This window comes from Narcine bancroftii, chromosome 6, assembly GCF_036971445.1.
Source record: "Narcine bancroftii isolate sNarBan1 chromosome 6, sNarBan1.hap1, whole genome shotgun sequence".
In the NCBI taxonomy this organism is placed as follows: Eukaryota; Metazoa; Chordata; class Chondrichthyes; order Torpediniformes; family Narcinidae; genus Narcine; species Narcine bancroftii.
The window spans coordinates 245,536,835-246,690,267 of NC_091474.1; the positions used below are offsets into that span (position 1 = coordinate 245,536,835).

The 1,153,433-nt window shown below is 41.8% G+C and overlaps 10 protein-coding genes, 5 long non-coding RNA genes and 1 other non-coding gene across 33 annotated transcripts in view; 8 read left to right on the top strand and 8 right to left on the bottom strand.

Moving 5' to 3' along the window:
- yipf3 (Yip1 domain family, member 3) overlaps nt 1–18,308 on the top strand; it is a 21,100-nt gene extending 2,792 nt beyond the window's left edge. Inside the window, exons 2-8 of the mRNA XM_069887882.1 lie at nt 6–112; nt 3,762–3,807; nt 4,413–4,505; nt 8,983–9,114; nt 11,846–11,959; nt 14,546–14,669; nt 17,941–18,308. Of these exons, the coding sequence (XP_069743983.1) occupies nt 6–112; nt 3,762–3,807; nt 4,413–4,505; nt 8,983–9,114; nt 11,846–11,959; nt 14,546–14,669; nt 17,941–18,068 (744 nt within the window). The 3' untranslated portion in view covers nt 18,069–18,308. The remainder of the gene's footprint in view (nt 1–5; nt 113–3,761; nt 3,808–4,412; nt 4,506–8,982; nt 9,115–11,845; nt 11,960–14,545; nt 14,670–17,940) is intronic.
- A 38,045-nt stretch (nt 18,309–56,353) lies between these two features.
- glo1 (glyoxalase 1) lies at nt 56,354–79,181 on the top strand. The gene is made up of 7 exons (XM_069888132.1): nt 56,354–56,518; nt 59,693–59,997; nt 61,730–61,852; nt 69,792–69,932; nt 74,072–74,139; nt 76,117–76,206; nt 78,185–79,181. The coding sequence occupies exons 1-7, from the start codon at nt 56,354–56,356 to the stop codon at nt 78,271–78,273; spliced, it is 981 nt and encodes a 326-aa protein (XP_069744233.1). The 3' UTR covers nt 78,274–79,181.
- A 9,951-nt stretch (nt 79,182–89,132) lies between these two features.
- Nucleotides 89,133–91,416, top strand: LOC138737213 (uncharacterized). Its single transcript, XM_069887886.1, has one exon. The coding sequence runs from the start codon at nt 89,213–89,215 to the stop codon at nt 89,702–89,704; it is 492 nt and encodes a 163-aa protein (XP_069743987.1). The 5' UTR covers nt 89,133–89,212; the 3' UTR covers nt 89,705–91,416.
- A 3,195-nt stretch (nt 91,417–94,611) lies between these two features.
- LOC138737215 (uncharacterized) lies at nt 94,612–372,638 on the bottom strand. Of its 2 annotated transcripts, XR_011340836.1 has the most exons (9): nt 372,184–372,638; nt 305,909–306,177; nt 246,747–246,940; nt 135,427–135,521; nt 113,632–113,680; nt 103,392–103,514; nt 101,961–102,102; nt 98,745–98,825; nt 94,612–97,020 (listed from the first exon to the last, which is right to left on the bottom strand). It is a non-coding gene; the product is annotated as an uncharacterized lncRNA (long non-coding RNA). The 2 variants fall into 2 exon arrangements; XR_011340837.1 differs by lacking the exons at nt 305,909–306,177; nt 372,184–372,638 and adding an exon at nt 247,070–247,141.
- LOC138737214 (cold-inducible RNA-binding protein B-like) lies at nt 104,039–105,005 on the bottom strand. Its single transcript, XM_069887887.1, has one exon. The coding sequence runs from the start codon at nt 104,891–104,893 to the stop codon at nt 104,465–104,467; it is 429 nt and encodes a 142-aa protein (XP_069743988.1). The 5' UTR covers nt 104,894–105,005; the 3' UTR covers nt 104,039–104,464.
- Nucleotides 160,252–236,135, bottom strand: LOC138736943 (uncharacterized). The gene is made up of 4 exons (XM_069887190.1): nt 235,609–236,135; nt 225,181–225,437; nt 221,625–221,816; nt 160,252–161,660 (listed from the first exon to the last, which is right to left on the bottom strand). The coding sequence occupies exons 1-4, from the start codon at nt 236,073–236,075 to the stop codon at nt 161,170–161,172; spliced, it is 1,407 nt and encodes a 468-aa protein (XP_069743291.1). The 5' UTR covers nt 236,076–236,135; the 3' UTR covers nt 160,252–161,169.
- LOC138737216 (uncharacterized) lies at nt 163,700–210,354 on the top strand. Its single transcript, XR_011340838.1, has 3 exons — nt 163,700–165,007; nt 165,381–165,485; nt 210,067–210,354. It is a non-coding gene; the product is annotated as an uncharacterized lncRNA (long non-coding RNA).
- On the top strand, nt 372,403–687,958 carry LOC138737212 (inactive tyrosine-protein kinase 7-like). Of its 2 annotated transcripts, XM_069887883.1 has the most exons (21): nt 372,403–372,654; nt 499,832–499,933; nt 527,332–527,625; nt 549,217–549,319; nt 556,218–556,405; nt 563,981–564,128; nt 595,214–595,344; nt 605,220–605,486; nt 609,122–609,255; nt 614,508–614,643; nt 622,261–622,380; nt 633,130–633,276; nt 643,325–643,475; nt 643,897–644,024; nt 644,140–644,340; nt 646,628–646,783; nt 652,033–652,265; nt 655,361–655,441; nt 658,102–658,253; nt 680,142–680,320; nt 686,709–687,958. In XM_069887883.1, exons 1-21 carry the CDS (start codon nt 372,594–372,596, stop codon nt 686,867–686,869), a joined length of 3,273 nt encoding a protein of 1,090 aa, XP_069743984.1. In that variant the 5' UTR covers nt 372,403–372,593; the 3' UTR covers nt 686,870–687,958. The 2 variants fall into 2 exon arrangements, with proteins under 2 accessions (XP_069743984.1, XP_069743986.1); XM_069887885.1 differs by lacking the exon at nt 499,832–499,933.
- Nucleotides 372,995–374,544, bottom strand: LOC138737217 (uncharacterized). The gene is made up of 2 exons (XR_011340839.1): nt 374,409–374,544; nt 372,995–374,303 (listed from the first exon to the last, which is right to left on the bottom strand). It is a non-coding gene; the product is annotated as an uncharacterized lncRNA (long non-coding RNA).
- On the bottom strand, nt 600,183–600,290 carry LOC138737827 (U6 spliceosomal RNA). The gene has a single exon (XR_011341264.1). It is a non-coding gene; the product is annotated as a U6 spliceosomal RNA (small nuclear RNA).
- A 44,103-nt stretch (nt 687,959–732,061) lies between the features above and the next one.
- LOC138735573 (octapeptide-repeat protein T2-like) lies at nt 732,062–733,413 on the top strand. Its single transcript, XM_069883586.1, has 2 exons — nt 732,062–733,140; nt 733,217–733,413. The coding sequence occupies exon 1, from the start codon at nt 732,232–732,234 to the stop codon at nt 733,135–733,137; it is 906 nt and encodes a 301-aa protein (XP_069739687.1). The 5' UTR covers nt 732,062–732,231; the 3' UTR covers nt 733,138–733,140; nt 733,217–733,413.
- A 4,021-nt stretch (nt 733,414–737,434) lies between these two features.
- Nucleotides 737,435–814,192, top strand: srfa (serum response factor a). 8 transcript variants are annotated; one of them, XM_069887896.1, is made up of 9 exons: nt 737,463–737,952; nt 743,590–743,730; nt 767,575–767,841; nt 791,656–791,893; nt 793,605–793,769; nt 808,683–808,829; nt 809,118–809,309; nt 810,154–810,278; nt 810,959–814,192. In XM_069887896.1, the coding sequence occupies exons 1-9, from the start codon at nt 737,515–737,517 to the stop codon at nt 811,058–811,060; spliced, it is 1,815 nt and encodes a 604-aa protein (XP_069743997.1). In that variant the 5' UTR covers nt 737,463–737,514; the 3' UTR covers nt 811,061–814,192. The 8 variants fall into 8 exon arrangements, with proteins under 8 accessions (XP_069744001.1, XP_069744004.1, XP_069743997.1 ...); XM_069887897.1 differs by having other exon boundaries at nt 737,465–737,952; nt 810,154–810,230; XM_069887900.1 differs by lacking the exon at nt 743,590–743,730 and having other exon boundaries at nt 737,435–737,952; nt 810,154–810,230.
- A 16,593-nt stretch (nt 814,193–830,785) lies between these two features.
- Nucleotides 830,786–1,091,757, top strand: LOC138737218 (cullin-9-like). Of its 7 annotated transcripts, XM_069887889.1 has the most exons (42): nt 830,786–830,919; nt 858,432–858,509; nt 861,728–861,899; nt 863,671–864,282; nt 905,843–905,997; nt 907,017–907,526; nt 931,124–931,265; nt 933,933–934,123; nt 936,143–936,536; nt 937,024–937,424; nt 940,032–940,222; nt 946,053–946,276; nt 954,503–954,740; nt 956,947–957,052; nt 958,955–959,182; nt 962,711–962,801; nt 973,001–973,172; nt 975,443–975,548; nt 977,379–977,474; nt 977,678–977,853; nt 981,377–981,510; nt 997,118–997,303; nt 999,772–999,887; nt 1,002,873–1,003,055; nt 1,005,993–1,006,150; nt 1,007,909–1,008,110; nt 1,016,031–1,016,202; nt 1,018,612–1,018,757; nt 1,021,966–1,022,095; nt 1,023,748–1,023,950; nt 1,030,026–1,030,294; nt 1,038,592–1,038,952; nt 1,042,645–1,042,785; nt 1,049,226–1,049,390; nt 1,050,956–1,051,119; nt 1,055,056–1,055,149; nt 1,058,664–1,058,738; nt 1,069,622–1,069,732; nt 1,073,705–1,073,822; nt 1,075,789–1,075,922; nt 1,085,470–1,085,567; nt 1,088,431–1,091,757. In XM_069887889.1, exons 4-42 carry the CDS (start codon nt 863,673–863,675, stop codon nt 1,088,609–1,088,611), a joined length of 7,572 nt encoding a protein of 2,523 aa, XP_069743990.1. In that variant the 5' UTR covers nt 830,786–830,919; nt 858,432–858,509; nt 861,728–861,899; nt 863,671–863,672; the 3' UTR covers nt 1,088,612–1,091,757. The 7 variants fall into 7 exon arrangements, with proteins under 7 accessions (XP_069743990.1, XP_069743989.1, XP_069743993.1 ...); XM_069887888.1 differs by lacking the exon at nt 858,432–858,509; XM_069887891.1 differs by lacking the exons at nt 830,786–830,919; nt 858,432–858,509 and adding an exon at nt 858,545–858,597.
- LOC138737221 (uncharacterized) lies at nt 1,068,862–1,074,715 on the bottom strand. The gene is made up of 2 exons (XR_011340841.1): nt 1,074,552–1,074,715; nt 1,068,862–1,069,443 (listed from the first exon to the last, which is right to left on the bottom strand). It is a non-coding gene; the product is annotated as an uncharacterized lncRNA (long non-coding RNA).
- Nucleotides 1,091,758–1,093,670: 1,913 nt separating the features above from the next.
- Nucleotides 1,093,671–1,116,519, bottom strand: LOC138737222 (5-hydroxymethyl-dUMP N-hydrolase-like). 3 transcript variants are annotated; one of them, XM_069887906.1, is made up of 4 exons: nt 1,116,157–1,116,519; nt 1,102,612–1,102,683; nt 1,101,493–1,101,603; nt 1,093,671–1,093,910 (listed from the first exon to the last, which is right to left on the bottom strand). In XM_069887906.1, exons 1-4 carry the CDS (start codon nt 1,116,485–1,116,487, stop codon nt 1,093,798–1,093,800), a joined length of 627 nt encoding a protein of 208 aa, XP_069744007.1. In that variant the 5' UTR covers nt 1,116,488–1,116,519; the 3' UTR covers nt 1,093,671–1,093,797. The 3 variants fall into 3 exon arrangements, with proteins under 3 accessions (XP_069744007.1, XP_069744005.1, XP_069744006.1); XM_069887904.1 differs by lacking the exon at nt 1,093,671–1,093,910 and adding an exon at nt 1,094,478–1,095,537; XM_069887905.1 differs by lacking the exons at nt 1,093,671–1,093,910; nt 1,102,612–1,102,683 and adding an exon at nt 1,094,478–1,095,537.
- Nucleotides 1,116,520–1,146,757: 30,238 nt separating this feature from the next.
- The window catches only part of LOC138735574 (uncharacterized), an 11,558-nt gene continuing 4,882 nt past the window's right edge, over nt 1,146,758–1,153,433 (bottom strand). The window contains exons 2-3 of the long non-coding RNA XR_011339784.1: nt 1,148,984–1,149,085; nt 1,146,758–1,146,939 (exon numbers count right to left, since the gene is read on the bottom strand). This is a non-coding gene — a long non-coding RNA (uncharacterized lncRNA). The remainder of the gene's footprint in view (nt 1,146,940–1,148,983; nt 1,149,086–1,153,433) is intronic.

Sequence of the window (1,153,433 nt, forward strand, 5' to 3'; positions counted from 1 at the left end):
TACAGGTGTGGCAAGCAGGAAAGAGACAAGCATCAAAGGCGTTCAATCTGTACGGTAACATTGATATTCTCAGACCGTATTTCGATGTCGAGCCCATCCAAGTCAGGAACAGGTAGGTATACTTTGACTTGCTTGGGTTTTCATCTGATCGATAAAGTTCTGTTACGATGATGACTGTGGCCTGCATTTTGTATCTGATACCCCAGTTATAATGGAGTGGTGGGAAAGAAAATTTGTTACCAAGGTTGCAGTCAAGAATACAAATCAGAGCTTTGTCAAAGTTTTTGAGGAGCTTCATCAGGATGTAAAGGTTTGGGAGGGATCTCCAGTGCTTTTGGTGGAGATGTTAAATTTTGGAATAATGGTCAGTCTTTTCTTGGGCATGTGGTCCAAAGCTCTGCCGCAAATCCAGAAACAGGTCCTTCAGCCTAAGTGTTCTGTGTTGGAATTTATCCTCCACACAGCCTCCAGTCCAAGCTCTGTCAACGTTTTTTTATCCCACCTGTTAAGATTCAAGTTGGTTTTATTGTAATGTAATGAAACAAAAAAATGTGATACTATTAGTCCACCATAAAGCAGACAAAGATATGCCATCAGTAGACATTTCACGGCGCCTTTTACAGTCAAGAGTAAGAGAAGAAAAAGAGCCCTCCCAGAGTCACTGAGTGTCCATGCATTGGCCTCCAGCGCTTCCGCAGCCTCTGCAGCTACATAGCCTTCAGTCCAAACCATCGGCATCCCGAGCTCTAGATGCACACCTCTAATATAATCAGGTAGCCTCCAGCAACCTCGGCACCCACTCGCATCTCATTTCCTATACCTGGTATGCCTTCAGCCAGTCTCCAGCAATCCGCAGCATGTGTGGATTCCTCACCTCAAGTTGCCAGCAGCCCATGGGTTGTTCTGCCTCAGAGACTCTCACTGGTCCACCGTCTTCACCGTTAAAAGGATTGTTTACTGCTTCTCCTTCTCAAACTGGGGGAGGGGGGCGGTCTTCCCATTTTCGGTACTTTAACCAGTCCTCCACTTCCCCGAGTCTTCGGTGTCCTCCCATCTCAACTTCTAAAGTTCACCCTACCAACATGCAGGTTCTCCTGTTTTTATTTTAAATATCCCCTCCCTGACCTAAATCACTTGCATTTATGTAAATGCTCAATTTGAATTAAATTTCTTTCACATTCTGCTATGTTGATTTCACAACTACGTGAGCTCTACGGAGTTTGTAGAATGTGTTAGTTAGTATTGCTAGTTAGTATCCATTTCCATAGAATGCTACAGCACTGAAAACAGGCCATTTGGCCCTTCTAGTCTGTGCCAACCATTGTTCAGCTAATCCCAATAACCTGCTCCCATTCCATAATCCTCCAGACCCCTCCCATCCATGTACCTCTCCAATTTATTCTTAAAACTCAAGATCGAGTCCTCACCTATCATGTCAGATGGCAGTTCATTCCACACTCCCACCACTCTCTGAGTGAAGAAGTTCCCTCTGATGTTCCCCCAAACCTTTCCCCTTTCACCCTAAAGCCATGTCCTCTTGTATGTATCTCTCCTAATCTCAGTGGAAAGAGCCTGCTCGCATTTACGCTGTCTATATCTCTCATAATTTTGTAAACCTTCATCAAATCTCCCCATTTTTTTTGTTCCAAGGAATAAAGTCTTAACCTATTTAATCTTTCACTGTAACTCAACTCCTGAAGACCTGGCAACATCCTAGTAAATCTTCTCTGCACTCTTTCAATCTTACTGATATCCTTCCTTTAGCTCGGCGACCAGAACTGCACACTATATTCCAAATTTTGCCTCGCCAATGTCTTAAATAACTTCAACATAACATCCCAACTCCTAGACTCAATACTTGGATTTATAAAGGCCAAGATGTCAAAAGTTTTCTTTACAACCCTGTCCACCTGGGGCACTACCTTCAGAGAACAATGTACATGTATCCCCAGGTCTCTTTGCTCTTCCACACTCCTCAGTGCCCGACCATTTATAGTATACATCATTCCACGATTTGCTCTTCCAAAATGCATGTCTGTATTAAATTCCATCATCCAAGTATTGGCCCATTCTCCCAGTTGGTCCAGATCCCTCTGCAAGCTTTGAAAATCTTCCTCACTGTCCACTTCACCTCCTGTCTTTGTGTTATCAGCAAACTTGCTGATCCAATTTACCACGTTATCATCCAGATCATTGATGTAGACAACAAACAACAATGGTCCCAGCACCGTCTCCTGAGGAACACCACTCGTCACAGGCCTCCAGTCTGAGAAGCAACCATCCACTACCACTCTGCTTTCTCCCAGCCAATTTCAAATCCAGTTTACAACCCCTCTATGGATACCTAGTGTCTTAACCTTCTGAACTAACCTCCCTTGTGGGACCTTGTCAAAGGCCTTACTGAAGCCCATGTAGACAACATTTGCCTTTCCTTCATCTAACCTCTTGGTAACTTCCTTGAAAATCTCTACAAGATTTGTTAAACATGACCTACCACACACAAAACCATGCTGACTGTTCTTTATCAGCCCATGGCTATCCAAATACTTGTATATCCTACCTCTCAGAACTCCTTCAAATATTGTGCCTACCACTGGCCTATAATTACCTGGTTTATTTGGAGCCTTTTTTAAACAATGGGACAACAAGAGCCACCCTCCAATCCTCTGACACCTTACCCATAGCTAAGGACATTTTGAATATATCCGCCAGGGCCCTGCAATTTCAACACGTCTCCCTCAAGGTCCGAGGGAATATCATATCCGGCCCAGGGGATTTGTCTATCTTTATTCACTGTAAGACAGCAATTGCCTCCTCCTCCTTAATCTTCACATGTTTCATGACCCTTCTGTTTGTTTCCCTTCCATCTGTATTCACTATACCAGTTTCCTGAGGAAATACTGACGCAAAAACACTGTTTAAGATCTTCCCCATTTTGTGAGGCTCCACACATAGTCCGATCACTCTGATCCAGTCTAGGGGACCAATTTTGTCCCTTGTTATCCTCTTACCCTTTATCCTTGTAGAAACCCTATAGATTTACCTTCGCATGATCTGCCAAAGCACCTTCATTCCACCCCCTAAAATGACAGAATGAGAAGAAGACTAAATGAACTGACCCAGTGTGTAAAAGTAGATGACACAATTTTCTTGTTTATTTTCATTGTGTGATGACATTGTTTAATGGGTTTATTGTATTGTACATGTTGAACGTTTAGTGGGTAGGGAGGAGGGTGGGAGGAAGGGAGGGGGGAAAAAGGGAGAAAATGACACTGTATATTCAAGAGGGAAATGTTTGTGTGTATTTTGGTTAATATGGTTCATAGTGTGAAAAATAAAAAAATTTAAAAAAAGAAATGTCAACCATCCCTCTGCCTCCACAGCTGCTGCCTGATCCACTGAGCTCCTCGAGCAGTTTTGATTTTTTGCTCTAGATTAAGGAATCTGCAGTACCCTCGTGCCTCCACTCCATCTGATTCCTGGTCATGTTGTGCATCATTTGGCCCTTTAAAATTAGACATACAGCATGGTAACGGGCCCTTTCAGCCCATGAGGCCAATTTCACCTCATTGACATTTTGAAGGGTGGGAGGAAACCAGAGCACCCGGAGGAAACACAGACACAGGGAGAAAATACTAACTCTTTACAGACAGCTCCTGATCACTGGCACTTTAATAATGTTGCATTAACCACTACACTAGCCATGCAGCCCAAATTGTAAGCCCAGATTCTCACCTGATCTACTTTCTTTGCCTTTCTAGATTGGTGGAGTCTCTTATTCCAATCCGGATGATTAATTTCCCTCAGGTCTGTTTGTTTATGCTTCTATTTGCAATCCATTCCTACCGATTCATCATTACCAATTGGGGATTGTAGGTAGGCAGCCTGGTCAACATTGTACCTACGTTCTTGCTATGCATTACCAAAGTGAATTTGTTAGAGACAAATGCCATGCAACCAGAGAATCGTCACTTTCACCAAAGTTCAAAGTCTGACAGAGGGAAGAAGGAAGAGCATCAGATTGGAGCCAAAAGGGATCTGAGGGGCACCTTTTCCACACAGAGATGGGTGGGTAGGTGGAATAAGCTGCATGGGGAAGTGCTGGAAGTGTGTGCAAAGGATTAGAGGGAGTTGGAAGTAAATGGGACTAGCTTGTTGGTATGGACAACTTGGGCTGAAGGGTCTGCATCCATGCTATAAAACTCTGATTCTATGAGATCTGGATCCCTTTCCCTCCTCAATCCTTTGGACTTAGGAATTAAAGTGCATATCAGCTATATTGGGGCTGAATGACCCGTCCAATCCTGAGGAACAAAATATCTTACTTTTTGATTTGTTGAATGGCAGTGTTTGGGAGAAAAGTTTTTATTTGGGTCTTAATGAACATCATTTATTGTGCCTTTCTCTCATAGAAAGTGGCAGGAGAGTTGTACGGCCCCTTGATGTTGGTGTTCACACTGGTGGCTATTCTTTTGCATGGGATGAAAACATCGGGGACGGTGATTGTAAGTGTCAACTTGATTATGTTGAAAATGTGAGTATTAAAGTATTGACAAAAGTAGAGAAGCAGAGCGCATTCCATTGGGTATGTTGTTGATTGAGCAAGGCGAAGGCTGATTGTGACACAGACCGTAAAAGACTATTATCCATTGGGTAAGGGACAGGGCCTGATATAGCGAATCTTAAGAAACATCCAAGGAAACGTACCTGGATGGAAAAAGGATTGTGTAAGTCTATTCAAATATTCTGGAGAGCTAGAAATTTGTCTGTATAAATATGCAACTTGTGAGCCTCGTGGCAGACTTTCTTGTCGTGAGACTAACTGCAGATGGCAGTGGCCCTCACTGTAATGGAGATCTTGCGCTTGGCAATGCAATAATAAAGCACAGTGAAATTTATAACCATCCATTCGTCAAGTAATCTCAGGTCCACTTTTGCAATCTGACTACAAATTGGTGGATTGCGAGTGGTCTCACTGGTTACGGACAGTTGTAGATTGGTAGGTGGCCGAGTGTACTGCTCTTGCATGACAGTCATTGCTTTCTGTAAAGTAATGCGAACTTACTGAAGATCTTTCAACATCAGGCAAGTTTTTTTTTCCTCTTCTTGCTACATGTCACCAGGTGAATTTGGACTTGTCTGTTTCTGCCACAATGCCTCATCAATCTAGCGAAAACACTGAAGATGCCAGAAACTTGAAATGAGGTTGGAAATGTGCAGCATCTGTTGGGCAAGAAACCAAGTCCACGTTTGAGTCTGATGACCTTCCATCATCATTGTGTATCACAAACTCTTTGTCAGGAGTGCTCCTCGTGGGTGAACAAAGAGAAGCTGAAGTTACGCAGTGGGTCAGTCACTAGCCATGGACGGAAATGTTCAGTCTCTGGGTCATTTCTGTCTTTCACCTATCAACTGTGCTGTCAACATCTCCGAGGATCTGTCCTGGAGCACCCATGTCGAGGCAGTCACGAAAAAGGCTCACCAGCAGCTATACTTCGTGAGGTGCTTGAGGAGATTTGATACGTCTCTCAAAAACTTCTACAGGTGGACCGTGGAGAGCATTCTAGCTCGTTGCATCACTGCCTGGTATGGAGATGCCAACTCTCAAGACCAAAAAAAATCCAGAGGGTTGTTAGCTCAGCCTGTGACATCACAGGCACCAGACTTCACTCCATTGAGGACATCGACAAGAGGCGGTGTCTTAAAAAAGCAGCCTCTATCCTCAAAGATCCCCAACACCCTCTTCACTCTGCTAGCATTGGGAAGGAGGTACAGGACCTAAAGACTAACCCCAGCAGCGCAAGGACAGCTTCTTCCCTGCTGCTATCAGATTCCTGAATGATCAATGATCACTGTCTGACTTAGACTTTTTCTTGCACTATTTTTGATTTATGTTGTACGGTGGTTTATAGAAATGTTTGAAATGTGACGCTGCAAAAAAAAACAAATTTCGTGACATGTTCATGACTATTTTTAATTTAATTTTTAAAAATTTAGACACACAGCACGATAACAGGCGATTTTGGCCCACGAGTCCATTCTGCCCAGTTAACACCCACTTAACCTACACCCCCGCCCCCCCCAGTACGTTTCAAACAGTGGGAGGAAACCAAAGGTTCCTTGCGTACAACGCAGGATTCAAACCCTGGTCCCAATCACTGACACTGTAAAGGCGTTGAGCTAACCGCTATGTCAACCTATGCCTTCTTGTTTAAACACCCACAGGATAAAATTGAATATTCTCCTTATCAATGCCCCTTATGATTTTATAAACCTCTATAAGGTCACCCCTCAGCCTCATATGTTCCAGGAAAAAAAAAGTTCTGGACCATCAATCTCTCCTATAACTCATCCCAGGAACATCCTTGTGAATCTTGCATCTTTTCCAGTTTAATGATGTCCTTCCTGGGAGACCAGAATTGCACACAATACTCCAATTATGGCCTTAGCAACATTTTAAGCAATCATTAAGTGACAACCCTACTGTACTGTGCCCTGACTAATAGAGGCGACCATGCCAAGTGCCTTCTTTACCACCCTACCTACCTTTATTGCTGCCTTCAGCGAAGTATATACCCATAGAACGGAGAGACAAAGAAGTACAAGGTTCACGAGAACATTACCATTCACTGTGCAAGTCCTGCCCAGCATTAATTTTCCAAAATACATCATTTCATACCAAATCCAAGTTCAATTTCATCTTCCCTTCCTTGTCTAACTTTCCTAAATCCTCTTGTAACCATTGATGACCACCTTCACTGTCCACCATACCAACAATTTTAGTGTCATTTGCCATCTGAGAAACACAAACACTGCAGATGCTGGAATCTTGAGCAGACGAAGAACTGCTGGAGGTCAGGCAGGGTAGAAATGGTCAGTCAATGTTCTGAGCTAAAACCCTTCATTGGACGGCCAGTGAAAGGGGAAGATCCGACAAGAGCAGGGTGGAGGAGCTTTTCATGACCTAGCAAAGTTGTTAAGCTGTTAAAGAAGGACGTCTGTAGACACTGTGAATGTGAATTAAAACATAAAGGTGCTGGAGAAGCTCAGCAAGTCACACAGTGCACTTTATGTAGCAAAGATAAAGATACAGAACCAATGTTTCTGGCTTGAACCCTTCATTTAGGTGTGAACAAAAAGCAGCCAGATGCCTGAATAAAAAGATGGGGGGAAGGAGCAGAGGCCCACAGGCAAGAGGCCATGGGTGGATATGGGAGGGAGGGCAGAGGAGAAAAAGCTGGGAGGTGATGAGGGAGTGGGTAGCTCTCTGGAGAGGGAAGGGGTGGGGTGCTGGGGGAAAGGAGATAGAAAGATAGGGAAGGCCCTAACGAAAACCTGAGAAGTCGATCTGTGGTTAGAGAGTGCTCAGAGTGAATATTAGGTGTTATTCCAATTTGAGGATGGCCTCAGTATGGCAATGCATGAGGCCATGGACATGTCACTGTGGGACTGGGAAAAGGTTGGCCACTATTGCAGCAGATAGAGCAAAAGTGATCAACAAAACTATCTCCGGTCTACGTCCAGTCTCTCTGATGTGGAGGAGTCTGGATGTAGTAGACAACCCCTCCAGATTCACAAGTGAAGTGTTGGTTCACTTGGAAGGACTGTTTGGAGCCCCAAATGGTGGTGAGGGAGGAGGTGTGGGCAGAAGTGGAGCATCTCTTGCTCTACGGGCTCTACACAAAGCCCTGGAATACCTCAGTAGTAAAAATCCATTCATCAGGATGCTCTTTATCGGCTACAATTTGGCATTTTAACAGCAGCATCCCCTCAAAACTGATCAGCAAACTCCAAGACCAGATCTCAACACTCCACTATGTCATTGGATCATGGATTTCCTCACCTCTAGGGCACAATCAATGAGGATGGGCAAGAATATCTCCACAATCTCCATCAGTACCAGAGCACCACAGGGCTCCCTGCTCTACTCATTTATGTGTGGCTTGGTGCAACAATAACACCATCTACAAATTTGCTGACGATACCAGGATAGTGGGTTGTAGAAAGAACAACCTTTTCACCAAAACTAAGGAAATGATTGTTGGTTTCAGGAAGGGAAAGCCAGAGGTGTACAATCCAGGATCAGAGATGGAGATGGAGAGGGCAAGCAAATTTAAGTTTTTGGGAGTCACTATCTTGGAGGATCTTTCCTGGGGCAACACATTAATGGCATCGTGAAGAAAGCACGTCAGCACCTCTATCTCCTCAGGAGTTTGCGGAGGTTTGGTATGACCCCAGAAACCCTGGCAAATTTCTACAGAGGTGTGATGAAAAGTGTGCTGACCGGCTGCATCATGGACTTGGTATGGGAACACCAAAACCCCTGACCGTAAAGCCCTGCAAAAGGTAATGGACACAGCCCAGGACATCACAGGTAAAACTCTCCCCTCTATCGAGAACATCTACAGGAATTGCTGCCATCAGAGAGCAGCAGCAATCATCAAAGACCCGCAGTACCCAGCACACACTCTATTCTCGCTGCTGCCGTCAGGAAAGAGGTATCAGGAAAGTGCCACAAGACTCGCACCACCAGGTTCAAGAGCAGCTGCTCCCCCTCCACCATCAGACTCCTCAACAACAAACTCAATCAGGGACTTAATTAAGAACTCTTACTGTGCACTTAGATTTTTAAAAATTCTCTCTATTGCATGGTCAGTTTGTTTACATTCATTATCTATTTACAGTTCTTTATTTGTTTACATGTTTATTTGCACCACCAATAAGTGGTGATTCTGCCACACCCGCAGAAAAGGAATCATCGGGGTTGTACGTGATGTCATATATGTACTCTGACAATAAATCTGGAAACAAAAATCTGGTCACATGGGTAGGTACCTAGGGAAGGGATGAATGAGTCACGGAGGGAGCGGTCCCTGCAAAAGGCGAAGAGGGGAGGAGAGGGGAAGATGTGTCCGGTGGTGGGGATCACGTTATAGGTTAACCTGTTTCATGTTGCTGAAGGGTCTCTGTCTTTTCCCACAGAGAGAGGGCACGTTGATGGGTACTGCAATCGGAACCTGCTTTGGCTACTGGCTGGGCGTCTCCTCCTTCGTCTACTTCCTGGGCTATTTGTGCAACGCACAGATCACAATGGTGCAGATGTTGTCACTGGTGGTGAGTGTGAGAGTATCGGGAACTTAGCTGACGAGCACTGACAGAATTGAACATACTGTTTGTTGAACAGTAAATGGTATGAATACCCCATCTTTATTTTGGGAAGGTGTAGGATTTGCCAGTACCCCTCCTTGTGAAGGTCAAAATGACCAGGTAGTATTCACTTCATGACATAGTTCTCCATCCTGGGCATTCTCACTGTGAGTGCACCTTTCCTCAGGATCCAAATGTCTCAGAGAAAGTCACAGGGTAATGCCTGAGCTAAAACTACAGACTGAGCTTTCAAAATCAAGAATCCCAGTTGCAATGCATGGTACAGCAGAGGAATGGGCCTTCAACCTGGAGGCAGGAGAATGTAGAACTAAGTGTCATAGATTTGAGGAGAGAGGGGAAGGATTGAAGAGAAACATATTTCACACTAGGGTGTTGCTTGAATTGAATGAGCTGCCAGAGGAAATGGTAGAAAAGCAGGGACGATTGTAATGTTTGTGAACCATTTAGACAGGTACATGGAGAGGAAAGATTTTGAGCAGCCATTGTCAACCTTTTTGATGCCCACCCCACCCCCAGGACTCTGGTCAAAGTTTACGGGCCCCCTTCCCTGGGAAGCAGTTGGGTTTTGGTTTCTTCCTCACAAAAACTTTTTTTTAATATTAACATGAGGTGAAAAGTAAATAAGGCTTTTACTTCAGTGTGCTGTGGCCCCCAAGGGTGGGGGGGGGGGGGGTGTGCGAAGGGCTTCTTTGGAAAATAGCTAGTTTAGAGGGATATGGGCAGGATGGGGGCAAATGGAACTAACTTAGGCCCCTCAGTGTAGTGGTTAGCGCAATGCTCATACTGCACCAGCAACCCGGGTTCAAATCTGACGCTGTCTGTAAGGAGTTTGTACGTTCTCTTGATGTCCGCACGAGTTTTCCCCATCGTTCAAAACGTACAGGGGTTGTAGGTTAATTGGGGTATTTGGGCGTCACAGACTCGTAGGCCAGAAGGGCCTGTTACTGTGCTCTACGTCTACATTTGGTTAGTCAGACAAGTTGTGCAAAGAGTCCAGTGTCTGCTGTAAAACTCTGATAAACAAAGAACCACATGCTGCTTCCAGTTACCTACTTTCACCAATGGTCTTGCTGCATCTTCTTTTTCCCAGTCTTTTATAACCCATTTTTAGCACCAAAGTGGATAAAATCATATTTATGTGTTAAGCTGCACATGCCCTCTCATCTATCTTCCTGAAATTATCTTGGAGCAGTGGTCCTCAACCTTTTTCTTTCCACTCACATCCCACTTTAAATAATCCATATGCCATCGGTGCTCTGTGATTAGTAAGGGATTGCTTAAGGTGGTATGTAGGTCGAAAGAAAAAGTTTGAAAACCACTGTTTTAATCATCCCTAATTGACTTGTTATGTCCACGGTTTCAGAACTCCAAAGGAAATGGGTCAATGACAATTTTTCTCAAGCAAAATATTTCAGGTACAATTGAGTCTAGAGCAGTGATTCTCAACCTTCTCTTCCCACTCACATCCCACCTTAAGTAATCCCTTACTAATCACAGAGCTCCGATGTCTGTAGGGAGTTTGTACTAACAGTGGCAGATTCAAACATTTCGCACCATGGGAGTTGCCAGACCACAGAGCACTGGATAAGAGAGGTACAACCTGTACTTGTGTGGGTCCTTTTCTACAGCCTTATGAAAGTCCAAATACACCCCCTCATCTGGTTGTCCCTTTGGCATCCTACTAGTTATAGCCACACAAAAAAAATCCAATAGGTTTCCCCGGAATAATTTCAGGAGGCTGGCAAATCTGGAATTTGCTACCACAGGTGGCGATGTTGAAAGTCCTGCACACAATAGATGTGGCAAAGCTGTTTCCCATGGTGGGGGAGTCTAGGACAAGAGGGCACAACTTCAGGGGTGCCCATTTAAAGCAGAGGCGCAGGGGAATTTCTTTAGCCAGAGTGGTAAAGCTCTGGAATTTTCAACCATGGCAGCTGTGGAGGCCAAGTCGTTGGGTGTATTTAGGCGAGATTAATGGGTATGTGATTAGTTGGGCTATCAAAGGTTATGGGGAGAAGGTGGGGGAGTGGGAGTGAGTGGAAGAATGAAGAGATCAAATTGACAGACAATCTGATGGCATAGGCGGAGAATATGGGCACAATTTAGAAACTTTTTTTGATTTCATAGCTTTTCTCTTGCCTTTCCTATTATATCTAGCCATCTTTTTCTACCTTGTCAGATACAAGTTTCAGGGATTGGCATAGACATGGTATTAAAAGTTTAAAAGATCTTTTTATTCAAGATAATTTTGCTTCTTTTGAACAATTGATGGTAAGATTTAAACTACCTAACAGTCGTTTCTTTCAAATATTTACAAGTTGGACACTTTGTTCAGTCCAAGCTCTCTGATTTTCTATGAATCTTTGAAACAAACATTCTTGATTTATTTTTTGACTTTCAAATAGCTCAGTTTCAATATCAATTATTTATAATAATTTGATGGACAAGAATAGCTTCGCTCGTTAAGATCAAGAATGATTGGGAATTTAATCTGAATTTATCACTTGTTGTTGAGGACTGGGACACTATTCTTAATCTGATTTAACAAGTCCTCTTTCTGTGCACGGTATTGTTTGTTGCAGTTCAAAGTGGAGCACAGAGTTAAATCATCTTGCTTTTATTCTGATATTGGTCCATTATGTGATGTGTAAAATTCATTCTGCTGTCTTGTTCCCAGGGTTATGGTCTGTTTGGACCTTGTATTGTATTGATCGTCACCTACAACGTACATCTCCATTCCCTTTTCTACTTGTTGTGGCTCATCATCGGGGGTCTCTCCACCATCAGGATGGTAGGACATCATTCTTTCGTCTCCTGCTGATGGTTACCAATGTCATGTTAGAGAGAGCACCAAGCACACGTACAAGGTCATTACCACAGCTGAGAAGTTGTACTCATCTGGAGAAAGGGCAAGATGGCAATTTCCTTTAGAAAAGACCACACTTAGAATATTGATAATGAAGTAAAGCATAAACATCTGCAGACACTGAGTTTGAAGTAAAAACACACTGGTGGAGTAACTCAGCGGGTCAAACAGTGTCCTTTATATAGCAAAGATAAAGAATCAGAACCAACGCTTTGGGCTAGAGCCCTTCATCAAGGTCTAAGAAAATGTTGGTAGGCACCCATCAGAGAGACTGGACGCAGACTGGGAGATCACCTCACTGAGCCCTTTCACTCTGTCCACATCAGTGACATGGAGCTCCCAGTGGCTGACCACTTCAATTCTGCGTCCCACTCCCATGGCCTCATGGACTGTCCCATCAAGACCACCCGTAAATTGGAGGAATAACACTTGAGTTTCTGTCTGGGCCATCTCCAACTGGATGCCATTAACATCAACTTCTCCAGTTTCCTTTTCCTTTAGTTCTCCACCCCTTTCCCTCTCTCTTCACAGAGCCATCCCTCCACTCCCTGCTTGCTACTGTGCCCTCCCTCCCTAATCCACCAACTGCCTGTGGGGCCATGTTCCTCCCCTGCCCCTCCCTCCCTACTATTTTGTCCTCTACACCTTGATGAAGGGCTCAAGCCCAAAATGTTGGTTTTGTACCTTCATCTTTGGTACATAATGTTCATTGACCTGCTGAGTTTCTCCAGCCTTGTGTTTTTACTTGGAATACTATATCCAGTATCCAGTTCTGGTCACCTTATTACAGGAAGGATGTATTGTAGAATAGAGAGGGTGCAGAAAAGATATACTGGGATGTTGCCTGAATTGGTGAATGTGTCTAATGAGGTACGGTTAACAGCTTTTCTCTTTGGAGTGAAGAAGGATGAGAGGTGACTTTGAGATCTACAAGATGATGAGAGGCACAGCCAGCCCCTTTTCCCAAGGCAACAGTAGCAAATGCCAGAGGATGTCTGTACAGGGTGAGGGGAGAGATGTCAGAGGTAACTTTTTTTTACACAGAGAGGTGGGTGCCTGGTGTGCGTCGCCGGGGGTGGTGGTGGAGGCTGAAACATTAAGGGCATTTTAAAAAAACTTCTAAGCATGCATATGGATGTAAAAAAAAAAATAGAGGGTAGGAAAGGCTTAGATTGTTGAGTAGGTTTCTATCGGTCGGCACAACTTTGTGGGCCGAAGGGCTTCTACTGTGCTGTAATGTTCTACATTTATGGAAAAGGTGAGAAGTTGTGAAAGAATTTGGCAGCCTAGATTTACAAAAGATACTTCCACTTCAAATACAGGGGAGAAACAGGATTATGATAATGAGGGTTTATTGTTTTATGCGCAAGTGCACAGTTGGTGTTGCCACACAGTTCGTAAGACTCACCAACTACAAAAGTGTAAATTGAAGGACCATAATAAACCAAGACAGCCAAGGATAGATAAATATTCACAGTTGATTATTACAACTGTTTTGTAGTAAATATCCACAGGATCTAAGATTCCAGGAACAATTTGGTCCTTGTAGAATACAGTGTACAAAAGTGCTGGAGAAACTCAGCAGGTCATGCAGCATTCGCTGGAGGTAAAGGGTAAGCGAAGTTTCGGGCCTGGGTCTCTTCATCAGGCATTCATTTCGTACCTGACGAAGGGACCAGGCCCAAGACGTCGATCATGCTGGATTTCCTAAAGACGCTGCGTGACCTGCTGAGTTTCTTCAGCACGTTTGTGTGTTGTACATGTCCCCAGCGTCTGCAGACTCATCTTTAACAGGATAGAAGGTGAAACTTCTTATGAAGAAGTCGTATTTCAGAAGAAGCTTGAAGGGGTCAATAAGGATGAAGCAGTTTAAGAGGAGGTTTATAAACTCTGGCATTGCCCCGTGGGTCAACAGCCTGGTTCTGTGCAACCTGTCATCTTACCAGAGTAACAAGGACAGGTGGGGGAAGGAACGAAGAATTGTTTACTGCAAGCAATTGGATGGTTCAACTCAGGAATAAAAGCTGGAAATCATGGGGTAGTCAAGGTGTCCCATTTATTGTATGTTTATTTGTTCAAGTTTATCACTATTTGACAGCATGTATGCAACAGGACAAAAGAGTTTCTCCAGACCACGGGACGTACTCACCACAATCACCTATCTTCATAAAGTAATTTATTTATTAAATAAATATTCGGTAAAACCCCTGGTATCCGGCAATGTGGGGATTGGTAGATGCCGGATAGGTGTATTTTCTGGTTGCTTGAGACTTACTTTTTCAATGACTAACTAAAACTTATTTCTGCCGGTTCCTTGAATTTTCCATAACAAGGGTTTTGCTGTATATAAATTATTTGGGAATGATTTACTCGGTTGCACATTACTGTTCATCAATCCCACAGCTGCAATTTAATCTCTTCATTTCAGAGATGGGACATGCTATGCTGAAGGCCAGAATGTGCTCCTGGTTGCCTGTGCCACTCACTAACACCCCTTCTTGTTTTCCACAGGTGGCGGTGATGCTCTCCCGCACCGTTGGACAGACCCAGCGGCTCACCGTCTGTGGGTCGCTCACTGCTCTGCACATGGTCTTCCTTCTGTACCTGCACTTCGCCTACCACCGCATCGTGGAAGGTACTGGAGTGGGGGGGGGTGGAGGCGGCCCGGCAGCTGTTGATGGAAGGTTTCTAACAAAGAGCAGCATTTCAGGTGGCCAGTCGGGGCAGTGTATTTGCCCATTTAGTCTGAGCTGCACATGGGCAGGCTAACACTTCTCAGTGGAAGTTGGGAGGCAGCTTCTTAATTAGCCAGGGCATCGAAAGGTGATGGGGAGAAGGCTGGGTTGTGGGGGTGAGTGGGGAAATGGATCAGCTCATGGAGCAGGCTCGATGGACTGAATAGTGTATTTCTGCTCTTGTGTCCTTATGGACAGAGGAAATGGGCCCAGCCACATTGACTTACTGTAGCTGAATGAATTGTTGTGTTTTGATCATTCCTCCTAGCCTATAAGATTATGAATTCATCCTTTCTCACTGCTTTGTAACTTTTTATTTATCGCACTGTGAACCATATCAACAACCATATGTACAAATTTGTTTCAATAAATGTACACAGTGACATTTTCTCTCTTTTCTCCCTCCCTCCCCTCCTTCCCACCCCCCTCTAAAACAGATAATATTAAACATATAATACAAGAAAACAACATCTTACACAAAAGAAACTTTCTCACTGCTTAATGCATCCATTAAAAACCCATTCCCTGTTTAGATCAGGCCCAGGTTAGAATGTTCTGGATTATCAGTGACCACGGGAGACTCCTCTCACCAGACTGATTCAGGATCAGATTTATTGTCAGAGTACATGCATGACATCACCTACCACCCCGAGACTGTATTTTCCTGCTGGCCAGGCAGAATTACCAGTGCACAAAAAAAACTGACTCAGTCTACACACGTCAACAAATGTAAGCTGGGCAATACAGAGAGTAGAAAAAAATAAAGTACAAAAATACGAGTCCTTAAATGGGTCCCTGATTGAGTTTGTTGTCAAGGGGTCTGATGGTGGAGGGGGAGCAGCTGTTCCTGAACCTGATGGTGCGAGTCTTGTGGCACCTAGATCTCCTTCCTGATGGCAGCAGCGAGGACAGCGTGTGCTGGGTGGTTTGAGGGTCTTTGATGATTACTGCTGCTCTTTGACAGCAGCGTTCCCGGAAAATGTTCTCGATAGTGGGGAGGGTTTTACTTAATGATGTCTTGGGCAATTCTCGATAGTGGGGAGGGTTTTACTTAATGATGTCTTGGGCAATTCTCGATAGTGGGGAGGGTTTTACTTAATGATGTCTTGGGCAATTCTCGATAGTGGGGAGGGTTTTACTTAATGATGTCTTGGGCAATTCTCGATAGTGGGGAGGGTTTTACTTAATGATGTCTTGGGCAATTCTCGATAGTGGGGAGGGTTTTACTTAATGATGTCTTGGGCAATTCTCGATAGTGGGGAGGGTTTTGCTTAATGATGTCTTGGGCAGCGTCCACTACCTTTTGCAGACTGATTCCTGGCACGCGAGATTCCTCCTTTAAGGAGAGATTGAGCAGATGGACATTTATTCAATCATGTGATCCAATTGAAACCAAAAACTTGTTTGGAATTTTGATGGATTGAAGGAGGTTGTGGTAGCAACCTTGGAATTAAACTGGGACTGAGTAGATGTTGAAGAGGGGTGTGTGTGGTGGCATTCCTAGAGCTTAATACAATAATCACTGCTGTTGATCGATACAAATGACTTGGACCTGCTTGTCACAAAGACCAAAAAGCAGTATAAATGGCACATTTCTGAAAGTGGTACAAGACAAGGTCGTACGTGCCTAGTGTGTGGAAGTGTAGAAGCGATTGGGAAGTGGATATAAAAAGCATTTTGGACCCTGGCATTATAAATAGAGGTAAATTACCAGAGCAAGGGTAGCATTATGAATCTCACTGGCTCAGCCGTTAGCTGGAGAACAATGAGCTGGACTTGCCTTCACTACTTGGGATTGAAAATCCTGAATGTTATAAAGATTTTAAGAGGATGAAAATTCCGGGGGTAAAAGACTTCAGACCTGGATCGACTTGTGAACTTTTGGAACAGAGAATGTCAAGAAGGGATCTGACGGACGGATTCCAAATATTGACCAGTATTGACACAGATTGACAGAGGGTCAAAGACGATGAAAGTGGTTGGTCAAAGAACCAAAGCCCTTCAGAGGAAAGGATGCCATGTCAGAGGTACTTGTGGAGGAAGCTTTAATTGTAGAGCTCAAAGGGGACCGAAAAGAAAGAATTAGCTCTGGTTTGTGGGAGTAAGAAGAGATGGATTACTGATGCATGCTGAATGGCCAGCTATTCTGTGATTCTTATCTGCTTGTCAAGGGAAAAGCAAGGATGAGTTTTTTCTCTGGCGAGAAACCTTGAAAGGTGAGATGTTTAAAGTAAATATTAGGGGGAACTTCATGCAGAAAGTGGTGAAAGTGTAGAATGACCTGTCAGCTGAAGTGATGAATGAGGGCTCAGTTTTGACAGTAAAGAAAAAATTTGGACAGGTACACGGATGGGAGGGGAATTGAGGAATATGGACTGGGTGCAGGTCAGCGGGACTGGGCAGAATAATAGTTTGGCATAGAACTAGAAGGGCTGAATGGCCTGTATCTGTACCATAATGTTCTATGATAGGCCTGAACAATTGTGATAGTGGAGATGCTGGGTCTTGTTCATTGTAGAGTGTAGGAGGCTGACGGAGGACCTGATCGAGGTTTATAAAATAATGAGATGGCAGGGATAAGTGAATAAATTTTAAAATTTAAACTTAGACATTTAGCACAGTAACAGGCCATTTCGACTCATTAGTCTGGCTGCCCAATTTGCACCCATTTAACCTTCCCCCAGCACCCCCCAAGTGTGTTTCAAAAGGTGGGAAGAAACTGGAGCCGTGGGGAAAACCCACGCAGACATGGGAGAACATGCAAACTCCTTCAGACAGTGCGGGATTCAAACCCTTGCCCTGATCATTGGTGCTGTAACGGCGTTGCGCTAACCATTACGCCCAGTAGTCGTGGTCTTTTTCTCAGGATGGGACCAATATAAAACCGAGGGCATAAATTCAAGGTGAGAAGGTAAAGATTTGGAAAAGGATCAGAGGGGCACTCTTTCCAATACTGGGTAGTGGGTGCCTGGAATTAGCTGACAGAGGAAGTGGTAGAAGGAGGAACGATTGAGACATAAGGCAGTCACAGGCCCTGATGGTAATATTGCTGATTTTGTTTGGCCATCGCCTTCTATGTGTCTGTTGGCATGTCGTAATGCCATGTTTGTTTTTATTGAAGCTGATAAAAAGTAATGAGCAGGTTTGAAGCTCTTTCTTTTATGCCGACAGGTCTCCTGGATACCCTGGAGGGTGGTAATGCTGGCCCAGTGCGATTCCCCCGAGACATCCCAGCACTCTCCGTGGCTGTGACAAACAGCACTGTGAGGTTGATTGGTGCCAGCCTGCAGATGCGTTGACCCTGAAGGATCTTGGAATTTCAGTTTCTTCTTGCCTCTGGGGGTCTTTGTTTGTGGACTACGCTGGGTGGAGGGGACAGATGGTGCAGAGGGATGGGTTTGCACCCTCCCGCACACAACTGTATCTGCAGAATAAACTACTTCATGCTGGTAGGGGCAGGTGTGGTCCATTACCTTGCCACACCTCAAGGCAACTTGTACATACTTGTGCTGTACTTAAAAATATATATACATATGCGATTCTGTTGTTTCACTTCTTGTTGCTTGCCAGGGTATTGGATTACTGGATAATTACACATTGCTTATGCTTCATTTAGAAAATTAAACAAAATCCCAACGTTCTTCAGCCAAGAATGCAAAGTTCATTCCACAAACATCCATAAGAATTCCAGAGAGGAGCAAAGCTGTAGGGTCCGGCTGTAACCCCTGCAACAAGCATCAGCTTGTTACTGTAACCAGGGCAGGATAGTTGGCCTCAGTTCATGGAGGAAAGGGGGAAAAGAAACCAAGGGTTACAGCACAGAAACTGGCCCTTCACTCCAACCTGCATACCTTGACCAGGAACTCAGCCCCAAAACTTCAATCATATGCAGTATGTTTACCTCCTATGGACACTGTGAGAACTGCTGAGTTCCTCCAGCATTTCTGTGATTTACTTGTTTGCCTGTTCTTGGCCTGTTTCCCTCTCAACCTTTCCACTCCATGAACCTGTCCAAATGTATCCACCTCTCACAGTTCTCCTGGCAGCCTCTTGTTTTAGACTTTTCTACTCCAGCCATATTGTGCTTGGGAAATATCAGTTTCCCTGGTGGGTTCACAGAGAGAAGTCTGGACACAAGTTTATTGAACAGTGGGAGACAAACTCGGGAAGACGTCAAATGATACTTAATTACAGGTGCACGATCCTTTACTCGAAACCCTTGGGGGACAGTGTGTTCTGAATTTCAGATTTTTCCGGATTTCGGAAAGCCCACCCGAATTGTGCTGCCGTATCCACCCCCACCCCTTTCCAGTTGCCCAGCCGTCTCCCCCGACTGCCGGTCCCTCAGCCGTCTCCCCCGACCACCGGTCCCTCGGCCGCCTCTCCCGACTGCCAGTCCCCACTTGCCGGATTTTGGAACTTTCTGGATTTTAGATGTCCAGATAAAGGATCGTGTATCTGTACTACAAAATAACTTTAAAGTATAAACATTCAGGAGGAGTCACGTGATGGAGTAGTAGCCGGTCAGGGAATTCCAGCCCTCTCCCGAAAAGTTAAAAAAAAACACACAAAGCACAAAGGTACAAGATTAAAATTTAAAACAAAGTAAAAGTAAAGGTGAGAATAAAATGGCAGCAAAGAGAGAAAAGTCTAAAACAATGGGAAGAAGAGAAGAAAGAACGTCGGAAGAAGAAGGTGAAGGCCTTACCTGTCCGAGGAGGCCCGCCGCAGAGAAAGAAGCCCGCTCCCTCAGGTCAGTGAAAGTCCCGGGCTCGGGACTACAAAAATGGCTCGCAGAGCCGAGTAAAAGTGCGCAACCGCGTATGCGCGAGGAGTCGCGCATGCATGGATGTGCATGGAAAAAAACACACTGACGGGAGGGGGGAACAGCTGCGGAGTCGATCTCCACAGCTGAGAGAGACACCTGCAGAACAGCAGCAGGTGCAGAACACAGACAATAACGACAACAAGAAAGAAGAGGGTAAAAAGAAAACAAGGAAACAACAGATGGTCAACCCAGAGGAAGAAGATGAAGAAGAACAGAAAGAAGTGGAAGAAGAAGAGAAAAGCAAGACAATGGATATATCTTTTTTTAAAGAATATATGGAATCAGTGAAAGAATGGCAATTACAAGAATTTAATGAGATAAAAAGAAGAATTAACAATGCAGAAGAAAAAGTGAATAAAATAGAAATGGTCATAGAGATAGGAAAAAGAGTGGAAAATGTGGAAGAACGAGAAATAATCGTAGAAATGGAAGTAGAGGACTTAAAAGAGAAATTAGAAGAATCTAATAAAGCTAAAGAGGCACAGGAGCTGTTAGCTCAGAAGATAGATATAATGGAAAACTATAATAGAAGATATAATATAAAGATAGTGGGCCTTAAGGAAGATGAAGAAGGCAAGAATATGGGAGAATTTATAAAAGATTGGATCCCCAGGGTCATAGGAAGACCAGAATTACAGGAAGAAATGGAAATAGAGAGGGCACATAGAACATTAGTCCCAAAACCACAACCGCAGCAAAAACCAAGATCCATTTTAGTAAAATTCTTAAGATATACAACAAGAGAAAATATATTGGAGAAAGCAATGAAGAAAATAAGAGAAGACAAAAAGCCACTGGAATACAAAGGTCAAAAAGTTTTTTTTTTATCCAGACATAAGTTATGAACTCCTGAAGAAGAGGAAGGAGTTCAAAACAGCAAAAACGATTTTATGGAAAAAAGGATATAAATTTATGTTAAAGTATCCAGCAGTACTTAAAATAGTTATTCCAGGGCAGCAAAACAGACTATTCTCGCATCCAGAGGAAGCACGAAAATTTGCAGAACAACTACAAAACAAGCAGAGAGATGAAGACATGTAATGAGAGTAAAAATGACCACAAACTATATGTATGTGTGTGTATGGGTATATGTGTGTGTGTGTATATGTGTGTGTATGTGTGCATATACATGAATGTATCCATATTTAGAGGAAAATATATAGAGTATAGATAAGAATTAATAAGGGAGGGAAAGGGAATAGAGGGAATAAGGAGGGAATTAAAAGAGTGACCTTTGTTACATATGAAAATTGAAATCTTTTCTGGGGGGGGCTGGGTGGGGAGGAGTTACGGTCACTGCAAAATCAGTTGACGCTTGCGAGTGAACTCGCAAATCCAAATGGAGAGGGGAGATGTGGGAATGGGGTTAAAGAAGTTCGGCGGGCAGCAACCTCCTTTGAAGAAGACTGCAGAGTCCACCTCACTGACAAAAGGCAAAGGAGGAAAAACCCAACACCCAACCCAAACCAACCAATTTTCCCCTGCAACCGCTGCAACCGTGTCTGCCTGTCCCACATCGGACTTGTCAGCCACAAACTAGCCTGCAGCTGACATGGACATTTACCCCCTCCATAAATCTTCGTCCACGAAGCCAAGCCAAAGAAAGAAGAAATAGGAGAATAAGGAAAATGTTTGATGTTTTAGAAATGTTGTCTTATAAAGTGTTCAAAACAAGAAAACAGAAATGGATAAGAAGGAAAGGTGATGATGGAGAAACAGAAAGGGAAGAGAAACAAAGTATGAAATGGCTACGCTGAACTATATGACTTTAAATATTAACGGAATACATAACCAAATCAAAAGGAAGAAACTGCTAACTTTACTGAAAAAAGAAAAAATTGATATAGCATTTGTCCAAGAAACACATTTAACTGAATTGGAGCACAAGAAATTAAAGAGAGATTGGGTAGGACATGTAACAGCAGCGTCGTTTAATTCAAAAGCAAGAGGAGTAGCTATATTAATTAGTAAAAATGTGCCAATTAAAATAGAAGAGGAAATAATAGATCCAACAGGGAGATATGTAATGATAAAATGTCAGATATATTCGGAGTTTTGGAATCTACTCAATGTATATTCACCTAACGAAGAAGATCAAAAGTTTATGCAAGATATTTTTTTGAAGATAGCAGATACGCAAGGGAACATATTAATAGGAGGGGATTTCAACCTGAATTTGGATTCAAATATGGACAAAACTGGGAAAAAAATTAACAGAAAGAACAAAGTAACCAAATTTATAATTAAATCGATGGAAGAAATGCAACTTTTGGATATATGGAGGAAACAACACCCAAAGGAAAAGGAATATTCATATTATTCGGGTAGACATAAAACATACTCAAGAATGGACCTATTTTTGTTATCAGCTCGTATGCAAGATGGAGTAAGAAAAACAGAATATAAAGCTAGATTATTAACGGACCATTCACCCTTAATATTGACAATAAAGTTAGAGGACATCCCTCCAAGAATTTATAGATGGAGATTAAACTCCATGCTACTTAAAAGGCAGAATTTTAGAGAATTCATTGAAAGACAAATTAAAATGTATTTTGAAATAAATACGGAATCAGTGAAAGGTAAGTTTATACTATGGGATGCAATGAAAGCGTTCATTAGAGGGCAAATAATAAGTTATGTAACCAAGATGAAGAAGGACTATAATCAGGAAACAGAGCAGTTGGAAAGGGAAATAGTAAATATAGAAAAAGAATTAGCAATGAAGGAAGATACAACTAAAAGAAGAGAATTGGCAGATAAAAAAATAAAATATGAAACACTACAAACATATAAGGTGGAGAAGAATATAATGAAGACAAAACAGAAATATGATGAACTAGGAGAAAAAAACGCACAAAATTCTAGCATGGCAGCTTAAGACAGAACAAGCTAAGAGAATGGTATTGGCATCAAGGAAAAAAGACAAACAAATCACATATAATTCAACGGAGATCAAGGAAAACTTTAGAGAATTCTATGAACAATTATACCAAACTGAAAACGAAGGGAAAGAAGGGAAAATAGATGAATTTTTAACTAAAATTGAACAAAAATTACAAACAGAGGAACAAAATAAATTAACAGAACCATTTAAAATAGTAGAAATACAAGAGATAATAAAACAATTACCAAATAATAAAACACCAGGAGAGGATGGATTCCCAATAGAATTCTATAAAACATTTAAAGATTTATTAATTCCTCCCCTCCTGGAAGTAATCAACCAGATTGACAAAACACAAAGCTTACCAGATCCATGTAAAACAGCAATAATTACAGTAATACTAAAGCAAGGGAAAGATCCACTCGCACCAGCGTCATATTGACCAATATCATTATTTAACACAGATTATAAGTTATAGCTAAACAATCAGCAAACAGATTAGCAGATTATGTACCTAAAATAGTAAATCTAGACCAAACTGGATTTATTAAATAAAGACGCACAACAGACAATATTTGTAAATTTATTAACTTAATTCATGCAGTAGAAGGGAGTAAAGCACCAATAGTAGCAGTTGCTTTAGACGCAGAGAAGGCCTTTGACAAGGAGTCACGTGATGGAGTAGTGGCCGGTAGGGGAACTCCAGCCCTCTACAGAAAAGTTTAAAAAAGATAGAGAAAAAGCAAAGGCACAAACTTAAAAACCAAAACAAAGTGAAAGTAAAAGTGTGGAGAAAATTGCAGCGAAGAAAGAAAAACCAAAAACAACGGGAAGAAAAGAAGGAGAGACGTCGGAAGAAGAAGATGAAAGCCTTACCTGTACGAAGAGGCCCGTCGCGGGAGAGAGAAGCCCGCTCCCACAGGTCAGTGGAAGTCACGGGCTCGGGACTACAAAAATGGCTCGCGAGCCGAGTAAAAGTGCGCAACCGCGCATGAAAAAAACACACTGACGGTAGGGGGGAACAGCTGTGGAGTCTATCTCCACAGCTGAGAGAGACACCTGCAGCGCAGCATCAGGTGCAGAACACAGACAATAACGACAACAAGAAAGAAGAGGGTAAAAAGAAAACAAGGAAACAACAGATGGTCAATCCAGAGGAAGAAGAAGAAGAAGAACAGAAAGAAGTGGAAGAAGAAGAGAAAGGCAAGTCAATGGATGTATCTTTTTTTAAAGAATGTATGGAATCAGTGAAAGAATGGCAATTACAAGAATTTAATGAGATAAAAAGAAGAATTAAGAATGCAGAAGAAAGGGGGGAGTCACGTGATGGAGTAGTGGCCGGACGGTGAACTCCAGCCCTCTCCAGAAAAGTCGGGAAAAACAAGAGAAAACACAAAGGCACAGAAATAAAAGTTACAGAAAAGTGAGTATAAAGGTGGAAAGAAGATGGCGACAAAAAAAGAAAAGTCGAAAGCAACGGTAAGAAGAGAGGAAGAGAAGACAAAGGAGGAAAAAGGTGAAGGCCTTACCTGTCCGAAGAGGCCCGCTGCGGAGAGAGAAACCCGCTCCCTCAGGTCGGTAAATAATGGACTACAAAAATGGCTCGCAGAGCCGAACAAAAGTGCGCAACCGCGCATGCGCGAAGTTTCGCGCATGCGCGAAGCGAATGAAAAAAAAACACACCGACGGGAGGGGGGACCAGCTGGGGAGTCGATCTCCACAGCCGGCAACGACAGCTGCAGAACACCTGCAGCAAGAAGAGACCACAGAAGACAATAGAAACAAGATAGAAGAGGAGGAAAGGGCACCAAAGAAACAACAGATGGCCAACCCAGAGGAAGAAGAAGAGGAAGAGTATGGTGAAATAGAAGAAGAAAAGAGAGGCAAGGTAAAGGATATACTTGCTCTTATTAGAGGATACATGGAATCATTTAGAGAATGGCAAACACAGGAATTTAAGGATTTAAGAAAAAGAATAAACAACACAGAAGAGAAAATAAATAAAATGGAGATGACCTTAACAGAAATGGGAAAGAAAATGGACAAGATGGAAGAGCGGGCAGTAGCAGCAGAAATGGAGGTAGAAGACTTAAAAAAGAAATTGGAGGAATCTAATAAAAAAACTAAAGAGACACAAGAACTACTAGCTCAAAAAATAGATACAATGGAAAACCATAACAGAAGAAATAACATAAAGATAGTGGGCCTTAAGGAAGATGAAGAAGGCAAGAATATGAGGGAGTTTATAAAAGAGTGGATCCCTAAGACCCTAGGATGTCCAGAACTACAGCATGAAATGGAAATAGAAAGGGCACATAGAGTATTGGCCTCTAAACCACAACCACAACAAAAACCAAGATCTATTGTAGTAAAATTCCTAAGATATACTACAAGAGAAAAGGTACTGGAGAAGACAATGGAAAAAGTAAGAGAGGGCAACAAACCACTGGAGTATAAAGGGCAAAAAATCTTCATTTACCCAGATATAAGTTTTGAACTCCTAAAGAAGAGAAAAGAGTTCAATACAGCAAAGGCGATTTTATGGAAGAAAGGGTATAAATTTATACTAAAGCATCCAGCGGTATTGAAAATATTTATTCCAGGACAACAAAACAGACTATTCGCGGATCCAGAAGAAGCACGAAAATTTGCAGAACAATTACAAAAATAGACTGAGGGAGGAAGACGGGTAATGAGAGTTAAAACGATCACGACTGATATGTATGTGGGTAAAGACAAAAATAGACTGAGGGATGAAGACGGGTAATGAGAGTAAAAATGATCACGATTGATATGTATGCAGGTAAAGAGGTATAAGAGTGAATAGAGACAATGAGCATACATGAATGTATCTGTACTTAGAGGAAAATATGGATAGTATAGACAAGAATTAATAAGGGAAGGTAATGGAATAGAGAGAATAAGGAGGGAATTAAAAGAGGGACCTTTGTGACATATGAAAAGTGAAATCTTTTCTGGGGGAGGCGGGGTGGGGGGAAATAGCGGTCACTGCAAAATCAGTTGACGCTTGCGAGTGGATTCGCAAATCCAAATGGAGAGGGGAGATGTGGTTGTCCGACAAGGGATAAAGGACAACTCAGGAGGTGAAGGGGAGATTGGGGATAAATAAGATAGAAATAGGAGAATAAGGAAAATGTTAGATGTTGTAGGAATGTTGTCTTATAAAGAGTTGAAAATAAGAAAACAGAAATGGAAAAGGAGGAAAGGTAATGATGGAAAAACGGAAAGAGAAGATAAACAAAATATAAAAGGGCTACGCTGAACTATATGTCTTTAAATATTAATGGAATACATAACCAAATTAAAAGGAAGAAACTACCAAATTTAAATGAATAAATGTATTCCATTAGAAAAAATAACATATTGGTTAAGAAATAACATTGAAATATTCGAACAAGTATAGGAGCCTTACATTAAATACAATAGAGAAAACCTACCGGGGAAAAACATTACCTAAGTTGATGGAACGAGAAGGAAAGAAAAGAATGGACTCAGTAGAATTTCTGGTATAATTTGGTTGAATGACAACATTGTCTGACTGGCTTAATGCAACCTAGATTGTATACCTAAAATGGATGAGGGGGGGGTGGGGGGGGTGGTTTGGGAGGAAAGGGGGGGGGGGGAGAAAAAGTCACTGTATATGTGTGAAAAGAAATAGTGTATATCATGGCTAATGTGATTTATGGTGTGAAAAATAAAAAAATTTAAAAAAAAAAAAAAAAAAAAAAAAAAAAGAATGCAGAAGAAAAAATGAATAAAATGGAAATGGCATGTCAGAGATAGGAAAAAGAGTGAAAAATATGGAAGAACGAGAAACATTTGTAGATATGGAAGTAGAGGAATTAAAAGAGAAATTAGAAGAATCTAATAAAAAAGTTAAAGAGGCACAGGAGCTGTTAGCTCAGAAGATAGATATAATAGAAAACTATAATAGAAGATATAATATAAAGATAGTGGGCCTTAAGGAAGATGAAGAAGGCAAGAATATGAGAGAATTTATAAAATATTGGATCCCCAGAGTCCTGGGAAGACCAGAATTACAGGAAGAAATGGAAATAGAGAGGGCACATAGAACTTTAGCCCCGAAACCACAACCACAGAAAAAACCAAGATCCATTTTAGTAAAATTCTTAAGATATACATCAAGAGAAAATATATTGGAGAAAGCAATGAAGAAAGTAAGAGAGGACAAAAAGCCACTGGAATATAAAGGTCAAAAAGTTTTTTTCTATCCAGAAATAAGTTTTGAACTCCTGAAGAAGAGGAAGGAGTTCAATACAGCGAAAACGATCTTATGGAAAAAAGGATATAAGTTTATGTTAAGGTACCCAGCGGTACTTAAAATAGTTATTCCAGGGCAACAAAATAGACTATTCTCGGATCCAGAGGAAGCAAGGAAATTTGCAGAACAACTACAAAACAGGCAGAGAGATGAAGACATGTAATAAGAGTAAAAATGACCACGATCTATATGTATGTGTGTAAAGGGGTATATGTGTGTATATATATAGTGTGCATACATGAATGTATCCGTATTTAGAGGAAAATATATAGAGTATAGACAAGAATTAATAAGAGAGGGAAATGGAATAGAGGGAAAAAGGAGGGAATTAAAAGAGTGACCTTTGTTACATATGAAAATTGAAATCTTTTCTGAGGGTGGGCTGGGTGGGGGGAGTTACGGTCACTGCAAAATCAGCTGACATTTGCGAGTGAATTCGCAAATCCAATTGGAGAGGGGAGATGTGGTTGTCCGACAAGGGATAAAGGACAACTCAGGAGGGGGAGGGGAGAATGGGATTAAAGAAGTTTTAAATAGGAGAATAAGGAAAATGTTTGATGTTTTAGAAATGTTGTCTTATAAAGTGTTCAAAACAAGGAAGCAGAAATGGATAAGAAGAAAAGGTGATGATGGAGAAACGGAAAGGGAAGATAAACAAAGTATAAAATGGCTACGCTGAACGATATGACTTTAAATATTAACGGAATACATAACCAAATTAAAAGGAAGAAACTGTTAAATTTACTGAAAAAAGAAAAAATTGATATAGCATTTGTGCAAGAAACACATTTAACTGAATTGGAGCACAAGAAATTAAAGAGAGATTGGGTAGGACACGTAACAGCAGCGTCGTATAATTCAAAAGCAAGAGGAGTAGCTATATTAATTAGTAAAAATGTGCCAATTAAAATAGAAGAGGAAATAATAGATCCAACAGGGAGATATGTAATGATAAAATGTCAGATATATTCGGAGTTTTGGAATCTACTCAATGTATATTCACCTAACGAAGAAGATCAAAAGTTTATGCAAGATATTTTTTTGAAGATAGCAGATACGCAAGGGAACATATTAATAGGAGGGGATTTCAACCTGAATTTGGATTCAAATATGGACAAAACTGGGAAAAAAATTAACAGAAAGAACAAAGTAACCAAATTTATAATTAAATCGATGGAAGAAATGCAACTTTTGGAAATATGGAGGAAACAACACCCAAATGAAAAAGAATATTCATATTACTCGGCTAGACATAAAATATACTCAAGAATAGAACTATTTTTGTTATCAGCTCGTATGCAAGATAGAGTAAGAAAAACAGAATATAAAGCTAGAATATTATCAGACCATTCACCCTTAATATTGACAATAAAGTTAGAGGACATCCCTCCAAGAATGTATAGATGGAGATTAAACTCCATGCTACTCGAAAGGCAGGATTTTAGAGAATTCATTGAAAGACAAATTAAAATGTATTTTGAAATAAATACAGAATCAGTGAAAGATAAGTTTATACTATGGGATGCAATGAAAGCGTTCATTAGAGGGCAAATAATAAGTTATGTAACCAAGATGAAGAAGGACTATAATCAGGAAACAGAGCAGTTGGAAAGGGAAATAGTAAATATAGAAAAAGAATTAGCAATTAAGGAAGATACAACTAAAAGAAGTGAATTGGCAGATAAAAAAATAAAATATGAAACATTACAAACATATAAGGTGGAGAAGAATATAATGAAGACAAAACAGAAATATTATGAACTAGGGGAAAAAACGCACAAAATTCTAGCATGGCAGCTTAAGACAGAACAAGCTAAGAAAATGGTATTGGCATCAAGGAAAACGTTAGAGAATTCTATGAACAATTATACCAAACTGAAAACGAAGGGAAAGAAGGGAAAATAGATGAATTTCTAACTAGAATTGGACTACCAAAATTACAAATAGAGGAACAAAATAAATTAACAGAACCATTTGAAATAGTAGAAATACAATAGATAATAAAAAAATTACCAAATAATAAAACACCAGGAGAGGATGGATTCCCAATAGAATTCTATAAAACATTTAAAGATTTATTAATTCCTCCCCTCCTGGAAGTAATCAACCAGATTGATAAAACACAAAGCTTACCAGATTCATGTAAAACAGCAATTATTACAGTAATACTAAAGCAAGGGAAAGATCCACTCGCACCAGCATCATATAGACCAATATCATTACTTAACACAGATTATAAGATAATAGCTAAACTATTAGCAAACAGATTAGCAGAGTATGTACCGAAAATGGTAAATCTAGACCAAACTGGATTTATTAAAAAAAGACGCACAACAGACAATATTTGTAAATTTATTAACTTAATTCATGCAGTAGAAGGGAGTAAAGCGCCAACAGAAGCAGTTGCTTTAGACGCAGAGAAGGCCTTTGACAGAGTAGAATGGAATTATTTATTCAAAGTATTGCAAAAATTCAGTTTACCAGAGAAGTATATTAATTGGATTAAAGCATTATATAAGGGGCCATTGGTGAAAGTAACAGTAAATGGATATATATCAAAGCAATTTAACTTAAGCAGGTCAACACGGCAGGGATGCCCACTATCACCCTTATTGTTCGCGTTAGCTATAGAACCACTAGCAGAATTGATAAGAACAGAAAATAATATAAAAGGGATAAAAATAAAAGACATGGATTATAAAATCAGTTTATTTGCAGATGATGTTATAGTATACTTAACAGAACCAAAACTATCAATAAAAGAATTATATAAGAAATTGAATGAATATGGAGAAGTGTCGGGTTACAAGATTAACGTAAATAAAAGTGAAGCAATGCCAATGAATAATGTGGATTTCTCAAAATTTAAGAAGGAATCACCATTCAGATGGCAAATGCAAGCAATAAGATACCTAGGTATACAAATAAATAAAAATCTCGGCTATAAACTCAATTATTATCCACTAATGAAAAAATTACAGGACAATTTAGAGCATTGGAAAGATTTACCACTAACACTAATAGGAAGGATAAACTGTATTAAAATGAACATTTTCCCAAGGATATTATACCTATTTCAGGCATTGCCAATACACTTGACAGAGAAATTCTTCAAGGAGTTAAAGAAAATAATAAGGAAATTTTTATGGAAAGGGGGGAAACCGTGGATAGCATTAGATTAATTAACAGAATGGTATAAACAAGGAGGCTTATAACTGCCAAACTTTAAAAATTATTATAGAGCCGCACAATTAAGATACCTATCAGATTTTTATCAAACAAGGGAAAAGCCAGATTGGACTAGATTAGAATTAGATAAAATAGGGGAAAAGATACCTGAACACATATTATATAAATGGGATGAAAAATTGGTACAACATAGAAGTTCTCCAGTGTTACATCATCTACTCAATATTTGGAAAAAGATTCATGTAGAAAGGAATAAAACAAATTATCAATTACCAAAACTAATATTGACGCAAAATAAGCTACTCCCTTTTACAATAGACAACCTTTCCTTTAGAAAATGGGAAATAAAAGGGATTAAAAGAATAGAAAATTGTTTTTCAGGAAGTAGATTCTTATCCTTTGAACAAATGAGAGATAAGTATAATATAACTGGAGATACAGCGCTGGCATATTACCAACTGAGATCCTACTTGAAAGATAAATTAGGAAGCAATTTGAGTTTACCAGAGGGAAGTAACCTTGAATATGTGATTACAGATACAATGTTAATCAAAAGATTTATAACAAATATGTATATTAAACTGCAAGAAAAGGAGAATGAGGAAACAAATGGTAAAACTAAACAAAAATGGGAACAAGATTTAAATATAAAGATAAAAAAGGAAACATGGGAGAAATTATGTTCTGGAACGATGAGAAATACAATAAATACGAGGCTACGTATGATACAATACAATTGGTTACACAGACTATACATTACACCGCAAAAGTTAAATAAATGGGACCCAACAGTATCTGATAGATGTTTTCGATGTAAAAAAAGAAATGGGAACAACAATACATGCAATCTGGACATGTGAGAGAGTAGAAAAATTTTGGGATGATCTCAATCAGATATTAAATAAAATAACAGAAAACAATATACCAAAGAATCCAGAGATCTTTCTCCTAAGTAACATAAAAAAACAAAGAATTTGGAATTGATTTGGAGGATGCACAAAAAAGATTTGTTAAGATAGCCCTAGCCGTAGCAAAAAAATGTATTATGTCAACCTGGAAATTGGAAGATAATTTGAAAATACAACAATGGTATATAGAAATGAATAAATGTATTCCATTAGAAAAAATAACATATAGTTTAAGAAATAATATTGAAATATTCGAACAAGTATGGGAGCCTTACATTAAATACAATAGCGAAAACCTACCGGGAACAAACATTACCTAAGTTGATGGAAGGAGAAGGAAAGAAAAGAATGGACTCAGTAGAATTTCTGGTGTATTTTTGTTGAATGACAACATTGTCTGACTGGCTTAATGCAACCTAGATTGTATACCTAAAATGGATGAGAGGGGGGAGTGGGGGGGTTGGCTTGGGAGGAGGGAGGGGGGAGAAAAAGTCACTGTATATGTGTGAAAAAGTGTATATCATGGCTAATGTGATTTATGGTGTGAAAAATAAAAAATTTAAAAAAATAAAAAAAAAACAAGGTGGCTTACAACTGCCAAACTTTAAAAATTATTATAGAGCTGCATAATTAAGATACCTATCAGATTTTTATCAAACAAGGGAAAAGGCAGATTGGACTAGATTAGAACTAGATAAAAGAGGGGAGAAGATACCTGAACATATATTATATAAATGGGATGAAAAATTGGTACAACGTAGGAATTCTCCAGTATTACATCATCTGCTCAATATTTGGAAGAAGATTCATGCAGAAAGGAATAAAATAAATTACCAACTACCAAAACTAATACTTTTTTAAAAATTGTTTTATTTTTCACACTATAAACTACATTGATCAAGATACATACATTTTTCTTTTCAAATATATAGTGTCGTTTTCTCCCCCCTCCCTACTTCTTCCCATCCCACCCTCCCTACCTCCCCTCCCATTCGTTTAAAGTACAGTATCTAAGATACATTAAACTCGTCAAACAATGTTGTCACTCAATAAAAATTCCACTGAGTCAATTCTTTTCATTTCCTTCTTCTGTCATTTTAGGTGGTAGATGTCACCGGCAGGTTTTCTCTGTTGTGTTTCATGTATGGCTCCCATATCTGTTCAAATATTGTAATATTATTTCTTAAATTATATGTTACTTTTTCTAATGGAATACATTTATTCATTTCTATATACCATTGTTGTATTCTCAAGTTATCTTCTAATTTCCAGGCTGATATAATACATTTTTTTGCTATGGCTAGGGCTATCCTAACAAATCTTTTTTGTACACCATCCAAATCAAGTCCAAACAATTTTTATTCTTTTGATGCCTTTTTTCTCCCATTCTCTAAAGGAAAGGTTATCTATTGTAAAAGGTTATCTATTGTAAAAGATTCTACATGAATCTTTTTCCAAATGTTGAGGAGATGATGTAATACTGGAGAACTCCTACGTTGTACCAATTTTTCACCTCATTTATATAATATGTGTTCAGGTATCTTTTACCCTATTTTATCTAATTCTAATCTAGTCCAATCTGGCTTTTCCCTTGTTTGATAAAAATCTGATAGGTATCTTAATTGTGCGGCTCTATAATAATTTTTAAAGTTTGGCAGTTGTAAGCCTCCTTGTTCATACCATTCTGTTAATTTATCTAGTGCTATCCTCGGTTTCCCCCCTTTCCATAAAAAATTCCTTATTATTTTCGTTAACTCCTTGAAGAATTTCTCTGTCAAGTGTATTGGCAATGCCTGAAATAGGTATAATATCCTTGGGAAAATGTTCATTATTAAAATGAAACTAAAAGAAGAGAATTGGAAAGATTTACCACTAACACTAATAGGAAGGATAAACTGTATTAAAGTGTTAGTGGTAAATCTTTCCAATGCTGTAAATCTCCCTGTAATTTTTTCATTAGTGGATAATAATTGAGTTTATATAGATGGCCGAGATTTTTATTTATTTGTATACCAAGGTATCTTATCAATTCTGCTCGTGGATCTATAGCTAACGGGAACAATAAGGGTGATAGTGGGCATCCCTGCCGTGTTGACCTGCTTAAGTTAAATTGCTTTGATATATATCCATTTACGGTCACTTTCACCAATGGCCCCTTATATAATGCTTTAATCCAATTAATATACTTCTCTGGTAAACTGAATTTTTGCAATACTTTGAATAAATAATTCCATTCTACTCTGTCAAAGGCCTTCTCTGCGTCTAAAGCAACTGCTACTGTTGGCGCTTTACTCCCTTCTACTGCATGAATTAAGTTAATAAATTTACAAATATTGTCTGTTGTGCGTCTTTTTTTGATAAATCCAGTTTGGTCTAGATTTACCATTTTCGGTACATACTCTGCTAATCTGTTTGCTAATAGTTTAGCTATTATCTTATAATCCGTGTTAAGTAATGATATTGGTCTATATGACGCTGGTGCGAGTGGATCTTTCCCTTGCTTTAGTATTACTGTAATTATTGCTGTTTTACATGAATCTGGTAAGCTTTGTGTTTTATCAATCTGGTTGATTACTTCCAGGAGGGGAGGAATTAATAAATCTTTAAATGTTTTATAGAATTCTATTGGGAATCCATCCTCTCCTGGTGTTTTATTATTTGGTAATTTTTTTATTATCTCTTGTATTTCTACTATTTCAAATGGTTCTGTTAATTTATTTTGTTCCTCTATTTGTAATTTTGGTAGTCCAATTCTAGTTAGAAATTCATCTATTTTCCCTTCTTTCCCTTCGTTTTCAGTTTGGTATAATTGTTCATAGAATTCTCTAAAGTTTTCCTTGATCTCCGTTGAATTATATGTGATTTGTTTGTCTTTTTTCCTTGATGCCAATACCATTCTCTTAGTTTGTTCTGTCTTAAGCTGCCATGCTAGGATTTTGTGCGTTTTTTCACCTAGTTCATAATATTTCTGTTTTGTCTTCATTATATTCTTCTCCACCTTATATATTTGTAGTGTTTCATATTTTATTTTTTTATCCGCCAATTCTCTTCTTTTAGTTGTATCTTTCTTCATTGCTAATTCTTTTTCTATATTTACTATTTCCCTTTCCAACTGCTCTGTTTCCTGATTATAGTCCTTCTTCATCTTGGTTACATAACTTATTATTTGCCCTCTAATGAACGCTTTCATTGCATCCCATAGTATAAACTTATCTTTCACTGATTCCGTATTCATTTCAAAGTACATTTTAATTTTTCTTTCAATTAATTCTCTAAAATCCTGCCTTTTAAGTAGCATGGAGTTTAATCTCCATCTATAAATTCTTGGAGGGATGTCCTCTAACTCTATTGTCAATATCTTCTGTGTTGTTTATTCTTTTTCTTAAATCCTTAAATTCCTGTGTTTGCCATTCTTTAAATGACTCCATGTATCCTTTAATAAGAGCAACCTTGCCTTTCTTTTCTTCTTCTATTTCACTGTACTCTTCCTCTTCCTCTTCTTCTTCCTCTGGGTTGGCCATCTGTTGTTTCTTTGGTGCCCTTTCCTCCTCTTCTTTCTTGTTTCTATTGTCTTCTGTGGTCTCTTCTTGCTGCAGGTGTTCTGCAGCTGTCGTTGCCGGCTGTGGAGATCGACTCCCCAGCTGGTCCCCCCTCCCGTCGGTGTGTTTGTTTTCTTTCGCATCGCGCATGCGCGAAGTATCGCGCATGCGCGGTTGCGCACTTTTACTCGGCTCTGCGAGCCATTTTTGTAGTCCATTATTTACTGACCTGAGGGAGCGGGTTTCTCTCTCCGCAGCGGGCCTCTTCGGACAGGTAAGGCCTTCACCTTTTTCCTCCTTTGTCTTCTCTTCCTCTCTTCTTACCGTTGCTTTCGATTTTTCTTTTTTTGTCGCCATCTTCTTTCCACCTTTATACTCACTTTTCTGTAACTTTTATTTCTGTGCCTTTGTGTTTTCCTTTGTTTTTCCCGACTTTTCTGGAGAGGGCTGGAGTTCACCATCCGGCCACTACTCCATCACGTGACTCCCTCCAACTCTATTGCCAATATCAAGGATGAATGGTCCGATAATATTCTAGCTTTATATTCTGTTTTTCTTACTCTATCTTGCATACGAGCTGATAACAAAAATAGGTCTATTCTTAAGTATGTATTATGTCAACCCGAGTAATATGAATATTCCTTTTTATTTGGGTGTTTCTTCCTCCATATATCCAAAAGTTGCATTTCTTCCATCGATTTAATTATAAATTTGGTTACTTTGTTCTTTCTGTTAATTTTTTTCCCAGTTTTGTCCATATTTGAATCCAAATTCAGGTTGAAATCCCCTCCTATTAATATGTTCCCTTGCGTATCTGCTATCTTCAAAAAAATATCTTGCATAAACTTTTGATCTTCTTCGTTAGGTGAATATACATTGAGTAGATTCCAAAACTCCGAATATATCTGACATTTTATCATTACATATCTCCCTTCTGGATCTATTATTTCCTCTTCTATTTTAATTGGCACATTTTTACTAATTAATATAGCTACTCCTCTTGCTTTTGAATTATACGACGCTGCTGTTACGTGTCCTACCCAATCTCTCTTTAATTTCTTGTGCTCCAATTCAGTTAAATGTGTTTCTTGCACAAATGCTATATCAATTTTTTCTTTTTTCAGTAAATTTAACAGTTTCTTCCTTTTAATTTGGTTATGTATTCCGTTAATATTTAAAGTCATATCGTTCAGCGTAGCCATTTCATACTTTGTTTCTCTTCCCTTTCCGTTTCTCCATCATCACATTTATTTCTTATCCATTTCTGCTTTCTTGTTTTGAACACTTTATAAGACAACATTTCTAAAACATCAAACATTTTCCTTATTCTCCTATTTAAAACTTCTTTAATCCCATTCTCCCCTCCCCCTCCTGAGTTGTCCTTTATCCCTTGTTGGACAACCACATCTCCCCTCTCCATTTGGATTTGCGAATTCACTCGCAAACGTCAGCTGATTTTGCAGTGACCGTAACTCCTCCCCACCCAGCCCCCCCCTGAAAAGATTTCAATTTTCATATGTAACAAAGGTCACTCTTTTAATTCCCTCCTTATTCCCTCTATTCCCTTTCCCTCCCTTATTAATTCTTGTCTATATATATTTTCCTCTAAATATGGATACATTCATGTATACACACTATATATATATACACACATATACCCCTTTACACACATACATATAGTTCGTGGTCATTTTTACTCTCATTACATGTCTTCATCTCTCTGCTTGTTTTGTAGTTGTTCTGCAAATTTCTTTGCTTCCTCTGGATCCGAGAATAGTCTGTTTTGTTGCCCTGGAATAACTATTTTAAGTACCGCTGGGGACTTTAACATAAATTTATATTCTTTTTTCCATAAAATCATTTTTGCTGTATTGAACTCCTTCCTCTTCTTCAGGAGTTCAAACCTTATGTCTGGATAGAAAAAAACTTTTTGACCTTTATATTCCAGTGGCTTTTTGTCCTCTCTTACTTTCTTCATTGCTTTCTCCAATATATTTTCTCTTGTTGTATATCTTAAGAATTTTACTAAAATGGATCTTGGTTTTTGCTGTGGTTGTGGTTTCGGGGCTAAAGTTCTATGTGCCCTCTCTATTTCCATTTCTTCCTGTAATTCTGGTCTTCCCAGGACCCTGGGGATCCAATATTTTATAAAGTCTCTCATATTCTTGCCTTCTTCATCTTCCGTAAGGCCCACTATCTTTATATTATATCTTCTATTATAGTTTTCTATTATATCTATCTTCTGAGCTAACAGCTCATGTGCCTCTTTAACTTTTTTATTAGATTTTTCTAATTTCTCTTTTAATTCCTCTACTTCCATTTCTACAAATGTTTCTCGTTCTTCCATATTTTTCACTCTTTTTCCTATCTCTGACATGCCATTTCCATTTTATTCATTTTTTCTTCTGCATTCTTAATTCTTCTTTTTATCTCATTAAATTCTTGTAATTGCCATTCTTTCACTGATTCCATACATTAAAAAAAGATACATCCATTGACTTGCCTTTCTCTTCTTCTTCCACATCTTTCTGTTCTTCTTCTTCTTCTTCCTCTGGGTTGACCATCTGTTGTTTCCTTGTTTTCTTTTTACCCTCTTCTTTCTTGTTGTCGTTATTGTCTGCGTTCTGCACCTGCTGCTGCGCATGCGCGGTTGCGCACTTTTACTCGGCTCTGTGACCCATCTTTGTAGTCCCGAGCCCAGGACTTCCACTGACCTGAGGGAGCGGGCTTCTCTCTCCACGGCGGGCCTCTTCGGACAGGTAAGGCCTTCACCTTCTTCTTCCGACATTCTTTCTTTCACTTTTCTTCCCATTGTTTTTGACTTTTCTCTCTTCGCTGCCATTTTCTTCTCACCTTTATTTTTACTTTATTATAAATTTTAGTCTTGTACCTTTGTGCTTTGTGTGGTCTTTTTTACCTTTTCGGGAGAGGGCTGGAATTCCCTGACCGGCCACTACTCCATCACGTGACTCCCCTACCAAAATTATTATTGACGCAAAATCCACTAATCCCTTTTACAATAGATAACCTTTTCTTTAGAGAATGGGAGAGAAAAGGAATTAAAAGAATAAAAAATTGTTTTTTGGGAAATAATATCATTTGAACAAATGAAGTACAAATACAGAATAACTCACAGTACAATGTTTGCATACCATCAACTGAAAGCCTACTTAAAGGACAAATTGGGAAACAGACTGAGATTACCAGAAGGAAGCGGCTTCCTTCTGGTAATTACAGAAACAACGATAATTAAAAGATTTATAACAAACATGTACATCAAGCTGCAAGAGAAAGAGAATGATGAAATAAACTGTAAATCCAAACAAAAGTGGGAACAAGATCTAAACATAAAGATAAAAAATGAAACATGGGAAAAGCTATGCTCCGGAACTATGAGAAATACAATAAACACGAGGTTACACATTATACAATATAATCAGTTACACAGGCTAAATATCACGCCCCAAAAGTTAAATAAATGGGTCCCAACAGTATCAGATAGATGTTTTCGCTGTAAGAAGGAAACGGGAACAACAGTACATGCAATTTGGACATGTGAGAAAGTGGAAAAGTTTTGGGAAGATCTAAACCAGGTATTAAATAAAACCACAAAAAGCAACATACCAAAAAATCCAGAGATCTTTCTTCTAAGTAATATAAGAAGTAAGGAATTAGGCCTCAAACTGGATGAAGCGCAAAAAAGGTTCATTATGATAGCCTTAGCTGTAGCAAAAAAATGTATAATGTCAACTTGGAAAATGGAAGAGAGCCTGAGAATACAGCAATGGTACATGGAAATGAATAAATGTATTCCATTGGAAAAAATAACATATAATTTAAAAAATAAAGTCACATTATTTGAACAAATTTGGGAACCGTACATGGAACACAACAGAGAGGGCTTGCCTAGGACCTCCACCCCCTAAAATGATAGAAAGAGAAGAAGACGAAATGACCTGATCCAGTGTGTAAAAGTAGATGACACAATTTTCTTGTTTATTTTTATTGTGTGATGACTTTGTTTAATGGGTTTATTGTATTGTATATGTTGAACGTTTCGTGGGTAGGGAGGGGGGTGGGAAGGAGGGAGGGGGGAAAAGGGGAGAAAATGACACTGTGTATATTCAAGAGGGAAATGTTTGTGTGTATTTTGGTTAATATGGTTTATAGAGTGAAAAAGAAAAAAAATGTTTAAAAAAGGATCTAATAACCCTCAATGTCGGGCTCTTGAAGCATGAGCCTGGCTGTTGCTTGTCGACAGTTTGGAGTATTTCGGGGTGGGGGGGGGTGAATTTTATAAGTTCTGATTGTATGTATTGGAGGATTTGTGTGCTTCTGTGTTCCTGAGCCTGGAATTCCTGTGTCATCTTAAAAGTGTGACCATGGAGTACTCAGGCCCACTCCCCTGAATCACGTTGTGGAATGAAACATCCCAAAATCCAAACACTACATGTGGTTTCTCCACACTGAATATCAAACCCTCCCCATCCCATTTCAGAACCTAACCCCCGACTGTAATTCAATAACCACAAAGAGCAGGTGATACAGTGCAGGGAACCGAGAATTTATTAGAGCTGAAACGCAGCGGGTTGCTTAAAGAAAATATAATTGAGCCCAGCAACACCCTGTGGAGAGCCCAGGTGGTAGTTGTGAGAGGGGGAGAAAAGCCCAGGCTAGTGATTGATTAGAGCCAAATTATTAATCGCTTCACACTCATGGACGCATACCCACCCCCCAGAATCTCGGACATGGTGAATAAATTGCACAGTTTCGGGTCTATTTGACCATTGACCTGAAAGCTGCATATCACCAGCTACCAATCCGTTCCGAGGACCATCTCTACACTGAATTCAAGGCAGATGGACTGCTTTATCAGTTCCTGAGGGTCCCTTTCAGTATTATGAATGGGGTCTCGGTCTTCCAGAGGCAGATGGACGAGATGGTAGATAAGTAAGAGTTAAGGGCTACCTTCCCATATCTCGACAACGTGACCATTTTCAGACACAATCTGGAGGACCATGACACCAATCTTCAGAAGTTTCTCCACGCAGCCAAATCCCTGAACCTCTCAAACAATGTCAGTAAGTGTGTTTTCCAGACTATCCTGGGTAATGTGGTGGAGAATGGCGTCATTGACCCAGACCCCAAGCGTACGCACCCCGTCTTAGACCTCCCACTCCCAAGGACCATGAAAGCTTTAAGGAGGTGCCTGGGATTCTTCTCATACTACCCCCAGTGAGTACCTCATTACGCTGACAAGGTCCGCCCCCATTTAAAAACCACCTCCTTTCCATTATCGGCCGAACCCCAGGCAGCTTTTAGTTACATCAGGAGCTATATCACTAAGGCCATCATGTATGTGGAGGATGAAAACGCACCATTCCAGGTGGAGAGCGATGCCTCTGACGTAGCTCTGGCCGCATCCTTATCCAGGCGGGCAGGCCGGTAGCTTTCTTTTCCCGCATCCTGCAAGGCCATGAGCTCTGAAACCCGTCTGTGGAGGAGGAGGATCAAGCCATTGTGGAGTCCACCAGGCACTGGAGGCACTACCTGGCCAGCAGGAAATTCATTCTGCGCACAGATCAGCGAACTGTAGCATTCATGTTCAATAACACAAAAAGGGGTAAAATAATGAATGACAAGATCGCGAGGTGGAGGATCAAACTCTCCAGCTATAACTATGAGATAGTGTAGAGGCCAGGTATGCTCAATGGATAGATTAGATGACCGGCCCCTCCTCTTGGCTCCGCCCCCATCGGTCCCGATATAAACCCTGTTTTCCCTCTTAGCTCCGATTTACCTGAAGACCATTGTAGATACCGGCCATTAATTGTAAACTATTAAAAGCCTGTTTGTGCTCCACACAAGTCTCCGAGTACTATCGATCATGTTATATGGGGGTGGGACCCTCCCTAAATTGCTGGGGAGGGCAAATTACAGGGAATTAGACCGTGTCCTGCTTTCCCAGGAATTACACCCAGGTCCAAGTAGGGTCACCACTCGCCCATGGGGTGAATAGCCTGTTTCTGCCGCTTCCTTTGACAGATTGTTCAGCATTTGTGTGAAGAAGTTGCCTCTCAGCTCCCTCTTAAATCTTTCACCTTAAGTCTTGAGTTTTAAATTCCTCCACCTTGGGAAAGGGTGATGGACTGGGCAACTTCAGTCCAAAGTTGATCTTGCGGGAGCATTTTAAAAATGTTTCTAATATAGAAACATTTCAGCTACTGCCCAAACTGAAGAATAACACTATGAAATAAATGTTGAAAATGCATGGTGTTTTTGAACTTTTTTAAAATCCAAAACTAAACATTATTCACAATGAAATTATTTACAAAGAAAACTGTGCAGTTTTATGGCACCCTCTGTTCTGTTCCTGTGCATTATAACATTCATTCTCCGTTGTCACCACGGTGACCCCTTCCCTCTCCTTTAGCAAAAGGTACCAGTAGTTTAATAACCAACCTCTCATAGAATAAAGAGGGAGAGGGGAAGGATGGGGGGCAGGGATGGAGAATGTTGTTGAGCTCCAGAGCAGGGAAGTTGTAACCCGCCCCCCCCCCCCCCAACCCCTCTTCCTTTGTTCCATCCCAGTTAAAGGCCCAGATCTCCAGGAGGAATGTGGCCTGCTTGAAAACAATCTGGTAGTGTGCTGCAGTGGGGGAAGGGAAGCTGCCGTTGGGACAGCCCACATTCAGGGGTCTGGTCCCTCTGAATGTCCCTCCCATCCACCTCTCCCGTTCAAATCTGCATTCAAATCACAGGAGCTGCTCAATTCTACGGGGTGGGATTTATCAGCTTTAATGTAAGGGTTTCCCCAAGATTTGCACTACAAGTTAAAGCTTCCTGCTTCAAGGTTTAAGATCAGGTTATTGTCACGTTATACCTGGTACAATGGGAAGGATTATTTCTGCAAGTCACTTCCAACCACTGTAGAAAGTAGAAGAGCAAAGCACATCACACTGTGAAGCACCCATTTCAATATCTGCCCCATTCCCTTGCTGACATTATCTGTCCTCAGTCTCATGCACTGATAGACTGAGACCACCTGCAAAATGGAGGAACAGCATCTCGTATTCCATCTGGACACCCTCCAACCGGTTGGTGTAAACATTGACATCTCCGATTTCCATTAGCACCCCTCCCCCACCCGTCTCTCCTCCTATCCCTATGTCTCCTTTCCTCCAGCTCTGTCTCTCTCCCTTTCCCTCTTTAGGCCATTTCACGTCAGGCCTTCTCCACCTGGAGGCTGACTACAAGAGCGGATCGAAAACTGAAAACTTACCATTCATAGAGTAGCCCTAAAAGGCTGCCCCAGTGTCACATTCATATCGAGCAGCACTTCATAACGCCCTCCGGATCTGATGGAGGCAGGGTGACTAGTGTCGTAAATACGCGGCAGAGAAGGAGTTCCGGCTGTGTGGGGGATTATGGGTAGGGAAGATGGCCATTGCTTTGCCGCATTTTGAGCCGCAGAGAGCGGCCCCGAAAGCCAAACCAGCTTGGTAAGGCTGTAACACCCCGCACCGGCCACCCCCTGAGGGCTCCTGCCGGCCCCTGCTGCCCTGACGGCTCCCACGTGCTGCCCCTGCCTTGAAGGGGTCGTTGAGGGAGAGGGGTGAGTGAGGAGATGGGTTGCGGGCTGACGGTGTCATCAGCCGGCCCCTAACCAGCCGCATGCAGCAGCTGTGTATTCAGGTCAGGTGGTGGAGTGCAACGCTCCGCCGATTATTCTTCCCCCAAGAAGGGTTAGTATAGATGGCTCAGAGCCGATCGCGGCACATTCAAAGAGTTAAGTCTTTAGGCACAAAGGTGAAGAACCTCCGCCTTTACAGGTGGGCATTTTCTTTGCTTGAAAGGGCCTTTTCTCTTTTCCCTCCAGCTCTGCAATCACAGAGCCACCACCCTTCCCTGATCAATTATCACCTTCCCTCTCCCCTCCTCATATCTATGTCTAATTATCACCTTTGTCTGTCGGCCTATGCTCCTCCCCCTGCCTCTTCTCTCCTCCCCTTCCACCCCCACCTACTTTTCGCTCATAACATGAAGAATGGCTCTGGTCCAATACGTCGGATCTATAATCTTTACCTCCTATGGACACTGCGAGACCGGCTGAGTTCCTCTGGCATTTCTGTGTCAGGAATCCACTCTGTCCTGAAATGTCAACTGCCCTTTACTTCCTGTGGATGCTGCGTGACCTGCTGAGCTTCTCCAGCAAGTTTGCCCAATTTCACACTCTCGCACCTTCTCAGCAACCCAAGGAGGGAGAAGAGAGGGTGGCTGAGTTGGAAAGGGTCCTTAAGCATATTGACTGGCTTTCTGAGGTGGAGCCAGATGTAGAGGGTGGAGTGGAGGGAGGTGATACACTGTCAATAACTCAAAGACTAAAGTTACAAAACTATCGACTTTTATTTACAATAAACGAAGGTGGTCCTGTGTTGTGACCCAGGCTTTCTGGGGAGGGGTTATGGTATTATACAAGAGGGAGGAGCCACGGGTACACTCATAGGACGCGGCAGAGCCAGATTAATGAGTGTTCAGTAGTTCACCACAGGAGGCTTACGCGATCCACGAGTTGAATGAATCCGCCCTTCCCAATACAATGCTTTTGTCTGCAGTTAGCAGCCATAAATCCCAATGGGGTAAAATCTATTCCACCCAAATCAGAGAACATACTGTATGTTTACGCGGAGGGGAGGAAAGTTAAAGGTAGATTTCAGAGGACAGCTCTTTTTACACAGAAAGATTGCCGGAGTTGGTGGTGGAGCCTGGTACAATAGGGACATTCAAAAGACAGGCACATGGAGGGTGTGAAGTGGGGAAGATTTAGAATGATGTGGAGTTGGTTTACATGAGTACGCATGGGCTAAAGGGCCTGTAATGGTCTCGTACAAGGGTGGGCAACTTTTTTTTAAAACTCACATTCCACCTTAAGTAATCCCTATGTCATAGGTGCTCTGTGATTAGTAAGGGATTGCTTAAGGTGGGATGTGGGTGGAAAGAAAAAGGTTTATTTTTGAAAATCTTACTTATCATTTATATCAAAACAAAGTATAAATTCAATAATACGGTAACTTAGCAAACCATACAAAATTATACAATATTTTTAAAATTTTCTCCCTAACCCCCTGCCCCCAAAAGAGAAAAAAGAAAAGAAATTAACCTACTTCTACATATATCTTTTTCTTTGGCTTGGCTTCGCGGACGAAGATTTATGGAGGGGTAATGTCCACGTCAGCTGCAGGCTCGTTTGTGGCTGACAAGTCCGATGCGGGACAGGCAGACACGGTTTCGGCGGTTGCAAGGGAAAATTGGTTGGTCGGGGTTGGGTGTTGGGTTTTTCCTCCTTTGTCTTTTGTCAGTGAGGTGGGCTCTGTAGTCTTCTTCAAAGGAGGTTGCTGCCCGCCGAACTGTGAGGCACGGTTTGAGACAATATGAGATAATTTCTTTATCACTTCTAATTATTTCCAATATCAGCCCACTGGCGGTGGTCAATGTGGCAGGCACCAAGAGATTTCTTTAGGCAGTCCTTGTACCTCTTCTTTGGTGCACCTCTGTCTCAGTGGCCAGTGGAGAGCTCACCATATAACACGATCTTGGGAAGGCGATGGTCCTCTATTCTGGAGACATGACCTACCTAGCGCAGTTGGATCTTCAGCAGCATGGATTTGATGCTGTCGGCCTCTGCCATCTCGAGTACTTCGATGTTGGAGATGAAGTCGCTCCAATGAATGTTGAGGATGGAGCGGAGACAACGCGGGTGGAAGCGTTCTAGGAGCCGTAGGTGATGCCGGTAGAGGACCCATGATTCGGAGCCGAACAGGAGTGTGGGTATGACAACTGCTCTGTATACGCTTATCTTTGTGAGGTTTTTCAGTTGGTTGTTTTTCCAGACTCTTCCAAAGGCGCTGTTTGCCTTGGCGAGTTTGTTGTCTATCTTGTTGCCGATCCTTGCATCCGATGAAATGGTGCAGCCGAGATAGGTAAACTGGTTAACCGTTTTGAGTTTTGTGTGCCTGATGGAGATGTTGGGGGGCTGGTAGTCATGGTGGGGAGCTGGCTGATGGAGGACCTCAGTTTTCTTCAGACTGACTTCCAGGCCAAACATTTTGGCAGTTTCCGCAAAACAGGACGTCAAGCGCTGAAGAGCTGGCTCTGAATGGGCAACTAAAGCGGCATCGTCTGCAAAGAGTAGTTCACGGACAAGTTGCTCTTGTGTCTTGGTGTGAGCTTGCAGGCGCCTCAGATTGAAGAGACTGCTATCTGTGCGGTACCGGATGTAAACAGCGTCTTCATATATATTACTAACATATATAATATTTATTGACTATTTTTTATCATTACTAACTGAGAGGGGTGGGCAAAGTGGAGGATGTGGATGGACTTTTATTCATAAGATCCATATATGGTTCCCAAATTTTATAAAAGTTTTCAATTCAATTCCTTACACTATAATTTTTTCTAAAGGTGGACAATTTTCCATTTCAATCTGCCATCTGTCTAATAGTACCACACTCTGTTTTACACGTGACCACTGTACATTTCTTTGCTGTTGCTACAGCTGTATTTAATAATTTTTCTTGATATTTATCCAATTTTAATTTTATATCTTCTTCATATGTATTTCCAAGTAAAAATATTCTTGGATGTTTATCTTCATAATTTGTCCTAACAATACACTCAAATCTTTCCAAAATTGTTCCACTTTCGCCCAGGACCATACTGAATGTTAAAAAGGTATTGTTACATCCAAAACACTTATCCGGATAATTAGAATTAAGTCCATTCAATTTATGTGGAGTATAAGTGATGAAGAAAATTATATTGAACCATTTGATATCTAGCATTTATCGTATTTGTAACACTCTCTTGACACAATTTTGACCATATTTCTTCTTGTATTTGTATATTTAAATCTTTCTCCCATCGTAATTTTGATTTATAACAATCTTTTTTCCTTTTAGTTTCTGGTAATTTTATATACATATTAGTAATACATTTCTTGATAATAAATGTATCTGTTATAATACATTCAAATTGACTTTGTTCTGGGAATCTCAAATTTCTTCCGAATTTATTTTTTAAATATAATTTTAGTTTGATAATATGCAAAAAAATTATTATTTTGTATATTATATTTATCTTTTAATTGCTCAAAAATTAAAAAGAAAGATCCTAAGAAACAATCTTTTATTCTCTGTAAACCTTTACTGTACCAATTATCAAATAAAGGATTATTCAAAATGAAAAGAATAAGTTGATTTTGTTTTAACAACATTTTAGGTAATTGATAATTTTTAATCCCTCTCTCCATATGAATCCCATTCCATACTTTCAATATCTGTTTTAAAATTGGTACTTCGTGGGGGGGGGGGTTATTTTGTGTAGTTTTCTGATGTAATATTGTAATCATACCATTTACATTTTTTTAATTTTTTTCTTTAAATGTAATTCTCTATTGTATTCATGTTATAAAATTTTAAATAAAGTCTTCAAAAAAAAATTGGTACTTCCATTTTTCCTTTCAACAATTCACTATTCCATTTATGCAAAATTTGTTCTGGGATAGTTTTTCCAATCTTATTCAGTTCATTCTGAACCCAAGCTGTTTTCTCACCTATTTGATAACAGGAGGACAAAAATCTTAATTGAATTGCTTTATAATAATTTTTAAAATTCTGTAATCCTCCCTGATAAAATTTCCATGTTAATTTTTCAAGACCAATTCTTTTCCAAATAAATTCTCATATAATTTTATTCAAACTCCAAAAAAATGTTTCTGGCACACGAATGGGTAATAAATATTATATTCTTGGAAAATATTCATCTTAATACAATTCACCCATCCTATTAATGTTATTGGTAGGTATTTCCATCTACTCAGATCTTCTAACTTTTTTAATAGCGGTAAGTAATTTAACTTAAATAAATAATTTAAATTTCTATCAATTTTTAATTCCTAAATATTTAATTGCTTCTTTTTTCCACTTAAATTTTGTCAATGTCTTACATTGTGAATAATTCATATCAACCATAGGCATCACCTCGCTTTTTACCAACATTAACTTTATAACCCGATACTAATCCATATTCTATTCATCTCATATTCAATTCATTCAATAATATTTCTGGTCTTGTTAAATACACTGAAACATCATTTGCAAACCAAGTAATTTTGTGCTCTTTATTGCCTATCTTAACTCCCTTAATTTCTTTATCACTTCTAATTATTTCCACCAATGGTTCTATTGCTAATGAAAATTTTAAAAAAGGTGACAATGGACAACCTTGTCTAGAACCTTTTTCTAACTAAAAAGTCTTTGATATTTGTCTATTCATAACCACTTTTGCTTTTGGCTGATCATATAATCCTTTTACCCAATTTACAAAAGAATTTGGAATCCCAAATGTATTAAGTACTTTAAACAAAAAAAAAATCCCATCCCAATCTATCAAATGCTTTCTCTGCATCTAATGCGACCACTACCACTGGTATCTTTCTATTTTGTGCTACATTTTTCAAACTTAAAAAAGTAACTATATTATCTGCCACCCTTCCATTTTTAATAAAACTAGTTTGATCCATGTTTATTAATTTTAGCTAACCAATTAGCTAATAATTTTGTTACAATTGTATAATTCATATTCAATGTGATATAGATCTATATGAAGAAGATTATAGACAATCTTTCCCTTTATTCAAAATTACTGTTATTTACACTGTTTTGAAAGATTCTGGTAGGTCATATTCCTCTTTCATTTGGTCTAATACCTTCATTAATACAGGTTCTAATAATTCCTTAAATTCTTTATAAAATTCTGGTGGGAAACCATCTTCACCTGGTGCTTTATTATTCTGTAATGTCATCATAGAAAAAGTATTAGTTAATTCCAATTTTTCATCTTCATCTAACATAGGCAATTTAACATTGCAAATATTTCTTTATTTTATTGTCATCTTTCAAAGATTGTGATTGATAAAGTTTGGAATAAAATTCCTTAAAATTATCATTTATTTCCTGTGTTTTATGAATAACTTGACCTATATTTTTCTTAGTAGCAATTATTGTTCTAGAAACTTGCTCTGTTTTTAATTGCCATGCTAATACTTTATGAGCTCTTTCACCCAGTTCATAATATTTTTGTCGTGACCTTATTATACCTCTCTCCATTCTGTGTTTGTATCATATTAAATCTTCTTTTTATTCTAACAATATTCTTTTCTCCTCAATTTTTTGCACTGGTATTTCCTTCTCTAACTTCATTATTTCTTTCTCCAACTGATCCACCTCTTTCATATATTCCTTCACCTTTGAAATATAACTTATTTGACCTTTTATATATGCCTTTATAGAATCCCATATTGGAAACATACTCGTTAATGAATAATTGTTAGTTTCAGGAAAACCTTTTAACCTGTTATTCATAAATTTGCAAAATTCCTTTTTCTTCAGTATTTAATCTCCACCTATCACCTATCTTTTGTTCTTCCTTTAATAAAATTGACAAAATTAAAGGTGAATGATCAGATAGAACTCATTCTTGATCTTCAACCTTTTGCACTCTAGATTACAATTGTGCAGAAATTAAAAACAAATCTACTCGTGAATATGTTTTATGCTGAAAAGAATAAAAAGAATAATCTCTTTTACTTGGGTGAGTTCTTCTCCAGATATCCACTAACCCCATGTCTTTCATTAAATCTATCACTATTTTAACTACTTTATTTTTCATCATTTTATCACATGACCCATCCAGTTTAGGGTCCAAAGTAAAATTAAAATATCCTCCTAACATATTTTTTCCCTTAGCATTTGATAATTGCATAAAAATATCTTGTACAAATTTACCATTATTCACATTAGGTGCACATACATTTATTAGTGTCCATTGTTCCAAATAAATCTGACAATTTATCATAACATATCTTGCTGCTGTATCTACCATTGTGTCCAGTATTTTCACTGGTAAATTTTTATTTATCAATATTGCTGTACCTCTAGCTTTTGAATTGAATTAAGATGCTACTACAGTTCCTAACCAATCTTTTTAATTTTTCATGTTCTTTTTCTGTCAAATGTGTTTCTTGCAAAAAGGCAATGTCTATTTTTGCATTTTTTCATATACAGTAATAATTTTTCTGCTTTATTTGATTCTGTATCCCATTAATATTAGTACCAATAAAATTCAGTTTTACAGCCATCAGATCTCTTTACTAAATCTACTAACCATCCATCTTTCCACTCCCATCCCTCTCATTTTTATAACATTAATCATATATTTCTTAATGTTCTTGATATATTTAGGTGTATTGAGAAAAAGAAAAGAAAGAAAACCAGAAAAAAGATAGACCACCCCCCCCAACCAAAGTATACATTATTAAAATTACATATTTAAAACCCTGATCTTTTGAGTTGTGGTCGAATCCACACCAGCACTCATGATTCTGTAAAAGTTAGTCCTTCACTCCCAACCAACTCTCTCGAATTACTGCACTGTCTCTTGTTAAATTACATCTATATAATCTTTACCATTTACAAATGTTTACTTATTTATAGATCCTTCAGGTTAAAACTTTTCTCCCCAATAATCTCTCTCTCTCAAAAAATGTTAATATTTCCTTTTCCCCTCTCTGTATTATCACCTATAATCATTCAGCATTATCTTTCATTTCAAGCATCACCCACTGCTTGTCTCTCTTTCTCAGGCAATGAGTCTGGAAATACCTTTGACTCACTGGGTTCAGTAAAGAATCTACTTTTCCCATCTGGAACAAAAACCTTTTTTTAAAAAACTTTATTTAAAACTTTTAAAAACAATGTAAAACCTGACAAAAAAATTTATACAATAAAAATAATCAACAAACACCTCTCCCTCCCCCCCCCCCACTCAGCCAGCCCCCGCAAGGGGTGCCAAAAAAAACCCATAAAACATAGACAACATTTAAAGATATTTCTAAACCCATATATTCCAAATAAGGCGACCATGAAACAATAAAAAACTTTCAATACTACCGTCTACCTTAAGACAAAGGCATAGCCTTTCTTCCACGATATATATTTTTTAAAAATTGAATTCTTTTCTCTTTTTCAACAAATCAAAACTTATATCAGGGTAAAAGAAGATCTCATTTCCATTGTAAATTAATGGTGATCATCTTTCTTTCGCTTGTTTCACCACCAGTTCCAAGATCTTTTCTCTCACTTCATAACGAAACAATTTAACCAATATCAGATGTGGACTTTGATCTGGTTGTGGCTTTGACCATAATGGTCTATGTGGTCTTTCAATCTCAATATCTCCTTGTGTTATGAGCCCAAAGGACCCAGCTGCAATAGACATTCACCAAGACAAGTGTCTTTCAAAACAAAGGTTATTTTTAATCAACTTTAAACATGAAAACAGAATCAAACTTTAACTTGTCTCTATACTTAACTAACCCAAATTAACCCCCTTCTAATTCTAAGCGCACATGTATGATGTGTGTATAAATTTAAGAAAAGTTCTTTGGTTCACAGTTCAATTTCACTTCTCCTTCTTCCAAGTTCTGTGGATGCAGGCAATTCTTGTACTGTGCATAGAATTTAACATGTATAAATTTCACCAGGCTTTGGTGCTCGAAAGTTAAATGTTTACCGCTCAGGAAGGTTCTTGTAGGGTTTGCAGAGAGAGATTTATTGTTCCAGGATATCCACAATCGAGGTACCACCATTAGTCATCTCAAGGTTTCATTGATGAAACTTACCCCATCAGGGTTCTCCAAATGGTAACCTCTTTCTTTCAAGCTAGCACAGAGTTCCCTTCTGTTCCCAATATTCCAAGAGAAACATCAGACAGATAGCACTTCCAGCAATCCACTGATCTGGATCTTTTTGTTTCCAACCAGCTCTTCCTGGCTTCCACTGTTCAGCTCTTTTCAGTGTCAGACACACAAGCTGAAAGAGCTTATTGAGATTGGTCTCACCTTCCCCTCTCTCTCTCTCTCTCTCTCTCTCTCTCTCTCTCTTTCTCTCTCCAACTGAGACTGCCAGGAAGCCCATGTGACTCTCTCACTTGCAAAAACCCCCACCTTCTTCAGCAAACCACAGGAGTTCTCCTCTCTTGGTCAAGCTGTTGTCTTAGATAAACAAAACCCAGGAGTGACCTTTCTGTGAGCACACTGTAGGTACTTGCAAAACAGCCAGTTTGTCCCCTCCAAAACAATGGCTATTCATTTCATGACATCATTTCAATTAGCACCTACTTCTGAAATGTGCATAAAAGTCTCTAAAGATCCTGTAATGTTACTGAATATGAATTCTTCAGTCTTTCAAATAAAATCTGTTTTAAAATGTGTGTATGTATGTAACCCACTAATCTTACCAAATTCTCCCTATTATACTTGAAATTCAGTTACCCCCAAAGACTGCAGAATCCAACACTGCAAAACATTTTCATTTCCTGACCTTCATCGCCAACAACTTTTATATTATTTCTTCTACTGAAGTTTTCTCAAATGTCAATTTTGATAATTTGTTGCAGCTGCTTCAGCTTGGAGTTTTTTCATCTGTTCTTTAACATTTTGAATTTCAATTTCATTTCCTTTAATTTTGTCTCCCACAACCTCAAATTTCAATTCCACTTGCTGCACATTCTTTCCACTTTCTTTGTAAAATTCTTATTTTTAACTATACTCTCACTGCACTTTTTTTTTTAACTTCTACTGTTAATTGCACCAAAGATTGTTGGTTTTCCATGTATTTCTTCATTTCAGCTGTCAATATATATCTCTCTAATTTTTTCAATCTTTTTAGTCATAGCTTGTTCTAGATGCAATTTCTGTTCTTCTTGGTCTTCACACTGATTCCTGGAGCTGGAAGCTTCTTGGGGTTTTTAAAGATTCTTCTCTGTTCTTTTCTGTGCTCTGCCCATGCGCGAGGAGTCATGCATGCGCAGAGTCACTTCTTCTCCCGTAACAGGCGAGTACAGTGATGCCCAAAGTCTCCCCAGCTCCAGGCTTATCTCCACAGGCTCTTACCTTCCGGACAGCTCCAGGATTCTTCATCGAGTTAGGCCTCACTTCGTTATCTGTCTCTTTATCTTGTTCAGTTTCTTGTGAAGTTACAGCTGCTTTTTTATTTCTTTGGTGACATCTTGTGTTATTTATTGGATCTTCCAACAACTTTTCCTTTTTTTTTAACTTCAACCTTCATTAACTCTTTTTGTAAACTTTTTCGGAGAGAGAAGGGACTCACAGTCTAATCCCACGTCATCATGTTGCACACCCCCTCAGAAAGAAAAAAGTTTGAAAACCCCTGTTTTAATCGTACCTCATTGACTCGTTATGTGCAGGGTTTCAGAACTCCTAAGGAAATGGGCCAATGACAATTTTTCTCAAGCAAAATATTTCAGTAACAACAGTGATTCTCAACCTTCCCTTCCCACTCACATCCCACTTTAAGCAATCTCTTACCAAATACAGACCATTTATGGCATAGGGATTACTTAAAGTGGAATGTAAGTTTTTTAAAAAAAGGTTGCCCACCTCTGGTCAAGTAAATCAGTCAATCTAGAATCATGAAATGGTAATGAGGCCATTTGACACCTTGAGTACCTGTTAGCTTTGCCGACATAGAAGCCCGTGCCATCTAATTACACCCAATTGAACAGTGGGAGGAAACCAGAGCACCCAGAGGTAACCTACACAGACATGGGAAAAACATACAAACTCCTTACAGACAGTGCAGGATTTGAACCCTGGTCCCTATTGCTAGTGCTATAACAGCATTGTGCTATCTGCTACACCAACCTCGCTGCCCCATGAGCTGATCCACTCTCCCACTCAGCCTCATTCCCCAGCCTTCTCCCATAATCTGTGTGTAGGTACAGGTCTGCCTGGTGTAGACTGATCAATGTTAATTAAAGCCTACATATGCCTTGTTGCTCCATGAAAGTATGCTATGGGGGCTGTAAATACTTTCAGAGAAGTGAGGGGCACCATGACGTCTGTTGCTGGAAAACCCCAGCCAAGCTAGTAAATTTCCACCAGGTGACATGCAGGAACAATGCCTGAGAAAAGGAGGAACCTGGTGTAAAGGTTAAAACTTGTGTTTTTAACTCTTAGTTAATTTTGTGTCTGTCTCTTTAAGAGAACTATTGTTTGAAGTGTGACCATAGTGACTATGATGTAATATGTCATAATATCCACCCAGGTTAATGGCTTACTCTTTCATTCTATAAGATGTGAAGAAAGTGTGAGCACGAGAAATTTTTCTTTGATTTTGTACATCTCCTTAAAGTTTTTGTATCTTTTTAAATACCATTGTGTATCTTTATATCTCTCTATATATTTTGTATCTCTATTATGCAGTAAATACTTTGTTATTCATTGTTATGAAAGTCTTAATGCAAAGCTACACACAATGTTTATCTGTTCTATCAATGAATTAAAACTTCATAAAGTAACAGTCAAAGAGTTTGATTCGTTGGATTAAAGAGAAAGAAATTTGGGATATTACAACTCAAGCTTTGGAAGATGATACTTTGAAATTAGGATATATTAGAATAAGGAAAGTGTTGTCTATAGTATGATTCAAATAAAAGTTTAATTGTGAACTCTGGAAGAAAGGCTCATAAAATTTGTCTAAAAGAATTAACAACTTGATTCAAAGCCAAGAGACATCTTTGCTGTAATAATAGAATATTCCAGAAGTCTGTGAGAACCTGGCTATGAATTGCAGAGTTTGAAATTGAGCAAAAGACTGGCCAGACACCTGTGACCATGAAAAAGATAAGCCACAGCTCTGGTACCAGAATTGGCAGGAAGCCCAGAATATGTTATTGTAAACATAAACATTGGAAAGTTTGTGTGCAGAACCACAGAGACAGTTCAGCCAGCACCAAATCTCTTAAAGCGACCAAGCAAGATACAAAATTGGTTTTCAGTTCCAGCAAGAACCAGGAGAAGCCAGGGTAGAAGCCAGGTTGCAGTGTAAAGAACCAAGATGGATAAGAAGTCTTGTCAGGCTAAAGAACTCGAGCAAACAGATCCTCTCAAAGAACTGTTTGGTTGTGAGTTGAGCCAGAAAGGCAGACTGACAACTCATGGCAGGAGGTTGGAGCCAGTAGCCAAAGAAGAAGCTGCTTCAACTAGCAAGCAAGAAGAAGACTCTGTCAAGGCACTGCTGGCCTCATTCACTGGCTTAAAGGTTAGTGGAACTGGAACAGGTTGCAAAATCCCAGTGGTGGTGTACCAAGCGAACTGCAGAAGATAGAGACTCAATCGGTGGTATCTGAAAGTTCAGATGATGATAGCATTTCCAAGGTTATAAGTACAGAATGATCTTCAAAGTCTTCAAAGGCATCTAGAGCAAGTACAGCTTCGGGTGCTTCAAGCATATCAGCTATATGTTTACTTACCTATTAAGGCATAAGCAGACTTGGCTACTGTCTGTGCAAAACAACAGTGGTTGGAGAAAAGATGTGCTTTAGAAGATAGGGAGGGTTTAAATTGGAATCAACAACTGAGACAAGAAGCTGAAATGAAGAATCAGCAACTGAAATTACAAATGGCTAGTGAAGAACAAAATAGATTATTGAATAGAGAGAAGACAAGAGCTTGAAGAACAATGTGCTATGAATAAGGCCAAAGTGAAACCATTAGCTCAGGCTTCTGCAAGGTTTATCACTCAAAGTAAAATTTCAGCCAATTAATGGGCACCACAGCCACAAGAAACGTGATCAAGGAGCCACGGGTGTCGCTGCTAGTGCTCAAATGACAAAGACCAATCCTATGGAAAGAGCTAGCGACATACAATCACTTCAGATCGCACAATATAAGGATCTTCCTAAAAGGAGGGTATTACAAAAAAATTCAACCATGCGAGTTGATCATACTCAACCATGTTGCTGGAGAACCAGTTACAAGTCAAGGATCTCCACCAATGGCATCACTTACAACTCAAGGTCCTACACCTATGACACCAGTTTAAGATCCGTTTTCTCCATTAACCTCAAGACACCCAGTCGCAAGCCATGGTGGACAAGACCATATGATATCACTCATAGAAAAACAAAATGAAATCTCTGCTACGTTAGCACAGCAACAAGGTTCATATGGTTTAACTAAGAAGGAAATTCCAGTTTTTAATGGAGACCCATTACAATATCTGATGTTCATGAAATCTTTTGAACATCACACTGAAAGAAATAATAAAAACACCAAAGATCGACTGTATTACCTGGAACAGTTTACTGGAGTTAGTCAAAAGTTGCCAACGTATGAATCTAGGACAAGGTTTAAAAGGGCAGAGGAATTATTGCATCATAATTATGGGAATGAACATAAAATTGCAAGGGCCCCACATGGACAAGATTCTTTCTTGATGATCTATAAAATTAGAAGACACAAAGACTTTACAACATATGCACTCTTTCTGAGAGGATGTAGTAACATAATGGGAAGTAGTATATATTTGCAAGAGCTGAATTTGCTTGCTAATTTGTCGATTGTTATAACCATATTGCCTTATAAGATGAAGGATTTATGGAGAACCCAAGTTACAGAGCTTAAGATTCTTTCCGAAAGGGACACCACTTTTGAAGATGTTGCACAATTTTTGGAATGGCATGAGCATGTTAACACCATACCAGGAATTGGAAATATTAAGGATACTTCAATAGTTCGTACAGATGTAAAGAAGTCTAAATCATTGTCTCAACAGAAACCAAAGGGAAGAAACTTTGTTACTGCTGTGTCAGATACAAGCACAAGAAAGAACAAGGAAACAAAAGCGAAGGAAGATCAGACAGTTCAGGAAAACTGTTTGTACTGCAAAGGTAATCATGATTTAGAAAAATGTTCACCAGTGGAGGAAAAAAAATCATATGACGAGAAATTAACCTTTTTAAAGAAGAATGGAATAAGTTTCGGTTGCTCGTGCAAAGGACACATCAGCAAAACTTATAATAAGTGACTCAGTTGTGATATACGCAGTTTAAAGCATTACAGATTACTGCATACTCAATTAAATAAAGTTGACAAGTAAGTCAAACAATCTGAATCCAAGACAAAAGACACAGTCAGAGAGAATGCTTCAGCTTCGGTCCAGACAAACAGTTTTAATGGGGCTGGTGACAAAGCTCTCTCAATAGTTCCTGTGCAGGTTGAAGCTAAAAAGGGGAGCTTCATCTTGAAGACCTACACATTTCTTAATCCAGGAAGTACCGTATCATTTTGTACTGTTGAGTTAATGAATAAACTTAATCTTCACAGAAAACGATCCCATAGATCTTATTGAAGACAATGAATGATGAATAGAACAATAATATAGTTTCCGGTTTAGAGATTGTTGGATTGAATAGCAATTAATTTTGTGATCTTCCAAGTGTATATACTCAGAAGACTATGCCAGTGACTAAGGACAATATTCCACATCAGGAGGATATCAGCCAGTGGGCTCATCTAAAAGATGTTTGCTTACCTAAAATTGATGCCAAGATTGAGATGTTAATTGGATTAGATGTACCAAAAGCTCTCGAACCTTTAGAAGAAATAAGGAGTCAAAATGACAGACCTTATGCTGTGAGAACATTGCTTGGATGGACGATTAATGGACCATTAGGAGGAAAAATGAATAATGATCAGGAGAAGTTGAAAGTGAACGTCAACAGAATTTCAGATGTGAAACTTAATGATCTGTGGGAACAACAGTTTAAAATTGATTTTCCTGAATGTCTCACAGATATTAAAGAACCTTCAAAAGAGACAAGCAGTTTCTGGATTTAGTTTTAAATTTTGTTAAACATATTGATGATACTGTATAGTATTACCTCTGAAGAAAAATTTGTCTGCCAGATAATAAAAGAATCGCAGAACAGCGCATGCTGAATTTAAAAAGAAAATTCAAGATAAATTCTTCCTTTAATTTGGAATATACAAGTGTCATGTTGGACATGATAGCCAAGGGTTATGTAGAAAAGGTATATGAAGATATCTTGGATCGTAAAGATGGTGGAAAATGGTATTTCCCTCATCGTGGAGTTATACGTCCACAAAAGAAGAAACTACGTGTAGTGTTTGATTCACTGGATGCAGTAGAGAACTCCCGCAAATTGAAAGTGAGGTCTTGTTAGGACTGTTTGAGGCCTGAATGGTGGTGATGGAGGAGGCCACAAGTGTGGCACTTGCTGTGGTCACAGGGAAAAGAGACAGAGGGGTAATTAGTGGGAAGAGATGAGTGAACGAGGAAAGTCATAGAAGGAGTGGTCCCGATGGAAGACAGAGACAGGAAGATGTGTGAAATTGTGGAGTATAATATGTTGGATGCAGAGGCTACTGGAATGGTAGGTGAGAACAAGGGGAATCTTATTTTTGTTGTGTCTGGGGCCGGGGGCCAGGACAGATGTGTGGGAAAGAGGAGATGTGGGTCGCTGAGTTAATGGAGGTGGAGGGGAATCCACGTTTGTGGAAGAAGGCAGACATTTCAAATGATCTGGACTGGAAGACCTCATCTTGGGAGCAGATACGACAGAGGCAGAGGAATTAAGAAAAAGGAATAGACTCCTTGCAGGGAAATGAATGTGAAGAGGTGTAGTTGAGGTAGTTGTGGGAGCTAAAATACACAAAATGTGGAGGAACTCAGCTGATCTTTCCAGCATCTATAGGAGATGAAGATAATATGGCCGATATTTCAGGCCTGAACCCTTCTTCAGGGAAAAATCAGGAACGGCAGGAGGTATTGGAAAGTCTCAGAATCCAAACAATGGGGGAGGAATCCAGACCAATGAAAGGGGTTAATTGGATATGATAAGGGACTAGGTGAGAATTTATCATGTCTGTGTGAAAGGAGACAAAGAATGGAGAGATGACAGGGGACGCAGGAAGTGGGGTTTAACGAAAGCCAGTTGAGTCGATATTAATGCCATCTGGTTGGAGGGTGCCCAGTCGGAAGATGAGGTGCTGTTCCTCCAATTTATGGGTGGTCTCGGTCTGGCAGTACATGAGACCATAGACTGACATGTTTGCAAGGGAATGGGATGGAAAATTGAAAGGGGTGGCCATTGGGAGATCCATGCTATTGTGGGGAACAGAGCCAAGGTGTTCCACAAAGTGATCTCCCAGTCTGCACGCAGTCTCTACCATGTAGAGGAGAACACATTGGGAGCACGGATCCACGAGTCAGTGGTTCTCAACCTTTTTCTTTCCACTCACATCCCACTTTAAGTAATCCCTATGACATCGGTGCTCTGATTAGTAAGGGATTGTTTTTGGTGGGATGTGAGTGGGAAGGGAAGGTTGAGAACCATTGCTCTAGTCCCAATTGTTACCAAAATATTTTGCTTGAGAAAAATCGTCATTGACTCATTTCCTTTGGAGTTCTGAAACCGTGGACATAAAGAGTCAATTAAGTATGATTAAAACAGTGGTTTACAAACTTTTTCTTTCCACCCACATCCCACCTTAAGCAATCCCTTACTAATCACTGAGCACCGATGGCATATGGATTACTTAAAGTGGGATGTGAGTGGAAAGAAAAAGGTTGAGGACCACTGCTCCAAGGTAATTTCAGGAAGATAGATGAGAGGACATGTGCAGCTTAACACATAAACATGATTTTATCCACTTTGGTGCTAAAAATGGGTTATAAAAGACTGGGAAAAAGAAGATGCAGCAAGACCATTGGTGAAAGTAGGTAACTGGAACCAGCAAGTGGTTCTTTGTTTATCAGAGTTTTACAGCAGACACTGGACTCTTTGCACAACTTGTCTGACTAACCAAATGTAGACGTAAAGCACAGTAACAGGCCCTTCTGGCCTACGAGTCTGTGACGCCCAAATACCCCAATTAACCTACAACCCCTGTACGTTTTGAACGATGGGGAAAACTCGTGCGGACATCAAGAGAACGTACAAACTCCTTACAGACAGCGTCAGATTTGAACCCGGGTTGCTGGTGCAGTATGAGCATTGCGCTAACCACTACACTGAGGGGCCTAAGTTAGTTCCATTTGCCCCCATCCTGCCCATATCCCTCTAAACTAGCTATTTTCCAAAGAAGCCCTTCGCACACCCCGCCCCCCCACCCTTGGGGGCCACAGCACACTGAAGTAAAAGCCTTATTTTCTTTTCACCTCATGTTAATATTAAAAAAAAGTTTTTGTGAGGAAGAAACCAAAACCCAACTGCTTCCCAGGGAAGGGGGCCCGTAAACTTTGACCAGAGTCCTGGGGGTGGGGTGGGCATCAAAAAGGTTGACAATGGCTGCTCAAAATCTTTCCTCTCCATGTACCTGTCTAAATGGTTCACAAACATTACAATCGTCCCTGCTTTTCTACCATTTCCTCTGGCAGCTCATTCAATTCAAGCAACACCCTAGTGTGAAATATGTTTCTCTTCAATCCTTCCCCTCTCTCCTCAAATCTATGACACTTAGTTCTACATTCTCCTGCCTCCAGGTTGAAGGCCCATTCCTCTGCTGTACCATGCATTGCAACTGGGATTCTTGATTTTGAAAGCTCAGTCTGTAGTTTTAGCTCAGGCATTACCCTGTGACTTTCTCTGAGACATTTGGATCCCCCCCCCCCCCCAGGTTCAACACCGCCTCCAGGCCCCCTCCCCCACCCCCAGTCTGATTGCCACTGAAGTCTCAGGGTGGCCCTGCCCATTCAACCACTGGCTCATCATGTGGTCCGTGCTCGCTCACTCCCCTAACTCAAGGACGTGGCCTCGCCCCTGGCCCGGGCCGATCCAGCTGCAGACACCGTAAAAGCTGTTCACCGAGGTCTGAGAGATCAGGAAGTGGGGGGTGGGGGGTGGGGGGGGTGGGGTGGGGTGGGGGGGGGGTGGGGGGGTGGGGTGGGGGGTGGGGGGTGGGGGGGGGGGGTGGGGGGGGGTGGGGTGGGGGGTGGGGGAGGTGGGGTGGGGGGTGGGGGGGGTGGGGTGGGGGGTGGGGGGGGTGGGGTGGGGGGTGGGGGGGAGGTGGGGTGGGGGGTGGGGGGGTGGGGATCCAGTGCATGAGGCAGCAGCAATGTCGTTCACCTTTGGGCATCTCTGCTCCAAGGCTCCCAGGTCACGTGCTCATTTTACTCCCCGTTGAGAACACGGTCGGCTCGTTGACCAAAGTACAGGGCCGGGGGGCTGAACGGCCTCACTTCACCCGCTCCACTCGGCCTCCTGAAGGCATCTGACAGGGCGAGCGGCCCGACCGCGCTGATTGGCCTGGCCGCAGGGCGTCCCCTCGGCCATTGGTTGGCGCTTGGACAGCGGCGGCCTCCCCCTTCCCGCTGATTGGTGGGTCCGTGGGAGGGCGGGATCTGGGTGACAGGTGCCTCAGGAGCGGCTGTGTCATGGGCGCACGAGCTGCGAGGCCTCAGTGACGAGGAGGCGGCCGCCGCCTGTTCGGAGCCCGACCCCAGCTCCAAGGTGGCGGAAGTCGGGGTGAGATCAGGAGCAACAGGTGGTGCCCGGGTGCGGGTGGGCCGCAGCCGGCTGGGGCCTCGTGGTTGGGGTGGGAACGACGGGGCTCGGCTTGGAAACAGGCCGGTTACCGCCGGCGGGAAGGGGCCGGTGAGGACGGAGTCGGGGAAAAGGAACGACAGGCGGGCGGCGCCACGATAAAGGGAGGAGGGGAGGGGAGGGGAGGTCCTCCCCCCCATTCCCCCTGCTCCTCCCTCTCCCCCAATTCCCCTGCTCCTCCCTCTCCCCCATTCCCTGCTCCTCCCTCTCCCCCATTCCCCTGCTCCTCCCTCTCCCCCATTCCCCTGCTCCTCCCTCTCCCCCATTCCCCTGCTCCTCCCTCTCCCCCATTCCCCTGCTCCTCCCTCTCCCCCATTCCCCCTGCTCCTCCCTCTCCCCCATTCCCCTGCTCCTCCCTCCCCCCCCATTCCCCTGCTCCTCCCTCCCCCCCCCATTCCCCTGCTCCTTCCCTCCCCCCCATTCCCCTGCTCCTCCCTCCCCCCCATTCCCCTGCTCCCTCCCTCCCCCCATTCCCCTGCTCCTCCCTCCCCCCCATTCCCCTGCTCCTCCCTCCCCCCCATTCCCCTGCTCCTCCCTCCCCCCCATTCCCCTGCTCCTCCCTCCCCCCCATTCCCCTGCTCCTCCCTCTCCCCATTCCCCTGCTCCTCCCTCTCCCCCATTCCCCTGCTCCTCCCTCTCCCCCATTCCCCTGCTCCTCCCCTCTCCCCCATTCCCCTGCTCCTCCCTCTCCCCCATTCCCCTGCTCCTCCCTCTCCCCCATTCCCTGCTCCTCCCTCTCCCCCCATTCCCCTGCTCCTCCCCTCCCCCCCATTCCCCTGCTCCTCCCTCCCCCCCATTCCCCTGCTCCTCCCTCCCCCCCATTCCCCTGCTCCTCCCTCCCCCCCATTCCCCTGCTCCTCCCTCCCCCCCATTCCCCTGCTCCTCCCTCTCCCCATTCCCCTGCTCCTCCCTCTCCCCCCCATTCACCTGCTCTCCCTCTCCCCCATTCCCCTGCTCCTCCCTCTCCCCCATTCCCCTGCTCCTCCCTCTCCCCCATTCCCCTGCCTCCTCCCTCTCCCCCATTCCCCTGCTCCTCCCTCTCCCCCATTCCCCTGCTCCTCCCTCCTCCCCCATTCCCCTGCTCCTCCCACTCCCCCATTCCCCTGCTCCTCCCTCTCCCCCATTCCCCTGCCTCCTCCCCAGCCCCCACCTCATTCCCCAACCTGACTTCCCTCACCTTCAGCTCCTCCCTCCACGAATCTTCCCTGACCCCTCCAGCTCTTTCCCATCCCCTCCAGCTTCCCCGTCCTGTAGCTCCCCCTTCCCCATCTGCTCTTCTCTTCCCCCCCCCCCCCCCCCCCCCCAACAGATCGCATATCCTTCCCCAACACTGACCCACTTCAGGTCTGTATGTCCAGGTCCTGGACTCTGCATTCACTCACACAGAGGGATATTGGGCCAGACACAGGCAAGTTAGACTAGCATGGTTGGGCTGAAGAGTCTGTGTCTGTACCATAAGAACTCTCAAAAGTTTAGTGGGTGGTCGACACAGATTCGGGAACTAAGTTGACAGAGTTGCTAGACAGAGCAGCCTTTGGGGTGTGGTCACCATTATTGGCAGGGCACATAATTTTTTTTTTGTTTTTAATTTTATAAAATTTAGACATGCAGCATGGTAACAGGCAATTTCAGTCCAATTTACACCCAATTAACCTACTCTCCCGATAAGTTTCAAATGGTGGTGGGAAAACCCATGCAGACACAGGGAGCATGTAGAAACTCATTATAGGTAGCGTGGGATTCGAACCTACATAGCAACGTCACATCAGTTCTGCTACCAGTCATTGCTTCGGTACCAATACAATTGTGAAGCAGAGTACATCTGTCATCCAGTCTTCACAGTATTTCCCTTTCAGGATTTATAATGCAGCAGACGATGTTGAGAGTGAAGGATCCAAAAAAGTCGCTGGATTTTTATACCCGAATCATTGGAATGACGTAAGCAATAGTTAAAAGATTGAATAAATATCCGAGAAAGTGTGTGAGATGTGAGAATGATTGCAGAAGTGAGGGGAATGGCAAACATGCCTTTCACTTAGTCTAAATGTGGGTATATTTTGGCCATTTTAAGGCTCAGTTAGTTAAAGGTGATACAGTTTACTTTCTGGCCATTAAGCCATTCAGTGTGGAAAAAGGCCACTCAGCCCATCTTCCCTATACCAATCAAAATTTCCTGCCCATACTGGTCACACCTGTTAGCATTTGGCCCATATGCATCTGCACCCATCCTATGCATGTATCTGTCCAAATGTTTTTGAGTATTTCAATAGTACCTGCCTCAACCACCTCCTCAGACAGCTTGTTCCATACATCCATCACCCTATGTTTTAAAAAAAATTACCACCTCATGTTCCTTTTAAATCTCTCCCCCATCAACTCTGTCCTAAGGGGGGGAGTCACGTGATGGAGTAGTGGCCGGTCAGGGAATTCCAGCCCTCTTCGGAAAAGTTGAAAAAAAAACACACAAAACACAAAGGTACAAGAATAAAAATTAAAACAAAATAAAAGTAAAGGTGAGAAGAAAATGGCAGCGAAGAGAGAAAAGTCGAAAGCAACGGGAAGAAGAGAAGAAGAAAGAACGTCGGAAGAAGGTGAAGGCCTTACCTGTCCGAGGAGGCCTGCCGCGGAGAGAGAAGCCCGCTCCCTAAGGTCGGTGGAAGTCCCGAGTTTGGGACTACGAAAATGGCTCGCGGAGCCGAGTAAAAGTGCGCAACCACGCATGCGCATGAAAAAAAAACACACTGACAGGAGGGGGGACCAGCTGAGGAGTCGATCTCCACAGCTGAGAGTGACAGCTGCAACACAGCAACAGGAAGAGAACACAGAAAACAACGAGAACAAGAAAGGAGAGCAAAAAGAAAACAAGGAAACAACAGATGGCCAACCCAGAGGAAGAAGAAGAACATAGAGAAATGGAAGAAGAAGGGAAAGGCAAGACAATGGATATATTTTTTTAAAGAATATATGGAATCAGTAAAAGAATGGCAATTACAAGAACTTAATGAAATCAAAAGAATTAAGAGTGCAGAAGAAAAAATGAATAAAATAGAGATGGTCATATCAGAGATAGGAAAAAGAGTGGACAAGGTGGAAGAACGAGAAACAGCCGTAGACATGGAAGTAGAGGAATTAAAAGAGAAATTAGAAGAATCTAATAAAAAAGTTAAAGAGACACATGAGCTGTTAGCTAAGAAGATAGATATAATGGAAAACTATAATGGAAGAAATAATATAAAGATAGTGGGCCTTAAGGAAGATGAAGAAGGCAAGAATATGAGAGAATTTATAAAAGATTGGATCCCCAGGGTCCTAGGAAGACCAGAATTACAGGAAGAAATGTAAATAGAGAGGGCACATAGAACATTAGCCCCGAAACCACAGCCGCAGCAAAAACCAAGATCCATTTTAGTAAAATTCTTAAGATATACAACAAGAGAAAATATATTGGAGAAAGCAATGAAGAAAATAAGAGAAGACAAAAAGCCACTGGAATACAAAGGTCAAAAAAAATGTTTCTATCCAGACATAAGTTTTGAACTGAAGAAGAGGAAGGAGTTCAATACATCAAAAACGATCCTATGGAAAAAAGGATATAAGTTTATGTTAATGTACCCAGCGGTACAAAATAGTTATTCCAGGGCAACAAAACAGACTATTCTCGGATCCGGAGGAAGCACGAAAATTTGCAGAACAACTACAAAACAAGCAGAGAGATGAACTGTATTAAAATGAACATTTTCCCAAGGATACAATACCTATTTCAGGCATTGCCAATACATTTGACAGAGAAATTCTTCAAGGAGTTAAAGAAAATAATAAGGAAATCTTTATGGAAAGGGGGAGGGGGGGGTAACCGAGGATAGCACTAGATAAATTAACAGAATGGTATAAACACGGAGGCTTACAACTGCCAAACTTTAAAAATTATTATAGAGCCGCACAATTAAAATATCTATCAGATTTTTATCAAAGAAGGGAAAAGCCAGATTGGACTAGATTAGAACTAGATAAATTAGGGGAGAAGATACCTGAACATATATTATATAAATGGGATGAAAAATTGGTACAATGTACGAGTTCTCCAGTATTACATCATCTGCTCAATATTTGGAAGAAGGTTCATGTAGAAAGGAATAAAACAAATTACCAATTACCAAAACTAATAATGACACAAAATCAGTTAATCCCTTTTACAATAGATAACCTTTCCTTTAAAGAATGGGAGGAAAAAGGGATCAAAAGAATAGAAAATTGTTTTTCAGGAAATAAATTACTATCCTTTGAACAAATGAAGGATAAATATAATATAACCCAAGATACAGTGTTGGCATACTACCAACTGAGATCCTACTTGAAGGATAAATTGGGAAGCAGTCTGAGGCTATCAGAGGGAAGTAATTTTGAATATGTGATTACAGACACAATGATAATCAAAAAATTTATAACAAATATGTATGTTAAACTGCAAGAAAATGAGAATGAGGAAACAAATGGTAAAACTAAACAAAAATGGGAACAAGATTTAAACATAAAGATAAAGAAGGAAACATGGGAGAAGTTATGCTCTGGAACTATGAGAAATACAATAAACACGAGGTTACGTATGATACAATATAACTGGATACACAGGTTATACATTACACCTCAAAAGTTAAATAAATGGGACCCAACAGTATCTGATAGATGTTTTCGCTGTAAAAAAGAAATGGGAACAACAATTCATGCAATCTGGACATGTGAGAAAGTGGAAAAATTTTGGGAAGATCTAAACCAGATATTAAATAAAATTACAGAAAACAATATATCAAAAATCCCAGAGATCTTCCTCCTAAGTAACATAAAAAACAAAGAATTTGGACTTGATTTGGATGGTGCACAAAAAAGATTTGTTAAGATAGCTCTAGCCGTAGCAAAAAAATGTATGATGTCAACCTGGAAATTAGAAGATAACTTGAGAATACAACAATGGTATATAGAAATGAATAAATGTATTCCATTAGAAAAAATAACATATAATTTAAGAAATAATATTGAAATATTTGAACAAATATGGGAGCCATACATGAAACACAATAGAGAAAACCTACCGGGGACATTCACCACCTAAATTAACGAAAGGAGAAGGAAATGAAAAGAATTGACTTGACGGGTTTAATGTATCTTAGATTCTAGGGAGGGTGGGATGGGAGGGGGGGGAGAAAATGACACTATATATTTGAAAAGGAAAATGTATGTATCTTGGTCAATGTGGTTTATGGTGTGAAAAATAAAAAAAAAACTCTGTCCTAAGATACCTATCAGATTTTTATCAAACAAGGGAAAAAACAGATTGGACCAGATTAGAGCTAGTTAAAATAGGGGAGAAGGTACCTGAGCATATACTATATAAGTGGGATTAAAAAGTTGGTGCAACATAGGAATTCACCATCTGCTCAACATTTGGAAGAAGATTCACGTGGAAAGGAATAAAACATATTATCAACTACTAAAATTAATATTGACGCAAAATCAACTAATGCCTTTCACAATAGATAACCTTTCCTTTAGAGAATGGGAGAGAAAAGAATAGAAAATTGTTTTTCGGGAAATTAATTATTATCTTTTGAACAAATGAAGTACAAATATGGTATAACTTGGTACAATGTTTGCACATCACCAACTGAAAACTACTTGAAGGACAAATTGGGAAGCAGGCTGAGGTTACTAGAAGGAAGCAATTTTGAATATGTGATTACAGACACAATGATAATTCTCTTCTTTCTTCTTTGGCTTGGCTTCGCGGACGAAGATTTATGGAGGGGTAATGTCCATGTCAGCTGCAGGCTCGTTTGTGGCTGACAAGTCTGATGCGGGACAGGCAGACACGGTTGCAGCGGTTGCAAGGGAAAATTGGTTGGTTGGGGTTGGGTTTTTCCTCCTTTGTCTTTTGTCAGTGAGTGATGTTTATAACAAACATGTACATCAAACTGCAAGAGAAAGAAAACAAGGAAACAAGCTGTAAACCCAAACAAAAATGGGAACAAGATCTAAACATAAAGATAAAGAATGAAACATGGGAAAAGCTATGCTCTGGAACTAAGAGAAATACAATAAACACGAGGTTACGCATTATACAATATAATTGGTTATACAAGCTACACACCACGCCCCAAAAGTTAAATAATTGGGACCCAACAGTATCAGACAGATGTTTTCGCTGTAAGAAGGAAACGGGAACAACAGTACATGCAATTTGGGCATGTGAGAAAGTGGAAAAGTTTTGGGAAGATCTAAACCAGATATTAAATAAAATCACAAAAAGCAACATACCAAAAAATCTAGAGATCTTTCTTCTAAGTAATATAAGAAGTAAAGAACTTGGCCTCGATTTGAATGGAGCACAAAAAAGATTTATTATGATCGCCTTAGCTGTAGTAACAAAAAAATGTATTATGTCAACCTGGAAATTAGAAGATAGCCTGAGAATACAGCAATGGTACATAGAAATGAATAAATGTATTCCATTGGAAAAAATAACATATAATTTAAGAAATAACATCGCAGTATTCAAACAAATTTGGGAACCGTACATGGAACACAACAGAGAAGTCCTATCGCGGACCTCCACCGCCTAAAATGACAGAAGGAGAAGACGAAATGAATTGACCCAGTATGTAAAAGTAGAAGACACTAATTTCTTGTTTATTTTCATTGTGTGATGACATTGTTTAATGGGTTTAATGAATCATATATGTTGAATGTTGAGTGGGGGGGGGGGTGAAGGAGGGAGGGAAGGGAGGGGGGAAAAGGGGAGAAAATAACACTGTATATTCAAGAGGGAAATGTTTATGTGTATTTTGGTCAGTATGGTTCATAGTGTGAAAAATAAAAAATTAAAAAAAAAAACTCTGTCCTCTGGTTAGATTCCCTACTCTAGGCAATAGATTCTCTGTGTTCACCCGCAATCTCCCATCAGTTCTGGAGCACTTTAGGGCTGTGATCGTCGCCCCCTGCTCTACTCACTTTGCACCTACATCTTTGTAGCTCGGTTGGACAATAGCATCGTCTACAAATTTGCAGACAGTATCATGGTAGTAGGTTGTATAAAGGATGGGGATGTGTCAGCATATAGGATGGAGAATGAAAACTTGTCTAAATGGTGCACCGATAACAAAACTAAGGAGTTAATTGTTGACTTCAGGAAAGGTAAGCCAGAGTGTATATGATCCAGTGATCATTTCAGAACTGGAAGTGGAGAGGGTGAGCAAATTTAGGTTCTTGTGAGTCACTATCTTGGAGGATCTTTCCTGGACCCAGCACACCAATGACGTTGTGAAGAAAATATGTCAGCGTCTCTACTTTGCGGAGGTTTGGTATGACACCAGAAACCCTGGCAAATTTCTACAGAGGTGTGGTGGAAAGTGCGCATCACAGTGTGGTATGGGGACACCAATACCCTGAGTGTAAAGCCCTTCAAAAGGTAGTGAACACAGCACAGGACATCACAGGCAAAACCCTCCCCACTATTTTTTTATTTAATTTTTTTATTTTTCACACTGTGAACCATATCAATCAAAATACATACAAGCATTTCCCTCTTAAATATACACAGTGGCATTTTCTCCCCTTCCCCCCTCCCTTCCCCCATCCCATCCCCCCTCCAAACCCATTAAACGTTTAACATATACAATTCAATAAAACCATTAAACAATGTCATCACACAATGAAAATAAACGAAAATTGTGTCATCTAGTTTTACACATTGGATCAGGTCATTTTGTCTTATCATTTTAGGGGGTCGAGGTCCGAGGCAAGCCCTCTCTGTTATGTTCCATGTATGGTTCCCAAATTTGTTCAAATAATGTGACTTTATTATAAATTATATGTTATTTTTTCCAATGGAATACATTTATTCATTTCCATGTACCATTGCTGTACTCTCAGCTCTCTTCTGATTTCCAAGTTGACATTATACATTTTTTTGCTACAGCTAAGGCTATCATAATAAATCTTTTTTGCGTTTCATCCAGCTTGAGGCCTAATTCCTTACCTCTTATATTACTTAGAAGAAAGATCTCTGGACTTTTTGGTATGTTGTTTTTTTGTGATTTTATTTAATATCTGATTTAGATCTTCCCAAAACTTTTCCACTTTCTCACATGCCCAAATTGCATGTACTGTTGTTCCCGTTTCCTTCTTACAGCGAAAACATCTGATACTGTTGGGTCCCAATTATTTAACTTTTGGGGCGTGGTGTATAGCCTGTGTAACCAATTATATTGTATCATGCGTAACCTCGTGTTTATTGTATTTCTTAGTTCCGGAGCATAGCTTTTCCCATGTTTCATTTTTTATCTTTATGTTTAAATCTTTTTCCCACTTTTGTTTGGGTTTATAACTTATTTCATCATTTTCCTTATCTTGCAGCTTGATGTACATGTTATAAATCTTTTTTATTATCGTTGTTTCTGTAATCACATATTCAAAGCTGCTTCCTTCTGGTAATCTCAGTCTGCTTCCCAATTTGTCCTTTAAGTAGGTTTTCAGTTGGTGATATGCAAACATTGTACCGTGAGTTATTCCATATTTGTACTTCATTTGTTCAAATGATAATAAATTATTTCCCAAAAAACAATTTTCTATTCTTTTAATTCTTTTTCTCTCCCATTCTCAAAAGGAAAGGTTATCTATTGTGAAAGGGATTAGTGGATTTTGCGTCAATAATAATTTTGGTAGTTGGTAATTTGTTTTTTTCCTTTCTAAGTGAATCTTCTTCCAAATGTTGATCAGATGATTCAGTACTGGTGAACTTTTATGTTGCACCAGTTTTTCATCCCACTTATAAAGTATATGTTCTGGTACCTTAACCCTCCCCACTATTGAGTACATCTATAGGGAACACTGCCGATGGAGGTGTTATACTGCCCAGTTATACAACCCTGCTGCCAGTCACCCCGTCAGCCCTTGTCCATCCAAGGGCACATAGATCTTCTGCCTCAGAACACTCTTTAGTAACAACCACAGATGTTGGGCTTACTGACCTGTTGTTCCAGGCTTTTCCCTGTAGCCATTTCAAGAAAAGGGACACATAATTTGCCATCTTCCAGTCTTCTGAAATGATTGACAACTGGTAAATCTCAGCCAGGGCACCTATAATTTCCTCTCCAGCTTCCCACACTGCCCTTGGATATATCTGATCAGGCCCAGGAGATTTGTCTGCCCTCATCCTCCTCATGACTTTTAGCATCTCCTCCACCATAATTCTAACTGTTCTCAGGACACGACCATTTGACTGCCCCAAGTTCCCAAATCCTCAGGTTTCTCTACAGTAAAAACAGAGAGGTACATGTTGAGGATTTTGCCCATCTCCTGTAACTCCTTTGACTCCTGAGGAGTCCCATTTTTTCCTCTGGTTACCTTTTCCCCTTTGATATGTAACACCTCATGGATTTATTCTTAATGTTATCTGTCAGAGCTATCTCCTGTCCCCTTTTTGCCCTCCCGATTTTATTATTTAGCTTGCTCCTCCGTTCTTGAAAATCCTCCAAGTATGCACTTGATCCCAGCTGTGTATACCTGCCTTACGCTGCTTTCTTGCTATTGTCAAGAACCTGAATTTCTCTTGTCATTCAAGGGTCACGACACTAGCATGTTTGACACTCCAGCGGGAAAGTGAACGTCTTGGACTCGTCAGCAACCTTTTAGAAAGATCCCATTTTTCTAACACTCCTCTTCCTTCTAACAACCTGTTCCAATACCTTACGTTCCCTGATGGGCTTACCCCCACACCTGTTTCCTGATGTTTACCTCCTTTCCGTTTCCTGATGGATATCCCCCCCCCCCCCGCCCCACCAAACCTTGTTTCCTGAAGGATTTACCTTCACTGCTTTGTTCCCAGGCTGCTGCAGAAGCTTGACTTTCCCTCGATGAAATTCACACTGTACTTTCTGGGCTTTGAAGACAAAAAGGACATCCCAGTGGAAAAAAATGAACACACAGCCTGGACCTTCTCCAGGAGAGCCACCATTGAGCTGACACAGTGAGTACATGAGAGTACCAGGGCAAGGGACAGGGTGGGTGGGGGGGTGACACTCATTGGGATGATATGCTTGCATCCATCCCTTGAAACCCCATTGCACATTCTCACTGTCTTAAGACAGTTAGGAGAGATTTTGGGCAGCACTGCAGAGGTAAATTGAGGAATAGACTCCAAATTTAGGACTAAGGTACAATCACTGATATGCAGGTGGCAAAATTAAAGCTGCACAAGAGGCCAGGGTGAGAGGGATGTGATGGGTTCAGGACAGAGCGACTCGAGAGCCCGTATCCCTGTGCTTTGAGAGGTGAGGACTGGGGTGGAGAAGCCAAGGTGGGTTAGAACCATAGAACACGACTGCAAGGAATCAGGCTCTTCTATGCTGAACTGTTAATTCTGCCTAGTCCCATTGACCTACACCCGGACCAAAATCCTCCATAGCTCCAAACATCTCACACTTGTCTGCATTAAATTATGAATCCAGGATGATTTGGGAAAGGGCCGAATGGCTGCTGCAGACAGGAACTCTGGTGACCATCAGCTGCCCTCTGGGTTACTATCCCTCCCCTGCTCCCACTGGAGATTTTTGCTCAACTCCTGCACCCTAACAGTTGCCATTTCACCCATTGATTCACTGACACTGGGACCCTTTTCTCGACCCAGTTTAACATGGAAGGTCATAGCACTGAGGCAGGGCAAGGGTTGTGTTTTTCATAGTGTCCTGCAGGCCCTTTGGTGGACATTGGAGGTTATTCAAGCTCACTACAGGATCAGGATGAGGTGGGATAGTGTGCCAAGGAATGGCAGGTGGAATTTAATTCAGACGAGGGCATTATGTTGTACAATGTGTTCAACCAGGGCTGGACTTGCATGGTGAATGGTTGGGCCCAAGGGAGCACTGTAGAACAGAGAGACTTGGGGGGTACAGAGTTCCATGAAAGTGGCAGTGCAGGTCACTGGGTGTCGAAGGTGTTTGGCATGTTTGCCATCATCAGCCAGCACACTGTGCATAGGACAAATGCAATACATAAATGTACTGGAGAAACTCAGCAGGTCATGTGGCATCCGTGGAAAATCAAAGGTAATCAACCTGGGCCCTTTGTAGGAACCAGTTTAACTTCATGGAGTATAGGAGCAAGGATACCAACTTATCTCTCTAATTCATTTGCGGGCATGGATCAAGTAAATGCAAGTAAACTTTATCCACTGAGGTTGGGTGAGACAAGAACTAGAGGCCATAGTACATTACAGCACAGAAACAGACACCTTTGGCTCTTCTAGTCCTTGCTGAACCATTTTTTGCCTAGTCCCACTGACCTGCACCCAGTTCTTAGCCCTCCATACCTCTCCCAATCATGTACCGGTCCAAATTTTTCTTAAATGTTAAAATTGAGCCTGCATTTACCAATACTGCTGAGAGTTTGTTCCACACTCCCACCAGGCTCTCTGCAGTTCACTCGAAACATTTCTCCTTTCACTCTTAACCCATGTCCTCTGGTTTGCATCTTGCCTACCCTTGGTGGAAAAAGCCTATCTTCATTTACTCTGTCCACTCATTATTTTAAATACTTCTATCAAATCTTCCCTCATTCTTCTATGCTCCAAGGAATAAAGTCCCAACCCATTTAACCTTTCCCTGAAAACTCAGTTCTTGAAGTCCAGGCAATATCCTAGTAAATCTTCTCTGCACTCTTTCTATCTTATGGACATATTTTCTGTATTAAGGTGACCAAAATTGCACACAATACTCCAAATTTGACCTCACCAATGTCTTATCCAACTTTACCATAACATCCCAACTCTTCAACTCAATACTTTGATTTATGAAGGCCAAGATGCCAAAAGCTCTCTTTACAATCCTATCCACCTGTGACGCCACTTTCAGGGAATTGTGTATCTGTATTCCCAGATCCCTCTGTTCTACCGCTCTTTCAGAGCCCTACCATTTACCCTGTACATCCTTTCTTGGTTTGTCCTTCCAAAATGCAACACTTCACACTTGTCTGCATTAAATTTCATCTGCCATTTCTCAGCCAATTTTTCCATCTGGTCCAGATCCCTCCGCAAGCTTTGAAAACCTTGTTTGCTGTCCACAAAACCTCCAATCTTAGTGTAATCTGCAAACTTGCTGATCCAATTTACCACAATTTCATTCAGATCATTAATATAGATGATAAACAATAATGGTCCCAGCACCGATCCTTGCAGCACACCACTCGTCACAGACCTCCCGTATGAGAAGCAATTGTTCACCACTGCTCTCTGGCATCTCCCATCTAGCCATTGTCGAATCCAGTTTATTATTCAACCATGAATACCTAGCATCTGAATCTTCCTGACTAACCTCCAATGTGGGTCCTTTTCAAAGGCCTTACTAAAGTCCATTTAGACAACATCCACAGCCTTCGTCAACTTTCCTGGTAACCTCCTTGAAAAACTCTAGGATTGTTAAACACGACCTACCATGTGCAAAGCTCTGTTGACTATCCTTAATCAGTTTCTGGCTATCCAAATAATTGTATATCCGATCTCTTAGAACACCTTCAACAATTTACCTGCTACTATTGTCATGCTCACTGGCCTGTAATTTCCAGGGTTACTTTTGGAACCGTTTTTAAACAACAGAACAACATGAGCTACTCTCCAATCCTCCAGCATGAGGCTAAGGACATTTTAAAGATTTCTGCCACTGCCCCTGTAATTTCTACACTAGTTTCCCTCAAGGTCCGAGGGAATATCTTGTCAGGCCCTGGGGATTTATCCACCCTTATTTGCTTTAAGACAACAAGCACCTCCTCCTCTTTAATCTATATAGGTTTCATGACCTTACTGCTTGTTTTTCTTATTTTCCATGACACTGTTCCTGTTTCCAGAGTGAATACTGATGGAAAAAAAATTAAGGTCTTCCATCTTTTTTGGCTCCTTACAAAGCTGACCACTCTGATCTTCTACTATCACAACCTTATGTTTCCTGCAGTTGTCTGCTAGCTCTCTACAGATTTGCTCCTCCAATTCTTGTCAACTATTGTCTGGTCTATAATACAACCCCATGAGTGTGGTCATACCTTTCCCGTTCCTCACCTCCATCCATGTAGCTTCAGTGGATGAGCCCTCTGGTCTGTCCTGGCTGAGCACAGCTGTGATTTTTTTCCTTGATGAGCAATACCACTCCTCCCCCTTTATCCCCCCGTTCTATCACGTCTAAAGCAACGGAAGCCTGGAACATTGAGCGGCCAGACCTGCCCCTCCTGCGACCAAGTTTCACTAATGACCACAGTGTCATAATTCTATGTGCTAATCCATGCTCTAAACTCGTCTGCCTTTCCTACAATACTTCTTGCACTGAAATAGATGCACTTAAAAACACATCTACATGGATTAAGGGTGAGATGTTTAAGGGGAATATTTGGGAACTGTTCACGCAGAGAGCGTAGAACTAGCTGCAAGATGAAGTGGTGAATCTGGACTTAACTTTAAGAAAAATTTGGATAGGTATATGGTTGGGAGGGGTATGGAGGGCTGTGGTGCCGGTCAATAGGACTAAGTAGAATAACTGGACCAAAGCTCCTATTTCTGTGTCGTAGTCTTATGGTTCTATGATGGGGAACAAAAATGACAAACTGTGGAGGGAGAGCAGAGGCACAAGCCCTGGGTAGGGGTGAGTCATAAATGCAGGTCCATGAAATTGAGGCATGGCTGCATAAAATTTGTGCTGAGGCACCACTGAAGCACTGAGTACAGTTCTAGTCACTGCGCCACTGAACCAGGGAGATGTGTGAGGGGGTCAGAGTGGGAGAGTGTTGGTTCCAGGTGGGATTGTCTGACCAGGACAGATGTCCTTGTACCACAAGAGACTGGGAGTCTATGTAACGTCACTGCAGCAGAAAGCAGCCACTCACTCCCAGCAGAGTTGATACTGTGCAGGGATCAAATCAGGACGGGGTGGTGGGGGAGCTGAAGTCAAGCAGTAGAGGGGTTTGAAGCTGTGATCACAGGCCCTGGAGCTGCAAGGTGAGATTGGCTGCACAGTTTGGCACAAGTGGTGGCTGGTGAAGCTCCCACCCGGAGTAGGCCGAACATTGTGAATGGAGCAGCTGGTTGTTCGTTTCCACTCCCACGGCTCCTGTCCTTGTGTTTTTCAGCAACTGGGGCACTGAGGTCGACGACAACCAGGCCTATCATCATGGCAACTCTGACCCGAGAGGATTTGGTAAGTCCACTCACCTTTATTCCCTGAAGGTTTGGGTTGGGAGTGGTCAGTGGTACAAGTGGGAACAAAACTCCAGATCTGAGGAAGGTCCATGCTTTTCTCAAATGGAACTAACAGGGTTTAGGGGAGGACTCGAAACCCTAGTGCATTGTTATATACATCAGCATACAGATGCACTGAAATTTTTGCTTACTGCAGCCACCCAGGGATGTAAAACATGCTGACCTAATATGTGTTAATTTACACAGAAGATACCACAAAGTAAGGGGAAAAAGATAATAGTTCATTTATTGTCACATGTAGCAAGATGCAGTCATAGAGGTTGTTTGGTGAACAGTCCAACTAGACAGGAGTGCAGAGATCCAGAGAGATCAGCTGGTGCAGAGGAAAGGTGACATAGTTTTATCAGAGAGGGAAATAAACTGCCCATGAATCTGGTGGTGTGTGATCTCACACTTGTGAATCTTCTCCCTGCCGGTGGGGGGGTGGAGAGTGCCAGGTAGCACAAAGAATCATATGGGCAGACTGATCTTTGACAGTCTTGTAAGAACATCATGGTGAGCGTTCTAGAGCCTGATAACTTTTGGGGCCAAAAAACTGTTTTTGAACCTAGAAGTGCCTGAAGGTGGCAGTGAGAGGAGTCCTTTATGTTGACCCCTTTCAGGCAGTGATTGAGGTAGTTATCTTCAATGGACGCGAAGTCAGTCCTGTAATGGATGAGGTCCAGTACTGAGTGTGTGGGTCAAGTCAGCCATTTCCAACCTTTTTTGGCTGTTCCCCCACCCTCTTCGGCCTCTGCTCAAAGTTTACGGGCCCCCTTCCCTGTGAAGCAGTCAAGTTTTGGTTTCCTCTGTACTTCTCTCCTACTGACTGCTTAAGATATTTATGGTACTTGAGGTGAAAAGAAATGCCTTTTACTTAAATATGCTCTGGCCTAAGGTTGGGCGGGTGGGTGTCGGGCCCCTATTGAGAATGGTTAGGCTGTGGCCTTGCTGCCAACCTATGTCTGATAAAATCATGGGGCAGACCATTTGAGCTGAACTGGTGGGTGGGTGATCGGTAGAGAACAGAGCCCTGGTTTCTGTTCACAGTCTGACATGGAAGGATTCAAAATTCATTTTATTGTTATGTAATAAAGATGGTGCAATATTACATGGCGATCAGCAGAATTTGAAGCGCCTCTTACAGCCAGAGAAAGAGAAGCAAAAGAGAGTTCTCCCAGAGGAGTTGAGTGGCCATGGATTTGCCTCCAGCGCTCCCCCAGCCCCTGCAACCACAGACTCCATCCCAAACTCCAGATCCAAAACTTCGACATGGTCAGGAACCCTTCAGTGCCCTTGTCACCTTCTCATCCCAGTTCTGACACCTGGCACCCCTTCAGCCAGTCCTCAGCAGTCCACAGCCCAGTGTGAATCCCTCAACCAGTTACCTGCAGACCATAGCAGCCGCCTCTGTGTTTCTTCAACTGCAGAACCCCTCACTGGTAAGCTGCTGTAGTCATCATCCTGTTGGTCATCTCCTTTGCTTCTCCTTCTCAAATGGGGGTTGTTCTCTCCATTTAGTGCCCTGTGCCAGTCCTTTGTTTCCTTGGAGCCTGCAACCCTTTGTCGCTGGTACCAATCATAGGTGCCACCCTCTTGGATGCAGATCCCGTGATTACAAAATGTTTAAATAAAACATCGTCGGCTCCATTTACAGGCTGTTTAAACCATGTATGGTGCTGACAGCAGTCGGACACCATGGAAGCGCTGTGACTGCTCTCTGAGGTTCCGCATCAGCGGCAGTTCTGCTGTTACAGTAACTCAGGCAGCACCACCATCTTTCAAATTAAGGTGGTGGGGGGGGGGGGGGCTCAGCACAATAAGGGGGAGAAGCTGATTGTCCCACTTGGTTCTATGACGTCAAGGTGGCTGCATGTGGAAGCATCTTGGTTGCCTGTGCCTTGAATTCTCACCGAGAGATGCTCCTCACCTGCAGGTCACCTGGGCATTGCCGTCCCTGATGTTTACGCAGCGTGCAAGCGCTTTGAGACGCTGGGTGTAAAGTTTGTGAAGAAGGTGGATGATGGTGAGTTCTTTGGTCAGCTGACGGCTGTTGTGAGTGAAGTTTTATCATACACAGAAGAGACCCTTCGGCCCACGATGTGGTGTCAACTTTTGTAAACCTATTCCACAAGAATCTTATCCTTTTCTACCTCGTACCCCAAACCTTTTTTTTCTCACATCTATGGACCTAATTAAGAGTCTTTTACTGTTCCTCTTGTGTCAGCCTCCACCACCCCCAGCAATGGCATCCAGGCACCCACGAGTCTGATGTCTCCCCTAAACTTTCCTCCACTCACCTTAAAAAAGTGTCCTTTGGTATTTGCTATTGTCACCCTGATAAAGGTGCTGGCTGTACACTATCAATGTCTCTCATAATATTGTATACCTCTATTGTTCTCTCTAATCCTTCATCGCTCCAAAGAAAAAAAGCTCCAGTTCTGCCAACATTGCTTCATGAGCTACGCTTTCCAATTCAGGCACACCAGAGTAAATCTCCTCTGCCCTCTCCCCAAAACTTCCACATCTTTTTTCAAATGAGGCAACCAGAACTAAGTGGTCCAACCACCGTTTTATAGAGCTACAACATTGCCTCATGGCTCGGGAACTCGATCCTCTGACTAATGAAGGTCAACACATCAAATGCCTTTGTAACCATCATATTAAATTGTGTGGTAACCTGTCTTCGAGTTTGAATATCCAAATTGTATAATTTCACTCTTATCTGGATCGAACTACATCTGCCATTTCTCTGTCAAACTCTGCATCCTGTCTATCTATATCCTTTTATAACCTACAACAACTTTCTGCTTTATTGACAACAGCTCTAAACTGTGTATCATCTGCAAACTCACTGACCACTCCTTCACTTCTTCATCCAAGTCACATAAAAATCTCAAAAGAGCTGGGGTCTCAGCACAGATCCCTGCAGAACACCACCAGTCACTGAACTTCAGGCAGAATTCGCTCCCATCTTACCATTTGCAACCTTCTGTGGGCAAACCAATTCCAAATCCACACCACAAGCTTTTCATGGGTCCTCTGCCTCATGACCAAAAAACCTTACTAAAATTCATATGCACCCCATCTGCTGCTCTACGTTCATCAATTCCTTTGGCAATCTCATAAAATAATCAGCGTCTCACAAAGCCTTGCTGATCATCCCTGAGAAGACTGTGCTTGTCCAAATGCTCATAAATCCTGTCCCTAAGAATCCTCTCCAATAGTTTTTCACCACTGACATAAGACTTGCAGGTCTATAATTCTCGGAATTCTCTCTATTCCCTTTTTGATCAACAGAACTACATTTGCCATTTTCCAGTCCTCTGGTACTATTCCTGCAGCCAGAGAGGTGCCAAAGATCACCGTCAACATCCCAGGTTCCTGTAGTAACCAGTCCCCATCTGTGCCTGGAGATGTATCTATTCTGATATTTTTTCGGACACAAATTTCACATCTTGCAATTCTCAGCATGTCAGGCAGTATCTGTGGAGAGAGAAACAGAGTTAGCGTTTCAAGTTGCTTGTGTGAGGGAGTGAGGTGTGTCGATAAGTGAGGGGGCATGTTTGTAAGGACGGAGAACCAAGGTTGTCCAGGTGATAGGATGTTCTTGGTGCTGTGTGAGAGGGAGGTGATGTGCCCAGAGGGTGTGAATGAGGACAGTGGAGTCCATGCTGGGACCGGACAGCCTTGGTCTCCACTTGACTACAGACTCTCCCATTCTCCCCTCCCCTCCATGCCTCTGCAACTAAAAGGATTCTTGCTTTCTCATTTTTCTGGTTCAGATGAAAAGACTTTGTTCTGAAGCGTTGAATGTTTTTCTCTCCATAGATGCTGCCAAATGTCCTAAATATTTCCAGCCCCTTTTGCTTTGGTCTCATAATTCTAGCATCTCTGCATTCCCTCTTGTTTGTTTGAGGACAAGCAAGGTGAGCCTTGAGTTGAGGGGAAGTACTGAGAAATTATATGAAAACCAATGCTTGATTTATTTCTTTCTGTTCTAGGTAAAATGAAAGGGCTTGCTTTCATTCAGGATCCTGATGGTTATTGGATAGAGATTCTCAGCCCAAACCAAATGATTGCCATAGTCTGATGTGAAGTGTGCAGCTTGGTACTCGACAATGACTCAATAACTTGAATACATCATTGGATGTGTGTGTGAAACACACACATGTAGCATAGTGTTATAGCATGAAATTAAATATTATGCAATACACAAGAGAGCTGGAGAAACTCAGCAGGTCACACTGCATCCGTACTTCCTATAGATGCTGCGTGACTTGTTGAGTTTCTCCAGCACTCTTGTGTATTGCACTCAACACTAGTGAATGCAGATTTTCCATCCTCAATTCAATATAATTGTGCTATGGTGGAATTTAGGTATTTTATGGATTTAACATATTTTAAGGTAATCTTTGGGCAGTCTCTACCAGATTCCTGGTAATTTATAAATTTTCTAATTGAAAGGAAGGTTGCAGCTTGAATATTCTGCAGGTATAAAATCCCCAAGAATCAACTGTGTAAAGTCTTGTTCAACCAATGGCTCAAGTGAGGAGAGGAACCTAGTACCTCAGTGATTTCTAACATTCTCTGATAACTTTCGGGGAGAAGGATTTGACCTTTTTATTGTTTTTTTAAAAGTATATAAAGTATTCAGAAATTGGTTTCAAAATTTAAAGTCCATATTTCACTCATCGAAACATCTTGAATGCTTGATGCAAAAAGCACTGGAGAAAATCAATCTCTTGGATCCTAACGATGGAAAATCTTGATCTGGAATACAGCTTGGTAAAAATTTGCGGGATTTGGGGAAAACATTCCCTGGCTGCTCCATTATTAAAATCATACTGGTATTTAAATTGTCTTAATTGGGAAGATTCCCAGCAGCTTGGCAACAGTTTCTCCTGCAAATTTGTAGGTTAAGTAAATATTAACTTCTGTTGAAGAGCAATTGTTATCACGCAGAGCCTAATATACAATAAATATTTTCTTCAGTGTTCATTTCTAGACGTAGTTTTTTAAAAACAACCCATATCAGATATAATTGGGGCTTGAAGTCTTGGAGCAGTTGCTACCAAAATTGTCTAACATTGTGACACACCGAACAAATTAATCATCTGTTAATACCGCGCCTCTCTCCAAGTTCTGGAGGCAATCACCACCTGTGGAACCCAAACAGTTGACTTCAGTGGAGGCTGCAGATGCTGGAAGGTTTCAACCTGAAATATCCTTAATCTTTCTTCTCCCCGGGAGGAGTCACGTGATGGAGTAGTGGCCGGTAGGGGAACACCAGCCCTCTCCAGAAAAGAAGAAATAAAGTGAAGAAAATACAAAGTTCAAGAAATACATAATATAACAAATAAAAGATAAAGTTGTAAAGAAAAGAAAGAAAATGGCACCCAAGAAGGAAAAAGTAAAAACAACAGGAAAAAAAAGATAAGATGCCAGAAGAGAAAGGAGAAGGCCTAACCTGCATGAAGAAACAGGGAGCCGTCGTGGAGAAGAGAGCCCGTTCTCCGAGGTTGGTGACGACCCTGCAGAGTTGCAACCCCCACCCCCCCCCCGACCGTTGGACTGTAAAAATGGCTCTCTGAGCCAAACAAAAGTGCGCAGTGCGATTACTAAGGAAAAGGAGATCACCAACGGGAGGGGGGCTCAGCCGAGGAGCGGGCAAACACAACGCAACCAGCTAAGGGATCCCCGACACCAGGGTTCTCAGCTGGAAGAAGAGGAAAGTGACAGGAAAGGGAGTGAAAGGAAAGAAGAGCAGCAGCAGGAGGCCCCACAGCTGAGTAGCCCAGAAGAAGAGGACCAACAGCAAGAAGCCAAGCAAGAAGAAGCCCAGCAAAGTGAGACAAGCAACTCATCAGGAAAGTCAGAAGAGTCACAGATACAAAGAGAAGACCAAGATCTTCAAAGAGAAATAGAAGGTAAATTAGTTGGACAGAATATAGATTTTAAAAAATTTCAAGAATAAATGAGAGCATTAAAAGAATGGTTGACCTTAGAATTTAGTGAAATGAAAAGAAAAATGAAAGGTACAGAAGAAAAAGTGAATAGAATAGAGCAGGTCATGACAGAAATAGGGGAAAGATTAGAAAATGTGGAAGATCGAGAAATGGCTGTAGAAATGGAAGTGAACGACAAGAAGAAAATTGGAAGAAAGTAACAAAAAAGTTAGAGACACAAGAGTTGTTCGCTCAGAAAATTGATATGTTGGAAAATTATAGTAGGTGAAACAACATAAAGATAGTGGGCCTAAAGGAAGATGAAGAAGGCACAGATATGAAAGAATGGATTCCAAAGGTCCTGGGAATGACAGAAATACAGGAAGGAATGGAAATAGAAAGGGCACACAGAACACAGCAAAAACCAAGATCTGTTTTAGTAAAATTTTTGAAATGTACAACAAGAGAAAATATACTGGAGTGGGCAAGGAATAAAATTAGAGAAGACAATAAATCATTGGAAAACAAGGGTCAAAAAATATTTTTTTACCCAGACATAAGTTTTGAACTCTTAAAGAAGAGGAAGGAGTTTAACGCAGCAAAATCGATCCTATGGAAAAAAGGTTATAAATTTATGTTTTAGACATCTAGCTGTGCTTAAAATATTTATCCCTGGGGAGCAAAAAAAACTGTTCTCGGATCAGGAGGAAGCACGAGAATTTGCAGAACGCCTTCAGGACCTAGGAGAGATGAAGAGTTGTAACAAGAACGAAGACTGACAATAAAATATATACAAAAATGTAAAAATAATGTATATGTAAGAACTAAAGAAGGGAAAGAGAAAGGAAGAAAGGAAAGGGGAAAAAAAAGAGGGTGAACTTTGTTATATGTGTAAAAAGTCTTCTGGGGGGGTGTTGGGTGGGAGAGAATACCGTCATTGTGAAATCAGTTGACGCGACCGGGTTCGCAATCCAAATGGAGAGGGGAGTTGTGGTTGCCCGGCAAGGGATAAGGGGCAACTCGGCGGGGGGGGCGGGGGTGAGAACATTTGGGGCTAAGGGAATATTGGATGTGGGAGTTGTTGAAGTATTTTATGTTTTAAATGTGTTGTCATACATTGAGTTTAAAAAGAAAAAAACATGAAAAAGGGTGATGGTGGTGGTGAGGAAGCAGAAATGAGGTGTAAACAGGATATGAGATGCCCATGTTGAATTATATCACTATAAATATTAATGGAATACATAACCAAATTAAAAGGAAGAGGCTACTAAATTTACTGAAAAAAGAAAAAATAGATATAGCATTTGTGCAGGAAATGCATCCAACTGAAGTGGAACATAGTAAATTAAAGAGAGACTGGGTAGGGCACGTAGCGGCAGCATCATAGAATTCAAAAGCTAGAGGTGTAGCTATGTTAATTAATAAAAATCTACCAATCAAAATAGAGTAGGAAATAATAGATCCAGCAGGGAGGTATGTAATGATAAAGTGTCAGATATATTAAGAATTTTGGAATTTGCTCTATATATATATGTACCTAATGAGGATCAAAAGTTTATGCAAGATATTTTTTTGAAGACTAAATATGCAAGGGAATATATCGATAGGAGGGAATTTTAATCTTAATTTCGATCCAATGTTGGATAAAACTGGACAAAAGACTAGCAAAAAGAATAAAGTGGCTAAATTTATGGTTACTTCAATGCAGGAAATGAAACTTATGGATATATGTTCCTTCGCCTAAGGGAGAAGGAATACTCATATTATTCAAGTAGGCATAAAACATACACAAGGATTGATATATTTTTGTTGTCAAGGGAGAGTTAGGAAAACTGAATATAAAGCAAGATTGCTATCTGATCATTCACCCCTGTTATTAGCAATAGAACTGGAGAACATCCCACAAAGAACATATGGATGGAGGTTAAACTCCATGCTACTTAAAAGGCAGGAATTTAGAGAGTTTATTGAATGCCAAATTAAAATGTACTTTGAAATAAATATGGAATCAGTGAAAGACAAATTTATATTATGGGATGCAATAAAAGCCTTCATTAGAAGGCAGATAATAAGTTATGTAACTAAGATGAAAAAGGACTACAATTGGGAAATAGAACAGTTGGAAAGGGAGATAGTAAGTACAGAAAAGGAACTAGCAACAAGGGATGATATAACAAAAAGAGAGAATTGGCCGACAAAAAAATAAAATATGAAACATTACAAACGTATAAGGTGGAGAAGAACATAATGAAAAGCTTTTGCTTTATGAACCAGGAGAAAAAAACACACAAAATATTAGCTTGGCAACTTAAAACAGAACAAGCTAAAAGAACTGTATTGGCATCAAGGACAAAGGACAAACAAATTTCATATAATCCAATGGAGATTAATGAAAACTTTAAGGAATTTTATGAACAATTACACCAAACTGAGAACGAGGGGAAATATGATAAAATAGAAGAGTTTTTAGCTAAAATTGAACTGCCAAAATTGCAAGAAGAGGAACAAAACCATATGAAATAGAGGAAGTACAGGATATATTAAAAAAGCTGCCGAACAATAAAACGCCTGGAGAAGATGGACTCCCAATAGAATTCTATAAAATATTTAAAGAGTTATTAATTTCTTCTCTCCTGGAAGTAATGAACCAGATTGAAGAAACACAAAACTTGCAAGATTCATGTAAAACAGCAATAATTACAGTAATACCAAAAATGGGGATGGATCCACTAACACCAGCATCATATAGATCAATATCTCTACTTAATTCAGATTATAAGATAATAGCAAAATTATTAGCAGATTTACCGAATGTGTACCAAAAATAGTAAAACAAGATCAAACTGGATTTATTAAGAAAAGACGAACAGTGGATAATGTCTGTAAATGTATTAATCTAATTCATGCAGTTCAAGGAAATAAGAAGCCAAAAGTGGCTGTCAGACGCAGAAAAAGCCTTTGACAGGATAGAATGGAATTATTTATTCAAAGTATTACAGAGGTTCAACCTACCAGAAAAATATATTAATTGGATTAAAGTATTATATAAGGGAACATTGGCGAAGGTGACAGTAAATGGATATGTATCGAACCAATTTAAATTAAGTAAGTCAACTAGGCAGGGATGTCCACAATCTCCCTCACTGTTTACTTCAGCAATAGAATGAATGGCAGAACTGATAAGAACAGAAAATAAAATAAAAGGGATAAAAATAAAGGAGTATAAAATCAGTTTATTTGCAGATTACATCATAGTATACGACGTTGACTGGACGGGAGAAGCCAGAGTAGTGGTGGATGATTCCTACTCTGACTGGAGGCCTGTGACGAGTGATGTGCCTCAGGGATTGGTGCTGGGACCATTGTTGTTTGTCATCTATATCAATAATCTGGATGAGCATGTGGTAAATTGGATCAGCAAGTTTGCAGATGACACTAAGATTGGAGGTGTTGTGGACAGCAAAGAAAGTTTTCAAAGTTTGCAGAGACATCTGGATCAGCTGGAAAAATAAACTTAAAAATGGCAGAAGGAATTTAATGCAGACATGTGTGAGGACAAACCAAGAAAGGACATACATGGTAAATGGTCAGGCACTGAGCAGAGCAGTAGAACAGAGGGATCTGGGAATAACAATACATAATTCCCTGAAAGTAGCATCACAGGTGAAAAGGGTTGTAAAGAGAGCTTTTGGCATATTGGCTTTCATAAAGTATTGAGTACAGGAGTTAGATTGTGATAGTAAAGTTTTATAAATCATCGATGATGCCAAATTTGGGGCATTGTGTGCAGTTTTGGATACCTAACTACAGGAAAGATAAGATTGAAAGAGCAGAGAATATATGCTAGGTTGTTGCCTGGACTTCAGGAATCGAGTTACAAGGAAAGGCTGAACAGGTTAGGACTTTATTTCCTGGAATGTGGAAGAATGAGAATTCTTTGTCAAATTATGACGGGGATAATCAGAGTAAATGCAGATAGTGAGACGGGCCTCAAGGACCCACCCCAAACCCAGCAGCAACAGACATTCACCAAGATAAGTGTCTTTCCAAACAAGTTATTTTTAATCAACTTCAAACATGAAAATAGAATTAAACATTAACTTAACTCTATACTTAACTAACCCAAATTAACCCCCTTCTAATTCTAAGCGCACGTGTATGCAATGTGTGTGTGTGTAAATTCAAGAAAAGTTATTTGGTTCACAGTTCAATCTCACTTCTTCTTCCAAGTTCTCTGGTTGCAGCCAATCACCATAACGTGCACAGAATTTAACATGTATAAGTTCACCAGGCTTGGTGCTTGAAAGGTAAATGTTTACCGCTCAGGAAGGTTCTCATAGGGTTTGCACAGAGAGATTTGTTGCTCCAGGATTTCCACAACTGAGGTACCACCACTAGTCACCTCAGGGTCTCGCTGATGAAACTTGCCCCATCAGGGTCTTCTAGATGGTAACCTCTTTCTTCAAGCTACCACAGAGTTACAGAGTTCCATTCCTTCCACTATTTAAAGAGAAACATCAGACAGATAGCACTTCCAGCGCTACTGCTCTGGAACTTGCTTTCATCAGTTTCAAACAGTTTTCCCTGGATTGCACTTTTCAGTTACTTGTCAGTGTCCCACACACTGACTGACTGATAGCTGTTAACTCTCTTTTCCAACTGAAACTCCAGAGAGCATGTGACTCATGTCTTGCAAAACCACCACCTTCCTGAGCAAAACAGTTCTTTCTTCTGCTCCTGTTGTTAGATAAACAAAATCCAGGAGTGACCTTTCCTATGAGCACTTTGCAGAAAGGGAACTACTGATAGACAGCAGGACTCCAGCAAGACAATGGTCAATATGACATCAGTTCAATTAACACCTACTTGTGCAAGGTGCTTCCATTCTCCAGAGATCTTGCAATGTGAATTCTTCAGTCTTTCAAATAAGATCAGTTTTAAAATGTGTGTATGTATGTGACCTACTCTAAATCTTACAAATTCTCCCCAAATATTAATATTGTAACAACAGAATTTAACATTTATGAATTTTCACCAGGCTCTGGTGCTTAAAATTAAATGGCTCATGTCAGTTTTCAGAGATTCGTTGCTCATTGGACACACACAAACTGATTTACTTCCATCAGTCACTTCAGTGTCTTGCTGAAGAAGCTTGCCCCATCAGGGTTTTCCAAATGCTGACCTCTTCCAGGTCACCAGAGTTGCTCTTGTTTCCTTTATTTTCTAGCCAGCCATTTCCTCTTGTAAGAACCACAAGGATTTTCAACAGCCTGAACTCAGAACTCACAACCCGCCTTCAAAATGGGGTTTTACACAAGCCACTGCAGAAGTCAGTTCTCGCTTGCTCTCTCTTAAGCCGCTTTCAGGTGTTCTGATAGAAGATAGAGGAGTTCAGTTAGCACGTTTAGGTGGCCACAGAATGGATGGCTTTCTGGCACCTAAACGTGCCAGCTGACTGCTAGCTGTCTAGCAGTGAAAGCTGGCTACTCCGGACAGGTGCCTAGTCCCGCCCATGCTGACCTCACATCATAGCAGCGCGTCAAGGCATGCTTGACAAACAGCTCAGGCATTACTTGACTCCTGCTGCTGGTCTCTACACCCCCACCCTCACCCGCTTGACTCCCGCTGCCGGTCTCTTCAAACCCCACCCTTGCCCGCCCGATTCCCATTGCCGCTGCTGGTTTGGTTCCACCCCTCACCCGCCCGACTCTTATTGCCGCTGCTGGTTTTCCCCTCTCACCCTCGCCCACCCAACTGCCACTGCTGGTTACCCCCACATACCCAACTCCCGTTGCTAGTTCTACCCCCCCACCCTCGCCTGCCCGACTCCCGCTGTCGGTTCTTCCCCACTGCGCCCACCCGACTCCCGTTGACGCTGCTGGTTTCCCCCTCACCCTCGCCCACCCAACTGCCACTGCTGGTTACCCCCCACATGCCCGACTCCCGTTGCCGGTTCCACCCCCCACCCTCACCTGCCCGACTCCCGCTGCCGTCCCCCCCCCACCCTCCCAACTCCCGCTGTCGGTCTCCCTCCCCCACACCCCCGAAGCAGCAGTGAAAGTCGGGCGGATGAGGGTGGAGAACGGCAGTGGCAGCAGGAGTCGGGCAGGCGAGGAGAACCGGCAATGGGAGTTGGGTGGGCGAGGATGGGGGGGGGGGGGGGAAGGAGATTGGCAGCGGGAGTCGGGCGGCCGAGGGAGAAACCGGCAGTGGGAGTCGGGTGGGGGGAGGGAGAGATTGGTAGCAGGAGAGGGTATGAAATAAAATTTGAAGAAGTCTACTTTAGTCTGGCTTCCTTGTCCATGGAGTCGATGGCTGACGATGTCACCGCGTCATCATCAGCCCGTCCCCTGGCAGCCCGGCCGCTTTCAGCTGCCACAATCGATACTCTGAGCAGGCAAGTTATTCCTCTCGGAGAAGGGTTAGATGAGTAACCTTCCTGGCCGGCTTTTCCGGTTTCAGATGGCCACCCGACAGCCGCACAGGGGTATTCTGTGCGGCTTTACAGTCGGGCTTTGTGGCCACCTGAAAGCGACTTTAGAAAAAGCCTGTTTGGTCTTTTCTCTCTCTCTCTCCTGCAGAGCTCCAGATCCAGTCTCTGAAAGATCTTATCAGCCTCTGAACAAGGACTTTTTCATTTGCACCTGTTTTTGAAGTTCCTTAGCAAAGCATTTCCAAAATACTTTTTATTGCCTTTGCAGTCACTCCGTACCTCAATGTGTAATTTTCAGCAAAGCTCTTGCATTTTAAATTAAGTGTTCCTCTGTGTTACCTACACTAAAACACCCCACCCCCACAATTCTATTCCTTAAAAAAACATTTATATATAATATAAAATATAACTTGTCACAATCGGCTTTTTCCACTGAGGGTGGATATACACCAGAGGACATAGGTCAAGGGTGAAAGGGGAAAAGTTTAGTGAAACATGAGGGGGAATTTCCTCACACAGAGAGTGGTGGGAGTGTGGAACAAGCTCCCAGCTGAAGTGATGAATGTGGGATCGATTTTAACATTTAAGAAGAATTTGGACAGGTATCTGATTGGGAGAAGTATAGCGGAATATGGACTGCTGTCAATTGGACAGCAGAAAAATGGTTCAGCACAGACTAGAAGGTCAATGGTGCCTGTTTCTTTGCTCTAATGTTCTATGATTCTAAGTAAGCACAACATCATGAGTTGAAGGACCAGTACTCTATAGGCTTCTTCAGGTGTATTCTCCGCTAAGAATGTGCCTGAAGAAGAGAAAGCGGCCCTTTGATTTGCCATTCAGGTGGCAGCGCTAAAAGCGCAGCGCTGGCCACCTGAAGGGACAGCTGAGTGCATTCTGGCTCCTGTCCTTGGGCTGTCAAATTAGAATGGCTAGGTGTCAGCCGGGACAGCCAGCGCGGGGACATCCCCCGTGGTATGTCCCCACACTGATCGCTCTGCTCCTCCCCCCCGGCAGGGAATTACAGGGGCTGGAGCAGCAGGCGGGGGTGAACGGGGACAAGAGCGGCCAGCGGGGGAGAACGGGGACTGGGGCGGCCGGCAGGAAAGAACGGGGACTGGGGCGGCCGGCGAGTGAGTACGGCACTCGAGTTGGGTACCGGCATTGTTTTGGCCAGTCTCCGTTCTCCCCCGCCGGCCGCTCCAGTCCCTGTTCTCTCCTGCCGGCCGCTCCAGTCCCTGTTCTCTCCTGCTGGCTGCTCCAGTCCCTGTTCTCTCCTGCGGCCCGCTCCAGTCCCCTTCTCCTTTGCCGGCCGCTCCAGTCCCCTTCTCCCCCGCTGGCCGCTCTAACCCTGCAGTCCCCACGCTGACAGCCCAGCCAGCTGCTCCTGCCCCGACGTCCTGCGCCGGGGGAAGGGGCAGTTGAGGAGCTGTCAGGTGCTCGCCAGCTGACTGTCATCCTGAATGTAGCCGCTTTTAGGCGGCTACATTCAGATGGCTGGGGAGGCCACTATGCTGCGGTGATTATCCCTCTCGGAGGAGGGTTACAAAGTTTGCCATGCAGGTGCCTCCTGCACATTCACATGGCCTCCCATCACCTGCCTATTGCCAAAATATGCAGCTTTACAAGTGGGGCAATTGCTCACCTGAAACTGCCTAATGTAATATATCTAGTATAGTGAGAAAGGTACTTCTGCGAGCAGACTTAACAGGTTATATCCAACGTACCCTTGTTTAAAGAACACAATGACAGATTATAGGATTGCAATTAAGAGAGATCATTCAGGCCAAAGCAAGTGTGAAGAGACAGCTGGGTTGTGTGGTGGGGAAGTAACTACCTTTAAGGCTGTTGATGTGCTTAAAACTTAGGTCAGACCGAGAAAGTATCAGGCAGAACCAACTGCAGGTGAGGTGTATCTGTCGAGGCTTTCACATTTTTGAAAAATAAGGGAATTACAGGTTACTGAGAACAGTTGGTGTAAATTCAGCCGAGTCCATGGCCAGGTCAGCCATTACCTTAGTGAATGGTGGAACAGGATTCATGGGCCAGATGGCCGACTTCTAACTCATCATAAGACCTCAGGAAATAGGAGAAGAATTAGGCCATTTGGCCCATCAAGTCTGCTCAGGCCTGAAATGTCGGCGATGTGTTTCAAGCAGCTGAGTTTCTCCAGCGTTGTGTTTTGACTCAGCATGTGGGCACTGACCAGAAACGACCCCAACCAGGCCCATCCGCTTCCTCCGGCCCGAGGACCGGCTGATCCCTCCGCGTCCGCCGCCACAAATGCTCTTGCCTCTTCAGCCGCTCCCCTGTGGCCACGTGGGCAGCCCCCGGGTCAAATAAAACCAAGACTGCGGGGCTATGATGGAGAAGGCTCGACCGGGGCGGCGGCCGAGGAGCGACTCTCCCTCAGGCGAAGACAAGATGGCCGACGCCCCACTGCCCTCCTCCCCGCCACGCTGGTCACGTGGTGTGCGTGGCCGCGCGCCCCGGAACCCAAGTGAGGGTCGCGGGCGCGGCGGGCGGTTTCCCGTCGGGCACAGGGCTTGGCTGCTATAAGGGGCCGCTCTTCCGGTGCGCACGCACTCACGGGCGGCAGCGCGGAGGGAGCGGCAGCAGCAGCAGTCGGAGCAGGGGGAGAAAAACCCGCCAAAATGTGCGAAGACCGAAAGCTGTTCGTCGGCGGCCTGAGCTTCGACACGGACGAGCAGGCGCTGGAGGCTGTGTTCTCCAAGTACGGCGAGATCGTCGACACCAGAGTGATCAAGGACAAGGTCACCATGGTCTCGCGCGGCTTCGGCTTCATCACCTTCGAGAACCCGGAGGACGCCTCGGAGGCCATGGAGGCCATGAACGGCAAGTCGCTGGACGGCCGCCAGATCCGGGTCGACCACGCCGAGAAGAAGTCGGGCGGCGACGGCGGTTACGGAGGAGGCCGCGGCGGCGGCGGCGGCTACCGGCGCGGCGGCGGCTACGGAGGGGGCGGCTACGGCGGAGGCGGCTACGGCGGCGGCGGCTACGGCGGCGGAAGTTACGGCGGCGGAAGCTACGGAGGCGGAAGCTACGGCGGCGGGAGCTACGGAGGCGGCTACCGGCAGTCGAGCAGCAAGGGCTACCGTAGCAACTACGACCGGTTCAACAGATAGGGGAGCCGGCCGGGCCGGGCGCTCGCTCTCTCTCCGGGGCGCCGGCGATCACCCTCCACTCGCTGTTTCTGAAGGGACTTTTTTTTGGGGCGAACGCCGTCTAATCTCTTGAATTCAATCAATCTCGCTTGTTCGGGACGCTGTCCAACTCCCTCCGCCCACGCTCTCCGTCTCCTGTTGCAGCCCCCCGGGGAGGGGGGAGGGGGACGTTCTTCACTCGTCCTCTCCCAGGATAACTCTCTCGGTCGCATCTGCTCTCTTCATTGTTGTTTTGGACTTGTTGGGGATGTAATGTACTGCATTGTAACCCTTCAGCTCAGTGCTGCCTCTCCCAGTGCCCCGGGCGTTGCATTAACTGCTCATTTTATACATTTGTTGCTGTTCTGGTTTTAAAATGGCGCATTCGACACACTCAAGGCTCAAGTGTCCCTCCAGTAATCTCCAGTCCCTCTCCATTATCACACAGCATCTCGTCTTGGTTCCGAGACCAATTTCTTTCTAGAAGTGGGCACATTGTTCTAATTTCTTCATCTCTTCGAGTTTTTTTTTTACTGTTACGGGGGCCAGATTTAAATGGGGAACAAGCATCCACGATTATTTCTTTTTTTTAAAACATTAAAGTGGGCTGGGGTCATCTGATTGTAGCTCAGACCATTTGAGGGAAATGCCACATTTCTGGAGAGTTGGTGTGTGAGCCACAGTTTGTATCCGCTGTTGAAATGATGAATGCGGACCATTAAAGAACATTGGCGTCTCGGTATGAATCATCCATTGTCAATTGTACTCTTAATCATTTTTGTGGGTCACTGACAAACTGGCAGTGTTTTCTATGTGAATCTTCAGACTGGTGCCAACCACGCTGGAACACCATTGAATGTGTGCTGGTTCTTGGTATGGCTGTTGCATAGTGAGATAACTCAGTTAAACTTGGGTACCATCCTACTCTTAAACAATACAGCATACTTTAAGCTAACATCCTTTTTTTTAAAAAAAAAAGACAAACTGGTAGGAAGTTGATGGCTATTTCTTATTGAATTTTCATGAGTTAGCATGGAACGTTTTTGTACAAAAACTTGCCGCTTTGGAGATGGATGTCAATGGAAAAATAAAAGTTAAAATGTTCAGTTGATGTCTCGATCAAGCTTTTTGGAAACTGGTACTTTACTGATTTGGGTGAAGCATCCTTGAGGATTTCCACCAGGAGTTTTCCTCCACCAAAGGTTCTGTGGTCTAATGTTTTTAAAGGTTTGAAATGCAATCCCTGTCACATGAACTTTTGTCTGCTGGCAAAATTGAGAGTGGAACCCCAGTCAATAGGAGGATCAAGCAACTTTGCAGCCCTCTGCCACAGTATCTCCTGGGTCCACATTATTTTACAGCTGATGTCTCAGATGCATTTGAGCAAAATGTGAAGGAACTGTTCTTTAGGCTTTATATTACACTCGCTGAGAATATCTAATACAAATTGCATTTAAATATCACTTCAAAAAGTGACTTGGGGTGGGGCAAAGATGTGTAACTGATGGCTGAAAACTCTGAAAAATGACCAAAGCACAATGATGAATTTTTTATTGTTCCTGTTAACTACATGGCTCTGTCAGCATTGGTGCTTAAAAGTAACATTCATTCACCTGATTTGGTTTCCACTCCTACTTCCTATTCCATTTGACTATAATACTGTTGAGTGAAATAAAGCACAACTGTCTGCTCTCTCCGAGTCTTTCTATTTCTGCCCTTTGTTCTTGTTCAGTTTTTGTGAATGAGCGATTTCTGATTACTTCTGTAATGTAACTTGTGCTTTGCATATTTAAATTGTAGCATGATGCCTAACGGACAACCCTTGTTCTTTAGGCTTTAATTTGTTAAAATATTGGGAGAATGTGGGTGACACACCCTCCATTGCCACACATTGCTGGGTGGTTTCTGGCTTTGAATGGGAAATGGAATGGTTGCAGCCCAACCCTGCTGCCAAGATTGCATTATGTAGCCTTGGAGGGTTCTGACCCCCTAAGTGTCAACAAATGTCTCTCACTGATAATGCATGATTACTGGCCATTCCTCCCATCTACATTATACTGCTGTCTCCAAAACCTAAAACATCACATATTCATCTCCCTCATTACGCTTGACCAGATGATTTAAAAAAAAAAATCATATGTTGGTGTAACAATGGTCTTGGGTCTTTTAATAGTCATAAAAGTACCTGACTTCAGATTTATTCATCGTGGGTGTGAAATAAAACCATTTAGTCTGCACATTTTGTGCTCATCCAATGTTTGCTGGCATTTGGGAAAAAAATCATTTCTTTGGACTTCTAATCTGCAAGCCTTTTCTGGTGTTTTATGTTGGTTCCCATCAGCAGCTGCCATCCTTGAAGATGTGTCCAGAATTGCAAGTATGCTCCATGTGGCCTTCAATCCAAGTGGAGATGAAACTTCGACTGATCTCACCTTGAATACATTCAACGATTTGGCTTTCACTGCTCAGACATGAATGGAAAAAATTGCCTTAATTGGGTAACTTGTTCTGAGATTGATGGCTAACATTTCATAGCTTCTCCCTTGTTGAACCCACAGAACATGCAAGAATATCCTTCAGTTAGCTCAAAGCTGCATTATTCCAGTTGTGCTCTTGGCCACAAGTGAAGCACCTGTTTTGTTCCAACAGAGCACTGCTGCTCCATTTGAGAGATACCTGTGTTTTTACATCAGGTGCGTGGTTCCTTGAAAGTGGCGTCACAGGTAGATGAGTATCTTCATTCATGGAGCTGGGATGTCAAGGTACAGCTGTACAAGATGTTCTTGAGACGGGTGTTTTGCAGTTATGGTGGCCCAGCTGCAGGAAAAGTTAAGCTGGGACTGGAGGATAAGAGGACAGGCTGGAACAGAGGGCTTGTTTGTACACAAAATAACATGGAACATAATACAAATAGCCATGCTCTGCCTGGTAGATGGATTTGAGGTGAGAAGGGTATGGTTCATAAGACTCAAGGGCAAGTCCCTGAGGTTGATGGGGAAAGAGGAGAAGAAAAGTGATAAAGGGGTTTACATTATTTTTAAAAAAACAGCTTTTGGCCTGATTGAAATATTTTGAATGTTGAAAGGTGGTTTCTCATGGGAGAGTCTAGGACAAGAGGGCACAACTTCAGGATTGAAGGGTAATTGCTTAGAACAGAGATGTGGACGAATTTCTCGAAACGAGGGTGGTGAATCTGTTGTCATGGGTCCATGTGGAGGCCAAGACATTGGGTTCTTGATTAGCCAGGGCATAAAAGATCATGGGGAGAAGGTTGAGCAGGGAAATTGAGTGTGGAACGGGGGGCAGACTTGATGCAATGTCGTGTCTGTTCCGTTTTCTCTCCCCCCACCCCCCCATCTCTGAAGCCAGTTGAGATTCTAGCGGATAAGTCCAGTTGTAGGCACATCATTTTATTTTTAAAAAATTAGACACAGCATTGTAACGGTAATTCGACGCTATGAGTCAGCGCCACCCAGATTACACCCCATTAATGTACTTTTAGAAACCAGAGTCCATGGAGAAAACCAATGCAGACACAGGGAGAAGGTACAAACTCTATGCATCAGTCTGCCTGCTCTCTGGTAATGCTAATTAGAGTTATTCTCTTCTATAACCTCTCCTTGTATTTTTAACTTGCCTTGTAAATGTGTATGTGATAACGATTAATATTTCATAAACTTTAAACTGAAGTCACTGTTTCCAAAAAGGTGGCTTACCCCTCACTGCCTTTGTGGCTGAACATTCTCTTTTTTTTGAAAAGTTTATTTAAAATGTTGTAAAATACAATATCAAACACAAACAAAAATTAAACTGCTCCCCATAACCCCCCCTACCCCATCCCTAACTACCCTCCCTCGGAGCTCAAATTACATATATAAAAAAGATTAATATAAAATACAAAATCATAGTGGGTTGAATTACAATGTACCAATTCCACACTCAAAATTAGAATAAAAGAAAATTACCAGACATCTAAATTCATACATTCCAAATACGGAGTCCACATTTTCTCCAAAATAAAAGGGTAATTATTTCATAAATTATATAATTTTCTCTAAATGCAAACTTAATTGAATTTCATTATGCCATCTTTGTATACTTAACTCCACTTCATTTTTCCAAGTTACTGCTATCCATTTCCTAGCCACTGCCAAACTCAATCGAATAAATGCTATTTGAGGTTTACCTATCTCGGCTGCACCATTTCATCAGATGCAAGGATCGACAATGAGATAGACAACAGACTCGCCAAGGCAAATAGCGCCTTTGGAAGACTACACAAAAGAGTCTGGAAAAACAACCAACTGAAAAACCTCACAAAGATAAGCGTATACAGAGCCGTTGTCATACCCACACTCCTGTTCGGCTCCGAATCATGGGTCCTCTACCGGCACCACCTACGGCTCCTAGAACGCTTCCACCAGCGTTGTCTCCGCTCCATCCTCAACATCCATTGGAGCGCTCACACCCCTAACGTCGTGGTACTCGAGATGGCAGAGGTCGACAGCATCGAGTCCACGCTGCTGAAGATCCAGCTGCGCTGGATGGGTCACGTCTCCAGAATGGAGGACCATCGCCTTCCCAAGATCGTATTATATGGCGAGCTCTCCACTGGCCACCGTGACAGAGGTGCACCAAAGAAAAGGTACAAGGACTGCCTAAAGAAATCTCTTGGTGCCTGCCACATTGACCACCGCCAGTGGGCTGATAACGCCTCAAACCGTGCATCTTGGCGCCTCACAGTTTGGCGGGCAGCAGCCTCCTTTGAAGAAGACCGCAGAGCCCACCTCACTGACAAAAGGCAAAGGAGGAAAAACCCAACACCCAACCCCAACCAACCAATTTTCCCTTGCAACCGCTGCAATCGTGTCTGCCTGTCCCGCATCGGACTGGTCAGCCACAAACGAGCCTGCAGCTGACGTGGACTTTTTACCCCCTCCATAAATCTTCGTCCGCGAAGCCAAGCCAAAGAAAAGAAACACCCTGTTAATGGATTTGTATAACCTAGTAAACACAACCATGGATCCACGTACAATTCTATTTGAAATAAATCTTGCAAAAATTTAATTATCTTTTCCCAAAAAGGTTTAACTTTGACACAATCCTACACTGAATGAACAAAAGTACCTATCTGAATCATTGAAATTGTATCTCTTTAATTTTTCAGGGGTTAAATATAACTGAATTAAAAAGTTATAATTGATTAAACTATATCATACATTAACTAATTTTGTAACACTCTCCAAACATAAATCTGATCATTCTTCCTCAGAAATAGACAACTCCTGCTCCCATTTATTGCTTATTCTCAATACGCCCATCTTCATTTTTGCCTGCAACAACAAATACATTTGCGAAACAAACTCCTTCATGGCTGAACATTCTCTTGGGTGGGGCTAGTGGCCTTACTGGTGCTTATTTGCTTTATTTAGTCATTCATTTCAAATTTGACACTTGGTACACTTACTATAATCGAGTAGCCAGATGCAGCAGCGTTGAAATATAGTTTTGATTAGAGCCCAACACCAGCCACACTTGCCATAAGAACCTTACCTTAGGGCAGTATCTGCAAACTGCTTGCTCTCAATCATTAATTTCAGGAACTGTTTCTCTGCATTTTTGTACTGCCAATTTTTTGCTTGGCTGGGCAACTACAATGCAGTCTATTGGTTTAAGGATTTATATTTGCAACAGATTTATTGATTTTAAAACTAGCCGTTGAAAACAGGACTTCCACAGCGAGGCCACGTGCTGAGAAGAATGTAGCTGGTGCAGGAGCATTGGAGTCTCTTCCAGGCAAGTAGGAACTGTACAAGAGGGATGGGTTTCACCTGGATAGGAGGGGAACCTTATAGGGAGGTGCAGTAGTGCTACTCGGGAGGGCTTAAAGTTGGCGGGGTGGAACTAGAGTAGTATGACAGAAAGTGGAGTTAAAAGGATGGTCAATATTGTATTATCTGAAAAGATGTCACAAAGTGACAGGTGAATGAACAGAGAGAGAGGAAGTGGGGGGGGGGGGGGGGCGATGCTGTTTTAAAACAAGAGATGATGGGCAAGTGCTCAACTTGAAGCTTGTACCAGTACATAGAATGATATGGCTGCCAGACGAACTGGGCTTTGATGTTTCTGATGTCACCAGCTGCACTCTCAGGAGGGAACATCCAGTGGGGAGATTAAAAAAAATTGAAAAGGTGCAATCACTGGGGCAAAACTAGGCCTCCCAATAGCAAAGAAAGATACAAAAGCAAAAGGAAGACTTCAATTTCACTAATATTGGCTGGGAGGTCCTTGGGGCTGGAAGCTTTGTTAGGTGCATCTGGGAGGTTTTTGTATAATGCCATGTAGATTGTCCAACCATGGAAGGAGCTACACTGGACTATATTACTAAGAAATGAACCAACACAGGTGATCAGAATTTCAGTGGGAGTGATAATTCCTTCAGTTTCAAGATCATGATGAATGATTGGGCTGGAACTAGTGTGAAATACTAAACTGGGAAGACAAATATTGATATTCATGGGAATTTAATTCGGCGCATATTATTGGACACTGCCACAACTGATTAGAGTCTAGGGTCACCATCTTTCAGTAAGGAGGAGGAACAGGGTTGACAAGGTAAGTAAGGGACTTGAATGGTGAGAGAAATCATAAATTCAAGCAAAAAGAATTTGTAAAGTTCAGAAAATCAGAAGGACCTTGGAGGAATATAAAGATTGCAGGAAAGAGCTTGAGCAGGGCATTAGGAAGACCAAAAGGTGACATGAAATGTCCTGGGCAAACAGCATTAAAAGAAAATGGCATGGCATTTTGTACATTACAATCAAAAGAAATACTAGGGAGAGGATAGGGCCACTCCGAAGGCAGGAATTTGTGTTGAGCTTTAAAGGAGTACATCAGTTTATCAAGGAGGGCATGCAGAATAGTGATAGGGACCCTAATGTGGAGAATGTTAATGCAGTAAGCTACAGATAAAGCTTCCTTTTATTGTTGTATAATAATACATTAAAATGTTTATATATTTCAACATCCATAAAGCAAAGAGTTACCATGAAGATTGCCCGGTGCCACTAACAATAGGAGACCTCCAGCGCTCCTGCTGCCATTACAAATGTACATCCTCCAGTTCAAACCATCAGCAACTTGAGCTCCAGATCCAAATCCCCAATGCAATCAAGTAGCTTTCAGTGCCTGAGGTCTTTTGACAGCCCTTTCTTGTCCTCCACACCCAGTTCGAATCCTGGTTCCCATGAGCCAGTCTCCTGCAGTTTCTGTGGGTCCTTTAGCTGAAGGATAAAAGTCTAAAAAAATAATTTTAAAGAAAGAAATTGATCCGTAGATGCCAATCTATTTTGTGTAAAATCCCTAATTTTTTTTTAAAAGATTTGAATACGGTAGGAAGTTTATATGGAAGGGTAAAATGAGAAGAATACCCATTCAGAAATTAACATGGAAATACAAATAAGGAGGTTTACAACTTCCAAATTTTCAAAATTATTATAAAGCTGCTCAGTTAAAATTAATTAATAGAATGTTTGATTCTGATAGCTTGTTGACTTGGGCAGACATAGAATTAATGAAAATAGAAGGGATCAATTTGTTTATAAATTGCTCGGTCTATATGAGTCGCCAATACGATTTCATTTGATAGAAATATGGGATAAGATCAATCAAGAAGTTGGTACTCAAGGTAAAATATCTAGAATAATCTTTTTTCCTTTATGGTTAATAATCACCTTAAAATTTGGGATCAGAAAGGTTATTAAGATAGTAAATAATTGTTATGAATTAAATTGAAATCTTTCATTTGGGAAAAAATGAAATAAATATTAAATACCAACTCATTTGCTTTTTTGTTGTTGTCAAATTAAATTGTTTTATAACCATATAACCGTTTACAGCCCGGAAACAGGCCATGACAGCCCTTCGGGTGCATGCCGGTTCACTTGAACAACTCCACTAGCTCCCCCCTCCCACTCTCCGCCCATAACCCTCCAGCCCCCTCACCTCCATGTACATCATCCAACCTCTGAAATGACAGAAGGGACCCTGCTGCAACTATCTCTGCCGGAAGATCATTCCATTCTGCCACCACTCGCTGAGTGAAAAAGCCATCTCTAATGTTTCTCCTAAAGTGTTGCCCTCTTGTTCCAACCTCCCCTGCCCTCAGGGGAAAGAGCCTACTTATATCTAGGTAATTTTAAATACCTCTATCAAATCCCCCCTCCACCGTCTATGCTCCAGTGAATAAAGTCCCAGTCTCCTTAATCTTTCTCCGTACTCTAGATGCTGTAAGCCAAGCAACATCCTTGTAAATCTTCTCTGCACCCTCTCCACCTTATCTATATCCTTTCTATAATTTGGAGACCAGAACTGTGAGGACAGTACTCCAAACCTGGCCTCACCAATGCCTTAAACAGCCGCAGCATCACTTCCCAGCATCTATACTCCATACTACGATTTATGAAGGCCAGCATACCATATGCCTTCTTAACCACCCTGTCTACATGGGAATCCATACCCCCCCCCCCACCCCCCCAAGTTTTCTTAATTGGAGATACAAGTACAATTTGTTTGAAAAATGCTTTAGACATACTACAAATAGCTTTTTTTTTAAGATTGGCTTTCGCAGTAGCAAGGAAGTGATTTGCAATTACATGGAAAGACCAGATAGAATTTAATTTACAGAGACGGCATTCAGAATTAATATCCCATATTCCTCTAGAAAACATAACGTATAATTTGAAATTTTAAAGATTTGGACCTAGTTGTGGCAGGGTCTCCCATCACACGGTTTAATTTTTGTGGTTTCAGTTATTTTTCCTCCTCATTTTCTTTTAGGAGTTAGTGAGGTTATACGTAAGTGCTGTGATGTTGGGAAGGAGGTAATGTTAGTATAAGGGGATAGGGGTAGATTTAGAGGGATTTTATATATGAACCATGTTTGTTTTGAAGGCATATTTTGTATTAATTGTATTGTGTGTAATCATGGTTGTTTAAATTTTAAATAAAATTAAAAAAAAACCTGTAGATGCCACATGGATTCAGGATAAGTCGTGTTTAACTGGAATGCTGACAGGGTACTGTTGAGTCCGCTTCTGGAATACTGTATACAATTTAAAATAGACAAGATAGACATGGTGAGGTTGTTTCAACTGGCAGGTGAGGATAGAACTCGCCACAAAATTCACGGGAGTTGATTCAATACAGATGAGGAGGATCTGCTTCTCCCTGAGAAGAATGAATCTATGGAATTCATTGCCCAAGGAAGCAGTAGAGACTGCCTCATAAAACATACTTAAGACAGAGATATTTTTGAAGAAAAGGGAATCTAAATGTTAGGGGAACAAGTCCTGTGGAACACCACTGGTTGCAAACCCCCCCCCCACATGGGTCTCAACACTGATCCCTGTAGAACATAATAGGTCAGAAACTTCCTACCAGAATAATGCTCTTCTACCACTACCATCATCTATGGCCGGCCAATTCAAAAACCGAACGATCTAATCTGTGGATCCCTTGCGCCAGAAACTGAGAATACCCCCACTCCCATTGAGAAGCATAGGCCACCCCAACCACAGGATGATGCCCATGGCAGTGAGGGGCTTGGCAGCTGAAGGACTCACACAGGCTGCTGGAGACTAGCAGCCTGGTTGGATCAGAGGTATGGATCTGGAGTTTGGGTTGCTGGTGGTTTAAAGCAGAGTCTGTGCAGCTGCAGGTGGTGAACCCAGAGACACTGAATGACTCTCCAGGGTAAGTTTTCAGATGACATGAATGTTGGAGATGTGAATTATTGTACAAGGTTGTTGTAAGTTGCAACAAGATATAATGGTGATTTAGAGTTGGGCAGAAAAGTGGCAGATGGCGTCCAATCCATACGAGTGTGGAAAGTCAAACTTTAAGGCAGAGTATATGGTTAATGACAGGATTCTCAGCAGTGTCAAAGAAGAGTGTTTTGGGGTCCAAATCCATAGGGTAGTTGGGATTGAGTTTAAGAGTTGAGGTAATGATGCAATTCTATAAAACTGGTTGGACCATACTTGGAAAATTGTGTCCATTTCGGGTCACGTAGGTTTGTGTTTAGTTCTGGGTGCCTCATTAGAGGAAGGATGTGGAACCTTTAGAAAGAGTGCAGAGATTTACTAGGACGTTGCCAGGATTGGAGAATGAGTTTTATGAAGCATATTTAGCGGAGCTAGGGCTTTTCTCTTTGGAGTGAAGAAGGATGAGAAGTGATTTAATAGAAGTCCTCAAGATTGAGAGGCACAGGGTGGACAGCCAGCAGCTTTCACCTAGGGCAACAGCAACAAATATGAGATCAGTTTAAGGTGAGTAAAGTTTAGGGGCAATGTCAGTGATGTTATGTACATGGAGAATAATGGCTGCCTGTAATGCATTACCAGGAGTGATGGAGGCTGGAACAATAGGGACATTTAAAGATTCTTCGACAGGCCATATGGATGTAAGAAAAATAGCGAGTTATGGGTGTGAGGTAGAGGGTTGTTATTTGAAGGCCCGTGACCACCACTAATACCGTAAAAACCATGGATAGAAGATGGGTCCTTGCCTTGCCATTTATCTAACAACTTGGACATCAAAGTGGTTTACCAATGATATCAATATTGATAGTTCAATGGACAGTGAGGACGCTATCAAGGATCAACTAGGAAAGTGGTCCAGATGAAAAGTGTGGTGTTTTAATTTTTTATTAAAACATACAGCACAGTAACAGGTCCTTCAAGCCCATGTGTCCAATTGACCTACAAAGCCTGTCTTTTGCAGGTGAGAGGACATGCAAATCCTTCAAAGACAGCATTCCCACCCGCTACACTGTTAAAACTAGGCAGGACTTGCACAGTGAAAGATTGGACCTTGGAGAGTATTGTACAACAAAGGGGTAGAAGTACAGTTCTATGAAAGTGGGATCCCAGGTAGAAAAGGAGGTGAAGATGTTTGGGGAACTCGCCTTCATGGGTCAGACACAGAATAATGGACATCATGTGACCACAATTGGAGTATTGTGCGGTTAGAAACATAGGGACTAGAGTTGCAAGGAAAAGCTAGATAGATTGTATCTGGTGGTGGAATTCTGTTGTAGGTAGCAAAAAATTACAGGGATATTGTTAAACGTGGAGGCTGTTGACAAGGGAATCCTGTCCTTGTTGGATCTTTGGTTGGAAAGTTCCAGGGCAGGTTTGCAGGTTAGGGCTGAGTTGATGGCAATAGAGGAGAAAGCCACAATTTCTGAAAGACATATTAGATGTTCTGGAGCAGAGGTGGAGGAATTGAGAGAAAGAAATAAAATCCTTAAGGAGCCTGGGTGAGAATAGGTCTAGTTGAGGTAACTGTGGGAGTTGGTGGGTTTATAAATGTCTCTACAGTTTGTCTCCCAAGATGGAGGTTAAGGGGAGAGTGTTGCCAGAGATGAATTTAAGGTCAGGGTGAAAGTTGGCAGCACCAATGTCATCTCTGATGTATCGAAGGAAGAGACAGTCACAGCTTGGTCCAATGCAACCATGACTACCCCTTTGACTTGGAGGTAATCCACTGCTCTATCTACTTTACACCTAAGACTGTGTGGCTCAGTACAGTAATTTGCTAACAATAGCAGTCGTGGGTTGAATAAAGAAAGGTGATGAGTCAGCACACAAGAGGGAGAATTAGCTGAATGGTGCACCAACAACAATCCTGCACTCAATGTCACCAAAACTAGGGAACTGATTGTTGACCTTAGGGAAGGAAACCCATCAGGAAAGAGATACAAGTGTCACAAGACTCACCACCAGGATCAGGAATAGCTGCTACCCCTCCATCATCAGTCCTCAACAACAAACTCTGTTTCCATTAGTTATGTTTACAGTATTTGTTTGCAGGTATAAACTAGTTTTCTTGTGCTACATCACCCACAGGAAGAATCTCAGGGTTGTATCTGGTGTCACATATGCACTGACAATGAAATGTAAATGAGAAAATGTGATGAGTCAGAGGTTATTGAGGGTGAAGGCAAGTTCTACCAGTTGCAGGAGGATGGTGGTGGAAGGAGACTGGTTGGGATTGGACTCAAATGAAATTCAGCAAAATTAGAGGGTATCTTATCGAAGCATAAAATTATGAAGAGTATAGATCAGAGGCAGGAAAGTGTAGGTGACAAAAGTACTGGGGGACAGAGCCTCAAGAGGCCTTTTAATGGTGTAATGCCATTTTGAAGGTGGCTCAACAAAAAGGAAGTTGAAGTTACCTTTTTATGGAGAAGGCCTTAAGGCGTATCCAGCGTCGCTCTTACTGGGCGAACTCAGGAGCCATCTCTGGAGCTGAGGTGAGTGTTGCAGTAGTGCCGCTGTTGCCGTGATGTCATCCATATGTGCCGAGAGGAAAGTGGCCTATAACCGAAATGGCAACCGAAGAGTAGATAAGAGCACTGGTGGAGATCAGTTCAAGCAGTCTTTGGACTGAGCAGATCTTCCTGTGCAATGTTATTAACTATATTTTGGCAAGACAGGATTTCCTTCTCAGAAGAGGTGATTCACCTCTGAGGCTATCTCTCCCCCCCCCCCCACCCCCCAGGTGGATTGGAGTTCACCTCCGGAGCTTTCAAAGTCAGAGCATATCTGCCTTTATTTTTAAATTATAAAGAGGCCTAAGATTTGAGGGAGCAGATTTAGGATGGAGCTGAAGAGGCACTGCTTTTCCCAGGGGTGTGAATTTGGGGAATTGCCTGCCTCATTTCATTTATTTTAGAGTTTTGCAAAGTATGGGGGCTGAAGGGTCGTGGCCAAATCCACCATTATCATTGAAAGGAGGCTAAATAGCTTCTTCTTGCACCTGTTCCTTGTTCTACTGTCTTTTTTTTTTAAACATTTTTTTATTTTTCACACTATAAACCATATTGACCAAGAAACATAGACATTTGTCTTCAGGCTCATCCCTTGCAGGGTGAGGTCAAGTGTAACATTAAGGGACAAGGTAGAATCTTCCTTCTCGACAGCTTTTAATTCAAGGGCATGAATGTTGAATTTTCCAATTTTAGGTCACTTCTCCCCTCCCCCAAGCCAAGTCGATGAAGTTGATGAGCTCATCACGGTGCACAGTGCAGTCACTGATGCAGTGGAAGTCTGCAGCATGGACCGCTCCACATCGCCATCAAAAGAAAAGCCAGCCCTGTGACTTGAAGCTATTGAGGGTGCAGGCAGAGATGTGTGGGGTGGAGGGGGAACTTTTGTATGAGATTATGGAAGTGTATAGGGATTGGCCATCCATCCATGGTGAAAATGTGGCAGTCCAGCCTAGGCCATAAAGGTAAAGGGACTGGACCAGGGAAGGGGTCAGATTGGTGGGGCAGGAGCACACTGGTTCCACCCAGACAATTGGATTCTGGGGAGTTGAGAGCTGGACGGTGAGTGAGGATGTGTGAAATGGTGGCCTGATGTTTGTGAATAGGTTCCAATTAGGGATAAAAATTTCAATGGCAATTTTTTGATATTGTGTGAGGCATTTTAGGAAACATTCTTGTATTTGAAAATCGACTGCATCCTCAAGGCCAGAAAAATTCCAAAATAACTGAGGCCATTTTAAAAATAGTATTCAGTCTGGCAAAACACCCGTAGTTTAAATTCTGTTCAGAAGGGCGGGTTGGTGCAAAAGCTCAACCATCTTGGCAACGTTCGCTCACCCCCATCTGCCGGCACATGGCCTGCTTCTTCCTGCATTGAAATATTGCCCACAGGAAACCATCTCGTTCCTGGCAGCAGCAGCGGACAAACTCGGCCTTCGCCAATGGTTGGCGTGGATCAACCTGCAGGAAAAGCAGAGGCCGGCGTCGTGGTGGAGGAAAGGACTGGTCGGCCGCGCCACCAGACGCCATCACCGCCGCTCTCCACGCTCGCGCCGGCTGCCGCAGTCTGCACGGCGGGGACCAGGGCGGGACGGCGGCCCCGGGGAAAGCACGCAGGACGCGGAAGGGGGAGAAGCGGCCGCGGGACCGCATGGAGGGGGAAGGGAGAGAAGCGGCTCGAGTGCCGCTGCGAGGGAGCAAACGATCCTCGGGGAGAGACAGCAGCATCGGTGGGGGGGGGGGGGGGGAGGTGCGGTGACTCGGCAGCAGGGCGTCGGAGCCGCCATCCGAAGCGCGGGGCCGACGCACTCACCACGTGGGCAGCTCTGCTGCATCCCCGCCGCATCGTACCACCGGGGGCGGCCGCGGGGGGCGCCAGAGGACCGGGCCAGGCCGCCGCTCCACGTGGCGCCCCCGGGTCCGGGTCCCCCAACCCTCCCTCCCCTTCCCCAATCCCCCAACAAAACCATTTTCCACACACACCATTCAATTCCATGTTTTAATGTCTCACGTTGCAAACAGTTTCGTACAAAAACGCGGTGCAGCTTTTTCAGTCAAAACAAGTCGCCTCTCCCACCCCTCGACAAAGAACGTGTCCCGGCGCCTGGAGAGCGGGACATGCATCCCCGGTCCGGGCCGACAGCCCCCTCCAGGCAGGCTCAAAGTAAAAAAAACCGCTGCTTCACTTACAAACTGGGTGATCTGTTAAACCATAAAACTGGGCGAGGAACAAAGGTGTGGGGGGAGGGGGAGGCAGTGGGCGCCGCCGGAGGGGAGGGGGAGGGGGGGGAAACGTTGGCTACTCTATTGGGGGTGGGTAACACGGGGCTCTCCGCCTCCCCGCTCCGCCTCTTCGTCCTCCCCACCCCCCCTGCCGGGGGAGGGAACGGGCCTGGGCAACCCACGGCTCACTAGTAGGTGCTGCGGTTGTAGAATTGGCCTCGGCCCCGGGAGTAGCCGTCGCTGCGGTAGGTCTCCCTCGAATCGTACTGCCGGCCGTAGCCGCCGCGCCCTCCGCCGCCGCCGCGTCCGTAGTTCCGTCCGCCGCTGTAGCAGCCGCCGCCCCCATAGCCGCCGCCGCCTCCCGACTTCTTCTCGGCGTGGTCGACCCGGATCTGGCGGCCGTCCAGCGACTTTCCGTTCATGGCCTCCATGGCATCGCGGGCATCGCCCGGGTTCTCGAAGGTGATGAAGCCGAAGCCGCGGGACACCTGCGTGTCCCGGTCCTTGATGACCCGCACCTCGGAGATCTGGCCGTACTTGCAGAACACGTCCTCTAGCGCCTGCTCATCCGTGTCGAAATTCAGGCCGCCGACGAACAGCTTTCCTTCTTCGACCATGATGGTGGGGTGTGCGTGGGCTCGGGACTGCGTACGACTTGTGAAGCTGCGACTGCTGCTGCTAATGCTGCTGCTTCTCCTCCCGGCGGCGACTGCTGGACTCCAGCTCCGCGCCGCTGCCCGCGCTTACTAAAGGCGCTCGCCCCGCCCAGCTTCCCTGCACCGCGCCCTTCCATTGGCCGGGCGCGACGCACGTCCACCAATAACGTGGAGTCGGGGGCGCGAGCAGCGCCAGCCGCTTTCCTCCGGCTGAAGCCCACTCCCGCCCGCCGCCATCTTGCCCTCTATCCCGGGCCTTTTGTTTCCTTCGCACGGCGGCCCAGTGCTTCACCAGTCCACCCTCCCGTCTCAAAATGGCAGCCTGGTTCTGCAACCCCTTCACAGGAAGGGGGTTATTTGCACCAGGAGTTGCAGCTGGAAACAGGCACCATTATTTCCTCAGCGCATTGTTTCGTTTCCTATTCCGGCAGCAGTCCCCATTCTGAGCTTGTTCCTATGCCGAGGAACGGCGCGGCCCACCCCGCTCAGCAGTGGCCGTGATTCCTTACGGGGCAGAGTGGGCCACGTGAAGGCAGGCAGGCGGGCGGGCGGGGGGCCCCTCCCCCTCCCCATGCCGGGGGAAGGAAGGAAGGAAGGAAGGAAATCCAGGCTGTCCATGCTGCTCTGCCGTCCTCTTATATGATCCTCCACAAATGACCCGAACCACAGCAGTTGTGGGGAGTTTATAAAGGATGACCCACACCACTATGGAATTAAAACCCTTGATGAAGGGCTCAAGCCTGAAAGGTTAGGAACATAGGAAGTAGGAACAGGAGTAGGCCACAAATGGCCCATCGAGCCTGCTCTGCCATTCAATACGATCATGGCTGATCTAATTTATGACCTAACTCCACCGTCCTGCCTTCTCCCCATATCCCCTAATTCCTCTATCGTAAAAATTTATCTAACCGAATTTTAAATATGTTTAATGAAGCAGCCTCAACCACTTCCCTGGTTAGAGAATTCCAAACATTCACTACTCTCTGGGAAAAACTATTTTTCCTCATCTCTGTCCTAAATCTACTCCCCCGAATCTTGAGACTGTGTCCTCTGGTTTTAGTTTCCCCGGCCAGCTCAAAAAACCTTCCTACATCTATCCTATCCATACCCTTCATAATCCTATATGTTTCTATAAGATCTCCTCTCATTCTTCTGACCTCAAGCGAATACAATCCTAGACGATTTAATCTTTCATCATGTCAACCCTTCATCCCAGCGATCAACCTAGTAAACCTCCTCTGGACCGTCTCCAAAGCCAGTGTATCCTTCCTCAAATATGGAGACCAGAACTGGACACAGTACTCCAGGTGCACTCCAGGTGCAGCCTCACCAGTACCTTATACAGTTGCAATATTACCTCCCTACTCCTGAATTCAATTCCTCTAGCGATGAAGGCCAACGTTCCATTTGCCTTCTTAATAACCTGCAGCACCTGCAACCTAACTTTTTGCGATTCATGCACAAGCCCTCCCAAGTCCCTCTGCACAACAGCAGGCTGTAGTTTTTCACCCTTTTAATAATATTCAGCTCTTTTATTTTTATTGCCAAAGTGGATAACCTCACCCTTACTAACATTGTACTCCATCTGCCAGACCTTTGCCCACTCATCCAGCTTAACTCTATCCCTCTGCAGACTCTCCACATCCTCATTACAATTTGCTCTTCCACTCAATTTGGTGTCATCCGCAAACTTGGCTACATCACATTTTGTCCCCTCCTCCAAGTCATCAATGTAAATGATGAACAGCTGTGGGCCTAACACTGACCCCTGCGGCACCCCACTTACCACTCCCTGCCAACCTGAAAAACTCCCACTTATCCCGACTCTCTGCCTCCTGTCAGACAACCAATTTTCAATCCAGGCCAATAGACTTCCCCGGACTCCACTTTCCTGTAACTTACTGAGAAGTCTCTTGTGCGGCATCTTTCTGGAAATCCAAATATACAACATCAACCTGTTCCCCTCTATCCACCGCACCCATTATATCCTCAAAGAATCCTAACAAGTTTGTCAAACAAGATCTTCCCTTTCTAAAACCATGCTGCGTCTGCCTGATTGAACCCTTACGTTCCAAAAGTTTCACTATTTCATCTTTAATGACGGCTTCAAGCATTTTTCCAACTACAGACGTCAAGCTAATTGGCCGATAATTTCCAGTCTTCTGCCTACATCCCTTCTTAAAATGTGGCATGACATTTGCTGTCTTCCAGTCTGCCGGGACCTGCCCAGAATCCAAGGAATTTTGGTATATGACTACCAATGCATCAACTATAACTTCTGCCATTTCCTTCAGAACCCTTGCATGCATATCATCAGGACCAGGTGATTTGTCTGGCTTTAGTCCCATTAGTTTCTCCATCACTACTTCCTTTGTAACAACTATTTTATCAAGGCCCTCCCCAACATTCGCATCCTTAACTCCGCCCTTGGGCATGCTGGACATGTCTTCCACTGTGAAGACTGACATAAAATATTTGTTTAATGCCTCAGCCATTTCCTCATTTTTTGCTACCAGTTTTCCCTTCTCATCCTCCAAGGGTCCTATGTTAACTCTGGCCTCCCTCTTCCGTTTTATATATTTATAAAATTTTTTGCTTTCTGTTTTTATATATTGTGCCAATTTACTTTCATAATCCTTTTTCCCATTTCTTATTACCCGCTTTGTAACCCCTTGTTGTCTCTTAAAGTTTTCCCAATCTTCCAGTTTCCCACTGCTCTTTGCAGCTTTGTACACCTGCGCCTTCAATTTTATATTCTCCTTTATTTCCTTTGTTAACCACAGTTGATTTTTCCCTCCCTTGCTGCCCTTTTTCCTGACCGGAATATATTTTTGTTGAGCATTACAAAATAGAGGGCGATAGATAACACCCACCAATAATTTTTTCCCTTTGTTATTCTTTATCTCTACCCAAATGGACTCAACATTATGCACTTTAGATCTTATATCATTATTCACTACTGCATGGAGCTCATCTTTGATTAAGAGTGCAACTCCACCTCCCTTACCATCCTGTTGATCTCTTTGCACTACCTGATACCCTTGAAAGTTTAATTCCCATTTAGGGTCACCTTGTAGCCATGTTTCCATGATGGCGACCAAATCATAGGCATGGGTACCGATTGGCGCCTCAAGTTTACTAACCTTATTTCTAATACTGCGGGCATTCAGATAAAGTGCCCTTTTGCTCTTTGTACTTTTAATATCTAGTGACTTCTGTAACCTTTTCTTTTGATTTTTCTGCCCACTATTTTTCTTTGTAATTTTCTTAACACTATCATTGACCCGAAAACTCACTGCACCATCTGATTTTTTACTTTCTCCTCCCATCATTACTTTTCCTATTTTACTTTTCCTGGCAATTACTTTATCTTCCTTTTTCGTATCACTCTAGTTCCCATAAACCGTGATGTCATCAGCCCCCCCCTAGCCAGCCACTTGCAGCGGCTGTACATTCATGCAGGTTGGTTCCATATCTTTACTGAGTTTCTCCAGAAGAGAACAAACCAGCACAAAAATCAACCCTCCAGTCCCATTGACCTGCCCCCAGTCCATAACCCTGCAAACCTCTTCTATCCATGTATTGATCCAATTTATTTTAACATTTAAGAATGAGCCCACATTTACCACGTCAGATGGCAGCTCTGTGAATAAGTTCCCTCTAAACCTTACACCCTAAAGCACTGTCCTCTTGTATTTATCTCTCCTAATCCAAGTGGAAAGAACCTAACCACATTTATCTTGTCCATACCCCTCATAATCTTGTAAACCTCTATCAAATCTCCCCTCATTCTTCTATGCTCCAGGGAATAAAGTCCTAACCTATTTTAATATTCTTTAATTCAACTCCTGAAGACTTGGCAACATCCTAGTAAATCTCTTTACTCTTTCAATCTTAGTGATAGCCTTCCTGTCATTTGGCAAACAGAACTGCACATAATGCTCCAAATTTGGTCTCACCAATGTTGTATAACTCACCATAACCTCCCAACTCCTGTACTCAATACTTTGAATTATGAAGGCCAAGATGCCAAAACCTTTCTTTACAACCCTGTGTACCTGTGATGCCACTTTCAAGGAATTATGTATCTGAATTCCCAGATCACTTTATTCCTCTGAACTCCTCAGAGCCCTACCATTTACTGTGTATGTCCTACCTTGGTTTGTCCTTCCAAAATGCAACACCTCACACTTTTCTGCATTAAATTCCATCTGCCACGAGGTGTTTTCATGCTGGGCCTCCACTTCAAGGCCAGCTGCAGAGGCAGATAAACATTTTAAACTATCTGATCATGGAGTAGACCTAAAAGGCTGCTGCTCCAGTGCTGCTTTTATGCAGAGCAGTGCCTCAGTGCATTGCCTGGAGCTAATGTTGCCTTGGAGCTGCCTGTCATAAATATCCGGCAGAGCAATGGCCGTCTTCCCTACCCACTCATTTCCCAGAATGGTTCCAGCTGGGGGAATTATGGGTAGGGAAGATGGCCATTCCTCTGCCACATATTAAGCCCCTGGTGCTGACGACCAGTCCCAAAGGGTGGTGGGGCTGTCACAGCCCATACCAGCCACCCCATGACGACACCCCCCCCCCCCCGCTGACCCCGTCATCCCCACCCCGTCTTGAGTGGGTCATGGAGGGAGAGGGGATGAGTGAGATGGGTTGTGGTCTGACAATGTCACCGTGATGTCATCAGCCCGCCCCTAGCCAGTCACTTGCAGCGGCTGTACATTCATGCAGGGTGGTAGAGCGCAGCGCTCCGCTGCTGACCCTTCTCCCGAGAAGGTTTGCAGTCAGTGCCTTGGAGCCAGCCACGGCATATTCATGGAGGTAAATCTCCTGACGAAAGGGAGGAAAAATCTCCACCTCTGCACTTGGGTTTTTTGACTTTATGAAAAGGCCTACTTTCTAAGCCATTTTTCCAGTTGGTCCAGACCCCTTTGCAAGCTTTGAAAGCCTTCCTACAGGAATCCAATTTACCACATATCATCCAGATCATTGACACAGGCAACAAACAATAATTGTCCCAGCACAATCCTGAGGCACATTACTAATCACAGACCTCTAATCTAAGAAGCAATTTTCCACTACCACATTCTGTTTTCTCCCATTCAACCAATTTCACATCCAGTTTACAAATCTCTCCATGGATAACTAGTGTCTGAAGCTTCTGAACTAGCCTCCGGTGTGGGATCTTGTCAAAGGCCTTATGCAAGTCCATGTGTAATGTGCGTCGAAAGAACCAAAGACTTGTTGATCCAAACCAAGGCTTTTATTAACTAAAAGACTGGAGCATATCACAAGTAGGTCGACCCGTCCAGAATGACCTGGTCTGGCTAGGAGCAATCCTTTAAGACCTGCCAGTAGGCGTGGCTACACTCTCAGCCAATCACAGCCATCCTACACGACCATCTGTACATATATACATTGGTGATAGAATCTGTAGTATCACATTCACCCCTTCTTTGAGAACCGACCCCAGGGTGAATGGAGGTTAGGGACTGTACCGGTCAGGGGGTCCGACCTCAACACCCGCTGCCGACCGGGGACCCGCCGCCGCTGCCGCCGGGGACACGCCAACGCTGCTGACCTGGGCCTTGGTTTGGATCAACAAGTCTTTGGTTCTTTCGATGCGCATTACAATTTTATTAACTAACAGACTGGACCATATCACAAATAGGTCGACCCGTCCAGAATGACCTGGTCTGGCTAGGAGCATTCCTTTAAGACCTGCCAGTAGGCGAGGCTACACTCTCAGCCAATAACAGTCATCCTACACGACCATCTGTACATATACACATTGGTGATAGAATCTGTAGTATCACATTCACCCCTTCTTTGAGAACCGACCCCAGGGTGAATGGAGGTTAGGGGCTGTACCGGTCAGGGGGTCCGACCTCAACACCCGCCGCCGACCGGGGACCCGCCGCCGCCGCCGCCGGGGACACGCCAATGCTGCTGACCCGGGCCTTGGTTTGGATCAACAAGTCTTTGGTTCTTTCGATGCGCATTACAATTTTATTAACTAACAGACTGGACCATATCACAAATAGGTTGACCCGTCCAGAATGACCTGGTCAGGCTAGGAGCAATCCTTTAAGACCTGCCAGTAGGTGTGGCAACACTCTCAGCCAATCACAGTCATCCTACACTACCATCTGTACCTATACACATTGGTGATAGAATCTGTACTATCACACCATGTAGACAACATCCACAGGCTTTCCTTCAACTACTTTCTTGGCAACTTCCTCAAAAAACTCCATTAAATACACCATGCTGACTATGCTTAATCAGCCCTTGGCTACCCGATCCCTAAGAATACCCTCCAATAATGTACCTACTACTGACGTCAGGCTCACTGGCCTGTAATTTCTTGATTTACTTCTTGAGCCCATATATAAGGACATTTTAAATATTTCTGCCAGGGTCCCTCTATTGTGCGTTTTACTTCAACGAAGGTGTCTGCAGACTTCCATGTTTTAATTTTACTCTTAATTACTCAGATATGCCTGCACTTCCTAAAGAGGTTGAGGTGGCAAAGCTATATCTTGATAACATTTTGCAGAACAATGGAGAGTGTATTGGAGCAGAAGCAGGTCATTGCATCGATTCTCTATATCAGAATAAACTTTTTTCTTTTACTCTTAATATTATCAGTTTTTGAAAATATGGAATCATAAAGGAATTAAAACAGTACAAGATTGTTATGAGGCTGATTATTTTATTTATTTTCAGAGAATGAAATAAAAATATGAAATTCCAAATAGTGCTCTTTTTTTTGTTATTATCAAGTTAAAGTGTTGTTATTGGATAATTTTGGGCATTCTTTGAAATTACCAAGACAATCAAGTTTTGAAACTTTACTTATGGAAGGTGGTAAAAAGAAATTTATTTCTGAAATGTATAAACTGTTACAAAGTAAAATGCCTAAATTAAATATTCATAAATCGAGAATGAAATGGGAAGAGGATTTGGGAATTACAATCGATCATGATGATTGGAGATCTATTGGTAAGGATAGTATGACTAAGATTAGTAATGTTCGATATAGGTTGGTTCATTATAATTTATTGCATCAATTGTACTTGACTCCTCAGAAATTAAAGAAATATAATTTAAGTTCTTCAGATTTAGGTTTTAGATGTTTTAAAGAAGTAGGCTCCTTTTTTTTAAATTCGACTTGGTTATGTGATAAGGTTAAACTTTTTTGGAGACTGCTTTAGGAATTTTAAGAGAAAGTTTTAAAGATTCAATTAACATTGTTTTTAATTAGGTAATGTTGAAAGGCTGAGTTTGATTTTGAGGTTAACAAAGTATCAAATTATGGAGCCAATATTTGGACTATGTGGGTTTAAAATTTTTAATTCCCTGAAACTCGTGGTGGTGGTGTTGATTTGATCCATGGTGGTTTACTGTATTTTTGATGTTAAATCTCCATTTTCTTTCTCTTTCCTTTCTTTGGGGATGGGTACGGGGGTAGTTATACATTGTACATTTAAAATTTTAAATAAAGTATTAAAAAAAAACCTTTGATACCCTGACTATTCAGATACCTATCAATTTCTGCCTTAAAATAGATCCAATGACTTGCCACTGTTGTAGCAATTTCATTCGCGTCAGTTTTAATTGTTTTAAATGGGCACCCTTCTCAATCCTAAAGTTGTGCCTTCGTCCTAGCTGCCTGTTCTGCATGCATCATTGCATCCATCATTGCATGGTATACTATGCAGAACATAGTATCTTTGACGGATGTCTTTAAGGAGGTGTGGCAGGAGCATCAAACTCAGGGCTGCCTGGCTGGGAAATAAATTTTTCGTGCAGGCAGCAAGATTGATGAACCGAGTAAAATCATCCCAAAATATTGACATACATTTAAATGATATCTTCACACGATTATGTGCGTGCTCCATGGTCTGGAGAAATGCTGTTTCATTGGGTTGGAGTGTACAGATGTTAATAAAATGTACAAACAGCACCAGCTGCTGCCCCATTTTGATTTTGCCAGAAAAAAAAAATCAGCTCCAGATTCTTATTTTAGCTTTGGTCCAAATATGAACAAGTGAGCTAAATTCCAGAGGTGATGTGAGAGTTATTGTCCTTGACATCCAAGTACATTTGTCTGTAGCATCAAGGACCTGTGCTAAAACTAAAGTCAATGAGAATCAAAGAGGAAACATTCTCATGCACAGAGAAATACCTTGAATAGACAACTACGGTTGCTGGGAATCATCCCAGCTCCAGGATATTACTGTAAAAACACAATGCTGGAGAAACTCAGGTCAAACAGTGTACTTTATATAGCAAAGATAAAGTTGCTCAGCCTACTCCCAGTTTTCTCTCTCTTCTCCACCACCTTCCCTCTCCATTCACAGAGCTGCTTCCCCCCCCACCCACCCCCCTCTGTTTGCTACCGTGCCCTCCCTCCCTTATGCTCACTATTATCTCCTGCCTGTGGGACCATGCTCCTCCCCTTGCCCCTCTCCCACCACCATTTTCTTCAGGCATTTGCCTACATTTTCCTCCTACCTTGATGAAGGGCTCAAGTCTGAAACATTGGTTATGTATCTTTATCTTTGCTACATAAAGTACACTGTTTGACCGACTGAGTTTCTTCACCATTGTGTTTTTACTCAATCATGGCATCTGCAGATTTTTGTGTTTTACTCCAGGATATTACTGAGTTGGTTCTTTGCGGCAGTTACCTGCTATTTCCAGCTGTTTCATCAATGATCTTGCACTCCAAGAGGGAATCTGCCTTCATAAAAAAAACAATGCTGGAGAAACTCAGCAGGTCAAATAGTGTACTGTAAATAGCAGAACTAACTAATGTGCCTTAACTTCATTCTTATTTCCTTAACACAACCCACATCAACAGAGGATAAGATTAGAAGTGGCAAATAACATTTTGTGCCATGTGCCAGGCATTGATCATCTCCAGGATCACCTCAGCCTTCAATGGGATTACTCTTGCTGATTCCTACACTCCCGACTTCCCAGGGATCATTGTTGACCAGAAACTGAACCAACTACATGAACACCATGATTACAAAACCAAGACACTGATTGATCTCCCGGAGTTATCCAAACAAACTTCTCCCCAATATAATTACTGTAAATCGCTATTTTCATATTTTTAAGGACATTATGCTAAGTAGAGTTGCAACACACACATTTTAACTTTATTCTGGACAAATCTCAATTTAAAGCAACATTGTTGGAGTACCTACAAAGAACAACTGTAGCAATTCACAGAAGTAGTTCATCGCCACCTTCTCAAAGTGAATTAATGATGGGGAATAAATATTCAGCTTGCCAGTAAGGCACTGATTCCCAAAATATGAACAGAGAAACAGAACCCTGAAGTGCAAAACCTCTCCAATGTGTAATTCTGCAGACCACAAAACATACAATTCAATGACAAATCCATGAAGTTGAAAGGGGCAGAACAACATTTACTTCTCATGAAACCTATTCAATCAGTGAGACAAAAAATCATGTTCTCTATTTAGATCTGCTTCCTCACTTTACCTGTTAATTTATCTAGTCTGTCTAATGAAATTACAAGGCTGAAGGAATTAGTTAATTCTGAAGTCATCTTCTCTTGGAAGAGGCTGATTCTCCATGTGCTGCAGGGCAACTGACAGTGGCTGTGTGAGGCTTGTCAGTTTCAAAAAATAAATCCTGACTTGCTGCCCCTTTAAAGTTCAAACATGACAGCCAGATTTTAATCTTTTTAAATGCACCAGAGTCTAGAAAATATGGTGTGGGGCACAAAACTTGCAAGGCAGCAGGGGTTGTTTTGTCATCCAATTTGGACATGAAAATCATGTTTAATACTATTGTATCCACCAATCAGTATGGTGATTTTGTATAATACAGAATTCTCAATAAAACCATAAATGCTTTAAGCACATCTTTGTGAGAAATAGGTATTTGTAATGTAGAGGCAGAGACACACATAAAACCACAGAATTCCACATCCAGGCCTTGACCATCTGCTGAATCTTTCCGAGAGCTAGTCTGATAGTCCCATTGCTAAACTCTTTATCCACTGCCCTGTAAGACTTTTCCTTTTCAATAATCTTAACAGATCATCACTACTCTGATTACAATGTCTTCCCACTACTATCTTCATGGAGCGGCTATAGAAGCCCAAAGTCCACCACCTCCCCCCTCCTCACGCAGAGAGTGGTGAAGGCAAGACAGCCAGGGATGGTTTAGACAGGTACTTCTGCAATATTCAGACAGCTGCATTGATGGGATAGGCTTCGAGGGAGATGGGACATTTTCAGTTGGCCTGGACTCACTGGGTGGAAGGGCCTGTCTGATAACTTTTTTTTCCCCTCAACAGCTACTGGGGCTCTTGAACCTCTCTGAACTACCTAACCATCAGCAACTGCAGGACCACCAAAAAGATCAGTCTGCACCAGTGAGACATCACTGTTTTTTGCACGAACTGCAAACATTCATTGATGCTTTTCTATTTGATTTCAACCTCAAGACATATTATATTTATACCATTGAGTAATTGTGTGACTGCAGCAAATAAGAATTTTAGTGCATCTGTACACAACAAACTCTCAGATCATATCAATTGAAAGTTCATATTGATTCCACCACACTTTCAAATGTGACTAATTAGTCCGGCACATTATTATTCACATCTCCTTTAGATGGTCAATTATTTTGTCTGGTGCACCTCTAAACCCTTGCATCCTTTTGCTAATTTCATGCAGATTTTTTAAACATCTTCACATTAAGCTTTTAAAGTTCAGCATGATCTCAATGCATTTGTACACTTGGCCTCAAAAAGAAAGTTTAGGAAATTTTTGAGAAATCCCAATTTGAATAGGTTTAATTATTTCAAATATTCAGAAATCCTTTACAGTTCTAGACATTTTAAAAAAAATCTACAGTTATGGACTAAATGGGAAACTATTTATAAAGAAGAAAGTAAAGAGAGCAGGAAGGGGATTGAGCAATGCTTCAAAAATGTCCCAAAGCCGTGCGAGTTATCAGAAAAAAAAAGAAAGTTTAGGGTCACAATGCTTTTTATCAAGACTGCTCAATGTGGCTAGGTTCAGCTCCAACTCAATCTCTGATGACACTGCCATTGTTGGCCAAGAAACTAGAAATCATGAGTCAGAGATGAAGAACATGGTTAGATGGTGCCACAACAATCTGGCTCTCAACGTCACCATAACTGAGGGCGGGACAGTTATTGTAGCAGTGAGCTCGACACTGTTACCATGCCAGCAACCTAGGTTCGAATCCTGAGCTGTCTGGAAGGAGTTTGGACATTCTCCCTGTGTCTGCGTAGGTTTCCTCCCACCCTTCACAATGTACAGGGTTGTTGGTCAATTGGGTGCAATTGGGCAGCAAGCCTTGTAGGCCAGAAGGGCTTGTTACCGGGCTGTACGTCTAAATATAAAAATTGAAATTTAGGGTTGATTTTAGGCAGGACAGGGCAAGGGACTATACACCAGTTCATATTAATGGGATGGAGGTGGAGAGGGTTAAGAACTTCAAGTTCCTGGGAGTGCAGATATCAGAAGAACTTCCCTGGAGACACCACGTCAAGGCAACCGTGAAGAAGGTGCACCAGGACCTCTGCTTTCCAAGAGATCTGAGGAGATTTGGCATGTGGTCAAATACACTATCAAACTTCTATAGGTGTACTGTGGAAAGTAGACAGACTGGTTGCATCACAGTCTGGTTTGGGAATTAAGTACAGAATGAAGCACCTATATCCGTGATAGTTAACATCTTTATGATGTTAGTTATTCATTGAAGACATTGTAAAGGACCCCCATCACCCTGAATATCATCTTCTCACTGCTACCTTTGGGAAGAAGCCACAGTTTCTTTCAGACTTCTGAAACTCTTCATCGTAAAATGCCACACTCAAAAAAGGATTGTCTGCACGACAGAAATAACACTAATTTTTCTGTATTGTGATAAATGTGAATATTGTCTTTTATATATTATTTTCTAAAAAAATTATTGTATATAATGAAATATTATTGAGCACTGATGTTAAATGCTGCTTCCCTCTTCATATACAGTATCCATAATGACCAATCTCCTGTGCTTCCCATACTTCCTTTCTACTAAATCCAATAATGATCCAATTTCTATTCTGGCTAATAAAAGCTCTCTTGCTGACAATTCTTCCAACCACCCACCTTAAGAGAATTTGAAATCTTCAATCTGATTTGATATTTGGACAGGTATATAGATGGAGGAGGGTTAGAGGAATTTGGACAAAAAGCAGGCAAAAAGGGCCAGCACAGGTAGACAACATGGTCGGCAAGGACAAGTTGTGCTGAAGCTGTGTTTCCTTATTAATAATAATTCATTGGATACATTCGAGAGAAGGTATTCAAGACCAATAAATATAGGGAGTGGAGTTAAAAATACAATGCTGCAGAAACTCAACAGGTCAAACAGTGTTCTTTATATCTTCTTTCTTTGGCTTGGCTTCGCGGACGAAGATTTATGGAGGGGGTAAAAGTCCACGTCAGCTGCAGGCTCGTTTGTGGCTGACAAGTCTGATGCGGGACAGGCAGACACGGTTGCAGCGGCTGCAGGGGAAAATTGGTGGGTTGGGGTTGGGTGTTGGGTTTTTCCTCCTTTGCCTTTTGTCAGTGAGGTGGGCTCTGCGGTCTTCTTCAAAGGAGGTTGCTGCCCGCCGAACTGTGAGGCGCCAAGATGCACGGTTTGAGGTAAAAATACATAACTGATGTTTCAGGCTTGAGCCCATTATCAATGTATTTATTATCAAGGGTGTGGATTGTCTTGAGGAAAGGTTTGCTCGTCTCCACTGTTGAACCAACTAGCCAGAGTGTTCACAGACATTTTCTACTTCTTATTGCTGCAGTCAGAGGTTCCCACCTACTTCAAAAGGGCTTCAATCATCCCAGTGCCCAGTGTGAGCTGCTTCAATGACTAATGTCCAGTCGCACTAACATCTACTGTGAAGAGATGCTTTGAGATGATGATCATGGCCAAGATTAACACATGTCTAAACAAAGGTATGGATCCATGGCAATTCGGTTATCGTATCAATCACTTCATAGCAGGTGCAATATCGCTCGCTCTTCACCAAACTCTGGGTCACCTCGAAAACAGCAACTCATACATACAGCTGCTCTTCATCAACACAGCTCAGCCTTCAACACCATTATTCCCTCACTGCTGGTCAAGAAACTTCAAATCCTGGACCTCTGCACCCCCCTCTGCAACTGGATCCCTGACTTCCTCATCAAAAGACCAGTCAGTACGAATTGGTTAAAAAAAAGTCTCCTCCTTACTGAGAGGTGCACCTCAAGAATGAGCCCACTGCTCTACTGATTATATACCAATGGCTGTGTGGCCAGGCACAATTCCAATGCTATCTACAAATTTGCCAATGACACCACAGTTGTCGGCAGATTCACAAACAGTAATGAGGAAGTGTATAGGAGGGAGATAGATCAATTTGTTGTCTGGTATCATGCCAACAATCTTGTGCTCAACATTAGCAAAACCAAGGAGATGATTGTGGATTTCAGGAGGAAGTCAGGAGAACACAATCCAGTCCTCACCGAGGGCTCAGTATTGGAGAGGGTCAAGAACTTCAAATTCCTGGGTGTCAACATCTCCAAGGATCTGACCTGGAGCCTCAACGTTGACACAATCATGAAGAAGGCTCACCTGCAGCTATACTTTGTGAGGTGTTTGAGGAGATTTGGTTTGTCAGGTGTACTGTGAAGAGCATTCTAGCTGGATGCATCAATGCTTGGTACTGAGGTTCCATGATCAGTGCAAGAAAAATCTCGAGAGGGTTATTAATTCGGCCTGCAACATCATGGGCACTAGACTTCACTCCATCAAGGACACCTACAAGCATCCTCTATCCTCAAGAACCCCCCACCAGGGGGGAGTCACGTGATGGAGTAGTGGCCGGACGGTGAACTCCAGCCCTCTCCAGAAAAGTCGGGAAAAACAAAGGAAAACACAAAGGCACAAAAATAAAAATTAAAGAAAAGTGAGTATAAAGGTGGAAAGAAGATGGCGACGAAAAAAGAAAAATCGAAATCAACGGTAAGAAGAGAGGAAGAGAAGACAACGGAGGAAGAAGGAGAAGGCCTTACCTGTTCGAAGAGGCCCGCGGTGGAGAGAGAAACCCGCTCCCTCAGGTCGGTAGAAAGTGGACTACAAAAATGGCTCGTTGAGCCGAGTAAAAGTGCGCAACCGCGCATGAAAAAAAACACACCGACGGGAGGGGTGACCAGCTGGGGAGTCGATCTCCACAGCCGGCAACGACAGCTGCAGAACACCTGCAGCAAGAAGAGAACACAGAAGACAATGAAAACAAGAAAGAAGAGAAGAAAAGGGCAACAAAGAAACAACAGATGGCCAACCCAGAGGAAGAAGAAGAGGAAGAGGAAGAGTACAGTGAAATAGAAGAAGAAGGGAAAGGCAAGGTAAAGGATATACTTTCTCTTATTAAAGAATACATGGAGTCATTTAAAGAATGGCAAGCGCAAGAATTTAATGATTTAAGAAGAAGAATAAACAATACAGAAGAGAAAATGAATAAAATAGATATGACCTTAACAGAAATGGGAAAGAAAATGGACAAGATGGAAGAGCGGGAAGCAGCAGTAGAAATGGAGGTAGAGGACTTAAAAAAGAACCCCCCACCACCCAGGCCATGCCCTTTCACTGCTAAAATTGGAATAAAGGTACAGGAGGCTAAGGATGAGCACTCAGTGGCACAAGGGCAGCTTCTTTCCTGCTGCTATCAGATTCCTGAATGACCAATGAACCAAAACACTGCCTGACTTTGACTTTTCATGTACTATTTTTATTTATTTTTGTAAGGTGGTTTATATGAATGTTTCACTGTGATATTGCTGCAAAACAACAAATTTCGTGACTTGTTCAAGTAAATAAATTGATTCAGATTCTGAAGCCTCCTGCTTAGATGTTGGAGAAAATGTTTCCCTTTGTAGGATGAGAATTATAGGGAGAAACTGGGACTTTTCTCCATGGAGCATAGGTGGCAGAAGAGAGAACCCTGAAGAGGGAGATAGTTAAGTTAGTTAATGCCTTTTTCCCAGGGTAGGTGAATTTCAAACTAAAGGGCACAAATTTAAGATGAGGGGAAAAGAGACCTGAGGGGCATGTTTTCACAGAGAGAGTGGTGAGTATGGAAGTGGTGGAGACTGGGTCAATTATGATATTTAAAAGATATCTAGACAGGTACATGATAGAAAAGGTTTAGAGCAGTGGTTCTCAAAAACCCCCCTGGCTCCCAGGTTGCATCTCTAGACCACCCCCCCCACCCCAATCACAAACCATATATACAACAAACACACACCTCTTTCTTGGTATTAGGTGTACTGCAAATTTAAAACAACTATTGTGTCTCGCCCTTGTAATTTGTAGATAGATGCACATCACCTTGTTCATTGGTGCTGTGCCTGCTTGTCACCATATGGGTGGTAGGTACTGATTGTATGAACTCATGAATTAACATTGGTATTGTTTCACAAACTTGTATCCGAACATTACTGGTTTGCATGGGGGTGTATGTGTATCTCTTGTTATGCATTGGCGTGTATAAATAAAGTTCACTTTTCACACTGACATGTAGCGAGGATTGTCACTATTTGAACCCTTCAAACTTGTTTTCCGACCACAGATTTGCGCTAAGAGAATGGTTCAAGGAAAAACAACCTGGCAATTGGGTGGGAGCGATGTTCTGGCAAAAGGCTAAAATGAAGGGCCCCACGTGTACAGGAGACAGAGTACTGTGGCCAATCAAAGACATTGCTGGATTTGGCAGTCTGGCAAGCCCTACAAGCCGGTGGAATGGTTAGATAGTGTGGACTTGTAAGGGGAGGAGATTGGCCACCATCTTATGTCCCTCCTCAAATAATGTAAGGGGAGCTATAGAAGGATTGTTTGGCTGCTGACAGTCTACCTGCAGCAACGAAATGAAGCATTGCAATGAAAGGAACACAAGATCACCCAGTTAAAATTTGAAGTGTAAACACTGCTGCAGTGGTGCTCCCCGATGGGGAAACCCGGGCCAAAGCGAATAAAGGCACACACCTTGTGTGCAGACCGGTCAATGTATGGTAGTTTAATGTATGGTAGTTTGATCTATGGCCACATGGCTACTCCAGATATGGGATGCAGTTGGTACCAGTGTGAGCGTACCCTAATCGGAAAGCAGATATCTGGGAGGGTTATAGAGTCAGGAAGCCATCCGAGGCTGTTGAGGTTAACACATTCTTTTGGGTTCAGAAGCTGCTGCTGTCCAGTTGACTTGCTGCAGTGGGCTTTATAGTCATGGGCAGAGTGGCGTAGGGTAGGGGATGTGATTAGGACCCTTAATGACTGGGATCTAGTTACTGGACTATACAAGAATGCCCCAATCAGAGTGACCCACAGTCCCCAGGAGTGGGTGTTACCTCTAGAGTGGCTCAAGAGACTGTCTTGTGCCTTGAGGTCAAGCTTGTGTAAATTTATATAAATAGCTCACTCCATTTTTTTGAAGATAGGAAGTAGAGTGTTTGGTATGGTTTGGAGAAATTCTGTGTCTGTCATTAATTCTCTAACTCAGCTATGTGTGTAGCCCAAACATTTTGGGCACAATTACAATATATTTTGGCAAAGAGCTGAAGAAAAATGTCAGTAACAATGGAACAGGTCAAGGCTGTCCTCAAACAAAAGCAAGAGAGCTTTGAACTGATACTAATGAAGCTAATGGACCAGCTGGCGGCAAAAATGTCCATTGGAGCTTCAATCATTGAGGAAGGCGAGCCTGCAGTTAAAACAAATTTTGCAGACACATTAATGAACCTATCACTGAGTTTAATAATGACTCAGAGTCATGAACTTTTGAAACTTGGTACAAAAAGTATGAAGACTTGTTTTCAGTAGACTATTCCAAGATCAGTGAGACAATGGAAGATTAGGCTGTTGTTGAGGACACGAGCACTTCATAAACTTTATTCTGCCAAAACTTCCCTGGGAGCTCAGTTTCAGGGAAACACAATGTAAAGGCAGAAATATTCGGTGAACAAACATCACTGTTCAACATTCGGTATCAGTGTTTAAAAATGACCAAGAGAGATAATGAATATTTAGTGGCATAAGCGAGTAATGGTAAATTGACAGTGTGAGTGTTTTAAACTCTATGCTGACTGAAGACCAGTTCAAGTGTCTCGTCTTTGTAGCAGGAATGCAGTCGCACCACGATGTAGACATCAGAACGTGGTCGCTGGCAAAAATTGAGCAGGAGTCCAACACGACCCTTCGAAGATTAACCGCTAAATGCCAACGCTTAACTAATTTTAAAGATGACAACAACAAAATAGTGTAAGCGACGCACCCATCATCAAGTGGTGTCAGCAGATCCCACAAGACCAAATAAAAGTGTGACTCGCCTAGCCAAACCACCCAGCATCTGTTGGAATTGCAACGAGTAACACTACGCTCATTACTGCCCATACAGACAGCAGCGCTGCAATAAATGCAAGCATCGAGGACATAAAGCAGAATGCCGTAGGACTGGCAGATGGAAAACACCTGATAAGTTAGTAAAAGTGAAACCAATTAAAGTGACTTTCAAGGTGGCAAATGTCAAATGCAGTAAATATGTGAAAGTGCACATTAACAGCATCCCAGTGAGGCTTCAAATTGATAGAGGGTCTGACATTACCCTAATATCAAAGAAAATGTGGAAACAGATTGGTCAGCCAGAGGTGACTCCAACCGAAAACACAGCATGGAATGCTTCTGGGTCCTGGAGTTGCTAGGCAAAGTTGACTGTTCTGTCAACTTAAACAGCAGAGAAGAAAATGGATCATGTTATCTGGTAAAATGTTCTAACCTTGATCTCATGGGTTTTGACTGGATCGAAAGGTTGAACCTACTGGACTGTCCACTTAACGATATTTGTCAAAAGTTTGAGTGGCACATACCCCAACAGCAGCAAATACAGCACAAGAATTGCTGGTACAGTTAAGGCACTCCATGCAAAAGTATTTTCCAAAGGCCTCGGACGGTGCACTCAAACAGAGGCAAATTCTCTCTTCTGCCAAATGTGAAACTGACTTTCATGCCAATACAACCTGTCCCATATGCAACACTGCAAGAAGTGGAGTAAGAATTGGTATGGCTGCAACATGAAAGAGTAATTGATCAGGTCAACTACTCATCATGGGTTGGACCTATCATGGGGGTGAAGAAATCGAATGGATCCAGATGTCTGTGTGATGATTTTTCAACTGGTCTGAATGCAGATTTGGATACCCACCGCCACTGTCTGATGACTTTTTAACAAAGCTGAATGGAAGCAAATGCTTTTTGAAGATCACAAGTTATAGGAGCAGAAGCAGGCCATTAGGCCCATCGAGTCTCTTCTGTGATTCTACACTAAGCTGAATTATGCTCACACCTAGTTCCAATTTCCAGCCTTTTCCCGATATCCCTTGATACCCTTACTTATCCATTTCCTGTTTAAATACTCCCAGTGATCTGGTCTCCATTGCTTGGTGCAGCAGTGAGTTCCACAGATCCATGACCATCTGACTAAAGTTCTTCCTCCTCTCTGTTCTAATTGGATAACTTCTAATTTTAAGTCTATGACCCCTTATCCTCGATTCACCTATCAAGGGAAATATCTTATTGGCATTCACTCTGTCAAAATCTTTCAATATTCAAAATGTCTCTATGAGATTCCCCCCCTCATTCTCCTATACCTCAATGAATACAACCCAAGAGCTGTCAAATGCTCCCCATACATCATCCCCTGCATTCCAGGAATCATCCAGGTATATCTCCTCTGCACCCTCTCCAACAACATCGCATCTTTTCTAAGATAGAGGGCCCAAAACTGTACACAGTACTCCAAATGAGGCCTTACCAGTGCCCCATAGAGTCTCATTAACACCTCTCTACTCTTGTACACTGTACCTCTTGAAATGAATGCTAGCATAGCATTTGCCTTCTTCACTACCAATCCCACCTGGGCATTAACTTTTAGATTACTCAGCACGAGGACACCCATGTCTATTTGCACCTCCGATTATTGAATTTTTTCCCCATCCAGATAGTCCTCTGCCTGTTTATTTCCACTGCCAAAATGTAGAACCAAACACTTTTCAACATTGTATCTCATCTGCCATATTTTTGCCCAGTCTCCCAATGTCTATGTCCCTCTGCAATTTTACAGTTTCTTCCAACAATTCCTGCTCCACCACCTATCTTGGTGTCATCCACAAATTTGACACAAAACTATTCATTCCATTATCCAAATAATTAAAATAAATTGTAAACAGCAGTGGCCCCAAGATCGACCCCTATGGAACACCGCTTGTTACAGGCAGCCATCCTGAAAGGGATCCCTTGATTTCAACCCTTTGCTTTCTGCTTATCAGCCAATTTTCTATCCAGTCTAACAGCATCCTTGTAATTCCATAGGCCTTCATCTTATTTAGCGGCCTAACATGCGGCACTTTATCAAAAGCCTTTTGACAATCCAAATATATAACATCCACAACCTCCCCCTTGTCTATCCTACCTGGTATTTCTTCAATAAAGGTTAGTCAGGCATGATCAACCCTTTCAAAACCATGCTGATTTGGACCTATCCGGTCGTGCATTTCCAGGTATTTCATAACTTCATCCTTGAGGATTGACTCCAATACATTCCCAACCACCGACATCAGACTTTATATCTATAGTTTCCTTTTTTCTGTTTCCCACCTTTCTTGTACAATGGAACCACATATGGAACCTTCCAATCCCCTGGAACCACGTCAGAGACTATCAACTTCTGGAAGATTGCCACGAATTGATCGACAATCTCCAAAGCCACCTCTTTCAAAACTCATGGGTGACCCTTGTCCAGTCCGGGAGATTTATCAATTCAATTTATCCATTCAATTTACCTAGCACAATTTCTCTCGTAATCTTAACTGTGTCCAACTCTACTCCCTGAAGCCTATGTCTGTCAGGGATATTACTAATGTCTTCCACAGTGAATAGACATAAAATATTAATTTAATTTTTCTGCCATATCTTTGTAACCTATTGTAACTTCCCCAACATCATTTTCTATTGGTCCTATGTCAACACGTGTATCTCTTTTATTCTTTATATATTTTTAAAAAGTGTCTTTTATATTGTTTGCCAATCTCCTTTCATAACTCATCTTTTCTTTCCTTGTGACTTTATTTCTTTCTGCAAGTTTCTAAAGGAATCCCAGCCCTCTGATTCCCCTCCCCTTTGCTTTTATCTTAGCCTTTACTTCTTTTGTTGGCCACATTGGTCCCATCTTTCCTTTGACTAATTTCCTTTTCTTTGGAATATATCTATCCTGCTTGTCTTATTATTTGCAAAAATATCTTCCAATCCTGCTCTGTTCCTCTGACAAGTTTGCTTTTCCAGTCGACTTGAGCCAGTTCTTTCCTCATACCACCATAATTTCCTTTATTCCACTGAAAAATTGATACATCCGATAACATTTTTTCCTTTTCTTATTTGAAATTGAATTAGACTATGTTATGGTCACTGCTTCCGAGAGGTTCTAAGACCTTTAACTCGCTAATGACCTCATGTTCATTGCACGTGAATTTGATAGTACAGATTCTATCACGAATGTGTATATGTACAGATTGTAGTGTAGGATGACTGATTGGCTGAGAGTGTAGCCACACTTACTGGCAGGTCTTAAAGGATTGCTCCTAGCCAGACCAGGTCTTTCTGGACTGGTCGACCTACTTGTGATATGCTCCAGTCTTTTAGTTAATAAAAGCCTTGGTTTGGATCAACAAGTCTTTGCTTCTTTCGACGCGCATTACAGTGACCCAATTGAGAACTGAAGATCCTCTGGTGGGCTTCTCAACAAGTTGTTCAAAAATACATCTCAGGTTTTCTACAAACTCACTCTCCTGTGATCCAGTAAATTCCTGTCCTTCCCAATCCCCTGCCATGTTAAAATCTCCCATAATTATTTTGATACCTTTTGATATCATAGTCCACTTCCTGGCTGGTATTTGGGGGCCTGTATATAACTGCTAATATAATCTTTTTACCCTTGGCATTTCTTAATTCAAACCATACTGATTCTACTGCCTTAGACCCTATGCCCCTTCTTTCTATTGATTTAATGTCATTAATTATCATCAAAGCCACCCCTCCATTTCTACCCTCCTGTCTATCTTTCCTATAGACTGTGTATCCTTGGATAGAGCTCCCTATCGCACACCATGTTTCAGTAATGGCCACAATGTCACACCTTTTTAGCTGAATCTGAGCAACCAGGTCATCTACTTTGTTTCTGATGTTAAAGTGCATTTATGTACCCGTACGCCCGTTATCGATGATGTATGAGCTGTATTCCTGTTGAACAGCTTTCTCCTGTCTGCTTATCCGCCTTTCCTTTATGTCATTTTTGACCATCTCCTCACTATTAATTTCTTCCTCTGTTGTAACTCCCTGTTTCGCTGCTATCCTATTCTCTTTGCTCTCATTATGGACAGCAAAGTTAGTTTAAACCCTCCCCAAAGGCTCCAGCAAACCCTCCTGCCAGGATATTGGTCCTTTTCCAGTTTCGGTGCAGCGCATCCTTTTTTATGGAGGTCTGACCTCCAGAAGCGATCCCAATGATCTAGGAATCTGAAGCTCTTTTAACTTTCTATCTAACTCTTTATATTCCCTCTTGAGGACCTCGTCTCTACCTCTATCTATGTCATTGGTCCCCACGTGGACCACGACATCCGGCTGCTCTCCCTCCCCTTCCAGAATGCTGCTGAGACGATTTGAGACATCCCTGACCCTGGCACCTGGGAGGGAACATACCATCTGGGAGTCTCAATGCATTCTAGCAAACTTCCTGTCTGTCCTCCTAACTAATGAGTCCCCTATTAATAATGCTCTCCTCTTCTCAGCCCTTCCCTTCTGAGCCGAGGAGTCAATCTCTGTGCCAGAGATTTGACTGCCTTGACTCGTCCTTGGTAGATTGTCCTCACCAGCAATATATAAAACAGCATACATATTCTCAATGGAAACGTCCACAGGAGTACTCTGCATTAGTGGCCCCTTCCTTTTACCTCCCCTGACAGTGACCCATCTATCTGTGTCTTGTCTATTTGGGGAGAGCAGAGGCAATATCTTCAGGTGGAGGTTGATGCCGAATCCAGAGAATTGCTGACCATTGATATGCACCATGAAATATTCAGAATCACCCATTTACCATTCGGAGTGAAGAGCTCCAGCTATCTTTCAACAGACCATAGAGACAATGCTGAATGGTGTTCCACGAGTTGCAGTGTACCTAGATGATCCTGGTCATGGGAGCACATGCTTGAGAATTGTTTGATCATCTTAATTGTGTTTTGTCCCACATCAGAGACTACGGTTTTTGAGTGCGTCCAGAAAAATGCACATTTTTCATGAAGTCAGTGAAATATCTGGGTCTCATCATTGACGAACATGGACGGCAGGCAGATCCACAAAACCTTGATACTATTAGGCGCATGCATGCACCCACAGATGTGATCACGCTACATTCATTTTTGGGTCTTATTAGTCATTATAGTTAATTTCTGTTGGAGATGCATAAACTCTGTGATCCACTCAACAAGCTCCTTACTAAGGTAGCAAATAGAATTGGACTTCAAAATGTTAAGAGCCGTTTAATCAAGTTAAGACAATGCTAAATTTGAACCTTCTTTTGACGTATTACAATCCAAACTTGGAGATTGTCGTAGCTTCAGATGCATCTCAGTCTGGGGTGAGTGCAGTCATTTCACACACATTCCCAGATTGGAATCAAAAGGCACACGCAACACACTCTCTAACCGCTGCAGAGCGTAACTATGGACAAATTGTAAAGGAGGTTCTAGCAATTGTTTTTGAGGTGAAGAAACTACATAAAATTCTCCAAGGATGGCAATTCACTCTTCTGACAGATCACGTCACTATTAGCAGAATTCAATTCAAAGAAAGGAATTCCAATTTACACGGGAAACCACCTGCAAAGATGGGCAACCATGCTTCTTGGGTGTGATTTCAAAATTAAATACCTGCCAACTACAGGTATCGGACAAGCTGATGCATTGTCACAACTCATTAGTGAACAGGAAACAGAGCCAGTAAATATTCTTGTCACGGAACTCTCGGTAGAGGCATAGGTCAACCAGGGATTCAAAAATGTTATTAACTCACTGCCAGTTACAGCAGAAAGAGTCAGACAAGCAACGAACGAAGATGGCATTCTTCAAGAGATAATGCGTTATCATTGTTCAGGGAGGCCAAAAATTTGTACAAGAATGGAAATTCAGCCATTTTTTTTTAAATACAAGAATCATTAACAATCTCTAATAGTTGTCTTTTGTTGCAGAAAGGATTGTGATACCACAAACTCTGCAATCAGCAATCCTAAAACAGTTTCACAGGGGACATCCTGGAACAAATCGAGGAAAAGCACTTGCACAAAGCTATGTTTATTGGTTTCTGATGGATGACCAGATTAAAAAGACTAACATGGCAATGTATCTGGTGTACCTCAGCTGTGAAATTCCCTATCAAGATGAATTTACATTACTGGCCACAACCAAGTGGACCCTGGAATCGTCTTCATAAAGATTATGTAAGATCAATTAATGGGGAGTACTATCTAATTGTAGTGGATGCATACTCCAAATGGCCGGAGATAAGCGACCAACTGCATCGGCTTCAGTTATGAAACTCAAATCCATGTTCAATCGTTTTGGTGCTCCTGCAATGTTAATTTTAGACAATGGGACACAATTGACGGCAGCCAACTTTGATTTATTCTGCAAACAATATGGCATCACTTGTATTCACTTGCCTCCATATCATCCACAGTCCAATGGTCAGGCAGAATGGTTTGTGGATACGTTCAAATGGGCTCTACACAAAGCTAAGGAGGAGGCTCCAACGGAGGAGATCCTGCAGACATTATTGTTAAATTACAGGATCACTCCAAGCCCACAAACTCCTAGTGGCACTTCGCCAGCTGAAAACATCTTCAGTAGGAAAATTAGAACACCATTTGACATTATTTTCCCACAAAAGACAGAACCTGGATGCAGAGATTTGGATATGGAAAGACAGCTCAACAGAAAAACAAAATATTTTGGGATAGACAACATGTGCTGGAGTGAGGTTATAGGGTTAAGTAAGATGAGTGGCAGCTGGGGAGAATCCTGAGGAAGATCAGGGAGATTCTCTATCATGCGCAGGTTGGACTGGACAGATGGACTAGACATGCCAACTAGTTCCGACCAACCGAATGTAATCTCGCTGAGACACCTGAGCAACTCAGCTTGGATGCTCTGTTGGAGTCTTTTGGACTACGAAAACCAGTGACCAACCAAGCACAACCATCACAAGAAAATGAGATTTTACCCAATGAACCACGGGAACCTGTATGAACTTCACAGAGAGTTTGCAAACAAGTAAAGCCCTTCCAAGTTGACCCAAGTCTCCACTCATATGAGTAAAACAGCTCAAAAGGGGAGGTGCTAGGACGTCCTCATCAGAGTGACCCACAGTCACCAGGAGTGGATGTTACTACTGGAGCCAATCATCTGAATGGCTCACGAGACTGTCTTGTGCCTTGAAGTCGAGCTTGTGTAAATAGCTCACTCCATTTTTTTGAAAATAGGAAGTGAAAAGAGTTCGGGTGTGGTTTGGTGAAACTCTGTGTCTGTCATTAATTCTGAGTAAACTCAAAGTGGGAGTTAGATTCCTCAGCTAAGGGTTTTTTGGCACAGTTACAACAGCGCCCTCGGCCATGAGTCCCCTGATGGATTCTGGATTACTGCTGTAGTGGCGGGATACCTGGTCACCACCATCCTTCCCTATCTGAAAGGGATTGTGCTGTCTTTAAGCTGTACAGTGGTTGATAAGATACTTGGAGAGGTCCATGCGTGTTAGGGCCTGGAAGGTAGAAAAGAATGTAGGGCTAACTTACGATATTTGCTTTCGGGAATCTGGAAGGAGTATTGTGCAGGGAAGTTGAGCAATGGCCGGGATCTGTCCACAAAGGTTGGGCCATCCCCCGTCAGCGCCTCCGCCAGGACACATTGAGGTCCTGCATGTATCCATCAATGACATACAGAAAGCAGTGCTGGAGCTGCAGCATCAGAAAGGGTGGACCAGTGAATGGCGAGGGTCCACTCCGCTGCAGTAGGGTTATGGCCAGATCTCCTGATGGATTTATTCAACCGTTGTTTCCTGGCCAGGAATTTTGAGACGCAATATCCCAGACCACTTTTCCAAGATACAAACAAATGTTTTGACAGCTCCCTTTTTCCTCATCACCCCCTTGGATCTTTCCACTGCCCATGGGGGAAGCACCACCCTCTTTGGGAATCACTAGTTTAGAGGTACAATAAAACCCATTTTATCTGGAATTCAAGCAAATGACAAAAAAAGAGGAAAATAAACTGAAACAAGAATTAATAAAAGATTAAAATTGTAACACATAAACCTTTGGTGAAGATGAAAGCAAATATTCAGCCAGCAGAGTGACTTGGTTGTGCTTTGCTCATAGCAGCTGTTTGAATAAAGTTGTGTTTGAATAAAATGGCATTGCCCAGGATGAAGAGCTCTGGTTGCTCGCTGTTGGGGTGACTCTCTTAAAGTGTCTCCTTATCTCTTCTTAGTCAGAGTCTTTATCTTTATTAGCAGATTATTAAGTATATTAGTAAGGCTTTATCTGTAATCATGGGGGAGAAGGCGTTAATTATGATGGCAGCACAGTTAGTATTTAGTGAACACTGTTACAATGCGAATGATGAATTCAAATTTAAATTTAAAAACTTACAGAAACTACTTGATTAAAGTGATCTTTACATAATTAAGGACTATAATACTGATTTTATTTTCAAATTACTTTACATTTTGCACTCTTTTGTCTCTTAAACTGTTTATTCTTAATGCAGTGTATTAGTTAGGCATTGGAAGAGTGAGTCTCAGGCAACCAGTAAATTCACTTATGTGTTATCTACCAATCCCCGTAGGTGCCTGACACCAGGGTTTTTTTAAAAACTGAATACGGGCTGAACTCTGGTAAATGAGATTAATTTAGGAGGACAACCTGGTCAACATGGACAAGTTGGGCTAATGGGTCTGCTTCTGCTATAAAAAATCTTGACAGCATCTAGAACTTGGAAGTTACTGAAAATAAGGGATCAGGACATACATGATAGAATTACATTTCTAAACTTGCTCCTGTATGCCCAGTTTCATTCCAAACACTAAATCTAGAATTGCCCCTTCTCTATTCAGCTTGATATAAACTGGTGAAAAGAAATCTCCTGAATTCAATGTAGCAATTACATGTCCTTAATACTATCCCAGATAATACTCGATAATGATAATATCTCACTATTATCACTTATCAGAAGTTTGCCTTCTAATCTACAGTTCAATTTTATTGATCCCTTCTTGTGATTCACACTTTGTTCAATCACAGAATGTTATTCAATTATCCTTCTTACCAATCACCCCTCCTTATTGCTGCTTCCATTTCTTGAACCAGTGTTGGTAACGCCCGTTTCCTTTATCCAGTATGAAAACTATAACCAGGAATGGTGAGGTGCCATTCCTACCCTCTGACAAGCTTCCCCAATGCCTATCCCTTCAAATTATATGTAGAGATGCAGCACAGTAACAGCCCCTTCTGGCCCACAAGCCGTGCCTCCCAAATACACACACGTGACTAATTAACCTGCTAACTGTACATCTTTGGATCGTGTCCCAACTCAGGTCGCTGGTGCTGTAATAGTGTTGTGCAAACTGCCATACTATCTGTCACCCTCTCTATTTTCCTACACGTCTATCAGTGCCTTCAGCTCTATTAATTTGTACACCATCACTCTTGGAACTATGTATTTATTAATAATCACAGACTTGTGTCTTCTCTATCCATTTTCTAATCTTTGTTGTTTTATGATTCAAATTATCTTACTGATTTGTGCTTTTCATTGCCAGTTCTTCTCTCCCTCTGAATATGCACTCAGATTCCTCCACTCCTGGCAAACTAGTTTCCCATGCTGGTTTTACACTTCCAAGTAGGTTTCAGCCATGGCCAGTGGCAAAATAGTGCCTTCAAGAGTCACAAGTGGGTTCCTGACTGAGATTTCATCTCCTTGGTTCATTGCCCTTCCAACTTTTGATCACTGGCATTCTTCAGGTTGTTTCAATAAAGAACCAAGCTGGATGAACTAGTTTAAACCAGTTTGGCAGGAGGATGGGAACCAGAATGATAGGGCAAAGAACAGATGATGGAAAGGTTGTTGCAATGTGTAGTGAGATTGAGGAAGGACAGGGAGTGGAATGAACATAAATGCTGTCAGATGAAAGGATTAGAATAGGTTTATTTCAATGCAAGAAGTATTAGGAATAAGGGAGAAGAATGTGGAACTATAGTTGACAAAACAGGTGAGACAGCTAGTGAAGAGGAAGAAGGAAGCATACAAAAGATTAAGGAAGTAAAAGGCAGGAAAGGCTCATGAGAATTGTATGTAGCCAGGAAGGAACTTTGGAAAGGACTTAGGAGACCTAGAAGGGGGCACATGAAAAAAATAGGCAAAGGAGTTTTATGCATATGTGAAGAAGGATGACCAGAGTGAAGGTAGGACTGTTTAAGTAGAAAGGAGAAAATACAGAGGCAGAGGTGGTAAGAGACATCCTAAACAGGGTTCACCAGAGAGGGAGCTTGGTCAATAAGAGGTCAGTACAGACAACCACTGCAATATCTTAGTGGCCAACCATTTCAAATCCTCACCCCATTCCCACACAGAACTGAACAAATATTCCAAGTGTAGTCAGAGCTGCCACATTAACTCTCAACTCTTGAACTCAATCCTCTGACTAATGGAAAGTCAGTACATCATAGTCTTCTTAACCACCCTATCAACTTGCATGGCAGCCATGAAAGAGCTATAGATTTGAACCACAAAGTCCATTTTCTTCCACATTGTTAAGATTTCTGCAATTAACCATGTTCTCTGCCTTCAAGTGTGACCTTCCAAAATGCATCATTTCACACTTAACCAGATTGAACTCTATCTGCCACTTTGCTGCCCAACTCTGCAGCCTGTCTATATCTCACTGTAATCTGTGACAACCTCTTAAACTACCTACAACATCTCAAACCTTTGTGTCATCTATATACTTACTGACCCACCCTCCACTTTTTCGACAAAGTCATTTATTAAAAAATCACAAAGAGCAGGGGTTGCAGAATAGATCCCTGCGGAACTCCACTTGTCACTGACCTCCAGTCAAAATACTTTCCATCCACTACTATCCTGTTTTTTTTTTGCAGGCAAGACAATTCTGAATCGATTCTTCAAGGTACGAGTAAAAAGCAGGCAAGCGTCTGAAATAAAAGTCTGGGGAGAAGGAAAGAGCACAGGAGGCATAGACCAACAGACAAAAGGTGATAATTGGACAGGAGAGGAAAGGTGAGAATTGATCAAGGGAGTCAATGTTAATCAAACACAAAAGTATGCAGATTCAGTGATTGTAGTAAAAACACAGATATGCTGGAGGAACTCAGCAGGTCTTGCAACGTCCATCGGAGGGAAAGAGATATTACCGATGTTTCAGGCCTAAGCTCTTCTTCAAGGTATGGGTAAAAAGCAGACAGTCAGTTAATGTTAATTGCATTAGTTGGATGGTGTCCAGAAGGAATATGAGGTGTTGTTCTTCCAATTTGCAGGTGATCTCAATCTGGTAGTGCACAAGACCATTGGCAGACATATTGGCATGGGAATGGGGCAGGGAATGGAAATGGTGGCCACTGGGAAATTCCCACTATTCTAATGACAGAGCTGAGGTGCTCATCAAAGCTGTGTCTGTGTCCAGTCCCTCTAATGTAGACGGGACCACAATGGGAGCACTGGATGCAGTAGATGACCCCTTAAGGTTCGCAAGTGAAGTGTTGGTGGGAAGGGAGGAGTGGGCAAGGGAGTCACTGAGGGAACGGTTCCTATGGAAGGTAAAGGGGGAGAGAGGAGAATATGTGTCTAGTGGTGGGATCACGTGGTAGGTGGTAGAAATTGCGGAAGATGATATGCTGGATGCGGAGGCTAGTGGGGTGGTATGTGAAGACAAGAAAATCCTGTCCTTGTTGTGCTTGGGGGCAGAAGGGACCAGGGCAGATGGAGGATATGCAGTGAGGGCTGGTTGATGGTTGTAGAGGGGAAGCCTCAGTTTTTGAAGGAGGACATCTCGGATGACCTGGATGGAAGACCCCATTCTGAGAAGACTATATTTCTCTAAATACTCATAAATTCTGTCCCTAAGAATCTTCTCCAATAGTTTGCAGACCATGAATGTATGATTCAGTGGTCTATAATTCCCAAGCTATTTCCCATTGCCATTCTTCACTCCTTCAGTAACTCCCCAAGGACGATTCAAAGATCACTGCCATTGCCCCAGCAATCTCTTCCCTCCCTTCCCACAGCAACCTTGGGTATATCTTGTTTGCTCCTGGAGGCTTATCAATCCTAATATTTTTAAGAAGATCCAGCACTTCCACTTTCTTAACCTCAATGTGCTCTGGCACAACAGGTTGTTCTATTCTGACCTCACCTTAACCAAGGTTTCTGGTAAACAATGAAGCAAAGGTCACTTTAGGACCTCCCCTAACTCTTTCACCTCTAGGCATGTTGCCTCCCTCATCCTTGCATGGCTTATCCTACATTCTTGACATCCTTCTGTTCTTGATGTAAGCATAGAACACCAAGTTTTCCTAAATCTTACATGCCAAGGCTTTCTCACGCCCCCTTCAGCTCTCTTAAGCCCATTCTTAAGCTCCTTCCTGGCTATCATACAATTCTCATGAGCCCTTCCTGTCTTTTGCTTCCTAAATCTTGCTGACTCACCCATTTTGTTAAACACAGACCCTTTATCCTAACATCTTTTCCCTGTCAAATTGGAACAAACCCATCCAGAACTCCATGTAAGTGGTCCCTAAACATTCTCCACGTTTCTTCTGTGCTTCCACACCCAAGAAAACATCTGTTCCCAATTTATTCTCCCTAGTTCCGGCCTCATCTCATTGTAATTAAACATGACCATTTTGTCTGCTCTTATTCTAAGGGTCAGGGAATTGTGGTCACTTCTACCAATAGGGAAATCATAATTAAAGGTACATAATTTATCAAATTGGAATGAGACCATTTATGTTGCAAATTAGCAAGAAGCGTTTTCAAAAAATTCTAGAATGTTGCAATTTGTGGCTAATCAGGACTTTCATCAGTAGACTTTTGTTAGGTTATGGCATTGAGTGAAATCGACCTGGAATTGAGGCTAGAAACCAGCTGAAATCCTGCACTTATGGGTGATACTAAAAATATTTAACACAAGATCCAAATAGAAAAACAAAAAATAAATAATTCGTAAAATTTTGACACATTTATTTAGACGATTTAAATGGATTGACTTACCACTAGAGTTGTTCGGGTTCCCAAGCCTCAGTGAGATCAGTCTGTATCCAGACATTCAGCGAGTTCATTTTCAATCCGCAGCGAGCTGCGATTTCCTTCAGAGTTACAAAACAATTATTTCAATATTACATACAGTGCTTTACCATGGTGGGGGAGGGGGGAATTAAATGTGGGGAATTGATGGAAAAATAAATGATATCACCTCTAACTCTTTTCAGAATTGACAAAGCTTGTATGTAGTTACTGTTCCAACTGTGGTCAGCCAAATTAGTAAACTTTTTTTGCACAGAAAAAATAATTTATGGACTTATTTGCAATAATGAAGCTAATTACCATTTCAATAAACATTGTTTTCCCACCTTAATAACTCGTGGATTTATTATCTGATTTGTTTATTTGTAAGATGTTCACCCCAAAACTTCTCAAGCCTGATAAGGTAAAGTCTCAACTTAGTGTGATGGAATTGTGTTATTATTAATTTTTATGAGAATTATATACATTTCTTAGAAAAACCTTTGTGGGTGGAAAGGGACACACACACACCCCCAATTACACAGAGAGAAGCTATTTTCGGGGAGACAGCTTCTGGAAAACAAAAGCAATAAAAATGAGAATTGAATGGTTCATTCTACAGCTGGAACAATAGCGTTTGCTAAGAAGAAGCACCTGTGTACACAAAGAGGACTTTTGATCCAATGGCCAGAAGACAGTGAGGAATCATTATCTTTTGAATTATAATTTTGAAGTGCTTTGAAGAAACTTCAAATACTGCAATTATGTCAGGTCATGTGATTTCAATGCTCCAAAAAAAAAATCTTTAATATTGCACCAAGAAACATCTGAGGTCAGAAATGCCGTAGCCTCTAGTGAGAAAAGTTCTGTTTTTTGTGCATTATCTTTGCCATGGGAGTTACAGAAATCAGTGGTAAGGAAGAGTCACTTCAGCTGTCTCTTTGAAAGAGGACAGTTTTACCATGTCCATTTTTACATGGCCCCTTCATGTAACCCTTGCCAGGCTTTGTGAAATCATCGTGGAAGAAGACACAAGTTCAGAAACCTCCATGCAAGAGAGGGAAATCATTCGTATGAAGAAACAATTCTCTGAAAACAAATTGACAAGAATTTGTGACTTTGAGATCTTTCGAACAGCAGTAAAGAATTTGAGTTTCAACACAAAAACTTTCTGAGAATGAAGTTTAAAATAGTCTTTTCTGAATTATGCCAAAACAGTTATGGTATAGGTTTTACAACGCACACACACACATATAATATATATATATACATAAATAAACACACACATATATGTATATATATATATATATATAAACATACTTGTGCATAGTTTGGTTAAGTTAGTTACATTTAGAGTTAAATAAGAAATGTTATTAATAGTTCTGTTACAAGCCCAGAGAACTCTCCCCAGGAGTTACTGCCTCAATTCTCTTATTTCTCTCAATCTCAACTTTTAATTTCTCTAATTGAAACTGTCTGTCCCTTTCGATCTTCTCCAAGTCATATTTTCTTTGTTTTTCAACTTCCTCTGCCTCCTATATCCTCTGTTTTACAGCCTCCTCTCTTTGCTTTTCAGCCTCTGCTTTTCAGTTTGGTCCGCCTCATATTGTTGTCTCTGCAACTCAAAATTCAATTTCTCTCTTTCTTCTTCCACCCTCAATTTCTCCAATTCCAATTGCAACTCAACAGATCTATCCTCTGGAAAATTTTCGAGTCTTTCTCAACCAATTTTCCCTCACCTATATATTTCAGTATAATCCTCTGTATTTGTATTTTCCTCATCCAATGCTGGACTTCAGTCAGTTTTAATGCCTTAGAAAAAACCATCGGTTCCTCTTTTCTCTTGTTCTGCAGGTGATGGTTGTGACAAAAATGTATCAACATCCATTACTGCTGTTTTTCCACACACACGCTTTAAATTAGCTTGTTAAAAAAAACAATGAATAAATCACAAAAACTCCAATTTTCAATCAGATAAACCCATCAGCAATAGATATTCACCAAGACAAATGGTTACTTAAACAAATGTTACTTTTAATTATCTTTAAGCATGAAAATAGAATCAAACTTTAACTAATCTCTATTGCTTACTTAACCCCCTTCTAATTCTAAGTGCACGTGTATGTAATGTGTGTGTAAGTTAACAAAAATTCTTTGGTTCAAAGTCCAATCTCACTTCTCATTCCTCCAAGTTCATTGGTTGCAGGCAATTCTTACAATGTGCACTGAATTTAATATTTATAAAGTTTACTAGGCTTTGGTGCTTGAAAGGTAAATGGTTACCGCTCAGGAAGGTTCTTGTTGATTTTCAGAGAGAGATTTGCTGTTCCAGAAAATCCTCAACTGATGTACTTGCCCCCTCAGGGTTTTCCAGATGATAACCTCTTTCTTTCAGGTCACCACAGAGTTCCTTTTTGTTTCTCTTATTCCAAGTGAAACATTAGACAGCCAGTCCTCTCCTCTTGCATGAACCATGGCTGTCTTCCAAAATGGCGAATTCTACAAACTTGAGAGCTTGTCACGTTCCAGTCCCAGCTGCTGTCTGTAACACTGTAGAAGTGCGTGTGTGTCTCTTTCTCTCGGAGAGAAAAAACCTCAGACTCTCTCTGCTTGCAAAATCACATGACCCTCTTCCAGACAGCAGTGGCTCCTACATGCTCTTTCATCTGTTGCCTTTTGTAAACAACAATCCATTAGTGAAGTTTTTGAGCACTCTTCAAAGCTCTTGCAAAAGCTCAGAGGCCCCGTCATGTCTAGCAAGGCACAGAGCTCCAGTATTTTAAATAAGATCTGTTTTAAAGTGTTTGTATGTAACCTACCCTAACAAACCTTTCCCAATTTATCTCCCAAAAACATATCTATATACTCTGTCACAGTTCTTGATAAAAATTATTGTTTTGAAGATACCATTATTTTGGTGAATTTCTATTGCTGCTGGTCTAGGTCGTAGAAACATGCAAAAGTCCAGACCCAGCCAACCATGTCTGTGCCAATGCTGTCAACATCTGATCTGCCTGCACTTGATCCATTTCCTTCTCTCTTTCCTATGTTGAACTGAATGTCTCTTGATATGACAGCAAGTTAATCTGTTTCCATCGCCATCCCTGACAACACTTTCCAGGTACCAACCACTACAAAATAAAACTTGACCTGTCACTCTTTAAACATTCCCCCTCTCGCCATAAGACTGTAGCCTCTGGTATCTGAGATTTCCATCCTGGGGAAAAGATCACCAACCTTATCCATGCCTCTCATTATTTTTATGAACTTCAATTGTCCCTCAACCTCCAACGCTCCATATAAAACTAAGTCTGACCAACATCTCCTCACAGCTAATACATTCCAATCCAGGAAACAACCCAGTGAATCTGTACTTTAACCTCTTCAATGCCTTCCTTTCGTTGGGCAAACAGATTGCACACAAACTCTCCATGTTGCCGGAACAAAGTTTTGACCCAGTGCTGGACCACTTGGCAACTTTTAGTCACAGTTATATAGCACAGAAACAGGCCATTCAGCTCAACTGGGGTATGCCAATGAAGATGTCTATCTGAGCTGTCCCAATTACCTATGTGTTTCCCCTAACAGAATAATACAGCAAGTACAGGCCCTTCGGCCCTCAATGTTGTACTGACCCAGACATTACTTCCTAAAAAAAAGCCTCCCTACCTCATAAACCTCTATTTTTATTTCATCCATGTGTCTAAGAGTCTCTTAAATTCCCTCAATGTTTCAGCCTCCACCACCATCCCTGGCAAGGCATTTCAGGCACCCACAACTCTAAATCAGAAAACTTACCCGATTCCTCCCCTGAACTTTGTACATATGTCCTCTGGTGTTTGCTGATCCTGTCCTGGGAAAAAGATGCTCCAAGCTTTCCCTACCCACGTAGTTGCCTAAATATTTTTTTAAACATCGTAATTGTACCTGACTCTTTTTAGCTTCTGTTAGCTTGACCTATCTACCCATCATCTCCTGAGGTAAAGCCTCACTCCTGAGCCCTTAGAAATCTTTCCCCTCTCACTTTAAACCTATGTTCTTGTTTTATACTCCCCTAGCCTGGGAAAAACACAGTATCCATGCCCCTCATAATTTGGTAAAACTTCATAAGGACCCGACTCAGCCTCCTGCTCTTTACTGCAACCAATGAAGGCAAGCATGCCAAATGCCCTTTTCACCACCTTGTCCACCAGTTACCACCCTCAAGGGAATGTGCATCAGTACCCCTGGGCTTCTCAGTTTTACAACACGTTCAGGGCCTACCATTAACCATGCAAGACCTGCCCTGTTTTTACTTACCAAAGTGTACACCTTACCTTAAGGTATAGGAGCAGAAGTAAACCACTCAGCCCATTGTCCACTCCAATCATTAGCTGATCCATTCTTCCACACACCCTTTTCCCCTGTCTTTTCCCCATGATCCTAAATACCCTGACTATTCAGTTACCTATCAATATTTGCCTTAAATACACTCAACAACCTGGCCTCCACAGCTGCCCATGGTTGCAAATTACAGAGGTTCACCTCTCTCTGGCAAAGGAATTCTTCTGCATTTTTGTTTTAAATTGCCGCCCTTCAATCCTGAAGTCGTGCCCTCTTGTCCAGGACTCCCCTACCATGGGGAACAACTCTACCACATCTACCCTGTCCAAATGTTTCTGCAAGCTTATTCTTCTGAACTCCCAGGAGTCCAGTCCAAGAGCTGTCAAATGCTCTTCATAAGCTAATCCCTTCATTCCAGGAATCATTCTTGTGAAACCTCTCCAATCCCAGCACATCCTTTCTTAAATAAGCCTAAAATTGCACTCTGTACTCCAAGTGAGGCCTCACCAGTGCATTATAAAGCTTCAACATCATATACCTGCTCTTAAATCCTATTCCTCTAGATATGAATGCCAACATTAAATCCGCCTTCTTCATCACCGTCTCAACCTGGAGGTAATCCTGCATGAGGACTCCCAAGTCCCACTGTACTTCTGAATTTTGAATTTTCTCTTCATCCAAATATATTATTCCTTCTACCAAAGTGCATGACCGAACACTTTCCAACATTGTATTTCATTTGCCACTTTGTGCATTCTCCCAAGCTGTCCAAATCTCTCTCCAGCCTTCCTATCATCTGCAAACTTAGCCACAATGCCATTTATTCTGCAATCCCAATCAACAACATAAAAAGGGACTCCCAACTCCAACCCCTACAGAACACCACTGGTAGCTGATTTGTAGCCAATCAGAATAGGATCCCTTTATTCCCACTCTCAGTTTCCTGCCGATCAGCCAATGCTCTACCCATGCTGGAATCTTTCCTGCAATTCTATGGGCTCTTATTTTGTGAAGCAGCCTCATGTGCTGTTTCTCGTCAAAGCCTTTTTGAAAATCAAAGTATACACTGTACAACTTCCACTGCATCTCCTTTGTCCAGCCTGCTTGTGGTTTCCTCAAAAAATGTCAGGTTTTTCAGGCAAGATTTTCCCTGCTGACTTTGGCTCATCTTGTCAGATACTTCCAGGTATTCTGTAACGTCATCCTTGACAATCAACCTCAACAACTTCCCAACCACTTATGTAAGACTAACAGGTCCATAATTTCATTGCTGCCTCCCTCCCCTTTTAAATAGCAGAGTGACCTTTACAATTTTCCAGTTATCAGGACCATGCCAGAATCTATTGATTCTTGGACAATCATTAGTAATGCCTGCACAATCTCTGTAACTACTTCTTTCATAACCCAAGGGTGCATTCCATCTGGTCTGAGACTGATCTACCCTGGACCTTTCAGTTTCCCAAGCACCTCCTCTCAGGTAATCATAACTGCACTTACATTTCTTCCCTGACACCCTTGAAAATCAGGTATCCAACTGTCTTCTACATTAAAGACTGATGCAAAGGTCATTCTGTTCTTCTGCCATCTCCTTGTCTCCTATTACACTTTCTCCAGCATCATTTTCTATTAGTCTGATATCTACTCGTGTCTTTACTCGCTATACTTCAAAAGCTTTTAGTATTCTTTTCAAAGTTATTTGCACGCTTCCTTTCAAAGGACCTATTTTCCTTCCTAATGACCTTTTGTAAACTTTTAAAAGCTTTCCCATCCTCTATCTTCCCACTAATTTTTGCAGTTTCATTAAGTTTAATTTGTTTCTCCTTGGCCTACCTTACCATACCAACTTATTTACATTCTGTTATAAACTAAGAAATCCTTCCTCACAGCCCACTACACCAGCCATTCTCAACTTATTTAGGATCTGCTCAGAGTTTGTGGGCCCCCTTCACTGTGAAACAGTTGAGTTTTGCTTTGTTTCATACTTCTCTCTCAAACAGACGACATAAAAACACAAAACACCGTGAAAACAAGGCTTTTACTTAAATGTGCTGTGCCCCTCCCACCCCTCCCCCCCGTTGAGAATGGGCACCAAATTTGGTATCACAAACAAATGTCCAAATCATTAATATAGAAGACAAACAGCAGTGAACCAGTAATGATCCCTGAAGCACATCAATGTTAACAGGCCTCCAATCAGGAAAACATCCTTCTAATGCTGCCCTCTTCTTCCACAAAGCCAGTTTTGAATCCAAAGTACCAGTTCACTTTGCATCCCATCTGATTTAATCTTCCAGACTAACCTGCCATTTGGGACCCTGTCAAGGGATGCCTTGCTAAAGAAGAACATTCACTAACCTGCGAAAGAACCATCAGATTTGTGAGACAGAATTTGCCACACACTGGCCACCTCCATTCAGTTGATGATCCAAATTCCTGAGCCTTGGAATCCCCTACAGCAATTTTCTAACAGCTGTCAACAAGCTTATTAACCTGTATTATCTTGCTTGTCCTTGCCACTCTAGCACTGCTGTGATAGTACAGATTCTTATCACCAATGTGTATATGTACAGATTGTAGTGTAGGATGACTGTGATTGGCTGAGAGTGTAGCCACACCTACTGGCAGGTCTTAAAGGAGTGCATCTAGCCAGACCAGGTCATTCTGGACTGGTGGACCTACTTGTGATATGCTCCAGTCTTTTAGTTAATAAAAGCCTTGGTTTGGATCAACAAGTCTTTGATTCTTTCGACGCGCAATACAATTTTATTAACTAAAAAGTTTTGAAGGGAGAGCGCGTATGCTACGGCTGGAACACCTCGACATCGATCCAGTCAGCTACAGCCTCGAATGACTTTAAGCACTGGGTGAGATACTTCCAAACATACTTACAGCTCTCTGAGCCTGACATGATAGAGGACAGCCATCAACTACTAATATTGATGATGATGGTGTCTCCAAGAGTCTACCAGAGCATCCAGGGCACGACGACTTACGCCACAGCCAAGAAAGTGCTGAAAGGGCTCTACGAGCGACCGGCGAACAGGGTCTATGCTCGGTACAAACTTGCAACAAGGAGGCAACAGCCCGATGAGTCTTGTAGAGCTTATATTCAGGCACTAAGGACAATGGGCAGGGACTGTGCCTGCACAGACAGAACTGCTGCGGAGACCACAAACGATCTCATTCGGGATGCCTATGTGGCCGGGGTTCGATCGAATGAGGTGAGGCAGCGCCTGCTAGAGCGTGGGGGAGAAAACCTAGAGGATGTGATCCGGATCGCAGAGACAATGGAGGCTGCAGTCTTAAGTATGGACGTGTACTCTCGGGACTGGACCCCTCACTCTGATGTGAGTAGGATGCCCTCCCTCTACCCTACTACCCCTCGGCACACCGACAGCCTGTCGGCTGCTGCTACGCTGCCCGATACAACCCCAAAGTGTTATTTCTGCGGGACAAACAAGCACAGCAGGTCCCAGTGCCCAGCGAAAAAAGCCAGGTGCCAGAAGTGCTTTAAAAATGGCCACTTTGCTGTAGTCTGTCATTCCAAAATGGCCACCGTCAAACACAGTGCCTCGTGTGAAGCCCAATCGCCACTCTCCCATTCAAACACTTCTTTCTCAGAGCTCTCTTCCAATGAGAGCGAGGGCTCCACCGCGCAGCAGCGCCTGACGTCACGGAGCAGACGCCGAGCGCGGAAGGTACAACCCATCTTCGCCGTAATGATGTTCACCCTTCCTTACAAAGCAACATCCGACCAGGCCTCAGCCCCGACTCTACGGCCGCCGCCGCCATCACCGCTGAGCCCGCTGCCGGCAGTGCTGACCAGAGACGCACCACACCTGCTGCTGCTACCGACTAGGGACCCACCAGCACCGAAGCAGCTGACCAGGTACCTGCAGCTGTGACTGACGCTACCGACCCAGTAACCACCGATGCTGCCGACCGGGGACACGCCGCCGCGACCGACGATACTGACCCGGTACCCACCAACACTGCCGACTGGGTACCTGACGCTACCGACCCGGTACCCACCGTCGACGACCGCCCAACTGACTGCCCCACTGCCGACAGCAAGCAGCGAACCCCAACACTTAACGTTGGCTGGCCAACACCCCCAGAAGGCTGCAGGCAGCAACGCACAGACTGCTGGACAAGGGCATTATCGAACCTAGCTCGAGTCCCTGGAGGGCCCAGGTGGTGATTGTTAAGAACGGGGAGAAGCCGCGGATGGTGGTTGACTACACCCAGACAATCAACCGCTTCACGCTTCTGGATCCATACCCCTTCCATGGATCATGGATGTGGTGAACCAGATTGCCCAATACCACGTATTTTCCACCATTGACTTACGTTCGGCCTATCATCAGCTCCTGATCCGCTGAGATCGACCTTTCATGGCCTTTGAAGCGAATGGGTGGCTGTATCAATTCCTCAGGGTACCCTTTGGGGTCACAAATGGCGTCGCGGTCTTCCAGAAGGAAATGGTTAGGGTTAGGGCTGATTGCTACTTGGGATATGCTCCAGTCTTTTGGTTAATAAAAGTCTTGGTTTGGATCAACAAGCCTTTGGTTCTTTCGACGCGCTCGACAGCTGGGAAGGGAACACCCCATCCAAGGCTGGCATGGAGTTACATGAATATGTGGCCATCGCCATCACTGGAAGTTGCACAAGGTTCCAACCCTGAAATGTAGACCAACCATTTCACACGATGGATGCTGCTTGCTCTGCTCATTCTCTCCAACTTCTCTGCTCACACTCAAACACAACTGGCTTCTCTAGCATGGAAACAGGCTTTCAGCCCAACTCACCCACACTAGTCACACCTGCCTGCATTCAGCCCATATCCCTCTCAACCTATGCGTCCAAATGTTTCTTAAACACTACAACCTTCGGCAGCTTGTTCCATTACCCTGTGTATAAAAGGTTACCTCTATAGAATCTCCCCACACCGCACCTTAAACCTATCTCCTTTGATTTCCGTGCATGCTCTCATGATTTTATATACCTTGATGAGAAGATCACCCCTCACTCACCTTTACTCAAGGTTTAGCTCGGGTCCTGGCAACATTGTTGCAAATCTTCTCTGTACCCTCTCCAACTTTATTATTAATTTTTTTTATTTTTCACACTATAAACCATATTGATCAAGATACATACATTTTCCTTCTTGAATATATAGTGTCGTTTTCTCCCCCCCCCCCTTTCCCTCCTCCCCTCCCTCCCTCCCTACCTCCCCACCCATTTATTTAAAGTTCAGAAAATAAGATACATTAAACCGGTCAAACAATGTTGTCACTCAATGAAATTAAACAAGAAATTCCACTGAGTCAGTTCTTTTCATTCTCTTCTCCTTCTGTCATTTTAGGTGGTAGATGTCCCCGGTAGGTTTTCTCTATTATGTTTCATGTATGGATCCCATATTTGTTCAAATATTGTAATGTTATTTCTTAAATTATATGTTATTTTTTCTAATGGAATACATTTTTTCATTTCTATATACCATTGTTGTATTCTCAAGTTATCTTCTAATTTCCAGGCTGACATAATACATTTTTTTGCTACAGCTAGGGCTATCATAACAAATCTTTTTTGTGAACCATCCAAATCAAGTCCAAATTCTTTGTTTTTTATGTTACTTAGGAGGAAGATCTCTGGTTTTTTTAGTATATTGCTTTTTGTGATTTTATTTAATATCTGGATTAGATCTTCCCAAAATTTTTTCACTTTCTCACATGTCCAAATTGCATGAATTGTTGTTCCCATTTCCTTTTTACAGCGAAAACATCTGTCAGATACTGTTGGGTCCCATTTATTTAACTTTTGAAGTGTAATATATAGCCTGTGCATCCAGTTATATTGTATCATACGTAACCTCGTATTTATTGTATTTCTCATAGTTCCTGAGCATAACTTCTCCCATGTTTCCTTCTTTATCTTTATTGTTAGATCTTGTTCCCATTTTTGTTTAGTTTTACCATTTGTTTCCTCATTCTCCTTTTCTTGTAGTTTAATATACATGTTTGTTACAAATTTTTTGATTATCATTGTGTCTGTAATCACATATTCAAAATTACTTCCCTCTGGTAACCTCAGACTGCTTCCCAATTTGTCCTTCAAGTAGGATTTCAGTTGGTAGTATGCCAACACTGTATCGTGTATTATATTTATCCTTCATTTGTTCAAAGGATAATAATTTATTTCCCGAAAAGCAATTTTCTATTCTTTTGATTCCTTTTTTCTCCCATTCTCTAAAGGAAAGGTTATCTATTGTAAAAGGGATTAGCTGATTTTGCGTCAGTATTAATTTTGGTAGTTGGTAATTTGTTTTATTCCTTTCTACATGAATCTTCTTCCAAATATTGAGCAGATGATGTAATACTGGAGAATTCGTACGTTGTACCAAATTTTCATCCCATTTATATCTTCTCCCCTATTTTATCTAGTTCTAATCTAGTCCAATCTGGCTTTTCCCTTGTTTGATAAAAATCTGATAGGTATCTTAATTGTGCGGCTCTATAATAATTTTTAAAGTTTGGTAGTTGTAAGCCTCCTTGTTTATACCATTCTGTTAATTTATCCAGTGCTATCCTCGGTTTCCCCCCTTTCCATAAAAATTTCCTTATTATTTTCGTTAACTCCTTGAAGAATTTCTCTGTCAAGTGTATTGGCAATGCTTGAAATAGGTATTGTAACCTTGGGAAAATGTTCATTTTAATACAGTTTATCCTTCCTATTAGTGTTAGTGGTAAGTCTTTCCAATGCTCTAAATCGTCTTGTTGTTCTGCTGAAGTTAAATTGTTTTGATATATATCCATTTATTGTCACTTTCGCCAATGGCCCCTTATATAATGCTTTAATCCAATTAATATATTTCTCTGGTAAGCTGAATTTTTGTAGTACTTTGAATAAATAATTCCATTCTACTCTGTCAAAGGCCTTCTCTGCGTCTAAAGCAACCGCTACTGTTGGAGCTTTATTTCCTTCTACTGCATGAATTAAGTTAATAAATTTACAAATATTGTCTGTTGTTCGTCTTTTTTTAATAAATCCAGTTTTGTCTAGATTTACTATTTTTGGTACAAAGTCGGCTAATCTGTTTGCTAATAGTTTAGCTATTATCTTATAATCTGTGTTAAGTAAAGATCTTGGTCTATATGACAGTGGTTCGAGTGGATCTTTCCCTGTCTTTGGTATTCTTCTTTGGCTTGGCTTCGCAGACGAAGATTGATGGAGGGGGTAAATGTCCACGTCAGCTGCAGGCTCGTTTGTGGCTGACAAGTCCGATGCGGGACAGGCAGACACGGTTGCAGCGGTTGCAGGGGAAAATTGGTTGGTTGGGGTTGGGTGTTGGGTTAGGGGAGGAATTAATAAATCTTTAAATGTTTTATAGAATTCTATTTGGAATCCATCCTCTCCTGGTGTTTTATTATTCGGTAGTTTTTTTTATTATCCCTTGTATTTCTACTATTTCAAATGGTTCTATTAATTTATTTTGTTCCTCTGTTTGTAATTTCGGTAGTTCAATTTTAGTTAAAAATTCATCTATTTTGTCTTCTTTCCCTTCGTTTTCAGTTTGATATAATTGTTCGTAGAATTCTCTGAAGTTTTCATTAATTCCGTTGGATTATATGTGATTTGCTTGTCTTTTTTCCTTGATGCCAATACCATTCTCTTAGTTTGTTCTGTCTTAAGCTGCCACACTAGAATTTTGTGTGTTTTTTCCCCTAGTTCATAATATTTCTGTTTTGTCTTCATTATGTTCTTCTCCACCTTAAATGTTTGTAGTGTTTCATATTTTATTTTTTTATCTGCCAATTCTCTTCTTTTAGTTGTGTCTTCCTTCATTGCTAATTCTTTTTCTATATTTGCTATTTCCCTTTCCAACTGCTCTGATTGTAGTCCTTCTTCATCTTGGTTACATAAGTTATTATTTGCTCTCTGATGAACGCTTTCATTGCGTCCCATAGTATAAAGTTATCTTTCACTGATTCCGTATTTATTTCAAAGTACATTTTAATTTATCTTTCAATGAATTCTCTAAAATCCTGCCTTTTAAGTAGCATGGAGTTTAATCTCCATCTATACATTCTTGGAGGGATGTCCTCTAATTCTATTGTCAATATCAAGGGTGAGTGGTCCGATAATATTCTAGCTTTATATTCTGTTTTCCTAACTCTGTCTTGCATGCGAGCTGATAACAGGAATAGGTCTATTCTTGAGTATGTTTTATGTCTACCCGAATAATATGAATATTCATTTTCCTTTGGGTGTTGTTTCCTCCATATATCCAAAAGTTGCATTTCTTGCATCGATTTAATTATAAATTTGGTTACTTTGTTCTTTCTGTTAATTTTTTCCCCAGTTTTATCCATGTTTGAATCCAAATTAAGGTTGAAATCCCCTCCTATTAGTATGTTCCCTTGCGTGTCTGCTATCTTAAAAAAAATATCTTGCATAAATTTTTGATCTTCTTCGTTAGGTGAATATACATTGAGTAAATTCCAAAACTCCAAATATATCTGACATTTTATCATTGCATATCTCCCTGCTGGATCTATTATTTCCTCTTCTATTTTGATTGGTACATTTTTACTGATTAATATAGCTACTCCTCTACCTTTTGAATTATATGACGCTGCTGTTACATGTCCTATCCAATCTCTCTTTAATTTCTTGTGCTCCACTTCAATTAAGTGTGTTTCTTGTACGAATGCTATATCAATTTTTTCTTTTTACAGTAAATTTAGCAGTTTCTTCCTTTTGATTTGGTTATGTATTCCATTAATATTTAGTCATATAGTTCAACATAGCCATTTCATACTTTGTTTATCTTTCCTTCCCGTTTCCTCATCATCTCCTTTCCTTCTTATCCATTTCTGCTTTCTTTTTTTGAACACTTTATAAGACAACATTTCTAAAACATAAAACATTTCCCTTGTTCTCCTATCTAAAATTCCTTTAACCCCACTATCCCCTCCCCTTCCTAAGTTGCCCTTTATCTCTTGTCGGGCAACCATATCTCCCCTCTCCATTTGGATTTGCGAATTCACTCGCAAGCGTCAACTGATTTCGCAGTGACCGTAACTCTTTCCCACCCAGCCCCCCCCAGAAAAGATTTTAATTTTCATATACAACAAAGGTCACTCTCTTAATTCCCCCCATACTTCCTTTCTTCCCTTTCTTTCCCTTCTTAGTTCTTACCTACATTCTATTTTTTAAAAATATATACATACACATACACACACATATATTTATATATATTTATATATACCTACATACACACATACATATAGTTTGTGGTCATTTTTGTTCTCGTTACATATCTTCCTCTCTCTGTCTGTTTTGTAGTTGTTCTGCAAATTTTCTTGCTTCCTCCGGATCCAAGAATAGTCTGTTTTGCTGCCCTGGAATAACTTTTAAGTACCGTTGGATACTTTAGCATAAATTTATATCCTTTTTTCCATAGGATCGTTTTTACTGCATTAAACTCCTTCCTCTTCTTCAGGAGTTCAAAACTTATATCTGGATAGAAAAACATTTGTATTCCAGTGGTGTTTTGTCTTCTCTTATATTCCTCATTGCTTTCTCCAATATATTTTCTCTTGTTGTATATCTTAAGAATTTTACTGGAATGGATCTTGGTTTTTGTTGTGGTTTAGGGGCTAATGTTCTGTGTGGCCTTTCTATTTCCATTTCTTCCTGTAGTTCTGGTCTTCCTAGGACCCTGGGGATCCATTCTTTTATAAATTCTCTCATATTCTTGCCTTCTTCATCTTCCTTAAGGCCCACTATCTTTATATTGTTTCTTCTATTATAATTTTCCATTATATCTATCTTCTGAGCTAACAGCTCTTGTGTCTCTTTAACTTTTTTATCAGATTCTTCTAATTTCTTTTTTAAGTCCTCTACTTCCGTTTCTACGGCTGTTTCTCATTCTTCCACCTTGTCCACTCTTTTTCCTATATCTGACATGACTATCTCCAATCTATTCATTTTTTCTTCTGTACATTTTACTTTTCTTTTTATTTCACTGAATTCTTGTGACTGCCATTCTTTTACTGATTTCATATATTCTTTAAAAAAATCCATTGTCTCGCCCTTCCCTTCATCTTCCATTTCTCTGTGTTCTTCCTCTTCTTCTTCTGAGTCCATTCCAGGATCTGTGTCCTTTACCTCCTTCTCTTCTGGTTTTCTTGTTGGTTTGTTTGTTTTATTTTGTTGGGTATTTTTGGTCTTCTTATTTTTATTAGAAGTGTCTTGCTGCTGGTCTTCTTCCTGTTGTTTCTTTGATTTCTTTTTACACTCTTCTTTCTTGCTCTCGTTATTTTCTGTGTTTTCCTCTTGCTGCTTTGTTGTGGCTGTCAATTTCAGCTGTGGAGATCGACTCCTCAGCTGATCCCCCCTCCCGTCAGTGTTATTTTTGTCTTGCGCATCGCGCATGTGCGACTCCTCGCGCATGCACAGTTGCGCACTTTTGATTGGCTCCGTGAGCCATTTTTGTAGTCCCGAGTTCGGGGCTTCAACTGACCTTAGGGAGTGGGCTTCTCTCTCCGCAGCGGGCCTCCTCGGACAGGTAAGGCCTTCACCTTCTTCTTCCGATGTCCTTTCTTCTTCTCTTCTTCCCGTTGTTTTTGGCTTTTCTTTTTTCGCTGCCATTTTCTCCACACCTTTATTTTAACTTTATTTTGGTTTTTGTGTTTGTGCCTTCATTTTTTCACTGTCTTTTTTTTTTACTTTTCTGGAGAGGGCTGGAGTTCCCCGACCGGCCACTACTCCATCACGTGACTCCTCTGTACCCTCTCCAACTTGACATCTTTTCTGTAACATGGTGACCAAAACTGTCCACAATACTCCAAATGAGTCCTCACCAGTGTCTTGTACAACTGCAAAAATGCCTCCTAACATCTTTACTGAATGATCTGAAAGCATTTATCATCCTATCAACCTGTGATCTCATTTTCAAGACATACAGGTATTCATAGAAAACATAGAAAATAGGTGCAGGAGTTGGCCATTTGGCCCTTCAAGCCTGCACCACCATTCATTTTGATCATGGCTGATCATCCACTCCGTAACCTGTTCCAGCTCTCTCTCCATACCCCCTGATCCCCCTAGTCACAAGTACTAAATCTAACTCTCTCTTAAATATAGCTATGGAACCGGCCTCAATCACTTCCTCTGGCAGAGAATTCCATAAATTCACCACCCTCTGAGTGAAAAAATTCTTCCTCATCTCAGACCTAAAGGACTTCCCCTTTATCCTTAAATTGTGACCCCTGGTTCTAGACTTGCTCAACATTGGGAACAATCTTCCTGCATCTAGCCTGTCAATTCCCTTAAGAATTTTGAACGTTTCTATTAAATCTCCTCTTCATCGTCTAAATTCCAGCGAGTACAAGCCCAGTCGTTCTAGCCTTTCTTCATATGCAAGTCCCGGCATTCCTGGTATCAATCTGGTCAACCTTTTCTGCACTCTCTCCATGCCAATGATGTCCTTCCTCAGATAAGGAGACCAAAACTGAACACAATACTCCAGGTGAGGTCTCACCAAGGCCCTATACAACTGCATCAATACCTCTGTGCTCCTGAACACGAATCCTCTTGATATGAACGCCAACATACCATTCGCCTTTTTTACTGCTTGTTGTACCTGCCTGCCCACTTTTAATGACTGATGCACAGCGACACCCAGGTCTCTTTGCATCTCCCCTTTTCCTAATTGGATACCATTAAGATAGTACTCAGCCCTCCCATTCTTTCCTCCAAAGTGGATAACCACACACTTATCCACATTATATTGCATCTGCCATGCATTTGCCCACTGACCCAACCTGTCCAAGTCACCCTGCACATTCTTAACAACCTCTACACAGCTTACAATGCCACCCAGCTTCGTGTCGCCTGCAAACTTGGAAATACTATTTCCTCATCTAAATCATTAATATATATCGTAAATAACTGGGGTCCTAGCCCTGAGCCTTGTGGTACCCCACTAGTAACTGACTGCCATTCCGAAAAGTACCCGTTTATTCCTACTCTTTGCTTCCTATCTGTCAACCAATTCTCTATCCACCTCAATACCACATCCCCTATACCGTGTGCCTAAAGTTTGTATAGTAATCTCCTGTGTGGGACCTTATCAAAAGCCTTCTGAAAATCCAGGTAAACCACATCTACTGGTTCTCCCCTATCCACTCTACTAGTTACATCCTCAAAAAATTCAATAAGATTAGTCAGACACAATTTTTCCTTCATAAAACCATGCTGCTCTGACCAATGAATTCACCACTTTCCAGATGTGCCACAATAACATCTTTAATAACTGACTAATATTTTCCCCACTACCGATGTCAAGCTAACTGGTCTATAATTCCCTGATTTGTCTTTCCCTCCCCCTTTAAAAAGTAGACTTACATTAGCCACCCTCCAGTCCTCAGGAACTACTCCAGAATCTAGAGTTTTGAAAAATTATCAACAATGCATCCACTACTTCATGGGCTACTTCCTTTAGCACTCTGGAATGCTGACCATCTGGCCCTGGGATCTTGTCTGCCTTTAATCCCTTCAATTTATCTAACACAACCTCATAACTTACACTTATTTTCCCCAATCCTTCCGTCACATTAGCCCCATGGTCCCCTATTATTTCCTGAAGATTATTCATATTTTCACGAGTGAAGACCAAACTAAAGTAGTTATTTAATTGGTCTGCCATGTCCTTGTTCCCCATGAGCAATTCACCTGTTTCTGACTGCAAGGGACCCACATTTGTCTTTACTCGTCTCTTTCTCTTTACATATCTATAAAAACTTTTACAGTCATTTTTTATGTTCCCTGCTAACTTTCTCTCATAATCTCTTTTGCCTTTCCTGATTAATCCCTTTGTCTTCCTCTCTAGAACTCTGAATTTCTCCCAGTCTTCTGGTATTCTGTCTTTCCTGGCTAGTCTATATGCTTCCTCTTTACACTTGATACTCTCCCTGATTTCCCTTGTTATCCAAGGATGTACTACCCTCCTTGAGTTATTCTTTTTCCAAACCGGGATGAACAAATGCTGTATTTCATCCAGGTGATCCTTAAATGCATTGCTCCAGGTGATCCTTAAATGCTTGCGACCTATGGAACTTACACCCATTCACACATACAACCGATTTTTAAAAAAATATAAATTTTAATTGTTTATGTGGTATTTGACAAACTATGACAGGGATACAGGACATGTAAGAGCCAAAATGCACATACTTATTAGGTTCTTCAGCATCCTAGGGTCCATGGGATGGGTGCAGCCATCTTGATTTCTGTGCGCATGTGTGAGTCTTTGGTTGGCACATGCATGGTGGGTTTGCATATTGGAAGTTCAGTTGGTGCATGCACGAATGTTAAGGGCACAAATTCATTATTGTCAGGGCACTTAACTCTTGCGCATGCACCAACCGAACTCCAATATACCAACCCATCATGCATGCTTACAAGAATCTAGATGGCCCACCCAGCCTATGGACCCTGGGATGCCAACTAATAAAATAAATAGGCACATTTTGGTTCTTGCATGACCTGTATCCCTGTTATAGTTTGTCAAATGCAACATTACTCCACGCACGTGGGCAAAATTCTGTCTTAGGTCCATTTAGATGCAAGACCGATCCTTCGGTCCTGATTACAGTCAGGGAATACCTGTTACCTATACTCCCATCTAGATCCCTCTGGTCTACGTGTCTCAAGATCCCAACCATGTATGGTGTATTGTAGGTCCTACCCATGTTAGACCTCCCAAAATGTCACACCTCACATTTATCTGCATTATATTTATTAACCATTCATCTGTCCATCTGCCCAACCAATCAACACCCTGCTGCAATGTAGAGCCTTCACTATCTACAATACCAGATATTTTAGCGTCATCCAAAAATTTGATCATCATCCCATGGACATTTTCATCTAAATCACTAGTCACAAGTCTTCAGTCTGAAAAACAATCTTCCAGTCACCCTTGTTTTCTTCCATGAAGACAATTTTCTATCATTTCAGCTCTCTTCTTGGATCTAATGCAATCTAATCTTCCAATGCAAACTACCACTCAGAATTTTATTGCATGCCTTGCTGAAATCCAGATAGGTGTCTTTAGCTCTGTTCTTGTCAACCTTCTTAGACCTTTCTGTTCAGTGCCTTGTGTTGACTTTGCATCTTCCCAGGCTCTTAAAAATATCATGCATCGATTCCTATTGGACATCAGCTTACTAACTCAAACACTAAGTCAGAGCACATCCTAAAAGAAGTACCCAGGATTGGAACCTTTGATGTCTCCCACACCAACTGTTCTTCCAAAATAAAAATCTCAGAACTTCAGCTCTAACACTTGGAGATATCCTCCACCAGAGGTTCTCAACCTTTTATTTTTCTCCCACTCACATATCACCTAAAGTAATCCCTTACTAACCAGAGTACCTACTGCATCGTTGGATTGCAAAAAAAAAGGAAGCATCAGTGAAGGACTTGGTGAAGGAATGTCAACTTGTGGGGAAAGGGATGAGTCCTTTTGCTACAAGGGGTAAACAAATTATCTGCAGATGCTGGGTTCCTATCAGTACAAAAAAAAATGCTGGAGTAACAAAGCACCATAGAAAATAAAAGGCAGTTAATGTTTCAGGCCTGAGCACTTCTTCAGGAACTGCAAGGGTCTTTCTCAAATAAAATATTTGTGGTTAATTAAGCTTATTTTGCAGACGACATGAAGCTGGGTGGCATTGCAAGCTGTGTAGAGGCTGTTAAGAGTGTGCATGATTGCCAAGGAAGATGTAATTGAGATTCTGTGTGGGCTACAAATGATTAAAGAGATGTTGTGATGACCAGCTACATTTAAAGTGGATAAATTACTTGGTCCAGGTGTGCAGCATCTTTTATTACTGAAATTAAGGAAGGAAAATGAAGACACCAAGGACACAAAACTGCCAATGTGGATTGATCAGAGAGCTAGCATGAATTTTAAGAAAATCACACTTCACAAATTGGCACTTTGATGACCTGAGCAGCTTATGTGGACTTTTGAAAGGCATCTAATGAAGCAAATAAAATGATTTTTTTAAAATCAGCTAATTCACAGGCAAGACTATTTAATGTGCAAATATAAGAAATTTAAAATAAAAACACAAGCTGTTAAGAGTTATTCCTTGAAGAAGGCCTCAGGCCCGAAACAGATGAATGGACAAGAAAGTCATGGAGGGAGCAGTCCCTATGGAAGGCAGAGTAGAGGGTTGGATGCAGAGGTCGGTGGAGTGGTAGGTGAGGACAAGAAGAATCTTGTTTTTATTGCGTCTAGGGACAGAGGGGGTCAGGGTAGATGAGCAGTAAACAAAGATGACTGTAAGGGCTGAGTTGATGGTGGTAGGGGGGATGCAATATTTTTGGAAAGACTTCTCAGATAATCTGGACTGAAAGACCTAATCTTGGGAGCACATACAAGAGACGGCGGAATTGAGAAAAAGGAATAGAATCCTTGCAGGGGTCAGAGTGTGAAGTGTAGCTGAGGTCGTAGTGCAAGTTGGTAGGTTTGTAAAAAAATGTCTCCAGAGCTGGAGACAAAGAGATCAAGAAAGGGGAGGGTCGCCAGAGATGGATGAAGGAATTTGAGGTCTGAGTGAAAAGCTAGCACTAAAGTGAATAAAGTTGACTGTCTCATCATGGGTGCATGAGGCAACACCAATGTAGTCATTAATGTGGCAGTGGAAGAGTTGAGGGTCTTCAGCTGTGTAAGCTTGTGGCATCGATTGCTCCACATAGCCAAGGCAGGAATGGCTGGGACTCATGCAGGTACTCATGGCTACCCCTTTGATGTGAAACAAATGGGATAAGTCAAAGGAGAAGTTATTGACGGTGAGGACAAGTTCTGCCAGGTGAAGATGGGGTAGTGGTTAGGTCTCATCAGGAAAGAAACAACAAGCTTTGAGACCTTCTGTATGGGGGATGGAGGTGTAGAGATTGGACATCTATATGGAATTGGGTATTTGAAGAGATGGAGGGCATGTGAGGTATTGCATTTGGAGGTAGAGAGGGACTGGACTAGCAGAGAAAAAAAATAGAAGCCCCTTTCACACTGCAAATTTTGTGTGGGTTAGGCCATTAATTTAGTGGGTCCATTTCCAGTAATTGCACAATGTGAAACATCTCAAACTGGCAGGGCAAGTTAAATTCATCTGACACTTGGTTGGGGTGTCCAGTTGAATTCAACCAGCCAAGTTAACTTACTAATCACCTTCTGGCAGTGCAAAACCATAAACTATAGGAGGTGGGGCCCCTCCTTAAAATGCCAGGTTGCCAATTTACCAATAAATAATGGGGCAGTGGGAAAAGGTCTAAAAGTACAACATGCCAGGTAAGTTTACCCACTTCCTTGGAGGGTTGGCAGTGTGAAAAGGGCTAGTCAAGGTAAGTCTATACTAATTCAGTGGGGCAGGAGCATGCAGAAACAATGGGTCTACCTGGTTAACTGGGTAGAACCAGGCAGTGCAGAGATGGGAAACAATGAAATTAGAGGCAGTGGGAGGAAAACTTCCACATTTGAAGATAACAAAGCTTGATGCAATGAAATGAGGGTAGTAAGTAAAGATCATTAGTAAAATTTAATGCTGAGAAATTTGATGTTACATTTTGGTGAGTAAAAAGGATATAATTCAACAAGGCAAAATGTGTTTAAGGTCTGGGAACATACTTACAAAGGGAAAGTGTTACAGTAGTTTGTGAAAAACAAAAGCTCAATAAACCCCAGGTTGTAAAAATTGAGGCATAAAAACACCTGGGTAATGAAATCACATTCAACCTTGAGTAAAACATTGGCATCAGCCACAACTTGAGATTCAAGGCACCAACATTCTAATGTCCTGCCATCTTTACAAGAGGGTGTAGCATGTCTCACTATTTGAACCAACTGGAAAAACAGGCTTGTTTTCCTGGGAAAAGAGCTTGTGAGGAAATTTAAAAATCACTGAAGATATTGACACTGGAGAAATAATGTACAGTAAAAACCCCTGGTATCCGGCATGTATGGGAGTTGGCAAATGCAGGATAAGTGAAATTTCCAGTTACCTGTTACCTGATGAGCAAACTAATGGAGAATACTAGTTTTAAACTTCTGTATTCTTTTTAACCTATTTCTTTTCTGTGAATTTTTTTTGATGGTTGCTTGAATTCTAGATAACGAGCTTTACTGTACATTGGTGAAGGGGATCAAGAATTCGGAAAGAGAATAAAGATGATTGGGAAAACCAAAAGGAAACAGTCCCCATAAAGGATTTTTGGCCCAAAAGGTTGACTCTCTGTTGCCTAACCTGCTGTGTTCCTCCAGTGTAATAGGATAACAACTTCTTTCTGCTGTTAAAACATTCCTCACAGCCTGAAATGTTTAGAAGAGAATAAACATTTGGAAAGATTAGAGGTTGCACAGCAATGTCGCAGAAGCCGAATAGCCTGAGATTGTCTGATCTTGGAAGCTAAGCAGATTCAAGCCTGGTCAATACTTGAAGGGAAGACTACCTAGGAACACCAGGTGCTGTAGGTCTCGGTGAGGGGCACTGGACAAAATGGTGACTCTCTGTCTGCCTTATGGTAGACAAAAGTTAAAAGAATTTCATGTATGTAACATTCTAAATGTAGTATTATATGCCAATAATGGTACCTTTACCAATGGGATGGCCATGGAAATAATTTGACCATAGAATCATCGTTTGATGGCTGATAGGAAAATAGAAGAGTGGCACCATTCAGTCCCTTTGGCCAACATTGTTCCAATTTCCATAAGCCTATGCCACAAAAATACAATCCTTCTCTTCCCGACAGCCCACAACCCACCACTTTCTTATATCCATGTGTCTACCCAAGTCTATTAAAGGTGCTTATTGGATCAGCACGAACAATCCCAGCATTACATTCCAAGTACCCACCGTTGTGTAAACAAAACATGAGATGTCCCCTAAATTTTCCTCCACTCACATAAACAGATGCCCTTAAATCCCATTGCCACCCTGAGAGAAAGGCAATGGCTGCCACCCCATCTTTCCTCTCATGTACCTCTATAAAGTGGCTTTCCTGAGACTGAGTACTCAAACTAGGAATCATCCTGGTAAATCTGTGCATCCTCCAAAGCTTCCACATCTTTTGTGTAACAAGACAACCAGAACTGAATGTTCAAAGATAGTCCAACCAGTTTTATCGAGCTGCAAAATTGCCTCAACAGTTCTTGGACTCATCCTGACTTATGAAGGACAACACACCAGATGCCTTAACTTCCCTGTGCAGCAACCTTGAGTGATCTATGGACTTGAAGCTCAAGATCCCTGTACCTCTACGCTGCTAAAATTCTGCCATTAACCTTGTACTTCACCTTCAGGTTTGATCATCCAGTGTGTACAAGTTCATATTCCTGGATTGAACTCCACCTGCCTCCTGTGCCCATCTTTGCATCCTCGTACCCCATAAGAAGGTACACGAACCACACCCAAAATCTTTGTTATATGCAAATCCACCCTCAACTTCCTAATCCAATCAGAGTAGAAATCCCAGGCCCCAAGATTTTCTGGAGGAGGTCATCATGAAGAACCATGGAAACACCTTTATTAAACCCACCGTTCTACCTTCAATCAGTTTGTTACATCCACTAAAAACTCCATTAGGTTTGTGAAGCACCAACTTGCCCCTCACAAAGCCACACTTAATATCCCTAAAAAACTATGCTTCTCCAAGATGCTTTCAAATTTTGTCGCAAAGTATCCTACCTAGTTTTCCCACCACTGTCAAAATTCACTGATCTACATCTTCCAGGATTCTACCCTCTACCTTTTGTCAACAATGCCATCCTCCAATCATCTAGTACCACTCCTATGGCCAGGATGAATGCAGAGCATCAACACCTCAGCAATCTCTTCCCTCATTTCTCAGTAACCTGGAGTATATCCCACACATTTCAATCTTTTTTAAAAAAAAACTCCAATACTACCTTTCTTTTCCTCATAATGCTTAAACACATTAGCATGCTCAATGTTGACCCAATTTGTCCCTCTGTTGAAAATAATTACCTCTTCTATTTCTTGTCTTCAGACAGGTTTCCCCTTTTGCCTTTGAGCAGTCCCTACTGTCATTCTAGTCATCCTCCTGTTCTTCACGCACATGTAGTTTTAAGGTTTTCTTTTATCTTACTTCCCAAGTCCTTCTCACAACTCCTTATAGCTCTGCCAAATCCCATACTTTCTTTTGCTTAACACTGAATTCTCCAGTTTTAGTTAAATCCCTCTTTCCGCCATCCATTCTCCATTCCTTCAGGCCCCCAACCCTTCCCCTCAATTTACTTTTGTCTTCTAACCTCCTCCCCCACCCCACCCCCATATACACCTATAACCTCTTACATATCAGCTTGTACTCCTTCCCCATCCTCATTATTCAAGCACTGGTCACCCTTTTGTTCATACCTTGACAAAGGGCTCAGTCCTGAACAGCCACATTATCTTTTCCTCCTTTGGATACTGCATGACTGTTGTGTGTGGAGGAAACCTGGCCTCTCTGCTTGTCTGGAATGTGCGAATTTCGAGTAGTCATGTGTCTTCCCTGTTTGAAACCTGTCAGTCAAGATTGGACACAACCTCACCATTAGGTAATGCCTCATGGTCCAAACCCGACATTGATTCATGCCAGGTTGCTACTGGGGACTTGGCTGGTAAAGGTGTGCTCTACACTGAAGCTGAGCTGTGCCACTGTGATAGATCAATGACGCGTAGTAGAGCCACACCTCCCACTGATCATGGATCTGGGAGCACGTGTGAGAGCCCATTTATAGTGCATGAGGTGGGTAGAATCACTTGCATGTACCTTTAACGTCCTCCCCTGCTTATTTCCCAGGTATGAATAAAAGTTATGTATGATTGTAACACTTGTGCCCAGACTCATCTATGAACCCACTGAACCTGATTCTCTTAACGCAACAGTGACTGCATGTTTCTCCAGCAGTTTTGTGTACTGCGCAAAACCAATCTCTTTTCTATTGTGCATTTTTCCAATAACATCTGTCCCAACTAACATTCCCAAGTTCCCAATACAATTGTAATTAACCCTTTCCCATTACCTTCCAATGTATTATTTTGTAAATCCAATAGCTGATCAGTGACCAAAATAGGTTTATCCTCTTAATGTAAATATATTATTTTTAATACAAGTATAATATATTCCATTAAAATAATCTTCAGAGCATATTGTCCAGATTCACTTCAGCAAAACAAGTAACATAATCAAAGATGGTTTTAATCAACAAATAACTAAAATTTAGCACACAATTTACCTTGGATCTTGTTTTGTTGAGCACAAGCTTCAGAATCTTCAGTTTTGACATCATTTAGATGTATAAAAGGAAATAACCATGACAGGAGACATGTTTAATAAGAACGGAAAATCTTCAGATTCACCTCCTTGGAGTAAATTTGAATGGTTTGTAACAAAGACAAGTCACTAGAATACCTGAAGCTATTTTATTGAGATACATCCACGGGCAAAGATTGGTCTCCCATGTGGCAATCGGGTGTCCAAAATGGACCATACTGGTCGATGAAAGTACAACAATGGTAAATGAAACTTAAACGTATACAGTTCAGAATAAACGTTTCAAAATAAAAGAGCACGATCAGTTTGCTTTCCAAGAGGCCTGTGACAAGCTGCATGAAGAACTGCTCGGTAGTTGATTTTCTCATTATGTTTTAGTGACAAGTGACTCAGCATTCAGGCATGCTGTTGGCAACTTACAAACAAGATTTCCCGCTCAAATTAATGGTTTCTACAGTTTCCATGTAACTAGTCCACGTGAAGATATTTAAAATGCAAGATGGCTACGATTTTTAAAAAAGTGTTCAATCTTCATAAGGAGAGAATTAAGTCAAGCAAATCAGTCGATCGATCAAAAGTAACTCGAGCGATCTGTATTCTGAGATCAGTCATCTCAAGGATGGCAATCAGATAAAGTGGCCAGGAAGTGGGAGTTAAATGGTTTACCGCCCAATTTCGTTCATGCACCGCATGGAATTGTGGAAAGAGCTCACCAGAAAGCAAAACGGTTTCGACAAATTCCAAAAGGAGCTCACGGAAGGAGACTCGGGCAATTTAAGTCGCCACTACACCGCCCCAATGACACAGAAGGTCCGGTTTAAAAACTCACAGAACCACATGGTAAGCGAAGCTCAAAGTTGAAAGCCCAAACTTAAGGAAGACCCCAGAACAAACAACAGGTAACAAGATTAATCACGACAATGGTCAAACTGGGTTGCTAGCATTTTAACATAACAGGCAAATCAAATTCATTCCCAGCGGCTTGCTGCCGTTCCAGGAGCCGCTCGGCCGGCGGACGGGAATCCGGCACCAACGTTCGCTCCGTCTTCTCTCTCAGTCATAGTCCCGGTAAGAGCGGCCTCCGTAGCTGCCATAGCCGCTGTAGCTTTGGCTCCGGTACCCACCCGAGTAGTTGTCGCGATCTCCTTGGTCGTAGCGGCCGCCGCCTCCGTACGCGCTCCTCCCGTTCTCCCAGAAGCCGCCTCGTCGACTGCGGTTGCCGTAACCGCCACCGCCGCGGCCTCCGCCGTAACCGCCGCGGCCGCTTCCCTTCTTCTCGGCGTGGCCCACCCGGATCTGGCGGCCGTCGATGCACTTGCCGTTCATGGCCTGCAGCGCGTCTTTGGCGTCCTCCGGGTTGTCGAACGTGATGAAGCCGAAGCCGCGCGATTCCGACGTCTCTCGGTCTTTAATGACACGAACCTCCGTGACCTGCCCATACTTGGAGAACTGCTCTTCGAGGGCCTGCTCGTTCGTGTCGATGTTGAGGCCGCCGACAAACAACTTGCCATCCTCCGACATGTTAACAGCAAAAGGGTACACTCCTTACTCGCCGAAAGGGAGCTCAAAATGGCGCCCACGCAGCGCGCCAGACAAAGAGGAAGGATCGGCCGGAAATGGCGTCACGAAGAGAAAATGGGCGACCGCCTTCCCGGAAGCTCGCTGCTCGAGGGTCAGAATTTGGGATAAAAAATTTGAAGCGGTTAAAGGAGAAATATTTCGTTTCAGAACACCCCAGTAAACCATTTATTTGAATAATCATTACGTGGACACAGGCCACCAGACATACAATTTAAACTACAGATCTAACCCATTAAATTATATCTAAGACCACAATAGGTTTTAAGGAAATTTGTTTGTAAGTTGCCAACAGCATGCCTGAATGCTGAGTCACTTGTCACTAAAACATAATGAGAAATTCAGCTACCGAGCAGTTCTTCATGCAGCTTTCACAGGCCTCTTGGAAAGCAAACTGATAGGAAGTAGGAACAGGAGTAGGCCAAAAATGGCCCATCGAGACTGCTCCGCCATTCAATACGATCATGGCTGATCTAATTTATGACCTAACTCCACCTACCTGCTTTCTCCCCATATTCCCTAATTCCTCTCAACATTCCTCAACATTCATTGGAGCGACTTCATCCCTGACATCGAAGTACTCGAGATGGCAGAGGCCGACAGCATCGAATCCACGCTGTTGAAGATCCAACTGCGCTGGGTAGGTCACGTCTCCAGAATGGAGGACCATCGCCTTCCCAAGATCGTGTTATATGGCGAGCTCTCCACTGGCCATCGTGTCAGAGGTGCACCAAAGAAGAGGAACAAGGACTGCCTAAAGAAATCTCTTGGTGCCTGTCACATTGACCAGCGCCAGTGGGCTGATATCGCCTCAAACCATGCATCTTGGCACCTCACAGTTCGGCGGGCAGCAACCTCCTTTGAAGAAGACCGCAGAGCCCACCTCACTGACAAAAGACAAAGGAGGAGAAACCCAACACCCAACCCCAACCAACAAATTTTCCGCTGCAACCGTGTCTGCCTGTCCCGCATTGGACTTGTCAGCCACAAACGAGCCTGCAGCCGACGTGGACATTTACCCCTCCATAAATCTTCGTCCGCGAAGCCAAGCCACAGAGTCTATCATGTAAAGATTTATCTAACCGAATTTTAATTATGTTTAATGAGGCAGCCTCAACCACTTCCCTGGTTAGAGAATTCCAAACATTCACTACTCCCTGGGAAAAACTATTTTTCCTCATCTATAACCATATAACCACTTACAGCACAGAACAGGTCAGTTCGGCCCTACTAGTCCATGCCGTAGCAAATCCCCACCCTCCTAGTCCCACTGACCAGCACCCGGTCCATACCCCTCTAGTCCACTACTATCCATGTAACGATCCAGTCTTTCCTTAAATGTAACCAATGATCCCGCCTCGACCACGTCTGCCGGAAGCTCATTCCACATCCCCACCACCCTCTGCGTAAAGAAATTTCCCCTCATGTTCCCCTTATAATTTTCCCCTTTCAATCTTAAACCATGTCCTCTAATTTGAATTTCCCCCTTTCTTAATTGAAAAAGCCTATCCACATTTACTCTGTCTGTCCCTTTTAAAATCTTAAACACCTCTATCAAGTCCCCTCTCAATCTTCTACGCTCCAGTGAAAAAAGCCCCAGTCTGCACAACCTTTCCCTGTAACTCAGACCCTGATATCCTGTCCTAAATCTACTCTCCCGAATCTTGGACTGTGTCCTCTCGTTTTAGTTTCCCCGGCCAGCTCAAAAAACCTTCCTACATCTATCCTATCCATACCCTTCATAATCCTATAAGTTTCTATAAGATCTCCTCTCATTCTTCTGACCTCAAGCGAATACAATCCTAGATGATTTAATCTTTCATCGTAAGTCAACCCCTTCATCCCAGAGATCAACCTAGAAAACCTCCTCTAGATCGTCCCCAAAGCCAGTATATCCTTCCTCAAATATGGAGACCAGAACTGGACACAGTACTCCAGGTGCGGTCTCACCAGTACCTTATACAGTTGCAACATTACCTCCCTACTCCTGAATTCAATTCCTCTAGCGATGAAGGCCAACATTCCATTTGCCTTCTTAATAACCTGCTGCACCTGCAACCTAACTTTTTGCGATTCATGCACAAGCCCTCCCAAGTCCCTCTGCACAACAGCATGCTGTAGTTTTTCACCCTTTAAATAATATTCAGCTCTTTTATTTTTCTTGCCAGTGGTCTTTTATTTTGAAACGTTTATTCTGAACTGTATACGTTTAAGTTTCATTTACTTTCATCGACCAATATGGTTCATTTTGGACACCCAATTGCCACATGGGAGACCAATCTTTGCCCGTGGATAAAATAGGTTTTAAAGACTGTAGATAATTTACAGATCACCTTTACTCAAATTCAGAAGTTGGCTTCCCAGCCAAGTGAATAATGACATATCTAGTGAAAGCGGGCAAGGAAAAGGATAAGAAATCATTATCCATTTCCACAAGACCATAAAAAACAGGCTATTTAGCCCATCAAATCTTCCCCACCATTCAAACCTGAGTTGATCCATTTTCTCCACTCAGCACCACTGCCTGGCCTCCTTCCCATAACCATTGATGCCCTGGCTAATCAGGAACTGCCTTAAATACACCCAAATGACCTAGCCTCCACAATCACCTGTGGCACCTATAATGTATAATATATATAGGAGAAAATATGGTAAAATTAGAGTAGGTTTCATACATATTTACACATTTTAAAACATCTTATTTGAAATACTGAAGAATTCATATTCAGCGAACTTTACATAAACTATGGAGTATGCTATGGACATTTCACAAGTAGGTGCTAATTGAAATGACGTCATAAAATGAATAGACCATTGTCGGACTGGAGACACTTTAGCTGTTTGCTAGTATCATTGGTGCTCACAGAAAGGTCACTCCTGGGTTTTGTTTACCTAAAGCAACAGCTTGATCAAGAAGGATAACTCCTGTGGTTTGCTGAAGAACGTGGGGGTTTGTGGCACGTGAGAGAGTCACATGGGCTTTTGAGCAGTCTCAGTTGGAGAGAGAGAGGTAAAACTAGTGTGTGTGACACTGAAAACAGCTGAACAGTGCAAGCCAGGAGGCTTGTTGGAAACAGAAAGCTCCAGAGTGGCGGATGGCCGGAAGTGCTATCTGTCTGATGTTTCTCTTGGAATAAGCGGAACAGAAAGGAATTCTGTGCTAGCCTGAAAGAAAGAGGTTATCATCTGGAGAACCCTGATGGGGCAAGTTTCATCAGCAAGACATTGAGGTGACTAATGGTGGTACCTCATTTGTGGAAATTCTGGAACAACAGATCTCTCTTCACAAACCCTACAAGAACCTTCCTGAGTGGTAAACATTTACCTTTCTAGCACCAAAGCCTTGTGAACTTTTACATGTTAAATTCTGTGCACAGTAGAATTGGCTGCAACCAGAGAACTTGGAAGAATGAGAAGTGCGATTGAACTGTGAACCAAAGAACCTTTCTTACATTTATACGCCGATCACATAATCGTGCGCTTTGAATTAGAAGGGGGATAAGTTGGGTTTAGTTAAGTTAATAGAAATAAGTTAAAGTTTGATTCTGTTTTCATGTTTAAAGATAATTAAAAATAACTTTTGTTTAAGTAACCATCTGTCATGGTGAATATCTATTGCTGCTGGGTTTTGGGGTTCTTTGGGCTTGTAACACACCAAATATTGACCACCCTCTGGCTTGTTTCAGTGAATTTCAAGCCACCTGCAAGTTTACCCTGCAGTCCCTCATCCAAGTCATGAATGTACATCATAGAGAGCAGTAATTGAAGCACTGCCACCAAGCTCTCGCCTGGTAAGTGAAAGAATATTTAAGATAAGTACACAAAACTGCAAGAGAAACTCATCAGGTCATGCAGCATCGAGGAGAAGTAAAAATCAGTCAGTTTGGGCCTGAGCCCTTCGCCAGCATCGACAGATTTTCTTGTTTATCAATACTTGAAGTGATATGTGGTGAAAGAATGTTGAGAACCACTAGCCTAGAATTCAGAAGAATGAGATGAGAGTTCATTGAAACTGTTAGATGGCTTGATGGAATGTTCCCCTGAAAAGAGTGTCGGCCATTTAGATGAAAAACATTTTCACTCATTAAAATTCTTTCCCTTGGTGGGCTCTGGAGGGTCAGTCATGGAGTTCATTCCAAGCAGAGACCAATTTGACTTTTTTAACTGACGAAGAGGATTGACAAGGGTGTATGCTATCTGTATTGACTTTAGCAAGATTTTTAACAAGGTCTCACTTCATAGACTGGTCTATAAGTTTGTAGATGACACCAAAATTCGTGGTAGAATGGACAGTGTAGGTTTTCTAAGATTAAAATAGGATCTTGATTAATTGGGTAAGTGAGCAAAGGAATGGCAGATAGTTTAATTCAGCAAGTGTCAGGTGTTGTATTTTGGCAGAAGAGGTCAAAACATGCACAGTAAATGATAGAACTGAGACCCTCTAGTGTAGTTTCTGGAAAGGGACAATATAGGGTTGTAGTGATGTAATGTATTATGCTGACTGCTTGCTATAACAGATGGTGCAACTTATCCCACTGGTTAGTAGAGATGGCTTCTTCTATGTGATAGTACAGATTCTATCACCAATGTGTATAGGTACAGATTGTAGTGTAGGATGACTGTGATTGGCTGAGAGTGTAGCCACACCTACTGGTAGGTCTTAAAGGAATGCTCCTCGCCAGACCAGGTCATTCTGGACTGGTCGACCTACATGTGATATGCTCCAGTCTTTTAGTTAATAAAAGCCTTGGTTTGGATCAACAAGTTTTTGGTTCTTTTGACACGCTCTACATTCTGTTAATAAAATCCTATAGTATGATACAAGACTAGTCCTTGCTTATGGCATATCAAGGGTGACAGACCATCCTTGGAGTATTGAATGCAGTTCTGGTGCCCTGCCATAGGAAGGACATCACTAAGCTATAAAGAGTACAGAAAAAGAAAAAGATTTATGAAGATATTACCAGGAATGGAGGGCTTAAGGTAAAAGGTGAAACAGGTTAAGTTAGTAAATTCATCCCTGGAGCTTTGAAAGCCGAGGGATGACCATATAAAACCATAGACATTGGAGCAGAATTAGGCTATTCAGCTCATCAAGTCTGCCCTGCCACTTAATCAAGAAGTGATTCATTTTCCCACTCAGCCCCACTGCTCGACCTTCTCCCCATAACCTTTGATGCCCTAGCTAATCAAGAACCTATCATTCTCTGTCTTAAATACCCCCATGACTTGATCTGCATAACTGCCTGTGGCAACAAATTCCACAGATTTACCAACCTCTGGATGAAGAAATTCCAACACGTTTCTGTTCTAAGCAGATACCCTTTAATCCTAAAGTAATGACCTCTTGTCCGAGACACTCACTGTGGGAGAAAAAGCCTTTTGACATCTATTCTGTCCATGCCTTTCAACATTTGAAATGTTTCAATGAAATTCCTCCTCATTCTGCTAAATTCCAACAAATACAGGCCAAAAGCTGAAAAAAGCTCCTCATATGAAAAACTGTTTCATTCCCAGAATCATCCATGTGAACCTCCTTAGAACCCTCTCCAACGTCAGCACATCCTTTCTTAAATGAGGAGCCAAAACTGCTCACAATACTCCAAGTGAGGTCTCACTAGTGTCTTAAGAGTCTCAACATCACATCTCTGCTCTTATATACTATGCCTCTTAGAAATGAATGGCAGCATTGCATTTGCTTTCTTCACCACCGACACAATATACAAATTTACCTTCAGGCCTTCTATGCTGCATTAGGACTCCCAAGTCCCTTTGAAGAAGGGAAGGGCAGGAAAATGTAAGGGTTCTAGTGGGCTTCTGTTGTAGAAAATAAATTGACATATGTTTGTTATTGTTATCAAAAGAAAGTGGCCAGACATCATGTTATCGAAACTGAAAGATGTGCGTAATTGAAACTGTATGCTCAGCTTTAAAAATATGTAACCCAACCTACTTAGTCGACTACAAAGAGATATTGTAAAAGATCCAACGAGAAGCAACCAGGGAATGCTCCAAACCAAGATCACTGAACAGAGTCTGATGTCGACCTTGAAAACACTAGGAGCTTTTAAGATGCAGCACCTGGGAAGTTTTGAACCGGAGGTGACATCACCCCGTGCCTGCCACTCACCTGCAGGGCTTGTCTAAAAGACAATGGGAGCCCTAAGCCATCTTGAAGATGAGTGCCCATTTCCAGTGCGCTGCGACCCAGCCTGCAGCTTCATGCACACCCCTCTGGCCAGGTGAATGAGCAGCGACCAGGCCCAAGGTGGTGCGCGGCCACTTGGGGAGCTGCACGAGCGACAGTTCAGCCCACTGTACTGAGTGGATGCTTGGCAAGCTGCATGGGTGATCGTTCAGCCCAATACGATATGCGGTCGCTTGGCCCACTACACCCCACCCCCCACCCCACCAAACATCACCCAAGAGATGAACTGGCTGCGCATGCCTTAGGCAGACACCCTCATCTCCTGGGCTGGGGCAACAAATAGGAGTAGTAGGGTCCACATGTGCTGGTTTGAGTCTGTCTATACTAAATAGTTGAGAATATCCCCCAATGTTTAAAGTGTATACAACCCCATCCCTTTAGATCATGTTATAATGCCGTTCCTGGGGCCTGTCTACACATGAACACAAAGTCAGTGTCAAGGAGAGCTGGAGGCACATGCTGCTTGGGGATTCCACGCCAGTTGGTTGGAATTGGTTTTCTTACTGCGACGTGGTGTTGAAGCTGCTGGAGCACGTCCAGATCAGAAGGGCAGAACTCGGACCAGAAGTGAATGTCACCTGGAACCAAGAGAACTGAACCGTAAACCATTTCTGCAGATGACGCTGGCATGTCTTCCTTCAGGGCAATGTGCATGCCCAGCAGAACCTATGGCAACTCGTCTACCCAACTGGGCCTGGTGAGTTGGGCTTTGAATGCAGTCTTGAATTGCCAGTGGAAACGTTCCACAAGACCATTGGACTGCGTGTGGTACGCTGTGGCGTGATGTAGTTGTGTGCCACAAAAGTGCGCAAGAGCAGTCCATAAAGCAGAGGTGAATTGCTAGGGTTGACGGTAAGTCCGAATTCATCTAGCCGTTGGAACAGGCAGTGTTAGTGCAGTTGGTGATCTTGCTTATTTTGACTGGCAATGAGGATGTCATCTAAGTATATGTATGTGAATTCTAAATCCTTGCCCAAAGTGTCCATAAGCCACTGGAACGTTTGAGCAGCATTCTTCAAACCAAATTGCATCCTGAGGAATTCAAAAACCCCAAAAAGGAGTAATAAATGCAGTTTATTATCTGGATGGACTGGGATTTGATGATATCCCTTGACGAGGTCTAATTTGGAAAATACGCAGCAATTATGCAGGCAGGCGGCGAAATCCTGTATGTGCGGAATGGGTTATCTGTCAGAAATTATATCATTGAGCTTCCGGTAGTCGCCACAGGGTCTCCACCCACTGGTACTCTTGGGCACCATGTGTAATGGCAATCCTCAAGGGCAGTTAGAATGCCAATTTCTTCATTGCAGTAAATTCTGCCTTGGCCTGCTGTAGTTTATCTGGTGGGTGACGACAGTACAATATGGTCCACTAAATAGGCGGGCCTGAGGTGTCAATGTAATGGGACACGCTATGGGCAGTTGTTGAGGAGAGAGCACACCTCAGGAGAGCACACCAGGAAATTTGTCAGTGTAGAATATTAGCTATAGAATATCTCGTTATGGGAATTATGAAGAAGAAACAATCTCACAGACCTTGCCAGTAAGCTGGGAGAGAGAGAGAGTAACCAAGGACATTCCAGACAGGAATCAATTCTCACCTCTTCTACTGAGCCATATGGGGTTGTGTACACTTTAAACATTGGGGGACATTCTCAACTGTTTAGTATAGCAGACTCAAACCAGCACATGTGGATCCTACTACCCCTATTTGTTGCCCCAGCCCAGGAGACGAGGGCGTCTGCCTAAGGCGTGCGCAACCAGTTTTAGCAGCAATATACATCTCCAGCGTCTTATGAGCCTCCTATATCTGCAGTTCAATCAAAGAAGGAATGTACTGACAGGCGTAAGGAATGGTGTTTTTACCATGGCCGTTGGGGAATAAATGCTCATAAATGTGTCAGCCATGTACCTATTACAGGAAAAAAGGCAGGAAACAAAAATGCCGGCTGCTTGTAGTGACTTCGGCAGCTGGCGCAAGTACTAGCCTATTGCATCTTCAAGACAACGCTGGTAAGCGCAAGTTTCTTGTAGACACGGGTGCTGAGGTCAGTTTGCTCCCACTGATCTATTTTGAAAAAACACAAACAACAACACCTGGCTCTTCAGGCAGCAAATGGGATGATCATTCCTAGCTTTGGCACAATTGGAATAGGAAGGACCACATTGCATTGGAATTGTGTCTTAGCTTCCATTGCTCAGCCCATTTTGGGTGCAGATTTTTAAGATCCCATGACTTGCTGGTAGACATGAAATGGAGGAAATTGGTTCATGCCACCACTTTTCAAACATACCCACTGGTATGCAGCAAAGGGAGAGCTTCCCATCTCGGGGTGCATACGCTGCACTATCATGTACAATTTATAAATACCATGGGGAAAAGCGATGGCAGACCTGCCCTCCCAGAATGCCAAATGGCAGAGAAAGGGCTGTATGCATGGCTGCATGCGTGGAACATTCATGGAGGGGTTCTCTGCCGCACGGCATTCTGGGAAGCCAGGCCTGCCATCACTTTTTCCGCACGGTATTTATAAATTGTACATGATAGTGCGACCAATTTTCCCATGCTGTATAAATTGTGCACTGAAGCGCTACCAACTTTCCTATCCTATTTCAAAATTGTCCACTATTGCTAGCACTTTCTCACGATTCCTTAGAAAGGTTTATATAGGTCGGCACAACAACAGGAGCTGAAGGGCTCATAGGTGCTGTACATAAAGTTTAATTATGTTATGATTAATTTTGTTCAAATATAAGATCATAATACAGGATTTAGGGCAGGTCCATCATTGCTTGATGCATCATGATGTCACTGGTAGAAGGTAGAATGGCCTAACCTGGGGATAGCTCCTTGCAAGGGTGAAAGCGTTCAAGGGGTCAAGCATGAAAAGTGGGCTTTGTAAATTGTGCGTTGTAGTGCTACCAACTTTCCCACACTGTTTAAAAATTGTTTGCTATTGCTATTTATTTCCTCCCCTTCTCTTTCCTCCTGAAAGATTTATACCTTAATTTAAATCTTTTCTTCCTTCATGTTCCTGCATTTCAATCCCACAAAGCAAATGCCCTTTTCACACTTGCACGATTGCAAAGACGCCAAGAATTGTACAAGAGGTTGAGGCAGTCAATCCCTGGAGTAAGATCATGTTACCTGACGCCGGCCGGCAGTGAGCTGATTTTGCTTTCACACTAGACACTTTAAAGGCCAAATTGCCCGTTAATTCCTGAGATTACTTGTAAGTGTGGAAGGAACTTGTGTTTTTAAAAAAAAAAGTCTTAATCCTGACGTCTCTCATGAACTTTTCTCTCCTCACCTTAAACAGAAGTCTCTTGTATTTGCTACTGTTGCCATGGGGAAAAGATGCTAGCTGTCCACTCTCTTTATGCCTCTCATAATCTTGTAGTCGTGCATTTGTCTTTAATTTTGCATCTTTATTAGCTTTTGGCATCGTACCAAAAAAAATCTGGAGGACAGCTAATGTTCTTTATAAGAAGATAAGAAATCACAAATGTCGGCCATTTGCTCTGATAGATGCAGACACTATGCAAACTTTCTCACATATTTCATCTCACCTCTTTACATTAATACTACTCGCTGTTAAGCTGTTTACTTTTGTTCCTTCACGTTAGAACATAAAAAATAGCAGCAGTAGGAACGGTGAGTGGGAAACCATACACCATCTCTGCGGACGAGGCTGGCAGGTCCTCCTTTGGTGAGCACCCATGGGAGCTCGTCCACCCAATTCGGGCCTTGCAGTCGGGCTTTCAAGGCAGCCTTCAGGTGGCAGTGGAAACACTCGACCAGGCTGTTTACTTGAGGGTGGTAGGCCGTGGTGTGGTGTACTTGGCTGCCGCAGAATTTAGTCAGGTTAGTCTAGAGCGAGGAGGTGAACTGTGCCCCTCAGTCCGAGATGATGTGGATCAGGACTCCAAAACGAGTGACCCAGAAGGCTCTGGCACACGTCTCTGTGTTGCATGTGGGTATAGGTATGGCCTCCAGCCAGTAGGTAAAATGGTCAATTGTCATGAACAGGTACTGCATGCACTGGCTCATGGGGAGTGGGCCAACAATGTGTATGTGCTCGAACTGGAACTGCACCAGCTTGAAAGTCTAGAGTGGGGCTTTCATGTCTCTGTGTACCTTGGTGTGTTGGCACTGCAAAAAGGTTCTGGCCCACAGGGTCACGTCGTGGCAGAAGCTGTGCCACAGGAATGGACTACATGGAGGGGTGGGACAGGCCGTGGATCTGGTCAAAAACCCACCGTCACTAGGAAACCCTGTGGAGAAGTCACACAGCAGAGGCACGCCTCCTGGTGAGGGGCAGAAGTTGCTGACCTTCAGGCTGATGATGGCAGTCTGGTAGGTCTGGGTGTCTGCGTCCTCTGTCTGGTCCTTGGTGAGCTGGGCGACACTGAGCCCTCCTGAGGTTGCGGCGATTGTGCGTCTGGATAGCATGTCGGCCACCACGTTGGACTTGCCTTCGATGTGGCGAATGTCCATGGTGTTCTCCGAGATGTAGGAGAGGTGACACTGTTGCCTCGCCGACCACGGGTCCATAACCTTGCTGGGTGTGTAAGTTAGTGGTTTGTGGTCTGTGTAGGTGGTGAAAACCCTTCCTTCTAACATGTATTAGTAGTGCCATCTCGCCAGGTACAGGGCCAACAGTTCAAGGTCGAAGGCGCTGTATTTGAGCTCCAGCATCTGGAGGTGTTTACTGAAGAAGGCAAGGGGGCGCCAGTGCTCGTTGACCCATTGCTCCAGCACTGCGTCCACTGCTCTGTCCGATGTGTCGGTTGTAAGGGCCAGGGGAAAGGTTGAGTCTGGATGTGCCATGACTGTGGCCCTCGCCAATGCCACCTTCATGGTGTGGAAGGCTTCTGTGGTGTCCAGCGTCCACCGGAGCATCTTGTTGCCGGCTTGTTGAGATCGAATAGGGGCTGCACGAGGGTGACTGCTCCTGGTAGGAAGCAACGATACAAGTTTACCATCCCCAGGAACTCCTTCAGGCCTTTGGTCGTGCTCGGCTTGGGGAAGTTTTGGATGGTCTCTACCTTGTCTGGCAGTGGCGTGGCTCCCTCTGGGGTGATGCAGTGTTCCAGGAAGTCAAGCATCTCTTGGCCAAACTAGCAGTTGGTTGGGTTCACTGAGAGTCTGAACTGCTGCAGTCTGTCGAACGGGAGGGTCAGGAGCATTCTGTGTGTACTGGCATCGGGGTTGGCAATGAGGATGTCGTCTAAGTAGATGAAAATGAAGTCGAAGTCCCTGTTGACCATGTCCATCAGTTGCTAGAACATCTGGGCCATGTTCTTCAATCTGAAGAGCATTCGTAGCAACTCAAAGAGGCTAAAGGGTGTGTTTTCGGAACGTCATTGGGGTGTACCAGAATCTGGTGGTATCCTTTTATGAGGTCCACCTTGGAAAAGATTCGGCAGCCTTGTAGCCTCATAGTGGTCCTGGATGTGTGGGATGGGGTATCTGTCTGGGACTGTCGCCTCATTCAGCCGTCTGTAGTCTCCGCATGGGCCCCAACTGCCGGAGCTCTTTTGCACCATGTGGAGTGGGGAGGCCCAAGGGCTGTTTGAACAGCAGACGATCCCCAGCTCCTCCATGGCTGCACTTAGCCTTGGATTGTTGGAGCTTGGTGCATGAACTTGGGCCTGGTGGTCTCGATGTGGTGCTCCACACCATGTAGCAGGTTGGAGTTGTGAAAGTTGGGCGCTAGTAAGGCCAGGTACTTGATCAGTAGGTGGACATACTCATCTCGGTCCAGGGCATGAATCCCTAACAGCAGGAAAGGGTGTTCCGCAGGGTGAAAGGGAAAGACTGAAACATGGTAGCATTCACCAACTGGCATCTTGTCACATCCACCAAAAGTTCATGTGCCTGTAGGAAGTCCGCTCTGAGTAGGGCCTGTCCCACAACCACTGCCTCATTTAGATGTCCTTAATGGAGTGAAGTCTGGTGCCTGTGATGTCGCAGGCTGAGTTAACAACCCTCTGGAGTTCATTCTTGTCCCGAGAGTTGGCTTCTCCTGAACAGGTAGTGATGCAACCAGCCAGAATGCTCTCCTGTAGATGTTTTTGAAAGTTTTCGGTGATATTCCAAATCTCCTCAGACACCTCAAAGTATAGATGCTGGCAAGCCTTCTTTTTGATTGCATCAACATGGAGGCTCCAGGAAAGATGCTTGGAGATGTTGACACCCAGGAATTTGAAGTTCTTGACCCTCTCCACTACTGAGCCCTCGATGAGAGCTGGTCGTGTTCCCCTGATTTCCTCCTGAAGTCCACAATCATCTCCTCAGCATTGTTAACATTGAGCAAATGGTTGTTGTCATGACACCATATAACAAGCTGAACTACCTCCCACCTGTATGCTCCTCATTACCATTTGTGATTTGTGGTGTAATCAGCAAACTTGTAAATGGCATTGGAATTGAGCCTGGCCACAGACATGGGTGTATAATGAGTAGAGCAGTGGCCTAAGCACATATCCTTGGGGTGTACCTGAGGTGATAATCAGTGAGGAGGTGCCATATACAGTAGTTAATTTAACTTCCTATAGATACTGTGTGACTTGCTGAGCTTCTCCAGCCCTTTGTGTACACATCTGAATACACAGAGACTATCTAGACCAGGTTTTCCACAATTTCTTTCTCTGGAATGTCAATTTGACATCAGAAATAACTGTGGTAGGGAGGAATCACGTGATGGAGTAGTGGCCGGTAGGGGAACGTAAAAAAAAAGAGAAAAAACAAAGGCACAAACATAGAAATCACAACAAAGTGAAAATGGCAGCGAAGAAAGAAAAACCAAAGACAACGGGAAGAAAAGAAGAAGGAAGGACGTCGGAGGAGGAAGGTGAAGTCCTTACCGGTACGAGGAGGCCCGCCGTGGAGAGAGAAGCCCACTCCCTGAGGTCAGTGGAAACCACGAAATCAGGACTACAAAAATGGCTCACGGAGCCAAACAAAAGTGCGAAACCGCGCATGTGCGATGCGCAAGACTAAAACACACCGACAGGAGGGGGGACCAGCTGAGGAGAAAATCTCCACAGCTGAAACAGACAACAACAAAACAACAGCAAGACTCTCAACAGGAAAACAAAGAAAATAACGAGTACAAGAAGGAAGAGAATAAAAATAGGAAATCGAAGAAAAAACAGATGACCAACCCACAGGAAGAAGACCAACACCAAGACACTTCTAATAAAAATAAGAACAAAAATACCCAACAAAATAAAATAAACAACCCAACAAGAAAATCAGAAGAGACAGAGGTAAAGGACACAGATCCTGGAGTGGACTCAGAAGAAGAGGAGGGAGAACACAGAGAAATGGAAGATGAAGGGAAGGGCAAGTACATGGATATTTTTTTTAAAGAATATATGGAAACAGTAAAAGAATGGCAGTCACAAGAATTCAGTGAAATAAAAAGAACAAAAAGTACAGAAGAAAAAGTGAATAGATTAGAGATGATCATGACAGATATAGGAAAAAGAGTAGACAAGGTGGAAGAACGAGAAACAGCCATAAAAATGGAAGTAGATAACTTAAAAAAGAAATTAGAAGAATCTGATAAAAAAAGTTAAAGAAACACAGGAGCTGTTAGCTCAGAAGATAGATATAATGGAAAATTATAATAGAAGAAACAATATAAAGATAGTGGGCCTTAAGAAAGATGAAGAAGGCAAAAATATGAAAGAATTTTTAAAAGAATGGATTTCCAGGGTCCTAGGAAGACCAGAATTACAGGAAGAAATGGAAATAGAAAGGGCACACAGAAAATTAGCCCCTAAACCACAACCACAACAAAAAACAAGATCCATTCCAGTAAAATGCCTAAGATAGACAACAAGAGAAAATATATTGGAGAAGGCAATGAAAAAAATAAAACAAAAAAACCACTGGAATACAAGGGTCAAAAATTTTTTTTTATCCAGATATAAGTTTTGAACTCCTGAAGAAGAGGAAGGAGTTCAAAGCAGCAAAAACGACCCTGTGGAAAAAAGGTTATAAATTTATGTTAAAATACCCAGCGGTGCTTAAAATAGTTATTCCGGGGCAACAAAGCAAACTATTCTCGGATCCGCAAGAAGCATGAAAATTTGCAGAACAACTACAAAACAAACAGAGAGATGAAAAGATGTAACAAGAACAAAAATGACAACAAACTATATATATATATATTTGAGTTTTGTGTGCCCGATGGAGATGTGGGGGGGGGGGCTATATTAAAAATAGAGTATAACTAAGAACTAAGAAAGGAAGTAAAGAGGGAATTAAGAGAGTTATCTTTGTTATACATGAAGATTAAAATCTTTTCTGGGGGGGGCTGGGTGGGGAAGAATAACAGTCACTGCGAAATCAGTTGACGCTTGCGAGCAGATTCACAAATCCAAATGGAGAGGGGAGATGTGGTTGCCCGACAAGGGACAAAGGGCAACTCAGAAAGGGGAGGGACTATTGGGGTTAAAGGAATTTTAGATATGAGAATAGTGGAAATATTTTATGTTTTAGAAATGTTGTCTTATAAAGTGTTCAAAAAAAGAAAGCAGAAATGGATAAGAAGGGAAAGTGGTGATGAGGAAACGGAAAGGAAAGATAAACAAAGTATGAAATGACTATGTTGAACTATATGACTTTAAATATTAATGAAATACATAACCAAATCAAAAGGAAGAAACTGTTAAATTTACTGAAAAAAGAAAAAATTGATATAGCATTCGTACAAGAAACACATCTAACTGAAGTGGAACACAAGAAATTAAAGAGAGATTGGATAGGACATGTAACAGCAGCATCATATAATTCAAAAGCCAGAGGAGTAGCTATATTAATCAATAAAAATGTACCAATTAAAATAGAAGAGGAAATAATAGATCCAGCAGGGAGATATGTAATGATAAAATGTCAGATATATTCAGAATTTTGGAATTTACTCAATGTATATTCACCTAATGAAGAAGATCAAAAATTTATGCAAGATATCTTTTTGAAGATAGCAGACACGCAAGGGAACATACTAATAGGAGGGAATTTTAACCTTAATTTGAACTCAAACATGAATAAAACTGGAAAAATAACAGAAAGAACAAAGTAACCAAATTTATAATTAAATCGATGCAAGAAATACAACTTTTGGATATATGGAGGAAATAACACCCAAAGGAAAAGGAATATTCATATTATTTGGGTAGACATAAAACATACTCAAGGATAGACCTATTCCTGTTATCAGCCCACATTCAAGGGAGAGTTAGGAAAACGGAATATAATGCTAGACTATTATCGGACCACTCACCCCGGTTATTGGCAATAGAGATAGAGGACATCCCACCAAGAATGTATAGATGGAGATTAAACTCCATGCTACTTAAAAGAAAGGATTTTAGAGAATTCATTGAATGACAAATTAAAATGTACTTTGAAATAAATACGGAATCAGTGAAAGATAAGTTTATACTATGGGACGCAATGAAAACGTTCATCAGAGGGCAAATAATAAGTTATGTAACTAAGATGAAGAAGGACTACAATCGGGAAACTTCTAGAAGAGTTGGAAAGGGAAATAACATATAGAAAAAGAATTAGCAATAAAGGAAGATACAACTAAAAGAAGAGAATTGGCAGATAAAAAAATAAAATATGAAACACTACAAACATATATGGTGGAGAAGAACATAATGAAGACAAAACAGAAATATTATGAGCTAGGAGAAAAAAAGCACAAAATTTTAGCGTGGCAGCTTAAGACAGAACAAACTAAAAGAATGGTATTGGCATTAAGGAAAAAGGACAAACAAATTACATATAATCCAACGGAGATCAATGAAAACCAGGGATTTCTACGAGCAACTATATCAAACTGAAAACAAAGGGAAGGAAGACAAAATAGATGAATTTCTAACTAAAATTGAACGACTGAAATCACAAAGAGGAGCAAAATAAATTAATAAAACCATTTGAAATAGAAGAATTACAGGAGATATTAAAAAAACTACCGAACAATAAAACACCAGGAGAGGATGGATTCCCAATAGAATTCTATAAAACATTTAAAGACTTATTAATCCCTCCCTTCCTGGAAGTAATCAACCAGATTGATAAAACACAAAATCATACCAGATTCATGCAAAACAGCAATGATTACAGTAATACCAAAGACAGAGAAAGATCCACTTGCACCAGCGTCATATAGACCAATATCTCTACTTAACACAGATTATAAGATAATAGCTAAACTATTAGCAAACAGACTGACCGACTATGTACCAAAAATAGTGAATCTAGACCAAACTGGATTTATTAAAAAAAGACGAACAACAGACAACATCTGTAAATTTATTAACTTAATTCATGCAGTAGAAAGGAATAAAGCTCCACAGTAGCAGTTGCTTTAGACGCAGAGAAGGCCTTTGACAGAGTAGAATGGAATTATTTATTCAAAGTACTACAAAAATTCAGCCTACCAGAGAAATATATTAATTGGATTAAAGCATTATATAAGGGGCCATTGGCGAAAGTGACATTAAATGGATATATATCAAAACAATTTAACTAAAGCAGATCAACAAGGCAGGGATGTCCACTATCTCCCTCACTGTTCGCGTTAGCTATAGAACCAGTAGCAGAACTGATAAGAACAGAAAATAAAATAAGAGGGATAAAAATAAAAGAGAAGGAATATAAAATCAGTCTATTTGCAGATGACGTTATAATATACTTAACAGAACCAGAAATATCAATAAAAGAATTACATAGGAAATTGAAGGAATATGGAGTAGTATCGGGGTACAAGATCAACGCAAATAAAAGTGAAGCAATGCCAATGAATAATGCAAATTTCACAAAGTTTAAGAAAGAATTGCCATTTAGATGGCAAACACAAGCAATGCGATACCTAGGTATACAACTAAATAAAAACCTCGGCCATCTATATAAATTCAATTACCATCCATTAATGAAAAAATTAGAAGACGACTTAGAGCATTGGAAAGACTTACCACTAACACTGATAGAAAGGATAAACTGTATTAAAATGAACGTTTTCCCAAGGATACAGTACCTATTTCAGTCATTACCAATACACCTAACAGAGAAATAATTCAAGGAGTTAAAGAAAATAATAAGGAAATTCTTATGGAAAGGGGGGAAACCAAGGATAGCACTAGATAAATTAACAGAATGGTACAAACAAGGAGGCTTACAACTACCAAACTTTAAGAATTATTATAGAGCCGCACAATTAAGATACCTTTTTATCAAACAAGGGAAAAACCAGATTGGACCAGATTAGAACTAGATAAAATAGGGGAGAAGATACCTGAACATATACTATATAAATGGGATGAAAAATTGGTACAACGTAGGAATTCACCGGTATTGCATCATCTGCTCAACATTTGGAAGAAGATTCATGTAGAAAGGAATAAAACAAATTACCAACTACCAAAATAATATTGACGCAAAATCAGCTAATCCCTTTTAAAATAGATAACCTTTCCTTTAGAGAATGGGAGAGAAAAGGGATCAAAAGAATAGAAAATTGTTTTTCTGTTAATAAATTATTATCCTTTGAACAAATGAAGGATAAATATAATATAACTCACGATACAATGTTTGCATACTACCAACTGAAAACCTACTTGAAGGACAAATTGGGAAACAGTCTGAGGTTAACAGAAGGAAGCAATTTTGAATATGTGATTACAGACACAATGATAATTAAAAAATTTGTAACAAACATGTACATCAAACTGCAAGAAAAGGAGAACGAGGAAACAAATGGTAAACATAAACAAAAATGGGAACAAGATCTAAACATAAAGATAAAGAATGAAACATGGGAGAAGCTATGCTCCGGAACTATGAAAAATACAATAAACACGAGGTTACGCATGATACAATATAACTGGATACACAGGCTATACATCACACCTCAAAAGTTAAATAAATGGGTCCCAACAGTATCAGACAGATGTTTTCGCTGTAAAAAGGAAACAGGAACAACAATTCATGCAATTTGGACATGTGAGAAAGTGGAAAAATTTTGGGAAGATCTAAACCAGATATTAAATAAAATCACAAAAAGCAATATACCAAAAAACCCAGAGATCTTCCTCCTAAGTATTATAAGAAACAAAGAATTTGGACTCGATTTGGATGGAGCACAAAAAAGATTTGTTATGATAGCCCTAGCTGTAGCAAAAAAATGTATTATGTCAACCTGGAAATTAGATGACAACTTGAGAATACAACAATGGTATATAGAAATGAATAAATGTATTCCATTAGAAAAAATAACATATAATTTAAGAAATAACATTACAATATTCGAACAAATATGGGAGCCATACATGAAATACAATAGAGAAATCCTACTATGGACTTCCACCACCTAAAATGACAGAAGGAGAAGATAACGAAAAGAACTGACTCAGTAAAATTTCTTGTTTATTTTTATTAAGTGACAACATTGTTTAACTGGTTTAATGTATCTTATAGATTGAACTTCAAATAAATGGGGAAGGGGGTGAGGGAGAGAGGGAAGAAAAAGGGGGAGAAAATGACACTGTATATATTTAAGAAGAAAAATGTATGTATCTTGGTCAATATGGTTTAAAGTGTGAAAAATAAAAACATTTTTAAAAAGAGAAATAACTGTGGTAGCATGACCACATGTAGTAGAGGTGCCTCACACAAAGTAAGCAAAGAACACACAAAGTTCATTAGGGAGTTGCACTGTTGCATGCACAGCCTGCCTTGTTGTTGGATGTCTTATGTTCACAGGGCGCTTCCATGAATGCCTTGCAAAGAGAGTACTTGGATTTCTTGTCCAGGTAAACGCCTTGAAATGAGACTTCATGGTTCATCCAGGGTTTCACATTGGGGAAATACTTGTCCTTTTAATCATGCAGTCTTCCACACACTTTCGATGAAGTCAGTAAAGGTGGTGGTGTGGTGGCCCGTAATTGCAGAGATCAGGCTGGCAGCAGACGCGGACAGAGATCGCTAAAGTGACTCCCAGGACAATGAACCGGCAGGGGTAGAAGTTGGGGAAGCATCAGACCAACAGCCCTAAAATGGTGTTGGTCAAGCTGCCCTGCCAACTCAGCAGAAACAGGTGGGGAAGAAGGGCATTCATATGCATGGATGTTCCCACCCACTATTGTAATTCATATGGGTGACTCAGTCAATCAGCAAAAATGGCGGGAACTTGAACAGTATAAAAGCAACCTTTCCAGCCCTAATAAAGGAGTGAGCTTTACCTGCCACAATGTGTGTGTGTTTCTTTGTAGTGGTCGGCTACAGTGGTATATTCAGAGGGTGGTCACTGGGGTCTTGAATATGGACCAGTGTACCAATTCAAAGCAGTCCCATGATGTCATGTTTTCTCACTGAATGATATTCACCATCAGGTCCTCCTCCCTTCCTCTGCTTCTGCTAATGTGCACGTAGAAGCAACACAGCCTGCTGATTTGACTTGCCAAAGTGAGAGCATGGGGTGGAATGACAGGCCTTCTTTAACAGTGGTCAAGAACATTGGGACAGGAAATATTCTAAAATGTCCTGTCTCGGGACAGTGTAATACTGGATCTCCTGTTAGGGAACGAGCTAGGTCAGGTATCAGACATTAATGTTGGAAATCCAATTGGGTCTAGTGATCATAATTCTGTTAGTTTTAAGGTAGTTTTAGGGAGGAGCAAGGAGGGGCCTAAAGTTGAGGTTCCGGATTGGAGAAGAGCAAATTTTGAAGGAATAAGAAGGGATTTGAGGAGTATTGAGTGGGACAGGATATTTTCAGGTGAGGGTGTAAATGAAAAATGGAGGATATTCAAAAAAGAAATTTTGAGGGTACAGAGTAGTTATGTCCCAGTGAGGATCAAAGGAAAGGCTGGAAGTCATAGGGAGGCTTGGTTTTCAAGGAATATTGGAAATTTGGTTAGGAGAAAAAGGGAGGTGTACGAGAGGTATAAAGAACAGAGAGCTGACAATTTGAAGGAATACTACAAGGAGTGTAGAAGGAATCTTAAGAAAGAAATTAGAAAGGCCAAAAAAATGCACGAAGAGGCTTTGGCAGACAGTAAAAAATAAATCCAAAGGTTTCTATAAGTACATTAAAAGTAAAAGAATAGTGAGGGATAAAATTGGACCCCTTGTAGATAGTGAGGGTAGGCTGAGTGAGAAGTCAGAGGAAATGGGGGAAATTTTGAATGATTTCTTTGCCTCGGTATTCACTAGGGAAAAAAATATTGAACCAGTTGAGGTAAAGAAAAATAGTGGGGAGGTAAAGGATAACCGAGAAGGTAGTGATGGCTGTGTTGAAAAAGATAAAGGTGGATAAATCTCCCGGACCGGACAAAATATTCCCAAGGACACTCAGGGAGGCTAGTGGTCAGATAGTGGGGCCATTAACAGAGATATTTAGGATGGCACTGGCCACAGGGGTAGTGCCAAAGGATTGGAGGGTGGCGCATGTGGTTCTGCTGTTTAAGAAAGGGTCTAAATGTAAACCTGGGAATTATAGGCCCGTGAGTCTGACATCTGTGGTGGGCAAGTTGATGGAAAATGTTCTGAGGGATGGTATTTACAAATATTTGGAGGTACAGGGATTGCTTGGGAGTAATCAGCATGGTTTGTCAGGGGTAGATCATGCTTGACAAACCTGATTGAGTTTTTCGAGGGGGTTACAAAAAAGGTTGATGAAGGGAAAGCTGTTGATGTTGTCTATTTAGACTTTAGTAAAGCTTTTGACAAAGTTCCCCACAGGAGGTTAGGAAAAAGGGAGGAGTCACGTGATGGAGTAGTGGCCGGTCAGGGAAATCCAGCCCTCTCCGGAAAAGTTGAAAAAAAAACGCACAAAACCAAAGGTACAAGAGTAAAAATTAAAACAAAGTAAAAATAAAGGTGAGAATAAAATGGCAGCAAAGAGAGAAAAGTAGAAAACAACGGAAAGAAGAGAAGATGAGAGAATGTCGGAAGAAGAAGGCCTTACCTGTCCGAGGAGGCCCGCCGCGGAGAGAGAAGCCCGCTCCCTCAGGTCAGTTGAAGTCCCGGGGTCGGGACTACAAAAATGGCTCGCAGAGCCGAGTAAAAGTGCGCAACCGCGCATGCGCCACTCCTCACGCATGCGCGATGCGCATGAAAAAAAACACACTGACGGGAGGGGGGAACAGCTGCGGAGTCGATATCCGCAGCTGAGAGAGACAGCTGCAACACAGCAACAGGTGCAGAACACAGAAAATAACAACAACAAGAAAGAAGAGGGTAAAAAGAAAACAAGGAAACAACAGATGGTCAACCCAGAGGAAGAAGAAGAAGAAGAATAGAAAGAAATGGAAGAAGAAGAGAAAGGCAAGACAATGGATATATCTTTTTTTAAAGAATATATGGAATCGGGGGCGTGGCAAGATGGCGTAAGGATCAGACGTGCCTTCCAGTCCTCTCCTGACTCTATATTATTGTTTTGTCTAGAAATGCCCGTTAAAATTCTTTAAAAGTTTAGATAATTTCAGTGCTGTTAATTTAACTTATGATGGTACAATTGGTGGAAAAGAGCAAAAAAAAATGATAAAAGATCATCAAAAAACTACATTTTCCAAAAGTTCAAGTTTTGGAGCCTACCTACAGGAAAGACACCGGGACTCAGCGTGAAATGGATCCCAGGAGAGAGGTACAGTGTTCGGATGTAGAGCTCTATGTTACATCGGTAGAACCCCCTAAAGAGGGCGCCAAACAGCCTTTAGAACAAAGAGTTACTCAAAGGCATTTGTCAGCTGTAGAGGTGGCGCTGCAAACTGCATCTTTTGAGATACAAGAACCTACACAACTTGATGTACTGGGAGATTTTAATACATTATGGACTGGGGAAAACCCCGGCCAGCGTCTTCCAGTCATTGCTGGAGAGGCTGTGGCTGGGGCTTCCAAACGCAGTCATACTACAAGGAAGGCAACCAGAATGAAGGAAGGAATAGAAGATCCTTTGGAGAAGAAACAGGAATCTGTTGAGCCAAAATCTCTTCCAATTGAAAAGATTTTTGTGAATCTTGAATCTAAATTATCTTATACAATGCAAGGATTATTCAAGATTATGACTGAACTTGGTACTAGGTTTAATACTTTGGTGAAAATACATTCTCAACAGATGGCTGAGTTTGGAGCTTTTAAGCTTGAAGTGAGAGATAAATTTAATTCGTGTAAAGAAGATATAGACGAAATACGGGATCAAGTTTTTGATGTGACCAAAATGGTCGAAGACTTACAAACTCAAAATAAAAATTTGGTGAAAAAGATTGATTATTTGGAAAACCAATCCAGACGGAACAATATAAAGATTATTGGTTTGCCGGAAGGTATGGAGGGACCAGACTCAAGAAAATTTTTTACTGAATGGATTTCGCAGGTGTTGGGTCAAGAACATTTCCCGGAAGGTATAATACTAGAACGTGCTCACAGAGCCTTGCGTAGAAGACCTATTTCAGGTCAAAGTCCAAGACCTGTTTTGGTTTGTTCTTGAATTATTACGACAGAGAAATAATTTTACCAGTGGCTATTAGAAATGCACAACAGAGAAAATCACCCTTGATGATTCAAAATAATCGAGTTTTCTTCTATGCGGATTTGAGTCAAGAAGTTATGTTCCAACGACGGGAATTCAATCCTGCTAAAGAGTTGTTGTGGAAGAAAGGTTACAAGGCAACCTTTAGATATCCAGCTGTTTTGAAGGTTTTCCAAGATGGTTGCCAACCAAAGTTCTTTGATTCTCCAAAGGAAGCTATAGCATTTGCTCAAGAGCTGCCAATCACTCAGTTTCAACAGAGACATAGTCCGCCGCGATCTCTAAGGAGACAAGAGATGGAAGAAAAGAGCCGTGCTCCAAGAGGGAATGGTTGTAATGTTGACTCGGCAGTTGGAGCTGATTAAAAGAAGAGTTGTCCTTTTTTTTTCTAATGTTTTTTTTAAAAAAAGGATATTAAATAATGATGATGTTAGTTTAAGATGAAGTGAGAGTTGGGGGAGAGAACAGGATAGGCACTATTTCCTGGAAATCATCTGCTACGTGTGAGTTATCTCACACCCATTTTTTTTTGGGAGTTACCGCATTGCGCGGTTTAGACGGGAGTGTGTATTTTTAACCTCCTACCCGTTTTTTTTCCTTGTTTTTGTATTATTAAAGAGTGAAGGGGTTTTTTTTTTGTTTAAATATAAAAAAAAAGCAGAAGTATTTGATTGTTTAAAAAACTAAAAATTGATGTGGTTTTTTTTGTAAAGTTTATTCAGTAGATAAGGAATATCTGAAATTTAAATGTGAATGGGATGAATAAGTTTTTTAAAATATTTTTTCTTTAACTTTAAGGTGAAAGGAGTGGTAATTCTGGTGTATATTATTTTGCTATTTTAGTTATAGAACGAAGGGAATAATGGTGAAAGTTATAAATTGAATTGTACAATTTTTAATGAGGCTTGAATTTTGTTTGTGGTTTATGCTCCATTTGTTGAAGATATAGATTTCGTTGTAGATGTGTTTTTATTATTCGGATATCTGAATTTTAACGTAATGATTGGGGATATTTAAATGTGGTATTGGAGCTTTTATTGGATAACTATTTAAGAGTAAAAGGGAAAAATGGTGGAAGAGTACTAAAATTGAATTGTACAATGCTTAATGAGGTTTGAATTTTGTTTTAAGATGGTGGTTTATGTGACTAATATGATGATAGATGTGAAGTTAGTTGATATTTGGTGAAGGTTTATCTCTATAGAGAAAGTTTTTTTTCATCTTTTTTTTCATGCTACCATTTTTTTTAAGAATTGATTATTGTTTAAGAATTTTTAATAGATAATGTTACTAACTTTACTAATTTTTTATATTAAGTTTGAGTTAAATATATGTTTCATCTTAACTCCGTTTGTTAAATATATGCATTTAAGTTTGATTTAAATATGTTTTTTAAGTCTGATATTTTAGTATTAATTACTTTTCTTTTGTTAGTATTTTAATCGGTTATGTTTTTGTTTTTTTTGTGAGTTTTTTTTCTCACATATATTATTAACTTTATTAATTCTTCACTCTTTATTTTGGGGGGAAAGGGGGGGTTGGACTAATTTGAGTTGGGTTATTAATGTGTAATAATTATTGGGGAGGGTATAGTTTATTTAGATTACTGATATTGTATTGTAATTTTATTATTTTATTCTTAATTTTTTTAAATGTAATCCTATATGTTATTCATGTTATAAGATCTTAAATAAAGTTAAAAAAAAATATGGAATCAGTGAAAGAATGGCAATTACAAGAATTTAATGAGATAAAAAGAAGAATTAAGAGTGCAGAAGAAAAAATGAATAAAATAGAAATGGTCATATCAGAGATAGGAAAAAGAGTGGACAATGTGGAAGAATGAGAAATAATCGTAGAAATGGAAGTAGAGGACTTAAAAGAGAAATTAGAAGAATCTAATAAAAAAAGTTAAAGAGGCACATGAGCTGTTAGTTCAGAAGATAGATATAATGGAAAACTATAATAGAAGAAATAATATAAAGATAGTGGGCCTTAAGGAAGATGAAGAAGGCAAGAATATGAGAGAATTTATAAAAGATTGGATCCCCAGGGTCCTAGGAAGACCAGAATTACAGGAAGAAATGGAAATAGAGAGGGCACATAGAACATTAGCCCCGAAACCACAACCGCAGCAAAAACCAAGATCCATTTTAGTAAAATTTTGAAGATATACAACAAGAGAAAATATATTGGAGAAAGCAATGAAGAAAATAAGAGAAGACAAAAAGCCACTGGAATACAAAGGTCAAAAATTTTTTTTCTATCCAGACATAAGTTTTGAACTCCTGAAGAGGAGGAAAGAGTTCAATACTGCAAAAACGATCTTATGGAAAAAAAACGATCTTATGGAAAAAAAGAAAAAAAATTATGTTAAAGTACCCAGCGGTACTTAAAATAGTTATTCCAGGGCAACAAAACAGACTATTCTTGGATCCAGAGGAAGCACGAAAATTTGCAGAACAACTACAAAACAAGCAGAGAGATGAAGACATGTAATGAGAGTAAAAATGACCCCGAACTATATGTATGTGTGTATATGGGTGTATATATAGATTTGTATGTATATATGTGTATACATGAGTGTATCCGTATTTAGAGGAAAATATATAGAGTATAGATAAGAATTAATAAGGGAATGAAAGGGAATAGAGGGAATAAGGAGGGAATTAAAAGAGTGACCTTTCTTATATATGAAAAACGTCGAAGTACTCAAGATGGCAGAGGCCGACAGCATCGAGTCCACGCTGCTGAAGATCCAGCTGCGCTGGGTGGGTCACGTCTCCAGAATGGATAAACATCGCCTTCCCAAGATCGTGTTATATGGCGAGCTCTCCACTGGCCACCGTGACAGAGGTGCACCAAAGAAAAGGTACAAGGACTGCCTAAAGAAATCTCTTGGTGCCTGCCACATTGACCACCGCCAGTGGGCTGATATCGCCTCAAACCGTGCATCTTGGCGCCTCACAGTTCGGCGGGCAGCAACCTCCTTTGAAGAAGACCGCAGAGCCAACCTCACTGACAAAAGGCAAAGGAGGAAAAACCTAACACCCAACCCCAACCAACCAATTTTCCCCTGCAACCGTGTCTGCCTGTCCCGCATCGGACTTGTCAGCCACAAACGAGCCTGCAGCTGACGTGGACATTTACCCCCTCCATAAATCTTCGTCCGCGAAGCCAAGCCAAAGAAGAAAGAGAAATATATATATATATATATATATATATATATATATATAGATTTGTATGTATATATGTGTATACATGAGTGTATCCGTATTTAGAGGAAAATATATAGAGTATAGAAAAGAATTAATAAGGGAATGAAAGGGAATAGAGGGAATAAGGGGGGAATTAAAAGAGTGACCTTTGTTATATATGAAAATTGAAATATTTTCCGGGGGGGGTGGGGGGGGTTGGTGGGGAGGAGTTACAGTCACTGCAAAATCAGTTGACGCTTGCGAGTGAATTTGCAAATCCAAATGGAGAGGGGAGATGTGGTTGCCCGGCAAGGGATAAAGGGCAACTCAGGAGGGGGAGGGGAGAATGGGGTTAAAGAAGTTTTAAGTAGGAGAATAAGGAAAATGTTTGATGTTTTCGAAATTGTTGTCTTATAAAGTGTTCAAAACAAGAAATCAGAAATGGATAAGAAGGAAAGGTGATGATGGAGAAACGGAAAGGGAAGATAAACAAAGTATGAAATGGCTACGTTGAACTATATGACTTTAAATATTAACGGAATACATAACCAAATCAAAAGGAAGACACTGCTAAATTTACTGAAAAAAGAAAAAATTGATATAGCATTTGTGCAAGAAACACATTTAACTGAATTGGAGCACAAGAAATTAAAGAGAGATTGGGTAGGACATGTAACAGCAGCGTCGTATAATTCAAAAGCAAGAGGAGTAGCTATATTAATCAGTAAAAATATACCAATTAAAATAGAAGAGGAAATAATACATCCAGCAGGGAGATATGAAATGATAAAATGTAAGATATATTTGGAGTTTTTAAATCTACTCAATGTATATTCACCTAACGAAGAAGATCAAAAGTTTATGCAAGATATTTTTTTGAAGATAGCAGATACACAAGGGAACATATTAATAGGAGGGGATTTCAACCTTAATTTGGATTCAAATATGGACAAAACTGGGAAAAAAATTAACAGAAAGAACAAAGTAACCAAATTTATAATTAAATCGATGGAAGAAATGCAACTTTTGGATATATGGAGGAAACAACACCCAAAGGAAAAGGAATATTCATATTATTCGGGTAGACATAAAACATACTCAAGAATAGACCTATTCCTGTTATCAGCTCGCATGCAAGATGGAGTAAGAAAAACAGAATATAAAGCTAGAATATTATTGGACCATTCACCCATCCCTCCAAGAATGTATAGATGGAGATTAAACTCCATGCTACTTAAAAGGCAGGATTTCAAAGAATTCATTGAAAGACAAATTAAAATGTACTTTGAAATAAATACAGAATCAGTGAAAGATAAGTTTATACTATGGGATGCAATTAAAGCGTTCATTAGAGGGCAAATAATAAGTTATGTAACCAAGATGAAGAAGGACTACAATCAGGAAACAGAGCAGTTGGAAAGGGAAATAGTAAATATAGAAAAAGAATTAGCAATGAAGGAAGACACAACTAAAAGAAGAGAATAGGCAGATAAAAAAATAAAATATGAAACACTACAAACATATAAGGTGGAGAAGAACATAATGAAGACAAAACAGAAATATTATGAACTAGGGGAAAAATCGCACAAAATTCTAGCATGGCAGCTTAAGACAGAACAAGAAAATGGTATTGGCATCAGGGAAAAAAGACAAACAAATCACATATAATCCAACAGAGATTAATGAAAACTTTAGAGAATTCTATGAACAATTATACCAAACTGAAAACGAAGGCAAAATAGATGAATTTTTAACTAAAATTGAACTACCAAAATTACAAATAGAGGAACAAAATAAATTAGCAGAACCATTTGAAATAGTAGAAATACAAGAGATAATAAAAAAAAACTACCAAATAATAAAACACCAGAATAGGATGGATTCCCAATAGAATTCTATAAAACATTTAAAGATTTATTAATTCCTCCCCTCCTGGAAGTAATCAACCAGATTGACAAAACACAAAGCTTACCAGATTCATGTAAAACAGCAATAATTACACTAATACCAAAGCAAGGGAAAGATCCACTCGCACCAGCGTCATATAGACCAATATCATAACTTAACACAGATTATAAGATAATAGCTAAACTATTAGCAAACAGATTAGCAGATTATGTACCTAAAATGGTAAATCTAGACCAAACTGGATTTATTAAAAAAAGACGCACAACAGACAATATTTGTAAATTTATTAACTTAATTCATGCAGTAGAAGGGAGTAAAGCGCCAACAGTAGCAGTTGCTTGAGACACAGAGAAGGCCTTTGACAGAGTAGAATGGAACTATTTATTCAAAGTATTGCAAAAATTCAGTTTACCAGAGAAGTATATTAATTGGATTAAAGCATTATATAAGGGACCATTGGCGAAAGTGACAGTAAATGGATATATATCAAAGCAATTTAATTTAAGCAGATCAACAAGGCAGGGATGCCCACTATCACCCTTATTGTTCGCGTTAGCTATAGAACCACTAGCAGAATTGATAAGAACAGAAAATAATATAAAAGGGATAAAAATAAAAGATAAGGAATATAAATTCAGTTTATTTGCGGACGATGTTATAGTATACTTAACAGAACCAGAACTATCAATAAAAGAATTATATAAGAAATTGAAGGAATATGGAGAAGTGTAAATAAAAGTGAAGCAATGCCAATGAGTAATGCGGATTTCTCAAAATTTAAGAAGGAATCACCATTCAGATGGCAAATGCAAGCAATAAGATACCTAGGTATACAAATAAATAAAAATCTCGGCCATCTATATAAACTCAATTATTATCCACTAATGAAAAAATTACAGGGAGATTTACAGCATTGGAAAGATTTACCACTAACACTAATAACTGTATTAAAATGAACATTTTCCCAAGGATACTATACCTATTTCAGGCATTGCCAATACACTTGACAGAGAAATTCTTCAAGGAGTTAAAGAAAATAATAAGGAAATTTTTATGGAAAGGGGGGAAACCGAGGATAGCACTAAATAAATTAACAGAATGGTATAAACAAGGAGGCTTACAATTGCCAAACTTTAAAAATTATTATAGAGCCGCACAATTAAGATACCCATCAGATTTTTATCAAACAAGGGAAAAGCCAGATTGGACTAGATTAGAACTAGATAAAATAGGGTAAAAGATACCTGAACACATATTATATAAATGGGATGAAAAATTGGTACAACGTAGGAGTTCTCCAGTATTACATCATCTGCTCAATATTTGGAAGAAGATTCATGTAGAAAGGAATAAAACAAATTACCAATTACCAAAACTAATAATGACGCAAAATCAGTTACTCCCTATTACAATAGATAACCTTTCCTTTAGAGAATGGGAGAAAAAAGGGATCAAAAGAATAAAAAATTGTTTTTCAGGAAATATATTATTATCCTTTGAACAAATGAAGGATAAATATAATATAACTCAAGATACAGTGTTGGCATATTACCAATTGAGATCCTAATTGAAGGACAAATTAGGAAGTAGTCTGAGGTTACCAGAGGGAAGTAACTTTGAATATGTGATTACAGATACAATGACAATCAAAAGATTTATAACAAATATGTATATTAAACTGCAAGAAAAGGAGAATGAGGAAACAAATGGTAAAACTAAACAAAAATGGGAACAAGATTTAAATATAAAGATAAAGAAGGAAACATGGGAGAAGTTATGCTCTGGAACGATGAGAAATACAATAAATACGAGGTTACGTATGATACAATATATCTGGATACACAGGCTATACATTACACCTCAAAAGTTAAATAAATGGGACCCAACAGTATCTGACAGATGTTTTCGTTGTAAAAAAGAAATGGGAACAACAATTCATGCAATCTGGACATGTGAGAAAGTAGAAAAAATTTTGGGAAGATCTAAACCAGATATTAAATAAAATTACAGAAAACAATATAACAAAAAACCCATAGATCTTCCTCCTAAGTAACATAAAAAATAAAGAATTTGGACTTGATTTGGATGGTGCACAAAAAAGATTTGTTAAGATAGCTCTAGCCGTAGCAAAAAAATGTATTATGTCAACCTGGAAATTGGAAGATAATTTGAGAATACAACAATGGTATGTAGAAATGAATAAATGTATTCCATTAGAAAAAATAACATAATTTAAGAAATAATATTGAAATATTTGAACAAATATGGGAGCCTTACATGAAACACAATAGAGAAAACCTACCGGGGACATCTACCACCTAAATTAACGAAAGGAGAAGGAAATGAAAAGAATTGACTCAGTGGAATTTTTTGTTTATTTTTATTGAATGACAACATTGTTTGACTGGTTTAATGTGTCTTAGATTTTATACTTTAAATGAATGGGGGGGGGAAGGTAGGGAGGGTGGGATGGGAGGAGGGGGGGGAAGAAAATGACACTATATATTTGAAAAGGAAAATGTATGTATTTTGGTCAGTGTGGTTTATGGTGTGAAAAATAAAAAAAAAGGTTAGAAAAAAGGTGGAGGCATTAGGTATAAATGAGGAGGTAGTGAAATGGATTCAGCAATGGTTGGATGGGAGGTGTCAGAGAGTGGTGGTAGAAAATTGTTTTTCTAACTGGAGGCCGGTGACTAGTGGAGTTCCTCTGGGATCGGTCCTCAGTCCACTATTGTTTGTTATATATATTAACGATCTGGAAGTAGGGGTGGAGAATTGGATAAGCAAGTTTGCGGATGATACAAAGATTGGTGGTGTTGTGGACAGTGAGGAAGATTACCGTAGATTAAAAGGTGATTTAGGAAGGCTGGAGGTGTGGGCTGAGAAATGGCTGATGGAATTTAATACAGATAAGTGTGAGGTGTTACATTTTGAAAAGGCAAATATAAATAGGTCATGCATTAAATGGTAGGTTATTGAGATGTGCAGAGCAACAAAGGGATTTAGGAGTTGTGGTAAATGGTACCCTCAAGGCTGATACTCAGGTAGATGGTGCGGTGAAGAAGGCATTTGGAATGTTGGCCTTCATAAATTGGAGTATTGAATTCAAGATTATGATGAAATTGTACAAGGCATTGGTGAGGCTAAATTTGGAGTACTGTGTACAGTTTTGGTCACCAAATTATAGGACAGATATAAACAAAATAGAGAGAGTGCAGAGAAGGTTCACGAGAATGTTGACCGGATTTCAAGGTTTGAGTTACAGGGAAAGGTTGTGCAGACTGGGGCTTTTTTCTCTGGAGCTTAGAAAATTGAGAGGGGACTTGATAGAGATGTTTAAGAATTTAAAAGGGACAGACAGAGTAAATGTGGATAGGCTTTTTCAATTAAGAGTTGGGGAGATTCAAACTAGAGGGCATGGTTTAAGATTGAAGGGGGAAAATTATAAGGGGAACATGAGGGGAAATTTCTTTACGCAAAGGGTGGTAGGGATGTGGAATGAGCTTCCGACAGACGTGGTCGAGGTGGGATCATTGGTTACATTTAAGGAAAGACTGGATAATTACATGGATAGGAGAGGACTGGAGGGGTATGGACCGGGTGCTGGTCAGTGGGACTAGGAGGGTGGGGATTTGTTACGGCATGGACTAGTAGGGCCATACTGGCCTGTTGTGTGCTGTAAGTGGTTATATGGTTATAATAAAATTTGAATAGTACTGCCTTGGGGGTTGACTTGTTACAAGTTCCTAGCTATTATGAACAGCCTCAGGAATGTTGGTATAATTAGTTAACAGATGGCACCAAAGTTGGTAATGTTGAGCAACCTTCCTTGCCTTGCACAAAGGATACAGCAGGATGTCAATTTGATGGAAATTTGGGTAGCAAAGTTTAATTGCAACAAATATGGGGTGAAGCATTTAAGAAGTCAAATAGTGAAGGAGATGAACAGGAATTTGGGTGAAAAGGGACCACGTCCATATTTCTTTAAAAGTGAGAACACTATAGATAGTGTGAAGGCTGCACAAGGCAACCTTGATATCTTAGGTCAAGGAATAGTAGACAAAAGTTGAGGCATTATGTTCTAAAATTCTTTAAAACAATGTTTGGATCACACTTGGGAATATTGTGTGCAGTGCTGCTTCCCAATCCGTAGGAAGGATATGACTCCTCTTGTGGGAGTGCAGAGGAGAATCACAGGGACATTGGCTGGATTGGAGAACTGAATGGGGAGACATTAGATAGACATGGTTTCTCTGGACCAAAGCAGGGTGATGGGCACCCTAAGAGAAATATTAAAATCAAGGCATAGAGGGTAGTCTGAATACTGCAGATGCTGTAATCTGAACATAAACACCAAGCAGCAGTGAGGGAAAAAGAATGGTACATGTTTCAAACCAAAAGCCCTTGATTAAAGCTTTGGTTCAACATCAACAATTCTCTTTCTCTTCCTGATGCTGCTTGGCCCACTGAGGTCCTCCAGCAGACTATTTAGTTAAGGGTAATCATGATCCTTTTCCCCATGGTAGGGTATCAAAAACAAGAGAGCACAACTTTAGAGGGAAGAGGATAAATAATGGGATTTTTAAAAAAAATTATTGATATCTGGAATTTGTTGCCAGGAAGTGGTCAGTTACAATGACCTTTAAGATACATTTTAACAGGCATTAAAATAGGCAAGGCAGAGAATATGGATCCAAATCAGTCAAAGAGGATCAGTTCAGATGTGCAAAAAGATTGACAAGGATGTACTGGGTCAAAGGGGCAGTTTTTGCTATGTTAATTAAGGTTATTAATTCTTTAGTTTGGGTTGTGCCCATGTCGATTCAAAAACCTTAGTTTGAGAACAAACAGATTTCAGAAGTTCACTTTGATGCAGGATTTTTTTGGTTACCTATTAAAATTGAAATTAGGACTATATTTTCACACTGCATTCACTGTTCTGTTGAAATGGTACCAGACACTTATAATGCACTATCAGTCCTAGAAACTATGTCCAGCAGCTTTGTTTCCTTCACTGTTGGTTATTTACGTCCTTTGTTCCAACTGATTGCTCAACCTAGTGAAATGCTGATTTAAGATGGTTATTGTTCAAGTTCAAATATTTTGTCAGAGTACATATATGAAAGGTTTAATATTGGGACGGACTCATAGAGCTTTGAGAAGGAGACCTTTTTCAGGACAGAATCCAAGACCTGTTCTGGTTCGCTGTTTAAATTACTGTGATAGAGAGACTATTTTACATATGGCTATTAGAAATGCACAGCAAAACAGATCTCCTTTGATGGTTCAGAATAATCGTCTTTTCTTCTATCCGGATTTGAGTCAGGAAATTATGTTTCAACGACGTGAATTTAATTCTGTGAAAGAATTATTGTGGAAAAAAGGATATAAGGCAACATTTAGATACCCTGCGGTACTGAAGATTTTTCAGGATGGATATCAACCAAAGTTCTTTGATAATCCTAAAGAAGCTATGGATTTTGCTCAGTCTTTACCAATTACGCAATTCCAGGAACGACGTAGTCCTCCACGGTCTCCAAAGAGGGCAGAGCTGCAAGAAGGGAATTTGATTTCTGGAAGAAATGGAAGAAACGGTGGTCGCAATGGCAAAGGAAACTCATTTAATAGATAAGGAACATTTGAAACTCAAACGTGAATGGGTTGGGCACGTGTTTTATTCTTCGTTTAATTCTAAGGCAAAAGGTGTGGCAATTTTGGGACATAAGAATCTACCATTTTAGTTACAGAGTGAAGAGAAAAATGGTGGAAGATTATTAAAATTAAATTGTACAATCTTTAATGAGGCATGGACTTTGCTTGATGTTTATGCTCCTAATGTTGAGGATACAGCTTTTGTTGTGGATATGTCTTTATTACTTGGACAATCGAACTCTAATGTGATGTTGGGGGAGATTTGAATGTGGTGTTGGAGCCTTTATTGGATAAGTACTCAAGAGTAATTAAGAAGTCTAAGATGGCAATCCAAGTGATTAATATGATGGCAGATTTGAATTTAATTGATATTTGGCGAAGAGTTAATCCTACAGAGAAAGATTTTTCTTTTTATTCCTCGCGACATAATTCTTTTTCTAGAATTGATTATTTTTTAATATCAGCACATTTGCAGGATAGGGTTACATCTGTGGAGTCTAAGGCTAGATTGGTTTCGGATCATTCATTATTATTATTAGAATATTTGAGTTCACAAGACGTTCAGAAAGCTTCAAAATGGAGATTTAATACTATGCTATTACGACGCAAATTTAATTCTGTGAAAGAACAGCTGTGAAAAAAAAGACATAGGGCAACATTCAGGTATTCTGCGGTACTGAAGATTTTTTAGGATGGAAATTAGCCAAAATTCTTTGACAATCCTAAAGAGGTTATGGACTTTGCTTAGTTTCTACCAATCATGCAGTTTCAGGAACGATGTAGTCCTTCAAGGTCTCCAAAGAGAGTAGAGATGTAAGGTGGTATCCAGATTTTTAAAAGAAATGGAAGCAATGGTGATCGAAGTGGTAACGTTGATTTAAAAAAATAAATCTTTTATCTTTTTTTTTGAAAAGAGTTTAAATAGTTTAAATAATGATGATAGTTTAATGAAATAGGAGTTGGGAGAGGGAACTGTGTGGGCACTAGTTTCCAGAAGTCATCAGCTACCTGTGAGTTATCTCACACCCAATATTTTGGGGGAGTTACCGCTTTGGGCGGTTTAAACAGGAGGAGGTAGTTGTGACCCCCGACCTGTTTTTTTTTCTTTTTAATTTTTGGGTTAAGAAGTGAAGATTTTTTTAAATTTTTTTTTAAAATAAATAATTTTTTTTTTAACTCTTTTTGTTTTGATTGTAATTGAGAGGGAATTAGGAGGTTTTTTTTCTCTCTTTTTTTTTCTTTTTTTTGGGGGGGGTTTCTCTTTTTTCTTTCTTTTTTAAGAGGATGATGTCACAGAAGATAAGAAGTCAAAAATTGAGGATGTTGAATTAGATGAAGAGGAAGATGAGGGGAAAGGTGATAAGAAGAAGAAGAAAATTAAGTACAAATACATTGAGGGAGAAGAGTTTAATAAAATTAAGTTAATTTTGATAGAGAATTTTGAAGATGTTATAAATGAAGAATATGGATAATTTTATAAGAGTTTGAACTTTTTTTTCTTTTTTATATAAGGGGAGGGGAAGGGAATAAAAAGTTTATCTGATTGTTTTTCTAAGGGATGTTTTTGTTCTCTCGATGAATTATAAAGGAAACTTGGTATTAATGGAAATTCTGTATTTATGTATTATTAATTATGATTTTTTGTATAACAGATATGTGGTTGATATATGATTTTAATATTTGAATTTAGTTTTAAAGTGGATTTCATTTGTTAAATACATGAATTATGTTTGATTTAAATATATGTTTAAGGGCATTATTTTAGTATTGATATTTTTTTGTTATTAGTAATTTTTTTTGTTGTTAAGTTTTATCCTTTTTTTCGTAAGTGGGGTTTTTTATATTTTATTTACAACATTGTTAATTAATTCTTCACTCTTTATTTTGGGGGAGGCTTGGATTAATTTTAAATTAGATGATTAATGTTGTGTTATAATTATTGGGGGGGTTAATTTGTGTAGTTTAATGATGTAGTATTCTCATTTTTATTATCTTATTTTTTATTATTTCTTTAAATGTAATTTTTATTTTATTCATGTCATAAAATTTTAAATAAAGTTTAAAAAAAAGAGTACATATATGACATTACACACAACCCTAAGATTCTTTTTCATGCAGACAGGCAGAATTTCTATTCATCAGTAGTGTAAAATGTAGAGAAAAAGATACATATACGAGAGAAACAAAAACAAAGAAAAATGTAAGCAGACTGACTGCAAATACAGAAAAAATAATTCAGTAATAAATAACATTCAGAGTCCTAAAATGAGTCTCTGATTGAGTTTGTTGTTTTGGGAACTGACAGTAGAGGGGGAGCAGCTGTTCCTGAACCTGGTGGTGCGAGTCTTGTGGCACCTACACCTCTTTCCTGATGGCAGCAGCGAGAACAGTGTGCTCAGTGGTAAGGATCTTTGTTGATTGCTGCTGCCCTTCAACAGCAGTGTTCCCCATCGATTTTCTCATTGATGGAGAGAGGGATTTTGCCTGTGATGTGCTGGCTGTGTCCACTACCTTTTGTAGAGCTTTCTGCTCAGAGGTATTGGTACCCCCATACTGATCATGATGGAGCTGGTCAGCACATTTTCCACTACACATCTGTAGAAGTTTACCAAGGATTCCAATGTTTTAGCAGACTTCCACAAACTGCTGAGGAAGTTAAGCCCTGGTGACAAAATTAGAACATATGATGAACTGTCTTTAATGCAGAATGACTTGGATTTAGAACATATGGCCCATCAAGCTTCCACTGTTCATATGAACGGACTTGGAGGACTCCAGCTATTAAAACTGAAAAGCAAAGGCTTTACTTGCAGGTACAGACTCAGCTCCTTTCTGAATACTTCAGTTATAAATGCTTCCATTATTACTCCTGGCAGCGCAACACTAACCACTCACCACAAGATTTTTCCTCAAGTCACTTTTGGTTTGTTCACCATTCCATGCCCAGTTAGACTCCTCTAATGTAAACACTTTCTGTCCATTTTTCACCATTTTTAAAATCAATTTTCTCTGTTGGAATAAATACCCACTTGTCCAACCTATCCCAAGTCTCTCATTCCTGAAAATTCCACATATATTTCCTACAATAATACTTTTAGATGTTTCCTAATTTGAACCCTTCTTTCCCCTGCCCCCCCCCCCCAAAGTGGTAGATGAATGTATACTTCCCACTTCATCTTTGATTATATAACTTTAAAACTGCATTTCTGGGAATGTACTCAAATCTTATGTCCACTCCCTCCACTTTAATCATATCTTTCATGCAATATGGTGATTAGAACTCAAACTTTTAAATTGCAGTCAAGTTAGGAAATGCTATAAGTATTGGAATGCTTCATATCCCTTAGTTAGGCTGAAGGTGAGCAAATGAATGTCTTTTAACCATGACATGGACCTTTCTATTACTCTCAAGGATTGGTGAGTGAATATTTGAAGGTTCATGTGCTCCTCCATACTGCTCCAAGTTGATAATGCTTGGCCTCCACAGATGGGTTCCTCCAAAAGCTTGTTTTATTTTGCATATATTTTCAAATGAATGGAGAATGCTGGCTGGGCTACTAACTCAGCCTGACTCAACCTGGAATAATACTACACAGCCCATTCTGGAAGTTTGTGAGAAGAGGTTTCATCTATTTAAGGTTCAAGGAGGAACAAAGAAATGTTTAAGAGTGTGGCTTATTCACTATCTTTTCAATTAGAAATAATAGTCAGGAGGTGAACTCCACCAATGGATGACAACCCTGACAATTTATTACAAATACATAATATGATTTGGAATATGCAGTTCAAGTACGATGAAAGCTGATCATATCTTAAGAGGATAAATAGGGCAGGTAGAAGAAGAATTGGATAGAAGCAATTTGTCATTATGGGAGAGTGGGGAAAGAGGAAAGGTACAAAAGATGAAACAACAGAATTCCAGAATCAGACTAGGCTGGAAGGGCCAAGTCAGAGTACTTCCAAGGAAAAAACAATGAGCCGACAATTTCACAGGCAGAGCAAAGAATGGTATAATTGTAGAAAGCTTGGTCACATGCTTCAACCTTGACGATGGCAAGTTTCAGGTTGCAATGATTTTGACAGGTCCAAGCTTAAAGAAAGGTAATAGGACAAGATGCAAATACATTTCCAAGGGAGGTAGTATATGGGAACCTCACCTGGAACATCCACAACATATGTTCAACTGTGCACACTCAATTTATAGCCACAACAGAGGAACCATATGGTTAATTTGTGAAGGAATTGCTTGATACAGATATATTACTTACATTTACAGTGCCAACAATCAGGTTTGAATCAGGCACTATCTGTAAGGGGTTTGTAGATTCTCCCCATGTCTGCATAGGTTTTCCCCAGGAGCTCCCAATTCCTCCCACCCTTCAAAACATCGATTGGCTGTAATTGGTTTGCTGAGCTCGTGGGCCTGTTACCGTGTTATATATCTAAATTTAAAAAATTTATAAATGTACTTAGTGGGTACCTGTTGGATGCATGGATTTCCTACTGGCCAGTTCTGAAAATGGTCAATTTATGTAACATCAAGATTTTAATTCCCATAGTTTTCCAACATTCTTAGTTTCCATTCACCATGCTTGATGCCTCTATTTGTTTTTTGTTTGCTTTCATCTCTCATCAGACTTAATAACAGGTCTTCACTAATGGAACTTCAAGAGACTGTCACAGACATCCCTTTCCCTTCAACTTAAATTTCTTCTTAACCTTCAACAATTGTTGAAGTTAACAATTGTTAACTTACTCCTTCCAGCTGCTGATTTCCAGTACATATGAAACATTGCTTTATAGAAATGCTGGAGGAACTCAGCAGGTCCCGCAGGGTCCTTAAGATGTAAAGATATATTACCTTTGTGTGACAGTACAAATTCTATCACCAATGTGTATATGTACAGATTGTAGTGTAGGGATGACTGTGATTGGCTGAGAGTGTAGCCACACCTACTGGCAGGTCTTAAAGGAATGCTCCTCGCCAGACCAGGTCATTCTGGACTGGTCGACCTACATGTGATATGCTCCAGTCTTTTGGTTAATAAAAGCCTTGGTTTGGATCAACAAGTCTTTGGTTCTTTCAACGCACTCTACACCATGTTTTGGGCCTAAGCCTTCTTCAAATTCCTCCAGCATTTGTGTGTTGATTTTGTAATGATTCACAAGCCAAAATGAAGTAGTTTCACCCACACAAAAATTTCGGATTGTACCTGAACTGGAGAGGGACCAATGTCCTTGTGGGCAGGTTTGATAGAGTTGTTAGGGAGGAATTAAACCAGCTAGGTAGGGAAGATGGGAACCAGAGTGTTAGGTCAGATGATGGATCAGTTTAATTAATAAAAAAATAAAATTTAGACATACAGCACCATAACAGACCATTTCAGCCCATGAGTCCATGCCACCCAATTTATACCCAATTAACCTACATCCCAGTACGTTTCAAACGGTGGGAGGAAACCAGTCCCCGGGGAAAACCCACACAGACATGGGGAGAATGTACAAACTCCTGAAAGACAGCACATGATTCGAACCCTGGCCCCAATTGCTGGCGCTGTAAAGACATTGCACTAACTACTACGCCAACCATGCCGAAAGTATAGATGCTATGTGTAATGAGATTGAAGAGGGACTGGCAGTGGATGGAACACAAATGCAGAAAGTTGAAACATGTACTTTTATGCAAGGAGTATAAGGAATAGAGCAGATGAACTCAGAGTATGGGCCAATATGTCGCACTAGGACATTGCGGCCTTTACAAAAGACCTACCTAGCTGTTTAAGGGCAAGAAGGCTGATAAACAAGCCAGGCTTTTGATGTTTCTAAAAGGGCTGAGAGGGAGGTAAAAGAGGTGGGAGGGCAAGTAATGGAGGGTTTGTCGACCAAGTCAGTGTGGGGAGAGTCAGGAACAGGAAGGGAGGTGCATATTTATAGACTCCCCAATAACAAGATATCTATCAAAGAGCAGATAGGAAGGCAGATTCTAGAAAGGTAAAAAAAAAAGCAAGGTAAGGTGAATTTAACTTTCCTAATATTGATGGGCACCATCTAAAGAGTGAAGGGTGCAGATGAAGTGGAATTTGTTGGGTGTGTTCAGGAAAGTTTCCTGACACAATAAGTATATAGGCTAGCAAGAGGAGGGGCGGTACTTGACCTGATATTGGGAAGTAAACCAGGTCAAGTGTCAGATCTCTCAATGGGTGAGCAATTTCAGAGAAAGTGACCACAACACCCTCTTCTTTACCACAGCACTGGAGAAGGACTGGAATAGACAATCTGGGAAAACATTTACAGTATATGCTGTTGTAAAGGACGACCTGCTTATTGGTCGACCTCAGAATTTCCACCTAAAATGTTGGTTGTGAGTGATACCCTTTGAATAAGACGATCCTCCTCCACATTTTGTACTTACTGCTGAACAGTGGATACTGTTAAAAGCAAATCACAAACCTTTAAATGATAATTTGTTCTTAAAGTATTAAATTTTATTTGGATATTTTAAAACAAACCACTGCCATGTAACAGGTCATTTAAAGCCTGTACAGAGCTGACAGCAGTTGGACTAAGCGGAAGGACCCCATGGAGGAGCGCTAGGCATTCACAATTAACTTCTGGGGTATGTGCGAGATTGCATTGGATCTGGAAGGTGGCAGCAGTGTTGAGACTTCATCATCAAAGTAAGAATTTTAGATGCTTTGTATAGGATGACACTTGATTTTAAAGTAAAAATGTTATGCTTCACAGATCGTCCCTTTCAACAGCATATATAGTAATCAGGGCAGGGAAGATATGATGCTATATGAGCTGGGGAACAGATGAACTCAGGCAAATGCACAGAAGCAATGTGGCAAATGTTCAGAGAACCTTTGCATGGTGTTCTGAACCAGTATATTCCACTGAGGCAAGGAAAGGATGGTAAAGTGAAGGAACCATGGTGTGCAAGAGATGGAGAAAAATTGGCTAAGAAAAAAAACGCTTAAGATTGGAACTGATAGAGATCTAAAGAATTAAAAGATTTCTAATAAAGAGCTGAAGGACTTAGAAGAGCCAGTATGTGAAGAACAAGAGGATGAGTCATGTGGAGGAGAAGATCCATCAGACGTGATGGTGGAAATGTGCAGTCAGAGGAGATTGCGGAGGTCTTTAATGAATATAGTACTTAGCTTCAGTTTTCTCCAGAGGAAAGGATGTGAGGATGATTGAAAGCAGACAAACACTTGAGCATTGAGAAAGAGGATGTGTTAGAGCTTTTGAAATGCATGAAGTTAAAAAAAGTCGTCAAGGCCAGATGAAATTTACTCGTCACTAGCAACAGAAGTACCAGAGGATTGGAGGGTTGCAAATGTTGCTGCACTGTTGAAGAAAGGGAGTAGAGAAAATCCAGGAAATTATAGGCCAGTGAGTCTTACTTCAGTGGTGGGCAAGTTGTTGAAGATCCCAAGAGTCGGGATTTACAAATTAGATGGCATGATCTGATCAGGAATAGTCAGCAAGGTTTTATCAGAAGGTATTATCTCACAAGCCTGACTACATTCTTTGAGAATGAAACAAAGCACAATGATGAAGGTAGAGCGGTGAATTAATGTATATGAATTTCAGTAAGTTATTTGACAAGGTTCTCCATGCAAGTGGCAGATGGTATTTTACCCAGTAAAGTGCAAAGTGGTTCATTTTGGATGGTCAAATTTGAGGTAGAACACAATGTTAATGTGAGGACTCTTGAGCATAGAACACTACAGCACAGTACAAGTACTGAACCCCTCTACCTCATAACCCTGTATTTCCATCCATGTCTGTGCCTATCTAAGAGTCTCTTAAATGCCCTCAATGATTCAGCCTCCACCACCATCCCTAACAAGGCAATCCAGGCACCCGCAAATTTCTCCATTAAAAAAACTTACCCCTGATGCCTCTCCTAAACTTCCCTACCTTCACTATTCCTGCCTTGGGAAAAAGGCACTGGCTGTCCACCCTATCTATGCCTCTCAGAATCTCGTAGTCCTCTAAGTCTCCTCATCCTTCTATGCTCTAAAGAGAAAAGACCCAGCTCTGTTAATCTTCTCTCATGACTTATTTTCCAATCAAGGCAACATCCTCATAAATCTCCTCTGCATCCTCTCCATAGCTTCCACATTCTTCCTGAAATGCTCTAAGAGTGGTCTCACCAGAGATTTAGAGTTGCAACATGACCTCTAAATTCTTGAACTCAATCCCCTTATTAATGAGGCCTAGCATCTCATAGGCCACCTAACTATCCTATCAACCTGCACAGTGATCTTGAGGGATGTATGAATTTGAACACCAAGGTTCCTCTGTTCATCCACACTCTTAAGTAACTAACCATTAACCCTGTACTCAACTTTCTGGTTTGACCTTCTAAAATACATCACCTCACAGTTATTCGGATTGAAGTCCATCTGCCACTTTTCTACCCAATTGTGCATCCTGTCCATATGCTTTTGTAACCTTTGACAACATCCATAACTCCTCCAACCTTTGTATCATTCTCAAACTTATTGACCCATCCTTCCACATCTTCATCAAGGTCATTTATAAATATCACCAAGAGCAGGGGTCCCAGAACAGATCCTTGCAGAAATCCACAAGTCACTGAACTCCAAGCAGAATACTTTCCATCCACTACAACTCTCTGCTTTCTACATGCAAGCAGAGTTTTTATCCACACAGCAAAGTTTTCATGGATCTATGCCTCAGATTTATTGTCAGAGTACATGTATGACATCACGTACAACCCTGAGATTTGTTTTCTGTAGGTGAGGCAGAATTACTACTTGTTAGTAGTGCAAAAATCTGTTCACAGCATATACAGTCATGTGTCGCTTAACATCCACGATATGTTCTGTAAAATAGAATGTAATGTGATTTGGACATTGTGAAACACCATATTATAGTAACATAAGCATTTATTATGACTATCAAGACATATGTATTAAAGGTTAAATATGTACTATACCATTATATGCCTGGCAAGAGAAATGAGACACACTTGTTGCGTGCAGGAACCCATTATGTCCTGTTCTCCAATCAGAATTTCTGAACTCTTATAATCTTATAGAACCAGAGACGTACATGCGGTTGGATGTTGTCCAAACGGACATTATACGGTGCATGGTGTACAACCAAACAAAGAACTGTAAACATAGCAAATGTAAAAAAACTGTGCAATACAGAGAGAATAAAAATAATCAGTAAAATACACGAGTCCTTAAGTGAATCCCTGATTGAGTTTGTTGTTGAGAAGACTTTCTGTATGAGTCTCATGTAGGATCTTGCCAATGTCTTATTAAAATCCATATAGACAACATCTACAGCCCTACCCTCGTCAATTTCCTTTGCACTTCCTCAAAAATCTCAATTAGGCTCATGAGGCACAACTTTCCCTTCACAAAGCCAACCAATATGGAGGAACAGTGAGTCCTTGGTGCTCATGTTCAGAGGATACTCAAAGCAGCTGTCAAGGTTGATTTTTTTGTTAAAAAGGCATAAGGTGTGTTGGCTTTCATTAACTATGAAATCAAGTTCAAGAGCCATGCAACTGTACAAGACATTATTTAAACCCCACTTGGAATATTGTTTATTTCTGGTCACCTCACTGCAGGAAAGATATGGATGCTATGGAGAAGGTTTACAGATTTATAAGGATGCTGCTGGATTGGAGAGCATGCCTTATGAGGCAAGATTGTGTGAACTTGGTATTTTCTCCTTGGAGAAGATGAGGGGTGACCTGATGGAGGTGAACAAGATGAGAGGCATTGATCATATGGATTACCAGCAGCATTTTCCCAGGGCTAAAACAGCTAACACGAAGGGCCATTGTTTTAATGTGCTTGGAAATAATAGAGGGAGATGCAAGAGCAAGTTTTTCACACAGAGAGGTGGGTGTATGGGATGAACTGCTGACCACAGTGGTAGAGACAGGTACAATACAATTTTTAAAGAGATTATTAGATAGGTGCATGGAACTGCAAAAAATGAAGGGTTATGCAGTAAGGGAAATTCTAAACGGTCGTAAAGTAGGTTATTAGGGCCATACAACACTGGACCAAAGGGCCTGTATTGGGCTATACTGTTCTATGAGGAGAAAGCAGCACTAATTAGGCAAACAAAAAAGGCAGTACAGGGTGTTTCAGTTTACATAGATCATGTAAGGGAGAGGGGTAGGGCCAGAGCAGTTGATAGAGAAGGTCACAACCTACTGAACTCCTGCCAATTGTATTAATAAAATATTATTTAACAGCAATCCAGGCAGTGTCCCACCATTTGATTATAGTTGGCAATGCTTTGAAGTAACAGGGGTGGATTTTGAAGTTTTGAAATGCCTAACAAGAAGGTTAAAAGTAGACAGCATTCAACAGTTTAGAGGCCTACCCAGCAGACTAAAGCATCAGCTTTGCCTGATCCTGTCTCCCCAGGCAGTTCACTGTCAGACCAGGAAATTGACTTTAAATGGCTAAAACTAGCAGTGCTCACTGAATTTCATAAATAATTAATATTGAGATAAGAATACAAATGAAAGAACTGGCTGCCCTCAACTCAGTGCTGCAGACTGTAAAAACACAATTTGTGGCTAAGTTGTCAACAAACATCAGATTGAGAAATTACAGATATGATGGGGGGGGGGGGGGGGGGTGGTGCATGGCAACATGGCATAGGAAGAAGACATGTGAAACCACCTCTCCCCAGCTGAATAATTAATGCCCAAAAAATAGAGACATTCAAAATATTTAAAACTTTTTCTGAGAAAGTTTAAGTGTCAAGCACACCAATAATGAAGAAAATAAAAGGCCAACCTGGGAAGGAATTACATTTGAAAAGAGCTGAAAATGCAGAAGAACTGAGGCCTACCTTTCAGAAGGTTCCACGAGTCTCGCGTACTGAAGCTCTGAAGATGCAGAGGATCACCCAGGCAAGGTTCTCTATTACAACAGCACCCTCTTTGCGTTCTGAAACGCAAGATGGTGCCGGTGTGGCAAGTCCCACTTCGGAGTGGGGGGGAATGCGACCGTGACACAGAACATGCACCTGAGGAGGTTGGGGAGCGCGGGGGAAAGCAATCCGTATGCGAACGCGACCGGACTGGTGCAGCCGGCAGCTTGACAACCGCTGGTGTAGGGTCAGAGGAACTATGCCTCCGGGCCCTGACCGAGATACTCCCAGCCGTGCCCAGGCTGCGGGAATGTCAGGCCAGTTTTTTTTGGGGGGGGGGGTGGGTGGCACGAGCGGAGATGGTCGCTGTGGAACAAGAGGAGAAAGAAGAAATGTTGACAATGATGGAGGAAGAAGAGGAAGCAATACTGCAAGTTGCAAGAATTATTGAAGGTATGCTCAGAGATTTAAATCGCCTCCACTACAAACTTTTAAAGCTTCAGTTACTAAAGGGGATGCTACTTTATTGTTGTCGGAAAATTTCGTGTGTAGAATGGATAATATGGCAATACAAGTTACATAGGGTTTTATGGATAATATGACTCAACTGACTGAATTGAGAGGGAAAATGGCCAATATATATGAAGAAGTGTCTACAATTTAAAAAAAGATGTTAATGTCTGAGCGGTAGATACAGTGCAAGATGAATTTAAAGAAATTAAATGGGCATTTCGTGATTGCAATGACAAAGTGGACAGATATACGGAAAGGATGGACTATGTCGAACATTGTATTACGGGCTGGGATGTGCAAAAATGAGAATTTATGAAGAAACTTGAATCATTGGAAAATCAGAGTCAGCGTATTAACGTTAAGATAGTAGGACTGCCGGTGAATATAGAAGGAACAGATCCAGTGAAGTTTTTTCAGAAATGTATACCTGAAATGTTGGGAGAAGATGCGTTTCTGGAAGGGTTGGAGTTGGATAGAGCACATTGGGTGATAAGGCGAAAACCTTTTCCAGACCAGCTTGTTCAAGCGGTTCTCATTCAATGTTTGTGGTATCAAGATAATGAAATGATTCTGCATCTTGCAGTGCAGAAGGCTCGCCAAAATCGGGGATCTTTGCCAATTTGAGTCAGGATGTTATAAGGAGACGTAAGGAATTTAATCCAGCAAAGGCGGTGTTGTGGAAGAAGGGTTACAGATTTGCTTTTAGATACCCAGCTGTACTGAAAGTGTTTTATGGTAATTTTCAGGTTCAGTTTTTTGAGGATGAGAGTGAAGCTTTGACATTTGCTCTTTGGCTTGGCTTCGCGGATGAAGATTTATGGAGGGGGTAAAAGTCCACATCTGCTGCAGGCTCGTTTGTGGCTGACAAGTCCGATGCGGGACAGGCAGACACGGTTGCAGTGGCTGCAGGGGAAAATTGGTTGGTTGGGGTTGGGTGTTGGGTTTTTCCTCCTTTGCCTTTTGTCAGTGAGGTGGGCTCTGCGGTCTTCTTCAAAGGAGGTTGCTGCCCGCCAAACTGTGAGGCGCCAAGATGCACGGTTTGAGGCGATATCAGCCCACTGGCGGTGGTCAATGTGGCAGGCACCAAGAGATTTCTATAGGCAGTCCTTGTACCTTTTCTTTGGTGCACCTCTGTCACGGTGGCCAGTGGAGAGCTCGCCATATAACACGATCTTGGAAAGGCGATGGTCCTCCATTCTGGAGACGTGACCCACCCAGCGCAGCTGGATCTTCAGCAGCGTGGACTCGATGCTGTCGACCTCTGCCATCTCAAGTACTTCGACGTTAGGGATGAAAGCCCTCCAATGGATGTTGAGGATGGAGCGGAGACAACGCTGGTGGAAGCGTTCTAGGAGCCGTAGGTGGTGCCGGTAGAGGACCCATGATTCGGAGCCGAACAGGAGTGTGGGTATGACAACGGCTCTGTATACGCTTATCTTTGTGAGGTTTTTCAGTTGGTTGTTTTTCCAGACTCTTTTGTGTAGTCTTCCAAAGGCGCTATTTGCCTTGGCGAGTCTGTTGTCTATCTCATTGTCGATCCTTGCATCTGATGAAATGGTGCAGCCGAGATAGGTAAACTGGTTGACCGTTTTGAGTTTTGTGTGCCCGAAGGAGATGTGGGGGGGCTGGTAGTCATGGTGGGGAGCTGGCTGATGGAGGACCTCAGTTTGCTAATTATTTACCAAATAATCCAAATTGTTCTGAGTTGCAGAAGCAGTCAAAATCGCAGGGTTCTTCAAAGAAGAATGAGAATGGAAATGGAAGGAAGAATTTGGAGGAGCAGAAATTCATTGAGATTAGAGATGATGATCAAGTTGCTGGTGCCATGGAGTCCATGGGATGAATGTCTGAATATGGAAAAGTTTTTTGTTATCGGACTATCAGCTTGGGTGGGTGGTGGGTGTTGACGACTCTGAATTTTCTGAGGTCACTTGTGGTATTGACCACACCCGGTTAATAGAGGGGGATATCACTTAAGTATTTTCTTTATATGGGTTTTTTATTTTAATTTTTTTTTAATATAAAGGGTTTTTTTTTTAATTTGATTTTTTAAATATAATTTTTATATATTGGTAGTTTTAGGTTTTTTTAAGGAGTTTATATTTTGTGTAAGGGTTTGTTGTGTTGGGTGCCATTTTGAAGGGAACAATAAGTAACTTTAATTTTGCAACATTTAATGTTAAAGGGTTTAATAATCTGATAAAAAGGAAACGTATTGGACTAAATCAAGAAAATGAAGGTGGACATTGCATTTTTACAAGAGACTCATCTGACTGAGAAAGAACATTTGAAGTTGAAATGGGATTGGGTTGGATATGTGATAGCATCTTCCTTTAATTCTAAAGCTCGAGGAGTAGCAATTTTGTTCCAAAAAATGTGCCTTTTATTTTGGAATCTCTGTCGGCTAATGCAGGTAGAGTCTTGAAGGTTAAATGTAAAATATTTTCAGCAGCTTGGATTTCGATGAATCTGTATGCACAGAATGAAGACGATGTACAATTTGTTACTGATACATTTTTGTACTTGAACTAATCAAATGAGAATATTATCGTGGGAGGGGACTTTAATTGATGCCTGGATCCATTGTTGGATAAATCTCCAAAAATTGTGAAGAAAACTAAAGTGTTGAAAAGAATATCTGAGTTGATGGGGGTTTTAAATTTAGTGGAAATATGGAGAAGGATGAATCTGACCGAAAAAGATTTTTCATTTTATTCTGCTCATCATGATTATTTTTCAAGAATAGATTTTTTTTTGTATCAGCACATTTGCAGGGTAGAATTGGACAGGCTAAATATAAGAGTAGGATCTTGTCTGATCATTTATTATTGTTAATTTCATATAATGGCGCCAAGGTGGCAGAAATTAATTATCATTGGAGATTTAATGAAATGTTGTTTAAAAAAAACCTGAATTTATTAAGTTTGTAAGAGACCAAATTAGTTTCTTTTTAGAAATGAATGAAAATTCAGTTCAGAGTAAGTTTACTTTATGGTATACTTTAAAAGCATATCTGCGGGACCCCAGATTATCAGTTATACAGCAAAAGTGAAGAAGCAATATATGGCAGAAAGTCAGAACTTAGAAAAAGAAATTGCAATACTAGAGAAGAAATTTCAGAAAATTCAACAGATACAATTAAGATACAATTGTCTAAATCGTAGGTTCGTTATAATACTATGCAAACTTATGAAAAAAATTATTCAACGATCGAAACAGCGTTATTATGAGTTGGATGAAAGAGTTCACAAGGTTTTTGCTTGGCATTTGAAAATTGAGCAAGTCTCTCAAACGATTAATACCATAAGGAGAAATTCAGAGATAACTTACAAACCACAGGATATCAATGAATTTTGTACATTTTAATTGGGATTTATATACATCTGAATGGACTTCAGATATGGAGCAGATTGAATCTTTTTTGGCTAATTTAAATTTACCTTTATTAGATGAAGAGGATATTAGGGAATTGGATGGTCCATTTACCGATTTGGAACTTAAGGAGGCATTACAATCTATGCTGAGTGGAAAATTGCCTGGAGAAGACGGATTTACACATGGAACACAACAGAGAGGGTCGGCCATGGACCTCCACCCCCTCAAATGACAGAATGAGAAAAAGACAAAATGAACTTGACTCAGTGTGTAAAAGTAGATGACACAATTTTCTTGTTTATTTTCATTGTGTGATGACATTGTTTAATGGGTTTATTGTATTGTATATGTTGAACGTTTAGTGGGTAGGGAGGGGGGTGGGAAGGAGGGAGGGAAGGGAGGGGGAAAGGGAGAAAATGACACTGTGTATATTCAAGAGGGAAATGTTTGTGTGTATTTTGGTTAATATGGTTCATAGTGTAAAAAATAAAATAATTTTGAAAAAACGACATATTTACAATGGAATTTTATAAAGAATTTTATGATTTGTTACTTCCTGTATACACAGATGCACTTAAACAAGCCACTGGTACAGTTTTATTTCCAGAGTTGTTTTCAAAGGCATTAATAACAGTTATTCCAAAGAAAGACAGTAGTAGTTAATAGTAGCTTCATATAGACCACACACGTCAAAATTTGGCCCGCAATATAATTATATTTGGCCCGCAAGATCATATCAAAAATGTATTAGAGGTGGCCCGCTGGCCGCCGCGCCAGTGTAGTGCATGCACAGTAACCGCTGTGTCCCAGGGTGAGAGAGAGAGAGAAAAATCCTGGTCCTTGAAAAGTAGTGGAGGGTGGTTTTTTAAACACGCTGTCGTGTCCCCCCGCACACCCCCCTCCACCGCAGCGCGGCCTGGCCGGTGTCAGGGGAAGCCAAGGCCGCTTCCCAGCTCCCGGAACCCCAGTGGCACAGTGTTTCTTGGAGCTGCAAATGGAGTCAGGACGCCGGAGGGAAGATTAGGGCTCCCCGCCGGGTGATGGGGGCGCCGGCCGCCGTGCGCCTTCCCACCGGCGGGTGCCCGGAGTACACGTGGAGAGCGAGGTTGGTCGGGCAGGTAGAGTGGAACTCCCCGCCAATCTCGGGAGTGGCGTGGGCTGGATCAGGATTAGCCGCGCTCACCTGCTCCTCCACCGCTGACCGGGATCCCAGCGTGGTCCTGAGCGCGGAGACTGCCCTGGAAAAGTCCTGGGACACCGACACGGAAAGAAGAGCAGGGTCCGTAGAACATTACAGATCAGAAACAGGCCCTTCGGCCCTTTGACTCTACGTCATGAAAACCCAACACTGGAGAAACTCAGCGGGTTAAACCGTATCCTTTATCCAGCAGAGAGGTACCTGACAATGTTTGGCCCTTGATCCCCCTCATCAATGTATGAGCGAAAGTCTGTTGTTCTCGTAAAAACACCAGAAGGGAGAAACTCAGCAGGTCAAAGGGGGTCTGGGAGAAACTCAGCAGGTCAAAGGGGGATCCGGGAGAAACTCAGCAGGTCAAAGGGGGATCCGGGAGAAACTCAGCAGGTCAAGGGGAGGGGGTCCAGGAGAAACTCAGCAGGTCAAGGGGGGGTCCGGGAGAAACTCAGCAGGTCAAGGGGGGTCCGGGAGAAACTCAGCAGGTCAAGGGGGGTCCGGGAGAAACTCAGCAGGTCAAGGGGGTCCGGCAGAAACTCAGCAGGTCAAGGGGGATCCAGGAGAAACTCAGCAGGTCAAGGGGGGTCCGGCAGAAACTCAGGGGGGGCCTGACCTCGCCAGGACCATTGCCCACTCCCCCTCCCTGCCGCAGGCCGACCTGCGACTCACGGTGACGGGGCCGCTGATCCGCCGAGATGCCGCCCTGCAGCGAGAGCCGATTCCCCCGCGCTGTCGTTGTCCAACCCGATCGCCCGCAAACCCCGCCCTCCCGCACACAGGCCTGAGTAAGTATTATGAACTTTAATCTCAGGATAAAACGATCTTCCAATAGTTTCATGTCACAGTGATAAATATATTCCTGGTTAAAAATGGTCCTGCACCTGGATACAAGCTCATTAGGCATAAAACTTGAAAAGTGTGTAAATCAAAGGATATCTGTACCCATGGAAAAAGGGCATGGCAAATAACCCTGCTGGAGTTCATGCCCACAATCAGTCACCCATTTGATTGTTTCAGGAATCATGTTATTCTCCCACATTCTCAATAGCCCTCAGATTTTACTATTCGACAGCACACTAGCAACATTTGACAAATCCTCTATAGAAAAATATTATTTATTGAATATTTTATTTCTCATTTGTTAATGCTTCTGGAAAGAGTTTATCCAAAACTATTATTAAACATTAATTTTAATAAGAAAAAGTTTAACATTACATATGTTGAAAGAAGAGAAAACATGCAGATGTTGTTGAAAATTTTCAATAAACTTAGTCCAAGTTTTTAATTTTGGCCCTCCGTGAATTTGAGTTTGACACCCCTGATATAGACCAATATCTTTATTGAATGTGGATTACAAGATTGTAGCAAAGGTATTAGCAAACAGATAGGCTAATTTCTTTATCAAGCTGGATTTATCAAGAACAGGTACTCAGCTGATATTACTAAATTAATTACAATAATTAATGCTTCAAGATAGCAACTCAACCAACCAATGATACTTGCGCTCGATGCAGAAAAGGCCTTTGACCGTGTGTAGTGGAATTTTTTTATTTCAGGTGTTAGAAAGATTTAAATTTGGTGCACTCTATATAGGTTGGGTTACTAATCCTTCTGCTCGGGTGGTGATGAATGGGCATATTTCACTGGCATTTAATTTGTTTAGATCAACTAGACAGGACTGACCGCTATCGCCAGCCTTATTTGCATTAGTTATAGAACCCTTGGCCCAAGCAATCAGGCAAGAAATTAATATTTAGGGAATTACAATTGGTGAGCAAGAGTATAAAATTAATCTGTTTGCAGACAATGTGTTGATACATTTGTCTCATCCTAAAAGTTCTTTAGAACCATTACAAAATTTGTTGAAATGATATGGAGTAATTTCAGGTTATAAAGTAAATTGGGGAAAAAGTGAGATATTACTAATATTGGATGAAGATTACTCAGATTGTAAACAGCTTAAAAAGTTTAAATGGTCCAATAATAAGTATTTAGGTGTAATAGTGAATAAAGAATATCAAAATTTATAAATCTTAAATTATATGCCTCTATTAAATAAGATTAAATTTGACTTAAATAGATGGAAGGAGTTACCATTAACTTCGATTGGACAAGTAAATTGCATTAAAATGAATATATATCCTCGTATTCAGTATTTATTTCAATCCATTCCGAATGCTATACCAGGAAATTTTTTTTAAGGAATTAAATAAAGCAGTTCGTTTGTTTTTATGGAAAGGTTAAGTTGTCCAGAGTTTCTATGCAAAAGCTGACATGCTGGTATAATTTAGGCAGTCTCCAATTACCATATTTTCAGAATTATTATGAAGCAGCACAATTAAAGTTTATTAATAGAATGTTTGATACTGATCAACCTCCAATGTGGGCGAAGATAGAGTTGGACCAGATTCAGGAAAGAAATATACATCACTTTATATATAAATGGAACCCTTTGCTTTTACACCAGTATAAATTGCCAGTATTGAAACATTTGATGGGGGTATGGTATAAATGGAATCAAATAATAGGATCAAAAGGTAAAATTTCAGCTAAGACACCATTATATCAGAACCAGATAATGCCATTTTCTTTGAATAATCCCTATTTGAAAGACTGGGAATCAAAAGGTGTGATATTAGTGGAGGATTGTTTTGAAGTAGGTTTATTTCTTTCTTTTAATAGACAGAGAGAGAAGTTTGATATATCACAGAATACTTTATTTGCCTAATATCAAGTACGAGACTTATTGTTAGAATGTTTTGGTAGAGTTAGTATTACCTGGTCAGATGAAATTTGAGAAATTAATGTTGATAGGGATTTGTTTCAGAAATGTATACGTTACTACAGGAAAAGATGATGAAGGTTGATATATTTAAAATGAAAGATAAATGGGAGAAGGACCTATCTATTCCTATATTTGTGGAGGAGTGGTCTGATATGTGTCTTGATAGTATTACGAAGTTAATTAATGTATGAAAGAGTTTGGTTAATTACAATTTTTTGCATCAGTTATATTTAACTCCTGAAAAATTGAAAAAATATGGATTTAGTGCATCAGATTTGTGTTTTCAGTGTGGTGAACAGATAGGTACTTTCTTATATTCAGTATGGAAATGCACAAAAGTTAGGCCCTTTTGGGAAAAAGTAATTAAATTTTTGTGAGATTTATTCAAGATAGATCTATATGTTGACCCATGGGTATGTTTACTGGGATATATGAATATACTAATGACAGGTGTACAATTGGAGAAACCTCAAATTGCATTTATACGTCTAGGGCTGGCTGTAGCTAGAAAAAAAATGATGTTGAATTGAGTATACAAAGATGGCATAATGAAATTCAATCATGTATTTATTTGGAAAAGATAATGTATAAATTTGTGGAATAATTACTCTTTTTTTGTTAAAATGTGGAGTTTGAAAATGTGGTAGTTGAAGACCTCCCAAATCATATGACCTCGTCAACTTTTGCATTAATACTCTTGATAATTTATCTTTCCATAAAAAAAGACAACGCCTTATTAAATTCCTTAAAAAATTTCCCCGGTACCAAACATGGAATTGATTGAAACAAATACTGAATACGTGGATAGATATTCATTTTAATACAGTTTACTCGGCCAATTAACGTCAATGGTAAATGTTCCCATCGATTCAAATCAGATTTAATCCTATTTAATAAAGGTAAATAATTTAAACTATACAAATTCTTAAATTCCCATTCAATAAATACCGTTAAATACTTAATCTTCTCAGACCATTTAAAATGAATAATTTGACTATAATCTGAATAATCATCTTCGGATATTGGTAATATCTCACTTTTCTCCCAATTTACTTTATATCCTAACATTGACCCATAACATTCCAATAATTCTTGTAAAGGTCGTAATGAACTCTTTGGTTTAGATAAATATATCAATACATCATCTGCAATTAATTTTATACTCGTGTTGTCCAATTGTAATTACCTTAAATTGTCATATTCTGTCTAATTGCTTGAGCTAAAGGTTCTATTACTAATACAAACAAGGCTGGTGACAATGGACAACTCTGTCTAGTTGATCTACACAAATTAAATGCTTGAGAAATCTGACCATTTGTCACCACCTGTGCGGAAGGATTCTTATATAACGCCTTAATCCAACCTATAAAAAATGGCCCAAACTTAAATCTTTCTAACACTTTTAAGTAAAAATTTCCACTCTACACAATCAAAAGCTTTCTCAGCATCCAGTGCTAATATCAATGGTTGATTAACTTGCTGTCTGGACACATTGATTATTGTAATTAATTTAGTAATATTATCAACTGAATATCTATTTTTAATAAACCCTGTTTGATCTCCATGTACTAATTTCGGTTAAAAAATTAGCTAATCTATTAGCCAAAATTTTTGCTACAATCTTATAATCTACATTAAGTAAAGATATAAGCCTATAAGAATCAACTTTCAATGGATTTCTATCTTTCTTTGGTATAACCGTTATCAATGCTCTCACGAATGATTCAGGAAATAGTCCAGTATAGCCTGCCTCAAAACATCCATGTATACTGGAAACAACAAATCATGAAATTCCTTATAAAATTCCATCGTAAATCCATCTTCGCCAGGTGATTTACCAGTCAGCATTGCTTATAATGCCTCTTTCAATTCAAACTCTGTGAATAAATTATTTACCAATCTTACATCTTGCTTTTCCAACACAGCCAAATTCAAACTAGACAAAAAAGTATCAATCTGTTCAACATCCACCTTATCCTCAGATGTATATAATTCCTGAAAATTATCAAGCAGCACAATTGAAGTTTATTAGTAGATTGTTTGATATTGATCAACCACCAATGTGGGAAAATGTGGAGATTGATCAGATACATGAAAAGTCATTACATAATTTTATATACAAGTGGAATTTATTGCTTTTGCAAACATATAAAGTACCAGTCTTAATTCATTTATTTAAAATATGGAACAAGTGGAATCAGTCTATAGGTTCAAAAGAAATATGTTCAATTAAAATTCCGCTATATCAAAATCAATTTATTCCCTTCTCAATGTATAACCCTTATTTGAATGAGTGGGACTTAAAAAGGTTTGATATTAATTGAAGATTGTTTTGAAGCAGGTTTATTTCTTTCATTTGATAGACTTAGGGAGAAGTTTGAAATATCACGAAATATGTTATTTGCTTATTATCAAATACAGGATTTTTTAATTAATAAATTTGGTCGAGATTTGATATTACCAAGGCAATCGAAGTTTGAAATGTTGCTTATGGATTAGGGAAAGAAAGGGTTTGTTTCAGAGATATATTTGTTATTACAATCAAAAAAGTTTGGAATGTTGAAAGTAAGAGATAAATGGGAACAGGAGTTAGCTATGGTTCATCCCTGATGAAGTATGTAGTCTAACGTTATATAGTGTTACAAAATTAGTTAATGAACTTTATATTTTAGTTAATTATAACTTTTTATATCAGTTATATTTAACTACAGAAAAGTTAAAGAAGTATGGTTTTAGGGATTCTGATTAGTGCTTTAGATGTGGAGATCAGGTAAGTACTTTTATACATTCTGTGTGGGAATGCTCAAAAGTTAAACCTTTTGGGAAAAAATTATTAAATTTTTGTGAGATTTATTTCAAATAGATTTGTTTATGGATCCATGGCTGTGCCTGTTAGGATACATGAATCCATTAACAACAAGTTTAGATAAATTTCGGGTTGCGTTTATTCGTTTAAGTTTGCCAGTAGCTAGGAAATGTATAGCAGTAACTTGGAAAAATGATGTAGATCTAAGTATACAGAGGTGCCATAATGAAATTCAATCATGTTTGTATTTAGAGAAAATAACAATTTGAGGAATAATTATTCTTTTTTTGAAAATATGTGGACTTCATATTTGAAATGTATGAAGCTAAATGTTAAGTAATTATTATTTTTATTTGCATTGTAATTCAACCCATGCTACATACTCGTATTTTGTAATAACCTTCTTTCTGAATGTTAAGCTCCGGGGGGGAGGGAGGGATAGTAAGGGGTGGGAGGGTGGGGGTAAGGGGAATAGAGTTTTTTTTTCCATGTATGTTTTGTTATATTTCTTTTGTATTCCTTTGTAAATTTGAAATAAATTTTTCAAAAAATGTTGAGTTTGTATTTGGAATGTATGGGTTTAGATGTTAAAGGGTGAAAAACTACAGCATGCTGTTGAGCAGAGGGACTTGGGAGTGCTTGTGCATGAATCGCAAAAAGTTAGGTTGCAGGTGCAGCAGGTTATTAAGAAGGCAAATGGAATGTTGGCCTTCATCGCTAGAGGAATTGAATTCAGGAGTAGGGAGGTAATGTTGCAACTGTATAAGGTACTGGTGAGACCGCACCTGGAGTACTGTGTCCAGTTCTGGTCTCCATATTTGAGGAAGGATATACTGGCTTTGGAGACGGTCCAGAGGAGGTTTACTAGGTTGATCCCTGGGATGAAGGAGTTGACTTATGATGAAAGATTAAATCGTCTAGGATTGTATTCGCTCGAGTTCAGAAGAATGAGAGGAGATCTTATAGAAACATATAGGATTATGAAGGGTATGGATAGGATAGATGTAGGAAGGTTTTTTGAGCTGGCCGGGGAAACTAAAACCAGAGGACACAGTCTCAAGATTCGGGGGAGTAGATTTAGGACAGAGATGAGGAAAAATAGTTTTTCCCAGAGAGTAGTGAATGTTTGGAATTCTCTAACCAGGGAAGTGGTTGAGGCTGCTTCATTAAACATATTTAAAATTCGGTTAGATAAATTTTTACATGATAGAGGAATTAGGGGATATGGGGAGAAGGCAGGTAGGTGGAGTTAGGTCATAAATTAGATCAGCCATGATCGTATTGAATGGCGGAGCAGGCTCGATGGGCCATTTTTGGCCTACTCCTGTTCCTACTTCCTATGTAAAAGTTTTATTTGTAAAGAAAAATGTAAAAAGATGGCACATCATACAGCAACCTGTTATATCCCGGTATTATTGTGCTTTTTTAAAAAAGTTCCAAAGGGGGGTGGGTTAGGTGGTAGGGGGTTGTTTTAGATAATATGTTGTTTTTTTTTGTAAAATTCTTAAATAAAATTTTCAAAAAAAAAAAAATTACAGAGACTACTGGGGAGATAGAACGTTCAATGTTGGGTTGTACCAATGGCATCTTCTCAATGCAAAAGAAAATTAAAGCTCTCACCACTGATAATGATAAAGCTGGAAAACAGTTGTGAGGATTGGAAGCGAGTTCCTGGAAAAATAACATCAGGAGAGCGGGGGTTCCTGAAGAAACTGACAGTTTGAGTAAAAACACAGTATCAGCTTTATTAAGAAGCATTTGGAGTGGATAAGGAGCACTGGTAGACCAAACATACTATACCCTACTGCCAATACCAGGGCCAGACTTCACTATTACAGTGATTTCGTGGTTGTCTACGCTGAGCCAGAGAATCCAGTGAGGTAAAACTGAAGGGAACAACTAACTCAGTTTTCCCTGATCTTATTGTGAAAGTGCGAGAACACAGCCTTGCTTCACGCCATTGTTAATGGAGAAGGGTTCAGAGAGCTCATTGCTGTATCTGACCCGACCTTGTTGGTTTTCTGTGTTCTCGCACCAACCCTCTTTTCAATCTTCTTCAGCATGATGCTGAACCAAGCCATGAAAGACCCCAACAATGAAGACGCTGTTTACATCCGGTACCGCACGGATGGCAGTCTCTTCAATCTGAGGCGCCTGCAAGCTCACACCAAGACACAAGAGAAACTTGTCCGTGAACTACTCTTTGCAGATGATGCCGCTTTAGTTGCCCATTCAGAGCCAGCTCTTCAGCGCTTGACGTCCTGCTTTGCGGAAACTGCCAAAATGTTTGGCCTGGAAGTCAGCCTGAAGAAAACTGAGGTCCTCCATCAGCCAGCTCCCCACCATGACTACCAGCCCCCCCACATCTCCATCGGGCACACAAAACTCAAAACGGTCAACCAGTTTACCTATCTCGGCTGCACCATTTCATCAGATGCAAGGATCGACAATGAGATAGACAACAGACTCGCCAAGGCAAATAGCGCCTTTGGAAGACTACACAAAAGAGTCTGGAAAAACAACCAACTGAAAAACCTCACAAAGATAAGCGTATACAGAGCCGTTGTCATACCCACACTCCTGTTCGGCTCCGAATCATGGGTCCTCTACCGGCACCACCTACGGCTCCTAGAACGCTTCCACCAGCGTTGTCTCCGCTCCATCCTCAACATCCATTGGAGCGCTCACACCCCTAACGTCGAGGTACTCGAGATGGCAGAGGTCGACAGCATCGAGTCCACGCTGCTGAAGATCCAGCTGCGCTGGATGGGTCACATCTCCAGAATGGAGGACCATCGCCTTCCCAAGATCGTATTATATGGCGAGCTCTCCACTGGCCACCGTGACAGAGGTGCACCAAAGAAAAGGTACAAGGACTGCCTAAAGAAATCTCTTGGTGCCTGCCACATTGACCACCGCCAGTGGGCTGATAACGCCTCAAACCGTGCATCTTGGCGCCTCACAGTTTGGCGGGCAGCAGCCTCCTTTGAAGAAGACCGCAGAGCCCACCTCACTGACAAAAGGCAAAGGAGGAAAAACCCAACACCCAACCCCAACCAACCAATTTTCCCTTGCAACCGCTGCAATCGTGTCTGCCTGTCCCGCATCGGACTGGTCAGCCACAAACGAGCCTGCAGCTGACGTGGACTTTTTACCCCCTCCATAAATCTTCGTCCGCGAAGCCAAGCCAAAGAAAAGAAAAATTGTGAAAGTGGCTGAGCCCAGGTGGCATTCAATGATGTCAGACCTGCATACCCTGCAGGGGGTCCAATTGGAGTTCATCTACCCAGCCTGACTACAGATCACTTACGACAAAATGAAGGATTTCCTCTCAGCTGAAGAACCGATAGTACACTTCAAGACGTTGAAAAACAACTGATTAAAGCACAAATGCAATGGGGAGCTGCCATTTGTTGGGCATTCTTATTTTAATCTGCAGTTGTCAAATTTGTTAAGGTTGTTAAGGCAGAATTCCAAGACTTGTAATTAAATCTATACATTAATTTATTGGGCTGAATAACATAGTTGTCTGAAGTGCCTTGCAATGTGCCTGTAAATCTAATTCAAAATTTGAGGGAGTGATGGTTATGTTTCTTTTCTATTAAATATCACCGAGTCCTTGACGAATATAAAATGATGTCCCCACAGCTTTGTGTTAATGTGGGGATAAGTGCAGCAAGTATGTGGGCATGGGGGGGGGGGGGGGGGGGAAATACAGAGGACCACCTTGGCACATGCACTCAATTAGGGCAGTATAGCCCACAAAATCTGAAATCCAATGAATCTGAGCATTTCGAGCCAGGGGTTGGGGGGGGGGGAAGAAAATGTCTGTCCAATTTCTCATTTGGAATTCAGAGAAATGGGAAGCCCTATTAAAGTTTTTCTCCCATCTGAATCAGATAAATGGAAATTGAGGAGAAACTGTGGGAAGAGGCTATTGAGAAGATTTGCTCTACCACCTTCTGTACTCGCTTGGGACTAATTCAGTTCAAGGTGCAATATAGGGTTCACTTCAAAATCCAGACCATCAACCATTTATCCTGAAATAGAGGACAAATGCAATAGGTGTAATGGCTCCCCTTGCCATCCAAGTCATGTGTTTTATCAATGCCCCACAAATCAAGGGTTCTGATTCAGAGTCTTTAGTACACTATTGAAATATTTAAAGTCAATTTGCAACCCTGTCCATTGACTGCAATATTTGGAATCTCTGACAACTCCCTAAATTCCCTGCAGAAAGATGTGATAGCATTTACATCTATTAGCCAAACATCTAATCTTGTTACACTGAGGGGGTCATGTGTGGTGTCAGAGGAGTTGGATTCCGAGAGCTCTCAGGATTTTTGAATATAAACAAGGTCAAAACCTCAACTGACCAGACCAAAACAGCAAAAAATGACGTGAGAAGAATTTTTAAACGCAACATGACAAAAAAAAGCAAGTCTTCAAGTAAGAGTGCGAAAGAATCACCACTGAGGCAAGAGGGCAAGCCTGGAATGCCTCATAGTGAGGAAAATGGCAGGGACACCCCAGGGCCTGAAATGGGAACCGCAGCTCCAAAGGAGGAACTCGCCAGATGAGGAGAACAGGTCCTAGACAAATCCAGCATCAATGCCCAGCAGGTACGGAGAGAAACCCCTCTGGAAGCCCCTGGAGAGAAGGGCTTGGTCCCCCCTCCCATAGCAGAATCGCAAAGTTGGACGTGTTCACAGCAGGTGCGAAGCTCAAGGTGAAATCAGCATCGGGTGCAGGGCAGCAGTGGCAATCCTCGTGGGGAACGGACCTGCCCGACAAAAGAGGAAACTGCAAGAAACTTGCTGCCGGCACTAAGGGAGAGATTGAAACTTACCTCTGCCCTGGTAGCGGGCCAGGAGTGAAACTGCAAGTCTCAGCGGGAGTCCCAACAGCAACTTCAGAGGAAGAAGAGCAGCCTGTGAGTCCAGCGCTGGATCAGAGGAAGCAGGAAGCACCAGCAGCAGTGAAGAGGGGTCCAGCAGTCCGGAGGAGGAAGAGTCCAAAGGCCAAGGGAGACCCTGTGAAGCTATGAGCCCCAGGGGAAAAGTACTGTTAGGGAAAATAAGCAGGGAGGCTCAGAGCTAGGGCAGGCTCTTCCTAGCTGTGGAAAAAAGTGCACAGGACATGGGGAAAAACTGGATAGGGTCCAGAGCACCCTATCTGGGCTAATGGGCAAGGTGAGTGAGGCAGAAGGAAGAATAAGTAAAAATGAAGAAGATATCCATAATATGTCTAATAAAACAGATAAGTTAATAAATGAAAGGGAGACCATCTGGAAGAAGCTGGATGCCCTCGACAATTATAGCAGGAGGAACAATATTAAAATAGTGGGGCTAAGGGAGGGGGTGAAAGGTCAGAACCCATTGTGCTTCTTTCAAACCTGGATCCCTGAGGTGTTGGGTAAGGAGATACTGGGTGAAAGAATAGAGGTGGAGAGCACACAGGTCCCTCTTCCATATACCTGGTCCTGGGCAAAGGCCTCACTCTGTTCTGGTGAGGCTGTTGTGGTACCAGGGCAGGGAGAAAATATTAGGAGTGGCAGCGATCAGGGCAAAGAGAAGGGGATCCCCTCTAGAATTAGAGGGAAACAAAATCTTGGACTATAATAACATGGTGGGTTTTTTTTAAATCGTATCTAAATTGTATAAATACAGATGTTAAGAAAGAGGTTAGACCGAACAAATGAAAAGTTGTAATAGTTGTTTTTCCTGGTGAACTAGGAGTTAGGGAAAGGAGTTGATGGGTGCCAGTGGTACAAGGGGTAATCAATGAAGGTGGTCAACAAAATAGAGGGAGGTAGTATAGGATGGAGTGTTAACGGGGAGGGTAATAGTGGGTTTCGAGGAAGTATGATTGTAAATGTTTTTTGCATTTGGTTTTATGCTGTTTTGGTTAGTTATCGGAGTTGTTGTCCTTGTCTTTCCCCCCATTTTCTATTTGTCTACTCTCACAGATCGGATGGAACAGAGCAAAGACCAGATGGTAGAGATTGGGGAGTCGTGGGGGGTGGTAGCCGGGAGGGGGTGGAGATATCTGAGGAAGGGCCTGGGGACAATGGCAAAGAGCATAAGGTTTGTCTCTTTGAATGTCAACAGCTTAAACAGTTCAGTGAACTGGATGGCACACATTAAAAAGATGGGGGTAGATTTGGTCTTCCTCCAAGAGACACACTTAATGGAATGGGAACATTACTGAATAGAACATTCCACTCCCAGACCAATGCTATCTTCAAATAAGGTCTTTTCTACAGGATATATTAGGTCCAAGTATGGCCTACCTCATTGCAGTAATATAGAGGCCCTGATTCGAAGGGGGATTGGCAAGAAATTTATTTCAGCAATCTATTACCTGTTCCAGTCAGAGGGACCCAAACCAGGCCTTCTAGAGAAAGATGGGAGTCGGACTTGGGCATTGCAATTGGTGAGAGGTCCTGGTCGACCTGTACCAGGAAAGCATGACCACGGTCATCAATGCAAGGTACAGGCTGGTCTAGTGTAACTTTTTACACCAATTGTACACAATGCCGCAGAACTCCCGGACCAATGCTTCAGGTGTGGTGTTGCAACTGGGACGTTTGTGCACCCAACCGGGTCATCTACCAAGGTGAGGCCCTTTTGGGTAGTTCTTGGCCAAATCCTGGAGAAAATTATAGGTAAATGATTCCATCAGGACCCGGAGTTGTTCCTGCTGGGAAATATATTGGACGTAAGGCTTACAATGAAGCTGTCTAAATTTCAAATCCAATTTGTGTTAATCGCATAAGCAGTGGCCAGGAAGTGCATTGCAGTAACCTGGAGGTCTGACTCTATTCTTAGTATTGAGCGAAGGAACAGGCAAATGCAAAGTTGCGTGCTCCTGGAGAAAATAACTTGCAATCTGAGAAACAAATGTAGCACTTTTTGTAAGATATGGCAGTTATACATGTACTACATAGGTGCATGGAAGCTTTCCCCATTCCCTGCTGCCTCTTCCTCTCCCCCATGCTGGTCTCGGTCAAGAATGAGTATCGGCCTGGAAACCCTCCATTCAGCTGCAACAGTCCCTGCCCTTTTTGTTTTTCTTTCTCTTGTTATATGTTTTTTTTCCCCAACATTAATGTTTGTTATTGTAGTATGAGTGAGCCATCTTGGTTTATATGTGGGGGCATGAGCTTGTATATAATAAAGTGATAAAAAAATGAATACATGCATATGTATATGTGATTGTGAACTGCCATCGGTGGCAGGACGCGACATATGACTGGACAAGCTTGTGTGAAATTATAAATAAAATATTCAAAAAAATCTTGTTACACTGGAAATCTGATAGGGGTCCATCTGTTAAACAATGTACTAAAGAAATCAGTTTCTTTATTAAACTGGAGAAAATTAAATAGACATTAAGAGGGTCCACCAAAATGTTTTTCCACAAATGGCAATCCTTTCTGCATTTAAAAAAAAATCTGAATTACAAATGCTTACAGATTAAAAGACTAATGGTGAGATGGTTGAACCAGTAATATAATCTGTAATATACTGATGATACTGTCAGCAAAGTTGGTAAGATGGTAATGGGGCAGGGTGTCGGGGCATGTATCTGAGGGTGTATGTGAATATTTGTGTAGTTAATTTTTCTGTTTCAAAGAAAATAGGAGCACAATGCACATCTGTGTAATGTGGTGGAACCAATGTATTCCTGTTTGTACATCTATGGCAGCCCGCCCCTTGTTGATTGTACCTGTGGCTCCTCCCCCTTAATAAGGCGGGAACGCCATAACTACTCCCAGAGAACAAGCTCAGGACTTAGATCAGCAACATGAGATGTGTCATCAGTTTAAAGTAATAAAAGGCTATTGGTCAAGTAATTTCTAGTCTTTGGAATTATTGATAGCACATCAATTTTATTACCATAAACTGATGGCACATCTCATGTTGCTGACCCGAGAACCTCCAGACAGCCAAAACCGCACATCACGCCTAGCTATGTCATGGAGAATGGAGTTCTAGGCTCTCACTCCCCCACTGCCTCAAGGCCTTGTAAAAGTGCCTGGGGTTTTTCTCCTAATATGCCCAGTGGGTCCCCAACTATGCAGATAAGATCTGCCCCCCTCGTAAAAGCCACTTCCTTTTCCCTGTTGGCAGAGGCCCAGGAGGCCTTCAACACCATCAAAGGTGATATCGCCAAGGCCGCAATGCATGCTGTGGACAAATCCTTCCTGTTCCTGGTGGAGTGATGCGTCTAACTTTGCCATGGCTACCACACTTAACCAGGCAAGCAGATCCGTAGCATTTTTCTCCCACACCCGCCAAGGCTCTGAGATCTATCTGGCACTCCTTCATCGAGAAGGAGGCCGAAGCCATCATTGAGGCAGCACAGCACTGGAGGCACAATTTTGCTGGCAAACGATTTACCTTGCTGACCGACCAACATGCAGTTGTCTTCATATTCAACAAGCAATGGGGTAAAATCTGGAATGATAAAATTCTGAGGTGAAGAATCAAACTCTCCATCTACATCTTCTACTGGCCCAAAAAGCTCAATGAGCCTTCGGATGCTCTGTCCTGAGGGACTTGCCCCAGTGCACACGTAGACCACTACCAAGCCCTCCATGCCGACCTCTGTCACCCTGAGGTCACCAAGTTCTACCATTTCAAAGCCTGCAACTTTCCTTATTCAGTTGAGGACATCAAGATGATGACCAGGAACTTTCTGGTCTGTGCAGAGTACAAATTACAGGTCATCTGCCCCATTGGCATGGATTTCAAGGGCCCCCTGCCCTCTTTGAACCACAATATGTACTTCCTCATTGATGAGGACTCATGGTTTCCATTTGCTAGTGCTCAAATGACCAATCCTATGAAAAAAGCTAGTGACATTCAATCTCTCCTGAGTACACAAGGATCTTCCTGAAAGAAGGGCAATTCAAAAAAATTCAATCATGCGAGTTGATCATATTCCACCATTGATGTCTCTTCATGTTGCTGGAGAACCAGCTACAAGTCAAGGACCTCCACCAATGCCATCACTTACAACTCAAAGATTCTCATCAAAGCCATCACTTACAACTCAAGCTTCTACACATATGGCACCAGCACTGCCATTACTTACAAGGTCCTGCACCTATGGCACCAGTTGAAGATCGTTTTCTCCATTAGCCTCAAGACATGGTGCACAGACAATACATAACTCATAGCAAAACAAAATGAAATCTCTGCTATGTTAGCGCAGCAACAAGGTTCATACGGTTTACCTAAGAAGGGAATTCTAGTTTTTAAAATGGAGATCCATTTCAATATCTGATGTTCAAAAGTAATCTAAAAATGCTAAAGATCGTCTTTATTACTTGGAACAGTATACTGGAGGACAGCCGAAGGAGTTTGTCAAAAGTTGCCAATATATGAATCCAGAACAAGGTTTTAAAAGGGCAAAACAATTATTGCATCATTATTATGGCTATGAATCTAAAATTGCAAGGGCCCACATGGACAAGATTCTTTCTTGGTCAGCAATATGCACTCTTTCTGAGAGGATGTTGTAACGCAACAGAAAGTAGTGTATATTTGCAAGAGCTGAATTTGCTTGCTAATTTGTTGATTATTATAAACAAATTGCCTTATAACATGAAGAATTTATAGAGAACCAAAGTTGCAGAGCGCAAGATGCTTCTCAAAAGGGATGCCACTTATGAGGATGTTGAACAATTTTTGGAATGGCATGTGCATGTTAATACTACCAGTATTTGGAAATATTAAGGATGCTTCAATAGTTCCTAAAGATGTACAGACGTCCAAGTCATGGTCTCAATAGTAGCTTTGTTACTGCTGTGTCAGATACAAGCACAGGGAAGAAAAAGGAAACAAAGGAAAAGGAAGATCAGGCTGTTCAGGAAAAGATAAGCATGATTTAGAAAGATGTTCATGATTGGAGAAGTCATGATGAGAAATTAACCTTTTTAAAGAAGAATGAATTATGTTTTGGCTGTTTGTGTAAAAGGACACATCAAGCAAAACTTGTAATAAGTGACTCAGTTGTGATATATGCAGTTTAAAGCATCCCAGGTTACTGCATTCTCAACAAAGTATGCTTCAGCTTTGGTTCAGATAGTCTTACTAGGGCCGGTGACAAAGCCCTCTCAATAGTTCCTGCGCAGGTTAAAGCTTCTAAAAAAAAGGGAGCGTCATACTGAAGACCTATACATTTCTTGACCCAGGAAGTACTGCATCAGTTTGTATTGTTGAGTTAATGAATAAACAATCTTCATGGAAAAAAGATAAAAGATCTTATTGAAGACAATAAATGATGAAAGGAACATTAAAACTAATATAGTTTCCAGTTTACAGATTGCTGGATGAAATAGCAATGAATTTTGCGGTCTTCCAAGTGTATAAACTCAGAAGACTATGCCTGTGAATAAGGAGAATATTCCATAACAATGGGCTCATCTAAAGGATGTTTGTTTACCTAAGATTGATGCCAGGATTGAGATGTTAATTGGATTAGATGTACCAAAAGCTCTTGAACTTCCAGAAGTAATAAGGATGGACAATTAACGGACCATTAATTAAATGAATAAAATCAGGAGACATTGAACATGAATGTCAACAGAATTTCATTGTGAAACTTAATTATCTCTGGGAACAAGGTTAAAGTTGATTTTCCTGAATGTCTCACAGATATTCAAGAACCTTCAAAGGAGGACAAACAGTTTCTGGTTTTAGTTTCAAATTCTGTTAAACATGTTGATCGTCATTACTGTATAGCATTACCTTTGAAGAGAAATATGTATGCCAGATAATAAAAATTGTAGAAGAGCATATGCTGAATTTAAAAAGAAAATTCAAGACAAATTCTTTCTTTCATGTGGAATATGCAAATATGTTGGAAATGATAGCCAAGGGTTACATTGAAAAGGTACAAGAAGATATCTTGGAACGCAAAGATGGTGAAAAATTTATAAACTCCATGATGGAGTTTATACATTCACAAAAGAAACCATGTGTAGTATTTGATTGTGGAGCATCATTTCAAGGAGTTTCATTGAATTCTCAACATCTACACGGTCCAGATTTAACCAATACATTCATAGGTGTTCTGATAAGATTTTGTAAAGAGACTATTGTAATTGCTGCAGATATTGAAGCGATGTTTCATCAAGCAAAAGAACGATCAGAAGATCGTGATTTATTTTTAACGATTGCTATGGAGATTATAGTCAAAACATGATTGAAATCATAATGATATTTCATCTATTTGGAGCAACTTCGTCACCAATTTGTGCAAATTTTGTTCTCAGGAAATGTGCTGAAGATCATGAAGAGCAATTTAGTCTCAACCTATAAACATCATCAGAAATAATTTTTGTTGATGATTGTCTATCTTCAGTGGTTTCAGAAAAAGAAGCAATAGATCTTTAGCAAGAGTTAAAGGAGATCTAGAATAAAAGAGCTTCCTTCCTTAACATAACAATTACAGCACGGAAACAGGCCATTAGGCCCTTCTAGTCCGCACCGAACCAAACACCCCTTTCTAGTCCCACCTCCCCGCACAATGCCCATAACCCTCCATCTTCTTCTCATCCATATACCTGTCCAACCTTTTCATAAATAATACAATTGACTCCGCCGCCACTATTTCTCCCGGAAGCTCATTCCACACGGCTACCACTCTCTGAGTAAAGAAGTTCCCCCTCATGTTACCTCTAAACCTCTGCCCCTTAATTCTTAACTCATGTCCTCTTGTTTTAATCTTTCCTCCTCTTAACGGAAATAGTCTATCCACATCCACTCTGTCTATCCCTTTCATAATCTTAAATACTTCTATCAAATCCCCTCTCAACCTTCTACGCTCCAAAGAATAAAGACCTAATCTGTCCAATCTCTCCCTATACTCTAGATGCTTAAACCCAGGTAACATTCTGGTAAACCTTCTCTGCACTCTCTCCACTCTGTTTATATCCTTCCTATAATTAGGCGACCAGAACTGCACACAGAACTCCAAATTAGGCCGCACCAGCGTCTTATACAATCTCAACATCACCTCCCAACTCCTATATTCCATGCAATGATTGATAAAGGCCAGCATACTAAAAGCCTTCTTCACCACCCTATTCACGTGAGTTTCTACCTTCAGGGAACGATGTACCGTCACTCCTAAATCTTTCTGCTCTTCTGTATTCCTCAATGCTCTCCCATTTACCACGTATGTCCTATTCTGATTCTTCTTACCAAAATGAAGCACCTCACACTTATCAGCATTAAACTCCATCTGCCATTTTTCAGCCCACTTTTCTAAGCAGCCCAAATCCCTCTGCAATCCTTGAAAACCTTCTTCATTATCCACTATTCCACCTATCTTAGTATCTTACGAAATGGATTAGCAAGTCACGATGTGTTGGGTGTTATTCCTGCGGAAGAGCAAAGGAGATAAAACATCTCGATTTAGATTGTGACATCAAATTCAAATTTGTTTTGAAAGAATGGCCTTTAACAAGAGGAATTATTCTTTTGATTTTAAGTTCAATATACGATCCTTTGTGAATATTGGCATTGGTATTAATAGCCAAGAAAATTTTGCAAGAATTATGCAGAAGAAAGTTTGGATGGGATGAAACTACACCAGAATCCATCACATAAGATTGGATAAGTTGGATTGAGAGTCTTAAAATGTTAGGAAGTTTTGAAGTCAACAGATGTTTGAAATCAAAAGACTTTGGAATTTCCATATTTGCTCATTTACACCATTTTACTGATGCAAGCGAAGGTGGTTTTGGTAGTCAGTTATTTAGTACTACAAAATAACCAAGAGCAAGAACATTGCGGATTTGCAAGCCAAGGTGGTTTTGGTAGTCAGTTATTAAGTACTACAAAATAACCAAGAGCAAGAGCAAGTACATTGTGGATTTGCAATGGAAAAGCCAGAATGGCTCCATTAAAGCCAGTCACCAGACCTTAATGGAATTGACTGTCGCTACTATGTTAAGAGAATTACAGATGGAGTTAGCAGACTATGTTTTGAACTGATAGGACATTAGTGCTTAAATACATTAATAACAAAACCACAAGGTTTCATATCTTTGTGACTAACAGAGTTAATGAAATCGAAAAGTTTTGCATGCTAAATCAATGGAGATATGTTAAAACAGTGGATAATCCAGCCTATAGGGCTTCGCGTAGATCAAAAGTTCTTTCAATCTTTTCTGAAAAGAGCTAATACATGGATGTTTGGTCCTCAATTTCTTTCGCAATCTCAAGAGTGGCCTCAAAATTTGGAAAGGTTAAAAGAAATGTCAATGAGGCTCCTGAAATCCAAAACAAGTTGTGTTTACAAACTAAATCCTATTCTTGAAAATGACGTATTGAGGAGAAAGATTGGAAAAAAACAATAATTCCAGAAAATGTGAAACATCCAATTATATTAGCTAAGGAATTTCATATTTCTGATTTAATTGTTCAACGTATACATGAAAAAGACAGGTCTATTTCAAAAAAGATATTTATTCATGATGCGGATGGAAACAGTTAGCATAACAGTTAGTGCAATGCTGTTACAGCACTAGCAACTCAGTACAAATTCAGTTTGCACATTCTCACCACGTTTGCATGGATTTCCTCCAGGTGCTCTGGTTTCGTCCAACCCTTCAGAAATGTAGGTCAATTGGGGGGTAGATTGAACACTACAATACAGTACAGGCCCTTCAGCCATCGATGTTGTGCCAACCCATGTATTTCTTTTTCATAAAGTACTAAACCCTCCCTACCCTGTAACCCACTATTTTTCTTCCATCCATGTGCCTGTCTCAGAGACCTTAAATGCCCCTAATGTTTCAGCCTCCATCACCATCCCCGGCAAGGCATTCCAGGTCCCCATAACTCTCTGTGTAAAAAATCTTACCCCTGATGTGTCCCCTAAACTTCCCTCCTTTAACTTTGTGCCTACGTCCTCTGTTGTTTGTTATTCCTGCCATGGGAAACAGGTGCTGGTTGTCCACTATCTATGCCTCTTTCACACTGGCACTTTAACCCAGTAATTAACCAACAATTCACCCTCCTTTCACAAAGCCATGCTGGTCATTCTTGAGTAAGCTGTTCTTTTCCAAAAGCTCAGAGATCTTATCCTTAAAAATCCCCCCTATTAGTTTGCACCCGTCGATAATTCCCAGAAATCTCCCTACTCTCCAGTCCTCCTGCACTTCCCCTGGATTCAAAGATCATCGCTACTAACCCATTCCTCTCTTCTTTCACTTCCCACAGCAGCCTGGGGTCTATCACATCCAGACCTGGAGACATCAATCTTGATGTTTTTAAAAAGATCCAACATTCCACTTCCTTAATCTCTACCTTGTCCAGCACACAGGGCTGATCAATTTCTCTTGTGAATACCGACACAATGTATTAATTTACGACCTCCTCAACCTCCAGGCACATCGTCTCCTTTATTTTTTAGCGACCCCACCTTCATTCTCGTCATCCTGTTCCTCATACGCATAAACCGTTTTTGGGCTTCTCCTTAATCCTACGTCCGAGGGCCTTTTCAGGCATCCTTCGAGCTCTCTAAATCCTTTCTTAAGCCTCTTCCAGACTACCATATACTTCTCATGACCCCTTCCTGTTTACTGCTTCCTATATCTAACATATGCTTCCTCTTCACTAGTTGCCAGAATTGCTTCATCAGGCACGATTCCCTTTTCCGACCATTTTTTCCTTGACCTATCCTGAACCCTGCACAAGTGGTCCCTAAACTTCCTCCACATTCCTTCTGTGCCATCACCCATAAACATGTTTCCAATTTACTCTCACTAGTTCCTCCACATTCCTTCATAATTAGCCCTTCCCCAGTTTATCTGTTTTTATCCTTTTCCATAGCTATGCTGAAGATTAGGGAATTGTGATCACTCAGCAAAATGCTCCCCCTCCAAGAGGTCCACACCTGACCATGTTGATTCCCCAGCACCAGATCCAGTCTGGCCTTTCCTCTCGTCGGCCGGTCCACACTGTGTCTGGGATCCATTTTGTACACATCTGAGAAATTCAGCCCCATCCATCCCTCTTGCAGTAAGGTGCCAGTCAACATTAGGGAAGTTGAAATCACCCACTACAACCCTGTATTTCCTATGCCATTCCAAAATCTACCTGCTTCTCTGCTCCAAGTGTCCCGAGGGCTATATGGGGTCCTATACAACTCCCAGCATGATAGCTCCCTGCCTATTACTGACTTTCACCCACACCAACTCAGTGAATACTCCTTCAGCAACATTCTCCCTTTCTATAGCTGTGATTCTATCCCTGACCAGTAATGCAACCCGCCGCCCCCCCACTACCACTTTCTACCTCCCATTCTATTCCTTTTAAAACACCTAAACCCCGGTACCTGCATCAGCCAATCTTGCCCTTCCTCCAGCTAAGTTTCAGTAATTGCCACATCGTAGTTGGGCCAAAAGGGCCTATTACTGTGCTGTATGTCCAAGTTTTTAAAATTAATAAAATTCTATTACAATGTTTACAGGAGAAACAGAAAATCAGCAGATGCTGGAATCATGAGCAAAGATTTGCTGTAGAAACTCCCCAGGTCAGACAGCATCCATGGTTAAAAGTGGTCAGTCAACATTGCATGTCTAAACCTTCATCAAAACTTTAACTATATTAAGGGGAAAGAACCGTGGTGGGGGGAGCAGAGATTAATAGAGCTGAACCTATTCAGAAATGGTGGGGTGGGAAAGAAGAGTTAAAGAGAAAGAAAATGAGTATGTGAGGAGGGAGAGATGGGTACCATTGATTCAATGGGACACCCAAAATTAGAAAATCAAAGTTCATGCCATTAAGTGCAAGAATGTCCAGGCAGAATATGATGTATTGCTGCTCCTCAGGTTTCAATTTACCCTCTCCCTGGCAATGGATGAAGCCAAGGACATGTCACTGTAGAAACTATTCAGAGTTGATTGGCTCTAGCAAGCTCATTTACGATAAACTTACCAACGATTGGATCAATCTGAACATTTCTTACATTTCCATAATCAATTTCATCTCTTTCCTTGGGTAGACAACAGACCTACATTCAGTATTCCTGTTTTAAATTTCAAGGAAGTCACAGAAAAACAGTAGGGTGCACCCTGCATTCAAATTCTCTTGGAATGAACTCCTTATATGCTCGATAAAGTATTATATTGAAGTGACTTGTATGGAAAGATATGGGGAGCCACTTTAATTATCTTTATATTTAAAAATCATTCTGCTTTTCTGCAGACCTCCGACCTTCTCTTGGTTCATACCAAGAGAACTTCAGACCTTGTACTTCAAACCATAAACCCTTTATTTGCAGCTTTGACATTTGATTGGACATGTGCATGGATGGGAGGGGAATGGAAGGGAACAGTCCATCTGCATACAGGTGCATGGGTCATAGCAGAATGAAAGATCAGTGTGGACTAGATGGGCTAAAGGGCCTGTTTCTGTGAAGTAGTGTTCTATGGTTCTGTCATCCTATAGATTCTCTGCATCTTTCTCCACAGCCCACACTCCCAAATTTTCACTTTCATGTTATTTTGGGTACTACTTCATCCACATTTAGGAATAACAACTAGTTTTTCATAAGTTTTTTTTCTGCACCTTCAAAGGAAGTTCAACAGGGGAAGATCAAGCATTCAAAACAGAAAACACCACGCATTTTTGGGCAGGTACTACTGTTTACATTACTTCGATACTTCAATACCAATCTTTTCTTGAACTCAATTTCAAATTTCAGTACAACTAATTAGCTATACCAAGCCAAAGGGAATCAAGGGATGCATTGCAAACAAACCCAGGAGGATGATATACAATAAAACCCGTTTTCTGGAATTAAAGCAACTGGCAAAAAAATAGAAAAAAATTAAGTGCTAAGTAAAAATAAATGATCTCTTAAATAATATATAAACCTTTGGTGAAGATGGAAGCAAATATTCAGCTAACAGAGTGCCTTGCTCATATAGCAGCTGTTTGAATAGGATAAAGAACTGGTTTATGCCACTCACTGTTTGGGTGACATTCTTAAAGTGTCTCCTTATCCGTGCTTAGTAAGAGTTTTTAATCTTTATTTGCATGCTATAAAGCATATTAGAAAGGCTTTATCTGTAAACTTGGGGTGGGGTTAATTATGTTTAATGTTATTGTTCATCTTTCAGGCAGCTTCATGGAGGGGAAAGGACGTGCAGCAATGGTTAAATGTTAAATGAGGACAGCTTTAGTTGAGCTGAAGATGGCAGACGGTTTATTTTTGCTCAGCTACACGGTTGCGTGCCATGGTTAGCACAGCTGTTAGCACGTTGCCTTTCCTGCGCCGTCTGTAAGGAGTTGGTATGCTCTCCCTGTGCCTGCAAGGGTTTTTCTCGGAGGCTCGTTTCCCGCCACCATTCAAAACGTACTGGGGGAGCAGTTAATTGGACGGCACGGACTCGTGGGCCTAAATGGCCTGTTACCACCATGCTGTATGTCTAAAAATAAGGAAAAATAAATACAAATATGTCCATGGTAGTAAATTTCAACAGGTTAGCTGAAATAGTCACCATAATTTGCCAACATGCTCCAAGTTCAGCTATGTAAATAACTTAATGTAAGGCACCACACGGAGCATATGTAAAGCAAAAATTTGTTTCTACAAATATTATGAGCAACAGGGCTTGGTTAAGAAAGTCAAAAGCCTAATAATTCACAAGATGAACACAATTACATTCTATACGGCCTTACTGATACACACAGCCAAAGATGGATATACAAGTTCATTCCAAACAAAATATCTAATGCTTTCTTTACCTTGGATTTTGCAGATTTTGAGGACCACCTTCAAATCTTCAGCAGCAAAAGGAAGACAATGTTTAACAAGAACGATCTTCAGATTCACCTCCTTGGAGTAAATTTGAATGGTTTGTAACAAAGACAAGTCACTAGAATACCTGAAGCTATTTTATTGAGATACATCCACGGGCAAAGATTGGTCTCCCATGTGGCAATCGGGTGTCCAAAATGGACCATACTGGTCGATGAAAGTACAACAATGGTAAATGAAACTTAAACGTATACAGTTCAGAATAAACGTTTCAAAATAAAAGAGCACGATCAGTTTGCTTTCCAAGAGGCCTGTGACAAGCTGCATGAAGAACTGCTCGGTAGTTGATTTTCTCATTATGTTTTAGTGACAAGTGACTCAGCATTCAGGCATGCTGTTGGCAACTTACAAACAAGATTTCCCGCTCAAATTAATGGTTTCTACAGTTTCCATGTAACTAGTCCACGTGAAGATATTTAAAATGCAAGATGGCTACGATTTTTAAAAAAGTGTTCAATCTTCATAAGGAGAGAATTAAGTCAAGCAAATCAGTCGATCGATCAAAAGTAACTCGAGCGATCTGTATTCTGAGATCAGTCATCTCAAGGATGGCAATCAGATAAAGTGGCCAGGAAGTGGGAGTTAAATGGTTTACCGCCCAATTTCGTTCATGCACCGCATGGAATTGTGGAAAGAGCTCACCAGAAAGCAAAACGGTTTCGACAAATTCCAAAAGGAGCTCACGGAAGGAGACTCGGGCAATTTAAGTCGCCACTACACCGCCCCAATGACACAGAAGGTCCGGTTTAAAAACTCACAGAACCACATGGTAAGCGAAGCTCAAAGTTGAAAGCCCAAACTTAAGGAAGACCCCAGAACAAACAACAGGTAACAAGATTAATCACGACAATGGTCAAACTGGGTTGCTAGCATTTTAACATAACAGGCAAATCAAATTCATTCCCAGCGGCTTGCTGTCGTTCCAGGAGCCGCTCGGCCGGCGGACGGGAATCCGGCACCAACGTTCGCTCCGTCTTCTCTCTCAGTCATAGTCCCGGTAAGAGCGGCCTCCGTAGCTGCCATAGCCGCTGTAGCTTTGGCTCCGGTACCCACCCGAGTAGTTGTCGCGATCTCCTTGGTCGTAGCGGCCGCCGCCGCCGCACGTGTTTCTCCCGTTCTCCCAGAAGCCGCCTCGTCGACTGCGGTTGCCGTAACCGCCGCCGCCGCGGCCTCCGCCGTAACCGCCGCGGCCGCTTCCCTTCTTCTCGGCGTGGCCCACCCGGATCTGGCGGCCGTCGATGCACTTGCCGTTCATGGCCTGCAGCGCGTCTTTGGCGTCCTCCGGGTTGTCGAACGTGATGAAGCCGAAGCCGCGCGATTCCGACGTCTCTCGGTCTTTAATGACACGAACCTCCGTGACCTGCCCGTACTTGGAGAACTGCTCTTCGAGGGCCTGCTCGTTAGTGTGGGGGTTGAGGCCGCCGACAAACAACTTGCCATCCTCCGACATGTTAATAGCAAGAGGGTACACTCCTTACTCGCCGAAAGGGAGCTCAAAATGGCGCCCACGCAGCGCGCCAGACAAAGAGGAAGGATCGGCCGGAAATGGCGTCACGGAGAGAAAATGGGCGACCGCCTTCCCGGAAGCTCGCTGCCCTTTTCCTCCTAATTGTATTCATTGGTAAAAGAAGTAATGTTCGATGTTTTGGATCGAGTGAAAGATGAAAGTCTGCAGATGATGGACCGGAATTCATTCGGGAATGGCGAAGATCTTGATAGGCTTAAGGAAAGATTCCGACCGTCCCGAACCGTACATCATTTTTCTCTCACTGGTGGTGTTCAACCCTCCAACGGGTCTAATCAGGCAGAAGGCAGGAATATGGGGGTGAAAAGGATAGTAAGTGGAATGGCGAGTAATGGCTTAAGACCGCTCCTTTGTCTTCTGGTCTTATGGGTTGTTCTCCGCCTTCTACTTCCAAAATAAAGTATTTGTTTTTTGATTTTATGTGTAAAACACACATTCACACGACAAAATGCTGCTCTTCAATCCACCACCAGGTACCCAGCAATAGACAAGCAAAATTGGGAAGATTTAAATGTTGTTGATGTTCCCAGGCATAAACTTAATTTCTTAGTTTCCCATGATGTTTGTACATTAGGGTTTGTACGTTCTCCCCAGGTCTGCGTGGATTTTCCCCAGGGGCTCCAATTTCCTCCCTCTGTTTAAAAAACTTGCCATGAGTGTAGGTCATTTGAGTGTAATTGGGCTGCACAGACTCATAAGCTGAAATGGCCTGTTACCGTACTGTAATGTCTAAATTTGAAAAAATAGTGATCAAGTCTGACTCTTCTTGGCAACTGTTTGATGTTGATACAGACAATTTATAGCCACAATCTAAAATGGGTTTCACACCACCATTTTGCATCAATGATAAGATTGCAAGTTCAGAAGATAAGAGTGGTTGGGTTTGGATGGAGCCGAAAGAGATGGGGGAGATCTTAAATATTTTTTCAATCAGTATTCACTCAGGAAACAGGCACAGGGTCATGGGAAGTAAGGAAAATAAATATGATGTCATGGAACCAATACAGATTAAAGAGGAGGAAGTGCTTGCTGTCTTAAACCAAATAAGGTTGGATAAATCCCCAGGGCCGGACAAAATATTCCCTCAGATCTTGAAGAAGGTGAATGTTGAAATTGCAGGGGACTGACAGAAATATTTAAAATGTCTTGAGCCATGGGTGGGGTGCCAGAGGATTGGAGAGTAGCTCAAGTTGTTCTGTTGTTTAAAAAAAGCTCCAAAAGTAACCCTGGAAATTATAGGACAGTGAGCATGTTGTCAGCAGTGGATAAATTATTCAAAGTTGTTCGAAGAGATTGGATATACAATTATTTGGATAGCCAAAAACTGATTTGAGATAGTCAACATAACTTTGAGCATGTTAGGTTATTGTCGCCGATTTCTTCGGGACTCTATAATTATTTAAATAGAAAATACAGCCCAAGAGATCGTTTCAGAAGAGTCTATTGACAAGCTTAACAGAGAGTCCACAACAGAGACTCTGCCCGTATCAGGCAGAGAACAAGCTTTTATAACCCAAAATAAACAAGTCTTCAATCAATTGCTACAGGTTATGTACTCCCTCTCACACAGTATTATGGTTACAAGACTTTGAAAAAGCAGGAAACAGATAAGGACGCATCCTTATCATATTCCAACAACTTAGTGTGAGTTACTCCCTCACCCCCTTCTGTCTTGGCGTCTACTTGATTAAAGTCATGTTTCCTTTTACAGTTCCCTCCTTGTTGATCAAAGATCTACACCACTAAGGGAGCATCCTCTTTGTCCTGACGATTGGATATGGCCTCTTGATACACTCGCTGCTGTACCCTTTTTATTGTCTTGTTAACCTTTCCCACAAGTGTGCGCACTCTAATCCACATGCAAATTATCACCATAAGTAAGACCATTAGGGCCGCGAACATAATCATAACAGGGTACCATGCAAGGTATAGGGTGGACGAGGCTCTGCGTGACTCTCCCTTAAAAATGTCCCATCAGTGATGGACATTAAGTTGCGTGACCTGGTTGGCTATTCGCACCAGTTGTCCCTCCTTGTAAGTCGGGTCAACCTTAGCTTGGCTTAAGGTGCGCCCTAGCTTCTGGAACATTACGGTGATTTGCTCATTTTCTTTTAGCACTGCTGCAACTGGCTATAATTCACTGTCGGCTTGAGTGAGGGGTTGAGATGGGCAGTTCTATCTTCACTAACCTGTGACATAGAACCTATGTGAAAAAGATGATTCTCCCTAGGGATATGGATTGTGTAGATCTTTTCTAAACAACCATGAACAGGGGGAGAGAGTGTCTTTTGGCCGTTCACGATTATTTCCGAATGCCTATACGTACATACTTCATGGGATCGCACCTCCACTACAATGGTCCAATTTACGGCCACTAGCAGCAAAGTGCACGTGGCCTCTGTGTCTCATAGTGCACAGGTCATACAGAGCAGAATGTAGCGGACATAGCATCTCATCAGACCATTGGGCACAAGACTGTTCGGTACATGTGTGACCGTCCTCATCTACCCAGGTTCCTCGAAATATTGGCTCCCAGAATTGGGCTCCTAACAATTGGGGGATTGGCACAAACTGGCACCAGGTGGATGTGTTCTGTCCCTTCACCAGCTGCATGGTGACATTGCATCCCCTATAGTCACAGTGTGTATATTGCGGGTCTGGGTGGAGCCAATACTGCATCAGGTTAAACATAACTTTCCAAGTTGCCGTATGGTGAGACAATACCTTTCTTTCTAGTTCTGCTCATAGTAACTGAATCAAGATCTCTGAGAGGACACATCTAATATAGTTGTGTACCACCCTGGTTTCCCCAAAGACGTTTCCTTTCTCAGCTGTGAGTCGCACAGTATAGGTCCATGTTCGCATTTGGGTCCGATATCCCAATTCTATCTCCTCCTGCACCGTGTTTCCCCATGCATTTCTGATTCTGATTCCTTCCCCAATCTTAGTCCCTATCTTCTGTATCTTATTCTGTAGTGTCTCAAAATCTGCAGCATTCAATATTCCCATTCCAGTCCCTACGCCTCCCAGGACTCCTTCTACTAGTCCCTGTTTACCACGGAGTTTAGCCACCTTTAGTCCAGGGTAGACATTCTGGCAGGCTCTAGTATTGTCTGAGGTATCATACCGTATATGGATGGTGAGGTTTATAAAGGAGGACGACTGCAGCATCTTCTGGCAAGTCTCAAAGAGGTGATGTAAGTCTGCCCTGGGTATCTATGGGCGTGGGGAGTGTTGGTGTGTCTGCAGGGGTCTAGCGGCTGTCCTTGTGGTTAGGAGGTTTATGGTTACTGCTGTGGGGCCCACCGTTGTTGGTACTGGGGCTAAGTCCTCCTCCTCTCGGTAAAAGGCATAAGCATAATTCGCGTCGAACGCTCCCTTTTTGCATTCCTAAATCCATCGGAATAGGTTGGGGAAAGCATTTCCCTCGCCACGCTTTGCGCCAGTAGGGATCTTCTCACTGTTGATTCCATCATTCATTCAGCTCCGGAGAGCTCACGGTCTAATTGTCGTTGTGAGGTTCCTGGTTTTGTATTGGAGAGGTCTTATTGTTAGTTCTGGTGACACCCTGCCCCCCCCAAGGAACCCTGACTGATCCCCATTCCAGATGATTCTACAATAGTGGAGTTGTCCCAGCACCTCTTAGCGTTGGGGTTCTCCTTAGGAAAGATCTTGACTGTCTCCTCTATGGTTGCTTCCATCAATCCCCTCATTATTAGCCTCAGTATCTTGATTGTTGTCCATGCAAGCATCGCCTTTGTCTGTATCATCCTCCTGGAATGGCATACACTGGGTTGTGTGGATCCAGGCATCCAGTGCATCTAACTTTAAGGCGGTTCTTGTGACTAGGAGGACTTGGTAGGGTCCTTTCCACCTAGGGGAGAATCTCCCGGTAAAAATGGGTGGGAGTTTCCCTCCAGCCATGGTCCCTGGCTTTTATCTTATCATACATTTGAAGGGCAGCCTCACACAATCCCCAGACATATGCTCGGGTGCTTTCCTGTATCCAAACCTTGGTAACCTCTTCCGGCATCATAGGGGGGTCTTATTTCCATACTAATAGGGCGCCCCATCAGATCTTCGTGTGGTGTCAATTTTGTATTCCGATTTATCTGATTGCGTAGGGCGAATAATACTATAGGCAAGGCTGCTGGGCAGGGTAGTCATGTCTCACCACACATTCTTTCCAATCCCCTTTGTACTTCTCCATTTACTCTCTCCACCATACCAGAAGATTGAGGCTGATACGGGATGTGGAATTTCCAATCTATGTCCATTATTTCACTTACTGCAGTCACTATCTTCCCCATGAAGTGGGAGCCTCGGTTGCTATTTAGTCCCCACGGGATCCCAAACCGGGGAATCAATTCTTTTATTAGAATCTTAGCTACTGTCCAAGCGTCATCCCTTTTTGTTGGGTAAGCTTCTTTCCATCGTGTGAACATGTCAACGATCACTAATAGATACTTAAACCCTCTACAAGTTGGCATGTGGGCAAAGCCAATCTGCAAATTCTCGAAAGGGGCGTGAGCAGGGGGATGTTTATCAAATTTGGCAGGTGAGTGCCCCCGATTGTTTTGCTGACAGATCAGACAGTTTCTCACCTGGCGTTCTATGCTGGTAGAAATGCCAGGTGCAAACCAAATTTGCTTTCTTATGTAGCATTCCTGCCTTTCCCAAATGGGCTCATCTGTGTGCTAACTGCACTATAGGCCGGTACAGGCTTCTTGGACACACCACTCAACCATAGTTGCTTTTCCATATGCCTTTGACCATATGGCATCTGTGGGTTTCCCATGTATGCCATTCTTGGGCAGAAACCCCTCCTGTGTAGCTTTCAGTTCTAATTCCTGTATCATTTGGTATTGCTCGGGAGTGTTGACCTCTTGCTTGAGGGTCATGGGTAACATGGGGTTCTGTTGGTTGGTGACTAGTTTGGCCACCATGTCGGCCTGCTCATTTCCTCTTGACACAGGATCATTCTGATTGGTGTGAGCCTGACATTTAACAATGGCCAACTCTGCTGGGAGTTGGATGGCTTCTAATAGCCCCTCTATCATTTCCGCATGTCTTATCCCCTTCCCACTGGCTGTTATGAACCCTCTATTTTTCCATATCTGGCCAAAATTGTGGGTCACCCCAAAAACGTACTGAGAATCAGTATAGATATTTGTTCTTTTTTCGTCTGCCAATACACACGCTCTCATTAAGGTGAACAGTTCCGCCATTTGTGCAGTGGTGTCTTCTGGTAGGGCATATGCTTCGATAGTTTTGTCATCATTCACTATAGCGTACCCCGCATATAGCACCTAGTCCTGGTGTGAAGACCTGTCAACATATAAGGTGATATCTGCTTCTAATGGGTCAGGTCTTGGGCTGGTCACAAGCTCGGTCAGTGCCACGCAGTCGTGTCCTTCGCGGTCTTCCTCTTCTGTTTCAGGCAATAGATGGGCAGGGTTGTAAGAGCCCGACCTTTTGTAAGTGTAATTGGGTTAGGATAACAGTACCACCTCATATCCTGTCCTTCGGGCTGTGGTAAAATGCTGTGTTGATGTCGAGTTGAGCAGGAGTAGTATGACATGATCCTGCACCAGCGATACCGATTTTTCTACTATCTGTGCCGTGGTAACCACCGCCTGCAGACTCGGGGGCATCCCTATTACCATTAACGGGAGGTTGGTGGAGTAGTAGGCTACTTCCCTCCTCCGTGCTGTTGCACCTGCACTCCACTAGCAAATCCATTCTTCTCCACTACGTATAGTGTGAAGGGTTTCTCATAATTAGGGAGGCCCAGAGCAGGGGCTTGAGTCCGAGCCTGCTTAAGATTCAGAAAGGTTTGCTCTCTTTCCTTCGTCCACTGCACTTCCTCCAGTTCTTCCTTCACAGTAGCTGCTCTTAGTGCTGTGTCCATTTCTCGATATTCTGGTATCCACTGTCTGCAGTGTCCCACCATGCCCAGGAAAGTCAGGATTCCCTTTTTTGTGGTTGGTTTGTTTATCTGGCATTCAGCTGCTATCCTTTCTGGGCCCACTCTTCACTCTCCCTCCTGTAAAATATATCCCAAATATTTTACTTCCTTCTGGCAGAATTGGATTTTCTGCATGGAGACACGGTGGCCCTGGCAGGCGAGGAGTTGTAGCAAAGCGACAGTATCTTCAACGCATGCAGCACCGTCGGGGGAGGCTACTAAGCAGGTTGTCCTCATATTGCAAAAGGGTCGAACCCCCGGGTAGGGTGAGCTCCGTGAGGTCTCTTCGCACAGCGGCTGCATATATGGTTGGGCTTTCGGTATAGCCCTGTATACTGTTAGCCTTCATAGGTAAAAGCAAAGAGGTATTGGCTCTCTTTTGCGAGTGGTATGGAGAAGAAGGCGGAACACAGGTCAATGACAAAGAAAGTTGTGGCGATGGCAGGTATGGCGCACAGGATGGTGTTGGTGTCTGGGTCCACTGGTGCGATTGGCACCACAATGTCATTTATGGCCCTGAGGTCCTGGGAAAATCTCCAGACGTTCTTGTCCTTCTTTGGTATGGGCAAGATCGGCGTATTGCAGGGGCTTTGTGTTTGAACAAGCACTCCCTGTTCCAGGTCCTCTATGATGCCTCATATGCCTTCAACAGCGGCCAGAGAAAGCCGATATTGTTTTACTGCTGGCAGGGGTGCTCTCACTGTAACCTTATGCAGCGGGGCAGTAAGTACAAACCCCACATGCGTATATGACTGTCCCCACACTTTCATGGAGACCTGCGCTAGGGCAGCCGGCCATCTATAGTGGATTGACTCTGGCGGACAGGTTCGCAGAAGGACGCCGGCACTATTTATCTTCCCATCCGAATGCTATCAGTGTCAGGGGAGTGAAAGAGGATGTCTACACTAAAATCTCCTTCTTTCAACTGTAAGTCAGCATATGCCTTTCTGCCCGGTGTTGGGGTTCTCGCAGCCAATGATCGTGTTTCTGCAAAGTTGTGACCATCTGTCCCACGTCTTTCAGCTGATGAGGCCGACACACTGCCAAGGTGACGTGTGGGGCTGTGTGTGGCAGTCGGAAACGAGATGTCTGGTCCAGGCTTAATTCAGCCTGTGCCCCTATACCCTCTGGTCCGAAAAACAGTTGCAGTCCCACAATTACTTCCTCAAAGTCTCCTTGTCCCGTTATATGTGGGACCTCCTCTCCGGGCGCAAAATACCCAGATGTCACATGGAGGTCCTTTACCTTGGCCACAATTTGCAGGACAGCACCCAGTTGCTGCAGGGCCGAAAATTCCTGTCTTTCTTTGGCTTGGCTTCGCGGACGAAGATTTATGGAGGGGGTAAAAAGTCCACGTCAGCTGCAGGCTCGTTTGTGGCTGACAAGTCCGATGCGGGACAGGCAGACACGATTGCAGCGGTTGCAGGGGAAAATTGGTTGGTTGGGGTTGGGTGTTGGGTTTTTCCTCCTTTGCCTTTTGTCAGTGAGGTGGGCTCTGCGGTCTTCTTCAAAGGAGGTTGCTGCCCGCCAAACTGTGAGGTGCCAAGATGCACGGTTTGAGGCGATATCAGCCCACTGGCGGTGGTCAATGTGGCAGGCACCAAGAGATTTCTTTAGGCAGTCCTTGTACCTTTTCTTTGGTGCACCTCTGTCACGGTGGCCAGTGGAGAGCTCGCCATATAACACGATCTTGGGAAGGCGATGGTCCTCCATTCTGGAGACGTGACCCACCCAGCGCAGCTGGATCTTCAGCAGCGTGGACTCGATGCTGTCGACCTCTGCCATCTCGAGTACTTCGACGTTAGGGATGTAAGTGCTCCAATGGATGTTGAGGATGGAGCGGAGACAACGCTGGTGGAAGCGTTCTAGGAGCCGTAGGTGGTGCCGGTAGAGGACCCATGATTCGGAGCCGAACAGGAGTGTGGGTATGACAACGGCTCTGTATACGCTTATCTTTGTGAGGTTTTTCAGTTGGTTGTTTTTCCAGACTCTTTTGTGTAGTCTTCCAAAGGCGCTATTTGCCTTGGCGAGTCTGTTGTCTATCTCATTGTCGATCCTTGCATCTGATGAAATGGTGCAGCCGAGATAGGTAAACTGGTTGACCGTTTTGAGTTTTGTGTGCCCGATGGAGATGTGGGGGGGCTGGTAGTCATGGTGGGGAGCTGGCTGATGGAGGACCTCAGTTTTCTTCAGGCTGACTTCCAGGCCAAACATTTTGGCAGTTTCCGCAAAGCAGGACGTCAAGCGCTGAAGAGCTGGCTCTGAATGGGCAACTAAAGCGGCATCGTCTGCAAAGAGTAGTTCACGGACAAGTTTCTCTTGTGTCTTGGTGTGAGCTTGCAGGCGCCTCAGATTGAAGAGACTGCCATCCGTGCGGTACCGGATGTAAACAGCGTCTTCATTGTTGGGGTCTTTCATGGCTTGGTTCAGCATCATGCTGAAGAAGATTGAAAAGAGGGTTGGTGCGAGAACACAGCCTTGCTTCACGCCATTGTTAATGGAGAAGGGTTCAGAGAGCTCATTGCTGTATCTGACCCGACCTTGTTGGTTTTCGTGCAGTTGGATAATCATGTTGAGGAACTTTGGGGGACATCCGATGCGCTCTAGTATTTGCCAAAAATTCCTGTAGCCTTTGTAATAACCTCATTACTTCTTCCATTTGTTCGAGAAAGGGGTTAGTCTCTAGCCACCAGCTAAAGTGAGTTGGATATCTGTTCATATCGAGTTCATCGTCCGCTGTTGTGCGGATTTGTGTGAGAGGTGGGCAAATCCATAAATATTCCCTCCTCTGTGCAGTACAATGTTGCATTCATTTTGCACAGAGCCTGTCTCCCTAATATGGGGACGGGGTAGTGGCCGAAACAATAAGCTCTTCTTGTATCTTGGTGTCTCCAACCATTAGGGTCATTGGTTGTGAAAGCGGATCTATCATGGGACTACTGGATACCCCAATGCTGCCAATTGTCTTATAACTAAGGGGCACTCCTGAGGATGGTGGTACAGAAGACATGGTGACTCCAGTATCAACCAACATTAAACTCTCCCTCTCTCCCAATTTTACACTGATCATGGGTTGGGTCTCTCTGCTGGAGGACAATTGGATCCTCTGGGCACCCCTATGGGTTCGGTTGTTGAAAAGAGAATTGGGGTCGCTGGCCATAGGCGTCACAGTTCTGGCTCGGGTTAGAGACTGAACCTGTCTGGGGTCTGAATTCCTCCGGGCATTGGGTACCCTTCTTTTGCCAGCCTCTCCCTTGGGATTGACTTCTACACTCCCATGCCAAATGGCCCCTTTTTCCGCAGTTGTGGCACTGATCGTTACCCTTATCTCGGGATCTACCTCGTCCTCTCTCTTCTCCCTTCATGTGCATATAAAACTGTCCAGCTCGCTTTTCCTTTTGTGTAAACAGTCCTTCCCTATCCATATTAGCCAATACCGAGATAGTATCCACCGAGTTCTTTCCTTGCCAATCCAATTGCTTCATCTTAGACATTTTTGCATTTTGGGGCAGCTTACAATTCAGCAAGGTTTGTACCGCCAAGGTCTGGTTATCATGTAGGGGCACCCCAGCATTTTCCTCCTAGGTGTTTTTAAATCAAATTACGAATTCCATCATTTCGTCTCCCGTTTTCTGGAGACAGCGGGTGACCTCTCCAACATCCCTGATTCTTTTGGCACTCCACATGATAGCTTCTCTTCCCCTGTTTTGCAACCAGTGGACCATGGACTCATTCCCATTATCCACCATAGTATCGTCTGTTCTCCAATCCCCGTTCTCTCCAGGCGGTACAGTGAATGATTCTTTCACTGCCTGCCAATGAGAGAGCCGTAAGCGGCCTGAGGTAACGACCGGACTTCTCCTGGTAGGGGATGGTAAAGGCGGCAGGTCTGGTCTAGCCAGTGGTGAAATCTAGTGGGGGCCTTAACAGGATCAGGGGCATCAGTGATCATATCCCGCGCCTCAGCTGGCGTCCAGGGTTTCAAGATTGAGGTGTTGCCTATCATAACTCTAGGGTATCGAGTAGTAGAATCAGGTAGACCAGCTTTGGTCTGACTCCGGGTACAGACCTGTGTCCTGGGATCCCATTCCTCTTCCTCAGCGCCCTCCTCCATCCTCGGGAGGTGCCCTCTCAATGGGGGATCCCTGGGCGGCGTGGCTTCATCCAGGGGTGCGAGCGGGACACTTGTGGGAGCGGGTACGGGTGGAGGTATTGGACCAGCCACTGCCCTCACTGGCAAGACAGCGGCACTTGTTGGTGGCCATAGCCTGAATTAGATCATCCCATCCTTTTCTGTCATAGTTTGTGGACAATCTCGGATACAGCGGGACAGGTTGGGGGGGCCCTCGTGTTCGGGTCGGGATATGGAGGGGGTTGGTTCATGGGGCTTGAAGGCAATTTACTCTGCGGTGGTTTAGGCCACAGTTGGTGGCGCCCTGCCACCTTGGTCCAGGTTATAAAACAGTCTCTAAAATAATTAACATCCCACGTCAGATCCCCTCCTCCTGACTGAACATCATCTTTGAAGTAGGATATTACTTTTAAATCAAATGTTCCCCCATATAGCCAGTCTCCCTGGTACCATCTGTAGACATTGTTACTGAACGGTATGGCATAGTTCCAGTTACCCATCTCGTTCATTACGATGTCCGCTGGCGAGCCCGGAGGCTTCAGCGGGTCTCCTACCAATTCCTTTCATTTGCGTTGTTGTTTGGATCTCGACTTTGTAGATCTTCCCATGGCAGGCTTTGGCTTTATCCCGGGAACGGAACCAGCCGCTCGACCGGGCTCTGTCTCTTTAGTCTGACAATTTCCCATCTGTCTGCAGACGTAAAAGAATTAGGATAAACAAAATAGCAAGGCAACAACAGTTTTCTTCTACCTTTATGCGCGTCACCGGTGTCTCTTCCTTCCACTTAGTCGCCCCGGGCTGCTTGAGAGTTCAATTTACCTAAGCCTTATCAGCGTCTCACTCCGTCCTTGCAGAGATCTCGACGTTCACCTCACCCTTCTATACAGGGGTCTTGTTGTGAGAGCCTGCCTCACCCCCTTTCAGCTAGGTTCTTGGTCAGAGCCGTGGCCCACTCACTTCTGTCCATGATCCTGCAAACTTGGATCCTGCTCGCAGCGCCAGATTCTGTCGCTGATTTATTCAGGACTCTATAATTATTTAAATAGAAAACACAGCCCGGGAGATCGTTTCAGAAGAGTTTATTGACAAGGTTAACCTTGGAGAGTCCACAACAGAGTCTCTGCCTGTATCAGGCAGAGAACAAGCTTTTATAACCCGAAACAAACAAGTCTTCAATCAATTGCTACAGGATATGTACTCCCTCTCACACAGTATGGATACAAGACAGATTGAAAAGCAGGAAACAGATAAGGACATATCCTTATCACAGTCCAACAATTTCATGTGAGTTACTCCCTCACCCACTTCTGTCTTGGCATCTACTTGATTAAAGTCAAGTTTCCTTCCACAGTCATGTTTAACCAATCTGAGTTTTTTGAGGAGGTTACCAGGAAAGTTGTATATATGGACTTTAGAAAGGCCTTTGACAAGGTCCCACATGGGAAGTTAGTCAGGAAGGTTCAGTCGCTAGGTATTCATGGTGAAGTAGTGAACTGGATTCAGCAATGGCTGGACAGAAACCAGAGAGTAGTGGTGGGTGATTTTTTTTTCAGACTGGAGGCGTGTGACTAGCGGTGTGCCTCAGGGATCGGTGCTGGATCCATTGTTGTTTGTCACCTACCTGTTCATCAATGATCTCAAGGATGATGTGGTAAATTGGATCAGCAAATTTGCAGATGACACTAAGATTGGAGGCATTGTGGACAGCAAATAAGGCTTTCAAAGCTTGCACAGGAATCTGGATCAGCTGAAAAAATGGGTTGAAAAATGGCAGATGGAATTTAACGAAGGCAAGTGTGAGGTATTGCATTTTGGAAGGATAAACCAAGAAATGACATACACAGTGAATGGTAGGGTACTGAGGAGTGAGGTAATACAAAGGGACCTGGGAATACAGATACACAGTTCGCCGAAAGTGGTGTGTTACGAGTCCAGAGGACCTCAAAACCCAGCAGCAATAGAAATTCACTAAGACAAATAGTTACTTAAACAAAAGTTGCTTATAATTTTCTTTAAACATAATAACAAGATTAAACTTTAACTTATTACTATTAACTTAACCGTCTTCTAATTTGAAGCGCACGTGTATGAAATGTGTATGTAACATATAACCATATAACAATTATAGTACGGAAACAGGCCACATCAGCCCTTCTGGTCTGCACTGATTTAAGTGAAGCTCCACTAGTTTCACCTACCTGCTCCCTGCCCATAAACCTCCAACCCCATCACATCCATGTACTCATCCAATCTCCTCTTAAATGACAGAATTGACCCTGCTGCAACTACCTCTTCCGGAAGGTCATTCCACTCAGCCACCACACTCTGACCCCTTTTTCCTATCTCATCTACCCTCAAGGGGAAGAGCCTATTCACGTCTAATCTATCTATTCCCCTCATAATTTTACATACGTCTATCAAATCCCCTCTCAACTTTCTATACTCCAATGAATAAAGACTCAGTCTATCCAGTCTTTCTCCGTATTCTATATACTACAATCCAGGCAACATTTTAGTCAATCTTCTCTGCACCCTCTCTACCTTATTGATATCCTTCCTATAACTTGGAGACCAGAACTGCACACAATATTCCAAACTTGGCCTGCTCAAGGCCTTGAACAGTCTCAACATCACCTCCCACCTCCTATATTCGATGCTATGATTTATAAAGGCCAGCATTCCAAAAGCCTTTTTCACCACCCTATCTACATGAGACTCCACCTTCAAAGAAAGCTGAACCGTTATTCCAAGATTACTTTATTCCTCAATACCCTCCCCATCGGGGAAACCGAGGATAGCACTAGATAAATTAACAGAATGGTACAAACAAGGAGGCTTACAACTACCAAACTTTAAGAATTATTATAGAGCCGCACAATTAAGATACCTATCAGATTTTTATCAAACAAGAGAAAAACCAGATTGGACCAGATTAGAACTAGATAAAATAGGGGAGAAGATACCTGAACATATACTATATAAATGGGATGAAAAATTGGTGCAACGTCGAAATTCACCAGTATTGCATCATCTGCTCAACATTTGGAAGAAGATTCATGTAGAAAGGAATAAAACAAATTACCAACTACCAAAACTAATATTGACGCAAAATCAGCTAATCCCTTTTACAATAGATAACCTTTCCTTTAGAGAATGGGAGAGAAAAGTGATCAAAAGAATAGAAAATTGTTTTTGGGAAATAAATTATTATCCTTTGAACAAATGAAGGATAAATATAATATAACTCATGATACAATGTTTGCATACTACCAACTGAAAACCTACTTGAAGGACAAATTGGGAAGCAGTCTGAGGTTACCAGAAGGAAGCAATTTTGAATATGTGATTACAGACACAATGATAATTAAAAAATTTGTAACAAACATGTACATCAAACTGCAAGAAAAGGAGAACGAGGAAACAAACAGTAAACCCAAACAAAAATGGGAACAAGATCTAAACATAAAGATAAAGAATGAAACATGGGAGAAGCTATGCTCCGGAACTATGAGAAATACAATAAACACGAGGATACAATATAACTGAATACACAGGCTATACATCACACCTCAAAAGTTAAATAAATGGGACCCAACAGTATCAGACAGATGTTTTCACTGTAGAAAGGAAATGGGAACAATAATTCATGCAATTTGGACATGTGAGAAAGTGAAAAAATTTTGGGAAGATCTAAACCAGATTTTAAATAAAATCACAAAAAGCAATATACCAAAAAACCCAGAGATTTTCCTCCTAAGTAATATAAGAAACAAAGAATTTGGACTCGATTTGGATGGAGCACAAAAAAGATTTGTTATGATAGCCCTAGCTGTAGCAAAAAAATGTATTATGTCAACCTGGAAATTAGAAGACAGCTTGAGAATACAACAATGGTATATAGAAATGAATAAATGTATTCCATTAGAAAAAATAACATATAATTTAAGAAATAACATTACAATATTCGAACAAATATGGGAGCCATACATGAAACACAATGGAGAAATCCTACCATGGACTTCCACCACCTAAAATGACAGAAGGAGAAGATAACGAAAAGAACTGACTCAGTAAAATTTCTTGTTTATTTTTGTTAAGTGACAACATTGTTTAACGGGTTTAATGTATCTTATAGATTGAACTTCAAATGAATGGGGAAGGGGGAGGGAGGGAGGGAAGGGAGGGGGGAAAAAGGGGGAGAAAGTGACACTGTATATATTTAAGAAGAAAAATGTCAGTATGTATCTTGGTCAATATGGTTTATAGTGTGAAAAATAAAAAATAAAAAAATAAAAAACCCTCCCCTTCACTGCATACATCCTATTTTGGTTATTCTTCCCAAAATGAAGCATTTCACACTTATCTACATTAAACTTCATCTGCCACCTTTCAGCCCACTCCTCTAAGCAGTCCAAATCCTTCTGCAGTCCATGAAAACCCTCTTCACTATCCACAACTCCCCCTATTTTTGAATCAGTTGCCTATCTTCTAGCTACCGTTGAACCCATCTGACTACCTCAACATCTATCCCTAGTGACTGAACTTTCCTCACCAGCCTTCCATGTGGAACCTTATTGAAAGCCTTTCTGAAATCGAAAGTTATTTGATTCACAGTCCAATCTCACTTCCCACTCCTCTAAATTCATTGGTATCAGGCAATCCTTATACTTTGCACAGTATTTAACATTTATGAATTTTCACCAAGCTCTGGTGCTTAAACGGTTACTACTCAGGAAGGTTCTTGTAGGTTTCAAAGAGATTTGTTGTTAGTTGGACACACACAAACTGATCTCCTATGATCACTCACTTCAGTGTCTTGCTAAAGAAACTTGCCCCATTGTGGGTTTTCCAAATGATAATCTCTTCTTCAAGAGTTCCTCTAGTTTCCTTTATTTCAGGAGAAACACTCTAAGCACCCATTTCCTCTTGTAAGGACTACAAAGGTTTTGAACAGGCTGAACTCAGAACTCACAACCCTTCTTCAAAATGGGGTTTTAACAAGCCTGCCAGCTTGCCACATTGCAGCCTCAAAAGCCACTATAGAACTCTTTTTCCCAAGAGGAATCCTATTTGGTCTTTCCTCTCTCTCTCTCTCTGCTTGTAAAAACCAAACAACCACTTCCAAGGCTCCAACCCCAATCTTGAAAGATCTTTATCAGCACTTTAGCCTGGGCTTCGATCCATTTGCACCTGCTTTTGAAGTTCCTTCTAAAACAATTTCATTGTCTTTGCAAAGGCACTCGGAGCCTAGATGTCTGGCTTGAGCAAAGCGCTGGCACTTTAAATGAGATGTTTTTTGTAAATATCTTTTTGTGAAGTGACCTACACTAAACCCCCACAATCTATCTGATTTTTAAAATTTTTTTATTTTTCACACTATAAACCACATTGATCAAGATACATACATTTTTCTTTTCAAATATATACAGTGTCGTTTTCTCCCCCCCCCTCTTCCCATCCCACCCTCCCTACCTCCCCTCCCATTCATTTAAAGTTCAGAATCTAACATACATTAAACCTGTCAAACAATGTTGTCACTCAATAAAAATAAACAAGAAGTTCCACTGAGTCAATTCTTTTCATTCACTTCTCCTGCTGTCATTTTAGGTGGTAGATGTCCTTGGTAGGTTTTCTCTATTGTGTTTCATGTATGGCTCCCATATTTGTTTAAATATTGTAATATTATTTCTTAAATTATATGTTATTTTTTCTAGTGGAATACATTTATTTATTTCTATATACCATTGTTGTATTCTCAAGTTATCTTCTAATTTCCAGGCTGACATAATACATTTTTCTGCTACAGCTAGGGCTATCCTAACAAATCTTTTTTCTGCACCATCCAAATCAAGTCTAAATTCTTTGTTTTTTATGTTACTTAGGAGGAAGATCTCTGGGTTTTTTGGTATATTGCTTTTTGTGATTTTATTTAATATCTGGTTTAGATCTTCCCAAAATTTTTTCACTTTCTCACATGTCCATATTGCATGAATTATTGTTCCCATTTCCTTTTTACAGCGAAAACAACTGTCTGATACTGTTGGGTTCCATTTATTTAACTTTTGAGGTGTGATGTATAGCCTATGTATCCAGTGATATTGTATCCTCGTGTTTATTGTATTTCTCATAGTTCCAGAGCATAACTTCTCCCATGCTTCCTTCTTTATCTTTATGTTTAAATCTTGTTCCCATTTTTGTTTAGTTTTACCATTTGTTTCCTCATTCTCCTTTTCTTGCAGTTTAATATACATATTTGTTATAAATTTTTTGATATTCATTGTGTCTGTAATCACATATTCAAAATTACTTCCCTCTGGTAACCTCAGACTGCTTCCCAATTTGTCCTTCAAGTAGGATTTCAGTTGGTAGTATGCCAACACTGTATTTTGAGTTATATTATATTTATCCTTCATTTGTTCAATGGATAGTAATTTATTTCCTGAAAAGCAATTTTCTATTCTTTTGATCCCTTTTTTCTCCCATTCTCTAAAGGAAAGGTTATCTATTGTAAAAGGGATTAGCTGATTTTGCGTCAGTATTAGTTTTGGTAGTTGGTAATTTGTTTTATTCCTTTCTACATGAATCTTCTTCCAAATATTGAGCAGATGATGTAATACTGGAGAATTCCTACGTTGTACCAATTTCTCATCCCATTTATATAATATATGTTCAGGTATCTTCTCCCCTATTTTATCTAGTTCTAATCTAGTCCAATCTGGCATTTCCCTTGTTTGATAAAAATCTGATAGGTATCTTAATTGTGCAGCTCTATAATAATTTTTAAAGTTTGGCAGTTGTAAGCCTCCTTGTTTATACTATTCTGTTAATTTATCTAGTACTATCCTTGGTTTTCCCCCTTTCCATAAAAATTTCCTTATTATTTTCTTTAACTCCTTGAAGAATTTCTCCGTCAAGTATATTGGCAATGCCTGAAATAGGTATTGTATCCTTGGGAAAATGTTCATTTTAATACAGTTTATCCTTCCTATTAGTGTTAGTGGTAAGTCTTTCCAATGCTCTAAGTCGTCCTGTAATTTTTTCATTAGTGGATAATAATTGAGTTTATATAGATGGCCGAGGTTTTTATTTATTTGTATACCTAGGTATCGTATTGCTTGCATTTGCCATCTGAATGGTGATTCTTTCTTAAATTTTGAGAAATCCGCATTATTCATTGGCATTGCTTCACTTTTATTTGCGTTAATCTTGTAACCCGACACTTCTCCATATTCCTTCAATTTCTTATGTAATTCTTTTATTGATATTTCTGGTTCTGTTAACGTCATCTGCAAATAAACTGATTTTATATTCCTTGTCTTTTATTTTTATCCCTTTTATTTTATTTTCTGTTTTTATCAATTCTGCTAGTGGTTCTATAGCTAACGCAAACAATGAGGGTGATAGTGGGCATCCCTGCCTTGTTGATCTGCTTAAGTTAAATTGCTTTGATATATATCCATTTACTGTCACTTTCGCCAATGGCCCCTTATATAATGCTTTAATCCAATTAATATACTTCTCAGGTAAACTGAATTTTTGTAATACTTTGAATAAATAATTCCATTCTACTCTGTCAAAGGCCTTCTCTGCGTCTAAAGCAACTGCTACTGTGGAGCTTTATTCCCTTCTACTGCATGAATTAAGTTAATAAATTTACAAATATTGTCTGTTGTTCGTCTTTTTTTAATAAATCAGTTTGGTCTAGATTTACCATTTTAGGTACATAATCTGCTAATCTGTTTGCTAATAGTTTAGCTATTATTTTATAATCTGTGTTAAGTAGAGATATTGGTCTATATGACGCTGGTGTGAGTGGATCTTTCCCTGTCTTTGGTATTACTGTAATTATTGCTGTTTTGCATGAATCTGGTAAGCTTTGTGTTTTATCAATCTGGTTGATTACTTCCAGGAGGGGAGGAATTAATAAATCTTTAAATGTTTTATAGAATTCTATTGGGAATTCATCCTCTCCTGGTGTTTTATTATTTGGTAGTTTTTTTATTATCTCTTATATTTCTTACTCTGTCTTGCATACGAGCTGATAGCAGGAATAGGTCTATTCTTGAGTATGTTTTATGTCTACCCGAATAATATGAATATTCCTTTTCCTTTGGGTGTTGTTTCCTCCATATATCCAAAAGTTGCATTTCTTGCATCGATTTAATTATAAATTTGGTTACTTTGTTCTTTCTGTTAATTTTTTTCCCAGTTTTATCCATGTTTGAATCCAAATTAAGGTTGAAATCCCCTCCTATTAGTATGTTCCCTTGCGTGTCTGCTATCTTCAAAAAAATATCTTGCATTAATTTTTGATCTTCTTTGTTAGGTGAATATACATTGAGTAAATTCCAAAACTCCAAATATATCTGACATTTTATCATTACATATCTCCCTGCTGGATCTATTATTTCCTCTTCTATTTTAATTGGTACATTTTTACTGATTAATATAGCTACTCCTCTAGCTTTTGAATTATATGACGCTGCTGTTACATGTCCTACCCAATCTCTCTTTAATTTCTTGTGCTCCATTTCAGTTATATGTGTTTCTTGCACGAATGCTATATCAATTTTTTCCTTTTTCAGTAAATTTAGCAGTTTATTCCTTTTGATTTGGTTATGTATTCTGTTAATATTTAAAGTCATATAGTTCAACGTAGCCATTTCATACTTTCCTTTCCGTTTCCTCATCATCACCTTTCCTTCTTATCCATTTCTGCTTTCTTGTTTTGAACACTTTATAAGACAACATTTCTAAAACATCAAACATTTCCCTTATTCTCCTATCTAAAATTTCTTTAATCCCACTATCCCCTCCCCTTCCTGAGTTGCCCTTTATCCCCTGTCGGGCAACCACATCTCCCCTCTCCATTTGGATTTGCGAATTCACTCGCAAGCGTCAACTGATTTCGCAGTGACCGTAACTCCTCCCCACCCAGCCCCCCCAGAAAAGATTTCAATTTTCATATATAACAAAGGTCACTCTCTTAATTCCCTCCTTACTTCCTCTCTTCCCTTTCTTTCCCTTATTAATTCTTATCTATACTCTATTTATTTTCCTTTAAATACATATACACTCATGTACACACATATATACATACACACACACACACACACACACACACACACACACACACACACACACACACACACACACACACACACACACATATATATATATACCCATATACACACATACATATAGTTCGTGGTCATTTTTGCTCTCGTTACATGTCTTCATCTCTCTGTTTGTCTTGTAGTTGTTCTGCAAATTTTCGTGCTTCCTCCGGATCCGAGAATAGTCTGTTTTGCTGCCCTGGAATAACTATTTTAAGTACCGCTGGGTACTTTAGCATAAATTTATATCCTTTTTTCCATAGGATCGCTTTTGCTGTATTAAACTCCTTTCTCTTCTTCTGGAGTTCGAAACTTATGTCTGGATAGAAAAACATTTTTTGACCTTTGTATTCCAGTGGCTTTTTGTCTTCTCTTATTTTCTTCATTGCTTTCTCCAATATATTTTCTCTCGTTGTATATCTTAGGAATTTTACTAAAAGGGATCTTGGTTTTGTTGTGGCTGTGATTTAGGGGCTAGTGTTCTATGTCCCCTTTCTATTTCCATTTCTTCCTGTAATTCTGGTCTTCCTAGGACCCTGGGGATCCAATCTTTTATAAATTCTCTCATATTCTTGCCTTCTTCATCTTCCTTAAGGCCCACTATCTTTATATTATTTCTTCTATTATAATTTTCCATTATATCTATCTTCTGATCTAACAGCTCTTGTGTATCTTTAACTTTTTTATTAGATTCTTCTAATTTCTTTTTTAAGTCCTCTACTTCCATTTCTACGGCTGTTTCTCGTTCTTCCACCTTGTCCACTCTTTCTCCTATATCTGACATGACCATCTCTATTCTATTCATTTTTTCTTCTGCACTTTTAATTCTTCTTTTTATTTCACTAAATTCTTGTAATTGCCATTCTTTTACTGATTCCTGATATTCTTTTAAAAAAAAAATATCCATTGTCTTGCCTTTCCCTTCTTCTTCCATTTCTTTATGTTCTTCTTCTTCTTCCTCTGGGTTGGTCATCTGTTGTTTCCTTGTTTTCTTTTTACTCTCTTCTTTCTTGTTCTCGTTGTTTTCTATGTTCTCTTCCTGCTGTTGTGTTGCAGCTGTCATCCTCAGCTGTGAGATCGACTCCTCAGCTGGTTCTCCCTCCCGTCAGTGTTTTTTTTTCATGCGCGGTTGCGCACTTTTACTTGGCTCCGCGAGCCATTTTTGTAGTCCCGAGCTCGGGACTTCCACTGACCTGAGGGAGCGGGCTTCTCTCTCCGCAGCGGGCCTCCTCGGACAGGAAAGGCCTTCACCTTCTTCTTCCGACATTCTTTCTTCTTCTCTTCTTCCCGTTGCTTTTGACTTTTCTTTCTTTGCTGCCATTTTCTTCCCACCTTTACTTTCACTTTGTTTTAATTTTTATGTTTTTGCCTTTGTGTTTTGTGTGTTTTTTAAAAACTTTTCCGGAGAGGGTTGGAGTTCCCTGACCGGCCACTACTCCATCACGTGACTCCCCAATCTATCTGTTTTAAAGCGAAATTAATATATAATATAAAATATAATATACTTTGTAACAGGCGTCATAGCGGATAGGGTAGTAAAGAGGCCTTTTGGCATATTGGCCTTCATAAATCAAAGTATTGAGTGTAGGAGCTGGGATGTTCTCATAAAGTTGAATTAGACATTGGTGAGGCCAAATTTGGATTATTTTGTGTGCAGTTTCGGTCACCTAACTACAAGAAAGATATCATAGAATGCAGAGGTGATTTACTAGGATGTTGCCTGGAGAACTGAATTACAGGGAAAAGTTAAACAGGTTATGACTTTATTTCCTGGATCATAGAAGAATGAGAGGGGGATAGACAGAATAAATGTCGATATGCTTTTTGCACTGAGGTTAGTTGAGATACAAACCAGAGGACATGGGTTAAGAGTGAAAGGGGAAAAGTTTAGGGAGAACGTGAGGGGGAACTTCTTCACACAGAGTGGTGGGAGTGTAGAACGAGCTGGCAGCTGAGGTGGTGAATGCAGGCTCATTTTTAACATTTAGGAAGAATTTGGACAGGTACATGGATGGGAGAGGTATGGAAGGCAATGGACTGGGTGCTGGTCAGTGAGATTAGGCAAAAACAAAATGGTCCAGCACAGACTAAAAGGGCTAAAGGGGCTTGTTTTTGCACTGTAGTGTTTGATGGCTCTATGAGCACAATGGACATTATAGACTTCGATTTCTAGAAGGCATTCGATAAAGTGCTGCATAAGATAAGGGTGCATGTAATTGGGGGTAAGTTATTAGCATGGATAAAGATGATTGCTTAACTAATAGAAGGCAGAGAGTTGGGATAAATGGGTATTTCTCTGTTTGGCAATCAGTGGTGACCAGAATGTGCCAGGGGTCAGTACTGGGCTCGAACTGTTCACAATATAAATGTTTGAAAGAGACGATGAAGTGTAGCATATATAGTCCAAGTGGAAATGCAAATTGTACAGGTAATCCATTTTCTGTGTAAATGCCTTTTAAACATTACAATTCTCAACCATTTCCTTTGGCAGCTTGTTCCACACACCCACCACCTTCTGTCTGAAGGGTGTGTCCGTTAGATTCCTTTTAAATCTTTCCCTCTCATTTTAAATCTATGCCCTCTTGTACATCATTTATTACATTATCGATGCCTCTCCTGATCTTATCAACTGCTATACAATCCCCCTTCACCCACTTCAGCTCCAGCTGGAAAAGTTCCCCATATTCAGAATTGGCTTGCATGTAAAATCAGAGAGTAGTAGTGGACAGAATGTATTTTGCCTGGAGATCAGTGACTAGGGGAGTATACAGGGATTTGTTTTGCAACCCCCCCCCCCCACTCCACTCTTTGAGTTTTATAAATGACCTAGATAAAGAAGCTGAAGGATGGGTCATTAAGTTTACGGATGATACAAAAGTTGGAGTTGTGGACAGTGTTGAAGGTTGTTGTCAGTTACAAGAGGATATAGACAGGATGCAGAGTTGGGCAGAGAAGTGGCAGATGGAGTTCAATCCGGAGAAGTGTGAGGTGATGCGTTTCAGAAGGTCAAACCTGAAGGCTGATTGCAGGGTTAATGGACTGATACTTAGTGTAGAAGAACAAAGGGACCTTGGAGTCTCAAATTCATACATCTCTCAAGGTTGCCATGCAGGTTGATAGGATAATTAAGAAGGCCCATCTGATGCAGGGCTTCATTAGTTAGGGGATTGAGTTCAAAAGGTCATGTTGCAACTCTACAAACCTCTACAATACTTAAAATATTGTGTTCAATTTTGGTCACCTCATCAGAGGAAGGAAGTGAAAGTTATAGAGAGGGTGCAGAGGAGATTTACTAGGATGTTGCCACAATTGGAAAACAAGTCTTCTGGGGCAATGTTAGTACAGCTGGGACTTTTCATTTTGGAGCACAGAATGATGAGAGGTGACTTAATAAAGGTCTACAAGATTCTGAGGGGCATAGATAAGGTGGGTAGGAATAGCAAACACTAGAGGACATCTGTACAAAGTGAAGGGAGGAAAGTTTAGGGGTGACATCAGGGGTAATTGTTTTTTACACAGAGAGTTATGGGTGCCCGGAATAGCTTGCCAGGGATGGTGGTGGAGGCTGAAACATTAGGGGCATTTAAGAGACTATTAGACAGGCACATGGATGAAAGAAAGATAGAGAGTGATGAGGTAGGAAGGGTTTAGGTTTTTTAAATTTTGTGAGAATTATACATTTCGGCACAACATCAAGGACAAAAGTACCTGTTCTATGCTGTGGTGTTCCATGTTCTAAAATGGTGGTTCTCAACCTTTTTCTTTCCACTTACATACCACTTTAAGTATTCCCTGTGCCATAGGTGCTTTGTGATTCGTAAGAGATTGATTAAAGTGGTATGTAGGTGGAAAGAAAATGTTTGAAAACCACTGTTTTAATCGTACCTAATTGACTTGTATGTGCACAGTTTCATAACTCCATAGGAAATGAGTCAATGACAATTTTTCTCAAGCAGAATATTTCAGTAACATTTGGGTCTAGAGCAGTGGTTCTCAACCTTCCCTTCTCACCTTAAGCCTTCCCTTACTAATCACAGAGAACCGATGGCATAGGGATTATTTAAAGTGGTATGTGATTGGAAAGAAAAAGGTTGAGAACCAGGAATGACTTCCATACTGACCTCTTCAGTCTGTAAGGTGACTTTTATTTGGAAATTTGTCACTTTGATTGGGAGGAAGATAATAAGCTTCCTGTTCTTACTTTTTGGATTCTAAGAAATTCTACACAAAACTGGCCTTTGGCCCAACTTGTTGATGTGGACAAGATGCCTATCCACACTAATCCCAATTGCCTGTGTTTAGCCCAAATTCTATTCATAGGAACATAGGAACAGGAGTAGGCCAAAAATGGCCCATCGAGCCTGCTCCGCTATTCAATACGATCATGGCTGATCTAATTTATGACCTAACTCCACCTACCTGCCTTCTCCCCATATCCCCTAATTCCTCTATCATGTAAAAATTTAACTAACTGAATTTTAAATATGTTTAATGAGCCAGCCTCAACCACTTCCCTGGTTAGAGAATTCCAAACATTCACTACTCTCTGGGAAAAACTATTTTTCCTCATCTCTGTCCTAAATCTACTCCCCCGAATCTTGAAACTGTGTCCTCTGGTTTTAGTTTCCCCGGCCAGCTCAAAAAACCTTCCTACATCTATCCTATCCATACCCTTCATAATCCTATATGTTTCTATAAGATCTCCTCTCATTCTTCTGAACTCGAGCGAATACAATCCTAGACGATTTAATCTTTCATCATAAGTCAACTCCTTCATCCCAGGGATCAACCTAGTAAACCTCCTCTGGACCGTCTCCAAAGCCAGTATATCCTTCCTCAAATATGGAGACCAGAACTGGACACAGTACTCCAGGTGCGGTCTCACCAGTACCTTATACAGTTGCAATATTACCTCCCTACTCCTGAATTCAATTCCTCTAGCGATGAAGGCCAACATTCCATTTGCCTTCTTAATAACCTGCTGCACCTGTAACCTAACTTTTTGCGATTCATGCACAAGCCCTCCCAAGTCCCTCTGCACAACAGCATGCTATAGTTTTTCACCCTTTAAATAATATTCAGCTCTTTTATTTTTCTTGCCAAAGTGGATAACCTCACCCTTACTAACATTGTACTCCATCTGCCAGACCTTTGCCCACTCATCCAGCTTAACTCTATCCCTCTGCAGACTCTCCACATCCTCATTACAATTTGCTCTTCCACTCAATTTGATGTCATCCACAAACTTGGCTACACCACATTTTGTCCCCTCCTCCAAGTCATCAATGTAAATGATGAACAGTTGTGGGCCTAACACTGACCTCTGCGGCACCCCACTTACCACTCTCTGCCAACCTGAAAAACTCCCATTTATCCTGACTCTCTGCCTCCTGTCAGACAATCAATTTTCAATATTCAATATTCATGTATATGTCCAAACATCTTTTAAATATTATTGTCCCCCATCTCTACCAATTTCTCTGGTGGCTTGTTCCACGTACCCCCCACTCTCTGTGGAAAGCCTGACCCTCAGGTCCCCTTTAAAATCTTTTCCCTCTCATTTTGCATCTAATTTTAGACTTTCCAACCCTGGGAAAAAAATAACTGTGATCTATGCCCATTTAAATTTTATAAACCGGAATCTCCTTTGCTTCAAGGAAAATAGTGCCATCTTATCCATTCTCTCCTTTTCACTCAAGCCCTCCTGTGCCGGAAACATATTGTAAATCCTTTCTGCAGCATGATCATGTCCTTCCTGGAGTGTTGTGAGCAGAACTGGACATAGTGCTCCTGCCACAGTCTGACTCAAGATTTGGGGGCAGGGGAAAACTAAGGGTTACGATCTTACTGAATGGTGGAGCAGGCTCGACAGACCAGAGAGCAGACTCCTGCTCCTATTTCTGATGTCCTCATTAATTCCTATACAATGTCTCAGTCAATAAAGACAAGCACCTTCTTCTGTATCACCATTTTCAGTTGTATGCCAAGACCTTGCTGATCAATAACACTCCCCAGGGCCCTGCTATTTACTGTAAATGTCTTGGCCTAGTTTCACTTTCCAAACTGCATAATTTTGCACTTGTCTGAGTTAATTTCCATGAACCAATCCCTTGCTCACTTTTTGATACTTATGGCTTAAAAATTGGGTATCTAAACATTTTGGGCAGCCAGAAGACTGCCATCATTCACCTGCCTCAGATTGTCCTTTGATCACCCAAAGGTCCATCTGCTCAAGTGAAAAAATTAGAAATGCACACAACAGGGTTACACAGTAATCAGTAGGTGTTCTAGACAAACTAGCACTAACCTGGTGGAAGATAAATTCCTAGAATGTCCATAATAGGCATCTTTCAATCAGTAGCTTCAGGAACCAAATAATGAATGAACTTTTCGACCAAGTAATGTGCATGGAGGAAAGTTTAATAATCTTGTTGTAAAGGGACCTCCATGAAAGACTGACAATAACATGATAGAATTTTACAAAGTTTGAAGGTGATATAGTTTAATGTAATTAGTGTGAAAAATGGTTGAAAGTTATTAAACTCGCACCATTCTGTGAAAAGTGATGGAATGCAAAGTATGTAGATTAGAGCTTGAGAGTAGACAGTACTAGCTAGTGGGCTCCTTCTTATCTCGAGCCCCAAGGATGCAAGGATCTGGTTCAGGCTGGTACAGTGACCTAAGGTAGTCTATAGCTAGTACTGCGCTTGCTTAATAGAGACATGGATATTAACTAAGACCCCCCCAAAGGAGGGAATGAACTAATTAACATAACATACGATGTATTAAGAGGGAGGAACTGAGTGATACCTGGATTGATGGAAGGGAGAAGGAGAATGTTGTAATGTATTGGAAGAACGTAAATGAAGGTGGGGTGATGTTAAGCGCGGGACTGAACAAATGAGTGATAAATCTGAACCTCCCGTGTGTCTCCAGACCAGGGACACCCGACTCTGCAGACTTGAAATAAAGCTGAACCTGTTCTCCAAGACTTTGTCTCCAGAGTAGTGATTGTAAACACTTGATATTTCACATTAGGAACATTGAAAGGGGATCTTATGGGTAAGTATTTTTTACCAAGAGTGCTTGATATCTGGAATGTGCTACCAGAGGAGATGGTGGAATCAGATACAATTACTTTGTTTAAGAGACACTCAGGCAGATATTTAAAATAAGCAGAGCAGAGAAGGAAAGAGACCTGATGCAGGCAAATAGGGTTATAAAAAAAATGGGAAAATTGGTGAGCATGGACATGGTGAACCAAAGGACCCATTTATTTCTGTGCTGTACAACTCTGATGGTGAAACCAGGTTTTGATCTAAACAAAGGAAGGTATAAAGGAATGAGTTAGGAATCATTGAAAATATTGTGTAGAACAGACAATGACTGGCATTTAGGTAAATATGGTATATGGTTTGCATTTTAATATAGCTTCTTTTAAGGTACATAAATACAACAGGTAAAGTGGTCCAAAGGCTAGTAAAATTGGCAGAAAAGGCAGTGAGCCTAAGGATTGTGAACATTTTAGAATTTAACAACAAAGGAACAATAAGTTGATTAAAAAAAAAGCAAATGGTCTATGAGGACAAACAATTAAGAAAATATAAAGGTATTGTCAGAGCGTGTGTAAAAACCAGAGGAGTAATAGCATAAAATATTGGTAGATAAGAAGACCAGACCAATTTGAATAAGAATGTGGACAAGTGATGAGAAAAGAAAGAATTAAATAGAAGAAAAGCAGATTAGGTCTGCATGAAGGTGAAGGGTCAGTGTCAAGTCAGATCATGGCTGATATTAGTGTAAGTATGGGAAAGAAACAAAATGTAGGGTGTCGACCTGTGGCTGTATGATTAGTTGTAAAATCAAAGCTATATCCAGAAAGTTTAGAAAACTGTTTTAAAAAGATGCCTTGTGCGATGATCAGTGGTAATTACTCTGGAGGATAACAATGAGGGAAGACCTCGTCTCTGACTTGAAGACACTCACCATATCAGATCCGGTTCATGTACAGTGGGTAATACCTACTGTATATTTCGGCATATAAGATGATCTTCAGATAAGACGGGTCCGGGGGGAGTCACGTGATGGAGTAGTGGCCGGATGGTGAACTCCAGCCCTCTCCAGAAAAGTCGGAAAAAATAAAGGAAAACACAAAGGAACAAAAATAAAAATTAAAGTAAAGTGAGTATAAAGGTGGAAAGAAGATGGCGACGAAAAAAGAAAAATCGAAACCAACGGTAAGAAGAGAGGAAGAGAAGACAACGGAAGAAGAAGGAGAAGGCCTTACCTGTTCGAAGAGGCCCGCGGTGGAGAGAGAAACCCGCTCCCTCAGGTCGGTAGAAAGTGGACTACAAAAAATGGCTCGCTGAGCCGAGTAAAAGTGCGCAACCGTGCATGCGCGAGGAGATGCGCATGCAAAAAAACACACCGACGGGAGGGGCGACCAGCTGGGGAGTCGATCTCCACAGCCGGCAACGACAGCTGCAGAACAGCAGCAGCAAGAGGAGAACACAGAAGACAACGAAAACAAGAAAGAAGAGAAGAAAAGGGCAACAAAGAAACAACAGATGGCCAACCCAGAGGAAGAAGAAGAGGAAGAGGAAGAGTACAGTGAAATAGAAGAAGAAGGGAAAGGCAAGACAAAGGATATACTTTCTCTTATTAAAGAATACATGGAATCATTTAAAGAATGGCAAGCGCAAGAATTTAATGATTTAAGAAGAATAAACAATACAGAAGAGAAAATGAATAAAATAGATATGACCTTAACAGAAATGGGAAAGAAAATGGACAAGATGGAAGAGGGGCAGTAGCAGCAGAAATGGAGGTAGAGGACTTAAAAAAGAAATTAGAGGAATCTAATAAAAAAGTTAGAGACACAAGAGCTGTTAGCTCAGAAAATAGATATAATGGAAAATTATAACAGAAGAAATAACATAAAGATAGTGGGCCTTAAGGAAGATGAAGAAGGCAAGAATATGAGAGAGTTTATAAAAGATTGGATCCCCAGGATCCTAGGATGTCCAGAACTACAGCAAGAAATGGAAATAGAAAGGGCACATAGAGCATTGGCCTTTAAACCACAACCACAACAAAAGTCAAGATCTATTTTAGTAAAATTCCTAAGATATACTACAAGAGAAAAGGTACTGGAGAAAACAATGGAAAAAGTAAGAGAGGACAACAAGCCACTGGAGTACAAAGGGCGAAAAATCTTCATTTATCCAGATATAAGTTTTGAACTCCTGAAGAAGAGAAAGGAGTTCAATACAGCAAAAGCGATTTTATGGAAGAAAGGGTATAAATTTATACTAAAGCATCCAGCGGTATTGAAAATATTTATTCCAGGACAGAAAAACAGACTATTCTCGGATCCAGAGGAAGCACGAAAATTTGCAGAACAATTACAAAATAGACTGAGAGATGAAGACGTGTAACGAGAGTACAAAAGACTGCGAACTAAAAAGACACATAAGTTTTGAACTCCTGAAGAAGAGGAAGGAGTTCAATACAGCGAAAACGATCTTATGGAAAAAAAGTATTCTCGGATCCAGAGGAAGCAAGGAAATTTGCAGAACAACTACAAAACAAACAGAGAGATGAAGACATGCAATAAGAGTAAAAATGACCACGATTTATATGTATGTGGGTAAAGAGGTATATGTGTGTATATGTATAGTGTGCATACATGAATGTATCCGTATTTAGAGGAAAATATAGAGAGTATAGACAAGAATTAATAAGGGAAGGAAATGGAATAGAGGGAAAAGGAGGGAATTAAAAGAGTGACCTTTGTTACATATGAAAAGTGAAATCTTTTCTGGGGGGGCTGGGTGGGGAGGAGTTACGGTCACTGCAAAATCAGCTGACGCTTGCGAGTGAATTCGCAGATCCAAATGGAGAGGGGAGATGTGGTTGTCCGACAAGGGATAAAGGACAACTCAGGAGGGGAAGGGGAGATTGGGGCTAAAGAAGTTTTAAATAGGAGAATAAGGAAAATGTTTGATGTTTTAGGAATGTTGTCTTATAAAGGGTTCAAAACAAAAAAACAGAAATGGATAAGAAGGAAAGGTAATGATGGAGAAACGGAAAGGGAAGATAAACAAAGTATAAAATGGCTACGTTGAACTAATATGACTTTAAATATTAATGGAATACATAACCAAATTAAAAGGAAGAAACTGCTAAATTTACTGAAAAAAGAAAAAATTGATATAGCATTTGTCCAAGAAACACATTTAACTGAATTGGAGCACAAGAAATTAAAGAGAGATTGGGTAGGACAAGTAAAAGCAGCATCGTATAATTCAAAAGCAAGAGGAGTAGCTATATTAATTAGTAAAAATGTGTCATTTAAAATAGAAGAGGAAATAATAGATCCAGCAGGGAGATATGTAATGATAAAATGTCAGATATATTCGGAGTTTTGGAATCTACTCAATGTATATTCACCTAACGAAGAAGATCAAAATTTATGCAAGATATCTTTTTGAAGATAGCAGATACGCAAGGGAACATATTAATAGGAGGGGATTTCAACCTGAATTTGGATTCAAATATGGACAAAACTGGGAAAAAAATTAACAGAAAGAACAAAGTAACCAAATTTAAAATTAAATCGATGGAAGGAATCCAACTTTTGGATATATGGAGGAAACAACACCCAAAGGAAAAGGAATATTCATATTACTCGGCTAGACATAAAACATACTCAAGAATAGACCTATTTTGCTCGTATGCAAGATAGAGTAAGAAAAACAGAATATAAAGCTAGAATACTATCGGACCATTCACCCTTAATATTTTCAAAAAAGTTAGAGGACATCCCTCCAAGAATGTATAGATGGAGATTAAACCCCATGTTACTTAAAAGGCAGGATTTTAGAGAATTTATTGAAAGACAAATTAAAATGTATTTTGAAATAAATACGAAATCAGTGAAAGATAAGTTTATACTATGGGATACAATGAAAGCATTCATTAGAGGGCAATTAATAAGTTATGTAACCAAGATGAAAAAGGACTATAATCAGGAAACAGAGCAGTTGGAAAGGGAAATAGTAAATATAGAAAAAGAATTAGCAATGAAGGAAGATACAACTAAAAGAAGAGAATTGGCGGATAAAAAATAAAATATGAAACACTACAAACATATAAGGTGGAGAAGAATATAATGAAGACAAAACAGAAATATTATGAACTAGGTGAAAAAATGCACAAAATCCTAGCATGGCAGCTTAAGACAGAACAAGCTAAGAAAATGGTATTGGCATCAAGGAAAAAAGACAAACAAATCACATATAATCCAAAAGAAATTAAGGAAAACTTTAGAGAATTCTATGAACAATTATACTGAACTGAAAACGAAGGGAAAGAAGGCAAAATAGATGAATTTCTAACTAAAATTGAACTACCAAAACTACAAATAGAGGAACAAAATAAATTAACAGAGCCATTTGGAATAGTAGAAATACAAGAGATAATAAAAAAATTACCAAATAATAAGACACCAGGAGGGGATGGATTCCCAATAGAATTCTATAAAACATTTAAAGACTTATTAATTCCGCCCCTCCTGGAAGTAATCAACCAGATTGATAAAACACAAAGCTTACCAGATTCATGCAAAACAGCAATAATTACAGTAATACCAAAGACAGGGAAAGATCCACTCACACCAGCGTCATATAGACCAATATCTCTACTTAACACAGATTATAAAATAATAGCTAAACTATTAGCAAACAGATTAGCAGAGTATGTACCGAAAATGGTAAATCTAGACCAAACTGCATTTATCAAAAAAAGACGCACAACAGACAATATTTGTAAATTTATTAACTTAATTCATGCAGTAGAAGGGAATAAAGTGCCAACAGTAGCAGTTGCTTTAGACGCAGAGAAGGCCTTTGACAGAGTAGAATGGAATTATTTGTTCAAAGTATTGCAAAAATTCAGTTTAACGGAGAAGTATATTAATTGGATTAAAGCATTATATAAGGGACCATTAGCGAAAGTGACAGTAAATGGACATGTATCAAAGCAATTTAACTTAAGCAGGTCAACACGGCAGGGATGCCCACTATCACCTTTATTGTTTGCGTTAGCTATGGAACCAATAGCAGAATTGATAAGAACAGAAAATAATATAAAAGGGACAAAAATAGGAATATAAAATCAGTTTATTTGCAGATGATGTTATAGTATACTTAACAGAACCAGAACTATCAATAAAAGAATTATATAAGAAATTGAAGGAATATGGAGAAGTGTCGGGTTACAAGATCAACGTAAATAAAAGTGAAGCAATGCCTATGAATAATGCGGATTTCTCAAAATTTAAGAAGGAATCGCCATTTAGATGGCAAATGCAAGCAATAAAATACCTAGGTGTACAAATAAATAAAAATCTCGGCCAACTATATAAACTCAATTATTATCCACTAATGAAAAAATTACAGGACAATTTAGAGCATTGGAAAGATTTACCACTAACACTAATAGGAAGGATAAACTGTATTAAAATGAACATTTTTCCATGGATATTATACCTAGTTCAGGCATTGCCAATACAACTGACAGAGAAATTCTTCAAGGAGTTAAAGAAAATAATAAGGAAATTTTTATGGAAAGGGGGGAAACCGAGGATAGCATTAGATAAATTAACAGAATGGTATAAACAAGGAGGCTTACAACTGCCAAACTTTAAAAATTATTATAGAGCCGCACAATTAAGATACCTATCAGATTTTTATCAAACAAGGGAAAAGCCAGATTGGACGAGATTAGAATTAGATAAAATAGGGGAAAAGATACCTGAACACATATTATATAAATGGGATGAAAAATTGGTACAACATAGAAGTTCTCCAGTATTACATCATCTACTCAATATTTGGAATAAGATTCATGTAGAAAGAAATAAAACAAATTATCAATTACCAAAACCAATATTGACGCAAAACAAGTTACTCCCTTTTACAATAGATAACCTTTCCTTTAGAGAATGGGAGAAAAAAGGGATTAAAAGAATAGAAAATTGTTTTTCAGGAAATATATTATTATCCTTTGAACAAATGAAAGATAAATACAATATAACTCAAGATACAGCGCTGGCATATTACCAATTGAGATCCTACTTGAAGGATAAATTAGGAAGCAGTTTGAGTTTGCCAGAGGGAAGTAACTTTGAATATGTGATTACAGATACAATGATAATCAAAAGATTTATAACAAATATGTATATTAAACTGCAACAAAAGGAGAATGAGGAAACAAATGGTAAAACTAAACAAAAATGGGAACAAGATTTAAATATAAAGATAAAAAAGGAAACATGGGAGAACTTATGCTCTGGAACGATGAGAAATACAATAAATACGTATGATACAATATAACTGGATACACTGGCTATACATTACACCTCAAAAGTTAAATAAATGGTACTCAACAGTATCTGATAGATGTTTTTGATGTAAAAAAGAAATGGGAACAACAATTCATGCAATCTGGACATGTGAGAAAGTAGAAAAATTTTGGGAAGATCTAAATCAGATATTAAATAAAATAACAGAAAACAATATACCAAAGAATCCAGAGATCTTCCTCCTAAGTAACATAAAAATCAAAGAATTTGGAATTGATTTGGAGGATGCACAAAAAAGATTTGTTAAGATAGCTCTAGCCGTAGCAAAAAAATGTATTATGTCAACCTGGAAATTGGAAGATAATTTGAAAATACAACAATGGTATATAGAAATGAATAAATATATTCCATTAGAAAAAATAACATATAGTTTAAGAAATAATATTGAAATATTCGAACAAATATGGGAGCCTTACTTGAAACACAATAGCAAAAACCTACCGGGGACAATCACTACCTAAGTTAACGGAAGGAAAAGGAAATGAAAAGAATGGACTCAGTGGAATTTCTGGTGTATTTTTATTGAATGACAACATTGTCTGACTGGTTTAATGTATCCTAGATTTTGTACCTTAAATGGACAGGAGGGGGGAGGTAGGGAGGGTGGGATGGGAGTTGGGAGGGTGGGGGGGAGAAAATGGCACTGTATATGTGTGAAAAGGAAAAAGTGTGTATCATGGTTAATGTGATTTATGGTGTGAAAAATAAAAAATTGAAAAAAAAAATAAGACGGGTCCCAAATTTCAGTCTGAATTTCATGGTTTTATCATAAGAATTGCCTGCAACCAGTGAACTTGGAAGAATGAGAAGTGAGACTGAACTGTGAACCTAAGAACATTTCCTCAATTTACACACACGTTACATACACACACGTTACATACACATGCGCTTAGAACTAGAAGGGGTTAAGTTGGGTTAGTTAAGTTAATAGTGATAAATTAAAGTTTGATTCTGTTTTATCATTTAAAGATAATTTAAAAACAACTTTTGTTTAAGTAGCTACTTGTCTTGGTGAATGTCCTGCTGCTGGGTTTTGGGGTCCTTTGGGTAGTAACACAATGGAGAATGCTATGCACATTTCACAAGCAGGTGCTAATTTAAATGATGTCATGAAATGAATAGACTATTGTCTTGGAAGAGCCAGGTTGTCTGTTTTGGACCTTTTTGCAAGGCCTCTCTGCAAAGTGCTCACTCAGAGGTCATTGAGAGGTTTGTTTACCTAAAACAACAGATGGGAGCAGAAGACTAACTCCTGTTGTTTGCTGGAGAAAGTTGGGTGATTTTGAAAGTGAAGGAGAGATAGAAGGACATGCTACTGGGAGTTTAAATATCAGACAGGGAGAGAGACAGAAGGAGGTCTTTGACTGTGTGTGACACAGAAAACTGTAACAAGCCAGGAGAAGCATTTTGGAACTGAAACAGAAGCTCCAGAGTGGTGGATGGCTGGAAGTGCTATCTGTCTGATGTTTCTCTTGGAATAAGAGGAACAGAAAGGAACTCTGTGCTAGCCTGAAAGAAAGAGGTTATCATCTGGAGAACCCTGATGGGGCAGGTATCATCAGCAAGACATTGAGGTGACTAATGATGGTACCTCAGTTGTGGAAATCCAGAAACAACAAATCTCTCTCTGCAAACCTACAAGAACCTACCTGAGCAGTAACCATTTACTTTTCGAGCACCAAAGCCTGGTGAACTTTGTACATGTTAAATTCTGTGCACAGTATAAGAATTGTTTCCAACCAGTGAACATGGAGGAATGAGGTGAGATTGAACTGTGAACCAAAGAACCTTTCTTCAATTTACACACACGTTACATACATGTGCACTTAGAACTAGAAGGGATTAAGTTGGGTTAGTTAAGTTAAAAGTGATAAGTTAAAGTTTGATTCTGTTTTCATGTTTAAAGATAATTTAAAAACAACTTTTGTTTAATTAACTGCTTGTCGTGGTGACTATCTATTGCTGCTGAATTTTGGGGTCCTTTGGGTTCGTAACAATAGTCACAAGAAATAAAATCAGAGCATATGCACTGAAGTGGGCAAGGTTAAACCCAGAACACAGTAGAGACTTTAAAGGTACAGTAGGCTGATGCAGCTGTTTCACGAATGGGAAAAAACTGGTAAAATGTCAAAAAACAAAAATTGCTCAGAAACTACCGAAAGATCTCGATGAGAGTGTAAACAGTGAGACTCTGGACGTGCTTGGCAAATTCTTTGCCTCAGCTGATGATAGTAATTTTGAATAATTTTAGATGTGTATTTTTTTTTAACACAATAAAAATTTCTTTCTAACATAACAGTGGCTTAAAAGTTTGTTGTAGGGTGGGGTCTGAGTGTTCCCAGGGCAAACTGAATTCAGAGGTTAATTTCTTCCTGTCAACCCAAATTGCCTGCAAATATATAATAATCCATCAGTGCTTTTTATTTTGTAGAAGTACTATATTTCCCATCACACTGGAGGACCTAACTGCAATAAAGATAAGCCACTGGATGATGTTGGTGAGGGTGCTCCTGAGTCTATGGAAGAAGACCTCAAACAACATGAACAACTACGTGCTCATTGGAAAAGAGTTGCCAGTGGACATCAAGTGAACGTTCCTCAGAGTAATTTGTTAAACAGAACAAAAAAAAACCCTGCAAATTATTCTATGAGTGAATATAATCTCGATTTAATGACAGTCCCCTATTACAGATTTTAATGCTGTGTAGCCATTTCCATTTTCTTCTGTTTTCTGAATCTTCTCTCCAATTAACTTGTAGTTGTACAATCTTGCTGGAATGTTTAGAGATGCTATCTCCAAGACTCGTAATGATCGTTTCTAGCACTAATCACAGGTTAGAGATTGAGTAAGGGTGTGAGGAGTCCAGTGTTAATGTCCACAGAGGCTCCAAAAATCTTTCGGCAACTTATGCAATATGTGAAACATACAGCTGCGAGAATTACCAAACTGTGTTCTTGCTAAATCTTCATTTTAGTAATAAATCTTCTGAAGAAACACTACACTGACTCTTGGAAATTATTTGCTCCTTGAGGACCTGAAACAATGTACTCGAATCATGGTATCCCCAAGCCCTGAAAAATCTCATTGAGACTTCCTTACTTCTGTCGTCTGGCCCAATCTTAATAATGCCAAAAAACACAGATGGAGAAGCTCAGTGGGATAAGCAGCATCTGTGGAGGCAAAGAGAGTCAATGTTGAAGGTCATGCCAAAGATAGAGGCTCATAACTCTACCTATCATCCCATACTTCACCTTGTTCCACCTGTTATCCATCAGCTCCCGTCTCAATCTTGTGAATCTAAATAAAATATATCAAAAGTAATCAAGATGGTGGTGTTGCTGTAGGTGATGTAATGGCAGCGTTCCACTGGTGCACACCTGGGAAGACTGGGTAAGCAGAGATTATTCTCCGCAGGGTCCTATTGCCTACCTGTCCCACCTGATGGCCCCATACGTATTTAAATTGTGTGTAGAATAGGGTCAGCGGCAGTCTTTCATTCAATAATCTTCAGTGGTCCATTGCCCACATTCAGCACCCTAGACCTCAAAGGTTGTCGGCTCTGGAGAAGCAGTGGATTGGCGCAGGGCACCAGGGTGGGAGAACAGCCTCCTGCTGAGAGGAAGAAGCATGGGAGAGATCCCTACAGAGAGGAAATCCACACCAGTGCACCAGCGCAGGAGTCACTGGCAGAGGCCTCAGAGCAGGCCATGGGCTGATGGCTACCAGATTCTGGGAAGCAGGAATGGGGACTGGAACTTGTGAGGGTACCAATGGCAAGCGGTGTTCAGGATGGGCCTTGGGTGCTGATACTTCACCACTTAGAGGAGGAAGCAAGATCTATGGAAACTCAATGTCTCTTGTCCTTGTCTTGTCTTGAGAGCACCTCTTTGTGTGGCTTTTGTGTACATGACAATAAACAGAATCTTGAATCTTGCCCCACCCTATCTTCTCTTTATACTGACAATCTTTCCTTCAAACTCTGATGCAGAGTTTTGACCTGAAACATCAACTGTCACTATTCCTCCACACACATTGCCTGACCCATTCAGTTGTTCCAGCAGTTTGTTCTCTTGCTCCAGATTCCAGTATTTGCAGTCACTTGTGCTTTCAACAATGACAATATTGTATTGCAATGGTTTTTTTGTTATTTCCTCCCTGTTTACTTTGCATCTTACCAATTCACCACACAATTCCATGTACGAGGTTCTTATCATTTACATTTTTAAAATCTATCCTTCCCACCATTTTTTCCCAAATCATGTTCCATCTGCTCCCTTGCTGCCTGCCTATATTCTGCAGATAATTTGCATTCTTTTCTTGGCTTACTTTCTTCCTCCCTCCTCTCCCAAAATTTTGTGTAAGCAGTCCTGTAAAATAACAAAACAAATTTCTAAATTCCAGTGTATATAAGCCCAGTCACTCCAATCTTTCAACATATGACAGTCCTGCCATCCCAGGAATTAACCTCGTGAACCTACGCTGCATTTCCTCAATAGCAAGAATGTCCTTCCTCAAACTTGGAGATCAAAACTGCATACAATACTCTAGCTGTGGTCTCACCATGGCCCTGTACAACTGCAGAAGGTCCTCTTTGTTATGAAGGCCAACATGCCATTAGCTTTCTTCACTGCCTGCTGTATCTGCACACTTACTTTCAGTGACTGATGAACAAGGACACCTAGATCTTGTTGTACTTCCCCATTTCCTAACAACACCATTCAGGTAGTAACCTGCCTTCCTGTTTTTGCCACAAAAGTAGATAACCTCACATTTATCCACATTAAACTGCATCTGCCATTTATTTGCCCACTCATTCAACCTGTCGAAGTGACTCTGCATTCTCATAACATCCTCCTCACATTTCACACTGCCACCCAGCTTTATGTCATCTTCCAATTTGCTAATGTTACTTTTAATCCCTTCCTCTAAATTATTAATGTATATTGTAAATAGCTGTGGTCCCAGCACCGAGCCTTGCTGCATTACAATCTGCTTGTTTGATATGGGAAGCATCGAAAGCGTCATACACCCAGGTACTGCACAGCACTGCTCCCTCACAGTGACCTCAGTGAAGTGTAAAATCTTGTCGGCCTCCAAGTCCCGTTCGACCAAAATCCAGGGGAGCTGCAAAGTAACACTAACTGTGGGTGGCACCAAGTACAAGAGTTTTTAATTGCTCATGATTCCACAACTCTGTGCACTGGTCATACTTGGGCTTGACTTCCAATGCCAACTGTTGTAACTGTGGCCAGAAATGTTAAATGAGGAACCGAACTCCCGCTCTTGGTTACCCAGAGTAATGAAACGACAGACACGGAAGTTTCCCAAAATACCGTGCTCTTTTCTTCAATTCTCAAGACATAGACTATTTACACAAAATGACGTAAACTATTTATAGTATTTACACAAGCTTGTGACTGCAAGTCAATCCCGTGAGTCCTTTAGTTAATGGATGGCTCCCATGGCAACACCCACTCCTGGTGACTGTGGGTCACTCTGATTAGGACTCCCTAGCACCTCCCCCTTTGAGTTGCTACTCATATGAGTGTAGACTTGGGTCCACTTGTAAGGGCTTTACTGGTTTGCAAACTATTTGTGAAGTTCATATACGTTCCTGTGGTGCAGCAGGTAAAATCTCGTTTTCCTGTGATGGTTGTTCTTGGTTGATCACTGGTTTCTGCAGTTCAAAAGTTTCCAACAAAAAAAAACAGCTGGAGAATGACAAGATCCTGAGTTGGATAATTGAGGTGTCCACCTACTACTATGAGAAACTCAATGAGCCTCCCAATGCCCTGTCCTAAGGTACCTGTGCAAACACACAAACAGATTGCCTCCAAGCCCTATACAACAGCCTCTGGCACCCCGGGGCTCTATCACTTTGTGAGAGCCTGCAACCTCCCGTACTCGGTTGAGGACATCAGAGAGCTGACCCGCAGCTGTCTGGTCTGTGTGGAGTGCAAGCCGCACTTCTACCGCCAGAGAAAGCTCACCTTCTCAAGGCCACCTGCCCCTTTGAAAGTCTAAGTATGGACTTCAAGGGCCCGCTCCCTTCCACAAACCGGAACATACATTTTCTCAACACTGTTGATGAATACCCAGATATGACTATGGCCACTCTCATTAAGTCCCTGCACAATCTCTTCACAATCTTCGGATACACGAGTTACATTCACAGTGACCGGGGTCCTCATTTATGAGCGAAGAGTTGCACCAATACTTGCTGGCCAAAGGTATAGCCACAAGTAGTACCACCAGCTATAACCCCCAATGGAATGGGCAGGTGGAAAGGGAGGACGGTACCATTTGGAGAGCAGTCTGCCTGGCACTCGTCAAAAATGCTGCCTGTCACCCAGTGGCAGGAGGTCCTACCAGAGGCACTCCATGCCACCAGGCCCTTCTTCTGTAATGCGACAAATCTGACCCTGCATGAAAGATTATTCTCCTTCCCCAGGAGGTCAGCTTTAGGAACAATGGTTCTTGTCTGGCTGATGACCCCAGGACCTGTAGTATTCCGGAGAAACATCAGAATCCACAAGCAAACACCCCCTGGTCAAAAAGGTCCACCTCCTCTATGTGAATCCACAGTATGTCTACATGTAGTACCAGGATGGACAGAGAGACACTGTCTCTGTCTGGGGCCTGGCTTATGCAGGGGCCCCCACAACTGAGGCATTTGCTTAAACAATCACGGTCAATCGACGAGCATCCCTCCCCTTCCCCACAACTAGCAGAGACACGGCCAAAGATCCGACCCCACCATCAGCACCAGCTGCACTGCCCCAACCACAAACCACATCACCCACCACCCTCAAACCAGCCCCAACTGATTCTATTCAGCCATCCAAATTGCAGCCCATCACACAGAGCACTGTCCAGGAGCCTACAGCAACACCACAGCTAGCATTGCGATGGTCAGTTCAACGGACAAAACCACTGGACAGGCTGAACCTGTAAAAAGACTCTGAATGGACTCTGACACTTCACCCCACCAGACTTTGTTTAAAAAGAAGGGGTGAATGTGGTGGAACACTGTATTGCAGTCATTGTACTGGTTGGCCCTCCCCCAATACTGTAATTCCTCCCCCTCCAGGATCCCTATTAAAGGCAGTATCGTCCAATCCCCCTCCCTCAGTACTGTCTTGGAATCAGGCCAACCTCATGTAAGCTATGATAGTAAGTTTATGGTGATTAAAGCCTATTTATCTCAACTTCTGGCCTATCGGGTCTAATTGATAGCACTATAGAGTTTTCCCTAGTTAAGACAGATCCAAAATACCTATTGAACTTGTCTGCCATTTCCTTGTTCCCCATAATAATTTCACCTGTTTCTGTCTTTAAGGGCCCGACATTGATCCTAACTAATTTTTTCCTCTTCACATCCCGAAAGAAGCATTTACTATTCTCCTTTATATTCTTGACTAGTTTCCCTTCATACCTCGTTATCTTCTGTTGCGCTTTATAAGTTTCCCAATTCTCTAGCTTCCTGCTCATCTTTGCTATGTTAAACTTCTTCCCTTTTACTTTTATACTATCCTTGACTTCCCTTGTCAGCCACAGTTGTCCCTTACTCCCCTTTGAATCTTTCTTCTAATTGATAGAATTGGAATGAACTGATCCTGCACCTTCTGTATTATTCCCAGAAATATCTGTCATCCCTGCTTGGGTATTTTTCCAGTCAACTTTGGCCAGCTCGTCCCTCATGGCTCCACAGTCTCCTTTGTGCAACTGTAATATTGACACTCCTGATTTTTCTTTTTCCCTCTCAAATTGTAGATTAAAACATCATATTGTGGTCACGATCTCCTAATGGCTTCTTTACCTTAAGTTCCCTTATCAAATCCAGTCCATGAAGCAACACTAAATCCAGAATAGCCTTCTCCCTGCTAGGCTCTAGTACATGGATTGTCAAGGAGAGGCGTACACCCCACCAGTGGGGCATGGGAATATTTTGGTGGAGTGTGGTCTTAAGAATATTTTAGTGGGGCATATGAATATTTTGGGAACTAATTAAAAAGTTGGTTTGAAAAAATAAACTCGATATGTTGGGGTGAAAGATGTGACTTGGCAACACTCTCAGTGCCACACAACTGTGGTAATTTCTTTTTTTTAAATTTTTTTAATTTTTCACACTATGAACCATATTGACCAAGATACATACAGACATTTTTCTTCTTAAATATATACAGTGTCATTTTCTCCCCCTTTTCCCCTCTCCCCTCCCTCACCCCTTCCCCATTTATTTGAAGTTCAATCTATTAGATACATTAAACCCGTTAAACAATGTTGTCACTTAATAAAAATAAACAAGAAATTTTACTGAGTCAGTTCTTTTCGTTATCTTCTCCTTCTGTCATTTTAGGTGGTGGAAGTCCATGGTAGGATTTCTCTATTGTATTTCATGTATGGCTCCCATATTTGTTCGAATATTGTAATGTTATTTCTTAAATTATATGTTATTTTTTCTAATGGAATACATTTATTCATTTCTATGTACCATTGTTGTATTCTCAAGTTGTCTTCTAATTTCCAGGTTGACATAATACATTTTTTTGCTACAGCTAGGGCTATCATAACAAATCTTTTTTGTGCTCCATCCAAATCGAGTCCAAATTCTTTGTTTCTTATATTACTTAGGAGGAAGATCTCTGGGTTTTTCGGTATATTGCTTTTTGTGATTTTATTTAATATCTGGTTTAGATCTTCCCAAAAATTTTCCACTTTCTCACATGTCCAAATTGCATGAATTGTTGTTCCTGTTTCCTTTTTACAGCGAAAACATCTGTCTGATACTGTTGGGACCCATTTATTTAACTTTTGAGGTGTGATGTATAGCCTGTGTATCCAGTTATATTGTATCATGCGTAACCTCGTGTTTACTGTATTTCTCATAGTTCCAGAGCATAGCTTCTCCCATGTTTCCTTCTTTATCTTTACGTTTAGATCTTGTTCCCATTTTTGTTTAGGTTTACCGTTGTTTCCTCATTCTCCTTTTCTTGCAGTATGATGTACATGTTTGTTACAAATTTTTAATTATCATTGTGTCTGTAATCACATATTCAAAATTGCTTCCTTCTGGTAACCTCAGACTGTTTCCCAATTTGTCCTTCAAGTAGGTTTTCAGTTGGTAGTATGCAAAAATTGTATCATGAGTTATATTATATTTATCCTTCATTTGTTCAAAGGATAATAATTTATTTCCCAAAAACAATTTTCTATTCTTTTGATCACTTTTCTCTCCCATTCTCTAAAGTAAAGGTTATCTATTGTGAAAGGGATTAGTTGACTTTGCGTCAATATTAATTTTGGTAGTTGGTAATTTGTTTTATTCCTTTCTACATGAATCTTATTCCAAATGTTGAGCAGATGATGCAATACCGGTGAATTCCTATGTTGCACCAATTTTTCATCCCATTTATATAGTATATGTTCAGGTAACTTCTCCCCTATTTTATCTAGTTCTAATCTGGTCCAATCTGGTTTTTCCCTTGTTTGATAAAAATCTGATAGGTATCTTAATTGTGCAGCTCTATAATAATTCTTAAAGTTTGGTAGTTGTAAGCCTCTTGTTTGTACCATTCTGTTAATTTATCTAGTGCTATCCTCGGTTTCCCCCCTTTCCATAAGAATTTCCTTATTATTTTCTTTAACTCCTTGAAGAATTTCTCTGTTAGGTGTATTGGTAATGACTGAAATAGGTATTGTATCCTTGGGAAAATGTTCATTTTAATACAGTTTATCCTTCCTATCAGTGTTAGTGGTAAGTCTTTCCAATGCTCTAAGTTGTCTTGTAATTTTTTCATTAATGGATAGTAATTGAGTTTATATAGATGGCCGAGATTTTTATTTAGTTGTATACCTAGGTATCGCATTGCTTGTGTTTGCCATCTAAATGGTGATTCTTTCTTAAACTTTGTGAAATCCGCATTATTCATCGACATTGCTTCACTTTTATTTGCGTTGATCTTCTCCATATTCCTTCAATTTCCTATGTAATTCTTTTATTGATATTTCTGGTTCTGTTAAGTATATTGTAACGTCATCTGCAAATAGACTGATTTTATATTCCATCTCTTTTATTTTTATCCCTCTTATTTTATTTTCTGTTCTTATCAGTTCTGCTAGTGGTTCTATAGCTAATGTGAACAGTGAGGGAGATAGTGGACATCCCTGCCTTGTTGATCTGCTTTAGTTAAATTGTTTTGATATATATCCATTTAATGTCACTGGTCCCTTATATAATGCTTTAATCCAATTAATATATTTCTCTGGTAGGCTGAATTTTTGTAGTACTTTGAATAAATAATTCCATTCTACTCTGTCAAAGGCCTTCTCTGCGTCTAAAGCAACCGCTACTGTTGAAGTTTTATTTCTTTGCACTGCATGAATTAAGTTAATAAATTTACAGATATTGTCTGTTATTCGTCTTTTTTTAATAAATCCAGTTTGGTCTAGATTCACTATTTTTGGTACATAGTCGGTCAATATGTTTGCTAATAGTTTAGCTATTATCTTATAATCTGTGTTAAGTAGAGATATTGGTCTATATGACGCTGGTGCAAGTGGATCTTTCCTTGTCTTTGGTATTACTGGAATTATTGCTGTTTTGCATGAATCTGGTATGCTTTGTGTTTTATCAATCTGGTTGATTACTTCCAGGAAGGGAGGGATTAATAAGTCTTTAAATGTTTTATAGAATTCTATTGGGAATCCATCCTCTCCTGGTGTTTTAATGTTCGGTAGTGTTTTTAATATCTCCTGTAATTCTTCTATTTCAAATGGTTTAATTAATTTATTTTGCTCCTCTGTTTGTAATTTCGGTAGTTCAATTTTAGTTAGAAATTCATCTATTTTGTCTTCTTTCCCTTCGTTTTCAGTTTGATATAGTTGCTTGTAGAATTCCCTGAAGTTTTCATTGATCTCCGTTGGATTATATGTAATTTGTTTGCCCTTTTTCCTTAATGCCGATACCATTCTTTTAGTTTGTTCTGTCTTAAGCTACCACGCTAGAATTTTGTGCGTTTTTTCTCTTAGCTCATAACATTTCTGTTTTGTCTTCATTATGTTCTTCTCCACCTTATATGTTTGTAGTGTTTCATATTTTAATTTTTTATCTGCCAGTTCTCTTCTTTTTGTTGTATCTTCCTTTATTGGTAATTCTTTTTCTATATTTGTTATTTCCCTTTCCAACTGTTGTGTTTCCCGATTATAGTCCTTCTTCATCTTAGTTACATAACTTATTATTTTCCCTCTGATGAACGTTTTCATTGCGTCCCATAGTATAAACTTATCTTTCACTGAGTCCATATTTATTTCAAAGTACATTTTAATTTGTCGTTGAATGAATTCTCTAAAATCCTGTCTTTTAAGTAGCATGGAGTTTAATCTCCATCTATACATTCTTGGTGGGATGTCCTCTAACTCTATTGCCAATAACAGGGGTGAGTGGTCCGATAATAGTCTAGCTTTATATTCCGTTTTCCTCACTCTCCCTTGAATGTGGGCTGATAACAGGAATAGGTCTCTCCTTGAGTATGTTTTATGTCTACCTGAATAATATGAATATTCCTTTTCCTTTGGGAGTTGTTTCCTCCATATATCCACAAGTTGCATTTCTTGCATCGATTTAATTATAAATTTGGTTACTTTGTTCTTTCTGTTAGTTTTTTTTTTCAGTTTTATCCATGTTTGAGTCCAAATTAATGTTAAAATCCCCTCCTATTAGTATGTTCCCTTGCGTATCTGCTATCTTCAAAAAGATATCTTGCATAAATTTTTGATCTTCTTCATTAGGTGAATATATATTGAGTAAATTCCAAAATTCTGAATATATCTGACATTTTATCATTACATATCTCCCTGCTGGATCTATTATTTCCTCTTCTATTTTGATTGGTACATTTTTATTGATTAATATAGCTACTCCTCTGGCTTTTGAATTATATGATGCTGCTGTTATATGTCCTATCCAATCTCTCTTTAATTTCTTGTGTTCCACTTCAGTTAGATGTGTTTCTTGTACGAATGCTATATCAATTTTTTCTTTTTTCAGTAAATTTAACAGTTTCTTCCTTTTGATTTGGTTATGTATTCTGTTAATATTTAAAGTCATATAGTTCAACATAGTCATTTCATACTTTGTTTATCTTTCCTTTCCATTTCCTCATCACCACTTTCCCTTCTTATCCATTTCTGCTTTCTTTTTTTGAACACATTATAAGACAACATTTCTAAAACATAAAATATTTCCACTATTCTCATATCTAAAATTCCTTTAACCCCAATAGTCCCTCCCCTTTCTGAGTTGCCCTTTGTCCCTTGTCAGGCAACCACATTTCCCCTCTCCATTTGGATTTGTGAATCCGCTCGCAAGCGTCAACTGATTTTGCAGTGACTGTAATTCTTCCCCACCCATCCCCCCAGAAAAGATTTTAATCTTCATATATAACAAAGGTCACTCTCTTAATTCCCTCTTTACTTCCTTTCTTCCCTTTCTTTCCCTTCTTCGTTCTTACTTATACCCTATTTTTAATATATATATATAGTTTGTTGTCATTTTTGCTCTTGTTACATCTCTTCATCTCTCTGTCTGTTTTGTAGTTGTTCTGCAAATTTTAGTGCTTCTTGCAGATCCGAGAATAGTTTGCTTTGTTGCCCTGGAATAACTATTTTAAGTACCGCTGGGTATTTTAACATAAATTTATAACCTTTTTTCCACAGGGTCGTTTTTGCTGCATTGAATTCCTTCCTCTTCTTCAGGAGTTGAAAACTTATATCTGGATAGAAAAAAAAAATTTTGAACCTTGTATTCCAGTGATTTTTTGTCTTCTCTTATTTTTTTCATTGCCTTCTCCAATATATTTTCTCTTGTTATCTATCTTAGGAATTTTACTAGAATGGATCTTGGTTTTTGTTGTGGTTGTGGTATAGGGGCTAATGTTCTATGTGCCCTTTCTATTTCCATTTCTTCCTGTAATTCTGGTCTTCCTAGGACCTTGGGGATCCAATCTTTTATAAATTCTCTCATATTCTTGCCTTCTTCATCTTCCTTAAGGCCCACTATCTTTATATTATTTCTTCTATTATAATTTTCCATTATATCTATCTTCTGAGCTAACAGCTCTTGTGTCGCTTTAACTTTTTTATTAGATTCTTCTAATTTCTTTTTTAAGTCCTCTACTTCCATTTCTATGGCTGTTTCTCGTTCTTCCACCTTGTCTACTCTTTTTCCTATATCTGTCATGATCATCTCTAATCTATTCACTTTTTCTTCTGTACTTTTTGTTCTTTTTATTTCACTGAATTCTTGTGACGGCCATTCTTCTACTGTTTCCATATATTCTTTAAAAAAAATATCCATGTACTTGCCCTTCCCTTCATCTTCCATTTCTCTGTGTTCTCCCTCCTCTTCTTCTGAGTCCACTCCAGGATCTGTGTCCTTTACCTCTGTCTCTTCTGATTTTCTTGTTGGGTTGTTTATTTTATTTTGTTTGGTATTTTTGTTCTTATTTTTATTAAAAGTGTCTTGGTGTTGATCTTCTTCCTCTGAGTTGGTCACCTGTTGTTTCTTCGATTTCCTATTTTTATTCTCTTCCTTCTTGTTCTCATTATTTTCTATGTTTTCCTGTTGAGAGTCTTGCTGTTGTGTTGTTGTTGTCTGTTTCAGCTGTGGAGATTAACTCCTCAGCTGGTCCCCCCTCCTGTCGGTGTGTTTTTGTCTTGCGCATCGCGCATGTGCGAGGTTGCGCACTTTTGTTTGGTTTCGTGAGCCATTTTTGTAGTCCTGAGTTCAGGATTTCCACTGACCTCAGGGAGCGGGCTTCTCTCTCCACGGCGGGCCTCCTCGTACCGGTCAGGCCTTCACCTTCCTCCTCCGACGTCCTTCCTTCTTCTTTTCTTCCTGTTGTTTTTAGTTTTTCTTTCTTCGCTGCCATTTTCTCCACACTTTCACTTTCACTTTTTTATGGTTTTTATGTTTGTGACTTTGTTTTTTCTCTCTTTTTTTTACTTTTCTGGAGAGGGCTGGAGTTCCCCTACCGGCGACTACTCCATCACATGACTCCTCCACAATTGTGGTAATTTCCAAGTAAAATCACATTGTTCTTTTTATTTTCATAACATTTGTTTTTGCCCTTCTGATGGTTCTCTGTTTTTTCTCTCATTTTAACTGTTGTTATCTTTGTTTAACATTATAACTATATTTTTTTGACTGGTCTTATTATCATCCATTCCAAATTATCTCAACAATGATATCTCCATCCATACCCCTTTACTTTTTCATTTCAGTAGTGAGCGAGACCTGTATTTGTATATTTCTTTGTGCACTAGCGTATTGATGCATGGGTGGGGGGGAGGGGGGTTCACCCTAGATGCCAGCCTGAGGGGGACACAAAAATCAGAAAAAAATAGGGAGGCTAGTGCAGTTTTGATGCACTTTCTGCAAGAAAAAATGTCAGAAAATGCGCTAGTGTTTTTGTTTAATTGCTTTTTTAGAGTCAGTATTTCTTCCTTTAATTCAATCATTACTTTTATTACATTTTTGAATTCTAAGACATAATAAAATATTGATTAATTTGTTTCAGGGAGCTCATGCTGTTGTATATTAAAAATGAGCAGACAAAGCAAGCAAAAGTTTGTCAAAATTTTATACCTGCTGCACACAAGGAACGTGGACCTTTTTGCCTATTACGCCAACAGACTTTGACAATTGAATCAATGAAAGCAGGCTGTCTTGAAGCTCATTTGAGGATAAAACATCCTAACCATGTCAATTTGAAATTGGAATATTTTAAATCACTGGAGAAGTTTGAAAATAGATCAAAAATCACTTCATTATTCACTGTGAAAATTACAGCCCTGAATCGTACCCTTGAAGCTAGCTATGAAATTTCTCTGCTGATAGCAAAACATGGGAAGAATCATTCGATTGGGGAGGAACTGATAAAACTTGCAATATCATTGATTCTCAAAACAGTTCTGCAAAAGGATGACAAAGATGTTTGAGCAATGTCAGCCTTTGAGTATGTCTGCAACAGAATAGATAACATGGGTCAAGATGTTGAAAAACAGCTGATTGAGAAGTTGAAATCACAAAAGTTTTCAATACAACTGGATGAATCTACCATACGGGACAGTGAGGCTCTGTTATTGGCATACATGAGATACATTGATCAGGAAGAGTTTCAATAAGAGATGTTATTTTGTGAATCATTAGAAACAACACTAGCGCAGTTGATATCTACAGCAAGGTCAAAAATTATTTGGATGAAAATGAAACACCTAAAGGAAATTTTGTATCTTGTGCTGCAGATGGTGCAGCTGCTAAGATGGGTAAAAAAAAACCAGGATGTTTAAAATTAATGAAGGATGAAAATCTAAACATGTTGGTTGTGCATTGTGTTATCCACCAAAAAAACTTAGTTGCCAAGAAAGCTTCCCCTCTTCTACACGAAATATTGCATTCTGTGATCAAATGTATCAAATGCCATCAAAGCTAATGCCAAACATGAACATCAGCTTCAGCAGTTTTGTGTCACTAAAAGTGCTGAACGTGAGATTATTGCTTCACACTGAAGTAAGGTGGTTGTCAAAGGGAAACTGCTTCAAAAGGTTTATGGAACTATTTGATCTCCTCAGCAAGTTTTTGAAGGACAAACCTGAAATGAAGCTCTTGCTAATAACAGATGGGAAAGCTTATGTGAGTTACTTGACAGACATTTTTGAGAAACTAATTACATTGAACAAGCAACTCCAAGTAGAAAATATGATGCTTGCTGATGCAAAAATAAAGATATTCCAATTCATGACACTTCTAGAATTATGCCAAAGGAATATTTCTGTAAGAAATTTCAGTCAATTCTTTAGGTTGAATAAGTGTGAGGTCACTCATGCTGTTACAAACGTCATTGTTGACCATTTGAAAATGATGGTTACCGACTTCAATGATAGATTTTATGATTTAAAGGCAATGAATTTTCCCTCTTGGTTTACACAACCATTGCTGGTGGACTTATCCGAAGTTCCAGTGCAATACCAAGAGGAGTTATCTGGTTGCAACTTGATGAATCTGTGAAAACTCTGTTCAAAATGAAAGGATCCATGATGTGGCTGTCTAACAAGATCGAAAAGAAATACCCAAATTTGACTACTTTAGGAAGGAAATGATTGATACATTTTCCATTGTCTTATTTAGTAGAATGTGACTTCAGTGCGGTTAGTGATTTCCTACAAGCTAAGAGAAACCGACTGGAAATTACAAAACGTGGAGATTTAAGTTTGAAACTAACGAAATTAGTCCCTCTAATCAAAAAAATCTGCAGCCAGCATCAGGGCAAGGTTCTCACGGAAGTGATGACAGTTAATGAATGTGTGTTTTAGATGGTTGACATATTGTAGTAGTAGTTGAATATGAAATATGTGTTCCAGTGTATCTCCAACCTTACAGTAAATAATTTAATTATAACTTCTTTTGAATTTCTAACTTTCTTCCGCTAATGGTGAGGCATATGTCTTTTTGAAAAATTAAAGTGGGGCCTAGGGCAAAAAAGGTTGAGAACTCAAAATGATTAATTACAGGATTCAAGTTTAAATTTATTGTCACGTGTCCTTATATCCAGTGGTGTGTGATCTCACATTATTGAATCTTCTTCCCAATGGAAGAAGATTGTGGCAGAGTGATAAGAGATGGTGTTGAGTTGGGATGAATCTTTTAATAAGTTGTTTGCTTTTTCAAGGCAACAGGAATTGTAGATGGAGTCAACAGAAGAGGCGGTTGGGTTTGTGTTATGGCGTTCACAACTCTGCAGTTCCTATATTCTTTGACAGAACAGTTCTTTTACCATAGAGCAATGCATTCTGCCAAGATACTTTCAATGGTACATTGTAGAAGCTGCTGAGGGTTCCAGGCAACTTGCAGAATTTCCTTTGGCTTCTAAGGAAATAGAGGTTCTAATGCACTTCCTTGCCAATCATATTGGCCTTTAATAGGCAAAATATTAAAGAAGTGCTGAATGATTTGTGGGTTGCAAAACATACCTAATTTTTTTACTTTTAAAACAGAAAATGCTTCAAACATTTAGCAGGCTAAGAAAGGACACAAGCCTGGTCATGATATAATCAGTGACATTATCCACCAGGGGGCACTAGATAGTAATGAGTAGAAGAAAATATGTATGTTTCATGAAGGGACCTTTGTGAAATACAAGAAATCTAGATTACAATGCACAAAAGTGCTGGGGAAATGATCACATAGCAACTATAAGAAATAAAAGGCAAACAACATTTCAGGCCTGTGTCCTTTGTCAAGAATCTGGAAAAATATTAACTTCATTACATCTCTCACTCATCTCACCCTTTTGGAATGCCTGGTCCTCCATTCTCTCCGCACTAATCCCAACTTCACCATCAAACCCACAGACAAGGATGCTGCTCTTGGGATCTGGCACACTGACTATCTGGCTGAAGCTAGGCAACAACTCTCAGACACCTCCTCTTATTTACCCCTCCAACAGGACTCCAGCAAAACTCATCAAACCACTGTATCATGCACTATCTCTGAACTCATCACTTCAGATCATCTCCCCACACGGCTTGTATCTACCTCCGACCTAAGATCATCAAATCAAATTTTACTGGCAAACCCATTGTATCTATGTGCTCCTGCCCCATTGACTCAGTTTTGTCCCTCCCCACCTACATCTGGGACACTTCACTCACCTTCCATCACTTCAACAACTTCCAGCTCCCTGAACTTGATCTCCTCATGTTTACCATAGACATCCAATAACTATACACCTCCATCCCCCATACTGAAGGCCTCAAAACCCTTTGTTTCTTTCTGGACAATAGATCCCAACAGTTTCCCTCCACCTCCACCCTCTTCCAGCTGGCAAAACTTGTCTTCACCTTCAATAACCTCCTTTGACTCATCCCACTTTCTACAATTCAAAGGGGTAGCAATGAGTACACCAAATGGGTCCCAGCTATGCCTCCCTTTTTGTTGGCTACATGGAGCAATCCATCCTACAAGCCTACACAGTCAAAGCCCCTCAATGCTTCCTCCACTGCAATGATGAAATGCTTTGAGTGTCTTGTGATGGAACACATCAAAGCACATCTCATAGAGACATTGGACCTACTTCAATTCATCTTTAGAAGAAACTGTTCCACAGATGATTGTATAGCCTTGTCCCTTCATTTCGTCCTGACCCATCTGGAGAATGACACCTCTTACACCAGGCTGCTATATATATATATATATATATATATATAGACTTTTGCTTGGGGTTTAATATGATAATTCCCCAGAAGTTGGTGGAGAAGCTGTCCTCACTGGGGCTCAACACTTCTTTCGGTAACTGGATTCTGGACTTCCAAACATAAAGACTGCAGTCTGTCTGGGTTAGTAGCAGAACGTTGAGCACCTTGATGCTGAGCTTTGGCGCACCTAAGGGCTGTGTTCTCAGCCAGCTCCTGTTAATTGTACTGACCCATGACTGCATCACCAGATCCAGCTCCAACAGTGTCATCAAGTTTTCAGTTGTTGGCCTCATCAGCATCAATGAAGAGTCGCAGTACAGAGAAGAGTTGGAAAATTTCATGAAAAAAGTGCGAGAGGAACAATGTGGACAAGATGAAAGAGATGATTGTGGACTTCAGGAGGACCAGCACGACCACCCTCCACTACACATCAACAATTCTGGAGTGGAGAGAGTGGAGGGCACTAAGTGATCTATTGTGGACACACATCTCCTCACTTGTCAGGATGGCATAATAGCAACTGAACTTCCTAAACAGACTGAAGCAGGCAAGACTACCATCCACCATTATGTCACCTTCTACAGGATTCCATCGAGACCATCCTGGCCGGATGCATCACAGTGTACTGCAGTTGCTGCAGAGAAATGGAGCGGCGGTCAATCCACAGGACCATAAGAGCAGCAGAGAGGATCACTGCAGACTCCCTCTCCCCAATCAACATGATCTATCAGGATCGTTGAGGACTCATTCCACCCACATCTTTTAGCTGCTTCCGTTGGGAAAGATATACAGGAATATCGGAGCCAGCACTACCAGGCTAAGGAGTAGCTTCTTCCCACAGGCAGTCAGAATGCTGAATGACAAAAGGAACTGCTGAGATTAACCATCCAACACTCTCATCTTCACAAAACATTCTTTATTTATTTATTTATTTGATGATAATGTGTATTGTTTGTCTGCCTGTGTGTTATGTCTAGTTGTATGTTTTGCATCGAGGACCAGAGAACACTGTTTTGTTGGGTTGTACTTGTGTAATCAGATGACAATAAATTTGACTATGGTGCTGCCTCATGCACCCATGATGACTTATCGATGTCAGCCACTTTGCTGCCAACTTTCACCCTGACCTCAAATTAATTTGGTCCATCTCTAGCAACACTCTCCCTTTTCTTGATCTCTCTGTCTCCATCTTGAGAGACAAACTCTCAACAGACATCTTCTACAAACCCACCAACTTCCACAGCTATCTTGATTATATCTCTTCACATCCTGTTCCCATGCAAGGATTCCATTCCCTTCTCTCAAATCCTGCGTCCTCCTTCTTCAATGTGGATTTCTCTCTACTACCAACAACTCAATTCTCACCTGCCTATCCTCTATTACCCACATATCTGCCTGAACCCTCCAACCTACATGCAATAAGGAAAGAATTCCCTTGTCCTCACCTACCACCCCTCCACCCTCCATCCCCTGTGTCTATTCCGCCACCTTCTAAGTGATCCCACCACCAGACACATAATTACCTCTATGCCTTCCACAGGGACCACTCCCTCCATGACTACCTTGTCCACTCCTCCTTCCCCACCAATCATCCCCTTATCACCTATCCCTGTGACTGCAGGAGATGCTGCACCTGCCCTCACACATCCTCCCTTATCGGCATTCAGGCCCCAAACAGTCTTTTCAAGTAAAGCAACATTTCATGTAAATCTGCAGGCGTCATCTACTGCATCTGGTACTCCTGTTGTGGTCTCCTCTACATGGGAGAGACTTGGCGCAGACTGGAAGATCACTTTGTTGAGCACTTCGGCTCTGTCTGCTGCAATAGCGTGGTTCGCCCAGAGGCCACTCATTTCAATTCCCCCTTCCATGCCCTTGCTGACATGCCTGTCCATGGTCTCATGCACTGCTAGATTAGACCACTCACAAATTGGAAGAACCACATTCATCTTCCGTCTGGGCACCCTCCAACTGGATGACATTAACATCGACTTCTTTGATTTCTGTTAACCTCCCTCCTCCTTCTTCTTCCTACTGTCGCCTTTCCCCCAGCTCTGTCTGCCTGTCTCTCTTCCCTTTTCCCTCTGTCTCCTTTTGCAGAGCCAAAATTAATTTTCACCATTCACTTATCATATGCCATTAACATCTTTTGTTGGTCCAGACTCCTCCCCCTGCCATTTTTCATTCTTTATTCTGACACTTTCCTGTTTTTTGCTTATACCTGAAGGAATGGCTCAGGCCTGATACGTTGGACACTATGAAACCAGCTGTGTTCCTCCAGGATTTCTGTGTTTTTTTACTGGAAAAACAGTTACATGCCTGATTAAAAATGTTGGGGGTGGGGGGAGGGAAGAACAGGAAAGGGGGAGCACAGGCTAATAGGTAAGATGTCATAGTTGGATACAGGAGGGAGGATAGAAAATAAAGAAGCTGAGACATGATAGGTGGAAAGGAAAGAGGGATAAGTGTAGCTCTGATAAAAGAAAAGGGATTTGGGAGCTGGAAGAAAGGAGACAGAGTGGTAGGGAAAAAGAAAGACTGGGAAGTGGGTGAAAAGAAATTGGAGAAATCGATATTATGGTGCAGTGATGGGAAAATCACAGAAAAAAATTAACATAATTACTCACGTGGTCGTTTACAAAGCATGCCTTTTTAGACTGCAAGTTCCTGTGCACGTTAGTCCTGGTGCTTGTATGTAGAGCAACGTGCCTGTGTCTGAAACGAACATCTGACGCGTGACGTCATCACGTCGGCGGCATCGCTGATGTCACTAATCTGCATCCAAGAAGGCATCCTTTGATGTGCCATGCAGGTAATGATTAATTTCATCCTCAACACGGATGCTGAGGAGGTCATTGATCTCTGCCGCAGTCCAATGCTTTGTTCCAGACATTGTGTCTGATTGACTGCTGGTACTGGTATTCAAAATATTTAAAACACCCGCGTTGGTTGTTGCATGCTGAGCGCGTCATAGTGCATCATCTGCTGGATGTCAAATTTATGAGGTGAGTTTTGCAGTACGATTTAGTCTGCAGGGTTTTTCCAAACAGTAGTCGGGGTCCTTCTGCGGTACAGGAATTGACTTTTTAGTCTGCTCATGTAGCATCAAAATTCATTGATTGTGACATTACTTGCCTGCATTCTAAAAACCATAATTGATGCCATCTAGTTGGAAACTTCTGAAACAAAGTTCAAGGTTACATTTTGTCTTGCGTTCCATCTCGGCAGTCTCCAAGCAGACGGCATACAGTAATGCAAAAATTATCAAGATGCTAGAGGTGTGACCACACTGATAGGGTTACATTATACACCACCCAATAGTCAGAGAGAATTGGAGGAGCAAATCTGTAGGATGACAGAGTATTTTGAGATGGTTTGGGAGGAACTGGTAGAGCAGCTTGCACACATACATTTCAAAACACAAAATCTTTGCAGGACTTTTGCAGAGTGCTTTTTGCAGAAAGAGCAACCAAGTTGCAGAATACAGCTAGCCTGGGAGGGCATGTGATTTGTGCAGGCAGTGGCAGAACAGTTTTGAAACAGAGAGGAGAGACACAGAAATCAGTTCCAGAAGGACAAAGCTGGCAAATTTTTGTCTGGTCAAAGGAGAAGACTGGCTGTCTGAGGTGACCCGAAAGAAAGAGGATCATCTGGAGGACCCTGAGGGGGGGGGGGGGGAAGTTTCGTCAGCAAGACTGATTGGAAAGAAATCAGGTGCGGATGTCCTGGAACAAAAGGATTTTCTCTCTGAAAACTAGCAAGAACCTGTGGTGATATGTAATTACACCACTAGGTCACCAGGGGTCATCCGGGTGACCTTGTATATAAAGCAGTCCAGAGCTACAGTCTAGCCTTCCACGTTTGTCTTGCAAAGAGACAAGAACTCTTAGTGTACATATTAGTTTATTAAAGCTGTCTTATACTCGCACTGCTGTTGTGGTTATTGTCAGTACAATTTAATAAACTAATATGATACCTCCTAGGATGGAAGCTGCTTCTGTTCCAATACGCATTCCCGACAACCTGGAGACTCTTCCTGAGGAATGGAATCTGGGGACGACGAGCACGCACATGCTTCCAAGGACAGAGACGGCGAGGAACCGCTGTACTGGAATCATGGTGGAATGCAGGGAAGACCACAGAAGTATGATAGGGCAAGTAAGAAATGGCCAAGAGTCCTGCCTGCCCATGGGTTCACTGGTACAGGTGCCGCCGACCCTAAACCCCGGTCTGATCAGAAAGGGGCCACTATGTGTGGGTGGAAGGATCTCCACAAGTCATGCTCCCGACCGCCACGTATGTGCAGAATTCCCAACCACTCCAGAGCCAGGGAAAGCAGACACCGCTACCATCACTCCCCCAGCAACAGTTTCCCCAGTACCACGGAGACCTGACGCTACTGCTGGGATCCCCCCTAAGCCCGCTGCAAATGTCTCAAAGCCAGAGACTCAGCCAACAGCCCCAAGCACTCAGGTTACTCCTCCAGCAGACACAAGCCCACAGAGGCTCTGCCAGCAGCTCCTAGTACCCCAGGGTCCACCCTTGCTACACCTAAGGGACCAGAGACTGTGGCTTAGCCATGTGCTGTGACCAGACAGGCTGGAGCTCGACCCCAGAAATCCCGAAGCCGGCACGCACTTCAGCCGCTGGCAGAGATGCTTTCTGAATTACGTGGAGGGTGCTGAGGCATCGGATAAAGAGCTATTAATGCTACTGTTAGCCCAGCTGGGAGACCACCCTTACTCCCTTATACAGGATGCCAGGTCCTACCAAGAAGCAATGAGCATTTTACAGAGGGATTACAATGAGGGGCATAATGAATTCCACTCCTGGTACAGACTCATGACCAGGTCACAACAAGTAGGGGAGTCTGTCAGAGACTTTATACTCTCTCTGAAAGACCTGGTGAGGCTGCAGCTTTAAAGCAGTATCAGCTCAGGAGTATGCGGAGGACCTTATTAGGGACAGAATTGTTGCGGGCATTGTTGGAATCTCGGGGTTAAAACATCATGGAATATATGACTATTTAACAATCTTATATTTACTTCTTTTTTAAATTTTTTATTTTTCACACTATAAACCACATTGATCAAGATACATACATTTTCCTTTTCAAATATATACAGTGTCGTTTTCTCCACCCCTCCCTCTTCCATCCCACGCTCCCTACCTCCCCTCCCATTCATTTAAAGTTCAGAATCTAAGATACATTAAACCCGTCAAACAATGTTGTCACTCAATAAAAATAAACAAGAAATTCCACTGAGTCAATTCTTTTCATTCCCTTCTCCTTCTGTCATTTTAGGTGGTAGATGTCCCTGGTAGGTTTTCTCTATTATGTTTCATGTATGGATCCCATATTTGTTCAAATATTGTAATATTATTTCTTAAATTATATGTTATTTTTTCTAATGGAATACATTTATTCATTTCTATATACCATTGTTGTATTCTCATGTTAACTTCTAATTTCCAGGCTGACATAATACATTTTTTTGCTACAGCTAGGGCTATCCTAACAAATCTTTTTTGTGCACCATCCAAATCAAGTCCAAATTCTTTGTTTTTTATGTTACTTAGGAGGAAGATCTCTGGGTTTTTTGGTATATTGCTTTTTGTGATTTTATTTAATGTCTGGTTTAGATCTTCCCAAAAGTTTTTCACTTTCTCACATGTCCAGATTGCATGAATTGTTGTTCCCATTTCCTTTTTACAGCGAAAACATCTGTCAGATACTGTTGGGTCCCATTTATTTAACTTTTGAGGTGTAATATATAGCCTGTGTATCCAGTTATATTGTATCATACGTAACCTCGTATTTGTTGTATTTCTCATAGTTCCTGAGCATAACTTCTCCCATGTTTCCTTCTTTATCTTTATTTTTAGATCTTGTTCCCATTTTTGTTTAGTTTTACCATTTGTTTCCTCATTCTCCTTTTCTTGCAGTTTAATATACATGTTTGTTATAAATTTTTGATTATCATTGTGTCTGTAATCACATATTCAAAATTACTTCCCTCTGGTAACCTCAGACTGCTTCCCAATTTGTCCTTCAAGTAGGATTTCAGTTGGTAGTATGCCAACACTGTGAGTTATATTATATTTATCCTTCATTTGTTCAAAGGATAATAATTTATTTCCTGAAAAGCAATTTTCTATTCTTTTGATCCCTTTTTTCTCCCATTCTCTAAAGGAATGGTTATCTATTGTAAAAGGGATTAGCTGATTTTGCGTCAGTATTAGTTTTGGTAGTTGGTAATTTGTTTTATTCCTTTCTACATGAATCTTCTTCCAAATATTGAGCAGATGATGTAATACTGGAGAATTCCTACGTTGTACCAATTTTTCATTCCATTAATATAATATATGTTTGGGCATCTTCTCCCCTATTTTATCTAGTTCTAATCTAGTCCAATCTGGCTTTTCCCTTGTTTGATAAAAATCTGATAGGTATCTTAATTGTGTGGCTCTATAATAATTTTTAAACTTTGGCAGTTGTATCCCTCCTTGTTTATACCATTCTGTTAATTTATCGAGTGCTATTCTCGGTTTCCCCCCTTTCCATAAAAATTTCCTTTTTATTTTCTTTAACTCCTTGAAGAATTTCTCCGTCAAGTGTATTGGCAATGCCTGAAATAGGTTTTGTATCCATGGGAAAATGTTCATTTTAATACGGTTTATCATTCCTATTAGTGTTAGTGGTAAGTCTTTCCAATGCTCTAAGTCGTCCTGTAATTTTTTCATTAGTGGATAATAATTGAGTTTATATAGATGGCCGAGGTTTTTATTTATTTGTATACCTAGGTATTGGATTGCTTGCATTTGCCATCTGAATGGTGATTCTTTCTTAAATTTTGAGAAATCCACATTATTCATTGGCATTGCTTCACTTTTATTTACGTTAATCTTGTATCCCGACACTTCTCCATATTCCTTCAATTTCTTATGTAATTCTTTTATTGATATTTCTGGTTCTGTTAAGTATACTATAACGTCATCTGCAAATAAACTGATTTTATATTCCTTGTCTTTTATTTTTATCCCTTTTATTTTATTTTCTGTTCTTATCAATTCTGCTAGTGGTTCTATGGCTAACGCGAACAATAAGGGGCGATAGTGGGCATCCCTGACTTGTTGATCTGCTTAAGTTAAATTGTTTTGATATATATCCATTTACTGTCACTTTCGCCAATGGCCCCTTATATAATGCTTTAATCCAATTAATATATTTCTCTAGTAAACTAAATTTTTGTAGTACTTTGAATAAATAATTCCATTCTACTCTGTCAAAGGCCTTCTCTGTGTCAAAAGCAACCGCTACTGTTGGAGCTTTATTTCCTTCTACTGCATGAATTAAGTTAATAAATTTACATATATTGTCTGTTGTTCGTCTTTTTTTAATAAATCCAGTTTTGTCTAGATTTACTATTTTTGGTACATTTTTGGCTAATCTGTTTGCTAATAGTTTAGCTATTATCTTATAATCTGTGTTAAGTAAAGATATTGGTCTATATGACGCTGGTGCGAGTGGATCTTTCCCTGTCTTTGGTATGACAGTAATTATTGCTGTTTTGCATGAATCTGGTAAGCTTTGTGTTTTATCAATCTGGTTGATTACTTCCAGGAGGGGAGGAATTAATAAATCTTTAAATGTTTTATAGAATTCTATTGGGAATCCATCCTCTCCTGGTGTTTTATTATTTGGTAGTTTTTTTATTATCTCTTGTATTTTTACTATTTCAAATGGTTCTGTTAATTTATTTTGTTCCTCTATTTGTAATTTTGGTAGTTGAATTTTAGTTAAAAATTCATCTATTTTGTCTTATTTCCCTTCGTTTTCAGTTTGGAATAATTGTTCGCAGAATTTTCTGAAGTTTTCATTAATCTCCGTTGGATTATATGTGATTTGTTTGTCTTTTTTCCTTGATGCCAATACCATTCTCTTAGTTTGTTCTGTCTTAAGCTGCCATGCTAGAATTTTGTGCGTGTTTTCTCCTAGTTCATAATATTTCTGTTTTGTCTTCATTATCTTCTTCTCCACCTTATATGTTTGTAGTGTTTCATATTTTATTTTTTTTATCTGCCAATTCTCTTCTTTTAGTTGTGTCTTCCTTCATTGCTAATTCTTTTTCTATATTTGCTATTTCCCTTTCCAACTGCTCTGTTTCCTGATTGTAGTCCTTCTTCATCTTGGTTACATAACTTATTATTTGCCCTCTGATGAACGCTTTCATTGCGTCCCATAGTATAAACTTATCTTTCACTGATTCCGTATTTATTTTAAATTACATTTTAATTTGTCTTTCAATTAATTCTCTAAAATCCTGCCTTTTAAGTAGTATGGAGTTTAATCTCCATCTATACATTCTTGGAGGGATGTCCTCTAACTTTATTGTCAATATCAGGGGTGAGTGGTCCGATAATATTCTAGCTTTATATTCTGTTTTTCTTACTCTCTCTTGCATGCGAGCTGATAACAGGAATAGGTCTATTCTTGAGTATGTTTTATGTCTACCCAAATAATATGAATATTCCTTTTCCTTTGGGTGTTGTTTCCTCCATATATCCAAAAGTTGCATTTCTTGCATCGATTTAATTATAAATTTGGTTACTTTGTTCTTTCTGTTAATTTTTTTCCCAGTTTTATCCATGTTTGAATCCAAATTAAGGTTGAAATCCCCTCCTATTAGTATGTTCCCTTGCGTGTCTGCTATCTTCAAAAAAATATCTAGCATAAATTTTTGATCTTCTTCGTTAGGTGAATATAATTTTATAACCATATAACCATATAACCACTTACAGCACAGAACAGGCCAGTTCGGCCCTACTAGTCCATGCCGTAGCAAATCCCCACCCTCCTAGTCCCACTGACCAGCACCCGGTCCATACCCCTGTAGTCCACTCCTATCCATGTAACGATCCAGTCTTTCCTTAAATGTAACCAATGATCCCGCCTCGACCACGTCTGCCAAAAGCTCATTCCACATCACCACCACCCTCTGCGTAAAGAAATTTCCCCTCATGTTCCCCTTATAATTTTCCCCCTTCAATCTTAAACCATGTCCTCTAGTTTGAATCTCCCCCTTTCTTAATTGAAAAAGCCTATCCACATTTACTCTGCCTGTCCCTTTTAAAATCTTAAACACCTCTATCAAGTCACCTCTCAATCTTCTACGCTCCAGAGAAAAAAGCCCCAGTCTGCACAACCTTTCCCTGTAACTCAGACCCTGAAATCCTGTCAACATTCTCGTGAATCTTCTCTGCACTCTCTCTATTTTGTTTATATCTTTCCTATAATTTGGTGACCAAAACTGTACACAGTACTCCAAATTTGGCCTCACCAATGCCTTGTACAATTTCATCATAACCTCCCTACTCTTGAATTCAATACTCCGATTTATGAAGGCCAACATTCCAAATGCCTTCTTCACCACACCATCTACCTGAGTATCAGCCTTGAGGGTACTATTTACCATAACTCCTAAATCCCTTTGTTGCAATGCACTCCTCAGTTGTCTACCATTCAATGTATATGACCTATTTAAATTTGCCTTTCCAAAATGTAGCACCTCACATTTATCTGTATTAAATTCCATCAGCCATTTCTCAGCCCACACCTCCAACCTTCCTAAATCACCTTTTAATCTATGGTAATCTACCTCACTGTCCACAACACCACCAATCTTTGTGTCATCCGCAAACTTGCTTATCCAATTCTCCACCCCTACATCCAGATCGTTAATATATATAACAAATAATAGTGTACCCAGGACCGAACCCTGAGGAACTCCACTATACATTGAGTAAATTCCAAAACTCCGAATATATCTGACATTTTATCATTACATATCTCCCTGCTGGATCTATTATTTCCTCTTCTATTTTGATTGGTACATTTTTACTGATTAAAATAGTTACTCCTCTAGCTTTTGAATTATATGACGCTGCTGTTACATGTCCTATCAAATCTCTCTTTAATTTCTTGTACTCCACTTCAGTTAAGTGCGTTTTTTGTCCGAATGCTATATCAATTTTTTCTTTTTTCAGTAAATTTAGCAGTTTCTTCCTTTTGATTTGGTTATGTATTCCGTTAATATTTAAAGTCATATAGTTCAACGTAGCCATTTCATACTTTGTTTATCTTTCCTTTCCGTTTCCTCATCATCACCTTTTCTTCTTATCCATTTCTGCTTTCTTGTTTTGAACACTTTGTAAGACAACATTTCTAAAACATCAAACATTTCCCTTATTCTCCTATCTAAAATTTCTTTAACCCCACTATCCCCTCCCCTTCCTAAGTTGCCCTTTATCCCTTATCGGGCAACCACATCTCCCCTCTCCATTTGGATTTGCGAATTCACTCGCAAGCGTCAGCTGATTTTGCAGTGACCGCAACTCCTCCCCACCCAGCCCCCGCAGAAAAGATTTCACTTTTCATATATAACAAAGGTCACTCTTTTAGTTCCCTCCTTATTCCCTCTATTCCATTTCCTTCCCTTATTAATTCTTGTCTATACTATCTATATTTTCCTCTAAATACGGATAGATTCATGTATGCACATTATACATATACCTCTTTACCCACATACATATAAATCGTGGTCATTTTTACTCTTATTACATATCTTCATCTCTCTGGTTGTTTTGTAGTTGTTCTGCAAATTTCCTTGGTTCCTCTGGATCCGAGAATAGTTTTTTTTCCATAAGATCATTTTCGATGTATTGAACTCCTTTCTCTTCTTCAGCAGTTCAAAACTTGTGTCTTTTTAGTTCGCAGTCTTTTGTACTCTCGTTACACGTCTTCATCCCTCAGTCTATTTTGTAATTGTTCTGCAAATTTTCGTGCTTCCTCTGGATCCGAGAATAGTCTGTTTTGTTGTCCTGGAATAAATATTTTCAATACTGCTGGATGCTTTAGTATAAATTTATACCCTTTCTTCCATAAAATCGCCTTTGCTGTATTGAACTCCTTTCTCTTCCTCAGGAGTTCAAAACTTATATCTGGATAAATGAAGATTTTTTGCCCTTTATTCTCCAGTGGCTTGTTGTCCTCTCTTACTTTTTCCATTGTTTTCTCCAGTACCTTTTCTCTTGTAGTATATCTTAGGAATACTAAAATAGATCTTGGCTTTTGTTGTGGTTTAAAGGCCAATGCTCTATGTGCCCTTTCTATTTCCATTTCTTGCTGTAGTTCTGGACATCCTAGGATCCTGGGGATCCAATCTTTTATAAACTCTTTCATATTCTTGCCTTCTTCATCTTCCTTAAGGCCCACTATCTTTATGTTATTTCTTCTGTTATAATTTTCCATTATATCTATTTTCTGAGCTAACAGTTCTTGTGTCTCTATAACTTTTTTATTAGATTCCTCTAATTTCTTTTTTAAGTCCTCTACCTCCATTTCTACTGCTGTTTCCCGCTCTTCCATCTTGTCCATTCTCTTTCCCATTTCTGTTAAGGTCATATCTATTTTATTCATTTTCTCTTCTGTATTGTTTATTCTTCTTCTTAAATCATTAAATTCTTGCGCTTGCCATTCTTTAAATGACTCCATGTATTCTTTAATAAGAGAAAGTATATCCTTTATCTTGCCTTTCCCTTCTTCTTCTATTTCACTGTACTCTTCCTCTTCTTCTTCCTCTGGGTTGGCCATCTGTTGTTTCTTTGTTGCCCTTTTCTTCTCTTCTTTCTTGTTTTCGTTGTCTTCTATGTTCTCCTCTTGCTGCAGGTGTTCTGCAGCTGTCATTGCCGGCTGTGGAGATCGACTCCCCAGCTGGTCACCCCTCCCGTCGGTGTGTTTTTTTGCATGCGCATGCGCAGTTGCGCACTGTTACTCGGCTCAGCGAGCCATTTTTGTAGTCCACTTTCTACCGACCTGAGGGAGCGGGTTTCTCTCTCCATCGTGGGCCTCTTCGAACAGGTAAGGCCTTCTCCTTCTTCTTCCGTTGTCTTCTCTTCCTCTCTTCTTACCGTTGATTTCGATTTTTCTTTTTCGTCGCCATCTTCTTTCCACCTTTATACTCACTTTTCTTTAATTTTTATTTTTGTGCCTTTGTGTTTTCCTTTGTTTTTTCCGACTTTTCTGGAGAGGGCTGGAGTTCACCGTCCGGCCACTACTCCCATCACGTGACTCCCATTCCATATATTCTTAAAAAAAAATATCCATTGTCTTGCCCTTCCCTTCTTCTTCCATTTCTCTATGTTCTTCTTCTTCTTCTTCCTCTAGGTTGGTCATCTGTTGTTTCCTTGTTTTCTTTTTACTCTCTTCTTTCTTGTTCTCGTTGTTTTCTATGTTCTCTTCCTGTTGTTGTGTTGTAGCTGTCATTCTCAGCTGTGGAGATCGACTCCTCAGCTGGTCCCCCCTCTGATCAGTGTTTTGTTTGTCATGCGCATCGCGCATGCGCGAGGAATCGTGCATGCACGGTTGCGCACTTTTGCTTGGCTCCGCGAGCCATTTTTGTAATCCCGAGCTCGGGACTTCGACTGACCTGAGGGAGCGGGCTTCTCTCTCCGCGGCGGGCCTCCTCAGACAGGTAAGGCCTTCACCTTCTTCTTCCGTTGTCTTTTCTTCTTCTCTTCTTCCCGTTACTTTCGACTTTTCTTTCTTCGCTGCCATTTTCTTCCCACCTTTACTTTCACTTTATTTTAATTTTTGTGTTTGTGCCTTTGTGTTTTCTCTGTTTTTTTTTAAACTTTTCCGGAGAGGGCTGGAGTTCCCCGACCGGCCACTACTTCATCACGTGACTCCTCCCCAATCTTATATTTACTTCATGTTTACAATATGTAAGACTATGTAACAATATTATATTTACTTCTTGTTTACTGGTGGAATCTAGGGGTTAAAATATCACAGAATATATGACTATGTAACAATTTTATATTTACTTCATGGTTAGGGAAAAGAGTAATGTAATTAAGTGGCAATCACAGCATGGAGCAAAGTTGGCTGAGTCCAGTAGGGGGAGAATTGTCTGCTCCCAAAATACAAGGGAGAGGAAATGGATGAAACGATTCTGCTCAAACTGAAGGAGGTGTTGAGTAGCACAGGAGACACAGGTCAGACCAGAACAAAGAGTATCCTGTAAGAAACAAAAGGAATGGAAAGCCAGTCTAGGAAGAAGATTAAGGCATGAGGAGGTGTTAAGGAGAACAGAAGACATTGGCCAGACAGGAACAGAACGATGATTGGAAATATCTGGGGTAGGAATTGATTTCTGTTCAAAACAATAGGATGGTCTGATCTTGAGGATTTAAGATAAGAGGTCTATACCTTAAGATAAGAGGTCTACACCCGAGATAAACTGTAGAATAGGAAATTGCTGGTGATATACTTTATGTAAAAAATCTAGCAAAGAAAGCCAACTTTTGTTCTGTATGGTAATTTGGATCTATATAAACTGAGCAGACTGGACAATAGGGGTCAGTCTTGGGGAATAGCTCACTGTGCAAGTGACCTATGAACTAATGACTGACCCAGAGGTCAGTATTCTTGTGCTGTGTAATAAACTGATTGTTGAACCGAATACCTTCTCCTATCACTTCATTCAACGAGCACGCTGGACTCAGACGACACACAGACTAAATTGAGGGTAGGGTAAAGCCAGAGTCTGACAGCATACGGTCCACTGAGACGAGACCGATTTCTGGAGAAAGGAATGGTGGGGCTAGATGAGGCAGAGACTATTGCAGAAGCTTTAGAAAGCACCAGGAAAGAAATGGAGGAGTACTCCAATTGTTGTCCCTGGGGCTGGGACAAACATCACACTCTAGCCCCACGAAAAGTATGCTGCCTCACAGGAATTCACAGCAGCAGCAGCACCTTGAGGGTCCCAAGTGCTTTTTCTGTGGACAAAGAAAGCACCCCAGAGCCCTCTGCCCTGCCAGAGAAAATGTCTGTTCCAACTGTGGAAAACGTGGGCATTATGCAAAAGTCTCCAGAAGCCCTAAGGCCACAGCCAAGGCCCATTCTCATACTAATGAGAGGCAGGAAAGCTCTTCTTTCTCCACAGACAAACAGAAGAAGAAGAATGCCATGTGCAGCCGACCATCTTGAACAAATGCTACAAAGCAGAGGACACAGTCTTCAGGAGATGAATATGACACCGAGTACTATCGGATGGAAGGACACGAAGGACATGCCAGACTTGCTTCCCTACGCATGAATCAGGCGAGTCCACACAATTTATCTGACGCCACTGTGTGCATCAAAATTTATAATGTGAGGGTAAATTGCTTAATAGATAGTGGAAGCACTGAAAGTTTTATTGACCAGGGGTTAGTCAACTGCCTTGCCCTCCCCACACGCCCGAGTGAGCACCAGATCCTGTTAGCAGCCAGCAGCCTTGCGGCTGAGGTAAAACAGTTTTGCAGGGTTACTCTAGAAATCCAGGGCACAAAATATGAAGGGTTCAATTTACTAGTACTCCCTCACCTCTGTGCCCCGGAACTATTGGGGTTAGATTTTCAGTGCCAGTTAGAAAGCATTACAATAGTGGACAACGGGCCGTACCCCCCCACTACGCCTTACGAAGAAACAACACTGCAGCCTGTCTGTCCTGAACATAGAACCCCCTCCCCTGTTCACACACCTGACCTCAGAATACACACCAAGAGCCACAAAGAGCAGGAGGTACAACCCGAGGGATAGAGCCTTCATTAGGACAGAGGTCTACAGGCTACTACAGGAGGTCATCATAGAGTAGAGCACCAGCCCCTGGAGAGCCCAGGTGGTTGTAGTAAAGTCAGGAGAAAAACTGCGCATGGTAGTGGATTACAGCCAGACAATAAACAAATTTACACAACTAGATGCCTACCCCCTGCGCATAGCAGACATGGTCAACAACATTGGGCAGTATAAGGTGTTCTCCACCATAGACCTGAAGGCAGCATACCACCAACTGACCATTAGAAACAGTGATCGCATTTACATGGCATTTGAGGCAGACGGCATGCTGTATCAATTTCTGCGACTCCCCTTCGGTGTCACCAATGGAGTGTCCCTGTTTCAGAGAGAAATGGACCGAATAGTAGATGAGTTCCAACTGAAAGCAGTGTTCCCCTACTTAGACAACGTGACAATCTGTGGCCACACTCAGGAGGATCATGACACGAATTTAAAACGCTTCTTCCAGCCAGCCGAGGAAAGGAACCTAACATACAACAGGGACAGATGCGTCTTTAGCACCAGAAAGTTGCCAATCCTGGGCTACATAGTGCAGAACGGGGAAATCAGCCCAGACTCAGCCTATATGCGCCCTCTCCTAGACCTCCCAGTGCCACACATGCTGAAAGCACTAAAAAGGTATTTGGGGCTGTTCGCTTACTACACCCAATGGGTTCCCAACCGCCTTGCCCTCCCCACATGCCCGAGTGAGCCTCAGTTTTCCCATTGTGCCCAGCAGCCACCAGAGCATTCAGGGACATTAGGGATCATATCGCTAAAGTTACCATGCGGTCCATAGATGAGTCGATCCCGTTTCAAGTAGAAACGGATGCATCCGATGTGGCTCTGGCAGTCACCCTAAACCAAGACAGACGACAGGTGGCCTTTTTCTCATGAACCCTACAGGGATCAGAGGTAAGACACTCAACAGTAGAGAAGGAACCCTAGCCATTGTGGAAGCAGTAAGGCACTGGCGACATTATCTGGCATGCAAACACTTCACCCTCGTCACGGACCAACAGTCTGTGTCTTTTATATTTGATAACCAGAACAGGGGGAGAATTAAGAACGACAAAATCCTGTGCTGGGGGATAGAATTGCCTACATTTAACTATGACATTCTATACCGCCCCGGAAGACTCAACGAGCCCCCGGACATGCTGTCCAGAGGCACTTGTGCCATCCTTAACCCCACGTCCCAGTTGCAGAACTTGCACAATGAGCTGGGCCACCCGGGGGTCACTAGACTGTTTCACTTCATTAAAACCCAAAATCTTCCATTTTCAGAAGAGGAAGTGAGGTCAGTGAACAAGAGCTGCCCCATCTGTGCGGAATGCAAACCGCAATTTTACTGGCCAGACAAAGCCCCCCTGATAAAAGCTACCAAACATTTTGAGCGCCTCAGCCTCGATTTTAAAGGCTTGCTCCCATCCAATAATAGAAATGTCTATTTCCTAAACGTAATAGATGAATATTCCCGTTTCCCCTTCGCAATCCTGTGTTCTGATGTAACAGCAGCCACTGTTATAAAATGCCTCCAACCCATCTTCAGCATATTTGGGTACCTGAACTACATACACACAGACAGGGGAGCTGCATTCATGAGCGCAGAAGTACAGCAGCACCTGCATGAAAGAGGGATTGCTACCAGCCGCATTACAAGTTACAATCCCAGGGGGAATGGACTAGTCGAAATGGAAAATGCCACTATCTGGAAAACAGTCCTCTTGACTTTAAAAGCAAAACACCTGCTTGTTACTAGATGGCAAGAAGTGTTGCCAGAAGCCCTATACTCTATACATTCTTTGTTGTGAACTGCCACTAATATGACCCCACATGAACGTATCTTTTCTTTCACAAGAAAAGCCATGATGGACACAGTGCTGCCTAAATGGATGATGACACCGGGACCTGTTCTCCTTCGGAAGCACTGCAGACCCCACAAAGCGGACCCACTGGTGGATCAAGTGGAGTTGAGGCACGCGAACCCTCAGTACGCCTTTGTCACATTCTCGTATGGAAGAGAAGACTCGGTGGCCATCAGGGATCTCGCGCCGGCCGGATGTGTGAACAACACGGAGAAAACACAGATGTTTACGGATCAACAAGGAGCGCAGCAGCAGTCACTAGAACAGTCGTCCATCGAGTCCCCCAGAGGACTATACCACCCACCCTGGAAATCAGGACCCTGGGTACGCCTGCCCCACAAAATATCACCACCCTAGACTTGATGGCAGGACCTAATCCCATACAAGAGGATCCCCAGCCCACACGGCCACATGACCAACCAGTACTTCCCACTCCCACACCTACACCAAGAAAGGGCGAAAGACAGACTGCACTCCCCACCCCAATACCACCCCTTTACCACTACCAAGGAGTTCCAGAAGGCAACGGAAGCCACGAAAAATTTTGGACTTATGAACTTGCAAACAAGGGAAGGAGGACGGCAGAGGGGGGGGAGGGGGGGAATAACAATTTTTTAAGGGGTGATATGTAATTACACCACTAGGTCACCAGGGGTCACCCTGGTGACCTTGTATACAAAGCAGTCCAGAGCTACAGTCTCGTTTTCCACATTTGTCTTGGAGAGAGACAAGACCTCTTAGTGTACATATTAGTTTATTAAAGCTGTCTTATACTCGCACTGCTGTTGTGGTTATTGTCAGTACAGAACCCTCCTGAGTGGTGACCATTTGTCTGTTAAGCACCAAAGACTGGTGAACTTTGTTAATGCTAACTTCTGAACACAGAACAAGAATTGCCTGCAACCAGTGAGATTGGACTGTGATCCAAAGAACTTTTCTAATCTTAAATATACATCACACACACTTGCGCTTAGTATTAGAGGGGGGATTAAGTAGGTTAGGTAGGTTAAGTAATAAGTTAAAGTTTAATTCTGTTTTCTTGTTCAATAATAATTAAAAACTTCTTGTGTTGAAGTGCCCCTGTGTTGTGGTGCATATCTAATGCTGCTGGTTTTTGGGGTCCTCTGGGCTCCATAACAGTAGAGAGACAGCAGACCGATATAAGAAGCAGAGCGTTGTGAGATTTAACTTTCCAAATATTGACTGAGACCCCCATAATGTAAAAGGGCTGGATGGCTTGGAGTTAGTGCAATGTATTCAGGAAAGTTTTCTAAATCAATATATCGAGGTTCCAATGAGAGAGGATGAAGTACTTGATCTCCTATTAGGGAACAAGACAGGTAAGGTGACAGACATATGTGTAAGTGAACATTTTGGGTCCAGTAACCATAATGTCATTAGCTTCAAGTTAATTATGGAAAAGGATAAGTCTGGTCCTCGTGTTGGGATTTTATATTGAAGGAAGGCAAATTCTGTGGAAATGAGAAAGGATCTAGGAAGAGTGGATTGGGATATATTGTTTTGTGGCAAGGGTGTGTTAAGTAAGTGGAAGGCCTTCAAAGGTGAAATCTTGAGAGTGCAGAGTTTGCATGTTCCTGCTAGGATTAAAGGCAAAGTAACCCTAGTTTTCCAGGGATATTTGAAGTCTGGTTAAGAAAAAGAGGGAAGTATATAGCAAATATAGGCAACAGGAGTTAATGAGGTACTTGAAGAGTACAGAAAAAGCAAGAAAATACTCAAGAAAGAAATCAGGAAGGCAAAAAAAAGACACGAGGTTGCTCTGGCAGATAATGTGAAGGTAAATGCTGTTTCATCTTGTATATGTGTGAGTTCTTAGACAGCACATGGATAAAGGAAAATGTTATTTATTTTAAAGTTTTTGTAAGCTTCCACCATGAGGCATGCCATGAGGTTTTCAAGACACCATTACAGATTTCTCATGCAGCAGTCTCCCCTTCAGTGTGAGCCCCCTGCTGGCAGCTAAGTATAATCATACAGGAACTATGATCCTTCAGACAGTGCTAGCAGCAATGCAAACATGATCACTATCATTACAAACCCGAAAGGTTTCTACAAGTACATTAAGAGTAAAAAGATAGTAGCGGGTGGACATCACATGATGCTGTAGGATCAGCACATGAGGCCCCGACTCTCTTGGTTAATTAGTAAAAAAAAAGTGCTAATTAAGAAATGTTATAAATCACTTAACGTTAAAATATTTCTAAATATATTTACTTTACAATAAGAATGATTCCTAAGAAAGATAAAACCACTGCAGCCATACCCAGAGCCCGACAAGTAGAGAAGACGAGAAGAGGAGAGAGGCCTACCTTGCTGATAAAGCAGGGAATTAGCGGTCAGGCAGCTCCCTGGGTGAGTGATCCTCTTGAAGGGATGTCCACCGATGTCGCTCACCTGCAGCTAGGGAGAGATGGCGTCGGTGTGGAACCTGAAACTGCATTGCACATGCGTGAGAAGTCACGCATGTGTGAAGCAGCAAAGTACAAAGAACTACTGGGAAGAGGACTGAAGGCCACGGAGAAGTCGGGAACTTCTACTTCAGTGGCAGATGATGACAATACGGGTTCCAGAGGAAGATCTGCAAGTGAAAGGGAGGAAGAAAGAGAAGAACAACGTAAAGAGGAGGTAATTAAATAAATTATTTCTCAAAGCAAAATAGGTTTAACTACAGCAATAATACATCAGTTTAAAGTTATGAAATTGGAAATGAAAGAAGAAATGAAGGATTGAAAGAAGAACTGAAAGAAATAAATACATGCAGAATTGGAAGAAGAAGGTGAATAGCAAGGTCTTAGAGGTTGTGAATAAGTTGAATCAATTCACTTCTTTCAAAAATGGATTCCACAAGTTTTGGGAAAGCAAAATTTTGAAAATCCAATTGAAATTGAAAGAGATCATGGAGCTCAAAGAGCAAAGCCTCTTCCAAATCAGAAGCTGCGCTTAATTAAATTTTTACGATACCAAGTCAGAGAAAAAGTTTTAATTCTTGCTGTGAGAGGGGCAAGGGAGCAGAAGAGCTATCCGGATTTGAGTGAAGATTTGCTGAAGAGAAGGAGAGAATTTAATTCAGCTAAGAAGGCCCTTTTTGATAAAGGCTATAAATTTGTGCTACGTTACCCAGCAACTTAAAAAATTTTTGTACCAGGAGATCAAAATAAAATTTTCTCTAATTTTGTTCTGGCAGAAGAATTTGCTCAGGGTCTTCCTACTGTGCAACCTCAAAAAGAAATTGTTTCTTTGATGGAGTGAACTATTTTCTTCTTTTATTGTAATTAGTAAAGAAGAAATTTGCATAATTGAAGAAACAAGAATAGGAATTATTATTCCTTTCTTCTTCCTCTCTATATTTTTTTGATTGCTATTTTCATTTTTGTTTTCCTTTACTGAGAAATTATTTTAGATGTGTATAATTGACCAATTAAAAATTATATAATCAATGTACCAAGGGAATTGGGAGGAGTGGGTAGTACTGATTATTGCAGGATTATGTGTGTTTTTGTGACTTTGATCACAACTTGTAAAATGGAGGGTGGTGGTATTGAATATTATTTAAGCAACACTATGGGGAGGGGTTTCCTTTTTATATATAAAACCCTTTATAAATAAAAGAAAAAGATTTAGAAAAATAAGAAACAATAAATAAATAAATTAAAATTCTGGTAACATATATTTACTTTTTTTTGTTTTTCTAAATCTTTTTCTTTCATTTGGATTGCTGGAGGAAATGTACACTCACATACAGGATGTTAATCAATGTAATTAGGAGGAGATAAATGGGAGGAGGTAATGGAGGCTATATGTAATTGTCTGAGCATAATTTGTTAAGATGAGTAAGACATGGAAGCTTCTTAATTTTAATGTTAATGGGTTAAATGGGTCCATGAAAAGAAAGTGAGTATTAACACATATTTAAAAAAATGGGAGTTGATGTAGGTTTTCTCCAAGAAACACATTTATCTGAGAAAGAACATTTGAAATTAAAAAGAGATTGGGTTGAACATGTACCATCTTCTTTGTTCAATTCTAAGGCAAGAGGCGTGGCAATTTTGATAAAAAAGAATCTCTCAATTAAAATTCAAAATGCTGTGATAGATCTCACTGGGAGATATGTAATGATACATTGTCAAATATTTTTTAAATTTTGGAATTTCCTAAATTTATATGCTCCAAATGATGATGAGAAATTTATTAAAGAAACATTCTAAATCTAGCATGACAATATTTTAATAGGAGAAGATTTTAATTTTTGTTTGGATCCATTGTTAGATAGATCTACATGAGTAGTGCTAGAACAAAAGCAGTAAAAGCTACATTGGAATCAATGAGAGATTTGAATTTAATAAATGTATTAAGGAGGTTTAATCCTAGAGAGAAAAATTATTCTTTTTATTTAAGTAGGCTTGACTCTTAAACCAGAATTGATGTTTTAACCTCAGCACAAATGCAATCTAGAGTTCTTGAAACTGATTATAAAGCAAGGAGTTTATCAGATCACTCCACTCACCTTTATTAATGACAATCGAAATTTCTGATAAAGAGAAAACTATTTATAGATGGAGATTGAATTTGATGTTATTGAAAAAAAAAGATTTCTGTCAGTTTGTTAGAAGGCAAATTCAGACATTTTGTGACATAAATTTGAACTCTGTAATTGATAAATTTATTATATGGGATGCTTTGAAAGCATATTTAAGGGGAGACATTATAAGTTTTACTTCAAAAATTATAAAGGAGTATATGAGAGAGATTGAACAGTTAGAAAGAGAGATAACAATTTTAGAAAAGGATATTCAAAAATGGGGTTCCGAAGATAAGCATAGACAGTTAATTAATAAAAATTCAGTACAATACATAACAAACATAGGACAGAGAAAGCAATTACAAGAATGAAAAAGAGATATTATGAGTTGGCTATTAAAAACAGAGCAAATTTTGAGAACAATTAATGCAATTAAGTAACGTTATTACTTATCAGCCTCAGGAAATAAAGGAATTTTTGCATGAAATTATATAGTTCAGAATCTTGAAAGATGAAAATAAAATAGATATATATCAAAACCATTGACTTTGCCTAGATTAAGTGTGGAAGAGTAAACAGAGTTGCACGCTCCCTTTACTCAGTAAGGAGTAAAGGAAGCCTTGAGTTCAATACAAAATAATAAATCCCTGAGAGAGGATGGATTTCCGCCTGAATACTATAAAGAATTTAAAGATTTATTAATCCCTATTTTTATGGGAGTATTAGAACAGGCTTTTGAAACACATACTCTCTCTGAAACATTTTAAATGGCAATAACATGTTACAAGCCCAAAGGACCCCAAAACCCAGAATCAATAGACATTCACCAAGACAAGTAGTTACTTAAACAACAATTGTTTTAAATCAACTTTATACATGAAAATAGAATCAAACTTTAACTTATCTCTATACTTAACTAACCCAAATTAACCCCCTTCTAATTCTAACCGCACGTGTATGTGTTTATGTAAATTTAAGATGTTATGAGTCCAAAAGACCCCAAAACCCAGCAGCAATAGAAATTCACCAAGTCAAGTATTTACTTAAAAAGTTGTTTATAATCAACTTTAAACATGAAAATAGAATCAAACATTAACTTATCTCTATACTTAACTAACCCAAATTAACTCCCTTCTAATTCCAAGTGCACGTGAATGTAATGTGTGTGTAAATTTAAGAAAGTTCTTTTGTTCACAGCTCAATCTCACTTCTCCTTCTTCCAAGTTCTCTGGATGCAGGCAATTCTTATACTGTGCACAGAATTTAACATGTATAATGTTTACCAGGCTTTGGTGCTTGAAAGGTAAATGTTTACTGCTCAGGAAGGTTCTTTGTAGGGTTTGCAGAGAGAGATTTGTTGTTCCAGGATTTCCACAACTGAGATACCACCATTTGTCACCTTAATGTCTCACTGATGAAACTTGCCCCATCAGGGTTCCCCAGATGGTAACCTTTTTCTTTCAGCCTAGCACAGAGTTCCTTTCTGTTATTCCTTTCCCTTATTCCAAGAGAAACATCAGACAGATAGCTCTTCCAGCCATCCACTGCTCTGGATCTTTCTGTTTCCAACCAGCTTTTCCTGGCTTGCACTGTTCAGCTGCTTTCAGTGTCACACACACACTTGCTGAGAGAGCCCCTTGAACCTTTTTTCTCTCTCTCTCCAACTGAGACTGCTAGAAAGCCAATGTGTTTCTCTCACTTACAAAACCCCCCACCTTCTTCCTTCTGCTCCCATCTGTTGCTTTAGGTAAATAAAACCCAGGAATGACCTTTCTGTGAGCACTCTGTAGGTACTTGCAAACAGACAGAGTGTCTCCATTCCAAAACAATGGTCTATTCATTTTATGACATCATTTCAATTAGCACCTACTTGTGAAATGTGCATAGCATTCTCCATAGTTTCTGTGAAGTCCAATGAATATGAATTCTTCAGTATTTCAAATAAGATGTTTTAAAATGTGTGTATGTATGTAATCTACTCTAATTTTACCAATTATCTCCCAAATATTTATCTACATTACAATACTGAATGTTTTTTATGAAGTAAATCACAAAATTCTGTAGACACCATGGTTGAAGTAAAAATACAAAATGCTGGAGAAGCTCAGCAAGTCAAACAGTGTCCTTTATGTAGCAAAGGCAAAGATATATAACTGACATGTCAGGTTTGAGTCATTAATCAAACTGTTTTTATGGATATATAAGGAGTAAAAGAACATAGATGATATTACACTACTGGATTGTACAGGCCCTTCAGCCCTCAATGTCATGCTGACCTATAGAGTAGCAAAATGTGGATATCAAATCAGGGGAAAATAATATTTCAGAGGTAGTAATGGGGAACTAAGAAATGGGGGATTGTTGTGACCAAGACCAACAGCAATAGAAATTCACCAAGAAAATTTTTTTTATTAATAACATAACACTTCTTATTTAACTTTAATTTAACCCCACTATGTGCAAGTATGTGTGTGTGTGTGTGTGTGTGTGTGTGTGTGTGTGTGTGTGTGTGTGTGTGTGTGTGTGTGTGTGTGTGTGTGTGTGTGTAGAAAAACCCATACGCATTACAGTTTAGACACAATTTTGAAGAGATGATTTTAAAGTTTAGTCTCAGAAAGATTTTGTGTTGAAATTCAAAGTCTTCACTGCTGTTCAAAAGTTCTCAAACACGGATTCTTGTCGGTTTGTTTTCAAAGAATTGTTTCTTTATATGAATGATTTCCCTCTCTTGCATGGAGATTTCAGAAATTGTGTTTTCTTCCATGTTGATTTCACAAAGCCCGGGAAGGGTTATATGAAGGGGCCATATAAAAATGGACATGGTGAAACTGTCCTCTTTTCAAAGAGATAGCTAAAATGGCTCTTTCTTACCACTGATTTTGTGTATCTCCCATGCTTAATTGAATACAACAAGAACAGTACCTCCCTAACTGAAGGCTATGGATTTTCTGACTTCAGATATTTCTTGCTGTAATATTAAAATGCAGCTTTTCAAATATATTTAATCACATGACTTGCTTTGATCATCCCTTCTGGTTCTGTTTGAAGTCTCATCTCTTCCAAAAGTATGAGATGATATGGTTCCAAATTGTCTGCTGAATCACAAACAAATGACTTTGTGTACATAGATCATTGAAGCAAAAGCCAGCTTGCTTGAACAGATGCTTCTGAATTTCCATTCTAAAAACATGGGTAAACAAGCAGAGTCTTTTGTTTACCCAGATGTCCTCCTTAAACAAACCCCATTGTCCTAGATATTTCAATGAACAATCACTTGTGGTTTTATTGCCCTTTTTACCAGACGCTTCAACTCCAAAAGACCTGCCATCTGCCATCTCAAAGAATTATGTGTGTGTCTGTGTCCATGTCCACCCATACAGTCTTTTCAAAGAAATATATATATATAATTTTCCTAAAGATAATAATAACACAATTCCATCACAAGGATTAAATTGAATGGTATTTTCAGTCATTTTTCACTCTGGAATAGCAGCAACATGCCAAAAATTCAAAAGAATTGGGGGCAGAAGTATGTGAGGTCCCAATTACTAAGGAGAAGGTTCTTGGGAAGCTGAAAGGTCTAAAGGTGAATCAATTACCTGGACTGAACAGGCAATATACCAGTATTCTGAAAAAAAAAGCTGAATAGATTCTAGATGTATTAGTTGTAATCTTTCAAGAATCACTGGAGCCACTCCTTAAAGAAAGGAGAGAGGCAAAAGACAGGAAATTATAGCTTGTTTAGCCCAATCAGTATGGTTTCCTTCAGAGAAGAGCTAGCTTCATAAATCTTTTGAAATACTTTGAGGTGTTGGATTTGGAAGGACAAACCAAGAAAGGACATATACAGTAAATGGTAGGGCACAGAGGAGTGCAGTAGAACAGAGGGATCAGGGAATACAGATGCATAATTCCCTGAAAGTGGTGTCACAGGTGGAAAGGATTGTAAAGAGAACTTTTGGCATATTGGCCTTCATAAATCAAAGTATTGAGTAGAGGAATTGGAATGTTATGGTAAAGTTGTAGAAGACATTGGTGAGGCAGAATTTGGAGTATTGTGTTTAGTTTTGGTCATCTAGCTGCAGGAAAGATATCAAAAAGATAGAAAGAGTGCAGAGAAGATTTATTGGGATATTGCCCAGTCTTCAGGAACTGAGTTACAGGGAAAGGATAAACAAGTTAGGACTTTATTCCTTGGAGCATAGAAGAATGAGGGGAGATTTGATAAAGGTATTTAAAATTATGAGGGGAATAGGCAGAGTAAATGTAGGTGTGCTGGACAAAGTGGTAACTCTCTGTCTGCCTAACGGTAGACAAAAGTCTAAGAATTTCATGTATGTTACATTCTAAATGTAGTATTACATGAGAGTAATGGAACCTTTACCTTTAGGCATTTTCCACTGAGGATAGATGAGACACAAACCAGAGGACATGGGTTAAGAGTGAAAGGGGAAAAGTTTAGGGGGAACATGAGGGGAAACTTCTTCACATAGACAGTGATGGGAGTGTGGTATGAGCTGCCAGCTGAAGTGGTGAATGTGTGTTCAATTTTAACATTTAAGAAGAATTTGGGCAGTTATATGGATGGGAGAGATATGGAGGACTATGGACTGGGTGCATGTCAGTGGGATAAGGCAAAAAAATGGTTCAGCACAGACTAGAAGGGCCAAAGGGGCCTTTTTTCTGTGCTGAAATATTCTATGGTTCTAAGTAACAAGCAGGACAGACAAACGAGAATCAGTGGATGTTTTTACTTGGATTTTCAGAAGCCCTTTGACAAGATGCCGCTCTTGAGGCTGCTAAACAAGACAGGAGCCTGTGATATTACAGAGAGGTATGAGCATGGATTGGCGGCTGACTTGCAGAAGGCAGATTGAGAATAAAGGGAGCCTTTTCTAATTGGCTGCCAGTGACTAATGGTGTTCTGCAGAGGTTGGTGTTGGGTCTGCTACTTTTCGTATTATATGTTAATAATTTGGTTGATGGGTTATATGAGATCTATTTATCCTCTTGTTGCTATGATAGTTCTTGTTGCTTGTTCGGTTTTTAGTTGCCAAGCCAATATTTTGTGGATTTTCTCTCCTAATTCATAATATCTTTGCTTTGTTTTCATAAGGTTTTTCTCCACTTTGTATGTTTGCAATGTTTCATATTTTAATTTTTTCTCTGCCAATTCTCTCTTTTTCTTTATATCTTTCCTTCTCATTAAATCTTTTTCTATAGTTACTATCTCTTTTTCCAACTGTCTTATTTCCTGATCATATTTTTAAAAAATCTTGGTGGTGTAACTAATTATTTGTCCCCTACTTCGTTGTGTCCCATAATATAAATTTGTTTGTTACTGTATTTATATCTGTCTCAAAATATATTTTGATTTGTTTTTCTATGTATTCCCAAAATATGGGGGTTTAGCCTCCATCTCTATGTTTTCAGTAGAATATCCTCTAAAACAATTGTCAATAACAAGGGTGAGTGGTCTGATAAAAGTCTTGCCTTATATTCAGTCTTTCAAACTCTCCCCTGAATCTGAGCCGACACCAAAACATGTAAATTGTAGAATAGGTTTTATGACTGGTTGAATAATATGAATAATCTCTTTCTTTTGGGTGTTGTTTTCTCCATATATCAATTATGTTCATATCATGCATAGAGTTCAATGTAAATTTAGCTGCTTCATTTTTTATAGCAGTCTTCCCAATTTTATCTATTGATGGGTCAAGGTTAAAATTAAAGTCTCCCCCAAGTAAAGTGTATCCCTGTATATCTGCTATCTTTAAAAAAATGTCCTGCATAAATTCCTGGTCCTCTTCATTAGGTGCATAAATGTTCAACGAGTTCCAAAATTCTGAATAAATCTGGCATATCATCATTGCATATCTACAAACTGGGTCTGTTATTACTTTCTTTATCTTAATTGGCAGATTCTATTAACTAATATAGCAACTCTCCTGGCTTTTGAATTGTACGATGATGCCACTACATGACCTACCCAGTCTCTCTTTAGTTTGTGGTGTTCTAACTCAGTTAAATGTGTTTCTTCTATAAATACTCTGACTATTTTCTCCTTTTTAAGTAGTGTCAGTAACTTTTTCTCTTAATTTGATTGTGAATTCCATTAATATTAATATTAATAGCTTTCGCGCAAACAGAGGAACTACTGACATGGTCTTGCCCTTAGACAGCTCAGAGAACAAAACAAAGGACTACATCACCTTTGTTGACCTCACCAAAGCCTTCGACACCGTGAGCAGGAAAGGGCTTTGGCAAATACTAGAGCACCTCGGATGCCCCCCAAAGTTCCTCAACATGGTTATCCAACTGCACGAAAACCAACAAGGTCGGGTCAGATACAGGAATGAGCTCTCTGAACCCTTCTCCATTAACAATGGCGTGAAGCAAGGCTGCGTTCTCGCACGAACCCTCTTTTCAATATTCTTCAGCATGTTGCTGAAACAAGCCATGAAAGACCTCAACAATGAAGACGCTGTTTACATCCGGTACCGCACGGATGGCAGTCTCTTCAATCTGAGGCACCTGCAAGCTCACACTAAGACACAAGAGCAACTTGTCCGTGAACTACTCTTTGCAGACGATGCCGCTTTAGTTGCCCATTCAGAGCCAGCTCTTCAGCGCTTGACGTCCTGTTTTGCGGAAACCGCCAAAATGTTTGGCCTGGAAGTCAGCCTGAAGAAAACTGAGGTCCTCCATCAGCCAGCTCCCCACGATGACTACCAGCCCCCCCACATCTCCATCGGGCACACAAAACTCAAAACGGTCAACCAGTTTACCTATCTCGGTTGCACCATTTCATCGGATGCAAGGATCGACAATGAGATAGACAACAGACTCGTCAAGGCAAATAGCGCCTTTGGAAGACTACACAAAAGAGTCTGGAAAAACAACCAACTGAAAAACCTCACAAAGATTAGCATATACAGAGCTGTTGTCGTACCCACACTCCTGTTCGACTCCGAATCATGGGTCCTCTACCGGTGTTCACCAGCGTTGTCTCCACTCCATCCTCAACATTCATTGGAGTGACTTCATCCCTAACATCGAAGTACTCGAGATGGCAGAGGCCGACAGCATCGAATCCACACTGCTGAAGATCCAACTGCACTGGGTAGGTCATCGCCTTCCCAAGATCGTGTTATATGGCGAGCTCTCCACTGGCCATCGTGACAGAGGTGCACTAAAGAAGAGGTACAAGGACTGCCTAAAGAAATCTCTTGGTGCCTGCCACATTGACCACCGCCAGTGGGCTGATATCGCCTCAAACTGTGCATTTTGGCGCCTCACAGTTCGGCGGGCAGCAACCTCCTTTGAAGAAGACCGCAGAGCCCACCTCACTGACAAAAGACAAAGGAGGAAAACCCAACACCCAACCCCAACCAACCAATTTTCCCTTGCAACCGCTGCAACCGTGTCTGCCTGTCCCGCATTGGACTTGTCAGCCACAAACGAGCCTGCAGCTGACGTGGACATTACACCTCCATAAATCTTCATCCGCAAAGCCAAGCCAAAGAAGAAGAAGAAGAATAGTCATGTTCTCATTTTACCCATCTGTATTCACCTCTCTCTAACCTCTTCAAACCTTTCATCTCCCTTCTTCTAAAATCAATCTTTAGATTGTTCTTACTCTTTACTATACGTGATGACACACCTAGTAGGAAAATAACAAAAACCATCAGAAAACTAAAGAATAATATTAAAGAAAACAATATTAAATCCCCCTTTACTGAGTTGCCCATGCCACCTCGCAAGACAACCACAGCTCCCTTTTCTACATGGGTTGCAGTATATACCGCCAATGTCAACAGATTTCGCAGTGGGCAGATCTTCCTTCCCATCCCAACTCTCCCACAGAGAAATCACTATATATTATTCTGAAAAATATAATAAAGCCTTTTTTTAAACTTTTTTTTTCTTAAACGTCTGTATTCAAACAATTAACATTCCAACTTATTTGTATACATTATCTTAACAATCCTTTTGGTATTTCCTTTACTCCTCTTCTTGTTGCTTATTTGGTAATTGGTCTGCAAAGCGACGAGCTTCTTCTGGATCTGAAAACAGTCTATTTTACCCACCAGGGATGAATATCTTAAACCCTGCTGAATGTCATAACACAAAGTTATAACATTTTTTCCTTCGTACAGTTTTTGCTAAATTAAACTCCTTTCTTTTCTTTACAAGTTCGAAGCTAATATCTGGATAAAAAAATATTGTTTTCTCATTGAACTCTAATGGTTCCTTATTTTTTTTCACTCTTTTCATTCCCAGTTCCAATATTTTCTCTCTTGTATATCGTAGTAGTTTTATTTGTTTCTGCTGTGACTACAGCTTTGGCGCCAATGCTCTGTGGTCTCTTTCAATTTCTATTCCTTCTTGGAGTTCTTCCACTCCCAAGATCTGAGAGATCCAAATCCTTTTATATCTGCCCCTTCTTTACCTTCTTTCAGGCCCACTATTTTTATGTTATTACATCTGCCGAAATTCTCTAAAATGTTAATTTTTTGGGCCAATAATTCATGTGTCTTCTTAATCTCCTTATCTCTATCTTCCAATTTTTCTCTTAACTCATTCACCTCCATTTCCACACCTATCACTATCTTCCACTTCATCACTTTGTTTTCTCATTTCTGCCATAGCATTCTCCATTCTTTGTATTTTTACATCAGTCTCTTGCATTTTTTTTAATAGTACTGACCTCAGCTATTATTGTTTCCATTAGAATCTTTATTTGACTGTCAAAGTATTCCTTATCTACAATCTGCTTCTGTGTTTTACCTTGTATTTTTTTCTTGTACGTCTTTATCTTCCTCTTGATCTTCTTTATCTTGCTCTATTTTTTGGGTTCTTGTTAATCCTGCTTCTATCGATGCCTTCTCCACGGCTTCTCCCATTAGCAAGTCAGCGTTTTGCTGTCAGCGTCCGTCCATATCGTTGTCCTCTTTAAAATGCGTCCGCACATGCGTGAGGAGTCGCGCTTGCATACTGGCATTTCTCTTTCAGGCTCTACAAGCCAACGTTCCAGACCACCCCAGGGGATGTCGCCGCCCAGCTGCCTGCTTACCAGCTTCGCTGTTCGGGGCATCCTCTTTGGGAGAGCTCCCTGCTCCCGGACTCAGGTAAGGCCTTTCTCTTTTTTCCTCTGGCAATTTATTTATCTCTTCTTTACTTGTCATTGTAGTCTTTTCCTTCTTTGGAGCCATCCTCAAGTTCTTCTTATACTTTTTATCTTGTGACTTTTTATGTTTTTCTCTCTGCCTTGTTTTTCTACCTTTTTTTTCCAACTTTCTCTGGTTTTCCCTAACCAGCCACTACTCCCTCATGTGACCCCCCCCCCCCCACTTCTAGCATGTTGATTTTCTTTGGGAGGCCAGCTTTAACTTTTGACCATATTAAAATAAACTGATCATATATAACTAATTAATCATGCTGAAAACTTCTTTTTGTTTTGCTGCAAGAGGCAAGGACAGAGAGATAATTAAGATAATTAATTCAAAGTTGCATGAAGGTTTGAGAAAGTGGTTAAAAAGCACACAGAATCCTGTCTTTATGAAGAAAAGCATAGAAAGCAAGTAAGATGATGTAAAAAAAAATTGCCACATTTTAGAAAAGATGGAAACATGATGGATGCTTTGAGAGAATGCAGAATAGATTTTGAATTAGGAACTAATTATATGGATGGACTGCAGAAGATGGGGTTCATTTTCCAGAAATTATGGATATTGCCAAAGCATATGATAGGGGTGTTTAAAATTATTAAAGGTATTGCCAGTAGAGAAAGAACACTATCCCCATTGGCAGTGGGATGTGAAAGAAAGATGATTGGCAAAAATAACTTGAGGAAAATATTTTTTTTAATGGTTAGACCCTTTCATGTATTTCTAGGATAGCAGTGAAGAAAGATTTGGTTGTGAAATTCAAAAAAAAGGGCTTCATGTGAAGAAATTGCAAGGCTATGAGGAGAGATAGGAGAGGGGGATAAACTGAACTGGAGCATCGAATTGTACAGCACAGCACAGGCCCACAATGTTGTGCCATCCAATATAAACTTAGTTCACGATTGATCTCCTATCTCTCCTCATAGCCTTGCAATTTCTTCACATGGAGCCTTTCTTTTTGAGTTTCACAACCAAATCTTTCTTCACTGCTATCCTAGAAATACACGAAAGGGTCTAACCATTAAAAAAAATATTTTCCTCAAGTTACTTTTGCCAATCATCTTTCTTCCACATCCCACTGCCATCGGGGATAGTTTTCTTTCTCTAATGGCAATATCCAATTTCTGGAAAATGATTCCCATCTTCTGCAGCCCATCCATATAATTAGTTCCTAATTCAAAATCTATTCTGCATTCTCTCAAAGCATCCATCATGTTTACATCGTCTCAGTTTATAATCTACTATCTTTCTTACATCACTAATCAATGAGAATTGGAGGAGCAACTCTTTAGCGAGATAGCAGACAGCTACAGGAAACAAGGTTGTGATAATAGGGGATTTTAATTTTCCACCTATTGATTGGGACTGCCATACTGTACAAGGGCTGGATGGCTTGGAGTTAGCCAAATTTGTTCAGGAAAGTTTTCTAAATCACTATTTAGAGGTACCAACTAGAGAGAATACAATACTGGATCTCATTTTAGGAAACGAGACAGGATAAGTAACAAAGGTATGTGTGGAGAATATTTTGGGTCCAGTGATCAATATGCCATTTGTTTCAAGTTAATTATGAACAAAGATAGGTCTGGGTCTTGGGTTGAGATTCTAAATTGGAGAAAGGCTAATTTTGAAGAAATGAGAAAGGATCTAATTGTTTTTTGGGCAAGGATGTGCATTTGTGCTATGACAGAATATATAGAAATGTTTTGGGGAGATAAATTGGGAAAGGTTTGTTAGAGTTCGTCACATGAAAACACTTTAATACAGATCTTATTTGAAATACAGGAGACATAGTGGATTCTCACACCTTTTTGCAATAGCTTTGAAGAGTGCTCCAGAGATATCACTAATGGATTATTGTTTATCAAGGCAACAGATGAAAGAGCAGGCTGGAGCCACTATTATCTGCAGGAGAGTTTTGCTGTTGTAAGAGGATCATGTGGTTTTGCAAGAAGAGAGAGTCAAACAGGCTTTCTCTCAGTCCCAGTGTGTGTGTGTGAGAGAGAGAGAGAGAGAGAGAGAGAGAGAGAGAGAGAGAGAGAGAGAGAGAGAGAGAGAGAGAGAGAGAGAGAGAGAGAGAGAGAGAGAGAGAGAGAGGAAAGCAGAGATCACTTGACAGTGTCAGCCAGCAGAAGTTGCTGGGACTGAAACAGGACAAGCTGGAAAGCTTTTGGAAGACAGCCTGGTCGAAGCCCTTTGTGGTTCATGCAAGAGGAGAAGATTGGCTGTCTAAAGTAACCCTGGAAATTATAGGCCAGTGAGCCTGATGTCAGTAGTAGGTAAATCATTAGAAAGTGTTCTAAGAGGTTGGATATACAATAATTTGGACAGTAAAAAACTGATTAGGGATAGTCAACATGGCTTTGTGCATGGTGGGTTGTGTTTAACCAATCTTGTAGAGTTTTTCGAGAATGTTACCAGGAAAGTTGACAAAGGATGTTGTCCACATGGACTTTAATTAAGGCCTTTGACAAGGTCCCAGATGGGAGATGTATTGGAGGATTTAAACCATGCTTTTGCTCTTGCAAGGCTGAGAATCAGTAACCTGGTTGAGACTCAGCAGACATAAGCTAAATTCCACCATGAGGCCCAGAGATGCAGTTATCTGACAAAAATACATCTGTGTACCAAGAACATTTAATCTTCCTGCTTGTTTTGGTCACAGTCTTTCAGGCAGAGACCTAACCTTGACACAAAATAAACCATTGTATCCAAAGTGATAAGCCAGAAAGTTGTGTTATTCTATAGAAGCCGAGGCATGCTAGCTTGCTCGCTTATCTTTCTTTTTGTGCTGGGAATAGGTGCTTGAGTAAGTAGTTTTTGGGTAATATAAGCCATGGTCCCGCTGCTGAAGTTTGAGACTCTCCGAGAGGTGGCCACATCTCTCAGCATGAAGAAGAACTTCTAGAGTCCAGCCAATGTCCAGGTCGGGGGAGGTGGAGAAGCTGCTACCGGCGCCCCGACAACCTACTACAAGTGTGCAGTCATTGCCTCGCTTCGGGAGTTGGGACCAGTCCAGGTGTTGATAAGTATAATTGGGAAGGGCTTGCATATTGTAGTGTGAATTCTGCTTTAGATTTAGTAATAAAGCCTTGTATAAACTGAACTGCTCTCGGTAGGTGTGTCTATTTTCTTTCGGTAGCTCAAACACTGTGACCAATCTAAAACGAAATAAGTGAGAGGTACAAGTTTACCCAGGACAGTAGGTTAGTCAGAAAGGTTCATATTCTAGATATTCATGGTGAAGTAGTGAATTGGATTCACCAATGTCTGGATGGAAGGATTCAGAGAGTAGTGGTGGGTGATTGCTTCTTAGACTGAAGGGCTGTGACTAGTGGTGTGCCTCAGATATCGGTACTTGGACCATTATTTTTTGTCATCTATGTCAATGATCTGGATGATAAAATGGTAAATTAGATCAGCAGGTTTGGAGATGACACTAAGATTGGAGGCAATTAATGTTTTCAAAGCTTGCAGAGGGACAAAGATATGCTGGAAAAATGGGCTGAAAAATGGTGAATGGAATTTAATGCAGACAAGTGTGAGGTGTTGCATTTTGGAAAGACAAACCAAGAAAGGGCATACACAGTAAATGGTAGAGCACTGAGGAGTGCAGTAGAACAGAGAGACTTGGGAATACAGATCCATAATTCCCTGTAAGTAGCGCCACAGGTGGATAGGGCTGCAAAATGTGCTTTTGGTATATTGGCCTTCAATAATCAAATTATTGAGTATTGGAGTTGGGATTATATGGTAAAGTTGCAGAAGACATTGGTGAGGCCAAATTTGGAATATTGTGTGCAGTTTTGGTCACCTGCAGGAAAGATATCAATAAGATAGAAAGTGCAGAGAAGATTTACTAGGATGTTGCCCAGACTTCAGGAACTGAGTTACAGGGAAAGGTTAAATAGTTTAGGACTTATTCTCTGGAGCATAGAAGAATGAGGAGAGATTTGATAGAAGTATTAAAAATAATGAGGGGGATAGGCAGAGTAAATGTAGGGGCGTTGGACAAAGTGGTGACTCCTTGTCTGCCTAACGGTAGACAAAAGTCAAAGAATTTCATGTATGTTACATTCTAAATGTAATATTACGTGACTGTAATGGAACTTTTACTTTTTGGATTTTTCCACTGAAGGTAGGTGAGACACAAACCAGAGGATATGGATTAAGAGTGAAAGGGGAAAAGTTTAGGGGGAACATGAGTGAGAACTTCACACAGAGTGGTGGGGGTGTGGAATGAACTCCCAGCTGAAGTGGTGACTGTGTGCTCAATTTTAACATTTAAGAAGAATTTGGACAGTTATATGGATGGGAGAGGAATGGAGGGCTATGGACTGGCTGCAGGTCAATGGGACTAGGCAAAACAAATGATTTAGCACAAACTAGAAGGGCTGAAGAGGCCTGTTTCTGTGCTGTAGTGTTCTATCTGTCTATCTAAAAGTCTTTAAATGTTTCTATTATATTAGTTTCATTCATTATTCTTGGCAATGCATTCCAGTTACCCATTACTCTCTGTGTAAAAAAAATTATCTCTAACATTTTCCTTAAACCTTCCTTCACCCACTTTAAACAGATGACTTCAGGTTCAGGCCATTGCTGCCCTGAGAGAAAGATGGTGGCTGTCCACCCTATCTATTCCATCTCAATCTTATACACCTCTGTTGTCACTTCTTGTTCTCTGTTTCTCCAAAAGAAAAGTCTCACTTGCTCAACCTTTCCTCATAAGTCACCTTCTCTATTCCAGGCAGCATCCTGGTAAATCTCTCTGCACCCTTTCAAAAGCCTTCCTGTCCTTCCTATAATGAGGTGACTAGAACAGAATACTTTAAGTGTGATCTAACCATAGGTTTATAGAGCTGTTCTTACATAGAACTAGTAGAGAATTGACAGTCTTCAAGGTCCCTTCCAAGCTTTGAGAAAGTGAAGAGTTCAGGCAAGGATTTCCAGGGTACTAGTTCAGGTGGCTGAAGGTGATATATTGAGCTAAAAGAGAGGATGCACAACAGATTTTAACCAAGGGAATGTAATAATTAGACAGGGTTGTAGAGCTGGAGATAAGAGCTAAACATACCGTATATATTTGTGAAATAGTTGAATTTTGTGGACCAATTTTAGGGTAAAATTTTGGAGTCGACTATTACACACATACTACTTTTGACCATGGTAAATACCTGTGTTGCTCGAGGCATCGAGAGCTTGGATGGGTGGGCGAGGGTCTGCTGTTAGGAGCTCAGATGGGCAGATGGCCAAGGTGAGAGTCCAGGGTTGAGGGAGTTGGGTGCTTGGGTGGTTGAGGGCCGAGTGAGGTGAGGTTCTGCAGTTGATATGGGTAGGTAGCCTAGACGAAGGTCCATGGCTGGGATCTCGGAGGTGAGGGTAGCCAGGGCATCAGGATTTTGGATGGGCAGGCAGCCGGGGCCTCAGCTGGAGTCCGTGGTCGGGACATCGGGACCTTGGATGGGAGGGTGGTTGGTGTGTCAGGAGCTCAGAGGGGAGAGAGGCTGGGGTGATGGGAGCTTGGATGGCAGGCAGTCAGGGCCAAAAATAAAGGGGTTGAATATTACATGTAATGTTTGGAAAATCCTAGATTTTTTGGGCCAAAAATAGGGGGGGTTGATTTTTACACAGTATTGAATATTAATGTATATCTCTGGTTATTTAAAATTGGTTCCTTGGAGGGAGGCCAGCAACTAATGTAGGCCTGCAAAGTGATTTTCATTTGGTTGGATGTGAGCATCAGAGTTTTATATTAGACTGTTGTGGAAGCTGGGCAGGAAAGCAATGGATTTAAACAATGAGCTGTCACAGAAATAGATTGGATTTTTAGCAACTGATTGATTGGGGTCAAGATTAAGAAGGACAGCATTATATAAGTACAGAATATGAGATTTAATACTTAGTTTCAGTCAAATAGTATCTCAAGAATCTGATTCAGCAAATCCTTGTTACTGTGAAATTAAATATATTCAGTTAGATCAGGACAAATAATTGATTCCAATGACAACAAACTGCTTACTGGGAAAATATCTAGGATACCTGTTATGTTTTGACAATTTCGAAGACAGAATGATACAGTGAATTTTTTTATTCCTTCTTTGTTAATTTTTCCAGAAGAAAAATATAAGAGTTTAAAGTTACTTTTGACTATTTCGACTTGAGTCTACCAATTTTTATGGCTGAGATGAAAGGTGATAACATAGGATGCAAATTTGAGGAAATATTTCCCTAAATCGCATCTCTCAGATGCAATACTAAATTGAGGCCCTCTTAGTGTCTTGCTTTTTATTGAAGACTGCAAAGTATTTTAGCATATAATTTAAGATGGAGGAAATCCTCCTAACTTCCTAAACCATACTGTCTTTCAACCAACACAATAAATCAGATGGTTTGGTCATTCATAGTTTTGCAAAACAAAGGTCTTCCAACAATCTGTACCTGCTGTTTTCACTGCCCTCCAACAATAGAGGTTTATGGAAAAACTTTAGAATCATGGACCACCTCCCATATCTTGGGAGCCAGCTTTTGGTAAAGACAAACATCAATGATGAAATGAACCAGTTTTCAATTAATCAGCATAGCTTTTTGTTAAAAAAAAGGGTAGAGTATTTGGTCTAAAATTCATGTTCTATGGGGCAGCTGTGATTCTGCCAGCCACCCCCCGCACCTCTCTGCCACTCCCATAAACATCTGAGATCTGGGTTACCTACAGCAGGCATCCTAAGATACTGGAAAATTACAACCAATACTTCCTCCACAAAATATTTCATATTTACTGGAAAGATAAATAAAAACCAATGTCCTCATCTTCTGTCAAGTGAAGGAACATGAGCTACACAAAGTCTGGCAAATGGACAGATCATGTAATTCATGAAACAAACAATGCAAACTCTTCAATGGACTGAGGTTAGCAGATAATCAGAGAAAAAGATTTAAGTGATCTGTTCAAAGCTTCCTTAAGGTCTGTACAGTCTCCTGAAAATCTCAGGCCCATGACCACTCAGAGTATTGAAAGAGATTTTGTGTTGGTATTGAGAACTTTGAAGTCATACATTGGAAGCAGACAGAGGCCATGTGTATGTAAAGAGGGAGCGGACATTCTCAAAAACAATCCAAGCACCTGCCATCATTTGCTCCATTTGTGAAAGGGTCTTCAGCTCCCACCTTGACTTCATGAGCTACCTCAAATCTGAGTCACCCTTGCCCAAGGAGAGATTCTGGAATCGTTTTATTTGTAAACTAGCAGGATACCCAGCATTGCCTGGGAAATAAAACACTCAGTTGTTGACTACATGGTTGAAACAAAATACCCAAAAAACTTCATGGTAATATTACCTTCACAGGTTGGGGTATAGTAAGAAAACAGCCAGCACTAAGGAAGGCAAGATCCAGTTGAGGTTAATTCTGATTGTGTGGTGTAGCTTCAGCTGGAAGGGACACACAATGGTTCCACTATTCATTGTGTTACATCTAATTGATAATTTGAGCAAAGGAGGTTAGCACTGTTCACAACCTGCACTCAGTGCCTGTGTGACAGAGAAAAGAGTGAAAATTGATGGAAAATCAAAAAACTAAACATTGACAGGCTTCCTTGGGAATTATCATTGGATCCTTAGTTCTGTTCATTACAAATCATTTCCAATCTCTTGGAAGCGAATGGTAGGTGCCCACTAAAATTAATTCTAAAAGATTTCATGAAAACAGCCATGATTCTCTCATTTATCTCTCAATTGCAAGTCATAATTTAAAAAAAATTAACTATAAGCAGGCCTAAAGTTAAAATAAGAAAATACCTGCTTTGCATAATATTTGAATAGTAACAGAATAAAATGAGAATTACTCTGACAACCCACTCTTCCCTTTGTAAGCATAGAAAATATCTGCTTTTCAGTAATTTTAATACAGAAAAATAATATGGGGAGTTCCATACGTCCCCTTTCAGATATTCAAAATCAGAGGGCATAGGTTGTAGATATTCAAGTCACAACCATCCTGACTTGGAAATATATTGTCTTTTCTGGGTCAAAATCCTGGATCTCCATCCAAACAGCATTATGGCTGCACCCACACTTCAGGACTGTTGTGTTCAAGAAGGCAGCTCATCACCACCTGCTCAAGGGCAATTAAATACTGCTTCAGTCTGTGAAGCCCATTCGCTTTGAATGGATTAAAAAAAATTCATGGAACATTCATATGTTTTTGAGGGGATAGTTTCCTCTGGACTATACATAATGTAATTACAATAGGACTTTTCCAAAAATAATATTTTAATTTCACTATGTAATGTTCACAGAGGAAATTTTCATTTTTTTCTTTAATTAGGTTTCTATTTATATTTTCTATATTTTAGTATTACATGGATCAGTGCCATACATTAAACAGTCATGCGGGGTATCAGAAATGTATGCTTTGGATTTAGACCTTCACATGACACGTTTATTAACTGTTACAAATGTTGCGACTTAAGAAATGATGGAAAGGCAACAATGTCACTGAATAAAGGAGGAGGAAGCTGATTGTGAAATGCAACCGTTTTGCAACCACAGCTTTTACCTTTACTGGGGATTCTGGGGGATGGTGAAGAATTCTCTCCTTACCTTCAATGTTGAAGAGACATGAGTGTTATTGTGAAGTATTTGCAGAAAGGAAAAAAGCAGCTTTTATAGCTAAGCTATTCCCTGGAATGCTCTCTGCAGCACATTGTTCATTTCCCTAACACATCACAAATGTCACAGTTATTTTCAGACAGTGAAAATGTCTGTAATTTTTAACCACAAATTAGTTTCCTTTACTTTAAACCCCTGGTACTCTTTGAACGGTACAAGGAAATAAGAGCACCTGGGGAAAACCCACGCAGACACGGTGAAAACGTATCCATACAGACAGTGCGAGATTTGAACCCCAGTCTTGATTGCTGGTGCTGTAATAGCGCTGCACAAACCACTACTCCAACTGTGCTTACCATCTGTCAGGGCTTAGAGTGGCAAGTGCATTAATGCAAAGAACATGAAAATCAGATTGGATCAGATACTATTTATTGTCTTGTGTTATGAGCCCAAAGGACCCCAAAACCCAGCAGCAATAGATATTCACCATGACAAGCAGTTACTTAAACAAAAGTGTTTTTAATTATCTTTAAAAGTGAAAACAGAATCAAACTTTAACTTATCACTATTAACTTAACTAATCCAACTTAACCCCTTCTAGTCTAAGTGCATGTGTATGTAATGTGTGTGTAAATTGAAGAAAAGTTCTTTGGTTCACAGTCCAATGTCACTTCTCATTTTTCCAAGTTCTCTGGTTGCAAACAATTCTTATACTGTGCACAAAATTTAACATGTATAAAGTTCACCAGGCTTTGCTGCTTGAAAGGTAAATAGTTGCTGCTCAGATAGGTTCTTGTAGGTTTGCAGAGAGAGATGTGTAGTTCCAGGATTTCCACAACTGAGGTACCACCATTAGTCACCTCAATGTCTTGCTGATGAAACTTGTCCCATCAGGGTTCTCCAGATGATAACCTCCTTCAAGCTAGTACAGAGTTCCTTTCTGTTCCCCTTATTTCAAGAGAAACATCAGACAGATACCACTTCCAACCATCCGCCACTCTTGAGCTTCTGTTTCAGTTCCAACAAGCTTCTCCTGGCTTGTTACAACTTTCTGTGTCACAAACAATCAAAGACCTCCTTTTCTCTCTCTCTCTCTCTCTCTCTCTCTCTCTCTCTCTCTCTCTCTCTCTCTCTATCTGAGATTCAAACTGCCAACAGCATGTCCTTCTCTCTCTCACTTGAAAAACCCCCAACCTTCTCCAGCAAACAATAGGAGTTAGTCTACTCCCATCTGTTGTTTTAGGTAAACAATAACTTCTCAATGACCTCTGAGTGAGCATTTTGCAGAGGTCAAAAGCCTTGCAAAAAGGTCCAAAACAGGCAAATGGCTCTGGTTGTTCTGCCAAGACAATAGTCCATTCATTTCATTACATCATTTCAATTAGCACCTACTTGTGAAATGTGCATAGTATTCTCCATAGTTTCTGTAAAGTCACTGAATATGAATTCTTCAGTATTTCAAATAAGATCTGTTTTAAAGTGTGTATGTAACCTACTTTAATTTTACCAATTTATCTCCCAAAAATATTCCCAAATATTCCATCACACTTGTAATAAAACAGAAATGTAATGTCACATGAAGGTGCCTTTAGTGTGCCATAAGGCAAAGATTCATCATTAGAAATGACTGGCTCCCCTTACAATTAGAGAAAGAGAAGCAAATGAGAGTCCCCTCAGAGTCACCGAGTGTCCATAGATTCACCTCCAGCACTCCTGCAGCCTCTGCAGCCACACAAAACTCCAGTTTAGTTCAAACCACCTGCTCCAGTCCACTGCTCCCCCAGAGTCCACAATCCCTTGAGGCTGCTGCTGAACACAGGCACTGTCATCTTGGGCCCAGACCCCGAGGTCACAGGATTTTAAATAAAACACTATTGGTTCCTTTAACAGGCCGTTTAAAGCCTTTAAGCAGCCGTCAGGAGAAGGACTGGGCAATAGGACCGCACGGGGGAGCACTGTGTCTGCTCCCCACTCTCACTGGGTCTGCACCAGTGGCAGCGCTGCCATTATAGCAGCTCTGCCAGTGCCACAATTTTTTTAAAAGGTTGCCATATACATGAAAAAAATTGGAACATGGAATTAATAGCAGAGATACAATTGTAATAACAGGCACCCTGCCAATATGAATTATGGATATGATTTACAATTTATGTTTGTGATATACAGAATATCTTATTTAGTTTATGTAACTGTCCATACTATCTTATTGAATTGTACCCTTTTTGTTTGCATAAGCTCTTTCTCAAAATCAATAAAAATATTTTAAAAATAAAAAGAGAATCCTAAGAGATTCTGCAAGTATATTTTGGCATGTCATTGAGTACTTTATCGATCTTCTGCAGGAAGACTGTGAAAGGTATATTGACTGGTTGCATTATGGCCAGGTTTGGCAACTCAAGTACCCATGAAGCAAAAGGCTGCAGAAAGTAGCAAACATACCAAAATCTATCGGGGCTCCAATCTCCCATCCTTTGAAGACATCTATGTGAGACACTACCTCAAGAAGGCAGTCAACATCATTAAAAAAAAACCATCTCCCTGGTCACAACCTCTTTTTGCTGCTAACTTCAGGCAGAAGGTATGGAAGCCTAAGTCCAACATTTCCAGGTTCAAGAACAGATTTTTTCCAACAACTATCAGGCTCTTGATCTTCCCATAATATCCTAATCTGAACCATAAACCAGCCCAGGACTACCAAAAGATGTTTGCTCTTAGAACATTACAGCACAGAAAACAATGCCTTCTGTGTCATCCAATAAAACTTGTGAGACCCACTGACCTGCTCTCATTCCATAACCCTCCAGACTTCTCCTATCCATGTTTTTATTCAATTTATTTTTTTGCACTAACTGCCACTATGAATATTTATCTAGATATCCTTTTATATTTATTATCTTTTTTACTGTCTTGGCATGGTGTGGTAATTTAATGTATACTATTGTTCTTTATCCTACATTCCTGTTTAGCTCAGTCAGATCTTCAATTCATCTGGACATTGTCCTTATGCATATGACAATAAACTCTCATTACATTACTATTACCAATGGTGTGCCACAAGGATTGGCGGTGGATTCACAGTTGTTCGTTACCTATATGAATATTTGCCAAGGCAAATAGCGCCTTTGGAAGACTACACAAAAGAGTCTGGAAAAACAACCAACTGAAAAACCTCACAAAGATAAGCGTATACAGAGCCGTTGTCATACCCACACTCCTGTTCGGCTCCGAATCATGGGTCCTCTACCGGCACCACCTACGGCTCCTAGAACGCTTCCACCAGCGTTGTCTCCGCTCCATCCTCAACATCCATTGGAGCACTTTCATCCCTAACGTCGAAGTACTCGAGATGGCAGAGGTCGACAGCATCGAGTCCACGCTGCTGAAGATCCAGCTGCGCTGGGTGGGTCACGTCTCCAGAATGGAGGACCATCGCCTTCCCAAGATCGTGTTATATGGTGAGCTCTCCACTGGCCACCGTGACAGAGGTGCACCAAAGAAAAGGTACAAGGACTGCCTAAAGAAATCTCTTGGTGCCTGCCACATTGACCACCGCCAGTGGGCTGATAACGCCTCAAACCGTGCATCTTGGCGCCTCACAGTTTGGCGGGCAGCAACCTCCTTTGAAGAAGACCGCAGAGCCCACCTCACTGACAAAAGGCAAAGGCGGAAAAACCCAACACCCAACCCCAACCAACCAATTTTCCCTTGCAACCGCTGCAATCGTGTCTGCCTGTCCCGCATCGGACTTGTCAGCCACAAACGAGCCTGCAGCTGACGTGGACTTTTTACCCCCTCCATAAATCTTCGTCCGCGAAGCCAAGCCAAAGAAAGATATGAATGTTTGGATGACAATGTTGTTAGCATAATTAGTACATTTGCTTCTGACACCAAAATTGGTGGCAGGGTAGACAGTGAAGAAGGTTATCTAAGATTACAACAGGATCTGGATCATCTGGGAAAGTTGTCCAAGGGATGGCAGATGAAAGTTAACTTAGGCCAGTGTGATATGTTGCATTTTGGTAGGTTAAACCAGAGCATGATGGAGACAGAGAATGGTGGGGCCCAGGAGAGTGTTGGAGGAAAAACTGTCTTTGGGGTACAGGTGTGCAGTGCCATGAAAATGGCAAAAAGGTAGAAAAGATGGTGAAGAAGGCAATTGACACACATGCCTTCATCATTCAGGGTATTTTCTGGAGCTGGGATGTCATGTCAGAACTGTGTAAGACATTGATGAGACTACACAGAGTTTTGTGTGCAGTTCTGGTCTCCCAGCTGTAGGAAAGGTATTAAGCTGTAAAGGGTGCAGAAAAGAATCACAAGAATGTTATCAAGATTGGCAACATGGACAAGCTGGGCCAAAGGGATACATTAATATGCTTTATGAACTCTACAAAAATGAACATGGATCTCAAGATGAAATGCTGATGCATTTGTTTATGCTCCAGAATTGATGATGAAATCCCATTTGTCTGTTCAACCTATATCCCTCTAACCTAGTGGTTCTCAACCTTTTTCTTTCCACTCACATACCACTTTAAGTATTCCCTATGCCATAGGTGCTCTGTGATTAGTAAGGGATTGCTTAAGGTGGTATATGGATGGAAGGAAAAAGTTTGAAAACCACTGTTTTAATCATCCCTAATTAACTCGTTATGTGCAGTGTTTCATAACTCCAAAGGAAATGGGCCAATGACAATTTTTCTCAAGCAAAATATTTCAGTAACAATTGGGACTAGAGCAGTTTCCCTTCTCACTCACATAACCCTTAGCAATTAGCAATCCTTTACTAATCACAGAGCACCAATGGCATAGGGATTACTTAAATTGGTATGTGAGTGGAAAGAAAAAGGTTGAGAACCATTGCTCTAACCCATTCCTATTCAAGTATCTGTCTAAATGCTTCTGAAATGTTACAAATAAACCATAGGACTATAAATTGGAGGTAACATGTCTCACTGCCCGAATGGAATGTGTGATTGTGGGTGGTCACAGGTCCCCCATCTGAAACTTATTCGGAAGTCACATCACCTGTCAATCAAGGTTGGACTCCAGCCACCCATTAGTGCACACCTTGTTGTTGGCAAATTTAAATCACATAGGGTCATCATTGAGTAGAAGCACCGATAAGCATTGATGCATAGCACATTCTTTTTCTCTGCCTTGTGGTCCAAGTCTTGGACATCGCTCTATGCCAGGTTGCTACTGTGGACATTGCTGGAAGTGTTGCAGGTAAGGTGTGCATTACACTAAAGCTGAGCCATTAGTACTGCCATAGGTTGATACTTGCAGAGAGCTGCAACTCCAATGGTCAGGGAACTGGGTGTGTGTGTAAGATTCCCAGTTTTTAGTGTGTAAGCAGGTTGAGTATAGATTTACCGTGACTGAGTCCAATCAAAGTCTGAGGTGAATGCCTATATTGTTGCTTAAATGAAATAGTGATCTAGTACCGTTTAACATTCTCCCCTGTTTGTTTCCTGTGTGTTAATAACAGTTGCATGTGATTGTAACACTTGTGTCTAGACTCATCTCTCTGTGAACCCACCAAACTGATGCTCTTCATAGCACAATAATTGGCACTGCGAGCAGGGCCACATATGTGGAGTCTTAACCATGTGGGAGTGGAAGATAATTCTAACAATGTGTGTGTGTATCCTGTCCAGTACATGTGTGATAGTGTACTTGCTCACCAATGGGGGCAGCAGGAGGTGACCCACAGATAAAGAGGGACCGCAGGGTCAGATTATAAAATTCCTGGGTGGACCAATGTCCATCAGGGTTTCATCCATTTGGTGGCATGGCTGGCAAGCCACGTCATGCCAGTCGATTGGGTCGACATGTTGAACCCTCACTGAAAGAAGATAGGCAACATGTGGTCTACCACCTGGTTTCCCGAGGCCAGGGGAGTTGTGAGGGAACCCTATGGTTATTGATATCCCTACTGTAAAATTTATGAAGCATGGACATTTATGAATATTTATGCCCCAAATTATGACGATGAAGCCTTTATGAAGGACATGTTCTTAAAACAGCAGAGGGAAGACAAATTATATTAGTTGGAGGAGACTTTAATTTCTGCTTGGATTCAATACTAGATAAATTGGCAAGACAATAACTAGAGCAAAAGCAGCAAAAACCACAATTTCATATATGAAAGATCTAAATCTTATCTATGTATGGAGGCAATTAAATCCCAGAGAGAGAGACTACTCTTTTTACTCAAGGGTTCATGACTCACATAGAGGAATGACAATTTTAATGTCTGCCCAGTTAAAAAGTAGAATGATAAAAACAGAATGTCCAGTGAGGCTTCTATCAGACCATTCTTCATTAACTACAGCAACAATTTATACAGATGGCATCTCAATATTACATTACTTAAAAGAACAGACCTGCAAATTTATAAAGAGATAGATGGAATTATTTTGTGAAATAAATCTGCCATCTACTAATAATAGTTTTCTGATATGGGACATGCTTAAGAAAATATGCTTATTTGCGTATCCAGTACGAAGAATCTTAAGAGGGACCTTATGCCAGAAGTAAACAGTTTGGAAAAGGATAATAAAGAATGAGAAAAAAAACAAAGAACAGAACTACAAGAAGAGTACAGATTACTGGAGAATAAAAAGTTAAGATATAATACAATACAAACAAAAAGGTCAGAAAAAGCTATATTAAAAACGAAACAACAATACTATGAGTTGGGTGGATGGGCGCACAGAGTTTTAGCTTGGCAGATTAAAACAGAGGAGTCATCAAGAATGATAAATGCTATAAAAACAGAAACAGACATGAGTATATAAACAAAAAGAAATTAACAGCATTTTTAGACAATATTACATGAAACTATACAAATCAAGATTACTAGGAGATGAGAATGAAATGGAAGAATTTTTGTTGAATGTTGAACTTCCAAAGCTAGAAGAGTGAGAAAGGATAGAATTAGATACTCCCTTCACAAGGGAAGAAATTGAAAAGGCCCTGGGCACCCTATAGGCTAATTAATCACCAGGAGAGAACAGATTTCCACCTGAGTTTTATAAACAATTCAAAGAATTATTAATACCCCTTCTAATGGATGTCCAGGTCTAAGCTGTGGAAACACAGACCCCCCTGAAGTCATTCTCAACTGTAATTATTACAGTCTTACCAAAAAAGAATAGGGACCCACAAAAGACCAATATCCCTGTTAAATGCTGATTATAAGATACTAGCAAAAAGCATTGGCTAATAGGTTAGGAAAATATTTATCAAAACTGATATATATAGACCAAGCAAGATTTGTTAAAGGAAGGCATTCCTCAAATAGTCTAAGAAGATTATTTAATATAATACCCATGGCTAAATCTGAACAAAATCCAAGTATTAGAGTCTCCCGAGACATGGAAAATCAGTAGACCATTTGGAATGGCCCTTTTTATTTAAAACACTGAAAAACTTGGTATAGGCAGAACATTTATAAATTAGATAAAAACTTTACCATAAACCACAAAAAAATCAGATGTTGGCAGTGTTCCCCTTGAGTAGTCAAGTAGACAGGGATTCCCCCTGTCCCCACTGGTTTTTATTTTAGTGACTAAACCGCTGGCATAGATAATAAGAAGGGATCTGGCTATAAAGGACTTCAAAGTTGGGCAAGAGGAACACAAAATCAGTCTATTCATCGATGATGTGCTATTGTAACTATCAGAACCTGCTTAATCTTTGGAAAAATTACAAGTAACATGAGAAAAATATGGAAGAATATCAGGCTACAAAATAAATATGGATAGAAGTGAGATAATGCCATTATAAAATTTTGAATATAAAAGATACCAAAAAGGAAGTACATTTAAATTGAAGTTAGATGGAATAAAATATCTTGGAATAGCAACTGACAATAACTTGCAAAATCTAAATGATGTTCCTTTTCTTGGTAAGATAGAAAGAGACCTACAGAAGTGGAGAAATTTACCAATGACTTTGGTGGAAAGGATTATGTTACTGGCCTAGAGGAATCAAACCCAGCAGCAATAGATATTCACCAAGACAAATGCTTACTTAAACAAAAGTTGCATTTAATTATCTTTAAACATGAAAACAGATTCACACTCTAACTTACATTATTGACTTAACTAACCTAACTTAACCCCCTTCTAATTCTAAGCGCATGTGTATGTAATGTGTGTGTTAGTTCTTTGGTTCACAGTCCAATCTCACTTCTCATTCCTCCAAGTTCACTGTTTGCAGGCAACTCTTATACCATGCACAGAATTTAACATTTATAAAGTTCACCAGGCTTTGGTGCTTGAAAGGTAAATGGTTACCACTCAGGAAGGTTCTTGTCGGTTTGCAGAGAGAGATTTGTTGTACATTTAATTCCATCAGCTACTTTACTGTCTTGCCGAAGAAACGTGCCCTGTTAGGGTTCTCCAGATAACAACCTCTTTCTTTCAGGTCACCACAGAGTTCCTTCTTGCTTCTCTTATTCCAAGTGAAACATGAGACAGCCAGACATCTCCTCTTGCATGAACCACAAGGGCTGAACCAAAAACTCAACAACCCGTCTTCCAAATGGGGGTTTCCACAAGCTTGCCAGCTTGTCCCAATTGCTGTTGCTAGCTGTAACACTGTAGAAGTGATCTGTGTGTGTGTGTCTCTCTCTCTCCCTCTCTCTCTCTCTCACACACACACACACACACACACACGCACACAAACACACACACACACACACACACACACACACACACACAGAGAAAGCCTGTTTGACTCTCTCTGCTTGCCAAACCACATGACCCTCTTAAAACCACTCCAGACAATCTGTGACTCCAACAGGATCTTTCATCTGTTGCCTTTTTGTAAACAACAATTCTTTAGTGAAGTCTTTTGGGCACTCTCCAAAACTCTTGCAAAGGCTGTGGGGCCGATATGTCTAACATTAGCAGAGCTCCAGTATTTCAAATAAGATCTGTTTTAAAATGTTTGTATGTGACCTACTCTAACAAACCTTTCCCATTTATCTCCCAAAAACATACCGATATACTCTGTTACAGTTAACTGAGTCAAAATGAAAGTGATGCCAAGACTGCAATACCTTTTTCAATTGCTGCCTATTTTGTTACCTAAAAACATTTTAAAGCTACTAAACAACCCTATTAGACAGTTCCTATGGAATAATAAGGTACCGAGAATTGCATTGGAAAAGTTGACATGGGACTATGGGCTGGGAGGACTTAGACCTCCAGATTTCAAAAAATATTATCTAGCTGCTCAGGCTAGATTTCTCGCAGCCTTCTTCACTGAAGACAACCCCCATGTCTTGGGTTCAAATGGGAACGTACTCAATAGAGAAGGGGAAGTAAAGGACTTTATCTCTAAATGGAGTTTCAAATCACTAAGGAAAGTGACAGATAACCCCATTCTAATACATATGTTTAGAATATGACAAGAAATTAATGAATGTACATGAAAAAAAAGTAGGGATATCAATAAAGGGAAGCTTTTCAAATTGACCATCTCAATCCTGCCCACCTGGATCTGGACAGACCAATTGTGGTTCAGGCGCCTCAGTGTAGATGAAGACCGCTCAAACAAAAATATACACATTTAGGGGATCCACTGTGGGATTGCCAGTTCTAGGGGAGGGTCACATTGTGACTCACTTAACTAGCAAGCGAACTGGCTCCCAAAATGATGGACATGTTGTGGAAAATTCACCTGTATCCAACACAGGATTTTATCTGGGCTGATGATGTCACTGTCCATGTGACAGAAGCAGTGATGTATATAAGCCCAGCATGCAAACCTGGAGGTGTCAGTCTTGTCCTAGACTCCTAGTGTATACGTCAATTTGACAACATGTACAATGATTTCACGTGTACACCAAAAGTCTATAGTAGCTCAGTATAGAATACTTCACTATACACTCGGATTTTCCTTCACATCGTCTGTCAAAGCAACTTAATGTCTTCCTGATTTTTTCATTAAGCTTTTCTTGCATTTTTTATACTCCTCAAGTACCTCATTTGCTCCATGTTGCCTATACTTACTATATACCTCTCGCTTCTTCTGAACCAGATCCCCAATATCCCTCAAAAACCAAGGTTCCCTATGCCTTCTAACCTTGCCTTTGATCCTGACAGGAACATACAATCTCTGTACTCTCAAAATCTTACTTTTGGAGGTCCTCACTTATCTTGCACATCCTTGCCCGAAAACAATTTATCCCAATCCATGCATTCTAGATCCTTTCTCATTTCCTCAAAATTGGCCTTTCTCCAATTTAGAATCTCAACCTGAGGCCCAGACCTATCCTTCTCCATAATTAACTTGAAACTAATGGCATTATGATCACTGGACACTAAATGCTCTCCTGCACATACATCTGTCACCTGTCCTGTTTCATTCCCTAATAGGAGATCCAGTATTGCAATCTTTCTAATTGGTACCTCTATGTATTGATTTAGAAAACTAACCTGAACAAATTTGACAAACTCCAAGCCATACAGCCCTTTTACATAATGGGAGTCCCAGTCAATATTATAATTTTTTATATAATACTGCACCGTGAACCATGTCAATAATAATATATACAAATAATATACACAGTGACACTTTCATTTCCCCTCTTCCTCCCACCCTCTCCACCCCTATAACATAAAGCAAGAAATAAAAAGAAAGAAAAAAAAACAATAAAATAACACAAAAGAAAAGAAGAAAAAGAAATCGTGTCATCCAAAATTCCATATTTAAGTATTTTCGTACTTTATCACTTTAAGAGATGGAGATCTGAAACTTTATTTGTTCAAATAAAGTATATATGTCTTTTAGATTGTAGGTAATTTTTTCTAATGGAATACACTTGTTCATTTCTATGTACCATTATTGTATTTTTAAGGTTGCCTCCATTTTCCAAGTTATCATTATGCATTTTTTTTGCTGTTGCAAGCGCAATCATAAAAAAATGGAGGCATTTAAAAGAAAATCCAGCAGCTGACAGTTCTGGGGGTGAACTTATTGAAGAATTAATAGAGGAAGAAGGTGAATTTGATTCAGAACAAGGATACAGAGAAATTGGTAAGGAAATTTTACTACTGGCTTCGGAGGTTGAAATGTATATGGGCGATTTGCAACGGACTTTGGAAGAATCACTGCAACAGACTCTTAAAGCTATATCTGATAAAAGTGACAGAAATTAGAGATGTAACTGGCCACGTACAGAGTGCTTTAAAGCAAATGGATAAGAAATTGGAAGTTATGGAAGAAAGAATAAAAGGAAATGAATTTGAAGTACAGCAATTAAAAGATCAAGTAAAAAAATTTGCAAACAGAGTCAAAATCAATGAAGGAACAATTTAGTCAGAAGATGGATACTTTGGAAAATTACAGTAGAAGAAACATTAAAATCGTGGGGTTGAGAGAAGGTGATGAAGGTCAAGATATGAAGAAATTCCTACTAAATTGGATTTCACAAGTATTGGGAGTAGAAGAATTTAAAGGAGACATTGAAATCGAGAGAGCACATAGAGCAAAACTGCAAGAAGGTCAAAATCTTCGTCCAATATTGGTCAATTTCCTTTGCTATGAGGTGAGAGAGAAAGTGTTGGAATTAGCAGCAAAGCAAGCGAAGGCAAGACAAACTCCAATCATCTACAATGGAAACAAGATTTTTTTCTATCTGGGCATAAGTTTTGAACTGTTGAAAGAGAGAAAGGAATTTAATGTAGTTAAAAATATATTGTGGAAGAAAGGCTATACATTTGTTTTGAGATACCCTGCTGTACTAAAATTTTTTCTTGATAAGCACAAATTTTTTTCAGATCCCAATAAAGCTAAAGTTTTTGCTGAATCTTTGTCTGCTAAAGTGGGAGGTAAGGGGTAAAGAGGTTTACTGATTGGTCTGAAGGTAAAGCTGAAAGATAAATATGTTTATTTGACTTTTCTTAAGACTATAAGGGCAGGGAGTTAAGACAAGATAATAATAGGTAGTTAAGTAAATGAAAGAATATATGTCGAGACTAGTTAGCACAAGATTTTTTTTGGGGGGAAGGGAATGTTTGCTGGCTGCCACCGATTCATGTGTGCAGATGTAGGATTGGCTACGACTCCAACAAATAAAGGAGGTAAAAAGGGTATGTAAATAGTGTGCACCTTTTTGGGGGTATTCTATCTTTTCTCATTTTCTAATTTCTACACATTTATTTGTATAATAGATCTAATTAATTATTTTACCTTTGTTATGTTAGAGGATGATTTGGAAGATGAAGGCTGGTTGAATGTCAATGGGATACAAAATGAAATAAAATATTTTTAAAATTGGTATTTATGAAAAAAAAAGAATATAGATATAGCTTTTTTACAGGAAACACATCTTGTGGAAAAGGAATTGGATAAATGACAAAGAAACTAGATAGGTAAAGGAGTGGCATCTTCATTTAATTCAAAGGGTCAAGGAGTAGCAATATTGATAAATAAAATCTACCAATAAAAATGTTAAATGTAGAAAAAGACCCAGCAGGAAGGTATGTTTTGGTAGAATGTCAAATATATTCAGAAAATTGGATGTTGTTAAATCTGTATGCATCAAATGTAGAAGACAGTAAATTTATGCAAGATGTTTTTATGAAACTGTCAAACGTCAATGGTAAGATTTTGATGGGAGGAGATTTTAATTTGACATTAAATTTGAAAATAGACAGATCAGGAAAATATACAAGAGATAGTAAAGTGTCTGAGGAAGTAAAACAATTAATGGTACATATGGGACTGATAGATTTATGGAGAAAAATGCATATGAATAACATAGTCTTTTCGCCATAAGATTTATTCGCAAATTGACATGTTTTTATTGGCAGCTCAAGTTCAACCCAGAGTTCAACAGGTGGAATATCTGGGCACGTACTATCTCAGACCATTCTCCTTTACTATTTTCAATAGTATATGAAGAAGAAAAAGTTACTGGATATAGGTGGAGATTAAATAAGGTGTTGATGAAAAGGAAAGATTTTTGTGATTTTGTAAGAAAACCAATTAAGTTTTTTATGGAAAATAATAAAGATACAGTAAAGAATAAATTTGTTATATGGGACACTTTAAAGGCATATTTAAGAGGACAAATAATTAGGTGTATGGTAAAATTAAAAAAGGACAATTTAAAAGAAATAAATCAATTAGAGAAAAAAAGTAACAGATTTAGATAAAACAATACAAATTAGTCCAAACGAGGAAAGAGGAAATTAATGGAAACAAAAAAGGTCAAGCTTAATATGATACAAACATATAGAGTTGAGAAAGATATTATACGAACTAAACAAAGATAATATGAGCTCAGAGAAAGAACAGGAATTTAGGACTATAATAGCAATGAAAGATAAAAATGGTCAGATGGTAAATAAATCGAAGGAAATAATGAAAAATTTTAGTTTTATGAGAAATTATATGACTGAGTTAAAACAAGATTAAATTAAAATTGAGCAATATTTGCAACAAATCCAATTACCAAATTTGTGTGAAGAGAAGAAAGAATGAACTAATTCTTTTGCAAAAGATGAGATACATGATATTTTGAAAACATTGCAAAATAATAAAGTGCCAGTAGAAGATGGTTTTTCATTGAAATTTTATAAGGAATTTATGGTGCCAATTTTTAAAGAGATATTAGATCAAATGAGAGAAGTAGATGATGTACTAGAATCTTTCAAGATGGCATTGATAATGGTAATACCAAAGAAAGGGAAAGATCCATTACAAGCAGCATCATATAGATCAATATTTTTGTTAAATGTAGATTATAACATTGTATCCAAATTGTGGGCCAGTCATTTGGTTAAAATACTTCCAAAATTAATCAATGTGGACCAGATGGGGTTTATTGCAAAAAGAAAGACAGCTGATAATATAGTGATATTTTTAAGTTTGATAAATGTGGCTCAAAAAAGGGAAAGTTCCAGCAGTAGCATTACTTTAGATGCAGAAAAAGGATTTGATAGATTAGAATTGGACTTGATATTGGCTATAACTGTAGATTAGCTCCACCCTACTGGTATAACAGATGGTATAATGTATCCCACTGACCAGTAGAGGTGGCTTCTTCTGTTAATAAAAGCCTTTAGTATGATACAAGACTGGTCCATGTCTCTGGCATATCAATTTTATTAACAGAAGAAAAATTATGGAAACTTCCCTCAAACCTGGAAGACTCGAAATAGATCAGTATGCCACCCGAGCAGGAGAAAAATTCCACCACTGGATCCAGTACTTTGAAGCTTACATGTGGAAGAATAATGTCATGCAAGATGCTGAGAAAATGGACCAGTTCGTGGCTCTCCTCGGAGACGTCCCATATTCCGTGGTCAGAGAGATAGCTGGCTATCAGAACACAGTGAATCTCCTTAAAACCTACTATGATGTGCCTCAGAACACCCTGTATGCAAGACACCGCCTTCACATTTGGAAGCAACAAGCAGGAGAGAGCATAGACGCGTTCGCGCTCACCCTGAAAGGGTTATACAGGGCCTACGCCGCCGTCACGACTGAAGCCCACCGTGAGTCCCTGATGTTAGACGTGTTCATAAGTGGTCTGAACTCTGGATATGTTAGACAGCGTCTACTGGAGACTCCGGGCTTGACTTTTAATGTGGCTCTGCAACAAGCGAAGTTGCTCCTAACTGTATTACAAGGGGCAAAAGCATTCGAGCAAGAAAGACCCATAGTGAAGGTTCGCTACTGAGTTTGACGAAACCACGTCGCAAAAATCGGTCCCTGAAGTGTTATTTCTGCAGCTTGGCACTACATGCCTGCAACCGGTGCCCTGCACGCCAAGACACCTGCACCAACTGCGGGAAGAAGGGCCATTGGGCAAGAACTTCCCAAGCTAGAAAGTTGACATCTGGCACTCGTGACAAGCAAAAAAAGAAAGAAAAGAAAAAGCACCCAAGTGCTGAAACTAAGCAAAGTCGCCATCATAATATCACGATGCTGGGCTGGAGAGTCAATGATTCGTTTAGCCCGACCTTGGTTTCATCGACTTCTTCTGAATTGTCCAGTGAATTGACCAATGACAAGGCGAGGTCCTATATGCCAATGCCACAAGGGGATCCAATCCTGGCTTCTATGAAGGTAAATCAAGATAAATCTGATGACCTGCAGCCGTCCACGATGAAAGTGGACAGCCTATTAACTGTTTATTTGACTCGGGCAGTACAGACAGTTACATCTACCCTTCGACTTCTAAAGCACTAAATCTTGTGTTATACTCATCTAAACGCACGATCATGATGGCTTGCTCAGGACTAGAACAAGATACGACAAGTTATTGCAGAATTAATTTAAAAATACATGACAATAAGTATTCTGATTTCAAGATTTCTGTACTCCCCAGCCTATGTGCTCCTATGCTTCTGGGTCTCGACTTTCAATGCCAAATGAAAAGTATCATATTGGCATTTAATGGCCCCTTGCCATCGATCATTGTCTCGTCAATGAAGTTTTGCAGTTTGTCAACACTAAAAATTAAACTCCCTTGTCTCTTCAATAATTTGACCTCAGATTGTAAACCTATAGCTACAAAAAGTAGGTGCTACAGTAAAGAAGACAGATGGGTTATGAGTTTTTGGTTCAGGCTGGTCAAAGCCCTTGTGGTTCATGCAAGAAGAGAAGTCTGGTTGTCTAATGTTTCACTTGAAATAAGAGAAACAGAAAAGGCACTCTGTGGTGACCTGAAAGAAAGAGGTTATCATCTGGAGAATCCTGAGGGGGGCAAGTTTCTTTGGCAAGACACTGAAGTGGCTGATTAAAAAGGAATCAGTTGTGGGTGTCCAGCGAATAACAAATTGCTCTCTGAAAACCAATAAGAACCTTCCTGAGCAGTCACCATTTACTTTTCAAGCACCAAAGCCTGGTAAACTTTATAAATGTTGAATTCTGTGCACAGTATAAGAATTTCCTGGAATCAGTGAACTTGGAGGAATGAGAAGTGAGATTAGACTGTGAATCAAAGACCTTTTCTGAATTTACACACACATTATATATACGTGCGCTTAGAATTAGAAGGGGGTTAAGTTAGGTTAGTTAAGTCAATAGTGATAGAGATAAGTTAAAGTGTGATTTTGTTTTCATATTTAAAGATAATTAAATGCAACTTTTGTTTAAGTTAGCATTTGTCTTGGTGAATATTTATTGCTGCTGGGGTTTGGGGTCCTCTGGGCTTGTAACAATACTAATAAATAAAATTTAAAAAAAAACTCTGCATTGAAATAGATGCACCTGTGAACACATTCAACCCATTGACTTTTAATGGTGTATGAAATTTTCAAATTTTCACATAATCTTTTCCCTCCTCCACTCCTCTCTCTGCTATGACATTCTGGTTCTGCTCCCCTGCAAATCTAATTTAAACCCACTGAAGCAGCACCAGCAATCCTTCCTGCAAAGATATTAGTCCCCTTCCAGTTCAGATGCAAATTGTCCCATTGGAACAGGTCCCACCTTCCCTGGAAGAAAGCCTAATGATTCAGAAACCTGAATCCCTCCCTCCTACATCATGTGCTAAGCTGCATTATCCTCCTATCTCTAACCTCAATAGCACGTGGCATGGGTACCAATCCTGAGATCACTACTCTGGATGTCTTGTCCTTCAACCTAATGCCTAACTCCTTGAACTCACCTTGCAGGACCTCCTCACCCTTCCTCCTGAGAATGTCGTGAACTCCATCTGAGATACTTCGTACCCTGGTGCCAGGGAGGAAACATACCATGTGGAATATTTGATCTCTTCCATAAAACCTCTTATTTGTCCCCCTAACTATGGAATCCCCTATTACTACAGCTTGCCTCTTCTCCTCCATTCCCTTCTCAGTCACAGGACCAGTATCATGCCAGAGACCTTATCTCCATAGCTTGTCCCTGGTAGGTCATCCGCCCCAACAGTATCCAAAATGGTATTGAAGGGTCTGGCCACAGGGGTGCCCTGCACTGCCTGTCTGTTCCCTTTCTTTCTCCTGACTGTCACTCATCTATCTTTCTCCTGCCTCTTAGGTGTGATAGTGTTCCTAGTAACTCTTGTCTATTACCCTCTGCTTCCCAAATGATCCAGAGTTCTCCAGCTCCTGCTCTTAATTCCTTAACTTGGCTTGTCAGAAGCTGCAGCTGGATGCACTTCTCACAGATGAAGTTGTCAGGGATACTGCTGGCTTCCCTGACAACCCACATTTTGCAAGTAGTATTGCTCAAGCCAGTCATGTAATTAAGACACTTGAAGAAAGCATTTTATTTCATCAGAAAGTAATCTGGAGAGTCAGAATTAAAATGACTTCAGGGAAGATGGTCACTTCTGCTGTTCCTCCTTGACAGAGGAGAGCAGAGAGGTGTGGCCATTGTAATCTCACTTTTGACTGACCGATATCTGGGTAAAAAAAAACAAGATAATTCTTGCATTTAGATTTTGACCTTTTTGATTGTTATTTCGCTTAATCCTTGCCTGGGATCATGGAAACATCATGGCTGTCACAAGTTCTGTAAGCTCTATGTAAGGAAATGGGGGAATTGTGAAAAAAATCATCCATATTTAGAAACATTTCTCTGAAAGTAATTCAACAAGAATTTGTGAGTTTTGAGAAGTCTGATGACTCGTGTCTCACCTACTCAATAATTACTTCTGAACATCAGTTTAAATATTTTGAGTTTCAACACAAGATTTTTAAGACTGAACTTTGAATTGACTTTTCAGAATTGTGCTGAAGCTATAATGGTTTGGGTGATACATACACACACACACACACACACACACACACACACACACACACACACACACACACACACACACACACACACACACACTGCTATACACATATTTGTGTATAGTTGGGGTTAAGTAAGATGTTATTAATCAGTATTAATAAAAATTATTATTTTAAGATATCATTGTCCTGGTGAATTTCTATTGCTGCTGGTATATGATCTAACAAATTGGGGGATTGTCTGAGATCCCACCAAAATTGGAATTTATTGATTTTCAATTTGTTTGGTTAAATTCCTTTTTGAAAACCAATCAAAAAGTTTGTGTGTGGAGAAAAACAGCAGCAATGGATATTGAGAAGTTTTTGGGTTTGTCAATCTTTGCAGATTTGAAGGGGGCAACAAAGAATGAGTTGTTGATTATCCCTCTAGAGTTGGACCCTACAGTGGTAAAACAGTTGACGAAAAAAATAGTGATTCAGAAAATTATGGTTGAACACTATGTAAAAGAGGGGAAGTTTGGAGATGAGGAGTTAAAACAATTTTCTGAGAGTAAATCCTTTTGAGTTGGTATTTGGACATCAAGTTAGACGAGCTTTAATGTTATTGAAGGAACAATGGGTTAATAAGGATGTGCAGTTTAATTTGTTAGATTATGTTTCAAAGTTTAAAGATCATTTGCAGAAAGTCTGTAAAATAGCTGAAAAGAATTTTAGCTCAAGGTAAGATGAAAGTCTAATATGATTAAAAAAGCTAGAGTGAGAATTTTTAAACCGGGGATAAAGTGTTAATCCTTTTTCCAGCAAATTGTAATCCAATTAAGGCAAAATTTTCAGGCCCATATGAGATAGAGTCTAATGTAAACAAAGTAACTACGAAGTTTAAACATTTGATTGGAGACATAGAACACAGAATTGGCATGTTAATATTTTAAAATCTTCTTTTGAGAATTTGGATTTTAGCAAGAAGTAGACTTCACCAGTGGTATTAGTTATTGATAAAACTGAGGAGTTTAGAGATCATGAGACAATACAAGTTGACTCCTGTGAGGGTCACTTCAAAGAAAAGTTTGTCTGTCTAATTTGAGTATTTTGCTGAATTTAGATGAGATGTTGGTTCATCTTCAGCCTCAGGGAAAGGAACAAATGAAACAGTTAATTAAAAAATTTAGGAACTTATTTCCAGATCTGCTTTGGAGAACTTCAATAGCTGTCATGATGCTGATGTTGGAGATGCAAAACCTATCCAACAACATATCAAGTGAATTTTATAAGTGTAAATTAATTGATCAAAAGATTGAATATATGTTAATGATATTATTAGACATTCTACCTTATATTGCAGTTCACCTTGTGTTCTGGTGAGTAAATCAGATGGGATGGTTAGATTTGGACTGTTTATAGAAAACAGAAAAGTTAATGTGGTAACAAAGTGTTACAGACATGTTATTATTAATCTTTAGATTATTATTATATATATATATATATCTATATATATATATATATATATATCGAGAGAGAGAGAGAGAGAGAGAGAGAGAGAGAGAGAGAGAGAGAGAGAGTTACATTGTGGGTTTGGAATCAGGAGAAAGACTCACAGAGATAACACCATTTTTAAACAGATGCATCAAGAAGCCATAAAATATTCTAGAGCCAGGTTTTCTGGTTATTCAGCGAGGAAGTAATTTGTTTATTGTTCAATTGAAATGCTGGAACCTGTTTAAACAGGTTTGCTAGGTGAATCATACTTTTGGGAAAATGAAAAATGAAACCTAAAAACCATGAATGGCTTAAGCAAGTCATATGATTAAGTACAGTTGAAAAATAGCCTTTTGTTTTACTAACCAGATTGATTTGAAGACAGAAATGCAGCGACATTCTACAAGATGGACACTGGTGTTATGTTCTCCTTGCCAAGGGAAACAATAATTTCTGCAGCCATTATAATGTCACTTTGACTGGCCCATACCTTTGTAAAGAAAATGAGATCAGTCTTGAATTTGGATCATAACCATTTTTAATGGTTACTTTGTTTAACCCTTGCCTGAGTTTGTGAAAGCATCGTGGAAATCACAACTTCTGTCACCTCCATGCAAGAGAGGGGAATTGTGAAAATTCATTTGCATGAAGAAACATTTCTTTGGAAGCAACTCAACAAGAATTTGTGAGTTTTGAAATGTCTGATGATTGGGGGAGAACATCACGTGATGATCTAGGGTTAGAATGTGGAACATAACCCTCCTGAGAAAACTGTTAAAATGTTACATTAAGTAATGTTTTGATTGATTAAAAGTTAGTTGAAACACATTTAAACACATACATAACATTTCTAAAAATGTCTCCTAAAATAGAAAAAGCTGCTGCTGCTGCTTTACCTGGAACCCGATGTGACAAGAAGACAAGAGGAGAAGTCAGGCCTACTGTTGCTGAGAAGCAGGGAGCTAGCATCCAAACTGCTTCCCGGTCAGTGGTTCTTATAATGGGCCTTCAGTTGACGTTGCTCTCCTGCAATGATGGGGAAATGGCATCCAAGAAGAAGAACTCGGAACTGATGTGCGTGTACACATGTGCCAACAACGCAGGCCTTCAGTGACACCATCAGAAGTCTGGGGCTCACAGACAACCAGCAGTGAAGAGGATGAAAATCAAGAGGGAGAGCAGTAGTAGTAAAAAGAAAATAAGATAGAATGGTAGAAACTAGATTCAAGACTAAGGCTAAAGATATATCGAATATTGAACTATGGGAAAATGTAAAGGGAGAAATAAATAAAGTGTTGGAAGATGTTAATAAGATGAAGAAAAAATTAAGTAAACTGGAAGGCTCAATGAAAAGAATGCAAGACATGCAACAAGTAGCAGCTAGAGTAACTATAGTAGAAACTACTACTGTTTTAATCATGGAGAAGAAGTTGTAGCAAAAGGTTGATGTATTGGAAAATTTTAGTAGGAGAAATAATATTAAGATTGTGGGTCTCAAAGAAGGTGTAGAAAAAAAAAGATTTGATTGATTTTCTTTTAGAATGGTTTTCTGAGAAGTTGGGAGCTGAACATTTTGATCGTCCCATAGAGAATGAAAGAGCACACAAAGCTCTTAGACCTAAACCACTTCCAACTTAAAATACACAATCTATATTGATTAAGTTTCTTTGGTATCAAGATAAAGAGAAGATTTTATCTTTGGTAGAAGCAAAGGCATGAGGGACAGGAGGCCCACTTGAGAATGAAGGTGCCAAAGTTTTGTTTCATCTTGACATAAGTGCACATTTATTAAAAAGAAGAGAATTCAATCCAGTTAAGAATATTCGATGGGAGAAAGGATATAGGTTTGTTCTGTGCCATCCAGCAACTTTGAAGATCTTCATACTGGGTGAAGGAAACAAGTTATTTTCAAGCTTTGCGGAGGCTGAGGAATTTGCACAAAATATTCCAATTGTTCAGAGGGAATAGAGAATATGATGATCTCTTAATGTATTAATTTTTTTTACTGGAGTGAATTTTTGGCAGTTCTGATAAGGAGGAGTAATTTAAAATATATATTAATTACTTTCTTCTGTATTATTGCCCTTTTTGTGTATTATATGTTTTTTTCTTTCAATTAAGTTTGGAATTAAGATTTAAAACATTTAAGTAAAATGCCAGTGGGTTTGGGGAGGGTAGGAGGTTCTAACTTCTATTGGATCATGTGGGCATTTGTGACACTGGTCATGGCCCAAAAAATAGAGGGAAGTGCTGTTGGATCATATTATTACAACATCTACTGGGGAGGGTATGTTTCATTTATATAAAGTTACATGTTTTGTTATAACTATAGTTTGAAAGTATTTTGTTACAGAGTTCTGTGTTGTGCATTGGCCTATGTGTTGTGTGGTTTTATGTTAAAAAGTGACAGTTTGCATTAGAGAGCCAAGGTGAAGGTGGACTGCTGAGAGAATGGGAGATGGACTGAGCATGTGCAGAAAATGAAAAAAAAATTCTGGACTTGAATGATAAACCACCACTAGGTGGTGCTGTGGAGTGTAAGAAGGTCCAGAGTATGAGTCTGGAGGACAGTTTAGAATGTTGGGATTTCAAAAAGGATGAACATTCCGAAGGCAGCCAGAAGGATCTGGACCAAACCAGTTGTTCCTCTCTCTGCAAGCAACACAAGACAACTTTGAATTTTGTGCTCTCTCTCTCTCGCAAAGATCTTTTGTCTTCAGTTTACCAAACAAAGAATTTTGTTTATGATCGTTGCTTTGGTTGAGATCGAAGTTTTGTGAGTCTTGTGTGTTTTGTGTTGAAGTTTTTCTGTGGGCTGTTTGGAAATATAACTTAGACTTTAATTACATATGTTATATTTAGGCTGGGGAATTTATTAGTTTTAAACTGTTATAGAGATTTGCATAGTAACCAGTGGGCATTGTTATAAAAGGGGGGATTTTGAATTAAGGTGAATTTTTGTTAATAAAATAATTATTCATCTTTACCCCTGTGTGATATGTTTTCTTTGTAGTTGCTGGTTTGATCTTGTAACATAATTTGGGGTAATCGACCAGGATCAAACCAATTTGGAAGCTTTAGGGGCGATTGACTTGTGCTTAGTTATCAGTCATCTGAGTTTGACTCAACCTCCAGCTTGAAATTAAAAATAAATGGTGAGTGTGTAAATCACCAGCAGAAAAACCAGCAACTATGAATATTGACCAGTTTATAGTGAACCCTGTAATGGAGGATTTAGACCAGCTTATGCAAGAAGGGATGCAGTTGCATCAGAAAACATAATCTAAATTTCACTATGGGGCCCAGGGATGCATATGAATCAGTAGACATTACCTAACTTCCACCATGAGGCCCAGAGATGCAGTTGTCTTTTGTTGGTCGCAGACTGTCAGGAGACCTTGAAGATAATTAAATAATTTGTTCAAAGAGATAAGATCTGAAGTAAACAACTTTTGGGTAATATAAGCCATGGTCCCACTGCTGAAGTTTGAGACTCTCCAAGAGGTGGCAACAACTCTCAGCAAGAAGAAGAACTTCAAGAGTCCAGCTAACGTCCCGGTCGAGGGAGGTAGAGAAGCTCCTACCGGCACTCCAACAACCTACTACAAGTGTGCAGTCATTGCCTTACTTCGGCAGTTGGGACCAGTCCAGGCGTTGATAAGTATAATTGGGAAGGGCTTGCATATTGTAGTGTGAATTCAGCTTTAGATTTAGTAATAAAGCCTTGTATAAACTGAACTGCTCTCGGTGTGTGTGTGTCTATTTTCTTTCGGTAGCTTAAACACTGTGACCAATCTAAAATGAACAAAACGAGAGGTATAAGTTTACCCAAGACAAACCCTTCAGTGGTTAATTTAAAAATGGCTAAAAAGTCAGGACTGATGGTTATAGTTGGCAAGTTAAAACTTCTTACAGTAAGAACTGGGGTGAAAAAAAGGAAATTGCCCGAAAGATTGTTAAGCACTATATTGGAAAGAGGGGTATTTGAAGAAGCTGCATTAGAACAATTTCCAATGGAGAAAACTTCAGAGAAAGTAAAGTTGGCTTTGAGAAAACTAGAGTTAGAGGAAAAAAAAGAGGCAGAAAGGAAAGCCGAATGGGAAGCAGTAAGGCAGGCAGAAATGGAGGAGAGAAAGAATTGAAACGTGCTAGAATTAGCTAAATTAAAGCTGACCCTAACCCAAGGAGAGGGAGAAGCCCAAAACCCACGTGTTGGTTAGGAGGAGAGGTTTCTGGTCAGTCGAGAATTGAGGTTAGTTTCTCCATTTGAGGAAGCTGAAATTGACCAGTATTTTCAGCATTTTGAGAACGTAGCTGTAAATTTAAAATGGCCACCAGACCAGTGGTCACTTCTGCTACAAAGTGTTCTTAAAGGGAAAGCCCAACAGGTGTCTCATGGTACAACAAGCAGCTGATTACGAATTTGTAAAGCAGGCTATACTCCGATCTTATGAACTAGTCCCAGAGGCAAATAGACAAAAGTTCAGGAGTTCAAAAAAAGCAGCAACCCAATCTTACCTGGATTTTGCTTATAGGAAGGTTGTGTATTTTGATCGGTGGTGTACCGCAATGAAAGTAGAAATAACTTTGATTTATTGAGGGAAATCATTCTGATTGAGGAGATTAAAAATTGTATTCCTGACGATATTCAAGTGTACTTGGCAGATAAAAATATAAAAACTTGGCAAGAATTGGCTAAATTTGTAGAGGAATATGCTTTAACCCAAAGGCCTAAGTGGACACCAGGGAAAACCTTTCAAAGGAATACTGCTGATAATCCAAGTAGAGTAGAAAGAAAATCTAGAAGTGAGGCTAAAGGAAAAGAGGAAGAGAAATGGATGAAGGAAAAATTTTCAAGTGTTATTTGCCACTATTGTAAGAAGCCAGGGCACACAATTGCATATTGTCCTGTACTGAAAAGGAAGAAAGAGAAAGGGGTGGTACCCCAACTGCCAATGTTCAGAGTGAGAAAGTTAGGGATATTTTTAAACCATTCATGACAGAAGGTTTCATTTTGGTTCAAGGATCCAATCAAGTGCCAATTAAAATCCTGCAGGATACTGGAACAGCCCAATCGCTTGTATTAAGCAACGTTTTGAATTTTGGTGAGGAGACTGATACTGGAGATGTGAATTTATTTAAAGGCATTGGTGGTGAAGCAAAGCCTATACCTTTGCATAGAATAGTGATGAAATCAGACTTAGTTAATGGCCCGGTTACGATAGAGATAAGATCAAGTCTGCCGGTGGATGGAGTTTCTCTTTTGTTAGGGAATGATTTAGCAGAGGGTAAAGTCATACCTGCGGTGAAACTCACAAGTATGCCATTGGTTTATGAGACCTAAAAGGATTTGGATATCTACCCTGCATGTGCCATTACTAGAGCCATGTCTAGAAAAAAGGTAGAAGTAGAGAAAGTCTGTGATGATCCTGTAGTGGAGGCAAGCATTGAGGACAAACCTAAGGATCCAGCTTTGTTGTTGTCAAGAGAAGAATTAATAGCTAGACAAAAGCATGATCCTGATCTTGCTGGGATAAGAGATAAGATTCTGTCTAACCAGGAAATTGAAATTGTGCCAGTAGGTTACTTTGTTCAAGATGAAATATTGATGAGAAAGTGGAGACCAAAAGTGATACCTGCCAGTGAAAACTGGGCGGTAATAAAGCAAGTTCTAATTCCCAAAACTTACAGGAATGAAATATTAAAGTTGGCTCATAGTACACCTTTAGGAGGTCATCTTGGAGTGAAGAAGATGGTAGAAAAGATAAGGAAACAGTTTTATTGGCCAAAATTAAAAAAGGATGTTGTGAACTTTTGTAGAACCTGTCACACTTGTCAACTGGTGGGCAAGCCTAATCAAGAACCACCAGTGGCACCTTTACAACCCATTCCTGCTTTCGGGGAGCCCTTCTCAAAAGTGATAGTGGATTGTGTTGGCCCATTGCCAAAAACCAAAGCAGGAAATGAATATTTGTTAACACTCATGTGCACAACGTCAAGGTTTCCAGAGGCTATTCCCCTGAGAAACATTAAAGCAAAGATGATTGTGAAGGCTATGCTAAATTTTTTCACACTGTTTGGCCTACCAAGGGAAATTCAATCAGACCAAGGGAGTAATTTTATGTCTGGAATATTTCAACAGGTGGCATATGAATTGGGAGCCCATCAAATTGTGTTGTCTGCCTATCATCCTGAAAGTCAAGAGGCGTTGGAAAGGTTCTATTTAACTGTGAAAAATATGATGAGGACTTATTGCGTGGAAATGAAGGAATCCATTTGATATTGTTTGCTGTTAGAGAGGCAACTCAGGAGTCTCTTGGCTTTAGTCCATTTGAGTTGGTGTTTGGTCATGAAGTCATGGGTCCGTTACTATTGTTGAAGGAATAGTGGATACATAATGATATATAATCAAATCTGTTGAATTATGTTTTCAAATTTTAAAACAGATTACATCAGGCTTGCAAAATGGCAAGGAAAAATTTTTAAACTGCTCGGGAAAAATGAAAATTCGGAATGATCACAAAGCAAAAATTAGGAACATTAAAACTGGTGACAAAGTATTGGTTTTGTTTACAATGCAGTCAAACCCTTTGAGAGCTCAGTTTTCAGGACCATATAATGTGAAATAAAAAAATAACCAGGTCACCTCTGTCATTGAGACGCCTGATCGTCAAAGAGAGACTCAGGTCTGTCACGTAAACATGCTTAAACCTTACTTTGAGAAAATGACTGAGGAGGAGACTATGATTCCAACTAAGTTGCTAGTTATAGAGGAAAGTAAGGAGGAGATAAGTTTCATGGAAGGTTGTGGAAGCCCCATGCTGGAAAACTCTATAGTTTTGCAAAACTTAGACACCAATTTAATGCCTTTGACTAAATCAGAAAGGGAAGAAATTAAGACATTACTTATGAAATTTAAGGATATATTCCCAGATGTTCCAAGAAGAACTACTGTGGCTTATCATGATGTGGAGGTCAGTGATGCTAAGTCTATTAAGCAGCATCCTTACCGAGTTCATGAGGAACAGAGCAGATTGTTGGATCAAGAGGTGGATTATATGCTCAAAAATGACATCATCTGAAAATCAAGTTCAAATTGGAGTTCACCCTGTGTTCTGGTGCCTAAGCCAGATGGCTCAATTAAGTTTTGTACAGATTATTGAAAGGTAAACATGGTGACAAAGAATGATGCATTCCCTATTCCCAGAATAGATGATTGTATAGATAAGGTGGGGAAGGCTAGTTTTCTTACAAAGATTGACCTCTTAAAAGGATACTGGTGTGTTCCTTTGACAGAGAAAGGCAGGGAGATTTCTGCATTTGTTACACCTTTGGGATTGTATGAGTATAATGTTATACCTCTCGGGATGAAAAATGCACCTGGCACATTTCAGAGATTAATGCAGTAATTCAGGGTTTAGAGCACACAGGAGCCTATATCGATGATTTAATCATTAGTACGGATTCATGGAAAGAACACATGCTTGAATTAAAGCAGTTATTTCAGAGATTGGTGGAAGCACATCTCTCAGTGAATTTGCACAAGAGTGAGTTTGGACATGCCACTGTAATTTATCTGGGTTATGTGGTAGGACAGGGACAGGTGGCACTGGTTGGAGCAAAAGTATTGGCTATCACTGCATTCCCTATCCCCAGTAATAAGAAAGCTCTTCGGAGATTTCTAGGTATGATTGGCTACTATCATCGATTTTGTAAAAACTTTGCAGAAATTTCACTCCCATTAACAAAACTACTTGGAAAGAAAGAAAAATTTATCTGGTCAGATGCATGCCAGGAAGCATTTCTGGCCATTTTATGCCATCAGCCTGTACTTGTGTCCCCTAACTTTGAAAAGCCATTCTCTTTAGCCGTGGACACCAGTGACGAAGCGGTTGGTGCTGTACTGTTACAGAAGAAGGATGGTGATGGAGTAGTACATCCTATTTCGTACTTCTCGATAAAGTTTAGCGACCATCAACGAAATTACTTGACCATTGAGAAGGAGTTATTAGCGCTTGTTTTAGCATTGCAACATTTTGATGTGTATATTTGTACTGCTCAAAAACCATTAATAATTATATATTGATCATAATCCATTAGTTTTTCCGTCTAAAAGAAAAATAAGAACAGACGATTATTGAATTGGAGCTTACTATTACAAGAGTATGATTTAATTATTACACACATAAAGGGGATGGATAATGCAATAGCAGATTGTTTGTCAAGATGTTAATCTGGGTAGATATGAATCTAATCACATACTTGTAAAAAATGGAGTGTTTATATTATTTTATTTCTGTAATACTTCCATTAATTGTTAAAAATTTGTTCTTGTGGACCAAATTTTTTTTAGCAGGGGAGGTGTTACAGAGTTCTGTGTTGTGCATTGGCCTATGTGTTGTGTGGTTTTATGTTAAAAAGTGACAGTTTGCCTTAGAGAACCAAGGTGAAGGTGGACTGCTGAGAGAGTGGGAGACGGACTGAGCATGTGCAGAAAATGAAAAAAGAATTATGGTCTTGGACAATAAACCACCACTGGTAGCGCTGTAGAGTGGAAGAAGGCCCAGAGCATGAGTCTGGAGGACAGTTTAGAATGTTGGAATTTCAAAAAGGATGAACATTCTGAAGGCAGCCAGAAGGATCTGGACCAAGCCAGTTGTTCCTCTCTCTGCAAGCAACACAAGACAATTTTGTGCTCTCTCTCTCAAAGATCTTTTGTCTTCAGTTTACCAAACAAACTGAATTTTGTTTATGATCTTTGCTTCAGTTGAGATCGAAGTTTTGTGAGTTTTGTGTGTTTTGTGTTGAGGTTTTTCTGTGGGCTGGTTGGAAGTGTAGCTTAGACTTTGATTACGTGTGTTATGTTTATGCTGGGGAATTTATTTGTTTTACACTGTTATAGAGATTTGCATAGTAACCAGTGGGCATTGTTATAAAAGGGGGGATTTTGAATTAAAGTTTGAAGGTGAATTTTTGTTAATAAAATAATTGTTCATCTTTACCTCTGTGTGATATGTCTTCTTTGTGGTTGCTGGTTTGATCTTGTAACAATTATATCCTTTACTTTCTTTTTCTTTTTATCTGGATTGCCAAAGGAGAGGTGTGAAAGTACGTTGGGTCTGGAAAAATAAGAGTATGGGAGGAAGACTAACAGGCAGAGGCAGTAGAAATAGTGAACTAGCAAGATGAGTAATAAAGTTAAATTTGTAATTTACAATGTGAATGGTTTAAATGGACATGGGAAGAGGAAGTGAGCATTAGTATACCTTAAGAAGATGGGTGTAGATATTGCTTTTTGGCAAGAAACTCATTGAACAGAAAAAAAAAACACATTTGAAGTTAAAGAGAAATTGGGTTGGATATGTAGCAGCCTCTTCTTTTAATTCTAAACCAAGAGGAGGGGGTATTTTGGTTAAAAAGAGTATTTCATTTAAAGTACAAAATATAGTGAAAGGTCTTGCTATATGATGATATCACAAATATAAGGTAGGATATTAGATGCTGAATATAAAATGAGAATATTATCGGATCATTCACCTTTGTTAATGACTATTATAATGCCAGATAAAGAAAAATCGGTATATAGATGGAGTCTAAATTCAGCATTGTTAAAAAGGAGACATTTTTGTGATTTTATTAGAAGGAAAATTCAGTTATTTTGTGATACCAACTTGAATTCGGTGAATGATAAATTTGTAATATGGGTTGCCTTAAAAGCGTATCTGAGAGGATAAATTATAAATTTTACTACTAAAGTTAAAAAGTACTATATGAAAGAAATAGATCAGTTGGAGTAAGAAATAAAATTATTGGAAAAGAGCCTTTAGAAACAAAGTTCTGAAGATAAGCAAAGGCAATTAATTAACAAAAAAACTTCAAAATAATGTATTACAAACTGATAAAACCGAAAAAAATGATGACAAGAACTAAACAGATATTATGAATTAAGTGAGTGAGCACATAAAGTACTCGCTTGGCATCTAAAATCCAAACAGGCTTGAAGAACAAATAATACAGTTAAAAAACAATTCAAATGTGATTAGTTATAAACCTGGGGAAATAAATGGAATTTTTAAAAACTTTTATTCTAAATTATGCAACTCAGAATCTTTAAAAGATGAAAATAAAATATATATTTATTGAGGATAAATTTACCTACATTCAATTTGGAAGTACAAGCAGAAATGAGTCCACAATTTATACAATTAGAGGAAGAGGAAGCAATATCTTCATTGCAAAATAATACATTTCTGGGAAAGAATTTAAAGATATATTGATCCCTATTTTCATGTAAATATTGGATCAAGCATCAAGAACTCATAATCTTCGAGATTTGAAAACCACGGTTTTAATTGTACCTAATTGACTAATTTTGTGCATAGTTTCATAACTCCAAAAGAAATAAGCCAATAACAATTTTTCTCAAGCAAAATATTTCAGTAAAAATTGGGTCTTGAGCAGTGATTCTCAACATTCCCTTCCCACTCACATACCACCTTAAGCAATCCCTTACTAATCAGAGTGCACCAATGACATAGGGATTACTTAAAGTGGCATGTGAGTGGAAAGAAAAAGGTTGAGAACCACTGCCTTAAAACCTTATTCTTACAGACCAATCTCATTATTGAATGCAGATTATAAAATACTGGCTAAAATATTGGCTAATAGTTACTAAATTATTATCTAAATTAATAAACATGGATCAGACAGGATTTGTTAGAAAGAGTGAGAGTCAACGGATAATATCGCCAGATTAATCAGTATTATACATGCAGCACAAAGTGCAGCAGTGCTTTAGATGTACTAAAAGCATTTGCTAGACTCGAATGGGACTTCTTGTTTAAAGTATGACAAATTTGGATTTGGTCAAACTTTTATAAATTGGATCAGGGCATTATATAATAAACCTAAAGCAAAAGTGGTAACTAATGGACAAATGTCTGATCCATTTTATTTGGCCAGATCTAGTAAATAAGGTTGTCACTTATCTCCAGCCTGATTTATTTTAGCAAAAGAGCCACTGGCTGAGGTAATTAGGAGTGATTTAGAAATTAGGGGGTTTAAGGTTTGTCAGGAGGAGTACAAAAAAAGTTTATTTGCAGATGATGTTTTGATATACTTAAGGAAGTCTCTGGTTCTGTCAATGCAGATTACATTTGGAAGAATATGGAAAAAAATTCAGGTTATAAAGTAAATTTGGCTAAAAGTGAAGTTATGCCTCTTACACAGGGAGATTATGGCAATTTAAATGGCAAAAAGAAGCGATAAAATATTTAGGGATCTGGATAGATAATAAGTTAAATAACTTACATAAATTGAATTATTTACCAGTATTTTAAAAAGTTGAAGAGGATTTAAAAAATGGATCACTTTACCAATAACATTAGTAGGATGAGTATTTTTCTGCAGATAAAATATCCTTTTTAAACTTTGCCAACATTGCTTTCACAGTTTTTCTCAAGAGCTAAATAAAAATTTAAGAAAATTTCTTTGGAAAGGTAAAATGTCAAGAGTATCTATAGAAAGATAGAAATACAAACTGGGAGGTTTTCAACTTCCTAACTGTAAGAATTACCAGGTGGCTCAATTAAGATTTTTTACTTCTTTATTTCTTTATTTGAGGGATCAGGAAACTGGCATGGGTCAATATAGAGATGGATAAAAAAAGGAGAGAAATTAACAGAGGAATTTATATATGGTTTGAAAGAAGTACCTTGCTTAAACATTTGATTCCTATTTGGAATAAGGTAAATAATGAAATTGGAATGAAAGTAAATATATCACCGAAGATGCCTCTGATTCAAAATTATCTTATACCTTTTACTAAAGATAATCAATTTTTAAATATTTGGTCTCATAATGGCATTAAAATGTATAATTGTTATGAACAAGGTCAATTGATGCCATTCAACAATTAAGAGATAAATATAGAATAACTCGGAATACACTTTTTTGTTATCTTCAATTGAGAGGATAGATGCGGGAAAAATTAGGATCAACAATTACTTACCGTATTGTAGTGAGTTGGAAGTTCTTATTAGGAGAGGTTATATTAAGAAATTTATTTCTGCAATGTATATTTTATTACAAGCAGGTTCTATCAAAAAGGGAGTTCAAAAATCTAGACAGAAATGGGAGGCAGATTAAAATATTATAATTGATGAGAAAAGATGGGCAGATCTCTGTCAACATTGTATGATGAATAATATAAATGTTAGGTACAGTTTAGTTCAAAACAACTACTTACATCAATTATATTTAACACTGCAAAAATTGCATAAAATGAAATCGGATTTATCAGATAAATGTTTTAGATGTGGTGAAGAAATAGTAACTTTTTAACATTCTACTTTTTCATGTTCTGAAGTTAGAACTTTCTGGGTGGATTTAGGAAAGTTTTTAGAACAGATTACTGGTATTGTTTTCCCATAAAATCCAGCTTTATTTTTATTGGGGAACATAGAAGGAACAAGACCTAAATTAAAAATATATTTTTATCCAGTGCAAATTTATTAAAATAGCATTAGCGGTGGCAAGGAAGTGTATTGTAGTGACTTGTAAATTAGATGCACATTTACATATAGAAAGATGGAGTACGGAAATGCAAAGTTGCATATCTCTGGAGAAAATTACATATAATTTAAGAAATAAATATTTTATACTCTTACAAATTTGGAGCTTGTATATCCAAAGCTTAGGGATAAATATCTAAAAATGTACTTCCAGACTCTTAAGACCTGTAATAATCTTCTTCCCAAAGGTTGCTATATAAACAATGTGTGAGCCAATCCTTTGTGCAATTCAGATGAATATTATTTCTTCTCTTTCTTTTTCTATATATCTTTATATCTATTATTATATATTTTTGGTGGGGATATATATGGGGGGGGGGGAAGGAGGGCAAGGGAAGGGGGTAAAATGACCATATAATGATTATAATTTTTAATTAATCAAATTTTGCTTATGTAAAAATATATTAATTACACAGATAGAAAATTGAAAATAAAATATTCAAAAAAGGAGTCTGATGATTCAGTGCCTCACCTACTCCATAATTATTTTAAACATCAGTTTAAAGACTTCTAAGACTGAACTTTGAATTGACTTTTCAGAATTGTACCTGAACTGTAATGGTTTAGGTGATCCAGACATATACACATATATTTGCACAGTTAGGGTTAAGTTTAGATAAGTAAAATTAATATAATTAATATAATTATTATTAATAGAAATTAATAAAACATTATTGTTTTGAAGATACCATTTCTTTGTGAATTTCGATTGCTGCTGGTCCATGACATAACACAAAGACAGATGCTTATCATATCCCTTGGGTGGATGATTGTGTAGACAAGGTTGGAAAGGCTAAGTTTTTTATGAAGATGGATTTATTAAAAGGTTACTGGTGTGTTCCCTTAACAGAGATAGGTAGGGAGATTTCTGCATTTGTGACCCCATCAGGTTTATATGACTACAATGTTCTTCCATTTGGAATGAAAAATGCTCCAGGAACATTCCAAAGGATGATCAATTCTGTGACTCAAGATTGAGAGCACATGGGTGCTTATATTGAAGATTTGGTTAAGGGGAATGACAACTGGGAAGCATATATGTTTAAATTAGAGAAATTGTTTGACAAACTTTCAAAAGCAAACCTAACAATTAAATTAGCTAAAAGTGAATTTTTCCATACTACTGTGACTTATCTTGGTTATGTTGTTGGTTGAGGAAAATTGGTGCTTGTTCAGGCTAAACTTCAGTTTCCCATCCCACAGGTAAGAAAGCTGTTAGGAGATTTTTTAGGAATGGTAGGGTATTATAGAAAGTTCTGTAAAAGATTTCCTGATGTCACCCTTTCTTTGACTAACTTTTTGGAAAAGGGTGAAAAGTTTATTTTATCAGGAAGTATTTGATAAATTGAAAGTCATTTTATGTCATAAACCTGTGCTTAAGTCACCCAACTTTGAAAAGCCATTTTCTTTAGCAGTCAATGCTAGTGATGAAGCCGAAGGAGAAGTATTATTACAAAAAAATGATTGAGTGGCTTACTTATCTAAGGAATTCAATGAACATAAAAATAATTATTGTCCCTTGTATTGGCTTTGCAGCATTTGATGTTTACATTTGCACTGCTTGGGGACCCATTGTTGTTTATACTGACCATAATCCCTTAGTGTTTTTAGTAAAATGAAAAATAAAAATAGATCATTGTTAAACTGGAGTTTAATATTAATTAGTTAATATGGGTTTAATATGGTAATCATGGATCATATTATTAATTAGGATAGAATGCACTCTTTGTTTATACAAAGGGATTGTCTAATTTAGCCTTATCTATTTTTTCTCCAGAACTACATTGGGATATATTATGAGAAAGGGATAAACTGTTAATGACCATATTGATAGAATTTGATATCTTAAAGAAATAGTTAAATAAACAATTATGGACAGGTTTTTTGATTTACATTATATATTTAATTTGTGATGTGTACATGATACAATGCTGTTTGTTATATTAGATGGTTTTGTATGTAGGATTATATGTTAAACTCAATAAAAATATTTTTAAAAGCAAGAGTAATATTGCAAGAATATGATTAAACAATAACCCATATAAAAGGAAAATATAATGTAATTGCTGATTGCCTTTCAACATGTTAGATTTGCAATGTTGAAAAAATTTTATATTTGTCTGTATTGTATTATATAACATTAGAACATAGTATTTAAAAGAAAAAAATGTAGATTCTATTTAAAAATTATGTTCCTAAAAGCTCAAAAATGTCTCTGTTGGAAGGAGGTGCTACAGGCTTCTGTTATTCTTTATCTTTATTTTATGTGTTATATTTTAGTAAAGTTACTTTGGGAGTTTGATCAGGGAAAGACACTCACAGATAACAACCATTTTAACAGACGCAAAGGCATCTACATTCAAAACTGTAAACAGCATTATTATTGTTCAATTTAAATGCTATAACAATGAATATTTACTCAAGTCGACATCTGTTCAAATAGGAGGCCATCTGCTATGTGCTGCAGGTTTTTGGGGAAATTGAAACTGATCCATATTGTTCAAGTCAGTCATGTGATTAAGACACCTGAAGAAAGCATTTTAATTCATCGGAAAGTCACCTGGAGAGTCAGAATTAAAGTGACTTCAGGGAAGATGGTGAGTTCTGCTGTTTCTCTTTGTCAGAGGAGAGCAGTGATTTACTGTGGCCATTGTAATGCTCACTTTTGACTGACCTGTATCTGGGTAAAGAAAGCAAGATCATTCTTGCATTTGGATCATGACTATTTTGATGGCTATTTCATTCATCCCTTGCCTGGAAGGGAAACATAATGAAAGTCACAAGTTCCGTAACCTCTATGCAAGGAAGAGGGAAATTGTGAAAAATTCATCTGTTTGAAGAAACATTTCTCTCAAAGCAATTTGACAAGAATTAGTGAGTTTTGAGAAGTCTGATGACTCGGTGTGGTTAGAGCACTGGTCTTGTAAACCAGGGGTCATGAGTTCATTCCTTGCTGGGGCCTCATTTCTGTAAGAGCTGCTTGACAAGTGGCAACTCTCTGTCTTCCTTACAGTGGACAAAGTTAAAGAATTTCATGTGTTAAATTCTAAATGTAGTACTGTATTACGTTACAAAAATTGAACCTTTACCTTTTTACTCGATAATTATTTCTGAACATCAGTTTAAGATTCTGAGTTTCAACACAAGATTTCTAAGACTGAACTTTGAATTGACTTTTCTGAATTGTACTGAAGCTGTAATGGTTTGGGTGATCCACACATATGTTTGCGCATAGTTGGGGTTAAATCTAGAGTTAAGTAAGATGTTATATTATTGATAGTTATCAATAAAAATTATTGCTTTAAGATATCACTGTCTTAGTGAATTTCTATTGCTGCTGGTCTATAACAAAACATAATGTTTTGAATTCTTTGAAGACTAAGGAAGTTTGTCAAGTTTCCTTGACTCTCAACAACTTCTGCAGGTGTATCATTGAAAGCATACTTACTGGATGCATTACAGAGTGGTATGGGAGCTATTCTGCTCAAGATCAGAAAAAGCTATGGAAGGTAGTAAATGCAGCTCAGAGCATAACAAAAACTTTCTTTCATGGATTCCATCTACATCTCCTGCTGCCTAGGAAAGGTAGCCAACATACTGAGAGATCCATCACACCCCTGACACACTGTTTTCTCCCATGGCCTACCTCCCATTGGGGAGAAGGCTTAAGAGTGTAAAGGCAGAAACCAACAAGCTTAAAGATAGTTTCTTTCCTGTAGTCATCAGACTCCTGAATGAACTCCACAAAGGGGTTATCATGCTTGATGCTAATTAGTATTTCTTTTCATTGTAATCCTATAATCTGTAAATTATGTTCTTTACATTGCTGTGTGATTGTTAAAGTTAATCAGTTAGTCTGCTCTCAAAATAATGCTTTCCATTGTACTGGGTATAGAGTGACAAAATAAACTTAAATTTACAATAGTACCCATCTCTTTCAATTCGTCTGACAGCTCGTTCCATATACTCACACCATTTGTGCAAAAAAGATGCCCCTCCTCCCCCTTAAATCTATGCCTTCTAGCTTTAAATTCCCTGGGAAAATATCAATGATTATTGTGGAAGTTGGAACATCCTCAGGATTAAACCACCTAAAGCAACTCTGTGAAATGTACATACTGAAATCCAAGATTAACTGTCCATAGCTGAGCTTACTATTAAAATGATAAAAGGCAGAAACATTGTTTTGAGGGTGCTGTCCATAGTAACAGGTGCTGCTTTTGCAAATTAAAATGTGGAAAGATCATTCAATAACTATGCATTGATTGCATTTGTTGATGCCCAATTGATACAGGAATGCTTAGTGATTTTTCTATGCCACAAGTATTAAATAACGTGTACAGTTCAGATTGGTCAAAAGTATGTATAAAGGTAACTAACTAACTGTATGGAATTCTTTAGAGCAGTTTGATGTCAGGGGTCATGATGCTTTCTTAGTGCACAAGTAAAATAAAGTGTGATTGGGAATGAATGCTGTTTGTTAGAGTCTTTTATTTTTCAGTGACCATGCTATTTATATTATCTTCCCCTTGTGATTTTATAAACCTCTATGAGATTCCCCCTTAGCCTCCTACAGTCCAGAAAGAAAAGTCCCAGCCTTCTGTGGCTCTCATAATTCAATCTCACTCGTCCCAATAACATTCTTGTGAATCTTTTTCATCTTAATGATAATCTGGGTTCCAATGCACAAAACACAGAAAGCGAGCATTGTAGTGCAAGTGCTTTGGAGTATAAAGTATGGAAAGCTCACTGCAACTGTGCAATGCATTAGTGAGACCACTTTAAGAATACAATTTTGCTTCCCCTATTTAAGTAAAGATATTATTTAATTGAAGGCAGTTTGGAGAAAGTTCCTCTGGGTGTTCCCAGGTATGAAGGGATTATCTTCGTAGGAAAAGTGAAACAGATTGGGACTCTTGTTGCAGATTGAGAGGCAATTTTATTGCAACATATAAAATTCTTAGGGGATGGGAGGGAAAAGGTGAAAGTATATTTCTTTTCCTCTGAATCCAGAACGAGAGGTCTTTTCAAATAAATAATTTCTTCTCTCAGAGGGGTTTGAATTGGAGAGCTTTGGGACAGAATTCTTGTGCATTTTTAAGTCTGAGATAAATTTCTAAATTAAGATGATGAGGAAAACACAGAACACTAGATTTGAAAAATGTTAGATCATCCATGATCCTATAGTAGAGCTTGTTTATAAGTCTGAAAGTATTAATACTGTTTGCATTTCATATGAAGAGTGTGGGAGGGGAGAGAGAGAATAAAACATAAAACATTAGCCGCACAGTACAGGCCCTTTGTCCTATGATGTAGTACTGACCTATGTAAACATACCCACAACAATCTAATTATTCCCTACCTTACACCTATAAACCTCTGTCTTTTCTTACATCCATATGCTTATCTTACAGTCTTTTGAATGCCCACCACCACCCCTGGCAATGCATATCAGGCATCCACCACTCTCTGAGTAAAAAAACTTACCTCTGACATCTCCCTTAAACTTTCCTCCACTCACATTAAACAGATGCCCTCTGGTATTTGCTATTGTTGACCCAGGAAAAAAATTCTGGCTGTCCACCCTATCTAAGCCACTCATACTCTTACATACTATTCATCCTTTGACTTGCTTCATATCACATGTTATCCAATCCAGGCAACATCCTGTAAATCTCCTCTTCACCCTCTCCAAAGCATCAACATTCTTCCTGCAAAGAGATGACCAGACTGAACACAATACTCCAAATGTGGCCTAACCAGAGTTCGAAAGAGCTGCAACATTACCTCACACCTCTTGAAATCAATCCCCTGACTAATGAAGCCCAACAAGCCATATGCTTTCTTAACCACCCTTCAATTTGCATGGCAACTGTGAGGAATCTTTGAATCTGGACACCAAGATCTCTATTCCTCTGCATTGTTAAAGAATTCTGCCATTAAACACATACTCAGCCTTCAAATTTGATCTTCCAAAGTGCAATACTTCACACTTATCCGCATTGAAGTGATTGAAGGAATATAAAAAGATTTTGATGATGAGAATCAAGAAGGATCATTGAAAATAAATAGTTGTTAATTTGAATGAGGATGATGCAAGAGTCTTCTATCAGAGAGGTCTGAATCTTCAGAAAGTTTTTCCTCTTTTAATAAATCTTTAAATGTTTTATAGAATTCTATTGGGAATCCATCCTCTCCTGGTGTTTTATTATTTGGTAGTTTTTTTTATTATCTCTTGTATTTCTACTATTTCAAATGGTTCTGTTAATTTATTTTGTTCCTCTATTTGTAATTTTGGTAGTTCAATTTTAGTTAAAAATTCATCTATTTTGTCTTCTTTCCCTTCGTTTTCAGTTTGGTATAATTGTTCGTAGAATTCTCTGAAGTTTTCATTAATCTCCGTTGGATTATATGTGATTTGTTTGTCTTTTTTCCTTGATGCCAATACCATTCTCTTAGTTTGTTCTGTCTTAAGCTGCCATGCTAGAATTTTGTGTGTTTTTTATCCTAGTTCATAATATTTCTGTTTTGTCTTCATTATGTTCTTCTCCACCTTGTACGTTTGTAATGTTTCATATTTTATTTTTTTATCTGCCAATTCTCTTCTTTTAGTTGTGTCTTCCTTCATTGCTAATTCTTTTTCTATATTTGCTATTTCCCTTTCCAACTGCTCTGTTTCCTGATTGTAGTCCTTCTTCATCTTGATTACATAACTTATTATTTGCCCTCTGATGAACGCTTTCATTGCGTCCCATAGTATAAACTTATCTTTCACTGATTCCGTATTTATTTCAAAATACATTTTAATTTGTCTTTAAATGAATTCTCTAAAATCCTGCCTTTTAAGTAGCATGGAGTTTAATCTCCATCTATACATTCTTGGAGGGATGTCCTCTAACTCTATTGTCAATATCAGGGGTGAGTGGTCCGATAATATTCTAGCTTTATATTCTGTTTTTCTTATTCTGTCTTGCATACGAGCTGATAACAGGAATAGGTCTATTCTTGAGTATGTTTTATGAGTACCCGAATAATATGAATATTCCTTTTCCTTTGGATGTTGTTTCCTCCATATATCCAAAAGTTGCATTTCTTGCATCGATTTAATTGTAAATTTGGTTACTTTGTTCTTTCTGTTAATTTTTTTCCCAGTTTTATCCATGTTTGAATCCAAATTAAGGTTGAAATCCCCTCCTATTAGTATGTTCCCTTGCGTGTCTGCTATCTTCAAAAAAATATCTTGCATAAATTTTTGATCTTCTTCGTTAGGTGAATATATATTGAGTAAATTCCAAAACTCTGAATATATCTGACATTTTATCATTACATATCTCCCTGCTGGATCTATTATTTCCTCTTCTATTTTAATTGGTACATTTTTACTGATTAATATAGCTACTCCTCTAGCTTTTGAATTATATGACGCTGCTGTTACATGTCCTACCCAATCTCTCTTTAATTTCTTGTGCTCCATTTCAGTTAAATGTGTTTCTTGTATGAATGCTATATCAATTTTTTCTTTTTTCAGTAAATTTAACAGTTTCTTCCTTTTGATTTGGTTATGTATTCCGTTAATATTTAAAGTCATATAGTTCAACGTAGCCATTTCATACTTTGTTTATCTTTCCTTTCCGTTTCCTCATCATCACCTTTCCTTCTTATCCATTTCTGCTTTCTTATTTTGAACACTTTATAAGACAACATTTCTAAAACATCAAACATTTCCCTTATTCTCCTATCTAAAATTTCTTTAACCCCACTATCCCCTCCCCTTCCTGAGTTGCCCTTTATCCATTGTCGGGCAACCACATCTCCCCTCTCCATTTGGATTTCAAATTCACTCGCAAGCGTCAACTGATTTCGCAGTGACCGTAACTCCTCCCCACCCAGCCCCCCCCAGAAAAGATTTCAATTTTCATATATAACAAAGGTCACTCTCTTAATTCCCTCCTTACTTCCTATCTTCCCTTTCATTCCCTTATTAATTCTTATCTATACTCTATATATTTTCCCTTAAATACGGATACACTCATGTACACACATATATACATACACACATATATATATATATATATATACCCATATACACACATACATATAGTTCGTGGTCATTTTTACTCTCGTTACGTGTCTTCATCTCTCTGCTTGTTTTGTAGTTGTTCTGCAAATTTTCGTGCTTCGTCCGGATCCAAGAATAGTCTGTTTTGCTGCCCTGGAATAACTATTTTAAGTACCGCTGGGTACTTTAGCATAAATTTATATCCTTTTTTCCATAGGATCGTTTTTGCTGTATTAAACTCCTTTCTCTTCTTCAGGAGTTCAAAATTTATGTCTGGATAGAAAACATTTTTTTGACCTTTGTATTCCTTGGCTTTTTGTCTTCTCTTATTTTCTTCATTGCTTTCTCCAATATATTTTCTCTTGTTGTATATCTTAGGAATTTTACTAGAATGGATCTTGGTTTTTGTTGTGGCTGTGACTTCGGGGCTAATGTTCTATGTGCCCTTTCTATTTCCAATTCTTCCTGTAATTCTGGTCTTCCTTGGACCCTGGGGATCCAATCTTTTATAAATTCTCTCATATTCTTGCCTTCTTCATCTTCCTTAAGGCCCACTATCTTTATATTATTTCTTCTATTATAATTTTCCATTATATCTATCTTCTGAGCTAACAGCTCTTGTGTCGCTTTAACTTTTTTATTAGATTCTTCTAATTTCTTTTTTAAGTCCTCTACTTCCATTTCTACGGCTGTTTCTCGTTCTTCCACCTTGTCCACTCTTTTTCCTATATCTGACATGACCATCTCTATTCTATTCATTTTTTTCTTCTGCACTTTTAATTCTTCTTTTTATTTCACTAAATTCTTGTAATGGCCATTCTTTTACTGATTCCATATATTCTTTAAAAAAAAATATCCATTGTCTTGCCTTTCCCTTCTTCTTCCATTTCTCTATGTTCTTCTTCTTCCTCAGGGTTGGTCATCTGTTGTTTCCTTGTTTTCTTTTTACTCTCTTCTTTCTTGTTCTCGTTGTTTTCTGTGTTCTCTTCCTGTTGTGGTGTTGCAGCTGTCATTCTCAGCTGTGGAGATCGACTTCTCAGCTGGTTCCCCCCTCCCGTCAGTGTTTTTTTTTCATGCGCATCGCGCATGCGCGAGGAGTCACACATGCGTGGTTGCGCTCTTTTACTCGGCTCTGCGAGCCATTTTTGTAGTCCCGAGCTCAGGACTTCCACTGACCTTAGGGAGTGGGCTTCTCTCTCCGTGGCGGGCCTCCTCGGACAGGTAAGGCCTTCACCTTCTTCTTCCGACGTTCTTTCTTCTTCTCTTCTTCCCGTTGCTTTCGACTTTTCTTTCTTCGCTGCCATTTTCTTCCCACCTTTACTTTCACTTTGTTTTAATTTGTATTCTTGTACCTTTGTGTTTTGTGTATTTTTTTAAAAACTTTTCCGGAGAGGGCTGGAGTTCCCTGACCGGCCACTACTCCATCACGTGACACCCCCAAGCTTTTCCTCTTGAGGGTTGTGGAAGGGGGCTATTAGATTTTTTCTAGGTTCACTAAGTTCTCCAGTTGCTCTGGTGGTACTTTAACCTTCCCTCTAAATCAATTGTTCAAGAAATGGATGCCAAGCAGTCAGATTCAATCACATTAAACACAGCAGCTGCCAAAGCATGAAATTTACTGTGGAGGTGCAACACTGTCAGAAGGACAGGTCCATACCCTTCTCAGAATCAGTGGCAAACTAATTATGCCAATCTTTCACCTTGGCAAAACAATGATTTGTGCCCCACCCATAAAGCAGTTGCCTAATGACTTGAACTTTACAAAATGAAGAGCATGGCTACTGCAAAACACTTTCAAGTATCTGTGGTATTACCTTTCCTCTCCAGCTACAGGGTACTCTTGAAAATTTGATTGTTAAGCATGACTGATGCAATAAAGAAGATGCTCTCTGTTGAAATAAAACATATTTCAGTATGATGGCTGTTCAGCAGCCAAATACCTTCGGTCTCTCTGAGTCTCAGCTTGAACTCCCATTAATCAACCATACTATCTGTGAAGAAGGCACCTCTCATGTCCCTTTTAAATCTTTTCCCCATCACTTCAAATCTATCGCTTCTTTGGTTTTTGGTTCCCTGCGATCTTTTTTGAATCTATGCCCTCAAGGTGATCATTGGGGTATCAGAGGTGGAAAGGGTGAGCAAATTTATGTTCTTGGGAGTCACTATCTTGGAGGATCTTTCCAGGATCCAATACACTAATGGCATAGTGAAGAAAGCATGTCAACACCTCTACTTGCTCAGGTGTTTGCAGAGGTTTGTAATGACATTGGAAACCCTCGAAAGTTTCTATAGATGTGTGGTGGAAAGTGTGGTGACTGGCTGCATCACGGTCTGGTATGGGGACACCAATACCCGTGAGCAAAAAGCCTTGCAAAAGGTAGTAGACACAGCCCAGGACATCATAGGCAAAACCCTCCCCACCAAGGAACACTGGCATCAGAGAGCAGCAGCAATCAAGGATCCATGTCACCCAGCACACACTCTGTTCTTGCTGATGCCATCAGGAAAGAGGTATAGGTGCCACAAGACTTGTACCACCAGGTTCAGGAACAGGTGCTACCCCTCCACTATCAGACTTCTTAACAACAAACTCAATGAGGGACATATTTAAAGACTCTTACTTTTCCACTCTTGATTTTTTTCTCTCTTTATTGTAAAGTCAGTTTGTTTACATTTCTTTATTTCTTTACATGTATACATTGAATAGTTTTTTTTTGCACAACCAATAAAGTGATCATTCTGCCTCACCCGCAGGAAAAATAATCTCAAGGTTGTATGTATTATCATGTATGTACTCTTGACAATAAATATGAAATCTTGTTTTTGATTCCCTGCAATCTTTGTTGTGAACTATCGCCCAGTAGCATTAACATCTGCTGCAATTAAATACTTTGAGAGCTTGGTCATGGCCAGAATACCCAAGTAAAGACCTGGACCCACTTCAATTTTCCTACTGCCACAATCTCTGCACTGCAGATGCAATCTCACTGGCCCTCCACTCAGCCCCTGGATCACCTAAACAGCAACACATACATCAGGCCACTTTTCATTGACTACAGATCACTTTTCAAAACTATCATAACCTCAGTCCTGGTCAACAATCTTCTAAACCTGGGTCTTTGTACCCACCTCTGCATCTCGATCCTTGACATCCTCATCGGAAGACCATAGTCAATACGGATTGGACACAATGTCTCCTCCTCACTGACAATCAACATAGATGCACCTCAACGATGCATGCTTAGCCCACTGCCCTTTTTGCTCTACACCCATGACTGTGTGGCTAGGCACAATTCAAATGCCATCTACAAACTGCCATTGACACCACATCGGCAGAATTACAGACGTCAATGAGGAAGCATACAGGAGAGAGACAGATCAGCTAGTTGAGTGGTGTCACAACAACAATCTTACACTCAACATTAGCAAAACTAATATGGACTTCAGGAGGGGAAAATCAGGAGTACACAAACCAGCCCTCATTGATGGGTCAGAAGTGGAAAGGGTTAATAACTTTAAATTCCTGGGTGTTAACATCTCTGAAAATCTATCCAGATATGCACATTGACAAGAGATGTCAAAAGAAACATTCGAGGCTCTGATAGCTCAGTGATTCGAGCATTGGTCTTATAAACCAGGGGTTGGAAGTTTGTTCCTTTCTTGGGTCTCATTTATGTGAGGGGCATTGGACAAAGTGGTGATTCTGTCTTTACAGTACATAAAATTTAAAGAATTTCTAAATGTAGTATCAGGTGTCAATGGAACCTTTAACCTTTTATTCTTAACATCGTCGTTCATGATATCCAGACAGGATTGACCGCCTGCTTTCCAACAGTAGGGGTCCTTCTCCACAAAGGGTAAAGGGACGCACTCGGTGTGTACACCACTGCTGTGGGTTCATTGTGTCAATCTCAAGGCATCCCCAATGTTATTTCAGGCGCCTCCTCCTTTCACTGCATCCTGTACCCCTGCTGCTGCGACATGCCACCTCCTCTCCATTCGCCCACAGATTACAAAGTCTGAAAATGTACGTGGTCAGACATTTTAACCAGAAACAGTAATTACTGTACTTCACTTCGTCGACATGAATGAATATCAAGATCGTCATCGATGTAAAAACATAATGATGGAGGAACTCGGCAAGCAAAGATACATAACCCACTTTTTGGGTTTGACCTCTTCACTGTACCTTGATCCCGAAACGTGGGTTATGTATCTTTGCATTCAAATGTACACTATTTGACCTGCTGAGTTTCTCCAGCATTGTTTTTACTTCAACCACAGTTGTCTGGAGACTTTCGTGTTTTATTTACATCGTTGTCTGTGAAACTGGTCACCACACTCCCAGGGGCTCTGCGTTGGTGGAAAAGCTCTTAAAAACCAGAGCCATGGTGTTGAAAATCACACGGGTCGACTCGTAAATACGCGATTCAATCATCCTATTGGGGGAAAATTAATGTTGAGGTCGCCATTTCCGACGGGATTAAAAATGGACGATTCGTGGAAAAAAATCGAGTCAAGTGTGAGCTGGTGTGGGGAAAGAGTTGAAACGAGAATTAGGCGAACTCTTGTCAAACAACGTATTGGATCCAGGAAGCAAGTTCAAAATTAATTTTTAAAGAGAATTAAATAACTTATTGAACAGGAAAACTGGGAATGGGGCCGAGTGCCAGATTGTTCCTTAGCTTTGACAGACACAAATAGTGGAAGAGCCTCTTTCAGTACCACCTTTTGACAACCTGTAAAGGAATATTTTCACACATTATCTTCTTATTAGGGTTGCAATAAGATCAACATTGACTCTGGTTCCGACTTTCTTTTCTTGCATTTACTTTCAATTCTCGGGGAAAAAGTTAATCAGGTATTCTTCGATTGGACACGTTTGCTGACTGACTGCACAATTAATATTTGGATCTAAACTGCTCGTCTCTTTCATACAATTGGGCCAATTACCTTAGCAATAATATATATATTTTTTATTTTCAGTGTATGTGTATTTTCAAATGAATAGAATATGTTATAGATAGAGAATTTGGGTTAAAAAGGGTTTAAGTTAAAATGTGATGATTAGTCATAAAAGGGGGCTAACCACTAGAGTTTAGCTGGAAAATGTTACAACAGACTTGCAACAGATTTAACTACAGAGAGACATGCAGGAGCCAAAGATTGATAAAGAGTGAAAAACAGGATTTGGTGTGAGCAGAGGTCATGAATGATCGTGGTGTGCGTGACTAACAGTAATCAGGATGATTCTGCAAAAACTAACCAATTAAAGCAGTGTAGTGGAGATGCCGATGGACAAGCAAATTGTATAAAAAACAACGCACTGTACGTATCGGGTTCTTGACTTGGCAAGAAGCCGGTTGAGTCCAACTCTGCAGACTTGTGAATAAAGCTTGTCGTGTCACCGATCTTAAAGAGACTCATTTGTGAGAATTTGTGTTTCTGACAGAATACAAATAAACAAATTCTCCCCGTGGATGGCTCAAAACGATCTCAGGAGGCAATGAATGGATAAAGGTGTGGTAGTGTATCAACACAATGCTGGAGAAGCTCAGCTGGTATGTCATGGAAGACTCTCTAAATCATGGAGAACGTTCTGGCTGGTTGCATCACTGCCTGGTATGGAGGTTTCAAGCTCAGGACAAGAATAAACTCCAGAGGGTTGTTAACTCAGCCTGCAACTTCACAGGCACCAGACTCCATCCACTCCAGGTCTCTGGACATCAAGGCCATCTTCCATGAAAAGGTGACTTGAAAAAGCAGCCTCTATCCTCAAAGACCCCGACCACCCAAGGCCATGCCCTCCTGGGTGAAAAAAGGTTACAGGAGCCGAAAAGAGGAGCACAAGGGCAGCTTCTTCCCACTGCCACCAGATTCCTGAACCACACATTCTGCCTCCCTGACTTTTTCTTGCCATTTTAACATTTATTCTGTCAGGTTTATCAATGTTTGAGCCGAGATGCTGCCGCAAAACAACGAATTTTGTGACCTGTTGATGACAAATTCGGGTTCTGGTCAAACGACACTTGATGTGGCAAAGAAAATACAAAACCATCGTTTTGGGGGCATGGGCCCTTCTTGATGTTCTTGCTGCCGGTCAGTGCCGAAAATGCCCCTTGGTTATGTATCTGTATCTTCACTCGGTTGGGCCTGCTGAGTTTCTCCAGCATTGTTCTTTTACTTCAACCACCGTGTCTGCAGACTTTCGTGATTTCCTTCCACAGGAAGATTCTGTCCTTTGCCGTGTGGAGCCCATCCTCCCCGTTAACAATCACCTTGGTCGCTGGGGGGGTTGGAGAGGAGCGGGAATGAATGGAGGTCGTGCCGTCCCTTTCACAGGATTCCTGTCAGAGAGCCGATTTCTCAAGGGGAAAACCTACCTTTTCTGGAGGGTTTAAATTCTTAGGCGTAATTAATATTCACGTGCATTATGGACATTGGATTTGTCGACTGCGCAAAGCTCACCTTTCCCTCACAGACACACAAAGCATCCTTTCACTCGGCAGACTGACTTCGCCCAACCGCCGGAAGCCGAGAGGGGGCGGGAGGAGCCTTTCCATTGGTTGGCTCTGCTGATCCCGGCGGAGAACCCGGCTGGCGATTGGCCCTGGGAAACGATCGGACAAAAGGCGGGGTCGGCCGCCGCTCCAGGTTTGATTTGGTCTCTGGCTCGCGCTGTCGTCGCGCGTGCGCCGCTGTCGGTTGGGGGGGGGGGGCAGCGCGAGCCATGGTCACGCTGGCCGCAGCGGCTGCTCCGTGAAGAGGTCCCGCTTGCAGCCCCACAGGAGGGAAGAAGCCGCCGCTGTCGAACTCCTCTCCCCATTTCCCATCGCTACCTTTCTCTCTCCGCATCCTCACTTTCCGGCGTCGCTTCGATGGCGAGGAGGAGAAGGACGGCGGCTGCCGCTCTGTGGGCCGCCGCCCTCTTGGCTCAAGGTAAGTGGCCCCAGCCAGGGAGAAGGGGGCGGCGGGGTCCGGACTTGTGCAGCCCCCAGGCCGTTCGGCCTGGAGGGAGTGTAACATCGACTGGGACAGGGAGAGTTTTGGCTGCAAGTTGGCACCGTGGTGGGAGAAGTCGCCGGTGGAAACCCACCCACGTTCTGTTGGAAGGGCCAGGCGGCGTTTTGCAGGGAACTTGATCCCAGACAAGGTGTGAGCACAAGTTGTGGAGTTTGCAACAGTGCATTGCAGTGTGGTGCATGTGTGTGTGTGAGGGAGGGAGGGAGAGCAGTAACAACGAGGGAGGAGAGAAGAGCATCGACTTCCCATTCAGGTATTTAGTTCCATGCACTTTTTCAACTTTATTCCCATCTGGATAAAACCAGTCCTCCGTGCAAAAGATTGCAGACGCACAGCCAGACAGAACCCAAGCCCTGCCTGTGCAGGACAAGCAGTTCATCTCGACGTGGGGGCAAAAGAAAGAGCAAGTGGAGGTGCGTTGAATTTTTTTTTCGCGGAGTCAAAGGAGAGCCTGTGCTGCATTAATTACAGCCAGATGTCATGCTCCGAAACCCGTTGAATCTTTCTTCCGACGCGATGTTTTGATGCTCGTCTGGGCAGGACGATTTACTTCATCTAACCAGCACAGAACAGGCCAGCTCGGCCCTACTAGTCCATGCCGTAACAAATTCCCACCCTCGCTTGGTGATGGGAGCGGTTTCGGAGCTGCAGGGATGGGGGAGGAGGGAGAAGCTCGGAGGACGACGATCACATCCCGGTTTGTAACTCTCAGTTGAATGGGGCTTTTTTTAAAAAAAAAGATCCCGATGGTGCACGGGAACGAGCCCTTCGGCCCTCTGCGACCCTGCCAGGATGTTTTGGCTTGCTCCGGCATTTCATAGGCCAGGGATCGCGCGGAGGGCGAAACATTAGGGGCATTGAAGAGACTCGTAGGCACATGGATGAAAGGCCAAGAGGGTGACGACGAGGTGTTTTGGGTAGGAGTGCGCAACATCGAGGGCTGAGTTATGTTGCAATGTGCTATGCTCTAATCGTATTAAAATCTTGACAGAAGAGTTCGTGTCCTCGCAGCCCTCTCCGATTATCCAGATTTCAGACCCCCCCCCCCCTAGGTGAGAAAACAATCTTCAAATGCACTTTAAAACTTTTCTCTTCAGCTCATAATGTCAAATATAGCCACTTCTGCAAAGGGCAAGCAGTTTCTGACGACCCTTATCTTGGTCCCGTAATTTTATATCATCATCCTCGTGTTTTAAGGAAAAGATTGTGATGAGGCTAATCTATCCTTCCCTACTCTTGAGCTAGCCTGTATTCTCTCCCCTTCAATTTGACCAAATGGGACTGCTGTCAATGAATAGTAAAATTATAATGTCAGTTCTAAGTGGATCTCTTGTTTGAGTCTTGGCCATTTATTGTCAGATTACAGAATAGCTGTTACCTGCGGTGTTCTCTAACATGGGGTGCTCCATTTTCCAACTCTCACAAAATTTTCTGAAAATGGCACCAAGTTTGGAAATACCCAGCAGACTGCACTTCTCGCCAATGTACATGGACAGTTCTATTGCTCATTGTATGAAGAGTCTTCAACTTAAAATGTTAACTGTTTTACTTTCCACAGAGGTTATCTAATTGGATTTTTAAAAAAGTATTTAAAAGATCTTTTGAATTTAGGTTTGGATTTGTATCAATATCAGCACATTCTATTTCCATCTGTAAATGCGCATCATCACCTGCCAAAATGCTCGGATGTCTGAGATCTCCGTGATGTCAAAGAAAACTGATTCCATGTGCATGTGATCCTTATTGCTTCAGGCACTGGTGACTTTAAAAAAAAACTTTCACATCCCCTTTAAATGCCTCCTCATTATGACCTCAATAATTTAGCATTTGCATGGGGGGGGGGGTGGAGACTGATTCTCTACCCCATCTTTGCATTTCATAATTTTATGTACTTTTAATCAGCTCTCTCCTTGGCCTGTGCTCCTGACAATACAATCAAATTTGACCAGTCTATTATAACCCTATAATCATCAAAATATCCTGGCGAACCTCTTCTGCACCCATTTCAAAGTCTCCACATCCTTCCAGTAATGCTGTGACCAAAACTGCATGCAATGCTCTAAATTTGGTCTAACCAAAGTTTTTTTTTACAGCTGTAAAGTGACTTCTTGACATTTGTACTTCCTGTCTGTTGAAGGCAAGCGTGCCAAATGCCCTGCTACCTGTGGATTTGGGGATTCTCAGCATCGAGGCTCTGTAATAGATGTCTTGAGTTCGAGGTTGCTTATCATTTCAGTTCCCCTTCCTATTCCCATACTGGCCTGTCCTAGGCCTTCTCAACTGCCAGTGAAGCACAGTGTAAGCTTGAGCAACAACTATTCTGTCTGGACAGTCCACAGGAAATGAGTCCCCTTGTTCTTCTGTATCCCTTCTGATCTTCCATCCCTCTTTTTGTCCCCCTTCCCACTCTTATCCTCACCTATTCTCTTCCCTTTCCACCCTGTTCCATCTATTCTCTTTGTACCACTGTTCTTACCATATTCCACTTAGATTCCAGTATTGGCAGCCTTTGTCATCCGATCACCCACCCACCTGTATGATTCATCCTCCACCTGACCAGTTTTTTTTGTCTCTCCTTCATTCATCCATATGTTTCACCTCCACCAACTTCACCAATCCCATGTTTCCTCTGTCTAGATGAGTGTTTTGGCTCAAAATTTTGTCAACCATTTTCTTTTCCCACTGCTGCTTGAGTGCCACTTGTAGATTGTTTCACTTCAGATCCCAACTTCTGCAGTCTCCTGTGTCTCCAGTTCAGTGTATGTGTTTGTGTTGCTACTTTCAGGGAGTGTTGGACTTGCACTCCAGATTCCTCTCCACGTCAATACTTCCAGTGCTCCTGCCAATTACTATATTCTTTCCTCTTTTGTATTTGACCTCACAAAGTGCCGCACCTCACACGTCCAGATTAAGCTCCATCTGTTTCTCTTCGCATATTTTCAACTGATTTGTATCCTGGTGCATTCTTTGTCAAACTTCACTATTTTCATCTCTGATTTTTATGTTGTCTGCAAACTTGCTAATTAACCTCTATGCTGTTGTCCAAATTATTTGTATACCATAAACAGGAACCAGCCCTAGCCTTTGTGGAGTTTGACTGGTGAGAGAGAAACCCTTCGACCACTACCCTCTGACTTCTGTGACTAAACTAGTTTTGAATTTAATCTACCAATTCACCATGATTTTGTCTTTTAACCATCTAGATCACTCTATCATGAGGTGCCTTGTCAAACAGTACACAGCACAGGCCCTTGATGTTGTGCCAACCCATATATTCCTTTTATTAAAAATAAAGCACTCAACCCTCCCTACCCCCATAGCCCTCTATTTTTCTTTCATCTGTCTGAGTCTCTTAAATGCCCCCAATGTTTCAGCCTCCACCACTGTTCCTGGCAATGTATTCCAGGTACCCACAACTCTGTGTGGGTTGACCTTGAGGGATTTATGGATTTGCAACCCAAAGTCCCTCTGTTCATCCACACTTTATTCAGCCTTCTGGCTTGTCCTTCCAAAGTGCATCACCTCATTTATTTGGATTGAACTCCATCTGCCACTTCCCTGCCTAACTCTGCATCCTGTCTATATCCTCTTGTAACCTTCGACAACCTTCCGATCCATCCACAACTCCTCCAGTCTTTGTGTCACCTGCAAACTTTATGACCCGTCCTTCTGCCTCTTCATCCAGGTCATTTATAAAAATCATAAAGATCAGGGGTCCCAGACAGATCCCTGTGGCACTCCACTAGTCACTGACCTCCAGGCAGAATACTTTCTTTCCATTTCAACTCTGTTTTCTTCCTACAAGCCAATTTTTTATCCACATAGCCAAGGTTCCACTGATCCTGTGCCTCATGACTTTCTGGATGAGTCTCATGGGGAACCTTGTCAAATCCATTGCTAAAATCCATGTAGACCACATTTACTGCCCTACCCTCATCAGCTCCTTTTGTTACCTTCTCAAAAAACTCAATTAGACTTGTGAGGCACGACTTTCCCTTCACCAAGCCATGCTGATGTCCTCGAATAGACTGTACTTCTCCAAATGCTCATGGATCGATCATTAAGAATCCTCTCCATTAGTTTACACGCCACTGATGTTAGACTCACTGGTCTCTAATTCCCAGGATTTCCTTTTTTAAACAAGGGGATTACATTTGCCATTCTCCACTCCTCTGGCACCTCCCCTGCAGCCAAAGAGGATTCAAAGATCATAGCTACTGTCCCAGCTATCTCTTCTCACTTCCCACAGCAGTCTGCGGTATATCGCGTCTGGTCCGGGGGACTAATCAACCTTGATGTTTTTAAGAAGATCCAACACTACCACTTCCTTAATCTCCACATTGTTCAGCATACAGGCTTGATCAATTTTGTCCTCATCGTGATCTGGGTCCTTTTCCCTTGTCAATACTGACGCAAAGTATTCATTTAGGGCCTTCCCAACCACCTCCGCCTATAGGTGTATGTTGCCTCCTTTAGCGACCCCACTTTCATTCTTGTCATCTTTCTGTTCTTCACTTATGCATTAGAACGCCTTGGGGTTCTCCTTAATTACACTTGAAAGGCCTTTTCATGCCCCCTTTGAGCTCTTCTAAATCCTTTCTTAAGCTCCTTCCTGGCCACTATATTCTTCTCATGAGCCCTTTCTGTTTCCTATATTTAATGTATGCTTCCTTCTTCCTCTTGTGGTCTGATCTGTTTCGTTAGGCCCTTTTCCTACCATCTTTTCCTTGTCCCAAAGGGCAAACCTGTCTTGAACCCTGCACAAATGGTCCCTAAACTTACTCCACGTTACTTCTGTGCTTTCTAATGCAAGTTCACATGGGCACCAACTGTTGACCTACCTTCATCTTTGTTGCCTCAAAGAAAATGATAAAGTTATGCTAACTATTCTTAATGAGCCCATTCTTTTCCAATTGAGTATGGCTTCCAAACAACCAAGGCTTGCAAGTCCAGAATTTATTGTTCTAAAGGATTTTAAGGACATTAATTAGCTCTACTCCAGTCCTCTGAGAGTGCTTTTGTCCTGAAAAGATTGAAAGGCCCTCTCAATAACCTGGCAAATTTCACACTGTTTTTCTTATCTTCTGGCTTCCTTGGCTAATACCAATGTGAAGTACTTAATTTGCACCTTGTTCATTTCCTCTGGCTCCAGATATAAATGCTCTTGGTCCTTTTGTGTTCCTATCTTTTTCCTGGTTGGCCTAATGTTTTGAGTATGGAACAAAATGACTGGCATCTCTCTAATCTTATTCCCCAAGGACACTTCATGGACCGTTTTGGCCTTTCATGCTTTATTTATATTTCTTGAGAACTGTCAGATTTCAGCTTACTCAACCATGAGTATGTGTTTTGTACCAAATTTATATGGCGAGCCACCGTGACAGAGGTGCACCAAAGAAGAGGTACAAGGACTGCCTAAAGAAATCTCTTGGTGCCTGCCCCATTGACCACCGCCAGTGGGCTGATATCGCCTCAAACTGTGCATCTTGGCGCCTCATAGTTCGGCGGGCAGCAGCCTCTTTTGAAGAAGACCGCAGAGCCCACCTCACTGACAAAAGACAAAGGAGGAAAAACCCAACACCCAACCCCAACCAACCAATTTTCCCTTGCAACCGCTGCAACCGTGTCTGCCTGTCCTGCATCGGACTTGTCAGCCACAAACGAGCCTGCAGCTGACGTGGACATTACCCCTCCATAAATCTTCGTCCGCCAAGCCAAAGAAGAAGAAGACCACTTCTCATCCAAGGTTCCTGAACTTTGTTTTTCCTCACTGGAATTCAGATCAGCTGATCGTTAATTGCTTTGCATTTGCCAGATTTGCACTTGTCCTATAATAGCTTCTACCAGTCTATTCTCTTATTCCAATTGTAATTTGCCTTTCCCCACCCCACAATTTAGCAGTCACTCCCTCCCTACCCTTGCAGACCTGTCCTAATAACACTCTTTAGTTGGGGGTTGTGATCACTGTTCCCAAAATGCTCAATCTCCTGACTGTCCTCATTTCCCAATACAAGATTTTGAATGGCCCCTTCCCTGGTTGTACAATCTGCATGCTGTTTCATGAAACCCTCATCTGAAACTCTCATCTGTAAAATCTGATCTGGAATATTTGCATACTTCTTATGGCTGGTTGCCCTCATTCTACTCGAAATTTGAAGTTAGCTAGAAGCCTATGTCCTAACTTGTACCAAATCAGTTTATTTTTCACATTGCAATTGAATTTTTCTGTTTTGGAAAAACAAAGGACTACAGGTACCTGAAATTGTGAAATAAGAACTAAAAAGGAATGCTCAGCAAGTTGTGCAGTATCTATGCTGATATTTATATTGAGGAAAAAGTTGAAAACCGAGCATATTTTAGGTTCTGGAAAAGTGACAGTGAAGGAAACGACGATGTCTGGGGTAGTGCGGAGTCGATGAAAGATTTAATGACTAGTATTGGTGCTAGGTCATGGCACTGGAAGTTATTAATCTGGGACAGAAGTGCTGCGACAAATGAAATGAACAAAAACACTGGTTTTGTAAGTTGAAGCAAAAGAATGCAGGGAATACTCCAGGCAGAATATCTGGGGAGAGAAATATGGAATTGATGATTGACTTGAGGCCAACAGGTTCCCTCAATCCTTGATAGCTTGCCAGGAACGAATTAAATGAAGTGTCTCCAATTCTATGTGGAGCCATAGGAGGTGGGCAAGGTCTACAATGAATACTTCTCTGGGTTTTTATTGTAGAGAAAAACTTGGGATCACGGGGAAGTCTATGGTAGTGTCTTGAAAACTGCTCATATTACAGTTAAGGAGCTGAAGGTCCTGATGCATATGAAGGCAGACAAATTTACTGGGCCTAATTGGATATATCCAAGGGTACAGGCAAATTGGAGAGGAAATTGCAGGTGCCCTGGCTGAGATTTTTGAGATGAGGTACCAGAAGACTGGAGGGAAAAGCCTGGGAACTACATGCCTTTGAGCCGAGCCTGTGCGGTTTTAGGCCAGTGAGCCTAGTATGTATGGTTTGTAATTTACCAGAAAGTATTCTGAAGGAGAAGATGGATATGCATTTGGATGGACAAAAATCATCAGGATGTTTTTTTTTAAGGGGGAGGTCATATCTCAGAAATCTTTTTGATGTGACCAAGATTGATAAGGGAAGAACTGTTGATTTTGTACATGTGGCATTTGACAAAGCTGCGCAGTCAGCTGCTCTGGGATCCAAGGTGAGATAGCAGATTGGATTTTTTAAAAATTGGCTTCATGAAAGAAAGCAGAAGGTGAGGAAGCAAGGTTTTTTTTTGGACTGGAAGCCTATGACATGGTGTGCCACAAGATTTGGTGTTGGGCCCACAGTTGTTTGTCATCTGTATCGATGATTTGGATGAAAATGTTCATGAGATGATTAGCAAGTTGCAGATGCCACGGTGGGGGGGGGTGTTAGATGAGCTTTAGGAAGAGGCTGAGAAAGTTGGGGCTTTAATGGCTTTCCTCCTTTGGGTACAGGAGGGTGAGGGTGATCTTATAGAGGCATTCAAAATCATGAAAAAGTGAGGTCAGGTGAATGGATGGAATTTTTTGCCTAGAGTAATTCAATTGGTAACCAGAGGACTTGGCTTTAAGGAGGGGGGATTGATCATGGAGATGGACAGTATGGCTGGTGAGATGGGCCAGTTGGGAATTGGTGAACTATGGCAGATTGAAGTGGGGGGGGGGGGGGGGGGGAGAAGAGGTTTGAAAATGGAGTTGTGTGAGTGTCCATTTTTTTGTGTCTTGTTCTCATGGTGCTTTTTGTGTTCTTAATTTCACAGCCCTTGAATTGTTTTGTGTTTGGCACAGTCACTTCTAAAGCAGCACAGTTAAATACATGAGGGACTTGTATCCAGCATTGTGGTTTGATTTTGTGGACTTGAAGCAACTTGCACTTGCTTCCTTACTGTGCAATTGAGGTAAATGACGAGAAGCATTTGCTAAGATGCACACTGTAAGGTTGAAATTGTCATTTTTAAGGGGGTGGTGTGGAATAAAATTCTCGACATGGCATAGCTGGAAATACCCTGCTGAATGATAGTATATGGGGAAGAATTAGAATAGCCATCTGCGTATTGTTAAGCTAGAGAAGGTTATAAAGGAAATGAAGGCAATGCTGTGGAGGAATCTGAAAGCAAGTATGAATTTTTACAATGGAGCTGTTACTGAACAGGGAGGTGATGGATAACTGAATTTATTACTGTAGGTGGCACATTTTTGGGTTGATTCAAATTTATGGATGACTGGCCAGGAATGTGTTTGGGAGCTATTAAAGGGAGGTGATTGGTCGATTATGCGAAGGTGGTAGAAAACAGATGTGTTTGGAAGTGCTTTATAGGGTAGATATAATATTAAAAGATGCTTGAATCAATCTTGGATGGCTGCAAAGAAGTTTTGAAGTTGTGTTGCACTGTTGCACTTTTTTCTTAATTTTTCCCACTAATGCCACAAAAGTAAAATGTTGACTTTTCGTGCACTATTTTTATTTTTTGTTATATGAATGTTTGCACTATGATCTGCCGCAAAACAACAAATTTTGTAACCTGATTGTGACAATAAATTCTGATTCTGACTAATCTTTCACAATTCCTTTAAGCCGTTGCCTGATGGTTCATGACCTCTCTACTCAAGTCATTGGGTCTTGCTGCTTTACTCTGGGCATACCTTTCCATTTTCTGCACTCAGATTAAATCTTCCCTTGGCTACTTCTATTCCAAAGGACACTGCTCCATCTCAAAAAGCAAGAGACTGCAAATGAACCTGAAGTATTCAACTGTAAAAAGCCTTTTAGTAAAGCTATCAGTAGTTTCATTTTGCTTTTAGGCACTGGCTATTGTGTTGCTTTAGTGAGAAAGTGTAATTTGTGACTACAAGGAAAATTGAAGTGGAAAGCAAAATGGTTACTCTGATAGGATTGAGTTCACAAGACAAAGGAACAGAAGCAGGCCACTAGGCCCATCGAGTCTGTTCTGTAAAACTACACTAAGCTATTCCACATTAGTTCCAATTTCCGGCCTTTTCCGCATATCCCTTGATGCCCTCACTCATGAGATACTTGTCTATTTCTTGTTTAAATACTCCCAGTGATCTAGCTTCTACTGCTGTACGCAGCAGCGAGTTCCACAGGTCCACGATCCTCTGGCTAAAGAAGTTCTTCCTAATCTCTATTTTACATGAATAACCTCTAATTTTCAGACTATGATCCCTTGTCCTCGATTCACCGACCAAGGGAAACATCTTACCCGCTTCCACCCTATCTAAACCTTTCAAAATGCGAAAAGCCTCTGAGATCTCCCTCACTCTCCTATACTCCAATGAATGCAACCCAAAACTGCCAGATGCTCCTCGTGTGTTAGCCCTTGTATTTCGGGAATCATCCTAGTAAATCTCCTCTGCACCCTCTCCGACAACATCACATCCTTTCGAAGACAGGGGGCCCAAAACTGTACACAGTACTCCAAATGAAGTCTCACCAGTGCCCCATAGAGCCTCATCAATACCTCTTTACTCTTGTACACTATTCCTCTTGAAATGATGGACTTGTATCCAGCATTGTGGATTGATTTTGTGGACTTGAAGCAACTTGCACTTGCTTCCTTACTGTGCAATTGAGGTAAATGACGAGAAGCATTTGCTTTCTTCACTACCTATTTCACCTGGTCATTAACTTTTAAGTTTCCCTGCATGAGGACACCCAGGTCCCTTTGCTCATCCGAGGTCTGAATTTTCACCCCATCCAAATAGTATTCTGCCTGTTTATTTCCACTGCCAATGTACAACTGTACATTTCTCTGTTAAATCTCATCTGCCTTAATTTTGCCCAGTCTTTTAATCTGTCTCTATCCTTCTGCAACTTTATGGTTTCTACTACACTTCCTACTCCGCCACCAATCTTGGTGTCATCTGCAAATTTGGCCACAAAACCATTTATACCACAATCTAAATCATTAATTATCTTCTTCTTTAGCTTGGCTTCGCGGACGAAGATTTATGGAGGGGGTAAAAGTCCACGTCTGCTGCAGGCTCGTTTGTGGCTGACAAGTCCGATGCAGGACAGGCAGAGACGGTTGCAGCGGCTGCAGGGGAAAATTGGTTGGTTGGGTGTTGGGTTTTTCCTCCTTTGCCTTTTGTCAGTGAGGTGGGCTCTGCGGTCTTCTTCAAAGGAGGTTGCTGCCCGCCAAACTGTGAGGCGCCAAGATGCACGGTTTGAGGCGATATCAGCCCACTGGCGGTGGTCAATGTGGCAGGTACCAAGAGATTTCTTGAGGCAGTCCTTGTACCTTTTCTTTGGTGCACCTCTGTCACGGTGGCCAGTGGAGAGCTCGCCATATAACACGATCTTGGGAGGGCGATGGTCCTCCATTCTGGAGACGTGACCCACCCAGCGCAGCTGGATCTTCAGCAGCGTAGACTCGATGCTGTTGACCTCTGCCATCTTGAGTACTTCGATGTTAGGGATGAAAGCGCTCCAATGGATGTTGAGGATGGAGCGGAGACAACGCTGGTGGAAGCGTTCTAGGAGCCGTAGGTGATGCCGGTAGAGGACCCATGATTCGGAGCCGAACAGGAGTGTGGGTATGACAACGGCTCTGTATACGCTTATCTTTGAGGTTTTTCAGTTGGTTGTTTTTCCAGACTCTTTTGTGTAGTCTATTTGCCTTGGCGAGTCTGTTGTCTATCTCATTGTCGATCCTTGCATCTGATGAAATGGTGCAGCCGAGATAGGTAAACTGGTTGACCGTTTTGAGTTTTGTGTGCCCGATGGAGATGTGGAGGGGCTGGTAGTCATGGTGGGGAGCTGGCTGATGGAGGACCTCAGTTTTCTTCAGGCTGACTTCCAGGCCAAACATTTTGGCAGTTTCCGCAAAGCAGGACGTCAAGCGCTGAAGAGCTGGCTCTGAATGGGCGCCTAAAGCGGCATCGTCTGCAACGAGTAGTTCACGGACAAGTTTCTCTTGTGTCTTGGTGTGAGCTTGCAGGCGCCTCAGATTGAAGAGACTGCCATCCGTGCGGTACCGGATGTAAACAGCGTCTTCATTGTGGAGGTCTTTCATGGCTTGGTTCAGCATCATGCTGAAGAAGATTGAAAAGAGGGTTGGTGCGAGAACACAGCCTTGCTTCACGCCATTGTTAATGGAGAAGGGTTCAGAGAGCTCATTGCTGTATCTGACCCGACCTTGTTGGTTTTCGTGCAGTTGGATAATCATGTTGAGGAACTTTGGGGGACATCCGATGCGCTCTAGTATTTGCCAAAGCCCTTTCCTGCTCACGGTGTCGAAGGCTTTGGTGAGGTCAACAAAGGTGATGTAGAGTCCTTTGTTTTGTTCTCTGCACTTTTCTTGGAGCTGTCTGAGGGCAAAGACCATGTCAGTAGTTCCTCTGTTTGTGCGAAAGCCACACTGATTCTGGGAGAATTTTCTCGGTGACACTAGGTATTATTCTATTTAGTAGAATCCTAGCGAAGATTTTGCCTGCAATGGAGAGCAGCGTGATTCCCCTGTAGTTTGAGCAGTCTGATTTCTCGCCTTTGTTTTTGTACAGGGTGATGATGGTGGCATCACGAAGGTCCTGAGGCAGTTTTCCTTGGTCCCAACAAAGCTTGAAAAACTCATGCAGTTTGACATGCACAGTTTTGCCGCCAACCTTCCAGACCTGCTGCTTTGCCACTTTTCAGTTGTTCAATTGCCTTATATGTCTCATCCTGGGTGAGGACCTCATCCAGCTCTAGCCTTAGGGGCTGTTGAGGGAGCTGGAGCAGGGCGGAATCTTGGACTGAGCGGTTGGCACTGAAAAGAGATTGGAAGTGTTCTGACCATCGGTCCCAATACCGACCCCTGCGGAACACCACTAGTTACAGATAGCCATCCAGAACGAGAACCCTTAATTTCAACCCTTTGCTTCCTGCCTATCAGCCACTTATCTATCCAGTTTAATAACTTCCCTATAAAATTAAGGTGGTATATCCATCCACTTATCAGAGGTCAGTGAATAGAAATTTGAAGCCATGATCAGCCATTTTCCACCCTGGTTTATAGAATGGGAGCTGGTGTCAGTTGAGGTGACCTGACTGTTACCTCAACTTTGAAAGTTGTTAAATGGACAATAAATTCTGCTGAAATCGAGAGCAAAAAATCAGATGCTGGAGGAATTTGGGGGATCAGGCAGCATTCTTGGAGGGAAATGAACAGCTGACGTTTTGAGTTGGACCTCTGCTTTTGCATAAGCCCCTTTCAAACTGCCATGTAAAATGGGGTGGTAACCAGGCAATTTGTCCAGTTACCGCCCCAGTTATGTGGCAGTTAGAAAGAGTCTGACCTGTTCAACCCCGTCGGAATTCAATCGGGTCCTTGTGCGCTTGTGTCATGGGGAGACCCCTGGCTGAAGTGGAGACTGACTACTGATAGTTCCTGTGAGTGCATGATGCATTATTTATTGTGTCATTGCAGGGTGACAATTTAATGGGTTGATTTCCCACTGCAATTTAAAAGGTGCTTCCAGTAATCGCACCCAGGTCCCAGGAGGCCTACCCAGGTGCTACAGTTTAAAAGAGGCTACTGAGAAAGGAAAGGGAGGACCGACAGTATTGTAAAGGGGAAAGGGTCAGGAGGTGATGGATGGACCATGGATGATGAAGGATCAATGGTGCAAGTTGGGAGACGGTCAGAGTTGGAGGCAGACAAATGAAACAAGGGAAAAAAAACTAGGGAGAGGCAAATGGAGCTGTGGGGGGTATGTGGTCGAGGAAGATTTTGGCTTCAATGTCCTTGGTCAATTTCCTTTGTAGCCATCTTGTATTCTTTCAGCTTGCAAACTTGGATTCATTGGACTATTGGTTGGGGCCCCAAAATGTACACTTTGATCCTACTCTACATGTTATTTTTTTTCTTCTGGAATTAATCAGCTCATTGACTTCATGTCGTTCTCCAATTTTTCTAGTAGGCACTGAGGTCTAATTTATGATTTAATATTTTGGAGAGATAGGACAGTAACAAGCCCTTCGGGCCCACGTCCCCATGCTGCACAATTACACCAATTAATGCACAAATTCCGTACGATTTGGAAGGTGGGAGGAAACCAGAGCATCTGGTGAAAACCTATGTGGTCTCAGGGAGAATGTACAAACTGCTTCCAGACAGTGCTGAATGCGAACCTGGTTTGCTGGTAATGGGGAGTGAGTAGTTGTATTGTGGGGGAGTGGTAGTGGGAGGGGAAGAAGTGGGTGGGGAGCCTCAGGAACGGACTGGACCCTCTATAACTTCTCAGCTCTTTTTATTTTCTATCCTTTCACCTGCATCCACCCCTTATCTGTTGACCTATGCTGCTCCCCTGCCCCTTCATTCCTCCCCCCATCTTTTTATTCAGGCACTTGCCTGTTTTTGCTACACCTGAAGTTCTTAGCTTGAAACTTCGATTATCTTTTGCATCCTTTGGATGCATATTTGTGTCTTGATATTATTGCATCTTTTGTTAAAACAATATTTAAAATGGAAATCATTCCATGCAGACTATGTGCATCTGCTCTGTAATTAATAGTCTGATGGGAGTGATTACAATTTTAGAACCAATCCGCTGCTTAATAGGAACAATGATTCTTTTGTTATGTTAGTGGTCAGTGTGTACATTGCTAGGTCATATTTGAACTGCAAGAATGTAATCACTGAGTTTACATTGTGAAGAAATGTCTTTGGGAATGTGCCATTTTTTAAATAGCTTTTCAAAGGCATCCAGTTTTACTTTTGTTTATGGAAAGTTTAGCTGTCGCTCTGTTATTTTCATTGTTGTAAACATTTCACTTGGAATCCAGGGACTTGACAGAAATGACAACAGTATTTTGATATTTGTGTGTGTAAAGCTTTTGCAATTTACTGATGGCCTCAAATTAAGCAAATATCCATACTCTCAGTTAGTCATGGATAATTTTCATAGCATTGATTATTTTTGAATTGTGGGGATAACAGTAAAAAATATTTTTATCTTGCGCAAAGTTCTGTGGCATTTAGAGTCTGACATTTAAGTTTGCTATGAACTTTCAGGCTAAGTCATTAATTTGTTTCAGTAGCTTCATTTTCTTGTCTCTTTGATAGTAATTTAGACCAAACCAAGGGTCGGTGTTTCAACATGGAAGTCGACCCTTTGTATCCCTGCTATCAAGTGCCCATTGATGCTCAACTATATTTCAGCTAATTAACAGTAGTTAAATTCCCCACCCACTTCTTTGAAATGAAGGAGGAAACTAAGGCACCAAGGGAAACCCATGTTGTCACAGGGATAATAATAATGGGTTATTGTCATTATACACTGTATAATATATATATTTTTTCAAAAATTATCGCTTGCTGCAGCCGAACGGGTACTTTATGGGGATAGAGGAGAACTATAGTAAAATTAATAGAAATTAAGACAATAAATATCTGAAAAAAAGAAATATTCAGTTATCCCAGTAGGAAAAGTTGTTTGCAGTAGTGCAGACAGTCCTTTTGTGCTCTGCAAGCAGTCCATGATTAGTGTAACAAGGGGAAGTTCAAGAGTCTGGTAGCTGTTGGAAAGAAATTGTTCTTAACCAAGAGGTGATGGTTCAGTAAACCTCACAGCACTAGTGATCAGAATTCAATGTGGGTCATTGGAGTTGAGGTAACAGCTGTACTAGTTGAGCCACTGTGTCGCCTGATGCCAGCTGCTGAATTACTTGAAGCTCTAAGTATCTTCCCCAGCCTGAAATGAAAATCTCTGTACTATTAAGTCATGATCCATTCTCCTAACTCTATTTTATTTGGAAACTTCAGACCAAGAATTAATTGAACCAGATTTCTTTTTAACAAGCTAAAAGTATAAATGCTTGCTTTTCCTGCAAGAGGTAGCAACTAGTGTAGGTTGACACCTATTATTCCAGTTGGTTTGGGGTGGATAGTGTCCTTTTTTAATCACTTTCTAACATGTACTATAAAGCAACTAAGTTGTATTACAGTTGCAATCCACATAAGCAACAATTTTTTGGCATTTTATGTTTGAGATCAATTAGGTCTTTCATTCTTTCTGGATAAAGTGTGCAGTAATTCTCTTCAGTTTCTCTTTTATACAAAGACAAAAAAAACTTCTAAAGTGGAAAACATGACATTTTTTGCACAGCTGTTTCAAGTTGCTTGACAAGGTTGTAAAGTAAGATGCATCTTTCGAATGTGACCCAGCTGTGGTGGAAGTTGTGGGCTATTTGCATATAATTTGTTTGAAGGAAGCATCATGGTAGATCTGAGGTTTGGTCTATATAAGGACACTTTTAGATTTGTATCCAGCTGTCTTGCAGAATCTCAAAGCTTGGTCAAAAATGTACTTGATGTTGAAAATAAATTGAGTTTACAGTCTGGGAATGCAGTCAGGTCTTCCAGGCTCTGATTTTTAGCTTATCGTCTTAATGTCATGAGTGAAGTGATTTCATTCTGAAAGCTGGTTATTTCGCTGCAATTGAAGAATAGTTTATAAATACAGCGTTGAACCTTGTGAAGGCTAATTAGTACATTGAATTTGTGAAATATTTAGACTTTTTGTTTGGTTCAGATGGTTCTTTAAATCAATTTCTATTTTTAGTGTCCTCAAACCATGAGTGAATATATAATGGGTGTAGCATTTTAAAGTCCATTTGTGAGAATTTGACCAACTATCCTTGTACTTAGTACTTGTACTTAGAATTTACCCCATACCCCATACATAATTCAGTTAAGTATGTGAATTTTTATGGGTTTAACCAAAGAAATAAAGTGAGGTCAATTTGAAAAAAGTGCTTGCTATGAATGGGAAAAACATTGAATTTGGCAATCGTGTACATGGACTAGCTACTAATTTTGTGATTTTTGACTGGGAAAAGAAAAATGTGTGGTCTGATATCGCAAGTCCAAGGTGTGTGCAATTGCATGAAATTGGAGATTTTGCTAACATTGTTCATCCTTGGAGACTTTGTCCTAGAAGCTTTGTACCCAGCTGAAATTTTGCATGTTCTCAAATGATGAACTAAACAGAAAATGATCTTGGTAAAGGAAAACCAATGTAATGCTATGACTGACAGGAATTTCTGTGCCAAACCTATTTCCTGGCAGATTACAAGTGAGGCTCATTTTAATTTTTGTTCATATGTAAATAGAGCATGAATAATTAAATCCACATGTGCTGCAAAAACTCAGCAGGTCATGCAGCAGCCATACGATGCAAGTGGTAACCTGGATACAAGCAAAAAACAGGCAGGCAACTGAATAAAAAGGAGAGGAGGGAGAAGCAAGCATTGAGAGGAGCACAGGCCAACAGGAAAGAGGTCTTGGGTGGATACAGGTGGGAGGACAGAAGAGAAAAAAGCTGAGAAGTGATGGGGAAGAAGGTAACTCTTTGATAGGTGAAGGAAGTGTTTGGGGAGCTGGAGGGAAAGGGAGTGGGGGTTAACGGAAATCAGAGAAACCGATGTTAATGGTATCTGGTTGAAGTGTGCCAGATGGAATACGAGATGATCCTCCAGTTTGTGGGAAGTTTGGCATTGCATGAGGCTATGGGCAGACATGTTGGAGAGGGAATGATGTATGGAATTGGCCGCTGGGTGGTCTGTTACAGCAGAAATGATCTCCTAGATTATGATTAGTCTCACTGATGTAGAGGAGGTCCTACCGGGAGCACTAACACATACACACACAACTTCAGCAACCAACAAGAGTTCTTTCCTCTGCTCCCATCTGTTGTTAGATAAAGAAAACCCAAGAGTTACCTTTCTGTGAGCCCTTTGCAGAAAGGGTACTTGTAGTCAAGATCTGTTTGAAAATGTGTGTATGTATCCAACTTACTCCCCAAAGATAATCATTACTACAGAAAAATTTTGTGAAAAGCTTACTTGAGGGGTCAAATTATTTCTTATACTAAAAATCAATAGAATATGTGAGAATTATAAAGTTTAGAGAAGGATGTAACAAAATTGGAAAGGGATATCAGTAACACAAAAAATATAGAATATTAGAATGTAATACGCTACAAACATATAGAACATTTAAAAAAAAAGATACTTAAAAACTATCAAAAAAATTGAGCAAGGAGATGGACACACAGTGCTATCTTGGCAGGTTTTTAAAAGCAGACGAGTCATCCGGAATGATAAATGCTATAGAAACAGAAGCTGATACTATAACATATAATCAAAAGGAAATAAATAATACATTTAGACAATACTATATTGAAACTATATAAATTAGAATTAGTAGATGAAAATGAGATGGAAGATTTTTTAACTAAAGTTGAACTTCCTAAGAGAGAAAGAAATGACTTAGATATACCTTTTACAAGGGAAAGCTTTAGGTACTTTACAAGTTAATAAGTCCCTGGGGAAGATGAATTCCCTCCTGAATTCTGTAGACAATTTCAAGATTTTTTAATGCCACTTTTGATGTATTGGACCATGCGGTGGAAACCCAAATTCTCCCAGAAATTTTTTCAACTGCTATAATTACATTGAAGAAAGGTAAAGGCCCACTTAAAATATAACTTCTGAATGCAGACTATAAAATTCTTGCAAAGGCACCAGCCAACAGACTGGGTGAGTATTTACCAAACTTAATACATCCAGATCAAGTGGGATTTGCTAAAGGAAGACTTCCTCAAATAGTCTAGGTAGATTATTTAATAAAATACATATGGGGAAAATTAAGAAATGTAACTATTTCTGTAGATGCAGAAAAGGCATTTGACTGACTAGTCTTTCATATATAAAATGTTGGAAAATTTGGTGTGGGTAGAAAAATCATAAATTGGATAAAAACTCTTTCATAACCCACAAGCTAACATTGTTAATAACCAAATGTCACCTATTTTTCCCTTGAGTAGAAGGTGCCCTATCACTAGCATTATGTATTCTAGCTATTGAACTTCTGGTGGAGACTATAAGAGATCCAGATATTAAGGGCTTCAAAGTTGGACAAGAGCATAAAATGAGTTTATTTGCTGATGATGTGCTATTATATATGTCTGACCCACCTGAATCACTGATAAGATTACAAACTATATTAGAAAAAAATATGGAAGAATATCAGGATACAAATAAATATGGATAAAAGAGATAATGCCATTGCAGAATTTTGATTTTGAAAGATACCAAAAAGACAGATTTAAATGGAAGAAAGATGGAATTAAATATTTAGGAATGATGGCAGATGTTGTGGTCCTTGGACAGTTTTATTTTTTTGGAATTTTTTATTTAAAATTTTAAAACTACAATACATTTAATTAATAATGAATTATGCATATAAGGCAATACATGTGGTATATAAACAATCCACCCTTTCAAATAAAGAAAGAAGTAAAGAGATTATCAATGAATATAAATTCTGATCAACCATCATTGGAACTGAGGACCATCATCAGGATGAGCTATTGAGAGTTTTAATTTTCAAACCAACTTGTAAATATGGGATCAATTTTTTCCAAAAAAAGAACAAATTGTTATTTTTTCAAGAATACAAGATCTCATTTCAGTGTGCCATCATGGATCCTCAAGTCTATATCAGACTTTCAAGAAATAGCTACACACTTCCTTGAAAAAGCTAAAGCCAATTGTAAAAAATCAATTTGATGCATAGTTAATCTTAATGTTAAACTGAACATTTTAATGTTTCCTAATTAAAAATAACACTGGGTCTAATGGAAGTTTAACCTTTAGACTATTTTTAGAGAAAGTATTAATGTAGCAGTATGCTTGGAGGGAGTGGGCAGAACCAGCACCAACAGCTCCCATCTTGTGATGGCGAGACACAACAGCCTCTTATCTACTGGCAACGAGCCACTACAGCAACCAGGCATAGTGACTTAGCAGCACCATAGATCTACTGAGAAGCTCTGGCCTACTCAATGTAGCTTCGTCATGAGGTCGTTAGCACTTCAGATGTCATGATGCCAGGTCACATGTTGTGTGTCTATATCAAGCCTGATAACACTAAAACTCTTCTCTCTTCACTGGCTGATAACTTCAGATGTGGTCTCGTTATTTGAACATGATGGTGTATGAGCACAAATATCATCCACTACACTAATTTGTATCAAAAATGGTTTAACCTAATACATTGCCAAGTTAAATGAAAAAAGGAATCTACTTCTTTGACATTTAAAACATAATTCTGAAGAAACTAAATCTTTTCAATTTTTGATGTGTTAAGTATATTTGCTGCAAAAAATATTGCACTAATCTATATCTTACATCAATAATTTTAATCATATTATCTTTACATAACATTCTCCAATCATCTTGATCTATTATTCTACCTAAATCTTGATTTATGAGTATCTAATTTAGGCATTTTTGTTTGAAGTAGTTTATGTTTCTGAAATAAATTTATTAATACCTCCAATTGTCTAGGAAATCTTAAACTTTGAACTTATTTATCAATTTAGAAAAAGCTTTAACTTGATAATAACTAAAAAGTTATTATTTGGAAGATTACATTTTTCTTTCTGTTGAAAAGAAATAAAATAACCAGCTTCAAAACAATCTTCTATCATTCTAATCCCCATTTGACTCCATATCTTAAAAAATTTATTATTAATAGTAAAAGGAAAAAAGTTTTTGATATATGTGAAATCTTACCGTTCCTACCTATTTCATAATCTATTTTATTCCATAATTCAATTAAATGTTGCAATATAGGTTGGTTATTATAGCCAATTCATAATTTGGTATTCCATTTATAAATAAATTCTAATATAAATTTTTCATCTATTTTAGTTAATTCTACACTAGCCCATGTTAAAGATTTATCTAAACGTTCCATTAATTTCAACTGAGCAGCTTTATAATAATTCTGAAAATGTGGAAACTGTAAACCACCTAATTCAAATTTCCAAGTTGATTTCTCTTTGGATTCTCTTAACATTTTACCTTTCCAACAAAATTTCTGAATTATTAAATTTAAATCCTTTAAAAATTAGGTATATTACAAGGAAAAAGATATTGAATCCTTGGGAAAATATTCATCTTAATACAATTCACTCTATTTATTAAAGTTGTAGGTAAATTATTCCATCTATTCAATTACTCTTTAAATTTATTAAATAATGGTAAATAATTCAATTTTTTATCAATTTAATACCCAATATTTAATTCCATTATCTGACCATTTAAATAGAACAATTTTTTTTACATTGAGTATAATCTTCCTCAACCAAAGGCATAATTTATCTTTTATCCCAATTAATTTTATAACCTGTTATTTCACCATATTCCTTTAATCTCATACACAACAAAAACAAAGAATTTTCAGAACCTGTCAAACATCATCAGCAAATAAATTAATCTTAAATTCATCAGAATTAACCTTAATTCCTTTAAAAGTAATATCTTGACTCATTAATTGTGCTAAAGATTCAACAGCAAAAACAAATAAAGCTAGAGACAAAGGACATCCTTGTCTGGTTGGTCTAGTTAATGAAAAAGCAGAAGATATTTGTCCATTTGTTACCACTTTAGTAGAAGGATATATAAAGTTTTAATCCAACTAATAAATATTGATCCAAATTTTTCTAACATTGAATTTAAAAAAAATCCATTCTAATCTATCAAATGCTTTTTCAGCATCTAATGATAAAACTATTGCAAAATCAGATTTCTTCTGAGAACCTTGTATTAAACTAATTAGCAATATTATTTGCAGAGTACCATTTTTTAACAAATCCAGATTGATCTAAATGAATTAAATTTGGTAAATATTTAGCTAATCTATTTGCTAAAATTTTAGTTACAATTTTATGATCAACATTTAATAATGAAATTGGTATACAAGATTCAGTATTTAACATGCATCTTTCTTAGGTATTGCTGTTATAATTGGATTAGAAAAAGATTCCAGTAAAGAATGGACTTCCTTTGCCTGTTTCTATACTGCCAGTAATGGAGGCATTAACAAATATTCAAATTTCTTGTAAAATTCAGATGGAAACCCATCTTCACTTGGAGTTTTGCTATTTTTCATAGAATTAAGTGCATTTATAGCTTTAGCTGTAAATGGGGAATCCAAATCTTTACGATCTTGGCAATTTAAAGAAGGAAGATGAACTTCAGATTTAAAAAATTAATCTTTATTTCATCATTATTAGATTGAGATGCATATAAATTAGCATAAAAATCTCTAAATAATGATTTGTATCTTGAGGTTTGAGTAATTTTTGAATTTCTTTTTAATAGCATTAATTGTTCTTGAAGCCTATATTTTTAATTGCCAAGCCAACACTTTGAGTCCTCTCCCCAATTCAGAATATTTCTGTTCAGTTCTCTGAATTCTCTGTTCCAGAAGTCTGTATTGCATTATAATCACTTTCTCATTAAGTCTCTTTTTCTTTTCAGATGAATTGTTCTGCAATTCTTTCTCTAAATCCTTTATTTCTTTCTCCAATTTATCTACTTCTTTAAGATAGACTTAATTTTTCTAGAAAAATGTTATTTGGCCTCTCAAATAAGCTTTTAAAGAATAATTTTATTATCAACTGAATCATTATTTTATTATCAACTGAATTTGATTTCTAATATAATTACTGTAAGGTAAAAACATCATGAGATGGGACCGGAGAAGGAGTCACCCAGTACTAATGAGTAACAGAATGCAGATGTGACCTTGTACACTCAAGATAAGCTTTGCACTAACAAGAATGATGTGCAGCAGACTAACAGAGAAGGGTAGCAACAGCTAATTAATTGGATAATGTAATGGTATGATAATTTACTAAGTGCGTGTCCTGGGGTATAAAAAAACACCACTTGCTGATATCGGGAGAATGTGCCTTCTCCAACTAACACTGTTAGTTGTAAGTGTTACAATCCGGTAATAAAGAACCTTGATTTCGACTCAGTCTGGTGTCTGACTCACTCATTCTTGAACAAAGCAGACCTAACATTACAAAAATCAACATTTCTTAATGAAGGATTAAATCTCCGTCCAAAAGCTGGGGTACTCTCTTCAGATCCTAAACATGAAATAAATAAAGGTGAATGATCTGATAAAATCCTAGCCTTAAAATCTGCATGAATTACTCATCCTTGTAATTGAACAGAGACGAAAAAGAAATATAGAATAAGAATCAAACCTAAAAATAAAATGAATAATCCTTTTCCTTCGGATTCAACCTTCTCCAAATATTGACACAATTCAAATCTTTCATCAGTTAAAATTCTTTTTGCAGTTTTTGTTATTGATTTTTTGAAATTTATCTAATAATGGATTTAAACAACAGTTAAAATCACCACCATCTATCACATTTTTATATGCTTCTGCAAGATTAAGAAAGGAATCCTGAATAACTTTTTCATCATCTTCCTTGGGAGCATAAACATTCATAAGAGTCCAAAATTCTGAATAAATTTGACAATTAACTGAAACAAACCTCCCTGTAGAATCAATAACATTAGATTGCAATTTAAAAGGTAACGTTTTATTAATTAAAATAGCAACTTCTCTGGCGTTAGAATTAAAAGATGAAGCTATAACTTGACCACCCTATTTCCTTTTTAATATTTTATGTTCTTTTTTATTAAATGCATCTCCTGTAAAACAGCAATATCAAATTAATTTTTAAATACAAGCCAAAACTTGCTTTCTCTTAATTATATTATTGAGCCTGTTCACATTATAAGTTACAAAATTTAATTTGTCCACCATCATATTATTTAACTAAAATACTCATCCCTTGCCACCTGTTCCAGTAGGTCCTAGCTCCACAGCAGTCTCCAAAAGTATATAACATCTCTTAATACAAAAGTAAAGAAAGAAACCCTTGTATAAAAAAAAAAGAAAAAAATATTGAAAATAAAACGGTACGACCTCCCTCTACAATACGGGAAGTGGCTAGTGCCACTAAGTGGCATTCAACTTTACAAGGAGTAGAGAAACAAATTCCCCCCTTCCCCCCCCCCCCCCCCCCCCCACAGAATACAGAAAAACTTATCAGTCCATCAAGTAGGATAAGCTTTAAAATCTTTATTCACTTGATTATCATCAATTCCAATCAATTCTCGACGTTCCAGCATCTGAGATCCATCTTGTGACGACTCATTTTAGGTTGCTGAGAAGGATAACTTTGGTTGCCATTTTGTTTATTGTTAGACAATGAATTAGCAAACATCAATTCTTCATCCTCATCAATTTAAAAAATAAAGCATGACTGAAATTCTCCATTTAAAAAAAACTAAGTACAGGTAGATATTGAAAAGCAAATTTATATTTTTTTTACAACTGGTTTTGCAAGATTAAATTCTTTCCTTCTCTTAACAATAGTTTGACTCAAGTCTACATAAAAAAAAATTCTGTTATTCCCAATCATCAACGGAGCTTATTGTTTTCTAGCATTTTCGACTGCCAATCTTAATGACATTTCTTTATCTTGATAATGCAAACATCTGATAGAGCGTGGCATCTGTCCTAGAAATGGTTTCTTTCTAATAGCTCTATCCATTTCCAAACCATTAGGAAAATTTTCAGAACTTAAAACTTTTGCTATCCATTTTTGAAAAAAAAACTTCTTACAGGGCTCTAAACCCAATCTTTGAAAAATCTTATCAGTATTTCTGAGGCTGGACTTTATTACCCATACACGATAGATCAGCATTCTTTGTTTCTGCAGAATTAACCAGAGTCTCATCGTCGAGCTTCAGCAAAGCTCTTGCATTTTAAATGAGATGTCTTTTGTGAAGTGTTACTCTGTGAAGTATAACCGACACTAAACCCCCACAATCTCTATTTTAGACATATTAACCATTCTAACATCCCCCTTAACAGTAAATTGTATAAAAATGAAGGTGATGCCAATGCTACAGTATCTCTTTCAATCATTACCTATTGTACTAACTAAAATTTTCTTTAAATCATTACATAATAGTATAATACAATTCCTATGGAATAACAAAGTGCCAAGAATTGCATTGGAAAAGTTAAAATGGGACTAAGCTGGGAAGACTTAGACTTCCAGTGTTTTAAGAAGTATTGTCTATCAGCACAAGCAAGATTTTTTTCATCTTTATTTGAAGAAAATAGTTCCTCTTTGTGGATTCGAATGGAATTGAATTCAATCAAGGAGGAGACAATGAAGGACTTTATTTATAAGTGGAATGTCAAGTCAGTAACAAAAAAATCCTATATTAATACACATGATTAGAATATAAAAAGAAATGAATGTTGGGGGTGGGGGGTGGTAGAAAGCATATATATCACTGAGGGCACCATGTCAGAAATAAAACTTCTCACACATGAGTCTCTTTAAAACTGATGACACGACAAGCTTTATTTACAAGTCTGCAGAGTTGGACTCAACTGGCTTCTCACCAGTTAAGCCCCGATACATACAGTGCATTGATTTTTATACCCTTATTGTTTGCCCTTCCCCTTCTTATTAATACTGTTTTAATTGGTTAGTATTACAAAAGCATTCTAAGTATAACTGCATTTTTAATTATCACGTTCGTTACGTACGCTGTGAACTCTACATACACTAAATTCTGTTTCTCACCCTTCTTATCAATCTTTTGTCTCCTGCATGTCTCTCACTATGACCATGAAAAGATATGTTTTTTAAAAAAAACATATCCAGCTGAACCTTTTGTCCTTGGCTGCTAGTAAGCTCCCTGTCCGTTCTGGCTTCCCTTTTTATGATTAATCATCACATTTTAACTTAAGTCATTTTAACCTAAATTCTCTATATAACAATCCACCCCTTTCTCTCTTTAAAATGTGTGTAATATATATAGGTATGAATGGGGATTTTAACCTGGGGAAGAAAAACGTTTCATGATACATTAATCTCGTGCTGAAGTAAAATTCTAACGGGGTCTCCCAGTCCCCCTGGTTGCATAGCCTGTTGGACCATGGAAATCACCAGGCTGCGTAGACAGGGAATAATACAGGGCAAAATAAGTAGGAGGAATAAAATACCTCCGATGACCCAGAAGAAAGTACGCCACCAGGTTCCCCCAAACCATTTGTCCATCCAATTTAATTGTGTAAAAGGATGCCAGGTTTGAACCGGTACATGGGACAAAGTACGAATATTATCAGCGATTTTTCGAATGGCTTGGCCATTATCATCAATCTGTAAGCAGCAGTTAGTCAAGTTAAGCTTTCCACATACACCTCCTTCCGTGGCTAGGAGATAGTCTAGGGCCAGGTCAGGGGTTTTGGAAACCAAGTGAAAATACCAGGCGAAATGCGAATCCATACAGCCTTGCAGGGACTTTTTCCTACTGGGTATTTGCCGGTTCGTGAGAGACAATAAAAACCAGAGGGGACGTTAGAGAGAGACCAAGTTTCTCTTGATCTCGTTCGGTTAGTTGTCCAAATTCGGGAAATCATGGTCAATGAATTGAGGGGCTCTCCCCACCAAAGGCCATTGCTCTGACATCCGTGGACCCCCGCAGACCCAACAATTGGTTACATTAAAAGTTCCTGCAATTTTAGTTGCCAGATCTACAAAAAGGTTATCTCCCCCAATTGCATTACCGAAACTTACATGGTTATTTGGATGGACTCGAACTAAGTCCGGCTGTCTTAAAGGGACAGGCAATCTCGAGTGTGGAGTGTAACTTCTCATTGGAACAGTACGTTGGTGTATGCAAAACCAGAGTCCATCAGGGCATGGTGGGCTTGAGTCACCTTTCCAACCGTTAAGAGGGAAAGGAGTGGTATTAGGAATCTGTATATAATGACCCATATTATTTCCTTCTTTTTCCACACAAGGGGTATATGGATGTTGGGTGGTATTTTCTGCCCAGCATTTCTCAGGAACTGAGGTATGGGAAATGAAATTACCTTCCTTTCTTCCCCAAATGTGGTCCTGAAACAGGACCACTGTATCTCTTACATTTCACACCTGATAAAGACATAGGCAAACTAAGAAAAATCAAAGAACATAACAATAACATTGTGAATTAAGTCTTTTTGCGAAATCGTAAGGTAAGAGGTTTTTCTCCAGGAATACAAGTCCAATCTGAGTTCGTATCAGGGTCCTGTGGCGCTTCTACAGGTCCCTTAAATCTGGATGCGTGTGTCCACCCCTTCTCTCTTGTTCGTGCTGCAGCTTCTGTAGTTAAGAGAACTTGGTATGGACCTTCCCACTGGGGCTGGAGTTTTTCAGTCTTCCAGGTCTTGATAAGAATCCAGTCTCCTGGTTCCACTTTGTGTAAAGAAAAGTCTAGAGGCGGTGTTTGTGCCAATAGTCCTCTCTTTCGTAAATCTGTAAGAGAGCGTGACAGTGCCTGTAAATAGTTCCTAACAAATATATCCCCTTCCCCCAAGGTGGGACACCCCTCAACTGTACTCCAGAAGGGAAGCCCAAACATCATTTCATAAGGGGACAGCCCTACATCTTTTCGTGGGGCAGTACGAATTCTCAATAAGGCTAGGGGCAGACACTTTATCCAAGGCATTTTAGTTTCCACCATTAACTTTGTCAATTGGATTTTTAGTGTTCCATTCATACGTTCGACCTTCCCTGAGCTTTGTGGATGCCAAGGGGTATGTAATTTCCAAGAGACCTGTAATGCATCACAAATCAATTGCTGGATTTTTGAAGAAAAATGTGGACCCCTGTCTGAGTCTATAGAATCCATTATACCATATCTGGGGATTATCTGCTCTAGGAGGAGGCGAGCTACTGTAGAGGCTGTAGTATTTATTGTTGGGAAGGCTTCTACCCATCGGGTAAAGTGATCTATTATCACCAACAGATATTTCCATCTTTGAACTTGAGGTAACTCTGTGAAGTCGATCTGGATACGTTGAAAAGGGCGTATGGCTAATGGTTGACCTCCCATGGTCCCTGTCCTCATTATCTTCTTATTAATTTTTGTGCATAGGTAACAATTTTGCACCTCTTGTTGGGCCAAGGTGTAGATTCCTTTACACACATATTCTCGAAGCACTGTGTCACATAAGGCTTGGGTGCCCCAGTGGCTCTGTTGATGCAGGTGTTTTAAAATATTGCGAGTTATTTCTTTATTTAGAACAATTCTTCCATCTGGTATTTTCCATGTTCCATCAGGTAACTGGCTTGCGCCCAGCTGATCCATGTTCTTTTCTTCCTTAGCAGTGAAAATGGGAGCTGTCTTTATGCCTTGCCTTATTGGGATTAAAGTCAGCAAACGGACTTCTTGTTGCATGGCTGCCCTTTTGGCTTCTTCATCAGCCAGTCTGTTTCCAACTGCTGTCGGGGTATCTCCCCTCTGATGGCTTGGTATGTAGACCACTGCTATTTCCTGGGGTAATGTCAAGGCTTCTAAAGTCAGAGTAATCATCTGTTCGTGTGCCAATTCCTTTCCTCTTGATGTAATTAGACCACGCTCCTTCCAGATCTTACCAAAGGTATGCACTACCCCGTATGCGTATTTGGAATCAGTGTAAATCGTTCCAATTTTCTTTGCCAGTATTCTGAGGGCTCTCTGCAAGGCATATAGTTCACAGGATTGTGCTGACCAGCTTCCGGGTAGTCTCGTGGATTCTACTACTTTCCAAGTATTTCCTTCTATTATAGCATACCCACTTCTTCTCATTCCGTCAACACATCTGGCGGAGCCATCAATGTAGAATTCATATCCTTCTCCCAGCGGAGTATCGCAAAGGTCTTCTCGGGTCTTGGTCTGAAGATCTGTCAACTCGACATAGTCGTGCTCCACCTCTCTCTCTGTTTCACTGCCGTATAAAAACTGAGCTGGGTTGCAGCTATTAATCTTTGCAAACTGTAGATCTTCTCCGACCATTAAAATGGTTTCATACTTTAATATGCGAGAATCAGTCAGCCATCGATGGGCAGTTTGTGTTAATAAAACACTCACAGAATGGGAGGTGTACACAGTCATCTTTCCTCCAAAAGTAAGTTTACGTGCTTCCTCAACCAACAGAGCAGCAGCCGCTACTCCCTGGATACACGTCGGCCATCCGCGAGACACTGGGTCCATCATTTTGGAAAGGAAAGCCACTGGGTGTCGCTGACCGCCTTTTTCCTGTGTTAAAACTCCCACAGCTGTTCCTTGGTTATGAGTGACAAATAGCTGGAAGGGCTTTTTTAAAGAGGGCAGAGTGAGTACTGGGGCTCGTGTCAGGCGATGCTTCAAGTCCTCAAACCATCCCTCCTCCTCTTGGGTCCATTTCAATGGATATTCATTTTCATTTGTCAGCTTTTCATACATAAACTTCACCAAAGCTGAGTAGTCCTCTATCCATAACCTACAGTAACCTAAGAGTCCCAGGAATTGTCTTATTTCCTTCTTATTACGGGGTAACGGCATTCTAGTGATTCCCGCAATCCGTTCAGGGGTAATCCGTTTCTGTCCTTTACTTATCTGGTGTCCCAGATATACCACAGTTCTCTCAACGAACTGTAACTTGTTCCTGGACACCCGTAGACCCTTTTTCCCCAGATAATTCAAGAGTCTAATTGTATCTCCCCTCATTTCTTGTTCCTTGGGTCCTGATAATAGTAAATCGTCCACATACTGCATTAGTTGGGAATCATCAGATTGTGGATAGTCCACCAGGATTTGTTCTAGCATTTGTCCAAACAGGTTCGGAGATTCAGTGAACCCTTGGGGCAATACAGTCCACCGAAGCTGTCTCCGTCTGCCTGTCCATGGATTTTCCCATTCAAACGCAAACATATCTCTACTTTCCTCTTCTAATGGACACGTCCAGAAGGCATCCTTCAAGTCGATAACACTAAACCACTCATGGTCTGGGGGAATCCGACTCATAATAGTATAGGGATTAGGCACCACTGGGTGGCGGGTCTGAACAATAGCATTCAAACTTCTTAGATCCTGAACTAGGCGATAGGATCCATCTGACTTTTTCACTGGGAGTATAGGGGTGTTATAAGGTGACATGCATTCTTCTAATAGTCCATCTCGTATTAGAGTCTCAATTACCGGGTGATGACCTAGTATTAATGTGACATGTAAAGGTGGGATGTCCAGACCTCCTCGATTTCCCTCCTTATATCAGACTCTCTCGTCAATCTGCCGTTCATCCTCTTCCTTTAAAGCGCAGAGGTGGACTCGCACTTCTCCGTCCACAGGGAGAGCACCCAAACCTAGGAGAGCCTGTAAGTCCCTTCCTAGGAGGTTAAATCCAGCCGACGGTAACAACAAGAGGTCTTGTACCCCTTCTCTTTCTTCCAGTTTCACTGTTACTTGGGGAATTATTGATACCATTCTGGGAGCCCCTTCTATCCCAGAAATTGTCAAATTACTTTTTACAGGCTCAGTTCCGATTGGCACAGTTATTACACTACTTCGTTCTGCTCCTGTGTCCACCATAAACACCACCTCTTCTCCCTTGGGACCAATTTTTAGTTTTACCAGGGGTTCCCTCTTATACTTGGTCCCTAACATTTGGAACCCCTGACCCCCCTAATCTTCTTCCATAAGTTCGAGGGCACGCAATTCCCTCTTGTATCGGGGGCATTCCCTCTTAAAGTGTCCTTCCTCATTGCAGTTATAGCACTTAACGAACCTCCGGGGTCTTCCCTCTCTTGGATATCTTGGATTGTTTAGAGGAAGGTTTTGTTTTCTTTCCCCTCTGGATTCGGCATTCATCTGTCGGATAGTCTGTACCATAACCTTTGTCGCCCTCTTTTGATCTTCTTCTTCTCTCTGCACATATACTTTTTGTGCCTTTTTTAACAGTTCACTTAGGGGTTTTTCACTCCAGTCCTCCTCCTTTTCTAGTTTCTTTCTAATGTCTTGCCATGATTTGGAAACAAATTCAATTCGAATAAGCTGTTCACCCATTGGTGTACTAGGGTCCACACCAGCATACTGTTGGACATTCTTTCTCACCCTCTCCAAAAAATCAGTAGGGGACTCGTCTTTCCCCTGGTGGTTCCCAAATGCCTTGGTAAAATTGTGACCCTTTGGCACAGCCTCCCGTATCCCTTTAATTGTCCACTCTCTATATTGTCTCATACTTGCCAATCCCTCGGGTGTTCGTTTGTCCCACCTGGGTTCATTTAAGGGATATTTTTGTTCATGGGGTCTAGGGTCCCCAGGTTGTTCATATTCCCACATGAGGAGGGCAGCCCGTCGAATCATCTGCCTCTCCTGGGGTGAAAATAATGTTCCCATTATTGCCTGCATCTCTTCCCACGTATATGTGTTTGGTCCCAAGAATTGGTCAAGCTGTTCAGCCAGTCCTATAGGATCTTCCAATAACTTTTTCATTTCTTTCTTAAATCCCCGCACCTCTGTACTAGTTAGGGGAACATTCACATATCCCGTTCCCCCTCCCGGTCCTCCCATAGGAACTTCTCTCAGGGGATTTAGGCTTATTGAAAACTTTGATGGTCCTGGACCAGTCTGGGATCTTGTCCAGGGTCGGTTTACCGGTGGAAGTTTAGGGTCCGACTCCCTTAATTCATCCTTTTTATCCCGGCCCCCTTCGGGGCAATCAGATTCATCACCTTTCCCCTCCGGTAATAAGCTTTCCTCGGGCGCAGTAGGCACCGGGGGAATATAAGGAGGGGGAAGGTTGTCCAGAGGTTCCCATTTCTTTTCTCCTGCCACTCTCAATTTAAAACATTCTGTTAAGGATCCTGGCCAGGGAACCCAACAAAATGCATATGCTGACTCTTCTTGATTCACCTTTGGTCTCGAATTTACATATATGTTTAATGCTTGTCTAACCCAATCCTCATCAGATCCAAATTTCGGCCACCAGACCGAGGAACCTTTAATAGGTTGTTTCGACCAAAGGAGACAATATTGGACCATCTTTTTCTTGTTTTTGTCTCGATATCTTTTACTATCCCAATTTTCAAACATTCTCCCCAAAGGGCTGTCAAGGGGAACTCCCAGGAATTGTCCTGAATTTTCAGACGAGCCCTTAGATTTTGATCCTCCCATTTTCCCACCTAGATCTGTTTATCGTTGCTGAGGACCCTCTCGTTCTGGACCCTACTCCCTTCTTCTCAGACGCCTCGTCGGAGGTACTGTCCCTCCTTCGGTTACCGCTGAGGTTTCCCTGGGGTCTATCCTAGAGTCCCACGACAGGGTCCTCACGCCACGACAAAAGCTCTATACCTGATCTATTACGTTAGGTTTTTTATCCAAACAGGTGTATCCTGTTACCTAATCCCCACACCACAATCGTAAGTCGTCACTTACCGGTGTCTTCCCGGGGATTGAACCGTCACCCTTCTCCTCTCCGTCTTGTCGTGTCACCTTGTCCGGATACCACTCGCTCAAGCCGCCCGAAGCGACGAGCAAGGGACTAGGAGCCGCTGAACTCAGCGGGGTGCACCGCCTCCGATGTCCCTCTTCTCGCCTCCCCTCACGGCCGGAGTGTAGATCCCGGACGAGCCCCCATTTGTCAGAAATAAAACTTCTCACACATGAGTCTCTTTAAAACTGATGACACGACAAGCTTTATTTACAAGTCTGCAGAGTTGGACTCAACTGGCTTCTCACCAGTTAAGCCCCGATACATACAGTGCATTGATTTTTATACCCTTATTGTTTGCCCTTCCCCTTCTTATTAATACTGTTTTAATTGGTTAGTATTGCAAAAGCATTCTAAGTATAACTGCATTTTTAATTATCACGTTCGTTACGTACACTGTGAACTCTACATACACTAAATTCTGTTTCTCACCCTTCTTATCAATCTTTTGTCTCCTGCATGTCTCTCACTATGACCATGAAAAGATATGTTTTTTAAAAAAAACATATCCAGCTGAACCTTTTGTCCTTGGCTGCTAGTAAGCTCCCTGTCCGTTTTGGCTTCCCTTTTTATGATTAATCATCACATTTTAACTTAAGTCATTTTAACCTAAATTCTCTATATAACATGTACTACTGTCTATGAACCTGGGTAACAAAATGTTGAATTCATGGTAAGACAAAGGAATAAGGTATCTTTATCATTGTTATATGGAAGAATTTCTTGTGTCTTTTGAACAATTAAGAGGTAAGTATGGAGTAGCTAATGGGACATTCTTCTGCTTTCTCCAGTTAAGATTCTTAAGAGAAAGATGAGGACCAAACTTAACCCCACCTGAAGTTAGTGAGATGGAACGAGTGATTTGGCTGGGGAATACACCTGCACTTCTATCTAGGATGTACTTTCTCTCCAAAATGAAAGTGCAAAGCCAGGTTTACAGCAATCAAGAGAGGGATGGGAATCAGATTTAGGAGTTGCAATAATGGAAAGCTGTTGGTCTAATTGGTGTTTGGATAACATGATGTCAGTTATAAATGCAAGATACGGATTAGTGTAATTTTCTATACTAATTATACTTCACCACAGAAATTAAATCAAAATCTGAAATATCAGCGATGTATTTTAGATGTGGAATAGAAATAGGAACATTTGTACATGCTATGTGGTTGAGTATGAAGATGAGACCTTTCTGGCAGGATATTATTGGAATATTAACAAGGTTAACAGGGGTGGCCTTCGCAGACAAACTGGAGCTTTTGGCTAATTTTATTGAAATAAGTTGTAAACTAACTAAATACCAATTTAATTTGTTAAAATAGCTTTAGCTGTGGCTAAGAAATATATTGCGATTACTTGGAAATCTGACTCCCTCTACAGATAACACGATGTAAGTCAGATGAACAGTTGTATACCAAAGGTGGAAAAAAGTCATGTACAATCTAAAAGACAAATATGACATGTTTATAAACATATGGCAACTATATTTGGACTATGCAGGGGCCCAAATATTAAAAAAGTGCAATTATTATAAAAATATGTGACCTCCCCAATGAAGATTTGCTTTTTTTAAAACCAGCTGTAAGCTCTGACTGTGTGGATTTATACTGGGAAGGGGGAGGGAGGGAAGGAGTGGTTGTTATGTAAGGAAAAAAGAGTTTTATACATTTATATTAATATATTTTGAAAATGGAACATTTTGATATGTATATTTATGGAAACTTTTAAAAGAAAATTGTGAGATAATGCATTTTAGAAGTACAAACCAAGAAAGGACATGTACGGTAAATGGTAAGCCAATGTGGAGTGTGGTAGAACAGAGGGATCTGGGAATACAGATACATAATTCTCTGAAAGTGGTGTCACAGGTGGCTAGGGTTGGAAAGAGAGCTTTTGTCATATTGGCCTTCATAAATTCAAGTAGTGAGTAGAAGAGTTGGGATGTATTAGTAAAGTTGTATAAGACATTGGTGAGACCAAAATTGGAGTATTGTGTGCAGTTTGTCACCTAACTACAGGAACGATATCAATTAGATTTGAAAGAATGCAGAGAAGATTTACTGGGATTTTGCTGGGAACAGAGTTATAGGGAAATGTTAAATGGGTTAGGACGTTATTCCCTGGAGCATAGAAATATGAGGGGAGTTTTGATAGAGTAAATGCAAGTAGGCTTTTTCCTCTAAGGTTAGGTGAGATACAAACCAGAGGACATGGATTAAGGGTGAAAAGGGAAAAGTTTAAGGGAACATTAAGGGGAACTTCTTCACACAGTTGGAGTATGGAACAAGCTGCCAGCTGAAGTTGTGAATGCGGGTTCAATTTTCACATAAGAAAAATTTGCACAGGTACGTGGATGGGTGGATAAAGAGGGCTATGGACTGGGTGCAGGTCAGTGGTACTTGGCAGAATAATAGTTTGGCTCAGACTACAATGGCTGAAGGGCCCGTTTTCTGCGGTCTAATGTTCTAGGTAAGAATTTTGTTTATCATTCACTGATTCAATTTCATTTCTATTTTAACATCAATGCAATAAGATAGTCAAATGATTTTTTTTGTAAACGGAGTGATTCACTGAAGACTAGAAAAATATGATGATATAACAAAGTAATGATTTATTGCAAATGTTGTTTCATTAGACTTGCATACAAATGAGGTTGGTCACTTAAAAGGTTAAGTTGTTCAAATGCCTCAACTGTTGTGTGTTCTGGAACATTGCCATTTTCGAAGCTTACTGTTCATGGAACATTACTTAATAAATGCTAGTAAGCACTGCTGGTGCTGGGTTCTGAACATGAGTTTTGATATTTAAACAAATTTATAAGTTTTAAGTATCAAGGACACCACAAAGTACTGACGATTACACTTTGTCACATTTCCTAGATTACTAAACTGCACATACGCGTCTGTGACAGCAGTGTTGTAGCAAGATATTCTTTCAGAAATATTGAATGCATGATTGATATTGCCCATGTACTAAGCATAATATCTGCTTTTGAAGTAGTTCCCTTGGAATATTTGTGTTCACCACTAAGCAAACTGAACCTAATTGATATCTCATCTGAAAGAAAACCTTTTGAAAGTGCAGCATTGAACTGTTGGTCTCCATTTTACTGCCTTTGTTTTGTTGAATGTTTTGGTTTTCATCTGACTTCTGTCTCTTACCCCTTTCGTCCCCCCATCCCACTGTTGATGGTCACCAACAGATACGTGATTTGCTGATGTTTTCCTCCAACATTTGAAGGATTTATTGAGAGTGAATTCACAAATCTTCTATCTATCCCCATTTTTTTTGAATGGGCTTAACTTAAAAAAATTAGTTTAGATATTATCGTGCCAATGCATAATTTGATTTCTGCCACTTTAACTTCAATTGTAGGGTGTTATCAGACTGGTTCGAGTTCTGACTTGTCTTTCTGCTGATTCGTGTTTTTCCACCTTTATTTGGAGCTGTTACTATTAATGGGTTGTGTTACGACATAGACCAGCAGCAATAGAAATTCACCAAGACAATGGATTCTTCAAAATGATATTTTTTATTAATAACTATTAATATAAAATCTTTATTAACTCTAAACTTAACCCCAACTAGGAGCAAATGTGTGTGGATCATCCAAACCATTACAGCTTAGGCACAATTCTAAAGAGATTATTCAGATTCAAAATTCAGTCCTAAACATCTCAGTCTCAAACTTAAAATCTTTAAATTGATGCTCAGAAGTAATCACAAAGTATTTTGAGATACCTCGTAATTAGACCTCAAAACTTACAAATTCTTGTTGAGTTGCTTTCAGAGAAATGTTCCACATTTCCCCTTTTTTGCATAGAGGTTACAGAACTTGTGATTTTGGCAATTCTCTCACAAACCCAGGCAAGGGTTAAACAAAATAACCATCAGAATAGTTATAGTCCAACTGCAAGAATAATCTTTCTTTTACCCAGGAATGGGTTAGTCATTAGTGACCATTTCAATAGCCACAGCAGCACTGCTCTCTCTCTTGATAAAGAGAATTAGTTGAAGAGGCCATCTTCTCCAAAGCCACTTTAATTCTGTCTCTCTCTTCCCTGACAAAGAGAATATATATATATATATCTCTTCAGACTGTGCCAAACAAATCTGTCTGATATCAGATTAATGGTTGATCTGGTGGATGGATGAGAAAGACCATGGACAGAATCAAAAATGTTACGTCTCCACGAAGCTGGAACCACTGGCCGTGGATATCCTATTGATGCATCACAAAAGAGCAGCTTGCTGTCAGCATCTATTTGCACATCTTTCCATGGTAGGTTGGTTATCGAAGTGCAATACGACTCCATCTCTTTGTCTTGTGCTTGGGCAGAGGCAAGAGCTGCGTAGTCAATACCGTGGTCCATAGCTGATACCTGGAGCGTAACTCAACGGGAAAGTGCATCAGCCACTACGTTGTCTTTCTAGAAATGTGCATTATTCTGGTAGAGAATTCAGAAATGAAGGATAATTGCTGCTGTTGTCGAGCTGACCAGCGCTCTGACGCCTTAGAAAACGCGAAGATCAAAGGTTTGTGGTCTGTGAACATGAAATGTCTGTCTTCCAAAAAGAAACGTAAGTGACGGATGGACAAATATATGATTTGGAGCTCTTTATCAGAGGTGTGATTTTTTTTTTTTTTCTTGGCCTCACGGAGGTGGCGACTAAAGAATGCCAATGGTTTCCATTAACCATTGACATATTGCTGCAGAGTACCACCTATGGCCACATCAGTCTTGTCTGTTGAAAGGGAGGTGGCTAAAAGTGAAGTGATGTCAATGAGTAACGCAGACTATACAGAATTTAAAAAAGAATCACCATTTAAATGGCAAGCACAAGCAACTCGATGCCTAGGGATCAGGGTAGATAATAACTTAAGCCACTTGTGCAAACTAAATTATCAGCCACTAATAAAGAAATTACAGGAAGACTTAGAACAGTGGAAAAAAATACCTCTAACGTTGATAGGGAGGGTAAATTGCATTAAAATGAACGTGTTCCCAAGGATACAATACTTATTTCAAACATTACCAATTCCCTTAACAGAAAAATTATTTTAAGGAACTAAAGAGAATAATAAGGAAATTTTTGTGGAAAGGGAGGAATCCAAGGGTACCGTTAGATAAATTAGTGGAGAGGTATAATCAAGGTGGTTTACAGTTACCAAATTTTAGAAATTATTAGAGAGCTGCTCAATTGAGGTATTTATCAGATTTTTACTAGACAACCAGACTGGACTAAGATAGAACGAGATAAAATAGGGGAAAAGGTACCGTAACATATACTTTATAAGTGGGATGAAAAGCTGGTGCTGTTGTGGTGGCTACACTGCTCCTGCAATAACACACGCAACCAGACGGGTTGAGCTCAGTGAGCAGACTAGTTTATTGCAGGCTGCTGGGCTACACTTATACTCCCAACCCGGATCTGGCTGAGAACCGCGCTGGAGGGTGCTGACATCATCTGGGCATCACGTGGTCCCCAAGTGCGGATTTCTGAGTCCCAAGCTGGAAGGAAGGGAAACCCCTGATGGTGCCATTTTGGCTGGCTGCCCCGCCACGTGGCTTACAAGCGGGGCCGATTCGCCTGCCTTGAGCTGCCACAGTGCAATATAAAAACTCACCAGTACTGCATCATTTACTTAATACATGGAAGAAGATCCATTAAGAAAGGAAAAAAACGAATTGACGCAAAATCTGCTAATCCCTTTTACAATAAACAACCTTTCCTTTCGAGAATGAGAGTGAAAAAGAATCAAAAGAATAGAAAACTTTTTTGGGAAATAATTTATTAACCTTTGAACAGTTGAAGTACAAATATGGAATAACTCATGGTACAATGTTGGCATATCATCATTTGAAAGCGTATTTAAAGGAAAAATTGGGAAACAGCTTGAGATTACCTGAAGGAAGCAGCTTTGAATACGTGATTACAGACACAATGATAATCAAAAGATTTATAACAAACATGTACATTAAGCTGCAAAATAAGGAAAATGAAATAAACTATAAACCTAAGCAGAAGTGGGAAAAGGATCTAAACATAAAGATAAAAAATGAAGTATGGGAAAAGTTATGTTCTGGAAATATGAAGAATACAAGGTTACGCATGATACAGTACAATTGGTTACACAGGGTATCTATCACTCCTCAAAAATTAAAATGGGACTCAACATTATCAGATAGATGTTTTCACTGTAAGAAGGAAATGGGAACAACAGTACATGTAACTTGGGCATGTATGAAAGTAAATATGTTTTGGGAAGAATTAAATCAGATGCTAAATAAAATTACAAAAAATAGCATATCAAAAAAACCAGAGATATTTCTTTTAAATAACATAAGTAGTAGAGAATTAGGCCTCAAATTGGATAAAGTGCAAAAAAAAATTCATTATGATAGCCTTAGCTGTAGCAAAAAAAATGTATAATGTCAATGTGGAAAATGGAAGAGAGCATGAGAATACAACAATGGTACATGGAAATGAATAAATATATTCCATTGGAAAAAATAACATATAATTTAAAAAATAAAGTCGCAATGTTTGAACAAATATGGGAACCATACAAGGAACATGTCAGAGAGAGCTTGCCTACGACCTTCATCCCCTAAAATGAAAATGATAAGACAAAACGACTAGATTCAGTGTGTAATAAATAGATGATGCATTTTTCTTGTTTATTTTCCTTTGTGTGAAAATATTGTTTTATGGTTTTTTTGTATTGTATATGTTGAATATTTATGGGTATTGGAGGGGGGTGGTTAGAGGGGAGGGAGGGAGGGAAGGGGGGGGGGGAAGGGGAGAAAAGACCACTGTAAATTTAATGAGATACGTTGGTACATATTTTGGTTGATATGGTTCACCAGTGTGAAAAATAAAAAAAATATACAAAAAAGAAAGGTTGGTGGCTGCGTTTACAAATGGATAAGTGAGCATGGTTGCTTGAGCTAATAGTTCCTTTGTCTTTATGAAAGCATTTTGACTTTCATCTGTCCACTGAATAGATTTGGCATCACCAGTCAGCAGATCGAACAGAGGCTTCATAACCCGAGGTGCTGCTGGAAGGAATCAACAATTAAAAATTAACCATGCCCAAGAACTCTTGCAGACCTTTGATAGTGATTGGCCTGGGATATCCACTAACGGCGTCGATTTTGGAAGGCAGTGGAATCGTGCCCTTGTCCATTTGTATGCCCCAGAAATTCTGTGGACTGTTGTCTGAATATACATTTATCTGGATTGATAATCATTCCAAATTCTTGCAGGGGCCTCAAGAGATGTTCCATGTGCTCTTCTTTACTTTTACTGGTGACTAATACATCGGTCTAGATAAGTGAAGACACTGGCCATGCCACGCCCTACTGTGTCCATAACTTGCTGAAAGGTCTGAGCTGCATTTTTAACCCAAAAGGTATATGTAAACATTTGAACAATCCAAAAGGGGTAATTATTGGTGTTTTGGGGATGTCATCTTGTTCCACTGGCACCAGTTCCACTTTTGAAAAGATTTTTTTGCCCCATGGAGATTCACTGAAAAATCTTGAATATGAATAATAGGGTAGCAATCCGGTAGCGAGAGCTGTTTTTGAGCAGTCGATCATCTCCACAAGGTCACCATCCTCCGGTGCATTTTTGGACTAAATGTAATGGAGACGCCCATGGACTGTTGGACCTGCAAATTATCCCCAGCTTTTCCATTTTGTGGAATTCTTGTTTAGCTAATTGCAGTTCTCTGGAATCAAGCGACGCGCCTTAGAATGAATGGGAGGACCTTGGTAGAAATATAGTGAGTTACTCCATGTTTCACAGTGGGGGTCAAAAACTGCAGAGTTGTAATTTAGGGAAACTCTTCGACAAGTCTGGAGAACTTATCAACGGTCTTCCTCAGGACTTGAAGGCATAGTGCAGGAACATGCGATTCTGCCAGGTGAATAGTTTGAAAGGTGGTACTCTCCACCAGCTGACGTCCTTTTAAATCCACCATAAAACAAATTAGCTCAAAGGAAATCAGCCCCAACTAGCAGTCGTGACACTGCCGCTATAATAAAAGGCCATGTGTAAATGTTCCCTTCAAATTGAATATTCATTCTTTTTGGGTGCCATATGTGGGTATGTTGGAACTATTGCCTGCTGTGTGAGTTGGAGGTTAGGGGTAGGATAAAATGTATCGAAACTGGTTGATGGAAAAACATTAACTTCCGATCCTGTGTCCACCAAAAATTTGCTTAGGGATAGCTGAACCCAAATGTAGGTTTGTAGATTTTCAGCCAACCATCGCAAACATTAGCACTGGTCAGCCAGGGCGTTTCCTGAGAATGCACAGGGTGGCAAGCACCTATATGCATTGACTCCCCAACGCCGGTGGTAAAAGCATCAGGTGGAAGTGTCGACAGGCTGTCTGCTTGACTTGAGACATTGCCTCATATTGGAGCTGGTGTGTTGAGAGAATTGGCTTGGGAAGCAGTGTCAAAAATGAAGATGTTGGGTGCAGACAGCTGTGATGTAGTGACATTGTCCGAAGACCTTTTGGTGTGTTTTTTATTGCCAGCCTCAGGACTTCTGCCTCTGCAGCCATTGCCTTGGGGGGTCTTCAAAAGAAGTCTGCCATAATAAGAGTTTAATGTCTTCTGGCAGGAAGAGTTGTTTGAATAATATATCTGGCCATTGGCCAGATGCCAGGCACAGCATGTAGTCCATGAGTTCAAGTGGGGCACAGTCACCCAAATCCTCCATGTGTAACAGTCTGGCACCCCTCTCTGTGGGCACTTTTAGAGTGTCATACTAGTGCTCCTCAGGCTCTGGTTGATCACGCAGGATGTCACCAACTCGCTTAGCAGTGGCTTGGTCCAAGGCACTGACGAGGTGATAATGGCGAGTCGCGTCCACCTCAATCTTTCTGAGGTGAAATTGTGCCTCAGCCTGTCGAATTGTGCCACAGCTCTGGTTCCACAGTCCAGAAAGGCAGTAGCTTAACAGCAACAGCTGCAGTATCCATGTGGTCCAAAAGTTTGTCTTGGAACTATCAGGGTCACCAATTGTAGCCTCTGAAAACACAGTGGTGGCTGACGAACGCGAAATAGCGACACACACAGTTGAGGTAAATCAGAACTTGTTTACCCGAGTCGCGTGCGTTTGGTTTTAAAGCATTGAACCATGCATGCCATGTTATGACGTCCTGTGCCGGTTCGCTAGACTTCTGGGTGTTGTAGTCTATAGTGCTGCGACAGGCAGGTAGATTTTGCAGGGTGGGGGGGTGCTGTGGTTGAAAAATTTGCAGGTTGTTATGCCCAGGTAAGGACCAGGATCAGACTGGAATCCAACAGAAGTTCTAAATTTTTTAAATTTAGACATACAGCACGGTAACAAGCCACTTCAGCCCACAAGTCCGTGCTGCCCAATTTACACCCAATTAACCTGTATCCCCGCCCGGTATGTTTCGATTAGTGGGAAGAAACTGGAGTCCCCAGGGAAAACCCAGGTGCACACAGAGAAAACGTACGAACTCCTTGCAGACGGCGCGGGATTCAAACCCTGGACCCAATTGCTGGCACTGTAAAGGCTTTGCGCCAACTGTGCTACCCTAGATGTTTATGATTATGCAGGTTTAAAAAAAGGTATGTATGTGCAAGCATCGCAGTTTTAATTTGATGCAGACATTTTGAGGAGATGGGCCCGTTTCTGCGCTGTAATCATGACTTCATAGCGGTTGGTTCCTTTTGTGGACAATTGAAATATCCTTGGGGTGATGTATTAATTCAAGCTCTCTGCATGCAACCCTATTACTGATGCTGGTGACACAGGGAGCGTCTAGCTCTCTGATTTGTGTTATTCCAACGATTGGCATGTTGATCGAGATTTGGTCCAGTGGAATGACCTACTGTAACATTGAAATGTCACTTTATTCTTTGACTTGCTGATGTTGCCCCAACAATAGATATCCAGATGAACTTCAAATTTGGACACCAACTTAACATTCTGAATTTTCTTGAACTCGATCTGCACAAATTCTCTCATGCTGTAGTTGTGCATTTCATTGGGAATACTTGTCACTCTTGTGTATTGGAGCTCATGACTGTACTGTGGAAATTGAGATAAACAAATATGATTTGATTGGGATTACAGAAACATGGCTGCAGGGTGGGCAAGCCTGGGAACTTAACATCCCGGGGTATACGATATTTAGGAGGGATTGGCAAGAAAGAAAAGGGGGTGGGGTAGTATTGATGGTGAGAGAAGGGACCGACACGATTGACAGGAAGGATATTAACTCTGAAGATGTGGAATCTATATGGGTAGAACTGAGGAATAGCAAGGGGTGGAAAATGTTAGTGGGGGTGGTATATAGGCCTCCAAATAGTAGTGTAGAGGTGAGGGAAGGCATTAAAAGAGAAGTTAGAAAAGCGTGCAATAAGGGAACAGCTGTCATCATGGGAGACTTTAATTTGCATATAGATTGGACTAGTCAAATTGGTAAAAATACAGAGGAGGAGGAATTCCTTGAATGTTTACGGGACGGTTATCTAGACCAATATGTCAAGGAACCAACTCGGGAGCAAGCCATTTTAGATTGGGTATTATGCAATGATAAGGGGCTAATCAGCAATCTTGTTGTGCGAGGCCCTTTGGGCAGGAGCGATCACAATATGATCGAATTCTCACTCGACATGGAGAGTGATGAAATAAAAACCGAGACTAAGGTCCTGAATTTAAATAAAGGGAATTATGATGGTATGAGACGGGAGTTGAGTAAGATTGATTGGGTGGTGTTTATGGGGGAGTTGACTGTGGATAGTGTTAGGTCTGTTTTGTTCATGAATGAGTGAGACAAACACCAGGCTGAGTCGAAATCAGGGTTCTTTGTTCTTTATTACCGGATTGTAACACTTGCGACTAACCATGTTAGTCGGAGAATGCATTCTGCCGTTATCAGCAAAATGGTGATTTTTTATACCCTTGGATACATGCTTAGAACATCATCATATCATTACTTGTCCAATGACTAAAACTGTTGCTATCCTTTCCCTGCTAGCTTCCTGCCTCTCATCAATGTCTCTCTTATCTTGTAAGTACAAGGATGCATTCACATCTTGTTACAGCCCTGTACAGGGTAACTCCTTACACATTCCCATCTCATGATGTTTTACCTTACAATAGACAATGGAAAGCATTCACAGATCTAATGGAGAAATTGCAAAAATCGTTTTTACCGGTTTGGCATAAAAATAAAGCAAAAAAGGTGACTCAACCGTGGATAACAAGGGAAATTAGAGACAGCATTGGGTCCAAAGAGAGAGCATATCAATTGGCCAAAAAAAGTACTGCAACCGAAGACTGGGAGCAGTTCAAGATGCACCAAAGGAGGACAAAGGGATTAATCAAGAGAGCAAAAATAAATTACGAAAGTAAGCTTGCGGCAAATATAAAAACTGACTGCAAAAGCTTTTATAGATATGTCAAGAGGAAAAGATTGGTGAAATCCAGAGTAGGTCCTTTGCAGTCGGAATCAGGGGAATATATAATGGGGAATAAGGAAATGGCAGACCAATTAAATTCTTACTTTAGTTCTGTTTTTACAAGAGAGGATACAAATAACCTCCCAAGGATGTTGGGAAACATAGAGACTAATGCAAGGGAGGAACTGAAAGAAATCAATATCTCTAAGGACATGGTCTTGGGGAAATTGATGGGATTGAAGGCAGATAAATCCCAAGGGCCTGATAATCTACATCCTAGGGTACTCAAGGAAGAGGCCATTCAGATAGCAGATGCTTTAAGAATTATTTTCCAGAACTCGATAGACTCAAGATCAGTACCCATGGATTGGAGGGTAGCTAATGTTACCCCACTATTTAAAAAGGGGGGTAGAGAAAAAGGGGGGAATTATCGGCCGGTGAGCCTTACATCAGTAGTGGGCAAAATGATGGAATTCATTATTAAGGATGTAATAGCGGAGCATATGACTAGCAGAGAAGGGATCGGACGGAGTCAAAATGGATTTACAAAAGGTAAATCGTGCTTGACAAATCTATTGGAATTCTTTGAGATGGTGACAGGTAAAATAGATGGGGGAGAGCCAGTGGATGTGGTGTACCTGGACTTCCAAAAGGCCTTCGATAAGGTCCCGCATAAACGACTGGCTTCCAAAATCAAGGCTCATGGGATTGGGGGCAAAGTATTGATGTGGATTGAGAACTGGCTGGCAGGTAGAAGACAGAGAGTTGGGATAAATGGCTCGTATTTTGAGTGGCAGGCGGTGACCAGTGGGGTACCACAGGGATCTGTACTGGGACCCCAGCTGTTCACAATTTACATTAATGATCTGGATGAGGGGATTGGATGTAATATCTCCAAATTTGCAGATGACACTAAGCTAGGAGGGGTTGTGTGCACGGAAGAGGGGGTCAGGAAGCTCCAGTGTGATTTGGATAAATTGAAGGACAGATCCATGGCAAATGCACTACAATGTGGATAATTGTGAGTTTATCCACTTTGGTAATACAAACCGGAGGGCAGATTACTATTTGAATGGCAATAGATTAAGAGATGGGGAAGTTCAGAGAGACCTCGGGGTACTTGTACATCAGTCACTGAAGGCAAGCATGCAGGTACAGCAGGCGGTTAAAAAGGCAAATGGTATGTTGGGCTTCATATCAAGAGGGTTTGAGTATAGGAACAAGGATACCTTACTGCAGCTGTATAGGGCCTTGATGAGACCCCACCTGGAGTATTGTGTGCAGTTTTGGTCACCTTATCTAAGGAAGGATGTTCTTGCAATGGAGGGAGTGCAGAGGCGATTCACCAGGCTGATACCTGGAATGGCAGGAATGACTTTTGAGGAAAGATTGCGCAAATTGGGATTGTACTCGCTGGAGTTTAGAAGATTGAGAGGGGATCTCATAGAGACCTATAAAATTCTGGCAGGACTGGACAGAATGGATGCAGATGGGATGTTTCCAATGATGGGAAAATCCAGAACCCGGGGCCATGGTTTGAGGATAACATTTAGGACCGAGATGAGGAGGAATTTCTTTACCCAGAGGGTGGTGAATCTGTGTAATTCATTGCCACAGAGGGCAGTGGAGGCAGGTTCATTAAATATATTTAAGAGGGAATTAGATCTATTTCTTCAGTATAAGGGTATTAAAGGTTACGGAGAGAAGGCGGGGACGGGGTACTGAACTTTAAGATCAGCCATGATCTCGTTGAATGGCAGAGCAGGCTCGAAGGGTCGAATGACCTACTCCTGCTCCTATCTTCTGTTTCTGTTTTTTTACTGAATTGTTTTGACACTTGTTTATTAATGATTCCATGGATTGTGTGTTAACATTTTTTTTAACTTTTGTCACTATGAACCATATTAATCAAAATACACACAAACATTTCCATCTTGAATATACACTATGGCATTTTCTTCCCTTTTTTCCCCCGACCTTCCCTCCCTCCTTCCCACCCCCCTCCAAACCCATTAAACGTTCAACATATACAATAAAACCATTAAACAATGTCATCACACAATGAAAATAAACAAGAAAATTGTGTCATCTACTTTTACACACTGGATCAGGTCATTTTGTCGTCTTCTCATTTTATCATTTTAGGGGGTGGAGGTCCGAGGCAAGCCCTCTCTGTTGTGTTCCATGTACGGTTCCCAAATTTGTTCAAATAATGTGACTTTATTTTTTAATTACATGTTATTTTTTCCAATGGAATACATTTATTCATTTCCATGTACCATTGCTGTACTCTCAGGCTCTCTTCTGATTTCCAAGTTGACATTATACATTTTTTTGCTACAGCTAAGGCTATCATAATAAATCTTTTTTGTGCTTCATCCTGTTTGAGGCCTCATTCCTTACTTCTTATATTACTTAGAAGAAAGATCTCTGGACTTTTTGGTATGTTGCTTTTTGCAATTTTATTTAATACCTGATTTAGATCTTCCCAAAACTTTTTCACTTTCTCACATGCCCAAATTGCATGTGAAGTTCCTGTTTCCTTTTTACAGCAAAAACATCTATCTGATAATGTTGGATTCCATTTATTTAACTTTTGGGGTGTGATATATAGCCTGTGTAGCCAATTATATTGTATCATGCGTAACCTTGTGTTTATTATATTTCTCATACTTCCAAAGCATAACTTTTCCCATATTTCATTTTTTATCTTTGTTTAAATCTTTTTCCCACTTGTGTTTGGGTTGATAGCTTCTTTCATCACTTTCCTTCTCCTGCAGCTTGATGTAAATGTTTGTTATAAATCTTTTTATTATCGTTGTTTCTGTAATCACATATTCAAAGCTGCTTCCTTCTGGTAATCTCAATTTGTCCTTTAAGTAGGCATTCAGTTGATGGTATGCAAACATTGTACCGTGAGTTATTCCATATTTGTACTTGTACAAATGTTCATAAATTATTTTCCAAAAAAGTTTTCTATTCTTTTAATTCCTTTTCTCTCCCATTCTCTAAAGGAAAGGTTATCTATTGTGAAAAGGATTAGTTGATTTTGCATCAATAATAATTTTGGTAGTTGGTAATTTGTTCCTTTCTACGTGAATCTTCTTCCATATGTTGAGTAAATGGTGCAGTACTGGTGAACTTCTATATTGCATCAGTTTTTCATCCCACTTATAAAGTATATGCTCTGGTACCTTCTCCCCTATTTTATCCAGCTCTATCTTGGGGATTGTGTGTCCTTCAGGGTGACATACATTGTTCATGTTGAATTTTCATTTTGGATATGGTAATGAGATCTTGTTCCGCAAAAGTCCTTTGTGTAGATGCTGCCATATAGGGATTAACTAACATTAAAAACTGAGCTGATTAAACTCTTTCATAATAAATTAAAAATACATAACCTTCGTTTCAGGCTTGAACCCTTTATCAAGGTATGGAAAAATATCGGCAGGTGTCCGAATGCCATGCCCTGATGAAGAGCTGTCAGTGATATTTTTTATCTTTGCTATATAAAAGACACTGCTGAAATTTTCCAACACTGTGTTTTTCATTCAACCACTGTGCCTGCAGATTTTTGTTTACTTTGGCATTGCATAATTCTAGATTGTCACAAGTACCAACATTCAGGGTATCTTTCCTCTGGCTAATGAAGTTTCATTTCACAAGTCACTCATTTGTATTGAATTGCAGTCAGCGTTTAATGGTTTAAGATACCAGCTTGATACCTTTGTATTGCCAGGACCACTCTGTTCTGCAGTCCTATTATCACCTCTGAAATCTGTCAGTGAGAATATCTGCCCTTGACGTCAAAGCAGGATTTGACCATATAGTGTGTGTGTGTGTGTATCTATCTCTCTCTGTCTCTCTCTGTCTCTCTCTGTCTCTCTCTGTCTCTCTCTGTCTCTCTCTGTCTCTCTCTGTCTCTCTCTGTCTCTCTCTGTCTCTCTCTGTCTCTCTCTGTCTCTCTCTGTCTCTCTCTGTCTCTCTCTGTCTCTCTCTGTCTCTCTCTGTCTCTCTCCGTCTCTCTCCGTCTCTCTCCGTCTCTCTCCGTCTCTCTCCGTCTCTCTCCGTCTCTCTCCGTCTCTCTCCGTCTCTCTCCGTCTCTCTCCGTCTCTCTCCGTCTCTCTCCGTCTCTCTCCGTCTCTCTCGTCTCTCTCCGTCTCTCTCCGTCTCTCTCCGTCTCTCTCCGTCTCTCTCCGTCTCTCTCCGTCTCTCTCCGTCTCTCTCCGTCTCTCTCCGTCTCTCTCCGTCTCTCTCCGTCTCTCTCCGTCTCTCTCCGTCTCTCTCTGTCTCTCTCTGTCTCTCTCTGTCTCTCTCTGTCTCTCTCTGTCTCTCTCTGTCTCTCTCTGTCTCTCTCTGTCTCTCTCTGTCTCTCTCTGTCTCTCTCTGTCTCTCTCTGTCTCTCTCTGTCTCTCTCTGTCTCTCTCTGTCTCTCTCTGTCTCTCTCTGTCTCTCTCTGTCTCTCTCTGTCTCTCTCTGTCTCTCTCTGTCTCTCTCTGTCTCTCTCTGTCTCTCTCTGTCTCTCTCTGTCTCTCTCTGTCTCTCTCTGTCTCTCTCTGTCTCTCTCTGTCTCTCTCTGTCTCTCTCTGTCTCTCTCTGTCTCTCTCTGTCTCTCTGTGTCTCTCTCTGTCTCTCTCTGTCTCTCTCTGTGTCTCTCTGTGTCTCTCTCTGTCTCTCTCTGTCTCTCTCTGTCTCTCTCTGTCTCTCTCTGTCTCTCTCTGTCTCTCTCTGTCTCTCTCTGTCTCTCTCTGTCTCTCTCTGTCTCTCTCTGTCTCTCTCTGTCTCTCTCTGTCTCTCTCTGTCTCTCTCTGTCTCTCTCTGTCTCTCTCTGTCTCTCTCTGTCTCTCTCTGTCTCTCTCTGTCTCTCTCTGTCTCTCTCTGTCTCTCTCTGTCTCTCTCTGTCTCTCTCTGTCTCTCTCTGTCTCTCTCTGTCTCTCTCTGTCTCTCTCTGTCTCTCTCTGTCTCTCTCTGTCTCTCTCTGTCTCTCTCTGTCTCTCTCTGTCTCTCTCTGTCTCTCTCTGTCTCTCTCTGTCTCTCTCTGTCTCTCTCTGTCTCTCTCTGTCTCTCTCTGTCTCTCTCTGTCTCTCTCTGTCTCTCTCTGTCTCTCTCTGTCTCTCTCTGTCTCTCTCTGTCTCTCTCTGTCTCTCTCTGTCTCTCTCTGTCTCTCTCTGTCTCTCTCTGTCTCTCTCTGTCTCTCTCTGTCTCTCTCTGTCTCTCTCTGTCTCTCTCTGTCTCTCTCTGTCTCTCTCTGTCTCTCTCTGTCTCTCTCTGTCTCTCTCTGTCTCTCTCTGTCTCTCTCTGTCTCTCTCTGTCTCTCTCTGTCTCTCTCTGTCTCTCTCTGTCTCTCTCTGTCTCTCTCTGTCTCTCTCTGTCTCTCTCTGTCTCTCTCTGTCTCTCTCTGTCTCTCTCTGTCTCTCTCTGTCTCTCTCTGTCTCTCTCTGTCTCTCTCTGTCTCTCTCTGTCTCTCTCTGTCTCTCTCTGTCTCTCTCTGTCTCTCTCTGTCTCTCTCTGTCTCTCTCTGTCTCTCTCTGTCTCTCTCTGTCTCTCTCTGTCTCTCTCTGTCTCTCTCTGTCTCTCTCTGTCTCTCTCTGTCTCTCTCTGTCTCTCTCTGTCTCTCTCTGTCTCTCTCTGTCTCTCTCTGTCTCTCTCTGTCTCTCTCTGTCTCTCTCTGTCTCTCTCTGTCTCTCTCTGTCTCTCTCTGTCTCTCTCTGTCTCTCTCTGTCTCTCTCTGTCTCTCTCTGTCTCTCTCTGTCTCTCTCTGTCTCTCTCTGTCTCTCTCTGTCTCTCTCTGTCTCTCTCTGTCTCTCTCTGTCTCTCTCTGTCTCTCTCTGTCTCTCTCTGTCTCTCTCTGTCTCTCTCTGTCTCTCTCTGTCTCTCTCTGTCTCTCTCTGTCTCTCTCTGTCTCTCTCTGTCTCTCTCTGTCTCTCTCTGTCTCTCTCTGTCTCTCTCTGTCTCTCTCTGTCTCTCTCTGTCTCTCTCTGTCTCTCTCTGTCTCTCTCTGTCTCTCTCTGTCTCTCTCTGTCTCTCTCTGTCTCTCTCTGTCTCTCTCTGTCTCTCTCTGTCTCTCTCTGTCTCTCTCTGTCTCTCTCTGTCTCTCTCTGTCTCTCTCTGTCTCTCTCTGTCTCTCTCTGTCTCTCTCTGTCTCTCTCTGTCTCTCTCTGTCTCTCTCCGTCTCTCTCCGTCTCTCTCCGTCTCTCTCCGTCTCTCTCCGTCTCTCTCCGTCTCTCTCCGTCTCTCTCCGTCTCTCTCCGTCTCTCTCCGTCTCTCTCCGTCTCTCTCCGTCTCTCTCCGTCTCTCTCCGTCTCTCTCCGTCTCTCTCCGTCTCTCTCCGTCTCTCTCCGTCTCTCTCCGTCTCTCTCCGTCTCTCTCCGTCTCTCTCCGTCTCTCTCCGTCTCTCTCCGTCTCTCTCCGTCTCTCTCCGTCTCTCTCCGTCTCTCTCCGTCTCTCTCCGTCTCTCTCCGTCCCTCTCCGTCCCTCTCCGTCCCTCTCCGTCCCTCTCCGTCCCTCTCCGTCCCTCTCCGTCCCTCTCCGTCCCTCTCCGTCCCTCTCCGTCCCTCTCCGTCCCTCTCCGTCCCTCTCCGTCCCTCTCCGTCCCTCTCCGTCCCTCTCCGTCCCTCTCCGTCCCTCTCCGTCCCTCTCCGTCCCTCTCCGTCCCTCTCCGTCCCTCTCCGTCCCTCTCCGTCCCTCTCCGTCCCTCTCCGTCCCTCTCCGTCCCTCTCCGTCCCTCTCCGTCCCTCTCCGTCCCTCTCCGTCCCTCTCCGTCCCTCTCCGTCCCTCTCCGTCCCTCTCCGTCCCTCTCCGTCCCTCTCCGTCCCTCTCCGTCCCTCTCCGTCGCTCTCCCCGTCGCTCTCCCCGTCGCTCTCCCCGTCGCTCTCCCCGTCGCTCTCCCCGTCGCTCTCCCCGTCGCTCTCCCCGTCGCTCTCCCCGTCGCTCTCCCCGTCGCTCTCCCCGTCGCTCTCCCCGTCGCTCTCCCCGTCGCTCTCCCCGTCGCTCTCCCCGTCGCTCTCCCCGTCGCTCTCCCCGTCGCTCTCCCCGTCGCTCTCCCCGTCGCTCTCCCCGTCGCTCTCCCCGTCGCTCTCCCCGTCGCTCTCCCCGTCGCTCTCCCCGTCGCTCTCCCCGTCGCTCTCCCCGTCGCTCTCCCCGTCGCTCTCCCCGTCGCTCTCCCCGTCGCTCTCCCCGTCGCTCTCCCCGTCGCTCTCCCCGTCGCTCTCCCCGTCGCTCTCCCCGTCGCTCTCCCCGTCGCTCTCCCCGTCGCTCTCCCCGTCGCTCTCCCGTCGCTCTCCCCGTCGCTCTCCCCGTCGCTCTCCCCGTCGCTCTCCCCGTCGCTCTCCCCGTCGCTCTCCCCGTCGCTCTCCCCGTCGCTCTCCCCGTCGCTCTCCCCGTCGCTCTCCCCGTCGCTCTCCCCGTCGCTCTCCCCGTCGCTCTCCCCGTCGCTCTCCCCGTCGCTCTCCCCGTCGCTCTCCCCGTCGCTCTCCCCGTCGCTCTCCCCGTCGCTCTCCCCGTCGCTCTCCCCGTCGCTCTCCCCGTCGCTCTCCCCGTCGCTCTCCCCGTCGCTCTCCCCGTCGCTCTCCCCGTCGCTCTCCCCGTCGCTCTCCCCGTCGCTCTCCCCGTCGCTCTCCCCGTCGCTCTCCCCGTCGCTCTCCCCGTCGCTCTCCCCGTCGCTCTCCCCGTCGCTCTCCCCGTCGCTCTCCCCGTCGCTCTCCCCGTCGCTCTCCCCGTCGCTCTCCCCGTCGCTCTCCCCGTCGCTCTCCCCGTCGCTCTCCCCGTCGCTCTCCCCGTCGCTCTCCCCGTCGCTCTCCCCGTCGCTCTCCCCGTCGCTCTCCCCGTCGCTCTCCCCGTCGCTCTCCCCGTCGCTCTCCCCGTCGCTCTCCCCGTCGCTCTCCCCGTCGCTCTCCCCGTCGCTCTCCCCGTCGCTCTCCCCGTCGCTCTCCCCGTCGCTCTCCCCGTCGCTCTCCCCGTCGCTCTCCCCGTCGCTCTCCCCGTCGCTCTCCCCGTCGCTCTCCCCGTCGCTCTCCCCGTCGCTCTCCCCGTCGCTCTCCCCGTCGCTCTCCCCGTCGCTCTCCCCGTCGCTCTCCCCGTCGCTCTCCCCGTCGCTCTCCCCGTCGCTCTCCCCGTCGCTCTCCCCGTCGCTCTCACCCGTCGCTCTCCCCGTCGCTCTCCCCGTCGCTCTCCCCGTCGCTCTCCCCGTCGCTCTCCCCGTCGCTCTCCCCGTCGCTCTCCCCGTCGCTCTCCCCGTCGCTCTCCCCGTCGCTCTCCCCGTCGCTCTCCCCGTCGCTCTCCCCGTCGCTCTCCCCGTCGCTCTCCCCGTCGCTCTCCCCGTCGCTCTCCCCGTCGCTCTCCCCGTCGCTCTCCCCGTCGCTCTCCCCGTCGCTCTCCCCGTCGCTCTCCCCGTCGCTCTCCCCGTCGCTCTCCCCGTCGCTCTCCCCGTCGCTCTCCCCGTCGCTCTCCCCGTCGCTCTCCCCGTCGCTCTCCCCGTCGCTCTCCCCGTCGCTCTCCCCGTCGCTCTCCCCGTCGCTCTCCCCGTCGCTCTCCCCGTCGCTCTCCCCGTCGCTCTCCCCGTCGCTCTCCCCGTCGCTCTCCCCGTCGCTCTCCCCGTCGCTCTCCCCGTCGCTCTCCCCGTCGCTCTCCCCGTCGCTCTCCCCGTCGCTCTCCCCGTCGCTCTCCCCGTCGCTCTCCCCGTCGCTCTCCCCGTCGCTCTCCCCGTCGCTCTCCCCGTCGCTCTCCCCGTCGCTCTCCCCGTCGCTCTCCCCGTCGCTCTCCCCGTCGCTCTCCCCGTCGCTCTCCCCGTCGCTCTCCCCGTCGCTCTCCCCGTCGCTCTCCCCGTCGCTCTCCCCGTCGCTCTCCCCGTCGCTCTCCCCGTCGCTCTCCCCGTCGCTCTCCCCGTCGCTCTCCCCGTCGCTCTCCCCGTCGCTCTCCCCCCCCCTCCCCCCCCCTCCCCCCCCTCCCTCCCCCTCCCTCCCCCTCCCTCCCCCTCCCTCCCCCTCTTCCCCTCCCTCCCCCTCTTCCCCTCCCTCCCCCTCTTCCCCTCCCTCCCCCTCTTCCCCTCCCTCCCCCTCTTCCCCTCCCTCCCCCTCTTCCCCTCCCTCCCCCTCTTCCCCTCCCTCCCCCTCTTCCCCTCCCTCCCCCTCTTCCCCTCCCTCCCCCTCTTCCCCTCCCTCCCCCTCTTCCCCTCCCTCCCCCTCTTCCCCTCCCTCCCCCTCTTCCCCTCCCTCCCCCTCTTCCCCTCCCTCCCCCTCTTCCCCTCCCTCCCCCTCTTCCCCTCCCTCCCCCTCTTCCCCTCCCTCCCCCTCTTCCCCTCCCTCCCCCTCTTCCCCTCCCTCCCCCTCTTCCCCTCCCTCCCCCTCTTCCCCTCCCTCCCCCTCTTCCCCTCCCTCTCTAGCAGAGATGTTCATTGAGGGAAGATTAATTTCATCTTCAACTTCCTAAGAAGACTTGTTCACCCACACCAAGTCACAATGCATAATTGCCTGATATTTATCATTGTTTCACAGCAGTTAGTTTGCTGCTCGAGCAACATAATGGGAATATGCCACTTCCCAAATAATCATGAATGATTAGGACATTATTCAGAGCAACTGCAGCTCATAGTAAGTCACAGGTGTAGAGCACAGAAATGGCCCTTTAGCCCATCAAGTCCATGCTCATCTTTGTTTTCCATCAGTACCAAGACTATTTATCTGGATTGGATTCATTTCCCATGTCTTGCCTATTTAAATGTCTGGTTAAATACCTCTTGAATGCAGTGATGGTATCTCTGTCAACCACAACCTCTGGCAGAGTTCACGATATCAGCCACTCTGTACAAATTTGAAAAAAACATTCCCCACATATCTTTCAAAATTTTCTCCTCTCCTTAAATTTGTGGCCTTGTGTGTTTTAAAGCTTTACTATTGGAGGGAGCGGAAGATTCTGACAAAAGATTGCTTTTCAATCCCTTGCTATATCTGCTGTCCTAAACTCTAGGCTTGAAGGTGTTATAAAAGGCAAGAATCAATGGATTGGAAAATACTGAATTTTGTGCTGTCTGGTTTTGATTTACAAAAAAGTCATTTTTAATCTCCCACAATCTGTTGTGGTGCACTGAAAGTATTTGAAAATTTCTTGCTTGGACACAAGAAGTGTTGTGTGTTTGGCATTGTGTGGTCCAGATCCTTTATTGTGTGAGGGTGGCCTGAACAGTGGGGTCTTGCACATATTTGGTGTCAAGGCATTCTTGTAAGCTTCATTGAATAAGTCCACAATGACTTGGAGCTCTGCCTCTGAGAGTGTATCATTGTGAGTGTCATCTGCATCGCGCTGGTGGATTATTGAGGTTTGAGTGATCTTTGTTTCTGGGTTGCATTTGTCTTCGTTTCTGATCATTCCTGAAGGGAACTCCCCTCCTCCAAGGTGAGGTGTAGCATTGTGAAAAAGATAGAATGGAGCAATGAAACACCATTGGTTAGATCAGTTTTCACTGAATTATCTCTGTTGGGGTGAAAAGTTAGTTTCTACCTTGCCTGCTATCATGAGCAAATGCAAGATGGAAACTAATGATTGTAGACTGGTGAATTTGCAGAGTGAATGCCACAAACCCATTTGGTGTTGAAGGATTTGGGTTGAGAAAATCTACAGTGCCCTCCATAATGTTTGGGGAAAGGTACTTTTTTTCCTTTATTTGCCACTGTGCTCCACAGTTTTAAACTTATAATCAAACAATTCATTTGTGATTGAGAAATTCACATTCTGGATTTTATTAAGGTTATTTATATATTTTTTAGTTTGACCCTCTAGAAATTACAGCACAGTTGTACATAGTTCCCCCTTTTCAGGGCACCTTAATGTTTGGGACATTTGTCTTCACAGGTGTTTGTGATTACGTAGATATGTTTAAATGCTTCATTGGTGCAGATATAAGAAAACGAGGCTAAATTCTAAGGTTTAGATCACCTTGGAGTCTATAGTTGCCATTTTTCAACATGAGGACCAGAGTTGTGCCAGTGAAAGTCAAAGAAGCCATTGAAGCTGAAAACAAGAATAAAACAGTAAGAGACATCACCCAAACCAAAATGAACTGTTTGGGACATCATAAGAAGAAAGAGTGTCCTGGTGAGCTCAGTGATTGCAAATGGACTTGTAGCCCAAGGAAGATCTCCACTCCTGATTACAGAATAATTCTCATCATAACAAAGAAAAATCCCCAAATGCCTGTCTGACAGATCAGAAACACTCTTCAGGAGGCAGGTGTTGATGTGTCAATGAATACTGTCCGCAGAAGACTTCGTGAAACAGCAATACAGAGGCTACACTGCAAGATGCATTCCACAAAAGCAGGATGGCCAGATTACAGTTTGCCAAGAAGTATTTAAAAGAGCCTACAGAATTCTGGAAAAAGGTCTTATGGACAGATGAGACGAGATGAACCTCTATCAGAGTGATGGCAAGATCAAATTGTGGTGGCATAAGGGGACTTTCCAAGATCCCAAGCATACCGCCTCATCTGTGAAACAGAGTGGTGGGGATCTTATGGCCTGGACATGTATGGGTGCCACAGATACTGGTGCACTTCACTGATGATATGGTTCCAGTTTGCCTCTCAGAGCAACATGTCTATGGTGGATGCCATCTCACTGGCTCGACACAAAGCCCAGGAACACCTGGACAGTAAAGAACATCTCCACAATCTCCATCAGTACTGGAGCACCACTGGGCTATGTTCTTCGCACCTGCTTGACTCACTTTACACTCGCGACAGTAACACCATCAATAAATTTGCCGTCAATACCACAGGAGTGAGTTGCATAAAGAAAGGTGATGAGTCAGCATACGGAGGGAGATTTAAAGCTTGGCTGAATGGTGCACCAACAACGACCTTGCACTCAATGTCACTTTAACTAAGGAGCTGATTGTTAACTTCAGGAAGGGAAGTCAGAGGTATGCAATCCAGTGATCACTGGGGGATCAGAGGTGGAGAGGTGAGCAAATTTATGTTCTTGGAATTCACTATCTTAGTGAATCTTTCCTGGACCTAACACACTAATGGCATTGTGAAGAAAGCACCACAGCACTTCTATTTCCTTAGGAGTTTGCAGAGGTTTGGTATGACACCAGAAACCCTGGCAAATTTCTACAGATGTGTGCTGACCTGCTGCATCATGGTCTGGTATGGGAACACCAATACTCCTGAGTGTAAAGCTCTGCAAAATGTAGTGGACATAACTCAGGACATCACAGGCAAAACCCTCCCCACTATTGAGAACATTTAAAGGGAAGACTGCCATTAGAGAGCAGCAGCAATCATCAAGGATCCACATCACCCAGCATGTGCTTTGTTTTTGCTGCTGCCATCAGGAAAGAAATATAGGTGCCACAAGACTCGTATCTCCAGGTTCAGGAACAGCTGCTACTCCATCCACCATCAGATTCCTCAACAACAAACTCCATCAGAGTCTCATTTGACTCTTGTGCACTTCATTGATTTTTAAAATTTTTTTCTTTGTATTGCACAGTCAGTTTGTTTACATTTGTTAAATATTTGCAGTTCTTGTTTACATGTATTCTCTGTTTACAGATTTTTTTTACATTCCTAATAAGTGGTAATTCTGCCTGCAGGATAAAGAATCTCAGGGTGGTATGTGATGGCATGTATATACTCTGACAATGAATCTGAAATCAAAATTTAATTGCTGATGGCAGTATCAAAATTCTGAGGTATTTGGAAATATCTGCTCAAGTTCAAGCAAATGCCTCCAAACTCATTGGATGGAGCTTCATCCTACAGCAAGAAAATAATCCCAGATACACTGCTAAAACAACAAAGGAGTTTTTCAAAACTAAAAATTGGAAAATTCTTGCATGGCCAAAGAGAAATCTTAAGGGGACAAGCTTCCAAAGCAGGAGCAAAAGATGGCTGCAGTGCAGCCTGGCAGAGCATCACCAGAAAATATTCAAGTAGTCATTGCATGTAAGGGATAAGCAACAAAGTACTAAACATGGCTAATAAACATACCATTGTTATGTCCCAAATATTATGGTGCCCAGAAATGAGAGGCTGTGTATAAAAAGTGCTGTCAATTCTACATGGGCAAACCAAAAGGTATATAGATAAACTTAAATAATATCTGAAATGTGCACTTTAATTGCATACGAATTGGTTGATGACAAATTTAAAACCGTAGAGCATGGATAAATGAAGGAAAAGTGGTTTTGTCTCAAACATTATGGAGGGCATTGGCTTTTCTCTGCAGTTAACCAGGAAAATAGAAAGATCGAAATGTTTCAGATGAGAATATTGCAACTTGTGGCCTGCAGGCTATGGATGATCCCAGGACTTGTGGTGAAGATGTACATTACTGACTAACTAACTAGCATACAAACTAACGAGAAACAAGGTAGTAAATTTTCCAACCAAACAAAAAATCCTCTGAGGGGAGCTTTGCACTTTACTGTTTTAATTGCTTTGCTGTGTATGGATTCATGTGTTGACTGCTCACAAAATACTTTTTTACAGTACCTTGACAATAAACTAGAACTGAACTGAAAGGATTCACAGGTTGTCATCCCTCTAAAATGATGGTCTGCAGTATGTTATGAGCCCAGAGGACTCCAAAATCTAGCAGCAAATAGAAATTCACCAAGACAATGGTTACTTAAGCGAAAATTGCTTTTAATTTTCTTTAAACATAATAACAGGATTAATCTTTATCTTATTGCTATTAACTTGATCTAACTTAACCCCCTTCTAATTCTAAGCGCATGTCTATGTAATGTGTATATGTTCAGGAAAGATCTGTTTCACTGTCCAATCATTCACTTTTCACTTCTCCAAATTCACTGGTATCAGGCAATTCTCATACTGTGCACAGAATTCAACATTTATAATTTCCACCAAGCTCTGGTGTTTAAAGTTAAATGATTACTGCTCAGGAAGGTTCTTGTTGGTTTCAGAGAGAAATTTGTTGCTCGTTGGACACACACAAACTGATTTCCTCCAATCAGTCACTTCAGTGTCTTGTTTTTTTTATTTTTCACACTAGGAACCATACTGACCAAAATACATACAGACATTTTCCTCTTGAATATATGCAATGTCATTTTCTCTCATTTTTCCCCCCTTCCTTCCTTCCCTCCTCCCTCACCCCCTCCCCATTTATTTAAAGTTCAATCTATATGATACATTAAACCCGTTAAACAATGTCGTCACTTAATAAAAATAAACAAGAAATTTGTGTCTTTTACTTTTACATACTGGGTCAGTTCATTTCGTTGTCTTCTCCTTCTGTCATTTTAGGTGATGGAGGTCCATGGTAGGATTTCTCTATTGTGTTTCATGTATGGTTCCCATATTTGTTTGAATATTGTGATGTTATTTCTTAAATTATATGTAATTTTTTTCCAATGGAATACATTTATTTATTTCTATGTCCCATTGCTGTATTCTCAGGTTGTCTTCTAATTTCCAGGTTGACATAATACATTTTTTTGCTACAGATTGGGCTATCATAATAGATCTTTTTTGTGCTCCATCCAAATCGAGTCCAAGTTCTTTATTTCTTATATTACTTATAAGGAAGATCTCTGGGTTTTTTGGTATGTTGCTTTTTGTGATTTTATTTAATACCTGGTTTAGATCTTCCCAAATTTTTTTCATTTTCTCACATGCCCAAATTGCATGTATTGTTGTTCCTGTTTCCTTCTTACAGTGAAAACATCTGTCTGATACTGTTGGGTCCCATTTATTTAACTTTTGGGGCGTGATATTTAGCCTGTGTAACCAATTATATTGTATCATGCGTAACTTCGTGTTTATTGTATTTCTCATAGTTCCGGAGCATAGCTTTTCTCATGTTTCATTCTTAATCTTTATGCGTAGATCTTGTTCCCATTTTTGTTTAGGTTTACCGTTTGTTTCCTCGTTCTCCTTGCTGTTTGATGTACATGTTTGTTATAAATTTTTAAATTATCATTGTGTCTGTAATCACATATTCAAACTTTCTTCCTTCTGGTAACCTCAGACCCCAATTTGTCCTTCAAGTATGTTTTCAGTTGGTGGTATGAAAAGATTGTATCGTGAGTTATATTTGTCCTTCATTTGTTCAAAAGATAATAATTTATTTCCTGAAAAACAATTTTCTATTTTTTTGATCCCTTTTCTCTCCCATTCTCTAAAGGAAAGATTATCTATTGTGAAAGGGATAGTTGATTTTGTGTCAGTATTAATTTTGGTAGTTGATAATTTATTTTATTCCTTTCTACGTGAATCTTCTTCCAAATGTTGAGCAGATGGTGCAATACTGGTGAATTCCTATGTTGCACCAACTTTTCATCCCATTTATATAGTATATGTTCAGGTATCTTCTCCCCTATTTTATCTAGTTCTAATCTGGTCCAATCTGTTTTTTTCCCTTGTTTGATAAAAATCTGATAGGTATCTTAATTGTGCTGCTCCACAATAATTCTTAAAGTTTGGTAGCTGTAAGCCTCCTTGTTTGTACCATTCTGTTAATTTATCTAGTACTATCCTCGGTTTCCCTCCTTTCCATAAGAATTTCCGTATTATTTTCTTTAGCTCCTTGAAGAATTTCTCTGTTAGGTGAATTGGTAATGATTGAAATAGGTATTGTATCCTTGGGAAGATGTTCATTTTAATACAATTTATTCTTCCTATCAGTGTTAATGGTAAGTCTTTCCAGTGCTCTAAGTCGTCTTGTAATTTTTTTCATTAATGGCTGATAATTTAGTTTGTATAGACAGCCGAGATTATTATCTAGTTGTATACCTAGGTATCGAATTGCTTGTGTTTGCCATCTGAATGGTGACTCTTTCTTAAACTTTGTGAAATCCGCATTATTCATTGGCATTGCTTCACTTTTATTTGCGTTGATCTTGTACCCCGATACTTCTCCATATTCCTTAAATTTCTTATGTAATTCTTTTATTGATATTTATGGTTCTGTTATGACATCATCTGCAAATAGACTGATTTTATAGATGGAAGAGAGAGCTATGAAAAGGATCGGTGTCATGTTTGAGGGGAATGATGGAAATAAATAATAGTTTTCCGTAAAGATGGGGATAAGCAGAAGGTAAGATGTGGGAAATCTCTGAAATGCATTGACTTTAATTCTAGGAGTATTTTAAGAAAGGTGGATGAGCTGAAGGTGTGGATAGACACTTGGCAGTATGATGTGGTGGCGATTAGTGAGATGTTGTTGGAGGATGTCTAAATATTCTGGGATTTTGCTGCTTAAGATGTGATAGAATTGGAAGGGTAAGTGGGGTGTGGTGTTGCTTGTCAGGAAAAACATTACAGCGGAGCTGATGCGAGATAGATTGGAGGGTCCGTCATGGGGAGGCAGTAGGGGTGGAATTAAAAAATGGAAAAGGAGAGGTTACAATTATAGGGGTGTATTATAGACACCTAGTGGGGAGCGAGAAATAGAGGAGCAAATGGGTAAGGAAATAGTTGAGATTTGTAATAAGCACAGGGTTGTGTAAGTGGGGGATTTTAATTTTCTTAATATAAATTGGTAAACATATTCTGTGAAGAGGCTGGATGGATTAGAATTTGTAAAATGTGTGCAGGACAGTTTTTTTTTTTTGCAGCAATACGTTGAGCTACCCATTAGAGAAGGGGCAGTGTTGGATCTGCTGTTGGGTTATGATAGGGCAGGTGACTGTGTTGGGGAGCATTTCTGATCCAGTGATCATGGTACCATTACTTTCAATATAATTATGGAAAAGGATAGGTCTGGTCCGATGATGAAGGTTTTTGAATGGGGGAAAGCCAGATTTGATGAAATGAGAAGGGATTTGCAAGGAATGGTTTGGGCTGATTTGTTTTATGGGAAGGAGGTGGAAGAAAATTGGAAGTCTTTAAAGGTGAGATTTTGAGTGTGCAGAATCTTTATGTTCCTGTTAGGAAAATACGTGGATTGTAAAATGAAGCTTAAGAAAGAAATTAGGATGGCGAAAAGATAAGAGGTAGCTATACTGAACAGGGTGAAGGGAAATCCGAAGGGTTTTTACAAATATGTGAACAGCAAAAGGAGAGTGAAGAATAAAATTGGCCCATTAGAGAATCAGAGCGGAGAGATGTGTGTGGAGCCGAATGAGATGGGGGAAATATTGAATTAGTTCTTCTCGTCAGTATTCACTAGGGAACAAGATATGGAATCTTGTGGGATGAGAGGCAAAAGGGGTAACTATGGAAAATGTAGGGATTAGGAAAGAGGGGATGTTGGAACTTCTGAGGCATATAAAGGTGGATATGTCTCTGGGTCCCGATGGGATTTTCCCCAGGACCTTGAGGGAAGTCAGGGAGGAAATAGCGGAGGCTCTGACAGTGATTTTTCAACAGTCACTGGAGGAAGGTGTGATGCTGTGGGATTGGCGTGTCACAAACATGGTTCCTCTGTTTATAAAGGGCTCCAGGTGTAGGCCCAGCAATTATCAGCCAGTAAGTTTGACATCAATGGTTGGTAAACTAATGGAAAGTATTCTTAGAGATAATGTGTATAATTATCGAGAGAGTAGAGCAAGGAGTGATCAGGGCCACCCAACATGGGTTTGTGAGGGGAAGGTTATGTTTGATGAATCTTGTTGAATTTTTTGAGGAAGTGACTAGGAAGGCCAATGAGGGTAGAGTAGTAGATGTCGTCTATATGGATTTCAATAAGGCCTTCGATAAGATTCCACATGGAAGATTGATAAGGAAGGTTCAAGCGCTAGGTATTAATGTTGAGATAGTCAGTTGTTGGGTCCCTTGTGGTTTGACATATACATTAATGATTTGGATGATGGTGTGGTAAATTGGGTTAGTAATTATGTGGACGATACCAAAATAGGGGTAGTTGTGGATGGTGAAGATAGTTTTCGGGGACTGCAGAAGCATTTGGACAGCTTAGAAGAGTGGGCTGAAAGATGGCAGATGGAGTTTAATGTAGATAAGTGTGAGGTGCTTCATTTTGGGAAGAATTATCAAAACAGGTCATGTACAGTGAAGAGGAGGACATTGAGGAATGCAGAGGAATGGAGGGATCTTGAAATAATGGTTCATCATTCTTTGAAAGTGGATTCTCAAGTAGATAAGGAGGTAAAGAGGGTTTTTGGTATGCTGGCCTTGATAAATCAAGGCATAGAATATAGGAGCTGGGAGGTGATGTTGAGACTGTCCAAGGCATTGGTGAGGCCCAATTTGGAATACAGGTACACAATTTGGATGAAGAACTGAGCACCAATGGTAAATACACCAAAAAAAATAAATTGGGTACTTCCTTTGGTAAATATATTCCACTGCCTGTGTCATTCTTTATTCTTCTTTCATTCTAAGGACCATTTGAGTTTATTTGTGTTTCTATTGGTGTTTTTTCCAGAGAAAAAGAATTAAAATAGGTTGGAAAAGTCAGTGCCCAGTGACTGTGTATCCTCCACATCTGCTGTAGCATCGCTGAGAAAAGATGCTGCCACCACCTTTTAGTAGAAAACAAAAAAGATGACCATTCATGAAAAGTTAGCCAGAGAATTTCATGAGTTTAAAATGAAATGAAAATCTGAAGGAAGAAAATGAAATGAAAATGAGAATTTTATAGGTTGAATTGGATATTAAGATGGAAGAGAGAGCTATGATCCAAAAAAGATAAAGTAATGAGACGATTGTGATTACCAGCCATGGTGAACAATAGGATAGATAAAAAAATAAATGTTTTGTCATTTGTATTTTCATGAGTGAGAGTATTTTAATCAGCATAAACTACATTTTAAACTAGCCTTGGTTTAGTCACTCATTTAAATTGGCTGCAAACTATTAATTTTGTACAGAACAAACATTATCAAAGCAGAAATAAGCCATAATGAATACATTCCATATTTAAATGCATCTCATCTGGTTGAACTGCTGCAATGTAAAGACAAATCTGTGTGCAAGTCCTCATTGATCATTGCCTGCCTCAGCCATGGGAACATCTGCTTGATCCTGTTCCTCCATTGGAGGTTCAGGACAACATTGCTGATTCAGGTAGTTGTGCAATGCAGCTGTAGCAATGATCGCTTTGCAGCATCTTATTGGCTTGAAACAATGTGTGTTGCGTAAACACGAATCAATTTTTACATACTCTAAACGAATGATTGATCATCCCTGTAGTGTGGATATGAGCTCTGTTGTATCTTTGCTGTTCAGCTGTTGTAGGATTTATGTATAGAGTAAATAAAAATTTTACTCTTCCCATATCCACTGTCACCACTATGTTGTCCTCTCTAAAACTGAGCACAAAATGAAACTTGAATCATGAGTTGCACATTTCCAACGGGCAACAATACTTGAAAACTAAATTAGGAGTGAAAACCAATTCTTATGGTTCCTGTACACCTCAGTATTAGGAGTTGATGAATATGGCATCCATCTATACAGACACTCATTCGTGGCAAGTGCCCATATTTGTAAAATTACACTTCATAGTTGGCTTGGCCAGCAGCATCAGGAAACTTGATCCTCAATTCACAAATGCCCCTGCACACTTTTTGAACTATTCTACACACAGTTGCTTCACTGGCACCACACAAATCACCAGTCTCATGATGACAAATTTCAGATGCCAAAAACCTCAGTGATCAGAACTTGGAGGGAATTGGGTAAAGGCCTTCCTCTTTGAGACAGAGGAAAGTCTAGGCTCAAGCAAAGTTGTTATCTCCAATGCATTATTTCATCAAAGTAATGTAATGGATTACTCCTATGCACAAGTACTCATCTGGCTGGCCTCTGTAGTGCATGTTGGTTTTCATTAGATATTCCAAATACTCCATGCTCCCTCACAAAAAAGTACTAAGTTAAACCTGCCTCTTTGAAGGATTAAGCTTCAATTTAGTGGCCTCCCTCTTGCAGTTGCTTTTGTTTAATCCAGAACAGGCTAAATCAACAACTATTTTAAGACAAGTCTGTGCGTGTTGCTTTGATTTAAGACCGATCAAACTGACATTTTAGTCTGGGTCTAGGTTTAAGCTTTGTCCATGAAACCGGCCCATGGTTTACCATCTGGAAGCCAAGTACAATTTTACTCTGCTCCACTGTGTAAAGTGAATGTCAGTTGTAAACATTGAGAAGTCCTTTGTAGATGCTGGGTATCTTTGAGCCAAATTTGGCGATCTTAAAAGCGGCTGCAAAATGTGTATTTCCTGCATTTTGTGGTTTTTTTTTGGCCAAATTGTGGATTAATTTTAATTGTGAATTAGGCTAGCAAAACATGGTGTGTGCCGTCTTTGAGCAGAATGCCTATTTTCAGCTAAGGCTTAATCAGAAGCAGTGTAAGGGCCCAAAATGTGTAATTTATTTACTTACCTTGTTAGGTCGGCATCCCGTTGGTCCCCACGAGTGTCGGTGTATCCGGGGGTTAATTTAACTTTCAGCAGCCATTTCTGTTGCGCGCATGTGCGTTCCAGGAGCATGTGCAGTGTGCCAGTATAGTGGAGTGCCAGCTGGAGCATATGTAGTAATGTATGATGCACATCAGAAGGTTCAGATAGAATATTATAAAGATGGTGACATAGAGAAGTGTGAGTGAAATGCTCATAACTTTAGATTATAAATGTTACTTCGTATTCACAGAACTTTAATTAAGATGTTATTTATAGTCATTTCATCAAATGTGGTTTCCACTTGTTAAAAGAATTTAAATACATCTGGATTTGTATTGAAAATAATTAAAACCAGTCACTAATAAGTGTCTCACTTAGCCTTCAAGCAACTACTTATTGGATTGAAGTCACTATATTTAGTCAACTAAAGTTATTGATTGGAACATAAAATTGAAGGTAGATAGAAGATAGAAAAGAAACACCGTGCTTTTGATATTGAAAATAAGATAGCCATCTTGGAAATGCCTCGAGTTGGGAGCAATTTGTAATCGACGTCCATCCGTTATGAGTATTGGCCAGAGAGGGATTTAAAGTTTCTAATCTAATAGCAAAGTGTCTTATAATCACATTGGTGAAGCCATTTCTTGAAAATCAGTGATATTGACGGATGCTGTGGTGGAAACTCGTTTGTTAAAAGCAGCATGTTACAAACATTAGAAGTGAGAGACTGAAGTCTGTGGACTTCTGTGTATTTATGAAAAGTTTGAACGCAGCTTGGATTTTGCTGCTGCAAGTCCATTGGGAACTGTTGATTTGGCTTGTGTTGTGTTTGCTTGAAAGACAGTGGAATAAGATGAGTAAAAATGGCTGAAACAGCTGGTGACTTTGCTGTTAAGGAGCAACATATTAAAGATATGAAGGCTGTGGATCTTAGAAGAACTAAGGCAATAGAAACTAGATACAGTGGAAATAAAGGAGTTCTCATTGCAAGACTGAATCTGGAAAGAGACGAAGCCAAGGCTTCGGTTGATGGGAATGAAGACATTGTAAAATCATTGCAGAAGACAATGACTGAATATGTAGAAAAAGCTGAAGATGCAACGGCTGTACAATTCAAATTGGAGGAGGAATCAAGTATTAACATTATACCTGCAGGAAGAAATACAAGCAGGTGACAGTGTGTTAAATATTGAATACAAGAGAAGCAAATTAAATTGTTCTGGTTCAGGCCCCAGATTTTACTGTACAACTTCAACACGTTTAAAAATAAGAGCTGAAAAGGCTGCTATTTATGCAAAAGATGAATGCCTTGAGAATAAATGTGCCTTAGAAGAAATAAAGTTAGAGTGGAGCAGCTACGAAAAGAAGAAGAGCTGAAGTGGGAGCGTGACAGAGGGTATAGAGTATATAGATATGTTTTTGGGAGATAAATTGGGAAAGGTTTATTAGAGTAGGTCACATACAAACACTTTAAAACAGATCTTATTTGAAATACTGGGGCTCTGGTCCATGGTAGATTTATCAGCTGCACAGCTTTTGCAAGAGCTTTGAAGAGTTCTCAAGAGACTTCATTAATGGATTGTTGTTTCCCCAAAAGCAACAGATGAAAGAGAATGCTGGAGCCGCTGATCTCGGAAAGAGAGAGAGAGAGAGAGAGAAGCGCAACCGACCGACCGAGATCACTTTTACAGTGTTACAGCCAGCGAGAGGAACTGGAACAGGACAAGCTGGCAAGAAGCCCCATTTTGGAAGACAGCCTGGTCAAAACCTTTGTGGTTCATGAAAGAGAAGACTGGCTGTCTAATGTAAGAAACAAAAAGGAACTCTGTGGTTACTTGAAAGAAAGAGTTTATCATCTGGAGAACCCTGAAGGGTCATGTTTCGTCAGCAAGTCACTGGAGTGGCTGATGGAAGTACATCAGTTGTGAGTGTCCTAGAACAACAAATCTCTCTCTGAAAACCAACAAGAACCTTCCTGAGTGGTAATAGTTTATCTTTTGAGCACCAAAACCTGGTGAACTTTATAAATGTAATAACATGCACTAATGCTTTTCTTGACCCAGGCAGCATGGCATCTTTTTGCATGGTGGAACTGATGAACAAACTTAATCTTCAAGGAAGAAAGTTGAAGGTTATTTTGAAAACCATGGGACAAGAAAAGGTTGTTGAAACCACCATTGTTTCAGGCTTAGAGGTTGCTGGATTTCATGACAAATTTTTGTGATCTTCCAATTTTATCCACTCAGAAGTCTATGCCTGTACAAAGAAAATATTCCATATCAAAACGATATCCATCTTATCTGTGGTAGGTTTATCTACCTGAAGTTGATTCCGAGGTCGAGATACTGATTGGTTCAGAAGTACCAAAGGTTTTGGAACTACTCGATGTAGTAAAAAGTAGGGGAGAGGAACCTTATCTTGTTAAAACTAGGCTTGGATGAACAGTTAATGAAGGAAATAATTATATTGCTCAGGAACAGTTAAAGATGAGTATCAACAGGATTTTGATTGTGAAAGTTGAGTGGGAACAGCAAAAGATTGTAAATAAATTTACTTTTGAAGAATAGAAAACAGATCAATGTGAAAATAAATCAAAGGCATCTAAAACAATATTGAAGGAATGATCTTTTCTCAGAAACGGTTGAAAGTGAAGTATTAGAAGGTATTGCAAATACTGCTGGTGATTACTCCTGTGTAATTGAATCCAAAGCAGTACGAAAACAAAAGGCTTAGAACAAATTTGGAAGTAGTTTTTGTAGCTCAGAAATTACAGCAGACGAAGTTAATGAAGTTACCACATGTTGCAAAACTGGCAAACAAAGAAAGTTGCTCTGATGGAATAAAGGAACAGATAACTGACAAAATGATGCAATTGCATTCAGAGAAAAGAATGTGGACACGGCTTGGAAACAGTGAACGGGAAGATTTCAACTTTGTACTTGAAAACTAAACTGGACTTCATTAGGATGTAAATGAATCCAATGATTCTTTAGTTTTAAAAGTGACACGGAAAGATACAGAAATAAGTTGACAAGAATAAAGATTTAATTGTAATAAAATTTGCAAGGTCAGAAAGCGAAAGAAAAGAATAACTCCTGAAGAAATGAATACAGTTATTTAGGAAAGAGATTCAGCATTATTAAAATGTGAAAGGTTGAAGGAAGAAATTCATCTTTTGAAAGAAAACAAGTCATTGGTTAATCACAAACAGTTGACTACAGAAAACAAACAAGAATGCAACTTGAAGGATCAGTTATTAATAATGCAGAAAGAAAGAAATTGCATTTCAGCCATGTGACAAACAAGATGGAGAAATAATGTCATTTGAATCTTATTTATGACCAACTGTGGAAAAGAAAGAAAAAGATGAGCAAATCTGATGCAGGGAAGATTAAAGAGGCTTGTTTATTGAAATCAAGAGAAGCAAATAATTTTTCAATATTTGTTCAAATTCTTTGAGAAGCTAAATGCTGAAGAAATCCAAAAGACATCCTGAAGGATTACCTCGTGTTAAACTCAAAGGGAAAGCTGTGTCTATTTTGTCTGAGTAAGATTTGAGGTTTACTGATTGACATTTTAATTCAAACATTCTTGAGATGGGAACTTTTATAAGTACAAACTGACTTTATTTTGTTGTTGAGTTCTAGACAGGTTACAGACTTTATTTATCCAGAGTGGTGGTAAAGATCACTCTTTTTCAAGGGTATGTGCTGGTAGCCTCTGGCCTTAAGAAGATCTCTATAAAGTTTGTTTTGTACTGTGTGATTATTATTTAAGACATTACATCTAATTATAATAATTAGGGTCCGGTATTGCAAGGGCAAAAATGTGTAATTAGTTGTTAGGTTGGCATCTCATTTGACTCCGCGAGTGTCGGAGGTGTCCGTGGGTTCGTTTGACTTTCCGCAACTATTTTTGTTGTGCGCGAGTTCCATGAGCATGCACGTTGCATTATGTTATGGTCCCTGGACAGCTTTATTTTCAGACCAGGGATGGGACTGAATATACAGCAGGAGCGAGAGGAGCACACATTGTGGGAAGCGAGCAGCTGCTTAGAGAACAAGAGTCATGCTATGGGAGAATTGACAGTTGTCAGGAGTGCGAGAGCCCTGCACTGAAGCCAGTAGACTTCAGCCATGGAGAGCGTGCCAAATGTTGTCAACCCCTCTCCACCAATCATGAGAACTGAAGGCATCTGCTGGGGCAGTTGAAGAGCCCAGTGTGCTGAGTTTGAATAGTCACATGGTTGGTCTGTGTGCGGGTGTTCACCCGGCAGCTTCAGCAGGCAGGAGACTGAGTTGCTTGGTTTACGGGTGCCAGCACTGTAATGAGGAACTGTCTGTCAGTGTGCTCACCAGCAGCTTCAGTTAGAAGAAAGGAGACTGAGCTGCTTTGTCCTGACAGCAGTTTGTGACAATTTGACTCCCAGAGTGTGTATGTCCAACCTGGGCTTCTCCAGCCCCCTTTCAAGAGGAGGACTTCACATGGCAGAAGTCGCTTGACAACCCAAGACCGGGTTTTAGAGAAGACTTATGTGACAGAAGATCACTTGGCAACCCTAAAAAAAGGGTTTTGGAGGTGCAGACCGAGTGTTAGTGACAAGGAGGTTACTGTGTGAAAATTCCCTTTGTGGAGAAATTAAAGGTGGTTGTTACCACATTAGAAAACTCAAGAAAGTCTCTTGTATTCCCTGCCAAAATTTTAAGTTAGCAGTAATAAGTCATCGCTCTTCACATTCAACTAAAAGACCAGTGCGCAACTAAACTAAGAAATCAATGCCTGGAGACCAGATTCGCTGGACTGTTCTTTTGACTAACTGAATTGACGTGACTGACTTGAGGTTTTGTTTTGGGAGTTTTATTTTGGGACATTTTGGGCTTGGACTGTAATGGTCTGAATTTTTTCCCCATATACACGTTATGAATATCTTTTATTAGTTTATAGTTGCTTATGTTTGGGTGTTAAGTTTATTGAGTTAATTCTATTATTTGACAATTGTTAATAAATTGAGTTAAATTGTCTCAATTATTGCTGGTGAGGCATAACAGTTAGTATATTGGAGTGTGAATATTCTAAAGATGGCGACATAGAGAAGGATGAGTGAGAGAAGGCAAATGGAATGTTGGCCTTCATCGCTAGAGGAATTGAATTCAGGAGTAGGGAGGTAATGTTGCAACTGTATAAAGTACTGGTGAGACCGCACCTGGAGTACTGTGTCCATTTCTGGTCTCCATATTTGAGGAAGGATATACTGGCTTTGGAGACGGTCCAGAGGAGGTTTACTAGGTTGATCGCTGGGTTGAAGGGGTTGACTTATGATTAAAGATTAAATCGTCTAGGATTGTATTCGCTCGAGTTTAGAAGAATGAGAGGAGATCTTATAGGAACATATAGGATTATGAAGGGTATGGATAGGATAGATGTAGGAAGGTTTTTTGAGCTAGTCGGGGAAACTAAAACGAGAGGACACAGTCTCAAGATTCAGGGGAGTAGATTTAGGACAGAGATGAGGAAAAATAGTTTTTCCCAGAGAGTAGTGAATGTTTGGAATTCTCTAACCAGGGAAGTGGTTGAGGCTGCCTCATTAAACCTATTTAAAATTCGGTTGGATAAATTTTTACCTGATAGAGGAATTAGGGGATATGGGGAGAAGGCAGGTAGGTGGAGTTAGGTCGTAAATTAGATCAGCCATGATCGTATTGAATGGCGGAGCAGGCTCGATGGGCCACTTTTGGCCTACTCCTGTTCCTACTTCCTATGTTCCTATGAATGAAACGCTCATAGCTTTAAACTTCGATTATAAATGTTACTGTATTCATGGAGCTTTAATTCAGATGTTGTTTATAGTAATTCCATCAAATATTGAAGAAGATGGTTACCAGTTTACTTGTTAAATAAAGAATCTGGATTTGTACTGAAAATAATTAAAACACATCACTAACAAGTGTCTCACTTAACCTTCAAGTGACTATTTATTGGATCAAAGTCATTGTAAACAGTATAAAGTATTTTGCATTCTTTTGCAATAAATTTCTTCTGAAAGATGTCTTAATCAAGGCCTTTTCATTTGACACTGAAAATATTTCTACCTACCTTTGTCACTTACCTGTTGTGGCAACCAGGGATTGCACTTCACAGTGCAAACCAGCAAATCATCTTTGTCTTTCTTCTTTTACGTGGAGGATGGATTATTTTTCCAATGTTAGTAATTACAGAGGATTAAGGAAACAAATTCAGATTCTAAAGGTATATCAGTCCACTTAAATTACACGAGTTTTTTAAATACATTTCTCCCTCCACAATGAAGGTGAAAATAAGTTTGAAGCAATCTATTTTGATTATCAGTTATGACTGAGATGAGAATAAGATGATTGATTGGACTAAACTTAAGTTCTGAAAATATTTACTGCAGGCATCCTTGAACAAAAGTCTCATCATTATGAAGCCCTGGTTATACCTAAGCATTTATCTAATTAACTTGCAAATAGATAGAAAAGATCTCTGTTAGAGGGAGGTGCTTGGGAGTTATTAACAGGCTTCATTAAATTACTGACCCAAATATTTAAACTGAAATGAGCATTTCCTTGGATGTCTCATGATTTGTTTTCCAAAAAGTGTCGCATGTTTGTATATGTATCTTAAAAATAAAGAACAACGTATGTTTGGTTAGTGCAATGCTAATACAGCACCAAAGATCCGGATTCTAATTTGGTGGTGTCTGTTTGTACGTTCTCCCTGTGTCTGCATGGATTTCCTCAAGGTACTTTGGTTTCCTCCCACCCTTCCAAAACATATGGGGGTTGTAGGTTCATTGGTATTTGGGAGGCATGGGCTCATGGGCTGGAAGGGCCTGTAACTGTGCTGTGTGTCATAATATTTTTTAGTATTTAATACCATTGTTCTGTTCCATATGTTTATAGTGTATTATGTTGTAACTATTTGTTCTCTCATATTCTAAATTTTTCTTGTATTCCTGATATCTGATATTCTTTTTCAATTTTGTTATATCCTTCTCTAAATCTTCTAAACCTTTTGTATATTTTCTCTCAGCTTTTTAGTGTAAGAAATATTTGTCCCCTCAAATAAGCTTTAAGCGTATCTCACATTAGAAACCAGTTGTCAGTGGAAGGAAGATTGTTTTCACAAAATATTTCTGTCTCTTAATAAATTCACAAAAATCCTTTCTTTTTAATAATGTAACATTAATGGGCCATCTGTATGTTCTTTCTTGCTTTTCCATAATCCGTGTAGTTAATGGTGAGTGGTCTGATAAAAGGCTTGCCAAGTATTCTGTTTTTACCACTCTACTTTGTAACTGAATATACATTAAAAATAGATCAATCCTTTTCTTTCTAAGGGGTTGAGCTGCCTCCATTTTGCAATTAAATTTAAATCCTTCATCAATGATAATGTCGTTTTTGCAACTTTTGCCCTTGTTTATGTTCTCGCTGATTTGTCCAATATTGAATCTAAACAAAAAATTGAAATCTCTTCCAATCAATATATTTTGTCTTCCCCCTGTGGTTTTTAAAAAGATATCCTTCATAAAGACTTTGTCATAATTTGGGGTGTTAATGTTCATAAATGTCCATGATTCTGCATAAATTTTGCAGTGGGCCATTGCAAATCTTCCAGCTTGATCTATTGTTAGTATATTTTTATTAATTAGAGTCGCTACACCTCTTGCTTTTGATCTAAATGAAGAAGATATTACTTTCCCCACCCATCCTCTTTAATTTTGCATGTTCCAATTTGGTAAGATGTGTTTCTTGTAAAAAGACTATCTGTATTTAATTTTTTTTAGGTATGCCAAGACCTGTTTTCTCTTCACAGGCCTGTTAATATCATTAACATTAAAATGAATAAACTTTTATGCTTTATCCATATTCTTCTTTAAAACAAGAATTTTTTTTTAACAGTAAAATCTCTGCCCCGACGGTGATGTATACATAGATTCCCGAAAGCCCATGGATCTCTCAAGGAAGAAGAGCCCCTCCCTTTAGTGGCATCTTTTTTTGTTACTCCTTTCCAGATGATATTCGCCCCCCCTTAGACCGGAGTCTCCACTCTGCTACCACTTTTCCCAGATATTTTTTCCTTTACCGAGCTCTCCATGAACATTTCTATACACTTTTAAACAATAAATGGTTTTACAAAAATTATAAAAAATATAACTTTTACTACTTAGTTCCATTATAAATATTTTCAAAATCTTCTCCCTCAGCCACCTTAATCATTTTTTTTTTTACAAACTTCACAGAAATTCTTCCACCTCGTTCTTGGTCTTTAAAAATAGCCAGTTCCCTTCCCTCAAAGTCGCAGGATATATTAAATATTTCAAGTTTTTAGCACGTTGTTGTCTTTTCACATCTTCAAATTCTTTGTTTAATCAGATTGGGCTAATGTCTTGAAAAAAATAGTACCTTTTAATGATCAACCTTGCGCGGGCCATTATTCTGCTTAGAGTAATCACATGTTACTCCCAGAATTATCTCCCATTCTCAGTAACCTAAAAGCCTCACCAGAACTGGTCTTGCACTGTGGTTGCCAGCTCTTCTGGGTGCAAATGTTCGGTGAGCTCCCTCGATATGCAGTTTTTCTCCAAATTTGTCTTCTCCCAACACCTGTGGGATCCATTTTTGAAAAAAGTTCCCTCGATTCTTTCCTTCAGTTCAATAATTCGGACATTATTCCGTTGATTAAATTTCTCTATATGGTCAATTTTGTCAAGCAGTCCTAGTTTATCCAACTCCTATTCTTTGGCTTGTTTTTCCCCCAAAGTTTCAAGTTTTTCATGCAGTTTCATCAATTTAACTTCTGCTCGACCCATTCTCTCCATCAAGTCCTCAACAGTTTTATTTCAGTCATGTTCTCTGCCATATCTCTTATCACCATTGCAACACTTATGAATCGGTTACTCAAATTCTCCTTTCTTTCCAGGATGATGCTCAATTCTTGACCTGACTCCCCAATTTTACCTGGTTTTGCCGGTTCAGTTGCCATTTTTGCACCGTTTCCTTTTGGACTTTTCACCCGATGTTTCTGTTTGAATAGGAGCTTGTTCAATCTTTGTTTTCAGATGACTTGGTTTCTTTGTGCTAGTTTTATCTAATTTTGATGAAAAAATCTTGATTTTCAATTTTTGACTGTCTAATTAGTACTCTTCACGGAGAGCTCAACCAAACCATGTCTGTCTAAGTTCTTAACATGGCCATGCCCCCACTCACCAATGTTTTTAAAGAAACTTTCTCAGCTCATCTCCTTTAAACATTTTCCCCTTATCCTAAATGTACGCCATCTGGTATATGCCATTTTTACCCTGTGGAAAAACCAAACTACTCTTCAACCTTTCTGTGCCTTCATAGTTCTTTCTATAAACTTGTATCAATTCTCCTCTGTTCCAAAGAAAACAATCCAAGTTTGTCCAACCTCTCCTCATTGTTAACTCTTTTTCTGAATATTTTATTTTTGATTTTACCTACTCATGCATTTCAAATAATACAGGAAAACACTTGTTCCCTTTACAAAATATAATATACTGAGTCTTTTTTCCCCTCACCCCAAAATAATACATCAACAAACACATCCTAGTTACAAAAGAAAATAAAACCCAACAGAATATCAATGGTTACAAACGGGTCACTGAAATAATCCAAAGATAACATAAGCCAAGCAACCTAAAGTACACAGGAAAAAAAAACAAACAAAAAGAGACAATAAAAAGAACTTGGAGCCTATCGACTGGATCTCAGTCATTTCTTCAATCCTGGCATTCTGCGACTGGTTTAACTTTTAAAGAAAGGAAGACTGGGGGTGAGGGGAAAAACGACTCTACAGGAAAGCATTTGTTCTTTTTTCAGAATATATTGTTTGAAATGTATGAGTCTGTAAAATCAAAAATAAAATATTAAAAAAAGAGTTGACAATGAGGAGAGGTTGGACAAACTTGCCAAGCTTCAGTCAGGGAAGAATTGCAAACTCAAGGGTAGTATTAGAGCATGAAGAAAGGTTGGGAGCGTGAAAGAGAGATGAGGGTGATGTGTAAAGCGTAAATATAGGGGATATTTTCGGAAAAATCAGAGGAGTGGACTTTCCGCAGGACCCAGAGCTGTTCCTGCTGGAGAATATCATGACAGGAGTTTGAAATTGTCCAAATATCAAATTCATTTTGTAAAGATCACCTTGGTTGTGGCCAGAAAATGTATAGTGGTTACCTGGAAGTCCGACTCATAGCTGAGCACCACATGTTGTAGCATGGAGATGCAGAGCTGTATTCCCCTCGAAAAAAAAATCACCTATAAACTGAGGAGGAGATATGGCACGTACATTGAAGTGTGGCAACTGTACTTGCGGTACATTGGATCGCAAGTATGATTACTTCCCTAACTTTTGCACATCACTTTTTTTTACTGATATTGCAATGTGATGAAATCATTAGCTTATTAAATTGTATTTACTGGATGGAAAACTAATTTCTCCACGAGTGTACTTCTTGATGAACAGAGTTGCCTGTCTTCACTGAGTTCAAATTAGTATTGCTGTCTTCTTACCATCTCGACGTTCTGGATATTCAATTTTGAGAAGAGTCATAAATCCTTATTATGAAGAGGCTACTTTGAACTCCTCTGATTTTTCCTAAAATATCCCCTATATTTACCCAAAAGGGTCTCACCTTGGTATAATCAGGTTGAATGTACAAAGGTTCCCATCTCTACGCCACCTCTAAAACACAATTCTGAGATTTCTGCTTTTACCTTGTGTAATTTTTACAGCGTAAGATACAGTTGGTGCAGGAAATTGTACTGCATTAGACTATATCTGGTATTAATGACTGCTGTCATGCTGTCTCAACATAAATACTGCTCATAAATTGTTCCTAAGTCTGTCTCCCATCTTTGCTTTTTAATTGCTCGAATGACGTGAGGTGCTCCTTCTCATAACAGTTCTCGATACAATTGATCCCTTTCTGGCACCACATGTCTAGGATTGTTACCCATGTCATTGGAATTAATTTATTCTCAATTATGGGCATTTTAGAGGACAATCCTGCTTTGATCTGGTTTATATTTTGTCATTTAAATTATGTGTTTTAAAATAGGGCTGTCTATTTTTCCTGATAATAATTTAGTGCCCCATTTTATATATCTATATCTCCCTCCTGCCATCTTCTCTCCTACCATGTGCCCAGAAGGGTATATCATCTTCCTCAAAGAGCGAGGTGATAAACCTCAACCGGGCTGCCCAATATTATTTTTTTGAAGCCTCATTCCTCCAAGACTGTTGTCCCAAATTGATTTGTCCATGGAGTCTCAAGTCACTTTGCCCTTCAAAGAAATTGCCTAACATGTCCGTTGAGTTTTTAAAAAAAAAAATCTTTGGGGCAATGACATGACCAAAGATTGAAAGAAGTATTGCAGCCTTGGCATCATGTTAATATTCAATACTATTTTGAGCCTGACTTTTCCAGTTAGGTTATCTCTTGTTCCAATTCATTAACCTCCCTCATTATTCTTTCTTAATACCTTTGGTGAATCTAATTATCAAACCTTTCAAGTAAGATTTTAGCATATCCCAAATCACAAATTTGTCAGCAGTAGAGGTCTCACGGAACATTTCTATCTGAGCTCTGATATAACTACAGAATTCTGGTTTTCTCAATAGCATTGAATTAAGATGCCATTGTGGCTTGTTTATCTGGCTTAATAATAGTTCAGATCAAGGGCATTTGATCTGATAACAGCCTCACAGTGTACGGTTTCCATGATCCTACCCTCTAACTTGGGCCATAGCCAAAAACAAATCAAATCTGGTGTAGGAGTCGTGTTGTTTTGAGTAGAAGGAGTAGTACTTTTTTCTCGGATACCATTGCCTCCAGGCGTCTTCTGAATTTATATCCTTCACGAAGGTCAGGGTTGTTTTTGCTGCCGTGGCCCTCATTACTTTCTTTGCTGACTTCTCCAAGACTGGGTCCAGGCAAAAATTGAAATCCCCTCCCAAATTAATGTTTTGTTCAAATTTTTCATTATCAAAATTGGGAGTATATATATTAGTGTCCAGGAATTAGAGAATACTTGACAGTGTACCATTACGAATCTTCCCACTGGATCTATGACCATGTCTTCCACCTTGACTGGAACATTTTTTTCCGATTAAAATAGCTACTCCTCTAGCCTTGGAATTAAAGGAGGACACTATCACATATCCCACCTAACCCCTTTTTAATCTTTGATGTTCCCAACTCATGAGATGGGTCTCTTGTAAAAATAAAGCCACGTCCTCGTATTTTTTTTTAGTATGTACTAAGACTTACTTCTTCTTCACTTCCATTTAAAGCATTGATATTGAAGCTTAGAAATTTGAATCTTTCATCTATTGTCACAGGGCTTCTCCCTTAAGTTCTTTCCTGTTACCTCTCATCCAAGTCCTTTGTCATTCACCCAGTCCCTATTCCATGAGTTTTTGACCTGGCCAACTGTGTTCAAAATAAACTCTGGAAAAAGTAAGACAAGAAAAGCCCATACACCCTCCCTGCACAGCCAGCACTCCCCATTCTCTTTCTTCCCCCCCCACCCCCCCCCCCCCCCCCCCCCCCAACCCTGGCACAAACCTGCAAAGCCTTTGCGTCATTTCCCTCAACATCCTTGAGCATGCTCATTAAACCCATCTACCCTCCTTGTAGCCTCCCCAACCACCCCAGGGCTCACAACAAACTTTTTTAACTTTAACATTGATAACAAGCAAAGTACAAGAATCATCTTTGTTATACCTCCAATGTTTACAACCAGATCATCTTTTATCATTGACTTTCTCCCCAGTGGCCTCCCTTAGGGATCATTCTGGGTGGCAGTTGAGGTGTTTATATACCTCATTGCCTCCTTGGCCACTTTCAGGGTTGCCAGATGGGGCAATGTAAAATTGATTCCCTTTTGCTTCAGAAGCTTCTTGACTGAGCCAAATACTTTACCCCCTTTAAACTCTGCTAGGCCTCCTTGTGCCCACAACCACCGTGCGAAGGGTTGGCTCCCTATCCAGATACCTCAGGAGCCTGATCAGGACAGAACGAGGTCTCTGACCTGGACCAGGCTGTGGGAGGAGGGATTAGTAGGCCCTTTTTATTTGGAGGTTCCCCTCCAACTCTTTCTTGACCCAACACCCTACGGATCCATTCCTTAAAAAAATGCTGCTGGGTCCTTCCCATTAATTCCCTCCTTTACCCGTACGATTTTTACATTATTTCTTTGACTAAACTTTTCCACATCCTTTCTCTAACTTTTACACAGGCATCCCTGCCATTTTCTTTTCTCCTTACCCTATCCTCCACCTCAGGCATCCTCCCAGACAAAACCCCAATAATCTTCCTCATCTATCCCATCCCCACTGACAATTCTTTTAATATTCTTTTTATTCTGTTCTCTGAGACTTCCACCATAGCCTCCATAAAGTCTTTCATGGAAGGCTCTGTGCTCTCCCCTTGGCCTGTCCTTTTCCTCTCTTCCCGAGATGTCGGGTCGACCTCCTGGCTGTCTGTGCTACTCTCGATGCCTCCAATATGGGGTAGGGATCCCAGTATTGTGGTGCACAGCTCCCTGATGCTTCTGATGTGGGGACAGGATCACCTGTACTGCTGGCATGCTGCTCCTGTTGCTCACAGGGCTCACCATGTGCTGCAGGCAGCATTCCTCCCACGGTCCTGTCCATACTCTTTCCTCGGCCTGTCGACGCGGGGCCAGGATTGCCTGAGCCTCCCTCTGATCATCCAACGCCCTTGGTATTGATGCTACTGGTGGTACGCTGCTCCTGCCACTTGCGGGACTTGGCTTGTGCTGCAGGCAGTGTCGCTCCTGTAGCGCTTCCTGTATTTTTATCCAGGCCCATGGATGAGTGGATCCCTTCACCACCTCCATCGTGACCCTCCCTCACCAGTCCTGGTGAGTTGTCCACCCATGGGATGGACTGAAACTCCGTCCCAATGTCTTCTTTCCTTGGAGGCCTCGAACAGGCCCCGTCACCTTTTCCACCTTGAGACCACCACTCCTGGTTTTTGCTGGACATTGGAGCTGACAATTCTTTTAGGGTGGGTTTTTTCTTTCCTTCCCCTTTCTTTCACTTCTTTGATTTTGTTACTTTCTTGGTTTTCCTGGCTGTATTTATTCATTTTTACTTTTCCTGGAGCTCTGGATCCTGCGTCTACTCTCTTTGGAACACTGGAAGTCCCCATCTCCCCACTCTCATTGTTAACTTTTTGTAGCTTGATCAAAGCATCCACATCCTTCCTGTTCTGGGGCAACTCCAGGTTCAGTTGAACGAAACCTTCATATAACTGTCATGATTTCCTCAGTACTGTATGTTCAGTGCCCCAACTTGTGATGGATGTAATATCTTACACTTGCTCTGAATGAATTTCATCTTTGCCCATATTTAACTGTTATATCTTTTGATAGCCGTCAACACAAGCCATCCTCAAAGTTTATGGGCCCCCTTCCTTTTGAAGCAGTTATTTCGTTGGTTTCTTCCATACTTTTCATTTACTACGTAAGAAGCATAAAAAATATCTTGATTTCAGTCCATTTCTCCCCACCCACCCAAGTGCTGTGGCCTCCAGGTGGGCTATAACAGCCATGCCCCCTGGTGAGAATGGCTGCTCTACACTTTCACAGATCTTAGTGTCATCAGAACTCACCCACTTTTTCATTGCTCATTATATATTAATAAAATGACGTGTCCCAACACTGCTGATCGTGGACCTCCAGTCAGAATAACACCCTTCCATCACCACCCTCTTGCTTCAGTGGGCTAGCCAATTCTGAATCCAAACTATCAAATCACTAGAGATCCCATCATTCTGCTTAAAATGCTAATTAGATTGATCTTTGTCTGTATCCACTGTTCACTGGCTCATGGTTACCAGGTTATCCTTTAATTTTTAATTGCTGACGCTGAATGTGATTGAGTGGATCAACATTAAATTGCTATCCATTATTGCACCCTGCTTAAATGATTCTCCTAGACTGTAAGCATTTAAGTGAACCACGTTACTGATGGTTTGATGTTGACCATAGGACAAATAACCAAAGAAAATCTGTCATTTTTCCATGACAGTGAACTAGATGATACTTTACAAAGATCTGGTAGCTTCAGTCATCCTGACTCTAGCTTTTCCTGTAGATTAATTCAATTGAAATCCCCGTACTGCTGTCGTACTTCAAGTACTATCTCTAAAATCAATCATCTAGACTACTGGCAATATTTTAATGTCTGCATTGTTGCTAGGAAGCTGCATCTTGCTCCTTGTATTTAATGGAAATGTTTTCAAGTGTGATGTTTAAGAAATTGACAAGGCAGTTGCCACCTTATAAACAGTTTGCTTCAAAATAAGCTGGAGTAAGATTTGGTTTGAAGATATCTATGCAATAATCCCAACTAGCCAATCTGGATCTATTCTATAATTGTATAGAGTGCAAAATCTGTTAAGAAAAAACTGATTAGTTTGGTTCAGCACTGGTTTAAAGCGTAGTTTAAATTTAATAATTCAATTGTTATGCTGAAGTAAGATTTGTCTTGGGTCCATTTTATATAGACCTTTTCTATTATGGTACAGGATTATCTACCTCTCTTGGTTTCATGATTTTTAAAATTACTGCTGGCATTGTTCCTTTTATCCTTGCCACTGCTTTAAAAATGTCTCCTCTAATTTTTGTAAAAGAGACTGCATAAACTTTAACTGTCCCGGGGGAGAAGTTCAAATTGCATTAAATGTCCCATGTTGTTTGCAGTTTCTCAATTCTGTGGTGCATGTGTGAATATTTAGGAGATGAAGAGGGTTCAGGCAGGAAAATCAGAGCTGGATGTAATTATAATGGTTATTGCAGAAAAGTATTTCCTGTCATTTCTTCCTTCCCCTACTTGGATTCCTTATCTGCAATTCAATCAAAACTGCAAAATACAGACTTGCAGAGATCCATTGCTTCATTGGATTGACTTTGCACTGGTAATCTTCTATTCTACTTGGGTGTCTGTGCTTCCACTAACTGATTGCAAAAGAGTAAAATGATCTAAGATCAGAAGTTGGTGTAAAACTATCAAAAAAAACCTTGACATTTAATAACTCAGATCTATTATTTTAAACAACTTGAATAATTTTACACAATTTTTGGAATTCAACCTAAACAAACGTTTTGATTGTACTTTGTCAAATAAATGCTGCCAAGAAGCTGCAATTTTTTTTGTCCATTAAAATGCTATCTCATCCAAGCAGGCTTGTTTGAGGTATTGTCCTTGCTTTTGGTTTCTATTCACATGAGCAAAGTACTGTATTTTAAGATTTTTGTTGAAACACATTTGCATTTAAGTATTCATATTCTATAACAGTTGAGATCATACAAGTGTGACAGAGTATATAGATATGTTTTTGGGAGATAAATTAGGAAAGGTTTGTTAGAGTAGGTCACATACAAACATTTTAAAACACATCTTATTTAAAGTACTGGAGCTCTGCCCCATGCTAGACATATTGGCTCCACAGCTTTTGCAAGAGCTTTGAAGTGTGCTCAAGAGACTTCATTAATGGATTGTTTACCAAAGGCAAGAGTTGAAAGATCTTGGAGCCGCAGATTTGGCTGGAAGAGAACTAAGGGTTCTCTAAGGGTCATGTGCTTTTGCAAGCAGAGTCAAACAGGCTTTCTGTGTGTGTGTTACAGTCGGCAACAGCAGCTGGGATTGGAACAGGACAAGCTGGCAAGCTTGTTGAAAGCCCCATTTGGAAGACGACCTGGTCAAAGCCCTTATGGCTTATGCAAGAGGAGGGGATTGGCTGTCTAATGTTTCACTTGGAATAAGAGAAACGAAAAGGAACTCTGTTGTAACCTGAAAGTAAGAGGTTATCATCTGGAGAATCCTGAAGGGGGAGTTTTCTTTGGCAAGACACTGAAGTGGCTGATGGAAGTACATCAGTTGAAGATGTCCTAGAACAATAAATCTCTCTCTCAAAACCAACAAGAACCTTCCTGAGCAGAAATCATTTACCTTTCGAGCACCAAAACCTTGTTAACTTTATAAATGTTCAATTCTGTGCACAGTATAAGAATTGCCTGCAATCAGTGAATTTGGAGGGATGAGAAGAGGGATTGGACTGTCAACCAAGAACTTTTCTGAACTTACATATCACACATATGTGCGCTTAGAATTAGGAGGGGGGTTAAGTTAATTAAATTAAAGTGTGATTCTGTTTTCATGTTTAAAAATAATTAAAAGCAACTTTTAAGTAACCATTTGTTTTGGTGAGTATCTCTTGCTGCTGGGTCCGCTGGGCTCACAACACAAGTCTTTTGAAGAATTTTAAAGGTTGTAGGAATCCCACTTACAAAGGAAATAAGTGGAGCAAACAGGAGGTGGAGATATCCTGGAAAATATAAAGGAGAACCCTGAATTATTCTGAGCATATAAAAAGAGAAATCTAGCCAAGGAGAGTAGGTTCCCTTCAAAGGGACAAATCTGTACGTAAAGAAAATAGGTTTAAATGAACTTTGCCTTATAGAGCAAGGGGATGAAACCTAGTGAGTTTGAGGAGAAAATGGCATCCTGAACATATCCTCATAATAAAGGAGGTATGTAGGTCCTGAGGCAGATGAAGATGGATAAATTTCTCGTGCCTGACCAGGTGTATCCTTGGATGTTACGTGGGATGAGAGGAGGTTATAGGGCCTTAAAGTGCATTTTTCCATATTGTGTTCTAACAGTAATGTCTTCATTCATTCACTTAACTTGCTCTGCCTTTCATTCATTTAACTTGCTAGGCCCTTTCATGCCAAGCCTCCACCTGGAGGCTGGCTATAAGTGCAGAGGAAAAATAAATGTACTTTTCATGGAGCAGCAGCTCTAAAAAGTTGCTCTCGAGTTGCATTCATGTTGAGTGGCACTTTATAGCACCCTCCAGAGCCAATGGAGGCAGGGCGACTGGTGCCTTGGCACAGACCATCGTAAATACATGGCAGAGCAATGGCTGTTTTCCCTACCCATAATCCCCCATGCAGCTGGAACCGTTCTTTGTTTTCTAGACAGTTCTAGCTGCGTGGGGCATTATGGGTAGGGAAAACAGCCATTTCTCTGCCGCATTTTGAGCTGCTGATGAGCGGCCCCGAAGGCTGAAGCAGCCCAGTGAGGTGCTGGAGCAGATGGCAAGGCTATCACAACCCGCACTGGCCCCCGCCCTGATGGCTCCTGCTGGCCACCACTGCCTGATGGCTCTGAGGGGTTCATGGAGGGAGAAAGGTGAGTGGGTGGGAGAGGAGATGGGTGGCGGGCTGATGGTATCATCGTGACATCCAGCCGGCCTCCTAGCCATCCGCTTGCAGCGGCATTACGTTCAAGGACATCTACAACAGGCGGTGTCTCAAGAAAGTTTCACCGATGATCCTTCCCTGAAAGGGATGCATTCAGCGCCTTGGAGCCAGCCACTGCGCATACATAGAGGTAAATCTCCCAGCGTAAGAGTGGAGAATCTCCGTCTTTGCATACCCATTGCCACCCTACTGGACAGACTCTTACCTGGAAATAATTGGTTTTGATGATTTCTATCTGTTTAAACCATTGTCCACATCAGTATGTGCCTTTGTATGGTCTTACCAAAGGTCTTCTGAAAATCCAAATGCACGATCTCAACTGGTTTTCTCTTGCTTCAACCTGAAGGATTGTAAATAGGTTTGTCACATGTGACAGAGTACATAGAAATGTTTTTTGGGAGATAAACTGGGAAAGGTTTGTTTGAGTAGGTCACATACAAACACTTTAAAACAGATCTTATTTGAAATACTGCAGCTCTGCTAATGCTAGACATAGTGACTTCTCACACCTTTTGCAAGAGCTTTGAAGAGTGCTCAAGAGACTTCACTAATTGATTGTTGTTTACCAAAGGCAACAGATGAAAGAGAATGCTGGACCCGCTGATGTCTGGAAGGAGAGCTTGCTGTTGTAAGAGGATTATGTAGTTTTGTAAGCAGAGAGTCAAACCAGCTTTCTCTCAGAGAGAGAGAGACATCGAGATCACTTTTGCTGTGTTACAGCCAGCAAGAGGAACTGGAATAGAACAAGCTGGCAAGAAGCCCCATTTTGGAAGATGGCCTGGTCAAAGCCCTTGTGTTTCATGAAAGAGGAGAGGACTGGCTGTCTAATGTTTCACTTGGAGTAGGAGAAACTAAAAGGAACTCTGTGGTGACCTGAAAGAAAGAGGTTATCATCTGGAGAACCCTGAAGGGGGAAGTTTCTTTGGCAAGACACTGAAATGGCTGATGGAAGTAAATCAGTTGTGGATGTCCTGGAACAACAAATCTCTCTCTGAAAACCGACAAGAACCTTCCTGAGTGGTAACCATTTACCTTTCGAGCACCAAAGCCTGGTGAACTTTATACATGTTAAATTCTGTTCACAGTATAAGAATTGCCTGCAACCAGTGAACTTGGAGGAATGAGAAGTGAGATTGGACTGTGAACCAAAGACCTGAACTTATACACACATTACATATACATGTGCTTAGACTTAGAAGGGGGTTAGGTTAAAGTTTGATTCAATTTTCATGTTTAAAGATAATTAAAAGCAGCTTTTATTTAAGTAACCATTTGTCTTGGTGAATATCTATTGCTGCTGGGTTTTGGGGTCCTCTGGCCTCATAACATACATGATTCTCTTTCATAAATCCATGTTGATATTCTCATCAGCCTCCTGACCAGCACTATGCGTCGTATGAGGAAACGGGAACATTTGGGGAAGTTTGTGTGTTATACAAACAATATACAAATTTTGAACACAATGTATTCACTTTTGAATTAAACCTGGGGTCCATAAGTGAACACCTGAAATTCCTCCATTTACACTATTCTGTCCAAGTTGTTAGTATTTTAAAATATCAGATTATGGGAGGAATAGAATTTTCTTCATGTATTGAGCAGAAGAGGTGAACCTGATATATTTTGTACCTCTTGGGCATGAAGTTCTAAAATGTTCATGGTCTCTTTTTGATCTGCAGGCAATTTACCTCCATATATCTGAACAAATGTCTTTTGAATGTTGTACCTGCGGGCTGGTACGTGGAGTAAGGCTGGGTAGCTCTTTGACAGGTCCATTGAGCAGCCTCCTTTTTCCTCTCCAGTAATAGTTTGTGCACAATTGGCCATGCACATTGTAGCAACATACTTACAGCAGGTCATGGAAATAAGCATTTATTCAAAACAGGAACTAAATTGTTATGGTTCAGTGGACCTTAAGGTTAAAGCTGTGTGTGTTCTTTTGCATTATTTCTACTTTTGTGAACATGTTCAAAGTAAAAATCAAATTTTAAAATGTTTTTCTGTCCAATGAGGTATTCTATCATTTTCCTGATCCAGACATGTTGTGGTGGAAAGGGATGAGGATATCAGCTGATTAACTTCTTGCTTTAGTGTATTTGGCTTTGTCCTCCTTATTGTGGTATTTGGGGTTTCTCCCTCAACTGCACCCTCTCCCCACACCACCAAAACCAGGATGTGAAGATGTTCATTAATGGTGGATGACTCAGCAGTCATGTGTCCAATTGAAGGTCACACCACCCCTGTGCAGATTTGTTCAATGAAAGTCAGTTTCAAGATTGTGCATTTTTAATTGAGTTGGATTTTCTGTGAATGCCTTTTCCTCAACTTCATTTTTGTTTTCTAGATTTGAAACATGAAATTTGTATCTTGGGAAAAGCTATTCAGAATCAGAATTTATAGTCATGAGCATGTCATGAAATTCATTGTTTTGCGGCAACATTTCCAAGTCCAAATATTGCTATTGATTACTTTTTAAAAAAAAATAACGGTGTAAAGGAAGAGAAATGTGAGGTAGTGTCTGTGGTTCATTGTCCATTGAGAAATCTGATGGCAGAGGGGAAGAAGCTGTTTTTGTACCATTTAGTCTTTGTCTTCAGACTCCCATACCTCCTTGCTGATAATAGTAATGAGAAGAGGGCATGACCTTGGTGGTGAGGGTCCTTGAGGATAGAGGTTGCTTTCTTGAGACACCGCATCTTGTAGATGTCCTTGATGGAATGAAGACCCATGATGGCGCTGGCAAAGTTCATAACTAGAGGTAGTCCTTGACTTCCGACTGATGTGAGTTCCATCCACCTGCACATGACCAAAATTTTTAAAACAATCTTTATTAAAGCTACTGTACAAGTAAATATTTTGTATTAAAAGTACTGTATACAGTGGTCCCTGTTCCCCACGGCAGTTCAAGGTCCCCATTAAAGATTCATTAAATGTTGCATGACCTCGGACATGCGCAGTGGAGTGATTATGACTTAAGACCAACCCAATTTACAACCAATCCTTTGGTCCCCATTATGGTCATAAGTTGATGACTACCTGTAACTATAGCCTGTGCATTGGCACCTCTATACCAGACAGTACTACAACCAGTCAGAATGCTCTTGTTGTCAAAGTGCCACTTAACAGAGATTCAACAGCCCAAACCCAGGCCAGCTATCTCACAAGAGGCAAGGAAAGCCTAACTATTTTTCCCTTAACATCAGAAGTCTGAATGTCTAGTTGTATTGGAATCTTTGCCCTGATTCTATGGTTGCTTTTATGAACTGTCAGAAAATGGAGGGGCATAGACTTAGTACAATTTACATTAGCATCATGGTTGAAACAAACATTGAAGGTCATTGGGCCTATTCCTGTGCTATTGTTTTATGAACTAAGTGTACTTGATAGTAATAAAAATATTTAGTGATGAGAAAACTTAAAAGATACGACTTCAAACAACCTGTGTTGGATGCAGGTCAATTTCTCGCGTTTTCCAGAGCATATCCATCATTTTGGGGACCAGTCTGCTGGGAAGTGGATTCTCACATGACCCTCCCCCCACCCCAGCACTGGCAATCCCATTGTAGACCCCCAAGTCTGTATATTTTTTTGTTTGGGCAGCCTTCCACTCTGCTGAGATGCCTGAACCACGACTGGTCTATCCAGATCTAGATGGGCAGGTTTGAGGCAGTCAATTGCAAAAGATTTCTTTTTACCTCTGATGTCCAAAATCTATGTTGACCCATTGCATCTTAGTACCTTGAAGGGACCCTCATACGGATGCTGGAATGGTGGTTGCTGTGCTCCTTTCTGTACAAAAATGTACTTGCAGTCCTGCAATTTCTGGGTTGTCCATGTTGAGATGTTGATATGGGCGCCAAAGAACTGAGCTTCTCGCAGAGCTTGCTCAGGACCACTGTGGGCATCTCCTCCTGTCCTCGTGAGTCTGATACAAATTCTTCTGGAACCAACGGGGCACGCTGCAGACCAGCTCTGCCGATGAGGCACCTATATGGTCCTTGGGTGCCGTTCGTATGCCCAAGAGTACTCACAGCAATTTTTCAACCCAGTTAGGTCCTTGCAGACGCGCCATAAGGGCCAATTTCAAATGTCTGTGGAACCTTTCTACTAGTCTGTTTGATTGTGGGTGGTATGCAGTTGTGTGGTGCAACTTGGTTCTAGACATGATGGCTACTGGTGATCACAGGCTTAACGTGAATTGGGCACTCCTGTCAGACGTGATGTATGCTGCTGGCAGACTGAAAAATGTTATTCAGGCGGAAATGAGGGTCCTGGCAATTGGAACCAACTCTGGTCATTGCATGGCCCGATCCACTATAGTGAGAAGAAAATGGGAATTGCGTGACACCTGCAGGATGCCTACAATGTCCACATGTATGTGGTCAAACCTCTGATACGTCAGCTTAAAATATAGTAGTGGGGTTTTTGTGTGTTGCTGGACTTTGGATATCTGGCAACGAGTGGATGTCTTCACCCAATTACTGACCTGTTTTTGAAGGCCACGCCATTACAAATCTGTTGGCTACCATCTGAACAGTCATTCTGATCAATGGATGTGCCAACATGTGTACCGTGTCAAATACCTGCCGCCTCTAGGCCACCAGAACGATTGGATGAGGATGACCTGTAGATGCATCACATAGGAGTTTGAGCTCCCCGGGCCTACTGGAATTTTTTCAAATCTCCTGTTCCATAATGCAGAATTTCTTTGTCTGCCTGTTGTGCTTTTGGACGAAGGTCTGCATGGATTGTATGGCCAGGTGAGACAGCGCATCTGCCACTACGTTGGCCTTTACTGAGATATTTTTGATGGCCATCGTGAAATCAAAAATATATGATAAATGTCTCTGTTGACGAGCCAACCATGGATCTGATACCTTAGTGAAGGCAAATGTAAATGGCTTGTGGTCCATAAAAGCCATGAAATGCCTGCCTGCTGGAGAGTACCTGAAATTTCTGATAGTTAGGTACAGTGCCAACAATTCTTGATCAAAAGCACTGTACTTGAGTTCTGGTGGTCTTAGATGCTTGCTAAAGAAAGCCAATAGTTTCCACTGCCCATCAGTGTACTGTTTTTTTTAAATTTATTTTTCACACTATGAAAATATTTCAGATAAATGAGGATTTCTGATTTGTTTTGGCTATTCTAATTTATTAGAAATTTAAAAACAAGTTTTGGATAAATGAGGATTCCAGTAATTTGGAGTTGTACTGTATAGGTGCCACAAGACTCGCACCACCAGGTTCAGGAACAGCTGCTACCCCTCTGCCATCAGACTCCTCAATGACAAAGTCAATCATAGACTCATTTAAGGACTCTTGTGCACTTTATTGACTAATTTTTTTTGTTCTCTCTGTATTGCACAGTCAGTTTATATTCGTTATCCGTTTACAGTTCTTTTATTTGTTTACATGCTTACGCTGTGTAGTTTATTTTTGCACTGGCAATTAGGAAAAAGGAATCTCAGGGTTGTATATGATGTCTTGTATGTACTCTAACAATAAATCTGAAATCTAATTTTTCTTCTATGAAAGTTGATACATTCCTTTCACTGAATTAAGTTTTAAAAAAAACCTTCAGGTGAATTTCCTTAAGAATCACATGCAGTGGAGATGCACGGGACAGAAAGGACCCTGAGTTTCAAAAATGTAGGTAATTCACCTCAAATAAGACAAATAATGCAGGGGGAAAAGTGTTTTCAGCTTTGGATTTTAGTGCAGATCACATTTTTAACATTTAATTCTCAAAGTTATTTTAATAACATTATTTTGCCTGCTTTTTTATGAAAAACAGAATATAAACAAAAACTCTTGATGCTTGGAATATAAACACGAAATAGCTGGGAAATGCTTAGCAGGTGGGCAATCTGTGGAGAGGAAAGCAAAATTAATCAGGCAATTGGGGGATTTAACTGATTCTAAGGAGCAGTTTATATTCCCATTATTGTCTCTGCACATTGCAATCTTAGCATTTATTAGCTTCTGTTCCCCAGCATTCCATTTTGTTCGCCTCATTTCAGATTAATTTCATAACCTTTATCACTGCATTCAAATATGTTGAAAAAGTATTTGCAGAGATCATTATCGAGAGTGTGATTTGAAGTTACATAAACATTCTGAAATTCCCCACCACTTTGTGGCATATTATTCTTCATGAAGCACTCATTTTTGAGCAGTAGCTTTTTAAAAAAAAACTTTTGGAGAGAAATCTAACTATCTCCTTTGCAGGAGAGGAAGAATCCCCTTTGCCAGAGGCATCTGTATGCTGAGGACAAAAGTATTTAATGATTTAAAACAGCCCATTTTGCATCTGCCAAACTACAGGGACCAGGAGTTGCAATTAATATCGGAATCCTCAATTCAAAGCAAATCACAGACTTGTTTTTGGAGCACCAAGCAGCATGTGCAGCTTTAAAAAAAAATTAGAAAACAAAGCAATAACCACAATGACATAATTAAAATGTTAACAAAGTATCAAAAAACCTAAAAAAGACCACAAAAAATCCCAAAGAAAAAGAACCCCTCCATCACCCCACCCCCCTAACTCTACCCTTCCTTTTAACAAAATTCTTCCCCACCTACCCCTGAAAAAAAGAAACTAAGAAAGAAAGAGATAAGGAGAATAACTGAAGTCATTTATTTATTATGTGATCGGGAGATCCAGGTGCAGGCACGATGGCAAAAATGCCATTTGAAATTTATCTAACTTATTGCAATGACTTCCCTGATTGAAAAGATATTTGGGTCCATAGAAAATTTTATTTTCAGGATTTCTTGCAAACAGTCTCATAATCTAGCCCAAAAACCCTTAACTTTCTCACAAGAGCAAACTGCAAAAATGTACCTTTTTGTTCATAACATCGAAAACACAAATCTGAAGCACTCAGTTTATATCTTTTCAAACGTTCTGGTATAAAATATAATTGATGCATAAAATTATAAGGTACCAATCTATACCTAACAATGACGAATTTTGACATAGCCTCTCTATTAGTCTTCCAACAATCCATGTCAAATTGAACTCCCATATCTTTCTCCCATTTAAGTCTCAATTTATGCAATTCAATCTTAGGCATTTATTTTCTTGCAGCAATTTATGCATTTCCGAAATAAATCCTTTCTTTCCTCCATCTCAGATCAATACTTTGAATGTTATTTCTTTAGGCAAATCCAAACGTTTCCCTAAACAATTACGCAACATAGATTTAAGTTGATAATAACAAAAAAGAGTACTAGTAGGGATTTGATATTTTTCCTTCATCTTGTCAAATGTTTAAAAAAGCAACTCACCTCAAAACAGTCATTTATTGTTCTAACTGCTTTCTGGTTCCAAATTTTAAGAAGGTTATTATCAATCGTAAAAGGTAAACTTTTATTCTGAAATAAAGGAGTATGTTGAGACAGTCCCCCTGAAATTCCAGTAATTTTACTAACCTCCTCCCACATACTTATCAAATGAAATAAAACTGGAGATTTATAACTTAATAGTTTTACTAGTCTATTTATAAATAAAATGATCCCTTCTAACCTCTCCAATTCTCTTCAATTCAATATCTAACCAAGTAACAGAACTATCTAAATCAAACATTCTATTAATAATTTTCAATTGAGCTGCCTTGTAATTTACAAAATTTGGACGTTGCATACTCCTTAATTCATATTTCCAAGTTAATTTATGCATAGATGTCCGTACCAATTTCCCTTCCATAAAAATTTCCTCACCTAAACGTTTAAATCCTTAAAAGATTTCTTCGGGACCTTACAAGGTATATTCTGAAAAAAATATTGAACCCTAGGAAATATATTCATTTTTATACAATTCACTTGCCCTACCAACATTAACGGCAAGTCCTTCCATTTATTCAAATCTTCTTTTATCATGGACTATAATGGTAAATAATTCAAACCTACTAATTGATTTATATTTGTATTCACTTTAATACCTAAACATTTAATACAGTTTGACCATTTAAATTTGACCAGCACTCGTAGCTTTCCCTGGGGGGGGGGGGGAGGGGAGGACATTTCCAAGGTAGGCAGAACTTTCAAACTTGCTGATGGTCTTAAAGTCAGTTTTTTCATAGTTTGAGCTCTAGTTTTCTTCATAATGGTAACTGATTACCATTATACCAAAAAATACACAAATTCAAAAACTACCTAAATACCAACAAAGACTATGATCCTCCTCGAGGCGAGAGAATCTCAGATGTTAAATAAAAACAGAAAGAAACTGTTATTGAATCTGGTGGTGTTGGTCTTCAGGCTTCTGTCCCTTTTTGCCTTAAGATGCAGTGTTGTGACCAGGGTGATGTGGGATCTATATGATGCTGCCTTCTAGAGGCAGTCCCTCACATTGATGTATTCAATGGATGGGAGGTCAGAGGCTGTCATGGACCTGGCTATGTTACCTTCTGTGTGGTTGGGTATTTGAATTGCCAAACCAGGTGGTGATGAAACCAAGTATATTTTCCACAGTTCACCTAAAAAGGTTTGGTATTTGATGACATGCAAAATCTAAGACTCCTGAGAAAGTCTTGGTGTTGGTATGCTGCCTTCACTGTTTCCTCTATTGGCTGCAAGGGAGCTCTTCTGAAATATAGACCTGGGAACTTGATGGTACTAACCCTTTCCACCTTGGTCCCATCAAATTTCCCTTTCCGAAAATCACAGAGCTCATTGGTTTTGTTGTATTGATTATGCTTATGGCACTACCCACTCATGTTCTCTATCTCCATCTTGTATTCTGACATATCCAGTTACTGTTTTTGGCCAATAACACTGGTGTCATCAGTGAATTTTTAGATTGTGTTAGAGCCAAATGTGGCTATGCAGTTATAAATGTACAGGGGATGGAGCAAGCAGCCGTGGAGTGCTTTTGTGTAGGTCAGCATGGAGGAGGTGCTATTGCTCATTTGCACTGATTGAGGTCTGCCAGTGAGGAAATAGAGGATCCACTTGTAGAGATATGGACAGAGTTCCAGGTCCGTTAGTTTGGTCCCAAGTTTTACTGGTATGATGAACGCTGAACTGTAGCCCATGAAAAACAGCTTGATGGCCAAGATGATCTAACAGAGTGGAAATCTAGTAAGATGGCATTAGCCTGTGGTGACTTGGGTCCAGAATAATGGATATCCTTTTTGAAGCAGGTGGAGATTTCTGACTGTTGTAGTGAAGGTTGAAAATGTCTGCTCAAACTTCAGTTAGTTCACACAGATTTTAAAAATCTGGCTAAGTACACCATCTGGGCTAGTTGCATTTTGAGGATTCCTCCCCCCGAATGCTCTGTTCAGAAACTGTGAGCAGAGTCACAGGGGAATTGTGAATGTTCTTCTTTGGGTGCATTTTAAGAGGAAGAAATCAAGTTTAGAAAGGCGAGAGAATTGAGAGCAATGGAGAACTGGTGTGGAAAAAGGTGCGGAGCAGGCTTGGGGAAGAGGGTGGTTATGATTAACATACTCCCATTTTCTAATAATGGTATTGTCTTGTGCCCTTGTATCTCTAATGTCCATTAAATAAAACCAGAGCAAAACAATCTCTTAAAGAGATAAAATTGGTAGAATAATTAACAAAATATGCAATTAAAAGATTTTTTGTTTGATTGTAAAATTGGCGTCACGGTTGGTTTAGTGGTTAGCACAATGCTATAACAGCGCCAGCGATCTGCACCGGGGGTTCAAATCCTGTGCTGTCTGTAAGGACTTTGAACCTTCTCCCCGTGTCTGCATGGGTTTTCCCTGGGGCTCCTGTTTCCTCCCACCATTCAAAATGTACTGGGGATGTAGGTTAATTGGGTATAAAAATTGGGCGGCATGGACTTGTGCCTGTTACTGTGCTATATGTCTAAATAATGTAGAATGAAAGGAACAGTAGTAGAATTGCTTCACTCTGATTTGAATCTCAACAAAAATATGTGAAAATTGCTGCCTGAGAGAAGTGTTTTAACTTGAAGGGGTTCATTTCAGATGGGATATAAAAATGCAATCTCTTTAGATTTGGTAATATCTCAGTATGTTTTAATGTGATTATGGGTAATTTCATTGTACTGTCTTGTTCCCAACTATATTGTTCTGCCACATAGTTATTAACCCAAGTTTTCCTATAGATGAGATGCATGCACTGAATTAATACATTTCAGTTTAAACTTTATTTAATTTGCAGTAGAAAATTACATAAGTATTGTGAACTATATTCATTTCTCATAATATGAAGCCAGATGACTGACTGTACAGGTCATTGTAGCCACCCCAACAACAAGGAACAGAAAGAAATCTAATGCCCTGAAGGTGTGTACTTACCGTGTTAAACTCTTGAAAGTTTCATCTTGCAATTTTAATTAAATGGTGTGATTATATGTTTGTGTTGAGTCTGTTGTTAATTTTGACAGCTAACACTGCATTTACCAACAATTATTCAGGTGGAAATGCTTGAAGGTGAAGTTGTGTATTCAGCCTCAGAGTAGAATTGTTTGGGGGAGGGGGTAAAATCCTCATACAAACAATTTGGAACAGGCCTCCTAGTGATATACAGATTTCATTTTTAATCATTTGCAGTGACTTGGGTCATGGCTATCTGGGTTGTCTACTCAGGTTTCCAGACTGACTGTGGTGCAGTAGGCGTCTGCTTCATACCATCTGGTTAAGGAATTGGCAAAGATCCTGATTGTTTCAAGATGTGGATAAAATATTTCCTAATATGGCAGAAACCAACTCTTGCAAAGCAAGGTTTCACTGAAACAAAGTGTTAAAAGTCTTTACTGTCTATGTCCTGCAAATGGCCACTGCTTTCCTTCACTGTAGGAATGTGTTCATATCACAACTAACCCAAGATCCTGTGTTTAAAACTTGATGGTGTAAGAACCGTCAACATTGAAAAACAGCATAGATTGTGCAGATATCCTTGCCATTAAGACATTTTGTATGCATTATTGCAGTTGATGAAGAGCCTGATTTTAGTCATTATAATTACCCTTGAAGGTAAATTATTAACAAGACTGATCAGCATTTGAGAGGGACATCAAGGAATAGAACATAAAGGTAATTTGTGGGTTTTGAAAATAACTTTTGTGCTCTGTGGTCCTACACATGCTTCCTGACTTCTGATGTTCCCACCTTAAAAGACCTTGGCCAATTTTCAGTTTAATCACAGAAAATGGAGGGTGTTGGAAGGTAGAGGATAAAAGTTGTAGACCAATTTATGAAATTAAACAAAAAAGATTTGAATATCAAAAATGCATTTCTCTCAATTGAACAATTTGAGCGTGCACACACACACGCACGCACGCGCACACACACACACACACACACACTATATGTATGTGTATATTTTAAAAAAAACCCTTTCTCCACCCCACCCTCCCTTTTCACAATATAAATCTACATTCTGTCAAGGTTCACATTAATGTTGACCATCAAAAATTCTCTATGGGGAAGTCACTTACATTTATACTATAGCAGCATTAATTATTATCCTTTTTATTATTGTATTTATAAATTACAATGGGCCCCTATATGATCCAAATATGGCTGCCATATCGTAATAAATATGTTGTAGTGTGCGCGCTAGGCAAAGTGTGGAGTAAGAACAACACACACAGTTGATTTGAGGTCAAAGACTGATTTATTCCTCTGCCAGCCTCTGATGACAGGAGTGATGTCATCGCAGCGCTGGCCTCTGCCACTGTTTCCTGCTGTGCGGGAGGCCACATGGGATGTCAGCCATTGGTCCCTGCTGGGCCCTCACAGTCACCATGTTCGCCACCCATTTTGTGAGCCAGGTTGCGACTTGGTTCGCGGGCTGCTATAATGTCATATTTATTCTTTATAACCATATAACAATTACCACAGAGAAACAGGTCAACTTGGCCCTTCTAGTGCATGCTGAACACTTTCTCCCATCTCACCCCACTGACCTACACTCAACCCGTGATGCTCCATACCTTTCCCGTCTATGTACAATGCAACTTCTCCTTAAATTCTAATTTTGAGCCTGCCTCTACCACTTTGTCTGGAAGCTCATTCCACACACCCAGCACTCTCTGAGTAAAGAAGTCCCCCCTTCATGTTTCCTCTAAACTTTTGCCCCCTTAACTCATGTCTTCTCATTTGTATTTCCCCCTTAAAGGAAAAAGCTTCTCCATGTCACCTAATAATTTTAAATACCTCAATCAAATCTCCTCTCAACCTTCTATACTCCAAAGAATAAAGACCTAACTTATTTAACCTTTTCTTATAACTTTGACCCTGTAACCCTGGCAACATTCTAGTAAATCTTTTGTGCACTCTCTCCAATTTGTTGATATCTTTCCTATAGTTACCAAAACTGCACTCAGTACTCCAAGTCTGGCCTCCCCAATTCCTTGTACAGTTTTAACATAACATCCTAACTCTTACACTCAATGCTCTGATTTCAAGGTCAACATACCAAAATATTTTGTCACCACCCTATCTACATGTGACTTCACCTTCAGGGAACTATGTACCATTATTCCTAGATCCCTCTGTTCTACTGCACTCTTCATTTACCATGATTTTGACAGCTAAGTCTGGATTTACAAACAATTACAAAATAAGCATAATGGGTTGACATGTGTATTGGACATTGCCAACAAAGAGGAGACCTGCACCCTTGACCACCTGAAACCTGTCCATGTAGATATTAACTGCTTAAATAGACAACAGACATTCCATTCACTGGTTCTGGGGGGCCGGGGGTAGGGTGCAGCAGCCTGCAAACCGAGTCGCAACTCAGCTCACAAAATGGCCGGTGAATGCAGCGAACTCAAGGGCCCTGCAGGACCTAACAACCACCATCCCACGTGACCTCCTCCGCAGCAGGAAACAGTGGGCAATGGCGGGAATGCCAGCCAGTCAGAGACCAGCACTGAGATGATGTCACTCCTGTCATGGGAGGCAGGGAATGAATATAAACAATATAAACCATTTACCATGTTTGTCCTACTTTGATTAGCCTTACCAAAATATAATACCTCACACTTACCTGCATTAAACTCCATCTGCCATTTTTCAGACCACTCTTCTAACTGGCCTAGTTCCCTTTAAAAGCTTTGAAACCCTTCTTCATCTGCTTACTTACTAATCTAATTTACCACCCTATCATAGATAGATCATTAATGTATATGACAAATATTAATAACCCAATACTGAACTCTGAGGCATACCACTAGTCACCGGCTTCCAATCTGACAAACAGTTATCTACCACTACTCTGGCATCTCTCATTCAACCATTGTTGAATCTATTTTACTACTTCATTGTTAATAACTAATGATTGAACCTTCCTAATTAACCTTCCCTGAGGAACCTTATCGAAGGCCTTACTAAAGTCCATATACACAACATCCATTGCCTTACACTCATCAACTTTCCTAGCAACAACCTCAAAAAATTCGATAAGGTTTGTCAAACATGATATTCCTCTCACAAATCCATGTTAACTATTCCTAATCAAACCCTGTCTATCCAAAATATTTATATATACACTCTCTAAGAATACTTTGCATTAACTTACCCACTACTGTGGCCTATAATTACTAGATTTACTCTTGGCACCTTTTTTAAACAATAGAACTACATGAGCTACTCTCCAATCCTCCGGCACCATTCCTATTACTAATGACATTTTAAATATCTCTGTCAAAGCCCCAACTATTTCTACACTAACCTCCCTCAAGGTCCTAGGGAATATCATATCAGGACCTGGAGATTTATCCACCTTTATTTTCCTTAAAAGTGCCAGGACTTCCTCTTCTTTAATCAATATCATTTCCATAACTTCCCTACTTTATTTCCTTAACTTTACACAGATCAATATCCTTCTCCTTAATAAATACTGAAGAAAAAAATAGTTCAAAATCTCCCCCATCTCTTTTGGCTCCACACATAGCTGTCCACTCTCCGCCTCTAGGGGACCAATTTTATCCCTTGCTCCTTTTGCACCTAATAGAAACCCTTTGGATTTATTTTCACCTTACTTGACAAAGCAACCTCATATCTCCTCTTAGTCTTTCTAATTTCCTTCTTAAGATTCTTCTTACATTTATAGTCCTCTCGCACCTCATTTACTTCTTGCTGTTTACACCTCTTCTGAACCATATTTCCAATATCCCTTGAAAACGAAGGCTCCCTAAATCTTTTAACCTTTCTTTTCATCCTAACAGGAACATACCATCTCTGTACCCTTAAAATTTCACCTTTGATTGCCCTCCATTTTCCTTCTACATCCTTCCCATAAAACAATTTGTCCCAGTCCACATCTTCCAAATCCATTCTCATCTCAAAATTAGCCTTTCTCCAATCAAAAATCTGAACCCTGGGTCCAGACTGTCTTTCTCCATAATTATTTTGAAACCAATAGTATTGTGATCACAAGACCCAAAGTGCTCCCCAACTCACATCTCTGTTTCCTGACCTATCTCATTTCATAATAGCAGATCCAACATTGTCCCTTCTCTAGCTGATGCCTCTATATACTGATGTAAACCATCTAGTCCATTTTACAGTATGGGCATCCCAGCAATGTGTGGAAAGTTTAAAATCTCCCACAATCACAACCCAATGCATACTACAAATATTTGCTATTTCCGTACAAATTTATTCCTCCAGTTCCCTCTCCACATTATGTGGTCTATAATACACACCCATAAGTATTACCATTTCTTTTCCACTTCTCAATTCCACCCATAGTGCTAATCTATCCTTCCAAAGCACCGCTGTAATACTCGAATAAGCAATGCAACACCTTCCCCTTTTGTTCCCCCTATTCCATCACATCTGAAGCAATGAAATCCTGGTATGATTAGTTGCTACTCACACTCCTCTTGCAGCCATGTTTCACTAATGGCTACCACATCATAATTCCAAATATCTATCCATACTGTAAGCTCATCTACTTTTCTCACAATGCTCCTAGCATTGAAATAAATACTTTTAAATTGTATATAATTTTTTTTCATAGGTAAGCAACTATTCATCTCAGCAGTCCATCTTGCTCTATGTAGAGGGGAGTCAGATTTCCATGTAGTTGCAATACCTTTCTGAGCCACTGCGAAGGTTATTTTAACAAATGAAATTTGGAATTACTTAATTTATTACTTATAGTTAGTTTATTACTTATTTCAATGAAATTACCCAAAAGATGAAGTTCAGGGTCGCTGTGAAGGCCACTCCTGATCTCCTTGTTAATATTTCAGTAATATCCTGCCAGAAAGGTCTCACCTTCACGCATGACCACGTAGCATTATAAAAGTGTTCCTATTTCTGTCTACACCTAAAACACATCTCTGATATTTCAGATTTTGATTTATGCAACTTCCATGGTGTGAGATATAATTGGTGTAGTAAATTATATTGCGCTAATCAGAATCTTGGATTTATAATTGACGTCATGCTATCCAAGCACCATCAGACCAACCTGATTCCATTATTGCAACACCTAGATCTGACTCCCATCTCTCTCTCTCTCTCTCTCTCTCTCTCTCTCAATCCCTTTAAATCTGGTTTTGCACTTTCATTCTGGAGAGCATAGTTCATCTTCGTTATAAATTTAGGTGTATTTCCCAGCCAAATTGATCTTTCTCTTGGGAATGATATTAGCTGGAGAAAACAAAAAGTCCAGTTAGGCACTCTATTTATTTCTTAATAGTTCAAGACATAAGACATACTTCCACATAACAATCATCAATCTATCTTATTCCTTTATCAATATTTTGTTACCCAGATTCACAGGCAACAATATATTTTTTCTATAATAGTGTTCTTAATAATATACCTGCTCTTTTTTTTTCCAACATACTCATTTATTTCTTGCCATTTTCTAATCATATGTATTAATATAAGGTTATCCATCTTTTTTGTTAATATTTCACTTATAAATAAAGTCCTTTGCTGTCTCCTCTTTTATTGAATTCAATCTCAATCTCATTTGGATTCAAGAGGGGGAGCTGTCTTCTTCAAAGAAGAATGATCAAAATCTTGCTTATGCTGATAAATGGTACTTCTTAAAATCCAGAAGCCTAAATTCTCTCAGTTTATAATCCCATGTTAACTTTTCCAATAAAATTCTTGGCATTGGAGAAGGTCCAGAGGAGGTTACAAGAATGATCCCAGGGCTGAGCAGGTATTTATGAGCAGATTTTGATGGCTCTGAGCCTTTACTTGCTGGAATATAGAAGAATCATGGAGATTGGGAGGAGGGTTTGGAGATGTACAGGAAATCTCATTGAAACATAACGAATATTGAAAAGACTGGATGTGGAAATATTGCCAGTGGTGGGAGTGTCTAGGACTAGAGAGCAGGAGCTCAGAATAAAAGGATATCCCTTTGGAATAGAGATGAGTAATTTCTTCACCCAGTGGGTGGTGAATCTGTGGAATCCATTGCTACAAATGCTGTGGAAGCCATACTGGATTTATTTACAGCTAGATTTGATAGGTTTTTGATTAGTGATGTTCATTGGGAGAAAGCAGGAGAATGGAGTTGAGAGGAAATGTATATCAGCCATGATTTGAATGTTAGGAAGATTCAATGGGCCACATAGTCTAATAGCCAAATAGTCTAATTCTGCTCTTCTGTCTTGTGGTCATTCAGAAAGTCACCTTGGTGTTCTCAATTAAGTATGATACAAAAGATTCAGAACTTGACAACTTGTAGTCTGTGATGTCCCCTTCTCCCATCCATGCTCTTGGCACAAAAATAACAAAACACTTCTTACTTAACCCTTAACAACCCTACTATGCACTGATGGGATAAGCTCGATATATTTGGCAAAACTGGACATCCATGAGATGAAATGAACCCCAAGCAGAAGAAATGCACTCCACCATGTGATAGAATTATTATTATTAATCTTTAGTTTTATATATACATATATATTAGTAAAGTTAGTTTTTGGGTGGACAGGCCACACACTTAATGAGGCACCATTAAGAGAGGGACTATTTTGGAAGTTGAAATGTTTGCTTGGTCATTGTTTTGCTGGAAGTCTGCTTAAAAAACAGGGTGACTGCTCATTCAAAACTGCACTCATAAAAGTCTCATGACTGTTCTCCATTGAGAACTTGAAACAATAGGTGTTTGCTCAGCAACATCTGTTTACATGCACAACCATTTGAGTCAGAGCCACTCAAACTTTTGCAAGAGATGAAGCCACATGCTTTTAGCATATAGAAGTGAATTACCTTTGAAATAAACTTCAAAAACAAGAATGATGTCATGTCATGTGGTAAAGAGACTTCAAGGCAATGCATTTTTCAATATTAAGGAGCTAATTTCAAACTGAAGACATTCTCAGGACTGAAGCAGTTGCTTGGCCAATCTAAGACAGGATTGAAATGCAGTAAGAAAAGGCTGCTTGTGTTCTCCTTATGAAAAGGAGGAATGTCGAAAAAGTGGCTTTGAAGAAAACAGCCTCTTTTGACTCTTGAAGAGAGAGGGGACGGTCTCATTGTGTCCATTGAAATGGTCAATTTGGATAAAGAAAGCAAAATTAATCTTGCATCTGAAAGATAACCATTTTTAAATGGTTACTTCGTTCAACCCTCGCCTGGGTTTGTGAAATCGTCGTGGAAGAAAAACAAGTACTGTAACCTCCATGTAAGAGGGCGAATTAAAAGAATTCTCTGAAAACTATTCTACAAGAAATTTGAGAGTTTTGAGAAGTCTGATGCCTCACACCTATTCCATAATTGCTGTTGAGCAACGATTTAAAGAATCTTGAGTTTCAAAACCAAACTGACTGAACTTTAAAATGATCTCTTCAGAATTGTGCTTGAACTACAATGGTTTTGGTTTTGTCAGACACACACATGTACATTGCGCATAGTGGGGTTGTTAGAGTTAAATTTAGAGTTAAGTAAAAAGTGTTTTGTTATTAATAATTAATAGTAAAAAATTGTTTGAAAATACCATTGTCGGTGGTAAATTCTTATTGCTGCTTGTTTAGTACATAATAACCACAATCTGTAATCATGTTGTACCATTGTTAATCAAGCCAATGGATCAATCCTTGTTCATTGAGTCAAAGAGGGCCTGACCTGAGAATACTGAAGTGGGGACTGAAATACTCCTGGGCATGTGTTACAGACTTTCACTTGGAACTAGACTTCCAGCCAAATGGTTCAAGTACAGTTACAACCCTGGCATCTATCCAACAAGGTGGAAAATTGCCTGGGCATATCCTGTTCACAAACTATAAATCCAATGTGGCTTTTACAATTCAGTTGCCCCCACCCCCCCACCCCGCCGGTCCTCTGGTTATGAGGAGCAATTGCGTAAATGGATGGGATTAGGTTTTGGAGTCTGGTAAAGTGATGAAAGAAAGTACATATTGCTGTGGAGGCAGCATTGAGTGCTTTAGCTTGGTGTATTGGTTTGATGAATGAATCGTCTTTGAAGGAAAGGTTGAGGATTCAGCCTGTATTCTAGAATTTAGAGCAAGATATGATCTTGTGAAACGTTTTGTCTGTTTTGAGGAGGCTTGATGAAAAGGATGCAATGATGTTGCTAATTTAGAACCAGACTGAGTTACTGGAATTTCTTTGAATATTGGAAATCTTTAGAATTTTCCATTCCTAAGAGCCATGGAAACTGACCAATGAAGTATGTTCACTGCTAACTTAGAGTTTCACATTACAAATGAGTGATGTGGAGAGCCAGGCAGGTGAAGAATAATTGAGGCCAACAACTTAATTAACAATTCTGATAATGGCAGAGCAAGCTTGATGGAATTTGGGCTTACTCCTGGTTTGTGTTGTGTTACAAGCCCAGACGACCCATAAACCCAGCAGCAATAGATATTCACCAAGTCCAAGACAAATGGTTACTTAAAGAAAAGTTGTTTTTTTAAGCATGAAAACAGAATTACACTTGAACTTAATTTAACTAATCTAACTTAATCCCCTTCTAATTCTAAGCGCACGTGTGTGTAAGTTCAGAAAAGTTCTTTGGTTCACAGTCCAATCTCACTTCTCATTCCTCTAAATTCATTGGTTGCTGGCAATTCTTATACCATGCTCAGAATTTAACATTTATAAAGTTCACCAGGCTTTGGTGCTCGAAAGGTAAATGATTACCACTCAGGAAGGTTGTTGTCAGTTTTCAGAGAGAGATTTGTTGCATATTTACTTCCATCAGCACCTTCAGTGTCTTGCCGAAGAAACCTGCCCCATCAGTGTTCTCCAGATAATAACCTTTCTTCCAGGTCACTTCAGAGTTCCTTGTTTCTCTTATTCCAAGTGAAACATTAGACAGCCAGTCCCCTCCTCTTGCATGAACCACAAGGGCTTTGACCAGGTCGTCTTCCAAATGCGTTTCCACAAGCTTGCCAGCTTGTCCTGTTCTAGACCCAGCTACTTCTGGCTGTAACACTGTGGAAGTGGTCTTTCTGTGTGTCTCTCTGAGAGAAAGCCTGTTTGAATCTCTCTGCATGCAAAACCACATGATCCTCTTAGAACAACAAGTTCCCTTCCAGACAACCTGCGGGTCTAAGATCTTTCAACTTTTGCCTTTTGTGAACAGCAGTGCATTAGTGAAGTCTCTTGAGCATTCTTCAAAACTCTTGCAAAAGCTGTGAAGCCGATATGTCTAGCATGGGGCAGAGCTCCAGTATTTTAAATAAGATCTGTTTTAAAGTGTTTGTCTGTGACCTACTCAAACAAACCTTTCCCAATTTATCTCCCAAAAAACATTTCTATATACTCTGTCACAGTTCCAATCCATAACTGAGTTTCATGGGATAGGGGAACAGGGTAGAGGGCATAGGTTTAAGATGAGAGGGGATCTGATGGACACCTTTACACAGAAGGTGTAAATGGAACTAGCTGCTAGAAGAAGTTGCAGAGGTGTGTGTAATTGTAATGTTTGAAAGACTTCGGCAGTGACACAGAGTGGCAAAGTTTGGAGAGATACAGGCCAAATGCAGGCAAATTGGTCTAGGTTGTATACCATGAACAAGTTAACCCAAAAGGTCTTTTCTCATGCTGGAGAACTGATTTTGGCTGTGTCGATGCAACTTGTACTCTTAAGTAATCAACTTGAGGTTACCCCAAACTCTATTCCATGTTCAGATGCATCTCATTTGTGGCTACCTGAGACACTAACATCAGGTTGTCTTCATTTATCACTCCTGTGCTTCATGACCTACTTTCATTCCTGGACAAATTATTTTTTTAAAGTTTCCTCTTTAGCCCCTTTTACATAGACCCTTAAAGACAGCTTATCTCTGGCTTTTATTTGTTTCACTTACCTGTATGAATGCAAAAGATTACTGCTGAAAGCTGCTTTAAAGGGGGATGGCTGATGACGTCAGAGCAGATTCAGTGGAGCTGTCAGTGTACAGACTCAGATTTCTCAGATCACTTTTCTCTACCTGCGGCATATCCCCGTTCCTCTGCCTGCCGTACCTCTTGCCTTTTTAAAATGAGTTTCAGTCAAGAACCAACCTGGTGTGGGAGCTGGGCAGTAGTTGGATGTGACAATTAGGCTTTTGTCTGGGAGACTGATCACCGTGACAGAGTAATGATCATGTCAAGTGTAAAACTCAGATTAAACTCATTATTTGTCAAAATTAAACCCAAATTTTCTACACTCTCGCTGTAATACTTTTTTTTTACTGAGCTCACTTTATCTTCTTATAAACTTGTTCCCTGAATATATTTTTGCCAAACTTTGATAAGATTGTAACTAACTGAAATGGACCAAATGGATGATCAGTGGTCTGAAGGAGTCCTCATCTCCCTAGCGCCGATATTCATTATTATTTATTGCTAGCACTTTCCCATGGTCCCTTATAAATGTGTATATAGGTCAGCACAACAGGGGCTGAAGGTCTCATACTGTGCTGTACATGAAGCTTAATCATGTTGTAATTAGGCATGATTAGTTTTGTTTAAATATAAGATATCCTTTGATCAGAACTTAGGGCAGGTCCAACATCGCTCAATGCATCATGACATCACCGGTAGAACACCGATCCCCGGGGATGGCTCCTGAGTATGAAAGCGTACAGTGTCCTGGTTAAGAGTGGCCAAGTGTGAACAGCAAAAACATCATTCTTAACTGGGATACCGAATGGCTGATTTACTTGGACATGAGTGTAAAAATGGCTTTCGCCATCTCCAGAATTTAGTAACTTCATCAAGGGTAACTATGCCTTAAGGAACCAAGCCCTCAATTTCCCTCAAAACCACCCTTATTTTATTGATTCCTTTTGATGCTCCTGAAACTTTGTAACAAAGTTTCTGTCATTTGACCTTGTTACTTGTGTTTCTTGAACGTGTGGTGAGATATTTTACTGTAAGAAGCTTGGTGGTTGCTGATTACGTCATTCATAGAGGGGTTGCAAATGCATTCCGGAGATTATTTAAAAAGGACTGGTCCTCTTTTTAAATTAACTTCCCTCAAATGCAGTGAAGACTAAATGATACAAATTGAACAAATACAATTAGCATTGCTGTCGTATTTCAGATTTGTTGTCAGTACATACATGACATCACATACAGCCCTGAGATTCAGGGTTTACCAAACCTCTGCAAATTCCTGAGGAAGTCGAGGTGCTGACGTGCTTTCTGCATGATGCCATTAGTGTGTTGTGTCCAGGAAAGATTCTCTGAGATGGTGACTCCCAAGAAATTAAATTTGCTCACCCTTTCCACCTCTGATTCCCCTAATGATCACTGGATTGTATACCTCCTGAAGTCAACAATCAGCTCCTTAATTTTGGTGACATTGAGTGCAAGGTTGTTAAGGTCATATCTATTTTATTCATTTTCTCTTCTGTGTTGTTTATTCTTCTTCTTAAATCATTGAATTCCTGTGTTTGCCATTCTTTAAATGACTCCATGTATTCTCCAACAAGAGAAAGTATATCATTTACCTTGCCTTTCCCTTCATCTATTTCACTGTATTCTTCCTCTTCTTCTTCCTCTGGGTTGGCCATCTGTTGTTTCTTTGTTGCCCTTTTCTTCTCTTCTTTCTTGTTTTCATTGTCTTCTGTGTTCTCTTCTTGCTGCAGGTGTTCTGCAGCTGTCGTTGCCAGCTGTGGAGATCGACTCCCCAGCTGGTCACCCCTCCCGTCGGTGTGTTTTTTTTCATGCACGGTTGCGCACTTTTACTCGGCTCAACGAGCCGACCTGAGGGAGCGGGTTTCTCTCTCCACCGCGGGCCTCTTCGAACAGGTAAGGCCTTCTCCTTCTTCCTCCGTTGTCTTCTCTTCCTCTCTTCTTACTGTTGATTTCGATTTTACTTTTTTTGTCGCCATCTTCTTTCCACCTTTATACTCACTTTTCTTTAACTTTTATTTCTGTGCCTTTGTGTTTTCCTTTGTTTTTTCCGACTTTGAGTGCAAGGTTGTTGAAGCACCATTCAGCCAAGTTTTCAATCACCATCCTGTTCGCTGACTCATCCCCTTCCTCTATACAATGCACTACTGTGATATCGTCAGCAAATTTGTAGATGGTGTCGTTGTCGAACCAAGCTACACAGTCGTAGGTGTAAAGTGAGTAGAGCAGGGGGCTAAGAACACAGCCCTGTGGTGCTGCAGATGGAGATTGTGGAGGAGAAGTTCTTACCACTCTTCATTGATTGTGGTCTGGAGGTGAGGAAATCCATGATTCAATTTACATGATTGTGCTTCCTGAGAAGACTGAAGTGGGCAAAGCTACTGGCCACCATTATGTCATGCTTCTATAGGAGCTCTAATGAGAGCATCCTGGATGGCTGCATCACAGTATGGTACAGTTTCTGCAGAGAAATGGATTGGAGGTCAATCCACAGGACCAGAAGAGTGGCAGAAAGGATCACTGGAGTCTTCACCCCACTCCCTCTCTCAACAATCGACGTGATCTTCCAGAACATTGTCCGAAGAGGTGTGCAAAGGCCTTCTCTGCGTCTAAAGCAACCGCTACTGTTGGAGCTTTATTTCCTGTGCCGTTCCTGTTCGTGGTGACAGCTCAATGCGGAGCCACAGTGGGAGAAAAATGCCAGAGTGGTTCCAGCGGCGTGTGGGATTGTGGGTAAGGAAGATGGCCATTGCTCCCGCATTGAGCCAATGCTGTGAACCCAAGCGGCACATTGAGACAGCACTGCAACAGCATCCTGCATTGAGCCAGCCAATGTTTCCCTGTGACGCACACATGCAAGCACTGACATCACCAGAGTAACTGGGTCTGCCATTTTCCTTTTCAAATTGCCAGAGGAGGACACCTGGGAAAATTTTACTGGGTTCCCTGACCATCTCTGAAGTAGGGACCTGGTTGGATTTTGACTGGGTTGACCTGGTTGGACCCTTTCAAATAGCCATGTACTTGGGTGTCAACTGAGCAAATTGCCTGGTTCACCCCATTTTACATGGCAATTTAAAAGGGCCTATTTTCATTACAGTCCTTAGGTACTGGATGACAACTGTTAACTCTTTCACGTAACTCATGCTTCATGTGCTATCTTCAATAATACCAGATGATCATTTAATCCTAGGGGCCATATTATTTGTGATGGGCATAAATGTACAGAATTGTGGCCAAGTCTAGAAAACCTGATACCTATTTCTTTTAAACTAAGCATTGTAGGAAGAATTTGTTGCCTAAATTGCTATCCAGTTGAAACTAGGAAATTCCAATAGGGTCTTTGACCCCAGAACAGTTTAGAATTTAAATAAAAAGTGTGTTGTATATTTCCTTTCATAAAAATCGCGACATTATTCCTCTTCAAGGAAAATTGCTGTTTCTATTAAGCTTGGATTCTATCTCCATATTTTATTTTCTGAATATAACAAGAGGCAATTTTGTTGTTTTTGTTTCACTGAAGATTTTGATTACAATTTGTCAATTTTTGAATGAGATGGCAAAGCTGTAAATGAACTGAGAAAGGAAATGGTATGGATTGGATTATTTTATCTTAAATGTAAACTTAGTCAAAATTCTAAAATGCACTTTGGTTCTATCCTTTTGAGTTTAGACATTTGCGTGATGACTGACTCTTCCAGCCCACGAGCCAATACTGCCGAAAGATCCCAATAAACCTTCATCCTTTCCCATACATTTTGAAGGGATGGAGGAAACTGGAGAACCTGGAGGAAACCTTACATACATGGGGAGAATGTTCAAACTCCTCAGGGACAGTGGTGGATTCGAACCAAGGTTGCTGGTGCAGTTAACAGCATTGCGCTAACAATTAGGCTTACCTTTGCCACCCCTCAAAAGTTCTTTTTGCATTAACATGCTTTGGAATGTTCAGAAAGTCATGCTATATAAATCCAAGTCTGTCTATCTTAGTACAACTTGTGAAGGCATGTATGCCATATGCCTGCTATCTAATGTTTCCATTGTCGGAGAGAGAACTGTTGACTTGAATCACAAAGGCCCTCTTTATCAACATTCCTTAATGCCTTACCATTTACCGCAATTTGACTTTGGAAAGAGTACCTGTCAGGATTACATTCCATTTGCCAATGGTCTGCATCATTTGATCGTCTTTCTAGCTCTCCTAAACACCACCACCTTTCATGTCATCTGCAGACTACTTATTCTATGTCTTACATTCACATTCAGATTTGTGCTGCACACCACAAACAACAGAGATCCCTGTGGTCCACCACCTTTCATAGGTTCTCAGTCAGTCGTATCCTTCCACTCTCCTCTGCCTCCTATCAACAGGTCAGTTTTGGATCCAACTAGCTCACCTTGGATTCCATGCAGTTAGATCTTATGGGCCCGATCAAGTTCATTGCAATTTGTCTACAGTCCTGCAGTCATTAATCTGATTTACCTCTTTTTTTAAAAAAACAAACTAGATTAAATTAGTGGGGTAGGATTTCTGTTGCACAAGACAATGCTAGCTATTCCTGATCAAACGCTTCCTTTGCAATTGTGCATCGACTCCATCTCTGAAGAAAATATTTAGAATTTTAAAATGTTGACATAAAGTGTCATTGGCTCCCATGAAGCAATTAATGTCTTTTTCTGGTGGTAGGACCCAAGTTCCTTGTATATAAGAAAAAACGCAATGCTGAAGAAGCTCAGCTGGTCAAACTTTATTAGCAAAAATAAAGGTGCCTGAACCAAATAGTGGGGGGGGGGGGGGGGGTTTGAAGGTCGGGGGAAGGACCATGGTCCCAAAGGTAGGAGGCAGAGGACCATGGTCCCAAAGGTAGGAGGCAGAGGACCATGGTCCCAAAGGTAGGAGGCAGAGGACCATGGTCCCAAAGGTAGGAGGCAGAGGACCATGGTCCCAAAGGTAGGAGGCAGAGGACCATGGTCCCAAAGGTAGGAGGCAGAGGACCATGGTCCCAAAGGTAGGAGGCAGAGGACCATGGTCCCAAAGGTAGGAGGCAGAGGACCATGGTCCCAAAGGTAGGAGGCAGAGGACCATGGTCCCAAAGGTAGGAGGCAGAGGACCATGGTCCCAAAGGTAGGAGGCAGAGGACCATGGTCCCAAAGGTAGGAGGCAGAGGACCATGGTCCCAAAGGTAGGAGGCAGAGGACCATGGTCCCAAAGGTAGGAGGCAGAGGACCATGGTCCCAAAGGTAGGAGGCAGAGGACCATGGTCCCAAAGGTAGGAGGCAGAGGACCATGGTCCCAAAGGTAGGAGGCAGAGGACCATGGTCCCAAAGGTAGGAGGCAGAGGACCATGGTCCCAAAGGTAGGAGGCAGAGGACCATGGTCCCAAAGGTAGGAGGCAGAGGACCATGGTCCCAAAGGTAGGAGGCAGAGGACCATGGTCCCAAAGGTAGGAGGCAGAGGACCATGGTCCCAAAGGTAGGAGGCAGAGGACCATGGTCCCAAAGGTAGGAGGCAGAGGACCATGGTCCCAAAGGTAGGAGGCAGAGGACCATGGTCCCAAAGGTAGGAGGCAGAGGACCATGGTCCCAAAGGTAGGAGGCAGAGGACCATGGTCCCAAAGGTAGGAGGCAGAGGACCATGGTCCCAAAGGTAGGAGGCAGAGGACCATGGTCCCAAAGGTAGGAGGCAGAGGACCATGGTCCCAAAGGTAGGAGGCAGAGGACCATGGTCCCAAAGGTAGGAGGCAGAGGACCATGGTCCCAAAGGTAGGAGGCAGACTTTTGTGCTTTACTTCCTTGTATTTAATATTGTATCCTAGCCTCAAGTTTTTAGAATTCACCAACCAGATAGACTTATTCAAGAAAGGCAACTGATAGGTGCTAGCACCTTTGCCTTTTTTATATGCACTGATGATTTGAGTGTAAATACTAGAGGAAATGATTGGGAAATTCTGCCAAAGGATTATAGATCTGAAGCATAAGCTCAGTTTCTCTTTTCACACGAGGACTGATCTGCTAAATATTTCCAACATTTTGTTTTATTGTTAGTAAGCTAGCAAATGACACAAAAGTTGGTGTTCTCAGTGAGCAGGATTGCCAGAGGCGACAGGATCCGTTAGAAAGATGGGCAGAGCAGTGGCAGATGAAATTTAATCCTGATGTATGTGAGGTGATGTCAGAACAGGATAAACACAATGAATAGTAGGATCCAAGGGAGTATTGAGGAACATTGGGAAATATAGCCTTTTGGGTCTAAATTGAGGAGTTTCCTCCCAGCACAATTGCTGGTGCCTTTTCTGGAAGGGATAGAGCAGATCAACACGTGATCACGTTCTCAGGTCTGTTCTCAATGGGCTAAAAATGAGTCAGTGATAATTTTACATCAGAGAAACTGGTCATTTGGCCCAAGTTACATTTGCCTGCATGTGACCATATCCCTGTAAAGCATTTCTGTGCATGTACCTAGCTAACACTTTCAATGTTACAGTTGTGCCTGCCTCTACTGCCTCATAGGGCAGCTCATTCCACACACCTACCACTCTGGGGGGGAAAAAAATTCTTCTATGCCCTCTATAGTTTTAACCTTCACTGCCCTCGGACTTCAGAATCATAGCTCAGCACAGACAAGATGGGCCAAAAGGATTTTTCTGTGGGCCACGACTATTTCATAAAAATCTTTGTTTCCATCTCTGCCTCCAAAACGTCAGACAGAAAATCCCAGCCAAATTACTGGTATTTCAAAATAGCTTGAATAGAGAATTTCATTTAATTTGTTTGAAACATTGCAGAGTTTTGAGCTTGATGTTGGACTTCAAACAGCTGGTAGCATTGTCTTTGGGCATGTCTTTAGGTCAAATTATTATATGCAAAGTTATTTCAATTATGCAAGGGTTGCTTCAAACTGTTTTGTTGTGGTTAAGAGTACATTGCTAAGCCATAACAGTTAAACTGATAACTTCAGTTGGATGAAAGTTTTTGATTATTTTCTCTGCTATTTTTCTTGGGAAAATAATAATTGTCAGCGAGTTCTTCCAACAACTCTGGGTTTGATACCTGGCCTACATTGAGTTCATTTGAGTAATATTGGAACAGTCCATTAGTCCTAATAAACCTGGAGGGCAAAATGATGCAAAATTCCTTTTGATTTCTTGAAAATATTGGAAGTTCCCAAAAATGAATGAGACTGAGATGACTTTTTCCTCCTCTCCATTTCTTGGGTATTTGAGGCACCATTTTACAGGAAGGAAATATAACATTCAATCCAAGTTGTCTACCCAAGCTTTACCTATTTATCTGCATTTGGCTCAAATCTCTTTCCCATTCACGTATCTTTCAAAAGTCTTTCAAATTTTAAAACTGTACCACCTCTGCCATTGCCTCAGCAGCTTGTTCCTCTGTGGAGAAAGATACCACGGATCCCTTTTAAATTTCTATCCTCTTGTAGTGCTGCACACACAGAAACACACCACAGGACATGGTGGAGGTTTCACTTGAACTGATTTAATTTGAATTCTGAGCATGCCCCTTTCAGGACAACTGGAGTTCTGACCCACGCAGCGGTGCCGTCATCCTGTTGCCTCGGGCGACGAGGTAACCGGCAAGCCCAGAAGGCACCATCTTTCTGCAGCTGCACCACCAGTGCGGCGATACAAGCAGGGCCGGTTCGCTACAAGAGATGTGAACCACCACACAACCCCCCCCGAACCGGCTTACATTCCTTGCCGGTTGGGCAGCTGACCCCTTCGTTTGGGGTGGGCCGTCCTCACAGGTTGGTCTCAGTCCAAATGTGGCGGTTTCAGTCTATTGACAGTGAACGATTCCTCCCTGTCCCCGATGTCCAGGGTTAAAGTCTTTCCCAAACGCTTTAGGACCTTGTATGGGCCCTCATACAGGCACTGCAGGGGGGTGGGGTGTGGGCCACGCTGGATGAAAACGAAATCCAATGAGGCCAGCTCCTTAGGGTTGTTTGCCGGGTGTTTGCCATGGTGGGTTGGCGGTGGGGGTGCCAGTGGGGCGAGGTCTGTGAGGAGGGTTGGGTTCTCGCCGCTGGATTCTGTGCCTGTTCCAAAGAGCTTTTCAGGCAGTGACAACGGTGAACCATAGACGAGTTCCACAAATGAAGCCTGGAGATCCTCCTTCGGGGCCGTTCGAATGCCAAGCAGGACCCAAGGCAGTTCATCTGTCCACTTGGGTCCTTTGAACCGCGCCGTGAAAGCTGACTTGAGGCCCTGGTGGAAATGCTCCTCGAGTCCGTTGGCCTGGGGATGATAAGCTGTGGTGTGGTGGAGCTTGATCCCTAGGCAGTTTGCCAGTTGCGCCCAGAGGGTGGAGGTGAACTGAGCACCCCTGTCACTGGTCATATGAGCTGGGACGTCGAACCGGGCAACCCAGTTAGTGAGCAGAACTTGGCGGAAGTGTCTTTCATGGGGATGGCTTCTGGCCACCTTGTCGTCCGGTCGATGTGGATATGGTCGAACCTTCTGGCTGGCGGGTTGAAATGTCATATGGGGGCTCTGACATGATGCTGGACTTTGGAGGCTTGGCAGTGCGTACAATTCCTCGCCATCTGGGCCATTTGTTTTTTAATCTGTGCCAGACAAAAAGTTCCGCCACCATGCTTACTGATGCTTTGATGGATGGATGGGTGGGCCAGGTCGTGGACCATTTGGAATGTCTCTTGCTTCCATTGTGGGGGAACTACCGGGCATGGTGAGCTGATTGAGACATCACGCAGTAGCATGTTGTGGCTGCCTGGTAGATTCAGGTCTTCAAGGCGCAGGCCGGTGATGGCGGTTCGGAAGGCCTGCGCCTCTTCATCCCCTTTCTTGGCCTGAGCTAATTTCAGGCCGGGGGATAAATTTTGGATGGTGGGTCTGGAGAGCGTGTCAACAACAACATTGTTCTTACCCGCTCGGTGTCGGATGTCGGTGGTGAACTCCGAGACTTAGGAAAGGTGCCGCTGCTGGTGCGCCGACCAAGGGTCCTTTGCCATGGAGAGGGCCTGTGTGAGTGCCTTATGGTCCGTGAAAGCAGCGAAAAGCCTGCCTTCCAGAAAGTAGTGGAAGTGCCCGATGGAAAGATACAGGGCCAGGAATTCCCTGTCGAAGGCACTGTATTTCAGTTCGGGATGTCGGAGGTGCCGACTGAAGAATGCTAACGGGCGCTACTGTCCGTTGACCGATTGCTCAAGGACGCCCCCAATGGCAGTGGTGGATGTATCCACCGCGAGTGCTGTGAGGGCGGTCGGGGGAAGCATACTCAACTCTGCCCCAGTGTCCACCAGGAAATGCCATCTACCTAGTTTGTCGATCATGTGTAGGAGGCCATCTTTGGCTCAAATGTTCTGGACTTGTCCTAGTTTAGAAAAATTTTTGGAATGATATCTTTCAGACATTTTCGGTGATTCTCAAATTCAAATTGGAATCTTGCCCTTAATTTCTCTATTTGGATCATTTCAAGATGATGATGTTTTACTGACTCCAACTCAAAATTAAATTTTATCTTTTACTTTGTTAGCTGGACATGCAGTTTTGATGAAATGGAAAGACATACTGCACCTATGCAAACACAATGGTTAAGTAATATTGTCTTGTTTAAGTTTAGAAAAAAATTAGATATGCTATTAAAGAATCAAATATTAGCTTTCAAAAGATGTAGGGTCCATTTATGTATCCTCAGTTGTTTATCATTTATGTAAATGATTTGGATGAAGGGATTATTAACATGAGCAAATTTGCAGATGACACTAAACTAGATGGCAGTGTAAAGGGTGAGGAGGATGTCAGGAAAATGCAGAGGGACTTGGACAGGTTGGGGGAGTGAACGGAGGAATGAAATATGAAGTTCACTGTGAGCAAATTCACCGTCTAGCCCCTTGATAATCTTATATACCTCAATCACGTCTCCCCTCATCCTTCTAAACACCTATGCATATAAGCCCAGTCTGTCCAAACTTTCAGCACATGTCAATCCTGTCATCCCGGGAACCAACCTTGTAAATCTGCACTGCACTCCCTCTAAATTGAGTAGGTCCTTCCTCAAATTTGGGGACCAGAACTGGATGCAATATTCCAGGTGAGGTCTCACCAGGGCCTGTACAACTGCAGGAGGGCATCTCTGCTCCTATACTCCAATCCCCTCTTTATGAAAGCCAACATGCCATTTGTCTTCTTCACAGCTTGCTGAACCTGCATGATAGCTTTTAGTGACTGGTGTACAAGTACTCCCCAGTTCTTTTTGCACTAACCCACTCCCTAGCTTGACTCCATTTAAATAATACTCTGCTCTCTTATTACTGCCTTCAAGATCAAAAATATATGTGGATAATATAACAAAAAAACCTTACCACCCTTTCCCCCCCCCACTAATCCCCACCCTCCTTCTGCTAAACTACCCCCAAAAAGAAAGGAAAAGGAGATCATAAATTTATAAATATAAATTTATATATAAATATGAATAAATGTATAAACATATATGTAATAAATACGACGCTTTGGCCAGGGAACCTAACCCCAAACCCCACCATTTTGTTTGCCCATACCTTGATGAAGGGCTTAAGGCCAAGATGTTGGTACACTGTTTGACCTGCTGTTTCTCCAGCATTGTTTTTACTTTTTCCACCCAAACCTTCTGTTTTTATTCCCTTACCCCTCCCTTGTTAACACAATGTGAAATTTTTCTTATCCTCTTTTTTTGTCTACAAAGGTGCCTGGCCTGTTGAGTATTTCCACTACTTTTCAATATTCCCTAATGCAGTTCTTCGTTATCCATAACCACATCTGCTGAATAAGCTATAAGGCTTTGGGATGTACATCTGGAGCCCATTTCACAAGGAATGGCATAGATCAAATTAGTCCAAAATGTTGAATATGTACTAATGCTTAACAAGATAGCGAGCTTTAGGGTTCATGGTAGTCACATTTTTAACCATTTGCTGTAGAAAAGGGAAAATAAGCTTGGGCTGAACTTCATGTACTGTAGTAGAATTATTATTATTGGTGTTGTAGATCAAGGGGAATGTGCACATCATATACTAGTGGAAAAGATTATATCAGAACATGAAATTTGTAGCAGGGATAAATCACTCATGCCTGCCTATCAATTCAGTTGGATCATAGCTGATATTTTACCTCTCGCCCTCCTTCCAACACCAGGTCCTTGACATAGGAATCAAAAGTAACCATCTGTCTTGAATATACAGGACTGTATGTCCTGCTTACTGGGAGAAGAGATTTCTATTGTCCTCAGTAGAATCCTGTGCCATTGGTGCTCTGGTTAGAAAGGGATTACTTAAGGTGGTGACTGAGTGGGGGGACAAAAGTCAAGAACCACTGATCTAGAGTAGACAGTTGATGTGTTGAGACTTCTTAGGGATGAATGGTGTAGTATTGTCTGGCTGAATCAAATATACGATACTATCTTGGCTATCATCTTCACAATGCTGCTGATGTACAGAACAACAACTTATGACTGACAATGAGTTTTTTTTAAAAACTTTATTTAAGATTTTATAACATGAATAACATATAGGATTACATTTTAAAAAAATTAAGAATAAAATAATAAAATTACAATACAATATCAGTAATCTAAATAAACTATACCCTCCCCAATAATTATTACACGTTAATAACCCAACTCAAATTAGTCCAACCCCCCTTCCTCCCCAAAATAAAGAGTGAAGAATTAATAAAGTTAATAATATATGTGAGAAAAAAACCCACTTACAAAAAAAACAAAAACATAACCGATTAAAATACTAACAAAAAAATAATTAATACTAAGATATCAGACGTTAAAAACATATTTAAATCAAACTTAAATGCATATATTTAACAAACAGAATTAAGATGAAACATATATTTAACTCAAACTTAATATAAAAAATTAGTAAAGTTAGTAACATTATCTATCAGAAGTTCTTAAACAATAATCAATTCTTAAAAAAAATTGTAGCATGAAAAAAAAGATGAAAAAAAAAACTCTCTATAGAGATAAACCTTCACCAAATATCAACTAACTTCACATCTATCATCATATTAGTCACATAAACCACCATCTTAAAACAAAATTCAAACCTCATTAAGCATTGTACAATTCAATTTTAGTACATTTCCACCATTTTTCCTTTTTACTCTTGAATAGTTATCCAATAAAAGCTCCAATACCACATTTAAATATCCCCAATCATTACGTTAAAATTCAGATATCCAAATAATAAAAACACATCTACAACGAAATCTATATCTTCAACAAATGGAGCATAAACCACAAATAAAATTCAAGCCTCATTAAGAATTGTACAATTCAATTTATAACTTTCACCATTATTCCCTTCGTTCTATAACTAAAATAGCAAAATAATATACACCAGAATTACCACTCCTTTCACCCTAAAGTTAAAGAAAAAATATTAAAAAAAAGCTTATCCATCCCATTCACATTTAAATTTCAGATATTCCTTATCTACTGAATAAACTTTACAAAAAAACCACATCAATTTTTAGTTTATTAAACAATCAAATACTTACTTATGCTTTTTTTTATATAAACAAAAAAAAAACCCTTCACTCTTTAATCTAACAATACAAAAAAAAGGAAAAAAAAAAACAGGTAGGAGGTTAAAAATACCCCCTCCCTCCTGTCTAAACTGCGCAATGCGGTAACTCCCAAAAAAAATGGGTGTGAGATAACTCACAGGTAGCAGATGACTTTCAGGAAATAGTGCCTATCCAGTTCTCTCCCCCAACTCTCACTTCATCTTAAACTAACATCCTCATTATTTAATATCCCTTTTTTTAAAAAAAAATTTTAAAAAAAAGGACAACTCTTCTTTTAATCAGCTCCAACTGCCGAGTCAACATTACAACCATTCCCTCTTGGAGCACGGCTCTTTTCTTCCATCTCTTGTCTCCTTAGAGATCGCGGCGGATTATGTCTCTGTTGAAACTGAGTAATTGGCAGCTCTTGAGCAAATGCTATAGCTTCCTTTGGAGAATCAAAGAACTTTGGTTGGCAACCATCTTGGAAAACCTTCAAAACAGCTGGATATCTAAAGGTTGCCTTATAACCTTTCTTCCACAACAACTCTTTAGCAGGATTGAATTCCCGTCGTTGGAACATAACTTCTTGACTCAAATCCGCATAGAAGAAAACTCGATTATTTTGAATCATCAAGGGTGATTTTCTCTGTTGTGCATTTCTAATAGCCACTCGTAAAATTATTTCTCTGTCGTAATAATTCAAGCAACGAACCAAAACAGGTCTTGGACTTTGACCTGAAATAGGTCTTCTACGCAAGGTTCTGTGAGCACGTTCCAGTATTATACCTTCCGGGAAATGTTCTTGACCCAGAACCTGTGGAATCCATTCAGTAAAAAATTTTCTTGGGTCTGGTCCCTCCATTCCTTCCGGCAAACCAATAATCTTTATATTGTTCCGTCTGGATTGGTTTTCCAAATAATCAATCTTTTTCACCAAATTTTTATTTTGAGTTTTTAAGTCTTCGACCATTTTGGTCACATCAAAAACTTGATCCCGTATTTCGTCTATATCTTCTTTACACGAATTAAATTTATCTCTCACTTCAAGCTTAAAAGCTCCAAACTCAGCCATCTGTTGAGAATGTATTTTCACCAAAGTATTAAACCTAGTACCAAGTTCAGTCATAATCTTGAATAATCCCTGCATTGTATAAGATAATTTAGATTCAAGATTCACAAAAATCTTTTCAATTGGAAGAGATTTTGGCTCAACAGATTCCTGCTTCTTCTCCAAAAGATTTTCTATTCCTTCCTTCATTCTGGTTGCCTTCCTTGTAGTATGACTGCATGTGGAAACCCCAGCCACAGCCTCTCCAGCAATGACTGGAGGACACTGGCCGGGGTTTTCCCCAGTCCATAATGTATTAAATTCTCCCAGTACATCAAGTTGTATAGGTTCTTGTATCTCAAGAGATGCAGTTTGCAGCGCCACCTCTACAGTTGACAAATGCCTTTGAGTAACTCTTTGTTCTAAAGGCTGTTTGGCGCCCTCTTTAGGGGGCTCTACCGATGTAACATAGAGCTCTACATCCGAACACTGTACCTCTCTCCTGGGATCCATTTCACGCTGAGTCCCGGTGTCTTTCCTGTAGGTAGGCTCCAAAACTTGAACTTTTGGAAAATGTAGTTTTTTGATGATCTGTTATCATTTTTTTTTTGCTCTTTTCCACCAATTGTACCATCATAAGTTAAATTAACAGCACTGAAATTATCTAAACTTTTAAAGAATTTTAACGGGCATTTCTAGACAAAACAATAAGATAGAGTCAGGAGAGGACTGGAAGGCACGTCTGATCCTTACGCCATCTTGCCACGCCCCCTGACAATGAGCTTTTGTGTTCAAAAACGTCCGTCCGTCAGATGAGAGCGCTTGGTCATACTTTCTCCCTCAGATTAGAATTTTGTGCCATGTAGACATGATCCATCTTTGATCCCTGGATGAAAATGACACTAGTCTCTTCTGTTGAGCAGGTAAGGGCTAATCCTGAACAACCACGGAAAGCAGATCATATCAGTTGATCAAGTTGCCTCTTGATATTGAGGCTGAATCGACACCGGCTGCATGGAGACTGTTAATCCTGAAACTTTCACAGCTCACCCAGTTCTGGCTCCTGCACACCAGAGCCCCTGGGGCCTCTGTATACACAGCTGCTTGCTCTGGTTGTGACCACCCCTGTTCTAGCGTAAATGACAAATCCCTCGTCGGTTCCCACAACAACCTTGGCATGACCCAAGTTGGCACCTTGGATACCTCCACTGCTGAATCCCACAGGTTCATTTCTCCTGCCCCGCCACCACTTTTTACTCTTCCCTATCCCCTCAACGCTCCCCATCTGCTACTTTATCTGCCCCTTTCTTTCTACCCTCCTTTCCCCCCACCCACACCTTGGCTCTAAAACCTCACCTCTTTTCCTTCCCCCCCACACCCCCAGCCCAGATGCCCACAGGTCCCCCAGTTCTTTCTCTTCCTCCCCTCCCTCCACTGTCCTCTTAACACCCTCCCTCCCATATTCATATTCATCTATACCTTGAGAGCCTGTGGACCTGTGTTCCACCATTGTCCCTCACCCTGCCATTTTATTCAGCCATCTGCCTACATATTCATCATACCTTGTTGCAGGGCTCAGGCCAAAAACGTCAATGCAACACACAAACATATCAAAGGAGAGAGCATGAAACAAGAAATTCTGCAGATTTTGGGGTCTAGTGCAATGCACAAATGTGCTGGAGAAACTTAGCAGGTTATGCAGCATCTATACGAAGTAAAGGTTTTGGGCTGAGACCTTCATAATTTTCTTTTTCTTTCCCTGAATGTGGCATGATCTGCGTTTCTCCAGCATATTTGTGCATTACAAAGGAGCAGCCTTGTCTAAATCCAGTCAAGCTTTCTATTTTTCACCCATTAATTTTAATTGTGCCTCTGCTTTCAGTGCAGAGCATTTGTATCCAATTGGATTCCTTCCCCAAGCTCTATTTTAGCATGCGCTTCAGTATCTATGCCCAGGATTCTCTCAAGGCATTCTCTTGCTTCTATCTTCTGGTGAAACATGGAATGATACAGATGCTATAATTGTAGTAAAAACACACAGAAATGCTGGAGGAACTCAGCCGGTCTTGTGGCATCCATAGGAGATAAAGATATATTGCTGATGTTTCGGGCCTGAGCCCTTTAAGGGCACCATCAAAAGCTAAATTGCTGGATGTATCGCAGTGTGGTATGGGAGCGGTTCTGCTTAAGAAGAAGCTATAGAAGGTAGTGAATGCAGCTTAGACACAAATCCTTTCCATCATCCTCTACTGCATTCTGAGAAGGGCAGCCAACATATTGAAGGACCTCACACCATGGACATTAATTCTCCTGCCTTCCATTAGTGAGAAGGCTCAAGAATATGAAAGTGCTCACAGTCTTGAGGACTACTTCTTCCTTGCAGTCGTAACATGCCTTGCAGGCTTCTAAATGAACCTTGCTATGGTGTTATGTTGCCCTTGGCGCTATTTGATCTTATTGAAATTTTATATTCTGTAAATTTGCTCTTTACATGGCTGTGTATATCTATTAGGAATGACCTGTTAGACTGTTTGAAGAACTCTTTTCATTGTGCTTGCTATAATGTGAAAAACTGAGTTTGCAAGTTTCCAACTTCCCATTACTGCACAGTGAGTCAACCCCCTTTGCAACTGTTCTCCTGAACAACAGCACAATGCAATTTAATGGCACAAAAATCTTAATGAAATCCTTGTGCATTTTGGTGAGGGTTATTTAAAATCATCTGCTGGGGGGGCCTCCCTCCCCTACCATCCAAAGCAACTTGCCTATTTTTTCCATATTCATGAGTGCGGCAGCAGCCCAATGATACAATAAATTTTTCAAAACGAGATGATTTGACACTTGTGTGGAATTCAAAAATTTCTGCAGAAATTCTACAAATATTGTATGATAGAATGTTACATCATAGAAACAGGCCCCTTCAGACCTTCTCGTCTGTGCTGAACCATTTTGAGTACATTCCCTTTGCATCTTTTGTTTCCTGTTAAACTGAGATTGGAAGCTTCTCATGTTATATTTGTCCTTTTGTCACACAGACACCTTCATTAACTAAAATCTGAACATTTTAAAGAAATAAAATATTTATTTCTTTGGGGGTTGGGGGAGGAAATGGCAAAAATTATCTAAGGATTAACTATCTGGTTATGTTTAAAATATTTACTATTTGAACACAGCTGAGATCCTAGTTGATTGATGATGATCTCCAAAGTGCATTACGTCTCTGTCGAGATGGGGAGAAGCTTGGAACAAGGAACAAACATTATTTTCTTCAATCTGTTTCTACTGTGATCAAGCTCTTTGTTTTGTCAGATTTGTGTGGTCACTCACAAGCTGTTTGGACAAACACTGAACTTTCCTGCTAACCCGGTTTTTGGGGTTGTTCTGTAGATTTGTCTATCATGCAGGAGACTGGGGGAGGCATTTCCCTTGCAGCAGTGGTTACTATTGTAGTTTTAATTGACACAGGATGTTAGATTGTGGAGGGAATGGAGCTTGTTTAAAGCTAATCTCAAGCCAGTGTATATTTTGCTATTGTCCCTCTGTTTGAGAGGTTCCTTAATGAGCAAAGGAACAATTAGGAGCAAGTGCTGGTTCACAGTGGATAATTCACAAAGCACAAATTGAATGGGAAATGAGGTGTCTTGAAAAATAAATCCAGTGTGCTATTTCCTGTTCGCTGTATGTTTTGTATAACCAAGTAGTACTGCTGTTTTTGATAAGTTTCCCAAACTTGAATGCTTTTGGAGCATTAAACAAGAAAATCTGCAGATGCTGGGGTCATGTGCAATACACAAAAGCACTGGAGAAACTCAGCAGGCCATGCAGCATCCACAGAATTAGTTGAAAAGTAACTAATATTTCATTTGAAGCAACACTTCACTTGGAGGAACTGTTTCAGGCCCCCAGTAGTGATGAGGGAGAATGTGCAATTCTACTTTGTCCTATCTGTCCATTGCCACACTAACCTAGCTGTCCATGGCCTCATACTGCCAAATCGAGGTTAGTTGCAAACATTAGGAACAACCTCTTGTATTTTGTCTTCACAGCCTCCAACTAGACAGCATTAATGCCAACTTCTCCAATTTCTGTTAACATCCTCCCTGATCTCTCTTTCCCTATCTCTCTCTTTTTACCTCCAGCTCCCTACCCCTTCTTTCTCAGATTTATCCTCTCCCCAATGTCTTCTCAACTTATTTCCCTTCTACCCTCTCCAGTAATTACCTCTTACCTGTTGGCTTGTGCCTCCTTCCCCTTCCTCCCTCATTTCCTATCCTCTTCCCTTTCACTTTTTTATTCAGGAGTTTGCAGAGGTTTGGTAAACTTCTACAGATGTGTTGTGGAAAGTGTGCTGACTGACTGCATCACGGCCTGGTATGGGGCTACCAATACCTCTGAGCAGAAAGCCCTGTCAAGATAGTGGGCACAGCCCAGTACATCACAGGCAAAACTCCCTCCCCACCATCGAGAAAATCTATGTGGAACTCTTGCTGTCAGAGAGCAGCAGCAATCATGAAGGATTCACACCACCCTGGACATGCTTTGTTCTCGCTGCTGCCATCGGGAAAGAGGTAGAGGTTACACAAGACTCGCAGCACCAGGTTCAGGAACAGTTGCTACCCCTCTGCCATCAGACCCCAAAACAAATTCAGAGACTCATTTAAGGCATCTTACTTTGGACATGATTTATTACTGAATTTTTTTTTCTATATTGCTGTGAGTTTGTTTACAGTTCATTTTTTGTACAGTGTATGTGTCTTTTGCTGAGCCGATGAGTGGAAATTCTGTCTGACCCATAGGAAAAAGAATCTCAGGGTTGTATGTGATGTAACTCTGAACTTTTTTTAGATTCCTAATGAAGGGTTGAGGTCCAAAACATTGGTTACCTTTGAGTTTCTCCAGCACTTTTGTGTTTTGCATTGGTGTAAAACATTATTTAAAACTGAATGAAGAAAGGTAATTAATGGGCCTTCTACATGATTTTTGCTTATCTAAAATTGTCATGTGCTTTACTACACCTGCAATGGGAGCAAAACAGAACAACCTGCATGCTTACAAATGATTTGAATGAAAATGTAGATTCTTGATTGAGTAAATTTGCAAATTACACATAACTTTGTAGAGTTGTGAATTCTAAAGAATATTATCAAAGGATACAGCATGATATGTGTCAAGAAATGGCAGATAGAATTTAATCCTGATTGGTGTGTTGTGTGCACTTTGAGATCAAATGCAAGAGGAAAGAATGTAGTAAATGGAGGATCCTTGGGGACACTGATGTACAGAAGGATCTTGGGGTAGTCATTCATAGCTCCATGAAAGTGGTAAATATGGTAATAGGGCATTGAGTATAAAATTCAGCAAGTTCCAGGTGTATAAAACTGGTTCGGGCACATTTAGAGTATTGTGTGCACTTCTTGTTCCTGCAATATATGAAGGATGTGGAGGCTTTGGAGATGATGTGGAAGAGATTCAGCAGAATGTTGCCTGGATAAGAATATACCCTTTAAAAGAGGTTGGACAAACTTGGAACTGTTTTCTGTGAAGGCTCGGAACTGAGAAGTAACTTGACTGAAGTTTCTAAAATTATGCGTGGTACAGAAGGGGTAGGTGGTCTTTATTCCCATGTTGGAAATGTCAAATACTGTAGAACATCAAGGTGACAGGTGGGAGGATTAAAGGAAATGCAGGAGGCAAGTCTACTTCCCAACACCGTCCTCCCCCCCCCCCCCCCCACCACACATAATGGCAAGTGCTTAGAGAATGCTTGTATGTGGGAGTGGGGAGAGAAGGGGGTTTGGAAGCAATTATAATAGTGATGTTTCAAGAGCCAATTACAGATGTATGAACCTCCAAGGAATGGAAAGATGACTTATGTGTAGACACATGGATTAGTGTAATTTTGTATTTTTGATCTATGTAGTCATTATAGGCCAAAAGGCCTATCTGGAATTGGCCTGTTCGAAGTCATGAAACTCCCTCATGTCTGGTATTATCTGCACTTTTTTCAAAGCCTTGGCTTTCCTTTTGCAGTGCCCAGAACTGGTAAAAAATACTCCAGCTTTGTATGCCTGTTGAGCAAGCCTAGAATCCTTTTTATTTTTATGGCTGTTCCAACTTTTTCAGCTATCTCTTGAATATTTAGAATTTTATTTCTACACCAAATTTAAGTTCTGTTCTTTTGACCAAAATGCATCGCTTCACACTTATTTGAATTGCATTTTATCTCCTGTGTCACAGGGAAGTAACAAACTTGCTCTTATGAAGTCTGATGATATTGCTTGCTGTTTGCCATATTTCTGAGGCTAGTTTATGTACTCCCTTAAGTTGCACACTGAATTCTGTTTCCCAGAAACAGTTATTACTTTTGCTTTTTAATCTATGAGAGACAAAATTGAGTATTGCCTCCAATCTGAGGGGAAAAATAATTTACTATCATTTTGCACAGTTAATGTCTACATTTCCACTATCTTTTTCATTTGGAGCTGAAAGCATATCACTAATGTACAGCCTTCAGTGATGGTATGGTAATACTTTAGAAGACAGAACTCAGATGGCAGATATTTGAGACTGGGGGCTGGAGATTAAAGATGAAAAGATGCAGGCAGCAGAATTTTGGATGATAATTTTCTGGAGGGTAGAACTAGTCTAAACTATATGAATGAAGGTTTCAGAACCAGATGTGATGAATCAGATACAGAGTTGGGGTGACAGGTGAAAGATATTGTTTGCTGTTGATCTTGTGTCAAAAATGGCAATCATTTCAACCTACGACTGTACTCAGAGAAACTAGGAATAGGAAATTGAATTTGATGGAAATTCTTTATTTACATTATGAAGTAGGAATGGGCTGTGTGGCCCATTGATTTTGTGTGAACTCTGGAGAGATTCCCATCAGTCCTGTTGCCCATTTATTCTCCCTTGCATGCCGATCAACTCAGGTTGATTCTTTTGCCATCTACCTAAACTAACATAACATAACATAACAATTACAGCACGGAAACAGGCCATTAGGCCCTTCTAGTCTGCACCGAACCAAACACCCCTTTCTAGTCCCACCTCCCTGCACAATGCCCATAACCCTCCATCTTCTTCTCATCCATATACCTGTCCAACCTTTTCTTAAATAATACAATTGACTCCGCCGCCACTATTTCTCCCGGAAGCTCATTCCACACGGCTACCACTCTCTGAGTAAAGAAGTTCCCCCTCATGTTACAGATTTGGAAGTGAAATCTGTACAGAGGTATTCATTAGCTTTATTTGGAGCTGCTCTTCCTTTTACAATTTCTAAGATTAGTAGACATACCTTTAATTGAATACTTAGACATTACGGATTTGGTAGCATCAATTTGGAGTAGCCAATTAATGTTAAGTGTCTATTCATCCAGTGCTGATGTGTAGTTTTGCATTATACAAGCAAGGGGTGGGCGAGATCATGGATAGAGCTGACAACCCTTGCCCTCCACTCCTGTGGGACTACTGGGTGCGGTGAGCCGGTGGAGGTGTCGCAGAGCAGCAGCTGGGCGGAGTCAGGAAGCTGGACATCCTCGAGCTGGAGACCTGAGATGGTGGTCCGGAGAGTTTGAGTTTCAGGATCGTGCTGCTGAGCCTGCGCTAGTTGCACGTAGTCGAGGCCGGGAGCTAGCGTGCTGATGGCCAGTCAGAAGAGTGCATCCGCCGTGACCACATTGTCCTTACCCGCCCTGTGCTGGATGTCTGTTGTGAATTCAGACATGTAGGACAGGTGGCGCTGTTGCCTGGATGACCATGGGTCCTTGGCCATAGCCAGTGCTTGGGTGAGGGGTTTGTGATCGGTAAAAACGGTGAAAGTTCTGCTCTCCAAGAAATATCAGAAGTGGCAGATGGCCAGGTACAGTGCCACGAGCTCCCGGTCAACTGCTCTGTATTTAAGCTCTAGCAGCCGCAACTGCTTACTGAAAAAGGTCAGCAGGTGCCACTGCCCATCCAGCCACTGCTCCAGCACCCCCCCACCCCTCCCCCAACCGTTGTGGTGGAAGCGTTGACCAAGAGCGCCATGTGCACTTCCGGGAGCAGGTGCACCAACAGGGCCTGTTTCGTTGCAGTGAAGGCCTCGTCCACTTCCTCCAACCAGTCCAGGGTCTTCTCTTTCATTGCGATCAGCACGAAAAGAGGGCGCATGATGCGGGCGGCATTGGGGATGAATCTCTGGTAAAAATTTACCATTGTCACGAGTTCCTGCAGGCCCTTGAGGGAGGAGGGTTTGGAAAAATGCTGGACGGCTGCCACTTTCTCCGGTGCCGGAGCTGCTCCAGACGCTGAGATGGTGTGCCCCAGGAACTGCAATGTCTGTTTCCCAAACTGGCATTTGGCCTTGTTGACTGTGAGGCCGAATTCTGCCAGCCTGGCGAACAGGGTACGCAGATGGGCCTTGTGCTCTTCGTGGCTGCGGTGGCTACCAGGTTATCATCTTAGTAGATAAAGACAAAGTCCAAATCCCTACCCACTGCGTCCATGAGGCGCTGGAATGTCTGGGCTGCATTCTTCAACCCAAATGTCATCCGGAGGGGTGATAATGGCGGTCTTTCCAATGTCATCTGTGTGTACCAGGATCTGGTGATATCCACGCATCAGATTGACTTTTGAAAAGAACTGCGCGCCATGGAGTTTGGCTGCGAAGTCCTGGATATGGGGGACCGGGTGCCTGTCTGGAGTCCTGGCGTAGTTTAGCCGTCTGTAGTCTCTGCAGGGCCTCCAACCCCCTGATGACTTCGGGACCATGTGCAGTGGCACCGCCCAAGCGCTGTGCGACTGCTGAACGATGCCCAGCTCCTGGAGAATTCCTCCTTTGCCTGTTTTAGCTTCTCCGGTGGCAACCGCCTAGCTCTGGCGTGCAGCGGGGGTCCTTTCCTGGAGCTGTGATGGAAAACTCCATGGCGGGGGAGGCAACATCAAAGCGTGGCTCCAGGATGGCAGGGAATTCACTGAGGGTCTTCGCGAACTCGTCTGTGGAGGTGGGTACCGTGGCAATTTTGGGTATGTCGTCGTCCGCCATGCCCAGGTGCACCAAGCGAAATGTGCGGATGTTGAGCAGCCTCTTGCTCCTCACGTCAACCAACAGACTATGAGCCCTTAGAAAGTCAACCCCTAACAGCGCGGTGCCCACCGAGGCCAGGACGAATCTCCAAGTGAACTTTTCATCCCCAATCAGTATCTGTGCCCTATGGGTGCCATAGGTCTTGATTGCGGAACCATTGGCAGCCTGCAGGGTTGGACCGCGGGTCCGGGTGCAAGTTTCCAGCGCTGTAAAGGGGAGGGCGCTCAGCTCCCTCCGTGTCCACCAGGAACCGGTGGCCTGTGCACTTGTCAGTGATGTAAAGGAGGGTGTTCACGTGGCCAACCGTCGCAGCCATAGCGTTGATTGGCCTGGCTGTTTCCCTGGAAGTTGCAGGGCTGGCGGCACTTGTGGGCTTTCACTCCCCACTGCTGGTAATAAAAGCACCATGTTGACTGGGTTTCCTCCGGCTTGTGCTTGGGGGTATCCTGCGGACGGTGGGTCCATGGCTTGGAGACTTGGCTGAGGGCTGCCTCATTCTCCTGTTTTTGTGCGCTAGAGGGCATCTGCCCGGGCTGCGGCCTTGCAGGGGTGGGAAAAGTCCTCTTTGGACAGATGGAGCCGGATATCTGTTCAAGGAATATCTGGTGGAAGAGGAAACACGGTTCATAATCCTTTGTCAGGGCCAGCATTTCATCCATGAGGGTTGAGGGGCTGCGATTTCCCCCAACCCATCCAGGTGTAAGAGCCTGGAAGTACGCTGCTGGGCAGTGAGGCCAAACTTCCCCAGGAGTAGATTTTTGAGGGCAGTATACCTGCCCACTGCTGGTGGCCAGTGAATAATGTCATCCACCCTTACCACCGTGTCCTGGTCCAGCACACCCACAACATGGTAAAATTTTGTGGCGTTGGCAGAGATGTTGTGGAGGTTGAATTGTGCCTCCACCTGCCCGAACCACGTCCGTTGGCGTTGGGGCCAGAAGGGGGGGAAGTTTGAGGGCTACTGTGTTCACCTCAGTTGCGTCCATCATTCGTTGGGTCCAGATAGACGTCTGGGCCTGTCGGGGTCACCACTGTGGCACTTGCAGGAGCTGAAGGAAATCACTGTTGCCTCATCGAAGATCGTTAGCGACTGTCTTTATTCAAATTCAGCGCACCCCTTTAAGGGCAGCATGATCTCGATCACCTGGTGCATTGTGATGTCATAATCGCTGCCCAGGGTGGGCGCTGGAAGGGATGCTGGAGACAGAGAAACCTCTGATAACACTATTTCCCCATGGCTGCTCCGCCATGTGGCAATACAAGCTGGGCTGGTTTGCCATGAGGATGTGCGCCGCCACAGTATTACGATAGATCTAGCTGGTCTCTCTCTCTCTCTCCACTCCACCAGGGTCAGGTTGTACGCATGCAGACCCCGCAGGGATATGACCGCCCTGCAATGGTGGTGAAAGCATGCAAAGAACCATGATCGTACCTTGTCTCATCCGAGGGGAAGGAATACTGGAGGAACCAACGCCACATCCTTCCAGTATGTGTGCCACCTCCACTACAATCCAACTCAACCTTTACATTGCCATCTATTGACCTGGAGAATTACTCTTGGGACAGAACATCTCAAAGACCACGAAAATCTGCTGTAACTGTTCCAGATTACCTGGAAAGGAACCCATGGCGTGAGGAACAGTCTCCAGTTAAAGCCGTAGAAACTGAGGACACTTACCCTGAGACCTCAGCAGATGAGAGTACTCAGGATGTGGTACCACTGTCCTCCATCTCATCCGATGGGCTGTATCGAACACAAGCTGATCGTGATTGGAGGCCAACCCCAGGCTACAAATATGAAAGAACTTTGGTGTCTGTGGGATCAACAGTGATGAGTGTCAATTGAATCTAGTGCTGGCAGGGGCAGGAGCTCCTCCAGACTCTCCCGCGCTATATGGCATTTATATTTCTTTAATAAAGTTATTGGTTGTTTTTAAACTACTGACTTCAAGTCTCTTCATTGCAAAGCATAATTGCAAACAGTGGGGGGGGAGCCATGATCCAAGTGGCAGGTGGGTGTATTGTGGTGAGGGGATTCATAGACAGCAAAAGTGACCCAAGGCGAAGGTGGCAACAGTGGAAGAAAAGGAGCCATGGAGTGCCAAGAAGATGAAGGACCTACCTGTTACCAGTTCATCTATGGGTCGGAAGGAGGCCGTGGTTGGTGCGGCGTCGGGAACATGAGGTGTTGAGCCTGGTGGGCAGCGGGAGTAGTACGGCCAGGGAGATGTTGGGACTGGAGGGAAGGTCGGGAGGCATGACGTTGGAGGAGGAAGATGATGATGCGGAAGTGGAGGAAGAATATGGACAAAGGAGATGATAGACAGAAAAGAAAGGAGGCAGTGGGCTCGATGGCATCCACCAGGGATTTAATGGAGGCCATTGGCCAGATTTTTAAAAAAACATTAAATCATTGGTGGTGGGTCAGAGTGTAATTAAGGAAAGATTGGACAATTTAATGGAAAGGGTGACGGAAACAGAAGAAAGAATTGAGAGAGTGACTTGGGGGACATTATGAAAAAAATATAAAAGTGGATTTTCCACAGGATCTGGAATTGTACCTTCTGAGAAACATTATGGACATAAGTTTTAAACTGTCCCAGTTCCAAATTCATTTTGTGCAGGTATCCAGGAAATGTATAGTGGTCATGTGGAAGTCCGACTCCCAACTAAACATTACACGATAGAATATGGAAATGCAGCGTTGCATCCCCCTTGAGAAAACCACATACAATTTAAGGAGGAAATATGGCACATTCATTAGTTTGGCAATCTTATCTGAAGTATGTTGCTTTGCAGACATGACTATCCCCCTTTGGAACAAGGGTACCAAAACAAAGCGTTCCAACACAGAAACGATTGGGATCAAGGAAATGCGATGTGGCACAGACGGCATGTTCTGTTAGTCATTTTTTCTTTTTATTCCTGACCTTTGGTTATTCGGTTACCTTGGATGGTTTTTTCTCTCTCCTAGGTTTTTTTCCTTGGTTTCTGTCGGGATCGTTGACCCCACCAGTATTTGTGTTTTTTGTATCTGTATAATTTATGACTTTATTCTTAGTTGTATCAGGGCAAGGGGTGGGAGGAGATTTTAAAAAATGGACTCTGTAAGCTATATTAGTGTTGGAAGAGATTGTATTGTGTGTTTGAATTTGAGTCTGAAAATCAAAATTATTTTTTAAAAAAATGAATTGAAAGTGGAAGAAAGACTGGAAAGGGGAATGGGAGAAAAATGGGCTCCCTGGGGAGCTATAGTAGGAGAAATAACATTAAGATGGGGGAAGTGAAAGAAAGTGTGGAGCGAAGAGATCCTGTGGGATTCTTCAAAAAGTGGATCCCAGAAGTGCTGGGAAGGGACAAAATTTTGGGTAAACTGGAACTTGAAAGGGCCCACTTGGCTCTTGCCCTCCCACCCAGGTCTAGATCAACAACCCCGCTCCTTCTGATCAAGAGCCTTCACTACTAGGACAGAGAGCAAATTTTACAGGCAGTGCCAATGGGAGCAAAGGGGCGTGGGGGTGAGGGGACAACAGAATATGGAGGAAAGAAAATCTTTTTGTATCCAGACATTAGTTTGGCGCAATTAAGATGCAGGAAATAATTTGATCATGTAAAAAAAGATTAAGGCAAAAAGGGAATGAGTTCACCCTCCTTCACCCAGCAACTTTAAAAATAATAAGGCCAGGAGGGGAATTTTTTTTGTATGAAAGCTAGGTAGGCAATGAGTTATGTAAAAACTTTGCCATTCTCTTGAGAATAATGTACATGCGGGGAAAAGGGGAAATTAATGGAATGATTGGTTGTATATATATATATATATATATATATTGTAAAGGATAAGAATATAGATGGGAATATTTTATTGTTTAAAAATATGAATGTCAAAGTTAAAGAATGAATGTGGGAAGCTCTAAGAAGGGGGGAAGGAATAGTGTAGAAGTTGGATGAGTGTGATAAGCACACTCCAAAGTAATGGGGGGGGAGTTGGTACCAGTTTCTTGGATATTGATGCCATGAGGGGAAGGGGGAGTCAAGAAAGATGGGAAGAATGGAGGGGGGTTATTTGGGTATTTTTCTTGTCTATTTCATTTATGGGGTTTTTCTAGTTTTTTTAGTTTAAGTTTTATTTGGAGCACAGTCATCTATGTCAAGGATCCACGGAGGATAAGCTGGACTGAATATAATTATTACGGTAAAAGAAGGAAGGGAAGGAAAATGATAAAGAGGCTCTGAGGTAATGGATAAGATGATCAAATTTGTGAATGGAATGGGATGGTGAAAAGGAAGTGTTTAGGCCCACTTAAAAAGAATACCAGCAGATATAGTGTTTCTACAGGATACAAATCAAGAACACAAAGTTAAAAAGGGGGTTGGTGTGTTGGGTGGTGACGTCCTCCTTTAGCTCCAGAGCCAGGGGAGTGGCCATCCTCATAGGAAAGAGTGGTCCGGGGCACTCCTGTCTGGGAGATTTGTGATGATTCATTGTCAAATATTCTTGGAATTATGGATGCACGTGAATATATATGACCCGAATTTTGATGATGAACAATTTATACAAAATTTAATTTTGAAAGTAGCAGAGAGGTGTGGGAATGTTTTGATTGAAGGGGATTTGAACTTTTGTCTGGATCCGGTCTTGGCCAGATTGGCAAGGAAGGTAACGTGGACCTGGGCGGCCAAAACTACCCTGATCTTTATGAAAGAGTTTAATTTAATAGACGTCTGGAGAAGGCAATATCTAAGAGAGAGGATTATTCATTTTACTCGTGACATCACAAATCCTACACTAGAATTGATTTTGACATCAGCCCAATTAGTGGAGGGAAGATGGTGGAGACTGAGTACATGGTTCAGTTATTGTCTGACCATTTGCCCTTAACTCTATCTGTTGTAATGACAGATAAACAAGCCACAACATATAGATGATACTTTAATTCACTGCTGTTGGGAAAGCCAGATTTTTGTAGCTTTATTAGAGCTCAGATAGAGTTGTTCTGTGGAATGAACTGTACCTCTACAGCCAATAGTTTCCTATTATGGGACACACTGAAGGCGGCTTATTTTAGTGGCCAGATAATAGGATATATCAAGAGTATTAAAAAGGAGTATATGAAAGAGGTAAATTATTTGGAACAGGAAATTACCCAATTGGGAAAAGATTATCAAAGATTGGGCTCTGAGGACAAATACAGCAATTTAATGAATAAAAAGCTCAAATACAGTACAATGTAAACATACATGATAGAAAAAAAATCAAAACAACAGTATTATGAGCTGGAGGAAAGGCCCATAAGGTCTTGTCTTGGCCGGTAAGGGTGGAAGAGGTCTCAAGAACATTTAATGTGATCCAACCAAGGGAAGACCAAAATATCATACAAACCAAAAGAGATAAATGAAACATTTAGAAAGTTTTGTATAGAGCTCTATAAATCAGAATCAGCGGAAGACTCAGGAAAAATAGTTGACCTCTTGCTTGTATTAATATTACCAAGTTTTGATCAGGATGAACGAGAGAGACTGGATGTCCCTTTCTCTAAAGAGGAAATTTTGCAGGTGAACCAGGGAGGATAGGTTCCCACTGAATTTTATAAAGACTTTAAGGATCTTTAATGCCTCATATTATGGGGGTGATGGATCAGGCGGCGGAGACGGAAACCCTCCTGAAGTCTTTCTCAACAGCAGTTATTATGGTAATATCAGAAAAAGACCGGGACCCATTGCATCCGGCCTTCCTTAGGCCAATTTCATTATTGAATGTAGATTATAAAATTATAGCAAAGGCATTGGTCAACAGGTTGGCTCAATATTTACCAAGATTAATAAATCCAGACCAAGTGGGATTTATAAAAAGGAGACAATCAACAGTTATCATAAGCAGATTACTTAATATAATGCATCTAGCATAGTTGGGGGTGGACCCAGGCATGGCTGTAGCCCTGGATGCAGAGAAGGCCTTTGACAGACTGGAATGGGGCTTTTTATTTAAAGTGTTGGAGAGATTTGGATTCGGACCATTCATAAATTGGGAAAAGGTTCTACATCATAAGCCTCAAGTAAAAATTATAACTAATGAGGAAATGTCTCCAGTGTTCATACTGGGGAGGTCCAGTAGACAGAGCTGTCCATGTCCCCAACATTATTTATATTAGCTATTGAACCACTGGTAGAAGCCATTCGACAGGATCCAGATATAAAGGAGTTCAGAATGGGCCAAGAAGAGCATAAAATCAATTTATTTGCTGAAAATGTGTTAGGATATTTGACGGATCGGTGGGGGGGGGGGGGGGACGGGGACTTGTTGGCTAGGTTGAGGACCACACTGGAGGATTATGATAAGATCTCAGGATATAATGTAAATCTGGCAAAGAACAAAATCATGTCCTTGAAAAAGTCAATATCAACAAGGGAGCCAATTTAAATGACCGCAAGGGGGCATCAAATATTTGGGGATAAAAGTGGATAAAGATTCATGTAATTTATATAAGCCCAAATATATCCCATTGCTCTGGAAAATTGAAGAAGGCCTTGGTAGAGGGAGGACCTTGCCCATTACATTATTAGGCAGGGTTAATTGTGTTAAAATGAAAGTGATGCCAAGACTACCATATTTATTTCAGTCCTTGCCCATCCCATGGCCCTGGAGCTTCTTTAAGACACTCAACAGATGTGACAGGAAGTTCTTGTAGAATGGTAAGATAGCTTGGGTCTCCATGGAAAAATTGACTTGGGGTTATGAACTGGGAGGTCTGAAATTACCAGACTTCAAAAAATACTATGGGGCAGTCTTGTCAAAGTTTATCCCTTCTCTCTTAAATTAGACCGCACGGTAGGAGAAAAGATGGCAGGAGACTTAATATTCTAGTGGGATATTAAATTGATACCCAAGGGAAACAGATAACCCCATATTAAAACATAATTCAGACATGGCAAAAAATAAATCAATGTATCGGGCTAAAGGTGGGGTTATCGCCTAAAAAGCTCTTGTCCCAGAACAAATTAATACCTATGATTCTGGATAATAAGATCCTGGACACTTTGTGCCAAAAGAGGATCAGGTGTATCGAGGATTGTTATGAACAGGGAAAACTCGTGCCATTTGAACAGCTGAGGAATAAGTATGATTTGTCAAATAAAGCTTTCTTCTGCTGTCTTCAGTTAAGACCTTTCTTGAGGGATAATTTGGGACTGTTCATAGCCCTTCCTGTGTGTAGTGACATGGAGATTCTAATTCGAAAGGGGAATACACGCAAGTTTATTTCTATGACGTATCTCCTATTCCAAAGTAAAGGACCCGAAGCCAGGCTTACATAAGGCAAAGAAAAGGTGGGAGTTGTACTTGGGCACAACAATCTACAAGTTGTGCTGATCAGACTTGTGTCAGGACAGCATGACAACAGTTATTAATGCCAGGTTCACGTAGGTGCAAGATAATTTCTTGCATTGACTGCACCTCACACCACAAAAATTACATAAATCGAAACGAAAATTTTTGGAAATGTGCTTTTGGTGTGGAGATTGGAACCTCCATTCAAGGTGGCTATGCACAAAGGTAAAATCCTTATGGAAGGACCTGGGGGACATTCTGAAAAAGAATTAGAAAAGTGGATTTTCCATAGGATCCGGAATTGGACCTTCTGGGTAAAACTATGGACGTGTGTTTTAAACTGTCCAAGCACCAAATTCAGTTTGTGATGGTCACCTTGACAGTAGCCAGGAAATGTATAGCAGTCATGTGGAAGTCTGACTCCCAAATATTACATGATGGAATACGGAAATGCAGAGTTGTATTTCCCTGGAGAAAAATCACGTATAAGTTAAGGAACAAATATGATGCATTTGTTGGGGTGTGGCAATATTATCTGCAATACATTGGTATGCAGATATAATTATACCCCTTCTGATTGAGATAAATGAAGTGGGATGTGGCGCAGATGACATGCTCTTGTATTTTGTTCCTTATCTTTTTCCAATTTGGGTTTTTTCTTAAGTTGCTTTAAGGGTCTGTGATTTTTACTGTTAATTATTTTTATGTTTGTTTACTTTGTATAAGCTTTGTTATATTAGGGTATGGGGGGGAGAGGGATAGGGGGAAAACGCTCTGTATGTTGTATATCATTGTTAAGAGAGATTGTATTGTTTATTTGGATTTGTGTGAGTCTTTGAAAATCAAAATATTCAAAGATAAGGCCGATGGGATGCTGGGCTTCATTAATAGTGGGATTGAGTTCAAGAGTTGAGAGGTCATGTTGTAATTCTCAAATCTCTGGTGAGACCACACTTGGAGTATTGTGTTCAGTTATGGTCACCTCATTACAGGAAGGATGTGGAAGCTATGGAGAGGGTGCAGAGGAGATTTACCAGGATTTACCAGAATGTCTAATGAGGCAAGGTTAGCAGAGCTGGGAATTTTCTCTTTGGAACATAGAGGTAGGTCTACAAGATTCTGAGAGACAAAGACAGCCAGCACCTTTTTTCCCAGGGCAAGAATAGAAACACTAGAGGTCATCGGTACAAAGTGAAGGGAGGAATGTTCAGGGGAGACATGAGGGGTAAGTTTTTTTTCAATTTGTGGGTGACTGGAATGCCTTGTAAGGGATAGTGGTAGAGGCTGAAACATTAGGGGCGTTTCAGAGACTCTTAGACAGGCATAAGGATGGAAGAAAGAGGGTTACGAGGTAGGAAGGGTTGAGTACCTTTTTTTGGTAGGAATGTATGGGTTGGCACAACATAGCAAGCTGTAGGGCCTGTATTGTTCTCTAATGTTCTCAATGCACGATGTTGGAAATTTCAGCAGCTGATTGAACATTTGATTAGTTTGAAACTCTATTTCTCTGACCATGCACATTACCTGACCTGAGTATTTACAGTTTTTTTGCTTTTTCAGAAAGTACAGTAACATTGTGGCTTGGATACATTCTTTTGATAGCTCTAAACTCAGACAAGCATTAAATATTAACTTTCCATTTGTTTTGGATTAACTTTAATAATAATTCTCTTAATCCAGTTATCTTCAGTTGTCTGTGTTGCTAAATGTGAATGCAGTATGTGTTGCTTTCATACAAATCCCATGGATTTGTACGATGGAACGATGTAGGTTTCCTCAAGCGTTTTTCAGGTGGAGTGGATGAAAGAACTGACCAACGATCAAATAATGGATTTCCTCACCTCCAGACCACAATTAGCAAGGATTGGCAAGAATATCTCCACAATCTCCATCAATACCGTAGCATCTTGTGTTCTTAGCCCACTGCTCGACTCACTTTACACCTACAACTGTGTGGCTATACAACTGATGATGTGATAATAACATCTACAAATTTGCCGATGAAAGCAGGGTAGAGGGTTGTACAAAGATGGAATGAGTCAACATACAGGATAGAGGGAGGAGTCACGTGATGGAGTAGTGGCCGGTCAGGGAATTCCAGCCCTCTCCGGAAAAGTTGGAAAAAAAACGCACAAAACACAAAGGTACAAGAATAAAAATTAAAACAAAGTAAAAGTAAAGGTGAGAAGAAAATGGCAGCGAAGAGAGAAAAGTTGAAAACAACGGGAAGAAGAGAAGATGAAAGAACGTCGGAAGAAGGTGAAGGCCTTACCTGTCGAGGAGGCCCGCCGCAGAGAGAGAAGCCCGCTCCCTAAGGTCAGTGGAAGTCCCGAGCTCGGGACTACAAAAATGGCTCGCAGAGCCGAGTAAAAGTGCGCAACCGCGCATGCGCATGGGAGGGGGGAACAGCTGCGGAGTCGATCTCCACAGCTGAGAGTGACAGCTGCAACACAGCAACAGGAGCAGAACATAGAAAATAACGACAACAAGAAAGAAGAGAGCAAAAAGAAAACAAGGAAACAACAGATGGCCAACCCAAAGGAAGAAGAAGAACATAGAGAAATGGAAGAAGAAGAGAAAGGCAGGACAATGGATATATCTTTTTTTAAAGAATATATGGAATCAGTGAAAGAATGGCAATTACAAGAATTTAATGAGATAAAAAGAAGAATTAAGAGTGCAGAAGAAAAAATGAATAAAATAGAAATGGTCATATCAGAGATAGGAAAAAGAGTGGATTATGTGGAAGAACGAGAAATAATTGTAGAAATGGAAGTAGAGGAATTAAAAGAGAAATTAGAAGAATCTAATAAAAAAGTTAGAGGCACATGAGCTGTTAGCTCAGAAGATAGATATAATGGAAAACGATAATAAAAGAAATAATATAAAGATAGTGGGCCTTAAGGAAGATGAAGAAGGCAAGAATATGAGAGAATTTATAAAAGATTGGATCCCCAGGGTCCTAGGAAGACCAGAATTACAGGAAGAAATGGAAATAGAGAGGGCACATAGAACATTAGCCCCGAAACCACAACCGCAGCAAAAACCAAGATCCATTTTAGTAAAATTCTTAAGATATACAACAAGAGAAAATATATTGGAGAAAACAATGAAGAAAATAAGAGAAGACAAAAAGCCACTGGAATACAAAGGTCAAAAAAATTTTTTTTCTATCCAGACATAAGTTTTGAACTCCTGAAGAAGAGGAAGGAGTTCAATACAGCAAAAACGATCCTATGGAAAAAAGGATATAAATTTATGTTAAAGTACCCAGGGGTACTTAAAATAGTTATTCCAGGGCAACAAAACAGACTATTCTCGGATCCAGAGGAAGCACGAAAATTTGCAGAACTACAAAACAAGCAGAGAGATGAAGACATGTAATTAAAAATGACCACTAACTATATGTATGTGTGTATATGGGTATATGTGTGTGTGTGTGTATGTATATATATATATATATATATATATATATAGATGTGTATGTATATATGTGTATACATGAGTGTATCCGTATTTAGAGGAAAATATATAGAGTATAGATAAGAATTAATAAGGGAATGAAAGGGAATAAGGAGGGAATTTATATATGAAAATTGAAATCTTTTCCCGGGGGGGCTGGGTGGGGAGGAGTTACGGTCACTGCAAAATCAGTTGACGCTTGCGAGTGAATTCGCAAATCCAAATGGAGATGTGGTTGCCCAACAAGGGATAAAGGGCAACTCAGGAGGGGGAGGGGAGAATGGGGTTAAAAAAGTTTTAAATAGGAGAATAAGGAAAATGTTTGATGTTTTAGAAATGTTGTCTTATAAAGTGTTCAAAACAAGAAAGCAGAAATGGATAAGAAGGAAAGGTGATGATGGAGAAACGGAAAGGGAAGATAAACAAAGTATGAAATGGCTACGTTGAACTATATGACTTTAAATATTAACGGAATACATAACCAAATCAAAAGGAAGAAACTGCTAAATTTACTGAAAAAAGAAAAAATTGATATAGCATTTGTGCAAGAAACACATTTAACTGAAATGGAGCACAAGAAATTAAAGAGAGATTGGGTAGGACATGTAACAGCAGCGTCGTATAATTCAAAAGCAAGAGGAGTAGCTATATTAATCAGTAAAAATGTACCAATTAAAGTAGAAGAGGAAATAATAGATCCAGCAGGGAGATATGGAATGATAAAATGTCAGATATATTCGGAGTTTTGGAATCTACTCAATGTATATTCACCTAACGAAGAAGATCAAAAGTTTATGCAAGATATTTTTTTGAAGATAGCAGAGACGCAAGGGAACATATTAATAGGAGGGGATTTCAACCTTAATTTGGATTCAAATATGGATAAAACTGGGAAAAAAATTAACAGAAAGAACAAAGTAACCAAATGTATAATTAAATCGATGGAAGAAATGCAACTTTTGGATATATGGAGGAAACAACACCCAAAGGAAAAGGAATATTCATATTATTCGGGTAGACATAAAACATACTCAAGAATAGACCTATTCCTGTTATCAGCTCGTATGCAAGATAGAGTAAGAAAAACAGAATATAAAGCTAGAATATTATCGGACCATTCACCCTTGATATTGACAATAGAGTTAGAGGACATCCCTCCAAGAATGTATAGATGGAGATTAAACTCCATGCTTCTTAAAAGGCAGGATTTTAGAGAATTAATTGAAAGATAAATTAAAATGTACTTTGTAATAAATACAGAATCAGTGAAAGATAAGTTTATACTATGGGATGCAATGAAAGCGTTCATTAGAGGGCAAATAATAAGTTATGTAACCAAAATGAAGAAGGACTACAATCAGGAAACAGAGCAGTTGGAAAGGGAAATAGTAAATATAGAAAAAGAATTAGCAATGAAGGAAGACACAACTAAAAGAAGAGAATTGGCAGATAAAAAAATAAAATATGAAACACTACAAACATATAAGGTGGAGAAGAACATAATGAAGACAAAACAGAAATATTATGAACTAGGGGAAAAAACGCACAAAATTCTAGCATGGCAGCTTAAGACAGAACAAGTTAAGAAAATGGTATTGGCATCAAGGAAAAAAGACAAACAAATCACATATAATCCAACGGAGATTAATGAAAACGTTAGAGAATTCTATGAACAATTATACCAAACTGAAAACGAAGGGAAAGAAGGCAAAATAGATGAATTTTTAACTAAAATTGAACTACCAAAATTACAAATAGAGGAACAAAATAAATTAACAGAACCATTTGAAATAGTAGAAATACAAGAGATAATAAAAAAAACTACCAAATAATAAAACACCAGGAGAGGATGGATTCCCAATAGAATTCTATAAAACATTTAAAGATTTATTAATTCCTCCCCTCCTGGAAGTAATCAACTAGATTGACAAAATACAAAGCTTACCAGATTCATGTAAAACAGCAATAATTACAGTAATACCAAAGCAAGGGAAAGATCCACTCCCACCAGCGTCATATAGACCAATATCATTACTTAATACAGATTATAAGATAATAGCTAAACTACTAGCAAACAGATTAGCAGATTATGTACCTAAAATGGTAAATCTAGACCAAACTAGATTTATTAAAAAAAGACGGACAACACACAATATTTGTAAATTTATTAACTTAATTCATGCAGTAGAAGGGAGTAAAGCGTCAACAGTAGCAGTTGCTTTAGACGCAGAGAAGGTCTTTGACAGAGTAGAATGGAATTATTTATTCAAAGTATTGCAAAAATTCAGTTTACCGGAGAAGTATATTAATTGGATTAAAGCATTATATAAGGGGCCATTGGCGAAAGTGACAGTAAATGGATATATATCAAAGCAATTTAATTTAAGCAGATCAACAAGGCAGGGATGCCCACTATCACCCTTATTGTTCGCGTTAGCTATAGAACCACTAGCAGAATTGATAAGAACAGAAAATAATATAAAAGGAATAAAAATAAAAGACAAGGAATATAAAATCAGTTTATTTGCGGATGATGTTATAGTATACTTAACAGAACCAGAACTATCAATAAAAGAATTATATAAGAAATTGAAGGAATATGGAGAAGTGTCGGGTTACAAGATTAACGTAGATAAAAGTGAAGCAATGCCAATGAATAATTTCTCAAAATTTAAGAAGGAATCACCATTCAGATGGCAAATGCAAGCAATAAGATACTTAGGTCTACAAATAAATAAAAATCTCAGCCATCTATATAAACTCAATTATTATCCACTAATGAAAAAATTACAGGGCGATTTAGAGCATTGGAAAGATTTACCACTAACACTAATAGGAAGGATAAAATGTATTAAAATGAACATTTTCCCAAGGATACTATACCTATTTCAGGCATTGCCAATACACTTGACAGAGAAATTCTTCAAGGAGTTAAAGAAAATAAAAAGGAAATTTTTATGGAAAGGGGGGAAACTGAGGATAGCACTAGATAAATTAACAGAATGGTATAAACAAGGAGGCTTACAACTGCCAAACTTTAAAAATTATTATAGAGCCGCACAATTAAGATACTTATCAGATTTTTATCAAACAAGGGAAAAGCCAGATTGGACTAGATTAGAACTAGATAAAATAGGGGAAAAGATACCTGAACACATATTATATAAATGGGATGAAAAATTGGTATAATGTAGGAGTTCTCCAGTATTACATCATCCGCTCAATATTTGGAAGAAGATTCATGTAGAAAGGAATAAAACAAATTACAAATTACCAAAACTAATAATGACGCAAAATCAGTTACTCCCTTTTACAATAGATAACCTTTCCTTTAGAGAATGGGAGAAAAAAGGGATCAAAAGAATAGAAATTGTTTTTCAGGAAATAGATTATTATCCTTTTAACAAATGAAGGATAAATATAATATAACTCAAGATACAGTGTTGGCATATTACCAACTGAGATCCTACTTGAAGGACAAATCAGGAAGCAGTCTGAGGTTACCAAAGGGAAGTAACTTTGAATATGTGATTACAGATACAATGATAATCAAAAAATTTATAACAAATATGTATATTAAACTGCAAGAAAAGGAGAATGGTAAAACTAAACAAAAATGGGAACAAGATTCAAATATAAAGATAAAGAAGGAAACATGGTAGAAGTTATGCTCTGGAACAATGAGAAATACAATAAATACGAGGTTACGTATGATACAATATAACTGGATACACAGGTTCTACGTTACACCTCAAAAGTTAAATAAATGGGACCCAACAGTATCTGACAGATGTTTTCGTTGTAAAAAAGAAATGGGAAGAACAATTCATGCAATCTGGACTTGTGAGAAAGTAGAAAAATTTTGGGAAGATCTAAACCAGATATTAAATAAAATTACAGAAAACAATATACCAAAAAACCAGAGATCTTCCTCCTAAGTAACATAAAAAACAAAGAATTTAGACTTGATTTGGATGGTGCAAAAAAAAAGATTTGTTAAGATAGCTCTAGCCGTAGCAAAAAAATGTATGATGTCAACCTGGAAATTAGAAGATAATTTGAGAATACAACAATGGTATATAGAAATAAATAAATGTATTCCATTAGAAAAAATAACATATAATTTAAGAAATAATATTGAAATATTTGAACAAATATGGGAGCCATACATGAAACACAATAGAGAAAACCTACCGGGGACATCTACCACCTAAAATAACGAAAGGAGAAGGAAATGAAAAGAATTGACTCAGTGGAATTTCTTGTTTATTTTTATTGAATGACAACATTGTTTGACTGGTTTAATGTATCTTAGATTTTGTACTTTAAATGAATGGGGGGGGAGGTAGGGACGGTGGGATGGGAGGAGGGAGAGGGGGGAGAAAATGACACTATATATTTGAAAAGGAAAATGTATGTATCTTGGTCAATGTGATTTATGGTGTGAAAAATAAAAAAAATTTAAAAAAACATACAGGATAGAGATTGAAAACTTAGCTAAATGGTGCACCAACAACTGCCTTGCACTCAATGTCACCAAAACTAAGCTGATTGTTGACTTCAGGAAAGGAAAGCCAGATGTATACAATCCAGTGATCATTAAGGGATCAGAGGTGGAGAGGGTGAGCAAATTTAAGTTCTTGGGAGTCACTATCGCAGAGGATCTTTGCTGGACTGAACACACCAATGGCATCATGAAGAAAGCATGTCAGCACCTCCACTTTCTCAGGAGTTTGCGGATGTTTGGTATGACAACTGAAATTCTGGCAAATTTCTAGTTGTTTGGTGGTAAGTGTGCTGATTGGCTGCATCATGTTCTGGTATGGGAACACCAAAAGACCTGAGCATAAAGCCCTGAAAAAGGTAGTAGATACAGCCCAGGATATCACAAGCAAAACCCTCACCAGTATTGATTACATCTACAGAGAATGCTGCAGTCGGAGGGCATCAAAAACACACACCACCAAGTTCAAGCTCGGTTCTTACTGCTCCCATCAGGGAAGGTACAGGTGCCACAAGATTAGTATCACCAGGTTCAGGAACAGCTGCTACCTATCCACCATTCTTGATTGTGGTTTGCTAGTATCAACTGTTTGAATAAAATGGCATTGCCCAGGATGAAGAGCTTTGCTCGTAGCAGCTGTTTGAATAAAGTTTGAATAAAATGACGTTGCCCAGGATGAAGAACTGGTTGATGCTGCTTGCTGTTGGTGTGACTCTCTTAAAGTTTTGTAAGAGTATTAGTATATTATTAAGTATATTAGTAAGGCTTTTTCTGTAAACTTGAGGGGGAGATTGTGGTGTTATTCGTTTTTCAGCGGCTCTGTAGAATGGAGGAATCTACATATGCAGAGACAGTTAAATGTTTTTAAAGAATGTGACCGAAAATTAAAATGGTTTATGGTTTATAAATTCATGCAAGTGAAGTTTTATCAGTATAAGTATCAATTGGGATAAGTGTGAGGTTATGCATTTTGGAAGGACAAACCAGAAGGCTGAGAACAGGGTTAATAGTTACTGAGGAGTGTAGATGAACAGAAGGACATTGGTGTCTAAATCCATAGCTCATGGTTGCCATGCAAGTTTTTATAGGATAGTTAAAAAGGCCTATGGGATGTTGGGCTTCATTAATAGAGCTACTGAGTTCCAGAGTCGAGAGGTCATGATGCAACTCTATAAATCTTTGGTGAGACCACACTTAGAATATTCAATTCTGGTCACCGCATTACAGGAAGAATGTGGAGGCTATGGAGTGGGTGCAGAGGAAATTTACCAGAATGTGGCGAGGATTGGAGAGCAAGCCTAATGAGGCACGGTTAACAGAGCTGGGACTTTTCTCTGGAGCACAGAAGGATGAGAGGAGACTTGATAGAAGTCTACAAGATTGAGAGGCTCATAGATAGGGTGGACATCCAGCATCTTTTTCCTCAAACAGGAACAGCAAACGCCAGAGGACATATGCACAAAGTGAAGAGAGGGAAGTTTACGGGAGATATCAGGGGTACGTTTTCAGAGTTGTGGGTGCCTGGAATGCCTTTGCCAGGGATGGTGGAGGAAGCTGAAACATTAGGGGCATTTAAGAGACTCCTAGAAAGGCACATGGGTGGTAGAAAAATAGAGGGTTATGGGTACAGAAGGCTTAAATTTTTTTAAAGGAATAAATGGGTTGGCGCAACAATGAGGACTGAAGGGCTAGTTCTGTGCTGTAATGTTCTAAGTATAGTATTTTTGTCTTTTAAACTGTTTATTCTTTATGCAAGTGTATTAGTTGGCCATTGTAAGAGTAAGCCTCAAGGAATTGGAAAATTCGCTGATTGCCATTGGTGCTGGATTCCAGGGTTTTACTGTACCATGATTTTGATAGGCTTTGTGGTGTACTAGGCTACACAACACTTTCAAGAGCTTTTTATAAATTGACTGACTAGATTGGATGCTTTAAAGAAAAAGTAAGGTAGAACATAAACATTACAGCACAGTACAGGCCCTTTGCCCCATGATATTGAGCCAACCTACATAAAAGATAGGAGCAAGAGTAGGTCATTCGACGCTTCGAGCCTGCTCTGCCATTCAACGAGATCATGGCTCATCTTAAAGTTCAGTACCCCGTCCCCGCCTTCTCTCCGTAACCTTTAATACCCTTATACTGAAGAAATAGATCTAATTCCCTCTTAAATATATTTAATGAACCTGCCTCTACTTCCCTCTGTGGCAATGAATTCCACAGATTCACCACCCTCTGGGTCAAGAAATTCCTCCTCATCTCGGTCCTAAATGGTTTGCCTATTGTCCTCGAACCATGGCCCTGAGTTCTGGATTTTCCCACCATTGGAAACATCCCATCTGCATCCATTCTGTCCAGTCCTGCCAGAATTTTATATTTAAGAGGGAATTAGATCTATTTCTTCAGTATAAGGGTATTAAAGGTTATGGAGAGAAGGTGGGGACGGGGTATTGAATTTTAAGATCAGCCATGATTTCGTTGAATGGCGGAGCCGGCTCGAAGGGTCGAATGACCTACTCCTGCACCTATCTTCTATGTTTCTATTACATCCTTAATAATGGATTCCATCATTTTGCCCACTACTGATGTAAGGCTCACCGGCCGATAATTCCCCGCTTTTTCTCTACCCCCCCTTTTTAAATAGTGGGGTAACATTAGCTACCCTCCAATCCATGGGTACTGATCCTGAGTCTATCGAGTTCTGGAAAATAATTCTTTTTTTTTAAATTTTTTTATTTTTCACACCATAAATCACATTAGCCATGATATACACTATTTCTTTTTCACACATATACAGTGACTTTTTCTCCCCCCCCCTCCTCCCAAGCCACCCCCCCACCCCCCCCTCATCCATTTTAGGTATACAATCTAGGTTGCATTAAGCCAGTCATACAATGTTGTCATTCAACAAAATTACACCAGAAATTCTACTGAGTCCATTCTTTTCTTTCCTTCTCCTTCCATCAACTTAGGTAATGTTTGTCCCCGGTAGGTTTTCGCTATTGTATTTAATGTAAGGCTCCTATACTTGTTCGAATATTTCAATATTATTTCTTAACCTATATGTTATTTTTTCTAATGGAATACATTTATTCATTTAAATTTAGTAGTTTCTTCCTTTTTAATTTGGTTATGTATTCCATTAATATTTAAAGACATATAGTTCAGCGTAGCCCTTTTATATTTTGTTTATCTTCTCTTTCCGTTTTTCCATCATTACCTTTCCTCCTTTTCCATTTCTGTTTTCTTATTTTCAACTCTTTATAAGACAACATTTCTACAACATCCAACATTTTCCTTATTCTCCTATTTCTATCTTATTTATCCCCAATCTCCCCTTCACCTCCTGAGTTGTCCTTTATCCCTTGTCGGACAACCACATCTCCCCTCTCCATTTGGATTTGCGAATCCACTCGCAAGCGTCAACTGATTTTGCAGTGAGCGCTATTTCCCCCCACCCCGCCTCCCCCAGAAAAGATTTCACTTTTCATATGTCACAAAGGTCACTCTTTTAATTCCCTCCTTATTCTCTCTATTCCATTACCTTCCCTTATTAATTCTTGTCTATACTATCTATATTTTCCTCTAAGTACAGATACATTCATGTATGCTCATTGTCTCTATTCACTCTTATACCTCTTTACCCGCATACATATCAATCGTGATCATTTTTACTCTCATTACCCGTCTTCATCCCTCAGTCTATTTTTGTCTTTACCCACATACATATCAATCGTGATCATTTTAACTCTCATTACCCGTCTTCCTCCCTCAGTCTATTTTTGTAATTGTTCTGCAAATTTTCGTGCTTCTTCTGGATCCGAGAATAGTCTGTTTTGTTGTCCTGGAATAAATATTTTCAATACCGCTGGATGCTTTAGTATAAATTTATACCCTTTCTTCCATAAAATCGCCTTTGCTGTATTGAACTCTTTTCTCTTCTTTAGGAGTTCAAAACTTATATCTGGATAAATGAAGATTTTTTGCCCTTTATACTCCAGTGGTTTGTTGCCCTCTCTTACTTTTTCCATTGTCTTCTCTAGTACCTTTTCTCTTGTAGTATATCTTAGGAATTTTACTACAATAGATCTTGGTTTTTGTTGTGGTTGTGGTTTAGACGCCAATACTCTATGTGCCCTTTCTATTTCCATTTCTTGCTGTAGTTCTGGACATCCTAGGGTCTTAGGGATCCACTCTTTTATAAACTCCCTCATATTCTTGCCTTCTTCATCTTCCTTAAGGCCCACTATCTTTATGTTATTTCTTCTGTTATGGTTTTCCATTGTATCTATTTTTTGAGCTAGTAGTTCTTGTGTCTCTTTAGTTTTTTTATTAGATTTCTCCAATTTCTTTTTTAAGTCTTCTACCTCCATTTCTGCTGCTACTGCCCGCTCTTCCATCTTGTCCATTTTCTTTCCCATTTCTGTTAAGGTCATCTCCATTTTATTTATTTTCTCTTCTGTGTTGTTTATTCTTTTTCTTAAATCCTTAAATTCCTGTGTTTCCCATTCTTTAAATGACTCCATGTATCCTTTAATAAGAGCAAGTATATCCTTTACCTTGCCTTTCTTTTCTTCTTCTATTTCCCTGTACTCTTCCTCTTCCTCTTCTTCTTCCTCTGGGTTGACCATCTGTTGTTTCTTTGGTGCCCTTTTCTATTGTCTTCTGTGGTCTCTTCTTGCTGCAGGTGTTCTGCAGCTGTCGTTGCCGGCTGTGGAGATCGACTCCCCAGCTGGTCACCCCTCCCATCGGTGTGTTTTTTTTCATTCGCATCGCGCATGCGCGGTTGCGCACTTTTACTCGGCTCTGCGAGCCATTTTTGTAGTCCATTATTTACCGACCTGAGGGAGCGGGTTTCTCTCTCCGCAGCGGGCCTCTTCGGACAGGTAAGGCCTTCACCTTTTTCCTCCTTTGTCTTCTCTTCCTCTCTTCTTACCGTTGCTTTCGATTTTTCTTTTTTTGTCGCCATCTTCTTTCCACCTTTATACTCATTTTTCTGTAACTTTTATTTCTGTGCCTTTGTGTTTTCCTTTGTTTTTCCCGACTTTTCTGGAGAGGGCTGGAGTTCACCGTCCGGCCACTACTCCATCACGTGATTCCCCTCTGGAAAATAATTCTTAAAGCATCTGCTATCTGAATGGCCACTTCCTTGAGTACCCTAGGATGTAGATTATCAGGCCCTTGAGATTTATCTGCCTTCAATCCCATCAATTTCCTCAAGACCATGTCCTTAGAGATACTGATTTCTTTCAGTTCTTCCCTTGCATTAGTCTCTATGTTTCCCATCATCCTTGGGAGGTTATTTGTATCCTCTCTTGTAAAAACAGAACTAAAGTAAGAATTTAATTGGTCTGCCATTTCCTTATTCTCCATTATATATTCCCCTGATTCCAACTGCAAAGGACCTACTCTGGATTTCACCAATCATTTCCTCTTGACATATTTATAAAAGCTTTTGCCACAAGCTTACTTTCGTAATTTATTTTTGCTCTCTTGATTAATCCCTTCGTCCTCCTTTGCTGCATCTTGAACTGCTCCCAGTTTTCGGTTGCGGTACTTTTTTTGGCCAATTGATATGCTCTCTCTTTGGACCCAATGCTGTCTATAATTTCCCTTGTTATCCACGGTTGAGTCACCTTTTTTGGTTTATTTTTATGCCAAACCGGTATAAATGATTTTTGCAATTTCTCCATTAGATCTGTGAATGCTTTCCATTGTCTATCCACAGTCAACTCCCCCATAAACACCACCCAATCAATCTTACTCAACTCCCGTCTCACACCATCATAATTCCCTTTATTTAAATTCAGGACCTTAGTCTCGGTTTTAATTTCATCACTCTCCATGTCGAGTGAGAATTCGATCATATTGTGATCGCTCCTGCCCAAAGGGCCTCGCACAACAAGATTGCTGATTAGCCCCTTATCATTGCATAATACCCAATCTAAAATGTCCTGCTCCCGAGTTGGTTCCTCGACATATTGGTCTAGATAACCGTCCCGTAAACATTCAAGGAATTCCTCCTCCTCTGTATTTTTACCAATTTGACTAGTCCAATCTATATGCAAATTAAAGTCTCCCATGATGACAGCTGTTCCCTTATTGCACGCTTTTCTAATTTATCTTTTAATGCCTTCCCTCACCTCTACACTACTATTTGGAGGCATATATAGCACCCCCACTAACATTTTCCGCCCCTTGCTATTCCTCAGTTCTACCCATATAGATTCCACATCTTCAGAGTTAATATCCTTCCTGTCAATCGTGTCAGTCCCTTCTCTCACCATCAATACTACCCCACCCCCTTTTCTTTCTTGCCGATCCCTCCTAAATATCGTATACCCCGGGATTTTAAGTTCCCAGGCTTGCCCATCCTGCAGTCATGTTTCTGTAATCCCAATCAAATCATATTTGTTTATCTCAATTTCCACAGCTAATTCATCTACCTTGTTCAGAATGCTTCTTGCATTAAGATAATAAAGCCTTCAGATTTGCTTTTTTCACCCTCCTTGCTCTTTCTGATTTTTTACTTTCGCTGCCTAACCTAACTTTTCCTGTTTTATCTTTTCTGTCCTTTGCCCTATCATACAGGTTCCCACCCCCCTTCCAAATTAGTTTAAACCGCACCCGACGGCTGTACCAATCCTAGCTGCCAATATATTGACCCCTTTTGGGTTTAGGTGTAACCCATCCTTCTTGTAGAGGTCATGCCTTTCCCAAAAGAGATCCCAATGATCCAAGAAGCCAAAACCCTGTCCTTGATACCAGCCCCTCAGCCACACATTCATTTTTCTTAACCTTCCATTTTTGTCCTCAGTTGCACTTGGCACAGGTAGCAAACCTATATAAACTTTCATGACAAATTAAACCTTCCCTATCTCATACCAATAACCCTCTATTTTTCTGAAAGAAGGCTCAAAGTACTAGGTCTAATTTGCATTTGGGAAAGAAATTGGTGTCTCATTAGTGTAATTTACAATTAAATTGCATTGCTTTTCACTTGAAAATTTAAAAATGACAACTGAAATATAGGGGCAGACTGAATGTCTTGGTGTTATGGACTAAAGTGTGAATATTGTGGTGCAGGGAAGAAGCCACACTTAATATCCATACCTGCATCAGTTAACAAACTAGATAGCAGAGAACAGGAGGCAAAGCACTGGAAATATTTGTCAGGAATTTGTGAAAAGAGAAGCAATTTTAATATTTGGGGTTGTGATGCTAATAATTTCCATTGTTTGGACTTGGTTGAGATTTCTAGCATTTGCAATGTTTCAGGAATTTTGCTTTTGAAAAATAGATGAGGGGCTCAAGGCTCAAGTTGGTTATTTGTCTTGCTTTTATTTCAATTGTGGTGTCAGCAGATCTTCCTGTCTTACTACTGGAAAAATAGACAACGTTTCAACTTCAGGAATTGTATCAATTTAATTCTAAAAAGATAATTTAACCCTTGTAGTTGACTATTTAAATTGAAGATTTCAAAGTTCCATATTTGACGCCATACAAGACCCCCACTCCCCCCCATTTCAATAGGGAATAATAATTTTTTTTAGTGTATTTACAGGTAAATGCTCTCAATTCCTTGACCCACCTGCACAAGCCATTGTAAAGCACTTCAACGTAAAGAAGTTTAATTTCACACAACAGATTATTTTTAATACCACTTTTTAAGATTTTATGATTTTTTTCCATAATTCACAGTACAACAATCATGTTCATCAAGTTTATTTACATTTCTTCTACTGAGTCTGGTTTTATTTCTCCCTCCCCCCACAACAAAAAAAATTAACCATTTAAATTAAGAAAATTAATGTATGAAAAGGCTAAAACGCTTATTTAACATAAAAAAAACAAGACGCCACTGACTGAGGGCAAATAACAAATAAAAAAGGAAAAGAAAAACACATTAACCACAGGGTCTGTCGGAACTCAACACTAGTCCTCCAGGTCTCTTACATTCATCTCAACTTAGCCTGATAGGAATGCAAAATGCCCAGATAAGAGTCTGACTTCCAGTTAACCTCTTTGCACTTCCTGGCCACCGCCAGAGCGATCAACACAAATTATATTTGAAATTTTGACAATTTCATTGTAAACCTTATGTCCATGATGTTTCCCAACAGGAATAACTCTAGGTCCTGTGGAAACTCTTTACCTATAATTTTCTCTAGGGCTTGGCCTAGCTCTACCTTGGAGCATGACCAGGTTGAATGCAGAAAGGTTCCTGTTTCTGTGCCGCACATGAAACATTGATCTGAAATTTCTGGTTTACCTTTATTCAATTTCTGCAGCATGAAGTATAGCTGGTGAAGAAAGTTATACTGCACCAGTCTATATCATGAGTTAATTATTGTGGTCATGCTATCGTGACACAGGTCCAACCAGCACCATTCATCTATCATAACATCAAGGTCCGACTCCTATCTCTGCCTTGACCTATGTAAGGTAAAAACATCATGAGTTGGGACCGGAGAAGGAGTCACCCAGTACTAAGGAGTAACAGGATGCAGGTGTGACCTTGTACACTCAAGATAAATGTGGCAATAACAAGAATGATGTGCAGCAGACTAACAGAGAAGGGTAGCAACAGCTTATTCATTGGACAATGTAATGGTATGATAATTTACTAAGTGCGTGTCCTGGGGTATTAAAAAAAACACCACTTGCTGATATCGTTAGAATGCGCCTTCTCCAACTAACACTGTTAGTTGCAAGTGTTACAATCCGGTAATAAAGAACCTTGATTTCGACTCAGTCTGGTGTCTGACTCACTCATTCTCGAACAAAGCAGACCTAACACCTATGAAGCCCCAGTTTCAAGCTCTCCGCTTGGAACAAGGAATACGTTGCCGAAATAAACTTTTTTGTGTTACCTCTGAATCAGAGTCTCCATGTCCCTGCACTCTGGTACTTTTAATACCACTTTAATTCCGTATGGAGCCTCTCTCAGCAGCAAATGCCACGTTCCCTCTGCACCCTTGCAGTGACCACATTCCTTTGGGCACCTGCAGTTCCTGACTTCTCTGCTAAAGCAGCAGCACAGTTACAGCTCTGTCAACGCCGCCAGATATGGCGCACACTGACCAGCTAATCTGCCATCAGACCCAGGTCAGACTGCCACTTCTCCGGGCAATGTTCAGCGCCCAGTTCCCACCACGCACAGGATCTGCTGGGAAACTGCAGCCGGTGAACAGGAGGCTGATTCTCCATGTCATAGCTCACCATCCCCATGTGGGGGCGGAAGGAGAAGCTGAGCCATGGCTGCATGCCCCAAGGAATCCAATGTTAATGAAATTGGTGCCCTGAATCTCACTTGTCTACTTTGGCCAACAACCCAAGACCCCATGTCTAACCTGATCAGTTTTATCTGCATGCGCACGGCAGTTTCACTCATGAAATTCAATGGACAGATCATGTTACCGGACATTTCAACTTTGCATACAAGACATGGGGGATATTTTTGAGCCAATTTTGGGGTGAAAAAGTGTGTTTTATATGCTGTCAAATATGGTAATTAAATGCATACAAATTGCTTGGCAATAGTTTTTATAACACTTTGAAAATCAGCATAATTTATTAGTTCACCTTTTTTCTTGCTAAGATTGTGCACAACTTCATACATATAAAGCTTTCCAGATCTTCTTCCTTTGTAACGAGTTCTTCTACTCAAAATGTTTTTCTACACAAAATGAACTCTTCATGGTGACAAAAACAAGAAGTCTGCAGATGCTGGAGAACAGAAGCAGTACCCAAAAATGGGGAGGATCTCGTCAGGTCATATAGTATCCATGAAAAGTAATTTACAGTAGTTGTTTCAGGCCTGAGCCCTTCTTCAGGAAAACCAAAGATGTTTAAATTCCTTGTGCCCTGATTTGGCAGTCTCCAACCAGAGAGCAATAATGTTAACCTCAAATTACTAGTAACCTCTCCCCATTTTCTTTCCCCTTTGTCTCCCTCATATTTTCCCTCATTCCTGTGACACCTTCTTTCTCCTGTCGGTCGTCTCTACCTTCCTTCCTTCCTCCAGTTCCCCCCCCCCCCCGCCTTTCCCTTCTTCCTTTAGCATCTTTAGCAGCCTTCTGACTCCTCCTGCCATCACCTTTTAGCTCTTTTCTTTCCCATCCCTTGACATTCACTGATCTCCTGGAAGCCTTTGCTCACCACCCAACCTTTTTAATAGAGTGTTTGCATGATCTTTGCATTCCCAAAGGACTCAATGCCCTAAACGTTGATTGTGTATTGCTTTCCATATGCAGGTCCTGGATTTTTCCAGCATTTTTGTGTATTAATTATTATGTTGTGCTGTATAAAACAGAAAATATCTTAAATATCCAAGTAATTGAAATTTCAATGTGCAACTTGAACCCCTAGTGGTACAAGTTTAACCTGGGAATTGTGCCAGGAGAGTTGGCAGATTTAACTGGCTTTGTACAATTTGGCTCAGAATAATAAACAATTAGCTGCTTCTGGAGTTGCCTGTTTTTGTCTTGCATTTGGTGCCACTCCAGTAACTTCTAGTTGTTCGATTCACCAAAGTAGAGCTGGCACGTTACTCCCTGCAATGATGTTGAATGTCTGTGCACAATTATTGTGGCAGCAAATGAATTCTGATGTAAGTTTAAAACCAGTGATACTGTATTCATTTTAACAAGTTAAGGTTTTTAATTGAATGGTAATGCTCAACACTACCTTTAATTCCCAAATTGGTCCTCTACTTCAGATTTATTTTTTGAATAGAGCCAGAGTAACTGCAGTTTTCAATGGTCAGTATTGTCCAGATGTTTTGCAGAACTCTGTTCTCCAAGTTAAAATTATTGATAGAATTGTAAAATGCTCACACATCCCACTCTCATACAAACTCCAAATTATAATGGGTTTCTAGAAGATTCTTTGAATACATTTTGAAATTTAGACATACAGCACAGTAACAGGCCATCTTGCCTCACGAGTCTGTGCCGCCCAATTTATATCCCATTAACCCACACGTTTGAATGTGAGAGGAAACTGGATCCCCTGGAGAAAACACAGAAATACAAGGAGATCATACAATCTTGTTACAGACAGGGTGGGACTTGTACCAGCCTGACAAACTCGAAGTTCATAAATCTATCTTACTGTTGCTTCATGTCAGCCTCCTCCAATACTGCCACAGGTTCCTCGCGTCAACAGATCTGCCTTCTGCTCTCTCAACCCCTTTCTAGGGCATCAAATGATTTGATTTCCTGTGTTTGCTCTCTTACTCATCCACCCCCTCCATCTTGACATTTTAAATGAAAGCCTCAGGTGTTCACCAGAGGCAATATAACCTTGCTTTTGCTTTTCTTGCACACCATGTCGCAAGTAATGTCTTCTGAGATTGTACAGCCTTACTCCTTCAATTAAATATAATTTACCCTACCTTTCTGTTCATGGCTAAATAATTTTGTTTCATGGTTCTAACTTAATGGTACATAGCTGAGCAGTTTGCTGAACTTTCTAATAAAAGTTAATTGACTTGATTTTGATCTTAAAATGAATCTATTGAAGGCTGAAATTAAAGTTGCCTCAAGCCTTCTCGTGATAGTACAGTTCTCCTGAAGAGTTAGCAGAACGATCATCTAGAGGCTTAGCTTTAAAGTTTCCTGTGACATAATGGTCCGTCCAATTTTGGTTGATAGTTGCACACAAAACTAACCCAAAATCAGCTTATGTCAGCAATTCACTGAATGAATGAGAGAAATATTTTACAAGCAGCATAATCTCTCAGCAGTTAGGGCTGCTGCCTCTAGGTTTAAGCTTGACTTTGAATGCCCACTCTGTGTAGTTAGTATATTCTCTGTTACTGCATGAATTTTCCCTGGGTGCTCTGTTTTATTGCCCTATCCCAGAGTTGTGCTGAGAGGTTAACAGACTGCTGTAAATTATATGAATCCACAGGCATTTCAGATCCACCCACTGTTCTGAATTGGGAATATCTCTGCTCTCTTGATTAGTTGCTCCATTCCTGCATCATAGAAATGGTCCTTCAGCCCATCTTTTCCATGCAGAATGTTGTGCTTATCCACACTAATTGCATTTGCCTGCATTAGTTCAGTAGGCTTAAGGCTAACTTCTCTCTGGATATGGACACACTAATTCAAAACCTACAGCTGAGAGGAATTAATTTTAATTACAGAATTTTTACAAAATTCTGATCATAACCAAAAAATACTGGATGCCACAATACATACAGGGTTCACTGAATTGAACAGGAACATCTGATGCTGGTTTTGATGCAATACACAAATCTACTGGAGACACTCAGCAGGTCATGTGGCATCCATAGGAAACAAAAGATAAACAAAGTTTTGTGCCTGAGCCTTTCATCAACAACCAGGAAAAGCATGTAGACATCTGAATTAAAAGGCAGAGGGAGGAGGAGGAGGAAGGCAAGGAACGGCATCTGCTACCACTAATTTGGCCAAAATGTAGATCTGGGCTGATCATTGTTGCTGACTCTCAATTGTTTGTGCAAAATGTAGACCAAGGTGCTCAGTTCAGGGCCAGTCGAGAGAGAGATACTTAATGCTGGTGATGTCCATATTGCATAAATAAATATACTAGATCCAGCCTTTTAACCTTTTCTGTCCATCATACAAACAGATAGTTTGGAAGTATGTCGTAAACTAATGAATGGTAGTAGAGACTCCTGAGGTTGAATGTGCAATGGTCATCCAAATGGGACAGTTATTTTAAATTCATATTTAAAACAATCAACCCACTGAATCCTTTCATCCCTCATGAAACTTGTGTGACGGATTATGTTTTATGTTATTTTAAAGGAGATAAATTGTGGCAGTGTAGCGGTGGCTACTCTGCTCCTGCAATAACACACGCAACCGGACGGGTTGAGCTCAGTGAGCAGACTAGTTTATTGCAGGCTGCTGGGCTGCACTTGTACTCCCAGCCCGGACCTGGCTGAGAACCGCGCTGGAGGGCGCTGACGTCATCCGGGCATCACGTGGTCCCCAAGCGCGGGTTTCTGAGCCCCGAGCTGGAAGGAAGGGAAACCCCCGACGGCACCATTTTGGCTGGCTGCCCCACCGCGTGGCTTACAAGCGGGGCCTATTTGCCTGCCTTGTGGTGAGCCGCCATAGTAGGTTTTTTTTAAGGGTAGGTCACAAACGAACACTTAAAAACAGATCTCATTTAAAATGCTGGAGCTCTTCACAAGCCTCAGTCCGGGCTCCAGATGCCTTTGCAAAAACTTTGAAGAATGCCTATAAGGACTTCACAAGTAGGTGTTAATTGGACATTCTGTGGAGTAATGGATTATTGTTTTGGATAGACTAGATGAATGAACTTGGAAGATTGGGTCTGATGCGGCAATCTGAGTGCAGTTCTAAGAGGGTGATGTGGTTTTCTCACAGAGAGAGAGAATTCAGTTCTACAGTTCAGCAGCAGAAGCTGGGACTGGAACATGACAAGCTGGCGAGCTTGTGTAAAACCCCATTTTGAAGACTGGTTATGAGTTCTTAGTTCAGCTTGTTCAAAGCCCTTGTGGTCCATACAAGAAGAGATGGCTGGCTGTATAATGTTTCACTTGAAATAATGTGGCCTGAAAGAAAGAGGTTATCATCTGGAAAACCCTTATGGGGCAAGTTTCTTTGGAAAGACACTGAAGTGGCTGATTGGAATGAATCAGTTTGTGTCCAACGAGCAACAAATCTCCCTCTGAAAACCATAAGAACCTTCCTGAGTGGTAATCATTTACCTTTAAAGAACCAAAAGCTGGTGCAATTCATAAATGTTAAATTTTGTGCATAGTATAAGAATTGCCTGATCCTTGTGAACTTGGAGTGAGAAGTGAGATTGGACTGTGAATCAAAGAACTTTTCTAAACGTACTCACACATTGCATACATAGGCGCTTAGAATTAGAAGGGGGTTAAATTAGGTTGAGTTCATAGTAATAAGTTAAAGTTTGATCCTGTTTTCATGCTTAAAGAACATTAAAAGCAACTTTTGTTTAAGTAACCATTGTTACTATTGCTGCTGGGTTTTGGGGTTCTCTGGGCCCATAACACTTGCATAAGGTACACCAAAGATGTTGATGCTAATTCCAATAGCATATCAGTTTAAAATTGTTGTACTTCTCAATTTCATCATTCCTATTCCTCCCTCTGCTAGAAAAGTTGGTTCTCTGTGCCTCTCTGTTTCTGGCCAATTGTGCACTCTTGATTTTTAATGCTAATTTTGGCTTTGTCTGCCCTCATTAAAACCTATTTAGCTTGTAATTACTTCTTAAATTTTACTTTTTGACTTTGTCTTCTGTTCTTGTATCTTTCTCTGACTTGGTGCATGTAACAATTCAATTCATTGAGAGATAACAAAAAACTTTGTTTTGAATGCTATTCAGACAGTACACTGATAGTGCAAGATAGAATTTAAGTTTTAATTGAAAATAAGTATACAAAATTCTGGAAACTTTAGTACCTCAGACAGCATCAGTGGAAGAGCACTGTCAAATGTCGAGATCAGCATTCCTGGAAAAGATGTGGCAGTGAATTCAACAGTGAATGAAAATCAAATAAAAATTTGATAAAATTAAAAGAAAAATTCTGTTCAAGTAAAATGGGACATTATATTGTAAGTGCTATAGAAATGCAATTGGACATTGGACACCATGGAATGCAACCTACCTTATCTCTGGGCAATTAATTTTTGGATAGAATACTCAAAAATTGTGTGCAATGGTTGACTAAAGCTTCATAAATATGATACTTGTAAGTTTTCATGGTTCAAATGCATTATTAATTGGATGTCATAAAATCTTACTTTAATAGGAGTGACTTCAGTTTTATTACCTTCAGCCTGAATTTAGAAATAAGCCCAGAGCAGGTAGTACAAAACCTTCAAAAAGGGTAAAAATCAGTGACTTGTACATGAACCTCTATCTCCCTTCTTAACAAATGCTGTCAGCTTGCTGAGTATTTACAGGATTTCTACTTTGTTTGGGATTGATGATAATTGAATGTTATTTTTCTTTCTCCAGTGTGCTCTTTGCAGGCACGAATTCACTTCACCAAAGAACCCTATTCCCAAGATGCTTTACATGGACGCAGTGCAATTCTTCGCTGTGAGGTTCAAACTCCAACAAATATTGTATTTGAGTGGCTCCTAAATGGGAAGCCTGTAAAGACATCAGAGAGGCGCTTCACTGAAGGCAGCAATCTGCAGTTCACAGCAGTGGATCGGAGGGAGGACAATGGAGAGTTTCAGTGTATTGCTCGGAATAAAGTTACGGGAGAGGAGGCTCAGTCGGCAGTGGCATCATTCAATATAAAATGTGAGTACCATTACTCTAGAGGTGGACAAGTCTGAAATTATATTGGCTCAAAATGGACATGCAGTGATGAGAAGCAGAAGAACATATTCAGATGCCTGATTGTAATCTGTGGAAAGAGTTGCACACTTGTGATAAGTTCATTGTTAGAAAATGCATGCTGGAAAAATTGAAAATTCTGAAGTAGAAATATATTTATGACCTGAACGTCATAAATGGCAGATGGAATTTAATAAAGACAAGTGTGAGGTGTTACACTTTGGAAGGACAAACCAATGTTGGACATACACAGTAAATGGTAGGGCATTGAGGAGTCCAGAAGAAAAAAGGGATCTGGAAATGCAGATACATAATTCCCTAAAAGTGACATCACAGGTAGATAGGGTTGTAAATAAAGCTTTTTGCATTATAAATCAAAATATTGATTATAGGAGTTGGGATGTTATGGTGAGGTTGTACAATAAATACATTGGTGAGGCCAAATTTGGAGAATTGTGTGTCGTTCTGGTCACCTAACTATAGGAAGGATATCAGTAAGATCGAAATAGTGAGAAAAGATGTAGCAGGAAGTTGCCAGGTCTTCAGGGGTTGAATTATAGGGAAAGATTAAACAGGTTGGGACTTTATTCCTCGGAGTGTCGAAAAATGAGGGGAGATTTGATGGAGGTTTACAAAATGATGAGAGATATAGACAGTAAAAGTGAGTAGGCTCTTTCCATTTAGTTTAGGGTGAGTGGAGGAAAGTTTAGATCAGATGTCAGTGGTTGTTTTTTCAAATAGTAGTTGGGTGCCTGGAATGCACTGCTGGGGGTAGTGGTGGAGGCTGGTACAATAGAGACACTCCAAAATCTTTTGGGTAAATGGATGAAAGAAGATTTTGGGGTTATGGGTTGAGGTCGTGAAGGGTTAGAAATTGATCATGGATTAGGTTTGTATTGTGACAGATTATGTTATATTTTACATTGTAATAGATAAGTTGTAAAGGAGATAAATTGTGGCAGGTTTTTTTTTAGTGTAGGTTACGCACAGATACAAACACTTCAAAACAGATCTCATTTTAAAATGAGATCTCTGCTCAAGCCAGACAGTCCAGGTACCATGTGCCTTTGCAAAAACTTGGAAGAATGCCTATAAGGACTTCACAGGTAGATGTTAATTGGACATGCTGTGGAGTAATGGATTATTGTTTTCTAAAGCAACAGATGAACGGACTTGGAAGATTCAGTCCGGTGCAGTTTGCTGTTCTAGGAAGGTCATGTGGTTTTGCAAGCAGAGAGACTCAAACAGGCTTTTCTGTGTGTGTGTGTGTGTGTGAGAGAGAGTGAGAGAAAGAGAGAGAATTCAATTCTACAGTTTAGCAGCAGCATCTGGGACTGGAACTTGACAAGCTGGCAAGCTTGTGGAAAAAAAACCTTTTTGAAGACGGGTTGTGAGTTCTTAGTTCAACCTGTTCAAAGCCCTTGTGGTCTATACAAGAGGAGATGGTTGGCTGTATAATGTTTCACTTGAAATAAGGGAAACAGAAAAGGAACTCTGTGGTGACCTGAAAGAAAAAGGTTATCATCTGGAAAACCCTGATGGGGCAAGTTTCTTTGGCAAGACACTGAAGTGGCTGATCAGAAGGAATCAGTTTGTGACTAACGAGCAACAAATCTCTCTCTTAAAACCGACAAGAACCTTCCTGAGTGGTAACTATTTAGCTTTCAAGCACCAAAGCCTAGTGAAATTCAAAATGTTAAATTCTATGCACAGTATAAGAATTGCCTGATTCCGGTGAACTTGGAGGAGTGAGAAGTGAGATTGGACTGTGAATCAAAGAACTTTTCTGAACTTAGACACACACATTACATCCATGTGTGCTTAGAATTAGAATGGGTTAAGTTAATAGTAATAAGTTAGGGTTTGTTGAAAGAACATTAAAAGTAACTTTTGTTTAAGTAACCATTTGTCTTGGTGAATTTCTGTTGCTGCTGGGTTTTGGGGTCCTCTGGGCCCAAAACAGTATTGATGGACACAACATTGTGGACTGAAGGGGTATTTCGAGATGAGTTATTGCAGTACAAAGACTAGACTGAATTTTCTTTTTAAAAATATTTTTATTGAGTTTAACATAATAATCCCATATACGTATTCTATTAATATAACAAAGGAATATTATAACATATACACATATATGTATATTATAATTAATATAAATGCACTTTACTACCAATTTCATCCATAATTGTTAATTTGACATATTTTGTTAAAATAATTATGCATATTAGCCATTTGAATTACATTATACCATCACTCGTCATACCTTGGAATAATATCAAAGTAATTGTTATGATCTAGGACAATCATAATTAAACCATAAATAATCAAATTATCTTTTTTTTTAAAAAGCAGAAAAAAACTAAAAACTGGTACTAATCTAACCCCTCCCTCTAATCAAGGTCACTTAATAGGAAAATAAATTATGCAAAAATGGATCAAGTAGCAACCCTCAGAGGGCAGACAGAGCATCACTGGAGCATCCAAATTACCTAAAACTACCAATTGTGATAGTATTCTATGAATAGGTTCCATATCTTTTCAAAATGAAACTTTCTATCTTTTAATATTGTACCTAATTTTCTCTAAACTTAGATATGTTATTACATCATGTCACCACTGTGCATGAGTCGGTGAGAGGAATGACTTGCGTCGCCTCCTTTCGACATAATTGTCAAGTGGATAAATGGCCTAAAATAATGGTCCAGACTGGTTAAAAATATTAGTCAGTAGTTTGCTCCACTACAAGCGCTAACATTTGTGCCATCCCAGTGCCAAATGGAAGAAAAGACAAAAATGTTCCCTTGATATTAAACAGCATCTGTATTATAGAAACCTTGCTCTCAGCTGAGCTGAATTATTCAGTAGAAAGTAGAGCACTGTGTCCTGCAACAAATACCTTCCCTTTTGTCCCTTTCAAATGCCTGTATCGTCACAATGTTTCATTGAGAACCTTGAAAGTTATGTTGCTCGTCTGGTATCAATCCAGAGACACCTCTTCAGATTTCACCATGCCAGCTGTGGAATTTTAAGTTCATTTGATAAATGTAAGTTTACGAAGAATTGTGGATTATGGACATGAAATTAGTGGCTTGTTGGCCTACTACATTCATTAATGTTTTGTGGGGAGGGGAGCTGTCATTGATTACCTACACTGATGTCTGCAATGCCAGAGTTAGTTCACTCTGAACTGCCATCTGATAAAGGTTAGCAACCCACTTGGTTGTTTCATCAGCGCTAAAGACTGGGATTCAACTCTGGGCGCAGGAAACCTATTCTGAGCAAACTGACATCCAAAGCTTTACAATCATTGGGTTAGGTAAGGCAGGTGAGAGAATGCTCTTTATGCATTTGTGCATCAATTGAAACTGAGCATCATTCAGGACAAAACAGCCCACTTGGTACCCCATCCAAATACCAGCATTAATTTCTTCTAGTACTGCAATGGCAACTGTGTCGCATCTGCAAAATTGCCTCCAATTACTGTCATAATTTCATCTCAGTAACCAAGGGCAAAGGGAGCAGGACTTGAGTGTACCGTCATCCATCGGTTCCCCTTCCAGATATACTCTACCCTGGTTTCTTCATCATTTATTCCAAATCTCTCCAACCAACAGTCCTGTGAGACCACCTCCACCAGAAGAATTGTAGTGGTTGGAACAGATGTTTCATCACTACTATCTCAAGGTCAATTTGGAATGATTAACAAATGCTAGCTTAACCTGCAAAACCCATAATCGAGAATAATGAAGGTATTAATCTGGTAGAACTCTTTATCCATTTATCTGGATGGGTATCCATAATGCATTGAGGCTGTTGACCTCCTCCTCAACATGGCAGTTTGCAGACAGAACATTGAACATTAAATCTACTGCGATGAAATGCTTTGAGAGACTGCTCATGACCAAAATTAATATGTACTTAAGCAAAGATCTGGGCCGACTGAAATTTGCCTTATCGTTATAATTGCTCCACAGCAGATGTAATATCGCTGGCTGTGGATCACCTCGAAAACAGCAATTCACACATGCAGCTGCTCTTCATTGACTAAAGCTCGGCCTTTACTACCATTATTCCTCAGTACTGGTCAAGAAGTTACAAACTCTAGGCCTCTTTACCCTCCTCTGCAACTGGATCCTTGACTTTCTCATCGGAAGACCACAGTCAGTACAAATTAGAAATAACACTGTATCCTTGGTGATTGCCAACACAGGTGCACCCCAAGGATGCGTGCTTTACTCATACACCCATGACTGTGTCGCCAGCCACAATTCCAATGCTGTCTACAAGTTTTTCGATGACACCACAGTTAGCAGAAGAATCACAATGTGAAAACGTACAGGAGGGAGATAAATCAGCTCGTTGAAAGGTGTTACAAAAATGTCAGCAAAACCAAGGAGATGATTGTGAATTTCAGGAGGCAGTCAGGGGAACACAACCCAGTCCTCATCGAGGGCTCAGTCATGGAGAGGGTAAATTCCTGGGTTTCATCGTCTCCAAGGATCTGCCCTGGAGCCTCCATGTTGATGCGATCACAAAGAAGGCTCGCCAGCAGCTGGACTTTGTGAGGTGTCTGAGGAGATTCAGAATGCTACCGAAGACTCTCTTAAACTTCTACAGGTGTACTAAGAAATGTATTTTGGCTGGTTGCATCACTGCCTGGTATGGAGGTGCCAACTCTCAGGTCAAGAATAAACTCCAAAGTGTTGTTAACATGGCCTGTGACATCACAGGTATCAGACTTAATTCCATTTTGGACATCTTTGAGAGGCAGTGTCTTTATTTTTTAAAAAAAGCAGCCTCTATCCTCACCACTACCACCCAGGCCATGCCCACTTCACCCTGTTACCATCGGAAAAAAGGTGCAGGAGCCTTTAGGCAAGTACTCAGCGCCACAAGGACAGCTTCTTCCCCACTGCCATCAGATTTTTGAATAATCGATGAACCAAAGACACTGCCTCACTTTTTGTGCATTATTATTTTTACTTTTTTTTTACAGTAATGTTGTTAGATGGTTATAATGTGAATGTTTTTCACTATGATTCTGCCGCAAAACAACGAATTTCATGACTTCTTCATGACAATAAATTCTGATCGTACAGGGTCATCAGCTCATGACATTTTGCTGACCTTTATAAACCTTTATAAACGTGGGAAAATTCGTGACAGGAAACAAACAGGAGAATGTTAAACGGTACACAATTATTAATTCATACAGGTGATGCAAACTTTTACACACTCTAAGCAGGGGTTATGAATACCTTCCTGGACCCCTGAATAAGAGGCAGTGGATCTGGTGCCATTGAATCCACAGGGGTATACGCAGGCTCTGGGACCCCTGATCAGTTGAGAATGGCGGCTTTATTGCCAGTGTTGAGCTATAGCAAAATCATGGCTCAGCTTCAGTGCAGTGTGCATCTTACCCACAACCATTCCAAGCGACGTCTGTAGTAGCGACCTGGCGTGGAGTGGTATCCAGGGCTAGCACCACAAGGCAGAGAGAGTGAATGTCCTTTGTGCTTGTGCTAAATACAGGGCTCTAGCTAGGTGATTTGATCCAGCAAGGTGTGCTCTGACCAGTGGTCTGAGCCCAATCTTAACTGACATTCCACCTGTAAACTGTAACTTTGTAACTTTTTGTCCAATATTTTTATTAACATTGGAATTTTATATCCAAAAATATGGAATACATATATGTTAAAATTCAAAATTATACATTGCACTTAAATAATTTCATTTCATCCAAGGTGCTCCACATTTTAATCAAACAGATTATACTATATTGATGTTATTTTAATATCAAAAAAGGAAAATCTAAACCTACTACCAAGAAAGAAACTGTTTGGCCAAAAAAAAGACAATTCTTATCGGAGGGATAAATTAGTCAACATTTCTACCTTCGTAACAAATCAAAGATTATAAAAGTAATTCAAAAGGGGTCCTCACAGCATTTGAAAATTTAAATTCAAATCGGAAATTGAGCCTATAACTAAAACTTTGAGTGAAACAGAAAGTGCACCCCCTGCTAACAGATGATGTGACTTCTGAAGGAGTTTCAGATGGGGAGGCTTCGTGACCACCAGCAATAGGCAAGGAGGCCATGCCTCCTCCGCATACAACAGTAGGCTTGCAGCATGGATTGCTCCACAAAGCCCACAAACAAGCAGGCATAGTTTGGACTCATGTGGCTACTCCTTTGATTTGGATGGTGAGACGAGTTAAAAGAGAAGTTGTTCAAAGTGAGAACAAGTTTTGCCTGGCAGAGGAGAGTGGTGGTGGTAGACGGCTCTCTGAAGGTGATTGAACAGGAACAAAAACAGAAAATGCTGGAAACTCTTAGCAGGGCAAGCAACATCAGTGGAAAATGCTCTCTGAAATGCTGAGTATTTCCACCACCTATTGTTTTAAATTTTTATCCAGGCAGGAGTGATGAAAAATTGAAATATTGAATTGAAGTATAAAATTGAGTATACATAGCAGGCCAGGCAGAATCCATGGAAAAGTGCTCATGTTTTGGATCTGATGAAAAGTCCTCAAACTGAAAGATAGACTCTTTCCTGATCTCAATATTTCCAACATTTTTGTTTTTTGTCTGAGCATCATGTTAGTTAGTAATACAAATGGTGACTTCCTTTACTATCTTGAAACTTGCTCTGTATTTGTTTGTCATTAGCAAGTTGGTGAGCTGCCATATTTATTCCGATGGGTTTTGCTGTATGTAACCATAGAACTGTAGAATGTTACAGTACAGAAAACAGACCCTTCTAGACTGTGCCAAACTATTCTGCCTAGTCCCACTGACCTGCACCCAGTCCATATCCCTCTCATTCATTTACGTCAAAATTTTTCTTAAATGTGAAAAATGAGCCCGCATTCATCATTTCATCTGACAGCTGTTGCATTCTCTATGTGAAAAAGTTCCCCTAATGTTCCACTAAAACTTTTTCCCTCTCACCTTTATCCCATGTATCCTGATTTGTATCTCGCATTACCACTGGGGGAAAAAAGCCTACTTTTTAGTCTATACCCCTCATAATTTTGTACATCTTTCTCAAATCTCCCGTCATTCTTCGATGCTCCAGGGAATAAAGTTCTAACCTGTTTAACTTTTCTCTGTAATTCAGTACATAAAGTCTGGGAAACACCCTTCCAAATCTTTGCTGCACTGTTGTAATTTTATTGATGTGTTTCCTGTAGTTAGATGACTAAAGCTGCACACAATACTCCAAATTTGCTTCACCGATGTCTTCAACAACTTTACCATAACATCCCAACTCCTATACTTAATACTTGGATTTATGAAGGCAAATATGCCAAAAGCTCTCTTTACACGCTTTCTACCTGTAATGCAACTTTCAGGGATTATATATCTGTATTCCCAGATCCCTCTGTTGTACTATATTCTTCAGTGCCCTACCTTGATTTGTCCTTCCAAAAAACGTAGTCTCACATTTGTCTGCATGAAATTCCATCTCCTATTTTTTCCATCTGGTTCAGATCCCACTACAAGCTTTGAAAGCCTTCTTCGTTGTCCACAACTCCTCCAATCTTAGTGTCATCTACAAACTTGCTTATCCAATTTACCATATTTTCATCCAGATCATTGATATACACAACAAACAATAATGGTCCAGCACTGATCCCTGAAGCACACCACCAGTCACAGGCCTCCAATCTGAGAGGCAATCATCCACTTCCATTCTCTGGCTTCTCCCAAATAGCCAATGTCAAATCCTGTTTACTACCTCACCATGAATATGGAACACCTGAACCTTCCTGACTATCCTCCCATATGGGATCTTGTCAAAGGCCCTACTAAAGTCCAGGTAGGCAACATCCACAGCCTTCATCAACTTTCCTGGTAACTTCCTCAAAAAACTACAAGATTGGTTAAACATGACCTACTATAATACATCCCTTATCAGTCCCTGGCTATACAAATTCTGGTATATCTGATCTCTTGGGACACATTCATTTACTCACTACTAACATCAGGCTTACCAGCCTCTAACTTCCTGAGTTATATTTGTAGGCTTTTTGTTGTATTTAACAGTTTAATTAATTGGTGTATTCTCGAAAACCTTGTCCTTAATTGTCAGTGAATTGAAAGCAGAGGTTGATAATTGGACTCTGAGTTGAAGAGGAGGGAGTTTAGCAGAAAAGTGGGCAATCAAAGTGAACAATAGGGGATCTGCATGTTCTGGGGATCCTCCAGTGATGTGGAGCTGAGGACAGGATCAAATCTGTCATGATCAGTTTGAATGTTAGAGTAGACTTGAGGGTGATTCTTGTGAATAGCAGGAAAGCTTGAGGCCATAATGCTGATTTGGTCACCTCCTGATGTTTTAACTTTTTGAAGCCAGGATGAAGTATGAGGAGGTCTTGTTGGAAAATAGTTAAAATTTTGTTTCCTCAACAAGTTGGTAAGTAGCAATGAAAAGATCACCGTCTGAAGTGTAAAAACACTTAAGTTTTACCTTGATATGGAAGGTTTTTTCCCATTGAATATATTCCACTGTGGAAATTTAATTCCAATTAAGTAAACTAATCAGGAATAAATTGATATGTAATGTTAATATGAAATTGTTTATGTAATGCCAACTGTTCTGACCAGGTCTTGCCTAAAACTGAAAAGAACAGTAGGTGGAAATGAGAAATAAAAACAGAAAATGCTGAGAAACTCCAGCAGGTCAAGCAGCATCTACAGAAAGAGAAAATATCAACGTTTAAAATCTGCGTCCTTGGGTCACGACCTGAAATGTTCCCTCTTTTAGTTTCCATCGATACTGCCGGATTTGCTGAAAATTTATGTCGTATTTTTTGTTTTAATTCAGATATGGCCTCTTTACTGCCCTCTGATATCCTTCTAAGCTATGTGCTGCACTGTGAATTTGGGGCTGGACAATAAATCACCTGTTGTTGATGTTCACATCCTGAATGAATGAACTGTTCTTTGTTGCTCACTAATAGTTTGGACAGTACGCATGACTTTAATACTTTCCACGTTCCTCTCTACCAGGAAATTAGATTGACCTTATCTGAACTTGACCATGGCAGTAGTTTTCTGATGCAGTAAATTTCATTATTTATTCATGGATGCGTATATCAACATTTTGCCCAGGCTTAATTTGTACATTGATTTGAATGATGCGCTAATTGGACATTGTAGTTGACAGTTACAAGTTGACCAGAGTGAAAACACACAAATGCTGGAGGAACTCAGCAAGTCTCACAGCCGTCATTTTGGGCCTGGGCCTTTCAAGGTACGAGTGGAAAAAGCAGGCAGATGCCTGAATTAAAAGGCTGGGGAGAAGGAAAAAAAGAGCAGAGGGAGGGGTATAGACTAACAGACAGAAGGTGTTAATCGGAGATGGATAGGAGGACAAGAGAGAGGAAATGTAAGAATTGATTGGGGGATGGAGGGGTTTGGTTCTGTGAATGCAGAGCTGAGGGAAAGGAGGCAGGAAAAAGAGAGAGACAGAGCTAGAGACATGGACCAGACAAGTATTATTCTAATACGGGAGTTTTATTAACAGACTATAACCACCACTATACTGGCCAGTGGGAAAGCATCTCCATCTGTTATATCAGTAGGGTGGAGTATCTCTACAGCCATACCCAATAGCAAGCAGTCAGTATAATACGTGTGTCTTCCTCCCCCTCCCCACCCCCCCATCACATCATTGCATTCACTCCCCACAAAAATTGACCAATTTTAATAAAATACAATAATGGCAAAAGCAAAAAAAATAACGAAAGATCAAGGGTTACAAACAGAATTAATGAGAACACATGGCAGAGAGGTAAAAAACAAACTGCAAGTCTGAGATAATATAGGGTGATTCCACTCACTGTAATTATGGCTAAGATTACTGACTGATCAAAAATCTGTTGCCGACATGTTCAACACTAAATTAAAAACGAAAAGATCTTGCGTTGGCAAATTGAGTTTTCTACTTATGATTACGTTATACTCTATCACCCAGGAAAATTCAATGACCTTCCAGACACGCTTTCTCGCAAGACCATTCTGCAGCTAGACCATTTGAAATGCCTTCACGAGGAATTATGTCACCCAGGAGTCACTAGATTTTATCATTTTTATGAAGTCCCTCAATTTGCCGAACTCACTAGAAGACATCAAGAAACTGATTAATGAGTGTCCTGTCTATGTGGAGTGCAAACCATGCTATTACAAACTTTCCGCCTCCACATTGATTAAGGCATCTCGATCATTTGAACGCCTCAGCGTGGATTTTAAAGGACCACTACCCTCAAATAATAAGAATTCCTACTTCCTTAACATCATTGATGAATTCTCTCATTTTCCCTTCGCTGACGTTTCTGCTAGTTCTGTTATTAAATGTCTTGATATGATTTTTAGTATTTTCAGTTATCCTAACTTCATTTATAGTGACAGAGGGTCAGCTTTCATGAGTTCTGAACTTAGGCAATACCTTCTTGATAGGGGGATAGCTACTAGTCATACTACAAGCTATATCCCACGGGGTAATAGTCAAGTGGAGCGCAGTAACGGTACAATCTGGAAAGCTATCACTCTCGCACTAAAATCGAAAGGTCTCCCCACCAGCTGCTGGTGAGATGTGCTGCCAGAAGCATTATCCCTACACAGCTTTGTCCAGTTCCCAATGAGGCTCCTCACCAAACTCTTTTTGTTTTCCCTAGAAAATCAAAAACTGGATTGACTTTGTTGACTTGGTTCTCTAACCCCGGAGAAGTTTTATTCAGAAAACATGTTAGACCCAGCAAAGCTGACCTGCTTGTAGAGTGTGTTCAACTGCTTCATGCTAATCCGCAGTATCCTCATGTTATTTTTCCTGATGGAAGAAAGGACATTGTTTCCCTTAGGAATCTCATCTCGTCTGGTCTACAGCCTGCTAGCCCTTCCACTGACCCGACTCCTCCTCTACCCTCCCCGTTACGAGAAATACTTGAGGAACAATACCCTCTTCATGAGAATGTTTCCTCCTACTCTCCACTCCCTTCACACCTGGCGACAGAAGTCCCTTCGGTTAGAGATAAGACTCCTCCATCTGTGCCCCTAGGAAGATCAACATGAATCTCAAAGCCTCCTCTCAAACGCCTCCTGAGGCGTTCAAATGGTCGAGATGCCTTAATCAATGTGGAGGCGGAAAGTTTGTAATAGCATGGTTTGCACTCCACATAGATGGGACACTCATTAATCAGTTTCTTGATGTCTTCTAGTGAGTTCGGCAAATTGAGGGACTTCATAAAATGATAAAATCTAGTGACTCCTGGGTGACATAATTCCTCGTGAAGGCATTTCAAATGGTCTAGCTGTAGACTTGGACAGGTCTTGCGAGAAAGCGTGTCTGGAAGGTCATTGAATTTTCCTGGGCAATATAGTATAACGTAATCATAAGTAGAAAACTCAATTCGCCAACGCAAGATCTTTTCGTTTTTAATTTAGTGTTGAACATGTCGGCAACAGATTTTTGATCAGTCAGTAAAGTGAATTTCCTTCTGGCTAAAAGGTCTCCAGTAGTGAATGGATTCTACAATAGTTCGCGCTTCCTTTTCGACCTCTGGCCCATGTAATGTACGAGAGTAAAAAGCCACAGGTCTACCAGTTTGATTTAGTGTAGCTGCTAAGACCCAATCTGATGCATCAGATTCTACTTGGAATGCTAAATCCTGATATTGTGGCCTTGGCTATATCTTGTTTGATGTTTTCAAAAGCACAGGGAAAACTAGTAGGTTTAAACAGTGGCTGCGCTTTATCTGAGTAATTGGGCACCCAATGAGCGTAATGGGAGAAAAATCCCAGGCAACACTTGAGGGAATTTTGTGTCGCAGGTGGGGGTAGATCCATGGGTGGTCTCATTCTCTCTGGGTCTGAACTGATCTCCCCTTTACTTACTATGTAGCCTGGTATAGCCAGGCGTTTAGTGCAATATACACACTTTTCGTTGTTAAGGGTTAAGTGCAGATACTTGGCCACCTGGAGGCGTTTTTGTAAGTTCCAATTGTGATCATTTAAGTCTTTGCCACATATAATGGCATTGTCTAGATAAGGGTAGGTGGCTTGCAAGTTATGAGTGTCTACTAGCTTATTCATTTCTCTTTGGAAAATGGATACACTGTTGGTAACTCCAAAAGGAACTCTTTGAAACTGGAAAAGTTTGCCATCTGCCTCAAAAGAGGTAAATTGCCTTTCATCCTTGTGAATAGGCACCTGATGATCAGCTGATTTCAGATCAATTGTGGAATATATTTTGAACTATGCAATCTGATTTGCAATGTCTGAGATACAAGGCAGGAGATAAGCATCTAGTTGGGTAAACCTGTTTATAGTTTGGTTGTAGTCCACAACCATTCTATGTTTCATGCCATTTTTGACGACTGCCAAGGACTTGTACTGGGTTCGATTATTTTTTTTCTTTCAATAAATGCTTAACCTCGTCCTTAATAAAGAGTCTGTCCTCTTTGCTATAGCGCCTACTCTTAGTAGCTATAGACTTACAATCCGGGGTTAGATAGGTAGAGGTTTAATTTTTAGAGTTGATAACCCGTAAACAGCCTCTTGAGGTACCGTGATCAATGGTAATGGGCCATTAAACATCAATATGATACTTTTCATTTGGCACTGGAAATCTAATCCTAAAATCATTGGAGCACAGACCGGGGAGCTCGTGCAATCTGAAATCTTTACATTCATTCCCCTGTACCTCAGGGTTACTTTACAGCAACTTGTAACGTTTCGTTTTAGTCCAGAACAAGCCATAGAAATTTTGCACTTAGATGGAATCAACGTTAGATTCAGGGCACTAGTGGATGTAGGATTAATAGAACTGTCAATACTGCCCATATTGAACTAACTGTCAATAGGCTCCCCGTTTACCTCCACCTTCATCGTGGAATGCTTCAGGCCGTGGGGTTCATCTTGATTTATCGTCATCGATGCCAGAACAGGGTCTCTCTGCAGCAGCGATCTGTCAGAGTTCGCCATGTCACTGGCAGTTCACTTACTATTTCAGAAGAAGAAGAGGGAGAAGAACTAGATAAATCGTTGGCTCTCCAGGTCAACACAGCAGTGCCCCTGCTTATTAGTAGCGCTTGAGCTCTTCTTCTTACTCTTCAACTCACAGCGTGAGCTAGGTGAGGACTCTCATGCCTGGCAGGTTCTAGCCCAGTGACCTCACTTTCCGCAGTTGGCACAATTGGCTTGTCACGCGGGGCACTGAGAGCGGACATGTAGCGCCAAACCACAGAAGTAGCATCTTCTGTAGCAGCTTTTATGCTGCGGTTTAGTGGCCTTCAGCAGTGGATCATCACTGTGGCCGGGCCTTGGGGGGGGGCCACTTCAGCACCTCTTTCTTCCTCAAGGGCTTTAGCACTTTGTAGTGCAGCCCTCAGGGTCTTTGCTTGTTCTTCAGCAGCATTAAAAGTTAGGCCCGGGGTCTCCAGTAAATGTTGCCTGATTTCCCCCCGACTCCAATCCACTTATGAATGCATCCAACATCAAAGATTCTCGGTGGGCTTCGGCCACGCAAGCACAGGCTCTGGATAGCCCTTTTAGTGCGAGCACAAAAGCATCTTTGGTCTCTCCAGCTTGTTGTTTTCAAGTGTAAAGTTGATGTCTTGCGAACAATGTGTTTTGTGGCAGATCATAATCGGTTCAGAGGAGATTCAGTGCATTCTGGAAGACAGCTGTCTCTCTAAGCACGGAGTAGGGTACTTCTCCGAGGAGAGCCACAAGATGGTCCATTTTTGGGAGGAGTCACGTGATGGAGTAGTGGCTGGTCGAGTAGAACCAGCCCTCTCCAGAGAAAAGGAAAAAAAAGTTTGAAAAAACAGAGCACAATAAACATAAAATACAGGAAAAGAAATATCTACAAAGTAGAGCCAGGAGATGGCACCCAAAAGAGAGAAAGTAAGAATAACAGAGAAAAGGGAAGAAGGAAAATCACCAGAGAAAAAAGAAGAAGGCCTTACCTGCACGTTGGAGCGGGGAGCCACCATGGAGAGGAGCGGCCGATCTCCAAAGTTGGTGAGTCCCCGGAGGAGCGGTGTCCTGACCGGCAATCTTCAAAAATGGCTCTCAGAGCCAAGCATAGCTGCACGGTGCGCAAGTAAAAGAAAAGGTGAACGCTGGTGGGAGGGGTACTCAGCTGAGGAGCGATCAGCTGTGGATCGACCAGCTGAGAGATGCCCAGCATCAGGGCTTTCGACTGGGGGAAGTACTCAAGAAAGAAGAACAGAAGAGCAGTAAGAAAGGGAACAAAGGGCTGGAAAAGGATGAACGGCAACGGGATGACCTGCAGCAGGAGGCCCAGCAGCGGGTTGGTCTGCAGCGGGAGGCCCAGCAGCAGGAGACACAGCAGCTCGAGGCCCATCAAGGGCACAGAAGCAGGTCATCAGAGAGAGATGAAGATACACAGATACAGAGAAGAAGACGACGCTGACATAGATATAGGCACAGAAGAAGAGGAGGAAGACCAAGATCTTCACAGGAAAGAAGAAGGTAAAATAGAAGGACAAAATTTAGATAAAGCCTTTTTTGAAGAACAAATGAGATCATTAAAAGAATGTCTATCATTAGAATTTAGTTCAATCAAAAGAAAAATGAAAAGAGCTGAAGACAAAATGCAAAGCTTAGAGTTGGTCATGACTGAAATACAGAAAATAGTAGAAAATGTGGAGGAATGAGAAGGTGCTGTAGAAATGGGGATAAATGATTTAAGAGGGATGTTGTCAGAGAGCTAAAAAAAATTAAGGAGACACAAAATTTATTGTCACAAAAAATTGACAAATTGGAAAACTACAGTAGACAAAACAACATAAAAATAGTGAGGCTGAAAGAGGGCAAAGAAGGGTCAGATATGAAGGAATTTATAAAAGGATGGATCCCAAAGGGGCTGGTAATGACAGATTTACATGAAGAAATAGAAAGGGCACATAGAGCACTAATACTGAAGCCGCCACCACATCAAAAACCGAGATCCATATTGGTAAAACTTCTAAGATATACGACAAGAGAGAACATACTGGAGCAGGCAAGAAATTAAGTTAGAGAAGACAATAAGCCATTGGAATATAAGGGACAAAAAATATTTGTTTTATCCGGACATATGTTTTGAACTTTTAAAGAAGAAGGAATTCAATACGGCAAAAACAATCTTACGGAAAAAAGATTATAACTTTATATTAAGACATCCAGCAGTATTCAAAGTATTTATCCCTGGAGATAAATAGGCTGTTCTCAGATCCAAAGAAAGCCCAAGGATTTGCTGAACGTTTGCAGGACAGGAGAAGAGATGAGGAGGAGTGACAAGAAGGAAGACCAACAAGAGAATATACAAAAATATGTAAAGATAATGTATATATAAAGATGGAAAAGAGGAGGGGAAGAAGGGGAAAAAAAGAAAGAGCTTTGTTATATGTATAGGAAAATAGTGTTCTCTGGGGGTGGGAGGCTAACCGTCACTGCAAAATCAGTTGATGCTTGTGAGTAAGTTCGCAAACTGAATGGAAAGGGGAGTTGTGGTTGACTGACAAGGGGCTACCCAAGGAGTGGGGGGGGGGAGTTCATTTTGGGTTAAAGGGTTGTTGGTTGTGGGGATTGTTGGGGTATTTCATGTTTTAAGTGCGTTGTCATATATTGAGATTTAAAAGAAAAACTTAAAGAACAGTAATGGGAAAAAGAGGATGGAGGAGGCGGAAAAGAAGTGAAAACAAAGATATAAGATGGCCATGTTGAACAATATGACTATAAACATTAATGGAATACATAACCAAATTAAAAGGGAGAGGCTACTAAATTTACTGAAAAAGAAAAAAGTAGATATAGCATTTGTGCAGGAAATGCATCTAACCGAGGTGGAACATAACAAATTGAAGAGAGATTGGGTAGGACACATAACGGCAGCATCATATAACACAAAAGCTAGAGGTGTAGCCATATTAGTTAACAAAAATGTACCAATCAGGATAGAGGAGGAAATAACAGATACAGCGGGGAGGCATGTAATGATAAAGTGTCAGATATACTCAGAATTTTGGAATTTGCTCAATATATACGCACCTAATGATGAGGATCAAAAGTTTATGCAAGATTTTTTTTGAATATTGCAGATACGCAAGGAAATATATTGATAGGAGGGGTTTTTAACCTTAATTTGGATTCAATGTTGGATAAAATTGAAAAAAAACAAGCAAAAAGAATAAAATAACCAAATTTATGGTTAAATCAATGCAGGAAATGAAACTTATGGATATATGGAGGAGACAGACCCAAAAGAGAAGGAATTTTCATATTCCTCGAGTAGGCATAAAACATACTCAAGGATTGATATGTTTTTGTTGTCAGCTAATATTCAAGGGAGAGTCAAGAAAACTGAGTATAAAGCTAAACTACTTTCAGATCATTCACCCCTGCTATTTGCAATAGAACTGGAGGACATCCCACCAAGAACATATAGATGGAGGTTAAACCCCATGCTACTTAAAAGGCAGGAATTTAGAGATTTTATTGAATGCCAAATTAAAACATTTTTAAATAAACACAGAATCTGTTAAATATAAATTTATACTATGGGATGTAATGAAAGCCTTCATTAGAGGGCAGATAATAAGCGATGTAACTAAGATGAAAAAGGAATACAATCGGGAAATAGAGCAGCTGGAAAGGGAGATAGTAAGTACAGAAAAGGAACTAGTGAAAAGAGATGATATAAAGAAAAAGAGGGAATTGGAGGACAAAAAAAAAATGAACCATTACAAACATACAAGGTGGAGAAGAACATAATGAAAACAAAGCAAAATTATTACAAATTGGGAGAAAAAACACATAAAATATTGGCCTGGCAACTTAAAACAGAGCAAGCTAAAAGAACTGTACTGGCGTCAAGGAAAAAAGACAAACAAATCACATATAACCCAACAGAGATTAATGAAAACTTTGAGGAATTTTATGAACAATTATACCAAACTGAGAATGAGGGGAAAGATGATAAAATAGAAGAGTTTTTAGCTAAAATTGAATTGCCAAAATTGAAAGTAGAGGATCAAAACAAACTAATAAAACTATTCGAAATAGAGGAAGTACAGAATATATTAAAAAAGCTGCCGAACAATAAAACACCAGGAGAGGATGGATTTCCAATAGAATTTTATAAAACATTTAAAGAGTTATTAATTCCTCCTCTTCTGGAAGTAATGAATCAGGTAAAAGAAGCACAAAACTTACCAGATTCATGTAAGACAGAAATAATTACAGTAATACTTAAGACGGGGAAGGATCCATTAACACCAGCATCATATAGACCACTATCCTTACTTAACTAAAACTATAAGATAATAGCAAAATTAGTAGCAAACAGATTGGCTTACTGTATACCAAAAATAGGATTTGTCGAGAAAAGACTAACAGCGGACAATGTCTGTAAATTTATTAATTTAATTCATGCAGCTCAAGGAAATAAAAAAACCAACGGTGGCAGTTGCTTTAGACGCAGAAAAAGCCTTTGACAGGGCAGAGTGGAACTTCTTATTTAAAATGTTACAGAAATTCAATCTGCCAGAAAAACATATTAATTGGATTAGAGCATTATATAATGGACCATTGGCAAAAATAGTGGTAAATGGATATGTATCAAACCAGTTCAAACTAAGCAGATCAACTAGGCAGGGATGTCCATTATCCCCTTCATTGTTCGTCTTAGCAATAGAACCATTGGCAGAGCTGATAAGAAAGGAAAATAAAATAAAAGGGATAAAAATAAAGGAGGAGTATAAAATCAGCTTATTTGCAGATGACATCATAGTATACCTAACAGAACCAGAGAAATCAATAAAAAATTACATAAGAAATTGAAGGAATATGGAGAAATATCGGGGTATAAGGTCAAAGCAAATAAAAGCGAAGTGATGCCAATGAGTAATGCAGATTTTACAGAACTTAAAAAAGAATCTCCATTCAAATGGCAAACACAAGCAATCCGATACCAAGGAATCAGGATAGACAATAACTTAAACCACTTGTACAAATTATCAGCCATTAATAAGGAAATTACTGGAAGACTTAGAACATTGGAAAGAATTACCGCTAACGTTGATAGGGAGGGTGAACTGCATTAAAATGAACATGTTCCCACGGATACAATACTTATTTTAAACGTTACCAATTCCCTTAACAGATAAATTTTTTGCTGAACTAAGGAGAATAATAAGGAAATTCCTGTGGAAAGGGGGGAAATCGAGGGTAGTGCTAGATAAATTAACAGAGAGGTATAATCAAGGTGGTATGCAGTTACCAAACTTCAGAAATTATTACAGAGCTGCACAATTAAGTTACTTATTAGATTTTTACCAGACGAGACAAAAATCAGATTGGACTAATATAGAGCTAGATAAAATAGGAGAGATGGTAACAGAACATATACTTTATAAATGGGTTGAAAAGCTGGTGCATATAACACCTCACCAAGATTGCATAATTTACTTAATATATGGAAGAAGATACACATAGAAAGGAAAAAAATAAATTACCAAATACCAAAAATGCTGTTGATGCAAAATCCACTAATCCCTTTTACAGTAGATAACCTTTCCTTCAGAGAATGGGAGAGAAAAGGAATCAAGAATAGAAAATTTTTTTTGGGAAATAATTTATTAACATTTGAACAGTTGAAGGACAAATATGGAATAACTCACAGTACAGTGTTGCATACCATCAACTGAAAGCTTATTTCAAGGGTAAATTGGGAAACAGGTTGAGATCACCAGAAGGAAGCAGCTTTGAATATGTGATTACAAACACAATGATAGTTCAAAGATTTATAACAAACCTGTACATTAAGCTGCAAGGCAAGGAAAATGATAAAATAAGGTATAAACCCAAACAAAAGTGGAAAAAGGAGTAAAATATCTTTATATAAAGTTATGTTCTGGAACTATGAACAATATAATAAACACAAGGTTACGCATGATACAATATAATTGGTTGCACAGGCTATATATTACCTAAAAAAAATTAAAAGAATGGGATTCAACATTATCAGATAGGTGTTTTCGCTGTAAGAAGGAAATGGGAACAACAGTACATGTAATTTAGACATGTGAGAAAGTGAAAAAGTTTTGGGAAGATCTAAATCAGATATTAAATAAAATCACAAAAAACAACATTCCTAAAAATCCAGAAATTTTTCTTTTAATTAACATAAGAACTTGGTCTCAAATTGGATAAAGCACAAAAAAGGTTCATTATGATAGCCTTAGCTGCAGCAAAAAAATGTATAATGTCAACTTGGAAAATGGATGAGAGCCTGATAGTACAGCAATGGTACATGGAAATGAATAAGTGTATTCCATTGGAAAAAATTACATATAATTTAAAATACAAAGTTACATTGTTTGAAAATATCTGGGAACCGTACATGGAACATAACAGAGAGAGCTGGCCTCCGACCTCCATCACCTAAAATGATAAGAAGATCAACACGATTAGATTTAATGTGTATAAGTAGATGACACATCTTTCTTGTTTGTTTTCCTTTTGTATAAAGATGTTTTATTGTATTTTATATGTTCAATATTTACTGTTTTTGGAGGGGGGTGGAAAGGGGGGAGGGAGAAATGGGGAAAAAAAAGAGAAAATGTCACTGTGTATATGTAAAGAGATGCATCTGTAAATATTTTAGTTGATCTGGTTCAGAGTGCGATAAATAAAGAATTACACAAAAAAAGGTCCATTTTCGCCGTGTCTTGCACAACATTGTTCACTCGCATGTTTGCTTCAAAACGCTGGAGCCAGTGGTGAAAACTTTCTCCAGCTCGGGTGGTATCTTGATCTATCTCGAGTCTTCCAGGTTTCAGGGAAGTATCCATGATTGAGAGTTTGTTAATAAAATTGATGTGCCATAGACATAGACCAGACAAGTGGGCTTTTATTAGCAGACTATAATCACCACCTCACTGACAAAAGGCAAAGGAGGAAAAACCCAACACCCAACCCCAACCAACCAATTTTCCCCTGCAACCACTGCAATCGTGTCTGCCTGTCCCGCATCGGTCTTGTCAGCCACAAACGAGCCTGCAGCTGACGTGGACTTTTTACCCCCTCCATAAATCTTCGTCCGCGAAGCCAAGCCAAAGAAAAAAAAATAATCACCACTACACTGGCCAGTGGGAAAGCATCTCCATCTGTTATACCATTAGGATAGAGTATCTCTACAGCCATAGCCAATAGCAGTCAGTATAATACACCCCCCCCCATCCCCCCATTACATCATCACAGAGCAAAGGTGGGGATAGATTGAGATATGGGGTTCGAAAAGAAAGTGAAGAATTAGGTGTTGTTGCCACCCTGTTGGAGAGTGTTGTTCCTCCAATCTGTGGGTGGTCATCGTCTGCAAGTTCACGAGACCACGACCACGCATGTTGGCAAGGGAATGAGGCTGGGAATTAAAGGGGGTGGCCACTGGGAGATCCCTGCTATTGCGGCAGACTGAGCCGAAGTGCTCCACACAGCGATACCCCAGTCTGCACCCAGACTCTCTGACGGGAGCACCAGATTCAGTCGATTCATCTGTATCTGTGTAGCTGCAGCAATTAAGAATTGTGGCACATCTGTTAAGAGTTCTTGTGTAAATGACGATGAATTGTCTGTGGGTCAGATTTCCCATTGGAGGCACCAGTTTCCTTTCTAAGTAGGACTTTGTGTAGAAGGTTGATCTAGGATGCACGTTGAACTTGATCGAAGTACTGCTTTCTCATCCATCCAATTTTGAGTGCAACAGAAATGAGTTATTTGGTTACTAACTTGAGTCCACCCAAGAGTCAACTGCAATCATGATAATTCTATAATTAATTTTTCATTTGGAGATATGGGAAGGTAACAGACCCTTCTTGCCCATAAGCTTTATTGCCCCAAATATATCCATGTGACTAAATAACTGACCCAATATCTTTGGAATTTTTCACTTTTTTAATGATACCACTTGGTAGAAGGCCCACCAGGCCCATAAAACGCATGCCACGCAGTTAACCTACCACCCTGTACGTTTTGGACGGTGGGAGGATACCAGAACCTCCAGAGAAAATCCATATGAGTCACAAGAAGAACATATAAATTTCTTACAGCAAGAGATTGGAAAGCAGGTCATTGGCACTGTAACTGCTACTCTAACCGTACCATCATTGTTGCTTCATAGTCACCGATACACAGACGTCTTGTTTATCCAAAGTTGTAATTTATTTAATCGATTGAATTTACTTTCTTGATCTGCAAAGATTAAATCTGAACATGTTGTTTGGAAGCTCGTACAGCAACTCAAATATTGTAAAGTTAGTTAAGCAGTATGGGCCACTGACAGCAAATTAGATATTTTTTACTTAAATTGCACTTGCTTATTCACTAATGTTCAATTTAGTGTATTACCGTGAACATTGTATGAAGAGAAATGATAAAGGGAGAGGAAATTTTATCCTAGAGCGTGTGTATGGAATTCCAAGTGGAGGAGATCCAAGGGGTTCAGCTGCTTGGGTTCTCAAAAAAAACAATTTATTTTGTTACAGGGATAGAAACAGGAGGAGTGGTCTTGAAAGATCCACGCAATGTGTCTGAAATACAAACATCAGCTCTAGTCACTCTGCAATGCCACATAAATGGACATCCTCGGTAAGCAACTCCTCGCTACTAATTTTTTTTCTTGTTAGGTGATATAAATGTTTTTTTGTCACATTAAACTGCATTCCGTGAGGGACAGAGTGTTATAAAGTCAAGGTTAGCAATGGTGACATTCTTTGTCACTTCTCTAGCAGCTGCACGTTGTCACGCAAAAAGGACTTAAACACTTTTTTAATTGACAAGGGCGTCCTTTCACAATCCAAATGTTAAACTAAAGAATAGATTTTAACATCCATTTGGTTGATAGTATTAACTATTTTCCTTGATGTCTTTACAATGAATTGCTTGTCACATGGCAGCTGAAGATTTTTATAATTGAAACATACAACAGTACAGTACTGGCCCTTCAGCCCATGATGTTGTGCTGACCTATGGAAACCTACTCGTCAACAATCTAATTTTCCTCCAACTTCACACCCATAATCCTCTAATAGCAATTAATGGCTGCAAAATTGTTAAACATCATATTGAAATGGATCCAAGGCTGCTGTTAATTCCAACTCCTTTGACCATTTGGTCTCGAACGTACAGTATTCTGGGAATTCTGGGACAGTACAGGCCCCTCGGCCCTCAATGATGTGCAGCACCATATTTTCCTTAAAAAAACAATACTAAACCCTTCCTACCCTGTAACCCTCTCTTTTTCTTCCATCCATATGCCTGAGTCTCTTAAATGTTCCTAATGTTTCAGCATCCACCATTGTCCCTGGCAAGGTATTTCAGGCACACACAAGTCTCTGTAGTTAAAAAAAGGTTAGTCCTGATGTCTCAACTTTGTACAGATGTCATCTGGTGTTTGCTATTCCTGCCCTAGGAAAAGGCACTGGCTGTCCACCCTATCTATGCTTTTCATAATCTTGTAGACCTCTATTAAATCTTCTCCCATCCTTCTATGCTTCAAAGAGAAAAGTCCCAGCTCTGCTAACCTTGTCTTCATAAGACTTATTTTCCAATCCAGGCAACATCTTGGTAAATATCCTTTGCACCCTCTCCATCGCCTCCACATCCTTCTTGTAATGAGGTGACCAGAACTGAACACAATACTTTGTGTGGCCTCTCCAGAGATTTGTAGAGTTGCAGCATGTCCTCTCGACTCTTGAACTCAGTCCCCCTATTAATGAAGCCCAACAACCAATTGGCCTTCTTAACTATCCTATCAACCTGCGCCGCAACCTTGAGGGATGCTTGGACCCCAAGGTCCCTCTGTTCATCCACACTCCTAGGTAACTGACCATTAATCCTGTACTCAGCTTTCTGGATTGTTCTTCCAAAATGCATCAGCTCATACTTATCTGGATTGAAATCCATCTGCCACTTCTCTGCCAAACTCTGCATCCTGTCTACATCCTCTTGTAACCTTCAACAACCTTCAGCTCCATCCACAACTCCTCCGACCTTTGTGTCATCTGCAAATTTATTGACCCATCCTTCTGCTTCTTCATCCAGGTCATTTATAAAGCTTACAAAGAGCAAGGGTCCCAGAACAGATTCTTGCACAACTCCACTAGTCACTAACCTTGAGACAGAATATTTTGCTTCCCCTACTACTCTTCCACTACACGCAAGCCAGTTTTTCAATCCACACAGCCAAGGTTCCATGGATCCCATGCCTCATGACTTTCTGAACCAATCTCTCATGGGGGATCTTGTCAAAACACCTTGCTAAATTTTATGTAAACCACATCTACTGCCCTACTCTAATCAAATTTCCTTTGTTACCTCCTCAAAAAAATTAGACTCATGAGGCATGACCTTCCTTTCACTAAGCTATGCTGACTATTCTTGAGAAGGCTGTAGTAGTTCTCCAAAACTCATAGATCCTATCCTTAAGAATCCTCTCCAGTAGTTTGCACACCCCTTACGTAAGACTCATTGGTCTATAATTCCCAGAATTCTCATTTTTTTTAAATAAGTGGACCAATCCTCCTGTACTTCCCCTGTAAGAAGATCCAACACTTCTTAATTTCAATCATTGTCCAGCACACAAGCCTGTTCTATTCTGACATCATCTTAATCCAGGTCCTAAAATTTGTCCATTTTTTAAATAGTTGATTTAAAATTTTTGACCATGCATGCAAAATTAAAAATTACAAGTACAAATGTAAATCCCAGTATTTATTCCAAGATGGTTATAGCCACACACCCCAACCCCCACCCATCAAGAAAAAAAGCCAGGAGAAAGCAAGATAAGGAGAAAAAGATAAAGAAAAGAAATCAGAATGGATTGCTGATCATAGATGGATGTTCTATTTAATTTAATTTGGATTAGATCAGCATAGGTTTTGAGGGTTAGGCAGAACACAATTAAAGATTTACATCTGAAAATTGTAAATATGGACACGAAACTTGTAAAAATATGTCGTACTTATTTCTTACGTTTATAGGTAATTTTCTCCAGGGGGAATGCAATTAAGTATTTCTGCATTCTAATGTGTCATACCTAGATGGGGATAAGAGTTCCACACAACTGCTGTACACTTTCTAGCCACTGCCAACACGATTTTAACAAATTCTATTTGATACTTGGATAGTTTCAGTTTAGATCTTCTTTGTAACATTACCCAGTAAGAATAATTCTAGGTTTTGTGGAAATTTAATTCCTGTAATCTGGTCCATGAAATTTCCCAGATCAACCCAAAAAGGTCTCACTTTAGAACATAAAAAGTTCCTTCCTCTTCACCACATCTAAAACATCGGTCTGATAAGTCTGATTTTAATTTATTTAATTTCTGTGGAATGAAATATAATTGATGCAAAAGGTTGTTTTGTACTAATCCATATCTTACATTGATTGTATTAGTCATACTATCCTGACATAATTCAGACCAGACATCCTCATCTATTCTTACATTTAAGTCTAATTCCCATCTCTGCCTGGACTTATGAGCCTCTGATTTGAGGGTTCTCATTTGAAGTAAGCAATACATTGCCGAAGTACATTTCTTTTTATTTCCCTTGCGAATCAGAGTCTCCACATCACTACCATTTGGTAAAAACATTGTTGGACCCAATTTATCCCTTAGATTCGCTCTTATTTGGAAACGGCAGAAAATTAAGAATTCCCTACTTATTTTTAAAATTTGTTCAAGTGACATCAATTGTCGCCCCCCCATAACAACCTTCGATATTATCTGATTCCTTTGTGAGACCAAATTTCAAAAATTTGTCTACCCGTTATACGAAGTATAAGCCGATTATGATCAGGAGAGTTTGGGGAGATAAACCACCCCCTTGTTCCAATATCTTCTCTTCTTTCTTTGGCTTGGCTTCGCGTACGAAGGTTCATGGAGGGGTAATGTCCGCGTCAGCTGTCAAATATTAATTAAGTGTTTTAGCAAAGGGGTTTCTCTCTCACCAGTTAGTAATTTCACATCCCATTTATATATAAAGTCCTCTGCCATTCTCTCTTCTACTTTATCCAATTCTATTTTCACCCATGCAGGTTTATCTTGCTCAAAAAAGAAAGTAAGAAATCTCATTTGAGCTGCTCGACAGATGATTTTTAAAATTAAATATGTCCCAATTTGAGTACAAGTGACCAGCGATGTTGATTCTATGGGTACAATTTACAAGGATGAAATAGGAACATTTACATTGAAAATGACCAAAGCTGAAGAATGACAAATGGAGTTTTAGCATTTATTTAATTATGGGATTTTTTCCTGTGCATAAATTATATTATAAATAAATAATTATTAAGGTGATCAAATTTAAGTTCTTGGGAGTCATCATCTCAGAGGATCTTTCCTGGACACAACACACCAATGACACCTTGAAGAAAGTGCATCAGTGCCTCTATTTCCCTGGGAGTTGGAGGTTTGGTATGACACCAGAAATTTCTACAGAAGTGTGCTGGAAAGTGTACTGACCAGCTGCATCATGGTCTGGTATTGGGGCACCAATTTTCCTGAGTGTAAAGCCATCCAAAAGGTAATGGACACAACCCAGGACATCACAGGCAAACCACACCCCCCCCCCCCCCCGGCCCATTATTGAGTACACCTACAGGGAACACTGCCGTCAGAGAGCAGCAGCTATCATCAAAGACCCGCACCATCCAGCGCATGCCCTGTTCTCATTGCTGCCATCAGGAAAGAGGTGTAGGTATAGACACCACTTTCCTAATTTCAAAGTATAGTCTTCCAAAGCATGAGCTGCAACCTTCCAAATTTAGATCTCTTTATTCAAATAAATCAAACTCTGTGGCTGTTACTTTTTGTAGTTTTAATTCATTGATAGAACAGCTAAACATCTTGCATAGTTTCACCACAAGATTTTCATAACAGCGAATAACAAAGCATTTACTATGTAATAGTCCTTTAAACTCTAATTACTTAAAACTTGTCATAACAAAAGCTTTAACTGAAGACTGCTATAAAATACAAAGATATATAGAGATAAAAATTTAGAGATACCAAAACTTAAAGAGATACAAAATTCAAAGAAAAATGTCTTGTGCTCACGCTTCCTTTACATCTTATCGAATGAGAAGCAAGCAGTTAGTCTGGGAAGATATTATGATGTATTACATCATAGTCACTATGGTAACACAACGAACAATAGTTCTCTTAAAGAGACAGGCACAAAATTTACTAAGAATCAAAAACATGAGGCTTTAATCTTTACACTAGGTGCCACAAGACTCACACCCCCAGGTTCAGTAACAGCTGCTACCCCTCCACCATGAGAACTCAACAACAAACTCAATCAGGGCCTTATTTTATGCACTTTATTGACTTTTTTTATTCCCTCTGTTTTGCATTTGTTATCTGTTTACATTTCTTTATTTGTTCACATGTTTATGCTGTGTACAGTTTATCGTATTCCACCTCCAATTAGTGGTAATTCTACCGTGCCCACAAGAAGAAAAGAATCTCGGGGTTGTATGTGATGTCATGTATGTACTCTTGCCAATAAATTTGATGTGAAATCTGAAATTACCTAGCTCAATCTGAGGTCAAATTTTGGAAGCAAGGTTGATTGACATTCTGTGCTCTTTCTTGGTGAGCAAATTTCCATCCCTGAAAAAAAAAACTGAATGGATATTTATTCTCAGTGCAGAATGATAATATGGTATCACTAACTCTTGATATCATGTATCCAGCTTCATCGTTTTAATTACCTACAACTAAGGAAAATTTCCTTCATTGTGTGTTTAACTTGAATAATTTTTTTTCTGTAATCAGCTTGTTGCCTTGCTGAAGTAGTTCAGAAATGTGCTGTAACTAACATAACATAACATAACAATTACAGCACGGAAACAGGCCATTAGGCCCTTCTAGTCCGCACCGAACCAAACACCCTTTTCTAGTCCCACCTCCCTGCACAATGCCCATAACCCTCCATCTTCTTCTCATCCATATACCTGTCCAACCTTTTCTTAAATAATACAATTGACTCCGCCGCCACTATTTCTCCCGGAAGCTCATTCCACACGCCTACCACTCTCTGAGTAAAGAAGTTCCCCCTCATGTTACCTCTAAACCTCTGCCCTTAATTCTTAACTCATGTCCTCTTGTTTTAATCTTTCCTCCTCTTAACGGAAATAGTCTATCCACATCCACTCTGTCTATCCCTTTCATAATCTTAAATACTTCTATCAAATCCCCTCTCAACCTTCTACGCTCCAAAGAATAAAGACCTAATCTGTCCAATCTCTCCCTATACTCTAGATGTTTAAACCCAGGTAACATTCTGGTAAACCTTCTCTGCACTCTCTCCACTCTGTTTATATCCTTCCTATAATTAGGCGACCAGAACTGCACACAGAATTCCAAATTAGGCCGCACCAACGTCTTATACAATCTCAACATCACCTCCCAACTCCTATATTCCATGCAATGATTGATAAAGGCCAGCATACTAAAAGCCTTCTTCACCACCCTATTCACGTGAGTTTCTACCTTCAGGGAACGATGTACCGTTACTCCTAAATCTTTCTGCTCTTCTGTATTCATCAATGCTCTCCCATTTACCACGTATGTCCTATTCTGATTCTTCTTACCAAAATGAAGCACCTCACACTTATCAGCATTAAATTCTATCTGCCATTTTTCAGCCCACTTTTCTAAGCAGCCCAAATCCCTCTGCAATCCTTGAAAACCTTCTTCATTATCCACTATTCCACCTATCTTAGTATCATCTGCATATTTACTAATCCAATTCACCACCCCATCATCTAGATCATTAATGTATATAACGAACAACAATGGGCCCAATACAGATCCTTGAGGCACACCACTGGTCACCGGCCTCCAACCTGACAGATAATTATCCACTAGACATCAACATTTACAACATTTACCCCCCCCCCCAACCCTCCACCCTCACTTCTTGCCTTTCCTTGTCCCCTCGTGCCTCTCCTTACCTCCCGTCCGAGTTCCCCCTTCCCACCACCTCTTGGACCCTCTTTTCCTTCCCCCTGTTCTCCTCTGGCCGCCCCTTCCTGCTAGCTTCTCTCCCCAACAACCTCTTCCTGCTATCTCCCTGTCCCCAGCCTGCCCCTGCATGCCCCTTCTCCTCCTGACCTCTCCTGCCTGTCCCCTCCTCCTTTTGCTTCTCCAGCCCTCATTTCCTCCCCCAACACTCTTCATGGTGTCCCTCCCTCCCATATCCATCTATGACCTTATGCCTGTGGACCTGTGCTGCTCCCTCTGCTCCTCTCCCTGCCATTTTATTCAGGCAACTGTCCATATATTCTACATACTCACTATAACTTGGTCTTAAGCCTGAAATGTCAGTTACGTATCTATATCTTTAATATATAAAGTACATTGTGTGACCTGCTGAGTTTTTCCAGCATTGTATTTTCATTATATCATTCTTGTACCATTCAGAACCAAATTCTGTATTTCATATATTCCTTGTTTTTTTTAACTCCTAATTTTAGTCCCAGCTGGCAGTGGTTCAGAGATGGCATCCCCTTAACAGATACAAACCATTATACATTTAATACCAGAGAACACAGTTTGACCATAAAAAGTTCCAGTCCTGATGATAATGGTATCTACTACTGCTGTGCACGGAATCCAATGGGAAATGTTTGCAGCAATGAGAACTTCACACTAATGATAATTGGTAAGTGATGAATGTTTAACGTGTCCAAATAACTGTTTAGAATCCATTGTAATTGCAGGACTCTGTTAATATCTAATATAAACTGATAAAATCCAATAGTTTTGATGTTGGAAATTATGCAATTTTCCACTTGCTTAATGGACCAACACAGAAAAGAAAACTGAATAAGGGAATTCAAGTGGTGAGCAGAGAGAGGCTGGAAGGTCTCAACAGCTCAGCATCCTTGCTTGCCAAAGATTTCCAGCAAGTTGCAAACTCCTTACAGACAACACAGGATGCTCATGTTTCTCTGATTCAACTGATCAATGGACTTTCAGGGCCAGTGGAATGGAATTAGGGGATATGGGGAGAAGGCAGGTAGGTGGAGTTAGGTCCTAAATTAGATCAGCCATGATCGTATTGAATGGCAGAGCAGGCTCGATGGGCCATTTTTGGCCTACTCCTGTTCCTACTTCCTATGTTCCTATCTTGCTGGTAAAGTAATTTGAGGTACAAATGATGATGAAACAAATAGGTACTAGGCTATTAATCCAGGCACCAAGTTGATATCCATACCAACTGTATCGTGGAAATTTTTTTAATCAGAATTTATTGTCATGAAATTTGTTTTACAGCAATATCAGTATACAATATAAATCACCTTACTATTGTCCTTCATAGGATCCTTGTCTGGCCAATATGCAACTCTAAGTGGTTGGTATGAATGTCGTCAGAAATGTCCAAGCATGTCAGTCATTTGCAGGTGAATACCATTATCGTGTCAAGGGTAACTCGGTCTTGCCACTAAATGCTGGCCATGCCAGCAATGACCAAATCCAGAACATATAAGAATTGTTTTTTGAAAGTGCATTAATCATATCCAACATTAATTCATCATTTGAACAGGAATTTTGGGGTAATGTGGAGATGCGAAACCCCAGAAGCTGCATTCATTATGCTGCTCAACTGTTTGCTTTGCATTTCGGCCCAGTAAAGAACCGTGTTTTCAGATGAATTTTCTATGAAGTACTCAAGATTCAGCTGATGCTTAAGAACCTATTCAATTGTGCCATAACCAAGTTATCTGCTCTCTTCTAATAATATTCTCTTGACCAAATTTACTAACCTAACCCAATCCCATTCTGAGTTTTCAGCCTGATTAAGAGCATCGGAATGACAATTTTCTTGCTTCATGTTCTCTGTTCTGAAAATTACCCACAATGCTTGGTTTCCAGAGAGTTCAGCGTTAACTTTGTGGGAATGGAGTTCCAGTTTGGCCAGTCTTTATTTAAAAATCTGATTTTTTTGGGGGGGGGGTAAATTTAAGAGTTTGTCGTCAACTACTGGATGTGTTTTTCATCTTTGATTTTCAAAACTGAGTTAAAATGTTCTCACTGTGGGTGCCCAGTGGGTGTGTTTATGGTTTCTTTGTCCATTAAGCCCTGAACAACCATACCCTTTGTAAGCATTTCCCTTGATTTGCTGGAGCACTAGAAATTTTCTGGTTAGAAATATCCCAGATCTCCATCTCCCTCCATTATTATTTTGGTCAGTTTTGCTGACCTCGTTGCTTCAGTATTCACTTGTGTTTTTTCTGTGTTTCTTGAAAGCACCTTGGAAGCCACTTTTAATGATTCTCTATATCATTGATGTTATTGAAACAAAGGGAGATAGAATTGAAAGATACCTTTTCTTTTCCATTTATCCCAAAAACAACTCCCATGTTTCCCCTTTTCTTCTTCACTGAGATGAAGTCAGAATTTTATTGTGCATGTTCTGTGAAAAAATCATCGTTTCATTATACTTCGAGATCAAATTTGAATTCAAAATATAAACTGGTGTCTGCTGCCCGGATATCATATGTTGGAATATAGAAATCTACAACATAGGACAGGCCCTTCAGCCCACAGTGTTGTGCCTACCTAATAAACCACTCTAAGAATTGCCTAGAATTTCCCTAATGCATAACCCTCCATTTTTCTCAGTTCCATGTATCTAAGAAAAGTGAGGCATTCCATGCATTCATCACTCATATCTCCTGGACTTCCAAGGACCTAAAAACGATGCCCCATTAGCCCCAACTCAGCAGCAAAGAGAAGACACACTTCAACAAGTTAAATTTTAACTCTGTATTTGTTAACAATTAACAAATGCAGTGTCTTCCCCAAATTAACCCACTTAGAACAGAACCAAATATATTTTCAGTGTGTGCAAAAGCCCCAGACAATACTGTCTGTGCCCAATACTTCAAAATACAAAGGAAAAAAAAACAAAATTGCTCAGTCTGTCAGGAAAGTCAATCAAAACAAAAAAAAACCACTGTCCTCAAAGATACTTCTCAATGTTCAAAGTCCAAAGTTCAGTTCTTCAACTGAATAATGAGAAGGACATCCAAAATTGAACACTGAAGAAAACAGGAGGGTGCGGAGCCACAGACTTACAACTCCTCCACAGGCCTGGGCACAATGGGCTTTCCAAATGGCTCTTTAAGTAAAAGATGTTAAGTGACTTCTCCTGTCACACTCAAGTTCAGACTGCTAGAACTATTCTCAACCTAGAGAGAACCATGTCCTTCTAGGCTAGACTGATGAACTCCCTCATCTTCCTCTCTCTAGTTTCTTACTGGTAATCTCTCGTGGCTCCTGCAATTGAGCCTTTTTTCGCTTTCCTTTATCTGCATAGCCCGACCATGGCCAGTTAGCACAGTCTATGAAACAGAAAGCTGCAGAAGAAATCCATTTCTTGAAGTCACAGCCCACTGTCCAAACAGTCATAGCCCATAGCACCCACTGTGTTAGCCATTTCAGCCTTGGAGAAAATGCCTCTGGCCATCCTCTGTTGCTCCAAGGAGAAAAGACCAAGTTCACTTAACCTATCCTCATAAGATATGCTCTCCAATCCAGGCCACAACCTTGTAAATCTCCTCTGTACCCTCTCTATAGCGTTCACATATTTCCTGTAATGAGGTGACCAGAATTGAACACAATATTCCAGTGGGGTCTAACTAAGGTCTTGTACAGCTGTAACTTTACCTCACAACTTTTGAACATGATCCCATAAGTTAATAAAGGTCAACATACCATGCATCTTCTTAACAACGCTATCAACCTGTGCAGCCACTTTGAGTGGACTGCAATGGGCACGGACTGCAAGCTCTCTCAATTTGTCCACACTGCTCAGAATCCTCCCATTAACATTGTATTCTGCCTTCAAATTTGACCAACTTAAATGAACCACTTTCACACTTTTCCATCTGCCACTTCTCAGCCAAGCTCTGCCTCCTATCAATGTCTCTTTGCCACCTCTGGCAACCCTCCAGACTATCCACAATACCACCAACCTTTTTTTATAAATTTTATTTATTAGTTTAAAACCACACAAGAAAACACATAATTAAAGAAAATTCAAAACAATACAAATGCATGTGATATATAAAAAAGAAAGAAAAATATGAAAGCCCCCCCTCCTTCCTGTATACCACCCCTTCCCCTCCTCCCTGTATACCACCCCTTCCCCCCTCTATCCCCCTACAAAGAAGAAAAAAAGAAAAAGAATGAGACAAGAAACCCTCAACAAGGGTGCCTATTACTTTAAAATCTCTTATAATATATTGAGACTTTAAGGAGAAGGGAATGTCAGAGTTTCAATTAAATTAAGACCCATATTTTGTAAATAAGGGCTCCATATCTTCCAAAATATATGTCTCTTAAATTATAAGAATTTTCTCAAGTGGTGTACAATAACGTGTGGTTTACCATAACATCCCACCTCCTACACTCAATGCTCTGATTTATGAAGACCAACATTCCATAAGGTTTCTTCTCCACCCTATCCATGATGTATAGAGGGAACCACATATCCCAATTAACAGGACCCTGTCCAATTAGTAGTCAGCTGGAGATACGTCTTATGTCAAGAATACAGTTAAAGTTTTACATCAACTTTCTCCCATCTTTGGTGTGGCTATATAACTGTAGGTACGATTTAATAAAAGATGTCATGTTATATCCTGCTGTCCTCCACATGTTTACATCCTTACTTTCACTTGCAAGTGATCTGTTCAATCTCAAAAATCCCTTCTATTACTTCTTGTATGGGCTGGGTCTTGAGGGGATACCTCCCATTGAGTTGGTTAGAATATGGGAATAGATTCAGCATCTATAAACCTTATCAACATATAAGTAAGACACATTTATAAGGTATTATGCTTTCACCCAAAATTCCTCTTTTCAGTCACAACTCCGGCTTTCAATTCAAATGTCAAGGTGATAGAAAGGGACAACAGTAAAGTTCTCATGTCGTAGGTGGGCCTCTTTTTTTTCCTCAATCTGTTAAAATGAAAGTCTTTGTTTGAGGTGGGCATCTTTGATCTAATTATTTATTTCTAAATGGTATCTTTACAGAAATTTAATTTATAGCAATTTTTGTACCTGCAATGCATGATACTGCTGTTGAAGAATAACAAAATTTGTGATATGTTCATAACAATAAACCTGATTCTGGTGAGAAGGCAGCCAAGTGTCATTAAAAATCCCATCACCCTGATCAAAATGTTGTTGTTGCTATCTTCAGGAAGAAGGTGCAGAAGCCTAAAGTTCCGCACTTTTAGGTTCAAGAATGGCTTTTATCCAATGGCTATCAGATTCTTGAACCTCCCCTTGCTATCTGAACCATAAACTCTGGGAGCACAAAATGGCCTGTCTGACCTATGAACCATTTTCTTTCTTGCACCAACTGTAACTAGATATCTTTATCTCTTTCCTTACTGGAGTAATTTGATGTACACTATTGTGGCTGATATATCTACGTATCTGTATCCGGCTGCAACAAGCACCTCCTTTCCATTATCGGCTGAAGCCCAGGCAGCTTTTAGTTATGTCAGGAGCTAAATCACTTAGGCCACCATGCATGTGGTGGGACGAAAATGCACCATTCCAGGTGGAGAGCGATGCCTCCAACGTAGCTCTGGCCACGACCCTTAATCAAGCAGGCAGGCCAGTAGTTTTCTTTTTCCGTACCCTGCAAGACCACGAGCTCCGAAACCCGTCTGTGGATAAGGAGGTTCAAGCCATTGTGGAGGGCACCAGGCACTGGAGGCACTACCTGGCCAGCAGGAAATTAACTCTGCTCACAGATCAGCGAACTGTAGCATTCATGTTCAATAACACAAAAAGGGGTAAAATAAAGAATGACAAGATCGCGAGGTGGAGGATTGAACTCTCCACCTACAACTATGAGATGATGTCGAGGCCAGGTTCGCTCAATGAACCTCCAGGTGCCCCCTATCCCGAGGAAGCTGTGCTGCTGCACACCCCAGCCAGTTGGGGTCACTTTACGACGAGCTCTGCCACACGGACATCACCCGCATGGTCCACTTCATCAAGGCATGCAAGAGGTTCTGCCCACTGCTCTCCACTCCATAAGATCACTTCTCTGCACTGCAACCAGTGCGACTCCTCAAGAACTAATGTTTCCAATCCTGAGGATCACTCTTCCAGCTTGACTAATGACATCAAGACCGGTCCTGCTGAGAAAGCATGTGAGGAGAAGCGAAACAGACCCACTGTTTGAGAAAGTGCACCTACTGCACGCAAATCCGATGTATGTCTACGTGGAATACCCGGATCGCAGAGAGAGCAGCATCTCGATCAGAGACCTGGCACCTTCAGGAACTGAGGTTCTGGCACCCACAATAGGCCTGAAACCTCCAAATACCCCACGCAGGGTTCCAGACGACATGGTCCCAACCACGCAACTATCAGATCCAGGACCCTCAAGTCCCTCTTTGAGTCCCACATTCCAAGAACTACAGGAGGCATAGGAAGTTCTGGAAGAGAAAAGTCCACCAGTTCTAAAGCATTCAAACAGAATAACCAGGACACCCCCCCCCCCCCCCCCCCCCCCAGACAGACTCAACTTGTGAATAATTGTAAAAATTTGTGTCGCTGAATGTGATCTGTTTTTTTTTCCCACAGGTTCTTTTCTGAAGGAAGGGGTGAATACAGTGAACTGGAATTCACTATCTATGAATAGATTAGATGGCAGACCCCTCCTCTTGGCTCCGCCCCCATCGGTCCCAATATAAACCGTTTTCCCTCTTACCTCCGATTTACCTGAAGACCATTGTAGATACTGGCCGTTAATTGTAAGCTAATAAAAGCGCGTTTGTGCTCCACACAAGTCTCCGAGTATTATCGATCACATTACAGGTGTTTGACAAACTCATGATCATTATGCTGTCCAAAGAGAGTAATCCTGTGAGTCCCAATCCCCTATCTGTTCCCTTCTTGAAGTTGCACCTTTCAACTATTTATCCAGGTCCCTTTGAATACTACAATTTAATTTGACTTCACTACTCTCCCTGATAATATTTTCAGTTCCTAGCCACTCACTCTTTTTAAAAGCAAATCCTTGTGGAAAGAATTATCTGTGGCAGCCATTCTCAACCTTTTTTTTCAGCTGTGGTCCTCTCTCAGGATTCTGCTGAAAGTTGATGGGGCCCCTTCTCTGTGAAGGAAAGTTTTGGTTTCTTAAATACTTCTACCTTCTGACCACACAAAAAAAAAATGAGGTGAAAAGAAAACAAGGCTTTTACTTAAATGTGCTGTGGACTCCATTGAGAATGGTTGGTCTACAGTTTTTTCCAGGTCCTTGCAACCCATGAAGCAAAGTTTTAATTCACCTGTCTGGGTAACCCTTATTTTTAAACCCTAGTTCTCTAGATGCTCTGAAGGAAGCATTCTCTTCTCATCTATCTTGTTAAACCTTTCCCTGATTTATCTGCTCTCAGCATGCCTTTTTATAGCTGTTCATTCTTTCTCCTTAACTTGACTGAATTCATCACCTTTTATCTTACAATTTATTTTATCAAGATTTTTTACAAGGTTGAGTTATTCCTTCTTGGGTATAATCTGCTGCATGTCCTTTCAAAACAAAGTTGTGCCTGAAACTGATCCCATTATTCCACTTGACATCCACCAACAGGGGTGATCAAATTCTGTTTCATTTTATTGGAACTCTGGAAACTTTTAATGGTTTTCTCTACCTGGATCTATACAAAATTATGATGGATTTAGCAGGCTTTTTTTTCCATTGAAGTTGGGTAAGATTAAAAACTAGAGGACATGGGTTAAGGGTGAAAAGGGAAAAGTTTAAAGGAAACATTCAGGGGAACTTCTTTACACAGAGAGTGGTGGGAGTGGAATGAGCTGCCATCTTAATTGTTAAATGCATGCTCAATTTTGACATTTAAGAAAAATTTGAACGTACATGGATGGAAGAGGTATGGATGGATATTGTCTGGGTACAGGTCAGTGGGACTAGGTAGAATGATAGTTGAGCTCAGATTAGAAGGGCTGAATGGCTTGTCTGTTATGTTTCATGTTTGTGCTTTGTACCCATGTTGTGATATAGAACCATCTATAATTATTCAGCAAGGTAAATGTTTTTGAAAGATACACATTTGGTGAATGTCCCTATTCAGACTCAAAACATGTTTTCTGGAGATGCAGATAAATGAAGGGTGTCAAAGATTAACCAGGTTATTTTATTTGTACATCACAAGATTTAAGATTTGCACGTTAATATGTTTTGCAGATGCCAGTTTTCCACAACCTTTGATCCGACCGCAGGACCAGATTGTGAACAAGAAGGAAGATGCCATGTTTCACTGTCAATTCACAGCTACCCCAGCCCCAGTACAGGAATGGCTATTTGATGATACCATCATTCTTAACTCATCACGGTACAGTTGGTTTCAGTTCTGGGTTTTCAACATTTGACAATGGCAAGGGTGGGGGTGGGGTGGTGGTGAGGAATAAATGGCAAGAGAACATGTTGATATTTAATTAAGGCGCCCTAGGGCTGCCACTGACATCACTCCCCCACCCCTTCAGTTTAAAACAAAAACGCACAAAAGCTGCCACCACACACAAAGGTTGTGGATACAGGTTGCGACTCTACGAGGTAGCATATATAGTTAAGATTACTTACTTAGTTACTTTGTTCAGTTAGTTGTTCCATTAAATAAAGCATCAATGAGTATTTCTTATTTTTATGTGATGCAATGTCTAAATAAATAAATAACAGTGACAACCATCAAATTCACAGATTATTTATTCGGCAAGGTATTAATTGGAAAATCTCTGTGGGCGTCTGAAGAGTGCTATCAGCGGGCAGGCGGGGCGGGCTGTTAGCAAGGCCGGTAGAGGGAATCTAAAACTGAAGGCTATAGTTTCATGTTAAAAGAATTAAGATGAAGATGGTCTTTTTTTTAATCTGGTGGTTGTAAATGTTTGGAACTCACCAGCATAGTTGTGGAGGATGAGTCTTTGAATATATTGAAGGGTAAGATAGATTTTTGATCCACAGCAGAATCGATAGTCATGGGAGACGGCCATGAAGGCAGCAATGAGATCAGCACTGCTCTTATTAAATGATGATGGACTGAAGATTTTCCTCCTAATTATGTTTTCATTTATGTCCCTTAAAATGAATATCAGTTGGGCTACTCTTGAAGAGCCTTTGAGTGCTGGATGATTGAAAGAAATGTTACTCGTTCAAGAGAATGTTTTCTGAAATAAAACTTAATGGTGAATATAACTGTCAGTACTACCCGAATCAAACAGTCAATAGGCTCCCTGTTTACCTCCACCTTCATCGTGGAATGCTTCAGGTCGTGGGGTCCATCTTAATTAATCGTCATGACAGTAGAATAGGGTCTCCCCGCAGTGGCAATCTGTTGGAGTTCGCCATGTCGCTGGCAGTTCCACTTCAGATTTCAGAAGTAGTAGAAGGAGAAGAGGGAGAAGAACTAGATGAATCGTTGACTCTCCAGGTCAACACAGCAGTGCCCCTACTTATTAGTAGCGCTTGAACGCTTCTTCTTCTTACTCTTCAACTCACGGCATGAGCTAGGTGAAGACTCTCATGCACAGCAGGCTCTGGCCTAGTGCCTTCGCTTTCCGCAGTTGGCACAATTGGCTTGTCACGCAGGGCACTGAGAGCGAACATGTAGCGCCAAACCGGAGAAGTAGCATCTTCTGTAGTGGCTTTTATGCTGCGGTTTAGTGGCCTTCAGCAGTGGATCATCGCTGCATCCGGGCCATGGGTACTTCAGTACCTCTTTCTTCCTCGAGGGCTTCAGCACTTTGTAGTGCAGACTTAAGGATCTTTGGTTGTTGTAGAGCAGCATTAAAGATCAGGCTCGGGGTCACCAGTAAACGTTGCTAATGTACCCCAACTCCAATCCGCTTATGAATGCATTCAGCATCAGGGATTCTTGGTGGGCTTTGGCCATGACAGCAGCACAAGCTGAGGCTCTGGATAGCCCTTTTAGTGCAAACACAAAAGCATCTTCGCTCTCTCCAGCATGTTGTTTAAGAGTGTAAAGTTGATGTCATGTGAACAAAGTGTTTTGTGGCAGATCATAATCAGTTTGGAGGAGATTCAGTGCATTCTGGAAGACAGCTGTTTCCCTAACCACGGAGTAGGGTACTTCTCCGAGGAGGGCCACAAGATGGTCCATTTTCCCTGCATCTTCCACACCATTGTTCACTTGCATATCTGCTTCAAAACGCTGGAGCCAGTGGTGAAAAATTTCTCCAGCTCAGGTGGCATCTTGATCTATCTTGAGTCATCCAGGTTTCAGGGAAATATGATTGAGAGTCTATTAATAAAATTTATATGCCATAGACATGGACCAGAAAAGTGTTATACTAGTGTTTTATTAACAGACTATAACTACCACTACACTGGCCAGTGGGAAAGCATCTCCATCTGTAACACCAGTAGGGTGGAATATCTCTACAGCCATATCCAATAGCAGTCAGTATAATACACTGCCCCCCCCCCCCCCCCCCATTACATCATCACAGACCTTGCAAAAGTTTTTTTTTAATTGAGGGCTATAGACCGTCAAATTCCTTGGCCTAGTGAACAGGATTCTAGAACTCGAGGGCACAGGTTTAGGGAAATTTAAAGGACAATTTTTTTTCGCCCAAACAGAGAGATGGCTATCTGGATCAAGCTGCCAAAGAAAATGGCAAAAGCAAGTAAATGTCAATGTTTGAAAGGCACTTGGACAGGTTCTTTCATATGGGAAAATAGGATTAACTCCCCCACCCACCCACCTCTGTGGCCAAATACTGTGGTTTCCTCTTGCTGGGAGTGGTTAAAATCAGTGAAGTTTAACATTGGGACTGTGCCTCCTGCATCTTAGAGTACCTCAAAGTGAAGCAAATACTTCTCTTCCCCTGAACAAAAAGCACACTCACAACTCAATAATTCAGTCTTGATTTTGAGTTTTATTCTCCTTGTTCAGCAAATTCTATAAATCTAAGAAATATTGAATTGTTTTGAAGAATTCCATTTTATTTTAATCTGGGCTTACGATGACTAGTGCATAGAATATTGCAGCACCTGTGGCAATCACAATGTCAATTCCACTCCCCCCAATGATGAGGGAGACGAGGACTAGAGGGCATAGTTTAAGAATACAGGGTAGGCCCTTTAGGATGGAGATGAGAAAGCATTTTTTTACCCAGAGAAGTGTGAATCTGTGGAATGCTCTGCCACAGAGGGTGGTAGAGGCAGATTCGCTGATTATGTTCAAAAGAGAGTTAGATAAGACTCTAGTGGGCAAAGGAGATAAGGGTTATGGGGATAAGGCTGGAAAGGGGTACTGATAGTAGTGATCAGCCATGATCTGTAAAATGGCGGTGCTGGCTTGATGGGCTGAAGGGCCTGCTCCAGCTCCTATTGTCTATTGTCTATTGCTCAGGATCCATATCCACATTTCATGCATGGACATGTGATAAGATTAACATGTTTGCTTCCAATGCACCACCTTCACTCCATAACCCCTACCCCCAACTGCTATTCCAGCCACCTATTGCTTTCCTTGCACTTTTCCTTTAACTTTTTTCCCTTCTCACCTTGGAGCTATGCACTCTGCTATTTAACATTTTTACCTGGCTGAGGGAGGGGAGGGGGCGGGGGAGGAGGCCCTTGATGATCTCCTCCATCATCTCTCATAATTTTATAAACTTTTACTAGGTTTTCCCTCAGCCTTCAGTGCTCTTGAGAACAACCCAAGTGCGACCAACCACTCCTTGTAGATCATACTCTCCAATCCTGGCGATCCTCTTGCACCCTCATCAAAGCTTCCACATCCTTCTTGTGCCATGCTGACCAGGACAGCAGACAATATCCCAAATGGGGCCTGACCAAAGTTTTATATAACTGCAACATTACTTTATACATTGTATACTCAGTGCCTGATAAATAAAGGCAAGCATGCCATATACCTTGTTGCCACTTTCAGTGAGCTATAGGCTTTCACCCCTCAATTCTGCTGTACATCAAATATTCAAGTGACAACAATACCTGGTTTGCTAGTAGTTTCTTCGTATTATTGAATAGATACATTAATACTGATCAAACATTTATATCCCTATTTTTCCATTTTACAGGAACACATTGCTCCTGACTTCTAACCATAGTTCAAATTTATTGTGCTACGAGTCCAGAGGACCCCAAAACCTATCAGCAATAGATATGCCCCACGACAAAGGGTTACTTAAACAAAAGTTGCTTTTAATTATTTTTGAACATGAAAATAGAATCAAACTTTATCTCTATTGACTCACTTAACCTACTTAACCCCTTTCTTATTCTAAGCGCACGTATGTGTAATGTGTGTGTAAGCTCAGCAAAGTTCTTTGGTTCACAGACCAATCTCACTGGTTTTAGGCAATTCTTGTACTGTGCACAGAAGTTAACATTAATAAAGTTCACCAGGCTTTGGTGCTTAACAGGTAAATGGGTACCCCTCAGAAGGGTTCTTGTTGGTTTTCAGAGAGAGAGTTCTTCTTTTTCCAGGACATCCACAACTGATTCCTTTTTAATCAGCCACTCCAGTGTCTTGCTGATGAAACTTGCTCCCTTCAGAGTTCTCCAGATGATAACCTCTTTCTTTCAAGTCACCACCTATTCCAAGGGAAACACCAGACAGCCAGTCCTCTCTTTTGACCAGGCCGTCTTCCAAAGCTTGCCAGCTTGTTCCTCTGGAACCGATGTCTGTCTCTCCTCTCTCTCTCTCTCTCTCTCTCACCCCCTCCAACTCTGAGAGCAAAGCCTGTTTTTTTCTGCTCTCTGCCTGCAAAGATCACATGACCTTCCAGACAGTAAATTCTGTTTTCCAGACAAAGCTGCCACTGGATTACAGAGAAATGAATGCTAAACTTGCTGAAATGTGTACAATTCAGAGGAGGATTGACAAGGTGGATTCTGAGAAGATTTTTCTCCCCAGTGAGGACACTTAAACTTGATGGTATAGTTTCAGAACAAAAGATAACTTATTTCACATGAAACTAAAGGAATTTTGTTTTCAAAAGGCTGGGTGACTTTCAAATTCTTAACCCCATGGATCGGTGGAAGTGGTATTAAGATCGGCAGACAAGTAAACCAGAAGGGAGTCAGGTGTGGGGAGAGAATGAGAAGATGGTGTTGAAACAAGAATTGGATCATTCATGACCATTTATATGGCTGAGTGTGCTTGAGGCGCCGTTTGGTCTTTTTTTTATCTTTTAATCTCTGCATCGTTGGGTGACTTCTCCAATTGAACCAAGGCTGACATCTAGTGGAGTGTAGTCTTTATATTTTTGTGATGGTAGGATCGTTGGCAATTGGAGCTCAGCCATTATGTGGAACCTGAGGGACTCGATCCTTTCTAAGGGGTAGTTGGTCACAAATCATGAACTCCATAATAAATCTGAGAATTTCCCCTAATAGCCTACACCCAAATTACCACAGGTTCTTGAAGTGGAGATTGAAGATGGAAAGGAGCGGCTATTCTTGTTGGCCTCTGATTACGAATTTGGGTTACCATCCAGTTGGTCAGAATAGATATTTGATTTTTGCATGCTGCTTGTCACATTGCAAAATAGAAATATCATGAAGCTTTTCCTTGTGTCGCTCAGGGACAACTTGCAGAAATTATTTGGACTGATTCCCCACTGAAATACTTGATGAAAACATCTTGGTTCATTATTTTCACATCAATGTTTGATTGCTGCCTTCATGGAGGAGGCCAGGCTTTCTGGAGTTAGGAGCAATGTTAGCAAACCACTGTCAACATCCCCAGCTGGAAGGCTCCAGTAACTCTCTACCTGTTCCAAACGGTGGCCACATCACTCACATGGGAAACCACTCTCCAAAAATACATGATCTGGTCTCAGCTTCTTCACAGGAAAAGATTACCAGGAGGCTAAAGGAAAGGCTTCAAGAGTGTTCTCAGCCATCCTGAAAAAGTGTGATATCCCCCTCTTTTGGCATTGCCTTGGATTCAAAGTGGCAAAGAAACATCCCGGAAGGATGATAAAATGATAGAAGGAAAGCACATCCTATTACCTGCTGCCCAACTTGTGGCAGAGAACGCAGATCCTGCACTGACCCTGTCAGCCACCTCGGCTTGCAGAGATCTGAAATGAAAATGAATTCATTTTTTATTTTGAAATAAATGCTATGCACAATTTAAAAAATATATACAGAACAAGTTCATTACACCTTCATGTATATACATAAAGGAAACGAGTGCAAGTCTCATGTTCATTTGTACATGCACAAATTGTACCTTGTAGCATTAACCAGTTATAGCACCATTGCCACCAATGGGACCCCCCACCTAGAGTTACTCCTCTCCCCCTTCAGTTGTTTGAGGGGCTTCCAAACCAATCCCAGCCTGTCCATGTCTGGTAGCAGAATGAACCTAGCGTGTGGTCCTTCCCCCTTGGACTGCACTGATCCTCAGTGTGTCCCTCAGTATGAACGGAAATGTGCCAGTTAGCAACATTCCCTCACTGTGCTGGAAGATCTGCAAATTTTGAGCAGACCTAACAGGTGTCTCTCACCTTCTAGCAACACTGGATGTCTGCCTCTGTTTCTCCTCGGAAAAAGCCTATAAATCAAAGAGCCAGCTGTGGTGCTGCTGCTCAGATGAACCATGGGATACTGGTCATCCTCAATTCCAAGGGACAGCTGCAGAAGAGATTGGGAGCAGTTTGTGGAGGCTTTTGAACTACAAATCATTGTGAAATTTGCAGGATTCTCATCACCCTATAAACTTTGCTGATTAGGAAATTACCAAACTTGTAAGAAATGAAGCACTGAAGATAACAGCTTTGGTCGCATTCACCTTTCACTCCGCTTTGATTGGAGAAGTTCACACCTCATAAACCTGCTGAAAATTGCTGCCTTGCACAGCCTTGTTAATGGAGATAGTTTTTTTGAAAAAAGCCCCAAGGAGCCCAGCTGCTTTGATCGCAATGAAAGGAAGGAACAAAGAGCATTGGCCATAAAAGAATGCACTTTGTGTTTCAACAGGATGTTGAATACACATGCTAAATTCGCTGTGACCACTGTAGTTGGAATCGGAATTTATTGTCACGAACAAGTCACAAAATTCTGTGCTTTTCAGCAGCTCTCATAGTGCAAACATTCATATAAACCAACTTACAACAATACATGAAAAACATTGCACAAAAAGTAAGGCAGTGTCTTTGGTTCATTGATCATTCAGGAATCTGATGGCAATGGGGAAGAAGCTGTCCTTGTGCCGCAGAGTGCTCACCTTTAGGCTCCTGTACCTTTTTCCGCGATGGTAGCAGAGTGAAGAGGGCATAGTCTTGGTGGTGGGGGTCTTTGAGGATAGAAGCGACTTTTTTTAAGTGTAGATGTCCTTGACCAAGTTAATAACCTTCTGAAGTTTTTTCTTGTCCTGTGATTTGGCACCCTCCATACCAGACAGTGATGCAATCAGCCTGAATGCTCTCCATGGTACATCTGTAGAAGTTTACGAGATTCTTCACTGACGTACCGATTCTCCTCAAACACTTCACAAAGTATAGCCGCTGGTGAGCCCTCTTCATGATTGCCTCGACATGGAGGCTTCAGGACATTTCTTTGGAGATGGTGACGCCCAGGAATTTGAAGTACTTGGCATTCTCCACTACTGAACCTTTGATGAGGGACTGGACCGTCTTCCCCTGACTTTCTTCTGAAATCCACAGTCATCTCCATGGTTTTGCTCATGTTGTTGTCAATGATGCCTCTCAGTGAGCTGATCTCCCTCCTGTGCGCTTCCTTATTGCCATTTGTGATTCTGCCGATAACATAGGCAAATTTGTAGATACCTGGCCACACAGTCATGGGCGCATAATGAGTAGATCTGTAGGCTAAGCACGCATCCTTGAGGTGCGCCTGTGTGGCCACTGGAATCACAGTGGACATGATGAAATAACCACACAAGGCGTTTCTGGAGTGAATCAAATGGATTTACTCTTCATCACCCACGCAACCTTTTAAAAGCCGGAATCATGCTCTCGACACGCGCTGATGTCATTGTGTATTGACGTCGCATGGCTGGGTCGATGCCTCCTGGGAGTTGTAGTGTCGCTATACGTGTCCCCACCTCCAGAACTGGCAGAAAGGTTTGTCAGTCTTTTAGTTTGTTGACCTGTGTGATGGACTGTTGGCTGCTGCAGTAGGGAAGACTTGTCCACATGAGCTGTTTTACTTAATGCGTCTGCCAGAGGAATAGTCTAAAAAGTAGTTCCATCTATTAGTCGATGCCCTTTTAAGTCGACGAGGAATGAATGAGCCTGAAGAAAATCTGAATCAAGCAAAGGTTGGGATACTCTTTGGCTTGGCTTCGCGGACGAAGATTTATGGAGGGGGTAAAAGTCCACGTCAGCTGCAGGCTCGTTTGTGGCTGACAAGTCCGATGCGGGACAGGCAGACACGGTTGCAGCGGCTGCAGGGGAAAATTGGTTGGTTGGGGTTGGGTGTTGGGTTTTTCCTCCTTTGCCTTTTGTCAGTGAGGTGGGCTCTGCGGTCTTCTTCAAAGGAGGTTGCTGCCCGCCAAACTGTGAGGCGCCAAGATGCACGGTTTGAGGCGATATCAGCCCACTGGCGGTGGTCAATGTGGCAGGCACCAAGAGATGTCCATGTACCTTTTCTTTGGTGCACCTCTGTCACGGTGGCCAGTGGAGAGCTCGCCATATAACACGATCTTGGGAAGGCGATGGTCCTCCATTCTGGAGACGTGACCCACCCAGCGCAGCTGGATCTTCAGCAGCGTGAACTCGATGCTGTCAACCTCTGCCATCTCGGGTTGGGATACTGCTGCTAAAATAAATAGCCAAGTGTAGAGATGATTCTTCAACTTGACATTCATCTTCTTGGTGTCAAAGATCGGAATCTTGGAACAATCTTGGAACTCCTAACTGCTTGTAATCGAAGGTCTGGGGTAGGATGGCGTGTGTCAAAACCGGTGGACGGAAGTACACTAACTTCTGAACCCGTGTCCACCAGAAATTTTCATTGGGGCAACTGATCCCATACATACAGTAGGCTTGCAGGCTTCTTGCCAACCACTGCAGCCCTTGCTGGCAGTTGGCCTGGGCATTTCCCGCAAACGGGCAGGGTGGAAGACACTTGCGGGCATTTACTCCCCAACGCCTGCAGTAATAACACCAAGACGAGGTATCCACAGGCTGCTTGCTTGTCTTGGGGCATTGCCTGTTTGTAGGGAGTGATGTGCTAACAGCACTGGAGTGTGACACGGCCAATATTGGAGGGATTGGTTATGCAGACTTGTCTTTCCTTGCTGTTATTTTTTAGCCAGCCATAGAATCTCTGCCTCCGCCACTACAGCCCTTGGGTCTTCAAATGAACACTTGGATTTCAAGAGCTTAATATCATCTGGCATTGGCTCTAAAAACAGCTGCTCGAATAACATATTGGGCCTTTCACCAGCTTCCAGCAACAGCATTTCATCCATTAGTTCTCAGGGGCACGGTCTCCAAATCCATTGAAGTGCAGTAATTTGGCTGCCCTTTCCCTATGGGACATACCATATACGTAATAAAAGTGCTTTTAAAGAGTCATACTTACTGGTACGTGGTGGATCCTGTAGGAAGTCACCAACCCTCTTAGCGACGGCATGGTCCAGGACATTGACAAGATAGTAATAATGAGCGGTGTCCAATTTGACTTTGCGAAGGTGAAATTGAGCTTCAGCCTGTTGGAACCACAGTTCAGGCTCAGCTGTCCAGAAAGGGGGTAGCTTCACAGCAAGGGCTGCAGAGTCCATGTTTGTCCAAAATGGAGGCATGCCGATTTTTGGACCCATCGGGATCACCAATTGTGGCCACTGGAATCGCAGTGGACACAATGAAATAACCGTACAAGGCGTTTTTAGAGTGAATCAAATGGATTTACTCTTCATCTCCCCTGCAACCTTTTAAAAGCTAGAATCACGTGCTGATGTCATCACCCACTGATGTCACATGGCCAGTTTGATGCCTCCTGGGAGTTGTAGTGCCGCCATAGCACCGATACACCTGTTTTAATAATCAGTGAGGAGGAGGCACTGTTTCCAATTTGTACTGACTGTGGTCTTCTGATGAGGAAGTCAAGGATCCAGTTGCAGAGTGGGGTACAGAGGCCTAGAGTTTGTAGCTTCTTAACCATCACTGAGAGAATGATGGTGTTGAAGGCTGAACTGTTGTCGATGAAGAGCATCTGTATGAATGAGATGCTGCTTACAAGTGATCCAGGGCTGAGTGCAGAGGCAGAGATATTGCATCTGTTGTGGAGTGATTGTGACAATAGGTAATTGCAGTGGTTCCAGACCTTTGCTTAGGTATGTGTTAATTCTGGCCATGACCAGCCTCTCAAAGCATTTCATCACAGTAGAAGTTAGTGCTGCTGGATGATAGTCCTTGAGGCCGCTCACCCTGCTCTTCTTGGGCACCGGGATGATTGATGCCCTTTTGATGTGTGTTGGCTTAGCGACATAATTTTTTTTCCCTGAGCTTACCTGACTCCCAGAACAGTCCAAACTACCCCCTCTGCTCTCTATTTTAAATATACCTGCCATTAATATATTATTTATTTATAGGCATTAATGCTGTTTCTAGAATCAGAATTTATTGTCATGAATATGTCACAAAATTAAGTGGTTTTGCATCAGCCAAACTATGCAAATAGTGCAAGAAAATAGAAGAAAGTGAGGCAGTGTCTCTGGTTCATTGTTCATTCAGAAATCTGATGGCAGAGGAGAAGAGCCGTCCTTGTGCCACTGGGTGGTCAGGCTCCTGTACCTTTTCCTGATGGTAGCAATGTAAAGAGGGCATGGCCTGGGTGGTGGGGGTTCTTGAGCATAGGGGGCTGCTTTTTTCAGACAATGCCTCTTGCAAATGGTGTCAATGGAGTGAAGACTGGTGCCCGTGATGTTGTAGGCTGAGTGAACAACCCTCTATAGTTTTTGCCTGTCCTGAACTGTTGTGTATTCTAAGTTTAGAAATACACTAGCACACGGAGGCATGCTGATTTTATGAGTCTAGTGGACCCCAAAACCCAGCAGCAATAGAAATTCACCAAGACAAATGGTAACTTAAACAAAAGTTGCTTTGAATTATCTTTAAACATGAAAATAGAATCAAACTTTGTTATCACTATTGACTTACTTAATCTAACTTAACTCCCTTCTAATTCTAAGTGCAGGTCTATGTAATATGTATATGTTCAGGAAAATTCTTTGATTCGCAGTCCAATCTCACTTCTCACTCCTCCAAGTTCACCGGTATTAGGCAATTCTTATACTGTGCACAGAATTTAACATATATGAATTTTCACCAAGCTCTGGTGCTTAAAGTTAAATGGTTACCACTTAGGAAGGTTCTTGTTGGTTTCAGAGAGAGATTCGTTGCTCGTTGGACACACAACTGATTTACTTCCTTCAGTCACTTCAGGATCTTGCTGAAGAAACTTGCCCCATAAGGGTTTTCCAAGTGATTACCTCTTCCAGGTCACCACAGAGTTCTGCTTGGTTCCCTTATTTCAGGGGAAACACTAGCCAGCCATTTCCTCTTGTAAGGACCACAAGGGTTTTCACCAGGCTGAACTCAGAATTCACAATCTGTCTAATTTCCATCAAATCTAGTTGAATGTGCGACAACCAGTTTCTTCCAAATAACGACATTGAGGGATAATCTTTTTGGTGTCTGTCCTTTATATTCAACGTTTACTTTGCATTTCCCAAACACCATCTACTTTCTCCCCTTTGACCTTTTCAACACCATGTCAGACTCTTTTATGGTAAGATGAGGTAACAGTCATGTTTTTAACGTTAGTGGCATTAACAGCACTGCTGCTCCCGTGCCCAACTCCATTTGGAGAGGTTCATTGTTAATTTTCACATCAACGTAGATTTCTGATTTCTTATCCATTAATCTGCAAATATACATTACTTCCAATGCCTTGTATTCCTCCGAGTCATTAGCTTCACTGCTAGGGCTTTCATCCTTCTCCTCCATGGTTTTTACTTTGGAGGACTGTTTTTCGTAACTGGATCTTTGCTTTTTGTCCTTTTTCCCTTTGTTGACACTTTCTTTCTTGGACATTTGGCTCTGATGTGTCCTTCCTTGTCACATAGATGCAATCTAGCTTTTCTGATATAACAATTATCTGTAGAATTTCCAAGTTTTTATTGGCCATCACGAAAGTTAGGACTGTGTCATAATGCCGACTTAATGTACTTAACAATGGCTGTTGGGCAGTACAGTCAGCTAAACCTATGACTAACTTAATGCATTGTTTAAGAATGCACCAAACTCACAGGTTTCTGATTGTCTACATAATTCAGCCAAATATTCACTTACAGATTCTTCTGTTTTCTGAAATAAAATTTGTGTCTTTTTCTGCAACAATCACAAACAGCAATGAGGAAGTGCATTTGGAGGAAGAGAGATCAGCTCATTCAATGGTGTAACGACAACAACCTTGCACTCAATGTCAACGAAACCTAGGAGATAATTGTGGACTTCAGGAGGAAGTCAGGGGAACATGGTCCAGTCCTCATCGAGGCCTCATTATCAAGTTTCCAATGACATTCAGGTATCTGGAGCGCGGCAAGCCACATCATCCTCTTACCTGATTCCAAACAAGTTGGAAAAATTCTACTTCATGCTCTGTCGCAGCAAAAGAATTGCAGGAGGATCAGGAACACTTCAAGAAGGTTCTCAAAGCTGCCTTGAAATACCTGACCTAGAGGTCCTTAAAATGGTGAACAAAAATGGTACCCTGTCTTTAATCTTCTTAACATTCTACCCATCCATCCATCTGCCCCATTTGTGGCCAGAGTCCGTAACTCCCATATGTGACTTTACAGAACCGGAGTGGATACAAGGCTCCCTCATCCCCAATGAATGAGGGAAGAAAACACAATGTTGTGAATGATTCTGATCTGGATATGGCAAAATAAAGGTGCAAAATATATGCAAAGATGGTCTGAAATATGAGTAAATATCGGGAAGGATTTCATAAATTAGGACTTGAAAATTTTTTATCTATGCTGAGACCAGCTTTCAAAATCCTTGAAAAGACAAGCAGCCAAAGTGGTTTTTAAAACTATAACATTATTTGTGAGGGTGGATGCAGGGGGCTTTGCCCTGAATTATCAACCATGCTTTATTCTTCACAGATACTGCTTGACTTGCAGAGTTCTTGCAACAATTTATTTTTTGCTCCAGATTCCAGGATCTAGAGTCTCTTGTGTCTGTAGAGAAGACTCTCCTTCTAAGATCAAGACAAGTGCAATGGGTTCATTAGAAAAACGATCACTTCAAGTAGCCTTCCGGTTGCCCTATCCTAACTATGTCTACATTCCATTGTTCAAGCACCCTGGCAGTTCCCTCTTCCCAAGGGCTGCATTTGCTCAAGAAGGCTTCCAATCACTTAAATAAAACACAAACTTTGGCTGTCAGCATGGTTGAAGTAAAACACAATGCTGGAGGAACTCAGCTGGTCAAACAGTGTATTCTATAAACCAAAGATAAAAATACATAACCAATGTTTCGGAGTTGAGCTCTTCATCTAGGCATGAAAAATGTTGGCAGTCACCCGAACAAAATAGTAGAGGGGAGGGGCAGGGGGAGGAACATGGTCCTAAAAGCAGGAGGTAAGATGTGGATAAGGGAGGAAGGGCACACTAAGCAGCAGGAGGAGTGCTGGCTTTGTGAAAAGAGAGGAAAGGGGTGGAGAGCTGGAGGAAAGAAAAGAAAAATGTCCAGATGGAAAATGAAGTGTTTTTCCTTCAATTTATAGGTGGTCTTGGTGGGATAGCACGAGGCCATGGAAGAATTTGAGCCAGCCCTTCATCAAGGTATGGACAGAATGTTGGAAGGAGCCTGCTCACAAGTTGTCTGTACCTTGATAAAGGGCTCAAGTCTAAAATGTTTGTTATGTATCTTTGCAACATAAGTTATGCTGTTAGACCTGCTGAATTTCTCCAGCAGTGTGCTTTTACCCATCAGTTATGTATGAGAGTGCACCCCTTTGTTCACAGAATCAGTAGTAAATAATGGTAATGTCCAAATTCCATTAATGAGCATTAAAAACAAAATTATTGGGTGCAGGAGCAGTTTATGGGGGAGCTTCAAAACTCGGTCTATAAAATAGAAGGTTTTCAGTAATAAATCCATTGAGCAAAAATTCAAGAGGAACTTCTTTACTCCAATGGTCACAACATGAAATGTAATAAGATGTGACAGACAATTTTGCTCAAGCCTGTTTTTGCTGCAATTTCAAAAATAATTTTGTCAAATTGGTCTGTTCTTTCAAATATTTCCCAAGATACCAGATTCTGTCCTTGACCATTTGTTCCATTTGGCAGACATTTTAGTGGGTCTGTACTGAGTTGTTTAACTTCAGTTGTTTTTACTGGGGCTATAACAATTGTAAATTTAATTGTCAGCACCATGCCTCCAATAGTTTGGGTTTCCCTTTTCATGTGTTTTCTTCCATTTGTGCCAGAGGATTTATGCATTATTTGGCTGATGTTAATAGAAAGAGGGACCTTTATGCTCCTTGAGGGGAAGAACAATATTCAGACTTTGCATCTGATAATGTGCTCTTGGCATTGATGCCCTGTGCTTTTGTTAACCCCAACAGAGAATGCAGCGAGGGGGGAAAAAAATGTAATCTGTGTGTACACAACTGTCAGTGCTGTAAAGTCTTGTCAAAGTGGATTGTTGTGTAATCAGGATAGGTTCTAAAGCACAGAGCCCAACACATTTAATTAATTTTTAATTTTAATTTAGACATACACATGGTAGCAGGCCATTTCGGCCTATTACTTTGTGCCGCCCAATTTACACCCAATTAACTTTCTCTCCTGTTATGTTTTGAATGGTGGAAGGAAACTGGAGCCCCTGGGGGAAAACTCACACAGACATGGGGAGAACATACAAGCTCCTTACAGACAGCACGGGATTCTTACCTTGGTCATGATCGCTGGTGCTATAAAGACGTTGCGCTAACCGCTGCAGCAACTGAGCCACCCTTTTGTGCCGATCATTTGTTTTCTTCACGTCTGTATTTTTTTCTCTCCTGAGGTAACCAGCTCCTGAGAAGTTATGCTCGTGGCAGATAAGCAGTGCATTTAAGCCAAGGTGCCACTTGAGGGACTGATATTTCAATTTCCATAGTCATTTAAATCGTCAAAGTTTGTTTGAAGGACTAGTTAATAGTTTACACCTTGCAGTGTACAGCCTGTTCACATGCACTCCTTTTCATCGAGTGTGCATCACCTCAAACTTTTCTGGGTTGAACTCCATCTGCCCGAATCCTCTTGCAACCTTTGACAACCTTCAGCTCCATCCACAATTCATCCAGCTTCATGTCATCTGCAAACTTATTGACCCATTCTTCTGCCTCTTCATCCAGGTCATTAATAAAAACCACAAAGAGTAGGGGTCTCAGAACAGATCCCTCCAGCACTCCAGAGGTCATCGACCTCCAGGCAGAATACTTTCCTTCCAATACTACTCTCTGCTTTCTTCCTGCAAGCCAATTTTTTATCCACACAGCCAAGGTTCCACTGATCCCATGCCTCATGACTTTCTGGATGAGACTCTCAAGGGGGATCTTGTCAAATGTCTTGCTAAAATCCATGTAGACCACATCTACTGCCCTACCCTCATCAATTTCTTCTGTTACCTCCTCAGTAAACTCAATTAGACTCGTGAGGCACGACCTTCCCTTCACAAAATCATGCTGACTATCCTTGAGTAGACTGGACTTCTCTAAATGCTCATAGATCCTATCCATAAGAATCCTCTCCAATTGTTTTCACACCACAGTTGTTAGACTCTATAATTTCTAGGATTCTCCTTATTACCTTTTTTTTTAAAAAGGGGACTATATTTGCTCTTCTCCAATCCTCCGGCACCTCCCCTGTGGCCAAAGAGGATTCAAAGATCATAGCTACTGCCCCAGCTATCTCTTCTTTCACTTCCCACAGCAGCCTGAGATATATCGAATCCGACCCTGGGAACATTAGTCTTAACTATCCAACACTTCCCCTTAATCTCCACATTGTCCAGCCCGTAGACTTGTTCTGTTTTAACCTCACACTGATCAAGGTCTTTTTCTTTTATGAATACTGATGAAAAGTATTCATTTAGAACATGCCCAGGTTTCTCTGCCTCCAAGCACATTTCACATCCTTCCTTTAGTGGCTCTACCCTCATTCTCATCATCCTCCTGTTCTTCAAATGCACATGGAACGCCTTGGGGTTCTCCTTAATCCTACATGCCAAAGCCTTCTCATGACCTCTTCGAGCTCTCCTGTCCTTTCTTAAGCTCCTTCTTGGCAACTATATATTTCTCTTGAGCCCTTCCTGTTTCTTGCTTTCAAATCTAACATATGCTTCCTTCTTCCTCTTGACTAGTTGCCTCACCTGTTTCATCAGCCACGGTTCCTTTTTCCTACCATCTTTTCCTTGACCCAGTGGGGCAAACCTATCCTGAACTAAGCACAGGTCACTTCCATGCTTTCACCCTTGAACATCTGTTTCCAATTTACTCTCACCACTTCATAATTAGCCCTTCCCCGGTTAAGCACTTTGCTATTTTGTCTCTTTTTATCCTTTTCCATAGCTACGCTGAAGCTAAGGGAGTTGTGGTCACTCTCACCAAAATGCTCCCCTCACCGAGAGGTCTGCCACTTGACCAGGTTCATTACCCAGAACTAGATTTAGTATGGCCTCTCCTCTCGTTGGCTGGTCCATAGACTATGTCAAGAATCCTTGAACACACCTGACAAATTCATCCCCATCTACCCCTATTGCAGTCAGAAAGTGCAATAGGGATTGATAGGAAGTTGAAATCACCCATAACTACAACCCTGTGTTTCTTGCACCATTGCAGGATTTAAATTATAACTTTTTAAATTAGACATACAGCACTGTAACAGGCTAATTCGGCCCTACAAGTCCATCCCACCCAAGTTAGTCCCCATTAACTTACACCCCTGGTACATTTAGAATGGTGGGAGAAAACCAGAGCCCTCAGAGAAAATTCTCGCAGGGAAAACATAAGAAATAGGAGCAGGAGCAGGAGTCGGCCATCCAGCCCATCGAGCCTGTTCCGCCGTTCAATAAGATCATGGCTGATCTGATCATTGATTGTACTCCACCTACCTGCCTTTTCCCTTAATTCCTTTTTTTATGTAAAAATCTATCCAACTAAACCTTAAATATGTTTAATGAAATGGCCTCAACTGCTTCCATGGGTAGAGAATTCCACAGATTCACTACTCTTTAGAAAAACAGTTTTTCCTCATCTCTGTTTTAAATCTACTCCCCTGAACCTTGAGGCTGAGTCCCCTAGTTCTGGTCTCACCTACCAGTGAAAACAATTTTCCTGCCTCTATCTTATCTATCCCTTTCATAATTTTCTATTTTTCTATAAGATCACCCCTCGTTCTTCTGAATTCAAGTGAGTATAATCCCAGATGATTTAATCTCTCCTCAGAGGTCAATCCCCTCATCTCCAGGATCAATCTGGTGAACCTCCTCTGGACTGCCTCCAAGTCCAGTATATCCTTCCTCTAGTCTGGAGACTAGAACTGCACACAGTTCTCCAGATGCAGCCTCACCAGGAACTTGTACTGTTGCAGAATGACCTCCCTGCTCTTGAATTCAATTCATCTAGCGATGAAGGCCAATATTCCTTCTGCCTTCTTAATAACCTGTTGTATCTGCAACCCAACTTTTTGTGATCCATGCACAAGTCCTTCTGCACTACAGCATGATGCATTTTTTCACCATTTAACTAATAATCTGCTCTTCTATTTCTCCTGCCAAAGTGAATGATCTTGCATTACTAACATTGTACTCCATCTGCCAGACCTTTGCCCTCTCACCTAACTTAACTATATCCTTCTGCAACCTCTCCACATCCACTCAATTTAGTATCATCTACAAACTTGACTCCTCATCAATGTAACTGGTGAACAACACCGACCCCTGCACTTTACCACTGTCTACCTTGAGACGACACTTTCCTTATTTTAATATATCCTAATTTCAAAGTATCATCTTCCTAAAGCATGAGCTATGATATTCTGAATTTTGATTTTTTTAAAAATCCAATAAATCCAACTCTGTGACTGGTGCTTTATGTACCTTCAATTCGTTGATAAATATTTTGGATAACTTCACATTAAGACTTTCATAGCGATGAATAATAAAGTATTTACTGTACAATGATACAAAAGCTTAAAGAAATATATAACAGTATTTAAAGAGAGAAAAAGTATTTAAAAAGACAAAAACAATTCAAAGAAGAATATCTCGTGCTCACGCCTTCTACATCCTGAAGAATAATGAGCAAACCGTTAGTCTGGGTGGATATTATGACATATTACATCATAGTCACTATGGTAACACTACAAACAATAGTCTCTTAAAGAGATAGGCACAAAATTAACTAAGAATCAAAACATAAAGTTTTAACCTTTACATTCTGGCCCCTAATTATTATCATAGACATAGGCCAATGTATAATAATTACTATTACAGATACACAAAGTAGTATGTATAAGATTAGAAATCAAAAATTTCAGCTTCTTGTAAAAGACAGATTCCAGCAATAGGTCTGTTCAAGTAACTAGTCTATGTTTTAATCCACACTTGCTGAATGAGATCTTTCTTGTCTGGAAGTATCTATGATTTTCCCCAGCAACCAAAAATTTTTGGGTGAAGAATCGTCCATGATAATTACAAAGTCACTGCATACAAAATTACGTTTAGCTTTAGATCATTTTCGTCTTTCTTGTAATAACGAAAGATATTCTTTAATCCATCTTTGAGGATTCATCAGGTGAAACTGTCTTGTGACAAATCTGCCATTTGTTGTTGTCCAGGTTTAGCATTTGCACATCGACAATTAACACATTTTGATATAATTCTTTTGATCAATGTTGAAGCATCAAATGTCCAATATTTATGGTGTAGTTCTGATAACACATAATTACAACTGCAATTACTTGTTTTCTCACGTATATGTCAAACAATCAAATCATGAGTATGAAATTCCTTAGCTAATATAATTGGATATTTCACTTCTGGGATTATTGCTTTTTCCAATCTTCCTCCTGCTCTCAATACACCATTTACAAGAATAGGATTTAGCTTGGAAGCTTGACTTGTTTTTGTAACATTCAGATTCTTCTTCAATTTTGGTATCTTTTTATCAAAAGCCCTTTTCTGACAAAAACAAATTATCTCCAACTCAGCATTCGCCAACTCATCAACTGTTAGGTAATAGCTTTTTCGAGTCTTCAAATTCTTTTTCTTGATATGATTTAAAAGCATCGTTTTTAGTCTAAGAATCCATGCTACAGCCTTTTTCAAACGAAACCATGAAGAGTGATAGCAAATTAATTGAGTGATTGGATCATTTTCAATAGATAATTGAATAATAATTACATTAGTGTTTTAGATTTCAGGATCCTCCATTGAAATTCCTTTAACTCGTCCAGATTTTGAGACCAATATTCTTGAGATCACAAAAGAAATTGAGGACCAGACACCCGTATGTTGGCTCTGTTCAGAAAAGATTGAACTTTTGATCTTCGTGAAGCCATATCAGCTGGATTATCCACTGTTTTTGCATATCTCCATTGATTAGCATGCAAAACCTTTCGATTTCATTAACTCTGTTAGTCACAAAGGTATGAAACCTTGTGGTTTTGTTATTAATGTATTTAAGCACTGATGTACTAACAGTCCAAAACAGAGTCTGCTAACTTCATCTGAAATTCTCTTCTTAACACAGTGTCTATTTTGCTTGCCATAGTAGTGGCAGTCAATTCAATTCGAGGTATGGTGACTGGCTTTAATGGACCAACTCTGGCTTTTCCCATTACAAATCCACAATCTATTCACTCTTGGTTATTTCGTAGTACAAGTACACGATCCTTTATCCGGAACCTTTGGGGATGTGTTCTGAATTTCGGATTTTTCCAGATTTTGGAAAGCCTGATTTAAACCCACCTGAATTGTGCTGCCGTATCCACCCCCACCCCCTTCCAGTCACGCTACCATCTCCCCCGCCCGCCTGACTCGCACTGCCAGTCTCACCCACCTGACTTGCGCTGCCGGTCTCTCCTCCCCACTTGCCAGATTTTGGAGCTTTCTGGATTTTAGATGTCTGGATAAAAGAGAGTGTACTTGTACTAAATAACTGACAGTACCAAAACCACCTTCGCTTGCATCAGCAAAGTGCTGTAACTGAGCAAATATGGAAATTCCAAAGTCTGTTGGTTTAAAACATCTGTTGACTTCAAAACTTTCTAACATTTTAAGACTCTCAATCCAATTTATCCAATCTTGTGCGATGGAATCTGGTATAGTTTCATCCCATCCAAATTTTCTTCTGCACAATTCTTGCAGAATTTTCTTGGCTATTAATACTGTCAGTGCCAATATTCTCAAATGATCAAAAGAATACCTCTTCTTGTTAAAGGCCATTCTTTCAAAACAATTTTGAATTTGTAAATGTGTTTATTTAAACATCACTTTAAACATAAATTATGTTTATTTCATTAACTCAACTGTGCAAAATTATGCAGTACTTCCTGGATCAAGAAATGTGTAGGTCTTCATTATGAAGCTCTCCTTTTTAGATTTAACCTGCACAGGAACTATTGAGAGAGCTTTGTCACCGGCCCCAGTAAGACTGTTTGTCTGAGCTGAAGCTGAAACATCCTCTCTGACTGTGTCTGTAGTCTTGGATTCAGATTGTTTGACATCCTTTTCAAGTTTACTTTGTTGAATATGCAGTAACTTGGGATGATTTAAATTGCATATATCACAACTGAATCACATTACAAGCTTTCTTATTTTTTCAAGGTTGCAGGTGTCTGGCCAGGCCTTGGCTCAATTTCAATCTGCTCAATTCACTGACAGATTCTCAGGGTTTCTGGAATATTTTGGTATTAGGGTTAGGTTGTCAATATGCGGGATAATCATCCCCCTTGTGTTCACATGTTTCCCCTCTCTGAGGTTCTGTGTCACTCTGAACTGCCACTTTGTGCTGGCCCATGTTTTCATTACACTGTGTCTGTTTCTAGACTCTGTTGGCCTCATATCTTCTCTGGTAGGTCTCTGTATCATTTATTCAACAGTTTTTTTACAATTTGTATGGTGTTAGGTTAGTGTTGGGGTTTATTGGGTTAGGGTTTTTGACAAATTAAAGTTGTTAATTCTTTTGGACACATTTTACGAGGCTTTCTTCCAAACAAAGTTCACAATTAAATTTTTATTTGAATCAAAATATGGACAACACTTTCCTTATTCTAATAGATCCTAAATTCAAAGTTTCATCTTCCAAAAGTATGAGCTACGATATTCTGAATTTCTATCTCTAATCCAGTAAATCCAACTCTGTGACTGCTGCTTTATGTAGCTTTATTTTGTTGATAAAATGGATAATCATTTTGCATAACTTTGCATTAAGACTTTCATAACGATGAAAAACAAAGTATTTACTGTATGTTAGAGATATAAAAGGTATATAAAGAAGCTTAATTTTTAAAGAGATTCATAATGATATAGATAAACAAATTTAAAGAGAAACACAGAAAATTCAAAGAAAATTTCTTGTGCTCATGCCTTCTATATCCTAAAGAATAATAAGCAAGTTAATAGTCTAGGCGGATATTATGACATATTACATCATAGTCATTATGGTAACACTACAAACCATAGCCTCTTAAAGAGATAGACACAAAATTAACTAAGAATTAAAAAACACAAGTTTTTAACCTTTACACCATCTGCTGGGACCTGCCCAGAATCCAGAGAATTTTGGTAAATAACTACCAATGCATCAATACCCTAGGATGCATCCCATCAGGTCCAGAGGATTTGTCTGCTTTCACTCCATTAGTTTGCTCATCATTATCTCTTTTGTAACAATTATTTTATCAAGGTCCTCACCTCCTTTCACATCCCTAGCACCACTCTTTGACATGCTGGACGTGTCTTCCACCTTTGTTCAATGTCTTGACCATTTCCTCATTACTTAATATCAATCTCCCTTTCTCATCTTCCAAGGGACCTCTGTTGGCTCTAGTCACCCTCTTCCTTAAAGACAGTGCAGAATCCAAACTCGGGTCCAGTTCCGATCACTGGCGCTATAAAGGCTAAATGCTACGACAACTGTGCCACCTTATGACTAATTGCTCCTGCTCCTCAGTGTCCTGAGGCTATTTGGGGGTCTATAGACTACTCCCAGCACAGTGATAGCTCCCTTCCTATTTCTGACTTCCAGCCACACCAATGCAGTGGACAATCCCTCTTTAGCGTCCTCCGTTTTTATAACCGTGATGTGATCCCTGACCAGAAATACAATTACTCCCCCTTTTCCACCTCCCATCCTCTTCCTTCTAAAACACCTAAACAATCCTGCCCATCCTCCAGGCAAGTTTCTATAATGACCACAACATTGTGGTTCCACGTACTGATCCATGCTCGAAGTTCATCCCTTTATTCCTAATACTCTTAACTTTGAAATAGATACATTTATATTTTGTCCCGTCTGTCCTTCATCACCAACTCAGAACACAAAGCTTTATGCTTTTGTCCTTCTACCCTAATCTCTGTACTCACATTCTGATTCCCACCCCCCCGCCAAACTAGTTTAAACCCTCCCCAAAGGCTCTCGCAAACTAATCCACCAGGATATTGGTCCCCCTCCAGTTCAGGTGCAGCTTTTTCCCCTCCCCATCTCTCCCCTCTCTCTATCTCTCAGACACGACCTGCTCGTTTTCCACGTTATGCTCATGTTCTCCCCATAGCGCTGACGCCCTCCCTGTCTCACGCCCTCCCCATATCGCTCTCTCATCCCCTGTCTTGCTCTTGTGCCCTCCCCATCTCGCTCTTGCCCCTCCTCGTCTTGCTCTTGCACCCTTCCCCTGCTCGCGCGCCCTTGCGCTCACTCCCTCTCATACCCTCTTGTGCTCACTCCCTCTCGTGCTCGCTTCCACTCCCTCTTGCGCTATCATGCTCGCTCGCTCTCATGCTCTTGCGCTTTCTCTCTCTCACTCCCTCCCACCTCTCTCGAGCTCCCGCGCTCTCTCTATCTCTTGCTCTTCTGCTCTCTCTCTCTTCCTCCCTCTCTCGCTCTCACACACTTGCTCCGTCTCGCTCTATCTCTCTCTCGCAAGCTCGCTCTGTCTCCCCTCACCCTGTTCCACTCAATCTCATTCTCTCTCTTTCTCTCCCCACCCCCCCTCCCCAGTCTGTTTTACCGCTCTCTGCCCTAATATGCTGGTAATGTGGCTCCTGGGGAGGCGATCAACCAATGAAAAAAACCTGCGGTCAATTTCAGGAAAAATATCGGAAATTCATCCCTGACTCCTTAATGGCAAACAAACAGAGCTCCAGGAGATCACTGAAATTTGTGATACATGACCAGCAGGACTTATTCTAATCACTAGTGTTAAATTTCAGACACAAGATCAAAATTGATCTTCCCTCTGCCACTGCTCCTGCTGCGCCTCGCCGTGTCTGGATCTCTTGCCGCTGCTCCCGCCGGGCCTCACCATATCCAGGTTCCTCGCCGGGCCTCACCGCTCGCCAGAACTTGCACCTTCTTGATTTTGAATACTTCTGTCAAATCTCCTCCTTTGTTCTACCTTTGGTATGTTTATAGAGGGGATTCCCTTAGGTGTCATTTTCTATTTTCCAGCATTTTCTATGGTCTGGCAATGATGCAGTTAAAGGGGTTCATCCTGTATTAAACTAAATTTACTTTAGTCTACAATAAGCAGAAATTGCCCAATGCCCCTTACAGTTAGAAAGAGAAACAAAAGAGATTCTTCCCAGAGTAACCAAGTGTCCATGGTCTTTCCTCCAGCGATTCCCGAAGCCACACTGCTTCAGTCTCAACCATCGGCAACCAGAACTCCAGATCCAAACCACTGACACAATCAGGAATCCTCCAGCACCCTCTCGTCCCAGTTCCGATATCTGGCAGCAGTCTGCAGCCTGATGTCCCTTAACTGCTGTTGTCATTAGCCCGTAGCCTGCATGGATTCCTCACATCGGGTCACCAACAGCCTGCTGTCTGTGTGTTCTTCAGCCTCAGAGCCCTTGCTGGTCTGCCACTGTAGTCACAGACCTGGGGTGGAGGGGTGGTGGTTTTCCCATTTTCTGGTGCCCTGCACCAGACCTCAGAGTCTGCAACGCCTTGTGGCTGTTGCCGATCATACATGCCGCCATCTTGGGCCCGGGCCTCATGGTCATGAGATTTTAAAATAAATCATCAGTTCCCTTAATAGGCTATTTAAAGCCTGTATAGACCCAATGGCAGTTGCACAAGGCAGTTGGACCCTGTGGGAGAGCACTTAGTCTCTGCTCCCTGCTCTTGATGGGTCCACATCAATAGCAGCACGACCATTATTTTTTTTATATGACACATGGAGGCCAACTGGATTTTAAAAAATGGCTTTGTGATTGGAATCAGAGTGATTGTAGAATGCAGAATTTAAGAATGGAGGCCTATGACCACTTGCTTTTTGAGATATACATTGATGATTTGGTCAAGAATGTTTGAGGCAAGGTGAAGAACTTTGCTGATGACACAAAAATGTGTGCTATGGTGGACTGTGAAGAAGATTACCTGGGTTTAGAATGAGATCTAAACCAGTTGGGGATCTGAGCTAAGGAATGACAGGTACAGTTCAACTCTGAGAAGTGCAAGGTGCTGCATTTGGGTAAATTGAACCAGGGCAGATAGATTTTATTTTATTTAAAAGGGTTGGAGGAACTTGGAGGAAACTCACATGGACATGGAGAATGTACAAACTCCTCACAGAGCAGGATTCAAACCTGGGTCGGTGGCACTGTAATAGCATTGCGCTAACCGTGCTGCCCAGGAAGTCTGCAGATGCTTACTCTGTTATTGGCAGGACCAGAGGAGCTAAGAGATGCAACTACATAGCTCTTTAAAGACAGCTGCAGAAGTTCTATCTCATAAAATCTGTAATCAGGTAACAAAGAGCAGGTGAGTTTAGTTGGAAATAGAGTTTTAAATCTCAACCAATCATACAAATTATGAAACACTGGTCTCATCACTGACCTTTGTGCAAATCAACCTCTACCACGAGACTGGCAAATTTTTCTCCCTATATTTTTGTCTTGAAGCCATGGATGTAGCCTATTACTTCTCATTGGCTTTGATGGAATAATCAGTCCTGCAACAACCCTGGATCCAAGCCATTTAACTGGAGACCTATAAAAGGAGTAATAGCAGAACACTTAGGCAGAAATAATAGTATAAGGGCTAGTCAGCATGGATTCCTTAAGGGTAAGTCATGCTTGACTAACCTTCTGGAATTTTTTGAGGATGTGACAAAGAGGGTGGACTTGGGAGAGCCAGTGGATGTGGTGTATTTGGACTTCCAGAAGGCCTTTGATAAGGTACCGCACGGGAGACTAGTGGGCAAGATCAGGGAGCATCGTATTGGAGGTAAGGTGCTGACATGGATAAGAAATTGGTTAAGAAATAGGAAACAAAGGGTTGGAGTAAGCGGGTCTTTTTCAGGATGGCAGGATGTGACGAGTGGAGTGCCGCAGGGATCGGTATTGGGTCCTCAGTTGTTTGTAATTTATGTAAATGATTTGGATGAGGGGATTATTAATAACATGAGCAAATTTGCAGATGACACTAAACTGGGTGGCGGTGTGGGGTGTGAGGAGGATGTCAGGAAAATGCAGAGGGACTTGGACAGGTTGGGGGAGTGGGCTGCTGAATGGAAGATGACGTTCAATGTGAGCAAATGTTAGGTTATCCATTTTGGGGGCAATAATAGGAAAGCTGAGTATTATTTAAATGGAGACAAGCTAGGGAGTGGGGAGGAGCAAATGGATCTGGGTGTACTTGTTCACCGGTCACTGAAGGCTAACATGCAGGTTCAGAAAGCTGTGAAGAACGCAAATGGTATGTTGGCTTTCATAAAGAGGGGATTGGAGTATAGAAACAGAGACGCCCTTCTGCAGTTGTACAGGGCCCTGGTGAGACCCCACCTGGAGTATTGCGTCCAGTTCTGGTCTCCAAACTTGAGGAAGGACATACTAGCTATAGAGGGTGTGCAGCGCAGATTTACAAGGTTAGTTCCAGGGATGGCGGGGTTGACATATGCTGAAAGGCTAGAAAAACTGGACTTGTATCCGATGGAGTTTAGAAGGATGAAGGGGGACATGATTGAGGTATGCAAAATTATCAGGGGGATAGACAGGGTGAAGTCGGATTACTTGTTCCCAGTGATGGAGGAGACGAGGACCAGAGGGCATAGTTTAAGAATACAGGGTAGGCCCTTTAGGACGGAGATGAGAAAACATTTTTTTACCCAAAGAAGTGTGAATCTGTGGAATGCTCTGCCACAGAGGGTGGTAGAGGCAGATTCGCTGATTATGTTCAAAGGAGAGTTAGATAAGACTCTAGTGGGCAAAGGAGATAAGGGTTATGGGGATAAGGCTGGAAAGGGGTACTGATAGTAGTGATCAGCCATGATCTGTAAAATGGCAGTGCTGGGCTCGATGGGCCGAAGGGCCTACTCCAGCTCCTATTGTCTATAAGAGAAGTCTCAAATTTAGTCATTTTAGGTAAAATCATATCTCTACCAAACATACATTTTACCAAAGATCGAATTTGATAATAAAGAAATAAAAAATTCTTATCAATACCAAAATCTTCCCTCATCTGATTAAAAGATAAAAACTTTCCCTCTTTAAAACAATCTCCCAAATTTTCCACACCTTTAAATATCCAATGCAATAAACTTTGATTATGTATTGAAAAAGAAATGTTGATTATTATACATCGGAGTCAAAGCCAATAATTTACCCCTAGAACCTATCACTTTATTTTTCTTTATCCATAACTTCGTTAAATGTTTTAATATAGGGACATTATATTGTTGTAACAAATTCATATTCCACCTAAACAAAAATTGATGTATTTCAAATTCAGAAATGCTTGCCATCTCAATTTTAGCCCAACTAGGAGGCCGTACCACATCCATCAATGAACTAATAAATTTAGGTTGGGCTGCCTCATAATAATTTTGAAAATGTGGTAAACGTAGTCCCCCTAACTCATATTTCCAAGTTAATTTATTCAAAGCAACTCTTGAAAATTTACCCCTCCATAAAAACTCCCTAACCATTTTATTTAAATCTCGAAAAAAAATTTATCAAGTAAATACGGAATAGATTGAAACAAATATTGTATACGCTGAAAGATATTCATCTTAATTGTATTATCCTTCGCATTAAATTAATAGGTAAATCTTTCCATTTAATCAAATCAGTTTTAATTTTTTTCATTAACGGAGCATAATTTAATTTAATATAAAAGATTGATAATTAACATTCAAAATTATACCCAGATATTAATTCGATCAGTCCACTTCAAATTAATAATATTCTTATAAGCTGAATAATCTCCTTCACTAACCGGTAATATTTCACTTTTTTCCCAATTAACTTTATATCCAGAAAGACATCCTTATTGTATTAAACACTCCTTCAAGTGCAAAAGTGACTGAGCTGGGTTTATTAAATACACCAATACATCATCAGCAAATAAATTAATTTTATACTCCTCATCTAAAACTTTCATACCTTGTATCTGTGTATTTTGTCTTATCAACTGTGCTAAAGGTTCAATCACTAACGCAAACAAAGCTGGTGATAAAGGACAACCTTGACGAGTTGATCGAGTTAACTTAAAAGATTCCAAAATCAAACCATTCGTCAATACTCTAGCTACCGGTTTACTATATAGAGCCCTAATCCAACCAATAAAAGAAGGACCAAATTTAAATTTCTCCAAAACTTTAACCAAAAAATTCCATTTAACTCTATCAAATGCTTTTCCTGCATCTAAGGATATCACCATCAGATGATCTAAAGATTGTCAAAATCTATTAATCAAACTAATCACTCGCAAAATATTATATTATCTGAAACATATCTATTCTTTATAAAACCTGTTTGATCAATATGTATCAACTTTGGTAAAAATTTAGCCAATCTATTCGCTAATACTTTAGCTATTATTTTATAATCTACATTTAACAACAAAATTGGTCTATATGAAGATACCTTCAAAGGATCTCTATCTTTTTTAGGAATTACTGTAATTAAAGCACTAGGTAAATCATAATATTCACCAACTTGACGAAATACATCCCCAATCACTGTAGATAAATCATCATTAAAAAATTTTATAAAATTCAACCGAAAATCCATCATCACCAGGCAATTTACCATTTGGCATTTCAAACATAGCCATTTTAATTTCCGAATCAGTAAATGGTTCTTCTAACTCCTGTATATCTCCATCCTCTAATATCGGTAAATTCAACTGTGATTAAAAAAAATCAATCGATCCAGTTTCCTGTTTTTCTTGAGATGTATATAACTTTTTATAAAATGAATAAAATTCATCATTAATCTCATGAGGTTTATAAGTAATAAGAGAATTCCGTCTAACAGCATTAATAGTCCTCGATATCTGTTCTTTCTTTAATTGCCACGCCAATACCTTGTGTGCTTTCTCTCCCCATTCGTAATAGGGTTGTTTAGTCCTATTAATCACACATTCAAATTGATAAGATTGCAAGGTATTATGTTTCAATTTCAACCGAGATAATTGTATTTTCTGATCTTCTGTAGCATCTTTCTGAAATTCCTTTTCTAACTCATCGATCTGTTTCTCTAATTCAGGACTCTGATTTAATCGATTCTTTTTTATTTTAGAAGCATAACTAATTATTTGCCCTCTCAAATAGGCTTTCATAGCATCCCATAATACAAACTTACATTGAACAGATTTAGAATTTTCTTTAAAAAAAATTAATTTGTTTTTTCAAAAAATCAATAAATTCCATATTTTTTAACAACATTGTATTAAATCTCCAATGATAAGCTATTTGAATTTTCTCAGGTTTCAGATGTAAAATATAACAGAGAATTATCTGAAATCACCCTACTTTTATATTCCGCTTGTATTTTCCCTTGTAAATGTGCTGATACTAAAAAGAAATCAATCCTTGAAAACGATTCATGTCTAGATGAATAAAAGGAAAAATCTTTCTCTGTCGGATTAAGACGTCTCCAAATATCTACTAAATTAAGATCTTTCTTCGGAGATTTATCTAATAAAGGTTCCAAAACACAATTAAAATCACCACCAACTAAAATATTATCATTAGCTTGACCCAAACATAAAAATGCATCCGAAATAAATACTTCATCATCTGCATTTGGAGCATAAATATTAAGTAAAGTCCAAAATTCACTAAAAATCTTACAATTCAATTTAAGAATACATCCTGCCTTTTCCTCCATTGATTGTAATTCAAAAGATAAATTTTTACGTATCAAAATTGCTACACCTTTAGCTCTAGAATTAAATGAAGAAAAATATACATGCCCAACCCAATCCCTTTTTAATTTCACACTTTCCTTCACATTCTAATGTGTTTCTTGTAAAAAGGCAATATCAATTTTCATTTTCTTAATATATGCCAAGACTCACTTACGTTTAATTTAACTATTTAATCCTCGAACATTAAAAGTAGCAAACCTCAACTTTGACATATCTAGTATTATTACTAAATACCTATATCTTTATATAAAAACTCAAATCCACGTATATAGGCTCTCCAATAAAAAAAATCACAAATTAAAAACTAAGAAAAAAGTTTAAAAAAAATAAAATAAAACAATTGAAAAATTCCCCCCCCCCCCAAAAAAAACTACCAAAAGGTAGTAATCCCCTGACAAAAATTGGGTGTGGAATAAAATAATTCTTCTTTTCATCCAAAAGAATCCAGTCTTGAAGATCCCATTTCGGAAGGAGGTGGATCTTTCCATTCCCATTTTTCCCATTTCTTCTATTTCCAGAACTACCAAATTTTTCTTTAGGAGATAATGGTGAGCTACGTCTTTGTCCTCTTACATCTGGCAATGAATCAGCAAAAATCATTGCTTCCCGATCAGTTTCAAAAAACCAAAATTGATAGTCTCCGTAAAAGACCTTCAACACTGCAGGGTAATGAAAAGTAGTCTTATAACCTTTACGCCACAAAACTTCTTTAACTGGATTAAATCGACGTTGAATGACATCTTGACATCATCACATCTTGACATCAGGATAACAAAAAGACTCTACTATTCTGAATCAATAATGGGGTTTGTCGTTGTCTCGCATTTTGTACTGCAAGTCGAAGTATTACTTCTCTATCCAAATAACTCAGACATCGAATTATTACTGGTCTCGGGGGTTGACCAGCTGAGAGTATTCTTCTTAAAGCTCTATGGGCTCTTTCCAGTGCCAATCCCCCAGAGAAAGATCCTTGCCCTAATATTTGCGGAATCCAGTCTTTAAAGAAACGAAGAGGGTCTTATCCTTCTATACCTTCTGGCAAACCAACAATTTTCACATTATTCCTTCTGCTTTGATTTTCCAAGTAATCTATTTTTCTTTCTAGCTCCTTCTCCTAATTCTATGACTGATTTTTCCACCTTCAACACTTTTTCTGTGTTAGAAGTCACTTGTTGTTTGCAGTCCAAAAAAGCAGTCTGAAATTTTTTTAATTCTTCAAAAGATGCATCCACACATGTCTTAACCATATGTAATTCTGAACTTATACCAGCATTCATTTGAACCATCTCATTCATTAGAGATGTCAACATAGGTTGAATAACTGCATTTAATTGCATACATTGTGAATCCGTAAATCTCAGCTCTGCTCTCTCTGACATGGTGGCAGAACAAGGTAACTGCAGTTCCTGCTGCAATTCGACAAAAGGCATTTTAAAAGATTTACTGCGGGTCTGGTCTCCCCCCCGCATCTTGTTGTCTTCTCATCCATTCGCGAAGAAAAATGACTTCTTCAGATTGTAATGCTGCCTGATGCATTTCCTTTTCAACCTCCACAGGCGATCTTTGGGATTTAGGCAATGAAGAAATTGAGCCTGGGGCTGTTTCAAGTCATCTAGGCCCCAAATCTTGAGCACTTTGAAAATGTATTTTCTTTTGAACTTGAGATTTAGTCTTTTTACCATTAGTGGCCATAATAATTCCTTAATACTTTAAACTAAAATTTAAAAAGTTTAAATTTTTTAATTTAAAGGGTTAAAAAACAGGTATTTAAAAGTCTGGCCAGAGAGGTCTAGATTGCACGTCTAGACTCTACATCATCTTGCCACGCCCCCCACTGTTGGGGTTTTCAATCAGTGATTTAGTTGTGTGTCATAGAAGGCTGGATGGTCACGTGGGTTTGAAGGAGGGTTCAGAGAAATGTACTAAGGGGAACATGTTCAGAACAGGGAAATGCAATGAAAAATAGTATAACCCAATGCTTTATTTACTTTTCACAATTAAATCCGCATTCCTTAGGACGTTGGTGTTTGCTAATGGATCTCTGCTGCTTACCAATGTGAAACCTCGTAGCTTTGGTGTGTATAAATGTGTTGGTCGAGGCCCAAGAGGAAAACCGACAGTGATGGAAGCTGCTCTACGCATGGCAGGTATGAATATTGAACAGTTCGGACTGCTATCTCAAATATCATGAAGTAAGATTGTCAGCCATACAGTGCTTAATATATTAAGCTCTACATAGAACAGTATAGCACAGTACAGGTCCAGCCCAAAATGTTGTGCTGACCTATCTAAACCCACGCAACAAGCACGAGTCACAGCTCGGTTAGCGTATAGGTTAGTGCACTGCAGTTACAGTGCCCATGCTGTCTAAGGAGTTTGTACATTTTCCCTGTGTCTGCATGGGTTTCCTCTGGGTACTCCAGTTTCCTGCCACCCTTCAAAATATAGCAGGGGGGTTGTAAATCAATTGAGTGTAATTGGACAGCACGGGCTTGTGGGCCAAAATGGCTGAAATTAAATGGATCTAACCCTTTCCTACTTCACACCCACAGCCCTCTATTTTTTTTGCATCCATGTGCCTGGCTAAGAGTCTTTTAAATGTCCCTATTGTATCAGCCTCCACCATTATACGTGACAGTTTGTTTCAGGCACCCACCATTCTGTCCATCAGAGTGCTGGGTGCCTGAAACTAGCATTCAATGCTGGTAAGTCCTTCCCTGAGCCTCCTTCCATATCTCTGATCTTCTCCTGACCAGTAGATAAAATCTTTCTGGCCCTCCTACACACCTCTTACTTTGACCCTTCCATTAGGGTTCCTGCTGTTTAGGTCCTATTTCCCCTTTATTTCTTTCCTCCTTCAGGGAAAATTACATACAAAAATACTGAGCATGACTTTCTATGCAGTTTCATAAAATTTCAAGCGCTTGTTTATTTTAATGTGTGAGAGTCTGCTTCAGGCACTCCAAACACTCTAAAAGGCCCCTCTATTACAACCTCTCTCTTTGGTTTTTAAAACACTTCTGAAATGGGGACAAGCTTCCTGCAATCTATTCCCCTCCAGAATTTTGTGTATACCATCAGGCTCCCCTAAGCTGCTTCCACAAGAAAAAGAAACCCAGCCTGTGTTCTTGTTTGAACCGTTCTGAGTTATTTCACTGCCATTGTTCTATTCGTCTTACCAACTCAAGAGGACCATAAGACATAGGAGCAGAAATAGGCTATTTAGCCCATCGAGCCTGCTGCACCATTCAGTTATGAGCTGATCCATTTTCCCACTCAGTCCTATTCCCCTGGCTTCTCCCCAGAACCTTTGATGTCCTGGCTAATCAAGAACCTGTCAACCTCTGCCTTAAAAACACCTAATGACCTGGCCTCCACAGCTGCCTGTAGCAACAAATTCCACAGATTCAGTGTCCTCTGATTAAAAAAAATTCTCTGCATCTCTTTTCTAAATAGATGTCCTTCATTCCTAAATTAGTGCTAAAGCAGGATTTAAACCTAAATCCTAAAGTTTGTCCTGAACTCTCCCACGACTGGAAATTACCTTTCAACATTCAGTATGTTTCAGTGAGATCCCCCTCATTCTCCTAAATTTTATTTTATTTTTTTAAAACTTTATTTATTTAAAGAATCATTAAAAAAACATACAATCCAATAAGAATAATTTTATATAAGTATATATAAAAAAAACAAAAAAACCCACCCCACCCTATCAGCCAGCTCTTAAGGAGAGCCAAATATAAATGAAAAGAAAAACTAAAAGTATTTACAATAAATCAAAGTATATCTAAATGCATATATTCCAAATAAGGAAACCACTTATTAACAAAAAAATAATTATCATGTAAATTATATGTAATTATTTCCATAATAATACAAGCTTTCGATTCATTAGTATTATATTAATCTCTACATTATCTTTCCATGTACTGGCTGCACATTTTCGTGCTGCAGACAACACTAAACGTACAAATGCAATTTGAAACTTAAACAACCCTAATCCTCTTAAAGAAACCATATAACCCAATAAAAAATAGATGGGTCTAATGGTAATTTAATATTATATAATTTTTCCAAAACTAACCTAATTCCTTCCCAAAATGGTTGTACTTTAACACAAGACCAAACAACATGTAAAAAAGTTCCAGTACATAAACCACATCTAAAACAAGAATCAGAATTACTAAAACCATATTTTTTTTCAATTTCTCCGGAGTTAAACATAACTGATGTAAAAAATTATAATTAAACATTCCATATCGTACATTTGTCAATTTAGTTACACTGTCACAACACAGATCCATCCAATTATCTTCCGGAAAAATAAAGATTAAATCACTTTCCCATTTAAGCTTAGACTTCTCCCATTCCAATTTATCCATACTATCTTGTAACACTTGATACATAACTGAAATATAACCCTTCTTTGGTATAGAGGAAATCAAAGATTCAAATTTCGTCAATACAGGTAAAATCATCTCTTTACCATAAATATCTTTTACCAAAGCTCTCAGCTGGTAATACACAAAAAAAGAATTTTCAGATATATCAAATCGTTCCCTCAATCTTTCTCCGTAGGATTAACTCTTCTCCAAATATCCACCAAATTTAAATCTTTCATCAAAGCCCCAATTTGTATCGCCATCTTTGATTTCCTTATACTTTTCGGTGACCTATCTAATAAAGGATCCAGAACAATTAAAACCTCCTCAGGCTCATTAGCCTGATTTAACAGCAAAAAAGCTTCTGAAATAAAATGTTCATCATCTATACTAGGTGCATAAACATTAAGCAAAGTCCAAGCTTCAGCAAAAATTTTACAGTTCACCCTCAAAACTCTCCCAGCATTTCCCTCCAAAGATTGTAATTCAAATGACAAACACTTATGAATTAAAATTGCTACGCTTCTCGGCTTAGAATTAAAAGAAGAAGAAAAACACATGACCAACCCAATCTCTCTTCAATTTCAAATGTTCTTTTTCAGTCAAATGTGTTTCTTGCAAAAAAGCAATATCAACTTTCATTTTTTTTTAAAAACATATATATATATATATACACACACATTAGGCCAAGACTTAGTTCCGCTTAAGTGGATTATTCAACCCCTGAACATTAAAAGTTGCAAATTTCAAATTAGACATTTCTACAAACTAACAATATATTCACCAACTATAAAATATCGTTCCTCTTATAAATCCTTAAAATCACAAACCCTCCCCTAAAAACATCAAATAAAGAAAAAAAAATCACCCTTAAAAAAAAAAATCACCCAAAGGTAGTTACACCCTAAAAATCTGGGTGTGGTAAAACAGCAGATGACTGTCAAAGATTTCAGTGCCATCCACCCCCCCAGCCAGACATATATTCATTATTCAGTGAAACACAATCAAATATAATAAACATAATCAACCCAATGATTCCAATCCCAATGACTATTCCGGGTCTTCAATATCAAGAAGACTTCGTGTCAGCTCTTCTTTCTTTCCATTCTTTCCATGCTTCCCATTCGCCCTTCTTTTAGGTGACAAAGATAAAGATCAATCATTCCCTCATAAATCTGGCAACGTATTGGCAAAAATTAATGCATCATGATCATTTTCAAAAAATTGAGATTGAAAATTGCCATAAAAACTTTTAGTACCGCATGAAACAAACTCTCTTATTTTGTGTCAACATTGGAGATTGACTTTGTCGGGCCGTCAGCGCTGCCAACCGTAATATCATTCCCTATCTTGGTATTTCAAACAACAAATTAAAACCGCCCATGGTGATTGTCCTGGAAGCGGCTTCTTCCTTAATGCTCTATGTGCTCGATCCATCTCCAAACCTTCCAGAAAAAACTCCTTGCCCAACACCTCAGGAATCCATTTCTTGAAAAATTTTATCAGATCAGAACCTTCAATATCTTCTGGGAGACCCACTATTCTTCTTCCTACTTTGATTTTCCAATGAATCAATTTTCGTCAATAATTCTTTTTTCTGAATCCCCCAGTCCACAAAAGAATCCTCCACTTTTTCCATTTTTTCCCTATTACATCCCACTTGATTTTTTACATTCAAAAAAAGCTGCTTCAATTTTTTTTATATTATTTTGTACCGTATCCACTGATTTTGTACATCTATTAACATCACTTTTAACTACAGTCATATCTTGCTTCATATTGGTCATTTCTTCACACATAGTACTCATTTTAGTTTTCATTTCCAAAAATCCTCAAGTCATCTGTTTTGACATATTATCCATTTGGTAAGCAATCCCTTTCAAAACAGCACACACAGAATCCATTCTGGGTTCAATCACCTCCCTTTGAGGACTACCTTCCTTCGTCTCAACCTCTATTTGTTCCTGTGTACTTCCCAGTAAAGTTAGGTTCTCCTCTTCTTCAGTCACAGTTGGTTCTCTTCTGGTGCAGCTGCAGGTCTGAACACCCGAGGACACCACCAACTTCATTGGGGCGCCGTTGCTCAGGTTCCCCCACAGTCGTTCCAATAAATTGCATACCCTTGAAGCACCGCGCATCCCCAGTAGAACCACCGATCGTGCAGGTACATCCTCCGACGCTACACTGCGCATCCCCGATTCACCCGGCAACATTGTGGGCTCGAGGGCTCCTCTCTTGGCCGGACCATCCGTACGCCTGGCTTCACGGGAGCATGGGTCAGCACCAGCCGAATTTGTCAAGCCAGCGCCATCTTGCGGAGGCAGGATCGGTGCCGGCGTCATACTTAGCTGAGCAGGAGTCCTCTGAGACCTGGGGACTCCCATCGACGACTCTGTGGTTTCAACTGGACAGGTAGGCCTCAATTCTTCGACACTTTTATAAGGTAGTTTCTTCCGTAATTGAGCTTTCACATTAGTAGCCATTATAACCCTCCAGTATTCCAAAAACTGTAAATACTACTTTTAATCACTTATATAAATTTTTTAAATGGGTATTTGAAAAACTAGCTGGGGAAAGGTGGATTTGAACATCTGTCTTCTACACCATCTTGCCAAGACCCCTTTATTTTATTATTTCTTAAATGCGCAGGGGCCATGCTAATCCTCTCTGTATCATTCCAATTTTAGTATATGTGCTGCCGAAGCGAGCACATTCTCCTAAATTCAAACAAGTAATGGCTCACAATCCTGCAAGTGAGATCTCACCAGTGCCTAATAAATCCTCAACATCATATCCCTGGTCTTCTATTCTATTTCTCTTGTCATAAATACCAGCATTGCATTTTCTGCCTTTACCACCAACTCAACCTGCAAGTTTACCTTCAGGGTAACCTGCACGTGGACTCCAGGTCTCTTTGCATCTGGGAAACCATCCTCATGATGCCAATTTTTGTCACATACAAATTTTAATCTAACCTCCAGTGTTCATATCAAAATTGTTCATGTATATACAAGTTCAGTATTGATTTTTGGTCACAGTCTTGTATCACAAAAAGCAACTAGCTAGTTCAGAATCTAATTTGTCAGCTTGCTGTGCATCCATGGACTCCAACATTTTAAAACCCATTTCCCTATGTGGGGAAACTGAAAATGAAGTGCTGGAAGTCTTCAGCAGGTCAAGCAGCACCTGGAAAGAGAAACAGTTGACGTTTTAGATCTGAAACCCTTAGGTGGGGACTCCCACAAAGACCTTATGGATGTCCATGGAGACAACAGCAGCACTGCCCTCATTGATACATTTTGTTGCCCATTTGAAATTTTTCGGTCAAATTAGTCAGGCAGGATTTCCTCCCAGCAAAGCCATGCTGACTCTTGATTTACTCCCAGCCTTCAAAATGTTGCTTGGTCCTATTCTTATGAAATTTTTCTCAGTAATTTTCTTATGGTTAGTAGTAGCGGGAACAATCGTACATTGAAAAGTCATTTAAACCGGTACGCAGATAAGAAGTTCAGAGGGATATGGGTCAAACGTTGGCAAATGGGAGTAGGTTGGTTGACTGGACTAGATTGGCCAAAGGCACTGTTGAACTCCATGACCTTAGATGCACTGATCTGTAATCTGTTGCCTTTGGTTTCTAGTGGAATATTTGTTCTCAACTGACACCTCACCTGCGACCAAAAAATATTTGAAAATCTGTTGGTAATTGTTAGGTCTGCTTTGTTCATGAATGAGTGAGACAAACACCAGGCTGAGTCGAAATCAGGGTTCTTTGTTCTCTATTACCGGATTGTAACACTTGCGACTAACAAAGTTAGCCGGAGAATGCATTCTGCCGTTATCAGCAAAATGGTGATTTTTTATACCCTTGGATACATGCTTAGAACATCATCATATCATTACTTGTCCAATGACTAAAACTGTTGCTATCCTTTCCCTGCTAGCTTCCTGCCTCTCAATCCATCAATGTCTCTCTTATCTTGTAAGTACAAGGATGCATTCTGTTACTCCTTAGTACTGGGTGACTCCTTCTCCGGTCCCATCTCATGATGTTTTACCTAACAGGAGTACAAGGACACCTCCCCTTCTTGTTACTGCCCTGTACAGGGTAACTCCCTACACATTCCCATCTCATGATGTTTTACCTTACATATGTCACAGCAATAGAGAAGATTAGAATTCTAGAACATTACAGCACAGAAACAGGCCCCTTAAGTCCTTCTAGTCTATGCCAACAATTTTTTGCCTTGTCCCACTGACATGCACCAGTCCATAAACCCTCCATACCTCTCCCATCCATGTACCTAAATTCTTCTTAAATGTTAAAATTAAGCCTACATGCACCACTTCAGCTGGCAGCTCATTCCATACTCCCACCACTCTCTATGTGAAGAATTCTCCCTCATGTTCCTCCTAAACCTTTCCTCTTTCACTGTTAACCCATGTCTCACCTACCCTCAGTGGAAAAAACCTATCTACATTTACTCTGTCTATCCTCCTCATAATTTTAAATACCTCTATCAAATCTCCCCTCATTCTTCTACGCTCCAGGGAATCAAGTCCTAACCTGTTTAATCTTTCCCTATAATTCAGTTCCTCAAGTTCCAGCAACACCCAATAAATCTACTTTGCACTCTTTTTCTATCTTATTGATATCTTTCCTGTATTTGGGTGACCAAAAGTGCACACAATACTTTAAATTTTGTCCTCATCAATGTCTTATACACTTTACCATAACATCTCAACTCCTATACTCAATACTTTGAAGCCCAATATGCCAAAAGTTCTCTTTACTACCCTATCCACTTTGATGTGACTTTCAGGGAATTAGGTATCTGTATTTCCAGATCCCTCTATTCTACCGCACTCCTCAGTGCCCGACCATCTACTGTGTATGCCCTTTCTTGGTTTGTCCTTCCAAAGTATAACACCTCACACTTGTCTGCATTAAATTCCATCTGCCATTTTTCCAGCTGATCCAGATCTCTCTGCAAGCTTTGAAAACCTTCTTTGCTGTCCACAATGTCTCCAATCTTAGTGTCATCTATAAACTTGCTGATCCAATTTACCACATTGTCAACCAGATTATTGATATAGATGACAAACAATGGTCCCAGCACTGATCCCTGAGGCACACCACTAGTCACAGGCCTCCAGACTGAGAAACATCATCCACCACTACTCTCTGGCTTCTCCCATCCAGCCATTGTCGAATCCAGTTCACCATGAATACCTAACGTCTGAACCTTCCTGACTAACCTCCAATGTGGGACCTTGTCAAAGGCCTTACCTTTCTTTCGTCAACTTTCCTGGAAACCACCTAAGATTGGTTAAGCACGATCTACTACACACAAAGCCACGTTGCCTATCCCTAATCAGTTTCTGGCTATCCAAATAATTGTATATCCGATCTCTTAGAACACCTTCCAATAATTTACTTACTACTGACGTCAGGCTTCCTGGCCTACAATTTCCAGGGTTACTTTTGAAGCCTTTTTTAAACAATGGAAAAATGTGACCTCCCTGCAATCCTCTGGGACCCCACCTGTGGCTAAGGACATTTTAAATATTTCTGACAGAGCCCCTGCAATTTATACACTAGCTTCTTTCATGGACTGAGGGAACATCTTGTCAGGCCCTTGGGATTTATCCATCCTTATTTGCTTTAAAACACCAAGTACTTCCTCTTTAATCTGTATAGGTGTATAGGTTCCATAGCTTCACTGCTTGTTTTCCTTACTTCCCACATCTCTGTGCCCGTTTCCTAATGAATACTGATGAAAAAAAATACATTTACGATCTTTCCCCCATCTCTTTCAGCTCCATACAAAGCCAACCACTCTCATCTTCAAGGGGAACAATTTTGTCCCGTGCTATCCTTTTGCTCTTAATATACCTGTATAAACCCTTAGGATTTTCCTTCACATTGTCGGCCAAAACAACCTCATGTCTTCTTTTATCCTTCCTGATTTCTTTCTTGAGATTTTTCTTGCATTTTTAAAAATATACTCAAGTACCTCATTTGTCCCATGTTGTCTATACCTGCTTTATGCCTCTCTTTTTTCCCTGAACCAGATCCACAATATCCAACGAAAACCAAGGTTCCCTGTGGTTGCTAACCTTGTCAAGAACATACAACCTCTGTTCTCTCAGAATTTCACCTTTGAAGGACCTCCACTTACCTCACACATCCTTGCCGGAAAACAACTTATCCAAATCTATGCATTCTAGATCCTTTCTCATTTTCACAAAGTTGCCTTTCTCCAATTTAGAATCTCAATCAGAGGCCCAGATCTATCCTTCTCCATAATTAACTTAAAACTAATGGCATTATGATCACTGGGCCCAAAATGTTCCTCTACACATAATTCTGTCACCTGTCCTATCTTACTCCCTAATAGGAGGTCCAGTATTGCACTCTTTCTAGTTGGTACCTCTATATATTAATTTAGAAAACTTTCCTGAACACATTTGTCAAACTCCAAGCCATCCATCTCTTTTACAGCTCTCTGCTTCTCCAATTCTCACTGACTATTGGGCAGTCTATAATACAACCACACGAGTGTAATCATACCTTTGCTCTGGCACTCTGGTTCCCATACCCCTGTAAATCTAGTTTAATCCCACCAGTGCAGCATGAGCAAACCTTCTCTTACAAGGATGTTAGTCCCTCTCCAGATGCAAACCATCCTGTTGGAACAGGTCCCATCTTCCCTGAAAGACCAATGATCCAGAAACCTGAAGCTCACCTCCTGCACCATTGCCTTTAGCCATATGTCAAGCTACATTATCCTCCTATCTCTAACCTCAATAGCACATGGCACAGGTCGCAAACCTGAAATCACAACCCTGGAGGTCCATTCCTTCAACCTAGCGCCTAACTCTCTGAACTCTCCTTGTAGGATCTTCTCACCCTTCCTACCCTCATCTTTGGTCCCTAAATGAACCACGACATCTGGCTGCTCACCCTCCTTCCTGAGAATGCCATGATCTCGATCTGAGATATCTCGGACCCTGGCACCAGAGAGGCAACATTCCATCTAGGATACTCCATCTCTTTCATAGAACCTCTATCTGTCCTCCTAACTAGATCACTACAGCTCCCATCTTCTCCTCCCTTCTCTTCTTAGCTACGGGACCAGACTCCATGCCAGAGACCAGATCATCATGGCTTGTCCCTGATAGGTCCCTGTAGTAGAAGGAAGCCAGGCCACTTGGTGGTGGGAATGTGTGGTCACAGAAAAATGTGCAAACTTCAGAGACACAAGAGACTCTGGATGCTGGGATCTGAAGCAAAAAAAATGTTGAGAGGGAACAGAGCAGGTTGAGCAGAATTTGTGGTGGGGGAGGGAGGGAGGGAGTGGAATCATCAATATTTTGGGTTGAAATCCTTCATGTTCAAACTTACACGACAGTTGAGGTGAGGATTGAATGTGGTCTCTGAAGCTGTGAGGCACTGGGTCCACAAGCTCAGCTGTGTCACCCTGAATCACTGGAAGCTTTTCTCAAAAATTACTTTATGTGGTTTTTTACAATATTAACACAGATCCTTGCAAAGTTATTCATGGAAATGTAAGTTTGGATATAGGTAAGAAATTTTGTGTTACTTTTTAACCATTTTATTTTGTTTTTTATAATTTTAGAAATCCATGACATGCTGCCATACGATCCAAAAATTTTCATTGCAAACACCACACAAGCCATTGAATGTTCACCACCTAGAGGACTGCCTTTGCCTGTTGTGTCATGGTACAGGGGCAATGCCCAGGTACCAGCTGAAGGTCGTGTCTATCAAGCTGAGAATAAGCTGCTTTTCAAAGGGATAGCAGAGGAAGATACAGGAATTTACACCTGCCATGCTCGAAACAAAGCTGGAGAGAAGACCAGTGAGCTGAGCGTTGCTGTGGCAAGTAAGGAATGCTTAATTTTGTTTGTCGTATTCTGAGAAAATCATTCATAGCCAATCAAGAGTCAGTTAATATTAGAATGTTGGTAAAGGCACCAACCTATCCAGATAGAAGATGAGATGCTGTTCCTCAAGCTTGCATTGGGTGTCATTTTTATAGTACAGGAGGCCAGAGACCGATGGTAAACAATAAAGCAGGAAGCTCGGGGTTGACCCTGTCAATTAAGGGTAGATGTTGACCAGGATTGTGGGAGACTTTTGAGTACACCATTAGATTGCTGATGTTTTCTTAACAGGCAGTGACATCATAGTTGAATTATCATTTTATTAGTCTCCTTGCCTTTCAGTGCAGTGCTAAATGACACCTGATATGCATCTTAGGTTTAAACTGCTGAAGGTGGTGAATGCAGCTTAAAACATCACCCAAACCTCTCTCCTCCATCAACTCCCATCTACACCCCGCTGCCTCAGACATTCTCTGTTTTCCCTCTTCTTATCAGAGTGAAGGTTCAAAAGTGTAAAATCATGCGCCAGCAGGCATAAGGACAGTTTCTCCCCCACAGCCATCAGGCCCCTGAGTGAACCTTGCAATGTTCTTGTGCTGCCCTCGCTGTGCACAAATGGATCTTTTTCCATTGTAAATCTATACTCTCACTGTTCTCCCACTCTTTATAGAGTTGCATTTATAAGCTGGACTGCTCACAGAAGAACTCTTTTCGCGAGGGACCATTAATCTTGATAAAATGGTCATTGTGTGATGACATTGTTTAATTGTTGTATTGTATATGTTGAACGTTTAATGGGTTTGGAGGGGGGTGGGAAGGGGTGAGGGAAGATAGGGGGGAAAAAATGGGAGAAAATGCCACTATGTATATTTAAGAGGGAAATGTTTGTATGTATTTTGATTGATATGGTTCACAGTGTGAAAAATATAAAAATATTTTTTTAAAATCTTGATAAAATGGTGAAGCTGCAGGAGCTGCTGTAATGGCAGCGCTTGATTTACTGGTGCGAACCTGTGGGGAGCGAGGAACGGAAATACAGCACTTCAGTGGGGTCCAACTGCCCAGTCAACTGCCGTCAGCTTTGCACAGGCTTTGAAAGGTCCATTAAAGGAGCCAACAGCAGTTTTATTTAAAATCCCTCAATTACGGGATCTGCACCCAAGATGGCAGTGCATCTGATTGGCAGTGGCCCCAAGAGGACTGACGCTGAGCACCTGAAAAAGGGGATGCCATCCCCTTCTGAGGAGATCCCAAGAGACGACCCACGGGGATGGTGACCACAGCGGCAGATCAGTGAAGGGGCTCTGAGGCTGAAAGACCCACTCATGTGGCAGGTTGCTGGCGACTTGAGGCGAAGAACCCACGGAGGCTATGAATTGCTGGAGACTGCTGTCGGGAGACTTGTGCTGGGCTGAAAACTGCTGGAGACTGGCTGAAGCGATACCAGGTATCGGAACTGGGATGCAAGGGAGTGCTGAAGGCACTGAAGGATTCCTGACCGTGTCAGAGGTTCAGATCTGGAGCTCAGGTTGCCTTTGGTTTGGATAGGACTCTTTGTGACTGTGGAAGCACTGGAGGCGAATCTATGGACACTTGGTGACTCTGGGGGGGACTCTTTTGTTTCGCTTTCTTTGACTGTAAGAGGAGCTTCAGGTGAATCTGTCTCCCTTACAGCAGGCAAAATAAATTTCATGTAATATGTCATGGTTTTATTACAATAAAAAAATTTTGAATCTTAATATATAATGTTTAATGTGGCAATAAACTTGAACTTGGCTTTGATCTGATGATTACACCTTTCCATCAAAGCTGACTTTTTCTGAAGTAACTGATCTGTATTTTTAGAGTTGCACATTCTTGAGTCAAAGGGGCAAAATCAGTTTGTTTCAATAATTATTCGCCTGAGTCACCCAGGTGAAACAAGAAAGTCTGCAGACTCTGATTGTAATTGATAGAAAAAGTGCTGGAGAACTTGGCAGATTCCACAGAATCCATAGGAAGGAAAGATTTATAACCCTCCTATATTTTAGGGGTTATTTTCTCTTGATGCTTAATTTTTTAAATGAGAGCTCCTCATGTCTGAACGACCATAGTTAAAGAACTCAAACGGGCCTGGCAAAGAACAAAGGTGAATCTGACCTCTTTGTAAATGTTAAAGCTATTCACTCTATGTATGCACTTTCTCTTTGTTTGCAATGGGCAATGGTTATGAATAGCAATCAATTTCCTGGCAGGAATTTCAAAAGCTGTGTTGTCATATTGTTCTGATATTGACCCCAGATAATGTGTCAAATTTTCTGTCAAAGTAGCAGCAAGCTTAATGTATTTTTCAGTAATGTGCGTTTAAAGTGTTCAGCTACTTCAGGAGAAAGTCTGTAAATACTTGCATTTAAATTGTGGAGCTTGGTTCTGTGCTCTGCACTCTAATCATTAATAGGTATCAAATGTCATGAAGTTGCTGTATTTACAGTGATCAGAGCATGTCGTGAATATGTAATGAGACATCAAAGTTTTTAATGACGACTCAGTGTTATGCTTGCAATTAATCTCTCTGGCACCCAAGATTAATATGTAAAGAAGTAATCCTTTGAGATTTGAGATTTTTATTAATTTTCTTGTTTTTCCTTTCATCTTTTCACTACTTTAATTCAATCTGTCTTTATCTCCTGCGCTTTGTTTGTTTAATAACATCTTCAGTCATTTCATGATATATTTTCGGATCCTTCAATATTGTTGGTTAAATATGCATGACATTCACCCTCTTCAATCCAATTGCAGAAGCCCAATTTCATCTGCAATGTCAACTTGTATTTAAGGGACAGAGCAGTTTTGAGTTGACAAGTGCAGCGATAGATCTCTTGAAAATGAATGTCATGAGATGCCCAGTGCAAGGGATCCTGGCAATGGTCATTTTCCCCACCACTTCTCCTTAAATTCTCTTTTGTTCCCTTGTTCCCCTTCCTTTATTGGTGTTGTGTGTAGTTCATGCTGCCATTTGTGTCCTGAAGAGTAAATCAAAGAGTAAATTGGTTCTGACTGGGCCATCAGTGCTAAACTGACCAGGCTCCATATCTCGGAATGTGATGTGATACTCTTTATTGTCATTATGCTGGTATACCAGCCAATGAAACACAATGAGCATAGACCCGATAATAAGGAGAATACAATACAATAAAAGAAACACAATAAACCATATACAATAAGACCGCAATATTCTAAAATAAATTGTTGAAAAAAATATGAAGCACTGCTCAATGCCATGAATTGGTATTTAACCTTATCATGGTTTCATGAAAAAAATCTTTTTAAGTTTGGTAGTTCTTGAGTGAAGGCTCCTATAATGTCTGCCCGATTGTAGGTGAGTAAATAGTTCAAGGTTAGGGTGTGTTACGTCTTTAATGATATTCCTTGCCCTGTCCCCTATAGATAGATTTGATGGTTGGCAATTGCATTCCAACAATCCGTTGGGCAGTTTTCATTACCCACTGGAGTGCCTTCCTATCTTGTGCAGAATAAAGTGAATCCTACAGATAATGTGTCAAATTTTCTGTCTGTTAATGACCTGATAAATAAAGTGGATAAATAAACGTTGAGATTGCTGAATTGACTTGTGAATCTTTCCCTCCACGCACAGCAATCCCAGAGTGGATTGTCAAGCCATCAGACTGCCAGCTGGATGAAGGAATGCCAGGATATTTACACTGTAGCACACGGGCTACCCCAACTGCCACAGTTACTTGGTTCCGGAACAATGTGGACATTTCTGGTGTAAGTACAGGGAAATATTTGTTGTTGTTCCTTTCTCTGAAGAAAGTATTTATTGTACAAATCCAGCTCCATGGACAGATGTCATCTCTGGAGTTTCACCTGACGAGCTCTATTCTAAAGTACCAATCCTTATGTTTAATGGGATATTTTAGCATCGAATAACTTCTTTGCTCTCTTGTCTTGTGTGTTACCCAAATGAAAACGTATTCATAGGTCTCTGAGTCTTTGGGGACGTAGGCTTTGGCCTGGAAGTGCAGCAGAGGCTGTGGAGGTGCTAGATTGCCCAGTTTTTACCTCAGCTTAGTCAATGAGGCCATGGGGTCCTCTGGGTTCTTGGCAGTGGCAAGAACTCCCCCAGTATCTCCAACAGTGCACCATATACCATCTTGGCTGCTGGACGTTGAAGCCCTCTAAGCGTAGTGCGAATCCCCTGGAGGACCCAGGGTAACTCTTCTGCCCAATTCGGCCCCTTGAGCCAACCCATCAAGTCTGGCTCTAGGTGCCTGAGGAACAGCTCCACCAACCCGTTGGCCTGAGGGTGATAAGCCATGATATGGTGGAACTGGGGTCCCAGCAACTTGGCCATCACTGCCCAGAGTCCCGAAGTGAATTGTGTACCTTTATGTTCCGGGACTCCAAACATCGATAGCCAGGGATTAATCAGTGCCCACACGCAGGTCTCAGTGGTTGTGTTGGCGAGCGGCACTGCCTCCGGCCACCTCATGGAGTGGTCAATCATGGTAAAGAGATATCCCGCCCCATGGGAGACCAGCAACGGGCGGCCCTACAATGTCAAATTGGACGTGGCTGAACCAACATCGCACTAGCTCGAAGGTCGGGGGGGTGGGGGGATGCCTTGACGTGGTGTGTCTGCAGTTTGGACATCTGGCAGAGCGTGCAGGTCTTGGCCCACTGACTGACCTGGTTCTGAAAGCCATGCCAGATGAACTTACTGGCCACCATTTTAACAGAAGTCCTGATGGCTGGGTGTGCCAGTTGTGCATCTTGTCAAAGACCTGCCACCTCCATGCTGCCAGCACAATAGAGATGGTGGAGATGTCACAGAGGACCATCTAGTTTCCAGGACCGATGGCAACATCTTCCATCCTGAGGCCCAGAAACTGCTGTTCTGTATGACGGGATCTCAGGATCCTCCTGCTGTGTCTGGCTAGGGCAGAATAGTCTATGCCCTGAGACAGGGCCTGGATGGACTCAATCACAGAGCAGGACAGTGAATTGGCCACAACATTGGTGGATGTCTGAAGTGAACTCAAACACATATGAAAGGTGTCGCAGCCTGGCTAACCACAGATCAGACACTTTGTGGAAGGCAAAGGTTAGTGGTTTATGGTCCCTGAAGACCCTTAATTGTCTATCTTCCAAAAATAATACCTGAAGTTCCTGACTGCCAGTCACAGCGCCAATAGCTCCCAGTCAAAGGTGCTGTATTTGAGTTCGGGTGGCCAGAGGTACTTGCTAAAGAAGGCCAGGGGCTGCCATAACCCTTCAATGCATTGCTTCAGTACACCCCCTACACTGTGCTGGAGGCTTCTACTGTGAGAGTGGTTGGCGCCTCTGGTGTACCAGAAGGGTGGCATTGGCCAGTGCGTCTTTGGTCTTCTGGAATGCCTCATTGTCCAGATAATGTCTTTACCTTTCCCTGCCATGAGTGTGAAAAGGGGGAGCATGATGTGAGCCGCTGCCAGTATGAATTGGTGATAAAAGTTAAACAAACTAGTGAATTCTTGCAACCCCTTCACTGTGTGGGGCTTGGCGAAATGCCGAATGGCCTCTACCTTTTCAGGCAGGGTTTTCTCTCCGTGCCTGTTGATTCGATGCCCCAGGAAGTTGATAATTTCCAACCCGAACTAGCACTTAGGAGGGATTATAGTGTTACAAGATCAAACCAGCAACCACAAAGAAGGCATATCACACAGGGGTAAAGATGAACAATTACTTTATTAACAAAAATTCACCTTCAAACTTTAATTCAAAAATCCCTCCTTTTATAACAATGTCCACAAGTTACTATGCAAATTTCTATAACAGTGTAAAACTAATAAATTCCCCAGCCTAAATATAACATTTTAATTAAAGTCCAAGTTATATTTCCAACCAGCCCACAGAAAAACTTAGACACAAAAGAAACACAAAAACACACAAGACTCACAAAACTTCGATCTCAACTGAAGCAAAGATCATAAACAAAATTCAGTTTGTTTTGTATACTGAAGTCAAAAGATCTTTGAGAGAGAGAGCACAAAATTCAAAGTTGTCTTATGTTGCTTGCAGAGAGAGGAACAACTGGCTTGGTCCGGATCCTTCTGGCTGCCTTCGGAATGTTCTTCCTTTTTGAAATCCCAACATTCTAAACTCTCCTCCAGACTATGACTCATGCTTTGGGCCTCCTTCCACTCCACAGCACCACCTAGTGGTGGTTTATCGTCAAAGTCCAGAATTTATTTTCATTTTCTGCACATGTTCAATCTGTCTCCTACTCTCTCAGCAGTCCACCTTCACCTTGGCTCTCTAAGGCAAGCCATCACTTTTTAACATAAAACCACTGAACATATAGGCCAATTAACAACACACAACTCTGTAACACCTCCCCTGCTTAAAAAAAAATTTGGTCCACAAGAACAAATTTTTAACAAGTAATGGAAGTATTACATAAATAAAATAATATAAACACTCCATTTTTTTACAAGTATGTGATTAGATTCATATCTACCCAGATTAACATCTTGACAAACAATCTGCTATTACATTATCTGTCCCCTTTATGTGTGTAATAATTAAATCATACTCTTGTAATAGTAAGCGCCAATTCAATAACCATCTGTTCTTATATTTCATTTTAGACAGAAAAACTAATGGATTATGATCAGTATATATTATTAACAGTTTTTGAGCAGTACAAATATACACATCAAAATCTCCCTGCCTTTCTCTGTCAAAGGAACACACCAATTATTTTCCCACCTTATCTATACAATCATCTATTCTAGGAATAGGGAACCATGTTTGCCTTTCGATAATCTATACAAAACCTAATTGAGCCATCTGGCTTAGGCACCAGAACACAGGGTGAACTCTAATTTGAACTTGATATTTGGATGATGTCATTGATCCAACAATCTGCTCTTTCCCTGATGAACTCGGTAAGGATGCTGCTTAATAGGCTTAACATCATTGACCTCCACATCATGATAAGCCACAGTAGTTCTTCTTGGACATCTGGGAATATATCCTTAAATTTCATAAGTAATGTCTTCATTTCTTCCCTTTCTGATTTAGTCAAATGCATTAACTTGGTGTCTAAGTTTTGCAAAACTATAGAAATTTCCAGCCTGGGGCTTATCACTTTCTGTGCTCCATGAACTTCCACGAAACTTATCTCCACCTTACTTTCCTCTATAACGAGCACCTTGGTTGGAATCCTAGTCTTCTGGCTTCCCCAGGGACATGGTTTGAAAAGTCCTGGCATGCACCAATCGCCGCCCTTTAAGGTCCACCAGCAGGCAGTGGGCTCACAGGAATGCTGATCCCAGGAGCAGTTGCGCAACTGCCATAATCGTGAATGTCCACGGGAACTGGTTGCTGCTGAAGTGGAGCGAGACGGTGCGGGTGCCAAACGTTCATATGGTGGTGCTGCTCGCTGCCTTTAGGCTGGGCTTAGTTTGCCATTCTGGGTGTCATAGGTCAAGGGAGGGAGGACACTTATTTTGGCGCCGGTGTCCACGGGGAAGCGTCTTTGAAGAGAGAGTCCTACATGTGGAGGAGGCTGTCACATTGGCCAACCACCACAGCTATTATTGATGGTTGGCCATGGCGTTTCCCTGAAACACATTGGGTAGGCACCATCGATGGGCTCCCGCACCCCATCATCGGTGATAGTAGCAATACTGTTGGGTCAGGGGTCCACTTGCCTCTATTTGCTGTGGGCTTGTTGCCAGATGTGTGGCCTGGCAATTTGCTCCACCGAGATGCCATTTTCTTTCTTCACTCTCCAGAGCACGTCCACCCAGGCTGACTTTACTGGGGTCACTGAAGTCTTCATCAGCGAGCAAGAGTAAATAGCCTCGAGCAGCTGCTCCAGGAAAATCTGCTCGAACAACAGGCAAGGGCAAGCATCTTGCTCATAAGGATGGATGGGGCCCTGTCCCCCAAACCGTCCATATGCAACAGTTGGATGGAGCGCTCATGCTGTGATAGCTGAAAGTGCGGGTTAATAGCTCCTTGAGATCATCGTATTTGCCTTGCTCTGGAAGTTGCCTTAGGAAGTTGATGACCCTCGCTGCCGTCTTCTGGTCGAGCGAACTCACCGTGTAGTAGTAACATATGTCATCGGCATTGATCTGTTAAAAGTGGAACTGGGCCTTGGCTTGTTCGAACCACATGTGGCTGCGATGCCCAGAAAGTTGGCACCTTCAATGAAACCATGTGAAGAGCTGCTTGATCCTTTGTCTGCTGTGGTCACCAATGTAGTGTGCATGCTAGTGCGAAGTGTGGGAAGAAGAGACACACATAAGAAGTCGAAGACTGATTTATTGCACTGGCTGTTTTGCTTATATTTTCTCCCCACTGCTGATTGGGTGGTGTTCCTGGCATAGCTAGTTGTTTTCCACCATGCAGGTAGTCACCTGGTACAAAGATTGTTGACCTCATGGGGTCTGTGTGGTCGTCGCATTCGTCGGCCATTTTGTGTACCGGGTCGCATTCTGGTTAACAGGCCACTACAGAGCTCATTTTTCACATTTAAGAAAAATTTGGACAGATACATAGATGAGAGGGGTATGGAGTTCGATGGACTGGGTGCAGGTCAGTGGGAATAGGTAGAATAATAGTTTGGCGCAGACTAGAAAGCCTGAAGGGTTTGTTTTTGTTCTGTAATTTTCTGTAGTTCTTGGCTGTTAACACCTTAATTCACAGCTAACGTTATCTGCAACTGTGACAAGTTATGTTTTATTAAATTATAAGAAACAAAAGAACTTCGGTAAGCAATGCAGGTGCAAATAATCGAGATTTAGTTTAATTTGTGCATTATGTTCAACGCAGACACCATGGGTTGAAGTGTCTGATCTTGTCCTGTATAATCCTATGTTCCTCCTGGCAGCTATAATCCAAATTTCAAATCTTGAATGAAAATAACTGAACCATTTTTGGACAAGAATTGCAGTCTACTATCTTTTTCTAAGGCTGTAAGTTTCTATGAATTTAAATGTTTCTTGATTATTTTCATCAAATTCCAGGACAGTCGTTTTGAACAGCTTGCCAATGGGACTCTGCGTATTAATAATGTCGAGGTATATGATGGAACACTGTACAAATGTCAGAGCAGTACTCCAGCAGGCTACATCGAAGGATATGCTCGCGTCCAAGTCCTTGGTGAGTTCAGATGGGTAATGTGGATGCTCATATGATAAAATTTCTAATTATATCTGAATTGTGAAATTTGTCCATTTGGGATATCAATTCAATTGTACCTAATTTTAAGATGTATGAATAGAAAAATCACTAAGACAGTCATCGTGGCACTGCCCAACTTTTGGGTTTGTTATCCATATGCTTCTGCGGCACATTTTCATTCATACTAATCATCCATGTGTTTGAGATGACAAATACCGCATTTGCTATTGATACACACTTGGACATGATTGTGAATAGCATTGGATAATCCTCATTGAGGTTTTCAAAGAGTTGGCAAAACAGATTGATAAAGGTAGTATCGTAAATGTGGTGTATATGGGATTTAGTGAGGTAATTGATAAGTTTCGCCATGGTTAGCTCATCCAAAAAGTCCTGAGGCATGGGATCCATGGAAACCTGGCTGCATGGATTCAGAATTGCCCTTTCCACCGAAGGCAAAGGGTTGGAAAAGATGGAGCGTATTCTGCCTGGAGGTCAGGAATGAGTGGTATTCAGCAGGGAGAGAGCTTTTTCCTGGGATCTCTGTTCTTTGTGATCTTTACAAATTATTTAAGGAAGTGGAGGAGTAGGTTAGCTAGTTTGAAGATGACACAAAGATTGTATGCATTGTGGATAGTGCAGAGCAGCCATTCTCAAAGGAGTGCATATGGCCCTCTTTGAGGCCACAGCATGTTTCTTTGGTGGGGAGTGGGGGGGGTAATTCCAAATATTTTTTTAAATGTAGTCGGTAGGAGAAAGGTATGGAAGAAACCAAGTAAACTTTACTACTTCTCAAAGAAGGAGGCCCATTAACTTTGAGCAGATTCATAAGGCAAAAAAAATGTTGGCTGGTTTTTGTCAGCTTCAACAAGATTTAGACTGGATGTAAATTGGATAGAGAAATGGCAGATGGAATTCTATCCAGAATTGATGATGCTCTTTGGAAGACTGAACGTGAAGGTGGAGTACAAGGTTGATGGCAGATTTCTTAGCAGTGTAAAAGAACAGAGGGATCTTGGGGTCCGAGTCCACAGATTCCTCAAGGTTGCCATGCAAGTTGATTGGATTGTTAAGAAGGCTTATGATGAGTGAATCGAGTTCACCAGCCATGAAGTAATGTTGCAGCTCTATGAATTCTGGTTACACCATACTTAGACCATTGTGTTTAGTTCTGGTCGCCTCATTATGGAAATGATGTGGAAGCTTTAGAAAACATGCAGAGGAGATTTACCAGGATGTGGTCTGGATTAGAGAGCGTCATAATGAGCTTTTCTCAGAAAATGAGAGGCAACTTAATAGAGGTGAGTAAAATTGTGAGCAGCTTGAACGGAGTGGACAGCCACTACTTTTTTCCCCCAGAGTTGCAATGGTCTGTGCCAGAGGGCATCACTGAAAGTAGGAGAGGATGTCAGAGGTAAATTTTTTAACACAGAGCAATGAGTATCTGGAATGCATTGCTGGGGGTGTAGTGGAGGTTGGTACAATGGTGGGACACTAAGATGATAGGGAAAATAGGGGGTTGTGGTCTGAGGGAGGGAATAGATTTGTATGGGTTAGCATAATATTGTGGGCCAAAAGGCCTGACCTATGGCAGTTGTAATTTAATGTCAGAAGTATGGGGTGATTCAGAGTGCAAAACCGAAAAGGAGAGCATTTCCTTTAAATGTTCACCACTGGTCACAGCCCTCAAATCTGAAAAGTGAGATGGTCCAGAGGAGATTCATTGGGATATTGCCTGAGTTAGAGCTATTGAGTTATGAGGAGAGACTGAAGAAGCTGGATGAGAGAAGCATGTTTGAGATGTATAAATCAGAAGGATATAGGATAAGGTGAACTGCAGAATATTTTTCCCATGTCAAAGGCTGATAAAACAAGGACATGGTAGGGAGAAGAGATTTTTAAGGGCTGTATGTGGATTTTCTTCACCCTGTAAGTGGTGAATACCTGGAGTGCACTGCATGAGGGAGTAGTGGAAGCAGAGTTACTGATATAGCATTTAAGAAGTATACAGTGACTGTTTTGGACCATCTGCTGTGCAATGGGGTTAATCCAGAAGGGTTTGGTGTGGACAAGTTAGGCCTGGGACAAGGTGAAGGGAGAAGTCAAGGGTAAGTTTTTTTTTTACACAGTTGTCGGGGTGATGATGGAGGCTGGTACAATATGGACATTTAAGACTCAGACAGGCGCATGGATGCAAGAGAAAGAGGGTTTTGGGTGTGAGGTTGGGCAAGTTCAGATTGTTGAGTAGGTTTATGTAGGTTGGCACAACATTGTGGTGCCATAAGACTCTTACCACCAGGATCAGAATTAGTTGCTACCGCTCCACCAATAGACATTAAAATAACAGACTCAGACTTGTTTAAGAGCTCTTACCTGTACATTATTTATTGAATATTATTTTATATGTATTTGCACTGTAAGTTTGTTTATATTTCTTTCTTTCTTTGCTTACATAACTCTCTTTGGTATACTTATCTTTTTCTTGAGTACAGTTTGCACTACTGGTAAGTAGAAATCTTGCCTCTCCTGCAGGAAAAAGGACCTCCAGGCTGTATGTGATAATCATACTCTGACAATCAATTGAACTCTGAACTATGAAGATGATGTTGTGAAGGGTAGTTACATCTGCTTTTGGCTGGTCCACATCAGAATATATCACCCTTTCAGTTATTCTGTATGATTTTGAGTAGCAATTTGATTCTAATACATTATTGCATAATATCTTGAGAGCTACATTTTGGAACTGTGCAAAAATTAACCATCAAAAGCCAGTCTGACTTCCAACCAAGGTTTTTTGTGATTATAATGCATGATCTGTCTCTTTTTGGTTGTATCTTTTCCATATTTCTCTCTGCTATGTAAAATACTGTTTTCACCTTGTGACAGATTAGGTTATATTTTATACTGTATATAGATATATGTTTTAAAAGGAGATAAATTGTGGCAGGTTTTTTAATATAGGTCACATACAAGCATTTCAAAACGGATCTCATTTAGAATGCTGGAGCCAGACAGTCCAGGCTCTGGATGGCTTTGCAAAAACTTTGAAGACTGCCAATAAGGACTTCACAAGTCGGTGTTAATTGGACATGCTGTGCAGTAATGGATTATTGTTTTGGAAAGCCACAGATGAACAACTCAGAATATTGGGCCACAGTCTGAGTGCAGTTTGCTATTCTAAGAGGTTCATTTGGCTTTCTCTGAGAGAGAGAGAGAGAGAATTCAGTTCTATAGTTTTACAGTCAGCAGCAACAGCTGGGACTGGAACAGGACAAGCTGGCAAGCTTGTGGAAAAACCCCATTTTGAAGATGGGTTGTGAGTGCTTAGTTCAGCCTGGTCAAAGCCCTTGTGGTCCATATAAGAGGAGATGCCTGGCTGCATAATGTTTCCTTTGAAATAAGGGAAACAAAAAGGAACTCTGTGGTGACCTGAAAGAAACAGGCTATCACCTGGAGAACCCTGTGCTTCAGTTCATAGTGTCCGTGGATGCAGTCCCCAATGTCTTTGGTGGTCTGCCTCTGCATCGAGGTGCTGGCGGTTCCACAGGTTATGTCAGGTTCGTGTATGCCGGCTTGAGCCTGTCTGTGGTGAAGACCTCTGGTTTGCCCCAGATGTCCAGTTCAAAGGTGGCCCCGTTGACCCAGATGACTTAGAAGGGGCCTTTGTAGAGCTTCTATAGCGGTGGATGATGTGGGCCTCTGCGCACAAACACATACTCACAGTCTTGGAGTTCTTTAGGGATGTTGAATGTGGCTTGCCCATGTCTGGAGGGTGTGATCGGAGCCAGGGGGTGTGATCGGAGCCAGGTTACCGACCTTTTCCTGCAGCCTGTCCAGGAAGGTGGTTGTATCCTCCTGTTGACCTCTGGCTGGTGGGATGAAATCCCTAGGGACCATGAGTGGAGTTCCGTAGATGAGCTTGGTGGAGGGTGTGAGGAGGTCTTCCTTCGGGGCTGTATGAATTCCCAGCAGTTCCCATGGCAGTTCGTCCATCCAGTTGGGGCCCTTGAGTCTGGTCATAAGGACGGTCTTGAGGTGTCTGTGGAAGTGCTCAACCAGCCCATTAGACTGTGGGTGGTATGCTATCGTGTGGTGTAGATGAGTGCCCACAGGTTGGCAATGTCGGTCCATAGGCTAGAGGTACATTGTGCGCTTCTGTCGAAGGTTATGTGGCATGGTGACCTGAACCTTGCTACCTTGCTAAGACGAGTGCTTTGGTGTAGGACCTGGCAGATGTGTCGGCCAGGGCGTTTGCTTCTGGTCACCGGGTGAAACGGTCGACCACCATGAACAGGTAGCAGAAACCCTGTGAGACAGGTAAGGGTCCCACTATGTCCACATGAATGTGGTCAAACCTTTATTCCGTTGGCTTGAAAGGCTGTGGGGTGCCCTTGGTGTGCCACTGTACCTTGGCTATTTGGCACTGCGTGCACATCTTGACCCACCTGCTGACTTGTTTCTGTAACCCATGTCACCAACTGGACCATGGTCCTGATTGATGGATGCACCAGCCCGTGGATGGAGTCAAAAATTCGTCGCCTCCATGGCGTTGGGACAATAGGCAGAAACTGCCCGGTGGCTACATCGCACAGGACGGTAGTGTTACCTGTGCCCATTGGCATGTCCTGAAGCTGCACCCCTGTGCTGAGGTATCTCGTTGTCCTGCTGCTGTGCCTCCGCCAGTGCCACAAAATCCAGTCTGTTAGTCAGAGAGTGGATGCTCTGTCTCAACAAGGCTTCCGCGACCACATTGTCTTATCCCGAGATGTGCCTTATGTCGGTGGTGTACTCCGAGACATAAGACAAGTGTCTCTGCTGGTGGGCTGACCAGAGGTCGGAGATCTTGGCCAGGGCAAACGTCAGTGGCTTGTGGTCTGTGAAAGCCATTCCCTCTAGGAAGTACCTGAAGTGGCAGATGGCTAAGTACAGCGCCAACAGCTCTCTATCGAAAGCACTGTACTTTAGATTAGGGGGCTGCAGATGTTTCCTGAAGAAAGCTAGTGGATGCCAACTGCCTTCTATCTTGCTGCTCCAGAACTCCACCAATCGCTGTTCCTGAGGCATCGACCATGAGGGCTGTGGGTGCGTCTGACCTGGGATGGGCTAAGAGTGCAGCATTAGTCAGGGCTTTCTTCGCTTCCACAAACGCTTATGCGGGGTCATCGTCCCTGGTCATCATGGTCCTGGATATGCGGCACAGGGTAACGATCCAGAGTGGTGGCCTCATTAAGCTGACGGTAGTTGCCGCATGGTTTCCAGCCTCCAGATGCTTTAGGCACCAAGTGCAGGGGAGAAGACCATGGACTGTCCAACCGCCAAACGATGCCTAACTCCTCAAGCTTGTGGAACTCCTCCTTGGCCAGTTGGAGCTTCTCCGGGGCAAGTCATGGAGAGATGGACCCTTCATAAGGATGTGATGCCTGACGCCATGTCGGGGCACCTCCACCATGAACTGAGGGGAAAAGATTGCCGGGAACTTGGCCAGTATCTTGGAGAACTCATCGTTAAAGCTGTGGATGGAATCCAGGTACAATGCTGGGAGCCCGGTGCCCCTCAGTGCGAAGGATTGGAACGTCTTCGAGTGCACACGTCTCTTGCCCTTGAGGTCTACTAGGAGGCTGTAGGCCTGCAGGAAGTCCGCTCCAAGGAGTGGCTGTTCCACTGCGGCCAGCATGAACTCCCACGAGAAGTGACTGCCTCTAAACTGTAGCTTGGCCCTACACATGCTGCTGTTGTTGGCCTGTAGACTGACATTGCCAGCCTGACAGCCTGTTTGCCTGCATCTATTGTCCAAAACTGTCAGGGCATTATGCTGACCTCCGCTCCTGTATCCACCAAATATCGACTACTGGAAAGGCGAGCCCATGTGTGCAGGAGGCTCTCTCGATGCCCTTTTCACTTCCCTGGAACTCGCATGGTGACTGTCATTGGTGGGCCTCGGCACCCCATCTTTGGTGGTAGAAGCACCATCTCTCCTTGGACTCATCCCTGCCACTCCTTCCCAGGGCCTGCCTTGGTCTGGTTGCGAGAATTTGTGACAAGCCCCATGATAGCCGAGCACTTCTGCTTCTGCTTCCGCAGAATATCTGCCCGTGCTGCGACTTTTTGGGGGTCGCCGAAATCCATGTCAGCCAGGATGTCCTCGGGCAGCTGCTCCAAGAACGCCAACTCGAACATGATGCAGGGCTCGTGGTCTTGCAGGAGGGCAAGCATCTCATTCATGAGCACTGATGGGGATCTGTCCCCTACCTCATCCAGGTGCAGCAGTTGTACCCCTCTCTCTTGCAAGTGTCATCAATGAGAGCGGCCTCCCAGGGAGGAGCAGGACCTTGGGTTCACTGATGTTCCGTCCCCTCCCCTTCCCTCTCTCCCTCCTCTGCACACCGGAGCTTCCAACGCCAACTTCAAACTCTCCCCTTGGCTTACTACTGCACATGCGCACCTGACTCCTCTAGATTTGGAGTTGGGACTTGGGTGTTGCCATTAGGAACTCTGCTGACTGGGAAGACAGGAGTCCCCCAACTCACCAGTCAGTGTTCCACCGGCCTGGGAAGACTCCCTGGGGATCAGCAGTGGCAGTTGGGAGGTCTCAGTGTTCAACGGCGGCAGAGGGGATGTCGGGGATCCGTGGCAGCGCTGGGGACATGTTGGGGATTGGCAACAACAGTGGGGACGTGTTGGGGATCGGCGGCAGCATTGCAGCCAGCATTGTTTTGGTGAAAATTAAACCTTATTTTATGCTTAAAAAGCCTTCCCTTGTTGTTTAAACATTGATACAAGTGATTTACTATTGCTACAGGGCTGCTTTTCAAAATTGTCCAGTTCTCCAAAATAAACATTGATCCAACATAGGCCCGATCCCAACTATTTTGGATAATCGAATTGTACTGTATCTTTAACTTTTTGTTTTAGGTCATTGGGCTCACATTCCCATTGTTCTGGGAAGTAATTTCCTGTGCAAACCAGGTGATTCACGATGCTGCAAGATTATATAATACAAACCAAACACCAAAGTGCCTGATAGTCTGACATATGGTCTCAAATTTGTATATTATCAGTATTTAGTTGTTTTTTCCATTATGTACATTTTTGTTTTAAAACATAACTCAAGATTTGCTTTTAACACAGATTGAAGCAGTTGTTTGAACGTTGTCTCTGTGGCCTGAATTGGCTTGGTGACTGGAAGGATACTTCACACCTTCCTAGCCCCACATTTTTTTTCCTTTCTTACCAACATGCCATGGTTGCGGGAATTTGAATGAGCAGACTGAACTATTCGTTGATGATCAATTGAGCCATGGAGCCCTCAATGTCAGGACTCGTGAGAAAAAAATTGCCTTTTAATTTTTGTTTTGCACTGAAATCATCTTTGTGTCACCCATCTCCATTTTGGCTGTCATTACTGAACTCAGCAGAGATTAAAAATCTGGCTTGTGGCTCAGGTGTGTGTCATGAGTTGGAAATCATTGCACTAACCAGTGGAAGCTTACTAAAAATTTATTTTTCTTCTCTCACCTACTATCATTATCTATCATCTGTTCCAGTACCCAAAATTCCATACTAATAGCTTGCAACTCTTTGTGTTCCATGTTGCAGAGAAGTTGAAGTTCACACCAACCCCACAGCAACAGCAATGTATGGAGCTGAACAAGGATATGACAATCCAGTGCTCTGCAACAGGTCGTGAGAAGCCGGTCATCAGATGGAGCAAAAGTGGTAAGAGCTCCAAAATGGATTTATAGCCAGAACACTTTTTTAAGTTAACAAGATTATTACAGGCGTTCATAAGATGGACAGCCTGCTCCTTTTTCTGAGAGTAGCAAACACCAAGGACATCTGTACAGGTGAGGGGAGAAAAGTTTAGGGGAGATGTCAGAGGTATTTTTTTTTAAAAACAAGTAGTGGGTGTAAAGGTTAAAACCTTGTGTTTTTGATTCTTAGTTAATTTTGTGCTTGTCTTTTTAAGAAAGACTATTGTTTGTCGTGTTTCCATAGTGACTATGACATAATATGTCATAATATCCACACAGGACAAGAGCTTGCATTTCTTTCTTCGACGAACCATGAAGGAGGTGGAAGCTCAAGATAATTTTCTTTGAATTCATCTTATTTGTCTTATTTCTTCCTGTAGAATCTATTTGAAGTTGAATATCGTTATATCTTTAAATGTAGCCGAATGCTTTGTTTAGTCATCGTTATGAAAATCTTAAGTTATGCAAAATGTTTATTTGTTTTATCAACAAATTAAAGCTACATAAAGCTGCATCTACAAAGTTTGGTTTATTGGATTAAAAAGATCGTAATTTGGAATATCGTCTTTATGTTTCCTTGAAGATGACACATTTTGAAATTAGGATATATTAGAATTTGGAAAGTGTCGTCTATAGTGGGTGCCTGAAATGTTTTGCTAGGAGTGGTGGATGGAGGCTGATAAAGTAGGATCATTTAAAATACTCTTAAGGTGCTTTCACACTGCCCCTGAAAGCCGGTATTTAATCACCTTTTTACCGTTTCACTTACCTGTGTGAACACAACCAACATGATATGGGGGGGCGGGGGGGTCATTTTCATCCTGGTACTTACCTGCCAAATATCAAAGCCAATGCATTTCACTTTGGCTCCAGTGTAAAAGGCTTACCCGCTGTCCTGGATGCTAATGCAGGTCCTGTCGCATTTTGCACCAGAATGCCAGGTTCCTATGTAAAAAGTCGCACTGAACTGGCTTTTCTTGGTTCACGTGAACGCTCTGATCTGACCCGACCCAGCTTTAAACATGGGTCATTGACACACCAATTTACTGGGATCTCAGTGTGAAACACCTTTAGACATAGATGCAAGAAAAGTAGAGGGTTACGGCTGTGAGGTAGGGAAGGTTTAGATTGTAGAATGCTTTTATAGGTCACAACAACATTATGGGCCAAAGGGCCTGTACTGTCTTGTAATCACAAGATCACAAGACAAAGGAACAGAAGTAGGCCACTTGGCCCATCGAGTCTGTTCCACGACTCTACCCTAAGCTGAACTATACTCACACTAGTTCCAATTGCCATCCTTTCCCCCATATCCCCTATGCCCCAACCAATTAGATACTTATCAATCTCCTGCTTAACCTATCCCAATGATCGGGCCTCTATCACTGTATGGCAATGAGTTCAATGACCCTCTGACTAAATAAGTTTTTTCTCATCTCTGTTTTAAATAGATAATTTCTAATTTTAAGACTGTGCCTTCTTGTCCTTGATTCGCCCACCCAGGGGAACATCTTATTTACATCCACTCTGTTAAAACCTTTCAAAATTCAAAATGTTTCTACAAGATCCCCTCTCATTCTCCTATACTCCAATGAATACAATACAAGAGCTGCCAAATGTTCCTCATACATTAGCCCCTGTATTTCAGGAATCATCCTAGTAAATCTCCTCTGCACCCTCTCCTACAACATCACTTCCTTTCGAAGATAGGGGACCCAAAACTACACACAGTACTCCAAATGAGGTCTCACCAGTGCCGCATCGAGCCTCATCAACACCTCTTTACTCTTATACACTATTCCTTTTTAAATGAATGCCAACATAGATTCACTTTCTTCATTACCAGTCATTAACTTTTAGGTTTCCCTGCACGAGGACGTTCAGGTCCCTTTGCACTTGTAAGGTTTGAATTTTCTCCCCATCCAATAGTACCCTGCCTGTTTATTTCCACTGCAAAAATGTAGAACCGTACATTTCTCAACAATCTGTGTTCTGTTACTTTACAAAATATTGAAAACTATTGTACTACCAATGACTAATTATTCTTCAGCAAATCGTGAGTTACATTGTCATTGAGTTACATACATTTATAGTGTCTCCAAACAGAGGATCTTTATAAACTTCCTGTCCTTTTGCTGCAGATGTTCCTTTCTCACTTTGACAGCAGCTACCGGTTTTTGGATCTACGTCGCGGCTATTGTGTTCCATAAAAGTGGCCCAGGGTTCCAACACCATTTCTTTCTTCCCAGAAAATCCTTGGTCTCTTTGCTCAACACTTTATAGAATAGAGTTTGTTAACTTGGCTTCAAACACCAGTGAATTTGGAATTTCTAAGATTGGGCCATTTGCCTTTTGAGGTTCAGTTTGCTAGGGTTGAGATATTTCAAGAAGGTTGCTACTTTACTATGGAGCAAAACACAAAAGTCTACAGACACTCTGATTTCCAGTAAAAACACATGCTGGAGGAACTCAGCAGGTCGTGCAGCGTCCCGAGGAGGTAAAGATATTTAACTGACGTTTTGGGCCTGAGCCCTTTAAGGTATAACGCTGCATGACCTGCTGAATTCCTCCAGCATTTTTGTGTTTTTGCTAATTTATTATTTTTGAATTTACTGTTTTATGTTCTCAAAATAACTTGCTGATTTACTCTATCACTGGTTGACCTTCGGTGACTGATGCCAGTTCCATTGTTTTGCTCTTGGAAAGGTTCTCTCTCTCCTCACCCTGTGGTGTGCATGACATAATCGTTGTTCTTTCATTGTGTGAGACTGAGAGGAAGAGTGTGCACTTTGATACATTGATTAGCATTCCTACTTTTCCCTCCAGAGACTGTTTCCTGACCTCCACTGATAGCTTTGTAGAATTTGTGTGTTCTCCTTGTAACATCATAGCTTTCCTCAAGGTTCTCTGCTCTCCCTCCCGCCCCCCCCCCCCACCCCACACTTCCATGTCATGAAGTGGAGGTGAGTGATAATGAATTGGCCACTACAATTTGTCCCCTCATATAAATGGGTGTCAGGAGAATTAGAGCCTGGAACAGTGACGGGAAATGTGAGAGGAAAAATAGGATGAATGTGGATGAGTTATTGGTGGCTGACATGGGCCAAAAATCTGGCATCTAAGCTGTGACTTGTTAAACCTGTCCTCCTCCAATGTTTGTTCCAAGGCAGTTCCTGAAATTTTGTTCGTATTGGTCAATTTTGAGTCATACTGGTTTAGATTATAGTTGACTGTCCCAAACAAATATCTGTAATTTGTTTTTATTTCCTGTTAGGTTTTGAAGTTTCATTCATAGCTTGGATGTGACTAATGGTTTCTGGGCCACTTAAGTTCAACTATCTCAGTTGCTTAGCAAAGAAAAGTGACCCTTAAAGTTATGGAACCCTTCCCTGTAACAGCAGTCTAGTTGGTTTCTTCTGTACTTCTCTCCTACCAACTGTATAAAAAGCATAAAATGTTTAGGAATTCTCTCAATGGGCACCCCCCTCCCACACCAGGGAATGGCTGATTATCTGCACACATTTGCTTCTAACAAGGCTTGTTGGCTGGCCACTAGGACAAAGTATCATCCTGAAGTTTCCCCTGCAGTCCTCGTGTGTTTGGGTCAATCTTTCTTGAACTACTGCTTCATCGAATCACAGACCATTTGTATATTTTGGCCTGTTGTGTATGGGCTGGTCGAGAAACCGACAGCCAAATCTAACCTGCAGGGATAGAACAATACAGCTCAGTACAGGGCCTTCGGCCCTCGATGTTGTGCTGAACCATATATTCCCTCCTAAAATAAGTAATAAACCCTCCCTATCCCATAACCCTCTATTTTTCTTTCATCGATGTGACTGACTAACAGTTTCAAATGCCCCCAATGTTTCAGCCTCCACCACACTCCCCAGCAAGGCATTCCAGGCACCCACAACTCTCTGTGTATTTAAAAAAAATCTTATTCCTGATGTCTCCCCTAAACTTCCCTCCCTTAACTTTGTACATATGTCCTCTGATGTTTCCTGCACTTGGAAACAAGTATTGGCTGTCCATCCTATCTATGCCTCTCATAATCTTATAGTGCTCTATCAAGTCTCCTCTCAACCTTCTATGCTCCAAAGTGAAAAGTCCCAGTTCTGCTAACCTTGCCTCATAAGACTTGTTTCCCAATCCAGACAGCATCCTGGTAAATCTCCTCAGCACCCTCTCCATAGCTTTCACATCCTTCCTATAATGAGATAACCAGAACTGAATACAATACTTGGGGTCTTAACAAAAATTTGTAGAGTTGCATTATGACCTTTCTATTTCTGAATTAAATTCCCCTATTAATGAATCCCAACATCCCATAGGCTTTCTTAACTGTCCTATCAACCTGTGCAGCGACCTTGAGGGATGTATAGATATGAACTCCAAGGTCCCTCTGTTCATCCACACTCTTAAATAACTGACCATTAACCCTGTCCTCAGCCTTCTGGTTTCTCCTTCCAAAATGCACCACCTCACACTTAGCTGAATTAAAATCCATCTGCCACTTTTCTGCCCAACTCTGCATCCTATATATCCTCTCATAACCATCAACAGCTTTCATATTCATTCACAATTCCTCCAACCTTTGAGTCATCCACAAACTTACTGACCCATCCTTCTGCCTCTTCATCCAGGTCATTTATAAAAATCACAAAGAGCAGGGGTCTCAGAACAGATGCCTGCAGCACTCCACTAGTCACCGAGCTCCAGGCAGAATACTTTCCTTCCACTACTTTCTTCTCTGCTTTCTTCTTGCAAGCCAATTATTTATCCACACGGCCAATTTTCCACTGATCCCATGCCTCATGACTTTCTGGCTGAGTCGCTCGTGGGGGACCTTGTCAAATGTCTTTCTAAAATTCATGTAGACCACATCTACTGCCCTACCCTCAGCAATTTCTTTGGGGTCTTCCTCAAAAAACTCAATTAGACTCGTGAGGCACGACCTTCCCTTCACAAAGCCACACTGACTATCCTTTTTTTTTAAATATTTCACTTTTTGTTTTTTATCAATATAAAACAAATCACATTTCTTCAATATATTCAGATATCCACCAACTAACAAATTAGTAATGTTCCCCACAGCCGACCCCCCCCCCCACCCATACTGACTCTCCTTGAGTAGACTGTAGTTCTCCAAATACTTATAGATCCTAACCTGAAGAATCCTCTCCATTAATTTACAAACCACTGACATAAGACTCATTGGTCTGTAATTCCAAGGATTCTCCCTGTTACCTTTTTTATAACATTTTATTTAAGAATTTAAAAACCACATCCATACATACAAATTTAATGAAGGTATAAAAAGATAAAGTATATATGTGGTGTGTGTATGTATATAAACCTCCCCCCACCCCCCCCACCCACCAACCCTAGGTTAAATATAGATAGAAAAGAAAGGAAAAAGAAACTAGGAGAATAGCAAAAAGAATCATTATTCTCAATACAAACAATAATGGAGTTAAGGGTGGCAAAAGAACTGATAAGAAAAGAACTGATAAGAAAAGAACCTATGATAAAAGAAATATAAAAGTAAAAGAGGAAGAATTTAAAATTAGCTTACTTGCGATGATATTATAGTATATTTAACCGACCCAGATAAATCAATAAAAAGGTTATATACAAAATTGAAAGAATATGGGGTGATATCAGGATACAAGGTTAATATTGATAAAAGTGAAGTGATGCCAATGAATAAAGTTGATTATACAAAATGTAAAATGGAATCCCCTTTTAAATGAAAATCACAGGCAATACATTACCTAGGTGTCAGGATAGATAATAATTTGTATAAATTAAATTATCAACCAATAATAAAGAAAATACAGGAAGAATTGGAGAAATGGAAAGATTTACCACTAACTGGAATAGGGAGAGTAAACTGCATCAAGATGAATGTATTTCCATGGTTACAATACCTGTTCCAAATGCTACCAATTCCCTTAACAGGGGAATTTTTAATGAAATTAAATAAATGAATTAGAAAAGTTCCTATGGAAGGGTAAAAAAAATCAAGAGTGGCTTTGGAAAAATTAACATGGGTATTGTTATGAGCCCAAATGACCCCAAAACCCAGCAGCCATAGATATTCACCACGACAAATGGTTACTTAAACAAAAGTTGCTTTTAATTATCTTTAAACATGAAAACAGAATCAAACTTTAACTTATCTCTATTAACTTAACTAACCTAACTTCACCCCCTTCTAATTCTAAGCGCATGTGTGTGTAAATTTAAGAAAAGTTCTTTAGTTCACAGTTCAATCTCACTTCTCATTCTTCCAAGTTCACTGGTTGCAGGCAATTCTTATACAGGTACACAATCCTTTATCCGGAACCCTTGGGAGACAGTGTGTTCTGAATTTCAGATTTTTCTGGATTTCGGAAAGTCGGATTTAAGCCCACCCGACTTGTGCTGCCGTATCCATTCCCACCCCTTTCTAGTCGCCCTGCCGTCTCCACCCACCACCCCCCCTTGCCCTCCCGACTCGCACTGCTGGTCTCTCACGCTGCCGGTCTCCCCCTCTCGCCCGCCCAACTCGTGCTGCCGCCTCTCTCCCCTCTTGCCGGATTTTGGAGCTTTCCGGATTTTAGATGTCCGGATAAAGGATTGTGTACCTGTACTGTGCACAGAATTTAACATGTATAAAGTTCACCAGACGTTGGTGCTCAAAAGGTAAATGGTTACCGCTCAGGAACATTCTTGTAGGTTTGCAGAGAGAGATGTGTGGTTCCAGGATTTCCACAACTGAGGTACCACCATTAGTCAACTCAGTGTCTTGCTGATGAAACTTGCCCCATCAGGGTTCTCCAGATAATAACCTCTTTCTTTCAGGCTACCACAGAGTACCTTTCTGTTCTTCTCACTCCAAGAGAAACATCAGACAGGTAAACACTTCCAGCCATCCGCCACTCTGGAGCTTCTGTTTCAGTTCCAACAAGCTTCTCCTGGCTTGTTACAGTTTTCTGCGTCACACACAGTCAAAGACTCCCTTCTGTCTGTCTGTCTGTCTCTCTCTCTGTCAGATTCAAACTCCCAGCAGCATGTCCTTCTCTCTCTCACTTGCAAAACCCCTCCTTCTCCAGCAAACAACAGGAGTCAGTCTTCTGGTCCATCTTTTGTTTTAGGTAAGCAATAACCTCACAATGACCTCTGAGTGAGCACTTTGCAGAGAGGTCAAAAGCCTTGCAAAAAGGTCCAAAACAGACAACCTGGCTCTAGTTGTTCTTCCAAGACAATAGTCCATTCATTTCATGACATCATATCAATTAGCACCTAATTGTGAAATGTGGATAGCATTCCTCACAGTTCCTCTTCAGTACTGTGGATATGAATTCTCCAATATTTCAAATAAGATATGTTTTAAATTGTGTGGTATGTAACCTAATCCAATTTTACCAATTTATCTCTCAAAAACATTCCCAAATATTCCATCACAGTATATAAACAAGGAGGATTTCAGCTATAAAATTGCAAAAACTATTTTGAGAAAAGGTCCCTGAACATTTACTCTACAAAATATGAGAAACTGGTGCAACACAAAAATCTACCAATATTACATCATATACTAAAAACATGGAAAAGAATACATCTGGAGTGAAAGATGATAAATTATCAAATACCAAAAATGTTACTAATGCAAAACCCATTGATTACTTTTACAATAGACAATTTAATTTTTAAGGAATGGGCAAGAAAAGGAAACAACTTATTGACATTTGAACAGTTAAAAATAAATTTGGAATATCACATGGTACAATATTTTCATATTATCAGTTGTAAACTTGTTTAAAAGAAAAGTTGGGAATGAGTCTAAGATTACCTGAGAGTAGCTGCTATGAATTCTTAATTACAGATACTAGGATAGTAAAAAAAATTATCACAAACATGTATAGCAAATTGCAATACAAGGAAAATGATAAAGCAAATATATAAACCCAAACAAGGTTGGGAAAAAGATTTAAATGTACGAATAAAGAATGAAACATGGAAAGAACCATGTTCAGGGACCATGATTAATGCAATAAATACTTGGTTTCATATGATACATTACAGTTGGCTCCATAAACTATTTGTTACACCTCAAAAGTTAAAAGAATGGAATCCAGCAATATTGGACAAATGCTTCCATTGTAAACAAGAAATTGGAACAACATTACATGCAATTTGGACATGTAATAAAGTGAAAACTTTTTGGGAGGTCTTAAACTGCCAAAATGTTTGGCCTGGAAGTCAGCCTGAAGAAATCTGAGGTCCTCCATCAGCCAGCTCCCCACCATGACTACCAGCCCCCCTACATCTCCATCGGGCACATAGAACTCAAAACGGTCAACCAGTTTACCTACCTCGGCTGCACCATTTCATCTGATGCAAGGATCGACAACGAGATAGACAACAGACTCGCCAAGGCAAATTGCACCTTTGGAAGACTACACAAAAGAGTCTGGAAAAACAACCACCTGAAGCCGTTGTCATACCCACGCTCCTGTTCGGCTCCGAATCATGGGTCTTCTACCGGCATCACCTACGGCTCCTAGAACGCTTCCATCAGCGCTGTCTCCGCTCCATCCTCAACATTCATTGGAGTGACTTCATGACCAACATCAAAGTACTTGAGCTGGCAGAGTCCGCAAGCATCGAATCCACGCTGCTGAAGACCCAACTGCGCTGGGTGGGTCACGTCTCCAGAATGGAGGACCATCGCCTTCCCAAGATCATGTTATATGGCGAGCTCTCCACTGGCCACCAAGACAGAGGTGAACCAAAGAAGAGGTACAAGGACTGCTTAAAAAAATCTCTTGGTGCCTGCCACATTGACCACCGCCAGTGGGCTGATATCGCCTCCAATCGTGCATCTTGGCGCCTCACAGTTCAGCGGGCAGCAACCTCCTTTGAAGAAAACCGCAGAGCCCACCTCACTGATAAAAGACAAAGAAGGAAAAACCCAACACCCAATCCCAACCAACCAATTTTCCCTCGCAACTGCTGCAACTGTGCCTGCCTGTCCCGCATTGGACTTGTCAGTCACCAACGAGCCTACAGCAGACGTGGACATACCCCTCCATAAATCTTCGTCCGCGAAGCCAAGCCAAAGAAAAAGAAAATCTAATATTAAATAGATTTACAAAAAATAGGACACCAAAAGTCCCAAAATTCTTCCTGTTAAACAACATAAAAGATAAAGAATTACGTGTAAAATTAGATAGGGTTCAAAAAGGATTTATTACGATTGCACGCGCAGCAACAAAGTGTATAATGATAACTTGGAAAACAGAAGCAACCTTAAAAATACAACAATGATACATAGAAATGAACAAGTGTATTCCATTAGAAAAAAAATTCCTACAATCTAAAAGACAAATATGCTTTATTGGAACAAAATTAGGAACCATTGAGTATATGAGAAACTGCCAATTTCAGACCTCCATCTCTTGAAGTGATAAGTTACAACTATGAAAATAATTAAATATTAAATATTGGACAGCACGATTTCTTTTTCTTCTCTTTTGTGTTCTTCTATCGTTTATTATTTCTTCTTCCTTTTCTTTCATTCCTGCTTTAAATTATAGAGAGTGGGGGGAAGGGGGGAAAAAATGAAAATGTCACTGCGTATATTTTAATGCTGAATATTTGTATATATTACTGACGTGGTTCATGGTGAAGTACTAAATAAAAAATTATATTTAAAAAAAATAGAGTTAAGGGTTACCAATAGTTCGGGCCTTCAAGAATCCCTTACACCTTCAAACCAACATACTGTAAATATGAGCTCCATATGTTCAAGGAAAAATATTATCTTTTTTTTAAACAAGGGGGACTACATTTGCCATTCTCCAATCCTCCGGTACCTCTCCTGCAGCGAAAGAGGATTCAAAGATCATAGCTACTGCCCTAGCTATCTTTTCTCTCACTTCCCTTAGCAGCCTGCCTGATACATCACGTCTTGCCCTGGTGACTTATCCAATCTGATGTTTTTAAGAAGATCCAACACTTTCACTTCCTTAATCTTCACATTGTCCTGCAGACAGGCTGTTCGGATTTCAACCTCACCATGATCAAGGTCCTTTTCTCTTGTGAATGTTGATGCAAAGATTTCATTTAGGACCTCCCCAACTTTCTCTGCCTCCAGGAACGTTGCCTCCCTTATCCTTTAGCAGTCCCATCTTCATTCTTGTTATTCTTCTGTTCTTCAGATATGCATAAAATGCCTTGGGGTTCTCCTTAATTATACATACCTAGGCCTTCTCATGCCTCCTTAAAGCTCTCCTGTTTCCCTGCTTCCTTTATCTAATGTATGCTTGCTTCTTCCTCTTGTTGCCTGAAAAGTTCCCTTTTCCTACCATCTTTTCCTTGTCCCAGTGGGACAAACCTATCTTGAACCCTGCACAAGTGGTCCCTAAACTTCCTCCACATTACTTCTGTGCTTTATCCCTTAAACATCTGTTTCCAATTTATTTTGGCTAGTTCCTGCCTCATCCCTTCATAATTAGCACTTCCCCTTTTTGACTGTTTATATCCTTTTCCTTAGCTGTATTGAAGCTAAGGAAGTTGTGGTCACTCTCACTTCTTGTGACTCGACTACTCACCCTGTCAGTCAAATAAGCCTGACAAGCGTTTGCTTCCATTTTGTCTGCGCAGTGTTGGATTATGCCCTTTTTATTTCACATCAGAATAACTTCTCTTCCTTCTAATGATGCAGATGGCAGTCGTATATCCCCTCACGTTAGGCAAGAAGCTGGATTATTGCATTTCACCAATGTAACCAAAGATGATGCTGGACAATATACCTGCGTTGCATCAAACAGTCAAGGGAAAATCCGCGCATCCGTCCGCCTCATTGTTGCAGGTATGATGTTTTCAGGCATTGACCTGTTAAATTCAAGTCAAATTTAGTTTATTGCCACCTGGTTGTACAAGTACTACCCAACAAAACAGCATTTTCCGGTCCCCAGTGCAAAAACATGCAAACACACAATCAGAAATTACTCAAATACAGACAAATAATGCATAAATAAATATTGCTTTGTACTTAGGAGTCTCAGATGGTTAGTGGGAGCAGTTCCTTTGGTCATTCATCATTCTTACCTCCCTTGGGAAGAAGCTGTTCCTTAGCCTGGTCATGCTGGCTCTGATGCTCCTGTATCTCTTCCCTGATGGGAGCAACTGATGCTATGTGTAAGGTGAAAGAGGTCCTCAACGATCCCGGTAGAGCACGTCGATGGGGGAGGGGGTGGTGGGAGGGAGATTCTTGCCACTCTTATGGTCCTGTGCCTTGTCCTCCTATCCAATCCATTTCTCTTCAGCAACCATATCACACTGTGATACAATTGGTCAGGATGCTCTCGATGGAGCTTGTATAGAATGTTGACATAATGGTGCCCAATAGCCTTGCCCACTTCAGTCTTCCTGACAAGTGAGGAGATGTTGAGTGTCCTCAGTAGGTCACCAGTTAAGTGAACTGCAAAGAACTTGGTGCTCTCTGCTCTCTTCTCAGAGTTGTTGATGTGTAATGGAAGGTAGTCGTTCCTAGTCCTCTTGAAGTCTAGAATAATCTCTTTCAACTTGTCCACGTTGAGACTCAGGTTGTTCCTCTCACACCATTTCACGAGATTTTCCTGCACTTCCCTGCAGTGCAACACATAATTGTTGATGCTGATGAGGCCAACGACTGTTGGGTCATCTGCAAACTTAATGACACTGTTGGAGATGGATCTGGCGACGCAGTCAGTAGCATGAACCCTAAATTGATCAGCCCACTGAATTGAGCAGAGGTTCCAGCGAATCTTGACCAAACAAATGATCTTGTTTGGTGCCCAATGCTTTCCTGATGTAATTTGTTATTGAATTAACTCCACTGATTGAAGCCAGATGTGTTTGGGGCAAATAAAACATTAATATTTATAGGAAGTTGTGTACTTCAGGTTAATCTTCAGTAAACATGCGTTCATCATGAAAGAAAAATAGTAGATCAGACTGTTATTTACATGTGAAACATTGCAGATTGCTGTTGTTTAGAGATACCCAGGAGTGCTTGGACGTGAATCGCAAAAAGATAGCTTGCAGGTGCCACAAGTCATCAGGACGGCAAGTGAGATGTTGGAGGGATTGCATTTGAAACTGGGAGTTTCTGCTACCACTGTACAGGGTACCAGTAAGGCTGTACCTAGATTACTGTGTGTAGTTCTAGTCTCCTTACTTGAAGGATATACTGGCTTTGGATGTGTGTAGAGGAGGTTCACCAGGTTGATTCCAGAATTGAATGGGCTATAGTGTGAGGAGAAATTGAATAGCCTGGAACTATACTCATTGTAGTTCAGAAGGGTGAGAAGGGGGGAATAATATATATGATTAACATAGCAGTTAGCATGGCACTATTACAGTACCAGTGGCCCAGGTTCGAATCCGGAATTTGTACGTTCTCCCCGTGTCTGCTCTGGTTTCCTCCCACCCTCCAAAATGTACGAGGCTTTCGGTTAATTTGAGTGCAATTGGCTGGAATCGGCTTCTACTGTGTTGTAAATAAAATTGTAAAAAGGTATAAAAGGGAAGAGATAATAAAGAAGCAGAGAGGTTGTTTCAACTGGTGTGAGGCTAGAACTAGTGGACATAGCTTCAAGGTACTGGGGAAAGGAGGAACTGCTTCTCCCAGAGAGTAGTGAATCTTTGGAATTCTCTGCCCAAGCATCAGCTGAGGCTGCCTCATTGAATGTACACAAATTTTTGAAGAATTGGAGGATGAGGGGTTTTAAAATTAAGGGTTACGTAGAACAGGCCGGCAAGTCGAGCTGAGCCCATGGCTAAACGAGGCATACTTTTTACGAATGGTGGACCACAGAGCACACTCGACAGGCCAGATGGCCAACTCCTGCTTTTCTAGTCCTTTTGTTCTAATCTTTCACATATAAAGTGACAGTTTAAACAGTATCTGAATGAGGTGCCTCCTTGTCTTCACATTTTACAGTTTTAAATCAAAGGACACATCTTCCCATTGGTCTTTATGGCATGAAGGTATCTTGATTCTTGTGCACTGGATGGGTTTGGACAAAACAGGAAAAGTAGGGGAGGGGAAATGTGTGATGGGTGGGCTGAATGGTCTGTTGCTATAGAACTGGATTGAGCAGCTGAATAGTGTTGAATAAGTGAAGGCTGAATAGCCTCTTCCTGTCCTACTTGTTAAATTTAATAGATGGCCCAAATTACTGATAGATTTTAGGATATGAAGGAAATCAGTGAGGTGTTAGTAAATGCTACTGAGGTAAAAGATCAGCTATGATTTATATTTCAAATTTTTTTGCCATAATCTGCTACAAAACCAAATCCGGTACAGTAGCAGATGGGAAAGTTTAATGCCTTCTATGCCCTATTTGACCACAGTAACAGCAAGAACCATCTCTCCACATCCCCTGATGATCCTATCCTGCCTGTATCCGAGGACGAATATGTGCTGCCTTCAGGAGAGTGAATTTGAGGAAAGCATCTGGTCTGAACAGAGTACCTGGCCAAGTATTAAAAATCTGTGCTGACCAACTTATCAATGTATTCATGGATATTTTCAATTCACTCCAGCAGGGCATGGTACCCATCTCTTTCAAACAGGTGCCAATCATACTGGTACCCAAGACGAGTGCAGTAACCTGCCTTAATGACTATCGGCCAGTAGCACTTACATCAACAATGATGGTGCTTTGAAAAGCTGGTGTTGAAGTATATCAGCTCCTATCTGAGCAGGGACATGAATACGTTCCAGTTTGCCTATCATAGCAACCAGGTTATGGTGGATGCCATCTCAGTGGCTCGACACAAAGCCCTGGAACACCTGGACAGCAAAGATGCATTCATCAGGAAGCATCCTGTAGCTCTTTATCGTCTACAGTTCGGCAATTAACACCATCATCCCCTCAAAACAGATCAGCAAACTCCAAGACCTGGGACTCAATGCCCAACTGTGTAATAGGATCATGGATTTCCTCACCTCCAGACCATAATCAGTGAGAATTGGTAAGAACATCTCTTCCACAATCTCCATCAGTACCGGAGCACCACAGGGCTATGTTCTTAGTCCCCTGCTGTACTCACTTTACACCAACGATTGTGTGGCTCGGTATGACAGTAACACCATCTACAGATTTGTAGACGATACCATAGTAGTGGGTTGTACAAAGAAAGGCGATAAGTCACTGTACTGTAGGGAGCTTGAAAACTTGGCTGAATGGTGCACTGACAACAACCTTGGACTCAATGTCACCAAAACTAAGGAGTTGATTGTTGACTTCAGGAAGGGAAAACCATATCATGGCTAATGTGATTTATGGTGTGAAAAATAAAAAAATTAAAAAAAAAAAAAAAAGGAAGGGAAAACCAGAGGTATATGATCCAGTGATTATTTGAGGGATCAGAGGTGGAGAAGGTGAGACCAAGTTCTTGGGAGTCACTATCTTTGAGGATCTTTCCTTGACCCAGCACACCAATGGCATCATGAAGAAAGCACGTCAGTGCCCCTACTTCCTCAGAAGTTTGTGGTGGTTTGGTATGACACCAGAAACCCTGGCAAATTTCTACTTGTGTGCTGTTGATATGCCATAGGCAAAGACCAGACTTGTATCATACTATAGGGTTTTATTAACAGAAGAAGCCACCTCTACTGATCAGTGGGATAAGATGCACCATCTGTTATACTAGTAGGGTGGAGCCAATCTACAGTCATAACCAATAGCAAGCAGTCAGCAGAATACATTCACCACCCCCCCCTAAAATTAACCAATTTTAAGTAAAAGTAAAAAGGAAATCAAAAGGGTTAAAAGCACTACAGAAGAAAAGAGAAAATCAGTAGTCAAACAAAAATCTGAGAAATGCAGCAATTCAAACTTACCATAAGTAAGCCGTTGGGGCGGCCTTGAAACTCTCTGAAACCAGTGCAAAACAACTTGATGTGGCTCCTGTAAGCTTACAAGAGAAACTGCTTTTTCAGCAGATAAGAATTGATTAGTAGCAGGTATTGTTTGGGGTAAGTCTCCGTGTGTAACTGACTGAATTTCAGGAACAGAGAGATGCTGTTCTGAGGAGGGCAAAGGGAGACTAGTGGAAGTGGGAAAATGGTTAGAAGCTGTAGGCAGAACCCCTGGTGAAGCAAGGTCCCTAAGGGAAACAGTGTCTCGTCTCCCATCAGGAAAAGCAATATGAGCATATTGCGAGTTAGCATGAAACAGTTGTAGGCACTCAACTAAAGGGTCCACCTTGCTCTGTCTCACATGCTTTCTCAGTAAAACTTCTCCAGATCTAGAAAGCCAGGCTGGCAAGGTTGATCCAGTCTTCGACTTTTTGGGAAAAGAAAACAAATGCTGATGAGGCATTTCACTAGTTGATGTGCAAAGTAAAGTACAGATAGAGTTCAAAGCTTCAGGTAACACTTCTTGCCAGCGGCTGGCGGGGAGACCTTTTGACTGGAGTGCCATGGTAACAGCTTTCCAGATTGTACCATTGCTGCGTTCAACTTGCCCATTTCCCCGGGCACAGGGAGAGCAGCGGCGGCCCCGGCCCCGGTCCGGGCGAAGGGTAGACGGCGGCGGCCCCGATACGGGCAGGAGCAAGGGGGAGGCGGCGGCCCCAGTCCGGGCACAGGGAGAGCAGCGGCGGCCCCGGCCCCGGTCCGGGCGAAGGGTAGACGGCGGCGGCCCGATACGGGCAGGAGCAAGGGGGAGACGGCGGCCCCGGCCTCGGTCGAGTGAGGCAGACGGAGGCCCCGGTCCGGGCAGTATGGACCGACCTAGGAGGGGAGGCAGGCCCCTCCAGCCCGGGTAAGAAACCTGCATAGGAGAAGGCCACTCCGATATAAAACCTACGACCCAAGGACCTCGCTGCCACGTCCCAGCTTGCTTGGCCACGGCACACGAACCATGGGTGTAAAGGGTGGGGCCAGTACTGCGCGCACTGCACTCCACCTAAAAGCTCCTTTGCGCAGGCCCGAGGACAGGTCCACGTCCTCCCCCTCCACGTCCTCCCCCTCCACGTCCTCCCCCTCCACGTCCTCCCCCTCCACGTCCTCCCCCTCCACGTCCTCCCCCTCCACGTCCTCCCCCTCCACGTCCTCCCCCTCCACGTCCTCCCCCTCCACGTCCTCCCCCTCCACGTCCTCCCCCTCCACGTCCTCCCCCTCCACGTCCTCCCCCTCCACGTCCTCCCCCTCCACGTCCTCCCCCTCAAAAGATGCTCACAAACTCAAGCTAGCATGCTGGAACATCAGAACCATGCTAGATAAGACTGACAGCCATCGACCTGAACGTCGGTCTGCCCTCATTGCACATGAACTCCTCAGACTTGACATCGACATAGCCGCTCTCAGTGAAGTCCGCCTGGCAGATGTAGGCAGCTTCCAAGAACGCGGCGCGGGCTACACACTCTACTGGTCTGGCAAGCCTTCGGATGAACGACGCCTATCTGGTGTAGGCTTCATGGTCAAGAGCTTCATTGCCTCCAAACTCGAAAACCTTCCGACAGGCCTCTCGGACCGAATCATGTCCATGCGACTCCCACTTCAAAACAAGCGTCACATCACCCTCATCAGTGTCTATGCTCCAACCCTCCAGGCGGAACCAGCAGAAAAGAACAAGTTCTACACCGACCTGCGCAACCTCATCCAACGTACCCCTACAGCCGACAAGGTTGTCATCCTGGGCGACTTCAACGCTCGTGTCGGCAAAGACTCAGAAACCTGGCCAGGAATCCTGGGCAAGCATGGCGTCGGCAAGTGCAACGACAATGGGCGCCTCCTGTTGGAGCTCTGCGCAGAACAGCGGCTTGTCATTACAAACACCCTTTTTCAGCAGAGGGACAGCCTTAAGACCACCTGGATGCATCCCCGATCCAAACACTGGCACCTCCTGGACTACATCCTGGTGCGAGAAAGTGACAAACAAAAAAAACAACTGGTAGTATGACTTGTGGCAATACCTCTGTCAAGAAGATATTGCCGAAGCTCCGAGCTCATAAAAGCCGAACCTCTGTCACTATCAATGAAATTTGGATAACCAAAAATACTAAAAATGGAATCAAGATATTTAATTACAGAACCAGCAGAAACATTAGTACAAGGGATAGCGAAAGGGAAACGAGAGAATTCATCAATAACACTAAGAAAGTAAACGTGTCTAATATTTGAAGGCAGTGGTCCTTTAAAATCTACACTTTAAAATCGACGTTCAAAGGGTCTAGAAGCTTTGATCAATGAGGAAGGTGAGGGTTTGTAAAAAGGAGCTTTGCATTCAGCACAAACAGGGCATCATCCAGTTAGGGTACTCACATCCTCTACTGTATAGGGCAGATTGAGAGATTTCACACAGGGATAAAGTCTGGTGACCCCCCAGGTGGCACAGTTCTTCATGAAGAACTTTTAATCTGTCTAACTGCAGACTCGCACAAGATGCACGAGAGAGAGAGCATCTGGGGGATCATTGAAATTTCCTGGACGATAGAGTATGTCATAGTCATAAGTAGAAAGTTCGATGCACCATCTCATAATCTTATCATTTTTAATCTTGCTTTTCAATTTAGTGTTGAACATGAAGGCAACAGATTTCTGATTAGTTAACAAGGTGAACTTCCTGCCAGCAAAGAAGTGTCTCCAGCAGCAGATAGCTTGTGCTTCCTTTTCAATGGATGAGTGTTTTAATTCTGGCGAGAAAAGAAGACTATAGGTTTGCCAGCTTGATTTAGTGTGGCAGCTAGAGCAAAATCAGATGCATCCGATACCACTTGGAAAGTTAAATCCTCATCAATTGCAGACATGGAGGCCTTAGCTATATCTTGCTTAATGTTTTTAAAAGCTCAGAGAACCTCATCATTCAGAGGAAAATTGGTGGTTTTAAAAAGTGGTCGTGCTTTGTCTGCATAATGTGGTACCCACTGAGTGTAGTAGGAGAAAAATCCTAAGCAACGCTTGAGGGCCTTTTGCTTTGTGAAGGGGGGGGGCAGCTCCATGAGTGGTCACATTCTCTCAGGGTCTGGACTAATTTCTCCCTTACTTACTATGTAGCCTAATATTGGCAGTTGCTTTGTGCGGTACACACACTTGTCATTATTTAGAGTTAAACGCAAGGATTTGGCAACTTGGAGGAACCGTTGCAAATTTCGATCATGATCATTCGTGTCTTTGCCACAGACGGTAACATTGTTCAGGTAAGGAAAAGTGGCCTGCAACTTATAGGTGTCCACTAACTTATCCATTTCTCTTTGAAAAACTGATACTCCGTTAGTGACGCCAAAAGGAATTCTCTTAAACTGGAAGAGTTTACGATCTGCCTCAAAAGCAGTGAACTGCCTTTTATCCTTAAGGATGGGAACCTGGTGGTAAGCTGATTTCAGATCAGTAGTAGAGTACATCTCATATTGAGCAATTTGAGTAATCATGTCTGAAATGCGAGACAGGGGGGTAAGCGTCTTGTTGAGTGAATCTGTTTATAGTTTGGCTGTAATCTATGACCATTCTAGGTTTTGCGCCGTTTCTGACCATTACTACTTGAGCGCGCCAAGGACTTGTGATGTGCTCGATGATGTTTTCCTTTAACAAGTTCTGAACCTCGTCTTTATTAAAGAGTTTGTCTTCTTTGCTGTAGCGTCTACTTTTTGTAGCTATAGGCTTACAATCCGAGGTCAAATTAGTTAAGAGACAAGGGGGTATAATTTTTAATGTAGACAAACCACAAAACTTCTTTGGCGAGACGGTGATGGATGGCAAGGGGCCATTAAACGCCAGTATGATACTTTTCATTTCTCATTGGATGTCTAGACCCAGAAGCATTGGAGCACATAGGCCGGGGAGTACAGAAATCTTGAAATCAGAATACTCATTGTCATGTATTTTAAATTAATTTTGCAATAACTTGTCGTATCTTGTTCTAGTCCTGAGCAAGCCATTGTGATTGTGTGCTGAGATGGGTATAACTCAAGATTTAGAGCTCTAGCGATAGAAGGGTGGATGTAACTCTGTACTGCCCGAATCAAATAAACAGTTAATAGGCTGCCCATTTATCTCCATTTTCATTGTGGACGGCTGCAGGTCGTAGGATTTATCTTGGTTTACCTTCATGGATGCCAGGATTGGATCCCCTTCTGGCATTGGCATATAGGGCCTTGCCTCGTCACTGGTTGATCCACTGGACGATTCAGAAGAAGTCAAAGAAGCTGAGGTCGGATTTGATGAGTCATTGACTCTCCAGCTCAGCGTTGTGGCGTTATGACGACGACTTTGCTTAGTATCAGCGCTTGAGTGCTGCTTACCCTTCTCCTTCTTCTTCTGCTTGCCACAAGTTCCAGGTGTCAACACTCTAGGTCGGCAAGCTCTGGCCCAATGGCCCTTCTTCCCACAGTTTGCGCAGGTATCTTGGCATGCAGGGCACCAGTTCCAGGCATGTAGAGCCAAGCCACAGAAGTAACATTTCGGGGACCGGCTTTTGCGTCGCGGTTTTGTCGAGCTCAGTAGTGAGTCTTCACTACAGGTCGATCTGAGGGGTGCTACTTCGGCATTTCTCCCTTGCTCAAATGCTTTCGCCCCTTGTAACGCCGTTTGGAGCAACTTCGCTTGTTGCAGAGCCGCATTAAAAGTCAAGCCCGGAGTCTCCAGTAGACGTTATCTAACGTATCCGGATTCCAGACCGCTTATGAACGCGTCTAACATCAGGGACTCACGGCAGCGCAGACACAGTCCCTGGATAGCCCCTTCAGGGTGAGCACGAAAACATCTACGCTCTCACCTGCTTGTTGCTTCCGAATGTGAAGTTGGTGTCTTACGTACAGGGTGTTCTGAGACATATCACAGTAGGCTTTAAGGAAATTCACTACGGTCTGGTAGCCAGCTACCTCTGTGACCACAGACGTCTCCAAGGAGAGCCATGGAATGGTCCATCTTCTCTGCGTCTTACACAACATTGTTCTTTCGCATGTACTCTTCAAAGCATTGGAGCGTGGTGGAACTTTTCTTCGGCTCAGGTGACATCGTGATCTGTCTCAAGTCTTTCAGGTTTCGGGGAAGTATCCATGATTTTTCTTCTGTTAATAAAATTGATATGCCATAGGCAAAGACCAGACTTGTATCATACTTATAGGCTTTTATTAACAGAAGAAGCCACCTCTACTGGTCAGTGGGATACGTTACACCATCTGTTATACCAGTAGGGTGGAGCTAATCTACAGTTATAACCAATAGCAAGCAGTCAGCATAATACATTACATCACAACAGCTGGAAAGTGTGCTGACCAGCTGCATCACGGTTTGATCTGGGGATACCATTACCCCTGAGCGTAAAGCCCTCCAAAAGGTAGTGGACGCAGCCCAGGACATCACAGGCCAAAACCTCCCCACTACAGAGAAAACTGCCGTTGGAGAGCAGCAGCGATCATCAAGCACTTTTACCACCCAGCTTGTCCTCTGTTCTCGCTGCTGCCACCATCAGTTTCCTCAATAACAAGCTCAATCAGGAGCTCATTGTGCACTTTATTAATTTTTTTATTGTATTGCTCATTCAATTTGTTTCCATTTGTTATCTGTTTACAGTTATTTATTTGTTTACGTCTGTACATTGTATACATTTTTTGTTGCTCCACCAATCAGTGGTAATTCTTCCTCACCTGCAGAAAAATAATCTCAGGGTTGTATGTGATGTCATCTATGTACTCTGATAACAAATCTGGAATCTAATCTGAATCAAACATCCAGTCGCTATATCCCACCTTGATTCTCTGGAACTTGAAGTCCTGGAGGTACTTGGTGACAAAAAGAGAACCAATGACTTGCTTGTGAAATGAGTCTAAATGAGAAGGGGGTGGGTGGTAAAGGAACAGTGGCTTGCAACCCACATCCCTTCCCATTCCTGTCCACCACACATCTCTGTGTCTTTCCCCAGTCTTGCCAAAGTTTAAGATGGAGCCCGAGAACACAACCGTATACCAGGGATACATGACAGTGCTAAACTGTCAAGCCACGGGGGAGCCACGACCCAGCATTCATTGGAAAGTGAAAGAGAAGATCTTGGACTCCAGCAAGGGCTCCCAAAGGTATGATGTGCTCCACTACTAATGCAGGCAATGTGAACCAACTTGCCAGTTTGGCACACAAGCAGGCTGGCAGTGTTGTCTTAAACACTAACCTCTCAACCAGCCTTGACCGAGTCATCCAATTCCTCTCCCCCATCACTTCTTTGCCTTCTTCTTTTCTGCCTTCCCACCTTTTCCACCTATGACCTCCTGTCTATGGGGGTGTGGTCCTCCCCCAACCATTTTATTCAGGCGTCTGCCTGCTTTTTGCTCAGAACTTGACAAAGGGCTCAGGCCTAAAATGATGGTGATGTATCTTTGTGACATGAAGAATGCTGCATGACCTGCTGAGTTTCTCATTGTGTTTTAAATTACAATCATGACAGACTTTCTTGTTTAACTTGATTCTTTTAATCGTGTGTTCCCGAATATTTTATCACAGAGTTCGGAAAGCGGAGAATGGTTCATTGATAATCTATGACGTCAATGCGGAGGATACAGGGAAGTACACGTGCATTGCTGGCAACAATTGCAACATCCAGCACAGGGATGCTTTCCTTTACGTTGTCGGTGTGTATTGACGATGATCTGCACAGTTATCACCACTTCAGACTTGCGTGTGAATTGCAAGTATTGTACAAAATCCGAACTTTGCTTTGTGACCTCTCTTTGCATATTCCTGCAGAAAAGCCAGCTGCTCACGGGGACAACGACAAGCAGCATACTCCGTACAAGATGATTCAGACGATTGGCCTGTCTGTTGGAGCTGCAGTTGCCTACATTATCAATGTGCTGGGTCTCATGTTCTACTGCAAAAAGCGACGCAAGGCTAAGCGGCTGCACAAGGGACCAGAGGGGGAAGAGCCTGAAATGGAAGTGCTGAATGGTAAGATGCATGTTCACCACCTACCTTCAGTAAGTGAGATGCTGTGTAAAAATCAAAAACTGCAGAGCATTAAATCTAAAATCAAAGCAGAAAATGCTGGAAATATTGCAGGTCTAGCACCATCTGAAGGAAGAGAAACGTTTCACACGAGGACAGAAATCCTTTGGTAGAACAGAGAGCAAAAACAAGTTGGTTTTATTTAAAGAGAAGGTGAGGAATGGATTCCTGTAGCAAGAGGAAGGATAATTTGTGATTCTGGTCTGATCTTATTAAATGTGAAGTTGTGACATTAGCAGATGTTGTGTTGGGAAGAGTATAAGGTTCGGTGGATTCACAGAGAGACGAGTCTGGACACAAGTGTTACAATCACGCATAATTTTTATTAACACATGGGAAACAAACAGGGGAGAACATTAATTGGTACTTGACCACTATTTCACTTAAGCGTTGATACATTCACCTTAGACTTCGGTTGGACTCTGACAGCGGTAAACCTATACTCAACATGCTCACACACTAAAAATGGGGACTCTTACACACACTCAGTTCCCTAATTAAAGGGGGTGCAGCTCCCTGCAAGTATTGATCTGTCACAATACTACAGCTCAGCTTTAGTGTAGTGCACACCTTATGTGCGACACTTCCAGCGATGTCCACAGGAGCAATGTCTTGGGGTTGGACCACAAGGCAGAGAGAAAGAATGTGCTATGCATCAATGTTATATACAGTGCTTCTAGCCAATAATTACCTTAGATGATTTAAATTAACCAATGGCAAGGTGTTCATTTATGGGTGGCCAGAATCCAACCTTGATTGACAGGTGATGTGACTTCTGAATAAGTTTCAGACAGGGAGGACATGTGACCACATGCAATACACTCATTCCAGACAAGCAGGGAGGCCACGTTTACTCCACAAACAGCAGCAGATCAATTTTTCTTCCTGGTTCCTGTGTATACACTTTTTCCAGTGTCCCTCTCAGAAATAAGGCCCCAGCAGAAACAGACAGACAGCCCCTGGTTTATAAGACCAGTGCTTATAGTTCCTCCAGCTGTGACCAAGCTCAGTGCACCCATCTGCACTTTACATCCTTTTGTGTCTTTGCCAATTTCAGATATTAAAATTAACTGTTGATCTGTTTATGGAAGCAAATTCCAAAGTTTCACCTCTGTGCAGCAAAGTATTTCTTAAGTTCACTCTGAAAGAGGCTGGTTTTAATTCATAGGATCCCATTGGAGTAGATTGAAGAGCTACTTAATACCACCTTCAAAAATGCTTTACCCTTGTGGAATTTCCAAAAGTAAGCCTGAAGTGAGGTCATTGAGAGAGAAGCAGTTTTAGCCACTCCTTATACAGAACGTTACACCACAGTATAGGCCCTTTGGCCCACAATGCTGTGCTGACCAAAAGATAAAGGTTCCATTATTGTCACATAATACTACATTTGTAATGTAACATACATAAAATTCTTTTATCTATCATAAGGAAGACAGAGTCGCCACTTTTTCAGTGCCCCTCTCAGGAATAAGGCCCCAGCAGAAACAGACACACTGCCCCTGGTTTACAAGACCAGTGCTCTAACCACTGAGCTATCAAAGCCTTGACAGCTATATAAACCTACTGAACAAACTAAACCTTCCCTTCCTCAAACCCATAACCCTTTGCTTTTCTTTCATCCATGTGCCTGTCTAAGAGTCTTTTGAATGTCCGTATTGTACCAACCTCCACCACCACCCCTGGCAATGCATTCCATGCACCCACTGCTTCTGTATATATAAAAAAAACCCAGAAAACAAAAAAAACTTACCCCTGACATCATCATCAATTGCATTTACACAAATCTTATGCCCACCCCATTTTATTCTCCCTATATTACCCCCCTCCCCCTCATTCCACTATTCACCCACTCACTAGGGGTGAATTAACGTACCAAACTGAATGCATTGGGATATAGCAGGAAGCCAGAGCATCCAGAAACAACACCCTCTATTTGAGAGGGTGCAAACTCCACACAAGCAGAAGTTCTAGGTTGTAATCTTAGAATTGCGACCACATATCTGTGAAACAAGATATAGGAATCAGGATCGAATGTAGGTGTCTGTGAAGCAGCAGGCTCCTCCAGCTGTGCTTGACCCATGGACATTGGCTTCACCTTTCCTCGGGACAAAAGGATTAAAGTCATTTTATATAAAAAATGTAGTTATCTTGTGTATGTCTGTGTGTGCATTGAAAACAAAAATTAGACAAGTAGCTGCATGAGACCTTTCTAATTTTTTTTTACTGCTAGGTGGCTCTGTGCAACAAAATGGTCAGCTAACAGCAGAGATTCAGGAGGAAGCATCCATTAACAATGTCAGTACAACGGTGGTACCTAACAAACGCCATAGCATGCATGATAAACTGCACTTTCCTCGTGCAAACCTCCAGACAATCACAGCCCTCGGTGAGTACCAAGACATGAAATGTCTAAGAACATAAGAAATTCTTCTACCTCTGTACGGGAAAAGCGTACAAACTTTACAGACAGGGTCAGATTTGAACCTGGGTTGCTGGCGCCGTAAGGGAATTGTTCTAACCGCTACACTAACTGTAACTGTGCTGCCCTTAAATGTCAGAATCTTACCTTCCTTTACCAGCTCCTTAGCCACTAATTAAACTGAACCTGCTCACTAGCATGTGGCAAGGGTAGCAATCCAGACATTGCCACCTTGGAAGTTCTGTGTGTTAACTTGCTGCTTAGCTCCCAGAACTCATTCTGTAGGACCACATCTCACAGTAATATGTTTGCCTCCTTTGGATATTATGTGACCTGCTGAGTTCCTTCAGCATTTTTGTGTTTTTACCATAATCACAGCAACTGCAGACTTTTATGCCTCACTCAGGGAAATGTTTTTTGCCTTGTGTCTATGGGAATTTTGGTTCTGGAGATAAAATTCAGCTCGTGCTTTACCAATGACTCTCATCTATTTGCTGAGCAAGAGTTCTTTTACAATTGAATGTCAAATTCTTTTTGATAAAGTCAAAAGAATACAAACTGGACATTAATTCAATGAGCATAGGAGGAATCAACAGATCCACTAGCATCAGTGAGAGAAAAAGAATTGTCAACATTTTGGGTTGGAATCGTTCAAGACCCACTGATTTTGCTCCACCTTTGCTGCAGGTTCAAGCATCTGCAATCTTGAGTCTCCATTAATTCAAGGAGACTTTTTTTTAATGTTCAGTGATGGTGATAGTTGAGTGATGAAAAATTTTAAAAATACCCTCCATGGCAGAATTGATCTGAAAGTGCAGGGTACAATAATATGGCTGCAGATTCCATCACATTGTGGGGTGGATGGAAGTCAGGCGCAGTTGATTTCAAGAGTCAGAATGAGCCCAGCATCAAGTTTTCATCTGCTATTCAATCATGAACATTGCGTGAAGCCTAATCTGTCACAGATGTGATGCCTGCTGGTCAGGGCCAGGAACATTATGATGGTGAGGCAATTAATCCTCTGTACATGGCTCCATCTTGAATGAGAGTGTCAAGGGAAAAGAGTGGCTGAGTGTTGCCTTGAGGAGAGATCTAGTCTTCCTTGAAAATAAACGCTCTTCTGAGAGTTCTCACTGTCCAAGAATGTGTTTTGCTGCATTAACCCTATACCTGGTGTGTGAGTGGCCTGATTGGTTCAGTTATGTGCAGAATATCAAGTTCAATTTTATTATCGTCCGATTGAAAATGTACAACCAAACAAAAGGCATTTCTCCAGACTACAGTGCACACACATAATACAATGGAAGATCCTAAGATCCAGGCCTTTTGGTCTGAATTTTCCGGATTCTCAGGCAGTAATTTTAAAATTCAAATTTAAGGAGGAATAAAGAAGACGTGAACAGATCAAAAAATAATTTATTTGTTCATTTCCACATCTGTGGCATTTATCATGTATGCACACAAAAGCCTGCTAAATTAAAAAAGTTTGAGAGTTTTCAAAGAATCCGGATTTTTGGGTGATCTGGATTAATGGCATCCGAATTTTTGTACTTTTACTGTACACAAAGATACATAAAATAAATATGTACAAATATTCCTGAATAATTTACTCATTTCATTTATAGGAGACCCAAGGTTCCAGGGTACTCAATCTCCTTCAATCTCACGGCCTTTGGAAAGAAGCTATTTCCGAGCCTGGCAATCCTGATTTCAAAATTCTTTCCCCTTCTGTCATCTTTAGAGGAAAGGAAAACCTCAGTGATCTTCTCAACCATTTTAATAATCCTCTGTATTGACTTCTGGCTCGATGCTTTGTAGCTTTCCTGCTACACAATGATGCAGCCAGGCAGGATGTACTCATTTGTGCTCTTATAAAATGTTGTCAAGATGAGAGCTGATAGCCTTGTATTCCTTACCCTCAGGAAGTGTAGGTGGTGCTGAGGCTGCCTGACTAATGAGGAGGAGGAGTTGTAACCATAATGGAGCCATTGATGTGCAGTGGAGAGTGGTCAACCATCATTCTTCCTGAAGTCCACAATCATCATCTTTGTCTTGTCCACATTGAGACTCTGGTTGTTGTTCTCAACCATTTTATGAGACTGCCAACTTTCTCTGTTTTTCTCTTCTACCCTCCTACCGATATCCATCTATGGCTTCTTACCTGTTAGCCTGTTCTCCTCCCCCTGCCTACTCCTCCCCCTGCCTACTCCTCCCTCACTTTTTTTTTGAGTTTTCCATACATGTAATAATATCCTAGTACAAAATATAACAATCAAATATTAATATCCAATCTATTAGATGATGATATAAACCCCAACTCCCAACCCCCTCCCCTACTAAACTAACCCCAAAAGAAAAATGAAAAAATCAACTAGAATAGAAACCAGGTTACTGCAAGTTCCCCCTTACAACACAGAATTAATAATTTCTTGCATAATATTTCAAGGAGGTTAATGAAGTTCGAGGCTCAAGGAAAAGGCCTAAACATTAATTCCCTCAATTCTTAAGTAGAGGCGTCAGATTTTCAAAAATACATCATACTTATTTCTCAAATTATAAGAAATCTTCTCCAAAGGAACATAACTATACATTTCTGCATTCCAACGTTCCATACCCAAACGGGTATCTGATTTCCATGTCACTGCTATACATTTTCTTGCTACTGCTAAAGCAATCGTTAAAAATTGTTTTTGATATGTAGATAGTTCTCCCTCCACTTTTATTCAAACACATTTTTTGCTCATACCTTGACGAAGGGCTCAGCCCTAAAAAGTTGGCTACTCTTTACTTCCTCTAGGGTTTGCATGACCGGCAGGATTTATCCCACACTTTTGTGTATTGCTGTACAATCACAACGTTTGCAGACCTCCCTGTTTAATTCCTTTGTAAGATGACTCATCATTGTTGTGGATAACGCCATCTTCTGATGAATCATCTGATTCTGTATGAACTGAGTCAGCAGCTCGAACACACAACCGTGGAGTGTGTCAGTGCTTTAGCATGATCAGATCAGGGACTTTGCTGGCCTTTTGGTCAAAAAGTGCAGGATCCAGTTGCATAGAGGGGTGAGGAGTTGAATGGGGATAGTTTAGTTTGAAGCATGTGTACTATCAAAAATAAATCAAAGATTGCACTCTTTGGATCAGCCATTCTCAACAGGTGCCATATGACCCCCCCCCACCCCCACCAACCCGGGCCACAGTACATTTAAGGGGGAGCACAGACTGAAATCCTTATAAGGAGGGCCTGTGGTGGCCTACAATTGCGGAGATTGGGCCGGCACATCGCGTGGCAGCAGACGCAGACAAAGATCCCTAAAGCAACTCCCAGGACAACGAACCGGTGGGGGTAGAAGCTGGGGCACCATCAGACCAACACCCCTAAAATGCCATTGGTCAAGCTGCCCAGCTAACTGAGCAGAAACAGGCTGGGGAAGAAGGGCATTCATATGCATGAATGTTCCCACCCACTATTGTAATTAATATGGATGACTCAGTTGATCAGCAAAAACTGCAGGAACTTGAACAGTATAAAAGCAACCGTGTGTGTGTGTGTGTGTGTGTGTGTGTGTGTGTGTGTGTGTGTGTGTGTGTGTGTGTGTGTGTGTGTGTGTGTGTGTGTGTGTGAGCACTAAGGAGTGTGGTAGAACACCGGGATCTGGGAAATTCTTCATTACTCAATATTTTTATTGGGTTTTATAAGTTAATTATACATAGATAATAATAATAGGAATAAGTATCCAAAATACATTGTTACATATGGCTACAAATAACCTGATATATTGAAAAAGACAGAAAATGTAAAAATTATGCTAATAATTTAACCTCTCCCCTGTGATGTTATTGGTTGAACATATGTGTTCCACTACTGTAAAAGGGAAAACAACCAAACCACAAAACAGGATCTAAATAATCTTATAAATTGTGAAAATAATTAAGAAAAGAACCTGATAAACTTAATAAGTTAAAATTCATTTCAGTAGTAGAACATCTAATTTTTCCAAAGTCAGGCATGCCATCACATCTGATAACTATTGGCTATGAATAGGAAGGACAAAATCTTTCCATCTCACTAATATTAACTCTTCTAGCAATAAGGAGAACAAAGGCAACCTCATGGGATTGTAGCCCAGACAAATTCAAGTCAGTTGACTTACTCGTTGCAAACAGGGCAAGAAAAGGATTAAGAGTCAAATTAATATTAAGAACGAAAGACAAGGAATGAAAAATACTTTTCCAATAAATGAAAAGAGAAGGACATGACCAAAACATATGAAACAATGTACCTTTTTTAGTCTTACATCTGTCACATTTTGAAGAAATATTAGAATAGATTTAGCCAATAAACTTTGGAGAAGTAAACTCAATGTACTACTTTAAATTGTAATAATGAGTGTCGGGCACATAGAGAAAATGAGTTTACCAATTTCAAAATAGAGTCGATGTAGCATCAGAAAATAATTGTTGAAAATCTTGCTCCTATAATTTATTAGTCTTGTCCAGGGAATTACCATGAGACAACAATAATCACTCACAAAGAACTGATATCAACTTTTTATGATTCGGTTTAAAATTATAAATCTTCTCTATGGATCTGGGAATTCAGATGCGTAATTCTCTCAAAGTAGCATCACAGTCGATAGGCTTGTAGAAAGCTTTAGGTACCTTGACCTTCATAAATCAAAGAATTGAGTATAGGAGTTGGGATGTTATTGTTAGGACATTATTCCCTGAAGTGAGAAGAAAGAAGGGAGATTTGATAGAGGTATACAAAAGTATGATGGGTATAGATAGAGTAAATGCAAGTTGGCTTTTTTCATTGAGTTTAGGTGAGATACAAACCAGAGGATATGGGTTCAGGGTGAAAGGGGAGAAATTTAGGGCGAACTTCTTCACGCAGAGAATGGTGGGAGTGTGGAATGAGCTGCCAGCTGAAGTGGTGAATAAGGGCTCAATTTTAACATTTAAGAAAAATTTGGTCATGTACATGGATGGGAGGGGCTATGGTTTGGGTGCAGGTCAGTAGGACTAGGTAGAATAATACTTCACAGACGAGAAAGGCCAAAAGCCCTGTTTTTTGCGCTGTAATTTCTGTGATTCTATGGAAGGGATCTGATGAGCTTTGAGCAGAATCCTAAGGGGATCATAGCTGAAAACAGGTTGGAAATGGCTGCTTTGGAGTATGTGTTTTAATCTAGGTACTGTTTGTGAATGCAGGAAAAGGAGAGTATGGCGAAGTGTTTTTGGCCAAAGCCCGAGGGATTGACAAAAGTGAGCCAGAGACCGTTGTCCTGGTGAAAAGCCTGACTACACGGGATGAGCAGCTGCAGTTGGAGTTTCGGCGAGAGTTTGAGATGTTCAGTAAAATGAACCACAGCAACGTGGTGAGGCTGCTGGGCCTGTGCCGTGAAATGGAACCCCAGTACATGATCATCGAGTATGTGGACCTGGTAAGAGACTTCCCTGTGGCACTGGGGGTTACCAGAGAATGGCACGAATGTGACTTAAAACTTCCTCATGTAGCACATTTTGTGAACCACCATTGTGACTGGCTAATTGGTTTGTGCATCAGGAACCAAAAGTCGATGTATTCTGAGTTAAATTATGTATATCCTGAATTAGTGAGTCAGTACATGTTTTTATTTGAACTGATGATTTTGACTTGATGCCAAACACTGCTTACATCTTAAGGTTCAAGTTTACATTTGTTTCAAAATGTATCAGGGTTTGTAGGTCATTTGAGAGTCACTGGGGGACATGGGCTCAGAATCAGAATTTATTGTCATGAACAAGTCAAGCAATTCAATGTTTTCTTTCTTTTGAAAATATTTTTATTGAGTTTAACATAATAATCTACATGCAAAGTCTGCCAATATAGCAAAAGCATATATATCACAAATTAATTCTGGATAGAAACCAGTTGAGTTACATTGTACCAAGTCTTGGTCAAAGCACAGAATAATATCTGTCTAATTTGATGATATGATCGAGCACAGCCATAATTAAACCAATATATAATCAATTCATTTTAAAAAAAGAACAATAAAAAACAATCTAATCTACCCCATCCCACTAATCAAGGTTACCTTATGGAAAAAAAGTGAGAATATGGATCAAATAGCAAACTTCAGAAAGCAGACAGTGCCGGAACATCCAAATGACTTGTATCTGCCGATCATGATAGTATGAATGGGTCCCATATCTTTTCAAATTGAAACTTTCTGTCTATAATGTTGTAAATGAGATATCATTTTCTTCAGACTTAAATAACTACTGTGTATGAGTCGATGAAGATTCATCTTTCCATTTGATTAAAATTGCTCGGCTACCTATCAACGTGCCTAAAGCTAGAACTTTCTCTTGAGATACAGACACAAGTATATCTGGTTCACGAGAAAAAACAAACAAGGCAATTAAAGGATATGGTTCTATTTTGATCTTAAAAATAATTGATAAAGATTAAAAACTGTTTTCCCAAAATCTTCCTAAATTGCGACACACCCAAAATATATGGATCAATGAAGCTTCACAAATTTTGCACTTCTAAATCGAACTCCCATCTCTTTCTCGATTTTTGTGTGCTTTTGCACTTTCACTTTGGAGAACCAAGTAATATTTAAATGTGTTCCCCAGCCAGATTGTTCATTCCATCTCACTAGTTTAAGGTGGGACCACAATTCTCTGTCTTCCCGCTATGCAGGAGGTCACCTGGGATGATGGCCGGTGTCACACCCATATCCGTGTGGTCTCAGCATGCGTCAGCCATTTTCTGGGCCAGTTTGCGTCTCCGTGCACGGGCTGCTACAGTATCAAATTTTGGTGTTTCAGATGTAGGGTATTTTTATAATTCTAATAACAGAATGCTCCTTTTTTTCAAATGGACATAATCTAAAATTGATTATTTTCTAATTGATAATTGATTTCTTGGACTAAAGCATGTGATTATCAAGCAATAGTTGTACCTGATCATGCTCCTGTCATTTTAACTTTTAATTTTTCTGACGTCCCTTCTTCCAAAAGACAATGGACATTTAATACCACTTTAATTGCAGACAAATTTTTTAAAACTTTTTGGAGCAACAAATACAGTTTCTCTTTAATTCTAATTTCTCCCCATCCATGTCTAATTTGATTGTTTGAGATAATATGAAAGCTTATTTGAGGGGACAAATTATTTCTTATAAGGCCAATATTAAGAAAAAGTCTAATAAAGAAAGATTAGAAATAATTAATCAAATTAAACAAATTGATATACTTACTATTTTCTCAAAATAAAAATCCAGAAGTAACCGGATCAGTCTGAGTCGGCATGGATTTATGAAGGGGAAATCATGCTTGACTCATCTTCTGGAATTTTTTAAGGATGTAACTATGAAAATGGACAAGAGAGAGCCAGTGGATGTAGTGTACCTGGACTTTCAGGACGTCTTTGTTAAGGTCTCACATAGGAGATTAGTGGGCAGACTTAGAGAATATGGTAATGGAGTTAGGGTACTGATCTGGATAGAAAATTGATTGACAGACAGGAAACAAAGAGTAGGTATTAACAAGTCCCTTTCAGAATGGCAGGCAGTGACTAGTGGGGTACCGCAAGGCTCGGTGCTGGGACAGCAGCTATTTACAATATACATTAATGATTTAGAGGAAGGGATTAAAAGTAACTTTAGAAAATTTGTTGATGACAAAGTTGGGTGGTAGTGTGAAATGTGAGGAGGATGTTATGAGAATGCAGGGTGACTTGGACAGGTTGAGTGAGTGGGCAGATGCATGGCAGATGCAGTTTAATGTAGATAAATGTGAGGTTATCTACTTTGGTTGCAAGAACGGGAAGGTAGATTACTATATGAATGGTGTAATTAGGGAAAAGGGAGATAATCTCTGAAAGTAAGCGTGCAGGTATAGCAGGCAATGAAGAAAGCTTCATAAAAAGGGAAGTTGAGTATAGGAGCAAAGAGGTCCTTCTGCAGTTGTACAGGGCCTTGGTGAGACCCCACCTGGAGTATTGTGTGCAGTTTTGGTCTCCCAAGTTTGAGGAAAGACATTCTCGCGATTGAGGGAATGCAGCGTAGGTTCACGAGGTTAATTCCCAGGATGACAGGACTGTCATATGTTGAACAATTGGAGTGACTGGGCTTATATACACTGTAATTTAGAATAATGAGAGGGGATCTAATTGAAACATGTAAGATTATTAAGGGATTGGACACATTAGAGGCAGGAAACATATTCCTGATTTTGGGATATTTGCACTTCATGATTTTTTTTAAATTATTCTCTCTCTATCGCACAGTCTGTTTACATTTTGTTATCTGTTTACAGTTCTTTATTTGTTAAAATGTTTACACGGTGTACAGTTTTTTGCATTACCAATAAGTGGTTATTCTGCCTGGCCCGCAAGAAAAAGAATCTCAGGGATATATTTGATGTCATGTACGTACTCTGACTATCACCCTGGTATATTTGTGCTGCAGTGACTGCCACCTTGCACTGGCCTGGTTCAACCAAGACATTACTAAGCACTCTCACATCACCACTTGTCTTCCAGGGAGACCTCAAACAGTTCCTGCGCATTATGAAGGGCAAAGACGAGAAGGTCAAGTCACAGCCATTGCATTTGAAACAGAAGGTAGTGGATCAAGAATATGTCGATGTGTCTTTTCAATTGTTTGAATACTAGCTGGAAAATAAATTACTGCTTTAGGTGATCACGATTGGAAGGGTGCCGGGCACAAAACTACTCAACGTTGCTGTTCCAAAACTGGGAACAGAACCATGATGTCACTATGTTGACAAATTTCAACTTCTTTGCACCGTCTCCACTTTTTTATTCCCTGAGTCCACTCAGTAATTCTGACACGGAATACTTTCACCTGTTGTCCAGATTTTCTGGTGTTACCTTGCCCTCTACACCTTCCCCAAATGCTGTCAACTGAGCTGGAGAGTTTTGTGGCCATTTAGCCCACTGAGTGTGCACCACTATTCAAATCATGGCTAATGTATTTTTCCTTTCAATGCCGTTCTTTCCATAACTAATCAAGAGCATATTAACCTCAGCCATCTGTGGCAACAAATTCTACAGATGTTGTTAAAGAAACCTCATCATCTCTGTTCTCAAGGGATGTCCTTTTATCAAAACTGTACCCTGTATACCCAGACTCTTCCTTTGGAAACACTCCATCTAGCCCTTTCAATATTCGGTATTTTTGGATGAGAACCCCCTCATCCTTCTAAACTCGTGAGTACAGGCCCAGAACCATCAAATGCTCTTTGTATGTTAACCCTCTCATCCCTGGGATTGATCTCATAAACTTCTCTGGACCGTCTACAACTCTAGTACACCCTTAGACATGGATAATACCCCAAATGCAGTCTGACCAACTACTTGTAAAGGCTCAGGTTTGTATCCTTGCATTCATATTCTAGCCCACTCAAAATGAATGCATTTGCCTTCCTTAATATCAACTCAACTTGCAAGTTAACCTTTGTTGAATCCTGCTCTGGGGCTCCCAAGTCCCTTTGGACCTCCACTTTGTGAATTCCCTCCCTGTTTTAAAGAAAGTCTACACTTTTATTCCTTATACCAAGTGCATGACTATACACTGCCCTAAACTGTATTCCATTTGCCACTTTGCCCATTCTCCCAACCTATCCAAGTCTCACTGTAGACTCCCTACTTCCTCAATGCTACCTTCCCCTCCACTTATCTTTATATCATCTGCAAACTTGCTCTCAAAGCCACAAATCCATCATTTAAATCATTTACTTTCAACTTGAAAAGTAGTGGACCAAATGCCAACCCCTGCAGAACACTTGTCACCGGCAGCCAGCAAGAGAAGGCTCACTTTATTCCCACTCTTTGCCTTTTGGCTAGGGAAGGACTCCTGGAACTGTTTTTTCCTGTACTAGTATAGTGTTCTTTCCAGTGGGTCTTTGGCCATCTGTCACAAATGTCATCCTTGGCTGTTTTCCCTAAGCCAGGCCACTGAAATCTTCTACTCTGTACATTTAGGACCAGTCAAGATAGTGCATTTATAATGTGAGTTGCAAAGTTCTACAAGGACAATAAACAGGAGCAGGTCCCATGGTCCCCTCAGCCTGTTCTGCTACTCAGTAAAATCCCAGCTCGTCTGATTATGGCCTTGATTTCATTTCTGAATATCCACCACAATCTTCAACTTCCTCTTCAGTGCAATTCTGACCCTCAATTTCAAACATATTCAGTGATGCAGGTTTCATTTTGCTGGAGCAGAGTTCCAAAGTTTTCTGGCCCGGGGAAAGAAGTTCTTTCTTGTCTCTTTCTTCAATGGGCATCATGGATTCTGAAACTGTTCCCCTGTTTAGATTACCCCCTCCACCCCTTGGACAAGCATTCTCTCACCATCCACTTGGTTAATCTTCTGTTTCAATAAACTGGGGACTTACAGTTTAAGATGGTGAGAAGCTGTTTCTTTCTCGAGGGTTGCAGGTCTTTGGAGTTCTCTTCCCCGGAACTCCCTGAAGTGGAGGTGGCACAATTGAGGTCTATGCAGTTGGCAAGTTCTAGGCAGTTGTTTGTATAAGTTATTAGGTTGGCACAGCACTGTAGGCCAAAGGGCCTGTACTGTGCTGTAGAGTTCTATGAATATATTAAAGGTGGAGTTAATGGACATTAAAATCTGAAGGCTGTGGGGAGCAGGGTGGGGGGAAGCTGTGAGCTCCTTGAACAATGGAACAGTTTGGAGGATCTGATGGCTTCAGAATGCTCCTGTTATGCTCTCCCTCTTGAACTTTTCATCACACTTCCAAGTGTCTTGCCCTCAGGCTCAGCATCCAATTTTTAATTGAAATTTTTTATAGAACATTGGAGCACAGAAAACAAACCCTTCAACTTTTCTATTTGTGCCAAACTATTATTCTTTCTAGTCCCATTGACTGCCCCATATCCCTCCATACCCCTCCGATCCATGTACCTCTCCAAATTTTTCTTAAATGTTAAAATTGAGCCCACATTCACCATTTTAACTGCCAGCTCATTCCATACTCCCACCACTTTCTGTGTGAAGAATTTCCCCTAGAACTTCTTCCATTTCACCCTTGAACCCACCTTTATCTCATGTTTAAAAATGTAAATTGTTGCATTTGACCAATGTTGCAAAGATCCACCTTAAGATAAATTCCATTCGATCCAGAGTAGCAGGGACTCTTGGTTGATCTCCCCAGGGGTCCAGCTAAAATAGAGGTCTGGCTTATGATCTCCTTCTTAAGATCCATATACATACTCCTAATTTAACACCTTTACTTTTCCAGGTAGATATCTGCACCCAGGTGGCACTGGGAATGGAGTACCTGTCAAACCATCGTTTTGTACACAAGGACTTGGCTGCTCGAAACTGCCTGATCAGTGCCCAGCGGCAGGTTAAAGTGGCAGCACTTGGCCTGAGCAAGGATGTGTACAACAGGTAGGCAAAATGATTCCTCCATGATGAGGTTTAGTCAAGCTTCTAGAAATTGGATTATTTTTCTATATTTTCTACATAAATTGTAAACCCACAACTTGTAGGATGTGATGATCCCACAATTTATAATTATAAAAGAGAGCAACAGCAGCAGAAATGTAAACTGCTCTTTGCATTCTCAATCCTCGCCCTGCTTCTTCTTTCATATTGGAGAAGTTGCAGGTTGATAGGTTTGAATTCTTCTCATGTTAGGTTTCCCCTGAGATGCTCTGTCCTTTACCATTTTCTACTGCTTTTGAGGTAAATACGATTCTAGGAAACTGTGAATACACAAGAGAGGTAGTGCGTGTTTGTCCTGATTAATGGGAAGCGATGGATCACTCCACACGATGAGAAAAGTTTGTTTTCTCTCATCATTTGTTTAACATTCATAAAGCTTCCTTGAATTAAATATTTTTATAGAGTCCCAACTGCGGCAGGGGTGGTGGGGGGTGCTCAGTAAATATTCAAATTATTTTTTTTCACCACATATATTGTTAGTCGAGGAAATTTTTGGCCAAGTATGGTTGGTTACTTAAGAGAGTGGTTGAACCGAGGGAATTTGTGATCTAAATCCATACATCCATCAATGTCACCATGCAGGTTGATAGGACAGTTAAGAAGGCCTATGTTGCAACTCCTCAAATCTCTGGTAAGACCACACTTGGAGTATTGTGTTCAGTTCTGGTCACCTCATTACAGGAAGGATTTGGAAGCTATGGAGAGTGTGCAGAGGAGATTTTCTGGGATATTGCCTGGATTGGAAAATAAGTCTTATTAGGCAAGGTAAGCAGAGCTGGGACTTTTCTCTTTAGAATGTAGAAGGATGAGAGGAAGCTTAATAGAGGTCTACATGATTATGAGAGACATAGATAGAGTGGACAGCCAGAACCATTTTCCCAGGACAGGAATAGAAAACACCAGGGGACATCTGTACAAAGTGAAGGGAAGGAAGTTTAGGGGAGACATCAGGAGTAAGATTTTTTAAAGAGAGTTGTGGCTGCCTGTAATACCTTGCCAGGGATGCTAGTGGAAGTTGAAATGGGCATTTAATAGATTCTTTGACAAGCACATGGGTGGAAGAAAAATAGAGGGTTATGGGGTAAGGAGGGATTAGTACTTTTTTTAAAGGAATATATGGGTTGGCACAACATCTAGGGCCTGTACTGTCTGTAGTGTTCTATGTTCTAAGACATCTGTTTCTCAATCTGCATTGTGGATCAGCATGGCTTTGTGTAGGAAGTTGTGCCTCCCAAATTATTTTTTTTTAAAGAGCTGGTGAACAAGATTGAGAATTGTTTACACCACTTTAGCGAAGCACTTGACAAGTTCATGTGTGGTCGGCATAGGATCCAAGGTGAGGTAGCCAATTGGATGCAGAATTGGCTTGATAGCAGGAGGCAGAGGGTTGTTACAGAGATTGGAGGCAAGCGTGTGACACGAAGCCAAGTAGAAATATTTGTCTGTTTTTAAGCTGCTGTTGCATCATCAGGTGCATGAGGCAAACTAGACTTTTCAAATTCAGGTTCATTATCACCTGATTGTACATATACAATCCGACAAAATAGTTTTGCATAAATAATCAAAATAAATACAGTACAACTCCGATTATTGAAAATCCTCATTTATCCAAAAAATTTTTTGATCCTGAAGAGACATCTGTTTGCCTCCGAAAAATTTTGGACAACAGGATATCCGAAACAATCAGAAATCCTCAGTTATCCGAAAAAAAATTTTTGGAGCCGAACTAGCCTCACAGATTGAAAAAAAATTTGTCCGATATGTAATTAGTCCCTCCCCTCTCTCTTTCCATTTCTTCTTTACCTACCCCTATTGACTTTTATCCTCAACTCTTCCTCTCGAGCTGCCTCCCAGCCGCAAACTGTTGGAAGAATTCCTTGTCCTAGAGTCATCGAGCAGAGTGGCCTCCCAGGCAGGAGCTGGACAGGCATTCGTATTTCCCTGGTGCTGGCACTGGCAGAGCAGTTCCATCTGGGGGGGGTTATGGGCAACAAAGATCCCACATTGAGCCACTGCTCTGAGTGGGCCCGTGAGGTGCTGGAGTGGCTCCGAAGAGGTGCCAGAGTGGCGGATGTGAAGCCAGAACAGCCCCTGCCAGAACAAGCCCCTGGGGAGACAGGAGCACACCGGTCTGGGAAGCCTCCCTGGGGATTGGTGGCAGCAGTGGGGACATGTCCAGGATTGGTAGCAGCAGTTAAGAGGTCTTGGTGATTGGCTGAGCATTGGGGATTGGCAGCGGCCAGCATTTTTTTGGTGAGAATTAAACATTATTTTAATGATTAAGAAAACCTTCCCTTGTTGTTTGTTGTTGTTTAAACATTGATGGAAGTAATTTAACCATATAAGCATATATATTTATACATAACCATGTAACAATTACAGCTCAGAAACAGGCCAGTTCGGCCCTTCTAGTCCATGCTGAACACCTTCTCCCACCTAGTCCCATTGACCTGCACCAAGCTCTTGTTGCTGCTATTTAAATAATAACCAGTTATCTAAAAAATTCAGTCATCTGAAATAGGTCCTGACCTGACCATTTCAGGTAATTGGAGCTGTAGTGTATATATAAATATTTGGGTGATTTTCACATTTTCATCAGTCTCAGAATCTGAAGGAAGATGCTATTTCTCAGCTTGGCAGTCCTGATTTTGATGTTCCTGTACCACCTTCTTGATGACAGTGGGTTGAAGATACTGTGCTCCAGATTGAAAGGTTGTGCCCTATTTCGCAACACTCCCAGTAAATGTCATTGATAGAGGAAAGAGAGATCTCAGTGATCTTGACTATTTTAATGATCCTCAGTATAGACTCTGGTTTATAAATCTCTGTTTAATAAGAAATTGTGAAATTTCTTTCCACAGACTGTTGTGGATGCTGAGTCATTGGGTGTATTTAAGACAGAGATTGACTCTGGTTTAACCATCTGGTTTACAGATGGTTTATAGCTACCATCCCATACAATGATGCAGCCAGACAGGACTCTCTTAATTGAGCTCCTGTAAAAGGTTGTCCTTCGGGAGTGTTGGCACTGCTGCGCCTTGCTGACTAATGAGGTGTAAAAACACAATGCTGGAGAAACTCAACGAGTCAAATGGTATACTTTGTATAGCAAAGATAAAGATACATAACCAACGTTTTAAGTTTGAGCCCTTCATCAAAGTGTGAGCAAAATGTAGACAGGTGTCTGAATAAAATGGTGGGGTGGGTAAGTACTAAAGACAGGAGAGAGAAAAAAGTAACTGAGTGGCTTAAGTATCTATGAATATTCTGTTGTTATTCTGTGCAGTTTTATGTCAAATATTTTGTAAACCTACAGAAACTGTGCTATATGTGAAGATTTTCACATAAAGGATCGTTAGTTTGTCAACTAGCTTTGTAATTGAATGAGTTTTGATTTTACCATTTCCAGCAAATTTAATAATAATGATCTATGAATTGATGGGTGTTATTGTTATTAATTTATTTCAACATTGCATCACATAACAATAAGAAATACTCATTGATGTTTTATTTAATGGAATATCAACTGAACAAAGTAGTTCAAAGTATAGAATAAAATCTTAGCTAAATACATTACTTCGTAGAATTCAATCATACTTGTATCAAAATATGCCAATACAATTTTATTTGCCATGAAACATTTTCAAGTTTACATTTGCACAAGCATTCAGTGCGCACATACTTTTGACACAGGGAAAAAATTTGCATAACAAAATAATTTTGTGCACACTACTAAAAATTAGAAGGAATGTTGATTGTGAGCAGTTTTGGGCTCATTTAAGAAGGGATATGCTGATGTTATAGAGAGTTCAGAGGAGGTTCACACAAATGATTCTGGGAATGAAGGGGTTATATGAGCAATGTTTGGTGCCTCTTGTGGACTGCACTCATTGGAATTTAGGAGATTGAGAGAGGATGTCATTGAAACGTTTTGAATATTGAAAGACAAAGACAGAGTCGATTATGGAAAGGTTGATTCCAATGAACCTGATGTACAGAACAACAACTTATGACTGACAATGAGTTTTTTTTAAAAACTTTATTTAAGATTTTATAACATGAATAACATATAGGATTACATTTTAAAAAAATTAAGAATAAAATAATAAAATTACAATACAATATCAGTAATCTAAATAAACTATACCCTCCCCAATAAATATTACACATTAATAACCCGACTCAAATTAGTCCAACACCCCCTTCCCCCCCAAAATAAAGAGTGAAGAATTAATAAAGTTAATAATATATGTGAGAAAAAAACCCACTTACAAAAGTTAAGATGAAACATATATTTAACTCAAACATAATATAAAAAATTAGTAAAGTTATTAACAATATCTATCAAAAATTCTTAAACAATAATCAATTCTTAAAAAAAATTGTAGCATGGAAAAAAAAGATGAAAAAAAAACTTTCTCTATAGAGATAAACCTTCACCAAATATCAACTAACTTCACATCTATCATCATATTAGTCACATAAACCACCATCTTAAAACAAAATTCAAACCTCATTAAGCATTGTACAATTCCATTTTAGTACTCTTCCACCATCTTTCCCTTTTCATCTTGAATAGTTATCCAATAAAAGCTCCAATACTACATTTAAATATCCCCAATCATTACGTTAAAATTCAGATATCCAAATAATAAAAACACATCTACAACGAAATCTATATCTTCAACAAATGGAGCATAAACCACAAACAAAATTCAAGCCTCATTAAGAATTGTACAATTCAATTTATAACTTTCACCATTATTCCCTTCGTTCTATAACTAAAATAGCAAAATAATATACACCAGAATTACCACTCCTTTCACCTTAAAGTTAAAGAAAAAAATATTTAAAAAAACTTATCCATCCCATTCACATTTAAATTTCAAATATTCCTTATCTACTGAATAAACTTTACAAAAAAAACCACATCAATTTTTAGTTTTTTAAACAATCAAATACTTTCTTATGCTTTTTTATATTTAAACAAAAAAAAAACCTTCACTCTTTAATCTAATAATACAAAAAAAAGGAAAAAAAACGGGTAGGAGGTTAAAAATACCCCCTCCCGTCTAAACCGCGCAATGCGGTAACTCCCAAAAAAAAATGGGTGTGAGATAACTCACACGTAGCAGATGACTTTCAGGAAATAGTGCCTATCCAGTTCTCTCCCCCAACTCTCACTTCATCTTAAACTAACATCATCATTATTTAATATCCCTTTTTTAAAAAAAAATTAGAAAAAAAAAGGACAACTCTTCTTTTAATCAGCTCCAACTGCCGAGTCACCATTACAACCATTCCTTCTTGGAGCACGGCTCTTTTCTTCCATCTCTTGTCTCCTTAGAGATCGCGGTGGACTATGTCTCTGTTGAAACTGAGTAATTGGCAGTTCTTGAGCAAATGCTATAGCTTCCTTTGGAGAATCAAAGAACTTTGGTTGGCAACCATCTTGAAAAACCTTCAAAACAGCTGGATATCTAAAGGTTGCCTTGTAACCTTTCTTCCACAACAACTCTTTAGCAGGATTGAATTCCCGTCGTTGGAACATAACTTCTTGACTCAAATCCGCATAGAAGAAAATTCGATTATTTTGAATCATCAAGGGTGATTTTCTCTGTTGTGCATTTCTAATAGCCACTCGTAAAATTATTTCTCTGTCGTAATAATTCAAGCAACGAACCAAAACAGGTCTTGGACTTTGACCTGAAATAGGTCTTCTACGCAAGGCTCTGTGAGCACGTTCCAGTATTATACCTTCCGGGAAATGTTCTTGACCCAACACCTGCGGAATCCATTCAGTAAAAAATTTTCTTGGGTCTGGTCCCTCCATACCTTCCGGCAAACCAATAATCTTTATATTGTTCCGTCTGGATTGGTTCTCCAAATAATCAATCTTTTTCACCAAAGTTTTAATTTGAGTTTGTAAGTCTTTGACCATTTTGGTCACATCAAAAACTTGATCCTGTATTTCGTCTATATCTTCTTTTTTTTAATTTTTTTAAATTTTTCACACTATAGATCACATTATTCAAGATATACACATTTCTCCTTTCAAATATATACAGTGTCATTTTCTCCCCCTCCTCCTGCCTCCCCTCCCCCCCCACCTCCCCCTCCATCCATTCAAAACTCTGAGTCCAAGATACATCAAACTCATCAAACAATGTTGTCACTCAACATTAATGAACAAAAACTTCCACTGAGTCAATTCTTTCCATTCTCTTTTCCTTTTGTCATTTTAGGTGATAGATGTCCCGGTAGGTTTTCTCTATTATATTCCATGTACGGCTCCCATATTTGTTCAAATAATGTTATATTATTTCTTAAACTATATGTTATTTTTTTCTCATGGAATACATTTATTCATTTCTATATACCACTGCTGTATTTTCAAATTATCTTCTAATTTCCAGTTTGACATAATACATTTTTTTGCTACAGCTAGGGCTATCTTAACAAATCTTTTTTGTACACCCTCCAAATCAAGTCCAAATTCTTTATTTTTTATGTTACTTAGGAGGAAGATCTCTGGGTTTTTTTGGTATATTGCTTTCTGTAATTTTATTTAATATCTGGTTTAGATCTTCCCAAAATTTTTTCACCTTTTCACAAGTCCAGATTGCATGAATTGTTGTTCCTATTTCTTTTTTACAACGAAAACACCTGTCAGATACTGTTGGATCCCATTTATTTAACTTTTGAGGAGTGATATATAACCTATGTATCCAATTATATGGATAATCATGTTGAGGAACTTTGGGGGACATCCGATGCGCTCTAGTATTTGCCAAAGCCCTTTCCTGCTCACGGTGTCGAAGGCTTTGATGAGGTCAACAAAGGTGATGTAGAGTCCTTTGTTTTGTTCTCTGCACTTTTCTTGGAGCTGTCTGAGGGCAAAGACCATGTCAGTGGTTCCTCTGTTTGCGCGAAAGCCGCACTGTGATTCTGGGAGAACATTCTCAGCGACACTAGGTATTATTCTATTTAGTAGAATCCTAGCGAAGATTTTGCCTGCAATGGAGAGCAACGTGATTCCCCTGTAGTTTGAGCAGTCTGATTTCTCGCCTTTGTTTTTGTACAGGGTGATGATGGTGGCATCACGACCAACAAGGTCGGGTCAGATACAGCAATGAGCTCTCTGAACCCTTCTCCATTAACAATGGCGTGAAGCAAGGCTGTGTTCTCGCACCAACCCTCTTTTCAATCTTCTTCAGCATGATGCTGAACCAAGCCATGAAAGACCCCAACAATGAAGACGCTGTTTACATCCGGTACCGCACGGATGGCAGTCTCTTCAATCTGAGGCGCCTGCAAGCTCACACCAAGACACAAGAGAAACTTGTCCGTGAACTACTCTTTGCAGATGATGCCGCTTTAGTTGCCCATTCAGAGCCAGCTCTTCAGCGCTTGACGTCCTGCTTTGCGGAAACTGCCAAAATGTTTGGCCTGGAAGTCAGCCTGAAGAAAACTGAGGTCCTCCATCAGCCAGCTCCCCACCATGACTACCAGCCCCCCCACATCTCCATCGGGCACACAAAACTCAAAACGGTCAACCAGTTTACCTATCTCGGCTGCACCATTTCATCAGATGCAAGGATCGACAATGAGATAGACAACAGACTCGCCAAGGCAAATAGCGCCTTTGGAAGACTACACAAAAGAGTCTGGAAAAACAACCAACTGAAAAACCTCACAAAGATAAGCGTATACAGAGCCGTTGTCATACCCACACTCCTGTTCGGCTCCGAATCATGGGTCCTCTACCGGCACCACCTACGGCTCCTAGAACGCTTCCACCAGCGTTGTCTCCGCTCCATCCTCTACATCCATTGGAGCGCTCACACCCCTAACGTCGAGGTACTCGAGATGGCAGAGGTCGACAGCATCGAGTCCACGCTGCTGAAGATCCAGCTGCGCTGGATGGGTCACGTCTCCAGAATGGAGGACCATCGCCTTCCCAAGATCGTATTATATGGCGAGCTCTCCACTGGCCACCGTGACAGAGGTGCACCAAAGAAAAGGTACAAGGACTGCCTAAAGAAATCTCTTGGTGCCTGCCACATTGACCACCGCCAGTGGGCTGATAACGCCTCAAACCGTGCATCTTGGCGCCTCACAGTTTGGCGGGCAGCAGCCTCCTTTGAAGAAGACCGCAGAGCCCACCTCACTGACAAAAGGCAAAGGAGGAAAAACCCAACACCCAACCCCAACCAACCAATTTTCCCTTGCAACCGCTGCAATCGTGTCTGCCTGTCCCGCATCGGACTGGTCAGCCACAAACGAGCCTGCAGCTGACGTGGACTTTTTTTTACCCCCTCCATAAATCTTCGTCCGCGAAGCCAAGCCAAAGAAAGATCCAATTATATTGTATCATACGTAATCTCGTATTTATTGTATTTCTCATAGTTCCTAAACATAACCTCTCCCATGTTTCCTTTTTTATCTTTATGTTTAGATCTTGTTCCCACTTTTGTTTAGTTTTATCATTTATTTCCTCATTCTCCTTTTCTTGTAATTTGATATACATGTTTGTTATAAATTTTTTAATTATCATTGTGTCTGTAATCAGATATTCAAAATTGCTTCCTTCTGGTAACTTCAGACTACTTCCCAATTTATTCTTTAAATAGGATTTCAATTGGTAATATGCCAGCACTGTATCTTGAGTTATATTATATTTATCCTTCATTTGTTCAAAGGATAATAATTTATTCCCCGAAAAACAATTTTCTATTGTTTTGATCCCTTTTTTCTCCCATTCTCTAAAGGAAAGGTTATCTATTGTAAAAGGGAGTAACTGATGTTGCGTCATTATTAGTTTTGGTAATTGGTAATTTGTTTTATTCCTTTCTACATGAATCTTCTTCCAAATATGAAGCAAATGGTGCAATACTGGAGAATTCCTATGTTTTACCAATTTTTCATCCCATTTATATAATATATGTTCAGGTATATTCTCCCCTATTTTGTCTAGCTCTAATCTAGTCCAATCTGGCTTTTCTTTTGTTTGGTAAAAATCTGATAGATATCTTAATTGTGCGGCTCTATAATAATTTTTAAAATTTGGCAGTTGTAAACCTCCTTGTCTATACCATTCTGTTAATTTATCTAGTGCTATCCTCGGTTTCCCCCCTTTCCATAAAAATTTCCTTATTATTTTCTTTAACTCCTTGAAGAATTTTTCTGTCAAGTGTATTGGCAGTGCCTGAAATAGGTATTGTATCCTTGGAAAAATGTTCATTTTAATACAGTTTATCCTTCCTATTAGTGTTAATGGTAAGTCTTTCCAATGCTCTAAATCTTCCTGTATTTTTTTCATTAGTGGATAATAATTAAGTTGATATAGATGGCTGAGGTTTTTATTTATTTGTATACCTAGGTATCGTATTGTTTGCATTTGCCATCTAAACGGTGATTCTTTCTTGAATTTTGAGAAATCCGCATTATTCATTGGCATTGCTTCACTTTTATTTGCATTAATCTTGTATCCCGACACTTCTCCATATTCCTTCAATTTCTTATGTAATTCTTTTATTGATGTTTCTGGTTCCGTTAGGTATACTATAACATCATCTGCAAATAAACTGATTTTGTATTCCTTGCCTTTTATCCCTTTTATTTTGTTTTCTGTTCTTATCAGTTCTGCAAGTGGTTCTATGGCTAACGCGAACAATAAGGGCGATAGTGGGCATCCCTGTCTTGTTGATCTGCTTAAGTTAAAATGTTTTGATACATATCCATTTACTGTCACTCTTGCCAATGGCCCCTTATATAATGCTTTAATCCAATTAATATATTTCTCTGGTAAACTAAATTTTTGTAGTACCTTGAATAAATAATTTCATTCTACTCTGTCGAAGGCCTTCTCTGCGTCTAAAGTAACCGCTACTGTTGGAGTTTTATTTCCTCTACTGCATGAATTAAGTTAATAAACTTACAAATATTATCTGTTGTTCGTCTTTTTTTTATGAATCCAGTTTGTTCTAGACTTACTATTTTTGGTACATAATCAGCTAATCTGTTTGCTAATAATTTAGCTATTATCTTGTAATCTGCGTTAAGTAGAGATATTGGTCGATATGATGCTGGTGCAAGTGGATCTTTCCCTGCCTTTGGTATTACTGTAATTATTGCTGTTTTACATGAATCTGGTATGCTTTGTGTTTTATCAATCTGGTTGATTACTTCCAGGAGGGGAGGAATTAATAAATCTTTAAATGTTTTATAGAATTCTATTGGGAGACCATCCTCTCCTGGTGTTTTATTATTCGGCAGATTTTTTATTGTCTCTTGTATTTCTACTATTTCAAATGGTTCTATTAATTTATTTTGTTCCTCTGTTTGTAATTTCGGTAGTTCAATTTTAGTTAAGAATTCATCTATTTTGCCTTCTTTCCCTTCGTTTTCAGTTTGGTATAATTGTTCGTAGAATTCTCTGAAATTTTATTAATTTCCGTTGGATTATATGTGATCTGTTTGTCTTTTTTCCTTGATGCCAATACCATTCTTTTAGTTTGTTCTGTCTTAAGCTGCCACGCTAGAATTTTGTGCATTTTTTCTCCTAGTTTGTAATATTTCTGCTTTGTCTTCATTATATTTTTTCTCCACCTTATATGTTTGAAATGTTTCATATTTTATTTTTTTATCTACCAATTCCCTTCTTTTAGTAGTGTCTTCCTTCCTTGCTAATTCTTTCTCTATATCTGCTATTTCCTTTTCCAACTGTTCTGTTTCCTGATTGTAATCCTTCTTCATCTTAGTTACGTAACTTATTATTTGCCCTCTGATGAACGCTTTCATTGCGTCCCATAATATAAACTTATATAATACTGATTCCGTATTTATTTCAAAATACATTTTAATTTGTCTTTCTATGAATTCTCTAAAATCCTGTCTTTTAAGTAGCATGGAGTTTAATCTCCATCTATACATTTTTGGAGGGATATCCTCTAACTCTGTTGTCAATATCAAGGGTGAATGGTCCGATAATATTCTAGCTTTATATTCTGTTTTCCTAACTCTATTTTATATACAAGCTGATAACAGGAATAAATCTATTCTTGAATATGTTTTATGTGTATCCGAATAATATGAATATTCCTTTTCCTTTGGGTATTGTTTCCTCCATATATCCAAAAGTTGCATTTCTTGCATCGATTTAATTATAAATTTGGTTACTTTATACTTTCTGTTAATTTTTTCCCCGGTTTTATCTATGTTTGAATCCAAATTGAGATTGAAATCCCCTCCTATTAATATATTCCCTTGCGTATCTGCTATCTTCAGAAAAATATCCTGCATAAATTTTTGATCTTCATTAGGCGAATATATATTAAGTAAATTCCAAAACTCCGAATATATCTGACATTTTATCATTACATATCTTCCTGCTGGATCTATTATTTCCTCTTCTATTTTAATTGGTACATTTTTACTGATTAATATAGCCACTCCTCTAGCTTTTGAGTTATATGACGCTGCCGTTACATGTCCTATCCAATCTCTCTTTAATTTCTTGTGCTCCACTTCAGTTAAGTGTGTTTCTTGCACAAATGCAATATCAAATCTTTCTTTTTTCAGTAAATTTAGCAGTTTCTTCCTTTTGATTTGGTTATGTATTCCATTAATATTTAAAGTCATATAGTTTAATGTAGCCATTTTATACTTTGTTTCTTTCCCTTCCGTTTCCTCATCATCACCTTTCCTTCTCATCCATTTCTGCTTTCTTTCTTTGAACAGTTTATAAGACAACATTTTTAACACATCAAACATTCCCCTTTTTCTCCTACCTAATATTTCTTTAACCCCATTGTCCCCTCCCCTTCCTGAGTTGCCCATTATCCCTTGTCGGGCAACCACATCTCCCCTCTCCATTTGGATTTGCGAATTCACTCGCAAGCGTCAACTGATTTTGCAGTGACCGTAATTTCTCCCTACCCAGCCCCCCCCGAGAAAAGATTTCAATTTTTATATACAACAAAGGTCACTCTCTAAATTCCCTCTTTACTCCTCTCTTCCCCTTTTTTTCCCTCATTAATTCTTCTCTTTTCACTATATATTTTCTTTTAAATGCACATACACTTATGTAATATATGTATTATATATCTTCTTCTTTGGCTTGGCTTCGCGGACGAAGATTTATGGAGGGGGTAAATGTCCACGTCAGCTGCAGGCTCGTTTGTGGCTGACAAGTCCGATGCGGGACAGGCAGACACGGTTGCAGCGGTTGCAGGGGAAAATTGGTTGGTTGGGGTTGGGTGTTGGGTTTTTCCTCCTTTGCCTTTTGTCAGTGAGGTGGGCTCTGCGGTATTCTTCAAAGGAGAAACTGTGAGGCACCAAGATGCACGGTTTGAGGCGATATCAGCCCACTGGCGGTGGTCAATGTGGCAGGCACCAAGAGATTTCTTTAGGCAGTCCTTGTAACTTTTTGGGGCACCTCTGTCACAGTGTCCTATACACACGTCTTTTTAGTTCGCAGTCTTTTGTACTCTCGTTACACGTCTTCATCTCTCAGTCTATTTTGTAATTGTTCTGCAAATTTTCGTGCTTCCTCTGGATCCGAGAATAGTCTGTTTTGCTGTCCTGGAATAAATATTTTCAATACCGCTGGATGCTTTAGTATAAATTTATACCCTTTCTTCCATAAAATCGCCTTTGCTGTATTGAACTCCTTTCTCTTCTTCAGGAGTTCAAAACTTATATCTGGATAAATAAAAAATTTTTGCCCTTTGTACTCCAGTGGCTTGTTGTCCTCTCTTACTTTCTCCATTGTTTTCTCCAGTACCTTTTCTCTTGTAGTATATCTTAGGAATTTTACTAAAATGGATCTTGACTTTTGTTGTGGTTGTGGTTTAAAGGCTAATGCTCTATGTGCCCTTTCTATTTCCATTTCTTGCTGTAGTTCTGGACATCCTAAGATCCTGGGGATCCAATCTTTTATAAACTCTCTCATATTCTTGCCTTCTTCATCTTCCTTAAGGCCCACTATCTTTATATTATTTCTTCTGTTATAATTTTCCATTATATCTATTTTCTGAGCTAACAGCTCTTGTGTCTCTTTAACTTTTTTATTAGATTCTTCTAATTTCTCTTTTAAGTCCTATACCTCCATTTCTACTGCTGCTTCTCGTTCTTCCACCTTGTCCATTCTTTTTCCTATTTCTGATATGGTCATATCTATTTTATTCACTTTCTCTTCTGTACTGTTTATTCTTCTTCTTAAATCACTAAATTCTTGTGCTTGCCATTCTTTAAATGAATCCATGTATTCTTTAATAAGAGAAAATATATCCATTGTCTTGCCTTTCCCTTCTTCTTCCATTTCACTGTACTCTTCCTCTTCTTCTTCCTCTGGGTTGGCCATCTGTTGTTTCTTTGTTTTCTTTTTCTTCTCTTCTTTCTTGTTTTCGTTGTCTTCTATGTTCTCCTCTTGCTGCTGCTGTTCTGTAGCTGTCATTGCCGGCTGTGGAGATCGACTCCCCAGCTGGTCGCCACTCGCTCAGCGAGCCATTTTTGTAGTCTACTTTCTACCGACCTGAGGGAGCGGGTCTCTCTCTCCACCGCGGGCCTCTTCGAACAGGTAAGGACTTCTCCTTCTTCTTCGTTGTCTTCTCTTCCTTTCTTCTTACCGTTGGTTTCGACTTTTCTTTTTTCGTCGCCATCTTCTTTCCACCTTTATATTCACTTTACTTTAATTTTTATTTTTGTGCCTTTGTGCTTTCCTTTATTTTTTTCAACTTTTCTGGAGAGGGCTGGAGTTCACCGTCTGGCCACTACTCCATCGCGTGACTTCCCCGTCTATACCATCTTCACACGAATTAAATTTATTTCTCACTTCAAGCTTAAAAGCTCCAAACTCAGCCATCTGTTGAGAATGTATTTTCACCAAAGTATTAAACCTAGTACCAAGTTCAGTCATAATCTTGGATAATCCCTGCATTGTATAAGATAATTTAGATTCAAGATTCACAAAAATCTTTTCAATTGGAAGAGATTTTGGCTCAACAGATTCCTGCTTCTTCTCCAAAGGATCTTCTATTCTTTCCTTCATTCTGGTTGCCTTCCTTGTAGTATGACTGCATGTGGAAGCCCCAGCCACAGCCTCTCCAGCAATGACTGGAGGACGCTGGCCGGGGTTTTCCCCAGTCCATAATGTATTAAATTCTCCCAGTACATCAAGTTGTATAGGTTCTTGTAATCTCAAGAGATGCAGTTTGCAGCGCCACCTCTACAGTTGACAAATGCCTTTGAGTAACTCTTTGTTCTAAAGGCTGTTTGGCGCCCTCTTTAGGGGGCTCTACTGATGTAACATAGAGCTCTACATCCGAACACTGTACCTCTCTCCTGGGATCCATTTCACGCTGAGTCCCGGTGTCTTTCCTGTAGGTAGGCTCCAAAACGAACTTTTGGAAAATGTAGTTTTTTGATGATCTGTTGTCGTTTTTTTTGCTCTTTTCCACCAATTGTACCATCATAAGTTAAATTAACAGCACTGAAGTTATCTAAACTTTTAAAAAATTTTAACGGGCATTTCTAGACAAAACAATAAGATAGAGTCAGGAGAGGACTGGAAGGCACGTCTGATCCTTACGCCATCTTGCCACACCCCGAAGTATATTAATCTCTGCGTTGTCTTTCCAAGTACTCGCATCACATTTACGTGCTACTGATAACACCAAACATACAAAAGCAATTTGAATTTTATCCAAACCCAATCACCTCAATGAAATTAAATTACCCAACAAGAAAATCATTGGATCTAATGGTAATGTAAAGTTATACAATTTCTTCAAAACTTCTTTAATTCCTTGCCAGAATGGTTGAACTTTAACACAAGTCCAAACAGCATGTAAAAAAAGTTCCAATACATGAATCACATCTAAAACATGAGTCTGAATTACTAAATCCATATTTTTTCTGTTTCTCAGGAGTCAAATATAATTGATGTAAAAAATTATAATTAACCATTCCATATCTTACATTAGTCAATTTGATTACATTGTCCTGACACATATCCACCCAATCATCTTCGGGAAAAATAAACACTAAATCACTTTCCCATTTAAGTTTAGATTTCTCCCAATCCGGTTTATCTATATAATCTTGTAACAAATTATACATAACCGAAATCTAACCCTTCTTTGGTACAGAGTAAGTCAAAGACTCAAATCTCGACAAATCAGGTAAATGCATCTCTCTACCATAATTATCCTTTACCAAGGCTCTAAATTGGTAATACACAAACAAAGAATTTACAGATATATCAAATCTCTCTCTCAATTGATTAAAAGAAAGAAATTGTCCCTCTTCAAAACAATCCTGTATTGTCTTTATACATTGTAAAAGAAATAAGCTGATTATTATACAATGGAGTTAAAATTGATAATTTATTTTTTGATCCCAAAACCCTATTTTTTAAATCCGGATCTTTAACATATGTTTCAATACCGGCATATTATATTCCTGTAACAAATTCAAGTTCCAACAAAATATAAATTCAAGTACCTCGACCTCAGAAATGCATGCCATTTCTAGCTTAGCCCAGCTAGGATCCATCAACCTGCTAATAAACTTCAACTGGGCCGCTTCATAATAATTTTGAAAATGTAGTAACTGAAGTCCACCTAATGCATATTTCCATGTAAGTTTATACAATGCCCCTCGAGCTAATTTACTTTTCCATAAAAACTCCCGCACTACCTTATTTAAATCCTGAAAAAAACCTTTGAAAATAAACAAGGTATTGACTGAAATAAATATTGAATTTGGGGGAAATATTCATTTTAATACAATTGACCCTTCCAATCAAACTTAATGGAAGATATTTCCATTTAATCAAATCTGCTTTAATCCGTTTTAATATAGGCACATAATTTAACTGATACAATGACTGATAATTAACGTATACAAACACACCTAAATATTTAATTTTATTTGTCCACCTTAATTGTGTAATAATTTTAAATTCTGAATAATCTCCTATTCCAACTGGTAAAATTTCATTTTTATCTCAATTAACTTTATATCCTGACAATTCTCCAAATTTCGACAAACACTCTTGTAACTTCTTCAATGACCATTCCGGTTCTGTCAAATGAATCAATGCATCATCTTCAAAAAATTAATCTTCTATTCTTCATTCATAACCTTCATCCCTCTAATTTCATCATTTTGTCTAATAGTCTGAGCTAATGATTCAATAGCCAACGCAAGTAAGGCTGGTGACAATGGACAGCCTTGCCAAGTTGAACGAGTCAACCTAAATGGTAAAAATATCTGACCATTTGTCACCACCCTAGCAATTGGTTTCGTATATAAAGCTTTGACCCAACCAATAAAAAAGGGGCCGAATTTAAACTTTTCTAACACCTTAAATAAAAAATCCCACTCAACCCTATCAAAAGCCTTTTCTGCATCTAGTGCAATCACAATAGGATGGTTAGGCTGCTTTCGATATGCGTTGACCAAAGTAATTAATCGAAGAATATTATCTGATGCATTTTTGTTCTTAATAAAACCTGTTTGATCAGTATGTTTCAACTTAGATAAGTACATAGCAAGTCTATTAGCTAATACTTTGACTATAATTTTATAAACTACATTTAGTAAAGAAATAGGTCTATATGAAGACACTTTTAATGGATCTCTATCTTTTTTTGGAATAACAGTTATTAAAGCACTTGAACAAAATTCCAGCAACTTCTCTTCTTCAGTAACTTGTTTTCTCTTCTCTTTGGCTTGGCTTCGTGGACGAAGATTTATGGAGGGGTAATGTCCACATCAGCTGCAGGCTCGTTTGTGGCTGACAAGTCTGATGTGGGACAGGCAGACACGATTGAAATACATTAGATAAATCATCATTAAAAATTTATAAAATTCCACAGGAAATCCATCATCCCCTGGGGACTTTCCATTTGGCATTCCCTGTATAGCTTCCTGGATTTCAAAATCTGTAAATGGAGATTCCAATTCCTGAATATCTTTCTCATCTAATACCGGTAACCTTAATTTAGATAAATAAGATTCAATAGAACCATTATCCTGCTTCCCCATAGAAGTATATAATTTTTGATATAATGAATAAAACTGATCATTAATTTCCAGAGGCTTTTTGGTAATTATTGAATTCTTTTTAATGGCATTAATAGTCCGAGATGCCTGTTCAGCTTTCAAATGCCAAACAAGTACCTTGTGAGCTCTTTCTCCCAACTCATAATAATGTTGTTTAGGTCGATTAATTAAACGCTCAAACTGATAAGTTTGTAAAGTATTATAGCGTAATTTCAATTTCGCTAATGCAGCTTTTTTGTCTTCGGTCACATCCTTCGGAAAATCTTTCTCTAACTCAGCAATCTGATTTTCCTACATTAAACTTTCTGCCATATATTGTTTCTTAACTTCCATAGAATAACTAATAACCTGTCCCCTCAAATAAGCTTTTAACGCATCTCCTACTACAAAATGGCTATCCACAGAATAGATATTGTCAGTCAAAAATAAAGAGATATGCTCTTTAACAAAAGTAACAAACTCTTTTTTTCAGTAACATTGCATTAAACCTCCATCTATACAACGAACGTACCACTTCTGAACTTTCACAGGAAAAAAAGTAATAATGAATGGTCTGACAGAACTCTCCTTTTATATTCAGCTTGCAGTGCTCTACCCTGTAGGTGTGCTGATACCAAAAGAAAATCAATTCTAGAAAACGAATCATGTCTTGATGAATAAAAAGACAAATCTTTTTCTGTAGGATTCTTTGGCTTGGCTTCGCGGACGAAGATTTATGGAGGGGGTAAAAAGTCCACGTCAGCTGCAGGCTCGTTTGTGGCTGACAAGTCTGATGCGGGACAGGCAGACACGATTGCAGCGGTTGCAGGGGAAAATTGGTTGGTTGGGGTTGGGTGTTGGGTTTTTCCTCCTTTGCCTTTTGTCAGTGAGGTGGGCTCTGCGGTCTTCTTCAAAGGAGGTTGCTGCCCGCCAAACTGTGAGGCGCCAAGATGCACGGTTTGAGGCGATATCAGCCCACTGGCGGTGGTCAATGTGGCAGGCACCAAGAGATTTCTTTAGGCAGTCCTTGTACCTTTTCTTTGGTGCACCTCTGTCACGGTGGCCAGTGGAGAGCTCGCCATATAACACGATCTTGGGAAGGCGATGGTCCTCCATTCTGGAGACGTGACCCATCCAGCGCAGCTGGATCTTCAGCAGCGTGGACTCGATGCTGTCGACCTCTGCCATCTCGAGTACTTCGACGTTTGTCGTAACGTCTGTAGGATTAACCTTTCTCCAAATATCTACCAGATTTAAATTTTTCATCAACGCATTGATTTGTATTGCCGTCTTTGATTTCCTTATACTCTTTGGGTTTCTGTTCAATAAAGGTTCCAAAATATAATTAAAATCTCCCCCAACTAAAATATTTTCATTAGCTTGAGTTAACAATAAAAAAGCTTCTGAAATAAACTGCTCATCATCTATATTAGGTGTATAAAGATTAAACAAAGTCCAAGATTCAGCAAAGATTTTACAGTTCACCCGTAAAACTCTACCTACATTTCCCTCTGAAGATTCCAGTTCAAATGGTAAATTTTTATGAATCAAAATCGCACCCCTCTTGACTTAGAATTAAAAGAAGAAGAAAGCACATGTCCAACCCAATCTCTTTTCAATTTCAAATGTTCCTTTTCAGTCAAATGTGTTTCTTGTAAAAAAGCAATATCAATTTTCATTTTTTTTATATAAGCCAATACTCTCGCTTAATTGGATTATTTAATCCCTGAACATTAAAAGTTGAAAAATTCAAAGTAGACATTTTTACTAACTACTAATATATTTACACTCTATAAAATAGTGCTCCCCTTTATAATTCTTCAAAATCAAAAAAAAAGCCCACCCCTCAATAAACAAAATTTTTTAAAAACCCCAGAAAATAAAAAAAAACACCTGAAGGTAGTAACACCCTAAAATTCTGGGTGTGGTAAGCCCACTAGTGGTAGATGACAGTCAAACCTTTCAGTGTCATTCAACCCCCCCCCCCGCCCCCCCCCACAGCCAGATACATATTCATTATGTAATTAAGAACAATCAAATATAGTAAATATATTCAACCCAATGATTGTTCCGGATCTTCAATGTCAAGAAGACTTTGTGTCAGCTCTTCTTTCTTTCCATTCTTACCATTCTTTCCATACCCATTCCCATTTCCATTTACCCTCCTCTTAGGAGACGATGGTGAAGACCGCCCATTTCTTCGCAATTCTGGCAATGAATTAGCAAAAACCAAGGCATCGTGATAGTTCTCAAAAAATTGAGATTGAAAGTTTCCGTAAAAAACCTTCAAAATTGCAGGATAAGGAAAAGCAAATTTATAGCCCTTTCACCATAATACATCTTTAGCCAAATTAAATTCCCATCGTATTCTAATAACCTCTTGACTGAAATCGGCATTAAAAAAAACACTCTGTTATTTTGAAGCATCAACGGGGATTGACTCTGCCATACCTTCTGTACTCCCATTTTTAAAAATCATTTCTCTATCTTGATATTTCAAACAGCAAATCAATACCGCCCTAGGTGTTTGTCCTGGAAGTGGTTTTTTCCTCAGCGCTCTATGGGTTCGATCCAGTTCCAAACCTTCAGGAAAAAGCTCTTTACCCAGTACCTCTGGGATCCAATGCTTAAAATTTTTTATTGGATCAGAACCTTCAATGTCCTCTGGAAGACCAACTATTTTCACATTATTTCTCTGACTTTGATTTTCCAATGAATCAATCTTCTTCAATAAATCCCTTTTTTGAATCCCCCAATCTACAAAAGAACCTTCCACTTTTTCCATTTTTTCTCTATTGCGTTCCACCTGATTTTGACATTCAGAAAAGGCTATTTCAATTTTTAAAAAATTATCTTGTACAATATCAACAGATTTTATACATTTGTTAATATCATTCTTAACTACAGTCATTTCTTGTTTCATAGTTGACATTTCATCACACAATATTTATTTTTGTTTTCACCTCCATAAATCCTTGGATCATTTGAGTTGACATTTGTTTTGACATATTATCCATTTAGGAAGTGATTCCTTCCAAAATGGTGAACACTGAGTCCAATCCAGATTCCATAGCCATTTTTTGAGGTCGACCTTCTTTAACTACAGGCTCCTCCTCCTGGGAAAATTCCAATAAGGTAAGTTCCTCTTCGCCTTCAGTCACCATAGGTCCCTTGACTGTGCGGCTGTGGGTTTGGACACCCGACGCCGGCGCTTGGACTCCTCCACAGCCCACATTTTCTTCAAAAGGTCACAGACCCGGGATGCCCCATACATGCCCGACAGAACCGCCGGACGCGCAGGAGCATCCTCCGACACTACACTGCATGTCCCAGGCCACCCAGCAATATTGTGGGCTCATGGGCCCCTTTGTCGGTTGGGCTGCCCGCGTGCACGGCTTCACGTGCACGCGGGTTGGCTACGACTGAACTCACCAGAATGCCGGCGCCATCTTGCGACTGCAGGATCGGCACCGAGGTCAAGCTTGAATGGGCAGGAGTGCTCTGAGGCTTGGAGGCTCCCAACAATGACTCCATGGATTCAGCTGTACAAGTAGGCCTCAGTTCATGTACACTTTTATATGGTAATTTCTTCTGAAAATTGAGTTTTAGATTTCTTCACATTGGTAGCCATGGTGAATCACTGTTATTCCAAAAACTAAATATTATTTTTAACCACTCTTATAATTTTTTTAATCGGGTATTTAATAATCCAGCTGGGAAAGGTGGAACACACGTCTTTCTTCTATGCCATCTTGCCAAGCCCCTGGGAATTGAAAGTTATGGGGAGAAGGCCAGGCAGAGGGGGTGTGGGAAAATAGATAATGATTGAATGACTGGGCAGACCTGATGGGTTGAATGGCCTATTTTTGCTCCTATTCCTCAGCATTCAGAGCAGTGGAGGAGTTTATCTTGGTCAACATCACTGAAATGAAAAACTGCAGGAATGACACAGCAGGCCAGAAAGGAGCTGTAGAGAATGACCTGATGAGTTTCGCTGTTTTTCTCTTGACATGTGCTGCTTGACTGCTGAGTGTTTCCAGAATTTTTAGTTTGTATTAAGGATTGTTTAGATCACTGTCACTTCTCTTACAGAAATGCCTCTTTTAAAAAAGGCCATTGATTTGAAGAAATAATATTTTCTTTCACATGTCAGATGTGGACCTTACTGATAACACCTACCCCCAATTTATGTCCCCAACTCCTGTTTAATCATGACAGAATTTGCCCTCTCCCAATTGAGTATATTCCCCCAAGATCCAAAGCTTATGTTTATTAAACAGGATTCATGGAGCACAAAATATTCCAGCACCGCACAGACCCTATATAAATTTACTCAACAATCTAAACCTTCCTTACCTCACACCTAAAACCCTCCATTTTTTCTTGCATACATGTGCTTGTCCAAGAGTCCTGACTGTACCATCCTCCACCACCACAGCCTCCATTAAACTTTCTTCCCCTCACCTTGTGTAGATTTCCTCCGGTATTTGCTACTGTTGCCCTGGTAAAAAGGTATTGGCTGTCCACCCTATCTATGCCTCTTATTCCTCCTCTTTGCTCTGAAGAGAAAAGCCCTAACTCTGTGAACCTCATCTCAAGAGGCATTCTCTAATCCAGGCAACTTTCTGGTAAGTCTCCTTTGCACTCTCTCCAAAGTGACCAGAACTGGACGCAATGGTTACGCTGGAATGCCAGCCACAGTAAATCCATGTGTGAATTAATGTGTGCTGTTTAGATACATCAGAAATGCTAATAGAATGTTCTTTTCCTTGTCCATAGTGAATACTACCACTTCCGCCAAGCATGGATTCCACTGCGCTGGATGCCAGCTGAAGCCATTTTTGAAGATGATTTCTCCACAAAATCAGATGTATGGTCTTTTGGAGTCCTGATGTGGGAAATCTTCTCACAGGGAGAGCTGCCTTTTTCTAATCTCACTGATGATGAAGTATTAACAGGTATTAAAGTTTTTATTTCTTTGCTGGCTTCACCTGTACTTCTCCTCAGGGCCATGGCATGTGTTACTCAGGGGAGATGTGGGATGGAAGCAGAGTGTGGCATCGTAGGCACTCAGGAGCTGTGCAAGTATGATCCATAGACCAGCAGAGACAAACTTGAATGGCAGATGCTGGAATCTTCAGCAAACAGCGAGAAACTGAAAGAACTTGGAAGGTCAGGCAGTGCCTGATGGTCAATCGACGTTTTGAGATAGAATCCTTTAATGAATGTTGACTGCCCATTTCTACCTGGGGATGCTGTGTAACCATTGATCCATAGATTAGTTTTCTTTCTGCTGTTTCTCTGGTTTCATTTAATGAATTGTGTATCTGTATTCTGTATCTCTACCTCAGGATGTTAAGGTAAGCAAGGAAGAAGACTGTTGGGGCTTTGACAGAGATACTTGCTGAGGAATCAGGGGACTAGAAGAGAGTTGGTATGATTAGTAGGTTTACAAGTGACATGAAAATTAATAGAGGTGTACATCAGCAAAGAAGGTCATCAAAAGATGGAGCAAGACAGAGATCAGCCGGTAACTTGGGTGGAGAGATGGCAGATGGAACTAAATTCAAATAAATGTGAGGTAATGCACTTTGGGAGGTCCAATTTTGATAGGTCACATAGAGAAAATGGCTGGGACCTTAACACCGTTGTACAGAAAGATGTAAAGGTTCAAGCCCATTAGCTCTCTGAAAGTGTAGATAAGGTGGATAAATCAATGAAGACATTTGGTGTATGTTTGCCTTCATGCGCCAAGGCATTGAATATATGAGTTGGGTCCTCACATTGCAGGAAAACAAAACATGGAGTGTACTGCGCTTAGAGTATTGTGCACATTTCTGATCATTGCACCACAGTAATAGAGGGAATGCAGAAGAGATTCAACAGGATATTCTTGGAAGGAGAAATTGGATAGGCTGGGTTTATTCTCATCCAAGGCTGACCTACATAAAACAGGATAGAGAGTTATTTTCTTTTTCCCAAGACAGGGCGGTGGTGGGGGGGTGCTAAGACAAGAATGCATAGTTTGAAGGTGAGGTAAGAGAACTATAAAATCTGAGAAGTTGGTTTTTCACACAGAGGTGGATATTATATGGAACACTTGTGAGAGGATGTGGTCGAAACATACAATTACATATCTAAGTTTTTGGATTGTTACATGGAGTAGAGGGATACAGGGCAATGGGATTAGTACGGTCAACAAGCACAAATTAGTCTAAAGGGCTTGGAGTGAGCAACTGTGCAAAGTCTGTGCACAATCATCTTGTGTTGGGACCAGGAACCTCGTTCTGTCCAGTCTGTCATCCTGGTGTGCAAAGCTGCCCTGCATGTCAGCACAAGTGTCTCCCCTCCACTGCTCAGGAAGGGAAACCTGTCACCTTGCTCTCTGCACGTTAAACTATCTGAAGAATCCAGGTTTAAATTCTATGGGAATGATGATCAGTTTAGAAAGTCATTGTACAATTTGTTGCTTGTCTTTGAGAATTGAGGACAGTTGTATGGATTATGGAATAAATGGCTTTGTGGTGAAGTTTGCAGATGATACAAAGGAAGAGTGGAGAGGAAATGGAGAGGCTGCAGAGAGACTTAGATCAGGAGAATGGGTGATGCACCATCAAAAGACTGAAGTTGTGAAACTGACAGGCTTTTATTAACTATAGACTGGTACAGTCATCAACCTCATTGACTGATCAAGGCAGAATGGAATGGGGAGCATGCAAAGGGGCTATGGGTAGGATTGGTCTCGGGAGGCATGTCCAGCCGGCAGCAACCAATCATAGCATAACAGTGGTTTACCACAATGGGCAAAATGGTAAATGAAATACGATATTGCACTTTGATGGAAGTAATAAAAGGGCAGACTATTATTTGAATGTGGAAAATATTCAAAGTTCAGAGATGCAAAGGGACTTGGGAGTTCTCGTGCAGGCTACCCTCAAGATTAACCTCTAGAGTGAATTGGTGGTGAAGAAGGCAAATGCAGTGCTGGCATTCATATCCAGAGGAATATGATATAAGAGCAGGGGTGTGATGTTGAGGCTTTATAAGGCACTGGTGAGGCCTCGCTTGGAGTACAGGTACAGTTTTTCCCTCCTTATTTTAGAAAGGATATGCTAGTATTAGAGAGGGTTCAGAGAAGAGTCGCGAGAATGATTTCTGGAAGGAAGGGATTAACATTTGAAGAACGTTTGACGGCTCTTGGATTTTACTCAAGAGTTTAGAAGAATGAGCGGGACCTCATAGTAATATTGTTGAAAGGCCTGGACAGAGTAGATGGAGCAAAGTTATTTCCCATGGTAGGGGAGTCTCTGACAAGAGGCCACAACTTCAGGGGTGAAGGGCACCCATTTCAAACAGATATGCAGAGGAATTTCTTTAGCCAGAGAGTGGTGAACCTCTGGAATTTGCTACCATGGGCGGCTATGGAGGCCAAGTTGTTGGGTGTATTTAAGGCTACAATTTCTTGGATTCAGAATAGGTTATCAAAGGATATGGGGAGAAGGCAGGGGAACAGGGCTGCGTGGGAGAATGGATCAGTTCATGATGGAATGGCAGAGCAAACTCGAAGGGCCAAATGGCCTACTCACCTATATTAAAAACACACAGAAATGATGGAGGAACTCAGCCTATCTCGCAGCATCCCGATGTTTCAGGGCTGAGCTCTTCTTCAAGGTGTAAACAAAATCAGAAAGACATCTGAATAAAAACTGGAGAGAAAAAGGGGAAAGAATGGGAATGGGAAAAGTTCAAACCAAAAGCCAAAAAGTGTTAATGGGATAATTTTGGCTCTGAAAAGAGAGGGAAAGAGGGAAAAGGGAAGAGATAGTTGGGGGAAAGGTGACAGGGAGAAGAGTGGAGGGAGGGGAATGTTTAACAGAAACCAGAGACTTTCATGTTTCACTACCTCCATAAATTCTGGTCTTGTGGTTAAAATCCTGAAGTAACTTGTGGCCTCAAGTTTGGGTTTACATTTATTGTCTCATGCCAAGATACAATGAGAAAGGTGGTTCAGTGTGCATCTATCCATGCACAACTGCAGTGGAATAAAAACCCAGTGAGAGCACAGTTCTAATGGAGCAAGGGAAACACTGCTTCATTTAGGGACCACTAGATGGTGCTGGTGTTGGGCTTGTCCTTCAATGCCAGCACTTTCTCTTCTGCTGACTTCACACACTGTTCCTGAGAGAGAGCGTCTTAGTTTTAACCAGTATATTTCTGCACTTGTATTAAAATAAAATTAGCTGCAATTGTAAATTAACTTATCTTGAACTTATTATGTTTAACTAAAAAAAATCCCACAACAGCTGCTTAAAATTGTAATTTTTAAAAACTTTTTATATATCCATTTAGAAAAAAATTAGCAATTGTTACGAGGCCAGAGGACCCCAAAACCCAGCAGCAATAGATATTCACCAAGACATTTGTTTACTTAAACAAAAGTTGATTTTAATACTCTTTAACTTATCACTATTAACTTATTTTACCTAATTTATTAATTGTGTGTAAGTTCTTTGGTTCACAGTCCAATCTCACTTCTCATTCCTCCAAGTTCTCTGGTTGCAGGCAATTCTTATACTGTGCACAGAATTTAACATTTAGAAAGTTCACTAGGCTTTGGTGCTCAAATGGTAAATGGTTACTGCTTAGGAAGGTTCTTGTTGGTTTTCAGAGAGATGCGTTATTTCGGGACATCCACAACTGATTTACTTCCATCAGTCACCTCAGTGTCTTGCTGACGAAACTTTCCCCACCAGGGTTCTCCACATGATAACCTCTTTCTGTTTCTCTTATTCCTAGTGAAACATTAGACAGCCAGTCCTCTCCACTTGTATGAACCACAAGGCCTTTGACCAGGCTGTCTTCCAAAAGCCTTCCAGCTTGTCCTGTTCAATTCTAACAACCTCTGCTGGCTGGCACTGATATCTGCTTCTCTCTCCCTCTCTCTCTTTCTCACTGAGACTCAGACAAGGCCTGTTTGATTCTCTCTGCTTGCAAAGCCACATGACCCTCTGACAACAGCAAAACCCTCCTGCAGACGATAGGAGCCAGCATTCTTTTTCATCTGTTGCTTTTGGGTAAACAAGAACCCATTTAGTGACTTTTTGAGCACTCTTTAAAGCTCTTGGAAAAAGCTGTGAGAAGCCACTATGTCTCCAGTATTATCAGAGCTCCAACATTTCAAATAAAGATCTGTTTTAAAGTGTTTGCATGTGACCTACCCTAACAAGCCTTTCCCAATCTCCCAGAAACATTTCTATTTACTCTGTCACACAATATACCTTCTAATGACAGCCGTACATTTTGCATCAAGAATATAGTGTTCATGGTGCGGATATTACTAGCTGTCACATGTACAAGTCACTGATGTTCCTGGGTCATGTGAAGAGACACAGCCTTCAGCATGAAACTGCAACTGGCAATTTAATGCTATCTTTACAAATGTGGCAATTTATTCTTAGCACCTAAAGGTCACATATTTGCCAGTTTTCTTTCAAGAAATTCAAATGTGCAATTTTGTCAAACAGTAATTGCAAACAAATCTAATTCCCAAACCAGGAGTAAACCAAATTAAAATTAAAATGACTCATATAAATAAGAAGAGACAAATTGAACTGAGCTCATTCTCACTGTTCCACCTTGTGATCGCAAGCCATATAATTTTGGAAGGATTACAGTCTAGAGCAGGGGTGGCCAACCTTTTAATTTTACATTTTTAATTTAGACATACAGCATAGTAACAGGCCATTTCGGCCTATGTGTCCGTGGCGCCCAATTAACCTAAACTCCTGTTACTTACACGTGGCCTGAAATGGCCTGTTACCGTGCAGTATGTCTAAATTAAAAATTAAAAGGTTGGCTACCCCTGGTCTAGAACCCTTCCATTACTGGGCATTGAGGGTCGGAAACTGCAAGTAGAGTGGGGAGTAACAAGAAGATGCCGCAGTGGTGGTAATGATGTAAATAGAAATGAATGTAACAATGTACAGTGATGGAAATGCATGGATACGAAACTAAGGGGTGGGAAGAGATTTTGGATGGTTTTCCTTTTAAATTTAAACTTAGACATACAGCACGGTAACAGACCCTTTTGGCCCAAGAGCCCGCACCGCCCAATTACACCTAATTGACCTACGCCCATGACACGTTTTGAACATTATGGGGAAATTAGAGCCCCTGGGGAAAGCCCGTGCAGACATGGCGAGAATGTACAAACGCTTTACAGAGAGCATGGGATTCAAATCCAAGTTCCAATTGCTAGTACTGTAACAGTGTTGCACTAACTGTGTAACCCTAAATAATTTATTAAATAAATTTATTTTGTAAATAATTTATTGTGAATAAAGTTATTTTTGGTATATAAAAATAATTACAGCAAGAGCCAAATCTATCTGTCTCGTCAATGCGTCTGGGAGTGCCGGCTCAATACCACTTAAGTAGGGAGTGGAGGGTGAGAGTCGTCCCACACCAGATACTGTGCTGAGGGCATGGATGGAAGGAACATGAAGATGCCATCGCTCACTCTGCATTTTGCTAAATCCTTGCCATCACCGAAAATTAACTTGGTGTTCGGGTCTCACATGATCCATGTTTCAGGTCTGTCATTGCATGCCAGCTGTTGGCCTTTTCACAATCAAGGAACAGCTTCTATTTCCTCCTCTTCAGTCCCCACCCACTCAAATCTAATTAATGTCAAAGCCAAACAACTTGAACTGATTGAAGGGCTCAGAACTTGACAAGATGGATTCCCTTCTTCCATGAAGGAGTTGGCAGATGTCACCTTGTTGCTGGGCACATCTCCCAGCAGAAACTTGGTTCAGGGCTGCCCTCGCAGGCTCAGGATGTCGATGGGCCTTAGAGATACAGCCATTTTCACTCCTTCTAAACTGCCTTTTGATGAATGGAGGTGAACTTTGTCCACCTTTGAGGGGTTGTTGGCTAAATTCCCTTGGCACAGCTGTCAGGGGAAGCAGCTGCTGAGGCCAGACTTCTTGCCTTGCTGAGAAAAGTGGAAATGAACTGAAACTGTGCTGTTTTGCAACAAAAGTGATGCAAAAACTATCTAATAAAGGCTAAATACATAACTAGGACAGATTACTTGGCAGTCATCGTTGAGGAGATCTCTCCTGCTGCTCATCCTGTTTAAGTTCCAGGGGGTTACTTCCTCCTTCTTGCTTGCATCTTGAGAGATTAAACCACTATTTGTTGAAGACAAGGTTTGCGTGGCTGATGGCTACATCCCAAAGTGATGGATGCATTAATTTTTTCCAGCGCAGTGGGTGGGGATAGGATGAAAAACAAGGTTAAATGTGTTTTCATGCAGTCAACCACGGCTATGTTGTTTTCCAGGCATACAGAGCAGTGAAATCAAACTCCCTGCACCTGCTGGTTGCCCGTCCAAACTCCACAAACTGATGCAACGCTGCTGGGCAGCCAGCCCCAAGGACCGTCCTTCCTTCAGTGAGATTACCAACACCTTTGGTGAAATTCCTGCTGACAGTAAAGTGTGAGGGAATGGCTGACTGTTCCCAGAATTGTGTATCGTGTACAGTGTCGGATGAGGAACAGACAAGCCTCCCAATGGGCTTGTCTGTTGGCTGTTCCTGCTATTTTAATGTAACTTTTTTCTTTTTTTATTATTAATTCTTACAAGGAAATGAGCATCTCAGATTCCAAGGTTCTTTTGCCTTAAGCTCAACACTACGGATTGCCATTTTCTCAACCTTCTGGCCTCTGTTAACTTTGTGCATGCATTACTGCCATGTCAAATCTCAGGCTATCAGGTTCAGAAGTGTGGAATAACCACTCTAAAACCACCAGCAATGCTGTGGTAGGCAGAGAACGGCAACAGGACTGATGGACAATGCATCAAATCCAAGCAATAACTGTCGATTATTCCACCCCTCCATCTTGGTTGGGAAACATTAGAATAGCACAATCATTGATCTTGTAACCAGCAATTTACTGGGCTAAATGAATTTGTTTAATCAACCTATTTATTTCTGAAATGTACCAACCATGCACAGTGGATCTAGGATATCTAGCCGGGTTCCGAGGAAAAGGAGAGAGGATCTGGGAGCTGCAAAGTATCGGCTGCTCTCATCTGGATGCTTCCTGACCTCGTGATGCTTTCCAACACTCCTTGCTGTCGAAGAAATAAGCTGGAGCAACCTCTATTGATGCCAGTAGGTTCCAGAGATCTTGTCTTTCTATTATGGTTCCATTAATTTGCCTTTTTTGGAAGTTTATTTTATCTATGTTAACCTTTAAGCTTATCTTTACGAGCAAAAACACTACTAAAAGCCAGTATTGAACTGGTGTTGCATTATGGGCAATTCTTTACTGAACCAAGTGCCTGGTCAATGAAGGAATTTTTTTTATTCAATGTTCAAAATTTAAGAAATGCAAGTTCTTGTTTTTTTTATTTCATTTTCAGAAACCTTTTTATATTAAGATTTTCTTTTTTTGAAAGTTTGTAAAGAGTTTGAAATGTTTTTAAACTTGAATAACATTTTGTTTGCTCATATTTGGCTTCTGCATTTGGTTTCATATCCGTAATTTTTAAATGCTGCTGTCAATAAAGTTGATGATTTTTGGTATTTGATTATTTGATTATTATCTTGCTGCAACAGTGGACAATCAAGCGCTTCTCTGCAACAAAGTCTGTACAGAGAAAATGGGGAATAATCTGATAGCTGTCACAGATGCAAGCCTCTATCAGTGTGCAGCATAGAGCAGAAGCTGTATGTGATTCTGTGATACCTGTGCCCTCGTGAGGAGCAAGGCTGCCCTTCCTCTGCTTCTACTTTACCATCTGTGTTCTGAGGAGATCAAGTTCGGCTACTGCAGGATCTCTGCAAAAAGAAGCAGGTTCCATTTGCCTGTGTTTACCCTACGTCCCTCTAAACATTTCCTGTTGTCGTACCTGTGTAAATGTCACATTTGTACCCACGCATTCCACACACTCACCATCCTCTGGAGAAGGTGCCCTTCAAGCTCACTTTCAAACCTTTCTCCTCAATAAATCTGTGCCCACTTTCCCCAAGGAAAGTGACTCATTATTTTAATCCTCTACAAGATTTCCACCTCAGCCTCTTGCACTCCAAGAAGAAATGTCCTAGTCCACCCATCATTTCCTTATAATTCAGGCCCCGCCTGTACTATTCTTAATTTTCTTTGTAGTATAATATCTTTCATATAGTTGGGTAACCAGAATACTTAATGTAAGCGCCATCTCACCAACATCTGGTAGATGTAACATGATGTCCCTGTTCTTGTTCTGAGTAAGTTTATGTAGGTCAGCAGAGCATCATGGGCTGAAGGGCCTCTACTGTGTTGCAATGTTCTTTGTATTCAATGCCCTGATTTTTCAAAGCAAATGTTCCAAATACCTTCACCACTCTATCGCCTTTTGTATGTATCCTCACAGTTAATACTCACTTCCAGGGGACTTTGACATCTATAAGCAGGAAAGCAAATGCTCCCACATAACTTCCTTGACTTCCTAATATACAGCTCTGTTTATATTGTTTTAAATGTTCCTTCAGTAAAAATACCTCTATTCCTGGTCTTTTCCATTAATCTGCTATCTTCCTCTGGGTTGGGTAACTCAATGAGCACATTTAAAGTGAGGGGAAAGATTTAACAGGGGCACTAAAGGTGAGTGTGTGGAACAAGCTGCCAGAGCTGACCAGTTGCAACATTGAGACAGGTATATGGACAGAAGAGGTTCAGGGATTGCAGCTGTTGATCTGATCCATCGATGTGAACTTCACATGTTCTGTGATCTGCAGCTTGCATTGTTGGCACACATTGAAAACATTTACAATTCCCCACCTTGGGAAGTGCAGGTGCCACGTTGACACAACCCAAGTTCTATCCATCTCTATCCTAAATGCCTTGCCAATTTAAAGAATATTGCTGTCAACAACTTCTTTGTTAATGTGGCTGAATCATCGATCTACATCCCAGAGAGTCTGGACCATTATTGTTCAATCTCTTCAAATTCCAAGGCATGTTTATCACGCTGGATACTCTCCTGAGGCAGCAGAAATTGTAGATGGAGTCGATGGAAGGGAAGTTGATTTGTTTGATGCTATGACACAGACTGGGGCTTGTACTCCACCCACTTCCTGAAATAAAAAATGGCGACACTGCCGGAGCTGCTGTTACTGTCGCTAGTACAGACCTGGGGCGGGGGGGGTGGGGAGTGAAGACACAGTGCTGCTCTGCAGGGTCTCAGCACCCGGTCCTAATGCCAATGGCTTTGTACAGGCTTTAAATGGTCTGTTAAAGGGGCTGACTGTTTTTTTTAAGTTCCTGCCCAAGATGCCGCCATCTGTGCCGGGCAGCAAAACTTGCAGACTATGGGGGAACAGCAGTCTGGCACAAGGCACCAGAAATGGGGAGAACACCTCCTGTTGAGAAGGGGAAACCTGAGAGATAACCCTACAGGGTAAGTGACCATAGCAGCAGACCAGTGAAGGTCTCAGCGGTTGAAGGACCCACACAGGCAACATGGGAACCAGGTATCGGAAGCAGGATTCAAGAGGGTTCTAAGGGCAAGAGTCTGTGTAGCTGCTGTGGCCTGCAAGAGCACTGGAGGCGAATTCATGGACACTGAGACTCTGAAGGGACTCTCTTTTGCTTTTTCGCATATTGTTGGGGCGCCAGGCAATGCTCATGGTGACTCTTTTTGTTTATCTTAGGGCAGACAGTAGTTGAAGTATATCATGTATATTATGTTTGTAATGTATTATTACATGACAATAAAAGGAACCTTTGAATGTTTGAAGTTTATCACCAACTCCTTCATCTTGTTGACATTGAGGAAGAGGTAGTTCTGCATTCAAGTTCTGATCACAGTTGATGAGGTCCCATTGCACGCTGTGCCATTGTACTTAATTTGAGCTTTAAACATCCCATTTATTCCAACTGTTGTCTTTGTTTGTGGCTGAACCATTATTTGATGATAACTTGCTGCGTGGATACCAGATGAATTTTTTAAATTCAAGTGAAGCATCTACAGGTTCCCCTCTGCTATCCACCTATAGATCTTCTCAAAGACACATTTATCAAAACAATTTTCCTGTGTTGAAACTGGTAATTACCTTATTAACTTCTAACTTTCGAGGTGGTTTGTTGATGGATTCTAGTATCTTATCCACAACAGACATCAGCTGAATGGTCAGTAGTTCTTGTGACTTCTCATCTGCTGAGACTGGATCCAACTGCATTTTAGTCCACCCCTCATAACTGCATCTGTCTACCCATGTCTTACAGCAGGTCCAGTAGATTTCACCCCTGCATTTCCTTAATCTTTTCTCTGAAAAGACATCCTCGTTAGATATTTTTGCTTCATTTATCCTATTGTTGTCTCTGCAGGATCTACAATTACTTTTATTATAAAACAAAAAATGATGAAAATGTTCAGTAGATCCCAGACAGCATCTGTGGAGGAAGACACAGTGTGGTGGTTAGCAATGTTGTTTAACACCAGCAATCTGGATTTGAATCTGTCTGTCCATTCTTCCTGAGTCTACATGAGTTTCTTTCAGGTGCTCAAGGTTCCTTCCATATTCCAAAGTTGGTGGGTTAAATAGTCACATGGGTGTATTTGGGCGGCATGAGCTCATAGGCTGGAATTAATTAAATTAAGATGGACTCATCTCAAGTCATTCATCTTTCATCAGAATTGTTTTTGCTTCTCCCTTTCACATTGCTGAAGTGACTCTGAGAAGGTTGTGAATCTACAAGGGTCATCTACCACATCCAGTGTTCCCGTTGTGGACTCCTCCATGTCAGAGGAACTGGACGCAGACTGGGAAATTGTTTCATTGAGCATCTTTGCTCTGTCCGCTGCAATAGGAAGGACCTCCCAGAGGCCAAAAATTTCAATTCCACACCCCTTCCCCATGCCAATGTGTCTATCCATGGCCTCATGCACTGCCAAACCAAGGCCACTCGCAAATTGGAGGAGCTACACCTTGTATTCTGTCCGGACACCCTCTAACCAGCTGCTATGAGCATCAATCTCAAGTTTCCATTTGGCCACTTATCTTTCCCTACCCCTCGGTTTCCTTTCCTCCAGCTCTCTGCCATCTTCACTCTTCATTCAGAATGCTATCCTCTCCCTGTCACTTACCTCCTTTTTTATAATTCTGCCCTCCTGCTCATATTCTCCTGACCTGTGGGCTTGTGCTTCTATTCAGACGCCTGCCTGCTTTTTGCTCATACTTTGACAAAGGGCTGAAGCCCAAAACATTGGTTAGAACCATGGAACATTATAGCACAGAAAACAGACCACTCGACTCTTCCCGTCTGTGCTGACCAATAAAACTAGCTAGTCCCACTGACTTACTCTTGTTCCATAACCCTCCAGACCACTCCAATCCATGGATTTATCCAATTTATTTTTAAAACTCAAAATTGAATCTGCATTACTACATCAGACGGCAGCTCATTCCACTCTGAGAGAAAAACTTTCCCCTAATGTTCCTCTTATACCTCTCCCCTTTCAGCCTAAAGCTATAGACAAAGAACATGGATTGAGAATTTAACCATTTCTTTTGCTGATGTCAACATTTATTCTACTTTCCCAATTTATCTTGGTCTAATCAAACCTACATCATTTGCTTAATGGAAATTCTAAACTACAGTTCTGTGTCTGCCTTGATCTTCATACAAAGTTCTGTATCTAGTCTATCACACGACCGATTAATCCAGTCTTATGTACATTCCAGATGTATTCCTGGGAGCTGCCCTGTATGCATTCTATAGATGTGTCAAATTTAATTTTTAAATTAAAATTTACACCTACAGCATGGTAACAGGCCCCTCTGGCCCACAAGTCTGTGCCACCCAAATACACCAATTTGAAGGGTGGGAGGAAATCCACGCAGACATGGAAGAAAGTACAAATTCTGTGCAGACAGCGCCAAATTTGAACCATTGTGCTCTCCGCATCCTGTGTGACTGTACAGCTTCAGCTGTAAGTGTTCCCTATTTCTGGATTAACTTCCTCTCCAGTTGTGCAGCTGCTGTTTGGGAACTGTAGACTGTTCTGCCACATCATCTCTGTGCTCTTCCCATCCTAAGTCACTTGGGATTGAGAATAATATGTTTCCACTACAGGTCTGAGTGGAAGAAGTCAGATTACTAAACGGTGGGTTACTGTTCAACAAATGGGCTTGAATGAGGACTTGGCCCAATGGCAAGAAGATCCTCAGCGACTCTGCTTCTCAGCACAGATCACACCCGCACACACCTCAGCACTAACAAACCCTCTCCGAATACATGCAGGTCTCTCATAGAATTATCCAGCAGGGAAAAGGACCTTTGGCCCAAATCATCCACACTGACCAAATGGAAATCTGAATCCCGTCTTAAAATTGATGGTTGGAAGAGGGAGATGCAAAATTGTATTCCCTCAGAAAAGATGACATAATATTAGAAATGGGTATAATACATACTTAAAAATATGGAAACCATGTTAAGATATGAGTTTGGATATCTAATGTTTTCTCTTCTACACCTCACCATCACTTTTTTAAAAAATCTTAAATGCATAAACTTTATCATGTTGGTTTAATTCTACTATTTTATTAATATCCTGCTTTTCTTTTTGGGATGGTGGGGGGGGGAGTAGTTATCACAGTAGCTTTGCACATATATCTGTAGTTTTTCTTTTATACTTTTTCTCTTCTCACCTTTATGTACAACCATTTCTTTTTTCTATTTTGATAATTGTATGTACCATTTGTATATAATTCTATATTGTACTGCATACAAAACTATAAATATATTTTTTAATGGAAATGCTGGGCTACTCCCATGTGCCTGTATATGTCCCATATCCCTCACAGCCCTTCCCAACCATGTATCTATGCAAATTCTTTTAATTATATCTATTTCTTGCTTCTTCTGGCAGCTCACTCCAAATACACACCGACCTCTGAGGTTCTTTTAAAAATTCACCTTAAACCTCTCATTCTCGAATCATCTACCCTGGGAAAAAGACAGAATTCACTTTATCCATGTCCCCAGGAAGCCACAGCACAATTCTTGGGGCCTCAGATCGAAATCTTAATTGTTTTTTGTATAGTCAGTTTGAGAGAAGTACAGAAGAAACCAACTAAATGACTGCTTCACAGGAAAGGGAGACCATAGCCAAAAACAAGACTGAGAATGGCTTGAGTAGTGAATAAAGACCCGCCAACCCAACCTCTCCTCATAATTCAAGCCCTTCAGTCTCTGCAACATCCTGGATCTTTTCTGCATCCCTTCCAAGTTATTGCACAGTGATCATTGAGACTTCTTCATCCCCTTCCTCAGTTCTCTCCCTCCTCCCACACCTCCCCTTTCAGTCTCAATGTTTCAGACTCACAATGGCTTATTCTAGTAACAGGGAATATTTTGATTTAATAGCTGTGCAATAGGGAGTGCAGGAAATGTAACTCCTGTAAGGTGTGGGTCATTGTGCTGCCATTTCCTAACCTATGCAGAGTGAGATGCTTCCATTTATATTCACCATGAAAAAGGCTGCCAATAATGGCAACAGAATCCAAATCCTCTGGGGAAAATAGGCCAAGCAGCAGTAGATGGGATTTTGCCCAGTGCTGCATTTCTATAAGTCGAGCTTTGACAGTCAATAACAGGCCCCTGGGAAGTGTTATAAAACAAATTTGAAAGTGGCAACACAGGGAGACAAGATGGTGAAGAAGGGGTTTGCTTCCTCTGGCAGCTCATTCCAAATATACACCAACCTCTGAGGTCCCTTTAAAATCAGGATGTTGAGTCCAAGATTGGGATGCTGTGTTGCAGCCATGCAGCTTTGGTGGTGAGGCGCATTATGTGCAGTTCTGCTGTGATTGAGTACTGATGTGAACAGTTCTGGTTGCTCTACAAACGATGTCCTTAAGCTCAAAAGGATGTAGAAAACGATAACAAGTGGGACTTGAGAAAGAATTAAAAGGAGACACTAGATAGGTTGGGGCATTTTACTGTGGAGTGTGGTAGACTGAGGGGACCTTGGACGTGGATGAAATAATGAGCTGTGATAAAGTGAATGATGAAAGTCATCTTCCCAGGGTAGGGGAATCTGATGATGGAGGGGGTGGATTTAAGGTGAGAGGGAAAAGACTGTCCACACAGCATGCTGGAAGTGGAGACAACTGTAACATTTGGACAGGTCCATGGATAAGAAAGATTTAGAAGGATATGGGCTGTAAGCAGGCAAATGAGAAGCTTGGTTGGCATGGATGATCTGGGCTGAAGGAGTTATTCTGTGCTGCAAAACTCAGATTCCATGATGTGGGATAAATTGCCAAAGATCTACAACACAGAAATGGGCCCTTTGGCCCTTCTAGTCTGTGCCAAACTTATTATGCCTAGTCCCACTGACCTTGTCCATATCCCTCAATACCCCTCCTACCCATATACCTATACACATTTTTCTTAAATGTCAAAATTGAGCCTGCATTCACCACTTCAGCCAGCAGCTTTTTCCACACTCCCACCGCTCTCTGGGTGAAGAAATTCAAGTCAAATTTATTTATCATTCATTCCATGCTCACACGGTAAAATGGGATAGTGTTTCTCCAGGAAAGCAGTTAACATATTAAATTATTAAAGTATTAAGATGTATACACTGCAAGTCCACAGCGCACTATCCACATCTGTCCTGGGAGTTCTGGAGCCTGATAGCTTGGGGGGAAAAGCTGTTTCCCACTCTGGTCGTAAGGGCCCGAGTGCTACAGTACCTCCTGCCAGATGGCAGAAGGGAGAACAGTTTACATGCGGAATGTGTGGAACCTTTCATAATGTTTATTGCTTTCCACCTGCAACGAGTGTTGTAGATGTCCTTCATGCTAGGGAGAGATTCCCCAATGATCTTTTCCGCTGACTTCACTATCCTCTGCAGGGTCTTGCAGTCCAAGGTGGTGCAGCTTCCAAACCAGGCGGTGATGCAATTGCACAGGATGCTCTCGATACATCCTCTGTAGAATATAGTGAGGATGGGAGATGGACTTCCCTCAGCTTTCAGGCGCTGCTGGGCTTTCTTGGCTATGAAGCTGGTGGTAAGGGACCAGGTGAGATTCTCCATGAGGTGCATACTGATGAACTTGATACTCTTGATGACCTCAATAGTAGAACCATCAATGGTCAAGGGAGCGTGATCTTCCCAAGCTCTCCTGAAGTCCACAACCAGCTCTTTAGTTTTTTTCCCCCAAAATGTTCAGATCCAGGTTGTTTGCTCTGCACCTGTTCGTTAGTGTCTGCACTTTGTCTCTATGCTGCCTCCTCATTCTTACTGATAAGGCCAAACCATGATTGTGTCGTCAGCAAACTTGATGATGTGGTTTGAGCGGTGTTTGGCTGCACAATCATGGGTCAGGAGAGTGAACAGCAGTGGACTAAGCATTCAGCCTGGGGGGGCACCCCGTGCTCAGTCTTGGAGGTGCTGTTTCCAATCCAGACTAAGGTCTCCCCGACAGGAAGTCAAGAATGCAATTGCAAAGGGAGGTTTTTCATCCCAGCAGGCCCAACTTCCTTATCAGGTACTGTTAGGAGCCCAGAAGACCCATAAACCCAGCAGCAATAGATATTCACCGACAAATGGTTACTTAAACAAAAGTTGCTTTTAATTATCTTTAAACATGAAAACACAATAACACTTTAACTTATCACTATTGACTTAACTAACCTAACTTAACCCCCTGCTAATTCTAAGTGTACGTGTATGTTATGTGTGTGCAAGTTCAGAAAAGTTCTTTGGTTCACAGTCCAATCTCACTTCTCATTCCTTCAAGTTCACTGGTTGCAGGCAATTCTTAGCTGTGCACAGAATTTAACATTTATAAACTTCACCAGGCTTAGGTGCTTGAAAGGTAAATGATTACTGCTCAGGAAGGTTCTTGTCAGTTTTCAGAGAGAGATTTGTTGTTCCAGGATATTCACAACTGATGTACTTCCAACAGCAACCTCAGTGTCTTGCTGACAAAACTTGCCCTGTCAGGATTCTCCAGATGATAACCTCTTTCTTTCTGGTCACCACAGAGTTCCTTTTTGTTTCTCTTAGTCCAAGTGAAACATTAAACAGCCAGTCCTCTCCTCTTGCATGAACAATAAGGGCTTTGACCAAGGCTGTCTTCCAAATGGGGTTTTCCACAAGCTTGTCAGATTGTCCTGTTCCAGTCCCAGCTGCTGTTGATGGCTGTAACAGTAGAAGTGATCTCTCTCTCTCAGTCTCTCTGAGAGAAAGCCTGTTTGACTCTCTCTGCTTGCAAAACCACTTGACCCTCTTAGAACAGCTCCAAACAGCCTGTGGCTCCAAGAAGATCTTTCATCTGTTGCCTTTTAGTAAACAATAATCCATTAGTGAAGTCTCTTGGGCACTCTCCAAAGCTCTTGCAAAGGCTATGGGGCCAATATGTCGAGCATTAGCAGAGCTCCAGTATTTCAAATAAGATGTTTTAAAGTGTTTGTATGTGACCTATTCTAACAAACCTTTCCCAATTTATCTCCCAAAAACATATCTATTTACTCTGTCACAGTACTGAGGTATGATCATGTGTTGAATGCCAAACTGAAGTTAAGCAGCATTCAAACATGAGTTTTATTTTCCAGGTGGGTGAGGGCTAGATGAAGGGCAGTGACAATAGCATAATCTGTGGAGCGGTTGGATCTATATGTTAACTGCAGGAAGTCCAGTGACAGGGGCAGCAGGTGCTTGATGTGCCCTATGACAAGCCTCTTGAAGCACTTCATGGTGGACATAAATGAGTGCGACAGGGCGGTAGTCATTGAAGCAGGACACAGATGACTTCTTTGGCACAGAGACAATGGCAGCTTTGAAGCAGGTAGGGACCACAGTGCTACTCAAGGAAATGTTAAAGATGTCAATGAGAACACTTGCTAGCTGAGCCACACAACCCCTGAGCTCTATGCCAGGAATGTTATCCAGTCCAGCAGTTTTGCTTGGGCTGACTTTGCCTAGTTCTATCTTAACATCAGCCACTGTAAAACACAGCACCTGATCATTTGGAGGAGGAGTGGCTTTCTCGCAGCCCTCTTCATTGAAGACAACCTCCTCTCCCCCCAACAAACCTCTGGAACAGATAGATTGTATCCTCAGGTTCTGAAAGTTACAATAGAGATTGTGGAGGCAATGGTAATGATCTTTCAGGGATTAATAGATTCTGGTATTGTTCCAGAGGACTGGAAAATCACAAATGTCACCCCACTATTCAAGAAAGGAGGGAAGCCGTAGAAAGGAAATCATAGACCGGTTAGCCTGATGTCAGTGGTTGAGAAGATGTTGGAGTCAATTTATCAAGGATGAAGTTACAGAGCACTTGGAGGCACATGACAAGATAAGCTAAAGCCAGTATGGTTTCCTTAAGGGAAAATCTTACTTCGCAAACCAATTGGAATTCTTTGAGGAAGTAACAAGCAGGCTGGATAAAGGAGATGCAGTGGATGCTGTCTATTTGTATTTTCAGAAGGGCTTTAATAAAGATTGCTACACATAAAAAGATAAGAGCCCATGGCTTAACAGGAACTACACTGGCATGGGTTGATTGTTGGCTGACTGGCAGGAAGCAGAGAGTAGGAATACAGGGATCATATTCAGGTTGGCTGCCAGTTGCCCATGGTGTTCATAGGGGTCGGTGTTGGGGGCTACTTCTTGTGTTGTATATTAATGATTTGGATGATGGAATGAATGGTTTTGTGCCAAGTTTGCAGATGATTCGAAGGTAGGTGGAGGAGCAGGTCATGTAGAGGAAACAGGGAGGGAGCAAAAACATAGAAACATAGAAAATAGGTGTAGGAGAAGGCCATTTGGCCCTTCAAGCCTACACCGCCATTCATTTTGATCATGGCTGATCATTCACTCAGTACCCTGTTCCAGCTCTCTCATTCACTCAGTACCCTGTTCCAGCTCTCTCTCCATACCCCCTGATCTAGTCACAAGTACTAAATCTAACTCTCTCTTAAATATAGCTATGGAACCGGCCTCAATCACTTCCTGTGGCAGAGAATTCCATAAATTCACCACCCTCTGAGTGAAAAAATTCTTCCTCGTCTCAGTACTAAAGGACTTCCCCTTTATCCTTAAACTGTGACCCCTGGTTCTAGACTTGCTCAACATTGGGAACAATCTTCCTGCATCTAGCCTGTCAAATCCCTTAAGAATTTTGAACGTTTCTATTAAATCTCCTCTTAATCGTCTAATCTCCAACGAGTACAAGCCCAGTCGTTCCAGCCTTTCTTCATATGCAAGTCCCGCCATCCCTGGTATCTATCTGGTAAACCTTTTCTGCACTCTTTCTATGGCAATGATGTCCTTCCTCAGATAAGGAGACCAAAACTGAACACAATACTCCAGGTGAGGTCTCACCTGGAGTACAACTGCATCAATACCTCTCAGCTCCTGAACTCGAATCCTCTTGATATGAACGCCAACATACCATTCACCTTTTTTACTGCTTGCTGCACCTGCCTGCCCACTTTTAATGACTGATGCACAGCGACACTCAGGTCTCTTTGCAACAGATGAGGAGAATGGGCAGAAAAGTGGCAGATAAAATCCCATGTTGGAAAGTGTATGGTCATACACTTTGGTAGAATTTTTTTTTTTAAATGGGGATAAAATTGAAAATCATGCAAAGGGACTTGGAAGTGCTTGTGTTGGATAGCCTGAAGATAAACTTGAGTCGGTGGTGAAGAAGATGAATGCAATGCTGGAATTCATTTCAAGAGGAATAGAAAATAAGAGTAGGGATGTGATGTTGAAACTTTATAAGGCACTGGTGAGACCTCACTTGGAGTATAGTGAGCATTTTTAGGATCCTTGTTTAAGAAAGAATGTGAAGTTCGAGAGGGTTCAGAGGAGGTTCACAAGGATGAGTCAAGGAAAGAAAGAGTTATCATTTGAGGAGTGTTGACAGCTCTTGGCCTGCATCTGTTGAAATTTAGGGGAATGAGGGAGTATCACATTGGAATGCTTCAAATATTGAAAGGCATGGACAGAGTAGATGTAGAAAAGTTGTTTTCCATGGTGGGATAGTCTTGGACAAGAAGGCTCAACTTCAGGATCCACTCAGAACAGAGATGCGGAGGAAGTTCTTGAGTCAGAGGGTGGTAAATCTGTGGAATTTGATCCCACAGTCTGTTGTGAAGGCCTGGTCATTGGGTGTATTTAAGGCAGAGATTGATAGTTTTTTGATTAGCCAGGGCATCAAAGGTTATGGGGAGAAGGGCAGGCAATGGGGCTGAGTGGGAAAATGGATCAGCGTGTGGTGTACAAGAGCGTGGAAAAGAATAACACAAACACCAAAGCCTTGGAAAATGAGACTGATTTATTGCTCTGGCCATCGCACTTGTATGGGCCCCTGGCGTTAATGTCAGGGCCCTGCATCATCGGTGTACCAGCCTCAGATTAGCTGGCGTTCCCGCCAGAGTTCCCCATCTTCCAGCCATGTGGAGGTCACCTGAGACGATGGCCAGTGTCACCTCCAGGTCAGTGCGGTCTCCACGTTCATTGACAATTTTGCAGGCTGGTCCATATTTTCACGCGCGGGCCGCTACACCACTTACCCCCAGAACTGGTGACTAGGCCATTGTCCATTACGGGGAAGGAGTGGTGACTGGCTTGTTACAGTTTAGATATGCTGGTTTCATGCAGTCAACGGTAAAAGTTTCACCTTACCGCTGATGTTGAGGATGAAGGTGGAACCATTGTTTCTAATGACCTTGTAGGACCCCTCGTAGGATCATTGTAAGGGTGGTCTGTGTGCAACCCCTCCTCATGAACACGTACTGACAAGTCTTTAGGTCCTTTGGGATGCTATGCTTGGTCTGGCTGTGTGGTGGGGGTTGTAGAGGGACCAAGGACCCCAGTTTTCGCCACATTCTCAACGGTCACCATGGGGTCTTCCAGGCATCTGTCGGGGGTTTGGAACTCCCCAGGGATGATTAAAGGTGCACTGCAGACCATCTCTGCCACCAAGCCATTGAAGTCCTCCTTCGGTATGATATAAATTCCTAACAGATCCCAATGCAGTATGTCCACCCAGTTGGGACCCTTGAGCTGGGCCATCAGATGCCTGTGGAAGTGATATGTCATGATATGGTGGAGCTGTGTCCCCAGAAAGTAAATCAATGGTGCCCAGACCCTGGAGATAAATTGTGCCCATAAATTGTGGCCCCCTGTCTGAGGTGAGGTGCTCCAGGATCCTGAATCGGGACACCCATGTGTCAATGTGTGCCTTGGCACAGATTTCTGTGGTGGTATCAGCCAGCAGGACCACCTCCGGCCACCTCATGGAGCAGTCAACCATGGTCAAGAGGTATCTTCCCCCACTGGAAGCTAGTAACAGTCACACTATGTCAATGTGTACATGGCTGAACCTCCGCCCAAAGTCTGTGTCGGCACGCTTGTGTGAGCCTGCACTTTGGAGCACTGAGAATTTGTGCAAGTCTTGGCCTACACAAGCCAAAGGGGGTTATGATTGGAGTCTTGGGGATGTGCTGGGGGTAGACTGGGATTTGGTGGTACCCCCAGATGAGGTCCACCTTCAAGAACACCTGTGCCCCATGCAAGTTTGTGGCAAAGTCTCTGTTTACAGAGCCCATGTCAGACAAACCTGCTAGCCACTATTTTGACCATGGTACGATGGCGCCTCCATGTAGCCAGAACAATAAGGCATTGGCTGCTGGTAGAAATGTCACACAGCAGTATCTGGTTACCTGAGCCGACGGGGACGCTCTCCACCTTGAGACGGCTGTCCTATAAGCGGGCATCTCAGAGTCCTGCTGCTGCACTTTGCTGAGGGCCACGTAATCGGCTTCTTGGGACAGGGCATGTATCAATTCGATTGCTGAGTGTGACAGAGCATCGGCTACCATATTGATTTTCCCCACAATATGTTCAATGTCCATGGTAAATTTGAACAAGTATCTCTATTGTCGGGCTGACCATGGGTCCGATAACTTAAGGAAGGTGAAAGTCAGTGGCTTGTGATCAGTGAAGACCCTGAATTGCCAGCCTTCCAAAAAGTAATGGAAATATCTTACACCCAGGTACAGTGCTAACAGCTCTTGGTCAAAAGTGCTGTATTTGAGTTTAGGGTTGGGGGGGGAGCTGAGGTACCTGCTGAAAAAGGCCAGGGGTTGCCACTGGCCCTCGATGAGCTGTTCTAGCACGTCCCCTACCATTGTGCTGGAGGCGTCATCAGTTAGGACGGTGGGTGCCTCCGGTCTGGGGTGGCATTGGCCAGCATGTCTTTGGCATTCTGGAATGCCCTGGAGGGCTCCTCATCCCAAGCAATGTCTTTTGCCTTGCCTGTCATCAGCGTGAAGAGGGGGGCGCGTGATGCGGGCCACTGCTGGTATGAATCTGTGGTAAAAGTTTATCATACCGGCGAATTTCTGCAGCCCTTTTACTGTGCGTGTCTTAGTGAAATGCCGTCCACCTCAACCTTCTCAGGGAGGGGTGTAGCCTCGTGTCTGTTAATCCTGTGCCCCAGGAAATCAATGGTGTTCATACAGAACTGGCACTTCGCAGGGTTAATTGTCAGCCTAAACGCACTTTTTTTTTAAACTTTGTTTAAAAGATAAGTAAAAAGTATAACCTACAATCTAAATATTCAAACAAAGTAATTTTACAAAGATTTATATAAAAAAAAACAACAAACATTAAAAAACAATAAAAAAAAACAATTTAAGAAATCCTTCCCCCCCCCCACCCACCCCTTCAGCTAGTCCCCTTAAGGGGAGCCAAAAATATAAATCATATATATATAATATATATATATATATATATATATATATAAATGTTAATAACAATTCAAAATACATCTTATTGCATATATTTCAAATACGGAGAACACTTATCAACAAAAAAAAGAATAATTATCATGTAAATTATAAATATTTTTTCTATAACAATACAAGCTTTTAATTCATTATGCCAGCGTATTATATTAATTTCTACATCATCTTTCCAAGTAAAGCCTGAACTCACTCAAGCGGGTACACAGTTGTCTCAGGTGGGTGGCATGGACCTTGTGACTGTGGCAGGTGATGAGAATATCGTCCAAATAGATGACCGCAAATGGGAGGTCCCAGCCCACTGTATCCATCAGCTGCTGGGAAGTTTGTGCTGCGTTCTTTAGACTGAAGGGCAAGCGGAGAAATTCAAACAAGCCAAAGGGGGTTATGATTGGAGTCTTGGGGACATGCTGGGGCGGACTGGGATTTGGTGGTACCCCCAGATGAGGTCCACCTTGGAGAACATCTGTGCCCCGTGCAGGTTCATGGCAAAGTCTTGGATGTGGGGTACGGGATATCTGTCCGGCATGGTGGCCTCATTGAGGTAGCAGTAGTCACCACATGGTCTCCAACCCCCTGCTGATTTGGGCACTGTGTGGAGGGGAGAGACCCAGGGACTGTCAGAGCACCACACAATCCCCAGCTCCTCCATTTTTTTTAAACTCCTCCTTCACCAGGCTGAGTTTTTCGGGAGGGAGTTGGGGTGCCCTGGCATGGAGCAAAGGGACCCTTGGTAAATATGTGGTGCCTTACCCCATGCTTCAGCTTGGCTGCAGAGAACTGGGGTACCACTATCAAGGTGAACTCTGCCAGGATGCGGGTGAATTCATTGTTCGAGAGTGTTATAGAGTTCAGGTGGGGGGTGGGTAGCTTGGCTTCCCCCAGAGGCAGAGTCTGAAAGGTCTTGATATACACCAAGTGCTGTCCCTTGAGGTCGACAAGCAAGCAGTGGGCCCAAAGGAAGTTTGCCCCCAGAAGCTGTTGTGCCCCTGCTGCGAGAGTGAAGTTCCATGTCAAGAGGCTGTGCCTAAACGAAAGGGGATGGTGTGGGTCCCAGAAGTTCAAATGGAGAATCTGTTGGCTGCCCTCATTACTGGGTTCTGCTTGCTGTTGCGGGTGTCGAGGCCTGCGGGGGGTAGGATGTTTATTACGGCACCTGTGTCAACCAGGGAATGCCTGCCCGACAGTGAGTCCCAGACATCACGAAGAGGCTATCACGAGGGCCAACTGCCGTCGCCATCATGGCAGTTGGTCAGGGTGTTTCCCAAAAACCTGCAAGGTGGGTGGCATCGACAGTCCGCCGCACCCTATCGCTGGTGGTAGTAGCATAGCTGTCCCAGGGTGTTCACTTGCCTCTCTGCTGGCCTTGATCTCGCTGGGGGTTGTTTGTGGGGCTTGGTGATGTGGTCTACAATGGTGCTGATGTCCTTCTTCGCTCTCCATTGCATGCCCACCTAGGCTGGGACCCTCCGAGGGTCTGTGAGCAAAAGTTGTATATCCTCGGGAAGCTGCTCCAGAAAGATCTGCTCAAAGAGCAGGCAAGACTTGTGGCCTTTGGTTAGAGTGAGCATCTCACTCATTAGGGGTGGACAGGGTTCTGCATCTCAATCTGTCCATATGGCAGCAATCGCTCATGCCAGGAACACTTGAAAGTGTGGATTAGTAGTTCTTTGTGGGCTGTATATTTGCCTTGCTCCAGAGGCTGCTGTAGGAAATTACAATCCTTGCCGCTGTGTCCTGATCAAGAGCGCTCGTGACGTAGAAGTAACGGGTGTCATCGGCGCTGATGTGGCAAACCTGGAACTGACCCTCAGCCTGTTCGAACCACATGTGTGGCTGCGACACCCAGAATGCTGGGAGAGACTGTGTGGATGGTCGCTGACTCCGTCTGATTTGTCATTTTTGGGTCCAACTGGCGGTTGGACCTGTCGGGGTCACCAATGTAGTGCAAGCACTACGCGAGCATGGAGAACGACACTCACACTAAAGCCTTGGAAAATTATGCTAGTTTATTGCTCTGGGCATCGCGCTTATGTGGACCCTGGCACTGACATCAGGGCCTTGTGTCACCGGAGTACCGGCCATAGATTGGCTGGAATTCCTGCCAGAGTTCCCCATCTTCCCGCCATGCACAGGTCACCTGGGACGATGGCCGGTGTCACCCCTGGGTCCGTGCGATCGCCGCATTTGTCGGCCATTTTGCAGGCTGGTCCGTGTCTCCACACACGGGCCCCTACAAGTGCATGATTAATTAGTGGGAAAGACTCAATTGGCTGAATAGCCTATTTCTGCTCCTATCTCTTCAGTGCCAAATTCCCAACATCCTGGATTTCCTCACCTCCTGTCAACAATCAGTGAGGATTGGTAAGAATATCTCAATCAGTACTGGACCATCACAAAACTGCATTCTTAGCCCCCTGCCCTACTCCCTGTACACCTCTAACTGTGTGGCTTGGTATAACAACACTATACAAATTCACTGACAATACCACAGTAGTAGGCTGTGTAAAAAAAAGTGCTATGAGTCAACAAACAGGAGGGAAATTGAAAACTTGGCTGAATGGTTCACCAACATCAGCCTCACACTCAATACCAACAAAAAGCTGATTGTGGATTTCAGAAAGGAAAAAACAAACATAGATGATCTAGTGATCATTGGGGGATTAGAGGTGAAAAGGGTGAGCAAATTTTAAGTTCTTGGGAATCACTAACTCAGAGGATCTTTCTTGGACCCAATATACTAATGGCATCATGAAGAAAGCACATTAGCCTGATACTGTTGGGTCCCATTTATTTAACTTTTGGGGCGTGGTGTATAGCCTGTGTAACCAATTATATTGTATCATGCGTAACCTCGTGTTTATTGTATTTCTCATAGTTCCAGAGCATAGCTTTTCCCATGTTTCATTCTTTATCTTTATGTTTAGATCTTGTTCCCATTTTTGTTTGGGTTTACAGCTTGTTTCCTCGTTCTCTTTCTCTTGCAGTTTGATGTACATGTTTGTTATAAATCTTTTAATTATCAATGTGTCTGTAATCACATATTCAAAATTGCTTTCTTCTGGTAACCTCAGCCTGCTTCCCAATTTGTCCTTCAAATAGGTTTTCAGTTGGTGGTATGCAAACATTGTACTGTGAGTTATACCATATTTGTCCATTTGTTCAAAAGATAATAATTTATTTCACAAAAAATAATTTTCTATTCTTTTGATCCCTTTTCTCTTCGCTGTAAGAAGGAAACGGGAACAACAGTACATGCAATTTGGGCATGTGAGAAAGTGGAAAAGTTTTGGGAAGATCTAAACCAGGTATTAAATAAAATCACAAAAAGCAACATACCAAAAAACTCCAGAGATCTTTCTTCTAAGCAATATAAGAAATAAAGAATTAGGCCTCGACTTGGATGAAACACAAAGAAGATTTATTATGATAGCCTTAGCTGTAGCAAAAAAATGTATTATGTCAACCTTGAAATTAGAAGATAGCCTGAGAATACAGCAATGGGACATAGAAATTAATAAATGTATTCCATTAGAAAAAATAACATATAATTTAAGAAATAACATCACAGTATTCGAACAAATTTGGGAACCGCAGATGGAACACAACAGAGAAGTCCTACTGCGGACCTCCACCCCCTAAAATGACAGAAGGAGAAGACGACGAAATGAACTGACCCAGTATGTAAAAGTAGAAGACGCAAATTTCTTGTTTATTTTCATTGTGTGATGACATTGTTTAATGGGTTTAATCTATCATATTTGTTGAACGTTGAGTGAGTGGGGAGGGGGGGTGAAGGAGGGAGGGAAGGAAGGGGGGGGAAAATGACACTGTGTATATTCAAGAGGGAAATGTTTGTGTGTATTTTGGTCAGTATGGTTCATAGTGTGAAAAATAAAACATTTTTTAAAAAAGAAAGCACATTAGCATCTCTATTTCCTTGGGAGTTTGGTTTGACACCAGAAAATTCTGCTTCCACTGACACCTAATGCAACACATTCATCGCTGGCATCCTGTTGGATCCACTCTGAGAGCTTCTGAACACAGCCATGTTGTCATTTTGTCCAAACGGTCCAGCCTCTGCTCTGTCAAGCCAGGGTCCACTCATTCAGTTGATCGATGTTTCCAGATACATAATATGAGCAAGCCAAGTGTCATCTGCCAAATGTGAAGATGGGGGTTGGTGACATTGCCCTCCTCAGCCTCCTTAGGAAGTGTAGGCACTGCTGCTCCTCTCTGACTAATGATGAGATGTTGTGGGTCCAGGAAACTTGGTGCTTTCCACCATGGAGCCATTGATGTGGAGAGTGGTCGAAAGCCACTCGTTATGGATCCAGCATCTTGGGTTCAGAGGTTGGTGCCAACACGTCTCTGACTCCACCCAACCAACAGATTGACATCTCCTGTGTTGTTCAACCTTCTGCAGACACAATTTGGGTTGAAATTGGGGATGTAATAATGGCCAATATAATTTATTTTCCTGGTTCAGTCGAAGAAAATGATTTTCTTTTCAAAAAAATTGAGAATTGAGAATTTCATCCTTTTTTATGCAACCAAACTATCAAAGTCCCAAAAAGGGCAAATACTGTAATTTCCTAAATTACACTCTAAAGGAGAACATGGGCAAGTAGACAGCTAGCACCTTTTCCTCAAAGTGAGGGGAGGGATGTTTAGGGGAGACAAGAGGGGTAAGTATTTTATACAGAGGATTGTGGGTGCCTGGAATGTCTGATGGCGGCTGAAACAAGGTTGACAGGCACATGGATGAAATTAAAATAGAGGGTTACAAGGTAGGAAGGGTTTAGTTTTTTATAGATATATATTGGTCAGCACAAAATCGAGGGCCAAAAGGCCAGTATTGCGCTGAAATAATCTAAGTTTAAAGTAGGAAGAGGAGCTCCATGGCCCCTCAAGCCCATCCCAATGATCACAGAGACACATGAGATACTGCAGACGATGAAAACTGGAACCACACACATACAGTGCTGGAGGAACTCAGTGGGCTCAGCAGCATTTTTGGGAGAAAAAGAACGGTCAACCAATTGGTTCAATCTTGGTGAAGGGTTCTGAACAGTCAACATATTGGGTCAATCTTGGTGAAGGATTCTGAATGGTCAACATATTGGGTCAATCTTGGTGAAGGGTTCTGAATGGTCAATGTATTGGGTCAATCTTGGTGAAGGGTTCTGAATGGTCAATGTATTGGGTCAATCTTGGTGAAGGGTTTTGAATGGTCAATGTATTGGGTCAATCTTGGTGAAGGGTTCTGAATGGTCAATGTATTGGGCCAACCTTGATGAAGGGTTCTGAATGGTCAATGTATTGGGTAAATCTTGCTGAAGGGTTCTGAATGGTCAATGTATTGGGTCAATCTTGGTGAAGGGTTCTGCATGGTCAATGTATTGGATCAATTTTGGTGAAGGGTTCTGAATGGTCAATGTATTGGGTCAATCTTGGTGAAGGGTTCTGAATGGTCAATGTATTGGGTCAATCTTGGTGAAGGATTCTGAATGGTCAACGTATTGGGTCAATCTTGGTGAAGGGTTCTGAATGGTCAATGTATTGGGTCAATCTTGGTGAAGGGTTCTGAATGGTCAATGTATTGGGTCAATCTTGGTGAAGGGTTTTGAATGGTCAACATATTGGGTCAATCTTGGTGAAGGGTTCTGAATGGTCAACATATTGGGTCAATCTTGGTGAAGGGTTCTGAATGGTCAACATATTGGGTCAATCTTGGTGAAGGGTTCTGAATGGTCAATGTATTGGGTCAATCTTGATGAAGGGTTCTGAATGGTCAATGTATTGGATCAATCTTGCTGAAGGGTTCTGAATGGTCAATGTATTGGATCAATCTTGGTGAAGGGTTCTGAATGGTCAATGTATTGCGTCAATCTTGGTGAAGGGTTCTGAATGGTCAATGTATTGGATCAATCTTGGTGAAGCGTTCTGAATGGTCAATGTATTGGATCAATCTTGGTGAAGGGTTCTGAATGGTCAACATATTGGATCAATCTTGGTGAAGGGTTCTGAATGGTCAACGTATTTGATCAATCTTGGTGAAGGGTTCTGAATGGTCAATGTATTGGGTCAATCTTGGTGAAGGGTTCTGAATGGTCAATGTATTGGGTCAATCTTGGTGAAGAGTTCTGAATGGTCAATGTATTGGATCAATCTTGGTGAAGGGTTCTGAATGGTCAATGTATTGGATCAATCTTGGTGAAGGGTTCTGAATGGTCAATGTATTGGATCAATCTTGGTGAAGGGTTCTGAATGGTCAATGTATTGGATCAATCTTGGTGAAGGATTCTGAATGGTCAACGTATTGGATCAATCTTGGTGAAGGGTTCTGAATGGTCAATGTATTGCATCAATCTTGGTGAAGGGTTCGGAATGGTCAATGTATTGGATCAATCTTGGTGAAGGGTTCTGAATGGTCAACGTATTGGATCAATCTTGGTGAAGGGTTCTGAATGGTCAATGTATTGGATCAATCTTGGTGAAGGGTTCTGAATGGTCAACGTATTGGATCAATCTTGGTGAAGGGTTCTGAATGGTCAATGTATTGGATCAATCTTGGTGAAGGGTTCTGAATGGTCAATGTATTGGATCAATCTTGGTGAAGGGTTTTGAATGGTCAATGTATTGGATCAATCTTGGTGATGGGTTCTGAATGGTCAATGTATTGGGTCAATCTTGGTGAAGGGTTCTGAATGGTCAACATATTGGATCAATCTTGGTGAAGGGTTCTGAATGGTCAACGTATTGGATCAATCTTGGTGAAGGGTTCTGAATGGTCAACGTATTGGATCAATCTTGGTGTAGGGTTCTGAATGATCAATGTATTGGGTCAATCTTGGTGAAGGGTTCTGAATGGTCAACGTATTGGATCAATCTTGGTGAAGGGTTCTGAATGGTCAATGTATTGGATCAATCTTGGTGAAGGGTTCTGAATGGTCAATGTATTGGATCAATCTTGGTGAAGGGTTTTGAATGGTCAATGTATTGGATCAATCTTGGTGATGGGTTCTGAATGGTCAATGTATTGGGTCAATCTTGGTGAAGGGTTCTGAATGGTCAACATATTGGATCAATCTTGGTGAAGGGTTCTGAATGGTCAACGTATTGGATCAATCTTGGTGAAGGGTTCTGAATGGTCAATGTATTGGATCAATCTTGGTGAAGGGTTCTGAATGGTCAATGTATTGGATCAATCTTGGTGAAGGGTTCTGAATTGTCAATGTATTGGATCAATCTAGGTGAAGGGTTCTGAATGGTCAATGTATTGGATCAATCTTGGTGAAGCGTTCTGAATGGTCAATGTATTGGATCAATCTTGCTGAAGGGTTCTGAATGGTCAACGTATTGGATCAATCTTGGGAAGGGTTCTGAATGGTCAATGTATTGGGTCAATCTTGGTGAAGGGTTCTGAATGGTCAACGTATTGGGTCAATCTTGGTGAAGGGTTCTGAATGGTCAACGTATTGGATCAATCTTGGTGAAGGGTTCTGAATGGTCAACGTATTGCATCAATCTTGGTGAGGGGTTCTGAATGGTCAATGTATTGGATCAATCTTGGTGAAGGGTTCTGAATGGTCAATGTATTGGATCAATCTTGGTGAAGGGTTCTGAATTGTCAATGTATTGGATCAATCTTGGTGAAGGGTTCTGAATGGTCAATGTATTGGATCAATCTTGGTGAAGGGTTCTGATTGGTCAATGTATTGGATCAATCTTGGTGAAGGGTTCTGAATGGTCAACGTATTGGATCAATCTTGGTGAAGGGTTGTGAATGGTCCACGTATTGGATCAATCTTGGTGAAGGGTTCTGAATGGTCAATGTATTGGATCAATCTTGGTGAAGGGTTCTGTACGGTCAACGTATTGGATCAATCTTGGTGAAGGGTTCTGAATGGTCAATGTATTGGATCAATCTTGGTGAAGCGTTCTGAATGGTCAATGTATTGGATCAATCTTGGTGAAGGGTTCTGAATGGTCAACGTATTGGTCTATCTTGGTGAAGGGTTCTGAATGGTCAACGTATTGGATCAATCTTGGTGAAGGGTTCTGAATGCTCAATGTATTGGGTCAATCTTGGTGAAGGATTCTGAATGTTCAATGTATTGGGTCAATCTTGGTGAAGGGTTCTGAATGGTCAATATATTGGGTCAATCTTGGTGAAGGGTTTTGAATGGTCAACGTATTGGGTCAATCTTGGTGAAGGGTTCTGAATGGTCAACGTATTGGGTCAATCTTGGTGAAGGGTTCTGAATGGTCAACGTATTGGATCAATCTTGGTGAAGGGTTCTGAAAGGTCAACGTATTGTATCAATCTTGGTGAAGGGTTCTGAATGGTCAATGTATTGGGTCAATCTTGGTGAAGGGTTCTGAATGGTCAACGTATTGGATCAATCTTGGTGAAGGGTTCTGAATGGACAATGTATTGGGTCAATCTTGATGAAGGGTTCTGAATGGTCAATGTATTGGATCAATCTTGGTGAAGGGTTCTGAATGGTCAATGTATTGGATCAATCTTGGTGAAGGGTTCTGAATGGTCAACGTATTGGATCAATCTTGGTGAAGGGTTCTGAAAGGTCAACGTATTGTATCAATCTTGGTGAAGGGTTCTGAATGGTCAATGTATTGGGTCAATCTTGGTGAAGGGTTCTGAATGGTCAACGTATTGGATCAATCTTGGTGAAGGGTTCTGAATGGACAATGTATTGGGTCAATCTTGATGAAGGGTTCTGAATGGTCAATGTATTGGATCAATCTTGGTGAAGGGTTCTGAATGATCAATGTATTGGATCAATCTTGGTGAAGGGTTCTGAATGGTCAATGTATTGGATCAATCTTGGTGAAGGGTTCTGAATGGTCAATGTATTGGATCAATCTTGGTGAAGGGTTCTGAATGGTCAACGTATTGGATCAATCTTGGTGAAGGGTTCTGAATGGTCAATGTATTGGATAAATCTTGGTGAAGGGTTCTGAATGGTCAATGTATTGGATCAATCTTGGTGAAGGGTTCTGAATGGTCAACGTATTGGATCAATCTTGGTGAAGGGTTCTGAATGGTCAACATATTGGATCAATCTTGGTGAAGGGTTCTGAATGGTCAACGTATTGGATCAATCTTGGTGAAGGGTTCTGAATGGTCAATGTATTGGATCAATCTTGGTGAAGGGTTCTGAATGGTCAATGTATTGGATCAATCTTGGTGAAGGGTTCTGAATTGTCAATGTATTGGATCAATCTAGGTGAAGGGTTCTGAATGGTCAATGTATTGGATCAATCTTGGTGAAGCGTTCTGAATGGTCAATGTATTGGATCAATCTTGCTGAAGGGTTCTGAATGGTCAACGTATTGGATCAATCTTGGGAAGGGTTCTGAATGGTCAATGTATTGGGTCAATCTTGGTGAAGGGTTCTGAATGGTCAACGTATTGGGTCAATCTTGGTGAAGGGTTCTGAATGGTCAACGTATTGGATCAATCTTGGTGAAGGGTTCTGAATGGTCAACTTATTGCATCAATCTTGGTGAAGGGTTCTGAATGGTCAATGTATTGGATCAATCTTGGTGAAGGGTTCTGAATGGTCAATGTATTGGATCAATCTTGGTGAAGGGTTCTGAATTGTCAATGTATTGGATCAATCTTGGTGAAGGGTTCTGAATGGTCAATGTATTGGATCAATCTTGGTGAAGGGTTCTGATTGGTCAATGTATTGGATCAATCTTGGTGAAGGGTTCTGAATGGTCAACGTATTGGATCAATCTTGGTGAAGGGTTGTGAATGGTCCACGTATTGGATCAATCTTGGTGAAGGGTTCTGAATGGTCAATGTATTGGATCAATCTTGGTGAAGGGTTCTGTACGGTCAACGTATTGGATCAATCTTGGTGAAGGGTTCTGAATGGTCAATGTATTGGATCAATCTTGGTGAAGCGTTCTGAATGGTCAATGTATTGGATCAATCTTGGTGAAGGGTTCTGAATGGTCAACGTATTGGTCTATCTTGGTGAAGGGTTCTGAATGGTCAACGTATTGGATCAATCTTGGTGAAGGGTTCTGAATGCTCAATGTATTGGGTCAATCTTGGTGAAGGATTCTGAATGTTCAATGTATTGGGTCAATCTTGGTGAAGGGTTCTGAATGGTCAATATATTGGGTCAATCTTGGTGAAGGGTTTTGAATGGTCAACGTATTGGGTCAATCTTGGTGAAGGGTTCTGAATGGTCAACGTATTGGGTCAATCTTGGTGAAGGGTTCTGAATGGTCAACGTATTGGATCAATCTTGGTGAAGGGTTCTGAAAGGTCAACGTATTGTATCAATCTTGGTGAAGGGTTCTGAATGGTCAATATATTGGGTCAATCTTGGTGAAGGGTTCTGAATGGTCAACGTATTGGATCAATCTTGGTGAAGGGTTCTGAATGGACAATGTATTGGGTCAATCTTGATGAAGGGTTCTGAATGGTCAATGTATTGGATCAATCTTGGTGAAGGGTTCTGAATGGTCAATGTATTGGATCAATCTTGGTGAAGGGTTCTGAATGGTCAATGTATTGGATCAATCTTGGTGAAGGGTTCTGAATGGTCAATGTATTGGATCAATCTTGGTGAAGGGTTCTGAATGGTCAACGTATTGGATCAATCTTGGTGAAGGGTTCTGAATGGTCAATGTATTGGATAAATCTTGGTGAAGGGTTCTGAATGGTCAATGTATTGGATCAATCTTGGTGAAGGGTTCTGAATGGTCAACGTATTGGATCAATCTTGGTGAAGGGTTCTGAATGGTCAATGTATTGGATCAATCTTGGTGAAGGGTTCTGAATGGTCAATGTATTGGGTCAATCTTGGTGAAGGGTTTTGAATGGTCAACGTATTGGGTCAATCTTGGTGAAGGGTTCTGAATGGTCAACATATTGGATCAATCTTGGTGAAGGGTTCTGAATGGTCAACGTATTGGATCAATCTTGGTGTAGGGTTCTGAATGATCAATGTATTGGGTCAATCTTGGTGAAGGGTTCTGAATGGTCAACGTATTGGATCAATCTTGGTGAAGGTTTCTGAATGGTCAATGTATTGGATCAATCTTGGTGAAGGGTTCTGAATGGTCAATGTATTGGATCAATCTTGGTGAAGTGTTCTGAATGGTCAATGTATTGGATCAATCTTGGTGAAGGGTTCTGAATGGTCAATGTATTAGGTCAATCTTGGTGAAGGGTTCTGAATGGTCAACGTATTGGGTCAATCTTGGTGAAGGGTTCTGAATGGTCAACATATTGGATCAATCTTGGTGAAGGGTTCTGAATGGTCAATGTATTGGATCAATCTTGGTGAATGGTTCTGAATGGTCAACATATTGGGTCAATCTTGGTGAAGGGTTCTGAATGGTCAACGTATTGGGTCAATCTTGGTGAAGGGTTCTGAATGGTCAACGTATTGGATCAATCTTGGTGAAGGGTTCTGAAAGGTCAACGTATTGGATCAATCTTGGTGAAGGGTTCTGAATGGTCAATGTATTGGGTCAATCTTGGTGAAGGGTTCTGAATGGTCAACGTATTGGATCAATCTTGGTGAAGGGTTCTGAATGGACAATGTATTGGGTCAATCTTGATGAAGGGTTCTGAATGGTCAATGTATTGGATCAATCTTGGTGAAGGGTTCTGAATGGTCAATGTATTGGATCAATCTTGGTGAAGGGTTCTGAATGGTCAATGTATTGGATCAATCTTGGTGAAGGGTTCTGAATGGTCAATGTATTGGATCAATCTTGGTGAAGGGTTCTGAATGGTCAACGTATTGGATCAATCTTGGTGAAGGGTTCTGAATGGTCAATGTATTGGATAAATCTTGGTGAAGGGTTCTGAATGGTCAATGTATTGGATCAATCTTGGTGAAGGGTTCTGAATGGTCAACGTATTGGATCAATCTTGGTGAAGGGTTCTGAATGGTCAATGTATTGGATCAATCTTGGTGAAGGGTTCTGAATGGTCAATGTATTGGGTCAATCTTGGTGAAGGGTTCTGAATGGTCAACGTATTGGGTCAATCTTGGTGAAGGCTTCTGAATGGTCAACATATTGGATCAATCTTGGTGAAGTGTTCTGAATGGTCAATGTATTGGATCAATCTTGGTGAAGGTTTCTGAATGGTCAACGTATTGGATCAATCTTGGTGAAGGGTTCTGAATGGTCAATGTATTGGATCAATCTTGGTGAAGTGTTCTGAATGGTCAATGTATTGGTTCAATCTTGGTGAAGGGTTCTGAATGGTCAATGTATTAGGTCAATCTTGGTGAAGGGTTCTGAATGGTCAACGTATTGGGTCAATCTTGGTGAAGGGTTCTGAATGGTCAACGTATTGGGTCAATCTTGGTGAAGGGTTCTGAATGGTCAACGTATTGGATCAATCTTGGTGAAGGGTTCTGAATGGTCAATGTATTGGATCAATCTTGGTGAAGGGTTCTGAATGGTCAATGTATTGGATCAATCTTGGTGAAGGGTTCTGAATGGTCAACGTATTGGATCAATCTTGGTGAAGGGTTCTGAATGGTCAACGTATTGGATCAATCTTGGTGAAGGGTTCTGAATAGTCAACGTATTGGATCAATCTTGGTGAAGGGTTCTGAATGGTCAATGTATTGGGTCAATCTTGGTGAAGGGTTCTGAATGGTCAATGTATTGGATCAATCTTGGTGAAGGGTTCTGAATGGTCAATGTATTGGGTCAATCTTGGTGAAGGGTTCTGAATGGTCAATGTATTGGGTCAATCTTGGTGAAGGGTTCTGAATGGTCAACGTATTGGATCAATCTTGGTGAAGGGTTCTGAATGGTCAATGTATTGGATCAATCTTGGTGAAGGGTTCTGAATGGTCAACGTATTGGATCAATCTTGGTGAAGGGTTCTGAATGGTCAACGTATTGGATCAATCTTGGTGAAGGGTTCTGAATGGTCAACGTATTGGATCAATCTTGGCGAAGGGTTCTGAATGGTCAATGTATTGGGTCAATCTTGGTGAATGGTTCTGAATGGTCAATGTATTGGGTCAATCTTGGTGAAGGGTTCTGAATGGTCAATGTATTGGATCAATCTTGCTGAAGGGTTCTGAATGGTCAATGTATTGGGTCAATTTTGGTGAAGGGTTCTGCATGGTCAATGTATTGGATCAATCTTGGTGAAGGGTTCTGAATGGTCAACGTATTGGATCAATCTTGGTGAAGGGTTCTGCATGGTCAACGTATTGGATCAATCTTGCTGAAGTGTTCTGAATGGTCAACGTATTGGGTCAATCTTGGTAAAGGGTTCTGAATGGTCAATGTATTGGATCAATCTTGGTGAAGGGTTCTGAATGGTCAATGTATTGGGTCAATCTTGGTGAAGGGTTCTGAATGGTCAACGTATTGGGTCAATCTTGGTGAAAGGTTCTGAATGGTCAACGTATTAGATCAATCTTGGTGAAGGGTTCTGAATTGTCAATGTATTGGATCAATCTTGGTGAAGGGTTCTGACCCAAAAACTGTGATGATTTGATTCTCCCACTGATGCTGCCCGACCCCTGAGTTCCTCCAATGTGATTGTGCCGGCTTCTGCTCCTCTTTGCTGGTTCCTCACAACCCTCAATTTCTTAACCTCTCAAATGTAATCAGTGATCTGGCTCACGACTCTCTGGGCCAGATATTATCAGAGACACGTCGAACATTTGAGCACAACACAGGCCCTTCGACCCTCAATGTTGTGCCAACCTACATATTCTTACCAAATAAAGAGTACTAAACCCTTCTACCCTGTAACCTTTATTTTTCTTCCATCCAGAGTCTCCTAAATTCCCCTAATATTTCAGCTTCCACCACCATCACTGACGAGGCATTCCAGGCACTCACAACTTTCTGTGTGGAAAAAAACTTACCTCTGATGTCTCCTATAAACTTTCCTCCCTTCACTTTGTAAAGATGTCCTCTGGTGTTTGCTGTTCCTGCACTGGGAAACAGGTGCTGGCCGTCCACGCTATCTGTGCCTCTCAGAATCTTGTTGACCTCTATTAAGTCTCCTCTCAGCCTTAAACTCGTACTCGCTACCCTCTGACAGAACTCTCCAAGTCCCCCAGCTTTGAATGACTCACTTTTTTTTATAATCATGTGCCCTTGTTCACAATTCTCCCACTAGTGAAAACACATCACAATTGAACCTTAAAGCCTCCTTGGTACCTTGATTGGTGAAAAAAGGTCACTCCTTGTTCTTCTAAACTCCAAGGGATGCACTCGATTCCTCTAGCTTCCCACGCCATGTATTTGTAGCGGCCTTTACACATCAAACATTTTGACTTCTACGTTCAGCAACTACCTGACCTCTTGGTAAACTGATTCATATTTGGAGCAACGTGAAAGAATTCTGGTAAGGAAGGAGTCACTGTCTCTTCACAGGCAAGAGAAATGTTACACTGATCTAATGTTCAAAAGATGCCTTTTAGTTTGCATCTGTGCAGCCAGAGTGAGGGGAGGGGAATGTGGAGCAGATGGCAGTGTGTGTCAAACTCTGCACCGTAACCCGCATTGATGACATATCCCCACCTGTGCTGCAGCCTGTCACTGTCTGGGACATTGGGGCCCATTTGTTGTTCCAGATATGTGAAACTTAGACAGCTGTAGCTGCAGAACCAGCTTCAAACACTGCTTCCTTACTCCTCTCTGCCTCCACATCCTCCATCTCCATTTCATGTCTAGTTGTTTGCCTCTATTCTGACTTGAGAACCTTAATGTTCAACAAGCAGATGTTGTTCCTGCAGAGTGACAGGAGTGGCCAGACACTGCACTCATGACAGCTTCCCGTGGAGACATGGATGAAGAGGGAGAAGGGGTGGCTCTTTCAGGTGGCCAAAATCCCCGATTGTAAAGCTGCATATTATGCCAATATGCGGTTGTTGGGAGGCCACTTGAAAGCGGAGGAGGCGCATGCGAGGTGAACTTTGTAACCCTTCTCCGGGAGGGATAATCACCGGAGCACTGAGGTCCCCCCCTGCACATGAACGCAGCTGCCTGAAACCGGCTGTTAAGGGATGACAGTCAGCTGGCGAGTGCCTGACAGCCACCCCTCCCAGCTGCCCCTGCCCCCCCAGCTCGGGACATCAGGGCAGGGGCAGCCAGCATGGGCTGTCAATGCAAGGACATCCCCACATTGATACCATTGCCCTGTTCTCTCCCAACACCCCGATATGAGTCCCCACATGTGGGGCAGCAGGCGCGGGCTGTCAGTGTGGGGTCTCATATCGGGCTGTTGGGAGAGTGGGCAGCAGATCAGTATGGGGACTGATATAGGGCTGTGGGGAGAGGGTGGGGCAGTGGGATCAGTGTGGGGACTGACAGCCCGTGCCGGCTGTCCAGCTCTGACAGGCAGCCACCCCAAACCTGACAGCCCAAAGGGACAGGAACCGGAGTGCGCTCAGAGGCGCATCCGGTGCAGCTGTCCCTTTATGTGGTCAGTGCTGTGCTTTTAGAGCTGCCACCTGAACGACAATTCAAAGGGCCGTTTCTGCTTCTGCAGGCACATTCTTTTTTTAATTTTTTTTATTTTTCACACTATAAACCATATTGATCAAGATACATACATTTTCCTTCTTAAATATATACAGTGTCATTTTCTCCCCCCCTCCCTCCTCCCCTCCCTCCCTCCCTACCTCCCCTCCCATTTATTTAAAGTTCAGAATAAAAGATACATTATTGATGGAGAATACACCTGAAGAAGCCTTTAGAAGGAAAGAGGGATAGGGATAAAAGAAACAAGGGAGGGGTGATTGAGGTGGTACACCACCGGCCTACTGCAGGAGGCAACCTCTGTACCTGCAGGAGTGTAAGGGGATAGGACAACACCTGGCCGACTGTCAAACAGTCAGCCTGAATGGATCAAGCCCCACCCGGTTGGGTGTAAATCACCCTCCGGGATATAAGCCTATGCCGGCCTCCCAAGGCCTCACACTGAGTTGCTGCAGCTACAGTCAGCCTGGTTCGGTGGAGGTTTTTGTGGATTACAGCCTGTTGTTCAGTCTTTACCGTGTGTGTGTCTGATTCTGTCTAACAGCACACCACAGTGTTATGGAGAGGAAAGAAAGAAGGGGGTAAAGAGTGATTGGGAAGAAAGACGAGGAAGATGGGGATTAAGGAGGGAGAAGAGGAGAGAGGGAAGGAAGGGTTGGTATGAAATAAGGCAGGATAAGGGAAAATGGTGAGAAAGTGAGAGGGGCGAGGTGACAGAAAATGAGAAGGAAGGGTGAGAACGAGAGTGAAGGATTCAAGATGAGAAAGGGTCAGATGGGGAAGGAGACAGTGAGAGAGGAAGGGTAAGACTGGCTAACAGGTGGAGAGGAAAACACTGTAGGTAAAGCAAGACAAAGGATGGAGTGAAAGATGGAGTGGGGAATGGGGAGAGAAAGGCAGAGGGGAGAAAGAGATGATAGAAAAGAGGACGAAGGGATATAGAGAGAGAGTGAGGGGGTGGGAGCCAGTGAGAGCAATGAAGAGGAAAGACGAATTCAGGTGGGCAGCAGGCTTCTGACTTTGACAACGTCTTGTTGCAAGGGCAGTTCCCCTGCTGGGGAGTCCATTCGTTGTTGCAGGGAAATCAGTGCCCAGTGGATGAGCCGTGTGTCAATGCCTGTGTACCAGTGAGTGTCTCTTCCCCACCATCTCTATCAGGTTCTTATTGTTCTGTTCAGTTGACCTTTTGTTAATACTTTACCCTCCAATTATTCTACCCAGTTTTCTCTGAAACCTCACCCTCAGTGAAGTCCATCCCTTTCTCCCTTTCCCTTCTGCCCCATCTCTGTGAGAATGTTGCGAGGCAGTGAAAATGCTCACACTGACCACCCAAGACCCTCATATTCATGAAACAACATTTATTTTTAGATGAAATACTTGTCCTGCATATGTATTGTTTGTCTGTATGTGTGTTATGTCTGGTTGTGTGTCTGCATATTCAGCACTGAGGACCAGAGAACGCTGTTTTGAAAGGTTGGACTTGTACAATCAGATGATAATAAACTTGACTCTGTCTCTACCTGCCCCCCCACCCCATGTCCACCCCCTGCCCCACTCCCCTGTCCTCTGGCTCACCGGTGATGGCCATAGCTCACTCGGTGGACACTTCCCACAAGAGGATCAACCTTATTCCGGAGTCCCCCCGCCCTTCTTCATAGCAGTTCCCTGGTATTTTTCTATCCACTCAAGGCCGTGGGCAGCCACCAACATCAAGAAGGTGTCTGCCTTGGCTTTACCTGAGGCATGGGATTTAATTCCTCCCCCGTCCCCCCCCCGGGTCTGACAGCTCGTTCAGGGAGGACAATGCTGGACTCAGCAGTTAGTCCCTGTTTCACCAGGACATGCCCCAAGTTTTCCTACCTCTCCCCACAGTTGTGCCGTGGTTCCATTGGTGTAGATCTTTGTTGGGGTGCTGAATAATGAGGCTGCGTGTTGTTGCTAGGAGCAGAGCCCCAGCTCATTCTCCTGGGCACCAGTGCTGACTACATCTTATTCCTCTTCACTGATTCATGTGGAGCATGAAAACCATGGAGATAGAGCACCGTGACAAATTACTGGTGAAGCCGTAGCAACGGGAAGTTCCCTTACCAGCAACTCCGCTTCCCCCCAGCTTCTCAGTTCTATGAAGACAGGCAGTGTCTGGAGAGAGAAGTAGAATTGAAGTCTGAGGTTGGAATTTATTTTGGATTTGCACCCATCTGCTTGTTTTTAATTGGGTAACTTCCCTGGAGCTTTGGAAAGGGGGGTGAGGGGGGAGGGGTTGGGGTTTGGGAAGGGAGCAAGGGCTGGATGGCGTGGTCCAGCCACGATGTACCTCAAGGGAAGAGTTGCCCTCCCTTCTGCACTGCACTTGTAACCTTCCTGAAACTCCACACTCACCGCCAATGCAAAGGACAGACACAGTTCTTTGTGGGGTGATGTCTTGGTCTGGACTGGCTTCTGGTAACACTTCTGCAGCTGAAGGGGGAGTAACCCCTCACGGAGTCTGAATGCTCCCATTGCTGTCCTGTCTTCAGACGGGCATCCGTACATTTGCACCAGTAAACCCTTCTCAACGTTCCAAATCAATGGAACCAAGCGGCCAGTGACTGAACATGGAATAGCAGAGAGAGGACAAAATTTATTGAAATGAACAAATCACAAAATGTGGTGCTTTGCTGCAGCCTCAAGGAGAAAACATTCATATAAATCACCTTACAACAGTAAATAAAAAATAGTGCACGATGGCAGCAGCGAAGAAGCTATCCTTGTGTTGTTGAGTGCTCACCTTTAGGGTTCTGTACGTTTTTCCTCGATGGTAGCAGTGAAGAGGGTCTGGCCTGGGTGGTGGGGGTCTTTGAGGATAGAAGCTGCTTTTTTAAGACACTGCCTCATGTAGATGTCCTCGATGGAGTGGAGTCTGGTGCCCATAATGTTGCAGACAGACTTAACAATCCTCTGAAGTTTATTCTTGTCCTGAGAGTTGGTGGCTCCATACCAGGCAGTGATGCAACCAGCCAGGATGCTCTCCACGGTACACCTGTAGAAGATTACGAGAGTCTTCGGTGATGTCCCGAATCTCCTCATACACTTCACAAAGTATAGCCGCTGGTGAGCCTTCTTCACGATTACATCAATATGGAGGCTCCAGGACTGATCCTTAATTTGAAGTTCTTGACCCTCTCCACTACTGAACCCTTGATGAGGACTGGGCTGTGTTCCCCTGACCCCCTACTGAAGTCCACAATCATCTCCTTGGCTTTGCTGACATTGAGCGCAAGGCTGTTTCTGTTACACCATTCAACGAGATGATCTATCTCTCTCCCTCCTGTACCCTTCCTCATTGCCATGTGTGAGTCTGCTGACAACTGTGGTGTCATCGGCAAACTTGTTGATGGCTTTGGATTGTGCCTGGCAGTGTCAGCTCCATGGTGGGGGGGCATTCACAGACATTGCCCCAGCCATGCTAGGGTGGCCAGACATCCAGTTTTAGACCAGACAGTCTGGCTGTTCTCATTTGCAGCGTCCCAGGGTCCGTAGGCCATGCGTGGCCATGTTTCTTCTTGTGCACATGCACTAGTACTGGCTGGTGCATGCGCAATGGATTGGAGGCTGAGGCCTCTGTACCCCACTTGCGTTGGAGGGAGGAGGAAGTGATGTTAGAAACATGGCCATGCATTGCCTGGACACAGCATTTAAACATAGTAAGTGCCATCCCCCCATTGAGCAAGTTTTTTGAGCATCAATTTGTGACCCCCGATTATTCTAATTCCCCCGCACTAAGACTTATTCTGGTGCCGACCCTGATGCCTGGCTGCACAGTCATGGGTATTCAAAGAGTAGAGCAGTGGGCTAAACACTCATCCTTGGGGTTCGCCTGTTTTAATAATCAGTGAGGCAGAGACATTGTTTCCAATTTGTACCGACTGTGGTCTTCTGAAGAGAAACTCAAGGATCCAGTTGCTAAGTGGGGTACAGAGGCCTAGAGTTTGTAGCTTCTTTTTTTTAAATTTTTTTATTTTTCACACTATAGATCACATTATTCAAGATATACACATTTCTCCTTTCAAATATATACAGTGTCGTTTTCTCCCCCCCTCCCTCCTCCCCTCCCCCTCCCACCTCCCCCTCCATCCATTCAAAACTCTGAGTCCAAGATACATCAAACCCATCAAACAATGTTGTCACTCAACATTAACGAACAAAAACTTCCACTGAGTCAATTCTTTCCATTCTCTTTTCCTTTTGTCATTTTAGGTGATAGATGTCCCGGTAGGTTTTCTCTATTATATTCCATGTACGGCTCCCATATTTGTTCTGAAGAGGTACTGGGCCTCTCCTCCAGGAAAAAAAAGGACTGGTTTGACGAAAACAACCAGGAAATCCAGGAGCTGCTGGCAAAGAAGCGAGCTGCCCACCAGGCTCACCTTACAAAGCCGTCATGTCCAGAGAAGAAACAAGCCTTCCGTCGCGCATGCAGCCAACTTCAGCGCAAACTCCGGGAGATCCAAAATGAGTGGTGGACTAGCCTCGCCAAGCGAACCCAGCTCAGCGCGGACATTGGCGACTTCAGGGGTTTCTACGAGGCTCTAAAGGCTGTGTATGGCCCCTCACCCCAAGTCCAAAGCCCGCTGCGCAGCTCAGATGGCAAAGTCCTCCTCAGCGACAAGATCTCCATCCTCAACCGATGGTCAGAACACTTCCAATCGCTTTTCAGTGCCAACCACTCAGTCCAAGATTCCGCCCTGCTCCAGCTCCCTCAACAGCCCCTAAGGCTAGAGCTGGATGAGGTCCTCACCCAGGATGAGACATATAAGGCAATCGAACAACTGAAAAGTGGCAAAGCAGCAGGTATGGATGGAATCCCCCCAGAGGTCTGGAAGGCTGGCGGCAAAACTCTGCATGTCAAACTGCATGAGTTTTTCAAGCTTTGTTGGGACCAAGGAAAACTGCCTCAGGACCTTCGTGATGCCACCATCATCACCCTGTACAAAAACAAAGGCGAGAAATCAGACTGCTCAAACTACAGGGGAATCACGCTGCTCTCCATTGCAGGCAAAATCTTCGCTAGGATTCTCCTAAATAGAATAATACCCAGTGTCGCCGAGAATATTCTCCCAGAATCACAGTGCGGCTTTCGCGCAAACAGAGGAACTACTGACATGGTCTTTGCCCTCAGACAGCTCCAAGAAAAGTGCAGAGAACAAAACAAAGGACTCTACATCACCTTTGTTGACCTCACCAAAGCCTTCGACACCGTGAGCAGGAAAGGGCTTTGGCAAATACTAGAGCGCATCGGATGCCCCCCAAAGTTCCTCAACATGATTATCCAACTGCACGAAAACCAACAAGGTCGGGTCAGATACAGCAATGAGCTCTCTGAACCCTTCTCCATTAACAATAGCGTGAAGCAAGGCTGTGTTCTCGCACCAACCCTCTTTTCAATCTTCTTCAGCATGATGCTGAACCAAGCCATGAAAGACCTCAACAATGAAGACGCTGTTTACATCCGGTACCACACAGATGGCAGTCTCTTCAATCTGAGGCGCCTGCAAGCTCACACCAAGACACAAGAGAAACTTGTCCGTGAACTACTCTTTGCAGACGATGCTGCTTTAGTTGCCCATTCAGAGCCAGCTCTTCAGCGCTTGATGTCCTGTTTTGCGGAAACTGCCTGGAAGTCAGCCTGAAGAAAACTGAGGTCCTCCATCAGCCAGCTCCCCACCATGACTACCAGCCCACCCACATCTCCATCGGGCACACAAAACTCAAAACGGTCAACCAGTTTACCTATCTCGGCTGCACCATTTCATCAGATGCAAGAATCGACAACGAGATAGACAACAGACTCGCCAAGGCAAATAGCGCCTTTGGAAGACTACACAAAAGAGTCTGAAAAAACAACCAACTGAAAAACCTCACAAAGATAAGCGTATACAGAGCCGTTGTCATACCCACACTCCTGTTCGTCTCCGAATCATGGGTCCTCTACCGGCATCACCTACAGCTCCTAGAACGCTTCCACCAGCGTTGTCTCCGCTCCATCCTCAACATTCATTGGAGCGCTTTCATCCCTAACGTCGAAGTACTTGAGATGGCAGAGGTCGACAGCATCGAGTCCACGCTGCTGAAGATCCAACTGCGCTGGGTGGGTCACGTCTCCAGAATGGAGGACCATCACCTTCCCAAGATCGTGTTATATGGCGAGCTCTCCACTGGCCACCGTGACATAGGTGCACCAAAGAAAAGGTACAAGGACTGCCTAAAGAAATCTCTTGGTGCCTGCCACATTGGCCACCGCCAGTGGGTTGATATCGCCTCAAACCGTGCATCTTGGCGCCTCACAGTTTGGCGGGCAGCAACCTCCTTTGAAGAAGACCGCAGAGCCCACCTCACTGACAAAAGGCAAAGGAGGAAAAACCCAACAACCAACCCCAACCAACCAATTTTCCCCTGCAACCGCTGCAACCGTGTCTGCCTGTCCCGCATCAGACTTGCCAGCCAGAAACGTGCCTGCAGCTGACGTGGACATTTACCCCCTCCATAAATCTTCGTTGGCGAAGGCAAGCCAAAGAATATTATTTCTTAAACTATATGTTATTTTTTCTAATGGAATACATTTATTCATTTCTATATACCATTGCTGTATTTTCAAATTATCTTCTAATTTCCAGTTTGACATAAACATTTTTTTGCTACAGCTAGGGCTATCTTAACAAATCTTTTTTGTACACCCTCCAAATCAAGTCCAAATTCTTTATTTTTTATGTTACTTAGGAGGAAGATCTCTGGGTTTTTTGGTATATTGCTTTCTGTAATTTTATTTAATATCTGGTTTAGATCTTCCCAAAATTTTTTCACCTTTTCACAAGTCCAGATTGCATGAATTGTTGTTCCTATTTCTTTTTTACAACGAAAACATCTGTCAGATACTGTTGGATCCCATTTATTTAACTTTTGAGGAGTGATATATAACCTATGTATCCAATTATATTGTATCATACGTAATCTCGTATTTATTGTATTTCTCATAGTTCCTAAACATAACCTCTCCCATGTTTCCTTTTTTATCTTTATGTTTAGATCTTGTTCCCACTTTTGTTTAGTTTTATCATTTATTTCCTCATTCTCCTTTTCTTGTAATTTGATATATATGTTTGTTATAAATTTTTTAATTATCATTGTGTCTGTGATCAGATATTCAAAATTGCTTCCTTCTGGTAACTTCAGACGACTTCCCAATTTATCCTTTAAATAGGATTTCAGTTGGTAATATGCCAGCACTGTATCTTGAGTTATATTATATTTATCCTTCATTTGTTCAAAGGATAATAATTTATTCCCCGAAAAACAATTTTCTATTCTTTTAATTCCTTTTTTCTCCCATTCTCTAAAAGACAGGTTATCTACCGTAAAAGGGATTAACTGATTTTGCGTCAGTATTAGTTTTGATAATTGGTAGTTTGTTTTATTTCTTTCTACATGAATCTTCTTCCAAATATTAAGCAAATGGTGCAATACTGGAGAATTCCTATGTTTTACCAATTTTTCATCCCATTTATATAATATATGTTTAGGTATCTTCTCCCCTATTTTGTCTAGCTCTAATCTAGTCCAATCTGGCTTTTCTTTTGTTTGGTAAAAATCTGATAGATATCTTAATTGTGCGGCTCTATAATAATTTTTAAAATTTGGCAGTTGTAAGCTTCCTTGTCTATACCATTCTGTTAATTTATCTAGTGCTATCCTCGGTTTCCCCCCTTTCCATTAAAATTTCCTTATTATTTTCTTTAACTCCTTAAAGAATTTTTCTGTCAAGTGTATTGGCAGTGCATGAAATAGGTATTGTATCCTTGGAAAAATGTTCATTTTAATACAGTTTATCCTTCCTATTAGTGTTAATGGTAAGTCTTTCCAATGCTCTAAATCTTCCTGTATTTTTTTCATTAGTGGATAATAATTAAGTTTATATAGATGGCTGAGGTTTTTATTTATTTGTATACCTAGGTATCGTATTGTTTGCATTTGCCATCTAAACGGTGATTCTTTCTTGAATTTTGAGAAATCCGCATTATTCATTGGCATTGCTTCACTTTTATTTGCATTAATCTTGTATCCCGACACTTCTCCATATTCCTTCAATTTCTTATGTAATTCTTTTATTGATGTTTCTGGTTCCGTTAGGTATACTATAACATCATCTGCAAATAAACTGATTTTGAATTCCTTGCCTTTTATTTTTATCCCTTTTATTTTATTTTCTGTTCTTATCAGTTCTGCAAGTGGTTCTATGGCTAACGCGAACAATAAGGGCGATAGTGGGCATCCCTGTCTTGTTGATCTGCTTAAGTTAAAATGTTTTGATACATATCCATTTACTGTCACTCTTGCCAATGGCCCCTTATGTAATGCTTTAATCCAATTAATATATTTCTCTGGTAAACTAAATTTTTGTAGTACCTTGAATAAATAATTCCATTCTACTCTGTCGAAGGCCTTCTCTGCGTCTAAAGTAACCGCTACTGTTGGAGTTTTATTTCCTTCTACTGCATGAATTAAGTTAATAAACTTTCAAATATTGTCTGTTGTTCGTCTTTTTTTTATGAATCCAGTTTGGTCTAGACTTACTATTTTTGGTACATAATCAGCTAATCTGTTTGCTAATAATTTAGCTATTATCTTGTAATCTGTGTTAAGTAAAGATATTGGTCTATATGACGCTGGTGCGAGTGGATCTTTCCCTGTCTTTGGTATTACTGTAATTATTGCTGTTTTACATGAATCTGGTAAGCTTTGTGTTTTATCAGTCTGGTTGATTACTTCCAGGAGGGGAGGAATTAATAAATCTTTAAATGTTTTATAGAATTCTATTGGGAATCCATCCTCTCCTGGTGTTTTATTATTTGGCAGATTTTTTATTGTCTCTTGTATTTCTACTATTTCAAATGGTTCTATTAATTTATTTTGTTCCTTTGTTTGTAATTTCGGTAGTTCAATTTTAGTTAAAAATTCATCTATTTTCCCTTCTTTCCCTTCGTTTTCAGTTTGGTATAATTGTTCGTAGAATTCTCTGAAGTTTTCATTAATCTCCGTTGGATTATATGTGATTTGTTTGTCTTTTTTCCTTGATGCCAATACCATTCTTTTAGCTTGTTCTGTCTTAAGCTGCCATGCTAGAATTTTGTGCGTTTTTTCTCCTAGTTCGTAATATTTCTGCTTTGTCTTCATTATATTTTTCTCCACCTTATATGTTTGAAATGTATCATATTTTATTTTTTTATCTACCAATTCCCTTCTTTTAGTAGTGTCTTCCTTCCTTGCTAATTCTTTCTCTATATCTGCTATTTCCTTTTCCAACTGTTGTTTCCTGATTGTAATCCTTCTTCATCTTAGTTACGTAACTTATTATTTGCCCTCTGATGAACGCTTTCATTGTATCCCATAATATAAACTTATCCTTCACTGATTCCGTATTTATTTCAAAATACATTTTAATTTGTCTTTCTATGAATTCTCTAAATTCCTGTCTTTTAAGTAGCATGGGGTTTAATCTCCATCTATACATTTTTGGAGGGATATCCTCTAACTCTATTGTCAATATCAAGGGTGAATGGTCCGATAATATTCTAGCTTTATATTCTGTTTTCCTAACTCTATCTTGTATACAAGCTGATAACAGGAATAAATCTATTCTTGAATATGTTTTATGTCTATCCGAATAATATGAATATTCCTTTTCCTTTGGGTGTTGTTTCCTCCATATATCCAAAAGTTGCATTTCTTGCATCGATTTAATTATAAATTTGGTTACTTTATTCTTTCAGTTAATTTTTTCCCCGGTTTTATCTATGTTTGAATCCAAATTGAGATTGAAATCCCCTCCTATTAATATATTCCCTTGCGTATCTGCTATCTTCAGAAAAATATCCTGCATAAATTTTTGATCTTCTTCATTAGGCGAATATATATTAAGTAAATTCCAAAACTCCGAATATATCTGACATTTTATCATTACATATCTTCCTGCTGGATCTATTATTTCCTCTTCTATTTTAATTAGTACATTTTTACTGATTAATATAGCCACTCCTCTAACTTTTGAGTTATATGACGCTGCCGTTACATGTCCTATCCAATCTCTCTTTAATTTCTTGTGCTCCACTTCAGTTAAGTGTGTTTCTTGCACAAATGCAGTTTCTTCCTTTTGATTTGGTTATGTATTCCATTAATATTTAAAGTCATATAGTTTAATGTAGCCATTTTATACTTTGTTTATCTTTCCCTTCCGTTTCGTCATCATCACCTTTCCTTCTCATCCATTTCTGCTTTCTTTCTTTGAACAGTTTATAAGACAACATTTTTAACACATCAAACATTCCCCTTATTCTCCTACCTAATATTTCTTTAACCCCATTGTCCCCTCCCCTTCCTGAGTTGCCCATTATCCCTTGTCGGGCAACCACATCTCCCCTCTCCATTTGGATTTGCGAATTCACTCGCAAGCGTCGACTGATTTTGCAGTGACTGTAATTTCTCCCTACCCAGCCCCCCCAGAAAAGATTTCAATTTTTATATACAACAAAGGTCACTCTCTAAATTCCCTCTTTACTCCTCTCTTCCCCTTTTTTTCCCTCATTAATTCTTCTCTATACAATATATTTTTTCTTTTAAATACACATACACTTATGTAATATATGTATTATATCTGTATATAGTCCTATACACACGTCTTTTTAGTTCGCAGTCTTTTGTACTCTCGTTACACATCTTCATCTCTCAGCCTATTTTGTAATTGTTCTGCAAATTTTCATGCTTCCTCTGAATCCGAGAATAGTCTGTTTTACTGTCCTGGAATAAATATTTTCAATAGCGCTGGATGCTTTAGTATAAATTTATACCCTATCTTCCATAAAATCGCCTTTTCTGTATTGAACTCCTTTCTCTTTTTCAGGAGTTCAAAACTTATATCTGGATAAATGAAGATTTTTCGCCCTTTGTACTCCAGTGGCTTGTTGTCCTCTCTTACTTTCTCCATTGTTTTCTCCAGTACCTTTTCTCTTGTAGTATACCTTAGGAATTTTACTAAAATGGATCTTGGCTTTTGTTGTGGTTGTGGTTTAAAGGCTAATGCTCTATGTGCCCTTTCTATTTCCATTTCTTGCTGTAGTTCTGGACATCCTAAGATCCTGGGGATCCAATCTTTTATAAACTCTCTCATATTCTTGCCTTCTTCATCTTCTTTAAGGCCCACTATCTTTATATTATTTCTTCTGTTATAATTTTCCATTATATCTATTTTCTGAGCTAACAGCTCTTGTTTCTCTTTAACTTTTTTATTAGATTCTTCTAATTTATTTTTTAAGTCCTCCACCTCCATTTCTACTGCTGCTTCTCGTTCTTCCACCTTGTCCATTCTTTTTCCTATTTCTGATATGGTCATATCTATTTTATTCACTTTCTCTTCTGTACTGTTTATTTTTCTTCTTAAATCACTAAATTCTTGTGCTTGCCATTCTTTAAATGAATCCATGTATTCTTTAATAAGAGAAAATATATCCATTGTCTTGCCTTTCCCTTCTTCTTCTATTTCACTGTACTCTTCCTCTTCTTCTTCCTCTGGGTTGGCCATCTGTTGTTTCTTTGTTTTCTTTTTCTTCTCTTCTTTCTTGTTTTCATTGTCTTCTATGTTCTCCTCTTGCTGCTGCTGTTCTGTAGCTGTCATTGCCGGCTGTAGAGATCGACTCCCCAGCTGGTCGCCCCTCCCGTCAGTGTCGCGCATGCGCGGTTGTGCACTTTTACTCGGCTCAGCGAGCCATTTTTGTAGTCCACTTTCTACCGACCTGAGGGAGCTGGCTTCTCTCTCCACCGCGGGCCTCTTCGAACAGGTAAGGCCTTCTCCTTCTTCTTCTGTGGTCTTCTCTTCCTCTCTTCTTACCGTTGGTTTCGACTTTTCTTTTTTTGTCGCCATTTTATTTCCACCTTTATATTCACTTTACCTTAATTTTTATTTTTGTGCCTTTGTGCTTTCCTTTATTTTTTTCAACTTTTCTGGAGAGGGCTGGAGTTCACCGTCTGGCCACTACTCCATCACGTGACTTCCCCCAGTTTGTAGCTTCTTGACCGTCACTGAAGAAATGATGGTGTTGAAGGCTGAGCTGTAGTCGATGAAGAGCAGCCGTATTTGTGAATTGCTGTTTTCGAGGTGATCCAGAGATGAGTGGAGAGCCGACAATGTTTCATCAGCTGTGGAGCGATTGTGATGACAGGTGAATTGCAGCGAGTCCAGATCTTTACTTAGGTACGTGTTAATTCTGGCCATGACCACTCTCTGTGATGGAATATTTGGGAATGTTTTTGGGAGATAAATTGGTAAAATTAGAGTAGATTACATATATACACACACTTTAAAACAGATCTTATTTGAAAAACTGAAGAATTCATATTCAGTGACTTTACAGAAACTATGGACATTCCACAAGTAGGTGCTAATTGAAATGATGTCATGAAATGAATGGACTATTGTCTTGGAAGTACAACCAGAGCCAGGTTGTCTGTTTTGGACCTATTTGCAAGGCTTTTGACCTCTCTGCAAAGTGCTCACTCAGAGGTCATTGAGAGGCTAAAACAACAGATGGACCAAAAGAGGAACTCTGTTGTTTGCTGGAGAAGGGGGGGAGGTGTTTGCAAGTGAGAGAGAGAAGGACATGCTGCTGGCAAGTTTGAATGTCAGATAAAGAGAGAGACCGAAGGGGGTATTTGATTGTGTAAGACACACAGCTGAAACAAGCCAGGAGAAGCATGTTGGAACTGAAACAGAAGCTCCAGAGTGGCAGATGGCTGGAAGTGCTATTTGTCTGAAAACAGAAAGGAACTCTGTGGTAGCCTGAGAGAAATTTCCAGCTGTTCTTACTTTCTCTTTCTTGGAAGCCATCTTCTCTGTATCCTTATCTTCTATTTTGTGTACTCTATTTCTGTTATGCTTTGCTTTTTCCTAACTTTTTCTTCTATTTTCCTGGAGAGGGCTGGTTTTCCCAACCAGCCAGTACTCCATCACGTGACTCCTCTCAGACCTTCCTTCTCCAGGGTGCTGAATCTTCAGGATTCTCTGCCCAATGATATGGATGAGACGCCATTTTGGGGCACATTCGAGGCAGAGGGATAGATTTTTGGATGGGAATGAAGTGGAGGTACATTAAGTTAGTTCAGGAGAATGGAGTGGAGGTGAAAGATTAGCCCTGACATTGAATAGGTCATATGGTTAGCAGTGGAAGGAGGAACCCTGATCTGTATGGACAATGACAAAGAGAGGTACAGGCCATTCAGCCCATACATCCCTCCTGTCTCACAGATACCCACTTTCACTTTCTATGTTAATCCTGTATACTCCAAACTTGCCGCTTACCTACAAGCTAGGAACCAATTAACCCCCCCCCCCTCCCAATCTGCACATTTGAGGTGGAGGATGCCAGAATTGAGCCAGGGTCCCAGGGGTTGTGAGACAGCAGCACTACCTGCTGCACCACCCCAGTGCACTATGAGGTCCAGGTTCATTCTGCACAAAAGTCCCAGTGATTCAGCCCCTAAATGGATCATTGTGTCCAGTCTGAGCACCAGTTTGGGAAAGGGTTCCTTGCCTGATCCCAGGGGACGAGGGAGATGGGGAAGCTGGGATGTGATCTCAAAGATTCTGAACAGGCAAAGGAGAAGGAGGAACTGCTGCCATGGGCAGAGGGGACAAGAGCCCAGGGATGGAGAGGGAGGGCAGTTCTCCAGCTGTGGGTGAGGGTGTCTGGCTCCCCTTGGTGGAGCACCAGGCAGAGGGGGCAGGGAGATCTGGCAGAGCAGAGGTGTGTTCTGTGTGGGGGAAGACTTTCTGTGAAGGAAAACGCGAAGGTCTGCAGTCACCGCGATTGAAGTAAAAACAACGCTGGAGAAACTCAGCAGCTCAAACAGTGTCCTTTATGTAGCAAAGATAAAGATACAGAAAGAACCTTTCAGGCTTCGGCCCTCCATCAAGGTTTGAAAAATTGTCAGCAGGTGCCCAAACAAAATGGTTGGGGGAGGACCTCGGTCCCACAGGCAAGGAGGTAATAGGTGGATAAGGGAGGGAAGGCACACCAGAAAACAAGGGGTGGGGTTGACTCTGTGAATGAGGTGGGAAGGGGGTGGAGAACTGGAGGAAAGAAGACCAAGGGAAAGGGAAGGGAGGCAGAATGGGGATAGTATGAGGCCATTAACAGGCAAGTGAGCATGGGAGTGGGTGTTCCCTCAGTGTGCCTGAGAGCAACTTCAGGGCTGGGCCAGAGCAGCCCCTGGGCCCAATGACAGGTACATTTCTCATAATCTCTCTGCCATGACATCACTGAACTCACTGACAGAGGCTCTGATGCTTCACACAGTAGACCAGCAGTATTTGGGATCAGAGAGTAAACTTTGAAAATCTTTCATCGAAGGGTTTTGACAAGAATAAAAAAGAGAACGGAGAGGTGGACAAACAGGAATGCATAGCAGATGGTCTTGAGTGAAAGGGAGAATGGGGAAATGGTATTCTCAGAGAGCCGGACCTGAGGTCAAACTGATAAAGATACACATGGAGAAAGAGAAGGTTGCAGAGAGCAGGAGGAGGGAAGCAGGCACAACGAGCAGAGACAAAGAGAGGGGGAGGCATGAGGAAGGGGAGCTCGAGTGGAAGGCAAGAGAGCAGCTGAGCAGAGAGAGGAAGAAGGAAGAAGGGAAAATGGGGAGATGCAAAGAGAGGGAGAGGCCAATGCAGACACGGAAATCAGGGGCACGTTCATATGAAGCTGGAGAGTGGGCAAGATGGGATAACTGGGAGAGAACAAGGGGGAAACAAAGGATGGGGAGAGAAGGAGAGAAGATGGTGTGTGAGAGAGAAAGGAGGACCAGCCATGGAAAGGCTGATAAGAGGGAAGAGAAAAGAGAAAGGGTGAGGATGAGAGAGGAAGGCAGGAGGGAAGAGCAGATGGACAGAGATAAAGAATGGACAGAAGGGAAAAGGGAAGGTGAAGAACAGTGGAATGAAGAAAGCGGCAGAGGTCGAGAGAGAGCAAGAGATGGGAAAAGACACAGAAGAAAAGCGTACAGTCAGGGAGAACCACGAGAACGAAAGATGAGCAGAAACAGGAGAAGAGGATTTGAAGATGATGGGGGGAAAGGATGGGAAGATGGGGAGAAGTGGGAGGCCAGAGGATGGGGAGATGGTCAGCAATCGAGATGGGTCAAACGGAGCAAGAGTCAGAGACAGGGAAGAGGAAGAGGAGAATGGCAAAATCATCAAGGAAGGCAGGAAGAAATGATCAGTTGCAGCAGGAAAAGGAGTAAGGCACGTCAGAGAGAGAAAGAGAGAGCAAAATGCTGGGAAGAGAGGGCGAATGGGGGCTGGAGACCAATAGAGAGGATCTACATCCTCGTCAACTGAGAGGTGAGGATCTAATTTTGGTTCCCTCCAGCCATCTAGTTGATGGTCACCCGCTCAAACCTTCCTGTGTTCTTTCTAGTTCTAGGTACTGTCAGAATCCTTGGCCTGCGACCTGACTGCACCAGCCACAGCAGAGACCAAGAGCCCAGACTCTTGCAAGATCATTTCCATCCGTTCCCAGAGTGACCTGCATCCTAGACCTGTACCTGGCCTCGTCGTCCCATCATCAAATGGCACCATGACTTTGGTTGGCAATAAATCGACACAACCAATGTTTCTGAGGTATAATGTGTTGTCACATGGACAAAGGCACATTCAAAATTGCACTCCCACCCAGCGTCAATGCCATCATCCAAATTCAGGGCCTCTTTGCTCCCCTCACCCCTTCATATCTTTCACCATGAGAACCAACTCCTTGGATTTATTGTGATTTGGCCTCCACTGTTCTGTAAGGAATTCCACAAATTTCTCACCACTTTGAGTGACAAATAAATGAGTTTACTCTCAAATGCATGATATACAGATTCATAGAACCTTTGGACATTACAGCCCAGAAACAGGCCCCTTCATCCCTTCTAGTCTGTGCTGAACCATTACTTTGCCAAGTCCCACGGACCTGCACCCAGCCCATAGCCATCCATACCTCTCCCATCCATGTACCTGACCAAATTCTTTTTAAATGTTAAAACTGAGCCCACATTCAGTTGGCATTCCACCTCCCACCACTCCCTGTGTGAAGAAGTTCCCCTTAGACTTTTCCCCTTTCACCCTTAAACCATGTCTTCTGGTTTGTATCTCATCTACCCTCAATGGAAAAGGCCGACCTACATTTACTCTGTCTGTCCTCCTCATAATTTTAAATACCTCCATCAAATCTCTCCTCATTCTTCTACACTCCAGTGAATAAAGTCCTAACATGTTTAACCTTTCCCTGTAACTCAGTTCCTGAAGTTCAGGCAACATCCTAATAAATTGTTTCTGCAGTCTTTCTATCTTAGATATTTTTCCTGTAGTTAGGTGACCAAAACTGCACACAATACTCCAAATTTGGTCTCACCAATGTCTTTTTCAACTTCACCATAACAACCCAACTCTTGAACTCAATACTTTATGAAGGCCAATATACTTAAAGTCTTTCCAACCCTATCCACCTGTGATGCCACCTTTCAGAGAATTATGTATCTGTATTCCCAGAGTTCTACCACTCTCTTCAGTGCCTTGCCGTTTACATTGAAAATCCTAGCCAGGAGATCAAGCCTGAAACATTTGTTTACCCGTAACTTCCTATGTGACCTGCGGAGTTTCTCCTGCTTGTTTGTATATTGCACACAACCCCAGCTTTTGCAGGATTTCCTACTTAACTCCAACCTGTTGCACTCTGACACAAATTAAGACTAATTAAGACTCCAGGAAGAGAAAAAAATATACAAGGAATAAATATAAGAAATAATGAATGTTCGCAGCTGGTTGGTCAATGCGTTCTGTCAGTGGTGGGGGTGGATCTTTGGTGGATGTGCAGGAGTTTGGGTGATGGGGGGAGTCTGATCTCCGTTGGGGTAAATCTTGTTGTTGAATGCCAAGCTGAAGGGAGAAATGAGAGCAGAACGTGGTATTGACTCCCCACATCAGTCCATTCTCATTGGGATTTTATGTTTCAGTGAGGTCTCCTCTCATTCCTTTCAAACCTCTTGCTCCGATCTTTCTTCAACAGCAGTTGGCCTTAGCAACAATGATGAGTTGCACTGCAGAGAATTTTAAAAATAGGTATACAGCACTGGAACAGGCAAACTCGGCCTACGAGTCTGTGCTGCCCAATTTACACTCCCAGTACGTTTTTCGAAGTGGTGGAAAATCTCGTGAAATGGTGCAAGAGGAACAACCTGAGTCTCAACGTGGACAAGACGGAGATGATTGTGGACTTCAGGAGGACCAGGAATGACACATCAACAAGTCTGTAGCGGAGAGAGTGGAGAGCACCAAGTTCCTTGGAGTTCATTTAACTAATGACCTGTTGTGGACACTCAACATCTCCTCACTTGTCAGGAAGGCACAACAGTGACTGCACTTCCTGAGAAGACTGAAGTGGGCAACCTCATGTCAACCTTCTACAGGAGCCTCTATCGACAGTGTCCTGGTCGGCTGCATCATAGTGCGGTATGGTTGCTGAGAGATTAGTTCAGAAGGTTAAGACTCTAGGTTTCTTTGGAGAGGTTGTAAACTTGATTCATAATTGGTTGTGTGGGAGAAACCAGAGAGTAATAGTGGATGGTGTCTTCTCAGAACGGAGGCCTGTGACTGTTGGTGTGCCTCAGTGATCGGTGCTGGGACCATTGTTTGTTGTCTATATGAATGATCTGGATGATAATGTGGTAAATTGGATCAGTAGTTTGCTGATGACACAAAGAAAGGAGGTGAAGTGGACAGTGAGGAAGATTTTCAAAGCTTGCAGAGGGATCTGGGCCAACTGGGAGAATGGGCCAAAAAATGGATGATGGAATTTAATGCAGAGAAGTGTGAGGTATTGTATTTTGGAAGAGCAAATCACGGAATGATGTATACTGTAAATGGTCGGGCACTGAGGAGTGTGGAGGAGCAAAGAGACCTGGGGATACCGATATAATGTTTCCTGAAGGTGGTGTCGCAGGTGGACAGGGTTGTAAAGATAGCTTTTGGTATCTTGGCCTTTATAAATCCAAGTATTGAGTCTAGGAGTTGGGATGTTATGTTGAAGTTATTGAAGACATTGATGAAGCCAAATTTGGAATATTGTGTGCAGTTCTGGTTGCCAAACTACAGAAAGGATATCAGTAAGATTGAGAGTGCAGAGAAGATTTACTAAGATGTTACCGGGTCTTCAGGAGTTGAGTTACAGTGAAAGAATAAACAGGTTGGAACTTTATTCCTTGGAACGAAGAATGAGGGGAGATTTGATAGGGGTTTACAAAATTATAAGGGGCATAGACAGAGTAAATGTGAGTAGGCTCTTTCATCTGAGATTAGGAGAGATAAATACGAGAGGACATAGCTTTAGGGGAAAGGTTTAGGGGGAACATTCACTCAGACAGTGGTGGGAGTGTGGAATAAGCTGCCATCTGATGTGGTAGGTGCAGACTCTATCTTGAATTTTAAGAATAAATTGGAGAGATACATGGATGGGAGATGTCTGGAGGGTTATGGAATAGCCCGTTCTCTGTGCTGTAGTGTTCTATGGTTCTAAGTCAATCCACAGGAGCATAAGAATGGCAGAGAGTCCTTCAATCATTGTGACAGGAATAATCTGCCCTCCTGATCCAGTCACTGACCCCACTCACTCAGTCCCAACCCATACTGGAGACCCATCCTTATCCACACGGCCCTCCCTCCTCGTTTTCCTGTTTGCCAACCAGCTCCCTCTCCTTGACAGTACGTGGTCTAATTTCCCTCCCTTTCCCCCACATTCCCCCTCTCCTTGACAGTTCTAATCCCCTACCCTCTTTCCCTGCCCATCACACCTTCTTTCCCCAGCCCCCACTCCCTCGTCTTCCCCCAGCCCCTCCTCTCCTTCCTCCTTTCTCAGCCATCAGCCTCTACCTCCAGTCACGTACTAGTTTCTTAATCAACCTCCCACCTGATTTAACCTTTCACCAGTCTGTTCTCCTGCCCCCTCCCCCACTCCCACTATCACCCACACACAAGACACCCCAACTCTTCCCCCAACCCTCTATCCCTTGCCTTTTCTCCCAGGACCCCCTCCTCTATACCCCCACCCCATCACCCCTCCCCCACCCCCTTGCTCTCTTCCAGCTTCCCCCTTCACCCACTCCCCTCCCCATGCACTCTCCCCTCCCCTATAATCCCTCTACCCCCTTGCCTTCTTCCCCCATCCCCCTTTCCCCCCCCATCTCCTATCTCTGACTCCCATCCCCAACCCCTCTCTTTCCCCGACCCCAATGACGTAATCAGAAGTCTACGCTGGTATGCAAATTATTCCGGGGGGGAAATGACGACGATTGGCTGTCAACCAATCAGCTCGCGGAGCGGTGACTCACCATATAAGGGCAGCTCGCACCATAAAAGGAAAGGTTGTCTCTTTATATGGGGAGCAGAACGTAGTCCCGGGCGCGGCGGTGCGCCGCCTCCGCCATTGAGGACAGGCTCGGCGGCGGATCGCCGCCGGCGGTGATTGATTGGCGGAGCGGCGGTGTGATTGGCGGGCGGCGAGCGTCCGCCGCCGCGGAGGTGGGGGGTGGCGGCCAGTGCACCGGCTCCGGCGATGCGTGCTTGTGGTTGAGCGCGGGATTATTTGCTGGGCGGGGAGCAGCGCCTGGGCCGGCGGGGCAGGCAGGGAGGGAGGGAGGAGCGGCGGCGGCGGCTCGGCCTCACAGCGCGGCCCGCACCATGCTGCAGAGCCAGGCCGGAGCCAGCGAGAGCGCCTTGCCCGCGGGCAGCCTCCAGCACGCCGCCGCGGCGCCGCCGGGCCGCGGCCGGGAGCCTCCCCTCGCCTCCGCCGCCTACAGTGGCTCGGAGGCCAGCAGCGACGACGACGACGACCCGGCGGCGGCCGCGGCCCCGGACAGGCGCGGCCCGAAGCGCAGGCTGGCGGACACCGAGGCGGCGGCCGGGCTGGTCGCGGTGAGCGGTCACGAAGCGGGCCTGGTCTGCGGAGCCGGGCTGGCGGGCGGCGGGGCCGTTCCGTACGGCGGGGCGGGGGCGGCGGCCGGGCTGAAACCCGGCAAGAAGACGCGAGGCCGGGTGAAGATCAAAATGGAGTTCATCGACAACAAGCTGCGGAGGTACACGACGTTCAGCAAGAGGAAGACGGGCATCATGAAGAAGGTGAGCGCCCGGCCCGGCCCGGCCCGCGGGCTGCCCCAAGATGGACGGCCCCAGGGCCCGGCCCGCGGGTGAGGGGTCCGGCCCGGGCAGGTCCTGTGTGGGGAGGGGGGGGTCGTCCAGGCTGGACAGCGGCACGGTTCCCACCCCCCCAGGCCCTGGAGACCAATGGCCAGTCACCAGTCCAGCCCCAGACAGCGGTGGCGACCCCTGCCCCACCCACCTGAGCTGTAATTGAGGGGGGTCCGTTGGGGGGGGGGGGGGGGGAAGACAGGAGCAGCTTGTGGGATGGGGGCCCATCAACAGGTTGCCAGCGGGCAGGCCTTCGGGGTCTCTCGTGTTCCTGAAGAGGGGACTGTATCTGTCACCTGGTGACCTTGTGACAAACCTGCTGCCCGCCCGTGTTGTTGGGGGGGGGGTGGGGGCGGGGGGGGGGGGTGGGGGCGGGGGGGGGGTGGGGGCGGGGGGGGGGGGTGGGGGCGGGGGGGGGGGGTGGGGGCGGGGGGGGGGGGTGGGGGCGGGGGGGGGGGTGGGGGCGGGGTGGGGGGTGGCTGGCGCCTCCTGTATCAGTAGAATGGTTTCAACATGCTCCAGTGTCCAGAGTTGTCCATTGGTGGGAAATAGCAGGGAAGCAAGGCTCAACGTTCAACTCCACTGCGTTTAGGGATGATGAACTGAGCTCTCTTCAAGTTTCTGTCCACTGCATCCAAGGTCGGGCTGTTGTTTCATGTACTGTAAGGCAGGATTACATGGTGTAAGTGCAGAACTGTTTTTTGTGGGTTAATACATGACCTTCTGCTTAGGGTGTTGTGCTAACTTGTATAAACCTACTTCTGGAACTTTTTGAAACCATCCTCTGGTTATGGAGGTGGAAGCATTCTTCAGTACACTGTGAATGGGAATGTAAATCGAGGTCCTGTTGGTTCTGGATCACAGTTTCATGTGACCCACGTCTGTTGTCCCTCTGTCTTCCTCTCCAGTTTCTCTTTGCTGTTTAGTCTCCAGTGAAACCTGGAGTCAAAATTCCAATAATGTGGCTGGCCTCTCACCCCTGACCTCTAGCCTTTGCCCTCCCTGGTCTCTCCCCCTTTGCCCTCTATTTCTCCACTGAGTTATTTACCCCGGCTTTGACCTTCTCCCTCCATTAGATCTCCTCTGTCTGATGAACGTGATGCCCTATAACTGGGCTGTGTGTGGTGCTGAGTTCCCAGTTAATCTCTGCATGGGTTCAAGGCATCAGGAGGGTAATTTTAAATCTCTCCAGATTCTTGTCTCTTGCACGTGAGGCTCCATTTGGATCTGTCAGAATTTTTATCTCTGTGAAGCAATTGAGATGGTTTTGAGCATAATGTACAATATTGCAGGGATTGTTTGTAACTTGGGTATAATAGGGTAACATGGGCCAGACTAGCCTGTTACTGTGATGTATGTCTAAATTAAAAAATGTAACTAGTTCAGGTTATAATTGGGATCACAATCTTGAGTTCCTCTTCTGGATTTTGAAGAAACTTTCCAACTAAAACGTGATGTGTAAGAGGTGGCACTTCTGTCGGTTCTATAACTCTTGCCTATTCCCTTCACATTTTGCCTTCTGGTGCTACCAAGGACCATGGTTGTGATGTGGATGTATGAGTACACGATTTTTTCAGAGGTGGATATGATGGTCGGCACAAATTCTCCTTTGCTGCTCTTTTCCCTGAGAGGGAGATTTTTCCAGGAGGGGTGGGGGGGGGGCGCAGGTTTGCTGGCATTTGGATTCACCAGAGAGGGAGATTGCCATTGGACCTGTATGGTCCTGTGTCACAGTACGTTGAGTCTTGGGAAGCTGGTTCGCTCAGCCAATGTGGTACAACCTGCATGGTTGGGTTTCCTCCTGCTCTCATAGTGGAAGCAGTACTTACACATGTTTGCCTTCTGCTTGTCAGCAGTGTACTGACTGGTGCATGAATTTGGATGCAATTCCAGCAATAGAAGTATTACCCCTTCTCTGCCTGTGTTTGGTTTAAAAGCTCTCATGACTGGAGGGAGAACAAATGTTTTTATTAGCTTATAACTGAGGGTAGGGCTTCACAGTAGCCTTCAGAAGGGTTCTGGGTTTAGGCAGGAAACCATGGTTATTTATATGTGAGCAGATAGAGGTGGAGCTGGGAGGCGAAGCCAGCCATCAGCACAACCCACTACCGTTAAATCCCAGTTCACTGCATTCACCTCTTCCTGTTGAATCTAGGATCTGTGAATGAAGCCAGAGAACATGGGCTCAGAAAAAAAGTTAAAAAAAAAAAGTTATTTATAGATTTAAGCGGTCTTGGGGGAGGGGGGGTGGTTCTGGAGATCCAGGTGGAATGCTTTGGACTCCTTGTGAGGGAGGAGAGGTGGGCTGGGTCTCCAGCTCAATGGTGGAGGGGGATGCACTTTCCTCCTGAACCGGATCCCCTGAGGCCCTGACTAGGGGTGGTGAGAATGAGCTCTGTGGGTCACAGGGCCCCTGAGGCAACAGACTCTCTGTTCCAGCGGGTGCCAGGTCCCTGATGGTGTCCTCCCTGCCATCCAGCAGTTTCACCCTTTCCGCCAGTGGGGCTGGTCTTGCTTCTCCTCATGTGCTTCCTTAGAAGGACTGGACCGGGAGTGGTGAGCCAGGTTGGGAGTGCAGTTCCCAATGCCAACCTTCTTTCGAAATTGAATAGAAGCTAATGAGGAGTAGTGCTGGTCACAGTACATAGTAGTAGTGACTGGATGGAATGGAGTGTTAGAGAGAGAACTTCCTGCCAGCCTGAGTCTGGAAGGCCTTTTGACTTCAGGGCCAATTTGACAGCCTTCCAGACCGTGGTTTTCTCCTTTTCAACCTGTCTGTTCCCTGGGGGTTGTAGCTAGTAGTCCTGCTGGATGCGATGCTCCTCACCAGCAGGTACTGATTTAGCTCGTCACTCATAAAGGATGAGCCCTGGTCATTATGAATGTAGCTGGGATACCCAAACTGGGCAAAAATGGTCTGTGGCCTTTATGACTGACGAGGTGGGCATGGAATGGCGAACGGGAAGTGGGAGTACTCATCCATGATAGAGAGGAAGTAAGTGTTCCCGTTCCTGGAGGGAGAAGGCCCTTAAAATCGACACTGAGCTGTTCAAAGGGCCTGGATGACTTGATCAGATGCGCCTTTGTGGGGTGATGGAAGTGCAGCTTCCACTCCACGCAGACCTGGTCATTTCCCTGATGTCTTCCATGGAGTAGGGCAGATTGCGTTCCTTGACAAACTGAGTCATGAGGGTGACCCCTGGATGGCAGAGCTCATTATGCAGAGACTGCAGTTGGCCAGTATGTGTAGAGGCACAACTTCCTCTGGATAAGGCATTTGGCGGGTCATTGAGGGCTCCTGGCCGATAAGCAATGTCTGATCTTCCACCTAGAAATCTTGTCATTCTTGATTTTGCCCCTCTTGACGTTATTAAACATGAATGCGACCGAGTGCTGGTCAGTGAGGAGCGTAAACCTACCAACCAGGTAGTGTCTTCAGTGCCTCATGTCTTCTACAATGGCTTGAGCCTCCTTTTCCACATATGGGTTCCAGAGCTCGTGGCCTTGTGCAACCAGCCTGCCCACCTGGTTGAGGGTACCGGCTAGGGCTACATCTGAAGTGTCACTTTCCAGTTTGAAAGGTAGATTCTCATCCACTGCATGCATGGCAGCTTTCGCAACATGGTTCCAGAGGTAGTTAAAAGCAGTTTGGGCTTCAGCCGAGAGGGGGAAATGTGGGAAAAACCCCAGGCATCTCCTCAAAGCCTTTGAGGTCCTGGGAAAGGGGAACTCTAACAGGGGGTGCATCCTATCAGGATCAGAGCCAGTGATGCCATTCTGCACCATGTAGCCAAGGATAGCCAGACATTTAGTCCTGAACACACACTTGTCAGAGTTTTAAATGAGGTTCAGGGCTTTCGCTGTGTGGAGAAAACTCTGGAGGTTGGCGTCATGGCCTTCCAAGGTGTGGCCACAGATGGTGACGTTATTGAGGTGGGGAAGGTAGCCTTCACCGTACTCATCCACTATTCTGTCCATCTGCCTCTGGAAGATAGAAACCTCGTTTCTATCCAAAGGGACCCTCCGGAATTGATAGAGATGACCGTTAGCCTCAAATGTCATATATATATACATTTAGGAATTGATTGACAGCTGGTGATGAGCAACTTTCAGTTTGATTAGACTCGATACTGCGCAATATTATTCACCATGTCCGAAATTCGAGAGGGGGTGTACGTCCAGGAGTGTGCACCGATTAATAGTTTGGCTATTGACATTTACTAGCCTGGACTTGTTTCCCCTTTTCCCACTACCACTTATGCTCTCCACGGGCTGGTGCTAGGTTCATTAATACCTTCGTCGAGCATACATTGTATGAAATCTTGGTCTACTGTGCTGTACCTCCTGGTCTTGGTAGCAATAGGTTTGCAGTCAGGACAGATTATGAAGAGAGGAGAAGGGGTCAATATTCAGTGTGGAGAGGCTGCATGTGGGTTCTGATTTTAGGGTCCCTCTGTTCCGAACTGTTACGGGGGCGGGGGGGGGGGGGGGGGGAAATACCAGAATACTCTAACGTCATGCTTTTAAAGTGATACATTAAGTCCAGACCCAACAGCATTGGAGCTCACAATTCATAAGTATATACAGGTGTATCTTACAGAAATTCCCCCCCCACCAAACGACAGATGTTCTATGTTCTATACAATGTTGTTGAACACGCGTAGAATGCGAATGAGATGTGAGGGATATGCAATAATTGGAAGGCTACATCTTCAGGTTGTATTCTTGTACAGTCTTGAGTCTTTTAATGGAGCTTGTGTCGATTAGGCATTTAGTGAAATGTATGTTTACCTTGACAGTCGCTGTGGAGTTGGGTTGCCCAGCTTTGGTAAGATGCCATCAACCTCATGGCACAGCAAGACGGCCACCCTCCTTCCTCCTCCAACGATGATGGCACCGAATTTGAATTTTGGTCGCAGCAAGATGGCTGCCAAGCCTTTTTGCGCTGTTTTCTCAATACCACCCAGCGTTGGCGTGTAACGCAGCAAGTGGGTTTGGGTGAATTTGGGGCAGATGGCTTGGGGCTGGAGCCAGATCTGGGAGTGTTGCAGGCTCCGGTCTTCCCTGGGCTTCTCATGCTGCAAACCCTTGCCCAATCCCCTTTCTTGCCACAGCTGGAACACTGAGTCTTGAGCTGGGCAACGAGATCGGGGATGCTGGTTCTAGCTGCAGATAAAGCACTACCTAGCAAGGGAGGCGGCCGCAGTTCATGCTGTGGTAGCGGGAGCAGCTAATCCTTGGAAGGGCTCACCTGAGTGAGTAACCTCACTGGCTTCAAGGTCGCTGTTCTCGAGCTTGGCTTGTTCCAGCGATTTGGCTAGTTCATCGTGACTAGTCGGGTTCATCTTACCTGACTCGAGTAGTTGCTGCCTCATGTACCTCGAGTGGACCCCACGACTAGAGCGTCGAGGATCTGTTCTTCACGAACGTGGCCTGTAGCCGCTTCATACCTACTCCCCCCTTGGCAAGCATCCATAGATCCAGCAGGTAGTCATCAATGGTCTCTCCTGGCTGTTGGTGACGTAGGAGGAGTCGGTGCCTCACTAGGGCCTCATTTTGTGACTTCAGGTACCAAGCCTTCAACGACTCGATGGCAGCATCCAATTTCGTGCAGTCCCTGATGACTGCATACCCTTTCGTTCCTACCCTCGAAACGAGTGCGGACCTCCTGAGTTCTTTGGTGTGGAAGACATCTCTGGTCGTGTTCAGGTAGGCCTGGAAGCAGTCTAGCCAGTACGTAAACTCCTCAGCTGTGTCAGGGGATAGAAGGCCTATCAGCAGCAAACCAGGCTTGAGAAGCTTCCATCGTTTAGGAAATAAGCTAATAAAATTGTAGCGGGAATAAAAACTCTTGCGACTGGAGGGAGAACGCTTTTATTAGCTTGTAACTATGGTTAGGGTTTCACAGTAGTCCTCAGAAGGGTTCTGGGTTTAGGTGGGAAGCCAGGATTATATGTGAGCAGATGGGGGCAGAGCCAGGCATCAGCACAACACACTACCAGTGTATCCCAGTTCATTTCACAGTGGATACAGCTAAGTCCAGGCAGGGCTTGCAGGCAGACTCTGTCAGATTTGTGCACACCTTTCATCTTTGGCTTAATCCAGTTGGTGAGTGTATTTGGGACAACTTCTGGAATGGAATATTGATGTTTTGGATCTGATCATGAGTTGAAAGAAAAACTCCTTGGGGGAAGAGTGATCATAATGTGATAACATTTCTTATTGGTTTGAAAGCCAAGCCAATGTCTAAAATGAGTCTTCTGGTTGCAAGACTGAAACCAGAGTTGAAGTTGATCAGTGAAAATATAATTAAAAATGGGTGATGGGTAAGCTACAAATAGAAATGGTGTAGAAAGTGTGGATGGAAGGCAGATTGACTGATGACCAAAGAAGGGATGGAGGTGGGGGGGTGTTGTGAGCCGGGGTCAATGGGACGGGGTGAGGGGGGGGGAAGGATCATGAACTGTGGTCGATGGGGTGGGGGGGAGTGAACAGGACTTGTGCAAGAGTAAATGGTCAAAGGTTTGGCAATTGGAGTTCAGGAAGGAAGATATTTCTTGGGAAGAAAGGAAATGTATTTCTAGCCTCAAAGCACCTATGGCATAAGATCCTTGAAGAAGGATCCTCTTCCTTGAAGAAGATCTCAGGCCTGAAGTTGCGCAATATACCTATCTCCTATGGAGACCAAGACTGGCTGAGTTCACCCCAGGAAGTGGGCTCTGAGCTTCCCTGCGCCCTCTAATGTAAACAAATTGTCCCTTGAACATGAAATTAAAAACAGTTTATTTATCCCAGCTGCAACCTTGTACCAAAAGTTTCTTGTGCTTCTATATGTGCCCCCTTCCTGGGTCTATGCCAACCGTGTTGGACATGTGTTTGGCCCTGGATCTGCGCCAACTGTGTGAGTTGTGTACCACATTCCTGGGTCATGTGCCCACCGTGTGGGTCGTGTGCCCCGTCCCTGGGTCTGCACCAACTGTGTGGGTCAAGTCCCCCAACCCTATATCTGTGCCAACTGTGTCGGTCATGTGCCAAGTTCTTAAATGAAAAAATTTAAATTTAGACATACTGCATGGTTGCAGGCCCTTTTGCCCATGAACTCGTGCCCAATTGCAGCCAATTGACCTACAAGCTCCTGGTACGTTTTGAGCATTGGGAGGAAACTGGAGCACCTAGAGGAAACCAACGCAAATACGGGAGAACATACAAACTTCTAACACAGCGGCAGATTCAACCCAGGATTGCTGGTGGTGTAACAACAACTGTGCCCCCTTTTTATGCTCAATGTTTTGTGGTCTCACTCAGTTTAAACCTTTTGTTGAGGTTGAGTTCACAGTTGTATTGTGGAAACAAATTCGAAGGATCAAATTCTCCCACACAGTCCAAATTGTCCCAGCCACATTTGTCCCACCTGCCTGTATTTCTCCCATATTCCTCTAAACCCATCCGATCCATGTATCTGTCCAAAGTTTATTTTCTTAAATGTTTTAGTAGTCCCTGCCTCAACCACCTCCTCCGGTAGCTCGTTCCACACACCCACCACCCCTGTGTATTTTTTAAAAAAGTTGCCATTCCAGTTGATGCTAAATTTCTACCCCCTCATCGAGACCCTGTGTCCTCTGGTTACTGATTCCCCTACTCTGTACAAAGGACTCTGCATTCAACCGATCTATTCCTCTCATTGGCGTTTAGAAAGACCGGTTAATAAGTGACCAGATTACGAGGGTATGATCCTGAACTCGCCCTGTAACGAGGGGCATGTTTTACAGGGTTGGGAATCTGTTGCGTTTGGTTAGCAGGGTTGCCTGTGCAACCTGATGGGCACGTGGTCTGTGGGCCAGTCTGGGAGATGATGGGCAGTGATGCGGAGGCTGCGTGACCACAGGCCCATGGCAAGGTGAAGGTGAAGTTTCAGCTCAACACCGGTGTTGTTCAGAAGCTTCTGGTCTCTGTACAGTTTGCCATTTCTTTGTTCCTCTTGGAGACACAGGTCTGAAAGCTCTCTTTGGCCCTTGCTCTACTTACTATACACCTATGACTGCCTGGCTCACTGTGACAACACCATCTACAAATATGTTGATGATGGACAATGCCACAATAGTGAGTTGTATAAAAAAGGGCGATAAGTCAGCATACAAGAGGGAGATTGAAAACTGGGCCTAATGGTTCACCAACAATAACCTTTCACTCAGTGTCACCAAAACTAAGGAGCAGATTGTTGACCAGGAAAGGACAACCAGATGTGTACGATCCAGTGATTATTGTAATCACTGGGGGATCATTGGTGGAAAGGGTGAGAAAGTTTAAGTTCTTAGGAATCACTATCTCGGAGGATCTTTCCTGGACCTAACTCACTAATGGCATTATGAAGAAAGCATGTCAGTACCTCTGCTTCCTCAACGAGTTTGCGGAGGTTTAGTATGACACCAGAAACTCTGGCAAATCTCTACAAGTGGTGGAAAGTGTGTTGCCCGGCCGCATCACGGTCTGGTATGGGGACGCCAATATCCCTGAGCAAGAAGCCCTGCAAGAGGTAGTGGACGTGGCTCAGGACATCACCGGCAAAACCCTCCCTCCCATCTACAGGGAATGGTGCTGTTGCAGCAATCATCAAGAATCCACCCACCCAGCACACGCTCTGTTCTCACTGCTGCCATCAAGAAAGAGATGGAGGTGCCGCGAGACTTGCAGCACCAGATACAGCAACAGGTGCTACCCCTCCACCATCAGACTCTTCAACAACAAACTCAATCAAGGACCCATTTAAGGTTTTGCATTTCATTGATTTTTTTTTCTCTCTCTCTGTGTTGTACAGTAAGTTTGTTACATCTGAACGCTGAGTCCATTTATTTTTGTACTACAATTCTGCCGCTCCCCTAGGAAAAAGAATCTCAGGGTTGTCTGTGATGCCAATAGATCGGAATCTCGGTGGTGTGCTGCTTCATTGGCAGGCAGTCATGCTGTTGGGTGGTGGAAGTGACAGCAGGAGCTTATTGAAGCCTTGGATCTACTCAACTGCTGCCTTGGAGTGGGGTTAGGAGGGAAACTGGAGGGAAAGAAACTGGGAAGATGGTGAGACTCAGGATTCCTGTGGGAGATGAGATTGGAATCAGGAAATAGTCCCTCCACTGAAGTCTGTGCAAAGCTCCCAAAGGATTTTTTGGGTAATTCTTTCTTTATCGCACTATGAACCATATCAACCAATATATTTACAGATGGATCTCTTTAAATATTCAGTGACATTTTCTCTTTTTTTCCCCCATTCCTCCCTCCCCCCTTCCCACCCCCTCCAAAAACAGTAAATATTGGATATATAAAATACAATAAAACAATATCTTTCTACAAAAGGAATACAAACAAAAAAGACGTATCATCTACTTATTCACATTAAATCTGATCGTGTGTATCTTCTTATCATTTTAGGTGGTGGTGGTCCGAGGCCTGCTCTTTCTGTTATGTTCTATATATGGTTCCCAGATTTTTTCAAATATTGTAACTTTGTCTTTTAAATTATATATGATTTTTTTTTTCAATGGGATACATTTAAACTTGGTTATATATTCTATTAATGTTTATAATCATATAGTTCAACGTGGCCATCTTATATCTTTTTCACTTCTTTTCTGCCTCTTCACCACCTCCATCCCTTTTTTCCATTACTGTTTTTAAGTTTTCCTTTTTAATCTCAATATATAACAACGCATTTAAGACATGAAATACCCCAACAATCCCTACAAGCAATAACCCTTTAACCCCAAATGAACCTCCCCTCCTTGGATTGCCCCTTGTCCCTTGACTGCAACCACAACTCCCTTTTCCATTCGGTTTGCGAACTTGCTCATAAGCGTCAACTGATTTTGCAGTGACCATTATTCACTATCCTCCGAGATAGTGATAGTGATTCCATTATTCTACCAGAGAACATTATTTTCTTATACCTATAACAAAGCTCTCTTTTTTCCCTTCTTCGCCTTCTCTTCTTCATCTTTATATATACATTATCTTTACCTTATATTTTTACATATTTTTGTATATTTTCTTGCTGGTCTTCCTTTTTGTCACTTCTCCACCTCTCCTCCTTTACTGCACATGTTCAGCAAATTCTTGGGCTTTCTTTGGGTCTGAAAACAGTCTATTCCGTTCCCCAGGAATAAATACTTTTGAGTACTACTGTCTTAATATAAAGTTATACGCTTTCTTCCATAAGATTGTTTTCGCTGTGTTGAATTCCTTCCTCTTCTTTAAAAGTTCAAAGCTTATTTCTGTGTAAAAATAAATAAATAAATAAATAGATAGATAGATAGATGAATGAATAGATAAATAAATTAAAAATAATAATAAAAAAATTGTTCCTTATATTTCAACAGCTTATTGTCTTCTCTAATCTTTCTTGCCTGTTCCATTATGTTTTCTCTTGTCGTATATCTTAGAAGTTTTACCAATATGGATCTCTGTTTTTGATGTGGTGGCGGTTTCGGTATTAGTGCTCTATGCGCCCTTTCGTTTTCTATTTTTTCATGTGAATCTGTTGCTCCCAGCACCTTCGGAATCCATCCTTTTATAAATTCCTTTTTATCTGACACTTTGCCTTCTTTCAGGCCCACTATTTTTATGTTTTCGCCTACTGTAGTTTTCCAATATGTCAATTTTTTGTGACAATAAATCTTGTCTCTTTAATTTTTTTTCACTCTCTTCCAACTTCCCTTTTAAATCATTTATCCCCATTTCTACAGCCACTTCTCGTTCCTCCACATTTTATACTATTTTCTGTATTTCAGTCATGACTAACTCTAAGCTTTGCGTTTTGTCTTCAGCTCTTTACATTTTTCTTTTGATTGAACTAAATTCTAATGATAGACATTCTTTTAATGACCTCATTTGTTCTTTGAAAAAGGCTTTATCTAAACTTTGTCCTTCTATTTTACCTTCTTTCCTTTGAAAATCTTGGTCTTCTTCTGTGTCTGTATCTATGTCTGTGTCATCTTCTCTGTATCTATGTATCTTCATCCTTCTCTGGTGAGCTGGTTCTGTATCCTTGCCGGGCGGCCTCCTGCCGCCGGGCCTCCTGCCGCCGGGCCTCCTGCCGCCGGGCCTCCTGCCGCCGGGCCTCCTGCCGCCGGGCCTCCTGCCGCCGGGCCTCCTGCCGCCGGGCCTCCTGCCGCCGGGCCTCCTGCCGCCGGGCCTCCTGCCGCCGGGCCTCCTGCCGCCGGGCCTCCTGCCGCCGGGCCTCCTGCCGCCGGGCCTCCTGCCGCCGGGCCTCCTGCCGCCGGGCCTCCTGCCGCCGGGCCTCCTGCCGCCGGGCCTCCTGCCGCCGGGCCTCCTGCCGCCGGGCCTCCTGCCGCCGGGCCTCCTGCCGCCGGGCCTCCTGCCGCCGGGCCTCCTGCCGCCGGGCCTCCTGCCGCCGGGCCTCCTGCCGCCGGGCCTCCTGCCGCCGGGCCTCCTGCCGCCGGGCCTCCTGCCGCCGGGCCTCCTGCCGCCGGGCCTCCTGCCGCCGGGCCTCCTGCCGCCGGGCCTCCTGCCGCCGGGCCTCCTGCCGCCGGGCCTCCTGCCGCCGGGCCTCCTGCCGCCGGGCCTCCTGCCGCCGGGCCTCCTGCCGCCGGGCCTCCTGCCGCCGGGCCTCCTGCCGCCGGGCCTCCTGCCGCCGGGCCTCCTGCCGCCGGGCCTCCTGCCGCCGGGCCTCCTGCCGCCGGGCCTCCTGCCGCCGGGCCTCCTGCCGCCGGGCCTCCTGCCGCCGGGCCTCCTGCCGCCGGGCCTCCTGCCGCCGGGCCTCCTGCCGCCGGGCCTCCTGCCGCCGGGCCTCCTGCCGCCGGGCCTCCTGCCGCCGGGCCTCCTGCCGCCGGGCCTCCTGCCGCCGGGCCTCCTGCCGCCGGGCCTCCTGCCGCCGGGCCTCCTGCCGCCGGGCCTCCTGCCGCCGGGCCTCCTGCCGCCGGGCCTCCTGCCGCCGGGCCTCCTGCCGCCGGGCCTCCTGCCGCCGGGCCTCCTGCCGCCGGGCCTCCTGCCGCCGGGCCTCCTGCCGCCGGGCCTCCTGCCGCCGGGCCTCCTGCCGCCGGGCCTCCTGCCGCCGGGCCTCCTGCCGCCGGGCCTCCTGCCGCCGGGCCTCCTGCCGCCGGGCCTCCTGCCGCCGGGCCTCCTGCCGCCGGGCCTCCTGCCGCCGGGCCTCCTGCCGCCGGGCCTCCTGCCGCCGGGCCTCCTGCCGCCGGGCCTCCTGCCGCCGGGCCTCCTGCCGCCGGGCCTCCTGCCGCCGGGCCTCCTGCCGCCGGGCCTCCTGCCGCCGGGCCTCCTGCCGCCGGGCCTCCTGCCGCCGGGCCTCCTGCCGCCGGGCCTCCTGCCGCCGGGCCTCCTGCCGCCGGGCCTCCTGCCGCCGGGCCTCCTGCCGCCGGGCCTCCTGCCGCCGGGCCTCCTGCCGCCGGGCCTCCTGCCGCCGGGCCTCCTGCCGCCGGGCCTCCTGCCGCCGGGCCTCCTGCCGCCGGGCCTCCTGCCGCCGGGCCTCCTGCCGCCGGGCCTCCTGCCGCCGGGCCTCCTGCCGCCGGGCCTCCTGCCGCCGGGCCTCCTGCCGCCGGGCCTCCTGCCGCCGGGCCTCCTGCCGCCGGGCCTCCTGCCGCCGGGCCTCCTGCCGCCGGGCCTCCTGCCGCCGGGCCTCCTGCCGCCGGGCCTCCTGCCGCCGGGCCTCCTGCCGCCGGGCCTCCTGCCGCCGGGCCTCCTGCCGCCGGGCCTCCTGCCGCCGGGCCTCCTGCCGCCGGGCCTCCTGCCGCCGGGCCTCCTGCCGCCGGGCCTCCTGCCGCCGGGCCTCCTGCCGCCGGGCCTCCTGCCGCCGGGCCTCCTGCCGCCGGGCCTCCTGCCGCCGGGCCTCCTGCCGCCGGGCCTCCTGCCGCCGGGCCTCCTGCCGCCGGGCCTCCTGCCGCCGGGCCTCCTGCCGCCGGGCCTCCTGCCGCCGGGCCTCCTGCCGCCGGGCCTCCTGCCGCCGGGCCTCCTGCCGCCGGGCCTCCTGCCGCCGGGCCTCCTGCCGCCGGGCCTCCTGCCGCCGGGCCTCCTGCCGCCGGGCCTCCTGCCGCCGGGCCTCCTGCCGCCGGGCCTCCTGCCGCCGGGCGTTAACCTTTTTACTTGCGTACTGCGCATGTGCAACTACTCACGCATGTGCAGTTGCACACCTCTTGGCTCTGAGAGCCAATTTTGGAGTCTGCCGGTCGGGAGGACACCGCTCCTCTGGGGACTCACCAACACCGGAGATCGGCCGCTCCTCTCCACGGTGGTTCTCTGCCTTCTTTCTTCTCCAGTGATTTTCCTTCTTCCCCTTTCTGTTATTCTTACTTTCTCTCTTTTGGGTGCCGTCTTCTGTCTCTTCTCTGTAACTTTATCTTTAGCTTCCTGTATTTTATGTCTATTGAGCTCTTTTTTTCACACTTTTTTCTTTGGAGAGGGCTGGTTCCACTCAACCAGCCACTACTCCATCACGTGACTCCCTATCACGTGACTCCCTCAGCTCCCAAAGGAATTTGAGCCCAGATTCATGTGTGACTGCTGGGAATCAAACAGTTAACTGGAAGATGACAGCTCCATTTGACAGTACGATAGAAACTGAGCAGCTGCCAGGGTTGAACTGGTGTGTGTTGATGGACTCTGCTGATTGAGGCTCAGTCCCACCAAGTTGCTGGCTCTTGGGTGGTCCTGGAGGGGTGGTCCTGGAGGGGTGGTCCTGGAGGGGTGGTCCTGGAGGGGTGGTCCTGGAGGGGTGGTCCTGGAGGGGTGGTCCTGGAGGGGTGGTCCTGGAGGGGTGGTCCTGGAGGGGTGGTCCTGGAGGGGTGGTCCTGGAGGGGTGGTCCTGGAGGGGTGGTCCTGGAGGGGTGGTCCTGGAGGGGTGGTCCTGGAGGGGTGGTCCTGGAGGGGTGGTCCTGGAGGGGTGGTCCTGGAGGGGTGGTCCTGGAGGGGTGGTCCTGGAGGGGTGGTCCTGGAGGGGTGGTCCTGGAGGGGTGGTCCTGGAGGGGTGGTCCTGGAGGGGTGGTCCTGGAGGGGTGGTCCTGGAGGGGTGGTCCTGGAGGGGTGGTCCTGGAGGGGTGGTCCTGGAGGGGTGGTCCTGGAGGGGTGGTCCTGGAGGGGTGGTCCTGGAGGGGTGGTCCTGGAGGGGTGGTCCTGGAGGGGTGGTCCTGGAGGGGTGGTCCTGGAGGGGTGGTCCTGGAGGGGTGGTCCTGGAGGGGTGGTCCTGGAGGGGTGGTCCTGGAGGGGTGGTCCTGGAGGGGTGGTCCTGGAGGGGTGGTCCTGGAGGGGTGGTCCTGGAGGGGTGGTCCTGGAGGGGTGGTCCTGGAGGGGTGGTCCTGGAGGGGTGGTCCTGGAGGGGTGGTCCTGGAGGGGTGGTCCTGGAGGGGTGGTCCTGGAGGGGTGGTCCTGGAGGGGTGGTCCTGGAGGGGTGGTCCTGGAGGGGTGGTCCTGGAGGGGTGGTCCTGGAGGGGTGGTCCTGGAGGGGTGGTCCTGGAGGGGTGGTCCTGGAGGGGTGGTCCTGGAGGGGTGGTCCTGGAGGGGTGGTCCTGGAGGGGTGGTCCTGGAGGGGTGGTCCTGGAGGGGTGGTCCTGGAGGGGTGGTCCTGGAGGGGTGGTCCTGGAGGGGTGGTCCTGGAGGGGTGGTCCTGGAGGGGTGGTCCTGGAGGGGTGGTCCTGGAGGGGTGGTCCTGGAGGGGTGGTCCTGGAGGGGTGGTCCTGGTTGGGTGGAGGGTCCGCGGTGTAGGTGTGAAGGGATGTTGGAGGGGGTGGGGGTGTCAGAGGAGGGGGAGGACTGTGCATGCTGCACATGAGTCGGATGGGGGGGGGCAGAAGGGCATTGCGCTTTGAGAAGGGGGATAGTGGCTTCCCCCAACTGGTTGCAGCCCGAAGTCTCTCACCTGACAGCAGGAAGGAGGCTGCAAATTATGATCACCACCAGCCCATCCCTCTGAACAGGCAAGAAAGGCCTGTTACTGCATTCTATGTCTAAATTAAAATATTAAAACAAAATAAAATCCATTCCTTGTTTGGTTGCCTGCTTTAAGAAAGGGCTAATTAATAATCTGTACATTTATCTCTAGTGTCTGGGGTTCGAATTCTGCGCTGGCTGTAAGGAGTTTGTACATTCTCCCCGTGTTTGCTTGGGTTTCAAAACGTACAAGAATTGTAGGTTAATTGTATTTGGGTGGTGTGGGCTGGAAGGACCTGTAACTATGCCATATGTTTAAATTAAGTTTAAAGAATTTGAAGGCAAATGGGGAAGAATAATCACTACTTTCTTTAAGATTTTGTCAGTGTTTTAGTTGACGAAGAGTTCAGGCCTGAAATGTTGGTTACCGCGACATATCATTGCGTGACCTGCTGAGTTTCTCCAGCACTTTTGTATGTTGAACTAGTTCAGTCTGAACGCTGGATCTCAGATAGCTATGAAGAAGTGAGGTAATGATTGGCTGTTGGTTGGGAAACAACATTGAATGTATGAAGGCAGCTCACACTTGGAGTTAATGCAGAGTTAACCCCTGTGCTCTATAACCAGCCTTGCCCTGTGAATGTTGAAATGTTGCAGGAGAATAAATGAAACCTGGTGGTGCACAAGGGCTCTGTGGCATCCACAGTGTGCAGATCTGGAGAGGTTGATGAGCTGGTAAATTTCAAATCTGCGTTCTGGGTTTGGAACAGGTGGGGATTGTGGATGCACAACATGCTGTGTTCCAAAGTGCCACAAAGTGTGGAACTGTTCCCCTAAAGACACTGCACGATTTTCAGTAAAGCTATGAAGGATGGGGAACAGGAGACCAGTTAGTCCGACACCACAAGGCAGGGTTGAAGTGTAATCTGGCACTGGAAACAATTAGAATTCGAGTCATTTGATGAAAGGCTTTATTAAATCTGGGTTGTGACTGCCTGAAGTTGATGGAACCACAGAACACTGCAGTGCAGAAATGGACTCTTCAGCCCATCTAGTCAATGCTGTACTATTGTGCCCAGTCCTATTGACCCTCTCCTGTACCATTATTCCCCATGCACTTTGGTTTGAAAAAAAAAGTAAAAGCATACTTTTAAATGCTGAGGAATTGTGTTCAGATATAGCAAGCAATGATGAAGGTACTATTTATTGCCCAATGTTTTAAGAGGAATGGAGGGGCTGCTCTATCAAGGTGCAGTGTGTTGAGTTCAGTGGGTGTGGCGTGGGTCGAGTTTGGCGAGACTGCGCCAGGATGCAGTGTGGGTCAAGTTTGGTGGGACTGTGCCAGGGTGTGGCGTGGGTTGAGTTTGGTGGGACTGCGCCAGGGTGCAACGTGGGTCGAGTTTGGTCGAGGTGCGCCAGGCTGCGGCGTGGGTCGAGTTTGGCGGGACTGCGGCGTGGGTCGAGTTTGGCGGGACTGCGGCGTGGGTCGAGTTTGGCGGAACTGCGGCTTGGGTCGAGTTTGGCGGGACTGCGGCGTGATCAAAAAAAATTCTAAATCCTTTTTTTGATTCACTTGATTCACTTTTATCTTGTATATGGCAAGGATAATGTCCCTGCTTGAATAAAGTTCCATCTTCAAAAGTCAAGCAGGACGGTGGTTTGGTATGTCTTAATTATAGATTTTAATTTTAGGCAGTCAAAATATGATTCCTTTGTGACAATTTGATAACAGAGTTGATCACCCCACAAGGATAGAAATAGAATTAAATTTGACAGAGAATATTTCTTTCCTGGCAATTCTTTGATCTTCTCTATATTCTTCTTTAGATAAATTAACTGACAACCCAATCATTAAACACTTTTTATGAATATCGGCACAACTGAAAAGATATTTTGGATTTCAGAGGTTTTTAGCCCAATTGTATCCAATCATCTTTTCCAATTTTCTTTGTAAGATTCAACTTTTAATGCATGGCGTAGATTGGGTGTTATTTGTTTTAAAGTCCTTTTTATTAATAACAATTTTGCATCAGCTTTTATTTTGATATTTACAAATTAGGCATTTTGTTCAATCCCAGATTCCGAATTTTCTTGGAATTCCTGAGGCAAATAATTTTGATACCTTTTATAAAGGTTTAATATCTCTTATTTACGATAAAATGGCTAAGTTAAGTCTAGCCTCGTTAATTCAAATCAAGAATATGTGGGAGCAAGATTTCAATCTTTTAATGTCCAATCTGGTATAAACACTGCATCATTTTGTACATGGTATTGTCTGTTACAATTTAAAGTGGTTCATAGGGCACATACATCTAAAGTTAAACTTTCGCTTTTATCTGGACCCAAGTTCTCTGTGACAAATGTAAAATGGGTGTTAATTTCATAGCTCTTTTTGGAATACTTTGACGATAATGTTATACTAATTTCAATTGAATATAGCATTTTATCCTTTTTTTCATTAATGCCAGACGTGCAATTTTTTTGTATTTTATTTGAGTTTTCATACTTAAAGTCCAATAAACAAATCCATCCATGTACATATTCATACCCAAAGTTTATATTTGTCCCCACCCACCTCAGTGATTACATTCCAAAAACTTACCTCGATTCCAATCTTTGTGGTGTACACGACCCCTATCGAAACCTGTAATTAAAAGAATTAACCGTGGCAACACCATTCAAAAGAAAACACTAAAAAGAAAGGAACTTGAAAGAGAAAGAAAACTCAGCACCTGAAAAGAAACGGTAGGTGCATTGTATTGTGTCAAGTCCCATTTCAGTAATCACATTTTTGGCTGTACTGGGATAATTTAACCATATCCCTATTTAGAAAGGGGGAATCAATTTATCTGAGAACCAAAGTACTGCAGTGTCATGTTCCTCCGTAGGTTATGTGATTTTCTGCAGGGGAATGAAACTCTGCATTTCCATATTCCATCATGTGGTATTTTGCTGGGAGTCGGACTTCCACAAAACCGCTATACACTTCCTGGTGTTATGGGTTATTATTATGGTTATGAATAAATGTCTTTAGAACAGATAGATTGTGGGGGGTTTAATGCAGGTCATTTCACAAACAGAGTAACACTTCACAAAAGACGTCATTTAAAATGCAAAATGCAGGAGCTTTGCTGAAGCTTGACATTGAGGCTCCGAATGCTTTTGCAGAGGCAATGGAACTGCTTTGGAAAGAACTTCAAAAGGAGGTGCAAATTGGAACCAAGTCCAGGCTCAAATACTGGTACAATCTTTCAAAGATTGGATTTGGAGCCTTGGGAGAGGTTTTTACAAGCAGAGAGGAAAAAATAAACAGGATTCTTCTCTTAGAGAGAGAAGTAGGTTCTATAGTAGCAGTTGAGACTGCAACATGGGAAGCTGGCAGGCTTATTGAAAACTCCATTTTGAAGATGGATTGTGAGTTTGGAGTTCAGGCTGATCAAAACTCTTGCCCTTACAGGAGGAAATTGCTGGCTAGAGCATTTCTCCTGAAATATGGGAAACGAAGAACTCTGTGGTGACCTGGGAGAAGTGGTCATCATTTGGAAAACCCTGATGGGGCAAGTTTATTCAGCAAAACACTGAAGTTACTGATTAGAGGAAATCAGTTTGTGTGTGTCCAACGAGCAACAATTCTCTCTCTGAAACCCACCAGAACCCTTCTGAGCGGTAACCATTTAACTTTAAGCACCAGAGACTGGTGAAAATTCATAAATGTTGAATTCTGTGCACAGTATAAGAATTGCCTGATACCGGTGAACTTGGAGAAGTGAGTTTGGACACTGAATCAAAGAACTTATTTGAACAAATACTTATTACATACACGTGCTCTTAGAATTAGAAGGGGATTAAGTTAATGGTAATAAGTTAAAGTTTGATCCTGTTTTTATGTTTGAAGAAAATTAAAAGCAGCTTTTGTTTGAGTAACCATTTGTCTTTGTGAATTTCTATTGGTACTGGGGTTTGGGCTCTGGGCTTGTAACACTGGCTACTACCAAGATGACCTTCACAAACAAAATTTGGAATTTAGTCAGTCTAAACTGCGCTTCTCTAATATATATCCCCTAGGTCTTCCCAAAAAGGTCTCACCTTTGAGCACAGCCAGGTAGAATGGACGAAAGTTCCCACCTCCACACCACATCTAAAATACATTTCTGAACTCTCCGACTTGGATATATGTAGTTTTTGAGGTGGAAGGTGCAACTGGTGCAGGAGGTTTTACTGCACCATCCTGTGTCTGGTATTGACGTCCCCTGTCACACTGTCCAGACACAGGTCCTGCCACCATTCTTCACTGAGTGTTGTACCCAAGCCCGACTCCTATCTCTCCCTTTACCTTTTTCGGCCCCTCATTTTTGGAATATGTATTATGTATATTTTGACATATTAGTCAATCCTTTTTTTCAGCCTCATTTTAAGGGTTTTATGGAATATCTGGCATATAAGTCAACCCCAATTTTCCAGGAGCCCATAGATCGCACGGATTGGTCTCCTGGGTGTTGGCAGGAGGTGATTGCTATTATGGAGGGTCCATCGACACAACACAATTCGTGGCGAAAATATGAAGTGAGCTTTAAGTTGAAAGTCATAGAAATGGCCAAGAAAATAACTGCACTGCTGCAAGAAAATTTGATGTTAGAAAGAAAGGAGAATTTAAGAAAAATACCAAAAAGGCAATGTTTGTTGAGAAAAGGAATCACTCATTGCCCGAGTTGGAAAATCACGTTGCAGAATGGGAATGTGAACAGAGGCAAGGTTGCTACATAGTCACACAAAATAAAATAAGAACATTTGCACTGCACAGGAAAAATTTGGTACTATGCCAAAAAACAAAAAAGATTGCACAGAAATTACCAAAAGATCTTGATCATAAAGTTGTAAGTTTTCACCAGTTTATTATACAGAACTGGCAGAAACACCAGTTTGTGTTGGAAAATATCGGAAACATGAATGAAACCCCCATGAATTTCAGGCTGATAGGCATGACAGTGGAATGGAAAGGTGTTAAAACTGCAAACCAGAAGTACAGGCCACGAAAAGTCCAGGTTTACCGTGGCGTTATCGTGCATGGCCAATGGGACAAAGGTAAAATTCACGATCATCTTGAAACGCAAAATTAAACCGAAAATGAAATTCCCCACAGGTATTTTTGTACATTTTCATGAAAAAGAATGGATGAGTGAAAATGGTGTAAAACTATGGATAGACAATTTTTGGAACAGGCGGCCAGGGGATCTACACAAAGAACAGGGTTTGTTGGTCTGGGATATGTTTCATAGCCACTTAACTGAGAAGACCAAAAGTAGATTAGCACTACATAATACTTAAATGGCGATTTTGAAGGGTGCTCATTGTGTTGTTTTCAATAAAAGTCTCAATGAAAATCTGTCGCAGTCAAGTTTTTTTTAGTGTTCAAGGGTTGACTAATATGCCAGATCAGCGTGGATTGGATTTTGAGCTGAATTTAAGGTCTCAGAAGTATATCCGGTGTATGTCTACCCCCTTTTTGTTTTTTGAGAAATTTTTTCGGGTTCCACAACTTGACTTGTATGCCGAAATATATGGTACATCTTAAGGATGGGGTTATCCATTTGAGTAGTTTTACATCTCATTTATAAATTTATATATCCTTTGGCTATCTTTTCACCTAACGAATGCAGCCCAATCAGTGTCTGAGCTGGGGTCCCTTTTCCCTCAAAGAGCAAGGTGATAAATCTTGCTTGGGATGCCCATTAATACTTGTTGAAGTAACCCCTCCCAATTTATAATCCCATGTTAACTTTTTCATGGAGATTCTCGCCACTTTCCCATTCCACAGAAACTTCCTGACACATTTGTGGAGCACCTTTCTTTAAAAAAAAAGCACTCAAAGCAATGCAATGGATAATGTTATGGAGTCCAGCGATACGCACCACAACACAGGGTTACTTAAACAAAAGTAGTTTTTAATTATATTTGAACAGAAAACAGAATTAAACTTTAACTTATTACTTAACCTACTTAACCTAACTACTTAATTCCCCACCCCCCTCTAATACTAAGCGCAGGTGTGTGTAATGTATATTTAAGATTAGAAAAGTTCTTTGGATCACAATCCAATCTCACTGGTTGCAGGCAATTCTTGTACTGTGCACAGAAGTTAGCATTAACAAAGTTCACCAGTCTTTGGCACTTAATAGGCAAATGGTTACCACTTAGGAGGGTTCTTGCTGGTTTTCAGTGAGAGATTCCTTTTCTAGGACATCCGCAACTGACTCCTTCTCAATCAGTCTTGCTGACAAAACTTTCCCCCTTCAGGGTTCTCCGAATGATCCTCTTTCTTTCAGGTCACCTTTCAGACTGCCAGTCTTCTTTGACCAGTCAGCCTTCCAAAGCTTGCCAGCTTGTCCTTCTGGAACTGATTTCTGTCTCTCCTCTCTCTGTTTCACACCCTCCCTCTCAGAGCAAAATTGTTCCCCTCTGCCTACAAAGATCACATGCTCTCCAGGCAAGCTGCTGTCGATACTTTGTTGCCTCCTGCAAAAAGAATTCTGCAAAAGTCCTGCAAATATTGTGTGTTTTAAAATGTGTGGGTGCAAGCTGCTCTAACAATAATGACTGGAAAAGGTATTGGAACCTTGGCATCGTCTTCATTTTGATAGTTGACTCTGGCCATCAAAGTAATGGGCATAGTCCTCCATCTGACCAGCTCTTCCTCAACCCTCTGGAGCAAAGGGATATAATTAAGCTTGTACAAATTACGTAAATCTTTATCTACTTTGACACCCCAAGTAGTTTATGCCTTCCCTTGGCCACTCGAACTCACTGTTATGTTGATACTGATCATAATCCCGTTGTCAGAGGCATATAAACCTCACTCTTACCCAAATTTACTTTGTACCTTGAAACATTCCCATAATCCTCCAGTGTGGCCCTCAGACCGGCCAGTGACCCCCCCACCCCCCCGGGATTTGTCAAATATACCAACACATCATCACAAAAAGGGCTGATTTTGTGTTGCATCTGGTCCACCTTGATCTCCCTTATGTCTGGATCCCATTGAATGGCTTCCGCCAGCGGCTTCATAGCTAGTATGAATAGAGCTGGGGACAAAGAGCAACCCTGTCTACTTGACCTGTTCAAGGAAAACACCGGAGATAAATGCCCGTTTGTAATAATTTTGGCTCGAGGTTTATGGTAAAGTGCCTTGGCCCAATTGATAAATGTTTGTCCCAGTCCAAATTTCTTTAGCACCTTGAACAGAAAATCCCACTCTAGTCTGTCAAAGACCTTCTCTGCATCCAAAGCTACGGCCACTCCCAGGTCCGTCCTTGACTGTGCTATATGTACAAAACTTAGCAGTCTAGCTACATCATTCGCCAATTGCCTCTTTTCTAAGAAACCCACCTGATCTAGGTTCATTAATTTTAGGTGTTTCGCCAGCCTTTTTCCCAATGCTTTTGTAATAATTTTGTAATCTGCATTCAGCAATGAAATAGGCCTATATGAGACAGGTTTAAGGGGATTTCTGCCTTTTTTTGGTATTACTGTAATGATCGCTGTTGAGAAAGATTCCAGGAGGGTATGCGTCTCTGCCATCTGATCCACCTCCTTCATAAGAAGGGGCAACAAGAGATCCTTGAACTCCTTGTAACATTCGGTGGGGAAGCCAACTTCCCCAGGGGACTTCCCACCTGTAAAAAGCCCAGAGCCTATTCCATTTCATCCTTAGTAAACAGGGCACTCAGCCTTGCTCCAACCAAGTCCAATCAGCGGGATCTCCCCCTGACTCTAATTTATAAAGTTCTTATTAGAATTCTTTAAAAACGTCATTTATTTCTTTTTGGCTTGTACGAGATCTTGCCTTCCCCTGTCTAATTGTCTTGATTGTACTGAAGGCCTCTTTCACCCTCACCTGTCAGGACAAGACTTATGGGCCTTCTCCCCTAGTTCATAGTACTGCTGACTGAATCTTAGAAACAACTTTTCCATCCTATTTGTTTGCAGCGTATTGTACTCGAGCTTCTTATTCACCATTTCTATACTTCTCTTCCATGCCCACCCTCTGATAGGCCTTTACCATTTGTGTTATCTCCAATTCCAGATCATTAACCTTTTTCATATACATTTATTTTTATATTCTTGGTGTACCCAATTATCTGGCCCCTTAAATAAACATTCAATGTATCCCATATCAGGAAGTTATCTTCAGTAGAGGGGCAGTTCGCCTCACAGAACAAATCTATCTGAGCTCTCACTAAGCAACAAACTTATGGTTTCCCCCAACAATGTTATGTTCAGGCGCCATCTATACGCTTGGGGCTGCTTATCCGACAATAAAATCGATAACACCAAAGGCGAATGGTCTGACAGCAGCTGCACCCTGTACTCGGATTCCACTACCCTATCCTCCGGTGGGCTAACACCAAGAAAAAATCAATCTGAGTGTAGGAGTCATGCTGCCGTGAATAAAAAGAATAATCGTCGCTCTCGGATTCATCTTCCTCCAGATTCAGATAAGATTCAGCTTCTTCACGAAGGCCAGGGTGGACTTGGCTGCCCTAGCTCTCGTGACCTTCTTTGACAATTTATCCATGGCCGGATCCAGACAAACATTGAAATCCCCTCCAATCAGCGCTTTCTCCTTCTCTCCCCCCCACCCCCACCATTACTTAAAAAATATATCTTATTCAGGGCATATACATTCATCTGGGTCCAGGATTCTGAATATATTTGACAATGCATTATCACAAGTCTCCCTGCAGGAGACCACCACTGGAACATTCTTCCCTATCAGGATAGCTACTCACCTGGCTCCAGAAACACTTGAGGAAGACGTCACTTGAGCCACCTACCCCCTCTTCATCTATGTTTTTTTGTCTGTGTGGTGGACTTCTTTTTAAAAAATACTAGGTCCATCTGCGTCTTTTTAAGATGTGAAGACTTCCTCTATATTGCTCCATTAATCTCATTCACATTTATACTTATCACCTTAATTATCTCATCCATTATCTTAGGGTCTTCCTAATATCCTTTCCCCCCATTTCCAGTCTTGGTCCTTATCTTCTGCCCCATTTGTCCCATCAAACCTCAAGCATAGATTTCTGCACCCACCCAAAACGTATGTAAATTTAAGGAAATGAAGAAAAAACTATATCTGTCCTCCTAAACTTCTCTCCCCATCCCGGCGCCACTAACCCTATAGTTGACACCAATTTTCTTACCGAACTGAGGCATCCCCGCAGCACCTATCGTACACCCTCCCCTCCTGTGCCACCCCTAAACTCCTATCATATATATATCCCCCAAATAATATATCATCAGTTTAGACAGAACTTGATAAGCAATCCAGAATATTTACAGTAATATATATATAAACTATATATATATATATATAAACACACACACACATGCATAATCCCCCAACCAGCAACCCACTTCCCCCGTTTATTGCCCCTCCTCCTGGATGGCCTCCTTTGTCTCTGTAAAACTTTATTCTCCCCCCCCCCCCCCCCCCCCGTGCAATGGCACCGTTGGGTGTTATTGCCTTCATTCCAACCCCTTGTCTTGCAAGACCCTTTTCACTCCTTTGTTTCAGCAACATCACGCTGATGTCTAGAAAGAAAACGGCCTTGCTACCCCTAAACTCAGCTGGTCGTCCCCCCCCCCCCCCCCCATCATCCTTGCCCCGTCGGCTGCTGCTCGAAGAACCCTTTCCCTGTCCCAGAAACTCTTAAATTTCACCAAGACCAACAGAGGCCATTGCCCTGGACCCAGTTTGGGGAAAAAAAGACCTACGTGCCCACTCTATCCTCAAATCTCCCTCTACCTTGCCCTCAACCAGAACCCCCTGGTATCCAATCCTTAATAAACAATCAAATCTTTCCCCTCCACCCTTCCTTTAATCCCACAATTTTAACATTTTTTTCTTCTGTTAAAGTTTCCAAACCTGTCTAATGCCTCCAGGATTTCCTCCTTTTCCTGGTTCCAGACATCCTTCTGACTTTCTAGGCGTTCCATGGAATCCTCCACCCTCTCTATTCTGTCCTCCACGCTTGAGACTCTCCCTTTCAGATCTGCCACTGCCCTCTTTATCTCTCCCATATCTTTTGAAAGTCCCTTTAAAACAATCTGGCCTCCGTGACCACCTCCTCCACGGCCCTTGCGTACTTTCTAGTAAAGTCTCTCCTCTCCTTCTGATGCCTTCACCCATCACGACAACAGGTGTTTCCTTCCACCTTTATTCTCTTCCACTCTCAATGCTACTGCTCCCTGACCTCTCAGCCATCTCTCGCCATCCACCGCCACCACCTCATCTGCTGCCCATAGGGTTATGCCTAGGCCGCAGGTCGGCTGCTCTCCTGACATCCTCTGCAATCCCATTCTTCCTCGCTGCGGACAGCCCTCGATCTCCCGCACTACCCCCAACCTTTTTGAAGATGCTGCTGCCTCTACCAGTAACACTGCTGCCTCCTCCCAACTCCTCTTGATGTGACACCCTTCAGCCGTCGTCGCTGCTCGCTGGCTCGTCACTGTCCACCCAACTTGACTCTGCAGCGGCCTATAGTGGACCCCACCGATCTCACCTGTGTATTGAATGGTCTGTGTTCTGTGAGCAGTCAGGAGCCCCAGTCCAAGGTTGCCTGTGTATTGAATGGTCTGCATTCTGTGTACAGTCTGTAGCCCCAGACCAAGGTGGCCTGTGTATGGAATGGTCTGTGGACTGTGTACAGTCTGTAGCCCCAATCCAAGATGGCCTGTGTATTGAATGGTCTGTGTACAGTCTGTAGCCCCAATCCAAGGTGGCCTGTGTATGGAATGGTCTGTGGACTGTGTACAGTCTGTAGCCCCAATCCAAGATGGCCTGTGTATTGAATGGTCTGTGTACAGTCTGTAGCCCCAATCCAAGGTGGCCTGTGTATTGAATGGTCAGCATTCTGTGTACAGTCTGTAGCCCCAGACCAAGGTGGCCTGTGTATGGAATGGTCTGTGGACTGTGTACAGTCTGTAGCCCCAATCCAAGGTGGCCTGTGTATTGAATGGTCAGCATTCTGTGTACAGTCTGTAGCCCCAGACCAAGGTGGCCTGTGTATGGAATGGTCTGTGGACTGTGTACAGTCTGTAGCCCCAATCCAAGATGGCCTGTGTATTGAATGGTCTGTGTACAGTCTGTAGCCCCAATCCAAGGTGGCCTGTGTATTGAATGGTCAGCATTCTGTGTACAGTCTGTAGCCCCAGACCAAGGTGGCCTGTGTATGGAATGGTCTGTGGACTGTGTACAGTCTGTAGCCCCAATCCAAGATGGCCTGTGTATTGAATGGTCTGTGTACAGTCTGTAGCCCCAATCCAAGGTGGCCTGTGTATTGAATGGTCAGCATTCTGTGTACAGTCTGTAGCCCCAATCCAAGATGGCCTGTGTATTGAATGGTCTGTGTACAGTCTGTAGCCCCAATCCAAGGTGGCCTATGTATTGAATGGTCTGTGTAAAGTCTCTATCCCCAATCCAAGGTGGCCTATGTATTGAATGGTCTGTGTACAGTCTCTATCCCCAATCCAAGGTGGCCTATGTATTGAATGGTCTGTGTACAGTCTCTATCCCCAATCCAAGGCGGCCTGTGTATTGAATTGTCTGGAGCTTTAGTGCATGTATTGCGTTCATTTCTGGTTGCATCATTATAGGAGGGTCGTAGACGCTTCAGACAGGGTGCAGTGGAGATGCTCCCCTTTCTCCATCTCTGTTTCCATCTCAAGAGACAAATGCTCCACAGACATCTTTTATGTCCACCAATGCCCACAGTTTCCTCGACTACCCACTTCATACCCGTCCCCTGTAAGAGTTCTATTCCTTCCTCTCAATTCCTCTGTTGCATCTGCACCCAAGAGCAGGATTTCCATGCCAGATCATCCACCGTGACCTGGTTCAAAAAATGTGGCTTCCCCAGTACTTTGTCAACTCAGTCCTTACTTTACTTGTGTCTCCTTCATTTCCTGCAAATTGGTGTGGTTCCCACTGCCCTGAGATGCAACAAAAACAGGATTCACCCCGTCCTCACCAACCACTCTGCAATTTCCGCCACCTTCAAAGTCAACCCACCACCGGACAGATCTTCTCTAAACTTCACTTTCCACAGGGACTGTTTCCCCCACCCCCCCATAACTCCCTTGTTCACTCATCTCTTCCCACTAAATGGTACCTGGGCCTGTGACTGCAGGAGATGCACCACCTGCGGCCACACCTCCACCCTCACCACCATCGGGGTCCCCCAAACAGTCCTTCCAAGTGAAGCAGGAAGTCATCTACTGCATCTTCCCTTTGTGGCCTTCTCTACATTGGAGAGACTGGACACAGACTGGGAGATCAGTTTGCTGAGCATCTTCATTCTGTTTGCATCAAGACAGGGACCTCCCAGTGGCCACTTGCTTCAATTCCACACCATTCCCATACCAATACATCTGTCTATGGCCTTCTGCACTGATAAACCAAGGCCAAAAGTACATTGGAGGAATTACATATTTATGGGCACTCTCCAACCAGATGACATTAACAACATCTCCAATTTCTGTAAAACCCTCTCCTGAGTCTCTCTTTCCCCATCCCTCTTTTTCCTTCCCTTCTCCAGTCACAAAGCTACCACTCCCCACGAATTGTGTTTTATTTCATCCACTCTCCCTCTGTGGCCTGTTCTCCTCCCACTTTCTCCTACCTGTTTAACCCTGCCTGGTTTTGGCTCATACAGTGGACAGTGACATAACATAAAGGGCTCAGGCCTGAAACGTTGGTTACCCTTTGATTCCTGTGGCTGCTGTGTGACTGTCTTGAGTTTCTCCAGCATGATTATTGCATTCCAGTGTCTGAAGACTTTCTTGTTTAACTTTACATGGGACGTTGTCTGGTTTGGAGAAAGTTGACAGAGCAAGGAATTTTTGTAGTGACGAAGGATGAGAGGTGACTTGAGATCTACAAGATTATAAGAGGCACAGATAGGGTGGACAGCAGCACCTTTTCCCCAGGTGACAGGAGCAAACACCAGAGGACATTTGTACAAAGTTAGGGAGGAAAGTGTAGGGGAGATGAAAGGGGTACATTTTGTTTTACACATAGAGTGGTGGGTGCCAGGGGTGATGGTAATGAACTATACAGGTAGACCCCCACTTACGATGGGGTTCGGTTCCGCCACTTGTATTGTGCTATCGTAAGTCAGGTCTACTTGTACAGGTAGTTTGTTGCGTAGTTCCTGCCTGGTCCTGCCATGAGCCTCCCAGCGGTAGCGGGAGGCCAACATCCCCGCTCCATCCAGGAGCCTGAGATGGCGCCTGGTAACTAGGGGTAATGACATCACATCACAACCTACGTTGTGATTTGGAACGCATGTGCAGATTGCCATCGATTTCTTCCCCTTTTCAATCTCTCTCTCTCTCCCTCTCCAGTGATGGCATGCGTTCCAAATCACCTTTTTTTAAAAACAGCATTGGGTCCGATGAAGTACATTTCTTTGAGGACACTACAAGAGGAGAACGAAATGACGACGTTTAGTGGGGGGTGGTGATGGTGCGAAGTGACCTGCGGGCACTGATAGGACGGAAGTATTTCCTTCAGAGAAGAAAAATAACCACGTTGATGCAGGTCGACCCCCGACTCAGATTCTGAGCATTGTAACATCGAAATATTGTAAGTCGGGGTCTCTCTGGAGTATGTTCTCCGGGTGTTTTGTACGGGTCTGTCTTGGTCTAAATACTGTGCATATTGTGACCTGTTCCACTGTGGACATGACCAGGTAGTGCTGTGGGTGGTAGCGAGAGCTCCGATCTTGATCAGGATGAGTGTGGTCCAAACTCTGGACTGTACCCTTGTGGTCCTGTCGAGCTTGACACGGTTAACTAGAGGCTTGTGTTCTGGGCAGCATTACACAGATCGGGGTTCTAGTGTGTAGTGTATTACAGTATGATTATTCTGGACCCCATGCCCTCTCCCAGACAGGGCCAGGCCTCGGGGAGGTATGTCTGAACCTCTGTGCCTTCTACCCAGACAGGTCCCGGTGTGGTATGTCTGAACCTCCGTGGCTTCTCCCAGACAGGCCTGGGGAGGTATGTCTGGACCTCCATGCCTTCTCCCAGACAGATCCCAGTGTGGTACATCTGCTCTATACCCTTGTACCCTCTCCAAGACAGACCCCGGTGTGGTACGTCAGGTCTATACCCCTTGTGCCCTCTCTCAGACAGGTCCTGGTGTGGTATGTCTGGACCCTGTGCCTTCTCCCAGACAGGTCCTGGTTTGGTACGTCTGGACTCCGTGCCCTCTCCCAGACAGGTCCTGGTGTGGTACGTCTGGACTCTGCGCCCTCTCCCAGACAGGTCCCTGTGTAGATCTGGTCTAAATGCTCCCTTTCTCCCCCCCTCCCCACCCCCCTGTGCCCTCTCCTAGACAGGTCCAAGCGTGTGATGTATGGTCTATATCCCCGTGCTGTCTCCCAGATGGGTCCTGGTGGGGTACGTTTGGTCTATGCCCCTGTGCCCTCTCTTGGACGGGTCCTGGTGTGATACGTGTAGACCCCATGCCCTCTCCTATTTGGGTCCTGTGTGGTGCATCTGAACCCCCATGTCTCCTATTAGAGGAACCCGGTGTAGTGTGGCGGGCCAGTGGTCGCGGCTCCAGTAGTGGGTGTGATAATCAGCCTGTCCTTCCTCCGCCCCGTACAGGCCTACGAACTGTCCACGCTGACGGGCACGCAGGTACTCCTACTGGTGGCGAGCGAGACGGGGCACGTTTACACCTTCGCCACCCGGAAATTGCAGCCGATGATCACCAGCGAGACAGGGAAGGCCCTGATTCAGACGTGTCTGAACTCCCCGGACTCTCCCCCGCGCTCTGACCCCACCTCTGACCAGCGGATGAGTGCCACCGGCTTCGAGGAGACAGATCTCACCTATCAGGTGTCGGAGACGGACAGCAGTGGGGAAAACAAGGTAGGGTCTGCCCTCCCGGATTGGAGATATGGAAGAAATAAAGATGAGGCCTATTTTCTATTCAGCCAACACGCTCAGAGATCAGAGGAATGTAGTGCAACACTCCCCGAAGGTCAACTTGCATGTAGAGCTTCCCTTCTCAACAGGGGCCAAACATTCCCCCTGCCTGGGGGCCACAGCACATTTAAGGGGAGTGGAGGCCACTCCGTAAATATAAATAAGAGGAGGTTGGATAGATTTTTCTATTGTAAGGGAATTAAGAGAGATGGGGGGAAAAGGCAGGAAGGTGGAGATGAGCCGATCATAGACCATGGGGTGGCACGGTTGGCATAGTGTTTTGTGCAGCTTTGTCACAGTGCCGTGATCAGAACTGGGGTTCGAATCCTGCGCTGTCTGTTAGGAGTTTGTATGTTTTCCCTGTTTCTGTGTGAGTTTTCCCCGGGGGCTGCAGTTTCCTCCCACCCTTCAAAATATACCGGAGGTTGTAGGTCATTTGGGTGTATTGGGCGGCACGGGCTCGTGGGCCGAAAGGGCCTGTTACTGTGTTGTGTGTCTTTTAAAAAAAATCAGCCGTGATCTGATTGCAGAGCAGAGCAGGCCTGATGGGCCGGAACGCCTTCTTCTGCACCTATTCTTTCTGTTCTTATGCTGCAGACTGAAACACTAAATATTTAAAAAAATGTAGGAGAAAAATGCAGATGAAGCCAAAACTTGACTGCTCCGTCGGGAAGTGGGGACTTTGAGCAGAGTCCAAAGTGGGATATAACCCAAAAAGTGGTTGAGAATGGCTGGCGTAGAGTCAGTGGTAAGGAAGGCAAATGAAATTCTAGCATTGATTTTGAGAGGGATGCGATATAAAAGGCCTAACCCTAATGTTGAGGCCTTATAAGGCATTGGAATATTATGAGCAGTGTTAGCACCTGATCCAAGGAGGGAAGTGTTGACATTGGGGCAGGTCTAGAGGAGTTTGCAAGGATGATTCCCAGAGTGAAAGGGTTTTCCTATGAGGAGTGTTTGAAGGTTCTGGGATTGTACTTGCTGGAGTTTAGATGAGTGGGGTGGGGGGAAGGGGTGAATCTCATTAAAACCTATTGAACCCTGAAAGGCCTGGAGAGAGAATGGATGTGGAGAGAATGTTTCCTCTGGGGTGGGGGGAGTCTTGGTCCAGGGAGCCCAACCTCAGAACAGAAAAACGTCCCTTTACAACAGAGATGAGGATGAATTTCTTTTCCCTGAGTGGGGTGAATCTGTGGAATTTGTTACTGCGGTTGACTGTGAAGGCCATCATTGGGGATATTTAAGGATGAGGTAGACACATTCTTGATCAGGAAGGGAATCAAGGGTAAGAGGCAGAAGGCAGGAGAATGGGGTTGGAAAGAATAGTTAATCAGTCATGATGAAACGGCGGGGCAGACTTGATGGGCCAAATGGCCTAATTCCACTCCTATGTTTTCTGGTCTAAAACTTAGTTGTTAAACCACTGTTACAAAATGATTAACTTGAATCAACATGATTCAAGTGTCAAATACAGTTCCCTCAAGCTCTGTCTGTTATTGTTAATGGACAACCTTCACCCCCTCTGTCTGTCTTCACCATCCCCTCTCTGGGGTAAAACCCTGGAACATGCTCACAGCTGCACCTCCCTCTGGGTGAAGGAGGCAGCGTCTCCGAGGTGACTGACTGCGGGCTTGTCTCATGGTTAGTGTTTGCCTGCCATTCTTCCCCCTTGCCATGCAAGATTCACCCTGGAAATTATTTTTGTCTGCTTGTGTAATTGTCTTGCTGGCTGTAAATGTCAAGCTGGTAGAATTTATCCTGGAATGAAGGGATGAACTGTACTCCAAGGAGAATGGGTTTGGGGGGGGGGGGATACCCCATACAAGCATTTTGAATGTAGGTAGGGGGAATGAGGACAAGAGGACACAACTTCAAGATTGAAAGGTGCCCATTTAAAACCAATGCGGAGGAATTTCTTTAGCCAGAAAGTGTTGAACCTGGAATTTGCTACCATGTGCAGCTGTAGAGGCCAAGTTGTTGGGTATATTTAAGGCAGAGATTGATAGGTATCTTAATAGTCATGGTGTCAAAGGTTATGGGGAGAAGGTAGGGGACTGTGGCCTATTGGGAGAATGGACCACCTCATGATGGAATGGCAGAGTGCACATGATGGGCCGAATGGCCTGCTTCTGCTCCGATATGGTCTTGTATTTTCACTTTGCTCTCAAAGTTGCTGGACCTTCCCCAAGGAGAAAAGAGGGTATGGCCTGGGTGATGGGGGTCCTTGATGATGGAAGCTGCTTTCTTCAGACACCACGTCATGTGGCTGTCCTTAATGGAGTGGAGACTGATCCACTCCCAGAGGTTGAGAGGTTCCTGAGTGGGAGCTGCTGGTCAGAGGTACTGAAGGCGTGAGGCAGAAACGGAGCAAAGGGCAAAAGGTGTTGGTTCTGGCTGTCAGGAAGAGGTAGGAATAATTTGGCCAAAGTCTAAACTTGGCTGAAATAATGAAACACAAAAATGGCAGATCAGGAACCTTGTGGGAATGAAGAGAAGTTGGAGAGATCAGTAGGTCAGGCTGCGTCCACAGAGAAATGCACCGACAACGTTTCGAGGCCGAACATGGTCCAAAAATGTGGACTGGCTGTCTCTGTCTTGATGCTGCCCGACCCACTGTCCCTCCAGCTTTTCTGTTTTCTCAATGTAATTATTAATATTCAGTTTGCGCTTTCAAAAGAAATTGTTTGCTTGTTTCTTTGATAGTGTTTTCTGAATAAGTATTGTTATGGGCCCAGCGGACCCCAAAAGCAACAGAAATTCACTAAGACAAATGTTAGTTAAACAAAAATTGCTTTTTAATTATCTTTAAACATAAAAACAGAATCACACTTTAACTTATTACTATTAACCTAACTTAACCCCCTTCTAATTCTGAGCGCATGTGTATGTAATGTGTGTGTAAGTTCAGAAAAATTCTTTGATTCACAGTCCAATCTCACTTCTCATTCCTCCAAGTTCACTGGTATCAGGCAATTCTTATACTGTGCACAGAATTTAACATTTATGAGTCTTCACCAGGCTCTGGTGCTTTAAAGGTAAATGGTTATCACTCAGAAAGGTTCTAGTTAGTTTCAGAGGGAGATTCTCTACTCATTGGACACAAACTGATTTCCTCTGATCAGCCACTTAAGTATTTTGCTGAAGAAACTTGCCCCATCAGGGTTTTCCAAGTGATAATCTCGTCTCCCAGGATAAACACTCTAGCCAGCCATTTCCTCTTGTAAGGACCACAAGGGTTTAGAACAGGCTGAACTCCAAACTCACAACCCACCTTCAAAATGGGGTTTAAACAAGCTGCCAGCTTGTTGTTTGCAGCCTCAAAAAGCCACTGCAGAAATCAGTTCTCTTTTTTAGAGAAAGTATGTTTGCTCTCTCTCTCTCTCTCTCTCTCTCTCTCTCTCTCTCTCTCTCTCTGCTTGCAAAAGCATATGTTTGTGAAGTGTTTGTGTGAAGTGACCTACACCCTAAATAATCTACCTCCTTTAAAAATATATCTATGTACAATATAATATGTCAATGAGTAGAGCAGCTTGGTTGGCGTAGTGGTTAGCGCAATGCTGTTATAGCGCCAGCAACCAGGATCGGGTTAAAATCCAACCCTGTCTGTAAGGAGTTTGTACGTTCTCTCCATGTTTGCGTGGGTTTCCTCCAGGTGTTCCATTTTCCATCAAAAGGTACTGGGGGTTGTAGGTCTGTTGGGTGTAATTGGTTGGCACGGGATCATGGTCCGAAATGGCCTGTTATTGTCCTGGATGTCTTCATTTAAAAAAATTAAGAGTATTGACATATAGTAAAACTGCTGTTTTCTGGAATTCAAGCAACTGGCAAAAAAACCCAGAAAGTAGGTAAAAAATACATAATCTAAAATTGACAGGTCTCGCTGCTTGTTCACCATGCAGCCTCAAGTAACAGGAAAATTCACTTATTCAGCATCTACCATTCCCCATAGGGCCAGATACCAGGAGTTTTACTTGTTTTTTTTTGCACAAACTGAATATTTATCCTTTTATATTTATTGTGTCTCATGACAGGTTGTGGTGAGTGAATTTGTACGACTGTAGTTGGTGGGTTTTGCGTGCCTGTGTGGCTGCAGCAAGGAAGGATTTGAGTGCATCAGTACTCGTGTGTATGTCGATAAATATTGAACAGCACCAGTAAATGCGCTCGGTGAGATGGTGCTGTGGGTTGTGTTGCTGCCTGGCAGGGACCTGGGTTTGAACCTGGCCTTGAAGTGAAGCTGTCTGCTTCACTTTCCCCCTTGGATCTGAAACCTGACAGCAATTGTAAACGAATCCTTTTTTGAGAAGAGAGATGGCAAAGCACCAGAAGGGCAATTGGTGGCTGTGAGAGGTAACACATTCCAGGGCTCCTTGGAAATGGAGTTAAACAGGAAAGTCTACAGATGTACAGTGCACAAACATGCTAGAGAAACTTAACAGGTCACACAGCGTCCACGGGAAGCGAAAGAGAACCAATGTTTCGAGCCTGAGCCCTTTGTCAAGGTATAATCAAAGACAGGCAGGTGTCCGAACAAAAATGTGGGGGGAGGAGAAGAAGGGGAAGGAACACGGGTAAGAAAGATCATGGTTGGATACAGGTGGAAGGGTAGAAGCTGTAAGTAATTGGGGATGGTAGCTCTCAGATGGAGGGAGGAAGGTAAGGGGGTGGGGAGCTGGAGACAAGAGGGGGAGAGGGTGATAAAGGTGTTCGACATGTTTGCTCTGAACGGTCTGGGCACCAGGAGTCAGGTTGAGTTGGGCAAGAAGATTGTGGTGAGGTTGCATTAAGTACTGTGCCATTCTGGTGACCATACCACAGGGTGTTGCCTGGATTGGAGGGGATAGGCTGTGGAGAGAGGTTGGACACACGTCGGTTCCTTTCCCTGGAGCATCAGGGGCTAAGGGAAGAGCTTATAAAAGTTGGTGACATCTCTGAGCGGCACTGATGGGGGAGGTAATCTTTTTCTCTGAATGGAAATGGACAAATATAGAAAGGGTAAACCTGGGGAAGTTGTACGTGGATACGGTGAAAGTGGATATGTTTGACGAACAGCAGTGAAAGGAGGGATTTGGATCACACTCTCAGTGAGAACAGTGCACTGAAGAGCCAGAAAGGTGTCCCACCTTTCATTCCCAACACCGGGCCCCGGATGTGAAATGTGAACTTGCATTCTCTCTCCACAGTTGCTCCCTGATCTTCTGACTTTCTTCAAGCACAGAACATTGCAGCACAGTGCAGGCCTACGATGCATATGCAGTATACAAATAATTGTTTCATGAATTTGAGAGTCTTGGATGGTTAGTGGGAGCGGTTCCTTTGGTCGTTCAGCGTTCTCCCTGCCCGTGGGAAGAAGCTGTTCGTCAGCCTGGAGGTGCTGGCTCTGATCCTCCTGGATCTCTTCCCTGACAGGAGCAGCCGAAAGATGCTGTGTGCGGGGTGGAAGGGGTCCTCAATGATTTTGGACCACGAACCCGGAAGGCCACGTTGATATGTGGGGAAGAGACTGGCATGTTGTTAATTTGGTCAGATGTTTGTTGATATTCTGCCTGGAGTGCAGTCCGAAGGGGTTGCAGACTGCACAAAGGATAGGTAGTGGAACGAGTGCTCTGGAAGGTGTGCTGGAGAGAATGAGGTTTCCTGCAGCATGCAGGCACAGCGTGAATTTTGTGTTCGAGCAGACGAAGGCTGAAAACTTGTCCTGTTCAGTGTCCACAGGATTTGAAAAGTTGGTTCTTGTATCCAGTCTGGCTCCGTCCTCTTCCATGCCAGTTGGATCTGCTCTCCTCATTGATAAAAGTTTGTCTGACCATCATGACCATATATGGTTTGGTTCCCTGCCTGGCGCTCCTACTGGGCCTCGTGATCCTCCTTATAAGTTGCAGCTGTCCCAAAGCCTTGCATAGCTGTGAGAGAAGGGTGGGAGGTGTGCGAGAAGGAGGGGGGAGTGGGGATGTCATGTGCTGATCCAGGGCCTGGCATCTGTCGGCCGACTCCACGTCATTGTTCTGAGTGTTCTGAGTGTGGCTGGTTCTGGGCTGTGACATGGAGTGGGTGGAGAGGGTCAGGCAGCATTTCGGAGACCTGCTCTTTCTGCCCTGAACCCTGGTGTCCTCCTTCCCTTTGGGTGGTCCAGACAGCCAGCCCCTTCACTGCAGATCCCGACATGGGGTCTATGTGTGGGGGGGGGTGGGTCTGTGTGGCGGTCTGGTTTGTGTGAGGAGGGGACTGTCCCCCCCCTCCCCATCCCTTTCCCCTCTCACCCCTCCCTTTCCCCCCTCACCCCTCCCTTTCCCCCCTCACCCCTCCCTTTGCCCCTCACCCCTCTCTTTCCCCCTCACTCCTCTCTTTCCCCCTCACTCCTTTCTTTCCCCCTCATCCCTCCCTTTCCCCCACCCCTCCCTTTCCCCCCTCACCCCTCCCTTTCCCCCCTCCCCATCCCTTTCCCCCCCTCACCCCTCCCTTTCCCCCCTCACCCCTCCCTTTCCCCCCTCACCCCTCCCTTTCCCCCCTCACCCCTCCCTTTCCCCCCTCACCCCTCTCTTTTCTCATTTCGGAGACCTGCTCTTTCTGCCCTGAACCCTGGTGTCCTCCTTCCCTTTGGGTGGTCCAGACAGCCAGCCCCTTCACTGCAGATCCCGACATGGGGTCTATGTGTGGGGGGGGTGGGTCTGTGTGGCGGTCTGGTTTGTGTGAGGAGGGGACTGTCCCCCACCTCCCCATCCCTTTCCCCCCCTCACCCCTCCCTTTCCCCCCTCACCCCTCCCTTTCCCCACTCCCCATCCCTTTCCCCCCCTCACCCCTCTCTTTCCCCCCTCACCCCTCCCTTTCCCCCCTCACCCCTCCCTTTCCCCCCTCACCCCTCTCTTTTCTCATTTCGGAGACCTGCTCTTTATGCCCTGAACCCTGGTGTCCTCCTTCCCTTTGGGTGGTCCAGACAGCCAGCCCCTTCACTGCAGATCCCGACATGGGGTCTATGTGTGGGGGGGGTGGGTCTGTGTGGCGGTCTGGTTTGTGTGAGGAGGGGACTGTCCCCCACCTCCCCATCCCTTTCCCCCCCTCACCCCTCCCTTTCCCCCCTCACCCCTCCCTTTCCCCCCTCCCCATCCCTTTCCCCCCCTCACCCCTCACTTTCCCCCCTCACCCCTCCCTTTCCCCCCTCACCCCTCCCTTTCCCCCCTCACCCCTCTCTTTTCTCATTTCGGAGACCTGCTCTTTCTGCCCTGAACCCTGGTGTCCTCCTTCCCTTTGGGTGGTCCAGACAGCCAGCTCCTTCACTGCAGATCCCGACATGGGGTCTATGTGTGGGGGGGGTGGGTCTGTGTGGCGGTCTGGTTTGTGTGAGGAGGGGACTGTCCCCCCCCTCCCCATCCCTTTCCCCCCCCTCACCCCTCCCTTTCCCCCCTCACCCCTCCCTTTCCCCCCTCACCCCTCCCTTTCCCCCCTCTCCCCTCCCTTTGCCCCTCACCCCTCTCTTTCCCCCTCATTCCTCTCTTTCCCCCTCCTCTCTTTCCCCCTCATCCCTCCCTTTCCCCCACCCCTCCCTTTCCCCCTCACCCCTCCCTTTCCCCCCTCACCCCTCCCTTTCCCCCCTCACCCCTCCCTTTCCCCCCTCACCCCTCCCTTTCCCCCCTCACCCCTCCCTTTCCCCCCTCACCCCTCCCTTTGCCCCTCACCCCTCTCTTTCCCCCTCACCCCTCTCTTTCCCCCTCACCCCTCCCTTTCCCCCCTCACCCCTCCCTTTCCCCCCTCACCCCTCCCTTTCCCCCCTCACCCCTCCCTTCCCCCCTCCCCATCCCTTTCCCCCCCTAACCCCTCCCTTTCCCCCCTCACCCCTCCCTTTCCCCCTCACCCCTCCCTTTCCCCCCTCACCCCTCCCTTTGCCCCTCACCCCTCTCTTTCCCCCTCACCCCTCTCCCCCCTCACCCTTCCCTTTCCCCCCTCACCCCTCCCTTTCCCCCCTCACCCCTCCCTTTCCCCCCTCACCCCTCCCTTTCCCCCCTCACCCCTCCCTTTCCCCCCCTCACCCCTCCCTTTCCCCCCTCACCCCTCCCTTTCCCCCCTCACCCCTCCCTTTGCCCCTCACCCCTCTCTTTCCCCCTCACTCCTCTTTCCCCCTCACTCCTCTCTTTCCCCCTCACTCCTCTCTTTCCCCCTCACTCCTCTCTTTCCCCCTCACCCCTCCCTTTCCCCCCTCACCCCTCCCTTTCCCCCCTCCCCATCCCTTTCCCCCCCTCACCCCTCCCTTTCCCCCTCACCCCTCCCTTTCCCCCTCACCCCTCCCTTTCCCCCCTCACCCCTCCCTTTGCCCCTCACCCCTCCCTTTCCCCCTCACCCCTCTCTTTCCCCCCTCACCCCTCCCTTTCCCCCCTCACCCCTCCCTTTCCCCCCTCACCCCTCCCTTTCCCCCCTCACCCCTCCCTTTCCCCCCTCACCCCTCCCTTTGCCCCTCACCCCTCCCTTTGCCCCTCACCCCTCTCTTTCCCCCTCACTCCTCTTTCCCCCTCACTCCTCTCTTTCCCCCTCATCCCTCCCTTTCCCCCACCCCTCCCTTTCCCCCTCATCCCTCTCCCCCTCACCTGCTTCCCCTTTACACCTTCCCCTCACCCTCTTCCCCTCCCCTCACCCTCACCCCCTCCTTCCTCCCCCTCCCTACTCGCTGGGTTCGGGCACTAGGACCCTGTAGTGGAGCGCTGGGAGATCACCTCCTCCCTGATCTCTCTGGGCCTGCACAGTGGAGCGTTATGCCAATTGCACAGTCTGATTCACATCTGCAACATGCCCATAGGTTGTAGATGCAGGCCATTCGGCCCATTGAGTCATTGGAATCACTGGTTGATCCAGTGACAGGTGGTAACTGACTGGAGGGGGAAGCTCCAGCGTGTCTCTACTCCTGTCCCGGGTGAGATGTGATGAGCAGAGGCATCAGGCAGGATTGTGGCCACTGCTCCCTCCCTTGTTACAGGACTGAGCTGTGAACTCTGGATGCAGAGAAGACAGCAGAGGGGACGCAGTCACGAATGTACCTCATGGGGTCTGCCTGACTAGGCTGCATGGAACTGAATGAGCCCTGGAACTGGGCTGGGATAAAAGGGTCACCCATACGCAGCCTGGCCTTCACCAACACCCAAGCTGGCTGAATAACAGGAAATGATGGGTGGGAACAGAGGACGGAGATTGAGAGCCTGGTTGGGTGATACCAGAACACCAGTTCCAATGTCTGCAGGACCTGGGAGGTGATGTTAGGAAGGGGTGGACAAAGGTCTGCATTGGTGGGGCGGTGGTGGAGAGGGTTAGGAATGACAATCTTATTAATCCAATAAAGCAAACTTTGTAGATGCAGCTTTGATTTGTTGATAAAACAGATAAACATTTTCACATTAAGAGTTTCATAATGATGAATAACAAAACATATTTTGTATTTATATATTAACTCGCGCTCACGTCCCCTTCATGGTTCTTCGAAGAGTGAGATGCAAGCTTTTAGTCTGCGGGGATATTACGACATATTACATCATAGTCACTATGGTAACACGGCAAACAATAGTCTTTCTTAAAAAGACAAGCACAAAATTAACTAAGAATCAAAACCTCAAGGTTTTAACCTTTGCACAAGTAGCCAGGAATGCAGAACGCTGCAGAAAGTGGGCACTGATCTCCCATCCTCTGAAAGTGAGGCTCTGTCTCCAGAAGGCAGCCATGGTCACAACCTCATTTCACTGCTACCTTGGCATAAGGCCCCGAAGCCTAAAGACCAGCACCTACATCTAGGTTCAAGAATACTTTTATTGCAACATCTCTCAGGCCCTTGAAACTCCCCTGGTTACTCTGGTCATTAACTACTCCAGGGCCATCAAATTCTGTCTGTGATTCTCTTGGACTAACTGTAACCATGAATATTTATCTGTCCTTTGATTTTTATTATCTTTTTCTGTTGTGTGTTTGTGATAAGTTAATATTTTTACTACAGTAGCCTGTGTACCTTTGGTGCAGGAATACATCTGTAAGAAGTTTGTATGTTCTCCCTGTGTCGTGTACCAGGGATTATAGAACACTACAGCACAGTACAGACTCTTAAAAAAACCCTCCATGGCGGGGGGGGGGGGGGGGGGTGGGGGGACTGGAGGAAGGAAAGTAGAGGCGACTGACAGGAGAAAGAAGGTGTCACAGGGATGGGGGCAAATATGTGGAGGGAGACAAAGGGGAAAGAAAATGGGGAGAGGTTACCAGAAATTTGAGGTCAACATTAATGCTTTCTGGTTGGAGACTGCCAAGTCAGGGCAGAAAGAATTTAAACATCTTTGGCTTTCCTGAAGAAGGGCTCAGGCCTGAAATAACTAATGTAAATTGCTTTCCATGGATGCTACATGACCTGACGAGTTCCTCCCCATTTTTGGGTACTGTTTCTGTTCTCCAGCATCTGCAGACTTCTTGTTTTTGTCGCCATGAAGAGTTCATTTTGTGTAGAAAAACATTTTGAGTAGAAAAACTCGTTACAAAGGAAGAAGATCTGGAAGGCTTTATATGTATGAAGTTGTGCACAATCTTAGCAAGAAAAAAGGTGAACTAATAAATTATGCTGATTTTCAAAGTGTTATTAAAAACTATTGCCATGCAATTTGTATGCATTTAAATTAATTACTTTGAAATCTTCAACTTCCTTAAACAGTGAACCACAAGGAGTTAAATTACTTCTTCGAATTGAAACAATTCCTGAAGTTGAAACGTTGTCTATTTTTCCAGTAGTAAGATAGGAAGATCTGCAGACACCACAATTGAAATAAAAGCAAGACAAATAACCAACTTGAGCCTTGAGCCCCTCATCTATTTTTCAAAAGCAAAATTCCTGAAACATTGCAAATGCTAGAAATCTCAACCAAGTCCAAACACCAGAAATTCTTAGCATCACGACCCCAAATATTAAAATTGCTTCTCATTTCACAAATTCCTGACAAATATTTGCCTCCTGTTCTCTGCTATCTAGTTTGTGTAACTAGCCCTTTTCACACTGCATTGTAAAATGGAGATTCCCAGGGAACCCTCCTGTGAACCTGCCATGTGAAAAGATCGCCTGGGAAATTTAAACGGACCACCCTCTCCCTGCATTGTGAAGAGACAAATGTTTTGTTTGTTTTTCTGTAAAGAAACAGTTTAAATATTGCACGCACGCACGCACGCACGCACGCACGCACGCACGCACGCACACACACACACACACACACACACACACACACGCGCACACGCACACACACACAATTATCTGAAATCTGGAAAAATGACGATATCTGAAGCAAATCAGAAATCCTCATTTATCCAATTTTGTTCAGAGCTGAACTGACTGGGGATGTCAGGCTTCTGGCGCTGGCAGCAGTGGACCTCAGGCTCCCAGCACGAATGGGGCCTCAGGCTCCCAGCACGAATGGGGCCTCAGGCTCCCAGCACGAATGGGGCCTCAGGCTCCCAGCACGAATGGGGCCTCAGGCTCCCAGCATGAGTGGGGCCTCGGTGAGGAAATGTCAGTGATTGATAGTGGCCAGCATTTTTTTGGTGAGATTTAAACTTTATTTTGATGCTTAAAAAGCCTTCACTTGTTGATTTTGTTGTTTAAACGCTGTTACAAGTGATTTGCTGTGGCCACTGGGGTGTTTTTTTAAAATTACCATTTCTCCAAAAAAGCTTTATCCGACATAGGCCCAGTCCTGACAACTTTGGATAATCAGAGTTGTACTCTGGAATTGTACTGTGTAAAAGAATAAACTTTAAAGGCAAAACACTGTACATAGAACATTAGGGCACAATAATGGCCCTTCAGTCCTCAATGTTGTGCTAATATATTTATTCCTTAAAAAATAAATACTAAACCCTCCATACCTATAACCCTCTATTTTTCTTCCATCCATGTGCCTGTCTAAGAGTTTCTTAAAGCCCCTAATGTTTCAGCCACCACCATCACCCCAGCAAGGCATTCCAGGTACCCTCAATTCTCTCTGAGTAAAAAAAATAAAAAATCTTACACCTGATGTCTCTCCTAAACTTCCCTCCCTTCATTTTGTGCCCTCTGGTGTTTGCTGATCCTGCACTGGGAAACAGGAGCTGGCTGTCCACCCTATCTATGCCTGTCATAATTGTGTGGGCCTCTATTAAGTCTTCTCTCATCCTTCTACGCTCCAAAGAGAAAAGTCCCAGCTCTGCTAACCTTGTCTCATAAGACTTGTTTTCCAATCCAGGAAACACCCTGGTGAATCTCCTCTGCACCCTCTCCATACCTTCCACATCCTTCTTATAATGAGATCACCAGAGATTTGTTGAGTTGCAACATGATCTCTCCACTCTTGAACTCAATCCTCCTATGAGAAGCCCAGCATCCCATAGGCCTTCTTATGGATATTGCAGGCCAATTGGGTGGCATGGGCTCATGGACTGAAAGGGCCTGTTACTGTTCTGTATATCTAAATTTTTAAAAATTATATCTTCTCTCCTAGATTGGCTGCAGTAAGAATTTGGTCATATTCACTGAATTTGTGAATATGAAAGTAAACTCACTTTGAACATGCATGTTATACTCTCCTATCATATGGAACTGCTGCAGCTTGCCAAGGCAACCTTGACTGTGCACCTTCTTCGTGTGCATAAGCACCTAGTCCCACACCCTAGTTTCGTAGTGAGTCCTTGCACCTTCCCACATCTGCCCTTTAATTGCCTCTGGGATGCTGGGGGACAGGCAGATCTCAATTAATATTGCTGCGTTAATGCTCACACAGTTAGCATTACACCTTGCGGAAAATTCTGCCACAGCTTTAGCCCACTCAAATATCATGAGCTGACTTTTCCCCCAACAAAATCAGCTCTTAACAATTAAAATTGTATAGTAAAGAAAGATTGTTGCGGGGGTGGGGGAAGTTTTTTCCCAGTATCATATTGTGTTTACATTTTGTTTCTGTACGTCACTGTTTTTTTTAACCATGGACCATCATTGCCGCTTGTGTTACTCCCCACTCTGTTTGAGGGGCTTCCCCTCTGGTCTCAGCCTTTGTGTCCAGTAGTGGAAGAACTCAAGATGAGCCATTTTTGGTTATGGCCCTCTTAAAACTCTGCTCGAAGTGTATGGGCCCCATTTCCTGTGAAGGAGTCAAGTTCAGTTGGTTTCCTCCGTACTTCGATCTGAATGACTATGGCCCTTCGCCATAGTGCTGTTGTGTTGGCTGCCTCACTGCGTTCCTTTGCACATATTCCTGCAGCCTGCAATGTGCCAGTCGGCAGCATTCCTTCAGGGACAGCTCCCTGTTGAAAAAACCAACAGGTTTTGGGAAGATCCAAGTACGTCTTCCTCTGAGTTGATGGTCTTCCAGAAGCTCTGTATATCTGACTCGTCTGACTCTGTGTGTGTCCCGTGTGTCCCCAGAACAGTCCATAGATCAGATAGTCCTTGACCATGCTGCACCTGGGGACGCACCGTGACAGGACCTTGTATATCCTTCTCCCACACTTAGTGAATCTGCATTCTGTAAAGAGCTGGGTGACTCTCTTCACTCTACTGCAGTCATCTCAAGAGCAAAATGCTTTATGGGTGATGTCTGGTTATGCAGGAAGTGTCTGACTGGCAGACTGGGAGGGCTCTGCTCTCCACCAGCCAGGCCAAGTCCTGGAGCTTGTTGGTGAGCACAGGCAATGAGGCATTCCACCAGATGACCTGGATATTCTGGTCAGGGAACCACACCATGGTGTCCATTGAGTCCTCGTCTCTCAGTGTCTGCAGAACATAATATTGCTGACCACTGCCTGGTGACCTTGTGATCAAAGGTGTTGGTTTGGAAAAACTTCCATGGAGGTGGTGTGGCAAAGTCCAGCTGACATTGTGTGGCCATGGGGCCAGGCCCATCCTTTCCAACCCTTGGGTCAAGTAGAACCTCAGCACATGCTGGTACTTGGTGCCCTCCTACTTTGTTTCCACACACAGCCTGATGAAGCTACGTACAAAGGTGGTCGTCAGGATGAGGGCCACTTTGGGTACATCCTTGCCCCTGTTGTCCAACGACGTACATAACCACCCATCAGACCCATTGTATTCTAGATTCCCAGATGAACCAGAAGATGGCTAGGGGTGACTGCCAAGGTGTAGGTGTAGGGGATGGGTCACACAGCAGTTCCGACAGCACCTCGCTCCTGATGATCGGGTTCTTCCCTGTAATGGAGAGGAGCACCACTCCCATCACTTTCATTTGTATTAGACCGTCGCAATCCACTCTGACCAACTTTTATTCTATGCTTCAGGACCCCTGAACCAGATCCTCAGCACCTTTAGGTTGTCTGACCTGACTTTGAAGGGGATCGTCATCTGGTCAGATTAGTCACTGAATAGCATAGCATTGCTCTTCTTCTGGCCGAGGTTGTTCTGGGGCACAGCGTTTTTTATAAGAGCAGACTCACAGGTTAGCTGTAACAACGGCTGTTTAAGATAGAACACAGTTTAAAGTGGAGAGACGCTGTGATTGTAGACAAAAAAAAACAGTGAAATGCTGGAGGAGCTCAGCTTTTTACCAAAGGAGGTAAAAATATATTTTATGACATTTCGGGCCTGAGTCCTTCTTCCAAGGTACAAGCAAAAAACAGGAAGGTGTCTGAAGACTGGCAAGGGAGGAGTCTAGACCTACAGTTAGAAGGGTTAATTGGATATGATAAGAGAAGAGGTGAAAATTGATTTTGGCTTTGTGAAAGGAGACGAAAGGGAAAGGGGAGAGAGAGATGGGGAAAGGCGACGGGCATGGGAGTTGGGGGGGGTAGGGGAGGAATGGTTTAATGGAAATAGAAAAGTTAATATTAATTCCGTTTGGAGATTGCCCAAGGGAAGTTGTACCTCAGTTTTTCAGTGGTCTCAGTCTGGTAGTGCATGAGACCATGGACAGACATGTCAGCAGGGACATGGGAGAGGGAATTGAAGTGGGTGGCCACTCGGAGATCCACACTATTGAATGGAAAAATGGAATTGTGAAAAATAGTTTGATTTGCACAAAGCATAGGCATGATGAGAGCACTGTTGTGGGGGTTCATTTGGAGCCTGATGGCTGCAGGCAAGAAACTGACTTTAAGCCAGTTGATGTGTGCTTTCACACATGAGCCTTCTTCCCCACCATCCCTGATGGGAGGAGGGTGTATGTCTGGAGTGTGATGGGTCTTCAATAGGTTGGCTGCCTCATTAAGGCAGTGGGAGATGGAGTTTGTGGAGGAGAGCGGAGGTTGCATTACATTCTGAGCTGACTTCACCACTTCCTGAAGCTTTGAATCTCGAGAAGAGCAGTTCCCATTCCAGACTAAGATGCATCTGCCCTCTATCCCTGCCCTTTCAGCCCTGCCATCTTCCCCCTGTCCTCTCAGCCCGCTCTCTCCCCCCCGCCCGCTCTCTTCCCCTGCTCTCCCCCTCCCCCCGCCTGCTGTTTTTTTCAAACTTTGTATGTTTTTTCTTGAAAATTTTAAATAAAGTCCATAATATAAAAATGAAAAACTGCAACTAACCCATACATTTCAAATATGGTGACCACATCTACATAAAGAAATTGTAAGTATCAGGCAGATTATATGTTATTTTCTCTATATAAATACAAGACCTCGACTCATTCTGCCAACGAGTTACATTTACCTCAGCCTCGTCTTTCCATGAAGTCGTCACACGTTTACGAGCTACAGCCAATGCTAGACGAAGTAAAGCTGTCTGAAACTTGTCCAACCCCAAATCACTAAATAGGGCAGTACAACCCAACAAACATTTTTTTGGATCTAATAAAAATTTAATCTTAATTTTTGAAAAAATTCTCTAATTTTTTGCCAAAGTGATTGAACCTTATCTCAAAGCCAAACTGAGTATAAAAATGTTCCTACACATAATCCACATCTAAAACACACTTCTGAACTACTAAATCCATAATTTTTCAATTTCTCAGGGATCAGATGCAACTGACACAAAAAATTATAATTAAGCAATTAACATTAAGCAATTTAGTTACTCCATCAAAACACATCGTCTCCCAATCAGCCTGATTAATATTTAATATTTAATCCTAGATTTATCTAAATTTATTTTATCCATAGCGTCTTGCAACAATGGATACATCTCAGAAATAAAACCCTTATTTAATGAGTGAGAAATCAAAAACTCAAATTTTGTTAACTTAGGAATTTTTCGTTTCTCTTCCAAAATGATCTTTCACTAACACTCTAATATGATAGTATACAAATAAAGAGTTCGCTGAAATTCCAAATTTCTCTCGAAGTTGATTAAATGATAAAAATTTACCTTCTTGAAAACAATCCTGCAACAACTTTATTCCTTTAATCTGCCATTCTCTTAAAAATCTAGTACTCAGCGAAAAAGGAATTAATTTATTTTGATATATTGGAGTCTGAACCGATATTTTACTTTTTGTACCTATCAGTAAATTCCTTTTAGTCCAAATCTCCAACAAATGTTTCAAAATTGGTGCATTATATCTCTGTAATAAAAACAGAATTTCACTTAAATATGAAATGAAGTGAGTAAGGTTGTGAAATACTAGCCAATTCTACCCTAGCCCAAATAGGAGGATATGAAACATCCAACATGCGATTAATAAATCTTAATTGAGCTGTTTCATAATAATTTTGAAAATGAAGCAATTGTAAACCTCCCAAGGCATATTTGCAAGTCAATTTATGTATCGCTACTCTAGCTAACTTCCCCTTCCATAAAAATTCTTGTACTACTTTATTTAAGTCCTGAAAAAAAGACTTCAAAAGTAGACAAGGAATCGACTGAAAAAGATATTGAATTCGTGGAAAAACATTCATCTTAATATAATTTACTCAGCCTACTAATGACAAAGGTAAATCCTTCCACTTAATCAAATCACCCTTAATTTTCTCATTAACGGTACATAATTTAATTTATACAATGATTGAATATTTACATCAATCATTATCCCCAAATACTTCACTTTATCAGTCCAATGAAATTTAGTAATTTGTCTACACTGATCATAATTTGCATCAGAATTTGGTAATATTTCACTTTTGTCTCAATTCACCTTATATCTTGACACCATATTGTTCTAAACATTCTTGCAAATAAATTAAAGATCGTTCCGGATTAGTTAAATATATCAAGACATTATCAGCAAATAAATTAATCTTATATTCATCATCTGCTATTCTTAGACCTCTAATATTCTCATTCTGCCTTATAGCTTGAGCTAATGGTTCGATGACCAACGCAAATAGAGCTGGCGACAAAGGACAACCTTGACAAGTTGAACGCGATAATTTAAATAACGAAGAGGTTTAACCATTTGTTGCCACCCGAGCAACTGGATTATTTTATATATATATATATGTATATAGTGCCTTTACCCAACCAATAAAAATGGGTCCAAATTTAAATTTCTCCAAGACTTTAAATTTAAAAATTCCATTCGACCCGATCAAAAGCTTTTTCAGCATCAAGAGCAACGACCATTGGTAGGTTGGGTTGCTGATGTGATGCATTGATCAACGAAATCACTCTAAGAATATTATCAGAGGCATAACTATTTTTAATAAAACTAGCCTGATCTACATGTACCAATGGAGGTAAATACTTAGCAAGTCTATTTGCCAATAATTTCACAATTATTTCATAATCTACATTCAATAAAGAAAGTGGCCGATATGAAGCTACATTCAAAGGGTCTTTTTTTGGTATAACCGTTATTATTGCACTCAAACACAAATCTGGTAAAGCTGTTCCTGCGTCACTTGCTGAAGAACGTCCATAAGTGGAGACAAATCATCATTAAAAGCTTTATAAAATTCAACAGTAAATCCATCATCTCCTGGAGACTTCCTATTAGGCATTTGTTGAATAACGTCCTTTATCTCTAAATCAGTAAAAGGAGAGTCCAATTTCCTCACATCATCTTCCCCTAATATTTGCAAATTTAAATCAGACAAAAAAGATCAATAGAACCATTGTCTCGAACTCCCTTAGAAGTATATAATTTCTGGTAAAATTATAAAAATTCGTCATTAATTTCCTGTTTATGTAACTGAATGATCTTTTCTCACAGCATTAATAGTTCTCGATGCTTTTTCTGATTTCAATTGCCACATGAAAACTTTATGAGGTCTATCCCCTAACTCGTAATAACGTTGCTTAGATCTTTGAATCAAACGTTCATACTGATATGTTTGTAATGTTTTATATCGTAACTTCAATTTAATTAAAGCTGCTTTATTATCCTCTGTACAATTCCTCTGAAATTCTTTTTCCAAGTCAGATATCTGTTTTTCCAACATCTGACTCTCCACCAAAAATGTATTCTTTTGATGCAAAACTAATAATTTGACCACGTAAGAAGGCCTTTAAAGCATCCCATAAAGTAAAATTACTCTGAACTGAATTCCTGTTCAAATCTAAGAAAGAAGCAATTTGATCCTTAATAAATTTTACAAAATCATGGCTTTTTCAGTTACATTGCATTAAACCTCCAATGAAAAGTTAAATGAGTGAGTTCTGGCCCAACACAAGAAGTAAATAATAATGAATGGTCAGAAACTATTCTACTCTTATATTCAGCTTGAGGAAAACGTGATTGCAAATGTGCTGATGCCAAAAGTAAATCAATCCTTGAAAATTAATCCTGATGCGAAGAATAAAATGAAAGATTTTTTCTCAGTAGGATTTAACCTTCTCCAAACATTGAACAAATGCAAGTCTTTCATCAAAGAAACCAATTGGACCACTGCTTTTGATTTTTTCAAAGTTTTCGGAGATTTATCCTATAATGGATCTAATACAAAATTGAAATCTCCCCCAATCGAGATATTTTCCTTAGCTTGACTCAGAGTTAAAAAAGCTTCAGACATAAATTGCTCATCGCCAACATAGGCGCGTACACATTCAAGAAAGACCATGACTCGGCAAACAATTTACAATTAATCATTTATTCGACCAGCTGTTTCCACCGAGGATTCAAGTTCAAAATGGCCACTCCTCGTGCTTTCGAATTAAAAGAAGATGAAATTACATGACTAACGCAATCTCTCTTCAATTTTAAATGTTCTTTTTCGGTTAAATGAGTTTCCTGCAAAATAGCAGCATCCATTTTCATCTTTTTTATACAAGCCAAAACACATTGACGCTTGATCGGATTATTTAAGCCTTTGTGGCGGCTCACCACAAGGCAGGCGAACCGGCCCCGCTTGTAAGCCACACGGCGGGGCAGCCGGCCAAAATGACGCTGTCGGTGGGGGGGGGGTTTCCCTTCATTTCGGCTTGGGGCTCAGAAACCCACGATGGGGGACCACGTGACGCCTGGGTGACGTTAGCGCCCTCCAGCGCGGTTCTCAGCTAGGACTGGGCTGGGAGTATAAATGCAGCCCAGAAGCCTGCAATAAACTAGTCTGCTCACTGAGCTCAACCCGTCTGGTTGTGTGTGTTATTGCAGGAGCAGAGTAGCTGCCGCTACAATTGGTGACCCCGACTGGTTCAAACGTCTTTGAACCCATCATGAGTGAGCCTGAGATCAGCGCTATAGCCGTGAAACTGTCTGAATTCTGGGTTCAGGAGCCAGAGACCTGGTTCGGCCACGCAGAGGCTCAGTTGCACTTGTGCCAGATTTCATCCGACACGACCAAGTTCTACCATGTGGTCGCTGCCCTGGACCAGGCCACCGCCAGACGCGTGCTGCACCTTGTTCAGCACCCACCTGCCGAAGACAAATACGAGATCATCAAACGAGTGCTTACCGGGTCCCTCAGACTATCCAGGCACCAGTGTGCCACTCGGATGCTGCACCTCGACGCCCTGGGGGACTGGTCCCCGATGGAGCTGATGTACAAGATGCTCGCGCTCATGGGTGAGCACACCAACGGCCCACTCTTCGAGCGCATCTTCCTCGATCATATGCCCGGGGACATCCGGCTGCTGCTGGTCCAGGAGAGCTTCACTGTCACGAGGAAGGTCGCCCAGAAGGCCCAAGACCTATGGCTCGCACGATTCCCAGAGGGCTCAGTGGTCCAGCAGGTCACGAGGCACGGGCATGACCACGCTAAGCCTGCCCCTAGCATTGCGGTAGAGCACCCTGCCCCTGCAGTGGCCCCCAAGAACATAACCAGGGCCACAGCATCCACTCCAGGTCTCTGCTTCTACCAGCACTGGGGAGCCAAGGCTCGGAAGTGCTGTCAGCCCTGCTCATTCCAGGGAAACAACCAGGCCGGCCGCTGTTAATGGCTGCGGCGGCTGGCCAACAGCACAGCCTCCTCTACCCGCGGGACTCTGAGCGGTCAACGGTTCATCATTGACACTGGAGCCCAGATCAGCGTCATCCTGGCCATGGCCGTCGAGTCCAGGAACCGACCTCGTGGACCTCCCCTCTGTGTGGCCAACGGAACAGAAATCCGGACATATGGAGACAATACAGTCCACTTCCAGATCGGACAACGGAATTTCACATGGAGGTTCACTGTCTCATCCTTCCCAACTGCCATCCTGGGTGCAGACTTCCTCCTCGCACACGGGCTTCTGGTGGACATTTGAGGTAGGCGCCTGATGGATGCCTGTACCTTCCAGGCCGTTCGCCGTGACACCTCCTGCTCAGAGCAACCACAGATGACCACGATCAGCATGCCCCGAGACGAGTTCCAGCGAATTTTGGATGAGTTTCCGACACTCTTCAAGCCACAGTTCTTTACTGCCTTGCCGTGCCACGGGGTGTTCCACCACATCCCCACCTGGGGACCACCGGTTCACACCAAGGCACGCTTGACAAGCTCCAGGTAGCGAAGGAGTTTTCGCACCTGTTGGAGCTGGGGATCATTCGGTGGTCCGACAGCCCGTGGGCCTTGCTGCTCCACCTGGTCCCGAAAGCCTCAGGCGGCTGGCGTCCCTGCGGAGACTATCGACGGCTCAACAAGGCAAACGTTCCCAACCATTACCCCATCCCTCAGATTCAAGACTTTACGGCCAACCTGCACGGTGCAAGGGTCTTCTCCAAGGTCGACCTGGTGCGCGAATATCACCAGATCCCGGTGCACCCTGAGGACATACCCAAGATAGCCATCATCACCCCCTTTGGACTGTTCGAATTCCTGCGCATGCCGTTTGGGCTCAAGAACGCCGCTCAGACCTTCCAGCGCCTCATGGACTCTGTGGGCAGGGACTTGGATTTCGTCTTTATTTATTTGGACGATGTCCTTGTTGCCTGCAAGGACTGGGCGCAACTCAAGGCCAACCTGCGTGCCCTTTTCTCCTGGCTGGCCGACTTCGGCCTTACCATCAACCCGACCAAGTGCCAGTTCGGGAAAGAGTCCATGCAGTTCCTGGGTCATCACGGCCGAAGGAGCCATGCCGCCACTATGAAGGTCACCGTTATCGGAGTTCCCACGCCCAGACAGCCTCAGGGGCTACAGGAGTTCGCGGGTATGGTCAATCTTTACAACTGCTTCATCCTGGGAGTTGCGCTCATCATGCAGCCACTATTCGTCTTCATCGCAGCCAAACACAAGATGCTCGCTTGGAACCCAGAAGCCTACACTGCATTTGAGGCCACCAAGGACGCCCTCGTGAAGGCCACCATGCTCGCCCACCTACACACCGACCTGCATATGGCACTCTTTGTCGATGCCTCTGCCACAGCTGTCAATGCCGTCCTGGAGCAGCAGGTGAATGGACATTGGAAGCTGTTGGCATTCTTCAGCCGCCTGCTCCGCCCGCCAGAACGCAAGTATAGTGCTTTTGACCGCGAGTTACTGGGCATGTACCTGGCGGTGCGACATTTCCGCTATTTTTTGGAGGGGAGGACTTTTTCCATCTTCACTCACCACAAACCCCTCAACTGGGCGTTCGCGATTGCAAAGGATCCCTGGTCGGCCCGCCAGCAGCGTCACCTCTCCTTCATGTTGGAGTTTACCACCGACATTCGGCACAAGGCGAGGAAGGACAATGTGGTTGCCGATGCACTCTCGCGACTAGCCATCTGCGCGCTGATGCCCAGCCTCGACTTTGAGCAGCTTGCCCGGGACCATGAATCTGATGAGGGGACGAGGGCCTTCAAGACCGCATTTGTGGGCCTGTGGTTCCGAGACCTCCCGACTCCGAGCGAGAAGCTACCATCCTGTGCGATATCTGCTTGGGCACCCCGCGGCCAGTGGTTCCCAAGCAGTGACCCAGGCAGGTCTTCCGTCACATCCACGACCTTTCACATCCGTCCATCAGGTTCACGGTCGAAATGGTGGCAGAATGGTTTGTATGGCATGGGCTGTGGAAGCAGCAGGCCAATGGACTGGTTGAACGTCTGCACCGCCACCTTATGTCGGCGCTCATGGCCCGCCTTTCCGGTCCCGACTGGGTATCCTCTCCACTCCCAAGGAAGATCTGCAGGTGTCATCAGCTGAGCTGGTCTACGGTGCGCCGCTGGCACTACCTGATGAGTTCGTCAACGCACCTCACAATCCCCAGCGGTCGCCGCACGAACTACTTCCTCACCTCAGGGGATGCTTGGACTTGTTCGAACCCCCACTGCTGCCCAGGCATGGCACCCGCCCGTCTCACGTTCCCGGCGAACTGCTTTCCGCAGAGTACGTTTTCATTCACGGGGCCTGACTGCAGCACTACGTTCACGCAGGACATTGGTGGCAGGCAGGAGCTGTTTACCATGGACAGGCTGAAGCCAGCACACCTCGATCTCACTGAGCCCGTGGTCGTTGTCCAGCCCAAGAAGCGAGTCCGCCCGGCAAAAAAGGACATTGGCACCGGTTCTGGGGGTGCTGTGTGGCGGCTCACCACAAGGCAGGCGAACCAGCCCTGTTTGTCAGCCACGCGGAAGGGCAGCCGGCCAAAATGGCGCTGTTGGGGTGGGTTTCCCTTCCTTCCAGCACGGGGCTCAGAAACCCACGCTGGGGGACCAGGTGACGTCAGCGCCCTCCAGTGCTGTTTTCAGCCAGGTCTGGGCTGGGAGTATAAGTGCAGCCCAACAGCCTGGAATAAACCAGTCTGCTCACTGAGCTCAACCCATCTGGTTGTGTGTGTGTTATTGCAGGTGCAGTGTCGCTGCCGCTACACCATGAACATTAAATGTTCCAAAATTCAAACTAGACAATATTTTAACAATTAAAGAAAATCCTCTATTCACTCAATCAATTAAAAAAAATCCTTAATAAAACAAAATAAAGCTCCCCTTGCCAAGTAACCCTTGAATTAATCAAGTACTAAACCCCCCCCCTTCCATTAAACAAAATAGAGATTACACAAATTTAAAAAAAGTTTTTTTAGATATAACTTAAAAACTACAAAAAAAGTAGTAACTCCCCAATTAACTGGGTATGGAAAGAAATAAAATCCCCCACCCTCACCCCCACTGGTGGCATATGACTTCGAAAAGCTTCAGCGTCATCCATCCCCCCCCGATTGGATTAACAAAATTATGAATCTAAATCAGTTCATAACCCCAGTGAATTCAATCCCAAAACTCCGGGTCATCAATGTCAATCAAACTCTTTGACATATCTGCTTTTCCATTTCCATTTCCATTCTTCTTATCGGCTGTCTTCCTCCCGCTCTCTCCTCCTGTCTTCTCGCCCCAGCCCTCTACCTCCCCACCATCTCCTCCACCGCCCTCTCCCCCAGCCTTTTCAGTCCACTCTCTCCCCTGCCCTCTCCCTCCTCCTGTTCGCTGCACTCTCTCGACCCAGTCCCCAACCCAATCCCACTCCCGCAGATGTGTATTAACTCTCTCCCTTCCACCCCTCCTCCCCCAGGATGGACTGAAACCCACCACGTTTACAGTGGCCAACGTCCCTGGGTCAACGGGCATCAATCAGACGGTGACGAACACCTCGACCAATCTGCAGGTGAGCAGTGGGCACAGCTTCCCCATCACCAACTACCTGGCACCTGTCACCGCCATCACCAACAGCAACGGCACCCTCTTCAAACCCAGCGGCACCGCCACCGGCAGCATGGTGCAGCTGCCCAGCGGCTTCACGCTCATGTCAGGTGGGTGGGGAAGGGGGGGGGAGAGTGGGGACGGTAGGGGAGAATGGGGACGGGGGGGTGAATGGGGACGTGGGGAGAGAGTGGGGGTGGGGGGGGATAGTGTGGACGGGGGAGAGCGGGGAGAAGAGTTGGGGAATGGGGGGATGTAGGGTTGGGGGAGGGTGGATGGGAATGAGAAGGGAAGCAAGATAGTAGAGGGGGAATGGGGGGAAGGTAAAAGTGGAGGAGGAGAGGAGGGACGGAGGGAGATGGTGGATGGCGTGGCGTATGGTGAAGTGTTAGGCAGTGAGGGTGGTCTCAGTGGGTGGACTGGGAGTAGGTGCGAGTGGGGTGGTGAAGGTGAGTCGCTCCTAGAGTGAGGCAGACAGACATTGTCTGAGTTCCTGGCTGCCATTTTAAGGTTCAGTGAGACAGTGAGAGGACGAAGCCCCCGGGTCAATTCAGCCCACAGGGACTATTCAGCCCATCGAGCCTGCCCCCGTAGTGACTTCTCCTTGCAGCCCTGTTTTGCGAGGTTTGAACAGGGGATGTGTCCGCCATTTGGGGTGAAGGTGGACGCGGAGCCGCTGCTTCCCCCACAGCGTACAGCATCTGAGGAATTCTCTGTTCAGGGAGGGAAGCAGGGGAGAATAGAATGTCTTGATAATTGGATTTAAAACAGATATGTTTGGTATTAAGGGTGCAGCCGGGTGGTTGAAGCTGACCCCACGGACAGATCGGACATGATCTCATTGAGTGGTGAAGCCAGCTGTTCTCAGATTCTGATGTACGTGTAGGGCAAGTGCACCAGGAGGAAAGGCCATTACAGTCTTGTTTTCTGTTATTACAGTCCTGTGCCTCCCCTCAGCTGTGCCCCGTTCTTATCATTCTCTGGTTAACCCCGGGAATGCTGGGATCGCCACAATGTCTCTCCCCATGCCCTGGTTAACCCCGGGAGTGCTGGGATCGCCACAATGTCTCTCCCCATGCCCTGTTTAACTCCGGGAGTGCTGGGGGATCGCCACAATGTCTCTCCCCATGCCCTGGCTAACCCCAGGAGTGCTGGATCACAACAATGTCTCTCCCCATGCCCTGGTTAACCCCGGGAGTGCTGGGATCACCACAATGTCTCTCCCCATGCCCTGGTTAACCCCAGGAGTGTTGGGATTGCCACAATGTCTCTCCCCGTGCCCTGGTTCACCTCGGGAGTGCTGGATCACCACAATGTAACCCCGGGAGTGCTGGGATTGCCACAATGTCTCTCGCCATGCCCTGGTTAAACCCGGGAGTGCTGGGATTGCCACAATGTCTCTCCCCATGCCCTGGTTAACCCCGGGAATGCTGGATCACCACAATGTCTCTCCCCATGCCCTGGTTAACCCCGGGAGTGCTGGGATCACCACAATGTCTCTCCCCATGCCCTGGTTAACCCCGGGAGTGCTGGATCACCACAATGTCTCTCCCCATGCCCTGGTTAACCCTGGGAGTGCTGGATTATTGGGATGCTGCTCTCTGCACCCGCTCTGTGTCCAGGGTTTGGGTCATTTGCTCCTTTGTATGATCTCTCCTCGAGCCCATACCTTGGGTTGCCTCAGTGAGGTGGGAGGGAGTAGGTGGTGTTTGTGACACCTCCCCCCATTATATGGCAGAGCCTGCCCTTGTAGCAGCCCCCCCTCCCTGGCTGAGCTGCCCCCTCCCCTGCTCAGCTCACTGTGTGTATTCCCTCCACCAGGCTCCCTGCCAGGAACTCCCTCCATCCCGGTCAGCCAGTTGCAGCAACATTCCCTGAGCGTGCAGGGGCAGCAGGGTCTGGCGCTCAGTGGTCCGGCACAGCCAGGACAGGCCGCTATCTTCCGCATCCCGGCTCCCGCTGGCACACAGATTGTCTCCATCGCAGGCAAGTGTCGCGGCAGCACAGGGGAGCACCGTCCTGACCCACTGAGGGGTGGCAAAAGAGGAGGTGGGGGAGACCGAAGTGGGTGGGCTGAGCTGTGGAGAGGGGAAGGGAGGGCGTTAGTCAAGGACAGTGAAGGGTTTCCCTGCACCATATATGTAAACGCCGTCCCGATGCTGGGTTTGAATCTGTGTAAACGCTGTCACAGTTCTGGGTTTGAGTCTGTGTAAGCGCTGTCCTGGTGCTGGGTTTGAGACTGTGTAAGTGCTGTCCTGGTTCTGGGTTTGAGTCTGTGTAAACGCTGTCCCAGTGCTGGGTTTGAGTCTGTGTAAACGCTGTCCCGGTGCTGGGTTTGAGTCTGTGTAAGTGCTGTCCCGGTGCTGGGTTTGAGTCTGTATAAATGCTGTCCCAGTGCTGGGTTTGAGTCTGTGTAAACGCTGACCCAGTGCTGGGTTTGAGTCTGTGTAAACGCTGTCCCGGTGCTGGGTTTGAGTCTGTGTAAGTGCTGTTCCGGTGCTGGGTTTAAGTCTGTATAAATGCTGTCCCAGTGCTGGGTTTGAGCTCTGTGTAAGTGCTGTCCTGGTGCTGGGTTTGAACCTGTGTACGTGCTGTCCCGGTGCTGGATTTGAGTCTGTATAAGGGCTGTCCCGGTGCTGGGTTGGTGCCTGTGTAAGTGGTGCCCCGGTGCTGGGTTTGAGTCTGTGTAAGTGCTGTCCTGGTGCTGGGTTTGAGTCTGTGTAAGTGCTGTCCTGGTGCTGGGTTTGAGTCTGTGTAAGTGCTGTCCTGGTGCTGGGTTTGAGTCTGTGTAAATGCTGTCCCGGTGCTGGGTTTGAGTCTGTGTAAGTGCTGCCCGGTTGGTGCTGGGTTGGTGCCTGTGTGAGTGGTGCCCTGGTGCTGGGTTGGTGTCGGTGTAAGTGGTGCCCCGGTGCTGGGTTGGTGCCTGTGTAAGTGGTGCCCCGGTGCTGCGTTGGTGTCTGTGTAAGTGGTGTCCTGGTGCGGGGTTGGTGCCGGTGTACGTGCTGTCCCGGTGCTGGGTTGGTGCCTGTGTAAATTCTGTCCCGGTGCTGGGTTGGTGTCTGTGTAAGTGCTGTCCCGGTGCTGGGTTTGTGTCTGTGTAAATTCTGTTCTGGTGCTGGGTTGGTGTCTGTGTAAGTGCTGTCCCGGTGCTGTGTTTGTGTCTGTGTAAGTGCTGTTCCGGTGCTGGGTTGGTGCCTGTGTAACTGCTGTCCCGGTGCTGGGTTGGTGCCTGTGTAAATTCTGTCCCCAGTACCGGGTGCTAGTTTTGGAGAACTAAGCCACTGGTTAGTCAATATGATCAGAACCATTGCTTTGCAATGAAAAAGGTTCTGCTGCTTCATCACTCACATCTACTGCTAAAGAAAATGACTTCTCAAAGTCAGGTGACTTAAGCACAGGCTGGTGACTTAAAATGGCTTTCAGTTTGTGAAATGCTTCTTGACAAAATTCTGACCAAACAAAATTTTCACCCTTCTTCAGAAGGTTACTTAAAGAAATGGTGATACCAGGAAAATACTGAACTTTCGATGGTACCCCACCATTCCCAAAATCTCCTCACAGCCTTCTTACCCATGGGAATGGGAAACTCCAAAATCATCTGAACCTTTGCCTGAACCTTGACCAACAACCAAGATAAGTCACAGTAGCATGGCCAAATTTACTTTTGGCTAAATTTACAGTAAGGTTGGCTTTTAAAAGTTTGTCAAACAATTCTCTTACTCAGAGATATGTGCTTCCCACATGTCATTCCCCATAACCAAATGATCAGTATAAGCAAGTGTTTGCTCTCAACCTTGAACCACAGAATTGACCATTCTTCATTCCAAATGGAAGAACATTGTATTCATATGACCCTGACGAGGTTACAAATGCAGAAATCTCCTGACCTATCTCCATTAACCTTTTAACACATCCATCTTCATAACAATCTTAGCCTTTCCAACCTCATCCACACAATCATCCACCCGAGGGATTGGATAAACACCTGTCTTTGTTACGGCATGAACTTTTCTATAATCAGTGCAAAATCTAACTGTCCCATCTGATTTAGGCACCAGGACATAAGGTGAACTCCCATCTGAGGTAGAACATCTAATAAGATCAATCTCTTGATCTGCTGGTTTGCTTTTTTAATATTCATTCGCTATGGATGTTGTTTGATAGGTCGGGCATCACCAACATCAACATCATGACAAGCTGTTGGGGTTCTTTTAGGCTCGTCTGAAAACAGGTTCCTAAATTTCACAAGTAGCTGTTTCATTTGTTCCTTTTCCTGGGGCTGAAGATGAACCAACTTATCAAAATTGTGCAAAATACTTGAATTAGACAAATAGGGTTGTTTGAAATGACCTTCACAGGAGCCAGACTTTGCTGTCTCAGGGTCCCTAAATCCCTTACTTTTCTCAACAACCAACACCTCTGGTGAAGGCTGTTCCTTGCTTTCAGCCAAGTCCTCAAATAAGGTTTTAGCATGTTGACATGCCAACTCTGTGTTTTATGTCTCTGATCAGGTGTTTTTACATTCATCTTTGACTATCTCATAAGGGCCTGAAAATTTTGCCCATAGAGCACACATGTCAAACTCTGGCCCGCGGGCCACATTTGGCCTGCGATATAATTATATTTGGCCCGCAAGATCATTTCAAAAATGTATTAAAGGTGGGCCGCTGCGCCAGTATAGCGCATGCACAGTAACCGCTGTGTCCCAGGGTGAGAGAGAGAGAGAGAAAAATCCTGGTCCTTGAAAAGTAGTGGTGGGTGGTTTTATAAACACGCTGTCGTGTCCCCCCGCCCACCCCCCCCCCCCCCCAACCGCAGCGCGGCCTGGCCGGTGTCAGGGGAAGCCAAGGCCGCTTCCCAGCGCCCAGAACCCCAGTGGCACAGCGTTTCTTGGAGCTGCAGATGAAGTCGGGATGCCGGAGGGAAGATTGGGGCTCCCTGCCGGGCGATGGGGGCGCCGGCCGCCCTCGCCTTCCCACCGGACCAGCGGTGGGTGCCCGGAGTACACGTGGAGAGCGAGGCTGGTCGGGCAGGTAGGGTGGAACTCCCCGCCAATCTCGGGAGTGGCGTGGGCTGGATCGGGATTAGCCGCGCTCACCTGCTCCTCCACCGCTGACCGGGATCCCAGCGCGGTCCTGAGCGCGGAGACTGCCCTGGAAAGGTCCTGGGACACCGGCACGGAAAGAAGAGCAGGTCTGTAGAACATTACAGATCAGAAACAGGCCCTTCGGCCCTTTGACTCTACCTCGTGAAAACCCAACACTGGAGAAACTCAGCGGGTTAAACCGTATCCTTTATCCAGCAGAGAGGTACCTGACAATGTTTGGCCCTTGATCCCCCTCATCAATGTATGAGCGAAAGTCTGTGGTTCTCGTAAAAACACCAGAAGGGAGAAACTCAGCAGGTCAAAGGGGGTCCGGGAGAAACTCAGCAGGTCAAAGGGGGGTCCGAGAGAAACTCAGCAGGTCAAGGGGGAGGGGTCCGGGAGAAACTCAGAAGGTCAAGGGGAGGGGGTCCGGGAGAAACTCAGCAGGTCAAGGGAGGTCCGGGAGAAACTCAGCAGGTCAAGGGGGGTCCGGGAGAAACTCAGCAGGTCAAGGGGGGTCTGGCAGAAACTCAGCAGGTCAAGGGGGGTCCGGGAGAAACTCAGCAGGTCAAGGGGGATCCGGCAGAAACTCAGGGGGGGCTGACCTCACCAGGACCGTTGCCCACTCCCCCTCCCTGCCGCAGGCCGACCCGCGACTCACGGTGACGGGGCCGCTGATCCACCGAGATGCCGCCCTGCAGCGAGAGCCGATGCCCCCGCACTGTCGTCCAACCCGATCGCCCGCAAACCCCGCCCTCCCGCACACAGGCCTGAGTAAGTATTATGAACTTTAATCTCAGGATAAAACGATCTTCCAATAGTTTCATGTCACAGTGATAAATATATTCCTGGTTAAAAATTGTCCTGCACCTGGAAACAAGCTCATTAGGCATAAAACTTGAAAAGTGTGTAAATCAAAGGATATCTGTACCCATGGAAAAAGGGCATGGCAAATAACCCTGCTAGAGTTCATGCCCACAATCAGTCACCCATTTGATTGTTTCAGGAATCATGTTATTCTCCCACATTCTCAATAGGCCTCAGATTTTACTATTCGACAGCACACTAGCAACATTTGACAAATCCTCTATAGAGAAATATTATTTATTGAATATTTTATTTCTCATTTGTTAATGCTTCTGGAAAGAGTTTATCCAAAACTATTATTAAGTATTTATTTTAATAAGAAAAAGTTTAACATTACATATGTTGAAAGAAGAGAAAACATGCAGATGTTGAAAATTTTCAATAAATATTTAGTTCGGCCCTCGACTTAGTCCAAATTTTTAATTTTGGCCCTCCGTGAATTTGAGTTTGACACCCCTGCCATAGAGTATTAGAATTTGTTGGGAATAAAATGAACTCTTTATCCCTTGGTTTGAAAATTCTCACCCTAGCTTTTTTTTAAATCATGCCAGGCCTTCATTTTACTTTGAGCTGCTTTCAAATTCTCTTGGGCCAATTCACAGACTTTCTGCAAGCAATCTTTAAACTTTGAAACATAATCTAACAAATTCAACTGCACATCCTCATTAACCCATGTTCCTTTAACAACACTAAAGGTCCTCTCATTTTATGTCCAAACACCAATTGAAAAGGGCTAAAGACTAATGATTCTTGCACAGACTCTTTTAATGTAAATAAGAGCAAATAGACACCCTCATCTCAGTCCTTCTCATTCTCAACACAATAGGTCCTCATCATGGTTTTGAGGGTCAATGGAACCTCGAGAATGGTTATATATACACATACTTATGTATACACATACACACACACACATGAATTCTATGTATATAAACATAACATAACAATTTACAGCACGGAAACAGGCCATTAGGCCCTTCTAGTCCGCACCGAACCAAACACCCCTCTATAGTCCCACCTCCCTGCACAATGCCCATAACCCTCCAACTTCTTCTCATCCATATACCTGTCCAACCTTTTCTTAAATAATACAATTGACTCCGCCGCCACTCTTTCTCCCGGAAGATCATTCCACACAGCTACCACTCTCTGAGTAAAGAAGTTCCCCCTCATGTTACCTCTAAACCTCTGCCCCATAATTCTTAACTCATGTCCTCTTGTTTTAATCTTTCCTCCTCTTAACGGATATAGTCTATCCACATCCACTCTGTCTATCCCTTTCATAATCTTAAATACTTCTATCAAATCCCCTCTCAACCTTCTACGCTCCAAAGAATAAAGACCCAATCTGTCCAATCTCTCCCCATACTCCAGATGCTTAAACCCAGGTAACATTCTGGTAAACCTTCTCTGCACTCTCTCCACTCTGTTTATATCCTTCCTATAATTAGGCGACCAGAACTGCACACAGAACTCCAAATTAGGCCGCACCAACGTCTTATACAGTCTCAACATCACCTCCCAACTTCTATATTCCATGCAATGATTGATAAAGGCCAGCATACTAAAAGCCTTCTTCACCACCCTATTCACGTGAGTTTCTACCTTCAGGGAACAATGTACCGTTACTCCTAAATCTTTCTGCTCTTCTGTATTCATCAATGCTCTCCCATTTACCACGTATGTCCTGTTCTGATTCTTCTTACCAAAATGAAGCATCTCACACTTATCAGCATTAAATTCCATCTGCCATTTTTCAGCCCACTTTTCTCAGCAGCCCAAATCCCTCTGCAATCCTTGAAAACCTTCTTCATTATTCACTGTTCCTCCTATCTTAGTATCGTCTGCATATTTACTAATCCAATTTACCACCCCATCATATAGATCATTAATGTATACAACGAATAACAATGGGCCCAATACAGATCCTTGAGGCACACCACTGGTCACCGGCCTCCAACCTGACAGACAATTATCCACTACCACTCTCTGGCCTCTCCCTTTCAGCCAATGTTCAATCCATTTGACTATCTCAAAATTTATAACTAAAGACTGCACCTTCTTAACTAACCTTCCATGTGGTACCTTATCGAAGGCCTTACTGAAGTCCATATAGACAACATCCACTGCGCTACCCTCATCCACATTCCTAGTCACCTCTTCAAAAAATTCAATCAAATTGGTCAAACATGACCTTCCTCCCACAAATCCATGTTGAGTGCTCCTGATCAGACCCTGTCTATCCAGATGTTTATAAGTACTATCTCTAAGAATTTTCTCCATTAATTTACCTACCACAGACGTCAAACTTACATGCCGATAGTTGCCAGGCTTCCTCCTTGAACCCTTTTTAAATAACGGAACCACATGCGCAATGCGCCAATCCTCCGGCACTATCCCCATATCTAATGACATTTGGAAAATTACTGCCAGAGCCTCTGCTATTTCCTCCTTCACTTCTCTCAGTGTCCTGGGGAAGATCCCGTCTGGTCCTGGAGACTTATCCACCTTTATATTCTTCAAAAGCCCTAAAACTACATCTTTTGTAATCTCTATATTCCCCATATTTACCCAATTTGCTTTTTTTATCTCACATCTCCCAATATCCTTCTCCTCAGTAAATACCGAAGAAAAGAAACTGTTCAATATCTCCCCCATTTCTCTAGACTCCACACACAGTTTTCCGCTCTGATTCTCCAAGGGAGCAATTTTGTCTCTAGCTTTCCTTTTACCATTAACATATTTGTAGAACTCTTTTGGATTAGTTTTCACCCTGCTTGCCATAGTTTCCTCGTACCTTCTTTTAGCTTTCCTAATTCCTCTCTTAAGATTCCTCTTACATTCAATGTATCTTTCAAACATCCCCTTAACTCCATGCTTATATCTAATGTATGCCTCCCTTTTTCTTCGAACCAAGTTTCCAATATTCCTTGAAAACCACGGCTCTCTCAAACCTTTTGCCCCTCCTTTTAACCTAACAGGAACATAAAGCTTTTGCACTCTCAAAATCTGATCTTTAAAAGAATTCCATCTCTCTACTACATCTTGCCCATAAAACAAATTGTCCCAATCCACACCCTGCAAGTCCTTTCGCATCTCCTCAAATCTAGCTTTTCCCCAATCAAAAACCTCAACCCTTGGCCCTGACTTCTCTCTTTCCATAATGACATTGAAGCTGATGGCATTATGATCACTGGACCCGAAGTGCTCGCCAAGACTAACCTCCGTCACTTGACCCATCCCATTTGCCAACAGTAGATCTAACACTGCTCCTTCTCTGGTCGGCACCTCTACATATTGTTGTAAAAAACTATCTTGCACACATTTCACAAACTCTAACCCATCCAGTCCTTTCACAGAATGTGTTTCCCAATCTATATGTGGAAAATTAAAATCTCCCATAATTACAACCCTGTGCTTATCACAAATATCTACTATCTCCCTACAGATTTGCTCCTCTAGGTCTCGTTCCCCTCCAGGTGGTCTATAATACACCCCTACAAGTGTAACCTCTCCTTTCCTACTCCTCAGTTCCACCCAAATAGCCTCCGTGGATGTGCCCTCTAATCTATCCTTCCTAGGCACCGCTGTAATATTTTCCCTGACAAGCAATGCAACCCCACCTCCTCTTGCCCCTCCGACTATATCACACCTAAAACAACGAAACACAGGGATATTCAGCTGCCAGTCATATCCCTCCTGCAACCATGTCTCACTAATCGCTACCACATCGTACTTCCAAGTATCAATCCACACCTTCAGCTCATCCACCTTTTTTACAATACTCCTGGCATTAAAATATATGAATTTCAGAGATTTCCCAATTTTTAATCCCTGTTTTCCCTCATCTTTAATAACAACATTATTTACTTTTTCTGCCAATTGCCCTTCATCTTCTTCCAGAGCATTTCCCTTCTCTATCACCTGCCCATCCATATTCAAATACTTACTACAAACTTTCTTTGTTTGCATTCTAACCTTCTCCTTACTGCTCTGTACTATTTTGTTCCCTCCCCCCAACCATTCTAGTTTAAAGGATCCTGAGTAGCCCTAGCAAATACCAGGATTCTGGTCCCCCTGGGATTTAAGTGTAACCCGTCCTTACTGTACAGGTCACATCTCCCCCAAAAAAGGTCCCAGTTATCCAGAAACTTAAAAAGAAGAAAGAAAAAGTTTTTGAATTGCATATAGAGGTGTCATCCAGCACATATCTCCAGATTTTTTGTAACCACACCACAGGAGAATCTCGCAGGTCTGGAGGGAGGCATAGGAAAGATATTACAAATTTAATCCCATTATTTGGGTGTATGGGCATCACATTTGTAAAAATGTAGGGTTCTTGTCCACAAATTGTATGTAATTTTTTATTCAAAAGGGATACAAGTTTGAATTTCTGCATACCACCTTGACGTACCCAAAGATCTATCAGTATTCCAAGTAACTGCAATGCATTTTCTTGCTACTGCTAAAGCTAATTGATAATTTTAATTTAGGTCTTATACCATATATATTTCCTAATAAAAATAAATCAGGACTTTGTGGAAAGACAATTCTTGTTTCAAAACATTTTGTAAATCTGCCCAAAGGTGCTTACATTGGGACAAGACCAAGTTGAATGTGTGAAAGATCCTACATCTTCACTGCACCTAAAACATTGATCTGATAAATCTGATTTCAGTGTATTCAACTTCTGTGGAGTAAGATATAGCTGATGTAAAAAGTTATACTGGACTATCTATGTCTTACATTAATAGTATTAGTCATACAATCCCTACATAAATTTTCCCATATTTGTTGATCAATTGTTATATTTAAATCCATTTCCAATCTCTGTCTAGATCTATGAAGACTTTGTTTGGGAGTTCCTGCATGTAAAAATTAATATATCATAGAAGTAAAATTTTTAACAATTCCTCTCCTAATAAGTTCTATTTCGGTACAACTAGATAAAAACATAGTTGGTCCACGTTTATCCCTTAAATCGAAAATAACAAAAAAGTGTTATGGAGTATAGAATATTTGTTCTGCAGCTGCTCAAATTACATTAATTGACCTCTTTCATAACATCCTTATGAAACCAGATATTCAAAGAATGATTATCCCTTGAAAAAGCTAAAAGAGGAATTTGGATCAATATTATTTTAGGTGATATAGGCCTTCTTACACCAATATTGCCATTTATTTTATTCTAGATATTAAGCAAATGTTTCAAAAATAGTGTCTCCTTATCAGCAACCGTCAATTTTGGTTCCCAATTATAAATAATTTCTCTGCTTTCCTCTCTCCTATTTTATTCAGTTCTATATTAGCCCATGCTCTTTTAAAAACTTTCAAAAAAAAAGAAGCAAGAAATCTCATTTGTGTCACTTGGTAATCATTTCTAAAATTGGGAAGCTGTAGAGCTCTCAGTTCAGATTTCCATGTTAACTTTTCTACACAAAGTTTTGACATTTTACCTTTCCAAAGAAATTTCCTTACATGTTTATTTAATTCTTGAATTTTTTTAAGGTATTAAAATAGATAATGTTTGGAAAATATATTGTATTTTGGAAATATATTCATCTTTGTACAGTTAACCCTTTCATCTAAAGTTATATGTAAATTTATCCATTTTTTCAAGTCTTCCTCATTCTTTTTAAATAATGATAATTGAGTATGGTCACCTTCTGTTAATGGCATAATTTCACTTTTTTCCCAATTTATTTTTTTAACCCAAAACGTTTCCATGTTCTTCCAATTGAACATATAGTCTTTGTAAAGCTGTGTCTGGGTCAGTCTAATATATTAGAACCTCATCTGCAAATAAACTAATTTTATGTTCTTCTTGATCTACCCTGAATCTCTTCATTTGTAAATCAGACCAGATTATTTGGGCAAGTGTTTCTATAGCTAAAATAAATAAAGCCAGGGATAAGAGGCATCCTTGCCTACTAGATCTCATCCATTTCAATGGCGTAGATGCTTGTCTATTAGTTATGACTTTATCTTTAGGATTATTATATAACGCTCTAATCCAATTTACAAAATTTCAATCCAAATCCAAATTTCTCTAACACCTTAAACAAAAAAATCCCATTCTAATCTATCAAACACTTTTTCTGCATCTAAGGCCACTGCAACACTCAACTCACCTCTTTTTGCGCTAAATGAATGATACTAAGTAATCTAGCTACATTTTCTGATGATTTTCTTTTTTTAACAAAACCCATCGGAGGTACGATTTTGAAAGTCCTTTTCCAAAACTTTAATTTCTCTTTCTAATTGGTCTACCTCTCTCATATATTCCTTCTTAATTTTAGAAGTAACCTCTTAAATATGCCTTTAAGGCAGTGATTTTCAACCATTTTCTTTCCACACATATCACTTTAAGTATTCCCTGTGCCATCGGTGCTCTGTGATTAGTAAGGGATTGCTTTAGGTGGTATGTGAGTGGAAAGAAAAAGTTAGAAACCGTGACTCATTATGTGCACAGTTTCAGAACTCCAAAGAAAATGCGCCAATGACAATTTTTCTCAAGCAAAATATTTCAGTAACAATTGGGTCTAAAGTAGTGGTTCTCAACCTTCCCTTCCCACTGATGGGATAGGGATTACTTAAAGTGGAATGTGAGTGGAAAGAAAAAGGTTGAGAATCACTGATTTAAGGTGTTGCATATACCACTTACTGAGTTCAAATTTATATCACAAAATATCCGAATTTGTGATCGAATAAACTCACAAAAACCTTTTCAACAACAAAGAATTCAAACTCCATCTATAAATCGACTTCTTATCAGGCATTTCCATAGTTATTAATAAAGATGAATGATCAGATAAAAATTTTTAAAAATCAATTCTAGAGTAGGAGTCAAATCTACTCAAATGAATTCTTTCGAGGATGAATTCTTCTCCATAAATTTATTAAATTCAAATCTCTCATCAAAACCAATGTTGCTTTAGCTGCTTTTGTTCTTGTTGCTTGGGTAGACCTATCCAACAATGGATCAAAACAAAAATTAAAATGCCCTCCCATTAAAATATTTTCATGTGCCTCTGCTAAGTTAAGAAATGTAATCTTGGATAAAGTTCTCATCATCAATATTCGGAGCATACAAATTCAAAAAAAGTCCATATTTCTGAAATATTTGACAATGTACCATTACGTATCTCCCTCCTGGGTCTGTAGCAACATTTTGAAATTTGATTGGGAGATTTTTTTAATCAAAATTGCTACACATCTTGCCTTAGAGTTAAACGAAGATTACACTACATATCCCACCAATCCCTTTTTAATTTCAAATGTTCTTTTTTCACTTAAATGTATTTCTTAAAGAAAAACCACATCAACTCCCAATTTCTTAATCTACGTTAATACTCTTTCTTTTTATTGGCCAATTCCGTGCTTCACTGTCGAGGTGAGCCGCACATCCTTCTTCTTCTCTTTCTGTCAGATTCCAGAGGTAGTTGTTTTTTCTTTTTTTGGAGGCATTGTAGAAATAAAGTACAAGCGTTTAATAAATATATTTTATAGAAATATTGAAATTAAAAGAGTACTTATTTAACTCTTTTAAAAAAAACTAATTTCTCAACGGAGTCAGGAGCCTACATGTTGATCCTACACCCACCCCCCCCCCCCACTTATCTAACTTATTTGAACTTATCCCCTAACTATGCACAAATAAATGTGTGTGTGTGTGTAAATCCCCAAAAACATTACAGTTCAGGCCCAATTGTGGAACGATTCTTCAAAGCCCAGACTTAGAAATCCCGTGTTGACACAAAGACTCTTAAATTTATCTAAAGAAGTGTTTGCAAATGAGGTGGGAGACTGGGGGTGACAGACTGTTGTAAATTCACTAAATCCTTGTTGAGTTAATTCCAAAGAAATGTCCTTTCTGATGAGTGGTAGTCAAATTTCCCCTTTCCTTTGCGTAGAGGACTTGAACTGAGTGACTTTCACAAAGCTTCCAGAACCCTTTTGTGAGTCAGCTGAAATAGTGACCTTCCCTTTTGGTCACGCTAATCCCCCTTCAAAAATGACTATTCCTTTGTCCATGGTGGGGTAAAGGAATATTACCACAGAATATTACCACACAAGGCCACTTCAGCACAGTATCCCTTCATAGAGATGCTTCTCCAACTGTTACTTCCTTAAAATGGCCCCGATCAAACCAAGTAGTGTTTCTTTAACATGTTGTTCACGTAGTTTCTGTACCTGTGTTTCCAGGGACACTTCCTCTCTCTTCAGAAGTAGTGAATTTGAGTACCCGCTGTCCCAGCCTCTCAGCCCACAGACAATTTCCAAAAAACACTTGCAGGTTTGCAGCTTGATTTGTTCTCTTAACGTGACAGTCCCGCTCAAATGAAAGTGAACTGGGAGCACATAAACGCTGTCCCAGGGCTCACTATGTCTGTGTAAACGCTGTCCCAGGCCTCGCTCCATCTGTGTAAATGTCCCGGGGCTCGCTCCTGTGTGAACGCTGTCGCAGGGTTAGCTCTGTTCGTGTAAACGGTGTCCCATGGCTTGCACCATATGTGTAAACCCTGTCCAAGGGCTCACTCCATCTGTGTAAATGCTGTCGTGGGGTTTGCTCCATCTGTGTAAATGCTATCCCGGGGCTCGCTCCTGTGTAAACGCTGTCGCAGGGTTAGCTCTGTTCGTGTAAACGGTGTCCCGTGGCTTGCACCATCTGTGTAAACCCTGTCCCATGACTTGCTCCATCTGGGTAAATACTGTCCCGGGGCTCACTCCATCTGTGTAGACACTGTCATGGTGATGGGTCCTAGACTGTAAACGCTGTCCCAGGGCTCGCTCCATCTGTGTCAACACTCTCTGAGGCTTGTTCCTTCTGTGTAAATGCTATTTTGAGGTTCACTCCGTTGGTGTAAATGATGTCGCAGGTTTAGCTCTGTCTGTGTAAATGGTGTTCCGGGGCTCACTCTGTCTGTGTGTAATTGCTTTTCTGGGGCTCACTCCATCTGTGTAAACACTGTCACGGTGCTGGGTCCTAGTCTGTGTAAACGCTGCCCAGAGCTTGCTCCGACTGTGTAAACGCTGTCCCAGGGCTCACTCTGTCTGTGTAAATGCTGTTCTGGGGCTCACTCTCTCTGTGTAAACACTGTCCCGGTGCTGGGTCCTAGTCTGTGTAATCGCTGTCCCAGGGCTCGCTCCATCTGTGTAAATGCTGGCCCGGGGCTCGGTCCATCTGTGTAAACACTGTCCCGGGGCTCGCTCCGTCTGTGTAAACACGGTCACGGTGCTAGGTCCTAGTTTGTGTAAATGTTGCCCTGGTGCTGAGCCCTTGACTGTGTGACTCATCTGGGTAAACGCTGTCAGGGTGCTCAGCTCTCGTCTGTGTAAACGCTGTCCTGGTGCTGGGTCTGTGTAAATGCAGACTCAGCTACGGGACCCAACCTGTGTATGTGCACGCCCAACCACAGATAAACACGGCCCTGGTATCCAGGTGTAATGACAACACAGAGCTGCTGGAGGAATTCAGCTGGTCTCACAGCATCCATAGACAGGAGAGATCTAGAACCGACGTTTTGAGTCTGAGCCCATCCTCAAGGGATGACTGAGAAAAGACAGGCGTCTCAATTGAAGGGGAGGAATGGGAGGGTGAGGAGTCCAGACCAACAGGACAAAAGGTGCTGCCAGGCTGGGATCACCTGCAAAATGGAGGAACAACACCTCATCTTCTGTCTGTGCATCCTCCAACTGGTATTCCTTCCGTGCCTCTCTCTTCCCTTTCCCTCTGATTCCTTTCACGGAGCCAAAATCAACTCTCACCTTTCCTCTTATCATATCCTATTAACACCTTTTGTCTGTTGGTCTGGATTCCTCCCCCTCCCAGTCTTCAGTCTTTATTCAGACCCCTTCCTGTCCTTTGCTTATACCTTGAAGAAGGGCTCAGGCCTGAAATGTTGCTAAATGTATCTTTACCTGCTATGGACACATGAGGCCGACAGTTTCTCCAGCATCTCTGTTTTGAATCACACCGTCTGCAGACTTGCACGTTTCACTCCCCAGCTGTAACCAGGAGCTTACTGCAGATGTGGGGGTCCGTCAGCACCTGTGGAGAACAGACTGGTGAATGTTTCTGGTCAGTCTTGTGCTTGGGTCACCAAAACAACCCCACCCCACCTTGGTCACCAGGATGTTGCAGGTGATTTGTCACAAGGGTTCTTCTGCGCGCAGACAGAATGGTTATCTCTAACACTCGTACAGCTGCGTTAGGAGCACCATTTGCAGAGTGTGTGATACCAATGGGAAGAAAGATCAGTTAGTACCGAACATGGGGAGCATTGTTGTGGGGCTCATTGTGGGGAACTGTCTTCAAGCCTGTTGATAAGTGATTCCACATGCTTCAGCCTTCTCCCCGATGGGAGAAAAGAGTGTGACAGGACCTCGGGGTGTTGGCTGCAAGATCGGCATATATTCTGGGATGTGAGTATGCCAAATACACGCATCTACTGAAAAGTGAGACCGCACACAATGTGGCATGGGCTTGCACATGCAGTATATGCCTGATGTGCCTCACTGCAGTGTGTGCATGCAAGCAGAGTATATACCCCACTGCAGCGGATGGTTGCACAAGCTTCTAGTGCAATGCACAGTGCAGAGTGTCTGTAACCCATGATAGAACGGTGGGGTAAGCTTGATGGTCTCATACCACTCCTGTGACGATGGTCGATAAGAAGACAGCCATGGTGCGCTGTGTGCACATCACCCACAGAATGTACACATTGCATTATGTGTACACGCAGAACCAACGCAATACATGTGTGCAGTGGCCCTACAGACTGTGTGTGCGCGCGCACACAGGATTTGCGGCCAATTGAGGGTGCAGGCCCATACAGGATGTGAGCCATCAGTTCTGCCATGTTGGCGGGTGAAGGGTGTCAGAGTTGTGATGGGAGGTGACCATACACAGCCAAGGTGCTTGACCCACAACGCTTCTCTCCAACCAGGAGGCACCATGGGCCAGCAGGTTCCCGTGCAGACAATCCAGCTGCATCAGTCTCCGGCGCAGGTGAGCGTGCACGCACCCACGCAGCACACGGCCACCATCAGTGACAGCAATTCCGACATCTCCCAAGCATCCACCAGCGGAACAAGTAAGGACCCTCCCCTTCCCGCTCCGCCCGCCCTTCACCTCCCCCACCGCTCCCTGCCTCCCCCTTCCCCGACTCTCCCTCACCCTCCTCCTTCCACCCCCCGCTTCTCCTCCTCCCGCCTCCCCCCACCTTTTCCCTGCCTCTCCTCCTCACCGCCTTTCCCCTACCCTGCCTGTTGCCCCCCCTCCTCCCACCTCTCCCTTCCCCCGCCTCTTCACCCTTCCCACCTCCTTCCCGCCATTCCCTCTCTCCTGTTCAAGTGACCCTGTGATAATTGGCTTCCTGTAGTGACGTTGCCGGCGGCGATGGTGACCTCGACACCCTCCTCGATGGCCAGCCACGTGATGTACCCCAGCCCCCATGGCACGGTTATGTACACCACTTCCAGCCCTGGCCTCTCGGACGGACTCGCCGTTCTGAATGCCTTTTCGCAGCCATCCTCGGCGATGCAGGTGTCGCATGGCCAGATGCAGGAGCAGGGTAAGGGGCCTGAGGGGCTCCGGGGGTGTCCATGGGTGGGGGGGGGGGGTGGTGAGGGGAACTTTTTGGGGACAGGTATATGTGGGGCTGCATTCCCTCAGCGATAGTTCCACCTTCTACTCCTGTTGTAGCCAGAGAAGACTCCAGCACAGAAATAGGCCCTTTGGCCCTCTAGTCTGCTGAATCTTGGGGGAGTTGATTGGTAAGTGGGGAAGATGGGTTACTGGGGAAATGAGTGTGGGAGTGGGATTTCTCCACAAGCCTGCATAGTCTTGAGCTGATTTGCTTTCAACCGGGACAGAATGGCTCTGAAAAAAATTGGATGAATGAGGATTTCTGATTTGTTTCAGATATTCTCATTTATCTGAATTTTTAAAAAAATTGGATAAATGAGGATTTCAGAGAATCAAATTTCAGATAATCAAGAGTTGTACTGTACAAGAGAAAAACAGTGAGGTGGTGTCAGGCTCATTGTCCATTCAGAAATCTGATGGAGGGGAAGAAGCTGTTTCTACCATGGTTTAATTTTGACGTCGCAGAATGTCACAGTTGAATAGTGAGAGGCAGGCGAGAGAGGAACAGGGAGTGGAAGGGCACTTGGGCGTCAGGAAGGAAAATTGGTCAATGACAGGAAGAACTGAAGAGCAGCAAGAACTCTGTGTATGTTGATGAGGGTCATGCGTGGCAATGACGGGGAATAAACCCAGTTTGGAGTGGGAAGTCAAAGCTGCCACATCAGAGGAAGCAGAAACCACCTGGGCAGTGGTCTGGTGCTGGGGGCCTTGAGGCCGCACGTACCCAGCGGGTGGCTCTGGTGTGCTGAGCTGCTGCTTGTCTCTTGCAGGTGGTGTTCCTCAGGTTTTGCTGACTGCTCCTACAGGCACAGTCCAAATCCCACTGTCGGCTGTCCAACTTCATCAGGTACCACACGCCACTCATGCACCTGTAAGGGGCAGGGCTCTCTCAATGGTACGTCCAAACCCTCCTTCCAGGACGTGTCGCACCTGATTTGCTGCCTTGGGCTCCCAGAGATCTAGCCCTTGCTGCCTCTCGGGATGGCCGGATACATCCGTCAATGGGGAGTGTAAGACGGAGAATTAGTCATCTGGGCCCTGTTCCCAAAGGCCGGAGTCTGATCTCAGGGTTGGAATGAGGAGTAGAGTTGGGTTCCTGGTGCCAGGAACTGATGAAAGAGGGTTTGGGAAGATCTTCAGGTCAGGACATGATGGGGGGAATGGTGCAGGATAATGCTGGGTCCCAGCTATGGGGGTAGGGGGAATTCCAGGGCCAAGTTATGGGGAGGGAGGGGAGATTCTGGGGCCCAGCTCTGGAAGAGAGGGGAGGAGTTCCAGGGGCTCAGCTATTGCGGAGGAGGGAGGATTCTAGGGTCCAGTCTGGGGACGGGGATTCTGGGGGAAGGAGAGGATTTTGAGGCCAGCTCTGGAGGGGGGGGTGGGTGGTCCCTGGGCCCAGCTCTTGGGGTGGAGGGGATCCTGGAGCTCAGCTCTGGTGGGGGGGGGGGGGGGGGAGAAAGGGAGGATCCCTGGGCCCAGGCCTGGGAGGGCAGATCTTGGGAACCAGTCTGGGGGAAGCAGATCCCAGGATCCGGGACAGGTCGTGACTTCTGACCTTCACCCCTATTTTCACAGATGACCGTGATCGGCCAACAGTCCAGCACTGGGAGTCTGACGGAGCTTCCGGTCAGCACCCTGGACACCACACATGGCACCAAGCTGGCCCAGAACGACTGAACGACTGGCCACCCGGCCACCCCACCCCACAGGAGCACCAACTATTTAAACTAGAAACTGCCTGCTCTATTTATTTATTTTTGCCTTTCCTCCCCATCAGCCCTGCTTTATTCAGAGAGAATGGATGGAGCTTTTTTCTAAATCAATGTGAAAGTATTGACTGCCTGAGGTTTATCTTTTTTTTCCTAATTGAAAGCGATTTGCACGCTGTGAACCCACATCAGGCTTCAGCCAAAGATTCACACCCTGTTGTGAAGGCCGTGTAAATATAACCTCACTCTTCTCACTTCTCCTTGGAGGGACAAGCTGATTCTTCCAAACTCCTGTGGTGAATGTGTTGGCTTTTGTGGCAACTCAGCTTCTAGCTGTGAGTTCCGATTATGGCCAGTTTCAGGGAGGGGGGCAGCCAGGGGAAGGGATACTGTCCAAGGCCTGGATCCTTGGTGTCTGCCCCCCTGGGCCGTGGTTTAATTTTGACGTCGCAGAATGTCGCAGCACTAAAGTTCCCACAGCTATTTCTCCAACAATTATTTTGTTATTATATTTGTACTTAGAATAAAGTTGTTGGAGGGATATGTGTGGTGTACAATGTAGGAATGTTTCTGTGTGTGTGTGTATATTTTTATATATGAATTGTAGAAACGCATATAATATCCACGTGCACACGCGTGCTCACACATACCCCCACACACAGAAGTATTCAGAATGTGCTTACAGCAAAGACTTTGTGAATTTTGATGGCATTTTGTATTAGTTGACCTATTGGAGTGGCTGGCTGGGGGCTCAGGTGAGAGAACAGCCTCAACTCTGGGCCATGGGAGTAAAAATACAAGCCAATCCCTGTCACCAATGAGGTCTAGTGACCCATCCTGGCTCGAAGCAGCAGCCGTGCACACAACAGCAGCAGAGGTGGTACATTTGGTTAGCGGTTAGCACAATGCCTTTACAGCACCAGCGATCAGGAACAGACCAGAGTATAAATTGTGTGCTATCTGTAAGAAGTTTGTATGTTCTCTCCGAGTCTGAGTGGGGGGGCTCCAGTTTCCTCCCACCCTTCAAAAAAAACCTACCAGGGGTGTAGGTTAATTGGGTGTAAATTGGGTGGTACAGATTCATGAGCTGAAATAGCCTGTTACAATGCTGTAGGTCTAATTAAAAAGAGTTTGGATTGGCTCCAATACACCCACTATGGATAGAAGCAGGATTGGGATTGACCACATTCTCTCCATTGTTGCACAGGAGCAGGATGGGATTCACTCCGGCAGAGTACTGCTGGAGACATTCAATGAGTGAGACGGCATCCAAAGGGAGAAATGGTCGCTCCACATTACGGATCGGAACCTTTTATCGAGACTGAGATTGAATTGGTGAAATTAGAATGTAAAGGGGGAAAGAAGCTAGAAGAGGTGAATCAGGACAGAAGATGAGAGGTGGAGAGGCAGATTCCAGCATCTGCAGCTTTTATGTTCCTCCATGTTCCACCACAAACGATTAAGATCTGCTGACTTTGAAGAAGTTTTCCTCCTCTCTCCAAGGGGAGTTCTGTGACACTCCTTCTCACTGCTTCCCACCACCATATTCTCATCAAGACTTGTTACCACTTGTTTCTGGGTCCCTCCCTTCACTTCTTTCCCTCTTTTCCTCTGTAATTTTACCTATTTTATATCAGAGCCTACAAACATTGATTCATGAATGCCATTGTCCTGTCGAATTCCTCCACTAGTTCTTTTGTTGCTCTCGATCCAACATCTGCAGCTTTTGTATTTCAGTATTGGTCTCGTTCTCTGCAGTTACATAAAGCACCATCATGACTGGCTACATTCCAGTGTTGGATGGCTGCAGGACCATGATTGGCTCTGTTCTCCACATTGTTGGATTGAACCAGAATCAGGATTGGGTCCATCTCATTGATGGGTGGAAGATCAGGATCCCCCCATCCCTGACTCTCCCATCTCGCTCACACAGTCAGGTAAAAGGTGCAGTGAGATTGGCTGCAATTCCCCCTCAGAAGAGGGAAACAACGGCCACTCTGTTGGTTAAGGGCATTGCTGAGTCTCGATGAAGGGAATCGAATGGAAACATTGACTGTTCTTTTTCTCCCATGACGTTGCTCGACCCGCCGAGTTCCTCCAGAAGATCGTTGAAGGGCTGTGTTTCATCCTCCCTGAACCAGTTACTCACAGGAGTAGCATTAGGATTGGTTGCACTTGTCAGGGACCCAACAAGCGAGGTTTGCAACTCCCCATCCAGTCGTCTGCTTGTTTTTGCCGTCTCACCTCGTGAATGTAGGGTGATAGCTCAGTTCCTGAGTCTCATTCTGTGACCGAGGTTTGGAGTCAAGTGGAGATGTGGGACCAGGCTGGGCACTGTGAGACACTGGATGTGATTGGGATGATTTCAGAGGACTTGGGAAAGCCATGTTGCTCGTTTCACGATTTGCTCAAGCTGTTCAGGACGCTGGGAGGTGAGGCTTGCTGCTGTTGTGTGGTCTGGGTTCCCTCCCTTTGGAGGGGGAGAACCGGGCCCACCCTTTCTCGCAGGGCTGCTGAACAGTCCCTCTGTAATATGACCCGCACCCTCGCCACCCCATTCACTTTCACAGCACGCCCTCCTGTGTGCCAGGGAGGGGCAGCTCTGCTTCCGTTCACTCCGCTGCCCAAGCATCCGGCCTTGGAACCGCGGCCACTGACTGACTTGTCCTTCACCCCTGACCTTCCCTGCTCGTCGTGGCTCCTTCCGCGATTGGCCCAAATGCAAGCTGCTGCTTTTTTTGTACTTGGTGCTATGAAGGGAGGCGTTTTCATAGGAAGCGGCCACTACTTTTTATAAAATGCCTTGAAAGAGAGAGTTTATTTTTATAGGTGTTTATTCAGTATTTATGTATTACAGAGAAGATGAGAAAAACACTTGTAAATTGTATTGCGGTTTTTATGTGTACGAGTTGTATCACGCGGGGCAGGGGAGGGCAGGAAGGGCTGTGTGTTTTTTTAAAGAATTTTTTTCACAGTATAAAACTATTGCCATGAGAAGGATGTGTCACCCAGCAGACAGTTCCCAGACATGCCTGGTTTTGGTGTGATTTACACGGTGAAAGCTTTTTTTTTAAAATAAAAGAAAGACATTTTTATTGTTTGTTTTCATTGTGCTTGCGTTCAGTTAATCCTTTGCTTTCAGAGCGCTGAACACGACACAGCACTATGCATCGAGACTTCATTCTGTTTTAATGGAGTGTGACAAGACCTCTTGAACAAATGCACAAATTGTGCAGATGGCAGGGGATGCCAGCGTGGATTGAATGGAAATTCTGTCCTGATGGGGGTGCATGTATTGGTGTGGCCGACAGGTGTGCATCACAATCTCCATGTGTGTTTCTGCCTGCCCTGCCTGCTTGTGCAGCCCTGCTTGCTTGAGCTTCTACGTGTACATACATCGATGGAAACTGGACAGACCTCACCCCAGGGTTCTGAAAGAGGTCACCAAGTAGATTGTGGAGCATTTGGTAGTGATTGTTCAAAAATCACTGGCGCCACGAATAGTTCCAGAGGATTGGACATGTCACTCCATTCCTTATGAAGGGAAAAGACTAGAAATTAAGGGGTGCTTTCAGCCTGATTTCAGTGGTTGATCATGTATAATGTGCGACAACCTTGAGGAATCTATGGACTTAGACATCGTGGATGGCACAATGTGGTTACAGCTCCAGCAATAGGGACTGGGGTTCAAATCCCATGGTGTCTAGGGAGTTTTGTACATTCTTTCTGAGTCTGAATGGGTTTTTCTTGGGGAGTTTTGTACATTCTTCCTGAGTCTGAATGGGTTTTTCTTGGGGGCTCCGGTTTCTATCCAACCTTTAAAACGTACGGGGTTGGCAAGAGCTCTTGGGCTGAAATGGCCTGTTACTGTGCTGTATATCTAAATTTAATATATTGTCCATTTTCTGCTACTTTGGGGTACTTGAAAGTGCATAAAATAGGCTGAAATCAGCATGGTTTCTTTTAGGGGAGATCTTGTTTGATAAATCTGTTAGGAGTTCTTTGAAGAAGTGGGTCAGTAAGTTTGCAAATGACACGATGGTTGGAGGTGTCAATAGTGTAGAAGATTTTGTAAGTTATAATGGGTTGGAGACAGGATGTTGAGTTGGGTGGACAGTTGGCAGATGAAGTTCATTTAAGTGTGAGGTGATGCTCTTTGAGGGCGGTATACATGGTCAATGGCAAGATTCTTAACAGTGTGGAGATACCAAGATATCCTGGGGTCCAGGTCCACAAGTTCCTCAAGGTAGCCACACATGTCGATAGGGTGTTTGAGAAGGTGCATGGTATGCTGGTCTTCGTTATAGGGATTGAGTTCAAGAGGCATGAGGTAATGTATCTCTATAAATCTCTGGTAACAGTGAGACCACACTGAATATTGTGTTCTATCCTCACACAGAAGAACTGAAAATACTGCTTCTTCCTGGACCAAAGATCTGACCAGTCACCCTCTACTACCACCTTCCTCCACCTGCCAGAACTTGTCCTCCCTCTAAATAACTTCTTTAACTCATCTCACTTCTAAATCTGCCTGAGGGCTTTGTGGAACAATCCATGCTGAAAGCCTCCACAGGTAAGGGCCACTAACTCTTCCTCTGGTATATCAATGATTACATCGGGGCTGCCTAATGCACCCATGATGAGCTTCTCAACTTCATCCACTTCGTGTCCAACTTCCACCCTGACCTCAAACTCACCTGGTCCATCTCTAATAACTCTCCCCTTACTAAAACTCTGTCTCCATCTTGGAAGTTAAGCTTTCCATGGACATACTGCAAACCATCCAACTCCCACAACTACATGGACTACTCTTCCTCACACCCTGTCCCCTACAAGGATACTATCCCCTTCTCTCAATTTCTCTGTCTGCCGCATCTGTAACCAAGATGAGGTCTTCCAGTCCAGAGCTGAAATGTCTCCCACAAACATAGCTTTCACTCCACCACCATCAACTCAGCCTTCACCCACATCACTATTTCCCGTTCATCTACCCTAGGCGCCCCACTGTCCCCAGATGCAACAAACATAGAATCCTTACCTCACCTACTACCCCACCAGCCTCTGCATCCAACACCTCATCCGTGGGAATTTCCGGCACTTACTATAGGATTCCACCCCAGATACATTTTTCCCTCTCCTCCCCTCTTGGCCTTCTGTAGGGACAGCTCCCTCCATGATTTCCTCATGCAATCACCCTTCCTCACCCATTGCACTCCCATCGCATCTCCGGCGTCTTCTGTACCCACAGGAGATGCAACACTTGCAACCACACCTCCTCCCTCGCCACAGTCCGTGGCCCTAAAAAGGTCTTTCACCTGAAGCAACACTTCACTTGTACATCTAGAAGATGTATTTACTGCATCCGGTGCATTCTTTGAGCCTTCTCTACATTAGAGAGACCAGTTGCAGACTAGGAGATCGCTTTGCTCAGCACCTCCAATCCGTTCGCAACCACAGTGGCCAACTATTTCAATTCTGGGTCACACTCCAGCCCATGTCTGTCCATGGCCTTATGTACTTGACTACCAAAGATTGAAGGAACACCTTATTTTTGGTCTGGGCACCCTCCAGCCATATGGCATGAACATTGACTTTACTGCTTTCCATTAAACTTGATTATCTTCTCCTGTCTTTCCAGTTCTTTCACCCACACAACCCTACCATTCCCCCCCATTGCTACTGTCCCCTCCCTCTTTTTTCCACATATCATCTGCCTTGCCACCCTCTTCCTCCTCATGCTCTTGTTTGGGCGCTTGCCGGCTTTTTCTCATACTTTGATGAAGGGCTCAAGCCCAAAACGTTTCTGTATCTTTGCCTTTGCTACATAAAGGACACTGTTTGACATGCTGAGCTTCTCCAGCATTTTGTGTTTTTACTTGATAGAACTGGGACTTTTTTCTTTGGACTGTCAAAGAATGAGATGAGACTTTGTAGCGTTCTATGAGATTATGAGGATCAGATAGGGTGGACAGACCACCTTTTTCAGGGGCAACAGTAGCAAATACCAGAGGACATTGTTTAAGGAGTGAGTAGAGGAAAATTTAGGGGAGATGTTTTTTTTTAAACAGAGTGCTGGGTGTCTGGAATGCTTTGCCAGGGGTGGTTGTGAAGGCTGGTACAATAGGGGCATTTAAAAAACACATGCAAGTAAGAAAAATAGGTTTGGGTGTGTGGTTCTGAAGGGTTCGATACCAGTGGAGTAGGTTTACACAGGTTGGCACAACATCGTGAGCTGCTGTGCTGTAATGTTCTGTGTGGATCACGAGCAGGACAGACCAAGGAGAGTAGGTGGATGTTTACTTGGATTTTCAAGCCGTTGACATGGTGCCACACACAAGGCTGCAAAGAAGTCCATGATATTATGGAAAAGGTACTAGCACGGATAGAAGATTGGCTGACTTTGTTTTTATATAGTTCGTAGAAGAATGGAAGAAACAAAAACTTGACTGCTTCACAGGGAAGGGGGCCCATAGCCAAAGAAATGTTGAGACTGGTTGGCTTAGAGGCACAAGAGTTGAACACAACCAAATGGGTCAAGTGTGGTCAGCACAGACAAGTTGGGCTGAAGGGCCTATTTCTATGCTATAGAACTCTCGGGTTTTATTAGTTTATTTTTCTATGGAACTAAGGTTATTCTGAGTCTCAAAGGGTTATCTTCCTACTGGAGCCAGATGAATTCTGCTTGAAGAGGAGAACTGGGTTAATTTTCCGCTCACAAATGTTTATTTTTGGGCACTTATGTGCAAGTCCGCCAGGTTCAAACTCGAGAGGTGGCATGCACTGCCACCTGCTGGGCTTTTGTCATACAACCATCGATGCGTAAGTCAAAAAGCAGAAATATAATACTGACAATGTGAAATGAAAGATGCCAGAAAGTCAGCACCTGTGGAGAAAGAGTTAATATTTTCCCTTTCTGATGGAGGGCGTCATGGTTAGCGCAGCGGTTAACCAATGTTACAACACCGACGTCCAGGGTTCAAATCCTGTGCTGTCTGAAAGGAGTTTGTACATTCTCTCCGTGTTTTGGGTGCTCCAGTAAATTCTATTTGCCCCACTGCAGGTGTCTCACTTGCTGAGTATCTCCAGCATTCTCTGTACTTTATGTCAAATAAATTGCCAATAATTATGCTTCATTACCTGACTTTACAGCAGATGCAAGCCTGGCTTGTTTTGGAGCTTCGTGCCCTTTGAGGTGCCAGAGTTTCATTTGTAGAACCTGTCTATCAAGCCTCCTGCATTTGTCTTGTGGCAAACTGCCTCTGGGCAACATGGTTGGTGTAACCCCTTTACAGTGTCACTGATTGGGACCTGGGTCCCAATCTGTGCTGTCTGTAAGGGGTTTGTACAATCTCCCCTTGTCTGTGTGGGTTTTCCCTGGGGGCTCCAGTTTCCTCCCACTGTTTGAAATGTCCAGGGGTGTATGTCAATTGGGTGTAAATTGGGCAGCATGGGCTCGTGGGCCAAAATGGCCTGCTACTATGCTGTATGTCTAAATTTAAAACATTTAAAGGTGGTGGTGATCTGCTGCCTGGAATTGCTGTGGTACTGGAGTTGATTCGCCCATGGCGCAGTTTGGCAGGAACTCCCAGATTTTAGACTCAGCCTGGAGGACTGACCATAGATGTCCTGATCAGAATGGTGTAAGTGCTGCAGGGAAATTTGAAGGTGCTGAATTTTTGTTTTCTTGCTCTAACTGCAATTGGGATTATTTACCTATCATAGAACCACAGACCACAGCACAGAAACAGGCTCTTTGGTCCATCTAGTCAGTGCTTAACTTATTTTGCCTGGTTCCATTGAGCTGGACCCGGACTATATCCCTCCACACTCCTCCCATACGTACCTGTCCAAATGTTTCTTAAATGTCAAAAATGGTATTCACCACTTTAGCTGGCAGCTCGTTCCACACTCCCACCTCTCTCTGAAGTTCCCCCAAATGTTCCCATTAAACGTCTCATCCCTACCTCATGTCACCCTTGTCTCACATAACATCATGGAGAAATCCTACTTGCATTTACTTCAATACCCCTCAGAATTTTGTCAAATCTCCAAGCTTATTATCACAGATGGAAAGAAATTCATACTTGCTGCAACTTCTCAGTTACAATTTAATTAACATGATCTTCTTCTTTGGCTTGGCTTCGCGGACGAAGATTTATGGAGGGGGTAAAAAGTCCACGTCAGCTGCAGGCTCGTTTGTGGCTGACAAGTCCGATGCGGGACAGGCAGACACGATTGCAGCGGTTGCAAGGGAAAATTGGTTGGTTGGGGTTGGGTGTTGGGTTTTTCCTCCTTTGCCTTTTGTCAGTGAGGTGGGCTCTGCGGTCTTCTTCAAAGGAGGTTGCTGCCCGCCAAACTGTGAGGCGCCAAGATGCACGGTTTGAGGCGTTATCAGCCCACTGGCGGTGGTCAATGTGGCAGGCACCAAGAGATTTCTTTAGGCAGTCCTTGTACCTTTTCTTTGGTGCACCTCTGTCACGGTGGCCAGTGGAGAGCTCGCCATATAACACGATCTTGGGAAGGCGATGGTCCTCCATTCTGGAGACGTGACCCATCCAGCGCAGCTGGATCTTCAGCAGCGTGGACTCGATGCTGTCGACCTCTGCCATCTCGAGTACTTCGACGTTAGGAGTGTAAGCGCTCCAATGGATGTTGAGGATGGAGCGGAGACAACGCTGGTGGAAGCGTTCTAGGAGCCGTAGGTGGTGCCGGTAGAGGACCCATGATTCGGAGCCGAACAGGAGTGTGGGTATGACAACGGCTCTGTATACGCTTATCTTTGTGAGGTTTTTCAGTTGGTTGTTTTTCCAGACTCTTTTGTGTAGTCTTCCAAAGGCGCTATTTGCCTTGGCGAGTCTGTTGTCTATCTCATTGTCGATCCTTGCATCTGATGAAATGGTGCAGCCGAGATAGGTAAACTGGTTGACCGTTTTGAGTCTCTACATCACCTTTGTTGATCTCACCAAAGCCTTCGACACCGTGAGCAGGAAAGGGCTTTGGCAAATACTAGAGCGCATCGGATGTCCCCCAAAGTTCCTCAACATGATTATCCAACTGCACGAAAACCAACAAGGTCGGGTCAGATACAGCAATGAGCTCTCTGAACCCTTCTCCATTAACAATGGCGTGAAGCAAGGCTGTGTTCTCGCACCAACCCTCTTTTCAATCTTCTTCAGCATGATGCTGAACCAAGCCATGAAAGACCCCAACAATGAAGACGCTGTTTACATCCGGTACCGCACGGATGGCAGTCTCTTCAATCTGAGGCACCTACAAGCTCACACCAAGACACAAGAGAAACTTGTCCGTGAACTACTCTTTGCAGATGATGCCGCTTTAGTTGCCCATTCAGAGCCAGCTCTTCAGCGCTTGACGTCCTGCTTTGCGGAAACTGCCAAAATGTTTGGCCTGGAAGTCAGCCTGAAGAAAACTGAGGTCCTCCATCAGCCAGCTCCCCACCATGACTACCAGCCCCCCCACATCTCCATTAACATGATACCACAAAGCAAAATATCAGTTGGCTGGGTACTGTAAAAAGTGTTTTGCTAGTTTGACTCAATGGATTACTATTCCAGGGAGCTAATATAGATGTGACAGGATGAATGAACTCCCATAACACTACTCTGATTGAGCATTTGTGATCTGAATCCAGCTGAGTCAAACTGGGAAAAGACAGCCCTGTTCCCTGTCATTCCCCATCCTCTCCCAATCCCAGCCTTTATCATTCCTGTTCCTTGCATTCCCCACTCTTCCAATCCCTGCCTCACTCCAAGACTCTGGAATTGCCATTCCTGACTGATGGTTTCTGGACCAGCCTGCACCCAGCTGAATCGGTGCAGTGGCATAAGTCACTTCTGTCAGCCTGTCCAGTTTCCAATCGAAAGTCATTGTCCTGAGAAAGAGTGGAGATTGTATCCTGTGGAGGTCCATTGTTCAACACCAGAACTCAGAATGATTACACTGGACAATGAAGATTTTGCTTCCTGAACGCATTTAGGTGTATTTTATGGATTTTGGGCTACTGATCACGAAAATCACTAAAATTTTCCGAGCACGTACCGTTATTTTAGATACAACCTATTTTTGTGATTGCCCACAAAGCAAGTGTTTTGGTCAGTCCAAGCATGTGTGGGCATGCACTTAGTGCAGGTGCTATGAAAATATAGTCTTAGGCCTTATCTGCAGATGCTGTGCATTACATCACTACAGATTGAACCCATGCACATGTTCTTCAGGCAATAGCAGAGTGAGTGTATTTAACAGCATTTATTTTCTTCAAGAAAATTCAATACAGCAGAAATGTCTTGTCAATGTCATAACAGCTGCGATGCAGTCTGCTACATATGTGGTGAGTGTACACTTAATGCCAAATTCAATACAAGATAAATTTCATGTTTCTCCAACCTCCTTACGTGTTACACCAAATCTGAAATTATCTTTGTGTTCAGCTTGAAGTTGTCTATCATAATTACCACTTTTTTCCAGGAAGCAAACCTTTTGGAAAACAAAACATTGTCCAGTGTTATTTTAGTACTGTTGTAGCCCACTGATTATCATCCTCAACACTGGGGCCAGCTGAGGCTGTGTACTCAGCCCCGACTCTACTCCCTGTATACTGACAGGGAGGTCAGGCACCAATCTAACTCCATCTACATATTCGCAGATGACACCACTGTCTAGGCTGGCTCTCAAACAAGAAGAAGGATTGTGTCTTGGTGCCAGGACAACCTCTCCCTCAATGTCTACAAGACTAAAGATTTGGTCATAGACTTCCAGGGGAGGGGCAGAGTTCACTCCTTGGTCCACATTGATGCTGATGAGGTGGAGCTGGCAGACAGCTCTAAGTTTCTTGGGACTTATCTTGATCCACCTACCTCAATGTGATGGCAAGAAAGCATTCCAGTGCCTCTACATCCTCAGAAGTCTGAGAAAATTTGGCACGTCCCCCTGCATCCCTTAACGACTACAGATGTAGGCACCCTGTCAGGATGCATCACTGCATGGTAAAAGATCTGTTCTACTCAAATCTGCAGAAATTGTGAACACAGTTCAGAACATCATACAAACCTCCCTCCCCTCCACTGACTGCACATTGTACTGCCTTGGAAAGGCAGCAACACACAAAAAAACTCATCCCACCATGGTGACATTTTTTCCCACTGAGAAAAAGAGAACTGTGAGAAAAAGAGAACTGTGAGATTATGTACGGCCAGATTAAAGGACAGTTTCATTTCTGTCGTTGCCAGGCTTGGAAGTGAACCCCACACGAGTGAAATAATATAGCCTTTGCTCCATTCGACTAGATCACTTTCTGTAATTGTATTGTTTCATTGCTGTACTATTTATGGGTCAACCAGCTGGACCAAATGCAAAACAACCTCGGCATACACGCCCACAAATTTGAATGAGTGGTGCATTTAACACAAGTACAAGCTCGGGACTTGGCCAACCTGATGTTTTGGAGGATGAAATCATGGATGGGTTAGAAATGTTATTTTTGGGATGTGATGAATCAATAAGGGAAGAAGTCATCTTCAAGCAAGTATTGCCTAATGAGGGGGTGCTGATGACCTAGTGGTTCACAAGCCTTTAGAGAACATTGAGAACCATATGGTGAAGTTATGTATCAAATTTTAATGATTTGGTTCAATCAGAAACAAGGGTTTGTTTGTTTCATATTTGTCAACTTTTCGTATCAGAGTCCACCCATTCACAATCAAATAGGTCAATGCTAACATTCATCCAACTGCATAAAGTAGAACAAGACCACGATTTGCAAAGTAGAGTTGCAATGGGAAAAAGATAAATTAGTACAAAGCAAGGGCAGCATGAGAGCATTGTGGTGGGGTTCTCTCAGGAGCCTGATGGCTGTGGGAAAATAACTGACTTTAAGTCCTTGTGTATGATTTCACACTTTTGAGCCTTTCCCTTCCACCCACCCTCCCCTCGATGGGAGGAGGGAGAAGAGAGTGTGTCTGGGGTGTGATGGATCCTCCAGTGTGTCAGCTGCCTTTCCAAGACAGTGGGAGATGTAGATGAAGTCCATGGAGGAGAGAGAAGTTTCAGTGTTTTGTGCTGCATTCATTACTTAATGTCGCTTCCAATCTGCAGTGGAGCATCTCCCACATCACGCTGTGATGTAGTTCCAATGGTACACCTGGAGAGGTTGTTGAGGGACATCGGGGACATGCTGAACTTCCTTGGTCATCCAAGATAGTAGAGATGTTGATGCACTTTACGTCAAGTTGGTCCAAGCCAGGTCATTGGAAATGTTTGACTGTCTATCCACTTCAGCTCTATAACATGGACTGGGTTGCGGTCCCTGCCCTCTCTTCTGAAGTTAATGATCATCTCCTTCATCTTGGTGATCTTGAGAGGGAGGTTATTATCTTGGCACCATGCTTTTTGACATTCAATCTCCTTAAATGTGTTTTAAATCTGCGAGGCAGAATGGTATCATAGCGGCATGGGTGACACAGTAACTGTAGCGCTGTTACAGCACCAATGACCTGGGTTCGAATCTGGCACTATCTGAAAGGAGCTTGTGTGTTCTCCCTGTGTCTACGTCGGTTTCCTCCTCCCTTTAAAATGTATGGGTGTTGTAGGTTAATTGAGGTATTTGGGCTCGTGAGCTGGAAGGGCCTGTTACCATGCTACATGTCCATATAACCATATAACCACTTACAGCACAGAACAGGCCAGTTTGGAACCCTCCTAGTTCCACTGACCAGCACCCGGTCCATACCCCTCCAGTCCTCTCCTATCCATGTAACTATCTAGTCTTTCCTTAAATGTAACCAATGATCCCGCCTCTGACTGTCGGAAGCTCATTCCACATCCCCACCACCCTTTGCGTAAAGAAATTTCCCCTCATGTTCCCCTTATAATTTTCCCCCTTCAATCTTAAACCATGCCCTCTAGTTTGAATCTTCCCCACTCTTAGGTGAAAAAGCCTATCCATGTTTACTCTGTCTGTCCCTTTTAAAATCTTAAACACCTCTATCAAGTCCCCTCTCAATCTTCTACGCTCCAGAGAAAAAAGCCCCAGTCTGCACAACCTTTCCCTTGAAATCCTGTCAACATTCTCATGAACCTTCTCTGCACTCTCTCTATTTTGTTTATATCTTTCCTATAATTTGGTGACCAAAACTGTACATAGTACTCCAAATTTGGCCTCACCAATGCCTTGTACAATTTAATCATAACCTCCCTACTCTTGAATTCAATACTCCGATTGATGAAGGCCAACATTCCAAATGCCTTCTTCACCACACCATCTACCTGAGTATCAGCCTTGAGGGTACTATTTACCACAACTCCTAAATCCCTTTGTTGCTCTGCACATCTCAATAGCCTACCATTTAATGCCTATGACCTATTTAGATTTGCCTTTCCAAAATGTAACACCTCACACTTATCTGTATTAAATTCCATCAGCCCATTTCTCAGCCCACACCTCCAGCCTTCCTAAATCACCTTTTAATCTACGGTAATCTTCCTCACTGTCCACAACCCGAGATTTAAACAAGAGGTCACGAGTTGAGGGGCAAAAGTTTAGAAGTAACATGAGGGGGAACTTCTTCACTCAGAGAGTGGTGGCTGTACGGAATGAGCTTCTGGGAGAAGTAGTGGCGCCAGGGTCCATTTTGTCATTTAAGGAAAAATTGGATAGGTATATGGATGGGAGGGTTATGGGCAAGGTGCAGGTAGGTGGGACTAGAGGAGAGGACTTGGTTCAGTGCGGACTAGAAGGGCCGAGATGGCCTGTTTCCATGCTGTAATTGTTAATGGTTATTTATGTGCACCACCAATCTTTGTATCATCCGCAAACTTGCTTATCAAATTCTCCACTCCTACTTCCAGATCGTTAATATATATGTAACAAACAATAGTGGACCCAGGACCGATCCCTGAGGAACTCCACTAGTCACCGACCTCCAATTGGACAAACAATTTTCTACCACTACTCTCTGACACCTCCCATCCAACCATTGCTGAATCCATTTCACTACCTCCTCATTTATACCTAATGCCTCCACCTTTTTTCCTAACCTCCTGTGGGGAACTGTCAAAAGCTTTACTGAAGTCTAAATAGACAACATCCACAGCTTTCCCTTCATCAACCGTTTTTGTAACCCCCTCGAAAAACTCAATCAGGTTTGTCAAGCATGATCTACCCCTGACAAAACCATGCTGATTACTCACTAGCAATCCTTGTACCTCCAAATAATTGTAAATACCATCCCTCAGAACACTTTCCATCAACTTGCCCACCACAGACGTCAGACTCACGGGCCTATAATTCCCAGGTTTACATTTACTTTCTTAAACAGCAGAACCACATGCGCCACCCGCCAATCCTTTGGCACTACCCCCGTGGCCAGTGCCATCCTAAATATCTCTGTTAATGGCCCCACTATCTGTCCACTAGCCTCCCTGAGTGTCCTTGGGAATATTTTGTCCGGTCCCGGAGATTTATCCACCTTTATCTTTTTCAACACAGCCATCACTACCTCCTCGGTTATCCTTATATGCTTCATTAGCTCTCCACTATTTTTCTTTACCTCAACTGGTTCAATATTTTTTTCCCTAGTGAATACTGAGGCAAATAAATCATTCAAAATTTCCCCCATTTCCTCTGACTTCTCACTCAGCCTACCCTCGCTATCGAAAAGTGGTCCAATTTTATCCCTCACTAATCTTTTACTTTTAATGTACTTATAGAAACCCTTTGGATTTAATCCTACTCTGTCAGCCAAAGCCTCTTCATGCCTTTTTTTGGCCTTTCTAATTTCTTTCTTAAGATTCCTTCTACACTCCTTGTAGTCCTCCTTCAAATTGTCAGCTCTCTGTTCTTTATACCTCTCGTACACCTCCCTTTTTCTCCTAACCAAATTTTCAATATTCCTCGAAAACCAAGCCTCCCTATGACTTCCAGCATTTCCTTTGATCCTCACTGGGACATAACTACTCTGTACCCTCAAAATTTCTTTTTTGAATATCCTCCATTTTTCATTTACACCCTCACCTGAAAATATCCTGTCCCACTCAATACTCCCCAAATCCCTTTTTATTCCTTCGAAATTTGCTCTTCTCCAATCCAGAACCTTAACTTTAGGCCCCTCCTTCCTCCTCCCTAAAACTACCTTAAAACTAGCAGAATTATGATCACTGGACCCAATTGGATCTCCAACATTAATGTCTGATACCTGACCTAGCTCGTTCCCTAACAGGAGATCCAGTATTACACTGTCCTGAGTCGGTTCTTCTACTAATTGATTTAGAAACCAATCTTGAACACATTTAACGAACTCTAGCCCATCCAGCCCTCTAACTGTATGGGTATCCCAATCAATGTGAGGGAAGTTAAAATCTCCCATGATCACTATCTTATGATTCTCACACATATACGTTATCTCTCTACACATTTGTTCCTCTAGTTTTCTTGACCCATTTGGTGGTCTGTAATACACCCCTATTAGCACCCTCATGTCTCCTTCACCCCTCAATTCCACCCAAACAGCCTCACTGGACGATCCCTCCAAACCATCCTGCCACATCATGGCAGTAATGTCCTCCTTCACAAGCAGAGCAACTCCTCCCCCTTTTTTACCACCTGTTCTATCACATCTAAAACAAATGTATCCTGGAATGTTAAGTTGCCAGTCCAGCCCCTCTTGTAGCCAGGTCTCACTAATTGCCACAATATCGTGACCCCAAGTATCTGTCCATGCTCTAAGCTCGTCTACCTTGTTCACTATGCTTCTTGCATTAAAATATATGCAATTCAAAGAATGACCCTCACATACATTCTCTTTTCTACCTTCTACCCTAATCTCCATCCTACCTTTGTTATCATTTTTATTCTTATCTAGGTGGCCATGCTCCGTTGACTCTGCTCTCACACTCTGTTCCCCACCCCCCTGCCAAACTAGTTTAAACCTTCCCCCACAGCTCTAGCAAATTTGCTTGCCAGCACATTGGTCCCCCTCCAGTTCAAGTGGAGTCCATCCCTTTTGTACAGGTCCGACCTTCCCCAGAAGAGATCCCAATGATCCAGAAATCTTATCCCTTGCCCCCTGCACCATCTCTTTAGCCACGCATTCATCCTCCACATCCTCCTATTTCTACCCTCACTAGCTCGTGGCACGGGCAGCAATCCAGAGATTACTACCTTGGAGGTCCTGTTTTTTAACTTCCTACCTAATTCTACATAATCCTGTTTCAGGACCTCATCCCCACTTGTAGCTAAGTCATTGGTCCCCACATGGACCACGACTTCTGGCTGTTCTCCTTCCCCTTGCAGAAAGCTATGTACTTGATCAGAGATATCCCTGACCCTGGCACCAGGGAGGCAACAGACCAACCTGGATCCCCGATCTCGTCCCACAAACCTTCTATCTGTCCCTCTGACTAACGAGTCCCCAACTACAAGTGTCCTGTTCTTATCCCTCCTTCCCCTCTAAACCTCAGGGGCAGCCCCCGTGCCAGAGACCTGACCCCCACTACTCGTCCCTGATAGGCTGTTCTTCCCAGCAGTATCCAATGCCGAATACATGTTGCTGAGTGGCACTTCCACAGGGGTACTCTGCACTGGCTCTGTCCCTCCTTTCCTCACAGTCACCCAATTCTCTGACTCTTGCCTTCTAGGGTTGACTGTCTCCCTGTAACTCCTCTCTATCACTGCCTCTGCTTCCCTTATGATCCTCAGTTCATCCAACTGCAGCTCAAGCTCCTTAACATGGTCACTCATTATATGCAATTGGATGCACCTTTTGCAGGTGTAGTCGTCAGGAACAGAAACACAATGTCTAAATATTTTTAAAAATTAGAAAAAAACAAATGACAAAAGAATGATGTCTCTTGAACAGTGGGAATCAACATTAATTAATAAGATTCACAATAAATAATAATTAACACAAAGTTTAGAATTTCATGCAAACACTCCTTGAAGAAAAAAATCTAAAGGGAAAGTGACCGAGTAAGATAGAAGAGGCTTAAAATGTTGCCTAAAAGTGGATAGGGATGCAGGTCCCACATGGGCAAATGTGATTAGTGCAGAAGGCATCATGGTCAGCCTGGGTGAGGTGGCCTGAACGAGCCTGCTTTTGTGTTGTACAATTCTGAGGATTGGAAAATGTCCGAATTCTGTAAAGGAGTGATAAAGAGAGTTAAAGCAGAACATAAATGCCATGAACAGGGACTGTGCATTTCTTTCAATATGTGAAAAAAAAGAAGCTAAATTTATCTGCTCTTTCAGCTGATAAAATGGACAATGCAAATCACAAGTTAACCATAGAAACAGGATGGCCAGATTAGTTTGCCAAGAAATATTTAAAAGAGCCTCACCAACAGCATTAGAGAGACACGTAAACAGATGGGTTAAGTTTAACACAAAATTTATTAACAATAGTAGAATTACCTTGATAAACTTACACCCAAACATAAGCCTTTACAGATATTTATAAGGTATATGTGGAAAAAACCCAGACCATCACAGTCCAGCCTCAAAATCAAACTCCCAAAACAAAACCTCAAGTCAGTTATGTCAAGCCTGTCAACCAAAGAGGAACAGCTCAGAGTCTGGTCTCCAGGCTTGGAATTCTTGGTTTGGTTGCACACTGGTATTTTAGTTGGACGTGGAGACAGATGGTCGTGATCACTGGAGACTTCTGACTTTCCTGTGTTTTGATTGTGGCAACAATCATTTTTGATTTCTTCACACTGGAATCTTCACCCAGTGACCTCCTAGTTACTAAATGAAGTTCACTCCTCTGAAGTCCACTTTAGGGTTAACAAATGACCTTCTGTCACACACTTCTTCCCCTCTCTACACCCTGTCTTAGGTTGTCAAGTGACTTCAGTCACATGAAGTCCTCCTCTTGGATGGGGTCTGGGGAAGTCCAGGTCGGTCACACACTGGGCATCAGAGTGGCACAAACTGCTTAGGACAACAGTGCTGGCACCTGCAAAGTAGCTCAGTCTCCTTTCTTCTACTGAGGCTACTGGGTGAGCACACTGACAGAGAGTTACAGATGGCAGTAGTGGCACCAGTAAACAAAGCAACTCAGCCTTGTTTGCTGAAGCTGCCGGGTGAGCACGCATACATGGACTGGCCATCTGACTGACTGCCCTCCAACCAACCAGTTCAAAACTCAGCACACGGGGCACTTCAACTGCCTCAGCACGTGCCTTCAGCTCTCCTGATTGGTGGAGAGATGTTGACAATAATGGGCGTGCTCTCCACAAGCCCATTGGCTTCCAGCACGTGGCTCTTGCACATCTGACTGCTGTAAGTTTCCCAGCGCTGTTTTAGAGCTTCCCATGCAGCTGTCAGTTTTCCACCACTACTTCATCACTTCACAGCAGCGCACTATCCTCTCCTGCCATTGGTTCAGTCGTGTCACTGGTTCGAAAATAAAACTATCCAGGGTCCATAACACTGCAGAATTCAGGAAAAATGTCTTGTGGACAGATGAGACCAAGATTAACGTGTATCAGAGTGTTGGCAAGAGCAAAGTGTGGAGGCATAAAGGAACTGCCCAAGATCCAAAACGTACCATCTTTGCATCTTGTAATGTAGCCTCTGCATTTCTGTTCATGAAATCTTCTGCAGACAGAGGTCATTTACACTAGTCATTACTTCCTGAAGTGTTTCTGATCTGTCAGAAATACACTGAGGGAATTTTCTTCATTATGATGAGAATTCTTTTGTCATCAGTAGTGATGGACTTCTTTGGAAAACCAGTCCCTTTGCGATTACTGAGCTCACCAGTACGCTCTTTCTCCTTCACAATGTTCCGAACAGTTGAATTTTCAGACTTATAATGGCTTCTTTGACTTTCATTGGCACATACTCACTCTGGTCCTCATTGAAAAATGGCAACTAGACTCCAAAGGTGATCAAAAGCTCAGAAGCAAGCCTAGCTCTCTTATACCTGCACCAATGAAGCAATTAAATATACCCACTGACTCACAAACACCCATGAAGCCAAATGTCCCAAAGATGGTGCCCTGAAATGAGGGGTACATGTATAAAGTGCTGTGATTTCTACATGGTCAAACCAAAATGTATTCCAATGACCCTGAATAAAATCTGGAATGTGCACTTTAATCACATGTGAATCGTTTGATTCCAAATTTAAAATTATGGAGCCCAGGGGCAAATGAATGGAAAAAGTGTCTGAGCCCAAAATTAAGGAGAGCACTAATGACCTCCTGACTTTGGGACCGTGCTCCTTCCCCCACCACCTGCCGACATTTTGCTCAGGCCTTGATGAAGGGCTCAAGCCCAAAATGTTGGATCTGTATCTTGATCTCTGCGACAGGAAGGACCCTGATGGACCTGCTGAGTTCCTGACGCTTCGTGTTTTTACCTCAACCACGGAGTCTGCAGACTTTCCTCGGGGTAGCATGTGATGGCTGAACCAGAATGGCCTCCTCGTGCTGCCAATGCCTGGAGCTCCACGAGCAAAGCCAGAGAGCGAGCATTCGAATGAAACCAACCGGCAGGGCAGCCTCTTTGGGGAGACCTTTCTCCATCCTGGGCACCAGGACTCGCGCCCTGCAGGATTCCCAGCGCTCGCGTTCCGCGGGTCGGCCAGCGAGCGGAGCCCACAGCGCGGGAACCGGAAGTGGCTGGGGCGTCCCGCCTCGCGCCCCGGAGATCCGGGGGGAAGTGACCTCACACAAAGAGCGCGAGACTGCGCCGGGGAGGGACGTCTGGAGGCAGGACCGCGACGGATCAGGCGGCGACGGAGCGGCCTGGGACCCCGGGAGCGGTGGCAACACCGGGCTGAGGAGATCGGGAGAGACGAGGGCGGGCAGGTAAAGGAATGGAGATCGGAAGGGATGGGGGTTGAGAGAGGAGAAAGGGGTGGAGGGGGAGGGGAGAAAGGAGGAGGAGAGAGGGATGAGGGAATGGGTGGGGAGAGAGACGGGGTGAGGAGGAGGGGGATGGAGAGGGAGACGGGTGGAGGAGATGGAGACAGGAGCGGAGAGAGAGGGAGACAGGAGGGGGAGAGAGAAGGAGACAGGAGGGGGAGAGAGGGAGACAGGAGGAGGAGAGGGAGAGAGGGAGAGGAGGGGGAGAGAGGGAGAGGAGGGGGAGAGAGAGGGAGGCAGGAGGGGGAGAGAGAGGGAGACAGGAGGGGGAGAGAGAGGGAGGCAGGAGGGGGAGAGAGGGAGACAGGAGGAGGAGAGGGAGACAGGAGGAGGGGGAGAGAGGGAGAGGAGGGGGAGAGAGGGAGAGGAGGGGGAGAGAGAGGGAGACAGGAGGGGGAGAGAGAAGGAGACAGGAGGGGGAGAGAGAAGGAGACAGGAGGGGGAGAGAGGGAGACAGGAGGAGGAGAGGGAGACAGGAGGAGGGGGAGAGAGGGAGAGGAGGGGAGAGAGGGAGAGGAGGGGGAGAGAGAGGGAGACAGGAGGGGGAGAGAGAGGGAGACAGGCGGGGGAGAGAGAGGGAGAGGAGGGGGAGAGAGGGAGAGGAGGGGAGAGAGAGGGAGACAGGAGGGGGAGAGAGAGGGAGACAGGAGGGGGAGAGAGAGGAGACAGAGCGGGAGAGAGAGGGAGACAGGAGGGGGAGAGAGAAGGAGACAGGAGGGGGAGAGAGGGAGACAGGAGGAGGAGAGAGGAGACAGGAGGAGGGGGAGAGAGGGAGAGGAGGGGGAGAGAGGGAGAGGAGGGGGAGAGAGGGAGAGGAGGGGGAGAGAGAGGGAGACAGGAGGGGGAGAGAGAGGGAGACAGGAGGGGGAGAGAGAGGGAGACAGGAGGGGGAGAGAGAGGGAGACAGGAGGGGGAGAGAGAGGGAGACAGGAGGGGGAGAGAGAGGGAGACAGGAGGGGGAGAGAGAAGGAGACAGGAGGGGGAGAGAGGAGACAGGAGGAGGAGAGAGGGAGACAGGAGGAGGGGGAGAGAGGGAGAGGAGGGGGAGAGAGGAAGAGGAGGGGAGAGAGAGAGGGAGACAGGAGGGGGAGAGAGAGGGAGACAGGAGGGGGAGAGAGAGGGAGACAGGAGGGGGAGAGAGAGGGAGAGAGAGGGAGACAGGAGGGGGAGAGAGAGGGAGACAGGAGGGGGAGAGAGAGGGAGACAGGAGGGGGAGAGAGAGGGAGACAGGAGGGGAGAGAGGGAGACAGGAGGGGGAGAGAGAGGGAGACAGGAGGGGGAGAGAGAGGGAGACAGGAGGGGGAGAGAGAGGGAGACAGGAGGGGGAGAGAGAGGGAGACAGGAGGGGGAGAGAGAGGGAGACAGGAGGGGGAGAGAGAGGGAGACAGGAGGGGGGGAGAGAGGGAGACAGGAGGGGGGGAGAGAGGGAGACAGGAGGGGGGAAGAGAGGGAGACAGGAGGGGGGGAGAGAGAGGGAGACAGGAGGGGGAGAGAGAGGGAGACAGGAGGGGGAGAGAGAGGGAGACAGGAGGGGGAGAGAGAGGGAGACAGGAGGGGGGAGAGAGAGGGAGACAGGAGGGGGAGAGAGAGGGAGACAGGAGGGGGAGAGAGAGGGAGACAGGAGGGGGAGAGAGAGGGAGACAGGAGGGGGAGAGAGAGGGAGACAGGAGGGGGAGAGAGAGGGAGACAGGAGGGGGAGAGAGAGGGAGACAGGAGGGGGAGAGAGAGGGAGACAGGAGGGGGAGAGAGAGGGAGACAGGAGGGGGAGAGAGAGGGAGACAGGAGGGGGGAGAGAGAGGGAGACGAGGGGGAGGAGCGAGGGAGACGAGGGGAGGAGCGAGGGAGACGAGGGGAGGAGCGAGGGAGACGAGGGGGAGGAGCGAGGAGACGAGGGGGAGGAGCGAGGGAGACGAGGGGAGGAGCGAGGGAGACGAGGGGGAGGAGCGAGGGAGACGAGGGGGAGGAGCGAGGGAGACGAGGGGGAGGAGCGAGGGAGGCGAGGGGGAGGAGCGAGGGAGGCGAGGGGGAGGAGCGAGGGAGGCTGAGGGGGAGGAGCGAGGGAGGGGAGGGGGAGGAGCGAGGGAGGCGAGGGGGAGGAGCGAGGAGGCGAGGGGGAGGAGCGAGGGAGGCGAGGGGAGGAGCGAGGGAGGCGAGGGGGAGGAGCGAGGGAGGCGAGGGGGAGGAGCGAGGGAGGCGAGGGGGAGGAGCGAGGGAAGGCGAGGGAGGAGGAGGAGCGAGGAGGCGAGGGGGAGGAGCGAGGGAGGCGAGGGGGAGGAGCGAGGGAGGCGAGGGGGAGGAGCGAGGGAGGCGAGGGGGAGGAGCGAGGGAGGCGAGGGGGAGGAGCGAGGGAGGCGAGGGGAGGAGCGAGGGAGGCGAGGGGGAGGAGCGAGGGAGGCGAGGGGGAGGAGCGAGGGAGGCGAGGGGAGGAGCGAGGGAGGCGAGGGGGAGGAGCGAGGGAGGCTGAGGGGGAGGAGCGAGGAGGCGAGGGGGAGGAGCGAGGAGGCGAGGGGAGGAGCGAGGGAGGCGAGGGGAGGAGCGAGGGAGGCGAGGGGGAGGAGCGAGGGAGGCGAGGGGGAGGAGCGAGGGAGGCGAGGGGAGGAGCGAGGGAGGCGAGGGGGAGGAGCGAGGGAGGCGAGGGGGGAGGAGCGAGGGAGGCGAGGGGGAGGAGCGAGGGAGGCGAGGGGGAGGAGCGAGGGAGGCGAGGGGGAGGAGCGAGGGAGGCGAGGGAGGAGCGAGGAGCAGGGGAGGAGCGAGGAGGCGAGGGGGGAGGAGCGAGGGAGGCGAGGGGGAGGAGCGAGGGAGGCGAGGGGGAGGAGCGAGGGAGGCGAGGGGGAGGAGCGAGGGAGGCGAGGGGAGGAGCGAGGGAGGCGAGGGGGAGGAGCGAGGGAGGCGAGGGGGAGGAGCGAGGGAGGCGAGGGGGAGGAGCGAGGGAGGCGAGGGGGAGGAGCGAGGGAGGCGAGGGGGGCGAGGAGGGCGAGGGAGGCGAGGGGGAGGAGCGAGGGAGGCGAGGGGGAGGGGCGAGGGAGGCGAGGGGGAGGGGCGAGGGAGGCGAGGGGGAGGGGCGAGGGAGGCGAGGGGGAGGGGCGAGGGAGGCGAGGGAGGGGAGGGGCGAGGGAGGCGAGGGAGGGGCGAGGGGGGCGAGGGGGGGCGAGGGAGCGGGGGGCGAGGGGGCGGAGCGAGGGGGGCGAGGGGGAGGAGCGAGGGGGGGCGAGGGGAGGAGCGAGGGGGGCGAGGGGAGGAGCGAGGGGGGCGAGGGGGGAGGAGCGAGGGGGGCGAGGGGGAGGAGCGAGGGGGGCGAGGGGAGGAGCGAGGGGGCGAGGGGGAGGAGCGAGGGGGGCGAGGGGGAGGAGCGAGGGGGGCGAGGGGGAGGAGCGAGGGGGGCGAGGGGGAGTGAGCGAGGGAGGCGAGGGGGCGAGGGAGGAGCGAGGGAGGCGAGGGGGAGGAGCGAGGGAGGCGAGGGGGAGGAGCGAGGGAGGCGAGGGGAGGAGCGAGGGAGGCGAGGGGAGGAGCGAGGGAGGCGAGGGGGAGGAGCGAGGGAGGCGAGGGGGAGGAGCGAGGGAGGCTGAGGGGGAGGAGCGAGGGAGGCGAGGGGGAGGAGCGAGGGAGGCGAGGGGGAGGAGCGAGGGAGGCGAGGGGGAGGAGCGAGGGAGGCGAGGGGGAGGAGCGAGGGAGGCGAGGGGGAGGAGCGAGGGAGGCGAGGGGGAGGAGCGAGGGAGGCGAGGGGGAGAGCGAGGGAGGCGAGGGGGAGGAGCGAGGGAGGCGAGGGGGAGGAGCGAGGGAGGCGAGGGGGAGGAGCGAGGGAGGGAGGGGGGAGGAGCGAGGGAGGCGAGGGGGGAGGAGCGAGGGAGGCGAGGGGGAGGAGCGAGGGAGGCGAGGGGGAGGAGCGAGGGAGGCGAGGGGGAGGAGCGAGGGAGGCGAGGGGAGGAGCGAGGAGGCGAGGGAGGAGCGAGGGAGGCGAGGGGGAGGAGCGAGGGAGGCGAGGGGGAGGAGCGAGGAGGCTGGGGAGGAGCGAGGAGGCGAGGGGGAGGAGCGAGGGAGGCGAGGGGGAGGAGCGAGGGAGGCGAGGGGGAGGAGCGAGGGAGGCGAGGGGAGGAGCGAGGGAGGCGAGGGGGAGGAGACGGGATGGTGTGGGGTTAAAAGACAACAGGGAGAGAGGGAAAAGGAGGGGAAAAGAGTGTGAGGACCAGGGGGTGGAGGGAAGGCAGGAGAGGAAGGGAGGGAGGGGAGGAGAAGTTGTTGGAGGGGGAAGTGGGAGGGGTGTGGGTAAGGAGGAATGGACTGAGAAGGTGTAGTGAGGCAGAATGGGAATGTTCACAGACCTCATGTTTGTGCCTGAGTGAAGGGCAGGTTTGGTAGGATTTGTGCACATTGGGGGAATTTGTGGCTCTGGTCAGGAAAAAGAATACATAGGTCATGGATAGGAATCAAGGGAATTCCTTGACTATAAGTGATGTAGGTGTTCACATGAGAGAATTAGGACAAAAAGGGGCTGAAATGTCTTTTTCTGGATTACATAATGGAGAATCTAAAATATATTCTGAGTAAAAGGGTAACTGGAGAGAGAATAAGGATCAATGTGTTATTCTACATGTGAAGCTACAGGAGGTGGGTATGGTCTGAGAAAAACATTTGTCTGATGAAGTTACAGTGGAGAAAGTTGTGGAAGCGAGGGAATTCAGGGAACAGAATAATGATGAAATATATCCAAATTACTAAAAGGAGGTGCTGAATGTCTTAAAGCAGAAAATTGGATAAATTCCCCAGGAGATGAACATGTGTATCCTTGGACATTGTGGGAAGCTAGGGAATAAATTTCTGGTGCCCTGGCAGTGATTTGTGTTACTGGCACCCATGGGGAAGTACTGGAAGACTGGAGGATGGCTAATGTTGTGTCTAATTAAAAACACAAAGCTGGAGAAGATGAACTAAGATCTGTAAGGACAAGCCAGGGAACTACATGCCTAACATCAGTGGTGGGATATTTGATGGAAGGGTTTCTGAAAGATAAGATTTATCTGCATTTGAAAAGGCAAAAACTGAATTAGAGACTGTGTGTGTTTTATTGTCTCATGATTGAATTGAAGTGTATTGTGAAAATTTCTGGTTGCATCATTATGGGAAGGAGGTTTTCCTTTCTGTGAACATGGGTGTCTGAGGCCAAACCTTGTAAAAATGTACAAAATCATGAGTGGCATTGAATGGTCACAGTCTTTTTCCCTGGTTAGGGGATGGATATTTGGTGAGTGGAAAAATTTAAATGAGGCCTGAAGGGCATATTCTTGCATGGAGAGTGATGGGTATGTGGAATAGTCTGCCATGAATAGTGGAGGAACCAAGTACAAGTGGCAGAGGTGGATGTGATTGTAATGTTTAAAAGGTATGTGGGTAGGAAAAGTTTTGCAGTGCAAGTAGAAAATTCCAGTAAATAGGATTTGCTTGGATTGGCACGGAGAGATTGAGCCAAAGGATCTATTTTGTTCTCTCAGGTCTGTCTTGTTCCTGTCCAACTTATTTTGTTGGCATGGTGCATCTCTCCATATACATTGACTCTTACTTCTCAGGATTGAATTCCATTTGCAATATTTTGCACAACTTTGGGAGGTCAAATTTAAGGGAGAATCGGGACAGTTAATGTGCAGAAGGATCTGGGGTCCAGCCCCCTAACTCAACTGAAAGTGGCTATGCAAGAAGATGGAGTGATAAAGAAGAGGTGTTGTATGCTTGCCTTTATTGGGCAGGGTAGGGCATTAAGTACACAAATAAGGAAGTTGTGTTGAAACTGTTTAAAACTTTGGTTAGGCCTCACTTGGAATTCTATGCAATTCAGATCGAACCATTAGAGGAATGACGTTCAGGCTTTTGGAAAGGGTACACAAAAGGTTTACCAGAATGTGATCTGGCTCAGAGCATATGAGTTATGGGGAGAGGTTGGACAAAGTTGGGTTTTCTCTGGGTGGTCAGAGGCTGAAGGGCAGTCAGACTCCCCATGGTAAAAGTGTCACATGCTGGAGGGCATTCATTTAAAATGAGAGGGAGATTCTTTACATGGTAGTGGATGCCTGGAACAGTCTTTTATTTTAAACTTTATTTATTCGTTCAAAATACAGATAAGTAACATATATAACAATAAACTAAACATGAACGATATATTTTATATATATAAAAGAAAAAAAGAGAAAAAAAAGGACCCCCCCCCTTTTTCAGCCAACTCCTAAGGAGAGCCATAAAGAAAAAAAAAGAAAAATTAGGCACACATATTAAGATCTAATCAATGTAAATCAAAATGTAAATAAAAAAAATTATAGTTATCACGCGAAACATACATATGTGATTTTTTTCCATTATTAAACAATATTTCATCTCATTATGCCCTATTAACATCAATCATATTCGTATCTTTCCATGTACTAACAATACATTTTTTTGCTACAGATAATGCTAAATATACAAAAGCAAGTTGAAATTTATCTAATCCCAGATCTTTCAAAGGTTGCAAACTATCCAATAAAAATACTGTTGGATCTAAAAGTATCTTAATCTTATACAGGTATTCCAGAAACAATTGTACTTTCTTCCAAAAAGATTGTATATATGTACATGACCAAACCGTTTGAAAAAAAAGTTTCAACAGCGTTACCACATCTAAAACACAAATCTGATTCATGAAAACCATATTAAAAAAGCGACATCAATTTTTCTTTTTCTTAATATACGCCAAAAGGCGTTTACGCTTAATTTGTGTGTTTAAACCTCGAACATTAAAAGTAGCAAACCTCAACTTTGACATATCCACTAATATTACTAAGAACTAATAATATCTATATATAAAACCTCAAAGTAAAGTAAATAGGCCCTCCAATAGGATAAAAAGAAACCACAAATTAAAGTCTAAATAAAATAAAAAATAAAAAAAATAGAAAAAAAGATAAAGTAAAAAAAAAACCCCAAAAAATTCCAAAAGGTAGTAATTCCTAAACCAAACTTGGGTGTGGGTCACCCACCAGTGGCTGATGACTAATAGAACACAGAGCAAATCTCTCCCTTCCTAGCCAAACAAAAAAATAACAACAAGATATCATAATGACATAAAAATAAAGTAAGAATAAGTAAGTTCTTCTATTCATCCAAGAGATTCCAAACTGGACGACCCCATTTCAGGGGAAATTAGACTCTTTCCATTCCCATTTCTCCCATTTCTTCCATTTCCAGAAAAACCAGATTTTTCTTTAGGAGACATTGGTGGGCTAAGTCTTGGTCCTCGTACATCTGGCAACGAATCAGCAAAAATCATTGCTTCAAGCTCATTCTCAAAAAACCGAGATTGGAAATCTCCACAAAACACCTTCAACACTGCCGGATAACAAAAAGTAGACTTATAACCTTTATGCCACAGAACTTCTTTAACTGGATAAAATCGACGCCGACGCTGAATAACCTCTTGACTCAAATCTTTCTTTTCTTTTTTATCTTTGGCTTGGCTTCGCGGACGAAGATTTATGGAGGGGGTAAAAAGTCCACGTCAGCTGCAGGCTCGTTTGTGGCTGACCAGTCCGATGCGGGACAGGCAGACACGATTGCAGCGGTTGCAAGGGAAAATTGGTTGGTTGGGGTTGGGTGTTGGGTTTTTCCTCCTTTGCCTTTTGTCAGTGAGGTGGGCTCTGCGGTCTTCTTCAAAGGAGGCTGCTGCCCGCCAAACTGTGAGGCGCCAAGATGCACGGTTTGAGGCGTTATCAGCCCACTGGCGGTGGTCAATGTGGCAGGCACCAAGAGATTTCTTTAGGCAGTCCTTGTACCTTTTCTTTGGTGCACCTCTGTCACGGTGGCCAGTGGAGAGCTCGCCATATAATACGATCTTGGGAAGGCGATGGTCCTCCATTCTGGAGACGTGACCCATCCAGCGCAGCTGGATCTTCAGCAGCGTGGACTCGATGCTGTCGACCTCTGCCATCTCGAGTACCTCGACGTTAGGGGTGTGAGCGCTCCAATGGATGTTGAGGATGGAGCGGAGACAACGCTGGTGGAAGCGTTCTAGGAGCCGTAGGTGGTGCCGGTAGAGGACCCATGATTCGGAGCCGAACAGGAGTGTGGGTATGACAACGGCTCTGTATACGCTTATCTTTGTGAGGTTTTTCAGTTGGTTGTTTTTCCAGACTCTTTTGTGTAGTCTTCCAAAGGCGCTATTTGCCTTGGCGAGTCTGTTGTCTATCTCATTGTCGATCCTTGCATCTGATGAAATGGTGCAGCCGAGATAGGTAAACTGGTTGACCGTTTTGAGTTTTGTGTGCCCGATGGAGATGTGGGGGGGCTGGTAGTCATGGTGGGGAGCTGGCTGATGGAGGACCTCAGTTTTCTTCAGGCTGACTTCCAGGCCAAACATTTTGGCAGTTTCCGCAAAGCAGGACGTCAAGCGCTGAAGAGCTGGCTCTGAATGGGCAACTAAAGCGGCATCATCTGCAAAGAGTAGTTCACGGACAAGTTTCTCTTGTGTCTTGGTGTGAGCTTGCAGGCGCCTCAGATTGAAGAGACTGCCATCCGTGCGGTACCGGATGTAAACAGCGTCTTCATTGTTGGGGTCTTTCATGGCTTGGTTCAGCATCATGCTGAAGAAGATTGAAAAGAGGGTTGGTGCGAGAACACAGCCTTGCTTCACGCCATTGTTAATGGAGAAGGGTTCAGAGAGCTCATTGCTGTATCTGACCCGACCTTGTTGGTTTTCGTGCAGTTGGATAATCATGTTGAGGAACTTTGGGGGACATCCGATGCGCTCTAGTATTTGCCAAAGCCCTTTCCTGCTCACGGTGTCGATTGACTCAAATAGGGATTAAAAAAAACTCTACTATTCTGAATCATTAACGGAGTTTGTCATTGTCTCGCATTTTGCACTGCAAGACGAAGTATTGTTTCTCTGTCCAAATAATTCAAGCATCGAATTATCACGGGTCTCGGTGTTTGATCAGGCGGAGGCCTTCTTCTGAAGGCTCTATGAGCTCTTTCCAATACCAAGCCTCCAGAGAAAAATTCTTGTCTCAATATTTGTGGGATCCAGTCTGTAAAAAAACGAAGAGGATCTTGATCTTCCATACCTTCCTGTAAACCAACAATCATCACATTGTTCCTTCTACTTTGATTTTCCAAATAATCTACTTTTCTCTCCAACTCCTTTTCATATTCTTGCAATTCTTTAATGGATTTTTCCACCTCATCACTTTTTCTGTATTAGAGTCCACTTGCTGTTTACATTCCAAAAAAGCAGACTGAAATTTTTAAAAATCTTAAATACTTCCATTTGTGTATTAACTGTAATGAATTCTGACCTCATACTATCTTTCATCTGAGCTAACTCTTGCAATATCGGCTGAGTATCGGTACTTAACAGGTTAACTTGTAGTTCAGAAAGACCCGACCCTGTTTTCTTTAACATAGTGTTAGAACCAGATTACTGCAACTCCTGCTGCAGCTCAACAGCAGGCATTTTAACAGTTTTACTGTGTGTTTGAACTCCCAACGACAACACCCCGACTTCCTCAGGGGGTTGATGCTGGTCTCCCCTCACAACTCGCTGTTGTTTCAAGAACTTGCGGATAAGATCAAGCTCTTCAAGTTTGAAGTACTGCCTGAGTGGTTTCAAACAATGGATTCATTTTTCTGCGAGCTCCCTCTGCCGTTGGCAGACTGCCAGAATCAGGATCCACTTCTTGGAAACACGCACTTTCCTCCTGAGAACGAATAATTGCAGAGATATCCTTCTCCTGGTGAGCAGTAATCATTTTTTTTTCAGCTGCAGTTTTTCCAGGCCCTAAATCTTCAATACTCCGAAAATGTAGTTTCTTCTGTACTTGAGGTTTAATCTTTTTGCCATTAGTGGCCATAACAACTCCTTAATACTTTAAACTAAGTTTTTAAAAAGTTTAAACTTAAAAACAAAAAGTTAAAGATGGGTTCTTAGAAGTCTGGCCAGAGAGGTCGAGATTACACGTCTGGGCTCTACACCATCTTGCCATGCCCCCACCAGTCTTTCAGGAATAGTGGTGGAACCAGGTACAGTTGAGTAAGAGTTTGATTCAGACATCATTTGGCACAGATGAATGGGCTGAAGGGCTTGTTCCTGTGCTGTTCTATGTAACCAAAATACCAGCAATAATGTTCTGCAAAGTAAAACCATCCACTTTCAAGGGCTGCCGCACATCCAATTTTTGCTTCATCCCCTTTGAAAGAAATTTTAACTCGAGTTAAAATTCAGTAATTACGAAACTCTTTAAAATCACTAAAGATATAACAATTCACTATATATATATAAAACACGTTATAATAAAGTAACAATGTTGAGAGCATTTTTATAAGTGAACAATTTTAACATCTTGGCAAACAATCTGCCATAACATTTGAAACTCTGATATGAATAATCTGCAGATTATATTCTTGTAATATCAAACTCCAGTTTAACAATCTTCTGTTCTTGTTCTTCATTTTATTCAAAACACCAGAGGATTGTGGTCAGTAAATATCACAATTGGTTCCTGAGAGGTACCGAGATGTACATCAAAATTCTGCAGAACAAACATGATAGACAACAGTTCTTTTTCAATAGTGGAATAATTCCTTTGATGAACATTGAATTGTTTTGAAAAGTAGGCAACTGGATGGTAAATTTCATTGTTTTTGCAATAAAACTGCACCTGCTGCTCCCTCACTAGCATCCACTGCTATAGAAAAAGGTTTATCAAAATCAGGAGATTTTAACACAGGGTAATGGCATAGTATATCATTTAAATTTTCTAAAGCTATCTGACACTCCTTAGTCCACACAAATTTCTCCCCTTTCTTCAAAAGATAGGTTAAAGGAAGAGTAACCTCAGCAAAATTCCTGCAAAACTTCCTATAATGCTCTCTACTTATTAATCCTGCAGTTGCTGTAAACTTTCTCACTGCTTTTTGGGAATAGGAAACTCAGAAATTGTATTCACCTTTGCTTGAATAGGTGCAACTTTGCCATGACCAACTACGTGACTCAAGTACGTTACAGTGGCTTTTGCAAATTCACTCTTCACGAAGTTAACATTTAAGTTTGCTTTAGATAATCTTGCAAACAATTTGTCCAATTCCTTCAAATGTTTTTCACAATGTGCTACTATTTGTGATCAAGTCATCAATATAAGCATCTGTATGTGTTAACCCTTGGATTACCAAATTAATCATCCTTTGAAATGTTGCAGGGGCATTTTTCATGCCAAAAGGTAACACATTATGCTCATATAAACCAGATGGAGTAACAAAAGCTGAAATATTCCTTCCTCTCTCAGTTAAAGGCACACACCAGTAACCCTTCAACAAATCTAACTTAGTAAGAAATTTAGCTTTCCCAATTTTATCAATACAGTCATCTATTCGTGGAATAAGATAAGCATCTGTTTTAGTTACTGAATTAACCTTCATGTAATCTGTACAAAACCTAACAGTTCCATCTGGTTTCGGTACCAGAATACAAGGAGAACTCCAATCTGAGTTTGAAGGTCTAATGATATCGTTTCTCAACATATATTCCACCTCCTTATCCATGATTTTCCTTTTCTGAATGTTTATTCTGTATGGGTGTTGTTTAATGGGATTTGCTTCTCCAACATCCACATAGTGATAAGTCACTGCTGTCCTTTTTGGAACGTCAGGAAACAAACTCGTATATTTTAAAATTAATTACTTCAACTGCATCTGTTCTTGTGACTTAAGATGACCTAACTAAAAAAAGAAGAAAAGACGCTGGAAGAGAAAGAAGGCCTTACCTACATGAAGAAACAGGGAGCTGTCGTGGAGAAGAGAGCCCGTTCTCCAAGGTTGATGACGACACCGCAGAGTCGCGAACCCCCCCCCCCCCCGACCGCTGGAATGCAAAAACAAAAGCGCACAAATGCTCATGTGCGAGGAGTCACGCATGTGCAGTGCGTGCACTAAGGAAAAGGAGAACACCGACGGGAGGGGGCCCAGCTGAGGAGCGGGCAAACGCAGCGCAACCAGCTGAGGGATGCCCGACACCAGGGCTCTCAGCTGGAAGAAGAGGAAAGTGACAGGAAAGGGAGTGATAGGAAAGAGGAGCAGCAACAAAAGGCCCAACAGACGAGTAGCCCAGAAGAAGAGGACCAACAGCAAGAAGCCAAGCAAGAAGAAGCCCAGCAAAGTGAGGCAAGCAACTCCACAAGAAAGTGAGAAGAGACACAGATACAAGGAAGAGAAGTAGAAGACACAAACGCAGGTACAGACACAGAAGAAGAGGAAGAAGACCAAGATCTGCACAGAGAAATAGAAGGTAAAACAGATAGACAGAATATAGATAAAGTTTTTTTTCAAGAACAAATGAGAGCACTAAAAGAATGGTTGACATTAGAATTTAGTGAAATGAAAAGAAAAATGAAAAGTACAGAAGAAAAAGTGAGTAGAATAGAGCAGGTCATGACAGAAATAGGGAAAAGATTAGAAAATGTGGAAGAACGAGAAATGGCTGTAGAAATGGAAGTGAACGACAAGAAGAAAATTGGAAGAAAGTGATTAAAAAGTTAGAGACACAAGAGTTGTTCGCTCAGAAAATTGATATGTTGGAAAATTATAGTAGGTGAAACAACAAAAAGATAGTGGGCCTGAAGGAAAATGAAGAAGGCACAGATATGAAAGAATTTATAAAAGAATGGATCCCAAAGGTCATGGGAATGACAGAAATACAGAAGGAATGTAAATAGAAAGGGCACACAGAACACAGCAAAAATCAAGATCCTTTTTAGTAAAATTTTTGAGATACATGACAAGAGAAAATATACTGGAGTGGGCAAGGAATAAAATTAGAGAAGACAAAAAAACCATTGGAATACAAGGGTCAAAAAATATTTTTTTACCCAGACATAAGTTTTGAACTCTTGAAGAAGAGGAAGGAGTTTAATACAGCAAAATCGATCCTATGGAAAAAAGTTATATATTTATGTTAAGATATCCAGCTGTGCTTAAAATAGTTATCCCAGGGCAGCAAAACAGACTGTTTTCGGATCTGGAGGAAGCACGAGAATTTGCAGAACGCCTGCTGGACAGGAGAGATGAAGAGATGTAACAAGAATGAAAAATAACAATAAAATACATATAAAGATGTAAAAATGTTGTATGTAAGAACTAAAGAAGGGAAATAAAAGGGAAGTAAGGGGAAAAAAAGATGACCTAACTTTTCCTCCAAATTTTCCAAAATTGCTGAGTTAAACATAGGTACAGGAATCATGGTTTAAGGTTACCGTCACAAGATTCTGATTTCATAATCTTATGATCCATTACTTCCTTAACCTGTCAACAACTAACACCTCTGATACAGATTGTTCTTCACTACCATTATCCTCATAATAAGGTTTCAACAATTCACCCTTTAAGTAATGACCACAAGACATTTCTTTAATCTCCTGTTCATTTACTGTTTTGTCTGTTAAGTCAACAAGACCTGTATCTGCTCTCTGCAGCCGAATTAACTTTTTTCTTGACAAAGAGAAATCCTTACTCACAATTACCCTGCTCTTTCAAAACCATTTCAGAAGCACTGGGCAAATCTCTGTCAACTGGATCTTCTTCATTACTCAATAATTTCTTAGACACCGACCTGGTTACTGCACACGCAGGATATTCCTTCCAAGGGCTACCTATTAATCTCTAAACTGAACCAACTTTATCCTCTGCCAAATCATTCCCTAATAAAAATGAGACCCCCTGCATGGGTGACTTTGATTTTACTCCTACCACAAAAGGTCCTTTAACAAACTCTGAATTTAGTACTATATTGTGAAGAGATATCGACCCCACCTCACCTCCAGCACCTTTAATCAAAAGTTGTCTCTCCTGTGTCAATCCTTTGATTTAGAGATAAAACACCTTGTACCAACAATGACTGTGCAGGATCAGTATCTCTAAGAATAACTGGAAACTGATTCTCCCTCCTTTACTGAAACAAAATGCTCTGAAACAAAAGTTTGAAAACATCCATGACACCCTTATCAGGTTTGGAACATCTACTCTGCCTAAATTCAACTGCCTGAATACATGCTTCTGGTAAAACCTTCTTTTCTCTTTTGTTTTTCAATACTAGACAATTGGCAATAACATGACCAGGTTTCTTACAAAAATGACATACAAATCCAGAAATTCTGTCTTTTCCAACCTTCTCTCCAGATTTAATTTCAGACTTACTATCCTGCTCCATATGAACAGTTCTGTTCCACATGAACTTTCTGAGATGTATTTTTGTGAATCAGAGCAAATTTGTCTGCTAATCTAGCTGTTTGTCAGCTCGTCCCCATTTCTCTCTCATCCAGGTATAACTTGACCGTTTTGAGTTTTGTGTGCCCGATGGAGATGTGGGGGGGCTGGTAGTCATGGTGGGGAGCTGGCTGATGGAGGACCTCAGTTTTCTTCAGGCTGACTTCCAGGCCAAACATTTTGGCAGTTTCCGCAAAGCAGGACGTCAAGCGCTGAAGAGCTGGTTCTGAATGGGCAACTAAAGCGGCATCATCTGCAAAGAGTAGTTCACGGACAAATGGCTGCACCATTTCATCATTTCATCAGATGCAAGGATCGACAATGAGATAGACTACAGACTCGCCAAGGCAAATAGCGCCTTTGGAAGACTACACAAAAGAGTCTGGAAAAACAACCAACTGAAAAACCTCACAAAGATAAGCGTATACAGAGCCGTTGTCATACCCACACTCCTGTTCGGCTCCGAATCATGGGTCCTCTACCGGCACCACCTACGGCTCCTAGAACGCTTCCACCAGCGTTGTCTCCGCTCCATCCTCAACATCCATTGGAGCGCTTACACCCCTAACGTCGAAGTACTCGAGATGGCAGAGGTCGACAGCATCGAGTCCACGCTGCTGAAGATCCAGCTGCGCTGGATGGGTCACGTCTCCAGAATGGAGGACCATCGCCTTCCCAAGATCGTGTTATATGGCGAGCTCTCCACTGGCCACCGTGACAGAGGTGCACCAAAGAAAAGGTACAAGGACTGCCTAAAGAAATCTCTTGGTGCCTGCCACATTGACCACCGCCAGTGGGCTGATAACGCCTCAAACCGTGCATCTTGGCGCCTCACAGTTTGGCGGGCAGCAACCTCCTTTGAAGAAGACCGCAGAGCCCACCTCACTGACAAAAGGCAAAGGAGGAAAAACCCAACACCCAACCCCAACCAACAAATTTTCCCTTGCAACCGCTGCAATCGTGTCTGCCTGTCCCACATCGGACTTGTCAGCCACAAACGAGCCTGCAGCTGACGTGGACTTTTTACCCCCTCCATAAATCTTCGTCCGCGAAGCCAAGCCAAAGAGAAGAAGAAAAGAGGTATAACTTAATCTCTTTTGGGACACCTTTTAATTTCCTCAATTAGCATCTCAATCTCTCAAAATCATTATTTATTCCTTTTGAGGCTCACCAACGGTCAAACCATACAGATTTCTTCAGAGGAAAATCCATATAAGATTAATTCCATGTTTTAATCAAACTCCTAAATTTTTGTCTATACTCTTCTGGAACCAACTCATAAGCTTTCAATACTGCTTGTTTAACATTATCATAATTTGTCAATTTGCAGTCAAGCTAGCGTATGTAATTTGTGCTTTTCCCTTCAATATTGGAGTATTAAAGACCCCTTTTTTTTGGCCATCTTGAGCTCTCAGCAACCTTTTCAAAAATCTGAAAATGGGTATCTATGTCTCCCTCATTAAAAGGAGGCACTAGATTTACCTCTTGACTTGCCAAAAACCTCTCCCCAGGAGTTACAGCCTCAGTTCCCTTACCTCCCTCCATCTCAATTTTATTCCTCTCTAACTGAAACTGTCTGTCCCTTTCAGTCTTTTCCGTCATATTTTCTCTGTCATTCAGCTGACTAACATATTTCCTCTGTTTTTCAGCTTCCTCTGCCTGATATTTCCTCTGTTTTTCAGCCTCTTCTCTTTGCCTTTCAGCTTGGTCCACCTTATACTGTCTCTGTTTCTCAGCCTCCAACACCTTCTGTTTTCCTCTTTCTTCCACCCTTAATTTCTCCAATTGCAATTCACCAGATCTATTTTCTGGAAAATTATCCAAGTCTTTCTCAACAAATTTACCCTCACCTATATAATATTTCACTGTAATCCTCTGTATTTGTACTTTTCTCATCCAATGCTTAACTTCAGTCAGTTTTAATGCCTTAGAAATAACCATCAGTTAGTTCCTCTTTTCTCTTGCTCTTCAGCTCTGCAGATGATGGTTGTGACAAAAATGTATCAACGTCCATTGCTTCTGTTTTTCACACGCAAGCTTTAAATTAGCTTGGAAATAAAATTCTATTGACTAGTAATCCACAAAACTCGTGTTCAATGAACTGGATGAGCCCCCATAAAATATTATGAGCCCAAAGGACCCCAAAATCCTCTTCTAATTCTACAGCAAACAATAGGAGTTAGTCTTCTGCTCCCATCTGTTTTAGGTAAACAAACCTCTCAATGACCTTTGAGTCAGCACTTTGCAGAGAGGTCAAAAGCCTTGCAAAAAAAAGTCCAAAACAGACAACCTAGCTCTGGTTGTTTTTCCAAGACAGTAGCCTATTCATTTCATGACCTCATTTCAATTAGCACATAGAAACATAGAAGATAGGAGCAGGAGTAGGTCATTCGAGCCTGCTCCGCCATTCAACGAGATCATGACTGATCTTAAAGTTCAGTACCCCATCCCCGCCTTCTCTCTGTAACCTTTAATACCCTTATACTGAAGAAATAGATCTAATTCCCTCTTAAATATATTTAATGAACCTGCCTCTACTGCCCTCTGTGGCAATGAATTCCACAGATTCACCACCCTCTGGGTCAAGAAATTCCTCCTCATCTCGGTCCTAAATGGTTTTTGTATTATCCTCAAACCATGGCCCCGGGTTCTGGATTTTCCCATCATTGGAAACATCCCATCTGCATCCATTCTGTCCAGTCCTGCCAGAATTTTATAGGTCTCTATGAGATCCCCTCTCAATCTTCTAAACTCCAGCGAGTACAATCCCAATTTGCGCAATCTTCCTCATAAGTCATTCCTGCCATTCCAGGTATCAGCCTGGTGAATCGCACCTACTTGTAAAATGTGCATAGCATTCTCCATAGTTTCTGTAAAGTCACTGAATATGAATTCTTCAGTATTTCAAATAAGATCTGTTTTAAAGTGCGTGTATGTATGTAACCCACTCCAATTTTACCAAACTATCTCCCAAAAACATCTCAAAATATTCCATCACAATACTCAAGTACCTCATTTGCTCCATGTTGCCTATACCTTCTATAAAACTCTCTTCTTCCAAACCAAATCTGCAATATCCATTGAAAACCAAGATTCCCTGTGCCTGCTAACCTTGTATTTAACCCTGACAGGAACATAAACTCTGTACTCTCAAAATTTCACCTTTGATGGGCCTCCACTTAACCTCGCACATCCTTGTCTGAAAACAATTTATCCCTATCCACGCATCCTAAATCCTCTCTCATTTCCTTAAAATTAGTCTTTCTCCAATTTAGAATCTAAACACAAGGCCCAGACCTATCCTCCATAATTAACTTGAAACTAACGGTATTATGATCACTGGACCCAAAATGTTCCCCAACACATACTTCTGTCACTTGTCCTGTCTCGTTTTCCTCATAGGAGATCCAGTATTGCACTCCTTAGTTGGTATTGATTTAGAAAACTTTCCTGAACACATTTTACTAACTTCAAGCTATCCAGGCCTTGTACAGTACAGGAGTCCCAGTCAATATGTGGAAAAATAAAATCCCCTACTATCACAACCTTCTGTTTCCTGCAGCTGTGCTATCTCCTTGCAGATTTGCTCCTCTAATTTTCGTTGACTATTGGACAATCTATAATACAACCCCATGAGTGTGGCCATACCTTTTCTGTTCCTCAATATATCCTCAGTAGACGAGCCCTCTGGTCTGTTATACCTGAGCACAGCTGTGATATTTTCCCTGACTAACAATATTAATCCTCCCCCTTTCATCCCCTCTGTTCTATTACGTCTAAAGCAGGGGTGTCAAACTCAAATTCACAGAGGGCCAAAATTAAAAACTTGGACTAAATCGTGGGCCAAACTAAATATTTATTGAAAATTTTCAACAACATCTGCATGTTTTCTCTTCTTTCAACATACGTAATGTTAAACTTTTTCTTATTAAAATAAATGTTTAATAATAGTTTTGGTTAAACTTTTTCCAGAAGAAGCATTAACAAATGAGAAATAAAATATTCAATAAATAATATTTCTCTATAGCCTTTAAGCTCCTTTTAAATGTATTTTTTTTCACAAGCCAACAAGTCAAAAAAAATAACAACTTGCTTCAATGAAAATCCAATCTTTCAACTATGAACAGTCCAAAGTTAACCAAAGAAAATATTAATCCAAGCTTAGCTTGCTACACTGTGATTTACTCTGATGCACCTGGGTCTAAACCAGATACTTGGCATCTCTTCTTAGATGCAAGTTCATCAAACTCTGGGGTCAAAGTTTGCCTCCCACCTGTCTTGAAAGGTCCTGTTTTCTGTCTTTCGTTTGGCCATTTTTCGTAAGGGGTTTATTACATGTGAGTTCGGCGACAGGTCCCAGATGCTAATGTAAGTAAAGAGAGGAGGTGGGGACGATTAGCGGGCTGACGGGCTGGCGCCAATGCATTTGCAAAGCATTCTGGGATTTGTAGCATTCGCTGTGCATGCGCTATACTGGCGCGGCGGCCAGTGGGCCAGCTCTAATACATATTTGATATGATCTTGCAGGCCAAATATAATTATATCACGGGCCAAATTTGGCCCACGGGCCTGAGTTTGACATGTGTGGTCTAAAGCAATGGAAGACCAGAACATTGAGCTGCCCCTCTTGCAACCAAGTTTCACAAATGGCCATAATGGCATAATTCCACGTGCCCATCCATGCTCTAAGCTTGTCTCCTCTCCTACATTCCCTGCATTGAAATAGATGCACCTGAGAATATTTTTTTGAAAATTTTATTTTTCATTTGCATCAATACATACTTATAATTCTTCATCATGTAACAATGCAATGTAATAAAAACAATACTAAATGATACAATTATTTTCTTCTTATTCCCTCCTCAAAAGGAAATAAAAACATCTGAATTTATTTATCATTCACTGTTTATATATTCCTAACATATTATTCCATTATGTACATATTCATTGGGAGGAGTGGGTGCAATAGACAATGTGGATGAATTCTTACTGATTATATCCATAAATGGTTTCCAAAACATAAAAATTCTCAGGTTGATTCTTAAATTATAAGTAATCTTTTCCAGTGGTATACAATTTTGAATTTCCATAGCCATCTCTCCAACCTTACAAATGAATCTGACTTCCATGTTACTATCATACATTTCTGTGCCACCGCTATTGCTACACTCAAATTTTTTTGTTGATATTTGTCTTACTTTAGTATCAATATATAAATCACCAAGCAAAAATATTCTGGGATCTTTTGGTATTTGTATCTTAATAATTTGTCCCAATAATATATTAAAGTCTTGCCAAAATTTTCCCACTTTTTCACAAAACCAAAGTGCATGTAATGAGGTTCCTGTTTCTTTGTTACATCTGAAAAATTTGTCAGAATAATTTGAATTGAATCCATGTAATTTATACAGAGTGTAGTATAATTGGTGTAAAAAAAAAAATTGTTGTACCATTTGATATTTAACATTAATTGTATTAGTTGCACTCTCCTGGCACAATCTTCACTGTATCATTCATCATGAATTTGTATATTTAAATATTTTTCCCATTTTTTTGACTTAAATAGTTCCTTTTCTGCATTGTCTTGTAATTGTATATATATATATATATATATATATACCAGTAATAAATTTTTCAATAAATGTATGAATAATTAAAAACTCAAATGGGGTCTGTTCCAAAGTCTAAAATTCTCATCTACTTTCTTTTTTAAATAAGACTTAAACTGGGAGTATGAAAAAATAGTTTTATTTGGTATATTATATATCTCTTTCATTTGTTCAAAAGTCAAGAAAAAAAACCTAAGTAACTTTTATCCTCTTTATCCTGTTATTGTGCCAGATATCAAAGAAAATATTATTTAAAGTAAAAGGAATAAATGAATTCTTCTTTAACATCATCTTAGCTATTTGGTAGTTCTTGATTCCTCTTTGTATATGAATTCCATTCCATATCTTGAATAAATGTTTTAAAATAGATTCTCCTTTAAAAAGTTCTTTGTTCCATTTATATAAAAAATGTTCTGGATTAGTTTCTCCTATATTATTCATTTCAATATGTACCCACGCTGTCTTCTCCCCAATTTGATAACAGGAGTATAGAAATCTTAATTGAGCTGCTTTATAATAATTTTTAAAATTCGGCAACTGTAATCCTCCCTGATCAAATTTCCAACTTAATTGTTCCAAAGCTATCCTTGGCATTTTATCACACCAAATACATTTTCTTACACTTTTATTTAATTCTTGAAAATACTTCATTAGTATAAGAATGGATAACGACTGAAATAAATAATGCAACCTTGGAAAAATATTAATCTTTAAACAATTTATCCTTCCTATTAAAGTTATTGGTAAATCTTTCCATCTTTTAAAATCTTCATTAATTTCTTTTTAATGGTAAATAAATTATTTAAATTTCTATCAATATTAATTCCTAAATATTGAATGGCTTCCTTTTGCTATTTAAACTTCATCACCTGCTTACTTAATGTATAGTCCCCATCATTCATAGGCATCGGTTCATTCTTTCCTACATTGACTTTATAACCTGATATCAAACCATATCCTACCAATTGTACATTTATTTTCTTTAATGATATTTCTGGTTCTGTAAGATACAATATAACATCTGTAATCAAGCTCATTTAATGTTCTGTCTTCCATCATGAAACCCTTATTCTCATTATCTCTTATCACTTCTGCCAATGGTTCTATAGCCAATGCAAATAAAAATGGTGATAATGGGCATCCTTGTCTCGATGACCTTTCTAATGGAAAAGGTTTAGATATTTGCTTATTTGTGACCACCTTAGCTTTTGGATTATTATACAAAGCTCTTATCCAATTTTTAAAATCATTTGGAATTCCGAAAACATTCAATACTTTAAATAAAAAGTCCCATTTCAGTCTATCAAGTGCTTTTTCTGCATCTAAAGCTACTGCTGACATTTTTTCTTTCTGGGCTACATTTAATAAACATATAAATTTAACTATATTGTCAGATCTTCTATGTTTAATAAAGCCAGTCTTATTGTTACGATCCCCCAAAACCCAGCAGCAATAGTTATTCACCATGACAAGTCGTTAAACAAAAGTTGTTTTTAATTATATTTAAACATGAAAGCAGAATCAAACTTTAACTTATCACTATTAACTTAACCCCCTTCTAATTCTAAGCACACGTGTATGTAATGTTTGTGTAAATTTAAGAAAGTTATTTGGTTCACAATTCAATCTCACTTCTCATTCTTCCAAGTTCTCTGGTTGCAGACAATTTAACATTTATAAAGTTCACCAGGCTTTGGTATTCGAAAGGTAAATGTTTACTGCTCAGCAAGGTTCTTGTAGGTTTGCAGAAAGATATGTGTTGTTCCAGGATTTCCACAACTGAGGTACCACCATTAGTCACCTCAATGTCTTGCTGATGAAATTTGCCCCATCAGGGTTCTCCAGATGATAACCTCTTTCTTTCAGGCTAGCACAAAGTTCCTTTCTATTCCATTTATTCCAAGGAAAACATCAGATAGATAGCACTTCCAGCATCTACCCACTCTGGAGCTTCTGTTTCAGTTCCAACAAGCTTCTCTTGGTTTGTTTTCAGCTGTGTGTCTTTCTCTCCACCTGAGATTCAAACTGCCAGCCACATGTCTTCCTCTCTCTCACTTGCAAAGCCCCCCATCTTCTCCAGCAAATGATTGGAGTTAGTCTTCTGCTCCTATCTGTTGTTTTAGGTAAACAAACCTCTCAGTGAGCACTTTGTAGAGAGGTCAAAAGCCTTGCAAAAAGGTCCAACACAGACAACCTAACTCCAGTCCATTCATGATGACATCATTTCAATAGCACCGACTTGTGAAATGTGCATAGCATTCTCCATAGTTTCTGTAAAGTCACTAAATAGACATTCTTCAGTATTTCAAATAAGATCTGTTTTAAAGTGTGTGTATATATGTAATCCACTCTAATTTTACCAATTTATCTCCCAAAAAATCTCCAAGTATTCCATCACATTATCCATACTTATTAATTTAGGTAAATAATTTGTTAATCGGTTAGCTAATAATTTGGATACAATTTTATAATCTGTATTTAATAATGATATTGGTCTATAAGAGGATGGTAATAAAGGTTCTTTCCTTTTTTTTGGAATAACTGTTTGTAATGCTGTTTTAAAAGATTCTGGTAAGTCGTTAGAGTCATTTGATCCAAAAGTCCCATAAAAGCAGGAATTAACAACTTAAATTCTATATAAAATTCTGGAGATAAACCGTCCTCTTCCGGAGCCTTATTATTTGACAAAGACATCAAAATATCATAAAATTCAAAATCTCTAAAGGAATTGGATCATTTTTTAGATATTCATCCATTTTTTTCTTGTCCTTGAAAGATTTGGTTTTCTTGCGTTTTATTTGTAATTTGACCAGTTTCTCTTTTTGTTGCTATTATTGTTCTTGATAATTGCTCTGCTTTGAGTTGCCATGCTAAAACTTTATGGGCTCTATCACCTAATTCATAATATTCATAATATTTCTGTTGTGTGCATGCTATGATTTATGAAGGCTAGCATTCCGAATGCCTTCTTAACCACCCTGTCAACATGGGAATCCACCTTCAAGGAACTCTGCACCGTAATTCCAAGATCTCTTTGTTCTTGTGCATTTCCCAATGTCCTCCCCTTTATTACATATGTCCTATTTTGATTACTTTTATTGAAATGAAGCACCTCACACTTCTCTACATTAAATTCCATCTGCCCTCTTTCAGCCCAACTCTCCAGACAAACCAAATCCCTCTGAAATTGCTGGAAGTCTTCCTCACTGTCCACAACTCCCCCTATTTTTGTATCGTCTGCGTATTTACTTACCCAGTTAACTACCCCATTATCCAAATCATTAATATAAATTATGAACAACAGAGGACCTAACACCGATCCTTGAGGTACTCTGCTCATCACAGGCTTCCATCCTGACAGACAGTTGTCCACCATGACCCTCTGCTGTTTCTCCTTCAGCCACCTCTGAACCCACCTTACTCTTTCTCTAATAATACCTAGTGACTGAACCTTCCTTACTAACCTTTCATGTGGAACCTTATCAAAAGCTTTGCTAAAATCCAGATAAACTACATCAACTGCCTTACCTTCATCCACTTTTCTTGTCACTTCTTCGAAAAACTCAACAAGGTTCGTCAAACATGACCTCCCCTTCACAAACCCATGCTAGGTGCTCCTGATTTTCAGATATTTATACACACCATCTCTAAGAATACTCTCCATAACTTTCCCTATCACTGAAGTCAAGCTTATAGGCCTATAATTACTTGGCCGACACCTCGTGCCTTTTTTAAACAACGGAACTACATTAGCAACCCTCCAATCCTGCGGCACCACATCCTCCTCCAGTGATCATTGAAAAATCACTGACAGTATCTCTGCTATTTGCTCCCTGACCTCCCTTAACGTCCTGGGGAAAATCCCATCAGGACCAGGAGACGTCCACTTTTGCTGACCCTAGAAGCTCCAAAACCCTCTCTTTACTAATCCCTATTTTTCCATAACTAAGCCACTTGCCTCACTTATTTCACAATGTCCTTTTCTTTTGTGAACACAGATGAGAAAAAAATAGTTTAATATCTCTCCAATCTGATACGGTTCCTCGCACAGTTCATCGCTCCCATTTTCCAGCGGTCCTATTCTATCCTTAACCCTCCTTTTAGTATTCATATATCTGTCAAAACCCTTAGGATTTACTTTGACTTTATCAGCTATTGACACCTGATACCTTTTTGCCTTTCTAATTTCCTTCTTAAGGTTTTTTCTGCCATCTATGTAATAATCATACATCTTATCCATTTTTTGCTTCTTAAATTTAGTAGCCCCCCTCTTATCCCGAACCAACTTCCTTATTTTTCCAGAAAACCACAGTTCCTTTAAGCGTTTGGCCTTGCCTTTCTATCTGACTGGCACGTAAAGATCCTGTACTCTCAATATCTCTTCTTTAATTACCCTCCAAATCTCCTCTACATCCTTTCCAGTAAAAAGATCAGCCCATACAATTTTCTGCAAATCTCTTCTCATTTCTTCAAATCTGGCCTTCCCCCATTCGAAGACCTTCAACCTCGGACCTGATCTATTCCTTTCCATATTTAAGTTGAAGTTAATGGACCTGGGATCACTGGATCCAAAGTTCTCACCAACGCACACTTTGATCACCCGCCCTATTCTGTTCCCTAAACACTGCCTCCTCTCTAGTTGGTACCTCAACATACTGCTGTAAAAAGCAATCCTGAACACATTGTACAAAGACTTAGCCATCCTGCCCTTTCACTGATTGTGTTTCCCAATCAATGTTAGGAAAATTGAAATCCCCAACTATCACAACCCTATTTCTACTACACCTCAGCTATTTCCCTGCACATTTGCTCTTTCAGTTCCCTATCCTCTTTTGGAGGCCTATAATATACCCCTATATTTGTAGCCTCACCTTTCTTATTTTTTAGTTCAACCCACAGAGCCTCGCGCGATGAGTCCTCCAGTCTATCTTGCCCCAGCACCACTGTAATATCTTCCCTGACAAGCAACGCCACACCTCCACCTCGTACCCCGCCAATTCTGTCACGTCTAAAGCAGCGAAATCCTGGAATATTTAGCTGGGAGTCACAACCTTCTATTTTTGCCCTCACTATTGCGTGGCACAGGAAGTAATCCAGAGATTACACCCTTAGTGGTCCTTCTGAGCTCCCTGCCTAACTCCTTATATTCATTTTGTAGGACCACTTCTTCCTTTTTACCAATGTCATTGGTTCCAATGTGAACCACGACCTCAGACTCTTTCCCTTCCCACTTTAGAATGTTCTGGACTCGTGTAGCTACATCCCGAACCCTGGCATCAGGGAGGCAAACCACCATCTGGTTCTCTTTATCTTGTCCACAAAATCCTCTGTCATCCGCCTCACCAGTGTATTCCCTATAACTATAGCCCTATTCTTCCTATTACTTCCTTCCTGGGCAATAAATATTCAAAACTATAAACTCTTGAAATATTACCTTTTTCCCCCAGTTATAGCAAAACCTTTTCGACCTGATGATGCATTGAAGTATCAGCATCCACCTGTCTTGCTTTTTCAGGCTATGAATCGGCGTACACCTTTGCCTCATTAGGTTCTGCAAAAAAACCTGTTTCTCCCTTCTGGAACAGACCTTCAAAACTGCTGGATATTGTAAGACAAAGACATAACCTTTCTTCCTTAGAACATTTTCAACTGCATTGAATTCTTTCCTCTTTTTAACAACTAAAAACTTGTATTAGGATAGAAAAAAATCTTATTCCCATTATAAATCATAGGTGACTGTCGTTCTTTTGCTTGCTTTGCCGCTAGCTCTCTCGTACTTCATATTGAGAAAATCTGACTCGTATCGGGGGTGACTTCTGGTCTGGCTGTGGCTTTGGTCTCAATGCTCTATGTGCTGTCTCAATTTCAATGTCTCCTTGAAATTCAGTCACTCCCAAAGATTGTGGAATCCAAAGTTGTAAAAATTTTTAAAATTCTTATGCTTCATCCCCTTTAGGTTCAATAATCTTTGTTGTTTCTTCTGCTGAATTTCTCTAAAATGTCTATTTTCTGCATTAACTGATTGTCTGTTGCAGCTCCTTCTGCTTGACCACTTTCATTTGCTTCTTAATGCCTTGATTTTTAAATTCATTACCTTTAATTTTCTCATCCTGTACCAAATCCACCTGCTGCATCATTTTCTCAGTAAAGGTCTTGTTTTCAGCTACAATCTCTTCATATCTTTTTATTTCTGCCATTATAAACTTCCTATCTTGTTGGGAAGATTCCATATATTTTTTTCATTTCTTCTGCAGAAATAAATGATGCTTTAATTTTCTCCAGCTGTGGCCCTGGGACTTTTTTTTTAAAGACTTTATTTAAAATTTTATAACATGAATACAATAAAGAATTACATTTAAATAAAAATAGAAAAAAAGAATTTAAAAAGGTATGATTACAATATTACATCAGAAAACTACACAAAATAACCCCCCCGTTAATTGTAACACAATATTAATAGTCTAACTTAAAATTAGTCCAACCCTCCCCCCCCCAAAATAAAGAGTGAAGAGTTAATAAAATTAACAATATTATATATGGAAAAAAATACCCACTTACAAAAAAAGAGATAAAACTTAACCTAAAAAAAATTCTAACAACAAAAAAAATTGTCGATACTAAAATATCACGCTTAAACATATATTTAAATCAAACTTAAATGCATATAATTAGCAAACGGATTCCACTTTAACTTATAAAAAGACATCTTATCCTGAATTGAAAAAGATATCCTTTCCATAGTCAAACAAAATTTCATTTCCAAATACCACTTATCTAAAGTTAGTATATTTCTATCTTTCCAAGTAAGTGCTATACATTTCTTAGCCACAACTACCATTTTTCTCTTCATTCTGTAACTGAAATGGTAGATTCTTATGTACCAAAATTGCCACACCTTTTGCCTTAGAATTAAACGAAGAATAAAAAAACTTGCCCAACCCATTCACGTTTGAGTTTCAAATGTTCCTTATCTGTTAAATGAGTTTCCTGTAAAAAAGCAACATCAACTTTTAATTTTTTTAAATAAGCAAGTACTTTCTTACGCTTAATAGGATTATTTAAACCCTGAACATTAAGAGAAGCAAACTTCAATTTAGAAATTTTTTACACTCAATAAAACACAAGAAACCAGCAAAAAAAAGGAAAAAAAAGAGAGAAAAAAAGAAAAACCCCCCAAAAAAGAAAAAAAAAACCCTTAATTCCCCTTTGAAATTACAACCAAAAACTAAAAAAAATAAAAAAGTTATATATAAAAAAAATTTAATTATTTAAAAAAGATAAAAAAAAGCTTCACTCCCTAACCCAAAAATTAAAAAGAAAAAAAAACAGGTCGGAGGTCACAATTACCTCCTCCTGTTTAAACCACCTAATGCGGTAACTCCCCCAAAATATAGGGTGTGAGATAACTCACACGCAGCTGATGACTTCTGGAAATTGGTGCCCACCCAGTTCCCTTTCCCAACTCCCATCACTATTTAAAATCTTCTCAACAAAAATAATATATAAAAAAAAATTTTTTAAATTTTTTTTAATCAACTTTGCCATTGCGACCACTGTTTCTTCCATTTCTTCCAGAAATCAAATTCCCTTCTTGCAGCTCTGCCCTCTTTGGAGACCATGGAGGACTACGTCGTTCCTGGAATTGCGTAATTGGTAAAGACTGAGCAAAATCCATAGCTTCTTTAGGATTATCAAAGAACTTTGGTTGATATCCATCCTGAAAAATCTTCAGTACCGCAGGGTATCTAAATGTTGCCTTATATCCTTTTTTCCACAATAATTCTTTCACAGAATTAAATTCACGTCGTTGAAACATAATTTCCTGACTCAAATCCGGATAGAAGAAAAGACGATTACTCTGAACCATCAAAGGAGATCTGTTTTGCTGTGCATTTCTAATAGCCATATGTAAAATAGTCTCTCTATCACAGTCATTTAAACAGCGAACCAGAACAGGTCTTGGATTCTGTCCTGAGAAAGGTCTCCTTCTCAAAGCTCTATGAGCCCGTTCCAATATTAAACCTTCAGGAAACTTATCTTGTCCCAACACTTGTGGAATCCATTCAGTGAAAAATTTTCTTGGATCTGACCCTTCTATGCCTTCTGGCAAGCCAACAATTTTCACATTATTCTGTCTGGATTGGTTCTCCAAATAATCAACCTTTTTTGCTAAATTTTTATTCTGAATCTGTAGCATTTCAATTGTTTTATTCACATCTTGCAATTGATCTTGTACATCAGAATATCCTTGATCACACATCTCAAGTCTTTCAATAGTTTCGACTTTAAAAGCTCCATAATCAGTCATCTGTTGAGTATTGACATCACCAATGCATTAATCTTAGAAGTAAGATTATTCATAGAATCACCTAAATGCATCATTGAAGAAAATATCTTATGTTCAAGACTCTTGAAAAGTATATCAACATCAGTAGATCCAAACATGGTGGGATCCTGCTGTTCTTGTGGAATCAAAGGACCTTCTATCCCTTCTTTTAATTTAGTAGCTTTTCTTGCAGTTTGACTCCGTGTAAGTGCCCCTGCCACAGACCCCCCCAGAAGTATCAGGAGGCTGATGATCAGGGTTATCTTTGATCCAAACCTCCTTTAAAAGCTTCGTTATGTCAGTATCTGACTGACTGTTATAACTGGTGGTATAGCAGTCAAATAACAACTCTTTAACTCTCCAACTGGTGGTGCCCCAGCTAATTCAGCAGTCAAAGTCTCAGTAGACGTTGTTTGAAATACTGGGATCTGGCCAGCCCTTTGTTCTAAAGGCTGCTGAGAACGACCTTCAGAAAGACTTACGGAATCAGAACGGAGCTCCAAGGCCGAATTCTTTGCTTCTTTTCCTGAATCCATTTCACGCTGAGTCGTGGCTTTTTGTAAACAAGTAGGCTCAGATAATTCCGGAAAATATAATTTTTTAACAATCTGTTGATGTTTCCTTTAACTTTTTTTTAACAAGTGTACCATTAGGTATTAATTCAACACCTCATACTATTTATAAACTTTTTAAAAAAGTTTTAACGGGCACTTAAAGACAAAACAATGTTAGAGTCAGGAGAGGACTGGAAGGCACGTCTGTTCCTTACGCCATCTTGCCACGCCCCCGGCCCTGGGACTTTGAGTAAACAGAAACTCCTTCCTTTTCATCATCTTGCTCACTGGAGCTGGAAGTCTGTCTGATTTTTTAAAAAGTTGCCTCAGGTGGCCATTGACTGGAGAGACCTTGAACTGCAGATTCCAAGGTCTCCCCTGCTCCTGGCTTATCTCCACTGGGCATTACCTTACGAACAGCTCTTGGATCTTTCCTCAAGGTAGGCCTTTTGGCCTTATCTCAATATTTTTCTTGCCTTATCTCGATCTTTTTCTTACAGTAACGGCTGGCTTTTCTTTCTTTGGTGCCATTTTAAAATGTTCTGTCGGTCTTCCAATACTTCTTTCTTTTATTTTTCTTGTTTTGCTAAACTTTTTTGAATCTTGTTTTCAACTTTGTCGAGGAGAGTAGGATTTGCAGTCTAACCCCATGTCATCACGTGGCATGCCCCCCATCCCTCCTTTACTTGATTCCACTCTTCACTTTGTTGGACATCGCTTTTTTGTCTGTCACAATAGTGTGGATCTCTCAGTGGCCATCTATTTCAATTCCCCATCCCATTCCCTTGTTGACATGTCCATCCATGGTCTCATGCACTGCTAGACTGAGATCACCCGTAAATTGGAGGAACAACACCTCATCTTCCACTTGGGTACTGTTCATTCTGATGGCATTAACATCGACCTCCGGCTTCCCTTAACCCCGCCCCCCCCAATTCCCCGTTACTTCTTCCCCAGCACTTGCGCACGCTCTCTCTCTCTCCATCCCCTTTTCCCTCTGTCTCTTTTCACAGCCAAAATCAATTCTCACCCTCTCCTCTTCTTCAGTTAACACCTTTTATTGGTATGCACTCCTCCCCCAGCCAGCCTTGTCTTTATCCTCATGCTTTCCTGTTCTTATTCCATGAAGAAAGGCTCCGGTCCAAAATGTTGGTAATATATCTTTAATATATCTTCAGCTGCGCTGGATGGGTCACGTCTCCAGAATGGAGGACCATCGCCTTCCCAAGATCGTGTTATATGGCGAGCTCTCCACTGGCCACCGTGACAGAGGTGCACCAAAGAAAAGGTACAAGGACTGCCTAAAGAAATCTCTTGGTGCCTGCCACATTGACCACCGCCAGTGGGCTGATAACGCCTCAAACCGTGCATCTTGGCGCCTCACAGTTTGGCGGGCAGCAACCTCCTTTGAAGAAGACCGCAGAGCCCACCTCACTGACAAAAGGCAAAGGAGGAAAAACCCAACACCCAACCCCAACCAACCAATTTTCCCCTGCAGCCGCTGCAACCGTGTCTGCCTGTCCCGCATCGGACTTGTCAGCCACAAACGAGCCTGCAGCTGACGTGGACTTTTACCCCCTCCATAAATCTTCGTCCGCGAAGCCAAGCCAAAGAAAAGAAATCTTTACCTCCAATGGATGCTGCAAGACCAGCTGAGTTCCTTCAGTATTTACTGTATATTTTAACAAATCTCAACCTTTGCCTTCTTCCTGGCTTCATCTGCCCATCAACCCCCCTTCCCCAGATCCCCCTATTGCTTGCCACCTCATGCCCTCCCCCTCATATAATAGCTATCTCTCCTCTGCTCCTTTACTGCAGCAACTCTTTCAGTCCAGGTGAAGCATCTTCAAGACTGAAGGTTAGGTGAAGGTTACTGTGTCAAAGATTATAGAAACTTTTAAAACTCGGGAGTTGCTTGCATTTGTAGTAAAAGCAGAAAATGTGGAAATATTTGAAAATTGATGTGAAATGTTAACTCTGAATTTCTACAGGGTGGATCCTGACTGAATTGTTCTGGAAGGTGATTGATTTCTGGTTTGGATTTTCCCTTTTTATACCTGACGTTCGTACTGGAGATCCTACACCTCTTTACAAACGTTATTTCTTGTGACCCCTGATCAGAGCGTCTAAAACACCTGGACCCAAAGGCTTTGACAGAAGAGGGTAATTATTATTATATAGTGGCTTGTTTTTTTTAACAAAGTAATTGTTCTGATTTAAGATCTTGTGTGTCTCTCCTTCATCAATAGTAGTTTTAGACAACTTCAGTTTCTTTTATGCCAATTGTCTGTTGTTCAGACATACTGCTCAGGGCACTTGCTTCCCAATGAGAGAGGTGGACATTGGGTGCCCCCTTGTCCTACAGCCATGGCAGTGGCATGACTAGATATTGGCCTGGCTGCTGGTGGTATCAATCCCCTCACCCGGTTAGCTCCTTAGCAGAGTAGTCCCAGACTCCATAATTTCATAGTGTCCACTTGAGGTCCCCCAATTTTCGGCTACCTCTCCATTTCTGAGGGTCAATGGGGTGCCCTCATGGCAATCCGGGACTGCATGGTCAATTGTAGGGCTTGCAAAGGTTCAGGTACACAGTGGGGAGGCATGTGCACAGGAAGGACTCAGTTTCCACATGGTCATCACCATTCATCCACATATACCCATCCCCTAACCTTGTGTCGATTCTGTCCCCCCGCTGGACAATGTCTGGGTCAAGATGCCAGCCAGACTGGGAAGCTATTTTCAGGTGCTGCGTTTCAATCAGCTTGGAAGCTGCCTCCATGACTTTCATTTCTAGGTTGGTCACTTACATTTGGGCAATCCTCACTGCCTCCTGTAGTGCACAACAGTGATGTTGCAGGGATTCAATCTCCCTATCTTTTTGGACACCTGATTTCTTAAATCAGACGTGATACCCCACTGGCGCATAAGTAGGGATCTTAGTAAACCATTAGGCCCCTCCACGACTTTCACTGGCCTCGGGAAACTTATTCCTCCAGGAGGGAGATCACATGGTGTCTTATCTTGTATACATACACACACACACACACACACACACACACACACACACACACACACACACACACACACACACGTTTGGTTATGATCTTGCTGAAGGGCTCAAGCCTGAAATATTGGTTATGTATCTTTATCTTTGCTACGAAATCACACTGTTTGCCCTGTTGAGTTTCTCCAGAATTGTGTTTTTACTCTATTTTCATCCAAATCATTTTATATTTATTATAGACAACAATGGTCCCAATCCTTGTATATGACTTATTACAGACTCTCATCAGAAAAACTTCCATCCACTACTACTCTCTGCCTCCTATCTCCCTAGATAATTTTTATACATGCATAGAGCAGCTTAAAATGCCATTTTGGCAATGAGCCCATGCCGCCCAATTTACATCCAATTGAACTACACCCCCTGGTACGATTTTGAATGGTGGGAGGAAACCACAGTCTCTGGGGAAAACCCATGCAGACATAGGGAGAGCATACAAACTCCTTACAGACAGCATGGAATTCGAACCCTGGTCGATGGCACTGTAAAAGCGAACCACTAAGCCAACTGTGCCACCCTTACAATCCCGTACAGTTTGGCAACTACGTTGGAGCCTTTGTTTTTTTAAATTTTTGAGCCAAACTACCACGTCAAAAGCCTTGTTGAAGTTTGTATATTACCATGTCTGTTGCTCTTCCGTCATCAGTTTTCTTAGTTACCCCTTTGGGGGTGGGGGGAATTTCAGTTCCTGCCTTTCCAAGTGAAAAAAAGCCTTGTCCTTGAGAATCTTCTCCACAGTTTCTCTACCATTGATGTAAACTGCAAGATTGTGACTAATGGTCAACCTTGGGTCCAGAGTCGCATGTGTTTTATAAGAATTGTTGCGTATTGAAGAGACTTTTCTACAAGGACAATTGTAATTTTTTGCAGGTATGAAAAAAATGGGTGAACGGCGCAGCAAAAACCTTCTGGTCCAACTGGGGCCCAAAATGCAGGCATATCCAGAGGAACTGATCAGACAGCGCCGTTCACACGATGGCCTAACAGAGTATCTCATTCGCTGGAATGTACTGACGATAGATGACAGTGGAGGCAGTAGCAGTAGTGGTGGAAACAGTTGTAGTGACAACAAAGCAGACAATATTTTAATGTGGATGTCAGCTGAAGATGTATATGCCAACTGTCCTCTCCTTGGGAAACGGAAACCTGAGAGTCAAAGAGTGAAAGTAGAACAGGAGCCAGTGAATGTTGACTCTGATGTCACGTTTGATGATGTAGAGTTGCTTGACATGAAGGAGGATGTCAAACATTTGGTGCAAAGAGCAAGGCGGCAGATGTCCCACAAATCTGGACCAGACTCATCCCTGAATATTTCACACACAATTCACGTTCTGAGTGCCTATGCTAGTATTGGTTCACTAGTTGGCGTGTTCAAAGAGACCGGAGCTTTGGATGTACTTATGGAATTACTGTGTAACAAGGAAACGCAGACGCGCAGGAGTGCTGGGAAGATGCTTCGGGCTCTTGCTTCGCATGATGCAGGTAGGATGTTTATTGCTTAACAACACTTGCAGCCCAGCCCAATTTGGTGATCATATTCTGGAAAGGTCTGAATGTGGAGTGTAGAATATTGACTGAATAATTTGAGATATTTGAATGAATGGAATACTCTTGGAAGAGAATCCTTGACTTTTAATGTGGCGTTTTACATTTTCTGTGAGATAAGACCATAAGTAGGTGGTAGTGTAGGCCATTTAGCCCCTCATGTCTACATTGTTGTTCAGTAGATCATGATAGATCCAACATTTCTCAAGTACACTTCCCACCCTTTCCAAAGTCACCCTTGATTCCATTGTTGATGAGAAATCTATCTATCCATCTCTCTTGATTAGGGCCCTTAGCTTTCTGTGGAGAGAGCTCCAGAAACCCTGAGAAAATAAGTTCTTTCTAGTCTCTGTTTTAAATAGAGCCCCCTGATGAGGCCATATTTTCTGGTTTGGGCTCTCCTATAAAGAGGCAACATTCTCCCATCATTTACCCTAATTCAGTAACCCCTTACCACAGAGCACTTTTGGCATCCTCTGGAATTAAAATTAAGAACCACTGCCCTTACAGTTAAGAATCTTTTTCAATATGATTGAACAATGAATGCTGCAGCACAGTACAGGCTCTTCGGACCTCGATGTTGTTCTGACCAATATATTCCTTAAAAAAAAGTACTAAACCCTTCCTACTCTATTTTTCTTCCATTCATAAACATTCCTAATGTTTCAGCCTCCACTGTCATCCTACACTCAGTACTTTGATGCATCACCAGGTCCACTATTCCAAAGTCCATTTGGCTAAATCAGTGGTTCTCAACCATTTTCTTTCCACTCACATCCCACTTAAGTATTCCCTATGCCGTCGGTGCTCTCGATTAGTAAGGTGGTATGTGGGTGGAAAGAAAATGTTTGAAAACCACTGTTTTAATCGTACCTAATTGACTTGAAATGAGGACAGTTTCAAAACTCCAAAGGAAATGGACCAATGACAATTTTTCTCAAGCAAAATATATCAGTTGCGGTGATGCACGTTTGTAGCGGCGAACTGGCCCCCACTTTTCATGCACAGTCAGTGGGGCAGCCGTGGCAAAGATGGTGTCATGGGACCATCTCTTCTGGTCCAGACTGGAAGGGTGCGTGACGCAAGTGCCAGAACACGGGGGGCGGGAGCAGAGATGGGCTTAAAGGCTGCAGCGTGGAATTCAAAGTAAAGCAGTTGTGTTACTCGAGCTCTTAGCTTGTTGTCTCAGTCTTTTTGCTGCGCTGAACAACCCACTACACTGTTGACCCTGACGAGTCTCCATGTCCTGAAGACTCGACACAATGGAACCCGCGGCTGTAGGTGCCGTTGCATTGAAGCTGCCAATATTCTGGACAAACATGCCCTGCGCTTGGTTTGGCCAAGTGGAGGCCCAGTTTCAGATCAAACAGATAACCTCCGATTTGACAAGATACTTCTATGTTGTCAGCTCACTCGACCAGGAAACCACCTCATGGGTCGATGACCTCATCCAGGCACCACCAGTGGAAGGTAAATACATGGCTCTTAAAAACCTCCTCATTGGCCTTTCACGATACAAGAGGTCTTCCAGGCTCGTTCACTTGGACGGCCTAGGCGATAGGTCACCCTCCACACTCATAGATGAAATATTCACACTGGCAGAAGGGCACAAGCCCTGCCTCATGTTCGAGCAGGCGTTCCTTGAGCAAATGCCCGAAGACATCCGACTCATATTGGCCGATGTTGATTTCAGCAACCTATGAAAGGTTGCAGCATGAGCAGATGTACTCTACCCTTCCAAGTGCGAGGCCATAGACTCAGTCAACCGCGTTAGACGGCTGCCACCAAGGACAACACCCAAGTCCAGTCCACCACGTGAACAGGCCCCGCCCCACCAGAGAACAGAAAGGCCCGATCTGAAATGGTGCTTCTACCATCAGCATTGGGACGCATCAGCACGCAAGTGCTGCCAGCCATGCTCGTTCCCGGGAAACGATGGGGCCAGCTGCCTTTAGTGGCTGTGGCGACTGGCTGACTGAACAGCCTTCTCCATGTCTGGGACAGGATCTCAGGCTGCAGGCTCCTTGTGGACACGGGGGCGGAGATAAGTGTCATACCCACTATGGCACTCAAGACACGTACGAGATCCCAAGGCCCCTCCCTGCGCTCTGCCAACAGAACTGCCTTTAAAACTTGTGGCATGAGGCAAATTTCTGTATGTTTTGGCAAGACCACCTTTAATTGGTCCTTCATGCTGGCTTCAGTGGATAAACCTCTATTGCCTGCGGATTTCCTGTGAGCACACTCACTAAGAGTGAACCTCCAGGTGATGTCCAGAAGACTGCTGTCATCACTCTGTTCGGCCTGTTTGAGCTCCTTCGTATGGCATTTAGCTTGAAAAATGCAGTGTAGATGTTCCGGCGCCTCATGGACACGGTCGGCAGAGATTTGCCTTTCCTTTTCAACAAACTCAACAACATTCTGGTCACCAGCAGCACGCCCGAGGAACACATGACACACTTGTACCAGCTTTTCAACTGCCTTGCAGTTTGGCCTCATCATTAATCCAGAGAGGTGCCAGTCCAGCCTTGATGAAATAGACTTTCTTGGTCACAAAATTACAAAAGATGGCGCCACCCCACTAGCCGACAAAGTGGAGGCCATACAACAGTTCGCCAGGCCAACGACACTGAAGGGTCTACAAGAATTTGTAGGCATGATGAATTTTTACAACAGGTTCATCCCTGCAGCAGCCAAGATTATATGCCCTCTGTTCGCCCTTTTGTCGGATTTGAAGAAGACGCTCACATGGTCGGATGAAGCTCACAACGTTTTTGAGGAGACCAAAGAGGCCCTAGCCCATTACAATGATGCTATTCCACCCATGAATGGACATACTGACGGTCCTCATGGTTGACACATCAAACACAGCAGTAGGTGCTGTCCTGGAACAGTTCGTTAACTCATGGAGACCTCTCGCCTTTTTCAGTTGTCACCTGTGACCGCCTGAACTGAAGTACAGAAAGTTTGACAGAGAGCTGCTGGCTCTCTACTTCCTGAAGGGGCAGCCGTTCACTGTCTACATGGATCGCAGTCTGCTCATTTTCGCCTTAAAGTCCTCCGACCCATGATCTGTCCGACAGCAGAGGCATTTATCCGACATCTCTGAATTCACCATTGCTAATCGCCATCTCTCAAAAATGCAGCATTGTCTCTGACGCACTCTCCAGACCAGCGGTCACAAGGCATCGACTACCACAATCTGGCCTGCGCCCAACAAGATGACCCTCAGATGCACAGCTTTAGAACGGTGGTCACGGGATTGTAGCTCCAAGACTTCCTACTTGACACCAATGGCACTATGCTCCCCTGTGACATCTCCACAGGCCATCCCTATTTGCTGGTCCCTGCCCAATGGAAGAGATCGGTTTTTGACATAATCCACGATTTGTCGCACCCCTCCACCCACACAACAGTGTGGCTGGTGTCATCCAGATTTGTTTGGCACAGCCTACGCAAACAGATCATGGAGTGGGGGAAAACCTGCACATACTGCCAGTCTGCAAAGGTCCAGCGGGACACTAAGAACCAAGTCCGCCAGTTCGATGCTCCAACCTGCAGGTTCCAGTACGTCCATCTGGATGTAGTTGGGCCCTTGCCAGTGGTGGACAGGTTCACTTGTTGGCCAGAGGCCATACCCATTCCAGATGCCTCCACCAATACTGGCGCCAGGGGTTTCCTTTCCACCTGGGTCTCCCGTTTTGGTATTCCAGCAGACATAATGACCGACCAAGGAGCCCAGTTCACCTCTGCCCTGTGGATTGAGCTCTCAGCTCCTGAGCACCCAACTGCATCACACCACAGCTTACCACCCCCAGGCCAACAGGCTGGTTGAGCATTTCCAATGGCACCTCAAATCAGCGCTGATGGCACGGCACGAAAAACCCAACTGGGTGGATGAACTACCCTGGGTTCTCCTGGGGATATGCACAGTGCCTAAGAATGCCTTAAATGCAAATTCCCTTTTTAACTCGTGGTCCTTCCATTTGGAACACTAAATAACTGCTCAAATTGCCGTGGCATTTTAATTTACTTATCTAATTTAGATTGCAGGGCATTTTATTTTGTAATGGATTTGTGTTATCTTTACTAAGAAATATACATTTTATAGTTAAAGTATGTTATAGAATTAAAATATTGGATGTATTCTGAGTAAGTTAGTTGTGGGCTGGTAAAGGGTCACATATTTACAGTTGCTCTCAGAAAGAGAAAGAGTTCATTTTCGGAGTTGATGTTCCATGGAAAGGCAGAGCTAATGGAAATGAAGTGGGTTTTAATTAATTCAAGAACAATAGAGTGTTTGGTTTATTAAAAACAGAAGTATTCAAGAATTCGAGAAGAACTGCTGTAGGAGGCCATCTGTTTTAAGCAAAAAAAAAAGTCTGTAACCTTCGTGGCTACTGCTGATCATATGCACTGCCATTTTGGGCGCAGACCCTGCAGTCACAGTATTTTTAAATAAAATCATCATCGGCTCCATTTACAGGCTATTTAAAGTCTGGAGCAAGCTGACGGCAGTCAGACTGGGTGCTCGTTACCCATGGGAGAGCTATAACTCTGCTCCCCGCTCTCCACGGGTCCACACCAGTGGCAGCACTGCCGTGACAGCAGCTCCACCATTTTATCTCTACAGTGTTTCAGCAGCGATCCTGCTATAATGTCTGCAACATAATACATCACCAAATATTGGTTACATATTTTATTTTGCAATTTCACTGAATTTTTTCTTGTCAGGGTCTGTGTGATGGTCCCAAAACTGCACTTGTTTCTCGGATTATGAAACTTGCAATTTTATTTCTGTATTTCTAGCAAGTAAATGATCAACAAGAAAATTGTGCCTTTGGCATTGTTTCCCACATCCTTAGAAGATGTGCAATAAAATGGCAGGGACCGTATGTGATAACCACCTCCAGAGCAATGAATTTCTGCTTCAGGGATTTTGTGCCTTGCTGATACGTCCCACTGTTAATTTCACAAGAAGGATAAATTATAAGATGTTGATTTGAGCTAAAAGTTGTCATTTTTAAGTGATATTATTACATAGAGGTAGATGCACCCATGTACAGTATGTTTAATCTAGTGCGTCATTTAGAGACCTTTAGGATATGACGATTGTATCTCAGATGAGTTGTATTTCAAATGACCCCTGCACACCTGAACTACAGTCTGTAAACAATAAAGGTTAACTTCTACCTAGATACCTGGACAAAGAACTTTGTTTAGAAATATAGCCATCTAAGGCATTTTTTAAATCAGAATTTTTTTTGTCTTATGGATGGGAATATTCTAAGGAGTAATGGGTAATACCATTAATTCATTTGAATGATCCAAACCTTGCATGGAGGTTGTGACATTGTATGTAACTGGAAAATTTGAAGAGTTTAAAAAAAACTTTCCTTTACCAATGTTTAACACCAGAAACTGTTTTAGCATTAATGTCATAGCTGCATAAAACCTCAGTATTTTGGACGATTTCTGCTGTTAATTTAAATTTTCAATATCTGTCGTACATTTCTTTTGTTGTAAGAATGCTCAGATTACTTTGGTGTTAATCTGTTTGATGTGAGATTGACTTAAAGTCATTATAAAAGATGATAAATTAAGGTTATTACAGCATGACAGATTGACATGATCACACTTCAAATAAAATGTTGTGAACACAAGTGGTTTATAAGATGACTGAAAATTAGTTGTTCAGCAGATGTATTAAGAATATAGAAATGAAGACAAAATTCAGGCTTAAAGGTCAATGTCTGTTGTCACTTGAGTAAATCATGGCAAGTTGATCCTTAATCTTGTTCACTTTCTTGTTCAATTGCTGCCCTCAATGTTCGAAGATCTGTCAATCTTCAGCTTGAATATACCTGGCACTTGGGTATGCCCTCTCTGCCAAAGGTTGAATTGAATTATAACGAGGAGAGGATCTGCTAGGAGCACCTTCAATTTTTAAATTTTAAGTTTTCAGACACATCTAGCCCAAATACCTCAATTGCTGCTGGTGCCACGTGCTAGAGAAGGTAGTAATAGGAGGATGTGGAGAATGAATGCGTGGCTAAAGAGTTGGTGCAGGGGGCAGGGGATAAGATTTTTGAATCATTGGGATCTCTTCTGGGGAAGGTCGGTCTTGTACAAAAGGGATGGACTCCACTTGAACTGGAGGGGGAACCAATATCCTGGCAGGGAGATTTGCTAGAGCTGTGGGGGAGGGTTTAAACTAGTTTGGCAGGGGGGTGGGGAGCAGAGTTTGCGAGCAGTGTCTAGGGTGCATGGCCACCTAGTTAAGAATGATAAAGATAACAAAGGAAGGATAGAGGTTAAGGTAAAAGGTAGAAAAGGGAATATATGTGAGGGTCATTCTCTGAAATGCATGTACTTTAATGCAAGAAGCATTGTGAACAAGGTAGATGAGCTTAGAGCATGGATTGGCACTTGGAATCATGATGTTCTGGCAATTAGTGAGACCTAGTTACAGGAGGGACAGGACTGGCAACTAAATATTCCAGAATACAAATGTTTTAGATGTGATAGAACAGGGGGTAAAAAAGGGGGAGGAGTTTCTCTGCTTGTGAAGGAGGACATCACTGCCGTGAGGTGGCAGGATGGTTTGGAGGGATCGTCCAGTGAGGCTGTTTGGGTGGAATTGAGGGGTGGAGGAGGCATGAGGGCACGAATAGGAGTGTATTATAGACCACCAAATGGGCCAAGAAAATTGGAGGAATATATTTGTAAGGAGATAGCATTTATGTGTAATAAACATAAGGTAGTGATCATGGGAGATTTTTAACTTCCCTCACATTGATTGGGATACCCATACAGTAAGAGGGCTGGATGGGCTAGAGTTTGTCAAATGTGTACAAGATAGTTTTCTTAATCAATACGTAGAGGAACCGACTCGGGACGGTGTAATACTGGATCTCCTGTTAGGGAACGAGATAAGCAGGTGTCTGAGGTTAATGTCGGAGAACAAATTGGGTCTAGTGATCTATTAGTTTTAGGGAAGAGCAAAGAAGGGCTTAAAGTTGAGGTTCTGGATTGGAGAAAAGCAAATTTCAAAGGAATAAGAATGGATTTGGGGAGTATTTAGTAGGACATGATTTTTTCAGGAAAGGATGTAAATGAAAAATGGAGAATATTCAAAAAACAAATTTTGAGAGTACAGAGTAGATATGTCCCAGTGAGGATCAAAGGAAAGGCTGGAAGTCATAGGGAGCCTTGGTTTTCGAGGAAAATTAGAAATTTGGTTAGGAGAAAGAGGGAGGTGTACAAGAGGTATAAACAGCAGGGTGCTGAGAAATTGAAAGAGGACTACAAGGAGTGTAGAAAAAATCTTAAGAAAGAAATTAGAAAGGCCAAAAACAGGCACGAAGAGGCTTTGGCAGGCAGAGAAAGAATAAATCTAAAGGGTTTCTATAGGTACATTAAAAGTAAAAGATTAGTGAGGGATAAAATTGGACCCCTTGTAGATAGGGAGGGTAGGCTGAGTGAGAAGTCAGAGGAAATGGGGGAAATTTTAAATGATTTCTTTTCCTCGGTATTTACTAGGGAAAAAAAATATTATAACCATATAACACCTTACAGCACAGAACAGGCCAGTTCGGCCCTACTAGTCCATGCCGTGACAAATCCCCACCCTCCTAGTCCCACTGACCAGCATCCGGTCCATACCCCTCCAGTCCTCTCCTATCCATGTAACTATCCAGTCTTTCCTTAAATGTAACCAATGATCCCGCCTCGACCACGTCTGTCGGAAGCTCATTCCACATCCCTACTACCCTTTGCGTAAAGAAATTTCCCCTCATGTTCCCCTTATAATTTTCCCCCTTCAATCTTAAACCATGCCCTCTAGTTTGAATCTCCCCCACTCTTAGTTGAAAAAGCCTATCCACATTTACTCTGTCTGTCCCTTTTAAAATCTTAAACACCTCTATCAAGTCCCCTCTCAATCTTCTACGCTCCAGAGAAAAAAGCCCCAGTCTGCACAACCTTTCCCTCTAACTCAAACCTTGAAATCCTGTCAACATTCTCGTGAACCTTCTCTGCACTCTCTCTATTTTGTTTATATCCTTCCTATAATTTGGTGACCAAAACTGTACACAGTACTCCATATTTGGCCTCACCAATGCCTTGTACAATTTCATCATAACCTCCCTACTCTTGAATTCAATACTCCGATTTATGAAGGCCAACATTCCAAATGCCTTCTTCACCACACCATCTACCTGAGTATTAGCCTTGAGGGTACAATTTACCATAACTCCTAAATCCCTTTGTTGCTCTGCACATCTCAATAGCCTACCATTTAATGCATATGACCTATTTATATTTGCCTTTCCAAAATGTAACACCTCACACTTATCTGTATTAAATTCCATCAGCCATTTCTCAGCCCACACCTCCAGCCTTCCTAAATCACCTTTTAATCTACGATAATCTTTCTCACTGTCCACAACACCACCAATCTTTGTATCATCCGCAAACTTGCTTATCCAATTCTCCACCCCTACTTCCAGATCGTTAATATATATAACAAACAATAGTGGACCGAGGACCGATCCCTGAGGAACTCCACTAGTCACCATCCTCCAATTGGACAAACAATTTTCTACCACTACTCTCTGACACTTCCCATCCAACCATTGCTGAATCAATTTCACTACCTCCTCATTTATACTTAATGCCCCCACCTTTTTTCCTAACCTCCTGTGGGGAACTTTGTCAAAAGCTTTACTAAAGTCTAATTAGACAACATCCACAGCTTTCCCTTCATCAACCTTTTTTGTAACCCCCTCGAAAAACACAATCAGATTTGCTAAGCATGATCTACCCCTGACAAAACCATGCTGATTACTCCCTATCATTCCCTGTACCTCCAAATATTTGTAAATACCATCCCTCAGAACACTTTCCATCAACTTGCCCACCACAGACGTCAGACTCACGGGCCTATAATTCCCAGGTTTACATTTAGACCCTTTCTTAAACAGCGGAACCACATGCGCCACCCTCCAATCCTTTGGCACTACCCCTGTGGCCAGTGCCATCCTAAATATCTCTGTTAATGGCCCCACTATCTGTCTACTAGCCTCCCTGAGTGTCCTTGGGAATATTTTGTCCGGTCCCGGAGATTTATCCACCTTTATCTTTTTCAACACAGCTATCACTACCTCCTCGGTTATCCTTATATGCTTCATTACCTCCCCACTATTTTTCTTTACCTCAACTGGTTCAATATTTTTTTCCCTAGTGAATACCGAGGCAAAGAAATCATTCAAAATTTCCCCCATTTCCCCTGACTTCTCACTCAGCCTACCTTCATTATCTACAAGGGGTCCAATTTAATCCCTCACTAATCTTTTACTTTTAATGTACCTATAGAAACCCTTTGGATTTATTTTTACTCTGTCTGCCAAAGCCTCTTCATGCCTTTTTTTGGCCTTTCTAATTTCTTTCTTAAGATTCCTTCTACACTCCTTGTAGTCCTCCTTCAAATTGTCAGCTCTCTGTTCTTTATACCTCTTGTACACCTCCCTTTTTCTCCTAACCAAATTTCCAATATTCCTCGAAAACCAAGCCTCCCTATTACTTCCAGCCTTTCCTTTGATCCTCACTGGGACATAACTACTCTGTACCCTCAAAATTTCTTTTTTGAATATCCTCCATTTTTCATTTACACCCTCACCTGAAAATATCCTGAACCACTCAATACTCCCCAAATCCCTTCTTATTCCTTCGAAATTTACTTTTCTCCAATCCAGAACCTCAACTTTAGGCCCCTCCTTGCTCTTCCCTAAAATTACCTTAAAACTAACAGAATTATGATCACTATACCCAATTGGAATCCAACATTAATGTCTGATACCTGACCTAGCTTGTTCCCTAACAGGAGATCCAGTATTACACTGTCCCGAGTCTTTAATACACCCCTATTAGCACCCTCATGTCTCCTTCACCCCTCAATTCCACCCAAACAGCCTCTCTGGACGATCCTTCCAGACGATCTTGCCACCTCACGGGTGTAATGTCCTCCTTAACAAGCAGAGCAACTCCTCCCCCTTTTTTACCACCTGATCTATCACATCTAAAACAAATGTATCCTGGAACGTTAAGTTGCCAGTCCTGCCCCTCTTGTAGCCAGGTCTCACTAATTGCCACAATATCGTGACCCCAAGTATCTGTCCATGCTCTAAGCTCATCTATGTTGTTCACTATGCTTCTTGCATTAAAATATATGCATTTCAGAGAATGACCCTCACATACATTCTCTTTTCTACCTTCTACCCTAATCTCCATCCTACCTTTGTTATCGTTTTTATTCTTATCTAGGTGGCCATGCTCCCTTGACACTGCTCTCACACTCTGTTCCCCACCCCCCTGCCAAACTAGTTTAAACCTTCTCCCACAGCTCTAGCAAATCTGCTTGCCAGCACATTGGTCCCCCTCCAGTTCAAGTGGAGTCCGTCCCTTTGGTACAGGTCCGACCTTCCCCAGAAGAGATCCCAATGATCCAGAAATCTTATCCTTTGCCCCCTGCACCATCTCTTTAGCCTCGCATTCATCCTCCACATGCTCCTATTTCTACCCTCACTAGCGCGTGGCACCGGCAGCAAGCCAGAGATTACTACCTTAGAGGTCCTGTTTTTTAACTTCCTACCTAATTCCATTCCTTCTAGGGGTCACTGCCTCTGCTTCCCTTATGATCCTCAGTTCATCCAACTGCAGCTCAAGCTCCTTAACATGGTCACTCATGATATGCAATTGGATGCACCTTTTGCAGGTGTAGTCGTCAGGAACAGCTGTGCTGTCTCTGATTTCCCACATCCCACAATTGGAGCACTTAAACTACCCCAACTGACTCCATTTCCTCCTTGCTTAATATAAATACCCTTTCCACACAAGTCCCTCGAGCCAAAGTCCTAAGACCCCACTCCTTCACTGGGCCACTCAGTCACTGCATTGCTCTTTGCTGGCCACTCCCTCCCTTTCTACTCCTTTTATTAGCCCTTACCAATTTACCCCAATTAACAATTAACTATTGTACCAGTTGAAGTAAAGAAAAATAGTGGGGAGGTCATGAATCATATAAGGATAAACGAGGAGGTAGTGATGGCTGTGTTAAAAAAGATAAAGGTGGATAAATCTCCGGGTCCGGACAAAATATTCCCAAGGACACTCAGGGAGGCTAGTGTACAGATAGTGGGGCCATTAACAGAGATATTTAGGATGTCACTGGTCACAGGGGTAGTGCCAGACGATTGGAGGGTGGCTCATGTTGTTCCACTGTTTAAGAAAGAGTCCAAATGTAATCCTGGAAATTATAGACCTGTGAGTCTGACGTCTGTGGTGGGTAAATTGATGGAAAGTGTTCTGAGGGATGGCATTTACAAATATTTGGATGAACAGGGATTGATAGGTAGTAATCAGGATGGTTTTGTCAGGGGTAGATCATGCTTAACAAACCTTATAGAGTTTTTCGAGGGGTTACGTAAAAGATTGATGAAGGGAAGGCTGTGGATGTTGTCTATTTAGACTTTAGTAAAGCTTTTGCAAAGTTCCCCACAGGAGGTTAGGTAAAAAGGTGGAGGCATTAGGTATAAATAAGGAAGTAGTGAAATGGATTCAGCAATGGTTGGATGGGAGGTGTCAGAGAGTAGTGGTAGAAAATTGTTTGTCAAATTGGAGGCTGGTGACTTGTGGAGTTCCTCAGGGATCAGTCCTGGGTCCACTATTGTTTGTTATATATATTAACGATCTGGAAGAAGGGGTGGTGAATTGGATACGTAAGTTTGCGGATGATACAAAGATTGGTGGTATGGTGGACAGTGAGAAAGATTACTGTAGCTTAAAAAGAGATATAGGAAAGCTAGAGGAGTGGGCTGAGAAATGGCTGATGGAATTTAATATGTGTTGCATTTTGGAAAGGCAAATCTAAATAGGTCATATACATTGAATGGTAGACAATTGAGGAGTGCAGAGAAACAAAGGGATTTAGGAGTGATGGTAAATAGTATCCTCAAGGCTGATACTCAGGTAGATGGTGTGGTGAAGAAGGCATTTGGAATGTTGGCCTTCATAAATCGGAGTATTGAATTCAAGAGTAGGGAGGTTATGATGAAATTGTACAAGGCATTGGTGAGGCCAAATTTGGAGTACTGTGGACAGTTTTGGTCACCAAATTATAGGAAGGATATAAACAAAATAGAGAGAGTGCAGAGAAGGTTCACGAGAATGTTGACAGGATGTCAGGGTTTGAGTTACAGAGAAAGGTTGAGCAGCCTGGGGCTTTTTTCTCTGGAGTGTAGAAGATTGATGGGGGATTTGATGGAGGTGTTCAAGATTTTAAAAGGGACAGAGAGTCAACGTGGATAGGCTTTTTCAATTAAGAGTGGGGGAGATTCAAACCAAAGACCATGGTTTGAGATTGAAAGGAGAAAATTATAAGGGGAACATGAGGGGAAATTTCTTCACGTAAAGGGTGGTTGGGATGTGGAGTAAGCTTCCGGCAGAGGTGGTTGAAGCAGTAATGTTATTTACATTTAAGGAAAGACTGGATAATTACATGGAGGGGAGAGGATTGGAGGGGTATGGACCAGGTTCTGGTCAGTGGGACGAGGAGGGTGGGGATATGTTCCGGCATGGACTAGTAGGGCCAAACTGGCCTGTTCTGTGCTGTATATGGTTATATGGTGATAGTCTGGAAAAACAACCAACTGAAAAACCTCACAAAGATAAGCGTATACAGAGCCGTTGTCATACCCACACTCCTGTTCGGCTCCGAATCATGGGTCCTCTACCGGCACCACCTACGGCTCCTAGAACGCTTCCACCAGCGTTGTCTCCGCTCCATCCTCAACATCCATTGGAGCGCTCACACCCCTAACGTCGAGGTACTCGAGATGGCAGAGGTCGACAGCATCGAGTCCACGCTGCTGAAGATCCAGCTGCGCTGGATGGGTCACGTCTCCAGAATGGAGGACCATCGCCTTCCCAAGATCGTATTATATGGCGAGCTCTCCACTGGCCACCGTGACAGAGGTGCACCAAAGAAAAGGTACAAGGACTGCCTAAAGAAATCTCTTGGTGCCTGCCACATTGACCACCGCCAGTGGGCTGATAACGCCTCAAACCGTGCATCTTGGCGCCTCACAGTTTGGCGGGCAGCAGCCTCCTTTGAAGAAGACCGCAGAGCCCACCTCACTGACAAAAGGCAAAGGAGGAAAAACCCAACACCCAACCCCAACCAACCAATTTTCCCTTGCAACCGCTGCAATCGTGTCTGCCTGTCCCGCATCGGACTGGTCAGCCACAAACGAGCCTGCAGCTGACGTGGACTTTTTACCCCCTCCATAAATCTTCGTCCGCGAAGCCAAGCCAAAGAAAAACATAACTACTATATGTTTTGAAGAGTGGGAGAAAACCCACACAGACACTACATTAAAGTACTGTGACAAATTATGTTGTATTTTATTTTGTATATAATGTTTTAAAGGAGATAAATTGTGGCAGGTTTTTTTTGTGTAGGTCACATACAAACTCTTTAAAACAGATCTAATTTAAAATACTGAAGCTTTCCTCAAGCCAGACAGGCTGGCTCCGACAGCCTTTGCAAAAGCTTAGGGGAGTGCCTTAGAGACTTTACTAATGGATTGTTGTTTTGAAAGGCAACAGATGAAAGAACTCAGAGGATTAGGTTCAGAGCCACAGGCTATCTGAGTGCACTTTGCTGTTCGAAGAGGGTCATGTGGTTTTGCAAGCAGAGAGAGAGAGGATTCTGTTCTGGAATGCTACAGTCAGCAGCAGCAGCTGGGACTGGAAAAGGACAAGCTGACAAGCTTGTGGGAAAAAGCCATTTAAAAAAATTTTTTTTTTATTTTTCACACTATAAACCATATTGACCAAGATACATACAGACATTTTTCTTCTTAAATATATAGTGTCGTTTTCTCCCCTTTTTTCCCCCTCCCTTCCCCCCCTCCCTCACTCCCTTTCCCATTTATTTAAAGTTCAATCCATAAGATACATTAAACCCGTTAAACAATGTTGTCACTTAATAAAAATAAACAAGAAATTTTACTGAGTCAGTTCTTTTCGTTATCGTCTCCTTCTGTCATTTTAGTTGGTGGAAGTCCACAGTAGGATTTCTCTATTGTGTTTCATGTATGGCTCCCATATTTGTTCGAATATTGTAATGTTATTTCTTAAATTATGTTATTTTTTTCTAATGGAATACATTTATTTGTTTCTATGTACCATTGTTGTATTCTCAAGTTGTCTTCTAATTTCCAGGTTGACATAATACATTTTTTTGCTACAGCTAGGGCTATCATAACAAATCTTTTTTGTGCTCCATCCAAATCGAGTCCGAATTCTTTGTTTCTTATATTACTTTGGAGGAAGATCTCTGGGTTTTTTGGTATATTGCTTTTTGTGATTTTATTTAATATCTGGTTTAGATCTTCCCAAAATTTTTCCATTTTCTCACATGTCCAAATTGCATGAATTGTTGTTCCCGTTTCTTTTTTACAGCGAAAACATCTGTCTGATACTGTTGGGTCCCATTTATTTAACGTTTGAGGTGTGATGTATAGCCTGTGTATCCAGTTATATTATATCATGCGTAACCTCGTGTTTATTGTATTTCTCATAGTTCCGGAGCATAGCTTCTCCCATATTTCATTCTTTATGTTTAGATCTTGTTCCCATTTTTGTTTAGGTTTACCGTTTGTTTCCTCGTTCTCCTTTTCTTGCAGTTTGATGTACATGTTTGTTACAAATTTTTAAATTATCATTGTGTCTGTAATCACATATTCAAAATTGCTTCCTTCTGGTAACCTCAGACTGTTTCCCAATTTGTCCTTCAAGTAGGTTTTCAGTTAGTGTTATGCAAACATTGTATCGTGAGTTATATTATATTTATCCTTCATTTGTTCAAAGGATAATAATTTATTTCCCAAAAACAATTTTCTATTCTTTTGATCACTTTTCTCTACCATTCTCTACAGGAAAGGTTATCTATTGTGAAAGGGATTAGCTGATTTTGCGTCAGTATTAGTTTTGGTAGTTGGTAGTTTGTTTTATTCCTTTCTACATGAATCTTCTTCCAAATGTTGAGCAAATGATGCAATACCGGGTAATTCCTACGTTGCACCAATTTTTCATCCCATTTATATAGTGTCCGTTCAGGTATCTTCTCCCCTATTTTGTCTAGTTCTAATCTGGTCCAATCTGGTTTTTCCCTTGTTTGATAAAAATCTGATAGGTATCTTAATTGAGCGGCTCTATAATAATTCTTAAAGTTTGGTAGTTGTAAGCCTCCTTGTTTATACCATTCTGTTAATTTATCTAGTGCTATCCTCGGTTTCCCCCCTTTCCATAAAAATTTCCTTATTATTTTCTTTAACTCCTTGAAGAATTTCTCTGTTAGGTGTATTGGTAATGACTGAAATAGGTATTGTATCCTTGGGAAAATATTCATTTTAATACAGTTTATCCTTCCTATCAGTGTTAATGGTAAGTCTTTCCAATGCTCTAAGTCGTCTTGTAATTTTTTTCATTAATGGATGGTAATTGAGTTTATATAGATGGCCAAGGTTTTTATTTAGTTGTATACCTAGGTATCGCATTGCTTGTGTTTGCCATCTAAATGGTGATTCTTTCTTAAACTTTGTGAAATCCGCATTATTCATTGGCATTGCTTCACTTTTATTTGCGTTGATCTTGTACCCCGATACTTCTCCATATTCCTTCAATTTCCTATGTAATTCTTTTATTAATATTTCTGGTTCTGTTAAGTATATTATAACGTCATCTGCAAATAGACTGATTTTATATTCCTTCTCTTTTATTTTTATCCCTCTTATTTTATTTTCTGTTCTTATCAGTTCTGCTAGTGGTTCTATAGCTAACGCGAACAGTGAGGGAGATAGTGGACATCCCTGCCTTGTTGATCTGCTTAAGTTAAATAGTTTTGATATACTGATTTACTGTCACTTTCACCAGTGGCCCCTTATATAATGCTTTAATCCAATCAATATATTTCTCTGGTAGGCTGAATTTTTGTAGTACTTTGAATAAATAATTCCATTCTACTCTGTGAAAGGCCTTCTCTGCGTCTAAAGCAACCGCTACTATTGGAGTTTTATTTCCTTCTACTGCATTAATTAAGTTAATAAATTTACAGATATTGTCTGTTGTTCGTCTTTTTTTAATAAATCCAGTTTGGTCTAGATTTACTATTTTTGGTACATAGTCGGCCAATCTGTTTTCTAATAGTTTAGCTATTATCTTATAATTTGTGTTAAGTAAAGATATTTGTCTATATGACACTGGTGCAAGTCGATCTTTCCCTGTCTTTGGTATTACTTTAATTATTGCTGTTTTGCATGAATCTGGTATGCTTTGTGTTTTATCAATCTGGTTGATTACTTCCAGAAGGGGAGGAATTAATAAGTCTTTAAATGTTTTATAGAATTCTATTGGGAATCCATCCTCTCCTGCTGTTTTATTGTTCGGTAGTTTTTTAAATATCTCCTGTAATTCTTCTATTTCAAATGGTTTTATTAATTTATTTTGCTCCTCTGTTTAATTTCGGTAGTTCAATTTTAGTTAGAAATTCATCTATTTTGTCTTCTTTCCCTTCGTTTTCAGTTTGATTTAGTTGCTCGTAGAATTCCCTGAAGTTTTCATTGATCTCCGTTGGATTATATGTGATTTGTTTGTCCTTTTTCCTTAATGCCAATACCATTCTTTTAGTTTGTTCTGTCTTAAGCTGCCACGCTAGAATTTTGTGCGTTTTTTCTCCTAGCTCATAATATTTCTGTTTTGTCTTCATTATGTTCTTCTCCACCATATATGTTTGTAATGTTTCATATTTTATTTTTTTATCTGCCAATTCTCTTCTTTTAATTGTATCTTCCTTTATTGCTAATTCTTTTTCTATATTTGTTATTTCCCTTTCCAACTGTTCTGTTTCCCGATTGTAGTCCTTCTTCAGTTTAGTGACATAACTTATTATTTGCCCTCTGGTGAACGCTTTCATTGCGTCCCATAGTATAAACTTATTTTTCACTGATTCCTTATTTATTTCAAAGTACATTTTAATTTGTCGTTCAATGAATTCTCTAAAATCCTGTCTTTTAAGTAGCATGGAGTTTAATCTCCATCTATACATTCTTGGTGGGATGTCATCTAGCTCTATTGCCAATAACAGGGGTGAGTGGTCCGATAATAGTCTAGCTTTATATTCCGTTTTCCTAACTCTCCCTTGAATGTAGGCTGATAACAGGAATAGGTCTATCCTTCAGTATGTTTTATGTCTACCCGAATAATATGAATATTCCTTTTCCTTTGGGTGTTGTTTCCTCCATACATCCAAAAGTTGCATTTCTTGGATCGATTTAATTATAAATTTGGTTACTTTGTTCTTTCTGTTAGTTTTTTTTCCAGTTTTATCCATGTTTGAGTCCAAATTAAGGTTAAAATCCCCTCCTATTGTATGTTCCCTTGCGTATCTGCTATCTTCAAAAAGATATCTTGCATATATTTTTGATCTTCTTCATTAGGTGAATGAATATACATTGAGTAAATTCCAAAATTCTGAATATATCTGACATTTTATCATTACATATCTCCCTGCTGGATCTATTATTTCCTCTTCTATTTTAATTGGTACATTTTTACTGATTAATATAGCTACTCCTCTGGCTTTTGAATTATATGATGCTGCTGTTAAATGTCCTATCCAATCTCTCTTTAATTTCTTGTGTTCCACTTCAGTTAGATGTGTTTATTGTACGAATGCTCTATCGATTTTTTTCAGTAAATTTAACAGTTTCTTCCTTTTGATTTGGTTATGTATTCCATTAATATTTAAAGTCATATAGTTCAACATAGTCATTTCATACTTTGTTTATCTTTCCTTTCCGTTTCCTCATTACCACCTTCCCTTCTTATCCATTTCTGCTTTCTTTTTTTGAACACATTATAAGACAACATTTCTAAAACATAAAATATTTCTACTATTCTCGTATCTAAGATTCCTTTAACCCCAATAGTCCCTCCCCTTTCTGAGTTGCCCTTTGTCCCTTGTCGGGCAACCACATCTCCCCTCTCCATTTGGATTTGCGAATCCGCTCGCAAGCATCAACTGATTTCGCAGTGACTGTAATTCTTCCCCACCCAGCCCCTCCCAGAAGATTTTAATCTTCATATATAACAAAGGTCACTCCCTTAATTCCTTCCTTACTTCCTTTCTTCCCTTTCTTTCCCTTCTTAGTTCTTACCTATACTCTATTTTTTATATATACATACACACAGATATATAGATATATATATATATATATATATATATACGTACATACGTACATACATATAGTTTGTTGTTATTTTTGTTCTTGTTACATCTCTTCATCTCTATGTCTGTTTTGTAGTTGTTCTGCAAATTTTCGTGCTTCTTCCGGATCCGAGAATAGTTTGCTTTTCTGCCCCGGAATAATTATTTTAAGTACCGCTGGGTATTTTAACATAAATATATAGCCTTTTTTCCATAGGGTCGTTTTTGCTGCATTGAACTCCTTCCTCTTCTTTAGGAGTTCAAAACTTATATCTGGATAGAAAATTTTTTTTGACCCTTGTATTCCAGTGGTTTTTTTTTGTCTTGTCTTATTTTTTTCATTGCCTTCGCCAATATATTTTCTCTTGTTGTATATCTTAGGAATTTTACTAGAATGGATCTTGGTTTTTGTTGTGGTTGTGGTTTAGGGGCCCTTTCTATTTCCATTTCTTCCTGTAATTCTGGTCTTCCTAGGACCCTGGGGATCCATTCTTTTATAAATTCTTTCATATTTTTGCCTTCTTCATCTTCCTTAAGGCCCACTATCTTTATATTGTTTCTTCTATTATAATTTACCATTATATCTATCTTCTGAGCTAACAGCTCCTGTGCCTCTTTAACTTTTTTATCAGATTCTTCTAATTTCTTTTTTAAGTCATCTATTTCCATTTCTATGGCTGTTTCTCGTTCTTCCACCTTGTCTACTCTTTTTCCTATGTCTGTCATGATTATCTCTAATCTATTCACTTTTTCTTCTGTACTTTTCCTTCTTCTTTTTATTTCACTGAATTCTTGTGACTGCCATTCTTTCCATATATTCTTTAAAAAATATATATCCATGTACTTGCCCTTCCCTTCATCTTCCATTTCTCTGTGTTCTTCCTCATCTTCTTCTGACTCCACTCCAGGATCTGTGTCCTTTACCTCTGTCTCTTCTGGTTTTCTTGTTGGGTTGTTTGTTTTATTTTGTTGGGTATTTTTGGTCTTCTTATTTTTATTAGAAGTGTCTTGGTGTTGGTCTTCTTCCTGTGGATTGGTCATCTGTTGTTTCTTTGATTTCTTATTTTTACTCTCTTCCTTCTTGTTCTCATTATTTTCTATGTTTTCCTCTTGCTGTTGTGTTGTAGTTGTCTGTTTCAGCTGTGGAGATCTACTCCTCAGCTGGTCCCCCCTCCTGTCAGTATTATTTTTGTCTTGCGAATCCTCGCGCATGCGCAATTGCGCACTTTTGTTTGGTTCCGTGAGCCATTTTTGTAGTCCCGAGTTCGGGGCTTCCACTGACCTCAGGGAGCGGGCTTCTCTCTCCACGGCGGGCCTCCTAGTACCGGTAAGGCCTTCATCTTCTTCTTCCGTCGTCCTTCCTTCTTCTTTTCTTTCCGTTGTTTTTGGTTTTTCTTTCTTCGCTGCCATTTTCTCAACACTTTTCCTTTCACTTTGTTATGGTTTTCATGTTTGTGCCTTTGTTTTTTCTCTATCTTTTTTTAACTTTTCTGGAGAGGGCTGGAGTTCCCCGACCGGCCACTACTCCATCACGTGACTCCTCAAAAAAAGCCATTTTGAAGACGAGTTGTAAGTGCTTAGTTCAGCCCTGTCAAAGCCTTTGTGGTCCATACAAGAGGAGAAGACTGGCTGCATAATGTTTCACTTGAAATAAGGGAAACAAAAAGGAACTCTATGATGACCTGAAAGAAAGAGGTTATCATCTGGAAAACCCTGAAGGGGCAAGTTTTTTTCGGCAAGACACTGACATGGCTGATTAAAGGAATCAGTTTGTGTCTAGCAAACAGTAAATCTCTTCTCTCTCTGTGAAAATCAGCAAGAACTTTCCTGAGTGGTAACTATTTACCTTTCAAGCACCAAAGCCTGGTGAAATTCATAAATGTTAAATTCTGTGCACAGTATAACAATTGCCTTCAACCAGTGAATTTGGAGGAATGAGAAGTGAGATTGGACTGTGAATTAAAGAACTTTTCTGAACTTACATACACATTACATACGTGTGCTTAGAATTAGGAGGTTTAGTTGGGTTAAGTAAGTTAATAGTAATAAGTTAAAGTTTGATCCTATTTTCATGTTTAAAGATAATTAAAAGCAACTTTTGTTTAAGTCACCATTTTTTTGGTGAATTTCTATTGCTGCTGGGTTTTGGAGTCCTCTGGGCTCATAACATTACAAACTTCTTACAGACAACACTGGATTTGAACCTGGGTTGCTGACCCTGTTCTTGTGCTGGCCGTGCCACCCAAGAATTCAACAGTTTCTGTAGTGGAAAGAAATTTCTCCTCATCTTTTACCCCAAGTAATGTATCACTTATCCTGAGAGTTTGCTCTTAATTTTAAAATTTTCAGCCTGAAGGAACACTCTCTCAGCTGATCTTTGGTCTATTTGAACTTCTTGTCAAAAAGAACACCTGGAATGTTAATGCTGGTGGACTTGGTGAAGGTAATGTTGTTGAATATGAAGGGTAAGACATTAGATTCTCTTTCTAATGATGATCAATATCTGTTTCAACCTTTGCCTTCATATTGTTAGTTGGGTCCATATGCAGGCTTCGTTTCCCGAGGTATTGTGAATGGAATTGAGCAATGATGAGAGAAGGTCATCGAAGCAGATGAAGGCGATTGAGCTGAGGACCCTGATCCAAGGGAATTCTATCTGGAATGATTAAGCTAACAAACACAACCACCTTTTACTTTTAAAAATATTTCTATTGAGTTTAACATATAAACTTACATACAGAGTTTTAGAAAAGAAAGCACATAACAAATCATTTGTATATATGTAAGCACTCAAAAAAGAAAAAAGTGAAACTATGTCGAGAATTCTTTAATCAACATGAGAAACAATAATTTGAATTGATTTGTAAAACTATGATAAACCCGTTTGCTGAGTTACGCCAAATTTAAAAAAGTGGAAAACATGAGAAAAAAAAGCCCCTCCATCTTCTTTTGCATGAAGACAAAACATTGCTTGAGGAACTAAACTGGTCAGACAGCATCTGTGGTGTCAACATTTCTGGTCAAGACCTTGCATCAGGACTGAGTGTGTCCTGCTTACAAAGTTGGTCAAGAAGATTCAGTTGCTTGTAATTCAGGATGAAGTTGTAAATTGGATTAGATTTTGTCTGTGAGAGAAGGCAGTTGATGATTACCTCTCTGACCAAGGGCCTGAGATTCGTGTTGTGCCTCAATGATCAACGCTGGGCCCATTGTTATTTGTCATCTATAGCTACGATCTGGAGGATAAATTGGATCAGCAAGTTTGCATTTTGGGAGGAAGAGCCAGAGTAGGATATACACGATAAACTGTCGGACACTGAGGACTGCAGTAGATTAGAGGGATCCGGGAATACAGATGCATAATTCATTGAAAGTGGTGTCAGAGTGGTAGGGTCATAAAGAGAGCTTTGGGCACATTGGGATTCATATATCAAAGTATTGAGTACAGGACTTGGGATGTTTTGTTGAAGTTGGACAAGACATTGGTGTGGTCAAATTTGGTGAATTGTGTGCAGTCTTCGTCACCTAACTACAGGAAAGCTAACACAATAAGATTGAAAGAGTGCAGCAAAGATTTACTAGGATGTTGCCAGGACTTGAAGAAATGAAATTCAGGGAAAGGTTAAACAGGTTAGGACTTTAATCCCTGGAGTGTCAGAGAATGAGGGGAAATTTAATTGAGGTTTCCAAAATTATGAGTTTGGATGAGAGAAGAACTCGGGTAGGTGAGCTGAGGGTGAAAGGTGAAATGTTTAAGGGGAAATTTGGGGGAATTTCACTCAGGATGGTGAGTGGGGAATGAGTTTACAGCAGAAATGGTGGATGTTGGTTTAATTTCAACATTTAAGAGAAGATTAGATGGATACATGGATAGGAGAGGTCTGAAGGGCTATAGTCTGGGTGCAGGATAGTGGGACTAGGTAGAATAATGGGTCAGCATGGATGATCAGCTGAATGACTTTTTTCTGTGCTGTAATGTTCCATGGAGAGAATGGGTTGATGGACAGGAAGCAGCCAGTGACTTGTGTGCTACTGCAGGGCTCCGTGCTGGGGCCACAGTTGTTTATAATATATATCATTGACTTAGATGTGGGAATAGATAGCAATATCTCAAAATTTGCAGACGACACAAAGTAGGGTTGGCTGTGTTGAGGATGCTAGGAGGGTGCAGACTGATTTGGACAAGTTAGAGCGAGTGGGCCAAGACATGGCAGATGCAATATAATGTGGATAAATGCAACATTGGAGGTAAGAACAGGAAAGAGGACTATTATCTAAATGGTATCTGTTTAAGAAAAGGCGAGATGTAGAGAGACTTGGGTGTTGCTGTGCATCAGTCATTGAAAGTGGGCATACAGGTGCTGCAGTTGGTGAGGAAGTTGGCATTCATAGCGAGAGGATTTGTGTCCAGGAGTAGGGAGATCCTGCTACAGCTATACAGGGCCTTGGTGAGACCCTGCAGTATTGCGCGCAATTTTGGATTCCTTATCTGAGGAAGGACATCCTCGCCATGGAGGGGGTGCAGAGAAGATTCACTAGACTGATACCAGGGATGGAAGGACTTAGATATGAAGAACGGTTGGTTAGACTAGACTTGTATTCTCTGGAATTTAGAAGATCATGGGGGGAATCTTAATAGAAACATTTAAAATTCTTAAGGGATTAGACAGACTAGACGCAGATTGGTTGTTTCAAATGCTGGGAAAAACCAGAACTAGGGGTCACAGTTTAAGGATTAGGGGAATATTTTTTAGGACTGAGATGAGGAAATATTTCTTCTCTCAGGGTGGTGGATCTGTGGAATTCTTTGCCACAGGAAGTAGTTGAGGCCAGTTCCTTGTCAATATTCAAGAGTAGGTTAGATTTGGCCCTTGTGGCTAAGGGGATTAAGGGGTATGAGGAGAAGACAGGAACCGGGTACTGATAAGCCATGATCATATTGAATGGTGGTGTAGGCTTGAAGGGCCAAATGGCCGACTCCTGCACCTATTTTTTCTATGTAAGATATGACCAGTGCCGCTTAAATCTATGTTGATTGTCCCCAAACTGATCATGACTTTCCAAATGTGCAGAAATCCTATTCCTTTCCAGTATTTTCCCTACCACTGACGTGAGACTTGCCAATAATTTCTTGGATTATCATTTTTTTCCCTTCTTTAACAAATGAAGAATATCAGCTCCTATCTGTCCTGTTGTTAATAAGAATGCAAAAATCTTTGCCAAGGTAAATCTTTTTCACTTATTCATCCACAAAGATGTAACACCCCTCCTTTCCTGGCCTCAAAATGCCCTAACACATGAGCATTCTTTACATTCTGCTCCGTGTCTTCACTTTAACTGTGACAATAAGCTATAATTTCTATAGGCAGTGGGAAAAGAACTCCCAGCTTGTGGATGTTAATTACAATAACTCAAATTCAAATATATTGTCAGAGTACCCTGAGATTCTTTTTCATGCAGGCCAGGCAGCATTCCTTCTTATCGGTAGTGTAAACTGTACTCAAGAAAAAGATTTGTATAGAAAAGAGAGAAATGTGAACAAACTGTGCAGTAACAGAGAAAAATAAATATTGAATAACAAATAATGTACAAAGTAAAAGTCTTTAAATTAATCTCTGATTGAGTGTTGTTGAGGAAGAAGAACTGTTCCTGAGCATGGAGGTACAAGTTTTGTGGCACCCTCTATACCTCTTTCCTGATGGTAGCAATGAGAATGAGGATCTTTGATGACTGCTGCTACTCTCTGATGGCAACATTCCCTGTTGATGTTCTTTTCAATATTTTTATTAGTTTCATCGTATAAATGTTACATAGGTACATGAGAATAAAACAGAATGTTAACAAATCTTATATAGTAATACAGATGGTATTGTAGCCCATGCTACATTTAAAAAGTTTTAAAAAATCTAAACGACTGATCTACTTATTAAACCCTGCCCTACAGAAGCTATTGGCTTAACACTGACAGACCACTACTGATACTAAAAAAAATAAGGTAACCAATGGGGTCATAAACCAGAAAATAATTAATCTTACAAATTTTGAAAATAATTAAAGAACCCCATAAAGAAACAAAGTTAAGTTTCATTTCAGTAGTGGAACATCTAATTTTTTCCAAAGCCAGGCGTGGCATCATATCAGACAATCATTGAGTGTGAGTGGGTTGGACGACATTTTCCATCTCAATAATATGGCCCTTCTCACGATAAGGGAGGCGAGGGCAACTACATGGGATTGTGAAGCACTCAGAATTAAGGCCCACTTCTTCCAAAGAGAGCGAGAAAAGGATTTGGAGTCAAATTAATATTAAGAACTGAAGACAAGGTTTGTAATACTCCTTCCCAAAATTTGGAAAGAGAAGGACATAACGAGAACACATGATACAGTGAACCTTCTTCAGTACTACATTAATTACATTTAGATTAGAATAGAATTTAACCAATTGGACTTTGGAATGGTGGGCTCAGTTTATGACCTTAAACTGTATTAATGAGTGTCGAACACAAAGAAAGGATGAATGCACTCACTTCAAAATAGAGTCCCATGTAGGTTCAGAAAATAGCTGTTGAAAATCCTGTTCCCATAGTTTTTTTTAAAAATTCTGTGCAGGGAACTATCTCTAGAATTCAGAAGTAATTAATAAAGGCCAGATCCCTCCCCTTTATAATTAGCTTGGAAATTATAAATCATTCCCTATCCTATTAGGTCCCAGGTCTTCAGGGAGCTTCAAAATTAAAGAATTCAAAAAGCTCCTAACCTGTAAATAACGAAAGAAGTAGCATCTAGGTATTGTAAATTTGGTGGATAATTGTTCAAAAGATCAGAAAAAACATCTAAAAAAAAATTGGATACCTAAATTTGACCAATGTTGGAAACTGATATCTTGAACCAATGGTTTTAAAAAAAAGGAATGACCTAAAATAGGACTAATTAATAAGAATCTATGGTACCCAGATTATCAGTTAGTTTAGAGGCCAGAAAAGGTAAAGGTGTTCCAAGTATCGAAAGATGAGAATATTTTTTGGTAGATTTAATTTCTAATTTAATCCATCTTGAAGCTCTTAAATTTTCTTTGTGATGAATCCAACTAACATTTTACACAAGCATCAAGCACAAGTCACAGCTCAGCGATAATTGGATACATTGGAAGAACAGAGAGTGGTTTGTCATATTCTGTTCCAGAACTCAATACATTAGCAAAGACATTGTGATTTTACATAGGAGAACCATTCTGACTGCTGGAGAGAAAACAGCTCTTTGAAAGCAGGTCTTGTGGCCAGCCATTTTCTTTGTGTATTTCAGGGCAAAGCATGCTTTGTGATTGATGGTGCCTTTTCAGTGGATTGTCCTGTGCCAGGAGGGTCTTTTTAAGAGGCAAAGTGATTCATTTTGATTGTGACTAACAGTGGAGGTCACTTGGAGAGACTGCTTAATTTTAAGTGTGACTAGCAGTGAAGTTACTTGGAGAGAACAGTGCCCAGAACGAAGCTTTGTGGAGGCTGCCCAGTTTGAGTCTTGTCTACAAAAGGATCAGGAGCTCGTGTGGGTGGACATTTCTTCAAAGGCAACGCAAGAAGAATTCATCACAGCTCCAGTTTTCCCATCAGTTCAACATTAATTCTGGGCATCAAATTTCGAAGGCCTATGCTTCATCACTGAATTTGAAAGACTGAACTTTGAAGTAACTTTCTAGATTTTGGCCTGGACTGTAATGGTTTGGAATATCACACACACATGCATATACATACATTAGACACCTGCGCATAGCTGGGGATAGATTTTGTGTTAAGGATAGTTTAAAAGTTGAGACTATAGTTTGTTAGAAATAAAAATTAAACACTGTCTGGTTCATTGCCTATTGCTGCTCGTTACGTGCGGTTCATAACACTACCCAGTAATGCCAAGCCCCCCATATTTTTAGTATTTTGAAGGAAAACTTGTAGATGTTCTTGATGGTGGAGATAGTTTAGCCTCTGATATACTGGCTGTATGCACTACCTTTTGCAGGGCTTTCTGTTCAAGAGATATTGGTGCCCCCATACAAGGATGAGATGCAGCCAGTCAGCACACTTTCCACTACACACCTGTAGAAGTTTGCCAAGGTTTTTGAGTCCTCCTCATGCACCTGATTGCTACCTTGTGTTCTTACCTCTCGCATTCGTTTTATTTTGTACTTTAAATAGTTGCCTAGTTGTGGTGTCTTTTTTTCCTGTGGTCAACATGAATTGTTTTAAATGTGCTATATAAATAAATAATCTAAAAATACCAACCTCCATGTGGTGATCCTTGGTATTGCATGCTTGTATGTAGAATGTAGTTGCTCGCTGCTCGCTGGTATGGAGGACCAGAGCTATAGGTTGACTTGGGGGAAGTAGTCCCCTTACTTGCATATAAGTCCACTGCTCTCAGCTCAGATTGGGACTAGCCTCATAGATGGCTAACACTGCCATGTACTTGCTAATAAAAGCTTGTTATTCGCATAACTCCTGTCTTGTGAGTTAATTGACTGCGGTTCACTCCATAATCACCTGAGGAAGTAGAGGGGCTGATATGCTTTCTTTATGATGACATTAATGTGTTAGTTTCAAGAAAGCTCCTCTGAGATGGTGACTGTCAGGAATTTAAATTTGGTTGCTCAGAATCAATTACTAGGTAATGACCATTTGCACATTTGGAAAGTCATGATCAGATTGGGGACAATCAACATAGATTTAAGTGGCACTAGTCATATCTTACATGAAAAAATCTTTGGAATGTTGGTACAAATGCAGTGGATATTTTTAAATGCAAGCACCAAGTAACAGTGAGAACTACCACAGAGCACTGGTGGTACAGATGGCAACGCTCTGGAATTTTTGTGAGTGGCATACTGTGTGAGTAACTTGGTTCGTTGATCTGCTTAGTGGTGTGATTTTGAAATTCTGACCAGGAGAATGCACATTCCTCTAACATACAGGAAGGAGCTCCAGGGGCTTTAGGTTTAGAGCCTGATGCCACTGCAGTCAATCAACAAGATTGGGTGTTTGGTAGTAAATTTTAGCAAGGTTGTACTATGGCAGGTCCACTGTAAGGAGAGGAGAAAAATAAAGACTTGTTAGGGGAGCATAAGGCACTCCTGCGGTCACAGAAATGATTCTGGGATGATGTGCTGTCTCGAGTGCTGCAGTCAGTTATGTCAGGAAAAGTTTTTGCACAAGGTTGCCTGATACTTACAACTTATTGCCAGAGGAGGTGATGGAGTCACTGTTTCTATGATCACTATGTTTGAGAAGTATTTAGATAGGAATTTGAATTGGCAAGGCATAGAATGGTAGGGACCGAAGGCCAATTAATATTGTATCGAGGGACATGGTAAGCTGAAGGGGCTGTTTTGATATGATTATTACAGAGTGTCTGCGAGCATCCTGCAGGAGCTGGTGAGGAGCCTCAGGTTGTACTTCAAATCATGACTAAAATTTAGAGGATTGACAAAGGTAAGGTGTAGATGTTGACAACTTGGACTTCAGCAAGGCTTTTGAAGAGGTTCTGCATGGTTGACAGGCCCAGCAAGCTGGACCATGTTATCCAGGATAAGATGGCCAATTCAAACTTTTCTTGGTGTAAGGTGTCAGAGGGTGGTAATGGAGGCCTGATTTTCAAATTGGGGGTCTGACCAGTGGTGTACTGCAAGAATCTTTGGTATTGTTCTCTTTATATCACAAGCTAATGATAAAGAGTACAGAACAAATGATAACTTGGAAGCAATCATCAGATTTTATATTTATTCATTGGAAAGTATGAAGAAAAAATTACTGTGCGTGTGGAATTACATTTTTAATTCCTATGACATTGTGTATATGTTAAATATAATTTCCTAATTGCAAACCTTGCTAAACATATTATACATTCTCTGATTTTAGGTAACTGGCATTTTGATTGGCATCCCTGGAACAGTGAATTTTTAAATGATTAGACTGTAAAGGCTGATTTGTCCTGAGCCTGGATTTTCGCATTGAAGCCTTGATCATAGTTTAATCAGAGGTGATCAAAAGACAGAAATACAGTATCAAATTTTTCCCAATAAAGTATACTTTTACTTCAATCTCTTCTACCTTCACTGACCTTTCAACCTGACGGTAATTGGCTAGGTCACTATTGTTCTGTTGGTACATGATGGATGGCACAGTCTACAGTGGTTAGTGCTGCTCCCTTGCAATGCTAGGTACCTGGGTTCAGTCCTGTCTTTGAGTGCTGTGGCAACACAGTGTGTCAGGCAGTATCCATGGAAAGCAATGCACTGTCGACATTTCAATTCCCGATGAAGGGTTTTTGACCTGTAGCATTAACTGACCATTGCTTTCTATGACTGGTGCCTGACCAGCTAAGTTCCTCCAACTCTTTGTTTTGCTTCAGTTATCCAGCTTTTACTTCTTTACTTCCTTTGGGAGCTGTTGGTGTAGAGTTTGCAAGTTCTTGTGACTGCTAGTTGCACTAGTTTCCACCCAAAGACATGTAGGTGAGTAAAACTGCTGCTATAAAATTACCTATTAGCTTAAGTGGCCAAAGAATTAAAAAGAGTTTCTTACCAACAGCTCTCAAACTTTTGCTCTCCTTGTTACACTAATCATGGTCTTTCAGTGTCCATAGGAGACGGACCAGCTGAGTTCTTCCAGCATTTCATTGTGTTTTTACTTCAATTACAGCATCTGCAGATTTTTGTATTTCACACAAATCATAGACTGCTCCGACAGCACAGGACTATATGCGCTACAGGTACACAATCCTTTATCCGGATCCCTTGGGGGACGGTGTGTTCCGAATTTTGGATTTTTCCGGATTTCGGAAAGTCAGATTTAAGCCCACCCGACTTGTGTTGCCGTATCCACCCTGACCCCCTTCCAGTTGTGCTGCCATCTCCCGCCCGCCTGACTCGCGTTGCCGGTCTCTCCCCCTCGTCCGCCTGACTCACGCTGCCATCTCTCTCTTCACTTGCCGGATTTTGGAGCTTTCCGGATTTTAGATGTCCGGATAAAGGATTGTGTACTTGTATTGCAAGTCACCTTTTTTGCACTCGGGTTACTGTGAATATTATCTATCTTGTCTCGTTTAATTCAATTAAATTCACTTTTTACATACCTGTTCGTCTGTAGTCAGTAAGATTTTTGATGTATAAAACAAACTCATTATCATTAGATGGAGCTTGCGGAGGGGGGAGGGGAAGTTTGCACGATCTGAGCTGCATTCACATTCAACCAAGCACATTCGATGATTTTTATGATATTTTAAAAAAACTTGAAGAATGTCTAGTCTCTACTATTTATCTCTGCAAAGAATTTCTGCTAGTCAAAGTCTGAAAAATTGATTCTGCTTCAGTAGATTAACATCTTGACTAGAGGCACTCCCAGGACCTTTCGTGTCTATGTAACAATCTCTTGGGTATTATAAAAGATTAACCAGAGGATGTGTGCAAAATAGCAGAAAACATCAATGTTAATATAGTTCACGTTCTATGTAAAAGAGCATTTATGAACCGGCTGTGAGGAGTAAATTCATCTTGTACTCAGTACAAATTCTGCTTTAAATGGCTATAGAAATTAACATTCCAGTCTCTTAGGTGGCAATTTAAGGTTAAATGCACTGTTGATCTGTCATGAGCACAATTTCAAAGAAACTGGTTACCTAAAAAAAAATGATAAAAGATGTTGGAGTTGGATTAGGCCATTTGGCCCATCATGTCTGCTCTACCATTTGAATCATGACTGGTATACATTTTCTTCCCAACCACGTCCCTTTAAATTTTTGTCACTCTTGCATATCAAGAACCCCTCAACCTCTGTCTTAAATATACCCAACATAGACCTGAAGAAAACAAATGACCCTGCTCTAGGTCAGTAGTTTTGAACTTACCCTGATAACATAACAAAGACTTCAGAGCATTGGCAGCAGTACAAGGTGAACTGTGTGCATATAGATTAAAAAAAATTTTCAAGCTACCGTATATATTCGTGTCATAGTTGATCCCGTGTAATTGTTGACTCTTCCCTTGCTTTTGGTGCAAAGTTGCATATTTTCCGTATAACCCATGTAAAAGTCAACCCCTGCCCCCCATATTTGGCCCTAATGGGTCAATTCCTGCCTGTCCAAGCTCCTGATGCCCTGACTCCGAACCCTTACCTCGGCCTCTGTAGCTTTTGTTTCTTGAGTCAAATAGTCACATTCACATTATCCTTACAGGCAACAATGGAAAAAATCTGTTGCTGTCTGTAAGGAGCTTGTACCCCATGTCTGCTTAGGTTTCCTCTGGGTGCTCCAATTTCTTGCAATCCTTCAAAAAATGTGGGGGTATAGGTTAATTGGGAATTTGGGCAGGATGATCTCTTGGTTGGAAGGGCCTGTTGCTATGCTGTGTGTCGAAATGTAAAAAAATTAAAATAGCATATTGTAACCATTTGGAGTAAAGAAGTTCCTCCTGAATTCTTCAATGGATTTATTACTAAATACCTTGCATTTATAGCCTAAGCTTTGATAATGATGATGAGTTTATTGTCATATACATTGTACAATGTACATATGCACCAAAATTCTTACTTGCTGCAGCCGATCAGGTGCCTTGTGAAAAATAATACAATAGCAGACATAATTAAATTAAAGAGACAATAAATCCAAAAGATAATAAATATTCACAGTTACCCTTGTACAAGGAAAAAGACTGACTTTGCAATATTGCAGGTAGTTCTTTTGTGGTGCCAGAGCAGTCGATGAACAGTGTAGCAAGGAGAGGTTCAAAATCCTGACAGTTGTTGGAAAGAAACTGTCCTTGAATCTAGAGGAGCTGGTTTTCAGGCTTCTGTACCTTCTGCCATGAGAAACAATGAGAAGAGGTTGTGACCAGGGTGATGGGGCCCTTTATGATGTTGATTTTTAAAAAATGTAATTAAAAAATATATTTAGATGTACAGCACGGTAACAGGCCCTTCTGGCCAATGAGCCCATCCCTCCCAAATACATGAATTAACCCAAGGTCCTGAAAAGTCCCATGTAAGATTTACAGTGGATCCTATGAATTCTACTTGGCAAATTCTGTCTGTAATTTCATTTATTTTTTAAATTGTTTCCTTATTGTCAGAAATAAAACTTCTCACACATGAGTCTCTTTAAAACTGATGACACGACAAGCTTTATTTACAAGTCTGCAGAGTTGGACTCAACTGGCTTCTCACCAGTTAAGCCCCGATACATACAGTGCATTGATTTTTATACCCTTGTTGTTTGCCCTTCCCCTTCTTATTAATACTGTTTTAATTGGTTAGTATTACAAAAGCATTCTAAGTATAACTGCATTTTTAATTATCACGTTCGTTACGTACGCTGCGAACTCTACATACACTAAATTCTGTTTCTCACCCTTCTTATCAATCTTTTGTCTCCTGCATGTCTCTCACTATGACCATGAAAAGATATGTTTAAAAAAAACATATCCAGCTGAACTTTTTGTCCTTGGCTGCTAGTAAGCTCCCTGTCCGTTCTGGCTTCCCTTTTTATGATTAATCATCACATTTTAACTTAAGTCATTTTAACCTAAATTCTCTATATAACACTTATTAATGGAAATGACTTCATGGTGTTGAATTTGTTGGGCTAATTAAAACAATCAATGCTGGAAAAGTTCAGCATGTTAAGCAGCATTGATGGTTTTAGGTTGGAGATATCAGAACTGAGAAAGAGAAGACTGATTGGTCAAAGTAGCCAAATCTGGATTCCTGCACTATGATATCTGGAGGTTTTAAGTTCTATTTGTTACAGAGTTCTGTGTGGTGTATTGACCTATGTGTTGTGTGGTTTTATGTTAAGAAGTGACAGTTTGCCTTAGAGAGCCAAGGTGAAGGTGGACAGCTTAGAGTGCGAGACGGACTGAGCATGTGCAGAAAATGAAAAAAATTTCTGGACTTGGACGATAAACCACCACTGGGTGGTGCTGTGGAGTGGAAGGCAGCCCAGAGCATTAGTGATAGTCTGGAGGACAGTTTAGAATGTTGGGATTTCAAAAAGGATGAACATTCCGAAGGGAGCCAGAAGGATCCGGACCAAGCCAGTTGTTCCTCTCTCTGCAAGCAACACAAGACAACTTTGAATTTTGTGCTCTCTCTCTCTCTCAAAGATCTTTTGTCTTCAGTTTACCAAACAAACTGAATTTTGTTTATGAACTTTGTTTCGGTTGAGATCGAAGTTTTGTGTGTTTTGTGTTTGTTTTGTGTCTAAGTTTTTTTGTGGGCTGGATGGAAATATAACTTAGACTTTAATTACATATGTTATATTTAGGCTGTGGAATTTATTAGTTTTACACTGTTATAAAATTTGCATAGTAACCAGTGGGCATTGTTATAAAAGGAGGGTTTGAATTAAAGTTTGAAGGTGAATTTTTGTTAATAAAGTAATTGTTCATCTTTACTCCTGTGTGATATGCCTTCTTTGTGGTTGTTGGTTTGATCTTGTAACATAATTTGGGGGATTTGTCCGGGATCAAACCAGTTTGGAAACTTTAGGGGTGATTGACTTGTGCTAAGTTATCAGTCGTCTGAGTTTGACTCAATCTCCAGCTTGAAATTAAAAATGAATAGTGAGTGTGTAAATCACCAGCAGAAAAACCAGCAACTATGAATATTGACCAGTTCATAGCGAACCCTTCAGTGGTTAATTTAAAAATGGCTAAAAAGTCAGGACTGATGATTATAGTTGGCAAGTTAAAACTTCTTACAGTAAGAACTGGGATGAAAAACAGGAAGTTGCCCGAAAGATTGTGAAGCGCAATAGAGGAAAGGGCTATTTGAAGAAGCTGGATTAGAACAGTTTCCAAAGGAGAAAACTTCAGAGGAAGTAAAGTTGGCTTTGAGAAAACTAGAGTTAGAGGAAAAAGAGGCAGAAAGGAAAGCTGAATGGGAAGCAGTCAGGCAGGCAGAAAGGGAAGAGAGAGAGAGAAAGAACAGAAGCATGAGCTAGAACTTGCTAAATTAAAGCTGACCCTAACCCAAGGAGAGGGAGAAGCCCAAAACCCATGTGCTGGTCAGGAGAAGAGGTTTCTGGTCAGTAGAGAAGAGAGGTTAGTTCCTCCATTTGAGGAAGCTGAAATAGACCAGTATTTTCAGCATTTTGAGAAAGTAGCTATAAATTTAAAATGGCCACCAGACCAGTGGTCACTCCTGCTACAAAGTGTTCTTAAAGGGAAAGCCGAACAGGTGTATTCGTGTCTCACTGTACAACAAGCAGCTGATTATGAATTCATAAAGCAGGCTATACTCCGATCTTATGAACTAGTACCAGAGGCAAATAGACAAAAGTTCAGGAATTTAAAAAAAGTAGCAACCCAGTCTTACCTGGATTTTGCTCATAGGAAGGTTGTGTGTTTTGATCGGTGGTGTGCAGCAATGAAAGTAGAAAATAACTTTGATTTATTGAGGGAAATCATTCTGATTGAGGAGATTAAACATTGTCTTCCTGACGATATTCAAGTGTACTTGGCAGAGAAAAATATAAAAACTTGGCAAGAATTGGCTAAATTAGCAGAGGAATATGCTTTAACCCACAAGCCTAAGTGGACACCAGGGAAAACCTTTCAAAGGAATACTGCTGATAATCCAAGTAGAGTAGAAAGAAAATCTAGAAGTGAGGTTAAAGGAAGAGAGGAAGAGATATGAGTGAAGGAAAATTTTTCGAGTGTTATTTGCCACTATTGTAAGAGGCCAGGGCACATAATAGCAAATTGTCTTGTACTGAAAAGGAAGAAAGAGAAAGGGGTAGTACCAACTGCCTGTGTTCAGAGTGAGAAAGTTAGGGATATTTTTAAACCATTTATGACTGAAAGTTTCATTTCGGTTAAAGAAGGATCCAATTAAGTGCCGGTTAAAATCCTGCAGGATACTGGAGCAGCCCATTCGCTTGTATTAAGCAACGTTTTGAATTTTGGTGAGGAGACTGATACTGGAGATGTGAATTTAATTGGTGGCATTGGTGGTGAAGCAGAGCCGATATCTTTGCATGGAATCAGACTTAGTTAGTGGCCCGGTTACGATAGGGATAAGATCAAGTCTGCCGGTGAATGGAGTTTCTCTTTTGTTAGGGAATGATTTAGCAGAGGGTAAAGTCATACCTGCGGTGAAACTCACAAGTAATCCATTGGTTTATGAGTCCGAAAAGGATTTGGAAATCTACCCTGTGTGTCCCATTACTAGAGCCATGTCTAGAAAAAAGGTAGAGAAAGTCTGTGATGATCCTGTAGTGGAGGCAAACATTGAGGACAAACCTAAGGATCCAGCTTTGGTGTTGTCAAGAGAAGAAGAGAAGAATTAATAGCCAGTCAAAAGCATGATCCTGATCTTGATGGGATAAGATATAAGATTCTGTCTAACCAGGAAATTGAAATTGTGCCAGTAGGTTACTTTGTTCAAGATGGAATATTGATGAGAAAGTGGAGACCACAAGTGATACCTGCTAGTGAAAACTGGGCAGTAGTAAGGCAAGTTGTAATTCCCAAAACTTACAGGAATGAAATATTAAAGTTGGCTCATAGTATGCCTTTAGGAGGTCATCTTGGAGTGAAGAAGATGGTAGAAAAGAAAAGGAAACAGTTTTATTGGCTGAAATTAAGAAAGAATATTGTGAACTTTTGTAGAACCTGTCACACTTGTCAACTGGTGGGCAAGCCTAATCAAGGACCACCAGTGGCACCTTTACAACCCATCCCTGCTTTTGGGGAGCCCTTCTCAAAAGTGATTGTGGATTGTGTTGGCCCATTGCCAAAATCCAAAGCAGGAAATGAATATTTGTTAATGCTCATGTGCACAGCTTCAAGGTTTGCAGAAGCTATTCCCCTGAGAAACTTTAAAGTGAAGACGATTGTGAAGGCTTTGCTAAAATTTTTCACACTGTTTGGCCTACCAAGGGAAATTCAATCAGACCAAGGGAGTAATTTTATGTCTGGAATATTTCAACAGGTGGTGTATGAATTGGGAGCCCATCAAATTGTGTCGTCTGCATATTATCCTGAAAGTCAATGGGCCTTGGAAAGGTCCCATTTAACTGTGAAAAATATGATGAGGGCTTATTGCGTGGAAAATAAAAAGGATTGGGATAAAGGAATCCATTTGTTCTTGTTTGCTGTTAGAGTGGCAACTCAGGAGTCTCTTGGCTTTAGTCTATTTGAGTTGGTGTTTGGTCATGAAGTCAGGGGTCCATTACTATTGTTGAAGGAACAGTGGATACATAATGATATATAATCAAATCTGTTGGATTATGTTTTCAAATTTTAAAACAGATTACATCAAGCTTGCGAGATGGCAAGTACAAATTTAAAAACTGTTCAGGGAAAAATGAAAATTCGGAATGATCAAAAAGCAAAAATTAGGGACATTAAACCTGGTGACAAAGTATTGGTTTTGTTTCCAATGCAGTCAAACCCTTTTAGACCTCAGTTTTCAGGACATACAAGGTGAAATCAAAAATTAACCAGTTCACCTATGTTATTGAGACACCTGATCGTCAAAGAGAGACACAGGTCTGTCACGTGAACATGCTTAAACCTTACTTTGAGAAAATGACTGAGGAGGAGACTAGGATTCCAACAAAGGTGCTAGTTATAGAGAAAAGTAAGGAGGAGATAAGTTTCGTGGAAGTTCATGGAGCACCATAAAGTGATAAGCCTCAGGCTGGAAAAGTCTATAGTTTTGCATAACTTAGACACCAAGTTACTGCATTTGACTAAATCAGAAAGGGAAGAAATGAAGACAATACTTATGAAATTTAAGCATATATTCCCAGATGTTCCAAGAAGATCTACTGTGGTTTGTCATGATGTGGAGGTCTGTGATGCTAAGCCTATTAAGCAGCATCCTTACCGAGTTCATCAGGAAAAGAGCAGATTGTTGGATCAAGAGGTGGATTATATGCTCAAAAATGACATCATCTGAAAATCAAGTTCAAATTGGAGTTCACCTTATGTTCTGGTGCCTAAGCCAGATGTCTCAATTAGGTTTTGTACAGATTATCAAAAGGTAAACATGATGACAAAGACTGTTGTGTTCCCTATTCCCAGAATAGATGATTGTATAGATAAGATGGGGAACATAACATAACAATTACAGCACGGAAACAGGCCATTAGGCCCTTCTAGTTCGCACCGAACCAAACACCCCTTTCTACTCCCACCTCCCTGCACAATGCCCATAACCCTCCATCTTCTTCTCATCCATATATACCTGTCCAATCTTTTCTTAAATAATACAATTGACTCCGCCGCCACTATTTCTCCCGGAAGATCATTCCACACGGCTACCACTCTCTGAGTAAAGAAGTTCCCCCTCATGTTACCTCTAAACCTCTGCCCCTTAATTCTTAACTCATGTCCTCTTGTTTTAATCTTTCCTCCTCTTAATGGAAATAGTCTATCCACATCCACTCTGTCTATCCCTTTCATAATCTTAAATACTTCTATCAAATCCCCTCTCAACCTTCTACGCTCCAAAGAATAAAGACCTAATCTGTCCAATCTCTCCCTATACTCTAGATGCTTAAACCCAGGTAACATTCTGGTAAACCTTCTCTGCACTCTCTCCACTCTGTTTATATCCTTCCTATAATTAGGCGACCAGAACTGCACACAGAACTCCAAATTAGGCCGCACCAATGCCTTATACAATCTCAACATCACCTCCCAACTCCTATATTCCATGCAATGATTGATAAAGGCCAGCATACTAAAAGCCTTCTTCACCACACTATTCACGTGAGTTTCTACCTTCAGGGAACGATGTACCGTTACTCCTAAATCTTTCTGCTCTTCTGTATTCCTCAATGCTCTCCCATTTACCACGTATGTCCTATTCTGATTCTTCTTACCAAAATGAAGCACCTCACACTTATCAGCATTAAATTCCATCTGCCATTTTTCAGCCCACTTTTCTAAGCAGCCCAAATCCCTCTGCAATCCTTGAAAACCTTCTTCATTATCCACTATTCCACCTATCTTAGGTGCATACTTACTAATCCAATTTACCACCCCATCATCTCGATCATTAATGTATATAACGAATAACAATGGGCCCAATACAGATCCTTGAGGCACACCACTGGTCACCGGCCTCCAACCTGACAGACAATTATCCACTACCACTCTCTGGCCTCCCCCTTTCAGCCAATGTTCAATCCATTTGACTATCTTAAAATTTATACCTAAAGACTGCACCTTCCTAACTAACCTTCCATGTGGTACCTTATCGAAGGCCTTACTGAAGTCCATATAGACAACATCCACTGCGCTACCCTCATCCACATTCCTAGTCACCTCTTCAAAAAATTCAATCAGATTGGTCAAACAGGACCTTCCTCCCACAAATCCATGTTGAGTGCTCCTGATCAGACCCTGTCTATCCAGATGTTTATAAGTACTATCTCTAAGAATTTTCTCCATTAATTTACCTACCACAGACGTCAAACTTACGGGCCGATAGTTGCCAGGCTTCCTCCTTGAACCCTTTTTAAATAACGGAACCACATGCGCAATGCGCCAATCCTCCGGCACTATCCCCATATCTAATGACATTTGGAAAATTACCGCCAGAGCCTCTGCTATTTCCTCCTTCACTTCTCTCAATGTCCTGGGGAAGATCCCGTCTGGTCCCGGAGACTTATCCACCTTTATATTCTTCAAAAGCCTTAAAACTACACCTTTTGTAATCTCTATATTCCCCATATTTACCCAATTTGCTTTTTTTAATCTCACATCTCCCAATATCCTTCTCCTTAGTGAATACCGAAGAAAAGAAACTGTTCAATATCTCCCCCATTTCTCTAGGCTCCACACACAGTTTTCCGCTCTGATTTTCTAAGGGACCAATTTTGTCTCTAGCTTTCCTCTTACCATTAACATATTTGTAGAACTCTTTTGGATTAGTTTTCACCCTGCTTGCCATAGTTTTCTCGTACCTTCTTTTAGCTTTCCTAATTCCTCTCTTAAGATTCCTCTTACATTCAATGTATCTTTCAAACATCCCCTTAACTCCATGCTTCTTATATCTAATGTACGCCTCTCTTTTTCTTCGAACCAAGTTTCCAATATTCCTTGAAAACCACGGCTCTCTCAAACCTTTTGCCCCTCCTTTTAACCTAACAGGAACATAAAGCTTTTGCACTCTCAAAATCTGATCTTTAAAAGACTTCCATCTCTCTACTACATCCTGCCCATAAAACAAATTGTCCCAATGCACACCCTGCAAGTCCTTTCGCATCTCCTCAAATCTAGCTTTTCCCCAATCAAAAACCTCAATCCTTGGCCCTGATTTCTCTCTTTCCATAATGACTTTGAAGCTGATGGCATTATGATCACTGGACCCAAAGTGCTCGCCAACACTAACCTCCGTCACTTGACCCATCCCATTTGCCAACAGTAGATCTAACACTGCTCCTTCTCTGGTCGGCACCTCTACATATTGTTGTAAAAAACTATCTTGCACACATTTCACAAACTCTAACCCATCTAGTCCTTTCACAGAATGTGTTTCCCAATCTATATGTGGTAAATTAAAATCTCCCATAATTACAACCCTGTGCTTATCACAAATATCTACTATCTCCCTACAGATTTGCTCCTCTAGGTCTCGGTCCCCTCCGGGTGGTCTATAATACACCCCTACAAGTGTAACCTCTCCTTTCCTACTCCTCAGTTCCACCCAAATAGCCTCCGTGGATGTGCCCTCTAATCTATCCTTCCTAGGCACCGCTGTAATATTCTCCCTGACAAGCAATGCAACCCCACCTCCTCTTGCCCCTCCGACTCTATCACACCTAAAGCAACGAAACCCAGGGATATTCAGCTGCCAATCACATCCCTCCTGCAACCATGTCTCACTAATCGCTACCACATCATACTTCCAAGTATCAATCCACACCTTCAGCTCATCCACCTTTTTTACAATACTCCTGGCATTAAAATATATGAATTTCAGAGATTTCCCAATTTTTTATCCCTGTTTTCCCTCATCTTTAATAACAAGATTATTTACTTTTCCTGCCAATTGCCCTTCATCTTCTTCCAGAGCATTTCCCTTCTCTATCACCTGCCCATCCATATTCAAATACTTACTACAAACTTTCTTTGTTTGCATTTTCTTACAAAGATTGACCTCTTAAAAGGATACTGATGTGTTCCTTTGACAGAGAAAGGCAGGGAGATTTCTGCATTTGTTACACCTTCGGGATTGTATGAGTATAATGTTATGCCTTTCGGGATAAAAAATGCACCTGGCACATTTCAGAGAATGATTAATGCAGTAATTCAAGATTTAGAGCACACAGGAGCCTATATCGATGATTTAGTAATTAGTATGGATACATGGGAAGAACACATGCTTGAATTAGAGCAATTATTTCAGAGACTGGTGGAAGCACACCTCACAGATTGAGTTTGGACATGCCACTGTAATTTATCTGGGTTATGTGGTAGGACAGGGACAGGTGGCACTGGTTGGAGCAAAAGTATTGCCTATCACTGCGTCCCTATCCCCGGTAATAAGAAAGCTCTTCAGAGATTTCTAGGTATGATTGGGTACTATCATAGATATTGTAGAAATTTCACTTCCATTAACAAAACTACTTGGAAAGAAAGAAAAATTTATCTGGTCAGATGCATGCCAGGAAGCGTTTCTGAAGTTAAAGGCCATTTTATGCCATCAGGCTGTACTTGTGTTCCCTGACTTTGAAAAGCCATTATTTTTAGCCGTGGACGCTAGTGACGAAGCAGTTGGTGCTGTACTGTTACAGAAGAAGGATGGTGATGGAGTAGAACATCCTATTGCGTACTTCTCGAAAAAGAAGGCCCAGAGCATGAATCATGGACTGGAGGACAATTAGAATGTTGGGATTTCAAAAAGGATGAATGAACGTACCAAAGGCAGCCAGAAGGATCCAGTCCAAGCCATTTGTTCCTCTCTCTGCCAGCAACACAAGACAACTTTGAATTTTGTTCTCTCTCTCTCTGAAAAGATCTTTTGGCTTCAGTTTACCAAACAAACTGAATTTTGTTTATGATCTTTGCTTCAGTTGAGATCGAAGTTTTGTGTGTTTTGTGTTTGTTTTGTGTCTTAAGTTTTTCTGTGGAAATATAACTTAGACTTTAATTACATATGTTATATTTAGGCTGTGGAATTTATTAGTTTTATACTGTTATAGAAATTTGCATAGTAACCAATGGGCATTGTTATAAAAGGGGGGATTTTCAATTAAAGTTTGAAGGTGAATTTTTGTTAATAAAGTAATTGTTCATCTTTACTCCTGTGTGATTTGCCTTCTTTGTGGTTACTGGTTTGATCTTGTAACATATTCAATAATTTGGAATAAGCCTGCTCTGACTGCACTGTGGACCCCTGGCTCTGGCTTAATATCCCACTTGCACTCCAACTCCCATCTTATTTTCCAGATTAACAACTGAACCAGCTGGTAAACCAAAAGGGTACAGTCCCAAGACATTATCAAAGCTTCATATTTCAGATTTATTGTTGCATGCTGGTGGTAGATGGACAAGGTTTTCTTGAGACAGGCCTGGTTAAGGTCACCGACTGAAATTTGTGGTGCTTTGGGGTGAGCTGTCTCTTGTTTACTGACCACATCGTGCAGCTCTGCAAGTGCCTGTTTATGATCAACACTGGGAGGGATATAAACTCCGATGAGAATCACCGATGAGAACTCTCGGGGTGTATAGAAGGGTCTGCATTTATTTGAGATTTGCTGTAAGGCAAGAGAGTAAGAGGTCAACATAACCCCAGTGTCCAGAAAAAAGCACACATTTCCAGAATCTGAGTTCACTGTAGTGTACATCAATGGTTACAAAAATAGTGACCTATTAAAGGTCCAGGATTTTACAGTTTTACCTAATAATTTTTTGGTTTTCATAAGGGCTTGGATTTGAGATGTTTAAGATGCTAAATTTGCTCTGTATTTCAAGTATTTTCTGTTGAGTTTTTCTCTCAATATAAGCTTTGAACCTAAGAAGACTTGCATTTTTTGGTTGGATTTCTAGAGATTTTTAAAAAATAATTTTCAGATAGTTTCTATGTAATTCATAGCCAAGAATGCTAATTTTATTTTAACTGTTGAAGTTGCCTGATTAACATTATCAAATGAAAATCGAATGTCTTTCTTCTGTAGGTAGTCGAGCATATGTCCTCCTTTCTCTGAGCCAGCAAGATGGGATTGAGCAGCACATGGATTTTGACAATCGCTACACCTTGTTGGAATTGTTTGCAGAAACCACTTCCTCTGAAGAACATGGAATCTCATTTGAAGGAATTCATCTTCCTCAGGTAATGTAATTTTCCACCTGTAGAACATTACAGCACAGTATAAGCCATTTGGCCCACCTTGCTGTTCCATCCTACTTAAACCTACACTACTAGGGTCTAATCCTTCCCTTCCTCACTCCCATAACCCTTAATTTTTCTTGCATCCATGTGCCTATTTAAAAGTCATTTGAATGCCCCTATTATGCAGACTCCACCAACTCCAGCAATGCATTTCAGGCACCTGCCACTCTGTGTTTAAAAAAAAACCCACTGACATCTCCCCTAAACATTCCTCCACTTACCTTAAACAGATGGCCTCTGGTATTTACTGTTGTTTCCTGGGAAAAAGTTGCTGGCTGTCCACCCTATCAATGCCCCTCATAATCTTGTGTATCTTTATACACTTACCTCTCATACTTTGTCACTCCACAGCAGGGTTTGTCTCAGGGCTGAAGAACAAAAGTGAAAGAGCTACTGGACAAGGTGGACTTTATAGTGCAGTAAGCGGAAGGGTCCAACACAGGTAATCACTAGGTGATTAATGTACATCTGATCGCTAGGAGTTTAGATGTGCCTCAGTGGGTACAGCATTCAACCTTGATTGGCTGGTGATGTGACTTCCAATGAGGTTCCAGACGGAGAGGCCACATGACCCTCCACAATCCACATTCCCACCAGGTCCCAGACGCAGAGGCCACATGACCCTCCACTGTCCACTCTATGTGGATTCTAAGCCTTTTTTTCATTGGGTATTGATTGCACGGGGGATTCGCTGTAAAATAAATGACTGGAAGCCACTTTTACTTCATTTCCTTTAAGATACTGCACAAACAGATGAGATTGATGTGCCATTAACTTTGTCAGTTTATGGAAAATGCAGGATACCATGGGAAATCAGTGAAAAATGTTGAACGTACCCATCAGACCAGATGGAATCTGTGGAGAGAGAAAAGCAACTCAAAAAATGGGCAGAATTCTGTGGTTATCTGACGTGGTTCAAGCAGCAGGATGATTACGTGCTCTTTATTTTCTCATTTCAGATTCCTGGTAAACTCTTATTTTCTTTGGTAAAACGTTATCTGTGTGTTACCTCGTTGATGGATAATTTAAATAATAGTGGACAAGATACAAGTCAAGAGGGTACTGCCTTGCATGTGCCAGAACAGACTCGACTGTCACGTGAGTTTGAGTTCACCATGGCAATGGCGAACCTGATTTCTGAGTTAGTCCGTGTCATGGGCTGGGATCAGAATAAACAACCTGATTGCACAATGGCATCAAAAAGTGAAGTGATGCCCAGCATCCAGAAATCAATATTTCAGCCACGAACTATGATCACCAATAGTTTTCTGACACCACCACCTCGGAAAAAATCAGCTACAACCTACAAATCTCGCTCAAACTTTGCCAGTCGAAGTAGTTATGTGGAATACATACAGGAAAATGTGAAGGCAGGAATGACTGTGAAAATGCTAGAGGATTATGAGCAAGTCAGTTGTGGAGATGAAGGGGAGTTTAGATACAGCAATGATGGGACTCCCCCTGTGCAGGTAAGGAAGTGCTTAAGTTACCATAATATGTTACTTTGAGGAGATGCATCTTGGCTAAAAATGCCTTCAGTCTTTCATGGAATAATAAGAATATTTTTGAAATCTGCACTTTGATAAACTTGAGGTTTCTTCAGCCACAGGTTGCTGTAAATGGGTTGATTTCTGTTCTTGTTTTTTCAAGATTTAATTTAATGCTGATAAGTGTGAGGTGCTTCATTTTGGTAAGAAGAATCAGAATAGGACATACGTGGTAAATGGTAGAGCATTGAGGAATACAGAAGAGCAGAAAGATTTAGGAGTAACGGTACATCGTTCCCTGAAGGTAGAAACTCACATGAATAGGGTGGTGAAGAAGGCTTTTAGTATGCTGGCCTTTATCAATCATTGCATGGAATATAGGAGTTGGGAGGTGTTGTTGAGATTGTATAAGACATTGGTGCGGCCTCATTTGGAGTTCTGTGTGCAGTTCTGGTCGCCTAATTATAGGAAGGATATAAACAGAGTGGAGAGAGTGCAGAGAAGGTTTACCAGAATGTTACCTGGGTTTAAGCATCTAGAGTATAGGGAGAGATTGGACAGATTAGGTCTTTATTCTTTGGAGCGTAGAAGGTTGAGAGGGGATTTGATAGAAGTATTTAAGGTTATGAAAGGGATAGACAGAGTGGATGTGGATAGACTATTTCCGTTAAGAGGAGGAAAGATTAAAACAAGAGGACATGAGTTAAGAATTAAGGGGCAGAGATTTAGAGGTAACATGAGGGGGAACTTCTTTACTCAGAGAGTGGTAGCCATGTGGAATGATCTTCCGGGAGAAATAGTGGCGGCGGAGTCAATTGTATTATTTATGGATGAGAAGAAGATGGAGGGTTATGGGCATTGTGCAGGGAGGTGGGACTAGAAAGGGGTGTTTGGTTCGGTGCGGACTAGAAGGGCCTAATGGCCTGTTTCCGTGCTGTAATTGTTATGTTATGTTATATGTTATAATTTGTTTTAGGTTGCTACTCGCTCGTTACATCTTTTTTCTTTGTCACACAATCACTGCCTGAAAGTTGTACCATATACTCTCTAAACACTGGTTTTGATATACTTCAAGGTGACCGTGTAGAAATTGCAACACATTTTATACATAGTCCCCTCATTTCAGAGTACCAAAATATTTGGGACATTTGGCGTCACCGGTGTTTGTGATTACTCAGGTATATTTAATTGCTTCATTGGTATAGGTTTTTTCTCTGGAGCGTAGAAGATTGAGAGGGGACTTGATAGAGGTGTTTAAGATTTTAAAAGGGGCAGACAGAGTAAACGTGGATAGGCTTTTTCAATTAAGAGTGGGGGAGATTCAAACTAGAGGGTATGGTTTAAGATTGAAGGGGGAAAATTATAAGGGGAACATGAGGGGAAATTTCTTTACGCAAAGGGTGGTAGGGATGTGGAATGTACTTCCGACAGACGTGGTCGAGGAGGGATCATTGGTTACATTTAAGGAAAGACCAGATAGTTACATGGATAGGAGAGGACTGGAGGGGTATGGACCGGGTGCTGGTCAGTGGGACTAGGAGGGTGGGGATTTGTTATGGCATGGACTAGTAGGGCCGAACTGGCCTGTTCTGTGCTGTAAGTGTTTATATGGTTATAAGAAGGGAGGGAGAGAGAAAACGGGAATCTATAGACCAGTTCTGTAGTGGGGAAAATGCTGGAGTCAGTTATTAAAGATGCAATTGTAGCACATTTGGAAAGTGGTGATATCATTGGACAGAGTCAGTCTGGTTTTATGAAGGGAAAATCATGTCTGATGAATGTAATAGAATTTTTTGAGGATGTAACTAGTAGAGTGGATAAGAGAGAACCAGTGGATGTGGTATATCTGGACTTTCAGCATGCTTTTGATAAGGTCTCACAGTAGATTAGTGTACAAAATTAAAGCACATTGTATTGGAGGTAAGGTGTTGAGGTGGATAGAGAATTGGTTGACAGACAGGAAGCAAAGAGTAGTAATAAACGGGTTCTTTTCAGAATGGCAGGCAGTGACTAGTGGGATACTGCAAGGTTCAGTGTTAGGACCACAGATATTTACAATATTGTAGCGGGAACCCCACGCGTACAACAGAATCGCACACAGCCACAACAGTTAAGCAAGCGCATTACCAAAGCACATAGCCTCCAACGATGTCTCAGTCCTCCAGCTACAAGCCAGGTACCAGCAATTTGGAAAAGTGCTCGAATAAGAGCCCGCGCTTTTTATGACACCCGCGACTGGAAAGTGAATTCACTACCACATCCCAAAAGGCTCAGTGTGAAATGCACAGAGGGAACTATAAAAGCTGTGGTTAAGCACAATAAAGGTACTGATTCCTGACTCTACTGTCTCCAGAGTCACTTCTTGCCACTTGCGTAAGGTAGTGTCGTCGGATAGGCCACTATATATTTTGGTGACCCCGACGGGCCTCAGCTACACTGAGTCCCACATGACTAACTTGGACGAGCAACCGATGACTTCGAAGGTGAAGGTCGACGCAGCCTTGCTGGCGGCAGCACCACTGGTGATTAATGCGGTAGAAGTTCGCCTGACTCCATTCTGGTTGGATCAGCCACGTAGCTGGCTGCAGTTGGCCGAAGTGCAATTTGTGCTTTGGAACGTTATATCTGAGGACATGAGATGTTGGCATGCTCTGAGTGCATTAGATACTATGACCGCAGCAAGGGTGAGTTCATTCATCAATAATCCGCCGGAGGACCAGAAGTACACTAAATTCCGGGACTTTCTGCTGAAAACATTGAGCTTTCTCATCATCAATGGGCTATAAGAATTTTGAATAAACAAGAACTGGGGGACTGTAGTCCATCTCAGTTAATGCAAGAGCTGGTATCACTAGCCGCAGGCCATATGGATTGCTTTCTTTTTGAGGCACTGTTTTTATTGAAATTACCAGTGCATGTGGTGGCGGGAGTGACGCACATGAATTTTGCAGAAATGCATTTGGTAGCAAGAGAGGCCGACCGACTTTCTGGTCTTCCACAGGCCAACAGAATGCAGGTATAGGCCATCTGTGCGGCTGAGTTGTCTGAGCCCCCCGAAATGCCAAGACCACCGGCATGTGCGGCAGTACTGCGACCAAGTCCTGATCAAGGAAACAAAAGTTCTGGATACTGTTTTTATCATCGCTGATGGGGTCTCTCTGCCTATAAGATGTAAGAGTCCTTGCACTTATCCAGGTCCACCAACACTTCAGGGAAACGGACCTGCCAACTGCCATTAGTGGCCTTGGCGGTTGGCACAGAACAAGGTCTACTTTATTTACATGACGTGATTTCGGGGGTGCATTTCTTGATAGTTTCGGGAGCTGTGTTCAGTATTGTTCCCTCGACACATTTAGAGTTGGCACAAGGTGCACGAACTCCACCACTTTCAGTAGTTAATGGTACCACAATTCCTACTTTCGGAATGAGGAAGGTCACGATACGTACGGGTTCAGCGGTATTAAACTGGAAATGCATGGTGGCCTCAGTAGGTTTTCCCCTGTTAGGCGTGGATTTTTTGAGAGAGCATGGTCTCCTGGTGGATATACATAAGTGTCTTCTGATAAAAACGGCTAACTTCCAAAGTTTGCCCCTTAAGAGAATGCGTCGTTCTTTCCACCAGTAAGAATTCAGGCGATTCAGCAGAATGCATATGTCTCGATACTTAAAGAGTTCCTGGGACTGTTGACGACTAACTTTCTGGATAATAAGCCGCGGCATGGTGTATATCATTATATTGATACAAATGGTTCACCTGTTTATGCTAGGGCTCGTGGGCTTCCAAAAGACAAGCTTACAATTGCAAGAGCAGAATTTGCAGTAATGGAGGAATTAAAGATGGTATTCAGGTCCAAAGGTCCATGGGCTTCACCCCTTCACATGGTGCCTAAAAACTGCGGTGTGTGGACTACAGGTGGTTGAATGATATAACCATCCCCGTCCGCTATCCAATCCCTCATATTCAGGATTTCTCAGCACGGTTGGCTAACACTACTATATTTTCCAAAGTAGATTTAGTGAAGGGATACTATCAGATTCCAGTTCACCCTGTGGATGTTCCAAAAACGGCTATGAAAACTCCCTTTGGTCTCTTTGAATTTATCAGAATGCCATTTGGTCTGAAGAACGCAGACCAGATGTTTCAAAAATTGATGAACCTTGTCACTTGGGACTTAGAAGGAACCTTCATATATTTGGATGACATCCTCATAGCGAGGCCCGATGAGGAATCACGTAAACGACACCTCCGTCTCCTGTTCGCTAGATTACAGGATTTTGGCCTTTCAGTCAACCCCACAAAATGCCAGTTCAGTACAGCTGCAATTGATTTTCTCAGCCACACGATTTCTCATACTGGAACTATACCATTGCTGGACAAAGTGATTGCCATACGCATGTTTCCCCGGCCTCGTACTCGGAAGGATTTGCAACGATTCATAGGAATGGTTACCTTTTACCATCGTTTCATTAGAGGAACGGCAGCCGTGATGCGCCCACTGTCTGACCTATTAAATAGAAAATGATCAAATATATTGCATTGGGATGAGGAAGTGGACGTGGCTTTTGAAAGAACCAAGGATTCTTTGGCATCTGCGGCAAGTCTTGCCCACCCAGATCTTGAAACGCCCCTCTCACTAACTACAGGCGCATCCAACCATGCAATTGATGCAGTGTTGCAACAACACATAAAAGAACAAATTACCGTGGGTGGTATTGGGAATATGTACAGCACCAAAGGAAGGATTGCCAGTTTCAACTGCTGAGATGATCTATGGAACTCCACTATCCATTCCAGGTGACATACATTTCAATATTGACATAAATCGGACAGCTGAGTTGGATATTTTATGTCTTGTGGGAGATAGCAATATGGCAAAACAACCCTATCCCACTGTTTTTCACGGGATCTCCAAACATCAGGTGCTGCATGACCTACTGACTGTGGAATTCATGATGGTTAGGAAAGGTCAGAAATGCTCAGCATTTCAATGCCCATATGAGGGGCCCTTTAGGGTAGTCAGGTGAGGAAGTGTAGTATTTACATTGGACGTAGGGGGCCAAAAGTGTATGTTCACAATTGAACAACTGAAACTGACACACACTGACCTTTCAAGACCAATCTCGTCACCTCTGAAACGTCCCAGAGGACACCCCACGCTGAACTACCAGCAGGAACCTGCGTCTGGCAGTCACGATTCTTGGGGGGGGGGGGGTGAAGTGGGAGCCCCACGCATGCAACAGAATTGCGCGCAGCCACAACAGTTAAGTAAGCACATTACCAGAGTGCATAGCCTCCAACAATGTCCCAGTCCTCCAGCTACAAGCCAGGCACCAGCAATTAGGAAAAGCGCGCAAATAAGAGCCCGCGCTTTTTATGGCACTCGACACCCGAGGCTGGAAAGTAACGTCACTACCGCATCCCAGAAGGCTCAGCGTAAAACGCACAGAGGGAATTATAAAAGCTGTGGTTAAGTATTCCTGACTCTACTGTCTCCAGTGTCATTTATTGCTACATGCATAAGGTAGTGTCGTCAGATAGGCCATTACAATATTTATCAATGGCAGATGATGGAATAGAAAGCAGCATCATCACGTTTGCAGATGACACGAAGCTGGGTGGCAGGGTTAGCTGTGTAGAGGATTCTATGAGGATACAGGGTGACTTGGACAAGTTAGGTGAGTGGGCCAAGCTATGGCAGATGCAATATCATGGGAATAAATGTGAGGTTATCCACTTTGGAGGCAAGAACAGAAGACAAGATTATTACCTCAGTGGTGTCCAATTAGGAAAAAGAGAGATGTATCAAGACATGGGCATCGCTGTGCACCAGTCATTGATAGTGGGCATGCAGGTATAGCAGGCAGTGAGGAAAGCGAATGGTATGTTGGCTTTCATTGCAAGAAGATTCAAGTGCAGGGAGGAGTCACGTGATGGAGTAGTGGCCGGACGGTGAACTCCAGCCCTCTCCAGAAAAGTCGGGAAAAACAAGAGAAAACACAAAGGCACAGAAATAAAAGTTACAGAAAAGTGAGTATAAAGGTGGAAAGAAGATGGCGACAAAAAAAGAAAAGTCGAAAGCAACGGTAAGAAGAGAGGAAGAGAAGACAAAGGAGGAAAAAGGTGAAGGCCTTACCTGTCCGAAGAGGCCCGCTGCGGAGAGAGAAACCCGCTCCCTCAGGTCGGTAAATAATGGACTACAAAAATGGCTCGCAGAGCCGAGCAAAAGTGCGCAACCGCGCATGCGCGAAGTTTCGCGCATGCGCGATGCGAATGAAAAAAAACACACCGACGGGAGGGGGGACCAGCTGGGGAGTCGATCTCCACAGCCGGCAACGACAGCTGCAGAACACCTGCAGCAAGAAGAGACCACAGAAGACAATAGAAACAAGAAAGAAGAGGAGGAAAGGGCAACAAAGAAACAACAGATGGCCAACCCAGAGGAAGAAGAAGAGGAAGAGTATGGTGAAATAGAAGAAGAAAAGATAGGCAAGGTAAAGGATATACTTGCTCTTATTAAAGGATACATGGAGTCATTTAAAGAATGGCAAACACAGGAATTTAAGGATTTAAGAAAAAGAATAAACAACACAGAAGAGAAAATAATTAAAATGGAGATGACCTTAACAGAAATGGGAAAAAAAATGGACAAGATGGAAGAGCGGGCAGTAGCAGCAGAAATGGAGGTAGAAGACTTAAAAAAGAAATTGGAGGAATCTAATAAAAAAACTAAAGAGACACAAGAACTACTAGCTCAAAAAATAGATACAATGGAAAACCATAACAGAAGAAATAACATAAAGATAGTGGGCCTTAAGGAAGATGAAGAAGGCAAGAATATGAGGGAGTTTATAAAAGAGTGGATCCCTAAGACCCTAGGATGTCCAGAACTACAGCATGAAATGGAAATAGAAAGGGCACATAGAGTATTGGCCTCTAAACCACAACCACAACAAAAACCAAGATCTATTGTAGTAAAATTCCTAAGATATACTACAAGAGAAAAGGTACTGGAGAAGACAATGGAAAAAGTAAGAGAGGGCAACAAACCACTGGAGTATAAAGGGCAAAAAATCTTCATTTATCCAGATATAAGTTTTGAACTCCTAAAGAAGAGAAAAGAGTTCAATACAGCAAAGGCGATTTTATGGAAGAAAGGGTATAAATTTATACTAAAGCATCCAGCGGTATTGAAAATATTTATTCCAGGACAACAAAACAGACTATTCTCGGATCCAGAAGAAGCACGAAAATTTGCAGAACAATTACAAAAATAGACTGAGGGAGGAAGACGGGTAATGAGAGTTAAAATGATCACGACTGATATGTATGTGGGTAAAGACAAAAATAGACTGAGGGATGAAGATGGGTAATGAGAGTAAAAATGATCACGATTGATATGTATGCAGGTAAAGAGGTATAAGAGTGAATAGAGACAATGAGCATACATGAATGTATCTGTACTTAGAGGAAAATATAGATAGTATAGACAAGAATTAATAAGGGAAGGTAATGGAATAGAGAGAATAAGGAGGGAATTAAAAGAGGGACCTTTGTGACATATGAAAAGTGAAATCTTTTCTGGGGGAGGCGGGGTGGGGGGAAATAGCGGTCACTGCAAAATCAGTTGACGCTTGCGAGTGGATTCGCAAATCCAAATGGAGAGGGGAGATGTGGTTGTCCGACAAGGGTTAAAGGACAACTCAGGAGGTGAAGGGGAGATTGGGGATAAATAAGATAGAAATAGGAGAATAAGGAAAATGTTAGATGTTGTAGGAATGTTGTCTTATAAAGAGTTGAAAATAAGAAAACAGAAATGGAAAAGGAGGAAAGGTAATGATGGAAAAACGGAAAGAGAAGATAAACAAAATATAAAAGGGCTACGCTGAACTATATGTCTTTAAATATTAATGGAATACATAACCAAATTAAAAGGAAGAAACTACCAAATTTAAATGAATAAATGTATTCCATTAGAAAAAATAACATATTGGTTAAGAAATAATATTGAAATATTCGAACAAGTATAGGAGCCTTACATTAAATACAATAGCGAAAACCTACCGGGGACAAACATTACCTAAGTTGATGGAAGGAGAAGGAAAGAAAAGAATGGACTCAGTAGAATTTCTGGTGTAATTTTGTTGAATGACAACATTGTCTGACTGGCTTAATGCAACCTAGATTGTATACCTAAAATGGATGAGAGGGGGGGGGTGGGGGGGTGGTTTGGGAGGAAAGGGGGGGGGGGAGAAAAAGTCACTGTATATGTGTGAAAAAGAAATAGTGTATATCATGGCTAATGTGATTTATGGTGTGAAAAATAAAAAAATTAAAAAAAAAAAAAAAGATTCAAGTGCAGGAGCAGAGAGGTTCTACTGCAGCTCTACAGGGCCTTGGTGAGACTACATCTAGAGTATTGTGTACAGTTTTGGGCTCCTTATCTTAGGAAAGACATCCTTGCCTAGTTTGTTACCAAGCTGACAGGACTTACATATGAAGAAAGGCTGGATGGATTTGGCATATACTCGCTGTAATTTAGAAGATTGAGGGGGGATTTTATAGAAACGTATATAATTCTTAAGGGATTGGAGAGGCTAGATGCAGAAAGGTTGTTCCTGATGTTGGGGAAAACCAGAAACAAGGGTCACAGTTTAAGGATAAGGGGGTAGTCTTTTTGGACTGAGATGAGAAAAAAATTAGAGGGTGTACTGGAAGATGCAAACCTCTAGTTAGCTACAGAAAGGATGGTCAGATTACACTTTGCCAAGGAGTATTTAAAAGAGCCTGTAGAATTCTGGAAAAAGGTCTTGAGGATAGACGAGACCAAGATTAATCTGTATCAGTGTGATGGCAAGAGCAAAGTGTGGAGGCCCAAGATCCAAAGCATACCACCTTTGACTAGGTTTGCATCGTGCACTGTTGCCTCTGTATTTCTGTTCATGAAGTCTTCTGTGGACAGTAGTCATTGACACATTCACTCCTGCCTCCTGAAGAATGTTTCTGATCTGTTGGAGAGTCATTTGGGATTTTGACTCATTAAGATGAGAATTGTTCTGTCATCAGGCAGTAGAGATTTTCTTTGGCTTACCCAGTCCCTTTGTGATTACTGAGCTCACCAGTACGCTTGTTCTTCTTAATGACGGTCCAAGCAGTTGATTTTGGGCATTGTCTCGCACGTCTCTGCATTACACTTTCAACGATCATATGAAGTGGCTTGCCTTGGCCAAAGAGACACAAAATTACATAGATGGTCTCCCTGCTACATCACGACCAGTGTAAACTCCTACTTGATGGCTGAAATTGACTTTTTAGATGTCTAACCCCGTTTATATAACATTTGTTGGTAAATAGTCTAAGTAGACTATTTAATATAATACATGTGGCTAAATCAAAGTTGAATCCAAGTATAATCAAGTATACACCCATGATGCAGAAAAAGCATTTGATTGATTAGAATGGTCTTATTTAAAACATTGGAAAAATTTGGTATAGGCTGAACATTTATAAACTCAATTAGAACGTTCTTCCATAAACCACAAGCCAAAATTATAATCAGATGTCAGCAGTTTTTCCCTTGAGTCAATCAATTAGGTGGGTGTCCACTGTCTTTGGCACTTTTTGTCCTAGCTATTGAACCACTAGCGGAGATTATAAGGAGAGATCAGGATATTAAGGGCCTCAGTGTTGGACAGGAAGAACATAAAATTAGTTTATTTGCCGATGATGTGCTATTATAAATGTCTGACCCAGATGAATCCTTGATAAATTTACAAATGATATTAGAAAAATATGGAAGAATATTAGGTTATAAAATAAATATGGACAAGAGTGAGATAATGCCATTGAAAAATTCTGTTTATAAAATATATCAAAAAGGTAGTAGATTTAAGTGGAAGATAGAATCAAATATTTAGAAATAATGACAGATAACAGGATTGATATAAATTTAATTACACTCTTTTAGAAAAAATAGAGAAAGATTTTACAGAAATGAAAAGACCTGCTGATTACTCTAGTTGGAAGAGTAAATTGTATAAAAATGAAGATGATGCCAATGTTACAGTATCCTTTTCAATCATTGCCTATTGCATTACCTAAATTTTTTTTTAAAATTATTGAATAATTACATAAGGCCATTCCAATGGAATAACAAAATGCTGAGAATTTCATTGGAAAAGCTAACATGGGATTATAAGTTAGGAGGATTTTTAAGAAATATTATTTATCGGCACAATCAAGATTTTTTATCATCCTTCTTTGAAGAAGACATTCCCCCCTCTTGGATTCAAATGGAATTGAATTTAATAGAAGAAGAAACCAGGAAGGATTTTATTTATAAATGGAATGTTAATAAGAAAAAGACAGATAACCCTATATTAATACATATAATTAGAATATGGCAAGAAATAAGTGAGTGTATTGGAAAAGAAAGCAGGTATATCATTAAGAACACCTTTATGTAAAAATTCATTGCTGCCTTTATATCTGGGTAACAAAATATTGAAATCATGGTATAATAAGGAATAAGATACATCATGATTGTTATATGGAGGGATCTCATGTCTTCTGAACAATTAAGAAATAAATATGGAGTGCCTAATGACACTTTCTTTTGTTTTCCCCACCCAAGATCATTCCAAAGAAAAAAATGGATGGCCCCATGTGAAATTAATGAAATGGAACAAATGATTTGTTGAGGGAATACCCCTAAATTTATAACTAAGATGAACTATGCTATCCAGAATGAAAGTGTAAAACCAGGTTTACAGAGATCGAGAGAGGGATTGGTGTTGCAATAATTGAAATATGTTGGACATTGGTGTTTGGATTGCACAACATCAATTATAAATGACTTCCACAACTTGACTATAACATCCCAACTCCTATCCTCAATACTTTGATTTATGAAGGCCATTATGCCAGAAGCTCTCTTTACAACCCTATCCACCTGTGACACCACTTTCTGATCCCTGTTGTGCTGTACTCCTCAGTGCCCTCCCATTCACCATGTACATCCTTTCTTGATTTGTCCTTCCAAAATGCAACATCTCATAAATGTCTGTATTAAATTCTATGTGCCATTTTTCAGCTGGTCCAGATCCCTCTGCAAGCTTTGAAAAACAACACCTCCAAACTTAGTGTCATCTGCAAACTTGCTGATCCAAATTACCACATTATCATCCAGATCATTGAAAACAAAATGTAACCAAACTGAAAGAACAGGCACCCTTGTCTCTTAGAAGTGTAATTCTTCACTTCCTCATCATTCGATTCACAATCTGTGTGAATGGACGTCACCCCCTGTGGTGAATGTCTGCCAAGCTGCCTGTCTCCCCCCTCAGGCGAGCCTTGCTGTACTAACATTGGCTGTGCATTATCTCGACTGTTAAGGACACTCCCCTTGGGTATAACTGTATCTGCATCTTTTGTCTTTCATTATTGTACCATGAGTTTCTGCTAATAAAATTGGTGTCATGATTATTGTTGGACCATATTGTCTTTGTCTACTTCATCAACTGGCCCTTCACCCCCAGATTGACTATCAACACAGGCACCCCAGGCTGCATGCTTCATCTCTACTCGACTCGTTGAACACCCATGACTGCACAGCCAATTTGAGTTCCAACTCTTCTCTACAAATTCGCTGATGGCACCATTATTGTTGGCTGAATTACTGGAAATGAAATGAAGAATCTGGTTGAGTGGTGCCAGAATAACAATCTTCACTTTTGTTTTGCATTGGATAAGCAAACATTTAGTATCTATACTTTTTTTGTAATGATTCATTATAATTAAATTAATTTGGGTTCATTTTTTTATTCTGCTGCAGCCAGTAAAAATTTTGGTGCATCTGTACATTGTACAATGAATGCGACAATAAACTCGATCAAACTTAGGTAATGCTATCCTTAATGAAAGTGCAGGATCTTCATCCCGAAACTTTGGCCTGCTTTCTCTCTTCCCTCAATATCATCTGAATATTGAGATTCTCAAGCACTTTGGTGATTGATATTATCAGTTTTTACATTAGATTTCCAACATCTGCAGTTCTTTTTTGATTTTTCAGAAACCTAACCTCTTCCTGCATGGGAATAAGAACATAAATAGGAGGAGTCGGCCATCTGGCCTGTGGAACCTGCTCCGCCATTTCATTAGATCATGGCTGGTCTGGCTGTGGACTTGGCTCCATGTATCCTCTTTATCCCTATAATCCTTAATTCCCCTATTATGCAAAAATATATTTAATGCAGCGAATTCTATTGCTTTCTTTGGCAGGTAATTTTACAGATTCTTTACCTTCTGGAAAAAGCAGTTCCTCCTCATATATCATGAATTAAAGGCAACCTAATTTTGCTATTTTGAGGTTCATTCAAGAGTCTGATAACTCCAGGAAAAAAGCTGACCTTGAATCCATCCTTAACAAAGGTCTCACTTTTGTAGCTCTGTGCCCAACATCAACTAATTCCCTGGTCTACATAATACTGTTTCTGCTGCCTCCTCTTCCATGGCTATTTCTTGGACAGAGTCCCATCCTCCACTAATGATCCTTTTATGCATCTCCAGTTCTCCTCTTGAACATTGCCCTCTAATAGGTTTCCTGCTCTTGACCTTTTCCTCTCTAATTGCCGATGGGTCATTAATCTCCGAGCAACCTCAACCCCACTCAAAACGTGCTGCTCTGCACTCACTGTGCACCAACCTTCATCAAATCACAGGCAAGGGAGGCGTGGTTCTAATGTGGAGTATTGACCTCAACATTGTTGAGACCAGACACCAGTTCTAGGACACCTCCTCATATTTACCTCAAGACCAAGCCCCCACAAACCATTTGTCAGGATATCATCTCCCTTTCTATCACAGACCTCATCACTTCGAAGGATCTCCCTGCCACTGCCTCCATCCTGCAGCTATCTCCTATCCAAAATTAGCAAACAGAACTGCCCTGGCAGACCCATTGTTTCTGCCTGCTTCTGTTCCACTGAACTTGTCTCACCTCATCTAGTCCCTTCCCACCTACATTTGGGCCATCACTCGCATTCTCCACCTCTTTGCTAGCCTCCAATGCCTTACCTTCACAATGGATATCCAATCACTTTACACTTTCATTCCTCATCAGAATGCCTCGGGGCCTTCCGCTTCCTTTTTGAATTTGGAGCATTTGATACCCGTTTACAAACATTCCTCTGCTTGGTGGAATGTCTTCTGTGAGAGAGTATATAGATATGTTTTTGGGAGATAAATTGGGAAAGGTTTCTAAGAGTAGGTCACGTACAAACACTTTAAAACAGATCTTATTTAAAATACTGGAGCTCTGCCCCATGCTAGACATATTGGGGCATCAGAGCTTTTGCAAGAGCTTTGAAGAGTGCTCAAGAGACTTCACTATTGGATTGTTGTTTACAAAAGGCAACAGATGAAAGATCTTGTCGGAACCACATAGTCTGAAGGAGAACTTGCTGTTCAAAGAAGGTCGTGTGGTTTTGCAAGCAGAGAGAGTTAAACAGGCTTTATCTCAGAGAGAGAGAGGGAGACACACACACAGAGATCATTTGTACAGTGTTACAGCCAGCAGACAGCAGCTTGGACTGGAACAGGACAAGCTGGCAAGCTTGTCCAAAGCCTTTTGGAAGTCGGCCAGGTCAAAGCCCTTGAGGTTCATGCAAGAGGAGAGGACTGGCAATCTAATGTTTCACTTGGAATAAGAGAAACAAAAAGGAACTCTTTGGTGACCTGAAAGAAAGAGGTTATCATCTGGAGAACCCTGACAGGGCAAGTTTCATCAGCAAGACACTGGAGTGACTGATGGAAGTACACCAGTTGTTGATGTCCTGGAACAACAAATCTCTCTCTCAGAACCGAGAAGAACCTTCCTGAGCGGTAACCATTTCCCTTTCAAGCATCAAAGCCTAGTAAACTTTATAAATGTTAAATTCTGTGCACAGTTTAAGAATTGCCTGCAACCAGTGAACCTGGAGGAATGAGAAGTGAGATTGGACTGTGAACCAAAGAACTTTTCTGAACTTACACACACATTACATACACGTGCACTTAGAATTAGAAGGGGGTTAAGTAAGTCAATAGTGATAAGAAAGTTTGATTCTATTTTCATGTTTAAAGATAATTAAAAGCAACTTTTGTTCAAGTAACCATTTGTCGTGGTGAATATCTATTGCTGCTGGGTTTTGGGGTCCTCTGGGATCATAACACTTCACACTTGACAACTTTTCCTTTGAGCCATCCCATTTCCTACTGACCCAGGGTATCGCCATATATGAGCCCCAGCTACGCCTACCGTTTCAGATTTATTGTTAGAGTACATACATGATATCAACTCTGAGATTCCTTTTTCCTGCATGCACAGCAGAATTGCCATGGATAAAACATAAATAAAGAACTGTAAACAGATAACAAATGTAAACAAGCAGTGCCATTCTGAGAGAACAAAAAAGAAAATAAATAAAGTGCACAACTAAGAGTCCTTAAATGAGTCTCAGATTGAGTTTGTCTTTGAGGAGTCTGATGGTGGAGGGGTAACAACTGTTCCTGAACCTTGTGGCACCTATATCTCCTTCCTGATGGCAGCCATGAGAACAGAGCATATACTGCGTGGTGTGGGTCTTTGTTGATTGCTGCTGCTCTCCAATGGCAGCGTTCCCTGTTGATATACTTGATACTGGAGAGGGTTTGCCTGAGATATCCCAGGTATGTGGAACAACCCAAGTTCCAATCGTGTTCTGATATCAGTCCTCAACTCTATCTCTGCTACATCAACTGCATTGGTGCCTCTAATGTGGTCGCATACTTACCTGCATCAGGAGTGATGACGGTCACCACTGTTGACGTATCCAAACTGTGACAGATTGTTTATATTGTATATTGTATATAGATATGTTTTAAAGGAGATAAATTGTGGCAGATTTTTTTAGTGAAGGTCACAAACAAATACAAACACTTCAAAACAGATTTCAATTAAAATGCAAGAGCTTGGCTCAAGCTAGACTGTCCAGGCTCCGGGTGCCTTTGCACAAACTTTGAAGAGTGCCTATAAGGACTTCACAAGTAGGTGTTAATTGGACAGACTGTGGTGAAATGGATTATTGTTTTAGAAAGCAATAGATGAACGAACTCAGAAGATTGGGTCCGGTGCCACAATCTGTTTGAATGAAGTTGACTGTTCAAAGAGGGTCATGTGGATTTCTCTGAGAGAGAATTTAGTTCAACAGTCCAGCAACGGCAGCTGGGACTGGAACAGGACAAGCTGGCGAGCTTGTGGTAAAACCCCATTTTGAAGATGGGCTGTAAGTTCTTAGTTCAGCCTGGTCAAAGCCCTTGTGGTCCATACAGGAGGAGATGGCTGGCTGTATAATGTTTCACCTGAATTAAGGGATATAAAAAAAATTCTGTGGTGACCTGAAAGAAAGAGGTTATAATTAGGGAAAGCACTGATGGGGCAATCTTCTTCGGCAAGACACTGAAGTGGCTGATCAGAAGGAATCAGTTTGTGTGTGCCCAATGATCAACAAATCTCTCTCTGAAAACAGAGAGAAACCTTTCTGAGCGGTAACCGTTTACCTTTCAAGTACCAAAGCCTGGTGAAATTCATAAATGTTAAATTCTGTGAATAATATAAGAATTGCCTGCAACTAGTGAACTTGGAGGAGTGAGATTGGACTGTGAATTAAATAACTTTTCTGAACTTACACACATATTACAGTCACATGTGCTTAGAATTAGAAGGGGGTTAAGTTAATAATAGTAAGATAAAGTTTGATCCTGTTTTCATGTTTAAAGATAATTAAAAGCAACTTTTGTTTCAGTAACCATTTGTCTTGGTGAATATCTATTGTTGCTGGGTTTTGGGGTCCTCTGGGCTCGTAACAAAACTAACGAACGAGAGTAATAGTGCACATGCATGGGTTAATTAGCAGTCAGCATACAGGGGGTGGATCTTGGTCGCAGGAGGAGGAGAATGAGAGCATCAGGATCACAATGTGAGTGTTCTCTTTAGTTGTGTGTAAACTGGGTAATTCTGTGCTGTTATAAGTGGTGACCCCGTGAGTTCACAGCACATTCTAGTTTAAAATGGATAGTGAGGAGGAGAAACCCCTTCCAGGAGAAACCCCTTCCAGGAGAAACCCCTTCCAGGAGAAACCCCTTCCAGGAGAAACCCCTTCCAGGAGAAACCCCTTCCAGGAGAAACCCCTTCCAGGAGCAGTTGGATAAACCCCTGATTTCTGATTCAATAAACCATTTTGGTGGGTTTTCATGGTTGCAAATATAGCAAATTCCATTTTTGGAGTAGATTTTTTATCACATTTTTCATTTTTGGTTGATTTGAAAAATCACTGCGTTGTGGACCACACCTCTTGTATGCAAGTGAGTTGCATTTTTCATCCCTCCAATGTCGTTGGCTGCCTGTGGAGCCTTCAACCTGGCTCCTGCCCTTTCTGAGCCTTGCTCAAGTGTTTCCCTTGCCTAGTGGCTCCATCCTATCACCATACAGATAGTAAACATTTCAGTAGCCCACCCCATAGAGACTTAGGGTCCTCCGGTTGCAGCACGGGGTCGTAGATTACTCTGGACCATATTAAAATTGCAAAAGCAGAACTCAACCACTTAGTTAATGCTATTCATTCTGCGGAATACAGCTCAGAGATTCCAGCGGTTTATGGCCTCGATTTTGTGTTTGTTTACATCAATGATATTCTTGTTGTGAGTATGGATGAAGAGGAGCAGAGTACCATTTTATCTCATTGCTTCATAGGCTTGATGAGTTTGACATTGTGATTAATCCTAGTAAATGTGTGTTTGGTGCTGCTGATCTTATTTTCTTGGGACATAGAGTTACGCAACATGGTATTTTGCCTGATGAGTCAAAAGTGCGAGATTCAAAAATTTCCTACACCTGTTACATTTGGCCAATTGCAACTTTTTTAGGAATGATGAATTTCTATCGCCATTTCCTGCCGAATGCCACAGCAACTTTAATACCCCCCTACTAAACAACTAAAAAGATCTAATAAATCCATTTCCAAAACACCATTGACTTTGGGAGACGATGCCATGTGTGCTTTCAACGAGTTAAAGACTGTGCTTGTGAATGCCGTACATCAAAAACCCAATGCCTTGCTCTCTTTTCCAGAGATGCATTTGTCATTGTTGTGGGAACAGTGTTAGAATGAGTCCATGGGCAATTGGATCCTCTAGCATTTTTTTTATCCAAGCTGTCACCGGCTCAGGCAAAGTATAGTACGTTTGGTCGAAAACTCGTGGCCATCTACCTCGCAGTGAAACATTTCCACTTACTATTGGAAAGTCGTCCTTTATCCAGACCACCATGCTCTTACTCCTACTATGAGTACAAGCACACATCTCTTCTCGCCAAGGGATTTGACACTTGGACTTCATCTTATAATTTTCATCGGACACATGGTACATTCGAGGAAAAGCGAATGCTGTGGTTGACACCGTCCAGGCGCAACACTGACGGCTTACACACGACTACTAACGTTGATTTCACCACCATGACTCATGTACAGCACACCGATCCTGATCTCAGCTGGTATTGGTGGATCAACTCTAGTCTCCTTCAAGATGAGGCTGGATGAATTAAGTAAAATGTTAGTCTGTGATTTTACACAAGAAGGCCTAGGCCTTTTCTGCTGGTGGTTATGAGGCAGGAGATTTTGAATCTCTTCATAATCTATCTCATCCTGGTAGAAGAGGATCAATCAAACTGATTATGGAATGTTTTACTTGGCCTCATGTTAAATGGGATGTTGGATTATGGGCAAGGACCTGCTTGCCATGTTAACACTCAAAAGTCTCCAGACACAAAATACAAGCTAGGGGATTTTGTTCTTCCAGATTCCTGTTTCCATCGTGTGCATCTGTACCTGGTAGGTCCACATCCGCCATCCTGGAGATCAGACGACTTGTGCCAGGAGGCACGACTTAGCACACATACTGCTGTAAAGGCGGATCTTGGATGTTCAGTGACAGAGCTAGTTTATGACACTACGCTGATCTTGCCTGGCGAGTTTGTGAATCTGAGTCCAGGGACAATGCTCTATGATCTGGCGAGTTATGTTGATCGTCTTCGAGAAAACATGAGACTTCTCTGACCTACTCCTATGTGACATACATCGCCTGTAGTGTATGTGCCAGATGATTTACAATGCTGCAATCATATTCCTTTGGCATGATGCTGTTCGCAAACCACTTCAGCCCATTTACACTGGTCCTTTTCAGGTCTTACAACACTACCTGAAGACTTTTGTAATTGACAGGAATGGAAATCCTGACACGGCTTCATGGACAGGTTGAAGCCGACTTGTATCGACAGTCCATGTTCTGCATCAGGGCCAGAGTCTAAGAGGACCAGTCACACCCTTGCCAGTCAGACCATACAATCTCCTGTCTTGCAGTATTGTACAAGGTTGGACCAAACTGTTAGCCCTCCAGACTGTTACATAGGAGGATAGTTCCATTCCGTCCCCTCCTTGCATGGCTTGGTGGATGAGGGGAGGATGTCGTGATCGTGTATTTACCTGCATTGGGAGCAGTGCCGGTCGCCACTGATGACATATCCAAAGTGATGTGTGGGGGTGATAGCATGCATGGACGGGTTTGTTAAGCAGTCAGCATATGGGTGATGCATCTCAGATGCAGGAGGAGGAGAATGAGAGTATCAAGATCACCCATGTGGCGATGAATCAATGAGAAGGTCAGAGGGGTTTGGCTGGGTAGTGTTTGGGGAGTTGAAGAATTCGGTGTTGTGTCTGAAGGGAATAAAGAAAGTTGTCTCTATTTTGTACTGAAAGAAACGAGTAAGTGTATTCTTGTATGTACACAGGGTAAATCAGTGCCATTAAACCACCTCCTGTACTGTGAAGAACTGGCAATTTCATTAAATTGATTGCCAACTTCCACCCTTCCCATAAATTTACCTCGACTGCTTCTGACCGCCTTTACTCCCTTCCTCAACGTGTCTCCATCTCAGGGGATAAAATTTTCACGGATATCTATTGAAAAGCCACTGTCTCTTGTAGCTACCTGGATTATACCTCTTTCCATCATGTCTCTTGTAAGGACACTATCCCTTTCTCCCAATTCCTCTGCTGCATCTCCTTGCAGGATGAGGACTTCCACTTCAGGACATCTAAAATATTCTCATTTTTAAAAAAAAAGAATTTTCCCCTTACCGATATTGATAAAGCCCTCACCCATATCTCCTTTATTTCTTGGACTTTTGCCCATACTTCACTTTACCCAAGGCAGAACAAAGATTCTTGCTTTCCTCCATCCTCTGCACCCAGACACATCTTTCCCTTTTCATCCCAAATCGCTTTTCACAGGGATAGGTTGCAGAGACTCCCTAGTCTGCTCTTCTTCCCAACTAACCTTCTGCCCCCTTAGACAATTTTCACTGTAACCAGGAACATATAAAATCTATCTCTCTGTGTCTCCTCCCTCACCTCTGTCCAGGGCCACAAACAGACCATCCAGGTGAGACACAGCTTTACATGTTCATCATCCAAACTTGTCTACTGCATTTGGTAAACCAGATGTGGCGGCCTCAGCATTGGTAAGGCGAAACACTTTCCCTGAGCACTTACGTTCTTTTTGTGGGTATAGACTTGAGCTTCCCGTAGCCAAACATTTTAACTTCCTATCTATTCCTACAATGACACGTCTGTCCTTGGCCGCATCTATCATCATTGCTATGTGAATTGGAATGGTCGAGGGTGGCTGAGAAACTATAGATAACGTGAGCCGTGACCAACCTTCTAAGCTACTAGTCCATTACTCATCGCCAAATACTGTGGCACTGGGACAATGATGCCCTTTTTAAAGCAGGTGGTTACTTCAACCTGTTGGTGAGAGAGGGCGAAGATATCTGTGAGTACAGCTGCCAGTTGGTCTGGGTAGGCTGGGAGGACACATCCAGGGGTTCCGTGGCTTCACTCTCTGGAAGGATGCTGAAATGTGGGCAGAGAATGGATGCATGAGTACTCAGAGTAGAAAGGTGTGTTCCACTGGCTTGATGGCCTTTTGCTAGAGTGAGATTTGAATGCCTCAAGCATGTGTGGGAGAGATATGCTCTTGTTTACCATTCTATCCGGTTTCTCTGTGATGGTCTGCATGCCCTGTATGGTTAATGTAGCACTTAGCACAATGCTATTACAGAACGAGAGATCAGGGGTTGAATCCGTCGGTGTGTGTAAGGGGTTTCTATGCTCTCTGGGTGCTCTGATTTAAAAGATGTACTGGGTTAGTAGGTTAAGTGATCACATGGGTGTATTTGTATGGCGTAGGTTCGAAGGGCCTGTTACCATGAAGTATAAGCACCTGGAGTCCATGAGGTTCGTCTGAGACTCGAGTCTGTTTCATGAATGCTTCTTGGCATCTCTCATGGGCTTGCACAGGATATTCCTGGCTTTTATGTTAAAGCCAGGTCTGCTGACTTGTGCACCATGTTCCTGGCCTTCAGTAGCAACTGCACTTCGCTGTTTAGCTATGGTTTCCAGTTGTGGGGCATGCAGCCTTCTACACTCTTGCTGGTGAAGTCAGTGACGGTGGTGGTGTATTCATTTAGGTTGGTTGCTGAATCCTTCAATACTGCATTTGGGATTTGTGCTGGGAATCAGAGAATAGCTCTTGCGCCACTGCAGGGCCCCTGGCAGGGACTTTCCTTGGAATGGAGAGAGGAAGGGGGGATTTCTCTCTCATTACCACATTGGGCCAGTCTCCTTTCTGACTGATGTTGATGATAAAAGCATCTCTGTAATATCCTCTCCTTCCCAGACACGGCTATTGAGTTCATGGGTTTGTCCTGAAGTTCAAGGATTTCACTTGTGACTGAAGATAGACTTGTGATTGAAGCAACCACTGGGGATAGTAAATTCAAACAGAAAATGGTGGTGGTTTAGGCTCACTGTTTGCAAATGTGGTGATGCGCCGCATAACGTCCGTTCGGGCAATATGCAAGCGCATATATGTCCACGGTCCCATAAGGTTATAATAGAAATCCCGATCAGGGAACGGGATGTAGTGGCTTCCCGCACGCAACACATGTATCTCATGTCTCTTATATATAAAGCAATTGCGCTGCCAGCGTACAATGGTACAGTATGTATATAACCGATAATACATGTCTTGATGGTCATATAATAAATGCCTATGTTACTGTAATGTGGTGATGGCACAGGGTCCAAATTGCGTAGCGTCCTATTTCACAGGACATTAAGCAACACATGTCTGAACAGAGTAAAATGTAATTCATCACATGATCTGATCATGGAGCCAAAGCACTTGAAAATCCAGCCACCAATCGTGTTAATAACATTGTGGATGTATATTTTGAGAATGAAGATATAATGCTGAGCTGTAGGCCTGGAGGATATTGTAGAGAGATAAAAAGCCATCGTTTTTAGATCATATACATGGGTGACACAGTTCGTGTGGTGATCAGCATAACACTGTAACAGCGCCAGCGACCGGACCTGGGGTTCAAACCCTGCGTTCGCTATTTGTGAGAAGTTTATACCCATGTCTGCGTGGGTTTCGTCCGGGTGCTCCATTTTCCTCCCAACCTTCAAAAATGTATCAGGGGTTCTTGGTCAAATGGATTTTTTTAGGCAACTCATGAACAGGAGAGGCCTGTTAATGTGCAGTATGTCTATTTAAAATTTAAAAATTAAAAAAAAATTGAATGCACTAATGAACTTCATCCCTCATCTCCCCCTTGACTGAGAGACTTACTGGTGTACCTTTTGCTCTGTGTCATTGAATACTTAAGATATGAGAATGAGGTACTATACTAAACATTGACATTGGAACCGTATTGTAACATGATGTACAGCTGTAGCAAAGTAAGTCGGTTCTTGTCCTGTTGTGTGATACTTTGCCCTGAGGGTAGAGTTCATCTCAGAAAATATTATAAATATAATAGCACAGTCAGGCCCTCCAGCCCAGAATGTTAAGCCAGGCTCGTATAAATTACCCCACTAAAATCTAATGCTTACCTCCCTCACAGGCTATAACCGATCATTTTCCTTACATCCATGTGCCTATCTAAAACAGCCATTGTCAACCGGGGCCGTATTTCCCCACACTGGCACCACAGCGTACTTAATCATAAAATATTTTAATCTTTTAAAATGTAGTCTGTAGGAGAGAAGTATAGAAGAAACCAAATAAACGTGATTGTATTACAAGATCACATTTCATTTAGTGACTGCCATTTTAAGGATTGGTCCAAGCTGCAACCATTCACAGCTTGTGGTGAGACGGAATGGCACCATTAAGTATTGACTGTAAACAAAAGTTGATGCTCTGGAAGAAGAAAAGAAGAATAGTTGTTTATTCAGGAAAAACAGTGAGATGTTCAGCACAGAAGTGAAGTGACTGTGGACAAATGGACAATTCTCCTGATTCTTCTTGTCAGGGTAGTTATTGGACCACTGTGACCATTGTAATGGTCATTTTCATTGACCCATATTTGAGTAAAGGAAGCAGGAGAATTGCTTCATTGAATTGTGACCTTGGTGATGGTCATTTTGTCTGACCATGCCCGGGTTTTGGAAGCATCGTGGAAGTCATATGCTTCATTTCCCCTACGCAAGGAAGAGGGGAATTGTGATAACCATTTGTATGAAAGACATTTCTCAGGAAGCAAATCGACAAAGATTTGAGAGTTTTCGGCAGTCTGATCACTCAGTCTCTCACCTCCTTCGTGATTATCTCTGTTCATCAGTTACACACACAGTAAGATGTTATATTATTCGTTATTACTAATAAATATATTGTTTTAAAAATATTACTGTCTTGTGAATTTCTCTTGTTGTTGGTCTACATAACAAATGCTTCCACAGGGAAGGAGGCCCATAAACTGAGCAGAATTCTAAGGGGCCACAGCCAAAAAAAGGAGGTTGGGAATGGCTGAACTAACTATAAGAGTCTTTTAAATGCTCCTATTGTACCAGCCTCCAACATCATCTCTGGCAAAAAAAAAACATAGCTCTGATATCTCCCCTAAACTTGCCTCTACTCACAAGTAGAAATCCTTTGGTGGTGGCCATTTTCATCCTGGGGGAAAAAACCTTGGATACCTCTGTTAAGTCACCTCATCTTCTGTTGCTTCAGAGAGAAAATCCCAAGCTCGCTCAACCTTTCCTCATTAGATGTGTTCTCCATTCCAGGCAGCATCCTGATAACTCTCCTCTGCTCCCTCTTCATAGCTTTCACATCTTCCTGTAATGAAGTGACCAGAACTGAACATCAACTCTTTGTAGTCTATGACAGAGCTGCAACATCACCTTGTAGCTCTTGAACTCAATTCCCTGACTAATGAAGGGTAGCACACCGTACACCTTCTTAACCACCCTATCAATTTTCATGACAACTTTGAGTGATATAGTTCTGTTCTCAGATTTTCAGTATATGCAATATTTTGTATTATGGCTAATGATTGTGTAGATAACTATTCATTTCCTGCTGAAACTCCTGCTTTCGGAGAAGTAGAAATGACCAGGACATTTCTCTCAGTTGATTAAACTGTGCCTTTTAATTCCAGGTTTTCTGGCATCAGTTGAACCGAACCTACTGGGTACACTGGCACATGATTGAGATCATTAGGGATGGATCAAGTGTGCACGTGGTGAAGGAATCACAGGAGAAAGCTTCAACTCTTGCTGAAAATCTTAATCTTACAACAGGTAAATGTGTGAGCACATAAATCAACCCTTTCACCCGGTGTGCACCAGTGTGCCAAGTTGTCGATCAGCCCTGCAGAAACATTTTAGTTTTCAAGAATTCCTCCTCTATCCCCAACCCCACAACTTTTTATTCTATCGCATAAAATGACAAGATATAGGACCAGAAGCAGGCCATTTGCCCATCAACTCTGCTCCACCATTCCATCGTGAGCTATCGATTCTCCCACTCAGCCCCACTCCCTGCCTTCTCCCCGTAACCTTTGGTCCTCTGACTATTCTCTGCCATAAATACACCTAACAACTCTCCCTCTGCGGCTGCCTGGTAGCAAATTCCAGAGGTTTACCATTTTCTCCGTATCTCTGTTTTAAATGGCACCCTTCAATACTGAAGTTGTGCTCTCTTATCCTCGACTCCCCTACCATGGGAAACAACTTTGCGGTCCCTCCTCGTTCTTCTAAACTTCAAGGAGTATAATTAAACATTCCTCATATGCTAATTCCTTCATTCCAGGAATCATTCTTGTAAATCTTCTCTGAACCCTCTCCAATCCCAGCACATCCATTCTTCAATACTCTCAAAGGTCTCACCAGTGTCTTATAAAATTGTTCAGTTGTCGAATTGCAAGAAATGGAACTCAGTGCATGTTGGTAGAGTAAATGTCATTGATTCATTTTAAAGAAGGGAAGGCCAGGATTTAAGTTAGCCAAGTCTAAACTTTGTCATGTACTTAACACAATCAGCTGGAGGAACTCAGCAATTCAAGTCAAATCAAGCTTATTGTCATCTGATTTTACAAGTACAACCTGACAAAACAGAGTTTCTCCCACGGCATCAGAGGGAGAAAAAGAATGGTCACCGTCTCGGGACGAAAGCCATGGCTCGAAATGTCAAGCGTTCTTTTTTTCCCAGTGATTTGGTTTCAGATTCCAGGTTCTGCTGTCTCCTGTGTCTCTTATGCCATTTGCTAATTGGGCTTCATGACCTTTTCTTGTACCCTGACTTTTTGAGTAATTCTGAACCCCACATATTTATTAAAATGTCCAATCATTGAAAGTTGTGAATTGGTGCCGTCAAAAGAATTTTGAAAGTAGTCAGTTGTGAAAATAAAATCTGGTGTCTTTCAGAGATCACAGCGTGGCAACTTTATGCAAGATTGTGAAGCTATCCCAGTTGATTAATTCTGCTTCTGCTTCACCAAACTCTCTGTAAATCCATCTTGTACAATGCTCTGCTTTCTCCTTCCTTGACTCTATTCCCACAAACCTCTTTCCACACATGGTAGATCTTTATCAGATCTGGTTCTGCTTGCCCAGCAATTAATCTGAATTTTTTTTGTAGACTCTCCAAAGAAAACAGCCCAAATTTATCCAACCTCATAGGTCATTCTCAACTCTTTTTTGGCTATGGCTCCCTTAAGAATCAGCTTTCCTGTGAAGTCGTCAAGTTTAGTTGATTTCTTCTGCTCTTCTACCAACTACATAAAAAACAATACAAATATTTTATGATTTCAGTCCGTGTCTCCCCCCGCCTCCCCTTAAATGTGCTTTGGCCCCCAAGGGGGCCACATATGTACCACGTTCAGAATGGCTAATCTAATCTAGGCAGCATCCTGAGATAGAAAGAAGTAAAACATGAAAGTCTGCAGACATTGTGGTGGAAGTAAAAGGCACAATGCTGAAGAAACACAGCAGGTCAAACAATGTACTTTATATATATCAAGGAGAAAGATACATAACCAACATTTTGGGCTTGGAAAAATATAGACAGGCTCCCGAACAAAATGGTGCAGGGGAGGAGCACCCTCCCAAAGGCAGGAGGTAATAGGTGGATAAGGGAGGGAGGGCACACCAGCAAACGGGGGGGGGGGGGTGGCTCTGTGAATAGAGAGGGAAGGGTGTGGAGAGCTCTAGGAGCAATGTTTGATTTTCCGTCTGGGCATTCTCTAACTGGCTGGCATTAACATCAACCTCTGGTTTCTGCTAACCTACTCGCCATTCTCCCTCCCTTCCTTTTCCCCTTGTCTTCTTTACCTTAGCTCTCCACCCCTTCCCTCTCTATTCACAGAGCTGCCCCTCTTCCCCCTACTTGCTGTTGTGCCTTCCCTCCCTTATTCACTTAACACCTGCCTTTAGGACTGTGCTCTTCCCCTGCCCCTCTCCCCCACCATTTTGTTCAGGTGCCTGCCAACATTTTGCTCAAACCTTGATTAAGGGCTCTAGCCCGAAATGTTGGTTATATATCTTTATCTTTGCCGCATAAAGTACACTGACTTGCTAAGTTCTCCAGCATTGATTTTACAGCATTTTGGTAAATCTTACCTGCATCCTTTTCAAGGTTTCCAAGATCCTTCCTGTAATGGCATGACTAGAATTGTATGCAATACATCACGTGCATTCAAACCAAGTTTTCTACAGCTGCAACATGACTTCTTTACTCTTGCACACAACACCATGATCTCGAAGGCAAGCATGTCACAGACCTTCTTTTCAGTTTTCTTTACGTGGCCATGCAAGTAGATAGGATGGTGGAGATCCAGGTGATTTCCTTTGTGATCTTAAAAAAAACTAGCACACCCCCAAGATTTTTTTTTAAATAAACAATTCTCGTACCAATGAGATTGTTAGCTTCCAAAGTGAGAGCATTTGACCTGACATTTTGTTTTTCAGTTGCTCAGACATTTTTCCATAAACCCCCTGGTGGATTGTACTCACTGCCGTATCTGTCAGAGAGGATTTCTGAAGATTCTGGTCCCCTCAGCCGCTCAGAATGGTGGGAGGTGCTTTTCTTCATCAGGAAGTTGGAACCAAAACAGCAGCAGGAGGCTGTTGAGATCATCAGACAGAACCTGGAGGAACAGGTTAGTAAGATGGACGATTGTGCAATTATACACATGGAGTGTTAATCCTTCAGTATACCACTTAGCCCTGGTATAATGAAACAATATGACCTTCACAAAGATGTGCAAAGGCCATTTTGATCATCAAAGCTTCATTCTGACCCAAAACTTGAGAATGGAAAAGACCCAGTTAAAGGACATTTATATTTTGTGTCCAGGGAAATAAAATTTTGAGGATGGGATCACTCATCTGAAATTACCGTTAGCCTTTCTGATAGTCATGGAGCTCTGGAGAACAGAAATAAGCTCTTTGGCCCAACTGGCATGTGCGGACTAAGGTAGTCCCACTTGCCTGAGTTTGGCCCATGTCCCTCTGAAATTTTACTATCTATAAACATGTCTAAATGTCTTTAGACATTTACATTTATCCGTGCTTCTACCAGTTCCTCTGGCAGATTGTTCCTTAGAACCATTGTGTGAAGGATGCACCTTCAGGTCCTTTTCAAATTTTTCCCATTTGTCTTCAATTTATGTCTTCTAATTTTCGATTCCCCTACACTGGCAAAAGGTGATGACTATTTACCTTATCTTTGCCCCTCATGGTTTAAAACATCATTAAGATCCCTCTTAACCTCCTTCACTCCAGAAAAGTACCTGCTTATCCAGACCTTCCTCATAATTCCCTTGAGTCTTTTCTGCACTCTTTCCAGCTTAATGATATTCTTCTTATAGCAGGATGACCAAGACTGTGGAGTGCAGTCTTATTAACCTTATGTAAAGTTGTAACCTGACATCCCCGCTGCTCTACCTAATGACATAGCAGATGTGCTCCTCACCACCCTGTTCACTTGCCTTGCTACTTTCATGGAACCTGTTGTTCTACAACACTCTCCAGGTCCCACCATTCACCATGTAAGTCCTGCCCTGGTTCAGCCTACCAAATTAGTTCATCTCACACAATTCCATCTGCCATTACTTGGCTCACTGTCCCACCTCATCCAAATCCTATTGTAAACTTAGATAACCTTTTTACTATTCCACCAAATTTGGTGTCATCTGCAAACCTACTAACCATGTCATACATTGTCATCCAAGTTAATATAGATAACAAACTGCTTGATACTGGTATTTTCTGTTATGGCATTTGATCGCTGTCCCAAAAGGCAATTGTATTTGTTGTGCAAAGCAAGGATGATCATCCCAGTTTTATTTATTTTCTCATTAATGGGTCCTCTGGTCTTATTTTCTTGAACTAATTTGACATAATCTGAATTTAATTTCATATTGTTCAGTATTTAATAACTAAGTGGCCTGATTTTTAAAAAAATCTGCATTATGGACGCTGATTTTTGAGCCTCTTTTGCGAGTCTCTGATAGATTTTACAATTTTTGGGTGGGCTTTGGTTGTGTCTGTAGCCATCAATCTGCTGTGGTGATCAGAGAAGCAGAAATAAGTTTTCAGGTTTGAAGAACTTAATGAATAAAAAGTAAAACATGAAAGCCTGCAAACACTGTGGTTGAAATTCAACAGGTCAAATAGCGTTCTTCATATAGCAAAGATACATTTCGACTTGATCCCTTCATCAAAGCTCACTCAAAACGTTAGCTCTTTCTCTCTTCCCACAGATTCTGCCTGGCTTGAGTGTTTCCTGCATATATGCTTTTATTTCAGTCCCTGATTCTTTTCTAAGTGAATTTATTCAGTCTGTTTCTTTTTTGCAGAATATTTAGCTAGAGCCCTATCCTATTTTCACTCATTCTTTTAATACAGAAGGTTGACAGCAGGTTAGTGCCCGGAAGTTGGCTCATGGCTGATTCCCCAAAACCCCCTTTAAAAACAAATGAGGGTATCTGTGGGGAATTGTTCCAAGATCCCTGGTTGTAATTTGAATGGCTCTACCTGTCTTGAGGCAGCTAAAAAGGCTGGAATAATGAGCAATAATTTCATTGAAGTGGTTAAAATGATGATGAGAATGTAAAAAATGAGAATATGTCAACAAATGCTCATAATTTTGACAAGCCTGTTTGATTTCTCTCCAGATTTCAGTACTGGATGAAAGCGTGCTGATTCAGTTGACTGTGCCTGTGGAACTAGCACAGAAATTGCTTCATTTCTTGTATCCATATTGTCCACCAGTCTACTGGAATGACCTGGAAAGCTCCCGTGTTTATTCCAAGCACTACATGAAGAGGAGAGTGCTAGATCAGGACAAGTTCTCCAGTGCACAAACAATCATCAACTATGGTTCCCAATCTATTGTGGGTTCATCCTCTGAATCATTTGCCTCTCAGACAAAAAAAGCCAAGAAAGAATTGCCTCCAGTACCGACAAACACTGCACCTACTTCAAACAAGACCAGTGCAGAGCAGCAGGTAGAGATGGACAGAATAGAAGAACTTGAATTGCCAGATGATCTTGATGAGAAGTTTAAAGGTGAGAGTTGATCACAGCATCAGAACAATTCAAGCAGTGGTTCAGTGGCTGGCTCAATCCACTGAACTCAAACAGCTGGAACTGTGGTCCTTTGGTTCACCTTATTCTTCACCTGGAGATTGAGCTCACAATTCAATCAGACTATGAACCTTAGAGGGTCGTGGGCTGTTGGTTCATGATTGGTCAGTGAACCTCAGAGGGTGGTGGACTGTTGATTAAATCTTGCTGTTATTTGGCCAGTTAATTGTGGAGAGTGGGATTGAACACAAATGGAAGCCAAAGCAGATTATATCTGTTTTCCTTCCTTGAAGGATAGTTGTTGTGATAAATTGTCAGTTTTCAAGGCTACTTGTGTTCTCTTGTTGGAGCAGGACCACCCATGTTGCTGGTCCAGTACCATTGCAACTAACTAAGCTTAGTTTAAAGTAATATCTAGATAGAACCCACTCTAGACTGTTGCCAACTAAATCATTTTTTCCCCCATCAGTATTCAACTGCCCCAAAGTGACTGGACGCAAGACAACTTTGGAGAAAATGGAGGAGGTCGTAGACATCATGAAGAAGTCAAGTTCTGATTTAAGTTTGCAGGTGGCAGGTTTCAAGTTCATTACTAAAATGTTGGAAGGCAATAGTTCACGGGAGAAGCTGCCTCTTAAAGTGGATTCCAGCCTAAACCAAAGGGATAAGCTGATCAAGGTACTGGTGGAAGAACTAAACAATCTGTCCATGGAGAAGCCTGTGGTTGTCACGTGCTTGCGGCTCCTGTATATTCTGATGCAAAGATATGACTGGAGAGCACTGTTTGCAACAGAGGGGGGAGTCAAGAGTATTTTGTCCTGCATGCAAGAACACAAGAATTCTGCACTCGTCCAGCAGGCTGCTCTGGCAGTAAGTGAAATACTTAATTCAGCATTCGTCATTTTTCCTTTCCATATCCCTATCTAAGGAAATGTTTACTGATTTAACATAATCTATACTGACGAGGATGGATTTTTTTTTCCTCCCAGTCGATGCATTAATTTTATCAGAAATAATTTTGGCTTGGTGATCTACTCTCAACCAACTAAAATCTCTGCATACGTTCAGAGTTCACAGATTTATAAAACTTGTTAATATTAAACTACTCACTCCAAATCATTTGAATGCTACAAACAGATGAGTGTTCTTCATTATTAGTTCACTGAGTGTTAATTTGCTATTATTTGTGTCAGAGATGGTTAAGTAATGGAACAAAAGTTTCGACTTGAGCTGTTGATTAGCATTGGAGGGATGGGGCAGAGTGGGGGGAAGGATTCATAGGAATTCAGGAGTTGGCTAGGTCAATTTTCTTTCTGAACATTCACCATTCATTAAGATTATGCTTAATCTTCTGCCTCAACACCATTTTCCAGGCTCAATGTTCCAACCAAGCAGCAGTAACATAATGCTGTTAGAACAATTATTTTTGGTGGCATTATTTTTCTGAGTGGAAACCTCAAGATGTGTATGGTCCACAGATACTATCTTCACCGATTTAATATCTTCTTCCGAGCTAATCCTCTTCACAGGTATTTTTGCCCCGATGATCTTGATAAAGGGTCTCGACGTAAAATGTTGACTAACCATTTCTCTCAATGGATGGTGCCCAAGTTCCTCCAGCATCTTGTATCCTTTGACAGCCTCGCTTATCATCCGTTTATTGTGATGTCTGCAAGCTAACTAATTTGCCCACTAACAGCGTTATCCAAATTATTTGTGTATCTAACACAAACAACACAGGTCTCGGCATTAATCCCTGTAGAACACCACCAGTCAGTGTTTCACCATTTACTCTCTTCCCCACCACTACCCTCTGTTTTCTTTGGCTTCACTTAAAGTCACATAGTCAACACTCATTGCCCTAACCTCATTAACCAGCTCTGACACCTCCTCTCAAGACTCATGTTTGTAAGGCATGAGTTTTCCTTGCACGAGGCCTTACTGATGACTTCAAGTTACTCCATACTTTTCCAAATGTGAGTAAATTCCACCCTGATTTTTCTCCAATAATTTCCCTACCACTGAAGTAAAGATGACCAGTTTATAAATTCACTGGATTATTCCAATTGCCCTTCTTAAAGAAAGGAACAACATTGGTTCTTCTCCAATTCTGTGGCACCCTACCTGAATCTAAAAAGGCCCCAGCAATCTCCTCTCTTCCCCCCTTCAATTACCTGGGATAAATCATCTGGCCCTGGGGACGCAATATTCTTCATAAAACCTAACTCCACTTTCTTGATACCAACATGCCCTAGAATATCAGCATAACTCTCCATAATCTCGTCAATGTTCTCAGTGAATACCTATGCAAAATACTCATTTAGTATTTCACCTCCACTTTCTCTGGCTCCAAGCACAAATTCCCTCCTTTGTCTTTTGAGTATAATATTACGGGATATTTCTTAATCTGATTCAGCAAGGGAATTCCATGGCCCCCTTTATCCTTCCCTATTCTCTGCTTTAAGTTCTTTCTGATTCTATTTTTCATTTATCTACACCCAGGACCAATAGTCCATAAACCTACCAGCACATCTTTTGAATGGAGGAAGGAACTGGAGTACCTGGAAGTCTCTGGGAGAACGTACAAACAACACCTGTAGTTCGGATCAGAGCTGGGTCCCTGGAGTTGTGAAGCAGTAATGCGAACTGTTACACCACCGTGTCTCACACAGCAAAGATAACTGATATGCAGAGAGTTTATGTGACAGCTGTGAGTCAGAGGAGATGGGTTAAAGTCCAATGACATGAGCACATTTTCTTGAATGAACATAATCTGCAGTGATCCCTGTTGCTCTCAACCTCTATCACCTGCCTGCCCGTGCTCCAACCCCTTCATTGCCTTCCATGAATGCTGTCTAACCGGCTGAGGCCCAGTATTTGGTTGTGTTGCCATAGCCTGCATCGTGATACTGAGAGAAGTGTCCCTTTTCAGCTCAAAGTTTATCCCCCACCCCGCCCCGTGAAGCAGTCAAGGTTTAGATGGTTTCTTCCATACTTCTCTCATACTGACTAATAAAACAATAAAAACAATTAGGATTTCAGTCCTTCCCCCCCAACCCCCCCCACCCCGCCCCCACAAATGTGCTGTGTTCCTCAGGTGAGGTGGAGTACGTATAGCCCCTGCTGAGAATGGCTCTTCTTCAGGCCTTCTCACCCTCTCTGGTAGAGGTGGGGCGTTCCACTGATGGTTTGGCCAACGTTCACCAAGCTACTTTACAAAACTGGGTTATTTGGCCTTTGTATCATTTCATGTTTATGTAACATAATGCAAATTGGTTTACTGTGGTTTGTGCATGACAACATTTTGTAGTTCTGCATTGTTCTTCTTTGGCTGGACATCTTGGGGAGGTAATTAGGATCTCTGGAGGTCCAATTTTTATTTATTTTTAAATTGGTGAAAATACATTTCACTGTTTTTATTTATTTGATGCAATGCTTAATGGAAGTGGTTACAGAGCATGTGTTTATCTCCACAAGGCTCTGAAGATCCTGACAGGAGCCAGCAAATATGACATGCAGACAAAAAGTGTTCAGCCACACCTTGATGCCGCTGATGCACAGATCATCCTCGAGATCTTTGCTAGCATTGGCTCAGCAACTACCGAGCATTCCCAAGGTCTGCTCAGTGTTATTCCTACAGCTGTCGCGAAAATGCTGAACACCTCTGGGTAAGAAGAGTTTAGTTATTGAGTTCCACAGCATGGAAATCAGGATCTTTGGCCTAATTTGCCCACGCTGACCAAAATATTCCACCCACACGAGTCTCATCTACCTGTATTTGGCCTGCAATCCTTTTTGTGTATCTGTCCAAATATCCCTCAGGTTCCCCTCCTCACCTGTGGTTCCTGATTCCCCGACTGTGGGCAAAAGACTCTGCTTTTCCCCTGATTTACTCCTCTCATTATTTTGTTTCTCCAAATGTGCTTGTTCATGTGCTTTTTATCTCCCATCACCGATTTCAGATCCTTTTTTTACCTCATGACTTTAATCTGTGAAACTACTTTGCACTAGACATGGGCTGTATTTTACCATTCCATTTTATTAAATCTCTGTCGATGAACTAAATCACCAAATTCTGTGGACACTGTGGTCAAAGTAAAAACACAAAATACTGGAGAAGCTCAGCATGTCAAACAGTGTCCTTAAAGTAGCAAAGGAAAAGATACAGAAACGTTTCGGGCTTGAACCCTTCATCAAAGTATGAGAAAAAGCCGGCAAGTGTCCGAACAAAAGAGTGGGGGGGGTGGGGTGTCAAGGCAGGAGATGACAACAGGAGAAAGGAGGAAGGGGACAGCAGCAATGAGGTTGTGTGGGTGAAAGAACTGGATAGATGAAAAAGGAGAGGGGAAAGATAGATGAAAAAGGAGAGGGGAAAGAAGAGGTGAGCAGGTTTAATGGAAAGCAGTAAAGTCAATGTTTATGTCATCTGGTTGGAGAGTGCCCAGACGGAAAATAAGGTGTTGTTCCTTCATTCAGTGGGTGGTCAGGGTGGGCCAGTACATAAGGCCATGGACAGTCGTGTGAAGGCGGGAGTGTGACCCAGAATTGAAATGGTTGGCCATTGGGAGATCGCTGTGGTTGCAAACGGAGCAGAGGTGCTGAGTAAAGCGATCTCCTAGTCTGCAACCAGTCTCTCCAATGTTGAGTGTTATGAACCCAGAGGACTCCAAAACCCAGCAGCAATAGATATTCACCACAACAAATGGTTACTTAAACAAAAGTTGCTTTTAATTATCTTTAAAAATGAAAACAGAAACACACTTTAACATCACTGTTGGCTTAACTAACCCAACTTAACCCTCTTCTAACTCTAAGCGCACATGTATGTAATGTGTGTGTGTGTAAGTTCAGAAAAGTTCTTTGGTTCACAGTCCAATCTCATTTCTCATTCCTCCAAGTTTATTGGTTGCAGGCAATTCTTATATACTGTCCATAGAATTTAACATTTATAAAGTTCACCAGGCTTTGGTGCTTGAAAGGTAAATGGTTACCACTCAGGAAGGTTCTTGTCGGTTTTCAGAGAGAGATTTGTTGTACGTCAGACACCCACAACTGATTCCTTTTTAATTAGCCACTTCAGCGTCTTGCCAAAGAAACTTGCCCCCTTAGGGTTCTCCAGATGATTAACTCTTTCTTTCAGTCACCAAAGAATTCATTTTTGTTTCTCTTATTTCAAGTGAAACATGAGACAGCCAGTCCTCTCCTCTTCCATGAACCACAAGGGCTTTGACCAGGCTGAACTAAGAACTCACAACCAGTCTTCCAAATGGGATTTTTCCACAAGCTTGCCAGCTTGTCCTGTTTCAGTCCCAGTTGCTGCTGGTGACTATAAAACTGCAGAACTGATCTCTGTGTGTTTGTCTCTCTCTCTCTCTCAGAGAGAAAGCTGTTTGACTCTCTCTGCTTGAAAACCACATGACCCTCCTAGAACTGCAAGTTCTACTTCAAACAGTCTGAGGCTTCAATGAGTTCTTTCATCTGTTGCCCTTTTTGAAGACAACAGTCCATTAGTGAAGTCACTTGGACACTCTCCAAAGCTTCTCAAAGGTTCTGGGGCCAACATGTCTAGCATGAGCAGTGCTCCAATATTTTAAATAAATTCTGTTTTAAAGTGTTTGTATGTGACCTACACTAACAAACCTACCCCAATTTATCTCCTCAAAACATATCTATATACTGTCACAAGAGAATGCCAGAAAAAATGCACCAGATGCAGTAAATAAGTCCTCTGGATGTACAAGTGAAGTGTTGCTTTAGGTGAAAGGCCTGTTTTCGGATGCAGACTGTGGTGCGGGAGGAGGTGTGGCCGCATGTGTTGCACCTCCTGCGGGTACAGGAGAAGACGCCGGAGATGCGATGGGTGGGGAGGAATGAGTGCACGAGGAAATCATGGAGGGAGTGGTCCCTACAGAAGGCCGAGAGGGGACGAGAGAGAAAAATGTATCTGGGGGTGGGATCCTGTAGTAAGTGCAAGAAATTCCCGCGGATGATGTGTTGGATGTGGAGGCTGGTAGGGTGGTAGATGAGGTGAGGGTCATTCTGTTGTTTGCGTCTGGGGGCAGAGGGGCAAGGGAGATGAGTGAAGAATGGAGGAGATGCCATTGAGTGCTGAGTTGGGGGTGGTGGAGGTGAAGCCATGTTTGTGGAAAAAGGCAGACTTTTCAGAAGTTCTAGACTGGAAGACCTCATCTTGGGAACCAATGTGGCTGAGAGGGAGAAATTGAGAGAAGGGATGGAATCCTTGCAGGGCGTGAGGGAGATGTGGGAGTTGGACGGTTTGTAGTATATGGTCTGCTAAAAGCTCGTCTCCCAAGATGGAGACAGAGAGAGATTTAGTAAGGGGAGAATGTTATTGGAGATGGACCAGGTGAGTTTTAGATTGGGATGAAAGTTGGACACGAAGTGGATGTAAGTTCATCATGAGTGCATGAGGTAGCCCCGATGTAGTTGTTAATATACTGGAGGAAGAGTTAGGGGGTCTTGCCTGTGTAGGATTGCAGCATGGATTGTTCCACAAAGCCCACAAAGAGGCAGGTGTAGCTGGGACCTATGCGGGTACCCATGGCTACTCCTTTTGATTTGGAGGAAGAGGGATGAGTTGAAGGAGAATTTGTTTAGAGTGAGGACAAGTTGTTCCAGGTGGAGGTGAGTGGTAGAGGATGACTGGTCAAGTCTTTGGTCCAGGAAAAGGCGAAGTGCTTTTAGTTCTTTTGTGTGAGGGGAGAGATATAAAGGGATTGGGCATCCATTGTGAAGATAAAGCAGTCTGGTTCTGAAGTCCTTGAGGAGATGGAGGGCATGTGAGGTGTTCCGGATGTAGGTGGGGAGAGATTGGACCAGGGGATAGTGTCAAGGTAGGTTGAAACTAGTTTGGTGGGACAGGAGCAGGCAGAAACCCTGGGTCTACCCGGGTGATTGGGGTGTATCTTGGGTAGGAGGTAGAAACAGCCAGTGCAGGGGTGGGAAAGAATGAGGTTGGTAGCCGTGGAGGAGAGGCGGCCAGAGATGATGAGTTTGGAGATGGTTTTGGAGACGGTGACTTGATGCATGGTGGTGGGGTCCTATGGGAAGGGCCAATAGTGGAAAGTATCTGAGAGCTGTTGACTGGCCTTGGCAAGATAGAGGTAAATGCCCCAAACAGGCCTTTCATGTGAAGCAACACTTCATTTGTACATCCAGAGGACTTATTTACTGCATCCAGTGCACCCTTTGTGGCATTCTCAACAGTCTGGGAGATCGCTTCACTCAGTACCTCCGGTCTGTTTGCAACCACAGCGATCTCCCAGTGACGAACTATTTCAATACTGGGTCACACACCTGCCTCACATGTCTGTCTATGACCTTATGTACTGTCCAACCCTGACCACCTGCTGATTGGAGGAACACACCTTATTTTCTGTCTCGGCACCCTCCAGCCAGATGGCATGAACATTGACTTTATTGCTTTCCATTAAATCTGCTCATGTCTTCTTCCTCCTCCCCCTTTCCTGTCTTATTGGTTCTTTCACCCACACAGTCCTGCCATCTCCCGCCCCCTCATTGCTGTGTCCCTTCCCTCCTTTCTCTTCCTATCATCTCCTGCCTCACCACCCCCGCCCCCTTACTTTTGAGTTTGGACGCTTGCTGGCTTTTTCTCATTCTTTGATGAAGGGCTCAAACCCGAAACGTCGGTTCTGTATCTTTGCCGTTGCTACATAAAGGACCCTGTTTGACATGCTGAGCTTCTCCAGCATTTTATAACCATTTACAGACCATATAACCATATCACCATTTACGGAGCGGAAACAGGCCATGTTGGCCTTTCAAGTCCGCACCGGTTCACTGATTTTGTGCGCCCTCTAATGGTCCCGTTCTTCTTCTTCTTAACCAGATATCTCTTGAAAACCAAGGTTCCATACACCTTCCGTACATCTTACCTGTAATTCAGATCCTGATTAGAATGTTTAATAAAAAGATTGAAAAGAATAATGGAAACTTGACCTTCAATGAAATTGGACTAGAAGATGCACATTCATCTGAGTCCTTTCCTTTTTTCAAAATAAAAGATATACTATCCTCATTAAGATGAAGGAAGCTTCTCATCCTTAAATGAGTCATCAAACACAGAATTCTCTGAAATGCATGTACTTTAATGCAAGAAGCATAGTGAACAAGGTAGATGAGCTTCGAGCATGGATTGGCACTTGGAATCATGATGTTGTGGCAATTAGTGAGACCTGGTTACAGGAGGGACAGGACTGGCAACTAAATATTCCAGAATACAAATGTTTTAGATGTGATAGGACAGGGGCTAAAAAAGGGGGAGGAGTTGCTCTGCTTGTTAAGGAGGACATTACTGCCGTGAGGTGGCAGGATGGTTTGGAGGGATCATCCAGTGAGGCTGTTTGGGTGGAATTGAGGGGTGGAGGAGGCGTGAGGGCACTAATGGGAGTGTATTATAGACCACCAAATGGACCAAGAAAATTGGAAGAACAAATTTGTAAGGAGATAGCATATAAGTGTAATAAACATAAGGTAGTGATCATGGGAGATTTTAACTTCCCTCACATTGATTGGGATACCCATACAGTAAGAGGGCTGGATGGGCTAGAGTTTGTCAAATGTGTACAAGATAGTTTTCTTAATCAATACATAGAGGAACCGACTCGGGACGGTGTAATACTGGATCTCCTGTTAGGGAATGAGATAGGTCAGGTGTCTGAGGTTAATGTTGGAGAACAAATTGGGTCTAGTGATCACAACTCTATTAGTTTTAGGGTAGTTTTAGGGAAGAGCAAAGAAGGGCCTAAAGTTGAGGTTCTGGATTGGAGAAAAGCAAATTTCGAAGGAATAAGAATGGATTTGGAGAGTATTGAGTGGGATTTGATTTTTTTCAGGAAAGGATGTAAATGAAAAATGGAGAATATTCAAAGAAGAAATTTTGAGAGTAGAGTAGATATGTCCCAGTGAGGATCAAAGGAAAGGCTGTCAATAAATGACATTCTCTGGATGTAACTTTTGGTGGCTGTGTTTTCTGTAACTGTTTGAGGTATTCTAATGTGGAAGGGAAGACAGAGAAGCCAATTTCTATCCCTGACCACTATGCATGCACATGGTTTCTAGCGGAAGTTATGGGCTCATGTTTGGCACAGGAACATGCAAATGTTTTCCTTTCTAAATTTTGTTCATGTCAAAACTTGATACTTGTAAGCTTGGCTTACAATTTGGACTAAAAGATGAAAGTTTGCAGACACCATGATTGAAGTAAAAACATAATGCTGGAGAAACTCAGCAGGTCAAATAGTGAACATTATATAGCAAAGATAAAGATGAAGGGCTCAGCCCTGAAACATTGGTTATGTGTCTTTATGTTGTATCAAGTACGCTGTTTGACCTGCTGAGTTTCTCCATTGGACTATGTGTTTTGACTCAAAGGGCCAGTAAAACTAACATGCTGGGAGGGGGAATTGTTAATTTTTTTCAACCCTTGGTTCTCCTGATTCTGATTTTCCTCTCCAGATGCTCCTCTGCGGTTCAGGATGGCTTGCTAATTGTCATTATGCTGGTTTCTAATCACAAAAGCCTTGCGAAATTGATGGTATCCTGTGATATTTGTCCGATCCTCTATAGCTGCATTGGAAATGGAAGCAGCTCGACTGGCAGCCATCAGCAGATGCTGGCTATCATGGCCCTCAGTAACATCTCCTTGAACCATAAGCTTTCCACTGGAATAGAGAACAAAGGTAAAATATCATGCTTTTAGAATACAATTAAATTCAATAACTGAATGTCATGTTATATTTCTGTTTCATCTTTCTAATTACTGCTGTTTATAGCTTATTATTTTTAAGGTTCAAGATTCCTTTTATTGTCGTGTAGTAATACTTTAAAAATATAACAAATTATGTACTGTAATTTCTACCTGCTTTAAGTCAGCCAAAGAGTCACCATTAATATCTCCTAGTGGCCCTTACAGTCCTGTTAGATCCACTGAGCTACAAATCCAAATCTCTGACATGATTTAAGAAACCTTCAGCATCCAAAGCCCTTCGGGAGCCCTCTTAGCCTGAGGACCCTCTCAAATTCCAGCTCCACTACCTGGTTCCCATCATCCATTGTACTGCAGTCCACAGCCTGTGCGGCTCCCCTGACCACAAATCACCAACAGCCCAGTCTATATGGATCCCTCAGCTGCTGAGCCCCTCGCTGGCCTGCCGCTGTGGTCATCTTCCTTTAGGGTTGACGCCTCTGGTTCTCCTTCTCAACAGGAGGTGTTCTTCCCATTTCTGGTACCTTGCGCCCATCTACTGCTCTCCTGGAGTTTGCAACCCTCGTGGTCGCCGCCGACCCCAGGCGCCGCTATCTTGGACATGGACCTCACAGTTGCAGAATTTTACAAATACCATTGGCTCCTTTAACATGCTGTTTAAAGCCTGTATGGAGCCACTGCATTAGGACTGGGTGGTTGAACCCTTTGGAGCAGCGCTGTGTCTCCACTCTCCTGGGTCTGCTCCCAATTTTCAGCATCTCTGGCAGTGCTGCCATGTTACTGTTTAACTGTTGTATTCATGCAATTCTTTGCTTCTTTCACTGGGTTGGTCCCTCATTTTTGGATATTTATTGGGTGCTACCTCTGCTATGCTGATTTCTGTTCCCTATTGCATAAAGGTAGACCATCCGAATTGATTGGAATGTGAATGGGGGATAATTTTGGTCAGAAATAAATAGAAAGAGGAAGAGGTCGTTGTCCTCTGAGCTTGCTCTGCTGTTCATTGGAGACGTAGAGGACCGTGAGGAAGGCCTTCAAACCTTACAAATGCATAATTTCCTGAAAGTGGCACCACAGGTAGATAGGGTCATAAAGAGGGCTCATGGTACATTGGGCTTCATAAATCAAAGTATTGAGTATAGGAGTAGGGATGTTATGGTAAAGTTGTAGAAGACGTTGATGAGGGCAAATTTGGAGTATTGTGTGCAGTTTTGGTCACTTACCATATATTTCGATGTATAAGTTAAGTTGTGAAACCCTAAAAAATGTCTCTAAAGGTGGGGTGGGGGGGGGGGGGTCGACTTAGATGCTGGATATACTTTTGAGACTTAAATTCAACCAAAAAACTAAATTGACGTCAATTCGGCGTATAAGTCGATGCTGGAAGCACCTCCCCACCACTGGCACCGCTGCTCCCCGAAACCTCCCCACCATAACCGCTCCTACCTGGGACCCTGAGATCACCGTCACCGCTCCTGCCTAGTAGGCTGAGGTTCCTGCTCCCTCCGGGAACAAGTGCTCCAGCTCTGTGGGCCGTCGCTGCTGCTGTCTGGTTGGCCGAGGTTCCAGCTTCCTCTGGGAACACGACGTCGGCGCTCCAGCTCCGTGGACCGTCGTCACTGCTGTCTAGTAGGCCGAGTTTCCTGCTCCCTCTGGGAACAGGCGCTCCAGCTCCGTGAGCCGTCGCCACTGTTCTCTAGTAGGCCGAGTTTCCTGCTCCCTCATGGAACACGACGTTGACGCTCCAGCTCCGTGGGCCATCGCCGCTGCTGTCTGGTAGGCCGAGGTTCCTGCTCCCTCCTGGAACACAACGTCAGCACTCCAGCACCGTGAACCGTCGCTGCTGCTGTCTGGTAGTCTGAGGTTCCTGCTCCCTCTGGGAACACGACGTCGGCACTCCAGCTCCGTGGGCCGTTGCCGCTGCCGTCTGATAGGCTGAGGTTTCTGCTCCCTCTGGGAACAGTCGCTCCAGCTCCGTGGGCAATTGCTGCTCCTGCCCGGTAGGCCAATGCTTTTTTTAAACTTATTTAATTTACAGGCTTGTTATTTGTTATTGGGGTGTTTTAAAATATTTCGGGTTGTTCCTAGGAGGCCCTGTCAGCGAAAAATGGGGGTTGAGGTACGCCGAATATACCATAAAACCCTTAAAATTAGGCTGAAAAATGGGGGTCCACTTATAAGCCGGTCATCATGTACACCGAAATATAAGGCAACTACAGGAAAGACATCAATGAGATTGAAAGAGTGCAGAGACAATTTACTAGGATGTTGCCCAGACTTCTGGAGCTGAGTTACAATGGAGAGGTTAAACAGGTTAGGACTTCATTCCTAGGAGTGTAGAAGAATAAAGGGAGATATGATAGAGGTTTACAAAATTATGAGAGGTATAGATAGAGTAAATGCAAGTAGGCTTTTTCCACTGAGGTTGGGTGAGAGACAAACCAGAAGGCATAGGGTTAGGGTGAAAGGGGAAAGGTTTAGGGGGAAATTGAGGGAAAACTTCTCATGCTGAGTGTGGTGAGAGTGTTGAACGAGCTGTCAGCTGAAGGAATGTTAAATGTTAATATTTAAGAAAACTTTGGACAGGTACATGAATGGGAATGGTATGGATGGATATGGTTCAGGGGCAGGTCAGTGAGACTAGGGAGAATAATGGTTCAGCACAAACTTAAAGGGCCAAAGCTCCTGTTTCTGTGCTGTAAAATTTCATTTCCTGCCTCTCCCTGCATCCTTTGTCTTTGTGTATGAAAATCGGCATGAATAAACTGAAAGCCTGAGAATACAACCCTCTGAGAGGTTAAAATTCAGTGATTTTCAGGTCAGAATTTCTCATTGCTCTCCTAAATAGCTAACCTTTAATCCTGCAACAGTTCCCCAATTTGAGAATCTCCAGCCAAAGGAAAGAGCTTGTCAGCATCCATCCTTTTACACCTGCCCATTATCTTGCCTATGTTAATTAGAGCACTTTCCTCCTAAATCCCAAGCCTGATCTTGGTAATGGCAATCAAGAATCCTCCAGGTTGTCTTTGGCCTGCACGATCCTGCATTGAATTTTGCTCAATCATCCTCTTTTTTTAAAATTAAGTTTAGACATACATCATGGTAACAGGACATTTTGGTCCAAGAGTCCATGCCACCCAAATTACACTCAACTTGCCTACACACCCTGTACGTTTCAAACAGTGGGAGGAAATCAGAGCCCCCGGGAAAAACTCATGCAGACATGGGGAGAAGAGAAAGTACAAACTCCTTACAGACAGCAAGGGATTTGAACTCTGATTGCTGGCACTGTAAAGGCATTGCACTAATCGCTATTCTCTTCGATGTACCTGAGCACCAGGTCAGCCAATTTAGTATTCTCATTCTTGATCATAATTCCCAGACTCCAGACATCTGTCCTCAGTCTTATGTGTATCTTCTTAATGGTCCTCAGTCTGGTATCTTCAGCGACTAAGCTCATGTATTCTGAGCTTCCAAACTTAAATCTCTTTGGCTCAGTACCTCTGTTCTCTCCTTTAATAGCTTATCTTGTTAAATCCTCCCTTCTACGACATCCCTTTGGGATGTTCTGGCTGATCGTGCCTCTGGACTTTTTTTATATCTAGTATTGGAATTAATGTAATTTTGCATATCTTAGGATAAGTTGCTAAAGTTATTTACCTGTTATCTATGGCATGAGCTGCCTTTCCTGCCAAAATGTTTCCAAAATAATAGGTTTATTTTAATTCAGGATGACTGACATCACCTGATAATGCTGGAACTAACAATTTCTGAGAATTAACTTCATTAAGATTTTCCACTTTACAGGAAGAAGTGAATCTGTTGCATTGTTCAAGAGAAACTGGCGTGGACTTGAAGGGCCGACATGGCCTGTTTCCACGCCGTAAACAGTTATATGGTAATATGGTTAAAACCCTTCCTAATCATAGGACAGAAATTTACAGCAGAGAACAGGCCCTCGTTGTTCTCACTCTTCCAACTGCCGAAAATGTCCTTACTGCAGAACCCTTCCTTTTTATTAGCTCCATGTACTCATCTAATAGTCTTTTAAAACATCCTATTGTACCTGCTTCCACCACAGTTGCTGACAGTGCATTCCATGCACCCTTCTCTTAAAACTATTCCCCTGGTGTTAGCCATTTCAGCCCTGGGAAAAAGCCGATGGCCATCCACACGGTTCATGTCCTTCAAAATCTTATACTCTTCTATTAGGTCACTCCTTATCCTCCGTCGCTCCGAAGGAAAAATGATCTCAAGTTCACTCAACCTATCTTCATAAGACATGCGCTCCAGGTGACATTCGTGTAAATCTCCTCTGCACCTTCTCTATCGCATCCACACCTTTCCTGTAATGAGGTGATCAGAACTAAACAAAATATTCCTAGTGGGGTCTAACCAAAGTCTTGTGTAACTTTTGAACTTGATCCCACGGTTAATGAAGCCCAATACATCACAGAACACTATCAAACTGTGCAGCTTTGAGTGTCCAATGGACACAGACCCCCAAAATCCAGTTCTTCCAACTGCTCAGTCCTTCCATTAATATTGTATTCTGCTTTCAAATTTGACCTACTAAAATGAACCACTTCACACTTTTCTGGGTTAAACCTCATCTGCCACTTCTCAACCTAGCTTTGCATCCTGTCAATGTCCCTCTGTAACCTCTGACAGCCCCCCAGACTTTCCAAAGCACCACCTACTTTCGTATCATTCACAAACTTACTCACCCACCCTTCCACTTCCTCATCCAGGTCATTTATAAAAATCACGAAAAGGAAGGGTCCCAGAACAGATCCCTGCAGGACACCACTGGTCACCAGACTCCATACTGAATATGACCACCCTCTGCTTTCTCTGGGCAAGCTAAATTAGCTTGCTCATTCCTTACTTTCTGAATGAGCCTTACATCAGGAACCTTGTTAAATGCTTTACTGAAATCCATAAACACTACATCGTCTGCTCTATCTTCATCAATGTTCTTTGTTACATCGTCAAAGAATTCAGTCAGGCTCATGGGACAAAACCTTCCACTTCCTATCCATACATTGGTCCAAATGACTTTCGAACAGTGTAATAGTACTTCCACAGCTCCCTCCATCAACTTGTTCTGGATAAGGACTACTCACCATGACCTGCTCACTTTCTCCAGCATGCTTTTGTATTGCATTTGACCCCAGCATCTGTAGACTTTAAAGTTCAAATTTATTAGTCACAGTTCATATATGATGTCACATACAACCCTGAGATTCTTTTTTCCCTGCAGGCCAGGCAGAATTTCTACTTATCAGTAACTGTAGTTACATACCAGACAGCAGCAATAGAAATTAGCCCATACTCTTTGGCTTGGCTTCGCGGACAAAGATTTATGGAGGGGTATTTCCACGTCTGCTGCAGGCTCGTTGGTGACTGACAAGTCCGATGCGGGACAGGCAGGCATGGTTGCAGCGGTTGCAAGGGAAAATTGGTGGGTTGGGGTTGGGTGTTGGGTTTTTCCTCCTTTGTTTTTTGTCAGTGAGGTGGGCTCTGCGGTCTTCTTCAAAGGAGGTTGCTGTCCGCCGAACTGTGAGGCACCAAGATGCACGGTTGGAGGCGATATCAGCCCACTGGCGGTGGTCAATATGGCAGGCACCAAGAGATTTCTTTAAGCAGTCCTTGTACCTCTTCTATGGTGCACTTCTGTCTCGGTGGCCAGTGGAGAGCTCGCCATATAACACGATCTTGGGAAGGCGATGGTCCTCCATTCTGGAGACGTGACCCACCCAGCGCAGTTGGGTCTTCAGCAGCGTGAATTCGATGCTTGCAGAGTCTGCCAGCTCGAGTACTTCGATGTTGGTGATGAAGTCACTCCAATGAATGTTGAGGATGGAGCGGAGACAGCGCTGATGGAAGCATTCTAGGAGCTGTAGATGATGCCGGTAGAGGACCCATGATTCGGAGCTGAACAGGAGCGTGGGTATGACAACGGCTCTGTATACGCTGATCTTTGTGTGTTTCTTCAGGTAGTTGTTTTTCCAGACTCTTTTGTGTAGTCTTCCAAAGGTGCTATTTGCCTTGGCGAGTCTGTTGTCTATCTCTTTGTCGATCCTTGCATCAGATGAAATGGTGCAGCTGAGGAAGGTAAACTGGTTGACCGTTTTGAGTTCTGTGTGCCCGATGGAGATGTGGGGGGGATGGTAGTCATGGTGGAGAGCTGGCTGTTGGAGGACCTCAGTTTTCTTCAGGCTGACTTCCAGGCCAAACATTTTGGCAGTTTCCGCAAAACGGGACGTCATGCGGTGGAGAGCTGGCTCTGAATGGGCAACTAAAGCGGCATCGTCTGCAAAGAGTAGTTCACAGACAAGTTGCTCTTGTGTCTTGGTGTGAGCTTGCAGGCGCCTCAGATTGAAGAGACTGCCATCCGTGCGGTAAATATTTAAAGTAATATTTTTAACTATTAATAAACAATAATATAATACTTTATCTAACTTATCTCAACTTATCCCCCCCCCCCACTATGCACAAATATATATATGTGTGTGTGTGTGTGTGTGTGTGTGTGTGTGGGGAATACTCCAAGTCACCACAGCTCAAGACACAGTTCTTAAAAGGCAGTTCAGTTTCAGAAATACAGTGTTGACACATAGGCTTGAAATTGATTCGACACGCGGGCCTTAGATGGATGCGACACGCGGGCCTTAGATGGATGTGACACGCGGGCCTTAGATGGATGCGACACGTGGGCCTGAGATGGATGCGACACGCGGGCCTGAGATGGATGCGACACGCGGGCCTGAGATGGATGCGACATGTGGGCCTGAGATGGATGCAACACGCGGGCCTGAGATGGATGCGACACGCGGGCCTGAGATGGATGTGATACGCGGGCCTCAGATAGATGCGACACGCGGGCCTGAGATGGATGCAACACGCGGGCCTGAGATGGATGCGACACGCGGACCTGAGATGGATGCGACACGCGGCCCTGAGATGGATGCGACACGCGGACCTGAGATGGATGCGACACGCGGACCTGAGATGGATGCGACACGCGGGCCTGAGATGGATGCGACACGCGGGCCATAGATGGATGAGAAGCAATTCATCAAGTGGGTGGGAGAGACCGGAGATGACAGAATGTTTATTAACTCACAAAACCCTTGTCGAGGTGCTTCCAGCGAAATGTCCTTTTTAGGCAAGTGACAACCAAAACTCCACTCTTCTTTGGCGTAGAAGACATGAAGCAAGTTTACAAAGCTTACAAACCCCTTTCCATGTGTCAGCCGAATTCAAATAATCCTCACAATGGTCACAATCCAAACACAGTATTTCTTCTGCTTCCAGAACCCTTTCCATGGTCAGCTGATCAAAGTGACCTCCACCTTTTGGTCTCATTTCCCCCATAACCTGGAGAAATCAGACACTGTCTATCCCACACGAGGCCACAGTCAGCACAGTATCCCTTCAAAGGATGCTTCTCCAAGTACTGACTCCACAAAATGCCACACTCATCCCCCTATAACATGGGACAGATTGTCTATAACCACACACTTCCAAGAGCCCTGCTCCACAGCAGTGCCTTCTCAACAAACTGTGCATTCAGTCTTGAATCTGTTGGTCATCTGGTTTCTGTACCTAGGTTTTCCCAGGGCCCCTTCTGCTCTCTTCAAAAGTGTCTAATTTAAGAACACACTGTCCTCAACCTGCTGTCAGTTCACAGTCATTCTCCAAAGTCTGCAGGGTTTTGTTAAATTTGTTCTCTTAAAGTGACAGTCCCACACAATTGAAAATGAACTGGGAGTACATAATATTGTAAACTTTACTCAACAAGGAAGATATGTATTCAAAAGAGAGAAATGTAAACAAAATAAATAATATAAACAAACTGCAATACAGAAAAATAGTCATTCCGTGATAATGTGCAAAATAAGAGTTCATAAATGAGGAATCTTTTTATTAAATGTTCATAATATTTACAGCACCTGCAATTGGGACCAGACTGGGGTTCAAGTCCCATGCTGTCTGTAAGGAGTTTATACATTCTCCCTGTTCCTGCGTGAGTTTTCTCCAGGGGCTCTGGTTTCCTCCCACCGTTCAAAATGTACCGTGGGTGTAGGTTAATGGGGTGTAAATTGGGTGGCACAGACTCATGAGCCGAATTGGCCTGTAACCCTGCTGTATGTCTAAATTTAAATATATTTCATGGGTTCTCTTTATGTTTCAGATTCTAAAGAGGCTTTAAACTTGAAGGATGCTGAATTGAAGATGCTTCTTGTGAGCTTAAAGGAGCAGAGTGGCACTAAAGAGATCATTCTGTCATTGGAGCACTGGATTTGTGATGAGACAGCAGGCCTGGAATCTCAGATTGCAGGCATCATGAAGGATAAAGAAGCCTTCCAGTCACTGGTGCAGGGGCTGGACCATTTCCGTTCGGAGAAGGCTGTGCAGCAGGCTATCACTAGGTATGTCATGGAGCCCTGCAGTGTGCGGGAATGTGGCCTCAAGTCGAGTGAAGCTCCCTCTAGTGGCAGACTGATATAATCTTCCAACCCAAAATGATTCTTTGCCCTGTACATTTCCCAGACAAATAATTTACTCCTGCTGAATCTAGATTTTTTTTTCCAGACACAAAGAACCTGGCTGATATTTTTCAGTCATGTTTCAGATTAAAAACTGTTATTGTTCTTGAGCAATATTTCATTTATAAAAGAAAACTTGTTGCCCTGATTGTTCTTTGAAAATTTGCACTCTTGGAATATTGTGTGCAGTTTTAGGTTTGCATTCTTAAATGACCCAGTCCCGTCAAGAAGGATGAGATTGTGCTGGAGGGAGCGCACGGGTCATTCACCAGATTGCGGCCTGGATTTGGGGAGAAGTTCGAGGGGCTGCATTTGATTTCCATGGAGCAAAGGAGGCTGAAGAAGGATGACCAGAACATTATGGGAGGCATTGACAGGAGAGAGAATCAGAATCTTTTTCCCTTGCTGGAGGTATCGAGCACATCTTGAGTTTAAGGTTAAAGGAAGAAGTTTTAGAAGGGGTCTGAGAGGAAAGTTTTCTTTACTTGTAGATAACTGGAATGCAGTACCATCAGGAGACATTTAGATTGAGACTTGAATCAGGAAAGGCACAGGAGGGTACAGTCTTTGTGCTGGCTGATGGGAGAAAACGTGGTGGTGGATAAGGTGGGCTGAAGGCCCCATGTCTTTGCTGTGTCTGGGGCTCGTTCTGATAAATCAGAGGAGCAAGCCCATTATTTTCATTTGCAATGGAGTGCTTGAGATGTGAGAACCCTGATAGCTAGGGCCATTTTGGTTTGAAAGATAGCAAATAACCTTTAGCTAGGGCATGTTATCATGAAGAAAGCAGCTCAGCCCCTCTACTTCCTCTGAACTTTGTGGACGTTTAGTGTGACAACAGAAACCTTATGTAGTGGAACGTGTGCTGACTGGCTGCATCAAGGCCTGGTATGTGGGCACCTATGCCTCTGAGTGGAAAGCCCTGCAGAAGGTAGTGGACACAGCCCAGTACATCAGAGGCAAAAATCAAAGTGGAACGCTGCTATTGGAGGGCAGCGGCAATCATCAAGGATCCCAGCACTCGCTCGGTTCTCGCTGCTGCCATCAGGAAAGAGGTGCCGGTGCCACAAGACTCGCACCACCAGGTTCAGGAACAGCTGCTCCCCCTCCACCATCAGACTCCTCAACGACAAACTTCCTCAGAGACTCATTTAAGGACTCTGACTTTGTACATTATTTATTACTGAACATCTATTTTCTTCTTTATTGCAGGCAGTTTCTTTCTTTGTTTATCTCTCTCTCTTTTGTATGCATATCTTTTTCTTGAGAACAGTTTACAGCTACCAGTAAGTAGAAGTTTTGCCTGGATGTGATGTCATGTATGTAACTCAAACAAGAAATCTGAACTTTGATAATGGGCAGCAGTCAAAGATAAGATGAAGTTAGTCAGCTATATGATATTTGTGGTTTAACCTGGGAACCTAGACCTGAGAAATTCACAGGGAATTGGTTTCTTGAGCCCTGTCAGAGAGCACCAATGCCTTAAAAATGGACTTGTTGAATGTTAGGAGGAGTCCAGTCGATGGCAGCAGTCTCCCCGTCTATCATGTGCGCAAGTTGATAGCCAGCATACTCTGCACTGGCAACTACAAATGTGGTAGGTACTGGCCGACTGAGATCGCTGGAGCAGACCTGTTGTCTGTATTGGCATTGTTGGGATCCATGCATTTCGGTGGTTAGTTTAGTGTCAGCTGGTATTTGTTATGGCCCATTAATTTGATTTGCCACACAGTCAAGGAGGACAAAAACCTCCCTTTGATTCAAAATTCAACAAAGACCAATTAATGTAGAGAAAAATAAATCTAATGCTGTCAAACAAGAAAGTCTGCTGATGCTGCGATTGTAATTTAATGCACAGAAACGCGGCAGGTCATGCAGCTTTCTTCACGTGGCAAAGATACGTCACCAATGTTTCGGGCCTGAGCTCTTGGTCCAGGTATTAGCAAAAAGCAGGCAGGGACCTGAATAAAATGGTGGAGGGAGGGCCGGGGAGGCGCACAGGCAAGAGGTCATAGATGGATGTGGGTGGGAGGGCATGAGAAAAAATCTAAATGCTGTCTGCTTTTGTGATCTTGATTCTTTTTTATAGAATTCTGAGCAGGTTTTTGGATAATTATCTGGAAGACCTGTTGCCCTGGCATGAAAGTATTGAACCTTGTTTGTCATCCATGACTGCCTACAGTAATGATCGAGAGGTACGATGCCTAGGTTTGCTGGTTTATTTTGTTATTAATGCAGTTACCAGAGAACATTGTTCTGCCAAAGGCACAAAATGGTCTTTTACTAGTATCTACACTTTGCTGGGATCAGGATTCCTGCACTCTTTATAACCGTGACATTTTTCTCTGGGTGTCCATTAAATATTGGGCTTTTCATTCTCTCCTTCCCAGCATCATCTTCTCTCCTCTCTATGAATTGACCATTTCCTTCCTTGATGTGTTCACCCTTGGACCGGATTTCTCAATTGTATCAAGCAACATTTCCTCAAAGATTGCTATCGATATAATGGGTAACAGAGTCACTGGTATAGAACATAGACTATGATAGCACAGTACAGGCCCTTCAGCCCATGATGTTGTACCAATCTATATTTTTCATTCTGAAGTTTCCCTACCTCACACCCATAACTGTCTATTTTTCTTGCTCCATGTGTCTGTGTAAGAGTTTTTAAATGTCCCAATTGTACTGGCCTCCACCTCCACCCCTGGCAATGCATTTTAGGCACCCACCACTCTGTGTAAAAAGAACCCTGACACTCCCCTGAACTTTCCTCCCCTCATCTTATTTGCTACTGTTGCCCTGGGAAAATGGTGCTGGCTATTCACTCATCTAGACCTCTCATAATCTTGTAGACCTCCTTTGCTCCAAAGAGAAAAACCCTAGCTCTGTTCACTTTGCCTCATAGCACGTTCTTCATTCCAGGCAACGTCCTGATAAATATCCTCTGCACCCTCTCCAAAGCTTGCACATCCTTCCTGAAATGAGGTGACCAGAACTGAACACAATTTGCAAGTGTGGTCTAACCATAGTTTTATAGAGCTGCAACATTACCTCACGGCACATGAACTCAATCCCTGATAAATGAAGCCTTCTTAACTACCGTATCAACCTGCATGGCAACCTTGAGAGATCCATGGATTTAGACCAATCCAGTATCCTTGGACCATGGATGAAAGTATAGGTCTGTGCTGTGCTGCAATGTTCCATGTTCTATTAAAGTCAAGAATGGATGAGAGAACGTAAGAGAATGTCTATGATCGAATTGCAGGGAGGACAAGTGAAGAGGCAGTTGTGAAAAGTGAAAGAAGGTGGTAATGGGAGGAGGGGAAATATAAACTTCCCATGAAGTTTCATTGCATCAGGTTAATGTGGGCTGAGAAACCTCATGGTCACCAAGTCCAATCCTTCAGCTAATGACTCATTGATCCTCCACATTGACCAACACTTGGATGAAGAATCAAGCATCACAAGAGTACTGCCCTAGTCTGAACCTGCTTCCCCCTCCTCCTCAACATGTGCCATGCTCGACTTTCAATGTGCATTGTTTGATCTGGACAATTAGGACCATCAATCCTTTCCTCAAGGAAGAACAGAACTGTTAACCCCAATCTTTCCATTTCCTCATCTCTTGACACAGACTTTAATAGGATACGTCTTCATGATTTGTTTTCTCATCTTATGTTTCAACGCCTTTCAGTCTTAACTGGAAGGATTCCATATTGGTCTCTCTGTCTTACATTGGCTTTGGTTTATCAAAACCATCCTGCATTCAGTTGTCACCCCCCCCATCTATACCCCTTACTATCACGGATCTTTTCCAGATATTTACAGCAGGTACTAATGCGGGTGTTGTTTTTACATTTCTGGCAAAGGAAATGGGTTGGCACGGGAACTTGTCCAATGAGGTTTCCCTGCATGGGATTGTTTAAGTCACTGTTGTTTTGGGTTAAATCTCAGATGTTCCTGGTCTGGGTAATTTCATGAGGCAGTTCACTGAGGCACAGGGAGTGCTGCTAATTTCATTACTGGACCTCCCCATGTAAGATCAATAATCTGAAATAATTATTGAAACTTCATTTAATTCTCTTTGCCTTCAGGTGCTGCAGGATTTTATAAGGTTTCTACATAGACTAGCGACAGTGAACAAGGATTATGCAGTCGTTATGTGTCGGCTTGGGTCAAAGGAAACCCTGTCCAAAGCATTGGACAAGCACTGTTCGACTTTACTGCTGGCTGCAGAGCTCCGGGATTTGGTCAGTGACTGTGAGAAATACGCCAGCCTGTACAAGAAAATGACCACAAGTATCCTCGCTGGGTGTATACAGGTGATTCTCTGACTCTCTTCTTCCGGCTGTTATATTCTCCAGTCTATTGTAAAAATGTTGAAAATTGCAGTGGAGTGCACTTCTGCAGCAACTGGCTGCCTTTCCAGAAATTGCCTGGGTGTTCATTGGTTTATATTTAAAAATTAGTTAACCAATGAGTCAAGCATTGACCTGATCTATAGGGGTTTTCAATATGGATCAGTGGAGGGTTGATTGGCCCAGAGGTGGAGTGATTGTGGATAATTGCTGTTTTTAAAATTTATTTACCGTAAATTACGGCCATTGAAACCCATGCCTCACAATTACACCCAATTAGCCTGCTAATCCCGTACATTTTGGAAAGTGGGAGAAAACCGGAGCACCCAGTGAAAACCCACGCAGTTCATGGAGAGAATATAAAAACTCTTTATAGACAGTGGAGCATTCAGACCCCAGTCACTAGCGCTGTAATAACATTGCATTAATTGTCAGATAGAACTTTGCAACACAGTGTACTGGCCCTTCAACCCACAATTTTGTATCAACCTATGTAAACCTATTCAATCTAAACCAGTGGTTCTCAAACTTCTTTCCCCCCACTCTCATACCACCTTAAGCAATCCCTATGTCATAGGCGATTTGTGAGGGATTACTTAAGGTGGGATGTGAGTGGGGTGGTGGGGGGTGGGGGGAAGGCTGAGAACCACTGCTTGAGACCCAATTGTAACTGAAATATTTTGCTTGAGAAAAATTCTCATTGGTTCATTTGCTTTGGAGTTTTAAAACTGTGCACATAACAAGTCAATTAGGTATGATTAAAACAGAGGTTTTCAAACTTTTTCTTTCCACTCAGAGCATCTGTGTCACAGCGATTACTTAAGGTGGTATGTGAGTGGAAAGAAAAAGTTTGAAAACCACTGGTCTAAATCTTCCTTACCTCACAGCCATAACCCTCTATTTTTCTTGTATCCATGTGCCTGTCCAAGTCTTTTAAATGTTCCTATTATACCAGTCTTCACCACCACCCCTGGCAATGCATTCCAGGCACCCACCACTCTCTGCGTTTATATAAAAAAAAACCCACAATTTGCCCCTGATGTCTCCCCTGAACTTTCTTTCCCTTAAACAGATGTCCTCTTCTATTTGCCACTGTTTCCCAGGGGAAAAGCCGATGGCTATCCACCCCATCTATGCCTCTCAGCGATCCTAATTCCAAACCAGTTGAAATTAATATCCTGACCCACAATTGAAGCACTTGTGTGATGAGAAATTTGCAGAATCTGGTGTCTAGTGCAGTACACAAAGTACATTACAACTCCAATTATCCAAAATCGGATTCTCCAAAATCCTCGTTTATCCGAAATTTTTCAGAGCCAAACTGACTGGAGATGTCAGGCTCTCGGCAGCGGCAGTAGTGGACTATGGGCTCCTGGTGCTGGCAGCAGCGGACCTCGGGCTCCCAGCGCCAGTAGTGGGGACCTCAAGCTCCTGGGCAGGAGAAGGACCCTCGGGCTCCTGGCACGAGGGGCCTTGGTGAGGAGGTGTTGGCAATCAGCAGAGGCCAGCATTTTTTGGTGAAAATTAAACATTAATGTTTAAAAAGCCTTCCCTTGTTGTTTGCTGTTGTTTAAACACTGTGTACATTCCACACGAGTTTCAATAATTATTTCAGATTATTGATTTGCTGTTGCTACTGGGCTGTTTTTAAAATAAAAAGACCATTTCTCCGAAAAAACGTTTATCCAAAATGGGCCCGGTCCCGACCATTTTGGATAATTGGAGTGTGTACTGTATGAAAACATTATACCAGGTGATGCAGTTATCCATAATCTTTCCAGGAGGAGATGCTCAGTGTTCGAACCCAAATTTACTGCTCTCTTATCAGCTTAACATCTCTCCTGTTCTTATTCCTTCCCTTTGTTTTAAATAAGTTCCATACAAAACCTTCAAGGGAATTGCATTTACCACAGATATTTTATCTCAAGTTCGTACCTACTGCAACAGTTGATAAGTAGGTATAGCTATCTCTCTCGTGTGGAATGTACACAGTTGGTGATTTATTTGAGTCCTTTGTGAAAGATGCAAAAATAGTCTTGATTGTTTGCTTAATTTTCAGCCCTATTACTTTATTTTTTTCCAATATGAGCAGAGTGGCAATGGTAAAATCGTAGAACACTGCAGCATGGAAACAGGCCCTTTAGCCCTTCTGGTCTGTGCCAAAGTATTTTTCTGCCTACTTCCACTATCTTGCACCTGGGCCATGTCCTTCTATACTCCTCCCATCCATGTACATGCCCAAATTTTTCTTGAATATTAAAATTGAGTATGCATTTACAAATTGAGCTGCTAGCTTGTTCCATACTCCCACCACTCTTTGAGAAGAAATTCCCCTAATTTCCCCCTAAGCCGTAACCCATATCCTTTAGTTTTTATCTAACCTAACCTCAGTGGAAAAAGCCTGCTTGCATTTATTTTATCTATACCCATCATAATTTTGTGTACCCCTATCAAATCTCCCCTCATTCTTCTCCACTACAAGGAATAAAGTCCTAATCTGTTTAACCTTCCCTAGTAACTCAGTTCAAGTCCTGGTAACTTCCTATTAAATCTCCCCGCTCTCTTTCATTCTTATTGATATCCTCCTGTAGTTAGTTGAACAAAACTGCACACAATACTCTAAATTTGGTTTCACCAATTTCTTGTACAACTTCACCATAACATCCCAACTCCTATACTCAATGCTTTGCTTTAAGAAGGTTAATGTACCAAAAGCTCTCTTTTCCTGTGATGCCACTTTCAGGGAACTATGGAACTATATTCCCAGATCCCTCTGTTTTATCGCACTCCTCAGTGCCCTGCCATTTACTGTGTACATCCTTTCTTGGTTTGTCCTTCCAAAATGCAACACTTCACACTTATCTGCATTAAACTCCATCGGCCATTTTGCAGCCCATTTTTCCATCTGATCCAGATCCCTCTGCAAGCTTTGAAAACCTTCCTCTCTCTCCATAATATCTTCAATCTTAGTGTCATCTGCAAACTTACTGATCTAATTTACCACATTATTATCCAGATTATTGATATAAAAGACAAATAACAATGGACCTAGCACCGATCCATGATCTGCACCTCTAATCACAGGCTTCCAGTCAGAGAGGCAATCATCCACCACCACTCTCTGGCTTTGCCTGTAAAGCCAATGTCGAATTGAATTCAACTAAGTCTTGAATGTTTCTTTCCCACCTCAGACTATTGTGTCAGAGCTATGTTTTAAACTTGAGCCTGACTAACATTCATGGAGAGTTCTGACGCTGACGTGATGTGAACCATATGCATTGAGGTTTCATATCTGTGTCTCCAGAAACTTATTGTGAATGGAGACCAGTCCTTCACCGCCCACCCCATCAAATGAGAGTTAAGTAAAGCACAAACCCCATAATCAGTCATGTTCACCTTTGACAAGGAATAGCATTGATCAGGATAAATGAGCTTGTCTTGTACTTGACTTTATGCCTGTGGACTCGACTTTCGTTTCTAACTCACTTGCAGATGGTTTTGGGACAAATTGAAGAACATCGACGCAGTCATCAACCAATCAATATTCCTTTCTTTGATGTGTTCCTGAGGAACCTCTGTCAAGGTCTGTCCAAATGGCTCAATGATAACAGAATAAATCACGGCAAATTTAAATTATATGTGGAGCTAAGAGGGAGCATCTCTGTTCTACTTTAACTTCATGCCAAAATGAAGATAACGAAAAGTAGTTCCCAAAAAGACACATGCAGGTTTAAATTAATTACATCAAATTTAATTAATTTACTCTTGGCATTAAATTCTGTAGACCATCAAGAAACAAACCCCTGGAGAAACTCACTGGGTCGAGCAGTATCTGTGAGGGAAGAAAGGGATTGTTGACATTTCAGATTAAGACTCTGCGTCATGAGTGAATGGAGAGAGAAGATGGGCTGGAAAAGGAGAGGACGAGAATAGAGATGGGTGACATCTGGAGGGAAAGGATGAGTCAGTGGGATGGGATGGGTCGGGTTGACGCGAGGGAAGAGGGGTCAGTGGGTGGCACTCAAGGGAGAGGACAAGACAGTGGGTGGCACGCAAGGAAGGGGGCGGGTCAGTGGGTAACATGAGGAAGGAGACAGGTCAGTGCGTGACAGACAGAGGGGACAGGTCAGTGAGTGACACATGGAGGGAGACAACGAGTCAGTGGGTGACACGTGGAAGGAAGGGACAGGTCAGTGGTTGACATTCGGAGGGGGGACGGATCAGTGGTTGACACCTGGAGGGGGGAGACGGGTCAGGCATGACACACGATGAAGGGGATGGGTCAGTGGATGACCCATGACGGAGGGGACTGCTCAGTGGGTGACATGAGTTCCTTCTCCTGCATCTGTCTGTCATACAACACTTCTGCTTGGTTGGTCAATCCCACAAGGAGTTCCTGCCTCACCCCTCTCGCCCCATCCTTCTTGCATTGCTCTTGTACATTTCATCATGATAAAGAGTTTTGGCTTGAAACACTGACTCTTCCTTGTCTCTGACAGATACTGCTTGACCTGCTGAGTTCTTCCCGCAGGTTCTGTGTGATCTGAGCTGCAGGCTCACTGTGGGGTGGGGTTGTTGCACAGCAAGTACTGTTCCATAACAACTTCGCAAGTGATACTTCACACAAGCGTTTGGGACCACTCACCAATCGGCAAACTATAGGTGGAGCCAACAGTGCATCAGATTAAAACTTATCAGGCATAAATAGTGATGGATGATTAAACAGTTAATGAGCAGAGATCGTCTTACTCAGCGATGTTGGAGACTAGAACAAATTCTATGGCTAGGCTAAAGAATTTGATTCATCATAGCCTCTATAATCATAGAGACTGAGGTTTAGCTACATTTATTCAAACCACATAGGAGCTGGGTCCTTGGCAAGAACCACCTTCAAGAAAAAATTGTAACCCCTCTTCCCTGATATTGAAAGCCATCACTTTCCCCCGACCACCAACATTCATCTTTGGGATTACTATTGACTAGAAGTGCAATGTCACAAGCTGCACAAAATGCCCAAGGTAGCTGGAGTATATTAGTTAAGTACAATTTAAGTAGCAGTGAGAAGGTGGGCAAGCTCAGCAGGTCAGACAACAACCATGGGTATAAATGGTCAACGTTTAGAATCAGAATCCTTTCCTGAGTCTAAAAGAGAAAGGGGTGATATAAAGTATATCAAGAGGGGAACAAAAGAAAATGACAGGAAGGAGGAAGCTGGAGGGGAGGTTGGGGTGGGGCAGTGTAAGGTAAAAACATCATGAGTTGGGACCGGAGAAGGAGTCACCCAGTACTAAGGAGTAACAGGATGCAGGTGTGACCTTGTACGCTCAAGATAAGTGTGGCAATAACAAGATGATGTGCAGCGGACTATCAGAGAAGGGTAGCAACAGCTTATTCATTGGACAATGTAATGGTATGATAATTTACTAAGTGCGTGTCCTGAAGTATAAAAAATACACCACTTGCTGGTTTCGGGAGAATGCGCCTTCTCCAACTAACACTGTTAGTTGCAAGTGTTACAATCCGGTAATAAAGAACCTTGATTTCGACTCAGTCTGGTGTCTGACTCACTCATTCTCGAACAAAGCAGACCTAACAATTTGGTGACCCCGACGAGAATGAGTGAGTCAGACACCAGACTGAGTCGAAATCAAGGTTCTTTATTACCGGATTGTAACACTTGCAACTAACAGTGTTAGTTGGAGAAGGCGCATTCTCCCGATATCAGCAAGTGGTGTTTTTTTTATACCTCAGGACACGCACTTAGTAAATTATCATACCATTACATTGTCCAATGAATAAGCTGTTGCTACCCTGCTGCACATCATCTTGTTATTGCCACACTTATCTTGAGTGTACAAGGTCACACCTGCATCCTGTTACTCCTTAGTACTGGGTGACTCCTTCTCCGGTCCCAACTCATGATGTTTTTACCTTACAGCAGTCAGCAGTGAATCAATAGGGGACAGAAGGTTCTGAGATGGCGAGGTAGCAAAGAGAGAGACCACATTTTTGGCTCCACCCTGATTCCACTCAATCATTCAGTAGGAAAGTGAAGCAAACTTCTCACTTGTCTGTATGAGTACAAGTGCAATCACACATGGACAGGTTGTCACACCTCTTGGACAAAGCTGCTCAATACTCAACCTTCACTGCAAAGATTAATTTCATCTATCCCCTTTATTCCCACTTATTGTGATTAAAGTACAGGAGTAGCGGGCCATTGGCAATGCCACCAGTGGTAGGTTCTTCTTTGGGCCCCATAACAGCCCAGTAGGTTCCTTTCTAGGTCCCATTTTGGGCCAGTGAGAACGTCACCAATGGTAGGTTCCTCTCTAGGCTTCACATCGATACTCTGAAATATTTCACTGTAGAATTACGCATGGCTGACGTAGTAGGGTGGCACGGTTGGCGTCGCGGTTAGTGCAACATCATTACAGCACCAACGATCGGGACCGAGGTTCAAATCCTGGACTGTCTGTAAGGGGTTTGTACATTCTCTGTGCCTGTGTGGGTTTTCCCTGAGGGCTCTGGTTTCCTCCCTCCATTCAAAATGTACTGGGGGTGTAGGTTAATTGGGTATAAATTGGGTAGCACAGACTTGTGGGCCGAAATACCGTACTGTATGTATGTCTAAATTTTTAAAAATATATACATCACAGCACAGAAACAGGCCCTTCAGTTCTTCTAGGTTGTGCCAAACTATTATTCTGCCTAGTCCCACTGACCAGTACCCATTCCATATCTCTTCATGGCCTTCCCATCCATGGGCCTATCCAAATTTTTCTGAAATGTTAAAATTAAACCTGCATTGCTGTTCCTTCACAAGTACAATCAAGGTCACAAAATGTTGGCGTATTTTTGCCTCAGGAGTTGCAGTGGTTCCAGAAGGCAATTATCATCCTGCGTGGGGATTGTTCAGGATAGATATTAGGCTAAAGAGACAGCCTGTGAGAAAATGAATGAATAGATTAAACACCTGAACTTGTGTCCTGCCGTTTGAAGCATTATTTGGTTTCCTGGTCATCTACTGTATATACTTGTGTAATAGTCGACCCCCTTTTTGACACATAAATCATGTTTTCTGTATGACCAGTATAAAAGTCGATGCCCCCCCTATCTTTGGCCCCGACCGCCCACCCATCCAAGCTCCCAAAGCCTTGAGTGATGTATGTACTTAATGTGGTCAGAAGTCTGACCAGCGTAAAAGTAGATCCCCCACCCCAAATATGACCCCAAAAATTGGTCCCAAAAACTCGACTATTTACATGAGTATATACAGTAATTGTAAATGATTCTCAACAAGTAAATGAATTGTCATTCTAGCTATCAGAATTTAAATTGTACATTGAAATTTTAAGACCTTGCACTTGTTTCCCTATGGGAAAGAGAAAATATATGGATGACATAAGTTTTAACTAACAAATTCCTCGATCGAAATGAGTCCGTAAGTTCCTGTACATGGAACAAACATAACATTAGAAGCAGGAAAAGGAATGGAGTGAACTCCCACACCTAACCAGCGAGCTTTCTGTGAGAGAAAAGTTTAAAGCACATGATAACAAGGTGGGTTGGTGTAGTCATTGTTGAACTTGGCTTAAATTCTTGCTTATCTTTCAACTTTGCCAACCATCTTAAAAATGAAGAACTAGACATTTTCTGCTTTTAGATGGGGCCACTGGCGTGAAGGACTGTCAGGATGGGTCTGAAGCAGCAGTGTTTCACTCCATCCACAATTAGTTGGTATGTTTTTTCCACATTGTAGTAGTATGTTGATTGGAGGATTTGTGTGTTGGCATTTGAACTTAACAGTAATGTGAGATTTTTCAGACATGTTCATCTGAGGAGGGAAATAAATGGTTGCCGTAAGAACACCATTTCAGAGCAGTGTACCACTGTGGTGCCGTGTTGTAAAATTGGCTCAAGTGTGTCCCATTTTATGGAGCAATGCAAAATTCAAAAAAGGATTGCTGGTTTTATTTGCTTTTAGAATATCCTGTGTCAAGAGGAAAATTTTAAAAAACCTAAAAATTCTGTGGTGACTTTCATGGATTTCATGAGGACTGACAAGGGAATTCAAAGACCACATTAAGCAAGGAGAGGGTATACGGTATTGTGAAAACTAGCGGGAAGCAGGAGGATCGGGTAGCTTTTAAAAAGGATCAGAAGGCAACAAAAAAGTAACAAGGGGAGAAACGTTTAAACAAAAAGCAGTTATGAAAAGTTTTTTTTCCCGACATTAAAAAGCACAAGATAAAATAAGCCTAAGTCAGGATTCTGGGGAGATCTTGCCTGACAAATTTGTTGGAGTTTTTTGAGGAAGTCATGAGCAGGATAGACAAAGCAGAGTCAGTGATCTTGGATTTTCAGAAGGCCTTTGACAAGGTGCCGCACATGAGGCTGCTAAACAAGATAGGAGCCCTGGTATAATGGGAAAGACACTACTGTGGATGGAAGATTGGCTGACTGGCAGAAGACAAAGAGTGGGAATAAAGGGAACCTTTTCTGACTGGCTGCCAGTGACAGATGGTGTCCACATGGGTCAGTGTTGGGTCCATTGGCTGCCAGTGACAGGTGGTGCCCACACGGATCAGTATTGGGACTACTGGCTGCCGGTGACAGGTGGTGCCCACACGAATCAGTGTTGGGTCCACTGGCTGCCGGTGACAGGTGGTGCCCACACGGATCAGTGTTGGGTCCACTGACTGCCGGTGACAGGCGGTGCCTGCACGGATCAGTGTTGGGTCCACTGGCTGCCGGTGACAGGTGGTGCCCACACGGATCAGTGTTGGGTGCACTGGCTGCCGGTGACAGGCGGTGCCTGCACGGATCAGCGTTGGGTCCACTGGCTGCCGGTGACACGTGATGTCCGCACAGGTCACTGTTGGATCCACTGGCTGCCGGTGACAGCTAGTGTCTGTATCAGTCAGTGTTGGGTCCACTGACTGCTGGTAACTAGTGGTGTTTCGCATGGGCTGGTGTCGGTTCCAATACTTTTCATGCTATATGTAAATGATTTAATGAACAAATTGATGGCTTTATGGCCAAGTTTGTGGATGGTAGGAAGACTGGTGGAGGGATGGGTAATATAGAGGTAGCAGGGAGTCTGCAGAGGGGCTTGGGAGAATGGGAAAAGTGGCAGATGGAATACAAGGTAGGGAAGTGTATGGTCGTGCACTTTGGTAGAAGGAATAAAGGTGTAGACTATTTTCTAAATGGCGAGAGAATTCAGAAAGTGAAGATCCAAAGGGATTTGGATGTCCTGGCATCGGATTCCCTAAAGGTTAACTTGCAGGTTGAGTTGGTAGTAAGGAAGGCAAATACAATGGAGCATACAAAAGGAAAGATGTATTGCTGTGAGGTTATATGGTGTTTGGCAGACAAATTTGGGGTATTTGGTGCAGTTTTGGACCCCTGATCTAAGAAAGGATGTGCTAACATTAGAGATGGTCTAGAGAAGGTTTACAAGAATAGGATTAGAATTAGAGGATGAACATATGAGGCGGTTTCAATGGCTTTGGCCCTGTACCAGCTAGAGTTTAGAACATGGGTCTCCAAAGTGGTTGATATTGACCCCTGGGGTTGATGGACTATTTAAGGCGTTGAAAAATCCCTGGGGGGTGGGGGGTCAATAAACACTGGGGGTGGGAGGGGGAGGGCGATTGAACTTATGGGGTCGAAAGCTGACATTCGTATAAGAAATAAAAATATATAAAATATAACTTGCTGATACACATTTCTGATATATAATTAGTTTTTATTGGCTATTTATTTTATATTCTGTTTACTGAAACGTACTGATAATAGTTATAATAATTTATTATTAGTTGGAATCACAAGACAATGACCGTTTTAACACCTGTTTCCACATGGTTGAATTGACTTGGATTTTCTTCACTCATATGCTCTATTTTTGAAATACTCAATAACGTGTTAACTATATTGTTCATCATTTGCATTGTAGTCATGTAACATTTTAAAACATTTTAGTTTAGCCTTAGCTTTATTTTCAAGTACATAACAAAAGTCTGGGTTGTGGCACTGCTACACTGAGTATCCCAGCCACATTATTTGCTGTCCATAGGCACCAGCTAATCCAGTGGCAGCCAGTGCCTACTCAACTAATAGCTGTGCATTTACTGTTTAAATTTCCTGAAAGCACAATGGCAGCCGCTAATGCAAAGAATAAGTGCCAGCGATGTTGACAAGAGTATTTGAAATTTGGATTCGTACCTTCGTTTACTAATGAAACAATGCCCGTGTGCCTGTTATGTGAAAAGACTTTCAGTAATAATGCCATGAAACCTGCAAAGATGAAAGACCACCTTGAAAGGATTCACTCTGATAAGAAAAATAAAGATCTTGATTTGTTTTTAAGCGCTGAAAGAAAAACAATCAGAAAACAACCAAATTTAAAGTCATTTTTTAAAGCACTTGGCATTGCTGATAATGAAGGAGGACTGAAGGCATCATACAGTATCTCCCTTAATGCAGCAAAGAAAGGAAAATTGACATATAATATTGGTGAGGAGATCATATGATCAGCAATTAAAGATGTGATTGAAAATGTTATGGAAAAAGACTCTCAACCTGTTCTAAAATGCATGCCATTAAATGCAAATACAGTGCGACAACGCAGTGATGAGATGGCCTGATGATCTGGAGAAAACCTGGCATCTGAGCTTCAACATTGCAAGTTTTCCATCCAACTCTATGAAGCAAGATTTGGCAGTTCAAATATTCTCATGACCAATGTAAGGTATTACAGTCCAAGGCTAAAGGGCATTGTTCACAAGTTTTTGTTTGCCAAGTGATATTAAAGATGAGACAATTTTTCAACATTTGAAGAAACACAATGTTCCCCTTTGGAATATTACTCCAGTGCCGATTGACGGTGCTCCAGCAATGGTTGGTTGTAACAGGATTTGCTGCCGTACTCAAGGAAAAGGTTCCCAATATACATACTGTGACAATCTTGTTGCCAGGAAACTCAATGGGGAACTGCATGATGCCTTAAAAGTGTGTACTCTATCAGGTCAGTCAACAAAATTAAAGCATATCCTCTCAATTCGCGACTGTTTGCATTGTTATGTGAAAAAAATGATGAAATTTTGAATCAATTATTTTTCCACACTGAGGTAAGGTGGTTGTCAAGAGGTGATAGCTTACAAAAACTTGTTGACCTGTACGTTTCAACTGTGGAGTTTCTTACGGATGTGGACCCTCACTGTATGACGAGTTGAAAAAGTGTAAGATCCATCTGTTCTATTTGGCAAATCTATATTCAAAATTTAATGAAGTACAGAAGCATCTGCAAGGTAAAGATGTTACAATTATTCAAGCTCAAACAATCCTCATAGGTTTCCAAGTCACAATAGACCAATTTAAATTTCCATTGGCACATAGAGATTTTGAGTATTTTTCAAATTTACGGCGATTGGAAGAAGATGAAAATATTTCAGACTGTGATCTGGAGATCTACATAAAGCACCTTGAAAAATTAAGGGAAGACTTTCAAGTACATTTCGAGGACCTGGAGAAAATGCACGTACCTGACTGGATTGTTACACCATTTGATTTGGAAATGCAAAATGCAGACATTGAATTTCATTTAGAACACACATGTCAAACTCTGGCCCGTGGGCCAAATTTGGCACGCGATATAATTATATTTGGCCCGCAAGATCATTTCAAAAATGTATTAGAGGTGGCCCGCTGGCCGCCGCGCCAGTATAGCGCATGCACAGCTAATACTATAAATCCCAGAATGCATTGGCGTCAGCCCGCTAATCGCCCCCACCTCCTCTGTTTACGTTGCAGGGTCTCACCATGGACTCTGGTTTTGGGGCATGGCCGGTGTCAGGGGAAGCCAAGGCCGCTTCCCAGCGCCCAGAACCGGAGGCCTCGGGCCTGACCTCGCCAGGACCGTTGCCCACTCCCCCTCCCTGCCGCAGGCCGACCCGCGACTCGTGGTGACGGGGCCGCTGATCCGCCGAGATTCCGCCCTGCAGCGAGAGCCGATGCCCCCGCACTGTCATGTCCCCCCGCCCGCCCCCCCACCGCAGCACGGCCTGGCTGGTGTCAGGGGAAGCCAAGGCCGCTTCCCAGCGCCCGGAACTGGAGGCCTCGGGCCTGACCTCGCCAGGACCGTTGCCCACTCCCCCTCCCTGCCGCAGGCCGACCCGCGACTCACGGTGACGGGGCCGCTGATCCACCGAGATGCCGCCCTGCAGCGAGAGCCGATGCCCCCGCACTGTCGTCCAACCCGATCGCCCGCAAACCCCGCCCTCCCGCTCACAGGCCTGAGTAAGTATTATGAACTTTAATCACAGGATAAAACAATCTTCCAATAGTTTCATGTCTCAGTGATAAATATATTCCTGGTTAAAAATGGTCCTGCACCTGGATACAAGCTCATTAGGCATAAAACTTGAAAAGTGTGTAAATCAAAGGATATCTGTACCAATGGAAAAAGGGCATGGCAAATAACCCTGTTAGAGTTCATGCCCACAATCAGTCACCCATTTGATTGTTTCAGGAATCATGTTATTCTCCCACATTCTCAATAGGCCTCAGATTTTACTATTCGGCAGCACACTAGCAACATGTGACAAATCCTCTATAGAGAAATATTATTTATTGAATATTTTATTTCTCATTTGTTAATGCTTCTGGAAAGAGTTTATCCAAAACTATTATTAAACATTTATTTTAATAAGAAAAAGTTTAACATTACATATGTTGAAAGAAGAGAAAACATGCAGATGTTGTTGAAAATTTTCAATAAATATTTAGTTCGGCCCTCGACTTAGTCCAAGTTTTTAATTTTGGCCCTCTGTGAATTTGAGTTTGACACCACTGATTTAGAAGATGAACTCGTTGAAATGTGTGTGGATCTCGAAGCTAAATCATTGTTCAAAAGTAAATGCCTTAGTGACGATTGGAGCAATGTAAATACTGCTACTAAATACCCCAAGTTAATGCAGCAATTGAACCATTTTTACTTGCATTCATGGTTGAAGCTAGTTTTAGCCACGCAAATGCAATTATAGCAAAACAGAACCTGGAAGAGCGTGGAGACTTACGACTAAAACTCGCCAACTCCAGCAGGGTTTGGTATGCAGTTTCCCTTACTAATGCATATGAAAACGGCATGTCTATCTATTTATTTATTTATTTATGATTTTTTTATTTTTTTTTTTAACATGCCTGGGGATTGATGAGGGATCAAGGATTCCATGAAGGGGGTCAATGGACTAAAAAGTTTGAGGGCCCCTGGTTTAGAAGGATGGAATAAAATCTATCGACTATTGAGGACTGGAAAGTGTGAATTGGAAGTCTGGGACTAGTGGCCCAGCCTCAAAATAAAGGGATGCACGTCCCTTTCAAATAGAAATTAGAAATTTCTTCAGCTAGGGGGTGATGAATCTGTGGAATTTATTACACAGATGGTTGTGGAGACCAAGTCAATGGGTAGATTGAAAGGAGGGGTTGATAGGTTCTTGATTAGTAAGGACGTCAAAGGTTATGGGGAGGAGGGTGAATGAGATTGAAGGAAAAAAAATAATCAGTCATGATGGGATGGCAGAGCAGACTTGATGGGCCGAATAGCCACATTGTGCTCCAAAATCTTATGGATATTTGATTCTTTCCTGCGGTCTTGGTATTTTTTTGTAGTTTCAGAGAAGTGTTGTTCAAACGTGAATGTATTTTAAACCTGCAGGAATGCTCTGTAGTGTGTTTTCCCTGCCTGGCAGTTACCATGACCCTTGCTTCCTTATGTAGGTTCCAGTGTGGAGCTTAAAGAGGACAAATGCTGGGAGAAAGTGGAGGTGTCCTCCAATCATCACAGAGCGAGCAAGTTAACTGACAAGAATGCCAAAACCTACTGGGAATCGAATGGTAGCACCGGGTCCCACTACATTAACATATACATGCACAAAGGGGTGGTTGTCAGGTATGTGTGGACAGGGACTCAATCTGGAGACACAAACTGAATTAGATGGTTCTGTAAAAACACACCAAAATGCTGGAGGACCTCACCCAGTCTTTTCAGCATCGTAGGAGACAAAGATCTAGGGACATAGGAAGTAGGAACAGGAGTAGGGCAAAAATGGCCCATCGAGCCTGCTCCGCCATTCAATACGATCATGGCTGATCTAATTTAATCTAACTCCACCTACCTGCCTTCTCCCCACATCCCCTAATTCATCTATTACTGAGATTTCAGGCCTGAGGCCTTCTTCAAGGAATAAGCAAAGAATGAGCAAAAAACAGAAAATCTCAGAATAGAGACGGAGCCGGCCAGGGGAGGAATCCAGGCCAACACAAAGTGTTAATTGGAGATGGTAAGGGGATAGGTGAGAATTGATTATGTCTGTGTGAATGGAGACAGGGAAAAGGGAGAGAGATAGAGCTTGGGGAAGAAGTCGGGGTGGGGGAGGGGGCGGGTTTAATGAAAGCCAGAGAAGTCAATATTAATGCCATCCGGTTGAAGGGTGCCCAGTCAGAAGATGAAGTGTTTCTCCAATTTGGCAGTGCATGAGACCATTGATTGACATGTCAGCAAGGAAATGGGATGGGGAATTGAAATAGGGGCCACTGGGAGATCCATGCTATTGTAGCAGACAGAGCTGAGGTGTTCAACAAAGTGATTTCCCAGTTTGCGTCAAATCTCTCCAATGTAGAGAAGACCACAATGGGAGCACCGGATGCAGTAGTTGATTCTCGCAGATTGGTCCTGTGGCCAAGCAGGGTTACTGTTAAACTATTTTCAAGCCTGTTTTCTCTCTTTCTCATCAACCTTTGTATCTGCTTTCACTGAAGAGGGAGGATTGAAGAACACTACCGTGCTACAACGTTCTGTTTCCATGACTCTTGATATGACAGAGGAGGAATTGAAAAATTGGATTTGATGAACAAAAAGTGAGAGGACATATTAGGATGAATGATATTTTAAAAGTGGCTAAATCCCAGGCTGCGTTAGTTGCACCAATGTTGATATTGGACAAATTATTGAAAAGCATTTTAAGATCCAGTTTGATGAAGTGCAGATTAATCATCAAAGCGTGGAGTGTGTTAAATCAAGAAGAATAAAATGCTGAGAATAGTCACGAATTTGAGCTATATCTTTGGAACAGGAAACCTGGAGCCTTTCAGTTCATAGAGTGGTACAGCATGGAACAAGGCCATTCAGCCCTCTTTGTCCATGCCAACCAGTGGGCAATCATCCATATTAATCCCACCTACCAGCCTACTGTAGGTGATTCAAGTACTTATTTAGATATTTGCCAAATGCTATCAGCGACTCTTCATCCACGACTCTCTCAGGCTGTATATTCCAGGCACTCTCCACTCTCTGAGTGAAGAAGGTTCCCTCTGATTACTTCCCAACTTTATCCTCCCCCTGTTGGGGGAAAGTTTCCTGCAGTTTACCCTATCTGTGCCCCTCATAATTTTATATAATCGTGTCCTTTTTTAACTCCCTTCACTCAAGGGTAAACAGACCTAGCCTCTCCAGTTTCTCCTTGCATTGAAATTCTCCACCTCAGGCATCTTGCTGGTGAATTTCCTTTGCATCCACTCTAGCGCTTAGCGCATCTTTCCAATAGTGTGACATCAGAAGGGAAGGTCAACCTAACTAATTAGATTAGATTTTTTGAGGAGGCAATGAAGAAGGTCATTGATACTATTTTGGTAAGTTGTTTGTCCGTTCTTTATAGTAAGCTTGCGAGGAAAGTAAAACAATATAGAGTATCTAGGGAATAATTGTAACATTTCTAAAATTGACTTGGCAACAGAAAACCAGTAAGCATTTGACTAAGTTCTGCCATGCTTATAGCATTTATATAGAAGGAGAGCTGTTCCTGTACCCCAGCCACTAACAGTGAACACAGTTGTAGTAAGTTACTAAGAAAGTGAATTATATGTTGGCCTTTCTTACAAAGGTAATTGAGTAGGGGAACAGTGACGTGTTGCTACATTTATATGGTTTACACAAATTTTTTCGACCAAACATTATTCAAGATCTGGGTTTCACTGGAGTAAAAAACCTTACACTTTACGGGGATAAGCATGTGAAGAGCTGGATCCTACAAAGCTACAGAAGAATAGGGAAGAGGGTTTGATCTGAATAGACCCTTTATTTTGGACACAATGAGCAAAGTGACTTCATTTCTCTGCTTAAAATCTGTATCATTTCGTTATGTTTTCTTAATCTTGTTACAGACAACTGATCTTGGTGGTTGCAAGTGAAGACTCCAGTTACATGCCAGCTCGTGTCGTAGTAATGGGTGGGGATGACCCCAATAACATCAACACCGAACTAAACACGGTAAGTTGTTGTCACAACCCTTCTCCATGCAACCTGATTAATCTTGTGAGGATATCATCACGGCATTCAGAATGTTATCTTCCATTGCAAGACTGGGCAGCATGGTTAGCATGGAGGTTAGCACAATGCTATTACAGCATCACCGACCTGGGTTTGAATCCGGTGATGTCTGTAAGGAGTTTGTATCTTCTCCCTGTGTTTGCATGGGTTTTCCCTGGGGGGTCCAGTTTCCTCCCACCCTCTAAAAACATGCGGGGTTATGGGTTAATTGGGTTATACAGGTTTTGTGGAGCTGCTACCTTACAGCCAGAAATTCCATTCACTCCTGACCTCGGGTGCTGTTTTTGTGGAGTTTGCAGGTTTTTCCTGTGACCATGTGCATTTACCCCAGGGTGCTTCAGTTTTCTTCCACATTCCAAACATCTGCTGGTTGGTAGGTTAATTGGCCACTCTAAGTTTCCCCAATCATGGAGGTAATTTGTGGAATCTGGGCGCGTGTGAAAACGGTCCTTTAACAAAACACATAACCTGTCAACCAAGGTTCCTTCCTGAGCTAGTCACATTTGCCCACATTTGTTCCATATCCCTCTAAACCAGCCATTCACAAACTATTTTGGCCATGTTCCCCCCCCCCCCCCCCCTTCAGACTCTGCTTAAAGTTTATGGGCCCTCTTACCTGTGAAGCAGTCAAGTTTAGTCTCCCAACGATTGGGATCTAGAGGAATGAGATCCCTCTGCCTGTCATTGGGATCTAGGGGAATGAGATCTCTCTGTCCGTCGTTAGGATCTAGGGGAATGAGATCCCTCTGCCTGTCATTGGGATCTAGGGGAATGAGATCCCTCTACCTGTTGGGATCTAGAGCAATGAGATCCCTCTGCCCATTGTTGGGATCTAAGGGAATGAGATCCCTCTGCCTATCGTTGGGATCTAGAGGAATGAGGTCCCTCTGCCCATCATTGGGGAATGAGGTCCCTCTGCCCATTGGGATCTAGAGGAATGAGATCCCTCTGCCTGTCATTGGGATCTTGGGGAATGAGATCCCTCTACCTGTTGGGATCTAGAGCAATGAGATCCCTCTGCCCATTGTTGGGATCTAAGGGAATGAGATCCCTCTGCCTATCCTTGGGATCTAGAGGAATGAGGTCCTTCTGCCCGTCATTGGGGAATTAAGTCCCTCTGCCCGTCGTTGGGGAATGAGGTCCCTCTGCCCATCATTGGGGAATGAGGTCACTCTGCCGTCGTTGGGGAATGGGATCCCTCTGCCGTCATTGGGGAATGAGATCCCTCTGCCCATCGTTAGGAAATGAGGTCCCTCTGCCTATCATTGAGGATTTAGGGAAATGAGATCCCTCTGTGCATTGTTAAGGTTTAGTGGGGCTCTTAGAGTCGTCTGAGCAAGTAACTGCAGTGCAATTTGTAGGTTGGAGTCACTGCAGCTGATGTGCATTGGTAGTGGACGGAATGAATGTTTACCCTGGTGGATAGGTGCCAACCAAGAATAGTTCCTGTACTCATTATTGGGACACTGTTGATTTATTGGGATTTATAGAAATGTTACTTTGTCTATTTGTGATATTAGTGCAGGAATTGCAGGTGATTTCGTTGGGAGCTCAGGTACCATTTACTCTGTAGGTTAGTATGAGGTAGGGCATTGACGTCAATCCTATTGATTAGGTGCCATTGTTTGGGTTATACTCAGCTGGTTTACTGTCTAAATCAAGTTTGGTAAAAAAGTGAGCCTTTAACCTTGTACATTTGGTAGTCAGCAGTGCTATCAGTGAGGTAATGCACCTTTCTCTTCCATTTGTGACCTGGCCTTTGTTTTGCAGATGAATGTGGTGCCCACTGCCAGCCGAGTTTTGCTCCTGGAGAACATGACCCGTTTTTGGGCAATTATCCAGATTCGCATCAAGCGATGCCAGCAGGTACAGCCCAATGACTACTTGGAGCCTAGTTGCTTGCTAATTGTTGAAGTCACAATTAAGAATTTATTTATCTAATTTTGCCAAATAAGACCTTCAAACATTTTGATTTTTTTCATCTGCCCATAGGATGCACAGAAATGTTATTGAAATGTGTAGTCAGATCTGAGTCTTGTATCTGGTTCATAATTTTTCCTGCTAATCAGGGTGGGATTGATACTCGAGTTCATGGATTTGAACTTCTGGGACCAAAGCCAACTTTCTGGCCAGTGTTCAAGGAACAGCTTTGCTGTCGGACCTATCTCTTCTACACAACAAAGGCGCACACCTGGTGTCAGGAGATTCAGGAGGACAGGATGCAGTTGCTGGAGCTTTTCAACAAGTAAGTTACATGTTCAGTTTGGGCAATAACAAAGATTCACACTTAGACCATATATTTGGAATATTGGGTTCATTTCTAGTTGCCTCATTACAGGAAGGACGTGGAAGCCATGGACAGGGTGCAGAGGAGATTTACCAGGATGTTGCCTGGATTGGAGAACATGCCTTATGACACAAGGCTTTTCTCTTTGGAGTGACGAAGGATGAGAGGTGACCTAATGTAGGTCTACAAGATTATGAGAGGCATAGATAGGGTGGACAGCCAGCACCTTTTTCCCAGGATGAGGCAAGCAAACAGCAGAGGACATCTAAATAAGGTGAAGAGAGGACAGTTTAGGGGAATTTTGTTTTACACAGAGTGGCAAGTGCCTGGAATGCATTGCTGGGGGTAGTAGTGGAGGCTGGTACAGTAGGGACTTTTAAAAGACTCTTAGTCAGGAACATGAATGCAAGTAAAATTGAGGGTTATGAGTGTAAGGTAGAGAAGGTTTAGTTTGTTGAATAGGTTTTCGTAGGTCGGCACCAAATTGTGGACCAAAAGGCCTGTACAATGTTGTAATGTTCTATGTTCTATTCGCAAAGTGAATTTGAATCAAAGAGTGAGGATTGGTACTTGAAGAAAGGATAAATTAAAGTCTACAAGCCAACACAGGCAAGGCCCCTCAACTTTTCCTCCGCTACATCGATGACTACTTTGGTGCTACCAACTTCCATCCCAACCTCAAATTCACCTGGTCCACCTCTGACTCCATCTCAGGAGGCAAACTCTCGACACACACCCTCTATAAACTCACCACCTCCCGCAGCTATCTCGACTACCCCTCTTCCCATCCCTGTCCCCTGTAGGGATTCCATTCCATTCTCTCAATTCCTCCGTCTCCATTGCATCTACAACCAGGATGAGGAGTTTCAAGCCAGATCATCAGAGATGTCCTCCTTCTTCAAACAACATGGCTTTCCCTCTACCACCATCAACTCGGCCCTCACCCGCACATCCTCCATTATCTGCACATCTGCCCTAGCCCCCTCCGTCCCCATGCACAACAAGGACATGATTTCTTGTCCTCACTTACCACCCCACCACCTCCACATCCAACTCATTGTCCTCCACCATTTCCGCCTGCTACCACACAATCCCACTACTAGATACATATTCCCTTCTCTTCCCCTCTCCGCATTCCGCAGGGACTGCTCCCTCCGTGATTCCCTTGTCCACTCCTTCCTCCACCAATTGTCCCCTTGACCATAGGAGATGCTCAACTTGCGTCCACACCTGCTCCTTCAGCACCATTCATGGCCCCAAACAGTCCTTCCAAGTGAAGCATTGTTTCACTTGTGAATCTGCAGGGGTCGTCTACTGCATCCGATGCTCCCGCTGTGGTCTCCTCTACATCGCAGAGACTGGACGCAGACTGGGAGATTGCTTTGCTGAGCACCTCAGCTCTGTCTGCCACAATAGCCTGGATCTTCCAGTGACAATCCATTCTCCATCCCATTCCCTTGCTGACATGTCTGTCTATTGTCTGATGTACTGTCACAATTGGAGGAATAGCACCACATCTTCCGACTGGTCACCTTCCAACTGGATGATATTAATATCGACTTCTCTAGCTTCCATTAACCCTCCACCCGCACCCCCTTGCTCTCCATGTCATCTCTCCTTTCCCTGTTGTCGCCATGTCCGAGGGAGCCCGTGCAGATATGGGAAGAACGTACAAACACTTTACAGTCAGCACTGGATACTGTCCCTGATAATTGTTTCTTGAGCTTTGTCCACAACTGAAGTTAAAATAATTGTATACTTGCTGGATTACTGGATGCACTGACCTACAGCACTTATACCTTGTACATGGTGGAATTGGTTGAAGAATTATGTGAACCCTTGACAAACTTTCCAATCTTAGACATCCTCTTGCAGTCACGGTGTTTGTCAGGCTTGTCCATTTTATTTTCAGTCTCGAGATATTGATGGTGGGAGACATGATGATAGTTAATGGCACTGAATGTCAAGAATAAAATGAATTTGGAGCAGCTCACAAAGTGTCATTACTTGCCACTCATGTGCCACAGACTTTACTCACTTGGCTGGTTCACCTGAATGCAAACATAGACAGCTTTATTTTCTGAGATATGAAATTAATTTGAACTCAATTTAAACTTCTGGAAAAATCCACTGATTGCCAATGCACATTGCTAACAGGAAGAATATAATGAGGAAAAATAAAACTTTGTCAGGTGCTTAACCTTTTCTCCAGGGTTCCAAACACCGGCAACCTCCAAAAACAAGCACTTTTGTTTGGTAGATGACATTACATTTAAGTAACGTTAATTTCCCATAATAAATTCTCCATCATCCCTGTCCCCGCCCCTGTGGGTGCCCTCTCTTGCCTTCAGTGGGAGTGTGATTCTTGGCTCCCAGTGGGAGAGAAGCAAGCGGTACCGGTCTGCCTCAAAGTGGAACCAATGGCTGTCTTCCTTACTCATAATCCCCGACTTGGCTGGAACTGTTTTGGCACAGGCAGAACAGTTCCAGCTGCGTTAGGGATTATGGGTAACGAAGACAGCCATTGCTCCCACGATTTGGTGCAGTGTTCTGTTAACTCCAGACTCGGCAGCACTGCACCCCTGCTGCTGCATCAGGGGGAGGGCGACGGATGGCGCTGTGCTGCCAGGGTGTGCCTGAGGGCTGGTCCAACGAGCTGGTGGAGTGCCTGAAAGCTGCTGGCACTCGGCTCCTTCTCCCCGACAGCCCACTCCTCCTGCAACTTTGCACCTTGTCTCCAGCCTTTTCCCCCGCTTGACTGCCGACTCTGAGCAGCCAACACTGGCCACCTTTTTGGCTGAGCTCCTGGGCCAACCTATCGCCTCCAGTCTCCACCTGACTGATCCGCTGGTCGAGAGCCTCCTGTATGGCGCATGTCAAACTACTGCTCAGCCCAGTCAGCACCATCACCACCCCCTCCACACTCAGCCTGGACTAGGGTGCAAAATAGTCTGGCACCATCCTGGGGGAGGTGGGGGAGGGGGGAGAGAACTGATGAACAGACGACTGGGAGCAGGTGGGGTGACGGATGACTGGGGTAATTGGTGCAGGGTGGGGGCTAAGAGGGAGGCATTTGCTTAAAGGGACCAAAATCAAAATGATTCTGAAATCTGGAAAATTCCAAACAACAGCAGGTGTCCGGTCCTAACGATCCTGGATAAAAAGTCAAGCACCTGTAGAGCCACATGAGTGAATGGACAATTCTCTTGCAGTTCATTGAGGAACAAGTTTCACCAATTGCATTAGCTAAGTTTCCAAGAGGCAATTTAAAAAAAAATCAGTTTTGGGGTCAAATTGTAACGGATTTAATTTTTCTAAATATTGTAAAATTTTTGGGCAGCATTTGCTGTTTCCTTGATGAGGCAGAGTCCCTGTGAGCAGTGGAATGTTTAACTTTTTGTAAAGGGCGAAAAGAGCCTCGTCAAGGTTCTTCACCCAACCAGAAAGATGCAAGAGGAATGATGGCTTCCTTTTTTTACAGATTGAACAGTGCTTTACGACACGAGCAAATGTTTGCAGATCGTTTTCTTCCAGATGCAGAGGCAGGTGAAGCCTTGGGGCAGACTTGTTGGGAAGCTTTAATCAATCCGATTGTGTTCAGTGTCACTGCTTTGGGTATGTATTCCAAACCAAGTTCGAATATGCGATGTTCGGAATATATTGTCAAGCAATTGAGGAAGGAAAACGGCCTTTGGCCCTTGTAGTCAATCCCGACTATTATTCTGCCTCGTCCCACTGACCTGCACCTGGACCAAATCCCTCCATTCCCCTCCCATACATGTACCTGCCCAAATTTTTCTTTTATGCCAAAATTGAACGTGCATTTACCAATTCAGCTGGCAGCTCCCACCATTCAATGTGAAGTTGTTCGTCCAAATGTTCCCTTTCAAAATTTTCCCTTTCAACCTTAACCTGTGTCCTCTACTTTTTATCTTCTGTGCTCCAGGGATTAAAGTCCTAACCTATTTAACAGTTCCCTGTAACTCAGTTCTTCAAGTCCTGGAACATTCTAGTGAATCTCATCTGCACTCTTTCAATCTTACCGATATCTTTCCTGTAGCTAGGTGACCAAAACTGCATACAGTACTCCAAATATAGCCTCACTAACATCTTTCATCTTTACTATAACATTACAGATTGTATATTGTACTTCATTCTTTGATTTATGAAAGCCAATGTGCTAAAAGATCTCTTACGACCCTGTCTATCTGAGGTGCCACCTTCAGAGAATTGTGTATATGTGTTCCCAGATACCTCGGTTCTACTGCATTCCTCAGAGCCATGCACTTTACAGTGTTTCACCTACCTTGGTTTGTCCTTCCAAAATCCAACACCTCTAATTTGCCTACATTAAACTCCATCTGCCATTTTCCAGCCCGTCTTTCCAGCTGGGCCAGATCCCACTGCAAGCTTTGAAAACCTTTCTCACTGACCACGACATCTCCAAACTTGGTTTAATCTTCAAACTTGCTGAACCAATTTACCGTAATATCATCCAGATCAGAGGTCTGTTTAAGAGTCTCTTACATGTCTCCAATATTTCAGCTTCACCACCATCCCCGACAAGGCATTCCAGCACCCACAACTCTCTGTGTAAAAAACAAAGTTCCCTCCCTTATCTTTGTACATATGTCCTCTGGTTTTTGCTGATCCTGCCCCAGAAAATAGGTTCTGGCTGTCCACCCTACCTATGCCTCTCACAGTCTTGTTCTTCTTTTCTTTGGCTTGGCTTCGCGGACGAAGATTTATGGAGGGGTAAATGTCCACATCAGCTGCAGGCTCGTTTGTGGCTGATAAGTCCGATGCGGGACAGGCAGACACGGTTGCAGCGGTTGCAGGGGAAATTTGGTTGGTTGGGGTTGGGTGTTGGGTTTTTCCTCCTTTGTCTTTTGTCAGTGAGGTGGGCTCTGCGGTCTTCTTCAAAGGAGGTTGCTGCCCGCCGAACTGTGAGGCGCCAAGTTGCACGGTTTGAGGCGATATCAGCCCACTGGCGGTGGTCAATGTGGCAGGCACCAAGAGATTTCTTTAGGCAGTCCTTGTACCTCTTCTTTGGTGCACCTCTGTCACAGTGGCCAGTGGAGAGCTCACCATATAACACGATCTTGGAAAGGCGATGGTCCTCCATTCTGGAGACGTGACCTACCCAGCGCAGTTGGATCTTCAGCAGCGTGGATTCGATGCTGTCGGCCTCTGCCATCTCGAGCACTTCGATGTTAGGGGTGAAGTCACTCCAATGAATGTTGAGGTTGGAGCGGAGACAATGCTGGTGGAAGCGTTCTAGGAGCCGTAGGTGATGCCGGTAGAGGACCCCTGATTCGGAGCCGAACAGGAGTGTGGGTATGACAACGGCTCTGTATACGCTAATCTTTGTGAGGTTTTTCAGTTGGTTGTTTTTCCAGACTCTTTTGTGTAGTCTTCCAAAGGCGCTATTTGCCTTGGCAAGTCTGTTGTCTATCTCGTTGTCGATCCTTGCATCCGATGAAATGGTGCAGCCGAGATAGATAAACTGGTTGACCGTTTTGAGTTTTGTGTGCCTGATGGAGATGTGGGGGGCTGGTAGTCATGGTGGGGAGCTGGCCATCATCAGTCACAGTCTTGTAGATCTCTGTCAAGTCTACAAATAGAGTTGTAACATGATCTCTCTACTCCTGAATTCAATATCTCTATTAATGAATCCCAGCATCCCATAAGGCTTCTTAACTATCCTATCAACCTGTGCGGTGACCTTGAGGGATGTGTGGATTTGTCCCCCAAGGTCTCTCTGTTCATTCACACTCTTAAGTAACCGACCATTAACTCTGTACTCAGCCTTCTGGTTTGACCTTCCAAAATGCATCACCTCACACTTAACCAGATTGAAATGCATCTGCACTTTTCTGCCCAACTCTTGGATCATGTCTATATCATCTTGTAACCTTCGATGACCTTCAGGTCCATCCACAACTCCTCCAACCTTTATGTCACCTGCAAACTTACTGACCCATCCTTCCATCTCTTCATCCAGGTCACTTATAAAAATCACTAAAAGCAGGGGTCCCAGAACAGATCCCTGCGACACTGACCTCCAGGCAGAATACTTTCCTTCCAGAATTACTCTCTGCTTTCTTCCTGCAAGGCAATTTTTTTCAAACAGCTAATTTTCCACTGATCCCGTGACTCATGACTTTCTGGATGAGTCTTTCATGGGGGATCTTTCTAAAGTCTTTCTAAAGTCCATGTAGAACACATCTACCACCCTACCCTCATCAATTTCTTTTATGTCCTCCTCAAAAAACTCAATTGGACTCAAGGGGTACTACCTTCCCTTTACAAAGCCATGAGTAGACTGTACTTCTCCAAATGCTTATAGATCCTATCCTTAAGAATCCTCTCCATTACTTTACAAACCACTGATGTAAGACTCACTGGTCTATAATTTCCAGGATTCTCTCTATTACGTTTTTTAAACAAAAGGACAACATTTGCCATTCTCCAATCCTCCGGCACCTCCCCTATAGCCAAAGAGGATTCAAAGATCATAGCTACTGCCCCAGCTATCTCTTCTCTCACTTCCCACAGCTGCCTGGGGTCTATTGCGTTCAGACCCATGGACTTATCTATCTTGATATTTTTAAGAAGATCCAACACTCCACATTGCCCAGCACACAGACCTGTTCTATTTCAACCTCACTGTGATCAAGGTCCTTTTCTCTTGTTAATACTGACATAAAATATTCACTTAGAACCTCCCCAACCTCCTCCATCTCCAGGCAGATGTTCCCTCCTTTATCCTTTAGTGGCTCCACCTTCATTCTTCTATTCTTCACATATGCCTTGGGGGTTCTCCTTAATCCTTCAGGCCAAAACCTTCTCATGCCCCCTTCAAGCTCTCCTAAGTAATTTCTTAAGCTTCTTCCAGTCTACCATATACTGGTACTTCTCATGAGCCTTTCCTGTCTCTTGCTTCCTATATCTAATATATGCTTCCTTCTTCCACTTGACTTGTTGCCTGACCTGTTTTGTCATCACGGTTTTCCTAACATCTTTTCCTTATCCCAATGGGACAAACCTATCTTGCACCCTGCACATGACTTCCTCCACATTACTTCTGTGCTTTCACCCTTAAACATCTGTTTCCAATTTATTCTTGCTTGTTCCTGCCCCAATTTTTCATAATTAGCACTTCCTCAGTTAAGCATCTTCTCAGTTTGATTATTCATATCCTTTTCCATAGCTATGTTGAAGCTAAGGGAGTTATGGTCATTCTCACCAAAATGCTTCCCCACCGAGATGTTTGCCACCTGACCAGATTCTTTCCCCAGAACCAGATCTAGTCAGCTGGACCTCATACTGAGTCAAGAATCCTTCTTCTATACACCTGACAAATTTAGTCCCATCTATCCCTCTTGCAATATATAAGTGCCAGTTAATATTCTTTTCTTTGGCTTGGCTTCGCGGACGAAGATTTATGGAGGGGGTAAAAAGTCCACGTCAGCTGCAGGCTCGTTTGTGGCTGACAAGTCCGATGCGGGACAGGCAGACACGATTGCAGCGGTTGCAAGGGAAAATTGGTTGGTTGGGGTTGGGTGTTGGGTTTTTCCTCCTTTGCCTTTTGTCAGTGAGGTGGGCTCTGCGGTCTTCTTCAAAGGAGGTTGCTGCCCGCCAAACTGTGAGGCGCCAAGATGCACGGTTTGAGGCGTTTTCAGCCCACTGGCGGTGGTCAATGTGGCAGGCACCAAGAGATTTCTTTAGGCAGTCCTTGTACCTTTTCTTTGGTGCACCTCTGTCACGGTGGCCAGTGGAGAGCTCGCCATATAACACGATCTTGGGAAGGCGATGGTCCTCCATTCTGGAGACGTGACCCATCCAGCGCAGCTGGATCTTCAGCAGCGTGGACTCGATGCTGTCGACTTCTGCCATCTCGAGTACTTCGACGTTAGGGGAGTAAGCGCTCCAATGGATGTTGAGGATGGAGTGGAGACAACGCTGGTGGAAGCGTTCTAGGAGCCGTAGGTGATGCCGGTAGAGGACCCATGATTCGGAGCCGAACAGGAGTGTGGGTATGACAACAGCTCTGTATACGCTTATCTTTGTGAGGTTTTTCAGTTGGTTGTTTTTCCAGACTCTTTTGTGTAGTCTTCCAAAGGCGCTATTTGCCTTGGCAAGTCTGTTGTCTATCTCATTGTCGATCCTTGCATCTGATGAAATGGTGCAGCCGAGATAGGTAAACTGGTTGACCGTTTTGAGTTTTGTGTGCCCGATGGAGATGTGGGGGGGCTGGTAGTCATGGTGGGGAGCTGGCTGATGGAGGACCTCAGTTTTCTTCAGGCTGACTTCCAGGCCAAACATTTTGGCAGTTTCCATTTTGGCCAGTTAATATTAGGGAAGTTGAAATCACCCATAACTACAACCCTGTATTTTCTGCACCATTCTAAAATCTACTTGTTTATCTGCTCCTCGGTGTCCCGAGGGCTATTTGGGGGCCTATAGACTACTCCCAGCACAGTGATTTCTCCCTTCCTATTTCTGACTTCCACCCACACTGACTCAGCGGACCCTCCCTTTGCAGCCCCTCCCTTTCTAAAGCTGTGATACTATCCCTGACCAGTAATGCTACTCACCGTCCCTACTTTTCTACCTCCCATCCTATTCCTTTTAAAACACCTAAACCTTGGTACCTGCAGCAGCCAATCCTGCCCTTCCTCCAGCAAAGTTTTTGTCACAGCCACAGCATCGTGGTTCCACGTACTGATCCAAGCTCTAAGTTCATCCCCTTTATTCCTAATACTCCTAGCATTGAAATAGACACATTTCAAACTCTCTAACTGGCTACATTTATGTTTTGTTCCCTGCCTGAACTTCATCACCAACTTAGAACATAGCATTTTTTTTGTCTTTCTATCCTAATTTCTGCCCTCACATTCTGATTCCCACCCCCCTGCCAAACTAGTTTAAACCCTCCCCAACACCTCTAGCAAACCTGCCCACCAGGATATTGGTCCCCCTCCAGTTCAGGTGCACCCTGTCCTTTTTATAGAGATCAGACCTTCCCCAGAAGAGACCCCAATGATCCACAAATCTGACCCCTGTTGCTTGCACCAACTCCAGCCACACATTCATCTGCCACAACTTCCTGTTCCTACCCTCTCTGATGCATGGCACAGGCAGCAGTCCTGAGATTACCACCCTTGAGATTCTGCTTTTTAACTTCCTTCCTAATTCCCTATATTCCCTCTTCAGGACCTCATCCCTACGCCTATCTATGTCATTGTTCCCCACGTCGACAATGACATAGGTCTAAATGAAATAATATAGTCTCAGCAATAAGTGAAATGTTATTGTGGGCCATAAGGAGGACAGTGGTCTTGGACCATGAAGAAATTGGCATGGGAGTGATGGAGAGGATAACTGGTACATACATAATCGACCAAATTGCTTTCTCCTCCACTGAGTCATTCTTTTGCTGTCAGTAATATTTCTTTCTGGAGGGGAGGATAGTTTAAGTGGGTGAGATGCGAAAGAGGAATTGTACATTGCAGCAAGGTAATTAAAACAGACTACATTGTTCAGTAAATACAGCCCTTAACTGCACAGCATTTGTATATCAGTGGTTTGGCTTCAAAATGAGATCACGGTTGATTTCGCTCCACCTCCCTGCCTTTTCCCTACAATCCTTAATTCCCTACTGAGCACAATTCTATCTGTGTTCTTAAATTTTTACATTTTAACTGTGGATCTACAGCATGTTAACAGGTCCTTCTGGCTCACAAGCCTGTACTGCCCAAATATCCCAATTAACCTACAGAGCCCCCATATGTTTTGAAGGGAGGGAGGAAACTGGAGCACCCAGAGAAACCCATGCAGACAATGTACAACGTACAAACTCCTTACAGACAGTGCTGGATTCAAACCCCAGTTGCTGGCGCTGCAGCAGTGCTGTTCTCACCTCTTATGTTAACTGTGTCCTTCATGCATTTACAGTATATACTGAATGAGGCAACCTCTATACTTCTGTGGGCAGAGAATTCCACAGATTCTCTACTCTGGGAGAAGCAATTCCTCAATCTACTCACCCGAATCTTGAGGCTATGTCCTCTAGTTCTCCTCTCAGCTGCCAGTAGAAACAACTATCCTTTCTTACAACAATTTTTAATGATTCTATAAGATCCCTTCTCATCCTTATGAATTCCAGCAAGTGTTGTACCAGCTACTCACCATTGCCTACCCCTCATCTCAGAATCAAACTGGTGAGCTTCCTCTGCACCACCACCAATGCAGGTATATATTTTCTCAAGTAAGTGGACCAGACTGCATGCCGTACTCCAGGTACGGCCTCACCTGTACCCTGTACAGATGCAGCAGAACCCCTTGCTCTTAAATCCAATCCCTCCAGCAATGAAGGACAACATTCTATTGTTGGAGAAACAAATGGGACTAAAGCCAGACAAATCACCTGGTCCTGATGATATGCATCCAAGGGTTCTGAAGGAAATGGCAGAAGTTATAGTTGATGCATTGGTGGTCATATACCAAAATTCCTTGGCTTCTGGGCAGGTCCCGGCAGACTGGAAGACAGCAAATGTCACGCCACTTTTTTAAGAAGGGATGTAGGCAGAAGACTGGAAATTATCGTCCAATTAGCTTGACGTCTGTAGTTGGAAAAATGCTTGAAGCTGTCATTAAAGATGAAATAGTGATACTTTTGGAACGTAAGGGTTCAATCAGGCAGACGCAGGATGGTTTTAGAAAGGGAAGATCTTGTTTGACAAACTTGTTAGGATTCTTTGAGGATATAATGGGTGCGGTGGATAGAGGGGAACAGGTTGATGTTGTATATTTGGATTTCCAGAAAGGTGCCGCACAAGAGACTTCTCAGTAAGTTACAGGAAAGTGGAGTCCGGGGAAGTCTATTGGCCTGGATTGAAAATTGGTTGTCTGACAGGAGGCAGAGAGTCGGGATAAATGGGAGTTTTTCAGGTTGGCAGAGAGTGGTAAGTGGGGTGCCGCAGGGGTCAGTGTTAGGCCCACAACTGTTCATCATTTACATTGATGACTTGGAGGAGGGGACAAAATGTGGTGTAGCCAAGTTTGCGGATGACACCAAATTGAGTGGAAGAGCAAATTGTAATGAGGATGTGGAGAGTCTGCAGAGGGATAGAGTTAAGCTGGATGAGTGGGCAAATGTCTGGCAGATGGAGTACAATGTTAGTAAGGGTGAGGTTATCCACTTTGGTAAGAAAAATAAAAGAGCTGAATATTATTTAAAGGGTGAAAAACTACAGCCTGCTGTTGTGCAGAGGGACTTGGGAGGGCTTGTGCATGAATCACAAAAAGTTAGGTTACAGGTGCAGCAGGTTATTAAGAAGGCAAATGGAATGTTGGCCTTCATCGCTAGAGGAATTGAATTCAGGAGTAGGGAGGTAATGTTGCAACTGTACAAGGTACTGGTGAGACTGCACCTGGAGTACTGTGTCCAGTTCTGGTCTCCATATTTGAGGAAGGATATACTGGCTTTGGAGACGGTCCAGAGGAGGTTGATCCCTGGGATGAAGGGGTTGACTTATGATGAAAGATTAAATCATCTAGGATTGTATTCGTTCGAGTTCAGAAGATTAAATCATCTAGGATTGTATTCGCTCAAGTTCAGAAGAATGAGTTCAGAAGAAGGAGATCTTATAGAAACATATAGGATTATGAAGGGTATGGATAGGATAGATGTAGGAAGGTTTTTTGAGCTGGCCGGGGAAACTAAAACCAGAGGACACAGTCTCAAGATTCGGGGGAGTAGATTTAGGACAGAGATGAGGAAAAATAGTTTTTCCCAGAGAGTAGTGAATGTTTGGAATTCTCTAACCAGGGAAATGGTTGAGGCTGCTTCATTAAACATATTTAAAATTCGGTTAGATAAATTTTTACATGATAGAGGAATTAGGGGATATGGGGAGAAGGCAGTTAGGTGGAGTTAGGTCATAAATTAGATCAGCCATGATCGTATTGAATGGCGCAGCAGGCTCGATGGGCCATTTTTGGCCTACTCCTGTTCCTACTTCCTATGTTCCTATGTATTTGCCTTCTTGATGACCTGCTGCACCTGAAAACCAATCTTTTCGTGATTCATGCACAAGCACTCCCTCTGCACAATATACTGCAATCTTTCACCATTTAAATAATAATTTGGTCCATTTGTCCTTCCAATATGGATGAACTTGTATTTACCAACATAGTCCTCCATCTGCCATACTCTTGCCCACTCATTTAACCAATCCACATTTCTGCAGATTCTCCGCATCCTTTGCAAGATTTGATTTTCTAATCAAGGTCGTGTCACCAGAAAACTTAGATATGCTATACTTGGTCCCCTATTCCAAGCAATTGCAAGACACCAGCCAAGGGTAAATATCCTTCCCTCAAAAACCTGCTCCTTGGCACTTTCGGGCTCTCCCCTCAGCAGCATGCCTCCAGGCTCCTGCATCTCGACGGGCTTGAGGACCACACACCATCGGCCCTAATGGACGAGATGCTGGCGCTGGCGGAGGATCACAAACCTTGTTTCCTATTCAGTCAGATCTTCCTCGAGCAGATGCCCGGGGACATCCAACTACTCCTGGCGGATGAGGACTTCATGGATCCACGCCGAGTCGCAGCCCAAGCAGACCCCCTCTGGCGTACCAAGAGGGAGAATGAAGCAGCCCTCAGTCAGGTTGCACAACCAAGAGCCAGCCAGCCACAATACACCCCAAGCACAAGCCGAAGGAGCACCATTCCACCTGGTGCTTTTACCATCAGCGATGGGGAGTGCAAGCTCGTAAGTACTGACAACCGTGTGACTACCAGGAGAAATTACCCGGCCAGCCACCATGGATGGCTGGAATGGCTGGCCACATGGACAGCCTCCTTCACGGTACCGACAAGTCCACCGGCCAACGTTTCCTGGTGGACATAGGAGCGGACCTGAGGGTCCCGTTCCCCCACCGCCCTCGAGACACGCACCCGATCTCGTGGTCCCACCCTGCGGGCAGCCAACGGTTCTACCATCAAGACCTTTGGTACCCGCAGGACACAGATCCAGATCGGGAAAGAGAAATTCTGCCTCAGTGGGTACAGTGTTGTTAGGGGCTGACTTCCTGAGGGCACACTGCCTGTTGGTCAACATGAAGGGCAAGAGGCTAGTCAAGGCTTGCACCTTCCATTCGGTGTGCCTTGCCGCCATGATCGCCTGCAGGCCCGAGATCGCTGCCATTACCACTTCCAGGGATGAGTATTCGAACATACTCTATGAATTCCCCACCATCGTTCATCCACGATTCAGCACCACCTTACCCCAGCACGGGGTATACCACCATATCTCTACCCAGGGCCCCCTGCTGCATGCCAAGCCCAGATGACTTCTGCCCGAGAAGTTGCAGCTGGCAAAGGATTAGTTTTCCCAGCTGCAGGAGTTGGGGATTGTCTATCGCTCGGACAGCACCTGGGCATCCCCTCTCCACATGGTCCCCAAATCCTCCAGGGGCTGGAGACCCTGCAGTGATTACCAGCATTTGAACGATGTGACCACACTGAACAGGTACCCGGTTTCACACATTCAAGACTTTTCGGCCAATCTCCATGGCGATAGGGGGCATACTCGAGCAGTGGCTTAACGGCCAATTGCACCCACTGGCCTTTAGCAAACAGCTGCGCCCGCCGGAGCTCAAGTACAGCGCTTTTGACCAGAAGCTCCTGGTGCTGTACCTGGCCATTCGGCACTTTCGATACTTTCTGGAGGGCAGGCCCTTCACGGTGTTCACAGGCCAGAAATCCTTCACACAGGCACTCGCGATGGCTAAAGATCCGTGGTTGGTTCGCCAGCAATGCCACCTTTCCTACGTGTTGGAGTTCACCACCGACATCTGGCACAGGGCAGACAAAGACAACGTCATGGCGGATGCAATCTCTCATCTGGCGATCAATGCTTTCGTCCCTGGCCTTGACCTCACATAGTTGGCACAGGCCCAGAAGCTGAACACAGAGACGCAGGCTCTTCAGACCGCCATCTCTGGCCTCGAGCTCCAGGACATTCAGTTGCCCAACAGCCCGGACACTCTGCGACGTCTCCACCTGCTCGCCGTGCTCTGTAGTCCCACCATAGTGGAGGTCGAGGGTTTTCAACTTAGTCCATGACCTAGCCCACCCCTTGGTGAAGACTTCGGTGCAAATGGTGGCAGAGTGGTTTGTGTGGCACGGACTCAAAAAAGAGGTGGCCAATATGGCGAGGAACTGCTCCAGGTGCCAGACCTCAAGGGTCCACCGGCATACACAGGCTCCAATCCAGCAATTCAACCTGGTGGTGTAGAGATTTCAGTACATCCATGTTGACGTCGTAGGACCCCTGCCGGTGTCCAGAGAAGCGCGCTACCTTCTCACAATAGTTGATCGGACCACGAGATGGCTGAAGGCCGTTCCCATCAAAGAGGCTTCCGCAGAGACGTGCGCCAGGAACCTAGTCAGTCATTGGATCACTACGTTCGAAGTCCCAGCACACATCACCACTGACAGGGGCGCCCAGTTCACCTCTGCGCTCTGGGCTCAGCTGGCGAACCTCCTGGGGATTAAACTCCACCACACCACAGCCTACCACCCTCAAGCAAATGGTTTGGTGGAGAGGTTTCATCGTCATATGAAATCCGCCCTCATGGCTTGCCTCACCGGTCCAGGCTGGGCAGACGAACTGCCCTGGGTCCTCCTCGGCATCAGAACAGCATCCAAGAAGGACCTTCAGGCGTCTTCTGTGGAACTCATCTACGGCGTGCTGCTCTCGCTGCCCGGTGAGTTCTATGGCCCAGAGCCCAACGTCACGTCCGAGCATGCGAACATTTTGGTAGATCTCTGTAAGAAACTATCCTCACTAGCTCACCCTTCTCCCTTGCATCATGGCATCTGGCCGACACATCGTCCCAAAGAGCTGGACTCAGTGGAATTCGTATTTGTTCGGTGCGGCCCACATAAGGCACCTTTACAGTGCCTGTACGAAGGTCCATACAAGGTCCTCCAGTGGTCCGGCAGGACTTTCACTTTGGACATAGAGGGGCAAAGATGAACTGTTCACCGTGGACTGTTCGAAGGGGGCGCACTTAGACCTATCACGGCCAATGGAGACGGCCATGCCCAAACACCAGGGCCGCCGCCCAAGCAGCGGGATGCGTAGCCGGTTCTGGGGGGGTTGTGTGGTGGCGCACTCTCTCATGGCAAACCAGCCCCACGTGTAACGCTACGTGGCGGGCCAGCCATGGGAAGATGGCGCTGTCAGCCTCAAGTCTCCTGCCCAGCGTGCACCTGGGGCAGTGATTATGATGTCACACAATGCACGAGGTGACTGAGCTCATGCTGCCCTTAAAAGGGCGCGCGCTGAGTCTGAATAAAAACAGTCATTAACAACTTTCAATGTGGTGGCTGAGTCTTTCTTGGCTGCGTCCAGCACGACAATATGATATAAAATATAACATAATCTGTCACAGTCGTCCACTATCTACTCTTACCTTTCTTTTATTCTTTTTATACTTGAAGAAGCTCTTTGATTCCCCCTTTGTTATTATTTGCTGCCCTACTTTCATACTTCATCTTTTCTCTCCTTGCGAGTTTTTTTAGTTACTTTCTGCAAGTTTTAAAAAACTTCCCAGTCCTCTATCTCTTCCCACTAACTTTTGCTTCCTTGTATGTCCTCTCTTTTTTTTTATTTTTTTAAATTTTTTATTTTTCACACCATAAATCACATTAGCCATGATATACACTCTTTCTTTTTCACATCTTTTGTTTTGATGTTAGCTTTGACTTGCTTTGTCGGCCACAGTTGTGACATATTTTCCATGTGAATGTTTCTCCTTTTTTTAGTATATATTTATCCTGCACACCTTTTTGACAACTAGTGCCCCCTTTCAATCTACTTTGGCCAGTTCCTCTCTCATGCCCCTGTAATTTCCTTTACTCCATTGAAATACTGACACTTCTGACTTTAGTTTCTCCTTGTTAAATCTCAAATCAAACTCACTCATATTGTGATCACGGTCTCCTGATGGTTCCTTTACTCTAAGCTCTCTAATCACCTCTGGTGAATTACACAACACCCAATCCAGGACAGCTGATCCCCAAGTGGGTTCATCAGCAAACTGCTCCAAAAGGCCATCCCATCGGCATTCTATAAAATCTCCCTACTTGCATGTTAAAATCATCCACGACTACCATAATGTTGCCTTTCTTGACATATATTTTCAATTTGCTGTGGCAGTTTGTTGACACATCTGGCTACTGTTTGATGGTCTGAATATAACTGAAAACTCTCAATGATTCCATATCTCTTGATCCTATGTCATCTCTTCCTCTTGATTTTATGTTATTCGTCAACCACAGAACCATCCCACCCCTCTGTTTACCCTCCTATGCCATAAATACACTTGTTTACTTTGGACATTCAGCTCCCAATACATCCATCCTTTAGCCTCGACACCGTGATAGTCCCAACGTCATTGGCTGCCAGTGTGTGGCTTTTCTGCAAGGTCATCCATTTTATTTCTCATGCTGCATGCATTTAAATTCAAAACCTTTCGCTCTGTATTTGTTACTTTTTTTTAACTCTGTGACCCTGTTGCATTGTAACTCATCCCCACAACTGCAATTTTGCTCTATCTTCCTGCCTTCCACACCTACTCCCTACCAGTTGTCCTTACTTGTGTGCCAACCCCCTCTTCCTCTGCCTCTTCACTTTGGTTCTCACCTGCCTAGAAATCTAGTTTAAATCCCACCCAATAGTATCAGCAAACCTTCCTGCCAGGATATTGGTTCTCCTCCAATTCAGGTGCAACCTGTCCCACTTGTACAGGTCACCCTTCCCCAGAAAAAGTTCCAAGAACTTGAAACCCTTCCCCGTGCACCATCTCCCCAGCCACTCATTTGTCTGCACTATATTTCTGTTCTGTTCTTCCCTAATTTGTGGCACTGGGAGTAATCTAGAGATTACCACTTGAAGGTCCTGCTCTTCAGCCTCTTTCCTAGCTCCCTAAATTTACTTTGCAGGGCTTTTGCCCCATTCCTGAATATGTCATTGGTACCAATCTGTACCATAATCTCTGGCTGCTCACCCTCCTCTTTAAGAATGTTCTACACCTGCTCAGAGACATCCTGGATCCGAGCACCTGGAAGGCAATGCACTATCCTGGAATCAGTTTTGTGGCCACAGAATCTCCTATCTGTCCCCTATGATGTTGGTCTACCTGACTTCACCCTTCCCTTCTGAGGCTCAGAGCCAACCACAGTGCTATTGTTCTGGCTGCTGCCTGACCCAGGTCGTTGATCTCACTCAGCAAATCTAAAGGCATATACATGTTGCTGAGGGGAATGACCACAAGCATACTCTTCACTAATTGACTCTTCCCTTTCTCCTGACACCCAGCTACCTTTCTACTGCTTCCTCGGTGTGATTGTATCTGTGTGACTCCTGTCTGCCAACCCCGTCAGCTTCCCAAATGATCCAAAGTTTATCCAACTCCATCTCCAATGACCTCGCGTGGTTTTTTAAGGATCTGCAGTTGGATGCACTTCTCACAGATGAAGTAATCAGGAATACTGTAGGCTTCTCCAACTGTACACATTCTTCGAGAAGAGCATGTCCCTGCCTTGGCTGCCATTTCCAGTTTATGAAAATAGAAAAAACAGTTGGAAAACCTTCTTCTTACCTGTGCCCCCTTGAAGAATCCTTTTGCTCCTCAGCAGAGTTGTCCTCGTCTTATCTCAACTCCTGCACCACTACCTCAGCTCACCAAAGCTTCAAATTTCGACTCCTACATTGTGCCACTTCACAATGGCTGCTCCACTTGAGCTTCCCCTCCTTTTATTGACTATAATTAGCCAATGGAGAGATTTAAACAAGCTCCTACCTTTCTCATTTCTTTTTATACGCATCTCTTGTTCACAGGCCCCCTCTTGCAGACCCCAACAAGGTTTAAACAAGCCCCTCATTTCCCAGCGCTTTTTAAACACTCCTCCTCTTGTTTTCAGTCCCTGATGACATTTAAATAAGCATCTTCCTCTCCTGATGCTTTTTAAATGCTCCTCCTCTCGTTCACAGTCCAGACAGGATTTACACAAGCATCTACCTTTCCCGGTGCTTTTTATCTGCTCCTCCTCTCGTTCACAGTCCAGACAGGATTTACACAAGCATCTACCTTTCCCGGTGCTTTTTATCTGCTCCACCTCTCGTTCACAGTCCAGACAGGATTTACACAAGCATCTACCTTTCCCGGTGCTTTTTATCTGCTCCTCCTCTCCTTCACAGTCCTGGTCTCGCAGTCCCCAACAAGATTTAAACCTCCCTGTTCTTTATCTTTTGACCAGCTGCTCTGTTTGGGCACTACTTTAATGTTGGTGATTGTACCTAAACGCCTTGTTTCTTATCGCATCCTGGCATTTGGCATTTTGGATATTTTTACTATATTGTGTTCGCATTTACTTTCATAACCTATCTTCTCCTTTATTCCTTTTCAAATGTTTCCCAATCTTCCAGTTTCCCACTTAATTTGGTGACTTTGTACATGAGCTTTTAGTTTGAGGCCTGCCTTTATTTTCTTGGTTATCCAAAGCGGGCTCACTTTCCCCCCCACCCCCTCACTGTTTTTGATTTTAACTGAAATGTACTTTTGGGCACTTTGAAAGCCTTAGACACACACACACAGCACAGTTACAGTCCCTTCCAGCCCACGAGCCCCTGGCCCACAATTACACCTACAACCCCCATACGATTTTGGAAGGTGAGAGGAAACCAGAGCACGAGGAGGAAACCCACACGGTCACGGCGAGAACAGACAAACTCATTACAGACAGAGCCAGATTGGAACCCACATCACTGTTATAGTGTTGGGCTAAGTGCGACTCTGACCATTCTGCCCACTATTCCTCAACTCTCCTACCATGTATGTTCTCAGTCAATATCTCCCCCTTCACCTGTTCTACTCTCCCTTCTTTAAGCATAACACTCTGGTCTTTGATTGAACTATTGCACCCTACAAATTCCACCACACTGTGATCACTCTTTCTGAGAGGATCCCCAACTGAAAGATCATTAATTTTACCTGTCTCATTGCAGAAGACCAGATTCAAGTGGAATGTTCTTTTGTCAGTTTGGTACCAATAAATTAGTTTATAAATTGCCTCTCAAATTATTACCTTGCATCTTTATCTTATTCCATGAATGTAATAAATATTTATCTTGGTTCAGACAATATTAATCCAAGCCCACTATCCTGGCTACTGACTGAATACCTGGAAAACTCTGAGATCTTGAAGCAGGGAAAAGGTCAAGTTACTGTATTCAATTCCAGAGTTCGGCGTCTCTGTCACCTTTTGGTTCATGTTGATACCAGCTGGATAGAAATCGGGGAGCTGAAACCAGCCACTAAACCTGGTAAGGCCATGCATTTTACTTAAATCTGTTTGTTTGCTCTTGGAATGCGAGTGTCACCACCAAGGCCTTATTAACAGTACAAACTTAGTGGCTCTGAGAATTCAGACAAAGCCACAGTATGGGATAGGAGTAGACTATCAGTACTTCTGGGAGGTCAAGAGTATCAGGTTCCTTGGAATGCACTTGGCGGGGAATCTCACCTGATCCTTTAACACCAGCTCTATAGTCAAGAAAGCCCAGCAGCGCCTCTATTTCCTGCGAAGGCTGAGGAAAGTTCATCTCCCACCCTACATTCTACAGAGGATGTATCGAGAGCATCCTGTGCAACTGTATTCCCGCCTGGTTTGGAAGCTGTACCATCTCAAACCGCAGGACCCTGTAGATGACAGTGAAGTCAGCGGAAAAGATCACTGGGGGCTCTCTCCCTACCAGGAAGGATATCGACAGCACTTGATGCAGACGAAAGGCAATAAACATTGTGAACTGTTCTCCCTTTTGCCGTCTGGTAGGGGGTACCGTAGCACTTAGGGCCCCTTACAGGCGTCAGCACACCCGAAGTGCAATGGGATAGCCTCTTTTCCTGTGTGTATTGTTGTAATTTCAGGGGTATTTTTAGACATTCAACGCAGTCTTTCAGGCCCATGAGTCCGTGCCGCCCAATTACATCTAATTGACCTCCAACCCGGTACGTTTTTTTGGAGGGTGGGAGGAAACCAGAGACCTGGAGGAAACCCCTGCAAACACAAGGAGAATGTACAAACTTCTTACTCACAGTACCAGATTCAAACCCGCGTTGCTCAACACTGCTCTAACTGTGCGGTCCTGACCCTAACCGTTCACTGCTATCTAACCCACTACCTCTCAGATCAAGCTTAAGAACAAGCCACATCTCAAAGAGTTTTTTGTTCTGATGTTCTGAAGTGTAGTCATTATTGGTACTATTAGATTGCATTGTAATACAGTAAAATCCCTCATTTCCAGCACTAATGGGAATTGTTAGATGCTGGATAAGTGAATTTTCCAGTTTCTTGAGATTGCGTGTTGCGTGGATTGGTGAACTAACTTCCAGGGGTGCTAATTTTAAACTTCTGTGATTTTTATGCCAGTTGCTTGAGACCGTCGATTGCTTGAATTCCAGATAATGGGGATTTTACTGTATCTGTATTCCTGCTCCACTGCAGTACACTGGCAGGCAATGGATTTGTAATTATCTCTGCAGTATGGAGACATAGAATACTACAGCACAGAAACAGACCCTTCAACTAATCTTGTTAATCTGCCTGGTACCATTGATGTGCACCTAGACCATAGCCCTCCTTATCCCTCCTGTCCATGTCTTAAATGTATCTTAAATGTCAAATTCGAGTCCATATTCACTACTTCATCTGGCAGCTCGTTCCACACTCTACATGAAAGGACCTCTGAGACGCGCTCATCAAAAAAGGAATTTGAGTGCCCAGAAACACAAAAGAATCCTGAAGGGAGCAAACCTTGCCAGGTTCTGACCAGAAATTGAATGCATTGATGTGAGGCATTGTTATGCCTAATAGTAAACCAGAGACTGCAGGAGAATGTGTAGTCTGGGGTGGGTCTTGAATTGGATAAAGGCTTGAATAATGAATCCACAAAGAGTGATACAGTGAAGGGTCAGTTTGTTTGACTTTAATTTTTTCTCTCCAGTTGTTCTTTTTTTGCACTCCACCTTTCCCACTGATGTTTGTGGAGTTGCTGGGCTAGTCTTTGCTTTCTAGATACTGTATTGGGAAGCCTTTCCTGCTCTGACTTCCCCCAGTACTGGTCACGAATTGCCAAGGATACATAGGTGATCCAACAGATAAAGCCTTGCTGAGGGGGATTTTGAGACTTTAAAAGAGAAGGACAGCTGCTGATACCTTCTCGTGGGCGGCATAGACGGCGAGGTGTTTAGCGCCACGCTATTACAGTGCCAGCAGCCTGGGTTCGAATCAGATGTTGTCTGTAAGGAGTTTGTGCCTTCTCCCCATGTCTGTGTGGGTTTCCTCTAGGTACTCAATTTCTTAAATTTTATATTTTTATTTAAATTTAGATGCATTTCGGCCCACAGGCCTGTGCTGTCCAATTACACCCAACTGACTGACAACTCCTGTACATTTCCCGTACATTTTGAAGGGTGGGAGGAAGCTGAAGCACCCAGAGGAAACCCATGCAGACACAGGGAGAACGTACAAACTCCTTACAGACAGCGTAGGTTTCGAACCCTGGTCCCAATCTCTGACGCTGTAACAACATTGCACTAACCATGCCGCCACCCTTCAAAGTGTACAGGGGTTGTAGGATAATTGGTGTATTTTGGCAACACAGACTCGTGGGTTAGAAGGGCCTGTTACTGTGCTGTATGTCTAAATTTAAAAAAGGATTTGATCTCATGGGATATTAAAATATGAATTTAATCAGCTGAGTTTACACAATGTTTTGTGTTGATATTGCAGATGGCAAAAACAAATCAAAAGATAGTACTTCTGCCAATGCAAAAGGAGTGGCAGTGAGCAAGTCCAACAGCATATCTGGGATAGCGCAGTGCTGGCATGGAGTGGTTCAGCAACAGGTAAGGGTGCTTGGAGCCATACTTTGTCCAAGAGGGATTTCATAGAAGATGAAATCTACTATTTCATAGTAGATTGATTCATGGGATGAAGGAGTTGGCTTGTGAGAAGCCGCAGGTAGGCAGGCTGGTGAAGAAACGTTTGGCAGGCTTGCCTTCATTAGTCAGGACTTTGAGTACATCATGTTGCAACTGTACAAGTTGTTGGTGAGTCCACATTTGGAGTATTTTGTGCAGCTCTGATCACCTTGCTGTAGGAAGGATGATAATAAACTGGAAAGGATACAGAAAAAGCCATGAGGATGTCACTGGGAAAATTGTGTTCAGTTCTGTTCACCTCATTACAGGAAGGATGTGGAAGCAACATCCAGGTAAATTTCCTCTGCACCCTCTCCATAGCTTCCACATCCTTCCAATAATTAGGTGGCCAGAAATGAACACAATAATCTAAGTGTGGTTTCACCAGAGATTTGTAGAGTTGCCACTGACTTCTCCTGAACTCAAACCCCCATTAATGAATCCCAGCATCCCATAGGCCTTCTTAACTATCCTATTAATCTGCGCAGCATCCTTGAGGGATTTATAGATTTGGACCCCAAGATCCCTCTGTTCATCCACACTTCTACGTAACTGACTATTAACCCTGTACTGAGCCTTCTGGTTTGTCCTTCCAAAATACATTACCTCACACTTAGCTGGATGGAACTCCATCTGCCACTTTTACCCAACTCTGCATCCTGTCCGTATCCTTTTGTAACTTAAGACAACCTTCAACATCATCCAAATCTCCTCCAATCCTCGTATCATCCGCAAACTTACTAATCTATCCTTCCGCCTCTTCATCCAGATAATTTGTAAAGGTCACAAAGACCAGAGATCCGAGAACAGATCAAAACATGATCGGCTGCAGACACCGTGATTGTAGTAAACACACCCAAATCCTGGAGGAACTCAGCTGCTCTTTTCAGCATCTCTAGGAGACGAAGATATATGGCCGAGGTTTTGGGCCTGAGTCCGTCTTCAAGGAAAAATCAGAAGAGACAGAATCAGGTTATATCAGAAAGTCTCAGAATTCAAACAATGGGAGAGGAATCCAGACCAACAAAAGGTGTTAATTGGATGTGATAAGGGACTACGTGGAGTTTATCATGTGTGTGTGAAAGGAGACAGGGGATGGAGAGATGATGGGGGAAGAAGGTTTTTTCAACGAAAGCCAGAGAGGTTGATATTAATCCCATCTGGTTGAAGGGTTTCCAGTCAGAAGATGAGGTGCTGTACCTCCAATTTATGGGTGGTCTCAGTTTGGCAGTACATGAGATCATGGACAGACATGTCGGCAAGGGAATGGGATGGAGAGCCGAGGTGCTCAACAAAGCAATCTCCCAATCTGTGACAGTCTCTCCGATGTAGAGGAGACCACAGCAGGAGCTCCGGATCCAGTAGATGACCTTACAGATTCACGTGAAATATTGGAAGGACTGTTTGGGGTCCTGAATGGTGCTGAGGGAAGAGGTGTGGGCATTAGGGTTGCATCTCTTGAGGTAACAAGGGTAGGTCCCAAGGAGACATTTGGTGGGAGGGAGGAGTGGACAAGGGAGTCATAGAGGGAGCGGTCCCTGCAGAGGAAGGAGAGGAGAATGTGTGTCTAGTGATAGGTTCACATAGGAGGTGGCAGAAATGGCAGAGGAGGATGTGTTGGATGCGTAGGCTGGTGGGGTGAAATCCTGTCCTGATTGTGCATGGGGGCAAATGTGCGGATATTGGAGGAGGTGCAGGTGAGGACCAAATTGATGGTGGTAGATGGAAAGAAGAAGGAGGACATCTCTGATGATCAGGGTTGGAAGTCCTCATCCTGGATACAGATGCGATGGAGACGGAGGAATTGAGAGAATGGAATGTAATCCTTACATGGGACAAGGTGGGAAGAAGTGTAGTCGAGGTAGCTGCGGGAGATAGTGGGTTTATGGAAGATGTCTGTCGAGTTTATTTCCTGAGATGAAGACAGAGATCGAGGAAAGGGAGATTGTTGCTAGTGATGGACCAAATGAATTTAAGGTTGGTAGAAGAGTGGATGAAGTCAACGAGCTCATCATTGGTTCAGGAGGCAGCAGCAAAATAGTCGTCGATGTAACGGAGGAAGAGTTGAGGGGCATTGCCTGTATAGGATTTTGTAGCATGGATTGCTCCACATAGCCAACAAAAAGCCAGGCATAGCTGGGGCACATGTGAGTACCTGTGGCTACCCCTTTAACCTGGAGAGAGGGGGATGAGTCAAAGGAGAAATTACTGATGGTGAGGACATGTTCTGCCAGCTGGAGTAAGGTGGAGGTGGAAGGGGACTGGTTGGTTCTATTGTCCAGAAAGAAGCGAAGGACTTTGAGGCCTTCACTATGGGGAATGGAGGTGTATGGGGATTGGATATCCATTGTAAATATGAGGTGATGGGAAGTGAATTCCACAGATTCACCACCCTCTGGGAAAAGCAGTTCCTCATCTAAATTTACTACCCTGAATTTGAGGCTGTGTCCCCAAGTTCTTTTCTCCTCTACCAATGGAAAAAAACTTGCCTACTCCATCTTATTTATACATTTTATATGTTGAGGAGAAATAATTGAAAATGTTCAAGCTGGAGGGATTCAGAAGAAAGTAAATATGAAGCTAAGTTCAGATTGACAGAGTTGACAGAGATCAATTGGTGAAATGATCTTGGCACAGTGGAATGGGGAAGAGAAGTTACTAACCTGTTTAAAAATCTGCAGAATTGGTGGTTGAAGTGCAAACATAAAGCTGGAGAAATTCAGCTGCTCAAACAGTGTCCTTTATACAGCAGAGAGAAAGATGCAAAACCAATGTTTCAAGCTTGATTCCTTCATCAGGGTATGTGCAAAATGTAGACAGGTCTCTGAACATCAGTGCTGTTTGAGTGACTCACACTTTCATTACATGCCTTTCACAATTTGTTCCCGATCTTATTTTTTTTCCAATTAGGTTAAACGATTCCTGGACGGAGCGTGGAACACTCCAAATTTTGTTGAACGATACCGGGACGTGTACCTGAAATTGAAGAAAGCTATGGAGGAACTGTTTGGGCAGCAGACAGCCTTCGTATTAGCGATGCGCAAGGGGTTCTCAGCAGCTCTTCTCCAGCTCTCCCATCTCACTGCCATGCATGTAAGTGAAAATGCTCAGTCCCCCGCTGAAATAACATGTCTGCTGAATGGCAGATTCCTGCAGTCACCTCGCCAAACAGGTTGAGGAACTGCAGCACTGAAACAAACTGTTCATTTGCCCAGCCATTGCAGATGTTACTCTTCAACATAAATATTTTCTGCCTAGTCCCGCTGACCTACACCACGACTATATCCTTCTGTGCCTCTCCCGTCCATGTACATGTCCAAATTTTTCTGATATGTCAAAATTGAGCCCACGTTTACCGATTCAGCTAGCAGCTCGTTTCACACTCCTACCACTCTACGTGAAGATTTTACTCTCTCTATACCTCAATCAAATCTCCCCCCATTCTTAAGTGCTCCAGGGAATAAAGTCCTAACCTGCTAACCTTTCCTTGTAACTCATTTCCTCAAGTCCTGGAAATGTCTTTGTAAATCTCTGCACTCTTTCAATCTCCCATCTCACTGCCATGTATGTAAGTGAAAATAGCTAGGTGTCCAAAAGTCCCCACAATACTCCAAATTTGGCTTCACCCATGTCTTATACAACTTTACTATAACATCCCAACTCGTACAATCAGTATTTTGATTTATGAAGACCAACATGCCAAAAGCTCTCTTTATGACCTCTAATGACCTGTGACACCACTTTCAGGGATAATGCATCTGTATTCCCAGATCCCTCTGTTCTACCCCACCCCTTTTCTGTACCCATCTATTTTTGTTTTGAATGCATTCAAGATAAGGTATAAATTTAATGTTTTGGATTAATGACCTGCTTGTTTTTGAAATGTTTACTGTATTTCTGTCTCTACAAAGGTTGAGTTTTTCCAGCACTCACTGTTGTTCCTTCTGGTCATCATTTTTAATGGATTCAGCTCCAGGCAATTGTACCAATGATAATGTACTTTACGAAGCTTTAGGAAGTGATTTAGAAATGTCCTTACTTGAGACCATTCACCAAAGTCATTGATCCTTGGCAGATACAGTAGATAATTTAGTGAATGATAACAGGTTCTTGATTAGCCAGGGCATCAAAGGTTATGGGAGAAGGCCAGGCAGTGGGGCTGAGTGGGAAAATGGATCAGCACAGGATTTAATGGTGGGACAGATGAGCTCCTATTTCTGCTCCTATGACTCATGGTCTGATAGATAAGCAATCAACAAGACTCCAGGTCTGAGATACATGAACATTCAAAAGTCAGATGAATGAAAATCTTATCCAAGAGGATTAAGATTGCCAGTTGAAATGGTCCAAATTTGCATTAACCACACTTTGCTATTACTTAGCACTTCAAACATTTTAACAATATCTCTGAATGCTTTGTAGAAGTATTATCAAACAAAATAATCGGATTCCAAAGCACTGAGGTTCTATAAAGCCAGGTGGCCAAAGACATCATCACAAGTGGTTTTTAAATGGGAGGCAATCGCAGAATTCAGGGTCTTGATCAATAGAGGCCTGCTTGCTGCTGTGAAGCTCTGAAAATAATCGATGAAGCTGGGACCTTGCTCTATCAAAAAGCATGATTGCTTCATGTACACAGTTGAGGGGGAGGTTGGCAGTGCTGTGACAAATGGCATGTTTGCGTTGCAATGAGTTCACTATAATGGATGCTGCCCACGTGTCGTTCTGTACTTCAGACAATTGGGAACCTCACTGTAAAGGTTATAGTAGGGATGAAGTAATTAAATTGCTGGACTAACAGAGACAGAGTTCAAATCCCACCATGGCAGCTGTGAAAGTTAAATTTATACTAATCATCTGGAATTGATAAAAATCCAATTCTTTTTACTCATGACCAGATTATCATGAAACCCATCCAGTTCACTGATGTTTTTACTTGGTCCAGATAACCTTGTACCCACAACAATCTTAAATGTCACTTGAAATAATCCAAATTGTTACTCAGGAGCAATTAATGATGGGCAATATCTGTTGGTGAAATGGTGAAATCCTAAAACAGGTGTGGTTTACAGAAATAATGTGAATGAGGGAAGCTGTTGTGGTTTGTTCAGGAAAAATGGTGTAAGACATTGGTGAGGTCAAATTTGGAGTATTGTGTGCCATTTTGGTCACCTAACTATAGGAAGGATATCCATAAGATTAAAAAAATGCAGAGGAGATTTACAAGGATGTTGCCAGGTCTTGAGGAACTGAATTAGAGGGAAAGGTTAAATGTTATTCCCTGGAGTGTAGAAGAATAAGGGGAGATTTGATAAAAGAATGCAAAATTATGTTAGAGTAAATGCAAGCAAGTTTTTTTCCACTGAGGGTTGGTGAGACACAAATTTGGGTTAAGGGTGAAAGGGAAAAAGTTTAGGGGAAACATGAGGGGAGAATTTCTTCACACAGAGAGTGGTGGGAGTGTGGAACGAGCTGCCAGCTGAAGTGGCCAATGCTCACTCTTAACATTTAAGAAAAGTTTGGACAGGTACATGGATGGGAGAGGTATGGAAGGATATGGACTGGGTGCAGGTCAGAGGGACAAGGCAGAATAATAGTTGGGCACATACTAACAGGGTTGAAGAGCTTGTGTTTTTGTGGTGTAGTGGTCTCTGATAGAGATAGGAATAGTTTGAAGTCTCATCGGTGTGGGGGGCCTCAGTAAATCTTCATTTATATTGTTTACTACCAAAGGTACCAACTGAATGTCACCGTCAACATTATGAATGTGTCAGATCTGAGTTCACATGTGCTATCTTGGACTGGTTTGCTGATCTTATTGAATGGTGGAGTTGGTTAGACATGTTCTGGAGACGCTCAAAGGAAGAGTGAACAAGCGCTTCTATGGGTTGTAGCTACAGTGTTTGGGATGGAGTCAGGAAAAGGAATGGTCGGTAACTTGATTTGAGTAAAGGAACTGGAGATGGTAATGTGAACAAGATTGCCAACCTTTGTGTGAAAGACTGTGCTAAATGTATTTCTGTTTTCCAGGTGAGTGAGAGATTTGCACAGTACATTGATCAACACATTCAGGACATGGAAATGGATTCAAGTAACGTGGAAACACTGGACCAGCTGCAGCAATTTCTGGAGCCAATGCTATTCTTTTCAGGACTGGAACTTGCTAACATCTTTGAACATTTCTACAGGTGGGGTTTATAGAAATTATGTGAATGAGGGAAGCTGTTGTAGCTATCAGTTCAGATTCTGAGCAGCTCATTAGGCTGTCAGATGATTACAGTGTTTGGTTATGATCAAGGTCACTGAGATAATGAAGCAATCTGTTCTTGCAAAAACTAAGAGGGTAAAGGCTACTGGAAATAAGTAACCATTCATTCATGTAGGTGCAAACAAATAGCCATACAAAATATAAGCATCTGCTCAGAGATGCTCTGGCTTTGCTATTGCCAAATCCACATCTAGTTAGCAAAGTTGAAAGTCCTGAAGAAAAGGGTCAGAAGCCACAGGAATACTGTATATACTTGTGTTGTATACATGTTGATTTGATGTAAAAGTTGACCCCCCCCCCCCCCTATTTTTGGCTCCACCATCCATTCGAGCTCCTGACGCCCCGACCGACACCCATCTGAGCTCGTGATACCTCGGCCTCCCGCCCATTTGTTTCCCCGACTCTAAGCCATTGTCAGGGCCACTGGTGCTGCAATCGTGAACTTGCCTTGGACGCCCGCCCACCAGAGTGCCCGATGCCCCAACTGCGGACTCTTTCCTATGTCCTGGCCGCCCACCCATCCGACCCTGAATGTGAACTTACCATCCAGTCCCAGCCATCCAAGCTCCCAATGCCCCAAGCGCGAACTTACCATCCAATCCTGCCCATATGAGCTCCTAATGCCTTGAACACAAACATCACCCGGTCCCAGCCACCTGAGCTCTTGACACCTTGAATGATGCAGGTACTTACCAGGGTCAAAAGTATGACCAATGTAAAAAATCGACCCTCTCCCCAAAATTTACCCGAAAAATTGTTCCAAAAGATTCGACTATTACATGAGTATATATGGTAAGGAAATGGCTTAGGACAGAAAGCAAAGAACAATCAGAAATGGTTGTTTTTCCATGAATGCAGGGAAGTTGACTTTGTTTCACAGGAATCACTGTTAGACGTGCATGGACATACAGAGTTAGGTGACCTGATGCCATGGTGTGGTAAACAATGATAGCGGAAACTTTGGATTAGCCCAGTCTGCCACCTCGAGGTCAGGGATGACTTGCTTTCACTCTGGTCTTGTGGGTTCTGAGATGCCTGATGAGGCCAATGTGGGTTCTGCAAACTGCCACAAATGATAAAAGTGGTGGTGGACCAGGCTGCCATATAGTTTGTGAGGTTGTGCCCTCTTTACACTTTGAGCAGCAAGTGTCAGGATTTGGACACAGTAACAAGGATTGGTGATATGTTTCCAATTTGGATAATGTGTAAATTATAGGAGAATGGGGATGGTTGCCCTACACTGATCTTTGTGGCAGAGTTCACTGATTGTAGGAGTGCACTTACCACGCAGATTATATTGATTTGAGGGGCTCTCCACCACTTAGATAGTAAATATTTATCAGCCACAAATGAGAATACATCTTGTGTGCTAATATTCAAGGTTCCTTTTATTGCCATGTAATAATACATGATATACTTTGTCTGCTGTAAGACAAACAGAGTCACCATGAGTGTTGTCCGGCTCCCCTAACAATAAGCAAAGGAGAATCCTTTCAGGGGCACCGAGTATCTGGATTCATCTCCAGTGCTCCCGCAGCCGTACAGACCATTGGCAGCCCGAGCTCCAAGTCCAAACCTCTGATACAATCAGGAAGCCTTCAGCACCCTTTTAAAGCCCTTTCTTGCCCTTGTCACCCTCTCAAATGTTCTTATCTGAGTTGCTGTTTCTATTCAATAGGTACTATCTGGCTGATCGGCTACTGACTCGGGGAAAAGTGTGGCTGGAGCGAGCTGTGATCGATCACATTGGGGCCTGTTTCCCCAGCAGGTACCCTCAGCAGATGTTGAAGAATCTCACTGAGTCAGATGAACTACAGCAGGAGTTTCGCCTCTACAGGCTGCAGCAGCTTGACAGGATGCTTGAGAATCTGACTGATGAAGTAAGTATTGATGGTTATTGGAGGGACTGAAGTTCATTTTGTCATCACCAGTCCTTTCAGAACCAATCTGCTGCAGTTCAGTGTGTTTCCTTGGAGGACTTACTGATGGACATTGATTGAGGTGACTCATTTGACATGCCCTGAGTTAACAATATGGCTTGAAGTTAAACATCGCCCCTGAGTTTCTGATCTGGAATGCAACCTTATCTCAGGGTTTATATCATGAGACTGATATATTTTAACGACCTATTTCCCTTTCTGTTCTTACTAAGTGACCACTAGGTTATCATTCATGGTGTGCTCTGCTTAGCAGGTATGAAATTCCAAATGTCATTAAGTTACCTATCCAGATTTGATGAGGTCATGATTTTGAGCATTAGACAATAGACAGTAGGTGCTGGAGTAGGCCAATTGGCCCATCAAGGCAGCACCGCCATTCTTCAGATCATGACTGATCATTCACTATCAGTACCCATTCCCAGCCTTAACTCCCCTGCCCACAAGAGCCTTATCTAACTCCCTTTTGAACATATCCAGCGCCACAAGAGGCTTATCTAACTCCCTTTTGAACATATTCAGCGAATCTGCCCCTAACACCCTCTGCGGCAAAGCATTCCACAGGTCCACACTTCTCTGGGTAAAATTTTTTTCCTTGTCTCTGTCCTAAAGGGCCTTCCCTGTATTCTTAAACTATGCCCTCTAGTCCTAGTCTCTCCCCTCATCCTTCTAAACTCCATCACATATAAGCTCAGTCTTTCTAACCTTTCAGCATGTGCCAATCCTGCCACCCCGAGAACTAACCTTGTAAATCTACACTGCCCTCCCTCTAAAGTGAGTATGTCCTTCCTCAAATTTGGGACCAGAACTGGACACAATACTCCAGGTGAGGTCTCACCAGGGCCCTGTACAACTGCAGGAGGGTATCTCTGCTCCTATACCCCAATCCCCTCTTTATGAAAGCCAACATACCGTTCGTCTTCTTCACCGCTTGCTGAACCTAGTTTGTAGTGACTGAATCTTCGAAAAATTTCAGACGGTTAGTCAAGCATGATTTTCCTTTGCTGGCAAGCACTGATACTATTATTTCTGCCTAAGTGTTCTGCTATTTCTCCTTTTATGATAGATTCCAATATCTTCCCCACCACTGATGTCAGGCTGACCATTCTATAATTTCCTGTTTTCTCTCTCCCTTCTTGAAAAGCGGCACTACATCAGCCAATCACCAATCCACGGGCACCTCCCCCTAATCTATAGAACTTTGGAAAATGTCGATCAGTGTCTCCACGATTTCCAGAGCAACCTCTAAGCACCCTGGGATGTAGCCCGTCAGGGCCTAGGGACTTATCAGGCCTCAGTCCTAACAATTAACCAAAATCTGGATCTCCATCAGATTTCCCATTTCCTTAGGAAATTTCACCAAGTCCTGCATGATCTCTACCCCCTATCTGACCATAACCTGGATCCTCCTTGGTGAAGATAGATGCAAAGTATCTGTTCAATTCCTCAACCATCTCCTCGTTTCCAGTAATAGATTCACCCTTTTCCGTTTTTAAGGGCTCAATTTTGGTCCTAACCAATTTCTTCCTCTTTACATAACTAAAGAAGCTTTTGCTATCCCCTTTTATATTATTTGCCAATTTACTCTCGTACTTCATTTCCCCTCCCATATGTCTTTCTTAGTTTCTCTCTGTTGTTTTTTGAAAGTTTACCAATCCTCTAACCTCCCACTCTGCTTTGCTAACTTATATTTACTCCCATTGAACTTGATTTCACATCAGCCACGGCTGCCATTTGCCCCCCTTAGAGCCTTTCCTCCTCTTTCGTATGAATTTGTTCTGAATCCTGCGAAAAATGCCTAGAAATACCTGCCATTTTTGCCCTGTTGTCCTCCCAGTGAGGATATCCTTCCATTTACCTCATAGCCCTTTATTCAACTGCAGCACTGATGTTTCCGACTTACTTTCCTTCTCCCTTTCCATTTGCAGATTACAAGTAACCATACTATGGTCACTATTACCTAATGGCTCCCCTACTTCAAGGTCCGTTATTAACTCTGCATTGTTACACAGTACCAAGTCCAGAATCAACCTCCCCCTGGTAGGTTCCATCACTAGCTTTTCCAAGAATGTATCTTGGAGACATTCTATAAACTCACTCTCTTGCTTTCCCGCACCCACTTGATTTTACCAGTCCACCTGTATGTTGAAGTCTCCCTTAACTACTGTATCACTACCACTCTGACATGCCAGGTGGCTCCTGTGGGCCTAACCTAAACTGAAGTGGTATTAGGCTGAGTAGGTTCATTCACCATAACTTCTATTTGATAATGGAAACCAGGGAAATCCCACATCAGTCGTGTACTTCTCCACTGGTGCACACAGTAGCAGAAACTGTCATGCAGATTTTTAAAATTTAGCCACACAGCACAGTAACAGACCCTCTGGCCCACGAGCCCAAATACCCAATTAACTTACCATCCCTGTACGTTGTGTTTTTGAAGGGTGGGAGGAAACTGGAGCACCCAGAGGAAACCCATGCAGACATGGGTACAAACTCCTCACTGCCAGCGCTGGATTTGAACCTGGGTCGCTAGCGCTGTAAGAGTGTTACATAACCGTGCCGCTCAAGATGGTTTCTTGAGGTCCTTTAATAATAAAATTTTGCACTATATCTGAAGTTGTGTTAGCTGTATAGACCAGCTATTATAAAGGCTTTGTTTTCCTTATATTTTGTGATATGCACAGACATATTGGTGTTACAAAATAAACCTCACTGCTCTGCTCTGCAATGACATGAAATTTATCTGCCTTTTTTGGGAATTTAGTTTAAATTGACTTAAATTTAGCCTTGTATTTAATTGAGTACAGAATTAGTAGTTGAATGGTTGAGAATAAATTGGTATAATAAGACCATAAGAAATAGGAGTAGAAATTGAGCCTACTTTTCTAAAGTTCATTTGGCTAAATTTTACTCCAATGTTTCTCTTCACAATGTAACAGGTGCAGGACTGAAGAAGGTACTCTGTTACACATGTTCTGGTCTTGTACTTCTCTTCCCCATTTTTGGGAAGATACTTTTCGTACCTTATCTTTAGTCCTTAGTTACTTTGAGACCAAATCCCTTAATTGCCCTATTTGGATTAGCTAAAATAACTGACTTGAGTTTAACAGTCTCTCACTCCCATGTCATTTCCTTTGTTTCTCTTATTGCTAAATGTTCAATACTGATGAAATGGAAAGATACTGTCCATCCTACTCATACTCAATGGCTGCCCGATATGATGGCATGTTTAACTGGAAAAAAATCAGATGCTCTACCAATGTAATGGGTTTGATTTTTTTAAAATTTATTGGGCCTTTTATCAACTACTTGCATGATTTATGACATTATTCAGATATTGTTTTGTGATTTTTAGTTTTCTTTATGTGGTAAATTAAATGCAGCTACCAACAACTTCAGAAGGGAAGGTAGAATAGTAACATCTTCTTGTCTTTTTGAATTAGCCATTTTATATTTGTTTAAGTGCATAGTACACTTTTTTTGTCTTTTTATTTGTTGTCGTATTTTGTTAATATGTTTTTTTTCCTGCATACAATTATTACACCTGTATATTCCTTTTTACATGCTTACTCTAATGGCTTTTACTTGTTTATCACTATTTTTTTTAAATTTATTTAAAATTTTTCAAATAACATAGAAACAATACATAAAAACAGGAACAGAATAAACAAAACACTTGTATAAAGATTGATACTCAGTATTTACAATTATTCCTAAATATTTAATTTTATTAGACCATTTCAGTTTTATAATATTTTTATACTCTGAATAATCTCCTTCTCCGACTGGAAAAATTTCACTCTTGTCCCAGTTAACTTTAAATCCAGATAATGTTCTATATTGTAATAAACATTCCCACAAATGTGGCAATGATTGTTCTGGGTTTTTTTTCCAGTTTTTTTCTTTGTTACATTCAACTTGAATTTTAAATTCAGAAAAAGCTGTTTCAATTTTTAAAAAAATATCTTGTACTGTATCCACTGATTTAATACATTTACTGACATCCCTCTTAACTGTAGATATATCTTCAGACATATTAGATATTTTAGTTGTCACATCCAAAAATCCTTGAGAAATTTGTTTAGACATATTGTCCATATGATCGGTAATCCCTTCCAAGACTGTGCAAACAGACTTCATTCCAGATTCCAGTTTCACATTTTGAGGCCTACCTTCTCTAAACTCCACCTCCAATTGTTCCCGTTAACTGCTCATTAAAGGTAAGTCTTCCTCTTCTTCCAACGTTGTCGGGACCTTCCCGGTGCGGCTGCGGGTCTGCACACCCAACAGCCCACACGTGGTCAAGTAACTCACGGACCCTTGAAGCCCCACGCATGCCTGGCAAGGCCAGGGACTGCGCAGAGGAAGCTTCCAATGCCATTCTGCGCATCCCCGGCTCATCCGATGGCAGCCCGGGCTCAAGGGCTATTCTCAGCCGGGTCGCCTGTGTGTCTGATATAGCGAACGCGCAAATCAACTCTGGCCGAGCTCGTCATCATGCCGGCACCACCTTGTGGAGACAAGATCGGCGCTGGTGAAGTACTTAGCCTGGCATGAGTTCTCTGTGCCTTGGAGGTTCTAAACGACAATTCCGTGGCTTCAGCTGGACAGGTAGGCCTCAATTCTTCAGCACTTTTAAAAGATAATTTCTTCTGTAATTGAGCATTCATTTTTTTTTAACATTAGTCGCCATTATGACCCACTAATGTTCCCAAAAATAAAGATACAACTTTTAATCATTTAGATAAATTTTAAAGACGGTGCTTAAAAAACTAGATGAGGAGAGGTGGGATCGCACGTCTGCCCTCTACGCCATCTTGCCACACCCCCAAATAATTTTTTTAAAATACTCTAATTTTTTTCCCAAAATGGCTGAACTTTATCACGACCACACTGCATGTAAAAATGTTCCAGTATGCAATCCACATCTAAAACACAAATCTGAATTACTAAATCCATATTTCTTTAATTTCTCAGGAGTCAAATACAACTGATGTAAAAAATTATAATTAACTAAACTATATCTTACATTAATCATTTTAGTTACCCCTTCATAACACATGACCTCCCAATCCTCCTGAGGTATATCATAAGATAAATCACTTTCTCATTTATTTCTAGATTTCTCTAAATTCAGTTTATCCATACCATCTTGTAACAACACGTACATATCAGAAATAAAACCATTTTTTAATGTATGATAAATCAAAAACTCAAACTTTGTTGATTTAGGTAATTTCATTTCCTTTCTGTAATTATCCCTTATCAAAGCCCAAAGTTGATAATACACAAACAAAGAATTAGATGGTATTCCAAATTTTTCTCTGTCAATTAAAAAAATGAAATTGTCCTCCTTCAAAACAATCCTGAATCACTTCTTTACCCTCAGAATACCATACCTTTAAATAACTACTATTCATTGAAAAAGGAATAATCTTATTTTGATATAACGGAGTTTGAGTTGATAACTTATCCCTCGTACCTATAACAGAATTCCTTTTATTCCATACCCCTAATAAATGTTTTAATACTGGCATATTACATCCCTGTAATAAACAGGGATTCCACTTAAATATAAACTGCTGAACCTGAAGTTTAATAATACAAGCTAATTCCACTTTAGCCCAGCTAGGGGGTTGCATAATATCCATCATTCTATTAACAAACTTCAATTATGCAGCTTCATAATAATTTTGAAAATGAGGTAATTGAAGTCCTCCTGGAGCATATTTCCACGTCAACCTCTGTAATGCTACTCTCGCTAACTTTCCCTTCCATAAAAATTTCCTCACCGCCATATTATCTTGAAAAAACACTTTTGGGAGTGAACATGGAATTGACTGAAATAAATATTGAATACATGGAAAGATTTTCGTCTTAATACAGTTTACTCGACCTATCAATGTTAATGGGAGATCTTTCCATTTAATCAAATCTATTTTAATCTTTTTCAATAACGGTACATAATTTAATTTATATAAAGATTGATAATTCGCACCTACAATTACTCCTAAATATTTAATTTTATCAGTTTATCTTAATTTTATAATCTGTTTATACTCATCATAATTCCCATCCGACATTGGTAATATTTCACTTTTATCCCAATTATAAAATATATACTTTATATATAAAATATATACTTTATACCCAGATAACACACCAAATTGGGCCAAGCATTTTTGTAAATACTTCAAAGATTGTTCTGAACGTGTCAAATAAATCAATACTTCATCAGCAAATAAATTAATCTTATATTTATCATTTGCAATTTTTATCCCTTTAATATTATCAATCTGTCTAATTACTTGGGCTAACGGTTCAATGACCAATGCAAACAAGGCTGGTGACAATGGACAACCTTGACGTGTTGATCGCATTAAATTAAATGGCAAAGAAGTTTGGCCATTCGTCACCACCCTAGCAACTGGATTTTTATATAATGCCTTACCCCAACCAATAAAAAAAGGATCAAAATTAAATTTCTCCAACATCTTAAATAAAAAATTCCACTCAACCTGATCAAATGCTTTTTCTGTGTCAAGTGCAATAACCATTGGCTGGTTGGGTTGCCGTCTTGATGCATTGATCAACGTTAAATATCTAAGAATATTATCAGAAGTACACCTATTCTTAATAAAACCTGTTTGGTTAACATACACTAACTGAGGTAAATATTTAGCAAGTCTATTTGCCAATATTTTAACTATTATTTTGTAATCCACATTTAATAAAGAAATTGGTCGATATGAAGCAACATTCAACAGATCTCTGTCTTTCTTTGGAATTACTGTAATTATCGCACTCGGACAAGACTCTAGTAATGATTGCTCATTTGTTATTTGCTGAAGCACCTCTATAAATATAGGAGACAAGTCTTCATAAAACACCTTATAGAACTCTACTGTAAATCCATCGTTCATTTGGCATCTCCTGTATAGCTTCCTTAATCTCAAAATCTGTAAACGGAGATTCCAATTCTTTCACTTCCTCCTCTCCTCAAACTGGCAAGTATAAATCAGATAAAAAAGATTCAATAGAACCATCATCCTGAATTCCCTCAGAAGTATGTAATTTCTGATAAAATAAATAAAATTGGTCATTAATTTTCTGAGGTTTATAATATTGAATTCTTTTTAACCGCATTAATAGTTCTCAGCGCCTGTTCCGTTTTTAATTGCCAAGCTAATACCTTATGAGCCCTATTACCCAATTCATAATAACGCTACTTAGATCTTTGAATTAATTGCTTATACTGAACTGTTTGCAAAGTATTATAACGTAATTTCAACTTAGTTAAGGCTGGTTTTCTATCCTCTGTAACCTTCTTCAGAAATTCTTTTTCCAATTCAGCTATCTGTTTCTCCAAAGTCAGACTTTCTGCCAAATGCTGTTTTTTTTTCACTTTTGCTGAATAACTAATAATCTGACCCCGTAAATAGGCTTTCAAAGCATTCCATAAAATAAAATAACTACATACTGAATTAGTATTTATATTCAAAAAAGAAGCATTGTTCCTTAACAAAAGTAATAAACTCAGATTTTTTTCAATAACATTACATTAAATCTCCACCGATAAGTTGATTGCATAACCTCAGAACCAACACAAGATATAAACAACATACACAATATCAGACACAATCTTACTCTTATATTCAGCCTGAACAATTCAAGCTTGAAGATGTGCTGATATCAAAAACAAATCTATTCTAGAAAATGAATCATGCCTAGATGAATAAAAAGAAAAATTGTGTCTACACACTGTTGTAAGTCAAATCTTCTTTGGAAGGTATGTTGTTTTGAACATTTCATTGTGCTAAAATTTCTGACCATTACATTTTACAATCTTTTGTGTTGCAGGTGATGGAAGACCAGCCATTCATAGTAGAGAAAGAAACGGATCTGAAAGTTCTGGTGCTTTCTCCACGTTGTTGGACCATATCTCCCCTGTGCAATCAAGATTATCCCAAGCTATTCTTTCCACCGGCACTCAGCGATTTCCTCGAGGAGTTTGCAGACTTCTGTACTCATAGTTAGTATATGTTGCGATGTGTTTTTTTTTAAAAGAAAAAGCTTCAGTTTGGGCATCTGTCAAAATTAATTGAAGCCTCTTGCCCAGAACCATGTTACATATTAGTTTCTGATACAAGACATGGAAATTCTGGAAATATAAAACCTCTGGAGAAGGAAAGCACATATGATTATTTGGAATCATTTCCAAAGAGATGACAGGCCTGTCTGGGTCCAGTGGTCCCTCTCAAAGAAAAGATGGTAGGAAAAGGGAACCGTGATTGATGAAATAGGTGAGGCAGCTGGTCAAGAGGAAGAAAGAAGCATACATTAGATATAAGAAGCAGGAAACAGGAAGGGGTCATGAGAAATATATAGTGGCCGGGAAAGAACTTAAGAATAGACTTAGGTAAATTCGAAGGGGGCATGAGAAGGCCTTGGCATGTAAGATTAAGGAGAACCCCAAGGTGTTCTATACATATGTGAAGAACAGAAGGATGATGAGAATGAAGGTGGGGCTGATAAAGGAGGCATATGCCTGGAGAGATGGAAGAGGTTGGGGAGGTCCTAAATGAATACTTTGTGTCAGTATCCACAAAGGAAAAGGACCTCGAAATAGATCAGGCCTGAGTGCTGGACAATGTGGAGATTAAGGAAGAGGAAGTGTTGGATCTTCTTAAAAACATCAAGATTGATAAGTCCCTGGGGCTGAACACGATATACCCCAGGCAGCTGTGGGAAGTGAGAGAAGTGATAGCTGGGGCAGTAGCTATGATCCTTGAATCCTCTTTGGCCACATGGGAGGTGCCGGAGAATTGGAGAATGGCAAATGTAGTCCCTTTGTTTAAAAAACATAATAAGGAGAACCTTGGGAATTATAGACCAGTGAGTCTTACGTCAATGGTGTGTAATTTATTGGAGAGGATTCTTAAGGATAGGATCTATGAGCATTTGGAGAAGTACATTCTACTCAAGGATAGTCAGCATGGCTTTGTGAAGGGAAGGTCATGCCTCATGAGTCTAATTGAGTTTTTTTGAGGAGAAAACAATAAATTGATGAGGGTAAAGAGGTAGATGTGGTCCACATGGATTTTAGCAAAGCATTTGACAACGTCGCCCATGAGAAACTCATCCAAAAAGTCATGAGCTACAGGATCAGTGGAACCTTGGCTGTGGGGATAAAAAATTGGCTTGTAGGAAGAAAACAGAGAGTAGAAATGGAAGGATAGTATTCTGCCTGGAGGTCAGTGACTAGTGGAGTGCTGCAGGGATCTGTTCTGGGACCCCTGCTCTTTGTGATTTTTATAAATGACCTGGATGAAGAGGTGGAAGGATGGGTCAGTAAGTTTGCAGATGACATGAAGGTTGGAGGCGTTGTGGACGGAGCTGAAGGTTGTCGAAGATTACAAGAGAATATAAACAGGATGCAGAGTTGGGCGAAAAAGTGGCAGATGGATTTCAATCGGGTTATGTTTGAGGGATGCATTTTTGAAGGATCAACCAGAAGGCTGAGTACAGGGTTAATGGTCAGTTAGAGAGTGGATGAACAGAGGGACCTTGGGGTGCAAATCCATACATCCCTCAAGGTCACCGCACAGGTTGATAGGATAGTTAAGAAGGTCTATGGGGTGCTGGGTTCATTAATAGGGGGGATTGAATTACGGAGAGGTCATGTTGCAACTCTACAAATCTCTGATAAGACCATACTTAGAGTATTGTGTTCTGTTCTGGTCACCTCATTACAGGAAGGATGTGGAAGCTATTGAGAGGGTGCAGAAGAGATTTACCAGGATGATGCCTGGATTGGAGAACAAGTCTTATGAAGCAAGGTTAGCAGAGCTGGACTTTTCTCTTTGGAGTATAGATGGATGAGAGGAGAATTGATAGAGGGCTGGGACATTGGTGCTGTGATAGTGTTGCACCAACTTCTACACTAACCTTGTGTAGGATATATGTTCCTCACCTACATACGGTTGCATTATTCTGTCCTTGTAGCTTTGGTAATTCTTGTTGACTTGCTGGGCCACAGAAACATGAAAATTATTGTAGAGTCCAGAACTATGGAGCATAGTCTCAGGATTAACTTGTTTAATTTAAGGGGAAACATTCCTTCATTTTGAGCAGTTTTCTAGAGAAAGAATATCAATCGATAGGTATATTAATGATGATGAGTTTAATGTCGAACACAAGTATGCTTACTTGTTTCAGATAAACCGGTATGGAAGAGGCACCAACCACAATAGTATACGTTATATGACCCCAATAAGGAAAGAAAAAGCCTAAGACTATAGATATAGTGAGGACATGGGGATCAGATTGGAAAATGACAAGCAGGAAATCAACCATGATCATATTGAATGAGAGTTCCATGGCCTCCTACTGTTTGTTTCTTGACAAGGTGGTTAACTGATTTCTGTCCTTCTGCTGATAGGTCAGAATTTACATGGGTTTAGTAGCACAAAGCCTCGCCGGTTACAGTGGACGTGGCTGGGACATGCAGTCATCTCCTACGGATCTCTGACCTTGCATGTGTCCACTCTGCAAATGTACATCCTACTGCAGTTTAATGAACAAGAGGTAAGCCAGGGAAGTCCATCCAGAGGAGTCGTTTTGGAAGTCCCCATTCCATCTCTCTATTGGGTGTGACGTTGGTGCAAACTTGGAACTTAAACTTTAATTTAATTCAGATGTACCACACAGTAACAGGCCCTTCCAGCCCAAAGGTCTCTCCCTTCCAAAATACACCGATTAATCTACAACCCTTGAAGATTTTTGAACAGTGGGAGGAAACTGGAGCAGACAGAGTAAATCCACACAAACAGGGAGAATGTACAAGCACCTTACAGACAGCGCTGGATTCGAACTGGGTCGCTGTCACTGTAATAGCATTGTGCTAGCCATGACCTCCTTAATTTAAAAAATTGTCACAAGTCACTTATCCCTGTGGTAACTTTTCTGACACCTGCTTAAAACCCAGAAGCACAGAAGGATCGTGAAGCCCTGCTTTAAACTGATTATTTCTCTTTGTTGATTGCAGTCTATCTTTTGCATAATTCCCACAGGCTTTAATGCATATGATAGACATTTTAAAATCTATTTTATTGTATTTAATGTTTGTAAAAATTTCTGTCAGTAACTGATCTCAGTGTCTAATTAGATTTGCATTGTTAAGACGTTATTTCTGTAATGTTGATTTAAAATTGCACTTGTGATACAATGTACATAAAAACCCTAAGTAATGTTGTAAAGATATGGTTGTCCTTTGTCTCGTAAAGTTCAGTTTTAATGATGCTGACTAAGTTGGTTATGCACATCAAATGATATTGTCTTACTTAAGGTGCAGGAATGCCTGCTGATTAAACATGTGGGGACAAATTGATGTGGCTGTCTGGAATAAAACAGCGGGAGGGTTTGCAGAATAGGGGCATCATCAGTAAGTCTATGTTTAAATCCCCTTGAGAAGGTGATGGTGAATTTGCTGCCTTGACTGCAGCAGAAAAGTTGCTCCCATAGCAGTGCTGGGATATTAAGTGTTGCCAAGTGATTTTCAAATTAGGATGGTGTATGACCTGCCAGGTATTTACTGGTGATGGTGTCCTCATGATCTCTTTGTCTCTGGATGGCACAGATCAGGGCTTCGGGAGGTGTTGTGAAGAAGCTTTCATTAAGTGGCTCCTTTGGAATGTGCATGCTGCAACTGGAGGGCAATATTGGGAGAACGTGGACATCTTTAAGTTGGTGAATGAGGTGTTCGTCAAGATACTGCTTTGACGTCAATGTGTCCAGTTTTCTGGGAGTTGTTAGTGTTGCAGTCATCCAGGTGAAGAATTTCATCGCACTCCCGACTGGTGCCTAGTAGATGGTGGAAAGTCATCATTTAGCAAGCATTTTAAATAGACACATTATTTATAAAGTGTATATATAATAAAGGAGTTCAAGAGATTCATAAATCCTTAGTTTATCTTGGACACAACTGTTTAGAAAGATGTATGATGGTGATGGCAGGTGAGAAACTACTTATGAATAGATAAGGTAGGCTAACCATTTCAATTGTTAGCCACTCCCACACTGACATGTCTGTCCATGGCCTCATGCACTGCTCGAGTTGAGATTTTTAGGGTTTTTCTATGGTAAATGGGTAAGTGAGGCATAGCCATTTCTTTCTTTTTAAAATATTTTTATTGAGTTTAACATTCAAATCTAATATACAAGGGTAAAACAGGATTCTGGTGACACCGTAGTTAAGTGAAAAAAACACACAAATGCTGGAGAAACTCAGCAGGTCAAACAGTGCCTTTATGTAGCAAAGGTAAAGATACTGACATCGTGGTTGATGAAGGGCTCAAGCCCAAAACATTGGTGATGTATCTTTACCTTTGCTACATAGAGGCACTGTTTGACCTGATGAGTTTCTCCAGCATTTGTGTGTTTTTTCAATCTGTTACGAGCCCAAAGGACCCCAAATCCCAGCAGCAATAGATATTCACCACGACAAATGGTTACTTAAACAAAAGTTGCTTTTAATTATCTTTAAACATGAAAACAGAATCAAACTTTAACTTAACTAACCCAATTAACCCCCTTTTAATTCTAAGAGCACGTGTATGATGTATATGTAAATTTAAGAAAAATTCTTTGGTTCACAGTTCAATCTCACTTCTCATTCTTCCAAATTCACTGGTTGCAGGCAATTCTTATACTGTCCACAGAATTTAACATGTATAAAATTTACCAGGCTTTGGTGCTCGAAAGGTAAATGTTTACCGCTCAGGAAAGTTCTTTGGAGGTTTGCAGAAAGAGAGTTGTTATTCCAGGATTTCCACAACTTGAGGTACCACCATTAGTCACCTCAATGTCTTGCTTCAGATGTGACTGTTCAGTCTCTCTCTCTCTCTCTTCATCTTCCAACTGCTAGAAAGCCCATGTTATTCTCTCAGTTGCAAACCCCCGACCCACCCCCCACCTTCTCCAGCAAATAATAGTCTTTTGCTCCCATCTGTTGTCTGAGGTAAACTAAACTTCTCATTTATCTTTGAGTGAGCACTTCGCAGAAAGGTCAGAAGCCTTGTAAAAATGTTCAATACAGATGACCTGTCTCCAGTCGATTCATTTGATGACATCATTTCAATTAGCACCTACTTGTGGAATGTGCATAGCATTCTCCATAGTTTCTGTAAATTCTTCAGTATTTCAAATTAAGATCTGTTTTAAAATATGTGTGTGTATGTAATCTACTCTAATTTTACCACTTATCTCCCAAATAAATATTCCATTACAAATCTAACACACAAAGTCATCTAATGGAATAAACAACAGGTCATATATATATAATAGAAGTCAAATATAGTTGTAAATCAAAAACCTATCCATAGTTATTTAGCCATTTCTGTTGACTGGAGGAGACCAGTTGGTAAAAGAACTAAGCAATGGGGAATGCAGACATTTCTTAGATTATCCTAGAAAGCTGAACAAGCTTGTATTTGGAAAAAAGAAGTGGTGTTATATACATGGATCGGAGTAGTATGGAGGGATAAGTCATTGGGACGAGGCAGAGTAGTGTTTGACCCAGACTAGATCATGTGGTCATGCTGTGAATTTAGCAACCTTGAGGGAATTGGATAAATCATGGAAAGGATACATTTCAAGTTATGGGAAAAGAATAGGGTGTTGGTGTAAACAACTTGGCACTTGTAAAATGTGGTTGGGATGTGATGGGGTAAATAACTGATTTTAAAATAACACGGATTAAAATGTTTTACATCAAATTTTGATTTTCATCTGCAAGGAAGTTTCGATGGAAACCATTATAAAATCAACTGGCTTGTCCCCATTTCTGATCAGTCATGCATTGGAACCTCTGATTGGAGACAATCGAATCCTCCTACAACCGGTCGCGAACCAAGATAAACTCAAAGGTATGAGCCTTCTGTATCTCTGATTTCTGCTCAATTTATTAGGAATTAGTCCACCATAGGACCATAGCAATGGTCCAGACCATTGCAAAAGATCAAGTACAGGTGTATTATTGTCTAACTATACATGTACAACCAGGCAAAACAGCGTTTCTCTGTGCGGCGTGCGCACACACACACACACACACACACACACACACACACACACACACACACACACACACACACACACACACACACACACACACAGAGCGCACAAAATAATCACCCACATAGGTAAAGATATAATTTAAAGTAAATATAAATAAATATTTTGGGATGATTTACTAGGCTATAGGATGCTGTTCATCAATTTCACAGCCTGAAGGAAGAAGCTATTTCCATCCTTGCAGTCCTAATGTTGATGCTTCTGTTGCACCTTTGTTTTTTTTGAATATTTTATTTTTGACTTTTTTTCAAAAATATACATAATAAAATTTTCAATATCACAAGTATTTAAAGTTTTTCTTACAAACAACAACAAACAAAAACTAAACAGTCCTTCCCTCCCTCCCCCCTTCCATACTGTTACAAGATCAAACCAGCAACCACAAAGAAGGCATATCACTCAGGGGTAAAGATGAACAATTACTTTATTAACAAAAAATTCATCTTCAAACTTTAATTCAAAATCCCCCCTTTTATAACAATGCCCACTGGTTACTATGCAAAACTCTAACAGTGTAAAACTAATAAATTCCCCAGCCTAAATATAACAAATGTAATTAAAGTCTAAGCTGCACTTCCAACCAGTCCACAGAAAAAACTTAGACACAAAGCAAACAAAACACACAAGACTCACAAAACTTCAATCTCAACCGAAGCAAAGATCATAAACAAAATTCAGTTTGTTTGGTAAACTGAAGCCAAAAGATCTTTGAGAGAGAGCACAAAATTCGAAGTTGTCTTGTGTTGCTTGCAGAGAGAGGAACAACTGGCTTGGTCCAGATCCTTCTGGCTGACTTCAGAATATTCATCCTTTTTGAAATCCCAACATTCTAAACTGTCCTCCAGACTCATGCTCTGGACCTTCTTACACTCCACAGCACCACCCAGTGGTGGTTTATCATCCAAGTCCAGAATTTTTTTTTCATTTTCTGCACATGCTCAGTCCATCTCCCATTCTCTCAGCAGTCCACCTTCACCTTGGCTCTCTAAGGCAAACTGTCACTTTTTAACATAAAACCACACAACACATAGGTCAATACACCACACAGAACTCTGTAACAATACATATGAATTTGCACACCGTTAGAGCTTACATATCTTTTAAATATATAAAATTTGGTTACAGATACCATGCGCTAGATGGAAAGGGTCCTCTAAAATTCTTTGTTATGTTTGTGTGAGAGAAATCCTTTTTCATTTTTTCAAATAACAAGGTTGCTGAGGATGATAGTCGTGGATTTCCAACAAGTTGCAGAGTAAAGGGTGATCACGAAGAGGAGACGTTGCTCACTTGGGAATGGACGTGGATCTGATGAGTTAAATGGCTTCCTGTTCTGAAATAAATATGCACGTCTAATGAAAACCTGAAATGCTTAGATTGTGTGGCGTTGTAGCAAAAGGGAATGTTGCTGGTTGTGCAATTAATATTCAAACACTTTTCTCTTCAGGGATCTTCAGGTTAAATGATAAGGTGTTAGCCAGAGGATCTGCAAATAAAGAGTACTGCTCACTGCTGCCAAAGCAGATCTATTTAAATGTGGATGAGGATGTAGCCAGTATATTGGAACGCAAGAGGAACGTTATCCATTGCATAATTATTCAGATTATGAAATCAGAGAAAGAGCTTCATATTGATAATCTTGTCTTCAAGGTAATTATTCTGAAAGGAAACAAAAACCTTTTGGAAACACTTTGTGGCTCAGACAGTATGAATGAAAAGAGAGAGACGGTGAATGTTTCAGGTGGAGGAACTGAGGGAGAGAAAACATTAGATCAGTTTTCGAAGGCAGGAGAAGGATTGATTTAACAATGGGAATATTACTGTCAGAGTGAGGATAAGGTTGCCTTGGGATAAGATGGTGATGAATCTACCTGGTTGAGGAAAGTTGGAGAGAAAACAAACAGAGAAACATGTAAAAGCTGTGTAATGCAGGTTGGAGTGGGAGGAAATGCCCAGCACAAAGGCAGTAACTGAGAAAAAGCCATGAGACTATGAATAGGAGCAGAAATAGTTTATGCAGCCCATTGAGTCTGCCCACCATTTAAACATGAGCTAATCCCATTTTTCCACTCAGCCCTACTTTATGGCATTCGCCTCATAACCTTTGTTGTCCTGGCTAATCAAGAACCTATCAATCTCTGCCTTAAACACATTCAATGACTTGGCCTCTACATACACCTGTGGCAACAAATTCCACAGATTAACCACCCTCTGACTGAAGAAATTCCTATACATCACTGTTCTGAGTGGATGCCCTTCAATCCTGAAGTTGTATCCTCTTGTCCAAGACACTCCCACCAGGAAAACATAGACCATAGAATATTATAGCACAGTACAGCCTCTTCGGCCCTCAATGTTGTGCCGACCTATATATTCCTTCCTTAAAAAAATTATTAAACCCTCTTTACCCTGTAACCCTCTATTTTTCTTTCATCCATGTGTCTAAATTCTCTTAAATGCCCCCAATGTTAAACCCTCCACCACCATCCCCCAGCAAGGCATTCCAGGCACCCACAATTCTCTGTAACTCTAAACTTCCCTCCCTTAATTTTGTACATATGTCCTCTGGTGTTTGCTGATCCTGCCCTAGGAAACAGGTGCTGGCTGTCTTCTCATAATCTTGTACGCCTCTATTAAGTCTTCTCTCATCCTTCTACGCTCCAAAGAGAGAAGTCCCAGCTCTGCTAACCGTGCCTCATATGACGTGTTCTCCAATCCAGGCAACATCCTGGTAAATCTCCTCTGCACCCTCTCCATAGCTTCCACATCCTTCTTATAATGAGATGACCAGAACTGAATACAATATTTGGGGTCTTACCAAAGATTTGTAGAGTTGTAACAAGACCTTTCTACTCCTGAATTCAGTCCCCCTGTTAAAGAATCCCAGCATCCCATAGGCTCTCTTAATTATCCTTTCAACCTGTACAGCGACCTTGAGGGATGTATGGATTTGCACCCCAAGGTCCCTCTGTTCATCCACACTCTTAAGTAACTGATCATTCACTCTGCAGTGAATCACAAAATTTTGTGGACACCGTGGTTGAAGCAAAAACACAAAATGCTGGAGAAGTTCAGCAGGTCAGTGTCCTTTATGTAGCAAAGGCAAAGATACAGAACTGACGTTTTGTTCGAGCTCTTCATCAAAGTATGATGAAACTACTTTGATAAAGGCTCAAGCCCAAAACATCGGTTCTGTATCTTTGCCTTTGCTACATAAAGGACACTGACCTGCTGAACTTCTCCAGCATTTTGTGTTTTTACAACTATTAACCCTATACTCAGCCTTCTGGTTTGTCCTTCCAAAATGCATCACCTCACACTTATCCAACCTGGGAAACAAAACTGAGCAAATATTATAAAATATTACAGCAGTTCTGACATAACAGAGTGAAAACGTTACCTGGAGTTGTTGAAATAGATATCAAGTATTGAACTCTGTAAGAGCATATCTTCAAATTAAAAGAACAATGATGGAAACTCGTCTGGGCCCAAATCCATCTGTTTTTTTGTGGGAAATGGGGAACTGCCAGTCCAACCCCAGTCCAGCCTTCAACTCTTTTTCTGTTATGTCCCTTTCTCCAGTTCCTACATCTTTGTTGCACAGATATTTGCTCCAATGATGAGATTTTCCTTCTCCCTTTACTGTAGCTTCCCTTCTGATTCTGTCATTGATTTAAAAGCCCTTGATGCGCCTCATCTGTTTCCCGCATTTCCACACTCAACCCATAGTAAACACAATTTGCTGGAGGAACTCAGTGGGTTGAGCAACATCAGAGGGAGAAAAAGAAAGTTGGTGTTTTATTTTTAATTTAATTTAGACATACAGCATGGTAACAGGGCCTTTCAGCCCACAAACCCGTGCTGCCCAATTACACCCAATTGACTTACAACATTTTTGAAGGGTGGGAGGAAACCGGAGGTCCTGAGGAAAACCCATGCAGACACAGGGAGAACGTACAAACTCCGTGCAGACAGCATGGGATTCTAATCCCGGTCCTGATCCCTGGTGCTGTATTAGCTTTGTGCCAACAATGCCATAACCTTTCAGCAAAATGTTATGATGAAAGGATTTTGCCTGGTCCTCCTCACCTCCCCAACCAACAAATCATCCCTGGTAATCTCTGCCACCTTCAGCATTATTTCATGATCAAACCCATCTTTCACCCTCCCCTTTTAGCTTTCCAAAAGGACTGTTACCTCTACAACTCCCTGGTTTGCTCTTCCATCTCTTCAAACCATCTGCATATCCTTATAAAGACTTCCTATGCAGCTACAGGATGTGCAGCACTTATCCTTTCACCTCTTTCCTTCCCACCATCCAGGAACCCAAGACCATAAGAGAAAGGAGCAGAAGTAGGCGGCACAGTTGGTGTAGCAGTTAGTACAGTTGCACTGACCAGGGTTCAAATCCTGTGCTGACTGTAAGGAGTTTGTACGTTCTCCCCATGTCTGCATGGGTTTTCCATGGGGACTCCCACCTCCCACCGTTTGAGACATACCAGGGGTCTAGGTCAATTGGGTGGCACAGACTCATGGGCCAAAATTACCTGTCTAAATTTTTTTTTAAATTAGGCCGTTCAGCCCATCAAATTCACTCCGCATGAACTGATCCATTCTCCCACTTAGCCCCACTCCCATAACCTTTGATATTCTGACTATTCAGATACTTACCAATCTCTGCCTTAAATACACTCAACAACTTACCCTCCACAGCTGCCCATAGTAGCAAATTCCAAAGATCAACCACTCTGTCTAAAGCAATTCCTCCGGGTCTCTCTTTTAAATGGGCGCCCTTCAATCCTGAAGTCGTGTCCTCTTGTCTTCGACTCCTCTACCACAGTAAACAACTTTGCCACATCTACTCTGTCCAGACCTTTCAACATTCAAAATGCTTCCATGAAGTTCCCCCTCATTCTTCCAAGTGCTTGTTTCAGGTTAAAAATCAGTTCGTTCACATTTAGTGCTCATGATGTTCCTTCTGCATTGGCTTTATGTTGTACCTTCATTCAGTCTGCGAAAGAGTCCCTGAGCTTCTCATTCCACCCAGATCCATCTGCCTCCTGCACTGTAAAAACAAGGCCCAACATAAGGTTGAGGAGCAGCACCTCAATTTCTATTTAGACACGATGCAGCCTTCAGGAACTAATAATAAAACTGACAATTTCAGATAACTTGTTTCCTCTGCTGTATCAGAACGTGCCAGTTCTGCTGTAGGCCATTCATCTGTAAAGCTAGCTCGTAGCTCCCCAACTCTTTCCCTAACTACATTAGTGCTGCGTCCTGCACCCACGATGAGCTTGTCAATTTCACCACCAACTTCTACCTGGCCCTCAAGTTCATGGGATATTTCCAGTATCTTTCCCTAGAGACATCTTTTAAAAACCTGCTGACTCCCACAGTTACCTGGACTACACCTCTTACCATTTTTGTAAGGATGCCATTCCTTTCTCTATTTCCACTGTCTCCACCATATCTCATTCCAAGGTTTTCCAATTCAGGACATCTGAGATGTCTTCCTTCCCCAAACCCCACCCCCCCTCCATTGTTATCAATACAGCTCCACCCATATTTTTTAACCCCATACGACCCTGACACAACAGGGATAGGGTCCCCCTTGTCCTTTATTAACACCCTACTAACCTCCACATCCAAAATATTATTCTCTACAATTTCTGCCACATCCAACAGGATCCCATGACCAAATATGTCTTCCCCTCTATGCTTCATTTCCCTTGGAGAAGCCCTTATCCACTCTTCTCTTCCCAGTAAACACCTCTCTCCCCCACCCAACACCTACACATCCCAATGACCTCACCAAGTTCTGCACCTGCACCTCTCTCACCACCAGTCAAGGACTCAAACATCCCTTCCAAGAGTGACAACATTTAACCTGCGAATCTGTTGATGTAATTTACTGCATCTGGTGCCACTGGTGTGGCCTCTTCAGTATTGAGGTTACCAGGTGGAGGTTGGGGAATTACTTCACTGAGTACTGTTGCTCTGTCCACTGCAACATCCAGGATCTCCCAGTGGCCGGCCACTTTAATTCCATTTCCCATTCCCACACCGCTATGTCTGTACATTGGTCGACTGTACTGCCAGGTTGAGGCAACTCACAAATTGAAGAAACTGTACCTTATATTCCATCGTGGCAGTCTCCAACCCAATGGCATCAACATCTACCACCAATTTCTGATAACCTCTTTGTTTTCTCTACCAACCTCCTCCTCTCCCCGCAACTCCCCCACCCACCCACCCACCTTTCCCTCTCTGCCCCTATTTTCTTCTCCTTTCCTTCTCTTTCTCCTCCCCTACTCTACCTACCCGTATTGTGGTTTTCTGATGTCCAAAAATGAGACAGGAAACGCAGAGAATTCTTCAGAAAAGTTTAAGCCTTTACTTGCAAACAAAATCTGAGACAAGTGAAAGCTTGGACTCTGAAATGCCTGTTGCTATGAGACACTGCCTTTTGTTTATACAGATTTTCAGTTACTTATCAATGTTCAATTAGCTCATCCTGGGTTCGTTTCTCGGTCATGGTACTCTTATCACTTCTCCTTGTGCTTCACTTATCTTGTAACCGGCCTGTTTCAGAATAAATCACTTACCACTATGGCTCCCCTACCTTGTCCTGTCTAACTTCTCCTATCTGATCTCCTGTTACTCCCATGTATGACCTTGGTGTTTTCTCTCTAATGTTTTAAAGTTAGCAGTTTTGTGTAACCTTGGGGATGAAAATATTTTCCCTCTTTGTGTTTTAAAGTCAGCAAATTCTACACATTCTGTAATCAGCCAACTTTTCTACATACTGTGGCTGTTTCTTAATTATATTAGTATTTCCCATAAACAGTGTAGTTGAAGTACATAGTAAATTGTTACATAGCAATGGATTAATGAATACATAATGAATAGTGCATAGGCATATTTTCCATACCCACCACCCACACCTGTTTTCCTCCCTCCTATCAGAGTGCTTTTCCGTCTGCCTCTTCTCTCTATGACCTCCCAGCTTCTTACATCTCCCACAAAGTGGGAATTCTGGTAAACATTTCCCTCAAATCCAAACCGAGGCAAGGAAGCCACTCCTGGGGTTCCTCTCTGTTCCTTGTTTGATTGCAATTCACCCAGTTGAGGCCAAGATTTATTCTGGATCCTCTTTGGCCTTGTAGGGTTCACATTTCCACTGTCATGTTCAATGAGCGAATCAGTTAGCAGGGGATTGAATGGGCAACTTCAGCCTTGTGAAAGATCCAGGAATGAACCATTAAATGCCTGTTTAAGTCAATGGACTTGTTATTCATGATAAATGAACTATTTTCAATGTGAGTTGACCTATACATTGAACTATATTAGTTCAGATTCAGATTTATTTTCAGTACATACGTGACATCACATGCCACCCTGAGATTCCTTTTTCTGCAGGCACGACAGAATTAGCATTTATTGGCAGTGCAAAATAAAACTGACTCAATGTATACATGTAAACAAATAAAAAAAGTTAAACAAACTATGCAATACAGAGGGAAAAAAATAAATAGAGTGCAAAAGTAAGAGTCCTTAAATATGCCCTGATTGAGTTTGTTGTTGAGGAATCTGATGGTGGAGGGGTAGAGCTGTTCCTGAACCTGGTGGTGCGAGTTTTGTGCTATTATCATTATTATTAATGAGACTGGAGGGCTTGAATTACAAGCTATTTTTAACATTGTATCGCTGATCATTTTGCAGGTGATCGACAAGTGTCAGAACCAAGAATCAAGTTCAGTGAACAAATTCCTTCGCTCTCATTGCAGCAGTATGGATGTTCTGTCCTGCATCATGCACCTTATCAGCAAGGATTACATCAGACGTAACACGGACAACCTTCACATTCTGGAGTACGTGCTTGAAGATCCAACGACCCCACGGAAAGGACAAGCACAAATAATGCTTCAAAAGCTTGATTCAAAACCCACAGCATCAAACAACAATGGCAAAGAGAATCTATCAATACTTAGGTAACATCAAAACACCAGTGGTCCACACCAACATAGTGATTAATGTCAGTTGTGTGTCTTTAACTCCTTGGGTTTTGCACCAAATTACACCTTTTCTAATAAAGTAAGAGGGAGAGTGTGGAATTTGGAGTTTGAAACTATAAGTCTGGTCAGTGTCAAGACTCATTTGTTTTATTCCACTGATGCCACTCGACCTGCTGAGTTCCTCCAGCAGACTTTTATTTTTGCTTCAGGTTCTAGCACCAGTGTCTGGTGTGTCTCCAGTTGAAACTAATGGGGTGTTCTCTCTTCCTGCTTTTTGTATGTTATTCAAGCTGTACTTTATTTTGAGGCCAATTGCCTCTGTGGAAAAAGAATAGACTTGTGTATTTTCACCTGGGTGTTATTTAGTAAGATTGAGCCTGGAATAAATCAGGCTTTTTTTCCCTATCAATAGGCCAAAATGACACTTGGAAAAGAAGGGCTTTCCATTTCTTACCTGCCAAAGATGTGGTTTCCCAGGTACACTTCAACAGAAGGACTGGGAGCAGGCTGCCATAAACTTAAATATTTCATGTTTTGTTATTCCTCCTCCCCTCTGAAATATTGGTCATATGTTCTCTTCAACCTTTACTCTTTGAGTTCATCTTATTTGTCGGAAACAGTGCGACCATGCTACCCTACTAAGTAAACTCAGGCGAGCTGTTGGAACAATCTGCTCTTCAGGTTTATACATGGAGAAGGGTAAATATGTGTGTGGAGCTTTATGAATCAAAATGAAACGTGGATAGTTGGAGGAAGATGCATCCTGATACTAGGGATTATTCATTTTATTCTTATAGGGATGAGACATATTCCTGTATAGATATGGTTTTAATCGCCTCTCAGCTTCAGTCAAGAGTTCATAGTATTGAATATCAAGCGAGGATATTGTCTCATCATTGACTTTAGTTATGTCAGTTTTATTGGAGAAGGAGAAAAAAATAGGTTATAGATGGACGTTTAATACAGCATTGTTGAAAAGGAAAGGTTTTGGTGATTTTATAAGGCAACAGATAAAAAAAATTATTGACCTGAATGAACATCTGTAACTGTTTGTGGTATGAGATTCTTTGAAGGCTTATTTAAAAGGACAAATAATAAGTAACATGGCTAAGGTTAAAAAAGAATATATGCCTGAAGTTAATTCTTTGGAAAAGGAAATAATAAAATGGAAAAAGAATTACAAAATCAAGGGAATGATGAACAAAGGAAAATGTTGAATTTAAAGAAATTGAAGCTTAAAACAATACAAACACTACAAACTATAGAGAAGAGAGGAATATAAGACGAACCCGACAAAAATATTACAAATTGGGAGATAAAGCACATAAAGTTTTAGCATGGTAATTGAAGACTGAACAAGTAGCTGTAAAAGAAGATTCAGGTCATCTTATAAAACACAAGGTATTAATGATGTGTTTATGAAATTTTATAAGAAATTATATAAATCAGAATTTTTGAAAGATGTGGATAAAATAGATGAATATTTGTTCAAAATTACTTTTTCACAGATAAGCATAGAAGAGAAGACAGAATTAGCAAATCCATTTACAGTTACAAAATTATATGATATATTGATGTGTCTACCAAATAACAAGGCTCCAGGGGAGGATGGTTTCTCTCCGGAGTTTTACAAAGAATTTAAAGAGTTATTAATTCCGATATTTCTGGGATTGTTAGATCAAATGGAAGATCTTTGGGACTTACCTGAGGCATTTAAAACTGTGTTAATAACAGTTATTCCAAACAAAAAGAGAAGGATCCTTTGCTTCCATTTTCTTATAGACCAATTTCATTATTGAATACTGATTATAAAATTTTATCCAAATTAATACCTAATAGATTAGCTAAATGTTTGCCTGAATTGATTAATATGGACCAAACAGGTTTTATTAAAAATAGATCAGCTGATAATATTGTTAGCTTTTTAAGTCTAATAGATATGGCTCAGAACAGAAAAATACCATCAGTAGCCTTAGCTTTAGATGCAGAAAAGACGTTTGATAGATTAGAATGGGACTATTTATTTAAAGTACTGAAGTTTTTTAGGAATTACGACAAGTTTTATAAATTGGATAAGAGCATTTATATAATTCTCCAAAGGCTAAAGTGATTATAAATAGACAAATATCAAAATCTTTTTGTTGGAAAGATCATCTAGACTTTAGCTGAGGTGATTAGAAGTGATAATGAGATTGAGGGCTTAAATACATGATAAAGAGCACAAAATTAGTCTTTTTGCATATGATGTAATGCTATATGTTACAAACCCTGAAAGTTCATAAAGAAAAGTAAATGATCGATTGGCGGAGTATGGGTTCATATCAGGTTACAAAGTAAATATTGATAAAAGTGAAGTAATGCCAATGATTGAGACAGATTATATTCAAGTTAAGAAAAGGACAAAATTTAAATGGTAAACTGGTGCAATTAAATATTTGGGAATTATTAATAAGAATTTAAATAATTTTAAATTAAATTACATACCTTTATTGAGGAAAATTAAAGAAGATTTATTAAGATGGAAATATTTGCCAATTTCTTTATTAGGAAGAGTTAATTGTGTGAAGGTGAATATGTTTCCTAGAATACTATACCTTTTTCAATCTTTACCAATTTTTGTACCAATAATATTTTTTCAGGATTTAAATAAAAGTGTAAGAAGATTTATTTGGAGCAATAAAATACCTTGGGTGGCATTGGAAAATTTAATGTGGAAATTTGATCAAGGGGAACTTCGATTGCCTAATTTTAAAAATTATTATAAAATGTTTCAACTTATCCTCTTGTTATCAGACCAATGAAAAGTTTGTGTGGGTGCAAATTGAAATGAATAAAATAGGAGAAAGTAATTCTGAACATATTTTGTATAAATGGCAAGAGGGGTTACTATGTAGCCGACCGCTACAAAGAAACACACACACACACACACACACACACACACACACACACACACACACACACACACACACACACACACACACACACAGAGTGTGGCAGATTAAGCTCACTCCTTTATTCGGGCTAGAAAGGCTGCTCTTATACTGTTCAAGTCCCCGCCGATTTTGCTGATTGACTAAGTCAGCCGTATGAATAACAATATTGTCCCTTCTTCCCCAGCCTGTTTCTGATGAGTTAGCTGTGCAGCTTGACCAACGCCATTTTAGGGCTGTTATCCTGGGAGTTGCTTTAGTGATCTCTGTCTGTGTCTGCTGCCGCGCGATGTGCCAGCCCGATCTACGCAATTGTGGGCTACCACAATTGAAAGGAAAATCTGATACACCAATTATGAAGCATATACTTAAAGTATGGAATAGAATACATGTAGAAAGAGGAATGAAGAATTATCAGTTGGCTAAAATGATATTAAATCAAAACCCTTTAATGGTTGATAACCATTATTTTTATGTTTATTATAATTGTGGAATAAAAAAAAATAAGGGATTACTTTTTGGGATCTATTTTCTTGACTTTTAATCAATTGAAAGATAAGTATAATATACCACATAATACTATTTTTCCTTATTATCAAATGAAATCATATTTAAAAAAAATAAGGGAGGAATTTTAAATTACCAAAACAAAGTCTATTTGTATATCTAATAACAGATAGTTTATTGAAAGATTTATTACTAATATTAAATTACAAGAGACTACTCAGAAAAAGGATTTATTTAAATCTATATCTAGATGGGAGAAAGATGAAAATATACAGATTCAAGACAAATTATGGTCAAAATTATGTTATGAAAGTGTAACTAATACAATTAATGTTAGATATCAAATGATACAATTTAATTTTTTACATCATAAATATTATACTCCATATAAATTGAATGCACTTCATTCGAATTGTCCTGACCAATGTGTTTGACGTAATAAAGAAGTAGGATTCTTTTTGCATGCAGTCTGGCCATGTGAAAAGGTAGATAAGTTTTGGAAAGATGTCAGTATTTTATTGGGACGGGTTTTGAAGACGCAAATTTTGAAGGATCCCAGAGTATTTTTATTGGGAGATATTTCCCAATTGAAGTTAGATACTTAACAAAAGAAGTTTTTAAGTGTAGCAATAGTGATAGCAAAGAAATCTATAGCAGTAACATGGAAATCTGGGGTGATATTGTGGGGTTGAATAGATGGTGAATGGAATTATTAAATTGTATGTCATTAGAGAGAATATTGTATAATTTACAAAATCAACCAGAATAATTTGATAAGATTTGGAAACCCTACATGGATTTTATTGCTACATCCACCACGCACCCCCCCCCCCACCATCCAACCCACCCTAATTAGTTATGATTTAAGACTGTTATGTAAATTACAATTAATTGATTATAAGATATAGGTTTATTAGACAGACTTTTTTTTTCCTACTTTTTTGGGGAGGGAGAGGGTGGGTGGGGGAGAAAATATATAAAAATTGTATTATTTTTGAGTCGTAATTTTATCTTTTTCATGTTACGGGTAAATACTGTATATGTTTTGATGTAAACAGAAAATAAAATTTTCAAAAAGAAAAACTTGGAGAGGTACATGGATAGGCAGGGAATGGAGCAATGTGGACTGAGTACATGTCCATGGGACTAGGCATAATGATAGTTCAGCACAGACTAGAAGGGCCGAAGAACCTGTTTTCTGTGCTGTAGTGTTCTATGTCCTCTGGTATTGACCATTGAAACTTACCACATCATACCCTTCATCCTAATTACTGTCTTCTCCATCTCTAGTAATTACCAAATTCAGCCAGACATAACAAGAGGCTACATACAAGCCGATTCAACATACTTATGACATTGATTTATATTAGTCAGATGAGAACCACCCTCTATTAACATTAAAACATTTGTGTAAAGTTCACTTTGATCTAACTCTTGATTCCCTTGTGGTGTCAAGGCACTATTCTTGTCCTTTAATGTAAACACATACCTTGTCCATTATGTAGTAACAATATGCTGGAGGAACTCAATAGGATAAGAGCATCAATGGAAGTTAATAAAAAGTCAAAATTTCAGGCTGGAGCCCTTAATTGAGACCCTCATCTTGATGAAGGACTCTGGCTTAAAACATCAACCATTCCTTGCCTTCCATTGAAATTGCACAGCCTGCCAAGTTCCTTCAGCAGACACTGCTCCAGATACCAATGTCTGCAGTCTCTTGTGCATCTCAGATATTATAAACTTGCCTTCATCTTTCTCTGCTGTGTCCACACGCTTGTCTTCTAATGTAATTGCTAAAATGTTACTGTATGGGACAGCACAGTTAGCGTAGTAGTAGCACAACGTTTTGTTACAACACCAGCTTCGGGACCGGGGTTCAAATCTGGCGCTGTCCGTAAGGAGTTTCTACGTTCTCCCCATGTCATCATGGGTTTCCTCCAGATGCTCCATTATCCTCCCACTGTCAAAACGTACCAGGAGTGTAAGTTAATTAGATGCAATTTGGCTCATGGCCAAAAGGGCCTGTTACCATGTTGGATGTCTAAATTTTAACAATTAAATTATTCTATTGATACAAGCCCAGAGAACCGCAAAACCCAGCAGCAATAGATATGCACCACGACAAATGGTTACTTAAACAAAAGTTGCTTTTAATTATCTTTAAACATGAATACAGAATCACACTTTAACTTATCACTATTGACTTATTTACTTAACCCTTTTCTAATTCTAAGCACCCGTGTATGCAATGTGTGTGTATGTTCAGAAAAGTTCTTTGGTTCATAGTCCAATCTCACTTCTCATACCTCCAAGTTCACTGGTTGCAGGCAATTCTTATACTGTGCACAGAATTTAACATTTATAAAGTTCACCAGGCTTTGGTGCTTTAAAGGTAAATGGTTACCACTCAGGAAGGTTCTTGTCGGTTTTCAAAGAGATTTGTTGTACGATGGACACCCAGCCACTTCAGTGTCGTGCTGACGAAACTTGCCCCCCTCAGGGTTCTCCAGATAATAACCTCTCTCTTTCAGGTCACCACAGAGTTCTTTCTTATTTTTCTTATTTCCAAGCGAAACATTAGACAGCCAGTCCTCTTCTCTTGCATGAACCACAAGGGCTTTGACCAGGCCGTTTTCCAAATAGGGCTTTCCACAAGCTTACCAGCTTGTCCTGTTCCAGTCCCAGCTGCTCTTGCTGGCTGAAACACTGTAGAACTGATTCTTCTGTGTGTATGTCTCTCTCTCTCTCTCTCTCTCTCTCTCTCTCTTTCTCTTTCTCTCTCTCTCTGTCTCTCTCTCTCTGAGAAAAAGCCTGTTTGACTCTCTGCTTGCAAAACCACATGACCCTCTTAGAACTTCTCCAGACAATCTGTGGCTCCAACAAGATTTTTCATCTGTTGCCTTTTGTAAACAATCCATTAGTGAAGTCTCTTGAGCACTCTTCAAAGTTCTTGCAAAAGCTGTGGAGCCGATATGTCTACCATTAGCAGAGCTCCAATATTTTAAATAAGATCTGTTTTAAAGTGTTTGTATGTGACCTACTCTAATAAACCTTTCGCAATTTATCTCCCAAAAACATATCTATATACTCTGTCACACTATCCCTTATGTTTTTCTTCTAAACTGAACCCATACCTAGATTTATAATTGAGCCCAATTAAACCATTCTTTGGTCCTGATAGGGAACAATTGGCACTTTGGGTCAAACCTCGGGGGTCTTTTGTTCCATTGGATTGAATTACTTGATGTTTTAATTCTAAAATCAAAGGTAAACCACCTCAGTTCAGTTCACAATTGCCCTATAACTTTTAGATTTCCACACAGGTTAGGAAGAAAGAAGATTTATGGAGCACATTTTCATGTCTCCTCATGGGCTTCACCAGGAATGAGTTTAAAATGCAGTGAAACACAATCTGTCGTAGGAACTCAGCAGGTCAACCAGCATCAGGGGGAGAAAAATGGTCGAAGCTTTGCGCCAAAATCTTACGAGCTGGAATACTATATTGATCCTATATCTAGGCTCAATATATTGGCCATTCTTTTTCTCCCACTGATTCTGCTCTACCTGCTGAATTTCTCCAACAGATTGTGTTTAGCTTTGATTCCCACCTCAGTCGTCTTCTAAAAAATATTTGTTTATCGAGCAAAACGACATCAACACTGCAAAGCAAGTGTACAAAAGTGGCATTGAGGCATGTGATTAGTTTTGTGGGGAGTAATGGTTGAGGAACTCTCCCTTCTATCATGCACCACCTAAGCCACCAGACTGGGCCCTAGTTCAACAATACCTTGGCATTTTGAGTAAAACACAAACCTACAGAAATCGCAGTTGAAGAAAAAACACAAAGCTGAAGAAATTCAGCAGGTCAAACTGTGTCCTTTATATAGCATAAGTAAAAATGCCTAACCGACGTTTTGGGCTTCATCAAGGTATGGAAAAATGTCGGAAGGCTTCCGAACAAAAGAGTTGAGGTGAAGGCATGGTCGCAAAGGCAGAAGGTAATAGGTGGAGAAGGGAGGTAGGGCACAGCAGCAAGCTCGAGAAGGAGGGATGGCTAGGTGAATAGAGAGAGAAGGGGGAGGAGAGATGAAGGGAGGGGAGAGGAGAGAAGGTCAGCAAAAACAGGAAAAGTCAATAACCATTTGACTGTTTCAATGAAAATGGTTCGACCCATAGAACATTACAACACAGAAAACAGGCCTTTCTAGTCTCTGCCAAACTAGAATTCTGCCTTGTCCCATTGACCAGTACCCATTCAATATCCCTCCCATCCATGTACCTGTCCACATTTTTCTTAAATGTTAAAATTGATCCTACATTCACTACCTCAGCTGGCAGCTCGTTCCACACTATCATCAATCTCTGAGTCTCACAGTTAACAATATCCCTGAGCGTAAAGTCCTCCAAAAGAGAGCGACAGCAATCATCCAGGACCCACACCACTCACACACGCTCTGTTCTCGCTGCTGCCATCAGGAAAGAGGTGTAGGTACCACAAGATTCGCACCACCAAGTTCAGGAACAGCTGCTACCCTCCACCATCAGACTCCTCAACAACAAACTCAATCAGCGGCTCATTTAAAAACTCTTACTTTTGCACTTTATTGATTTTTCTTAATTCTCTTAGTTTCTTGACATTTCTTTATCTGTGTACATTTCGTTATTTATTTGTGTATGTTCTGTACAGTTTTTTTTATTACCAATAAGTGTTAATTCTGGATTGCCTACAGGAAAAGGAATCTGATGTCATTTTTTTACTCTGACAATAAATCTGAAATTGAATCTGATCGTTCAGTGCTTCTAGGTTAAGCCGGTTGTTCTTTGGTTTGTTCTAAGCATTGACAGATCGCAGACTTCAGAGGAAGGAGTGCTGGAGACGTTGCTCATGTCAATGGGACGGACCATGAGCCAAGAGGAGGTGCAGCAATTGATGAGCCAGACGGTTCTGCAGGTAGCGGACATGCTCAGCATCTCCCCCGACGAGGCCCAGCATTTGCTAATGCACACCAAGTGGAATGTTGAATTGCTGATCCAGCGATACGCCGAAGACCGTGAGGGTCTCTTGCTGGTGGCAGGTCTTAAGGTGCAGAATCCACAGTCTCTGAGCAGCCCCATCACCCAGTGCCCTGTTTGTCTCAATCTGCTGTCTGATGGCGAAGATGCTCCCACCCTTTGTTGTGCGCACTACTGCTGCAAGGTGAGTTCATCTTTCCTGCTGCATTGTATGGGGGTCAGTTCTAGTCACTTCATTATGAGAAGGATCTGCAAGCTTTGGAGAGGGAGATTTACCAGGAGACTGTGTCTTATGAGTGAGCTGGGACTTCTCTCTTTGGAGCGATGATGGATGAAAGGCGACTTGATAGCGGCGCACAAGAATATGAGAAGCATTGGTCAGGTGGTTAGCCAGTACCTTTTTCCAGGGGAGACCATTGCCAATGCGAGAGGATATCAGTTTAAGGTGAAAGGAGGAAGGTTTAGGGGAGACATCAGAGAGTGATGAGTGCCTGGAATGCATTTTCAAGGATGTGGTTGAGGGTCACACAATCAGGACATTTAGATATAAGATGTAAGAAAACTAGAAAAGCTGTGAGAGAGGGAAGGAATAGGTTGGCACAACATAGTGGGCTGAAGGGCCCATTCTGTTCTCTGATCTACTTCCAGTTTGCGGGGCTGTGTCATTTGATCAGAGCTGGGTGCAGGTATAAGGTTTACAGAGATTCAATGTGACAGCAAGATGGGGCAGTGAATGTGTGACAATGTGGGTTTAAGGAAATAAAAGTGGTCATGTATTAAGCCTGCAGTTAGGATTGGAACTCAAACACTCCACACTCAACAAACTTCAGCTTCCTCCAGAATTCTGTCATCTCTTCATCCTCCCTCTATCTTAAGTTGATACTTGTTTCTTCTGAGGTACGTGCTGGGCATCTACAGAAATAAACTTATACATGTTGTCTGAATAAATCTGTGGGTGATCTTCAAAGGATCAAAGGTTCCTTTTATTGTTACATAATAATACATTAAAAATTTAATATATTTGATGTACTTTAATTTTTGTCTTAAGACAAACAAAGAGTCACCATAAGCATTGCTTGGCGCCCCTAACAATAGAAGCAAGAGAGAGTCTCTTTAGAGACACCAAGTGTCTATGGCTTTGCCTCCAGCACCCCTGCAGCCTCTGGAGCTGCACAGAGGTTTCAAACCTTTGGCAACAAGAACTACAGATCCAAACCCCCTGATAGGAAGTCTTCTGCATCTGAGGCCCTTAGGGAACCAATCTTGCCCTCAGCACCCTCATGAATCCTGGTTCCGATATCTTATTCTCAGGAGCCAGTGTCCAGTAGCTTGCTGCCTGTGTGAGTCCTTCAGCCATGAGTCTGTATTCACCAATTGAGGATGGGTTTTCCAGCTTTGTGGTGACTGTTAATGATAGATTTGAGAACCGATCATGGCACCAAGTACATGAGAACAGTTTGGGGAGGGGAGGGGGTGTAGAAACTTTGGATGCTTTTGGAATTCCATTTTGAACCACCATTCTGCTTAAATAGCTCTTTTTCTGGATGTCAAGATAAAATAAATTGGTTGCCACAGGGACGGAGGCTGTAGCCTCGACCTGTTACAATTTGTATAAATATCTTGGATGTAACTGTTATATACTAGATCAGCAACAATGGGAATTTACCATAGATAATAGTATCTCCAAACAGTAATTTCTATTAATAATATACACTTTTTACTTAACTCTAACTTAACCCCTCAATGTGTGTGTGTGTGTATGTGCTTGGCGGGATGGGGGGGGGGGTTGCGGATGGGGCAGCCAAACCAAGACCATTATTTAGCCACAATTCAGTCAGTTTTGTTTTGAAACTCAGATTCTTTAAATTGTTGCTCAAAAGTTGTTACAAAGTATTTTGAAACATCAAGTCGTCAGACCCATTTAAAACTCACGAATTTCTTGATGAGTTTTTCAGAGCAATGTTTCTTCATACAAATGATTTTCCTCAAATATCCCTCTTTTGCTTGGAGGTTTCAGAATCTGTGTTTCACACGCTGATTTCACAAACCCAGGCAAGGTTTACATGAAGTGCCATGTAGAAATAACACATTAGGTCTGCCCTCTCTCTCTCTTAAAGAGACAGTCAGAAATGATCATTCTCTTTCAAAAGCCACTTATGTTCTCCTTTGACCAGGAGTAACACGTAATAGTACCTTTCTGGTTGCTGTACTTCAATTCTGTGTTACAGGATGACCAAGCAACTGCTTCAATCCTGTTTTACCTACAGGATGGTGAAGCATCTTCTGCTCTCAAAATGTCTCTGTTTTCAGTAATATATTCTTACAAAATGTCTTTAATTATGTGACATGACATCATTGCAGTCTTTGACATTTAAATTCCAAAGGTTTATGAGTGAATATGACTCTGTTTTGTCTGCTGACCACAGCCAGAGAATGGCAGTACGTGAACATAGCTGCTCCTGAGAAATACCTCTTGTTTTGAGTTCTCAATGAGAACAGTCATAAGACTTTTAAGACACTTACAGTTTTAAATTAGATGTCACCCACTCTTTTTAAGCAAACAAGCTTCCAGCAGAACAATGACTAAGCAGACCTTTTGACTTCCAAAATGGTCTCTCTCTGTGTAATTGTGTGTCTGTGGGTGACCCTGTGTCCAAACCCACAAAATAACTGAATTAAAAATATATGCTCCATAACTAAAGATTAATAATAGCACAATTCCGTCACACCATGCAGTACTATTCTATATTCTATGAAAGTGCTAAGCACCTGATTGTAGAATTTAGTGGCAGCACTAAGATGGGTCAGTCACTTGCAAAGGGGACGAGTGAGAGATAGAGACAGGAGAAGTTGGTGGCGGACAGGTCTGAAAAATGTGAAAAATCCCATTGCAGAAAAATTATATATTTTTTAAATTTAAAAATGAATCCTGCAAGAAGTAATTAGAAAGTGACAATTTAATTTTTTTTAAATTTAGACATACAGCATGGTAACAGGCCATTTCGGTCAATGAGTCTGTGCCGTCCAATTTACACCCAATTAATCTGTACTCCCGGTACATTTCGAATGGTGGGAGGAAACCGGAGCACTCGGGGGAAACCCACACAGAAATGGAGAATATACCAAGTCCTTACAGACAGTGTGGGATTCGAACCCCAGTACTGATTGCTGCCACTGTAAAGGCATTGTGCTAAATGTTGCGCTAACTGCTATGCCAACCGTGCCGCAATGTTAGGGTTTATTGTCAGGAAGATTGAATGAAAAATTAGGGAAGGATACTTTGGTTATCAAGGGCCTTGGTGAAGCCATGTCTGAGATGTTGCATTTGTTATTGGTCTCCTGACTGAAGGAAGGAAGCAGTCCAGCAAAGATTTCTTCCACCACTACAGATTGAACGGGTTAGGCATCTACCTGCTCCAGTTTAGAAGGGGAGTACTTGATGAGCACAAGATCTTGAGGGATCTGACAGTGTGTGTGGAGAAGACTTTCCTCTGGTGGGAAATCCATGAAATGTGCGTCACCTTTTAAAAATAAGAGGTTACCCATTTAACACAGGCACTCTTTTTGTTACCATCGGAGTTTCAAGGAAAGCAGAGCCTTTGAATCATTTTTAGGCAGAGGTAAATAGGTACTTAACAATCAAGGACGGGAAACATTGCCACAGGCCACCGGGAGTGTAGAATTGACTTTACTGTCAGATTGGCCATGGTGGAGCAGTGTTGAAGAGACTGAGAGGCTGATTTATAATTCCTCATTGTCAGCCCTGATACCTGGGGGTGGACCTTGTACTTTCGGGTGTAAGTGACAGAGGATAATGACTCAGCTTTGGATTATTGGTTGTATTTTGACATATTCTTCCTCCTTTTATGTCCTCAGTCCTGCTGGAGAGAATATATAATAACGAGGATTGAACAGAATTTGGTGCAGAATTGTACATGTCCAATCTCTGACTGTCCTGCACAGCCAACCAATGAGTTCATCTCTTCTGTGATATGCGATAGTGAGACTGCAGTCAAGGTAAGATACAAATTCGTAGAACATATAGTTCACGCTGTTCAGTCCACAAGGTTGTTAACCTATGTATACTGTGTTAACCTACTCCACAATCTAACCCTTCCCCACCTCACACCCATAACCTATTTTTCTTACATCCATGTGCCTGTCTAAGTCTTTAAAATGTCCTTATTTCAGAGCTTCCATCACCACCACAGCAATGCATTCCAGGGACCTACTACTCTCTGATTTTTAAAAATACCATGAAATTGCCCCTAACTGTATACAGATGCCCTCTGATATTTGCTACTGCCATCCTGGAAATAGGTGCTGGTTGTCCATCCTATCTATGCCTCTCATAATCTCCATTAAGTCATCTCTTATCCTTCGCTTCAAGGAGAGAAGCCCTTCATCAGCTAACCTTGCCTTACAGGACATGTTCTCCAACCCAGGCAACATCGTGCGAAATGTCCTCTGCACCTTCTCCAAAGCTTCCGCATCCTTCCTGTAATGAGGTGACCAGAAATAAACATATATTCCAAGTGCAGTCCAACCAGTTTTATAGACCTGCAACATTACCTCACGGCTCTTGAACTCAGTCCTCCAACTAATGAAGGCCAGCATTTCATAGGCCTCCTTAACTACCCTATCAACCTGCGCAGCCACCTTGAGAGATCTATGGACTTGGATCCCAAAGTCCCTCTGTTTTTACATAGTGTTAAGGATCCTGCCTTTAACCATATACTCCGCCTTCAGGTTTGACTTTCCATAAAACATCATTTAGAACCATATAACACCACAGCACAGAAACAGGGCCCTTTGGCCCTTCTAATCTGTTCCAAACCATTTTGTTTTTGCCTAGTCCCAATGACCTGCACCTAGTCCATAGCTCTCCATTCCTCTCCCATCCATGTACCTGTCCAAATTCTTCTTAAATGTTAAAATACAGCCCGCATTCACCACCTCAGCTGGCAGCTTGTTCCACGATCCCACCACTCTCTGTGTGAAGAAGTTCCCTCTCATGTTTCCCTCAAACTTTTCCCTTTTCACTCTTAACCCATGTTCTCTGGTTTATATCTCACCTAGCCTCAGTGGAAAAAAACTATCTACATTATTTTAAATACCTCTATCAAATCTCCCCTCATTCTTCTACGCTCCAGGGAATAATGTCCTAACCTATTTAACCTTTCCCTGTAACTCAGTTCCTGAAGTCTGGCCAACATTCTAGTAAATTTCTCAGCACTCTTTCTATCTTATTGATATCTTTCCTGTAGTTAGGTGCCCAAAACTAAACACAATACTCCAAATTCTGCCTCACCAATGTCTTTTATAATTTTACCATAACATCCCAACTTCTGTACTCAATGAAGGCCAATATGCCAAAAGCTCTCTTTACAACCCTGTCCATCTGTGACACCACTTTCAGGGAATTACAAGTCTGTATTAAGTCCCTCTGTTCTACCAGACATCTCAGTGCCCTAACATTTACTGTGTTTGTCCTCCCAAAATGCAACACCTCACACTTTTCTACATTAAATTCCATCTGCCATTTTTTAGCTGGTGCAGATCACTCTGCATGCTTTTTGGAAATCTTCTTTGCTGTCCACAACACCTCCAATCTTCGTGTCATCTGCAAACTTGCTGATCCAATTGACCACATTATCATCCAGATCATTGATATAGATGACAAACAACAATGGTCCCAGCACCAATCCCTGAGGCACATCACTTGTCACAGGGCTCCAGACTGAGAAGCAATCTTCCACCTCTACTCTCTGGCTTCTCCCGTCCAGCGTTTGAACCTTCCTGGCTAATCTCCCATGCGGGACCTTAACAAAGGCCTTACTAAAATCCATGTAGACAACATCCACAGTCTTTATCCAGATTGAACTCCAGCTGCCTCCTCTGTAAACAACTGTGCATCCTGACTATATCCTGGTGTATGAGAACCTGCATTATCCACAGCACCTCCAACCTTTGTGTCGTCTACAAACTTACTGACCCCCCCCCCCCCCCGCCACTTCTTCGTCCAGGTCATTCATAAAAATGACAGAGCAGGAATCTCAGAACAGATCCCTGCAGAACTCCACTAGTCACTGACTTGCAGGTAGTTTGTGGGCAATTAAATATAAAACTTAGCAGAACGTTGGCTTAGCTAACACACAATCCAGGCAGTCTTCCATTTTAACATTGAGGTTGAGCAAAACTGACTTTTTATAACATGGGTTTCAAACGTCAGAGGTTTGTGGATTATCATTACCAGTGAAAAATATGAATCTCTGTGTCTCATTTCTTTTGTCTGAAGTCTTCAGCAACATTTTCTAATTACATGATGCATGTCCTGGGAACGTTGTTATTACTTGGATTGGTCTCATTGCTTGCTGGGGTCCCAGAGACTGGCCCCACTGCCTGCTGGGATCCCAGAGACTGGTCCCACTACCTGCAAGGACCCAGAGACTGGTCCCACTACCTGCAGGGACCCAGAGACTGGTTCCACTACCTGCTGGGACCCCAGATACTGGTCCCACTGCTTGCTGGGATCCCTGGCATTTGGATTCATGGGCTTGGCTGTGCGTATTTTATGGATAGGTCAGCTGAGCTAGTTGAATGCAGTTGTCAGCAATGTTAGACGTGACATTTATTCTGTGCTGCAGCCCAGCATTGTCCACAGTCAGTTCAGATTTCTTATCTTGATATTGTGTACTCATGCTCTAATGGCTGTAGTCCTCAGGAAGTCAAAGCAACCTGTAAAATCTGGGGAAGGGCTCAGTATATGTTCCAAGCATTATCATAAGATGGACAGACAGAATCTTCACGCCAGGGTAAAAGCATCACACACGCTTTTGGACACGTGTTTAAGGTGAAGGGAGGACATTTAAGGGAAATATGTTGGACAAATATTTTGCGCAGAAGGTGGTGGGTGCTCGGAACAGGCTGCCAGGAGTAGTGGTGGATGCAGGTTCCATTAAAGAGCCTCCTAAATCTATAGTCCCATTTGCCAAAACTAATAAATAAAAATCAACTGGGCTTTGTGCAAAAGAGACAGGCAGCAGATAACATTGACAGACTGCTGAGTATAATGTATCCGGCACAAACCAGAAAAGAGAGAGGTCTCGCTGTGGCCCTGGATGCAGAAAAGACATTTGACAGATTGGAATTGGATTTTTTTATTCAAAGTGCTGGAAAAGTTGGGGTTATGGCCAACTTTTATAAATTGGACAAGGGTGCTGTACCATGAGCCCAAAGCTAAAGCTGTGACCAACGGACAAATTTCTCCAGCTTTCCCACTGACAAAATCAAGTAGACAAAGGTGCCTGCTATCTCCAACTCTGTTCGTACTAGCCATGGAGCCACTACCCAAAGCCATTCGCCAGGATCCAGACATCGAGCGTTTTAGAGCAGGCTAGGAAGAACATAAAATCAATTTATTTGCCAATGATGTACTGATATATCTGACAGAGCCAGCAAGCTTGTTGTCCACGCTGTGGTCTACTCTGGAGGACTATGGGGAGATCATCTCCGGTTATAAGGTCAATTGGGACAAGAGCAAAATCATGCCACTTACTAAGGGAGATTACAGTCAATACAAAGAAAACGGTTAAAGTGGCCATAAAATGGGATCAAATATCTAGGAGTCAGAATAGACAATAACTTGAATAATTTGTATAAACTAAATTATAGCCCCTTGATTGAGAGAATGGAGGACTTAAAAAGATGGATGTCCCTGCCCATAACCTTAGTGGGTGGGGTCAACTGTATTAAAATGAATGTGTTGCCGAGACTTCAGTACCTCTCCCAGACACTGCCCGTGGTGTTGCCTCGGGGATTCTTCCAAAATTTAGTGGGCTGAGCAGGCGCACAGTGTGGTATCGCAAACTGTCACAGGCGAGGTTCTACGGGCATGCGGAACCATAATGCAGACAGGTGAATACTCACCTAATGGACCGCACACGAGAGATACTGAGTGCCAAGGAATGGCACATTGATCTATTGAGTCTCCTGCCGGAAGTTATGGGACAATAACAGGGCTTAATTTAAACCTTCCGGTCCCGTGGATCGGCAGCAAACTCGTAGTGACATCCCACCTTGTCCCGTGGAGTCTGGGACATGCGGTATATAGAAGAAGCTTGTAAACTCTGAATAACTCAGTCTTGAGTTGACAATTCTGGCATGTGTGTTTGTATTACTTTAGTAGCTCTACCGTAGTAGCCGCTACACTCTCACGAATAAGAACATTTCTATGGAATGGAAAGATAGCCAGGGTCTCTATGGAAAAATTAGCCTGGGATTACAAAGTGGACGGATTATGAATGCCAGACTTCAAGAACTACTATTGAGCATCCCAGTTGAGATACATCGCCTCACTCTTTGAAGGGGAGATGTACCATCCTGGCCACAAATTAATCTGCATGTGATGGGTGAGAAGAAAGTAGAGGACTTTATTTATAAATGGAATGCTAAATTGTTATCTGGGAAAACAGGCAGCCCTATTCTAAAACAAATGATTCTCATTTGGAATATAATTAAACCAATATCTAGGAATCAAAGGGGGCTGCCCCCAAAAACACCCCTGATGCAAAATAGATTAATACCATTGACAGTGGGTAACAAGATCCTGGACACCCTGCGTCATAGTGGTGTCAGGTGCGTAGAGGTCTGTTACGATAGGAGCAACTAGTGTTGTCAAACAACTCAACATAAGTATGATTTATCAAATAAGACATTCCATTGCTACCTTCAGATAAGATCTTTTCTGCAGGACAAATTAGGTCCAACTATGGCCCTACCAACATGTAGTGACATAGAGGCCATGATTTGAAAGGGAACACACGTAAGTTCATCTCCACAGTGTATTTCTTGCTCCAAGCGTAAGGACTTAAACCAGGCCTTCACAAATCAAGGCAGAGGTGGGAGTTGGACCTAGGAATAACAATTGATGAGCGGTGCTGGTCCGACTTGTGTCAGATCAGCATGACTGCAATCATTAATGTGCGGTACAGGCTGGTGCAATACAACTTTCTGCACCAGCTGTACCTGACGCCGCAAAAATTGAACAGATCTAAACCAGAATTATCAGACTAATGCTTCAGATGCGTCATTGAGGCAGGAACCTTTGTTCTCGCAACATGGACATGTACCAGGGTGAGACTCTTTTGGGTGGAACTAGGCCAAGTCCTTAAAAAAACTATAGGTAAGAATTCCCACAGGGCCCTGAGTTGTTCCTGTTGGGAAACATAATGGACGTAAGACTCACAATGAATCTGTCCAAATTCCAAATCCAGCATCTGGATTACAGGGAGAGATTAAGGAGACTAGGACTTTATTCATTGGAACGTAGACAACTGAGAGGGGACTTGATAGATGTATTTAAAATTATGAAAGGAATAGATAGATTAGAGGGCAGGGGAGGTTGGAACAAGAGGCCATAAGTTAAGGGTAAGGGGGCAAAACTTTAGGAGAAATATTAGAGGATGCTTTTTCACTCAGCGAGTGGTAGCAGAATGGAATGATCTTCCAAAAGAGATAGTTGCGGCAGGGTCCCTTCTGTCATTTAAGAGAAGATTGGATATGTACATGGAGGTGAGGGGGTTGGAGGGTTATTGGCAGAGAGCGGGAGGGTTGTCCTCGTGGAGTTGTTCAAGTGAACCAGTGCGGACTCGAAGGGCTGACATGGCCTGTTTCTGCGCCGTAAAAGGTTATATGGTAATTCAGTGGCCAGGAAGTGCATAGCCGGTTACCTAGAAATCCGACTCCTGCCTGAGCATTACTTGCTGGAACACAGAAATGTAAAGCTGTGTTCCCCTGGAGAAAATCACTTGCAACTTAAGAAAAAAATGCACATTTTTTTGAAAATTTGGCAACCATACTTAAATTCTATAGGAGCACGACTATAGTGTGGACCATCGTGCCTCACCACCCTACCTTCCCCGTCTATTCCTCAATCAGTGGGGGTGGGGGGGGTCCATCCCCTCCCAACCAGGTAAAGTCAATAAAACAGCTTGGTCATTGTGATGTGATAAACCCTGATATACGTCCCATATCTTTGTTTTGAATGTCTTGAATATTGAATGTAACTGTGGTTAATTAAGTGTTGAGGGTGGTGGGGTGGGAAGGGAGGGGGACAAAAGAGCTTGAACTCTATGGAAAACTTGGTATAAAACTGATCATTGTAACTATAGTTAATGCTGATACTGTTAATGTTGACATGGATAATGTTGATGAACTGTGAGTTAAAGTTTTGAAAATCATAATTAAAATATTCCAAAAAAAAGATGCTCCCAAATCGATTTTAGATTTTGACCAGTGGTTCTCATCCTTTTCCTTTCCACTCACATCCGACCGTAAGTAATTCTTTACCAACCACAATGCGCCCACGGCATCCTCTGGGTTCTAAATTCAGGTGAATTCAGTGGCAGGTAACTCGTGCATTTCAGGTAACTGAATTGATTTTTCTCCTCTTGCAGCATTCAAAAACACTACTGCGAAACTATGTGGAAAGTTGTTCGAACCTGGCATGGTGCACCAACCCCCAGGGCTGTGATCAGATCCTGTGTAAGGAAGGCATTGGCAGTGTTGGGACCTGTTCCAAGTGTTGTTGGTCCTCCTGCTTCTCCTGCAATTTTCCAGAGGTAAATGTGTTTTGTTAATCTTCTTTGCCTCCCTAAGCTCCAGACAGTGGATGTCTTGCACTCTTCTATGTTGTGCACTTCAATGGAAAGTTAAATAAGGTCTGTTTAATTAAACATGGAACATTACAGCAGTGTCCAGGCCCTTTGGCCCACAATGATGTGCTGACCTATGTAAACCTACTCTACAACAGTCTAAACCTTTCCTACCACATGCCCATAACCCTCTACTTTTCTTACATCGATGTGCTTCTCCGAGATCCTTTTGAATGTCCCTATTGTAGCAGCACCCACCATGGATGTGAGAAATTTCTCCTCTATCTTCAGGCAATTTTTGAGCTCTCATATAAAAATAAACTCTCCAGTTGTAAAGACACATAAATGCTGGAGGAGCTCAGCAGGTCACGCAGTGTCCATAGGGGGTAAAGATCTATAACCAACGTGTCAGTCCTGAGCCCTTTGTCAAGGTATGAGCAAAATGCAGGCAGGCGCCTGAATAAAAAGGCAAGGAAGAAGGGGCAGGGAGAGGCCAACAGACAGGAGTAAAGGAGAGGAAAGGTGAACAGTTAGCGCAATGGCAGCGACCTGAGTTTAAATCCGCTGCTGTCTATAAGGAGATTGTATGTTCGCCTCATGTCTGAGTGGATTTCCTCTGGACGCTCTGGTTTCCTCCCACCCTTCAAAATATGGATTAATTAATTAGGTGTGATTAGGCAGCATGTGTTTGTGGGTGGAATGGCCTGTTACTGTGCTGTATATCTAATATGATCGGGGGGAAGAGAATGGCTCTATGAATGCAGAGCTGGGGGAAAGGAGACAAGGAAAAAGAAAGAGAGAGCTCAAGGAAAGAAAATATAGGGACGGGGAAGGGAGAGGTGGTGGGAGGGAAGGGGGACTAACTGGAGAAGTTGATAATAATGCCATCTGGTTGGAGGGTACCCAGAAGGAATATGAGGTGTTCCTGTTTATGCCATCAAGTTGGATGGAGCCCAGTACTTCGCAAACCCTCCAGTTGATATTTCAAGATTATTGTTACGTGTATCAGGGTGCATGATAAAATTTGTTTTGTGAACAGTTTATCGAGACATGGCGTTCATAGTGCAGCAGGTCAGACACAGTACAGAGCACAGAGTTACAGAGCTGGAGCAAAGACAGTCTAACTTTATGACTGTTATTTGAGCTGGCTGTTTCATTCATTATATGAATAATTACATTTCAAAAGTGTAATAATTTAGGAGAGAACAGCAGAGGTATTCAGGAAGACCAACTACAACCTCTAGAAGTCCATCACCAATGCAAAGGGACAAATCTGAAGGGTCAGACTGCCATTGCATCCTATGTTGAAACAAGGCAGTGTCATTAACTGTGATATATCACCAGGATGAATTCAGTGCCTTCCATGCTCGGTTCAAAATGGAATGGACTAGTAGGGCCAAACTGGCCTGTTCTGTGCTGTAAGTGGTTATATGGTTAACTTGTGTTGGCAAATCCATCAACCCAACAATAGATTGTTAGGGCCTCTGAGCTGGCATCCTCTGATCCTGCCTCCCACTCCTCTTATGTTCCAGGCTCACTATCCTGCCAGCTGTAGCCATATGTCCCAATGGATGGATGATGGCGGCTACTATGAGGGAATGACCATGGAGGCACAAAGCAAGCATCTGGCACAACTCATCTCCAAGCAATGTCCAAGCTGCCGTGCACAGATTGAGAAGAATGAAGGCTGCCTCCAGTGAGTCTGTGTTTGCATCTGCTTTTTTAAAAAATATAATTGGGTTAGGGTTAGGGTTTGCATAAAACTGTTCCAGCACCAGTGATCAGAACCGAGGTTCAAATCCTGCGCTGTCTGTAAGGAGTTTTTATGCTCTCCCTGTGTCTGCATGGTGCTCCCACCATTCAGAATGTACTGGGGGTGTAGGTCATTTGACTGCAATTAGGTGGCCATGGGCCAAAAAGGCCTGTTACCGTGCTGTATGTGTAAAAAAAAAAAAGTGCTTCAGATATCTTACATCAATTGGTTCTGAGGCAGGGAAGGGTGGAGATATTAGGAGACTTCGTAGACAGGAGATTCTGTGACAGCAAATGATACTCTGAGGTGCTGTGTTGCTTCCCAGTTGCCAGGATCAAGGAAGTCTCTGTCATTCTCCTGCGAAAGGATAACAATGACATGGGTAGAAAAAGGGATGAGGTCCTGCTGAGTGAATCTAGGAAGTTGGGCACAAGGTTAAAAAGCAGGATATCATTGGACCCAGAAAATTGGGGCAAATGTAGTGGGTAAAGAGAGCAAGCGGAGTGGACAGGCGAGAGCGTGGAGAAATTTGCAGACTAAACCGCATTTATGTCAATGTAAGTAGCCTGGCGGATAAGGTAGATGAACTCGGCAGGGATCGGGACTGAGATATTACAGAAAGGTGGCTGAAGGAGCAGGTATGAGGTGGAGAAAGCTGCATTTTTAATGAAGGTACACATCACAAGCAATACGTAGGATTCAGTGAGGCCAAATGAGTAAAAATGAGGCATAAGAGGGAGGGGGGAGTCACATTTTTGAGGGTTTACAATACCCCCCCCCCCAGTAATCTGTATGAATTCAAGGACACAGCGGCAACGGTTATAATAGGGTGACAATAGTAAATTATTTCAACTCCCCTAATACTGAAAGGAACTGTCATGGTGTCAAGGCTCAGACTGGATAGAATATATTAAGTGTAGGATATTGTGGAAAATTGGGGAAGAAATTGTGGGAACCTTAGCAGAGATACAGTAATAGTTTAAAAATGAAGAGAAACATGAACATCTGAAGACACTGTGGTTGAAGTAAAACCACAAAGCTGGAGAAACTCAGCAGGTCAAACGGTGTACATTATGTCGCAAAGATAAAGATCGAGAGCCAGGATCTCGGGCTTGAGCCCTTCATCAAGGTATGGACAAATGTCGGCAGGCACCTGTCTAAATTGGTGGGGTGAAGGGGCAGGGGGAGGAGTACAGGCCCACAAGCAAGAAGTAGTAGGTGGATAAGGGAGGGAGGATACACCAGCAAACTGAGGGAGGAGGGATGGCTCTGTGACTGGAGAGGGAAGAGGGTGGAGAGCTGGAGGAAAGGAGACAGAGGGAGAATGGGGAGAAGTCTAGCAGAAACAGGAGAAGTCGATGTTAAAGCCATCCAGTTAGAGAGTGCCCAGATAGAATATTGGGTGTTGCTTCTCCAATTTATGGGTGGCCTTGGTTTGGCAGTGCAAGAGGCTGTGGACAGACATGTCAGCGCAGGAGTTGGGGACGGAATTGAAATGGTTAGCTACTAGGAGATCTCTGTCATTGATGCGGACAGAATGAAGGTGCTCAGTGAAATGACCTCCCAGTCTGCATCCAGTCTCCGATGTAGAGGAGACCACAACAGGAGAACCGGATCCAGTAGTTGACCCCTGCAGATTCACCAGTAAAGGATTGCTCCACTGGGAAGGACTGTTTGAGGCCCCGAATGGTGGTGAGGGAGGATGTGTGGGCGCGTCATGTCAAGTTGCGTTTATTTATCGTTCATACCATAAACCTTACAGTGAAAACAAGATAATGTGGAGCTGGTTATTTACATGGATAACCGTCGTGAATATAGCAGAGGAAGAGTGTGGGCTTGTAGCATGGATTGCTCCACAAAGCCGACAAACAGACAGGCATAGCTGGAACCCATGGGTACTCCATTGGGATGAGTGAAAGGAGAAGTTACTGTGGGTGAGAATAAGTTCTGCCAGGTGGAGGAGGGTGGTGGTGGAGGGGACTGATCCGGTTCATTGTTAAGGAAGAAACAAAGGGCTTTGAGACCTTCTGTATGGGGGATGGAAATGTAGAGAGAAAGGGCGTCCACAATGTGTGTGCCTGTCAACTTCAGGGAATTGGAAGTTATTGAAGAGATGGGGGCACGTGAGGTGTTGCAGATGCAGGTAGGGAGGGACTGGACCAGGGAGAAAATATGGAGTTGAAGTAAGATGGAGCAGGAGCATGTGAAAACAATGCGTCGACCTGGATAATTGGGTTTGTGTATCTTAGGTAGGAGGTAGAACTGCATGGATTCTGCAGTCTTGAATCTGATTCAAAATGGTATGGCATCAATCAAGGTGCTCTCTCCTTCGTCTGAATCAGAGTATGAGCAGTCTGATCGATATAATGAGCCAGCTTCCTTTTTAATCTCTGGTTCTTGCCCGATTGGCTTTTCTAAAACTTGTTTGCCTTGTGAATATCTTATGTTGACAATTTATAGCCTTGACCCCAGATCATGGTGGTCTTTCCAGCCAATGAGTTGCGTGATGTTTCGGCCCCAGAGAAGTTCCTTTATTGGGCTACAGGAAAAGAACTGGGAAAAGGAGCCAACCATAGAGTTATACAAAGACCGATCATGGACAATGGGGTGTAATGATTCTGCGAAACTGATACATCCCACCTGAGGTCAGATTATCAAGTAACCGTAGAAACATACTGGAGACTTCAGACATTGGAATTTGGAGACAAACACAATCTGCTGGTGGAACTCAGTTAAAGTTTATTGTCAGAGTATATACATGACAACACATAAAACCCTGAGATTCTTTTTCCCATGGGTCAGGCAGAATTTCTAAATACTGGTAACTGTAAACTGTGCACAAAGAAGAAACTGTGAACAAACTGACTGCACAAATGCAGATTGATAACAGTAATAAATAAAGACAAAAATACACCTTAAACGAGTCTCTGAATGAGATTAAAGACTAATTTAAGGACTAATATTTTGCTCAGCGGATTGAGCTACATCCATGGGAGAAAGAGGATGGTCAAGGTTTTGGACCAGTGAAATGTGTGAATACACCCAGGAAGGGTTTCAAAGCAGTGTAATGAACGTTCTTCTGGGGGTGAGAGGGTTGTACAACCTTGTTTTATGAATGAGGATGGCCAAGTAGAGGGAGAAGTAGAGTTTGTGGAGAGACCCTTTATGAACAGTGACCACATTAATAAACTTTAAGATGCTCATGGAAAAAGGTACGGTTGGAGCTGGAGTCAAGATCTGAAATTAGGGGAGGCTGACTCCAATAGCGGCAGACGGGACCCACGGGAGGTAGATTGGAAGCAGCTGCTTAAGGGAAAACTTGCCATAATTAAAAGTTGTTTAAAAGCAAACTAGCAAGTTCAGAGTCAGTCTGCCCCTGTCAGAAGGCTGAGGGTTTCATCAGGAAAAAGAGGTGTATATCAGATATGCAAACTTTATCATGAGATGTCTATAGAGAGTGTTGGGCAGATATGTAGAAAACAGTTAGAGGGCAAAATTGAGACATGTTATGACCCTGGGACACAGAGTTAAAGAGAATTCCACAACCTTTTGTGAAGAGGGCAGTTTTTTGAAAGAGTAGGGGTCCTGATGAAGAGTCCCAGCATAAGTCGACCATTCCTTTTCTCCAACTAATGCTGCTCGACCTATTGAATTCTTCCAGCAGGCTGATTAGATCAAGTAATCATTCCTTGAAATACTCTGGCTGTGTGGAGTGAGGTATCACTTCAGGTTTCTGGCAAATGAATGAATCCAAGTTAAAGGGCTTGGTCATCATTGTGAAGAGATAGGTAGAATGATTATATGAATTAAAGGGAGATAAACCTGCCTGAAGTTGTTAAAGTGAGCTCTTCTGTGCCTGATTATCTTTTTCTCTGACAGCATGACGTGTGCCAAGTGTAATCATGGATTTTGCTGGCGGTGCCTTATGCCGTGGAAACCGACACACAAGGATTACTACAACTGCTCAGTAATGGTGAGGTCACCAGAAGGTTCCACTCCACAGTTATGTGTTTTCCATGGCTGTGAATGAATGGGTGGGGGTGAGAGTGTTGGCCTTTTCAAATGGGATGGTAAAGAGCTGCCATGACCAGCCAGAAGAATGGTCCATCAGTTTTCAGTTACCTCCCACACACTCGTCCATGTTGTTTCCCATCTTAGAATAGTTGCTTCAGCCTGTGGGTACCTTGCATTTGGCTTTTGTGCATGTTCAACTATGGAGGGCATCAGGGTCAAACCAGGATAATAATTGTGTGAGCCTCTCCCCAGCCAAGAGGACTTAGATCAGTGCAGATCTCCAACTACTGCCTGGAATCTGGTCCAAGCTGCTCAATAAGCCACTGAGAAGCATTCATAGGTGATGCCTGGATAACCTTTTGAAGTAGCAAAGGTTTCTCACCCCGTTTATGTGGGGTTTCCCTGGGTACTCCACTTTCCTCCCACCCTTCAAAAATGTACAGGGATTGTAGATTAATTGGTGTATTTTGGCGGCATAAACTCGTGACCTAGGAGGGTCTGTTACCCTGCTGTAATCTAATTAAAAGAAAAACTCTAAATCAGGTGTGTTAAGCAAAAAAGTTCAGCTGGCAAATTCTTACTTATATTGAGGCTCTAAAAGATACCACACCTCTCCAATTTAAGTCTCTGCTGCTGCTCCCCTGGTTCAAGAGCCATCAGGCGAATGTGCACCGTGTCTATCGTTTCCAGTCTTGCTTTCATGGGGAAAATCTTCCACAGTCCTAGCCATTAACCATGGATGGCGAGAGAGCAAGGGAAGATGGATCCAGTTCAAGCACAGAGTTACAAAAATCAAGAGGGCAACATAATGTTACTGTTGTGAGGTTCATTCAGGAGCCTGATAACAGTGGGAAAGAAGCTGCGTGATCTCACGCTCATTAATCTGTGAGATGAGCGGGTTGAAGCAACAAGTAAGAAAGAGGACTCTGAGTGCCAGGATAATTCAGCACCATCTCAATGATCTATTGTAGGCCTTTTCCTTAAGCTTGAAGTGGCTTTGGAAAGGGAACAAAACATCCTTGTGAGGTTCACTGTTCCGGGAATGAAAGGCTTATCAGGTGAGTTTGACAGCTCTTGGCCTGTACTTGTTGGAATTTAGGAGAATGGTGGAGGGGGGGGGGGTCTCGTTGAAACATTTTGAAAGTTGAAAGGCATGGATAAAGTAGATGTGGAAATGTTGTTTCCCATGGTGGGAGAGTCTAGGACAAGAGTTGTGCCAATGAAAGTTAAAGAACCCATCATGAGGCTGAAAAACAAGAATAAAACAGCAAGAGACATCGTCCAAACCTTAGGATTATCAAAATCAACAGTTTGGAACATCATTTATAAGGAAGAGCATCCTGCTGAGCTCAGGAATTAGAAAGGGACTGGTTTTCCAAGGAAGATCTCCACGGCTGATGACAGAAGAATGAAGAAAAATCCCCAAATGCCTGTCCGACAGATCAGAAACGCTCTTCACAAGGCAGGTGTGGATGTGTCGATGACTGCAGAAGCCTTCATGAACAGAAATACAGAGGCTGCACTGCAAGATGCAAACCATGGCAAAGGTGGTTTGCTTTGGATCTTGGGCAATTCCTTTAACCCTCCACACTTTGATTTTGCCTTCTCTCTAATACACGTTAATCTTGGTCTCATCTGTCCACAAGACCTTTTTCCAAAATTCTGCAGGCTCTTTTAGATACTTCTTGGCCACTGTAACCTGGCCATCCTTTCTGTGGCTGACTCATGGTTTTCATCTTGCAGTGTAGCTTCTGTACTTCTGTTCATGAAGTCTTCTGCGGAAAATAGTCATCGACACATCCACACCTGCCTCGTGAAGAGCGTTTCTGATCTGTCGGACAGGCGTTTGGGGATTTTTCTTCATTATGATGAGAATTCTACTGTCATCAGCCGTGGAGGTCTTCCTTGCAAAATCACTCCCTTTGTAATTACTGAGCTCACCAGTACGCTCTTCCTTATAAATGATGTTCTAAATTGTTGATTTTGATAATCCTAAGGTTTAGATGATGCCTCTTGCTGTTTTATTCTTGTTTTTCAGCCTCATGATGGGTTCTTTGACTTTCATTGGGCACAACTCTAGTCCTCATGTTGAAAAATGGCAACTACAGACTCCAAAGGTGATCAAAAGCTTAGAAACAAGCTGAGCTCTCTTCTACCTGCACCAATGAAGCAATTAAACGTACTCGAGTACTCACAAACACCCATGAAGCCCAATGTCCCAAACATTATGGTGCCCTGAAATGAGGGACTATGTATAAAAAGGACTGTAAGTTCTACATCGTCAAACCAAATGTATACAAATAATCTTGAATAAAATCTAGAATGTGCATTTAATTACATGAATTGTTTGATTTTAAATTTAAAACGAGCACAGGGGCAAATAAAGGAAAAAAGTGTATTTGTCCCAATCATTCGAAACGTACCCGCGGTGTAGGTTAATTAGGTATAAATTAGGTGGCACGGGCCGAAATGGCCTGTTGCCATACTGTATGTCTAAAAAAAATGTTCAATCTAAAATTTTAAATTCTGGAGGGCACTGCATGTCTTATGGCCTTTTGAGATTTCATTTGATGCTGCTGGATGAGGGGTTCTGAGAGATAGAGAGAGATTGACACACTTGGGTTGTTTACTCGAGTCAGAAGCTATGGGGAGACTTGATAAAATGTAATAAAATTATGAGGCACGGATAGGGTGCACAGGTCTTTTTCTGCAGGGTAAAATTGTCACATACTCGAGGACATGGTTTTAAAATAAAGTCGGGGGAGTTTAAAGGAGATTTGCAGGAAAAGTTTTTTCTTTCCCCAGAATGCTAGGTGCCATTGGTGATGATATAGGCAGACACAAGGGGGTTCTAGATAGACCCCATGAAATTGAAGGAAATGGGTCAAATGCAAGCTGGAGAGTGTTACCATATGTACGTGTACAATAGTCAAATTTTGTGGACCAATATTTAGGGTGAAATTTTAAGGGTAGACTACTACATGCATACTACTTTTGACCACAGTAAGTACCTGCGTTATTCAAGGCTTCGGGAGCTCGGGCAGCTGGGACCGGATGGTAAATCTGCGTTCAGGGCATTGGGAACTCAGACGGACGGGAGGCCGGAGCCAAGAGTCTGTGGTTGGGGTGTTGGGAGCTTGGATGGGCAGGCAGCCAGAGTTTAAACAAGAGTCCACATTTGGAGCATCAGGAGTTTGGATGGGTGGGTGGCCGGGTTCTAGCTGAGAGTCCGCGAGGCATTGGGTGTTTGGATGGGTGGGCGGTCGAAGTCTAGCTGAGAGTCCATGAGAGATCAGGAGCTCTGGTGGGCAGGTGGCCAGGGACAAAAATAGGGGGTTTGATTTTTACACACAATATTTAGAAAATACCAGATTTTTAGGCCAAAAATGGACATCGACTTTTACATGGTGTTGACTGTTACATGCATATTTGGTCATCATGTTCCTGTGCTGGACTGTTCTATGTTTCCACAGGTCAGTAAAGCAGCAAGGCAAGAGAAGCGGTTTCATGATTATAATGAGAAGTGTACGTTTCACCACCAAGCGCGGGTGAGTGTGCTCTGTTTGTGCACCTGTCTTGACACAAATGAACAGGGAGGCTGGCAAGTGAACAGGAGGAGCAATACTCCATAATCCCCCTGAAATGTCCTCCTAATGTTGTGAGACCAGAGGACCCCAAAACCCAAAATTCACCAAGACAAATGGATACTTAAACAAAAGTTGCTTTTAATTATCTTTAAACATGAAAATAGGATTAAACTCTAACTTATTACTATTCATTTAACTAAACCTAACTTAACCTCCTTCTAATTCCAAATGCATGTGTATGTAATGTGTGTGTAAGATCAGAAAAGTTATTTGATTCACAGTCCAATCTCACTTCTCATTCCTCCAAGTTAATTGGTTGCAGGCAATTCTTATGATGTGCACAGAATTTAACATTTATGAAGTTCACCGGGCTTTGGTGCTTGAAAGGTAAATGGTTACCTCTCAAAAAGGTCCTTGTCGGTTTTCAGAGAGAGATTTGTTGCTTGTTGGACACAAACTGATTCCTTCCGATCAGCCATGTCAGTGTCTTGCTGAAGAAACTTGCCCCATCAGGGTTTTCCAGATTATAACCTCTTTCTTTCAGGTCACCACAGAGTTCCTTTTCTGTTTCCCTTATTTCAAGTGAAACATTATACAGCCAGCCATCTCCTCTTGTATGGACCACAAAGGCTTTGACCAGGCTGAACTCAGAATTCACAACCTGTCTTCAAAATGTGGTTTTCCACAAGTTTGCTAGCTTGTCCTGTTCCAGTCCCAGCTGCTGCTGCTGAACTGTAGAACTGAATTCTCTCTCTCTCACAGAGAAAACCACATGACCCTCTTTGAACAGCAAACTACACAGACTGGGGCACCAGACCCAATCTTCCAAGGTTGTTCATCTGTTGCTTTCCAAAACAATAATCCATTACTCCACAGTATGTTCAATTATCACCTACTTGTGAAGATAGGCATCCTTCAAAGTGTGTGCAAAGGCACCCGGAGCCAGCCTGTCTGGCTTGAGCAGAGTTCTGGCATTTCAAATGAGATCTGTTTTGAAGTGTTTGTATGTGACCTACGCTAAAAAACCTGCCACAATTTATCTCCTTTAAAACAAATCTATATACAATGGAAAATATAGCATAATCTGTCACAGTACCATTCTGGACATCACCCATAGAACAATACAGCACAGAAACAGGCCCTTCTAGTCCATGCTGAACTATTATTCTCCATAGACCCACTGCCTTGCACCCTGACCATAGCCTTCCATTCCCCTGCAATCCATGTACTTGTCCAAATTCTTCTTAAAAATTCAAAGTGAGCCTGGTTTCACCACTTCAGCTGGCAGCTCGTTCCACGCTTCCACCACTCTCTGTGTGAAGTTCCCCCTTATGTTCCCTATAAACCTTTCACCCTTAACCCATGTCTTCTGGTTTGTATCTCACCTACCCTCAGTGGAAAAAGCCTACCTACATTTGCTCTGACTATCCCTTGAATTTTAAATACCTCTATCAAATCTCCCCTCATTCTTCTATGCTCCGGGGAATAAAGCCCTAACCTGTTTTTCCTGGCAACATCCTCATAAATTGTCTCTACACTTTTTCAATCTTATTGATATCCTTCCTGTAGTTAGGTGACCAAAACTGCACAAATTTGGCCTCACCAATGTCTTCTACAACTTTACCATAACATCCCAACATTGCACTCAATACTTAGATTTATGAAAGCCAATGTGCCAAAAGCTCTCTTTACAACCCACATTCAGGGAATTATGTATCTGTATTCCCAGATCCCTCAGTCGACTGCATTCCTCAGTGCCCGACCATTTACCGTGTACGTCCTTTCTTGGTTTGTCCTTCCTCTTCCTTCTTTCAGCGTTCCTCTGTCTGTTTGTACCAGTCACCTGCCTTCTTACTTTCCCACATAGCTGTTGGACAGGCAACATTGCCCTTTAACCTCTTCCCTTTCTGCCAACCAGGAGCCCAAACAGTCTTCCCAGGTGAAGCAGTGACTCACTGTTTCTTCTTCCAATCCAGCATTTGGTGTTGATGATGTCTCCACATTGGAGAAACCCAGATTGGCAGATTCTTTTTTAACAAGCTGTCTCCATTCAGGTAGACTTTGAATTGAAGCTTGCATTGCAGGGTTCCAGGGGGTGGATGCAGGGAGACGGTTACCCCTGGCCATGGGGTCGAGAGTTGAGAATTACCCTCGGAGAAAATTATGCTAAGGTGAAGTGAAGGCTGTGGCAGTCAATCATTGAGTTGGTTCAACTATGTAATTAAAGATTTCTCAACATTAAAGGGATATGGGAATGGTGCAGGAAGATGGAGCTGAGGTACAAGTTCAGGAATGGGAGTGAGCCTGGCTCCCAGCTGCCTGTCATTTCATTTCTCCATCACACTCCCACGATAATTGTTCGGTTGCATCATTCACCTCTTGCATTGTTCCAGTAAAGGCCAAGTGAGCTTGATGAACACACCTTGCCTTCCGTCAAGGCAGATTTATTCCTGTCTGGCCTTTCCGGTTTCCATCAGAGCTGGTCTTATCTTCAGCCACAGATATCAATTGGCCTGCTGAGTGTTTTCAATATTCTGTCCATCAGGTTATTAATCTTTATCTTTGCTATATGAAGTAACCACTGTTTCATCTGCATTGAGTTTATATTCAGTCATTGCTTATTTCTGTTTTTACTCCTGTTACTTATGGTGCCTCTCGGCAGGACTTTCATCAGTCTCCAGCCCTCTCCACTTGCACTACCATGTCTCAGTCTGCCCCTCAACACAGACATTCCCTCTTCCCTGCCCTCACTGTCTGCATATTAAATCTTTGAATTCTCCCTCTTCCATTATCACCAGCCCGTGACCACTATATATCAATGGACCTGTTGTAGAGAGAGTGGGGAGCATGAAGTTCATTGGTGTCCACTTCAGGGATGACCTATCCTGGACCCACAAACCTAGTCATTATTCAGGAAGGCCCAGCAACACCTGCACTTGCTATGGATGTTGAGGAGAGTAAAGCTACTGGCAATCTTCCTAACAATATTCTATAGAAGCACAATAGAGAGTGATCTGCCTGGCTGCATCATAGTGTGGAATAGTATTGGCAAAGCATCAGATTGCAGGACAGTACGGGGGGGTGATTAAAACTCCTGAGAAGATCACCAGGGGCTCCCTTCCCTCTATCGATGATATCTACAGGGAGTGATGCTTAAAGAGGGGTCAGAGAATCATTGAGGACCCAAACCATCAACCCTGCAGCATTTTTTTTTTTTTTTTAATTTTTTATTTTTCACACCATAAATCACATTAACCATGGTACACACTTTTTCCTTTTCACACATATACAGTGCCATTTTCTCCCCCCCCCCTCCTCCCAACCCACACCCCCCCCGTCCATTTAAGATATACAATCTAGGATACATTAAACCAGTCAGACAATGTTGTCACTCAACAAAAATACACCAGAAATTCTACTGAGTCCATTCTTTTCATTTCCTTCTCCTTCCATCAACTTAGGTAATGATTGTCCCCGGTAGGTTTTCGCTATTGTATTTAATGTAAGGCTCCCATATTTGTTCGAATATTTCAATATTATTTCTTAAACTATATGTTATTTTTTCTAATGGAATACATTTATTCATTTCTATATACCATTGTTTTATTTTCAAATTATCTTCCAATTTCCAGGTTGACATAATACATTTTTTTGCTACGGCTAGAGCTATCTTAACAAATCTTTTTTGTGCATCCTCCAAATCAATTCCAAATTCTTTGTTTTTTATGTTACTTAGGAGGAAGATCTCTGGATTCTTTGGTATATTGTTTTCTGTTATTTTATTTAATATCTGATTTAGATCTTCCCAAATTTTTTTTACTTTCTCACATGTCCAGATTGCATGAATTGTTGTTCCAATTTCTTTTTTACATCGAAAACATCTATCAGAAACTGTTGGGTCCCATTTATTTAACTTTTGAGGTGTAATGTATAGCCTGTGTATCCAGTTATATTGTATCATACGTAACCTCATATTTATTGTATTTCTCATCGTTCCGGAGCATAACTTCTCCCATGTTTCCTTTTTTATCTTTATATTTAAATCTTGTTCCCATTTTTGTTTAGTTTTACCATTTGTTTCCTCATTCTCCTTTTCTTGCAGTTTAATATACATATTTGTTATAAATCTTTTGATTATCATTGTATCTGTAATCACATATTCAAGGTTACTTGCTTCTGGCAAACTCAAACTGCTTCCTAATTTATCCTTCAAGTAGGATCTCAATTGGTAATATGCCAGCGCTGTATCTTGAGTTATATTGTACTTATCTTTCATTTGTTCAAAGGATAAGAATCTATTTCCTGAAAAACAATTTTCTATTCTTTTAATCCCTTTTTTTTCCCATTATCTAAAGGAAAGGTTATCTATTGTAAAAGGGAGTAACTTGTTTTGCGTCAATATTAGTTTTGGTAATTGATAATTTGTTTTATTTCTTTCTACATGAATCTTCTTCCAAATATTGAGGAGATGATGTAATACTGGAGAACTTCTATGTTGTACCAATTTTTCATCCCATTTATATAATATGTGTTCAGGTATCTTTTCCCCTATTTTATCTAATTCTAATCTCGTCCAATCTGGCTTTTCCCTTGTTTGATAAACATCTGATAGATATCTTAATTGTGCGGCTCTATAATAATTTTTAAAGTTTGGCAGTTGTAAGCCTCCTTGTTTATACCATTCTGTTAATTTATCTAGTGCTATCCACGGTTTCCCCCCTCTCCATAAAAATTTCCTTATTATTTTCTTTAACTCCTTGAAGAATTTCTCTGTCAGTTGTATTGGCAATGCCTGAAATAAGTATAATATCCTTGGAAAAATGTTCATTTTAATACAGTTTATTCTTCCTATTAGTGTTAGTGGTAAATCTTTCCAATGCTCTAAATCGTCCTGTAATTTTTTCATTAGTGGATAATAATTGAGTTTATATAATTGGCCGAGATTTTTGTTTATTTGTACACCTAGGTATCTTATTGCTTGCATTTGCCATCTAAATGGTGATTCCTTCTTAAATTTTGAGAAATCCGCATTATTCATAGGCATTGCTTCACTTTTATTTACGTTTATCTTGTAACCCGACACTTCTCCATATTCCTTCAATTATTTATATAATTCTTTTATTGATAGTTCTGGTTCTGTTAAGTACACTATAACATCATCCGCAAATAAACTGATTTTATATTCCTTGTCTTTTATTTTTATTCCTTTTATATTATTATCTATTCTTATCAATTCTGCTAGTGGTTCTATAGCTAACGCAAACAATAAAGGTGATAGTGGGCATCCCTGCCGTGTTGACCTGCTTAAGTTAAATTGCTTTGATACATGTCCATTTACTGTCACGTTCGCTAACGGTCCCTTATATAATGCTTTAATCCAATTAATATACTTCTCCGGTAAACTGAATTTTTGCAATACTTTAAACAAATAATTCCATTCTACTCTGTCAAAGGCCTTCTCTGCGTCTAAAGCAACTGCTACTGTAGGTGCTTTATTTCCTTCTACTGCATGAATTAAGTTAATAAATTTACAACTATTGTTTGTTGTGCGTCTTTTTTTCATAAATCCAGTTTGGTCTAAATTTACCATTTTTGGTACATACTCTGCTAATCTGTTTGCTAATAGCTTAGCTATTATCTTATAATCTGTGTTAAGTAAAGATATTGGTCTATATGACGCTGGTGAGAGTGGATCTTTCCCTTGCTTTAGTATTACTGTAATTATTGCTGTTTTATATGAATCTGGTAAGCTTTGTGTTTCATCAATCTGGTTGATTACTTCCAGGAGGGGCGGAATTAATAAGTCTTTAAATGTTTTGTAGAATTCTATTGGGAATCCATCCTCTCCTGGTGTCTTATTATTTGGTAATTTTTTTATTATCTCTTGTATTTCTACTATTCCAAATGGCTCTGTTAATTTATTTTGTTCCTCTATTTGTAGTTTTGGTAGTTCAATTTTAGTCAGAAATTCATCTATTTTCCCTTCTTTCCCTTCGTTTTCAGTTCGGTATAATTGTTCATAGAATTCTCTAAAGTTTTCCTTAATTTCTTTTGGATTATATGTAATTTGTTTGTCTTTTTTCCTTGATGCCAATACCATTTTCTTAGCTTGTTCTGTCTTAAGCTGCCATGCTAGGATTTTGTGCGTTTTTTCACCTAGTTCATAATATTTCTGTTTTGTCTTCATTATATTCTTCTCCACCTTATATGTTTGTAGTGTTTCATATTTTATTTTTTTTATCCGCCATTTCTCTTCTTTTAGTTGTATCTTCCTTCATTGCTAATTCTTTTTCTATATTTACTATTTCCCTTTCCAACTGCTCTGTTTCCCGATTATAGTCCTTTTTCATCTTGATTACATAACTTATTATTTGCCCTCTAATGAATGCTTTCATTGCATCCCATAGTATAAACTTATCTTCCACTGATTCCGTATTTATTTCAAAATACATTTTTATTTGTTTTTCAATAAATTCTCTAAAATCCTGCCTTTTAAGTAACATGGGGTTTAATCTCCATCTATACATTCTTGGAGGGATGTCCTCTAGCTTTACTGTCAATATTAAGGGTGAATGGTCCGATAGTATTCTAGCTTTATATTCTGTTTTTCTTCCTCTATCTTGCATACTAGCTGATAACAAAAATAGGTCTATTCTTGAGTATGTTTTATGTCTAGCCGAGTAATATGAATATTCCTTTTCTTTTGGGTGTTGTTTCCTCCATATATCCAAAAGTTGCATTTCTTCCATTGATTTAATTTTAAATTTGGTTACTTTGTTCTTTCTGTTAATTTTTTTCCCAGTTTTATCCATATTTAAATCCAAATTCAGGTTGAAATCCCTTCCTATTAATATGTTCCCTTGCGTATCTGCTACCTTCAAAAAGATATCTTGCATAAACTTTTGATCTTCTTCGTTAGGTGAATATACATTGAGTAGATTCCAAAACTCCGAATATATCTGACATTTTATCATTACATATCTCCCTGCTGGATCTATTATTTCCTCTTCTATTTTAAATGGCACATTTTTACTAATTAATATAGCTACTCCTCTTGCTTTTGAATTATACGATGCTGCTGTTACGTGTCCTACCCAATCTCTCTTTAATTTCTTGCGCTCCAATTCAGTTAAGTGTGTTTCTTGCACAAATGCTATATCAATTTTTTCTTTTTTCAGTAAATTTAGCAGTTTCTTCCTTTTAATTTGGTTATGTATTCCATTAATATTTAAAGTCATATAGTTCAACGTAGCCATTTTATACTTTGTTTATCTTCCCTTTCCGTTTCTCCATCATTACCTTTCCTCCTTATCCATTTCTGTTTTCTTGTTTTAAACCCTTTATAAGACAGCATTCCTAAAACATCAAACATTTTCCTTATTCTCCTATTTAAAACTTCTTTAGCCCCAATCTCCCCTTCCCCTCCTGAGTTGTCCTTTATCCCTTGTCGGACAACCACATCTCCCCTCTCCATTTGGATTTGCGAATTCACTCGCAAGCGTCAGCTGATTTTGCAGTGACCGCAACTCCTCCCCACCCAGCCCCCCCCAGAAAAGATTTCACTTTTCATATGTAACAAAGGTCACTCTTTTAGTTCCCTCCTTATTCCCTCTATTCCATTTCCTTCCCTTATTAATTCTTGTCTATACTATCTATATTTTCCTCTAAATACGGATACATTCATATATGCACATTATACATATACACACTCTTTACCCACATACATATAAATCGTGGTCATTTTTACTCTTATTACATATCTTCATCTCTCTGGTTGTTTTGTAGTTGTTCTGCAAATTTCCTTACTTCCTCTGGATCCGAGAATAGTTTTTTTTTCCCCATAAGATCGTTTTCAATGTATTGAACTCCTTTCTCTTCTTCAGGAGTTCAAAACTTATGTGTCTTTTTAGTTCTCAGTCTTTTGTACTCTCATTACACGTCTTCATCCCTCAGTCTATTTTGTAATTGTTCTGCAAATTTTCGTGCTTCCTCTGGATCCGAGAATAGTCTGTTTTGCTGTCCTGGAATAAATATTTTCAATACCGCTGGATGCTTTAGTATAAATCTATACCCTTTCTTCCATAAAATCGCCTTTGCTGTATTGAACTCCTTTCTCTTCTTCAGGAGTTCAAAACTTATATCTGGATAAATGAAGATTTTTTGCCCTTTGTACTCCAGTGGCTTGTTGCCCTCTCTTACTTTTTCCATTGTCTTCTCCAGTACCTTTTCTCTTGTAGTATATCTTAGGAATTTTACTAAAATAGATCTTGGCTTTTGTTGTGGTTGTGGTTTAAAGGCCAATGCTCTATGTGCCCTTTCTATTTCCATTTCTGGCTGTAGTTCTGGACATCCTAGCATCCTGGGGATCCAATCTTTTATAAACTCTCTCATATTCTTGCCTTCTTCATCTTCTTTAAGGCCCACTATCTTTATGTTATTTCTTCTGTTATAATTTTCCATTATATCTATTTTCTGAGCTAACAGTTCTTGTGTCTCTATAACTTTTTTATTAGATTCCTCTAATTTCTTTTTTAAGTCCTCTACCTCCATTTCTACTGCTGCTTCCCGCTCTTCCATCTTGTCCATTTTCTTTCCCATTTCTGTTAAGGTCATATCTATTTTATTCATTTTCTCTTCTGTGTTGTTTATTCTTCTTCTTAAATCATTAAATTCTTGCGCTTGCCATTCTTTAAATGACTCCATGTATTCTTTAATAAGAGAAAGTATATCCTTTATCTTGCCTTTCCCTTCTTCTATTTCACTGTACTCTTCCTCTTCCTCTTCTTCTTCCTCTGGGTTGGCCATCTGTTGTTTCTTTGTTGCCCTTTTCTTCTCTTCTTTCTTGTTTTCGTTGTCTTCTGTGTTCTCCTCTTGCTGCAGGTGTTCTGCAGCTGTCATTGCCGGCTGTGGAGATCGACTCCCCAGCTGGTCACCCCTCCCATCGGTGTGTTTTTTTTCATGCGTACCGCGGTTGCGCACTTTTACTCGGCTCAGCGAGCCATTTTTGTAGTCCACTTTCTACCGACCTGAGGGAGCTGGTTTCTCTCTCCACCGCGGGGCTCTTCGAACGGGTAAGGCCTTCTCCTTCTTCTTCCGTTGTCTTCTCTTCCTCTCTTCTTACCGTTGATTTCGATTTTTCTTTTTTCGTCGCCATCTTCTTTCCACCTTTATACTCACTTTTCTTTAATTTTTATTTCTGTGCCTTTGTGTTTTCCTTTGTTTTTTCCGACTTTTCTGGAGAGGGCTGGAGTTCACCGTCCGGCCACTACTCCATCACGTGACTCCTCCGTCTACCCTGCAGCATCTTTGAGACACTATCTTCAAGAAAGAGGTACGAGAACATAAAAATTGGGACTGCCAGGCTGGGAAACAGCTTCCTCCCACAAGCAGTAAAACTGTTGAAAAATCTCAGAAATCCATCATTTATTTTTATATATATTTATTTTGGTTTGCATTGTATTTACAGGTATGTCGTTTCTGTGTAGAAATACTGTGTGTCTGTGTACACTATAGTCTGGAGAAATGCTGTTTTGTGGGGTTGGATATGTTTATGTACAATCAGATAACAATAAACTTGAATTTACAGTTTACAGGTGACCTTGTTTCCATCCACAGGAATTTAGAATGTTGAGTAGTAGTTTAATCAAAGACATTAAATTCATTACACAGGAGAAATCAAAAGAGCTCCGAATTAGAGCAGGAAGGACATGCTTAATATGCAGCGGGTTTTGTTGAAGCTTCTGTTTTAGTTGGGGGATTTACAGGTCGATTTGGGTCAGTGAAGAGGTTCTCAGTAGGAATAAAGGGGAGATGGAGAGGGGCGAAGCTCTATTAACATCAGATGGTACCTTCCCCAGAGGGAGGGATGAGGACTGGTCGATGGGTGAGCACAGCTGTTGTCTTTGCTGGCAGGCTAGAACGCGAGTAGATGGGAAGAAGGGAGCTGAGGTAGTCAGGTTATCAGTTTCAGCCTGAGAGGCTTGGCCTGTGTCTTGGGTAAACTTATACTGCTCATTTTGTTCATTTTAGATTGGTCACAGTGTTTGAGCTACCGAAAGAAAATAGACACACACACCGAGAGCAGTTCAGTTTATACAAGGCTTTATTACTAAATCTAAAGCAGATTTCACACTACAATATGCAAGCCCTTCCCAATTATACTTATCAACGCCTGGACTGGTCCCAACTGCCAAAGTGAGGCAACGGCTGCACACTTGTAGTAGGTTGTCGGGGCGCCGGTAGCAGCTTCTTCACCTCCCTCGACCGGGACATTAGCTGGACTCTCGAAGTTCTTCGTCTTGCTGAGAGATGTTGCCACCTCTCGGAAAGTCTCAAATTTCAGAAGCAGGACCATGGCTTATATTACCCAAAAACTGCTTACCCAAGCACCTATTCCCAGCACAACAAGAAAGATAAACGAGCAAGCTAGCATGCTAGGCTTCTATCGAATAACATAATTTTCAGCTTATCACTTTGAATACAATAGTTTATTTTGCATCAAGGCTAGGCCTCTGACAGTCTGTGACCAAAACAAGCAATGTTAAATGTTCTGGAACACAGATGTCATTTCGTCAGATAACAGCATCTCTGGCCCCTCGGTGGAATTTAGCTTATGTCTGCTGATTCTAAAAAAACAAGCAGGTTCTCAGCCTTGTAGAAGCAAAGGCTGCAAAAGTAAAAAAACACGGTTTAAATCTTCCATTCCAGCCTGTCACTGAAAACCGTCCACTTATATCTAATGGTGCATGAAGCAATTTCTTCTGTCTGTCTGACACAGCAAGAAACAACAGCAGTTTACTGGTCGTTTGTCCACAAACAATAATTTTGTTATTTTTTTGTTCCAGGACTTTGCCATGAATTTGGAAGCGAAGGTCACTGCAGTTAACGAGGCCTTGCAAATTAAATCTCTAACATTTGTGATTGATGCATGTAAGATGCTTGTCCAGGCAAGGAAGGTGAGAGCACATGTCACCTCTTCTCAGTTCTCCACTTCATTTCAAGCAACGAGACTCAATGAACTCACCCTGCACCCCACACCCCAGTCAGTCTCACACCTCTGTCCGTTCCACACCCTGGTCAATCTCATATCCTGTACCCCACACCCTGGTCAGTTCCGCACCCGGTACCTAACACCCCAGACAGTACCGCACCCTATACCCGCACCCTGGTCGGTCCCATATCCTGCACCCCACACCCCAGGCAGTCCCACACCCTGTACACCAAACCCTGGTCAGTTCCACACCCTGTACCCCACAACCTAGTCAGTCCGCACCCTGCACCCCACACCCCAGTCAGTCCCACACCCTGTACCTCACACCCTGGTCAGTCCCATACCCTGTACCCCACACCCCAGTCAGTCCCATACACTGTACCCACACCTTGATCAGTTCCATACCCTATACCCCACATCTCGGTCAGTCCCATACCCTATACCAGATACCCTGGTTAATCCATACCCTGCACCCCACGCCCCAGTCAGTTCCACACCCTGTACCCCACACCCCAGTCAGTCTCATACCGTGCACCACACCCCAGTCAGTCTCATACCGTGCACCACACCCTGGTCATTTCCACACCCTGCATCCCACACCCTGGTCAATTCCGCATCCTGCATCCCATACTTTAGTCAGTCCCATACCCTATACCCCATACCCTGGTTAATCCATACTCTGCACCCCACACTCCAGTCAGTCTCATACCCTGCACCCCACACCCTGGTCATTTCCACACCCTGCACCCCACACCCTGGTCATTTCCGCACCCTGCATCCCACACCCTGGTCAATTCCGCACCCTGTACCGCACTCCCCGGTCTGTACCGCGCCCTATACCCACACCCCGGACAGTCCCACGCCTGCACCAATCCCCAGTCAGTCCCACACCCTGTACCCCACTCCCTGGTCTGTACCATGCCCTATACCCACTCCCCGGTCCGTACCACGCCCTATACCCACACCCCGGACAGTCCCACACCCTGCACCAAACTCCAGTCAGTCCCACACCCTGTACCCCAACCCCCAGTCAGTCCTATACCCTGTACCCCACTACCCGGTCCGTACCGTGCCCTATACCCACACCCCAGTCAGTCCCACACCCTGGACCCCTGATGATCTTCACCTTCTTACTGGACACAGGAGAAGTACCAGAGGATTGGAGGGTTTGCAAATGTTGTTCTGCTGATACAGAAAATGAGCAGCGATAAACCTGGAAATTATTGACCAGTGAGTCTTACTTCAGTGGTGGACAGGCTGTGGGAGAAGATCCTGAGAGACAGGATTTACAAACATTTGGAGAGGCATTATCTCTATTTTGGGATAGTCAGCATGGCTTCGTCTGGTTGTGTCTCGCAGCCTGATTGAATTCTTTGAGGAAATACAAAGTACATTGAAGGTAGAGTGGTGGATGTAATTTAGGTGGAATTCGTTCTGGCATTTGATAGGTTCTCCAAGCAAGACTCATTCATTAAAAAGGGGGCATGGAATCCAAGGAGGCCATGCTTTCTGGATACTGAATTAGCTGGCCCAGAGAAGGCAGAGGGTGGTTGTAAATGGTTTGTATTCCGCAGGGTGGTCAGTGACCAGTGGTGGTTCACGTCGATCTGTTCTGGGACCCCTCCTCTTTGTAATTTTTATGTGACCTGGATAAGGAAGTAGAATGGTGGGTGAGTAAGTTTGCGGATTACATGAGAGTGGGAGATGTTGTAGATAGTCTGGAGGGTTACCAGAGGGTCAGTGATAAGATACAGAGCTGGGCTGAGAAGTGGCAGATGGAGTTTAACCCAGAAATATGTGAAGTGATTCATTTAGGTTGGTCAAATTGGAAGGTAGAAAACAATGTTAATGGGAGCAGTGTGGAAGAACTGAGAGATCTTGGGGTCTGGGTCCACAGGGCCCTCAAAGCTGCTGCACAGGTTGATAATGTTGTTAAAGCAGGCATGGTGTGTTGACCTTCATTAACTGGGATCGAGTTCAAGAGCCATGAGATAATGTTGCAGCTATACAAAACCTTGGTTAGACCCCACCTGGAATATTGTGTTCAGTTCTGGTCACCTCACTACAGGAAGGATGTAGATGCTATAGAGAAGGCGGATACCATAGATGTCCGTGATGCTTCATTACCCAATGAGTTGAACACCTATGCCCAATTTGAGAAGGAGAACCCTGAAAAGGCCGAGGACCCCGTGATATCTATCTCTGAGGACGACGTCAGAACATCATTCAGGAGGGTGAACCTTTGCAAGGAGTCAGGCCCTGTCAGCGTACCTGGCAGGGTACTGAAAACCCGCCCCAACCAACTAGCTGGAGTGGTCATGGACATTTTGAACCTCTTAATGCTGCAGTCAGAGGTTCCCACCTGCTTCAAAAGGGCTTCAATCATCCTTGTGGCCAAGGAGAGCAGTGTGAGCTGCCTCACCAACTATCGCCCAGTAGCACTAACTTCTACTGTGATGAAATGCTTTGAGAGGCCAGTCATGGCCAGAATTAACGTACCTAATCAAAGGTCTGGACTCACTGCAATTCACCTATCTTTACAATCATTCCACAGCAAATGCCATATTGTTGGCTCTCCCCTCAGCTCTGGGATCACCTTGAAAACAGTACTCCTATATACAGCTGCTCTTCATTGACACAGCTCAGCCTTCAACACCATGATTCCCTCAGTGCTGGTCAAGAAGTGTCAAATCCTGGTCCTCTGCACCCTCCTTTGCAATGGGATCTTTGACTTTCTCTTCAGAAGACCAGTCACTACCAATTGGTAAAAACATCTCCTTACTGATTGTCAACACAAGTGCACCCCAAGGATGTGTGTTTAGCCCACTGCTCTACTTGTACACCCATGACTGTGGCCAGGCACAACTCCAATGCTATCTACCAATTTGCCAATGACACCACAGTTGTTGGCAGAATCACAAATGGTAATGAGGAAGGGTACAGGAGGGAGATAGATCAGCTCGTTGAATGGTGTAATGACAACGACCTTGCGCTCAACATCAGCAAAACCAAGGAGATAATTGTGGACTTCATGAAAAAGTGAGGAGAACACGATTGAGTCCTCATCAAGGGCTCAGTCGTTGAGAGGGACAAGAACCAAATTCCTGGGTGTCATCATTTCCGAGGATCTGTCCTGGAGCCTCCACATTGATGCGATCACAAAGAAGGCTCGCCAGCAGCTATACTTTGTGAGGTGTTTCAGGAGATTCAATATGTCATATAAGTCTCTCAAAAAATTCTACACGTGTACCATGGAGACTATCCTGAGTGGTTGCATCAATGTCTGGTTCAGAGGTGCAACACTCAGGACAAGAAAAATCTCCAGAGGGTTGTTAACTCGGCCTGCAACATTGCGGGCACCAGACTTCACTCCATCAAGGACATGTACAAGAGGCAGTGTCTTAAAAAAGCAGCTTCTATCCTCAAAGACCCCCTCCACCCAGGCCAAAAAGCCTAAAGATGAGCACTCAGTAGCACAAGGACAGCTTCTTTTCCATTGCCATCAGATTCCTGAATGATCAATGAACAAAAGACACTGCCTAACTTTGACTTTTCGTACACTATTTTTATTTATTGTTGTAAGGTGGTTTATGTGAATGTTTGCACTGTGAGACTATTAGATGGGTAATGGAGGGTTATGCAGTAGGGAAATCCTATGGCACAACACTGTGGGCTAAGGGTCTGTACTGTACTGTTGATTTCTTTGTTCTATATGACCTTGTTTTAAGACGAGAGTGGTCTTTTTGTAAAGCTGCTAGCCCTTTTGAAGCAGGTGGGAACCTCTGACTGCAGCATTAAGAGGTTCAAAATGTTCGTGAACACTCCAGCTAGTTGGTTGGGGTGGGTTTTCAGTACCCTGCCGAGTACGCTGTCAGGGCCTGACTCCTTGCGAGGGTTCACCCTCCTGAATGATGTTCTGGTTGTCTGGTTTTGTCAGGTCCTGGCCTATTCTTGTGTGTACAGTCACTATAATCAAGACACAGAGAAGATGGACTTAATGGAGCAACAGACAGAGAACCTGGAGCTCCACACCAATGCCCTGCAGATCCTGCTTGGTAAGTCCCAATTCAGTCTGCAGTTTACAAGCTTTGTTTCAATTGACAAACAGGGAAAATATATCTGAGTAGAAAGTTTCTGTCTCTGAAAAAAAATCTCCTTTTAAAATAAGTTGTACATTTTGGAACTTGATTAGAGAGATATATTACATCTGAAAGATGAAAATGTCAGTCAGAGCAAATTCACAGCCCAGAGAGGTACTGCAGGCACTGGAATGTGGAGGAGCTTGGTGAGTCGAGCAGCATCCGTGGGTGAAAAAGGATGGTCATTGTTTCATCAGGCACCTCATCCCTCCCCATCCTGTAAGTTCCTCCAGTCCTAGAGTCATTTCAAACTGGGTATATTTCACAATTGTTGCCCTGGAAAAAGGCACTGGCTATGCTTATAATCTTATAGACCTCTATTAAGTTACCTCTCATCCTTCTACGCTGCAAGGAGATAAACCCGAGCTCTGTTAACCTTGCAACATTCGTTCACTCGTTCTCCATTCCAGGCAACATCCTGGTGAATCTCCTCCGCACCCTCTCCAAAGCTTCCACATCCTTCCTATAATGAGGTGACCAGAACTGAACGCAATGTTCCAAGTGGGGTTCAATGCCATTGGTTAATGAATCAGGTCTGGGAGCTGTTAGGCCTGACCAGGCACCTGTGATGAGAGCACACCGTCTTCTCTCAAGGAAAGCACCAATCCAAATGGCCTCTTACAGCCGTCTAACCGTCGCAGTCACCTTGGATGAAGAACTCTTTTGCCCAAAGTGATGTGATTGAATTCCCTGGTTTGGTCTTTGAACTCGTGCTTGGATCATCAGTTCAGGCCTCCATGCACTAATGGCCACAGCTGTAAAGCACAGAAGTGTGAGGTAGAGAAGGTTTAAATTGTTGAGTAATTTAGCACAACATTGTGGTGCGAAGGGCCTGCACTGTTGTGCAATGTTCATTGTGACCTGGCCACATCTCATGCTAAATTACAAGGCCATTTGTGTGTTTATCTGTCCCCTCTTGCAGCTTTGCTTCAGCTACCAAGCCCAAAGCTTTGAGCTTCCCTTGTTTACAACTACTGTATTTTACAAACCTTGAAGCATACTTTTGCTCATTTGAACAGTGTAATAATTTTGGGATTTGGGCTCATTAGGGCTTTATCCAGGCCATGTCTAACAAACTTAAGTTTGTTTGAGGAGATGACCAAGATGGTTGATGAGGATAGGACAGTGAATGTTGCCTACGTGGTCTTTAGTAAGACATTTGACTAGGTTCTTCATGGTAGGCTGACCCAGATTAAAGATTAAAACACGAGATCCATGGAGACAGTGGATTGGATTCCAAATTGGCTTCCCTTTTCGTAGAGAGGATAGTGGTGTTTCTCTGACTGGAGGTGTGTGACCAATGGTGTTCCATAGGGATCAATGCAGGCACCTCTACTGTTTGTGATAGAACATCAAACATTGCAACACAGTACAGGCCCTTTGGTCCTCAGTGTTGTGCCAAACCATATATATATCCCTATAAACAAAAACTAAATCCTCCCTACCTCGTAACCTATTTCTCTTTCATCCATGTGCCTGTGTAAGAGTCTCTTAAATACCCCCAATGATTCACCCCGGCAATGTATTCCAAGCCCCCACAACTCTGTGTAAAGGTTTAAGGTAAGAGAGGGAAAAGTTTAAAGGAGATATTTGAGGCAATATTTGTAACACAGAGTGAATGGTAGCTAGAACACACTGCTGGGAGCATATGAACAGGCAGGCAGTGGGATGGAGATCATGTGCAGGCAGATGAATTAGTTTAATTGGGCATCGTGGTTAACACAGACATGGCGGGACAGAAGGTCTGCTCCTGTGCTGGCTGCACTGTTCTATGTTCTGTGGTCTTGTAACCCTAGTCCTGTGGCATTTTATTCAGTCGTATGTAAGTCGTGGCTGGTAGTGTGAAAGGTCAGTATCTGAAGGCTCACTGTATCTTTTGCAGAGGAGACCCTGCTACAGTGCACGGACCTGGCGTCTTGCATCCGCCTCCTTAAACCAGAACACTTGAATACGGGACTGGAACTGATCCGCAGAATACAAGAGAGACTGCTTGCTATTCTCCAGCACTCAACCCAGGTAATCGAAACCACAGGAACTGGCAACCGCAGATCCTGACCTGCAGATAACCCATTAAAATTCTGCAGCGATGCAGTTCAACAGGTCTGAAATAGACCTTTCAGCCCAACGAAACTTTCGAGCAAGATAGTCCCAGTTTCCTGCGTTCGGCCCCTAATCTTTCCGAACCTGTCCAATCCACGCACCTGTCCAAATGTCTCCTGAATGTTACAGTTGTCTCTGCTTCCACCATTTCCTCTGGCACTTTCCAGTCATCCATATCCTCCAGTTAACGAGTTCCCTACTCTGGGCAAAAGGCTTCTCCAAATTTAAGATGAGGGGGGTGTGTGATGTAACAGGAACCCTGAGGAGTAAAATTTTTATACAGAGGGTGGTGGGCTGCTGGAGGGGGTGTTGGTGGCAGGTGTTATGGCAATGTTTAAGAAACAGCATGGTTCCCATAGTGGGTAGTGCAACACTGTTACAGCAACAGGGTTGAAATCCGGCGCTGCTGTAAGGAGTGTATACATTTTCCCGTGTCTGCTTGGATTTTCTCCAAGTGCTCTGGTTTCCTCCCACCGCTCAAATGGTTCTGGGGTTGTAGGTTAATTGGGTGGCACAGGCTAGAAGGGCCTGCTCCCATTCTCTATGTGTAAATTCAGAGGGACATGGGCTGAATGCAGCTAGGTGGCACTAGCATGGGTGGGACATTTTGGTCATCAGGGGCAAGTTGGGATAAAGGGCCTGTTTCCTCACTGAATGAATCCATGATCATGTGCATTTACCCCGTCTATTCCTGTCATGATCTTGTCCATCTCCTTGAGATCATCCCTCATCCTGCGCACCGAGGAAGAAACTTCTAGCCTGTTCCACATCTCCCTATAGTTCTGGCAACATCTTCGTAGATCTTCTCTGTACCCTCTCCAGCGTAACATCTTTTCTGTAGCATGGTGACCAAAACTGAAAACAATATTCCAATGTCTTGTTCAACTGCAACATGATCTCCCAACGTCTACACTCAATAGACTAAATGATGTAGCCCAATGTGCCAAAGCCGTTTTTGTCCTCTCTCTCTGTGATGCCATTTTCAAGGTTCTGCTCTATAAGGTTCTCCCCAGATACCGACCCTTCATTCTGTAGGTCCTATCCATGTTAGATCCCCCAAAATACCACACTTCACATCCCTCTGTATTGAGCAGCACAAGCTCAACACTGACAGCGCAACAACCCGGGATCGAATCTGGCAGTGTCTGTAAGGAGTTTGTACCTTTTCCCCGTGTCTGCGTGGGTTTACTCTGTGTGTTCTAGTTCAAATTGTACAGGGGTTGTAGGTTAATTGGGGTATTTGGGTGAGCTAAAGGGCCTGTAACTGAGCTGCACATTTAAATTTAAAAAAAATTAAATCCATCAACCATTCCTTTGCCCATCCGATCAAGAACCTGCTGTAATCTTTGACAACCATCTTCACTTGTCTACTAGATACTTGCTGTCATCCACAAACTTGCTGATCGTGCTATACACATTTTTATCTCAATCATTGATATAGATGACAAACAGCAATGGACCCAGCACCGAACCTTATGGCCCACCACCAGTGACAAGCCTCCAGTCCAAAAAACAACCTTCTACCATCACTCTCTGCTTTCTTCCATGAACCAAGCAAAAGTGCGCAACTGCGCATGCGCGAGACAAAAAAAACAGATGACCAACCCAGAAGAAGAAGAAGAAATCAGAGAAATGGAAGATGAAGGGAAGAGCAAGACAATGGATTTTTTTTTAAAGAATATATGGAATCAGTAAAAGAATGGCAATCACAAGAATTTAGTGAAATAAAAAGGAGAATAAAAATTACAGAAGAAAAAATGAATAGATTAGAGATGGTCATGTCAGATGTAGGAAAAAGAGTGGACAAGGTGGAAGAACGAGAAACAGCCATAGAAATGGAAGTAGATGACTTAAAAAAGAAATTAGAAGAATCTAATAAAAAAGTTAAAGAGACACAAGAGCTGTTAGCTCAGAAGATAGATATAATGGAAAATTATAATAGAAGAAATAATATAAAGATAGTGGGCCTTAAGGAAGATGAAGAAGGCAAGAATATGAGAGAATTTATAAAAGATTGGATCCCCAGGGTCCTAGGAAGACCAGAATTACAGGAAGAAATGGAAATAGAAAGGGCACACAGAACATTAGCCCCTAAACCACAACCACAACAAAAACCAAGATCCATTTTAGTAAAATTCCTAAGATATACAACAAGAGAAAATATATTGGAGAAAGCAATGAAGAAAATAAGAGAAGACAAAAAGCCACTGGAATACAAAGGTCAAAAAAAATTTTTCTATCCAGATATAAGTTTTGAACTCCTGAAGAAGAGGAAGGAGTTTAATACAGCAAAAGCGATCCAATGGAAAAAAGGATATAAATGTATGCTAAAGTACCCAGCGGTACTTAAAATAGTTATTCCAGGGCAGCAAAACAGACTATTCTCGGATCCGGAGGAAGCACGAAAATTTGCAGAACAACTACAAAACAGACAGAGAGATGAAGACATGTAACGAGAGTGAAAATGATCACGAACTATATGTATGTGTCTATATGGGTATATGTATATATATATTTTATATATATATATATATATATATGTGTGTGTGTGTGTGTGTGTGTGTATGTGTGTGAATGTATATATGTGTGTATGTGTATTTAAAAGAAAATATATACAGTATTCAGAGCCAGCTCTTCAGCGCTTGACGTCCTGCTTTGCGGAAACTGCCAAAATGTTTGGCCTGGAAGTCAGCCTGAAGAAAATTGAGGTCCTCCATCAGCCAGCTCCCCACCATGACTACCAGCCCCCCCACATCTCCATCGGGCACACAAAACTCAAAACGGTCAATCAGTTTACCTATCTCGGCTGCACCATTTCATCAGATGCAAGGATCGACAATGAGATAGACAACAGACTCGCCAAGGCAAATAGTGCCTTTGGAAGACTACACAAAAGAGTCTGGAAAAACAACCAACTGAAAAACCTCACAAAGATAAGCGTATACAGAGCCGTTGTCATACCCACACTCCTGTTTGGCTCCGAATCATGGGTCCTCTACCGGCATCACCTATGGCTCCTAGAACGCTTCCACCAGCGTTGTCTCCGCTCCATCTTCAACATCCATTGGAGCGCTTTCATCCCTAACGTCGAAGTACTCGAGATGGCAGAGGTCAACAGCATCGATTCCACGCTGCTGAAGATCCAGCTGCGCTGGATGGGTCACGTCTCCAGAATGGAGGACCATCGCCTTCCCAAGATCGTGTTATATGGCGAGCTCTCCACTGGCCACCGTGACAGAGGTGCACCAAAGAAAAGGTACAAGGACTGCCTAAAGAAATCTCTTGGTGCCTGCCACATTGACCACCGCCAGTGGGCTGATATCGCCTCAAACCGTGCATCTTGGCGCCTCACAGTTTGGCGGGCAGCAACCTCCTTTGAAGAAGACCGCAGAGCCCACCTCACTGACAAAAGGCAAAGGAGGAAAAACCCAACACCCAACCCCAACCAACCAATTTTCCCCTGCAGCCGCTGCAACCGTGTCTGCCTGTCCCGCATCGGACTTGTCAGCCACAAACGAGCCTGCAGCTGACGTGGACTTTTACCCCCTCCATAAATCTTCGTCCGCGAAGCCAAGCCAAAGAAGAAGAATTTACAGTATAGATAAGAATTAATAAGGGAAAGAAAGGGAAGAGAGGAAGTAAGGAGGGAATTAAGAGAGTGACCTTTGTTATATATGAAAATTGAAATCTTTTCTGGGGGGGGCTGGGTGGGGAGGAGTTACGGTCACTGCAAAATCAGTTGAGGCTTGTGAGTGAATTCGCAAATCCAAATGGAGAGGGGAGATGTGGTTGCTCGACAATGGATAAATGGGCAACTCAGGAAGGGGAGGGGATAGTGGGGTTAAAGAAATTTTAGATAGGAGAATAAGGGAAATGTTTGATGTTTTAGAAATGTTGTCTTATAAAGTGTTCAAAACAAGGAAGCAGAAATGGATAAGAAGGAAAGGTCATAACATAACATAACAATTACAGCACGGAAACAGGCCATTAGGCCCTTCTAGTCCGCACCGAACCAAACACCCCTTTCTAATCCCACCTCCCTGCACAATGCCCATAACCCTCCATCTTCTTCTCATCCATATACCTGTCCAACCTTTTCTTAAATAATACAATTGACTCCGCCGCCACTATTTCTCCCGGAAGATCATTCCACACAGCTACCACTCTCTGAGTAAAGAAGTTCCCCCTCATGTTACCTCTAAACCTCTGCCCCTTAATTCTTAACTCATGTCCTCTTGTTTTAAACTTTCCTCCTCTTAACGGAAATAGTCTATCCACATCCATTCTGTCTATCCCTTTCATAATCTTAAATAATCTTAAATGATGATGAGGAAACGGAAAGGAAAGATAAACAAAGTATGAAATGGCTATGTTGTACTATATGACTTTAAATATTAACAGAATACATAACCAAATCAAAAGGAAGAAACTGCTAAATTTACTGAAAAAAGAAAAAATTGATATAGCATTTGTGCAAGAAACACATTTAACTGAAATGGAGCACAAGAAATTAAAGAGAGATTGGATAGGACATGTAACAGCAGCGTCATATAACTCAAAAGTTAGAGGAGTGGCTATATTAATCAGTAAAAATGTACTAATTAAAATAGAAGAGGAAATAATAGATCCAGCAGGGAGATATGGAATGATAAAATGTCAGATATATTCGGAGTTTTGGAATTTACTCAATGTATATTCACCTAACGAAGAAGATCAAAAATTTATGCAAGATATGTTTTTGAAGATAACAGACACGCAAGGGAACATAATAATAGGAGGGGATTTCAACCTTAATTTGGATTCAAACATGGATAAAACTGGGAAAAAAATTAACAGAAAGAACAAAGTAACCAAATTTATAATTAAATCGATGCAAGAAATGCAACTTTTGGATATATGGAGGAAACAACACCCAAAGGAAAAGGAATATTCATATTATTCGGGTAGACATAAAACATACTCAAGAATAGACCTATTCCTGTTATCAGCTCACGTGCAAGAGAGAGTTAGGATAACAGAATATAAAGCTAGAATATTATCGGACCACTCACCCCTGATATTGACAATAGAGTTAGAGGACATCCCTCCAAGAATGTATAGATGGAGATTAAACTTCATGCTACTTAAAAGGCAGGATTTTAGACAATTCATTGAACGACAAATTAAAATGTACTTTGAAATAAATACGGAATCAGTGAAAGATAAGTTTATACTATGGGACGCAATGAAAGCGTTCATCAGAGGGCAAATAATAAGTTATGTAACCAAGATGAAGAAGGACTACAATCAGGAAAGGGAAATAGCAAATATAGAAAAAGAATTAGCAATGAAGGAAGACACAACTAAAAGAAGAGAATTGGCAGATAAAAAAATAAAATATGAAACACTACAAACATATAAGGTGGAGAAGAACATAATGAAGACAAAACAGAAATATTATGAACTAGGAGAAAAAACGCACAAAATTCTAGCGTGGCAGCTTAAGACAGAACAAACTAAGAGAATTGTATTGGCATCAAGGAAAAAAGACAAACAAATCACATATAATCCAACAGAGATTAATGAAAACTTCAGAGAATTCTACGAACAATTATACCAAACTGAAAACGAAGGGAAAGAAGACAAAATAGATGAATTTTTAACTAAAATGGAACTACCGAAATTACAAACAGAGAAACAAAATAAATCAACAGAACCATTTGAAATAGTAGAAATACAAGAGATAATAAAAAAACTACCAAATAATAAAACACCAGGAGAGGATGGATTCCCAATAGAATTCTATAAAACATTTAAAGATTTATTAATTGCTCCCCTCCTGGAAGTAATCAACCAGATTGATAAAACACAAAGCTTACCAGATTCATGCAAAACAGCAATAATTACAGTAATACCAAAGACAGGGAAAGATCCCCTTGCACCAGCGTCATATAGACAAATATCTTTACTTAACACAGATTAGAAGATAATAGCTAAGCTATTAGCAAACAGATTAGCCGACAATGTACCAAAAATAGTAAATCTAGACCAAACTGGATTTATTAAAAAAAGACGAACAACAGACAATATTTGTAAATTTATTAACTTAATTCATACAGTAGAAGGAAATAAAGCTCCAACAGTAGCGGTTGCTTTAGACGCAGAGAAGGCCTTTGACAGAGTAGAATGGAATTATTTATTCAAAGTACTAGAAAAATTCAGCTTACCAGAGAAATATATTAATTGGATTAAAGCATTATATAAGGGGCCATTGGCGAAAGTGACAGTAAATGGATATATTTCAAAGCAATTTAACTTAAGCAGATCAACAAGGCAGGGATGCCCACTATCGCCCTTATTGTTTGCGTTAGCCATAGAACCACTAGCAGAACAGATAAGAACAGAAAATAAAATAAAAGGGATAAAAATAAAAGACAAGGAATATAAAATCAGTTTATTTGCAGATGACGTTATAGTATACTTAACAGAACCAGAAATATCAATAAAAGAATTACATAAGAAATTGAAGGAATATGGAGAAGTGTCGGGATACAAGATTAACGCAAATAAAAGTGAAGCAATGCCAATGAATAATGCGGATTTCTCAAAATTTAAGAAAGAATCACCATTCAGATGGCAAATGCAAGCAATGCAATACCTAAGTATACAAATAAATAAAAATCTCGGCCATCTATATAAACTCAATTATTATCCACTAATGAAAAAATTACAGGACAACTTAGAGCATTGGAAAGACTTACCACTCACACTAATAGGAAGGATAAACTGTATTAAAATGAACATTTTCCCAAGGATACAATACCTATTTCAGGCATTGCCAATACACTTGATGGAGAAATTCTTCAAGGAGTTAAAGAAAATAATAAGGAAATTTTTATGGAAAGGGGGGGAAACCGAGGATAGCACTAGATAAATTAACAGAATGGTATAAACAAGGAGGCTTACAACTGCCAAACTTTAAAAGTTATTATAGAGCCGCACAATTAAGATACCTATCAGATTTTTATCAAACAAGGGAAAAGCCAGATTGGACTAGATTAGAACTAGATAAAATAGGGGAGAAGATACCCGAACATATATTATATAAATGGGATGAAAAATTGGTACAATGCAGGAATTCTCCAGTATTACATCATCTGCTCAATATTTGGAAGAAGATTCATGTAGAAAGGAATAAAACAAATTACCAACTACCAAAACTAATACTGACGCAAAATCGGCTAATCCCTTTTACAATAGATAACCTTTTCTTTAGAGAATGGGAGAAAAAAGGGATCAAAAGAATATAAAATTGCTTTTTGGGAAATAAATTATTATCCTTTGAACAAATGAAGGATAAATATAATATAACTCACGATACAGTGTTGGCATACTACCAACTGAAATGCTACTTGAAGGACAAATTGGGAAGCAGTCTGAGGTTACCAGAGGGAAGTAACTTTGAATATGTGATTACAGACACAATGATAATCAAAATATTTGTAACAAACATGTATATTAAACTACACGAAAAGGAGAATGAGGAAACAAATGGTAAAACTAAACAAAAATGGGAACAAGATCTAAACATAAAGATAAAGAAGGAAACATGGGAGAAGTTATGCTCAGGAACTATGAGAAATAAAATAAACACGAGGTTAGGTATGATACAATATAACTGGATACACAGGCTATACATTACACCTCAAAAGTTAAATAAATGGGACCCAACAGTATCAGACAGATGTTTTCGCTGTAAAAAGGAAATGGGAACAACAATTCATGCAATCTGGAAATGTGAGAAAGTGAAAAAATTTTGGGAAGATCTAAACCAGATATTAAATAAAATCACAAAAAGCAATATACCAAAAAACCCAGAGATCTTCCTCCTAAGTAACATAAAAAACAAAGAATTTGGACTTGATTTGGATGGTGCACAAAATAGATTTGTTAGGATAGCCCTAACCGTAGCAAAAAAATGTATTATGTCAGCCTGGAAATTAGAAGATAACTTGAGAATACAACAATGGTATATAGAAATGAATAAATGTATTCCATTAGAAAAAATAACCTATAATTTAAGAAATAACATTACAATATTCAAACAAATATGGGAGCCAGACATGAAACATAATAGAGAAAACCTACCGGGGACATCTACCACCTAAAATGACAGAAGGAGAAGAGAATGAAAAGAACTGACTCAGTGGAATTTCTTGTTTATTTTTATTGAGTGACAACATTGTTTGACGGGTTTAATGTATCTTAGATTCTGAACTTTAAATGAATGGGAGGGGAGGTAGGGAGGGTGGGAGGGGGAGAAAACGACACTATTTATTTGAAAAGGAAAATGTATGTATCTTGATCAATGTGATTTATAGTGTGAAAAATAAAAAATTTAAACCCCCCCCCCCAAAAAAAAAACCTTATTACTCTGGCTTATCCTTGCAGCCTTTTTAAAATCAAGCCACAACATCAACCACCCTCCAGTCTTCTGGCGCCTCACCCATTTAATAATGCTGCAAATACCCTTTATGTATAACTGAGGAGACAGAACACGTTGGTTATAAAGTGCTGAGATGTTTTGAGAGGAGAGGGTCAAATAATCTCTGATTAGGTGAGGCCAGGGTTGGGTTGAGGGAAAAGCATCATTGGTTGATTAATGAGGGCAGTTATAGAGAGAACATAAACATTTAAAAGTTGAATGACAAGAGCAGTTGGAAAAATCTCGAGGAATGTAAAAGCTGCAAAATACTGAGGTGTGGGGGCCCTAAGCAGACCAGGCCACACTAGTCAAAGGGGGAACTACTGATCCTCAGCAAACCTGGCTGGTTCTGAGGCCAACAAGAAAGTGACTGAACTGCAGTTGATGAATCCGATATGGTGCCTGAGGCGACATTGAGCCCATGTGGGCATAAAATGAATCCCATTTTGACAGTGCAGGAGGCCATGGACAGATTGGTCAGAGGGTGGAGAATTCAGGGGGCAGGTAACTGGAGACCTGGGTCATCCCTGCAGATTAAATGCAGTGTAGGTACAATTTCAAGTGCAGTCCATGACATTGAATGGATCACTGCTTCACCTGGAAGGAGTGTCTGGTGGGAAGGAAGGAAGGGGTCAAGGTTGAACATTGCAGCTCTGTAGTTGAAGGGAAAATGTCGTATTCTGGATTTGTGTATTGCTTAAGAAGGTTTTGAGTGATTGAAAGGTAAATGTTAGACCTTGATGGAATTACTCATTTACTCTAAAATCTTGTACCTTGACAGTGTTAGAAATTGAAAGGAATGCCAGATCTGTGTTGGGAACAGATATCCCAGGTTCACACAAGTCACAATCTGCTCCAGTGCAGACATATACATCTGACGTCATTATAGATAATTTGATCCATTAGAGTCTAAATGTTTGGAATGAAGTTGCTAGGGTTTGTGATCTGGGTAATTATGGTCTGATATGAACTAATGGAGGTATAATCTGCTATTTCAAGGATTTCCGTGTGGGCTTTCAGCCAAAGCAAGGAGTTGATCAGAATGAAGTTCAGTCCGGAGACCATTTGAACACAGCGCTGTCGGATTCCAACAAAGAGTAAGTCCAAGAGTGTCCTGGCACAAAGCAGAGAAATATGGACATTGCAGGTCATGGGCTTGTACTGGGGCAGGCAGCACTGTTGTACAGTGCTGAGCAGGTCCTGGTTGGAGCAGTGGTGGTAACTGAGTACGTGAGGTCCTGGATAACTGCTCCAGATGTGGGACTTGAGTTCAAACACCACCGTGGTACCTGGGGAATTTAAAAGCTACTTTCAGTAACGGTGACCAGGACATGACCAACTGTGGCAAAACATCAACTACTTCACTGGTGTCCTCTCAAAAGGGAGGCCTACTCTTGGCTACTCCAGTCTAAATGTCACCACAGACACAGCAATGTGGTTTATCGGACGACATCCCCATAGTGTTTCAGACAAGCTTCCCTGTTCCACTTCATTACAAATGTTTAGACAAAACCCAAGGAGAAAGTCCACTAGACCCACAGGATTTGACCTTCAGAGAGGCACAACTGGCTCCATCGGCTAAAGGTAAACATAAAAAGGTTCTGTTACTGTCATGTAATACTGTACTACATTTAGAATGTAGCAAACATGAAATTCTTTAACTTTTGTCTACCGTAAGGCAGACAGAGTATCGCCACTTTGTCCGGTGAGGTTACTGGACTGATATTCAAAGGCTAGAATATTGACTTGGAAACACAAGTTCAAAATTCCACTAAAGCGCCAGGACTTGTTCCAGCAGTCAAATAAAAGGGGAGGAAAACGTCCCTATCACTTGTGACAAATGACTAGCTTGTAAAAACACACAGAAATGCTGGAGGAACTCAGCCGGTTGCAGCATCCATAGGAGATAGATATTGCTGGCATTTCAGGCCTGAGCCCATCTTCAAGAAATAAGCAAAAAAAGAGGAAATCTCAGAATAGAGACAGTGCTGGATGGGGAAGGAGACCAGACTGACACCAGTTATTTGGATATAAGAGGAGAGGTGAGAATTGATTTTGTCTGGAGAAAGGAAACTGAGGGAAAAGAGAGAGAGAGCTGGAAGAAGTGGGTGTGAGGGGGGGGGGGTGTTTAACGAAAGCCAGAGAAGTCAGTGTTAATGGAGGTGCCAAGACAGAAGATGAAGTATTGTTCCTCCAATTTATAGGCGGCCACAGTATGATAGAACATAGGACCATGGACAGACATGTCAGCAAGGGAATGAGATGGAAAATTGAAATGGGTGGTCACTGGGAGATCCACACGATTGAGGCGGACAGAGACTAGGTGCTCAACAAAGCGATCTCCCAGTCTGTGCTCAGTCTCCAATGTAGAGGAGACCACAACAGATGCAGCAGATGACCCCTGTAGATTCGCAAATGAAATGTTACTTCACTGTGAAAGGACTGTTTGGGGCTCCGAATGGTGGTGGAGGAGGAGTGGGCGCAAGTGAAGCATCTCCTGTGGTCACGGGTAGGTACCAAGGGGATGATTGGTGGGGAGGGAGGAATGGATAAGGGAGTTACGAGGGAGTGGTCCCTACGAAAGGTGGAGAAGGGAGGAGAGGTAAATATGTGTCTAGTGGTGGGATCACGTAGTGGGTGGCAGAAATGGCAGAGGATGTGTTGGGTGCAGAGGCTGGTCGGGTGGTAGGTGAGGACAGGAGGAATCCTGCCCTTTTGTTGTATGATGGTGGAGATGCCAGGAGCCCAGGAGCATCACCTGCTCGGCACTTCTGGCCAAGCGTAGTTGCTAGTGCATCACCTGTTGCAGTCACCTTGACATTGTGGAGGTGGCAATATTCTTGGTCCCTCCCAAGCTTTAATTTTTGGTGGTCCTTTCAGACATTCATGTCAAGATGTAGGAGGTCTGCAGAGCTTCTGACTTGTTATGCTCGGTACTCATGTGGCAGCCTTGTTAGGTCAGCACCTTTTAGAACACAGGCTATTATTTCACAGTACAAGCCATTCGGCCCACAATGTTGTGCTGTCTCATGTCAACCTACAATTTAACCCTTGCCCACCTCACTCCCATTACCTTCTATTTTTCTTACACCCAGTGCTTGTCTAATTCTTTCAAATGTCCCTGTTGTTCCAGCCTTCACCACCACCCTGGCAGTGCATTCCAGGCACCCACCACTCTCCATGTAAAAAAAATCAAATCTGACTTGTCCTCTAAACTTTACTCACCTTAAACAGATGTCCTCTGGTATTTGCTCCTGTCGGCCTGTGAAAAAGGTTCTGGATGCCTTTCAAAATGTTATATACCCTTATTAAGTCATCTCTCATCTTGTCACTTCACAAGATGTTCTCTCCCATCCATGTCTCCGTTCACTGCCTCAGTCAACAGCTGATGCTCCACCGGTTTCCTTATAGCATGTTAGTTTGACATCAATGGTAGGGAAACTGCTGGAGAGATAGAATCTACAAACATTTGGATAGCTAGGGGAAAATTAAGAAAACCAGCGTAGATTTCTGCCTCACATAGGTGATGGAATTTTTTGGAAGAAGCAACATAGAATAGTAGAGCCTTTAGGCCCATGATGTCAATCGAACACTTCCTGTTTCCTTGCGAGAAAATGAACCATTCCATGGGTCATTATAATGTATTCTGTTCACCTGTAACATGCAAATTTGGTGAGTCATTGATCTATTCCAAGTGTTATTTTTAATGATTGCAAAATGCACTTTTGGCCCTGATGTATTTTGCAGGAAAATGGAATTTTGACTGACCTTTTGATCTTTGTTTTAAGCATGCTTTCGAAGTAATAGAGCAATTAACTGAGCTGAAATATCCTCAAAATAAAATATTTACTGGCCAAAGTCTGCTTGTCCATTTACCCATTGTGTCAACCACCAAATTACTCAAATAAATCAATACATTCCTCTACACTCTAAACTTTTAACTCATCTTTATTGCAACAGAGAGAAATCGGGGAGTCAGACAGAGGAAGATGATGGAGAGTATGAAGATGATGAAGAGGAGTATGTCCCGGAGTGGCATGACACATACGATGAAGATGAAGACATCTATGAGGATGATTTTTCAGATGATGAATCAGAGAATCTGGAAAGAGATTTCTTTTATCTGGAAGATGACATATGAATTTGTTACAATATAATGTGCCTATACTAAAATATTTAATTAAGTTATGGATAAATGGCCAATTATCTGGTTATAAAGTAAATTGGGCTAAAAGTGAAATTTTGCCAATTTGTAAAGATGATTATTCAGTGTATAAAAATATTACAAATTTGAAGTGGACTACACAAATTAAATATTTAGGAATTAATGTTAATACGAAATTTCAAGAATTATACTCAATTAATTATCTTCCTTTAATAAAAAGGATTAAATTAGATTTGATTAGGTGGAGGGGTCTACCTTTGGGTTTACTAGGGAGGATTAATACCATAAAAATGAATATTTTCCTAGAATACAATATTTGTTTCAATCAATTCCTTATTTTTTAAAAAAAAAGTTTTTTTAAGGACTTATATAAAGCGATTAGAGAATTCTTATGGAAGGGAAATTTTCCAAGAGTAGCAATGAGAAAATTGATGTGGGATTTTCAATTTGGAGGTTTAAGATTACCGAATTTTCAGCATTATTACGAAGCAGCTCAATTTAAATTTCTTAGTGCATTAATGAATATGGACGACCCACCTAGTTGGGTAAAGTTAGAAATGGCGTTTATTTTAGAAAAATTTCATCATGAGTTTTTGTTTCGATGGAATAAAAATTTACTACGAACTTACGATGTGCCAATATTGAAACATTTATTGAATTTATGGACAAGTAAACTTAAAAAATTGGGATTTAAAAATATATATTCTGGAAGATTGCCATTATATAATAATCAACTTGTTCCTTTTACGGTCTCCAATGGCACTTTGAAACAATGGGAAAAGAAGGGAATAAAAAATTTATCTGATTGTTTTTCTGAGGGTTGTTTTTGTTCCTTTGACGAATTACAAAGGAAATATGGTATTAGTGGAAATTCTATATTTGTATATTATCAATTAAGATCTTTTGTAAAACAATTATGTGGTTGACATATGATTTTATTGCCTGAATCTAGTTTTGAAGAATATGTACTTTCAATTCCAAAAAAGGGATATATATCTGATTTGTATTGTATTTTACAAGAAATTGATTATAAAAAAGACTGGGATAAAGATAAGTTGAAATGGGAAAAAGATTTAGGACATAAAATAGCTGAAGAAGCTTGGAAGGAAATTTGTCAGAATAGTATTCGGAAATTAATTAACGCTAGACTAGCGATGATTAATTATAATTTTATTCATAAGCTATATTTAACGCCGGAGAAATTTTAAAAATTTGGTCTTAGTAAGTTGGATTCTTGTTTTCGATGTGATCAGACGGCCAATACTTTTTTGCATACTGTTTGGCTTTGTGATCGATTGCAACAGTTTTGGAAAGGTATTCAATCTATTTTTAGCAGTTTATATAATATTCATCTTGTATTAGATCCCGATATATTTTTATTAGGGAACATGCAATCATTAATTGATTTAGGTTTAGAGGATTATCAGATTTCCTTCATCTATTTAGCTTTAGTCGTGGCTAAGAAATGTATAGCACGTACTTGAAGAGATAAAAATATACTAACGTTAGATAAGTGGTATTTGGAGATTAAATTTTGTTTGACTATGGAAAGGATATCTTTTTCAATTCAGGATAAGATGTCTTTTTATAAGTTAAAGTGGACTCTGTTTGCTAATTATATGCATTTAAGTTTGATTTAAATATATGTTTAAGCGTGATATTTTAGTATTGATAAAAAAAATTTTTGTTGTTGGAATTTTTTTTTAGGTTAAGTTTTATCTCTTTTTTTGTAAGTGGGTATTTTTTTTCCCATATATAATATTGTTAATTTTATTAACTCTTCACTCTTTATTTTGGGGGGGAGGGCTGGACTAATTTTAAGTTAGATTACTAATATTGTGTTACAATTAATGGGGGGGGTTATTTTGTGTAGTTTTCTGATGTAATATTGTAATTAATATTGTAATCATACCATTTTAATTTTTTTTTTCTTTAAATGTAATTCTCTATTGTATTCATGTTATAAAATTTTAAATAAAGTCTTCAAAAAAAGTTATGGATAAAGAAAAATAAAATGATAGGTTCTAGGGGTAAATTATTGGCTTTGACTCCATTATATAATAATCAACTTATTTCTTTTTCAATACATAATCAAAGTTTATTGCATTGGAGATTTAAAGGTGTTAAAAATTTGGGAGATTGTTTTAAAGAGGGTAAGTTTTTATCTTTTAATCAGATGAAGGAAGATTTTGGTGTTGATAAGAATTCTTTATTTCTTTATTATCAAATTTGATCTTTGGTAAAATGTATGTTTGGTAGAGGTATGATTTTACCTAAAATGACTAAATTTGAGACTTTTCTTATGATGGTACCAGAGAAGGGTTATATTTAATTTATGTATCAAATATTACAGGATGGTATGGATAAAAAGGGTTGGGATAGATCTAAAATTAAATGGGAAGCGGATATTGGTTTTATTTTTTACAAAGATAATTGGTTAGATATCTGTTATGATAGTGTAACTAGATTGATAAATGCACGTTATGCAATGATTAATTACAATTCTTTACATCAATTATATTTGACACCTGAAAAATTAAAATAATATGGTTTTAATGAATCAGATTTGTGTTTTAGATGTGGGATACGGTTGGAACTTTTTTTATGCTGTTTGGTCATGTATACATATACAATCTTTTTGGAAGAAAATTCAATCATTTTTAGAATATCTGTATAAGATTAGAATAGTTTTAGATCCAACAGTATTTTTATTGGGTAGTTTGCAATCTCTGAAAGGCTTAGGATTAGATAAATTCCAGCTTGCTTTTGTATATTTTGCTTTATCCGTAGCGAAAAAATGTATTGCTAGTACGTGGAAAGATACAAATATGATTGATATTAATAGATGGCATAATGAGATGAAATATTGTTTAATAATGGAAAAATTACATGTTTCGCATAATTTTTTTAATTAATAAGTGGCTGTTATATTCGGAATATTTATATTTCAATTTATATTGATTAGATTTTAATATGTATATTTAACTTTTTTTAAAATATCCTTTCTTTTTTTATGGCTCTCCTTAGGAGAGTTGGTTGAAGGGGGGATGTTCATGTTTAATTGCTGTATATGTCATATATAATTTGTTTTTTGAACGAATAAATAAATTTTTTTTACAAAAGATGACGATGTCTATGATTAGAGAGTTTAAATTGATAGATTCTGAATGAATGGACAATTTAAAAAAATAGGGAATGTAACTGATCATAGTCAGATCAAAGTATCCCTGTGTGTGCTGAAGACAGAACCCTCACATGTTTGTTGGGCCACTTCTTTATTTTAAAATCCTCTTCATGTTCGTGCAGAAATTTTTAAAATACTACAGAGAAATTGTGAGCATATTTTTGTCCCCTTTTACTTTGTTGAATCTGCTTAATGACATCTCACTCCCTGGACAGTTGTCGCAAAGCTGCTACCGAGTCGTTGTGCATGATGTGTTCAGCGCAGGAACAAAAAACACCAAAGCCTGATGTAGGTGAGACCTTCATTTCTTCACACAAGTTCCATTTATGCAAATTATTAAAATACTGTACTTCTATTATGTAAAATTATAAACGGGAATGTAAAATAACCCTAACCCAACTCTCTCGTGAATGTGCTCATGGTGGCTGATACCCAGCTCAACCTCCGCTGCCAATTATCATCTTTGATGTTTATCCAACTGCACCCGTTCCAATCCATCCACTCTCCAATTAAGTCACCTCTTATTAACCTCCCTGTTCTCCACATTATGTATATAGATTGAAAAATTCTCATCTTTCCTAAGTCATCTCAGGCCTTCCTCAGCCTACCTGCAATGTCTGCTCATCTCTTGCCAGCTCGCAATAGGGCCACAATCCTTTCCTCCATCATCTCCATTTCAGGTATCCCACCTGAAAGCCATTCACAAAGGTGATCTCTTCCTAAAGCTCAATTTTGCCACCTTTTGGAGTTACTCACCTCACCTCTCCATTTTTTTCTCAATTTCTATTTTCATCCACTCCCTTGTAAATAAAGCTGGTTGAGATGCATATTATTTTAAATTTAGACCTACAGCACATATTTTGGCCCGCAAGTCCATGCTGCACATTTATACCTAATTAACGTACACCCCATGTAGGTTTTGAACGGTGGGACGAAACTGGAGCCCCCAGGGAAAACCCACACAGACATGGGGAGAACGTACAATGTACAAACTCTTTACAGATAGGGTGGGATTTGAACCTTTGTCCCAATCACTGCTGCGTAAAGGCATTGCGCTAACCGCTATGCCAACCATGCTGGCCAAAGGAGAAAACTGCAGTGACTTCAGATGTTGCTCCAAATGCCGAATCCCTCAGGCCTCTTACGTAAACACAGAGTTGCAGTATTTGTGATGTTTGTCATTTGTCATTTATTATTTGTGATGTTTCACCAAGTTTTCTTCAAAGATGTTTCGGCTGATTCCAACTCAGAATGGTCAACAGTAAGTAAAGGCAGAGTCAATTTACAGAAAAGCGCGCGATCTTTACGCAATGATGTCATCTGCCGTTTTATGTTCACTTGAGTATCCTGGATTGAGTTTAATTTCCAAACTTGATATCAAATCCTGCAGGACAATAGGCAATTGGTTTGCTGCCATACCTCTTCTAAAGGCCAAATACAAATCTTGTTGAACATGGATTTGTTGAGTCTTGCACCTTAGTTCCAAGTCTTGATCCCCAAACCAATGAGCTACTCATCTCAACCCGTCCCATTTTTGCTTGTGTTACAGAAGTAATATTTCAGTTAAATGTTTGGGGATATACTGCAGACAAATTGTATAATTAAGCCTTGCCTTACTTTGTGCTGACAATCCATCTTTGCCTTCGTGATCCCAATGACTCCATTTAATTTTTGAGCAAACAATTTTGAATCAGTAATACTTCATTCGACTACTCTCAGTTTGGGACTGCAGGATTCCTAGAGTCTGGTTAGATTGTTAATGTGTGCTATCCAGTTTTGTTCACAGGCTGTACAGGGATGAAAATAAGAGGGGCTATCATATATTTTTAATTTTACCAAAACAAATTCTCCTCCAGAGATCTTGTACTTTAATTCGAATGCATTTCTGTGTACACAAGTACAAAGCACCAGTTAACATGATTGATATACTATGAAAACCCCCTTTTAGTAATGCAGTAGGCAATAATTTTAGCCATGCCTAGAGCTGCTGCTCAAAATATTGTTGTAGAATACTTTCCACTTTCTCCACCGAGTAATCTTTCACGTGGATGTTTGTTCCATTCGCTGCCCCTCGAATCATTGCAGAAAGAACTAGGAAACAAATTGTTTAATAAATCACATGTCACCTTCTGGAATTTTATTTGTACCTTTTGTGGCACATCTTACAGAACATAAATCCAATCACGGAAGCTTTCTCCATGCACATCCCCCAGATGCTATTGTTATGGATGTACACCAAATGCAGATAAATGGGACTAGCCCAGTGTGCCAACTTGGTCAGCATGGATGAGCTGGGCCAAAGGCCTAGATGTTTCCACAAAGGGAGGATTTGGCCACATTTAATATGCCACCACATAAGCAGCTGGTTGATAGGAAAAGGCTTAGCAGGTTAAGGCACAACGTGGGAGATGTTCGAAAACGAGAGAGTTCAGGGCAAGGCTGTCAGGAGAGCTGGTCAATGTAAATCCCTTGAAGACCACAAGTGATGCAAAGTCCCCATCACTGATGACAGAGCAGAACAAATGGGATGGCATTGTGTTGCAGTGGCTTTCTCCAACTCCCGTGAACTAAATACACCTGGACATTTTTCCACATTTTCACTCCAATTTGAAAGTGGCATATCGTTGATAAGAGCTTGGTTAAAAGCTACAATCATGGTATCTATGGCAGAGAAACTAATCCCCCCCCCCCACCAGTCTGTGGTATCTTGGGAAGAAGACTGTTGAACCAATCCCTTTGTTTTAAAAAAAAATCCACAGAAGTTTTGGTCACCCAACAACAGGAATGTTATCAATAAGACTGAAAAAGTGCAAAGATGCTGGATCTTGAGGCACCGAGGTACAAGTTAGGACTTTATTCCCTGGAAGAATGAGGGGAGATTTCAGAGGTGTAACAAATTATGACAGGTAATCAGTTACTCTCAACCTTTTATTCACTATAGCCTCTAGGACTGTTTATACCCCCCCACTTCCCTGTAAAGCAGTTGCAATGCAAACTAGAAGACAGGTTAAAGGTGAAAAGGGTGAAAATGAAGGGGAACTTCTTCACACAGAGAGAGGTGGGAGTGTGGAATGAGCTGTCAGCTGAAGTGGTGAATGCGGGCTCAATTTTAACATTTAAGCAGAATTTGAACAGGTACAAGGTCAGTAGGACTAGGAAAAATAAGTTTGGCACAGATTAGAAGGGCCTGTTTCTGTGCTTTCGTGTTCCAGGGAGAGGACTTCTTTACATCATCAAATGCGTGCCACTCGATGCGTCCGCTTTTCCCCTCGTATTCACCACCACCTCGGGACACTCACTAACGTCAGTTGCAATTAACTTCCCAAAAATCTCTCAATTCTTTTGCTCCACGGAGACAACTTCTCCATCCAGTCAGCCTTGGTGATTCTAGTAAATCTTGCCTTAACCTTCTCAAGTACCTCTACCTTGTTCAGTGATCTGACCAAAATGGCACTCCTGTGCTCTGAGATGTTTCAAGGTCTGTTCTATTGTTGTGGTAGTGTACTTGCCTTCGTCGGGAGCAGTGTTGGCTGCTGCAGATGATGTACGCGATACGATGCGCAGGAGTGTGTGTAAGCTTGAGTACGGGTGTTGAATCTCATACACAGCAGCAGGAGAGGGAGAGTGTCAGGATCTCCCATGCAGCAGCGAGCCCATAAGATGGTCAGAGGAGTTTGGCTGGGTGGTGTTTGGGGAGTTGAAGAATGCAGTGTCATGACTAGGGAATAATTAAAAAGAAGGTCGACTTGATACTGTGGTGAAAGAAACGAGTGAGTATTTTGTTTGTTTGTAACCTGTGGTAAATCAGTGTTGTTACACTATGCCTGGTTTGATGCACTCTGCTTCTATTTATAGAACTCGGGATGGTGGTTCCATTTGATTCCAAAATGTCTCACCACTTTGAAAGCACGATATAGAAGGGAGCCCTGGCCCTTCTGATTTTGACCACCTTTCAGAATGTGTCAATGTCTTCATTTCTCCTCGTTCTCTGCCAAAATGTGTCGTATATCTATTATAGAACACACATTACAGCACAGTATAGGCCTCTGTACTCTGTGACAACCTCTGGAAACCAACTCCACCACAATCTAATCCTTCCCTCACACGCACAACCCTTTATTTTTCTGACATCCATGTGCCTGAGTCTTTTGAATGACCATATTGTACCAGTTTTCATCACCACCCCCAGCAATGCATTCCAAGCACCCACCACTCGAGTAAAATAAATCTTACCCCTGGCATCTCCCCTAAACTTTCGTCCCCTCACCTTAAACAGATGCCCCTGCTATTGTTTCTCCAAGGAAAAGTTGCTGGCTGACCATCCCTAATAATCTGATAGACCTCAATTAATTCACCTCTCATCCTTTGTCACTCTGTCAACCTTCCTTCATATGAAACTTTCTCCAATCCAGGTAAATCTGCTCTGTCCCCTCTGCAAAGCAGCCGACCAGAACTGAACACAATATTCCAAGTGTGGTCCAACCAGAGTTTTATGGAGGTACCATTCATTACCTCTCAACTCTTGAACTGAATCCCCTGACTAATGTCAGCCCTATGCCTTCTTAACCACCCTATCGATGAGCACAGCAACCTTTGGCAATCCATCCACCTAGACCACTAGATCCCTCCGTTCCTCCACTTAAGAATCCTGCCATTGACCACATTCACCACCCTCAAGTTTGACCAAATGAAGTGCATCACTTCACACTTACCCTGATTGAACTTTGTCTGCTCTTCTCCACCCAACTCTGCACCGTCAACATCCTGTTGTAACCTGCAACTACCTATGCTATCCACAATTCTTCCAATCATCTGCAACCTAACCGACTATCTCTTCATCCATGTCATTTATAAAAATCACAAAAAGAAGGAATCCCAGAACAGATCCCTTTGGAACGCCAGCCAAAGTTCCATGGTTCCCATGCCTTGTGACTTTCTCAATGGACCTTGAGAAACGTGTTACTAAAATCCATACACACATCCACCTCCTTTCCTTCATCAATTTCTTTTGACACCTTCTCAAAAAACTCAATTAGGCTCATGAGGCACAAGCTACCCCTCACAAAACCATGCTATCCCCTTAGAAGTTTATGCTTCTCCAAATGCTCATAATTCCTATCCCCAAATATCATCTCTTGTAGTTTCCCCACTTTCCACAGAAGACTCACTGGTCTACGATTCCCAGGAACCTCTATCTTACCTTTCTTAAACAAGAGGACTACATTTGCCATTTTCCAATCTTCTCGTACCTCTCCTGTGGCCAGGGAGGCAGCAAAGGTCATCAGCAAACCCCCTCCCAGCAATCTCTTCCTTCACTTCCTCGAATAACCTGGGAGATTTAGAAGATCCAATACAGCCTCTTTCTTAACCTTGCACATTAGCCTGCTCTTTATGTTAGCCTCTCCCGAGGTTTCTTACTTTCTTCCACACCAAGGCCTGATCAGATGAATCTGAGGACACTGTGGGAAGCTTTAGAGGAAACTGCAGGTGCCATGACTTGAGATTTAGGATTCATCATTAAATTTTAAATTTAGATACGCAGCATGGTAACAGACCCACAAGCCTATACCACCCAACTACATCAATGAAGAGCAGGTGAGGTGCCAGAAAACTGGAGGGTGGCAAATGTGCCTCTATTCAAGAAGGGCTGCAGGAAAAAGCCAGTGAGGCTAAAACGTTAGTAAGTTATTAGAGAATATTTGGAGAGAGAAGATATAGATGCCCTTAAATGGACAAGGGCTCATTAGGAATAATCAGTACTGTTTTGTAAGTGGGGATATATCTCACTGTGTGTTTTTTGAACACGTGACCAAGAAGGTAGACAAGGGCAAAGTTGTAGATATGGATTTCAGCAAGACACAAGGTCAGGTTTCGCACTGAAGGTTCCTCTGGAAGATCACATGGGATCCAAAAGAGCAGAAGGGACAGAAAATTGGCTTCAGAGTAGAAAGCAGAGGGGTGATGAAGGAAGGTTGTTTCTGGGACTGGAGACAGGGTTTGGTGCTGGGTCTCTTGCTGTTTGTCATCAGCGACTTAGATGAAAACGTACTTGGCATGATTAGCAAGTTTGTGGATGACATGAACGTGTCTGGTATTGTAGACAATGGCCAGAAACAGCAAGAGGATTTTGATCGGTTGGGAAGGTGGGCAGGTGAAGGGGTACCAGGTACTGGAACCACGATGCGAGACTGTGCCAAGGGCACTGAGGTTTCCTGATTGTGTTGGAGGTTCGTATCTGGAGCTTGGGGTGCCTATGGTTTGGATTGGACTCTGTGTGAATGCGGGGGCTGTGGAAGCACTGGAGGTGAATCCATGGACACTTGGGGACTCTCTTTTGCTTCTTTCTCTGACTGTAGGAGATGGTTCAAGCAATTTTTAGGGCAGACAAAAGCAAATCCTGGATAATATTGCACTATGACATGACAATAAAAGAATTTTGAATGGAATTTAATGCATAAAAATGTTGAGGTGTTGCCTTTCTTGAAGTCTAACTTGGGTGTAAGTGACACAGAATGGGAGGGATGTAGGGCTACAATCGTGCAACGAATGACACATGCAATTGGGATGCCGAAGAGGAGAAACGTCAGTTAACTGCTTCTCGAGGAAGGGAAACACCTTTAATGGCCTTGCACGGACGTCGTTTCAACTGGATGTACCTGCTGACTCTTAAAGGTAACACTGGTCACTAGCCCTTTTTACACTGAAAAACCATGATATTGCCATATGCATAACCCGTCTCTGGAAGCCAGCTTGCTTGTTCACACAGAACAGAAAAAAAAGCCAGCTCCGTGAGTCCTTTCACACAGCAAGCCGGCTTCCTGAAGCAAAAGAGGCAGGACATGCTACAGCAATGTCAGTGCCTAGTGTGACGTTGTGTGAAGCGAAGAATCTGATTCGGTGGGTCTGGACACGAGGGTTTTCAATCACACGTTTGCTTTTATTAACACAAAATTATAGAAGAGTGTGGGAAGATGTTAACGGGAATAAAACACATGCACAGTTTATAAAGGAGCGTGGGAAAATGTTACGGAAGTAAAACACATGCACAGTTTATAAAGGAGCATAGGAAAATGTTACAGAAGTAAAACACACACAGTTCATGAACGGTTGACTATTTAATTCTGTTGATTTTAGACATTCAAACCCAAAAATAGTTAGGACTGCCGAGATTGAGGTAACAGAATAGTTTTCATTATACCAACTGTAGCTATCTACAAACAAATACATGCCAGTTTATTAAGTGTCTGTAAATGTTTAATTGTTGATATGATAATCAAATTGTAATCTGAACAAACACAGGAGATATGCTTTACCTGCTAACTTCAGTCGGCAGTTGCAAGGGCAGGCTAATGCTTGGTGATGTTGACAGTTAAGCTGCTGTATGGTTGACTTGCAAGACACTGAATGTTTATGGCAATAGGAATTGTACTCAACACTCCTTTAGTACACTCTTATAAGACCGTAAGACTTAGAAGCAGTAATTGTGTACTGCTTAACATTTTGCCACACTCTTCTACAAACCGTCTGTTAATAAAAGCTACGTGTGATTACAAACCCACTGCATCTGATTCACGCAAGCAGTGCCAACATTAGCACACTACACACCTAGTAGTGTTCCCTGCTCTACTCTCTGTGCACCTATGACTGAATCTTTTCTGGATTCAACATTGCGACGTCATCTTCCCTTGCTGTTTCGACCTGGCATCACGGGTCAATTATTTTAGACTGGTCTTGCATCAATATGCTCCACCCGAGACTACCTTCCTTGGCCGATCAAAGCTGGGTTAAGTCTAGACCCCCACAATCTGCCTTCAATGTTCTCACAGTGTCCGAAAGACAGATTTAACCCAGCTTTCAAATGCTGTGTAAAAAGGGCTACTGTGTATAAATATCTGTCGTGATACATTTGAGGCACACTTGGGTCTTGAGTGGCAAACTGTTCAGTTTCCTACACTCAACTGTGACAGCTTCATGCAGAACAAATAAAGCGTAGATTTGAACTTTGCTGAGTGTGATGGGTGTTACAGTAGCATAAAAAGAGAATGAACAAACCTCTGATTTAACACCGTAATAGTGGTCACAGGACCATAGAGTGGTCAAAAGGGCCTTCAGTAGTCAGAGTATTGTGTATGGAAGGTGGGAGGACATGTTACAGATGTGTTCAGTTCTGGTCACTGTGCTCTGGTTTCTGTACAAGATAGCTAAGAAAGCGTCTGGTAATCTGGTATACTGGTCTTCAAGAGTCGGGGAAAAGTAAGGGTGAAATCGTGGCACTGCTGGCACAGACCCGGATAGAGTGGGGACCAGAGATTCAGTGCTCCTCTACAGGGTCCAACAGCCCAGTTCTAATGCCAGTGGCTCTGTATGGGCTTTAAACAACCGGTAAAAGGAACAGTCTGTTTTTATTTAAAATCCTGCAACCGTGGGGGTCTGTGCCCAAGAAGATGGCACCTGTGTTGGCAGCAGCCTTGAGGGGTTGCAGACTCTGGGTGGGGGGGTCAGCACTCCGGCAAAGGGCACCAGAAATGGGGAGAAGCAAAGGAGGCGATGATCACAGCAGCAAACCAGCTTGGGGCTCAGTGGCTGAAGCATCCAAACAGGCTGCTGGAGACTTGTTCATGGGAATCAGGTATCAGATACAGAATTTGAGAGGGTGCTGAGGGCAAGAAGGGGTCACAAAGGGCATCAGGCGCTGAAGAATTACTGCTTCTATCAGAGGCTTGGATTTAGAGCTTAGTTGCCGACAAATAGAACAGAGGTCAGTGCAGCTACGGGAGCACTGGAGGCAAACCAGTGACTCTGAAGTTAGTCCCTTTTGCTTCTCATTCTCTTACTGTAAGGGGTGTTGGACAACACTAATGACAACTCTTTGTCTGCCTTAGGGCAGACTAAAGGAAATTTTGTATAATATCACATTTTCTGTTTTATTACATAAACTAATCTTGAATATTCAGTTCAAGAGCCATGAGGTAATTTTGCAGCTCTATAAAACTCTGGTGAGATCACACTTGGGAGTATTATGTTCAGTTCCAGACACCCCATTACAGGAAGGATTTAGAAGCTTTAGAGGGAGGGCAGAGTGATTTACTGGGATGTTGCCTGGATTGGAGAATGAATCTTATGAAGCAAGGTTGATCAACGGATGATGAGAGGTGATTTAATAGAGGTGTACAAGATTGAGAGATATAGATAGGGTTGACAGCCAGCGCCTTTTACCCTGGGCAGCAATGGCCAATACCAGAGAACATTTGTTTAAGGTGAGTTCGGAAAAGTTTTTTTTAAACACAGAAAGTGATGGGTGTCTGGAATACATTGCCATGGGTGGTGGTGGAGGCTAGTATAGTATTAGTAGACTTTTAAAACAGGCACATGAATGTAATAAAAAGAGGGGTTGGGGCTGTGAGGTTAGGAAGGGTTAGACTGATACTAGAATATGTTTATATGGGTTGGACAGCAGTGTTTGCCAAATGGCCTGTACTGAGTTCGATGGGGAGCTGCATTCCCTTCAAGGAAGGGGCGAACTATTGCGTCTAAAGCAAGAAGGTGGGAAAGTGAACAACTGATAAACTTGTAACTTTAACAATGGGCTTGGTTTTTTTTTATATAAACAGAGTGAAGGGGCTCAGGCCCCAAGTTTGTTTGAAGATTTTCTATTTGCATTAGAAATACCCACCATATTTTGATGGTTTTTGGAACAGGCAAAGTATCTTCTTATTCATGGACGCTGCTCTTCCAATTTCATAACCGACACCCAAGGAAGGTTGAGTGACCTCTGCCACAATAACTGTTGAGAAAGAAATTTCATGATGTAATTTCACCCATCACCTTCCACATTCAACACATCATGGGTGTGGCAGAGTAAATTGAAGGTTGAGAAAATGCTATTTCATTGGTTCGTCCACCTTAGAAATAACAATAAAATGGAGAAATCATTTTTAAATTGGTGAGAGACAATGGCATTACTTGTCAGAGGAACCTGGATTTCCTTTTACGCGATTACTACATGTACAGCAAACAAAAAGACAAATGGTATGTTGGCATTTGTTACAAAAGGACTTGATCATTATCCAAGCAGCTCTTGTGGAACAGAAGTCTCGTGAGAATGCTTCAACAACAGTGCCTCTCTCTTCCAAAAGATATTCTGCCGTAGCACATGTTTGTCCTGCTAAGAGAGATTAAGCAGGCGGATCTTTATGGTGGATTTTGGAAAGTGCAGACATCGTCTCAAAAACAAATTATTTCTGGGCTTAGATGTATGACACCAGTAATCAGAAAGTAAAGGTCGGAGAATAGCTATTGGGAACACAGAGACAAGAAAAATATTCTCCAATCCAGAGGACAGTGACTCTAGAATTTTCTGAGGTGGATTTAATCACTGACCAGAGCCAAGTAGTTGATTTTTGATATGAAGGAATAAAAAGTGGCATTGAGGTAATGACCAGCTTTACTCAATGCCACATGAGTTCGTGATCCTCCAAAATCTTCCATATAGAATTTAAACTGGTGGTGGGGAGGGTGTGCTTAAGGAGGAGTTTCTTCTAAAAAGAGCAGAGACCTTGATTGAGTTGAATCTGAAATACGTTCGCTCACGGAGTGAATGAGCCCCGTGTTTTGTTACTCACTGGATCTCTACCACCTTTTAACTATAGAAAAGTGGAATATATCCCACTCCCAAATCATAGCACCTTGGACTATCAGTCCAAATAGTGCAGATGGTGCATAGTTTTAGAGCTGTGACATTGCCACAGTGTTACTCTCTTCAGGCGAATGCAGTGCAGCCTTTCAGACTCACCATCAGCCTCCTGCAGCCATTGCAAATCTCTGTCATGGATATATTTATCATCAACTTCCAGTCCACCCTCACCTGTGGGTAAAACAGATGGGGAATAAATTATGACATGTAGCTGAGAGCAAGGAGAGGCTCAACAATGGGCCTGAACGTCAGTCAACCATCGCATCACCACATCACCACCCAGTATGAAACACGACAAGCAGATGGTCGACAGATCGAATCACAAGGTGAAAAGCACAAAGACACTACAACCATGAGCAAATTTGCAGGGACTTGGCAGGTCAGGAATATCTTGGAGAGAAATGGGTCAGGACTGCTTTTCCCAAAAATTAGGGTCCCAATCCAACATGTTGACTGTTCCTTTCTCTCCACGGATAATTTGTGTCCTGCTGAGTCCATCCAGCTTCTCTGTTTGCAGATAAAACAATGTAATTAGAAAAAGGGTGCAATCTTCACAAAATGGGTTGTGTCATCAAATGAGAGCTAGTTTGACACCTCTGAAGCTTCCCTCGAGTTCCTCACCTGTCCCGCCATACCCGAGAAATGTTGTTCTGGGCTATTGTTTGGAAATCCCTACTCTATTTTCTGGGCTCCACCTTACTGAAGGCAGTCTGTCTTAATGGACGATTGCCTGGATAAACACACAAATCAGTGATCAGTGGGGGATTAGAGTTGGAGGAAATTTAAGTTCTTGGGAGTCACTATCTCAGAGGATCTTTCCTGGACCCAACACACCAATGGCGTCGTGAAGAAAGCACCTCTACTTCCACAGGAATTTGCAGAGGTTTGGTATGACACCAGAAACCTGGCAAATTTCTAGAGGCGTGGTGGAAAGTGTGCTGACCAGCAGCACCACAGAATGGTATGGGGAACACCAATACCCTTGAGTGTAAAGCCCTCCAAAAGGTACTGGACATAGCCCTAGACAAAACCCTTTCCACCACTGAGAATATCGACAGGGGACACTGCCATCAGACAGCAGCAGCAATCATCAAGGATCCATGAACCCAGTATATGCTCTGTTGTGATGGATTATATCATATTTTATATTGTATATAGATATGTTTTTGAAGGAAATAGACTGTGGGAGTATTGTAGGACACAAACACTTCACAAAACAGATTTCATTTAAAATACAAGAGCTTTGCTGAAAGGGAGTCATGCAGGCACCGGGAACCTTTGCAAAGACAATAAAACAAGGAGGCTGCTTTGCTAAAAAATTTCAAAAGAAAGTGGAAATGGATTATTGTTTTAAAAAGCAAAAAATGAACGGACTCAGAAGTTTGGGTCCAGTGCTGCAATCTGTCTGGATGCAGTTTGGTATTCCAAGAAGGTCATGTGGTTTTGCAAGGAGAGAGAGAGAGAGAGAGAGAGAGAGAGAGAGAGAGAGATCTAGTTTCTGCAGCATTGGCAAGCTGGCAGCTTGTTGAAACCCCATCTTGAGGATGGGTTGAGTTCTGAGTTCACTCTGTTGAAAGCCCTTGTGGTCTATACAAGAGGAAATGGCTGGCTAGAGTTTCACCTGAAATAAAGGAAAGAAGAGGAACTCTATGGGGAACTGCAGAAGAGGTTATCATTTGGAAAACCCTGATGGGCAAGTTTCTTCAGCAAGACACTGAAGTGACTGATCAGAGGAAATCAGTTTGTGTGTGTCTAACGAGCAACTAATCTCTCTCTGAAACCAACAAGAACCTTCCTGAGCAGTAACCCTTTAATCACCAGAGCTTGGTGATAATACATAAAGGTTAAATTCTGTGCACAGTATAAGAATTGCCTGATACCACTGACTTTTGGAGGAGTGAAATTGGACTGTGAATCAAATAACTTTTCTGAACTTATACTCCTTATGTACACGTGCGCTTAGAATGAGAAGAGGGTTGTTAGGTTAAGTTAATAGTAACAAGTTAAAGTTTGATCCTGTTTTTATGTTTTTATTTATTTTTTTATTTTTCACACCATAAACCACATTGACCATGATACATACGTTTTCCTTTTCAAATATATACAGTGCCATTTTCTCCCACCCCCCTCCTCCCATCCAACCCTCCCTACCTCCCCACCCGTCCATTTAAAGTACAAAATCTAGGATACATTAAACCAGTCAAACAATGTTGTCATTCAATAAAAATAAACAAGAAATTCCACTGAGTCAATGCTTTTCATTTTCTTCTCCTTTCGTTAATTTAGGTAGTGAATGTCCCCGGTAGGTTTTCTCTATTGTGTTTCATGTAAGGCTCCCATATTTGTTCAAATTTTTCAATATTATTTCTTAAACTATATGTTATTTTTTCTAATGGAATACATTTATTCATTTCTATATACCATTGTTGTATTTTCAAATTATCTTCCAATTTACAGGTTGACATAATACATTTTTTTGCTACGGCTAGAGCTATCTTAACAAATCTTTTTTGTGCACCATCCAAATCAATTCCAAATTCTTTGTTTTTTATGTTACTTAGGAGGAAGATCTCTGGATTTTTTGGTATATTGTTTTCTGTAATTTTATTTAATATTTGGTTTAGATCTTCCCAAAATTTTTCTACTTTCTCACATGTCCAGAATGCATGAATTGTTGTTCCCATTTCTTTTTTACATCGAAAACATCTATTAGATACTGTTGGGTCCCATTTATTTAACTTTTGAGGTGTAATGTATAGCGTGTGTATCCAGTTATATTGTATCATACGTAACCTCGTATTTATTGTATTTCTCATCATTCCAGAACATAACTTCTCCCATGTTTCCTTTTTTATCTTTATATTTAAATCTTGTTCCCATTTTTGTTTAGTTTTACCATTTGTTTCCTCATTCTCCTTTTCTTGCCGTTTCATATACATATTTGTTATAAATCTTTTGATTATCATTGTATCTGTAATCACATATTCAAAGTTACTTCATTCTGGTAACCTCACACTGCTTCCTAATTTGTCTTTCAAGTAGGATCTCAATTGGTAAAATGCCAGCACTGTATCTTGAGTTATATTGTATTTATCTTTCATTTGTTCAAAGGATAATAATCTATTTCTTAAAAAATAATTTTCTATTCTTTTGATCCCATTTTTCTCCCATTCTTTAAAGGAAAGGTTATCTATTGTAAAAGGGAGTAACTTATTTTGCTTCAATATTAGTTTTGGTAATTGATAATTTGTTTTATTCCTTTCAACATGAATCTTTTTCCAAATATTGAGTAGATGATGTAATACTGGAGAACTTCTATGTTGTACCAATTTTTCATCCCATTTATATAATATGTGTTCAGGTATCTTTTCCCCTATTTTATCTAATTCTAATCTAGTCCAATCTGGCTTTTCCCTTGTTTGATAAAAATCTGATAGGTATCTTAATTGTGCGGCTTTATAATAATTTTTTAAGTTTGGCAGTTGTAAGCCTCCTTGTTTATACCATTCTGTTAATTTATCTAGTGCTATCCTCGGTTTCCCCCCCTTTCTATAAAAATTTCCTTATTATTTTCTTTAACTCCTTGAAGAATTTCTATGTCAAGTGTATTGGCAATGCCTGAAATAGGTATAATATCCTTGGGAAAATGTTCATTTTAATACAGTTTATCCTTCCTATTAGTGTTAATGGTAAATCTTTCCAATGCTCTAAATCGTCCTGTGATTTTTTCATTAGTGGATAATAATTGAGTGTATATAGATGGCCGAGATTTTTATTTATTTGTATACCTAGGTATCGTATTGCTTGCATTTGCCATCTGAATGGTGATTCCTTCTTAAATTTTGAGAAATCCGCATTATTCATTGGCATTGCTTCACTTTTATTTACGTTAATCTTGTAACCCGACACTTCTCCATATTCCTTCAATTTCTTATATAATTCTTTTATTGATAGTTCTGGTTCTGTTAAGTATACTATAACATCATCCGCTAATAACCTGATTTTATATTCCTTGTCTTTTATTTTTATTCCTTTTATATTATTTTCAGCTCTTATCAATTCTGCTAGAGGTTCTATAGCTAACGCGAACAATAAGGGTGATAGTGGGCATCCCTGCCGTGTTGACCTGCTTAAGTTAAATTGCTTTGATATATATCCATTTATTGTCACTTTCGCTAACGGTCCCTTATATAATGCTTTAATCCAATTAATATACTTCTCCGGTAAACTGAATTTTTGCAATAATTTGAACAAATAATTCCATTCTACTCTGTCAAAGGCCTTCTCTGCGTCTAAAGCAACTGCTACTGTTGGCGCTTCACTCCCTTCTACTGCATGAATTAAGTTAATAAATTTAAAAATATTGTCTGTTGTGCGTCTTTTTTTAATAAATCCAGTTTGGTCTAGATTTACCATTTTCGGTACATACTCTGCTAATCTGTTTGCTAATAGTTTAGCTATTATCTTATAATCTGTGTTAAGTAAAGATATTGGTCTATATGACGCTGGTGCGAGTGGATCTTTCCCTGTCTTTAGTATTACTGTAATTATTGCTGTTTTACATGAATCTGGTAAGCTTTGTGTTTTATCAATCTGGTTGATTACTTCCAGGAGGGGAGGAATTCTTTGGCTTGGCTTCGCGGACGAAGATTTATGGAGGGGGTAAAAAGTCCACGTCAGCTGCAGGCTCGTTTGTGGCTGACAAGTCCGATGCGGGACAGGCAGACACGATTGCAGCGGTTGCAAGAGAAAATTGGTTGGTTGGGGTTGGGTGTTGGGTTCTTCCTCCTTTGCCTTTTGTCAGTGAGGTGGGCTCTGCGGTCTTCTTCAAAGGAGGTTGCTGCCCGCCAAACTGTGAGGCGCCAAGATGCACGGTTTGAGGCGTTATCAGCCCACTGGCGGTGGTCAATGTGGCAGGCACCAAGAGATTTCTTTAGGCAGTCCTTGTACCTTTTCTTTGGTGCACCTCTGTCACGGTGGCCAGTGGAGAGCTCGCCATATAACACGATCTTGGGAAGGCGATGGTCCTCCATTCTGGAGACGTGACCCATCCAGCGCAGCTGGATCTTCAGCAGCGTGGACTCGATGCTGTCGACCTCTGCCATCTCGAGTACTTCGACGTTAGGGGTGTGAGCGCTCCAATGGATGTTGAGGATGGAGCGGAGACAATGCTGGTGGAAGCGTTCTAGGAGCCGTAGGTGGTGCCGGTAGAGGACCCATGATTCGGAGCCGAACAGGAGTGTGGGTATGACAACGGCTCTGTATACGCTTATCTTTGTGAGGTTTTTCAGTTGGTTGTTTTTCCAGACTCTTTTGTGTAGTTTTCCAAAGGCGCTATTTGCCTTGGCGAGTCTGTTGTCTATCTCATTGTCGATCCTTGCATCTGATGAAATGGTGCAGCCGAGATAGGTAAACTGGTTGACCGTTTTGAGTTTTGTGTGCCCGATGGAGATGTGGGGGGGCTGGTAGTCATGGTGGGGAGCTGGCTGATGGAGGACCTCAGTTTTCTTCAGGCTGACTTCCAGGCCAAACATTTTGGCAGTTTCCGCAAAGCAGGACGTCAAGCGCTGAAGAGCTGGCTCTGAATGGGCAACTAAAGCGGCATCATCTGCAAAGAGTAGTTCACGGACAAGTTTCTCTTGTGTCTTGGTGTGAGCTTGCAGGCGCCTCAGATTGAAGAGACTGCCATCCGTGCGGTACCGGATGTAAACAGCGTCTTCATTGTTGGGGTCTTTCATGGCTTGGTTCAGCATCATGCTGAAGAAGATTGAAAAGAGGGTTGGTGCGAGAACACAGCCTTGCTTCACGCCATTGTTAATGGAGAAGGGTTCAGAGAGCTCATTTCTGTATCTGACCCGACCTTGTTGGTTTTCGTGCAGTTGGATAATCATGTTGAGGAACTTTGGGGGACATCCGATGCGCTCTAGTATTTGCCAAAGCCCTTTCCTGCTCACCGTGTCGAAGGCTTTGGTGAGGTCAACAAAGGTGATGTAGAGTCCTTTGTTTTGTTCTCTGCACTTTTCTTGGAGCTGTCTGAGGGCAAAGACCACGTCAGTGGTTCCTCTGTTTGTGCGAAAGCCGCACTGTGATTCTGGGAGAATATTCTCGGCGACACTAGGTATTATTCTATTTAGTAGAATCCTAGCGAAGATTTTGCCTGCAATGGAGAGCAACGTGATTCCCCTGTAGTTTGAGCAGTCTGATTTCTCGCCTTTGTTTTTGTACAGGGTGATGATGGTGGCATCACGAAGATCCTGAGGCAGTTTACCTTGGTCCCAACAAAGCTTGAAAAACTCATGCAGTTTGGCATGCAGAGTTTTGCCGCCAGCCTTCCAGACTTCTGGGGGGATTCCATCCATACCTGCTGCTTTGCCACTTTTCAGTTGTTCGATTGCCTTATATGTCTCATCCAGGGTGGGAACCTCATCCAGCTCTAGCCTTAGGGGCTGTTGAGGGAGCTGGAGCAGGGCGGAATCTTGGACTGAGCGGTTGGCACTGAAAAGAGATTGGAAGTGTTCTGACCATCGGTTGAGGATGGAGATCTTGTCGCTGAGGAGGACTTTGCCGTCTGAGCTGCGCAGCGGGCTTTGGACTTGGGGTGAGGGGCCGTACACAGCCTTTAGAGCCTCGTAGAAACCCCTGAAGTCGCCAATGTCCGCGCTGAGCTGTGTTCGTTTGGCGAGGCTAGTCCACCACTCATTTTGGATCTCCCGGAGTTTGCGCTGAAGATGGCTGCATGCGCGACGGAAGGCTTGTTTCTTCTCTGGACAGGACGGCTTTGTAAGGTGAGCCTGGTGGGCAGCTCGCTTCTTTGCCAGCAGCTCCTGGATTTCCTGGCTGCTTTCGTCAAACCAGTCCTTGTTTTTCCTGGAGGAGAAGCCCAGTACCTCTTCAGTGGATTGCAGTATGGTAGTCTTCAACTGATCCCAGAGGGTTTCAGGGGACGGGTCCGTGAGGCGGGTTGCAACGTCGAGCTTTGCTTTGAGGTTTGCCTGGAAGTTTCCTCTCGCTTCGTCTGACTGCAGGTTTTCAACATTGAACCTCTTTCTGGGGGCTTTATTGTTCCTGGGCTTTGGCTTGAAGTGAAGGTTGAGCTTGCAGCGAACCAGCCGGTGGTCAGTGTGGCATTCCGCGCTAGGCATGACCCTGGTGTGGAGCACATCTCGTTTGTCACTTTCTCGCACCAGGATGTAGTCCAGGAGGTGCCAGTGTTTGGATCGGGGATGCATCCAGGTGGTCTTAAGGCTGTCCCTCTGCTGAAAAAGGGTGTTTGTAATGACAAGCCGCTGTTCTGCGCAGAGCTCCAACGGGAGGCGCCCATTGTCGTTGCACTTGCCGACGCCATGCTTGCCCAGGATTCCTGGCCAGGTTTCTGAGTCTTTGCCGACACGAGCGTTGAAGTCGCCCAGGATGACAACCTTGTCGGCTGTAGGGGTACGTTGGATGAGGTTGCGCAGGTCGGTGTAGAACTTGTTCTTTTCTGCTGGTTCCGCCTGGAGGGTTGGAGCATAGACACTGATGAGGGTGATGTGACGCTTGTTTTGAAGTGGGAGTCGCATGGACATGATTCGGTCCGAGAGGCCTGTCGGAAGGTTTTCGAGTTTGGAGGCAATGAAGCTCTTGACCATGAAGCCTACACCAGATAGGCGTCGTTCATCCGAAGGCTTGCCAGACCAGTAGAGTGTGTAGCCCGCGCCGCGTTCTTGGAGGCTGCCTACATCTGCCAGGCGGACTTCACTGAGAGCGGCTATGTCGATGTCAAGTCTGAGGAGTTCATGTGCAATGAGGGCAGACCGACGTTCAGGTCGGTGGCTGTCAGCCTTGTCTAGCATGGTTCTGATGTTCCAGCATGCTAGCTTGAGTTTGTGAGCATCTTTTGAGGGGGAGGACGTGGAGGGGGAGGACGTGGAGGGGGAGGACGTGGACCTGTCCTCGGGCCTGCGCAAAGGAGCTTTTAGGTGGAGTGCAGTGCGCGCAGTACTGGCCCCACCCTTTACACCCATGGTTCGTGTGCCATGGCCAAGCAAGCTGGGACGTGGCAGCGAGGTCCTTGGGTCGTAGGTTTTATATCGGAGTGGCCTTCTCCTATGCAGGTTTCTTACCCGGGCTGGAGGGGCCTGCCTCCCCTCCTAGATCGGTCCATACTGCCCGGACCGGGGTCGAGGCCGCCGCAGTTCACCCTGTGCCTGGATTGGGGCCGCCGCCTCCCACTCTCTGCCCGGATCGGGGCCTTCGCCTGCCCCACTCGACCGAGGCCGGGGCCGCCGTCTCCCCCTTGCTTCTGCCCGGATCGGGGCCGCCGCCATCTACCCTTCGCCCGGTCCGGGGCGGAATTAAGGGGAGGAATTAATAAATCTTTAAATGTTTTATAGAATTCTATTGGGAATCCATCCTCTCCTGGTGTTTTATTTGGTAATTTTTTAAATTATCTCTTGTATTCCTACTATTTCAAATGGTTCTGTTAATTTATTTTGTTCCTCTTTTTGTAATTTGGTAGTTCAATTTTAGTTAAAAATTCATCTATTTTCCCTTCTTTCCCTTCGTTTTCAGCTTGGTATAATTGTTCATAGAATTCTCTAAAGTTTTCCTTGATCTCCTTTGGATTATATGTGATTTGTTTGTCTTTTTTCCTTGATGCCAATACCATTTTCTTAGCTTGTTCTGTCTTAAGCTGCCATGCTAGAATTTTGTGCGTTTTTCCCCTAGTTCATAATATTTCTGTTTTGTCTTCATTATGTTCTTCTCCACCTTATATGTTTGTAGTGTTTCATATTTTATTTTTTTATCTGCCAATTCTCTTCTTTTAGTTGTATCTTCCTTCATTGTTAATTCTTTTTCTATATTTACTATTTCCCTTTCAACTGCTCTGTTTCCTGATTATAGTCCTTCTTCATCTTGGTTACATAACTTATTATTTGCCCTCTAATGAACGCTTTCATTGCATCCCATAGTATAAACTTATCTTTCACTGATTCCGTATTTATTTCAAAATACATTTTAATTTGTCTTTCAATGAATTATCTAAAATCCTGCCTTTTGAGTAGCATGGAGTTTAATCTCCATCTATACATTCTTGGAGGGATGTCCTCCATCTCTATTGTCAATATTAAGGGTGAATGGTCTGATAATATTCTAGCTTTATATTCTGTTTTTCTTATTCTATCTTGCAAACGAGCTGATAACAAAAATAGGTCTATTCTTGAGTATGTTTTATGTCTACCAGAGTAATATGAATATTCCTTTTCATTTGGGTGTTGTTTCCTCCATATATCCAAAAGTTGCATTTCTTCCATCGATTTAATTATAAATTTGGTTACTTTGTTCTTTCTGTTAATTTTTTTCCCAGTTTTGTCCATATTTGAATCCAAATTCAGGTTGAAATCCCCTCCTATTAATATGTTCCCTTGCGTATCTGCTATCTTCAAAAAAATATCTTGCATAAACTTTTGATCTTCTTCGTTAGGTGAATATACATTGAGTAGATTCCAAAACTCCGAATATATCTGACATTTTATCATTACATATCTCCCTGCTGGATCTATTATTTCCTTTTCTATTTTAATTGGCACATTTTTACTAATTAATATAGCTACTCCTCTTGCTTTTGAATTATACGACGCTGCTGTTACGTGTCCTACCCAATCTCTCTTTAATTTCTTGTGCTCCAATTCAGTTAAATGTGTTTCTTGCACAAATGCTATATCAATTTTTTCTTTTTTCAGTAAATTTAGCAGTTTCTTCCTTTTAATTTGGTTATGTATTCCGTTAATATTTAAAGTCATATAGTTCAGCGTAGCCATTTCATACTGTTTATCTTCCCTTTCCGTTTCTCCATCATCACCTTTCCTTCTTATCCATTTCTGCTTTCTTGTTTTAAACACTTTATAAGACAACATTTCTAAAACATCAAACATTTTCCTTATTCTCCTATTTAAAACTTCTTTAACCCCATTCTCCCCTCCCCCTCCTGAGTTGCCCTTTATCCCTTGTCGGACAACCACATCTCCCCTCTCCATTTGGATTTGCCAATTCACTCGCAAAAGTCAACTGATTTTGTAGTGACCGTAACTCCTCCCCACCCAGCCCCCCCAGAAAAGATTTCAATTTTCATATGTAACAAAGGTCACTCTTTTAATTCCCTCCTTATTCCCTCTATTCCCTTTGCCTCCCTTATTAATTCTTGTCTATACTCTATATATTTTCCTCTAAATACGGATACATTCATGTATACACAATATATATACACACATATACCCCTTTACACACATACATAGAGTTCGTGGTCATTTTTACTCTCATTACATGTCTTCATCTCTCTGCTTGTTTTGTAGTTGTTCTGCAAATTTCCTTGCTTCCTCTGGATCCGAGAATAGTCTATTTTGTTGCCCTGGAATAACTATTTTAAGTACCGTTGGGTACTTTAACATAAATTTATATCCTTTTTTCCATAAGATCATTTTTGCTGTATTGAACTCCTTCCTCTTCTTCAGGAGTTCAAAACTTATGTCTGGATAGAAATTTTTTTTTTGACCTTTATATTTCAGTGGCTTTTTGTCCTCTCTTACTTTCTTCATTGCTTTCTCCAATATACTTTCTCTTGTTGTATATCTTAAAAATTTTACTAAAATGGACCTTGGTTTTTGCTGCGGTTGTGGTTTCGGGGCTAAAGTTCTATGTGCCCTCTCTATTTCCATTTCTTCCTGTAATTCTGGTCTTCCCAGGACCCTGGGGATCCAATCTTTTATAAATTCTCTCATATTCTTGCCTTCTTCATCTTCCTTAAGGCCCACTATCTTTATATTATTTCTTCTATTATAGTTTTCTATTATATCTATCTTCTGAGCTAACAGCTCCTGTGCCTCTTTAACTTTTTTATTAGATTCTTCTAATTTCTCTTTTTCGTCTTCCATTTCTACAATTGTTTCTCATTCTTCCATATTTTCCACTCTTTTTCCTATTTCTGACATGGCCATTTCTATTTTATTCATTCTTTCTTCTGCATTCTTAATTCTACTTTTTATCTCATTGAATTCTTGTAATTGCCATTCTTTCACTGATTCCATATATTCTTTAAAAAAAGATACATCCATTGTCTTGCCTTTCTCTTCTTCTTCCATTTCTTTCTGTTCTTCTTCTTCTTCTTCCTCTGGGTTGACCATCTGTTGTTTCCTTTTTACCCTCTTCTTTCTTGTTGTCGTTATTGTCTGTGTTCTGCAGCAGGTGTCTCTCTCAGTTGTGGAGATCGACTCCGCAGCTGTTCCCCCCTCCCATCAGTGTGTTTTTTTTCATGCGCATGCGCGGTTGCGCACTTTTACTCGGCTCTGTGAGCCATTTTTGTAGTCCCGAGCCCAGGACTTCCACTGACCTGAGGGAGCGGGCTTCTCTCTCCGCGGCGGGCCTCTTCGGACAGGTAAGGCCTTCACCTTCTTCTTCCGACATTCTTTCTTCCTCTTTTCTTCCCGTTGTTTTCGACTTTTCTCTCTTCGCTGCCATTTTCTTCTCACCTTTACTTTTACTTTATTATAAATTTTAATCTTGTACCTTTGTGCTTTGTGTTTTTTTTTAACTTTTCGGGAGAACTGGAATTCCCTGACCGGCCACTACTCCATCACGTGACTCCTCTCCTATTTTTATGTTTAAAGAAAATTATAAGTAACTTTTGTTTTTGTAACCATTGGTCTTGGTGAATGAATATTGCTGCTGGGTTTTGGGGTCCTCTGGGCCCATAACACTGTTTTCGTGCTACCATCAGGAAAGAGGTATCGGTGTCACAAGACAACCACCACCAGGTTCAGGAACAGCTGCTACCCTTGATCATCAGACTCCTCAACAACAAACTCAATCAGGCTCATTGAAAAACTTTTACTTTTGGACTTTATTGATTTGTTTCCCTACTATGTATTGCAGTTTGTTTACACTTCGTTTGTTTACATGTGTACGTATATTCGGTAGTACAAGTAAATGGTAATTTTGCCTCACCCACAGGCAAACGATTCTCAGGGTTATGTGGTATCATGTATGTACAGTACAACTCCGTTTCTTCGAAGTGGTCAGGACCGGATCCATTTCGGATAAACTGTTTTTTCAGAGAACTATTCATTGTTTTTTTAAAAACAGCCCAATAACAACAGCAAATCACTGTAACAGCGTTTATACAACAAGTGAAGGCATTTTAAGATTTAAAATAAAGTTTAATTCTCACCAAAAAAATGTTGGCCACTGCCGATCACTGACACTTCCTCACAGTGGCCCCACTCATGCCGGGAGCCTGAGGGTCACAAACCCGTTTCAGGAGCACCAGGATCACTGCTGCCGGTACCGGGAGCCCGAGGTCCCTGGTCAGTTCAGCTCCAAAAAAAATTTGGATAAATGAGAATTTCAGATATCCTGCTTAACCTGAAATTATTTTTTTTTTTTTAAATTTCGGATAATTGAGGATGTTGGAGATCCGATTTTGGATAATCGGAGTTGTACTGTACTTGAAGAAGAAATCTGAAAACAGTTTACACCAAAATCTGTCTTCATTAACAAAAACTGAGACAGGGTTCACCCAAACTGTTTCAATCCCAGCAAACAAACCTGCCAGCCCCTCTGCCCCAACTGAAGAATTGAGAAGTTTCCAAGTGATTATTTATTTTCATTTTCCTTCGTTTAACATATATTACCACGTCCCTTCATGGTATCTTAATTATGGTTAACCTGTATTATAGTCTGTTTTATCTGGGAAGCTGCAGCAAGACTTCATGCATGGGTGCAATAATAACCAGGTTCCACTTAACTGAAAAGTGTCAAACATGGCTTATTGAGGAATCTTCACCCCAAACTAACTGCCCCAATCCCACCCCTCCTGCCCCCATCCCCACCCCTCCTGCCCCCATCCCCACCCCTCCTGCCCCCCACCCATACTTCCCCCCATACCCCACCCGTACCAGCCCAAATGAGCCCATCTCCTCCCACCCAAAGGCCTAGTCCATCCCCAAGGGAGGGAGCACCCTCACCCAGACGGAGAGAGCATGTCCAGTGGGTGGGAGCCACACCCCCCGTCCTGTCCCCAGCGGGTGGGAGCCACCCTCCCCCCGTCCCATCTCGTCCCCCCCAGTGGGTGGGAACCGTGCCCGTGCCCCCCGTGCCCCCCGCGCCGTAGGAGGGGGCACCGTACCGGCGATGTCCGGGTGGCTGACGTGCTCGGTGAGGACGCGGCTGAAGCGCTGCAGGTGCTGGATGATCCGGGAGTAGATGAGCGCGTCCTGCCCCCCACCCCTCCTGCCCCCCACCCCTCCTGCCCCCCACCCCTCCTGCCCCCCACACATACTTCCCCCATACCCCACCCGTAGCAGCCCAAATGAGCCCATCTCCTCCCACCCAAAGGCCTAGTCCATCCCCAAGGGAGGGAGCACCCTCACCCAGACGGAGAGAGCATGTCCAGTGGGTGGGAGCCACCCTCCCCCCGTCCCATCCCGTCCCCCCCGTCCCATCCCGTCCCCCCCGTCCCATCCCGTCCCCCCCGTCCCATCCCGTCCCCCCCGTCCCATCCCGTCCCCCCCGTCCCATCCCGTCCCCCCCGTCCCATCCCGTTCCCCCCACTGGGTGGGAACCGTGCCCGTGCCCCCCGTGCCCCCCGTGCCGTAGGAGGGGGCACCGTACCGGCGAGGTCCGGGTGGCCGACGTGCTCGGTGAGGACGCGGCCGAAGCGCTGCAGGTGCTGGATGATCCGGGAGTAGATGAGCGCGTCCTGCCGCCCGCCCCGGATGCTGCCGCAGAAATAAATGCGGAGGCTCATCGTGAGCAGACGCCGCCCGTTCTCGCCCGGGCAAGATGGCGGCCGCGCCGCGGCGTGGGCCCCGCGCGCGGGGGGCGCGCGCGCACACAACGGCCCGGGGGGAGGGGCGGCAAGCCGGCGCGCGCGCGCGCGAGCCCGTGGGCTGGAGGGCGCCAAGGTCCGGGAGCCCAGAGGCGGTGGCAGGGAACGGGCCATCGTGGTCCTCGCCGGGTCTGGCCTCCATCGGAACTCGGCCTCCATCGGAACTCGGCCTCCATCGGAACTCGGCCTCCATCGGAACTCGGGTCCCTGGACGGATTCCGGTCCGTTCGCTCAACGCCAACAGCTGCCCCCCTGGACGAGGACCCCCCCCCCACTCCAGACCATAAGAGAGGGTGCGATGGGCCCGAGGACCCCCAAACCCAGCAGCAATAGATATTCACCCAGACCAAGTAAAGTTGTTTTTAATGATCTTTAAATGTGAAAACAGGATCACACTTTAACTTATCGCTACTAACTTAACTCACCCAACTTAACCCCCTTCTAATTCTAAACACACGTGTGTAAATTCGAGGAAAGGTCTTTGGTTCACATTCCAATCTCACTTCTCACTCCTCCAAGTTCACTGGTTGCAGCCAATTCTTATACTGTGCAAAGAATTTAACATTTATGAAGTTCACCAGGCTTTGGTGCTTGAAAGGGAAATGGTTATCACTCAGGAAAATTCTTGTCGGTTTTCAGAGAGATTTGGTGCTCGTTGGACACAAACTGATTCCTTCTGATCAGCCACGTCAGTGTCTTGCCAAAGAAACTTGTCCCATCAGGGTTTTCCAGATGATAACCTCTTTCTTTCAGGTCACCACAGAGTTCCTTTTCTGTTTCCCTTATTTCAAGTGAAACATTATGCAGCCAGCCATCTCCTCTTGTATGGACCACAAGGGCATTGACCAGGCGGAACTAAGAACTCACAACCTGTCTTCAAAATGGGGTTTTTCCACAAGCTCGCCAGCTTGTCCCGTTCCAGTCCCAGCTACTGTTGCTGAACTGTAGAACTGAATTCTCTCTCTCTCTCTCTCTTACTCAGGGAAAACCACATGACCCTCTCGATCGGCAAATTTCACTCAGACAGACTGCAGCTCCGTATCTAATCTTCCAAGTTTGTTCATCTGTTGCTTTCCAAAACAACAATCCATTACTCCACAGCATGTCCAATTAACACCTACTTGTGAAGTCCTTATAGTCATCCTTCAAAGTTTCTGCAAAGGTACCTGAAGCCTGGACTGTCTGGCTTCAGTGGAGTTCCAGCATTCTCAATGAGACCTGTTTTGAAATGTTTGTATGTGACCTACTCTAAAAAAACAGCCACAATTTATCTCCTTTTAAAACATATTTATATACAATATAAAATATAATATAATCCATCACAATGTCCTCCTTCAAACAACGTGGCTTTCCCTCCACCATCATCAACTCGGCACTCACCCGCATAACCTCCATAACTTGCATATCTGCCCTGGCCCCTCTACCCCCAAGCACAACAAGGTCAGGATACCTACCACCCCAGCAGAACTTTGCCATTTCCACCACCACCTATATGATCCAACCACCAGACATAGATTCCCCTCTCTGCCTTCTGCAGGGACCACTCCTTCCATGAGTCCCTTGCCCATTCCTCCCTCCCCAGCAATCATCCCCTTGGTAACTCTACCTGTGACCACGTGAAATCCTCCACTTGCACCCTCACCTCCTCCCACCACCATTTGGTGCCCCAAACAGTCCTTCCAGGTGAAGCAACATTTCACTTGTGAATCTGCAGTGTACACCAACTGCATCCGGTGCTCCTGTTGTGGTCTTCTCTATGTCGGAGGAACTAGACGCAGAACTGGGAGATCGCTTCATTGAGCACCTCAGCTCTGACCACCTCAATAGGATGGATCTCTGCAGTGGCCACCCATTTCAATTCCATATCCCATTCTCTTGCTTACATGTCTTGAGCCTAAAACATTAGTTATGTATCTTTGCTAAATTAAATACATTGTCTAACTTGCTGAGTTTCTCCAGCAATGTGTTTTTGCTCTTCTCACTGTTATCTTCAGGAAGAAGGTACAGAAGCCCGAAGACGAGCACTTCAAAGTTCAAGAACCGTTTATTTCCAACAGCAATCAGATTCTGGCACATCCCTTATTACACTAATCACAAAATGAAATTTTGCAGAGTCAATAGGTGAAGCGATATAACCTTTTTATTCAATGTTCTTGCAAGAGCGGGTGTCCTTCAGAAAGGCACACACAGTGATACTCAACATTTTTTTATACATTTCTTTGTGTTAATAACCACTTCTCTGTTAGTTTAATTGGTTAGTGAACTGAGTAATTGATATGTTAGTTTAACCTATCAAAAGCTGTTCCTCTCCTTGTCTTAAAGCCTGCCCTTGTTTACTTCTCCCACTACCCTTATTTCATTACCCCTACCCTTATTTATTCTCATCCTTATTTGGTATGATGCTTTGTCACATGTTCCTGTTCTTTCACATTTTTTTTAAATCAAGCTGGCCTTGTCTGAAATCTCTTGCAGGAACTGATCTTCCTTTGTATTCTAGCAGACATCCCCCCCACTTCTCTCCCATCTGCTTTCTCTGGGCTGCCATTATTAACACTGCTCATCACATTCTTCAGAAATAGTACTTTGGATAATTTTCACAATCCTCCCCTTTTCTATTTATCCTGCTGTTTCTGCATCATTGGAGATAGAACCATAAAATCCCTCCAGTTTGGATAACATCATACCACTGGTCTCTTCCACTTTCTCAAGTCTTTCGCAGTCAAGTAGATACAGCTTATCCCGTATTGTCCCATCTTCTACGCCCCTGAAGGGCATTTGTTTCATAATTGCAATTTCAATAAGCTGCTGTGTAAGCCTGCGCACACAGGGTAGAATACAACATCCCAGACCAGTGAGTACTCCTACCACCACTATTAAGGAGGTCAGTATGGAGACTATCACTCCCTTCAATTTTCCAAATACAACTCCAGCCACTCAGTTAGTGAGGTGTCCACTCCCGAATTTTCGGTCAACTCCTCAGTGGAGAGGCCCTGCAATGCTTTTGTAATAGTTCCATCTGGAGCTGTGTTATTTGGAATAAAGGTACAACATTGCTTGTCAAACATAATGCAGACACCTCCTTCTTTAGCCATTAACCAGTCCAAAATCTGTTGATTCTGCCATATCATTTTGCTGGTCGCATCGACCTGCTCTCCCAGGGCACCCAATAATTGATCAATCTCTGTTGGTTATAATAAATATAATTAATCCATTCTGCATTCCTCACAATTCCAATTATTGGTAGTAAGGCTTCCCATCCTGTTAGAGAACAAATCCTGCAATATATAAACTAATTCATATATTTTCAGTACATTTCCTCTGTATTCTTCTCCCTTATCATCCCTCCTTTTGAATCGAACCATGGAACTGAATTCTCTCTCTCTCTCTCTCTCTCTCTCTCTCTCTCTCTCTCTCTCTCTCTCTCTCTCTCTCACTCAGGGAAAACCACACAAACCAGGGAATCTAAACAGAGAACTTGTCATGTATTTCTTAGCTGCACTGCCTGCATTCCAAAGCCATCTGTTGATACCAGCTCGTATCATTCATGGAGCCTCTTCTCAATCCAGATATCTAGCTTCCATTTTGTATTTTAATTCACTTTAATACTACATTCTTTTTCTTACTTTTGTCTTGGTTTATAATTTTTAATTAGCTAACATCACAATTGCATGCAAGATTTATGACCCCCTCATGGCCCTCCAAATATTCAGGTTAACCAAGCAACCCATCCATTCTGCCCCTCCGTCCCTGTCTAAAACTGTCCAACAAATTATGGATATCTTGCATTACCTCTAAAGATTCGTCTGCAACCTTTGTAATGCACTTAACCTGTAAAATCGGGTATACACCACCCTGGGTAGCAAACTGATAATCCACTGCAAATCTGATTTGTTGTGAGAAAAGCCTTGATTCTACCAATTCTCAATTAACAGCCCCAACTCTGCTACTGTCTCATTGCCCAACGCTGTTAAGCCACAGATGAGATGATTGCGATTCTTGACAGCCACCACCCCAACTGATCTTCCAAGGGATATGGAGCTGAAGACTCGCCATCCAATGTCAGATCCTAGGGTAACAGGATTGTTATGGTCCTTAGACCATGGCGATGATCCGTCTTCTGACTCTCGCATTTTCTGGGCATAGGACGACATGAGGTCCTAACGTCCCAATGGAAAACAAGGCAGGGAAGCTGTTTCCTGGAACACATAGGCTTTCTTTAACTGATAACATTTGTTATATCAATGTCTGAGATCTCTCTCTTTCTCTCTCTGTGCATCTCTCTCTCTGAGTAAATTCGAGGGTGATTTTTCCTTCTCTTACTTTATTTTTCCCATGTTTTTCACAGCGGCATCTCCACAAATCCTCGAGTTAAATTCAAACATTCCTTCCTTAAACAAGTGCATGAGACGTATCCCTCCTTAATCTCATAATCATGATCCCAGCAGTGTTCTTCTATACAGGCAAATCATCTTTCCATTTTACCATCCCACATCCCCATCTCAGACCATCAAAACACATGGAGTAACTGTTATTTAAGAAATATGCTGGCTGTGTTAATTCAGAAGTGATTGTGTGGTAAAGCCAGTACTCTGATGTGATAGTACAGATCTATCACCAATGTATATAGTGTATATAGTTACAATATCTAGACTGTGCTTACAGCGATTGGCTGAGAGCTAAGCACGCCTACTGTCTGGGCCTTAAAGGGTTGTGTCCCTAGCCAGGTCGGATCATTCCGGACTGGTCGGCCACCTGTGAAGAGCTCCTGTCTTTTGCTAATAAAAGCCTTGATTTGGATCAACAAGACTTTGATTCTTTCGATGAGCTCTACACCTGGCAACCCTTCTAGTCATACTGTCTATCTGATCAAATAAGCGTGGCTAGCTTTCTATACACCTTCCTTTAGCTGCTTGGAACTACTTAGCTGATTCATTAGCCAATAGCCCTAACTTCTGATTGGTGCTATAAATATTCATCTTATCAACATATAAGTAAGACACATTTAAAAGGGTATTGTGTTGTCACCAAAAATTCCTATTTTCAGTCTCGATTCCAGTCTTCAGTTCAAATGTCAGGGCGACAAGAGGCAAAACAATAAAGTTCTCGTGTTGTACGTGGGCATCTCATTTTCAGTCCATTATAATAAAAGTCTTAATGTCTTAGCTGGGCCTTTTTCCTTAAGTCTTTTTGAAGTATCTAGTGAGGCTGTCCTTCAAGCATGACTGTAGTCAGTGTTATTACCGGAACCTGGAATAGTCCTTTCCAGCAAGTTCCCAATTTCTTCCGATCCAATTCTTTACCAGAATGTAATTCTCAGGTTTGACATCAGAATGTTCACCACTTTGATCTGTTGGATCAGCCTCCTTTAGGTGTGTTTGTTTTACCTGTGAATGCATCTCTCAAAAAACATTTTAGTTGGATTTCTCAAATATTTGCTTATGTCCTCACCTAATGATAATAAATCTATCCCTACTGGCGGTGCGGGCTTTTCTCCCCAAGAGGTCCATATTGGATGTCCGTGGACCATCTCTGCAGCAGATAGCCCTGACTTAGCCTGCAGTGTCATCTGCATTTAAAACAATCCTGGGGTAGCACTTTTTTGCCAATTTTAGCCCTGTTTCCTCAGTCAATTTGGCCAGTGTAGTTTTTTTTAATTTGCATATTCCACTATTCCTGCTGGCTGGGGTTAATGGGAGCAGTGTAATCCCCAATTCCTTCATCCAATTCAACCCAGTTTCTGCTTAAAGCTTAGTCAATTTGTTCTTTAAGGACCCAGGCAAGTCAATAATAAAAAGTTACGTACTTAATTCTGTAAAATCAATCCATATACTCTCAAATGGTAGGCATTCAATTTTTTTACCAGGGTCATTTTGTAGGCAGATAATTCCTTCCTTTGGAATGTTCTACTTTCTTAGATTAGTGACTTGTCCCTTCTATGCCACTCCTCTTTAGCCAATCTACATGATTGCATATATAAAATTAAGTAGTTCAAGTAAAAGAAATTGTGTTTGGTAGAAAGATTGTCCAATAGGGGTGTTTCACAATTTGATTCTGGCACAACCCTACTGTTTACAAAGCTTTTTTTTTGTAACTTTTTATTTATCGCACTATGAACCATATCAACCAAAATATGTACAAATGTTTCTCATTAAATTTACACAGTAACATTTTCCCTCTTTTCTCCCCATTTCCCACCCCCCTCCAAATCCAGTAAATATTAAACATATAAAATACAATAAAACAACATCTTCACACAAAAGTAAAACAAAAAAGAAAGACTTTAAATCTGATCGTGCTTATCTTTTTATCTCTAGGAGGCGGAGATCTGAGGCAGGCATTTTCTGCTATATTTCATGTATGATTCCCAAATTTGTTCAAACAATGTAATTTTGTCTTTTAAATTATACGTAATTTTTTCCAATGGAATACACTTATTCATTTCCATGTACCATTGTTGTATTTTCAGGCTCTCTTCCACTTTCCAGGTTGACATTATACATTTTGGGCTCTATCCAATTTGAGACCTAGTTCTTTACTTCTTATATTATTTGAAAGAAAAATTTCTGGATTTTTTGGTATGTTGTTTTTTGTGATTTTGTTTAATATCTGATTTAGCTCTTCCCAAAAAGTATTCACCTTTGTGCATGCCCAAATTGCGTGTATTGTTGTTCCAATTTCATTTTTACAGCGAAAGCATCTATCCGATATTGTTGGGTCCCACTCTTTTAATTTCTGAGGGGTGATATATAGCCTGTGTAACCAATTATATTGTATCATACGTACAATACGTGTTTATTGTGTTCTTCATAGTTCCAGGACATAACTTTTCCCAGGTTTCGTTCTTTATGTTTAAATCCTTTTCCCAACTTTGTTTAGGTTTGTACTTCATTTCATCATTTTCCTTGCATTGCCTTCCCACTTACTCTTAGATCTATGTAAACTTGGCTTATCCATAGTGTCCTGCAACAATGTATACATATCAGAAATAAAGCCCTTATTTGACAAATGAGAAATCAAAATTTCAAATTTTGTTAACTTTGGAACTTTCATATCTCTTCAAAAATTATCTTTCACTAATGCTCTAACTTGGTAGTATACAAATAAAGAATTCGCTGATATTCCAAATTTTTCCCTAAGTTGATTAAAAGAAAGGAATTTACCTTCCTCAAAACAATCCTCCAACACTTTTATTCCTTGAATCTGCCATTCCTTTAAAAATCTGTTTTTCAAAGGAAAAGGAATGTCTATTTTGGTATAACGGAATTGGAATTGATATTTTTCCTTTTGTACCTATATTAGAATTCCTTTTAATCCAAACTTCTAATAAATGCTTTAAAACATTATACTTCTGGAATAAAACAGGATTCCACTTAAATAGAAAATGATGAGGATGGAAGTCCGAAATATTAGCTAATTCAACCCTGGCCCAACTAGGGGGATACGAAACATCTAACATTTGATTAATAAATTTTAATTGAGCAGCCTCATAATAATTCTGAAAATGAGGTAATTGTAAACCTCCAAAAGCATATTTCCAACGCTATTCTAGCTAATTTTCCCTTCCATAAAAATTCTCGTACAGCCGCAATTAAATCTAGAAAAAAATATTTTGAAAGTAAACAAGAAAAAGATATTGAATACGTGGAAAAATATTGACTCGTCCTATTAATGACAAAGGTAAATCTTTCCTTTTAATCAAATCTGCCTTAATCTTTCTCATTAAAGGAACATAATTTAATTTATACAATGATTGAATTTTTACATCAATCATTATACCCAAATATTTAACTTTATCAGTCCAACGCAATTTAGTAATTTGCCTACATTGAGGCAAATCAGAAATTGGCAATATTTCACTTTTATCCCAATTCACTTTATATCCAGACAACATACCATAATGTTCTAAACATTTTTGAAGATGAATTAAAGATTGATCTGGATGCAATAAATATATCAATACATCATCTGCAAATAAATTAATCTTATATTCATCCTCTGTTATCCTTATACCTTTAATATTCTCGTTCTGTCTTATCGCTTGAGCTAAAGGTTCTATGACCAACACAAATAGAGCTGGTGACAAAGGACAACCTTGATGTGTCGAACAGGATAATTTAAATAATGAAGAGGTTTAACCATTTGTCACCACCCTAGCAACTGGATTATTATATATTGTCTTAACCCAACCAATAAAAAATGGGCCAAATTTAAACTTCTCCAACACTTTAAATAAAGAATTCCATTCAACCCAATCAAATGCTTTTTCTGCATCAAGTGCAACTACCATTGGTAGGTTGGGTTGCTGACATGATGCATTAATCAAGGAAATTGCTCTAAGAATATTATCAAAAGCCTATCTATTCTTAATAAAACCTACCTGATCTGCATGTACTAACTGAGGCAAATATTTAGCAAGTCTATTTGCCAATAATTTCGCTATTATTTTATAATCCATATTTAATAAAGAAATTAGCCGATATGATGCTACATTCAAGGATCTCTATCTTTTTTTGGTATTAGTGTTATTATTGCACTTGAACAAGACTCCGGTAAAGCTTGTTCCTAAGTCACTTGCTGAATAACATCCATAAATAAAGGAGGTAAATCCTCATTTAAAAAAACTTTATTAAATTCAGCAGAAAATCCGTCGTCATCCGAAGACTTTCCATTTGGCATTTATTGAATAACAACCTTTATCTCAAGATCCGTAAAAGGAGAATCCAATTTTCTCACATCATTTCTCCTCCTATTGGCAAATTCGAACCAGACAAAAAAAGACTCAATAGATCGATCATCTCGAACCCTCTCAGAAGTATATTTATTTTCTGGTAAAATGACAAAAATTGCTCATTTATTTCCTGAGATTTATAGGTAACTGATGTACTTTTTTTACAGCATTAATAGTTCTCAAAGCTTGTTCTGTTTTCAATTGCCAAGCTAAAACTTTATGCGCTCTATCACCCAACTCATAATAATGTTGTTTAGATCTTTGAATCAAATGCTCATATTGATATGTTTGTAATGTATTATAATGTAATTTTAGTTTAGTTAAAGCAGCCTTATTATCTTCCATACAATTCTTCTGAAACTCCTCTTCCAAGTCAGTTATCTGTTTTTCCAACATCAGGCCAAAAATTTCATTTTTTCTTTCGATGAATAACTAATAATTTGACCTTGTAAAAAAGCCTTCAAAGCATCCCATAAAGTAAAATTACTCTGTACTGAATTCCTATTCAAACGCAAAAAAGAAACAATTTGATCCTTAATAAAACTAACAAATTCAGGTTTTTTCAGTAACATTGAATCAAATCCAGCTATTGTTGGAGCAGGGTGACCTCAACTTATAGAGGGCAGTCAAACTAGCAGACATGCTAGAGGTGGCCCTCCAAAATATGGACACCTACTCAGCCAACAACACGGTCACCTAGAGGTTACCGCAGGCGCAGCCATCTTGGGATGTAGGAGGGCCGCGAACCTGCAGAATATCGTCACCACCATGTCCTGCCAGCAACTCAACCATGGCCAATGTACTCCACAAGCACCCAAAGTGCTACTTCAGTGGCCTGCACAAGCACCCTAGAAAATGCTGCCCGATGAAAGAAAGGGCATTATGCAAAGGTACGTAAATCCAAGTTGCCTTCTAAACCCAGCAGTGCTGCATGTGGGCTGTGGGGGTTGCCATCTTGAATGCCATCATCTTGGGATTGAACACCTGAACACTCCACCGCATCTACAGAGTCTGACAGCGATTCAACACTGGCCTCCATCACTCTGGATCAAGGTAGCCCTCAGCAACTCGCCAGATTGATGATGGTCATTGAGGTAAAGAGTCATGAGACGAGCTGCCAGTTTGATAGTGGGAGCACGGAGAGCTTCATCCATAGTGCAGCATTTCTCCCTTATGGTAAGGCCAGCAAGCCACAAAGTCTCTACGGCCTCAAAGTTCTATACGACAGATGTTTGTGGCAACTGTGCAGTGACTAACTATGTGGGGCACGTACTACAAAGTTCAACTCGTGATGCCACTGCACCATGCTTCCGTGCTGCTGAAGTTCAACTTTCAATGCCACTTTAAAAGTATGACAATAGAGTACGAGGGGCTACATCCTCTCCCTGTCTGTAACATGCAGGTTTTAAACTGTCCACTGCACTTCACCTGCAAACCCCCCTACTCCCCGGCCTCTCCTCCCACTGTTTCCACCCAGCAGATTGCCCACTGTGCATGACCCCCTGTTGCCATCAAAAGTAGGTGATACAGTATCAAGGGCAGGGCCTTTATTAGGTCAGAGGTGTGGCAGCTACTGAACGTGGGGTATATTGAAGCCAGCATCAGCCCCTGAAGAGCCCTAGTGGTGGTAGTAGAGAATGAGATGAAACAGATATACACAGTTGGACGCGTACCCTCTTCCCCGCATATCTGACATGGTGGATCCATTCGCTCAATATCAGGTATTCTCCACGATTGATTTAAAGTTGGCACACTGCCAACTCTCTATCCGCTCAAAGGATTGCCAATATACTGCCTTTGAGGCAGATGGCCGCCTCTATTGTTTCCTGAGGGTTTCCTTTGGCATCACCAACAAGGTCTTGATCTTCCAGAGGGAGATGGACTGAATGGTAAACTAGTGGGAGCTGCAGGCCACATACTCGTATCTGGACGTCACGATTTGTGGCCATGGCGTGCAGGATCATGATGCCAATCTCCAAAAATTTCTCCAGACCTTAAATACAATAAGGATAAATGTGTATTTCACATAACCCACCTTGCTATTGTGAGAGATGGGAAAATTGATCTAAAATTATGAACATGGAAGAAACTAAAGTTCATCAGTAAAATGGCTGTAACCAGTTCAAACAGGATAAGCTTGGGGCTTAGGATGCAGGAAAGCAGAGTCAGCACGATTAACATAAGAATCTTCTAGTCTTTGTGACAAGACCATAGGACTAAGATAAGGAATGGTAAGGTACAATAGAATGTAGGAAGTTGAGGTAGTCTGGATCAGATAAGGGTCTCCTAGCCCTGGACAGAAGTACCAAGTCATACATTTCTAATTAGCTAACCATACACAGATTTATACATATGAAATTAGCCAACCCTAGATAGAATGAGTCAACTCTGCATATCAAGAGACTGTAGCCCAGAGAATCAGGAAGGTGTGAATAAGGACAATGACATGAAGGGACACCGACAGGATACCCCCCCTGGTTCTCCAAGTATACTGAAATTGCACGTAGGCAGGCAGGATTGCCTAATGCCAAACCTCTCCAGCAGGAGGCAGAAGAATGTAAGGGGGAGGGTATTCCTACACTGAAATCAACTGTATAAAAGTTGGGTGAGCCCCAGTGTCTGTGTGTATTCCCAGGGTAAGGGGAAGCACCCAACTTTGCATTGTTGTAGTAATAAATGTTCTTTGTTCTCAATTTTTGTCTCGAGCAATTTCTTTAAAGGTACTTTAATTTCTAACACTATCCTTGGCTGAATTGTAGAGGTCAGAAACATCGGCCCTGATCCTTACTGCATGTGCCCTCTTTTGGAATTCCTCCTTCTCCACAGCCTCAAAGCTCTGAAAAGCTGCCTGGGCTTCTACTATGCCCAGTAGGTCCCAAATTATGCCCACCTCATCAAATGGACCTCATTTCCCCTAAGATCAGAGGCCCGTCCAGCCTTTGGCCGCATCAAGGCAGACCTGACCAAAGCCACGATGCTCACGGTGGACCCACCCCATTCCAGTTGGAGTGCAATGCGTCTGATTTTGCCCTGGCTGCCACCCTTAACCAGGCAGACAGACCCGTAGCCTTCTTTTCCCGCACCCTCCAGAGCTCCAAAATTTGATTCTCCCCAGTTGAAAAGGAGGCCCGTGGAGTTGATCCAGCCGTAATCTAAAGTGTATTAAAGCCTATGGTTCCTCACTCAGTCTTTTGCATCATTGATAATGCACATCAAATGGAGTGTCTTTGGAGTTATTGATCGAGTGTATCAGGGTGAATGTGGTAAACCGCTGTCTCTACGTTTTGGCTGTTCGTATTTGTAATAGGGCGTCTGCCTGTGCCCGAGGCTCCCCGGAATAAAGGCGACCGTGCCACCATCCAGGACCATCGACCCGCACGGATGTGCCTCCATTCTGTTGTGAATAAAAGCCTATCAGTTTGGAGATGAAGTCATGGATGGCGCATCCCTCTCACACAAGTCAGTGCATTTTCGAGGATTTCAACGAATAAAATTAGCGGTGTGAAAGCGACATAGATTTGATTCTGTCCATGTATTAATGTTGACATCCTATTTTGGGACCAAATGTGCCTGGAAGAGTGAAAACCCTTGTGCAATCATCATGTTTCCTGTCTTGCAGCTCTGCAACCCCTGAGGTGAAGCAGGTTTGGCCGCCCCTGCACTGTGGATTCCCCCGCATTCTCCACACTTTTGGAGACGTTTCTTCTTGACCCTTTTTAATTCAATTCATTATCCTGTTTTAGATTTTTTTTCAAAGAAGCTGCAGCGTCAGAACTTCACTGAGAACCTCGTGATCAGGCCCCGACTCGCCGCCCGCGGGCTCCCGGCAGCAGGTTCTGCGCATGCGCGGCCGACGCAGCGGGAGATTGGAAATGGCCGACAGTTCGGAGCCCGTGTTTTGGAAAAAGCCTCCGGTAGCAGCAGCGGGGCCTGGAGAGGGACCGGAGCCCGGGGTCGGCGGGGCGGGAGAGGGGCCGGGGCCCGGGGTCGGCGGGGCGGGAGAGGGGCCGGGGCCGGGGCCCGGGGTCGGCCGGCCGGGAGAGGGGCCGGGGCCCGGGGTCGGCCGGCCGGGAGAGGGGCCGGAGCCCGGGGTCGGCCGGCCGGGAGAGGGGCGGGGGTCCGGGGTCGGCCGGCCGGGAGAGGGGCCGGGGCCCGGCCGGCCGGGAGAGGGGCCGGGGCCCGGGGTCGGCGGGGCGGGAGAGGGGCCGGGGCCCGGGGTCGGCGGGGCGGGAGAGGGGCCGGAGCCCGGGGTCGGCGGGGCGGGAGAGGGGCCGGAGCCCGGGGTCGGCGGGGCGGGAGAGGGGCCGGGGCCCGGGGTCGGCGGGGCGGGAGAGGGGCCGGGGCCCGGGGTCGGCGGGGCGGGAGAGGGGCCGGGGCCCGGGGTCGGCGGGGCGGGAGAGGGGCCGGGGCCCGGGGTCGGCCGGCCGGGAGAGGGGCCGGGGCCCGGGGTCGGCCGGCCGGGAGAGGGGCCGGAGCCCGGGGTCGGCCGGCCGGGAGAGGGGCGGGGGTCCGGGGTCGGCCGGCCGGGAGAGGGGCCGGGGCCCGGGGTCGGCGGGGCGGGAGAGGGGCCCGGGGTCGGCGGGGCGGGAGAGGGGCCGGGGCCCGGGGTCGGCGGGGCGGGAGAGGGGCCGGAGCCCGGGGTCGGCGGGGCGGGAGAGGGGCCGGAGCCCGGGGTCGGCCGGCCGGGAGAGGGGCGGGGGTCCGGGGTCGGCCGGCCGGGAGAGGAGGCCAGGGCAGTGCCGGGGGTTGGGGCGCAGGCGGAGCTGCCCGTGCTGTTCCCCGGCCACTTGACTCGGAAGAGCTGCTGCCGCATCGTTTGCGAGCTGTTGAAACACGTCCTATACCAGAGGCAGCAGCTGCCGCTCCCCTACGATCAGCTGGCCTTCTTCAGCAAGAGAGAATGCGGCCGGGTGAGTCCTCGGCACTGGGCGGGAGGGAGGGAGCGAGGGTTCGGGCTGAAGGGGCGAGATGCTGGAGCAAGTCGAGGTCTCCCAGCATCCACAGGAGGTAAAGTTCCGGGTCTGAGCCCTTCCTGGGGTGGGAGGACAGAGGAGAAGAGAGTTGAGATTTGATTGGGGGGTGGGGTAGTTTTTTGCTCTGTGGACCCAGAGCTGGGGGAAAGGAGTCAGGGAAAAGAGGAGATAAAGGGAGCATAGGGAAAGATTGGGGGGGGGGGGGGTTCATGGAAATCAGATTGTTCATGTCATCCAGTTTGAGGGTGCCCAGTCCGAAGATGAGGTGTTCCTCCGATGTGTGAGGGGTCTCAGTCTTCCAGCGTATGAGACCACAGAGGTACCTGTCAGTAAGGGAATGGGCTAGGGAATCAAAATGGGTGGCCCCTGGAAAATCCATGCCTTTGCGGCATAGAGAGATGAGGCGCTCGACAAAGCAATCTCCAATGCAGAGGAGACCCTAATGGGAGTCAGAGAGGAGATGTCTGATCATTGGATCGTATAGTTGGTGGCAGAGACTGGTGGGGTGGTAGGTGAGGACAAGGGGAATCCTATACTTATTGCGTATGGGGGCAGAGCGGACGAGGGCATATGTACGAATCCTCCAGCAATTCTGTGTTTTACTGTGATCACAGTGTCTGCTCGCTTTGGTGTTTCACGGTTGATGCAAAGATAGTCTCAAACCCTGCAGTGACAATATTAGCACATGGACTAACTATCAGAATGAGAATGAAAAGAAAGTGGGACACAGGTTGAATAGATCATGTAAATGGATTTAGTGGGAATGGGATGAGATGTTCATTTCGAACAGTTTTGCAGCAAGGAAATACGATTTGCTTCCAAAGCTGCCGCAGTCCAGTCCCAACCACCAGCTGCCCAAGCTCCAGATGTGAACCTCCATGATCAGGAACCCTTCAGCGCCCTTGACACCCTCTCACATCCCAGTTCTGATACCTGCTATCCCTTCAGCCAGTCTCCAGCATCCCACCGCCTTGAGTGAATCCCTCGACCGCAGTCGCCCGCAGCCTGCATGCGTTCCTCATCTTGAGTCACCAACAGCCCACAGCTTGTGTATACATGGATGAGAGGGGCATGGAGGGATATAGACTGAATGCAGGTCAACGGGTCTAGGCAAAATCATCGTTTGGCACAGACTAGAAGGGCCTGTTTCTGTGCTGATATTCTAGGCTTCAACTCATTTTGGTGTCATTTAGACGTAATACATTGTCGTCCAAGTCATTAATGTACAGAACAAACAACAATTGACTGAGCACCATTCCCAAAGGTCACAGGCCTCTGTTCTGAGTAACTCACCCTCTGTTTCCTCTCATCCAGCCAGCTACCCCATGCATTCTGACCTTCCTACCATGCAAGACCTTGTCAAAGATCTTGCTAAAATTCACTCAGACAAGTTGTACTGTCCTGCCCTCATCAATCTTATTGGTGTCTAATTTGTGAGGTGACTTCCTATGCACAAACCCATGCTGACTCTCCCTTGTCTTACCCAATGCAAGTTGATCCTTGAGAGGGGCCTTGTACACAGAACAAAAGTAGAAGTTGCCAATTGGTCCATCAAGCTTTAGTAAGATCAAGGCTGACCCAACCTTGGTGTCCACCCTTTTCCTACTCTCCTCCAACCACTTTTTGACTTGTACTTAATTTTCTCGTGCCACCTTGAGTAAAGACATATCTCTGTTGGGCAAAACAACCAGTTTCTGTGCTGTAAAATCATCTGAAAAGGCTTCTTAAAATCATTTTAATTCCACACACCATTCTGCAGGTGTTGCAATGGTAGAGCAGTAAACAAAAGTGCTGAGAAACTCAGCAGGTTATGCAATATCTACAGGAAGTAAAGGATAACCAGCTTTTTGGGCCTAACCCCTTCATCAATGTAGGAAAGCAAACAGGCACCTGAATTAAAAGAGGAGGAAGAAGGGATAGTGAGAGACTCAAAAGGGAGTTAAGGGAAACTAGAAGTCTATGTAATGCCAACTGGTTGGAGAGTCCTCAGATTAAATATTAGGTATTGTTCCTCCAATTTGTGGGTAGCCTCAGTTTGGCAGTGCACGAGGCCATGCATATTACATAGACTTCGACGGTTTCCCTTTTGAGACTCTTTTTCCTTGTCCCTCTGTCTTCTTTCCTCCAGCTCCGCACCCCTTTTCCTCTCTATTCAGAGCTACCCCTTCCCTCCCCATCACCTCAGTTTTGTTTTCTTCTTCCCTCCCATCGATATCTTTCTTTCACCTCTTTCCTGTTAGCCTGTACTCCTCCCACTACCCCTTCTTCCCTCCTCTTCCAATTTTACAAATGAAGCAATACTCATTGTGTTGAAGATTTTGAGAGGCTTAACTAGATGTTCAGAGCCTATTTTCTCTTAAACTTTGGCAGCACAGCCAGTGGAAACTTTACCTAGCAGCACCAGACTCTGATTCATTCCTAATCTCATGCTTTTTAAGTGGAGTTATGTGGGAGGAAACCAGAGCTCCTGGGGAAGACTTTCACAGACACTGGGAGAATGTCCATCCTCCTTACAGTCTGTCCCAATCACTGGCACTGTAACAGCATTGCACCAACCGCTTTGCTAATGCACCCTAACAAATGAAGAAAAAAGTATAGATGATGTGGGCATCAATCTCACTAGCTCTTGAATCCGATGCGAGAGCTCCACTCATTGGTTTCCTCTGAATGCTTTGGTTTCTCTCCACATCCCAAATATGAACATAATATTGGCCCTTTGGCTTAGAATGTTTGTGTTGAGAATCTTTCCAATTTAAACCAATGCCATCTGCCTCCTGATGAACTATCCCTCTATTCCCTGCCTGTTTATGTGCTTTTCTGAATGCCTCTTCAACATTGCTATTGTATCTACAGTACATCGATCAGTTCCAGCAGCATGTTTCAGACAACTAGGATTCTCACACATCTCCCTTTAACTCTTTCTCACCCTCACCTTAAAGCATGCCCTTTAGTATTTGACACTTCCATCCTTGGGGGAAAAAATGCAGACTTTTCTAACCTGTATGCCTTGTAATATGATGCATCTCCGTGATGTCACTCCTCAGTCTCTACACAGAAAATAGTCCAATTTCCTTCCAGCTAGTCCAGGTCACATCCTGGCGAACCTCTTCTGTTGCTCCATGTCTTCACGCCCTTCCTGTAACATAGTGACCAGAACTTCAGGTGTGGGCTGTTAAATTAATTGAGTCATTGTAAATTATCTCTAGTATGTAGGTGAGAGGTAGAATTTAAAGGAAGGGGGTGTGGATGAAAATTAAAATTTTTAAATTTAGACATAAATTTTGGCCCACGAAAACCCTCGCAGACATGGGTTGAACATACAAAATCCTTACAGACCATGTGGGATTCGAACCCCAGTCCAGATCGCTGGCGCTGTAACAGAGTTGCACTAACCATGCCACCCCAATAAATAAAGAAATGTGTTTGGAGGATGCAGGCATTGATCCCACTACCACTCGCTTGCTAAGCGAACCTTCTACCATTTGAGCCAATTCCCCAACCAAAATGTAGGAATAAAAATGGGATTCATGTAGAATTAGCATAAATGAGTGATTTATGGTGGGGTGAAGGGCTTATTTCTGTGCTGTATCTAAATTATTATGTGGACAAATCACTTCTCAATCCATTCCCATTAAATTTATCAGAATCACTTAGAAATGTGTTATGGTGGTTTAGGATTCTCAGTTGGTTGTGGATGTGCAAGTCGTTGAACATATTCAATTAATGAAATTAAGGAGGTAAAATAATTTGTGCTATCATTCAGTCGCACAGCATCCAAATAGGCCCTTTGGCTCAACTTGCCCACGCTGACCAAAATATCCCACTGACCTGTCTTGTCCATGTAGTTGCCTAATTGTTTTTGAACATTGCAGTAGTACTTTCCTAAACTGTTTCTGGCAGCCTGTTCCATACACCCACCACTCTGTTTTGTTACGATCCCAAAGGACTCAAAAACCAGCAGTAACAGAAATTCATCTCAAACAAAAATAGTTTTATTTTCTTAATACATGATAAGATCAATATTTATTACTATTAACAATTTAACCTATCAACCCCCTTCTAATTCTAAGCACATGTACATAATGTTTGTGTTCAGAAAAGTTCTTTTTCACTGTCCAATCATTCCCTTTTCACTTCACTAAGTTCACTGGTATCAGGCAGTCTTCCATACTGTGCTTTAACTTAAATTATTACCACAAAGGAAAGTCTTTGTTGATTTCCGAGAGATATTGGTTGTTCGTTGGACACCCACAAACTGATCTCCTTCAATCAGTCACTGAAGTGTCTTGCCAAAGAAACTTGCCCCCTCTTGAGTTTTCCTGAAAGATAACCTCTTCTTCTAGGTTACCACAAAGAGTTCTTCTTTTTCCCCTATTTCAGAAGTACATTAACCACCCACAGCTTCTGCAATTGATAACAGAGATTTATAATAGGCTGAACTCAGAACTCAAAACCATCTTGAAATGGGGTCTTGCAGCCGGCCTGCAGACTTGCACTTTTCAACACCAACTGCTGCTGAATCTCTCTCTCGCTCTCGCTCTCTCCCTCTCGCTCTCTCCCTCTCTTCCCCAAAGTATGAATGTTTTCTCTCTGCAAAACCACATGACCCCTCTTCGAACGTGACCCCTCTTCAACCAGCAATTTAAACTTCTGGCACCAGTCTTAATAGCAAAAGATTTTCCTTTCTTGAGCCTGGCCCTGTTCAAACATGCTAAACCATTAACACTTACTTGTAAAACTCTCCCATTGTCTCAGCAAAGCCAATTGGAGACAAAATCTATCCCTGCATGGCAATTGGGATAAATCTTTGTGAAATGTGACCTAACAACTAAACCACACAATCTTACCCATTTTAAGATGTATTTTATCATAATTTTATTAACCCATTCCATAACAGTAGTGAAAAAAAAATATCCAGGGGTGTCATGGTGGGTGTAGCAGTTAGCGCAATGCCTTTACAGCGCTAGTTATAATGATCAGGGTTTGAATCCTATGCTGTCTGTAAGGAGTTTGTATGTTCTCCCCGTGTCTGTAGGTTTTCCCCAGGGGCTTTGGTTTCCTCCCACTGTTTGAAACATACAGGGGGTTGTAGGTTAATTGGGTGTAAATTTGGCGGCACAGACTCATGGGCCGAAATGGACTGTTACTGTGCTGTATGTCTAAAGTTAAAATTTCAATGAGTAGTGCTTAATTTGCAAAACTGAAGATGACACTCAGATTATCCTACTCAACTCCCCCTTCTTAGAAATTAATATTGTCATGAACTAACCAATACCCATTAGTTCTCTAACACAGGTACAGCAATGGAAGATTCACCAGGCAGTGGTAAATTCAAAATAATAGCTTTTATTAAACTATTAATCACATAATAGGTTCTCACTTAACTCTAAGCTTAAACCCCTCTATGTGTGAATGTAATTGTATAAATGTGTGTGGTTTAAAATCTAAACTATTTCAGTTTAAACTTAAGTCTGAAAAGTATTTTAAAGTCTTGTTGAACTTGAAGGTCTATGAAATTGTAGTTCAGAAGTGATTATAAACCATCAAGTTCTTTTAAATTGTTGCTTAAAGCAATAATAGAGTTTGTTAACACTGACTTAGTCCTTAGACTGTTCAAACTCACAAATCATTATTTCCTCAGGAAGTAATTTCTTCTTTAACTCACACTGGTGATCTTCAACTCCCTCTTAGTTTAAAGTTCTGGAGAGTTCTTTCCAACTCGAGGCTGCCTTCTAATAACGAAAAGAGAGACTCAGAGGTGGTCTGGCTTTAAAGCCACTGAGAACAGCACCTACTCCTTCTCCAGAGAATACCGTCAATCTTTTCCTTCTGGTTTCTTCTTCTGGGCTCTTTAAATACACAATTCTTTGGATGAACTCCTTGAGATATTCTTTAAATAGAAGTGAACCTTCTTCTGAGCCACAAATGTATCTCCTGCGAAAAGGATAATAAAATTCCTGTCTTTCCAGGAGGTCAAATAGATAATACCTGTCTTTTGAATGAAGATTTTGGAATCTGTTTTCTAAACAATGAGACTGGCCTCTATCTTAAAGAGACAGTCATAAGTAGCTTCTTTAGAAGTAACACATAACAGAACCTTTTCTGGTCACTGTGATTCAACCCTGTCTTCCACCAGGTTAAAACACCTGTATCTGTCACAGGGTTTTGACTTCTGAAAACTGATCCAAAACTGTCTGAATTCGATAATCTATTTCTCCAAATCGTGTGACAGTTACATCATCGAGGTCAGTCCCAATTCTTGGAAACCACATGACTATCAGTTTCTTTTCTACCAAACTTCTGGCCTTTTTCAGAACCATTCCATGTCCATAACAACCTCTGACCTCATCTCTGTTCAAGAGGCTTAAGTGGTTTGGTTTAAAAACAGATGGCTTCCTTTTGCAGTTCTTATTGACTACCGAGATAATTCAGTTTTTAATAAAGCGAACTCGACTGTTTTTGAATAATTAATAACGACTTCAGTTCCATTAGCTCCATCTTTCGAGATAGAGACATAGAAGATAGGAGCAGGAGTAGGTCATTCAACCCTTCGAGCCGGCTCCGCCATTCAACGAGATCATGGCTGATCTTAAAGTTCAGTACCCTGTCCCCGCCTTCTCTCCGTAACCTTTAATACCCTTATACTGAAGAAATAGATCTAATTCCCTCTTAAATAGATTTAATGAACCTGCCTCTACTGCCCTCTGTGGCAATGAATTCCACAGATTCACCACCCTCTGGGTCAAGAAATTCCTCCTCATCTCGGTCCTAAATGGTTTGCCTATTATCCTCGAACCATGGCCCCGGGTTCTGGATTTTCCCATCCTTGGAAACATCCCATCTGCATCCATTCTGTCCAGTCCTGCCAGAATTTTATAGGTCTCTATGAGATCCCGTCTCAATCCCCTCTCAAAACTCCAGCGAGTACAATCCCAATTTGCACAATCTTTCCTCATAAGTCATTCCTGCCATTCCAGGTATCAGCCTGGTGAATCACCTCTGCACTCCCTCCATTGCAAGAACATCCTTCCTTAGATAAGGTGACCAAAACTGCACACAATACTCCAAGTGTGGTCTCACCAAGGCCCTGTACAGCTGCAGTACTCAAACACTCTTGATATGAAGGCCAAGATACCATTTGCATTTTTAACCGCCTGCTGTACCTGCATGTTCGCCTTCAGAGACTGGTGTACAAGTACCCCTAGGTCTCTCTGCACTTCCCCATCTCTTAATCTATTGCCATTCAAATAGTAATCTGCCCTCCGGTTTGTATTACCAAAGTGGATAACCTCCCATTTATCCACATTGTAGTGCATTTGCACTCCCTCATTTGCCCAGTCTCTCAATTTATCCAAATCACACTGGAGCTTCCTGACCCCCTCTTCCGTGCACACAACCCCTCCTAGCTTAGTGTCATCTGCAAATTTGGAGATATTACATCCAATCCCCTCATCCAGATCATTAATGTAAATTGTGAACAGCTGGGGTCCCAGTACAGATCCCTGTGGTACCCCACTGGTCACCGCCTGCCACTCAGAAAACGAGCCATTTATCCCAACTCTCTGTCTTCTACCTGCCAGCCAGTTCTCAATCCACATCAATACTTTGCCCCCAATCCCATGAGCCTTGATTTTGGAAGCCAGTCGTTTATGCTACAACTCTGAAAATGAACTCTTCTCTGAGTACATTGGTTCGAAATAAATGTACTGTAACCTGTGTTTATAACCCTGTAAACCCCCCCAAACTAACATTAAACCATATTTAGATAAAATATAATCTTAACATTAAACTAAGGATTAATAGATCCATTACAATATGAATTACAGTTAATTACTTCCAAAGCAAATTAATCTTTTGGATAGAAACCAACATTTTCCTCAATGCAGCCTCTGTCTTGATGCTGTGACTCCACAGCTTGGGGAGCCTCATTCCTCCATCAACCAGTTAAACCCCATAACAGTGAAAGCATCTTCCATTCTAAACATCAGATCCTCGCTTAATCAATTTCCTCGTTGGGAAAATCAACCCCACCCATAATCCTAGGAATAAATCTGGTGACCTTTTCTCTATTGCATGAATGCTCCTCTTTAAGGAGACCAGGTCTGTACATAATATTCCAGAAAAAAATAACAAATGTTGGAAGAGCATAGTCAAGCAGCATCAGTGAAAAAAGAAATCAGTCAACATTTCAAGTCAGGAGCCCATTGTAATTGCAGTAAGGCATCTTTACCCTTATCTTAATTTTCCTCTTGTCGTGAAGGCCAATGTGCCTTCCAAATTGTTTCACTGACATTCCATCTGGCTCCCTTTAGTCATTCATTCCCTCATTCTGACAATTTTTTAAAACTCCTTTTTTCTACCTAAGTACTGGTAAACAACTTCACATTTTTCCACATTTGTTCTGTCTTTCTCATTCATTTAATCTATCAATATCTGCATCCTCCATAGCTCAGGTTGCCACTCAACTTTGTATTAGCAAATGTATGCATTGCACATGGTCTCTTTCAAGTCATTGAAATATATTGTGAAATAAACACTGGACCCTTTGGAGTGATCTCTCTGGCTTCCTGCTATTTGCAAACATATCCACTTCATATTTTTTTAAATCTTCCCTTATTTTTTAACTTTTCTATAAGGTATCCACGTTAACATTTGCTGATCTTTTGCAGCAGGTGAGTGCCCTCCAGCAGTGATCTGTAGAATTGTCTTATCCTGATGTTATTTGGATCTATAAATGAAAATGTGTCTTTGTGTGTATAAAGGATCCTATTGTGATCTTGCCCTCTTAGGATGACTATTCTGTGCCTCTGCATTCAAAACGAAATGAACAAAATAACTGCAAGAAATCTCAAAGGATGCTGCTGGAACTGGATGAGGTTTTCAAGAATTTGGAAGCCATGTTCACGCTGACACTGGTTCCTTGCGTGCACATTCTATTGGGTGGCAGTGTTGTTAATCCAAAGGAAATGTATGAGATCAACATGGAGCAAGTTGCCTTTGGGAACACTGAAGAGAGCTTGAAAACCGTCTCGTGCATCCGTCAATTTTTTCATGCACTCTTTATCGAGGATCTTTTCAATGAATTGAAATCTGTTCCCCTGATGAACACTGTGCTTCTTCTCCAAGCTCACAGGAATTGTGGGATGTCATGGTTTCGACCCAAACTGAACTACAGGGTTCCTAAACGCACCAGGAAGCTGATTATAAACCTGGCCTGTGATACCAGGAGTTTCAATTCAGATGAGGAGCATAGACCAAATTACAACAGTGATGAGTATATCTGGTTTCAAGCACCAATAACAATAAAAGGATTTAATTATCTATAATTATCCCAGCTGTATCTTTTTATCACGATTGTGGTTTGCAAGTTAAAAGCAGCTTCTTGTGCCAGTGGGCAGCATATAATATTGCTGTAAAAACTTGGATTTTATATGGTGATCCTTCTTGGATAAGATTAAATTAAGGCATTTTTTTTGAACACATCTGCTAATCAGAGGTGTTGAATATTTGATTACCATTTTGAATAGAGTTACTGATTTTTTTTAACAGGAGAGAAATTCCATGTTTGCTGAGCTATTTTTGCTGACATTTAGTAATGGGCCTGGTTACTTCAGAAAGGTAAGGTCAGCTTTGAAACTCCAACCACACAGTAGGAAGTAGGCCCTTGACCAAAGTACAAAAGGAATGCTCCTGCTGTTTGGGACCAATCCCAAGAGTAATCAACATTTTTTGGTTATGAGATACAAAGAACACTATTTAATAACTGCTTGGGACAAGGTTAAAGTAAGAATATCAAATTGGTGAAAAATCATTGCAATCTTGTATAGTATTTGCATTCAATTTTCAAATACAGAACTCAAAATCAGTGCATTTATTATTGCAGTTTCACAATGTAGAAACTTATTCATCTAAGTGTGCTAAAGTGGAAGTTCATTGCTTCATTTCTGATCTTGTAACTTGGCTGTGACTCACTATATATGTAAAAAATGGAAGATTCAGCTAAGAGTGGACTTGGAGAATACAGACTGTAAAGAGAGCATTGTGCAATGTGAATAAAGTGGACAGGATTCTGCAAGGTGGGAAGTGTTGCTATTTTGAATGAAGCCTCCTCTCACTCCCAGTGGCAATGAACTCCAAAGTGAGGACCAGGCAAGCAGGACTACCTATGGATTTGTTTTTCTTGTGTTTGATTTTGTGACTGTTGCTTTATAGTCAGTGAATCTTAGGATAAAATGGTTGACAAATAAAATGCTGTGTGATACAGCTCAAAAATATAATTTATTAAATAGTTAAAGAACAGTGTATTTGCACTTATGTTTATAAGGCACAATACAAACTGCAAGTTATTCAACTTTCAAATTCCAAAACCATACCACGGTATTAAATTTGAGGATTTGCCACTAGCCTTCAACAACTTGTTTCACTTGATGTCACAGAGAAGGGCTGCCCCTCTCAGGATCCAGTGGTCAGGTGGCTACCCTGTTTTCATACAGAGGTTAGTGACAAACATCAGGTCTGTGCATTGGGGTTTCTTGTACACTGGACAGATCTACAGTTTGGGGTCTTTGGGTGCAGTGGAATTGATGGCAAAAATATTGATGATGAGTTGCACTGTAAACAGAACTTTTGCAGTGGGTTCAGTCAGTCTTATATTTCTTCTGTCCCAACCTGCTCCATCAAGATAAAGACCATGTCTATATACTCCTTCCTGCCAAACAAATATGCGGAAGCTGCATGTAAAAAAGCAGAAAAAAAGAGAACTACCGAAGTTTACAGTATAACACTTAAGACAAGAACAGAATTAGGCCCATCAAGTCTGCCCTGACATTCCATTGTGGCTGATTTTCTACCCTTTTCAGCACCAGGGGACCACACACCACTGACCATACACGGCTCATCTGTTGAGGTCGTCCGTCGAGAGTATCAAGTTCCTTGGAATGCACTTGGTGGTGAATTTCACCTGGTCCCTAACACCAGCTCCATAGCCAAGAAAGCCCAGCAGCGTCTCTATTTCTTTCAAAGGCTGAGGAAAGTTCACCCCCCCCCCCCCCCCCAATCCTTACTACATTCTATGGAGAATGTATCGGGAGCATCCTGTGCATCTGCATCACTGCCTGGTTTGAAAGTTATACCTCCTTGGAATGCAAGACCCTACAGAGGATAGTGAAATCAGTAGAAAAAAAAATCACTGGGGGCTCTCTTCTTTCCGTGAAGGACATCTACAACACTTGTTACAGATGAAAGGCAATAAACGTGAAGGACTCCATACCCCCCTCATGTAAACCGTTCTCCCTGCTGCCATCTGGTAGGAGGTACTGCAGCACTCGGGCCCTCAAGTCCAAATGTGGCGACAGCTTTTTCCTCCAAGCCAATCAGACTCCTGAATTCCCAGAATGTTTGTGGATAGGATATCATAGACTTTTACTGCATATGTCTTAATATGCATTCAACTTCTATTCTAACTTGTATTTGTGTAAATGCTCCGTGATCCTGGAGAAATGCTATCTCGTCTTTACTATGCAAGCATGGTATGAATGATGAATAAAGGAGACGACCATTCTCCTGCCTTCTCCCTGTACCCCTTAATTCCCTTCCTTATCAAGATCTACCTCTGTCTTAAATATACCCAAAGACTTGGCCTCTACAGCCATCTACAGCAATGAATTTCACAGATTCACCACCCTCTGGATGAAGAAATTCCTCCTTTGTTCTAAAGGGATAATTTCTGAAGCTGTATTCTGGTCCCAGACACCCTCACCACAGGAAACATCCTCTCCATGCCTTTTAATATTCAATGTGATTCAATGAAACTCCTCTCATTCTTTTAAACTTAAGCGTGTACAATCCCAGAGACATCAAAAGCTCATATGATCACCCTTACATTCCAGGGATATTCTTGTTAACCTCCTCTAGACACTCTCCAATGCCAACACTTCCTCCTTTCAAGTGCGATCTGACTAATTCCTTATAAAAGCCCCAAAATTTCACCCCTGCTTTTGTATTCTATCCCTCTTGAAATTGATGAGAGCTTTCCATTTATCTTTCTTACCACTGACTACTTGTAAGTTATCCTTTTGGGAATCTTGCTTGAGGATTCTCGAGTGTAGATATAATTTTTTAAAATTTGGAAAGACGGGTAACAAAATGTGCTGTTGTGGGTAGTTGAATTGATATGGACTAACATGGTTTTTGACAAGGTGCCACATAAGAAATGTGGCACAAGAGACTGCAAATACTGGAATCCAACCGAAACATCAACAGTCATGACAACTTCCTTGACTTGCTAGTTCCTCTAGAATTTTTGTTTGGATATGGAAATTGATCCAAAAGGTTTCGGCGAGAACAGTTAAGCAGCAAGGAATAATTGGAGTTGAAGTCAAAAAGGGCCACCCTGTTCAAGGAACAAAAAAGGATTCAGCAGGTAGGCACAGGTAAGGGCAGGTTTTTAAAGAAATCATATATTTTGTTCATCTAGTTGCAGATGGTGGGAATGGCAGCCAAGGCAGAGGAATACATCTCTTACAAAATGTGGGTCCTCGGGGAAGCCAGCAGTATCCCTGATGACTTCATTTGAGAGGAGTGCATCTAACTGCTGAGTTAAGGAATTGGAGATGGAGTTGGATGAACTCCAGATCATCCAGTGGGTAGATAGGGTGATAGACAGGAGTTACAGGGGCACTATAGGGACAGGAGGAGGGTAGATGGATGACAGAAGAGGGAAAGGGAGCAGGCAATGCAGGGCACCCTTCTGGCCATACCCCTCAATAACAATTATACCATTTTGGATACCATTAGGGGGAATGACCTACCAGGAACAAGCTATGGAGATCAGGTTTCTGGCACAGAGTCTGGTCCTGTAACTAAGCAGGAAAGGGAGAAGAGTGGAGCTGTAGTAGGGGATCCATAGTTAGGGGAACAGATAAGAGCTTCTGTCGAAGAGATTTGAGTATCCATGATGGTATGTTGCCTCCCTGATGCCAGGGTCCGAGGTACCTCAGATTGAATTCACGGCATTCTCAGGAGGGAGGGTGAGCAGCCAGGTGTGGTCCGTGTAAGGGACCAATGACAGAAGGTAGAGGAGGTCTTGCAAGGAGAGGTCAGGGAGTTAGGCGCTAGGTTGAAGGACAGGACCTCTGGGTTAGTGATCTCAGGGCCATGTGCATGTGAAGTTAGAAATAGGAGGATAAATATATTGTAGTTAAACACCGAGCTAAAGACATGGTTTCTGAATCATTGGGCTCTCTTCCAGGGAAGGTGAGACATGTTCCAACAGAATGGTTTGCATCTGAACTGGAGGGGGACTAATATCCTTATGGGAAGGTTTGCTTGTGCTGCTCTGGTGAGTAAACTAGATTTGCAGGGGGAGGGGAACCAGAGTAGAGCAGATAGAGGAGGGAAAAGATGATGGGAAAATTGTATACACCATTAGAAGTTAACGGGGTGGATGTGGTGGAAATGTTTGCAGGTGCATCTATTTCAGTGCAAGGAGTGTTGTAGAAAAGGCAGACGATTTTAGTGTGTGGATTAGCACGTAGAATTATAACATTGTGGCCATTAGTAAAACTTAGTTGCAGGAGGGGCAGGACTGGCAGCTCAATGTTCTGGGCTTCTGTGGCTTTAGACATAATGAAAGGGGGAGAAGTAGCATTGCTTGCAAGAAAAATATCACAGTTGTCCTCAGGCAGGACAGACCAGAGGTTCTGTATATGCACAAATGTATATATGTGTAGCAGGTCCTCAAACCATTACAGTTTAAGCATAATGTAAAAATAATCAATTTTTAAAGTTCAGTCAGTTTTGTGTTAAAACTCAGATTCATTAATTGTTGCTCAAAAGTAATTATGGAGTAGGTGTGAGGCCTCAGACTTCTCAAAATGCACAAAATTTTTGTAGAGTGTTTTTAGAGAATTGTTTCTTCATACAAATGATTTCCCCTTCTTACATGGAGGTTTCAGAACGTGTGTTTTCTTCCACGATGATTTCACAAACTCAGGTATGAGTCTGATGAAGTAACCATCAAAATGAATATGATCCAGAAACAAGAATGTTCTTACTTTTTTTCTGCCCAGAAGTGGGTCAGTCACAAGCCACTATTAAAAGTGCCACCACAGCACTGCTCTCTCTCTTGACTGAGAGAAGTAGCAAAGTGGACGGCCTTTTGTAAGCCACTGCAATTTTGTGATCCTCACTTGACTAAGAGAATAAAAGAGGGTGGCAATGGATGGTGCTAGAGGGTGGTAGTGGATGGTGCTGGAGGGCGGTAGTGGATGGTGCTGGAGGGCGGTAGTGGATGGTGCTGGAGGGCGGTAGTGGATGGTGCTGGAGGGTGGTTGTGCATGGTGCTGGAGGCTGGTAGTGGATGGTGCTGGAGGGCGGTAGTGGATGGTGCTGGAGGGCGGTAGTGGATGGTGCTGGAGGGCGGTAGTGGATGGTGCTGGAGGGCGGTAGTGGATGGTGCTGGAGGGCGGTAGTGGATGGTGCTGGAGGGCGGTAGTGGATGGTGCTGGAGGGCGGTAGTAGATGGTGCTGGAGGGCGGTAGTGGATGGTGCTGGAGGGCGGTAGTGGATGGTGCTGGAGGGCGGTAGTGGATGGTGCTGGAGGGCGGTAGTGGATGGTGCTGGAGGGCGGTAGTGGATGGTTTGATCACAGACTAGAGGCCTGTGATTTATGGTGTGCCTCAGGGGGATCTTGTTGGGACTATTGTTGTTTGCTATCTATAATCAGTGATCTGGATGATTATGTGGTGAATTGGATCTGCAAGTTTGCAGATGACACAAAGGTATAATGCATTGTGAACAGAAAGGAAGATTTTCAAATCTTGCAGAGGGATCTGGACCAGCTAGTAAAATGGCCCAAAAATGACAGATGGAGATTAATGCAGATAAGTGTGAGGTGATCCATTTTGGAAGGGCAACCCAAGGTAGGATATGTGATAAATGACGGCACTGAGGATTGTGGAGGAGCAGAGAGATCTGCGAATACAAATACATTGTTCCCTGAAGGTGGCATCGCATGTGGACAGGGTTGTAAAGAAAGCTTTTGGTATCTTAGCCTTTATTAATCAAAGCATTGAGTGTATGAGTTGGGATGCTATGTTAAAGTTGTTTAAGACATTGGTGAGGCAAAATTTGGTATATTGTGTGCAGTTCGGGTCCCCTAACTACAGGAAGAATATCAATAAGATTGCAGAGAAGATTTACTAGGATGTTGCCGTGTCTTCAGGAGTTGAGTTACAGGGAAAGATTAAACAGGTTAGGACTTTATCCCTTGGAGTGAAGAAGAATGATGGAGGATTAGATAGAGGTTTACAAGATTGAGAGGTATATGGATGTGAGTAGGCTTTTTCCACTTAGTTTGAGGGAGATAAATACGAGAGGTCATCCTGTTAAGATGAAAAGGGAAAGGTTTAGGGGGAACATTAGGGGGAAGTTCTTCACTCAGAGAGTGGTGGGAGTGTAGAATGAACTGCCATCTGATGTGATGAATGTGGGTTCAATTGTGTGTTTTAAGAATAAATTGGATAGATACATGGATAGGAGCAGGTCAGTGGGACTATGGAGATGGTGACTAGCACAGACTAGAGGGGCAGAATGGCCTGTTTTCTTTGCTGTAGCATTCTATGATTCTAACACGAACAGTAGCTCTCTGAATGGAGGCTACTAGATTTCTGACTTCAAATATTTATTGGTGTAATATTAAAATGCAGCTTTTCAAATGTCTTTCATTATATTACATGACATCACTGCTGTTTTTGTTTCATTTCTCCAAAAGCATGAATCATGGTAGATGGCCTCTTATTTGTTTATACAGATTATCAAGCAAATGTCTGGTTGTTTTATTAAGTGTGTCTCTCTGAGTGAAGTTTCTCTCTTCCAAAAGTTTTACAAGCAAAAGCTTCTGGGCTGTCTGCACAGCTTAACCCAGCAAAATGACTGTGTACACACATGCTTCTCCTTAGTAAACACTATTGTCTTCAACAATTCAATGAAGATTCACTTCATGTTTTATGGGTGTTTACATAGCTTCAGCTAACAATGATTTAGCAGACATTTCAACTTTCAAAATGGTTTCTGTGTGTAAGGGTCTGTGGTTGTCTGTCTTTTCCTGTTTCCAAACCTACAAAATAACTTTACTAAAAATATAATAATAACTAAGATTAATAAAACAATTCTGTCACAGGGACAAAGATTCTGACTGCCTCTCATAATTTTATAAATTTCTATCAAGTCTCCCCTCAGCCTCCAACACTCTAGATAAAGCAACCCGACAACAGGTTTGTCCCAGCTCTTCCCGTAATTCATACCTTCTAATCAACCCAGTATACGATAAATTGCTTTGTTACCCTCTCCTAAGCCTTCAAATCCTTCCTGTAATGGGCAACCAGGAGTGCACACAACAGTCCAAGTGCAGCCGCACCAAAGTTTTATTGCAGCCACAATGTGACTACCTTACTCGCTTATTTGTTGTGATGACCAATGAAGGCAAGCACTTGACAAGCTTAAACTCTCTCTGCCATTTCCCTGCCCATACCAAAATACGGGAGGAACTCAGCCAGTCTTTTCAGTGTCTATAGGAGACAAAGATATATTGGTGACTTTTCAGGCCTGTGCTCTTCAAGGCAGTATTTCCTGCAAGAATAGATTGATTGATGGGAATGGAAGAGAAAAAGAATCAGTGCTAGATAAGAGTTAACAAGTACTCACGTTATGTCAGCATTTGGATGAAGACCAAACACCTGAGGTGTGTCAGTGATAGGCAGGGTCTGAATGTACTCCAGATAACTTTCGACATTAGGACATATTGGAATAATATAACCAGTATAAAAACAGAACATGGAATCAAACATCTTCTCATTGAACCACACCTACACGGGAAGGAAACGAAGTTGTAATTTAAATTTAAATTTAGACATACAGCATAGTAACAGGTCATTTCAGCCCATGAGTCTGTGCCGCCCAATTTATACCCAATTAACCTACACCCCCCTATATGTTTCAAATGGTGAGAGGAAACTGGAAAAACTCACGCAGACACAGGGAGATCAAACAGACTCCTTATAGCAAGTGTGGGACTTGGACCCCAGTCCTGATTGTTGGCGCTGTAAAGGCATTGCACTAACCACTACGCCATCTATGCCACCCCAACCTCAAGTCTACCTTGCTAAAAAATCCAGCTTACTATATAAATGAGGTTAAACAAATTCAGGTTACAGCAAAGATTGAACTACAGATTAGATCTTCAAAATTACCAAAGCAGAATAATTTAACCGTCTATGGAAAAAAACCATAGGGCAACAGTCTTATTACTAAGAAACTCTCTCATGTTTCGAGGGAAGGGACCAGCTTCAAGCAAAAACATTCTGTTCATTGTGTAAGTTCTGGTCTCCTCACTGAGGAAGATAGACTGGCTGTTGAGGCACTACAAAAGAGGTTTACCAGGATGATGTTGGAAATTCGGGGATTAGCTGATAAGGGGAGATTGAATGGCCTGGGACTAAATTCATTGGAATTTAGAAGGATAAGGGGAAATTTTACAGAGACTTATAAAAGGAATAGATAAGATAGAAGCAGGGAGGTTGTTTCCACTGGCAGGTGAGCCTAGAACTAGGGGAACGTAGCTGAAAGATTCAGGGAGTAGATTTAGGATGGAGATGAGGAACTGCAAAGTTGATCAGCAAACTGCAAAGCCACATCTCTATTCCCTATCCTTTGCAAAAGTGCACCCAGGTTTTCCACCATGTTCATCTTTGGTGTTCTTCCTTCCCCAGTGCCCGTTACCAAGACATCAACTTCTTATACAGCATAGGAAAGGCCCTTTGGCCCAATGAGTCCATGCTGACCAAATTGGTATTCTGGTCAACTCCCATTTGCCTACATTTGATCCCAATCCCTCTAAGCCCCTCCTATCCATAATCCATAAATCTGTCCAAATGTCTTCTGAATGATGTTATTGTTCCCGCTTTTATAGTTTACTCTGGCAGCTCATTCCAGATACGCACCACACTCTGATGGATCAAAATTCCTCTCAGGTCCTTCCACAATCTTTCCACTCTCAGCATTAATCCCTTTCATCTCCCCTGGGAAAAACACTGTCAGTATTCACTTTATCCATGTTTTTCATGACTCTGTTAACCTTGAAAAGATCAACCCTCAGCATCCTTGATTCCAGGGAATAGAGACACCCAATCTGTATTTGGTCTCATCAATGTAGAGGAATGTCGTACACTAGGTTGAGGATGTGCATGTAAAGCTCTGCCTTACCAAGATGGTCTGTTTCAGGCCCTGATTGGAGGTGAGGGAGGAGATGTAGGGACAATTTTGACAGGGATAAGTCTTTGCGAAACCAGCTAGTCTGCTTTTTCCTCTCCACTCACCCTTAGGTACTTCCCACTTTAATCGCAGAAAGTACATTATCATTATATCATAGGTTAGGGTGTGCGCCATCTGCTAAATGCTACACATTTGGCTAAGGGACTCGGACATCACCTCCAAATATATGACCTCTCCACTAAGGGCAAGAACAAAAGATCCACCAGAATATCACGAGTTTTCTTCTCAGTTATACATACTGTGATGACTCGGTTGCATTTTTAAAATTCATTTTTCAAGATCTAACCATCGTAAGCAAAGACATCACTTGTGCCACCATCTTCAACTGCTGCGGTTCTTCTTTTGAATGTATGCCTGCAGAGCTCTTGGAGAGAGTTTGAAGATTGAAACCCAGCAATGAAGTCCTTGCTTAGATCTTGAAAAATTAAGAAATAAAAAAATGCAATCTTCTTTGGTTCAAATGAAGCCACCCCAGCTGAGCCAATTTTCCCCCACAACTAAAATTCTGGCAACACCTTTACAAACCACTTCTATGTCGTTACACTCTCATTGTAAAGTGGCGTTGTGAAGGAGATTCACCTTAGTAAAGCAGTTAAGTAGCCGCTTGTCATAGTCATCAGTAACTCGTCCTCCATACTGAACTTCTCCGAGCATGTATTGTATAGTATTCCAAGACACACCCTGCAGAAATCAAATGCAAGAGCTCGCTCATTCAATGTACAGTGTTTTATTGAAACCAGAAGATTGATTTGGTATGTTATGTAGGACTCGATGTTAATATCCCTTGTTGCACTCCTGAGACTTGCTGCCTAGGCTCTGCAAGGCAGCTAAATGAGTGGTGGCATCTTCTGGATTATAAAGTGGGCGCCCTCCTTCCTCAGTGTTTTGCTGATAGACTGATGTGCAGCAACGTGGCTGGAAGGCAAGGTGTATTGGGAAGGGTTGTGGCTGTCACATGACAGCACTGCCCCCTACCTAGTCGGAGGACACACCAGCTGCTAATCAAGGTTGGATTCTGTCCCACCCATGAGTGCACACCTTGCCGTTGGTTCCATTTAAATGATCTGGACTGGACTCTCCAGCCTGCCTGCACTTGACCTTGGGCCATTGGCTGTTGCAGTTGGATTAACCCTCCTGGCACTGAGCCAATAACTCTGCTAATGACCTGGGCTGGACTCTCCAGCACTATAAAGGTGCCATGTGTTCTTTGTTCTCTCTCTTTGCCAATTTGGGACCACCCTGCTTTAGTCTAAGCCTAGAAACGTGGAAGGGCGCTGGAGAAACTCCATAAGATGTGCACTTATTTCAAAGGGTTCGGAGCATTTAATTACTGTCCCCTATAATTACTGTGCCTGCACTGAGTCAAGGGGGGGGGTGGGGGGGGGGCATTGTTGTGATTTTTCCTTGATCATTGTATGTGTGTGTGTATATTTGGTTCTCACGCGATTTTCCCCAAGTTCCTTATTAATTGTATGCGTGTTTCAGTGCCACTATTACTTTCCCATGGCTGCTGTCAACTGTGTGTGTGTGAGTGTGTGCGCAAGCGCACGTGTGCTGCATCTGTTACCATTTCCCATACTTGGCTTCTGTAAGCAAAATCCTTCACTACCAAACTGTGTGTCCAGACTCCTTGCCTCCCTCATAACAAGGGCCCGACAGGTTGAAGTAGGCTGCAGAGGATTTGTTAGCCCCATCTACATCAAGGCTACTCCGGGAGTTGAGAATGTAAGGTTAGATACTCTGACAAGCAGGTCAAAGATCTCTCCAGAGCTGCTGAAAAGGGTGGTCAGTAGCTCTGGATGAGGAGAAAGAATTCCATCTGGGCTCCTAAGGGAAGGGAAAATAACCTTATACAAGTCACTTACATTATAAACTTAAATGCAAAAAGTTTAAAAGCAAATCATTATGTTATAAATTCATCAAGGGGCAGCATTTTGAAACCTTCCTCAAAACATGGGTAAAACATCCAGAAAGGATATGGGAAGAACTTCCACAGAATTTCTAGACAACATTATGGAACTGAGTATCATTCAGCAAAATATTTAGTCAACAAAAATACTGAAAAGATCAGGTCACATCAATGCCCAGAGATACGAACAGAGTTCTGTGATAGAAAAGTAAAAGGCTGCAAATTTGGAGTTATGTAATGGAAACAGATCTGATGAAGGGCATCAATCCAACAGGTTACTGCCACAGGTACTACACGACTGGGTGGGATTTCTAGCATTTTTGGTGCTAATTGTTCATTGCTCTCATTCAAACTCACCAGCACTAAAAAAAATCATAATTGTAAAAGTTAATTCCTCCATATTTGGAGCATAATTTGAGTCTTGAAATCCTCAAAAATGAGGGGGGGGGGGAGGTGGTCGACTTATATGCCCGATACAAAAATGAAATCTTAAGTTCAAATCAAAATACCACTTGACGCTGATTCAGTGTACAAGTTGCCCCTTGATAAAACAAAAAATAACCCTAACTACAACAAATTTGCATGCCACCAGTTTGTTAGGAAAATTTTTTTATTGAAATAAAAACATCATCTGAGGCAAAGATCTTGGCAAGCACATCCAGAATCTCAAGTTTAAATTGTCATCATACGAGTCCCACTCTGTATCTGATGAGGCGGCTTCTGCTTTGTGGTCAGTGTCCAACAATAAATCATCTTCCATACCATCCATTGCACTAGAGATATCTAGTGATATCCCATGCCTTGAGCTCGAAGTCACACTGCACATCAAGTGATGCAGCAGGCATTGCCCTGCCTTTTGTGAACCAATTCTCTGCACTCATCATCTATGTATTCCATTCTTGATCCACATGGTCTTTGAATGGCTTGTTCAAGCAGACATCTAGAGTTTGCAATAGAGAAGGCCAACAACCCGGGATAACCGCCATGCAAGTATTATTTAGTCCTAATCTACTTTTGGTCTTCTCAGTAAGGTGGTCATGAAACATATCCCTGACCAGCAAACTCTGTTCCTTGCCACCTAGCCACTTGTTCCACACATTGTCTATCCATAGTTTTATACCACTTTCATCCATCCATCCTTTTTCATGAATATGTACAAAAATATCTGCTGGGTATTTTATTTTCGGATTAAGATTATGCTTGAAGATGACCATGGATTTTGAAATTGTCCTGTCAGCCATGCACTATAACACCATGGTAAACCTGATCCTTTTGTGGCCTGTACTTTTGGTTTGCACAGTTTTAACACCTTTCCACTATTGTGACAGATTATAGATATGTTTTTGAGAGGTAAATTGGGGCAGTTTTTAGTCTAGGTCGCATACAAACACTTTAAAACATATTATTTAAAATACTGGAGCTTTTGCGACAGCTTTGGAGAGTGCCCAACAGACTTCACTAATGGATTGTTGTTTACAAAAAGGCAACAGGTGAAAGAACTTGTCGGAGCAAGCTGTCTGGAGTGGAACTTGGTGTTCTAAGAGGGTCATGTGGTTTTGCAAGCAGAAAGAGAAAAACAGGCTTTTTCTCAGAGAGAGAGAGATCAGTTCTGCAGTTTTACAGTCTACAGCAGCAGCAGCTGGGACTGGAACAGGACAAGCTGGAAAGCTTGTGGAAAACCCCCATTTGGAAGACAGGTTGTGAGTGTTTAGTTCAGCCTGGTCAAAGCCCTTGTGGTTCATACAAGAGGAAAGGACTAGCTGCCTAATGTTTCATTTGAAATAAGAGAAACAAAAAGGAACTCTATGGTGACCTGAAAGAACAAAGTTATCATGTGGAAAACCCTGATGGGGAAAGTTTCTTTGGCAAGACACCAAAGTGACTGGTTACAAGGAATCAGTTGTGGATGTCCAGCGAACAACAAATCTCTGAAAAACGATAAGAACCTTCCTGACGGTAACCATTTACCTTTCAAGCATTAAAGCCTAGTGAACTTAATAAATGTTAAATTCTGTGCACAGTATAAGAATTGCCTGATACCAGTGAATTTGGAGGAGTGAGAACTGAGATTGGACTGTGAACCAAATAACTTTTTTTTGAACTTATATGCACAATATGTACACATGTGCTTAGAAGGGGGTTAAGTTAGGTTAGTTAAGTTAATAGTGATAAGTTAAAGTGTGATCCTGTTTTCATGTTTAAAGATAATTAAAAGCAACTTTTGTCTTGCTGAATTTTTATTGCTGCTGGGTTTGGGGTCCTCTGGGCTCGTAACACTGTTCTATTGCCTATCGTATTGAAATTAATGGGGGTTTTGTTCATGTTTACGATATTTGCCAATTCAAACTGGTTTTTCTGCCAATTCCGTATAATGAACTGGTGAAAACATACAACTTTCTGATCAAGATCTTTTGGTAGTTTCTGAGCAATTTTTGTTTTTTGTCGTAATACTAGATTTTTCCTGTTCATGAAACAGTTGCACCAGCCTACTGTGGCTTCAAAATCTTTACTGAGGTCTGGGTGCGACTTTGCCCACTTCAGTGCAAATTCTCTTATTTTATTTCACGTGATTGTGACGGTGCACACGATTGATGGACAGGCAAACCGGCTTCGTGTGCCACGCGTGTCAGTGAACTGTCGCATCAAGCTTGGCTCCACGCGTTTGTCTCCTCTGGTGGAGGCTCCGGGCCTGCATACACACAGACTATGCAGTGGCATCACACATACACACCCTCTAGCATAGGGACAGGACTTCCAGTGACCTTAAAACGCAGCGTGCGAAAGTAAAATAAACTTTCGAGTAAAGATGAGCCCACTGAGTGCTGGTCTATTTTATTCACACTGCTAGCACTCCACTACATTGATGACCCTGACGGGTTCAGATGTCTCTGAACCCCTCAGCATGGACGCTGCAGCAGCTAGCACCGTGGCACTAAAACTACCTACTTTCTGGGCACTCCGCCCCTGCACTTGCTTCGGACAGGCAGGAACACAGTTCCAGATTAAGCAAATTACCTCTCACTCCACCAAAAACTACCATGTTGTCAGCTCTTTGGACCAGGAAACTGCAGCCAGAGTAGACAACCTCATCCAAAATCCACTGGTTAAGTCAATGTTCAT

Coding starts and splice junctions, on each gene's coding strand:
- LOC138737222 (XM_069887904.1), bottom strand. CDS start 1,116,487: ATGGCCCGTTCCCTGCCACCGCCTCTGGGCTCCCGGACCTTGGCGCCC. Junction 1,102,684..1,116,156: donor CGGCCACCCGGACCTCGCCG/GTACGGTGCCCC, acceptor TTTTACCCACAG/GTGAGGGTGGACTGGAAGTT. Junction 1,095,538..1,101,492: donor CCAAAAACCATCAAAATATG/GTGGGTATTTCT, acceptor ATTATTCCCTAG/TCATGACACTGCATTCTTCA.
- LOC138737214 (XM_069887887.1), bottom strand. CDS start 104,893: ATGGTCGAAGAAGGAAAGCTGTTCGTCGGCGGCCTGAATTTCGACACG.
- srfa (XM_069887896.1), top strand. CDS start 737,515: ATGCTGCAGAGCCAGGCCGGAGCCAGCGAGAGCGCCTTGCCCGCGGGC. Junction 737,953..743,589: donor AGACGGGCATCATGAAGAAG/GTGAGCGCCCGG, acceptor TTGTGACTTCAG/GTACCAAGCCTTCAACGACT. Junction 808,830..809,117: donor AGCATCCACCAGCGGAACAA/GTAAGGACCCTC, acceptor GGCTTCCTGTAG/TGACGTTGCCGGCGGCGATG.
- LOC138737212 (XM_069887883.1), top strand. CDS start 372,594: ATGGCGAGGAGGAGAAGGACGGCGGCTGCCGCTCTGTGGGCCGCCGCC. Junction 646,784..652,032: donor CCAGACAATCACAGCCCTCG/GTGAGTACCAAG, acceptor TTGTGAATGCAG/GAAAAGGAGAGTATGGCGAA. Junction 652,266..655,360: donor TCATCGAGTATGTGGACCTG/GTAAGAGACTTC, acceptor CTTGTCTTCCAG/GGAGACCTCAAACAGTTCCT.
- LOC138737218 (XM_069887889.1), top strand. CDS start 863,673: ATGAAAAAAATGGGTGAACGGCGCAGCAAAAACCTTCTGGTCCAACTG. Junction 957,053..958,954: donor CCTACAGTAATGATCGAGAG/GTACGATGCCTA, acceptor CTTTGCCTTCAG/GTGCTGCAGGATTTTATAAG. Junction 1,023,951..1,030,025: donor TTGATAATCTTGTCTTCAAG/GTAATTATTCTG, acceptor ATCATTTTGCAG/GTGATCGACAAGTGTCAGAA.
- LOC138735573 (XM_069883586.1), top strand. CDS start 732,232: ATGGGGAAATGGTATTCTCAGAGAGCCGGACCTGAGGTCAAACTGATA.
- LOC138736943 (XM_069887190.1), bottom strand. CDS start 236,075: ATGTCGGAGGATGGCAAGTTGTTTGTCGGCGGCCTCAACCCCCACACT. Junction 225,438..235,608: donor TCTTACCGGGACTATGACTG/AGAGAGAAGACG, acceptor CAACTGAATAAG/GAAAGTTGCAGGCTTTGAAA. Junction 221,817..225,180: donor CATGTTGGTCGGTCAGCAAG/GTAAATCGTTTG, acceptor TGGGGCTCATAG/CTTCACAGGGTCTCCCTTGG.
- LOC138737213 (XM_069887886.1), top strand. CDS start 89,213: ATGTGCGAAGACCGAAAGCTGTTCGTCGGCGGCCTGAGCTTCGACACG.
- glo1 (XM_069888132.1), top strand. CDS start 56,354: ATGATAGCCAAGGGTTATGTAGAAAAGGTATATGAAGATATCTTGGAT. Junction 59,998..61,729: donor TCGGGGAAAAGGAACGACAG/GCGGGCGGCGCC, acceptor ATTGTGAAGCAG/AGTACATCTGTCATCCAGTC. Junction 69,933..74,071: donor GCCACCATTGAGCTGACACA/GTGAGTACATGA, acceptor TGTGTTTTTCAG/CAACTGGGGCACTGAGGTCG.